Source organism: Melanerpes formicivorus, unplaced genomic scaffold, assembly GCF_026170545.1.
Source record: "Melanerpes formicivorus ecotype bairdi unplaced genomic scaffold, bMelFor1.0.p_v2 SCAF_11, whole genome shotgun sequence".
Classification (NCBI taxonomy): domain Eukaryota; kingdom Metazoa; phylum Chordata; class Aves; order Piciformes; family Picidae; genus Melanerpes; species Melanerpes formicivorus.
Window position 1 is genome coordinate 2,886,889 of NW_027142363.1, and position 1,136,883 is coordinate 4,023,771.

At 40.2% G+C, this 1,136,883-nt stretch overlaps 1 protein-coding gene and 2 long non-coding RNA genes across 5 annotated transcripts; 1 reads left to right on the forward strand and 2 right to left on the reverse strand.

Annotated features, from left to right (window-relative positions):
- Positions 1-232,747: 232,747 nt before the first annotated feature.
- Positions 232,748-866,539, forward strand: ROBO1 (roundabout guidance receptor 1). Of its 2 annotated transcripts, XM_068144423.1 has the most exons (30): positions 232,748-232,865; positions 480,758-480,841; positions 585,506-585,832; positions 742,363-742,520; positions 774,728-774,848; positions 778,259-778,397; positions 779,739-779,866; positions 797,533-797,657; positions 799,475-799,646; positions 803,057-803,262; positions 804,671-804,752; positions 804,921-805,089; positions 805,192-805,358; positions 808,892-809,013; positions 811,499-811,730; positions 812,966-813,087; positions 815,527-815,698; positions 823,812-824,009; positions 827,430-827,456; positions 830,141-830,183; positions 833,814-833,968; positions 837,266-837,601; positions 840,029-840,136; positions 843,318-843,462; positions 843,779-844,030; positions 847,723-848,132; positions 850,314-850,466; positions 861,772-862,080; positions 863,429-863,625; positions 864,769-866,539. In XM_068144423.1, the coding sequence occupies exons 1-30, from the start codon at positions 232,778-232,780 to the stop codon at positions 864,781-864,783; spliced, it is 4,962 nt and encodes a 1,653-aa protein (XP_068000524.1). In that variant the 5' UTR covers positions 232,748-232,777; the 3' UTR covers positions 864,784-866,539. The 2 variants fall into 2 exon arrangements, with proteins under 2 accessions (XP_068000524.1, XP_068000526.1); XM_068144425.1 differs by lacking the exons at positions 232,748-232,865; positions 480,758-480,841 and adding an exon at positions 544,090-544,898.
- LOC137444289 (uncharacterized) lies at positions 706,659-709,959 on the reverse strand. The gene is made up of 3 exons (XR_010988110.1): positions 709,870-709,959; positions 708,246-708,387; positions 706,659-706,919 (listed from the first exon to the last, which is right to left on the reverse strand). It is a non-coding gene; the product is annotated as an uncharacterized lncRNA (long non-coding RNA).
- An 86,420-nt stretch (positions 866,540-952,959) lies between the features above and the next one.
- Positions 952,960-1,034,475, reverse strand: LOC137444290 (uncharacterized). Of its 2 annotated transcripts, XR_010988112.1 has the most exons (5): positions 1,034,381-1,034,475; positions 960,859-960,979; positions 960,383-960,481; positions 959,291-959,342; positions 952,960-953,316 (listed from the first exon to the last, which is right to left on the reverse strand). It is a non-coding gene; the product is annotated as an uncharacterized lncRNA (long non-coding RNA). The 2 variants fall into 2 exon arrangements; XR_010988111.1 differs by lacking the exons at positions 960,859-960,979; positions 1,034,381-1,034,475 and adding an exon at positions 961,014-961,099.
- Between the last annotated feature and the right edge of the window lie 102,408 nt (positions 1,034,476-1,136,883).

Here is a 1,136,883-nt window from a genome sequence, read left to right on the forward strand (position 1 = left end):
CTCTGCAGTACTCATTTCAAACAGTTGCACAGGTCGATCTGTTTCATGATCTCCCTAACTTCATGTGCATGTCTCCCTATTATTAGTGCTGACTTCCTGCGCTATGCCACCTGCCTTTTTTCTAAATACACACAAAATTAGCTTGATCTCCTTTTCTTCATATTCCTCCACCAAGACTTTTTTGGTTTTAGTCATGGCAGACAGCATCTAATTTTCAGGTTCAGAAATGCCCCATTATCTACTCTGCTGGCTGCTACTGTGCTGAAAAAGTGTTTCCATGGGGAAGGATAGAGATCAACCTGCAGGGCTCTGATAAGCAATACTTTCTGTTTATTTTTAAAAATCCTATGTACCCTTTCAGTTGGAGAACCTGAGATATGAAAATGCATGAATCTAACCAACTGGAATTTAAAAGAAGGGAAAAAAGTGTGGTTTGGGTGGGTTTTGTTTTGTTGGGGTTTTTTTGGTCTTACTTCAGATTAATATATAGTGGATCTTGTAATAATAATGATGAAGAATCTTCCTCAGGGAAGGCACAACCATGCCAAATAGTTTAAGCTGAGGGGTTCTGGGACGTGTTGTGAGGAGCAAGAGGGAGATCAGGTTCCCCACCTCCAAGGATGGAGAGACAGACGGCATCAGTTGAAATAAAGTAGCAATGACAGCAAACACAACAGAGCAAACAGAATCATGTTTTAAGCATTCAATAACCATGCTCTGAATCATGTTCTATAAATCATAGTAAACAAGCAACTGTGCTATGTCAATACTTACATTTTCATTCCATTTGGGTAGTCTTCTAACCTTTATAGAATGGTATACCTCAGGGTCAGTATGGGGACTGGCCTTCTTTAACATCTTTGTTGGTGATGTGGACAGTGGGATTGGGTGCACCCTCAGCAGGTTTGCCAGTGATGCTAAACTGTGTGGTGCGGCTGACAAGCAGGAGGGATGGAGTGCCATCCAAAGGGACCCTGACAGACTTGAGAGCTGGGGCCATGCAAACCTCATGATCTTCCACAAACCTAGGTACAAGGTCCTGCACATGGATTGGGGCATTCCCAAAAGCAAATACAGCCATTAGGTTGGTGAGTGTACTGAGAACAGATCTGCAGATAAGATTTTGTGGATGTTGGCTGATGAGAAATCAATGTGTCCTGACAGTGTACACCCACAGCTGTAAAAGCCAACCATGTCCCGGGCTGCATCAAGTGAAGCATGACCAGCTTCTACTCCACTCTCACAAGACCCTACCTAGTGTACTCTGGGGCTCACAGTATAAGGAGGCCATGGACTTGTTTGAGCAAGTCCAGAGGAGAGAGGGGTGCCACAAAGATGATCAAAGGTCTGGAGCATGGCTTCTCTGAGGACAAGTTGAGAGAGTAGAAGTTGTTCAAGCTGCAGAAGAGAAGGCTCCATTGAAACCTTATAGCAGTCTTCCAGTACCTAAAACGGATCTACAGGAAAGCTGGGGTGGGACTTTTCACAAAGGGCTTCTTGTGCCAGCACAAGGGTAATGGCTTTAAACTAAAATAGGGTGGATATAGATAAAATGTAAGGAAGAAGCTCTTTGCTAAGAGAGTGATAAGGCACCGGAACAGGTTGCCCAGAGGCTATCCATTTGAGTAGTGACAGCTCCTTAAAACCAACTAACTAAACTCACCAGCTTTCTTCAGCAGATTTATTGTGAACTATTCAGATTCCTGCTTCTTTCAAATTTCAGAGAACTCTGGAGGACATACTGATGTCTTTCTACAATTACTTGTCAATTAAAGACAGCTTAAATTAGAATGAATGTTGCTAAAAGGAACATTGTGGCTTACTAGGAAGGAGTTAAAATATAGCAATGTAAAAAACAAAACATTGTCAGCCATGTTCCCACTTCCTAACTAGACACAGCAGAAGATGTTTACAAATACACAACATGCATATTAAAACCATACAAACCATCCATAAGTGCCCAATATTAATTAACTTGCTAGATACATAGAAAATCTGGTAATCAGACAGAAATGCATGGGTCAGTCAAGTCAAAATTGAAGGTCCATTCACAAACATCTAAAACAAAATTAATTGGGGAGAATAATATTTGATTTATGGGTAGTGTTGGTTTGTATTCTGTGAAGGCTTTTTTTAAGTAAATCACTGCCTAAGTTCATTAATGTACAAATTCCAGTCTCTGCTGTCTCAGACACCAGTGAAAAAATGTGTATTTTAGTTTAACCATATGACCAAAACATCTGTTACCTGTTATTATGTTTTGGACCTTGAAAGCTGCCTCTTTTTCAATAGGTCCCCACTACGTGTTTTACAATCTGCAAGTGGCACAAAAGTACGTAACAGATGTTACTTAGTATTGGACTGCATGACTTCCTGTTATCCAAGGCAGCAAATCTTTCTTTAATTCATCACAGAACATAAGGATGCTTCCATAATCCAGCCTTTAATACAACAAAACCATCTAAAGAGACAGTCATGGCTTACAAATGCCTTACAAAAATCCTCTTTTCTGTCTTTTGTTCCGTGAGAGCAGCAGTCAATAAAATAGCTGCCTCTGCAGTCCTCCCACTAAATAAGTCTCTCAAGCCCTTTTCTGCATATTCACTATTGACTATAACAAATTTGGCTGGATTAAGACTTTTAATGTATTTTTGCCTGCATCTCCTATTTAAGAACTGTGTTTATTCTGGTTCACTGTGATCTACAATCCCAGTAAAAGGCAGAATGAGAAGCTGATGTTATCACCAATAAAAATTCAACCACTGCATGCTAATTTTACAATGAAAATTGTGTATTCAGCTAACGAAATCCCTGGGTTTCGTTAGGAAATTCAGGAAAAATATTTACTGGTTTACATCAGCTCAAAAGAGCTGGAAACCCATTCCCTTAGTCACTTTCTGGGCCCTATCAAACAACTAGTAACAACCAACTGAAAGGTGAAAGGAAGCAGCCTCCTAAGATGCATCTCAGTTGCAACTACTTCCTTATATTCTGGTGCATTTATGATGAAATAACTATTTTTTAGACTAATTTCTATATCTTTGTCTACCTATCCTACCTGCTAAATCGAAGTATTGTTTTTATGATGACAGGTGAATCAGCAACCCTCAGTGGGTGCATTCTTTATAGAGACACAGCATTGTTCCAAAAATTCCCTGTCTTTCAGATGCAGCTTGTTAAACTGATGTGAAGCACATTACCACTGAGATAATGGAAAGGTCACTTTTATTTATTCTCCTTTATAATATTTTCACTTGTTTTTGTGATTTTTTTTCCCCCTTTTTATTCTTCTTTAGCTATCTAAATATTCCAGCATTCTGCATTCTGGAGAGTCAGTTCTCTGATCTGCAGGCCCTCCTCCATATTCTCCAATGTTTTCACTTACAGATGCACTGCCTCACCTTACTTTATGTTACTCGTATTTTTAAGCAGTGATTAATGAGAAATCTTGTCTATTGGGAGAAAACTACTAAATGTTTGACAAAATAATATAAAGAAAACCATTCCTAGCCATGTGAAGAGTCAGTTATCTTTTGTTAGTTGGCGAATGATCTTCATCATCTTCTGCACAGGGAATGGAAGTGGCCATGCTCTATTTCTTGAGAGCCAGTATTTTAGACAATTTGTTCAATTTTTGGTGGGACACAGCAGCAGCTGTAACATTAGAAACACCCAGGAGAAGGTTTAGGAAGTGATTTCATTCTATTATTTGCTGTCTTTTAAGTGAGATAAATGTCTGGTTCCGAAAGTGTGAATTGACTTCACTTAAATGTGTGTAGTGATGTAGCTACACACGCTCAGGATGGTGAAAAGCTTACTTTGAAAGAGCCAGGGATAGAGAGCTTCACTGCACAGACACAAAGGACAAATACAGTGTGGGGTTTTTTTTAACAGCTTCCAAGTGATTTAAAGTCTAAAATGTTTATTGTCTTTCAATAGGATTTGCATTATTTGTGCCTACACATTCGCAGGCACTCAGCTCCCCAGCCCCCAGTGAAATCAAGAGATCATTTCAAGCTATGAAAAATACATGATTGAAAACATGTTAAGTAGATACTTACCACTAATTCTAGACTCATTAATTTTTAATGAATGTGTGTGTACATTTTCTGCTGAAATAATGAAGGACATGATAACTTAATAACTAAAATAGCTCTTTTCATGCAAAATCCTCTGGTAATGCAAATTAATCAAGCAAATGCTAGCACGGGCAGAATTCCTGAAAAATCATTGTTCTAGAAGTACAGAGATGTCATTTTAGTTCTTAGCTATATCAAACTGGATTGTGCAGCCTTGGGAAGGTAATTAACCAACATCTAAATCTATGTTTAGGGGAACTGAAATTGTTCTGAAAGTGGTAGTAATTCTTGTTTACAAGAACGCCTTTCTAAGAAGGAAAGTATTACTCTCATACCAGTGTTTGCTAATTTCAGGCTGCCACAGGAACTAAGTCTGACTAAAATTACTTTCTTATGAAAGTTGTTTGTTTTTTTTCCTTTAAATTGTAAGCAGAAAGAGTATTCCTTCCTTATCCAATCTTTCATTCTTATTCAGGTGTCTGATTGATTTTTTCCTTCTGAAATATAACAACTTCGAGAACTTGATAAAAACAGTGAAACATCTGAGGTCTTTAGGCATTTCTTAACATTTGCATTAGTTAACTAGTAAAACATTAATCTTTTCTTCAGGGTTCCAAAATGCCAATAAGGATGTCCTATACCAAAGGGAGTACTGCTGAAATGGGATACAACCGGCATTCTGGTCGGAGACAGTTTTCCTTGGGGGCCTTTTCATTGCTTTAACACTAATCTGTGACAAAAGGGCCTTGTCCAATTCTTATTGCATTTAAGAAGCTTTTGGTGAGATTTGTATTGATTTGGAATAAGGCAACTGACAACACTGCAATAAACTTTTACTACTTAGTACTGATCAATATGGATTTTTGCAACCTTTCTCAAGAAAATTGCTTTGGGTTGCCCCAGATATGGCCAAGCTATTCCTAAGTTAATTGTATCTCATGCAACAGGTCATGTACTTTATCTAGTTCTAGTCTCTGAAATGAAACAATTTTTTTTGTGCCTATACCTAAAAAAAATCTGAAGAGCTGCTGCTCTAAGAGGACTATGCTAGTAGCAGTCTCTCATTTACTGCAAAATGTTGTTGCTGTATCAGAAAGTGAAAATTTCTGCCAATAAAAAGCTAATCCAGACTCCTCAAGGTTTTTCCCTAGTGTTATTATCACCTCTGAGGCAATTTAAGTGTGATTTATTTTACTCAACTAAGGATACTGCAGCAGAGTTTATGCAGCACTGTAACTCTAGCTGGAAGGTACCCAGCTGTGTGTAAGAACAGCACATCTGTGCTGTCTGGCACTCAGTGATGTGGAGATCTCTGCCCAATCAGCAATCAGGGCCACGTAGTATTGAATCATTGGCTGCCTTTTGTGTGAGCAAGTAGTGTGGAGCTGGGAGCACACATGACCCACACAGAGAAAACTTCTGTGTTGAGGAGCTGACAACTATACTGTGAGCTATACTCTCCTAAAATCCTCTTGAGTTTACTACATTGGGCTAACTCTGCTCTGATTCTGTATACTTGACATCTATTCGAGGTGACAGTCACTGGTAGCATATCATTGAGGTTAGTTTCATCATAAAGTAGAACAGTTTGTATTCACCAGAGCACCCATGGCAACTCAAAGCACAGATGGGAGCCTGAGATTCTTTCCAAAAGTAAGCTTCTGTTCCATTAGAAAAGGCTACTGGGAGAAACCTGTGTAGGCTAATAAGCAGCTTAGTCAGACTCTGCTTGGATGATAATGAAATAAAGAAACAGAAGTAGGCATCTTGCATTTTATGTCAAAGTGCTTAAAGTTGGCTGTTAGTACATCAGCTCAGGTACTGCTAAAGTGTCAATATCATATATTCCAATGCTGTCAAGCAGATCGCAGGACATTTCACTTAAACATATGGAAAAGCATCTTTACTTTGAGAGTGACAGAGCACTGGAACAAACTGCCCAGAGAGGTTGAGTTTCTTTCTCTAGAGACTTTTTAAACCCTGCTGGATGCATTGTTGATCTAGCTGAAGCTGCATTAGCAAGCAGGGTTTGACTAGAGGATCACCAGCAGTCCCTTCCAACCCTTACCATTCTGTGGTTCTAACCTTGTTCCCATCACTAAACGGCACATGACTTCTCCTTTAAGGGCACAGCAATTTGCAGAATATGCACCATAAAATTATCAAATCCTGAGGCCAACAGGAAGACATTTTTGCTCTGCATAATCAGCAATTTCCTATGCCTTGATGATCTAAATGTCTCACAATTGGCAAAATTGTTACAATATAGTAAAATTCTTTGGGGAGAAAATGGAGTCTAATAGCTATGCAGCCAGATTGGAAACCACAAGAAAAAATCCTGTTCGTTGAGTAAAGAAAAATAAATATAACTTCTTATATGTGAAGAAAAGGGGGAGGGAGGTGGAAGGAAATATTGCAGAGCTTCAATATGCTCAGCAGGAATTAACAGTATTCTCATTGACTCATGAGGGAAATGGAGGCAGATGGATGTTCTCAGAAAAGCACAGGAAAACCTAGTCAGATTCACCACTTCAGCAGATCTCATGATGAATGGATCAGTTAATAGGGGAAACAGATCTTTTATTTGCCCTTCTTCAGCCACCTGTTACTACACCTGAATAGACTGATTTTAGAGAGTAAAATGAGCTGCTTGCCTCGACATCAGAGAATGTCTAATCAAATAGCACACACACTGTCTAAGATAATGATGAAACTACATAGAATGTGTCTTATATGGATTTATCAGTTCATCTTTAGGAGGAAAAAAAACACACAAGAAATGTTATTCCTTTAGAAAATAGTATTTTAATTGAAACACTTAAAATCTATGTCCATTGCATGAAAAATAACTGTCAAACACTGCAGTTTGAATTGCTGACATCTGAAATTACAGTGACTTCAGTGGCTGTGTCACTGTATGGATATCCATTTTCTTATCTATCGAATTCCATCTAATATCATTTTCACTCAGATCAGAAGTGTACCCTCAAGCCCCAATTTCTCATCAGACAGATGTGGATGTTTGCTTTGACATGACCATAACCTAGTTCTGTGAGATAAAATGGGTTACTTTAAATTGCTTTTGTTGGTTTTAAACAATCATTGTCAGTTGGAGCAGGTGTATCTTAAGATGCAGCTCAGTTGTGGATGCCCCTTGTGAAGCCAAGTACGGTAGAAATGTATCAGGTTGGCACAAGGACCTCTTCTCTTCTTAACCTAGTAAAATCTGTGAAAGCAATTAGAGAAATCTAACAAAAATTACTGTTTGAGATAAAGTTCATAGATATGCTTTATTATAGAATAGAATAAACCAGGTTGGAAGAGACCTTCAAGATCATCATGTCCAACCTATCATCCAACATCACCTAATCAACTGAACTATGCAAAACTATAAACTATAGCTCAAACTAAACTGTAGCTCCATTTCATTTGAAATACAATAATTATGGTCTTTCCAACTAAAGATGCTGTAACATATCTTGTAAGGCTACATGCTACAGCTTGCCTGTCAATTCACTTTGTTCCAGTAAAAAGAGGCTTTGGCCTTTACCAGTACAAACTTGAATTCATGTGTATAACAATGCATACAAAAGATTGTGCCAGATGAGATGTGCTTGCTGGACTGCAAGCATTAGTCATTAAATAGTGAGAACTGAATTCATTACTTCACAGTTAACAGAGGCAAGGTAAATATGAAAGTTAGAAATACAGGAAGTGAAACAGAACAAAAATACAGAAAATGCAGGCTAAATGAGAGTAATTGTTTTAATATTCTCTAATTTCTGAACAATATTGAATAAAAGAAGGAGCTAAGTCAAATTCACCACAGTGAAATGTCGTCCCCAAAATATAGCCCTTTTCCTGTTAAGGGAAAACCTCACTGCTGCTGCTGCTGCAACCAGAAAACATGAAGAAGTTAGAACTGCCTCAGCCAGCAGGGATTTTCCCACCTTATTCTGATTGCTCTGAATAACAACCTGGTAGCTTCTGATGCAATTTACCAGCTCTCAAGAAGAAGCAAATGAAGGAATGGCAGAAAGCAAATGATAAGGCCATCATCACAGGGATAACAAGTTCTGATGCCCAATCATTCCTCCCTGTCAGAGCAATCTCTATTTGAAGCATTGCTCTCATGCAGGGAAATCAAAAGCATTTACTTAGTCTTAAAAAAGGGGTGATTTCTGAGTATTTTATGCCAAGAAAGATATCTTGAGTTAGCTTGTGTTGTAGAACAACTCCTGGCTTGAGTTACAGCTACAGCCTACCACAGCATAAATACAAGTTAATTTTAATTTCATTAATAAATTTCACATTATGGTCTGAAAAGACCAGAAGCCTCCAAGGTAAGAGTCACAGGTTTTTCCAAGTTCCATGAGTCTGTCTTTTTCTTCTTCCTAATATTACATCCAACTGAGTTGTTAAGCAGGATAAGCAACACTTGGAACAATATTTTCAGAAACAGTATTTATCAAATCTGTAAATCTTTATAGTATCAAAATCTGTAGTGAATAAAATGAGATGCAAATCTGAAGATATAAATGTAAGCCTATATTTCTTCATACAAGTTGTTAAATAACTCTCCAAGATTCTAATCATAATGAAAAGAAAATATATTAACAGTCTGCCATTTTACCCACAGGCAAATCATAATGAGACCCCCACTAATTAAGCCAAGACTTCATTAAAGTGTTTCTCATTATCATTTGCAATATTTTATGATAATTATCTGCCTTTTATATAACAAATTAAATTAATGCTTTTAATAACACCTTTAACCTTAGCTTAGGTAATTTTGCATGACAATGTAATGAGTACACTTAAATGCATATTTTAATTGCCCATCACATTAATTATTTTATCATGAAATAACTTAGGCAACTTATTCTCATTATTTGTTCCTTTTTTTTTCTCCATTGCAATTAAACACTCGATATGCTTCATGAGCGATGTTAATACAGGCTTAAATCAGTTCAGCTGCTTAGTCTATTTCTAAGATATCAACATGGAAGGATTTTGCAGGTGACATTTAAAATTTCTATTCCTTTTATGCTGTTAAGATTGAATTAGATTGTGCTAGAGAAGCAAAAATCAAGGTTGAGTCCCACTTCTCCCTCAGATAATAAGCTATGGCATCATCTCAGTATAACACTGCTGCCACAGACTAGTGACAACATTGAAAAACACCAGACATGAGCACCTGCCCAGGGAGGTGGTGGAGTCACTGTCCCTGGAGGTGTTCAATAGGGGACTGGATGTGGCACTTGGTGCCATGGTCTAGTCATGAGGTCTGTGGTGACAGGTTGGACTTGATGATCTTGGAGGTCTTTTCCAACCTTGGTGATACTGTGAAAAGAAAGTGAGCCTTCTGTGACTTAGACATAAATCATCTGTTTTGCACACCATCTCTTTGGATCACCTGTAGCTGAATCATTTGAATTCCAAATCTCATACCCTGTGGAAAACTGAGGTTTGCCCAGACATGAACTGTTTTAAGGTTAAGGATCATAAGGCAGAAACAAGCAAGGTCTGACCTTGCTTTCAGGCTCATTGAAGTAACTTCCCCTCTACCTCCTCAACGGAGAATAGCATCTTATCAAAACCAGTCCAGTGTGGAGCTTAACATTGTGTTACTCAGCTGACAATGTAAAGTTCTTTTATTTCACCTAATCAGAAATTTATTGGGTAGCAGACAAATGAGAAATCCTGCACTTTTATAATCACATTGACATCTTCTGAGTACAAACAGTGGCTTTAACAAAAAAAGTTTAAGAAGGTAAATGAAAGAGACTGAAATCCTTTTTCATCCTGCCAGAAAACACAAAAGCAACACATTGGCAGAACTAGAATAAGGCTAACAGGATGTCAACTGCAAACTAATTCAGGAAGAGTTCAGGAAACAAAAAGTGTAAGTAAGATCTGGACAGTTTCTTTCCCAGGCATTTGCCTGCAACAGAATAGTAGTAACAACAAAAAGATCTGTTTATCAGATGTAGATTTCAGTTTTTATGTCATGATCCCAGCTGAGCTGCTTATCTCACCGGAACTGACATGAAGCAGATACCCACATTTTTAGTGCCCAATTCTACATATCCCTCACTTAAACCGGCACACAAACAAGCTGGATTGTTACTAATTCATTTAGGTAAGTGTCAGATATTCCACTCACTACTTTTGGAAGTGAAAAAAGCAGTAAGTTTGCATAGGCATATGATCTGTGCAAAGCTTTAAAAGGATTGGTCAACACATATGACATTAATTCTCATCAGAGCTAGCTGTTTCATTTTACCCTACACTGAAAGGCTCTCCCCTGTTGTGCCAACCCTTTTTATCGAACGGCTATTCCACTAATACAGAAGCAGTGTAGATTAAGTTTGTCTTGACTTTGCCTCCTCAATATAGGTAGGTGAAAAATGACTTCTACTTGACAACATTCTTAATGTTCCTGCAGCAGCAGGTGTCACCAAGCCATTTGCTATTTTCTTACTCACTTCAAATCCCAAAATATTTGCTGTAGGATTTTCTCAGAGGTGATTTATGAGACACACAATTTGTACCAAGGCATTTCAGAAGAAGGTGTAATTGCAACTCTGTGAATATCAATCAGCTGGTCAAAAGCATTGTTCATACTAGAAGTGCAACTGCTTCTCAACCACTCCAAAATGCATTCTAGAGTATTTCCAGAAGTCTTACATCTCAAACATTTAACTGATAATAATATCTAAATATGTCCAGACATAAGCTGTAAGTATCTGGACAGACTTGGCCATAACATATACTGATATCCATTTAACATAAACCTGTCAGTTCCATGAAAAAGCATCCCCATGGTTGTCACAAAGAACACAGACATAAATAATAGGTCTTACAGAGAGCCTACTTATATACATGTGGTCAGTGTACAGAAAAGCAAAACATCTTTTTATCCTCTCTTCATGCAGTTAGATAGAATGATAAGAATGATACGTCGATTCAGCATTTCTTGAGTGAATCAATATGTCTAAATCCTGACTTCAGCATGCTATCTCTGGCAGTACACAATTCCTGGTCTTGAAGAACCTTTCATACAATCCAGAACAGTTCCTCTGCTCTTAGGCACAGCCCCCTGATATGGGCATTAACCATGAATTCTGAGGGATGGTAGGCATGGACAATTTAGAGAAATAAGCCTTTACCTTCTTGCTGTCTACAATTACCTGAAGGGAGGTTGCAGCCAGGTGGGGGTTGGTCTCTTCTACCAGGCAACCAGCACCAGAACAAGAGGACACAGTCTCAAGCTGCACCAGGGGAAGTTTAGACTTGAGGTGAGGAGAAAGTTCTTCAGAGAGAGAGTAACTGGCCTTTGGAATGTGCTGCCCAGGGAGGTGGTGGAGTCACTATCCCTGGAGGTGTTCAAGAAGGGATTGGACATGGCACTTGAAGCCATGGTTTAGTTAGTCCTGAGGTGCTGGGTGACAGGTTGGACTTGCTGATCTTTGAGGTCTTTTCCAGCCTTATTGAATAGAATAAACCACAATTAGAAGAGAGATAAAAACCAATGCTTATTAGTTGTCCAGCTTCCTATCACATTTTCTTACCCACTTAAATCTATTCTTCTGTGAGAAAACTCAAACCTGGATTAGCTGTGAAAACAGTCACAAAAAAATAGGAAGCAGCAGCAAGAGCCATTTAAAGCTGGCTGAGGATACACCTCCACCAAAACCAGCAACATCATGCTGCCAAATGGGCAGTGACGGTGTGAGACCCTGAGCAGTTGGATTGGAGACTTCATGTATATTCCACAAATCAGTTTTAAATCTAATATTGTTGTCTTCAGCACTCTACCAGATGGTTTCATTACAACCTGATCTATGACAGTCACTTACAGAATGGGCCAAATTCATAGCAAATTGTAATGCCATGTAACATTTGCTGCTATCAGCAGCACGTACTCATGCAAGTGCATTGAACAATTTAGTCTTAAATTATTTCCATATACTTTGTCAGCAGAACTTGAAAAAAAGAAAAAGGCAAAATTTGGACACTCTTTTGACATTATCACTCTTGTTGTTTGCAATAGTCTGCTGCTAAACATGATGATTTAAAGAAAATTCCCATATAAAACAGATTTCAAATGAGCTCTTCAGTGAAATTCTTGGAGAATTATGGTTTCCTGTAGGACTAAGCTATTGTCTTTGTATTCCAACAAGATTGTCACTGGCAGAACTGAGACAATCTCTTTTGAAAAGAAGCTCTGTCCTGTAGATGACAAAAAACACCCACAACAACCCAAACCTTGAAATCTTAATATAAGCACTCAGACCTGTGAAAATATTTATTGTTCTGAATATATATTGTGATGGGTTAACCCACCTTCATTAGCAAAAGCTCAGCTAAACTCAGTCGGGGAAGCAAATGAGGGCTGTATTTACAAGCAATATTACACTCTACAATGGAATGCAATGGATATGTACAAATATATAGTATTTACAAGGTGAAAACAGACAGGAAATCTCCCTGTCCAGGGGAAAAATCACCCTGCTTCCCCCACTAATCTCACCCTTCCCCTTTTCCTCAGTTTAATTAGAAGAAAAGAGAAAGATGTTAGAGAGTTAGTGCACTTACCTCAAGGGCAGTGGTGATAAAGATTCTCCCAGCAGAGGCAGAAAGCAACAACCAGAAGAGAAAGAAGGGAGTGAAGAAAGAATGCGAGATATTGCTAGGGTATATCAGCACCAGAACAAGAGGACACAGTCTCAGGCTGCACCAGGGGAGGTTTAGGCTGGAGGTTAGGAAGAAATTCTACACAGAGAGAGTGATTGCCCATTGGAATTGGCTGCCCAGGGAGATGGTGAAGTCACCATCACTGGAGGTGTGGAGTAGACTTGACAGGGTGCTTGGTTGCATGGTTTAGTTGATTAGGTGGTGTTGGATGATAGGTTGGACATGATGATCTTGAAGGTCTCTTCCAACCTGGTTTATTCTATTTTATCTCACATCTGACCAACTAAATTCATTTAGAATAATCTGTTTTCCTTTTTACAGCCAACTGTGGATTTTGCTTGTACTTCCTCACTCTCCAGCTCAAAAATTTGCAGCTAGTTTTAAAGGCACAGCCTAAAACTGTCACATATGTTAACTTACCAAATTATCATTGTTACCTTGATGCACTGAAACACTATATATATTTTAAGAGTTTTGGAAGAGGGTTATAAGGCTACAGACACCAAGTTGTGCTGCTTATGAAAATCAATGTAAAATATTATTTATTGTACATCGAGAAATATACTTCCCAAAGGGAGCAAGCAGGCATATAAAACCTTAGTCAAGCACATAGTAGATAAAACACTGTTTTCACTTCAGGACTTTATATTTAGCCAGTTAATTTTCTATTCCTTGTACTGTCATTGAAATCCTCCCAAAACATTCACTCAGAAGTTGCAAGAATTTGTATATGAAATTGGGGTTTTCCTCTTTTAATCCCTTAGTTACATGAGGGATTAAAGTTAGGCAGTTACATTTTACCCCAGTTATAACTTTTACAGTATCTTCCCAAAATTACCCAGGTGCATGAAGGACCATAATGCTGGCCTTTGCAGTAACTCCTGTTTAGCCAGAATGAAATCAGATGGCAAATTAGCATCTTAATTTTTAAAACTACATAGCGAGGTGGATTTTGCAAACATTTCTGCAAGTGCTGTAACAAACAAACAAGACAAATCTGATTTCATTGCTTGGTGTCTGGTTGTTAGATGTGACCATCAGGAAAGAAAAAGCCTTATTCTTATTTTGAATAAGTAAGTATAAAATAAAAGCCCTGATATGGGGGATGAGGCTGGAATACTTGCAGAAGTACTTACAGCCTGGGACTGGATCCAGTATGCAACCTCTGTGTGTGTGTTTTCAGACACAAAGTAACTGATGTCATCAAATTTCATGAAAAATGGTATTAAGTTCATTTCCAACCTGTAGAAATGCATCTGAAATTTTAAAGTCTGCTAAAAATAAGACAAACAATTGAAAGCTTGTATTATTATTTGACTGTCTAAAAGATATATCCCCCTCAAGTCTGAATTTCAATGGATGGTCAGCACACATTCACATCCATGCACTTAGCATCTCTCTTGTTTGGTTGGTTTTTTAATCCTACACATGCAGTAAACTCTGCTGTCTTTTTCAGACAACTGATCACCTCTAATCTGTTGTGACATCTAATAGGAAAGCCTCAGCAGCTGAGGTCATATTCACAGCATGGAAAAAGGACAAAAGCAATATTGGACTAGGGTGGTGGAAAGAGAAAGTCTGATACAGAAAGAAATCAAAGAAGGAAATGCTTAGCTGCAAAAATTATGTATTATTAGCAAGTATCATGAGAAGACACATTAATAATTTGCCATCTAATAGAGTCCTTATCAATGTAACAAGCTTATTTTACGTTGCCCTGTGAGTCTCACCTTCTAAAAGGTCAGTGGCAGAACTCCTGTTTAACAAACTGAAGGAGGGTATTAAAAAAAACCTCCCATGAGCAGTAAATTGCACTGCATCTTACATTCTATTCCACAAAAAAAAATATGCTCCAGCTTCATTTTTTTCTCCCTCAGATTTTGACTTCAAAGAACATGAACCAGCTTTCTTTTTATTGCATATACAAGGTTTCCCAGGCAAGTGGTGAAACGTCACCGTAAAAGGCAGCTGTACGAAACACTAAAAAGACTTCTGCAGGGATGTAGCATCTGGAGTTAAAGACCTCCAGAGCCTGTTTGTTTTCCTCCTTTTGTGAGAGTCATAACTTCCACAAACATCACTCATTAGAAGATTAGGAAAACAAATACATATGTAACCTTACTCAAATACTTCCTGGATAATCATCACAGCTCACCCAGATACAATGTCCCCTTACAATAGTCTTAGAGGAAGATTGATTACACTCATGAACCACATGAGGATGAAAAGATTTAATCTAATTAATAATTTCCTTTAATCCTGAATGTTTCACTTTCCAACCTGCCCCTCTTCCTGACGGCTTCCTGTCCAGAGTTGTTTGATAAGTGAATGAATTGTCCAGATATGCTTTATTGCTTTTTTTTCTCTCCTTTCCTTCCTTGTTTCTGAAAGGAAGCAGGGAGGGGAAAGAAATGGTCTGTAAATAAGGCACGAAAGCAAAGATTTACTGAATGATGAGAGCAGACTCAAGGAGCCTCCAGATAAAACCAGTGTAGTTAGCAAAATGTCATCTGACTAAACAGGTCCTGCTCCACCACCACCATTCCTGCACCCATCCCAGAGCCAGGGGCATGACCCTCACCAGCCAAGATACCGCACAGAGGAGCTCAGCCCCAGCAAGATACCCCAGCCAGCACCCATGGACAATATTGGAGTAGCAATCACTTCTGTTCCTAACAACCGGGGGGCCACCAGGCCCCCCGGCCTTTTTTGTCACCACCACCCAGTGTGCACCATGGGCACTCACCAGTGATCAAAGAAGGATCCTCAGCCCAGATGGGCTCAGCTTAGGGCTTGTGCCTTTCCTGGGGGGGATTAAAAAAGGGAGTGGGTGGGGTAGACCAAGTGACCACACCTGGAGTGGGAGGAGACTCCAACAGAGCCCAGGTGCTCTGGGATTTGAGGGGAAAAGGGGGGGAAATGGGGCAGGTGAGGGACTTTTAGAGTGTCAGGGAGTGATAGGACTGGGGGGAATGGAAAAAAAATAGAAATGGGTAGATTCAGATTGGATGTTAGGAGGAAGTTCTTCACAGAAAGAGAGATTGGCCATTGGAATGTGCTACCCAGGGAGGAGGTGGAGTCACCATCACTGGAAGTGTTTAAAATAAGACTGGATGAGGCACTTGGTGCCACAGTTTAGTCGATTAGATGGTGTTGTGTTGGACTTGATGATCTTGAAGGTCTTTTCTAATCTGGTTAATTCTGTGATGTCCTTTTTCATGCAGATTTTATCAAGAGCTATTTTTAACTAGTTAGGATAGATTTATTACTTTTAAGCTAGCAAAAGGCTGTTGGGTTTTTTTTTCAGCCTTTATCTTTGATCCCTAAACAAAACAGGACAGAGAAACTTGCTTCCTGTCTTTCAAACATTTGCATGCCATTTAAAATACCTCAGAATGCAGACAGTCCCATTTTACCTACGATAATTTCTAATCCAATATATGCAAAACTAACATTAGCTGTGTCTCAAGCTCAAATGTCATTGTTTTCTGACACCTCTATTTACTCTCAAAAGTCGTATATAGACTTCCATGTATCACACAAACCTGAGCAATCTATTCTGGCTGACCCTGCTGCAGCTGGGGTTTGGACCAGATCTCCAAATTCAGCTGTTCTGTGATTTTGTAATTACTGCAAAATGAGGGACAAAAAAAAAAAGTAACATTACAAAAGCAAACAGGAGCAGACACAGAGTGACTTTTCAAAGCCTCTGATGAGCTAATGTGTATGCTTGAAATCACTGCATTGTGATTTTGAAGTTATATACCATTGCAAGAGTTTCTGCAGGATATTTTCATTTACTTTTAAAGTGAGGTTCTGCAGCAGATGCATATGTTCAAGTCAGCTCTCATCCAAATACATTCCACTTCATTTTTGAAAGCAGATGTTAGGCTCCCAGAGTTCAGCATATTGAACACTTTCTGCTGAGATGTCCTGGTCAGTCTGAGAAACAAGAAAGAGACCTCAGTATACTTCTGTTCTATGCCTCATTCACAGCTGTTAATTTATGTGACAATGTCCATCTAAGGAATGAATGTTTGTATGGGGAGGTTTTATTAGATGCTATGAATTTCCTGAATTCTTTTGTGTCCAATAGTATACTGTTCTGTTCACAATAAGAAAAACATCAAGCTGAGTGGGAAAAGCAAACACACCATAATCTTTGCTGGTTTTATACTTTGAAAATTCCTTAGGCATAGTACATTTTTCCCAGAGCAAACTGTGTTATTAATAGCAGTAATCTTCTGTTACTAGTTCAAGAGATCCACTGTAACGCACTTGTTATTTCTGACAGCCAGACTTTTGAGCAGGAACCCTATCCACTGAAAATGACTGGTCGTGCTACACATAAAAAATAGTTGTCATTAGATGTGCCCTTTGGAAACAAAACCAACCAAAACCCCCCACAAAACAGACAAAAAAAAAAACCCAACCCACCAAACCACAACAAAAACCAGGAAATAAAAACCAAACAACAACAAAAAAGAGCAAGCCTGCCTTTCATTCCCAATAACTAAGTTAAATATAGCAATTAACATTAACTAGTTAGGTGGCAGATCTGCAGTGATCATCATCTTTTCCAAATAGGTAAACTCATCACTGTGTATTTTTAAGCTTCAAGATTAATGTATTCCAAGAACACACTGCAGAATAAAGGTACTTCATGGCTGTCTGATTTCAGGCATCCTCCCATCATCCTAAAGTGTAATCCCCTGGAGTGATTATGTGTGAATAATTTAGAAAAGTGCACAATGCCTGAGGTTTACAGGCATAATGTAATCCAATATTTGTTCAGTGGCATGTCCAGAGCACTCCAGATAGACTGTAATGATCTTGCTGAGAGTGCAGTAGACAGTCCACATATACAGGCAACAATTTTTAACATGAGAGCCTTGTCTTGTCTTGATAACAACAAGGACTGCAACATAATGGCTACCAAACTCCTTTCCTGTAATATATTACAAAATAAACAAATCACCAAAATGTAGCCTAATAAAAAATATAGAATGTAAAAGAGAAATTGAAAACCCAAACAACAAAGAGATTAAATCTAATTTTCGATCTATGTGTCATTTAGAAGCTTAAATTCCATTGACTTCTAACAACAGGGTTCAAGTGCTCAAGTATCTTTTGGAAGTGATGTGACCTTCTGCATCACATAGGTGATGCATTATGTATTTATTATTCTTCATTCTGAACTGAACTTTGCACAATGATGTTTCATTGTCACAGTATCATTGGAAACAGCTTGTTTAGTTTCCCTCCTAGATGCCCCTGTTTGTGTGACTAAATCTCCTTCCATTTACAACAGAGCATTTCGTTCAGAAATTACACAGAATTTCATCTCTACAGATGCCTGAACCACTAGTTTAAATCTCAGTACTGTATGGAACTATAAGAAATTAACATGAAAGGGGGATGAACACTCAGAAAGAAAATTTATGGTTGTGAATGGACTAGACTAGACTAGACTAGAAGAATACAATAGAATAGAATAGAATAGACCAGACCAGGTTGGAAAAGACCTCTGAGATCATGAGGTTCAATTTGTCACCCAACACCATCTAATCAACTAAAATATGGCACCAAGCGCCCCATCCAGTCTCTTCCTAAACACCTCCAGTGATGGTGACTCCACCACATCCCTGGGCAGCTCATTCCAATGGCCAATCTCTCCTTCTGGGAAGAACTTTCTCCTCACCTTGAGCCTAAACCTCCCCTGGCACAGCTTGAGACTGTGTCCTCTTGTTCTGGTGCTGATTGCCTGGGAGAAGAGACTAACCCCCACCTGGCTACAACATCCCTTCAGGTAGTTGTAGACAGCAATAAGGTCTCCTCTTCTGCAGGCTAAGCAACCCCAACTCCCTCAGCCTCTCCTCATAGGGCTTGTGCTCCAAAGCCCTCACAAGCACACTTAAATTTCTTTGTTCAGTGTTGCTTTACACTTCCTACATTCACCTTAGTAAAACTTCATAAATTTTAATAAAGAGTGATACATTTATAGATAGTCCCAAAGTATTCTCTATTTTATCTAGTACTATCTACTATTTTTACATGTTAACAATGAGCTATTGACTGTGCTGGCTTATTCTTACCTAGACAGTGCACCAAAAAAATTCTTCATAGGAGAACTGCACTATCCAAAAGACATATCTGGTTTTCCTTTTTTGCAGTGTGCAACACCTTCTGAATTTCCTTTTAACTCAGGAGCTGTAGAAAGGATACATACTAACTTTGATACCTTTTTTTTTAGGTTAGAATAGAATAGAATAGAATAGAATAGAATAGAATAGAATAGAATAGAATAGAATAGACCAGACCAGGTTGGAAGAGACCTTCAAGATCATCGTGTCCAACCCATCAACCAATCCAACCCACCTAAACAACTAACCCATGGCACCAAGCACCCCATCCAGTCTCCTCCTGAACACCTCCAATGACGGCGACTCCACCACCTCCCCAGGCAGCCCATTCCAATGGGCAATCACTCTCTCTGTGTAGAACTTCTTCCTAACATCCAACCTAAACCTCCCCTGGCACAGCCTCTTGTTCTGGTACTGACTGCCTGGGAGAAGAGACCTTTCTAAATGAAACAAAGGTAAGGTTTGACTTAAAATACTCTGTGTTAGCTTGCCTGTAGTGACCTGCATTATAGTCTGCAGTGAGGCACATTTTCTACTCTTCTACCTGGCTTATCTGAATTAGAAAAGGTTTGTTTCTCATGATACCACAGGAGTTTAACTATTACTTAGTTTTCTGAATTTTCACCCAGTGAAAAGGGAAAGGGAAACCATGAGAGTTATGGGAACACATCCTCAGAATTCAAGTACTTATTTCAAAATAATGTATGTTTGAGCAGAATTTTGTTTCATTTTACTTAACGGTTTGGTTTTTTTTTTTTTACCATTTTAATGTTTTATATTTATTCAATCTCTGTAAAAGACACAAATGACCAAAAGAAAAGGAAAAGAGGTTCATTCTGGAAAACAAAAATTTATGCTCCCTGTCTCTTTCAAATATATTATTTGTAAAGTTTATTTTAAATGATAATTTTCCCATTTTTTTTTGCTTTGTCTGTCTAAGCAAACAGATGATAACATACTCCCTTTTCTCATTCACATCAGTTTAGATTTTTCTTCAGTTCCTGGGATGGCCTCAAGCCATTCTCTCTTGAAATAGATAATTTTGAACTGTCATCAGCTCATTTCACTTCTTCTTTTGTTCAGAGAATGTAATCAATACATGCAATTCTTTGTGCAGCAATGACACTTGCAGTTATGAAGGGAATCTCATGTTGGATTATCTATTTTTGTGTTACAATCTAAACAGAAAGAAATATTCCTAGCCAACAATATTTGCTGCTGAACAATTTGTTAATTGCAAGTACTATCACTCTGCTTAGTAGAACCACCAAGTTCCATCCAACACACACCTGACCCTTAAGCAGTACAAAGAGAGAGGATAATCCTATTCTCCTACCTTGGAGCAACCTCCCAAGCCCCACATTGGTCCCTAATAACTGCCAACAGCCCAGAGAGGGAGATCCATATGGCAGGGGATTTTATCCATGTCTATAGCAATGAGGATGGTAAATGATGCTAAATTGCTGTCTTGGGCCATGAATAGAGCTGCAAGTCAAAGCAAAAAATTTCCCTGGCTTTCACACCCTAGCTGAAAGACTGGTTTGGGGTTTTGTTGTCTCCAAGAGCAAAGGAAAATGACAGAGCTCCACAGATTCTCCCTGGTCTGTCAGTTCTCAGTGGTGCTGAATTCAAAATTCAGATCCAAATCTAGCACTCTTGCTATAGAAATCTGGGAGTGTCAATGTGCAGCATTGGTTGGATTTATAGGAGCTCTTTCAGCACCCTGATGTCTTCAAAAGGACACTGTGGGCACCAAAATCAGACCCTCTAAAAAGCCACTACTCCATGAAGAAAAAGTGTCTTAAAAGACACTTCCAAGCCTTTTGACAGAGTTCCGCCAGGTGCAGTTGAAAGTAGACTGAGTAGAATATATAAGGTAGAAGTCCTTTCAGTTACAGCTCCTTAAAAGTGTTCAACAATAATCACTCACTTCTTTCATGGGTGATACTGGCTGGCCAGTTTGGGGCATGGATTAATGAAACCAGGGCTTGATCCTTCCCTTGAGCAGTGTTTGCCCAAGAAAGTTTATTCAAAGATCATGTGGCAACACTTCAATTACTCTCAAATAAAAAGTAAATTAGAGTTCAGGAAGCTAATTACTCCACTATTTGGGCTGTCCTTCAAAGAATCTGTTATGTTTTAAATACAAAAACTTGGATCCAATCCATCTTACACCTTCTGGGCCTTGAATGGCAAAGCAATCTAACTTCCCCTCAAAGGTCAGTTTATAACTCTGACTTTCCAACAACACAAAGAAGTGTGGTACACTTCAGAAAGACATAAATTACAAACAAGCAAAAATCCTCAAACCAACCACACAATTATTCTTTGATTGACACCAGGCAGATATAACTTTTGTGTGTTTTGCCTTGCTATACAACATTTAGAGAACCAGCAATATGTTTTGATTCAGGACGCATTTTTTCTCTCCCCTCTTTTCTAAGCTGCCTTATTTGTACGTTAGAGTAGCAGACAGCTCTTACAAGTGTCATCCCAGCACTCACAGGGAAGAAAAGCCCTGGGAAACATTTGCCAAGTTTTGTTATCTCAAACATAGAAAACACAAACCCATTAACTGTAATGTGCTTTGGACAGCACACAGTAGGGTAAGTCCTTCCAGTGGCTCAGTTGGTAGTGCATCAGACCCTTAATGGGAAGGTTGTGTAGTTCAAATCCTGCAGTGGGCAGTAGTGTCCTCCCTACTCTAGTCATGAGGTCTGGGGTGACACGTTGGACTTGACGATCTTTGAGGTCCCTTCCAACCTTAGGAATACTGAATAATACTTTTTATATCTTGGGTAAGATCTACAAGTAGCTGCAACTTGTGACTATCTTTTGCTTATATGTGTCATGCACATGCTACCTCAGAAACACACACAAATGTAATGGGAAAAGCTACACATGATAGCATCAACTCTTCTTTTCTTCCTGCAAGGTGTTCAGCAATACCTCAAATCTGTTTATCCAGGGTAATTAATTAATGGCATGTTTAAACTTCTAAGTAAGATTGAAACTTGAATCAATTTCACTAGATGTGCAGTAATTATCATTACCACCACATGAGGAGTGCTAAAATGAGCACTTATTATTCTGTGCACCTACACAACTTCTTTCTTTGTACAATACATAATGTTAAATCCTTCATTCAACCTTCTGATTTTTAGAGTTATAAATCTTTGAGCAAGCCACAGAAGAAACTTGGCTAGAAATTCAGTTAGCCAAGGTGTTTAATCACAACACAGCATCATAGATCAGAATGTTTGGAATTTATCACAGTTTCAAATTAAAAGCATGGAATTCAGCAAAGATTATTTGTTTCCATTGTTCCTGACAGAAAGCTAGCTGAATTTTCAGTGTTTATTTTGTTCAGTGGTAACATAATAGGCTCACAAGATTTTTCTTCTTCAAAAGGGGGGGGCATCTTAAAATCAACTAAATATGAGGCTGTAACAATGGAGAATTAAACATAGAGCTATCTGAAGAGGACCTAGGACAGTTCATAATTTATGTAAAGAGTAAATAAGCTGTAAATACACCCTAACTAAACCTGGGTCTAATGAATGAACTCAGTGAGTTCTTGCTCTACTGCCTCTTCAGAAACTGCATTTTCTTTCTCACAGTCCAACAAACTGACTAAAATCTGGGCTCAAGTTCTGATTGACACCATCTGGCTGTTTTAAACCCTGTCTCCTGGCTCTGTCCTGCACAAGGACAGAGGATCTGTCCCATCAGTGTTTGGTGACCCTTGGAGCCCCACAAAATCTCCTAGAGCAAAACCAACCTGCCTTCCCCAAAGACCCCAACACCAGGCTACTGTACAGTGCTCATTTGACAAGGAGAAAGATGTTGGGCAACTTAACAGAGCAAGAGACACAGAAAGGACTTTGTTACCTTCCCCAGCTTCTTCACATACTGTAATAAAAGCAGAACCCCCTTGCCCCACATGCTGTTGCTGAAACCTGCCTTAAATCCCATAACACAAGTTTACTTTTGGAAAAAATGAGGGAAATAGGAACTGGTGGGCATCATATTTACCACCCCTCCCCCACTAATAAGAAACCTGATTTTATGGTATGCTGCCTTATCAAATGCTTTCTTGGGGGAGGGAATAATAAGGAAGGGGGAGGGGAGAGAGGGGAAAAAAACAAGAAAATGAAAAGGTGAGTTAAAGAAAATAGAAATGGAGGCAGCTATACAACTAGAATCTTGGACACACATAGACTAGACCCCATGCAGCTCTGTAATAACAATTGTCTCCATTTCTGATTGTTCTTCTTTCCCTTGGTACTCAATCTGAAAGTCCAATTTGCCAGAATAATGTATCTGGTGTGAGAGACAATTTCTATGACTGAAGTAACAGTTTCTTAGCAACCAGAAATGCTCTAGGAACAGGTTCCTTTTTCCCCCGAACCCACTGAGCTACAAAACAATTGTCAGGGTAATTAGAATACATGTGTGATGATTTACATAGCTTTTATATAATTATTTATAGGATTACTCAGTAAAATTAAAAGGCTAATTGACCACAGCAACCATGATCAGCACGATTTGCAGATAGCCACTAGAAATCAGGCTGAATTACAGATTACAGTTACCATTGGCTTTTATTTTTACACATTGCTTTGCCTTTTTTTTCCCCCTGTTTTTCAATTACTGTAATACTGAGAGATATTCTCAACTTCTTCCTCACCCTGCCTCCCCCGAGGTCACAGTGCTCTTGTATCAGGCACTGCAAACAGACATGCAGAAGAGCAGCACATGACCGAGAAGCCGTATAAAGCACAGGAAAAGGAGAGGGTTTTCCGTCTCAGCTTACAGACAGAGGAAACAAAGAGACCTCAGGGACCTTGAACAGGGTGATCTTGGACAGAAGTTCAACAGGTGGTTTAGGAAGCTTTGTAATTTCAGCTTTCACTGTAGGAAATAACTTAAAACATATTCCTCAGCCACATACTACAGCCGGGGTCATGCAGATGAACATCCCCGTTACATCAGCTGTGGCCCCAGGACACTCCAAGATGGTTTTACTGGAGCTGCTACAGCTGGCTTTGCTGTGGTTGAAGGCATGTTCCTTTCCACTTGCAACGGGGTGGCTGTGTGGTAAAAAAGTTCAAGGAACGAATCTGGTAGGAAACGAAGTTTAGGAAAGATGTTGAGTTGCTGGAACGTGTCCAGAGAAGGGCAACAAAGCTGGGGAGGGGTTGGGAGCGCAAGGGAGGCTGAGGGAGCTGGGGTTGCTTAGCCAGCAGAAGAGGAGGCTCAGAGGAGACCTAATTGCTGTCTACAACTACCTGAAGGGAGGTTGCAGCTAGGAGGGTGTTGGTCTCTTCTCCCAGGCAACCAGCACCAGAACAAGAGGACACAGTCTCAAGCTGTGCTAGGGGAGGCTTAGGCTGGATGTTAGGAAGTTCTTCACAGAAAGAGAGATTGCCCATTAGAATGTGCTGCCCAGGGAGGTGGTGGAGTCACCACCACTGGAGGTGTTTAGGAAGAGACTGGATGGGGCACATGGTGCCATGGTTTAGTTGATTAGATAGTGTTGGTGATAGGTTGGACTTGATGATCTTTGAGATCTTTTCCAACCTGGTTAATTCTAATTCTAAAATACAGCGAAAGAGAGCAAACAAGTCATCAGGTTGGTAATGTGATGCAATTCACTGCATAATTAATGATCACACGTAGTTGAGGCTGGAATGTCTCGTAGGAAGAGAATGAGAAGACAAGCAGGTTCACTCATTTTCATATCATCCTAGTTTCATAGCTTAAGCATGTTATGAATTTGTAGTTCTACAGACATGGCCTTGTACCACTGCATGATGCAATACCTGGCTCTTAGGTGCTTGCAGTTACAGATCAACCACGGTGACATTTGGGACTCCTTTTAAATAAAATCATTGCAGATAAACAGGTAGCTAGGACTTCAACAGTCAGAATAAAAAGAACATGCTAGCATTGTTTCCCTATTTCCTTTCAATAACAAAAAAACAAACCCAATATCAACAACAAACCCACAAAAAATCAAACAAGCAAAAAAAACCACAACCAAAAAACAAGCCAAACAAAAACAAAATAGAAAAGGAGACAACACACAACCATGGGAAATCTCATGAGCACATGCACAAAATACAAGACATGCACCATCACTAGATGAGGAAAAAAATACATTTCCAGCAGCTGAAACAATGAAGACATATTGTATCATCACAGTTGTGAAAAGTTGCCAAAATCCAGGAGATTTATCTACACAAAGGTGTTCTGCTTTCAGAGATGATGGAGTGGGACCTCCTTACTGTGATAGGAGTCGTTCCTGATGCCAGTGTTTGGGGGTTTTCAGCTAGTGCAAATCTCCAGGATTAAACTAGCATGAAGAAAGCTCATGCTCAGTCTGCAGGGTATTTACTTTTTCAGGTGGATACGACAGTCCTCTCAATATCCATGAAGACAGAAATCTCTGACTGTGTCATTGCACCAGTGTTATTTACTTAAAGAAATTTAATTCACTTTCATATTTTGAGTGGGTTTGCTGCTTTGCCCCTTACCTCTCTTATGATTAGATCCCCAAACAGTGTATATACTGCGTTATAGCTTCTCTCTGGGTTGTGTGCCAAAATGGCCCTGGGCTCTGGTCTCCCAGGTAGCTGTAATATCCTTTTGTAAACCTTCTGTGACTGATTATGGTAAATCTTGCTTGCAGCACTTTTGTGTTCCCTCTAGCATTTTTCCCACCCTCCTGCTTGTGCTTTTCTTTGGTGTTTTGCTTTGGCTTTGTTTTACTTTTTGTTTCTTTCTTTGATTTTTCAGTTCCCTATTTTACCTCATACCCTATAGCTTAACAGGGTGTCATAATACACCTTTTTCTTCTGCTGTTTCTTTATGTCAGTGAAACAGTATGATTTTTCAGACTTCCCAAGCTAAGTATTTTTTGTGCTAAAAACAAAGGTGCCAAGCATCCCCAAAAATCAAAACCATGTAAGCAAAATCATTTTAGTAACAGTTTGGGTGCTGCTATTCCTCTGAACTGCACTTCAAAAATGTAACTGTTCTTCTTCCTTTCGTTGAACTTCTGTAACAAAGCCAACATCTCAAGTGCTGAAGTTAAAATTGTTGCCCAAGTTAAGTTTCATAAACTCTGAAAGTGCTTTACAATGCTAATAGTGATTGTTTTTATTTGTTTATTTTTAAAGGGGAAAAAAAAATCTGAATTATTTAACTCAGTCCAGTTGGATACAAACCTACCACAGCTGTGCCAGCTGCAAACTAGCATGCAATACCAGTGTGAAAAACAAATATTCAACACTCTGGGGAAAGTGGGGAACACAGCAGACTCGAGCATCTTGAAGTATGTGATCTTTCTGAGCTGCTCTGGAAGTTTTGTGACAGAAGACATGGTAGGGCCTTATCTCCATACCACAGCTGAAGGACTCATCCCACTCTTAAGACAACTACTAGTAAAATTTGCTCAAAATACTGAAATAGCTGAAACTTATAACCTTCAAAATCAGCAAAGAAATAAAGGACAATGAGTGCTTATTCAGTCACTGCCTAGATGTTTTCTTATGTGTCCTCAAAGCATTTTATGTAAATATAAGTGATGAGTGTAGAGGAATCACTTCAATTACATATGAAAGCAATTGTTTCTAGAATGGAATACAGCACCTGCTTAATATTAGGCATCATTGTTCCAAAATACTTTTAGTGGCAACAGTCTCCCACACTCAAAAAAATTACATGGATTAATAGGGTGCGTAGTAGAATATGATAGATTAGAATAGAATAGAATAGAATAGAATAGAATAGAATAGAATAGAATAGAATAGAATAGAATAGAATAGACCAGACCAGCTTGGAAGAGACCTTCAAGATCATTGTGTCCAATCCATCATCCAACACCATCTAATCAACTAAACCATGGCACCAAGCACCCCATCAAGTCTCCTCCTAAACACCTCCAACTATGGCAACTCCACCACCTCCCTGGGCAGCACATTCCAATGGGCAATCACTCTCTCTATGAAGAATTTCTTCCTAACATCCAGCCTAAACCTCCCCTGGCAAGGGGTGGTGAGTAGTTGGGTGTCAGAAGAGTCTCAGACTAAATATGCCTTGTGAACCAGAGATGTGAAAAAAAAGGAATGATTCTCAAACAGAAATGGACAAGTTTGCAGTAAATAAATAAGGATCTTAATTATTAGCTACATATCTCAGAAATACAAAATAGTATTGACAATGGGTTTTTGGTTGCAAAATTAGGAGTGAAACTGATTTTTCCTTGTGTCACAAAACCTAGCTACACAATATGTATACAAATGTAAGTGGAACGATTTCTTTGGTGGCCTCTTTGCGAGACCTGTTTTAGTCAGTCAGAATGACTGCTGAGTTCTCTTAATTTAATCTGTTGATGTGGATTACATGCTGTTTGTCATAAACAAGAGATGGCAGCCAGCCATGGACAGCCCGTCAGAGCACCATAGCTGTTTGGATAGCGTTATGGGCCAACAATCATTACATGGCTGTTTGCTAAAATGGACTACTTCTGAAAATTTTGATTGTATCTTGCTCCACATTAAATCACTGCCCTGGCTGTGTGCAAGTTGGAGCTTTATAAGCACGACATTCTTCTTCATTTCCAAAGTCTGGGACTTTGTGTACTTCTGAAAGGATATGCAGAAGATTTATACCTAAACAAGACTGAGAGTTCAAGGCAAATATTGAATCATAAGCTAGACTCAATGAAATGACAATTTCACTGAGTTGCAGTATTGGTTTCAAATTTTTCACTTTTGAAGGCAGGAAAAAGCCACCAGTTTAAGTGATGAATGCTTAATTTAAAACTTCTTCTATAAAAGTGCCATTTATAAAGTTAGTTACATAAATCATTAGTGCTGGAAATCTGCTGAAGCATCATGCTGAAAATTGTCAGCACCTTTAAAGATCTGCACTGTGCATTCTAATCCAGGATAATGCCAAATTGGATGGGATATAAATTTTTCTTCTGTGCAGTCAGAATGAAGCCTGACATCCACCATATATTCCACAGGTGTAGGCTATTTGTGACACTATGCATTAAGGAAGCAATTAAGTAAATGCCTCGTAGCCCTGGGTAGCCAAACCAGGGAAGCAGGGTACAAAGCCAACAGCTCTGGAAATATGGTTGCTGCACTGCTGAAACAGAACAAAGGGAAAGCCCACAAAGTGCTTGTACTTCTTCATCCCAAGCAATGGAAACCAGAGTGCAAAATAACTAAAGAAATCAAGAAATTCTCAGTAAACAACAGAATAAAACTTTAAGTCCTCAGATACTGTGAGGCTGCAGCTACACTGGGCAGTAGCAAGCCTTGCGCAGGTTTGTTGAGCATTCAGGGAGAAACATCTGTTACCAGATTCCTCCCAGGTACTGCAGGTATTTCTAACCAGAGTATGTTTGTTCAGCTTATTTTCTTGCTTACTTTCAGCTGTGATAGTCATTCCTTTGTTGTTGCTGATTTTGGTTTTTTTCCCCAAAATACTATATTTAAATGTTAATAATATTCTGCAATACAAGACACGTGACAAAACACACAATATGGACTCAAGAGCATTTCCAAGGATGCACAGTTCAACAGAGCAAAAGTTTAGTTGAACTTGATGATCCCGAGGGTCTTTTCCAACCTGAAAGTTTCTGTGATTCTGTGAATACTGTGTCCAGTGCCAGAACATGTCCAATGAAGAACAAAGCTGGTGAAGGGTCTAGAGCACAAGTCTTGCAAGAGGTGTCTAACCGACTGGGGGTTATTTAGACTGAAGAAAAGGAGGCTGAGGGGAGACCTTCTTGCTCTTCACAGCTCCTTGAAAGATACCTTCTCTTCTGCCAGAAAACAAGCGATGGGACAAGAGGAAATAGCCTCAGGTTGCACCAGCGAAGGTTTAGTTTGGACATTGAGAAATATATCCTCACTGGAAGTGTGGAACAGGCTACCCAGGGCAGTGGTGGAGTTTCCTTCCATGCAGGAATTTAAAAGCTGTGGAGATGTGGTATTGAAGGACATGGTTTAGTGTCACTGACAGTGCTGCATTTAAGGTTGGACTCAATGATCTTGGAGGTCTTGACCAACCTTAATGACTCTTAGGTTTCTCTCACTCATCCTTATTCAAGAGAGAATTTATTCAGTGAAGACTTAAATAACTTGTTAGAGACAAACAGTAAAATCTCTGAGAATACTTTCCAAGTGACTGAAGCTTGGCTACTCAGACTGTACCTAAATATTGTCACTTCGCAACTATATGATAGTGCCTACACTAATTGATCTTCTGCCAAAGATAAGCCACTTCTCTTTTTCACATAGATTTGACTTTCCTCTTCAGCCACTCTGCCAACAACTACCCATTTTCTATATACACTGAGGCAGTGATGAATAAGCCATGGCAATTGCTATTTTTCACTTCATAATTTCCAGTGAGATAAATATTCAGTTGGGTTTTCTCTCATTCAGCTCAGCATTTGTAATGAAGCGTCTCTTTTCCTTTCAACCACAAATTAATTGACCAAAATGCCCTCACTTCTTATCCATGACACTTTTTTTTTCTTAACATAAAAGTTATAATTTAATTTCATTTTAATTTAATTTAGTTTAATTCAAGGCTCTTTACTGACTACTGATACGCTATCCCAGCAGAGGTTGACTCCTTCAGAGAACTCAGACAGATTTGTGAGTCATGGCTTCCCTTTACAGAAGCAATTTTGCCACAAGGAATATCACTCACCTTTATTGTCCTCTTCTCAAGGTCTCAGCTGGCACTGTAAAGAGCAGTGACTGCTTTCTAAAAACACCCTCTGCAGTGCCTTACTCTCAACCTGCCTCCTTTATTTTACTCCAGGTGTTTCAGTTCACAGTTGTGCTCATTCTAAAAATGGTTTCCCTTACTACTTTGCTGATGAGGCTGCCACAAGCAGACTGCCTCATGCATCAGCTCTCAGATGTATATATCTTCCCAAAATCTACAAGAGGGGCCTTCTAATTTTACTGTTTGATTCTGCATTGTTCACCTTGCAGATGTTTTCTTCACCTTTAGCATTTTACACCAAAGAATCCAAGAAATTTTATGTACAAGAGGACACAGTCTCAAGCTGTGCCAGGGGAGGTTTAGGCTGGATGTTAGGAAGAATTTTTTCACAGAAAGAAAGATTGGCCATTGGAATGTGCTGCCCAGGGAGGTGGTGGAGTCACCATCACTGCAGGTGTTTAGGAAGAGACTGGATGGGGTGCTTGGTGCCATGGTTTAGGTGATTAGAAGGTGTTGGATGATAGGTTGGACTCAATGTTCCCAAAGGTATTTTCCAACCTGGTCTATTCTATTCTATTCTATTCTATTCTATTCTATTCTATTCTATTCTATTCTATTCTATTCTATTCTATTCTATTCTATTCTATTCTATTTCATGATTGCCACTCACCAGTTCCATTTCACAGTGAGAACAGTAGTTGCTCCACCAGCACATCAGCCTTCTCCTCTCACCCCTCATAGCAAGAGAGGGTGGGATGTCATTTTATCTCAGGAGAGGAGACAGAGCTGCAGGTTCCAGGGCAAGAGCTGAAGGAAGCCCTAAATATATGCTTCCTGGGGCAGGAAAAGGGAGTGAGTAGTATAAGAATGACAGACTGGCAAAGTTAAAGGAAGAAAATCAATAGAAAAGAAATCCCATTACCTGACAAATAAAAATCCCAAACCACAAACCTAAGGGAAGAAAGGAGAGGAAACAGAAGGAGAAGCTATTACATATGTAAATTAAAGTAAGTCATTCTAAATTAATTTTCCAAGGCATATTTCTGTCATCTTTGACATTCAAAAAAATAATTGTTTCTAAAATCTTTGAAATCATGTTTAGATAACACTGCAATTCTCCAGTCTATGAAGATCTGCCTGCCACATGAGATGAGTAGCTCACTCTATTGATGATACTTAAATATATTTATTTTTCATTATATTACCTTTCTTTTTCAAAACATTCTAAAACTTGAGACCATTTTTCTTCACCTGCAGCCTTCTGTGATGTTCTTGTTCATTTTCTCTATAAACTAAGTATTTTTCTTCTTCTTCTTCTTTTAAATGGCTTTATCTGGAAATCCCTGCTAAGAGGTTTGCTTCTTTTTTATTCTGAGGTAGTCTAGTTATCTTGTATTCATAAATATGCATAAGGATACATGCAATTAGCAGAACTATTAGCACTGAATCTATTTTATGCCTCTGTGAAGATTGGTAGAAAATAACATTGATTTTGTTTCATTATAAGTACGGTTGCATATAATTATCTCCATATTCCTCTTAGAATGCTCATCAATACATACTGCATGTTCTACAGTTCTACCAGTATATGCTTCTGACAACTGTAGCCCTTGAATTTATGTCACAGCAGAAGATATTAATTGATTCACACTACACCCTAGAAGCAATTTGGAATTGATGCTCATCAGACTTTTAATGCACTACAGTTTCCAACTGTCATTAGTGAAGAAAGAGAACCCATGTGTGTTAAATGCTCACTGAAAACTCTACACGAAACATGAAGATATAATTATATGTGCTGCATTCTGCCACAAGCTCCTGTACAGCCTCTCTGTACAGCACACCTTGCACTGATACTTTCAAGTTATTCTTATCATTTTCAGAATAGAATAGAATAGAACAGAATAGAATAGAACAGAACAGAACAGAACTAACCAGGTTGGAAGAGACCTTTGAGATCATCGAGTCCAACCTATCATCCAACACCATCTAATCAACTAAACCATGGCACCAAGCACCCCATCCAGTCTCTTTTTAAACACCTCCAGTGATGGTGACTCCACCACCTCCCTGGGCAGCACATTCCAATGGGCAATCTCTCTTTCTGTGAAGAATTTCTTCTGAACATCCAGCCAAAACCTCCCCTGGTGCAGCTTGAGACTGTGTCCTCCTGTTCTGGTGCTGGTTGCCTGGGAGAAGAGAACAACTTGTACATCAGTTTTGCATCAGTCTAACTAGCTAAATCAATGGTGCTGCATAGGATTTGTTCATAGTTCAGAAGAAAACTAAGCTTATTTTCTGGTTTCTTTTCAAGGTTAGTGACACATAGTGATACAAAGACCTGCATCTAATACTTTGTTTGGTGGCTGTAATGAGTACACTCTAGTTCCCAAAACTCTGATGCAGAATATGGTAGAACAAAGAATAAAATTTCCAAGACTGCTGTATTTTTTTCATCTTTATGATCAGCACTTAGATGTATTCCCAGTAAGTTTGCTAAAGATACTGTATCTGAAAACAAAAGCCTTCATTTGCACTGTGCTGTGAGAGACAGATGGAAGCTCAGGCATCCTCCAGTTATCCTTAACTCTAAAAGAAAGACTTGTCAACAACTGCATTAGTTTAGGTAAGAAAACTAATTCCAGTTAGAAATAAAAGGGGAAAAAATATGTTAGAAAATTATTAAGGCTTCGGAGTTTTTTGTTTGTTTAATATAGTTCAGAAGAGGGGAGAATCATAAAATCAATAAGGTTGGAAGAGACCTCAAAGATCATCAAGTCCAACCTGTTACCCAACACCTCATGACTACTAAACCACGGCACCAAGTGCCATGTCCAATCCCCTCTTGAATGCCTCCAGGGATGGTGACTCCACCACCTCCCTGGGCAGCACATTCCAATGGCTAGCAACTCTCTTTGTGAAGAACTTTCTCCTCACCTTGAGCCTAATCTTCCCCTGGCAGAGGATCCCTTCTTGTCGCTGTGCACGTACTCTTAAGGACAGTAACACAAACAAGCCAGGCTTTCACATCTCTAAATGTTTCCAAGGCCTAGAATACTCATCAGAATTTATTAATAGCTATGCAACTCTGGTATCAGTACTTTTATGGATTAATATTGCTCTTTCTCCATTATTAGAAGCAATATTGCTATTCCTTTTCACTTCCCTACATCTTTATGCAGCTATTCACAGATTCCAAGGTCACGAGGTGGTATAGAATACATTGTAATTCAGTTATTCTAAAGTTGCTCTTCTTTTATTGCTGGAGTGCATTGCCCTTTATTCTTTATATTCCCAGTGATGTGTCATCCAGTAGATTTCCAACTAGACCCAAAATAGCAATAAGATTTGCCAATTTTTGTCAGGATTTTTCTGCTCAGCAACTACATTCACCTTGGAAAATGAGGCAACTTAAATAAATTAGATAATGGCAGTCCTTTTCCTCATCATGGCCAAAATTTCAACTGTGTTGATTAAATTAAACCCATTGTTAAAAATAGAACACTTTAGCTGTATTGAAAGAGATGGCAGCTGCTCAACACATCTCTGGAGTCAAGTTAATGGAATTTAGATTCTGGAAAGTCTTGGCATCATTATCTCGAGGTTTGAGATATCAAGCCTCCCCAATACCAGTATTTTCTGGTAATTGTTTGCAGGGAAGAGCAACATTCTGAAGCTGACCTTTGTCAGAACTGTGAGGGACAACCCATCTACTTAATAAATCCCAAAGGTGGGTACCATCATTTTATGAAGTCCTGAGGTTGTATCAAAGGCACCTTAATAATTGCAGACGTGAATCACACAGTCTGCTTGCTATGGTCACAAAGACACAACTGAAAGGAGCATCACTGCCATCATCCTCTTTCAAATTAAACTGTTGCTAATTTAGAATTATTTTAAATGAGGCAGTTTAAGTGTGACAAAAGCCTAACAATCATTAATTAAAGAGCTTTTTGGCTGTCTTGTGCACCACAGATCTGACGGTGAGTGTGCTGCACCCTTGTGTAGGAATTTGAATAGCTGCCTTTTAGGTTTGTGCAATAGTTGATAATAAGCTTTGCAATCCAGTGGTAGTACATAGTTTCAACAAAGGTAAATCTGAGTTTAATATTTCTGCCCATTTTTCTGAAGAAATTTTGTTTAGCAAATAGCCTGTTGAAAGTGGACAGATTTTTATACTCTTTGTCACTGACATAAAACATCTGCAGTCTGTGATTTATATGAGTGATCAGGTGTAGCATCATACTGACAAAAGAAATAAAAGGTCTACTTCTTTCCACTGAGTGACAGCAGAACTAAACTTTGGTGCCACGGGGTATTTTAAACTCTGTCTGTTGACACTGAAGGAATTAGTCAGTCATGCAAGAGTAATTGCTGCTACTGATGGGATTTTTATTGTGTAGTTGACTGTGGCATAGTGTTATTAATATAAAACAAAGCAGGCATTTAGTTGATATGAGGTGGCATGATGCTTCCCCAGGAACATTCTGCAATATTTACTCTTGTCCTTTGAGCTCCCATGCCAGTGCTTGGGAAAAACAGCTGTCATCAACCTTCCTCCCCTGCCCTGCCCTCCCCTACACTCCACTCCCTTCCCCTCCCCTCTCTCCTCAATTTTAACTTTTTCTTCAATCTTTTGGAGCATACCACTAATTCTGTGTTAGTGGAGATGTTAAAGACTGAAGCCTGAGTGATAAATCTCTCTTTTTGTGTTGTCATCAGCACATTCCCTTACATTTTATCAACATGCTCACAGAATGAGCAACAAGGAGAATTTTGAATAGTAAATTAAATCTGAAGAGGGATTCTTATGAAAGAAAGAAATCCTGTACATCAGCAGACAAACAACCTCATTCTGCTTCTGCCTTCTCTTGTAACTAAATTCCCAGCTGAAGTCCAAAGCCTGGAAGCTCCAGGAAAAATAAGAACAACCTAATGAGTAGTATCAGATAGAGAAGGTAAATTCAAATCTGACACTACCTAAACAAAGAAAAACCAAACAAGAAAAAAACCTAAACAACAAATAAACAAACAAACACGAAAACCCAAGACTATAAACAAATGTTGTGGTTAAGACATTTTCTATTAAGTTTTGAATATTTTCTTCATACTTACTGTCTGATAGCACAAGCAGTTGAGGGGATGAAACTGAAATGCCTGTTTCAACAAGCTCTCTGGTGGGTATTTCACTTTTGTTCCTGTGACTTGCACATTCATTACTTGTCCGTGATACTGCACAGACAACAGAAACTGTAGAGGTAGATTGCTGCATTCAGACCTTTGATATATTTGTTTTATTATTTTGGTTGATTGCTTCTTTTGTACAGTGAAAATTTCAGCAGCCCTGATAGGATCCATCAAAACAAGTGGATTAGGATTCTTTAATATAGGCAGGTATACTTGAGTTAATCATTCCAGTTTCCCTCAGAAGATAAAAACTGCTACTTTAAAGGCTATATTCCTTACACCGATGAGCAGATAACAATCCAAAATGATTTGTTTCTCCTTTGAGAACAGTATGACATGACTGGTTCAGATGTAGGTGCTGCTTTGTAAATACTTAAACTGTGTTTTGAAACACCAAACTTCTTTAAGATTTCTGTCCTTCACCCTGAAAATTACCTCATTTTTGTTTTCAATAGCTCAGACTTTGTACTAGATAGGCCAATATATTCCCTGTGATTTTCTTGGCTTCACTGGAGCTGTGATAATTTATGCAATCCATTAAACAATCTTCATCCATAAGTACTCCTACAAGCTTTGGAAGAATTACACCAGAAACACCTGACTTTACATTGTGAGCAAGAAGAGCAGGAATGGCTCATGTCTAAGGTAGTAAATTTTTATGCATGTATTGTTCAGTTGAACTTAACACTACAGGTATGCATTATTTCTGCAAATGTCACCACGAACACCAACCCAAATTAAAAATGAGACAAATAATGATGTAAAATTTAAAGAAAGGGGAAAAAAAGAGATAATTTCCTTTCCACCTTCACAGGGTTAAGCGACCACTGCACACTGGGTTCACCTTCTGACTTCTAAACAAAAATACTCAAGCTTGTTTTTAAATATTAGGGAGATATTTTCTGACCTGCTGCTGTACAAAGTGTATAATTATTTCCATTAGGAAAAGAATAATTAGAACAACAAAGAGCAGAAAAACTGGAAGCCAGAGTTTAACTACTAAATAATGAATGCCTATTCTTAATTTATAGTTAATGAACTAAACTCTCCCAGTCCACATATTAATATTTCATAGAAGTTGTGAAGGATTTAAAGAAACATTGAGCATGCTTACAATTTGCAGCTAGCTGCTAAAATCAAAGCTGAGTATTTCATGTGCACCTAAATCAATCTAGAAGTCAGTGTATGAGGAACACTTTTAATTTTTTAAAACATATAATGTATTTAGTTGCTGCTTTGGGAACAATTTCACTTTAAAAATGCAAAGAGCTTTTCCACAGTGTTGCAGAATAATTAAGTTTCCCAGCCCTTCTGCTTTACATTTACAGTTAGAAATTAGGGAGTGTGTTCCATTGAGGTACATGATTCTTAGAAATGTCCTTTCCCAGCTATTTCAACAACATACTGCATGCATATGTTTTCTAAGGGCTTGCAGAATATATGTCTGTTTGGTTTGGTTGGGTATTGCAGTGCATGCTTGGAATATGAAGGGGCTTCCAAAGACATGGAGTTCAAAATGAACGACAGGAACGGAGATGTCTTTCTGGATGGAGATGCAAGAAAAAACAGAAAATAGGGCAGGATAGGATAGGACAGGACAGGACAGGACAGGACAGGATAGGATAGGATAGGATAGGATAGAACAGAATGGAATGGAAGAGACCTTTGAGATCATCAAGTCCAACCTGTCATGAACACTAATCAAGTAAACCATGGCACAAGGCACCTCATCCAGTCTCTTCCTAAACACCACCAGTCATGATGACTCCACCACCTCCCTGGGCAGCACATTCCAATGGCCAATCACACTTGCTGTGAAGAACTTCTTAACATCCAGCCTAAACCTTCCCTGGTGCAGCTTGAGACTGTGTCCTCTTGTTCTGTTGGTGGTTTCCTGGGAGAAGAGACCAACCCCCACCTGGCTACAATCTCCCTTCAGGTAGTTGTAGAGAGCAATAAGGTCTCCCCTGAGCCTCCTCTTCTCCAGGCTAAGCAACCCCAGCTCCCTCAGCCTCTCCCCATCAGGCTTGTGCTCCAAACCCCTGCTCAGGTCATATGCCTTTCTTTTGAGCTCCAGCTTTCTTTCCCTCTACTTCATTCTAATTCTATTACTTAACTTTTTGTCCTTCACAACACCTATAGTCTGCAAATGGGCATACGATAATATTACAGCTTTCATAAGCCTAGCTGAGTCACCAGGAACATAGTGAGTTGAATATTACCCTAGCTGGTGCAATTACCAATACCATTATTTCTCAGCATCACAAAGAAACACTTGGATCCCATATTTAGTCAACTTAAAAGTGTCATTCACTTAAAATATTCCCACTTGCCTGAAGCAGAGTTCCTAATTCCAGTACAAGAACTCCATATATGCCTCAAACTCTTTCTTTCTCTAGTCATTCAACCTTCACTTTTCCAGCCTTTCGCAGTTCCTTCTTTACTTATGATCAGCAGAAGTAATTTAGCTCTCCTGAGGGACTCTCCAGTCTAATTTAAGGTATGAATCAAAAGTGCTCCTGCTCATTGTCCAAAATAATCTAGCAATCATCATCATTACCCATCATCCCCCAAGTACACTCCAGGTGACCAGCTTTATGACAGCCTTTGAAATGTTTTGCATTTGAACTTTTTAAGTACTTTTGCTCCACAAGTATATGCATTACTTATTCTGCAGATATAAGGCTGTTCCAATAAAAAATATTGGAAGGCAGAATACAGCTCACAAAATAGTTTTGCCTGTTAATCTGAAATTCTAAATGTGACATTTTAAACAATAGTTATGGCTGCCGTGGCTGTAAATTGTGAGGCGGTCGTGGCAGTGATGTTATAAAGTTAAATTGTGCTGCATCTTTCTGTTTGTGTGCTCAGGAACAGAAATATAGTAAATAATTTTTCAAGTTATATAAAAAAAAAGCCTCAATTTTCTGTTGCATAAAGGGCAGCACTCACACAAAAGTTAACTTTTCTGTATTCATGTTAAAAGAAATGGTGAATAAAAAGAATTCTGCTACAAATATGAAAGTCACTGTGTGTTAGCTGTTTCATCTTTATTTGTTTCCAAGCTCAAAGAAAAAGAATGATTGATGAGTCTGTGAGAACAATATTCCTGCTACCAGACCTGCCATTCAGCCATCTCTCTGTGCTTTTGTGTTGTTTCTGATAATCACAAGAGTTCAATGAGATACTCATGAAGATGTTTATGGTTGCCTCAACACAATATTTTACTTTTAAAATTACATGAATTCTCATTGTGAGGGATGCAGCCACAAAAAAAGGACAGACAATGCAGCGTTCCAGCCCTGGTTAACCCACAGAAACAATTGTACTGGACTAAGGAAGCACAGATGCATTTGCATTTGACCTTTCTCAAAAAAAAACCCACTCTGATGTGAATTATGGCTTTTTAGACTCTGTGTGTGGTTATAGCTAAACATTTTTCTCTATACTCTGTGCATCTAGAAATAAATAGGGAGATTCAACCAAACAGAGAGACTATTTCTATCAGTGAGATGACTTGCCCTTGTAAGATATTAGCATTTAGTCCAAGGGAAAATGCCTTTTGCTTGTCCGCCAGGGATCAGTGTTGGGCCCCATCCTGTTCAATATCTTTACTGATGATCTGGATGAGGGAATTGAGTCCATCATCAGTAAATTTGCAGATGACACCGAGCTGGGGGCAGGTGTTGATTTGTCAGAGGGTAGGAGAGCTCTGCAGGAGGACCTTGACAGGCTGGACAAATTGGTGCAGTCCAATGACATGAGATTTAACACATCTAAGTGCCAGGTTCTACACATTGGCCACAACAACCCCACACAGTGCTACAGGTTGGAGTCAGAGTGGCTGAGAGCAGACATGCAGAGAGGAACCTGGGGGTACTGTTTGGTAGGCTGAACATGAGCCAGTAGTGTGCCCAGGTGGCCAAGAAGGCCAGTGGTATCCTGGCCTACATCAGGAATAATGTGGCCAGCAGGAGCAGGGAGGTCATTCTGCCCTGTAGTCAGCATTGGTTAGGCCACTCCTTGAGTCCTGTGTCAAGTTCTGGGCCCCTCAGTTTAGGAAAGATGTTGACTTGCTGGAGCGTGTTCACAGAAGGGCAACAAAGCTGGTGAGGGGTTTGGAGCACAAGCCCTCTATTCTACTCATGTTTATGTGTCTGATGTATACCACTATGCAAAATTATGGATCATATAATATTTGGTTTATAAAAACATTAATATATGAAAACAACCTGCAATGTATAAAGCAGTCAGGAAAAAGAATGTCTGAACTGCTGTGGATTACACAAACCTGCAGATCTATTAACTTTGAAATTGCCTCTCTGATACTTATGAAATGCAGCCAGAAAGTAAGAACTGCATGGAAGTGCTGCTGATTTAAAGGCTATTTCCCCCCATAATGTACTGTATGGAAAAGCTCTTTAATGTCTTGTAACTTTTTTCTGCCTGCAGTGCAAGCAGCACTTAATGGTTCTGCTGTGTTTCAAGCCATCCCAGATTATAGAATCTTCAGCTGGGCAAGAAAATAAGTGAGACTCAGTGTTTGTAGTTGAACATTCATTTACATTTCTCAGAATAGCATCTATTAATTGCAGAGGCTAATTAGATGAAATATATGATTTTAAAAGACAAAAGACTGAAGGATTTGGTATGTGTCAAAAACGTAAGTCAAACCTCCTGAAGTGATATTCTTGGCTCTTCAGGCATTCTGCTTGTGTCATTTTTGTTGTACTTTCTGTGGACTTTTTCTCACTTATTAGCAGGTTGTATTTATAAGAAAAGGACACATTGAAAAAATCCACAAACAAAACTAATAAAAATAGGCTGAAGGATAAAATACACAAACAGATGGAAAGAGGCCAAGCAGATCTGTAATACTGACTGCTTTCACCTCGGTTGAGTTAATGGTTTCCAAGTAAACTGATCATAAGTTGTCTTCCTTAGTATCATTAGGGAAGAAAAAATGTAAACCACATGTGGCAAATAGAACTGTTGGTCTAAACTAACTTGAACCATTGCAAACAAAGGATGCTACGCTGTGCATATAACACTTCTGCTATTTTAGATGCTTTTACTAAATGTAGTCCCCTATCTATTTACAAGAGGTATGCTCACATTTTCAAGGAGGGTGCTGTGTAAATCTGAAGGGCCTTGTTTCCTTTCTGTTATGCTTCTGTCATGCAACTAGTCATAGGAGGAGAAAAGGAGAATACATTTCTCCTTGAAGTATACTGCTGCCCAGGGAGGTGGTGGAGTCACCATCACTGGAGGTGTTCAAGAGGAGACTTGATGGGGTGCTTGGTGCCATGGGTTAGTTGTTTAGGTGGGTTGGATTGGTTGATGGGTTGGACACGATGATCTTGAAGGTCTCTTCCATCCTGGTTGTTGTTTATTATTATTATTATTATTATTATTATTATTATTATTATTATTATTATTATTATTATACTAAGATTCACATTCTGAAGAAACAATTTTGCAATCCTGAATTATTAACTGAGCACATGACCCTGAAGCTGCCTGAGTTAGGAGGCAGTTCCCATTAAAAATTTGTCAAAGTACCATCTTTGTCTATGAGCAGCAGCAGAACACTAAGATGTAAATGTTCCTCAGCAGCAATCAGCCAAGCTGTCAGGACTAAGCAAGTTTAATTCTGCTCAGGACATAGGAAGCTGGCAGGCAGCTGCAGATGTGCTGTTCTCCCAGAAAGGCAACTCTTGCACCTGTGGGAAGGCTTGGCCCCACTGCCTTCTCCCAGTAAATGAGGCAAAGACTGCATTCCCAGTGCTGCATTCCAGGTCTGTAAAAATGTTTCCAGTGCCAAGCTCAACAAAATCAGGAACTTCAGAACATCTAGTCCCAGTGGTGGATATGTTTGCCTAGGCTTTTCAAGATCCAGCTTTATATTTGAAAATGACCTTTCCACAGAGAAAAGTACGCTGCTGAGAATATGAGTTCTATTAAAAATAAAGGGCCTAATTCTTCAGTTCATCACTTCAGGATTACATTAATGAGTTTCTATGGACTTAAAGCCTATGAAAAACTCTCCAGATTTGCACCATCATAAACCTTGAGTAATATACTGTGGAGGGTTTTGCCCATTATGTGTGGGGAGTTATGTGCGTAGCTGAATATTTTCCAGGATGAAAGGCAAGGTTTGGGTGGGAGTAGAGGAGTGGGAGTAAGCCTCTCTCTCTCCTTTTCCACGCTCTTCTTTTTTTGTGTATTATGAACACTATGTGAAATTAATTTGGCTATCAAGTGTCTGATGAAAATATCATTTTAGTTACTCTAGGAGTTACCTGCTTGAATAAATAATTTTTCACAAAGTGAAAGCAAGCAGGAGCAGAAGGCAACTGCATTAATATCTACACAGCATTATCTCTGAGAAAATTGGCATCCACTGGAATTTTAGACTTTACAACTCAGCTGTTTTAACAAAATGTTAGTGCAAGGCAGCTGATGGTTTATTTTCAGGACTTTGAAAAAAAACATAGTTTGAAAACCTGTTGTTAATGTTTGACTTTATAAGAGAAGATTCTTTGGCTATAACAGCTTCACTCACTGTACTAGAACACTTTGTTCTTTATTTACTAGGTGGAAAGGAACACTATATATTCACCCTCTTCAATGGCTTTTTTCACATCATTTAATTCAATATTCAGAAGGCAGCATTTATGAGATTGGGTCATAGCACACAATTCTACCACCAAGTCAGAAACAGCAGGAGACAGAGAGGAAAAGTCACTTGACTGCACCAAATCTGCAGCAGTAACCTCTCTGAGCAACGAAATTGAACTTGTGACCAGTTTTACAGATACGATCCCTTGGCTTTTCATCATAGCACACAACAACTAAAATTAAACTACTCCTGGAGCTATCAGACCAGTAAATGAAAATATTTTTCTTAAGTGCAAGATAAGGCAAGACTAAGATAAGAAGTTTCATCCATTTTTGGAAGATGAAAGTGTGTTAGTGAAAGTGTAAACTTTTTTCCCTCCTTATACACTGAGACTTCTGAGGGCTGAACCTGAAATTGGTTTTTGCACCCTGTACACAAGACATATGAGTAGAAGCCCTTGGAAATGCTAGAAGTGCACTCAGCTGATTTGTCAGAAGCATACAGTTTAGTGTAAATATACTGCAAAAGTCTTTCTCTCACCTGTTTTCCATTTCTGTGGAGCAAGACTACTGGAAACACGACTAGTTTAGGAGCAGTCAATACCAGCATGTGTACCAGTCAGTTCTCCTGGAAACAGCCCGTAAGGTGCTGAGAATTGTTTATTCTCCATATTGCTCTACAGTAGCAAAATGATACTCAGATGGTACTCAGTCAATTTTCTTCCAGATGTGCAATGATATGAACACGTAATCTCACACATGGATACTAAGGACACAAAGGAAATTATTACTGCAAGGTGCTGCATTAAGACCCTCGTACTCTGAACTTTCTGGTCTTACACCACTGACAGGATGAAAATCAACACCTTGAAGAAGAAAACCAGCAAGGAGAATGTCAAAAATAGACTATAAATAAAGATGTAATGGCTTGAGTAATGATTTGACAAGGAAAATGGGAGCATGGTTTGGTCAGTACATTTAACAAAATGATCACCATCTAAAAGCAGAGTCCAGGTTCTCTGGTGGTTGCTGCTATCAAAGGAATAGAATAGAATAGAATAGAATAGAATAAACCAGGTTGGAAGAGACCTTCAAGATCATCGTGTCCAACCTATCACCCAACACCACCTAATCAACTAACCCATGCAACCAATGACCCTGTCAAGTCTCCTCCTGAACACCTCCAGTGACGGCGACTCCACCACCTCTCTGGGCAGTCCATTCCAATGGGCAATCACTCTCTCTGTGTAAAACTTCCTCCTGACCTCCAGCCTGAACTTCCCCTGGCGCAGCCTGAGACTGTGCCCTCTTGTTCTGGTGCTGGCTGCCTGGGAGAAGAGACCAACCCCTGCCTGTTTACAACCCCCCTTCAGGTAGTTGTAGAGAGCAATGAGGTCACCCCTGAGTCTCCTCCTCTCCAGGCTAAGCAGTCCCAGCTCCCTCAGTCTCTCTTCATAGGGCTTGTGTTCCAAGCCCCTCACTAACTTCGTTGCCCTTCTCTGGACTCGTTCCAGCAAGTCAACATCCTTCCTAAAATGAATAATCCATTGGAGGTTTAAAAAGTATTAAAAGCAACTGACAAGCCTGGAGTTTAACAATGAGGAGCATAAATACCTGTTTATATTAATAGAAACAGACAAAGGCTACATTTGAATATTAAAAGGAAATAAAAAGTCTCCAATTAGATGGGGGAGGCAGGAGCTAAAAAATCCCATCACCACAAACAAACAAAAACCTCACTTTTGTCTTTGTTAAAAATAGAGACAATCAAAGAAAACAAAACATATCTTTATTCTGCCTGTTAATAAGATAATTTCATAATGTTTTCTTATTCAGGCAATAATGGCCCAGAGGAGCTGGTGGCTCAAACACTGTTAGTGACAGAATATAGGTCAGTACACCATGGGAAAAAAAACATCAATAGAGTTATTATCACTTTAAAATAGTTGAGGTTCTGGCTTTACCTAGGGATACACAGAAGACATTAGTTTATGTATTCAAAGGAGCCAGTGATGGTGACTACCTGCCTGGGCAGCCCATTCCAACGGCCAATCACTCTTTCTGGGAAGAAATGAAAACATTGCATTGGTTTAGAGCTGAATACAAGTTTAAATGTGGATATTCTAAACGATCATGAATGTTTGCTCTTGAGCTGCATGAATTTTGTGAGCACTATGTTGAAAAGTTGAGTCAGCAGGGTTACTTGTTTTCTCTTAAGGCTGCAGCTAGGATTGCACGAAAGGGCAACTTTGAAATGGTGAAGACAAATGTCAATCTAATTAACTTTTTTTCCTAACAAAAAATATGCTGTTTAGAGACTTAATATAATATTTTTAGTGAAAAAAAAAAAAAAAACCAAAACACAACAATGAAAAATTATTGACAAAATGTGGAGGAGGCAGGGTGCTTGTGATTTCAAACTTCTACACAAAAGTTCAAAGGAACAAAAATGCCTGCATGGGTCCATGTTCTTTAGGTTCTGGGGGAGCTGATCTCTGTGTGCCTTTTGTTGAAGTTGCCCTGTGTGCTGCAGTCTGGCACTTGGTTTTGATACCTGTTGAATGCTGAAGTGATTTTCTAAACAGTTCCAAATAATAAAATCCTCTGCAGCAGAGAGGGGGGATAAAAAAGAGAGTGTTTTACCACAGCAAGGAGACAATTCCTTCTTCCAACCTGGTCTGGTCTATTCTATTCTATTCTATTCTATTCTATTCTATTCTATTCTATTCTATTCTATTCTATTCTATTCTATTCTATTCTATTCTATTCTATTCTATTCTTTACAGCAATTTAAAAGAAAATTTGAGGCACTGGGAATGAGGGTGGGGAGGAAGCCTCATGTTTCTTCTTATTTATTATCAAGCAACTTCTAAAACTAAAGGGTTTGGGTTGGGTTGGTTTTGTTTGATTTAGTTTTTAAGGTTTTACTCTGCACTGGAATTGTATGGGACAACAACATGGAGCTAACTGAGTAACTACCTATTGAGTTCTATGATGGGTAGATTTGTATCTGCAGAGCCAGTCATAGCATAGTTATGGACTGATTTTCATGGCAGTAAACGTCTGTCTTCACTGTGCTTACACACATAGGACAAGCAAGTACAGAATTTGCCTTGCTGAACACTGCACACACACAGAGAAATAAATTATTTTGGGTGTCATAGATCAAATTCCTGAACTGCTACTTAGACCAGACAAGAATCAGATCAATTTTGTTCTCAATAAGATAGTGAACAGCAATCTCATAATCCGGTAGGCACATTGTCCCCACATTCTTACCCCAATTTCATGGTCTTTCCTTTTGTCTTTACATGACCTATATCTTGGTCCAAAATACAATCTCCACTACATTTTCCAGCTGTGATTTTATATTTTACTATTCTGCACTTCCTTTGGGGCTCTTTCTTTTCTAATTATCACACTAAGTAGATCTGGCTCTCTTGCTCACAGCTTGATCACTTATTTCATGTGTGATACCATCTGCCTAATAGGCCTCCTTATCTGGTTTAAGAGGGGGGCTGCTCTTGTAGATTCTGCTGTCTATCCCCAGAGGTTTTAATCCATGGGGTTTTATTATTAAAAAAAATAAATAAAATCCCTTCTAATTTTGTAGCTGATTTCAGCAACAAGTATTTTCAGCCCCACATAACAGAATATGCCTTTTCTACAGCATGTGCATACAAAGTTCGTCACAAGACTGTAGATGGTTATAATATTTTCTATGCCTTCAAGCAGAGAGGATCCTCCTATGCATACCCCAAAAGAAACGGATTTGTTTTGTCTACTGCCAGGTTAAAATTCTCCCTCAACACAAATCAGTCAATCTGATTGATTTTATGGATTTTAGCAATGAAATGCTGATTATGAGACCAGACCCTCATAATTTTCTGATGATTGTTTCTGTTATACAAATTAATAAGAGAAATTCTCTGAGAAATTAAATACTCAGGTGCCGGTGGGGACTGTGGGTGCCTGGGGCTGAATTAAGATGAGCTTGTGCAATTCCATATCCCTCCTAGAAGAAGGATCCTGTTCTTTGTGTGCAACAATGCCTGTGGCGTAAGAGCCAGTATATTACTAGCTAATTTATTTACTGCATGATTCATTGATTAATCATTTATTTGTATTTAGCAGCACCGAATGCTACAGAAATATTTGTTAAGGCACATTGATACAACTCCTCCCCAGCAGCTCTGGTTTTGCATATCAGGAGAACTGTGTAGAAACAAAGCAGACAATAAATAGCAGAAAAATGTTGTTCTGCACATTTTACTTTCACAAGGAAATGTCTTAGTGTTTGACCTTGTGATTGAAGTTATAACTGATACTTGGAAGTAAAACTCAATATGATTCAGCTTGTAACAGAACACAAGAAAATAAAGAAGGAGCATCCTTGTTTGCTGAGGCTCACATCAACAGTTAACAATTAGAAATAGTTATCATACTTTTCTTCACACTTTATGGAATCCTAGCCCTCTCATACTCAATGACAAAGTCCCTCTTGATTTCTAGAGAAACATTTTTTAATGTTAAGCCCTAATTTGTTGCCACTTTTCAATAAATGCCTCCAAATGCCATTATGCTTGTATAAAAACTGTGTGAAAGATACAGCTGCAACTATCTAGCTTCAACTAAAGAGTCCTCAGCAAGAAGTGTGGCTGAATTTTTAAGGAATATCAAAACACATATGCAAGGAAACGGTACTCAGAGAGACATCATTTTATCACATTAATGGATGAGCAGCAAAAGAGCTCTGGAAGGCTTCCTGGCAGGTCTGATAGATGAGATAGGGCATCTATAATTGTTCAGATTTCGGTTGTGTGGCATATGTCTTACAGGCACTTGCTTTGATTGAGGTCATAACACAGATTAAGATTAATTCCTTGCTTTGACTAGTGAGGATGTGTAGAATCATCATTTTCTGTTTGAATTGATGCTTTCATGTTGGAAGAAATCCATTTACCACACTTAGCACAGAGTTTAAGCCAAACTCATCCTCATTGCTATTTTAACCCCAATCAGGCAACCAGTATAGACACATACTGAATGGCAGGCAGAATGATCAGTCAGTGCAGGCAGCATAGGACTAGTGCAGGAAAGTCACAAGAATTTGATGAAGCTAACTATTTCTTCACCTAATGTGGAAATGTAGTTCTGTTCCAGTCATCCCTGCTGTTTCATCCGAAATGCACTGCAGTGCACTATGCAATTACTCTGCCATCTACACAGTGCCAATACAATTAATACACAGGGAATTTGGATATAGCTACAAATACATTAATTGCAGTGGTAACCCTTTTTCCCAAATCAATACTGCTTCAGCAGTTCCTCTATCCTAACCTGAATGCAATGCAACAGAAGCCAGTAAATCTTAGTTATTCATTAATGCTGTCATCAAAGGTTCCATACATAGCTCCATTTTCATTACTGTTGCTTTATTTGATATCTCTGTGGATATTGAATAGATTCTCATGAGTATTCTGAAACACTCTACTGAATTGTTTGACTTTCCACCCATTTTTCCTTAGAGACTACAGTCTGACATAATTCAATATCTATTACCTGTAGGTTAGCTTGAGTCCCTGTGAAAGATATTCCTTCATTTAGCTTTGACTCAGGGAAGGCTGCTAATTTTAGAGCTGTATTGTGAGTAGGATATCTCATTGAGTAGGATACCTCAAATTTATATCATGGTTATTCAAATCCTGGACTCCCAATGTGTATCAGATTATGATCAGATACACTCCACCCTTAATTTATCCACTATCATACACAAATAAATGTTTTTCTATATCATCAGGAGGATTGGCCTAAAATTCTAGATGGGGAGATTGGAGATTGTGGTACTCAGAGATAATTCTATTGTTAATTTTTTTTCAAAGGTGACTATTTTCCTTAGAGTCCTGAATTTTACAGTGTACCTTGGACAACATTTTAGCATTTCTACTGACCTCAGGTCTTCGTAGCACAGATGAGCTGTAACTCCTTAGCCAACCAGCTCATTCATGACTTTCTTTCAATAGCTTTTGCAGCAAGCTGCATTCAACCTCAATAGTTCAGAGTAATTAATCTTTCTTATGCTGTCCATGACTGCATTTGCTCAACCTGAGAAAGCCAAGATATTTGTCCCTTTCCTCACTGCAGTGTTCTGACATATTTATCAGTATTTATGGCTGCATTTTGAAAACATTCTAAAATCTGGCTTAAGGTCTGGAATACAGACTCTAATTGAACTCCTGGCATTGCTTATAATATCACAGTCCCCCATCCAGGAGGAAGTCTTGCATTACCAGTTTAGTCAGGCATTAAAAAACTGTTTCATCGGTAAGCACATAACAGAAGTGCTGTCATTAAAGTACTTTTCTGAGGGGGAATATAGATCTATTTAAAGTAGAAAGAAATCATTTTAAAATTATTTGTTCTTTTCTTTGACCATATTCAAGTAGATTGTTAAAAACAAGAAAGAAAGAAACAAAATAGACCAACAAAAAAACCCACAAACAAAACCCAAAACCCAGCAAAACCCCTGTTGTTTTCATCCAATTCAGTTTATGGACTAAATGGAGGAGTTACTGCTGTTAAGTTTCCTCAAACATTCTATATATTTTAGGTACTTTGATTTGCTAAAGGGTCCCACTTGCCAGAATCTCCATCACACACAAATGGCAGATATGCAGTGTTACCATAGAAATGGGACAGCAACACAGAAAGAGACATATAATCATGTGTATAGAACTGAAGGCACATAACTATGCATGGGAAACCAGCATGCTGGGATTACTTCCTAAAATGATGATGGAATTGCCTCTAAAATTACTATTCATGATATCTGCTGTGTTTACAGTGATTGACACCAAAGCAGAGTACAAAAGGGGAAACAAAAGAAAAGCTTCACTGAGACTCCATACTGAGGATACATACAGATAAGGAAGGAAAGACCAATAGATGGAAATGTAGCAAATGACAAGCATTCAATTAAAAAAAAAAACCAAATATTAAAAAATACTAATTTGAAGAATGAGAAACTGAAGAAATTCTGAGAGTGAAAAGGAAAGGGAATGCAAGCAAGAAATGAAGGGAGAGTGGAGGATAAGGGAATACAAGCAAGAAATGAAGGGAGAGTGGAGGATAAGGGAATACAAGCAAGAAATGAAGGGAGATTGGAGGATAAGAAACCTAATAGCAAGACAAAATGTAGAGAAAACAGATGTGAATGGGAAATAGAAAAATGAGAGGCAGTGCTGGAAAGTGGACAAAAAGAGGAAAAACAGAGATGAGAATAATAAGGGGAAAGGCCCTGGGAGAAAATGATGGCTAATGAGATGGTGAGAGGAAAAACAGAGGAGGAAATGCCAAGATATAAAGAAACTGTAGCATAGGCTGATTTCACGAGGAAGCTACATATCCTCTACTTTGAAAGCATAAAACTCAGTAATAACTGGGGGGAGGGGGGGTTGTTTGTTTTCAATAATGACATAGCAATCTTGTAACTACCACTATCAGGGGGGTTCCAAAAAAAAAAACAAAACAACACCAAAATTAGAAGAGTGCAAAATGTTGCCACGTTTTCTATTTTGGAAAGCGATCATCTGTGTTTCATAGAATAATTATCAATGTCTCTGAGTCCTATTAATTTTGCTCATCGTTCTTCCATCATTGAGAAAACAAACAAAACCTATACCCTCCCAAAACCAACCAACCAAAATGGACCAAAAGCAGAACAAAACAAAACATTCCTCACCTTCACACACACACAAAAACAACCCCAAACCCTGCAAACATAAAAATTACCAAACATAAAACACTGAACACATATTGAGATCCTACATACCTGTCATCTTTTCTGATATTTTAAGGGCCCTAAGAGGAACTGACAGCAACAACAGCATGTTTTTTAATTCTGATTGTTTATTTACATGTGTGAATAAAGGATATGGGCTCTCTGGGGTTTTTCATTTCCTTTCTTTTGCTTCAGTTTAGGTCTGAAAATTACATGGAGAGTGAGGACAAGAGATTGCAGACAATTTTTAGATAAGCCAATAAAGATTATTAAAGATTAATCTATTTATAATTTTTATCTTAATATCATCCACTTTTACACTTTGTTAATGAGAAGGATTTTCAGCTTTTCTATTGGATGTTGCCTATAATTTTTGTTGGAAAATAAAAAGTTGGAGCACAAGCCCTGTGAGGAGAGGCTGAGGGAGCTGGGGTTGCTTAGCCCAGAGAAGAGGAAAAGAGTCTCAGAGGAGATCTTACTGCTGTCTACAACTACCTGAAGGGAGGTTGTAGCCAGGTGGGGGCTGGTGCTGGTCTCTTCTCCCAGGCAACCAGCATCAGAACAAGAGGACACAGTCTCAAGCTGTGCCAGGGGAGGTTTAGGCTGGAGGTTAGGAAGAAGCTCTTCACAGAAAGAGAGATTGCCCATTGGAATGTGCTGCCCGGGGGGTGGTGGAGTCACCATCACTGGAGGTGTTTGAGAAGAGACTGGATGGGGCACTTGGTGCCATAGTTTATTTGATTAGATGGTTTTGGATGATAGGTTGGACTTGATGATCTCTAAGCTCTTTTCCAACCTGGTCTATTCTATTCTATTCTATTCTATTCTATTCTATTCTATTCTATTCTATTCTATTCTATTCTATTCTATTCCGTTCCATTCCATTCCATTCCATTCCATTCCATTCCATTCCATTCCATTCCATTCCATTCCATTCCATTCCATCCTATATTACACTTATTGTACTTCTAATTTGTTAAGACTCAGCTGATTTCTTGACTGGAGATATTTCCACCACTTTCCAGAACCTCTGTGTCTTTTGAATGTATGTCTTTATGAAATCCAGTGGCATGAAAAACCTTTTTTAACTAATTAAAATTATCTGAACCTGTGGGTTGCATAGATTTCCAAACATTTTAAAAAACAGTAGAAAAAAAACCAAAATTAGCAATCATTTAATGCAAAATTTCTTAATCCAGCCTTTAGAAAAACATGAAATTATATAGTTATAGCTGCCTGGTTTTATTATTACTTTTTAAGCAATAGAATAGAATAGAATAGAATAGAATAGAATAGAATAGGAATAGGAATAGGAATAGGAATAGGAATAGGAATAGGAATAGGAATAGGAATAAACCAAACCAGGTTGGAAAAGAACTTCGAGATCATGAAGTCCAACCTATCACCCAACACCATCTCATCAACTAAACCATGGCACCAAGTGCCTCATCCAGTCTCTTCTTAAACACCTCCAGTGATGGTGACACCACCACCTCCCTGGGCAGCACATTCCAATGGCCAATCTCTCTTTCTCTGAAGAATTTCTTCCTAACCTCCAGCCTAAACCTCCCCTGGTGCAGCTTGAGACTATGTCCTCTTGTTCTTTTGGTGGTTGCCTGGGAGAAGAGACCAACCCCCACCTGGCTACTATTCCCTTACAATAATTTATTCTTTTTTTGACAGAACACATTGTGGAAATTAAGTCTGGAATATGAGACAGTGAAAAAATTCAGGCTTAATGCATATATAGCTGAAGGTCTGACAAATGATAAATTAGGAAGTGAACCAATCTGTTAACTTCTCCCATGTTACACTCAGGCACAAATCTCTGAAGGCACTTGTACTGTTGTCAAAGTTTCATTAAGACACAGAATCCTTCCCAGGGTTCTTCAGGTGTCAGTTTGATGGATGTGCACTGCATGAGGTGTTTCTGGGCACCGAAGTGGGTTTCAGTACCTACAGTACAGCTGTCAGGTGTTTGTTAACTTGAGCTCTTAAGCTCCAATGGCCATGTAAATGCAGGCTAAAAATGCAGAGTAAATTGCAAAGTTGTGCAAGAAGAAGTCCATAAGTCTGGAGAATTAAGATCATTATAGGGAGAAATTAATTTTCTGTTTCCACTATATTTGTAAGATATTCAAAAACTGGGTTTGAACTATGACTTTTACAAGGTTTTATATAGATTGCTCAGAAAACTGAATTCATTTGCAATACGGTCTTAATCCTCAAAAGCATCAATTCACTGCTGCTCCATTTTTACCTAGTTGTAGTCTTGTTACATAAAGAAAAATCTATCTAATAAAAATGTGTTATCTAATAAAAAAAGTGTTAAAAAATTAATTATTAAGTTACAAAGTTACAAGTCATTTTCCATACTGTCAGGTATGAAAAATAAATTGCTGGAAGAAAACTCAGCCTAAAAACACGTACTTCTGTTGGTGGTGTTAATTATCTTCCTAGTAATAGAGTAGTGATAATGAAGGCTTGCCCTTCTACTCATATAATCAAATATGCAATAGCAATATTCCTTTTCTTCCATTCCTATCACTTTAATGTTTATAATTGAAAATAGATTTGTTTATTTAAAGAATGTGGCTCCATTATTAAAGGTTGAATGAAAAATGTTATAGAAAGACAGTAATATAGTTGTCATTGCAAATCCCGGTGAACAAAATTAATCGCGGTGTGTAATTAGTTTGTAACCATTGTAATGAACACCACCCCAATGAAATCACAAATATACTGAGCAGAATTAACAACTTTGGCCTTAGTGCCCTTGTTACTCAATTAACATGTCAGAAGAGAGAAATTATGTGAATATATTTAAAAGGCCTCAACAATCTTGTTTCACTACCAACAGCCTCTAAGAGTAGGATTTACTCAAAGTTCATTGGATGGATGGAATGGAATGGAATGGAATGGAATGGAATGGAATGGAATGGAATGGAATAGAATAGAATAGAATAGAATAGAATAGAATAGAATAGAATAGAATAGAATAGAATAGGACCAGGTTGAAAGAGACCTTCAAGATCATCACATCCAACCTATCAACCAATCCAACCCATCTAATCAACTAACCCATGGCACCAAGCACCCCATCAAGTCTCCTCCTGAACACCTCCAATGATGGTGACTCCACCACCTCCCCAGGCAGCCCATTCCAATGGGCAATCACTCTCTCTGTGTAAAACTTCTTCCTAACCTCCAGCCTAAACCTCCCCTGGTGCAGCCTGAGACTGTGTCTTCTTGTTCTGGTGCTGGCTGCCTGGGAGAAGAGACCAACACCCACTTGTCTACAGCTTCCCTTCAGGTAGTTGTAGAGAGCAATAAGATCACCCCTGAGTCTCCTCTTCTCCAGGCTAAGCAACCCCAGCTCCCTCAGCCTCTCCTCATAGGGCTTGTGTTCCAAACCCCTCACCAACATCGTTGCCCTTCTCTGAACATGCTCCAGCAAAGTCAACCTCCTTCCTAAACTGAGGGGCCCAGAACTGGACACAGGACTCGAGGTGTGGCCTAACCAATTGAATGATGGGTTGGACTCGATGATCTCAAAGGTCTCTTCCAACCTGGTCTATTCTATTCTATTCCATTCTATTCTATTCTATGCTATGCTATGCTATGCTATGTTATTCTATTCTATTCTATTCTATTCTATTCTATTCTATTCTATTCTATTCTATTCTATTCTATTCTATTCTATTCTATTCTATTCTATGCTATGCTATGCTATTCTATTCACATTTGAAAATTTCAGAGAATGCAAATTCTATTGAAAACAGCCTTTAAACTTTTAAGCACACATTGAACATTTTTGAAGTCTACTTACAGTGTGTGCCTTTGATCCAAGCAAAGAAAATATGTTCATTAGTACCACATAAAATATATTTAGCGCATTGAAGTGCACTGATCTATTTAAATGAAAGTAAACCACACTTAAACATCAACTCACACATTTCAGCTTTTGAAAAGGCAAATACAGATGCTCTTGGTGAAAGATGAAACACTGATTTATAAAGTTTTTAGCTGAAATATCCTGCTGCACATTCAGACTCTCAAGAGAAAGGGAAACAGCTGAAAAGAACTTTTCCCTGCTTTAGGTGAGTACCTCAAACAGTCCCTTCTGTTGTCTTGCAACATTATACTGCATCCCATTACATTCCCAACACTTATTTCTTTCCTGTTATTGCTCTAAGCATTTGAAAGGTGCTTTTAACTTTTATATTTGCTGAGATTATCTCTATTTGTCCTTTGACAAATGTTATCTTTTAATTGAGAAGAATTTTGACCTTCTCCATTATGGTCTTTTATGAGTTGCTTTTATTTTGCTAGGCCCTTTCATTGCCCCCATAAACAAGGTTCCCACTTCCTCAATCATTGTCATATACTTTTACTAAATCTTCTCAAACACAAGCAATAAGAAATGCACACAGTGCTGCAAGTGATACCTCTTCTGTCTTCTGTATTAAAGAGCTAGAATGTTCTATTTGTGCTGGAAATAGCTCACTCAATGCAACTTCCAAGACATCAATGCTATCCAGGAAACAAACTCTCCTCGCTGCCATGGGCTTCAATTCAGAGACAGGGATCTCTGATGAAGGTCTCAAAATGCTGGGCAAAACAATACCAGTGACTTCAGAAGGTTTGGGGGATTAACCCTTGTATTCTGTCCTGTTTTCTTCCTCTCTGCTTGTTTTCTGTCTTCTGAAACAGACATAAGAATCATTCTCTTATATGCAGGGCTTGTTTCCTGTATCCAGTATGTTGCTGCTAGTGCATCTTCCCTGAACTTGGAAAATGTCTGTGTGCTAACTCTATGCTTTGTGCAAGCTCTGTGTCTCATAGCACTCTAATTCCTGTGGTTATATATGGCTTCCTATCTGTTCTTCTCTCAAATGATTCAAATTACAATTAATTGCCCAAAAGTTACTGAAATACTGTGGTTGCTTTGTTTTGTTTTTCTCATTTATCTCTGTACTCTGATGCCACTCTGATACTTCCTACTTTGGCACCAAATCAACGAATTTGATGGGGCATTAGTGTGTATTTTATTATCTTCTAGTCTGGAGTAATTTTTGCAACATCTGTTCATCACACAAGCTTTCTGTTTTTACATGAGAGAAGATTATGTTGCCAGAAGAACAATGTTCTTAAAGAATTCCATTGAAGACTGTTGTTTCTCTGAATGCTTCTCCTGCCTCATGGACACAGACAATTACAAATTCTGAACTCAACACGTTGCATCACAAAATTAATATGAGGTAATATAAAATGTTATGAGCAAAAGAATCCATGTTTTCCTTTATTCATACACATAAGTGCACAAATCTCTACTCGTGTTTATAAATACTTGCAATATTTGACTCTTCAATTTTCATTCAGAAGATGTCAGGTTTGCTGTTTCTTCATAGTGATATCAGCTAAGGAAGACATCTGTTTAGCAAGAAATTACTTACCAAAGTCTATTTATATCTTGAGAGATCAAAAAGGGATACATTTTTAACTGCCTGATGGATTTATATCTGTATCATGCCATTTACTGAAACTCAAATTGAAAGTACAACCTAATGCTTACCAAGCTCTTCAGAGTCCACTGTGATTATTCACTAGAAAATATTTCTTGTGAGGAACCATGTTTTCTCCCAAAAAATCAACATCTGACACCTGTATTTGTGATTGAGCTTCTGTAAGACAATAAGTTGTTTCATGGGGTGGGAGTGGCAGTGCAAAGCAGGTAGGGTTTAGCCCGTAGCTTCCAAAACCCTTCTTCCCAAGTATGCTGAGCACTGCCTGGGAGTCATGCTTGAGCTCTCACTGGAAGGAAGGGACAGAAAGAGAGAATGCTTCCAGCTCCATCTGTGCCCTGCCTGCTGGAACAACTTTGGAATTAGAAATAGGATAGAAGTAGGATAAATGCAGCTTTCCACTTCCTGAGCAAATACTCTAACCATTATGAAAACAGATAAAGAGTGCTTTACATGTATAAAATAGGTATGCTTATAATCACAATCACCACATTATCTTAACAGAGGTCTCATTTTAAAGGGAAATGTGATACATTACAGCTGTGGATATCACATGGTGAGGTCTGGAATCCATCTTGGTCCAAGTGTCCAGGAAGGAGGGTGAAGTACTTGTCAATTTTTTTGTCATTGCTATTGGTTTTGTTTGGTTTCCATGTGTGGGGTGCTTTTTGTTGTTGTTTGGGTATTCTTTGTTCCTTTGCTTGCTTTTTCAGCTTATGGGGATGGCAGTGCCAGGTCATATGAACAAACTAACATAACTAGTGACTTTGGCCAAGTATTTACAGTCTGTGTCATTTTGTGTCCAGGAGCGTGCATCAAATGTTACTAAGCATGTTGTCTGACTATGGTGTTCAACAGCTGTAGATAGATCTACCCATCATGCTCTAGTTTGAAACCATTGACCATTGCCCTATCACCACAGGTCCTTATAAATCATTAATCTGTCTGAGCTACGCTACTTAGTCACTTAATCTTCAAGTGCCATTAAGGCCAAGTACCTAAAAAGTAGCTGTTGCAGCACTCAGCCGGTAGATGCATACATTGCCTAGCCCTGGGGTGCAAGTGTTGGGGGATATTTTACCTGTAACAAGTACCCCCCCACAAAACTGATCTATACATCATGAAACGGTCCCTTCCCCATGACAGGAAAAAAGCTGAGGACTTAAAAGTGTGATTTTATGCAGCTGTTAATTTTTGGCAGAGATGTAGCCACTGCGTACTGTGAAGAAATACCTCCCTAAACAAAGCTCATGCTTTTTACTGCGTGAAGCACTTTTCCCCCCTTGCTTTGCTGTAAAGAGATGCTTAAATGTGCTTTATCCATACCTCTAATATTCCCCAACATGAAGATCTTTGCAGAGCTGCATTAGATGTTAGAAAAAAGGATGGCATACATCCCATCATACTTGAAAGGAGACTTACATTTCCTTTGTAATATTCCCTGAGAGAAGGATTATTAACATCATTGGTATGAAAATTATGCCTGTCTATTTTTCACAATGATTAGTCACCACAAAAAGTTGTTTATAGGCTGAATCATAAGCAGCCTTTCTTTTCTCTATTTCCATTTCCACATGGGTGTAAGCGTAAGGGTTCTGACTGTAAAACATCTGCAGTGTTTGTCCATGCCTCTCTTACTGCTTATTTCAAAGCCTTTATACGTTTACTGTAAAATAATGAAGTTAAATCTAATAAACCCATTCTCACAGTGTTCTTAATAAATAATCTGAATTGCATTCTACCATTTTACAATTCACTAAGAGATGAAAAGCAATAAAAGTGATAGGAAAGCTAGGAACTCTAGGAACATTTTGTTCTATTACAGTCCATCATGGCGGTATTTTGCACGTTGATGTTACTGAATTTTAAAGGAGTGACATTTTTGTCTGGGCAGTAATGTTCAATTTATGCCAGCAGATTTTTCTGACTTCTTTAGCAGGGACAAAAGTTTGAATTTAATCTCTGACTCGGGAATGTCAGGCACAGCACTGCAGACTGAGGCTGCTGCAGGGAATTAGAACATCTAAATTGTAATAGAATGGGATCAATTGCACTGGTTATAGAGAAGAAAAGTCACTTTCTGGTACAAAAATAAAAGGAAGAAAGAAGAAAAAGAAACAAGAAAAAAGGACAGAGAGAGGAGCAATAACCCTGACCCTGAGAGCTACTTTCACCCTGAACCCATCACCAGAGTCTTGGATAAAGGCTAGCAACTCCATCCAAAGGATAGTTCATGACAGTTTTCCATTTTACCGACACATTTTCTTCATGTTCCACAACACCATGTATGGAAACCAAAGAAAAGAAAAAGAATGATATGAAAATGTTGTACAGCTGCATATACACCAGGAAATCTATTTAGAAAAATGTGGGAAATTGCTCTGAAATGTTAGTATCCCTTCTTCCTTTAGGATAAGAACACCACAGTCAACTAAACCATGGCACTAAGTGCCTCATCCAATCTCCCCCCTCCACCTCCAGTGATGGTGACTCCACCACCTCCCTGCACAGCACATTCCAATGGCCAATCTCTCTTTCTGTTAAGAACTTCTTCCTAATATCCAGCCTAAACCTCCCCTGGTGCAGCTTGTTTGAGGGAAACATTCATATTGAAAACAGATAGATTTCTAGATCTTTTTAATCATAGAATCCGTCAAGGTTGGAAGGGACCACAAGGATCATCTAGTTCCAATCCCCCCATGCCTCTCACTGGATCAGGCTGGCCAGAGCCTCATCCAGACTGGTCTTAAATACCTCCAGGGATGGGGCCCCAGCCACTTCCCTGGACAACCCATTCCAGGGCTTCACCACTCTCATGGGGAAGAACTTCTTCCTCATGTCCAGTCTGAATCTCCCCACCTCCTTCATTCCATTCTCCCTAGTCCAATCACTACCTGATATCCTAAGAAGTCCCTCCCCAGCCTTCTTGTAGCCCCCTTCAGATGCTGGAATTCCACAATTAGGTCACCTTGGAGCCTTCTCTTCTCCAGACTGAACAGCCCCAACTCCTTCAGTCTGTCCTCATAGGAGAGGTGCTCCAGCCCTCTGATCATCCTTGTGGCCCCTTTTGCATACATACAAACATTGTGTATGTCAACAATACAGACAAATACATACAAATGTGTGCATAAACACACATACCCCTATGGCATTCAATGGCTTGTTGAAACCATGGCTGGTTTAAATATTATCTCTAGAATGGCCTTCTACTGTCTCTTGCCTGCAACCTGACCTGCAGAAAACCAGGGAACACGTCAGATACTCTCTGTACTGGAACACTAGTCCCAATCTCACTTTGAAAGGGCCTGCTGCAATCCATAGAAACCCGTTCCTGAATATTTGTTCTTTATTATTAGTCATAAAGCTATGATATAGATCAGATCAAGATGGTAAAGAATAATATTAAAATGCCTAATAATTATATACATCTTTTCACAATTAAATCAGTAATAAAAAAATACAATTCAAAGGGGGAAAAAATGATGAAAAATAAAGATGCCAATAACAGGATTCATAACCAATTTTTAAGGATCTAGAAAAGGTTTCTTAAAATTATATTTTGCAGCTAACAGATGAAAAATATAACCATTGTATACCAGAATAGCATAATCTAAAAAATGGTGAGCAAATTACTATTTACAGAAAAACACAGTGACTTTTTCTCCATGAACTACTGAAGCACATTACTGCCTATTCTACAGATGCCTAAAAGTAAAACATAAAGGTGCAAGAGAGAAGAGAAGCGACCATTAAAAGACTTCTAGTACATGAACCACAGGAGGCTGCAGTAGGTGTCTGATGCAGTTGATGATTTTCAAAAGAACAATAAGAATGTGAGGGGCTGTTAATATGTTTTTCAAGAGAGCTGGACTTGAGCCACAGTGCTTGGTCTGCAAATACCGTGTTTTAAAATCAATTCTTTGCTTCACAGGAAGCCAATGTACTTTTGTCAAAATTAGAGCAACACGAACATCTGGCTTGGAACCAGTTAACCATCTCACTGCTTGTGTTCTTCTGGTTTCTCCCTTCCCTCTCATAATAGAGAGAGTGACACTGTAAACATCCACAACCCCCCAAACATTACTATATTTACAGCAGTGTTGCTGTATGAACACATTGTAGTGTGTTTTCTGCCGCTGACAGTGATGGAAAATACAGACGCTCATCAGCGCAGGAGGGAATGTGAGAATACAGGGTCTCAAAGCGGAAGTGGAAGCCTGAATAAAGTTAAGAGCAACAAAAAAGTGCTGAGGATAAATGAGAAAAGAGTAATTTGGATGTCATTTCACATTTTCTTAATTACCTCTTAAAACAGGACAAATATTCTTTTAAGAAGAACCAGCTACCAGATGTTGATGCTAACCTTTATCTTGCAGTCTATGCTTTCAGTTAGATTTTTTTCCCAAATACAGGCTATGACAGAAATTTTGGGGGCTTTTGTAATTAAAAAGACATTAATAAAGGGGGGTGTGGGTGGGGAACCAGCACACCATAATAACAAAAGATTAAAAAATAAAACCAAATCAAGTAATGAACTAACACCAAACCACAACAGCAAAAGAAGGAAAGGTCTTTCTAGCAGGAATCTGTTTTGGTTTCAATATATTCATATCCACAGTCATTATCCAAAGGACTGAATGCCCACTACTACAACCATTGCTCAGTGGATGATCCTTGTCTCCTTCTTGGGGAACTCACATGTGGATGCAGATGACATGGGTAAGTGCAGTATGATCAGATTCAGCTCTACTTTCTGAATTCTGCCCTGGAGACCACCTGCCTAAATACTTGCATTTGACTGTCATTCCCAACAATGGTATTGCTACTTCCCTCTCTGGGGCAGGATTTTGCCCTAGCTACTCAAAAACCACTTTGATGTCGCGTTTAAACTGTGCTTACTGTGTCATTCGAGAGAGAGGGAGGGATGCAAGTTACATTTCCTTCAGCAAAGCTATCACACTTGGGACTGAAATAAGATAGAAGGCTGCTTCTTGAACCTCACCCTCTTAAAATTCTCAAAACTCCTCAGCAAGCTTCAGCTTTAATACCTGAGCCTCAGTGGAGCAGACCCACCATGAATATTGTTTAACACTGGGCATACAAAGGGAAGAGATGAGATGCTTGATCTCAGGAATACATCAAATTCTTATGCAGCACTGCCTGACCCAAACTAAAGTTTGAAATAGGCACTGCCACATATACCAAAGGTATGCTTATGTCCCATTGCCTCAGCCTTCATAAAGTACAACCACTTACACACCTGGAACCGCATCTGTTAGAAACCTTTGAGTGCAGAAAAGGATTTGTAACACAGAAGAAACACAGCTACTGGCTGACTTGGCTGTCCCTTGAACCTAAGAATAGTCAGATAAAAGAACCTCATGAACATGCAAGCTCAAGATTTAGCTGTGCTTTTGTGATGTAGTTGGATTCCTGTTCTTTTTCAGGGATGTGAAGAGAATAATGAAACTGAAAGTGTATTTTGATAGCTTGCACTATCCTTTCTTCTTACTGGAGGGACTGAATTGCAAACGATTCACTGAAAACCATCAAGCTCCATTTCCTCCCGTAGGCACCTGCTAAAGAAATTTTTACAGTATACTGATCATAGCTCTTTCTCACTTGGAAACCAGCTTCTGCTGTCTTTCCAACTCTTCTCAGTTAATAAAGCAAGCCAATGAAAAGAGCAAGGTGCAAATACAGATCCCTTGACTGCCTTAGCAGAACTGCAGTGTCTTATAGCAAAGCACAGTATTTCCATCTCTTCCCTGAGTGTTGGCTCATTAATCATTTTAGAGCAGTCTTTGTCACTTAAAATTCATCATTATACCACACCTTTTGGGAGAGTCCCAGAATTTTATAACTTGGGGCATTTAATGTTAATAATAAAACATATTAATTTTTTCCTCCACACACAAATAAGCAGAGAAGGCAATAAGCAGGGCCAAAGGAATGTGATTATGACAACTTGTCATGGAATATTAAATAAAGTAGCATTGATATAATTAAGGATCAGAGATAGGGACACATCAAAATAACTTATGCTAATTATTTCATTTGAGAGTTAAGAAATATTGCATATGTATCTAGGCCCATGTTTGTGCCCTTATTTACATATTTATAGCATTTTAACTATACTAGGACAATGGCTATTTCCATTTTGCTCCTTACAGAGCCTCCCTGCAGTGCTAATCAAATCCTGACATCTGACTCTAACACTAAGAGTTTTAAGATAATTAAGCACTTTAACCTAATGAACTTGCATTTTAATCCACTGTATTTGCTTAGGGAATACCCAGGAGACTAGTAATGAGATATGAAATTTTATACACTGAATGTTCAGTCTAAGGCAAGGTCAGGAGCAAGACAGATCTGAAACTTCATCTTGTGGTCGTAGCATAGCACAGCGATGGCAGAGTACATTAAACAAGATTAGATTTTCCTTGCTCTAATGCAATGCATTAGTTGTTTCAATATATTTCTGGCATACAGTTCCCCAAACTAAAAACCCACTGCAATTGGCTTTAATTGATGCTCTCAGCAGGCCAAACACTGAATGGAAATGTAGCCTGCACAAGTTTTTTATGACTGTGGCTCTGTCAGAGAAAGCGTGAGTCCTGCAGATGAAGCGGTAAAGGGAAGCTTGCAACTGCCACTGTCGTGATTTCAGCTATCAGTCCAAGTGTCTGTTTCATCATCACTGCATTCCTTTACACAAAACAATATTGCCAAGAGCTAGGCAGGCCTCTGGCATGCTCAAATCCATGCTAGTGGGCTGAGTTTTCAGGAAAAGAGCTCCATGGGGAAATTAATGATTTGCCTATTCCCAGCAAGGCTCACCAATGAAAGGGGATATAAGCTGGCTGTTTCCTCAGCTTCATAAAGATTTACCTCTCCTAGAGGAAAAACAGCTCCAGAAAAGAGATTGCTTTGCCATCCAAGCTTTTCTTTTCTTTTCTTTTTCCCTTCATTCCACAAAAAGTTTTAAAAATTCATATATTCTTTTGTTCCACTGAAGCAAACCAAGACTTTAGACAAGGAAGATGAGAGACTATCTGCTTTCCAAAATAATTACTGCTCTGTATATGATTCAGAAAGAGGAGCTAAACCTTATTCTTATGCCTCATGGAGGCATCTCCAAGTGAACAGGATGTGTTTATTCCAGCATGAACTCTTTGGAGATTTCCTCTTAGGAGCTCTTTTGGGTTTTTTTAACAATAAAACATTTTTCATCATCCTGACTCTCTAGCCTCATAAAACACCGATGCATACGAGACAGGCTGAAGTCGTTGCAGCTGCAAGCTGGGATGTTTCTGGGACAGACTAAGACATCTATACTGCTGAACACCCAACAGCCTGACAGCTGGACCACTCCCCTGGGCTACAGGAGACTGGTTTAAGTTACTGTGCTCCTCCAGCACGTGCTTTTAGGCGATTGACACTAAGTTAGGATGCATAGTAAGTCAGCTTCTAAGCATTCAAAAATAGCAAGCTCATCCCCTCTCCTTCAGCACCATAATTCTCACGTTACTACACGTTGTTCAGTCTGGAGAAGAGAAGGCTCTGAGGTGACCTAATTGTGGCCTTCCAGTATCTGAAGCTTCTTTCCAGTTCTGAAATGAAACACATAAATAATAATAATAATAATAATAATAATAATAATAATAATAATAATAAATAATAATAAACAACCAGGTTGGAAGAGACCTTCAAGATCGTGTCCAACCCATCAACCAATCCAACCCACCTAAACAACTAAACCATGGCATCAAGCACTCCATCAAGTCTCCTCCTGAACACCTCCAGTGATGGTGACTCCACCACCTCCCCGGACAGCACATTCCAATGGGCAATCTCTCTTTCTGTGTAGAACTTCTTCCTAACATCCAACCTGAACCTCCCCTGGTGCAGCCTGAGACTGTGTCCTCTTGTTCTTGTACTGGCTGCCTGGGAGAAGAGACCAACATCTGCCTGTCTACAACTTCCCTTCAGGTAGTTGTAGAGAGCAATAAGATCACCCCTGAGCCTCCTCTTCTCCAGGCTAAGCAACCCCAGCTCCCTCAGTCTCTCCTCACAGGGCTGTGTTCCAGATCCCTCACCAACTTCGTTGCCCTTCTCTGGAATCATTCCAGCAAGTCAATATTTTACTCTTCATTTTCCAGTGTTCTTTATTTTTCTGAAAGAGGATTATACACTATATCTCTTTGATATATTTGAGCTCAATATTTTATATCAGAACAGTTTGGGTTACTTCTTTAAGTTTGTCTCCCACAGCTAAGCCAGGGAACAAACCTGCTGTTAAACTCTCCTTTAAGTTTGTAAATAATGAGCAACGAGATCCCCAAAAGTAACTGCGACAGGAGCAGACTGACTACAGAAAATTGAAGATTTGTCCATACAAGTTAACAAGCCAATGGTAGCTGGTTTTCTTATTGTTAATGCCATCACTGAGGTTTAGACACAAGAATTGTGGCCTGCTGAGATCACTACAAAGAGCCAAATGTTTCTGATAAGAGCACTTAATGCGGATTATCCATTTATACTGTAGCTCAAATAGGTTATCTAGCAGAAATATAATCAAAGACCTCTCCAGCCTAAGTTTCTTGCAGATTTAGCTAAGCTTTCCCCCCCCCCTCCCTTTGCCTTTTAACTCCTTTTCTTTTTTTTTCTTATGTAATCTTAACATTGTGATCTCTCTCTGAATTGCCACCCACCATCACCACTGTCACAAGCTTGCAAGGCTAGCCCAAGCATGTGATCTAAAGTGCTTGTGAAAAAAGTGTTTTAAGGATCACACATCAATAAATGCACCTATATGCCTGCATTGCTTTTAGGGGAAAAGTGGAATTACAATCTCTCTGGTCATAGGCTGAAGCTTCCTGTGACAGAACAAGAGGACACAGGCACAAGCTGCACCAGGGGAGGTTTAGGCTGGATGTCAGGAAGAATTTCTTCACAGAAAGAGAGATTGGCCATTGGAATGTGCTGCCCAGGGTGGTGGTGCAGTCACCATCACTGGAGGTGTTTAGGAAGAGACTGGATGAGGCACTTGGTGCCATGGTTTAGTTGATTAGATGGTGTTGGGTGATAGGTTGGACTCGATGATCTCAAAGATCTTTCCCAGCCTGATTAGTTCTATTCTAGTCTAGTCTAGTCTAGTCTAGTCTAATCTATTCCATTCCACTCTATTCCATCCTACAATGTGCTGCCCAGGGAGGTGGTGGAGTCACCGTCCCTGGAGGTGTTCAAGAGGAGATTGGATGTGGCACTTGGTGCCATGGTCTAGTCATGAGGTCTGTGGTGACAGGTTGGACTCGATGATCCTCGAGGTCTCTTCCAACCTTAGTTATACTGTGATACTGTGATACAACATACTTTTCTTGATGTTTGTAATTCCAAAGACAAAATTATTTCAAGATAAATATGAAGAGTAACATCCAATTATGAAAACACAGACACGTTAAAGGTGAAGTGGCTGTGCTACTGCTGCCTGGTATTTTATGTGCATATGTGTGTGCACACACATTCATCTATATATTCCTTTATTTTGGAGTTTTTAAATCATAACAATTTGAAGTTCTAAAATGCACTTCATTGTGTCATCTCCAGTGAAAATACACATCTTCTTTTTCATAAAATTGTGTAGCACTTCACGTATTTGAGACAAATCATTCTAGTAATGAAGCTATGCTATTGAATTTTGCATTGAACACTGACTTGAGACAAGTCAATGGTGCACATGATCAGAGCAGTACTGAGTGATCTCTGACATACTGTAAAGAAGGTAACATATTTAAAATACAGAGGTGTTTCATTAACTTTTTGTAGATTAATGGTGTAGCAAACAGTTGTTTGTTCTCATTTGGTGGTGATACCATAAAACTTTTAGAGGTCCAGCTCCAGCTATTAGTCACAACTCTGTGACAACAGAGCTCCAGAAAAGCCAAATGCAACACATCTTTGTGTTGTGCTGCACTGAAGAACTGATGAAATATTAATCACCCAGGCTCCACATGCAAAATGTAACAAAAAGTAAAGTCACAATAAGAAAAGGGGGGAAAAAAGGCCCAGCAGGGGTGCTGTATATTAACATCAACAAGCTACTTTGAAAGGCTAAAGCAAAATTCAGTAACCCTAGCCCCACATGTTTGTAATTTTAAGACTCTTTGTCATAGCTAAGTAAAAGCATGGCCACAGCAGGATACACCAAAATTAAAGGTAAAAGCTCTCCTAAGGGGCGAGGAGGAGATGTAATAGCGCCAAAACAGTCACTGGGAAAGCCATTTAGCACGTTTTTGGTTGGTGGTTGGGTTTTTTTCCCTCTTCTTTTTTGAGAGAGAGCTCAAAACAGAAGAACTAGATTGATTACTAAGATTCATTTACTGCTATCATTTTTTCCCTTTTTGTCTCCTGAAAGCCTTTGACTGTTACTTGGTGTCGTAGACATTTGCCAAGATGTAGGCATTTGGTCACTTATACATATGCCAGCTCTTACTGACATGGAAATGAGCAATGCTCTGCAGGTGACACTAGTCTCCCCAGCTCAGGGACTGTTTTGGATTAGATACTTCAGGAATCTATAATGACTTACTTAAACAAACAAACACACAAACAAACAAACAAAACACAAAAAAGAGGGACTTAGGGACTTAGGGGTTGCAAAAATGTTTGTATATGACAGAAATTTTGCAAGTCTTTATGTTTCTTAATGCTTCAAAAATGAGAGATAAAATAATTTACACCTTGTCCCTCTCCTCCAAATGTGCTGCTGACAAAATATTTCATGGGCAAGTTAACACCTTACTCTTTTTAACTGTCACAGTTTAGGACACAAGGCTGTTTTCCATATTTTCTAAGTGAAGTGTTCAAATTAGATGCACATCATTGTCCTCAAATTGCACTTGGATCCTAAAATAAGTTAATACTTATAACATTTCAGCCTTTCAACTTCATCAGGATTTGCATTAATCAGTATTGCCCCTTCCTGTGAATCTAATTTCTAAGAAAAAGCTACCACAGACTTTTCTAGGTGTGCTTATTCAATGGGGAATTAGATCAGCCAGTGAGCTTTTCCAGATACAAAGTTATATATGAGAATATTTGGACACTGTTCTCTTGTTTAAGTGCTGGCCTCAGTCATACAGAACTCTTTTACATGAGAGTTTCATAACCACATGTTGTTATAATAGGACCATCACTTCTCATCTTTGTATCTTTACATAAAGAACCAATAAACAGAAACAATTTCAGTCTAGGATTACTGCCAGTGTTCATTGGTGCTTGGAGGATCTTCACTTATTGTGAAATGCCAGTTACAGTGGAAGCCATCAGTGCTATGAACAGCAACACAGAGACCACCATTTCACACAAAACACGCATTTTGGATGCACATTGTGGTAGCTAAACATTTGTGTCAGGTTATATACCAACCCTACTCACTGCTAATTCAATTTAAAGTGCAAGCAGGTTAGCATTAATGTGAGGGAGAGGAAAAGTAAACACAGGTAGCAGCTGTGTCTTTGTTAAATTATGCATTGGTTTAACAAAAAGCTGGAAGGAAAAAATAGTCAGTGTGCATTAAACTTCAGTTTCATGTAAGATTCAAACAAATGTTAACTTCACTAAGGCATAAACCAGGTACTTATGCATGTAATAAATTTCATTATAGGTAGAGGATGGAGGAGAGCTTTCATGATTTACAATGGGCTTTTTTTAAACTATCAATCTAAGCTGCAGAATTTCACTGATCTTTATTATTTTCCTTCTTTCTATTGCATTTTTTTTCGCTCAGACAGGACTTTCACATGCACAAAAAGTAGTAAGAAAGAAGGCAGTTAAATAACAGAGATTTTTTTTGTCCATTGTGTGACTTGCTATTGGCTGCTAGAATGCAGTATAGGAAAGGTGACAGTAAAGGGGCACCATAGCTGGAGAAGTAACAATTAAGGAGCATCTAGGGAAGTGTCCAGTTACCTTGTAGACAGCAGTGAAATTCCTCTTTTTCTCTGCTACTAGGTTCAATCTTCATTTTTTCTAATAGCTGATTATGAAGCCTTGATACCTCTCCTGCTAGACTGATGTTGTTGCCAAACACATGAATGAAAGGGGAGTCAAAGGAGGGAAAGCATATCAGCTAGAGATCTCCAAAAAAATATTATAATCCCCTTTTTTTATTAAATTTAAACTCATGTACAACTGGCACACCAAAGCCCCTGCCATTTGACCTCTACCCTATCTGTCACTTTTAAACCATTTAGATATTAAGCCAAAAGCCTGGAGATTTTGCAGATTTCTTGCAGCCCATAATATGCAATTCTTTTACACTTTCCAACGAAAGCACCAGACATATTCACCTGACAGCACAGGGCCACAGGGCTTGTATGGGTTCATCTGCCACGGCATTTACTCCTAGCAGGAAAGGACTCTGGAAGCTAATTATTTGCTGAAAGCCCTCATCCTCCATCCTGCTGAACCTTTGAGACCAGAAGGGGACCTCAGTGGTAATTATAGCACTGACAACCAGGGTAGGTACTAGCAAATTTTTGCATAAAAAACTTATATTCTCATCCAAAATGTTTTTCTGCTTTAATAGAGTTGCAAGCATTAGTACAGATGGTATGCTTGCAAATGGACTGAAAGTAACCATTTGGATTTTTTTGATCAAGACATCATGTTTTAGTAATGAATTGTCACTATGGGGAATTGTGTTATTTTTGAAGGCAAAATAAGTTTATTTTTAATTCATTTCTCTCCAAATCAAGAATGAAATAGAATAGAATAGTATTAACCAGGTTGGAAAAGACCTTCAAGATCATCAAGTCCAACTTATCACCCAACACCATCTAATCAACTAAACCATGGTACCAAGTGCCTCATCCAGTCTCTTCCTAAACACCTCCAGTGATGGTGACTCCACCACCTCCCTGGGCAGCACATTCCAATGGCAAATCTCTCTTTCTGTGAAGAACTTCTTCCTAACATCCAGCCTAAACTTCCCCTGGTGCAGTTTGAGACTGTGTCCCCTTGTTCTGGTGCTGGTTGCCTGGGAGAAGAGACCAACCCCCACCTAGCTGCAACCTCCCTTCAGGGAGTGGTTTCTTTAGTTTCAGTTGCCATCTAAGATCGGACATTTCAGTGGTTTAAATACATTTTATTATGTCACTAAATAGCTGCACCTTGAAAAATAGCAATTATTTTGTAACACCTAAAAGTGTAGAAGGCAGGTGGTAGCTGCATCTTGAAACCATCTTCTGCATTGCTGCAGCTCAGGTTCTGTGGTCCTACCTGGAAAGCTGAAGAGACTTTCCCTGCAGCAAATAGGTTTATATCTCAATGGAAATACAGTACACACAATTACTATATTGCCTGTTTACTCATCCTGACTCCACACATGAAGAACATGTCCACCAGCCAATACTGTCGCTTTGCACAAGGACCAGTAAATACATCTGGGAAGGACCTGGTTAGGAAATGATGGTCTGGACATCCCCAGTTTCTAATCACATGAAAATCAATAACAGTTGACAAGTATGCCACAAATACAGCTTGACTCCTTTAAGCTGGCCCCTCATGTGCTTTTTTCTATAGCCTTCCTTTGTTATTGTGGATCTTCAGATACCAAAAAGGATCATGCTTGATGCTGCCCTATATTGATTTTATGCACCTGTTTAGTAAAATCTGTAAATTACATTTAACCACTAATAACTCTTAATTTGTTTAAGAAATGCCCAGTAATGCTTTCTTCCTGGGTGGTGAGGTAGCGACTTGACTTGAAAAGGTTCCAGCTCATTAAGAGACTTGGTATGGTAAACCGTGGCTCATCTCATATTGTATGTGGACTAACTGGCATTGAAAACAAAATCCCAAGAATGCATTAAATAGGAAATATAAATCATTTTTAAAAAGAGCAGTCTTTAATATGAGAACCTCAATTGTTCCTTTTGTTCTTTTTCACCTCACCTAGCATGCCCACCTTCATCAATAAACTCTTAGCACTCAAACAGGAGATCAGTCCAGATGAAAATATTTTATTCTTGTAATCAGACACTAGTCCTTTGCCCCAGTTCATTGTGCAGAAACATTAGAAGTGTGCAGTCACCTTCAATTATACCACATGCTTTGACTACTAAAAGGTAGGGATGAGACTGAAGTCTCAGGCACCCATGAGAACAAACAGATTTCTGTCAGGCTCTCTGGTGGTAGCAGCAATGGCAAAACAATCTATTGACCACATCAAGCTTGCACAAGAAGATTCATTTTTCTCTTTGAACTTCTGCCTACAGAACAAAGAGAGTGATAGTTTGTTGGGTTTGGGGAGGTGGGGGTAGGTGATTTGCATTTTCTCCAAAATCAAAGCAAATTTTTCCTCTCATGTCACAATAAAACAAAAAGGCTGATCATCTTGAGATAATATATGTGTGAGGCAGAAAATATACAGTTCACAAAGTGTTATTTTAATAATTCATTCCTTGGTGCTCAAGGGCAAGCCATGCTTTAGAAGTTCCTTTTCCTGCATGGTTGTCAGTGTGAAACAGGTAACATTACAACAGTTCTAACATTACAACAGCAACTGCTGGGTAGGCTCTCTTGAGTACTGAAACCAGGCCTGTTTGTTGTTTATAGAAAAGATTTACCTGGAGTCCACTATGACAGAAGCAGACAAACAACAGCACATTTGCAAACAGAACTAAGCACAAGCATCAGGTCACAGATTGGAAGTCACATCCACAGCTGTTGACTCCTGGTAGAGTCTACACCATCAGATGTCTGATGAGAGCCACTACCCCTTTCACATTCTGAAGGCAATGTACTGGGGTATCTTGGGGTCACCTCAGTATCTGTTGGCCCAATGGAGACTTTCCTAATGCAGTGGAAAGATGGCAGAATCAGCCCACATGGATGCTGGCCCAGCTGCTGCAGCTGGCATTTCTGTTTAGAGCCACCCCAGAGACTCACTGGTTAAAATCATCAATGGGAGATTATGACCCACACTTTTCCTCATGGTTGCTGCTGGTGACATGCTGTAGGTGCTATAAAAACTGCACTTCTTGCAGCAGTGACAGAGGAATGCAGTGAAACACAAGATACTTTTGATGCTTGTTTGCTCAGTAGACAGACCATTGTTGAGCATATTTGGGACATATACAGCAGAAGGCTAAAACCAAAAGAAAAAAGAAGGAACAACTGCAGCTGTTATTGCAGCACTTTGCAGTCCTGCTGAATGCAGCAAATAAGGAATTTTAGATGGCTAATAAGCAGAAATGCTGGTGAAACAACAAAGAATTGTTTATCAGCACAGCTTCCTCTTTTGTGCCATGACTCTACCTTGAAAATGACAACCAACTGTAAAGTACTACAAGAATTGTACTCTGGAACATGTGAGGTCACATTCTAAAATATTTATAGATAAATGTTTAGTTTTGTCATTTTTCAGATCCAGCCAGCAGCCAAGCCCCATGCAGCCACTCATACTGCCCCCCATCCATGAAATGGGAGGGAGAACTGGAAGAAAAAGGTAAACCCCATGAGTCAAAATAAGGAGAGTTTAGCAGAACTGCACAAGGAGATAACAACAGTGAGAGTAAACAACAATACTAATAAAATGGCATACACAGTGAGTGATAAAAACGCAGCATTGATTGTGATGGTCTGGCCTGATCCTGCCCTATCACTCATGCCACACCACAATTACCTGCTCAAAGGCCCCCTTGGGAGCCCTGGCCTTATATCACCAGTACTGTATCAGAGAGTATAACAAAACCCCATTGTCTGGTTCAGCTGCCTGTCTTGGTTGTGGCCCCTCCCAATTTCTTCTGAAGGGAAAAAAACAATTCCAACAAACCCCACAAAAACCCAAACATAACAAAATCAGACCCCTTCCCCCCCAAAACCAACCCAACCAAACAGAAAGATGAACCCTATCCTAGCCATACCCAGGGCAAATTTTTAATCATATAGGCCTTAGGTTATTGAAAATTAAAATGGCAGCATACAGACTTAGCAGATAAGGTATAAAAAAGATGGCTTCAGGAAGTGGTTTTACAGCTCATCAGAAAGGTGAACAAACAAACCCCCACAAAACCCAAGCAAACAAACAAACAAAAATTCTTAATGCAATGATGTGTTCACCTAAACTTACAATTCTTACTCCTTATACAATTCATGCCTTTTCTTACAAGCATCTTAGATTCCTGGGACCACCTGAATGGCAATCAGAAATGTAAATGCTAGAGACACAAGGAAAAGAATCTAAGAGGCAGTGTATGCAAAAAAACCCCAAACAAACAGGAAACTAAACCAACCAACCTACAAACCCCAAATCACAACCAAAACCTGTGATATCAAATTAAATTAGTGTCTGCAAAAAGCAGAAGGAGGGGGAAAAAATATTATTTTAGGACCTAGGCTAAAGTGTCCTGCAGTCTGTAGAAACACTTCCTCTGGCTTCAGTGGTCATTTACTTGTATACTGAATAGGGTAGTGAGAATCTTATTCTGGATATAACATTCAAAACTCTTCCACTAAACTGAAATTGAGCAAAAATCACAAAAGAAAACTCCATTAAACATAAACAAAACTTCTCTTAAAATCCCAACTACTTTAGCTATTTAAAAAGCATACACTGAAAGGTTTTTAATAGTAAAGAGACCAGTTTAGCTGCCCGACTTCTTGCAGGAAACAGCTTGTTTGCAAGATCTGCAAGTGTGGTCTATTCCATGGATTCTTGCCAGTTGTGAAAGAGAGGAAAAAATCCATCTGGGACCAAATAAAGTCATTTAACTCATCTATTTTTACTATTTTTGCGGTATTTGTTCCTGATTTACTAGTAAAACCATGTCCACAATTGGAGGAATTGTAAGATGTAACATCACAGCTTTAAAGTGCATACAGCTTAAATCTGAAAACCCAGCTCTTTGAAAACCCTGTATTAGTCAGTAAGAAGGATGACCTTAGAAGTTTGACTTATTTGCAAATTGCTGAGACTTGCTTAATTTTCCTGATGAACAGGGGGAACAAAAGCAAGCATGACTAACCGTCAGGAGGCAAAATCTCCAACCAAGACCAAGGATCCAAGATCTGGCACTCCTCAAAGAATGCTAATTTGGCCTGACCAGCTCCAATAACTGAAGCAGAAAAATGATCCTATTCAATTGGAACAAAATATCAAGATAGAAAAGATTTTACAGTTTTACAGTTTGGCAATTTAGTTACAAACCTAAAAATCTCCTATTCTAATTTCACTCTTCAAATTTGGATCTAGAGCTGTGCATCAGCCACACCGAGCATAAATTCTCTCAGAGACAGCAAGTTGGAGAGTAAGTGCTTTGAAAGTCATTGTGTTTCATCCAGGTTTCTAAGGATACCATAATACAAGTGTCCAGTTCTGGGCCCCTCAATTTAAGAAGGACATTGAGACTCTTGAACGTGTCCAGAGAAGGGCAATGAGGATGGGGAGAGGCTTCAGGCACAAACACTATGAGGAGAGGCTGAAGGAGCTGCGGTTGCTTAGCCTGCAGAAGAGGAGGCTCAGGGGAGACCTTATTGCTGTCTACAACTACCTGAAGGAAGGTTGTAGCCAGGAGGGGGTTGGTCTCTTCTCCCAGGCAAGCAGCACCAGAACAAGAGGACACAGTCTCAAGCTGAGCGAGGAGAAGTTTAGGCTCAAGGTGAGGAGAAAGTTCTTCACAGAGAGAGTTGTTAGCCATTGGAATGTGCTGCCCAGAGAGGTGGTGGAGTCACCATCCCTGGAGGTGTTCAAGAGGAGTTTGGATGTGGCACTCGGTGCCATGGTTTAGTTGTCAGGAGGTGTTGGGTGACAGATTGGACTTGATGATCTTTGAGGTGTTTTCCAACCTTATTGATTCTGTGATTCTATGATTCTAAGTGTTCAGCTCCAAGACAGATACGATACTACCAAGAGTGCACTAAGTGATATCAGATTTATGCCCAGTTCCTGTGGACTCCTGCTCTCAGTAAAAAAAATCAATTTTCCTTAACACAAATGTCCTTATCTCCTGCCTAAATTAAATGAATACATAAATAAGTACATCTCTTTTTTTGGTAATGAGGAGTTCTCTGAAATTAATGGTTCTGACTTCCACTGAGATATGGAAATAAGTGGGGAATTAAACACCAGAGTAGAGGTCAGAATTATATCAGCACAGTGTGGAAGTATTTCTTCCTCCTAGGACAACTTACAAAGCAATAATTAGGGGTAAGAAGCAGAAGAATTAGGGGAAGAAGGAGAAATGGTGCAAAACTATTGTGACTTCTGTTTCTCTGAGCAGCCTACCGGCTAAACTGTGCAAAGTGTCATACTGTCAAATTTATCAAGCAACTGATACACATCCTGCCCTTCCCTGCATCCCTCATGAATATCTATAAAGTCTGTTCTGAGTCTGCCACAAAGCAAAATTTCTGGTAACAAGGCAGTGCTCCAGGTGCCTTTGATATTATGCACTTTGTATATGTAACATGCCTACCAACTTCTGTGGGGGCTGTGGCACATACAGCAAAGCCACACACTTTCCCTCCTGGTTAAGTTTTCTACCTTGTGCAATGAGACTGCGTTGGCTGGAATTGCTAAACACCATTGTGCAGAAAATGACTATGACTGATTAGAGTGGGATAACACCTGAGCTTAATGATAGAGAGATATGCATCCCAAGTTATGTATCATGGCTTTGAGAAACGTTAGATATACCTTTCCTGTGTCTCAGACAGCAACTATGCCCCAACCAGCCATGCATTTAATTCCCCCAGGCTGGATCAGGGAAAGAATCATAAGGGTAACAGAGAAAAAAAATCATGGATTGAGATAAAGATAGTTTAGTGGGCAAAGTAAAAGCCACAGGAGCAAACAAAGCAAAACAAGGAATTTATACACTACTTCTCATCAGCAAGAAGGGGTTCAGCCATCTCCTGGAGAGCAGGGTTTCCTCACACAGAGTGGTGACTTGAGAAAATAAATGTCATCACTCCCAATGTCCTTCCTTCTTTCTTCCACAGATTTTGGTGCTGAGCATGACACCATATGGCATGGAATCTCCCTTTCTTCAGTTGGAGTCAACCATCCCAGTCCTGTCCTCTTCCACCCTCTTGGTGGTGGTGGGGCCAACCACCAAGTAAGAAGCAGAAAAAGGCTTCTGTGTACCCACTGCTCAGCAGTAACAAAAGCCTAAGTCCCCATGTTATGATCACTGTTTCCAGCACAAATCCAAGATACAGCCCCATCCTATCTACTATGAGGAAGTGCAAAACCATTCCCAGCCCAAACCAGAACAACTTTAAAAAAATAATAACATTCTGCTAAATACCTTCTTAACTGTAATGGAGGTTATTTCCCCTTCTAACAACAATAGCAACAACAATAGGAAGTTACAGAAAAACAGACAAGGAAATTGCATCCAAAATTTATGTTAAACATAATTAACATTGTGACATAAACTGACAAAAGCCAGGAAATTGAAAGCTAAGGCTGATTCTTTATCTATAATGCTCTCTGTTTTCCCATGACATGACTTAAAGCCAGAGTTACAGCCTTTACTTTAAATTTCCTGTCTTTTGTGGGTTTATGTCACAACATTCATGTTATTTAAATATAGGTTTTGTGCATTTGGTTCTATATTACCTTTTGCTGCCGATTCACATTTCAATAAGCTTCTTTAAATAGTCTTGAAAAACAACTTGTATGACTTTGAAGTTGAGTCCTGCATTTGATCTTCACTGCCCATTTTTCTCACATGCCTATTTTCCCCATTTTTTTTACTGAATTGTGAGAACAGTTATTTTATGCTGTCAAATGTATTCATTTCCTCTATAAACAACATGTAAACAAAATAAATCTCTAGGAGAAAATAGCAAGATCTATTTTTGGTGGAGAAACCACTTTTCTTTATGGCAATTAATATCATGATTGCTATATATTGCATCTGTAGATCCATCTCATATTAATAATTTCATTTTCAAGGGTAAAAAGAGTGATAGCAACAGTTTCTGTGGAGTTTGATATTCACAGGACCACAGGAAGTTAGGCATTGGAAGGGATCTCTGGAGAGCATCAAGTCCAACCCCCTTGCCAGAGCAGGACCATAGAATCTAGTGCAGATCACACAGGAATGCATCCAGATGAGTGTTCAAAGTCTCCAGAGAAGGAGACTCCACAAGCTCTCTGGGAAGCCTGTTCCAGTGCTCTGTGACCCTTACAGTAGAGAGTTCCTCCTCATGTTGAGGTGGAACCTCCTGTGCTGGAGTTTATATATATTGCTGCTTGTCCTGTCACAGGGTACAACTGAGAAGAGCCTCTCCCCTCCCTCTTGACACCCAGCTCTCACATTGAATTGAAATTATTAATTCTCTGTATCTCTGGGAAATTTTTTTACAAGCATAGACACTGCCCAGTACCTTTTTAAGATTATTTTTACCAAAGACTAAGTTCACAAGGTGTGTACAAATAATATTTCATCACCATGAGTATCATGAGGCTCTGGAACAGGTTGCCCAGGGAGGTTTGGGAATGCTCCATCCCTGGAAGTACTTAAGGCTATGTTGGAAGGTGCATTTAGCAAGCTGGTCTAGTGAAAGGTGTCCCTGTCCATGGCATGGAGCTTGAAACTATGTGATTTTTAAGTTCCCTTCCAACTCATGTCATTCTGTGATACGACTACAAACACTCTGCATTGACCTCAGATTTAGAGTATAAATATGATGCTAGCTCTCAAGAAAAAGTTATTACTGTTGCATTCTTTCAAAGCAGCAAAGACAGAGACAGTGTGCTTCTGCTTTCAGGAGGAGACTTGATGGGGTGCTTGGTGCCATGGGTTAGCTGTTTAGGTGGGTTGGATTGGTTGATGGGTTGGATGCGAGGATCTTGAAGGTCTCTTCCAACCTGGTTTATTCTAAATTCTAAACAACATCAGCAGTTCCAAAGCACCACAAAAACTCAATAATATTTATAATATATTCTATTCTGCTCTGAGAAGAGAAAAAGCAAGACCAAATTAATTCCTGTCATATATATTAGGAATACTGAATACTGAATACTGAATTATTGTTGTTCATGACTTATTATTTTACTCCAGAATCTCACCTTTTCCCCACCTCTTTGTAGATCCTAGGTTAACACATAGAGGTGGTAATTGAAAAAAAAAATTAAGAATATAGCTTTGTTGAGCCACACTGCAGACTGCAATTAAAATTGTTTGGTATAGGCATATATATTTTCTAATAAAAACTCACAAAGATTTTAAGACAACCTAATCCTTATTTACTGCAAAATATTTCACTGTTTTAAAAGCAGTGCAGTGTAACAGAGTAATAATATTGGCTGTGTAAGAAGAAAACCAGCTGACACCATCTTATTATTTCTAATTCAGACAGTGAGTGGATAGGAAAGAGCATATTAGGAATCTCTTTCTGCAGGCCAGTAACACTGCATACAAGGAAGCTAGACTATTTCACATGTGATCAAAGAGACACATTTATTCAGTGAATTCATGGGAATTACATCAAGATTCTTCCTTTGAGAATAATTTTACCTGATGGTGCAGATCTTTCTCTGGTATAAATCCCAAAGGCTAATTTGACTTGAATTATGAATGCTAGGAATGAGGCCCATTGCTCCTAAAGAGCAAAATTTTTGTTCCTCATCACCACTGCCAAGATGAAAAGTAAAGGAATCTTAATTGTAGAACTGGGTAAACACTTATTTTCGTTACATTTATTGATCTAGTCAGTACTTTTTGAATAAACAGTTTCTGGAGGCCTGAAGAATGTTACACATGTTTAAAAATCTAGCCAATAGATAAAATAGAATGTTATAAATTGATATATTTCTGGAGGGGGAAAAAAATCTCTTTGACCTTAAAGAAAATTCATTCACATCAAATCTCTGGATACTCCAAAGTGCTCAGGCACACAGGATGTGTCTAATAAGCAGGCAAGTCTAATAAGATAGTCCAAGGTTCACCTACCCAGAGCATACTTAGATCCAAAGATGAGTCTCTGTATATCATCCCATTACCCAAATACATGGCATCTGGCCTGGGCTTGACTGCTGCTAGCTGAATTCCAGGACAATTTGCATTCTCTGAAGAGATCATGTGTATAGTAAATGAAGAAATAAATTGAGAAAACAATTCAGCTGTGCTGTCTCTCAGCTCATTTGCGTTCACAGCACCGACTCAGTAGCGTGACATACCGGCGGCCATGGGAGAAAGATTCACCTGGCCAACGTAAACAACAAAATCTGAGCTTGCCTCTCTAGGCTGCCTCTGGCATCAATGGGAAAATACAGACACTAGCAGCATTCCTGATGCAGTGCAATTGTCAAAAACAAGTTAGCTGACTTACTGGAAGTGTCAGTTCATCTCTCTTGACTTAAAGGCAGGTCAAAGTGTCAAGTTCAGATACAGATGATAAAAATTGCATCTTAGGTAACTGAAATCACACCAGTTTTTTTTATTATTACTTTTTCTCCCCAAATGCAATTAGTTTAAAGGCACATGCAGACAGTTTTGAAAGTTTGTCTTGTTCTTTTGTCTTTCAAAGTCCTATGCTTTATTTCACAGCATTGGAAGACACCGACTCCTTAGCTGCTGTCCATAGCTTCGTACATCCTATCATTGTAGAAACTGCTAGAGGACTGGATTGAACAAACGGCTAATTTCGAATAGAAGCTGCAGTGTATGTGAAACATGCTGTCTCCAACATGATGCAGAATTACCTTTGAATTTACATTAAGGACATAACTGATTTATATGTAAAATCTATGCTTTTTTTTTCCCTCCCTGCAGACCACTGTTGGAGAGCCTGTTCGCTCACCAGTTTTGCAAATCTTTCATGTGCAGTGAAGACTTTTTTGGCAATAGTTGAGAGGCTTCCTCCCTCACAACTTCTTATGAACTCCATCTGGCCAGAATGAAAGAATCTAAGGCGAACAGTACGTAGAATCCCCAAGCGATATACTCCAAAATCCATTGTTTCTCCTAGTGTTTTGAAGAATTGTCCTTGATGAAGGGAATTGAAGGGCTTTAGAAATACATTGATAATTAACACAGCAGATGTTCTGTAGGTCTTGGTTACAACAGCTTTTCTTTCTGGAAAGAAATTAGGCATATTAAATAACAATAAGGATATTTTAGTGCCATTATTTTAGTTTGGTTGGTTGGGTTTTTTGGTTGGGTTTTGGTTTGGTTTGGGGGATTTTTGTGGTTTATTTGTTGGGGTTTTCCTAAGGTAGTTTAGCCCTATACATGGCTTATTTCATGTCTAAAATGAAATAAACAGTCCTCACAATCTGTTGGGTCTGGGTTTTTTTGGTCTTTTTTATCTGATTTACCTTTTTTTTCTTTTTTTTTTTCCTTTTTTTTTTCGGGTCTTATTTCATTGAAGTTCAAAATGAATCCATATTTTCTGAGATTTATTGGGTAACACTGTAAGAAAGGCAAGACAGTAACCTCAGGCAAACCATATGTAGTGAACAGGTTCCAGAGACATTTTATTGCCTTCTACCAGTGGTAGGTTAGCACTGGCTGTCTTCCTCCTGAATAGGTTACAAGTGATATCAGATACATCTGTTCAGCATTTTCCTGCAGAGGGATTGAAATGCCAAAATATTGCTAGGCTTGGATTGCCCATTTCCTGAGATTACTGCTCTCAAAAGGTTCACGTGAAGTTTTTCTCTCTGTAACTTTAACATCTGACAAACAAAATCTGAAGCAGTATTTTCATTTCATACATTACCCATAAACTTCTGCAGCAAATATAATTAGTATAATCACTGTCATCTGCCAGAAAAAGAAGAAATAATAATAATAAAAAAAAAACCAGAATGATTTTTGTTGCAGTTGCTTTATAGGCAGGTGTGGGCTGGTCTCTTCTCCCAGGCAACTAGTGACAGAACAAGAAGACACAGTCTCAAGCTGTGCCAGGGGAGGTTTAGGCTGGATTTTAGGAAGAAATTCTTCACAGAAAGAGAGATTGGCCATTGGAATGTGCTGCCCAGGGAGGTGGTGGAGTCACCATCACTGGAAGTGTTTAGGAAGAGACTGGATGAGGCACTTGGTGCCATGGTTTAGTTGATTAGATGGTGTTGGGTGATAGGTTGGACTTGATGATCTCAAAGGTCTTTTCCAACCTGGTTAATTCTATTCTATTCTATTCTATTCTATTCTATTCTATTCTATTCTATTCTATTCTATTCTATTCTATTCTATTCTATTCTATTCTATTCTATTCTATTCCATTCCATTCCATCCCATTCCATTCCATTCCATTCCATTTTAATGTAGAAAGTTTATATTGCTATGCTCTCACCTGTTAGACCTTTCTAGTCAATTGTTTATCTTATTCTCATGGAGAAATAGTTTAGACTTTATATCATAGAATTTAGCTGTCTTCAATAACATTTTTAGAGGGATTTCATTTTAGAACTGACAATCTTAATAGAGTATTTCTACTCTGTTTTGACAGCATAAGTCCACACCACCTTATAAGCACACCTCAGACAGTCCTCATGTGCTCTTGACAAAAAAAAAGAAGCTAAATTAACAGTTAAGGCAACAATCACATTAAAGTCAGTCTCACTACGTATATCTTCCTAGATGTCAGTGTCTTCCCCTCTGTATAGAAGATCATGAGACAAAGGGATTAATGGTGGCAAAGCCTGTAACCTGGTGGCAAGACAAAGGTCAGCTCTGGAAACTCTCCCAGTGGCTTTCTCTTGCTGTACCCCTGCAGATGCAGTGGCTCAACAGAAAAGAACTGGGGTTTATAGTCATGACTCAAATAGTTTACATACGAATACCTAGTGCCAGTTTTAATCCTCCCCAAATTATCTTTGTAAAGCACATGACATGAGTACTCACTTTGGTGGTACAGCACCTCCAAACAGATGGCCAGCTGTAGTTTGTGCTAAACATGTACACGGCAATGTACACTCAGTGCCACTGGCCACATGTGGGACATCGACCTGCACCATCTTTGTATCTGTCAAGGCTCGACTACTGGGACCATCCTGCACAAGACAAATCACAAATCACAAAATCCTTTCTCATTTTCTGACTTCTCCAGCCTCCACATTTCACTTTTCACACTGCTAGGTAGTGCTCCATCATTTTGTGCAAAATGAGACATAATGAACAAAAAATACCTGAAGAATGATCGGAGCAACAATTTTCCTTTTATATTCCTGCCTTAACCCTGTGTCCCCATGCAAGTGAACTGGTGACTGAAGGAAACAGAAAATTACTCGAAGCAAGGTAAGGAGTCATCTTTCAAGGTGAGATGTACTAGTTTCAGCTGTATTTCCAACATTTAATTTAAGACTGGAGGACAAGCAGTCCTGCTCTTCTAAGAGAAACATAGAATCACAGAATGGCTTTGGATGGAAAATTATTCTATCTCCATCAGAGGCTGAACACGGTACTTACATCTTTTATCTCTCATTATGACTCTGTACCAGGTTTTCCTGGAAGAGTGGGAAATATATAACCTGGAGTGAACAACAAGACCTATACATTAGTATAGATATTTATAATTACTAGCACTTCCATTAGTCAAGAGTGTGACATCTCATGAATGCAATTTTTGTGGGCTTTCAGTGAAATAAGAATACTGGCTATAGATATTGCTCTGTTAAGTGCAACATATTTGCTTCATAGGAAAATTTCCTGCTCCCTCTAGTTTAGAGGAAATGTGGTTTTTCTTTTTGGTGATCCAAAGATTAAACAGTTCCATAGCATCTCCAATTAAGCACAAACTCTTCTCAAAAGTATCCTGCCAGCCCAGATGTATGTGTGGTGATGTATATCTGCTGGAGCAGCTGACAGATTTTCCATGACCCCTAGGAATGAAGCTTGCAGTCCACAACCCCTCAGATTCAGAAAAGCCAGAGGACAGGCATTTATAGTTATATTCTGAAATGGAAAAAGGACTGGAGCAAAGCTTTCTCTTTTCCTGTTTCATGTATATAATCTACACAGGAAGCCAAATCAGTTTAGTTTGAATTATATTGTCCTCTCAATTTAAAACTTGTCCACATTCTTCTTCATACTACACAAAGTTTACCCAGAGGATATCAAGAACACATGTAAAGACTCACTTTGGAATACACTGTTAGTTGTTCTTTCAGAAATAGCATTTTTGTGAGAGATAATCTTGAAGTTTTAATTTCCATAAGCCTCTTGAAAAGCAAAATAGAAGAACACTACATGGTGTTGTACGTACCGTGATGATCTAATAACAGTGGGCAGACAACTAAGAGGACAGTGATCTAGAAAGCTACCAAGGTTAGGGTGACAGAAGTGTCCGACTGTGTTCTTTATGCAAATAAATATTTTTAATGCAAATATAAATATTCTTTATGCAAATGAATGCTTTAAACCAATATACATTATCCTAGTTTGATAAAGTATCTGAGATTAACATTTGCTTTAAGTCAGTTTCTGTAATGTGCTGTAAATATATTTTCCTTCTTGATTGGAATGCTTAAAACTGACTTAGTTCACGCAGCACTCAGCAGTAGCTGTATCTCCATCTGATGCACATGAAATAAGAATTTAGGGCACATTTCTTGGAGCAGATTTCTAATGAATGACCTTGCATTGACTGATACCTCAGCAACCCTTGAGAATTACTTGCATTTCTTTATCACTGTGACTATATGTCACCTCTACTCATCCAGTTAAAGTTGTAACTATCTTTTTAATCAGTTGTATAAATACAGAATCACAGAATCTATCTGGTTGGAAGAGACCTTAAAGATCATTTAGTCCAACCTTTGACCCACCAGGTCCACAAGCCGCTTGAACACCCCCAAAGATGGTGACTCCACCACTGCCCTGGGCAGACCATTCCAGTGACGAAGTACCTGTCTCTGAATCAGAGAATTCAATAGTAATTTTATCAGTGCCCCTCAAATGGTCAGGTACATTAGTACTGCAGCTAAATAAACTTCCAGGAAGGATTATTTTATGTTTTTTTTCTTTCTCATAAGAAAATCTTTGCAAATTATCCAATACAGTAATTCTTAAGCCACGGGCAAAATCATACAAGGCAGTTAACATCCTCAGCTTCCTATCTCAGTGCAATTCAAAGCTGATATTCAGAGAAGCACATTAGGCATGCACTCAAATTATACCATAAAGAAATCAATTGTACTTAAGCCTGTTCTCGATGCTTTTCTGAAGGCTTGATTTCTGCATGCTTGGCCTCAGCATTTGTTTGGATCAGGATCTGCAGGGCAGTTTTGCACTACTCCACATGGATCCTAATTAGTGGCACACACATATACTCTACTCCAAAGACACTCACACGTGCAAAACTGAGATAAAAAACAGGACATGCCCCACTCTACGTCAACATAGTTGGTCATAAGTAAATGGACACTGTCCTGAAGCCACAAATTAGACAGCAGCAGTAAAACAGGGAGGCACTGTCCTGAATCCTAAACCCTGAAGCCCCAAAAGAGCCTTTCTGATTCACCCTGCTTATGCAAAAAAAAATGCTTTGTGAACATTAATTTTTAAAGACAATACCACAAGCACTGACTAAAGCCTAAAAAATAGCTTCACAATACAACACCAAAATCATACTAGTGTGGCTGAAATTGTCAGTGCTTCCTGTGTTACCATACATTGATTAATACTACAATGTACATGGGTGACCCACTCTGGTTGAAGAATCTGAAAGCCAGACTTTTTTCTTCTTGTTTTCTTTTGGGGGGAGAAATCCAGAAGAGATTAAATCTTTCATAGCCCGGTTTGAAATGCTTTCTACAGCAGAAAAAGACTCTTTGGCATCTGCTTTCCTACTAAAGACTATGCAGATAAACTGCAGATTATATTAAAAAACTTTAAAACAGCATTGAGAAGCCCAGAACAAAAGCCTGCTCTAAATTTTAGGTCTAAATGCCAGAACCGTTGAAAGTTCATCTCCAGTGTGTTGATATTAGAGGAAGGAAATAATAAATTCTCTCTGTGATCAGGCATGGACCTTGTATACAAGGTCCATACAATAAATCCTCTTGATTTATTGTAGATTTTTTTTAAAGTATTTTTTTCATAAACAGTGATTAGTGTAATGTAAAGCAGAACACTTTGCAAGTGAAGCATGCCAACTGACGTGAGACCAGCCTAATCTCAGACACTAGACAAGCTGTTAATAGATATTCAAATCTCAGTGCAGCTACATTTGCTTTCCCCTGCTAAGTATAAATGTGTTTGGTACTCTCTGCAGCTGCTGTTACTACAACAATGCTAATGCTAGCTTATCTGCTTCCCACTCCTGCATAGCTCAATCCCTATGCTTAAATCAGAGATGCCAAAAAGAAAATTATACAATATATCCCAGATCTAGACATGAGGGAGCTGGGGTTGCTTAGCCTGGAGAAGAGGAGGCTCAGGGGTGACCTCATTGCTCTCTACAACTACTTGAAGGGAGGTTGTAGACAAGCAGAGGTTGGTCTCTTCTCCCAGGCAGCCAGCACCAGAACAAGAGGACACAGTCTCAGGCTGCGCTAGGGGAGTTTTAGGCTAGATGTTAGGAAGTTCTACACAGAGAGAGTGATTGCCCATTGGAATGGGCTGCCCAGGGAGGTGGTGGACTCACCATCATTGGAGGGGTTCAAGAGGAGACTTGATGGGGTACTTGGCTGAATAGTTTAGTTGATTAGGTGGATTGGATTGGTTGATAGGTTGGACGTGATGATCTTGAAGGTCTCTTCCAACCTGGTCCATTCTATTTCTATTCTATTCTATTCTATCCTATTCTATTCTATTCTATTCTATTCTATTCTATTCTATTCTATTCTATTCTATTCTATTCTATTCTATTCATGCCATGCCCTCTTGTCCTGTCACTAGTTACCTGGGAGAAAAGCCCGAGTCCCACTTGACTACAGCCATTCCTCATATGACTTTTCCTCCAGCCGCCTCACCAGTCTCACTGCTCTCCTCTGGACCTGCTCCAGTATCTCAATATCCTTCCTGAAGTGAGTGGCCCAGAACTGCACACAGTGCTTGAGGTGAGGCCTCAGCATCAAGTGCAGGGGCAGGATTACATCCCTAGCTCAGTTGGCCACACTATTCCTGATACAGGCCAAGATGCTTTCCATGCCACTTGGGCACACTGCTGGCTCATGTCCAGCTGCTGTCACTCAGCACTCCCAGATCCCTCTCAGCCAGGCTGCTCTCCAGCCACTCACCCCCCAGTCTGTAGCACTGCACGGGCTTATTGAGGCCAAAGTGCAGGACCCTGCACTTGGCCTTGTTGAATCTCATACTGTTGGCCTCAGCCCATTGCCCTAGCCTGTCCAGCTCCCTCTGCAGCATGACTAATACTTTGCAATGAAGTGAATAAATATTATTAATTCACCATGATGATTGATTACTGTGAAAACAGCAGAAAAAACATAGACATCTGCATCTGTGCTAGTAAATTTCCCTGACAATTTTGCAAGGCTATATTATGCAGTAATACGAAAACAATTTGCAGTAAATCAATTTCCTACTCTTCCCATTAAGTTAAAATTGGTTGAAGTCAAATATTTTCTTGGCTCACACTTACTGAAATAGCAGATCTCAAGGATTTTCTATTTGGTTTTCCTATAATTGCATCCATGTACATTCACTATTTATCCACATTATGTGTTTCACTATTACCAAAGGAATTTGCCTTCAACCAACCATAAGACTTTTGGGGTTAGTTTGTTTGGTTGGTTTTTTTGTTGGGATTTTGTTGTTGTTTGGTGTTTTGGGGGGATTTGAGGGTTTGGTTTGGGCTTGGTTTTGTAAGAGAACCAAACCATGTTGTGAGGTCTGTGGTGACAGGTTGGACTTGATGATCTTTGAGGTCTCTTCTGACCTTGGTAATTCGGTGATTCTGTGAATTAGATCCTGATAAAAACCCACAAAGAGAAAAGAAAATGATAATTCATGTGTTGGTCAGGCAGCTTTACTCAAGTAACCTTGAACAAGATAGTTTTACTAATATTAATTCCTAAGAGTTCTTGCCATGGGTGTCTCAAATAGCCATCTCCTTGGCTGTTGTATGATATTAGTTCTTTTTTTAGTATAACATTCTTTGGCTTCAGCTAGCAAAGGAGAAACAATTACTTTTCCTTCACTTTAAATTTCAGTTTCTGTAAGTCCTGATATTTCCATGCTGAAAAATGGTGATTTAAACATCCAAGCTTTTATAATCCCAATGCAATGATGAAAGCTGAATATGAGAAAGCTCATGAGATGAACAAATGTTTAATGAAAAGTTACCAAAAATGCAGATTTATACAGGGATGTCAAGTATGAAATAATACATCATGAAAGTGTATTCTTTGAATGACATCTGGAGTCTGAGCTTTTAGGTTGTGTTGCTTCAAAAGCAAAGAAATTAAAAGGTTCTTATGATTTATCAAGTAAGACCCAACAGATTTACAGCATGTTTTCTCTTGTCCTTTCAGCCATCAAGCAAATATTAGGCAGGAAGACAATGAGAAGAGTCTGGGAAAAAACATCTAACATAATAAGTATATTAGAATTATCCAACTATTTTGTAATACTGATTTTACTGAATGATTTGGCAGCATAGTAGATAAACAGGTAGATCAAAGACACACTGATGCCTTGTATGTAATTATATTTCTATTCAGATAGACATTTTGGGGAGTCCTATTGCAGCTAAGTATAAGGAGGATAATTAATTTTGTGATGTACAAGTTTGATTCCCACTTTAAAATAGCCATGTGAAAGATAAAATAGGAAATACAGATTGATAAAACTCAAGTCTACTTTGGCAGCTTTATGAAGCTTGGCTTATGTATCCTTTGTAGTTGACTGTATTAGTTTATGTGGTGATACTCAATGTGAATACAATTGTCTTATTCTGTCATATGCTCTCAAGCTAATTCAGCAATCTGGGCTAGCATCAAAGAATGAGAACTTTATCATTTTGAGGGGCCTGTTTGCACAGGGCTTTTGTTCTTTAGTGGGCTGAGAAGTACTCTGTTCAAGGTTTACATTCTCTCACTCATTCTTGAGATATATATACACACTTGGGCTAAGTTTAACCTACTCATTTTCAAATCAGGCTTTCTTGACAGTAGAGGAATCATCATCTAGCAAGCTCCAGCTTCCTTTTGGACATAATAGCAAGGTCAAGAGAAGTCCTGGCCTTAAAACAGAGAAAGCAGCACGCTGTTGTGGAGTAGTAACTTATTGCAAATAGTAGTAGTAGTAGTAAATAATTGCAGTAAGTTTTCAAAAGCATAACAAGGCTGGAAAGGAACAACTGAAGCCTATCAAACAAGGGATTTGTTTTAATATGAGCATACGCATTACTGCAGTTTTAAATCACATTTTTGTTTGTTACTCTCAAAGAAATACAGATGAATTTGTCAGCCAAGAGATATGCTGGTTGCTTATTTGCTTGATGACAATCCTTTAGGCCAAAGCTGAGAATTAGCAATGATATAAGACCTGAGATACAAGGGCCAGACACTGAACAGAGGCATCTGCTGTAGCCAGTTACCCTTGCTTGTCAGTCTGAGTAATGATCTATATTGCACAGAAAGGTAAATACCATCTCCATATCAGGGCAGAAATGTTTCATATGGACCTCTCAGAAAAAAAAAAGTGATGCCTACTCTCTTCCAGTTTGTGCAAATGTTATCAGTGTGGCAAAGCAGCATGAAACATAGCTTTTCTTTCTTGATAAAGTTTTAAGCTCTCAGGTTTGAAGTGCAAGTGATGGTGAATGGCAGTGGTCTAGGAGATGCTGCCTCTTTTACAGACTGTTTCTGTATTGCCTCCTTTTTTTGTGCTTAAACTACCGTAGGAGTTTGGAAGTAGGATGATGGCAATTTCTGTACTTGGAATGCACATTGTGCACTAATGAGCTGTAGTAATACCTACTTAGCATACTTTACATGGATTTATTTCTTATTCATGCCTGTATATTTCAAAATAAGATGCTGATAAGCTCACACTGAAGGTAATTAGGAGAGGTTTTTAAACTTTAATTCTATACAGACAGATTCAGAGATTTCTCTCTGCAGCATTGTCTTTATCTAGGGAGCAGGCCCTAATTTTTCATCTGCTGTTGTCATTTATGCTAATGAAATCTCTTCCTCCACTTTTCTGCCATATATATATATATATATATATATATATATTTATATTTATACCCACACATATATATATGCAGAAGAAGCCATCAACCTATTTGCAATTTTAATTTAGTGACACAGACAAACTCCTTTGTACCAAATGATGAGATCAGGCCAGCCAACCAAAAGCTAACACTTTATTTACATTAAATCTAGGGTGTCAGAAAGCACATTTCAGACTTTGGAGTATATTTGTGGTTTCTTCAGTCATTTTACAATGCACTGTCAGCATTAGGACTTCATAATGCCTTAGGCTGGCAAAACCAAGGTTTGCAAAGTGCCTCCCAACCCCACATTAAAAGATGTACTGGAGCTACCAGACCTTTGGCCCCAGTTCTCACAGTTCTGTTGGAGCAAATGCAGTCTTTGCAATAAAACAGTATGGCACTGGCTGTACATTCACAGGCTGGGAACCTGAGAGTGAAAGGAAATGAGCTGTAGTGCTGAAGAGCAACAAAGGAGTATTAGAATGCTTGGATTCCGCTCAAAGCCCCTTCTCATTCTTTTATGCACCATATTCACATGTCCCCATGTAATGCTAGAATATGGTGAATAAACATCTGTTTGAGAAACATGCCCCACCACATTAATTGAATATATATTTCAGCTGTGTTATTTAACATAGTAGGGGAAATCTGTGTCCAGTTCTGGGCCCCTCAGTTTAGGAAAGATGTTGATTTGCTGGAAGGTGTCCAGAGAAGGGCAACAAAGCTGGGGAGGGGTTTGGAGCACAGCCCTGTGAGGAGAGGCTGAGGGAGCTGGGGTTGCTTAGCCTGGAGAAGAGGAGGCTCAGGGGAGACCTAATTGTTGTCTACAGCTACCTGAAGAGAGGTTGTAGCCAGGTTGGGGCTGGTCTCTTCTCCCAGGCAACCAGCACCAGAACAAGAGCACACAGTCTCATGCTGCACCAGGGGAGGTTTAGGCTGGATGTTAGGAAGAAGTTATTCACAGAAAGAGAGATTGGCCATTGTGCTGCCCAGGGAGGTGGTGGAGTCACCATCCCTGGAGGTGTTTAGGAAGAGACTGGATGGGGTGCTTGGAAACTGAAGGTCTGGACCAAAAATAAACAACCTAAAAACCCCAACCTACAAACCAAATATGAAAGCTGATTTTATTTGTACAAATACTGGATTTTATCCTGCTGAGGTGGCAGCTCAAATTATGACATCCTCCTGCCCAAAAGAGCTAATAATTTTCATTGCTTTTCCCCTTCCTGATGACAAGATTTCTTTCACAAAATCATTATAGAGCCTGATATGGATTATCTCTGACAGTTCACATAGGATTTTCTCAATTAGATGAAGGAATGTAGATACTTAACATCCCACCTCAACTTCTAAATTTACTGGATGACCTGTAGTTTTTTGTGTCAGTTACCAGTGCACTTCCCTGACTTCAACACACGGTCAAGAGGTTTGTATTCTGTGCTTAAAAGTTTCTTTTTTTGTCTGCTTGGTTTTGGTTTGTACAACTGCTAAAGCATCACCCTAATATAATTATCAAAGATGACAAAGATTTAAAGGAGAAATCTTAAAATAGATTTAAATAAGGCCAGTGAAAGATACTTACTTTGGAACACAACTCTACCATGGTCATAACCATTTACTGAGATTCTTTGCATGTTTTTAATCTTTGCAATTTAATAGACTTAAACCTTGCATTTCTGTTGGCACAAGACCCAGTGGTAAAAGTATATATATATATACACATTGAAATGTCCTTCCTTCTCTTTACAGATTATGAAGGGGAAAGGGCGGGAACCATACTTCTTGAAATGAAAACAGAGTTTAAATCCAAACCCAAACAAACCAGATCTCCAGAGCAGCAGCTTCCTCTGGCTGTTTGTAAAAAAGCCTGAACAGCTACACAAGGTCAAAACAGTGTGGTAGGAAGGGATTTATATTTTATATATATAAGACTGGATGTTTAAGTTCAAGGTCTAGACTTTTTTTCATTTACATCTGCAGTACCTCTGGCAAAGAAAACAACCTGTTCTTTTTCACAGTTTATATGACCATGTACATGCTATTACGTTTCAATACACTAGTGTGTTTACAAGCAGGCAGTAAAATACTAAGAAAACAATGTTAATAACTGTCCAGATATCAGGTTATACCTTAAATCTTCAGTTATTACAACTTGCTGTGGAAACACAGCAATTTAAGTGCTGAGTATTAAACAGTTCGTGGTGTGCCATAAATTTCACTTGCATTTATATTACCTAGTACTGTGCAAATCACAATCTGAAAGTCAGTTTCATTTGTGCAATGTGTACTTTAGGGGAAGAAAAACAGCTCAAGCACGCCTGTCTTCCATTTTTATAAGGATTATTTAAGTTGAAGGAAAAGCAGCTTCTAATGAAATTTGAGCTATAGTATGAAGAAAGGCTCACAAGCAACAGCTATGCTGGCTAAAGACATAGTGACCAATTTAAATACTTCTTTGAAAATTCCATTGGAGGGGGGACACAACTAATTTTTTTTTTTATGAGGTACTTGGAGCAATGCTGTCACATAAATAGTTCCACCTGGTTCTGTGTTTTAAGGGATGCTGTTCAAGTCCATTCTCAGCTACTGATTATTTCAATTCATGGTTGCTTTAGTAAGCAATATAGCTTTGATTCCTTTGGCCACAGAGGAAAAGTACCTTCCTTGGTTTTGTCTACAAATAAAATCCTGGGTAATCTGGAAAAAGAAAAGATGCAAAAGGTAGAGAACATTTGCTTCATTGCTTGCTCTTTGCCTCTTAAGAAATCCCCCAGTCAAGACAAAAGAGAATGGATCCAGCAAGAAGCTAATTTCCGCAAGAAGCACACAGAGGACCAAGCACTGTGCTGATATGGCTGGACATTGAATGAGCTTCAAAAAGCAATTCAGGAATTACTCTGCCTGTTGCAGTGGCAAGCATTACAATCTTCTCTTCTCTTCTCTTCTCTTCTCTTCTCTTCTCTTCTCTTCTCTTCTCTTCTCTTCCTCTTCTCTTCTCTTCTCTTCTCTTCTCTTCTCTTCTCTTCTCTTCTCTTCTCTTCTCTTCTCTTCTCTTCTCTTCTCTTCTCTTCTCTTCTCTTCTCTTCTCTTCTCTTCTCTTCTCTTCTCTTCTCTTCTCTTCTCTTCTCTTCTCTTCTTCCTTTCCTCCCCTCCCCTCCCCTCCCTTCCCCTCCCCTCCCCTCCCCTCCTCTCCTCTCCTCTCCTCTCCTCTCCTCTCCTCTCCTCTCCTCTCCTCTCCTCTCCTCTCCTCTCCTCTCCTCTCCTCTCCTCTCCTCTCCTCTCCTCTCCCTCTCCTCTCCCTCTCCTCTCCCTCTCCTCTCCCTCTCCTCTCCCTCTCCTCTCCTCTCCTCTCCTCTCCTCTCCTCTCCTCTCCTCTCCCTCTCCTCTCCTCTCTTCTCCTCTCCTCTCCCTCTCCTCTCCCTCTCCTCTCCTCTCCTCTCCTCTCCTCTCCTCTCCCTCTCCTCTCCCTCTCCCTCTCCTCTCCTCTCCTCTCCTCTCCCTCTCCTCTCCCTCTCCTCTCCTCTCCTCTCCTCTCCTCTCCCTCTCCTCTCCTCTCCTCTCCCTCTCCTCTCCCTCTCCTCTCCTCTCTTCTAACATACTTCTTTTCCTGGTAAGTCTAGAGTACTCCATGTTTTTCTTTTGGTAAAATCTAAGAAAAATAATAACTTTTTTAAAAGAAAATAAAGAGAGGGAAAAGAAGGAGGAAAAATTTTTAAATAGGGAAAAAATGTGCAAATAAAAGGGAAAAAAAAAATCCCAGCAACGATCAAAAGTCCCAGAGGAACTTGGTGGGGAGTGGGGCAACACCAGTAAAAAACACCTATTGATTTTGGGGTTTTTTCAGGCGATCAAAAGATCATGAACCAGTGGTAGGGGAAATGGAAGTGCTGCACCAAGATGATTCAGCCCTTCAGAGATATGTTTAACATTTCTTGTGGCAGTACAGGAACTAACCAAGTTTCTGACTGAAGTAATCAGACAATAATGACATTGTTGGCTTAGTATAAATGTATTTAGCAAAATAGGGATTTAGCATTCATCAAGCTATAAGGTAAATACATTAACAGTGCTGAAGCTGTAGCAGTTAGGGAGCCAACTCCCCAGAGGCAGCAAAGTGATTGGTCTGTGAGGAACGAGGGAGTACTTAAGACCCACCCCCAGTCATGGAGATGTGAGGGTAACTAAGAATTGGGACCAACCACAGAGCAGCAGTGTCAGAGAGCACAGCAACTAATAAATGATTTACAGAAAGAAGCCCCACCTTCTCCCTCAGGTTACCCTAATATCTCAGCCTGGGAATCCCCCACAGTGGGAATGTGGATTTGCCTTGTTGTCCCAAAAATGGATTCTTCACCCAGTGTACTAACACCAATCCCCACACAAAAATGAGATACCAAGTTTATTATGATCCTGAGTGGGATCAGATGCTAGAAGGGTGATGACAAGAAGCTAACATATCCTCTAAGACATAAACTGCATCTTATATGCAAAATAGTAGCGAATCAGGGAAGTCACTTTGCCACTCCAAACTTCACACATGAAGCCAGAAATCCACCATTCCCCCACCTTAAAGCTTCTGTTATATTATGGCACCACCCAGTTTACTGGTTGCAAAATGTGAAACCTTTGTTAACCCCTTTCCTCTTGAGGATGGATTGGGTCTGAGGGGTGAAGTACTCACACTGTAATCAGCAAGAGAAAAGGGTAGCATTCCAGCAATCCACGTGCCATCTCCTCTGTTCACAGGACTCTGTCCTCTCCCAAGTCCAATGTCCTCAAGGCTTTTCCTGTCATTGTGAAACATCTTATTCTACCCTCCAGCAAGGCCAACAGAGGAGTCTTGCAGACCTTTGCAAGCTGGGAACACTTAGGAAACAGGAACATTGTGGGTGCCTGTCATAGTTTATGTTACTGTAATGCTAATATTTACCAGAGTTGTAAGCTGACAAACATATCCATTGCAACTACTGTGCATTGTGCATTGTGACTACTGTTCTTGAGCGATTGCAGGTGTGCCTTGCAAGGCTTATGCCATTATAGGATCACTGCCATGTCTATTTCTATCTTATCATGGTCTCTTTCTTCCCTGGATAATGACATTCTTGTGCACATTTTTGCCTCCAGCCATCTGTGTGAGTTGTTCTTCAGCTAGCAATTTCAAGGAACTAGAGACTGGTTTGCATTTGTGTCATCACTCACTATTGTGAAAAAGGATGCGTTTTCTCATGGGCAAAGGTCCTGAATGTTGCCTCAGTTACAGCACCTGGCCAAAAGAAGAGGGTCCTACATAAAACATAGACTGGTAAACTTTAGAAGGAAGCCAGTTTATTTTTAAATAGTCCAGGGCTCTTAAGGAGAAAGAATAACCCTGCACTCCTCATAGAGCCAGCCTGACTGTTAGATTTGAAACAGGCCACAGAAATATTTCTTTTATCCTGTACAAGACTTCTGATGGTTTGGGATTAACAGATAAATTCTAGCTAGCTGCACTGCAGAAATTAACACTCTCCCACTGTTCTTTGCCAGTCATTATCACTATCACAAGAGAGTCAGGAGAAACTGTTGGTGACAGAGTATTTAAGCTAAGACAGTATACATGTTTGCTCCTGCTAACATTGCTGAGAGGCAATAAACTCGGGGGATAGAATGCAAATCTGAGGTTAAAACCTAAACTGCAATGTCAAGGTTTGCCAGTGCTTGTGAATAGCAGTAGGTAAACATGTTAATGCAAAGTCACTTTACAATACTGCAGAAGTTCTATATGTATTAAATGTTAGTCAAAATGTACAGCATTAACAAAGCACTAGTTCACATGAGTAGAAAAGAATGCAGCACCTTCGGATAACTATCCATCTAACAACACTTGAGAGGCAACAGAAGGGCTGACCCCTTGTTGAACTCACTCGACCAGGTTGTCAAAGAGGAAAGGCCAGAGAAAATGAGGAGGCAAAGGATTTATAACTGTTTTGAAATGCTGATTCTTCTTTGGAGAATGAAAACTTACTGTTAAGAAATTGCACTCAGATAAAGACCGTTCCTACAGTTTATAAAGAAATCCAGGTCCCTAGCTTCCAAGGCAGGACTGGGATAGACTTGAATAAAATAATCATGAACATAGATATTTTGTTTGTGGCCTTTGTTAGTGTATTGTGGTTCCACCATTAAACAATGCTTTGAGACATTGTCTTGTCACCATTTTTGTCACTGGTTATGAACCTGAAAAACAACAGTGGAAGTTTAACCCGCTGCAGGGATTTCTCACACCAAATAACAAGTGTATTTACATTGTCTGCCAGGATCAGTAACAGCCCAGACCCAATCCCCATTGAGGTATGATCAAAAAATGAACAAAAGTAAAAATATCTCTCCAGACAGAAATTAACTATGGCAAATGATGTTTGGACAGTACTTTGCATCCTGGAGTACCACCTTTGATAATAGTACAGAAACCAATTCTAAAATTAGCCATGCTTCTGTAAGGTTTGCTTCTTCACCTTATACAATTTAATCTAGAAAACAAAAATCACTTCTCATAACAGCCTTCATTGCCCATGATAAATTTCCTCATCAACACCACTGACATTCTTTTCTCATCCCAAGAAGATGTTCTCAAGGAAGTCTGTATTAGCTTCAAGATTAGGGCTGGTGATGGTCTGGAGTAAAAAATTGCTTTATATTTGCGGGATGCACAGAGTATTACATATTTGTGTTATGCACTCAGCACATAACATCCTGGAAAAGCATTTTAAAAGCATAAAAAGATTCCTGTGTTCTCAAGAAGATTTATCACTCCAGATAACAGAATCATAGAATAGAATAGAAGAATAGAATAGAATAGAATAGAATAGAATAGAATAGAATAGAACAGAATAGAACAGAATAGACCGGACCAGGTTGGAAGAGACCTTCAAGATCATCACATCCAACCTATCAACCAATCCAACACCACCCAGTCAACTAACCCATGGCACCAAGCACCCCATCAAGTCTCCTCCTGAACACCTCCAGTGATGGTGACTCCACCACCTCCTTGGGCAGCCCATTCCAATGGGCAATCACTCTCTCTGTATAGAATTTCTTCCATTGGAAGGGACCTCGAGAGATCATCAAGTCCAACTCCTCTGCCAAAGCAGGATCACCTAGGGATGCATCAGGAATGCATCCAGGTGGGTCTTGAAAGTTTCCAGAGAAGGAGACTCCACAACCTCCCTGGGAAGCCTGTTCCAGTGCTCCATCACCCTCACTGTAAAGAAGTTGCCTCTCATGTTGAGATGAAACCTTCTATGTTCAAGTTTTTATCCATTGTTCCTTGACTTATTCATGTGCACAACCAAAAAGAGATTGGCCCCATCCTCTCAACACCCTCCCCTCAGATATTTGTATTATATTATACAGATCAGATCCCCCCCCCTCAGTCTTCCCTTCTCATGACCAAACAGCAAAGCAGATTGTATATTTTTCCAGGAAATCTAAAAGTTAAAATAGATTTTCAGTCATTAACCAAATCTCCTCCTTGCAATGGACATAGAGAATAAGCCTACAGTTCAAATTATTTAAACTTAAAAACCTCTTAAACTTCCTTCTCTAAAACTATCATCTGTTGTTAAGTGCTCTTGTAAATAAATCCACTTTCAGAACCTGGGTCATATTTTTGCTGTCACTTGGGGACTGAACACACTGATGAACCAGCACAGAGCTCTGAATGAAAACAGCTGCACACCTGGGCCAGAGGACTGAATTTCCAGCTCATACGACAAAGCAGCATGCAAGGGAGGTGGTGGAGTCACCATCCCTGGAGGTGTTCAAGAGGGGATTGGACGTGGCACTTGGTGCCATGATCTAGTCATGAGGTCTTGGGTGTCAGGTTGGACTCAATGATCTTTGAGGTCTCTTCCAACCTTGGTGAGACTGTGAGACTGTGATTTCTACTGCAGCGCTGATGTTCATGCACCTATTTCACCCCACTTGAAAATAACACCAAGGATTCTGGCGGATCTTTCACAGCAACTTCCAGTGGTTATTACAATATAAAAGTGAGCAACCAACTGAACATAGAGCCCAATGGCTGACAGATGATAGGAATAATTTTTCAAGCAAATCTTTGAGTAGTGAATCTTGGAATATAAACTATTAAGCCTGATTTAGTTGACTGACAGGTTTTAGTATTCGAGTAGTTAAAGAGCTGTGAAAATTCCTCACTTCATAAGCATTTTGATAGTGATTTCTGACATATAAACTTTTGGCAGCAATTTTCAAGAGGGTCAGCTAAAATGACTGATATAGTAGTTAGTGTGGTGCAGGCACAGCACATTTAACAGTCACTGAGCTTCAGATATGACACAGTATGATCCTAATTGCAGCACTGCAGCAAGACATAAAGGAGTTGCTCACGGTGCTTGACATATATTTTATGACTATAAAAAGAGAGAAAGGCTTTAACTGCTAAAATCAGGATATGGTACAATACATCTTCTACATTTTACAGATGAGAAAATACTATTTATTAGCATGACCAAGGCCATTAAAAAAAGGAAAAATAAGATAAAGCCCAACTTATTTTAGTGTTTTTGTTTCTTTTTCTTAGATGCTAGGTCACATGTATTCTATTCTCAAATGTCACAAAACTATTGCAGCATACAGTTCAGGTTTTGCTATTTGCTAAGAAATATTGAAGCTGAAGCAGGTTAAGATTTGGATTCTGGGATGAGCTCCCATGCTATGCCCAACTTCAGTGATGTGAAGAATTGCTTCTGTTACACGTTGGTTTGCTGTGGCAATGCACATGATTTACGCCAGGAAAGACCTTGGCTCTGTGGTTTTAATTCACTGAATTCCAGTGAATTAAAGAATTTAATTTAGTTCCACTGAATTAAAGGCTTTGCACTTGAAGTACTCAATGCACGTGAACTCTGTGAGCTGTTTGTGTGAGGAGTTTTGCAGATACCAGGAGGCTAATCGGATTGCACCCTTAAATTCTTCCTGAAAATACTACTTCTGAAGAGTCTGGAGAGCCTTCCCATCGTGTTCTGCACAGGTATGCAATGTGTGAGGTCCAGAAAAGCTACCTGTGGAGTACAAGGGATCAGACATGGCACTTGAAGCCATAGGTCAGTAGCCATGAGGTGTTGGGTGACAGGTTGGACTTGATGATCTTTGAAGCCTTTTCCAACCCTATTGATTCTATGATTAAACCAATGAATGGAAAATACTTCAAATCTCACCATGTCTTCTTCGATGAAGGTATTGCGAATGAAGACTCCACACTATGTCTATATCTTTGAAAACTGATGGTGTATTTTCTGATACGCAAGTTAAAAACATAAAATTGGCTAGAGCAAGCCTTCCTGTTTGCTTTCTGTCTCACTCCTAAGAAATTCACTATTTAAACTTATGACTTTAGTCTGATCTTGCATTTTCTTCAGCTTCTCAAATAGGTTAGGCTAGGCTAGGCTGGAATGGAATGGAATGGAATGGAATGGAATGGAATGGAATGGAATGGAATGGAATGGAATGGAATGGAATGGAATGGAATGGAATGGAATGGAATGGAATGGAATGGAATAGACCAGACCAGACCAGATTGGAAGAGACCTCTGAGATCATTTAGTCCAACCTATCATCCAACACCATCTAATCAACTAAACCATAGCACCAAGCAGCCATCCAGTCTCTTTCTAAACACCTCCAGTGATGGTGACTCCACCACCTCCCTGGGCAGTACATTCCAATGGCCAATCTCTCTTTCTGTGAAGAACTTCTTCCTAACATCCAGCCTAAACCTCCCCTGGCACAGCTTGAGACTGTGTCCTCTTGTTCTGGTGCTGGTTGCCTGGGAGAAGAGACCAGCCTCTACCTGGCCACAACCTCCCTTCTGGTTGTTGTAGATGCCAGATTCATTATCCTTTTGAGGCTCAATGCTAGTTTAGAGTCGGGCTGGTAGAACTACCATACAGAACTACTATACAGAGAGAGTGATTGCCCATTGGAATGGGCTGCCTGGGGAGGTGGTGGAGTCACCATCACTGGAGGTGTTCAGGAGGAGACTTGATGGGGTGCTTGGTGCCATGGGTTAGTTGTTTGGGTGGGTTGGATTGGTTGATGGGTTGGATGCGATGATCTTGAAGGTCTCTTCCAACCTGGTTTGGTTTATTTTAAATAAAGGTTTATTCTAAATAAAGGTTTATTCTAAACTATAGGAAGTCATGGTGATATGTAAGCACAGACTCCACAACTTTCTGCTTTATCTTAATTGTCCATACTTATGTTTACAGATTTGTTTGAGGACTAACAAAACTGTGAGCTATAGTCTTTTCTGTTTGTCCTTTTTTTTAAACTGCTCTTTCATTCTGTGCTAAAATTCCTCTCCCTTACTGGGTTGGCCCAGTAATTTAATGTGTATCAGATTTGTGTTTATCTTTCAAGCAGAAGTACTCTGCTAGACTCTCTGAAGCAGTATCTCTAGTGCTGATTCATTCACATAGACACTTCTGTTTTCTCTGCTAGTAATTGGGATCAGTATTGAGCCCAATCCTGTTCAATATCCTTATTGATTAGAGTGGAATACTGCATGTGTGTGTGTGTGTAAAGTTTCTGATTACAAATCAAGTCTATTCATGCACAATAGCAACAAGAAGCCCCAAGTCGTGCATCAGGACACTGTGCAAAACGATGGTCCCTGCCTCAAAATCAATCCTAAATGAAGATGAGGACAGGGGAGTCCAAACTGTGAGCTTTAGAGGAAAATAATTCAAACATAATGTTCCACATTGGTTTTCCAGACACATTTTAATCTGATTATTTTTCCAATGCTGTGGAATTTGCTAAAGAAAACAGGTTTGCTCATTTTAATATGGAGAAGGATTATTTTTTTTACCCTCCAGGGTGCCCTATTAGTTCAAGCTGTATTTTAATCATCTTATTTACTCAGAGCATCTTAAACATCGTGAAGCCTTGTCATGTATCCCATTAAGCCCAGGATCCAATGTGAGCACACAGAAGCACATGGATAACCAAATCAAATTAAAGCTGTGAAGATAGTTGCACAGAAGCTGCATAAATGAGATCTGTGAATCTGGAAGGCTCGTGGGAAGGCTGAATTATTTCAAGGTTGATGTAATGCAAAGACACAAACTGAACAAGCTGAACTATTTTTCTCACTTTCAGTTTCTAAACTGAGAGACAGTGCTGACTCATGAATTTTCCAGAAGTGATAGACACATGGAGAAAAGTGAAAACCAACCAAACAAACAAAAAACAAACACCAAAAAATAAGATTAATTAACAAACCATCCATTTATTCAATACAGAGGAACTGCTGATGGATGGAAGCCTCATTGCCCTAAATGTTTGTCTCAGACAGACTGTTTCTCTGGTATCTTTTCTTTGTATTCAAGCAGCCATTTGTGATCACAGGATCACAGAAAATCACAGAAACATTCAGGTTGGAAAAGACCCTGGGGATCACCAAGTCCAACCAATAACCCTACTCTACAAGGTTCACCCCTAAACAATATCACCAACCATCACATCCATAAGACCTTTAAACACATCTGAGGTTGGTGACTCAACCATCTCCCTGGGCAGCCCATTCCAATGCCTGACCACTCTTTCCATGAAAACATTTTTCCCTAATGTCCAGCGTAAAACCACCCAGTCAAAGCTTGAGGCTGTTCCCCCTTGTTTTGTCACTTATCACCTGTGAGAAGAGACCAGCACCAGCCTCCCCACAATATCCTTTCAGGTCTCTTCTCAGCCTCCTCTTTTTCAAACTAAACATCTAGCATCTACTTAAAGTATCCAGGAAATAATTCATAAATTTGAGTGTATGCATTTTCTGTGCATTTTCATATGCTTCTGCAATATAATTGCTGGTTATTTCTTCATGAGACCTTCTGTGTTCTCTGCTTGCCCATTTCTTGAGATACAGCCTGCCCTGAAGTTACTTTATCTGAAATGAAAAGTGTTCTCAAACAAACACCAAGGAATTCCTTCTAAGAAAATACTTCTATTCTGTATGTGTTTATGGTTGCTTCCATTGATAGGCACATAATTTTACTAACCCAGAGGTATGCATTTACTCAACTGAAGGTAAGTTACCAATGCAAATGCAGCATTAATTTCCAGGTTGTATTGACATTAGCAAAATATTTGAATATATAGAATAGAATGGAATATTAGGATAATGTATGGACATTAATACCAGCAAGGCTTGCAAGACTTAGAGAATATAATAGAATAGAATGGAATAGAATTAACCAGGTTGGAAAAGACCTTTGAGATCATCAAGTCCAACCTATCATCCAACACCACCTAATCAACTAAACCATGCAGCCAAGCACCCCATCAAGTCTCCTCCTAAACACATCCAATGATGGTGACTCCACCACCTCCCCAGGCAGCCCATTCCAATGGACAATCACTCTCTCTATGAAGAACGTCTTCCTAACATCCAGTCTAAAGCTCCCCTGGCACAGCTTGAGACTGTGTCCTCTAAATGCGGGACCTCCAAATGTAGGACTGTGTCATATCAGTTTACCATTTCTACCTAGTATTTTTCTAAATGAAATATAATCTGTTGGATATTTATGCATGTAAAGCAAGGCAAATGCATTTTAAAAGTTACAACATTTATCATTTTAAAGAAACAGAAGAAGTTTATGGGTTTTTTTCCTTAAAAATAAGACCCTTGTTTACAGTAGCTGTAGATACCATCAGTACTGCAGGCTGGAAATGAAGAGCAACAAATCTGAACTACAAAACCAAGTCAAAACCCAGAGACAAACATTTGCAAAACTGGTGGCAGAATTCAAGGATCCTCAGACACAATCAGAGTTTTGGAAGTATTTGGGTGTCAAAATACCCTGAAAGCTTTCGGGGTTCCATTTAGCAGCTTTGTGCAAGCCACATTCTGTTGGTATGCTTTTCTCTAAGCAGGGAACAGTGTACACCATAGCATGCAGCTCTGCCTGCAGGGCACATAAGGCTCTCAGTCCTGGGATGCTGCTGAAGCCAAGTGCCACCCAAGCTGCAGGCTAACCTGTGGAAGCCCTGGCCAGAGGCAGTCACAAGTGGGTAATGAACAAGCTTTTGAGAATGCTGCTGCTGTCCACTCTCACCATATTTCCCATCTGCTCATCAGGCCTGCTTGAGAATTTCAGGGGTCAGGCTTCTAAGCCACCATGGGCTGTATTGGGCAAAAGATTAGTGTCTGAAGCTACCTCCAAAGTACATTTTATTCTGTTAATTCTAGATTGATGGGAGATGGAGTATTTGTTGTGAGATCTCACTCAAAGGTCCTAATCTGGAACTGCAGCCTGAGACTCTCAGAATCATAGAATCAATAAGGTTGGAAAAGACTTCAAAGATCATCAAGTCCAACCTGTCACCCAAGACCTCATCACTACTAAACCATGGCACCAAGTGCCATGTCCAATCTCCCCTTGAACACCTCCAGGGATGGTGACTCCACCACCTCCCTGGGCAGCACATTCCAATAGCCAACAACCCTCTCTGTGAAGAACTTTCTCCTCACCTCAGGTATATAGGTATTTATGCACCACTAGGTTCCAAAAAGGCTTAAATCCCATATAAAAATTAGCAATGTATTTCCCCCTTAATGCTCTTAGGAATAACAAGCTTGATTTTCCTTTTAATGGCAGTACTTCACGAACTGCTATTTAGCTTCTTTGACCAGCTAAACCTGATCCAACAAAAACATTCTGAGAACAGAAAAGAGCAAACTGTATACAAAAGTTCCCTGGTAATGGAGTTTCTTTTCAGTCATTTACATTAATCAAAACATTTATTATAACTATTGACTCTAAAGATCTGCTTTGTAACTCAGTAATGTCTCCATAAAACAAAATCTATTTTCTCGGTAGCTTCATTATTTTCAGTTAAAAGAAAGGGCAATAACAAAACCTGTACCTTTAGGCTCACTTTCATTGATACATGCTAAGGAAGAGAAATTCATCATGCTGTTATTTTCTGGGGCCAGATCACCTTTTTAATTCTCTTTCCTTTTTTTACCTGGCCTAGGGCTGGAGGGACTAACTTTCTCTCTTACTGACTAACCTGCTGAAAAGTAAGCAATGTCATATCTCATCAATAGGTCAGTAACAATTTCTTTACAGAAAAACAGATTTCCAATCCCACAAAATTACCTCAGGAGAGTTCACTGACCAAATACCACTTTGCTCTGAGTTGCCACAAATGTCATGCAACGGTCCTTAATCCAAAGTATTTCAAAACCACTATTGATTTATTAGATTTCTCTTTTCATAATAAGGAAATTCATCATATAAACATTTATACTGTCTGGGTAGCTCAGTTATTGATATATCAGGATCCACATCTTTGGTGACACCATGAGTTTGTGGGGGTTTGGTTTTTTCCAAGTAGATGCAGACACAGACATGCAATAATTACGTAGCGTTTCATCCTGCTATTGATCTGTGCTCAAAACTCCCATTGATATGCAGGATCAATCACATCTTTGACAGATGGGTTTTTTCCAGCCTAACCCCTTGAAATTCCATGGTGCTATGTAATGGCAACACTTACAGCACTAATAACATAAAAGAAAAGTAACAATGACATTTCATTGTAAGCTCAGATTTGTTTAAATCCTCAACAGGACAGTCCAGGAGAGAATGATGTAAGACTCATGTGTACTGTTATACATAACAGCCTCTCCCCATCCTCACACAGCCAGAAGGATTACAAACCAGTGCCTACCCACATCACATAGGCCTGACTCACAAAAAAAAAAGGAGTATTTTATTTTCACATCTATTTACTTTCTGCCTGTCAGGCTGTCAAAGAGCAACCATCTGTGAATATAAGGAAAACCAGTCCCCTGATCAAAGTACTGAAGTACAGTGAGCAGAGAAGTAGTAACATCAAAATGATGATTATGAAGGTCCCCATAATCTAACATGAACCACCTGTGAATTTTCTGGATTAAAATGAGAGTAGGAATAGTTCAGCAGGTGCCTTTAGGCTGAGAGATCAGCGCAGCTGAAAAAAAATAATTGGTCCCTTGGCGTTCACATGCCTGCAATGTTTTTAAGCAGTGCTGTCTCCTTTCAGCAGGCTCTGCTACAGGATTAGCCTTTTTCTAGGTTGTTATGGTATTGGTCTGTTGTATTGACTGACTTTGTGTTCCTCTGAACACTGTTTTCTGTGAGATCCCACAGCTGGGAGGAAATAAGAGCTTTCCACCTTCCCTTATGTTTCTGCTGTACTGAAACAAAAGACACTCCTCCCCACACCAACATACCAGATTACCATTCCTTGTATACTGAGATTTCTAGGTGGTAACACCAGTTGAGTATTCCGTAACTCAAATTACCCCACTGATGTTCTCTAGCCTGATAAAGAGAGAAAGAGGCACTCAAGGGTGCAGTTCCCTGCCATATGATACCTTTTGACTGCAATGCAGTTGTTTACATTGTCTGCACATTACCCAGTGCAAAAACTGCAGACTATGAATTCCGCCCGTGTACTGTTCTGCCCCAAGGGAGCAACCAGACCACAGGAAAATCAAACAAATGACGACAATCCCAAGGCCAGGATGACCTTCTGCTTAGGCAGGATGAATGACTTGCACTTCTGAAACTCCATCTCTGGTGACCTGAGTGAATCAATTCCTCCTTCCCATCACTTACTAAAGCCCAAGCGTGACAATGTCTTTTGATCTTCCAGTGGTCTAAATGGCACCACTGCAATAATGCCACTTGTTTATTGGGGAGTGATTAATTACTATTAAAGGGATTGAAACATAAAAATACATATATAATCTATTTAACAATAATTCTTCAGCAAAAGACCTGAGAGTTCCTCTCCTTAGCTATAGCCATATCACTTTTGGCATACCTTAAGATAATAGGACCTGAGCAAAGGGGGAGCACGCATAAACATATAGTCAGTTTGGAGTAGACCTGAGTATACTGGAACCACACAGTTCAATGAAGACTCAGAGGCATCACTTTGGAAACAGTATACTGTATATCACCATAGGATTAGTTAACATAACTCCCAGGCTAATCCTACCCCATACGGAGGAACAGTCCTGCACATTCAGTTTTGAGGATAGTTGAGATTTCTTTGCCATCTGTGTTTGGACACAAAGTTACCCTCTTCAGAGTAAGACAAATATTCAGTACCAGTGCTATGGCAATCGTGGAGCAGTGCTCAAATTCCTATTACTTAGCATTTTTCTCAGCCATAACTAACTGCTCTCAAGCTAAGCATAACATCATAGACACTGGCAGAATGAGAGAAAATTGCAATCAGGCCAAGTCAGCATGGGTTGATGAAGGGCAGGTCCTGCTTAATGAACCCCATCACCTTTTATGACAAGGTGACCTGCTTGGTGGATGAGGGAAAGGCTGTGGATCTTGTTTATCTGGACTTCAGAAAAACCTTTGATACAATTCCCCACAGAATCTTCACAACAAAGAATTGCTGTCCTAGGGCTGGATGGATCAAACACTGGCTGGATGGCTGGGTGCAAAGATGAATGGAGTTAAAGCCAGCTGAAGGCCATTCACAAGTGGTTTCTTGTGTAAATTACTAATCAGCTAATGTTGTTTCCCAGGCAATATAAACAAAACAAAGCAATCTCCTTCACACATTAGAATAGAATAGAATAGAATAGAATAGAATAGAATAGAATAGAATAGAATAGAATAGAATAGAATAGAATACAATACAATACAATACAATACAATACAATACAATACAATACAATACAATACAATACAATACAATTAACCAGGTTGGAAAAGACCAGGATGGAAAACACCATCTAATCAACTAAACCATGGCACCAAGTGCCTCAACCAGCCTCTTCTTAAACACCTCCAGTGATGGTGACTCCACCACCTCCCTGGGCAGCACATTCCAATGGCCAATCACTCTTTCTGTGAAGAACTTCTTCTTAACATCCAGCCTGCACCTCCCCTGGTGCACCTTGAGACTGTGTCCTCTTGTTCTGGTGCTGGTTGCCTGGGAGAAGAGACCAATCCCCACCTGGCTAAAGCCTCACTTCAGGTAAGGAGCTTCCACTTCTCCAGGCTGAGTACAGGGCAGAATGACCTCCCAGCTCCTGCTGGCCACACTCTTCTGATACAGGCCAGGATGCCACTGGCCTTCTTGGCTGCCTGGGCACACTGCTGGCTCGTGTTCAGCCTACTATCAACCAGTACCCCCAGGTACTGCCACTGGACTCTGCCCACCTGACCAGAAGTAAATGTCATTCTGGAAAGTATAATATATGGACAACAAAGAAATGCTGAAGAATGTTTGTTTTCAGCCAAAGATCCTCAAAAAGTAAAATTGGCCTTGAATTTCCTAAGCTGCTGTCTTGGATTCTTCTGGCACCACCCTACCATATTTCTGATTTTCAGTCAGAAGTGTTTTCCTAGCTTTTCCTTTTTCCTTTGTAACTGAGAGCCTGTCTCACAGAAAGCGCTAGGATCAAAATTTTTCAGAGACCAAATTCTCTTCTGTATTTAAAAAGTGTTCGTTCCAAAGCCAAGATTAAGGTCTTGGGTAGGGCAGGATTCAGAGGATTCAGTGGCTGCATCTCATTCTGGGCTGGTTTCATGCTGCTGCTAAGATTTTAGTTGCCATGAAAACACTATTTTTCTCTAGTCAGAACACACAGCTGGGAAAAAAAAAAAGAGAAAAGAGAATAGGGGCAATTGAATTTCTTAAGTGGGGTTGCTAGATTCAAAAGAAAATTGACTTGGTTACATCCATACAATATTATGTAGAATGTAAATACCTTCACTACTAATAATGTTTTTATGTCTCATTTTTACAAACCTTAAAAATCTTCAGTGGATTCTCTTCCCACAGACCCCCAATCCTTGCATAACATCTCAAAGACAAAAAGGTATTAACGGACAAAAGTGAGACATTTTTTCACCCTTCCATCTTTTCATCTTTCTGAGTACCTTTTTAACCAACACAGCTCACATCTGCACTCAACAGGGACATGGAAACAGAGGGTAAAATTTCTATCATAACAAATAGTCTGGGCTAGCAAACAGTGCTGAAACTCCTACAACTAGAGAGTGCCCCCAAACTCAAACTACAACGTCAAAACTGCAGGCTGCACTATTAACAGCCCAGGTCATTGCCAACTGTGGCTCTGCTCTGAGACATAAACCTTACACAACAAAGCAAGCAATACTCCAAAGACTTTGTAACACCAAGAGGTCAACTGGTCAGCACAGCAATAAAGGACATCTAGTAACTTAGAAATACACTGCAGCATTTTTAGAAGGAGGCTTGTGTGTCTATTCCTCAGTCTAGAAGTTTACTGGTTCACTATTGGTAATGGAAAAGCAATTGAAGGCTAATATTCCTCAAGTAGTACCCTGCTCCTCTGAGCAAATGTGGGGGCAGAGGGTTTCTTGCACAGGCTCTCTTTGACAGAACTGCTATTCAGCATGGTCCAGATAGGAAAACAACCGCTTGCAAAGCACATTGCAGCTCTCCTGACCAGGTACAGTTATGCTGTAAAAAGAGATCAGCACATACCAGACAAAACTGAAGACTGAAAAAAGGCCAAGTTGATTTTCCTGATGAGCTGCCCTGTATGCTCCTCAGCTGTAAGAAGCAATTAAAGCCCTATAATCTAAATTCCAGTACATACCAACATCATCTTTGTTGTACACTAATTGAGATTCTTTCTCCTTTTTCATGTTTAGTTTTTTTCATACCAGTTTTATCTTACACTTAGCATATTTCACTTTGCTCAGTTCCTGAATGGCTGTGAGGCACAGGCCTACATGGCACCAAGCACTGTGGATGTTTAGAACAGCCATGGAGAGCTTGATCTAGGAGCAGCAACAGAATATAGCATCTGCCTACATGAGCCTAAAGGTGGATGCTACCTCAGTTTGAACTTCAAAAGATCCTGGTCATTGCCATTTTTTATAGAAGGGTGATAAGTGAAACTCATCCTATATCCAAGCTACTTCAGGAAAAAGTACCAACAGCAACAAAAGGCATAGGGAAGGACTTTGCTCTGGAAGACGAGGCAGACTGATGGCAGGCTTCTCAGCATTTATTGAAGGTAATGTGCTAGAGTTATCAATACATTGAAGCAAAACAGAAACAGAAGAAACAGTTTGAAAACAACAGATTGAGGGGGGAAGGAAGGAGAAAGAAAGGACTCTAGTGAGGCAGTTTTCTATCTCAGTATCAGTCAAGAAGGACATTGAGACTCTTGAACGTGTCCAGAGAAGGGTTACAAGGATGGGGAGAGGCCTTGAGCACAGCCCTGTGAGGAGAGGCTGAGGGAGCTGGGGTTGCTTAGCCTGCAGAAGAGGAGGCTCAGGGGAGACCTTATTGCTCTCTACAACTACCTGAAGGGAGGTTGTATCCAGAAGGGGATTGGTTGCTTCTCCCAGGCAATCAGCACCAGAACATGAGGACACAGTCTCAAAGTGCACCAGGGGAGGTTTAGGCTCGAGATGAGGAGAAAGTTCTTCACAGAGAGAGTTGTTAGCCATTGGAATGTGCGGCCCAGGGAGGTGGTGGAGTCACCGCGACGGTGGAGGTGTTCAAGAGGGGATTGGACATGGCACTTGGTGCCATGGTTTAGTAGTCATGAGGTCTTGGGTAACAGGTTGGACTTGATGATCCTTGAGGTCTTCTCCAGCCTTATTGATTCTATGAATTCTAATAAATCATACTGAAATCTACAAAACGAAAAACTAAGATGCAATTTGTACTTGCAATGTAAGTCTATGGTTGTGTGAAATATTCACTGCACTAAAGTTAATATAGCAACACCAGTATTAGTGTTTCATACAGCATGCACGAAATAGGTTTTACATTACTTGCTTCACTGTGGTATTAACCTTATGTGTTTATCCTGTATTTGTAAAACATCATGAAGTTTGTCATTCCCACTTTGCATACTCTTATGAATTTGGTTAAAACCTACAAGACAGCAAAGATATCAACAAGATGGTACAGGTTGTCACATTCCTTTTATTCAGTACATGTAGGAGCAGTGCTCTTCATCCTCAGGTACCATTGCAGCACCTCTGAAAAACATTAATGCTTTTTGTCATACTTTAGTTAGTGCATGATTAAAGTATTGTTTAGTGCATGATTAAAGTATTGCTTTGGCTTTGACTGAACTGGAGCTAATTCTCCCTAGATCATCTATCTAGTGCTGTGTTTTGCAGTGGTGTAGCTGGGTAATGAGAGTATGATGAGGGGTGGGTAAGACCATGTCTAGACACATTGGGACCTGTCTGGGTTTGTGCTGGGCCAGTTTGGCCCTACCATGACATTTGCTTCCACTGCAGCCTTTTCTTTGGCTTTTTTTTTATGTCTAGCTTGATTCCTGTGCTTTTGTTGTATTTTGCCTCTCCCCTGTCCATTTGAGATAGAGAGTGATAGAGGGGCTGTGGTGGGCATCTGGCCCCCAGTCAGGACCAAACACTACAAGTATGTAACATATCTTACTACTTAATTTGTGTGTTCTCATCCCATTCTAATTTCCAAATTACAAAGCAGAAGATGCTGGTCATTAACAATTTACCTGCTACTGAGTGAAACACACCTGCCCTGTTCATCAGGTTGCATAGGTGCAATATCAGTGGCCAGTCTGCATGAATGAATTACACGTTTTCTTGCATATTTTGCCTTCATACCCACTGCTAAATGAAAGGCAGGAAAAAGCCCTGATATCTCCCTGCTTCAGCATATGAACAGATTGAGAAATGTATCATCTGCACGTGTTACTGCAGCAGCCTTCCCTTTGTTGTCAAACTCAACTCGGATTCATTCCAGAATATCCAAGTCCAAAGCTAATTTCTGGCAGGACCTGCAGGATCAGATATGTCTCCTTGGCATTCATTTGCTGGGAGAAAGCCTCAAAAGGACAATGAATGACAGCCAAACTGATTACCAGTTTCAGTGAGTGAAGGTCAGTAAGTGTAACATCTGCTTTGCTGGTGCTTTCCTACATATTCATGCACAACTTTCTGCTCATCCAGAGGTCACAAAGACCTCACAGAAGGAACAGATCCCACTGGAACACTCTGCTTCCACTGACATCCAAATGTTTTAATTTAACTGACTGAAGGAGCTACATGGGTCAAAATTACTCTGGATTTAAATTTTATTGTTTTTTATTTGATGATGCAAAGACTGGGAGAAGGAGGATGCCAAGCATGTCACAGGAATATTTCTTCCACCTTTTATTGCACATAGTGATGCACTAAGACAGGAAAAATTACTATTATTTCCATAGTGCCTTTCCTACAGGAAATGGAACAAAACAAAACAAACACACACACCCCACCACCAAGGCAAAAAGCCAAACAAACAAACAAACAAAAAACAACCCCAAAAACACTTACAACCAACCAAACCACAAAAATTATATTAAAAACAACCCCCCAAGAAAGCTACCTGGAACACTTTGGATCATACTGCCCCCTATAATCAGCACTAGTGAGGCCACACCTTGAGTCCTGTGTCCAGTTCTGGCCCCTCAGTTTAGGAAAGATGTTGAGTTGCTGGAAGGTGTCCAGAGAAGGGCAACAAAGCTGGGGAGGGGCCTGGAGCACAGCCCTGTGAGGAGAGGCTGAGGGAGATGGGGTTGCTTAGCCTGGAGAAGAGGAGGCTCAGGGGAGACCTTGCTGTCTACAACTACCTGAAGGGAGGTTGTAGCCCAGTGGGGGTTGGTCTCTTCTCCCAGGCAATCAGCACCAGAACAAGAGGACACAGTCTCAAGCTGTGGGTTGGTTTAGGCTGGATGTTAGGAAGAAGTTCTTTCCTGAAAGAATGTGCTGCCCAGGGAGATGGTAGAATCACCATCACTGGAGGTGTTTAGGAAGAGACTGGATGGGGTGCTTGGTGCCATGGTTTAGTTGATTAGATAGTGTTGGACTCGATGATCTCAACGCTCTTTTCCAAGCTGGTTCATTCTATTCAAGGGCCCAGACATGGATTGGCATACAGTGAGCAGTGGAGATGACGTGTCAGTTAGTACTGCTCTGTTTTGAGCACATTTTCCACCATGTTGCTGGAAAGTGGCTGTGTATTTAGCGAGCCCCAACTGTGAGAAGCTGCCCTTCTACAGTATGAAAGATGATCATTGTTAAAAATGGGAAAGACTACAGACATCTTAATAAATGCAATTTTTCTAGAAGCTCTTTCTTGAGGGATCATTACATGTTCTCATTCCATTTCATGCCTTCCCAGTATTGCTGCTAAACAAATTAAGGGAAATTTTGCTCATCAACATGGGGGATGAAATGCTTTAGGTTCTTGATGAAGACTAAAAGACATAAGACAAAATCATATGTTTGTTAACTAAAACTGAGCATTTAACAGCTAGAAAATGTTTCTACCTACATTTGGCACATTGAAAAAAACATAAGTATGTCTAAGTGCAATTAGAGTATTATAAAAACAGACTGTGGAAGGCATATGCAAAATGAGACATTAGGAGTTGTGTAAGGCAGCTCCAGTAGATTGGCTGGAAAATTTTGTTTCCTAGAGATTGGTGTAATGTATCTCATGCCTGAGGCAACAACAAAACCAGTTCCCTTTCTCAGACATGTTTTATATTCTTATAAGAAGGTGACATTTCCTGGTTTTTGTATTGTATTATCTAAACATAATAAAGCCAAGAGACACCAAGATGAGACAGACAGGAGTAATGTCACATCTCCATTTGCCGTAAGGCACACAAAGCACAGCAAGAGATATGCTTCTCATGAAGTTAGAATGCACAAACCAGAACACTTTTTCTTACTTGCTTAATGTCCAGTCCAGTTCTGGAGCCCCTATTACAAGAGGGATACGGAGATGCTGGAAGGTGTCCAGAGAAGGGCCACGAGGATGAGCAGAGGGCTGGAGCACCTCTCCTATGAGGACAGACTGAAGGAGTTGGGGCTGTTCAGTCTGGAGAAGAGAAGGCTCTGAGGTGACCTAATTGTGGCCTTCCAGTATCTGAAGGGGGCCTACAGGAAGGCTGGGGAGGGACTGCTCAGGATATCAGATAGTGATAGGACTAAGGGGAATGGAATGAAGCTGGAGGTGGGGAGATTCAGGCTGGAGGTGAGGAAGAAGTTCTTCACCATGAGAGTGGTGAAGCCCTGGAATGGGTTGTCCAGGGAGGTGGTTGGAGCCCCGTCCCTGGAGGTGTTTAAGACCAGGCTGGATGAGGCTCTGGCCAGCCTGATGTAGTGTGGGGTGTCCCTGCCCATGGCAGGGGGGTTGGAACTAGATGATCCTTGTGGTCCCTTCCAACCCTGACTGATACTATGATACTACTATGAATGTAATTTCACACACACATCACAGAGCTTGAGTGTCCTGACTGAGAAGTAAATGATGAACTTTTCCATTAAACAGGTGTAGCTTTCCCCTCCCAAGTCCTGTAATGCACTCCACAAAGCTTCACAGAAGCTTCATTTACAGTAAATTATGTGAATGTCATGTTCCTTTAATCTTTATCCTTCAAATAAATTAATGAGCAGCTTTGATTAATTACTAAATAGAAAGTGTTTGTTATTAATGATCATTCCCTTGTCATTGTCCGGGATTATATCAAATGTTTATTAAAGGGGAAAAAAAAGAAAGTCATTATTAATAGCTGTGTTTATGATGGTAAATTCTAATTAACCTATAGATAGGGCACTCCAGTGTTGTAACTGCTTAAACACACAGTATAAAAGAAAGATATGTAACATAAATAAACTGAAGAATGCAATTGCAGGAGCCATCATGGCTCCACAATGTGTCAGGAATGCTTTTTTTAGCAAGGATTACCCAGCTGGAAAAGTAACAAAGGAAGAAAGGGTGACTTCACCAGAGGAAAATAGAGGAGACAGGAGAGCAACATGTTTTAAAGCAGAGTTGAAGAACAAAGTCAGGCAAAAGACAGCAACCAGAACAGGAAGCCTTCCATGTTGCAATCTGAACTTCAAACTACTTAGCTCCAGTTAGCACTTTGACTTTTTGAAGCTAGCTGACTGCAGCATGGTTTGAATAACAGCAGAAGGTTAATTTGATCCATGACAGGAGCATAGCTCCCTGCCTGGTGTAGGCAGTAAGGGAGGAAATTTTGATTTCTCAAGCCTTTGGGGCAGGTATGCCTGTCCACATGGTATTTGTCAAGACTGATTTGAGAACAACTTCTGTTCTAATCCACCAGACTCTCACTCACCTGCTTAACTGCAAATATTTCAGTGGAGCTGGGAGGATTGATGGAAGTATATGCTTACCTCCTAGCTCATGACCAGTATAGGAGATGGTTTGGGAATGAGGACACATCAATTTTCCAGCCCAAACAATTCTATGATTCTATGGTTTAACTGCAGGTTTCCCTGGGTTAGCTGAGATAGATGAGCACTGAACTCAGCATCTGATACCTCAGCCTTACTCCAGATGCTGAAGGAGTTGCAGGCACAAATCCTGTCCGGTTTACTCTAAGTCCCTTATCAAAAGGACACATCCTTTTTTTACCATATGCTGTAAACTCTTAGATTTGATTATCAGGTTCATTTCCATAAGTTTTTGTAACACAGCCTAGTTTCTGTCTTAAGCTAATGAGAGGTAAAAAAAGAACATTAATGTCTTAGGAAAATCTATTCCAAGCTAAGCATCCTATTAAATCTAAAAGTCTTCAGCTGAGTAATTTATGTGTAGTGCATGAGGTCAAAAAATTTACTTTTATGGTTAATTACAACTTTTGAAGGAACCTAAAAGGCCCTCACATTGTGTGCCTGTTAATAATTACCAGTAATGTAATTAAATTCATGTTTAATGCATATCTAAATTAGCTCATTACCTTGTATGGATGTTTGAAAGCCTCCCAAGATTGAAAAACACTCAGCTTTCATTACAGTACTGATATTGATCTCACAGACTGTATCTACACTATTCATTACTCTCTGCATACATAGTACTGTATGGAACATCACTTCTTTCAAACCAATTAGTATGCAAATCCCAATTTTGTTTGCCACTCCCCAGCAACAATCTTGTTTGGCTTAAATAATCACTTGGGAACCATTTACACTGTGAATGAATGTTACAGATATTGTATAGCATGAAACTATATTTTCTTTCATAAGAAAGCAACAGGAAACAGCAAACATCAATCAGGAGAATATTTTCATTATCCCTGCAACTAAATTCTGTTACTTTGCTACCCTTTTCTGGATATGTTATTAGATGAAAATAACAGACTGGTCTAGGGTAGCTTTTTTATGCTACTTATTTTTCTCACACTGAGAAGTTTCTTATCATGGACTGATTTCAGTGACAATAATGAGAGGTGAGTGCATTTGATTAGAACTTGATAACTTTATTGCTATTTCTTCCTCCTAAAAACGTATAAGACAGAGAGAGATTTTCTTTATCAATAGGCTTGTATAAAAATATGGTAAGACAACTTTTGTCTTGCAAGGTCACAGCAGATGCATAATTCCATATCAATATAATATAAAACTCTTCATTAATATGTGCAATTATATACCTATATACATTTGAAATTGTTTGAGATAAATGTATTGATTATTTTAATGCCATTTTTTTCAGTTGTTCTGCGTGACTGTTTTATTCAAACCTGCATTTTATTCTCAACACCAAAGTTCAATCTGTATATGAAATGCAGTCAGTAAACCAAACCCTTTAGAGTTTCTTTAGAACAGTTGTTTAAAGCACAGATTTATGATCATATGCCATTTGTCTATATTTTTTCCCCCAGAATAAATTTTATATCATACATGCTAGAGTTCTTTTTTTTTTTAATTAACAATGTATTTAAGTGGGGGGAGAAAGGAGAAAATAACACAACTTAATATCACTCATTAAAACCACAAATTAAGATATAATTAAGTAGATTCCTGCTGGCAAAGCACTGCAGCAAATTAATAGAGGAAAGCTTTTTGCTCTAACTTCTCCATTGCCAGGAGAACATTAACTGTATTAATAGTGTTAAATATGTAGCTGTAAATTATTTTCAGCATCCAGAACTGCTGATGTGTCAGTTTGTTATTAGGTAAGCCTCCAAACTTTAATGTGTTTTATTTGTTCACTATCATCTCTAGCTATTTCTAAGAAATACTCATGGCATGAGCAAATGTAGCAACCAGTTGTCAAATCTTTACAGAAGTAAAGCACATAGCTCAATCTCTTCCTCTGTACTATCACTGGTTCCCACATTTCAATGTTTTTTTTCTTCAGAATAGATGTAGGTTGCATTTTATTTAGTAGCCTGAATCATTTCAGATGTAAAATACAATACCAAAAAAAAAGCCTATAATTCAACAACACTAATTCTGTTGCCTAGTAATCATTATCTTTCCAGACACAATTCAAACAGGATCTATATAACCATGGAAAAAAAGAAGATAAAAGCAACCAATATTATTACTCTATTCAGATGGAAGGAATTTGTCTTCACTATCTGTACACTTCAAACTCAGGATCATTCCCAATCTTTGACAAATCTCTTTCAGAAGTGATCATCAAAACCACATCTTCTAATCTTTGCTGTGTAGGTCAATAGTACTTGAGGTAATTGAGAATGTCTCACCTCTTGCAATCAGGAGTAGTCTCTTATGGTTCTTTCAAACACTTCAATTTAGATGTAGTGGCTATTTCAAGAATTAGTAGAATTCACATCAATCTCTTCTTGTTCCCTCCCTTCAATATGGACTCTTATAAAATGGAAGGGCTATTGTCCTGGAAATGATAGTTTCTGGTTTTCTCAGTAAAACATTCTTGAGCATTATAGCATTCACCAGACCCACATCTTCCCTGAGGAAGAGCGTCCATCTGTATTTTATTTCAAGGTTCAATTTTCATACCCCCTTTGTGCTATCTCTACAAAATCATTATTTATAAATAAGAAATAGTTTATGTATGTTATCCTTCAAAAAAATTACTCCAAGCCATTTTGTCTGTGTGCTTATGCAGGCAAGAAAATGCCTAAATAAAAAGAACAGGTTCTACACAGGATGGTATACTGCTCTGACTCAAGCTTGTGTTTGTATTTGGATCCTATCACTACAAGCCCTTGTGAAATGTCTCTTCCCGGCTTTTTTCTAGGTTCTGGAAGGCTGCTTTAAGGTCTTCCTTAAGCTTCTTTTCTCCAAGCTGAACAGCCCCAACTCTTTTAGCCTGCCCCCATAGGGGATGTGCTCCAGCTCTCTAATCATCTTCACAACCCTCCTCTGTACCCACTTAAGTAGTTTTATGTCACTCTTATTCTGGGAGGCACCAGAACTACATGCAATAGTCCAGGTAGGGGCTTGTGAGAGCAGAGGGAGAGCCACCTCCCTCCTCCTGCTGGTCACACTTCTGATACAGCCCAGAATGCAGATGGCCTTCTGGGCTGAAAGCACATGTTGGCAACTCAGGTTGAGATTCTGTTCAACTGATATCCTCAAGTCCTTCTCCTCAAACCATTTCTTGCCCAGCCATATTTGCATCTGGGATTGCCCCAACCAAGGCATAGGACCTTGCACTTGGCCTTGTTGAACTTCATGAGTTGGGCTTGGACCCACCTCTCAAGGCTGTCCAAATACCTCTGGATGGTATCCCTTTCCTCCAGTATGTCAGCTGGACTACACAGCTTTGTCATCTGCAAACTTGTCAAGGGTGCACTCAATCCTACTGTCCCTATCATAGACAACAATGTTAAACAACACTTGTCACTCCGTTTGGACACTGACCATCAACTGCAACTCTCTGAATACAGCAATCCAGCCAGTACCTTATCCTGTAAGTGGTCCACCCCTCAAGTCCATACTTCTTCAGTTTGGTGATCAGGATTGTCACAGGCTGAGTTGAATCTGATGAGAGCATTCAATACCATGCTGCTGTCATGACAGCTTCAAAATGAAAGTGCTGTCTGGAGCACAGTGTCATGGGGCTTGAAGTTTAGATTCAACATGAGAGGCTTCCTGTCCAGGGTGCTGCTTCCAGTTTCAGTTTATTTGGGGGTGCTGGTCCTTTCTGCTGGGCTGGCTTCTGCATGCTTGGGTGCGGGGAACTGTTTTATTGTCGCTTCTGATTTTGTTGCTCTTCTCTGCAAATAAACTCAGGTAATAGTGAATGTATTGAGAATACAATGCACAATCTCAATCACATTTTAGTATGTGTTACTTTCCCTTTCATCTGCATTGGGGGTGGATTCTGGTTTTTATTATATGTAACATTCAAAAACCCACCCAATCATGTAAACGACAGCTGCAGGTTCATTGGAGACAAGGTGCTTTCATGCAGAGATCATAGAATCATAGAATTGTCAGGGATGGAAGGGATCTCAAGGATCATCTAGTTCCAATCTCCCTGCCATGGGACACCTCACACTAGATCAGGTTGCTAAGAGCCACATCCAGCCTGACTTTCAAAACCTCCAGGGATGAGACTTCTACCACCTCCCCGGGCAACCTGTGCCTGTGTCTCACCACCCTCATGGGGAAGAATTTCTTCCTAACATCCAATCTGAATCTACCCATTTCTGTTTTGTTTTTTTTTCTATTCCCCATAGTCCTATCATTCCCTGACACCCTGAAAAGTCCCTCCCCAGCTTTCTTGTAGGACCCCTTACAGATACTTTGTAATGGTCATAAAGCTTGGTTAGTGTACTTATAAACAGGAAACCTTAAGAGTGGCCCAAGGTACTTGCTTCTCATTTGTCTATAACAATATCTTTGCTTTACTGTGAGGAAGAGACATGCATAAAGATTGAGGTACCCAAAAAGACAAAATGGTACAACTCAGAAAACAACACACCATCAGTCATTGTGTTATGACCTAAAAACATTACCTTTAAAATAATACCTTTATGAATATGAATGGAGGCATTTAAAGGCAGTGTGACAAATATTTCACTTTCAAAATCTTTCAACTGCAAAGGCTTCATTCTTTGACTGTTACAATCCTCAGCCTACTTCGTTATCCCAAGACAGGGAGACCATATAATTAAATTAGCTGTGACTTTGCAGCTAACATGCATGTTTTTAAAAACCATATGGTACCTTTCATGGGACATTTAATCTGTTCATTTATTAAAAACTTTGACCCTGCAAGTATTTTCCTCAGTCAAATTAAAAATCTATTATGCTATTAGTCCATGTATCACTGTCATGTAGTTATCACTACCCAACACAAGCCAAACATAATAGAGGAGAGTTGAGGAAACCTTGCTTTAACTGCAGTACCACAGTATGAAATCTTCACAGTGAACACACTGTCGTCTTTCTTCATTTTTTTGCAAGGGAATTTGGAATGTTTATCAGTATTTTCATTTTTCTGAGCACTTACAAAGTCCATCAGATCACTGATGAGTGCCAAAGTCTCATAAGCCTTTAAGAAAGCACAGGTCAATTGTCTGGAGCATTATATTGGACCAGAGGAAACAAGGGTGAGTCCATCATCGGTAAACTTGCAGTTAGCACCAAGTTTGGAGCAGGTGTTGATCTGTTAGAGAGTAGGAGAGTTCTGCAGAGGGACCTTGACAGGCTGGGCAGAGTCCAAGGGGATGAGATTTAACACAGCCAAGTGCCAGGTCCTACACATTGGCCACAACAACCCCATGCAGTGCTACAGGCTGGGGTCAGAGTGGCTGGAGAGCAGCCAGGCAGAGAGGGACCTGGGGGTACTAGTTAACAGGAGGCTGAACATGAGCCAGCAGTGTGCCAGATGGCCAAGAAGGCCAATGGCATCCTGGCCTGCACCAGGAATAAAGTGGCCAGCAGGATCAGGGAAGTCCTTCTGCAGGTTAGGCCACACCTTGAGTCCTGTGTCCAGTTCTGGGCCCCTCAGTTGGGAAAGATGTTGAGTTGCTGGAAGGTGTCCAGAGAAGGGCAACAAAGCTGGGGAGGGGTTTGGAGCACAGCCCTGTGAGGAGAGGCTGAGGGAGCTGGGGTTGCTTAGCCTGGAAAAGAGGAGGCTCAGAGGAGACCTTATTGCTGTCTGCAACTACTTGAAGGGAGGTTGTAGCCAGGTGGGGGTTGGTCTCTTCTCCCAGGCAAGCAGCACCAGAACAAGAGGACACAGTCTCAAGCTGTGCCAGGGGAGATTTAGGCTGGATGTTAGGAAGAAATTCACAGAAAGAGAGATTTGCCATTGGAATGTGCTGCCCAGGGAGGTGGTGGAGTCACCTTCACCTTTAGGAGGAGACTGGATGAGGCACTTAGTGCCATGGTTTAGCTGATTAGATGGTGTTGGGTGGGACTCAATAGTCTCAGAGGTCTTTTCCAACCTGGTTAATTCTAGTCCATTCTAACAGGTTGCCTAGGTAAGTAGCAGAAGCCCCAACCCTGGAGTTTTTTAAGGCCAGGGTGGATGTGGCTCTGAGCAAACTGATCTAGTGTGAGATGTTTCTGCCCATGGCAGGGGGGTTGGAACTAGATGATCCTTGAGGCACCCCTTCCAACCCTAGCAATTCTATGATTCTATGTTGGAGTAACCATCAATTCTCTTCCTAACTAACCGGGGGGCCACCAGGCCCCCCGGCCTTTGTCACCACCACCATCACCCAGTGTGCACCAGGGGCACTCACCAGCAATGAGAGGAGGATCCTCAGCCCAGATGGGCTCAGCTTAGGGTCTCTGCCTTTCCGGGGGGGGATTAAATAGGGGAGTGGGAAGGGAAGGTAAAGTCTCCACACCTGGGGTGGGAGGAGACTCCAGCAGAGCCCAGGTGCTCTGGACATTAGGGAAAAAAGTAATTTACAGCAAGAGTCCTCAGGCACTGAAATGTGCTGCCCAGGGAAGTGGCTGTATATATATACACATATACACACATATATATATAAAATCTGAGGCCAAAAGGTAGATGATTCTGAAGAGCTAAAACCAAAATACTAAACCAGAGCAAAACTGGAAATCAGGGAGAACAAAATCCCATTTAGTTCTGGCAAGAATCTGCAGCCAGTGAGGAAACAGTGCCAGCTGGCTATCAGCTGTAGATGGAAATATGTTCTAACAACTGTTCTGGGTGGATTCATACCAAAACAGTTTCTTCTCTCTTCTAAAAAGGTACTTTTCTTATGGTGAACCATATGCACACATCCCCTGGAATCTATCCATTTTAGGGAAAGTTAAGTTTTAGGGAGACCCAAGAAAATGGAGAAAGTGTCATGAATTGAGGCAACTACAGGCAGCCTGTGAAAACTCTGTGTTTGCAGCAAAATTACCAGTTCTCACTTAGAGGCTTTCCAAAGTTCCCATCAGAAATTTACCAGAATAATATTCAACATGAAGCCAATTTCTAAACCTCAGGGAGTAGGAATGATTCCACACACGATACAAAGAAGGACAACTATACCATTTTCCACATGGTTTCCAGGTAGGGTTGTATTCAGGACAAAAGAGTAAGTACCATTTTCAGACATGGTACACTCCTACAAAAACATGGGAACATAATTTTCTAACCACTGAAAAATCCCCAATAAAAAGAAAGGCAAACAGTAGCAACTATTTATGTATAATTCAGTAAGTAGATAACACTCAAGAATTGTTCATGGACTTTACCCTAAAATTGCACTGGTACACTGCACACAATTTATTTATGTAGGTGTTTTATACATCCCTAAGCAGCAGTATTCAGGATCAGGTTTTCAAAATACTGGAAATACCTATAAACATAGAATCACAGAATCATAGAATCAATCCCACTTACTGTAATATATTGGAAGCATCTTACTTGAATCCTTTAATTATTGTTAATATTTATCATTCCTTGCAGGATTCAGACATCACCAAAAAAAATGTGTGGCCCATTGATAAAACATCTTTGAATGATTCACATTTGTAGCTGTTCACCAGTACATATTCACTTAGTGTACAGCTGACAGATTGCTAAAATCATACACTAACCAACCCTGAAGATTTTCAAGGCAGTCATATAATTATTTCCACTTCTCAAATATTGTCAGAGCAAATGAAAGGCTTAAATATCTTCCCATGCAGACCTAATATTTCCAGCAACCCCCCTACTATCATTTTCTACTCTCTTCAGGACACACTGAAAACCACCAGGCTAAAGACTATAAGCTCCAGTATTTGGTAGGATTTGCTAGTGCATACAAGCCAAAATTTTCATTACTTTTTGAGTGCATCTGTGCTTGATTTTCAAGAGGGCTCAGCTTCTGTTTCAGCTTCAGGAAAAGCTAGTTACCTGTAAGCAGACAGTTGGCACATTGAATGCCGAGCACTTGGGAAATCCCAACCAATTTGCAAACATTGAACACTTGCAAACCTGCATGTGCAGATTCGAAAGAAAATCTGATTTCTTGGTATAGATTAAAAAGTCCACAGCTCCAGTTAATGGAACTGGGTTTTGTGTGATCATAAACTGATCATCCCTCTCCAACCCTGACCTCTGACAGAAGTTCTATTTCTGTCTTCGCTTGTCATGTAGTTTCAGGAGCACCTTTGATATGAGCCATGGGACAGTCTTAAGTAATTGTTTCTTTTCCACAGCACCTGCTCAAAACTTTCCCTTCTTGCTAAATTGAAAGAGGAAGCCACAGAAATGAAGGAATATCTCCTACTTCCTTGTGCTGTCATGGAATTTGCAATAAACAAGACTAAAATTCAGGTAAGTTTCCCTCTGCACGCAGAAGTGCTTATCACCCTCTATAAACACGATATTCCTCAACCAAAGAAAGAAATACATACAAAAGCTGCAAATGAATGAACTACTTCCACCTTTCTGGTCATTTGCCCTAGACCTTCTTCCTAATATCCAGTCTGAACCTCCCTGGCACAACTCATTCTGTTGCTGGTTGCCTTCAGGTAGTTGTAGACAGCAAGAAGGTCTCCCCTGAGCCTCCTCTTCTCCAGGCTAAGCAACCCCAGCTCCCTCAGCCTCTCCGCATAGGCCTTGTATTCCAGGCCCCTCACCAGTTTCATCTCCCTTCTCTGGACACATTCCAGTACCTCAACATCTCTCTTGAATTGAAGGGCCCAGAACTGGACACAGGACTCAAGGTGTGGCCTGACCCGTGTTGAGTACAGGGGAAGAATAACCTCCCTTGTCCTGCTGGCCACACTATTCCTGATACAGGCCAGGATACCATTGGCTTTCTCGGCCCTCCTACCCTCCAACAGAACAAGACCTGCTCCTAACTTGGTGTCATCTGCAAACTTACTGGTGATGGACTCAATCCCCTCATACAGATCATCAATAAAGATATTGAACAGGATCAGGCCCAGCGCTGATCCCTGGGGGACACCAGTGGCCCTTTACACATTTCTGTTGCCTGGGAACAAAGGTGATTTTTATCTTTTGTGATTCCCATCAAGAGAGACAAGATTTAGTCTCTTACAAGTAGGAAAAGGAAGAATAGGGAAGGTGTGGCTCTGCTGAACGAGAAGGCAGTCCTGATAACTTGGTGATCCTGAGGGTCTTTTCCAACCTGGATGTTTCTGTGACTTTGTGAAAGAGCAAACATTCTTTGTCAACTTTGTAATGCTCAGTTTTCAGAAAAGAGGGGAAGCAAAATATGATGAAAACGTGATAAAGTTTGATCTACTGTGAAACAATAGAAAAGGATTTTCGATCTTTGCAAGACAGCAGACTGCTTTCCCAGTGAGAGAGTGAAGCAGCTTGGAGGTTGAGCTTCCATCCCAGCACAGATTTCACAGATTTTGAAAATAGTAGATGGTTAGAAAGAAAGGTAGCAGAAATAGCTCTCTTCTGAATTTGTACTTTAAAAAGGGTCTACATGCTTGCAAAGTCTCCATTGCTGGAAATGCCTTTGCAGGACTAATGCTTTCTGGGTGACCTGGAGTTCAGACACACCTTTGTATTTTTAATTTTAAGTCCTCCCATCCTGACTGCTGACTCAGGGAGACATCAGTTACATGCTGGAGATGCTTTCAAGCCTCATTCCCTTCCCTCCCCAGTGGTGAGTATTGTCAGAAAAAAATAGAAGTATTAAAAATGGAAGTTAAGGTTATCACTTTTACTGTAAGCCCAGGCTCTTGGCACTGGATTTATTTACATTTTAAGACCTAGTCCAGATGTGCTCTTCTCTCACTTCTCCCACAATAGATGTATTAGTTTGTAACACTCTTTGCTAGTAAGCAAAAAGAAGATACCAGTTCTCCCAATGTTATATCATCCAAGACATGTAAGATATTTATTGATCATATAGCATTCATCCAACTTATCTCCACTTCCCAGCCAGCCCAGGATGCTATCAGCAACCTTCTTAAGACAAAAACTTCTTTTTCTACCAGTTTGTCTGGTTTTCTTTATACTTCTTTCTTGGACCATTTCCCAGGCTCATGTAGTCTCTTTACACTGCTTCAGTTAATTAGTTATATCTGATGGCTACCTCTGTGAGCCCTATTACTTATTGCCACTTGTGGACTGCTATAATGTAAGGTGTTTGTCACTTACACCAAGGTCATAGCTAGCCCTGTTATCATTTGGTTGCATTCCCTATCCTAGTAATATTGATGATGGTACAGTATGAAGCATTTCGAGCTCATGCTGACCCCATACGAGCAAGCGCTGTGTATTCACCTTACATTGCTTCTGCTGAGTAAGCCTTTAGTTCTCAGCAGTGCAGTGCTGCAAATGTTAACTGTAAGTCATGGTGGTGAGCTGGGAAGCGACATAAAATTTCAGTTGCTGCAGCTTTTGTGGCTCAAAAGGTGACATTGGTCATTTCCCCCCCAAGCTTTTCCTGCTTACTACTAATCTTTTCTATACACAGGGCCTTGCAAGTGTGAGTAAAAATAATATGTCTCATTCTTTAATGGCAACTGTGACACAAAACCTTTTTTTTCTCTTTTCCTTTTATTTAGAGGCATGTTGCTCACTTTTACATTCTAGTGACTTCTCTTCTTACATTTTCAGGGTCCTGATTACTAGTATTCTATTCTGGTTAATTCATAATATTAGCAGCTCTATTAGCAGTTCATAGTTTAAAATGTGGGAGATTTGACTCTAGATGAATTTCTGTACTCCTACCTGCTTACAACCTATTCTCTTGCTGTGCTTTAATATATATTATCAAAGTGTTTAATATATATTATCAAAGCTTTTACATGCCTTTTTTCTACATCCATCTGAATTGTACACTGTTCCCAGAGCTGTCATACTCCAGCTGTCTGTGAACCTTCTTGCTTTTGCCATACATAGTCTCTTTCTCAAGAAGGATGATGACTAGATGAGGTTTCATATTGTTATTGTTTCTTGATATCAGCAAGACAGTAGGGTGGATAAAATCATTAAGAATTTGCCTGTATGACTGAACAAAGAAGACAAGGAGTCGACCTTCATTCAACTGCAAACATCATTCAGCTCAATGGCATTCTGGCCAAGCAGATACCTTATCTGGCTCTCACGTATGACACTTCTGTCAGTGCCATTATACTAGCAACTGACATGGCTGGTGGCAGTGAGCCAGTCACCAGGCTCCCTTGTCCCTCAGTTTTCCTATCTGTAAATAGGAAAGATAACAATTCTGAATTCCTGCTTTCCATTTTTAAAAGCCCCTTCTTAGAAAAAAAACAACCAACCAACCATCCAAAACAGAAATCCACCAAACCAAACAAACCTCACGAGTTTTGGCACACGATCTCTGTCCTTAAACCACTTCCCTCTTCTTTAAGCTGTACCACTTTTTAACCAGTTAAACCAGTGCAGACATGCTTTTTCTGCAAACAGGCTAAGGGATGCATTTTGTACCTGGTTTTTGTGATTTTGCTCAGTAAACTCTGTTCTGATGTCACTTCTTTGTGTGTCAAGCCCAAGTTTTTGTGTGTTACTTTTCCCCCGCTTCTGCATCAGGAAAATAGAAATAGATAGGTTAGCCTGCTGATTTGGTTTGACACATTTATTTCTGATTTAAACATTACAAAGTCACATCCTGAGCACCCATCCTCCCAGCCACTCTCCTAGTAGCTCATGCTAACTGGGGATTATTCTTGGACGAGGCAGTGTTAACTTCCATTACACTTGAACTTGTCCATGCTAGCTCACACCTGAGCCTCATCAGGAAGCTTGATCTGCCTGCTTGGACCTGGGGCAGGATGAAAGGACCCTCTCTCTTCCTGCACATTTCCTGCTTCAGGGTTCACCAGCATGAACTACTACGCTCTAGAGCCCTTCACCTCAGTGGCTTCATCAAAATGGCAGCTACAGCAGGGCTTAAACTGCCACCGTCCATCTTATGCCTGCCCCAACCAGCTTGTGGAATAGTTTAGTAACTGGTGGATATTGTACACTCTGGTTGATGAGGAAAAGTGGCCAAAAAATGGGACTACTAATTACAACACTGTTGTGCAGCTTATGCTGTTTTGCTAATGGGAGGGGGCATCCTGACCCTAGTTCCACAGCCTGTTCTCACTGTACCTGTGCCCTTTGCAGCCCCAAGAGACTTGAGAGGGGCAGTAGGAACAAGGTGAGGCTGCTCCCACCGTGAGCCACTGCCACCTGCAATCTCCTTGCCAATGTGTCCACAGGAGCAGCAGGCCAGCACAGTCCAGATTGTGCTTTCCCTCTCCATGTTGTCTCCTCACACAGAGTTGTTCTGTCTCCTGGCCCTTATCTGTGAAACAATTTTTTCTTCCAAAAAATGAAAAATGTAACACAATGTACACTGCTAAGAGCATTGCTCCACTGCTACTCATGCAGCTGAACATCCATGAAATACGCTGAACTATGCAATTCTGTCAAAGCTGGGTTGGTTCAGGGAAGCATGTAAAGAAAAATATCAGATTATTAGGCTTATTCACCTAATAAATTTTATGTTCTTCCAGACTGGGGGAGCTAGAAGACTGAAAGTTCTAAACATTATAATGCTGAAATTAAGTCATAAATTTTTCCTGTGTGCAATTTCATGCAATTGTGTCCTTCTTCAGTACAGTTTAAGTCATTTGGATTTCCTAAATGTGGATAAGCACTTTGGGTTTCACTGCCTTTATCTGACAAAGCTTGCTAAATGACAATGTTAAGATTTCAGCTCCCTATGCAGAGTTGCAAGTGTATTAAAATAATTTGGTATTCTATGACATGCTAACAAGAAAGCTTCCTAAATTCACTGTTTTTAAAGCAAAGCTGGCTTAGTTGTGGAGAATTTTTGCTATCAAATTTTGAACAGCGTTGGCCTAAAAGTGTGCCCAAAAATTAAAGCTGGAGAGGGGTTTGGAGCACAAGCCCTGTGAGGAGAGGCTGAGGGAGCTGGGGTTGCTTAGCCTGGAGAAGAGGAGACTCAGGGGAGACCTCATTGCTGTCTACAACTACCTGAAGGGAGGTTGTAGACAGGTGGGGGTTGGTCTCTTCTTCCAGGCAACCAGCACTAGAACAAGAGGACACAGTCTCAAGGTGCACCAGGGGAGGTGCAGACTGGATGTTAGGAAGAAGTTCTTCACAGGAAGAGTGATTGGCCATTGGAATGTACTGCCCAGAGAAGTGGTGGAGTCACCATCACTAGAAGTGTTCAAGAGGAGATTGGACGTGGCACTTGGTGCCATGGGTTAGTTGATTAGATGGTGTTGGATGATAGCTTGGACTCGATGATCTCAAGGGTCTTTTCCAACTTGGTTAATTCTATTCCATTCTACTCTACAAAATATAGCAGCCTGATGATGGCCAGGCTGTACCTGGGATCTATTACAATCACAATTTAATATATTATTTAGGATAAAAATCAGTGTCAAAAACAGATTCCCAAGGAAAGACGAGATTTATGGGGAAAAGATCATTTGGTAGGCAAATGAAATAGGCTTTGAAAACACAACTTTTCCACATTTTCAGCAGAGGGTATTTCAAAGCTGCCTACAAGTTTCAAACAATTAAGTTTAACTGCATATATTACTCAGGCCATCTGAAAGAAAGATGTTTTCTGACCACAAAGCAGAAAACACTGTAGAATAAAAAAAGGTTGTAATCTTTCCAAGAGAAAATCCATACTGTTTGTGACCATGGAATAGTAATTACAGTAGCAGAACAAAAAAGATGGGAGATATAATCCTGAAATGGAAAGAGTGCACTATTGAGGCTGACAAGGAGCTCTGAGACTATCCACTACAACGAACTTCAGTAAGGTGTTGTATCTCTCTTCCTCCTGTGGTAGCAGTGGTCTTTGCTCAAACTGTCATTCTAAAGACAGAAAAAAATCCAGTTAAGGATAAGAAGCCCTGAAAGTCCTGTAGAACTCTCCTGTCCACTCTAAAAGAGAAACTTTAGCAGAAAACAATCAAGAGTCTTCCCAGACTACTTTCTACTTCAAAACCCCAACAATCTCTCCAATTAGTTGAAAAAGAGTTCAATGCATCTGTTACAAATCAATAATTATTACTTACTGATATTGTTACTATAGAAGTAGCAGTAGTAGTTGTTCTCATTAGTGATTATCTATTCATTTCCCTATGTACAATGGCATAAATAACATGAGACATTCTTTCCAATAGCACCATGTGTTTTTGAAGAGAACTGTTGTGATGCCACTCATCTACCTGACAAGTGCTCTCGGAAAACACCTCCCATGGACAAGGTTTTTTCACAAAGATAAAACTCATTAAGGAGTTTCAATTTTAAAAGCTATTTCCCAGAAATTCCTAATTTTCAAATAGCCCCTGCTTATCCTGAAACTCCCCAGCACATGGCAGGCATCACATGTGACTTGCCCACATCTAGGAAAGAAGCACGAAATTGGCCAACACCAGAAGATACCTCCCACAGCAGAAAAAAAACTGCCCCACACCCAATCCATGCCCTGTCCAACGAACAGGGTACATCACCCAAAGCACCAAATAATGTTCCTCAAATTGCTTGGGTGAAACAACATCCTCATAATGACCTTGCAGAGACAGTCAATGAAAGGCACGGGCACCCAGGGAAGAGCATTTATCACGAGTCAGCTTTGACTCCCATCTCCTCCCCTCCCAGGGAGGCTCTGAAAAAGCCTGTGAAATATGAACCAATTCCCATATGAACTGGGAACTAGAATTCATAACACTAGAGGATACTCACAATTATGTACTCAATAGAGGCTCTACTTTTATAGAACATTGCAATTTCCCTCCATTAACCAACAATCTCCCATAGATGATAAATTCACTCTATCCTGTTCATGTAAGTCAGGAAAAAATGTAAAGAGATGGTTAACAACTCCATACAGACAGAGATGCCAATTATCTACTATCCCATGGTCTAAGTAACACAGCTAATTAAGTTAGAATAATTGTTTTTAAGTGGTATTCAGTTGTAAAGATTGCTGTTGCTCTTTCAGATAGGAAGAGCACATACCCTGACAAGCTGCAGGTTTTCTTTCAGACTATATTTGTTGGCCTAAGATGCTATTTCAAGCCAAAATATTGTAGGTTGCAACAGCTCCAGTAGTGCTGCATTTGTTACAAAGTGCTACATAGATGTAAGAAACCTAACTGACCTGAAGATGTTAAATTTCAAAACACACAGCAGTAAGGGAGACAACTGTGAAGGTAATTTCAGGCCAAATGGCAATGAAAGTAAACATAAACTAAGACTTACAGTCACTATGCTAGTCTGCTAACAGACTAGGAAGAATCAGGTGTAAACAGATGAGAAGGAAAAAGTGAGAGCAAAAAAATGTCTTATAGAAAAGATACATCAGCTAAAATAACCTCTTCAAGTGAAGTGCTCTTACTATCAGAAAGGAATATGAAGGAATAGGAGTGAATTAGAAGATAAAATTAGAGGGTACAAACACCCATGCAACTAAAGGAGAAAATAACCTTTATTAGAATAAACCAAACCAGGTTGGAAGAGACCTTCAAGATCATCGTGTCCAACCCATCAACCAATCCAACCCACCCAAACAGCTAACCCATGGCACCAAGCACCCCAGCAAGTCTCCTTCTGAACACCTCCAATGACGGCAACTCCACCACCTCCCCGGGCAACCCATTCCAATGGGCAATCACTCTCTCTGTGTAGAACTTCTTCCTAACATCCAACCTGAACCTCCCCTGGCACAGCCTGACACTGTGTTCTCTTGTTCTGGTACTGGGTGCCTGGGAGAAGAGACCATCATCAGCCTGTCTACAACCTCCCTTCAGGTAGTTGTAGAGAGTGATAAGGTCACCCCTCAGTCTCCTCTTCTCCAGGCTAAGCAGCCCCAGCTCCCTCAGCCTCTCCTCATAGGGCTTGTGTTCCAAACCCCTCACCAACTTTGTTGCTCTTCTCTGGACTCGTTCCAGCAAGTCAACCTCCTTCCTAAACTGAGGGGCCCAGAACTGGACACAGGACTCGAGGTGTGGCCTAACCAGTGCAGTGCACAGGGGCAGAATGACCTCCCTGCTCCTGCTGGCCACACTGTTCTTGATGCAGGCCAGGATGCCATTGGCCCTTTTGGCTGCCTGGGCACACTGCAGGCTCAAAGACTCATTTCATCACTATGCTCCTATATTGTGTTGCATATCTCAAGCAGGAAATGAAAATTAAAGCTATGTACCCTAACTGCTGGAAAGCTATAAAATTTATTTTCTGGACCACAGAGATTTAAAGTCCTGAGGTTTGATAAAAGAAAATTCAAGCTGGTTCCTGAAAATACGCAGGTGCCCTCCGAACGCTCACCAGCAATGCTGTTTGCTAAGATTACTTTCTCTGTTGCTGTCGCTGCCCTCTCCAAACCATTGCATACACTGGCAATGTTGTCAGTGCCAGTTCTGCAGTAGTAAAAGAAAAATTCTCAGGACAGTAAATTTCTAAGAAGGACAGATTTAGACTAAATGAAGACTGTTATACTGCCTTCACTCAGACCACTACTTCCATTAAGATCTCATTAGTCAGCCAATTGCCTCATCCTACTTAAGGTATTAAAGAAATGAGTAGGTCATAAAATCCTCATAAGCATTCATTTGTATCAGTGTATCTTTGCAATAGTATACTTCGTACCCTCTGATGAATAACAGCTCAAACTTCACTCTGCACATTGTGGAAAGCTCCATTAAAACAAGGTCATTTCAGTTTGAAATTGGTAGAATCGAGCTGGATTAGATAATATTTCAGACCATTTTGAGCAGCTATCTGTATCCAAAGACAACAGAAGCATTTCAAAGAAGGGCAAGAGCAAAACTTCTTCAGAACCCAGAAACCTGTCCTTATGTATAAATTAAGCATAAAGCAGGCTCAGACCAGAGCAGACCACAAGTAGTTTTCAGTACTGACCTAGCCCCAAAACTCACACAATTCACAAATAAATCTAACCTTACTTCTCTTCTCCTTCTCTTTTCTATTTCCTACTTCAGGAAAGCTCTTTAGTTTTCCATCCAAAAAGTTGAGTCTCCACCTAAGACCACACTAGGTTTTGCACCTAGTTGTATATACCTAATGACTTGCATACTAGTAGCTGAAAAAGGACAAACTTTATCTATTCCAAACAGAATCACTGATGAACGTTGATGAGCCTGTAATTTAGGCAGAGCACTAAATTCACCTCCTAGCAGCCTGGCCTTAGCACTAATCTACTCCAGATGCTTGAGAGGAAGGAACAAGGGAGTCTTATATAAGACATACACACAGTGGATTAGTAGCACAATTGAAAAGGTAATGTGGAGGTGGGATGGAAAATAAACAGCATGATGAGTCACACTGGGGAAAAGTAAAAGACAAAGAACAAAACCAAAGAGGCAGTTTTGAAAAACGCAGGTAAGTACCCTGTGATCCCTACCTTTCACCTGCTGGCCAGCATTGTAAGAGGCTCCAGGACTGAAAAAACACTCAGCTGTCCCACAGAAGAGACAGGAACATTCACCCTTTCAGGAAGGGCATGTGTATCACAAACTTCTCCAGGTTTTATCCTTTAAAAATTTAAAGTTGTCATAATAATAACCACCACACAAAACTCCAAACAAACAAAACTAGAAGGAAAAAAACCCAAAACCCCAAACCCATCACAAAATCAGCACCAAAAAGCCCTCACACCACTGCATATTCTTAGCTTTAGAAATCACCATCTCAAAAATTCAACTTTAAGGCCTTACTTCTCACTTCAAAGATTTTAACTTTAAATCAGAAGGAAGATGTTGACGAAGCATTCTATAGGCAGCTTAGGGCTGTCTCAAGATCTCCGGACCTTGTTCTCGTGGGTGACTTCAACCTGCCTGACATCTGCTGGGAACTCAACAAGGCAGAGAGGAGACAGTCTAGAAGGTTTTTAGAATGCATGGAGGACAGCTTCTTATCCCAGGTGCTGCGAGAGCCTACCAGGGGCAAGGCTATGCTTGACCTCCTCTTCACCAACAGGGAAGGACTGGTGGGCGATGTGGTGGTTGGAGGGTGTTTGGGGTCCAGTGACCACGAGATAATTGAATTCTCGGTTTTTGGTCAAGCCAAGAGGGGCGGCAAGAAGACCTCCACTCTGGACTTCCGGAGGGCAGACTTTGGGTTACTCAAGGAACTAATTCAGAGGGTTCCTTGGGATAAAGCCCTTAAAAACAAAGGGGTCCAGGAGAGCTGGACCTACTTCAATGAAGAATTGTTGAAGGCTCAGGGACAGGCTGTGCCAATGTGCCAGAAGATGAGCCGCCGGGGCAGACGGCCAGCCTGGATGGTTCATGAACTTTTAATGGAACTGAGGGAAAAAAAGAGGGTGTATCACCTTTGGAAGCGAGGGGAGGCAACCCACAGAATGTTTAAGGATGTTGCTAGGTCTTGTAGGAAGAGAATTAGGGAGGCAAAAGCACACTTGGAGCTTAAACTGGCCTCTACTGTGAAGGACAACAAAAAGTCCTTCTATAAATACATTAATAGTAAGAGGAAGGGGAAGGAAAACCTCCACTCCTTGGTGGATACGGAGGGGAACATTGTAACCAAGGATAAGGAAAAGGCAGAGATACTTAACACCTTCTTTGCCTCAATTTTTACTAGAAGGGCAGAACGTCTTCCTGACAGCTGGCCTGCAGAGCTAGCAGAAGGAGCCAGGGAGCTGCACAGTTTCCCTATGTTCCATGAGGTGGTGGTTGGAACTCTCCTTAGCAGCTTGGATCCCCACAAGTCCATGGGACCAGATGGGATTCATCCTAGGGTGCTGAGAGAGCTGGCAGATGAGCTGGCCAAGCCACTCTCCATAATTTTCCAGCAGTCCTGGCTCACTGGCGAGGTCCCAGAGGACTGGAAGCTGGCCAACGTGGTGCCCATCCATAAGAAGGGCCGGTTGGATGAGCCAGGGAATTACAGGCCTGTCAGCCTGACCTCAGTGCCAGGCAAGATCATGGAACAGGTCATCCTGAGTGCAATAACACAACACTTACAGGATGGCCAAGGGATCAGGCCTAGCCAGCATGGATTTAGGAAGGGCAGGTCCTGCCTGACCAACCTGATCTCCTTCTATGATCAGGTGACCCGCCTGGTGGATGTGGGGAGGCCTGTTGATGTAGTCTACCTGGACCTCAGCAAGGCCTTTGACACCGTCCCCCATAGCAAACTGCTGGCCAAGCTGTCAGCCCATGGCTTGGACGGGAGCACACTGCGATGGGTTAGGAACTGGCTGGAGGGCCGAGCCCAGAGAGTGGTGGTGAATGGTGCCACATCCAGCTGGCAGCCAGTCACTAGTGGTGTGCCCCAAGGATCAGTGCTGGGCCCTGTGCTCTTTAACATCTTTATTGATGATCTGGATGAGGGCATTGAGTCCATCATCAGTAAATTTGCTGACGACACCAAGCTGGGGGCAAGAGTTGATCTGCTGGAGGGTAGAGAGGCTCTGCAGAGAGACCTTGACAGGCTGGACAGATGGGCAGAGTCCAACGGCATGAGATTTAACACATCCAAATGCCGGGTTCTGCACATTGGCCACAACAACCCCATGCAGTGCTACAGGCTGGGGTCAGAGTGGCTAGAGAGCAGCCAGGCAGAGAGGGACCTGGGGGTGCTGGTTGATGGTAGGCTTAACATGAGCCTGCAGTGTGCCCAGGCAGCCAAGAGGGCCAATGGCATCCTGGCCTGCATCAAGAACAGTGTGGCCAGCAGGAGCAGGGAGGTCATTCTGCCCCTGTACACTGCACTGGTTAGGCCACACCTCGAGTACTGTGTCCAGTTCTGGGCCCCTCAGTTTAGGAAGGAGGTTGACTTGCTGGAACGAGTCCAGAGAAGAGCAACAAAGTTGGTGAGGGGTTTGGAACACAAGCCCTATGAGGAGAGGCTGAGGGAGCTGGGGCTGCTTAGCCTGGAGAAGAGGAGACTTAGGGGTGACCTTATCACTCTCTACAACTACCTGAAGGGAAGTTGTAGACAGGCTGATGATGGTCTCTTCTCCCAGGCACCCAGTACCAGAACAAGAGGACACAGTCTCAAGCTGCGCCAGGGGAGGTTCAGGTTGGATGTTAGGAAGAAGTTCTATACAGAAAGAGTGATTGCGCTATGGAATGGGTTGCCCGGGGAGGTGGTGGAGTCGCCATCATTGAAGGTGTTCAGAAGGAGACTTGACGGGGTGCTTGGTGCCATGGGTTAGCTGTTTGGGTGGGTTGGATTGGTTGATGGGTTGGACACGATGATCTTGAAGGTCTCTTCCAACCTGGTTTGGTTTATTCTAATAAAGGTTTATTCTAATTAAGTAGGATTGAAAATTGCCCTCTAACAATAGACATTTAAAAATCCAACAGAGATTACAGAGTTGATGCTGCACCAGGGGAGGTTTAGGCTGGAGGTTAGGACGAAGTTTTACACAAAGAGAGTGATTGCCCATTGGAATGGTCTGCCTGAGGAGGTGGTGGATTCACCATCACTGGAGGTGTTCAGGAGGAGACTTGATGGGGTGCTTGGTGCCATGGTTTAGTTGATTAGGTGGTGTTGGGTGATAGGTTGGACACGATGATCTTGAAGGTCTCTTCCAGCCTGCTCTATTCTATTCTATTCTATTCTATTCTATTCTATTCTATTCTATTCTATTCTATTCTATTCTATTCTATTCTAAAATAAACCTGATGGCTTTCAGCAGACATAGATTTTTCTGATAACAGTTTGTTATATAACTAAATTGTTTGCAAAGCCTCAGCAAGTAAGTTTGAGTTTATCCTTTACCCAAACTGATTTTTTTTTCTGATCAATAGCAATTTAAATGACATTCTTGCAAGAATGAAAATGTCAAGCTTGGCTGTCTGTTTATTTCATGATTTTCAGTTGGAACCTGCAATGCAATCATATTTGTTCTTGCACATTTAAGAACCAAGTGAAGAAGAATGTGCAAGAGAGCAAGAAGGAGAAAAGAAGACCTGAATTTAAACCTTGAATTGGCTCAGGTCAAGCCTGAAAGCTTGATGCTAACCTGTTTAAGACATAATTTATAATCTAAACCCATTACAAAACCTGAAGACAGCTGACACCTATAGATGGATAGAGCTCACTCTGCTAAGACTTCCCTGAAATAATTTTAACTGATAATAAAACTATTATGAGACAAAAGAAGGACTAAAGCACTCGTAGAACATTTATGTTAGAGGATTTCATGCAGTCCTTACTAATACCCTTTTCCTAGTGCACCTGTAAACTAAGAGTTCATAGAAATGTTAGACTTAACATTGTAATGGGAGCAGTGCCTCTGGATTTTATCATACTTCTAATAGTGCTGTGAGGTAGTGATTAGAGGTCAGGGTCTCATAAATGCAAGCTTTAGCCCTGACTCTACTTTCAATGAACTCATAAAAATCAATTAAACAGAATCCCAGAATTGTCAGGTTTGGAAGGGACCTCCATTTCCAACCCCCCTGCCATAGGCAGGGACACCTCACACTAGAGCTGGTTGCGCAGAGCCACATCCAGCCTGGCCTTAAAAACCTCCAGGGATGAGGCTTCTACCACCTCCCTGGGCAACCTGTTTCAGTGTCTCACCACCCTCATGGTGAAGAACTTCTTCCTAATGTCTAATCTAAATCCACCTTCCTCTAGCTTGGATCCATTCTCCCTAGTCCTAGCATTACCTGACACCCTAAAAAGTCCCTCATGAACTTTCTTGTAGGCCCCTTTCAGATACTGGAAGACCACAATAAGGTCTCCTTGGAGCCTTCTCTTCCCCAAACTGAACACCAGCTCTCTCAATCCGTCTCCATAGGAGCAGTGCACCAGCCTTCTGGTCATCCTCGTGGCCCTTCTCTGGATGTGTTCCAGCATGTCTATGTCTTTCTTGTAATAGGGGCTCCAAAACTCGACACAGTACTCCAGGTGGGGTCTCATGAGAGGGGTGTAGAGGTTGAGAATCACCTCTCGTGACCTGCTGGCCACACTTCTCTTGATGCAGCCCAGGATGTGACTAGCTTTCTGGGCTGCAAGTGTACACTGGAGGCTCATATTGAGATTCTCATCTACCAGCACTCCCAAGAGCTCTAGAAAGAGAAAGCAAACACCTTCATGCTGGAAGTGGTTTGGCAGAGCTGCAGAGCTGCTGTAAAGTGAGTAGAATCACTAAGGTGTATGATCATCTATACCCGCTACTTCACGGGAGCTCTCTAGGGAGTTCTACAGCTATTTTTGATGTGGCTCATATGATTTATGTAGCACTGCATAAGATATGGATAAAAGTATCACTTCAAGAGCCAGACATTATGATGGGACAGATGCACAAAGACGATACAGAAGCATATTTGGTTCAATAGCTCCATTTAATCTTGCCTTGTCAGTCACAAGTTCTTGAGTTTACAGACACTAGAAATAAACTTGAGAAGACTGGAACTTGTGAAAACTTTAATATGAAGTTGTGAATACCTAAGTGTATACAAAGTAGAACCTCTGTGGAATAGTTTAAGGTTTAGTCAAATATTCTCCTGGCTTGTTCAATTCAAAGTGAATTTTAATCTTAAATACATTAGGATTTGCTCAGTTCAGCAATTGTAACATTTTTTTAAGCTAGCAACTATAAAGAGAAGTTTAAGTGGCTATCTGGGAGGTATCTGAGACCTGCAAACTTTTTTTCAAAACCCATTGTTTTGTTAAATCTTTCGAAGGCTTAATTGTGTAGTGTACTTGCAAACACTAAGTCGTTTCAATTAAGAGACATTAATGGACTATTTGCATAACTTAATGACTTGTGTGGGTCATGAGCACACAGCAAATGCTAACCTCTAATCACCTAGGAATTTCTGGAACACCAAAGAACTGAAACAAAGCAACATAATGAGCTGAGCTTTGTTTTCTTCAGTTCATTGATATGAGCAATCTAGTATTGGATTTTCATGCAGATTTCCTCAGTCTGAATTTGCATTACACATTTTTATCCTTATCAGTATTAAATGGATATACAATACTCACATGGCTGTAACAACGAGCTTACAGGCTCACTTATTCTCTTTTATAACTCACTATTGTAGTGGAATGAAAAGCAAATATTTTGCCATAATGGTTATGCTAATTGACTTTTAATGTTGTTGTATTTTCCAGCTTCTCACCAGTAGTCTCAAAAGTTTAATAAAGCTCAAAACATTTAATTTTATTGCCTTGGACTATTGATTATCTGTTTAAAACTGAGAACAATGTGATCTGTTGTCTTTGCCTTGGTGATTGCCTCAATTATCTTGAAGAAATAAGAGATGTGCATGAGGAGAATCTCATGCCATAAAAAATGTCACTTGTATGCATTACTCATGGCTATTGTTCGGAATGCAGAAGCCTTTAATCTCAGGCTTGCAAAGGGAAGGAATTTTATTGTTTCACGACCAAACTCAATATTCCCTCAGGCATTACGCCCCCATTTACATTTCTCTTTCTTGATTTTTATTGCCAACATAAGCTTATTTAAAGGAATGAATAGCATGCTGTCTACTTTGAGACAAATATTAAAATAATACTGCAACAACATTAGTAGATTATTAAAGAGAGTTTATTTCAACCCTAGGTGTAAAATTATTAGAGAAAAACCACACCTGTTTCAAGGAAATAACAAAAAGAACAAAAAATAATGGGGGGGAACATCCATTCGACCATCAGGAAATATTTTTCACTTAGCATAATGTGTGTATGAAAGCTTGGGGAGTTGGAAGGCTGAAACAAGGCATCCACATGAAATAATGTATAACCACATTTCCAAGCAGTTTGTCAGAGTACAGGGTTTCATTACAATTATCTAAACAATTTTTTTTTGTGTGGAAGTGTATTTTCACTGCCTGCTATTTAGACTTTTAGACAGAGCTAGTCACTGTACACTGCACTGGTTAGGTCACATCTTGAGTACTGTGCCCAGTTCTGGGCCCCTCAGTTTAGGAAGGAGGTTGACTTGCTGGAATGTGTCCGGAGAAGGGCAACAAAGTTGGTGAGGGGTTTGGAACACAGCCCTGTGAGGAGAGGCTGAGGGAGCTGGGGTTGCTTAGCCTGGAGAAGAAGAGGCTCAGGGGTGACCTTATTGCTCTCTACAACTACCTGAAAGGAGGTTGTAGACAGGCAGAGGTTGGTCTCTTCTCCCAGGCAGCCAGCACCAGAACAAGAGGACACAGTCTCAGGCTGCACCAGGGGAGATTTAGGCTGGATGTTAGGAAGTTCTATACAGAGAGAGTGATTGCCCATTGGAATGGGCTGCCTGGGGAGGTGGTGGAGTCACCATCACTGGAGGTGCTCAGGAGGAGACTTGATGGGGTGTTTGGTGCCATGGGTTAGTTGTTTAGGTGGGTTGGATTGATTGATGGGTTGGACGTGATGATCTCGAAGGTCTCTTCCAACCTGGTCCATTCTATTCTATTCTATTCTATTCTATTCTATTCTATTCTATTCTATTCTATTCTATTCTATTCTGTCAAATTTATGCAGCTCCTGTCTTTTTGTGCAGTTAGTTCTTTTGGAAGCTGCCACGGTATTGACTCTGCTGCACCAGTTTGCTTCTTGCAAAGCAGAACAAATTCCTGCTTGTGTGGCAGCACACTAGGATTCTATGACACTGTTCTCTTTCCTAGTCTACCCAATGATTAAATAGTTAAATCTTCTTTTGATGGAATTATATGGACAGAAGCTTTAAATTTATCAAGTATGTAGGAACTATATTTGCACTAATTAAAAAAGAAGAAATCTATACCTTACTGATGAAAAGATTTCTATTGGCATTTTTCTTTGAGAAGAATCCACTAATTCAGGTCTTCAGTCATGGTTCTCCTATAGCACAACAGTTCTTTAAAATGATTTATCCCTCAGGCACTGCAGTTCTGTGTTTATTCTCCAGTTACAAACTTGAAGTTCTGTCTCAAGGCACAGAAAATGATTACATTTTCTCTCGCATACAAAATATTCACAGCAGAAGCCATCATTAGGATTAGCAATTTCATCATTTGTTGTGTCTGTGGTTTTAAGAAGGAATCAGATTTGTATTTCAGATATTACTCTGGGCCTTACATCACACTACATTTTCTCCCTTGGTCTGGACATTATCATTTCTTACTGTCTCAGCCTCTGGGGATTCAGCTTGGCAGTATTCTTCACTGCTCAGTTTTCCTGCTGAGGCCCAGAGAGACCGTGTGTGACTCTCACTAGTCATTACTCATCTCTTCAGCCTGTGTTCCTCTACTTTGGTCTAACCTCTGAAGTTAGTCCAGTCAGTCCAACAGCCACAGCTCTCTCACTCTTAAACTAATATTTGCCTTTTTTCTTTTCTCCCAACATACTGCCTATAACTCACTGCTTGGGACACTTCCATTTCTTTCCTAAAAGTCATGGACTTCTATCAATTACTTTTAAACACAACTTTAAAGTCTCTTCCTATGCCCACTGAAGTTTCAGTTCTTGACTACCAAAGAGCTTCCTTCACCTTCTCAGGTGTCAAGTCTCTTTCCTAACACAGAGTAGCTATCACTGCTATTAGATTGTCAGTGCTAACATGCATTGGTTTTCTGCAGTCTCAGGGCTGACAGCTTCTTGTAAATCTTCTCTGCAGAAAGAGTTGTGTATTTACCTGGCTTATGAACAAATGCCAGGCTGCATCATTACTACTGAAAAGATTACATGGGTGATGTGCACTTCACAGAAGGAGAGAATGGAAGATACTTTCACAGTTATGAAATCTGCATGGTTCTCTGTTTCAGACAAGCTTAGCTTATAGTTTTCCAGAAGCCTTCTAGGCAATTTCTCCCTTTGCCTTTGGGTCTCCTCACCCCACTAGGTGACTGTTTTTACATTTCCAAAAGACTGAGAATGGCAGTAGGTGAAAGACTACAGAAAACTAACCACTGATTATTCACTCTGATTCAGTTATATCTCATTTTCATGCTATTCATCTTCTGTTCCCACTAGAAGGCAAAAATGTCAGGTTCAAAGTAAGCGAAATATAGCAATAAGAAATGTCTATTCATTTGTTAGAGATCACCATAATAAAAGACATCAGAATAAGTTACTAGCTAGAGTATTTTTTTTTAATCTTATAAAATCACAGAGGCTTGTTATCGATCTTCTGACCATCCTCCAAAACAACCAACCTAATAACCCAAATTATGAAAAAGAATTAGCAAAACTAAACTTCATTCTTCTACCTGAAACTCACTGGTTGCAATACCTTCAAATTTTAACAGGCTGATAAAAGTATATCTCCTGGACTTAATGAGCTAGTATCCTCACACAACTGGAAAATGGGGAGGCATAACAAGCAGTACTTGCATGAAGAAAGATGAGAAATTGGTGGTAGGAGAATAAAGAGATTAATGCAGAATAACCAAACCCTTTTTTTTTTTCCCCTGAAAGCCAGATCTATTTAAAAAATCATTTGCCTCACCAAGACATAGGAAAAGTGGCAAGCTGCTCCCCTCCTCCCACGCTAACATCCACCTCAGAGTGCACAACAGAGGAAACTCTCCTCTCATGGTGAGTCCATTGATCTGCTTCTGACTTATTGGGAGAGTTGAACTGCCTTTCATGCCACTCTAGTCCAAGTTCTTTTTTGCTTAGCTTTCCTTGCTTCACCACCTGCTCCAATTACATATTCTGTTTACACCATTTGCTCTGGTTAATGGCTGCAGCTCTGCCAAGAGCTTGTGTTCCCTCTCGAGCACATGCATGAGACTTCCAAATCCAAAGATATCTCTGACAGTCTTTTTGGTACTCTTCCATGACCTTCCCAAGTGTACAAGTCACTGTTAGTGATTATTGACAACCATCTATACCACTAAAGTACAGCTAGTTAGCCCAGGTATGATGGTGCTTACATGGTTTGCTCCATACAAAGACCATGTTTTGGTCTTGGTGGGTTTTTTTTAATGAATATTATTAAAGCATATATATGAAAAGACATGAATGAAACTTAAATATTTCAGCCCTGTCATTCATATTTCTTTCTTTCCAGATGCCCAAATAATATCTTTCTCTCAGTAGTTTCCATATTGAAAGTACCTATATTTCTGTTTGGCCAGTGAAATAAATGTCTTTTGATCCACCAGAAGAAAAATAAAACTGCAGCAAAGATACAAAACAAAACTTTCTTCTTCTTTTATAATGCCTTCTAAAACTGGAAGGCCCTTTGAGAACACACTCTACAAACACCTACTTCTCCGTGTAGGCCAAATGAGCTGTCCTTCTGGAAGTATTCATTGATCTGCTGGCAACATTCAGGATACAGTTGGCTTTCTGGGCTGCATGAGCACACTGCTTGCTCATGTTGAGCTTCTCATCTATCAACACGCTCAAGTCCTTCTCTTCAGGGCTACTCTGTACCCAGTTTATATATGTGCCTGGGATTGGCCTGACCCAGGTGTAGGACCTTGACTTTGAGTTGTTTAACCTCAAAGTCCCACGGGCCCATTTCTCAAGCCTCTCAAGGTCTCTTTGGATGGCATCCCTCCCTGTCCCTGCAAGCCATGATGTCACTTAGGGCCCAGGCATGTTGCTTCTCCAAGTCCAGCAAGACAGCATCCACCTGGGCATCCTGCATCCCCGGGATTGACCTTCACTGTCCAGTCAGTGTTATGCATGCTCAGTACTATCATGGGCCCAAGCTCAGGCATGGAGGTCTGGCCTCATTTTGGGGCAGGTACATAAACTAGGGTCTGCAAAAACAGGATGCCTCTCTTGGAACTCAGTTCTTGGAACTCAGTTCTTGGAACTCAGGGGTTTCACAGTAAAGCTGTGGTATGTGGGCGGTGTTGGGACATTCTTGTTTTTCTAAACAGCTCAGTCTCTGACAGATGTCAATTGCTTTCCCCATGTCAGCCAGTGCTGTAGCTCTGTCATAGAAGGCATAAAGAACTGCTGCCTGTGAAATGTTTGTCAGATGAGTTTTGCAGCATAGTTGTAAATACTTTAAATTAAGAAACCTTTTTCAGTTCTTTGTTGGTTCCTATTTAATCACCTGACAAACCCAGGTCCTGAGAAATCCTCACAGGATATGTTATTCCACATTCATTCTTTAAAACATATTCACAGTCCAGTTGAGTATCTTTCTTTTTTTCCTTGTCCTTTTTGTTTCCAGTTTATATCCTTGCTTCCCTGTACATAGGGCTTATATATACTTAAAGACAGACCTTAGGTTATGGTACTAATTTAGCAGATTAATGAAAATCCTAACATAAAGTAAATTGAACTAGTTTAGTCAAGGTAATTTTGCCTTTTAACCAGAGCAAATTTTCTTTTCCTGCAGAAAGTAACAAAGGATTCACTCCTTAAAGTGTCCAGACTCAGGAAACTCTTGTGTACCAGAGTAATGGTAAGGAAAAAAGGGTTCATAAACAGCCTGTGTTATCCATATACTTACCTGTACCTGTTCTCAACGACAGAACTCCTTCCACAAGAATGCTCCCACGTTTCTCAGTGTCTTCTTCCTGTCTCTTCCCTCTCACGGGTCCCTCTCAATGTTTCCCAAAGAAAAAGGAAACACCTGCACACCTCAGCAGTGACTTAATGAGCATTTTCCACCAGGAGTTTGGTAAGGAAAAGCAGACCCTTTGCTATCTTCTAGCTCTGGCTTTGCTCTTCCTATATGTCATATGGTGCAGCTAAATATGAATTCCAGGTTTTGAAAGATAGTGTCTTGTAAAGCTAGTTCCCCACAAAGAGCCTCCCATCCACACCTGCCTTCCCCATTGCCAATGATAATTTCTCCCTCTCTGTCAAAGCATAGGGGAGTATTTTGCTCTTAAAACACATCCTGAAGCTAATAAAAAAAAAAAAGAAATCACTTTCCATTCAAAAAATGCTTTCTGTGCTCAAGAAATGTACAAGCCAGGAAGAAGCACAGCTCAGAAACAAAGACCAAAAGGATTCAGAAGCGTTGAAGCTGTACTTGGGAGAGACGTTTCTGAGAGAAATTCTAACTTCCTTTTGAACAGTTGAAATTTTGACATTCTAGAGTTCAACATTCCAATAGAAAGCTGGAATTTCCCTCACAAAGATCTGCTACTTTGTTGTTAAAGATTTAATTCCCTCCCCAAAATATTGCTTTAACAAAACATTGTTGACCAACAGCTAAATACATACATTGATGGGGAAAGATTTGGCTTCTAAACTTATAGTTTTATGGAAAAACTTCCTGCTCTTTTTCTACTTCTTAAGAACAAAGATATGAAATGATATAGGACTTTATGTTATACCCAGCAGTAAACCTGCTGACATAATTACTCTGTATTGTAGCCCCTCGGTACATGCACAGAATGCACACTTAACCAGGATTTTGATGCATTATATTGAGTTTCTGACAAAATCTCTTCTGCTGTACACACCTAGGGGCATTCAAATACAATCAGGTGTAGCTGGGATGAGACATCCTTTACACACCATTGATTGGAACGAGTCCAGAGAAGGGCAATGAAGTTGGTGAGGGGTTTGGAACACAAGCCCTCTGAGGAAAGTCTGAGGGAGCTGGGATTGCTTAGCCTAGAGAAGAGGAGACTCAGGGGTGACCTTATCACTCTCTACAACTACCTGAAGGGAGGTTGTAGACAGGCAGATGATGGTCTCTTCTCCCAGGCAGCCAGTACCAGAACAAGAGGACACAGTGTCAGGCTGCGCCAGGGGATGTTCAGGTTGGATGTTAGGAAGAAGTTCTATACAGAGAGAGTGATTGCCCATTGGAATGGGCTGCCTGGGGAGGTGGTGGAGTCACCATCACTGGAGGTGTTCAGGAGGAGACTTGATGGGGTGCTTGGTGCCATGGGTTAGTTGTTTAGGTGGGTTGGATTGGTTGATGGGTTGGACGTGATGATCTTGAAGGTCTCTTCCAACCTGGTTTGGTTTATTCTAAATGAAGGTTTCTAGATTAGCAGGGTGCATGTGTGCAAACAAGACAGTCTGCTTGCTCTTCATTAACTTTGTCTCATGACTCATTTACCCAACCAGATCTTAGCAAATATAAAAATAACAGAGAGAGAAAAACTAGAGTAGCCACTCTTTCTGTATCTCTTACTGCTCCAGAAAGAGCACAGACTGAGCTGAAGGACCACCTTTGCCTGTTAGCAGTGGCAGCAGGAGATTCATACACACCTCTAGAGAATAGAATGCCTAGAAGTCAGCTGCTCCATGACTAGCTGGTACGCAAACCCTGTCATCAGGAGAAATCTAATCCTGAGGAACAGAGGTCTGCAATGGTGCAAAGTCATATGTACATCTGTATTGCTACAATGAATATTGTGTTTGGTTTCTATACTGCTGTCTCAGTTTTTATTGAAGCCAGCATTATCTGCATTCCATAAAAGAGAATTGTGCCATTTGGACTTCATATCTCAACTTGCCTTAGTGTATTTTGAATTGCAGAACAATTGTCAGGGTTTCCTATAATATTGGAAGTTGAATTGACCAAGGAGTACTTTTCTAAGCTCTTGTTCCAAACAAATATACAAGTTGTCATCTTGAATCAATTTTATTCAATCTTCATTCTCCTTTTCATTTGCTAAAAGGAAAGGTTTCTCTCTGGAACTTTACTTTCCTCTGATAAACACTTCTGAAGTTCTTATTCTCTCCCACACTCTTTGAATAGCACTAACTCATTTAGCTTTTTTCCTGACATTATCTTTTCCCTGCAGCCCTCACTTAAATGAATATATGTTGCTTTCCCATTTTTCACCATTTCTTAAAGCTCACTTCAACCTTCAGGTTTTGTGCATGCACCACTACAGCACCAAGGTTAGTCTTTTCATTTTATATATTTATTTGTTTGTTTATTATTCAGCTCTGAAAAAACCCTAGGCAAACAGCAAATAGAATGAGCATCCAATGGTCAGGTCTCCCACTCCACAATATATTTCAAAAGATAATACTACAGAGCTACAGTAGAAAACATCCAAGTAGTTCATTTCTCCTCCATGTTCAAAAAGCAAAAGCAGAGAGCCCTCACTTCCCCCAAATTTAAGAATCCACTTCCCAGTGCTTCAATTCTGCATGTCTTCACATATAACGGAAGGAGAGTACACTCTTTAGCCCTGTGACATTTTGTTAATCCAGGAGCAAAAAGCAAAACACAGATCCTGAAATTGTGGACTTTGGTCCAGAACCATCTCAAAGCATGAATACAGAAGCCCCACTGACAGGTACAGCAGACCTGCAGTGCATGCACAGCAGGTTCATAAAGTTGCACTAATCTGCAAATACAAAGTGACTTCACATTATCTGTGCAGTGAGACCAGGCAAAAATAGTACACAGGGGCTCAATTCTTGTCCAGATGACACTGCTTTGGTTACAGAGAACATTGATAGAGCTAAAGGCTCCCTTCTGGTTAACTGCATTTCCTCAGCCTTCTCATAACTGAGTTTCTTAGTCAAGATGCTTTCCTCTCTCTCTCATCTCAGACATTTCTAGAAGAGACTGCAACTGGATGGGCAAACTGGATGGGCAAACTGGATGGGCAAAGCCTACAGAAAGTATCTAATCTGTTTACTAACTCTAAGCCCAATAGCAGTATCTTAAAAATAAATAAAAAGGTAATAGCTGAGAGCCCAGGGAGTTGTCATCTGCAACCATTTCTACCTGTTGGCAGCAGGGGTCAATCACACTGAAAGTGTCTTGAGCTTTGGAACAAAATAATTGCACAGTAGGCTAGGTACATGACTGCGTAAGTGAATGGGGTGCTGAATGACTGTCCCTCATCAATTATCCCCCTTTGTGCACTGTAACAAAGACAACTGCTAGCCTGAGTTGCACGAAATCAGTATTTAAATCCACCTTTGTCTTGTTATTCTTTATTATTGTCTACTCTCAGTTGTAAACCAATGTTTCTGTTCAATATTTTGTGCTGTCTCTCTTCAGGTAATTTTTGCAGTCTTAATTAATTAACCTTTCTCCATTCCCTTCCCTTCCTTCCTACATTTTCTGACAACTCATCACTAGACATGCTGGATATTGGACAGCACAAGTTACTTGAGAAAGGTCCAGCCCATTATTCTAGCAGAACTTTAAAATCCAGTTTCACACTCAGATATCCTTCAGAGACCATTTTACTGTTTTCATTGCAAAATTTCTCTACAGTGACTTTCTGTCTTCATCAGTGTGTTCTTTCTGACAGTCAGAAGGCATTTCTTGCTTTTATATATGGGAAAGGAGGAAAGGGAGGAGTCCTCCTTTTAAAGATTGTTTCATTCAGAAGTGATGAAATGTCAGTAGTCCTTCAGACTTTTCTTCAAATAGACTACAAAACACAGAAAAGCAAGGATAAAAATTAAGTGCCAGTACACAAGTGAAGAAGGGTTTTAATGTGGATGGTACCCGTGACTGTGGGAATAACAGGACATAAGAGATCTGGTGGGGTTTCATGTTACTTCTGCAGGAGCACAAATTCTGCTGTTTCAGTAGTGTGTTCACAGATGTAAACATCTGCAAACTTGTATGTTTTCTAGTTACTCACAGAATGCTAGGGGCTGGAAGGGACCTTGAAAAATCATCTAGTCCAACCACTCTGCCAGAGCAGGATCACCTATACCAGATCATACAGAATGCATCCAAGTGGGTTTTGAATATCTCCAGAGAGAGAGACTCCACAATCCCCTGGGGCAGCCTGTTCCAGTCTTCTGTCACTCCCACAGTGATTTTTTTTTCATCATTTTTACATGGAACTTTCTATGCCTCAACTTCTAGCCATTGCCCCTTGTCCTGTCATTGGGCATCACCAAGGAGAGCCTGACTCCATACTGCGGCACTCACCCTTTACATATGTATAAACATTAATGAGGTCACCCCTTAGTCTCCTCTTCTCCAAACTAGAGACCCAGCTCCCTCAGTCTCTTCTTGTAAGGAAGATGTTCCACTCCCTTGCCCTGGGAAAGGTAAAACAGTTGGCCAAGTACATGTAATATTTTTGCATTAAAATGTTAAAACTAAATCCTGATCATAGCTTTCTGCAACTGGATGTATGTACTAGTTGCCCTTCATTTGCATCTTTGTACCTGAGAAGCTCACTGAAGCTCACCATGAGCCTGCTTCTTCCCAGTCCTACTCAACTTTTAACACAATCTATATTGCTATTAGGCAACATAAATACATTTCCACACTGAATCATCCTTACAAAGTGTTTATTCCCTACGTGTTAAATTATACTGTGAGAATATTTCCATAGATGAAATAAGTATCATATTTGACCAGAACTTTGGAGCAAAGGGACAAGGCTGTCCATCACCACTGACTTTGGGTCAGGTTATTACAGAGTACTCACACTGAAGCTAAGCACATTATTTGCTTTTATACAGCACACTTTATTTCATAGAAACATGTATGCCACCATTTACCTTCCTGTATAGGAAAGCATGCTTTGCTGATTACTGCATATAAAAATGTAATGCTAATATATGATGGACAGAGTTTGCTCTGTTACTGTCCTAACAAGCCCCCTGACCATGTCAACTCCAATAATCACCCATTATTTTCCAAGGGCAAGTTACCCATTATTTTCCAAGGGCAAGTTGGAAACCTGTATGTGATGTGTCATCACATATGGACCTTGGAAAATATCTGAGGGCAAACTGTTCCCAAACACCTTTGTCTGGGAAGTATGTAAACCAAGGAGATTCTTAGACATCTAGAAGGCATTGAAATCCATTATATCAGTAATCTAAGCATGTTAGCTATTTACACATAATAGCATGAATTTGCACATAGTAATGCATGAATTACATAGAATCACAGAATGGTAGGGGTTGGAAAGGACCTCCAGAGATCAGCAAGTCCAATCCTCCCCCGATCAGTGTAGGATAATCTAAGGCAGGCCACACAGAAATGCATCCAGATGGGTCTTTAAAGTCATTATGATTATGTACAATTGATATTTACATACTGCTACAAATAGATGGCTAAATACATTATATATGCACTATATATCTATTAGGCATAAATGCATGCAAATCAGGAACATATATGTACAGAGATATTATTATTATCATCATACTTTGGTGAGTGTAATGTTTTATTTATTTGCTTGTCCTCCATCAGAGTGATAATTGATCAAGCAATTGCATTTTAATTGTGGTAATAGAACAGCATTGTGATTTATTCCTCTGGTTTGTTTCACTACAAAGTAATCATCTTCACTCAGATGTTTAACCACCCACCCAATTTATCTATTAAAACAGTTTCATGGCCATATTTCATTAATCTCCATAGGCTCTACCAGAGCATGGCAATTTCTCTACTTCACAGGGAATTCTCTTAATTGTGATGGTGTTGGTTATTGCCTCTGTAATTTGAGCTTATACTACTCTACTACTTCTGTTAAATGTGCAGGTAATGTCAATGATTTTACATCATTTTGTTAAAGGCAATATGCCTGAGCATGTCCTCATTTAAAGTGATGTTAATCAGGCATCTCCTGAAGGTTATGATGGCGAATGTAAGGCCTGTGGAGGTAACAAGCTATGAGAGGTGAGAAGTATATCTTGAACTCTTGGGTAAGCAGAATTTGTCTTAAGCAGACCTGGAAAGAGACAAAAACAAAATAATGAACCCAAATTTAGTTTAAACTGCAATCGGCTACAAATTCTTCCTTTACAACTTGTATCTACTGGTGCAATAGTCATCTGTTTTCAAATTATCATAACTGAAAGTTAGAGTTCTTCTATTTAAAAAGAAAAACACTGTGCAGTGACAACTGAAGAGTATAGTCACAGAAGCTTTTCATTAATTGTTGTATACCTCCTCTGAGAACAGAAGTGCTACTCTTTGGGGATATACTTGTTATCTGAGTGATACCCAACAAAAGCGGCAACAGGATTCAAAGAACAAGGAGTTAGAATCTTCTTCCAACAAGATGCAAAGTCTTAAAGATGCAAACTATTGAGCAGGTCTGAAATCCAGCACCGAAGACCTGGTTTTTAACTCATACTGTAGTATTTATCTTGTCAGAAGCTACAGATGTACAAAAATGCTGATTCCCTCCTGCCTGTCCTGTTGCTCTCCAAGGCGTGCAGAGTACTTCCTTCAGCGTATGATTTTGCTGCTACTGTTCATTCTCAGAGAGCAACAGTTGCTTGAGCATTTTTATTCTCCTCTATGTTTTCTTTTAAACTTATTTTGCCTCTTTCTACCTATTGACCTGGTGAAATAATGTATGCTAGCCTGAGCTGTACATGTGACTTCCCACACATGGTTGTAAAAACACCAATTTGTGATAGTGTCTGTATTTATGTAAGTAGCACCGAACCTCGACATGCTAAGGATACCCTACATGCAGGACCTTTTGAACCATGTCCCCTTGTCATTGATTTTCACTCCTCTGTGTAGGACATACAGGCATTTTTAGACCTTTAACTTCATTATGCACTGCGATATTTTGCAGGCTTTATTTCTAGATAATCTTCATACACTATTTAAAAGACTCCATTAAATACTTACAGCTTTAAGCCTATTAATGTTTATTATCTAAATGTATGCTTAGTACATGCTGTATATTATCTACAAGACAGTAACAGAAGTTTAGCTATGTGTGTGATGCTCTTGTATGTGCATGCAAGTGCTCTTGCTGTTTTCAGTTTCCAGTTAGGTTGACCTATGTCACCATTATCTGGTGTTTACTCTTCATTTAGCAGTCAATACATGAATGCTGCATCAGTTTTTTGTTTGTTTCATTGCCTGAATTTTCAAATGGGATATTTTCTTTCAATCCAGTGCTTTCTTACATCCAGTAAGGACTGTAATTTGAATACTGCTGACTTGCTGTCTTCAGAAGGAGAAGAGGAAAATTACCTTGATTCCCCCCCCCCCTCCCCCCCCCCCAATTTTAAAATTAGGAATAAGTTGCTTAAATTTTAAACAATATTTGTTTACCCTCTTTAGACAGTGGGGCCTTGAAAAGCCCTAACTTGAGAAAGAAAAAGCATAAGTAAGCAAAATTCAATGAATGATTGAATACAGAAGCAACTACATAATTATTAGTGAACGTGACAGATAATTTTGACAGTGCAGGAATAAAAAACCTGCTGTAGACAAATAAAGCCCTGTCCTTAAAAATCAGACACATTTCTCACACCAGACTGCACAAAAGCCCTGCAAGAGCAGCTATGGAAGGGGAGATGGCATGACATCCGTTTATAATGTGGCTTTCTCCCGCTTAAACAGTGCAACATGTATTACAATACCCGAGGTAACGAATCAATTAAGAGGGACTCGGCCCCTGCAGCCGCCCTTCTCTCCTCTTCTCCCTCCCACCCTCCCATTCCCTCAGACCGTGCCCTCTCCTGAGCTGCTCGCTGCTGCTCGGCTTTGTAGTTTCCCCGCGCCGGAGCAGTAGGACCCAGGGGCCCTCCGCGGCCACCAATAGACGCTGCTACTTGGATCTATTTGCATGCAATGCCTCCTGCTCTAAGCATTAATAGTAATACAGATAAAGGGTCTGAAAGAATTCTCTTCTGAAGAAGGATTGGATTTTCCAGAGTACTGATACTGGGAAGAAACACGGTTTCATCCCCCTTTTTATTCAAGTCTCCCGAATCGCTTGCCGTCTTAAGCGCGCTCCCCCCACCTCTCTTCATACAAACACACAGAGGTATTCTCTCTTCATGCAAGGAAAGTTGCGAAGGACTGTCTGGATGATGGAACTGCTAGTTTTCTGAGAGCCTTTGGATCTCGAAGGGTAAGTCCCCAAACTACTCTTGCAGGAGTCCGGGCGGCAGCCGCAGGGAGGGGGCGGCCGCTCCCCACTCTGCCGCGCTCGGGCACCGGCTCCAGGCGCGGCAACAGTTTCCCGGAGGCGCCGGGAGAGGTCACCGCGGGAGAGCGCGATGCTAAAGTAGCGAGTGCGCAGGGTGAGCGGAGGGAGCGGTCCAACAAGTTTTTGCGCAGGTAGCGGCGGCGTGCTTATTGTCTGTAAAGTTGCCGGGGTTTCCACGGGACGGCGGCTCCCGCTTCCTTGCCACCCTTTGGCTCGGTCGTTATTAACAAAGAAGTTTAGCCGCCTCGCAGCCAGTATCCCTCGCTGTGCCGGCCGGCGCCCAGGCCGATCTCGGGGTGCATTCCAGGTTGGCCTCCCACCGCGGCAGTGAAGTAGGGGTGGTGCGAATCCGCGCCGCAACTTCTGGCGGGGCGGTCGCCGCAGCGCGCCGGTCGCGGCCAGGAGGCTGGGGGGAGAAGCGCCGGCTTTGTTTTCGCCGCGTTGGCGATAACCTTTTCCCTTCTCTTGGGGATGCTGCCGCCGGGTACCAGTTCTAAAGGGGAAAGCTTCCTGCTCTCTTCTTTCCCCGCCTGCGCCCGATACCCCGCCAGGCGGACGGGCGGAAACCTAAATTCAGCAAGGGGTGGAGGTGATATGCATACATATATACGTGTGTGTGTGTGTATAGGTGTATAAATATCTTCAGAAATGGAAAGCGGCAGCATGGGAGGGGGGCTGTGATAGCACACCCGCCAGCGCTTGTCTGGGTCCTTCTCCCCAGGGGCGCTGCGGCGCTCGGGGAGGTGTGTGTAGGGGGGCAGTCGGCGGCCTCCTCCCCGCACAAAGGAGGGCTCCCGGCGCGGCGGGGGTGGAGGAGGGAGGTCTCCGGCTCCGCTGCAGCAGCTGCTCCTGCTGCTGCAGTGCCGCAGCCCCGCACCGCCCCCGCACCGCGGGGCAGTGTCCCCGCCGAGGACGCTCTGTGCTGCGGGGCCGGCGCGTTGCCGCGGCTCGGCCCGGCCAGTGGCTGGTACCGAACCTCGTGCTGCGCCCGCCGCCGGCGGAAGGTAAACGGCCTCCCCCGGCCCAGGAGTGGCTGTTGGGGCTGAGGGCGGCGGGGCGGGTGACCCCCCTCGGCCTCATCGCCAGTTCCAGGGGCTTTTTTGGTCACGCAGGAGGGTGAACCGCAAACAGCTGCAGCTTTCTGTGCAGGGTCAGCAGCAGAGGGGCTGCCGCACCTGAGCGTGAAGCTATGGGGGGGAAAAAGGGGGGAAGAAATGCGAAATACGTATATATGCGAAAACCAAGATGCCGCTACATTTGCATTTAACACTATCAGCATTTTTCTTCTCTCTCTTTTTTTAAGTCTTGAAGCTGAATATGTTCACTAGGATACTGGGATGTGTTAGGGTTAATTAATGATTGCTGACTCAAGAATGGATGTAAATGGGCATCAAATGTTTTTCATTTTAATTTCACTTGTTCGTGTTTCACATTTTAATCTCAGAAAGGAGATCTGTAAAGTTGCTGGTTACTCTGAGTACACTGAAGAACTTTATGGAGGCACTTTTTTGGGGGGGAAAAAGGCAGAGCCCTCCTCATTTTTGGTGACATTTTGTGACATACCTGTGTTTCACTGGCGTGTGAATAGCAGGGACACTTCTCTAATCCGAGACAATTGTGCTGTACATACATGTTGAGGTTCAAGTGATAGGCAAGAACTGGCATTTGAGAAGCCTTGTTATTAAATTGAAGTTCATACTCTCCAGTGAAGGAAAAAGAAGCCTTTGTTGGACACAGTTTGAGGATAAAACAGGTTAGGAATGTCCTGATGTATTATGGAGGAATAAGGCCAATCCCCAAACATGATATATGACTTTGTGGGGTTTTTTTAACTTGTTTTTTCCCCCTACCTGCTGCTTTTCTTCATTCATTTTATATTTCTCTGTATGCATGTATACTTACATCTTACAGTGCTGTAAATTCCAGGGTCGTTAAACTGGTTTAAACAGGCTGTAAGAGCATGAAAGCTTTTGCTGATTTAGGGACCAGGTAGAATGCAGAAAGCTAATAAAATTATTCTAGTGCTTCTTATTATTTTTCCATCTTTCAACAAGCACCACCAAACTTCTGCAAATTGTATAGCAATTGTGTCCCATTCTCCTACAATAACAGATTCCTACAGGCATTTTCAGTACCGTGACTGACACCCAGAAACTGCACTGATTTCCATAAGAATCCTCATAAAAACAAAGGGTGCTGTTCTGGCAGTCTGAACCAGCTTGGTGGCTGTTAATTGACTTTTTAGTCAGTGAAAGGAAATTTTGTTCCTTACCTTTTGCTTTCCTTGGTAATTTTGAATCCTCAATATTGCATATTGACGAGCTGAATATTGAAGAAAGGAGAACTCTATACCAATTGTGCAATGGGGTGTCTGCAAGTGTCTTCATTAAGGCATAAACAAGTTTATTAGACATAGTGACCCCACATTTTTAAAGACAACTAAATTCTCAACAATGGGGTAAGATACTTGAGTTTTGTTGCTTTCCTTTATTGTTTCATCTATTCCTGTGGCTTATCCTTTGTTGTTGTTTTTTTTTTTCCCTCTACTTTTGGACATTTCATATTATAGAATCATAGAATCAGCCAGGTTGGAAAAGACCTCAGATATCATCAAGTCCAACCCATTACCTAATAGCTAACACCTCATGACAACTAAACCATGGCTTCAAGTGCCCCATCCATAATTTCTTTGAGCACCTCCAGGAACAGTGACTCCACCACCTCCCTGGGCAGCACATTCCACTGGCCAATTACTAAGTGCCTCATCCAGATCTTCCCCTACTCAAATTTGGATCTGCTGCCCATGTACTACGACCAGAGTACTGCTCATGGTAGAGCAGTGCAGCTCTCTTGCTGGAAGAATAGAATAGAATAGAATAGAATAGAATAGAATAGAATAGAATGGAATAGAATAGAATAGAATAGAATAGAATAGACCAGGTTGGAAGAGACCTTCAAGATCATCGTGTCCAACCCATCAACTAATCCAACACCACCTAATCAACTAAACCATGCAACCAAGCACCCCATCAAGTCTCCTGGGCCCCTCCAATGATGGTGACTCCACCACCTCCCCAGGCAGCCCATTCCAATGGCCAATCACTCTTTCTGTGTAGAACTTCCTAACATCCAGCCTAAACCTCCCCTGGTGCAGCCTGAGACTGTGTCCTCTTGTTCTAGTGCTGGTTGCCTGGGAGAAGCGACCAACCTCTGCCTGTACAACCTCCCTTCAGGTAATTGTAGAGAGCAATAAGGTCACCCCTGAGTCTCCTCTTCTCTAGGCTAAGCAACCCCAGCTCCCTCAGCCTCTCCTCATAGGGCTTGTGTTCCAAACCCCTCACCAACTTTGTTGCCCTTCTCTGGACATGTTCCAGCAAGTCAACCTCCTTACTAAACTGAGGGGCACAGAACTGGACACAGTACTCGAGGTGTGGTCTAACCAGTGCAGAGTACAGGGGCAGAATGACCTCCCTGCTCCTGCTGGCCACACTGTTCCTGATGCAGGCCAGGATGCCATTGGCCCTCTTGGCTGCCTGGGCACACTGCAGGCTCATGTTCAGCCTACCATCGACCAGTACCCCCAGGTCCCTCTCTGCCTGGCTGCTCTCCAGCCACTCTGACCCCAGCCTGTAGCACTGCATGGGGTTGTTGTGGCCAATGTACAGAACCCGGCACTTGGATGTGTTAAATCTCATGCCATTGGACTCTGCCCATCTGCCCAGCCTGTCCAGGTCCCTCTGCATAGCCTCTCTACCCTCCAGCAGATCAACTCCTTCCCCCAGCTTGGTGTCATCAGCAAATTTACTGCTGATGGACTCAATGCCCTCATCCAGATCATCAATAAAGATGTTAAAGAGCACAGGGCCCAGCACTGATCCTTGGGGCACACCACTGGTGCCTGGCTGCCAGCTGGCTGTGGCACCATTCACCACCACTCTCTGGGCTCAGCCTCCAGCCAGTTCCTAACCCATCGCAGTGTGCTCCCGTCCAAGCCATGGGCTGACAGCTTGGCCAGCAGTTTGCTATGGGGGACGGTGTCAAAGGCCTTGCTGAGGTCCAGGTAGACTACATCCACAGGCCTCCCCACATCCACCAGGCAGTCACCTGATCATAGAAGGAGATCAGGTTGGTCAGGCAGGACCTGCCCTTCCTGAATCCATCCTGGCTGGGCCTGATCCCTTGGCCATCCTCTGAGTGCTGTGTGATTGCACTCAGTATGACCTGTTCCATGATCTTGCCTGGCACTGAGGTCAGGCTGACAGGCCTGTAATTCCCTGGCTCATCCAACTTTACTGGTTTTTGTAACTCCTGCACTTGTGCCTGTAGACAAGGGGTTTCCATCTCATATCCAGATTGTCTCTATACTCACACAGGAGAGACCACAGGGTTCATTGTGGCATGGACTGTTCCTGTTTAGCTGTAGGAGAGTTCAACTCTGCCAGCTAAACTCATTGGCTCCTCTTCAGCTCAGCAGTGTCCTGGCTTCACACAGCCTGCTCTCAAAAGCAAACCCCCTTCCCCACACACAGATGGGTGGGAAAACAACAACAGCAACAACAACAAAACCCCTCTGGGCTGAGCTAAAGCATTGGCTGAGATGGCAATGCTATACAATTACCGTAGCAGAAGCTGTGTGGGGTTTTTTTTTGTTTATTGAACTTAATACTGGCCTGTCAAAATCATGTTTGGGTTTGTCAATAAATTATCTAATACCCAAGAGTAGTGGAACATCCTGGAAGTAGCCAGATTAAGCATCTAACAATCACTAAAAGTCAATAATCCCTATTTGAATATTATTTTAATATCCATTCTTTCTCAACAGCCATGGTTTCACAGTCTGCCCCTTTTCCACCCCATTTTCCCCTCAAAACCCAGAGCACCTGGGCTCTAGTGGAGTCTCCTCCCACCCCAGCTGTGGCCACTTTGCCCTCCCCACCCACTCCCCTATTTAAGCCCCACCAGGAAGGGCAGAAGCCCTAAGCTGAGCCCATCTGGGCTGAGGATCCTCCTGTCGTCACTGGTGAGTACCCCTGGTGCACACTGGGTGATGGTGGTGGTGACAAAGGCTGGGGGGCCTGGTGGCCCCCCGGTTAGGTAGGAAGAGGGTTGGTGGTCACCCCAATGTTTTCCATGGTTGCTGGCTGGGGTTCCTTGCAGAGGCTGAGCTCCTCTGTGTGGTATCTTAGCTGGTTGAGGTTCTTGCCCCTGGCTCTGGGGTGAGTACAAAAATGGTGGTAGTGGAGCAAGAGCTGTTCAGGCAGGGTGGAGGATGGTGTCAGAGGAAGCAGGAGCTGCTTTGGGAAGATGAGGGTGGTGGTGGGGGAGGCAGGGCAGGTTAAGCTAGATGACCTTCGGAGGCCATTTACAGCTCTGGTGATTTTGTGACTCCATGAAGTAGTTCCAACCCCCTTGCCATGGGCAGAGACACTTTTCATTAGAGCAAGTCAGCATCTTTAGAGGCATGTTTATTTATAATTTTTACTGTACTTAGAAATCAAAGCATAGTCACAGAATCAGCCAGATTGGAAAAGACCTCAGAGATCATGAAGTCCAACCTAGTACCTAATACCTCACACCTCATGACAACTAAACCATGGCTTCAAGTGCCACATCCATTCTTTTGTTGAACACCTTCAGGGATGGTGACTCCACCACCTCCCTGGGCAGCACATTCTAATGGCCAGTTACTCTTTCTGTGAAGAACTTCCTCCTAACATCCAACCTAAACCTTGCCTGGCACAGCTTGAGTGAAGGTTCTTGTTCCTCTTTTTAGCATTAATATATTTATAAAACTGCTTTTTATTGTCTTTTTTGGTGTAATTGGAACATGACAAACAAAAAAAACCCACATGGAAGTGAAATATACAAAGTATGTTCTTCAACTAACTTTTCAAGGCTCATGTGTGCATCTGAACTTCAGCTTAGGCAATAGAAACATGTGTGTTAGCCACAGAAGGCTTGGATTTTTCTGGGTAAACCATAGGAAATTTCAGTGTATATAGATGAGCAAGGGCAACATCCCTTCCTTGTGTCAAGTATTAGATAGAACTGAGTTTAGAAGTTGTCTTCTCTCATCTGGCTTGTCATGACTTTGTTGTTGTAGCATATTGGTTAGGTATAAATTCAGCAAACCTGTGTTGTTCAATAGATAAGTGTGTAACAAAGGAGAGGTTTATAAAAAAGAAGGTGGGCAGAAGAAGGAAGTTGTGTTCTTGTTATACAAGGAATTTCATGGGCAGGGATCCTTGTAGTGTGGAATCACCTGTTAAGCAAAGGTGTCTTTAGGTCAAAATATGAAAGGGATGGAGAAACTGTGATTTTGTTTGCCCAGTTCTTTTCACTCACCCTTTTAAGTGTGTTCTATGTCTTCAGAAACATCTATCAATCTCATATTGCTTTGCTTAAAGTCTGAGTTGGACTCCTAGGTAGCAGGTGACAGAAATTACACTTGCAATGTGTTAATCCATTGAAGCTACAAACCTGTGTGGGAAAGAAAAAGAAGAATTTAGTGAAGTAGGCTTAAAGTTTACTTTTCCCATATGTGTAGCTTTTCCAGGTAGCCTCTTTTGTGGCTTAAAGTACCAATTACCATGTTTTTAACATACCGTTAGTCCTTGTGCTAATATGTTTCTGTGTGTCACCTTCACATTCCTAACTACCTAATCTTGTATGTGAACAAAAATGGACTGAAAATATTTGTATCTTTCCTGCTGAGGAAAATAAGAGCATAATTGTAGGTCAGGACTGAAGTTTCTTGGTAGCATTATTTGTGAACACTTTGTGTCTTAGTTAAGAGTGATGAAATTAAAGATTGGGCATTTGGCCCTATGTTTGGGGGAAGCTTATGGTCTGATGTTCTTCCTACCTCTTTCTGTGTTCCATAATACTCTAACTTGGAGAAGAGGAGGCTGAGGGGAGACCTTATTGCTCCCTACAAATACCTGAAGGGAGGCTGGAGTGAGGGGGCAGCCAGTCTGTTCCTCTTGGTGGCTAGTGACAGGATTAGAGGAAATGGCTACATGTTGCAGCAGGGGAGGCTTAGGCTGGATATGAGGACATGTTTCATCATGGAATGGCTTGCCAAATATTGGAATAGTCTGCACAGCGCAGTGGTGGAATCACCATGCCTGGAGGTGTTTAAGGGGTGTGTGGACCTGGCCTTTAAGGACATAGTTTAGTGTTGACCCTCCAGTGCTGGGTCAAAGGGTGGACTAGATGATCTTGAAGGTCTCTTCCAACTAGATATATTCTGTAAACTCAACCATTTAAATGGTTTTGCATCCATATATACCTTTGAGAGGGAAAATGGCCTCTTCAAGATAACTTAGACAATTTCAAGTTTTTAGGCTCAAAGTGATACATCACACTAGAAATATGAAGAGAAACATTCTGTGTCCTTGTCTACAGTTATAATGCAATATTCTAAAAAACACAAACAAAACCCCTGTAGGACTGTAGAAATGACAGAAAATTAGTAAGCCTATAACTCTCCAAAGAATTATAAGGCCAAGTATCCATGGGTTAAGCACACAAGCTAAACATGCAGCAGCACTGTAAGGTTTCAGAGGACTTAAGTAATTCTTACCCAGCTCACAGGGGGACATAATGAAATATTTCCTCCAATCTACAAGAGACTTAACAGATATCATGTATTTCACCTGTAATATTCTGTCTGAAGTGCTCTGTCCATAAATTTTTTTCATTCCTTATCCATCTTCTAATCACTGGTCCTGTCAGTTCTTTCTCACCATTGTCTGCCAAGCACATCACTCCTTTGCCTCAATTAACTCTCTCTGTCCTGCAGACTTCACTCGTTAATCTGTCCTCATCCATCTGGAAGTCCAAGTGTGTGCTGTTCCCCTGCCTTCTCTGTGTAACTTCTATAAGGCTATTTTCATTTGTTTCCAGTCCTGTATTATCTATCTTGCCACAGACATTTCCAGGTCTGCTCCAGGTTTAGCTAAGTCATGAGAATTTCTTGTTTTCATACAGTATATTTATTTTGCCAAGGTGTCCTTTAGCTTTCTCCTTTGTCAGTAGTGAACACATTGGATATATTGTTCTTGATCCTTATACAAACAAAATGAATGTGGTAGGAGAGAGAAAATGGGTTGATAGGATACAGTGGTCTGACTTGGTAGCGTGCTGGTTGTTCCCAGCCAAGGGGAGATATTACTACTGCTCAGTCTTCAGACAAATACGGTGAGATTGTAAAGTTCAAAATTGATCTAAGGAGTAGCATCCAAATCCCTGAGTTTTATCTTCAGCCAAATGCTCAAGCTCCCTGGCCTCACACTTTAGTTATTTTCTATTTTGGTATGTCATCCTTTTGTCCTTGCAGCCTGTCACAATAGGGATGGAAGATGACACTTTCCCATCTTTCTTGAACCGTAACCTAGAATAGTTTTAAGTTAGGGCTGAGGAGGTATCTCTACTGAGAAGGGAAGAGCTGTGAGACTTCAATTGCTGTCAAGAATGTAGTTGGAATTGAGGTCACTTACTTCAACATCAAGTAATTCCTGCATGGTAGATCATTCCCTCTTTTTCTCCTCAGTGTTTTGAAGTAAAGTAGCTGTTATAATTTGTGTTGTAGTTCATGCTGCCTGGTTCTTCCTCTTGCTCAGAGTGCAGTATTTCCTTCCAGCTAAAGAGTGGCACAGAGTTCAAAAGCTCTTTCATTTTGTTTCTGTATTGCTGTGCAGTTAATCTTAGCTCTTTAATACAGGAAGTTCTGCATCATCCCCACCTCTCTGGGAAAAAAAGTCAGGCTGAAGTGAAAAACACCTTAAGTAGCAATTGCCATGTAGCTCTTTCCTATGTCACTTTCTTCAGTTTTGGGGAAAGGGTTTGTCATGAATTCTACCACATGCTCTGGATTTTCCTCACAGAGCCCTTGACTGGGAGAAGAAACAGTTGCATGGGGGTCACAAAGAGTGAACTTAAGTATGCATCTTTGCTACTTCCTGTAACAATATATCTTTTCCATTCCCAAAAAGAGCATAAGCAAGAATTTGACTCATCTGGTAAACCAGAATTCAGTTACCAACAGTGGAGACTTTTCACACTAACAAGTTTACTATAAGGGAGAATATGTATTCAAAATGAATCATATTTGAATGTATGATCTTATATAGCACACTTTGATGCTTCTAGTATTTTATGTGCCTGTTAGACCTCAGACATGCTTTATATATCTTAAAATTTTGTTCTAGCTCTTTCTACTCTAAAAAGGAGCTGTAGAAAGGTACTGGCAAAAACTTTAATTCAGGATGCTGACTTGGATCATGTATGTGCAAAGTGTGCTAAGTATAATCACACTTGTTAGTGTCCTGCAAGGTAGGGGAGAGATTTAAGGAACATTAATCATCATTAAGACTTCTACACTTAAAATTTACTGTTAGAAAGCATCAGGAAAAAACCTAAACATGAAAGAAAGTGGTCCTCAAAATGATAAACATCTAAGAGCAGATCCTGACTACAGGAGGAGAACCACTGCAAATGATGCTGCCCTTGGCAAGTATGGACATCTAGCCAAATGGCAGTAGAGTATATAGCTTCCCTTTGCTCCAAGAACACAAAGTTCAGAAGAGAACTTTGTTGTGAACAGCTGGACAGAACCACCTTTCTGATTCCTTAGAAAACTTTCCTAACTTACTAACCTTTTTCTAACTGCAAGTCCTGCCCCACCCAGCTTCGCATCTGAAATGCTTCCCTCTCACTCTCATTTCTCACCAGTGGTAGTTGTGACTTGGATAAATGATTCTGTTAATTTATGTCTCAGATCCAGCCTAGTTGTGTCAAGAATTTTATTAGTGATAAATGTATTTAGGGATATGGCTTGACTCCTTGAACCCATGTTTCAGTTTTTATAGCTGTCAGCTATAAAAAAATCTGTTCTCTGTTTAAAATTAAACTGGCAAATTAAACATGTTGTCTGCAGACACTTCTAATGGAATATTTGAATTAAAAAAGTCAACTCCAGTCTCTAGTTAAACCTCTGATACAGCTAAGCAGTTTTGGCTAATGGCATATCTGAATGTTTTTAAAATTAAGGAGAAACATATTAAAAACATTGCCTGCATGAGCTCTGAAGAAAGTTAAAATGTATTGCTGTTTGTTTTATCGTGGTATTGCAATAATGTTTGACTCTCTGACATCAAAATGAAGCACTGAAAAAAGTGTTTCCAGTTTTAGATTAGGTGTGCTGCTTATGGATGAAAAGCAAGTCCCACTTCTGAACTATCTATACTCTCCTATGGAAAGATAGGAATACTGCCTCTGAGTGAAGTAAGAGGAATGAGAGAATTGAAAGTATGGCAGAAGGAATTACAGGGTCCCAATATGCTTCATCTTGCATGAAGACACTACAAGTTAATTTTATCTATTCACTGAAGTGTTTTGGGAGCTTATTGCCCCTGTGCATTAGCAAATCTCTTTACAGAAATCAGTAGAAGAGGCTCAAGGTATAAAAAAAATATTTTTTTGAGTAATAACACCTAGGTGGCAAGTAAAACCCAGAAGCATTCTTTTTCTGTTCTGAAAGGAAATGTTAAGCTTTCCAAATGCTCTGTGGTGGTGGAACAAAGAGTGTTATGAGTCCAGAGAAGGGCAACAAAGTTGGTGAAGGGTTTGGAACAGAAACCCTATGAGGAGAGGCTGAGGGAGCTGGGGTTGCTTAGCCTGGACAGGAGGAGACTGAGAGGTGACCTTATTGCTCTCTAAAACTACCTGAAGGGAAGTTGTAGACAGGTGGATGCTGGTCTCTTCTTCCAGGCAGCCAGTACCAGAACAAGAGGACACAGTCTCAGGCTGCACCAGGGGAGGTTTAGGTTGGATGTTAGGAAGAAGTTCTATACAGAGAGTGATTGCCCGTTGGAATGAGCTGCCTGGGGTGGTGGTGGAGTCACCATCATTGGAGGTGTTCAGGAGGAGACTTGATGGGGTGCTTGGTGCCATGGGTTAGTTGTTTAGGTGCATTGGATGTGATGATCTTGAAGGTCTCTTCCAACCTGGTTTATTCTATCACTTGAGTTGTCTTCAACACGTTGCCCAAACCAGGATTTTTAATTTCCTAGCTGCTGAAGAATGTGTAGAACAAGTGCTTTTGCTCAACCTTGAGGCAATATCTCAGTTGAAAAAGTTAAACACCAAACCCCAAACCTCTTTAATCAAATCAACAGAGCTCTGTCCCTAATGTGTTAACTTGAAATACAAAACTTGGCAATCTTGAAATGGTTGTGTAAAGTATAACATGCACAGTTGGCATTTTTGAGGTAATGGGGCTTTTAATCTTAGAATTACTAGTAGTAAATACTGAAGTGTACTAAGCATAAATGGCTAAGAGAAGGATGGACTTTTTCATGCTTTGCCATACTTAAACATCTATATTCAGCTGATATTTGTTTGGAGAGAGTTGTTGTGTTGCTATCAGTAGCTTATGTAATTAAAATATATTTGCATGTGATGGCTTGTAAATAATGTGAGAAATGTATTGCCTTTTTTTCCTCACACTTTCTCTGTAATGTGTGCAACCATCCTGGCTGTCAACTTTTTCAAGTAATCATTCTCCCAAAATCTTTGGTGGGAGAAGTTTGAAGCAGGCAGTCTGCATGATTTTCTCTGGGGACCATGACTTTTATCTCAATAGCACTCCCTGACCTCATGTGTAAGAGAGCCAATGTGCAACAATATAGTTAACAACTGTAGTTCTTGAAGGAAAAATAATTAAACATAGTTTATACAAATACTGCAACCTGTTTTCAGGGATGTTTATCCTAACTCTGCTAGTTAAGTTTCTTCTTTATTACCTGAGCTCCCAGCCATATACTTGTATGGGGAAAGGGACTAATTTGCCTGTAGGCTCAAAGCAGCTTCCTGACAGAAAAGCTTAGCAGCCCTTCCTTGGTTATTTTAGGGCAAGTCATACTGAATATGTATTTGTTTCACTCAATAGATGGCTTCAAGTGTACCTATTCCCATTGATTTCATGGCAATGAAATTATTTTACTTCATGCATGTGGCAACAATAAGCAGCACTTTAAGAGGTGAAACTGCTAGTGATCTATGTCAAGGTATGCAGAATATTGTAAAACTGTACCCATTTTAGTGTGATATTTTTGGAAGGCTGCATGGTTTATAATATACTGTTGTTAAAGTACCCTCTATGCCCAGCATCACTCAACTCTGACTAATGAGACCACAAATTCTGGGCTAATCAGGGGAGATCAAAAGAGGCAGCAGCCTTAACCTTGCATTGATCCGCAGTCAGCCCAAGCATAAATGGATAATATTAGTCAGATTTTTTTTCTGACAACAGGAACCAATTGTAAATCCTACAGCTTTTCTACTCATCTGCCTCTCCTCACAGATCAAGACATTGAGAAGGGGAATTGGTATACTTAATAAGGGAGTAATCCAGATTTCATATCACTGATCTCCATATGACTCTGCAGTGCATTTCTATCTCGGACTACATGCCATCTTATCCTGATGTCAGGGACAAACTGTAATAAAGGCAGCCACTAAATGTTCCTTGCAGTATGATACACAACAGTAATGCCCTGTTCTGCTGAGATGGTTGTGGATGATTGTAAAACTCTTTCTGGTCTTATTCTGACTAGAATGTAACACATTGCTTGGAGGAATGGTTCAACACCCCCCCCCAATATTTTTGGGAATGAAGGAAAACTTCAGCTGACCTCAGTTACTCAGATTGTCACTGATTCTTGTCTGAGCTACAGTAATGAGAAGCATGAAAACTTTAAGTAGAAAATACTAGGCAGTGCATTTGCTGCTGGGGCTGCCATAAGCATTTTAACTCTGCCCTGTAGCGTGGGAAGTTCTAGGCTTCTGTCTTAATATCCAGGAAGCTCAATGTCTTTGGCTTAGGATATGCAGAAAATTTAAGCTCTGTTTATAATGTCTCCATCTTTCTGGCCTGATGGAATGTGCTGCAGAGAAAGTTAGAATACAGTATCTCAGAGAGGCCTTTAGAGGGGTATATGGCACAGCACTATGAAACTGGTTGTGTAAGGAGCTGGGAGCCAACATGTAACTGCACCTTCCTTTCCAAATACCTCCTCTGTGTTACAGTCTCATCTAGGTTGATTAAACTTGTAAGACTGTCTCTCATTCAGCAAGGAGAAAATTCAAGTGTAATAGTTGTTAGTCAAACCCAATCAGAAGGCAGTGACATGCTACTGTGCTTAGCATGGTATGGAAGTCACATGCATGGATGTCATCACAGAATACCCTAAAGGTGAGATTGTACATCAGCCTGCCTAGTTTTAGAGGATGGAGAGGAATGCATGCCAGGTTCCAGTTCTTCCATACATGTCCTCCTTTTCTGGCACAGCTATTTATCACATGAGATGCATAGGTTAGACTAAAAGCATTGTCTCCTTGTAGCCTGGCTTGTCTGCATAGATCCAGCTGTTTTAATGAGCTTGTTTCCTTTGCACAGGACTTGTGGCAACCAAAGCTGCCAAAACCAGCTGCAGTAGTGAATTGCCTTAATCTTTTCATTACACTGAGTTGCCAAATAGCTACATGCAAGGTTCCATATAGAAACTCTAACATGGGAGCTTTGTAGTTCTTGAATTTTTGTAGCAAAAAAAATAAACTTTGCAATCTCTAAGTCTGTTCTATCTCAAGAATATTTTGGAAAACATACTGGAATGAGAAATATTAATATTATCCATGTTTTACAAATTATCTGTACATTCTTTAATCTGTTTTCAGATGAAGATAGTATCTTGTTACCAAATCTTATTGATAAGAAGTCATAGGAGACTGTAAGAAGCCCATTACAAGGGCAGAGATAAGTACAAATTGCTGCTCTATCCCAAGGTCAAAGGAAAGCACAATCAAAAACGTAAATATAACATGAAATACATGCTCTGTAACTAAACCCACATCCTACTTTCAGGAAAAGCAAACCCAAGTGTACCTCAGATGAGATTCTTCCTCTTTCTTAATTTTGGTGGTTGTTATAAAACTTCTTTGCATAAATGGATCTTTGTGTTCCAGCTTTGACCTTTCAGCTCTTTCTGACAACAGATTATCCTTCATGTTGGAATAAGGATGTTATTGTGGATGGCACTGGAGCACTAGTAGGAAATTCAGTTCCTGAGCCTGCTCCTCCCTCTAGTGGAACAGATACTCCTCTCAAAAGTAGTTCTGGAGAAAAGTAGTGGAAATAATAAGCTTGGGAATTTAGGTTTCTTCACCATTATTTCTTAAAATGACATAGAAAATTGAATGTTTCTACAGACAGCTAAACCAAGATGAATGTTAGTCCATCTGGAACACCTGCTAACATAGCTGGAGTGCAATGTTTTGCCTTGCTTTGCTTCTGGGAGCGTTTGGTGATAGAGAATATTCTGGATATATGGCAGTGCATTATGTGCCTCTGGCAGAGATGCAGCATCCTTCTCCACACCTCAGCTTCAAAGTAAAATAACAGTAGTGAAATGTCTGTACAATCCTCTTCAGTGTGCTCTGTTCCAGATTAATGAAATGAGGACAAACAGTTATAAACTTCATGGTGTTGAAGACTGAAGTGAAGCTAATGAAGGAGGGACTCTTAAGGAGAAAATGCTGCTTGTTGACCATTTGGTGCTGGGTCGAGGGTTGGAGTGGATGATCTTTGAGGTCTCTTCCAACCAGATGTTTTATGTGATTCTGTAATGTTTGCTAGGAGAATGGAGACAATACTTCTCTTGGGTTCATGTATACAATGCACTATGTATATAAAGAAAAGGCAAAGCTGGGTGTACAGTTCCTATATTAGCTGTCAGCAATTCTCAGTGGTTTCCATGTGGGGGGAAAAGCCTGAATAATACATAGACAATTTGAAAAGATAACCCAAGGTCTGTTATGTGCCTGGCTCAGTAATGGCTGGCAAAGGCTTGTTTGTGAAACTGAAGACTGCTCCCACCTCCTTCATTACTAGTGTTAGTCCATAACTTTCCTTTGGCAGTTAAGTGACCGAAGGGTATCACAGCTTTAAAGGCTCAAAACTGTCTGTGTGTTAATGGAGTTCAGTGATACACTGTATCTTACTAATATGGTTTTTAAATATGTTGGTGCCTTTTTAAGGTAGTTACAGACCAAGCTATGATTTTATATTAACCTTAGGTAGCAGCAACACAGTAAATAAACACTATAAGGGTTTCAACCTGTAACTAAAGAACCTAAAGTTGTTCTCTCAAGGTCAATAGGAATAGAATTAATCAGGTTGGAAGAGACCTTTGAGATCATTGAGTGCAACCTATCACCCAACACCATCTTAAACTATGGCACCAAGCACCCCATCCAGTCTCTTCCTAAACACCTCCAGTGATGGTGACTCCACCACCTTCCTGGGCAGCACATTCCAATGGGCAATCACTCTTTCCATGAAGAGCTTCTTCCTAACATCTACATTCACTAGAAACAGATCTTCAAGGAACAGCAATGATCTAGATTCTCTCAAGCAGCAGAAACAGTGCAAATTTGAAAGACTGAGTGTTCCTGAATTTTGTCAATGCCTTTGAAGCCTGTTGCACATTTTTGTTGCATTAAAATAATGTTAAGGCAGCAATGCACTAAGAAACTAAGGATAATAAATAGGTGAGACATTGCACAGGACTTTGTAAATGTTTTCCTAAGTATATTTTTCTCAAAGTGGCACATGATTTATGGAGTATGCCTGTGTGAGATGTACCTCCCACCAGTAGCTTCTCCACACAGAGGAAGAACAGCTTATTGCAGCTGTCAGCTAATGAAATGACTCCTGCAGTTCAAATAGTTGCAGTTTTGGGCTGAAAACTTTCTGACCTTTTTAGCAATATATACTAATGTCCTTGTGGTACAGGGTTTTCACTTTGTCATGATGTATATCAGCTGCAGTGTGCAAAGACCATGAAGACTGGAATAGCAGAAATCATTTTATCATTAATCTGCTGTTAATTTTTTTTCTGAGAAGCAGAAAGTCTGCCAAATTCTGTGCAGAACAATCTTGGAGGTGAATGCAGTTTCAGTATGTATGATTACTTCCTTAAAATGTCAAGCTTAGTCAAATAGGGAGAGGGAGTTGAGATTGTCTTTATGGGAGGCTATTGTATACCCATGTTGGAGCCATGCTTTGCCTTTCTAAGCACTGGAGGAGCTACCATTCATGTGATACTAATGCTTCTATTTGTAAGGCCTTTGGGTCAAGAATTGTCATCTTGAAGGTATGATGCATCTAAATTCTTTTGCATAACACTTGGACTTGCTAATTTTCGAATGAATGGGTAAAGTTGCTGGAAATATTCTGATTACTTCTGTTTATGGCTGTGCATGTAATTCAAAAACAGATGACTGCCATGCTAGCACTTACACCTTATTTCTCTGAGTGCAAATGCACCTACAGACCTTTTATTACATTCTAACTGGAGGGATGGTGAATAATATCAGCATGGTTGAGCAGCAAATCTTGAAGGGTAATTGGATCTGCAGGCTAAGATACTATGGGCATGGAAGGCCTGATAGGGAAGATGGATAGGCAGTTATGTTGTGTTTGATATCTACTATTTGTTTGTAATTTTATGTGGAAGGTAATTTACCTCTAAATGTTTAAAATTATAAGTTTTGATTCAAATGAAACATTGAGGGGAATATCTTTGTAATCATAAGCTTGTGAACAGAACAAAGATTATAAGCCTTTAATTAAATTGTGAAGCAATTTATACAGTGCTTTAAAAGGGAGTCTTTGAATGGTAACTTCAAACATTACTTTGGTGATATTGAGGAATTTTGTTCTACAGAAACAGCATACTTGCTTACAGGTATTTGTTTTTTCCCTCCTAAGTGAAAGTTCAGTGCATTTTTGTATATTAAGAGACAGACAAAAAATACTGCTGAAGTATTCTGGCTATATCTCTCCTTCTTCAGCTCTTCACAAAGCTGTTAGTGGATTTGTTATTACTAATGCTTGGACAAGTGCTGCTACACTAAGTCTTCAGTATTGTTAGCCTTTAGTCACTTGTCTGTCCATTCTGCTTGCTTTTGATGATAATGTACAGATTTCTTATCTTAGGACACTTAAGCACAGGGTAGGATACTTTTTATTTGCAAAGCTATTTTATTGAACACACTTGATAAAGGCTTTAAGATAAAACTTGTTTTAGAGGACAAGAATACCATACAGAGGATTCTAGTTCATGATGTTACTCATACTAGGTTTCACAGCAGTGTTGGCCAACATACATGGGGTCTAGAGTCCATAATTGGAATAATTTTGCATTCTCTTCTCATGCTTCAAAGAGGTAAAGAAAACTTGATCAATTACAATGGTAGTCATTCTGTTTGTAGCTAGTCTTGGAATCTGTTATCCAGCTATTCAGTTAAATTTGCTACAGAGATTGGTGTTCTCTCTGAGGTCTCAAAGATAACTCTTCCTATAAGCAGCAAACTAATGTCCTCATTACCACAGTATTTACCTATCAGTCTTGCTGAATGATCGATCAGTGTATACTCCTTGGCTGGCTAATAAGAGCAGAGCAGCTTCAGATCAGTCCTGGATCCTTTCCTAGTTAGGCCCTCTGAGTGACTGTATCATGTGCTGGTGGGAAATTGGGAATTGTGGAGCTGAGCTGACCATGTGCATTGTTTTCACTGTGATTGGAAGGAAGTGGAATGAATTGTAACGGAGTTTATTGTAACAGAACTGGAGAAAGGAATTTTTAGACCTCAATCTGTAGGAAGGAAGGCCTCACTGCACAGGTTGTTTATTGCAGTCATCCACAGGCTCCACCTGTTAAATTTTCCAGAGGAAGCTGAATTACACAGTTTTCAAAGGAGAGGGAAGGGGGATAAAATTAAAATAATAGTGTAGTCACAGTCAATAGTAGTTCCTGAAAATGTGAGAATATTCTCTAGGTTTGCTGTCATGAAACAGCCATAAGTTGGCTTTCACCCCATTACAAATGCATCTACTAAACCTCTTTATTGCAATAAAAGACACTCCATGAAACAGCTTTACTTTGGAAGTTGGGACTGAATAAAATGAAGTATTTAGCCTTTTCCACTGGGAGAAAAGAGAGTTACAATACTTTCAGCTGTTATCATTCATTGTTAGTATCTTAAATGAACACTGCAAAATTCATAAAGGTGGTTTTTCACTTTAATAGATGCATTTAATATCTGACTAGGAATCCTGCTTTGTAACTGCAAATAAATGGCAGAAACTTTGAGCAGTGTGATGTAGAATATTGCATATCTTTTGCCTGTCCTGCTGTCTTTTTCCTTTTTCCTTTTCACCTGTTAAAGTTTGGGATGGCAATCACAGAATGCCAGCTTGGAAGGGACCACAAGGATCATCAGGTTCAATGTTGATAGTGTAGGTTAAATGAGATGGCCTAGCACCCTGTCAAGCTGAGTCTCAAAAGTGTCCAATTCTCTTGGGAGATCATTCCTATGTCTGTTCTCATTGTGAAAATTTCTCTTCTGGATTGAAATCAGGATCTCCCCAGGATTAATTTGTACTCACTACCCCATGTCTTTTCCTTGTGACTCCTCATGAATAGGAAAATATTCTCTTCCACTTCTGTAATTATATTCTCTACATTTTCAATCTAACTATCTTATGAGCGAAGATTTCAGGGTTCCTTCCAGACTTCAAACTATTGAAACTGAGATATACAGAATGAGAGTGGGAATATGAGCTTCAGCCTAACTCTTTTTTTTGTTTAATTCTTGTAGCAGTTACCTGTGATTCAGTCCTTGGATTCAGTCTCATGTTACATAATAATTGGCACCCAGGACATTTTGAGAATTGAACTAACCTTTGACTGGAGCATTCCTGTTGAAAACTGTATAATCCATAATACCATATTGTTGCACAGCTTTGTCATGGAAAAAAGCCTAAGTGAGTTTGATAGTGTTGCTCAGTGTTTCACGACTCTTCTCTGCCACCCTAGTAATTGAGAGGTAAATCAAAAGGCCTGCATTAAACTTACTTGAGTTCATTGAAAATTGGCTTTCCAGTCAGATGTAAATTACTACTTTGCTTTCAGGCTTGTCAAACACCATTAGCTAACCCTCGCTGTACATACTTCTAGTACTCAATTCTACTACCTTTACACCTGTAAAAGTGGCATCTGTGTGGTTATGATGATTTTAGTTTAAGAAAAGGATGACAGCAGAGTGGGGATCGTTTTTGTTTTGTTTGGGGTTTTGCTTATTTCTCTTTGTGTGCATGCATGTCTGGTTCGGGTTTTTTGTTTTTGCTTTGTTTCCTAAGGATCAAAAGTGATTAGACTACATTAAATGATGTTTTAAAACATCAGTTCTATGTGATTATTTTTTTTTAGTTTTAAGCAAGACCCTGGAGTTGATCTGTGTGCAAGAATGTTAACTAGATGGTTTGCTTCACTTGCACACAAAACATGTCAGTATGGTTAAAAACCTGTTGGCTGTGGGCTATCTCCTATTTCAGCCCAGTGATCAGGGTGTGCGAGGCTTCCCCCCCACTTTTCCTTCTGCCTTGTTCCTGCCTCCCCCAAAACAGGGAAAACAATGTTACAAAGCAAGCTTGCCAGCATCACACCTGGTACAAATCTGTACAGCTACATGGTTTTCATGAAGCTGTGCCAAAGGACAACAGTTTCAGATCCATTTCTTTGTCTGGAGGTTGGATTTAGCACTACTCTGTGGAATTTAAGAGACCACAGAAATGTAAGATACAGCAGTGAGATCAAATATGCTCTTGAGCACGATCAGAAGGAAAGTAATGCTCATGAAAATGTAGAAGGAAGCATTCCTTATGTCAGGTGAAATTGTTAGGTTTTGTACATTTCTGGATGAATTTTGAGAACAACTCAGTGCTCCCAAAGATGCAATGGTAGTGTGTGGCACCATGTTCACCATGATGTAAATACCCATTCTTTTAGCAAAGTGCTGCTGGATAGTAGTGCCCTGACTTCCATTGATCTCTCTGGCAACAGGATGAGCAGATCTCAAGTGATGAGGGTGGTAATTGTGAGTGTATTTCTCCACATATGAAGTGTCTATATAGTCTAATTTTATTTCCTGAACTGACTGCTGGAGCCCACAGGAAGTGTTTTAATAAGTAAGACAACAGCTAATGAAGATGCAGAAGTGTTCTGATAAATATAAGAAAAAGGCAAACAAAACACCCCAGCAACCTAGACTAAAACTTAAAAGGTGCACCAGTTAATGCTGAACATGTAGAGTAAATATATTATGTGCATTTAATGGAAGAAAAAGTAACTTTGTATGCTTCTTAGACAATTATTTTAAAGACTTTACCTTTGGGAATGAGAGAATTTAAAAGCTAGTATACCATGAATGGAAAAAAAATACTCCAAATTTATAATTATTAATCTGTGAATGATTTCAGTGTGGCAGAACTAGCACTACTTTGTGGTTGCAAAACTGCATTTTCTGACTCCCCAGCTGAAAAGTCACTTCCATTATATGCAGGTTAACAGCTGCTAATCAGAATGCTGGGATCTGTGTGAGGGCTGTCGATAAACATCATAGTAGTCATAATTAGTGGTGAAAGAATAGAAAATAAATAAATAATCCCTTTATCTCTATTGACAGATGAAAAATCTTGGCCCAAATTATTCCTGTTTTCCCAAATTTAAAATGAGTCAAGTGTGGCAATTGATTACTGCTTTTGCATTCCCTCTGTTGTAGCACTAGTGTTATTGATTGGTTTCAATTAATGTATGCCAACAAGTAAATTAACATAGCACCTGAGGCATAATTCTCTGGTGGCTCATGTACACTTTCTTACTATGCTTGCTGTTTTAACTCCTAGTGAGCATATTGCTGGGAGCTACAATATTTTTCAGTCTGGACACGGACATTACCCATGGCTCTAATGACAGGTCATTTACAGCAAACCCATGTTTCACTGCAGAGATGTCTCTTTAAGTGACATCTTATCAATGGCAATTCAATTAGTCAACCTTAAGTCTTTGAGATATATCTCTCACTGTGTCACACAACACTAACTGCTTTGCATTTTAAATGTTAGCTTTTGTCATTGTTATATTCCTTTGGTGTACGTAAAAATTACATTGTCAGTGCAATTCTTCATTCAGAGCTCCATGGAAAACATTTTCTGTGTTAAAACCAACTGCCTTCATCCTCAACAATGCTGTCAGCTGACAAGACTTGTGGACTTGTGTAGACAGGAGCTTTTCAAAGCTGGTGCTTTGCATTGCTGTATTAATTACTCATTAATTACTGTAAATACCATATGATTCTGACTGAAATATCAGAGCATCTGAGTGTCTAAAATATCATGGACGCAATCTATATATACAGACAGAAATAGAAGGGTTTTCAAAAGTAGCAGAGAATTAAAGCCAAGTCCTGACTTATTTTTTCTGGGATACATACACAATGAAGACATCCTAATAAGAAATGGTCCTACTCTGCACCAGCCACCTGAACTCCTTGGGGATAAACCAGATTGCATTCTATGGAAGCTGGTTGCATGCTGCAGCCCTTGGGAAGAAGGTATTTCCTCAAATACCTTCTATAGCACAGTGCAGTTACATTGTTCTTCAGTGTACAGTCCTGTAGGTACTGCACACACTCTGTTCAGTACACATAAATATAAAGCAAAGGGGATGTGTTCACAGTTTGTGCTACACAAAACCCTGAGCAGCAGTGCACATGTATGAATACACTTTTCAACTAGGATGGGCTATAGGTGCCCACTGAAAGCTGTCTCTTGGGAAGTGGGCAACAAACCTGAGTTTAAAACCAAAATATCTGCTGGTTGTACAAGGTCTCTAACAGAAATCTTGAGTAGTGGTCATTTAAGCTCCCTAAATTCTGTCTTCACTCTAGTCAGTCTGGATGACTAAACACACAAGCCCTTTCTTCCCCCCTATTCTTATATGTGAAAAACTGTTTCTCAAACTTCCAGTCATACTGAAATGTTTTGTGGGGCTGTTCTTGGTGAATTCTAAGTGTATTCATATGCTCATGCTTGAGTTTATAGCATCAAGGAGTCATAATTTAAAGGTAATTTTGTTGTTGTTGCTGAGAAATAAAGCATGCTTGTTATTTGTGGGGGAGAAAGTATTGTTAAGGCAAATCAGCTGATGTATTGGCAAGACTGTAAGCTAAATGTGCACAGAGAGCTTCCCCAGTAAGCTATGTGGTATTACAGAACACCAACTTGTTTACAAGTATATGCCACATCTAGTTAAGCATTCCAAATTCCATAGTAATGAATAAATTTAACTTCAAATGATGGATTCACTGTTCTGAGATCAAGTTTCTTCATGGATGAAATAGAAGCATGATAAAACTTATGAAAAGAGTTTGAAATTTAATTAGCTTTCCCACTATTTTTTATTTCAGTCTAATCCTGACAAGGGGTCTGATGGCTTGTAGTAAACAAAGAAAATGAACTCATAAAGAAAACAAATGAATGATACTCATCAATTTGTGCTGGAAACACTTTTATGTTAATAACACATAAATGTTTCTGTGCATGCACATGTTTTCAGGGTGCATCTTTGGTGTGTTAGTCTGAATCAAGAGCATGCTTTTGAAGTGCATATTTGTCTCTTTCCTATTGTGCTTTGGTTTACATCATGTGGAGCTTTTGCAGTGCCTCAACTTGATTCCTTTCAGAGGAAACTAGCATTCAGATTTGGGAGATTTAGCACACTCCAGGAGTGTAACTAATGCACTCCAGCTGCAAATGGGCATTTGGTCCATAGGGCCAGACTAGAGCTAATCTGAAACAAAAAGGCTTGAAAGGTATATATTATGGACACATGTTGTCAGCATCAACTGTTTTTCTCTACAGGGTTGCTGCTATCCATCCATAAACCATCTGCTAACCTAGACATAGCCTTTGAATTCTTGTATGTTAATTTGTTAAATCTTTATTTCTTTTCTGAAAGACACTATTCCTACACAACTCTAGCAAGCACTTACATAGTACAGAACAGAATAAATATATACAGGTATTCAGTGTGATAGCTGGTCATAACATTTCTGTTACAATACTAATACACTGCATAACCTTCAGGATCTGGATGTTTCAGCCAACACATCTGTGGCCTCAGCCATTTCTTGCTAAAGTCTATCACTTCTAAAAGCTTACCCTGCAGTTTGATTATCCTATTTACTCTATAGTCCTACTAGGACAGTGTTGGAGTATGCCAAACAGTCCTAAAATGCCTGGTGCTGAACTTAATCCCTTGCTCCAAAGTTAAAATTCCAATGTGAAGAATATTTCCTATCATTACAAAGAGAAATATTATAGGTTAAAGGTTAGCTATGTGTTTTGAGTTACCTTCAGTAGGAACTGCTTTGCAGAGCCCTTTTTACATTTGCATGTGCACAAGTTTTCAGGCACTTCAAATGTACTTCTTTCACATCTCTCTAAAGCTGTTGGGTTTATTACTGTGCTTTTAAAAAATGCTTTGCTCTTATGCATTTGCTTAAGACCAAATCACTGGGGAGTATTAGCCCACATGACAAAATCATCATGTAACTTGGCAGAAGCATAGCACAGTTGACAGAGCCTGCTTAGTGAGAGCCCCAGGACAGAGCTAGCAGAGGGAATAAATTCACCTTTGACCAGAAGCTAAAGCGATGCTTTTTGGATTGAGAATTAAAGCCATGCTGTAAAACATTCCATCTGGTCCAACACCAAACACAAATGCTTGCCACAAGAGCTCTGAAATCTGAGCTTTTCAGAAATGTATAATAAATTATGCTTTTGCTTATATCCTTAAAGTGAAATTATTCAGCTACTCCCATATTCTGAAAAACCTGATGGCATGCTTAACTTGATTTATGTAAAGGGTAACTTTGTGGGCCTCAGCAGTAGGAAAAATGATTTCATATGACTTTGTCTGATTCTCTAAATAGAGTTGTAGGAGCACGTACTTCTTTAGTCTTGGATGGCCATGAACCATGTAAAACGAAAACAGCTTTGTGATGTCAGAGAAATTAAGACCTAGCAGAAGACACCACTGCCACACAAGGCTGGTGGCTTGTTTCTGTTTAGGTTTGGTCTTGCCGAGGATGATTAGCGTATGTAACTTCAGTGACTTCTGTTTGCCACATTGTCTTTTTGTAATGAGCATTTTGGGGTTTTAATGTCATGACTTTATATGTGGGTTTTATCTTATTAGCCAGTTTATAGATACACCTATTTAGGGTTTGGTTTTGCTTCACCTGTTCCTGTCAATAGGGAAAGTGAAAAACAGGCAAGAAAGACAAAACTGCTGTTAGAAATGAATGGGAGGTAAATCAGCAATGTATTGGCAGGCAGAACTGGCAACCTGAGGCAGCCCAACATGGGAAAAGTTCTGGTATGTCAGAGAAACTTTTCCTAATGTATTTTAAAAATCTTTCTCATCCAAATTATAGATCTCTGACCTGAAGCCAGTTTCCTTTATTGCAGCTTTCCAGTGTTTATTCTGCTTTCAAACTTCATTTTGTGACTTTGAATTGTTTGACTGGAGCCGTCAGACGTCCTGGCTCTCAGCCTTTTATAAGGAAGGAAAACTTTGGTTACAAAGCATGCCAGAACCAGAAAGCTGAATATCTGGGCGTTTCCCCTCAATGAATTAACCTCAGAATAATCCCAGGGTAATCTCCACACATGACCTAAATGGATACATCTCAGGAGAAAGCTGGTTTCTGAAACAGACCCTCAGAACCCACATATGCATATGAAGAACATGTGTGGCGTATTTCATGTTTAACTTAATCAAGATGTTTAATAGTGCTAATATACAATAAAAATACACTGGTTCTTGTGGGAGAGATTTCTGGAATTGATAGGACATATATCTCATTGTGCCTGCCAATAACTTGTCAATGGGTTCCTTGTTTAATGTTTATTCAGCAAAAATAATAGCTTTGCTAACAAAATAGTACATGAAACCTGATCGTGACTTGTGAAATTCTTTTACGTCCATCCGTTCACCAAATGTTGGGCTATTAGGTTGCTAGAACTACAGGACCAATACAAGGTTAAGAAAACACATCTACAAAACAAACAAACAGAGAAACCCCCAAGTGAGGTAGCAAAGTTCATTTGGCTAAATGGTTAGGTTTTGAAGTCCACTTGATGTCCACATATACTACAGGAACTATTCCATAATATATTTTGCTTTCTAAATGTTAGCATTTGATAACCTTGCCTCCATGATTTCAGTGTGCTTCTCCTTGTGATATTGTCAAGGATTACAGAATCTGTACTTTCATTCATTAAAGGGTAATCTGAACATCTAAGCAGCTGAGTGCTGAAATAAGCATTCGCTGCAGTTAGAGCAATACAAGTTCTCCTTGAATTTTTGAAACAAAACAATGTGTTTTGTTCTAGACAGCAGCTTCTACCAGAAATTCAGTTAAATGTTGGATAATGTGTGGTGCAGCAGACAGGCTGGAGGGAAGGGAGGCCATCCAGAGGGACCTTGACAGGCTGGAGAGGTGGGCACAGGCCAACCTCATGAAGTTCAATAAGAGCAAGTGCAGGGTCCTGCATCTGGGTCGAGGCAATCCCAGGCACAAATATAGGCTGGGCAGTGACTGGCTGGAAAGTAGCCCTGAGGAGAGAGATTTGGGGGTGCTGGTGGACAAAAAGCTCAACATGAGCTCTCAATGTGCTCTTGCAGCCTGCAAAGCCAATCAGATCCTGGGCTGCATCAGGAGAACTGTGGCCAGCAGGTCGAGGGAGGTGATCCTCCCCCTCTGCTCAGCCCTGGTGAGACCCCACCTGGAGTACTGTGTCCAGTTCTGGAGCCCCTATTACAAGAGGGATGTGGAGGTGCTGGAGCATGTCCAGAGAAGGGCCACAAGGATGATCAGAGGGCTGGAGCACCTCTCCTATGAGGACAGACTGAAGGAGTTGGGGCTGTTCAGTCTGGAGAAGAGAAGGCTCCGAGGTGACCTCATTGTGGCCTTCCAGTATCTGAAGGGGGCCTACAGGAAGGCTGGGGAAGGACTTCTCAGGATCTCAGGTAGTGACAGGACTAGGGGGAATGGAATGAAGCTGGAGGTGGGGAGATTCAGGCTAGATGTGAGGAGGAAGTTCTTCACCATGAGAGTGGTGAAACCCTGGAATGTGTTGTCCAGGGAGGTGGTCGAGGCCCCGTCCCTGGAGGTGTTTAAGCCCAGGCTGGATGAGGCTCTGGCCAGCCTGATCTAGTGTGGGGTGTCCCTGCCCATGGCAGGGGGGTTGGAACTAGATGATCCTTGTGGTCCCTTCCAACCCTGACTGATACTATGAAACTATGCTCACTTCAGAAAAGAAAAAATAAAAACCACAAATTAGAGCAAAAAAAAACAACTGGCTTATTTCTACTAGACTGAAAATGAAGACCAGTGGTTTTTATTCCTGAAAAGAGACAGTTTCCTTAGGGAAACTTAACTGTCAGTATGCAACTAAGGTGATGCTGGGGAAAAAATGCCTTCAACTTTGATTAAATAGAAAATGATTACCTTAACTTTAGGATCTTGCCTGGGTTTATTTTGGACAAAATAATAATATATAGAAACATTTTTTCTCTTTTTTCCTTGTCTTTCTTTAAATTGCTGGTTTGCCCAATAGATGATTCCATTTGAGGCCACATAGTATTCAGATTCTTCTGCTAAGCTCTATATTTCATAAAGCATCCTTACCTACAATGCTGTACTGTGAACCACAATGTGTGGGTGAAAAGAAAAACTTAGATGATGGAAAAAGTATATTCCAGATAGGGAGGCTAATCTGTAAGAGAAAGTAAAAGTGTATTGTTCTAAGTTGAATTCTGGTTAGGTTTGTAAATATAACAATTAAATTACCAAAAGGAGTTGTTTACTGCACTTTCTCATCAGTTTTACGAGGAGGATGTATTGCAATCATATCCTATAGCTCCATGTTATGGCCTGGGTAACCCACACCTCTCTGGGGCCAAGTAGTGCAGGGAATGTTTCTGGCTGGCATAAGCCGGAAGTGATTTGGGTAAATCACTTCACTCTTCATCTGGGCTCCAACTGACTGCAAAAGCATAAGCATTGTCAAAGACAATTTGATAGAAACACATGGACAGTTTTACAAGTGTCTTCAAGAGGGAAGAAACAGGAGAAAGGCAACAAGGCAAAGGGGGAAAGTGCTGTTTGGCTTTTTTATCACCCTTTTGCATGTACCTCTTTATGTGACATCTAAAGTAATGTTTGTCTAGAAAGACTGACTCTGCTCTTTAGTGGCTACAATACATAGAAAAATGACAAAACACTGGCTTTGTCTGTTTAAAACTTGACTGAAGATGATCTCAGTGCTTGTGGAGATGTCATCTACATAAAGAAGAAAAAGAGGCTGTAATTATGAGAGTACACCAATATGAACTACAGTGGACTGAGGCCATAAGCATTAGAAAACTATTGAAGTATGCAATTTGCCCACTGAGTGCTGTTCCAGCAGCTTCTCAGGCTTTTGCTAAATGTAGGTAAGGCTTTATTTACTACTATGAAACACTGTTAGAAGGTATTGTGGCAAAGGTGGGAGTCACCATCCCTGGAGGTGTTCAAGAGGGGATTGGATGTGGCACTTGGTGCCATGGTTTAGTAGTCATGAGGTTTTGAGTGACAGGTTGGACTTGATGATCAGAAAATACTTAAAATTTCAACTTCTGCATACAGTTTGGGTTGCTTCTGCCTTTATTCAGGTCCTGTCACACAAGATAAATATTTGTTTTTTTAATCTTAGATCCTCTGGAGGTTGCAAACATTCTAGAAAGACTTCAGTGTGATATCAACAAAATACCCAAAGCACCCTCCAACCCCCTGCCAGAATCTGGCTGTAGTGTGGTTAATAGTCTCCCTTAAATTAATTGGCCCCACCACTGGATCCTCATTGGAGTCAGTTGAAAGACTTTGTCTCCTCAGTGGGGCATTTGTGGTTCAGTGCCCCACCTGCCAGGATGAAAGGTTACCATCATCATGGGGCCTTGATTAAGGAATGAAACTGCTGTGTCTTATTTCAACTGGTCAAAAAATCCATTACAGAATATTTATGTGGAGATGTTATTTTTATATCCCCAGTCATTCATAAAAAAATGAGGAATGTGGCAAAGCTAGTAGCAGAGATGTCCTTTTTGACTATGGAACTGTGGAATAGATTTCTGGGAAGAGTCTGGACAATTTCTTGCTAGTAGAGGTTATTTACGGTGCTAATAGAAATGTCTGAGGCACAATTAAAGTCAGGGCTATTTCCTCCTGGGTGTGCAGACTTTAAACCCAGGCCTTCTTGGAGATATGCCAAAGGTCTGAGCACCCTATAGCAGTATTTTTTGCTTTGTGAGCCATATAGCACTTAGATCTGGAGAATATAAAATAAGAGTAAAACCAGATCAAATGGCAATTTACCAACTACAGCCATCAAACCCAACCAGTGCTGAAATCTCTTTCCCTAAGAGAGTTTATTTCTGTGAGGCATAGTATGGTGCTGTAATTTTAAAGCAAAACTTTCAAACTCACATGCTTCATAAATGTTGCCAACAGGTTGGTCTCCTGGCTTCCCATAGTGCTGTGGCTGATGTGATGTCTGCCTTTAGGCATGCTGGAAGCAAAAAGTCTTTCAGTAGGTTGCTTTATTAGAAACTGAAGGATTAAAGTGAAAACTGTAGGTCTGTTTGTATTTCTAATTTGGCTTTGCTGCTGGAAGTGTTTAATGTATGTGTTCAAAGTCAGTATAGTCTGAATTCTGGACTGACAGGATGGTTTTCATTCACAGTTGGAGCAAGTGCCTTGATATTCTTGTTTTGTTGTGGCTATATTTGATAGCATGAGAGCTGACAACTTCTCTCAATCTGTGGAGGTCTTTGTCTCCTGATGACACTAATGAAGTGTTCCTCCTGTAAGGCTGATGTGAGCACTTAAATTTTGTTCTGTTGTAGGATCAAGTACTTAAAGATTGCAGCAAGTTGTAGCGTACATATTTGATGCATCCTAAATGTCATCATTTCCTAGAGATCTGTTGCTCTCTTAAACAAGTTTAGTTATAAACTTTGTCTCTTTCCATCCAAACATTTGCAGTGTGGAATGCCCTAAGCTGCTCTGGCTGTACAGCTAGAAGCTCCAGTGAAATGTATGTCAGGCTTGGAGGGAAAATGATAAAGGTATGTTTTGCTATGCTGCAAAATGACTGTCTGTAATTTCAGCTCTCATTTTTACCTGGCACCTCCTATGATAAAGGGCTGTCTCCATGTTGCTTTGAGACAGTTTCCAAAATCCACTGCAGCCACAGATGCTGTGCCAATACAAGATGCTTGTATGAACTTGTGGAGGCTAACGATACTTCAAATCAGAGTCCTTTCTGCTTTGTTCTTGAGTTTCCTTTATTCCTTACTCCAATGATCTGCATGTTGCAGAGCTTCCCTTAGGACTAATCTATGTCTTTCCAAGCAAATGAAGGTTTCTGGCCCATGCTAGATTAAAAATAAAATGAATTTTCCAAGTCACTTTGCATTTTAAGTCAATACCTGACTTTGTCAAGCTCACTGTGCTTGTGGATCTAGGCTTTTACTCAGAAGTAGAACAGAATTAACCAGGTTGGAGAAGACCTTAGAGATCCTCAAGTCCAACCTATCACCCAACACCCTCTAGTCAATTAGATCATGGCACCAAATGCCTTATCTAGTCCCCTCTTGAACACCCACAGTGACTCCACCACCTCCCTGGGCAGCACATTCCAATGGCCAATCTCTCTTTCTATGAAGAATTTCTTCCTAACATCCAGCCTAAACCTGGTAAAATATTTAAAGCACATACTGTGTCCACTGAGGTCATCAAAGTCACAATGTATCTTGAGTCTTGGCCTTAAGATGAAAACAGGGAATGTCATCAACAAAGGCTTTCTGCTGTTTGTTTTGATCAGAGTTGTCTCACGAGATCACTCATTTCAGTGGATTAAAATGCTAATTTTATAAGTGAAGGTCTCAGTGCTGCCAGTGTGATTTGGAAATGCATGTCTACTGATCTTCAGACATCACTGGTTTGAAGTGCATTATTTCTCTCCCTTGACTTAAAAAAATAATTTAGATTAACAAAGTCCAGATGGCTTAGAGCTCTTAGTAGGTACAAGTTCAATGAATTATTTATCCTTTGAATAAGATGCAAGAACTACTGAAAAAGACTCTTCCTTTCAGAGTTCAACAGTTTAAGGGCTTTTAGTTCTTTTGAAGAAAGTCCATTTTCTTGAAGATATGGGTGGAAGGGCACACTTGGAATTAATGAGTGGATGCATTTAATGACTGTCTGATGGAATGCACACAACTCTCAGTCCTTCCAGGAAATTCAGATTTCCTGCAGACGTTTAATCTTCTGAACATCAGTTTCAGTATTCGGAAGTTATGTGAAGGATACATGTTATCCTTTGAACAAAAAGAGGACAATGCTTGAACTATAACATGGCAGTTGTATTCATGGAGTGCTATAAGGCATGTACCAAATATTCTAGTTTTGCTTCAAAGTTCAGGCCATTCTCTTATTTTTCAGTAAAAAATACAAGAAGTTAGACATTCTTGTCAATGCGTAAGATGAAATAAATATATGCAAGTGTCAGATGTTCTTGTGAGTTCCTTCTCTCTATTTAGTTGGTGGGTGTTGCATGACACTGAAGGAACTGTGAAATGCATTTTAATCAAAAACTATGTGAGGAAGTCATCTTCTGTCTTTTCCACAAGCCATATTGTTCTCAATTTTCTTAGGAAAAAAATCTGTGACTTCACAATGAATTAAGCTTTTTGCTTCTCTGTCTTTCTGGTTTTGGTGGGGTTTTTTCTGCATGACCTAGCCACATCCTTTAAACATTTCCTGGGCTACCTCCCCTTTCTTCCAAAGATGATACACCCTCTTTTTACCCTTAATTTGCTCAGAAGCTCATTGCCCATCCAGGCCAGCCACCTACCCCAGTGGCTCATCTTCTGGCACATGGTCACAGCCTGTTCCTGAGCCTTCAGGATTTCTTTCTTGAAGTAGGTCCAGCCCTCCTGGACCCCTTTGTTTTTAAGGGCTGTTTCCCAAGATACCTTCTGAGTTCATTTAGTAACCTGAAGTCCAGAGTGGAGGTTTTGTTGCTGCCCCTCTTAGCTTGGCTGCATATTGAAAACACAATTATCTCACTGTCACTGGACCCCAGACAGCCTCCAACCACCACATCTCCGACCAGCCCTTCTCTTTGTAAAAAGAAGGTCAAGCAAAGCCTTATTCCTGCTAGGCTCATGCAGCATCTGTGATAAGGAGCTATACTCCATACACTAAGAACCTCCTAGACTGTTTCCTCTTTGCTGTGTTAAGTTCCCAGCAGATATCAGGCAGGCTAAAGTAGCACACAAGGACAAGGGCTGGTGATCTTGAGACAGCCTCTACCTGCCTATAGAATAACTCATCAACCTCTTCATCTTGGTTGGGTGGTCTGCTACAGACTCCAAGCAGGATGTCAGCCTTGTTGGCCTTCCCTCTAATTCTCACCCACAGGCACTCAATTTCATCATCCTTAATCTCTAGTTCCATGGTGTCTAGAGCCTCCATGATGTACAGGGCCACCCCTTCACCCTCACCTGTCTCGCATGACGAGCTTGTAGCCATCAATTATTGCACAGCAGTACTATGAGTCATCCCACCACCTTTCTGTGATGACAACTAGATCATAACTTTCCTGCTGCACGCAGGCTTCCAGCTCCTCTTGTTTGTTACCCGTACTGCGTGCATTAGTGTGCGTGCACTTCAGTAACTTGCAAAAATAGCATTGCTTTAAGCTCAAACACTTCAGTAGAGCAGAATCTGGTATACTAAGTTATCAGAAATTATTTGGAAGTGCCAGGAAGCAGAAGCACATTTAAATTAGTGGAAAGTGATTGTGAAGTCTTTGGGTGTTTTGGTGTGGTTATTATATTAGTTAGGCTTTTTTTTTTTACTAGTTCATTCTAATATGCTAAATGTTTAATAGCACTTCAAAACTTATATGTGGAGCTGTTTGTTTGTTCTGTCCATAAACAGCAAAACTGTTTTGATAGAAAATCAGCTGGGAATATAGGTATGGACATATCTGGACTTGTGGACTGTATTCTCTCTTCTGGCTTTACATCTTGGGTTTCCTTTTAGGCAGCAGTCAAGGTGGAGCAGCACTGCTTGCCACAGCAACTGATGAATGATTGCATTGCTCTAATGGGACAAATAGAAAGAAGAAATGAAAGGGTAGAGAGACATCCCATCATGCCTAGTTAGAACAGTACCCTGTACACTAATGTTATATTTTATGGTTATTTATCCCCTGGCACTATTTAACACCACCAATTTTAAAGATAAATGTAGCAAAAGCATTTTTATCCTGCTGCTATGAAAATGTGCTTTTAATAGATTTAGGTTTTCTGGGGTCATAAGGAAGAAATAGAAAGATTTTGTAGCTTTCTAAAGGACTGTATTATATACAGAGTTTAAAATGTCATAAAGCAGCTTGAAACACTATAGGGAGCCTGTGCAGTAATTGGAAAAATGTTTCATACTAATGTTTGGATTGCATTAGTGTGAGCTGCTGGCATACATCTCGTGACAGTAAACATGTCTCTGCTTAATTGTAATTATAGCTTACAAAAGGCTTAAAGAAGGGAACGGAGAGAAAGGTACTTTGGTGAATATGGATAATGACATTTTAATGCACTTAAGGCACAAGATGACACTCCTAAAGAGCAGTGCTAACGTGCATGCACAGCTGATAGACCAGCTTTTGGGTTTTTGCTTAATATTTATCAAGGCTGGGGAGTTTGTTTAGGACTTCTCCATGCCCACTCCCTCTCCTCACAAATTAACAGCTGCTATGGCTGCCAGCCTATGTCTCTTCTTCTGATTAAGTCATTGGTAACAAAACCTGAGCAGATTCTAATCATTATTCAGTACTGAGCTGTGCCAGGTTTTCACAGGTTATGTTGTCTTCATGTTACCCTCCTCCATTTTTAGGCAGAATAGGAAATACCAGAAGAAACAGTATCTCCCACTTTTGAGATGTTACTTGAGGGGAGGAAAAATAAACAACCCAAACAAACACCAACAAAACCAAACCCAAACCAAATGAAATACAACCCAACCAAACAAATAAACAAAACCCACACCACCAAACCCAAAAAAACACTAACAAACAAAACCTACAAAAATAACCCCCAAACCTACACACCCACCCACCACAAAGAGCCAAGTTTAGAACTGGTAATGGCATTTCATGCCCTCATAGTATCTCCTTGTGAATGCAAAGTTGGGCTTTTGGGTGCAAATTTTGGCCTTGTGTACTGGGTTTGCTTGGCAAGGTTTTGGGGTGTGTGTGAATGTAGTGTGCTGCTCCAGGGCTGGTTTCTGTAAGGTGTTGGAAGCCCCCTCTGTGTCTGATAGAGCCAATGCCAAACCAGCTCCAAGATGGACCCACCACTGGCCAAAACCAAAGCCATCATTGACAGAGGTAGATAACAGATGTAAGGAGGAAAATGACCTCTCCAATTGCAGAGGAGTAAGAAAATGTGGGAGAAACAACTCTTCAAAGTCAGTTGAAGGTGGAGCAAGTGCTCCAGGGGCCAGAGAAGAGATTACTCTGCAGCCTGTTGTGAAAAACCACAGTGAGGCATGCTGTCCCCCTGCAGCCCATGGAGGTTAATGATGGAGAAGATACCCACAGTGGAATAGGTGGATTCACTCAAAGGAAGCTCTGACCCTGTGGGAAGCCTGCATTGGAGCAGGTTCCTGGCTAGAAATGCGGGCCCATGGGGGACCCAGGCTGGAGAAGTTCATGAAGGACTGTCTCCTGTGGGAGGGACCCCCTGCTAGAGCAAGGGAAGAGTGTGAGGACTCCTTCCTGGAAGAAGAAGGAGTGGCAGAGACAGAATGGGATGAACTCATCATAATGCCCATTCCCTGTCCCCTTGTATTGCTGGAGGCAGGGAGGTAGAGAAAATAAGGAGTAAAGTTGTGTCCAGGAAGAAGGCAGGGGTGGGGGAGGATGTTTTTAAGATTTGATTTCCTTTTCTCATTACTAATCATATCAGAGTAGGGCAATAAATTGAATGAATTTTCCCCACATCAAGTCTGTTTTGCTTGTGATGGTAATTGCTGGCTGATCTCCTTATCTCAACCCATGAGCCTTGGATTATGTTTTCTCTTCACCATCCAGCTAAGGAGAGCAGTGATAGAGTGACTTTGGTGGGCACTTTGTGTCCAGCCAGGATTAATCCACTACTCTCCAACTTCTTCCTATGTTCAGAGTTCCATTTTCAGATAACCATGAAGACTAAATGCTGAATCATAAGCAATCAGGAAAGCTTCTAAAATTGTAGGTATTTTTCCTGTTGTCACTTGCTTGATGAAAGATTGAAACATAATTTCAGAACTGGCCTTGTTTCTTGCTTGGATCAGAGTAGGTGGCTGCTGGTGGTTCTGCAATGAAATGTATATATAGTTCACTTGGGTTTTTTCCTCAGAGTTGAAACTCTTCAGGATTTTAGGCTCTGAAATGAATGTGGTAGAAGAATGAAAAAGTAGCTAACTGTTGTTGAGTCCTCTTTGCACAGTTTTGAGCTGGTCCTGAGTATCCTTCCATGCTAATTTCAGTGCTACTGAATTCAAGCCTCTGTCTAATGTTCTTGAGATCTTTTTCTGGAGTGGAAATTTGTGAATAATGTGGCCACTTGGGAACAGTGAAGTAAGCTGCAGAATCCTTAAATTCTGACAATTGGATAAAAGAAAAGTCTTGGCAAGATCTGCTAGAACCTTTAATATGCTTCAGGTAAGCAGACATGGGAAGAAAAGTTATGATAGCACTGGTGAACAGAAATGGCTTCACTGATGCTCATCAAGAGCTGTCCCTTAGTGAGATGCACTCAGTCTGACTGGCTATTTATACATCTTGGGTTTACCTGTCCTCTGTCAAACCTCTAGAGGTGGTAATGGAGAAGCAGCAGGAAGAGACTTGGAAAACAGATCAATTAAAATTACGGCTCTGAAGAGGAAGTCTGTCATGCAGAGAGCAGCTGTGAATGCCAGGAGCCAATCCACTATGTCAGGACAGACTGGGAGACAAACATTCATAGCTCCTTCTTGTCCCACTTGCTGCACCAGAAAGCTTTTTGATGTAGCCGTGTGCTAGTATTGGCATCCCGGCACTAGCAGCACATGCGAAAAGGCAAGGTGCTGTGCCTTTGGCTTTGGTAATCAGTACCCTGTACCAAAGGTGGAAATAACACCCTACAGGCATGGTGCTACTGTACATGCCTGAATTTCAATGTTAGTGACTTTACAATGTTCAAGACACTGGAAAATAAAGGCGAGAGTGAATATAGTTAAGTGGTGTGTTGTGAAACACATCAGAAGCCATCGTATTTTGTCTGGTAATACATTCCTGCATCTGTTGTATGTCTTGAAGCAGATTTCACCAAAGAAGTATCAGAGACAAGATGTAACTTCAGAATAAGTATATGTGGACTTTTACTCCATAGAAGGTGTCACCAATGCCACCTCAGGAACTCCTGTACAAGAGTTGTGAATGGAGGGAATAATTTACTACCCAGTTCATCTCTTTGTTTCTTGTTGAAAATGTTGGTACTCTTCAGAATGACTATGTTCTACTTTCTGTGCCTCTGTTTCATAAACTTATACTAATGGGTACAGATTGAATTTTCTGGTAACTTTGTGACTTCTTCCTCCAACCTCTTTTGTGAACCAGCTGTCAGAAGCTTGGAAACAAAGCTGAACTGCATGTATTTGTGCTCTTCAGGCTAAGCAACCCCAGCTGCCTCAGCCTCTAATGCTTTAATACAAAGAGGAGTTGCTATCCTTCCATACCTCAGGACATCTTTTCATGTACCATACTTTTGTTGTAGAGCAAAATGGCTAAATGCCTTTATCTGTATTAAAAGATTAATGAAACTCTTGAAAGCACATATGGGGTGATAACACTGTGTGCCAGTGCCTCCAGAACACGACTTCTGTGTGTTTTGGATACATATTCTTCTCCTTAGCCCTGCTTATGTGAAGCTGAACAGATTTCATTTGAATATTCAGGCCTTGCCTTTTCTGAGAACTTCATTCCCAGTGATTATATGTTCTGCTTGACTGACAGTTTGCGTTAGGGCAATTCATTAAGGTAAATTGAATTCTGAAAGGGAGGGGAAAATACATCTTTGGACACAAGTATGAATTATTGACAAATAGCATAATGTATATGCTTATATTGTTCAGAATGTCTAATACAGAACAGCAAAGATAATTTCATGTTTGAAATGAGTTAAAACTCAGTGGAGAATTAAAACCAGCACTTTTTGCATCCTCATTAGCAATCATGATTGTTCAGTCGATAGCAGGCAGAAGTGACACACAAACCTGCATCACTGCTGAAGCAGAGAGGATATTGACATTTAAACAACGCTTTAAACATACTGTGCTTATGCTGCTAATTTTAATATTAAAAGCCAGGGGGGGAGCTTGTCTTATCTTGTCCTTTATCATTTGATCATTCACACACAGCAAACAGGGTGGTTCTTTTTTTGTTATTTTCTACATAAGAGAATCTCAAACCTATCAAACCCTCCCTTTAAGAGATTGATTGAAACCTCTGTTGTATTTGGGGCTTGGTTGACATTTCCATTGATCTCCATTTTTAGGAGCATGGATAACAGCCAGAATAACCCCTAAAAAAGCAACCTGCCAGGATTTCTTCATCCTCATTATTCATATCTAAAACCCTTCAGCAGCACTTTTGATAGAATTTGTGAGTGGAGTGATTTTTTTTTTGGAGGGAGAGAGTTACATTGCATGAAAAGATGTAAAGCAGAGCTAGTTGACATATGCCATCTAGCTTTCAGCTGCAGCTCTGGTAAGGTGGGGGTCACCCAGGGCTAGCTGTATGACAGTCTACCTGGATTCCCTGCTGGGTTTCTGCTGCAGCTGGCAGCTCAGCCATAGTGTTGCCCTTTGAAGCTGTTCCATTTAGGTGAGGATGCTTCTGCAGATGACAAGGAGCAGAAGGCAGATGAGTTTCTCTCTAGGGCTTCAGGTACTTAGTAACAAGCTGGGAATAAGCCTTTGTTATAATGGTGTTTCACAGTCATCCCTTCTGTTCCAGAATGAGTGCTTGTATAGCCAGGTAGAAGGGTCTCTCTTATCTCTCCATTTCTGCTTGTCCTCCTGCTGCTCCTGTAGAAGTGTACACTGAACTATTTCAGCTGATGAGACTGTGAGTGCCCTTATGGCAAAACATCCTGATGCAAAAGAGGTCCCTGAGAGATGTGATCATTTCTTCAAAAAAAGAAACTTGAAAAAGGGAACTTTTGTCAGTGATCCTGTCTGACCCCAACAAGGCAAACCAGAAGCATCACTGGTGCACCTCTGCTAATGAAATTTGAAGATGTATCATGTGTAGTTAAGAACATAAAATATTTGCAAGGTAGTTGACTTTCAGTGGGATTGGTGACTGACCAGTGTTGTATTCTGTGAGTTAATTCTGAAGGATACATAATTGTGGTGAGGTTATGATTTTCATGTGGTGTTAAGAGCCTTGAAAGTTCAAATGGCCTCAGTGAAGGACACACTGACAAAAAAAAGTTATGTTCTGGCTATATAATCTGCTAAAGATATTTGAAGAGAAGTTATTCTAGGGAGTGGTTTGGTTTTGGTGATTTGGAGCCATGTGATTCATTGAACATTCTTTATGAAGATGTCAGAGGCATTTTAGTCTTTTGTTTTAGCATTGGTTGCACTAAATGTGGCTTTAACCTACTTGACAGACCTACTTAGACTTGGAAGAGCTGCTCACATTAATTTATGTGAGCAAACAAGGATTCAGAAGTATTTCCATTTTGCTTGTAAAATTGCCATGTTCAGCAGATCCTGTGTTTTGTCTGAGCATTGGAAAAATAATTAAACAGAAGGAAAAGAGAGTCACAGACTTCTACAGTCATAGAATGGTTGGTGTTGCAAGGGACTTCTAGAGCTTGAGCTCAACCCCACTGCAAAAGCAGGATCACCTAGGGCAGGCCATACTGGAATATATCCAGGCAAGTTTTGAAGGTCTCTACAGAAGGAGACTCTGCAACTTCTCTGGGCAGCCTGTTCCAGTGCTCTGTTACCCCCACAGTAATGAAGTTTTTCCTCATGTTGACAAGGCTCTTCCTGTGTTCCTGTTTATATCCATTGCCCCTCCTCCTATTGGAGGGCACCCACTGAAAATAAGCTGGCCTCTCCTTGACATCCACCCCCTAAATATTTGTAAGCATTAGTAAGATCTCCTCAGTCTTCTGCAGCCTAAACAGCCTCTCTCAGCCTTGCCTCAAAGGCAGCTGCTTCTGTTTCTTAATCTTCCTTTTAGCCCTCCTTTGAACTCTCTAGTATTCCCCTGTCCCTCTTGAACTGGGGAGCCTGCAACAGGACATAATACTCTGGATGTGGTCTCATTGTGGCAGAACAGTTTTGTCTTTTAACTATTTGCCTCTTAATATTTTTTTTTCCTCTGTTACCATTTCATCACTTTTAATTCTTCAACTCCTCTGAGGGTGAATTCCATGCTCCATTCCCTGCAGATGACTGGAGGGAGGGCATCTAACTGGTATGTTTGTTGTGAATGGGGGCAGTTATCCTTTCTCTTTCTGTATGTTTTTGCTATAAAAGTTGAGGAAAGGTATCAATCCTCAGGTTTTAGTTCACTCATCCTTTTAGGTTATGGGGTATGTATAAGGCCAACAATAACAAGCTGAGGTCTAGAAAGGAGTTGTCTTTTGTCACATGATTCTCCCTTTCAGTGCTTAATTCCAAACTAGCTGTAAAAGTATCTAACATATTGGTGGGGTCAAAACTGTCTCAGCCCTAGGATATTTTACTTAATTTGTTGCCAATTAACACAAACTCTTAATGACTAATTTGTCTATTGAGGGAAGAAAGCTAGCCCAAGCAATTAAACACTAAAGCAAATGCCTCTGCCTTGCTGGGTGCAGCTGAAGCTGGACCTGGCTCCTCTCCAGCCCCAGCCTCTTCCATACCCTCCATCCTGGGTCCCTGTGGGCTCTTCTGCCTGTGCCTCAGTACCTGTGTGACCACAGAGCATGGAGACTCTTCCACCTCCCCTTCTGCTAGCTGGTGAATGTGAGTAGCTATCCTTTCCCTCTATTTCAGTGGTGTGTCAAAGTCAGCCTGATCAATCTTTTGCAAAATGGTTTCCCTAGAGAGAAGCATATTCCTTTTCCTTGCATGTGTTATTTGGGTGGGGAACATGACAGAAACACACACCACCTCACCCAAGCAAGCAAGGAGGAAGAGCAGCTTCAGAGTCACCACCAAGCCGACGAGGCTCCTGAGGCCACCAAAGCATACACAGGCAAAGGCATCACTGCATGGTTAGTCACAGACATCTGTTGTTGCCTGTTAGGTATTTATAGGCAAGTGCTTCTGCCATAGCTACACTATTGAAAACAAGAGTTTTAAGTTTCCATTTCTGTGTGAAACTGAAACCTAATGTTTCATCCAACTTGTTTGCAGCAGAGGAAAAAGAGGTTTTGCCCTGTTAAAATGATGAATTGCATCTATTTAAAGGATGATTATAATTAGTTGAATAAACATCTAGAAAGTAATGAGCTGTAAAAGTACTACTATCCCACTTCCACATAGAGCACAGGAAATTATTGGTGCACTGATTTACCAACAAAAATGATTGCTGTGCAGGATATCCTTAGTGACATAAAAATGTGTTGTGGTTTGAAGATTCTTCTTTGTAAGCATGTGATAAGTTAGTCCAACCAATTATGAATTAAAATCAATTCTTTTTAAGTTCTTTGTAAGCATTGTCTAGCTTTCACCATGAAGAGTTTTGAGTGTGTGTTTCTGACTGCATCAAAGGAATCAAACAGATTTTCTTATCACAGCATAATTGAGCAGCAATGCTTACCTTCAGTTGGTCTGTAGGAGTGTTGTTCTTGGATTTAAGGATAAAAGCAAGAGATAAAGATTTTAGACTTGTTTTCTGAAAGCCCATGGGGTTTGGGTTTTGTGGTGTAGCTGCTGGTGCAGTAGTCAGTACTGCATCTACTATAAATGCAGCCCCGTGGATTATCTGTGTACTGTGATGACTAACACTACATTAAGTACAAAGGTAAAAACTATTTAAGTGTGTAGGTGTATTAGGCTAAGCTCTGATTGTTAGTTAAATTAGGCAAGTTTTATAGTGGTGTTTCTTCCTCTAGTTCTTACATTGTGCAGGGCTTTTGATAGATGGTTTCTTCAGTGAGGTTATTCAGACTTTAGAAATGATACTTTTCAGAATTTACTGTCCTTGTATCTCAAAAGAGTTTACAAGTTCACACATGGCATATGATGGATTTATATTCTTTAGGGAGAAATACATAAAACAGTATTGTATAATAAATGAAAAAACAGCAAGGGAATCAAGGGCAGACAAATGGGTTTCAAGAAGAGATCTGATTCTGGAATGTATATAGCAATTTCTTCAGTTTCGACTCTGGGACCTGGTTTGTCTAAGAAGGCAATTTTCACCAACTGACCTAAAATGGATTTAAATAGCAGTTTAATTGAATAACTAAAGTGTTAGGTTTTGAGCAGTTACAGCTTATGACTGTCTATTTACTGATCCAAGGTAAATCAATATGACCTTCATCTGAACAAAATTAAAGGATATTAACTGGAGGCTTGTGTTAACTATATGATTGCAGATAAGCTGATGAAATTTGTGTGGACTAGAACCTTTCCAGTCTGTGGACAAGTATAGTAATTAATTTGGAGTTCACTTTTAAGCTATGCAAAAGGCAGTTCTTGTACTTGATTGTATGAGTGTTTATGTGGTATCAGGAGTGACTACCCAAGTTGTGGTTAGATGAGAGGCAAATGTCCATCGTGAGACTAGCTAAGGAGTTCCCATCTACTTGCCCACAGTGTGTCCTGCCAACACAATCTGCTGTGCTCCAGGCTATGAAGATAATCAATGCTTCATTGAAAAAGTGCCTTTCTAAAGTGACTTTTGGAAAATGGGGAAGTCTTCATTTTCATAGCTACCTCTAGCTTTACAGATAGTCAGTATGATGAGTAAACAATCCGAACTTTGATCATTCCTAAACCCTAATATTTTTTAATGCTCTACCTATCTGTGCCTTTCTCCAGGAGTCCAGTTCTTATCTCCTCTAGACCAAGAGGCTGTCTAGCTCTAGGGTCAGTTACTATCTTTTACTGAATCAGATCTGTGTATCTCCAGAATATCATGGGAAGCTCCACAGGGTACACTCCAAATGGGGAGTTTTCAAACCCCTGGTTAACCTACCCCTTTCAGCATAGGAGGGAACCGTGCTATTGCCATGTGGCTTCCTCTGTTTACATTTTAAACTGCTTTCTGGAGTGCTCCCTGGGGTGTTATAGAGAGAACTTTAATCTCATGGCTGTGCCAAGAGGCATGAAGGAGGTCCCATGGCAGTTGCTCCTGAACGGGAAATAGATGCTGCCTCACACAACAAGTTTGAATTTTACTCCCGAAGTCTCTAGGCAGTTCCTTCATAGCTTAGCTAACAGGCACAGACCACACCTTAAAAAAACATCTTAAAACAAACATGAAAAGAACTTAGGTGAGGACAGGATTTCTGCTGATTCCAGTTTTGGAATCATAACTTTAAATCTGCTTAATGAATTCAGGTACTTTATTTCCTTGCTTGCTTGTTTATTTCCAGCTTGAGATACAGTCACAAAGTGTTTTAAAGATTTCTCAGTGAAAATTTATTGGGATGCCCAGGTTGTCATGGCTTTCAATCAATAACCACTCCTTTAATAATGCAGTAACTTGTTGAGAAGAAATGTCTTTCTGTAAATCAGTTAAAGGGGATGAGAAGAAGGGATACAAGCTAAACTTCCCAGATCAATGGCTGGTGTAGTGTATCTGTCACCTCTTCTGAGTGGCAGAAAGTGTAATTGAAACAGCAATAATTACTGATACATTTTCAACTTTCAAATGCTCATTTACTTGAAGATACTCAATGAGGATTTTTAGCACACCTGGTTAGTGTCCCTAGCTTTAATGATGGACTTTAAAAGTCACTACAGATTTTGGGTTATTCTCCCTCTCCCCTTTTTTATCCATGGATTGATTTCTCCAAAGGAAATGGCTTGTGTAAGACAGCACAGGAAGGTCATGGGTGCAGTAGTTTCTCTAGCTGCAAGCAAGTGCTCTAAGCATCACTTTACTCTTCTTTTCCAAGGGAAGAGCCTTGTCTGTATGAAGCTGCTGAGCACAGGGAATGTTATGCTGACTCTGAAATACGGTGGAGACAGAGACCAGGGGAGAGGATGAAGAAGCTTTAAGTTACTGTGGTTTACCTAACTGGGCTGGACTATTTTCTAGCTGTATCTGTGATTTGTGGTGCTCTTGCATGTCACTGCACACCCCTCTCACAGCTTTCAAGTGGTAGACCTAAAGCAATTAAAAACCATTGTGGGGGAGGAGGGGAACAGGATGCAGAATAAAACTGGAAGATGTGGAAAAGTGTAGGTACTTTCTGTAGCACTTAGGTCTGAAGTAAACAGGTACTATTCCCTGTCTCTCATGAAGCTACATGACTAACACAAACTGAGGATGTCTCTGATATTTGCTGCCTCACTCAATGTGAGTGTTTGGAAGAGGAAGTTCACTAGGAAAGGTAGGAGGAGAGCAATAGAATATATTAGGTCCTTAAAGGTGACCTGCAAAACAATTTGACTTTATTTAATGATGCACACTTGGTGCATCCAGTAATACCATGCTTCTGGCATGTTGTTATCCAGCCTTGCCTGGATCACTGCCCTCTATTCATAAACTGGCATCATAACAGCTTTGCTGGACCATGAGGCAAGCTAACAGGCAAGTCTCATTCACTGAACTGCATGCTTTGGTAAAGCATTCACTTTTAACTGCATTAAATAGTTCTAAAAAGCTTTTTGGGCAGAGCTGTACTTCACAGGATGGAAACTCATAGTTGTGGGCATTTTTACATCTTAAACCTGAATATGTCTCCTAGTGTTTGTGGCCTGATTGGCAGGGAGAAGATTAGTGGGAACCTTAATACAGTCATACAAGTGGCATCCAGGACTTGCCTGATACTGTGTTGCCATAGAAAGGAAAGAGTTCTTTGGCAGAAGCATTAAGGCCTTTCAGCATATTGGGATCCTGTGAAACTATTCAGAATGAACCCAAGAATCTGCTGGGCCAGATACATAGTATAATACATTTGCAAGGAAGAGGAATTATGCAGTAGAAAGGAATAAGATGATCTCAGAAACATGATTTTGATGGAAAGAGGGAGGTAAATAGATTAACTCCTGAGGTGAGAAACCTCAGTCATGCAATCAGCCTTCACATGCAGACAGATACAAATAAACTATTCTCCTTGGTAATATGGAAGACTTCTATGTGCCCAGTTGTGGGCCCTTCAGTTTAGGAAAGATGTTGAGTTGCTGGAAGGTGTCCAGAGAAGGGCAACAAAGCTGGGGAGGGGTTTGGAGCACAGCCCTGTGAGGAGAGGCTGAGGGAGCTGGGGTTGCTTAGCCCGGAGAAGAGGAGGCTCAGGGGAGACCTTATTGCTGTCTGCAACTACCTGAAGGGAGGTTGCAGCCAGGTGGGGGTTGGTCTTTTCTCCCAGGCAACCAGCACCAGAACAAGAGGAAACAGTCTCAAGCTGCACCAGGGGAGGTTTAGGCTGGATGCTAGGAGGAAATTTTTCACAGAGTGATTGCCCATGGAGGAATGTGCTGCCCAGGGAGGTGGTGGAGTCACCATCGCTGGAGGGGTTTAAGATGGGGTGCTTGGTGCCATGGTTTAGTTGATTAGATGGTGTTGGATGATAGGTTGGACTCGATCTCAAAGGTCTCTTCCAACCTGGTCTGTTCTATTCTATATCATTACAAATGAAAATATTTGGCAACTCATGAACTGCCTATAGATACACCTATATAAGCTAGCAGATGGAGAAGTTCTGCTTAAGACTTCTGAGACAACCTAGTACAGGAATCCATATGGCCTTATTACTAATCCTTATCATATGTCTGCTTATGCATTAATAGATAAAGTGAACTGTATGAGTTTCCTGTGCCTCAAGCAAAGATTGCTTCCACCTTCTTTGAAGGTGAATTATCTATCTCTCTAATCCATCAGAACAGGATACTTTGTGCATCAGAATTATCAGCAAATGCACTGTCAAAATTGAAGTCTATTGGCAAAACTAATCTTTTAAATCCTAATATTAGTAAGAACTACACCCAGACACACCCTGCTAGATGAAACAGCAGTCACACCTCTAAAAAGTATACACTCATACAGTAAACACTGAGGTGTTCACGGGGAAGAGGATCAGCCCTCTCTGGAGAAGCAATGCATTATTCAGTACAGAAAATGTTAACATTAAATTAGGTTCTTCAATTTGGCTGTAAAAGTTCTATTCAACCCCTCTGTATGGGCACTGAGGCTGAGAAATGCCCATTATGTGTCCTTAAATAGCAATTTGTTGCATTTACATGTGCAGAGGATGACGCATTATCACAAATTCGGAGTTCCATATGTAAAACATGAAACTATTATGAAGATGTAGTGGCCAGTTTTACAGAGTGGAATTGCCTTATAATTTTGAAATACACCAAAATGACCCAGGGCATGCTATAAAAACCTTCATTTAGGAAAATGTGTATGTGGAAGTGATGTGATGGCAAATGGTCATTATTTTCTTCCATATTGCTTTAGCCTAATTGCTAAGAGATGGATTCTGGTTTTAGTCTCCTATGAAGTGTTGGGTTTGTGTTATGGGTTTTTGCTTGCTTGCTTGCTTGTTTGGGGTTTTTGCCCCCCCCCTTATTTTAATAAATCTGTTTTCAGCTGAAACTGCCTAGTTCCAGCTTAAAGCAAGATTTCTGCAGTCAAGTTTTAAATCCCTTGATGTGTCTGTGTTTGTAGTGGAAATACTACCATAACCTTAGCTGTTACAGGGCAAACAATATTGCAATAATAAATAATGAACAAAGTGGTTTAATAATTTGAAGCAAATCATGTCAGGGGCCTGGCAAGATTGTATGACTGAATTATATGGGCAGGAACCTATCAACTGACACACTGCATAAATACCATGAATAGATGGACAAAGGATGTGTGTTCATGAAGCTGAAAGAGTTTTCACGATCTGGAAGATAAAATGCTGTGGGAGGCTGTTACAGAAATTGGTTGGAAGCCTTAGGCAAATCAAAAGGCAGAACAAATGATCAATGCGTCAGTTTTTAATCAATGGCTATTATCTCTAGTGCTAATGATCTGTACAGTGCCTGGCTAAATCTGCTGGGCTTCTGAATATGGATGTTTTGGTTAATGATCCATTATGTGGCCTGTTGGTCTCTCCTCCTAATTGCAAAACATCATTTTTTTATTACTATTTGTCTTCCTTTCTTTTCAGTGCTGTGCATAACCTGGCTGAATGTTTTCCTCTCACAGCTTAAGGAACAAGAGCCCTTGCCCTGGCAGGGTTTGGTTCTGGTTCAGAGTAGTGTCTTCTTCCTGACAGTTGCTGTTCTTGCTCCGTACATCTAGAATGATGAAACAACTTTCAAAGTAGGACGCAGCTGATTAATTTCCTCCTTGTTTCTGATAGCAAGAATGAGTTTCTGGAGTTACAGCTTGAAGGACATCTGTTTTCCTTCAGAAGGTGGAGTGCTTGATCATCAGTTAACCTTTTTCTTTGGCTTAGACCACCAACAACATAGGATGAGGGCAAAAATCACAGATATGCCTGAGGTTACTTCCTTTTGAAGTGAAGAGTGTCTATAGTTAGGAGTTAAAGAACAGGCCAGATACAGGAAATAGCCCAAGTTTGGTGGCACTGCCAGTCCAGCTTCTGCCCAGAGCAGGGGAATATAACAAAACAACTGTGAATCCGTTGTACCAGCTCCATATTAGTCAGGAAGGGTCTCTGCATTGGCTGTTTTCTCAAAGGGATTGTCAAAAGAGCAGCAAAAAGACACTTTATGTGGTAGTTCAGTACTTGGGAGACCTTCTATAAATAAAAGTCCTGTTTTCACACTACAGTGACTTCTTGTGTAGCAGAGGCCACAAGAAGTGGTGATAAAGCTGAGATTTTCAGAAGATTGTAATTCTTGTAGGTTTGTCTCAGCAAACAGTATTTTAGAAGGTAGAACTTCAGGTGGTCAGGGACTGTGGGATTCTTTGGTTTTGTGGGATGCTTTGCAACTGGCATTCAGAAATGCCTTGGAGCTGCACAGCAGCTCTTCACAAATTCCTAGCATGTTTTTCTTGACATACAGGCACAAGCAGGTCATTATGTTACTGTTAATGCCCTCATTTTGCAACTATCTGATGCTTCTGCAGGCCATACCAATGGCAACAGGATTGCCAGGCTGCTGTGAAGTCAGAAATGAGGACAGCAAGACAGTAATCCAGCGTAGTCTGTAAAGCTAGGGCTTAGACTACCTGAAGTCAATTTGTGAAACTTGCTTCATCTAGGAATATTATATTCAGTGAGATAATGAAATCTATCTCAAAATCCATGAATTTGTCTATTGCTTCAATGAGACCTTGCTCTGATCATAGGCCTCCAGGTAAAAAGGCTTCATTGTAGTTTGAACATTGAGATGGGAAATGCTAGTTGGTGATCATGTTGATATATGGAGTTTTCTGGCCAAATTACATCTTAGAGATCCTGGTTTACTCTATTTCCTTAATAGATTAAATCATGTTGTGCTGGGTTCTACACACTGGCCACAACAACCCCATGCGGTGCTACGTGCTGGGGACAGAGTGACTGGAGAGCAGCCAGGCAGAAATGGCCATTGGAATGTGCTGCCCGGGGAGGTGGTGGAGTCACCATCACTGGAGGTGTTTAGGAAGAGAGGCACTTGGTGCCATGGTTTAGCTGATTAGGTGGTGTTGAGTGGTGGGTTGGACTTGATGATCTTAAAGGTCTTTTCCAACCTGGTTTGGTCTGGTCTATTCTATTTCATTATTATCCAGTCTTGATTGTTTATTAATCTGTCTCTATGCTTTAGATGTTCAGAGATCGCCCTTTGTCTGTTTCCAGGGCAGCCAAGTTAGGGCACTGATTTGATGCCACTTAATATTCCCCTCAACTCATCTGCTTACAGAATAGCATGGCAGATGTTCTTTAAACTCTAGGGAAGGCTCTCTGAGCCTTTACTAGGAAATTTGTGCTCACACCCTGTCACATGGCAAGAAAGGGGTCTGTTTGTTGGAGCAGCATACATGGGTTGTTTATATAAGAAAACAGACTCTCCCACAATTCCCTGTCTTGATTTTTGTGAAAAAATTGAAAGAAGAAAACCCAAAAAGGGGTGTGGGGGGGGAGAGGGTAGAGGAAGTTATAAGCATTTCAATGCTTGTATACATTTATGTATATTCTCCAAACTTGTTACTTATCTTTAGGTAAGGTAAATGCAGAAACTTACCCTCTAATAAGACTCTGTACTCCCTGCTATTTATTAACACTGTGTATTCAACTAACATTTTCTGTCATTATTGTTTAAGCAGCTTTAATGATTTAAGATTAAATTATCAATCCTATTATTATTTCATTAAGATCCTATTTGGTTTTCTCCTTAATTTCTGAATTCCTAGGTGTTTCTTGTTGCTCAACATCTTCCACATCACTAGTGCTCTAAAACACCCAGCTAGAAAGATCCTCAGAATTGGCTGATGGTTTTATTCCCAGCTGAGACCATAACAATATAAATCTGTTATGTCACATCTCTTACATCCATCTGAGTAGAATAGAATAAACCAGGTTGGAAAAGACCTATGAGATCATCAAGTCTAGCTATCACCCAACACCATCTAATCAATTAAACCATGGCACCAAGTGCCCCATCCAGTCTACTCTTAAACCTCTCCAGTGATGGTGACTCCACCACCTCCCTGGGCAGCACATTCCAGTGGCCAATCTCTTTCTATGAAGAACTTCTTCCTAACATCCCGCCTAAACCTCCCCTGGGGCAGCTTGAGACTGTGTCCTCTTGTTCTGGTGCTGGTTGCCTGGGAGAAGAGACCGACTCCCACCTGACTACAACCTCCCTTCAGGTTCTGGCTTCTTGGGTGTTGGCTCTTTTCTGCAGGCATGGCAGTGCAACGAGTGGGAGTTGGGCAGCTTCTGGTTTTGTTTAGGTTTTTGTGGGATTTGTGGTTGGTTGGTTTTATGCTGCTTTAGTTTTTTACCCCTTTGTATTTTGCTGTGCTGCTTCTGCAAATAGGCTTAGATAAGGGAATAATGTGTTGTATTATTAGATTAATTAGATTAGTAGCTATGGTAATTACACATTGTGCTTATGATAGCTCATGTTATATTAAACTCTGAATCTCTATCTCAGCCTTGAGTTTTGTGTGTTACTCTTCTGCTCTTTTATCTTGGGGGAGCAGACCAATACTATTACAAGCGCTTGATGCCAAGGATTCTGGAAAACCCTTGTTGTGTCTTTCTAACACAGGGCAGATGCTTACATTCCCTCTTAAAGTTTCATTCCTTGGAGTACAGACACAACATCTCCAGTATAAATTAACTCTGAGCATTTTATCAAATGTGCTGTGAAGACATCATATAAATTATTTTGATTGAGTCTTTAGTTATTTTCTGTCGCTGAATAATAATCCTTATTCCACCTCCCTCTTTTAAAAAAGAGGGGGAAAAAAACCCAGTTGTATACTGGCATAAATCTGATAGCTGAATTTGACACTCTGAAAGACTGTAATTTTGACAGATGAACAAAGGCAGGCCTTGGAAATTAGTCATTATTGTCTTGTGCAGACAGCTTTAAGTAAAGCTTGGGAGGAGGAAGGTTGTCTGACATACCTTGGAGAAACAAGTGATAAGAATTATGTTAACACCAAGATGTTCTAATCCCATACTGTAACAATGTGCCTATGCAAGATGTTTCCACTTAAAGTGGCAGGATCTATTCCTGTGCTGCCTCAAACACAGTAACATCTCTTGCAAACTTCCAGAAAAACTTACCTGTCCGTTTGGCAGCATTTGTAAACATCTGAGGATGACAGGAATGGATCAGGCACACAAGGTGTTAAGCATGAGGTTGTAAGTGGGGAAAAGGAAAAATTAACAATGAGGAAGAGCTAGTTGTGTTTGGAAGGAGAGTTGTGTTTCTGAAAGCATGGTGTGATGTTGGCTGTATTTCCAGGAAGGAGAAATGCTATTACATGCTCCATCTGCTTCTCTTCCAACTCTGGCTCTGCAGAGCTCTGAAGGATCAGCTGAAGGCAGGCACTTTGCAGCATGATGGTCTGTAACTGTGACCATCCATAACTGCTCTGTCTGACCTCTCTGCCCTATTGCTATCTCTGTTGTTCCCACACTCACCAGTTTCCAAGAGTATTTAATTTGGATTTCACATCTGTGAGGTCTGACCTGTTTGATACCAGCTGGTCCTCTGCTGCTGCTCCTTTCTCCTGCATGCCTTTGCAGCTCTTCCCCTCTCACCTCTTGCAGGTCACAGAAATCATCAGGTTTTATATTGCGCTTTTTTATCTGTCTTGCTTTATCTTGCTGATAGGTTCTGCAGGCAGAGAAGTGTCCTGAAAGGCTGGATTAGCAGAGGTTGGAAGGTCAGGAGTGGAATGGAAGAGGAGGGAAATGAGAAGGAAAATTGAGTCCTTTGTGTCAATAACCAATAGTGCCTTAACAAATTTCTTTTTGCATTTCTTGAACGCTGTTCTCTGAAGAACAAATGCCAACTTCCACATTTTGTTTCTCTTGTTAATACATTTATTTCAGAAATAATTTGGCAGGTATCTGGAATGAATTATTATTTAATTGCAACCTGTTTGCTGTGGGGAAGGAGGAAGAGAGTTATGATGGGCCAAGATTTCACTTCTTTTCAATGTGTTTTGTGTTGGCTTGCTTTCTTAAGGGTAAGCACAGCAGTCTTTCCTTTTGCCTTGTCAATCACATGTAATTAGTACTTTCTGTGCACAGAGAATTCTCACTGTCATGTAGATTGACTGGAAAAAGGCATGTTCTCTAAGGCCTCAGTTCTTCTGTTGCTATTCAAGCTGGTAAGAGCAGGCTTTGCATATTACATATATATAATTTCTGCAGTATTTGGAAGGCTACTTGGGCTTTCATGGGGTTGAGGTCTGACTCGTAATGCCTGTTATCATAAACATAAATGATCCCTTATATTGAAACATTTGGCAGTATTTGCTATCAGAAATTGCTCTTTGCAGAATATATGCTGGTTTCTGCCTTCTGCAGGCTATCACTCAAAATTTGTGTGTAATTGGCACCTACGCCCTATTGAAACCATGTTCCACCTTGTGTGTGGGCTGACTGCCATGCTGACAGATGGACATCAGTGCTGGTACGCTGGAGAGCCTGCCCTGCATGTGAGTCTGAGTGGTTACATTTTCCTATGCACATGGTGAATTAGAAAATCTTAAGAGGGCTTTCATGGTTAAGGCGAAAAGGATGCACCAGGGCTTTCCAATTCTGTGGCTGGAGAGGAGGAAAAAATACTTTGGCAGTATGAGACGCATGTTTAGCTTTGGTTAGCCAGGGCTGCTGTTCAGAGGGAGGATTATCTTCCTCTCCACCCTCAATTACCTCTTCACAGGGCACACTGACTTTAGTGACATTATTTCTGTGGCTAAGCTGAGTTTCTTGCAGACTACCTGTGTTGAATACAGAAATCTGATCTGCCCTGTGTCACATATGGGAGTCTGTCTATTACTTCTGCCCAATAAAATCTTTATAAAGACAGCAAAAGAGCATCCTTCAAATGTCTATTTAACTCCTCAGTGAAGAAGCTAGGATGCTTAAAAAATAACAATAAAAAAGCAGTGAATATATTGTAGTGTTGTTCTGCAGCATTTAATACTCATTTCAGTATTTCCTGTTCAGCATTTCTTTTCCTTTCTTCAGGCAATTAGCTGCTGAGATATAAACATAATAAAAGCTAAACAGTGCAAGGGAGAGGTTTTCATCCTTTCCATAATGCAAGTGCAGACTTCAAATCTCAACCTCAGTGCTCTTCACAGATTGACAAGGGTTGCATTATTCCAAGTCACTCTGTATTATGCGTGAAGAGTGCCCCAGCTGTGTCACTGCTGAGGTTAGAAGGTGTTAGTGCTTGCATCTTTTAAATGAGCATAGTAAATGAAAGTGAACAATTAAGTAAGAAATTTGGCTTGCTATCTCTGCATGCTGTGTTTTATTGTGGTGTTGCCAGCTTCTCTGAATGAAAATACAAGAGCAAATTAAACAGTTTTATGAACTCACAGGAGGAGCAGTTGTTCTAGTGGCTTTCATACAAATGTCTAATTAATTCTTGAAGTAACCCAAATTGTTCTTTTGTGATCTGTGAATGGGAATTTGTGGGGAACCTGTGCAGATGAAACTAAGTGAAAGGAGAGCTGGGATTTAATGATTAGCTGGCAGTTTGCAGTTGCTGGGTCCAGAAAATTTGCGTTATCTTTCTCATTAATATTACATTACGAAGTTAATGAAACATTTGGATGAATATGTTATAAGTAATAAGGCATTAATGTTATTTTTCAAGCAGTCAGTTATGCTAATGGGCAACTGTCAATTTTTCCTCAGTGTTTGTGTGACTTGGGAAAATCCTAAAATAAAGATATGTTGCCCTTAGGAAAAAACCCAAGGATTTAACAAAAATCTAAATGTTCCTGGTAGAAGTGGACTTCAACTACTGCTTTGACAGAAGCACAACATTAGTTTAGCAGAGGAGTTCCCAACTGTGTTAACTTTTGCTTCCTTCCTCTAAACACTTTTAGAAAGTCTGTTTAAATTTCTTGTGAGATGTGTTCTTTTTGTTCAAGGCTGAATGCATGAAATCAAAAGTTCCTTTGGCATTAGAAAATATTCCTTGTTCACAGCCAAATACATGCTGCCTTCAAAGATGTGCTGAAAGCACTGAATTAGCAAAAACTATTTTAATCAAAACAGTATTGCTGTTCACTGCACCAATACTGCAACCTTAGCTTGGGAGAAAACTGAACTCATGTCATTGTGTCAAAGCACTCAGATTTCAGTAATAGTACTGTGCTTTTCACAGCTAATAGTAATCATTTATTGTATTGTATTTTGGTAAGCAAATTTGATATGTAAATGGTGAGCATTTACAGCACAAAGTGCTGTTCTTTAACCTGTCTGAACAGTTGAAATGAACTGATACTAGGTAACAGCTAACAAAGTGACTTTCTACACTCTGGGACACATCACTCCATGAATTGCATGTGGACATTTTCATTAATGGGTCTTTTTATAGAGAAAGATGATGTCAAAGAATGGGTAAAATATAAATAGAGAAAAGCTTGGTCAGGATGCATTAAAGTGTCTTAAGGTGCAGGCATTTATAGATGTACAATCACACCTATACCTCTCCAGCACTAACACTGAAAGGAACTGTATTTTCTTTTGAGAAGGGAAGAGCTTGCTTTCTTCATCCTCCATTAAAATATGTAATACCCTATGGTTTCTCTTCTACTGGATTTTGAGGAAAGCTTGGGATTTCCTTTTTAACTAAGAATTTGGCTACCATATTTGGACTGAGCTTTACTGATAAAGCATAACTTAAACATTTAAGTTTGTATAGTTGGTGATACTTTTTCCTTTAAAACTTCATGGGCATGTACATACAAGCTGAAGAAATGGCTGAAGATCAAACTAAGCTCATCATAGTTTTAAAATCAATCTGATTTAATGTGCTATTTTCATGGTGGGGATATAATTTAACTCCATGTTGTGTGATAGCTGAGAAATGCGGAACTGGGCTGTGTTTCCACAGCTCTGCAAAGATTTATCCAGCTTACCCATAAAATGAAAGCAATTCCTTGCAAATCTTCTCCATTTTACTGAGGTTTAAAATAAGCCCCTCAACTCCTTGGTTCTTGTTGAAAGCTGTAGCAAAGAATTGCTTTGCATTTTCAGGAAATGCATCCTGGAATAATGACATAAAACAATACCCAGCTATGATGAAAGTAAACAAGATTTCTTCTTGAAAAACACAAGGTCTTGAGATCTTCTGGAGATAAACCCCACTTCCACTGCACGTGTTGCAATGGGAAAAGGTACTGATCCAGAGGAAACATTTGAATACTGTGATAATACAATGAAATCCTTGATGGATACGCTAATATTGTTTTGTTCTGTAGTAGTAACCATTAGTGAATTTGTATGGACAGTGCTGCTCTCAGAAATTATAGGAAATGTACAGTATCATGGTTTGATCAAAGCAGTGTACCTGGGAACATCATAGAAAGAGAGATTGGCCATTGGAATGGGCTGCCCAGGGAGGTGGTGGAGTCACCATCACTGGAGGTGTTTAGAAAGAGACTGGATGGGGTGCTTGGTGCCATGGTTTAGTTGATTAGATGATGTTGGAGGATAGGTTGGACTCAATCTCAAAGGTCTTTTCCAACCTGGTTTATTCTACTCTGTTCTGTTCTGTTTCCCACTGTAACAGATTATCACTAGTTGGTTGAATTCATACCTATAACAGCCCTGAATCCAATATGTTAAGTAAAGGTAACTGTGCTGCAGCTTAATTGTAACTTAAACATTGTTTTTCTCTGGCCCTAAAGTATTTATAGTCCTTAAATTCACAGTATGTCATATGAAGATCAGGATTTCATATGTGTCTGTATGATACATATGTATTTGCACCACAGTGGAACTTGTCTCCTTTTTTTTAGTGAGAGATCTGCAAAATCACTTCAAAGAAATGAGAGCTTAAAGTGCCTAAATTGTATCTTCATACAAAAGCAAACTTCTATTTTATACCAAGCAACAACTGATGGATGTTGTAAGGCCACCTGCTTGTTGATAGAGTAATCTGGAGGAGAAAGGACAAAGTCTGTTTCCTGACTCATGTAAATCTGATGTTTAAAAAGCTGTATGAACAAGCGTATTTTGTAATGAGCACCTCCAAGAGCTAAAGATGTTGACAGCATCGAGGCCACTTGATGGATTATAATGATCCATACTTTATTGTATCTGACTTTGTGTAAATTTATACAAGTTGTAGAGGTGAGTGTCAGAAATACAAAATAATGAAAAGCACTACCTAGACTGCTCATATATGCTTCTCAGGCATAAGCTGTGCTATTGGGATATGCATTTATAACTTGTAGGGCAGTGAGTGAGACTGGCACATACAGGTCTGAAGAGAGTTTGCCTCAACTGCCATATAAGTAAACTTAATAGACTTGTGTGTATATATATATGCACATGCTTATAAGACCTGTAGACATATACATCTAATGTCTACTATATATATATGTTTATTTAATAGAGGTAATAGCCCCTTGCTGGATTGTCACTCTAGCAATACCTTATAGTTTCTGGAAGGCCAGAGCAGAGTTGTGTGCTTTAATACAGTCAATATTCATTCAGTCATCCTTTGCCAAGCACAACCATATGTGGAATTACTAATTCTGTATAACCCCTTCAGCTTTCTGTCACAGTTATTGCTAATGCACTATATTATTTTCCTGAACCCATGACTTGCCTACGATCTCCCATGGGGCCATAAGTGACAGCTCGGTAAAGACACTTAATGCCTTCCATAGCTGCATGTCAGCTGTAATGCACTGTTTTGCACCTTTATTCAGTAATGGTGATGGTGCTCCATAGCAACGTCAGCTTCCCAGCTGTGTGGAGGTCTGCCATGAGGAAGCCTACTGGGAGCTATTAGAGCCTATGGAAAATCTCCAGGAGAGATGCAAGGTGCAGCATGCACAAAGCAGTGGTGATAGAAACTCTGTGTGCCTGAGCACCATAATCAGCGCTAAGCCCTCATGAATATGCTCAAGTGTTGCCAACAGCATGCCTTTTGACAAAATACTCTTTCCTATTGATTGGAAGCCGAGGACAAATATTAATTTCTAATGTAATCAAAGGTAGAGCCCAGAGTTGCTACTGTGCATGACAACGGCCAGATTTGCGGGAAAGATTTCCCTATGCAAACTAAAGAGTTGTCATCTGCATGCAGGGATTTTAAAGTGAATTTGGACCAACTGTGGCTGAAAATCCCTGCAAGAGGGAAGGAAACCTAATTGCTTCCAATGTCTTTGAAATATGGCCTGTGTTCCCTATAAATCTGGTACTTCTTGAACCAGCAAAATGTAAAATCCAGTGGAAAAATCTCCAACTGGAGTTGTCCCCAGTTACCTGAAAAACAGGATGTGCAGAGGTTCTAATTAAAGGAACTAACTTCTATCAATGAAGTCTTGAGACATGATTAGGCTTCTTGTTCACTACCTGTGTTCATGAAGCTAAATGGGGCTCATGTACAAATCCACACTTCTGAAAATGGTTAAACTGCAGCTGAAGTATAATAGCATGCTTGGTAGTAACTTAAGACAGGAATGGAAGTTATTCACTTTAGGTATTAACACTGAGAATAGCTTTTATGCCCCTCCCCCTTTTTTTTTTCCCCCCCAAATTCAAGTTGTTCCAGATCATATGAAACTTGGCACTAACCAACAAGTTGCAGAATTTCATTGTAAAATGCCACAAAACATTTTTTGTGCAATCTGTGAGACTCTGTCCCCCCCTGACTGCCCCCACCCTTTTTTTTTTTGTTGTATTAGCCAGCCCTGATATTTGAAATCACACAAAAAACAGGAAAGTGAAAACAAAGCCACAGGAACACTAGGAAATCCATCCACTGGAGAGCAGCCTATAGCTAGCTTTTTGCTGATTATTGGACTCTGCAGAGGAAGACTTGGAAGAGGCTTCTTAATTTTAGATTTGCATTTGTGGTTCTAGTGTCTTTCCTCTTCTGGGCTCTTCCCCCCACCCCCTTTATTTGTGCTGAACTTATTTAATACAGGGAAGTTTGGGTTTTTCTTCTCTAATTTGATCATGTTGGATTGTGGCTAAACTTCAGCTCACAAGGGATACTAAAGAGCAAACAGACTGAAGTTAAAAACAATTTTTTGGGGGGGGGTAACCTCTAGAGTATTTTGTCTGTCTGGAGGGCTATAGCTTGTGATAACAAATGCAATAACGTTTTTGGAAGAAAATTTTTCCCATGGAAAGAAAGAACAACAAAACCAAACCCACAAAAATAATGTGATCAATATCAATGCTTCTTTGCATTCTAGTGTGCAGCTGTAGAGATCAGAATGGCTCAGGGACACCTGCTTTACTTATCTCCATTTATAGATCTGTGGCACCATCAATGTAAAGTGTTTCAGCCTTCTCTTTTGCATTGGAAGCAGCAGGAGAGTGATTGACAAAAACTGACCATATTGTCCTTTAGATCAGCCTGCTAAGGGAACAGGCTTCAGATTTGTGTTAGCAGCATTTGAAAAGATCCAAAGCGTAGAAGCTTCATACGTCTCATCAGGAATGGCATCATAATTCTTACCTTCTGCCCCTCAGTTTAAGAAGGACATCAAGACACTTGAATGTGTCCAGAGAAAGGGTAGCAAGGCTGGGGAAAGGTCTTCAGCACAGCCCTGTGAGGAGAGGCTGAGGGAGCTGGGATTGCTTAGCCTGCAGGAGGCTCAGGGGTGACCTCAGTGCCCTCTACAACTACCTGAAAGGTGGTTGTAGCCAGGAAGGGCTGGGTCTCTTCTCCCAGGCAATCAGCACCAGAACAAGAGGACACAGTCTCAAGCTGTGCCAGGGGAAGTTTAGGCTGAAGGTGAGGAGAAAGTTCTTCACTGAGAGAGTCATTGGTCATTGGAATGTGCTGCCCAGGGAGGTGGTGGAGTCACCATCCCTGGAGGTGTTCAAGAGGAGATTGGATGTGGCACTTGGTGCCACGGTCTAGTCATGAGGTCTGTGGTGACAGGTTGGACTTGATGATCCTCGAGGTCTCTTCTCACCTTAGTGATACTGTGATAATGCCTGTGGTCACATTAAGCATCATCCTGACTTGCTTGTGCTAGAATGCCAGCTTCTCCATGCTTCTTCTACTCTGACCTTCAGGTACCAAGAATCAGCAATTAGAGGACTTTCTGTCTATAAGCAGAACCACAATAGCCAAATATGATTTTGATTCATAGGACCTGATATTTCTGTTTCAGCACTACACTTAACAAATGCAAAGTAGTTGGGTTTTTTAGTATGCAAACCACACTGGAAAATGCTGTGGTGGCCAAAATGGATTAAAATATTGATTAAATACTTTCAGGAAAAGAAAAATCTATACTGGGAATTAAGAGAAAATATCAAGGCTTGACCACAGACATAGGAACCTTCTCAGCCAGGAACTGTAGGAAGCTGGGTGTCACATCACAGAAGCATCCATTGTCTGCTCTTGTCCTTTAGACAAACCATTGGTTTGACACACTCTAGCTGGTTTATGGTTTGGGGTTTGTTTTTTTTGTCTACTGTTTTTACTCTAGATGCTTTTCTTCTCATATTTAGCAAATATGCTTATGGATTGACTGTGTGGCCAAATACATAGTTTCTGTAGACAATCAAAGTTGCCCCCTGATCTTGTCATGTTGGTGTCTGATAGCTTTCTCTGTTGCTGTTTATTACCTAGAGGATTTAAAGTTTTACTCTGAGGCAAAGAAATTTGCTGAGTAGAGATAGTTGTAGAGCACAAGGTTAAATGCTTTGCTGAACTGGTATTCCACTGCCTATGCACACAATTCTTCCCAGATTATTAGAGGTATAAATAACAGTTCCAAAATTCCAGAGCAACAGTGAATTTGCACAACAATACTCCCTGTTCATGCAAAAGGCCCTGAGCAAGGGCTTATCCTCAGTTGTTTTCAGGTATATGAATGTTCACCATTACCTGTGTGGTGTCCAAGTTTGCAGGATCAGGTCCCTAGTTCAGCATTTGGCCTGAAGTGTTAGTGACCTTCTGCACCAGTAATTTTGTTTTGCAAGGGCTGATGTGAATTTTACTTACCTTGACACGTACGGATTAAGGTGTTCTTTGCTTCATCACCCATGAGAAGTAGCATCCTGAGCAAAGGATATTGACTCAGCGATTTTAAGGGCTTTGGAGGTCTTAGTATCCACATAAATTCTGCCACCATTGTGTTGGGTAACTTAGGATGCCAGGATAAGCGAGGCAGTAACCTGAGACAGAAAGAGAATCCTTGTGTTGTGGAATAGTTTCCTGTGGTCACTTTTCAGGTTTCTTCATCTGTCTGGATTTGTCTGCTATAAAGAATACCTTATAGTCTATTATTACTTTGTATAGAAATATAGCCTAACAATACAAATTATTCAGCAGATTTGATTAAAAACTCCCTAAACCCATCCAAAGATCTTGGAAACAGGAAGAATTAGTATGTAACACGGGTTGTATACTCATGTGTTGGTATAATGGTTATGTTTGTATTTTCAAGGGAGGCTGGGATGTATTTATTTTTAACACTGCTGTTAAATCTTCTCTTTTGCTTAAGCTGCTACATAACTCTTTTTTTTTTTTCCCCTCTTATTTTTCTTAAAAATGACGGGTAGGATTTTGATTTGACCTTATTACTCAGCATATGGCAGTACAGATGGAGAGTGAAGTTACAGATGAGTGACAATGAGGAAAAGACTGGGAATGAGCAAAGCCTTTGATATGCAGAGAGGGACTAGAAAACTATCTGGCTTAACAGTTTTCTGATGGGCTCCCTTTTAAGCTGCATGTGAGAAATGGCTTTTTAGCACTGTTGAGGAGAACACTTCTATTTCCTCCTAGTTTGTAAGTATTCCTAGTGGGAAAGATTCTGCCATCTTAAGGCTAGACTTCAACTATAAGCTCTACCAGGTTGACTAAAATTCAGTGGGGACCAGTGACCATCTCCAGAAAGCAACTTCCTCCTAAAAATAGGTTTTTAAGGTGCATCGTGTACCTGAACAATGGAATGGAATAGAGTGGAATGGAATAGAATAGAATTAACCAGGTTGGAAAAGACCTTCAAGATCAAGTCCAACCCAACACCATCTAATCAACTAAACTATGGCACCAAGTGCCTCATCCAGTCTCTTATTTCTACCTGTTTAAGGTCAGGCCTAATATATTTGCAAATGGCTGGCCTGTATTAATCCTTTATACAGCCATGGAATTTCCTAGTCTGCTTTTTATTCCATTCCAAATTCTTCAACAACTGATACACATCTAAAAATCCATTAAAGATCAGCAGTGGAACAATACAACACTGTAATGTTATGGCTGGAAATGAATTCTTCACATCAAGTTATTTAAAAAATGAATCCCTTCAGAGCTGTGATTTTTGTCTCAACTTGATTTACACAGGGAAAGCTTGCACATCATGCTTGTCTGGTAGCTTTAGCTAGAAAGCTGCAAGCATGCCCTGTGATCCATAGGTTTATTGGGATGAGTCCTTCCATCTTCATTTTAAGGAGACTTTTGGGCCAAGCTGTTAATATTAGAGAAATAATGTGACATAATGAACATTGGAAACTTGTGGATTTTCTACATTCAGATGTATATGAAATGTAAAAGAAAGCAAACAGGTAATTTGCCACACTGCATATGATTAAAAAGCAAAACAAAACAACCAGCCACCAAAAAAGAAATGACAAAGAGCTCATGAACTGCAGGGCTGAATCTGTCTGCAAGTGATTACATGTTGTAAATGAGACTACCTCTTGTTTTGCTGAATAAATTAAAGGCTATTGTTTAAATGATCTTTAATGTCCTTCTAAATGTTTAGTAGCCTTCTGCTCTGAATAACAACTCTGACCTTTCTGACTCTTCTCATGGTATGAGGTGCTATCCAATATGCACAGGACCAGCAGGAGTCTATCTCTAAAGGAGCCCCAGTGAGATGCTTTATTTTCCCCCCACACCTCTCCTTTTATTTCTGCAGTTGAAAGTTGTAACAAGCTCTTTTCTGAAACATCCTTCCTTGTGTCAGTGTAACTGGAACACTGAAAATCCTTTTGTGGCATAGTACCTGAAATTTTCTGATGATTTAAAGTCTATAGTATATAATGCACTTCCATATAAAAAAAAAGACAGACAATAATTAGTTTGATAATAGCAACCTCCATGTGGTAAAATTAAGTTTTCAGAAATTAGTTTTGAGAGTTGTATGCAATAATGTAGGGCTTGATATTAAATACTTGTATTTTGGGGTGCTTTTCATTATTGCCAAGTTTTATGTCCTATATAGCTATTTCTTCCCTCTCATTTCATGGCTTTTGAAATGGAATGATGAAAGTTTTAATCTAAATTTCATATCAGAAATATCAGCCACTGCTCCAGAGACTTGAGGACCAAGGAATCATCTTCACAAGAGCCCTTTCAGAGAAATGCTCCAGAAGTATTTGTCTGACTGGCAAATTAAGATTTTTTTTCCTGCCTTTTTTGTTGTTGTTGATTTATTTGTTTTGGTTTATAAATGTGACACTATTTTTATTCCCATTAGCTAATTCTTTGGGTTGCACAGATCAGCCTCTCAGACTTGCATTCAACACCCAACAGTAGATCTTCCTCTCTGCAATCTGTCTGTAGCAGGGCAGCTAAAGGCATATCTGAGGCTAAGAGGTTGTTCAGTAATGTCAAATGAATCCCTGGAGCCCTGCTCTCTGTCATTATTTCCTGTGAATGCTGACACAAATGAAGTGAAGCATTTATTTATATTCATATGCCTATTATGATGGTAATAGAATTGCTATTGTAGTATCAATAGGAGAATTTAAATATAGGGGGTGTAACTTTCTGGGCATTTTCTATGATTAAGTCACCATTTATTTTTTTCCCCCAAAATTAGAAAGGGAAGCCCAGATGGAGTGCTTTTGAACAACTAAGGGAGGGAACTGTTTGAGGGATGAAAATAATTATAACTTAGGTGAGGGGTAATAATTCCTGCATCTGTGTAAGTGAAATATATCTACTCATGTGTGGCAAGCTGTGTGATTGCAAAGGATAACTTCAACTACCAATATGTGAGGCAGAAAGGGAATACAAGATTTCTTTCTGACCCAGAGAAAAGCAAGGTTTCTTTGGGAGCTCCATTTATTGAAGGGCATTTCTACACTTGTAAAATGCTCTCTGGATATAGTTCAGAGGAGAGAGGAATTTAACTTCTAGCTTGCAGAACCATCCAAGCACTTAAATTCCCTTTTAAATTTAACATTGAAACATGTAAAATATCACTTGTAAAGGAAACCAGATTTAATTGCTTCCTTGACTGGAAAAAAAACACAAGTTTGTGCTGCTTAGCTCAGACCTTTAGCTGAATGATGCATTGTTGTCATGGGTTGAGTTGGAAAAAAATCTGATGTTGTTATTTAAGACCATCCTGCCTCATGCCAGCTTCAAAATGAAAGTGCTGGCTGGAGCAAAATATTATGAAGCTTGAAGTTCATGTTGTAACATGAGAGGCTTCCTGTTCTGGTTGCTGGTTTTGGGTTCCAGGTCTGGGTGTTGTGCTTTTCCTAAAGGAATGGCAGTGGGATGAGAAGGAATTGGGTAGCTCTGTTTTCTGCTTTATGCTGCTGCTTTCCTGAATTTTACTGGGGTTTGGGTTTTTTCCCCTGCAAACAAACTAATTGCACATCATGTTATCTCATTTATATTAAACTCTGTGTTTCTGGGAAACAGGTGGGTTCACCCATTGCAGTCATGCTTAATTATATGTGCAGTTTTCATTGTTACATTTTGACTGTGGATTTCTCTATAGATGTCTTTAAAAAAAAGTGTCTGATTAACAAATGAAAGAATTATCATTGTACTTTTGTCAAAAATTTGGAGGAAAAGGGACCTAGGGGTACTGATTGACAGCCAGCTGAACATGAGCCAGCAGAGAGCCTAGGTGGCCAAGAAAGTCAACGGCATCCTGGCCTGTATCAGAAATAGTGTGGCCAGCAGGAGCAGGGAAGTGATTATCCCCCTGTACTCAGCATTGGTTAGGCCACACCTTGAGTCCTGTGTCCAGTTCTGGACCCCTCAATTTAAGAAGGACATTGAGACTCTTCAATGTGTCCAGAGAAGAGCAATGGGGCAGGGGAGAGGCCTCAAGCACAGCCCTATGAGGAGAAGCTGAGGGAGCTGGGGTTGCTTAGCCTGGAGAAGAGGTGGCTCAGAGGAGACCTTATTGCTGTCGACCTGAAGGGAGGTTGTAGCCATGTGGGGGTTGGTCTCTTCTTCCAGATAACCAGCACCAGAACAAGAGGACACAGTATCAAACAGTTTAGGTTTGAGGTGAGGAGAAAGTTCTTCACAGAAAAAGTGATTGGCCATTGGAATGTGCTGCCCAAGGAGGTGGTGGAGTCACCATCCCTGGGAGTGTTCCAGAGGGGATTGGACGTGGCACTTGAAGCCATGGTTTAGTAGTCATGAGGTCTTGGGTGATAGGTTGGACTTGATAATCTTTGAGGTCTTTTCCAACCTTATTGATTCTATTCTATGATTTTGTGGAAAATATTGTGTGTTTTAGAACTTCTAACTTACTATCATGCCTACTACTCTGCTTCTAACTCCTATTTAATCTTGCATATCTATGGGATTAAGTAAACCAAGTCTTTTAAATATAGCTCTCTGTGAATTTTCTTTCCTTTTTCACATTTCCACTTCTCTGCTTGTCCATTAAATTTAGAAGGATGAACACATAGTTGTAATTTGAGGCTGCTAAATACTTGGTATCCTTTCTATCCTTGCTCCTAGATGTCTGGCTGTCACCCACCCTCATTGCATTGAGGATGAAATGATTGCTACCTATTCCTCTTCTATGTTATTTCTAGTTTTTGGCATCTCTAGTGCATAGATACATAATTGCTTTGACAGTTTTCTGTCTTTTGATAGAGGTTGGTAGTTTTTTTGGGGGGTTTTTGTGGTTTGGGATTTTTGTTGTTGTTTAACTCTCTGCTATATCCTTCTGTGATTTTTATAGTTCTACAACATCCATTGCCTCAGGGTATATTCAGTAAAATCCTCCAGGAGTTTGTTGAGCCTTTAAGAGGTGTCAGTTTGTTAATAATATTACAAGACTTGGAAAGCAAGAGAAATGTGATATTTGCAGGGAAAGGAGTTCATTCTCTGTGTCATTTTTGGCAGATGTAGTGATACAAGGTTTCTTTTAACTCAGTGCTTTTCTGTCAGGATGAACTCTCTGCTTTCTCTTGTTCAGCCACAGTGCTGGTAAACACTAAGTACACGTGAAGCAAGTGTGTGTGTATATGTACACTTACAAAATGCAGCATTATGCTTTATATTCTTGTCTTCACTTTGAATTTTAGTCTTCAAATTATTTATATTCTATATCTCAGCTATGGCAGTGTGTATGCGCTTTTTCCATGCTGCAATTAAGTCTTTATGTAGCCTGCAATTGTTCTCTCCCTGGTTATGGATGGCTGAAAGGTGCACCAGTCAAAGCTATCTTGCTGGATAATCAAGCTTTTGACTTCTTTGAAAGTAAAAAAAAAAATCTATTTGGTGGGAAGTGAAAGGCTCAAGGGTCTTGCTAATGAGAGAAGGGAAGATCATGAGACAGAATATTTCACTCATGGGTCACCAGTTCAAATGCAGGCTAGCTAAATAGCTAGTGCAAATTGTTACCATCTGACAGTTGCTCCATAAGCAACAGAAAGAGACATGGAATGGAGAAATGGGAAAACTGTCAGATTCTAGTTTCTCTGGCATCTAGATCTAGTCATGATTTGCACAGGGACACTTACTAGCTTTATCTGTGCACTTGGAGTAAGTGGAAGATTGAAATACTGGATGTAAAGAACATTTGAACTTTCCTTTCTTTAAAATATTTTTGTGTGACAAAGTTGAAAGATGTCTGAAAGCCACTGTGAGACAGGCTACCACCTACCCCTGCCATGCATAGTGTTGACATCCTTGCATAATTGGTTGAGGATAACAAAGATGCTCGACCTCAGACATCTTCATTTTTCCATGCAATGAAGTGCTATGTAAGCATCAAAGTCAAATATTACTGCAAGCAGGGAAGAGTGAACTCACTACATGTGTCAGCAGTGTTAGAGTTCTGGTCCATTTTTTGATCTCTGATTTGGAAAAATAATATTCAGACTTCCATGAGCAAGATGAATTTTTAAAGTACAAAGTACTGTCAGCTGTTTGTGTCATCTTTGTCATCTGGAAACTTAAGTGCCTCTGTGCCATTCATCAAACTACAGCAATCATAGATATTAAATGGGCTAACACTTATTTTAAGGCTTCAGATTTGCTTCAAATTAGTCTACTTTGTCAGTTTCTTAATGACCCAAGGCCACAAGCTTCATTATTAGCACTGTCAAGCATCTGTATATCCTTGTAAGTGTTCAGTGCTTGTCAAGTTCAGACTGGCACTCCATGAGGAGTTTCATTTTCATGTGCCTAGATTGATTTTGCTCTTTGGTGCATCTTGTAAAGGCTCATCAGATTAACAGAAGCCCAACCCAGCTGGTAGGGATAGGGAAACATTATTTTGGAGAGGCTTTGGCTGTTATAAAGAATGCATAGTCCTGATAGGTATGTAAGGGAAAAGAATATCTCCTCTCTGAACTGGTAGGGCACATGTGAGCAGCTGCTCTTTGTGTGATTAGAATTGCTTCATTAAAATACAATCTGCAGCCAGTACATTAACAGAGCATGGGAACTGGTGAGCATAAACCAGACTTGACTTACCCACACTGCCCTTTCATTAGCCACACTTCTAATTTATCGCTTTTCAGCTTCCTGGGTCTGGGAGACACTAACTTGTACTTCTGACTGGCTTTGCTGACCTTGGCTATCTTATGGCTGAGAATCCAAACAACATAACTCTCTGCTCTTTTCTTTTGTCCCTTGTGTACAGGAGGGTAGAGGGAAGGGGGCAGTGAAGGGGAAGCTATTAGCAGCTCCCCTGGTTTTTGCCCAGTGGGGTTCTTGTGCTGGTTATAAATTGTAAACACCTGTAAGTATTGTAAATACTGTATATTGTGTACAGATTCATTGCATTACATTGTAGTTTTGCTTGCAAATATAGCTTCATTTGTTTCCAGCTGGGCTGGTCCAGCAAGTTAATGTTGGGGAGAATTTTCAACCCACCACAATATCTTTCACTGTATTTATTCACTCATATCAGGGGGGTTTTTGATAATTTTTTTTCCTCATGTTAAAAAAGTAAGTAGAATCTAAGGACAAGTTTTTCTCTTTATTCTGTTTTGAAGTTGTGTATCCAAATGGCACGGATATAACCAGAATAAGATGTAACTTTTGTGGAAACATGTATTGTTAATTGTATAAGCAGGACTTAACAGGTAACTTAGGTCTCCTCACTTAATTTTTTCAATATAGGTACTCAGAAAATGAGCAGTGTAATGTGGGAAGGGAGATGCTGCAGGCTTCATGTGATGGGTAGGACAAATAGACATAGGTTTTCAGAGCTAATTCAGTGAGAGCACTCATGGACATCTCTGTTCAGGTGCCCATTTCCACCACATGGAAGTATGGAAGTTTGTCTCTGAGATAAACTTTCCATCTCCCTCAGATAATCTTCCACCTCCCATCTTATTACAGTTTATGAACAGACCCAATGTATGTTTTGGGATTCAGAGTACAAGGCATATGGCTGCATAAATCTTGTTTTGAAGGAAACCAAGGGAGAAAAAGAAGTCAGATTTAGTCACAGAATCACCAAGGTTGGAAGAGACTTCAAAGATCAAGTCTAACCTGTCACCACAGACCTTACGACTAGACCATGGCACCAAGTCCCACATCCCATCTCCTCTTGAACCCCTCCAGGGACAGTGACTCCACCACCTCCCTGGGCAGCACATTCCAATGATGAACAACTGACTCTGTGAAGAACTTTCTCCTCACCCCGAGCCTAAACCTCCCCTGGTGCAGCTTGAGACTGTGTCCTCTTCTTCTGGTGCTGGTTGCCTGAGAGAAGAGACCAACTTCCTCCTGGCTACAATCCCCCTTCAGGTAGTTGTAGAAAGCAATAAGGTCTCCTCTGAGCCTCCTCTTCTCCAGGCTAAACAATCCCAGCTCCCTCAGCCTCTCCTTGTAGGGCTTGTGCTCAATAGTCATTTTGGTTTAGGCAACTATTACTGGGAAAAAAGTTCCTATTGTATATAGCTTATATTCACACATTAAGGTATATTTTTACTGTCATTTCCATGCCAGTTTAGCATTTTGTTTAAACAAAAGTGAAAGCTCCATTCAGATGTATCTGCTTCCTTAGAATTTGAGGAGAATTCTGGTTACACAAAGAAAAGATAAGGAGAGACACCAGGAAGTTGATCTATGTATAGTCGTATGGAAAGCCATAGAGACTGTGTCTCACTTCAGAAACGCAGAACTACTTTGTACTTTATTTTTGGTTTAATTTTGCATATGAAGGTGTCAGTATGCAGATACATGAGAACAGGTTTAAGTGTCTAGTACTTTGCAGTCAGAGTGGTAGTGAAAACTGTGAATAATGAAGGCATATTTGCAAGGAATGTGTATCTATTATGTTGTATTCAAAAGCTGAATGGGTAAAGGCAGAGATTTTGCAGTATGTGGCTAAAGCTGCTGTCTAATATATACTGGAAACTGAAAAGAATTTTGTACCTTGAGTAGGTGAAGGAAAGGTTTCTAAAAGAACAGAAATTGCAGCTTGAAAAGAAAGCTGAAAAGGGGGGCAAAAAAAGAGTTCTAATTTTCACTTGCCTAAATTAAAGCCTACAATGAATATTGCATTTCTGATTGAAATTCAAGCTGTTCTTTTCAATAGTTTGAGAGAATTCAATGAAAGCATTGGACAGTGTGGATTGGATAGTGCTTCTCTCAATCTCTCTTCCTGCATTCAACTTTTCTTTTGTAATTTATGTACTTACAGATAAAACAAAGATGGGAGTTTATAGCTTGCTATTGATTAAACTGCTTTTCCAGTTGATTTAATTAGTTCCTTTGCTTCTTCAAAGTCTGATCTGAGGCTTAGATACAGATACATTGCTTCAGGCATTCAGGCCAAGGTGATGGGAGGAAGTGATGAGTCCATTGTGAATGCCTTGGAAAGGGGAGCAGTGGGGGAAGCCAGGCAGCAATCAGTCAGCACTGCTTGCCATTAACAGAAAACTCTCTAGTGCTGAAGTTACTATTGGGAACAGAGAGATGCAAATGAAAGGATAAATAGCTGTGCAAATAAAGACTTGTAAAGAGGGAGATTTGGCACATTCTGTACATATTTATACCAACCAGCACCAGAACAAGAGGACACAGTCTCAAGCTGCACCAGGGGAGGTTTAGGCTGGATGTTAGGAAGAAGTTCTTCACAGAGTGATTTGCCCTTGGAATGTGCTGCCCAGGAAGGTGGTAGAGTCACTGTCACTGGAACTCTTTAGGAAGAGACTGGATGGGGTGCTTGGTGCCATGGTTTAGTTGATTAGATGGTGTTGGATGATAGGTTGGACTTGATCTCAAATGTCTTTTCCAACCTGGTCTATTCTATGCTATTTTAATCTATTTCAGTATCCAGTACTGTCTGGATCTCTTGGTTGCAACTCCTAATGTAAGTGGAGTCATGGCCAAGATACACTTAGCAGAAGACCTGGCAAAGCAGTTCTGCTTGTACGTTGTTATAAACCTCAAGTCTGACTCTGCTCCAGTGCCATTTCAGCTAGCAATAATTAAAGGGAGAGAAGTACATGCCAATATACAAAAGATAGTATCAGATGATTGATACATGTGCTGGCCATTTTATTCCATCATTGAAAATGTGCTGAATTAACACTTCTGCAGGAAATTTCTTAACACTTCCTCCCAAAATCTCTCTCATATGAATACTTTTTGGCTTTGGTAGTGGTGTTTTACACAGGCAGCTTAATACATATTGAAAAGGGCAATTCATATTTCTTTGATAACTAGAGCCTTGGATTCAGTTGTCTGTTTTTCCTTAACTGCAGGCAATGCATGATTTAATAAAATTACTTGAGCGTTCCCTTCTGAGCACTGATCATGATAGAATAATACGAATGATTGATGCTCGCTTTCTCTACGGTAAGCCAAAAAACCTTATCATAGTATCATAAAAAAGAAATTGCATTTTATAGCAGCAATCAAAGTTGAATGAAAGCTAATGAATTAAAGTGTGAAGCTTTAGTACCTCTTTTAAGGCAAAATTCCCAAGTACTTTATGGGCTACATTTAGATAGGCTTTAATGTAGGGTGCTTTTCATGGAATAGATATCAAAGTTTTTGCTGCCACAATTAGTGTTTATCAAAGGCATTCTAACAGCACAACAAAAGCAACAACGTTTGCTAAACAGCAGGTATTTTGGTAAGAATAACTAAATACTACTTTTTTTATCCCTGTGAAATGAATATGTAAATGAAGGAACATGTATTTCCTTTCTGGATCAAGAGAACTCTGCAATTTTTCTTAAGAGATTTCATGATGTATAAAGCTTACCTGCAAAGAGTGCTGAATACCTTCTCCATGGGATTGTTTTGTTGTGCTGCAGTCCTTCACCTATGTATACCTACAAAAATCTAGTCAGAAGGTAGACATTTAGTATTAATAATCTCCGTCTGAAGCCATGGTCATTTAGTTTGGCCCAACCATGACCTGTTACCAGCAGAGGCAATTTCTCCCTCCTTCTTCCATAGTCATAGCTGCCTACTCTTACTATGTCCTTCATGCTCCCTGTAGCATTTATGAAGCTAAACCACAGACTGAGTGAAAAACTTACCCAATAAAAAGAAAGTGACTAGCTTGCTGGATGCCTACAGAAAGTGTAACAGCATCAGAACTGAGCAAAGATTTATAGATGGATAGTCTTTTTCACAAGGACACACACTTAGACATGTTGATGATGAAATCTACTAATGGTGCTATTTAGGGACAGCCCAATCCACCAGAGGAGAAATTGCTATTGTCGTTTTGATGTCATGATGTCATGCTTATGTTAATTCAGACTTCTAGAACAAAAATTACTGTGTCCAGTTCTGGGCCCCTCAGTTTAAGAAGGACCATGTCCAGAGAAGGGCAACAAGGCTGGGGAGAGGCCTTCAGCACAGCCCTATGAGGAGAGGCTGAGGGAGCTGGGATTGTTTAGCCTGGAGAAGAGGAGGCTCAGGGGAGACCTCATTGCCCTCTACAACTACCTGAAAGGTGGTTGTAGCCAGGAAGGGGTTGGTCTCTTCTCCCAGGCAACCAGCACCAGAACAAGAGGACACAGACTCAAGCTGTGCCAGGGGAAGTTTAGGCTCGACGTGAGGAGAAAGTTCTTCACGGAGACAGTCATTGGTCATTGGAATGTGCTGCCCAGGGAGGTGGTGGAGTCACCATCCCTGGAGGTGTTCAGGAGGGGATTGGATGTGGCACTTGGTGCCATGGTTTAGTCATGAAGTCTGTGGTGACAGGTTGGACTCGATGATCCTCGAGGTCTCTTCCAACCTTGGTGATATTGTGAGACTGTAAAATTGCTATTTAACAAAGCCTCCAAACCGCATTGTTCGTAGGGAGGCAACCTCTTCCACGTGCCATGGGGTGGAAGTTGATGAACACTGCCTGAGGGCCACGGCCCACTAACTGCTCTTCCTGTCACCACTTGCCATTTCATAACAACCCAGGGCCAGATATTTTTCCCTTGCCTTAAATGTCCCTCTGTGATATTAAAAACATTTTGTGTAGTTCAAGACAAACTGAAGGAGGAGAAACATTTCACTCTTTCTTTCTTTCTTTGTGAACCACTGTTGTTAATTTACTGCTGCCTCAGGGTAAACCCCAGAATCCCTAGGCATTGTTTCTGATTAGCACTTTCTATTTTCTTCACTTACTCTCAAACCCAAAGATTTATAATAGTTAATTCTGCAGAATTATCCTGTGATATATGAGAGAAGGGAGTTCTAGGCAGAAACAATTAGGAAAGAATGAAACTCTCTTTAATATTTGCATATAGTTGGCTTTAAAATGGTCATGTTGGGGGGTTGATAATTTTTTACATGGTCTCTGTGCATAAATTATTAGAAGTTATGGCTTTAATAGATATTGATAGATGAATTATTATCCCTAGTGAAGACTCAGTCTTATTTTAAGACAAAAGACAGACTGGAATGTAAAATCATTGTAAAAAGGGTGACAATATGCTAGCAGATTTGTATTGTTTATATACACATACAGAAACAGAACAAACCAACTAACTACTTTATATAAAGGTAAGTTTTACACACTTAATGCTGTAATATTGTCTGGCATTAGTCAAATGCTGCTTAGAACTAGATGTGCTGCTAGGGAGGAAGCTCGTGGAGGATGTTTTATGCTAAAGGCATGAAGTGAAATGGACTTCTAGACATTTATGGGAGAAAGTGGCAAAGCTGTTTATAAAATAGATGGTAGCAGAAGTAGAATTTAAAATGCCAAGAGAGAAGATGAGGCAAAAAAAAGGACAAAGTTAAGAAATTATATGGAAAAAATTGTTGCACGAAACACGAGAAAGTGGCAGGAGGATTGCAGGACTGATGAATGTGTGAAATTGTCCCATTTCCAATGTATTTAGGGGCTGATGTGCCAGCGTGAGAGAATCTTTTGTAGGTTTCAGGTGTCTAATAATAATTGATATCTTTAGCTGCATGAATGCTTACAAAAATGACCCATATCCATTTAGAATCCTCAATGGATTCAAGGATTTTTGGGGTTTAGGCTGTTTTATGCTTTTGGAATTTTTACCCATTGTGTTGAAACCTAAATGGTGATAAAACTAAAAATTGTGTTTAGGATGGGCTGAAAGGGAATGGTTGCTATGAGGTAATGGGGCTCAAGAATAAATGAATCTAAATGAGAACCAAAAGCTTAAGTGAGCATTTAGCTGTGAAGGCAAAAAGGAAGAAAATTATCTTTAATGTGTAAAAGAAGCAGCAGAAAGAACTCTTTGTGATCTGGATTAGGAAGGCTAGGGAAAGATGAAAGAAAAACAACATTCTTATAGGTATGAGTGACAGGGAAGATGCTGATGATGCAGTGCCTGAGTGAGAAGACATATCAGTTTTGGCCATGTTGAGCCAATGTCATGCCATCTAGATGAGGTATCAGTGAAACAGTTGAGGTAGGAGATGAAGCAGAAAGATTGGAGAGGTTAATCTGTGATTTGTCAATAAAGCTGCATATGTGTTCTCCTTAGAAAATGGTTTTAAGCCTGTACCAGAATCACAAAAATGAGCAAACAGCAAAACCCAACTAATCAAAACCCCCCCAAAAAACCCCCAACAACCAACCAAGAACATTGACTTGAAGATAGAGCTGCTACCAGAAGTTCTTCTTATAACTTCTGTTGTTATAACATAGGGTTTGATTTGTGTTTGAATGGAGACAATGAGCTACTAAAATAAACTGCCAGAGTATTTGCCTAACAGATCAGATTGACTTTCATGTGGGACATAGAGTGGTTTAGACCTAGACTTAGACAGGTTGTGCTAAGTGGAAGAGCAATAAAACTGTATTGTAGGATTCCTGCACTGTCTTCTTGCATCTCTTCTTCTACATTGTATTCTGAATCTGCTGTGTCACATAGAATCATAGAATGAATAAGGTTGGAAAAGACATCAGAGATCAAGTCCAACAGTGAGCATTCAATTTGGCTTAGTCCATTTAAGATTATCAGAGAAGACATTAATTTTCTGATATATCATGGAAAACTAAAGCAGGTTCTTTATCTGTTACAGGTTCTTTGCCTGCTTTACAGAGTAAATAAACTGCTTAAAGAATGTGCTGATGTAGTGCAGCTTAATTTCTATGTAAATTGAGCAATGCTATTTTAGATTAGTGCAGCAAACTGCTAAAAGAGAAGTCACTTAAGTATCAGCTTTTGAATCTTGGAATCTGAGTGTTTAAACAGGAGAAGTTTGGGGTTTTTTGCAGGGAAATTTGTATTTCTGAATTCCATTGGAAAAACAGCATTTGTTCTTACTGAGGGCTGTTGCCTTTCAAACTGCTTTTCAGGAGCTTTGGATTTCCATGTTTTTCACTGTTATCAAACCTGCTGCAATTTCTGTTCATGTGCTACAGGTTGTATTTGTTTCACTTTTCCTTGCCTGTGTGGTAGAGCAGCATCTATTCACCTAGTTCAAGAATGTCAACAGCTTACCAGTCATGAATTATTTTGTATTTGGTTGTTTTATCAGTGAGAGTATTTCTAAGGTGATTTTACTGTGGGAAGGGAGAAGAGAGTTGTTTTCTGCAGTCATCATAAGGGTAGAATTTTCCCAGTGTACTGATAGCGCTGTCTGCCAAACCGCACAGTACTGTGAGCCCCAGTGTGTGTCTGGTCCACTGCTGAGCACAGCAGCATATTATAGCATGGCCTTTCTTCCTGGCTTCAATTTAACTTTCTTGTTTCATCAAAAGCAATTTCAGATAATAACTTTAAATGCTGGGAGAGGTGGTGCTCGTTCTATGAAAATGAGATTTTGATTTGTCATCTGCCGGTGATTCAGTTCATGACTCTTGAGCTATTGGAGTGCTCAGCATAAGCAGTCTGTGGATCTGGAAGGCACCTTGAGGAACTGAGAAATTGTTTCTCATGGAAGCATCACTTCAGCTGAGAGAGAAAAACAGTCTGACTGTAATTGTTAGACATGTCCTTCCAAGGAACTGTTTATAAATAAATAGTATAAAATGCTGTGCAAAGACCAAGATAGTTGTAGACCGTATGCTTATGAACAGATTGTCCCATTGTTTATCAGGAACAGTGTACTCAGCACTGGTTAGGCCACACCTTGAGTCCTGTGTCCAGTTCTGGGCCCTCAGTTTAGGAAAGATAGTGAGTTGCTGGAATGTGTCCAGAGAAGGGTAGCAAAGGTGGGGAGGGGTTTGGAACACAGCCCTAGGAGGAGGGGGTGAGGTAGCCATGGTTGCTTAGCCTGGAAAAGAGGCGGCTCAGAGCACACCTTATTGCTGTCTACAGCTGCCTGAAGGGAGGTTGTAGCCAGGTGGGGATTGGTCTCTTCTCCCAGGCAACCAGCACCAGAGGAAGAGGACACAGTCTCAAGCTGCACCAGGGGAGGTTTAGGCTGGATGTTAGGAAGAAGTTCTTCACAGAAAGAGAGATTGCCCATTGGAATGTGCTGCCCAGGGAGGTGGTGGAGTCACCATCACTGGAGGGGTTTAGGACTGGATGGGGGGCTTGGTGCCATGGTTTATTGATTAGATGGTGTTGGATGATAGGTTGGACTCAATCTGAAAGGTCTTTTCCAACCTGGTTAATTCTTATCTGTAGTTATGATTTTAGTAAAGACACAGTCTCTGAGATTTGTGTTTGGATGCTGGTATCTCTAAAGGAGATAGTGAAAGTATGGCTATGGAGTGACATATAAGAAGTGAGAAGAGTACCAGCAAATAATCAAAATATTTTGGTTTAGATGCTGAAATTCTTGAATTAGTTTCTGGTTATGTATAAAAAAGAACCTTTGGCATTAGCTATTAATGTAGTAATTATGCTAATACATTGTTACAGGTGTCATTTTTAGTGCTTTCTGTGCAAGGTGCAGCCTTATATAATGCACACACACCACGAATATGCTAGCGCATGCTCATTTTCCTAGGAAAATAGTGTTAGCTGTTAGGGTTTTTTTTTCAGCTAAAAATTTTATGGATACATTGTACTCTATAGAAAATACTCTTTCTGATATGCAGTGAACTTCTCTGTGTACTGGAGGTCTGCTTGGTAAAGTGAAAATTAAGTATCCATTTTTTGAGGCTATGAATGGAAAGGGGGTTGTGATATGGGTTGGTGCAAATGGTAGCAGTTTATTTCCCTTTCACTAATAGGAAAAGGACTGGAGAAGAGTAGTTCTGAATCAGTTTGTGGGTAAAGAATGTGACTTTGAGGCACACTAGGAACCTGAGCATTAATAATGATTAGTTTATCTGACTATGTGAAGAATTGTGTTTGAAATGCTACTCATTTATATTGCAGCCATGTGAACTTTTAATTCACTGCTTGCTCTCAAGGGCTGTAGCACTAGAGGGCTGCACGTAACCTATCTGCATGAATCCAGGTCTCCAAACCTATCTGAAAACACAAAGGAGGGGAAGGGTTCTGGGACAGAAAGGTGAGGTAATGGAAATATTACAACAAAACTATTATTTTTAATGGCTATATTAAACCCAAACTATTATTTAAAAATTAAAAGTACCTTGAGTCAATTTTTTACAGTGTCCTTTCACTACCTTAAATTAAAGCTGCCTTTTTTTGAGTCCTAGAATGTTGCTTTCCCAAAGTGCCAGTAACACAAGCCAGAATATGCATCGTTTTCTCTAACATCTAATGAACATTCTTCATTTCAGTTTTCAGTTCAAAGAGGAAAGTCTATGATATTGCTGTCTTGCTCCACTGATACCTTATTTCTGAGAGTATAGGGCTTGCTAGAAAATGAGTAATGCCACTTTATATCAGATATTTCCAAAGAGGCAGCTGCTTCAATGAAAGTAAAAACACAAAGAACTTTTTCAGAAGTCAAAGACAGAAATGTTTTTGTTTCATTGCTGTATTTTTGCATATTTCATTCTCTCTATCTGGGAAGCCCAGAGGAGTGACTACCATGAAGTCATTGTGCCAGCAGAATTTTTACAAGGCTAAGAGCAGACTAATGAATACACAATCCCTGTGGTTTCAGTTTTTGGTTTGGTTTGGTCTCCCCCCCCCAGCTAATTATTCATCCATTCCAAATTAGTTTGGCCATTGTATTTTACTGCTAGGAAATAAGTTGTCTACTTCTATAAACTTTATATTGTGTGTTTCTACCTAACTCAGGAGTGTTTCAGCTTTATTCTCTGAAGGTTTAGGAGCTGGCAGCTTAGTTATTTCCTCCACACTTTCAAATTCCTGCTGAAGTGACTGAATTCAGCAAGTCAAGATGTTTTATTTTCTTGCCCAGCTCAGAGTGATTATCCAGCAGTTTCTCTATTAGGAAAGGTCACACCATTTATGTCAGACACATCCATAACTTTTAAAATATGTTTATAGCAAGTGTCTGCTGTAGTTACAGGGAGCATGATGCATGTGTGAGCATCTGATTGTGCATCTGAGAGATACACAATGAATGAGGAGGCCTGCTAGAAACTGGGGACCTAGCGGAACACTAGCCAGTTAGTCTAAACTTTCTGTAGGCTAGATACTCTGATGAAATGAAATCCTTTTACTCTGAGCAGAAGTTTTTCTCTCAGGAATTTTCATTGCTTTGATAGGGAAAACATATGAAAGAAAATTAGAATAGGAATAGAAATAGCAATAGGAATAGAACTAACCACTTTGGAAAAGACTGTTGAGACCATCAAGTCCAACCTACTGTTCAACACGATCTAATCAACTAAACCACGGCACCAAGTGCCTCATCCAGTTTCCTCCTAAACATCTCCAGGGATGGTGACTCCACCACCTCCCTGGGCAGCACATTCCAGTGGCCAATCTCTCTTTCTGTGAAGAACTTCTTCCTGACACCCAGCCTAAACCTCCTCTGGTGCAGCTTGAGGCTGTGTCCTCTTGTTCTGGTGCTGGTTGCCTGGGAGAAGAGAGGAGCCCCTGCCTGGCTACAACCTCCTTGCCATCCTCTGGTTTACTGCCCTATCTAGGTAGCTGAAACTCAGAATTTGTTGTTGAGAGATGAGGGCTTTTTAATGTTTTCTTTTCTATAGAAACATTATCTTATGTTTTCTTTCAGAGTTTCTAAGATTTGGTAGCCTTTCTGAGACATAAAACCTTCATTCTCTGCTCTGTATCTGTTCTGGTTTTCCTGATCAGGATTTTTTTAGGACCTTTATCCTTTAGTTTTCTAGAATAATACTTAGAGGCAAACATAAACCACAGAGTCTTGTTTATTTCATATACCAATGGAAACTAGCAGTTTCTCTCTTTCTAATAGATGGGAATAATGGCCTGGGATCATCATCACATGGGAAGTTTTCCAGGCCCAAGTATGCAATCTATCAATTTGAATTCTTGTTAGGTCTAAAGTTTTCTGTTACAGGGCTTAAATTATGTTCCGGAACTGATGAGATTATTAAATATATGCTTTAAGGGAGTGTCTTAAAAGAAGAAACCAAGGGGCGGGGGGGGCATGGGGAGGGAATTATGATGATCTTTTCAGGAGTGACCTGCATTTTCAAATTAATGTTCAGAATACATTATTTTTTGTCAAGGCTTCAGTTCCATAGAAATGTTAAAAATGAGATTTCAGGTCTTGTCTCAGATTCTCTCTTCCCTCCTACTTGTAGGAGCAGGGAGTCCGTCACCGTCTGATACATTAATTTTTCATAGGTTGTTGAGACCACATAGAATAAATAAATCCCCTTCAGAAAAAGATTCCACCCCTTTATGATATAGACAGAGCTTTCCAGAGGCAGAGCTAGTCCCCTGTGTGCCCCCCTGCTAAGACAGTTTGGCTGCACACCGCCCTAAACCTAAGCTAAATGCCACCGACTTGTCGAAGGAAGCAGAGGATAGGGTTGCTATTCACAACCATAACAACCTTATCAGATCAGTGTCTGTTTCAAAGGGACTCTGCCACTCTTCCAGTGTCTTCATGAAAGCTGGCATCTCCTTCCTTTCCCCTAGGAGTTAGCATTTCACACAAGTCTATTTAACCAGGAAGCTGACATGGTTGAAAGTCTTTATATTGTTTAAACTTCACATTTACTGGCAGCCCCTGAAGGATGAATGCACTGTAGGGGAGAGCTGAATATTGTTTGGATTCTGATGTAGGAGTCTACAAGAAAGCTCACTTGGTAGTACAGTATCTGCAAATCATTACTAATTTCTTCTGTTCTTACTAAAGGCAAAAGCCAAGCTGTTTTTCTTTCCCTCAAAGCTGAATATCAAGAGGAAAAGAGTTTTGGCAAGTGTTTTTGCTCCAGAGGCTGCAGTCTGTGGTCCCCAAATGGTTATTGATAACCGGCTTTGTAGTAGAGAGCATCCCTGGTTTATTTTGTGCACAAAGACTTTGTCAGATATTCCCTTTTTATATTGCATAGAGTTGAAAATTTGAGAGGGGACATTTATAGCCCCTGTCTGTCATCATAGAAGTCTAAGAAGCTTAGAAGCTGAATGAACACAGAGTTTTCACCATGTACTGAAGTGGAGTTTGCACTTGCATCGCCTGGCTGGCACAGCAGTGTCTGTTTGGTAAATAGTTGCTAGGGAGAGAATTCTAAGGGAATTTAACTTTCATATTTGAACACATGATTATGACACCAGTTATGCCAGAGCTGTGATCTCAGGTCAAATCTAATTTTCAGATAAGCAGGACTCTAGGACACTTTTTTGCCTGTGCCACTGAATGCATATGCCTGACTTCTAGAATGTGACTGCTAGCAGAATGTCAGCTCTTCTTGGCTAGCTTTAATTCATTTGTCTGTGCAATGTGAATAACAACACCTACAGGAATTCTGTCACTTAATAGCTGAGAGAGTCCCTCTGTTCTTCATGGTGATCATTATTGTTCCACTCCAGAGCAAAGACAACCAGCTTAGTTTAAATCTTTGTGCCCACACTGTGTGCTTAATAGCCATTTGCTCACCTCTCTGCTTATGGATGTGACTCTCTTTTTGTGTGGTTTTATTTTTCAATCATCTAAGTGGGATTTACAGAAGTGCATAAATCTATTTCACTGCATTTGGAAAACTCCAATCAATTTGCTCCAGTCTGGAGGGAGAGCCAGGTCAGCAATGTGTACTTGTGTTATTACCATCCCAGATCTGTTGCATCTTTCATATAGCAAACACATATTTAATAAAGCTTGAGGAATGTATAACTTGTTCAATTTCATATTGTTGAAGCATTATCAGTAATCTTCTGCTCCCCATCTGCGATTCTGAACTCTGCATCACAGTGTTGATGTATGCAGCACCGGGCCAACACTTCTCCAAGTACAAGGAGTTTGACAAGATTGCAGGACTGGCTTTCCCAATGCAAATTTGAAAATGGACTCACTGAGATGCTGCATAGCTCTGCAGGGGTTTGGTTTGAATTGGTGAAGATAATTTAGAAGGGAAGCTATTTTGTATTTTTAGGAAGGATTGCTGGATTACCTTTTCTTCCCAAAAGGATGAGATAGTTCTTCAGTTCTTGATCACTGGTATTTTACAAATTCTTTGCAGTTTGACAGATAAGACAGTAATTGTTTAAGATCAAAGTTGGAATAGAATAGAATTAACCAGGTTGGAAAAGACCTTTGAGATCATCAAGTCCAAAACCATCTAATCAACTAAACCATGGCACCAAGTGCCTCATCCAGTTTCCTCTTAAACATCTCCAGTGATGGTGACTCCACCACCTCGCTGGGCAGCACATTCCAATGGCCAATCACTCTTTCTGTGAAGAACTTCTTCCTAATATCCAGCCTAAACCTCCCCTGGCAAAGCTTAAGACTGTGTCCTCTTGTTCTGGTGTTGGTTGCCTGGGAGAAGAGAAGAGCCCAGCCCCCCACCTGGCTACAACCTTCCTTCAGGTAGTTGTAGAGAGCAATATGGTCTGCCCTGAGCCTCCTCTTCTCCAGGCTGAGCAAATCCAGCTCCCCCAGCCTCTCCTCATAGGGCTCCTTTGCCACAGGATCGCAACATAATTTACTGCAAAGCCATTTTCTTATTATACACCATTATATATCAATGTGAGGCAAGGTCAGATTGAGCAGTGTACAAATACTGTCAGGAAAAATTAGTGGCATAAAGGACTTGAATATTTACCACTGTGGCTTTTGGAATGTAGTTGTTCTTTATTACACAGTCCTGGTTTATTTGAAAATTCACATTTTACTTCTCTAGTTAAATATTTATTCTGTTTGCCATTTCAACATTTTATGCTTTATTTATTGTTTTTCTTTGGGATCTTTCTGTCCATTTTATCAGATGAATAAATTAAGTAATTCACAAACCAACTGCCTCTTGCTCTTGATGGCTCTTGGGGACATTGTCATTCCCTATAGCCTTTTCTCAGGCCCAGCTGTGGGGCTTTGAAATCACTTGGCTGGTAATTAGGTATTTATCAGATTGTTTCTGAGCAGGAATGAGGCTGTTATCTGACACAATTATCTTTGAAAATTGAATCCCTCTTTTCTGGTCCTGCTGAGGACATTCAAAGGTAGTATGAATCTTTAAAGCTCAATGCCTTTGAAAAATCCTTGCTTTTTTAGCTCAGGTATGACAGAGAATTCAAAAGGCAGTCAACAGAATTGATTTGTTTTTTAAAAACCTTTCAGGAACTAGAGTTTATTTCTGTCAGATGTTGGTTCTTTTACACCTGATTCTGTTTGGAAGTACTTTTGACCACAACCACTTTACTTCTTCAGACATCCGTAACTGGATTTCTCTTTCTGTGAAGAACTTCTTCCTAACATCCAGCCTAAACCTCCCCTGGCACAGCTTGAGACTGTCGTGTACTTGCCATGTGAGTGCACCCAGGATGAACTGCTCCATAATATCATAGTATCAGTCAGGGTTGGAAGGGACCAGAAGGATCATCTAGTTCCAACCCTCCTGCCATGGGCAGGGACACCCCACGCTAGGTCAGGCTATGAGGCCTGTAGTTTCCCAGATCTTCTTTTCCCAACTTGTTGTCATACTTGTTACAAGTGACCTAAGAATTGGTTCTACAAAAGTATATGTTTAGGAATACTAAAAGATTAATTAAAGTGATCTTCATGAATGCCTGCTGAAACTGTCACTGAGAGGATCACAGTCAGATCCATAGATGCTCTATACTGATAACTACTGTGGTTTAAATAGATTTATGTTTTTTGAACTGCTTTGATCTTAGTAGAGTTGATTTACATTATAGCAGAAAAGGAGCTGGCCAGATGCATTTGCCCTAGCTCTTCATCACCCCTCTGTCATTCTTGTTCCTAAATGGAAACAGTTGAGACAATCTATGGCAGTGCTTCCTCCTTATTCTCCTGGAACTCCAAATAAATTTAGTTTAACAAAGACAGGGTGTTTAAAATACTGGAAGGAAGTTATTTATTCCAGCAATATATAGCTTTAATGGTGGTAATGCATAGGAGGAATAAGTTTAGAAGTAGTATCAGTCTAAACAGAAATGACCAGATAACTGGGTGTCTGCCTAACAGACATCAGGACTTTATAACAAAAGGATTAAAAGTATAGGAAGGTTCATCCCATATCAGCACACTAACAATGCATGATGAGCTATAAAAATGTTCTGCATTCAAAATGAGTTAACATTGTTTCCAAAGGAAGATCTTCCTGTTTCTTCTACTTTCAGTGAAATGTTGCCAGTCTGCTCCTTTGGGTACACATCAAGTCAAAATTCTCTCTCATCCTGTAGGGAAACAGTCTAAACAGTCATCTTGAACATCATACTTACCAACACAGGTTGCTTTTTTTAAAGGGAATTTATACAAGTTCTTAATTACCTGACCTTTGTGTCCTTGTTTTCCTATTTAATGTACTGTCAAAATCTAATCTTGCCAAACAAAACCCCCAAGCAAAACAAACCAAACAGGAAAACACATGAAACCCAGTAAATGCAAAACAGCAGTGGTTTTAGTGTTGTCTCAGTGTCTTTGCTGAATGCCTCACTGACTGTAGTGATAAACAGCATTATGCTTGGGAACTGGAGGAAAAGAATTGATTAGACCCTTCTCCTGCATTTACCACAGTGCTTCTTTCCCCTCTGGGTTTGTGCAGTTTAGTTTGCTATTGATTCTTTAATGATTATAGTGTCATAGAGGAGCCACTGTTTATCTTCATTGTGCAGTCTGGACACCACATTGGACTCAATCTTTTCTTGCATGTTCTGGTGTAGATCTGCAGCCATTTGATATGGAGTTAAGTGAGGTCTCAGGCCAGCTGAAGTTTATATGGTGAGTGCATCCTTCTTCTGTCACTGGCAACATCTAATTAGTGTCAGTCCTTATCCTGTGATATTAGTTTTGTGTTTCAGGCACTGAAAGACCTATTGCAGAGGAGGACCAAACACAGCTCAGTGTTATTTAAAAGTTAAATGTTATGACACGGAGAGATTTGTATGTAAACAGGAGTCCTAAGGGTGTTTGGCTCAGGATGTGCTAAAGGAAGGTGTGTTTTAAACTGGCAGATAAATCCCTTTGGTTGTGATATGTTTTGGTGGGTTTCTTCCACTCTAGTACAGCACTTGAATTGTGGGACTGTAGCAGTAGACTATGATGTGAAAGATCATACTTCTCTTCTGCTGAATTCCATTTCTATCTGAAAACCTTTTTGCGTTCCAGGGCATCTTTTTCTGTCTTATCTTTCCTGTAATCAAGGCTACTATTTCAGCAGAGAGCACTATATTCCAAATACAGAGAATTAGTCTCCTATTCAGGATAGTTTCCAAGGAATATCTAGAAGAACTGTTTTTAAACTCTAGACTGTAGCTTTATTTGTGTATTACAGTTACTTGGCTTTATTAAAACCATCCTCACTGAACTTCTCATTAAGAATAATGTTTTTAATACCACTGAAATAATTTCAGGTTTCAATTATTTCAGGTTTCAGCTTTTATAATTGAATATTATGTTTCAAATGTAGACCACAAGCAGAATTAGAGGGCAGGAAAGGTTTTAACAAAAAAAGCAAAGCAATCCTGTTCTGAGCTCCCTGTGGAGCTCTGTTGCACACAAAGGGATTAAAAAGAACTCATAATCTACTGATGTAAGTAAAGGGAAAAGGGAGAGATGGAAAACCCAAAACTTTGAGTTTACATGTGAGATGCCTTCACAGGGCAAGTGACAAAGTAAGTTGATCAGATGCATCTCTCACTGACAGATCACTGTCAGCAACTCTACAGCACCTTACCACATAAATCCAGTACAATTTGGTCCACAAATCAAATTTTGTCTCCAAAATGTGTGATCTTAACTCCTGTTGAGATCAGTAGGAGTTGTGTTACTGTCACTGAATGGGAAGACTTAGTGAATCTCTAAGTTCTTGAATCATTTTACATGTATTATCAACATAATTATTTCACATTGACTCAGATTATGTGAGCACCTTACAGTCTTATACTCCTTCCAAGTGGCCAGCCCCTCCTTCCATGATCTGTAGACTCTCTTCTTCCACTTGAGTTTGCCCATAGTTCTCTACTTAACCATATGGGTCTCCTGGTTTCCTTTCTCGATTTCTTACTCCTTGGAATGCTCTGATCTTCAACTTGGAAGAAGTGGTCCCTGAATACTGACCAGCTAGCTTGGGTCCCTTTGCTTCTAGTACCCTGTCCTATGAGATGTCCCCTAACAACTGCTTGAAAAGGCCGAATTTAGTACTTCTGAAGTCCAAGGTTGTGATCCTGCTTGGTATTCTGTTCCACAAGATCATGAACTCCACCATCTCATGATCACTGCAGCCAAGGCTGCCCTCAACCTTCACTGCTTCAACCAGACCCTCCTTGTTAGTGAGTATCAGGTCCAGTAGTGCTCCTTACCCAGTTGGTACATCTGCCATTTGCATCAAGAAGTTACCATCAATATACTGGAGGAACCTCCTGGACTGTGGATGGCTGGCTGAGTAGAACTTCCAGCAAATACCTGGGTAGTTAAAATCCCCCATGAGAACCTGGACCTGTGATTTCAAAGCTGCTGTCAGCTGCCTGTAGAAGGCTTCTCCTGGCTTCAAAAAAGCCCCCAGAAGAGCTTTTCATCATCTGTTTTTCCTTCAGATCCCTTCCCCAGTGCAGTCCTACCTGCCATGAAGCTGGTCTCTACAGCAGTTGCTGTTAACTCTGCTATGAAGAGCTGTCAAGCTGTTTGCAACAGAAGAGCAACCATACAAGTGATTGGGGAAATTAAAAGAGTGGGAACAGAGGGAACTGGGGTTTTCTGTGCAGTGCTGATGAAGTTACAAGTAATAATAAAGAATTAGGAATCAAGTGTTATTATTTCTAGTTGCTAAAATAATAAAGGCACAGGTGTAACACAAGAAGCAAATGTGAAGTGCAGCATGTGATTGAATATGTTAATATTTAACTTACGCATTTTGGAACATCCAGATGTATCAGATGACACACAACACTCCCAGTAATGAAACAACTCTTCTATCTGCAGTCATTAAATATATATTAGTTTACAGCTGAAAAGTCTCTGTCCCAGCAGACTGAAGAAGTAACTGAAGACACCATAGCATCTTTTTCCCACTTTTATGATTCTGTCTATTGGCATTTAGATAATTGGTCATCTCAGATTATACCTTCTTAAATACAAGAACAAGTATGAAGAGGGAGAAGTGAGATGTGCAGCTGTAACATTAGGAGGGTTTAACAAAGTTGAAGTTTAAAGTTTGTTACATCAGGCAGTTAAGTTCATCTGGTAACTTTATAGGCACTTTGAAAAGCACCTCAACTGTGTGAGGTTTAACAAGGCTGAGCATGGGGTCCTGCACCTGGAACACAACTCCAAGCAAAGCTATGGGCTTAGGGCAGAGTGACTGGAAAGCTGAGTGGCAGAAGAGGGCCTAGGGGTGCTGGTGGATGACCATCTGAACATGAATCAGCAGTGTGCCCAGGTGGCCAACAGCAGCCTGGCCTGTATTAGGAATGGTGTGTCCAGCAGGAGTAGGGAAGTGATGGTGCCTCTGTACTCAGCACTGGTGAGCCTGCACCTAGACTATTTTGTGCCCCTCTCTACAAGAAAGACGTTGAATTGTTGGAGCACATCCTTAGAAGTGTAATGATGCTAGTGAAGTTCATGGAGAAAAAGTCTTAAGAGGATCAGCTGAAGGAACTGGGCTTGTTTCCTCTGGAGAAGAGGAGGCAGAGGGGAGACCTTATTGCTCTCCACAACTACCTGAAGGGAGGTTGTAGTGGGGGGGATGTTGGTCTCGTCTCCCTGGTATCAAGTAATAGGATGAGAGGAAATGGCTTCAGATTGCACCATGGGAGGTTTAGATTGGATATTAGTAAAAATGTCTCTACTGAAAGAGTGGTCAGCCTCCCAGGGAGGTGGTGGAGTCACATCCCCAGAGGCATGCAAAAAAAAAACCCTAATGGCATTTCAGGACTTGGTTTAGTGGCCATGGTGGTGTTAGGTTGACAGCTGGACTCAATGAGGCTTTTTCCAACCAAAATGATGCTATGATTCTCTTGTCTTCAAGAACTTGACATGAACCATATGCAATATATTGGAGATTAAAGGTTGTCTAAAAGTCATCTTCCTGTGTTTAGAAAGCTATAAAGAAATAATTAGGACAAAGAGGTGAAGTTTGGAATACGTTTCCAACCTACGATTGTGGTGGTCAGAAAAATGAGTGTGAAAGTTACATTTTGATTCAAAATATTTTCTTCCTTCATAAGATTTCAGTTTTCTGCCAGTTAAATTAAAATTTTCTTCCTTTAAGAGCACAGGACTCACCAGAAAGTTAACTTAACAGTTAAGAGTAATTGATAGAATTATCCCTAATCCTCATCCACATCATAACAAAAGGACTTGTGTAAAATGTCACCTTTGCTTGTACAAAAAGCCAAAGAGCTGGAATTGAAGCATTTATAACTTAGGTCTGTTTGAGTATTTCCTTGAACTGGGATGGATTAAGCCTACAATGAATTGTCTTGCAGAACTCAGCAATTTCTTGGGTTGCATGACCAAACAACATGCAGCACTCTACATGTGCACTGTGGGACTTTTCATGTTTCCCTTTAAATCATGTTTTGGGGTTGTCTGCTTAGCAAGGATAGTTAATAATGCTTACAACTTTGTAATTGTTAGAAGATGCAACATTATTTTACTAGCTAAAGCTGTATTGCAACCAGCATACTTTGTGGAGTTGGATTGAACAAAACTATTTGGAAGTACCTTACATTTCTCATTAATTTGTCTATTCTTATTTCCATTGCGTATTGCAGGTAACGTTAGCGCTGCTGAGTTGGTGTAATGCAAGGAAGGACACATCATGACATGGAAACATTATCCTTTTTTGGTCATAGTAGCTGTATTCAGTCTTTCCAGTTGCCATCAGTTACTGGGTCAACTCATCCCAGGTAGGTACCTTCTATTTAAATATAAATGTTCATGTAATTCTATGTCTTTATGAATCGTTCTTGTTGACCATGTGAATATGTGCATGCATATACCTGGAGTTCTTTCTGTGTATTGGAGAGTGTGTGTGTGTGTGTAGTTAAGAAATGTATCAGCATATCTTCACATTTAAAGTAGGCTTTAATAGCTGCTTCGTTGTCTGTGCTGCAATGAGTTGCTTTTTCTCAGTTGCAAAGGAAAATATAGTGGCTTGAATATATAAATATAAGAAGGTTAAGGTGGCTGTTTAAAAGCTTTCTTTTGGTTAGTCCTGTTGGTGGAGGGAAGAAATAGAGAGTGCAGAAAAAGACTTGTATGTAAAAGAGAGTAGGAAATCTATAGAGAACCTTCCTGAAGAAGAAGGAAATAGCAGCAACTATTTCTATATAGCTGAAATGCAGTGTTTTCCAGGGAAGTCCTAGAGACAAGGAGTTGTTCTGATGCTTGCATGTGGCAAGTCTTGCTAGTGTGGAGAGGAGTAGGAAGTATGTATTAAAATGGCAAGATATCATCTAACTTTAAGTAGAATGTAGTGGTAAAATGAGTAACTTCTATCACTTCAATGAACAGTAGATTGTTATTGAAGTTACATAGAGGAAACAAAATCTGTTTTATTGTGTGTAGGGTTGGGGGTGGGGTTGGTATGGTTTGGTTTTGATGTGGGTTTTTGGTGTTGTTTTGGGGGGTGTGTGTGTTTGTTTTCCCTACAGTAAATCTGTGAAAACAGCTTCTTAGTCATTCTAAATCATCTTCAAGATTTCTTATGAAGAATCCAACCAAACCTTGATAAGTAGTGCTAGTAATGCACAGCCTTTCAGTGAAATACAGAAAAACAACAGGCAGAAAGAAAGTGGCACGCTGATTTTGTGTGGCTGCCTTTTTTCCCCTCTACATTGTGTCTGCCTGATAACAAAGAAGATTCTACTGGATGGATTTTCAAGTTGAATTTGTTATTCATGCAGAATTTTGTGGCTTTACAATTCTCTCTATATAACTGTGGGCTTCTAGTTCAAATTTAGACTACTGAATGTGAAGAGAAAGGATTAGGTACTTTTTCCTGTAGGGATATGTTGACCTGTAATGAATGGTTGTTCGTGGAAAGCAAATTATGGAAATGAATTGAGTTTTTGGATAGTTTTATTTCTGGTTTTGTTGATTTCAACTGTGTTATGCAGGAGAGGCAAAAAGATTCCAGAATAAAGGAAGATGTAAGTTAAAATTATCATTTTAAAAGTTTGACCTCAGACTTCAAACACCATTTCAAAGCAATTTACTTGTCACAAAGACATCTACCAGTCTTTTAAAAAGGAATGCCTGCAGTTCCAAATGTATTTGCATGATAGCTACATCCATCCGCTTCTATTGGTTTCAATTTAGTCTTAGTTTTGTACACCCCACTAAAAAGGCTGTTTGCATTGCATTACTTTCCCCATCAAATTAGTTTCAGCACAAAATCACAGGTGGCATTTTGATTTTTGTCCCTGCTTTGTAATTTTCATCACAGACCTCAGACTTGAACCGAGAGATTAGTGCACTTGGCCAGACGTCAGCGTGCTCAGCCTTGCTGGCAGGGTGCCAGGAGTGTGATTATCACAAAAGATCAAATGAAGCAGGATTTTTAAACGTGGTTTTTTTCCCTCTAAGCAGTCCATCCCATTCATTTTGCTCTTTTCATGTCTCTTCCTTACAAATATATTTCTCTCCTACTTTTGTTTTAATGTAGAGCAAGACAGAAACCTGTACAAAATCTCAGATTTTTTTACTGTGTTTAATGGAGGAGGGATAGTTGAGGTGGAATAAAGGAAGAAATAATGGTTCTTTGGAATTCCCCTGTATCCATAAAAGATATCAATAGAGCAATATGTAACATCTTTTCCTAGTAATTGCTAGGAGTACCTTAGCATCTGAACCATCTGTGATCGTGGTGTTACTCCACTGTTTTATTTCACTAAAAAAATGCTTTCTGAATAATACATTCATTGAAATTACTTTTAGATCATCACCTTTTAATAATGAAAGTCTATGTTTTCAAACTCTTCTCTTATGCAAAACCTGAACGTTGCTCCAGCTTATTGATGGCATGACTTTAATTTCACGTGACAAACTATCAGAAGCGTGTTAAACCTTACCCTTAGAATTAGAATTCTCAACTTCAGTTAAATGTAATGAATTTTAATGGTGGTCTTGTAAGTTTGAAACATTTGTTGTAGTTTTTGCTCAATCTTTTCATATATTCTTGTCGAGTCTCCTTTTTGCATCTGAGGTCCACAGGGAAGTACTGTCTCCCCCCTTTATTAAAACCATGGCTGAGCCTTTCATCTCATGTCATTACATCTTACCTCTAATTCACATATAAAATACACTTGCAATTCCACTATGGCTGTCTCCTGGGGCATGAAGTATCTCTGCCTTCACACATCTTTATTTAATCAGGGGTTGAGCATTATCTGGGAAGGATGTGATTTTTCTTTCCAGTTGCTCTGCATATTTTAGAGCTGGAAAACTCGATAGTCGGTATTGGATTGTGCTAGCGTAAGAAAACATGGCATTAACTAATGCTGTATTATCTTAAGATCCATATGTTGAGATCTGTGGTTTCAGTTAAGTCATTCCATTGTCTTAAAGTTCCCATTTACTGCATTGTCAAAACAAAAGCCATAGAACTATAAGTCTGATCTGCAGCGAGGTTTTAATAATTTAAACTAATTGTATTTTTCATGGCAATGGAAATATCACAGTATAACTTAGGTTGGAAAGGACCTCGAGGATCATCGAGTCCAACCTATAAATGAGTGCAACCTCTCAGGTTTGTGGTGTGCTAATCCAGACCGTAGCTTTGGAGCAGATCCTTTCACAGGCTGTTTTGTGGACATATTCTCTATCTGAACTGGAACAGATGCTAGAAATGGGGAATCTAGTCAATCCTTGAGCTTTACAGAGATATCAGGACAAAAAGAAAGCCTTGTAAACCCAAATTTTGAATGGTCTTCATTATTAAGAAGTTTTTGTAACACAATTCTCTCTAGATTGTGGGGAGATGAGGAGAAAAACACTTAGTTTGAACCCACATTTTGGAGACACTCTGACAGAAGCTTGTAGAATTCCATGGTATGCACTTATTGACTCTCAGTACCTGAGCAAAGACCAACAGTGCACTAGAAAGCCTGATATAGTTCCATCATTTTCAAGTGAAAAATATTACTTTTATTTTTAAATCACATTGTTTCTCCAGGAAATAGCTTTCCTCTAGGCCACACAAATGTGCAACAGGGCCTAGCATATATAGAACACACATAGCACATATAAATTTGACAAATATGTTTCTCTAGTGTACATTTAAAAGGAAAAATGATGACCACAAAACAGCTCTCTGATTATCATGGATGTTTACTGAAATCCTGAAGAGAATCAGCCCAGGATTTGACCTCTTATAGGGTAGAAAAAGAGCAGCAGGAACGAGAGACAAGAGTGGCCAGGCAGAAAAGGACCTGTGGGTACTGGTTGACAGTAGGGTGAACATGAGCCAGCAGTGTGCCCAGGCAGCCAAGAAGGCCAATGGCATCCTGGCCTGGATCAGGAGGAGTGTAGCCAGCAGGGGCAGGGAAGCCATGCTGCCCCTGTTTTTGCCCTCTACAACTACCTGAAGGGTGGTTGTAGCCAGGAGGGAGTTGGCCTCTTCTCCCAGGCAACCAGCACCAGAACAAGGGGACACAGTCTCAAGCTGCGCCAGGGGAGGTTCAGACTCGAGGTGAGGAGGAAGTTCTTCACCGAGCGAGTCATTCGGCATTGGAATGGGTTGCCCAGGGAGGTGGTTGAGTCATCGACCCTGGAGGCGTTCAAGGGGAGATTGGACGTGGCACTTGGTGCCATGGTCTAGTCATGGGGTCTGCGGTGTCAGGTTGGACTCGATGATCCTCGAGGTCCTTTCCAACCTAGGTGATACTGTGATACTGTGATACTGTACTCAGCAGTGGTAAGACTATACCTTGAGTCCTGTGTCCAGTTTTGGGCCCCTCAGTTTAGGAAAGAGGTTGAGCTGCTGGAGTGTGTCCAGAGAAGGGCAACAAAGCTGGGGAGGGGTTTGGAGCACAAGCCCTATGAGAAGAGGCTGAGGGAGCTGGGAGTATTTAGCCTGGAGAAGAGGAGGCTCAGAGGAGACCTTACTGCTGTCTACAGTTGCTGTTTCCCTGCAACCTTTGAAGATACCTTGAAAAAATGGTCCCTAGCACCGAAAGATCTTAATTTGCTGCTTCATTAAGATCAGCATCTTGTATAATGTGATGTGTATTCTTTCATTCTTCTGTACTTTTAAGTGCCTGAATGAATTTTCAGCCAAACATCCAAAATAAATCTCTCAATGATCTGAAAAAAGGCATTAGGTAGTTCAGGTGAAGAATTCAGATTATTTTATGATTGTGCAGATTTATTCTGGAAATTATGTTGATAAAGTAAATATTGAATTAAACCCAACTCAACCCACAGTTTAACTGATGCTGTCTTTTGGCAGCAACTCAGGAGCTCAGATCTCACATAAGCCCCTGATTGTGAGGCTGTAAAGGAAGAGTGAAGATTCATTGAGCTAAGGAAATTAAATGGCCAGTATTCCTCTGACACCTCGCAAAGAGTAAGGGATATGAATATAAATTCTTCCAGCTGGGAGGTACCTGAGGGTTGCTTTCACCCTTTCTGAGCAAGTGATCCAACAGCTGAACTCACATCTTTAAGGATGGCAGTTTGGTTATAATTTTGTATTGTTTTAAAGTAAACTGATGTTCATAACTGCTGTCCAGGTGCTCTGAAATACTTACTTGCTGCATCACAAAACAAAGTCTGGCATGTAGACCACAGGGGAAATCAGGCAAAGAATAGAAACCCTGAAAACTTATGTAAAGCTATGACTTCTCAGGAATAGAGCTTCAAGTCCCAGAGGAATGTTAATTCTAAAGATGGAAGGACATGATTTAACAGGGTCAGATTTTTAAATAGAGGTCCTCAAATTCCATGCAAATTCCACTCACTCTTTCGTTGAATCTCAGCCCAAGTGAGGATAACATTTAGCTAGTTTTGATTGAAAACATGCATCTCAATATCAGACTGGAAGCATGTAGCTCTGTTGTAAGAACTCATAGATTGATGGAAACAAATAGGTTAGAAGGCACATGGAGGTCATTTTAGGCTGGGGTTTGTTAATTCTCAAAACAATGCTATATGCAGAGTTATGAAGGTTGCACAGGGCCATGTCCAGCTGCATTCTGAGCAGCTCCAGAAATGGTGATTTCATAACCACTTTAAATGAGTCTCAAGGTGAATTTTTACTTCTATTTAGAGGCAGCAGGAACTTTTTGCATTGCAATTTGTCACCCTTGCATCTTGTCCTTTCACTGTAAATGTCTGAGGAGAGTCTGTGTCTCCTGAAAAATTTCTTCAAGGTAGATGAAGACTCTAATTAAAGCACTACCTTATACTTCTTCCTTAGCCTCTCCCAGTATCTCATACACTTCAGTCCTATGACCATCTCAGAGTCTGTCCTCTGGGCTCTCCCTTTTTCTGTTTCTTGGGATCAGTGGCCCAAAACTAGATGTACTCTTCCATGTGCAGACTCGTGAATGACAACTGGAGGCAAGCAATGACCCTGTAACCTGCTGGATATGGTCTCATTAAAGCACTTCAGTTTGTTTGTGTTCTTCCCTGGCTTGAGGGCACACTGCCAGCTCAAGTTCAACTTACCAACCAGGACCACAGATTCTCTGTTGTGTTCTTAACTTTCCATTATACAACTTCTCCTCTTGAAAGGACCATCTTCAAGGACACTCTTCTGTTGACAAACTGTAGTTTTGGTGCATGTCCTCTGGTAATTTCATTTTCATAGGTTTATAAAAAGTTACTCTTGGCCAAAAATTACTTTTTGGGTTTTTTTTTGTTATCCTGGTTTAATATAACTGTGACAAATATATCTGTAAGTGATGTGTAGCAAGGGATGGTGACTTAATATGCTGTTTCCAGTCATGACTGCCACCAAGTTTGTAGATTATAGTATTCAAGGTGTAATTCAGAGGGGGTAAGCAGGCAGTCTGGGCCTTGATGCAGTCAAGAAATACTTGGAAAGATGTGCTTCTGGCATCCACATCCAATTAAATCAGGGCAGATAAAAACCAGTCAGTGATTCAAGTCTAAAAAAAAAAAAATCAATAATAAAACAAACAACAACAACCAAACAGCACCCCATGCCCCCCCCAAAAACTAAACAACCCCCTCTCACATTTTTACTAACCCCTGCAAAGAAGGGACTCTGTTTAGACTGAATAAAATTCAAATTTAAAGAGAGAAAAACTGCCATCTGTTTAGGCTGGATGGTAGGAAGAAATTCTTCACAGAAAGAGAGATTTGCCATTGGAATGAGCTGCCCAGGGAGGTGGTGGAGTCACCATCACTGGAGCTCTTTAAGAAGAAACTGGATGAGGCTGTAGGTGCCATGGTTTAGTTGATTAGATGGTGTTGGGTGATAGCTTGGACTTGATGATCTCGAAGGTCTTTTCCAACCTGGTCTGGTCTACCCTACCCTATTCTATTGTAAACATTGTGCTTGTGTTTATGTCAGCCTCTTCTTTCTCTCTTGTCTATGCAATGTTCATAGGCCATACTTGAACCTCAGTACCAACTGAGGTCATCTAATTTGTTCACTGTGTATTTCTATACATGTGTCAGTACATCTAATAGCACAGAATTACCAGTTACTAACTTTTCTTAAAAGTTACCTTGCCTCATGGAGTATTCATCTTTCTTTGAAGTGCAGGATAATATGACATCCTTGAAAAATATTTTTCCCTCATTTATATTCCCATATCTTAATATACATGAATTAATGCTAGGTCACATTATGCTCTGATACAAGATATTTGCTATCCAAGACCCACGTTTCCATGGTATATTACCAGATATAATTTCCTTTGTGACTGTACAAACTAGGCTACTTAATAGCACAAGAGATCATAATTTCTTATTATCAGAAAATAGAAATTGAGTAGTAAATCTTCTGTATAGTTTTCAGTTAATTTCTCTACATAATGATCGTGCAATTTATCTGGCTGTCCATCCCTGCTGATAGAAGTAAAATTGCATGGCCGTTTTTTTCTTAACTGGGAATGTTGTGGCTATATTTGCCCTGACTCTATCAGATGTATGCCAGCTGATTTTTACAGTTTTGTCATTTAACCAGCTTTTTTCCTTTGGTTGACATCAACACATTTTCAAAGTACCTAGATTGTCTCACATTTGTTCTCTTTATAGCGTGACCATAGGTTTTTCCCTGTTACTCTGGGGGGTTTGAGACTTTTTTCTTTTTCCCTCTCACTCCTTGGTAGAATGACAAAGATTTGTAATTCCTATTGGTAGAACTGTTGTGTCTGGAAAGAGGGCATATTAAAAGCAGGGGCAGGAAATCCCAGCATGTGCCTTGCCTTCCAGAGATTGTCACTGTGTGTACTGAGGTCTTAATAAATAAGAAGATTGCCAGCTGTACTTCAATTCACAGTTTCTTTATTAACCTTTAAAAAGAAATAAAGCATGACACTTTATTTAATTGTCTGAATAGATGGAGACAAACCATGAGGCACAGTCAGCTGCAAGACCCTTAATGAAGAAATCCCTATTTTTAATCTAGCTGTAGAAGGCAAAACTCTTCTCCTTTGATGTGTCCTTTGTGATGAACCTGGCTGGAAACCACATATGCTGCACCGTCTTCCTAATTAAGTCATCAAAATGCGCTGGAGCAAAGTGAGTGACTTGTGTAGATCAGTATAAGTAATTCTAGTTCCTGTTTCTTGGCTAATAGAAAGTGGCAATGTTCTAGATTATGGCTGAGAAAGGTTAGATGCTACAGTTGCTGCTATTGTGCCTGCAGGTAGGAACCTTTGTAAGCTGTTTCTTTATCAGGGTAAGAGAGCACACTTGGCTTTGTTTCCCTTCTCTTCAAAATACTTTCTGAGGATGTAATCCAAGTCTGTGTAATTTCTTCTCTTTTCCTTTTTTCACCTCTAGAAGTCTCTGGCTGTGATTTTCCACAAAACATGCAGATGCTCTACTTGTTTTGGATGCACTGATAGTGCATGCACCACAACTGATCTCAAAAGTAAGGTTTGAGGAAGGCTGCCCAGTAAAAAAAAACTAAGCAAGGGGGAAAAAAAATCTTCAATAATGACCATTATGGTCATGTAAATATATATAAAAAGAGAGTATATATAATGAGGAAGGAATCAGTTTTTCTCTTATAGGCTCACCTGGCCACAGCTACATATTTTGTATATTCATAGACCAGGTTCTGAAGCTTTTATTGGTAAAATTATTGGCGAATTCTCCTTTCTTGCTTTGTGAATAGTCTTGAAGCTCTAAGCTGCTTATTTTGTGAAGGCATAGGCAAGATTCTGAAGCTTTTATTGGTAGAATTATTGGTGAATTCTCCTGTCTTTGTGACTAGTCTTGAAGCTCTAAGCTGCTTAGGGACAAAAATGTGCTGATTCTGAGAATGGTATAATCAAGCCCTGAGTACCTAGATGTTGAAAAGTTTTCCTCATTTGCATAGTCTGTGACACTCCAAAGTTGGTAGCAAGGCTGCCATACAGGCATTTGCATGCAATAATCCAAGAATGCATTTGCTTGAATTCTTCTATAAAGACTGTTTCTTATGGTCAATGGAGAAACTGCCATCAGTGCTGTGTGTGTATCTGTAGATAGGAGCATATTCACTGGAAGTTAAAATTAACAAGCATCGACGTTTCTTTACATAAGTCATCAACTATCCTGAGAGCAATATCCAGTTACACAAGTAGAACACAAAATAACAGTCTCTGTTGAAGCTAGTATTTATTTAGGTGAGGAATCTGTTAGAGCTTCAAAGCAATTTAATATCTTTAACATCAATTATAAAACTAATTCCTGTCATATCAGTGAAAGAAAGTAACAATTTACAGGGATGTGTTCAGGACTAAGCTAATTGCCAGTTGGAGTTAGCAGAGAGATTAGAGGCTGTGTCCGTTCACCACTACATCTTCCACTAGGGAAGACTGAGAGTTTACAGATGGTTATGAGCTCAGTCATCTCTTTGTTTATGTTCAGTTGCATCTAATCTGGTCTCCCCCAGTTCATACACAGATTGATTATTTTCTATTCCCTTTGATTTATTTCCTGTATTTTACAACTTCCCCTTGCTTTTGTGACTTGTAAATAACAGTTCAGAAGTCTGTCCTTCAGTTTGGATTTGTTTACAATCCAAAACACTCGTGATCAGCTTCATGGCAAACATTGGGTTTACGTCAGCTACCTTTGCACAAAGAAGCTAACATCTGTTTTTAAATTTCAGTGCTTTGATAGCCTGCTTCTGATAAAGAACTCAGGAAGTTGAAGCTCTTGGGGGGGGGGGAAATTTCTTATGCATTAGCTTTGGGTTAGCATTTGGGTGGAACAAAGTAATTTGAATTTGGTTCAGAAATTAATCATGGCAATGACATGCAGATCACAACTGCTGCTTGACTTTGGTAATCTGTTCTAAGTTTTCAAAGCACACACAATTCTGAATTTGAACTCAAATGCATGAAATTTATGACTAGGAAGGGGATGATGATTACTACCTGGTTAGTTTATTTTCTGTCCCTTGAAAACATATCTTTTTCAACATTTCTCTGTCCTTGAAAGTGCTTGCTACACAGAGAGGTCAGAATGTTAACTAAAATTTGTCATTTCCCAGCATTCACTCAGCTTACCCGAGCTCCCTGCTGTCACAGTAAGATTACTTCTGGGACCTGAGCTACCTTATTTAAAGGTAGCCTGGGACCTTGACTTTACGGTGCGATCCGCTGTTCTTTCACTGTCTGCTGTCTTTATTTCATAGTGCTGCTTTTATTGCCAGGCTTCATGGTGTTCCCTCCTATTGTAGACATTTTAAAAGTTAATATAGCTTGTAAATGAAGCTGACTTCTCATTCCTGGGGTTTAGGGCTTTTTATCAGAAAAATTATGTTATTAAAGCGTTTTGCCTCCTGTGGTGTTTGAAAGGCTCTGCAGAGTGTGTTTTAAACACTACAAGAACAAGTTGCACTTGCTTTAGCAGGAAAGTCTGAATCATCTAGTATTTCAAAGAAATTAAGTACAGCGAGAAAAAGGATGGTCTGAGGTCAGTTGTAGCTTATGAAGGTATTCAGTCAGTGTCAAGTCTGGCTTTGAGCTCTAATTTGAAATATTTAACCTTTCTATTGCTGCAGAAAATCCAATCAATCTATGTTGCAGTCACCTTGCAAGAAATAAGTGAAATTCCTTGATCAGCATTTGCAGTGCAGTCCATTTTGCCAGTTGGAAAAGACTTACAGACTGTTGATACTAGAAATAAACCAACTGGTCTATCCTCTTTTCAAAAAAAGGGGGAAAAAAAAAAAAAGACTAAAAGCATGTATGATATATATATATACACATATATATATGCCTATACTAATAACATGCTTAACATTCTTAAAAACACTTTTTTGCAACTAAAGAAAAACCTCTTTATTTTGATAGTTGATGCCACAAGGTTTCTTGTAAATAACAAAGCAGGATCAACGCCCTGGGGAGACCTCCTCTCAGGTACTGTGTTCAGTTTTGGGCTCCCCAGTACAAGAGGGACAGCCATCTGCTGGAGTGGGTCCAGCAGAGGGCTATGAGGATGATTAGGGGAGTGGAGCACTGCCTGGTGAGGAGAGGCTGAGGGACCTGGGGCTTTTTAGTCTGGAAAAGAGGACTTAGAGGGGATTTAATAAATATTTACAAATATCTGAGGGCTGGGGGTCAGGAGGGAGGGGACAGGCTCTGCTCACTTGCTCCCTGGGACAGGACAAGGGGCAATGGATGTAAGCTGCAGCACAGGTGGTTCCACCACAACACAAGGGAGAACTTCTTCACTGTAAGGGTCACAGAGCACTGGAACAGGCTTCCCAGAGAGGTTATGGAGTCTTCTCTGGAGACTTTCGAGGCCTGTCTGGATGTGTTCCTCTGTGACCTGAGCTAGATTATATGGTCCTGCTCTGGCAGGGGGGTTGGACTTGATCTCTTTGGGTCCCTTCCAACCCCTGACATCCTGTGATCATGGTGTAATTGCACAATGCCAAAGTAACGAAGTCCATTAAAGGGCCACAGGACACTTGGAGTCAGCATTAAAAGTTGCTAGTGAATTACTTCTGCCAAAGTGGAATGCAGGGAAAGAGTCAGGGAATGTTTGCATTAAGAAATTAGGAAAATGAAGAGATTCTGTTGTGGAATTTGAACTGATAGGTGAAAAACCAGAATGGGACAAGGACTAGGATGTGGAAGAGGAGAACAGAGAAGTGTTGGTGCAGGATGACTGCTACTGTAGGCACAGCCGTCCTAAGCATTTAAAAACAAATATGGTAAGTTTGGGTCTCATCCTTTACTGCCTTGTGCTTTTCTTTGTTAGATCATGTAAAGAGATCTCTATCTCTGTCTCCTTCCACCTCTAAGGTGAAGTAGAGACAAATTCCTGATAAAAGGAGGAGTTGTGTAGCCATTCATACTGGGATAACTCTAAGGACCTACCAGATGCTGTTCAGGAGTTAGGAGGCATCCCTGGACTACAGTACTTGATTCTGAGGCTGTGATTCTTCATGATAAATCATAATAAAAGAACATTTGAGTCACAAAATTAAATGTTCAGGATGTCAAGGACTTGTCACCAGGTTTTAAGCTAAATGAAAGAATGTTTCCAGTGTCAGTTGCATACATCCAGGGGGAATGGAGGGCAGAGAAGGAAAAAGGGAAAAGAAATGCAGGAGAACATAGAGATATAGAGGAGAAATGAAGTCACTGCTGAAAGGATTTCAGAAGGTATTTCATAAAGATTTACTGCTTATGGAATTATTTTTTCTACAGTACAGCCCTGTCTTTAAGGACATAGTGCTTCTGAAATGCAATCAAAGTAATATCATAAAGAGCTGCTGGGTTTATGTTGCCTCTGTTGTTCACTGTACAGCCACGGGGAGCTGGAGCCCATCTATGCATCTGCCACAGGTTTCTTAAGTGCTGCTGCACAAGAGCCTTCAAACAAACTGCCAGCAAGCAGACATTGATAATCCATACCTTGTTTTATGAGTTGTTTAATTTGACTCCCAGGACCATATTTTTCTGGAAGGTTGAGGCATTCATTCATCATTAGAGTTAAATAAAATCTCATTTTTCACCACAAAAGAAGGTATGAAGTACTCTTTAAAAATGTGATTTACCCTGGCTCAGTTTATCTGTACAGTATTGGTGGAAACTAGGTATTGCAGGTGGTAGTTCCCAAATTCTTTCCAGCTGGATAAGGAAAGAAGTACTGCCTTCCATAGGGAAAATCATATTCTCTCTAGTTACAATCTTTGGATACTTTGAGAGTATAGCATGCTGTGACAATGTTAGGATAGTACAATAGAAAAATATCTCACACTGTTTTATATTCTAACACATGTACTGATTCATAGGCTTGATATTTTGTTTATAGGATTTGAGGGAAAATACCAATAGGGGTTTACCAACAATTACATCTCAGTACTGCTGCATGCAGAACTACAGTTGATGTGTCCTAGGTATATTCTGGGGGCTTTCCTCTGTTCTCTCTTTACTAAAAAAGAGTATGGATGTAGCTCTGGTCAGATAAATCCCTTGATGTCTGTTCATTCTCTTCTGACAACTGGGCTGCCTCTAGACTAAACACTTGATATGCTGTCGTTTATCTTAAACATAGGATGGTTTGAGTTGGAAGGATCCTAAAGGATCATCTGGCTGCCCTGCCATGGGCAGGGACACTTTCCACTAGACCAGGTTCCTCAAGGCCTCATCCAACCTGGCCTTGAACACTTCCAGGGAAGGGGCATCCACAACTTCTCTGGGCAACCTGTGCCTTTGTCTCACCATCCTCACTGTAAAGAATTTCTTCCTAATATTCAGTCTAAATTTACTCTCTTCCAGCTTCAATCCATTCCCTCTCATCCTGTTACTGCAAGCCTTTGTGAAAACCTGTTCATCCTGTAATTATCCCAATTAGAGATAGAGGAAAGTATACTGTGGCTGTCTTGGAGCCCTTGTGTTTTTATTTGCTTTCCAGGAAAGCAGAGGCCAAGGGAAAATGATGCTTGCCTGAAGTATGGGCTAGGCAGAGGATGTACTGCTTGTGTCACTATTTTAGGTGTAGTGTAGAAGTCTTCATCAGGTTGTAAACATGGAACCATTTCCATTGTCAAGTTGCCGAGAGGCCTAAGGATGATATATTGCAGGAGAAGTACTTTCCCCAGCCTATTCTGACAACAGCTCCAAGTCATGCAGAAGGGTTGTAGATCTAGTGCACAGCAGGGAAGTATTTGGGTTTCACTGGTATTTTCAGAAGTAAGCAAGGCTATGGGAACACATGATATATTTCATGGCGTTGTCTGGACATTGTGTTTGAAAGCCTTCATGAAATCTTCTGTGTTGTTTTATGCTCTTGTAAGGGACTCTGGAGTGAGCCTGCTGAAAACCTTGAAGCATGCTGGACAAGAATGTCTCAGGACTCAGAGGGGGAAAAACAGTTACAAGACTAGGGCTTATAACTCCAGGCACAGTGCCTGAAAGCTAACCAGGCTCAGGAAATATAAAAGCTCAACCATGTTCCACCCAAGGAAATAAATTAGGGAATAATAAATTAGGTAACATATATGCACAAGATCTCAGATCTTTTCCAACCTGGTTTATTCTAATCTGGTCTAGTTAATCTTCTGATGCAACACATGGTTACCTTAGCTTAGTCGATTTGCAGAAGCAGTGCAGCAAAATACAGGGTGGGGGAAAAACAGCATAAAAGAAAATTGGCATGCTACCCCACTCCCACTTGTCTTGCCATCCCTGCCAACACCCCAAAAAACCTCCAACCCAGAAGCAGCAACCAGAACAGGAAGCCTCCCATGTTACAATCTGAACTTCAAGCCCCCATAGTACTTTGTTCCAGCCAGCACTTTTGTTTTGAAGTTGGCATGAGGCAGGATGGCATGAACAGCAGCAGACTGAAACTCAACCTGTGGCAGAGCTTCCTTGGCATAAGACAGGGAAACAGAACATTGCAGAAGCAGGAACCAAGCTGTGACGTTAGCCTGTGTGCATTGTCAAATGTAATAATTTGGTGGTTTCTTTTTGTTTTGGTTTGGTTTAGTTGAATTAATTTTAATTTAAATTGAGAAAGAAGATGTGGGAAGTACTTTATTTCTCAAGCTGCTGAAATTCAGATGTTGGTCCATTCTCCTCACAAGCATGAAAGTAAACATTCCTATGCCAACTTTACAAGCATGTCTCAGTTCCCTAATTTACTGAGCTTGCATCTGGAATTTGCATAATTGCATCATTTTACGTGTAGGCACTTTACTCCCACACCATTGTTTTATTTCTTGGTGCTGTGCTTTTTCATCTTCCTCCTACACTCCCAGTCAAACTTGAAAATGTTTACTTGTCTCAAAATTACTCATGATTGAGCATGTGGACTGCTGAAAACCTTATCCTTCTGCAATCCATAGCGTTTTCCATACCTCTCTTTATAAATATTTAGTTTGCTGTACAGCCTAAAAATATTCAGGGACTCAACCCCTGGAATTACTGTCTGGCCAGCAGAGGTCACAATCCTTTGCATACTCATAAATTGATCTTATCATCTGATTAATGATGACTCCACACGTAGACATTAGTGTTTTATTGTTCCTACACTTTCACATATCTTGAGTTACAGTTTCCTTCCAATTTTACAAGCTTAGCAAAAACATACATATAATTATTGCTCTGCTTATGGTACTGTTTATTATGCAGACTTCTGCATGAATGGTTTTATTTCTCTATTATTAAAAGGCTCTTTAATTTGCACATGCAGGAGTCATTGCCTCAGCATGGTTCAGATGTAATCGCCATGTTGGGGCTGTAATTCAGTGTAGTTGTTTGCTGAAGCAGTGAGCATCCATACCTAAGGATAAGGAATGCCAAATTACTTACTAAATCTGAAAATTATATTGCATAATTCAGGCAGCAAATTTTAAACACTCCTCTATGTAAGGGAGCAATGATCTCAGTTTACATGCTGGTAATGAAAGGCAGGTGACTGGCTTTCGCTGCAGACAACCTGCCATTTGTAAATCTCTGAATGGCTGCTTTTCTATAACAATTTGGGGTTTGGACTCTTCTTTTGGGGAACTGAATGCTGCTTCTGCTGAGCTGTTAATGAAACTACATAAGACTAACATTTATGCAGCAGCAGAAAGTCCATTGAGTAATATCTAAATTTTATTAGAAGCTGAGTGGATTAGGAAAGAGAGGAGTTTCTGTCCTGTGAGATATCTGAGAGTTCTCAGTGTAGCATGCATTGTACTATGGAGCCCTACTCTGTGAACTTAGTAGGGACAAAGATAGCACAATACACATGCATTTTGAGAATTACTAGTTAGGGGAAAGGAAAATTCCTAGATAAGTAGTTGTGTTAACTAAACACACCCATGCAGTTAACTAAGGAAATACAATAACAGAGAGAAGAAAGAATAACGCCAGTCATCCTGTATTTTCCCTCTTTAAAGCAGCATTTATGGCACATGCTCACTAGCTGTTAAAGAGAATATTTAGAGGCCAGTGAGCAGCTCCAATATGAGAATTACAGCTGTGGCCCAAAGGTGAGAGAAAAAGGGGAGGGAACCCCAAGGACATTGTCTAAGAGAAAAATGAAGTAAAAAGAAGACTAAGTAAAGGATTCAGCAGTGTGTGGTAACGCGTGTGGTGACATGAATTAACCTCCCATGTGCTGCTCAGAGAAACTTCTTAGAACTCACAGTGCAATTCAAACAATGTCAGCCAGCCACTGAGTCTTTCTCAGAAGTCTCTAAATGCAGCAGTAGCTCAGGCAACTCTCAGACATTCAGATAAACGTTCATGAAAACTTGCTTCTAAATTAATTCCTCCTGAAAGAATTTTATTAGCAAGTTTATCTGAATTCACATGAATTCAGATAATTAAATTATGGACTGTCTCCCTTACTGCAGTAATAAAGAGCAAAGAAGTATTAAAAAGTCTATAAAGAACTAGGGGTTAATGCTTACTGTTGAACCTGCACAGTTTTAACATAGAGCCAGGTCACGGGGACACAAAATCATGAATGGATATTACAGGGCTTTATAGCTGTTAAAGAAGACATAGGAATTTTGCACTAGGAGGTGGCAAAGGGAAGTTTATCCCCTAGTCAAGGGATTATTACTTAGGATAAATAGATAAACTGATTGCAAGAAAGAGATAATTTCAAAACACCTCCTTTTTATTATGTTTTACTTCATAGATGATGAATTGTGGTGACTTCCTAGTACAGCTTCAAATAAATGCTAAAGGGTGATAAGCAGTGGTCTGATAGTTACCAGCCTCACAGGAAAATATATTAGAGTTAAATATTGTAAGAATTGCTTTCAAATTAAACCAAGTCCCCTCAAATTCAGAAGTCCAAGCAAAAGGAAATTTAGTCTTTATCTTGCTTCTGAATTTGAGGGGACTTGGTTTAATTTGAAAGCAATTCTTACCATATTTAACTACAATTATTTTTCTTCATGCTGTTTCAAGCAGGAATCCTTGATAGATTAAGTGAGGGAATAAGTGGGTTCTGCACACAAATGTGTGAGAGCAAATATTGCTGAAGAACCTAGTCTGTGTATTAACACACATTTGTATCAGTAATGAAACAATACATGCACAGAGTTTTCCATGTGAAGAAGCAATGTTGATTGGGGAAGTACCAAATACACAAAATTCCCCATCTGACATAGTTTAAAATGATACTTGGTATAATATCGTCTCCAAAAGGATCATTTCTTAGCTTCTCCTTAATGTATGGATCATTCTTTAATGTGCAGTGATACTGTCTTTGCATTAAACTTTTCTGATTTATACCTTTTCTGTTCTTTGAGGAGCTCATTGCTTAGATTGAATTGTATTTGAATAAAATTAACAGAGGCTGTAGGCATAATTCAAAACTCATGGTCACAGTATTACAAATTGCCTCTTTGTAAATGTATAGAAATCCTTCTGACACATCAGAGAATAGTGTAAATCACCTCATCGTACAGGTATCAAGCAATACAAAATGAGTTGATTCAGTACAAGATGCCATTCTGATTTCTGTGTTCTAGTCACTCTGGTCACATCACTAAAGGAACTCGTATACAGGGCCAGAGATGTCTTCTAGGGCTTTCCACATCTAGAGGAAGTGTTGGAAGTTCATGAACAAGATAACCTCTAGTTATTTATCCTACATGATAAATACAATTTCTCTTAGCCCTTGTATGGCTGTACTTTTAAAGGACCCAGGTCAGCAATGAGGAATAATTATGGGTTAGAAAATGATAAAAGGAGGAGTTGTGCTACCTCACTAAACATGAGATTCCATTTCCCCCAGCCAAGTTTCCATCAGACTATATGAACACTGACTTTGAAGATAGCTCAGGGTTTTACAGCATGCCTGAACAGGACACAACTGTGAGGTTGAATTTGAGAACACTTTTTTCCCTGAGCTTTTCATATAAATCACAGATATATTATTTGAAATTTCCTGAAGGACTCTGAATATGAGAGCAAACTTTGGAAGAGAACTCACCAAGCTATGGGGTGAGAGCTTTTTATTTTCATAGAATAAAGGGGCAAGATGAAGGGAGTTCACACTAGGGAGTTGCCAGACGCAATTGTGTGTATTAAGGGCAGGAGTGCTTTCTGCCCTTGCTTCCTTGTAAATGCAGTAAGGGATAAAGAAGAGGCAGAAAAGAATAAAGAAAGGTCTTTTATTTGGACACTTGCCAACTCCGGAGGAGGCACAATACAGGGGAAGGGTAGAAAAAAAACAGCTCACAGAAGGTAGCAGTGAAGTGCTAAGCAGTAACAAAGTAATACAGATCCGTCAGATAGTAAAGGGAGTAAAGGCCTGGGGAGCGAAAAGAGGTCTGTGAGAAATGTGAGAACATAGTTCAACGGCTTTTCTCTAGCTATTTCTAAATTTTTCACTTACATATATACATTCTAGATAATTGCTTTTAAATTGTTTTTTTTTCTCACCAGTCTGAGGATTTAGAACATATTCCATTGATTCCTACACTAACACAAAATTCTCATAGTCAGGTACCTGATACCAGACTAATAGAATAGAATTAACCAGATTGGAAAAGACCTTTGAGATCATCAAGTGTCAAACATACCATCCAACACTATCTATTCAACTAAACCATGGCACCAAGCACCCCATCCAGTCTCTTCCTAAACACCTCCAATGATGGTGACTCCACCACCTCCCTGGGCAGCACATTCCAATGGCAAATCTCTCTTTCTGTGAAGAACTTCTTCCTAACATCCAGCCTAAACCTCCCTTGGCACAGCTTGAGACTGTGTCCTCTTGTTCTGGGGCTGGTTGCCTGGGAGAAGAGACCAACCCCCACCTGGCTACAACCTTCCTTCAGGTAGTTGTAGAGAGCAATAAGGTCTCCCCTGAGCCTCCTCTTCTCCAGGCTAAGCAACCCCAGCTCCCTTAGCTTTGGGGAGGGGAATTGGCATACTTGTGTTACCTGTCACACAGCTTACCATTCTTATTCTTGTATTCTTTCAGTCACTGTGAAAGTCACCACATGAAAGCAAATCTCATTCCAAAATATGATAATGCATTATTCATATTATCTTAATATTCACACTTTTCTCCCCAGAAGATGTCAAAAAGCAGTAAAAAGAAAAGACATTTATAGGCAGCCTTTCTGTTCAAGTTAAATCCTATATGCTTCAATATATGTGTGACATAAATCAGCACGTGGTACCCAGTATATGTTTTTGAGGAGATTGTGGTTGCATTGTGTGTCATCGAGGCAGAGCATGTGTCATGTCTGTGTACACACTCACACTTGTGTCAACACTTCTAGGCACCCAGAAACTGGGTGGTTTTTTCTGTTTTGCAAGGAAGCTATATGAGAGCTGAATGATATAATCAGCTTGTAGACAGTGTCCTGGATGGTCACGAGACTGTAGGATAGTTGAAGCTGTTACAGCCTTGGGAGGTCACTAGTGCAGACTTCTGTTCATCCACCACCAGGTGAGGGCTGGTTGTTCCTGTTTGTGTCCAGTTGCTTCTTGGAAATCTCAAAGGAGTTGAGTTTGCCTAACCTGACTGGGCAACCTTCCCCAACGGTGGACTGTCTTCATGTGGAAAAAGGGGGTTTTGTTCTTACATCCAATCCAAACCTGTAATGTTTCTCATTTTCCCACCTTATTAATGGATCCTGACTTTTTTTTTATTGTCCCAGCCTGGTAATATAGATACATCTTTTCTGATAACACAGGTGATCTGTAGCATTTACAAGAGCAAGAAGGATCAGTTGAATACCTGTACTGAAGATTCTTTTTCATGTTTAAACAAAAACTTCTTACATGGCTTATCAAAATATAATTAGTGGTCACACACAGTCTTTCCAAAGTGGGACTGTTACGTATCAGAAAGGTAATGATAGTGATCAATCCATACCTTTAATAAAAGAACACATGTCACAGTATCACCAAGGTTGGAAGAGACCTCAAAGATCGTCGAGTCCAAGCTGTCACCACAGACCTCGTGTCTAGACCATGGCACCAAGTGCCACATCCAATCCCCTCTTGAACATCTCCATTATGTTTGGATGCTGGTCATGTTATGCAGTATCAAACTATGCCAATTCATCTTATTTTCCATTAAAATAAATCAAGGGAATGCAGAATTGCCACTCAACTGCCATGACCCACTATCTTGTATTCATGCTGTGAAATTAATTGGGTGTAATACTACTGATTTCAGTTTACCTGATGAGGCCATTCTAACAAACAGGGTAGGGAAAGGCTGGTGGGATAGGCTCTTTCATCTATTCCTTTTAATTCTGGGATTTAAAAGGAGATTTCAAGTGAAAGATGCTCACAGAATTGAGGCTGTGTCTGTGAATAGAAAAGGAAGTTTCTTGTATGGATTTTCTGCTGTGTTGTCAGGTGCTTGTACATCATGTTACACATTTTATTGTAGTCATTTTATTTTCAGTTTTATTTTAGTTAATCTTTCAATAGTTATTTCAGATTCCTAGATGTGTTTAATATATATTATGTTGCTACTGGTTCTGTTTCCTTTGATAGTTTACAGAGAAGAAAGTTGGATCTCTATATAAATATTTGTGCTATATATCTGTATTGCCTGTGCTGTTAGCCAGTATGCATGATGATTCAGACTCCAGTTCCATGCCTGTATTGTTAGAGAGCAGTGAAAGATTGCTAGCAAAATCTATTTAAGAGCTTAGCAGGGAGACAGCTGAGAAGCTGAAATGCTTTTACATACTCTTTGGGGAATGTGTTCAGGTGTTCAAAATTACTGGTGGATAAAACACTTAGGAACATTCATCAAATTGCTGGGATGCACAATTTGTGTTTCTCTCTACAAATGTGAGGTGTATATATAAGGTGTCATATTAGATTATTTGAAATGAACTGTCAAATGCAGATTAGTTCAGCACTTTCTGTTTTTAATGACTTTTGAGGAGCAAGCAAAGGAGAGTATAATAATGGAATAAGGAAAACATACAGTTATGAGAAAATACATTCGATAAAACCTGCTTATTTGCATTTGAGGCTTAGGTTTCTTATGTATCTCTGTGTGGGCAGTACTGACCCTCCTTCTGTCCAGAAGTTACCTATTTTAGTTGTTGGTTTTGCTGTGGAAGGCACTGGATAACAGTGCAGAACATTACACAATGGCATGGGAGAGATTCCTTGCAAAACTATTAAAAGAAGGGGAAGAGAAAAAGCTGAAAAATCTAGGCAGAATTCTAGCCTCCAAGCAGGGACAAGTCAGTCAGGAAACAGAAGGTAGGAATGTAAGGTTGCTTTTGCTGATGATACCAAGTTTTTCAACATAATATAACCAAAGGCTGTCTATGATGAACTGAAGAAAGATATTACCATACTAAGTGAGTGCAGTAAAATAGGAGATGAAATGCAATCTAGACCAATTTGAAGTGATGCACATGGGAAATAAACAATTCTAACTTTACATATGTAATGATGGATTCCTTGCTGACTATTATCACATGGAAATGAGATCTTGGAGTTATGATTGATAGGTCTATGAAAATGTTAGTTCAGTGCTCAATAACGGGGGGGGGTGGGGGGCTGGGAGGAGGGGGAAGGCAAATCAAGTGTTAGGTGCTAGTAGGAAAGGCATACAGAATAAGGCAAATACTAATATGCATATGTACAAATCTCTAGTCTACAACATTTGAATACTGTCTTGAAGTTAGTTCTAGTCCTGCCACCTCTAAAGCTTGCAGTAGAGATCAAAACACTCTGGAAAAAGGCAGTGGGTATAATTGCATGGAGCAACTTAAGCCATCAGATGAGGCCTCTTCAGGCCTTTATAGGGATGGTAGAGGTAGAGAGGATGGACATTCAGAAACCATTGTTACAACAGAGACACTGAGTTTGGAATGAATGTCGACTAGCTTTTCAGGTTTAAGAACTGGAAACATTCAGTGTGATTTGCAGGGGAGAGAACGGTGGAGGGAAAAAAAAATCAGCTGACACAAGCAAGGCAGCTTATTCTTTTATGTAACATTTAGTGAGACTGAGGAACTCCTTATCACAAAATGTCATGTCAATAACTGACTGAAAAAAATGAATGAAAGAAAAACTGCTATTACACAGCAAAAGACACTTTCAGCACTGGAAATCCATGACCTTGTAATTTCTGGATATAGGGAAAGAATATTAAGGAAGGAACGCTACACCCCTGCCACTGTGATTGGGATGGACTATTGGCTGCTGTTGAAGGCAGGAGTTAGAAAGAGCTCAGCAGAGCCATTCATATATAAGGATTTATTCTAGGCAAGACCTCCATAAAACTGCCTCCTTAGTTATTTACAGTGCAGGTTTTTTCTTTCACCAAGTGCAGAGCTAAGTGCAAAATTCTGGGCTTAAACTTAAAAAATAAGCCTGTTTTATGCTATTACTGATTTTTGGGTTTCTGATGCTAAGTAACTGATATAACATTTATCAGAGCCTGTGCATTTACAGTAATATTTGTCTCTAAAGCACTAATTATCCAAGCTGCCAAGTCTACCTTTGCCTAGTATATATATATAGCTAATTGCCTTATCTTTTTCTTTCTTTATTACTCTGCCAAATTGTATGCTTAGAAAAAAAATCATTAAAGCAATTATTAGAAGCTACATGCTTAAATCTGAGCTCTTATCAGAACCAAGGTACCAAAGTGATTCTATGAAAGCCATTTTATCGCTCTGCAGAAGCACAGCCTTCCTGAATAGTTCAGAGAGCCCAGACTGGCTCATGAAGTGAGAGAAGTTTAACCTTTCCAAGCCTCACTTCACAGATTCCATAGAAATTTCCTTTCCTTGTGTTCATGTTACTCATTTCCATACTAATTCTGTTTTGCATTTATATTAACATATGAACCTGCATTTGTATTTGTTCAGCTGAAGTCAGTTGATATTTCACTTCTGACTTCAGTGGAAGCAGAAACGACTCACAAGCAACAAATATTGCAATACCTGCTTTTCAACCTGCAGCTTGATTATTTCTTGCATAGGCTGTAACTGATAATTGGGACATCAGGTCTGTAGTTTGCAGCTTAATAGTTTAAGAAGCTTTTTGAGTTAGTACGGACTGGTGAGAACAGAATTATAAGGCCACCAGTATGTCTATGTCTCATTTATATTTCACAACAACAACAAACCCCCAGAAAAAAATCCAATGCTCTATAGTTAAGCAATATTTCCTTTCTGTTGCTAGGTATTTAAATTGCCTTCTACATACACCAAGAATTTGCAGTTTTACAGTGTATCTAACCAACCAGTAAGGAAATATATGTGTTAGAGTATCATGTGGTTTTTATTCATTAAGAATTGTGATGTTAGAGCAGATAACTAAAAAATTGTTCCTGAGATCACAGAACAGAAATAATTTTTAATTTCCTCACACTCCATTTACTATGACAGGGAGGAAAATATGGGGAAAAACATGAAGTGATATCTTTAGGAACCCTCTGCCAAGTTTCTGACACCCAAAGGATACATGCAAGAGCCCTTTTTGCATCAAAGGTGTTCATTCCCATGATACAGGACTAGACCATTTTTGGTCAGCTGCATAGTGTGGACAGCAGCCTCAGCGTGAGCTGCCTTTGCTAATCAGCCATCGCAGTTGCTCAGGATGTACCTGAACATGTATATTCTTTTGTAGCTCTAGTCCATTCTCTCAATGAAGATGTGAATGTTCATCTCTTCAATAGTACTCTGTGCTTGTTCTTAGAAGATATTTGTGCACTGAATCCCCACTGGCTGGGCTGAAACCATGATGACCCTTCTGCAGGTAGTTCCTGCCCAGATAAGACGTTCCATCCAGTGGCCACGGGGCTTGCAGAGAGGATGGGCAGACAGTGGGTTGCTCACATAGCTTGGGAGTAATGGTATCTCTCTAGAAAACATTCTTTCATGGAAACAAATATGTCTTTGTCTTTCTGACTGTGTAGTCTAAGGTAGTTGAACTAAACTGCATGGGCTTCCTGATTTACAATAACTATGGGCATTTTTGGAAGCGTGGTTCCAGACACCATGAGAGCCCTAAAGCTAAACCATGCTTGCATACTGCAAAAAAATCTTAGTATAGGTCCATAATTTTTTATTAGGCAGATACCTTTGCCTGACTTCAACATCTGAAAAGAAGGATTGTTTTGTACTTCCTGGTAGGTGTATTATGAAGAAAAATATATAAACCATTAATGAGATAGCTTAAATACTGTGCTTATCCTGGGCAATGTCTTTGATGTGTTGCCTTTAGGTGGGTACATGGAGAGAATCTGGGTGGCATCCTCTTCAAGGCAAAGGAGGAAGGATGAGAAAGTAGGCATTGGCTTTATACATGTGTAAGAAAGTGAGTCTATAAAGCAAACAATGCTGTAAATCCAGTTGCAGAGGTACCATTTGCTCACTTGCTGAGGGCTTGTATTTGCTTATTGTATTAAGAAGTACTTCCTTGATAGACTTCTATATGTTGTGTTTTACTTTTTAAAAGTGCAACCTAAAACTCAAGTCAAAGTTATTTACAAAAGTAAATGAATAAAAAACCCTTGGAGCAACAGGTAGAGAAGACAAAACTGATGTTTGCATTCAAAAGATGTATTTTCCTTGTAATCATTAAATATCAAAGCATGTCAGCTGTGTTTCTCACTTTCTGGCATAAAATCAATGGGAAATGAACACAAATCAATTTCAGTCACAGAAAAGAAGTTATCATGACTTCAGGCAGTAGTTTGTCATTATCCACAGTTTATTTCAGAAAGAACAGGGCTTTGTGAGCCAGAGTTCTATGGTTTATATATATATTTTTTTTAAAGGAATATAGTGTCATTCAAAATGTCACAAATCATTCAGGAGCAAGTTCTCAGCTGGTGTTTCATGAAAGGCACTTTTAAAGCATCTAGGAATTTTATGGTTTTGTGTGACTTGTGTCTGATGTAGTTAGGTTTTCTATTAGAGAAAAAAAAAAAAACACATAAAATATCATATTACATAGTTAGTAGCTGTGCTACTATCAGATTTTCATATAATCTCATTGCCTGGAAATTGTAACCCAAAAGTTTGTGAAGTTATTGCAACCCATTGAGTCCTTACACCTGTTGAGCATCTCTTTAAGTAGGGGCTTAAGAGCATTCTAAGCACAGTTAAAGGCACTTTCATACTAATTTTATTTAAATCTGATTAATTTTATTTGTTTTATTAATAATTAAGTTTTAGCATATCAGGGCTATCAATATGATGTGTCAAGTTAACACATGGGTGCTTGGTTGCATGGTTTAGTTGGTTGGGTGGTGTTGGCTGATAGGTTGGACACGATGATCTTGAAGGTCTCTTCCAACCTGGTCTTATTCTATTCTGTTCTGTTCTATTCTGTTCTATTCTATTCTATTCTTCCTAGAGGCCCTAACATAACAAAGAACTGTTTGTTAATTTTCTGAAGCTTTTTGTTGAAGTGATAATGCTGATGGAGAGGAAAGGGACTAAGGATAGGTGGGATGTACCTATACAATTTGTAGCCACAACTTCCTTTCTGCAAAACACTTGTGCAGCCCTATAGTCAGAAAAAATAGCCTGCCTTAGAACTGTTCAAAAGGATAAGAAGGCTTAGAAATGATTCTTAAGGATAAGAGATCAGATCTTTACTTTTGAAGTGATTAAAACTAGAAAAGATTGTGAAACTGTATCAGTATCCAAGTTTATTGTATTAAGTCATTATTTTAAACTGTTCAGGGCTGAAATTATTAAACAGCAATTAAAATATTTAGAAACAAGTTTTAAAACTGTGTTGTAGTGAGGATATGTTTCCTCTATCACTAGCAAGCATTATTGAACACTTCCTTGATGCATAGATAATGTCTCCCAGAGGAAGTATCAGCAAATGCTCACGGGTAGAACACTTAGGGATGAGTATTCTTTTTTATTCCTGCTGTGGTGTTTTCAGTTATACTGTAAAGTTAGAAAGTAGTAATTCCTGAATCATAGTTACATGCAAGGACAAACACATTAGCAACTGAAAAAAGTCAGATTCTGTAATGATTATATATTTCTACATGAAAAAATCTCAAACATGCAACATGAATTATATTAACATTAACTAAATTAACCTTAGAAAAATGCTCATTGGAAAACCAGTTTATATAAATGCAGTGACCAAATGATTATTTATTGATGGTCTTCCTTTTGTTGCCTTATAGAATAGAATTAACCAGGGTGGAAAAGACCGAGTGACATTTGAACTTATTTTTCTTAGGGAAGAGTAATGGATCTGTGAATTAGGCAAACCCTGACTGATAACTTTGAGGTATAATGAAGGGAAAAGGATCAAAAGTTAGCCATATGCTGTAACTTCCAAGTCTATTACAAGTATATCTCTTTGGCCTGCAATGAGTGAAAATGAATTGATTTCACACGTTTCAAGGCACTGCTGATTTTTCATCTCAACAGAAAGCCTTTCAATGAGCGAAAGGAAATCAGTTGATAGCAGTTTGCTCTCTAGTCTGTTTAGAGATTACCTAACTATGGAAGATAATCTGTGAAAATATAGCTGGGCCTTGAAAATTAGGGTGGCTTGACTTAAGGAATTAGTCTGACATCATACATTTATTTCCCAACAGTTACAAATGACAATAGACTAAACTAAGCATGTTCCAAGTTCAGGCTTGAAGCCTGTAAAATATGCAATTAAATCAAACCAATCAAATCTGTAGACTTCAGGATCTGTATTCATGATACCAGAGATGAAATGAAATTAGTGACTCCTGGGACAAGGCCAAGCTCTGAAAGAAAGAGTAGGTATGCTTACCCAATGTTTAGAGAAATGAAATGCACAAAGAAATGTGTGGTGGCTTCTCAGCACTTCTGGATCCATGTCATTTTGGACAAGTGTAGCAATTTTTATGTGCGTTAATTTTTTCCCATCTATAGAAACCATTGCCATCCATATGAACTGCCCACAGACTTGTAAAAATGTCTTATTTTATAACTGAAACTAAATATACTTTTTTTTCCCCCCAATAACATATTTTCATGAATTCAAGAAATTGCTTTCAAAACCAGTTACTGAGCAGAAGGATTTTTCATTATCAGTAATGAATCACTACTATTTTCAGCACACTTCAATATGTATAGATTGTCTACTGTAAACATTATTCAATTTTCTATTAGCTATCACACATACTCTCTTTTCTGTCTGCATATCAAGTCTAAATTCTCCCTTGTCGTGTGAGTGTCTCTATATGCATGTTTACATGTGTATGATCATTTATATACCATAGGCATGTATGTGTAAATGTATGTATACAAATAGAGGGCTGTGTTTTTAAACACAGGCATATGGATGTATATATTTTAAACTGCCTTCTGTGTTACTTCTGATGTTGAGATGCATCACTGACTAAAGCATTCAGGAATCTGGTGAAGGAATGTAGAAGATGCTGGTTTAATCCAGTGAGCGGCAATAATATGAATTGATGAAGCAAAGCACAAGCAGATTGTCTAGTATCTGTGTCAGAATTATTGAGCTTGAAATCTGATCAAAGATGGGCATTATTGAAAGCTAGTGTTTTAGAAGTGGAAATTCTTATTTGACAAAGCAAGACAAGACTGCAATAACCTTGACTTGGACATAGAATCAGAACGATTCGAGTCAGTGCAAATTTCAGATGATAAATAAATGGAGGTGTCGAATCTTGTTTCAATCACCTTCAGTAATGACCTTGAATGCATGCAAATGTGAAATGTGCTCAAAGGGGACTCTGTGGCAACTCTGTGATTCAACTGTGAAATTAGAGTAGCTTGTACTTAAAGTGGAATTTCACACCTGCTGAACTAGCAGTCTCTTTCAGAGGTGTAACAGGAAGGAACGAAACCATTTACAAAGCCGTATTTCCAATTGTTTATTTGAAGTAATTTCTTTTTCCTCAGTTATGATTAGGTAGGCTAGAAATAATTTTAAAACTCATCTGGGGGAACCTGAGACAAAGTGAATGTTGTGGATTTCATTTGAAAGCTATGCCAACTCAATCTAAAAAGCATTTTTGCAGTATTGAAGCAAATATTACAGTCTCTTCAGATGCTTTATGAATAAGAAACCAAACTACCAAAAATGTTCTGGTTCTGAAAAAATAAAACAGCACCTAAAAAACCCAAACAGAACAAAACACACCCAAAAGACCCAACAAAACTTCCACACAGTGTGTCTGATACATTAAGTAATACACTTGTTAGAATTACTGAAATTGAGAGTAATACATATATAGAGAATAGAATAGACCAGGTTGGAAAAGACATTTGTCATCGAGTCCAACCTATCACCCAACACCATCTAATCAAGGAACCAGGGCACCAAGCGCCCCATCCAGTCTCTTCCTAAACACTTCTGGTGATGGTGACTCCACCACCTCCCTGGGCAGCCCTATCCATGGTCAATCTCTCTTTCTATGAAGAACTTCTTCCTAACATCCAGCTTAAACCTCCCCTGGTGCAGCTTGAGACTGTGTTTTCTTGTTCTGGTGCTGGTTGCCTGGGAGAAGAGACCAACCCTGACCTGGCTACAACCTCCCTTTAGGTAGTTGTAGAGAGCAATAAGGTCTCCCCTGAGCCTCTTCTTCTCTGGGCTAAGCAACCCCAGCTCCCTCAGCCTCTCCTCCTGGGGCTTGTGCTCTAAACCCCTCCTCAGCTTTGTTGCCCTTCTCTGGACACATTCCAGCAAGCAGGTGAATCTGCCTGTCTATTTCATGACCTTGCTGCAAAGAGAAATTTTGAGTGGAATGGAATATGCATTAATTGAAGAGTGGTATAGTGCCAATCACAGCCTAACCTAAGAGTTTTCCAGTGTAATTAGTCAAATATTTTCACTGTAGACAAACAGTGCTTTCACAGCAGGGAATCTCAGATAGAGTTGCATATTACAAAGCACTATTTTTGTAAGGCAGGATTGGTACTTTATGATTTTATACATCCTCTGGATGTATAAAATATCCTCTTCAGGCTAAACAACCCCAGCTCCCTCTGCTTCTCCTCGAAGGGCCTGTGCTCAAGGCCTCTCACCAGCCTTGTTGCCCTTCTCTGGACACATTAAGTGTCTCAAAGTCTCTGTCTGTTCCTACTGCCATTAGTGCTTCAACCTTGCCTGAGATAAAATCTCATATGTTGAAACCACTAGGTGAAGGAACTGAAACATTCGTAGAAACTTTTATGCCCAAGATCTCTGACTGTTAAGAGAAGACCAACCATCACCACGACCTTCTTAATAGATCAAATACTGAGTCACCAAAGTGAAGCCAACCCTAATTTGGTTGCTTTTATTACAGTTGCTAAAAGGGAAAGTGAAATGTTTTGATGTTATATTGCATTATATGCAAACATGCAGTTGGGGGAAATCACCATGGATCCACCAGGGACAAATCATGCTTGATAAACCTTATCACCTCCTATGACAAAGTAACTTACTTGGTCAATGCGGGGCAAGCAGTTGACATTGTTTACCTGGACTTCTCTGAGGCTTCTGACATGGTCCCCCACTCTCCTCCTAAATAAATGGACATATTATGGCCTAGATAAGTGGTCTGTGAGGTGGATGGGGAACTGATTGACAGAGTGGTAATAAATAGTTCTTTCTCAAACTGTCAGCCAGTCACAAGTGGGGTCCCTCAAGGATTGATACTGGGCCCAAGACTGCTCATTATTCTCAAAAGTGATCTGGATGTAAGGGTCAAGAGCACCCTGATGAAGTTTTCAGATGACACCAAAATGAATAGGGAGATTGACACTCCAGAAGGGAGGACCACCCTCTAGGAAGACCTGGCCAGGCTGAATGAGTGGGCTAGCAAGAACCTTATGAAGTTCAACAGGGACAAGTGTAGGGTCTTCCTACCTGGGAATGCATAACCCAGGAGTGCAGCTCAAACTGGGATCCACCTAGCTGGAGAGCAGCCCTGTAGAGAGGGACCTGGGGATCGTGGTGGGTAACAAGCTCAGCGTGAGTGAACAGTGTGCTTCATGAGCAAAGAAGGCCCACAGGATGATAGGTTGCATCAACAAGGGCATTACCAGCAGAGATTGTTTAATACATAATTATGGTGAAGTGAACATGTTGTTTTGGTGGAGTTGCACAGAATCCATAGGCTTCAGTTTAGGAAGTGCCTTAGGCAGATGCTTATCTTCAGAATGATGAGCTCTCTTAACTTTGATAAAACTAAACTTATGCTCTAAGTGGTTTGCTGGATTGGGGCCATAGACTGTAATTGAATTGGGTTTTTATCTTTAATCCTTCACCCATTTGTTAAAAATGTTGATGAATTTTGTTCTTTTACACAGAATTATCTTTATTTAATGCTACTGGTTTCCTAATGTAATTATCTTCTAGGCTTCATTAATCATGTTTAAAGTACTTTCAGATATTCATGCATAATTTCTGCATGTTAATTCAACTTGGTTGTTGGAATTTATCTGATGTCCCTAAATACCACAGGATGCATGTCTGTTTGTGTGTCCTGGTTCATGGGCTGCTGTATTTCTCATGTTTTAAGTACACTTATATTTGTACAAGGTTTACTTATAATGAACAGAGAGTCACTTTTGTAGTGTTCAGCATTTTAACTGCAGACACATCCTTCATAAAACAGATCTGCTGAAATCTGTACTTCTGAAAGTTTCTGTAGTGACTGCGGGGTAGAGGATATGCTCTTTATCCTGTGAACATTAGTTTACATCAGAATCCCTATCAGCAGTGATATTAGTGAGAAAGCAATGAAAAGCAGATCAAACAGAATCTGGTATTCAAACAATATATTAAAGGGTGGAGAATATATTATTTATGCATACAGTTGTTTTCATAAGCACAAGGATTTGTTAGTAAACTCTGCCTGCCTTCACGTTCCCCGTGCTTGTTTTATGATGGTTTTTCTGTTCCTTTGATTTAGAATGTCAAGGTTTATTGCTTAAGATATATGTATATATTCTTGCATAGTACTGTGGTGGTTTAGAAATTTCCCACTACATTAACAAGAACATTAACTTGTAAAGGCATAGCCTGAAACTGCCACAAGTATCTAGCATAATGATTCTAATTAACACCTATGATGCCTCCCTTTAAACAAATAATTACAATCACACAAGGAAATGGATACACTTTGCCAGTCTTAGGAAACGAGAGCATCTGAGAACTACTGCTGCTTCAAATGCCTCATAACAGGGACTGATCTTTTCTTAATAAGTTAATTAATGATTAAACATTTTAATTATGAATTATTGCCCATTATGAATTATTGCAAATTTCCGCTGCCTATGGAATTGGTAACAACTGAACAATGATTAGCAAGTTTTGAGATAATGTACCTTGAAAGATCTTTTCATTATGACCTACTTTTTGTGGTGAAAATGTTCAGAATTCACTTTGAGACTATTCAAGTGATTTAATTGTCACATTTTCCCTCTGTTGCTTTTAATCAAATAATATAGATCTATATTTTTCTTCCATTTAACCTGTTCCTGCTAAATTTTCATTACTCCTTTGTTCGCCTCCACCAGTGCATTTAGCTACAGTCCGTATCCTTGCCAGTTTACACTAGTAGAGATGAACATGATAACTATAGTTAATGATGAGTGATTACAAACATCTTTCTAGAATTGGCAAATACTCTTCTGAATTGTCCTTTCAGTGTCCTTTAAACATTCATTTGTTAGATCCTGCACATTTAATGGGCTGCCCGAGGAGGTGGTGGAGTCACCATCATTGGAGGTGTTCAGGAGGAGACTTGATGGGGTGCTTGGTGCCATGGGTTAGTTGATTAGGTGGGTTGGATTGGTTGATAGGTTGGATGCGATGATCTTGAAGGTATCTTCCAACCTGGTCTATTCTATTCTATTTCACATGCTTCAGGTAGAGAGCGATGAGGAGAGGGGTGCACAGACTCCCTCCTTAGGCTACACGTTTCTTCATGCTCAAAAATGTGCCAGGAGGGAAACTGTCAATGGCCTAGTGCTCCATATGTAAAGAAACCAAAGGACATTGTGAAATTAAGCAGAGAGCTCTGTGACTAGATTTCTGGTGGTGTTAAGTATTACTGGTTTCACTAGGTATCTTCAAACAGGCTCCTTATTGCACTTATTTGTTTTTCCTGAGATGATTTAATGAGGAAGCTGTGCAGCATTATGATAGACAACTGCTTTTACCCTGAGAGAAGTGTATTCATGTAACACTTTTTGTTTTATTCTATTTTCAAGCATTATGATTCCAAAGACAAAGAGCACAATTTGACCTGTCTTATGTTTGTCCATTTATATAGAGAAGGCTAAAGCAGAAAAGGCATTTTGTTGTGGCTTATAGTTCTCCTGAGTTATGACTGTGTCTGGGTTAATGGTTCATCCCATCAAATCTGAACTTAGCTGATAAAAACAAGATTGTTTTTGTTCAGCAAATGTTAGTGCCTTGGTATGTATTAGATTCAGACTTGACTCTGCTGAACTGTTCACCTCCTCTTAATCGTTAATCAATTTAGTGACAGCTTAAACGTATGAGCAACTTTTTTGACACTTGTATAATGCCTTTAATAGTGGAGATGAAATGTTTTAGTGTGCTGCTTCCTGGGAATGTACTTTTCTGCATCTTCTATCTTCTTTTTATTTTATGTGTTTAAGGGTATGTGGTCAACCCCAAGTAATAGGTTGTTTAACTGTCATTCCTTATAAGTCAACATTAAAGACACTGTAGGTCCAATTTACTGCGAGATAATTTGCTGATGGAAGAAAGCTGCTGTTATTGGCTGTGTGAACAGAAGCTACCAGCAAACTTGATAAAGCTTCATTCCATGTCAGTTCCTATTGGTTTATGGCAAGAATGTAAATGGGTGATAACTTTGCAGTTAAAGATCAGCACTGCTAAAGTAGTTGCTGGAAGGAGGCAATATTAAAGTGTGTGAACTTAGGCTTGGGTTCAGGTGGTTTGGAAAATGATGTGTAACTTTGCAGGATGAAAATAATGATGGCCCCTTCTCTTAAAGTTACTCCTTTTGCTTGCTGCTAGAATTTTTCTGCCTCTGTGCGTGCATCTGTATGCCTGCATGTCTGTGCGTATGAGAGGTAGAAAGAGTCTGGTGGCAAGCACAGTCTTTAATTCTAGGAACTTTTTCAAAGAGCTATAGAGATGTCAAGGCCAGAGGAAAACATGCACAAGCAGAAGCAATAGATACAGCTATGATTTAGTTAACTCTGTATTGAACTTAATAATGCTTTTGTAGCTGTGTGATAAAACCATAAAGAAACAGAAATAGGGGGAAATGTGCTTTGTTAATGGGCAAGGAATGATTTATCAGTATGTTCATTCAAGATTATGTGATGTGGGTGATGTTTTGAATTTTAAAGAAGTCCATTTCAGTTTCTGACACAGCACACACAATATTCACTGTAGCAGGAGCTGGGAAATGCTGCAGCCTGGAAGGTCTCCACGTGCAACATTAATTCTATTTAAAAATAAGCTTTTTCAAATTTTTACTAGACAGAACACCCTTTCTAATTTGGATATTTTTCTTCCTCTCAGGCTTTTATGTGCTTGTCAAATAGTTTTATTGGCCTGCTCATTATATATAAAATATACACCACTAGAACACGGCAGCAGAAACACTTTGTTTTAATTTGCTCAGACTCATCTGTGCAATTAATTTGTGATTTAGTTACCCATGAGTGACAGTCCCAAATGCACACTCATAAAATCTGTGTGCAAAACCATGTCATCAGCTACTCTCTGAAATGCTCATGTAAAGCCAATAGATATTGTCAAGAAGAAATGTGACAAATGGAAGAGTGATTAAAACAATCAGTAGTGCTCACTTAATGTTCTTGCTTGTATGGATATAGTGTGAATTTACTGCTGAGCTTTGAAGACATCTTCTTTTCCAGTTTGCTCATTCCTAAGGTGTCTCAATGATCTAGAAATACCATTGAATTTATGTTCATAGTTTCATAGTTTCATTCAGGGTTGGAAGGGACTACAAGGATCATCTAGTTCCAACCCCCCTGCCATGGGCAGGGACACCCCACACTAGATCAGGCTGGACAGAGCCTCATCCAGCCTGGTCTTCAACACCCCCAGGGACGGGACCTCGACCACCTCCCTGGACAACACATTCCAGGGTTTCACCACTCTCATGGTGAAGAACCTCCTCCTCACATCTAGCCTGAATCTCCCCTGAATCTCCCCCTTCATCTCCCCCTTCACATGACTCCATCAGGATAAAAGGGATGATGTTATCCTGATTTATAAATGAAGATCTGAAATACAGAGAAGATTAGATCAGAAGTACCTACCTTGTGTCTTCTACTAGGAACAGCTTGGACCTAGTTTTTGTAGCTTTTGGAGCATCCAGAGCACAGATCTCGTCTCTTTGACTGACTCTTTGACTCTTTCCCCTGGTGCAGCTTGAGACTGTGTCCTCTTGTTCTGGTGCTGGTTTAATGGAACTCTTAGGAACACTTGTCACCCTCTTTCTCTAACATGTTAATATATACATAAAACATATCATTGCCTTTTGTGCTATAAAGGCTCATTCTTCATAATGCATTCTTTAGAGTTGCCTTTGCCTGTGCGAAATGAGCTTTAACTGTTACATTTTATACTCTTTATATTGGCAGGGAAGCTAAAAGCCCCTTTTCAATCCTCATAGCTTGAAGATGTGCTCATTTCCAAGCTAAAGATGTGACATTATGCTGAAAAAAACCCCAACAACACACCGCAAAGTCATTTCCGGAAACTGTAAGACTGCTGTGCACCCTTGGTGCTTTTGATGGTTGGAAGTGTGCTGTGCAGGCTCATGGCCATTGCCGTGCACATGCATAATCCCAAAATGTCCTGTGTAAAAGACATTGTGCATAAAGTTGGAAGATTTACTTGTCTTGCCAGTGATCAATAAAATAACCACAAAAGAAGGCTGGCTGGCTAGAAGTCAGTTACGTGTCAACCTTAGTTACTACTATTAGCTCTTGCTAATACTACTTGCATTCTGCATCTCATTTTAAGGCACTTTGGATGTATATGCATGTGTATGTGTGTATATATATATACACCACACATATGTATGCACACAAAAATATATTATGTATAAAAGGTGTGTGTATATCCATTAGTGCTGACAGTGCCCTTGGTCCTATTCGTTACTAAAAGGTGCTGTCAGAGCAGCAGACACTGCACTCTGAAGGTTGTCAGTGATCTCCTTGAAGACACACATCTGTAAAGCATGAAAGCAATAATTTTAAGAAGCTATTTTAACATTTAATAATATACAGTATGCAGGTATGTACACAGTTATGTAAATATAAAATGGACAATGTTTCTTCAACAAAGGGACAAAAATCCTATCTATCATCCTTAGCCACTAAACAAAGCAGCATCTGGTGCTGAAAACGCTAAACATCTCAGTTCATGTCTGAGAGAACAGGTTGTCTTTTTTACATAACATATATTGTCTCCATGCTTTGTCTAAGAAATGATCAGTTCTGGGATAGTGTTATTATTACCATTTACTTTCGTGGATTTTGGTTAGAAAAAGGTGTGATACACTACTTTGTCTTTTTTTCAAGTTCATACTCACAATAGGGGAAAAGAGGCAAAATGAAACACATTTAGCATGGTGTTGCCAAGGCAACCAGTTTTTGAGCCTCCAAGGTGAAGTGTGACTGAAATGCATATGATGCCACTGCATAAGGATATGCAGTCTACTACACTTAGAACTAAAATCAGCTCTTTAAAACAAACAAACACCAACACAACAATGAACAAAAAAACCCCAACAACTATTTTTAATACCTGTGACTATTAAAACAGTTTTATTTCCAACCAATATCATCATAAAAAGAATGAACTTCAGTATATATATATATATGGTATACTGTCCAATATACTTGTACTCATCTATAGATAAATACTTAAATATGGAAGGGAAGAGGTTTCAGTATTTTGCTTTGCCTTGAGAAAACTATTTAGGGATAAATACTGATATAAATTAGGGAAAGGGAAACGAGGATTCAGGAAATGTATTCAGACCTCCTGTTTCGGTAATACTTTGTGGGATGATTGTTAGAATCAAGTCTGGCCTGCATAAGGATTATCTAATCTGAAACGTGGTTACATCAGAGCTGATCTTTGATTCATTGTTTGTTCTTTGATTTGCTTTCTGCTCTTCACTGGGAGAAAGTAAAGCTGAAAATGTCATAGACATGCAACACTTTCTAAAGCTTCACAAAATCAAGGGATAGGTGGTACTAGTTTAGAGCAGGACAGATGCTCTATTGCCCCAAATAGAGCAAAAGTATGACATTCACTCAAAAGGATTGGGAAGTTTAAATGGAAGAGCAATTAATATTCTGCAAAGAAAACAAAGCATAGTGGTAAGCATATCCCAAAGCATACAGAGTTCCCTTACACCACACCTGAAAAAACAACAACCTAATGCTTCCCTCCTCCCCACCTGGGGTGCACCAAAAAAACCCCAGGGCTTGTTCTTCCCCCCCATGGCTAGGCTAGTGTCAGGCTGTCCAGGCCTTCCCCCCACCTCACACACACTTCTTATCCTGGCATTAGACCTAAACAGGCCAGAAAGGCCTGAGATACTCCCCCACCATTTACCTGATAGGGAGCAGAGAGGAAAGAAAACTAAAGACAATGATTTTGCAACCAGATTTATAGGGTGCAGGATTTAGGGGTAGAAATATGTTATTTCTGGCGTCCACCTACTGGGCTGGACACTCTGGACACTGGAGGTGTGACTCTGTGGCAGCCTAGGAGGCACTCAGCCTAAACTGCCACATAGGCTGAGAAAACAAATGCCATTTATTATCCCTTTTGGTTATTTGGGTTTTGTGTATTTGAGCTTCACATTTTTTCAGTCTCTTCAGACAGAATAATAAATAAATGTTGAAAGCTTGACAGAATCATGTGACTCCAAAACCTGAGGACTTAAAGCAAAAATGAAATGCTGTTCAGTACCAACTAACTTCCCAGGTGGATAGCACTGGGTCAGTGTTTTTCCTGCTGTTCACTGAGATAGTTCTTGACTGGGCATTGTTCCATCACAAGAGATCCAGGTACTAGCACCTGAGAAGTTGAGAGTGAGTTGGAATCAGTCTCAGAGTAAAGGTTATAAAGATCTAGGCTGAATGCAGCCTTAAGCCTGTCTCATGAAAATGCTAACAAGTGCATGCAAAATAACTGCCCCCTCTCATCTTTAGTCTAATTTTATCAACTTAAAAGCATGAGAAGTGTATGTATGAAACTTTAACACTGTTTTTAGACAGATCAAACCTTAATAAATATTTTAGTCAAAGTTGCAAACAATGTCACAAATCAGTTACTTTATGAAGAATTCCTTCTCCAGAGTGACTGAGTGCTGCCTCTTCTGTGGTAGCAATTGATGTTTTAGGATAATGTTTAAATATTGTAAACAAGGAGGAGTGTTTAAGGAAATCAAATCTTGTTTACCATACTGGGTTGTACCTGAAGAGCTGTGTTTGCCATGAAGTGCTAAAGAATAGCTGTAGAAGGTAACTTTAGTTTTGTGTGTAGATGATTTTGGTCAAGAGAATTGATCTAATCTTCTACAAAAGAAAGAAAAGTATCAGGGAAAAATCCAAACTAGCATTAGTTTAGGAATCATATTTGGTATAACACACACAATTGTTTTGGGATTCATTTTGCCATGAAGACAACTGTTCAGTTGTCATTTCCTTGCAGCTGAAATACTTGTTTCTAAAACCTTCATCAAAAACAAGTCTGTGATGCCAAGGGGAAAAAAAGGGTGGGGATTTAATGGAGAAAACAGAGTAAACAGATAGAAGGGATAATTCTTTTACTTATAAGGCACACATAGAGCAATAATCATAAATTAAGCCACTGATTCCCTGCACTTGGAGACACAGCAGGAGTAGAATTCATATTGGCATGGCTGGATGTATTAAGAGGGACAAAGTCTTGATTATGGGAGACATCTTTCTAGATAACCAGGTCAATATTAGGGTTTGTATTTTGAACAAGAGCAATGCTGAAAAATGTGTGCATGTTTCTAGTATACTTCTATATGTATATTTTTAGACATAAAATTATATAGTTTCTATCCATATATCCCATTTCAGCACCATTTATTGTAGAGGAAGTTGGGGAACTTATGTTATTAGGCCCAATATTCTACCCCAGATGTTTTTTGTCTTAGGAAATATTACTTACTGCTATTAAACATCTGGGGTAGAATATTGGGCCTAATACCATAAGTTCCCCAACCTACTCTAGAAGTGGGCAAAAGGTTCCCTGTCATCCTTGGTTCTCTAGCTTAGGATCTTTGTGGGGGGTCACACCATGTGTATTATACACTGAACATTTCTACAAAACCAGTCTGTGAGCTTCACCTTGAATAAGGCTGGACAAGACCAGGCACAACAATTTGGTACCTTAGGAGTTAACCTGTGGCTCTTGGTGTGGCGCTTGATGCTGCAAGCCGATGTGACACAGCTTTCTGGTCAGCTGCTTTCCATGCTCTCTCTTGAGTCAAGTGAAAGTCCTTCAGAGGGGGACTCAGTGATTAAATCCTACTTCCACCCTTGGAAATTGAGAATTCAAAGAGAATAACCTTAATGATGTCCTTTCTTGCCTCTGCTTTGTTCCTAGCTAGCACAAAGGGAACATGGATGCTTTGACCCAAATCAGAGTTGATTGCAATAGCAAAGGCACTGCTCCTACTTCTCTTTGCATGAAATTACTTTAAGAAGTTCTTTCTACCCATCTTCTTTTCACCAATATTCATCCTAAACCATAAAACTATGTTGTTGTTTTTTTTTGTTTGGCTCACTATTATATTTGACCATTAGTATTACAAAACAGAATGCATTTTCAACTTTCTTAATATTCACCTCTGGATAAAATCTCATGAAAAGGATACAGATTGATTTTTGCTTTACCTGATCTAACAGTCTTGGCTATAGGTGATATATACACCAACCTCGGCAGTAATGCTTTTGAATAGGTTTTTCACCAGCAATTAAAACTAAAAAACACTCTTCACTAAATAAATAAAGAGAAACCAAACCAAGGTGACAGTAAAGCTTATTTCTACACTGCAGTAATTGATAATTTGTGGGAGGTTGTTGTTGAGATTTTTCCCCTCTATGAAGCCGGCAAGACAGGCAATTCCTTAGTGTATTGCAGGAGCATGCAGTACAGATGTAAGGGAAACCTAGATGTCACTCAGGAAGGAATCCTGTTAGTATGATTGACACTTAAAGCAAATTTTTTTGCCATTCTGATGTGTGCTTTCTTGCGGAGGGATATCTCCGAGACAAACCATTGGAGGAAACACTTCCCGTTGTCATTTGGCCAGACTTCTATTGTAATGAAAGTGATCTGTCTTGTGTGCACATACTAGTCTTTGCTGTTTGATATGCACAGAAATTCAATCAGATGCTTAATTATATCTTCACATGAGTTGCAAACAGCTGGCTAATTCCCTTGTTTCTGATTAAAGAGATTACAAAAATAAAATTTAACATTTCATTTACATACAGCCCTAAAAGGAAACACTTGCCCAGAAGTTTGTGATTTAGGAAATTCATGTCTTCTCAATGCTAAGGACGAAAGCTTTTGTCATGATGAAATGCAGAGAGACAAGAGATTCTTTTAAAAAAGGGAAAAACAGCCAATGGAGTTTGCCCAGTGTTCTGCTTGTTGATTCTGGCAAGACTCGAGCTGAAGGTGTGAGTCTACAGACAAATGCAGGAAGCATTCTCTCACACAGTTCTTGATGAAAACATAGAAATTGAGTTTGTTTGCTAAACCATCACTTCCTGTGAGCTCAGAATAGTACTTGTCAAACAGGGTTGTTCTGAGCATCTGCACTAATTTGTTTAAAGTTGATTTATTAACTGTCACAAAGTCAGGTAGAATTTAATTTTCTGTCGTGTTTCATCTCCAAGTAGTTTTTTTAACCATTTTAAATGCAGTTTTTAATCAAAAGTATAGTTATTCTAATGTCAGAGAGCACTTGACATTTACATTTGTCTTCAGCAACAACAATATAAATATTGTGTGCCATAAAGCCAGATGAACTACTCTTACCTGTAATTCTTGTATCAGTGTGTGTGCACCAGAGGTGAAGCCAATCTGGGTAACTGCTAAATGGTAGTAGAAAAGAGATTTTTTTGATGTTGTCCTTTAGGCCTAATTGAGATTCCTTTACACACATTAAGAGCACTATTGTTATACATACAGAATTCATAACAAAACCTTTCTCTAAGCAAGAAATGCGTCGATTATGTCAAAATAGGCAATCAGGGGAGCTACAGAGTGAGTGATAAGCAGATAAACAAACCGTATACAGGAGTCCCTGACACTGAAGGTTGTGAGGAAATACCTCCCCATTCTGGCAATAAAGGCTGAGCATCTGGAGAGGTTGTGGGACTACTCACACTTTTCAAAACACCTTCAAGCCAGCTAAGAGAACTGGAGCATCAAATCAATGAGAGACTATTAAAAATATGCAGGGGTTTTGGGGTTTTGTTTGCTTTATTTTTTATTCAGGGGACTGGAGAGTGACACATATTGCATCCATATTTTACAGATGTCTGTGTTTGAACCAGCAGACTACTGGCCTCCAAACCATGTACTTCATCTCAGTCTATTAGTGAAAGGGAAGAGCTGGTGAGAACATGACATGAAAACTCTACTTAGAAGAGTCTGTGTGAAAAAGAACAACTTTCCCATCTTGATCTGTTGACATTTCACAAACACTAATAAATGAGCATATTAAGAAGATCATAACAGACATTTTGTTTAGACTCTTCTGAGACTTTGAAGAGATGTCTTATAACACTTACCAAATGCACTGAATAGTCATGGGGAAGTGAGATACAAGTATTGTATTGTATCATATCAAAACCTTAGATACAGAAGATGAAAACTGACAGTAAATTACCAGATGTCACTGTCAACCCCTAGTGCCCCTGCAGCCCCTGTAAAAATACCTCACAAACTGAACAGAGGTATCTACTTTAGAGCTTCTAAAATACCCAGAACAATATACTAGGTCAGGCTACAGGGCCAGCCTGGGTTTTACTGGCCAGCATCCTGGGGAAGAACAACTGCTATAAGATGCTCTTTCTCCTCATGTGAGGTTAAAGAATCTCAGATGACAGACTGCACTGAATAATGGTGTTCAATAGTCCTCAAAGGGTTTTTCTTGCATTAACTAATCAAGCCATATAGGAATGCTTAATGTCAAGAGTCCACTTCCCTCTAGCCATGATATTCCACATGTAAAGGTTTTGATGTTTAATATCAGATTTACTTACCTGGCATTATCTGATGTGACATGGGATTTTAATTTAGCACCATGATGCAGCACTGTGTGTAGATACAAATACAACTACACCTTTGCAACTGCAATGCACAGCTGGATCTCAGTACAATGTCTGGGTGTCCCCAGATACTGGGAAAGAGTGCACAAATTCAAACCAGCACAGGCCCTTTGCTCTCTTCTAAGTTCTGTGGGGTGGTTTTAGGCTATGCCTTTAAAATTTAACTTAGATTTAGATTTTGAGCAGAAAAGTAGAAAAATATAAATAAATCACTGTTGGGTGTAAAAAGGAAAACAAAAGATTATTCTAAACAAATTCACTGGATAAATATCTGGGATAAGATGAGCTGTACCATAACAATTCTTCCCTTTTCTCTGCTGATCTCTGGCTGTTTTGCTTTGCTCGGGAGAGATAAACTGCTTATTGGCTGGCTTTGGCTAAGCCTAACTTTTCTGCTTCTCTCTCTTGCCCCTTTGTACGGAGGGATAGGGAAGGCAGGGAAGGAGAAGCTGGTGGCTTCCTTGGTCTCTTGACCAGGGGGGGTTTAGTGTTGTTTGCTAATTGTAAATATCTGTATAATACTGTAAATCCTGTATATTTTGTATATATTCATTGCATTCCATGGTGGAGTGTAGGTTTTGCTTGTAAATACAGCTTCATTTGCTTCTAACTGAGTTGGTCTGGCAAAGTTAATGTTGGGGGGAAACATTCTGCTCACTAGTTCTTCAGGTTTTGTAGTCTGTGTTGGGTTGAGCTGTGTATTAATCTCACCAGACTGACAAGCTTAGGAAGACAGTTGATATAGCCTAAATGCCACCCTCTGGACCCTTCTGCATGGAAGTTCAGCTTTTATTGTATTAGGAGTGGGCAGTCACTCCCCACATTCCATCATTAGTTTCAAGAGCACCAAGGCCTTGCCTGTCTTCTCAGAGCTGCCTTCCACTGCAGGGCTTCATTGATCATTCACAGTTTCTCTACTTTTGGTGCTCAGAAGGTTTTGTGGCAATGAGGACTGTAATTTAAACATGTCTCAAAAAAATAAGTTTATTCTCATTAGTTACTAGGAAATGTTGAAATCTATAACACCAAAGAATGGCATGGAGATTATTTCAAAATCACCTGAAGGCTACCCTCTCTCTCCTGATATAAACTCTGCTGCCTCTCTCCCATCAATTTGTCTTGCTCTTTTCTATATTATTTGTTTCTGCTGTGTACTGCTTTTGTATGTAGTATCCTAGATGTGGGCTCTCTGTAGTTTCCTGTTGTGGTTAAGCCTCAGCCACCTGCTTTATTTTGCTCTATTGCCAGTGAGAACTGAGAAAGAAAAAACCAAGAGGTGTCCTGAGCAAATTGTTCTATGCAGAATCCTTCACTGGCCTATGTATTCAGTGTTGTAAAATTGTATGCCTGGCTGGTAAACAAACAAAGCGGTAGAGAAATGAACGTAACCTGTCTGCCTAGCAAGGAGAGAAATCTGCTCCAGGTAACCATGAATGTATATGTTTATCATAAAATCAATTAATTGTCTCCTTTCTCATCTAAAGAGATCATGGCTAGTTAATATTTTCCTGGACAAAACTTGTTAAATATTTTCTCAGTGATCAATGGAAAGTGTGTCAGCTATTTAAAGATTTATTGCAACCACATGGAGGCTTAGCATTACCAGTGAGAGACCAGGCTGACTATGAGCTCTCAATTCCATCTCTGAGCCATGAAATGCTTCTTGAACTCTGCTGCTGGCCACCAAGGCATTTCCTTATGGGATTTCTAGACAGTGTGAACTCCCTAATTAAGTGAAAGGGGGAGTGAGATAGAAAATACTCTCAGGAGATGAGTGCAGAGTGTCTGGAAATGCTAAGAAAGTTAACAGATCTGTTGGACTCTGCTAATTGCTTGCATCAGCTTTTTTTATGATTGCATAAGTATTTCAACTAATTCTTTCTGTCATATTAGACATACACTAGCATGCACCCTAGAGGAATCCAGTGATGCTTGGCTATGCTCCAAATTTGCCTTGACTTGTTCAGCTTGTTCTGCTCTTGTGACTTTGCTTTTTTTTTTCTCATTATTTTTACCTCTCAACTTAATTTGTCCTCTCTCTCCTTTCTCCCCACACACCTTTTAGCTTAACTACTTTTTTTAAGCAGCACCTTGTGCAAAATCCCCTCAGAAAAGCCTTCTCTAGAAATGCATTTGGTAGGTTCACTATCACACTCTCAAGTTCTGGTTCATTGTGGAATCTGTAGGAAGGAGGAGTGAGAAGTATTATCTTTACAAAATAAATGCAGCAGTTTAGGCTAACTGCAAAACATCAGCAAAAGCATATTAGCCTAATGGAGGAGTAATGCTTCAATATAGTTGTTAGAGTTATTATTCTGTTCCATAATAAAACACATAGTCAGACTGAAACTTGATATTGGAACAGAGGTCAAGAATGAGTGGGGTTCAAGTAGCAGTTGGATATCCCAATAAACCCAACAATATTAGTTTTTCAACTCTGAAAACAGCAACTTGTTTTATTTAACTTTTGGCTACTATGATGAATCTTTAGTAGGAATGAATAATAATTTTTTTATTCTTATTTGCAGTACCCTAGAATGTTTTTTCTAGGGTTGAGGTTAATGTTGCTCCAATTTGCAAATGGCTTTAAAATTAGCTTTTTGGTTTGTTCTGTAATTTTACTCCATTACTAGGAATAAGGAATTGTGCACTTGCAGCCCAGAAGGCCAACCATATCCTGGGCTGCATCATAAGTGTGACCAGCAGAACAAGGGAACTGACTCTCCCTCTCAACTCTGCACTTGTGAAATCCCACCTGAAGTATTGTGTCTGGTCCTGATGTCCCTGGCATGAGGACATTGAACTGCTGGAGCAGGTCCAGAGGGCCACAAAGATGATCAGAGGGCTGGAGCACCTCCCCTATTGGGACAGGGTGAGAGAGCTGGGGCTGTTCAGCCTACTGAAAAGAAGTTCCTGGGTAGACCATCTAGCAGCCTTGCAGTACATGAAGGGGGCCTACAAGAAAGATGGGAAGAGACTTTTTACAGGGGCTTATGGTGATGAGAAGTAATGGCTTTAAGCTTGCAGAGGCATGCAGCCACTGAATGGGTGTACAAGAAATATTATTGTTCTAAATACATGAGAAGAGGTTCTATCTTCTTTTGTTTTCCTGGGGAAATTATACTGTGTTTAGGGAATATAGTGTTGGTTCCTTTGTTCTCTTTAATGTTTTAGAGATCTGAATTGGGACCTGAATACAGACAAACTTTCAAGAGTGTTCTACTATATGGTAACTGCCCTGTAAGTCAGAGAAGATAATTTAGAATAATTACATTGATTGTATTTTCATGTTAGCTATACTGCAGTATACCACAGTTACTGCAGTATGGCAGTGGCACATTTGATTATTTTAGAAGCCTGAGTTAATTTTCAAGACTACATAAAACTGAATGGATAAAACCACACAGCACATGACTACACTTAATTGTGAAATTTAACATGAAATGCAAACTGCCACATGCATAAGCCATCTCCTCCGGCGGGCATTGTTTAGGCCCTCATGAGATAAGGGTTACACTTAGAAGATACAGAGGCAAGCCTCATGCAGAATATCATCACATCATAGAGTTGACAAGTAGCCAAGAAGGCTGGAATGCTGCCAGCCAGGCTGTATTTTATTTCTGTATCATTTATACTGCCTGGTATGACACATGATCCTATCTTTTAATCTGGTTTCCTATATTTAGAAGAGGTCATTAGGGGGGAAGAAATCACAGTACTGCTGCTTTAAAGAGTGTGTTTTATTATTGCTAAACAACAGCAATTTCAAAATGTGTTACTTTTTAAAGGACTCTTCTCTCCTTCTCCTCCCAAAATACACACAACAACCCTAACAAAAGGCTTGGGGAAAACTCTCAAGTCCGAGTGAAGTCTGCTTTCTGCAGTTTTAGCAGGTTTTGCTACAGCCTTCACTGAGGCCTCTGCTGCACTCCCAGGTTACCTTTGTTCTGCTTCTCTTTTATTGTGTTTGGCCTATTTGGTCAAAGAAGAACCTATTTGGTTCTTCTGTCAATTATCAGGTTGATTTACAGAATCTTTGACATTCATCTACCCAATATTAATGCTTTAATGCTTGTATAAGAATGGATATTCTCCTGCAATGGTTTCCATAATAGACAGTGTATGAGTGCTACTAATTTTGCCATATGTATGTCATGTGGTAGCACAGACAAGCGTGAAATGGAAGTGGGCGAGTCTGTTTACTCAGCTCAACATAATATACCTTCTAGTGATGACCCTTCTGTCTAGCAGGTCATGTAAACTCTCCCAGGTGATGTATATGCCCATCCTTTGTTTGTATGTGAATTTCAGTGACGTTTTACAGGAAGGCAAGCAAAAAAATACAACCAGGATACTTTGCCAAGGATTTAGCCAGCAGTTTTCAAAGTTACTGAAATTAAATTAGAAAAGTAAAATGCCTTGCTGTGCAAGAAACAAAAATATGAAAGCAGAGAAGTTATTCATAGTATCACTTGGAACAGAGGTCTTTCAAGAATAAAAATCAGGACTGAAAAGATATGCTATTTTGTATAAAGATTTTGTATTCTGCCTACAAGAGATGTAAGGAAGATGTGAATATGGAGTTATATAAGAGAAGTACATTATAGGTAGCAATATAAAAGAAATAACATGACTGGAAATTATAGGAATGATGAGAGATTTATCAAATATGATGGGTTGGACACAATGATCTTGAAGGTCTCTTCCAAACTGGTTTATTCTATTCTAAATAATTTAATTTCTAAATATCTCTAAACTAACCATCCTTTTATATGGAGATGTAAAGCTACATTAAATACCACAGCTCTCTAACCCATCATTTCCCTTTATTGGCTTTCCAGTCTAGAAAGCAAAGAAAATAAACACGTCTAAGTCTGACTTATTAGCTGATGTTTGTAAAGTAGTTGGTGAATGAGGGGTGTAAATGTTTAGTGCTATTACCACAGTAAGTAATCTTGTGGTATTTGCAAGGAAAGCCGTCAGACTTTTTGGACCCCTCAGATTAGGAAAGATGTTGAGCTGCTGGAGTGTGTCCAGAGAAGGGCAACAAAGCTGGGGAGGGGTTTGGAGCACAAGCGCTATGAGGGGAGGCTGAGGGAGCAGGGGTTGCTTAGCCTGCAGAAGAGGAGGCCTTATTGCTCTCTACAACTACCTGAAGGGAGGTTGTAGCCGGGTGGGGGTTGGTCTCTTCTCCCAGGCAACCAGCACCAGAACAAGAGGACACAGTCTCAAGCTGCACCAGGGGAGGTTTAGGCTGGATGTTAGGAAGAAGTTCTTCACAGCAAGAGAGTTTGGCCATTGGAATGTGCTGCCCAGGGAGGTGGTGGAGTCACCATCAGTGGAGGTGTTTAAGAAGAGGCTGAATGAGGCACTTGGTGCCATGGTTTAGTTGATTAGATGGTGTTCAGTGATGGGTTGGACTCTATGATCTTGAAGGCCTTTTCCAACCTGGTTTATTCTATTCTATCTTGGTGTAAGAGTATGGTACTCTTACTACTGAAATAGGACATGTTTAGGCATTAGGGGTCAGGAAAAGTATGGATTCATTAACCCAAGAGAGATAGGAGATATTTTTTGCTAACTTTTTGTTCTTGAGAAACAGACATGAAAGTGACTATGCTAGACTATGACATAGGTAACAAATTATCATGAATTTGCATCTCTTAAACACTAATTGAACCAAAAATCCAATCTTGCAAATTTTGTTTCATTAGATTTTCTGATTACATTGTTATCTTTATCATTGCTCCCCCCTTTGCAAAAGCATTCTACAAAGACATCAGAAATTTTCCACACCTGTTAGTGAGCACTTTGCACAGTGAATAATAGTGAAGCATCAGGTCATTCGGCGTTTTGTCTTGTAGTTTGTGTGGTAATCATGTGCCAGAAGGAAGCAAGGAGGCTTGTAAGAATGTCTTGCATGAAGCTATTCCATCACATTAAGAATTCTCTCCAGTTTGACTTTCCTGCAGGGGCAGTCAGTGTCAGAAGTAGTTGATATAATCATCTGACAGAAATGGCTTTTTTTTTTTTTTTTCCCCTTTTTTCTTTTCTTTCTTTTTTGTCCTGGGGTCTACTCTAAATATTGCATAAGTAAGACTTGAATAGCTGTTTTTAGCTTGTGAAAAAACGTGGTCATGCTGCTTCCTAGTGGTGGATGAAAGAATATTTTCTTATTTGGTGAAACTTTTTAGGTGACAGTGTGTGTAGTTTTTGTTCTTTGGATTTGGTGCAATACCAAAGTATTTAGAGCTTTCTATTTTCTGTTGCACTGGTTTATGTCTGTGGAAACTGACTTCAGTAAATTTGTCCTACTTGATACCAGTATGTGTAAGAGAGCATAAAAGCAGAATGCCTTGCTCATTTACAAGGTCTTAGCTGAAGGCTACAGCATGCTGTTTACAATCAAAGGCAATGATTCCACTTGGCTAGCAGCTGCAATCTCTCCTGGAGGAGGGCAAGCAAAACACTCTTTTAGCTCAGATGTGACTTACCTATGTTGGATAGCAGCAGGTGCTTCTAAACATATTTTCTGGGCAGTGAGAGAAAATGTTAAAAACTCAGAATATGTGAAGATCACCATCATTGGAGGTGTTTAGGAAGAGACTTGATAGGGTGCTTGGTTGCATGGTTTAGTTGATTAGGTGGTGTTGGATGATGGGTTGGAAGGTCTCTTCTAACCTGGTCTGGTCTATTCTATTCTGTATTCTATTCTGTATTCTACTCTAACATTGCTTCTCACTATCAGCTGGTTTTCTTACAAGAATCTATGGCTCATGAACCTACCTACCATTGTAATGTCTCAAATTAGATGGTAGGAAAGAGAATTTGTAGTATCTCAGAATAGCTCTTTGTAAGAAGGGATGAATTTGTAACTGCATGTCATTTACAGTCATATTTTTGTGCTGGGCATGCTCATGTGTTGTTTCAGTCTAGTATGAAAACATACAAATAATGTAAAACAAACTTGCTGTTAGTACAGTAACCTACTGCTACTAGTATAATAACCTACTGCTGTTAATAGTGGTTATGTATATGACTCTGTGCATTAAAGTGAAAATATATCCCTTTGTGTACGGATAGAGATATAGGCAGAAGTAGTGTTATGTAACGTCGGGAATTTCACTATTGAAAATTATTTCAGCCTAAAAAACATCAAATTTCAGATATGTGGTTATCAGGATTCAAAATAACTGAGTACTTATATATTTGTGGAAATTTTATGCATTTTTCATAGCCTACAAAAAGCTTGAAACTAGTCATTTAATTCCTCTGGGCAGCAGCTTCTCTGTGTGGATTTTAGTTTTTCTCATCCCATTGCTTTCTCTGCCCATTACAGCTGCCTATATTTATCTTCTAAATCCCATGTAATGGCTTCTCTGGGCAGTTAGTTCCAGAAGCTTCTGGGGCCTCTGTCAGCTGCCTTCAGGTTGGCTGGCTGGTGATTGTGAGCTGCTTTGTGACAGGCAGGTTCCGGAACGGGACAGGGGCTGTCCACAGGTAGAGCAGGGTCCCTGCCCTGGGCAGTGAGGCCTGGGGAGGGAGCAGCATGGTCATGTGGAGCAGGGCTTCTGGGGGATGCAGAGGGGGCTCAAAGCTCTGCCTGCTTCTGTGCAGTGCTGCTGACACAGCATGATGCTACAGTGACCTACTGCAGGGCTCAAACCTCAGGGAGCCGGAGGACACCTGACAGGATGACAAGGAGGTACTGCATCTTTTGCCCACTGTCCCATTTTCATAAGCAACAATTGAGTCTCTCTTGTGGGTGTCGAGGGCTCTGCTTCTGCTGACTTGAGTCAGCCAGCAGTCTGTATCTCGGGCTGGCTGGAGGCAAGAGGTGTAGGGCTCTAGCTACCCAGGAAGCTAAAATGGTCCAAGGGCCCTGGCTGTCTAGTGGGGGCCAAATGATGTAGAGCTCTGGGCTGGCCTGCCGTTCAAAGTGGTCTACAGCTCTGCCTGGCAAGGCAGATGAAGCTTTGGCTGTCTAGCAGGGCCAAGTGGTGTAGGGCCTGGCTCTGGCTGGCGTGGCAGGCCGTGCCGGTATATGGGTCTGGTTTGTGGCCTGCCAAAATGGGGCAGGGCTTTGATTGACCGGCAGGGCAAGTGACACCACAGGCTGCTTCTGGCAGGCCAGAGGTGCCAAACAGCATGGGGCTGTAGCCTGGGCAGAGCAGTACCACCGGAGCTCTCATCCTCTTGGCTTGCTGCAGGGAGCCACCACTGGCCTGCTGTGTGCCACAGACAGCTGCTGGAGTGATTGGCATTCCTCTGGGCAGTAGCCTCTCTGTGGGGGCTTTATTTTGATTTTACTTCACCCCATCACTTTCTCTGGCCACTATAGAAGCCTGCATTTATCTTTTAAATCCCAGTTGGTTCTAGAAAAATCTGAGGCTTGTGTCACAGCCACCTTCAGGTTGGTTGGTTGGTGATTGTGAGCTGCTTTGTGACAGGCAGGCTCTGGAATGGGGCTGGGGCTGCTCACGCTGAACAAGGGGCCCCTGCCCAGGACAGTGCAGCCTGGAGAGGGGAGTGGGATGATCATGTGTAGTAGGGCTTCTGGGTGATGCAAAGAGGCCTCAAAGCTCTGCCTGCTTCCGTACAGTGCTACTGACACAGCATGATGCCATAGTGACCTGTTGAAGAGCTCAGACTTCAGGGAGCCAGAGGACACCTGGCAGGATGACAGGGAAGTACTGCATCTTTTTCCCTACTGTCTCATTTTTATAAGTCCTGTTTTAATCTCCCTTTGGGTTGTTCAGGATCCTGTATGCTTTCATTTTAGTCAGACAATGGTCCATGTAATTGGCTGGCATGCTGTGACAAGTCATGTAGGGGTCTGGATGACTGGCCAGCCCAGTTGGTGAAGACCTCTTGCTAACATGCAGGGCAAGTGGTGTAGGGCTTTGGATACGGCAGGGCCAAGTGGTGTAGGGCTGCGGCTGGATATCCATCCAAGGAGACAGGTGGTGTAGGACTTTGCCAGGTCAACCAGCCAAAGTGGTTTAGCCAATACTGAGTGATTTTAGCCATAGACACAAGAGTTTTCTGCTCCCAAACTAAACTTTACTCATTTCACCAACTTTTACCGACGTTATATACATACCATAATGCTGTACACTTACTTTCATAATAAAGCCATTCCTAGCCATTTCTAATTTGCATAAAAATTATCAAACCTAAAGTGTACAGATGGTTTCTAAAGCCACTCTCTTGCAAACCTTGCTAAGGTGGTTAAAATCTAAAATGAGTAAGTCTCCACTATGTTCTTTGGATTTCTGCAAGAAATTATGTCACTCAAAGGGATTGCAGAGAGGACTGTATTCTGGCACTCCAAGCATTTCAGCCTACAATATTAGTGTAGGAGTGTGGCTCTGTTCAAGTCCACTCTGCTGTTACAGAGGGGACACAAGGTTTCAGCCTTCCCTGGATCAGAATGTGAATCTCACCTTAAGAAAGGACACCCATGCCTTGAAAGGGATGCATCAGCTCAGTATTCACTGCTTCCCCACACCAAGGGATGGCTCAGGTGAGTCAAGTTCTAGGTGAGTCTAAATGCTTGCAACCATATAATCCAGGCCATCATGAGGTCTGAGGTGACAGGTTGGACTTGATGATCTTTGAGGTCTCTTCCAACCTTGGTGATTCTGTGTAAGATAGTATTGTTTGTATGCCTGCCTGAGCAAAATGCAGTGGATATTGCTGTCTGCAGAGCTTTGGCTTTTGCCACCCATTATGTTTTGCTGCTGCCTGCCTGCCCTAGCCACAGCCCCAGCATTGCTTGTGGGTTTAAACCATTGTTTATCTCCAACAGCACTGGAGAATGTGATGGTTTTAATTCCCCTGTCGGGGACTAATATACAAGTTTTTCCAAGGGACTTGGATTTTTATTGCATTTATTTATAGAGACTGTTCTAGAAGTTTAACTGGGCCTGAAATTATTTACAAAGCTGTAGGCAATTTCTGTAACTACCAGTGTCAAGGTGTTTCCTTTCAAAATAAACCAGCAAAGCTCCTGTAACTAGCAACATTATTTCTTTCAAGTCAGAAACAGCTATCAGCTTTCAATGGTAAATTACAGCTAAAATTATTCTTTCCATGTACAGATATAATATGAACTAACTCATACACTGACTGATTCTGCCATGCTTAATCAGTTTAAATAATATTTTACGGTCCAAGAGGTCTTACTTAGTTTAATGAAACTAAAAGCTGTTTCTGCTTATGCTCACTGTTAGTAAGGATGACATATTTTTACCCATGGTTAGAATATTAACTGAGTTCAGCAGTAATTCTGTTTAGTTAGGAATTTTCCCCAGTCTGAGCAAAAATACACAGGAAAAAAACCCACACAGGAAAGCCAGTAAAAGCTAGTGATTTTGCTAGGCTGAATAACCAGGGACAGCATTCTGCACAGACATTGTTAATGAAACCTTGTCTTTAAAATAAACACATGTAAAGTCATGTTTCTTTAATCAATTCTATGCCAATCATTGAAATAACAGATGTAGGTTGAAATGTCGCTCATTATAACATACTGAAGCTTAACAAAAGTGTGGAAAAGGCTATCACAGGTTCAATCAATGGCCTAACTTCATGCCTCAAATCCAAAGCCGTTAATGGCAAATACATTGGTAACATAAGAATAAGGGAAGCTCACCTCCCTAAAACACTCCAAGGGAATTCCCAGCTCAAAGTACTATCCTTTTGGTTTAATAGTCCTTAGCAGGGGTAGAGGATTGTCCATTAATTTGTTCAAATGTGTTTTCTTATGTAAGCTTTGAACATCATCTTTGTTTTGTGTCAGTAAGTAAAATGGTTTCTTTGCCTTTTGACATAAAGAAAGTAGAGGATGTAAATATACCACCTACTGCCACCTACATTGTCTGTCCTGTGGCTCTTATGTTGCAGCTGGAGAACAGGTCTTCCTGATCTCTCTTTAGCTATTACTATTTTTAGTCCAATCAACATGCTAGAGAGCTGATAGTTCTGAATATGAAAGAGGATGTTGTGCTCAGTCAAGTGTGTAGGCTCTTGAACTTAGGAGATGTATATATGTGAGTAAAACTGTGGGCATCAAACTGTTCCCATCGGCTTTCGCTCTGGTGATACGTAGTCAGAGCCATATTTTGGTTCATCTGAGTTCCTCAGACTCTAACAAAACCTTGGTCTTTATCAAATATATATATTTATTGCCTTTTTTTAAGCTATCGAGTAATTATGATCCAGTAGCAACTTGTCAACTGCTTGAAAGAGAGTGGAATCTGAGGAGAAAAGGTGTAGGTTTCTGAAACAGCTGGGAGGATTGTGAGAGAAATTCTGTGAAATTACCTTCACCACAGAGTCTGTGTGGTGTAACGAGAGGGTTGAAAGAGAGCCGTGAGATGGATTCTTGGGTGTATAAGTAGAGATCTTTGTATGTAAGATGAGGCATAGGAAAGCAAAACCATCAAATAATTGAGCTATCCAAACCCTACTTAATTATGAGGATTTTGGGTCCCCCTGCCCTTGTAGTAATTCTACACTGGCTTGGCTGATTTCAGGTGATACACAGCTAATTAATCCCAGGAAAAGATAGAAGAAAGCAATCCCTATTATATATTGGTAATTTGACATTTTGATACTTATGAATAGGGACGAGAAAACATCATTTACCCCTTGTTCTGCTTTTAAAGCATATATGGGGAAAACTTGTACTGCCTAGTTAACCTGAGCATTATCAAACCCTAGACATCAAGGCTTGCGTAGCCTAGGTGTGAACAAATTTGAAAGGAAATTCTTATTATCTTGCTATGATATGCTTTTCTTGCTGAAATTACCCTTGTGCATTACCAAGGCATCTGTGAGGAAAAAGAAAACAAGCATTAATCTTTTGAATTTCCTCTGTGATCCTTTTTCAGTCATTTTGGAGCTTGTTCATGTTGCTAGCCATTGAGGCTGCAGAGAGGGAGCTGGGCAAGGAGAGACTGCAGGAACAGGCCCCACTGCTGCAGTGTGAGGGGGATAGAGGCCCAAGGGACAGGAGAGTTGGCAGGCCAGCCATATTCTTACCACTCCTACCCATTTGTGTGGAAATTACTGCTCAATTCCAGTTAAATGTGCCATTTTAAGAATATAAAAGAACAGCCAGTGACTGGCATATATGGAGAAGGGCTTTTTCCTCTCTCCTTCTACCTCTCCCTTATCCTCTCCCTCCCTCCCAGCCCCCCCATGCCTGTATGTCAATTCTTAGGAGACAGCACCATCTCATCCTCCCCAAAGCTGCAATCTCCAGCTTATCATTCAGCATCAAGCCTGAAATAAAGCAACATGATTTACATATCTGATTACAAATGGTAACCATGCTGCTGCCCAAGCCATTCCCTTGGATTTCTGAAACACATTTGAGCGATTCCCATCTGAGCTGCCTGAACGTGACTTCCTTCTCCAGCAGTGCCAGGAGCAGCTCTGTGTGAGGTGGGAAAGCTCTGAGCAGCTGCTCTGCCTTCCCTGAAGCAGCAGCTCAGTAGCCCTCCCTGACCATTTGTTGCCTCCGTTTGTGACATTTCTGCCTTTTATTTTCATGTAGTTCATGTTCAGAGACCTCCTAAGGGGCTGAAGAGGAGAGCTCTGCCAAAACCAGGAAAACTGAAGCTTCTAAAATGGAGCTATGAGGGTATGAAGAAATACAATGTGGCTAAGACAAGGATTAGAATAAGAGATGATATCTGCACACACTGCACTCGACATAGGTGGGCTGTAATGGATGCATCGCCACTCTCCTGCAAAGCCTTTGGCTGCCACAGATGATGCTTACTACAGGAGAATTAAAGGCAGACTTGTGGCACAGCCTTAGTGATATTTGCCATCCCATCGTGAAATACATTGTTAGTGCTGTTAGCGGCAAATCATACCCAGTGCTGCTCTGGTCCAGCTGTACCTAAATTCCATCCAATCCATGTTGTTTTCCACTTGCCCAACATCTGAGCTGCCCCACTGAGAGAGTCACCAAAGGTACAGTGGGATACAGGAGTCTGTGAGCTTCATTGTGAACAAAATGGTATCTTAATTGCTTTTGCTGTCAACACAACAGAATCATACCTTGCTTTTATTCCTTTGTTTAGATGCATGAGGGTCATCAGGTGAGCCAGTGTATCTGCTCCTCTTTTAATTGCTGTTAAACTCTTAAGGCAGGTAACATCGTTTGTGGAAGAGGAATTTCGATTTTTAGAGGAGGGAGTGCTTTGTGTCCTAGTATTGTTTCTGTGCGTCTTATCATTTAATTCTTTGACAAGATAAATCCCTTTCTTTGATCTGTACGCTAGTCTCAATCCTATAGTCAGCTCCTGGGCATATTCAACTGCAGCACGCAGCCCTTTAAAGTCTATAGGGTTTGGTTTAACGGCGGAGCTGACCCTGCGGCGCTGCGGCTCCGCATCTACCCCGGGAGCCCAGAACCCTTAGTGCCGAGGCCGTGGCGGCGGGAGCCAGGCGCAGAGGGGAGAGCCATAGGCGTCACTCGAGTGACACCGCTCGAGTTTCTCTGTCAGGAAAGGAAAACATCATGTGCCCTGTATGGGGAGAACTTGTACGTAACGACAGAGAGAGGTGAGATACAGCACCTGCTATCCTCGGACGGTTCCGTTGGGCATGCGCCGAGCCGGCAGGCGAGCTCAGCTCCAGCCTTGTTCTGCCATCTAGTGTGTAACCTGTCGAATTTCAACTGCTGCAAATTACCTGTTTAGGACAAGAAAGTTTAAAAAAAAAAGTTGAACATTTGTATGAAATAAATGTTACAAGAATGGAGGAAGATTCAGTACAAATTACTGTTGTTTTTTACATTCTAAGTAGTGTTGGTCTTCTAGCAGTAAATTAATCAGTCGTCAATGCTAACATTTTCCATTGGTAGGGCTGTAAAAACTTTTGTTGCAACCCTAGGATTTTGCACTCTCTTGTGTTTAGTTAAGAACAAATCTGAGTGAACCCAGACGTTCCTCACAGTGTATCTCTTACTATAGTCACCTGGAGCTGTGAATCATTTGCTCTCAGATTGTTTACTTTTCCCAGACTGTTTACTTTAGACTGGTTTATCTTGCACTTGTGTCACGACTGATTTCTGAATAATTAGTTGATTAGACAGGCTTTCAAAACTAGAAAATAACTGATTCTATTTCAGATCTTCTATTTCAGATCTTCCAAGGCAGAGTCTTGTTATCGTATCAATCTGCCTCAGGATGGTGTGAAAGCTTATTTAACTGGAAGTTACAGTGCAGCACAATTTTCTGTGTTGATGAAAGAGGCCCCTATTAAACTCTTGAGCAAACCTCACCAATACCAGTCAAATACAATTTTTTATTGGCCTTGCTTTACAGTTAATTTCATCTTGTGTTTCATAAAGTTTCTGTTTAGGAAAGTGATATTTAATGGCTGCTTCGAATCTTGCACAGCCACTCTTTTCTGCTACTAAATACTTCTTAAATGGCTGGTTACTCTTCTGTGGTGGGTTTTTCAGGTGTTTGTTCTTTTTTTATTGTTTGGGGGTTTTTAATTATTTGCTTGTTTGCTTATTTACAGAGTTATGTGACCACCTAACCAGCAGTAGTATGAGGAAAAAGAACCCAAACCAAGCATTTTCAGAAATCTAAAGTGTGAGGAAAGGCAGGAGATTGGAAAGAGGAAAGATACTTCAATTTTTACAGTAATAATACATTTAGCTATGGTAAACTGAGGGAAAGGCATTGGGCACACTTGGAACTAGAGTATGTTTAGTCTGGGAAACTAAGCTGTACTGTGCCTTTCTAGATCTTGAATGGAAGATTATCTGCACATGGTGAAGCCCTGGAATGGGTTGTCCAGGGAGGTGGTTGGGGCCCCATCCCTGGAGGTGTTTAAGCCCAGGCTGGATGAGGCTCTGGCCAGCCTGATCTAGTGTGGGGTGTCCCTGCCCATGGCAGAGGGGTTGGAACTGGATGATTTTTGTGGTCCCTTCCAACCCTGACTGATACTATGATACTATGAAATCACATGCGAGAAATTATGGTGGAATGTTAGTCTACAAGAATGGGTGCAGTGGGAATAGTCTGGAGCAGCATTATCCCAGCTGTGCTGAGAGGCAAAGAATATGATGGGAGAATAAAGCAGTATGGAACAAATACAGGGGGAAATTCAAGGAGAAAGAAATACAAACCTATTAAAACAGGCAACATAATTTACAAGATTGTGTTCTTCACAGAAAGAGAGATTTGCCATTGGAATGTACTGTCCAGGGAGGTGGTGGAGTCACTGTCACTGGAGGTGTTTAGGAAAAGACTGGATGGGGTGCTTGGTGCCATGGTTTAGTTGATTAGATGGTGTTGGGTGATAGGTTGGACTCAATGATCTCTAAGGTCTTTTCCAACCTGGTTAATTCTATTCTACTCTATTCTTAATAAGGATCAGATCAGTTACAATGAAATCATGACATGCATTCCATACTCTTTCACTTAGGTGAAGTTACACTAATCTGCAGTTAGTGAAAAATCTTTCCTATTTCAAAATCTGAGAATCTTTCCTCATATGCTGAAGTCTTATCAAAATTCGTTATTATTACTCTAGACTTAGTGGTAGCTCCAATAAATGTATGGTGTGGTGGGTATTTTTATTTCTGTATAGCACTGCCCATGTTTTTATCATTTATCCAACTGTTTTTAGGTTTTATTTTTACTACTTTCTTTGTTCCAAAATATTTCCCAAAAGATTGATATTCTGTTAAAATGCTTCTCAGTCATTGCTCTATCCCACTGGAATATGTTCAGATTTTTTTACAGTGATACTGTTCAACTTTGGGTCAGAATTTATCAACTCATTGGGACATTTCACCCATTTTTCATAAATTCTCCATTTCATTGCTTAGAAATTACAACTCAAGGAGCATCTTCTGATAAGAGTTAGAGCAGTCATTTAATTTAACCATTCATCTGTCCTGTCATCTTTTATGCACTTTCTTTGCTCAACATACCACAAGTTTCTGTCTTTCCTTCAGTCTGTGGACTGTTTGTCTTCAAAGAGTTTCTTCAGCTACAAACCAAACAGCAGCAGAGCATACTGCAGCCCTGCCATAGTGCACCTTTGAACTGTAATCCACAGATGTTGTATGTGAAATGAATTGATGTTATAAAACATTCCATATTTGACCTTTTTATTTGTGTTTGATGATATGAAGCAATTTATGACCAAGGGAAAGAAAAAATCTACAATGTAAAAATCAAGGCTAGGATGCTCAGTTTTGTGTTGGATGTGTTTTCAAGTTATCAAGGAGAGCTGCCTGCTGCTAGTGCAGAAGATCCTTATCCTGTAAGTCAGGTCTCTGTGAGTGTATTCTTGCAGCTTTCTTAAAGTCAATTGATTTTACAAAGGTTCAGACATCCAAAAGTAACTCATGCTGTCTGAATTGTATAACACTCAGACAACAGTCTTTATTCTCACAATAACTTCTCAGCATCCAGTCACACCTGTATTCTTCACAGATAAACTAGATTATTTGTTTTAAAGTCAAGTATGTATGCATTATTTATGCAGTAGTAAAGCCTCTGATGGGTAAGTGTGTTTGAATGTGTATTGAGATGGAACAACACAGCTCTGTTATTTTTCTAGGATGCTGCAGACAATTTTTACATTTCATGTGGCAATTTGCATCTCAAAAAGAGCTGATATGTTTGCCACGCAGTAATCTCAAATCCTTTCTGGTTGCTTTTTTGCATACCCTATTGCTTTGTCATTTTGAATCAGAAGTTTTAATGTATGTCTCTTGAAAACTGTCCCCTTTCATGAAAAAAAGGAATAACAAATGATTGCATAATTGGCACTAATGGAGAGGAGGAAAAAACAGAAATTCAATTTCCATCTTACAATAGGTTTAAAGATGTTTTGATATTCATTAGTAATGCTAGAATAATAGATTTCTGTGCTTTTGTCCAGCAAAAGGAAACTTTTTTTACTGTGAGATGGAGCAAGTGCCCCTCAGTAAGACCACCCCTCTAACCTTTCTGCATTATTGTGGTCTAGAGCAAAGCACTCTGTGTTTAAACATACAGTCTGTATTTGGCAGGAAACTTTAAGCCCACATGACATAACTCTAAAGGAGTGCAAGACAGAAGGAGGGAAGGGAGTATTTTGCCCTTAGTTCAGAACAACAGAGTGGTTTATCATGAAGCAGCTGACAAAAGAGGAGCCACGGCCCAGACTGGAGGCCAGTTCTTCAGGATCCCCTGAAAGCTATTCCCCCCTGCTCAGAAGGTACATAGAATAGGATAGAATAGAATAGGGTAGAGTAGAATAGACCAGACCAGGTTGGAATAGACCTTCCAGATCATCGTGTCCAACCTAGCATCCAACACCATCTAATCAAGTAAACCATGCAACCAAGCACCCCATCAAGTCTCATCCTGAACACCTCCAGCTATGGTGACTCCACCACCTCCTCGGGCAGCCCATTCCAATGGGCAATCACTCTCTCTGTGTAAGACTTCCTCCTATAGCTCCTTGCTCTGCTAACCTGTAGGTAACATCTTTTTTATGACTGACTTGGAATTTGTATCCTTGAACTGAAAGTAGTTCTTCACTGAAGATCATAGAGATATTTTTAGGGAAAAAGAACCCAATGAAGCCACTGTTGCTGTGTTTCTCCTAAGACAGGCAATCTGTTAATAGCAGACACAGAAACTGGGTCTTTCACAAGAGACAGTTTTGGAATATGATGTATTCCTTTGGAATCTGTATCCAACTGGCTTCTAGTAACTACATGTTCCTTGGAGTACTCCAGATATTTTGACTGCATCTTGACTATGGCTGGTACAGTTTTAGGAGAGATGCAGAAACCTGAAGGGTTGGCCCCACTCTTAACAGCTGCTGTGCCACCCCAGAGGGCTGCCTGCCAGCTGAATCGAGGCAGGAGCAGGCAGCAATCTGGCATCCTTTGACAACAGATGCAGCATTCCCCCATTCCAAAGGCAGGGAGAGGTGGAGTGTGAATAGCAGTTACTTCCTATGGATCTTGTGCCACTCATAGACACTCACATGCATAAAAACTACTCCTACGAATATGTAAACGTGTGTTAGGTCAGGTTTTCCTCTCTTTCACTAGCTGATGTAACAGAAACTCTCATGGAAAAAGAATTTGTTTATAAATGAATGCAAGGTGAAACTGCAGAGTTTAAAATCCAATCCAAGGAAATCTCCAAGATGTTTCGAAACAACTGCATTTTTGTGCCAGAACAAACAATGTATTTGCAATGTTTCTGTAAGCTATGGCTTTGTTCTGGGATGGAACATTTCTTCATAAATTAACCCCACAAAATTCTGGAGTAAACCCAGTGGTAGTGTTTCCATACCAGCAAGTGGGTTGGTGGGCTGACCTTTTCCTTTCCTTTGTCTCCTGTCAGAGCTCTTGTGCAGATGACATTGATGGAAAGCCCCATTTTCTTTTCCATGTGCTGATTATCATCAACCATAATGGGCTGGAGCCCTGTAGTGGGTGGAGGTAATGATAATTTGCAGGCAGCTGGGAAGAAGAGTACTTGATTTTCTTTCTTATTTCAGAGTCAATTTCTGCATGCTGATGACTATTTTTAGTTGACTGTGCAAATGCCAACATCTCTAGATGTTCCCAGCCCTTCCCAGCTGATGGTGTTATCTTCTATAACTTGCTCCTTCCACCAGTTGCGCCTTTGCTCCCAGAATCGCAGAGGTGTCTTATAGGTGTCTTGTTTAAGTGGTTACAGCAACACTTAAAGAACAGTATTGATTGGAAACATTTGGGGATTTGGCTCACCCTTTAAAAGCCATCAGTCTAAAGACAAAGGATAGAGATCTTGAAATAGAGGCATGATGTTAGATACATTCATTTTGAAAACGACGATGGAGAATGTTGAACGGGAACTGGGGAGGCTGCCAAATCTAGTTGGGAAGAACACTGTGGGGAAAAGAAAGGGTACTAAAAGAGAGGGAAAGAGGCTGAGTAAAAGCTATACATTTTTCATCATGAGGGATCATTCTAGCAAGACTGACTCAGGGCTTCTCAACAATGTAGGCAAAAATAAATGTTGCCTTTCCAGCTGCTGTCATTAAAGCTTTGACCGAGTGCTGGCTTTGGGGCAAAGAGATGGTTTTTCAGTGTTATGCTGTCTGTGCCAGTAGCCCTTAGGTAGTCAAAAGGCATAATGGTAGCACCTTCTCCTGTGGGTGGAAAATTCAAAATGAGACTTACATCCTGCCAACAGTATCTGTTACCACCACTGGCCACAGCCTTTCTGTTTGACTAACACTTGGACTAAGTTTCCAGGACTGTGTCATGGTCTAGCAACTCAGCAGACCCATGTCTCTCCTTGGCAGGGAAAAGGAGGGGTGGCCTATGCAAGCTTTTGCTGCTCCAATTCTGTCTTGATGCAAATAATAAATAATTATCATAGAATCATAGAACACTTCCAGGGATGAGGCATCTCAAACTTTTCTGGGCAGCTGTTCCACAGCCTCATAGTAAAGAACTTCTGCCTAATGTCTAATCTAATGTACCCTGCTGTACTTTAAAACTGATGTCCCTTGGTGTCTTTTCACCACATGCTATTATAAAAAGTTCCCCTCTAGCTTTCCTGTAGGCAGCCTTCAGTTACTGGAAGGCTGCTAAAAGATGTCCTGAGAGCCTTCTCTTCTCAAGGCTGAGCAAGCCCAACTCTCTCAGCCTATCCTTCATAGGAGATGTGCTCCAGCATTCTGATCATGTTCATGGGTCTCTTCTGGACCTGCTTCACCTGGTCCATGTCTTTTCTGTGTTGAGGACTCTAGAGCTGGACACATGATTCTAGGTCAGGTCTTGCTAGAACAGAATAGAGGGGTAGAACCATCTTTCTCAAGCTGCTGGCCATGAATGTTTTGATGCAGCTCAGTATATGGTTTGCCTTCTAGGCTGCAAGGGCACATTACCAGCTCATATCCAGCTTTTCATCCACCAGTATCCCCAAGTCCTTTGCTGCAGGGTTGTTCTGCATCTCATTGTCTCCCAGGCTACATTTGTACTGTGGATTATTCCTACCCAGGTGCAGAACCTTGCACTTGGCATTACTGAACCTCATGAGATTCACCTGAGCCTGCTTTTCCAGCTTGTGTGCCCATCCCTCAGTCATGTCAGCCATACCACTTGGTTTGGTATCATCAGCAAACTTGCTAAGGATGTACTTGATCTCATGGTCTCTATCATTGATGAAGATATTGAGCAGCACTGGTCTCAGTACAGACCACATGTTCTAACATAGTTTCTAGGAGGATCTGTTCCATAATCTTCTCAGGCACAAAGGTGAGGTTGGCAGTAATTTCCAGATAGCCACAAGAAATGAGAGAGGAGCTGTACATCTGGGGATTAAGAGATTAAACCTTCTCTTTTTACTGGGCTTTAACATTAGGTTCAGTTTAATCCTTGGCTGTTGCTGGAAGCTAATGCAGTAGTTCAGAACACACTGATTTGAATGGCTTTGTGGAGATTGTGGGCAAAACACTAATATTCCTTGTTCTTATATTCAGAATCAGGTTTGGTTGAATGTCATTATTCTGATGATTCAGTTTTAGAGCAGAAACAGAAGGAAAAGCTTTTGTCAGTTGCAGCAATGCTTTCTTCATACGCAGCCTGTGTTAAGATAGCTAAAATAACATTTGATGTACCAAAACATCAGGTGTTGCTCTGCCAAGATGTTAATGCAAAAAAATAAAAAGACCCAAGAAACAAAATGAGATCTGGAAATTTCACATTGATTGTGGTTGTAAATTTGCCTTGGATGCACATTTGCTGTGAAGCAAAGTCAGCACAGGACTGAACTATCACATAAATCTTTTACTATCTGCAAAACGGAGAGCACGTCAGTAGGGTAAATGTTGTGGCCTCTTGCCCCTTCCTACTTCCCATGGAGTGTGTTAAATAAAGATATTTTACTTCAGTTCTGAGTAAAAAAAAGAAGACTGTTTTTTTTTAGCATTAAATATTTGGGTGAGTGTTTTTGGATACTAACATTGTATATGGGGGAGGTAGTTTATAAAGTAATTGGAGGAACAGTGCTGCATTTAATACCTTCTTTTTAAAGCACAATAACTCTTGAAGGTAAAATGTTTTGAAGCATATTGATTTCTGGAGGGGGAAAAATAAACAAAAGCTATTTTAAAGGCTTTCTGAGGCATCCAGCCTTTGGAAGGTCTATTGAACAAGGACCTTTTTTCATCCACCTTTGTAAAGGACGACAGCTGCTAATCTAAATTTATCAGGATACGAAACATTGATCATGACCCATGAAATGTTTTATCCGACTGAAAGTACTTTGTATACACAGAATGGCTTTTATTTGTTCCTCAAAGGGACTGTTTGTAGACTTTCTTAATAGTTCTTGGGCTGATCATTGTGTTAGTAAAAGGGACTTGCAAGTAATAACTTGTGTTTCTGCATTGCTCAGTGACAGATAGAAAGCAGAAAGCACTGTTGCTTTCAGAACCTGATTTTCAGAACATGCAAGATTCTGTGGAAGTTTTTATGCATTTGAAAGAGTCATCATGCCATCATTTAATCAATTACTATCCTAACTGTCAGTGAAAACTTCACAGGCTGCCCTAGAGTTACTTCTGCACTGGCCTGCAGTGGTGAAATTCAGATCAAGGATGACTGTCATCCTACTTCTTTATTGCAGGTATAATCCTGACCGTTTACTTGCTAAGCATGAACTTAGAATCCCACCTTTTGTCTTCTTTTGCATTCAAGTACAGGCAAGCTTTCTAAAATTTCTGTCATGTATAATTCATGCTTAGTCTTATATGTGGATAGCCTTCAGTTTTTGTCACCTAAAGTTTGAGGAAATTAAGGAGATGGCAGGGATGCTGGAGCTTAGGACCCTCTCCCAACACTGACTACAGTATTGAGTATTGCCTAGTTTGGTTTTGTGTGGGGAGGTTTTTTTTGAGCGTATTCTAGAATCATAGAATGGTTTAAGCTGGAAGAGGCCTTAAAGATCATCTAGTTCCAATCCCACTGCTGTGGGCAGGGACACCTTCTACTAGACCAAGTTGCTGAAAGCCTCATCCAGCCTGGTCTTAAACACTTCCAGCAATGAGGCATCCACAACTTCTCTGAGCAGTGCTTTCCAGTGTCTCACCACCCCCACAGTAAAGAACTTCTTCCTAATATCTAATCTAAATCTATATTGCTGTAATTTAAAACCTTTGCCCCTTGTCCTGTCACCATATGACTTTAAAAAAGTTCCTCTCCAGATTTCCTGTAGGTCCCCTTAAGGTGCTGGAAAGCTACTATAAGGTCTCCCCAGAGCCTTCTCCTCTTCAGTCTGAAGAGACCCAGCTCCTGCCTGTCACAGAAGAGGGGCTCCAGCCCTCCTCTGGACTCTCTCCACCCTGTCTAACAGATCTCATTCTTGTGTTGGGGGCTTCAGAGATGGACACAGTATTCCAGGTGGGGTCTCACAAGAACGTAGTAGAGAGGAAGAATAGCCTCCCTTGTCCTGATAGTTATGCATCTGTTGATGCAGCCCAGGATACAGTTAGCCTTCTGGGCTGCCAGCACATCCTGCTGGCTCTTCCCAAGTGCCTCGTCAACCAACACCCGCAAGTCCTTCTCTGCAGGTCTGCTCTTAGTCCAGCTGTCACCTAGCCTGTATTTGTGCTTGAGATTGCCCCTTCCCAGGTGCAGGACCTTGCACTTTGCCTTTTTGAACTTCACCTCTAACTATCTGCAGATACAACTCTCTAATTCTCCTCTGCAGAAGTAACCCAAAGATAAGGTGACCCTGCCAGGAAGTTCTAATCTCACTGAAGTGATAAAAAGTTTGACTGAGCAAGATGTCAGGCTGGTCAGGACCCAAAGTGCTAGCACTGTTTGCCTGGATCTGACTTGCAGGGAATGCAGAAGTTGCTTTAGCTAACTGCAGATTTGACTTGGTTGTGTGTGTGGGTACGCCCTGTCTTCTGAAGGACTCGGTGTCATTTGTTTGTTCCCATTTCTGTAGGTCTTTGCATGGAGAACTTTCTTTTGGTGGATTGATGATTTTCTGTATGAATCCTTTGTCAGAATCAACAGGAGTATTAATAATGGCTGTTCCTGCATGACTGGTAAATGGTACCTATCCAAGATCATTTGCCACATGGATAAGATGAAGGTGTAAACTGCTAAGTGAGAAATCAGGAGAAAGTCTGGTTTGCTATTTGAACTGAGAGCAATTACCACCCAGCTATTTCTAGTTACTGGTGCTGTACTCATGTCTGCTTTTGAGCAAGAATATAAAAGCAGTGACCTTGATATATGTTTTTATTTATCCCAAGTTTGGATGTTATGATAATTGCTTCTTAAGTTTCACGACCCATACCTTTCTGGTGTGATAATCAGTTCTGCAGAGGGACCTCAACAGGCTGGACAGATGGGCAGAGTCCAAAGGCATGAGATTGAACACATCCAAGTGCTGGGTTCTGCACATTGGCCACAACAACCCCAGGCAGTGTTACAGGCTGGGGTCAGAGTGGCTGGAGAGCAGCCAGGCAGAGAGGGACCTGGGGGTACTGGTCGATGGTAGGCTGAACATGAGCCTGCAGTGTGCCCAGGAAGCCAAGAGGGCCAATGGCATCTTGGCCTGCATCAGGAACAGTGTGGCCAGCAGGAGCAGGGAGGTCATTCTGCCCCTGTACACTGCACTGGTTAGGCTGCACCTCGAGTACTGTGTCCAGTTCTGGGCCCCTCAGTTTAGGAAGGAGGTTGACTTGCTGGAACGAGTCCAGAGAAGGGCAACAAAGATGGTGAGGGGTTTGGAACACAGCCCTATGAGGAAAGACTGAGGGAGCTGGGGTTGCTTAGCCTGGAGAAGAGGAGACTCAGGGGTGACCTTATCACTCTCTACAACTACCTGAAGGGAGGTTGTAGACAGGCAGAGGTTGGTCTCTTCTTCCAGGCAGCCAGTACCAGAACAAGAGGACACAGTCTCAGGCTGTGCCAGGGGAGGTTCAGGTTGGATGTTAGGAAAAAGTTCTATACAGAGAGAGTGATTGGCCATTGGAATGGGCTGCCTGGGGAGGTGGTGGAGTCGCCATCATTGGAGGTGTTCAAGAGGAGACTTGATGGGGTGCTTGGTGCCATGGGTTAGTTGTTTAGGTGGGTTGGATTGGTTGATGGGTTGGACGTGATGATCTTGAAGGTCTCTTCCAACCTGGTTTGGTTTATTCTAAATAAAGGTTCTGCTGGGTGATGCACCTTGGTGAATAAAGTTACAGGAGCTTGTCAAAATGGCAGGGATGGGCTGTGTCAGTCCTGCTGCTCTCTGTGAGCACGTGAACCTAATGCATTGTGATATATGTAGGTGTTTTGGGATTTTAAGTCTGGACATTATTGACCTTAAACCACTAAAGCCTCGATTCACCTAGGTCATCTAACTGTGGTATTGCCTCGCATCTCAATCAAGTAAAACTAAATTGACATGGCTCACAGAAGCGATGGTGGTGTTCTCCCTAGCGGGCTCTGCCAGGCATTCCTGCCACTTCCCTTGAGCCAGCATTAATGTTTGTAAAGCTAGATGGTCAGGCAGCTCAAGGAATTGATCAGACTAGCTCTGATAAACAAAGCCTAATTAAAAGAAAGAAACAAACGAATACATAACTTAAGTTTCAGTCAGCTCAGCTTCTCTCACATAACCTAAGCTTTATGCAATAGCTTTGTTCATTAATAGCATTGGGATTATGTTTTGTTATATGGTTGCTGGCAGAAAAATCACAATGCATTAAAAACTGCAGATGCTATTTGCCTTTAACACACTTCTGTGAAGCAGAGGTAACTTAAGTAATTGGGGTCCAGTGACCCAAAGCATAGATGAGTGTATCTTAGAAGATATATATGTGTATGCAAACAAAAGTGTACACATTCTAATACAATAACCACATGGAAGAAGGGTTAAAGAATGTTTTAGCTAAAATTTGGAGGTAAAACTTGAAGAAATACAAGACTCTGCTAAGAAAATGAGGGCAGAAGAAACATGGAATCAATCTGAAGATGCTGGCAAGTTTTTTTAGGGCCTTCTCTGGCAACATAAACTCATCTTTTAGGATGCTCATTAGTCATTGTTTTTCTAGAGCAGGTGGAAGTGTAGCCAAAAGCTGCAGATGGGAGAAAAGGAAAGAGGGAGTTGCTAGAAACAAAACAAAGCCGGAGGACTTACATTCATCCAAATATTTATTGATGACATTTTGGCCCCAAGACCATTCACAGTCTCCATAAACAATAACATATTGAAAGAATTCAAACATCCTGTAAATTTACTACTTTATTGTGAGACAAGCCAGGGATACCAACCAGTTAAACTTTGAAGCCCTTGCCTCCTGGTTGATTTCATCCTAGCAAATCAAGTAGAATGTTTAGTTTGTTCCGGCACTAGGGAAGGGGTCAGGGAACAGGGTGAGCTGAGATATGTTAGGTAATCACAACCTCCCTTCATCCCCTTTTTTTAAACTAAGTAAAACCTCAGTGAGTGGAGAATAAAGCAATCACACCAAATCCATCAGATCTTGCAGATGTATCAGTGACACCTAGCTGTCAGCAGTATCAGAGGCTGCTGAAAACATTAACATGGACACCTGACCTTTGTCCACAGTTGATGGAAATCTTTGATCAAGGGTACAAGTGTTGTGCTATATGGATTCGTGTCTGAAGTCAGATTGAACTGGTAAAAAAACCACCCAAAGAGGAAACCCCAACCACTTAGAGGTATCCAGAGCTGCCCTAAATGTATTGCTATGCAAATACATTAAATATAACTCACCTTGGGTTAGGACACGCTCTAAAGGAATTCAAATATTAGTATTTTTGAGTGAGCAGATTTTCCCAGGGAAAATTCAGACACAGCTCAACTTTTAACTCTCTTAAAATATCTTGATAATGTGTTAACCTGCTGTTGAAATTATTGAGTCTTCTTTTTTTGCTTCATCAAAGTCATATTTTCTGGTTCTTTAGTGTTTGATTAAATGTTCAGTTGAGGCTTCCAGATTTGCTTCTGGGTTCATATGGAAAACATTTCTCTCTTAAGTATGTATTGAAAAAAATATATGATTGAACATATCCTCTGAAAGTTAGTATCCTGATTGCTCTGCATTTGAAGAGTATGAGTGATCTGACAGTGAAATGTGAAGCATCCAAAGAATTCTGTTTATGTCATATCTGATATAGGTAGTCGCGGTTGCAGGTGAGGTAAGCCTGGGTTTTTCAACAGCAAGCTCAAGCTAAAAATGCTAGCATACAGTTTTGCATGTTTAGCAAAACTTAACTTTGTCAAGGGTCTAAAATTATATGTTGATATTATAGATATATTTAACTTCCCTCCCCCAAGTGAACAAAGGAAACATTGGCTGATACTCTAAATTCCCTGGGCTTGATTATCAAACAGAGCTCTTTACAGAAACTACTCACATCATGAATTTCCCATTAAAATCACTGCGTTGTATATCAATGCACAATCATGACCAATAATTACAATCTTACTTGTACTTTATCATGAATTCCACAAGAGGGCAACGTGTACCAGGCATTTAACTGCAACAGCGTTACTAAAAGCCTTTCATTATTCAGCAGAGTTGGAAGAAGCTCATTGATTTTCTATTTAGCATTCTGCTGCATTAATTGGGACTGTTACCTAAACCTTGCACAGGATTGGTTTTTATTAGCATCCACCAATATTTTATATGGTACTGAACATGGGCTTTGTAATGTGTACTTACAGTTAATTACAAGTAAGCCTTAGTATACATTTCATTTAGCACTTGGACTGTCTTAAGACAAGCATTGCTCTATTGGAAATTCCTTCGTGGCTACTGGAGGTCTACAACCTGTGTCAGAAGGTCACACATTAGCAGAGCATGTGCTAATTATTCGTGTTGGAGTAGGTTAATGGCAACATTGGGATGTTTCTTGCAGGAAAGAAGGAAACCAACACCACAGTTACACAACTGAAGTATGTAATCTTTGCAGAATATGGTAAAATCTATATTATATAAATATATAAATCTGTAAGGGTGGAAATACAGTTGCCATCTGACTAGCCCTCTTGCATTCCTCACTAGGGCAGGAGCCTTCATTTCTTACATATCATAGTATCAGTCAGGGTTGGAAGGGACAACCAGGATCATCCAGTTCCAACCCCCCTGCCATGGGCAGGGACACCTGTCACGGTCCGGAGACATTAGGTGTCTCGGTCCGGAGACACAGTTCTTTTAAATATTCCCGTGTTGTGAAATTAATGGCACAAACGAGGCCAAAGTATCAACAGCTAGACTATTTATTACATAAATAAAGTGGACATAAGAAAGGAAGAGGGAGAAAATAGAGAAAGTGGACATAAGAAAGGGAGAGGGAGAAAATAAAGAGAGAGAGAGAGACGAGAGATAGAAGAGGAAAGGAATTATATTACCACACCCCTCATCCCCCCCAAGATAAAGTCTGTGGAGGAAAGGTGCTGCAGGAGATGTTGGGTTTGTAGAGACACCGTGGTGAGGCTTTTGCTGGAGAACAGCTGTGGTCCTCTGGGGAGATGTTGGGTTGATACAGGAACAGTGCTGAGGCTCCTCTGGGCAGCCTGGGTCTGTAGAGGGCTGGAGCTGTGGTCCTCCGGGCAGCTTCTGTTCTCCGGAGCAGCATTGTCCCGGCTTCTCAGCGGCCTGGCCCGTCTCCTGTGTTTTTCTTCATCTCCATTTTTCTCCCCGTTTTTCTCCTCTGTTTCTCTCCTTTGTTTCTCTCCTGTGTTTCTCTCCTGTGTTTCTCTCTCCAAACCAGTAGTTGCTCAAGTCTTTTATACAGTTTTTTAGTCCTTAGGTATGTAGTCAAATATTGTCCCTCAGGAATTCCAGTGGCAGGAAATCTGTGTGTTTAGGCAAGACCCTGGCTGGAGGAGGGGGGAATCTCCGTCTACCCTGTCTCCATCCAGACAAAGCTCAGGAAACAGGTGGTGATTATCTTGCCCTAAAGGTGTGATGGCTGGGTCCTTGGGTCCATTGTTGTAGTCCCGTGTTATCACGATGCAATCACAAGCTGATTTGCATCCAGGATTGGTGGACAGGATTCTTTCCACCTTCTTTCCAGTGGCTCTGCTATCACTTTTATCTTTGTTGACTCACATAGAGAGAGACAAACTTATTAGACTGTCACAACACCCCACACTAGATCAGGCTGGCCAGAGCCTCATCCAGCCTGGGCTTAAACACCTCCAGGGATGGGGCCTCAACCACCTCCCTGCACAGCCCATTCCAGGGCTTCACCACTCTCATGGGGAAGAGCCTCCTCCTCACATCCAGCCTGAATCTCCCCACCTCCAGCTTCATTCCATTCCCCCTACTCCTATCACTACTATTTACTGTATAGGACTTTTCCTTGCAAGTAATCACAGATAAATCAATTGCATTCTTAATAGAATAAGAGTGATCCAACCTGATCCAATACAATTAAATCTGTCCTGAGGGACACTGACATCTGATCAATTGCATTGGCATAAAGCTTGTCTTCAGAAACATACATCTAAGGGTTGAGCACTTTTGTTCCTCTACTTCCAGAGAATTATGAAGTTAAACTTCTCAGTTTTGGTCTGAACATTTTTATATAGCCTAACCTTTGTTTTAGAGGAATTGATGCATTGGTATTTCAGTGTCAAGATGGGCAGTACTGTTAGGTTATACAGCATGGTCATTAAAACCTGCCCAATACAATAGGAGGCTAAAGCTCTGGAAAAGATTTTGCGTGATATCTGTGAAATACTTCATTTTTCACACACTTGTCTCTTCAGCCTGCCTAGGTGATGAGCAATTGTTTTGTACTTACAGGATGTCTTAACACTCTATGTCAGTACTTTGGAGTAGATATACCCATCATTGCCTTCACAGAGCACTCAAATGGACTTCTTCCTCCTTTATATTAGTCTCACTGAAATGGGTGAAACTTTGCTGGAAAAAATTAATGCTACCTGTCCAAAGTCTCCAGAAACAACTGATAGTACTGCTTGTCATGTTTTATTTTGCTCTGAGTAATGCTTAATGGAACAAAAGTAATAAACTATGTAACATCCAGTATGCTAGAAACTCACTGCTTGACGTCAACCATGTGACAAACCAGCAAATCAATGTGCAGAGTGACTACCTGAATGGGACACAGACATGATTAACTCTGGTGTACCTATTTTGCTGTATTTATCTTTGATGTTTAAGACTCTTGAGGTAATCATTTTTCCTTTTCTAATTAAGTGTTATTTTTCCTTTGCCTTCTCCTGAAGTAGTGCAAATTGGAGGCATTCAAGGTTGTCTCAAGTAGCTAATGCCTGCTTTTATAGTCTGGTGGCCTGCTCAGCAATTGTCTGATTGTTCAAACTGTGTTTCCAGCAAAAGTGGGAGTTTGTCCTCAGATCTTCCAGATGCACCCCAACTGAATTAAAGACTCCTCTGCTTGCATGTCCTTATCCATGTGAACAAGTTCTTGACGCTGCTGCTTGTCCCATCACTGTACATCGATAGGTTCTCTAACAAAACAAAACCCAAAACCAAACAAAAATCAGAAGTATAGTTTGCCTCTCTGCTTCTAAAAGTCCAGCTTCATTTCTCCAGTATTGTCTTTTGTTTCTGTGGTAATTATCTTTGGTGCAGTAATGGATTAAGTCAGTATGATCTTAATCAGTGTTTTCTCATTAAGATGTTCTGCCAGATTCAAAAGTTGTTCCATGCTCCTAACAAAATGAGGTTAGCTGTATTTCTGAGCTTTCACCACTGCTGCCCCTGATCACCTCTAAAAAATTTCTACCATCCCATTTAAGGCCAGGTGATGTGGAAAAACTTTGCTAGGTGTGGGTTTATTCTTACTTAGGAAGTTTTTGAAGTCAGGGTGTGTAAAATTTTAACCACCAACAGAGAAATTGTTCCTTGCAGACCCTGCAAGACAAAGGTTCATTTATTTTTTCCACACATAGTTCTTTATATTCCAAGTCCCATCTTGAACAAGCACTGAAATTAGGAACTCTCTCCCTTTGTTTGGCGTTGTGAAAGCTGCCTGTCCATGAAGCTGCTGGTCTTCCCAGGATAAGAATGTGAAGGCAAATGTCTGCTGTTCTCACTGATACGACTGTTTATTCCCTGTCGACAGACTGTCACGATATGTGGTTCATGAGGAAATCTCTTGGAGTAAGTGCCTGGATGTATTTCATATCATGCTGTGGTCTTTAGTTCATACTGTGGGGAGAGTGGAGCACTGCTGCTGTGTCCTGCAATATGCACACAGCTCTCAGTACATCACTCTAACCCTTTCAAGGTTATGAATAGCCTGCAATATATATTGCTGCACTAGGAAAGAATATGATCCTTTTCTTTTTCTTATCTGAGAAACCTTTCCTGATGGCAGGTCAAGGGTGTCCCAAGAGTAATGCAATCTCCTCTGGAAATTTCAAAGAACATGATGATTATCTGCAATTGACTGAGGACATCTGTGCTGGCATACTGACACCCTACCTAATTGATTATCCCAGATTTGCACAGCTACATTCAAACCCAGGGCCCCAGCTGAACAGATGCCATGGCTAACACCCCCTCGCATTTCATCAAGAAGTTCCACAAGTGGTTTGTTGTCTGTCAGAGAAGGGAACATCTATTTATACTGATTGGATTTTATCAGATTTTTCTCTCTGTGGCTGGGAAAGTCCTTATACAACTCAAGCCAGGAACTCAGAAGTATAACTAATTGGTCATTAATAATACCAGTAGCAAAACTGCCCTCGCCTCTGGCTATGAGGCAGCAATATGAAAATGCAGCTTTGTCCTTTAACTTAGGAGGTGCTTATGGTTCTGAGGGCAGTGCCTGGAAAGGTCTCTTGGCTGTTCCCTCAGGGACTTTTTCTTCAATCCTCCGGAAAAAATCAAAATATTTGGTAAAACCTAATAATTAGGTGACCATTGCTATCTCTTTCGGTGGAATGGCCACTTTGGCCTTGACCACTGCAGAAGTAGCTCTGCAGCTGACCACGTGCTCTGCTTTTATATAAACAGTTGAAGCAAATTCTCATAGCCTTCAGTAAGTCTTTAGTCAGTCTAGTCCCCCTCTATTGCTGACAGATGTTTATCATCACTTTTGCCAGTGGTGAACATGCCCTAAGTCCTTAATACAACATATGGGCTACTTTTCAACGTATTTTCCATAGTAATCTATCCAGCAGATGAAAATGAAGAGTGAGTGTGTATTACAGTGCACTACTTAAAAGTTTGCTAGTACATAAGTGGGAAGTCCATCATAATAAATTGTCTGTCTTTAATTTCAGTAGCAGGTCATGCTTTTATAAAAAGGAGCAGCACTTAATGGGTTGTAAGTTTATGGTTCCTGCAGATACAGATCATGTAGTTGTTACCATTACAGAGGATGTCTATTAAAAGCAAATTAAATACATGAAGTGAAAAATTGCATCCATTCCTCCCTGGCTTATCTAACACACCTTTAATTGTGATGCCTAAACAAAGGATTGATCTGCTTCTGGCTTGGCTAAATATCAGTTCTTCATATGACACTTTTCTGTGGCCCCTTTACATGTGCTTTCTGTGAAAATGGTTGGGTGGACATCCACAGCTTAGCAGGAGTTCTTATTTTGTACTTCACTGCAGGCTAAATTGAGTTTTACAGGTGATCTTTGCTTATTGTACACTGACTTTCTGTCCTGATTATCAGAACTGGGACATCTTTCAGGTGCTACAACCCCCACCATCTTGGTGAAGTCTCTAGTTAAGAGAAGGTGAGGTTTTGTGGATTATTTCTGTATTTGCAATCAGGTCACTGCAGTGTAGATTTGTTCATTCATTGATCGCAGCTTCTGAGCTCTTTTCACCTGTTTCCACCTGTAGATTGACTATTTCATGACTTGCTAAAAATCCATTGTGCTGTCTCCATTTTAGTAACAGGTAAGAGCTCAAAATGAAAAGCAGTTTCAGTGGCCTTCTTCCCCTCACAGGAAAATATGCTGTGAGAAGTTGTCTGCCCACTTTGGATGATTGATAGGTAATAACCTTAGGTTGATCTGATTTAAAATTAGGAATTAGTGCATAGAAAAGTCCACAACAGTAACACAGAATATTCTTGCATCTATCTTAACCTTTCACTTTACTTTTTCTGCTTTGGATCAGATTCAATTATAGTTTGGCAGGCATGATCTCAGATTTTCTCCTTCTTGTATCTCAAGTTAACTGCTTTTGCAGTGTTTTCTAGAACAGTTTCTATACTGAACATTGCATAGTTAATGGTTTAGTTACAGACCTTTGTTTTGGTTTAGGCATTCTCATTGATTAGGAAATTTTTATGTTCAGCAATTACATTTGACATTGGCATGTGCTGATTTAAAGGACCTTAGAGGAACAAGAATGGAAGCTCCTTTCAAAAGATGGCCCCTCGGGAACTTGTGACCTTCTTCAGTTGTATTGCAAGAGAATGGGAAGGAAACTCCCACATGTAAAGCAGAAAATACAAAGTTAGAACATGACTTTGTGCTAAGTTACTTTGGAAAATGCAGTAAGTACTCTACTGACCGTGTTACTGTACTGCTTCTGCTCCAAAATGTCATCCAACCATTTACATAACTGCTACGTTGAAGTCTTTTTGCCCAGTAAACAAACAAGGATTTCTCTATGCTTATAGACTTAGCTGCTTGCAGCATTTCAGATGAACATAATTTTTGTTCAATTTTGAGTTTGAGTGTAGTTCTCCTCTACTTGAAGTCCCTCCTTGTTGATTTCAATGCTGTAGAACATAGCAGCTAATGCCCCTACTCCAAAATCAGATTGGTACTATCTCCAAGAAGTTCCTATAGTTTTGTTCTGGAATAATCACACAAATAAACCATACAATTTTATTTCCTTTTTAGTTCTTAATGCATTTAAATGTTTACAGAAATGGCTAAGGCCAGGGGAATTCCCTACAAGCTGTGGATTTTCCTCCGTTTAGACTTTTGAGTCCAGGTCAGTGCAAATAGAATAAATATATTTCCCATCTTAAAGGCTTGTTATAAGTGCAATGAAAAAGGGACATGGTGCTTAGATACCATGGTAATGTCATAAAAATTGGGTAAACAAGTCAGTCAAATTCCAAGGACAAATTTAGAGGAGAAGGTGCAGGAATGATACTTCTGCTTTGTGCTGCTATCATGCAGCAGTTCAGGGATAGACATAGCTTACCGTGCCTAGGTGATTCTTACAACCCAGGACAGAAAGGGGTTTGGCAGAGGAGTCTTATAAACAGTCATCATCCCTGGGCTCAAGGGAAAGAGCTCCAAGCACACATGCAAAATAGAGTTTATGTGAGGATGAAAAAGAGGGGTTTATTTGCTGAAGGCTTGCAGGTGACTGAAAAGATGCAAAAGGGAATAGGCGATCTCATCAATTTGCTTTAGCTGCCTTGTGCAGGGCCTAGGAGACAGTGATTGTTATTCAGGCTCCCAGAGGAATTCAGCTCATTGTGAGAGGGACAAATGGTGTGCCATAAAATGGTATATAAACATTTTTAAGGAAGATATACCAGTCACATTTTTTGGTTTACATGTTGGCACAACATTGATAACTGTTAGAGTATTGTTACCTCCTTTTGCTGGCTCTTCTGAGAAAGGTGAGATGATAACTGAGTCTGTGTCAGTTTTGACTCACTGTTAAGCAGCTATGATTCCCCTAACAGAGTCTGAAAAACCTGAAGCATCCTACAAATATTTGTTATAAATAACAGTCTGGAGGAAAGGCAATTTCAGCTGCAGTCAAAATATGTAATTCAGCTTCTCCATTTTAGGGGAAGCTGCCTTCCTCAACCTACTGGCCTGGGAATATGAAGGAGATGCTTTGTACGGGAGGGACATGCTACAGAATGTCATTCACATCGTGAGGCTTCTCATCTGATAAAAAAGCTGGAGAACAGAGATATCACAGAAAACATCCAGTTGGAAGAGACCTCAAAGATGACCCAGTCCAACTTTTGACCCAGCTCTGAAAGGTCAATCCTAAACCACATCCTTAAGCACCAGGTCCACACACTGCTTAAACACCTCTAGGGAGAGCAACTCCACCAGTCTCCTGGGCAGACCATTCCAACATCTGACAACCCTCTATGAAGAGTTATCTCCTTGAACCTCCCCTGGCACAGCTTGAAACCATTTCCCCTAGTCCTGTCACTTGACATCAAGGTGTGGCCCCCTTCTCACTCCAACCTCCTTCTAGGTAGTTGTGGAGAATGATGAGGGTTCCCCCTTTGCCTCCTCTTCTAAAGAGTAAACAACCCCAGCATCCTCAGATGCTCCTTGTAGGCCACATACTGCAGGCCCTTCATAAGCCTCATTGTCCTCTGAATACACTCCAGAATCTCGGTGTCCTTCTTGTAGTGAGGTGCCCAGAACTGTACGCAATACTCAAGGTGTGGCCTCACCAGTGCCCTCCCCTCACCCTCCCAGCCATAGGCAGGGACACCTTCTACTAGACCAGGTTGCTCAAGTTCCTATCCAACCTGGTCATGCATGCTTCCAGGGAGGGGGCATCTACAACTTCCTGGGCAACCTGTTCCAGTCTCTCACCACCTGTACTGTAAAGAAATTCTTCCTACTATCCAGTCTAAATCTACTCTCTTCCATCTTAAAGCCATTCCCCCTCATCCTATCACAAGCCTGTGTAAAAAGTCCTGTCCCATCTTTCTTGTAGGACCCCTTCAGGTACTGGGAAGCCACTCTAAGTTCTCCCCAGAGCCTTCTTTTCTCCACCCCCAACTCTCAGAGCCTCAGGTGTCATCTTTGTGACTCTGACACTGGCTTTGAAATCACCAAATGCAGTGCTTGAATGTGCACAGATGTGCATTTGATGCTCTGTTGGGTTTTTTGAGTAAGAGACAAGCATCTAACTAAATGGATAATTTGGGTAAAATGGAAATACTTTAAGTAATTTTTTAAAATATATATGCAGAATGAATAATTGAAGACCATTTGTCCACACATATGTATTCAAATGAGTTTCAAAGTAAGCAGTTTGAGGTAACAATTGCTAACTGATAATGTCTTGAGCTTTCTTTAAAGCCACTGGTCAGTGAAAAAGCCACTTCAGCAATATTGAGCAAAGGATTATCCCAGAGTGTACTGCAAATTGCATTAAGATATCAGAAAGAAAGCAACCAAGCAGCAAAGGTTGCTGCATCCTTGACTGTAGTCAGTGGGAAGGAAGCAGTAGCTAAGTTTCTATTTTAATTTAGTCAGTCTGTGGCAGGAAAAATCCTGTTAGTCATGCATTGATTTGGAATATTTAAGTGCAGCCTGTGCTGCTTTGGTTGAGAAGTAATCCTGATTTAAATGTTAAACTTCTGAGGGCTAGCTTCATTCAAAGACGATAAACCTTGGGATTGTATAAGGTATTTACCACAAAGAATATGCTCTGTAGTTGAGATACTACTTCACAGTTTAAAAAGCCAGAAAATAGGAATGCTGGGGTTCTGTAACACTTTAACATACTCTGTTTGTGTGGATGTGGCAGTTAAGAGTGTCTGATCCATTAGACTAATTCAGGTGTTTGGCAATTAAAGCAAGTCTCTCTTTCAGTAGGGACAGCTTCTGGTCATGGATCTAGCTTATTTTGTGCCATACCTGGAGGAGAGTGGTGTAGCAGATGCTCACCTGCTGAATGTCACAGCTTGAGAGTCCCTGCTCCAGGCAGTACAGCGCTGCTCTGGAATTCAGGCTTGCTCATTTCTATTCTAGCAAGTGAAGTTAATTTTTCCCTTCACACTTCTGTGTGAAAGTTGAAAAAGACCTTCAAGATCATTGAGTCCAGCCTATCACCCAACACCATCTGATCAACTAAACCATGGCACCAAGTGCCTCATCCAGTTTCCTCCTAAACATCTCCAGTGATGGTGACTCCACCACCTCCCTGGGCAGCACATTCCAATGGCCAGTCTGTCTTTCTGTGAAGAATTTCTTCCTAACATCCAGCCTAAACATCCCCTGGCACAGCTTGAGACTGTGTCCTCTTGTTCTGGTGCTGCTTGCCTGGGAGAAGAGACCAACCCCCACCTGGCTACAGCCTCCCTTCAGGTAGCAAGTTTAGTTTATTCTGTTTTGCCCAGCTAAGGTTGCCCAAAAAAGGAAGTAGTGAGAAAGTTGGAGCATATTGTAGATCCATGGTTTCATTTGATGTGTAGGAAGTTTTTACATAGATTTTTTGGTTTGTTTTTTAAGAGACCAAATTAAGCAGGAAAACAAACCATCTATTATTAAACAAAGACACTCAAGATAGCAGAATGTGCTTGGTTTGAGAATAGTGGACATTCCAACCATAAAGAGAGGGAGGTTTTTTGTTTTAAAATCTATGCAGAGCTCTCTTAAAGCTCATTTCTGAACAAAGGAAGAAATAAATATTGAATTCATTACTCAGGCTTGGTACGTTAGTGTCGTAGCACAAAATTAGAGACAGTGCTTTGAAATGGAATGTGAATATAGAACTGTCATATCTAGATGTCTGTAATTATGAGAAATCTTTAGAGCTGAGAAGTCCCAAAGTGTCCATTGATAGTGTGCTAGGAACGTTGTCAATGTTTATGTGGCATCGAAGAAGGCAAAGAGGATGTTGAAGAAGCTGTTTAATTTGATTCTACTTTCCGTTGAGCTATTCCCTTACTCATACCACTCCTCACCTTGATTTTGTTCCTACCCTCTCTTCTGCTGTGATTTATCAGCTCCTCTTTAAAAATGCCCTCAATCATCATATCCTGTTGCCATTCTCTTTCTTTTCATGTTACTGTTGGGTTCATGTTTTGACTTATGGATTACGTGCTGAATTTTGGAAGGAGCTTTCTGCTAAACATATCATCTCTCAGATGGAAATTGTGGCAGATACTTTGTATAAAAGCCTAAAGACCTTTACCTGAGATTTCCTCTTTTCTTCCTGTCCCAGAGGGGCAGCTAAAGCTGCTGGTGGCTTTCCATCAGTATCACATCAGAGCTGTGATGGGGCCGGGGGTAAATGTGTTGCGTAAGCGGCTGGTGCCAGAGACCGCTCAGGTTTCATATCAACTTCTCCACTTGAAATTCTTCCCTTTTTTCCTCCAAAATTCAAGGGTTAGGAAAACTCTTTGACCTGTGATACTTCCTTCCTGTCAGTCCTTTCCTTTTAGAGATGTGCTTCTGTTTATATTGTATTAACTATTGGTAAGAGAGCCTAAAATATGAAATAGAGGATAGCCTTATTATTTCAGATAAAGCTATGGAAGTAAACATATTTGTTGTGTTGCTCTGCATGCCAAGGCTGCTAATTTTTCTTGAGTCTGTAAATAAAACTGAATTGTTGCTTCATAAAGGAGAAAGCAAGTCTAACTGCCATTTTGGAATAAGAGGTCCATCCTGAAGATACATAAAAACAGGACAGGAGAACCAATACTTACAGAAACATATTCTTGACATGTTTGTGGAGGAACTGAAATGTGAAGAAGATGAAAATAGTGTTCAGATACAAAGTTTTCAAGCTCTTGAGACAGAGCAGACTGCTTATGGGGAAGAACTCTAGTTAGTTTAGAGAGTTTGCTATGGTGCTATGCTGTTTGCTACAGTACCTGAAATGTATTCAATATGAAGTTATAGTATCTTACTTGTGCATTTCACTAACATGATACATTTGTGAAATTTCCTCTTCCTCCTGGCTTGTGATATACTAATTGCATAGTAGTTTGTAACTTTGTTTTCTCATCTTTCTCAGTTTGAAGGCAATATATCTGTACTGTCCAATAGGCTTGAACCATTTTAACTCTTTCTTACCATAAAAGCAAAGCTCACGTGTCAGCCAGACCCTGCCCTGTGTCTGAATGTTCTTGCCAAGAAAGCCTACCATGTGAAAAGATAATCTGGGGGCTGGGCTGCAGTGCAGACTGGAGTCCCAAGGTAACATGAAATTGCAGATACAGTTCTGTCTTCATTCTCCATAAAGAGGAGGAAGAAAATGGTCTCTCACACCAGGGAAATATGCAACACACAAAAGGCAAAGGTTCATTCTGAAAACCTAACACAAAGAATCAATTCCAATCCATAACTGCCTGTCACAAGTAGCTCTTTCATGCATGAATAATAATATTGAACTCAATGAGCACTCAGGTGATTGGTTTCTCTGAGGTAGGTAAGTGCTGGTTTATTTATTTTTTCTGCTTTATGATTCCTGGGATAGAATTCTCTTCTATTCTGGTCAGGATAATACACCATCTTGCTGAAGAACACAACTAAACTATTCTAAAACCAATAGATAATAATGGCCCAAACTTCTGAATATAAAAGATGAAACTACTCATGTATTTGCAGACTACTGTGGCTCTTGAGCATCTGGCTATGTCTTGATATTACTACACGACATTTTGGTGCCTATTCCAGCATAAAATGAGTTAACTGTCCTGACCAGCAAGTGTGTTCCTTTATATTTGTGGGTCCCTTTGGCAATTCCAGTACTTACTAGGGAGGACTGATTTTTATCTGTGCTTGGATTGCTTGCTTAAAAAGCATGGTCTCTTCCTAAGCCAAAAATAATATGATTCCATAGCGATGTTTCTGCTGTCCCAGCATTCTCTAGCACCTAAATCAGAGTGTGACACAAGTGTGACTGGCATAGCTCCTGATACAGCAGTTATGAAAGTACATTTTTCAGCACTGGAGATTGGCCTGTGTAGTGCATCATCATACTTCTCTGTATTAACATTGATTTTAAGTAACAGTCATTTCTTTCATTGCCATTTTCACAGGGAATTAATGTACTAGCTGCTAATGTGCTATCTATCTCCAGGATGCTTGGGTAGCTGCACCTAATAGTAGTATTTCACTGACCTTATAAATTTTGCCTTTGGATTTATTTGTGTTTTCTAATGGCCTTTTTTTTTTTAATATTTAAACTGTAAACCTTGTTTGATTTATTAGAAGACAAGTAACCTCTAATGAAACTGACAGGACTGTCCCTTTCAATTACAAAGACAAAGGAATCAATGGGACTCATTACACACATTAGATGAGGCTGGCTTTATTTAACACCACAACGAGGGACAGTAATTTCTGATAAATTGCAAATGAAGTCCTGCTGGATTATGAATTACTTGCAGTGGTATGAAGGATGAATTAAATAATGGAAGAATCTGAAATATGTGACGTTTTCTCAACTCTGCATCAGTCATCATACCATACAATGGCCATGTACACCATGCTTTTATTCTTGCTTCTTTGAGGCAGAGAAAAATCAAACCCCACATTTGATATTTTTCTGTGCATGCACTTAGATAAACTAACTTGGGTTGTATGTAGCAGTAATGCAAGGAAAAGGACACATACAATTAGGAAAGAGGTCCTAAGATAAATCTCAGATCCTGAACACAAAAGCTACCATTTATGTAAGACAAAGGGAATTCCACTGAACTATGTATATTAGGAATAGAATAGAATAGTTGGAAAAGACCTTCACAGAATCACCAAGGTTGGAAGAGACCTCAAAGATCATCAAGTCCAACCTGTCACCTTCAAGATCATCAGGTCTAACTTCTCACCCAACTTAAACACCTGCAATGATGGTGACACCACCACCTCTCTGGGCAGCCCACTCCAATGGCCAATCACTCTTTCTATGAAGAACTTCTTCCTGACATCCAGGCTAAACCTCCCCTGGTGCAGCTTGAGACTGTGTCCTCTTGTTCTGTCACTGGTTGCCTGGGAGAAGAGACCAACCCCCTCCTGGCTACAACCTCCCTTCAGGTAGTTTTAGATGGCAATAAGGTCTGCCCTGAGCCTCCTCTTCTCCAGGCTAAGCAACCTCATGTACAAGATTAGATCTCTTAGGTCTCTTCTCACAAGTAATTAGTGATAGAACAAGACGGAATGTCCTCAAGCTACAACTGGATTGCTTTAAACTGGATGTTAGGAAAAAAACTTCACAGCATGAGTGGTCAGGAGTTGGAATGCACTGCCCAGGGAGGTGGTTGAGTCACCAACCCTGGATATGTTTAAAGGTCGTTTAGATGTGGTGCTTGGGAATATGGTTTGGGAGTGAACTTTGAGAGTAGGGTTATTGGTTGGACTTGGTGATCCTGAGGGTCTTTTCCACCCGGCATGTTTCTGTGATTTATAGGTTGATCAGGCAGAACTGTTGTTTCAGCAGGAGTCTGGAGTGGTGTTTGAGTTACCATTGCTGGGTCTTTAGCCAGATGGTAAATTGTTTTGCTCCAATATCTTGCTCATTTCTTGTAGGAAGATTACCTGGGTTTGCCTCTGGGCTGGCTGCTCTGTTTTACCAGATGTTTTGTTTGAAGGTGTAAATGTCAGAGCCTGTAAAGGAGTTAGCCTTATTGCTGGATGCCTGTGTGATGAGGATCTCTCCCTGACTCACCATGGCAGAGTTTACAGCTATTTTGTGACTTCCTGGCTCTGTTACAGGTAGGTAACACTAGCAACAGGATAATGTATCATAGATAAGATCTCTCCTGCAATACAGCACCTTGTTTTCTGTTCAGTCTGGGGCAGGCTAGCCAACATAAAGGAAGTGGTCAGACCAATGAAGGCCAATTTAAGAATTCATTTGGAGAAGTTACTGGATACCCTTTTATTCGATGAAATATGATCTGTAATGTAATATTAGTGGGATTACTCAAGGTTTAAAAACAAAAAGCCCAAACAAAACCACACACCTTTTCACGTGAATAAAGATTTGCAAGGAGGTCTTCTGTTATCCTGGGAAGGATCCATTATTTCTCTCCTCTTTCTGCTAGGACAAAAGACAGAAAGTTAAACTTGCAACTGGAAGATGTTTCCTAAGAGATAAAATTATACTTTTGACTGACCTCATGAGGTATTTATAATGTTAGGTAGTAATATTTCAAGGTTTTTATGCAACCTACTTTGTAGTCTGTCACCCCTTTTTTTTTTCTTCTGATGTTTCTCATGTGGTGATGACAATGCAGCAAACTGTCAGTCAGGACTAGCTTATGCACATCCTCCTGTCAGTATGCGTGTGGAGCACTGTGGAGATCTAATGGAGCAGGGGAATGAAAATCAGAAGGCAAAGTCATCCCTGTGTGACTTTGAAAAGTCACTTAGCCTTTTTAAACAGGAGCTGTCAGAAGTGGACTCAGCTGCACTCATTCTCCTTTGTTGTGTGCAGGAAAAGATCGGTGTATGTTAATCAACACTTTCACCTCTTGCACTCTTATGTCACTCTTGAAAATCTTATCACTTCCTAGTTCTTACTAACATCATCACTTAAACCTTTTGTTTTTCTTCCTTTTTCATTTAAGAGTTTTCAACTCTCTTGTAGAGCATAAACATTCTGAGGAGAGTTCATAAATTCAAGAGAATTCATTTTGAAGTCATAATCAGAAAACAAATTGCAACACAAGATCTGAACTGTATTTCAAAGTCTTGTTATATGAGAGGTCTTGTTGCTCAGTGGTGTATTTCATGGACTAATTGTTGTTTCTTTTGAATGGCCAGCAAATGTTTAATACAAAGCCAGCAAACATTGTTTAATAAGAGACACAGAATGTGCTTAGGTTCTGAAAACTGTAGCCAGGTGGGGGTTGGTCTCCTCTCCCAGGCAACCAGCACCAGAACAAGAGGATACAGTCTTAGGCTGCACCAGGGGAGGTTTAGGCTGGATGTTAGGAACAAGTTCTACACAGAGAGAGTGATTGCCCATTGGAATGGGCTGCCTGGGGAGGTGGTGGAGTCACCATTGTTGGAGGAGACTTGATGGGGTGCTTGGTGCCGTTGTTTAGGTGGGTTGGGTTGGTTGATGGGTTGGACGTGATGATCTTGAAGGTCTCTTCCAACCTGGTTTATTCGAAATTAAATGAAAATTCTAAATTAAATTCTAAATAATTTTTACAACTCAGAAGAAAAGAAAAATCCAATTCTGTTACCCCACTACAGTGAGAATAAGCTTAAGAAAGGTTAATTGCACTGTTCTGACTCCAGCCCATCTATCATCACGTTGACAGAACGTTTTCTTCGGTGGTGGGAACAATGGTAGGAAATAGCAGTGATGATAGAAAGTGAATAGTCAGGTTTTCATTTATATGCATGCACTTGCAAAAATAATGCCCTGGGATTCCCAAGTTGTGACAATGGAGGAAGTTGTGATGAGAAAAAATCGTGAGAAGGGGCTTGAAATGTTCAAGGATCTTTCACTGACGTGAAATGCTGAACAAATTGTATTTAATAACCTCCTTTAAAAATGATTTCTAATTAGTGAGACAGTTTGGCAGGTGTGCTTTCTTTTTCCTCTTTGAAATGTTACCTTTCTTTTTTATTTCTTTGACAGACTAGTCTCATAATGATTACAGTAGAAAAAGGCAAAGCACCTAGGTCATCTAATCTGCAATTAACTCCATTAATTTCCTGGAAGAATAAAAAAGATTGATGTAAAATGTTACAAATTACCTGAATCATGAGAATTATTGTTAAGCCTAGGAATAGAGCTGCAAGGCATATTTATTCTGCTAAAGGGACTTCACTCTAAGGTAAAACTCTTTAACATAAAATTCTTTTTCTTTAGCATATATTAGCACATACAGTAAGGTGAGACATCAAATCCAACCCATTGCCACATCTTTAGCCTCTGAGATTGTAGTACAAGTGAAAGAGATTTATCCTCTGATTATAGAACTAACACATAACCCCAAAACGTTAGATGTGCATTTTCTACTTTTCTGCTCAACTGCTGAAGAAATCTTTTATGATGTTCTTTAACTTCAGCCGTTCTGTGCTTTTAGAATCACTTCAGTATTGTAATGATGGAAGCAACAAGAGGGGTTCAAAAAAGGATTGGACTTGGCCCTTGAAGCCATGGTTTAGTTGTCAGGAGGTGTTAGGTATTAGGTGACAGGTTGGACTTGATGATCTCTGAAGTCTTTTCCAACCTGGTTGATTCTATGATTCTGTGAAATCCTCAGGAACAGAAACCATGACTAATTAATTGTGTGGCAAATTTTATATTGCAGGAAAGTACTGGATTTTCAGCGAGAGAGAAATCATTAGTAGAGCTGTGTATTGCAAAGGCAGCTATGATGCCACTCTTGTTTTCTTCTGAGGACATCATTAAAAATTCCTGTTGCTTTTGGCAAAATCTGCAGTGAGCACTCCTGAAAATCCTGTCTTAGATGCTCTAGCTGCACTGGCCAATACTTAGCAGATCTGTTCAAAGCCACCATTAACATCAGCTAGTGTTCCCAAGGGCATTTGGAAGAGCATCAGTGTCAAACACTGTCTCTTAATTTTATGCGTGTGGGTTACTTACGCATGTGATGTTGAATCTTCTTGTCTTTCTAATCTCCCTGCTATCTGTCAGAGGAACAAAAGGGCTCCAGTTTTTCACTGCCATGCCCTCATAGATTTCTTGTAAGAGTACTATTTTTGTGTAACACTAAGGCCTTTATTAGCCTCTAAGATTCCTTTTAAGTTGTCATCCAGTGGGTATAGGAGATTGGCTATTCTAATAGGAACAGCCAAGGCAGGCAGTAATGCTTCTCCTTTTTGATTATTTCCTTCATTAGCCACAAACACTTTGTCTCCACCACAGTCTTCAAGTCCCTACTCCATTTCTGTTTTCCTGAAGTATTACTTTTCTCAACTCATTTGCTTTGTACTGTGCATCAACCCTTTCCCTGTATAACCTTGCAAACCCGGTATCAATCAAGCTCATCCAGATGAAATGAAGAGCAGCTGTTGCAAGTTATTGTCTCACTTGAGGGAAAAAGCAGAAAACTCCTCAGCTTATGCTACAGGGGAACACCTTTAGGAAACAGTAGCTATGAGCAGATAACTAAGCCTCAATTTGTAAGTGCCTGTTACTAAATTCCAAATGTGCAGCTGTAGATAAGTGACACTTGTTAAATTCAGTGCTGAGTTCTTTCTAGACCTTCTCTAGGTAATTTTTCTCCCCCTAGAAAATTGCTTCAAAAACCGAAAAGGCAATGTATATTTGTGCAAACATTGGTCTGAAGATTTGTGCCAAAAATGTGTGGCACTCCTGTTCGTTTGTCGCTTTCCTACCTGCCACTTGCATGTCCATCACAGAAACAATACCAAGCAATAACAGTAAATATTTGAAGACACATCTCAAACTTGGACCCTCAATACCTAAAGGTATGTTGGGATGTGAGGTATTTGTAAAGCAAAGAGAAAGAGCAGTTGTTTAACAACTCTCATATACATTACCGGTTTACACAAAATTAACTAAGCTTTAAATGGGCAAAAAAAGAAATCATTAGACTAAATCTGATGTACAAAACCCTCTCACACGTTTAGCTAGCCGTAGAGGAGAAGACATGAGAGTGTTAAACAAAACAAAGGGGTGTCTCTGCTAGTCTCAAAGACAAAAGCAGTAACAAAGCCCTAGCTGAAGGTCAGGCCAAAAGTACTTAGTGCTGCTTGTTCTATTTTTATTTACTAGGCATTGTTGGATAGGGCTTATGAATTCTGACCGCAAATTTCAACACAGGTTTCTGGTTTTCCTCCTCCTCCTCCGTGTGACACATGTTTTTTTATCAGCACTGAAACATATTCCAGTGTGCATGAAGTACCTTGACAGCTACCAGGCAGGTTGAATAAATTGTTGCTGTGTGCCTGGGGGGTCTACATTTTCCTGACTCCTCTTTTCTTTTTGCCCTGTTCCCTCCCCTTCCCCTTTCTTCCCCTCATTTCCTTGTCCTGTCAGCCTCTTGTAGAGTTCCTTTTTTAATGCATCATGTGCAAAGCTGTTGTGCATAGGCAGGCTCATGTTTATAATCATACTTTACCCTTCTAGTAGCACACATAGTGATAACAGCAATAATATTTTCATGTTCACATATACAAAACTTGTAGGTCTCATGCTGCCTAATACTGTATCATTTTAATAGCAAATTCATTTCAGTGTATGTGGCATTAGTAAAACAGGCAGTTGTGCCTTGCTTTGTTCTGGATTGTTTATTTGATCACATCATGCTTTAAGGAGTCTGTTTGCCAGCAAATAGCAGTTACCCTGCTGACCTTAAAGAAGAATATTGTCCCTTCCCACTTCAGTAATGGCTTTTTCCCCACATGCCCAGGAGGATGGATCTTAACAACTGTATTCCTAGTAGATTACACTGACAGGCAGTAGCTCTCTGGTGCATGTGCTACAGTTTTTCTGGCTTACAATTGCATTTTTTCTTCCTCTTTGGATGAATATAATATTCGGTTTGGGTTTCTCTTTGCTGTGGTGTGATATATTCACAACTTACAAAGATGTGGACATGGTCATTAGAAGAATTTTCAGTTTATTTCAGTTTAACACACCAGGACCTTCCAAAATGTGTATAGCATGTGATGTAGCTGGAACTGAATGACTCACTGGCAAAGACCCAGATTTTTAATTACTAGGGGTTTCTGTAGAGATGAACAGAGGGAAGAATGAGAATGATTGTCCAGGGCACTGAAATATTTTAAAGGTCAAGGGCTTTTTTGCAGTGTGGATGAGTGCAGACTCAGAAGCTGGGCATATACTTTTGGTCTATAGTGTCATTTGTTTACACTGGCCCAAAGCCTGTGCAAGTAAATCTTGGATATCTGGTGCTAATCTCTCCCCAGGTTCAATGGTACTCAGCCTGGGAGAAGGAGATTACCCTTGAAGGTGTTAAGGAAGTGTCATTCCTCCTCAAGAGATTCCTGATCACACGCCCAAGTGTTGCATAAGAGCATTGACATGGTAGGAGGACAGGCTGAGCTCAGACCTGAATTTGACAGATGAAAGTGACTGACTGAAGTTAACTAACCAGAGTGACCTGTGGAATTTCCCCTTGCTGACTTAGAAATAAAAGACTTGACATCCATGTGGCAAAGCAGTCGGCTGCATGTCAAGCAGCTACTGAACTGCTCACAATACGCTTTCAAATTGAAACACTGGACTGCAAATTGTGACAACTATGATCTGATACAGTTTTGGTTTATCTGTCAGGCAGAAGAGATGGATGAAAATCATGGGCAATAAACTGATAAGCTTACCTGTGGTAACCCATCTTCCCCCATAAATACACTTCTTGAGCTTTTTCTTGTCCAAGGCTGACTAATGACTCAAAAAAGGCACTTCTGCTCTCTGTGGACAGATATTAACTACTTCACTGTATCCCTCAGCTATATGTTGTAATGTAATTTCTGGAGAGCACAAAGATAAATTTTAGTGTTAGTCACACTTCATAATGAACTTTTAGAAAGTACAGTTTTGACATGCCTGACTTCTGTGATGTATCAATTCAAAACCTCATTTATCTTGGCTGAATTTATAGTATATGGTAGTGTGAGAGATCATCTCTCTTTTATCCACTATAATTTTATCACTTTATTGTCATCTCTACCATTTCATATTCTGTAAGTTAGATTGAGAACAGACCTTTTCTTCTCTGAGATAATTATATCTATAGGATATTTTCAAGGCTTTTATTTCATTTTTTGGAAATTAAATCAGTAGGCACTTTGTGAGGTCTGAGATTTTTTTCCAGGACTGACAGTAACAATCTGCTTTAAGTTTTCACTGAGGACTATCTGTGGTCAGATAGAATGGAGTGGAGTGGGATGGAATTAACAAGGTTGGAGTGGGATGGGGATCAGTCTTTTCTCACCAACAAGTGACCAGACAAGAGGAATTAGCCTCAGGTTGCACAAAGGGAGCATTGGGCTGGATATTGGGAAAAATTTCTTTGCTGAAAGGGTTATCAGGCCCTGGAACAGGCTGCCCAGGGAGGTGGTGGCGTCACCATCCTAGGAGGTGTTTAAAACATTCCTGGATGTGACACTTCGGAATGTGGTTTAGTGATAGTGGCTTAGCAGTAGTGCTGAGATTGTGAGCTCAGGGCAAGCAGTTGGGCTTGATCTCAGAGGTCTCATCCAATCACAGTGCTTCTATGACTCTATGATTCCAAGTGCTTGAGGTTCTTTGCTAAATCTTTCTAAAGTGAGTAGAGATTATATCCACTTCCAGTGGCCCTTATTAAAAGAAAACTGAAAAGAATCAAGAGCTGGAAGAAATGACATTCTAATATTTATATACTGCTTAAGTTTATCAAAACAAGTTTATGGTGTTTTTTTCTTTGATGGAAGGAGTGATACATTTGAAGGTTTTGATAGCATTATGTCATACTTTGATACTAACATTTCAACATTAGTGGGATTTGTATTGTAGGACTACTCTTATTTCTGAGCAGAGCATTGCCCTGGTTCTTTCCCCACTCATCTGATTTAAAGGTCTTTTTGAGACTCTGACACTTGATTGTTTCAAAGTCTTTGTCTAAATTAGATGTGAGTTAGAAGTTTGTATCTTCTTTAGGATCATTCTCTGTGAAGGTCAAGTTTTGCCTTTATAGCTCTTCTATTTCCATAATATTGAGAGAATGCAGGAGAGTGAGGAGAACAAAGAAACAAAACCCCACTCCACATTGGAATAGTGTTAATTTTTAAGATGGTTGAATTGGTTCATTGTGTGAGGTAGAAACAACTAAAAAGACTCCATGTGAGCATTTTGTGATATTTTGATCCTACTACCTCATCTAAGAAATTCATTTGAGTTTTATTATGTGCCTGAGAGCTATAAGATATCCTCAACTCTCCTTTGTAGATCTCAGACATCTGGTTTTATTTTTGTGTTTATGGGGCTAGGAGCAGCCACCACGGCTAACTGAAGACTTGCTGCTGTGTTCCTGTTCTCCAGGAGAAGGTGGATGACCCAACCTCCACTGTGTGGCTGGAGGAAAAATGACTAGAGTCAGTCCAAAATGATACTCTCCAGCATAGATGGTATTCCTATAATATTAAAACTGGAGAGGTGCTTTGTAGAGCACAGCATACCGTGTTCAATCCATACTGAGTATAAGAACCTAATACTTTTACACTAGGAAAAATCAAACTTTGAAAATGTTTTAATGCCTACCTGGCAGTTTTCCTATTTCATAGTTAATCTGAGAATGAAAATCAGGAATAAAAATGAATTTGCTGTATCACATTCAGTATCTTTTTTTTGGAAGAACAACTGAGCAAGCAAACTCCAGAAACATTTCTCAGAACAAAATTACAAGTGAGGGCTTAGTTCCAGTGATTAAAAACTTTACTAGACTTAATGTTGAAACTTTTAGACTGCCATTTTGTATAGTATAGAATAGAGAGAGTTACAGAATAGAATCAATATGGTTGGAAAAGACCTCAGAGATCATCAAGTCCAACCTGTCACCCAGCACCTCATGACTAACTAAACCGTGGCTTCATGTGCCACATCCAGTCCCCTCTTGAACACCTCCAGGGATGGTGACTCCACCACCTCCCTGGGCAGCACATTCCAACGGCTAACAACTCTCTCTGGGAAGAACTTTCTCCTCACCTCAAGCCTAAACTTCCCCTGGCGCAGTTTGAGACTCTGCTCGAGGTCTCTCCCCAGCCTCATTGCCCTTCTCTGAACACATTCAAGAACACATTGAAGCACTGAAATAAGATGCCTAGGGAGGTAGTTGAGGCCCCATCCTTGGAGATATTCAAAGTCAGGGTGGACAGGGCTCTGGGCAACCTGATCTAATGGAAGATGTCCCTGCTGACTGCAGAGGGGTTGGACTAGATAATCTTTGGAGGTCCCTTCCAACCCAACCCATTCTAGGATTCTATAAGGTTGTAATCCATTTAATCTAGTCTCACTTCTGTCTAGTGAGTAACATATATATAGCTATATATAATACATAGCTATTTATAGCTATAGGATTATTTAAATCCAACAGCAATGAAATTGTTTTCTTTACATTAAAATACAGCTGTTTAAAACTTAATCTGGCTCTAATGGTGCCATTTATATTTACTTATATTTGCTTTAATCACATTTGATACAGTGACATCTGCAGTCTTAATTCTGTTAAAGAAACCGCAAAAGGTGTTTTAACAGGTTTCAAAAGCGATTGCTTTGGAATTAACTTTAAACCACAATATGATGGGCTTGAGTTAGTGATGGAATAATGTTTGGACATTTCCCTGTAGCTTCAAATTTAGTAGACTTAAGTGCTGAGTAAGTTGCCCTTTGGTGATAATGCCTGAGGAAAAAAGAGTTCCTTCTTCCTTTTTTTCTTATTTCAAGTTTTGGTTGTGGTTTCTTCCTCTCTTTTTATACCATTCTCTACACTGTGGCATAGAAAGTTACAGTTCCTGATTGCTGGTCTGCACTGCATTACGTAATGAACCCAGTAAGTGTGGTAATATATGAAGCAATTATATACATCTCAGAATCATGAATTTGAAATGAATTGAAAACAAATCAAGCAGCAATGTGGATTACAAATACAAGGTTCCCCTGGGGATTTCTGTGTCTAGATGGCACGGTTTTACTGTGTGCTAACACTTTACATTCAGTAAATGGACCTCACAGAGCGAAACTGCTAACGTGTGCTGTAAGTGGAGAATTATGTCATGTAGTGTTAAGGCTAATAGGCTAAATTACAGATAAATGGCAATGGATCCACAGGTGGCCTTACAATGCCTGCAATGAAGTGTAGCAACTAGTTAGAGGAGAAACTATCACCTTATAAAGCAAGATGTTAGGTATTTGTTTTATTCTCCTCTTCCTTGCTATACACAAATGGTAAATATATATATCCTACTCTATATTGTGCATATAGCTATCCCTCTATATGTATCTGTAAGGAAATACATAGCCATGAACTTCTCCAAAGAGAGGTGAAGAACAAATCATTAAAGAATCCCTAGGATCAACAAAATAGGCATGTTTGTTAATTCAATTGAGGATGACTCTGTAAGAAGATCCTCTGTGGTCTGATAAACCAATCAACTTTATGTTAAATAAGTAAATGATTTAAACAAACCAAACTGGCATAACTGAATTATAGCATGTGAGTTGTCCAAGCTGTCCAGTGAAGAAGTGTGAAAGATTGAGAGAGGAGAGAATGAGAAGGAAGATGAAGGAAAGTGAGAGCATGAGTGCAAGAGTGAGCAAAGGGAAGAGCTTTGTGCTGTTCTTGCTGGGTTCTTTCTCTTCTCCTTATTCCAGATGTCTTGGGGTGTTAGTGATGTGGCCCTGGGCAGCCTGATCTAGCAGGAGGTGTCCCTGCTCACTGGGTGGGGGTTGGACAAAATGACCTTTGAGGGTCCCTTCCAACCTGACACAATCTGTGAATCTGTTTGTGTGGGACTGGACTCTTCCCTGAAATTCGTGAGCCAGGTGCTTTTGATTTCTGTGGAGTTTGTTTCCACCAGGATTGACTGTGGCTTCTCTTTGACTGTTTGGGGCTTTTTAAAAAACTGCAATTAATTAAAAAGCCACTGCACAGCAAATCTAGTGGTAGCTCTTGGAAGCTGGTGGGAGTAAAATCACTTTCAGAGGCAGAGGATCACTCCCAAACCAATGTGAATGTTAAAGGTACAGGATGGCTGAGATTCATTTACCCAGTCTATGCTGAGTGTATCTAGAATTTAGAATAGAATAAACCAAACCAGGTTGGAAGAAACCTTCAAGATCATCACATTGAGCCAGACCTCTGCGCTTGTATTAGATATATAGAGCTAGATTGCATCAGTCTGCAGGGGAGAGAACAAAATGTGGAGTGGGAGTCAGCTAGGAACACTGTCACCTACTTTCAAGGCTCCACTGAAAAAAAAGCACATTCAGGTTGTTTCATCCTTGTCCCTGTGTCAGACTGGAGCCTTCACAGGTGCACACTCATCCCAAGGACTGCCACTCACCCAATGCATTTGTTCACCTCTTTTGTGTCACTTTTGGTCTTTATTTTTACTAATGTCAAGTCTTCAGTTTGAGAAGGCTGCAGTGCTTTGCAAGGCACAGGCAGGCTGTCATACTGCAGGCTTCTGCAGGCTTCTTTCTTGCATGTTAGCTTGCACATTAACTCTGCAGTGCAAATACACTGTATGCAGGCTCTCTCATTTTTAGAGATTGATTTTTACTCTTTCCATGTTATAATATAAAATGTCCAAATATATTTTGATTTTTTTCTGCTAATCCTTAATAACAACATACTTTTTATGCTATTTTTTAAATATATGTCATTCTCTTTATACTTTAATCTGGAAAGCTAACAGTATTTCAGAAGCTAATATATTTAAGATAAGATTCAAATACAAAAAAATGGATTGGCTCTGAATTATGGGTTTCTTTAAATGGGGAGGGTTTACAGACTCTCCTAAATTTGAAGCTACTGTCTTAACCAAGTTGTCTGAGAAATCTGCTAACAGCTTTCCTCTTTAAAATAGCTCTAAACGAAGCTAGAATAGCTGTGAACACAGCAGAAATCTGTGAGCTATATTAGGCAACACGTCCACATGTAAGTGAGAAGTCAATGTGTTAGCTTAGCTAACATGCAAAGTCAACCAATCAAGAAACACCACCACCAGCAAAGCATAAAACAAACCAAGAAAAAAAGAGAGAAGAAGAATAGAGTTACTAATTAGAGGAAAACTAGATTTTGCCATGGGATGCAGGACCTGCAGATGTTGAAGCCCTTTTGAAGCATTCAGGTTACATTCATTTTCATCTACAGGGATTTATCCTGATCACCCTAAAAGTCCTTTGCATCTTACAATAAAGTATGATAATGAATGTCTCATCTTCTTTTACTAAAGTTGTTGGGGGTTTTTCATTTTGTTTTGATTATTATTACTCATTTTTGTGTTATTAATATTATAGAATAGACCAGGTTGGAAGAGACTTTCAAGATCATCGCGTCCAAGCCATCAACCTATCATAGTATCAATCCAACCCACCTAAACAACAATACATATATATATATATATATATATCATAAAAAGAAACCCACCACAAAACAGAACAAAGAAAGGAAAACCCCCCATGTCTTACTGCAAGTTGTGTTACTACATATATCTGCCTCTCAAATTCCTCTTTTCCATAGCAACATGTAGCCATATTTCACCCTGGTGTTAGTCAGGAGGATTCCACACCCTCTGTGTTTGATAAAACCACACAATTGTTTTTGATGCCCACAAACTCCTACCAGCAAATGAAAAGTGCATTTCTATTTTATGGAAATTTCATGATTTTTTTCAAGGGGAAAAGGTCAGGCTTAAAGGTCTCCAAAATTCCCTGCCCATGGCAGGGGGGTTGGAACTAGATGATCCTTGTGGTCCCTTCCAACCCTGACTGATACTATGATAATCTTTAAAACAGTCACTTGGATGTTCCCAGTGACTTCCTGGCTATTTCACATACTTATTTGCAATGATTTCTCAAACTGTGGTGTCTGTTTATGATAGATAAAGAAGATGACATGAACCCAAATGTTAAGCAAGCCTTGCAGCAGCACATAAAACATTTCATCTAACAGATGACAAAAGCACATTTAGGCAGAGCTTATATCGAAAGCAGTTACTAAGCTCTGTGAGAACAGTAATGATTTTATTGCTGAAGGTATTAATTTCAAGTAGCTCATATCCTTAGGAATGTTTATGATCCTGTGTTTTAGTTACTATGATAGCATTCTAAAGACCAATATATTATGCTGGTGATTTTTTCCCTTAGAAATTGTGGAACTTGTTGAAAACACATGCTTTTGTCACTGTGCTCATTTCTATTAACACATCCATGTACAGTGGCACAATGTGAAGTGCCAGAAGTACTTTTTAGTTTGACACATAAACAAAAGCCAGATGCAGTGGCCTATGTTCTCTCTGTATCCCAGCCTAGAGAAAAAGGTATTGGTATTGTTTCACTTGAATGTAGAGCTGACATGAGATTTTAGATGACAAGTTTAGCTCCACAGTCTTCATGAGTTTTTATTTCCATATATGTATCAAGAATACAGCATTTTTAATTCCATCACCTCAGGGCTTGTATTAGAGTTTAAGGTAAATGTTTTCATTTGGCTTATTGACTCTGTTCCAATTTAGGAGATTACCCCGTGGCTCTAATTCACCCAAAGAATCTCACTGGGGAGATTTTCAAAGGCAGCAATAGAAGTCAGAGCACTGACTTCCATTGACTGCTGAAAATTGTATTGCTGCCTTCTCTCTGGGTACACAGCAAGCATTGTTCTCTTAATGGGAATAAGCATCCATCTTTCTCAAGTAGGCTCTGGAAAGGTTGATCAAAGCAGCGGACACCAGATGCTCAGTTTGCTCTAATTCTGCTGCAGCCAGTGAATTAGTTGCACCATTTGGGACACAAGACGTGCCCTCGCTAAAATGATTATAAGTTACTTAGTCTTCTAACAAAAACATTCAGCATTAAAGAATGAAGTTTTCCCAGACAACTTGGAGAAATGAACAAAGAAAACCCTTTAGAAATGTTTTTAGTCAATTCATTAACACCAAAGCAATTTCCTGTTAAAGGTGTCCTTCAACTACAATGCTGCTTTTTTCCTTCTTGTTTTGAATGAGTCTGCAAAATATTGCCCTTCATTCTTGTTCTGAAGATCAGTATGGAAGCACTGCAGCGGAAGTGCCCTCACTGCATGGCAATCTATATTGCAGTAGTGGCAGTAGATTGAGAAGCAGCACATCTGGACACTTATACCAGCTTTTACAGATTTTGTGATAGTTGCTCTTCCTTGCCCATCTGTCAAAATAATTCCCAATGCTTCTGGTTCCACCCACCCCGGGGAAAATTAGCTGATCTTGTATTCCAGCATCATGCAAGCGTGTGTAGAAAGCCATTTCTTTTCTTAAATTAATGGAATGAATACCAGGAATATCACCATCCTCTGGGGTAAATATCATTGGTTTTGATACACTTGGCAGGCTGTTCTCTAGCTTTTGGAGATGAAAATTAGAACAGGGCCAAGAATACAAGATGTATCACATTTTTATCTCATGTCAACTACTCCAAACCTGCTGCTGAGATTGTGCCCCTCTCACCTTGGTTTCTCACCATCAGTTATTCACTCATGTTGGCACAGTTCTTAGCCCAACTACCTTTCCTTCACATCTCTTCCATGAAGTACCTCATTGCTGGATAGGAGTTCATTGATTAGAGATACAGAAGTGAGGAGCAAAAGGTATACTGGGAAAAATGAGAGTAGCACACTGCGGTGGAGAATGAAGAAGTCAGAGCTAGGCTGAAGGGAAAAAAAAAAACATTAGAGAGCCATTAAAAAAATGTCAGGATCTTCTCTGAATCCTTTTGTGACTAACCTTACATTTTAAGTGTCTGAGAAATAACTAAATCTAGAGATGCAAATTAGGCCTGACTGAACAATCATAAACAAACAAACAAATTAAAAAACCCCAACCAGCCAAAACAAACAGTGAAAGGCTGAGCACAGTTTAGCAGTTCATTCTGAGAGCTGGCACGTTGCTACATTAAACAGTATTAATTTCCATTTTCTTGTGTCTATTTTTGTCTGAACACATCCTCAGAATTCTCCAACACTCAGTAAATACTCCTACATTTGCCTTTATTAATAGGATAAAGATTGACAGGTTGTTAGAACAGATAATGGCAAATGTCTTGCATCTATGATATGTATCTGGGACATGTTTAATCCCAAAGTTTTATGTCAGAAGCACCAACGTTGCAAAATGGGACTCTCAGCGTGTTCTTACAGTAGTCTCATGTGGCTTTTCATTTATGTTAGCATAACACTGACTGTGCAGAACTGGCAGTTCACATAAAACCTTGTAGAGCTGTTAGTAGAAATCCCAAATATTCAGTATAAGAAGACATGCTAGAGCTGCTGGTTTGAGGTCAAAACAGTTGGAGATAGAGAGCCTTTAAATGACTGAAGTGTGCCATGGTGTAAGGAGATGCTGAGAACTCTTGATGTACTGCGGGGTTTTTGCTGCTTTAGTGCCAGAGCTAAGAAGGGATATTGAGATGTGATGCTTTCTTTTCTGACAGTTGTACTTTCTTTAATAATGGTGCATGGAAATTCAGGTTCTGCTGGCATTTGGTGCTTTTAAAGAAGCAGCAATTTGGGGTGCAAATTCTTTCTGGCTGTAGAAGGAGAAGATACAGAAAGTTGATTTGGTAGCCTATGGAATCATCAGCACCACACTATTTTTTTCCTTTTTCTTCTTAATAGTGACTGTAAATGCATAAACTCTCCTGGGATGCCATAGTATGCAGACTTCAGCCAGTTACAGTGCCTCAGCTGTCTATGTTGCTTAGGATAGCCGATGTTTTTTTGGCTTGAGAGCAAGTTTGGAGGTACCTCATAGGAACTTTGTATTGCTAACAAGAGCAAAACCCCTTCTCTGTTATGAGTTTATGGATGAGTTTTTCTTTCATTTACTTTCTAATGGAATTAATGTATTTTTTTGTAAACAAAGAGGAAAAGATGTTATGAGATTAAAAAAGAAAAGAAAAAGCAAGAAGGTCACAATTGTTTTTCTCATACTAGACAGACCTCTTCTTGTAAGAGGCACAGGAGTTGCTGACTTAGCTTTACAAACTTTGTCTAATGTCTGCTCTTCTGCAGCCAGATGCAAAAGTTACATCTGCTAACACTCAAAACACATTTGTATGTGTTTTGAAGTCTCTTTCATAGTTGATAGGCACACTTAAAAAAAAAAAAATTAAGCACTAACCACATCTGTGTTACCTTGAAGCCATGAGTGGGAATGGCAAATTGATAAGAAAAACTTAGCAAGGGAAAAAAATCCCTCAAAAACCAGATCATCTCTTCTAAAATTTTCATCAAGAGGAACTTTATTCCCTGTTAATTGCATGCAATAAATGAATATATATGTAAGGCTGGTTGACCCAAACCAAGATTGAATGACCCAAATATAGTATAGGATAGGGTAGAATTAACCAGGTTGGAAGAGACCTTTGAGAACATTGAGTCCAACCTATCATCCAACACTATCTAATCAACTAAACCATGGCACCAAGCACCCCATCCAGTCTCCTCTTAAACACTTCCAGTGATGGTGACTCCACCACCTCCTTGAGCAGCACATTCCAATGGCCAATCACTATTTCTGTGAAGAACTTCTTCCTAACATCCAGCCAAAACCTCCCCTGGTGCAGCTTGAGGCCGTGTCCTCTTGTTCTGGTGCTGGTTGCCTAGGAGAAGAGATCAGCCCCCACCTGGCTACAACCTCCCTTCAGGTAGCTATAGAGAGCAATAAGGTCTCCCCTGAGCCTCCTCTTTTCCAGGCTAAGCAACCCCAGCTCTCTCAGCCTCTCCTCCTGGGGCTTGTGCTCCAAACCCCTTCCCAGCTTTGTTGCCCTTCTCTGGACACCTTCCAGCAACTTAACATCTTTCCTAAACTGAGGGGCCCAGAGCTGGACACAGTAAACTTAAGTCAAGATGAAATAATATGTATCAAAATAGGGTTTTTTAACTTGTGTAACTCTTGCTGTGTTTCAGTGTTTGTGAGTTGACAAGCATGAGCATGTATCCATAGATGCAGATACATGCACCTAAAACATTTGTGCGTGTGTATCTATTTATGCAGAACACATCTGGTTTGCTCTGCCACCAAGAAAGGAAAAGGTGTTAGCAAAATGTGTAATGCTAGGTTTGAAGACATGCAAGGCATGCTAGTAGAATGGTAGTTTGTTTATTTATTTAAACCAGTGCACTTTGACTGTTAGGGAAACGGTAGAGCCTGTTTTGAGCTCCCAGGATCTTTTGTGTGCTTGTTGTATTTCGTATTTCTCCAATGAAAGTAAACCAAACAATCCTTACCAAGCTGACTGGAGGGGACTTTACCTGTTTTCCAAGCTTGTAGGGGTAAAATGGTGTGTAGGTCCAGCCCACAGATACAGCTCTGAATTGTGTGTGTGCACCCTTTGCTTCACAAAATTGCATTGTTTTCATGGCACACATTGCTGCGTCTGAGTTTCTCTCTCCAGAGGTGTTAGAGCAATAGTGGCTGCAAAATAAAACATGGGTAATATTTAGCTTTAATGAGCTCTGCTTTCCTGTCATGCCTTACAATGTCTATATGGTTGCCTTGATAGAGGCTCCCCGAGAGCCACCAGATTTAGTCTTTCTTCTGAAATGGGAGACTTCTTCAAAGACAATACAAAAACTGTATGTGGCAGCTAAGTACAGCTTGCACTGCAGAAATAGAGACCTGCTTTGTTTTGCAAACTTGATAGAGATGCCTTAAAATCAGGGACCCTAAAGGGCAGCTCATTACCCTCTGCAGAAAGACCGGGAGAGAGCAGTAGATGCCCTTACAAGCTGACCCAGTCCTACTGTGACTTTCAGGAGAGAATGACTCATGAGCCTGTGTTATGATGCTTAGGCTTCTTCTTGTCAGCCTGTCCTCTCTCAGCAGTAAAGCAGTGCATGACCTCTGTGAAAAAAAGCTTTCCCAGATCATCAATTTCCAACACAACTGGTGGCTTCATCAGAAGAGGCAACAGAGAGGTCCTAGTGTAAGGAAGTGACTTTGGCTTTGCCGAGAGCGGAGAATGACTTCTGTGCACAAGAGCGTTGACCTCAGGGCCTTGCAGACTTCTGGTGATAGAGGTGTAGCTTTCATCATGCCTTCAGTGAATGAATCATCCCTGTGCAGAAGATAAAAAAATATAAAAATATTTCAAACCCTTCCTGGAAGGCTGTGCCAAGATGCTGCAGCGAGCTCTGCTACCCTTTAGAAGAAGGTAAAGGTGAAGTCTCTAATGAAGGGAGCGTGAACTTTAGAACAAGTTCTCATCTTTGTGGATAAAAAGCTCTGTGGAAGATATCTGATCCAAGGGAAGAGCTGTGCAGTAAATTGCTAGTGACTTTTATCCGTGGCACACAAAGCCAAAAATTGAAAGGCTGGGGCATATTGAAAGCTGGGGAGAAAAGGAATTAAACACACCTGAAGATTTTAGAGAATGACATATATTAAAGCTAGATAGAGCTAGTGTGAGATAGACTGTAAGTTAATTTTGTAGTTCTGTCTTCCAAGTCCTGAACTTCTGACTGAGCTGCCATATGTAAGTCAGAAAGGCATCCGGTCTTGGTGTAACATCTTCAAGGGGTCCACTGCATCTATGAAAAAGCTTTTGACGTGGCTAACTGCAGAAATAATTACATTGCTTTGAGTAAACCTTCAAATTGCTAAGGAACTCACATGAGCAGAAATCACAGAGCTGAAACTAGTTCAATGAGATATGAAACAATGAATCATATAGGAGTAGGCCACCATTTATTTGGCTTCACACTTCTGGATTAATCAGTTGGCTTTTACTTGCTATTACTCTGATGGAGAGGGCAATTGGCATTGCTTCTATGGGGGAAGTTTTCCACTACCCTGCTAATCAGCAACACTGCATGAGGCACGTTGTTAGACAAGGTCATATAAAAGCTTTTTTCCCCCTGTCTGATGACATTTTGGTGTGAATGAAGAGAAAAATGGTCATTTAAAAATACTGCCTTGGGCATCCCTTCACACCTGTTAGGATACAGGGTAGCTTTTCTGAAGACAACAGCTCCTTCTCCTGTGACAGGAAAAATGGATGCAACCTGTGCAAAAATGTCCATGCAAGTTTTGTGTCTGTAAAAGTACCCTTCCATTAATCTTGTGAGATAAAAGGTAAAGATAAAACTTTCCATTAACTCTCTGTAAGATTGCCTACTAGACAAAACAACTCTGTGGCTTGAGAGCTGAGCAGACATCTGCTGAAATACCAGTCCTATGCACCAGTTTACTTTTGCACAGCACAAGGCTTGATAAGGTTTGAATCTGGAACCAAACAAAGGATAACAGGCGTTAACTACAAGGCAGGGGTTTCTTCTGTGAGGCAGCTCAAGTTTTTGGCTGAGATTATTTTCTGTCCTTCTGGAATTCCACACTTCTCTTTTTTTTCCCTTAATAAATCTTTACCTTCTGTCATTCTGACAAAATGCCAACTGCAAGATCCAAATCCTTTTGGTTTTGGTGTTCAAAACTGCAGCTGTCACTTGAGAAGATAATTTTTCTGCTTTCAGAAAACCCTACTGTTCCACATTACTGCTGAAGGACCAAATTGTATTCGCTGAAGTGTTATCCTTTACCATATTTTGATGCAGTGAACAATTTGGTACATTCAGGTGTCTTACATAACCACCAACACCATGAGTCATCTTTAGACAGTGAGTATTGTCACACTTTCCTGGCATGAGCCCAGATGAAGCATGTGCAGTTAGAATGTGCCTTAAAAGAAGGCAATCTGAAATTCCTAACCATTGCTTTTAGCACTGGATGTTACCATGGACATTAATTTTGCTATGGGGCAAAAGCCCAACAGCATATACAGGAATGGTGCTCCATTCTTCAGCCCATAAATGTATGACTCTTACAGGATAAAATCATGACAAGGAAACCAAATCTCTTCATCAGGAAACTCTACTGAGATGATGACATAGTGACTCTCTCCCTGCCCAGACACAGTGCTGAGTCCTTATGCAGAAACCACCCCCTCGTGGTCATCTACACAGGGGAACTGCTGAGGCAGGAGCTGCTGGGGTCAATGCAAAACAGAAGACTGGTTGTAATGTGTAACATCTGGGGGATTTGACAGATCACTGGTTCTTATGTCCTGTGCTGTAAATGTTTCAGGTATTGTACTGTAGGTAGTTAGCTCAAATTGAAATAAGAGCACATATTCCATCATAATTTCTCCGACTGGTCCACACAAAGAATCAGTGTGTTCCTTTTAAAGGACTCATGACTAATAGTCATGGAAAACTTTCTCTTCCAGTATCTCTATGGTCATCCAAAGTCTGCCAGCTCCAGGAGGAAAATTGCTCCTGGCCTCTTTTGGAAAGTTACTATCACTGACATGAGGATGTCTTAAGATGAATGCTTTCAGATGATCACTCCTTAACTGGTCACTGTGTGGCACTAGGAATAACACTAATAATTTTGAGCTCAAATTTCATGTAGTGCAGTGGCTGCAAGCACTGTAAATGAGTAGGGGCATTATTAAGACTAAAATAGCTCATACTTGTCTTGTCCTTCTTGGTTATTGAAAGTGTAGCTGGAAATTTATTCTGGTACTTTAGGCAAAAAATCCTTTGCCTCTGCAGCCCAGTTAGAGCCGGAGCAGTGTGCCGTGTGTGAGGCAGAGCAGCGTGGAGCATGCTAAGTCATTGCTATTCTGTTGAGAAAATAAATTGTCCTCTTGCATAACTGAATGACAATTGTAAGTATTCCTAAGACTGATGCTTATGATGCTAAAGAGCCAGATATGTTGACGTTTCTTCTACTGAATGCAAATGCAGACCTCATCCAGACTGAAGCGCTCCATCCCGACGAGCAGGAAACACTTCGATCTTATGATAGTGATTTTCAGCTGTCAGGATGAGGCTTTACTGGGCCTGCACAGGTCAGGTGAGATGATATAACTGTGGTGAAAGAGCAGATAATTTTTGCTACGTTTTTTCCTTCAGACTATTGCAATCACCATTGGGAAGTCTGTGATCTAGCTCCCTGGCACTGATATACATGGGGTTAAATAGCTTCTTACAGTACTGCTGTTAATGCTGGAGTCTGCTTGCGCTGGGTCCTGGCTGCCCAGAGGCTGTTGAGTTGCAGGGTGAAGGATTGTTAGGTAACACAGATTATATACATGAATTCTCAGAGCTTCTCTTACTGTTGGGGAACTGTTCCACTTACACAGCATCTGCTGACAGAAACCTGGGTGGGAGGTGGCATTGTTTGTGTTACTTTCCATAGGAACAGAAGACATTCATGCTGAATAGGAAACAGTTATTGAACAGCTTTGAAAAGAAAAAGAATAACTTTCTTTTTTAAAACCTTTCTTGTCCTATATATGTTATTTTTCCTCTCTTGCCTTGCCCCACTTTGTGGGTAGAGGTGGAAACAAACTGGTTTTGTGCCCATTGATAACTGTACCGAGTTTCGAGTGTCAACATGAAAATGTTCTGTGTCATCAGCTCTGTGAAACTGCAGTGCAATATGCAAGTGAAGGAGACAAAAAAAATCCTCCCGTTTCAGCCCGGCTCTGTCCCCTGCCAGGCTGCTTGTGGGGAATGTTGATAAACACTGGGAAGGGATGAGAGGTGGCAGAGGCAGGTGAGGAGCTGGTGGCTTCTGAGGGACCACGGAAAGCTGCCAGTACATCTCTTCTAGCATCTAAGTGCCAGAGGCTCCAGGCTAGGGGAAACCTTTCCGACTGTTCCGTTTGCAGGTTCCCTGGATGAAAGAAATAAGCAAGGCAATGGACATGTTTAATAAACATTTCTAGGACGAATAATCTTTGACATCTCCTTCTGCCTCTGCTGAATAAGTGCTGTTAGCTCCAACTATTCATTCCTATGGAAAGTCTTCTAGTTCATCTTTATCAGGACTCCAGACAGAGGTGATTTGGGGTTTGTTGTTACCTGGCATGGCCGTGCTGTCACTGCTGCTGCTGCTTGGTCTAGCAGACATAACTGCTGCTGCGGACGTCGTGCCTAGAATAAAAGCGGGGTCAAGGTGGAGAGGTGAAAAGAATCGTGAGTAACCCAAGGCTTTTCCTTCTCTTCTTCTCAGCTCTCTATTTGAAGAAATGTCTCAGGCCTCGTTTCACTACGTAATTCTTCCTCCTCCCTGGGAGGTTATTATTTAATAATAACCTTAAGGCTATGTAATTTTAAGTATTTAAATATGCATGCAAGAAGCAGGGGCCACACCTTCTGTGTGCTCCACACATCTGCAGTACAGTCCTGTATCTCACTGCCAGCTTTCTGAACTGCCTGGTCTGTTTAACTCCTCTATTTCCAGAGAGCTGTGAGACTTCCAGGGTACAATCAGCTGCATCTTTTCTGTTTATAGTATTACCATTTTGCATGTTGTTCCAAATGTTAGCATCGATAAAGGTAGCAAATTTTACTGGTCTGCTGTTTGTGTGAAGGCAACCTTGTAACTGCAGTGATTATGGTAGGTAACTTCATGGGTACAAATGGGTAACTCCATCTTTCTAGATCTGCATATGTAGAAAGGAGGATTTAATGCAGCATTTCAGCTTGTGCAGGGTTTTTCAATGCTGCACTTAAACAGAGAAAAGAGCATTACTATGAGAAAAGGAAAGTAGATGAGTCATGGTAATATTGGGGAGTGAGACTGCCTACTGCATGCACAGCTGCATGCCTGAAATAGATGATTCTTTTCATTTAAAGGGCAACTCAGTTCTTGCTTGCATTATTCTTTATTCCTGTTCAACTATTTATAAAGAAGTGTGCTTCTGATAAGCAGCATGTTATTATGCCGGGGAGGTTTTGTTGTGGTTTTTTTTCCCTTCTTCTTTTAGCAATACATAGATTAGAAAAAGAGGAAGGAATACTGAAATGGAATGAAGATTTTCAGTTTGCTTCAGCTAAATATGATGCAGCTGCTTGGAAAATTAATGTTCTGGAAGTCCTTAAAGTAACCAGAACTGGGGAGGTATCCTTGTTGGTATCCTTGGGATGGATGTTATCTTGATAGTCATGTTATCTGGAAGCTGATCTGAAGCTTGAGTAATACTTGTTTTTCCTAAAGTCTGAACATACCCATCAATAAATCTGTCACTTCACTCAGTGCCCCCGTTTAAGGGAAGAGGCACAGGACTGGGTGGAACTCAGAAGTGCCTCCTTCACTCACAAGTAATTCACATTTAAAAAATATACTGGCCAAGCTAGCAGGCCAAGAATGTGTGCAGAAGTTATGCACAAACCCAGCATCCTAAGGCTTATACATATCTGAGTACATTAACTAATTGTGACTGAAGGAGCCCTTTACTGTACTGGATGTGGAAACTGAGGCACAAATCTGATAAGACACGCAATCTGTGAACTGAAATTTTTCCATGGTGTGTTCCTTCCTTGGGAAAAATGTTTTTCAAAATATGGATCTCTTCATCTTTTCAGATCCTATCTTTTAGTTATAAAAAGGCCAGTCCCAGAGTGAAAATATTGTCTTGTCAGTTGAAGTGTTATGAATCTGAGTGTTTAGTCTGACTTTTTTTTACTATGAAGAACTGAAATAGTTGGAGATATAGGTGACTCACAAAAGCATTGATGAGGTTAATCGGTTTAGGATGGCATTTAGCCATGAGGAGTAGATTGCACAGAGATTCAGAAGTTTAAGAGCACCACAGGGCTGGGAAATTGTTTTGCAAGTATAATAGACTGTTTTATGTCATCTATAGTTAGCTTACACCTTATGGATTCAAATTGCTTGCTGTCTTCTCTCAGGACAGGGGCTTTCAGTCTAGCCCATTAGCCAATTGGTACTGTTTGGTTAAAGAAAAAAACCAGGGATCTAAATTAGTTTTTATATCATATCAATTGTGTGATACTTTGTTGCTTAGAAAGCTCAGTTATGGGATATGCTAAAATCTGTGTATCTGAATCAGCTGTCCTTGAAATTAAGAAAAGGTGTTTGGATCAGGCTTTAATGTTGGTTTTGGGTTGTGGGTTTTTTTGTATAACAATATTAGCGTCAGTCTCACTAGCAACAACAAAGAGGGATTTTACTGGGATTCCATTTGCACTGTATACTGTTTGGCTTTGCTGTCCATGATGTCACAGTTTCTCCAGTTGCAGAGTGCAGGTATGCAATGCTGGGTTAAGAAGTGAATAGCTCCTTTCTGAGAAAGGAGACAGCCAAAAGGTTGAGTAAATTGTGGTTGATAGAATCTTTGTCAGTTGCTATCAGTGTTGTATATTTGCCTGCCAGTTGATACAGTACTAAAGAGGTTCTTCTGCTGGTTTATTTTTGCACGTCATAGCTAAAATACTAAGAAAAGAAGTACTCTGAGAAGGCTTGTGATTGTGCAACACAGTATGTTCATTTAATCAGATTACACTTGAATTGCATAACCAAAGTTGTTGGGTTGTTTATTTATTTATTTATTTTAAGGACAAATACAAGAGCACACAACTGGTTTCTGCATCTCTTAAGAGGAATTTTCACTAACACATTCAGATGGAGCCATTTGACCAGGCTGTGATATTTACAGTGTAGAGAGATTTCAAAGTACTGTTATTCCAAAGGGTCTTTTGCAGGATATAGTAACTTTGCATGTCTTCAGACTCTGTCATGCTTCCCCAAACAAGATCATGGTATATTAAGAGGCATATATTAAGTTGTCCAGGAAAGCTGTGATTCAAGTTCTAGCCTTGCATCTCAAGGGTAAGACCAAAGGGAACCAGCAAGGACCGCAACAAAACTCTTACCTATATGTGTGGTGTTTGCTTTACCTCAGCTTACATCTCCTTGGACAAAGCTCTGTTCTTTACTTTCTCCAAGAAGGGTCTTGGAGCTGAAAAAGTTGTGGCCTGATTCTTCTCCACCACAGCTCAAATAAGTGAAAGCAAATTTGGGGGGAGTGAGGAGAAATTGTAATTTCTGACAAATGCAACAAATTGCCACCGACAAAAAAATAGTATGGAGAGAAAAATCAAAGGATTTATTCCATGTGCATCTGTACTTTTCCTTGCATCAGCACCTGGCTGGAGTAGGAAGGGAACAGCACGTAACATTGATGTACTATTAAACACTTAAAATGCTTAAATGCATTAAACAGCAACAACAAAAAATGGTTAATTGCTTATGCTTTGGTGTCTTCTGGCACATGTTATTGCTTCTCTGTATTCACTTCATTTTTAAGAAAGCCCATTATTGTTATTTGTATGCCCATATTTTACAGCTTACATGCTCACCACCATGGGGAATAGTACAGAGACATCTTATTGTTGTTTTGATACTGAAGCAGCAATGTCTTAAAGCTATCTTACTGTCCCTCAGAAAAATTATCATGGATGAATACCGTGGTTGTTATTAATTGCCTGTGTAATGCATATGATGTTTACATGGAAGACTGTACAGGCATATTTTCCAATCGCAGAACTTTGTATGTGTATTGGTGTAGCATATGTAATTAATTTTGTTAATGAATTTTTAATCAAAATTGTTTGTTTGCTCTGAATAAAATGTATTTGCTGGTTTTATCAAGGAGAAAGCTGTAATTGTACGGGCAATGTTTGGATGTCATATGCAAAGATAAGAATTCAGAGTTGTCACAGAGTAAATTGCTGGAGCAGCAAAGCAACTTTCGTAGGAACAGAATTCAAATCTACTGCATCTTTTGCAGTATCTCAGGTGCTGCCAACCCATGTGGCATTGAGCCCTGGGTAACCAGTTACCCATGGAAATGAGCAACCTGGTACTGCCGTGATCGATATTCTAGTGGTCTATATTTTTTTCATACCTCTTGGAGAGCTGAGGACTCAGCTGATGTATTCACCTTCCAAGCTGCTTTATGAATTGCAGCAAGAGGAGGATTTGGAGTTGTAGGTTGAAGAATGGGTCACAAGATGGGTCTGTGGTGACAGGTTGGACTCGATGATCCTCGCGGTCTCTTCCAACCTTGGCGATACTGTGATACTGTGAATCGGAAAATCTTGCTGCTGCTGCGTAAGTCCAAGTTGGAACCTGGCAGCATTTCGGGGTCACTTGTATCGGCTGACAGAGATGTTTTAGCCAAAACAAAAACCTTTCCTTTCTCTTTTGATTTTTTTTATGAAAGTCTTCATTTCTGTGTGATGATGTGGACATGTGTCATTCTACATTGAGCAATACTGTTTACATAGATGTTGTGGATGATGGTGCTTGTGCATACCTATCTCAAAGCTTCAGGAGAGAGCTAGATGTAGGAATCCAGTGGCACCCTGAAGACTTCCTTGAATCCATCTTAATGGTTTTTCTGTACAACATAGTTTGCCAGGAAAAAGAAGTATAAATTTAGCTGTCTGTTCATGTTATTTTTATTTATTATAACATAGGTTTTAAGCATTTTTCTGGTGTGACATTCATTTGGTTTGTTATTTGTGTGTTCTTAAAAATGAATGGTTGCCTGCTTCAGGTCTGCCCTCCAGTGAAGCTATTGCTTTGTAATGATATGATGCTGGATTGCTGATGTTATAAATCTGACCCTTTTGTAAACAGATTTTTTAAGAAATGAAAATCTCATGCCAGTGAATACTTCTAGCAATCCTCATTTCTGTGTGAGGCATTAATGAATGAGGACACCACAATCAAGATAACATGTATAAGTTTTTTGAAATGGAACTCAGTGTTAATAAGGAGGTGTTCTTATATTGTGAAGGGGTGCATGTAGGAAAAATAGTGAAACTAATTAAGGAATATGAAGCTTGCTCTCTAAGAGCACCTCCGGGGGAATATGTACTTTGCTTCCTGGATATCCTTTAGATTTTTGTATTGGGCTATAAAAACACTAACTCAGGGAAGGCTCTTCCAGAAGTGGAAGTGGTTGATAATGCTGCATTTCTTTCTTTTGCTATTTGAAGACTACAAGAGAGCAAACTCAAGACAATCATTGGTACAAATTCTGAAGAAGAGCTTGTGAGCTTAAGTTATCTTCTAAATGGCTATTTGCTCAGTGGCCCTGTCAGTGAAGTGATCTACTTGCTTTTTGCAAGCAACCAAACTAGGTTTGCTCACAAATGATTAGAGAATGACTGTTCTTTGTATGATTGCCTGTATTTGCATTCTTGCAAGTAATAAATGACAAGTATTTCAACTGTTCTCAGTCTCCTAAAAGTCTGCAATCCGGTTAGGCACCAAAAACTACAGTATACTACATGGGCAAACTTTTACATAAACAATCTTCATGCACATTTGAAGAGATGTAGATTTAGCAATGCATATGCAGAGTTCATTCTTCAGAAGTGTATGGCCTATATTTACAGGGAATATATCTGTAAAAATCAGGATTACTTATCAGACAATGAGAAAGGGCATGAGACCATTTATTTACCACGCTAGCTTTACTTGGCACCACGATGCAGCAGCATATGTTTTTCCTGTGATGCAGTACAACTAAGGCAAACTTCTATGGCACACAATTTGTGCCCTGCAGAGTGCTTGGAATATCAGTGGTTTTTTATTTCTTTAATTGATCATGGTATAAAACAAATGCAAACAGAGAGATTAATATACAGCAGAAATAGTGAAGCCTAGAGATGTGTGTTTCAAGTTGGATGCTTTTAGTATAGCACATGCATATATTTAATTCCTTCCTCTTCCATTTCTGCTTGTAGCACAAACCTCTGTCCTTGGCACTAACTTTTCCTGAAAATAAAGGACACTTGTGGGGGTCTTTTTCTCCTGCTTAACCTCCTGTTTTCAGGCTGTGTTTAAGATCTTGGTGCCTCTGAAAAATATTTTGTTTCAGGAATTTGGGAAAAATAGAACAAAAGCCTTTTTCAGTTGCGAGCCGCAGACTGGAGTGGAGCAAGGCATTGACCACACATAATACACTAAAAGTCTGCATTTGAGTAATTATTGTGAAAATGACAATGATTACAGAAATCTACAACATTTCAAACCTGGATATACTGTGTAGTAAATATTTGTTTAAAAAACCTGTCAGAGATGACTTTAAGGGGGAAAAAATTGTAACTCCTATAGAAAAATTCACTTATTTACTCTTCTTTTACATATGTTCAGAATCAATCAGTTTGCTCTTCTCAATTACACTGCCTTTCATCAAGGTTTTTATATGTTTCAGTCTACCCAGTGGACTGAATTGTCAGGCTGGGAAATTACCTCTGTGGAATGTTTCCTCTGATATATTGCAGTCCAGAAAATGGAGCTGCTTTTGTTCCCTTGATTTTTATTTGCATTTTCTCCTTAATAGGCGCTGCTGAAAGGAACAACCTTTTGCAGGTCTTACTCTCTTTCCTTTTTGCTCTCCCAAATGCGGTTCTTGGCACAGAGAAAGCCCATTCATGTTTTGGGGCTACCTTGGGGATCTTTTGCCAGCACAGGATGTGGAGACATATGGGCACTCTAACCAGAGAGTCGGTGAGGAAGAAATGTCTCCCAGCTGCTGACTCTTCTTCTGTGTGCTGAATCAGAGCTGAAAGGCTTTGAGAATTTACCTAAATCCTTAGAACTAATTTTTCTCAGAGAGATTTCTGTGACAGAAACAATGCACTACAGAAAAAGTAAGGGATTTAATGACAAACAGATGGAGCCTGTGTATTGTTAGTGGAGAAAGACTACTGTGTTGTGTAAAGAGAAGCCAACACATGACATTAAGAATGAAAACAGAGTAGGTTACAGGCCATTGTAACAAGATATTAGTTTTACACTTGGTCTCTTAGATATTGCTTGAAATATTGTCCACTATGCAGTCTGTGTGTATGTCTTCATTAATAAGAAAAAAACAAAAACAAACAAAAAAAACCCCACAAACAAAAAATAAACCAATGCAACAGACCCACGGAAACCAAGAAGTAGGTGTGCCATTTGTTGTTGTTTCTTGTGCTTTCAATATACTTCTGCAGAAATAGTCTCTTTCTTTCATAACAGCAGTCATCCCTTTACAACAATATCCAAATAGAGTATTTTTTTCTCACAATTAATTTTTGGTTGGCCTAACAGACGTTGATGTGATTTGTTGATGCTCAGCTACCAAGAAAGCCCTTTTTTCCTTTTCTTTGTGTGTGTGTTCAGCCACATAAAAAAAGAAGCTAACTGCATGTTTCCATGAAAACAAAGTCTCGTGGGCTTGGGTTTTCTCTTTTCTTGAAGTCCCTTGGGAATATTACAGTTTTATATGTCAGCTACTAATGGGTGTATATCTAATATTTGACATAAAAATCACGTGGGCCTGAATAGTAGTGTTTGGTTGTGGTGTTTTTTTTAGCAAAGCCTGCTTAGTTTCATATAACACCATGACATTAATGTCTTATTCTTAATGACTGTAAACATTTGAGTTTGCATTTTGTATGCAGCACCTTTAAGCTTTAATTGGACATCTGATAGTCTGTGTACACAAGCACCTCCCAGATAATGTGGAAATTTTAGCCTGAGAAGAAATGATGCTATTGTGCTGCTGGATGAGGAGTTTAGTCTGTTTTGTCATACTGTCTCCCAGGAGTGTCTGCTATATTTCAGAAACCCTTTACATATGAACTGTTAGAAAATATGAGGCAGGTGCCAAAGCAAGGCTTGGGCAAGCATTTCACCCCATCCAGATCAGCAAGTTCATACTTTAAAGAAATAAATTTTAAATTAAATATTTAATGTTAAAAACTTAACCTGAGAGTCTGGTGAGGTGACCTCTGTGTATTTTGGTATGTGTTTAATGTATTATCATGTATTCTAAGTAGTGTCCATCATAATACTGCTGTAGATGCTTCAGCCTATGCTATACCTTACTTCGGGGGAAATCCTGCAGTAGCTAGAGAAAGAGGAATGCTATTGATTTGGTTTGTGACAGACTCTGACAAGTTCTCCCCCTTTCCTTCAGCAGCTGCAGCACCTCCTGCTCTGTGAAAATGTATATTCTCAGAGATCTCCCTTTCTTACTCATTGTCACTACTTAATTTAACCCCAGGAATCATCAATGATCCCCCAACAGAGCTGCACTGAAAGGTGATTTGAAGAGTTAGTTCATCCTGGGATTCAACCTTTTGGGATGTATTTTATCAACAGAACTTTGATTCTGAAGTAGCCCCAGGCCAAGAAATAATAGTGTTAGCAACCTCACAGCACTTGTAGTATCTAAAGACATTAATTGACCCATACTCTGCACATCACTACCAGGTACTACAAGTAGTAGTGTTTGCTGTCTTTACTTCATGGATTAAGTCAATGCTAGACAAAGCATGTATGGGAATTTGAAAAAGCCACACAGAAAATGAGTAGTTTTATAGATTCTTGTCTTGTAGCTCTAAGCTCATGAAAACTGGTGTTGCTAAAAAAAAAAATGATGTATTGATATGTCAGTATATAGTGCAAAGTCTATATATGGATATGCTCTTGCACATGTTTTTGGCTCGAGATATATTTTATCATAGCTACTGACAGTGTTGCCATATGCTATAACCAGTGAGGGAAATAAGGTTGATCCAGAAATATCAGGGCATATGTGATCTTCTGAGGGCATTGCAGCAGAGGTAGAAAGCAAATGTAATTCTGGATTACCTTAAGCATTTATTTAGTGACAGAATTGCTTTGGCACAGATTCCAGTAAAAGTTATATGCAATCTAGTGCACATATATAGCAGCATATTCTCTCCTGCAGTGTGAGAATATTCAGTACCTAGTTCTCACAAAGACAACAGCTCATGACAATGAAAATAAGCAAGAGAATGCAAATTGAAGTTACAATTTCAGGCCTTAAACAGGTCTGAAAAATCTACAGCAGGTTTTTTCGTGATGGAGGAAAATGTGTTTTCTCTGGGCTGCAGCAAAGTAGAATGATTTAATGTGTTTTGGAGTCCAAGAGACCAGATGTATAAGTCAATTAAGAAAGTAACTAAATAAGGGTGATATACCTATAAAGGCTGAATTTAGCCTGGCTATCCCCAAACTTCTCAGCAGAGGGTTTCTTTTGAAGGAGTCAGTAAGGGGAGCCTAGGGAAATTAACCTCATTAGGCTAAAGTTTGCCTTTAGACCACTCAAAGTGCAACATTTCTGGACAACATGTCTCCACTACGGGCTTGAGGTCCTCAATAAAACAGGAAATGTCTTTGGAGCCAAGAACATATCTAGGGATACATAATTCCAAAGCAGTCAGGAAAAGGAGTCACAGCAACAGAGAAAACATGTAATAAAGCATGTTTCTTGGGGAATTGAATGCTTACCATCAGATCAATCTCTTTGACGTGTGAGCCTGAAGATTTCAACTACACAATCATGTGCTGAGACCACCTTAGAAAATCTGAGCTTCTGTGCTGTAATAAAAAGCCCTGCTTTACATTGAAGTCATATTACTAAGCAAGAATAAGGTATTACAAACAGTAAATCAAGCTTAAGATTACACATAGCAGTCACCATCAGTTATATGGGGAAGGAAGTATTAAAAAAGGCATCTGCTGGTAAATAGGCTGCCAAGCAGGACCTGCCTAGTGATTGCATTAATTACAGAAATGAGGGAATTCTTTTGTGACAGGGCCTGAAAATAAATGTGTGGTACTTGTAGAGCATGCACAATAGCATGTATGTCCCTTGTATATATCATAAGCATTTACTTGACAGTTGGAAAACTGTCACTTTCTCCAGATAGGAGTCATGAGCTATAAACTAAGTTTCCTTCATACTGTGAAATGAGGCTCTGGAATAAAAAGAGGCAGAAACTTCTCATTAGTTTCTTAAGAAAGACCCAAATCGCACATATCTTTCCAAACATTCTGTGTTAAGTGTTAGGATGAAACCTCTCCAGTTTAGGAAGACTTAGACAAAGCTAAAGAAAGTCATAATACATCTGCATGAAGTTTGGAGATGTGACATCACCCTCTGCAGCTGTGTTCTGGTTTTCTCAGCAGTTCCCATAATGCAGTTGATTTATTTTTATTTTTATATATCTGTGAGAGTAATCTAGCTCCATGCTATAGCAACTGACTTTTCCTACAAACAGGAAACAAGCATAACAGCTCAGTTTTCACCATTGTATCAGAGCAATGGAAAATGTGTAAAGGGAAATCGAGCCCAACAGACCAGATCTCCTCTAGGTATGCACATATGTATCCATGAAAGATGGGAAACGTAGATAACGCCAGCAGTGTCCAGCCTGCCAGCATGCTGCTGATTCTTTGTAGAACTCTTGGAAGATATATTGTATTCATACAGGTATGATATTTCAAATGAAAACGTTCCTGCCTTGCAGCTGAGTTATACCTGCTTCAGAAGGTTAGCATTTGGATTAAAGTTAGAGCTTACCAAAGAGCACACTGAAGCTGCCAGCTACGTTGAATGTGATTCCGTGCTCAAATAGACAAAATGCTACTCATGTAATCACTGATGAGCACCCTCAGAAAATGTCACAATTCAGATGTAAAATCCAGTGATTAGCTATCCAGCTCCTTTGATCATACAACACTTTTTCTGGTTTGTGCATATTCATAAATAGAATAGAATAGAATTAACCAGGTTAGAAAAGACCTTTGAGACCATCAAGTCCAAGCTGTCATCCAGCACTATCTAATCAACTAAACCATGGCACCAAGCACCCCATCCAGTCTCTTCCTAAACACCTCCAGTGATGGTGACTCCACCACCTCCCTGGACAGCACATTCCAATGGCAAATCTGTCTTTCTGTGAAGAACTTCTTCCTAACCTCCAGCCAAAACCTCCCCTGGTGCAGCTTGAGACTGTGTCCTCTTGTTCTGGTGCTGGTTGCCTGGGAGAAGAGGCCAACCCCCTCGTGGCTACAACCTCCCTTCAGGGAGTTAACAGCAATAAGGTCTCCCCTGAGCCTCCTCCAGGCTAAGCAACCCCAGCTCCCTCAGCCACTCACAGGGCTTGTGCTGCTTGCTTGCTACTGTATTGTTAGTTCAGTACAGCAGTTACAGACTTGGGCTGCAGTACTGAAGTGAGGGAGCATTCATGGGAAAAGTCATCATGAAGGTGTTTGGTTTTTTTGGTTTGGTGTTTGTTTTCAGTAGACACTTTCCTCAATCCCTTGTGTCAGTGTCAATACCTGACAAAGTCTCTGTGGCTCATTCAATATCAGTTTTGCGTTTTTAAAGCCCTTTGCAAACTTCTTTAGAGTTCTTCATCCCTTTTGTGCCTTATGCCACAGCATTTGCAATAAGCCTGTGGTACGCCAAGTGGTTTTACCTGTTCAAAAAAGTGTAAATATCCACCCTAACATTTAACTTGTGTGGTCTAATTATCCCTGCACCTTCACTCCACACATCCTTAGGATACAATTTCCAAGTTCAGGAAAAGAGGCATATTTTGTGTATTCAATGCAAAATGTCCATGCATTCTTATAGTAATAAAAGCAATACCTTCTACAGGCAGGTGGGAGCAACTGCTTACTGAAACATATACCTATAGTAGATTTTATTTGCCAGATGACACCTGCTGCAGTTATTCAAAGGAAACACACTTGTGTGCTTACCAACATAGACAGATCAGTCTTTCACCTCAAATGGATGAAGAGAATTTTGCTTAATTGAAATCAGTCATGTTCATGTGAGATGTCAGCATGGAAAAAATTCAGGATCTCAGTGGTGAAAGTTCAAAAAAAGAAATAATTGTTGGTTCATGGTAAAAAGAGGCACTAAAAGGGCAGTTACTCAGCTTTACCTCTAAACTGCTACTTTTGTGCTTATTAATAGTGTTCATGCGTTCCTGACAACTAGCAATTTAAGAGTTACAAAGCATAGAGATGAGACTGGAAGGAATATTGTGAAGTATTTAATGAGTATTTGTTAGGGACTTTTAAGATTCTGTAGAATGCAAGGCGCTTTCAGTAAAATTCTTTCATACTGAGGCCCCCAGTCATAGTAGTTTAACTTTATAGTAAAATGCTTATATAAAACTGCAAAGAGTTATTAATTCTGAAACGGTAAGTGAGAAAACATTTCAACTTGGACTGATCTTTTCAACCTACACATCTGCCAGCTGCTATTCTGGTGATTTGGTTTTTAATTCTTCATGCTTCACAAGTGCGAGGGAAGTTTGTTTAATTTGCAAGACGTGCATACATAGGTTATGAGTTTGAATTTCAGAAGGATGATCAAAATGATGTAGAAAAGCTCCATTCATGCATTCATTTTTTTTCTAATGTAATTATTGAGGTGTAATATGAAGTTACAGTGTGAATCTCACTTGGTACAGAATATTTATTTAGACTATTGCATGTTAATATCTGAGACAAAAAGTCTTCCAGAATCCTGCTGCTGAAACCAGTTCACTATGTTCTCATCTCATGGAAAATGCAAACAGTATATTCATTGAGAGGAGTATCAGTAGGTACTGCTCTTAAAATAGTACTTGCACTTTTTATGAGAGTTCTGTGTGCAGCAGGATTCCTATGATCATCAAATCCCAAGGGAAGGTGATGGAGAAAATAATGGCCTGGGATTTTTTGTGCTTTGGAGTAGTCTGTCTGCCTGGGTTCTGGAGTTTAAACAAGTTTATGAAGGAGAACATAAGACTGCTGTTAAACTGGCCAAGTGTTTCAATTCCTTGCTTTGAATTGTCTTCAGCCTGTCTGTGGAGGGAAATGAGTGTGAGAATACCCTTAGATTGAAGTAATAAGCCCCTACTTGTCATAGACAAACTTGCATCTGATTTCAATAACTACTTACTATATTGTCACAGATCTTTAAATTGTTTTTACTGTCAGGAGTTCAACAGGCAAACGTGCCAAGTCAGGTGCCATTTAAAGTAAGGAGAGTAGCTGTCAGAAACCTAACCATTTCTGGACCAATTCTGCTGCATGTGAGATGACAAATGATAGAATAAGTGGAGTATTTTCCTAGCTACACAGTAAGAGGAGGCCGGTTCCTCAGCTGGCAGAAATTAGTTTAGTGATGAGATTGATTTGTACCAGCTGTGGATGAGGCCTACTTTTAGGGAAGAGAGGGAGCAAAGGTAATCGCCCGTTAGCAGACTCCTCTTGCTGCAACCAAGGCTTTGGGGTTGTGTGGGAGCTGAAGGTATGTCCTACAGACTTCTTTTGTACAACATGGGGATATCTTATGAAAATACTTTGCATTGGGTTTTGGCTTGGTGGCTTTTGCTGAGAGCTTTCTGGTCTGAGCTTGTTTTGGTCTTGAGCAGGTTGTTGTTAAGTCCTGTAACCCCGGTGGCTATGTTTAGCTGGGGAATATTTGCAGTCCAGTCTGGAGGGGTTGCTGCTGAACTACTATGGGACAGGGATTAGATGATCTGTGGAGAAACAAACCCAATATGTGTCTCTTGGTAAGGAGAAGAAAACACCAGGATTCTAACAGGTTGCCTAAGTAGTTTTCCCTCAGGAAACAGTTTGGTGGGCTTTGGCCTTAAGATGGTAACTTAAATTGACATGGGAAGACAAAGCTAAAATAACTTTTTTAAATGCATTGCTGTTTTTTATTTACCTTTCTCTGTGTTGTTTGAGTTTCTGTGGTAAAAGCTTACCTTGTAGACTGGCTTTGGTTTGGTCTGCTTTTGTTTTGCCTATGGCTTGTTTTCTTTTCACTGTAGCCTTGCATTGATTGCAGAGGCCTGGGTGTAGTGAGGTGAAGAGTTTAATGCTGCTCATGGTGTTTCACTAGTTTGATCTCAGCAATCTAGAGTCAAAGCTTTTCTTGTTATCAAGACTAGAACATCAAAATGGGTAATCTCATCTCTCTTCCAAAGCTTTTACCACTGAGCTTTAGGGAAATGGTAGCTAACAGAGTTTTGAGTCTTGGTGATCTTCCTGAAAAACAGAGGAACCCTTCTGGTTACAAGGGACTAAAAAGTACCTGAGGTTTTTTTTCCTGTCTGTAAGATAAAACTGTAGACTGTTGACTGAATAAGCTACATACAGTTGAGTTAAGAGGAGTCAATGTTGTGTCTTGCCATTAAATGTAAGGCTGGCAAACTGTAATTGTGTTTAACTTAGTGAGGACTGACTAATGTAATGTATTCCTGTTTGTGGTCTTTTTTTGAACATGCTATAAAAATGCCATTAATATTTGTGCTAAAACTTCTTAAATGCTTATTCTTGGTGTATTAAGTTCCTAATACTGTGAAGTTCTGAAATGGCAATCCTCACTGCATTGGAAAGTCCTCCATTATCCTTCCTATAAAAACATTCTGTGGAGAAGTTCAAGGACATAGCTTACCAAAATGGCTGTTTGCTGAGCTTTGTTGTTTTCCAGCTTGATGAGGCATGTTGGCAGATAATTAGTTTGGGTGTGAAGCGTCTACATAAAGATAACTAAAGATCTCTTTAGTAATTATTGCTGCTAACAGCAATTTGGGGATACCTGCCCATATTCTGTAATCTGATTTTTGGTGTGCTTTCTTTTTTAATGTCAACAGCTATTATCTCGAAAAGCATCCTAGCATCTCTCTAAGTGGTCGTCAAAGTCTTATGAAGCAGGAGATTGCTGAGTGACTCAACCATTATCCCTAGGAACCACACAATTGTCTTGTGGTGATACTGAGTGTACATCAGCCTGATGTTTGGAATTGTGTTTTTCTGTCGTGTTCAGCACAAGTACCACTTGGCTCACTGGCTATTTTTTGGGGTTGTAGTGGTCTTTTTGCATTCAGTGTAGATTTTTGGGTTTTGTTTGGTGTTTGTTTTTTGGTTTTTGTTTTCAGCCCATGTGTTTTGCTAAGGGTATAGGTACCGAAATTCAAAATTACTGTTCTGAACTTGCTTCCAATTTGCTTTGCAAGCTGATATGCCTAGAAGTCACAATGCACTTTAATTCTGGTGTATCTTTAATGCTGCTGGCTCTCTGTATGTCTTTAATCGCTTAAGTATTCATACATGTAAAAAGTCTCCCTTGGAACTAAGTATTTGGCCTTTTTGCTCCATAGAATTAGCTCAGCTGTTGGGCTTACAGGTTCCTTGCCTTAAATTAACTAAAAAAAAGAATAAAAATTAGAATTAGGTTTGGTGTTCATAACGCTAGCAAATATCAGTGATCTACCTACCATTATGCCGCAAGAGTAAAACAGGCAACGCGGATGTGTTCTGACCATGATGGTTACTTTAAGGTCACTTTTGAATGATACTTTGTTTTTTGATCCCATTAGCGATGTAATTAACTCTCTTGAAGAGCTTCATCTGGTTGGGGGAAGGAATCTCCTTCCATTAGTGACAATAGTCAGCAGCATTTATCTTGTTTTACATTTGAAAGCATGCCTCTTGAAATGGGTCCCTGAAAAACCTCCATGTGAACGGTGTGTTTAAAGCTGGGGTAGATCTCTTGGCTCTGTCAAACAAACTCTGGGAAGCTGTAAATCAAACATCAAGGCCCAGATCTCTGCTGTAACATGAATATTACCAAGTTTTTGTGTTTAGTTCTGTGAAATCTTAAACTAAAGAGATCATATCATTCTGAAGCAGATAGCATCACTGAGCTAATTCAAAGGGGAAACAAAAAGCTGTGAAGATATGGCTATTATGGAGGTAGATAAGGACAGAAACAGTTTGAGAACATTCCTGAGGCTTGGCTTGATGAGGGAAATGCAGCAAAAAAAGCTAGGTGATCGCTGCTTTTAATGTGCTTAAAGAATTAGATGAGGCTATCCTGAGGTGTTACCAGTGCTATGGCTAGGGTGAAAGTGTGCGAAATAGCACCTGATATCCTTGGAAATGCTTGAAGAAATGCAAGGCACTTCAACTGCAACAACACTGGGTTTAGCTGTTGTTTTACCTGTCACCAGGGTTTACAGCCAATTGTTTCTCAGCAAGTACCGGCAGCATTTAAGAGAATGTTAGGACTTGTGAAGATAACATGATCTCCTGTTGCTGTAGCGTTCTTTCACTAAACTTGATTTTGCTTTCTTTGGTACTGAATGCTGAGTGAATCCTCCTGTTATTAAAGACCCTTGATGATGAACTGTGACGAAGGGCTATATTCCTGATCCTTAACGCTCCCATTGCACTATCTGGTTGATGTGAGGAGTGGAAATTAAGGATTTGCAGAGGAATGTAGACACAGGGGATTTAACTTCATCTAGCTCTACAGCCATTCTAGCTAAGATTAATATGTACAAGCCATAGGTCTGGGACACACAGGCAAAGATCTGGTACTTGCTAGGATCTTTATTCTATTCTAACTTCTCCAGATGGTGCAAGCAAGGAGCTGAATCCAAGCTGTTGCATCCTTGGAGCGTGGGTAGTGTATTGCAGTTGTATCAGAGGAGTTATTTTCAGTGCAATTCGAGTGAGTGATACATGCAGTAGTCTTTGAAGAGTTAAGTTTTAGTTGTGATAAAGACAAATTACTTGTTTCCTTATAAGTGGATTATAACAATAGGATTGTAATAGTGGGTTTAAACCAGCTTCAAATAGGCAATAGGTCATCTTCCTCAACACATCCTCATTTTCCACGTTTCACTATTTTCTCTGTGATTAAACTTGATTTTAAGTGAAACTGAAACGCAATGCTGGCAAATGCTGGAGAACTGTGGAAGTTGGGCTCCTTGCTGCTTAGTGTTACTGCAGAAATTCAACCACTAGAACACGAGTTCACCACACTACAGATTGTTCAGTTTTTCTTTTGTCTTTTCCAGACAGCTGAGTAATTGCCCATTCTCTTAGGTATAGAGCTTTGTGAAAGATTGTCTTGTTATTTGCCTGACAGATGCTAAACCTGCTATAAATTAAGTTGTCTTCTCGTTTTACCAGGCGATCAGGACTGCATTAGTCAATAGCTGAGCTGACTGAGAAGTAGGAGAAGGAATGTGGAATGTTCACTGGAACACAAACCAAAAACTTGGTCCTGGCAGCATTCAGGGACTGTCTTGGGTTTGGTTTGGTTTTGTTTACCCCTGATGACTTTGTGTGGAAAGTGGTGCAGCTCAAGTGGTAAAGTCATCCCAGATTGCTCTCCATCACTGATTGCTAGATGGGGGAGCTAAAGAAACTGCGTCAAAAAGTTGCCTTTTTGCAGACTACAGCACTATCCTTTGCTGATGCAGGGTAGATCATAGTGCAGAGCTGTTGGCTAAGCTTGGGGAATGTGGGTCAGTATAGTGGTTCTCTTTAGGTGTGGCTACCACTGGCAGGTGTTTTCCTGCATGTGTGAACCTGTTTGCTCAGCTTTAGTAAGATCATTGGATAGCCATGGTAGCTCTTAATGAGAGTGGAGGCTTGATGTGTCTGCATTGATGTTCTTCAAGTTGTGATACTTAACCATTGCCTAAATACTGTGAAACTTTCTCTTATATGAATATTATCAAGCCAAGAACTTGCTCATCAGTGTTTAATCATGCCTGTAATGTCCTGTTTGTCTGTAAAACAGTTGCATTCTGCAGAAGGTATTAATTAATCTTCACTGTGGAACTATTTCTGTGCGTTTGTTTCCTTGGCTGTGCTTTTTATCAAGCACATCAGTCATTATCCCTTCCACAACAGAACCTTCTGGAAAGGAGCAAAAGCTTCGGGGGGTGGGGGGGGGAGGGGCGGGGAAGAAGGGGAGCTTTTGTCATTTTAAATCTCTCTCAGATTGCTCAGGGTAGCAAAACAATGAATGTTTCATTATTACCACAATAGATTAAAACATCTGCAATAAATAATGCTGATGGTTATTTGTGATGGCACGAAGTATTGTTTTTGTTCTCTTTCATAAAATTACAGCTCATTAACTGTCATAAAGCAAAGATACCATAAATAAAACAACTAGTAGTGTTTCATTTCCCAGAAATGTGGAAGCCTGCTGGTTAGGACCTTTGAAAAGTTTGTTTTCACAGCTGGAACAGTCAAGTATCTGAATAGGTTGGGGTCTGTCACTTTTGTGGCCAGAGAAATTGCAAGGACTCGAGCAACTTTGTCCTCTTCACAATGCTAATACTGCTCTTAGAATCATGAAGTGCCTTCTCTTTAGGCCACATGCCACCTGTATTGATCAGCAAGTGAATATATAAGCACAACAGTGATTACAGAAGTTTTGCTATTTCCAAAAAGTAATTGGAAAGCTTAGCCTGACTTGCACTCTGCTACTAACCGTGGTGTAGTTGCCTGGATATCCCCACAGTGAACCCAATAACTCCTACTTATAGAGGTGTTCCAAGAAAAGACCTAATCATAACTGCAAGTTGTTTATAATAATCCAATTGGTCCTTCATCAGTGATCACCTCATCTCACCTGAGATCACAGGAGCTTTATGTGCTCTCAGTTTTCAAGCTGTGAGAACAGGCTTGCAGTGGCTCACTTGCCTCACAGATGTGCAGTGATATAATTTCAGATTTGTTTCCAATTTATTTCCCATAGACAGGCTTCCTCAGGAAAAACGTTCATTTGAAAAGCAAAATAATTCAAACCAGACCATCCTGTCTCAAGCTCTGAATGATAGCTGAGTTTTCCAGTCCCAGATTTTATCCTGCAAGGCTTGGTATGTGTGACAGATCATCATGTCACATGTGGTAGTTGTGGGATAGCTTGGAATGTTTTTCACTGGCCAGGACATCAGCCAGGTTCATGCTGGAGCAGTGGACTGCGTCCATGCCGTGTCTCATTGTGGGACGCTTGAGCCCACAGCTGTAGACTGCACAATAGGAAATCCTCCTCTGGATTCAACATTTCTCAGCATCAAGGCTAAATTTGTATGTTGGCTATAGCCATCTGTATTTTGAAACAAGAGAGGCGTACAGCACTCTTTGTTCCTGAGGCAATTTAGGATTAGATTAAAACAACTTGTCTGGCAGTCTGCTCAGTTGCCTGCACAGTCTAATCCTCCAGTTCAAGGCCCAGCAGACATCAGGTGACTGTTTTTTGGGGGGAGTTGTGGTGTTGTGGATTTTTCCTTTTTTAGAGGGGGAGAAGAAGAAGGAGGAAGAGGAGGGGATGCTTTTTTAAAGCACATAAAAGGGTGCTGCTTCTGCTACAAGCAGTTGCATTGCAGAATTGTCTCTTGGAATGTCAGTGTGGAGACTGGAAACTAGCAGGAACCTGAATAAGCTCTCAAAAATGTGTCTTTCGGACCTCACTCAAGGAGGAAAAGAGCAAAATAAACTAAGCACACTTCATTAAATTAAATCTCTCTGGCTTTGTAAATGCCCATAGAGCATGTCGCTACACAGGGGACGGTGACTGTTCAGGGCAAGTATCACTGCTGTGTTGAAGTGCACTTTCCTGGACACTAGTCTGAAGTAGGGTAATTGACTCTCTGATCTGTTTTGCTATCTTTATAATATTTACTCCTCTTTTTTGACATTGTGCAAAGACAGGAAGGTTTTATGAATTAATCTGGAGTTGAGTCCATCTTGCTGTGAAGTTTGGGAAGATAGAGCTAACTATTTTTTAATTATTGGTTTTCTTATTATTTTTGACAACTAATAAGCCCAAGGTTCCTTTGCAAGAAACCTATTGGGCAGCTGTAGACTGTCTACACTTGCTTTTACTATTGATGGTGATCCTTTGCAGTTTCACTTTAGCATGTGCTGCCAATTCTTAACCCCATTTTTCTCTCCTCGGGGCCGTTGCTCTGATCTGTTTTTGTAAGTGTGGCAAACCTCCTCTTGTGCTCCTCTAGAAATGAGATGAAGTTATGGCTTTGCTGCCATCCAAGGCAAAACTGAGCACTCGAGCTAATGCCAGTTAAACTGCCTTTGGGAGGGTTTTCTTTTGACTTCTGGATAAATTTGTAATATGACTTACCCTTTCAACGTCGTGTTTTACAAAATGCATCTCTGCTTGAGAAGTTCAATACACTTTGCTGAGAAAAGATTGTGATATGTTTTGAAGTAAGTGATTTTTCTAGATATTTTACCTTTAAACTGGGGAGCAGAAATGCTGGGACAACAAATGGGAGTCAATCTCCTCAGCAGTGTATAGCTGTGTTTCAGAATAAAACACTGTATTGCACGCTACCTGTGGGGATCATGAAGTCAGGTGTCATTTGTTTTGGGGTGGTTCGTTGTTGTTGTTTTCCTCCTTGCTTCTTTGTGATAATTAACTTGACATCTTTCAGTTCACTAGCTGAGCTTTTGGTGCCTCTTTGTGCAGTTTTACAATGTACAAAAAATAGCAATTAAATCTGTTTATTGCTAATAACAGCTGCCCCAAGTGAATGTGCATACGTCAGAGCTGTGCAATACAGCTTTAGGCAGCCGGAGTCCTGAATGCAGCCTGGTCCCACTGCAAGTGGTCTGAGCACAGACTCCTCAGCTGCTTTTTGGTCTCCTGCTATTTGTTCAGATCAAGCTAAGAAGGTTCTGCACACAGATCAGTATGATATGGTGCACCACAGATATTCTTTGCTTGACAAGACCGCGTGGGCTTGATTTCAGTGGTCTGATACTTTTTTGAACAGAAAGGGCATCCCTGTCACTTAAACAGTATCAGAGTCTTGTTAAGAGTATCTGATTTCACAGGCAGAAACTAGATGCAGATTCATATCCATATGTACTTTAGCAGGGGAACTCTGGCAGCTACAAATGCTTGATACCACTGATGAACAACTGCATTGCATGAAGCTAGGTGCTGATTTGTAAACCTAAATAGTCCGTAGCCTTCCATTTCAGAAAGACTGTGAAATATAGAAGGAAAGTATCTGTCTACAAGCAATATATCCTGATAAGGCTTGTCACAGAATTAACCAGGTTGGAAAAGAATTCAGAGATCATCAAGTCCAACCTGTCACCTGACAACTAAACCATGGCTCCAAGTGCCACATCCAATCCTTTTTTGAACACCTACAGGGAGGGTGACTTCACCACCTCCATGGGCAGCACATTCCAATGGCAAATCATTCTGTGAAGACCTTTCTCCTCATCTCAAGCCTTAACCTTCCCTGGCACAGCTGGAGACTATGTCCTTTTGTTCTGGTGCTGGTTGCCTGGGAGAAGAGACCTTCTTGGCCACCTGGGCACACTGTTGGCTTGTGTTCATCCTACTGTCAACCAGTACCCCCAGATCCCTTTCTGCCTGGCTACTCTCCAGCCACTCTGACCCTAGCCTGTAGCACTGCATGGGGTTGTTGTGGCCAGTGTGTAGAACCCGGCACTTGGATGTGTTAAATCTCATGCCCTTGGACTCTGCCCATCTGTGCAGGCCATCAAGGTCCCTCTGCAGAGCTCTCCCACCCTCTAACAGATCAATACCTGCTTCCAACTTGGTGTCATCTTCAAACTTACTCTATCTCCTCATACAGATCATTAATAAAGATATTGAACAGGATGGGGTCCAGCACTGATCCCTGGGGGATGCCACTGGTGCCTGGCCGCCAGCTGGCTGTGGCACTATTCACCATCACTCTCTGGGCTCAGCCTCCAGCCAGTTCCTAACCCATCACAATGTGCTCCCATCCAGGCCAGGGGCTGACAGCTTGGCCAGGAGTTTGCTATGGGGGACGGTGTCAAAGGCCTTGCTGAAGTCCAGGTAGACTACATCCACAGCCTGCCCCACATCCACCAGGCAGTCACCTGGTCATAGAAAGAGATCAGGTTGGTCAGGCAGGACTTGCCTCTCCTAAATCTGTGTTGACTGGGTCTGATCCCTTGGCCATCCTGCAGGTGTGCTGTGACTGCCCTCAGGATGATCTTGGCTGACACTGTGGTTGGGCTGACAGGCCTGTAGTTTCTGAGATCCTCCATCCGTCCCTTCTTGTGGATAAACATCACACTGGCCAGCTTCCAGTCATCTGGGACCTCTCCAGTGAGCCAGGACTGGTGGTAAGTGATGGACAGTGGCATGGCAAGCTCATCTGCCAGGGCAGAGCATGTGGAGCTAAGGAGAATTTGTGTGCATCTGTGCTAGTGTGATATGCAACCATCCCAATGGTCCACCACTTAATTTACACCCTGAAATGTGCTAGACAACCTTCTTAAATCTGAGAGATCCTGGCACCAAGTCCTTTGTCTGTAGCTTTTCCCAACTCTTCTGGAGTTATTTTAGCTTCTCCTAGAGTAATGGATAGGAAAGGAGTAATCTCTATAGGAGCCCTTGTTCCTACTGAGCAGTCTAAATGACATCTGTGAACATGACATGCAGACACAGCAATTCCTCTTCGCTGCATTAATCTTTGTGCTCACAACTAATTGCAGCTGAGGTTGGCTGAGGACATGCAAACCAGTGTTTTACATCTTAAGGTGATTGGATTGGCTTTATTCATGCAACATTCCTGAAAAAAGCATTGCTTCTATGAAGCTTGGAAGAAACCTGCAGAGGAATCACATGGGATGCAGGAATGTGTATGTGCACACACGTGTAGGTGCATGCACACATGTATGCATAATACTGTTACCATTTCCTGCAGCCTAAAGACATGGGGTTAAGAAACTGATGGTACCCAGATAGAAATGGCCACTCCTTAGGCTCCAGAGCTTACACTTTAATAACTCTGGGAAGCCCTTAGAGCTGAGACTAACAGACCAACTGCACTGAGGATAGTGAGATTTCTTGGGTGGGGAAGCATTAAGTCTTTGGTGATGATCTCGTGTCTGGAATGATTTGCAAGCTGTTTCTATATATGTACAGGATACCACTGATGGAATACTTTTAATTGCTGTCAGCTCAAAAATGTAGATTAATGAACACAGCAGTCTGAGATACCAGGAATAAAGAATTTTCTCTGTGACCTATAGATGGCAGAGCAATATAACAGATGAGAAGCATGCTTCACGCATACTTCTCTGAATATTAGAGACATTGTACCCCCTGTTTATGAAGGCTTTCGTGGACAATAAATTTAAGTGGGTCACTATAATATGCAAACACTTTTGCAGTTTCTTGCTCTACTGGAGAATATGTTCAAGATCTTTTGCATTGTGCTTTAAATTGTGTAAACAAACAAACAACTGAATCAAAAAAGCTCTGAACTGGAAGTGTTGAAGTATTGTTGGCTTTACCAAAAGATGTTGATGATTCAGGTGAAATTTCCAGAGATGAGCATGTGCAGGGGTGTGCACAGATTTGCTTGTATGTAGTTTATGCCCTCAGATTAGTCTGGTTTTCTTAATAAGAATGCTGCATTTGTTTCCTCTGCCATCTTGTGCTTTGTCTAAATCTAGGTAGTTGGTTTGTGTTTTTCCAATGGAAGACACCAATGAGAGGTAAAACTTAGGTAAAAGAAGCATTTGGTCTGAAAGGAAGGAAGAATCCTAGAAACAACAAAGATTTTGTTCTCTCTTCCACTTGGATACAGAACTTGAATGGATGATTTGAAACTCCTCTGCATCTTTAACTCATAAAAGCTGTAATTCCAGAAGCACAGAGAAAAGGCCAAGCTTCTGCTTAACTTGGAGGGAAATTAATTCTTGGGGGGAGGGGGTGCTGGGGATGGGTGGGGGTTAAGGCAATGTGGGATTTACCAACCTTGTCATTTAGTGAAAGTCTAACAGAACAATTGTCTTAAACTCCATACTCTTTGTATCTCTTACACCACATCATTAACAAGGGGCTGGAATATACAAGCTGTGGTAGGTGACACCTCTTCCATATCTTCAATCCATATTTGTGTGGTGTTTTTTTAATGGCTAGAAAGATAAATTCTCTTTAGTTCTGTTTTAGTCCTTTTATTATGATTATTAATATTTTTTATTGCTGTAGATTGCAATAGGCATATTTAAAGTATTGCAAAGGATGGAAGTGATTACAGCCTGCCATGCAAAGGCTCTGCTCAGGAAATTGGAAAACGGGGGCTTAATAGTCCCCAAACAATGGCCTGAACAGACTCTCTCACAAAAAATACTCCAACAGCTTTTTTTCTTCTTAAGTAGAAAATATTCCATTTCAACCAAGTGACTGGAAAATATTTTGCTATATTCTTGTACTGTTTTCTATTATGGCAGTCAAACAAACTGTCATGCTGGATTGTTCTTCAGGCAAGGAGAAGGAGTGCTGAGGGAAGCTGGGCTCAGGTCTGTGCTTTGCTGTGCTGTCACAGCTAAGCCTGTCCTAACTGAGTCCTAATCCAAAAGTGGTGTTCTGGCTGTTTAAAAACCTCATGAAGGAAAACCTCCTAAACCTAATTCTTTTGGACATTGAATTTGCAAGTAGCCAGGAGGGTACCATGCTTGTGTGTTGAGAAACCACGACAGAAAGGAGTTGTGGTCTGTTTTGACCGGTCTGCATTATCTGCTGTGTATTTTAGAGCAGGAAAAAGGATGAATTCCCCAGTATAGTAACTTAAATGTGACAGGGAAGTGTCTGGTTGCATAAAATCTGCTACAAAGGTGCCCCCCTTACTCTGCTATTTGTCAGAGTAAGAGCCTTGCTATCTTTATCATAGGGCAAATGTTATTTGAGGAAACCTGTCCTGAAGATCTGCCTCTATCAGCAATCCAAATAAGAATGCTGAGGGAAGGACATGGTGAGGGTAATGAAACCCCCTGGTATTAGGGGTAGAGCATCAGCCTTTATTTAGAATAAACCAAACCAGGTTGGAAGAGACCTTCAAGATCATCGTGTCCAACCCTTCAACCAATCCAACCCACCCAAACAGCTAACCCATGGCACCAAGCACCCCATCAAGTCTCCTCCTGAACACCTCCAATGATGGTGACTCCACCACCTCCTCAGGCAGCCCATTCCAATGGGCAATCACTCTCTCTGTGTAGAAATTCTTCCTAACATCCAACCTGAGCCTCCCCTGGCACAGCCTGAGACTGTGTCCTGTCGTATGCCTGGATGGTAGTTTGGTTGCTTTTGGCTTTGTTTGCTTTGGGGTTTTTTGTGATTTTTTACAAGTGTTTGCCTTTTTTTAAAACTTGGATTTCTATGCAATGAGAGCAAAAGGGGGAGAGAGAATCTTGCTTTGAAAATGGTTACTGTCATTACACTAAGCTTTGCTATCTCCTGAGGCTTCTCAAACACCAAGAAGCAAAGGAGGCTGTGTAATTAAATATGAAAACTGAGCAAATAAATTCTGCAAGTCTTTGCCGTCCCATGGGAAGGGGCTTCTGAATCAGTGGTAAGGTGATGGACTGGCATTGTATGAAATGAGCAACATGCTGAAAAATTAGGATGTAGTGACTCTTCAGTCTGTAACTGCCAGCCTCAGAACTGGGAATTCAGGTGACTAAAGTGTGACCTGTATTTATTGTGCCTTCAGAAGAAGCAGAGGTTCTGACCTGTTTTCTTTCTAATGCAGATTGCAGAAACTCTGCTTTCTCTCCCATATGCCAGCATCGTATTCTTGCATCAACAACTGTATTGTCTGAGTCACACTGAAAGGTAATACTTGAAATATGCTTTCCCTATAATATGACCTAGCAGTTACAAAACAGGAGGTTAGTGAAGATTATGGGAACAGCTGCCTGCTTTATGCCACTCCCATGCATTCCCTGAGCTAAATTTTGAGGGCCTGACAAAGCAGGGCATATTACAGCCAAAATCTTTTCTTTTTTAGGATCCATGCCTACAGAAAGAAGTCAAAACAGATTCAGCAGCAACAACTCATACTTCTCTATAGTTTACTCTGACTATTACCATGACATCTATAATTTGCAAGCAAATATGTGTGCTGCTGCTTTTCCCAAGCTACTCTGGGGAGACTCTTTCCCAGCCATCTATACAGAGAAAAAGAGAAATTAATAAGGACCAGTTCTGTTATTTCTCTGCAAAGCATTGGTTTTCTTAGAGTGTAGTAAGAGTATAAACCAGTTTCTTTTCTGTCATTTGTTTTGTCTTTGAGTTTTTCAATGTTACTTTTATTTGTTTTGCAACAGTAAATATAAGCTCTGGACATGGAGTTTCCTGTGTGCATATGGACAGCCACACCTGTGTGGAGCCACACTGACTTCAGTGAGGCATCATGTAGGCACAGCAGGCTGCCCACCCACAAGTTGTAAACCTCGGGACGAGGAATTTAGCTTGTTTATGTAGTGTTCTTGAAGGAGTAAGGCATTGCAAAGTGCCTGTAGGGCGTCAGCAGGTGCCATATGCTTTTGTCCATGCAATCGTGCCAGTGCACAGCATCCCTGACATGTAAGGACCCTCCTTGTGCATATGGTGTTCAATCTGATGACCGTTTAGGACGGTGCTGCTTGTATGGAGGTAAGGGCAAAGCAAATCTTGCTGTGCTAGTTCTGGTTTGTACTTGGTATGATACTGCTAAAAGACAAATTAATTGAATGTAACTTCCAGACTTCTGCTTAAAAGCATTGTGCTTCATTGCTGTTTTCTTGTATTGTTTAGGTTTGTGTATTCTTGCTGCAGTTCAGTTTTTGCCTGTATGCAATGTGCTGGGGACAAGTTCTTTACAGCAAGGTATCAGGTAAAGATACTGAGCCCAAAGGGGAAAGCAGCACTGCTAATGCACCTTGCAAGAAAACACAAGAAACTACATCCACCTGTTCTGACCTGGCTGTACAGACTCATATGTCTTTTATCTATCTCATCTAAGAGTCACAAGTCTGGCTTGCTTGGGTACCACCATCAAAGGAAACCATACCCAAACAGCAGCTGCTTCCAGCGCTGGGCTAGGCCTCACACACGCAGAAGAGTCATGCCTTCTGCCACACCTGTCCTCTCAAGTTTCAGCCTTGCACTGAAAACTTTGTGATATTTCTTTTGTACAGCTTACTCTCATTCTGCCTTTTCCCAGTTTATTTTTTCCCCCTCAGTGTAGTGGTAGTAAAGCAGTGATGTGCAATGTAACATGGGGCCGAATTCCATTCATGGAAACTTGGATGGTTTTGTGTATGTTTGGAAGCTCATCTAGAGTTTCATTACTTAATTGGGACTAAAAACTGCTCTCTGTTAATAATCAAGGGTATCAAAAGAGGTCTGTATCAAGTTTCTGTGTTTTGAGAAGACTGCAAATAATTATCAGGAGTCAGGTAATGAAATACATAGTCTTTTGTTTCTTTCTCATCTGAAATTTCAGAAGGAGAGTCTGCTTATGTGAAGTAGATAAAAGTATCAGTAGTGTATATGAAATAGGCTTTTGGTATGCAGAGACATACTTCTTGTAGTGAAAGCGTTAACATCTGCGGGGAAGCCTTTGCTGGGTTCTTAAGTGGAGCAGCCTGACATTGACCAAAATGCTTTAAAACACTAACAGATCAAGTTTTGTCACAACATAAACTAGACCATTTAACTGCTTAAATAACACAAAATGAGATAAGACAACATAAAAGCACAAAGAGTTTAACCAGGACTGTCTTCCTTCTTGCTGTGTCCACGCAGCATGTGTCTGGTCTTGCTCTTGGCACTGGAGAAAGGCAGCTGTTCTCACCGCTCTGGCCCAGCACAAGGCTGGGCATGCTGCTACCCAATTCTCTGTGCAGGCAGCAGCCAGCTGAACCTGTATTCCATCTTTTTGTCTTCAATAGCCACTTGCTGTTATGACTTTCAGGCACTAAATTCTACTGCGTTCTCTTACAGAGAAATGAAAAGAGAATCTGACAAGTTGTCGGTACTGTGATTTCGAAGAGCAGGCTTGACTGTAGTTGAGCAACTCCTTCCATGCTTCCCAATTATCCTATAATGTGCCTGTGATTTAATTTCCATTAAATGCTGGTAGCAGATTAATCTCTCTTAAAATGATGAAGAGACAAACAAATTGCTGCCTCGTTATTGAGTAATTCTAACACAGGTTGAGCAGAACCTAAAGCAAGCTGATCTTGTTCTGAATCAAGAATGCAACCTGGTGGGCAAGTATATGTGGAAGGGGCTGAGAACTCCAGTGTTTGTGTTTTCTGCAACTGTGTGTTGATCTTTGTCTGAATAAACAGTCATCCTGGTGTATGATAGAGCAGAGGATCACATATGTGAAGGATTACCATGGAATATGCAGTAAGCATTTCCCTTTTTTATAAACAGGCTTTCCAGGAGACCTGCTTGATCTTCAGTTGTTCTCTCAAGCTGTTTTTGTTAAGGTCAATTACACCTGACTTGGATGGCTGCAGAGTTTTACCTCGTGATCCTGAATGTCTAAGTCACTCCTGAACACAGTGGAGATCTTTTTCTTTTCTTTCTTTTTCAGTTGATTTGTGTGCAGTGCTGTGTTTGCTTTTGGGGATTGTTATTGTTGGTTTGGTTTTAGAAAGTATGTTGAAGGCTTTGTAGAAGAGTGGAATCTAAGGGAACATGATGATGAATTGCCTTGCAATGAATTTTCCACAATGTAAGAGTGAACTCTAGCAAAACCAATGGCGACATCTTGAAGGAGCATTTCTGCTATATAACAAGGGCCAGAAAAAGGTGCACTGGTACAACAAATTTTAGTGATATACACTCATTTTTCTTACTGTCTCAGTACTCCAATTCTGCTTGAACTTTGCATGGTATTTTAAGGGAAACGAAACAATTATGATCTTTGCCAAAGTAAAAGTCCTTCTTTTTTTTTCCCCCCAATACTTTAAAGATAGTTAATGTGTCCTGAGTTTGTTAATTGCTTGGTTCAGACAAATAGAGCAGATATAATACAGAATATGCTCAGAGAGTATTTGCTGAGATGTAGAGCATCTTTTTCTGTTCTGCAGTTGCCCAGAGTAGCAATAGCTCTTTGGCTGTCTTTTAAGCAACTGAATTTCTTTAATGTTCATATTTTGGTGGGGTTCTTTTGCAACTCTGTCACCTTAGAGTGTCCTTCCTAGCTCCCAACTCCTTTTCTGGATTGCCATTGATGTCCTATAGGTCCTGCTTCACATAGGCTATCTTGCATAGTCTGGGACAAATAAAATAGTCAGCTAGAAACTAGGAGGAATCTTATAAGCCATGTCACTATGTACCTGGGTTTAGGCAAACTGTATGCAATAAAACTACAGGCAAGTCTTTTCCTTATAGTCAAACAGTATTATGACATGAAAATACTATTTTTTCCTTGGGTAATGTGCTTATCAAAGGGATGTTACTAGACTGATAAGGATAATATCAGATGTAATGTTTCCTTTGTTTAGAATCAGTGCTTTGAAAGAGTGGAAACTGTGATCTGAAAAACAGCTGAACTCCATACCCCAAAAGAAAACAAGGCACCTTTTATCAGAGTCAAATCACAATTGGCAGTGGCAGACTTTGATCCTGAAACCACTGAAGTCTTGTTCGCAGTCAGCTTGCTGCCTTTCAGTTAGTAGCATTTATACTCCAATTGCCGTAGCAGGCGGAGGCAGTCGATGTACACATGTGAGGAAAGTTGGCAAGAACTCCAACAGCAGAACTGAACTGCCATTTGGGAACCTGTCTTGGAGACTCTGCAAGTCTTTTGTGACTGGTGATGTACAAAAGGGAAAAAAGGTTTGGAAGAATGGCTCTGCTGATCTTCCCCACGGTGCGGGCGATAGGGATTTTGGCATGGTAGGACAGTAAATCACGTCATCAGCAGTTGCAGCTAGGATGCTTTTCCAATCCAATGTTGTGTAACAAGGAAGATATTCATTGTATCACAACTTAGGTTTCAATGCACTTGATTTCCCTGCTCCTAGCACAGAAAAGTGATATGCAAGACTACTGGAGGATATATTGCACACTGCTGTATTTGATAGGTAAACTTAGGTAAACTACTATCAGAGACCTGAGCTGTCCCGACTTCCTCTCATATATCACCTTTGGCTTTAATCACTGATTCCAGACTTGGCTTTGCTTCTGGAGTAAAGTTAGGAATTTGATATGTTCTTTATGACCCACAGTGGTGTAGGTCTCACAACGGGGGGACAGTACTGCTCGGTAGTTCAGGAGGTCATTCCACTTGAGGAAGTAAGTGCTTTTGCTTAATGGGCACTAAGGGCAGCAGGATTCATCTTTTTCAAAGCATTTGGAGAGAAGCAATTGTCTGGGAGACAATTAGGATTGTTTCTCTTCTCTGAATACTGAGGGAACCTAGGAGCACCATCTTTCTAAGCCTTTTCTGATTCATGCCCACAAAAAACCCCAACCCTTTCAGCCTGCCTCTCAAGTGAATTAGGCTTTTTCATGTTTGATTGCCAAACAGGTACAATGAGTGAAACACAATTTTTCCTGTACCTTGTCAGAATTCTTTAGTTTGGGGTTTTTTCTTTCACTTTAACTGATTGTTTCCTGTGCTAACAGTTGAGAGGTCTTTGGTATGAGATTCTAATGATACTGACGAACTCCACGCAAAGTGCCTTGCTTTTTGCTTTGTAGGGAATGTTGTTTGTGTCCATTATGAGAGTTCACCTTTCTTCTTTCTGGGAAACAAAGGGACTCTTAACTGCAGAAGGCAATGGGTTCTGCAATGCTTTTTATCAATGATTGCTTACCACAACTGAGTCCAGATGAAGGAATAGCTTCATAGTAAGGCTACTCTTGTGCTTTCTCATAGAAATACGTTCCTGGTATTTTAAGTAACTTGGCTGCACCTCTAAATGTTAATAAAACAGCCAATTGCTGCATATGTCTATCACACATACAATTAGTTGCTCTTTGGTGCATTAGTCCTGGGAGAAGTTTTATCCATTTCAAGTTAATTAGGAGCAATACCTGTGGAAGGGCTGCTTCTGTGAGGCTGTACACAAAGGAAATGTTGTGTATTATTGGTGTAAATTTGTCACACGTAATTCTGTTTCTTGCTTCATTACTTTCTCTTCATAGAAGTCTCTTAAAAGAACTCTAATGATAACTGTAATGGAGATAATGAGATAATAGACCATTAGAATGTTTTGGTTTGCACAGAAGGATGAGGAAAACTCCTTAACTACATCCTGATGCTAAATGACATGGAACATGTTTACAGAAAGTGGGCTGTAACTTTGCCTAAGAAAGTACAGGTAGCAAGCTCGTGGCTTGATTTGCATAGCTGGCATGCATTAGGCATTATGCAAAAATATCTCTGTTCAACCTACATGAGCACAATTGATTAGAAAAGAATTTGTACTGTCCCATGAGGATGTGTTCTCAGTATCCCTAGAGAAGCATTATGAGGAGGGGATTGCATTTCTTGTGCTGGTTTTGGTTGTTTCAGGGGTTTGGGTTTGTTTTGCGGGGGGGTGGGTGTGAATTTTCTGCCTTGGTTGATTTGTTTTGTTTGGCAGTATTGTGTTTGGTGTTTGGTTTGGTTTTGTGTTATCTTTCCCATTCTCCTCAAATTGTAGAAGCAAGTTGAAAAAAAGCATTAGACACTGAATATTCCTTCTGCTTGCCAAATGTAGACACACCTTAGCTTTGCTGAGCTTTTGATGGCCGTTGTCTTCTGTCTGTGAAGGACATTTCAGACTTAAGAATGTTTGGAGACACTGGCATTGGTTTCATTTTTCTGTATAGGAAACTGGAACATGAAAATGTATGTAAAATAATTTCCTATGTCTGTAGGAAGTTTTCCTCCAGGAGAAAGTTTGGGCTAAACTCTGATCAAGATGTAGAGGATCAAGATGTTGAGGAGGAGGTTCTTCACCATGAGAGTGGTGGAACCCTGGAATGGGTTGTCCAGGGAGGTGGTTGGGGCCCTGTCCCTGGAGGTGTTTAAGACCAGGCTGGACGAGGTTCTGGCCATCCTGATCTAGTGTGGGGTGTCCCTGCCCATGGCAGGGGGGTTGGAACTAGATGATCCTTGTGGTCCTTTCCAACCCTGACTGATACTGTGATACTATGTACATATGCCTGCACATGTATGCTAAAGGAAGCAGACAAAAATCTTGTAAAATGCCAAAAGATTACTTGATTCTCATGGTTTTGCATTTAAAAGTAGTATCTGATGTTTTAACTGGGGGGGGGGAGGAAATCTTCATTATAGAAGTGCTGCATTTTTATGAAGAGAGGTTTTTTAACAAATTACATTCTTCTCTTCATTCAAAAACCAACAAAGCAGCTAGACTAAAACAGCAATCAAAGTGCTGCAATGAGGACATCCAGAGTCATGCATTTAGAAAGAATGTAGATGATGTTACAGCAACAAGTTATAAGAACAAATTGTTTTTCCTTTTATTTAGAAGATGCACTGAGGGAAAAATGATTTTTAAGTAACTTGACTCTTGGGACATAAAGAGAGCCCGAAATGATTGTTCACTGTTGTTTAGGTTGTACTATCACTGACTTTGGAAATATTACCTATAGTGCACATTTGTGGTTTGGTTTTCCCATGAAACAGATGTGAGGAACTTTTGAGAACAATCAAACTAAATGATTTCATTCCTGACTCTTTTTTTAAGCTGATTTAATGGTTGTTGACTTACTATAATTATTACTTGCATATTTAGTTGACATTAAATCAGTCTCAGTATGGGGTCAGGACATTACAAAAAAGAGTATTTTGAGGTTTGGATCTTAATAGTGATTTTTTTTATCCCCCCTGCCCGGTTTTGGAAGTACTACAGCAGATAGAATCTCCTGAATTCAATAGTGGAGGAAGAGTGGTTAATAGAGTACAATTTTTCTTCTTAATTTCTCTATTGGGAAGCAACCTCTGTGAATAAAAATTACTGCTGATGATAAAGTAATCCCATGTACACAAGCCAATGCGAGACGCCTGGTGTCTGTTTCTGCTTAAAGCATAAGCATGCTGTGCAGCTCCTTCAGTGTTTATTAGTGATTGAAGGTTGGGTCTTTCTTGAAGGGAAATTCACTCAAAGTCTTTTCAATCCTCTAGTATTTAATGGCCAAATATTTGTTCTGATGCGAGTAAGGCTGGGAGAAATGGGACTTGTTTTCCAAAGCAAGGTTCTAGGGAGGGGCTAGGAAGTCAGTAATATTTAGAATCCCAAATGTTAATTAAAGGCTTTCAGATGTCATTCATGGATGCTTTAAATATATTGCTAGCAGTAATTTCTCCAGGCTTCTACCCTCAGGCAAAACATGCTGAAGCTCTTGGATTCTAAGTTTACCTCAAACTTCTCACAGTTGTCCAAGAATTTTGTGACTAACATCTGAAAACCTGACAACAGCATTAATATCCTGTATTGACAAGAAACTTTACTGGAAACACCTGCAAGAAAACCTGCATTGGATACAGCATTTAAAAAAACCCAAAGAAATAATGTGCTAATGCACAACAAAGACTCTGGAGCTTGAAACTCAAATGAAGCAGTGTGGTTGTAAGGCATGCTGAACTATGACGGCCAAGCCTAAGATCCAGTAGAACTTGTTCTTTTGTTTATGCCAAGGAAAGGAGTGTTGGAGACTAAGTCCCAGCAGTGTGTATGGTGAACAGATTTGCATTTCAAATACATGGATTTATTCCTGGTGCATGCTGGTATTTCCCTCCTCTGCGTGTCAAAGAAGTAAATAACTCCCCACCCTCTCAGCTCTGCAATGCAAGACAAATATGTTGCTGAGAGCTACTGCCCAAACAGAGACCAGCCTGGACTGCAGTACTGGCCAGAGCTTGTCTGTGCTGCCCAAGACCTGCTGTGGAGCCAGAAGGCACAGACTTCCACATAGCTCCACCATTTGGAAGGCCAGGTGGTTGTTATTGTAGTTTACTTTTCCTGAGAGGACTAAGTCTAAATGAAATTTTCATGACACTTTGGTCTGGGGAGTGAACTGCACAGAATCTGGGAAGAAACTGTACCAGCAGATGCTGAATGCTTGTGAGGAGGACAAGCAAAAGCTTGGATGGAAAGGCAAGAAGAAAATCTTGTGAAAAATATGATGCACTGTAATGCAAAATCCAAGCTCAGCACTGAGGGTTGTGTTTTAATGCTTGCTCACTCACTCACCAAGCTTGTTTTAGCTGACTTGTCTCATACTTTTACTGACTTGCACACCAGACTACCCTGCTTCAGAAATGCCTGCAGTCCTGCTTGTTTCTCTCCTGGTGCCAGGTGCCCAAGTTTGGCTGCATTCCTGAGGTCCAGATCCCTGCCCCCTCTATCTCACGTCCTTTGTTCCTTCCTTCCTTGTGTCTCCTTTTCATATGCCAACTCCAGCCATAGTTTTTCATTCAGCCCTGGACTGATGTTAGTCCTGTCAGGGATTTGACCGCTGTTTTTAGCAATGAAGACCTTAATTTCATTTCACTTTAGTGAAATGATTGCTTTGTCTAGTGTTGGCATTCCAGCCCCTACCCCCACACATTTTTTTCTGAATCATTGATAATAAAACTATAAAAAGTAAGAACTATTTATTCATAGTTTGTAAAGCATAAACCCAAGACACTGGGCCAGTGTTATTGATGAAATAACTGTATGGGAGAGGAATGTGTAAGTGAATTTTCTCAATGCTCCTTCATTTCTTCAAAGAAATTACTTAATCTGTGCTAGAAGTTGCCAAATTCATTTACTGTGTTAGCAACTGTGTTCCCAGCAGTTAATCTGAGGACAAGGGTCAAAAGAGACATCATAACTTTTTTCATCTCTTGAAATAAAGAATAAACCTCAGCTTTCCCATCTGAAATGTTCTTACTTTTGAAATGTCAGCATACAGTATTCCAGGGCAAACAAATACAGGTCAAGATACAACATTTGTCAGGTTAAAATACTTTTAACTGTCTAAGTCACCTAATCGGTGAGGGGTTTGTATTGGTATTGGTAAAGGCTAATGCATAAATATGTAGTAGTTAACTCTTAAATGACTGAAAAATTCACACTGAAAATTATTGCTGCTGTGTAGTGTTGGTTAGAAACTGACCTGAAGTAGTGTGCTGCCTTTTTTTAGTTGTTGTTAGAATCTCTTGATATAAAGTTTATAAAAATTGATTCATGGAAATGGGAATCATTTTTCACCCAATGCCTAGTTCTGTTGAAAGCTGTTGCTGGAATACACAAGTTAGATTGCAGAAAGGGAAATTACCTTCATTAGGAGATTGATGAGAGAGTGAGGAGGTGTGAAGGTGTCAGCAAATAAAGGTGAGATTTGAGTATCTAACTTTCTCAGGATTACTGAGAAGTTCAGAGCTCCCAGAGTGAAAAGCAAAATACCATGTTTTCAACTACCCTGTTCTGCCTTGTGGTTTTTATAGTCACTTGGCTGGGTGTTGAGTTCTTGTTTTCCTTATCTTAAATGGGCCAAGGAAGCGATAAATGTATTAGCACTCTGTATTCAGACCTGCTTGTAGGAAGTGGCATCTGCTGTTGAGACACTTCTGACTTCTTGTTGTTGTTGTTGTTGTAGAAATAGGTCTCTTTAAAGATCAAGCATCTGTGCTTAAGTGTGCCCATCTAAATGCACAAGCTCTAACATGATGTTTTGCCCATTAATGGCATAATGTTGATGTATGAGAGGTCAGGAGTGAGGCTAGTGTCAGCTGGAGTGCAGGCCTGCTAGTGCATGTTTCATGGTGCAAATACCAGACTTTGTACTTGGAACAGGCTGGGAGCTTGTGTATGCTCAGGTATTATTGCTCAACTGATAAGTGCTAGCTCTTTCTTTTGGTTACCTGTTTATACCTAAAATTATCATGGAGGTTCTTAAATGCATCTTGGTTTTCTTGTTTTGGGGTTGCTTTTTTTGCCCCCCCCAGTTTTGACAGATGCTACCTTACTCTGTTCAGATGTGCCATATTTTCACTAGTAAAGATTTGGATCCCCAGTGATAATATAAACAGTAATAAAAAAGGTTGACATGCTAACTTTGAAACTCATAGCCTAACTAAATATGAGAGCATATAGATGGTCTGGTTCACATACTGTATCCTTAACTTCCCTGTATTTCAATGCTGTCCCTCTGTAGTTGGTTGACTGATAGAAATTATTTTGTACTGCTCTGTGGGTTTGTTTTTGGTTTCTTTAGGATTTATTTTTCTCTTCCTCCCCCTCTCTTCAGTATATCTGAAAAAGTTCAGGTTAGTCACTTAAAATATGTTCCAACAGTAGCACAAAAATAAACTGCCTTTGAGGCCTGCAAAGGAGGAAGCTGCTGTCAAGAGCAAAATGACATTATTTCTGCTGTACTCTGGTGTGTGCTCCCAGTTTAACTCTGGATGTAATCCTTTGCTGCATCTCAAATCAGTCCAGCTTTTCTCCATGTTTTTACCAAAAACTCCATAAAGTTAGCATTTTCATCTGTACCCAATATCACCCACCAGACTGTCATGTCACTCTTGAAATGTGTTCATTATTCCCCAAGGCACCAGCCCTGGAAGGGTGTCTCTGCCTCAGAAAAGTTCAAAACCTAATTTCTTTTCACAACAAATCTGCTTTTTCCTTGCCAAGATTTTACTAGCATGTTCTTCTGTTAAACATAAGGACTATTAGCAATCAAGAGATGGAACTACTTTTATAGACTTCAAGTGAATTTAGAGACATTTCTTGATTATATTTGGAGAGGAATCCTGGAACTCCTAAAGGATGCTGCTGATAGCAGCGCTGTGTTGAGATGCCCAGCCCTTGCACCCTTTGATAGCACTCTGCATTAACAATTAATCATCTGTCAGAGCTGCCAGTGCCAGGTCCTATGAGCTCCTACCCTGGTGTAAGTCTGTGACATGGAGACTGACATAGAGAACCTATGACAAAAGCTATTAGCTCTTACATAGGGTGGAAAGTGATGGACTTGTTGGGGGTTGTGCGCGCTTCTGAAGAGGAAGTGTCATCTTCCTAGGGCATTAATCAGTCTTGCAGGCACACTGCTTCAGAATGTTAATATTCTGGGGCTGATTTTTGTTTTCTGGTGTGGATAATGGGGTTGCATAAGGCAAAAAAATTATTCTCCTATGAAAACTACAGAAACCAATCATGGATAGGTTGTTGCACTTTGGGTTATCTTTTCCTCTGTTCTTTGTGATGCCAGGTGGATATCTTCCTGGCAGATCTATAAATTAGGAAGGAGTGTGGTTGGGTTTTTTTTCTCCCACAAACAAAACCCCCTCAACCAACCAACAAATAAAAACCCAATAAAAAACCAACCACCACAAACCCCACAAAAAATACTTTGACAAGCAAAAGAAAGACTACTGTCTAAAGCCACAAGAGACATTTTTGTTCTCTCCCCAAATACACACACACACACGCACACGCACCACCTCATAAAATCAGTGAAGGGTTAGACTTTTGCATACCAAAGGAAGTTGTTCCCTCCTCTTTGTCACACTAACTGCCTCCTGATTTCCTTTTTTCTCTCTGACACATGAAGTAGCAGTAGCAGTGTTTTCAACCTGCTACCTATGGAGATCGCAGTACACCTAATAATGAATCTAGATGAAAGTGGCAGTAAGCCCCTGAAGCATGCTTGCTTCTAGTTTTGAGAAAGCTTTCAAGGGGCACTATAAATGGCTTTGTGAATAGTTATTTTTGGGAATGCACCCTGTACCTGAAACCTTTGCTACACAAGGGTGAGCTACTTCGGAGAAAATCAGACATTGCTACTGTTTCCTGGTGGCATAATTGCCATGGCGTGAAATTTGGTTACCTAACTGCAGCAGAGTGAGGATTTGCAAGTGACTGAAAATCTTCTACTTTTTCTGTCTTGATTCTGTGTTTTGGTGGATGATGCTGTTCAGGAGATGCAGTCCATAACTGTTGGCATTTTCTGATGTTCTGCAGAATTGGTAAGGCACACGGAAGTCAAAGGACTATGCACATGCGCTTGGTATTAGGAGTGCACTACCATTTATCATCTCTCTTGAGTTTGGTGCTGTGCTGATATTCATCTTAATTCATTCCAGTACACTAAATATGCTCTAAATCTCTATTTTCTAACACAAAACAAATATGTAAAGAAGAAAAACGTGCAAACTCCTTGTACATTCTCCAACTTACAAGTGGGTGCTGTTTACCCAGGTATTTTTAGACAGGAGCCTGAGAGTAAAGCAAATAAAATGGAGATGTTCTTGCTGGGAGAGAGATTAATTCCAACAAAATGTTTCTGCAAATGCTCTTAGCTGGAATATATCATCCAGATGTTGTCTTATGAGTTCAGCTTATATGCAAAACATTCCCTTACTAAAATCTCCTTAAGTCAAGAATACAATTCATCAGGAGATGGTAAGAACTTCATTTTTAATTGCTGTGGTAAGCTTTTCCCCTCCTGTTGTCAATTCTTTCCTTTTGCAGCTAAAGTCCGAATATGTTCTTGCTGTAGGAACCCAGTTAGTATGCTGGTCCTCCAATTAGCTGATCTTGAAGCCAGGGTTTAGTTAATCATGAGGTGTTGGGTGACAGGTTGGAGTTGATGATGGGAAGATGGGACAGGGCTTTTTACCTCAGGCAGCGTAGTGATAGGGGTAATGGCTTTAAACTGAAAAAGGATAGGTTTAGATCAGTTGTAAGGAAGACCTTCTTTGCTGTGAAGGTGGTGAGTCACTGGGGTTGCCCAGAGATGTGGATGCCATCTCCTTGGAATTGTTCAAGGAAGCGTTTGATGGGGCTTTGAACAACCTGGTCTGGTGGATGGTGTCCCTACCCATGGAATAAGGAGTGAAACTAGATGACCTTCAAGGTCTCCCCAGTCCAGGCCAAACCATTCTGTGGTTCTATCAAGTAATTTGTGTGTAAAGTTCTCAAAAAGAGTCATTCTGCTCTAGAGGCATGTTTGATGTGAAGGTGTATTGCCAGGTAGTATGGAGCAGTCACAGATCTCTAGGGACAGAATCTGGTTTTCTGAATAGGAATTTACTACCTTGTCCAACTAATTTCTGCTCCCTGAGTAGAAGTTTTTAGTACTATTAGTTAGAAATCCACTTAGTACTTGCTTAAATAGTGAACAGATTGAGCAATAAGATATGCACAACATTGCAGGTCTGAGGAAAGGGGGAGGGGGATAAAAATAAGACAACCCTCAAGAAGGCATAATCCTGACATCTTCCTTAGCTTACTGATGAAGGTCAGATTTATTCAAAGCAAGTACTTACCATCTGATATAATACTGTTACGTTGTTATTAGGTGTAATTAAACAAAACCTTTTGGTGGTGAATAGAAATAACAAACTTTTCTCTAAGGATTAAATGCTGCAGTGCTGCTGGGCAGAGTTGTGTATAGTCTATCTTTCAGCCACCTTTCTTTTCCCAAATACTAAGAAAGTAAAACAAATTGCCTGCAAGATGAAACTGTTGATCTCCTGTTAATTTCCCTGCACACTTAATGTCCCATTAAATTTGGATTTACATTTTTATTGGTTTGGAGGTCATTATTTGTGTATGCTGTGGCCCTGGTTTTCTAAATTGCAACTTAGTGCTTTCAAGCATAGCCATTTTCATTTGAAAGGGGATGGACTGAAAATGGGCTAAAGGGAGCCAATGCTTTTACAATGCTTTCCAAAGATTTTTCCCAGCACTTAACGGCCAGCTCTTTCTTTTGACCTAGAATGAAACCAATACTTCTCTTATCTGAGTATAGGTCTCCCAAGCAGAAAACCTCTTACAGAAAAACTAGTATTCTGCTGTAATTTTCTTTTTAAAATCATGGTGCTTTCGCTTGGGCTAAAAAGACTTAAACTCCTTGTGTTTACTGGGAAGAGATTGTTGAATGTTTTAAGTGAGCATCTGGTACACGTGCAACTGTGACATATGCAATCCCAGTGTCTTTGGAAGGTGAAAGGCCAGTTTAGTGGTAATTTTGCCCTCTTTGCACCAGATGTTAAGGCTCTGCCATGTCCCTGAGTGACCATTAGATCACAGGCAGCTGGGATTGGTGGTTAATGTTTAATTTATTATCACACTATTAATCTGTTTGATTGTCAGAACTCTCTCTTCCTCATCGTTTCCAGCAGCCCTTATATTTTAGGGACAGTTTAATTTCCCTTATGATGGATCACTTTTATTTTGGCTGTATATTTACATAGATGAAGGCTGGCATCCATTTTTGAGGGGATAGTATTGAGAGGGGCAATATATAAATCTAACAACTCGTTAAGCCTTAAAAGCATGCCTGAATTCATTTCAGGCTGCGTGCTAGGGAGTAAAACACCTTTGTGTTCTGCAAAAAACAAACACCCAAACCAATATGCTCCCCACCAACAATGGCATTTTCCCCATGACAGCTGCACTTAACTCTTGGACTCTTGGTTAGAGTTGACTTGCTTCATTTTGTATTTGTGGTTTTATGTGAGCAGAGCAGTAAGGGAGAGGGAGTGCTAGGGGAATGGAAGAGATAATGGCAGCAATAAGGGAAAGAGGCTTGGAGTTTGCTAGTAATATTTCTTGGAATATTTTAATCTAGTAGCAGGGAGAAATGGAGAACACTGTTCTAATTTGTGTTACCATCAAGATATCTTCTTGCTTCAGTACTTTGTAGGCAATGTTAATAGTTTGACTTAAAGGCTTTGGACTTGACTTACCTTTATGGGAACAAAAGGGGGGAGGGAATCCATTTATTTGATTCCTGTGTTTCTATCCTTGTCTAATATTTTGTCCCATCAAGTGAAACCTTTATGCAAATTGGATGTTCCATACACTGCTGAAAGTGATGGCGAAGTCTGCAGAATTAAATCACTCTTTGCCATTGTCATAGCTTCTGACTCTGCTCCCCTCTCTTCACTGCCTAACCTGCAGCCCAGCTACTCTAGGAACAGCTGATGAGCAATTGGAAGGCACACATCACTGTAAGTGGATCATGTCCTTAGCAACTCTAGCCCACTCTTCTAGCCATAAGAAATTCATAGTGGCAAATTCCCGTTTTGCTTTGGATTCGGTGTCTGTGTGACCAAGGTGCTGCCTTCAAAGGCAGCCTTGACAATTTTCTATTGAAAAAGATGCAGTGCTCTTCCCTCTAGCAGACTTGTAACTGGCTTTCACAGAAACACAGAGTGGTAGGGGTTGGAAGCAACATCTGGGGATCACCTAGTCCAGCCCTGCCAGGTCAGGTTCACCTAGAACAGGTTGCACAGGACAGTGTCCAGGTAGGTTTTGAATGACTCCAGAGATGAAGACTCCACCACCTTCCTGGACAGCCTGTTTCAGCCTGTTTCAGTGGTCTGTCAACCTCAACGTAAAGGAGTTCCTCCTCATGTTTAGGCAGAACTTTCCTATGTTCAAGTTTGTTCCCATCACCACTTATTCTGTCTGTGGGCACCACTGAAAGAAGCCTGGCTGCGGGGTATTGCCAGCCTTTCTGGGTCGAGAAGACAGAAACTAGTGAGTGCACTTTTGTCAGTACCACAGAACAGATGTTTCCAGACTGCTGCACTCATCCTAATGGATGAGTCCAGTCGTGGTAAGATATAGCACATCAAGAAGTTCTGTAATTGAAGGGAAAACTTACCTGTTCTTTTCGAGACCCCAGCTAATTCAAAAGAAAAGCAAACTGAAGCAAGTTTGGGAAGTCTTTACAAGTTGGGATTGCATTTTTTCTCTATGCTGTTAGGGAGCTGATTCTTCTGATTGGGATGTGTGTGCATAACCGATAGCAGGTGCTAATCTGGAGAAGACTACCTCTATGGAATGTATGCATTTTTGTTAGTATTCATGGAAAACCAGCAACGTGCAAACCTCTATAAGCTGATGTCCTTTAACTGCTATTAAGCACAAAGTGCTTGTGCATTGCACTGTCAGCTGATGCAGCGCAGGGCTGAAGCAGTACTGCTGAAATTCACACAGGACCCAAAATGAGTGTAAATACATCAGCTAACAAAATACAGAATGAGTTCTGTCTTTTATTGCCCGAGTATAAACTTGTGCTGTATTTTGTTAGCTCATTTAAATCCCATAAAGTCATTCACAGTGATTTGTAACGCTGTTTATTACACAGGAATCTTTCCAAGCAAATATGTTTTTCTGTGATTAATGGCAATAAGTATTGCATAGAAAACTTGGGCAAAGTTTATTTTTAATTGTTATTTTTTCCCCCCTCTTTGTGTAGTGAGATCTCAGTATCTTGAAATATTATTTTAACTGTGAATGTTTGCAGTGATCTTTTGCAAGATTGGTGATCTCATTATTCAAATTACAGTTGTGTTAATTTGTAGTGAGAGTTAGATGCCTGGAATTTGATGATAAATGCTCCATTTCTGCAAATGTTAAAACACTCTGAGCAGAGAGCAGAGATCAAGCAGAAATCTGCACAGACATACAATTATTCATGCTTATTCACTGGGATAAAGCTGCAAAGATTACCACAGTGGTTTGTGTGTTTAATACCTAGCAAATATTATGTTTCTGTAATTACTTGAAAAAGAATTTATAGAGAGTTTAATGGTGGCCACTTAAATGCAAATGAGAAGAAATTTTCCCTAAATGAGCACTTGCAGCTCACTTGGGTCAGTGGCCAAACTCAAATTGCTGCTTAATGAGTCTACAAGCCCTGTACTTTGCATGATCCATTGCACATATACCAGAAAACAAGGTCTCTGCCCAGCAAATCCTAGCAGTTGTGTTTGTTCTTATAGCTGTGTGTATAGGTTCCAATGAAGATAATCAAATTGCTGGTGTTGTGGTAAGTGGAAGAGGAATTTGCCTTACTTTAATGGACAGTCTAACTTTGAATCTTGTTGGTGTGCACACGACTTATGATAAAGGGAACTCTAAGCAAAAATGGATTTATCCATTGTGAAGGGTTTTGTATGGAATTGAATTTCACTGGTCTTTAGAGAAGGGCCATAGAATCATAGAATGCTTTGGGTTGGAAGGGACCATAGAAGGTCATCTTCTTCTGTCTCTCTGCAGTGGGGACATGGAAAGCAGGGACAAGTGTTCCAACCTTCTGACTGTGCTTGCTAATTACAGCATACAAAAAACCCCCAAAACAAAAACCAAGAAAAGAAACTGTAGTTTTAGCTGAGATATCCCTGACCTCAAGACCACTGCAATAAGACAACACATTTTTCTTGCTTGTGGAGAGTGCAACCAACAGAGGCAGGAGTTTACCTGGCTGGGGTCAGAAACTCAGCTGTAGACTGCTCAGGACTGAGGCTGAGGCAACAGTACCCAGTCTTCTGCCCTGGCTGGGGTAACTGTGCCAACAATGGCCTGGACCTGGCACAGTTCTGGGTGTTGCTGGCTGGGCTTGGTTCTCCAGGATTGTATCAGGGTCTTCACCTACCTGGTGAGGTGGATACTGCTAAGAGAACTGCCCCTGCCAGGTTAGGGAGCTGCAATAAGAAGTGAACAGTTTGCATGGCACTAGGGAAAGGGAAAGAAGGTGCATGAGGATCTTTGCAAGGACCTTGCATACCATCTGTATAGAAGAAGGGCAGAGAAGGGCTTCCTGATTGAGCTACAAATAAGGATTGCCCTCACAACAAAGGGTGAAGACTTATGGCTTCCAGCAGCAAGAGCAGTTCTGGTTGCCATTGCAGATCAGCACCTGCAGAACAGATGTTGTACTTTGTGGCAAACAAGGGGCTGGGAGCTCCTTCTGGGGAAGTATCACAGGTGTCGAATCTCAACTTCATGTCCACCAGGAGAAGAAGTGCCAAGGGACTGTGGTGAGAGACTCGCTGCTGGAGGGGACAGGGGCCCCATCTGCTCATTTGACCTGTTGTCCAGTAAGACATGCTGATGGCTTGGAGCTGGGATGTCGTGGAGGCTGCCAAGGCTCATTTAGCCTTTGGATGTTTTCTCTTGCTTCTCTTCCGTGTGGAGCATCTGCAATATTGCTAGGGACACCTGGAGGAACAGCAGCTGTCAACAGGAGCTCTCACACACTCACCTTCAGAAAAAGAGATGTTCTGGGCAGCTGCAGTCTGTGGAAAAAAACAAATGAAAATACAACCAACCAAACAAGAACCAAGCAAAAAAACCCAAACCAAAACAACAAAACCCACCCACTGAGTAGAAGTTTTGAGCCCATGGAGGCAGTGCCTGGGAATGAATGGTATTACCAAAGGCAAATCATATTTGACCTGCCTGGTTGTCTTCTATAATAAAGTAACTGTATTTGCAGATGAGGAAAAATCAATGTGTCTCACACCTCAAATTCAGCAAATCTTTTCCCAGTACCCCCTGCAATGTTTAGGTTACTCCAGTTTGAAGGGATGGACAAATACATGAGTAAAATACTGATAGCATGGACTTAGGCTGAAGGAATGGACTAGAAGGAACATCAGGAAATTCATGAAGGACAAATGCAAAGCTTTGCACTTAGGAAGAAATAGCTTCTGACAACATAACAAGCTGGGGAGCAGCTCTGCAAAAACCAATCTGCTTAATGGTGACAGCAAGCTGAGCACGAGCCAGAAGCTTGCTCTGGCAGCAGAGAGGGCCAGGGGTATCCTCAGCTGTATTTACCACACCTTGAGTCCTGTGTCCAGTTCTGGGCCCCTCAGTTTAGGAAAGATGTTGAGATGCTGGAAGGTGTCCAGAGAAGGGCAACAAAGCTGGGGAGGGGTTTGGAGCACAGCCCTGTGAGGAGAGGCTGAGAGAGCTGGGGTTGCTTAGCCTGGAGAAGAGGAGGCTCAGGGGAGACCTTATTGCTGTCTACAACTACCCAAAGGGAAGTTGTAGCCAGGTAGGGGTTGGTCTCTTCTCCCAGGCAACCAGCACCAGAACAAGAGGGCACAGCCTCAAGCTGTGCCGGGGAGCTGAAAGAAAGAGATTGGCCATTGGAATGTGCTGCCCAGGGTGGTGGTGGAGTCACCATCCCTGGTGGTGTTTAGGAAGAGACTGGATGGGGCACGTGGTGCCATGGTTTAGTTGATTAGATGGTGTTGGGTGATAGATTGGATGTGATGATCTCAAAGGTCTTTTCCCACCTGGTTAATTGCATTTATTCTATAGGATGATTTGGAAACAAAGTTCTAGCAGTATTTTTTTGCAAACTAAGCTTTTGAGGTTTGGGTTTTTTTGAAGTGGTACACACAGTTCCAAAAGATAGGGGTGGGAATAGGGCTTTTAATATAGAGAGCTGAGCAGTTCTGTGTTAATTGTATAAGAGGAAAAATTATTGGTCTTCTAATGTCACCCCAGAAGTTTGATGGAGAACACAAATCGAGTACTATAATTTAGAGGAGGAAAAGAGTATGCAAATGGATGTGATTTCTTTACATCAATTGTGTGTTGCAAATCTGCAAGTTTAAATGAAATCATTACCTGTGAAAGGTCTTTGGGTGTTTTGTTACATTTCCAAGGTTATTGAAATAATGCTCAAAATACTGCAGTGGAGAAATACCCCCAGAACTGTCATGCTGAGAACTTCTATTGCCTTTGATGTTAAAAAGAAAAACAAACAAACAAAACCCAAACACAAAACCCAACCAACCAACCAAAAACCAGCTCCCAAAACAACAACAAATGAATCAAACACTGCATCATTTATTTGTCTACCTTTCTGTCACTCTTAGGTAATATATGTGGGTTTGCATTTTACTATGCCTTCAGTCTCGATGCATCTGTGAGTGTTTTCTAACAAAATCCCTTTTTTTCCCTCCCAGATATTATTTACACATTTATTGTGCTCTAAGTGTCTGTAAAACAGTTAGCATTTCTCTTTTGCGTCTTTCCTTTGCTGTCCCTAATCTGCCTTATTCTGAGGGCCAAGCAAAAATGCTGCATTGACTTCTAATGTCTCAGGAGGAGCAAAGCACATCCATGCAGTACTATGAAAAGAGCTCAGCTATACCCACAGCTGCCAAGCAGATGAGCAGTTTTTAATGGTGCTAAGACTCACAATGAAATCTGGGCCCAGAACTAATCAGATCTAATTAAGATGGACATGTTATGGTCCAGTAGTGTTGATAAGGTCAGGGTTCCTGTAGCTCTAAATGAGGCATGTTATAATTATGATCTAATTGAAAAGCTGGGCATGATACAGAACCTGTGTGCTGCTGGGTCTGAAAGAAAAGTTGTTTGGGTCCTGTTGTGTACCTTATTGGATTCTTAATGCTCAATTAGACAGCTGTGCATGTAAAGGAAAAAAGTGCATGTGACAGTTGCACGTGGTTCAAAGAAAACCTGAGTCTTCAATTTCTCTTTGGATTTGATTCATGGAGATCTACTAGATATAGAGAAATAAGCTTTCCATTATCCTGCTTTATTTGATGTTTCCTCCTCACAGGTTATCTTGATATACAGCAAGGCAAAGGGCTCTTAGATTATTTTATCATGAAATAAAAGTAGTGCCAGTGTGTTTTGCAAAAGGCAGTATGCAAGTGCATCAATGAACAGTATGATATATGAAACTTGGAGGGCATATTTTCTAGCTCTCATCTGTCACTATGAAGCAGTCAAAGTGCCCTGGAGAGGCTTTTGCATGGTGCCTTCCTTGCTGTTGTAAGTATGACTTGACATGCGGTCTTATAAATTATCATGCCTTATCACAAATTGTCATGCACAGTTCTTTTTCTCTTTCTGTTTTTTGCCTAGTGCAGAGTTTATGGATGTGAATTCATTCATTTGTTTTTGTAAGACCCTATCTACAAGGAAAAGCTCTCTTAGAAGTCAGGAGTTCTCACTCCAGCTTCAGTAGTCGTTCACGCGTGCGCTGAGCGCATGGATTATTGCTGCATTGTGACATGGAGCATTCCCCTTTGATTGAGTGCTCTTGCATCATGCGTTAATTAAAGAGATACAGAGCCTAAATCTGTGCTGCTTAGCATGTGCTAAAGATCACTGACCATTTTTCAATCTGCAGGGAATCTCAGTATCCTAAAGCATTTTTGTTCTGTACTTTCAAGATGTGCTTTTAAAAAACTCTAGAGCTCTCGTATTCTGCTTCTTACCCAAAGTGAGTTTGAAAAGCCTGAGGAAGCTCTGTGAAGCCTTTTCCTTCTGCAAAGCAATATGGCTATAATATTTGTTTGGTAGCTTAGCCTTGGCTAACAGCTAAATCCCACCGAGCTGCTCACTTGCTCCCCACCATGAGTGGGGCACGAAGAAAAGAGGATGAGATAGGTTGTGTGTCAGGATAGACAGGAAGGTGGCTTACCAGTCACTGTCACAGACAAAGGGGACTTGGATTAAAGATTTTAAATGCATTGCTGATTAAAAATAGAGTCAGATATTGAGAAAGGAAGACAAAAGCTGAACAGCTTCTCTCCACTCAACACTACTCCTTTGGTTCCTACCTCTCTACCTACTGCGCAGGGCAGCAGGGAGTGAGCCATGGGACAGGCACAGTCAGCACACAATAATTTCTCTGTTGCTTCTTGTCTCTCATGGTTCTCCCTTGCACCAGCATGGGCTTTCAACAGGCCGGAGCAAATCTCTGCCTGGGCACCGTGGAGCATCTCCTTCACTGACCTTGGTGTATTTTGCCTCTTCTGTTTCCCACACTTTCCTTCATTCCTCACCACCTACGCACCATTTTGTCCTTCCTCACGCAGGCTTTCCCTGAGGCACCACCATGGTGGCCGTGGGAGCTCAGCCATGCCCTGCATTGGGTCAGCTGGAGCTGGCTAGAACTAGCTGTGTCCTGCATGGGGCAGCTGTATGACCTTTACTCAGGGAGTCTGCCTGCAATCCTCTGCCAGCACCTGGGCATCTGCACCTTGCACACCCTTAAAAAATAAAATATAAGGCACATAAAATGCTCAGGCTTGCTTTTCTAGTAGTAGTCAATTAAATGCAGGATGGCACAGACTTTGTGTCAGTTACTGGCTGGTTGGTGTGAAGCAATCTCCATCTCTGTGCTTGTTCTCAGGTTAAAGGAAAGATTTTGTAGGTTCCTTTGTGCATGCACCACCCAGAGCAGAGGTCTGCTGGCTTGTGCCTCCCTTGGATCATCAGTATAGTCACCTGAATGGCAAGCTAAGTGGTGAAACAAGCACAGCATTCCCTACCTTTATAAAAGCTCAGGCTGCTTCTCCTTCTAGATATTTCAAGCTAGTCGGGTAGCTCTTTGATCTGCTGCTAGAAGGCTCTCACTTCTGTATCTTCCTAGGGCTGCAGAGCAGGCTTACCTCCTCACTTGGGGGGATTAGCTAACCTGGGAGATGGCAAATAATCATGTTGAACTACTCCTGTGCTGATTTAGCAATGGCTTTGGCTGCCTGCAAAAAAAAAACCAAAACCAAACAATCCCCCCCAAAACCAAACCACAAACCAACAACTAACAGAACTGTTCACAACTGCATTGATCCCAGCCATCTTTCTGTAGTCTTGGTTTGAATTTCAAGGTCTTGAATGACTGAAGAGATTTGAGTGTGTGGCCAGAGGAGGAGAGCATACTTCTGGCTATCAGTAGGATAGCTGTCCTCACCCATTGCTGAGTACCAGGAGCTGGAGAGAGCTGAAAGCAGAAGGGAATTGAGTTAGAAATTGCAGCTGTCTGGGTTTAGACAATGAATCATTTTTTTCAGACTTGCCACAATGTCTGGTTCTGTGCAAGTGGTTTGTGAGCTTTGCAGTGGCTACAGGAGGCCAGCAAAAAGGCAACCTAAACAAAGCCAGCTTGACTAGTGATGGGCAGCTGTGTGAGGCTTTTATTTCCTTGCAAGTAGGCAGCTATGTCCACACTAGCAGGACATGTGCTTGCTTCCATCTGCTTAACACTCTCGTAGGCCTTGATGCCAGTCCTCTTGCGTACCTTGTCTTTTTTAATTTCTTTTAGGTAATCTTAAGTAAATCCCAACCTCTTTTTTTGCCCTTTTTTTTTCTCCCCCACAGGTATGAAAAAGATTCCTGACGCTCATTTGTTATCCCTTTGGCTAACCTTTTCACACCCCCAGAATCACAGATGCACTGTAAATGTGCTTACAGAAGAAAGATGCTGTCTTGCACCTTGATGGTTGACAAACAACGCTCAGATCTCCAAGAATTTATTCTTTCCTTCCTGTTCTAAAATTGTCATGCAGTGACCAGATGTATTTTGGTGATGTAACTATTACAATAGCATATGGAGAAAGGAACAGATAATGATTGACAGAGTGCTGTGTAGTAACTGACAGAAAAATTGAGAACACTAACACAGGAAGCTATTTGTAGAATAAACATTCCTTCAGAAAACTCAGTGAAAAATACAGAGGCAGATGTTTCCATGTTCTATTTGAACAGTGTCTTACAGAAACTTGCATACAGTTTCACTGCTTCTTTTACTTATCATAAAGAGACTCTTTTTTGTTATGTGTTTGTTCAGACACTATTTGTCTTTAGAATTACAGAAATTAAGGTCTGGACTCCTTTGCACCTCTCCAAGATCCAAACCATCCTAAATTTGATGTACAACAACTTCAAAAGTATATGTTTAATGTGATTTTTCTCTAACTCATTGTTTCTAGACCTTGGCATTCAAAAGTTAAGTAGGAAATAGAATAGAATAGAATAGGACCAGGTTGGAAGAGACCTTCAAGGTCATCACGTCCAACCTATCAACCAATCCAACCCACCTAAAGAACTAACCCATGGCACCAAACACCCCATCAAGTCTCCTCCTGAACACCTCCAGTGATGGTGACTCCACCACCTCCCCAGGCAGCCCATTCCAATGGGCAATCACTCTCTCTGTATAGAACTTCCTAGCATCCAGCCTAAACCTCCCCTGGCACAGCCTGAGACCATGTCCTCTTAGTAGCAAATCATAGACTAACCCTTTCTAGAAAGACAGAAAGGGTTAGGAAATAGGTTAGATAAAAGAGGAGTTTAAGAATCTGCTCTTTGATTGTTCAGCTGAATAGATTTTAAGAGGCTTTTGTCATTAATTCTGAGCTGCAGCCCCTATAACGTTGGTGTCTATGTGATGTCATTTGCAGTTTTGCAAGTCTTCCTGTTCTTGGTATCCTATGTGCCTTGAGTTTCACTGCTCTCTTGGAGGGGAGAACAAAAAGAACATATTTTCTTGTAAGTAGTTTTGTGGGTTTTTTTTTATGTATGGATCTTTCTCTTATTACTTTTGAAACAGGCAATTCACATTAACAAAGTATTTTTGGTGACTATGCCTACACAGATGAAGGCTGCTATGAACCTGGCCCCTTCTGTTGGCACAAAGGTCTGGCCTATCTATCACCTGCAGTTATTACTAATTATTTGGAATGTGTCATGTGTCAAGTGCTGATAAACTTCAACATTAACTTCTTTTCCACATGAGTAATTATCCATGTTTCGTGTGGGCTGGCAGGACGTAACATTTGCTATTCTGTTTTCCTTCCACTGCATTTTGTTTTGCTGTGGTGAATTACAGAGGGAAAAATATTTAGTGTGTGTGGAGGTATGCAGCTATAGGGCAGAGTTATGAATGTGTGTTTTTTCCCTGGTGTGTTTATGTTGACTGTGGTAGAAGATGGGGTTTGTGTGTGTGCCTCTTCTGGGGGAGTCATTTTGGGGGTTTATTCGGTTGGTTTTAACTAGGACACTGTTAAGTGCAGGCTCTATCCCAGATTTTTCCTGACCATCAATTCTCTGTTAAGCACCCATGCCAGAAAGAATCACTCTGAAACCAAGACAGTGTTCCCAGTATTTGATAGTGAATCTTGTGGCCACTCTGCAGCCACAGAGCAAGCTCTACTGGAAAGGAAAAGGCTCTGAGGAATGGCTGGATAGCACTGATTACAAAAATTATAGATCAGGTTAAGGATATACAGTATCTCCCTTACAAGCTAGTACCTGGAATGTTGCTAGATGTACAAGCAGTTACTTGTTCAGTGTTCTTAATCTGTAGGAAAACATCTTAGTTTTGATCGAAACTCAAGGCTGCGAGAAGCTAACTGAATAATGGATGGATCTAACATATTCCAGCTTTAGGTTTCTTTCACCAGGGCTTAGTTTCTGTGAAAACTGCATTATCAGCTTTTGAGACCAAGGTCATCTTCCCCTCTACCAGTACTTTCTGGACTATTTCTAGTTGAATCCAAATAGCCTTATTTATGGGGCTACAGCAGCAACCAGAAATTATTCTGCTGGAAGCAACTGAATTACAACCACATCATAAATATCATGAATTACAGCAGCCATACTAGAATGATAGAGTAGAACAAGGTAGAAATATTGATGGGCTGGTTATATGTGTTTGTGCTCCTTTTTGCTCCAGGAAACACTCCTAAGATGTGAAAAATACAGGAAAGATCGTGGTTAATCATATTTCCTTGGAAGCCATATCAAGTCTCAAGGGAAGGTTCCTATAGTTTTGCAACATTAGAAATGGAAGGAAAAGAGGAGGAGGGAGTTCCTGTCTTTCTTCAAGGAAAGGTGAAACATTAAACCTTGGATGCTCTGGTATAGCTTCCCAGGGGCTTGGAGAAACTGCATCTTGAGGAACAGAGGACAGACAGGAGTACAGAAGTGTGTGCTTTGCCACTTGGGCTTTCTGTCTCAACAAACAAAGCATCCCTTGCACAGAGGAGTTTTCTGTAAAAGCTGTTACCTATTACAGCAAGCAGTGTACTGAAGACTTGAAGTGTTTTATGAAGTTGAAGTAATTAAATGATTTGGCTATAAGTTGAAAGAATAATGTATTCTCTCAGTACTAACCCTGGGCTTACCTGCATCCCAGGCTGCATTGGTGGGAAGAAGAAAATGAAAAGCTGTCATACTCCTAGATCTGATATTCCGTGTCACAGATGGAGAGCTACTCTCAGTTTGAATGAGAGAATGCTCAGTGTGCAGCTACTTTAAGTGATACTCTCTGAACACAAGCACAGTGGAAATACATGTACCTGTGAACTTGGAATTAAAAACTGGTCAAGCAGTCTAATCACAAATATTTATGAGCAGCTATATTTTAAATTTGTTTATCAGTATTTTGATCTTAGAGCACTGCCCTCAATGCTTAATAATGAAGCCAACACGCACTAGTGACTTAGTTTGTAGAAGTTTGATAGAAAATGTCCTGTAAAGTATAAATGGGGGAAAAAGGAGAGAGAGGGGAGCACTTTGTACTGTCAGTGTGTAGTGATACTCGGACAAGGATGTCACAACACCTGTCGTAGAAGTACTTAAAATTATTTCTTCAATTTGCCCTGGGATGTGTTGGCATGTGTGGTGTGGTGGTTTTGTTTGATGAGATATTGGCCTGCATCAGAAATAGTGTGGCCAGCAGGAGCAGGGAAGTCATTCTACCCCTGTACTCAGCACTGGTTAGGCCATGTCTTGAGTCCTGTGTCCACTTCTGGGCTCCTCAATTTAAGAAGGACATTGAGACACTTGAATGTGTCCAGAGAAGGGCAATGAGGCTCAGGAGTGGCCTTGAGCACAAGGTTGAGGGAGCTGAGGGTGTTTAGCCTGGAGAAGAGGAGGCTCAGAGGATAACTTACTGCTCTCTACAACTACCTGCAGGGAGGTTGTAGCCATGCACAGGTTGGTCTCTTCTCCCAGGCAACCAGTGGCAGGACAAGAGGACACAGTCTCAATCTGTGCCAAGGGGAGTTTAGGCTGGATGTTAGGAAGAAGTTCTTCACTGAAATAGTGATTGGCCTTTGGAACGTGCTGCCAAGAGAGGTGGTGGAGTCACCATCCCTGGAGGTGTTCAAAAAAGGATTGGATGTGGCACTTGGTGCCATGGTTTAGTTGTCATGAGGTGTTAGGTATTAGGTAATAAGTTGGACTTGATGATCTCTGAGGTCTTTTCCAACCTGGTTGATCCTATGGCTTTTCAGTGGAATTTTTTGCCTCTGGATTCTCTGCTTAGTTCAGTGTTGTGTTTATTATAAAGATAACTTCAACTCTGTTAGCTTCCATCTCAGAAATCTTTAACCAGTTTCTGAATGTGGATGGCATTATCTGCTGTGCACAAGGCTTGAATTATCTTGTTCTATTAATTTAGCAAATCCCTTCTTTTGTTTAGCTACCCCAGTAGTTCAAGTAAAGCTAGAAAAACTACATACTGATGGTCTGCTTGTCTTTGCCCTACTGCATCCAGTGACAGGGTTTGTCAGCATGAATGTGCTTACAATGGTATGGATCCATTGACCATGAAATAGGTGGAGCTTGATATTCCCATTTCTGAACAGAGTTTGACAAGTATGCTGGGAACTCACAGACTTCACATTGTAAAGCCTCATTGTCTCCTACTGTCTTCTACTGTTTCCCTTATCCATCAGTTCTGTAGATTGTTTCTATTGTGTATCATGCAGAAGTTGAAGTGCTGGTATATTTGGCATAAAACAAAACTCTAGGGCACAGAAAAACAAATCCAGTCTCCCTGTCTCTGATGTGTAGCTATTACATTATCAATAAGAGAAAGCTTGGACTCCTGCTTCTGTAACAAAGAGCTCTAGCATAAGCCATAACAGCTGTACTTTCAGACCAATTGTTGAGGGGGAAATTCATATACTACTTACCAAAAAAATGTATGTAACTGTTAAGTTAACAGGTAATATATGTATCAAGTAGCACTCTTCCCTTGCTGTGAGCTAGAGTGCTTCATCAGTGAGAGGATGCTGCATGTGAAAAGCGAACAAAAAGTTGACTCTCAAAACTGGTGCTAGCATAAAAGCAGAAATTGTCTTGAGAGCTTTATCGGATGGACTTACTGAGGAATTCCTTTGTGGATGGAAGTAAGGGAACCATCTCTACCCAGGAACAGCATTATGACAGCTGTAAGGTTCTTTGACATTTATGTAGTTTATATGTAGATGGCAACTTTGATGTTGTAATTGATTGAGATAGACAAAAGAAGGAGGATTGATATCCATGGCTTAAGAAATATTCCTTCCAAAGTTCTCTGTGTGTTGAAGGCAAAACCCTTTTGAGAGATTTGGATTTGGAATGGGATTTTAGAAAAGCTGGAAGTCAAATGTGCCTAGAGAAACACAGGAGATTTTGTACTGGCTCCCTCATCCTCTTTCCTTCACTGAAGATTCTGAAGGCATGTAAATGTTTGAGGTAATATTCAAACTCCAAACTAATGCTGTGCCCCAAATGAATCCTCCAGGTGTTCATCCTGAGATAACCAAGTAGTGTTGCAACTTGCTACTCTGAGGAAACCTGGGGCACTAAGACATCAATGACAAAACAGATTCATCTTCCTTTTAGCTTACCTTTCTGTCTAGCATGTATAGTCTGCTCCTCACCCACAGTCAGTGCAGTTGGTTATTTTATTTTAGAACCCCCCCACACACTTCATTTATTAATAACTTCCTTTGACAGCAGTTCTCTTGTTTATTTTATTTTGTGCTTAGTTGAAATCCCAGTTCCAGTAAGTCTTATTCAACGTTAATTTGCCTCTAAACCCTGAAGACTGTAATGAAGTCTTTAATCTCCTCCAGCACATGGAGGCAGGACACAATTGGATTGGCAATCATTAATGAACTGTCTGTATGGAGTGCTGTAACTTCCTTCTCTGCCCTTGCTTCAGTCCTTTGGCATTTGTAGGTTTTCTTATTTCTTTGGAAAACAAAACAACAAACACTACCACCCCCACCCCCCCTTTCCTTCTCTCTGCAAAGCTATTTGCTCTAATACTACTGCAGATTAGTCTGCTAGGTTTTCAAATGATGCCGTTCAACAACATATCAAAACAAAATTGAAGTCATCCTGTGCCTGAAATGAAGTCTCATCTGAAGAGCTGCAGAAGGTTGAGGTATTCAGTCATGTGCATATTTTCTTCTGGGGCTTTCTCAAGCATTACACTTTATCAGTACATTGTGTGAAGAAACCACTGTTGATGCCTGCTTTTCAGCTCCAGCTGCCATTTCCACATTAGCATTTGCACGCCATAAGAAAGTTGTTGCCTTTCAAATTTTTGTGGAGTTCCTTCCTTAGGTAAACTGCTGAGTTTTATTAAATGTACTTGGGAGGGTTTTGCCCATTGTCATGGGTGGAGTTGAATCTGCTGATGAATATATTCAATAGCTTCAAAATGAATGTGCTGGCCAAAGCGCAGCATCATGGGGTTTGAAGTTCAGATTGTAACCATAGGCTTCCTGTTCCAGTTCCTGCTTCCAGTTTCCAGGTTTGGAGTGCTGGACTTTGTTGTTGGGCTGGCTTTGCTTCTGCATTTTGCTGCATATTTTCTGCAAATAGGCTGAGGTAATTGTGCATTGTATTATCTCAACAAATTCTTTATCTCAATTTTTTCAGGTAATTTTTGTCTGTGTGCTACTTCCTCTCCCATCTGTGTGGGAACAGGGGGACTTGTGAGAGGGGCTGTGTATATCTTACACTCTTTGAATATGAAGTTGACAAAACCAAACAAACAAAATCACCAAAACAAAAAAAGATGGAGACATTTTTGATCTGCTGCTTTTTACTCCTCCCCCCCCCCCCCCCCCAACTGTGCTTGGTATGTAAAAAACCAAAAACCAACAAAACCAAACCATAAGGAAATAACTAGTAATGGTACATTAGTGCTTTGTCTTTTGAGACGCTTCTAGCTGTTGGTTCTCTATAGTTGCTAACACATTGTCTGTGCCTCTTTCCTCACCTGCCCTCCCCTTACTATGCCTTTCCATGCTAGCCTAACAAGAGATTTTGATGTCACAAAGAGGTGTACCTCATGTAGAATCTGCAGAGTCAATTGTATGCTTAAAGGCTGTTTGTGCTCAGAAGGAAAAACTTAAGAGACTTTGCTAATGGATGAGGTTTTTTCTGCTACAGCTTCAGAAACAACAAAAGTCCTGAATGATAAAAGCTCATCCAATAAAAGACATACCCACGCTTACCTGTGCATACCTGAGAAGTATCTCAGTGATGTTACCATATGATCCTGTCATATTTTGCTCTCAGAGACAACTGGTTATTGATTTGCTTATGCCAATTTTTGTGACCACACTAAATATTCAGAGGAATTATTCTTCTCATCTACAGGAAAAACTATGGAATCCTCTGGGAGTCATTTCCAGCCACCTTGACTTTGGTCTCATGAATACCAGCCTTGATCAGTGTAATGTTGTGTGGAGTTCCCCATGAGAGTTTAGTATGTTAAAGAAACAGGTTTCAAATGTTTGCCCTGTCAGGCTGAGCCATCAGAACTAGATAAACTGTAATGGCTTCTAAATTTTGGCCCATATGAACTCCTTGAAAACTGGATCACTCACACATATTTCCTCTGCCTTGTCTTTCTCTCCATAAACTTCATTTTTATTCACCTCCTCATGCCCGACAACATCATATTTCTTCTTCAACTAAACCCAACCCCATAACTGTAGAAAAGTAATTCTCCCAGTGATGGCAAGATGGGGCACAGAGAGCCTCCTCATTTGAAAAGCTGCATACCCGAGGCTCCATTTCCTATGATACGATTACGCTGAGTGTGTTTCAGTGTAGCAAGGTGGTAAATAGATCAGTGTTCTGAAATAGATTATTTCTTCTTTTTTTTCTTTCATCACTGAGGGCACTGGTACTTTATTTACAAGTGGTGTTCATTTTTCATGTCATTGTTCCCACGGGAATTAACATAAATCAGCCCAGCTCAAATGTTCTCATTTCAGTGTGGAACCAGCAGCTGTTTCCCAGAAGTTTAGACATGCAGGACTCAGTAAGTCACCAGTCAGACAGGCGAAGTCAGCTATATCCAGTTTCATGGCATGAGATATTCGTGCTGCACATGCCAGTTAAAGATTATGATAACAAAAGGGTTGTGTAGGGCTTCCGAGAAATGATGAGTTTAAGTAAACAGTTAGGTAATTGTCTCCCTCGCACTCTGTAAATCACAGTGGCATAAACATGCAATCTGTGAGTGACCAGGTCTTTGGAGGTATGCAGTAGAGAGCTGACATAAACATCAGTCATTGAGCAGTAACAAGAGCTAACCCACCTTTTGTTTTTCAGTTGCTGTAGGGTTTTTTTGTTTTCTTTTCTCCCCCTGTTAACCTTATCTACAGAAACAGATAATGGGATGCAGCATGTGCTTTTCAGTCCCAAAACCGAAATTAGGGCATCTGGGAGGAGGTCAACAATTTCTGCTTCCTTCTTCTCACCTATGATTGGACTGCTCACATGTAACGGACAAAAGCTTGCTACAAAGCTGTCTTGGGAAGGATGTATAGGTAGCTCTTTGTTGCTTTTGGGGTCAGAATTTCCTGGGTGGCCTTCTCTCTGCATTAGCTGTGATTTATTTGCCAGCATGTGGAAAGGGTGCAAAGGCACAGGAATGAGCCTTTATTATCTATTTACTGATCAGAGGTATTGAAATTTTTTTGTGCATGTACTGTGTAACTCTTGTGGGAGTGTGCTGTGTTGTACAGAACTATGGAGAACAGTAAGTCAAGAAGAATCAGTTCTTTCTTGAGTTGAAATTCTCAACTTGAAACTCTGTGCTCAGGCCTGGTGATGAAGTCACCCTTCTTATGAAGTCCTTAAGGTTTTTATCTCTGACACTGATAAATTTGTAATTTCTGTTTGCCTGTGTGTTACACACATGAAAATGGATAAGAATGAATGAGAATGGTGAGAGTGGGTGGTAAACTTTTGTGTCTTCTAGTTTCAGCATCACTTCACTATAGGTGAGATTCTAGATTCACATGATAAAGTGTATTCAGTGGTACTAGTCTCAAAAACAGACAGCATTTACCTACTGTAATGTAAGCACAAAGTGTAACCAAAGTTGTGTGTGTGGTTTTTGTTGTTTGCTGGAGACTTGCTTCGTTATGCCTGAAGGTTCCATTTGGCGATTTCATTAATTTAACTGATCTTTCTTTTACAGAAAGCAAGCATTATCTTAGCTCATTTTATTGAGTATTTCTCCACAGTGTAGCTGCTGTGGGTCTGTCTCCATGAAGAGTATGTTTGTGTAATCATCTCCTTTTTTTTTCCCCCTCCTCCTTGCTCTCCTATTTCTCTTGCTTCCTATTCCAAAAGCAAAACGAAGCCGGATGAGATTGATTAATGTAGGAATAAGGAGGTTAGGCAGACTGCACTTCTGTTGACTTTTGACTTTGGCCTAATAGAGATATATTGGGATGTTTAAAAATGGCAGGCTGGTTCTAAAGATTAATTTCCTTTTACTGTTCCTTAAATCTTTTCCTTCTCCTGGTCACAAAGCACCAGTATAAAACATCAAGTAAACAGATTTGAATTATGCATTCATGGGAAGTGGAAACTTAAGTAGCTGTTTTCATAGGGGGGAAAAAACTGCTTTACAGCATCTACTGAGATACACAGGGATAATTATTGTATTATATTGCAAACAAAATTAGAGTGTATCATACTCAGAATAGGAGAAAATATTTGTAGTTCATAACCAGATTATGTTACCAATCAGTTTAAACAAACAGAACCACAGGCAAATTTATGCAAGAATAGAAAGGTTATTCGCTGATATTTCTCCTTAATGCATTTAAATGGTTACTGATGATATTTAACATGCCTTTAGCAGTGTACCCTTATGAAAGCATAAGCATGCTTTCACAATAGCAAAAAAGGGAGTCTGTCCTCATTAGATAGTGCTGTGAGCCTCCCCATCTCTGTAGGTAAATCAAACTTGAAGTACTGGCAGGGGTTGGGTGGTGGGGTGGGAATCTTCTCATTGAAACATGATCAGATACAGGATGTAATCAGGTGGATTTTGAAACCTGCCCAGACACTTTGGGACTAGTAGTTGCAAGATTCTTTGATCAGTCCAAAATTCTTTATCTGTGTCAACATGAAGGGCAGTGAAGGAAGGCAGGAAGTATGTTGCCTGTTTCCTAAACATTTGTTTTCATTGTCAGGATAAGGGAGAGTCAGTAGCCGGCTCTGGGAATCCCTTTATTAATTAAAATGAAAAATAAATAGCTCTGCACCTCACATTAGGGAAAGGATCTATTTATTCTCTTCTGAATTGCATCTGTACATCTTGTTCTCGGTGGTCACAGGAATGGCCTTCCTGTAATCATGTAATACTCTCACTGCATTGAGTCTGATAAATTAGATCAAGTACCAAGTATCAGTACCCCTATTTGCAACATACACAAGTGAGGCAGCAGTAACTGCTTGAATATGAGTAGCTCACATCTTCATATGCTCAACAAAAGAGGGGGGAAAGGAAGGGGGGAAAAAAGGAGGAGGAAAAAAAAAGACAAGAACTGCTGATGTGCGCTAAAAGATATAATGTTAATAATCCTCGCAACACCAAGTCAGACAGGAGGTTGAAGGTCAGGCTCATGGGGGCAGCTGTGAACTTCTAAGGGAACTGGTTCAATAAAGAAAACCTCAGTGCTGGGGGGCAGGGGAGATTTATTACCAGACCAATAGATTCTGCATCTGCTCTCTTTGGTTTCATAGGGATCCAAAATCAGAGTTTTAGATTGCTTTTATCAGCACATGCTCTGCGCTGCTGAGGAGCGGTTTCTATCTGAGCTTGTTTCACTCCTTCTGATGTAGGTAGAGAAGTTGTCTTTTTGTAAGACACAGGAAGCACTGTGGGGCTATGATTTCATCAGTCTGAATAGTGTGTGTTTGCATCAGAAATGTTGATTTCTATGCTAAGTTTCTGATAGCATATTGAGGAATACCTCCTGGTGTAGCTGTAGGGTAGAGCTGGATTGAGGGAAGGAAGCTAACACCACTAAGAAACTTCCTGCATGTGTCATCCATCTGCCCTAACAGCTACTGAGGAAACAAAACTTCTGTCTTTTCTTACTAACAATGGCTTGCAAATAGGGTGCAGCTGAGCCCTGCTTGTGTACTTCTGGGGGTTTGGGCATATTTAGGAGATTCCTCTTTGCTGATTACAGATGTAAGTACCTTTCTATTAAGAACTTCCCCAGAATACTAAATCCATATGATTTCTAAATGTAATGCTAGGTAAAGGGCAATATTTTGTGAATTCTAGTTGTAGAAATTGCAGGATGTTTTAAAAAGTCATTTTATAGAGGAAGGACTGCAGTTAGAGTGTGCCACAGCTACTCAGGACCTGTTACTGCTTAGATATGTGCTTAACAAGATTAAATCTGCAAAACCCTGGCTTGTCTCTCTTGTAACCACTTGAAACTAATCACAATAGATTTTAATTTTCCTTTGAATGGAGTAGATTTCGGTGGCACTGCCTCACTGCCGTTGGTGTGATAGAAGCAGAAGCTGCTACAGATGAGCACATCCGATCCTTGCAAAATATGCTTTGAATTAGCTTGCCTGGCTTGTTGCTGGGGCTCTTTGCTTCCTTTCCTTTTCAAAGGCATAGTGCTTCTTGAAGATTTCTAGAATTTCTGGGGAATGTGCTCTAAGGATATATATTTTTTTTTTATTAGGCATTCCCAGAAGATTGGTTTAAAGATATTTCCCTCCAGGGTTAGCAGGTGTGAGGAAGAAATAGCCATGCCTTTCTGCAATATCAGGTTTAGGATTTCTTAAGGGAATAAGACTGCAACCAAGATGGGTAATAGTTTACTGAACCCTTTAAAGCCTGGAAGTTAACTGGGAAAATGGAAGAGTGTCAGTGCGAGGTGAAGTCTATTTGGATTTCAGCCTCTCTAAATACAAACTTTGGAAAAGCTTGGATTATGGCATGTTGGGCAGGCTCAGTGTTTGGGAAAGGCTGTTCAGTGAACTAGTCCAACATTTCCATGATCTTTCCAGTCTCACCTCTGTGCCTGGAAAGATCATGGAACAGATCCTCCTGGAGTCACTACTCGCTCAAAAGAATAGTGAAGAGGTGATTGGGAACAGTCAGCATGGCTTTGCCAAGGGCAAATCCTGCCTGACCAACCTGGTGGCCTTCTATGAGCAGGTGACAAAATTAATAGATGAGGGGCGAGCAACTGATGTCGTTTACCTGGACCTGAGCAAAGCCTTTGACACTGTCCCACACCACATCCTGGTCTCCAAACTGGTGACACATGGGTTTGATTGGTGGACCACTAGATGGATAAGGAACTGGCTTGATGGCCGCACCCAAAGAGTGGCTGTCAATGGCTCCATGTCCCAGTGGAGGCCAGTGACAAGTGGAGTCCCTCAGGGATCAGTCCTGGGACCTGTCTTATTCAACATCTTTGTGGGGGACATGGACAGTGGCATTGAGTGCACCCTCAGCAAGTTTGCTGATGACACCAAGCTGTGTGGTGCAGCAGACACGCTGGAGGGAAGGGAGGCCATCCAGAGGGACCTTGACAGGCTGGAGAGGTGGGCACAGGCCAACCTCATGAAGTTCAATAAGAGCAAGTGCAGGGTCCTGCATCTGGGTCGAGGCAATCCCAGGCACAAATACAGGCTGGGCAGTGACTGGCTGGAGGATAGCCCTGAGGAGAGAGACTTGGGGGTGCTGGTGGACAAAAAGCTCAACATGAGCTCTCAGTGTGCACTTGCAGCCCGCAAAGCCAATCAGATCCTGGGCTGCATCAGGAGAAGTGTGGCTAGCAGGTCGAGGGAGGTGATCCTCCCCCTCTACTCAGCCCTGGTGAGACCCCACCTGGAGTACTGTGTCCAGTTCTGGAGCCCCTATTACAAGAGGGATGTGGAGGTGCTGGAACGTGTCCAGAGAAGGGCCACGAGGATGATCAGAGGGCTGGAGCACCTCTCCTATGAGGACAGACTGAAGGAGTTGGGGCTGTTCAGTCTGCAGAAGAGGAGGCTCCGAGGTGACCTAATTGTCGCCTTCCAGTATCTGAAGGGGGCCTACAGGAAGGCTGGGGAAGGACTTCTCAGGATATCAGGTAGTGATAGGACTAGGGGGAATGGAATGAAGCTGGAGGTGGGGAGATTCAGGCTGGATGTGAGGAGGAGGTTCTTCACCATGAGAGTGGTGAAACCCTGGAATGGGTTGTCCAGGGAGGTGGTCGAGGCCCCGTCCCTGGGGGTGTTTAAGCCCAGGCTGGATGAGGCTCTGTCCAGCCTGATCTAGTGTGGGGTGTCCCTGCCCATGGCAGGGGGGTTGGAACTAGATGATCCTTGTGGTCCCTTCCAACCCTGAATGAAACTATGAAACTATGAAATTTGCTCTTCCAATCACTGTTCCCTCTCTGAGATGTTTCTGTAAAGCCAGCCAAGGTCTGTCCCATCTGTACTGCCATCATTGTGATGGCATTGGATCACTTGGTTGTGAGGACAACAACATGCAGTTGAGTTCCACCAGCCCCAACCTTGCAGGTTGATCTTCTGCCTTATGGGGCATTCCAAGTTCTGTTGCATTGTATCTTCTACTGTGTGCTTATCAGTGAAGTGAAAACATCACAACACATGGCTGACCTGATGTTACTTTGCAAATGAAACTTCTGCCTTCTTTTAACTTTTCTTATTGATTGTTAAGGGGGAAATGACTACAGTATCCAAAAATTAACCCGAGAATCCAAATGCAGGTATGTGGGAATGTCATGAGCTGTTTGTGTGCTGCGCTGAATTCTGACAATAACTTGTTATGTAAAGCTTGCTAAATTAAAGGAAACCTCTGCAAATGATATTTCTTCTTTTTGACCTGCTATTTCAAGCACTTATCAGTTTTTCCATACAAAACCAACATCCTGCTTGGAATTTCAGAAAGGCTGTATCTGAAATACTTCAAAATACACAGCCAAGATTCTGCTAAGTTTTCAGACCACATAGAGAGCTATCTAATGGTTGTCATCCCCATGAACAAACTCCCTCTTTCTCCCACTTATGGTATCTCAGAGATGACAGTGTGGCCAGCTGCCACTACATGTGAGGATAGTTTCTGTGATTTGGACACCTGTCAGCAAGAAACTGAAACCCACATGGAACACAAAACAGCTGCCATGTGTGATGATTTAATATTAACATACAATAAGGAGCTGGGGCATGTTCTTCTCTTTGTATTGCACTGCAAAATGAATTATGTATGTAAGTCACTTGTGATATCCTCCAGCATTTGGTATGTACTGTCAAGTGTTTAATAAATAAAAGGAACACTACTTTATGAACACCTTGTTATATCAGATTTTGAACCTCCCTTACTCTCTGGCATGCTGCAGAAGGTAGTTCTTCCCCAGTCCTGCATACTCAAAAACCAGCTGCCCATTTTCCAGAACATGCTGTAATGTGTGCCCATGTGTGTCAGATTAGAAGTGAGACACTGTCTTCTTATCTGTCACCATTAAGAGCGTGACAGGGAGCCGTTCTCTGTGTATCCATAGGCCAGAATGTTGCTGCACAGTATTTCAGACTGACTTGGTTTTATACAATTCTGTTGCAAATGCTCATGGAACAATTGAAACAAGCCTTTATGTCTGGATAGTAAACCTTTACTAGCCCTCCTTTCTTGTCTTAATTTCATACATCTGTCATGCATCTTTCCAGCCTTGGGACTGCATCCTAGAGGAAGCTGTTGTCACCTGCTTTCTTTACTAGTTTGTATACAGGGATTCCATGTGTCACTGGAAGGTTGAGGCTGAAAATATTGAATGATCTTCAGCAGTACAATGTAAGATGATAATCCTTAAAATATCATTTTCAATCAAAAATGAGAAACCATAATACCATTACCTTGCAGTAGGTTATTCTGGAGGTAGTAAAGCATTTAGTGTGCCACACTTTCTACAGTTTTCTCTACAGAGGACAATGCTTTCCAAAATGTCAGTAAAGACATCTTATGATTTATCATCTGTGATACTGCACTTGCCTCCCCATCTGATTGTCTACCAAATGTTTGGCCATATCCTCAAGGGTTAAGTCAAGGGTGGATGGAGTATGGCAAGCTGATTCACATCTTGGTTTAAAGCTAGCTTCAACGGTTTGATTTTGGGTCTGTTGCAAAATCCATCAATTTGTACAGGCTGCCACTGGTTATTTAGTGGTTAGGGAGGGTCATGCTTTATTTGGCTTTCTGTTTAGTTTAATTTCTGCTTTTATAATTTATAGTGAAGAAATACAAGAGGTCTGGTTAAAGCCCTTTTATTTTCCTCTGTGCAAATATTGACTAAAGTAATTTTAGCAATAAATCTAATTTTTGGACTTGACAGAATAAGCTGAGTATTTCCAACCCCTGCAAAAAGGGAAGGTCTAACACTGGAGCAATGGACTAGCAGACAGGAAAGCAGTATCACATATACTTGTGAGTGTGCTTGTTCTGACATCACAGGGATGTGAAGTCCAGTGAACTTGATGGTATCTTTCACTGGTGCCTGTACCACTATGAATATTCCATAATGTATTTGTGATAGTCCAGACATATTTTCCTCCAGTTTCTTTGGACTGTGTGAAACTGTCCCAGTAAATACATGCAACTATAGGTTTCAGTGCTATGTTTTGTCAAGCACATCATCTAAACAGCAATTTTTATATCACTGGTCTTCCTTCCTCTGTTTACTAGCTGGAAACAAAGTCAAGGAACTGTTCAATAGTGAATAATTGTTTTATTTGATATTTATAGTAAACTAGTTCAATTCAGAAAGCTAGCTTTTGAAAGGCCTTTAGGCATCGATTCCTCTTCTGCTGGGATTGGCTCAAAAGGTAGAGCATGGGCTATAAGTTTTGCTAAAATAATGTGGGCAGTTCAAAGTGATTGTGTTGAGAAATTGTGCAGGCTCATTCACAAAAAGGTTTTCTGTTTATCTGGTTTTAGGATTTTTGCTTGTATTCCCAGGCCTGACTCCTTGGGGAAAGGAAAGTGTTGACTCCTCAGTGATGCCATTTTTCATATTGAAGGATTATACATTTTGAGGAGGATTATAAATGTGCCCAAAGTGACAGAGCCAACATCTAGAAATCTGGAAGTGTTTTTGACTAAGCTATTCACAGGGCACAGCTAGGTTTTCATCTGAATCCATAATACACTATAAATTTAGATTGAGTCAGTTCTAATTCATTTTTATACAGATTATACCTTCCTGAGCTTAATTATTATTTCTTTTTTTCATAATGTGTCCCTGGAGAGCAGCTATTTTACTGCAATTGTAGAAAATGAAAAGGAGAATCAAATTCAGTAACAGTAAACTAGGCTCCTCAACTCTACAGATTCCTTTTGGGGATCTGTTTTTCACTGGCTCTTCTTCTTCCAGTGAATGAAAGACAGCTCCCATGTCATAGTACCATAGTATCAGTCAGGGTTGGAATGGACCACAAGGATCATCCAGTTCCAACCTCCCTGCCATGGGCAGGGACACCCCACACTAGATCAGCCTGGCCAGAGCCTCATCCAGCCTGGGCTTAAACACCTCCAGGGACGAGGCCCCAACCACCTCCCTGGACAACCCATTCCAGGGTTTCACCACTCTCATGGGGAAGAACTTCCTCCTCACCTCCAGCCTGAATCTCCCAAACTTCAACCGCCAACTTCATTCCATTCCCCCTAGTCCTATCACTACCTGAGATCCTGAGCAGTCCCTTTCCAGCCTTCCTGTAGGCCCCCTTCAGATGCTGGAAGGCCACAATGAGGTCACCTCAGAGCCTTCTCTTCTGCAGACTGAACAGCCCCAACTCCTTCAGTCTGTCCTCATAGGAGAGGTGCTCCAGCCCTCTGCTCATCCTTGTGGCCCTTCTCTGGAGACGCTCCAGCACGTCCATATCCCTCTTGTCATTATGAATTTAACAGTCAAGCTCTTAAGAATGATAGAACCAAATAAGTTCTTGTTAATATCTTGTTGATATTATAAGATAATGCTGTACTCAACTGCTTTTTTTTATCTCCTTACAGTAGGCTCAGGATACTTTTCAAATAACAAACATTAAACGGTGGTTTTGATGTAGATGCAATCATTGGTTGTATCTCCTGAGGGCTTTTTGACGAACAATCTGCAGTAGAATTATTAAATGAAATTCTTAATGATGCGTTCATTGAACCAATTACTTTAAATATCTTCAATTAGTGGCAAGTATCTGCGTGGAATGTACATCTGGAATGTAATTAGTGAATGAAATAGGGGCTATACCACCTGACTTTTAATCCATGTGCTTCTGTGATACTATATAAGTAGTATAAGACACTATATTGTAGTCATGTGGGGGTTGGTCTCTTCTCCCAGGCAAACAGCACCAGAACAAGAGGATACAGTCCTCTTGTACAGGGGAAGTTTAGGCTTGAGGTGAGGAGAAAGTTCTGCACAGAGAGAGTTGTTGGCCATTGGAATGTGCTGTCCAGAGAGGTGGTGGAATCACCATCCCTGGAGGTGTTCAAAAAGGGACTGGACATGGCACTTGAAGCCATGGTTTAGTTAGTCATGAGGTGCTGGGTGATAGGTTGAACTTGGTGATCTCTGATGTCTTTTCCAATCTTATTGATTCTATGATTCCCAAGGCAAAATCAAAGTGATGAGATTTGAGCTCCTGACCACAGATAGTGTGAAAGCTGTGAATCTGCAGCAAAAATGGTCTTAACCTTAAAGTTGCATCAGTCAGATTTCAGGTATCACTGGATCATAAGTGGTCCTTTAAGTTGAAAGAGAAATGTGAAAAGTTTGATTTATTTATCTAGATGTGTGTACACAGATAATGTCAAATAGCTATAGCAGGGAGTTGATGCCCTAGCCAGGTTCTAGCCTTGTTATTTTTCCATCTAGGATTGCCAGTAAGCAGGGGTTTGAGTAACATATACTTTTACTGTGAGAAGTGGTGAAGAGATATAGGGAAAAAATAAACCAAACACAACTATGCAAAATGTTCCCTTCCCTTTGAGTTCTGCAACTTCTTTCTCCTAACATCAAACCTGAAAAGGCTGGGTTTGAACTTTTATTTCTTGGTATCAATTATCAGTCATTAGCTGCATTAGCTCTGCAGGCAGAAAGGAGACATAGGTGTTTCAGTCTTTGCCCAGCAGGCTTTATGATTAGTAGTTTTTTGCTTTCCCTGTTTTTGTTCACTGGATGTAATGTCCTTGAAGATACTTGGGGGTGCTGGTGGTTAGGAGAACTGCTAGAGTATCTCATGAAGGTACCACATGTAGTAGGAAAATTGAGACAGGAGTAGTCACTTGATACAATTTACTGTACAAAACAATTTTCAAAGGAGGTCATCATCCCTTTTATTCAGAAATATTGTTTTCTAGAGTATGACATGCTCAAGATTAATTTCCTGCAAAATTAACTGCACTGAGTTAGGCCAGGTGATTTTGTAATTGCTTAAATGATAGAAAAGGCTGATAAAATACATCTAGTTAGGCAATTCAGAGGTTTTTAAAGCCTTTTTTTTTTCCCTTGAAAGGTTTTATTATTAGCTTAGAAACACTGGATATTTCCTTTAGAGGAATGAAGCATAAACTGGTAGGCATACCAGGACACAGCTCAGCTTTCTGTGGGGTGCAGCATTTTGCTGTGGCCATGGTACCCTTGGTACAGCTGTGGGACACCTAGTGTAGGCTCCTGCCCCCCAGATTTTAGGCTAGACTAAAGTTGTATTTACACACAATGCATACTGTGCAAAGACCAGCTGCACAGACTGTAAAAAAAACCCTTTTTTATTACATAACTATGGGGATCACCAGGGGAAACCTTTAAAGAATTCACTCTCAAATGAATAGAGTTTGTGGATCCCATTCCTACTAAGCTACAATCTAAAAAACATTGTGTGTTTAAATCTGGCTCTCTCCACCATTGGATTTTATACTATCTCAAAGGAACATGAAAGAGTAAAAACAATGCAGTTTGGAAGTATTTCCACTTGTAGAAAAGCATTTACAGTTTTTTAACTTATGGTTTTGTTTCATCTAACTCAAATGTTGTACAAACCACTGTTTTTGTATAGACTAGAATAGAATTAACCAGGTTGGAAGAGATCTTTGTGATCATCGAGTCCAACCTATCACCCAACACCATCCAATCAACTAAACCATGGCACCAAGTGCCTCATTCAGTCTCCTCTTGAACACCTCCAGTGATGGTGATTCCATCCCCTGCCTGAGCAGCACATTCCAATGGCCAATCTCTCTTTCTGTGAAGAACTTCTTCCTAACATCCAGCCTAAACCTCCCCTGGTGCAGCTTGAGACTGTGTCCTCTTGTTCTGTCACAGGTTGCTTGGGAAAAGAGACCAACCCCCACCTGGCTACAACCTCCCTTCAGGTAGTTTTAGATGGCAATGAGGTCTCCCCTGAGCCTCCTCTTCTCCAGGCTAAGCAACCCCAGCTCCCTCAGCCTCTCCTCACAGGGCTGTGCTCCAGACCCCTCCCCAGCTTTGTTGCCCTTTTCTGAACACCTTCCAGCAACTCAACATCTTTCCTAAACTGAGGGGCCCAGAACTGGACACAGGACTCGAGGTGTGGCCTAACCAGTGCAGAGTACAGGGCAGAATGAGCTCCCTGCTCCTGCTGGCCACACTGTTCCTGATCCAGGCCAGGATGCCATTGGCCTCTAACAATACCTGCCCCCAGCTTGGTGTCAGCTGCAAATTTGCTGATGACTGTCTCAATCCCCTCTTCCAGATCATCAATGAAGATGTTAAAGAGGATTGGGCCCAGCACTGATCCCTGGGGGACGCCACTGGTGCCTGGCTGCCAGCTGGCTGTGGCACCATTCACCACCACTCTCTGGGTGCGGCCTTCCAGCCAGCTCCGAACCCAGCTCAGAGAGCTGCTGTCCAAGCCAGGGGCTGACAGCATGGCCAGGAGTTTGCTGTGGGAGATGGTGTCAAAGGCCTTGCTGAAGTCCAGGCAGACCACATCCACAGCATTCCCCACATCTGCTGGGCAGTCAGCTGGGCATAGAAGAAGATCAGGATGGTGAGGCAGGAGCTGCCCTTCCTGAATCCATGCTGGCTGGGCCTGGTCCCTTGGCCATCCTGTAAGTGCTGTGTGATTGCACACATATATTAGAAGCTAAGTATAATTTATTGCATTAGTCTCCTTCCAGCTATGACAGATGAATTCATGTGACATAAGTACCTTAAAAAAGAAAAGTAAAAAGAATGTGTAAACAATTTTATAGGTGATAGGAACAAAAATCAATATATAATAAAGGAAGAGGTATCTAGTATGACAACCACAACGTCAGCACAAATCAAGAAGGATGCCAAAAACCTGTGGAGAGCTGAGGAAGATGGAATCCTCCATTCTGTCAGGTAAGTAGCTCAGACAATGGTCTTGCAACTCTTATAAGGCATTAAAAAGACATGTTTGAAAAGGACTGTGTATGTCAGTAAGTTCTAGCATTTGACCATGGCCAGTAGAAATTCATCCTTCTTAAATCAGTGAACTTAAGCCTAACTTTCCCTTTAGGCAAACTAACATCAGGTTAGCAGTGAATAAGGCTGCTGTTCCCTGTGATCACAGGTGAGGCTTTTGCCTGGCCTGTTGTCCTGATGAGATTTTGATGTATGATAGAAATATTAATAGTTTTGTTTTCCATAGAGGCTATGCAGATACCAGCCGTGAGAGGTACTGTGGGGTCAGGTGTGGCATGGACTCAGACCAATTCAATCCAAAGGGGTACAACACCTTACCCATTACCTCAGGACAGTTTGGGCCACCAGGCACCACACATGAAAATTGAAATAGGAAGCAGCAGAATTCTTGCTCCCCTTGGTCAAACCTCCTGGCTGAATTTTGACTTTAAGCTCCCTTGAGGTAAACATCTAAAGTTTTTAGGCACTGGGATTATGAGTGCTGTGTGGACTGATCACTTTAGTGGATAGGCTGGATCTGGTGAATGGTTGGATATTTTTTCAGGTAGAGAGCTAGAGATGAAGCTGAGTAGGGGAATTAATTGGAAAGCTCTTTCTTTCCCTGCAAAATTGTGTGTTTTAAGTAACAAGGCAAGAAACTGAGTATGGATGGAGCTGCATGTCAGCTACAGAAAGATCTTAAAGGTAATCATGAATAAAGGTCCATAAATAAGGACTTCTAAATAATGGAAATAATTATGGTATTTAAATTACTTTGTGTACTTACTTCACAGACGGGAAATAAAATCTTCTACCACAACTGGTGGATTTGTTTTGATTAAGGCACAATAAAGCTTGCAGCCTTTTTTGTTGATTAAGAGTAAGATAGATAAATGCACATCTTTGTAAGTGTGCTGAGGTTTTACTGGTTTGGGTGGGTTTTGGTTTGGGGTTTTTTTTTGTTTGTTTGGTTTTGTGGCTTCTTTTTTTCTAACAGACTAAAATGTGTACAGACATTTTCTTACTATGGTAAAAGATTTGCAACTGCTCTACATATCTTGATCAAAAACATTTAAATAGAAATTTCAGCAACCCCTTGACTAGCACAAAATTGCTACCTTTTATGGGATTATTCAAAGATAAAGGAAGTAGTCATTGAAAAAAATAATCTCCAAGCAGTACAACTTATTCTAACGTCAGATGGTGAGTCTTTGCTGTCCTGGAATTCTGAATATCGTCAAGAAATGCTGAGAATGGAATTTCCAAGGTGCATTTGAAGTAATACAATATTTATGATGATGAAGAATGTACCCCTGGCTTCCCACATAATCCCTTGAGGCTCGTTGGCTGCATAATTAACATAGGTGTAAGTTAGATTTCAGTAAAATCAGATGAAAAGTTCATCTTTTCTAGCCAAAAGAGAACTCTGTTGAAAGGCAAGTATCAGATAATCATTAAAGTAAGACTGCCTCTCTCTTTAGGTGTGTATAAGTGGGACACTATCTTGAAGCAGAGGCAAAAATGGCAGTGGACTAGAGCCACTTCTTTGTGGTTGATGGCTAAAAAGCAGGAGATTGCTGAGTGTGATAAAGAGTGATTGCTGTGGTCATTGATGAAGGGCTCTGAATATTGCACTGATTGATTTATTTTCCCCTTTTTCTTTTCCCTGTAAACAAAACGTCCTATTAGAAAGCTTAATCATCACAGCCAAAAGTCACTAATTTGTATGTAATCTAGCTTTAAAACTTAGATTTACCTGTTAAAGTTAATTATGCAGTAAGCTTGCTGTACAGCCTAGATGTGGGCTAACCGTTCCTTTTAGGACTGGAATTAAAGGAAGCAAACCATCAATATGTCAAGTTGTTATGTATTGCCTTATCTGCACGACCTTTTAATTGTGACACCACCATCCCAGTGAAATATATTTGTTCACTGTTGCCAGCCAGAGGTGAGAATGGTAGAGCAGGCACAGTTTTTAGAGGCAAAGCTAGGATACTTTGAAATGAAATACAGTTTTAAACTATTGGCTATTTTTAGCCCTTTGGCTGCTTTCCCAGTATTAGACAGCCATCCTCATTTTCCTGAGGAGCCATCAGGATCTCCCTTTCAGTGCCTGACACCTAAGTGCAAGTAAGGGAATGAAATCTTGAAAATAAATGTTTAGCCTAAGAAGTTAAGAATGGTTTGTGAGGTCTGAGTCTGAGTTTCTCCATGAGAAGTTGTTTTGGATATGTGTCTATCAATTGTCCATACAGAATGATTTCCTTGCAACATAACAGATACTAAATGAGGTGGTACTTTGTGGCTCATTAAGAAAAAACACAGATTCTCTATGTTGTTCAGTTCAGCCATGGCTTCCTAGAAAGTTTGGTGTTGTTTTTACAAGGTGGAGCCTGAGATAGATGCTTTTATAAATGTAAGTGCTGCCTGGTATTAGTTGTGTGTGAAAGGATAAAAATGCAGGATTGTATTTTCAATTCTCAGCATCATAAGCATCTATTGACCCCTCTGTCCTTGGCAGCGTGTAAAGATTTATTAGCATCAGAAATGAATATTGATCAAAACGAAGGTGGTGGGTCAATGAATATTAAATAAAGGTATTTTCATCTTCCCAAGGTTGAGCTAAGATCTCACTCTATGAATGCTGTCATTGTGATTTTCTTCTGGTTTCAGATATGCTGATAATGTAATTACAGATGCAGGAGACTAATTCTAGATGTGATTTCATGTGTAACATTATGTTTCAAGCAGTGTTAAGACAGATGGAAATGATTATCAGAATCTTGCTAGCTGTTTAGAAAAAAGAGATGGGGGATGGAAGCGGGGGGAAGATGGGGAGGGTGGGTAAAACTGAAGTATTACTGCGTATAGAAGGTTTGCTGCACTGCTATGTCTTTTCCTAGATGTGACTGACATGATGGCAGATGCTCTGGTGGTGGATTATCTAATCATGATGGAACCACCTTTTGCAGAGTACTCAGTAATGAAAAATGCATAATGCTACAAACAAAGGGAAATGATATTGAGATAAGTAGGTCTTTATTAGAGCACAGAGCTTCAGATGGGGGTCTGAGAGTTAATTAGGCTGCAGCACTACATAGAATTTTGCAGTGGGTGCTGGATACACAAAGTGGACAAAGAGTGGAAGTTTTCATTAAGTGTGAATGGGAAGCAACATATTGGGAGTGAGCATGTAACATAGAGAGCTACAAAGTGGTTTACTTTATCAGTAACACCAGGTCCTAGTTTCCTTGGATCTGTTGTAGCTCACATGAGGTCTGGGCTCCACCTACAGGAGTGGGTAGAGAGGAAAGGAGTATGCAGTCAGTCCTTCCCCACACAATTCTCCACTGCTCTTGCAGCCTCTCTCCAGACTTCCAACACCTTTAATAGGAGCAGCCAAGTAAGAAAGGGTAAGGTTAGGAGAATATAATGTCCAATGACTGGGAAGTTTATTCTGTCTCCTTCTGGTTACATTAGGTCGTCTTACTCACAATTTTCTCCTGTTCTACACCCAGGCTATCTCTTCTATGAAAACAGAAAGGTCACTGACTCCACAAAGGTGTTTTGAATGCTTGTTTATTTTTTTAGCACCTCCTTAATTTAGGAAAGATTTAGGGCTTTCCCTGGCTGCCACTTCTCATTTAGTTTTCCTGATGCTCAGGAACCTATTGATGAAAACTGGGGACAAGAAGCAAGACATCTCTTCTGCTCCATTGCAGACTAAGGCTCTGTGAATGTCTGGTTCTACAAAAGAAAGCACATTGATACAAATTCTTTTTTAACAGCCAGTGGTAATACTTTGTCCTGTGCAGGAACTAGGAAACCGGAACAGCTTTTATGGCTGAGCCACCCTCCTGGTTTTGGACCGATTTTTGAAGCAGTGCAATTACATGCTGTCACATGTATAAGGTTAATTTAAAACACAGTTTTGCCCTTGTAACATGATGACTTAAGAGATGGGCTTTACTCAGTTACTAATTCAATGAGAATTCTCCATTTCAATGTCATGTCTGAGAACTGAAGTACCAAAACTGAGTGCAAACACATGGGTTTGAGATGAGATTTGCCTTTAATGCTCAACTTTGTTCTGTCAAAAAAGTCCTTGATATGTATTAATTTCCTGTTTCCTTTCTTCATTCTGCATTTTGGTAGAAGCTTGAAAAGTCCCTTATCTCGCTGACTTTCTTATCTTAATTTCTCTTTGATCCTTTTTGTTTTAGATGCTGTTTTCTATTTTAACTTTCTGCAGCTGTACATGTTGTCTGAAGCTCTCAAAAAATCCCTTCCTTTACCTCAAGATAATTTCTGTCCTTGAATACAACTTTCAAAGTAGCTCAAGTCCCACCTTCAGAAGATACAATGATTGAGAAACTTTTTCTGTTGGAGAGTTATTGAACTGCACATTAAGCTAATGACTTCAAATGGTTTATGTTCTAAGCTCACTTTTGCAATCTTCAGAATTTTGCCTTTTAATTTCTTTTCAGTTGTGTCGTCTTCTTTCCTTTTCTCCCTTGCCACTTTTTTGTTCTTTCCTTTTTTTCCTCCTCTTCTTTACTACATAGACTTCTGGCTTTATCTTGCCTATTTTCTTCATTTGTCACTCATATCAATTCCCAGATTATTTTGTATTCTTATTCTCTATTTATTTTTGTTTTACCCTCTGGCATATTCAGCTTCCTCCCCCCAGCTCCCAGCCCCTGTCACATTTCCAGCATGGCTTTTTCCTGTGTTTCATCTAATTTTCTCTTTCAAATACGTTCAAGAGCAATGGTGGCATATTAACAAAGCAAGGGAAGGAAACAACTCTGTGAGGCAACCAAAACTAGTGTTTTATTCAGCTCTGCATAATCTGTTCATGAGACAACTTCAGCAAGGCAAGATGACAGCCTTGGAAGATAAAATTTTTTTCAACTTCATTAGGCATGGCTACAAGGCAGAGCTACTCCTCCAGTTCTAATAAATTCCCCAAGCCCTTTCTTTCCTAAGTTATTCTTCCTGCCAAATGCTATGAAATTGAGTCTTTTCTGAATTCATTGTAGTTTACTACACTGTAAATTACAGTCTGAGAATTTCAACCTCTCCATTCCTTCTCCACATTCTTTCCTTAACAACTTTTACAATTTAAAGCTCACTAAGTATTATGCAGTGAAATGTGGCACTCCTTGAAATTGCATCCATCCATAAAAATCCTGATATGGGTATTTCCTGTGGAAAGAAAATGTTTTATGTGTTTAAACCAAAACATTGCAGGGAAGCATTATTAATGCAAATTTGGTTATTAGATTATTCACCTTAAATTATCTAATGCCAATGACTCCCAAAAGCACTGAAAACAAAGCCTATGCATACAGATTTTTTCATATCTACAGTATATGTTAGTATGAGATATTAATTTCCATTTAAATAAGAAGTTACACCTTTCTTAATATTTCACAGATTTCTTGTTTCCTCCTTGCCACTCCAATGAAAGCCATTTCTTGAATTAGACCAAGGAATTTAGTAGTTTTGTTTGGAAACTTATGAAATTAATGTGATTATTAATAGTGAAACATTCATGGCTGAAAGGTCTAAGTCTGAGGAGCATCCTGGGGAGACTTTGAACATAAAAGGTTATGTGTATCCTAGCAAAGTTATGTTGTAATGGAAGAGTTCTTCAGACGATGGTTGGGTAGGCCTGGATCCCAGCTGTGAGCCTTTTGATCTTCTGTTATAGAAACTGGTTTGTTGGATAGGGAAAGAATGAAGCTTCTTGGAAACTAACTGGAGTACAGGTAGATGTAAGGATTGTTTCTTTGTGTGCATATTGGGGCTGTTCAGTCTGCAGAAGAGAAGGCTCTGAGGTGACCTAACTGTGGCCTTCCAGTATCTGAAGGGGGCTACAGGAAGGCTGGGGAGGGACTTCTCAGGCTCTCAGGTAGTAATAGGACTAGGGGGAATGGAATGAAGCTGGAGGTGGGGAGATTCAGGCTGGATGTGAGGAGGAGGTTCTTCACCATGAGAGTGGTGAAGCCCTGGAATGAGTTGTCCAGGGTGGTGGTTAAGGCCCCATTCCTGGAGGTGTTTAAGCCCAGGCTGGATGAGGCTGTGGCCAGGCTGATCTAGTGTGGGGTGTCCCTGCCCATGGCAGGGGGATTGGAACTAGATGATCCTTGTGGTCCCTTCCAACCCTGACTGATGTATGATACTATGATAGGCCTTTCTGTAGACACACTCTTATTTGGCATTGTAAGTGTAATGGGTAAATTGCTTTGTTTCTTTACCATATCACTGATATCTGCCAGGGCTGTTTTGAGGTTCACTGGTTTGAGGTTTGGGGACCTGCACAATTCTTGTGTTTTCAAAATATTTATTCTGGAATAAAAGTTAGGTATAAATGGTCTTAGACACATTCAGTATGCAGCTTTTAGTTGTTGTCAACATAAACTGACAGTTTTCTTCACCCTATTCTGGCTCGTACTCAGAGCTTGAAATGCCATCGGTGATCACTGGTTCATTTAAGTGTTATGAGTGATTTGAGGAATAGTTGCAGGGAACCTTTTGTTAAAGTTTGGCTTTTCAGGAAAGAAACCAGAAAGAAAATCCAGCAATCTTAAAATCCAGGTTGTAGAATCACGTTGACAGTTTTTGAGGTTGCCATGAACCTGCAAAGTTTCCATTCTGCAGGTGTATCCAGTGTGAAAATCTTTTGCCTGAATGACAGTAATACACATTTGCAAGCTGGACCTGGGGAAAAGAATCAACTGCAGAATCAGCCAGCATTAGCAAGTCATATGCTCATCTTCACCAAGTACTAGGAAAAAAAGCCAAACACAAAACAACAACAAGACCAAACCAACCAACCAAACCCCACAAAAACCAAACCTGAGTCTCTTAAGTGCACTCTCACCTTTGCCTTTTGCCAGTGATTTCCATGGTCTCTGTGTGGTAAGTTCTTTTATTTAACTCTTCCCAGATTCCTATTTGTTAAATACTTTGTTCTCCTGTTCCTGCATCGTGAGGTACAATGCATCAAAAAGCTCAGAGTTTTCTTGCCTGTGCTTGTTTTCATTGTGCTGTTGCATGATTTGTTTTATTCATCTCTTTTGAAGTCGAGCACACTCTTCATCCTTGGCCCTACTTCTTACTTTAAATTCTTTGCTGGGCAGTTTTTAAAGAGAAAGTCTTAACAAGATTTTCTACCTGCCTGTCTGACATCTTGCCAGTGAAACTAGTTTCACTCTGTTTCAAAACTTGAACTGCAGTTGGAAAAATATGCTGCAGAAGTGTGCATCATCTTCTATCATGAAACCATTTCAGATCTCCAGGCCAGATGCCACTGAGACTGTTACTAGATTATAGCAGTAAGAGAACAAACTCCTGTACACTACATTGCTGTAGCTCAGTTGAGTACCCAACTGATTCTGCTGACTCCTGTGTGTGATTCATCCAAAGAGAACTCAGTAGATTAAAAAGTGGGTTGTGTGTAGTGCACCCTTCTTTGCTGGAAAGCAATATCATTCTGTTGAGGAACTGCGGAGGAGCTGTGTTTGAAGCCTCTTAAGAAAGCAATTTGCAAAGGACAACTTTGTTTAAAACTGGTATTTTGGAATTCACTTTTTCTGATGACTTGGTAAAATGTCAGATTATTTTAATTTCTTCTGCAAAGAAAGACTACTGAGAGAGAAAAGGAGTCTGGCTTACTTTGTTCAAAAGAAATCCAAAGACACTCTATGTGTAATTTATATGTGGTTCTGGTAGCAGCATAAGATCAAAACAGCATCACAACTGTTTACCCTTGGAAGAAAATCTAAGGTTTCATTTTGTGAGTTCCACTGGGGTAAAAGGATCTGGTCATATAAAGATTTTCAGCAGGGCAGTGCCTTCCCAAATTTAGTGTGTAGACTTGAGCCTACACTTCTTAGCCCCATTACTGTTTTCACTTGCATCTGGTGTACAAATTCTGTTCTGTTTTCATCGATTTTGGTGCTCCTACCTTTTACTTAAGGAGCAAGTCCTAAGGCTTGCAAAAGATCCAGGGTGGCTTGTAAGCTTTTTCTTTCCTTCCTTATGGAATTCAGTGTTGAAAATGAGGCATTTAATACAGCTGTTGAAAAGCTTCTATTGTGAGCAGAACTTGAAAAGAAAACAATACCATAGCAAGTCACTTGTTCTTTTATTGCTTCTCCCTGTGCAACCTGCTTCTATCTGTTTATTTTATGCTGATTAAACAGGTTCCTTTCCTTATCTGCATTTCCTTAGATATTGTTTCTTCTGCAAACATGGCAAATGCCAAAACATAAAGTCATCTTTTGAGCTTTGTTCAGCCTGAACTTTTGCTGAGCTAGTCCCATGTACTCTCTAAATAATAAATATGATGTGATTTCATTAGCCTAATCACCCTACCACTGAAGGAGGATGTTTGACCAGGTCTACAGCACATTTGGTATTACTTCCTGGAGAAGTAGAAGCAGATGGTTAGGACAAGAAAGAAAAATAAAAAATACTAACTTAAAAACAGGTAATCACTTTCAATTTCAGACTATTCCCCCCCGCCTTCAACCTTTGCATTATCTTCCACCCTTTCCTGAAGTTTAGAAATAATTCTGTGGATTTTCTTATTGAGGAGAGAATTTTCTGTTGTTCAGGGTAATGTTGTTTGTGTATTCCATTATTCAGGATAACAGTACTATGGGATGTGCTATCTAGTGCTGGGCAGAAGCCCAATTGCCCCCAGTGAGAGTTATTTTAGCTCTGGTAGGGGAACTTAATTAGCTAGCCATCATCTGTCTTGCAGAACCATTTGTGTAGTTGTGCATTCCACTTCTCCTTGTGTCAGATTTGCTCGAGGTGGTGCGCTGCCTCCCTGGCTCTGTGCCGGTGCAGTACAGGATCACAGTGCCAGGCATCCCCTTGTTCCCCATGGTGTGACCTGCCCCTCTTGCTCACAGGTTGGCCAATCCAGGCTCCATATTCCCAGGGCTACAGGCCAAGGTGGTTCCTGAATCAGTGCAGAGTGTTTGGTGTCGATACTGCCCTGCAGCCCCCTGCTGCCACAGACTTGTCCTGTAAGCTCAGATTCAGGTACCAGGTGAGAGTGGTACATGAATGTTGAAGTATGACATGAGGCAGGCATGAGTGTCTGAAACCATAGTAGTTGTCTAAAAACCATGTAAATCACCACTGGGGCAGAATCAACTGCCACTCTAATCAGCAGTAAGTGGCAAACCTCCAAGCTATTATATATTCATTGCTGTTCAATGTTACCTTGCCTTGTGTACTTCCACCACTATGGCTAGAGATTTCAGAAGAGCATAATTCAGGAAGGAAAATAATGTTCTTTAGTATCTTGAATTCTTTTCCATCCTGGCAAACACTGAACACCTTGACCTCCATGTAGCCAGTTGTTTCAATATTTGCTGGTCCAGTGGTTCTCCTTCCCAGCTTCTTAAAGACATTCCCAAGTACAAAATTGAAGAAAACAATACAGCTCATTATTTCATTGTTGCCTGCCTCACCCTAGCTGCTTTATTTTTATCACTAGCAGAAAAAAGCCTCACACTCTGAGCCCCTTTACTCTACATCTTCTCATTATAGAAAATCTAGCTTCACATCTGTGAGGTTTTGTTCCACGGTGAAACTTCAATGCTTATGCAAGAATAGCTATAAGGTTTGGATCACCTCTGTATTAGATTAGATGAGGATCATTTTCTACTTACAGCTCATATCCAATTTATCACTCTGGGATTTTGTCAGCAGAAGTGTGAGTTTATATAAGGACAAATCTAGAGGTTGAGTTAGCATTCTTTGTGCTTCAGATCCAAGCTGGTTGTATGCCTTGTTTATATTAACTCGGCCTGCTATAAGCCAGGTATTATGTGCTCCAGAAATGCAACTTTAGGACAGCTTGCCAAGATACCAACATTTTAATCAAGAATCCCACATCTTATTTTCCTATTTTATATACTTAGAAACTCTTAAGATGTGTTGGATATGAAATTACTGTCGTAAATAACTGGTCTTGTAGTTGGTCTCACGCTTCATTACTAGATATACCTATGCTGGGTAACCTATGTGTTTCAGTACATAGATAATCATATGTAGCAATAGTAGTGTACCTTAGCTTTCCTATTCATGATAAAAAAAAAAGAAATAAAAAGTAAGTATATTGTCACTATGGAAAAGTAAATACTGCTGTAAAGTCATGAATGGCAGTGAATAAAACAGTTAATAAAAACTGAACTGCATGTATTTTCCTTGCTGTGGTTTCAAAACCAGCCTGAGTGGCACAAGTCCTGAGTAAGGGTAAGCTGCCTTTCAGAAAGAGCTCATATTTATTTGCATGAATGGGAAAGTTGTCATGTGACTTGTAATCAATTCATCACCAGTACTTAAAGGCAAACTGCAAGTCCTTTGCTCTCCTTTTTCACCTCCTCCTCACTCTCTCTTGTTCTTCATCACAGTTACTCTTTACCTGCCTCTTCCATGCTGGAGAAGCTTAAGGCTTCATGTACGGAATGAAGTTTGCTAATCTGAAGTGACAGTCCAAGTGGTCACCTAGTTGTCTAACGTTACCAGAAGTCATAAAAGCCTATCAATAGAGCTGAGTGCAGGAGCAGCAACAGTATAAATGAGAGTGATCCCATGAAGGCCAGAAAGCTTTGGGAAAGGGACAGGAGGTGAGAAAAATGTGTGTGCCCAGGGCTGGGATGTGGCACATACTATGTGTGAGGAGTGGCAGAGCTCAGCAGAGAGGAGAAGGGGTGTTGTGGCTGCCTTGCTCAGGTTGTTTTGGTCCATCTGTTCAGTCTAACTATTGAGTTGCTATGAGACCAGGGTAGGTAATTTCTGTTCCTCATCTGCAAGGTGAAGAATGACAGCCTTTCTGTGATGAGTGAAAGTATCCCAGATACAAAACACTGTGAAAGAGGCAAGCAGTACTCTTCTGTCTGGGAGTTAAAATGGAAAGAATGAACTTCTAAAAATTGTCTGAAGAAGACAATGTTAGGAAAGGGCCTCACTCACTAACCAGCCTCTAAAGCCTGCCATACTTGAAAAGCATTCTGTAGTCCTGTACAAAATATTTTCCTACTGTTGAAGAAACAAACTTCCTGATGGAAATGAAATTCACAGAGAATTATGCTGATAGTGTAGATCAGGATGAGCATGCATTGCTGGGGTTTGCAATAAAGCTGCCTGGGAGATGTAGTTTGTTTCAAATTTTGATGCTTTAACCAAACCTTAGAGGGCCCTGAAAAATTGAAAGGAAATCTTTAGTTCTTTGAGGGCTTTTTTTGTTGTGTGTGGTGGTGGGGGTGGGGGGTTTCCCCCCTGTAAATTCTGGGAATCCCTTATTTAATCTTTTCAAAGTGTAAAGTAATATGTAGTATTTCCATTCCAATTACCATATTTTTCTAGCACTTTACAAAAGTATATAAACAGACATGCTCTTACTCTAAAAAGCTCTGAACAGACTGTGGAAGGTTCCCCTCCCATTTTCCTTGTCTGATTTACAGCCAAAGTTGGCAGCAGCGTCTCTAGCTGAAGTTTCTTAACACTTTCTGTTGCCACGTCTGTTTCCAATTGCTTAAAATTTTGCCAGCTTCAGCTGCTTCCCAGTGTGTTTAGACCTTTCAGCTTGGCCAGTGGTTTTGAGCTTTTATGATACTGGTGAGTTACTTCAGAAGTTTTATGGACCTCATCCTGAGCTGATCTAAATTTGTGTAACTTGAACACTGGGCTTAGCGATACTTTCCTGGATAGAATGCCTCAGAAAGAAGACCAGCTGGTTTTATTTATTTTTTAGAGAGTTGTGATGTGAATGAGAATGAGACAGACAGTAAGGAAAATGGGAGGAAGTTGGGCTGGAAACTCTACAGTCATGACATGTAGTAACTTCTTTCTATTATTCTGCCTTTTCATGTTTCACAAGCATGTGGATTCTATTTGACTGTAGCCAGCTCTGCCCTTCATCAGGCTCAAATTTCTTGCTATTGCAAAAGCAATTTTGAAGGGGTTATCCTAAAGGAGGAAAACTTCAATAAGCAACTTGGTGCATTTGTCACTGAATTCCTACACTGCAGAGGTGATAGAAAGAGTTGCCTCCTTTATTCAAGCAGTCCTGCATCAGTGACCCTCAAAAGACTGAGCTACTCTTTATGCAGTAGGAGTGAGTCCTCAGGGGTAGCTGCATTTGTGTCGTTTAGGTGCCATAAGACAATGCCTGTCGTCGGTGGTTCCCCTTCAGCATGGGTACTGGAGAATGGCAGCACACTGAGTGATAGATCATAGAATCATAGAATCAATAAGGTTGGAAAAGACCGCAGAGATCACCAAGTCCAACCTGTCACCCAACACCTCCTGACTAACTAAACCATGGCTTCAAGTGCCACATCCAATCCCCACTTGAACACCTCCAGGGATGGTGTCCAGCAGCAACATCCCTAAGTATCTGTTTCTTATTGTCCACTATATAAAACTTGAGGGCTTTGGAAGAAGCAAGCAAAGCAAAGCATCCACCACAGCAAACAACATGGGTGGAGATCTCTTACAACCATCAGCATCCTCCTAAGGTGTGGAGAGCAGCTTCTCTGCCACTCAGTTCTTCGCTTTTGCATCCTACTGCTGATGTGGCAGTGGCTCACACGAGCTCCTACACAGCCACCAGGACAGTGCTGAGCAAGCAGATCCTGATGCCCCCCCCATTTATCACATTACCTGCACAAGTTAGGCCAGCCTGCAGCCCCCAGCTGCAGCCCCTGAAGACTCAGTGAGATGCTACAGTACAAACTAGTCTGATGTTGCAAGGTGGGTTGCCCCACTTCCAGTAGGTGCAGTCAAACTGCACAACTGAAGAGATTCACATGCCTGTGGCTACTGTGGGATTTGATTTTTCTCTTGTAATTTGATGAATTTAGACTGATAACTTAGTCATAAGACTTTTGAGTCCTCTAGCAATCATTTAGCTTATGAAAGTGTACTAAATCCGCATAGGTATTGCTAGCTCCTCTTGGAGACAACACTTGATTTCTGCCAGGACAGTACCCGACCCAATTTATAGCTAAACTGGCCCCAGTTAAAAATGAAGCCTCCTGCCCAAAGATGCACTCTCATCTGCTCAAGAGCATGAGTCTCTTCCAAGCCAACATCTTCCTTTCAGTGCTGCCTTCCATGTTGCCTGTGCCTTTCTTGGAATTTCTCACCAAGAAATCAAAAGGTCTGGAAAAGAGTTTTCACTAAAAGCTGTGTGTGTGACTTCAGCATGTTCATTTGTGCATCCTCTAAGTTTAATTCTTCTGGGGGGGAATAAGCCAATTAATTATCTGATAGAAAGCAGATGAGTGGGCTCAGGGTAAAAAAGGGAAAAAAAACCCCAAACATTTGAACCAATGTATGCTTTCTCCATGAAAAATTACTTCAGAGGAGTATCTTACTGTTGTTTTTTGCAAGCTGATTAATCTTTTTCTCCTCAGGCTCTTGGTGCTTGGGACATATGTTTTGGGTTCTGTGACTCAGTTTCTTTATCTAGACATTTGTTTGATAGTTAAGCATGCCTTTAATTAAGAGTGCCTTTGCAATGTAGTTTTTTAACCCTTTATTGCAAAGGCACGTTTGCACTGGGTATTACTTTGAATTTTACTTAGTATGGCATTCAAAAGCATTATGCATTTTGTAAACTATTTTAATGCCTGACTCCTATTTCATAAAATCATAGAATCAGTCAGGGTTGGAAGGGACCACAAGGATCATCTAGTTCCAGCCCCCCTGCCATGGGCAGGGACACCCCACACTACATCAGGCTGGCCAGAGCCTCATCCAGCCTGGGCTTAAACACCTCCAGGGATGGGGCCTCAACCACCTCCCTGGACAACCCATTCCAGGGCTTCCACCACTCTCATGGGGAAGAACTTCCTCCTCACCTCCAGCCTGAATCTCCCCACCTCCAGCTTCATTCCATTCCCCCTAGTCCTATCACTACCTGAGAGCCTGAACAGTCCCTCCCCAGCCTTCTTGTAGCTCCCTTCAGATACTGGAAGGCCACAATTAGGTCACCTCGGAGCCTTCTCTTCTGCAGACTGAACAGCCCCAACTCCTTTAGACTGTCCTCATAGGAGAGGTGCTCCAGCCCTCTGCTCATCCTCGTGGCCCTTCTCTGGACACCTTCCAGCACCTCCACATCCCTCTTGGAATAGGGGCTCCAGAACTGGATTTTCTTTAGTTGTTTTTCTTGTGATTTCAGCTTTTGGACTTTATAATCTTTATATCTTTTAGTTATTTTTAAAGAGTAATCTTTGTTACTCAGGATCTATACTTCTCTATTTCAGGCATATAAGGGTTAAAGCAGAGAAAATTCCTGTGTGCTATGATGAATTTATTTCATTTCCAGTACTCACTGAAGGTGTCAGTGTTTTCAAGGAGACTCCAGTGTTGCTGAAAGTGTTGTCAGTCTTAGTACTGTGGCTAAAAGGCATATGCAACAAGTTAAAGGAGATAGTTCATGAAGTTTCAATTCACTTATCAGAGATTTTAGCAAGCCACATACAGTAGGTAATGTTGCATTTTTCTTTTTTAAATGGGTGGGAGTAGGGCTTGGGACAGGAACTGAAGCAGCAACTTTTTACTCACGTCAGAAACATCTAGTTTAGCTTGACCACAGTAAGGACATGATGTTCTGTTGTATTAAGAAACTCACTAAGAAAATAGATCCATAGAAAGACAAACACATGCACAGAACCCCCAGGCAGATTATTTTTAGCCTGAGTCTATGGTTCTTTCCATGGCATGTCCACCATTGTTCTGGCCTGACCAAGGGCATATGCAGCTCTGGGAGGAGAGATGCTCTTTCAAGCAGCACTGCTCACGCATGGCAGAGGGTTCAGTGTGAAGCTGCTGCACAGAAGGCACTGCCTGAAACTGAGTTTGTGTAAACCAACACATCGATACCTTGATATTGTCAATGCATTCAGCTATTCCCACTGTCTCTGTTGAAGAGAGACAGGATCAGTGTAATCTTCACAAGTTGTGCAACTTTGTACAGGAAAGTGGTTTATTATACCTGGGAGAGTAGCAGAGCAGAGGCTTACTTCTTGCTAAATGTGTAACAACCACAATGCCTGGATCTAAGGCCTCTTGGATGTATCCAGGCTTTTCCCTAGCAGGGGTTTTGAGCAAACCACGTCTTAAGTTTTTCAAGGACTGTTGTAATGTTTCCAAATGATTAGTCTCCTTTCACCCTTCACCATTAATGATTCCAGTTCTTTTCTTCCCCCTTCTCTTGCCCCTGACAAATTCCTAGCAGTGGGTAACAAATACATCTTTCAGTAATGTGATCAATGCCTCTTATTGTGGGTGGATGCAGAACTCCACGCTTTGGAGTTCGGACTAGCTGAACTATAGGATGCAGGATGGAGCAGCTTCATCATCCCTTGCTGTTGAAGGCCTACTTTCAGGCTCTCTTCAAAGGTTTTCATGCTATTGTAATATTTAATTTTTCCATGAGAATGAGTTTAAATGGAGGAGTTTAAAACACAGTTGTGCTCTGACTGCTTTAACTGGATAATAAGGGTGTAGCTAACCATAAGATTCACTGTCACTGAAAGGATGGTCCCTGGTCCAGAGGTTTAGCTGACTGTTTGGTAAACCCAAAGCAGTTCAGCTTGCTATTAAATCAGGTGGTTATCACAGTCAGTGTGAGAGGCACATAAGTGTGTGTTTGGGAGCAAAGAAGAAAAGAAGCAGAATCGGGAAACAGCAAAGGAGTATGTGAAGAACTGCCACTTACAGTAGCCTCTCTTGCCTGCCATCACCCTGAGTTTTATAGCCTTTTTATGCCAACAGAGACATGCAACATGGATAGAGTTTAACCCACAGTCTGGCCCTTCATGTTCTCGAGAAAAATCTCTCAGAGAGGGAATAGTATTTGGAGAACTCAAGATGACTCTCTTAATGGACCATGAAGTGCTGACAGGCTGCTTTTAAAATAAACAAAAGCCCAAACCATCTTAAATCCATGCTTGGTTTTGTATTTTTTTGGATTTCAACTCCCCCAGCATGCAGAGGTGTCCTGCACTTGGAGAATGCTTTAGCTCACCACTCTCTTACTTGCAGGATTAAAACTTTGTCTTAAAACCCATTGTGATCTGTCTGGAAGGCTGGTGAAAATGTATCCTTCTCCTAGTTGTTAATCTCCACATCTGCCCCTCTAGAATGCTTTCATGTGATCTGCTGCTGTTGTTTTTAAGCTTATGTGACTGATGCTAGATAAAGATTATATAGATCAAATGAGAAAGAAGTATGATTGCTTTACATACAATATAAAATCCCAAAAGCATGCTTTCATCTACCCACTCCTCAAAAAAACAAAAGGGGAAGAAAGGTGTCAGACCATACTCAGGGGCTAATTACCTTCTCCAGCACAGTGAGTTATAAGAAACATTCTCATCAATATGAGAATATCCCCTCAAGTTATAAAATGAGAAACTAAGAACAAAGGCTTCTCCACACAGCTGTATCCATTTTAGTCTGACAATGTTAATACTGTTCATAAGGAATTAGGCTAAGACTTCTACCAAAGGAATCGTGTGGTCACCAGAGTGGACATTTGGGGAATTCAAAATACAGCAGTAGTGTGTGTGTGTGTGGGGGGGGGTTGTGCAGTGACTTTGAACATGGCACCCGTGTTTAGGTAGGTTACACCGCTCCTTCTTGTGTTTTGAACAAGGACACTCCGCGTTCAGAACAGCCAGGGCGTTCCATGTGCCTAATATCTGAGAGATGCAGCAGCTGTTGGGATGTTAGCTGGTGCACAGCCCCTGCAATTAGCCTCACCCTGAAACCTTGGAGGGCTGTGGTAGCTATTCTTTGATACAACCAAACTTGTAAAATCTTTTCATCTCCTATGGTTTTTCCTATGTTTTGATAATATTAAGTAATTTCCTGAGCTACTTCTGTGGCAAGCCTACTTAGTAATTCAACACAAGCAAAGTGTAGGAAGGATTCAGCTTCAGAAAATTGCTTGCAAATTCCTGTTCTCTTTTGCATGCAATTAACATGGTGTTGGCCTTTCTTAGTACTAGTCAATATGATTGATGGCTTGCTTTCAGGTCAGTTGATTTAGTTTATTGAGGACTTTTAAAGAGTGACTGATAGTTCTGTAAGTCAAAGAAAGGGTAGTTTAAAGAACTGCCACAAAAGGATTGAGGATGTTTTTTGGGAGGGGGGAGTGGTTTTGTTTGTTTCTTTGTTGTCTCTTGGTTTGGTTTGCTTCATACCTGTTTTGATATAAATAGTTTGGGTTTGTTTTTATTCTTAATTGGTGAACATGTTGTGTCAGCATTCAATATTAAGTTAAAATGTTGCTACTTGAATTTCCCTTACATAATAAAATCTGTCAGTCCTAAGAACTGTTGTGAAAACGTTTGCTCTGTGTGGGACAACAGGTACTTTTGAAACTGAGAGTGCTAGGAAAGCCCAAGCCTCTGTAATTGTGAGTTGGAACAACCTCCTAAAAGTGTCAGTGGCTTGAATTTCACTTACAGTCACAGGCACCTTTGGGAGACTGCCTGGTCCGACCCTCTGTTCAGAGTAGGATTGGTAAGAGCAGGTTGCTATAGGGATGGAGATGACTTCTTCAGGAATGCTCATTTTATTTGCTTAAAATACACTCTGCTCTTGCTTGTAAATGTCATTGTGATGATCTTAACTCTCCCCAGGAATTGTAGATTGAATTCAGGTTACAGTCTTGAAGATGAACAGGTCTGCTGGGGAGCTGCATGCACAGATTCACAAGTTCATGTTACTTTGCACCTTTTCAAAATCACAACTGCCGCTTTCTTGTGGGGCTGAGATTTCACAGGCAGCTGAGATCCTCTTAAAAGTGGAATGAACCACCAGAACACATGGTCCAGCTATTCTCTTTAATATTTTGGACAGGAAACTCAATTCTTATCAATTATCCAGTACCAGACTTAGTCCTGTGTGGGCTTATCTTTGGCTACATAAGGGATCTAATCCGGTTAAAACCAAACATTTGTGGTTTGGTTTGTGTTTTTTGAGGAACTGAGATTAGATTTTACCTGAATCTGTTGAAAGCTTGAAGAAAAGCTGCCAAGTTGCTTTCTTTGGGATGAAGCTTCTGAAGAAAATTTAGTCCAAAACCAAAGGCTTGGTGCCTTCTCATTCCTGTGTCCTGAGCTTTTGAAAAAATGATATAATTTTACCCTTCTTACTTGCCAGTCTTTGTGTCCTTATTATAATCTCCCCTGTGAAATAAATATGTAGCTGTTTACTTGTACTTAGGTTAGACCCAAAGTTTTAGACCCCTTAGGTTTTCGTGTTGGGTTGTGTCTTGGTTTTTTTTAATCCCAGGGTTAGTGGTGGGGTTTTTGTAGCGGTAGTTCTCTGCACTAGAAACTGAGATGCACCTTGTTCTACAAATAAACTCTGCTTTAGCATGAAATATGGCCAAGAGACCATTTCAATAACAGAAATCAGCAGTAGGTTGGTTGATCTTGGCAAAGCCTTGTGCAGTAACCCCTCCAATACAGCTGTTGTCTCTATGGCAAGTGTAGTCATGCTTCTTTCGGAGTCTCCATGTGATGAAAGTGATTTGTTACTGTACTGTGCAACATAAGAATATATTCAGGTGACATTAGTAAGAATAAGGACTATTTGATAGTGCTTGTAAAATTAGTTTCCTATTTTCAGTGCTGGCTGGAATAAAGTATGATGGGGCTTGAAGTTCAGATTGTAACATGAGAGGCTTCCAGTTCTGGTTGCTGTGTCCAGTTTCTGGTTTTGGGGTGTCGGTCTTTTCTGCTGTGCTGCCTTCCACGTGCTTGGAGGGGGGGACCCAATTTAGCACTGGCTTCGATTGCTGCTGCTGCATTTGTGCTGAGCTTTTTGCAAATACACTAAGGTAATTGTGTGCTCTATCACTTCCAGTAAAGATCTTTATCTCAACCCAAAGTTTATATCTGTGCTATTTTCCCTCCCATCTGTGTGGGGAGAGGGCCTTGTGAGAGCAGGTTGTGTTAACTCAGGACAGCATCACATAGCAGATATATTTGTGCTCTTCAGGAAATTTCTTTACATTAACTAAGTGTCCCAGTCCTCTTCTCAAAAGTAATGTTAGGACGTTGGGGTATTTTATGGCACAAAATAGCTAGCATGCACCTCCTTAGTAAGAAACAAATAGGTTTGTTTCTGTATTCAAGATGGGCTCTATCATTCCCTGGGGCCTTTCTTGCCTTGTTTGTTGCTTTTTTGATTCATGGGATGGGGACAGGAGTGGGCTTTGTGGAAATTTTGCAACAGGCATTTTGGTCATCTGCCTTAGGGCAGGTAAAAAGCCTACAGAGAGAGTCATAGGGCATTTCACATGCATGCAGGATCTCCAAAGACAAAATGCCATTTGTCATAAATGACACAAATAAATGTACAAATCTGACAGCAAACAGAATCCACACCAGTTATGTTGGCATTTGGACCTGCTAGCAATCATTTCAGCCGGGGAGAAGAAGCTGCTTGGATCAGTAGGCATTAGGGAATGTTATTATTCCCTTTTCTACAGTTTCAGCAGAATGTATGGCTCATGGCAGAGCTCCTGCTTGTCCTTCACTGTGTGACACTGCATTGCTGAAAGAGTCGATAGGCGACCTGTACAAATCAATGGATTATCTCTTCAGCATTTCAGTGATAGGTGTGGACAAGCTGCATGCTGTTAGTAACACAGACAAACTGACTAATGAATCTTCTCAGCCACAAGACACCAAAGGTTGGAGAAGAGGAGGCAGCCCAGGGCTGCTTTTCTGTCTTTCATGTTCATTGTGGCTGTCTCAACTCTGTCAGGCTTGCATGCTGAAAGGAGTGGGAGCAGCAGTGGTAGTCAGATAATTTTAATCTTCTTTGCCATCAGAAGGTCTTGTGGTTAAGAGAGGTGGAGAAGGGGAAAAATTGACTTCGAAGAAAAATGCTTTGTGTTTGTGGTGTTGCTTCTATTGCCTGTTATTAATGTGCTGACTTACCTAGAAAACTTTATCTTAGGAACCTTCATGCCTTTTTCTGTGCTCATGGCGTAGTTTGTTGGGATGTTGATGTGTCTGTGTATCTGTGGTGGTTTTAGGCTATGCCTTTAATTTTAGCTGCAGATTTCAAGCAGAAAAGTAGAAAAATATAAATATTGGGTGTAAAAAGGAAAACAAAAGATTATTCTGAACAAACTCATTGGAGAAATGTCTGGGATGAGAGGAGCTGTAGCATAACAATTCTTCACATTTCCCATTTCCTTTTCCCTTCTGATCTCAGCTGCTGTTGCTTTGCTCGGGAGAGAGCTAACGTGCTTCTGGCTGGCCTTGGGATAAGTCTAATCCACTGCTTTCTCTCTCAGCTCCTCCTTCTCTTGGGCCAGGGTGGTTTGCAGGGCAGTGCAACAGCTCTCCCTGGTCTTATTGCCCAGGGGAGGGTGTGTGTTGTTTGCTAATTGTGAATGTCTGTATAATGCTGTAAACCCTGTATATTTTGTCCAGCTTCATTGCATGCCATTGTAGAGTGTCCTTTTTCCTTGTAAATACAACTTCATTTGCTTCTAACTGAGTTGGTCTGACTAAAACTCAATGCTGGGGGGAAACTTCAACCTGCCACAGTATCCCAGAAACTGTAAGTGTGGAAGGGCTGCTTTTCCAGATAATCGATGTGCTGGTTTCAAAGCATCAGAGTGTATTAAGGGCTCCATTTTCAGAAAGAATGTGTATTTTTCAATCCATTTGAACTGGGTGAGAGTTTTGGCTCAAGGGAGAAGGCTTACTGGGGATTGCTACATTATTGTGTTAGACTAAGTGATGCAGCTGGAAAATACAGATTCAGAAATGTCAGAAATGGCAAACTTCAAGCTAATCACAGAAGAGAAGAGTTGCTTCCAGCTTAGCTTAATTATATTAGGGAATTAAAGAGAAAACTCTTGTTGGTACTTTTTGGAGCAGAGGTGAATGCAAGCAAGCAGAGACTTGTTAAGGTCATAGAAGATCTTTAATGCTTTGTAAATGAAATGTACTGAGAAGAGTGAAATGCTTTTAATAACAAATCTCTTGCTGTCAGAAAGAATAGTTAGGAGACCAAAAGAGGTACAAAGGCTGGCTTCCTCCATCTCTAAAGGCTTGTACACTCCCATTCTTTCCTGCAGCTTAACTCCCCACCCAGTTTCTACTATATTCCTTTTTAAAGTCACTGCATTATTTGCCTAGTCTCAAACATTCCTTAGCAAACTCCTAAGGCATCCTGAATGTTTCTGATGTTTTCACCAGCTGTTAAACACAACAGGCTTTGCAACACATTCATGCTGTTTGAGCAAAGAAAAATCATTTAGACTAAAAAGTTGGTGTGAGAAGAAAGGATTATTACCAGAGGGTTCTTGTGAGTGTTCTGTTATTTATACAGTTCTATCAATATCCAAAATTTTGCAAAGAAAGGAAAAAAATATTTCATCAGGTACCATCTAAATGATACAAAGACGTGGTTATTGAAAAAGCAAACAAACAGAATAAAGCTCAAAATAACACAAGGGGTGGGAAAGTGTATCCCATTCTAAAGTACTAAATAAACCCAAATATACATGGGTCTCTGCTTTGTCTTTCAGGAGAAAGAGGGAAGGGAAGAATCAAGAAGCTTAGCTTAGTCATGTAATGGCATTAGTTTTCTTAGTTTAAATACTGCTTCATTTACCTGGACCTGAGCAAAGCCTTCAACACTCTCCTGCACAGCATCCTGGTCTCCGAACTGGTGCGGCACTCCAGCTGGGGTGTCACCAGAATGGAGGAGAGGGGCAAATTCCTCTAAGAATTCTCCAATGCAGTGATAAAACTTTACACCAGCTTGGTTGCCAAAATGAAAGCTGTGAGAGTTCAGGAAAGCTGGTTGTCTGTTTGTGAACATGCAGCATGAAGGGACAGCTGTGGACAAGAAACTATCATTTTCCACAAGCAGAAGGATTTTCTTATGTGCCATTCACTCCCTTACTTTAAATAGTAATATTAACTAGTAATGTTTAAAAGCATATCTGCTTCCTTGTGCATACTGTAAGTTAGACTAGATTTTCCAAATGCATGCTCTGACACTAGTCCAAAGCAAGCATGGTTTTACTGCTAAGCAGATACCAGCTTGAGACAGTAATTAGACATGAATCTGTAGATATAAAAAGCAAAGGTATGAATCTGTTCATTTACTTATGAGGGATAAATAATTGGTTCTTGTTCTGACTTCCAGCATGTAGATTATTACAGATGTTAGCACAGAGCATATATGATGTAGTAGAAAAGACAGAAACTTTTAACATTATTATTAGTGATTTTTACATTATTATTATTGTTATACATTATTATATTGTTATACAATGTCTTTAGTTTATTTTTCTGCTCATATTATCAAGGAGATAAAAAAGAATGGAACCTCTGCAAGAACCAGAACCCCTTCTAGTGGTATGTGTTGCTTCATCTTTAAAGCACTATTAAGCTGCATAAACAAAGAAATAAAAGCATACAGCAGAGTTGATGGGAGAGATTGAGAGCAACATGAAATGCAGTACTGCTTATTCACCAGCTGATTTACTGTATCGTTTCTTTGATCATTTCCATCCAAACTGCTAGCAGTATATTGTCATAGACTTAGTAGAAAAATGAACAGCGTGGCTCAACAAAGCTGGACAATCAGTTCAATGATATGCTTGTTCATCTTGCAGGTCAAGCAGTTAATTGTGCCAAGAATTGCTTTGAAACTATGCATGCCTCAAATTAGACCTTTTGCCTCCCAAGAGAATTCCTCAGGTCTTGCTCTGTATCGTGCTTCCTGTGGACGATGGTCTAATGCTGGCTAATCCTATTAGCATGCATAATAGATACAGAGATATCTGGAAACCTGAATCTGTACTTGGCAGTTCTGCACACACCAGTGCAGGAGAAAACTGAAATCTTTGTGGCTTCTTGAAGGTGAGAGTGAAATGAGACTCATGGTTAAGATGAGTGTCACGTGCTTCGATAATTCACAGGGCAGAGGAGTAACTGCAAGATAGGATTAAAGATTTTTCAGATGCTTTTTGTGCATGTTAGATGTACACAGTGAAATTGTGTTTCCACACATGCTGTTCCATGCTGTTCAGCTTCCCATGCCCTTATGGGAATCTGCTTTCCTAGTGCAGTTTTCCTTTTGGATTTGATGTTTGCATACCGATCCCTGTCAGAAAGGTGAAACTGATAAGAAGTGGCTTGAATGTTTAGTTTGTTTTATGAGGTAGAAAAAGATTCCTTCATTTTTAGAAAGCTGAATCTTGAGTCCTCAGAAAATGCAACCTATAGTCATTGGTATCTGATCTTTTGTAGACTTTGGTCCTTCCCTGAAAGAGAGAAGGTCTAACCATGACCCCAGTTAGTGTAAATACAAATTGTCATTAGTGTGGTAGTGAAGTAAGGCACAGTTGTGTTGTAGGGTTCATTTGGGAGAAGCTCACAGTTGCAGTGACTCTTCAGAAAGATTCAAATGGATTCTAATGTGCATACTCTGTGGTAAATGTATTAATATTGCTGTTATTTGTGTAGGCCATGGTACTGCTCCACAAACATGGATTTTATTAATGCCTATGATGGTATTCAATACCATGCTGCCATCATGCCAGCTTCAAAATGAAAGCACTGGCAGGAGCAGAGTACCATGGGGTTTAAAGTTCAGATTGTAACATGACAAACTTCCTCTTCTGGTTGCTGCATCTGGTTTCTGGGTTTGGGGTGTTGGTCTTTCTGGCTTGGCTGGCTTCTGTGTGCTTGGCCGGGGGGAGCTATCCTGTCTCTGGCTTCTGCTGCTGCTTCTGCATTTTGCTGTGCTTTTCCACAAACAGGCTAAGGTAATTGTGCTTTGCATCATTTCCAGTAAAACTCTTTATCTGAACCCAGAGTTACTTTCCCTCCCATCTGTGTTGGGGGAGAGGGGCTTGTGAGAGTGGGCTGTGTTATCCCAGGACAAGGTTTAGTTGGTTTTCCTTAGGAGCTTGAAGTCAATGACCTAATTTCAAGAAGCTTGAAAATATTGCTATTAAAACCAAAATATTGGTGGTGGTGGTGGGTTTGTTTGTTTGTTTTAATAAGAAGTTAATTAGAGGATAAGGCTGATGCAAAATCCCTAGCTCTCTGTATATGTATTTCCCAAGATGGTTACAGCAAATCAGGATTTACAGTTTTGTGGATCTTTGTAAGTGAGGGCAGTTTTCTCAGCTGCAAGTAAGCCAGCTGGCAAGTAGGTGAACCTCTTCAGTGTCACCAAAACAATGACAAATGGACTTATGCTTCTAACAGCAAAAAACCCTATGTATTAGGTGAAGAATATACACAGCAAAGTATATTCTTGGCTACACCCCAGTGGTTGTAAAGATTTTTCCTCTCCCTCTTCAAAGCAAGAAAAAGATGCTTTTCAATTTCCTGCTAAGCATTCCTTCTAGAAATGTAAATCTGTCTGGAATCAATATCTTTTCAGATTATGATCATATGCAAAGATCCTGTAGGATCAGCAGATCTGCTACAATGACTTCAAATACTACTATCAAATATATGAATAGAATACATATCATTTGTAAGAGAATAGAAGGCTTCTGCCCTTTAAGTCTGCTGGGAGAGAAAAACATTTACATTCTTTTAACAAGACCTCATTTAAATGAAATCAACTTTGTTCTTCAGTCTGGAAGGAGGATTAGATCACATTGTCTTAACAATGTTCTTTAAATAGTGTGAAGGCTTGAAAATAATAAATACAGACACAGAAATATTTATCCCATAAGTGAGTATTGTGCAAGTGTTTTCTCTGTCTTCATAATGCTTTTCAGCCTCCACATGGGGAAAGAGGATTGGTTTTCCAAGGCTCTTTTGTAGAAAGTCATTGTTTCTTAGAATAGAATAGAATAAACCAGGTTGGAAGAGACCTTCAAGATCATCGTGTCCAGCCTATCATCCAACACCACCTAATCAACTAAACCATGCAACCAAGCACCCTATCAAGTCTATCCTCAACACCTCCAGCGATGGTGACTCCACCATCTCCTCAGGCAGCACATTCCAATGGGCAATCACTCTCTCTGTATAGAACTTCTTCTCTCACCCCTCACAGCTTTGTGTGAAAATTAGCTCTATCCAAGCTGACCCCAGGACGCCTGGTGACCCTCTTTGTCTCACTCATTTGTTCTTGATACAATGGATTCAAGTTACCTGTCCACAAGCTTTGTCCCTATCTTACCTGTGGAGCTTCTGAGCTGTTCAGTAAGAGCAATTGTTAAGTCTAAACCAAGAAAATGATGTTCTTGATAGTTGGAGTGGTGACTGCTGTTGTTGTGGCTCTTTTTTGTTCTCTTAAGCTCTCTGCTGCATGTAGTCAAGTAATCTGTTTGAGAGGCAATCCCAAGCTCCCAGCCAGGAAATTATTTTGAATTGTTTTTCAAGTTGTGATGAATACACCACAGCTTGGAAGAAAAGAAGTGTGTGCTTAATGATTTAGCTGAACAGGGGTGCTTGCCTGGGTTGGGACCTCTGCTGAATCACACTCCTATTTAGTCTACGTTTTGAAATCCTTGCTCATTTCTCCTGTGAATACTTTCCTGCTTGAGTTTTTATGAATAGACTTCTTTGTGTTCTGTATCTGGAATTTAGCCTAAATAATGACCTCCAATGAAGTACTTCTGTAAGGTCACCAATGCTTCTCAGAACCAAGCTAAAGCAAACACCCTAAATAATGATTTTTATTTTTGTTTTATGGACCTAATATATCACTGACAAGTATTGAAAGCTCTCCAGTAAGAGAATGGCAACTTACCACCTCAGTCCTATTGACCTTCAGGCTGCTTGTTCTTTCGAAGAGCTTAATTGCAAAGGCTTGAACTCTTGAGTGCTCACAGCATAGATGGCTAATTTCAAGCCAGGAAGTTTGGTTCAGCAAAAATTGGCTGATTCTGTGTCAGTGAAAGTCAGTTCCTCATCCAGGCAGTGCAGCAGTGCTTAATTCTGAAGCACTTGCTCCTGATACGATGGTCCTTATGCAGCCTCACACTGAGGTGCCTGAACAGATGACTTACTTTTTCCCTTCAAGAAAAATGCTAAGGCAATATCTTGAACAGTGTGCTGCCCGATGCCATTATTAGGCAAGCCTGCAGCTGTTCCTCTTTTTTCTCTGCAGCACGTGTCACTGTGGCAAATGGAAAATATTTTCATCCTCTAGGATTACAGAGCTGCTGAAAAGCCATAAACAAAACATAACTAGAATTGTGCATGGAAGTGACAGTTAATGCACTCTTTCAGAAGGAGGTAAGGCAGAGAGGAAAAAAAAATACAGGAGAGAATGCATATTGAGACCCAACCTGGAGTACTGCATCCAGTTCTGGAGCCCCTATTACAAGAGGGATCTGGAGGTGCTGGAAGGTGTCCAGAGAAGGGCCACGAGGATGATCAGAGGGCTGGAGCACCTCTCCTATGAGGACAGACTGAAGGAGTTGGGGCTGTTCAGTCTGCAGAAGAGAAGGCTCTGAGGTGACCTAATTGTGGCCTTCCAGTATCTGAAGGGGGCCTACAGGAAGGCTGGGGAGGGACTATTTAGGGTGTCAGGCAGTGATAGGACTAGGGGGAATGGAATGAAGCTGGAGGTGGGGAGATTCAGGCTGGATGTGAGGAGGAAGTTCTTCCCCATGAGAGTGGTGAAGCCCTGGAATGGGTTGTCCAGGGAGGTGGTTGAGGCCCCATCCCTGGAGGTGTTTAAGCCCAGGCTGGATGAGGCTCTGGCCAGCCTGATCTAGTGTGGGGTGTCCCTGCCCATGGCAGGGGGGTTGGAACTAGATGATCCTTGTGGTCCCTTCCAGCCCCCCTGGCTGATACTATGATACTTATGTTTTCAGTGATACATTTCAGAGAGTTTCAGAAGAAATTCTCCCACTTAGTAGTGGCAATGTTTTCCATCTCTTGTTCTCAAACTAAGCACAAGCACAGATCTGAGGGGAGGTATGTTTGTAGGTATGCATGCATTTAACGTTAAAGCCCCAGTGTGTGCAGTGGGGATCCATTTGAAGTCATCCATGTCAGAAAACCCCCACCAATGTTAATGCACTTTAATGGTTTCTGTTCCCAGGGTATCTGACAGGCTTGCAGGCCTTATTGATAAGGAAGGAGAATGTGTCAATACCTCCACTTTAAGATCTGATTCAGGAGCAAAGTGATTTTTTCCAAGGTCAGACAGAAGGTCTGTATCTTAATTCTTGATTTCATCAGGCTAAGGCCCTAATCCTGGCAGCCTTACTCATCTCTTGTGAGAAAGTGTAGCTGTAGTGTTGACCACAGTGTCTCTGATCCTTTCCACATTCTACCCCTAATTTATCCCAACAGTATAGCTGTGCACATGAAAATCAGTTACTGTCAATTCATGTGTTGTGGCTGGTTAAAGTGTCTTGGATGATCATTGGCAGTTCATGCAAAAGAAGAGTAGGGTATTGCTATGTATTCAAACTCAGAGTAGAGTGCACAACATGTCCTCTGCATTTCATACTAAAGATGCTGGCAGTGATGATTACATTTCCTCCAAACCACCTCCCATGTATCTAGAGGTCTCCTGTCTCCCTTCCTTCCCCACAGTCTTGCTTCTTAAAGGAATGACATGGCAAAGTAGAAGCATGTTACTCATGTTTCCTAAACCTCACTTCCCTGCTATTCTGCTTTCTGTTGCGTGCCCACTGAGCAAGGCTGCTGGCAGATTCCAATATTACGCTCTTCCTTTCATGGGGCATCAGTTTGAAACTTCTACACAACAGTGACACAGATATTCCTGAATGAACACCACACATTGCTTGAGTGTGTGCTGCTCCTGCTGGGAAAAGAAAGTCTTCATAACTGAAACAGAAAAGTGGTAGATGCAGCATGTGTGCAGGGGGATCAATTCACTAGGGTGATGTCCTAAATGCAAAAATGGTACAGCAGTGCCAGAAACCACTCATGTAGCTAATTAGGGATGGCCTGATAATCTGTTTTCTTCACTTGTGGAGTGTTTGAACAGAGAAAAGTCTAGGCAGTAAAAAAAAAAAGGGGGGGGGGGGGGCTGGAAGGATGGGGGGGGAGGGGGATGGCAGGAGAGGCTGGGGGGTGGTGCTGTGCTTTGGTCTTGGCATCTATAGGTACTCAGCTCCAGTACACAGCTGCCTGCAGGCCAGCCTGGCCAGGCTCTGCTGCCAGCCAGCCCTTCCCAGGGCAGAAAGAGTCATAATACAGTTCACATTCTTTACTTGAAAGTGAAGATTATATTTGTTTCAAACACAAATGAACTGAACCCCAAGATGGCATGGCCTTATAACTTCCTACAGTCATGGTGTTTCTCGACTATGAGTAGACTCAAAATAGAAAGATCTTGATAGAAGGCACTCCTTTGTTGCTAAGTATAGTCTGCTAATTCACCTCAGTTGCTTTTTCAAGTATTCAGACTAGTGTCTATAAATAAACTCAGATGCTAGGCACTGGAACAAGAACAATATTTTAGAGTTTAAAAAGTTAATTCGGAAGATATAAACTGTCTCCTGTTTAAGGTTTTTAAAGTGACATTGCTGCTACTTAAAAAGTAATCTGATGTGTGTGAATTGGTAACCAGCTGGGACTGAGTGTTCACCTCCTCACAGAGAGCACACTGAAAAAAAAACCACAAACACACACACACACAAACACCAATCAAGAGCAGAAAAAGGATTTGAAATGTTCTTTTCCTGCTTTCATGACAAGAATACCATAGTCAGCAGAGTTGGAAATGTATGCATCATGCTATGGACATCAGAAACCTATGACATACTTCTAGCATCAGTTCCATCCCTTGCATCAATCCACATTTTCAAAGATGCTCTGTCAGATTCATCACTTTGATTTACCAAGTGTGTTTGGGTGAACAAAAGCTATGAACCTGGTTTTTTCCTCTCTGTCTTTTTTAATTCCACCACTTAGACAGCAGTGTCACATGAGTACCAAACACCAGGGCATTCTTCATGAGGAGATCTTGATTCTTTTGCTTTCCCTTTTGCTTGGAGTTGGCTCCTGGGAGCATACTGCAAGGTGAACAGCAATTTTTACAATGTTAGTCCTAGGGCATTCGAGGAGTATAACTGCAGAAAGTAGACAGAAAGGGGCATTCATACTTTTGAGAGTCTGAATGAAGTGAGGGAATAGTTTTATATTTACAGTTGGGCCTTGGTTAAGATTCTGTTTTCTTTGGTTTGGCTATTGTGTAATTACAAATTTCACTTTCATTTGCCTGGTGACCCGAAGTCATGATCTTCCTTCACACACTGGTGCTGAAATACTGTTGGCATATCCACATCACAGAGAGCGAGAGCCAGGACTCGGCACTCTCAGGCCCAGCAATGTTTTCAGTTCCTGTGGTGCATTTGGGACTGGTTGGAAGTGCAAGTTTCCACTTTTAGCCCCTAATCCCAGAAGGATCCTGCAGCAGGCAATAATTGCCATTGCAAATAGAGACTACATCTTATCCTGCTATTTTGTTCTTCCTTCTTTCCCCTACCATCATGTGCATGTGTGCTACCTACTGTCTGTAGTATATAGTCAGAAAATTCTCACTTAAAATTCCTCATCTATTTCTGACATCTCTTCCATATCCAGAAGGGGGAAAAACTCAAGGTATAACTTAGCCAACTTACCTGTTTCAAATGTGTTTTTCTTCTCCACTTTGGAACACAACTTTAGCACTATCAAAGTAGCAATAGTGATGTGGTTTGGCATGGAGACAGCTGCAGTCTGGATCCAAAGTGACCTCCCAATGTCTGCTGTAAACAACTGGTTGTGTCTCAAAGCAGTTTGATGATGTCATTACCTAGGGGGGGAGAAGAATGCCGAGCTTTTTGCTTAGATTTTTTGATCCATCTGGAACAGACAATGTGAAGGCATGAAACCTCATGACTGGCATGACTGCTTCAAAGGCCACGAAATCCCTGTGCAGGGTGGATATGGGTTGCTACACAATGTGTAGTTCAAAAAGATGTGAACAATTGCAAAAGCTGGGTTTATTATGACACTTTGTCCTGCATACTTCTGTCTTGCAGTTTGAGTGTTTCAGTTGTACCATGTAAGAGGGACAGTATCTGAATGAGAGTTTATCACATCACATATTTTTCTACCAAAATGATTTTCACAATGGAATGGATGCTTGATGCTTGGCTGGCTTCATGAATTTCTCATTCAGTAGTGTGAGGCTAACAAAGGAACAAATGGCTTGTAGGAGCAGGTGGCTATTCACAAGAATTACTACAGCAGGTCTGAGTTTATAAGGGAATCAATATCTTGTGCTCTGTTTTAGTTCTGCCTATACAGTTTCACTACAAACGGCAGTAGCGGTTTCCTCAGCAAAGACCTTCTAAAGATTTCACTGATAGACCATAAAGCAATTGTTTTACGTCTTCCTCAAGGCACCAAAATCAGAACTGTGCCTAAGGAATTCCAAGATTCCTTTATAGTCACAAGAACTCTGACACTGAACCATAACATGTCTGAAATACTGCATTCCTGTAACTCAAGCTTAATTGGAAATTACCATCGGGTAGTACATAGAGTACCCAGGGCTTTGGTGCCACATCTATTAAAATATTCTAGTTAAACTTATTTCATTTCAGTTGTAATCTTTATAACTTATTAGGCCAATTATTTCTCTGTCTCAGTTTGGGAAGGTATTGTGCTCCTCTGGTGGGTTGAAAATTCTCCCCCCCCCCCCCAACATTAAATTTTCCAGACCGGCTCAGTTAGAAGCCAATGAAAGCTGTATTTACAAGCAAAACTACAACCTACAAGGGAATGCGATGAATATGTACAAAATAAACAGTATTGACCATATTTTCAGGGATATAGAACTAATGAACAGCTCAAGGACTCCCCCTGCTCTCCCTCCCTGCTTCTCCCTCCCTGCACCTCCTTACCCCACTGTACATAAAAGGGACAAGAGAAGGGAGCAGAGATACATTAGACTTAGCCAAAACAATGCAGCCAAGGTCAAGCAGAAGCACAAATGTCACAGTCATGTATCATTCATGGAAATGTCTATGGATCTGTCACAAGCAAACTGGTAGATTGCATCTCTGTCTTATTGTCCTGTTGAATGGGGAGCCCACCAAGCTAAGAGCAGTTTGCCTCGGTGTTTCCAGTCAAGATCAAGATCACAGTTTGTATCTGCTTGAGAAACTTTTGCAGCTACATCTGTCTGATGGTTGTGGTGTTGGTCCTCACTCATGTTGCATAATCTGCATCGAAGTGTCTCACCTTCACTGGAATTCTCTCATTGTGAGCAGTAATGTGCTGCCACAGATCAGCAGCCCAAATAGGGTTTCCTTTCCTCTGCCAACCATCCTTCTTCCAGTCCTCTAGGCAACCCCACAAAGCATTGGCTACCATCCATGAATCAGTGTAGAGATAAAGCTTTGGCCATCTCTCACGTTCAACTACATCAAGAGCTAGCTGGGCAGCTTAGGAGAAGCTGAGCAAAGAAGAAATTAAAAAATCATTTAAGAAAGAGAAATAAGTGCCTGATGTGATGTTGGTCATTTTCTCTGCAGTATTTGGTAGAACCTGATTGCCTCTGTGAGATTTCTCTCTGTTTCGTCTCAGTCTGCCCAGCAAAGCGGCTGTGGTTGGTATCATTCGCACAGGGGCTGTTGTGACTGCTTCATGGAAATACGTGTCCATATAAGTCTTCAGATAATTAATCACATCTATTCTGTGTCATATCTGGCACACACACAAAACCATGACGGAGCTGGCCAGATTTTGGCTCTCCCTGTGGGAAAATACAACTACTGTATGTCAAATCTTGCCAAATTACTGCATGTAAAATCACTGCTCTTGCTACAGTGGTAATAAGTCATACTCGCATGCTATTTTGCTACCATTTCAATGTGAGTATTCAGTTGACAAACCAGCCACGTTGTTCTTTGGGTTTTTTTTAATTAGACACTGCCTGCAGTTGTTGATGGGGAAAAAATGTTACTTCAGGATAATATTGTAGACCTGTACTTCTAATGAATAAAAGCCCATTTATTTAGAAGGAATATCAGCAGAGTTTACAGTTATCTGGAATCAAGTGTTTTGGGTTTTATCACTGGTGTGGACATGAGTTAGCTGTGACTGTAAAGGCCCCAAGTGATGAGGTGATGCCAGCCAATGTCTTCAGTCTGTGGAACCGTCATTGGAAGTGTTCAGGAGGAGACTTGATGGGGTGCTTGGTGCCATGGGTTAGCTGTTTGGGTGGGTTGGATTGGTTGATGGGTTGGACGCGATGATCTTGAAGGTCTCTTCCAACCTGGTTTGGTTTATTCTAAATTAAGGTTTATTCTAAACCTCAAGTCATCAAGATCCAAACATTGAAGTACTGAAATTCTAAAAAGAAACAAACAAAGGCAACCACCACCACCAAACCCCAACATATTGTTTCCTTTAAAACTCAATTTTATCTTACTAATGTGACATACAAAGGAAAAAATGCTTTGGAGTTCAGTGACATCTTGATTGTTTGCAAACTGCAGCCGCTCCTATGTAATAGCTCCGGCTTGGGAAGACAAATCCCTGTACATGGGAAGGGATACGTTGCCTTGTGTCCCTCTGATGCTTTCCAGAACTGAAAACTGTAGCTGACATTAAAGGCAGTCTGTGGTGATTTTCTTGTACATTTGACACCAGTGATAAAAAGCAGTCCTGCAGCACCCACAGCTAACCGCTGAATTTCAGGCGCCAGTGGCATGATGTTGTTCCATGTCCATGAAATTACCTATGGCATGGATGTCCTACTCCAAAAATCCTTAGCCATACCTGAAGGAAAGTGGCCATCCCCTCTCCATATCTCAGAAAAATGAACCTAACTGAAGGTGGATGCAATGGTTAAGAACAAAATATGATACAAGAGCATTGTAGTATCCAGAAAATTGCTCTGCTTCTTGCAACGTGAAAAAGAGAAGTAAGTCTAACAGCCATCGGAGAAGAGAGTTGATTGGTTTAAGCTGAAGCATGTGGGGCACGTTTTATTCCAAGATCTTCTTGGAACCCTTGTTCTGAAATAACATACGTAGGCAGTGTGTCATTTCCCTCCCTATCTGCCACCTCATTAATACAGGCTGGCAGCAGGGAAAGAAAAAAGAGGAATGTGCAAGGCTTACTACATGTGGTAAAAAGGGCTTTGAGTTTGTCTTCTGTGTTATCACTCCTGATTAGTGAAAAGAACATTTTCCCAAATATATGTCATTAGATTGTGACACCTACTTGAGCTGCTACAAAATTTGCCAACCAAACTGTGAAAGCTTAGACTTCATGCAAATACCTGGTTTCAGAATGCTGGGGAAGTGAAACCCAGAGGAATTTTTCTCTCTGTTGTAGAGGGCAAGTGCAGAGTGTGTATGCAGAGCCTTGCATTTCATGCACAAACACAGAATTTGGATAAAGCATATAACTACAGATGGTGGGTGAGGGGTGGGAGGTTTAATAATGCTGTGCTCACACCTAATATTGCCACACTAACAGCTGTGCAGCAAGGTTATTCGTTGGATTTCATCCTCGTCAGATGCACGAAGATCTTTTTGAGGACTGGGAATTGTCAAATGGGGACTATGGGGAGCTCATTTGCACAGGTTCCATAAATTGTAGCTGGAGACCTGGGGATTTTTGGTCTGCATCAGGACATCTGCAGCAGGTTTACTTTTCATCTGTGAAGTAGCTGGCTTGGTTTGCAGCTAGGGTCAGGCCTCTCCCAGGGGCTGCAAGGCTCACAAGGCCGTGAAGGCTGTGAAAATTTGTCGTTTACTTTGCCGTTGTCATTGTTTTGGACCTGTCGAGATCCTGCAATGTTATTTTTCTTCTATCAGGGATGAAAAGCATGAATCCTGAATTCAGAGCAGAAAACTAAATTCAGTGTCCATTTGCTTCTTTGGTACTGACCCCGTGTTCTATCCAGTATGAGTTAAAAGAGGAACTGTCAGGAGGGAGTAAACGACAGTAAATTTCATGCCAAGTGGCTGTAAGGTGATTCTAGATGCTTACAGGAATATTAGAGTGTGTCTCTCTTACACCTTCACATCAATTAGATTTACACTACAGTAGCAACTGACATCCTTACTGGTTTGTAAGGTGTATGCCAATGGAATGTGGCTTTTTACCTTCTAGTTAGTCTCTCTTTGCAACTTTTGTGTGGAAATATTCGTAGTACTCTACATTTGATCAAAGACTTTGAATTTACCTTGCATCCTCCATTCGTATCAAGTATGTTCCCTGTGTTTTTAGCACACAAGAGTGACTGTAACTTCTTGTTAAGTTCATTTCAGGAATTTAGAGAGAAGGAAAAGCGTTATGGTTTCTATTGCTTTTAGCTCTTTTATGACCCAAACTGTTTTTCATCATAGAGCATATTGCTACAACAGTTCTCTGAAAAGAAAACAGTGTTTACAAAGTAAACATTTTTTCTGGCTGCAGGATTGTTTGCTGTCCAGGAAGCAAACACATTCTAGTTCATTACATATATTTTGAGTGTATGAAAGGAAAATAAGTTTATACATTTGAAACGCACAGCTCACAGACTTTCCGGCTGGAGCCCACTTGGGAGTCATAACACATTTCCAGGACCTCCCCTAGTGAGCCTCCTCAGATATCAGAGTAGTAGTGACTCATCGACCGCAGGAGAGGCAATTGAATTAAAACTTAAATATTTATGTGTCTGACTCACTCAAATTGCAAAACAAATACAGCCTGATTTCTGGGTGAGATATCAGTTGGAGCTGGTATTTCAAGAGCCTGAATTGGCTGTTGGCCCTTGTTTTCACACCACTTCTCTTTTTTTTTTCCCCTCTAAGTGGCTATCACAACTATAGAGGGTTTAGAACTATAGAAGTAGCAGCTTAGCTATTAAATGTCTGGAGTGCTTCATAGTAGTGACAAAAATGAAGTTTCTGTTAGAGGCTTCAGATGATTAGATGACTCTTTCACACTCATAACCATTGTTTTTGCATGTACCAAGGGCCTGAGGTAAGGCTGGTTGTAAACATCACTGTGTTAAAACAGCATCATTCTCACGTCACTTCTCAGACACATAATGACTGTCTGAGGTGAAGTATAATGAAAAACTGAGCAAAGGAGGAGAATGCTGCATCTACTGCTGCCAAGCTGTGGTTGTGCCAGGTACAGACACAGACAGTAACAGCCACCAGGTCAGATGGCTTGCTCTTCTCGGCACAGCATCAAGAATCTTGCAGAAGTTGAACTTGATCCTCTGAATTTGTTTCTGAATCCGGTCTTGCTAACTAAACACAGCCCAGATGTCACTGCACCACCCCTTCCCTGCATAGTCAGATGCTGAGTCTGATGTGGTTTCATTCTTCCAGGTCACTCTGTTTTCAGACAGCTATAATATATACCTAATTACTTCACAGCTAAGAAAGCTTTAACAGATCTTACATATAGAAAACTGAGCATGTGCTTGCTGCAGTCACACGTTTTCTGGTCCAAAATCCTAATTTCCAGCTTGCCTTTGAACAAGAAGTGCAGGCACTTCTCTGTCATCAGCAAGATATGAGGTGTGTCATGAGACACAAATAAAGCTGTTGTTCAGCAAACTCAAGCACAGCAAGTGTTTGCTTTTCTTTAGACAGCTTCCTGAACAATGCAAAAGTGTGATCTGAAAACAGGAATGAAGGTTCTGTCCAGTGTTCTTTATTTAAGGAATGTCTGATGTGCTACTGCCAATAATTATCAGCTTGTCATGGCCCCTGGAAAAAAATATGTGGCTTGTTCCAGTTGTGAGCTTTTTGCTGTTGTTTGGTTTGGGTTTTTTTAATGTTCTTACTTAGCCTTAGATCAGAAATATCTTCTGCCACTCCCATTTCCAGGTCTTAAACAAATGTATAGATTTGGCTGGAAAGATGGCATCAATATGTTGAAGTATAAATTTTACATGTGTAGATGAATTGTCCAGATGTAAGTCATAACACTGTCTCATTAGGCCCTCTATCAAATAGCAGTTGCTTTGCTATGCAATGTGTGTGGGTTATCCTTTTCCTTCTACTTGTAGTAGGGATGATTCCACATATTAGATAAAAATCAGTTAAGTGAGATTTTTTTGGCAGATCTTGTATTCTTTGATCAACTTCAGCTTCACAAATGCTTTGAATTAAATTTGGATGATTGGTCTCATCTCTAGTTGTAGTGGTAAATGCAGCTTGGTATGGCACAGTCACTTAGCATGAAATAAAGCTCACATTTAGAATAGAATAGAATTAACCAAGTTGGAAAAGACCTTTGAGATCGTCGAGTCCAACCTATCGCCTAACATAATCTAATCAACTAACCCATGGCACCAAGCACTCCATCCAGTCTCTTCCTAAACACCTCCAGGGATGGTGACTCCACCACCTCCCTGGGCAGCACGTTCCAATGGCCAATCTCTCTTTCTATGAAGAACTTCTTCCTAACGTCCAGCCTAAACCTCCCCTGGCACAGCCTGAGACTGTGTCCTCTTGTTCTGTCACAGGTTGCTTGGGAAAAGAGACCAACCCCCACCTGGCTATAACCACCTTTCAGGTAGTTGTAGACTGCGATAAGGTCTCTCCTGAGCCTCCTCTTCTCCAGGCTAAGCAAGCCCAGCTCCCTCAGCCTCTCCTCACAGGGCTGTGCTCCAAACCCCTCCCCAGCTTTGTTGCCCTTCTCTGGACACCTTCCAGCAACTCAACATCTTTCCTAAACTGAGGGCCCCAGAACTGGACACAGGACTCGAGGTGCGGCCTAACCAGTGCAGAGTACAGGGCAGAATGACCTCCCTGCTCCTGCTGGCCACACTCTTCCTGATCCAGGCCTGATCCATTGGCCTTCTTGGCCAGCTGGACACATTTCATTGTGCCTTTCTGATCACAGGGGTGTGATATTTTACAATAAATTATAGGCTGTCATTTTGTATTTATTTTTTTCATCACACAAGAGCATTTGGCTACCTTTGAGACAGCTGGGTTTTAATACATTGGGTACTGTTTTCCTTCAGCTCTGTTGGCCTGCTTTGCAGGTAGGCTGAGTCTCTGGCTATTAAAAAAAAAGAAGCTAGGAAGAGTTTATCCTGCATAAAGCCAAATAAATTTACCTTGCTGCTGCCGTTTCTGAAGGTCACAAAAATATTAGGGATTTGAGGGAATTTGATCAGTTTACAGAAGGGATTATGAAATGTGCTTGCCTGTAATACCAAGGGACTAGACTTGATGACCTCAGAGATTTTTTTTTCCAGTTTCTCATTATTAAAATTTAGTCATAAGAGAGAAAACCAAACTGTAATCGCTGATGTATTGCATCAGGTGCTCCATATATAGCCTGCTGCTTAGACAATAAATGCAGTATGGCTGAAATCCACCAGGTGAATTACATGAGACTGGGAGAACGACACTGAATGCTGCTCAAGCCCAGAATCGTGCAGGCCAATGCTTCACAGATTTCCAGTTGCATGTTTGCACGTTGTAAACAGGTTATGTGGAGAAGACCTCAACTCTAATCCATGTAAGAAGGTGATAAAATGCCAGATTTTCCTTTGGGGCCTCTGGCATCAGTAAGCTGAAAGAACATTCTGTCTGCTTTGCTAGAATTTGCCAGCAAATGAATGGCTTGTTTTAGTTTTTTGGTGTCAGAAGATGCTTATAGTGCTAATAAAAACAAAACCAAAACCTTGAGGGCAGCCTTCCCTGGGCTATTTTGTTGGTATGGTTTCAGTTCTATTTCCACACCATTTCAGCCTGTTAAGAATAAACAGCAAATATTAGAGCATCCATTTGCTCCTGAAACTGATTTATTACTACCTCCTTACTAATTCACAGTCTCACTAAGGTTGGAAGAGACCTCAAAGATCATTGAGTCCAACCTGTCACCACAGACCTCATGACTAGACCATGGCACTAAGTGCCACGTCCAATCCCCTCTTGAACACCTAACTCTTTAAAGCCTGGAAGGTATTACAAGCCCTATGAGGAAAGAGTGAGGGAGCTGGGGTTGCTCAGCCTGGAGAAGAGGAGACTCAGGGGTGACCTTATCACTCTCTACAACTACCTGAAGGGAGGTTGTAGACAGGCGGATGATGGTCTCTTCTCCCAGGCAGCCAGCACCAGAACAAGAGGACACAGTCTCAAGCTGCACCAGGGGAGGTTCAGGTTGGATGTTAGGAAGAAGTTCATCACAGAGAGAGTGATTGCCCATTGGAATGGGCTGCCTGGGGAGGTGGTGGAGTCACTGTCATTGGAGGTGTTCAGGAGGAGACTTGATGGGGTGCTTGGTGCCATGGGTTAGTTGTTTAGGTGGGTTGGATTGGTTGATGGGTTGGACGCGATGATCTTGAAGGTCTCTTCCAACCTGGTTTGGTTTATTCTAAAGGTGTTTTGTTTTGTTTTGTTTTTATTTCACCATTTAGCTTAATAATACCAACATTATTATTATTTTTTCAGTGCAAAGGTCTACTCCTCTTAAAGGAAAATACTAACAATTGTTGCCAGTCTCTTGATATTTGTGTGTCAGCCTTGTATTTCTATTGGCTCCACACAGATATGATGAAAGCTACACTGGTTAAAAGCAAAATAAAGCAGCAGCATTTTTTATGTTGTGTGTTTTACCAGTTTCCTTTAAAGGCCAAAAATTAAATGGATATCTTTTCAGCGTGCTTTCCTGGAGTCTATTAATGGCTTGAGTGCTTTCAAAGTCTTTTAGTGAAGCTTCTAAAGATCACCTAAAAGGCTTAATTCTATTATTTTACAGCCATTTTAATCACATCATTACTATTCTTTGGGAGAATTGAAAACCTGAGCTCTGTGTTGTGAATTACCCTATTCAGAATTCATGTCAAGACATCTCTGAATAAGGAAGAACATGTAATTCACCATGTTTTTAAAGTTGTGTAATTTATACATGGTCACTGCAGAGAAATCTAACTTCTAAGCCTTAGATTGTCCAGCACGACCCATGATTATAAGTTTTTGTCATACTGCATGCTTTGAAAAGATAAAAACTTATTCTTTGTTGAATGTAGGCAAAGTGAACCAAATCTTTTGAAATTATGGAATCATAGAATGGTTTCAATTGGAAAGAACCTTAAAGTTCATGTAGTTCCAGCCCCTCTGCCATGGACTGAGAAACCTCCTACTAGACTAGGTTGCTCAAGGCCCAAGCCAAACATGATTTTGAGCAGTTCCAGGGTTAGAACCTCCACAACTTTTCCAGACAACCTCTTCCAGTGTCTCACCATCTTCATGGTGAACAATTTCTTCCTAATGTCTAATCTAAGTCTAATTTCTTCCCTTTTGAAAGCATTGCCCCTCATTCTATTGCTACATGCCTTTGCAAAAAGTTCCTCTCCATCTATCCAGTAGGTTCCCTTCTCATGCTGGAAAACTGCTATAAGGCCTCCCTAGAGCCTTCTCTTCTCCAGGCTGAGCAATCCCAACTCCTACAGCCTGTCTTCACGGTGCTCCAGCCTTCTGATCATCTTTGTGGCCCTTCTATGGACCCAATATAACAATTCTATGTCTTTGTTTTGGGGACCCCAGAGCTGAATACACTATTCTAGGTTGGGTCTTGTGAGAGTGGAGTAGAAGAGGAGAATCACAGACTGCTAGGGGTTGGAAGGGTTGAAAGATCATCTAGTCTAATGCCCCTGCCAGAGTAGGACCACCTAGAGCAGGTCACGCAGGAATGCATCCAGGCATGTTTTGAATCTCTCCGGTGAAGGATACATCACAATCTCTCTGGGCAGCCTGTTCCAGTGTTCTATGACCCTCACAGTGAAAAAAGTTTGTCCTTATGTTTATGTGGAACCTCCTATGCTCCAGCCTGCACCTCTTGCCCCCTTGTCCTGTCATTGGACATCACTGAGATGAGCCTGTCTCCACCCTCTTGACACTCACCCTTCATGTATTTATAAACATTAGTAAATCCTTTGATCTGCTGGCCACCCATCTTTTGGTGCAGCCCAGGAAATGGCTGGCTTTCTGGGCTGCAAGCACACATTGCTGGCTTACACTGAGCTTCTCATAAAACAACACTCCTGCTCTTCAGGACTGCTCTCTATGCATTCTCTGCCCTGCTTGTATTTGTGCTTGGGATTGCTTTGGCTGAGGTGTAGGACCTTGCACTTGGCTTTGTTGAAATTCATGAGGTGGCACTGGCCCACCTCTCAAGCCTGCCAAAGTCCCTCTGGATGTCATCTTTTCCCTCTGGCATATTGACCAGACCACACAGCTTGGTGTTGGCAAACTTGCTGAGGGTGCACTTGATCCCACTGATCATGTTGCTGACAAAGATGTTAAACAGCAGAAGTGAAAAACCAATCCCCCTGGCTTCACCTGGGTAAAGCTCTAGCACAGTCACCTAGCCTGAGATTTCTAAATGCAATGAGATTCTTGTCTTCTGTAAAACAGTTTCAAGAAGTTATAACACAAAATAAAACACAATCCACTCTTGGCAAAACTTTGGCATGTAGACCCTTAGTTAGCATGATCATTTAGTCATCTTGACTCTTTAATTTACCTTATTCCTTCAGCTGATTTCTAATGTGCTGTGGGTGAAACCTCAGGTTTCAAATGACAGGCATTTCACAGAGAAAAGTTCTTGTTTCAGGGATATAGATGTGATGAGGCACAATACTTGCTTTTGTCAACAGGTTGTTACTTTCTCAAGGAAAATGTGGTTCTACATATGCAGGTGAATGGCAGGAAAGAGAAAAGCAGGTAGTCACAGAAAGATACAGCTGGGGGCTCATGTCAAAAAATACTTGAAAAGTCAATTGCAGCCAATGATGGAGAGAGGAATAACTTCACAGACTGCTCAGTATCTCTCTAATCAAAAAGTCTTTCAGTGAGCAAAACAAAGTTTAAGGCAAATGTGCCAGGGCAAACAGACCAGTGGGGATTGTCTGTGAATTTGTACATTATTATTCTGTCTTTTGGAAGTTAAGTACTAAAGGTTCATTTTAATACAGCCTGCTTTTTTTTTGACCCTTGGCACAAGAGATATTCACCCTGCCGATTCAATGCCCCTGGATTTCACCATGCAACAAGTGGGGGAAAAGCACAAGTGATGGAACACTGCTGCTTCAGGTTTATTGGTTTTACATCTTTCCACAGAACAAAGTCATCTATTTCTGTAAGACAGCCCAGCATGCCTTCTCAGCAGGGATGTTAAAGCAGTTGTTCAGTATTACTTGTTTCAGATACAGAAGTGAATCAATTTTGACTGACTTCTTTGTCTTTATGTTACTGTTTGATTCAGGTTGGTAGGGAATTGCAGTGAATTCTAAGAGTGTTCAATTACTTTGGAATGTTACAGCTGATAACACAGCATCGAATGATGTTTTGGGGAAGGAATATTCTTAGCTTTGTGTGCTGCTGCTTTTTTTGCTGTTGGTTGATACAGACATCAGTATTGTTTCAAGAGAGACAAAGGTGCCAGAGAGCAGCTGCGAGCAGTGGGAGCCTCTTCCCTAACAAAGGCTCTGAATTTGACACTGGGTTTCAGTGTTGCTTCAGCTCCCATACTCGAGACATGCTGTGGGAAATAGGCTAACATGTAAGTGCTCAGGTGAACAGACTGAAGAGTTTCTGAATAGGAAAGAGCTTATTTAGTGTTCAAGCATCCAGATCATCAGCCTTCCCTTAGGCACAGCAGGGACAGATCCACAGCTAGCTCTTCTAGGCACTGAACTACTCCAGCCAGCTGCCATGAGTGTCCACAACACATGCTGCAGTTTACTGTCAGCAATCACTGCTGCTGTGCACATATTTTACTCATTGTTCTAAAAATAAGTCTAGTCCAAGATGAATATGGGGTTCCACGAGATGAGCTGGAATCATTTACCTTCCAAACTGACTGATTTTGCAATTGGCATCCAGTCACATGAGACCAGTGGAAAATCTCTGGCAGAAGTTTAATATTAGGTGCAAATCTTGTGTTCAGGATTTCTTCTCAGAGAGTTGCATTTGCCTGGGCAGTGAGGAGCAGGCATGCTGTGGCTGGCTCTGACTATGCTGAAGTCCCTGTCTCTCACCTCAGTTTGCTGTGCTAAGCTAGGCCCTTCAGGAGGTGAGCACTGGACACATGATACCTGTACATGTGTAAATATTCTTGCTCTATTAATGATGGATCCTGGAGCATTTTGTGGTCCCTCCAGAAACACAAACCTCCACTATGGTGATCCTAATAATTGTGTAACTCTTAGCTGTAAACAGGCTATTGTGTTTGATATCTGTGAAAGTCTGCTTCCTACTTGGGCATACTGCCCTCTCAGTGATGAAGTGTACTAAATCTTCTTAGCTGGGAAAATAACCTGAAGAGATAACATAGCCTTGAGTCCATAGAGATTTATTGTCATCAGTGAAACCAAACATCGAAGTCCTTGTATCACGAATTAGCTCTGACATACATGTTGTTCTGCTGATTCTGGCAGTCTCTGATCAGATCCTGTAGAAGTTTAAAAGTAGGAAGTACATACAGGTAAGCAGGCAGCGGATTAAACAGTGTACAGAAATAAATGTGAAACTGTAATCTGTGCTCTGAATGCTGAATAAGATAGAAACAACAATATGGCATCTGAGAGAGTACTCAGATTCAGTGCAGCTGCAGAATGACACCACTCCTCAGACTTTAAAATCATCTTCCTGTAGTGATTCCTGCTCTGCTCTGCAGCAGCACAGCTCTAACACGTGGAAAGATCTGAGAATCAGTAAACCTGAGAAAACTGTCCTTGCAGGAAATGAGTAAATACAGGTTGTACCCCCTGCCAGGGAATTACTTCAGCTGGAAAGTGCCATGCAAATGTTTTATCTTGGAAATAATTATTTTACAGATTTGCTTCTCAGTGTCAAGATTCACTTAGTTAATGACATACAAACCTACTCTCATCAGCTAAATGTTCATCTCAGTATTACAGGAAATGTGCTTGTAAAGGACTTTAAGCTGCCTCACAGGGTACTGTAACATTTTCCCCCATGAGCTGCTCCTATGTATAATACCTAATCTTGCTATCAAAGCAGTCCTGCAACAGAAAGAGTAACCCAAGCATAATTACCTCCTGATTAATCAGCTCATTTGCATGTTTGCCACTCCAGTGCCTGTGGCAATATTACACTAAACACAGATGGGTTCTCTGATTCCCTTCACATTTATGTTACGGTGCAGCTGCACATGAAACTGGTGGTGGGAATAGCAACACAGATGTAGCTGCAACTAGTTCAGAGAAACTTGAGCAGAGCAGTTTCACCTTTATTGTGTGGAGCTGGAATTCTTTAGGGGTTATCTCCTTCCCTGCACATATTTGGAATTTTTGTACTAATCTTGCCCTTCTGTATCACATCCTAAATAGATTTAACATGTGGCAGTGATTTCTACTCCAACTGTGCTGTTTGGGACTCCTATTAGCAAGAGTTGCTGAAGTGTTTCGTGTGTCTCTGTAATGTGGAGTAAGTTTTGTTCCTATGTAACTTTTCCTCTTTAAAAAATAAGTTCCCTCATTCTTTTGACCACAAATGGATTATAAGCAATCTTACTTCATCTCTAATAGCTAGATCTGATAGGCTAGGTGTATTTTAGTTCTCTGAGCATCCAGCAGGGATAGAAATCAGGGCTTGGTAGAACTGGTTATCAGATTTATTACAGCTGGTCCTGTATTTCGTCAGTCTCTAGCCACATTATAAAAAAATGCCAGGAAATAAGTTTGTGCTCCATGATTTATCACTTGCTTGCACATGAAAAGACATCATTTGTATCCTTTTCAACTCTCTCCATCTCTTGTATCCCTCCCTAAATTAACTGGTTTGTAATTTGGTGGTTTAGTTCTAGTACTGGTCTGTCAAAAGCAGCCACGTTCATCCAGTAGGCTGCACAAAGCAGGTGTTTGATATTATTATCCAATAGTGGAGAATAGGAGGCAGCCTTGATGCAGATGTCCACAATTTTGCATGGTTTGAAAAGAGGTTTCATTAAGTATGTGCACTTTGAATGCATAAAGTATTACAAATTAGGTTGTCCTTTTCTACAAAATGAAATGTTGATGGTTTGGGATTTTTTTTTTTGGAGGGTTATTTTAAATACTTCAAGTATTGTGTGCTATTATTTTAAACACATTGCAAATACTCCTCAGGTCCTTGAAAGCATTCTTCCTATACTATAACCAGGAGAAAGCTACTTACCCTCTCTCTGTAGTATGGAAAGTTCTATGGGTAAAACTGAAGTTTAGGCTGGAGGTGAGGAGAAAGTTCTTCACTGAGAGAGTCATTGGTCATTGGAATGGGCTGCCTGGGGAAGGTGGTGGAGTCACCATCCCTGGAGGTGGTCAAGAGGAGATTGGACGTGGCACTTGGTGCCATGGTTTAGTCATGAGGTCTGTGGTGACAGGTTGGGCTCGATGATCCTTGAGGTCTCTTCCAACCTTGGCGATACTGTGATACTGTGAAGCTAAGCCACAATGGAAGAAGCCATTTATGACAAAAGCACAGCAGAGCCTGATTTCTAGGTTTGTCTTTATACCAATGAAAAACAGAAATTGCAGAAGAAGGAGGTAGGTACTTCCATCAGAAGAAGCTACACCTACTGCAAATGAGTCAGATAGCTTAGAGTAGAAAGATGAAGGTTTTTTGCTGCGTAGATAAATGAGTTTCTTTTTAAAATGCACTGAATGATACTCATTGCCTTATGTAAAGGTAGTGAAAAGTTGTGTTTCATTAGCATGTGGCTGAGGTTCTGAACTAGCCAGCATTTTGTAATATGTGAAGTGTGGAGTGTAAATTAAAACATTTCTATCACTCTAGTATTTTCTAGATTTAAATTATTAGTCTGGAGCCTACTAGTTTTAATTTTCTTTAGTTTGGGAGCCACTTAAATCTGTTCCAAAAACATGTCCTTTCAATTCTGATGAGTTAAATTGTGCTGCTAGATGGTATTAGCAGAATCCTTTGTGTTTTCTACAGTGTAGGTGGTAAAGAGGTGGCTTTTCTATTTTCTCAAAAACTCTGGCCAGAAAGCAGCTTGATTTACTGCAGCAGTGAATTTGCTTCCTGAACATATTCCTTACAGCTTTGTCTATGCTAGCACCAAGAGGTTGCACTTTGGGGTTCCTGGGAGTTAAACTCATTTGTAAATTATCATTTGTTGAAATATACCAGAAATTAATTCTAGAATGAGAACTCTTAAATTAAAATCACAAACTTGCTGGTAATAATCAGCTCTTCTTAAAGAAAGAGTGAGCATGGCTGCGCCAGGGGAGGCTTAGGTTCATAGTATCATAGGATCAGTCAGGGTTGGAAGGGACCACAAGGATCAGCTAGTTCCAACCCCCCTGCCATGGGCAGGGACACCCCACACTAGATCAGGCTGGCCAGAGCCTCATCCAGCCTGGGCTTAAACACCTCCAGGGATGGGGCCTCAACCACCTCCCTGGACAACCCATTCCAGGGCTTCACCACTCTCATGGTGGATGTTAGGGAGAAGTTCTATACAGAGAGAGTGATTGCCCATTGGAATGGGCTGCCCAAGGAGGTGGTGGAGTCACCATCACTGGAGGTGTTCAGGAGGAGACTTGATGGGGTGCTTGGTGCCATGGGTTAGTTGTTTAGGTGGGTTGGATTGGTTGATGGGTTGGACGCAGTGATCTTGAAGGTCTCTTCCAACCTGGTCCATTCCATTCCATTCCATTCCATTCCATTCCATTCCATTCCATTCCATTCCATTCCATTCCATTCCATTCCATTCCATTCCATTCCATTCCATTCCATTCCATTCCATTCCATCATCTTCCTGCCCATTTCTGGCCTTTTCTTCGCTTGTTATTTCTAAACTTCTTTAACAAAACCCACAAACCAAAACTGAACAGCTTCTTACACACTAAACATCATGAAGGTTTCAAGTTTAAAAACCCCACTATCCATGCCATTTAATGAAACCCTCTAATAGGATTAGCTTTAGATTATATTCTTAGTAACCAACAAAAGAATAGTTGCCTAACATCGATATAGCCTCCTTCATTGTTTTGCAGGAGAGTTGGTGAATACTATTTATTGAGGTGCCTATTTTTGCAAAGTGAACACATTTCCTAGAGCAGCAAAAGTAATCTTTGCAGAGATGTTTCTGTAGAGTTCTAGAACGTGGTGCCAACTGACACTGAGTTGGTGTATGTGCTCATGCCGCATTAACACTCAGAAGGAAATGGATCTCTGGCATGCACAGTGCAAATGATGGGCAGCCCATGCTTTCTAATGCATGCCTTCAGAATATGAGTCTTTATTAGAGAGGAGTTCAGTTATTTTGCTACAACTACCAGCTGTTCCTCATCAGGAATTACACTGTACCAAAATCTGTTCTTATACTTCGTACCTGTTTCACATGTAGTTCATGAAACAGTCACTGCCTTGTATTGGCTTTGTGTCACAATTCAGCTGACAGAATTTGAACCAGTAACCTGCAGGTGATAGGCAATATATTCCTTAATTCTGAGTGTTTGTATCCTGCCACTATTTTGTTCGTATTTCAAGATTCAGGATAGATGAAAATTCAGCATATTTATAGCCCAATATGAAGAAAAGTTCTTTTCCAAACTCTACAGGTCAGCTTTGGGATACATCCCAAATTTCTCCTCCTGAAGATCATTCCATATATGTTTTAGATCATGTCTACACGTTGTTATGCTAAAGGTTCAAGGTGACTTGAGAGCCTTTTTTTTATCTATTCTATGTCTGGAAATACTTGAAAAATAAGAAAGACTTTTTAAACCTGGAATGTATGTGCTTGGCTGTGCTGACAGATTAACATCCAAGCATGCAACTCTATAGTATGCTTCTCAGAAGGCTTCCAGAGCCTCATCAGCATCAGTTTATAAAGTTACCTCACTCCTTGTAGAACAGCACAAGAATGAGGTGTGGTTTTTTTAAGGAAGGCATCTTCCAGGATTTTTCAGTCCTCTGAAGGTTCTGGGCTAGGATCCTCAGTGTATCTATTCCTACCACCAGAGCAAAACATGAAGATTTTAACCCACTGTCACAGAAGAGGAGTATGTGTAAAGAAACACCAGTGGGTTAGGTCTCCACCTTGTTTATGGGTTGGTTTGTTTCACTTTGCAGTCTATAAAAAAAACACATCTACATACAACTTTATTATCTTTGTAAAAATGCCAAGTGTAGAATAATCACAGAATCACCAAGGTTGGAAGAGACCTCAAAGATCATTGAGTCCAACCTGTCACCACAGACCTCATGGCTAAACCATGGCACAAACTGTCATGTCCAGTGCCCTCTTGAACACCTCCAGGGATGGTGACTCCACCACCTCCCTGGGCAGCACATTCCAATGGCTAACAACTCTCTCAGTGAAGAACTTTCTGCTCACCTCAAGCCTAAACCTCCCCTGGCACAGCTTGAGACTGTGTCCTCTTGTTCTGGTGCTGGTTGATAGAGAGAAGAGACCAAGCCCCTCCTGGCTACAACCTCCCTTCAGGTAGTTGTAGACAGCAAGAAGGTCTCCCCTGAGCCTCCTCTTCTCCAGGCTAAATAATCCCAGCTCCCTCAGCCTCTCCCCATAAGGCTTGTGCTCAAGGCCTCTCCCCAGCCTTGTTGCCCTTCTCTGGACACATTCAGGTGTCTCAATGTCCTTCTTGAGACAATCATTTGGATGAAATTCTTATAATAATGTACTTTCAGCTATATGCAGTGCTTCTGCTTCCTCCTGATTTAAAATATTTTGAATACATCTGTTTTCTGTATGCAATAAATGACAGAGCTGTAACTTTTCTCTCAGCAAGGTTTTACATTGGACCGAGGCATCTTAAGTGGTTTTGTTAGCTTTTAAACAAGAAACTAAAACCAAACAGATTAATGAAAGGGAAGAGACTTTGTGAAATCTTGAATCATTACCTGAACTTCATTCACTCAAATCTCAAATATTTAGAATATGCCTTTCCTGTTCTTATCTGAGGGATAAACAATAGGGAGTACCAACAGCAGGGCATCTTGCATTGCATGGCTGCCTTACGCAATTGTGCTTGTGCTGCCTTAGGTAATCATGTTGTAGAGGTTGTAAATGTCAAGTGATGCTTGTTTTGATTGCTTCTTTACAAACCTATGGATAAAAGGATTTTTTCCTTGTCCTTAATGTGAAGGAAAACTTTTCTGAGAAAGCACAGAGATTGTTTTTGTAAGTACTGTGTCACCCACATGCTCATTCAGCCAGAAGTACTCAAGGAATGATCCATTAAACTAAGATCAGGTGAAGCCTGGACACTTTAAGTGGTGACATTTTTCACTCAAAGTGTTGAGCTATGATTGGTGATTTCTGTTTCAGTCAGCAAGCATCTTACTGTAGGAATAAGGAAATAATACATTGTTGTTTGTCTTTAGATGCCACTTAGGTCTGTTCTCTGGGGAGAAAGGTCTCGTACCAGCTGAACACTTAAAGCAGGGCTTGGACATTTGGTGATGTGCCTGTGTAGTTTCTGGCCACAGAGCTTTCCACTGGGTACGGAACTGCTAAGCAAAAAAGAGAAAACAGAATCTTTGATAGCAGATTGATATAACAAGAACCTGACATAATCACATGAGAATGGTTTATAGTGCAGCTTATTCTATGGCTATTTCTTCCAGTAACAGTAGCATGTGTTTCCAGAATGGCTTCATACAAGAGCAAGGTAAAAAGAGAAAGCATAATCATCCTTACTTGTATTTGCTAATAAGGAAGGTATGTGTTTGGCTCTTGTGATGATGAGCATAAGAAAGAGTGGAAGTGGTGTAAATCTGCATTGTCTTCTTCCATTACTACTTGCATCTCTACTACATCTGCTGCTCTCCAGAGGTCCCTTCCAATCCCTAACATCCTATGATCCTGTGATGGACTTACTTCCAACTTATTTGATGAAACTGATACATTTCCATATACAAAATCAGTAACAGACAAAATTGCTCACATGCATAAGCATAATCACTTACATATCCCAGCTGTAGACATTCCTCGTGATGAGAAGGTCTCCACAAGTTACATTTCTTTCTTCTGCTACCACACAAAGTAATGCAGGCCTAATTTTGAGCATGTGAAGTTAATGCCTTCTGATTCTTTAGAATGCAGGGTAGGGTTTCTGCCAGGATGCTTAGTTTGCATAGTGGGGTATTTCAGCCCATGGCTATCTTAGAGTTGGTTTTACTAGCAGCTAGAAAAGAGGCAAGGCATTAAAAGGCATGGCATGCATAGATGGAAGATTTTTGTCAAAGTACCCATGATCTGGTGGTTTAATATAATTTCTGAAGGACTAAATGTGTTTGTAATTTCTGTCTTAGTTGTGATATCAAAGCAGGTCTGTATGGTTTGTATAAATGGGATTAAGAATACCTCATTAAAAACTGGCATCGGTCATGATGAATGCAGATACTGGACCAGAATTAACTGGTAGTTTAGTCTCTCTTACACCTTAGGTGTCAATATATTCTTTGATGTTATTGAATCTTTAATGAAGAGGCACTCCAGAAAACTCAGGTGGCTCTTGAAAGCATCTGTGGTGATAGATAAATCATAGAATCACAGAATGGTCTGGGTTGGAAAGGACTTCCAAAGGTCATCTAGTCCACCTTGCTCTGCAGTAAGCAGGGGCATCCTTGACTAGGTCAGGTTGCCCAGAGCCCTGTCGAGCCACACCTTGAATTTCTCCAGGGATGGGGCCTCAACTACCTCCCTGGGCAACCTGTTGTGGTGTTCCACTACATTCATGGTAAATAACTTGCTCCTAACATCCAATCTAAATCTACTCTTGTCTGGTGTGAAGCCTTTGCCCCTGGTCCTATCACTACAGGCCTTTGTAAACAGTCTCTCTCCATCCTTCTTGTAGGTCCCCTTCAACATCACTACATTCTTCTCCCTCTTCTTTTGCATTTTGAAATAGTTCTCTTTGCAGAGTTCTGTTCTGATGGCCCCATGTCTCTTTTAAAGCACAGTAATAAATTCATGTTTAAACATGAAGACATTTTTCTTTTTGCTTGTGTTTTGCATGATAACTGTGACAGTTCCAGGCTCTGGAATGCCCATAATGGAAGATCAGTTATAATTGTCCTGCATTCTACCATGAATGAAATGCAGGTCTGCTTCATTTGCCTTGGGTTTCTTTATGCATTTAGAGCTTATTTTCTAGAAATAAACCTGTAGATACATTTTTTTTCAGGACCATTTAGTTCAAGGCATTCTGTAAGGAGACCTGAAAATGTATAGATATCATCATAGTATCAAGTGGTAGATAAATGCAAACAAAAGTGAAGCAACTGCTGGGCAAAAAGTCAGTCACATGTCATCTGGGAGGATCAATACTTCCCCGGTGTCTCTGTGTGCTCCTTTGTATTTTGTCTCTCTGTACATCTGGTCTCATAGATACATGGCTTTAAAGTGCAGGTAAGCTTAAGGAAGACCTTCATATTCTGTTTTCTCCCTGACTGGGATAGGAAAGGAAATACTGCAAGACATTTTTCTGTATCCCATAATAAAGTTTTCACAGCTGTGCTTTTATTGTCCTCAGACTAATCATTCCCTAAGGAAAATATCCAAATCCCGTTTGAGATTAGTGGAAGTCTTTGAATCCGACTCCAAGTCACAGAATAACATGTAATCTTTATCTTAAAATGCAGTAACTGTTATCTCATCCTTCAAGATAACTTCCCTGCATTGGCATGAGAGGGCAAACATCAAACATACAGAACAGCAGGAGAGTCCAGAGGATCAAAAAGTACCCAGTGTCCTCTCAAGGGAGCTGATGAAGTGTAGTTACAGGAATTAAATGTGGCTTTGCAATATCCCCCGGCTCAGGCTTTGAGAACTGGAATACATTTTCCTGTGCTAGTTTTTTAGGGGAGGGTTTACAACAAATGATAAAACTCGAGCATTTCCCCCTGATTTTAAGCTACACTATCTCTGTGCTGTCACCCTGATTATTTTATTCACAATTGCTTTTGAAACACTACTTGGGGGGGAGGGGAGGGGAAGGGAAGGCCAAACCATCTGATGTACTTTGCCTTCTTTGTTGAAGTTCCACTGAGTCATTTGGAGATAAATGGAATTTTCTTCTCCAATCTAAAGCTTAATTATGGTAATTAGCCTGTGCAATTTGTAAAGTTTGGCAGTCAATTCAGCTCCTAATATGCATAAGCCTCTTTCTGTTACAAATTGAGTAGGTTTAATCAGTTTTCAAAAGACAGTGCCTTACTCTGTCTGCATGGCACATTCGGAGATTTCCAGATTGGTTGTTCTTCCAAACTCTGCTACATCATTAGCAGTTTTGATATTTTTAATATTCATGAAGCTTTCATTTTGGCATTAATCCCCAGCATTTGTGATTATGATGGGTACTTTTGGGATCTGTCTATTGTGTGTCTACTGAGAATGAAAAGCCCAGCAGTTCCTGGCAGTAAATTAACCCTCCCAATGCCAGTCGGTGCTGAACGCCTTTGGAAATGTTGCCTTCTGCTGTCTTCCTTTCTATTCAGATTCCACACGAAGGTCTGATTCCCTCATCAGGCACAGGCTTCATTTCATCCTGACAGCCATCTGTGACACTAAGAATGTTTCCTTTTTTCATTCAAAGACTGTATCTTTGGCTGTGTGCTTTTGTGGGGATTTTTTTGTTGTTTGGTTGGTTTGGGGGGGGTTGGTTGTTTGTATTGGTTTTGGTTTGGGGGGGTTGGGGGGTGTGTGTTTGTTTTGTTGTTGTTGGGGTTTGGGTTTAGTGTTGTGGGGGGTTTTTCATTTGGCTTTTTTTACCCCAAGATCAGGTATGGTAATCAAATGGGAGAAAAAGAGAGCTCATAATGTAGATTGATATCTTAAGTGAGAAGATGGAGGCATTAAAGAATGCTCTTTTTCTCAGATTGAAGGAAGGCAGAAGGATGTTTTTTTCTCTTTGATGTTCATGGTAGAGTTTTCTTTAGGAGGAGATTTCCTTGCTAAACTTCTGAACATGGTCCTACAAAGGTCTTTGGCTATGTAAATGAAGCCTGGTGAATGGAAAATGGACCTTGGCTACTCTTTCCCTCTCTGCTGCTCATTTGTGGCATACACCAAATGAAGCCTTGCTTTCCTTCTTATTTAGAACTGTAAGCACTTTGGGGTAGAAGCATTATTTATAGTGCAGTATCAGATCCCCTATCTCAAGCATGTCATTTTAGCTGCTTATCTCTAGTTGATGAGTCCTTAATGAATGAGAACAGACTATTCTAGCTGTAGTTCAGGTGCTTTAAACCACTCTGGAGGAGTTTCCAGCATGAAGGGATCCTCAGGAGTGTAGAATGCCATCCAAATTAGGAAAGCAAGAACAGACAGTGTAAGATACATGCACTCTTCCTGCTCTGCAAAGCAGGGCATGTAAGTCCAACACCCCCCAAAAAAAAGCTATATAAATAATGTTTTTACTCATTGCCATGATTGTAGTGAGAAGTTGCAGTGTGTCCTACGTTGTGCAAGATGTGAGGGGCTTAGTTCATGTCCTGAAGAAGTTCTGAGCAGTTAGACCAGCGTTCACTTCCCCTGTAGTCTCTGTTGTAGCTCCTCTAACATAGATTGCTTAAAGATTGAAGTAACACCTGCTCCTGATTGCCTTACCAGGCTTTGCTCCTGGGCTCTGCTACCTGATCACAAGTGTGGTTTTGTCAGGGTTTGCTCTTTCATCTGTTGCTCCAAACCCTTTTTGTCTCAGGGTGTTTAAAGGCTCTGCCTGCCTGCTCAGATTGAAACAAAGTTGATCTTAAAAATATGTACAGGTGGTTGGCTTTTAGCATGTTGTAAGTAAAGCTGGAGGACTCATAGCTGGGCATACATTGGTGTGTTTAGTGCCTGACTGTGGCAATACTTCAAAGCTAGTCCAGGCATCCTGATAGCTTAAAAAAATACACTGTCACTGACTTTTCCATACTAACTCTTTCAGTGTTTCTAGCAATTTTGACAGCAGGAGCATGCTGGTGTCTGGGTAGAGGTGTGTGCATCAGCAGGTGTGCAGTAGATGATATGTCCAGAATCTTGTGTCACAGCTTTTAGATTCCATTTTCTTCTCCCTTGTTGCATCATTGAAGTGCAGAGGACAGATTTTCCCTTGTCACTATTTGTTATTGTGTTCTTCCCAGCTGTACAGCCTCTTCAGAATAAAGATCTGAACTCAGCTCATCCTGGGATTTTAAGCTTGACATATTTACCTGGGTTTTATAGTTGTTGTGCTGTTTGTAATTTCCTGAGAACAGTTTATAAGTAGATGTGAGTGCAAGAAAGCACAACATCCTTGTCTCTTTCCTTCAGCTTACTAGCTGCATTGTGTTGTGCATATACTGTTTCTCTGGTGCTTTCTGGGAAATATTGGATATTCTGCTCAGGATTATGGGCATGCCCAGATTCTCAGGTGTCTGGGTATACAGGGCAAGCCTACCAAATATTTGCTCACTGTCTGGAAAACGCTTGGAGAAACATCAAGTGAACATGCTGGGAAAGCTGCAGAGGTGTTTCTTAAGCCCTATTTACCTGACCCCATGCCTTAAACTGAGGCACTCTGCATGTTAGCATTATCTGTCCTAATGGTGGGAGCTGAACTGGTGTCCTTCAAGTCTCCCAGCTTGGGTACTCCCTTCTGGCACACCAACAGCCACTCTGCACTTTCATTGCTGTGGCCTGCATAGAACATGGCTTCTAGCCGAGCTCTTTAACATAAGATAAGATAAGATAACATACTCTGCTACTCCTTGCCTCTTCACAAATAAGTGACACCGTTTCACTGCTTTGGTAGAATACCTGTCATGAGCTGTATTCTCCTCCCAGTGTAGGCTCAGATTCTGGAGTTATCTGATCCTGAGCATAGCAATCATGAATAATTTCAAGTACTGAGGATGGAATTTAATAGAGGTTCAGTTTTTATTACAAAAGGAACAAGAGCTTTGCAGTTTAATAAATGAAAGAAAGGTGACAGGGGTGGAATTTGATTTAAGGAAGCAGGACTCTAAAACTTAATTCCTTCTGTGTAATTTAATAGCCATTGAGGAAGTACTGGAATCTACAGTATGTGGTCTGTTAATCTAATTAATCTACCCCAAAGGTTAAGTCACACAACCAACAGATATTGGTGGATTTTGAACGAGTTTTACTGGGCCTATAAAATATCAAATCTGTGAGGATGTCCAAATTTGCTTCTGTTTGCATTGGAGATAGCTCAACTTTCTGAAGTCACAGACTCGTGCACACACACGGGGGGGCATTGTTATTTAACTTTCTATTTCCAAACATAATATGTTGTAGACTCAAGAATTGGGTTTTACGATGTTGAATGTCATTTTAAAAGTATGACATAAAGAGAGGAGAAAAATGCTGGCCTTTGCCAGTGAAGGTGGGGATTAAAATGAGCAGTGAATTCTAAAGCCTATTATTTTTAAGGATGTAAAAGAGACCCCTATTTACCTCTGTGTCACACTTGTTGCTCCACAAGACTGGTGCCCTGGGTTTCCATGCACCCTGGACATCCTGAGAAGTGCTGAAAGCAAAGACACATCTTTCTGTTCTTAGTTTCTCTTCAGCTACAGCCAGGTTCCTGTTTGTGAGAAAGACTGGGCAGAATTAATCTTTCTTCCAGGATTTCTGATGAGACTGTATCCAGCAGTAACTGAAATCCTGGTTTGGCTTAAGAAAAAACTAGTCAGGATCATAACAAAATCAGCTCCAGACACGCATGTGAATCTGTGCAAAGCAGTAGAGGAGTTTGCTTGACAGAGACTTTCCTATTTGCTGACTTCCAGTCCGCATCCTCTCTTCTATTAAGACACAAATTCTGCTTCTCTCTCCATGGTTTCAGTGGATTTTCTGGCTTCCTGTAAACAGCATAAATACACAACCTAAATATAATACATCTGTCAATACACTTCTCATTGAAGGCTGTCATTCAACAGTATTTCTGCTACACTTGCTGTTATCATGGTGACAACCCTCAAAGGAAACTGCACATGAAAAATGACTTCAGCAGGGGCAGTCTGCTCCTTCCTTTCAGGGATCTCCAAGAGTTTTTGTAGCCTTCTCTTAACCTCGAATTTTTTTTATTTCAATTTTTTTTTCTTTATGGAATTCCACCTGAACATGGGGAAAAACTTCTTTGCTTTGAGGGTGATAGAGCACCAGAACAGGCTGCCCAGAGAGGTTTTGGAGTCTCCTTCTTCAGAGACTTTCAAAACCTGCCTGGATGTGATCCTGGACAACTTATTCTTGTTGACCCTGCTTTAGCAAGTGGGGTTGGACTAGATAATCTCCAGAGGTCCCTGCCACCTCCTCTGAATCAGCACACCTCCTGCAGCAGACCTCATCTGTGGGGAAGCAGGAAGAGCTACTGGGGAGGCCAGTGTTCAGCTTTGTTACAGGGGTCAGTTGCGAGTGTGAGTACATTGGCAGACACGCTCCCCGGGAATCTTTCGTATGGGTTCACTTTGAAATACAAATTAATTGCTTACTGTAGGAGAAAATTATGTAATGAGGCTCTAGAGAACACAGATACTTAAACATATTTTTAAATGCATTCAAATCTGTGTGTATGGAGAGGAGAGGGGTGAGGAGAGGCGCCATAGTCAAACAAACGTGTTCGATATGCTATTGTATAATTTATCAAGCCTGCAAATTCCTACTAATTAGTGTTTTGAGCTCTTGTGGTGTTACTAAATTATTGGCACCAGATGAATAAAATATTTAGGAAACTTTTTTATGATCTTATTGATGCATTCACCCATATCAATGACTGAAATTTATCTTGCTTTAGCAAATCAACAGATTTCTTTCTTCTGCTAAATGTTTTTGGCAACACAGATGGAAAAGGCAGCAGTTAGAGCCCTGCTCAAAGGCACCAGATAACTGAAGGGGTTACTTCCTACATTAAAACCAGCTTGTTGACTTGGCAAAGAGCCCTGGTCAAGTAATACAGCCAGTACTGCTGCCATTTGTTAATTCTGCATAATTAAACACCAATTATACATAGTATTGTTTTCTAGCAGGCTCCTCAGCTGGCTTTTCTTTATTATGATTCTTTGCCAGCTACCCTCCTTATTACTAAAAAGGCCTTTTAATTTGTTATTGTAATTAGGAGGTTCAAAAGATACTAAATTTTTCTAAAGAGAGAACAGCAAATTGGGAGTTGGCATATCATTGTACAGGACAGACACTGCATGTAATGGATATTTTGATTCTTGGGCATTATCTGCGGTATCTGCGCTGTACGATTGCAGGGCTCCCCAGCACAAGGCTGCTAGTGAATACACAACAATAAATGAACATATTTACAAAGTACTTTCCAAGGTTGTCTTAAAAAGATACTGGGAAATTCAGATGTAGAACCAACATTCATTTCATAGCACTTTTATCCTCATTTGCAAGGCATAGAACTGCTGCTGACCATGTGCTTGAGTCCCAGTGAAATGACTGTAGTTCAAACATGCCTAAATGGGGAATATGCTTAACTGCTGTTTAAGGCATGAGCTTAAACATCTGTTCAATGTTCCTCAGAAGCTGGAGCATTTTGCACATCTTCCATCCTATCGTGCTAGTAAGTATTTGGGTACTGAGTAACACAGGGAGAGGCTGGCTGTCTTGGTGCTGTAATATGACAAATAACCTGAAGTGCCAGGATCCTATTTTAGATTTCACTTCAGCCTCTAATTTCGTGCACATCTTTATGATATGACAACTCAGAGTTACAGAAGTGATAGGCAAATTAAAACATTATTTTTAATTCAGGAATATTTACCTCATTTTAATAATTAGTGCATGAAAGTTTTGAAGTGCCTGAAAGGGATTCATAGGATATGAACTGTTGGTTGTAGTGCACAAAAAGGGACAAAGCTGGGTAAGGACCTGTGAAGAATGACTGATTTTGATCTTCACAGAGAGTGATTGCCCGTTGGAATGGGCTGCCTGGGGAGGTGGTGGAGTCACCATCATTGGAGGTGTTCAGGAGGAGACTTGATGGGGTGCTTGGTGCCATGGGTTAGTTGTTTAGGTGGGTTGGCTTGGTTGATGGGTTGGACGTGATGATCTTAAAGGTCTCTTCCAACCTGATTTATTCTATGTATTCTATGTAAATTATCTTGCTGTCAGTGATGCAACTCTATTAGTAATGATGGTGGAGAAATTTCAGTAAAGGTTTTGCACTCTTAACAGAAAATTGTAGAATGAGAGTCTGGAAAATGTTTTCCTCTGCTCTTTATGATTGATTGTGTAGTAATATCACCAAAGGGTGCCATACAGCCAAAATAGGTATGTGAACTCTCTAGAGACTTAAAGTGCATATTGTACAACCCATAAACATTATTTCAGATCAAAAAGAAGATAAACTTTCATACCTGATAGTCATTAGAATTTAAAAGCTCAGGAGGGATGTTAACTGCATCTATGGCTCTTAATCCATAGACTGTTCAACAGTCACACGTGTACTGAATCCACAGGCAACATCCTCAGGAACTTTGAGCGATGTTTCTGTGAGTCAGCAGCTGGAACTCATTTCTCAACCAAACTTTTATCTTCTATCTTCATCATTGTGATTCTACCCTTGTTATCGATATGTGCATGTAATTAGTTGCTTCACAAGTAAAAATGCTTAGTTTTAAGCTTGGCAATTCATAGTTTTTTGTTTGGTAGACCATAAGTAAACTAAACTATACAGAGGAGAAGACATATCTGCCTGCTTAATCTTCAAAGCCATGAGGTCAGTGGGACTTCCCACCCTACATAAGGGAAAGTACAAAAGTCTCTGCAAGGTGAGGCTTTTCGGTTCATGTTACAGCTATGTCAGTGGAACCATTTCAAGTTGTAATTGACAGTAAAGTGATTTCTTAACTCTTTGGAAGGGAAGGTCAGCTGTTTTGAATCAGGATGTCTAATGTGTGAGCCGTATATATTTCACGTTCTGTAAAGGCAGTAAAACAATACTGCTTTGTCCTAAAGGCCTCAAGAAACACGGGGGTTTTGACATCTTTTTCAGACCTTCTGTTGTCACAGTCCTTGTTCTTCTTGTCTTAGACATGTGCTTGCATTTTAATTATTAGCTAAATTGTAAAAAAAGATATTTAAGAACTGCTTTCAAACACTGTGTCTGGATACAGGAATGCTGTGTTAAGTATGCCTTCATTTTACAACTTCATCCCATACAGCAAAATGTAACCAGCGATACATTTTCATCCTAAAAAGGATTTCTTTAGCCTTTTGTCCTGTAATAAATCTTTCAGAGCGCACCAAAGAGGAATGCAGCAGAGATTCTTGAAGAGAAGAACTAGTGGGAATTACAGCGAAAGAGAGGGAGGCATTTTTTATTGTTCACTGGCAGTTCTTCTAAACAGCTCCAAGCTCTTGGGATGATATTTATTGTTGATGTTACAACAGTACCTCAAACAGGGCAGGTATTGAATTGTTTACCTGACATATAGTCAAACCTGTATCCAGTTTTAAACCATCCATTTGTAAGTCTAGAAAGCTGTGATTAGACTCCAGTTCAGCAAAAGCTGCTGCCACACACTGATCCTTTCTCTAATAGGTTGTCACTGATTTCTGTAGCTTCTTTTAAAGACTGCTCCCCAGTCGTGATACTAAAATTTAGTTTTAAGTGAAGTGCTTATATAAATCCTATTTTGGATTAGTATAAGCAGGGAATACGTGCATAAAAGTGTGCCATAGCAGTGTTATGGATGTGGCATGACTTATCTCCACTAACTGTCACTGATCCACATGCTTTTACAACATAGTTCTATGTGTGTATTCTGAGCCTATTGGGATATTCCACTGATAACTGTAGAATAACGTGGTGAGTTGCACTTACAATGCACCTGGGGATGCTCCCCTAAAGTTCTGTTATTGAGGCAGATTTCCTGGAGTCACTGCTAATAGTCTTTCCAGGATCAAAAGTTGAAGGTCATCTGGCTAACAAACCATGAAGGTTAGCAACAGGAACATCAAAACATGAGAAAGGCTGGATCCTCAGCTTCACTTGGGGAGAGCATTGGCCTCAAGGCACAGAAAGTCTCACAATACTAGGCCTTAATAATGTGCAGTTTTGATGCCTGGAAAAGCCATTTCAGACTATAGCTAATTGTTTTTCTCTGCTTCTGGATTCAAAAATAATTTAACTCTCCTCCTCCCAGGTTTGGAAGAGAAAAAACTGGCAAAAATGTCGATATATTGTAAAATAACTTTTTTGGGGGAAAAAAGGGAGAGATTTTTGTTGTACAGTAATGACACAGGGAAACTCTACATGGCCTTTGTAGATGCCAAGAAATTTGTTTGCCTGGACTTTAAGGATAGCCTGGTCATGCTGCAGCTAGCCCAGCTTCATGAAACAAAAATATTTAGGCCACATCACTATTCACTCTTTCCCAATTAGAATTTGTGATACCTCTAAAATGCCACCAATTCCTTAAACTACAAAGGAATGAGCTGCTGTGGCTTCTCCACCTACACACAACCCCAAAATTCAGTGTGGTGACAAGGGGGACCTCTGTGCAATAGAGAATTCTATAAAACCCCACTACACTGCTTTTTGCAGTCCATTTCATAACACAGATTAGCAGACCCTGAGACAACAGTCTGAGAAGCTGATTGGGTTCCTGCAATGTGGGATTTAAATTCAGCAGGACACTGGGAAGAATGAAATCATTTCTAGACTGTATCATTTCAGTATTGCACTGCAAGGCATTGCAAAATGTCAGATTTAAATGCTGCTCATGGCTTCTGTAGTACCACACATATACCACACACCATTTTGATACTATAGTAACAATGAAAACTAGTCTTTCAAGATGTGGTGTTAGCCTGGAGAAGAGGAGGCTCAGGGGAGACCTTATTGCTGTCTACAACTGCCTGAAGGGAGGTTGTAGCCAGGTGGGGGTTGGTCTCTTCTCCCAAGCAACCAGCACCAGAACAAGAGGACACAGTCTCAAGCTGCACCAGGGGAAGTTTAGGCTCGAGGTGAGGAGAAAGTTCTTCACAGAGAGAGTTGTTAGCCATTGGAACATGCTGCCCAGGGAGGTGGTGGAGTCACCATCCCTGGAAGTGTTCAAGAGGGGACTGGATGTGGCACTTGGCACTTTATGTCACAGAAGAACCCTGCTGTTGCCTCTAAAACATGAATGGTGTGTTGTGTGAAAGAAACAGCTGTTTTGTGGAATACCAGTTCAACAAAGTGCCAGCTTTCAAGAGTAGTGGTGAATTTAGGCTTACTAAAACTGCTGCTTTTGGTGCATGGTGCAACAGCTGACGTTGCTGAAGATGTAAGTGCAATGCAAATAGAACATTCTCTTCAAAGTATAGAATTAGTAGGATAAGAGTTGTACTCTACACAATTCTTAAACTTCCAGTGGTTTGGTTACAAATGCCTATTTCATAATTCAGAAATATTCTCTTGCCATTATATAACCTGAGAGAGACCTGGGACAAGAGCCACAGAGATTTCTGGTATCTTAGTGCCTGTCTGGATTTGAGTCCTGTTGATCTGATTGTGTTAGTCCATCAAGAAATAAAATATTTGATTTCAAGACTTAGCAGCTGAGATGGTTTCCAACCCAGCAGTCTTTCTTTCCAGGAGCCAAAACATTCTCTACCATACCTTTTCCTTTGTTTTCTTCCCAAGCAGTCAGTCTCAGTCATAAACTGTTTCCTTCAAATAAAATCACCCTTTGTCAACATGACCTTATTTTCTGCAGCACATGGAGAGCTTTGCCTTAGCACATGCTACTTACAAATGGCAACAGGGTTTATGCTTTGGGAGAAGCAACTGAACAGAAGAAAGATAAAAAGAGAAGCCAGCCATCAAGATCTTGACTCTATATTTGTTCCATATTAGCCCAGCAAGCATAAACCTAGCTTTTTAAAGACTAACATTTAAATTTAGTTTGGAAAAGCAGTTATTAAATATGAGTCTTATTGGAAATATTACAGATTACCTGTTATATCATTTAAACACATTTGGTGGAAGTGAGAAATGCATTTCCTGCTTACTGGTCCTTTTTCCTCTGTAGGTTAATCAATGAATTATTTATTTGGTCTAGTAATATCCATTTGGACTTCATAACATTTTTGGCCTGCCTAGTCCCTAGGGCTAGCTAGGCTAAAATTTTGAAAGTAGCCAACCTCTTCCTATCAAGAAGTATGCTAAAAGCTCCAAACCACATTCAGCATCAGGGTATTGGAACATCATTGCTGTCCTCTTCTCTGTAATACCTCCATCATTACAGGTATTCAAACAGGGGGCTGGAAGCCTCGAGTGGTGGCTGCAGTCTGAAGAAGGTGAATCCAGAAAACTTGACTCTAGCTGCAATGGCATCTCACTTCTCCATCTTTATATTGGAGTGCTCCTCCAGTACCTCCTCCTCCAACTTGCATGGCTGTATTTGTTTACAGTTGCAGCATGTTCAGCAGTGCTATCTGCAAATTGGACTCAGTTACTCTGGGGCAGTTCACATAGCAAAATGAAACCATCACTGGAGTGATACTTGGAATAGGTGTTAGTAAGAACATGGTAAGGAAAAATCAAACACTGTATAGTTGTTTGTTGACTGATCATCTGTTCTCTGCACTGGGAGATTACTTTGGTATGGCTGTGGAATTAATGACAAAGGCATACTTGGGGAAGCTGTAATAAGATCAGTCCTGCAGCTTCACTTCTCCAGTTTCTGAAGTTTCAAGTTTGTGTCTTTGTGACTCTTAAGACTGTACTTGAGTCCTTTTACTTGCAAAGATTTTGAGTAGGGGAATGGGAGGTGTCATCTTGTAACTGCCTCTGTTTGACGCTGCTGACTGAAATAGGTGGTTACCATGTTTATTGAAGGAACATGTGTCTGGCTGCATTCATTTCATTGGGGTTTGGGCAACAGTTTGAACTGTTTTCAATCCTTGGTTACTATAATTTTATTTCTACTCTCCACAGAAGCCTGCAAAGCAAAAAAGACAGATGAATCAGGCTTTCAAGGGATGACTTTCATCCCACTAAAGCAATTCTTGAGACTATTAGAGGGATAAAAGTGAACTGTGGTGTTTTCATCCCTTCAGACATTCTGGTTTTCTCTCGTCCCTACCTTCCCCCTCCACGGTATAATTTCATCTCCTCCCCTTTCCAGCAATAGCAGCAGCAGCAGCTGTGACCCAGCTCCGTTAGGCCCTGAGGACGCTCTCCAGGAGGCATCTCTGCACCTCCCTGACCTCTACGGGGCTCCAGACCCAGCTGCAGTGGTCGGGGGCTCTTCTCAAACCCAGGTTTTCCCTGTGGCTGAGGACTGCGTGAGACACCAGCTGGGTTTTACTGAAAGTCCCTGCCATGGGAGCTCTGGGTCTCTTTTTGTCAGACATACTTTTCACTTTTTCTAGTAATAAAAAGCAATTGTTTCCTTAAAGGAGCTACAGACTGCACCAAATGCGTGCACTCTCTCTTCTCTCACTTTCTCCTTTCCTGAAAAGCTTTGAAAAGCTCTATTGTGTTGCTAGGGTAGTACTAAATAAGTTGTGCTGTGTTTTAGTCACATACTTGCATTGTCTTCTCCATGTATTTCTTCACAGATTAAAGCAAGTTGCACAAAGTGCAGAGCATCCCTTGTCCCTGTGGATGAAAGATCATTTCCACTTCTCTCAACTTTTCCAAACTAACGTGAGGCTGGCATTCATGCTCTGCCCTTGACTTTTCAGCGAGAGCAAAAACAAACCAAACTCTGTGAGATTCCTGTGAAATTAGATGTGCAGAGAAATGGAATAGTTTTACCCTCTACTCATCTTCAGATATTTCAAGGCTAGAGAAACTCTGGTCTCAGGGACCTATTTCACATTGTTCTCTGAATGATCAAAGGTTCCCAAGCAATCCAGTGCTCCTGAGTTTAGTGTCAAAGTGGCACTTAGCAAGTATCAGATCTTCAGCTGAAATAAAAAGTCACTTGAGGTTCATTTTAGTTACTAGCAGTACACTACTTCCAGGCATCACCTAGTGCATATTATGGGGTATTTCCCACTGCAATTATACAAATGTGTCTTATAATTTTGGTAGAGGAAATCTATTGCATCATCATAATAATTTTTAACTTCAGCTTCAAACATTTGTCATTTAACTGTTTTCTCTAGAATTAATACCTTGTGGCTACTTCCACCTTGGTTGGATGACATATATAAGACTGAACACAAAAGAGAATCAATATAGTCATTAAGTGACTCCCACATAGGATATGATAAATTTGGGGTCAGTTGAAATTCCACTAAATTTTCCTTGATGCTGTATCATCAGAAATATCTCCACTTGCCCATAGCATTTCTCAGCAAGTGATTTATTTTCTCTTCTTCTGAATGGCCTTTTCTTTTCGATTGTAACAATATTTACACTTGTGCAAATCATGGAATTGAAGTGATTTAGATTTATGAAATATGTAATTTGTTTTCACATGACTGATTCATATTACAACATATAAGCAAATTCAGCTGGTTGGAATGGGGAAAGGCTTGGATATGTTTTATGTATGTCTGATTATCTGCAGAATAAGCTTTCCATTATCACATCATCTGCATCTTTTAGGTATCCTCCTCTAGTGTTGTCTGAATTCCCCTGCTAATCTTAACCAAAGTCTTAAGCAATGATGGAAGGAGTCTCAGCCTTACGTCTGAATCATTGGGTATGAGATGTGAAATTTTGACTGCATATAAGGACAAGATTTTACTGTACACTAACTTTTTTCTTTTGGTTGTCTTGTGAGAGGAGGAAGGCAGCAAGGAAACCGGGGAAGGTTTTGTCTAGGACTCTGACAGGAATGACTAGAGGGGCAGGACCCTGAGACACACTCAGGCTGAATCTAGTCAAACATAATTATGGTCAAGTTTCAAGCTGATTAGAAAAGCTTAAATGGAAGCTTACCTGGAGAGCCTTCTGAGGTATGAGTGCCAGTCACTGCAGAACTTGTTAACATTCAGTCAGTGATTATGGGAAAAATTATTTACTTCTATTTTTCACCCAGTTTCTCTTTCATCACTGAATATAACCTTATGTTGTAAGCAGCAGTGCATTATTTTCTGAGACTAAATACATGTTCAAAAGCACAGCCATTTGCTAGAGCCATCTAGGAGAAGAAAAGCTATGGTGAAAATAGACTATTTTCTAAATTACTATTTCTGGTGACAAATGTTTCTGTTCTTACGGCTCAGGCTTTTGTAGCAGAGGAAAACATCTACATTGTTTAACAACTTCAGAAGGTTTTGCTGAGGTGTGCTTCAAAGAGTCTTCATCTGAGATGTAAGCTGGTCTTAATGCTTCAACTGGAGTCAGTTTTGAGCACTTACAGATCATTTATCTCTAGCATTATACTTGTAAGGATCATATCACATGCCCTGGGTCACTCTCCAGTTGCAGGACACCACCACCAGAAGTTTCAGTAGAGTTAGACAACTGTAAAACTTGAGGAATGAGAATCACTCAGGTTTCATAAACTGAGTTTAAACTGCATTTGGTAAACCCAGTGCTGTTTCTTTTGGTTTAAAGTTCCAATTTTCTCTCTATGTTCTGAGATTTGTCTTTTATTAGAGATATTCAATTGGTGTAATAAGACAATACTCTTCTGCTTTGTGTTGTTTTACTGTCTACCTAGTGTTCAGTGTCAGAACAGTCTCTAGCTGGATATGTTATTTGATCTGATGTGTTAGTCTCTTTTTTCACATCTTGACTTGACAGAGTGCTTGGTGCCATGGGTTAGTTGATTAGGTGGTGTTGGATGATGGGTTGGACACGATGATCTTGAAGGTCTCTTCCAACCTGGTTTGGTTTATTCTGGTTTATTCTGTTATTGGCATGTCTGCTGTGCCCCAATAGCCTGTTGCCCACCTGCAGTACCCATCAAGGACTGGGAGCTGCTGGCCCCACTGCCACCAAACTGAAGCACCTCTGGGCTGAAGACTCAGTCATAAAGACTCAGAGAGGAGCCCAGAGGGCACCAGGGCACACAGGAGTTTGGAGGGGGCTGCTGATAGCCACCTCAGGGTTCAGGATGCGTACTCTTATTGGCAGCCTGTGGGAACTTGGAATGCTCAGATCAAAGCCAGGACATCCTCTTCTGTGCTGGAGTTTCTGCACTGGATAGCAGTTGTCCTAGCCCATAGGGATAAAACATCTACTTCTGAATTTTATCTAGTTTGACACATTAAAATTTGCTGAGGAACTCTGCTAGAGGCGCTGGAGGGCCCCAACAATATGGAACCAATCACCCTAGAAACACATGATATGTATAATGTTGCCTCAGAAGTACTTTTTCTTTCCTGCCCAGAGCAGCTGCACCAACACATTGAATGAAGTTAGGACAAACAAACAATCAGGATATGCTACAGAATTTCTTCTTTCTTTCAAGCTGTCACTCTGACAGTGTTGTAGGTCAGAGATATTAAAGCTGTGACCTAGTCAGTGATGATACACTGAGGAAACATTCTACAAGCAAATCTGAGGCAATGCATTCTTAGTCATCTGTGCAGCCATTTTCAAGCCATTTGCTGTGATGATAATGGAGTCCCTTAGTACACAAAGTCTAATTTCTTGATCTTTAGCACTGTAGGGGTTTGGGGTTTGCTTTTTTAAGGGTGACTTAACTGTTTCCTTCCATTTGCCATTTCGATCCTGTATCTACCAACACCAACCCTGGAATTTCTGATAGTTTATGTCTTATTGGGCATATCTCAAAGGCTTGGTTGTTTTGGTTTTGTTTTTAACATAGATATGTGATTTAGTTTGGTTTTGTCATCTTAATAATCTTATCCACTAAAATGTTGGCATGGCTGCTTTTGTTTGCAGTGGCATTGTTCTCAGCATACTTGTCTAGTTTAAAATGTATCATTTTTCAGTGCTCATACTGTATGACTTCAGGCTCCATGCTTCCAGTTACAGCTCTAATTCTTTCAGGGGTTTCCATGGATCTATTGAAGGTCCTATTTTGTTTCAAAATTACTGCCTCTAGCTAGCAGTTCCCTGCTCAGTGTACACACTATTACAAATCGGCAATATCAAGAGAGATCTGTAGATTCTTGTAAATTCAAGTCCCCCTTGCTGTGGTTTAGGATTTCTTATCTGGTATTAATTTTGCAGAACTGAATTCTGACAAGATAGAAGATTTATTGGTTGTTCTCCTAGGCTATTTCATTTCATTGTCATTCTGTTTTGTCTGGAGTTTGAGTTCATAAACTTGGAGTAATTTTTGACCCTGTGCTGTCTTTTGAGGCTGACATTAATCACTCTGAGAAATTACATTCCCAGCTGGAAGATGCTAAAGAACCACCAGGAACTATTAAATTAACTTACCAGTATTTTATGAATCTTTCCCTCTTTGGGCTGAGAATTAAGTTGATTGGGGCATATGTGTATGTTTCATTATGAGCTAGATAGTAATTGCTAATTCTTTCTCTGTGGCTCTTTCTCCCATTTCCCTGAAGTATTCACAGCTGTGCTAACAGAACCCTGCGTACAGTCAATGGGAGCATTTTGCTGCTCCAACAAGAAAGGACTTCAGGCTAATATCAAATTTTCCAGGCAAATGCTTGCATGTTTCATCATTTGTTTTCTTAAGGATATGATTTTAGGCAGCAAGTAGTCAGCTCAGGTAAACAAAGACAGGAGGAACACCTGTTCTGTGGCTTCTTTCCAGGGGACAAGCCCCAAAACCTTTTTCATAGCATGCATTTCACTGCGCTGCACAAAAGTGCTAGCTCTTAGGAAGAGCTTTACAGAATAAACCCCTGTGGTCTAATACTACAAGACAAAAGCTTCCCTGAAGTACTTAACCTCTACAGAGTTTGAATGAAAGAGAACATTTTATTTATGAAAAAAAAACAGTAAGTTGTGTTGCAAGTGAGTATCATTTGAGATCTGTGGATAAGTCCCTGTCCTGGAAGGTGAAGAGGAAAAGGAATGCTGGACAGACCTGATTTGCTGCTCTTTTGCAAGGCTATGTATTTGTGATTTGATGACACTTGTGGCTGGCTGTGTTCTTGTGCTGAGCTGTACTGACTGACATGGTGTTTTCCAACTCCATGCTTTTTTCAAGTCAGAGTGGATGTTTGTCTACCTTGCAGCTCGCCCTTTTGTTTTGCTTCAAAATGATCACTGTACATTACTTAACTTACTGTATTCTCAGTCCACAAAGACTTTAACTGCAAAGTATGGCAGGGTTAAAACCTAATTATTGTTTTTTTAACCCTTGAATCATTCTCTAGGATATAGCATCACTGGATGTTTTATTTGTGCAGAAAAGAGATTAACTAGAATGTGAGTGCCCTTGAGTATGAAAGGAACAGGACCTCCAGAGCCTCGCTGTCATAGACAAGGGTTGGGATTATGGAAGGCAGAAAGGAAGGGCAAGCACAGAAAAACAACAACCAGACATATTTTCTCTGAGAAATCTGGGTGCTGTGTGCATCAGTAATCACGATGTGGCTGATGTCACTGGTGGGAGGTGAAGAATGTGTGTTGACAATGGCAAAGCAATTCAAAATGCTGTCATTCTAAAAAGAGTGGGGGGGAAACCAACCCAGGACAGCTAGGAGTGCAGCTAGCAGCATCTTCTGAAATAATCATTTCAAAAGGACCTGTTGTTTTGAGGTGGGTTGGTTTGTTTGTTTCTTTTTGTTGCTTTTGGGGTTTGTTTGGTTTAATATCTGAGAGATTTCCTTGCTTATACAGCAATTTCAGAAGACCTCTTAGTGTACGCTCCCTTGATGGGCAGTGTATTACTGCAAGTTTGTCCATTTGTTCTATAAACAAGCATTGACATTCATTGATTTAATATTCTTCATGCTGAGCTCTGCAGATAGACTAGTAAAATGTAAATGACACAGCTGGGCTGCAGATAGAATTTTGACAACTCAGAAGATGACTTTGCCTATGCAGAAAAGCAAGGGAATGAGAAGGCTTTCTCAGCTCTTGAATTGCACACATCCCCTTTAGTGTTCATAGTGTCAAATTGTGTGACTTCAAGGCTTTTGGGGTTGGTGTGTTGAATTAGCTCCTTTAGTCCTTTGCCTGTAATACTAATTAATGAGGGAAATTGAACACCTTTCCTAAATGTACTGTTCAGCTGAATAAAATAAGCATGATGGAATTCCTGCTGTGTTCCAGTTCTACATTAAAGAGAAAACAAACCCTTTGCTCCGTCTTGGGGAAGCTACTTGTAAAGCAGCTGCATAATTCAGCCTTAAAACAGCCTTGCAGGGCTAAAGTGAAGCAGAATCTCCAGGGGTTAATGCCTGGAGGACAGGGTGTAGTCCCATAGAGTTGATTCCAATGATTAGGGGATTATTGCAAGAAGTTCAGTAGAGTTAGAGGATTGGAAGGGAAGCTTGCATAACCAGTTCCTCAAATGTACATGGCACCAGTTGCTATTATTTCAATGTCTTGAGAGTAGTTCCCACAGTAATCAGAACTCTCCTTAGAAACATGTGAGTTTACTTGGAAGAAAACAAAATAAGAGAGCCTCTGGGGGAGAGGAAATTTCCTAAAGTAAAGGCAAGTTCAGATCTTGCAGTAAAAAGAAAATGCAAAATATTGGTATAAAGAAACATGTAACAAATATGTCTTCTGCATATGCCAGACTGAACACAGACAACATGAGCACTTCAGGTTTAAGTGATTTGTTCCTGTGTTTTCTGGAGGAACTTTACTTGTGCCTTAGAGAAGAAAATTCTGTTATAAATCTGGTTGTCCCTCCTTAGCAAATGGCCTCCTTGTCCTAATTAATCATAGCACCTTATAAAGGGTACTGATGGGTGTCTTATCTACCCTTGCAACTAAAGCAGCTGAGGCCACCACCTGTTAACTCACTTCCAGCACCATTTAATTAGCTGGAATGGCTGTTACCTTCAGGTTTATCTGGCAGGAAAAGTAATGGGAGCAGATGCAGAAGAGGAGAGAGCCCTAAGAACAGTCCAAGATGTGCAAAGAAGAGCTAAGAAAAGACAAAGTGTGGCGGAAAAGTAGAGAGGTGACATAAAGAGGTTTGGGAGCATCAAAGTCTTACAGTGCATGCTTACTTTCTCTCTGCCCAATACCAGTTTTTGAGAATTAAAGTGTTGAGTCTGCAATGTTGCTCTGTAACTCTATTTGTGTGGTTTCCTGCATGACTGATCCCACAGAAGATTTCAGCATTAGAACTCAAAATCAAGTGATACAGACAAAAAACACCAAACCAAACTGAAGCAAAACCAAACCAACCAACCAAACCAAGCAAGCAAAACCCAAAACACAACAAACCAAACAAATCATAGTTGTGCTGCTCTATAAAGTATTGGTGGATAGGTGTTGAAGTTGCTAACACCTACATTTATAACCTACTTCCAAGATGCAAAGAGGCTGTTTACTGCTTATGCATAACTGGAAGTCCTTGTCTGTTTTTTACTAAGTCAAAGGCTGCTAATGGGTGAATCATGAAACTGAGGAGAGGTGAAGGTGTTTAAATAGCATCTGCTGCTGAGGTCTTGTCAGGATTTCAGTCACATGTGCTGTTCCTTGAAGATAACAGCAAAAAAATATACTAAAGCCGTTAAATAAAAGCTGTATGCTTCTTCGGAGTAGGGGGGGCAGGGGGAAAGGTTTCTGTGGGGCCTTTTATACCACAAAATATTCTGTTCTCATCAGAAAATTGTCTCTCATGTGTAACATGTGAATAACATTTCTGTACCTGTGCAAAAGTGCACCTCTCAGTTGCTAGAACATGCTTTTACAGACTGCTAATGAAAGTATCCTTATGTGTTTATTTGTAGTTTACTTATGCCAGATCCTCAGATTAAAGGTGTCATGTGGGAATAAATTCTTGTCTTCTTCCCTTAGCTTGAACTTAACTTTTAAGATGAGGCAGCTGTGAACAGTGTATACTTTTAATGAAGTTCTACCTAATTATTTCTGAAGTCTCTTAGCTGATGAAAATGGTCACAACTCCCTAAAATGTTCACATTTAAACAAGTGAGCTGGCTGAATGGGAATGTGTCTAGGAAGTTGCCCTATGAAGCCTGAGGAAAAATAACAACATATTCATGTCTGCTAATGTGAAATATCAATAGGGATGTTCTGGACTCTTCTCCCAGGCAGCCAGCACCAGAACAAGAGGACACAGTCTCAGGCTGCGTTAGGGGAGGTTTAGGCTGGATGTTAGGAAGAAGTTCTATACAGAGAGAGTGATTGCCCATTGGAATGGGCTGCCCAGGGAGGTGGTGGAGTCACCATCACTGGAGGTGTTCAGGAGGAGACTTGATGGGGGGCTTGGTGCCATGGGTTAGTTGTTTAGGTGGGTTGGATTGGTTGAGGGGTTGGACGCGATGATCTTGAAGGTCTCTTCCAACCTGGCTGTTTATTATTATTATTATTATTATTGTTGTTGTTGTTGTTGTTGTTATTATTAGCTTTTTATATGGACCTGTAAGTGTTTACCAAACTGTGGTAGTCTTAGGGTGGACAAATTATTCCAAATATGGATCTAGCTTGAAGGTTTTCCTTGTTAAAGCAGATCTGAAGAATAGGTTTACATTCTTGAAGGCTTGTCTCTGTTTGTTCTAAATGAGCACACACTTGGAGATAGTACTTCCATCTACAAAAGTCAGTTTTCACAGATCTATTAATTTAACTTGAACAGTGGCTCTTTTCCAGGCTATCATTACTTTCCTATACTCTGATATAAAAATGATTTTGTCATTATGAAGACCCAGATGAGGAAATACAATTAAATCAAATATTCGAGTGTATTTCTACTGTAACCTACAATACATCAAAATGCTGAACAAAACCAAACCAAAAAGCAAACAAGGCTCTTACTTTAGTTCCTCAGCTTAGGGGTGTCACAGTTGTGGGGTCACAGTTGTGCTAGGTTTTTTATTTTCCTTTTTTCTCTTCCCTGATATCTCTTCCTGAATTCCTCTAGATCAGTAGAAAGGAATCAATGGGAATTGATCCAATTTGTAGAACACAATTCTGATATTGATAGTAGTTTATATTCATTTGTTTCACCCTAATCTTTTATTAATGTTCATTTGCAAAATGATGTTCAAGCTGTTTCTTCTCAGCTCTGTTACCCCACACTGATAATGCTAGTGAAATTCAGAGAAACATAACAGGACAGAATGATGTTATATAGTTTGGAATGAAATATGGCAAGAGTTGCTGCTTTAGTAGTTAGACATGTTTCAGTGGATGGCTTTCATTTCAGGTAAACAGTGGGCAGTGTAGAAGTTCAAGTACATGAGATTCCTGCAGCAGTACGAAGCTGTGCCTGTTGAGGCCTTTTCAATTGTTCTTTATGTCCTCCAGGAGGATGGGCCAGGGCATCAATACTGAATCATTTGGGGACTTTTAAGGATGCATCATCAATAAAACATGTCACATAGACATATCTCCCTGGTACAAAAGGAGCAATAACTGATGGCATCTCTTTGTATTACTGCTGGGGAAAAAAACCCACTGGTGATTGTCTATGAATAGCAGTGCCGTGGTTAAAAGCATGTTTGATATCATTTTCGAGGTTAGGATTGCACAAAGCACTGGAGTGTAAGGAGCTGTGCACATAAATGTGTCTGTCTGGCTTGAGGTGGTGTAGAAACCCAGAGAGTGAATAACCACAAGAAATATTTAGTGTTCAGAATTTGTGGTTGTTTTGAATAGTTAAACACATGTAAATTGAAGCATAAATAGCATTCATATCTTGCAGATTTCAGAGGAAATTTCATTACAAAAGGTTCCTTGCATTCACTGTACATCTTGGGTGTTACTTGACTGCATTTGGACCATTTAAGCTTGTTCTGAACCTCTATTATGAAGCCAAATCCTCCTTCTGCTTTGAAGGTATTGTCTGTGCTTCGAGTCACAAGCACATATAATACCTTCAGTTTGACTAAGCCTGAATTTTTTCCATCAAAAAACCTAAACCAATCAGTGCTGGTAGACTTAGCACTCTCCTATCAAGTCAATATAGGTGTTTGTTGGGGTTTGTAAATGCTTAAAGGTACTTGCCCAACTTAATGAATGGTGGCTCCAGAAATGTCTGCAAAAAGAGGCAAGGAGATCTTTTTTTGTTACAAGGGAGTTCCTCCTCTCAAATTCTTCTGTGAAAGAAAAGTGTAATAGCAGTTGTGAAGGGGTAGTTGTCCCCTTTCTTTCTCTGTCATAGCCAAGGATTCTCTTTCATCTCACACTTCCAAAATAAAACCCTTTGGCTTTTCTGAGCAGCAATGATATCAGAGACCTTGATTTAAATTCCTCCTCTCTGATACCCTAACCCTGCATGAGGGAAAGGATATGGATATTGTTCATCTGGATTTTAGTAAAGCCTTTGACACCCTTTCTCACAGCATTGGCCTGGAGAAACTGGCTGCTCAAGGCTTGGATGGAAGGATGCTTTGTTGTGTTAAGGACTGGCTAGATGGCTGGGCTCAAAGAATGGTGATGAATGGATCCAGTTGGCAGCTGGTCACTGATGGAATTCCCCAGACTGGGAACAGTTCTGTTTAGTATCTTTATCAATGATCTGGATGAGGAAATTGAGTGCACCCTCAGTAAGTTTGCAGATGACACTGAGCTGGGGGAAGTGTTGATCTATCTGCCTGAGGGTAGGAAGGATCTGCAGAGGGTTCTGGACAGGCTGGATCAATGGGCCAAAGGCAATTGTATGAGGTTTAATAAGGCACTTGGGTCACACCAACCCCATGTAATGCCACACGCTTTGGGGTGGGTCCTGGAAAGTTGCCCATCAGAAAAGGACCTGGGGGTGCTGATTGACAGCCATTTGAACATGAGACAGCAGTGTGCTCAGGTGGCCAAGAAGGCCAATAGCATCCTGGCCTGTATCAAGAATAGGATGACCAGCAGGAGTAGGGAAGTGATCATGCCCCTGTACTTGGCACTGTTGAGACTGCACCTCAAATACTGTGTTCAGTTTGGGGACAGTCACTTGAAGAAGGACACTGAGTTGCTGGAGTGTGTCCAGAGAAGGGCAGTGAAACTGGGGAAGGGTCTAGAGAATAATTCTTAGGAGAAGTGTGTGAAGGAACTGGAATTGTTTAGTCTAAAGCAGAGAAGGCTGAGGGGAGACCTCATTGCTTTCTACGACTCCCTGGAAAGAGGTTGTAGTGAGGGGGGGATTGGTCTTTTCTCTTTAGTATCAGGTAATGGAACAGAAGAAAATGGCCTGAAGCTATGTTAGGGAAGATTTAGACTGGGTATTAGGAAAATTTTCTGTGTGGAAAGAGTGATCAGACATTGTAATAGGCTACCCAGGGAGGTGGTAGAGTCACCATCCCTGGAGGCGTTTAAGAGACGTGGACGTGGTGCTTCGGAACATGGTTTAATGGCTGCTGTAGTGTTAGGCTGATGGTTGGACTCAGTGAACTTAGAGGCCACAGTAACTACTTGATGTAAAATTGTTCATTATGGTTAGCAAAGCCAAGTGGAAAACTGCCCAATCCTTCAGCACAGTACTCATAAGAAATACATAATGTCTCTTTACTACAGAGTGCCTTCACAGCAGTCTCATGGCGAATGTGCAGTTTAAGTCAGTAGTACTTAAATCTGTTAGGTTTTCACAGGGACTCCCAAGAAAAGGCAAAGCTGGATCTTCTGACAGTGCTGAAATTGAATCCATCCCAGTGCAGGTGACCAGAACCTGAAATGTAGGACTTGGACATAGACTTACCATTCAGTGAAATGAGTAGAATCCACAGCAAGAACTGAACTTCAGTGATTATCGTTAATGAAACTGATATCCAGACAGGGACCACAATTTGAAATCAGTTGAATGTCTTGTCAGTTATCAAGTGGAAAAAATGGCATTTCTCAAACAAGGAGAGAGTGAATAATGGCTGTGTGGGTTTTGTATGTAAATGATAAAGATACCGTGTAAATATCAGCACTGTAAAAACCATCAGTGGAGGGACCGCTGCCATGATCTTAATGCCTGAAAGGCTGCAAGTAGCCATAGTCTCTGTGATGGATGACGTTATGTGCAAAATGCAATTGCATAACAAATTGATCTTTTTTTACCCAAAATTCTCCTTCAGACATGGCAATCCCAGCAAAGGGCCATCCTCCTTGTAACATCTCACAAAACAACTGCTGCAAGTGTCCTTTAGCAAGGCTGCTGTTTGGAGCAGTCTCCATTTCAGAACTGCTGTGTGCTCAATACACTCTTCAGGACATGAGAGGAGCAGCTTAAAAAGAACCTCCTCTAGTAGCTTTCAGTACATTTTCTTCCTTCCTCTTACACACTGCTCTTTCTCATTTTGAGTAGTGTGTGGTTAAATCTCCTAGATGACAGTAAGTCCTTCAAAATGATGAGCAGCTGGTTTGCTGCTTGAAATCTTGGTCTGAGCTTTTGGTAGCTGGTTATGAACACAGACTCACAGAAATGTTCAGGTTGGAAAAGATCCTTGGCATCACCAAGTCCAACCAATAAGCCTACTCTACAAAGTTCACCCCCAAACCATATCCCCAAGCACCCCAGCCAGGGTTGGTGACTCAACCACCTCCCTGGGCAGCCCATTCCAATGCCTGACCACTCTTTACGTGAAAAAAAATTCCCTCATGTCCAGTCTAAACCTACCCAGTCCCAGCTTGAGGCCATTCCCTCTTGTTCTATCACTAATTACCTGTGAAAAGAGACCAGCACCAGCCCCTCCACAACATCCTTTCAGTTAGTTGTAGAGAGCTCTGAGGATGTTGGGAAGAAGTTCTTCATAGAAAGAGTGATTGGCCATTGGAATGTGCTGCCCAGGGGAGGTGGTGGAGTCACCATCACTGGAGGTGTTTAGGAGGAGACTGGATAAGGCACTTGTTGCCATGGTTTAGTTGATGGTGTTGGATGATCGGTTGGACTCGATGATCTTAAAGGTCTTTTCCAACCTGGTCTGATCTATTCCATTCCATTCCATTCCATTCCATTCCATTCCATTCCAGTCCATTCTCTCCTCAGCCACTTCTTTTCCAAATAAACACTCCCAGCTCCTTCAGTCACTCTTCATAAGATTTATTTCTCCAGGCTCTTCACCAGCCTCATTGCCTTCCTCTGCACTTGTTCCAGCACCTCAACATCTCTCTTGCATCGAGGTGCCCAAAACTGAACACAATACTTGAGGTGTGGCCTCGCCAGCACTGAGTACAAGGGGACAAACACTTCCCTACCTCCCTACCATTTAACCTAAAAAATGTGGGCACAGTCTCTGCCTCTTAATTTAATAAAAAGTCCTGTCCTTCTGCCCTTTGCTGCTGCAATTTAAACCCCTGGCACAATCAACCCTTGAATGCAAATCAGTGAGCAATCTGGAGGAGCAGAGGGTTGATCCAGCCATCCTGCAGCCATTTCCAGAACAGCAGATTTCCATGCAGGTGACACCAGCCGTTAGCGAGCCGGCAAAGATGAATGGGCCAATCAGGGAACATATTTCACTGGTTTTCATCTGCCAAGATGAAAGACCATCTTGGTGTTTGGTTGGGGGGTTTTGTTGTTGTTGTTTGGTCTCTTATTTTCTTAATTTGCACAACAGTATTTCAAACGGCATTCTATCAGTTCTTCAGCTGATATTTTATGAGAGCCACTGTATTCCAGTAAGTCCCTTTAAGGGCACTGTCTTGAGGATTTCTGTATTCTTTTTGCTTCTTTCTTGTCATTCATGAACATGAGTTTGATTTGTAGGGATACTGCCTCTATAAGATTGTTTGAAAAATAAATGGAGAATGTGAATGCTTGTCATCCTATTTTATACACAAGATTGAGCTACTCGAATGAAGCATCTAGAAAACCATTGACTGACTTTTTTTCCCTCGTTTTAATTTCCTACATAGTTGCTTTAGGTATCTTGTGAGACTTCAGAGTTATTTTTAGCAGCCTGTGCATTTATTAAAGAGGAACAGTTGCTTTCAGTCATTATAGAAGCCCACAACCTGCCTGTTTGTGAGAGAGCAGAACATATCTTTCCTATTCAGGCCTTTTTGGTAATTAATAAATGATATGACACCTGTCCACAGGAAAAAGCAAGCAGCAACCTATTATTGTGGTAATGATGCTGCAGAGATCTTTGCTTCATGGACGTTTTTATTAACACAAAAGGTGTTTCCTTTTTGGCTGTTATCTGTTGGACAATGTACTATCAAAAAGTAAATTAAGAATAGAATTTAAGTTTGATGAATGGCTTCACATTTAAGCTATACAGAGGAGACTACAAAGATCTAGTGATATTTGGCAAAAAGTAATCCTTTGGGTTGTGATTTGTTCTCAGAGCCACTGGGATTTATTATTATTTTCAATTTATTTTTGTTTTCTGTATTTAGGTTATTATCAGTTACCTTCACAGTGCTTTGTGGTGTTCTGAGCAGCAATTTATCTTGGGGGTCTTAAAACACGTGGCCATTTATGTGTTTAGCTGACCAGCTGCCTTCCTGTTTTGTTTTTTTCCCTTATGTGACATTAAAATGGAGTGTTTGCTTGGAAAATGCGATTTCTTATGCTGCTGAACTGTTGCCTTTTCATAGAGGGGCTCTATGCCTTTCCCCTGCTCCATCTTCCAGAAGAGGTAGAGCGGCCCCTCCACCCCCTCCCGCATGCTTGCCAAGACAGTCATCCCCCTCGCCTCCTCCCCACAAAGAGGTGAAGTCCCCTGAGTCAGTAATTGCCAGGAGATGAAGCGATGATGGGGAGTGATCACAGTCAATAGCTTTGATTAACAATAAGGTGGAAAATTAGCAATGCTAGCATTCAGCTCCCCTGCCTTCCCATCCCCATATGCTCACTACAGCCTGCACGGGCTGGTTGGCAGGGCGGCCTCTGCGCCTGGCGGGCTGCGGAGCGAGGCTTGGAGTGGTCAGACAGGGACAGCAAGCAGCGTTTTGGGGACCCCGAGCAATGTTTCTGGACGCCTTTCGCTGGGCACCACCACGTAGGCAGGGGAAGGACGGAGTGTGTCATGTGCTGGCACTGTGGCTTTTGCTGTCATGCGTGGATTTAATTGTGTCTGGACGTGTTGTGGTCGAAATGGCAACTACTGTTACTCCTGTGACCCCATCAGCAGCTCTGGTGTTGTTTCCGACAGACTCCGACGACCTAGAGAGGGGGAACGACAGCGGGACACCACTCCCCACCTCTGATAATGGCGACAATTCGCTGGGCTACACAGGTAGAGTGCCTCTTTCCAAATTATTCTTGACTGCCTACTTCTGCCACTTTCCACCTACATCTGCCATCACCACCTGTACATAGCTTCTTAATCACCTTTGCTAGCTGGCTGCCTCTCCCCGTCACCCGGAAAGTTCAGCATTATCGGGAAATGTTATTGTGCCTTTTGACTAACCCAGGTGACTGTCTTTTTGTGTCTCTTAGTACAGTTTAATTAGTGAAACGTTTGAAGTACATTTCTTTTGTTGCATTAATGCACCCATTCTTTTCCTTCTGTGTGTATTCCTCAAAACTAGTGCATGAGGCAATAGATCACCTCAAAGAAATGCTTCCAGTGACCCCAGGCAGGGATTTTTCTATATGCTTGTTTGGAGGATTTTTTTGCTTTGTTTCTCTCATAAACAACAGTAAAATATATCACATTAGGGAACAAAACCAAACCAAGTCAAACTAAAATGCGATTGGAGAAGAATCTGTTTTGTTGGCTTCTGCTTTGCATAAACCAGAGAAATGTGTCTCTAGGCCAAGTAAGAAAAGCCACAGGCAAACAGCACTATGCAGTGTGCTGCAGCAGTGATCCCTGAGGGCCCCAATTCTGTAACCCCTCTGCACACTGAAGTGATACCCAGCTCCAGGAGTCCAGCAACTGGCCACAACCTGGGCTCAGCTAGAGAGCCCCTGAGTCTAAGGTTTCCATGAGCTACTGGTGGTCCAGATCTCATAGCTTGTGAAGGTAAGTAGTGATGGTAGCAACTTTTGGAAAAGGAAGAAGGGAAAATGAGTTGGACATTTAACTGTAAGAGGTTCTTTAACTACTAGTGCCACTAATGCTCACACAGTATAAAATTGCAGAGAGTCAAGGTATTAACAAAAATGTGTGAACCAGAACATAATGAAGGATACAGGATGCAGAAATTGGGTGGGAGGGTATAAGAGAGGGAATAATTCCTTGTCCATTTATAAAACTTCAGGTCTGTTATACATCACTTACACTGATTGCAGCTTTCATCACCTACCCCTTGCAATCATCCCTGCATGTGGTTTAAAATCTTGACATGCAATTTTATTGCAGTTTAAAATGTCTTTTTATCTAACAATGTAAAAAGCAAAGCAATAAAAATTTCCCCTCAGTCAAGAAGACAGATGCCTGCTTAGAAAAACACAGAATGGATTTTATGTACTCTCCTGTCTGTGCCCACTTAGCCACAAGAGTAGTGAGCTCCAGGACTTCCCATGGCAATTAGACCGGGTGGGTGATAGCAATCAGAGGGTGCAAGAGCTGCAGGCAGTGCTGCTTCACAGTGGAGACTTCACTTGCCCCTTGCACAGCAATATTTAAGGCATATATGCAGTGTTTGAGATAGTATCCTCTCTGAGCATGAGCATGTGACATGAGTTCCCAAGCAGAGCACAGACCCTTCTGCATCTGTCCACCCAGAAAGATCCTTCACCCACATCAAGGTATGAATGCTTATCTGGGAACCAAGTCTGAGGATAGGCCTACCAAGGGCTGTGCTAGTCAGCAGTCAAATATCAATGCTCTTTATTAATCCCTCTCCCTTCCCAAAGGGGAAAAGAAAGGGAGTAAGGAGAGTGACTTAGGGGTTAGAAAACTAAAACCAGCTTTAATTAAAATAACCATAAATACAAATATATGCAAAACCAATACTGAACCGAACTTCCCTGACTGCAATTAGTCACCATCATCCCTGGGCTAGACTCAACAGCAGACTGGAAGTGGATTCAACTACTGGGTTTAGGAACACACCAATTAGGATCAAAGGCAGAATGGACAGTCCTCCTTGGATGATAGCCATTGAAGAAGATAAGTTGTGATCCCTCAGCTTTATAATCAATGTTACATACAATACCTCATTGGCCACTTTAGAGTCACTTGTCCTGTCTACTTCTCCCTGCAGGTGCAATCTCTTCCTGCAGCCCCAATGTGATACACAGTGATTTTGAACTGCATAGGAGTCAGTACAAGCAAGAGCCTTTTTGCCCAATAATCCTTGGTACTAACTATAAGCATCAGGCATTATCACCTCTAGGAGCAGTTACTGCCTGCAAAAATATGCCACTAACTTCAGGAAGTGCAGTTGCTTAGAAGAGACTGAGCAGAAAAGTAAAATCACTGAACAGGAATTAGTTCTGTTCCAATTCAAACCAAGACAAGGCCTCTGCAGGGTCTTGTAGCTGTTTAACCTGCCTCTCAGAGTCACAGGGTCATTGGGGAGGATTGGCAGAAATCAAACCCTGGCACAGTAGTTCCCCAAAGGCTCCAGATCTTAACTTGAGGCTGTGTTTTTACAGGCATTTTTGAAGCGAGCACAAAAGTCAGGATCAAGTTCGATGCACACACAAGCTGACCAAAAAAAGAAAACCCAGAGGGTGGCTGGGCTTAGTCAGTTGGAGATTTCATGCTTTTGTGTTTGAATTAGTACTTAATGAAGGAAAGACCAAGGATTTCATGTTTAAAGATTTAATATTCTGGTAAGTTTTTCCCCACTACGTAATAGTAATCAGTATCACTCTGAGTGGGTACCCAGGTTGATGTGGAAAAGCCCTGAGGAATGTATTCAAATGACTCCAAGACGTTTCTCTAGTAATTATTTTAAACTAACATTAACTGTAACACAATCTTACAGGTGAAGTTACAGGATTTTCTGTTTTATGGACCCATTTGTGTGGGCCTTTTGTGGAGTTCCTGGGTTTTACAGGGGTATTCTTAAACATTTTTTTCTGTTCTCTCTTAGCTATAGAATGCCATTTTTCAGAAGAAAAAACATTCCAGAAACGTGATTGCACTGAAAATTGACTCATTGCTAAAGTCACTCAGATAAAGCCCAGGATGTCTGGGGGCAAAGCCCTGTGAGGAGAGGCTGAGGGAGCTGGGGTTGCTTAGCCTGGAGAGGAGGAGACTCAGGGGTGACCTTATTGCTCTCTGCAACTATCTGAAGGGAGGTTGTAGACAGGCAGAGGTTGGTCTCTTCTCCCAGGCAGCCAGCACCAGAACAAGAGGACACAGTCTCAGGCTGCGCCAGGGGAGGTTTAGGCTGGAGGTTAGGAAGAAGTTCTACACAGGGAGAGTGATTGCCCATTGGAATGGGCTGCCTGGGGAGGTGGTGGAGTCACCATCTCTGGAGGTGTTCAGAAGGAGACTTGATGGGGTGCTTGGTGCCATGGGTTAGTTGTTTAGGTGGGTTGGATTGGTTGATGGGTTGGACATGATGATCTTGAAGGTCTCTTCCAACCTGCTCTGCTCTGCTCTGCTCTGCTCTGCTCTGCTCTGCTCTATTCTATTCTGTTCTGTTCTGTTCTGTTCTGTTCTGTTCTATGGTAGTACTTCAGTTAGTGTTTGAATAGACAGAAGCCAAACAAACTAATAACTGCCATCATATAATAGGATCATAATTTGTTATTCATAGGGAGAGCAGTCATTTGTAAAGCACATCTTCCTTCCAGCTCCATATATGTTTAGCTGTGAGGTAAATAAGCAAGGAAGTTGCTGGTATGGGACATCTCAAAGTTGAAGATGATGATTTTTCTGCCTGTGTTATTCAGTATGAATACATGCAGCTGTTTCATGATGTTGTTAAGTGGAGGTACGATCACCTTTGGATAGTATTTATAATGTAAATAAATAAGAGGTGAATAAGTAACAAATCAAGAAAGGAAGTTCATTGACCGAGGATTTTTCCATGTGCATGATGCTGACATTAGCCTGAAGGAGCTTACATTTGATATGTTTGTATATTTCATATGAGAGAAATGCTAAGAGTTAAAAAACCCCAACATCTAAAAGCTGTATACTAAAGATGCCAGACACAGTCTGTATTGGTTCAGCAAATGATGTAGGGTTAGAAACAAAACAAGCCCCAAAATAGCCAAAATGTTGAACTAAGTCTGTCAGGTTAAAGAAATGGGCTGGGAAGATTATCTTCTCTGCACCTTCACTAAAGACTTCTACTCTGTCAAGGCCAGAGTGGAAAATGGTTGCATGTCTAAGATGTGTAACAGTAAAAACCTGAAGTACTTTGTTAACTGTGTGCATGAAAAGCAGGCCACATCACAGTGCCATTTAATAGGATAAAAGCATATGATTTATCTACACTTTGTGTGAGATTTGCCCTAACAAAGGCATCCAAAGTAGTTTTCTGCAATGCTCTATAACTATTCCTGTATCTCTTTCTACTAACTTTAAGGCAGGTTTAAGTGACTAGCAGTGAAGCAGATAACAACAAAACTGATGTCTTTTCTCCATCAGTTTGGATCTGGGTTCTGACAGGAGAACCAAGTGATAGGACCAGAGAATAAAATGAAATATTTTCTGATGGCCAAAGAAAGTCAGGGGAATGGAAGATGCAAGTAGGAATTAAGGTCTTTATCAAGTCTTTGTGGAGATATCAAAGAAAGCTAGTTATGGATAGCTATTTTTGAGTGGAAAGAGATTCTTAAGTTATCCATTGTTGTATTTTTCATTGAAGTCCTGGAGATAAGTGCAGGGATAAAACCAAAAAGGAAGGGAAGGAAGCAAGGAAGAAGATCTGTGAGAGTTCTCACTGTACATCAGAATAAAAATATGGAAAACCATTCAAATAACAATCTGGAGAAATGCAGGAGGTGGAGACTTAAAACAACAACAACAAAAAGCACACACAAAAAAAACCCTAACAACACACAATACACACAAAAACCAAGAAGCAGCCCATGGAAAGAAAGGTCTGAAATAATGTCAGGATTTCCAAGAGAAGAGATTGTGACTAGTGATCAAATGGAGCAGATGATGTGCTGAATAGTATCCCCTAGTGCCCAAGGAGCTTTGTGAACCACAGCGCTGCAGGAGGGAGCAGGGCATGAGGAAACCTGAAGGATAGCTTAGGAAAAAACCCTCGACTGAAACTGCTAAACATACTTTTCTGGTTTTACCTGTTAGTGCAGATTTTCAAGGAAAAAGGTGATTAATATTTCCATTTGGGATTTCATGTGTAGTTTGCCAGTCAGCTTAGCAAAGTAATCGTTCACTCCTAGCTCATGGGCTTCATTTGTTTTCCTCCCTAAAACAGTGCAAGGGCAGTAAGCATCAAGTGTGAGCCTCAGTTGTTTTCTGCATAATTGTTGGCAGCAATATCATTTCTAAGATTGCTCTGTGCTGTGGTATTGAAGTGTGCACATGCATCATATTTCAGGAAGTAGCACATTTCCTGTGAAATCAACTGTGACATAAATATTGGGGATCATTTAACAGATCACAGAGTATTGGTTGTGTTAGGGAGACCAGAATGGTAGCTCGTTAAATTAACACTATGGAGCCAAACATTTGTGGGCAAGGCTCACCACTCTTTATGAAGTAGATTAATGGCTTTTTAAAGGAATCTTGCCAAACAAACTTTTTTGTTCATAGTTTTCTCAAAAGACTCTTCCAGTATGCAAAGAAGTCGTGTGGTTCCCATTTGTGACTTAAAGTTAGCCATTGATTTCCCTCCCCCACCCCCCATTTTCAGTCATGAAATCATGTTGGTGGTGTTCCTTTGTATGACAAGGGATCTCATCCCTTTTTCTTGCATTACCTTTCTTTACCTTTCTTTTTTAGCACTACGTTGTTATGTGATCAGAAGAATTGTTTGTACTGGATCACCACCATTTTTCCCATGTCAGATAAGACAAACTGCTCTTGGTGAGCATTTCTAGAAATGAAGGAGAGATCTGTCCTCATTGCATGGCCATTGCTGAGACACTTCTATTCCACTCATTTCACACCATTTATCCTATGTATTATAGAGTGCTTGCTTTAAAAAGTGGTAGTTCTAAAAACACATTCAATAAAACACTTCTTTGACATTAGAGGTGGAAATCTACAGTAATACTTATCCTGTGAAAAATGGCGTGGGTTTACAGCCATTTCTTTTACTAGGTCTGCTAATCAGTTAGAAATTCACCTGTGGATTTGGTGACTGAGCAGGGAGAAAGGTATGATATACAACAGGAATACAAAGAAGGTTGGAAATAGCTGTTATTTGATTTGGCATTCCTTCTCAGTTATCATCTTTAGTTTAAGGATTATTTGGGAAGAGTGACACTGCAACAACAAACATTAAACAGAAGCAGTCTGGCTCATGGGATGCAAAGAGTGAATGAAGAATGATGTTGTAGAGTCTGGATGTTTGGGGTTGGGAGGAGGCTGTCATTTCAAACGTGAGGCAGGTAGATAGCAGTGTCTGAACAGAACCAAAGATCTTATTTCTGTACAAGTCTTCCAAGTAAATTGTCAACATGTGTCTGTTGCACCGAGTTCAGCACGTCCAACAGCCTGAAGAGAACAACAAAGATGTTTGCAGTGCAGAACCAATAGGCATCCGGCAGAGCTGAATGAATCACTAGATTAGATAGCAGCGACATCGATTTAATTGCAGTTACAGGACCCTTATTGCTAGTGGCAATAGGCAGCAGACTCCTGCTGGAATTTTGCATCTCAGGATACATGCAAAGCTGGCAGATGAGACCTTTTTTATAGTCTTCATCTTTTTGTCAACTTGCTAACTGAACAAGTGTGCTTGAGTCACTGGGAGAATGAACACACAGCCCCACGACAGCAGCTTCACAAAGGTACTTCTTAGAGCACATCTGCACTCTAAATCCAAGAACAGATGGATAGTTATGCTTATTAAAAGGAAAAAGAAAAAGGAATAAATCCCCTGCTCTTGTCTATCAGCAATCTCTCTGTCCCCCATGTCAATCTAAGCTGCCAGAAAGCTCCTTTCAAACTTTTTGCTTCTGTTTGGAAGCATTCTTCTGACACAGCTATTGAGGGTTTAGGGTTGGTTTTTATACAGCAGAAATGGATAGAATTGCCTGTCAATGATAGTGATGTTCAGGAAATGATAATTTAATTTGAATAGATAGGAACAACATTGGGAGCACACATAGTCTCTCTTACAGAAAGCTTGCAGCGACAGTTTGTATGAAAAAGTTCATAGAAGAACTCCTCTTCCAGTTATTGTCTTACACTTCAAGGCAGAGTTTAAGTTAAACCAGGAAGCAATGGCAATGCCCCATGTTTCCTAACCAGTTAATGAGTTTTCTGCTAGACATCAGAAGAATTTAAAATTACACTACTCCCACTCCTCTCCCCCCCAAAAAAAAAGACCAGCAAAAAACAACCGACCAACCAAAAAACACCAAAGCAAAGCAAAGAAACAAACAACAAACCAAACCAAAAAACATTATGTGAAGAATTTGCTCTTTATTTAATGATACGATGCTATGCAGCTGACCTACTAGGGACTGCTCTAAACTATCACATCCCAGGAAGATGAATTGGAGTTTGAGAAGGTGCAGGAAAGGGCTATTAAAATAATCAAGGAATTAGAAAGCTTATTTTGACAGGGGCTTTATTGAAAGGGTGATGTGATTGGCATTTGGCCTCAGCCTTATGCTCTTAGATGATTTTTTCCCCTCATGTGTCCTCTGCAGAGCACACTGCCTGTAAAACCTGAAGAAATGCATTTATTGGTCAATAGCCCATCTTCAAACAGTGCTCAGAACACATGCTCTTATAATGGGTGATGCTAAGCTTTCACAGTATCATAGTATCATTGTATCAGTCAGGGTTTTAAGGGACCACAACACTTATACATTACTACTTGTCAAAAGAATAAGGAGGTATAAAATAAGCCCTAGTTCAAGACGGAAATGTAGGGTGTTTTGCAGCAACAGATTCTAGAGCAGTTTTCAGACAGGGGTGTGAAAGCTCTTTTCAAGAGATTGAAATTTGTGATTAGACTCTGATAGGCTGTGCATGCTAGATTTTTTTCCCCAGGATGAACATTTTAATCTCGAGTTCCTGTGTTCCTAATTAATTGTGAGACAAGTAAAATCAAAACAAAAGGCTTTCACAGCATATTATACTTTCTTTTTTCCATTTGGGCTGTCACAGGCAGGAACCCCTGGAGTTGATGAGAGGCTTTCTGCTGAGGGCCTCCTAGCAAGACTAAAGACAGAGCAAATTGCCATCAGACACTGCTGTCAGTTCAGTGAATTAAGTATGCAAAGCAATTTGTGAAGATGTTCAGAAGTGCAAATTTCTGCCAGTAGGTCAAAAGAGGTATGAATTATCACAGGATGAGAAAGGAAACTGATCATTCCCTGTCCTCATCAGGGTGTATTATACAGGTTAGTCTTTTGTTTTAGCCTGGATATTTTTATTATTATCATTGTTGTTTTAATTCAAAGAAGTAGGAAGCTAGCAATGCACATGGTCTTATTAAATGGTTAGCAGTAAAATGCACTAGAGAGATGACAAGATCTGTTTGTTGTGTCTAAAATAATGCACTTGCTTGAGTACTTTAGGAAAAGAAAATATTGACAGGTATTTGCTTATCATTCAGATATTTTGTATTGTTGGTCATTTTTCATAACAATAACTATACAGGATCATAGACCTGCAGGATACTTCAGGTTTAAAGCAACCCTTGGAGGTCTCTAGTCCGACTCCTGTGCGAGCAGGGTCAGCTATGAGGTCAGAGCAGGCAGCTCAGGGATTGATCCAGTCAGGTCTTGAAAGCTTCCATGGATGGAGCTGGCAAAGCCATCCTTGGGCAGCCCACTCCACTGCCTGCATGCCCTCATGTCCATCTCCTCTGTGACCTTCGTGTTGGTTTGGGCATGTGGCTGTTGGGTCCCCGTGTAACTGCCTCTTCCCCAGGCTGAACAGGCCCCAGTCCCTCAACCTCCTGCATTGGGTTTGGCCGAGCTGGACTTAATTCTCCTCAAAGCCTCCTTCTAGTGGTGTATTTTAGAGTACTGTAGATAACACACCAGTGTTTTGGCTGCTGCTGAACAAGCATCCAGGCTGTGTTTTTCCAGCATTCCCCCAACCCAAGTGTACGCTGAGGTGTGGGCAAGATCTTGGGAGGGGACACAGCCAAGCCAGCTGACCCAAACTGGCCAGAGGGGCATTCCATGGCATATGGCTTCAGCTTAGATATAAAAAGGAAGTGAAGGAAGGCAGTGTGGGATATCTGCCCATGGCATTTGTCCTGCAGAGGAACCGTTACACACAGAAAGCTCTGCGTCCTGAGACTGACCACCGTCTGCTGATGGGAAGTGGAGATTAACCTCTCTCTGCTTTCACTTCTCTGTGCTCTATTGCTTTGCTTATCATTATTATTGAATTGCCTCCATCTTGTGTCTGGCTTTTGTTATATTTGCCCTTCTCCCCTGTCCATCTAAGAAGGGGAGTGATAGGGCAGCTTTGGTGGGCCCCCAGCCAGGGCCAAACCACCACACCTCTCAAGCAAGTGCTCTAGCCTTGACTGCCCTGGTGACCCTATGTCCCGCTTTATCAATGTCTTTCTTGTACTGGAAGGCCCAAAAGTGGGTGACTGCTGAGTAGAGGGAGGTAATCCCTTTTCTTGATCTACCACCTGTGCACTCTTAAAGCCCAGGATGATGCTGGATGTTTTTGCTGCCTGGGCAGGCTGCTGGCTCATGCTTAGCTTATTGCTGGACCAGAGCCCTGGAGCCTCCCCAGCTGAGCTGCTCTCCTGCCTGGCAATCCCCAGCCTGTTTGGATGCAGGAGGTTCTTCCTTCTCCCACACTAGGACTTTGCATTTGTCCTTGTTAAATTGTTTTCAGTTCCTGTTGGCCTGTTCCTCCAGCCTGTCTGGCTCCCTCCAGGTGACAGCCCTGCTGTTAGGTGTGTGGGCTAGTTTTCCCAGTTTCATTTTGGTTGCAAATGTGAGGACCATGCCCTCCCTCTCTTCCTTCAGGTCATTGATACAGATCTTAAGCAGGCCAGGTACCAGAACACACCTGGCAGTCCCTCTTGTTGCTGTCATTCAGGTAGGTTACAGCCCATTAACCATTACCTTCTGAGAGGATGAATCATCTAGTGTTTACTCATCTAGTGGCTCAGCCATCCAGACTACAGTGTCCTTGCTTGGATACAAGAATGTTGTGGGACACAGTTGAACCCACTACATGGGATTCTAAAGAAAAGAGGAATTATCAAAGTACAATTCATCAGAAGTGATCTCTCCTTTCAGCTCTTCTTATAATGGCACCTCTTGTCCCAGCATCCCAACTTCAGGCACCAACACCGAGTAAGCCCATACAAATCCACTTCTGTCTGAAGATTTAGAGTTACTGCTGTCAGATCCTTCTGGAAGTACCACCAGACATTCATTGTAGTGCTTTCTCTGTGTGTGTGTGTGATTCTTGTGCATTCCTTATCCATAAATCATAACAAGCTGAACCACCACCTACAAGTGCTAAAACATCAGAGAGAGCTTTTTAGGAGGAACTGTATTGATTTTCGATTTCCAGTGACCCTTGTATGAGAAAGAAGGCATTTTTCTGTGGTACAATCTCCACTTTACTGTAGTGAAAAACTACTACTAAAACTACTACTAAACCTCACTGCTACTTTCTTCATTGAAGAAATTTTTGTGCCCCTAAATATAGGCTAAACCCTTTTTTTTTTTCCCAAAGTTTGGAAAAAGTCTGGAAGAGAGTGGAAGTTGTTTTAGGAAAACAAACCCAAAAACATTCAACCAAAAAACCACCACCAACCAAACAGCACACCAAAAATAAAAGGAAACAAACAACAACAAAAAGGATAAGAGAAAAACCAAGCCTCATATGACTGCAATCACAGCACCTAGAAAGAACATTCTTGCTGAGATCTCTCTTTCTCTGACGAGTGGATGCAGCTAGTTTAGAATCTGAATAATTAACTATTTTCTACTACTCAGAGGATGATTTTTTTTTTTATGAGTTTTCTACTTGTTTGATTAGAAAATGTCCTTCTATTAAGGTTAAGTCTTCTTGTAGCTGCAGATGCTTTGTCAATCTGCTGTCCAGAAGCTGAACTGAGATAAAGAGAAGGCGTCACGACACATTTATTTTGGCAGCCTGATCAAAGCGGGCGGCTGCACTTAGGCAGAGAAGTGTATCAAAGCGATGCAGCTGGAAATGGCTGAGCTATCATTCTTGAAACCATATCCCTGTGATAGGCTCTGCAGTGGTGGTGGCAGGGTAGGGCAGTGTTAGGAAGTGGTGTAGATCTGTCAGGACACAGCTTGAGCTGTATACAGTGAGAAATTATGATTCACTACAGCTTTTTGCCACATACATTAATTTTCCTCTAGCTGTAACGTGTGTTCACAGTAAGACCCAAACAGAGAGAGACCTGGGGGTGCTGACTGACAGCCGCCTAAACATGAGCCAGCAGTGTGCCCAGGTGGCCAAGAGGACCAATGGCATCCTGGCCTGCATTAGGAATAGTGTGGCCAGCAGCAGCAGGGAAGTCATTGTGCCCTGTACTCTGCATTGGTTAGGCTACACCTTGAGTCCTGATATTTATTGAATCATGACTACTTCTTTAGAATATGTATAAAACCTACCTAAACACAAATATTCTAATTGTACCTGAGCATCTTCTGTTTCTGACAGAGTTAAAGAACAGCTGCCTTTGAAAAAGTATTGACAGTTACACCTTCTTGTGTTCTTCCTCTGGACCATTATTCATAGCGTTCAGCTCTACTCCCATTCTTGTCTTCCCTGGTTCTTTAGCATATTTTAAGCAAACCCTCAAGAGAGTTAAATAGGAAAGTCTTCTTCTGAAACATATTAAAGGCTCTCTGGGTTGCCATGGCCATGACGATTGTTGATTCCATCTGAAGAGGTAACAAGCCTGTGAGTTTCCATATGAATTGCTGCTTGCCTTTTTAAGCTCTGAATAGCTTAAGGCTGACTAATTATAGCGGTTCTGGCACTACTTGAACAACAGTATGCATCAGAACATACTTCAGATGGTCAGCACAGAGGAACTAGGTCACAGACCTCTGGGGATTTAATCAAAAGGTTAGCAAACCTAGCAGCACACCTTGAGCACCAGCCACTGAGACTAATGAGACCTCATTTAAATAGTCTTTCAGAGATGTAGAAAAGATTACTTTCTTTAGGGAAATGAAATCTTACTCTGATGTTTTTATCAGGTATCTAGTATCAGACCCTTTCCTCCTCTCCCCCCCCCCCGGTTTTTGTGTCTTTATTCTGGCAAGGATGTAAGATTAATAGACTTACCTGAAATATGCTGCCATTAGCACAGCAAACACTGCTTTCCTGGGACATAAAATCTACAGCTGTCACTTTTTTTTCCTTCTTTTAAAATTGAGTCTATTAGTCTATCACATGAATATTAGCTGCCAAATGAAAAGAATACATGAAACTAATAACACACCTTTTCCAGATCAGTGAATTCCCCAATTAACAACATTCAGAGTATCAACAGAGTAAAGTGTATTATCTATGAGGTCAAGATGGGAACATTTTTGCATTTTGTGGAGGCTGTTCTATAAAAGAGCTAAATGCTATTTATCAAAATATTAAGGTCTAGACACAAAATGTCAAATGCATTAAATGAACATCATTTAGTGAATGAAACACTAACATATTGAGTAGTTATTGGTCTTCATTTTGAATACCACAAGCAGACCTACCACAGAAAGGTTCTGTAAAATAGTCCCAGTGAATCTGATCCTTCTGTGTTTTAGCACAGGAAGAGCTTTCAGCAAAACCTAAGGATGGAGAATAGAATAGAATAGAATAGAATAGAATAGAATAGAATAGAATAGAATAGAATAGAATAGAATAGAATAGAATAGACCAGACCAGGAAGAGACCTTCAAGATCATTGTGTCCAACCCATCAACCAATCCAACCCACCTAAACAACTAACCCATGGCACCAAGCACCCCATCAAGTCTCCTCCTAAACACCTCCAGTGATGGTGACTCCACCACCTCCCCGGGCAGCCCATTCCAATGGGCAATCACTCTCTAGCTAGCACAGCTTCATTTCTTAAATAATCTGAGAACAATTTCCTGTAGATATTCTAATGCAAAGTACCTGTGTTCTGCAGAAGTAACTATGCTAAAGGTACTTTAATTTGACCTGCTCTGGGATAAGAAAGAGATAGGAGAAATTAAACAGGCAAACACATAATATTCAAATGAGAACAACAAAAACACACCAAGAAAAATACAGAATAAGAAGAGTAAGCAGTGGCTTCCTGCACAAGCTTTGTGTCATTCTGAAATTGTTCTTCTTTGCTGTGTCTCCTTTCACATGCAATCAAGAATCAGAACGGATTTGAAACGATTACAGTTCCCTTAAAGAGCAATGATCTAATGAAAGCCTGGGAATACAGTAGTCAAACAGTAGAAATTAACTGTACCACTACCCTCTAACTACATTTCCCAGTTTTATGGTTCCCAGAGGTACCCAGTGTACATGTTGTGTTCAGTCAATTTCTAATTTATAGATAGAAATTCCTTCTGACTATCAAATCAAGCATAATGCTTTTTTGTTCCAGGTGGTGTGGTGTTCAGTGTGACATGATGGAAAATTCTGATTCACTAAAGAGATTTTGCTGTAATACCTGATATAGATCAGAAAGGCCTTTCAGAAACCCCCATTCAGCATGTTCTGAATTTTATGTGGTAACTCTACATCATTCCTTCCCTTAAATGATCTCCCTGGAGACTTTCTTTGTGTTCAAGTGAGTGTGGAGTACTGAAGGCATTGTATTATTAGCTGCAACTTAAACATGAAAATACAAGTACTTCTCAAGAAAATTCCTGGGCCTTTCTGTTCTTTTTCAAGCAATTTGAAAACTAGACCACTGAACATATTTTATTTAATCTTTGGGACATTATTCTGACTTGTATGAAATGCCAGTGGATAGAGCATTCCTTTGGCAAAAGGTAATTACACTACATCCAAATCTCATTAAAGATCCCTTTTGCTGTGGGTAAATTTGTTTAGATTGGGCCTGTTGATCTTTTCCAAGTGCCATCTTGAATTATTCCATGCTGAAAGTGTTGCATGCACATCACTGAATGCTGTGATCCCATTTATATTGATTATTCTAACCTACAGAGTTACAAATGAATTTGCAATTGTTTGTGAAGAAGTGGTTGGGTTCACAGGAATTCAGGGAGTATTCCTTGTCATTACCAGTCCTTTACTCTGTACTGTTCAAAGCAAGGATTAAGCCTTATAAAAATTTGCATGGATCTGTACCTAGAACTTCATCTAGCTGTGGATCTGACCCCTGCTTATCTCCACCTCTCTTCTTCAAAAAAATTCTGTAAGGAAGCTAGCAGAAACAGATCTAACTGGATCTAAACTATGCAGAGTTCTACCATGATAGATGTGCAAATATAAGACTAACTAGTTGTCCAGTTCAAGCAGTGAACATTTAATTTACTCTGCAACAACCAGTTCCCTACACCTCAGACAACTCCTAAGAGTAGGGAGGAATGAATACACCTTGAGTCCTGTGTCCAGTTCTGGGCCCCTCAGTTTAGGAAGGACATCGAGACACTTGAAGGTGTCCAGAGAAGGGCAACAAGGCTGGGGAGAGGCCTTGAGCACAGCCCTGTGAGGAGAGGCTGAGGGAGCTGGGATTGTCTAGCCTGGAGAAGAGGAGGCTCGGGGTGACCTCATTGCTCTCTACAACTCCCTGAAAGGTGGTTGTAGCCAGGAAGGGGTTGGGTTTCACAGATGACTGCATAACAAATAAATTTTCATTGATGAACTGTAAACATAAACAGAAATCAATGATGAAACAAACATTGTTTCTTCATATGTCAGAATTAATGGGTTCACATTTTGTTTCAGCATTGAAACTGTTACAGTGGATGGAGCACGCCTGGCTATTTGTAGAAAGATTATCAGACATGCTTGTCATAAACAGTTGCATAAAATGACAAGGCAAATATCAGAGCTTTCCCAAACCACATAGAATATCTTGTTGGAAGAGATCTCAGAGGTCATCCAGGCCAACCCTTGTCTCAGCACTGAAGTGCTGACACTAAACCATGTCTCTAAGCATCAGGTCCACACAATGTTTGAACAGCCCCAGGGATGGTGACTCCACTGCTGCCCCAGGCAGACCATTCCAATGTTTGATAACCCTTTCAGTAAAGAAATATTTCCTAATGTCCAGCCTAAACCTCCCCTGGCACATGTAGAAACCATTTCCTGTCACTAATCATGCTGGAAAACAGGCTGGCCACCCCTAGCTCCAACCTCCCTTCAGGTAGCTGTAGGGAGCAATAAGGTCTCCTCTCAGCCTCCTTTTCTCCTGACTGCACAACGACTCCTCCCTCACATGCTCCTCACAGGCCATGTGCTCCAGGCCCTTCACCAGTCTCATTGCTCTTCTCTGGACATGCTCCAGCACCTCATATCCTTCCAGAACTGAACACAATACTCGAGGTGTGGTGTCACTGGTGCTGAGTACAAGGGGAGCATCACCTCCCTCTTTGGGTCAGCCACAGCTTTTCTAAAACAGGCCAGGATGCTATTGGCCTTCTTGGCCACCTGGGCACACTGCTAACTCGTATTCAGCTGATTATCAACCACAACCCCCAGGTCCCTCTCCAAACTACAGCTTTCCAACCACATGTCCCCAAGTCTGTGTCTTACCATGAGGTTATTGTGACCCAGGTGGGGGACCTGGCAATTTGCCTTGTTGAAATTCTTACAACTAGCCTTGGCCTATTGGCCTAACTTGTCCAGATCCCATTGTAAAGCTTCCCTACCCTCTAGCAGATTGACACAGCCACCCAGCTTGGTGTCATCTGCAAGCTTACTGAAGGTGCACTCAGTCCCCTCATCTAGATCATTAATAAAGATATTAAGAGGACAGGCCCCAGTACTGAACCCTGAGGGACCCCTCTGGTGACTGGACACCAGCCAGAGTTAACTCTGCTCTTGAGGCCCAGCCAAGTCATCTTTCTTTGGAACTCAGTGACTGGAACATTTCATGATATTGATACTGTACATCAGAATGAACAGATACGAACCAAGAATAAATTCCTCAAGCAGAGCAAACATCAGAAAACATCTTCTGTCCTGTCTGACTTCAACAGGCTACTAGTAGTGTAACAGTAAGCTTCATACAGGATCATCTTCCACCTCAAGGCATACAGTAAGGAGTTTTTCATTCTGTTCTTCTCAGTTAAATAAGTCTGAGCTCTGCCAGCAATGGACAACACAGGTTCTTAAGGTTGTGTTTCACAGTTTGATTTGGTCACAGTTGTTTCTGTTTTTCCTTGAATTTGTGGTCTGTATGATTCCAACTGAATAGGAAAGTGCCTCTCATATTCATACTCCTGAAGGAGAGCCCTGTTTTAAGTGGTGGCTGCAAATACTGCATAGTGGAGTAAATATAGTTAAAATGAAAGGATAATATTTATTAAAGGTACATTACAGTCTGATAAATGACAGACAGCTATTTTAGAAAGCACAGTTAAGTAATGAAAACAGAATAAATGCTCAGAAGCATGATGTACTGGAAATGATGAGGCCTCCCTAACATTGTTATGCACTTTAGCATTTACTAGTAAATCTCTGTTGAAAAGCGAGGGAAGAAGGTCAGGGGGAGCTTCTCTGCAGAGCATAAACCATAGTAATCAGACATTTTTGAGTCAATAAAACCTTAACCTGGCACGTTAAGTAGCAAAGGAAAAAAAGTGAATGCAGAGCTTGCTTCAAAGGTAAGTCGAAACATAAAAATCATTTGAATCCTTTCAAACAAGGGCACAAGGAGGCTTTATGTGTCTGCACTTCCATGGGAGCAAAATGGGTTTGACCACAGCCCTGCTCTTAGCACTTGGATGTCAACTAAACTTGACAGAAAAGAAGGATCCTACATGCTCTACAAAAGTCAGCTCCTATTCTGTTTGGACTGTTTGACTAATAAACACATTTATGCAGGCTGCCTACAAGAATGTGCTGACTCCTGCCAGCCAGGATCTCCAAAAAAGGTAGCTAGAAGACACAGGAGAGAACTAAGGTCTTACAGTGTGCAAGGAAGGCTATGGGAGAGCTGATGATAGCACATTACACTGCAGACAACACAGAGGTCATGAGAAGAGGACACAGTAAATTGTGGCAATGTTAATGCTGGGAGAGGAGGAAAGACACAAATCCTTAGGAAACCAGGTTTCATTGATCTAGCTGTTCAGGAAACCATTTGTTCCCATGCCACGTGCTGTACTGGCTATGTATTATTCATAGTCTGTGGTGCTGTGCAATTACTGCATCATTTGAAAGAAAGCTAAAATTGTCGTCAGTTCAGATTTTTTTCCCCCCCAGGAGTATTCTGTTGCTTTCTGATGTGCAGCAGGTAAAAAGACAAAATGTCTATTGATAAAACAGTTGGTTTCTTGTCATTTGAGAAATGCTTTCATTAAACTACTGTTTCACACTGGAAAGTAAGTACATCTATGCAAAATACCTCCAGTGTAGAAAACTACATTCTCACAGTACAACAGCAGTTACACAGAAAGCTCTCTCACTTGGAAGCACTAGGTACTCAGCTGGCCAGTTGTCCACATGGGCTTTTCACTCAAGCACAGGGACTATCACAGAGTTTCTTCCTCTTGTTGATCTCTTTAAAAACCTTGGCAGGCCTACCAAAACATTTTTGACTCATGCCATCAGACTCTTCCAGCTGAAGGATGAAAGTTGGTGATTGGATTGTCATGACAGTTACCCTTCTTACCTATCAATCTCTCTGCAAAGCCGGAAATAGTGAAAATCTCTGTATAAGCAGGAATTAAAGATGCATTGACTTCAGAACTGTGTCAGTAATGGCAGACACTTCACTTTTCCTAAGTGGGCATCACTGCTCTAACATATTGCATACAACACACACACTCTACCCACAACAGAAGCCATCTGTCAGGATGGCTTAGTGCCTGCACAGAGCCAGTAAGATCTTTGTCCCTACTGTATGGGTGCCAACAACAATAGACTTGCTTTGGGAACCAGTGCAACCCTGTGAATAACATCTCATCATGTAGGAAGCCCTTCTCTCTCTTGGCATGGAAGCATTGGTACCACATGCATCTTTTCACTTGTTAACAGCTGCTAATTAGCAATAGTCATATTCTGAACCTCATTCATTAGACTGCATCTTGGCTAAGTGCTCAGCACACTCAGAAATAGAACTGTTAGCAATAATATGATATTGTAAGGCCTCTGGAACAGAAATTGTCCTTTTAACAGCATCATGTTGCAGTTGGCTGAAAGTAAGCTTTTGGGTGTGACTTCAGTATAAACTAAACATAAGATTTTCTTCTCCTGTGAGAAGAAACCTTTGAATATGAAGTTCAAAAACTATGGAAAATATGTAAGCAATGAAAAATTGTCAGTTTCAATTTTTAGATTGCCTTAGACTGAGAGGGAGCAAGAGCAAATAAAGGAAATAAGTCCTGGCAGCAGGACCCTAGACTTCAAAGCTTCAGTTCCAGATAAAAGTCTAATGCAAAAAAAAAGTCAGTTGCACAGTGCAGAAGCTGCACTCTTACATCTCTTACACAGAGATGGAAAATCCTATTATGGAGCATCTCTCTTCAAAAAGATGTGGAAAATTGTCAATTAGCTACCTCTCTGCTAAGTGACAGACAACCTATGTGATTGCCCTCAGTGCATGCCTGTCTTGATGATCAGCAATGTCACATTTCTATGGTAGATTTGCTTTTAGAGCCTCTTTGAAGGTCCCAGCACCACATGCATGGACGTGATCCTCATTTGTAGCCCTATTTGCATTTCATCACCTCGCTTCCAACTTCATACATCAGAGGCCTAGATGAACAAGGTCAAAGAGAAGGCAGACAGACTGGAACTTAAGCAGTTGTTTTGCACAGAGTACATGAAGTAAATATTCTGTCTTCTCAGTATAAGTACAGAGCTGCTTTGTTCATACAATTAAATCAGCCGTATATTCATCACACGCTTTTACTCCATAATAGATACAGACTTGAGGAGTAGAAATGGAATCTAGCATGTTTAGAATAGAACAGAATTAACCAGGTTGAGATCATCAACCTATCACCCAACACCATCTAATCAACTAAACCATGGCACCAAGCACCTCATCCAGTCTCTTCTTAAACACCTCCAGTGATGGTGACTCCACCACCTCCCTGGGCAGCACATTCCAATGGCCAATCACTTTTTCCATGATGAACTTCTGTCTAACATCCATCCTAAGCCTCCCCTGGCGCAGCTTGAGACAGCGTCCTCTTGTACTGTTGGTGGTTGCCTGGGAGAAGAGACCAGCCCCCAGCTGGCCACGACCTCCCTTCAGATAGTTGTAGAGAGCAATAAGGTCTCTCTTAAGCCTCCTCTTCTCTGGGCTAAGCAAGCCCAGCTCCCCCAGCCTCTCCTCATAGGGCTTGTGCTTTTGGATGTGCAGTAGAGGGATTACAGTTGTAGCAAAAGTCACTACTCCCTAGAAGGTAAGAGCTGAGTAATAAATACATTTGAGGCCATTTGAAAAGAAGGAATCAAATCAGATTTCTCTTTAACAGTAGACTCTCCCAAGAGCTCTGGGCAGTACTCCATTACTCATTTGCAAAAGCAATGAAAACATTAATTGACCTCTTGATTACTATTTAAATAATAAATACCACAGTGGATTAATGTACTGGCCTTTTACCTCAAAGACATACTTTAAAACTGACTTGACAAAAAAATCAATGTAATGACATGATTCTGAAATTGCAGGTGCCATGAGGTGAGAGTTTCCATGCACACAGGGCCACACATCACAGAATCATTCCAAATTTATTCTGTGCTTTCTCTTTTTCCTCTTTTCCCCCTTTTCTTTCTTTTCTTTTTGTTTTATGTTTTCAATGACTGCATGCATGGTGTGTGTTGAAAGAAAGCAGGCTGCCACCTGCCACTGAAATATCCCACAGAGCAACTTCCATCCTTGGGAACTAAAATACTTCTAGAAACCTGCAAACTGACACAGTTCCATTATCACATTTAGCTAATGAGAACAGATGCATTCTGGAGAGCAGTGTGGAGTGGTTTCTGTGGAGTGTACCTTCTGCAGAATTCTTGCATGCATGGATTTGTGGAAACTAAACTCAGATTTGGGGTTTTTGGAAGGCCTTCAAATGCAAGCGATGTTGGCCAGTTCAGCTGAGTCTGAAGGTATTTGTTTGTGTTCTATTAAAGAAGTTAATGCAAAGCTTTCCTTATGGCTTTGACAGCTGGGAAATATCATAAACTGCTCTTAGTGGGCTTCTACCCTAAGGAGTGGAAATCTCATGAGGTCATCTGTTCCTTTGAGTTTTCTTTTATCCCAGTCTGAAACTTTGTAAAAGCAGAGTGGCCAAAATACATTGGGAGGAGAGTCTGTATCCATGTTTGGGTAGGTCTCAGGAGAAAAACCTGCCAGATCTGTTAGGCTCTGCCTACTTAGGACAGGCTCTGATGTTGCACATTTCACAGAACCACAGAGTGTATTTGGTTGGAGGAGACCTTCAAGATCATCTACTCCAACCTTTGACCCAGAGCTGCGAGGTCCTAAACCATTTTCCAAAGTGCCAAGTCCACAAACCTTTTAAACACTTCCAGGGATGGTGACTCCACCACTGCTCTGGGCAGACTATTCCTATGTTTAAGAATCCTTTCAGTGGAGAAATGTTTCCTAATATCCAGCCTAAACCTCCCCTGCCACAGGTTGTGTCTATTTCCTCTACTCCTGTCACTTGCCACCAGGGAGAAGAGGCTGGCACCCTCCTTGCTTCAACTTCCTTTCAGGTAGTTATAGAGAGCAATAAGGTCTCCCCTTAGCCTCCCTTTCTCCATACTGAACAACCCCAGCTGTCTCAGCCACTACTCACAGTACTCACAGGACACATGTGCAAGCCCCTAGTGATGAATACTTGATGATTAAGAGAAATTAGATCTGAACTCTCATACTGTGACTGTGAATTTTGGCTTAAAACAGTTCATGAAAAGTAGCTTCCCTACAAATGTTCACTAAGTAGGTGGGATCTGAATGATTCAGTGCAAGTGAGCTTGCTGTGGAATTTAGCAGATAACCCTGCATTTCAGAAAAAAACAACCCAACATTTATTAACCTGCTTGATAGGTGTGTCCAAAGCTGGATTAGTTTCTGAATGGGTATGCTCTGCTTCCATTTATGTAGATGCATTTTGATGAGTATAATTACGCTGTTATTTCATCTGGATGACATTTTCTTGCAGAGTTACTTTAAACAAGACTGTGGTTTTCATCTGCATTTGGAATTCCCTCTCTCTCTCTCTCTCATAAAAATCTTTAACTTCTTATTGAAAATATTACATTTATTTATTTTAATCAGTACTGCATTTTGACTGTATTTAAGCTTGATTTCCATGATAGTCTAGCATCTGTAGCTTTTGCTTGTCTTTATGTTGGAACTATAGTATCAAATCAGGTCTAAGTGCTTAGTTTAAACGTGCACAGACCCCAAGGTTTTCATAAATGCACTGACAGAAAGTATTACTTTCAGAATTGTACTTAGTACAATAGATCAAAGAGCCTACTAAACAATCTGTATATCCAGTGCAAATAAAATTTGAAGTGACCCAAAGAAGGGCTGCAAAAAAGCATCAGAGGGGCAGAGCACATCCCTTGTGAGGACATTGTTATTCATACTTAGTTGTCTCAAATATTACAAACTCTGTAGGTCAGGACTCATAACTTTGTTCATTTTGTAGAACACCTAAGCCTTTTTTTTTTTTATAGCACCATTTCTTAACAAGACTTCCAAAGTGTGAACATAATACGAAATGGTGAATCTGTAGTGAATAGAATAGAATAGAATAGAATAGAATAGAATAGAATAGAATAGAATAGAATAGAACAGAATAATAGAATAAAACTGAACTAACCAGGTTGAAAAGACCTTTGAGATCATCAGGTCCAACCTATCACCCAACACCATCTAATCAACAAAACCATGGCACCAAGTGCCTCATCCACTCTCTTCCTAAACACCTCCAGGGATGGTGACTTCACCAACTCCCTGGGCAGCACATTCCAATGGCCAATCACTCTTTCTGTGAAGAACTTCCTAACATCCAGCCTAAACCTCCCCTGATGCAGCTTGAGACTGTGTCCTCTTGTTCTGCCACTGGTTGCCTGGGAGAAGAGACCAACCTCCACCTGTCTTTTCCAACCTGGTTAAGTCTGTTCTATTCTATTCACTATAGATGCACCATTTGATATTGTGTTCACACTTTGGAAGTCTTGCTAAGAACCATGGACAAAATTAGACTACTGAGAAACTATGTGGGTTGTCTACCCTGTTTCATACTATAAATCACCATCATTGGAGATGTTCAGGAGGAGACTTGATGGGGTGCTTGGTGCCATGGGTTAGTTGTTTAGGTGGGTTGGATTGGTTGATGGGTTGGACACGATAATCTTGAAGGTCTCTTCCAACCGGGTCTGGTCTGGTCTATTCTTTTCTCTTCTCTTCTCTTCTCTTCTCTTCTCTTCTCTTCTCTTCTCTTCTCTTCTCTTCTCTTCTCTTCTCTTCTCTTCCCTTCCCTTCCCTTCCCTTCCCTTCCCTTCCCTTCCCTTCCCTTCCCTTCCCTTCCCTTCCCTTCCCTTCCCTTCCCTTCCCTTCCCTTCCCTTCCCTTCCCTTCCCTTCCCTTCCCTTCCCTTCCCTTCCCTTCCCTTCCCTTCCCTTCCCTTCCCTTCCCTTCCCTTCCCTTCCCTTCCCTTCCCTTCCCTTCCCTTCCCTTCCCTTCCCTTCCCTTCCCTTCCCTTCCCTTCCCTTCCCTTCCCTTCCCTTCCCTTCCCTTCCCTTCCCTTCCCTTCCCTTCCCTTCCCTTCCCTTCCCTTCCCTTCCCTTCCCTTCCCTTCCCTTCCCCATTCAGGAAAAAAATGTAAGGAACACATCTTTGTAAGGGTTGTTTGGGTTTGGTTTTGTTTGTTAATTTTAAAAGTAAGCAAAAGGCCTGTTTTGCAAAGACAGAGCTCATTGTTTCCTAGCATTGCCTCTTTTGCATAAGGCACTTTTAGATAGATGGCTGCAGGTGCTGAATATTTAATTCATTTTGGTAACTAACCTGTTTTATTCTTTGCCACATATCCTTCCTATGTCACAGTTATTTGTTCACTGGCATATTCTTCTACTTGACCCAAAAGACACAATCTAGCAGTGAAAGCTACACCTGCTTCATATAAGAGTCACTTAACTCTACTCGTGAAAATGACATAGGGCTACAATGTGGAAATTAGTGTTGAAATGATGTATTTTAATTGTATTCAACTGATCCTTCTCAGCACTAAGCCTTTAGTCAAGAGGCAGATGCCCTGTAATTTGGGTGAGTGATGGGCAGATTCCACTCTGAGCAGTCCAAAAACCCATAGGTTTACTGTAATTCATGTTACACAGATGCATAGCTGTGAATGTCTGGCTAATCTTCATTTCTGTTTAGGCAAGTGGATTTTGTGATGAAGTTTTGCAAATATGGCAAGTTAGAAAATTGGATAGCTGAAGGCCCACCAAATCCCATGTACAGTCACACAGCTACAATGGACCCATTCACACACAGAAGCATCTCGCTCATTTGGAGAAAGTTTTCTGGGCTTGGCTGAAAATGCACTGACAAACTGTCCCTTGATGTCAGTCATACTCATCTCAGACCCACAGCCTCTTAGAAAACTAGAAAATTACATCATCAACACCTGCTTAACTCCTATTTAGATTAAGCTTCCTAGATCTTACACCAAGAAAAACTACCACTGGAATGACATTAGTCATATTTCTGACGAACTTTGTGAGCCCTTTTCTGTGTTTCAGAACCTAGGAGAGAGAGCATTAACAATGCACGTGTTGATTTCTGACAGAGGCAATGAAGCAGAGCTGATCAGCTGTGGAAATGGGATCTTTGGAAGTGGTAATCAGGATGACACTTTTTAAAAGTAGTATAATGTGTTTTGGCAGCACATAAGTGAACAGCAAATGGCAACAATGCTGCTCTGTCTGATCGCCTGCCAAATGATTCAGTGTTGTGGCTTAGCAGTCATACAGGTGTTCCTTTTCTTGTTGTGTGGGAACAAGAAACAACAGATTATTAGTGGTCTAGAATTTTCACAGCTTCATGTGAAGTGTTGTGTGTGATTTAGAGATTAAACCAGGAGAACTCCTTTATTAAAGGAAAAGAAAATATTTGGGTCAATAGGCTTAGGGGATGAAAATTGGCTTATTGGGGAAGAAAAAAGAAACAGCTTCATGATTAACTGCCTTTTTGGCTGATCTGATTTCTGCCCCTGTACTCAGCACTGGTTAGGCCACACCTTGAGTCCTGTGTCCAGTTATGGGACCCTCAGTTTAGGAAAGATATTGAGTTGCTAGAGCATGTCCAGAGATGGGCAACAAAGCTGGGGAGGGGTTTGGAGCACAGCCCTGTGAGGAGAGGCTGAGGGAGCTGGGGTTGCTTAGCCTGGAGAAGAGGAGACTCAGAGGAGACCTTATTGCTCTCTACAACTACCTGAAGGGAGGTTGTAGCCAGGTGGTGATTGGTCTCTTCTCCCAGGCAACTAGCACCAGAACAAGAGGACACAGTCTTAAGCTGTGCCAGGAGAGGTTTAGGCTGGATGTATGGAAGAAGTTCTTCCCAGAAAGAGAGATTGGCCATTGGAATGTGCTGCCCAGGGAGGTGGTGGAGTCACCATCACTGGAGGTGTTTAGGAAGAGACTGGATGGGGTGCTTGGTGCCAAGGTTTAGTTGATTAGATGGTGTTGGATGGTAGGTTGGACTCGATGATCTCAAAGGTCTCTTCCAGCCTACTCTGCTCTACTCTACTCTACTCTGTTCTATTCTAGAAATTAGTACATATTACCAAATCAACTTATATGGGATAATGTGGTAGGAACACACTCCCCCTTTTAAGGAGCCAAGCAGGTAAATGCTCAGTTGAATTGATTTTGCCATTAACAGAGTAAATTGCACTGCTCCCAGCTCCGCAGCCTGCGCCGTTGTGGTGGAAACAGTGTTCTGCATTCGTAATGCCTATCAGAGATCTGCAGGTAAAATAAGAGGGGTTTGCAAGTGTATGATGAGTTGCTGTCATCTGTATTCAATGCCATTTTTATCTGTGAATGTATTTTTTATCTGTGAACATTCTTATGCTCTCAAAATAAGGAAAGAAAAAAAAGAAGAGAGAGAGATTATAATTATTTAGCTGTTTAACCCTTCTGTGGGAAATGCTAAGTGCTCAGTCCACTGAAGTCAGCAGGATTTTTCTGTTGATATTCAGTGGGCCTAGGATCCCAGCCTTCATTCTAAACAGCACTTCTGTGTTCAGACTCAAGAACAGTCCACCACATGTGCTTGACCACCATGATTTTATATTAAGCAACATAATTATACATCCATAAAATGCTTATCACTATAGCTTATCTATGACTCAGACTGCCAGTGGTAGCTTTAGAAGGTAGATGAGTGGAAAACATGTCTCCAGTTTAAAGGCTGATATCAGAATCTGAAACAGAAAGCCTAAGAAACTGTCTTTTTGTGGCCATTTACTTTGCCAGTGATATATTTTCTGTAGATTGAGGTTTTAGATGCAGACATATAGGGTGGAAGGAATCCTTTATTTTGCCTTTTTAATTCTTGTTATGTCAGAAAATACTGAAAAAAAGAATGCAGGAGAGTGTCAGTCAAGCTGTTCTGTGTTTCCCACTGAAAGACTAATAATAAACTTGGTTTGTTTAGCTTAATTATCAAAAATAGGATCAAGGAGAAGTTTAATCACAGTGTCTTACTGTCCTCACTAAATGGCTCTTGATGTGGAAGACCAGTGAGTGGCAGTTGAAACTAACCATTTGACTGAGAAAGAGGAGAGACATTTTAACATAATGGCCAAACAAGCACTGAATTCTTCATCATTCGGTGTCTTCAGATGCTTGCAATGTGAGGCCATGACAGTGCAGTTCATTCAGTGATGCAGGTGATTAAGCACAGGTTGCAGAAAGTGGCATAAAATTCTACAGCTGTTTTATTTTAAGTAAATGAGATGATTTCATGGTCTTCAGGCTTAAACTACAGTTCCTGTGCTCACAGTTCCTGTGCTCATATTAAGTTTTAGGGACTGAAGCCAGCCTGCACCTGGCTCGTACTTCCCTGCAGAATGCCACAGACATACTGCCAAAGAGGCAGAGATACTCACTGAGGTACCTTTCATGTTAGTCTCATAGTCTGCATTGTGACAACTGACTCTACCTGGAGTGGTGGGACTTGCTCATATATCTTCTTCAGTTAGCATCTTCGGTCTTCCCTCTCTTTTCCTTGCTTCACCTTGCCAGAGGGTATGGAGAGCATGGCCCCCAGTGAGCTGCTGGCTCAGCTGCCCCTGCAAATGCTCCCAAGTCAATGAGTGACACAGATGTGCAAGTCACTGCTTCAGCTCACGTCATTTATTTTCACTGAGCATGTTAGGGAGCATCTGCATAGGAACCTGGCTTCAGCAGTGAGCTGCTTAGGCATAGACTCACGGATACATCATCTTTGGTTGACACAGCTTCAGCTGAAAAAAAGATTACTTGTGAAAAAGCACCTAGTGCAAGCTGGCTGCAAGCCACTCTGTGGGTTAAACTGATTTACTACCCCTTCCAAAGCTAATTATTGCAACTTTTACTCTAGCCTCCTATATCCTGCAGTGGCCTCTAATAAACATTTTGTGTGCTCTGAATTATGTAAGCTACAGTATGGTACCAGATGCCATAATCCAAATTAATGAGACACCTCTGTGAGTCTGCAGTAACATCAATACCCTCTATTTATGAATAAATCATGGTCCAGAAGCAAGTGAGTGGAGAACACGTGTGTTTCATGCTTCCAAAGACAGCAGTTGCCAAGGGACAGGACAAAGATTCTGTGCATCATCCTAGTCAAGCACTTTGGTTATTTTCCTGTGAACTTTCCCAACATGCTTGACAGAATGAGAGTGTTTAATGAATCAGCTATCTGAATATCAATGCAAATGCAGGTGAAAGTAAATAGGTACAAAATGTATATGTGCATGCTAATTTTCCCAGGCTACAGCTGCTGCCTCCTGGATGGATAAATGATTTAATTTCTCTCCCTGGCAGTCTTTTGAAAGCTTGCATTTTATTACCTTGGAAAAGAGTATGTCATATGAGACAAGGAATTGTCCTTTGTTTGTTTGTTTGTTTATACTTCTCCTAGAATCACAGAAGGGTCTGGGTTGGAAGGGCCCTCCAAAGACCTGAATTTTAAGGATGTTCTCAGAAGTTTCTCGGTTTGAATCTATAAAATACAATTTGCAACTGAAAAATGCAAAACCAAAATGTTTCAAAAGAGAGTTCTTAAATAGAAGCTGTTAAGAAACAAGAGCCTGTAGTTCTAGAAATCAACACCTAGCATAGCACTTGAATATCAGCTTTCTCAGATCTAAGTAGCATAAAGGTTAGCAAAATCTGCTGCTAGCCAAATGTACATCATATCCAGCCTGGCCTTAAAAACCTCCAGGGATGAGGCTTCTACCACCTCCCTGGGCAACCTGTTCTCGGTAAGGCCTTAGAGCAAAGCTGCCTCTTTCCATAACTCCTGGCTGTGGTGGCACTGCCAGCTGCACTGCAATGCCATTACAGTCACCTACACTGTGCTGGGTAGCAGCTGGGCCAGGTATGCATGTGAGTGCTACTTGAGAGCACCTCTATACATTGATTTTCAGACAGCTATTACCACAGAAGGTATTGCCCAGAGAAAGGTGGCAAATGAAGGGCTGATACCAAAAGACCAGGCTGGACGAGGCTCTGGCCAGCCTGATCTGGTGTGAGGTGTCCCTGCCCATGGCAGGGGGGTTGGAACGAGGTGATCCTTGTGGTCCCTTCCAACCCTGACTGATTCTGTGGTTCTATGATTGAGACAAGGACAGCCAGCCAGAGATGTCAGCTTTTGAAAACTACATCCATTTACCAGGAAGTGAACCCAGTTGATATCACAGAGATTTGATTAACGCAAGCTTAGCCATTGACCTTCCAGAATGCATTGCCCCTGGTGGTACCACTCCAGTACACTTGGATATAAACTGTGAATTTTCTCTGGTTGTACTCTTTTGAAAACTTTGTTATAAAGCTGATTGCCCTTCATGCAGATGTAGCTGCTGTGAGGCACAGGAGGAGGGCTGAACCTTCTGAACGTGGCATCATTAGTGCCCTCATGTTATTAGTGGCACTAATGTTTGACAGCTCAGGCAGGCTGGAGTCACTGCCTTGCACAGGAGCAAGTCAGACTCTTGCACCCCTGAGAGAGAAGGGCAGCCACTGGGTTTGAAAGTCATTTGGAGGGAGAAGCAAATACCAGCATGAGTACAAGGTGCAATTAATCACCTGACTGACAGTACTTTAAGGCAAGGTGCCTGCCAACTCTAGAATTTTACACCTTCACATTTTTTCCCTCTGTACTGTATTACTTATTAGAAGAAACAACAGTGCCTCTACTAAGTATTTTGGAAGAAGGGTAAAAGGGATTTGGAGATGTTGGGAGAGGTGTAGTCCACAGAACAGGGAAGTGTGTCCCTGATTTCTCCTGGAAGTTGTGAAGTATGAAGAACAAAACAGTTTAGGGATTAAACTAAACTGAGAGGTGCCCTTGACTCTCTCAAGAGACAAGAGGCCTTGCAAAGGATCTAGCTAGATTTGAGCATTGGGATGTGATAAATGGGGTGAAATTTAACAAGTCCAAATGCTGGGTTTTTCACTTATGACCAAATAATTCCAGGCACGAGTGTAAACTGGGAGAGGAGTGGCTGGAGAGCAGCCCTGCAGAAAGGGATCTGGGGTGCTGGCTGATAAGCTGGTCAATATGAGTCAGCCATGTGCCTTGGAAGCCAAGAAGGTAAGCTGTATCCTGGGGTGCAGCAAACCCAGCTTAACCATCCCATTAAAAGATTATTTCACTGTATTCAGTGCTGATGTGGCCTCACCTTGTGTACTGTATGCAGTTCTAACCCCACAATTTAAGAAGGATGTGAATGTCCTTGAATGCACCCAAAGGCACCAAAGCTGGTGACAGAGCTGAAGGGAATGTCCTGTAAGGAGCGGCTGAGGACTTTGGGCTTGTCTCATTTGGGGAAAAGGGGCTGATGGCAGCCTCATTGCTCTCTACAGCTCCTTGAAGTGGGGAGGTGGAGAGGGAGGTGGGAAAGTGGAGGTGATGATCTTTTCTCTTGGATTCTAATGATAGCACACATGTGGATGGTTCAAAGCTGTGCCAGAGGGAGGTTCCCAAGCCTGATAGTGTTGAAGAGGACTATGCTGGTCTGTTTTACTGGAGGTCAAGTAACAAGTATGTGTGTGATAGCACAGACACAGTGACAGAAGATCCATACCATGAAATCCATTTGATTCGTATATATTAATATAGGTCTGTGTGTTCGTCTCTAGACATGCATTGTGTGACCTGTACATACACTTTGTTCTTGCCCATTTTATCTAGGTTGGCTAAATATCCCTGTTCCATATAATGAATGTTTCACTCTCAGTTCATGGGTATAGAGTAACCAGAGTTATTTTAACACCATGAAACAACAGTCATTATAGTCAGGCCTGTACCACTGAGTGGAGGTTATTCTTCAGCAGGCATTAGAACAACCTGCAAATACACACAGTTTAGGGAGACATTCTGGTCCTAAAAGGCAGTGTACCAACAACATGGTTATGTTGTTTGCTGGTGGATGAGAAGCTCAACAGGAGCTCTCAGTGTGCACTTGCAGCCCGGAAAGCCAATCAGATCCTGGGCTGCATCAAGAGGAGTGTGGCCAGCAGGTCGAGGGAGGTGATCCTCCCCCTCTGCTCAGCTCTGGGGAGACCCCACCTGGAGTACTGTGTCCAGTTCTGGAGCCCCTATTACAAGAGGGATATGGATGTGCTGGAATGTGTCCAGAGAAGGGCCACAAGGATGATCAGAGGGCTGGAGCACCTCTCCTATGAGGACAGACTGAAGGAGCTGGGGCTGTTCAGTCTGCAGAAGAGAAGGCTCTGAGGTGACCTCATTGTGGCCTTCCAGTATCTGAAGGGGGCCTACAAGAAGGCTGGGGAGGGACTGCTCAGGCTCTCAGGTAGTGATAGGACTAGGGGGAATGGAATGCAGCTGGAGGTGGGGAGATTCAGGCTGGAGGTGAGGAGGAAGTTCTTCCCCATGAGAGTGGTGAAGCCCTGGAATGGGTTGTCCAGGGAGGTGGTTGGGGCCCTGTCCCTGGAGGTGTTTAAGACCAGACTGGACGAGGCTCTGGCCAACCTGATCTAGTGTGGGGTGTCCCTGCCCATGGCAGGGGGGGTTGGAACTAGATGATCCTTGTGGTCCCTTCCAACCCTGACTGATACTATGATTCTGTGACTGAATGGTAACAAGGAGCAGTTTCACACAGTTTTCAAGTAACTGAAATCCGTAAGTTCTACTACAAATATGCAAGCACTGTGAAAAGTCTGTATAGGAGGATTCTGCTTACTTAAGAATGCCTAAAGAGCAGCAGGCCTAAACCTGCCAGCTCAGGGAAAAATAGGATGAAGCTGCTCTCGTCCTTTCTGGTTACAGCGTCGGTTTTCTGCTTTCTGCTGATCTCCCTCTAGTGGAGCGCTGTAAGTCTGCATGCAAGGAAAAGAGTTCCTCTAGACAATTTTAATGTGGCATAGCTCTAACACGAATCATATGCTACAAACATCTGTTTTCAGTAATCAAGACAAATTCTGTCAGTTCCTTTAGGGAAAAGCAGTGAATGTAGTATACACAGAGAGACTGAAGTTACAAAGCCTTGAAACTCAAGGGCCCATTAGAGAATGGTTAGGAATGTTATTTGTTTGCTTGCTAAACCAATTCCTTATGGATTGCAGTTTAATTTTTTTAAAGAAATTGGATTAATATATGGGCTAGATTCTTTCTGTATATGACAACAATATAGAAGGAGAAAGGGAAAATAGAGAAACAGGTGTCTACAGCCATTTCTTTATCCCTCATCCTTATGGGGCGAGCAGGCTCTCAAAGGGATAGGAAATAAAGTATGGCCTCACCTCGTCTAATCTCCACACCAGCCTGCAGTCTGTGTTTGGTATGCAGAAGGAGTACATTGCACCTCATAAATCAATGTCATGCAAAATATGCTCTTTCACTCACACCCATGTTTTGTGCCTTCAGTCAAGTGGTGTTCTCTAATGCAGAATGTCTTCCAGTTCCTGCTGCAGAGCACTGCTACTCAGCTGCCCCAGGCTTTCCTTGGGTGGCAGTGAATGGCACGACAAGTTGCTCTGGAAGTATACACTAGTGATTCACATATGGAAATAAAACTATTTGTGCACAGATTACATGTGGCAGCCTGATACATAGCAAATCTGTGCTATGAATACTGTGGATAAATACATAAAAGCCATCCACTCACTGATGGATACCCTCAAATCCAAATTGCCAATCATTTTAAAGAAGACAAAGTAGCTGCGAGATAACAGAAGGCTGTTCTTCTGATATCTGTGGCATTAATCATATATTTCACTGTGAATATACCATTAAAACATAACTTTGATTAATGATAGTGTCAGTGTATTTAATCAAGTGCAAGCAACACAGCACTGGTTGGTTGTGATTATTTCTCTCCTTGACCTCATCTAGCTGAGGAGGAACGTGAGTAAAATCAAGGGTGTTCCACTGATTCAAACCTGGCACGTAAGGAGACTCCAGGAGCCATCTTTGCTCAGATGACTGTTCAAAGCTCAAGAGAAGAAAAATTAACAGCAACTCTGAATGTTTGAACCCACATGAAGCATTACAGTCATTAATTATAGGCAATGAAATCATATCTATGGATCCAAACTAACAGCAGTGTCTTCTTGTCCTAAACTTTGCACTTGTGCGTATCGAGGGACCATTCAAAAGAGTTTCCAGTTATTGCAGACAAAGGTTAGGGAATGCTTACAGGTGAAAAAAGTCACTGACTGATGTGGACATAGAGTTCTGATAGCCAAGCCTCTGGTACACAGTCCTGTGTTAGATCTGTGTGGTTGGACTACAGCCCAAGCTCTTGCTTTGGCAGGGGTTTGAGCTCTCTCTCACAGCCTTTTACATCAATTCATGGAGCCTTCCAGTTCTTGGAGGGTGTGTTACTACTAGCTGTGTGCAACCTCTAGTGAACTGACACTAGCAGTATAACAGAAACAAATATAATGGGTTCACAAGTGAAAAAGACTAAACTCAAAGTAGTCAATCTCACAAAAAGGTAGCAGAAAAGGGAGAAGAAATATCAGAAAGGAATGATGGGAGGAGAGAGAAGAGATGGAGGAACGTGTCAGCTGTAGCACTCATTGCTGCATATAAAGGAAAGGGAGATTAGAATTGTGCACAGATCTATCTGAAAGGAAAGAGGTCTTTAGTTAAAGAGCTTATAAACCATTGCAATAGCCCTAAACCCCACCCTTCCTTCCACCATGCTCCATTTGATCTGGCTGCTGTATCGACTTTTGTGTGCAGTTAGCAGTCGCTTTGGCAATTGCAACGGGAAATGTTCTAGAGAGTTGTGGGTATGGTGTAATATCAGTGAGCAGGAAGGAACTGGAAGGATTTTACCTGCCTGTGGCAAAGAGAACTAAAATGCTTCCTAGGGCACTTTGCCAGTATCCTTCAAAAGCACTACTCCAACTGCACCTTTAAACTGGGCAGCTTGTGCTGTTCCCTGTGCCAAATACAAATTCTCTCAGGATTTTTTTAGACAGCATTTGAGTCATGGTGAAGAAAAAAAGAGATTAAAAAAAGTCTCTAATAAGTGCTATTTTTTTCCTACTCACCAGTAACACAAAAATGCTGAACAGATTGAAGGCAGGGGGATGGGAAGGGAAGAGGGATGAGTGAGGAGGAGTTCCATTGTGCTGAGACCAATTATAGAGGTCTCAGCCCAAAAAAAAAAGGAAAAAAAAAAGCAAAAGACTCTTTTCAGGAAGTCACAAACAAATGGAAACAGAAGACTGTGATAAATTGTGGCACAGCTTTAACATCCATGCATCCCTTGTCTCCCCAAAAGCTGTAATAATAAGCATATTGTAATGGGTCCTATCCCTCTGAGGACTGTAAGTTCAATCAGTATTGGAATACTGTGCACCTTCACTGTGCTTATTTTAATAGTAATGAAGCATAATTTTGTAACTCAAAAACCCCAAACCAACACAAAAAAAATTAAAAAAAAAAAGACAAAACCAAAAGCAAACCCAAATCAACACACACCAAACAAACCAGAACAAAGAAACCCCACCAACCACAAGCTAGAAACATATCCCATTTTAAAGTGCATTTGTCTTCTGATACACTAATATTGGGGAAAGCCCCACAGCATCAGCTGGAACAGGGCTTGTTCTGCTGAATGTGAATTACATGGAATACACAGAATAAACCAGGTTGGAAGAGACCTTCAAGATCATCGTGTCCAGCCCATCAACCAATCCAACCCACCCAAACAATTAAACCATGGCACCAAGTACCCCATCACATCTCCTCCTGAACACCTCCAATGATGGTGACTCCACCACCTCCCCAGGCAGCCCATTCCAATGGGCAATCACTCTCTCTGTATAGAACTTCTTCCTGACATCCAACCTAAACCTCCCCTGGTGCAGCCTGAGACTGTGTCCTCTTGTTCTGGTGCTGGCTGCCTGGGAGAAGAGACCAGCATCTGCCTGTCTGCAACCTCCCTTCAGGTAGTTGTAGAGAGCAATAAGGTCACTCCTGAGTCTCTTCCTCCCCAGGCTAAGCAACCCCAGCTCCCTCAGCCTCTCCTCAATTCATCCACCTCCTTCAGCTTTGAAATCTATGAGCCTCACACCACATTTCAGTTGTTCCCTTCCATTTTTCTGTGTACTCAGACATGTGTATAGTCACAGAGCTTTCCATCTCCTTTGCCTCCTTGAGCATGTTTGTCCAATGTGTTTTTCACATGGCATATCCTTCCCAGTGTGTTTTCAGAAACCAGATGATAATCATTAGGATGTGGGAGCTGAAGGCATATATGACATAAGCATGTAAGCATAGTTTTCATTTAAAAATGTTTAAAGGGCTAACCAGAGTGGTAAATCTGTTCTGAAAATTGTTTGGTGATACCTATCAGAGGCGATCACAACATACAAGTTACAATCTGGTGTTGTCTTGACTATATCTCAAGGCAGTTTGGAAGACAGATTATGTCACCACTCCATTTCTGGTTGCCATTATTGCTGCTTCTATTGAATTCCATCTATTTCTGTTCTCAGCATTGTTAAAAAATACTGGATTGTGCCACCACAGTTGGGAATCAGTAAGGAGGAGCATGCCAGTTCTAAAAAAGGAAAGCTTTTTGCTTTCACAAAAAGGCTTTGTTAATTAGTGCTACCCAAGGAGGCAAATGACAAAACTCCATACGTTTCCATTTAAATGTTTGTAAAAGTGATTTCGTTTCAGTTTCACTGAGTGTAGCAGGAAATGTTAAAGCTGAAAGAGACCAGACAGAGCATACTAATGCCCTTTGGGGTGGCAGTGAGAGAGGGAAAGGGCCTAATGATTATATTTTCTTCATTTATGCTCTTTCATTTCCACTAGAAAAGTGTGGACTTTTAAAGTTTGTTTGAAAAGTATTGACTTGACATCCCTGAGGACAGAACTCTTTATACAAAGAGCCAGCACATCAGCAGCCACAGTATCAAACCCCTGTTCACTGATGATCTGGGGACAAAGTCAGGCCACCACCTAGGCAAGATGCCTCCTTGCATACAGAGCACCCTTACACCAGGATGCATCTCACATAACTTTTGGTGTTTAATTTGAGGTCACCTATTTACTTGCTCTCTGCAGGTAATAACTAAGGAGAGATTCTTCTAGAGTGTTAGTGAATCTCAAATGGATTCTTCACTGGCAATGAAATAAATAAATAGATAGATAGATAGATAAATAACTAAATAAAGCCAACTGCAGGAAGTTTGCACTCCTAACTTGGGTTCTTCAGTTATAGTCCCCAAATTAGGTAGATGAATCTAGATCTTAACATATCCATACAAGGAAGTGGTGTTGAGTAGCAAGTACACTTTTGATTCACATGCTAGTTCACAGTGCATTCATTTCCTCATATAGACAAGATACAACTCACAAATGGGACTGTTGTTTGTTAGGAGGAATTAGTAAGACTCTGCTGCAGCTATACAAGATCATTTCTGGAACCTTTGTTATTCCACTATCAAATAACTCATGATCTGTACACAAAAATATAACTTGCCTAAAGTGCAAGACCTTATTTTTTTTCCTATAAAATCACTGTTGTCTGTGGAGGTAAAATTCAGATTGTATTTGAGTAGTCCTAAGAATACTGTTTATTTATTAGTGGAAATGATAATACTTATTTTGGCAATGAATGTTGAGTTAATAAAACACAGATGTGTGAATGTAGCTATATTTGCATTCATGCAGGGATCTGCAGTTTATAGTCACCTAGGGGCTCCCTCTATCCACAGTAAGCCACAGGTGTTGACTCCATGCTCTGCAAAGCCACGGAAGCTTTTCTGCTTGGACTTCAGCTTCAGAGAGGGAAATGTGGATGTAGCTTTCAATATAATTAATTTCCCTTTCTCTGCCTCTTACTGTTTCTCTTGAGTCATCAGAATCCAAAACAAATCTCTCATGGCCAACTAACTTTTCTTTTTAGGTCAGAAATTAAACTACTAATATAAAAACCTAATTTTCTCTGGTGAAGCCAGGAAAATATATTTTTGCTTCAGCCTTTTCTATCCAAAGTGGTCTCTCCTCCACAAGGTAACCAAACATGTCATATAATAACCCAGCAACTTTCTTTTCTTGCAGTCAGTGAACATGACCTTGCTCCAACCACATTCATCCTGCAAATACAAGTACATAAAACTTGGCTTTATAAATGTCATGCCACTTGATGATTTCTGCACCTACCACATCTTTTGGTGTTCATTTGCTCCAGACAGCTCAGTGAGTAAGTGTAATGGCAGCTCTAGGTATGATTAGAGGACACAGTCTCAAGCTGCACCAGGGGAAGTTTAGGCTGCAGGTGAGGAGAAAGTTCTTCACCGAGAGAGTTGTTAGTCATTGGAATGTGCTGCCCAGGGAGGTGGTGGAGTCACCATCCCTGGAAGTGTTCAAGAGGGGATTGGACGTGGCACTTGGTGCCATGGTTTAGTCATGGGGTCTGTGGTGACAGGTTGGACTTGATGATCTTTGAGGTCTCTTCCAACCTTGGTGATTCTGTGAAGCCAACCTGATACTGTAAGAACACGTCAAAGCCAACTTGACTGAGCTTGTAGTTCTTCAGGACTTTTTACCCCACAGGGTGACTGAACAATAGGTGTTTCTCATCTGTTCTACAGGTTCATCCTACAGCTCTTGCATGAGTTGGATAATCTGCACTTGCCTGCAAAATTCTGGAATAAATCTCATGTTTTTCAGTAATAGTTTATTGTATTAGGTCATTTGTGTGTGTTTCCTCTGGTGTTTACAAACCAGCATACTCCAAATCTCTGGGGCTTTTTGTTCTGGTTCTGTTGTGCTTTGTTTGAGGTTGTGGCTAATTAAGTACTAGCATCACTAATAGCAATGGGGTTTTTTTTAGCTATGTGTTTTAGAATCATCCTTGAAAATCACTTACATTCCATAAGAACAGGTTTGATTCAATATACTGTTGGAAAACAAAAAGTAAATGAGAGCGATTGGCTTGGGCTTGGATTGAGGCCACACTTTCTAGATAAAGTCTAATCTATATAGCTGAGTTGTGTAAAGAAATCTTTGAATATCAACTGTATAGAACTTGCTTTAATTCCCTAGAAATGCTTGAGCAAGATTTTTCACCTGATTTTCTAGAGCAGGACTGAATTATTGGCTTTGTATGAACTTCTAGTCCTCAGCAAACGTTTGTTGCCAAGCAAAATTCCATTTCCTGTAAAATGTCAGGCATGCTTTATCACTTTGCTAAATACCTATATCTGCATCCTGTGATTCTAATAGAACTCAGAATGAAACTCAGCCCAGATGTTTATGCCTGATTATATATATATTTTTTCTCCTTAAACTATGTTATTTAATTGACTTCATTGGCCATTTTGTTCTATCACGTGCAAAGTGTGCAACAATTTAGTGAAGTGGGTCATGAATTTGGCTTATGACATATAGGTGTAAAGCTGGTGTCTCAGCGTGAGTTCTCACCTTGCTGGCTCATGCCAGGAGGTATCAGTATAGGTTAAAGCAGGTTTGCTTCACAGCAGAGCTTTCCACATAAAAAGTTAGCGGTGCACATGTGATTCTGGATAGAAAAAAGCCCCAAAGTACTAAAAGTAAAGTTAGTTTAATGCTTCTACATTAACTGCCATGTGCCTTGCTCATGGGCTCGGTCTGATCAGGCTGGTTTTGATTTGGTTATATGAGTAAATAACTGTGATTTTTCATGAGACCATGAAGTAGATTTATTCACAAAGAGACAACTGCATGCTAGCCTGCTTCAAAACATGGAGCTGCATTTTGGGCTTGCACATGCAAAGGTACTTTGCTTATGGTCCATGTATTATTTGATATGAGGTGTTAATAGACATAAAAAGAACAAGTGCTCTTTTGTCCCATGCTACTGCAGTAAAAAGCAACTAACTGCAGCTTTTGAACATGTCCTTTGCCCTGAGTATCTCATTAACACACCAGCCTCAGTCGTGCTGTATCTTTTAAATATTTCATGCAAACATTCAGAGTGAAGGAGGGAGGAAAAGGAGAATGAAGAAGGATAACAGGGAAACAAAAGGATATTTGGATACCAGTATGGACATATGCACATGCAGATTTTATGGTGTCTAAATACCTAGAGGGAAGGAGATAATAGTCAAAAACAAATGTTCCCATTGTCTCTTGTGAGTGCATTAAGGCACTCATTAGATTGATGCAGAGACAAACATTCACAAAGCCTAAGCTGAAAAGGGTTTATACACTTTTTGTCCATGTGTAGATGATGTGGTATGCAGTCAAAGGAGAAAATGTATTTGTTGGATAATGGAAAGCCCACGAGTTCATATGTAGCACTCCTTTAATTACTTCAGATCATTCCCTCCTCCAAAAGGTATCTCTGATATTGTTACAGTGGTTTAGGGTCTCCATCTGTGTGGTTACACTGTGAATTGATATTAATATATGGCCTCACTTTTACTTTTTTGTGTGTGGCTTTCAGTTGTAGCACATGATGCCAAATAAACTATCAAAGGATCAAAGCCCCAAATTTCATAGAATAAAACACTAAACCAGTAACATTTGCTCAAAATACAACCACCTGACCATTTTTGAAAGAAAGGTTATAGGTTTATTATACCCTCCCTGTAGGAATTTCACTGATATCAGGAATTTGTCCCTGAGTGTTATGATATATGTCAGCCATTTCAATTGGCTTTTGTTACTCATCCTTAGACAAATCAATAGGAATGTTAATATTTTTCTCTCAGTCAGCACATATAGTAAGGATGGGGGGGGAAGATCTGAAAGCCCCACAGTTCATTAAAGATGCATCAGGCTTCATTATTATTCCAAAAAGAGGAGGTGGGGGGAAAAAAAGGGAAAAAAAGGAAAAAAATAGGAAAAAAAATAAGGGAAATGGGTGAAGAGGCCATCCTCTGCAGTGTGATGGAAGCTAGGCTCATATAAAACAAGCCAAAGAATTAGTTCCTTCACCAAGGAATGACATGAAACCCTAGCCATGGTAGCTGTAAAAACAGTTAAAGGTCTTCTTTGTGTTCATTAGCACCACTGTGCTGGTATTCGGTGTTGGCAGCTTTTGGTTCTGCTGAGGCAGTCCTAAAGAAAGTTGTTACCAGCCTATATTCTACAGTTCACAGGCTCTCAAAAAGGACACATTAAAACAGCTAGAGTCCCCAGGGCAAGTGGGGAGATTAAGTAGCCCTCTCCCTTGACAGAAGCCCCGGCAGACAAAGCTTGGCATTGTGCATTCAGTACACTATCTCTTTCCAGTACTGAACTTTACCATTGTCCTCCCGGATCCGAGTTTACAAAGTGTTTGGGGGACTTTGCGTAACGGTTCACTGGCACCACCATTGACAGCCATCTGAGTGTGGGAACTGTTTTAAAGGACGTGATGCCCCCCAAATCATGGGCCTATTCTATTAGTCCTCAAGCAGACGCCAGTGGAAGTGGTTTAGTGTGTGTGTGTGGGGACTTTGGAGCTTTCTTGGAGTCTCGTCTTTCAGGAGAATACAAATTCAGGCCGCCAAAGCAAACATGGCTTATTTGTTTCCCAAAGGATCAGGCCTTTCCAGAAGTTTTAACTGTCCTATGCTACAGAGTCTACCATTGCAAAGACCACAAGGTACCTTGGAATACTTCAAGAGTTTTGGATTAATGTTAAAAACCAACTGGGGGAAAGCAAATCAGTGTGGGATTAAAGTGCTGTCCTTCCAGTCGTAGCAGCCATGAGAAGGATTCATTATCTGTCCTTTTATTTCTGTTTGCTTCTGTGCTTGACTTTTGCAAAGTTGTTTTTAGTTATTTTGAATAAAGAATAACGAAAAGATCTCATCTAATGCTGAAGCCCATTCCTTTTGACAGACTGGTTTTTGACAGAAGACTTGAAAAGGACCTGGTATGAGAGAAGCAGCCTTCCAGGAAATACCAGATTTGGAAAGAATATTTCAGCTGAATCTTATATTTCATTTTCAGCTTGTTTTATATTCCAAAGAGACTTACCAGATTTTTTTAGCAGACTCCACAAATGTTAGCACTGATGCCTGGAAAATGGAAGAGGCTTGTTCCAGGCAAAAGCGTGTTTAGAAGTGGAGTAAGTTCTGGCAAAGGGCAGAAACTTCGCCCTTCTCATGACTGCTGTCATATTTGCCCCTCAGCCAGACCAAAAATCTCTGCTGGTAGCTGAGGGTACAGAAAGAGGAGCCAAGGTAGCAAAATGCAGATGGCTCTCTGAGGAGAGGTTTGCAGTAAAAGTGATGATGGAGCAGGAGGGAATGGGCATTGGCTTGAGGTTCTCTGAGGTAGATAGAAAATACAGTGGAAAAGAGATGGTGAAAGAGGACCATCCAGGAGCCATCTGGAAAGGTTTGGTAGGAAGCTGAAAGTCAGTGTTAAAAACTCAAGGTGTAAGATATCCACCTCTTCAGCTACCCATGCTTGCCTGTCACATTCACAGCTGTGTGCTGCTAATATTAGGTTGAAATTGGAGAGAAAGTGTGGTTTTGCATGGTTTGTGTTTTGAGTATGGTGGATGGAAAAAGGCTGTATGTTGACAGGCACATTGATTTTTTGCTGTAAAACCCACTATGATCACAGTGGTGTTAAATGAGATCCATATTTATGACTGAGAAAGAGAGGAGAAAGAAGTGGAAAAACATTCTTCTGTACTTGATGGCTCTGGAGATAAATTATGAGATCTTATAGTTTCATTTAAAAATTGATTCCTTGGGAGAAAAGCAGATATTCAGTACACCTGGACTTGCAATAGTATTTTTTTCTGTTCTACGTAAACAAAACTCAGAAGTGCACTGTAGAAGCCTGAAACTAGTCTAAGATCTGTAAATTGAATAAATAACTCAAAGGGTGATGCTGAAAGGAGAACTAAAGCAACAGTGAAGCTGAAGTAAAGTTGCAGTGGAATCTTCAAACATTTTTGTCTTTGCTCTGCCCTAGATTACTTCTTCTCCTATCAGCTGTTGTATGACAACATGATGTATGGTAAGATTTGGAGATAGCATAAATAAATATCAGAATATCAGTTAGGGAAAACTGTATTGACTATAAGAACTGGCAAAACTGAAGTGGAACTGGGTATGTGAAGGACGAGGTCATAAACTAGGGTACTTAGATTATCTACCACAAATTTGAGAATTCATGATTGGGAAATGATAAAGGAAAAGCACCTGAGTGGACACATCAATCACAAAATGACAGCTGGTAAACAGCCATGCAGAAACAAAGCTGAGGGAGGAAAATGCTTGGTTGCTCTCAAGAGCATTCATGAGGAGACATTCAGCAGAGAAGGAGAAGGAAATGATCAGAAAGAAAGATGATATTGGCTGAGTGCTAAGAAGGCATAAAGTGGCTATAAATAAACTTATAAATTAGAAAAAGGCATCTATGGAGCAGAGGAGCTGGATCCTGGCACAGCCTTCCAATTGGGATAGATGATGGAAACTCAAACTGCAATTTCTTTGCAGGCAAGTTAATGTGTGAAATGGGTGTCAGTGTTTAGCAAACCGATTTGTCCTCTGAAATGGTGCTCTATCAAAAGCAAAACATCAGTTAAAAAGAGAAATTAAACATTAAAGCCTTAATGAGATAAGGATGAAGACATTTACATTTTCTCTTTCTCTTAACCACTTCTCACAAAGCTTATTATGTTCTTCAGTAATAACAACAAAATTAGAGACTAACCTCCTCGTCTGCCAAATTATTCAGACTTTGTATATTTGGTTTATTTGGTTCCTCAACAGGAAAAAATACATAGAGTGGGAAAGTTCCTTATGAAGCCATGAGTACAGCCTCCATGCACCCATAGTAATTGTGATAGAAGCAGCAGGTTAGTGGCCGAAGGCTCTGCCAGAAGCATTCAGAGAAGGGGGACGACTTTCTGGCCTGGATCCAGCCTGCTGCAGATTCCCAAATGAATGTATGCTGTGGTATTTGGGAAAAAATAGTACATCACTATTAAGAGCATGCTATGCAGCAGAGAGCACTAGCTGACTGTCTGCTCTGGGGGAGAGTGGGCTCAAAGCAGCCATTTTAAGGCAGGTGGTGTTATTGTGGGCGCAAGGCAAGCCACCAAATGAATGCTTGCTGTGGTATATTCTGAATCAAAGGGTCTGTTATAAGCCTCCCCAGGCGTCTAGCCATTATGTCCATAGTCTTAGCAAATTTTCAGTCTCTAAAGCCTGTGTAAACTCCTGATTATAGGAAAACAATAGGAATCCTGTAATTTGTAAATAAGGTGCTCTTCACAGGGTATTGTTTATTAATAGAACCTATGGGTGGCATGGGAAATGAACCTGGTCTTCTTCTGCAGATAGGCTGTCTTATTTTGGGCATGCTCCTGTGAGGGTAGATTTATTTATAGCCTCATACATACAAGCTTAAACTGGTATTAGTTAGAAATATGTCACCTTTGATCTTGAAACTAATTGGTTTATATGGACTCTGCTTAATTAGCATAATTTCCTCAGCACGATATCATTGCTCTTCTTTCGTTTTAAGGGGGAAAACAGTCTTTATTTCAATAGAGAATGGAGAGTTTCAAAAAATAAGCTTTCCAGTGATTATAGGTTAGATGTAGTGTTTCATTTTACAGTAAAAGGATGCATTTCAGTCATGTACTTTGAGACCTGGAATTCAGTCAGAGGCTGAAAATATTCAGAGGCATGGATCCTTGTTAAATGAGCGTTACCTTTGCTGTACCCTCTTCCGCACTGGGGATGTACAGCAAAATGTACATTCGAGTGATTCCTTACATCCCTGTGGCAATTACAGTAGAAAACTTGACTGGAGAGTCTGTTTCACACCACACTAACTCCCTGGCTGAGTTCCCCCACACCAGATGAGAGGTAATCTCAGCTTCCTCCTTAGAGCTGCCTAAATCTTTCATATACAGCACCTAGGAAAATCACTCCAACCGTACTCTAACAGAGTACGCTATTTGCTGCATCTCCACTGTTTCACAGTAGCCTGCAGCTCGTCCCAAAGTTGTCCTTTTAAGTAATCGATAACTTCAAGCCTATTTTTGGCCAGCAGTGGGATTTAGCAGTCTTGCTTAGTAGTGGCACTTTTCATTTAAAGTAGCTTAGAAGAACTAACAGTCTAAAGCCTGAGGCTTAGGAAACAAAATGTACATAGCCTCAAATGATCTGCTGCCTTACTTGAAAATGTACTGACATGCACTAAGAGAGACTTGAAACAAAATGGTGGAACAAATAGTAAGTGCTACTCTGTTGCACTTGGAAGAAAATGAATGCAATAGCACACCCATGTCTTTGATAAGGAAGCAGAGTGACAAGGGTGGCATTGCTTGTTAGCTAACTGAAACTTTGGATTTAGCTCTCCTCTTAGTATTTACTGCTACTGAGTCTGTGATGACCACAGTGTGTTTACACAAGAAGTAAGAGGCCAAGAGTTGTTGAACAGCTCTCCTGTGTCTTGTTACTTCAGATGTGAAACATTGCTCTCATTCGTTGTTGGAATATAAACCATACAACCTATTGTCATGTGGTCCTTGTATGGACATGTCTTGGCTTACTTGAAGGAGGCAAACACGTATTAAACGTGTATTTTTGTAAGTGGACTACCAGGCTTGTATGCAAATTGCAATTAGATTTTATAGATGGAGATGATGATGTAACATTAGATTGGACTTTAAGAAGGCAAACTCTGATGTTTTAGGCCTAATCCCAGCCCTCAAACTGCTTCTCCCTAACCATCCAACATAATGTACTAAGCCACTGGGCAAAAACTCTTTGTGTTTATACAACCTACCTGTTTCACTGTGATTGTCAGAAAAACAGATTAGGAAACTGAAGAAAATAATGAAATAAAGGAGAATTATTACTGCTGTAACTTTGGAATATGCAGAGAAAGTGTAAAATAGCAGTGTATCAGAAGAGGAAAAATAAATCCTTCTTTTGTGTCACTTCCTTTTAGGAGGGGGGAAGCATACAAATTTATGCTATAGGCACTGCAAAGTAAGTGGCTCATCCACGTGCCTTGCTTCAAAGTGAAAATCTTTGACAGGGCTAGATTAAAACCAGCCAGTATGCCATGAATCTGGAATTAAGTTACACTGATAGTAAGTGAAATCAGCACATTTGTGGTGAAGAATGCCAAACAGAAAGTGGACAGACATACACAAAGGTACACATGCTTGGAATGTCTGGCGCTGGTTTGTAGGTAAACAGTATTGCTCAGGCTGGAGGTATCTCTGGCAAGTCCTGGCTGCAGGGCAGGTTTTAGAAGTCTGGTTTGCATTTTGGTATAGAGACAGTTTGATTTGCCAGTTCCATGTAATCTGACCACTATGCTGAAATTCAACAAAGCAGCAGCAAATCTCAGCATAGAGAAACTGAAACTGAGCAAATTAGATACTTACTGTACTCATGCATCTCCATCTCCTCGTGTTACAGTCAGATTAGAAGCTTGGCACTAATTTCTGAGGGTGTCCTAGAAAGGTGACAGTGAAATCCAAACAGCTTGATTTTTCATTTGCTGTTGCAAAACACAAATCCTGTGGAATATATTAATCCCCAAACGGTGTTGCATAATCTAACACACAATAGCTGGGAAGTAGCCGTGTCATACATTTGTCACTGTGCTGGAACACAGACTTGATGCTGTGATAAACACTCTGCCAAGCACTTGTTAAGATAGCCCTTACCCCTAAGGAATGTACAGCCTGGGAGACAGAGATAAGATAAGGTGCACCTGGTAACCAAGAAGTGATGCTATTTGCATCTTTTCTGTTTGCTTTCTTTTCCCAACGTTTCACCTCCTGTTTTATAATGAGGTGCTGGATTGGTTGATGTGACACTTGGGAGTCTCTAGGAGGAATGTGATTGAAAAAGAGTGGTGCTTGGCACTGGGTTTGAGAAATCATATTTCACCATAGGCAGCAGAGGGGAAAACGTAAAGACAGTGATGATTTCAGACGATTCTGAAGGCCCAGTCCCTGTCAGACACTGAACATTTTGACTCCTGTCAAAGAAAATAAGGAGGGGAGTATTCTTCAGAAGGGGAAAGGGATTCCTGTATGCTCAGAGGACATTTTTTATTATTTTTTTTTAAATCCAGATATTTAATGCATAAGCCAGGCCTCCTCTCAACAGTGCAGTCTTTTTGATGAGCAGTGAGTTACTGTCATAACAATGGAATAAGAACTCGAGTGGTGCTCTTGCTAAAGATTTTCATTTACTTTGATAGCATCCAGACTAGATAGGAAGCCTTGTTTAAGTTCCCAAACGTTATTAGGTTTCCCAGGGTTATTGCTACGCTACTGGACTTGCTGAAGTTGTTCTTATCCTTTCCACTTCTCATTAGGGCATTGCTGTCACTTTTTCTCAGTTTTGACATGTGCTTGTTCCCTGGTTTCTTTCAATATATTTCATCCAAGCTGTCATCAGTATTACTTTGCCTGTTTCTCCTCCCTTCCTCCCTCCCTTTTCCCTTTATCTGGCAGCAGAATGTCATTAAATGATGAAATTCATGGCCAAGTTTTTGGATTCCTTTTGCTCCCTCTTACTCCTCTCTCTCAGAGAGCACTTTGTATGACTATAACTTGCATCACCAGCCAAGTCAAACCTTGTATTTTCCAATGTGTTCTTTGTCAGGTGCAAAGGTGTTTTATAGTCCCAACTTGTTTATCTTTGTATTCTGCAATTCTCTTTGTTATCTTTATACTGAGAAATAATAGGCTTACAACTCAGTGGGAATGTACCTCACCTGATTTTGTCATCTGGATAATTTTGCTTCCTCTGGTTAACCCCATTTAAAAGTGTCTTTCATAATGAGAAATTAGAAGAGTGTAATTGGTTCTTTTGCCTCTCCTGCTAACAGCCTACTCCTGTAAGGAAGTGGAATATATAGCATGGGCTACAACCTTGCTTAACAATTGTAATATGTGAATATACAGTGATAGTGAAGCAGGTAAGGCTGTGATACCAACCTCAGAAATATTTACTGTACAGGTTGGGTGTAGCCAACAGATTAATAACAACATGCTTTTATGCTTGCTTACTGTAGCATAGTAGGTAGCAACACTTATGAATCAGCTTGAATGTTCTCCAGATGCACTGTATGTTAGAATATGATATTTATGATAGTTTTCAAAAGATATAATACCTATAACCAGTCTAAAAACTTTTAAACATGCCCTCAAACATGATTAGCAGTAATTTATCTGAAGAGAACATGAACAGATAAGCACCTCAATTGACATAGTTGTACTAAAAGCAAAAGGGGACCTTGATTAATATAAAGCACCTGTGCTCTTTAAATCATTCTCAAGATGGCATCTGTTTTCTTACGAGATTATATCTATGCAGCATCAGTATTTTACCTCTAGCCTGTGTGTCTTATCATCTCAAAAGCAGTATAAATAAAACATACAAAGGAATGGATTTGAAAGAAGAAAAAGAAAGACAGCAACATATTTATTCTAGGTAATTCTATGTAATTCTATATATGTTTTCATAACAGTGTTTGTCTAAAGAGTTTTAGAAGAATTAATGCATGGCTTTGAAAACAAGCCTTAAGGATTAAATGCTTGGGAGTTAAAATTCAAAAGAGATGTGAAAATGAAGTAAAGCAAGGGGCTGCTATTTGTTATCATTTTCATCACATTTCATACATTCTATACTAAACATGGCATTCCACAGGGGACTCAACTAGTTTCCACTGAGAATAACCAGATGTATTACTCTTTTCTTCACCTGCTTAGTGCCTATATGTAGCATGTTGGGAGACTAAGAATTGATTTTGATGCTGATATTTTGCATAGATTCTCTATCATTTCTATGTCATCTTCACAAATGCATCTCCCAAAATGGGACAAAAGAAGAAGCAACGTTGTCCCCAGTAAAGGATCTCCTGCAATTTCAGGGTCATGGAAATGAAAAGAGATCCTAGACATTTTTGCTGTAGAATGAACAGTACCATCATGTGCCTTGTTTACTTCACCAGACTGGTGATCAAAGTTTTTTCACATTGGCAATACAACGTATGGAAGCCAAGAAGTAGTGCAGGTTTATAGAAAACCACAAAAGGATGCTTTTCTGTTGACAGACTATTATGATATTCAACATCAAGGAGAGAACAGCCTTAACGTTTAATTAAGCATTTTGTTCAAAGGGAAATTAAGAGGCAGTGAAGACTTCTGATACAGACATTAGGACAAGATCTTAATTTCCACATAGACTTCATTATGGTTTCCTTTTGACATACAAGAATGGTTAAATGACAAAGGGGACAAATGGAGAAGCACACACATTGTGTACATGTAAAATGCCATTGTGTACATGCCATGGATTTCCCTGGAAATCCATGAGGAGTTAGTTCGGGACCTGCTGAGCCACTTGGATATCCACAAGTCCATGGGACCAGATGGGATCCATCCTAGGGTGCTGAGAGAGCTGGCGGATGTGCTAGCTAGGCCACTCTCCATCATTTTCCTCCAGTCCTGGCTCACTGGTGAGGTCCCAGATGACTGGAAACTGGCCAACGTGGTCCCCATCCACAAGAAGGGTCGGATGGAGGAACCTGGAAACTACAGGCCAGTCAGCCTGACCTCAGTGCCAGGGAAAGTGATGGAGCAGATTATCCTGGCAGCAATAACTGCGCACCTGAAGGATGGCCAAGGGCTCAGGTCCAGCCAACATGGATTCAGGAAGGGCAGATCCTGCCTCTCCAACCTGATCTCTTTCTATGATCAGGTGACCCGCCTGGTGGATGTGGGGAGGCCTGTGGATGTGGTCTACCTAGACTTCAGCAAGGCCTTTGACACCGTCCCCCACAGCAAACTGCTGACTAAGCTGTCAGCCTGTGGATTGGACCACTACACTCTGTGCTGGGTTAGGAACTGGCTGGAGGGCCGGGCCCAGAGAGTGGTCGTGAACGGTGCCGCATCCAGCTGGAGGCCAGTCACCAGTGGTGTCCCCCAGGGATCAGTGCTGGGCCCTGTCCTCTTCAACATATTTGTTGATGATCTGGATGAAGGGGTAGAGTCAGTCATCAGCAAGTTTGCAGATGACACAAAGTTAGGGGCAGATGTTAGTCAATTAGAGGGTAGAAAGGCTCTGCAGAGGGACCTCGACCGACTGGAAAGATGGGCAGAGTCCAATGGGATGGCTTTCAACAAGTCCAAGTGCCGAGTGCTGCACTTTGGCTATGGCAATCCCATGCAGAGCTATAGGCTGGGGTCGGAGTGGCTGGAGAGCTCCCAGACAGAGAGGGACCTGGGTGTGCTGATCGACAGCCACCTGAATATGAGCCAGCAGTGTGCTCAGGTGGCCAGGAGGGCCAATAGCATTCTGGCCTGCATTAGGAATAGTGTGGCCAGCAGGAGCAGGGAGGTCATAGTGCCCCTGTACTCTGCTCTGGTTAGGCCGCACCTTGAGTACTGTGTCCAGTTCTGGGCTCCTCAGTTTAAGAAGGACATTGAGACACTTGAGCGTGTCCAGAGAAGGGCAACAAGGCTGGTGAGAGGCCTTGAACACAAGCCCTATGAGGAGAGGCTGAGGGAGCTGGGATTGTTTAGCCTGGAGAAGAGGAGGCTCAGGGGTGACCTTATTGCCCTCTACAACTACCTGAAGGGTGGTTGTAGCCAGGAGGGAGTTGGCCTCTTCTCCCAGGCAACCAGCACCAGAACAAGGGGACACAGTCTCAAGCTGCGCCAGGGGAGGTTCAGACTCGAGGTGAGGAGGAAGTTCTTCACCGAGCGAGTCATTCGGCATTGGAATGGGTTGCCCAGGGAGGTGGTTGAGTCATCGACCCTGGAGGCGTTCAAGGGGAGATTGGACGTGGCACTTGGTGCCATGGTCTAGTCATGGGGTCTGCGGTGTCAGGTTGGACTCGATGATCCTCGAGGTCCTTTCCAACCTGGGTGATACTGTGATACTGTGATACTGTGATACTGTAAAACTCAGTGTAAGTCCTGCATTATGGCTTGAGCAATTTTCTCTTGTACTGCAAAACTGCTGGCCAGGGCAATAGAGTTGTGTTTGGTTGTTTGTCCTTGCATGACAGTGGGAGAAATGTAGTGGTGTTAAAAGAAAGTGCAGAGTAATTAGTCTATCTCTTTCCTACAGCCACTTCAGTTTTTAATGAATTTATGCATGCAGCCAGCTGATTTAGAATTTCCTGCAAAAACAATCAAGGAAACTGCCTGATTCAGATGATTCAATCAGATGACTGATGATTCAGCCAAACCACTCAGATTCAGAGCTCTTAGAAGTTTCACTGTTTCTTCATGACTTTGTCTACAGCAGAGACCAGAGACCTCACATATCAGACCGAGGTCTCAGATATCAGATATCAGAGACTGAGATATCAGACACCTGTGTTAAATATATCTAAAGGTAGATATTGAAGGTGCCTTTGTGTGAATGTCTTTTTCAAGCAGAACAAGGTCCTTCATTCAAGTAGACTCATAGTGAAGATTGGATTTATCTTGCCTAACTTCAGGTCTATGAAGTCATTAGGCCAAGTCTAAACCACTAATGCAGTAAGAAGCACTTCAAGAAGATGATTTATCAGTTCTAAAGCAGGTGTTAAGATCTATCCAGTATAGAAGACTTTAGAGCTGCCTGTTTCTCTGTGTTGACCGTAGTCTGCTGACCTTCTGTGGCACACTATTCCATATCAGGTACACAGAAGTCAGTGCAGTAAAGAAATGCTCTAAAAATCTTCACTTTTGCTTCAAGAAAGACCTGAAAAACACATGAGTAAAACAAATTGTCTTGGAATTTTCTGATGGAGGTCATGATTGATGTTTATGTCCATATAAAGGAAATCTGGGCTCCATAAAAGAGGCTCTTTTTTGAGCCTCTTAGTACAGGGGTTTTGCTTAATTCAGTGCCCACCTCCAGTCTCTGTGCTATCTGCGGAGTCACTAATGACGCGATGATCTTGAAGGTCTCTTCCAACCTGGTTTGGTCTATTCTATTCTATTCTATTCTATTCTATTCTATTCTATTCTATTCTATTCTATTCTATTCTATTCTATTCTATTCTATTCTAATGCAGTATTTCCACTTGCCTGTTTCCAATGCATGGAATACAAAAAAAAACCCCAAACAGTTAGGGTGAATCACCTCATTGAGAAGAGCTGCTGTTCTCTACACACTCTGTTAATTCTTGGGAAGGGTCATAGCATTTGAAGAATCATGGCAAATTCTCTATTAGGAAGGAAAATAGATTTCAAATTTGTGACTATAATCCATTTATTCAGAGTTCTCCCCTGATTGTGGTGGAAGCTTTATTGTAAATCTAACATCACTGAAATGGTTGTTAATGTTCAATTTAGGTAATAAGGTATAGGTTCATTCCAGACAAACTATTTCCTACTCAATGTGCTGATTCCACAAGAATGTATTCTGTCTTGGGGTTTATTCCTTCCCCCCTGCTGCCAAGTCCCACATGAAAGAATTCCAACTTTAGTGAAAATTAGTGATTTAAAGTAAATGCAATCTCTCCTTCCAAATGGGAGAAGATAAGAAACATCCTCTGACATATGCCTGTTGCCTTGATTTATCTTACAAGTTCATAAGCTACTGACAGTTTTTATTGTCGTCTTCTTTTGTCTGATGGTGTGGCTGTAAGTTTGTTAAGCTGGAGAGTGTATTCCTCTTTACATATAAAATTTTGATCAACAGTACTGAACAGGTAAGATCAGGGTAATGGCATAGAAACATAAAGTTTTGTTAATGTTCTATCTCCCAAGAAAAGGATTCTTTTTATCCCTGTCTTAAATATGCTGCAGCAGGAAGATCATGCAATCTGCCCACCATCAAACATTATCTGATGTCACTCTATACTTCAAATAGTTCAACTTGACACCCTGTTTAGTTTACCCTTGAGAGATTTTACCCTAAAATGACCTCTTTGGCTTTGCAGTGGATTGTTTTAGTAAACAGATGGAGGATCATTTGACTCAAAGTGAAAACTAAAATATTCATTTAGGTCTGCAAATCATTTCTTTCAGTGAGAACAGTAAATTCTAACTGCCTGAGGCTTCAAACATTTCAGGAGTTGGAATTCTGCATGAAATTGGCTTGTTAGTGTCTTGCCTTTATTGTATGTGATTTATTCTTTGTAATCCATGAAGCTGCATACTAGAAACTTTTAATTACTTAGGTAATGGAAATATTTGAGGACTCATATTTGTTTCATTTTACAGCTTTGCTGAGCAATGTCTGATTGCATTTAGTACAATTGTGTCACATATTTCATTAAAGAATTTGTTTTCCAGTCTTACTTGTAATCAACTGAAGATTTTACTTCACTGAAAGATACGAAAACTCACTCAACTTTTATAATTAGGAACATCAGTGTAATTAACTTGCATTATCATCTGTAAACCACAAACTGAAGAGGTGTGAAAGCAGTAACTCACTCCCATTTTGTGTGCATGGACTATCATGGTTTGGATTTAAGTTCATTTTGGTCAATAGAACAGGAAATAATCTTTTACAAGCTGTGACACATTTATAGTTGCAAACACAAAAAATCCAATAAGCCAACCAAAAAGCATCAACCAACCCCCCTTGTAAATTAGCTGTAGTATATGACATTATTGAAATACTGAAGTTAATCTCCTGGTTAATAGACTGTAAAGTATCAGTTGCATGATGTTTAGCATTTAAGATAGAAGAGACCAGTTGATTAACAAATACAATCTTATAACAGTCATTTAAATATCACCCATTTGACCCCTGTACTGGGCTCCATAAAATACAGTTGAGGCTTCCAGAAAAGCATCTGACCTTAATTTTCAGGGATAAAGAAATGAAGGTTCCACTTCTTCCCTTGATACTTCCTAACCATTTAGCATAAATTCACCCCAAAAAGATTTTTTTGGTTGTTCTTTTTAATCTGTGGGTGCAAATACAGTGCTCCTAGTTTTCTGAGGATACGACAGAAATAAGACTTTCACATTATTCCAGAAGTTATTAGCTCAGGCTTCATGGGGTGGAATTGTTGTGCTCTCATTTGGGCATGGCAGTGTTTCAGTCAGCAAATGTTTGAAGAGCGAGGGGACAGAATAGAAGTGTGTCGTTATTATTTTGTGTGTGGACCTGGTTCCAACTTCATGGTTATGGGATCTCAGTCAGACCTGGGGGTTTTTCACCTACACAGCCATGAAGCATTGAAAGACATTGTCTTTCAGTTTGCCTTTCTGGCTGTTGTTGTTAGTGTGTGTTTCATTGTGAGATGGATGGAAGATTGCTATGCCATGGAAATGGCTGCCATGCCTGGAACAGCTGAAGTTTACTCTTCACCAGGGCATCTCTCTCTCTTTTTCCAGAATTGAGACCTATGCTCTGTGTAAATTGTCATGGCAAACAGAGGAATATTTGGGTGAGGATATTACAGGATCACCATGCTTCAATTACATTGTTAAAGTGCCTCAACAACCTGTGTATGCCTACCAAGATTCTAGAAACAAGTCCTCACACTCCTGTAACTCTGTGCTTCTGTCTCTCCACTATTCAATTGAGAAATCAGTGTGAAATCAACAGGTAATAAAGGAATATGCTGTCTCTTCAAGACATCATGTTTTAGCCACTGGACACACTAAGTACTTTAGCAAGACATGGTTACACGTAATTGGAACTAACATCATCTGTAACATTGTTTAACAGAAAATAGTAGAGATAAGAGACAATTCAAGAATGGCAAATTGGTAGACTAGGTTGGGCAATGTCTTCCAAAAAAGCAGTAAAGAAAATCTTTACATGGACTAGGCATCACATTATTTCACTGGCAGGAATTCTGATCACTGATCAAACTATCTCATTTAGATAATAAGTTTAAAACCTAGACCCAAACAAATCAAAATAAAAACAATTATGAGAGCAAAGCAGAATTCAAAACCAACTTGGCTCTGCTCTTTGAGATTTGTCTCCACTGTTGTCTTAACTGTAGCTTAAATGACATGGATAATTAGAGACATGGCAAATCATTAAAATGCTGGGGAAGAAAACAGATGGACTCCAGGTTTTCATACATATCTGAAAAGTGCCAGGCATGCCTCCCACATCTGCTCTCAGGCAGTGGCTTGTCACCTCAAGCTACTGCCAACCTAGGACAGAGCAGATCCAAGAACCTACAAACCTCTAGGGATTAGCCTAAACCTACACAATAGTCTTGAGTGCTAATGTTTTCCTTTAATATGTTTATTACCACATCTACTACATGCATTCACCATTGGGATTCAGTGCCATTGTGTCACACGATTCCACCATCTGAAATGATGCTGTGTCAACACAATAAAATGCCACCTATTGTATTACAATTTGGTGCATGAAAACATTTTAGACTATTCAAACTCATCTTTCTGCTGCGCTAAAATTGTCTGTGTTTTGAGTTTGAAACATACTGTGTGCTCAAACATGAGGAAGGCAGGCTGGGTTTGAACAAAAGCAGCTCTCCAGAGAAATGCATGTCCAAACTGTAATCAAGCAAATCCTTCATGTTTCCTGTTAATTGGTGATTTGCCCTGCATATCTGATGGGAAGATTTGTGGCTTCAAGCAAAAAAATCTCTTTGAAGGAGTTCTTAATAAAGGTTTAAGGGTGAAATTTTCAAGAATACCAAGGGGATTTCTTTCAGTGGCAGCTGAACATCCTCCTCTGCAAGGCACTATTGAAACTCTCAGTCATATATCCAGGATGAGAAATTCAGGCAACATTTACAGTTTTCATTCTGTGCTCAGAGAGAACTGAAAGACAAAGCCAAGAACATCCTAGACCTTATTTTTGTCAGTACTCTAATTAAGGCAATTTTAACCAAGCTGCTGTGAAATACATACTTCATATGACATGGCACTTTAAAAACCATTACTTGATTAATCTTACTTCACAGAAGGTGTTTGTGTGTTTGATATTTATTCATGGAAAGTATTAATTAAGTCCTTGGGAATGGTTAGTGTGTATATATTAATTTCCTTGCAGTGTGTATAGTAATTTCCTTTCTTGAAGGAAGTGGCATCAGTCTACAGTATCTCATGTGTTGGCTGGGTAAAATGTAGGCCAAAAGCTTTTAAATTCCATTGGAAATACCACATCTAACATGACAATTGTGAGATTTTCACCGTCTTGATTTGCTAAAGAAGAATTAACCTCTTGATGTCAGTTAATGCTTTTAGTAGTTTTTTTTCCTTTAGCCTTGGAATACTTCATAGAATGTGAAGAATTTAGCAAGTATTCTTTCTTGAGAAGACTTAGGAAGTCCTGACAACTTTGCAAAAAGATTGTAACACATTTGTTGTTGTTTAAGACTAGTTTTGATGTCTTTACTGAAAAGCCTCTTACAGAATCTCACCAGCCTTGGGTAGTGACATAGTATTTAAAACACTTTAGTCTTTAAAACACTGTAATACTCTTTAAATAATCTAAAATGGAAATCTAAAGTGCTTTTACCATCTTAATACCAGCAGAGGGCATTACAGCATAGTTCACTAAAAGCAAAAACTTGCTTTTTGGAAACAAACCAGTTAAGAGCAAGACAAAGTACTGTGGAGGTTTGAGCAGTGCTTTACTGAAAGACATGCAGACTCCTTAATGATTGCATTGAACTGACTGATAGGATACCCCCATTAGAATGAGAAAAATCAGGGTTTCAAAAACTTTGTTTGCTTCTTGGAATCAAAGTGCAAACACTGCCACACCATTAGTGCAGTCTACCCAAATGTGACACAAAAAGTAAGCGTGTGTATTTTCTTGAAAGCTGGGAAGCAAACTAACAATTACACAATTAAAGGTCTTCGTAATGGGAGTCAACTGAATATGCTTGGATGAAATCTCACCAACTTCTCAGGTGAATAGTTTCCCCTGCTAGTGAAGAAGAGGTCCCTTGCTAGTGCTACATATTCATGGCACTATGCTAAAGTTCCATATTGTAGCTCTGACAATGCCAAGGCAATCTCCTCTGGCTGGAAGTTGTTATCTCTAATGAGACTATCAAATTTGAATACCCAAAAGCAACAGTTTCCCATCATCATGAAGCAACATTCTAAAATGTCAGTTAAAGATAACCCCCCAAATAATTTATTAAATAAAGAATGTACAACTATTTGGAATACTTTTTTATTTGTGGGTTTGTAGGTGGAGGTTTAGAATTAGGGTTTTAGCACATGATGTTTGCGTCTTGCAGCCGCCCTTCTGCTTACCCTCCAAAGAATTACTCTTACAGGAATCATATGTGGAAGGGGCAGATCCGGGGTAATACCCTCCCCTGTTGTGGTCTGTAAGGCTTTCTCCTGAGACTTTCTTTGATCTTAGTATGTATTTAGTCTGCTACTGCTATCTGAGGTGCTGTTCCTTTCCAGCATTAAGACTGGAAGAGCAGTTTTTCTGTTCTTGTTTCGTTCTTTGAGGTTGGTTTTACATCTGTGCAGCTATGGCTGTGCTCTCCAGCTAAATGTTGGATGTTTGTCCAGCAGTATAGTTGAGGGTAAATGCAGATGCACTGTATCTGTGCAGTAACAACTGGGCAAATACAAAATGTGTCTATTTATATAAAAGAGAATGGTGAGGGTTTCACTTTTTACCTGAAAGGAGATTGCTACGTTTTTCAGTCCTCTTCCAGCACTCAGTGTGTAATTTAGTCTCACATGTTAAGAGGTAATAGGAGAGGAAATTGGAAGTTGTATACCTATGTGATCCCTGCTTAAGAATGTGCTTTGTGCTTTGGAAAATGCTAGTACAGTGCAAAGGAAGTGATCATCCAACCTACTGGACCTGGTCAGCATTCCACAACTTTTCACAAACATACTATTTTACAAATGTTCTTCTTTTATGTCAGTACAATTTTTTGAGAGGAGCAACTGCTGGCTTTAAATTAAATGACAAAATAAGTGTGAGGAAGAGGAAGAATATGCTGACAGCATGTCAACACAGTCAAGAGCAGATACTTAAGTGCCTGCCCCTTGCACATGGCAAGCCAGGCACACAGAGCCAGCTGCAATGAAGCAGCCATATAGCCATGTTATTACAGTAATGAGCCTGAGCTAATAAGGCCTGTTGAGACACAACCTGTGTTAGTTCATGCTTGGCACTAGGATAGCATATTTACTCAGCCTCTGGACTGGAGCTGGCTCATGTCAGGCCATCTCCAAGAGTGGGAGGAACAGTCATGTTACTGGATGCTCCTAAGTATGTAGACATAGCCTGAGAGATTTGTCCTTTAGGAGATTTTAAGAACAAGATATGCAAGACCAGTTTTCTTTTAATAAAACACTTAGCTAGGTCCTTACTCCTTCATTCTACTTTTTTGGTTGGTTGGGGTTTTCTTTTTTGTTTTGGTGGGTACTGTTGTTTCCTGCAGAAACCTGACAGGAATAATTTTAGAATAAAATAGCCTGCTACATACAAGAGAGCACCTTCTTCCTTACTTGCCCTGAAGATTTTGTGTTTTATCAATGTCTGCTTCTAAACATCATGCATAATCGCTTGGGAACTTCTCACCAGAATCCATTAGGATGTAGACCAAGAGTTTGGAGAACAAAGTAAAAATAGAAAGTGAAAAGAAAACCCCAATATAACTCCATGACTCACAGAGGAGATAAATGCTTCTAAGGGTGGGAAAGCATTAAGTATCTAGAAGAAGAAGATACTTGTGATCAACAGAACTCTAGTCTCTGTTTTGAGGGTGGGGATTTAACAAGTTGTTTTTTTTTCCTTTTTCCTTTATTTCCTTCCTCAAAAATAGGGGTATTTGGATTTTACTCAAGTGCTTAAAATGCATTTACACAATTTTTTGGTTTGCTAATTGAACTAAGTAATAAACCTTTTCATAGTTCTCTTGAAGTGTGGTTTTTGAGAGCTTTAAATATGGATAAGGATAGCTACCCTTTTAACCTAGGGTATTTTGTAAGGAATTTTAGATTGCCTCTATGTATTCTGTGTATGCAGAAAAAGCTGAGGTTGGGCTGGCTCTTATATGCAGAGGAAGGCAACTCCACGTGTTCATTAAAACAGACATATTACCACTTCAAGCAGGGTATCGACATCAAGGCCAGTGAAGCATGCTGCTAGTGTAAGTTTTTTGCTGCTGCTTCCAGTAGCATACTGTGTCTGCTGACAGGTAATTCATGCTTCTGACAGCAGCAAACAAGCATACCATCATGAGGCAAAGGCTGTCTCTTCTTTCCATGCTGGTCACAGAGCACACACTGAAAAATTTCAGGGGGTGTAATAAATTCTATGCTTTAGGCACTAAACCAGGATGTCTCTATCATTTGTAGTCCCATCCTTACTTTTTCTCCTTCCTCCACTCAAGGGCAGAATGTAATGGTAAAACTATAGTAAGCATTTTTTTAATTAAAAGAGGTTAAATATATGGGATCAGAGAGGCTTTCATCAGGCAATTATAAAATGTATGCTGGTTATTTTACATTTCAACATGCAGTTGGAATTGGACTGGGTGAGCTGGCTTGGGTATCTGCTTTGCATTTGACTGAGTTAATTCACTGCAGGTATTCGGTTCTTAAGTGGCGTCTGCTCTAAGTATGTGCAGTAATTCAATCAAAGAAGTAAGATGGTTAGTTTATGTAATCCTTTTCATCTCCAGATTGCTAGAGTTAACCTTAACTATTCATGAATTATGAATGCATACAGCAATCTCAAACTAATACATGTAAAAAACCATTTTTTGATGGCCTGTTGAAAACCATGGAACAGTTCCTTCTTCTAAAATATAATTGATGGAGCCTAGAGGCACTGTTGGACATTGCTTCCATTTACTGGTAATACTAAACAAAATTCTTGTGCAAGTCATTTTAGATGGTCATTTGTGGTAATATCAGGAGCCAAGAGCCAGGAACATAGGTAATTTTCTCTTCAAAATTTTGGCTTCATCATTCTTACAGCCCTTACCATTGCCAATAGATTCTGTGATGTGAATGGGAGCCCAAAGGCAGATATTACAGAACAATAATGCTCTGGTGAAGCCCTCACAATTCCTAGAGTAATTAAAAATAATTAAATAAATAAAATCCTAACTTTTTCATTTCATTAGCTCATTCAATGCCATTTGGATGCTTTTGCTTGTTGGCTTTCTTATAAGCAGTCTGAACAATCCACTAGGTGACACCCTCATACTCATCCTATAGTCTATGTATAGGAACAAGGAGATAGTGAGTCCTGAATGGCTCGTTTATGACACATTTAAAGCAAATGCTGAGATTTTGGGGACAGGTCTCTCTTTGTTTAGTAATATCAGAGATAACACTGGTTTTGTAATAAATGCTGCGTTGTTTGTATATAAATTGCATATTAAGCAGACTAGCATTTTGCCATTAACACGAACAATACCACAGAGCAGAAGTTATATGCAATATTGCCTATAATTATGCCATTTTTTAAAAGCATTTGAGCTAGTCTGCTGAGTAGACTGACTAGAAAATACACACTTTGTGCTGGGGGAAGAGAAGGAATATAGCTTCAGTGATTTTTTTTTTTTAATGACTTTTTTTTTTTCCCAGTGGGAATGTGCTACAGCATCTTTGAAACAAAAATGAAAAGCCACATTCACCCCTAACATAAAGGAGCATTAAAGGACAAACTTCAATGGAATTGTGCATGTTTATGCCAGTGGTGATTTTTTCCTGTAGTTCTCGGCGGTGATAACGTGCTTTATAAATCCTTTGAAGAAAGGCTCTTTTGTCGTGCTGTTTTTATACACCTAGCATAATGAGACTTGAGCTTTTTTAGGGCCTCTGTCTATGAATTCAGCATAGGAAATAAAATCTTGCATTTTATTGCTAGTATTCCTTACTCTGCAGTGACCATGGGTACTATCCCAAATGTTATATGAAGTGAAAGACACTGTAAGTCTCAATTCACTGGTGGTGTAATTGAGAGTAGCATTACAGAAATAGGAGTTGAATCCAAAATTTAATGTAGATAAAAGCAAAATTATGTTAAGGCCCTAACAGTCAAACACAAGAAAATAATTTCTTTGAATAGCAGGTTTAAACAGTAACCATGACAAGAAGGAGGCAGAAATTGACTTATATGGGCATGGAAATCATAACAGGTTTTGTTTAGTTGAAATAATTATTCCACTTAATTATATGGCAACGTAAGGTTTGCAAGCTTCTGCTACCCCTGCACTTTTAATATTCAGCTACACTTTTCAGTGTTCCTTCTTCTATTTCACAGTCTGTTTAGCACTAATCTAGAAAAATCCAGATATTTTTTCACTACAAAACACTGCAAAAAGGAACTGAAATCATACAGTGTTCTTCTGTCATGTATGTTCATAGACTTCAGTTAGGATTCTTACCATGGGTTAGGCCCATAATACATTTAGAGATCAATATACAAAGAGATATATACTCTGTATGGTTTCCCATTTCAGCTTACTAATGCTTAGACTTAGGGAAACAGATATTTTTAATAGTTCTTTAAAGAGAGTTTACTAATAATCCAACAGATTACTTCTGTGATGTCCTAAATAATCTGGGAAGTAACAGGTTTTGAAACTGAAGTTATAATCTGATAGGATATTGGCAAAACCATGGTGGAATACTGAAGTGGTTGCCTTTTAAAAATGAGTATTACATTTGGAGAGCTGCAAAATGTGATACAGTAACTAAATATATTTTAAACTATAGCAGCAAATAACTAACATTGAAGTGATTATGGTGTTAATAGGGGAAAAAAAACCCAAACAACAACAACAAACACCACTACCAAAACACAAAGGACAGGCCACATGGCATTATGTAAGTTACTATGGGTGAATGGGCACTGGGTGTTTTGTGGGATTCTTGAATCAGTGTGGTTGATCATCTGGCTGGAGGCCCAAGCTTGGGGGGATCTTGACAAAAATCTGTGAGAATAGTTCTAGTTTGAATAAACTGTGCAGACATCTTTGTAACAGTCTAATTGGTAACATTAACAGTGGGTTCTTATCTGAACTAGTACTCTGGGATGTCAGTGGAAGCCTAATTGGAACATAAAGAATAATGTGACTATTTTAGTTAACCTCACTGCCAGCCTCAGAAGGAATTATAAACTGTTAACATATGCAGACATGTGCATGTGTGATCAAATACACACATGCCTGCACATAGGTATTTCTGGTAGTCAGCTCCTGGAGATAACTGGAAGGCTACACAGTACTTTTAAGATCAGGAAGGTTAAGAATCATTTGACATTCAAAAAGGTTTGTGAAGAGATGGTGCACTTGCCCCCTTAACACATCCAAGGCATCACACCTGCCTTTAGAAAGACATACCCTCAGATCTTTAGTAGAGAAATTCAGGTTCTTCTGGGTAATATAAAATAATCTCCAAAAGCACTTTGTCCCTTGTCTCAGAGGCAGGGCTGATTTCAGTCACTTCAAGGGAAGAGTGCCATCTGCTGAATCACAACTATCAATTCTGTAGAACCCTTTTTTCCCTGGAGGTTTCCCACCCAGTCCTGTGCCTCAAACACAGGCAGCGCATGCAATTTTGTGCCTAGGAGTAGTCCTGCTCTCTCAGCAATTACACTTGTGTAAGTCTTATAAATGGCAGAGGGTGGGAGAGATTAAGAAAAATACCAGATTAAAAAAGCAGTCCTTCAAGTATTCTGCATTCAGTGGTGTATGAAATTTAAATGAAAAGATAAATGCTGGAAATATTTTCTCTGAGCTACAGATATATGTGTGCATCTCGAATATATGTATGTATGTCTCAGTATCAAGGACAACAAGGATGCTTGAATAGCACACAATTTGGATGAACATCTGCAGAATTAAAGGTTATGTCAATTACTAAATATTCTGATGAATTTCTGGAGGCTTACAATTTGAAGATACTCACTCAGCCATGCAGCTGTTCTATATTGTTACAATTTAAATGAACTAAAAAATTTGTTAAAAGACAATTCCAGCAGTATATATCCACCCTGAGTAATTCTTTCTGAAGTAAGAAAACACTGACAGCTAAGCATGATGTTATGAAGTACCTGAGACAGTACGAATTGCACAGGTCTTTGAAGCCTTAGTATACTTTCAGCATAGGTACCTGAAGCAGAACAAATCTGCACTTCTCAAAGGATAAGGATTTCTTTGCAGTGATAGAAACCATGTTAGAGTCCTGTTAAAGATGGGGTGTCTGTGGCACAAAAGCTTTGAACTGTTCTACTTACGCTCACCTTGTGATCATATGATAAGGCTATTCAAGCTTCAGAGCTTTAATCCACTGCTGGATTTAGTATATCTTTGTATCTGAAATGTGAAATTAGCATCATCAGCATAGGTTTTTACTGGCTTTTTTTTTCCCTTTCTTTCTTTCTTTCTTAATGACCTAAGCAAAACCCTACTGTTTCACTGATGCACAGAAAACAGATTTATCTTGAGGGCAGAACACACTCTGGAATTAGCTAGTTTTTCATTTACCTTTTCTCTGCATCATGCATACTTGTTGCCATTTACCAGGTAAAAGAATTTGACACTTTACAAGTAAACAAATGCATGTACATATAAAGTGTGAATGTGCATTCACAGAATATCTAAGCCAATTTATTCCTTATGGAAGTCACCTAGCAGATGTGTGGGTTTGCTTTTTTCATGCCATCAATCCATTAAAATATGTTATTTGGTGCAACATAAGTCTGTCAGGTATTGGCACTACAGAATGGATTAAACATGTCTTCAATTTGTTATCAGTGGTGATGATGTATTTCCATTTCCTCATGGGGATTATTTAGTCTAGGCATCCAAAAAAATAAATAATCAATGATCTGGCTACATAGTAACTAGAACAGGATACCCAAAGAGAAGATGAAATTCATTAGAAATGCTTAATGGTGGCATTAAAAAATACTTGCTTGTGGGAATCTACTTGTATTTGACCCAATTTGGGAACAGGAAGGTGAAGTAAATGAACTGTCCCTGCCCATGGCAGGGGGGTTGGAACGGGGGGATCCTTAAGGACCCTTCCAACCCTAACAGTTCTATGAACTCCTGAGGCTCATTTTCCACTCTGCATGTGACTGTTTATTTAATTTAAAAAATAGCAACCTCAAACCTAATTTATGGAAATCTCAAACTTTTCACTAGTGTTCAAGGCTTATGTAGGACCTCTTCACTGTTTTTGCAGTGTGGTTTGACTTTGGAGGTGCTAATACATTTTTCTTTCATAAAGTTCAGAACTATGGCATGAGATCACTGATCAGAGAGAAACTGTTTGCTAGGTTGAAAAAATCTCACCATACCTAAAAGTTTTCACTGTTCCTGATTTCACTATGATGATTGTTTGGTTTAAAAATAGGACATTAATTTATTTTTATCTCTGAGAATCAATGTCTGATTGGTGTTAAAACGCTAGATTATTTTTCTGACTGTTAGGTGGTCAAATGTTTGGTCTATTTTCATCAGGTTTAGTAGAAAATCTTGCTAGTTTGTTTGTCAGTGATATATAATACACTGCATACGTACAACTAGGAACTTTCTTCTCTGGCACTAATGAGTTTTGCTTCGTATTATAGAAAATCTGCCTTTACAGAATTTGCATAAAAGTGAACTCAAATATATGCAATGCAACCTGCAGGACCCTTCCATTGTTGGACTTCTAGATTTTCATCTATATCACCCTGAGGGATGCAAAATAGGGCAAACATAGTGGCATTCCAGCATGAGTGCAATTTGGCTAATGGTGGCTGTGTCCATGTGTGTGCCCAGCTCCAGGAGCAAGGATCTGAGGACGCCTGTCCCAGAGGTTGGTCCATGTCTGGCACATGGCCAGGCCACAGGCACTAGAAACCATAGGGCAGACCAGCCTCCTCTTTCACTGGGAGTGCCAGACAATGTTGTACCTGTCCACACGTGTCATTGATCATTGCAGCAGAGGAAAGGAAAATAGGCAAACTGTGAGGGGAAAGGTGGGCTGCAGCCCTACCTTCTGTGGGTTGGTGCTGGCTGTGTAGCAGGGAGCGGGTGTCTGATGGCACGGAATTGCCCGGTAACGGTGAGCCAAGCGCTCCTGTACTTCCAGGGAGGTCTCAGCACCATTCATGCCATTTTCCATCTGGGGCCTGGGGTTCCAGGGACACGAGCTGGCTTTTTTTTGTTTGTTCGCTTGCTTTTACGCGGAATTTCAACTTTTGGTGTGACTGATGCTACCTCCGTCTCAGACTGGGCTCTTTCCCCTGCCCCGGGCTCAGACCGGAGCCGGAGAGAGGGGTGGCAACGCTGTGCCCTGGGGCGCAGTTCGTGGCGGCTGAGGAGCGGCGGGGGCGGGAGCCGTCCCACGCGTTACCTTCGCGGCGGGGGGAGGGGGTGGGAGGCGGCGCCAGCTGCGCGCTGGGCGGGGCGGGCTGCGCCGGGCTTGAGGGGGTCGTGTTGGTGCTGCTCCTTTAAGGTGTCCTAAGGAGGCACCAAACCTGCCGCGGCGGCCGCGAAGGGGAAGGGGAAACCCACGGAACCGCGAGCAGCCCGACCTGACACCAGAAAGTTCAGGCGCGGCGGCCTTGGCCCCGCCTGACTCGTGCACCCCTGCCCCGGCCGCTGGGGAAGGCGAGGAGCCGCTCCTCCTTCTTCTCCTCCTCCTGCACCGAAGGCGGGCGGGTGGGGTGGGTGGCTGGGGGCGTTGGCCCGGGGAAGTTTTGCTTTCCCTCCCTCTCTCTCTCCCTCCCCTTTCTTTCTTCCTTCGTCTCTCTTGTGCCTTCCTCCGGGGCTGGGGAGGGGACGAGTTTGGGATTTCCGCGTGCAGAGGGCGGCGGCGATGCTGGACAGGGTGAGGGGCTGCCGCCAGGTCTCCCCTGTCCGCCGCCCCGCTTGACTGCGGCCGGGCTCCGCAGCGGTAGCCGACGCGCCAGACTCCTTCCCCCGTCATGGGAGCCGAGGCTGCTGCCGCTCCGCCGCCGCGCTTTGCCCACCGCTCGCCCCGTGCCGCCGCCCGCCCTTCTCCTGCGCCGGCTGCCCAGTGAGTCGTCGGGGCGCTTTGCTGAAAGCGCTTGCCTGCCCTCCTCTCGCCTTCGCGGAGGGCAGCGGTGGCCGGTCCGTGCCCCGTCCCGGCTGCGTTCCGTTACTGGCGCGTGCCGGGCGCCGAAGCAAAGTCTGGGGCCGGAACAGCAACTTGTGATCGGGAGACTGCGGGCGTCGGCTGCGGGAACTCCAGGATCTTTTGTTTTCTTCTAACGCTTTGGATGGTCCTGGGAAGTGTCAAGGCGCCGCTTTAGGAAAGCCCGGGTCGGGAGAGAGGAGGCCAGCCGGAGCTGGCGTGCTACCGGAGCCCCGCGGATCTGACAGCGCCCTCCCCGGAGGGGGCTCGCCCTGGGAGGCCGGCGGGATTAGAAGACCTCGTTTACGTTAAGCTTCTGTGGAATTACAACTGGGGGCTCTTCGTTTCACCCCCCGCTCTTCTGGCATGAGACTGCTTGCAGGCGCCACGCGAGGACAATGATCGCGGAGTTTGCTCACTTTTACCTCTTTGGATTCATATGTCTCACCTCAGGTAACCACCACGCGTAGGCGAGTCAGATAAAAGGTCGCTGCGGTGGCCGCGCTCTCGGCGCTCTCCCTCCTTTGGCGGGGAGGGGGGCAGTTGCTCTAGCCGGCCTCTCTACGCTTCCCTCCCCCTCCTTTCCTCGGAAACTGAGCTCGATTTGCACCCGGCGGGCGTCCAGACCGCCTTCGCTCCGGGTGCGGTGTCTGGAGCTGCCGGCGGCCGTGGCCGCTCCACAGTCGGGGGCGGCCCGGGGCTGGGTGTGGGGACCGGGGTGCGGTGTGCGCGGCGCCGGCTGCGGCCCCGGGGCCACAGTATCCCCTCCCCCCGCCGGCATCTCCTAAGGGTCGTTTGATGTAACCGCGGCTGGTGATGAGCCCGGCGGTGAGGGACAGCGGAAAGCGACCGCATCTTTCTGCGGGAGGTGGGCTGCGCCTTCCGCTCGGCTGGGGCTGCCCGCGGGTAATACGCACCTCCGCGGCTTGTCCCTTAGCGGGCGTTTCACCACCTCAGCCGCTGGGGCGGACCGGGCCGCGGGCCCTTGGATGAGGGGGTTAATCGTGTCCACCCTCCCCGGATGGGGAGCGCGGCCGTTGTGGCGGGGCTTGGGGACCGGTTTTACTTCACCTTCGTGGTTAAAGTTTACCCACGTGTGTGAAGTGAAGCGCCGGCGTGATAAATGGGAGCAGGAGAGATCGCTGAGGAGATAGGAGGGGATTAATGGTCATTAGCCACTGTTTGCGCGGGGTTTATGCATGTTGGGGCATCTTATCGTGTCTGCAGATTAAAGATAGGACCATACTAATAGGGTATTGTTGACAGCAGATTTTACTCTGTGTAAGCACTCTATCAAACTGTGGTGTCGAGGAATGTGATAAAGGGATGGAGTAACGACTTCGGAGTGGGTGCACATCCCTCTGCTTGGCGTACTCTGCCCGGATGCTGCCAGGCTACTCACGTGGACCGAGGTCGTCGTGAAGGTGTATGGGGTTTGTTTTTCGCTCCAGCATGTGCTTCCTGTTGCGCTCAGGAGGCTGGATTTGTTATCCTGCCGTATTCTTTCCCATTCTCGACAACGCTTTGTCATACATGAAGCTATGAGTACATGCAAAAACCCCTTGTGTTAAGGTTTGTTTCGGCACTTACTTTCCTACCTTAATTGCTTTTTATAAGTTTGTTGAGGACCCTGTTGAGTCACTAAAGTTATGGTAGCATGAGACACCTGGTCAGTAAGTGAATGAATGAAGTTTTTGAAAGACTTAAGTACACTGCCTGAAGCTTTAAGTCTTAATTATGTCACCAAATGCAATAACTTATGTCTGTTTCTAGATTATGTCATAAAACTAGCTTTTATAATTTTGCTGTTGGGTATTAGGTTTGCTTCTTGTGGCTTTGACTATGGAAAGCTTTTCATCTCTCTCTTTTTAAAAGTGTAACTCTAACCCTGCTCACTTTTGACTGTCAGTCATGCCATCTTTGCTTTTCTCTTTGCTGCCTACTGTGTCAGATGGAAGAAATAGTTGCAATGCGCCTTTTCACCAAGCTGAAACCATGTGGTAGTATGGCTGTAAGGATTTTGGGTTTTGTTTTTGTTCTCTCCCTCAGGATGAGGGTGTTGTCTTTAATAACCTTGACTCCAGCTGAGTTGTTGGAAAGAAAAAAGAAAAATAACTATGAATTTTTATGGCAAAGTCAGTACCAAAGATGGAGACAAACACCAGAGGCTAACTTTGTTCCAACTCCCTCACCAGCAGGGTTTCTTTTTCCCCTCAGCTAGAATGTGATCAATAGTCAGCCTAGGACAATGGTGATGCCAGAAACCTTTGGCAGGATGAAGTTTGAGGGCAGATGGCTGCAGTGCAGAGGGAAGCATAGGAGTCATCTACAGCAGTTTCCACAGTGAAATCCTTTGAGATCTCCTGACAGCTGATCTGCTTTCAAGTTGATTGATCCTTTCCTCTCTTTCACACAGCAGCTTTCCCCTTCTCTCACAACCAATCCTGAATCAATGAGTGTGGCCACACTATAAATTGGATGGTAGAAACTTCTAAGAGGTGGGAAATAATTGGTGGATGGGGAGAAGGAAAATGTTAATAATAGAAAATGAGTTAGTGTTTGTTAAAGCAGTAATTGGTGTAGCACTTAGAATTTTAAAACCCTGTTTTTCTTACTCTAGCATTGCCTCCCTTCACTATTGTGAGGTACCTGCTTTCATCTGAGCCTGTGGTTAATAAATTTAAATGTTTTTGAACCCTGGAATATAGCAGCTGTCCTCTGTTATTTTCCCATTTTAATTTCAATGCTTTCTTTGCATAAAGATAAGAATAAAAATTGCTTTAAGGGGTGCTTCTCTGGTACCAGTGTTTTCATGAATATTTACCTGCGTTCTTCCCTTTTTTCCTCTATTTTGAGGCAGTCCTTACTTCATAATCCATAGAGTTTTCAACTCTCCACCCGCCTTCCCAACAAACAGTAGCATAACATTTATGTTTGGAAAGGAAAAGCTTTCATTTGTCTGAAGAGCTACGTGTACAATGTTTTTGCTGGGAATAAATAGCAATGTCAAGGGTCTGATTTTCCATGTGTTCGCTCCTCTAGCAATTCTCAAGGCCCAATATATTAGTGTTTGATTTCGCTGATCACTCCACAGAAACCTTTATATTTCTAAGAGGTATTTCATTGCATAGCTGATTCCCACCTGCTCATTGTGTTTTCCCTCTGTCTGTGATACCCTTGTACCCTGAACTTCAAATGGGATTGGTACATTTGCTCAAGAGGGCTATTCATGCTGTATAAAATAGGCAGCTCTGACAGCAGCAAGGCAGGCATGGTTTCCAGTGATAGTTCTAACCAGTGGAGGGCAAAATTGTCTCTTGTATCCATTCATGGAAGAATTAGCTTCTGATAGTTAATAGTTTAAGGGTGTCCATGGAATATCCCAACAGTCCTTTCCAGTTGGCTAGCCTACCTATTGGAGTAAATAAATCAGTCTTTGCTTTGATACAGCTTGTCTCATAAGCTTGTGCTTCCCTTTGTGAAGTGGCAGCGTATTTCAGGAAATGTTTCTGCTCTTCTTCCATATTATCTATCTAAAAGTAATAAGAAATATTAAATAACAAACAAAAAAATCCCAAACCACCAAAAAACAAAACAACTCCCCCCCCCCAACAACATCAGCAAGCCAAAACACTCACAAAAATAAACATAAACCAACCCAAAATGTCCCACAAGGTAGTAATTCAAAGGATTACAAATGTCTAAATGCTTAAGCTATAAAGCAAGTAAGAAAACATAAAATCCAGGTGGTTTTGACCTGTCCTTTCTGCACTACACGCTGTCAAAGTAAGTTTACTACAGGGACGTTTAAGGAACATTGAGTCAGATGCTTACAGTTGAAGCTGGACATGCTCATGTTGTTTGAGGACTTAAGTCTAGAGAAGACATTGCTATATGCTATGAAATTGATTATTCAATAGTTGTGAGGGAATATTTTCTAAGCATTTAGGTGTTTGATTCAAAACCTCTTCTTGCTAGTGCTGATAGTATCTGTGGAGGTCAAACTTGTGAGTTTGTTTGGGTTTTTTGTGCAGTTTGCATTAATGTGGTTTTTGTTACCTTTCCACTAGACAGTGACACTTTTCGTATGGTTTAGTATTGAACTTGGATACGTGTTTAAAATGCAAGAACACCCAAGCTGACTTTTGCTCACTGCAGTCTGTGTTGTTTGTCAAGTGTTTGCTATGGGGCTGTGTGACTCTGAAGCAAGAATTGTGCCCAGTCAACAATATTTTCATGAGCAGGGATCATTGTAATGTTCAAGGTACTAAATTTTTGAGAATTACTATGTACTGTCCGCAAGATTTTTATCAAAAAACACAGATTTGTGTGAAACATGCTCCTGAATCTCCTGGCCAAAGCCTACAGGCTAAAGGTCCTGACTGGATCTACAAAGATAATTAGCAGTGCTGTTTAATGTCAAATATCAATATGTGATAGAATCATGGAATCAATAAGGTTGGAAAAGACCTCAAAGATCATCAAGTCCAACCTGTCACCCAACACCTCATGGCTACTAAACTCTGGCACCAAGTGCCATGTCCAATCCCCTCTTGAACACCTCCAGGGATGGTGACTCCACCACCTCGCTGGGCAGCACATTCCAATGGCTAACAACTCTCTCTGTGAAGAACTTTCTCCTAAGCCTCCCCTGGTGCAGCTTGAGACTGTGTCCTCTTGTTCTGTTGCTGGTTGCCTGGGAGAAGAGACCAACTCCCTTCTGGCTACAACCACCTTTCAGGTTGTCAAACGATGCTGTAATACAAAGTGCTTTGGAAGTGATAGCCAAAGCAGTTCAGCGGGGGATCAAAACCTATCTTGTTTTTCTCCCAAGTAGAGGGAAAATATTTAGACATTCAAGACCGAGAAATCAGCTGTACTTAACAGTCTGAGAACCTGTTCCCACTCTCCAATAATATTTGTTTTGGTTTGGCACTTAACTCTTCCAGTTATTTGCGAAAGGTCTGTTTCACAATCCTAAGTGAGTGTAATATTCTGTCTCATTAAGGGATAGCGTTGGCTAATTAATTTAATAATATGTTGGGGCTAGCATGTCCAGTCACTTGCTCAGCTTCTACAGTTCATAATTCTTTCATTGTGAGGTGTGTTGTGTGAATAACGGTCACTTGCCTTGGTGTCTTGGTAGCTCTTTTTGTTTCTTCTGAAGTAATTCTTTTTCCTAGTGAAATTAACATTGTCTAAGTGATTGTTGCAAAATAGTGTTTGGTTCCCCCCCCCCCCCACCCGTGCTGCTTGAATGCTTGGTAATGATTTTGTTTGTTGGTTGGGTTTGATTTGTTTGGGTTTTGTGCTGTTGGAGGTTTTTTTTTTGTGTGTGTGGTGTTTTTTTTTGGTAAATAGTTGGCAATGTTTTAGGTTTATTTTGCAGTCAGGAAGTTTGTAGGAACCTTCCTCTTCCCAAGCAGACTAAAGGACACTTACAAATTTTATATGCTGAGGTCCTGACACATTTTATTTGTGTATTCTGCTATATAATCTGTTTTTATGGCAATAACCTCCCTTTTCATCTGAGTGCCTCTTCATAAAATTGTAAAGTAAATAGTGAAATAACTGAAGTAGCAGCTGAGCTGTATTTGAAGTCCAATAAATTGTGTAAACAGAGAAAATACTTTCCTGTTACTGACTAGAAGCTTGACCACAAGGTGAGAATACAGCTATAAAGAAATGTTCTTCTCAAGTATCTTGAAAGTTACAGGTGCTTTTAAGGGCAGATGATGTACTAGTCTGTACCTTCTCTTCATCCCTTCATTAGAATTACCTGGGTAGATGCTGATACCACTGTTGGACTGTGATACCATCTTTCACACACAAACTGGTGACTTTTGGCGAGTTATTGCGTCAGCCATAAATCAGCACTGAGTCGCTGAGGGTGGAAAGGCTTTTTGTGGGAAGGCAGAAAATATCTTATGGGAACAAATGTTTTGCTCTGCAGGCATGGGACACAGATGGCAGCCAGTTTTGTTGAACTCATGGTTGAGACTTGTATGGTAAATCTCAACAGGTGAAAAAAATTAGTAGCTGCAAAGCTGATAACAACTTCAGTTCACAATCAGCTGAATAACAGAATTCTGCACAGGGTTTGGTTTTGTTTTGTTTAATTTTGTTTTTTAAAGAGCTGAGTTAATCATGATACTCAAAGACTTAGGCCAAGCACTGGAAGTACCTTTGCCTGAAGATGATGGTAAGCTTTTCTGAAATAAACTAGTAACGAATTTAATTTTGCATGGCAGAATTTCCTTGGTAGTTGACCCAATGATTTCATTGGAAAAACTATGCATTTTCCTAGCTTTACCTATGAAAATGATCAAAGGTAGTTCTGGAACATTTTTTAAGAGGTATGCAGCCTCTTGGGCTGGAAAAGTTTTAATTGGTGTTAAAACAACAGCACCAAGTCAGCCAGAGGGAGAGGCAGGCAAATATTTATTCTCATTTAATTCTCAGAGAGTATTCATTTCAAGTATAAGTAGTAAGAGTCATGCCCTGTACTTCTAATAAAGCAATGGGTAGAAGCTTAAAGAAAGTATATTCTGTTTCTTTCCATCTTGTTTGAAAATAAATAAAGCAAACACATATTTTTAGTGGGAAAGTGAAGGGGCACGAGTGACTCAAGAAGTTAAATTCTGTCACATATTGAGACCTATTCTAGGCTTATGAAATGTGTAGGTATTTTGCATGTCCCTCTTGTTCTGATGCTTAGGAAAGTGTCTGAACAAGACTAATGTGTGTGTATGACAGATTAAAGCAAAGTGGGGCAAAAACAGACGCAAGGTGAAATATGGCAGGCCAGTCTAATTGAGATCCATCTTTTCATCTCAGCAGCTGCAGTTAAGGGGAAGAGTTGTTTCTCCTTTGAGGACAAAATCATTTATTGAGTGGTACATCCTTTAGATGGCTTTACAAAAGGTGTGACTGTGCTGAGAAGGGCAACAGAAAACATTTTGCCTTCACTTTTTAAAATGGAATGTAGTTAATTGTGTTCAGCAGAAACAGAAACTTGGAAAATTAGGAAGGAGGATCTACAATTAATCAGCAGAGAATGCACTTGTAGGTCTAAATAAAGGATAAAGGTGTTACAAAACCAAAAAAGGCAGTTTTGCATCTCTGTGAAAACTGCATTTGAGGTCCTCAAGCTTCCTCAATACATGGATTTTGGTAGTAGCAAATTTTAATGTCACCTGCAACTTGTTGACTTTTTTTCCTCTTTATCTGTGCACATACATATAAACAAACTGCTCAGCTAGTATGTAAGAACATCATTTTTCTTATAAAGACATCTTGGGTATTTACCTTCTACATACATATATATGCTAATGCAAGCAGTCTGTATACTTTCACAAGGTAGTATGTTGCTGGAGATTTGTTGACTTGACTTTCAAAGCAGTTCCGTGACCTTATTGCTCTCTACAACTACCTGAAGGGAGGTTGTAGACAGGCAGATGATGGTCTCTTCTCCGAGGCAGCCAGTACCAGAACAAGAGGCCACAGTCTCAGGCTGCAGCAGGGGAGGTTTAGGTTGGATGTTAGGAAGAAGTTCTATACAGAGAGAGTGATTGCCCATTGGAATGGGCTGCCTGGGGAGGTGGTAGAGTTGCTGTCATTGGAGGTGTTCAGGAGGAGACTTGATGGGGTGCTTGGTGCCATGGGTTAGTTGTTTAGGTGGTGTTGGATTGGTTGAGGGCTTGGACATGATGATCTTGAAGGTCTCTTCCAACCTGGTTTATTCTATATTCTAAACATCAGGGTTCCATATCTATACAGGAGGGAAGAACCTCTCCTGGAGGTAGAAGTAAATTCCACAATGTATCCCCTTGTTTTCTGCCACCAGGCTTTTCATCTTTAGAGAGGCACAGGGCTTTCCTTGCTATGTTAGATGTTCATATTTGGTTTATATTTAAGTAAATCACTGTAAAGAAATGGAACTTTTAATGTAAATATAACTTACTCTATACTTTATATATAACTTACTATACTACTTGTATGCAATGGCGCTGAAACTGTTTTCAACAACTGCAGATGAAATGCGTAGTCAGATAGGCAAAATTATTCAATCTGCCCTTTTCTGTTGGCAAGCATTTGCTCAATATGGTGTTGCATTAGCTTAAGTCTAATGCTAACATAGTGAATGATTAAAATAATATGAACATCCTTTATTGTGGATTAAAGATCTCTAAAGCTGACAAGTCTGGGCTGAGCTCTGCACTTTAAAAATCTTAAATGTAATATTTTATTTTCATCATCCTGCATAGTGAATTGGTAGTTGGATAAGCTCTCTTTTGGTACAACCTATCTTCTCAGATGTGCAGTGCAGAGTACAGCAAAGGTTGGTTTTCCACCAATGAAATCTGAAGTCATCCATAACACCCATGTGAGAGAGCTGCATAGTCTGTTTACTTTCGATGTTACTCAGTTTTGTAGTCTTTGTCTCCTGCTTCTTTAACTGTCTTGCATATAAATGAGAAGTGTGATGTCTTTGGTACTGTTCAACTGTTTCATGCTAGTATTCTATTAAAACTTGCTTGGCTAGCATTTTTGTGCATTCTGAAATGTGCATATCCTGAGGCAAGATATTTATTTTATGTTCTTGGTTAGTTATATTGCTTCTTATCTAATTGCTTAACTGCCTTTACATTGAAGATAAGACTTCTGAAGCAGTTCATCATTTTAAGTTCATGTATAGAAGACCTTAATTTTACTATTTTTTTTTCCTGCAGTGGCATAACAGACATTAACAGTTTCCCATTTTGGAAATTAGGATATAATATATGGGCATGGATATAACATAGGCCTAAAGATGTGTATGGGATGAACTAGTGAACTTGCTTGGTTGTTTTTTTAAGTAGGTAAAGGGGGAAAGAAATGAGATTTTGATAGTGACCAGATGGTGCTTAAAGAGTAGCTTGACTTTTGGTAAACACTAGAACTTGATAGTTGTAATCAGGATGTTGTGAGTTGTTGCAAGTTGGGAGCTTACAGCCTCAATGTGAAGCCATTTAAAATCGGTGGTGTCTTTTGAAACTCCTGAGTCTAGTGTTTAAATTGTGTAAAGTGTTTGATTTTTATCTTCAAATTAGGTATGTTCATGGATCGTTGTGCCTGCTTAGCTCATCAGAAAGTTGAGATTGTAGGGAACGTTTCTTTTAAGGGCCAGTTAACTTGGAAGTTACACGTGGTGCATCGAGAGCTCTGAGAAGGAAGAGAGGCCGATCAAAAGTGTGTTTGAGTTTGTGTTCTTTTGGGCTTGTTACTTTTGTAGTGCTTGTTACTTTTGCATTTTACTATTGTCAGCCAAAAGCATACCAGGGTCAGGGGTGGGTTTGTGGGGTTTTTTTGCTGGTTTGGTTTGGTTTTGGTGTTTTGTGTGTGGTTGGTGTTTGATTTGTTGTTTTGTTTTTTTCTTCAATTCTGTGAAAACTTTTTGGCTCTTGATGTTAAACTTGGTACCTTCTCTAACTTTGTACTGGGAGATCTCTTGGATGCTAAACATGTTCAGAAATGGGATTCACAAATTCCAAATGCTTCCCCCTCCTCCCCCAACAACTCTCTTATTTTAAAACCACAAAGTTGTACTATGGCTGGTACCTTAGGTACAGAACTTGATAAATACTTCATAATCAAAGTATTTAATGGTAGGAGTTGATAAGGGAAGGTGGGGGAGTAGTGTGAAGAAGCAAGGAGAAAACAAAGCAAGGTAAGGATAGTAACAAATTATTTTGCATACTGCTGACCAAACCAGGTGTTGTCACTGGAGAGGGCAGAGTTTGGGGTTATGATGCTGCAGCAGCTGAATGCAGGAAAGAGGATGTATATAACAAACAGATTTAATGAAAAGGTGTCTGATGTAACTGTGGAGTGGCACTTGGGCTGTGCTGCTGCTTGGGCATAAATGTGATTGGCAGGAGGCCACAAGCAAGGAGTGAAATCCTGTCTCCACCATTGTAGAAAATTATGGCTTCAACTGTAAAAGGAGGTAAAGCTTAGAAGGAATTAGCATATCTCTAGCACTGAGTGGCATCTTGAAGTGAATGGCTGGGTTAAATCATTCAGTAGTGATTAATGAGACTTCTTGCTTAGGTTATACAGCTCTTAAAAATGAAAGGGAATAATTGAAAACTAGATGCAAAGCAGAAAGAAGCCATTGTTACTATTTACCTCTTCAATACAGAAGGTGGAAGAAAGTCTTCCCTTTTGTTACAAGAAGTTCAGAGACTACGAAATTGACTCTTGCACAGTTGTTCCTCAGAAGGTTTTATGACTTTCAAAATGTGCATGCAGCAATTAAAGCCTTGAAGGAGTGTCCAGGATGGAATTTTGCTGCTGGTGAGTACTTTGCTTCATAGAAAACTTCAGAAAAGAATAGTTTCTATTTTCTCTTTCACTCCTGAGTGTTCATCTGTGTTGCCTATAGTGAAAGCAAAATACTGAAACCTGTAAAGTGAATCAATTCTGGCAGTGAGCTTGAATAGTAATGTAGCTGCATGTCATATCAAGAATAATGTTAAAAATGTTCAGTGGCTGTCATTCTGTAGGAAGATTACAGTGCTGATAAAAAATGCACTTCTATTTACTTCCAAGTTTTGGTGGAGGCAATAGAGAAACCAGTGAAGCTTGTTCAAATGGCTTCTTTTTTTTAATTCTGCTTAAACTGGTTGACCTTTCTGCATCAACTTCATAGGGGTAGAAAATGAAGAGGAGCTCAGCCCTTCTAGGATAAGATACTGGCCCTCTGGGGCTTATTGCTGCAAACACTAAAATAGAATTCATCTCTAATCTCTACCAGCTAGAGGCTGAGGTTCTCTAAACTGCACTGCGGAAAACCTGGTCACAGTGTTACTGGCTTCCAGATTGCCAGTTTTCCCACTTGGCTGATGTTCTTCTTATTTTCATTATTTAGAAGGAAAAAGAAATCATTACTGCTGGGGTTGTTTCTTCCAGCAGAAAGCAAGGAAGTAAGCCTCCTTCAAGTTACTACAATTGCTTCTTTCTCATCCGTGCATTTACGTGGTTTCCCCATTCCCTTGCCCAATACTCCATAGCAAATGGGTACTTTTTTATCTTTTCCTTTGCTGGGACAGTCAGATTAAAAAGTTTGTTAGATTTGGGTTGACCTAGTGCTTTAATGTTGTGACCAGAAGGAGTTATTGTTATTTGCACAGATAGCTTTTCTTTTGTGTTGAGTCTTTATTGTCTCTCTTCCCCCTCACCCCCCTCACACACACCACACACACAAACACCCCCCCTAACTATAAGGATTGTTGATACTGTGGACGTTTGATGTTGACTGTTAACTATGGATATTTTTTGGGGTGGGGAGGAAATTACTATTTGAATGTCAATTAAGTCAATTGTTGTTATTCCAGAAAGAGTGGCTCTATGTCTGCATTCAGGCTCTTGTGTCTTCAGGATTGATATTTCTGTCTTTGAGTGGAATCTACATTATGTTTCACATCAATTAGCTCATGTAAAATTTTGCAAATGGAAAATTGTTCTTTTTAGAACCTGTTACCTTATTGGGGGAAGGATCCTCACAGCTAGAAATTCATGATGACCTACAGTCCAGTGATAATTAGAATTAAAATGTAGTCATCGAACTTGATCATTTCATCTCAATTCCTGTAGGCTTCCGGCTGATTGTTTGTAATCTCATAAAATGAAGTTTTGTTTTATTCACCTTACACAGGTCAAGTAGAAAGCCACTTCAAGTTAATAAATCCTTTTCTTTTCAATGAACTGAGCATGACATTTGCTTTTGTTCTAGCAGTCATGAAATCGCAGGGTGTTGGCGACAAGTCCATTATTGGCTCTGCGCACTATTTCTGCGGGCTTTTACTCCACCCAGCGCATTGTGTGCAGGCTAATGTGCTTGTTAAAACTTGTTTTAAACTCAGGATATTAAAAAATAAAATAAGGGGCAAGAAAGACAAAATTAAAATAGCTACCTGTTCTTTATTAGCATAAATGAAAGAGAAACATCAGCTCATTCCTTGTGTGACCTGAGGAAATAAAACAAAACTCAGATGAATCCTCAGCCCCTTAAAGTCACTTTAATTACCGATTGCAGTTTTCATCTCTCCCTTCAAAGGCTCCAATTGTGTGTCACATTTCCACTACATGGTATTACATAGATAAGCTTAAGGGGGGTGGTGGTGGGGAAGATATGACTGATAATGTCACTTCTAAACTTTAAGTGAGCAAAATTTCAAGACTAATCAAATTCTACAATTTAGGATCTACTACTGATTTGCAAGGTTGGATTTATTGCTTGTTGGTGGTGCTGTTAGTGTTTTTCCTGTGGTAGTCAGTCATGCTTCTGCTTCCTCTGCACCCAGACTGGGTTTGGTTTAGCTTCTCATTTTTATCTGCTTTAATGTTGTTTGCCAGTGTGACAGCTTTCCCAAAGGACTTTTTAACTTTTTTTCCCCCTCCCCTGTGTTGTATGACATTTCCCCCCCCCCCCCCCCCCCATGGTATTTCGCTGGGATTTTGAGAGAAGTATAAGGATTCGTTTGCATAGTTCTGATTTTGTTTGTTTATTTATTTAAGAGCAGAAATACTCAACTGTTACTGTTGCTCAGGTTTGAAAATGAATACATTCTGGTTTCTAGTAGCACAGTGTTTGAAAGGGGCAGTGCTATGTTCTAACCAATGTTAGCACACGCCACTTGAATGCTGCTAGCCATGTCAAGTTATTACAAACCTATCAGGTTTTAGAATATGGTATTTCCTGTCCTCTACTTAACTTTTTTTTTGTCACACCCCCCCTGCCCCCTCAAGTTTTAAATTACAGAAGAAATAAAGCCAGACTTTACTATGTGACTGTTTTTTGGGGTTGGTGGTTTTTTTGTTGTTGGGTTTTTTCCCCACCCCCTAGAAACACCAGGTGTCTGATCAATAGCATGTGCTGGGAAGCATGAATTTCATCTCTGAGGAGACTTTAAATACACTTATTTTCAACTCTGAGCTGCAAGTTGGATGCCCTCTTTTGTTTTCATTCTCAACTGGGCAGTGCTAGGTAGAATTTGGTTATTTCCCTGCTGATTTAAGACAGAGATACGTACAGATTTTTCTTCAGGCTTTTAAGGGCTCAAGTTTAAGTGGTAGATCATTATTCTACGCATCAAAAGTGAAGGGTGATTAACTCCGTCTGGGTGCATGCAGTGTAATTTTAGAGGCTACAAATGTTGTTACAAGTCAGGTTAAGGTTTAAAGGTGAAACTTTGGCTGAATGAGTTTTACAGCTTTAAGTTAATGTACGCAAACAAAGAACTCTTGTTTTCTATCCCTTTATGTCTGCTGAGCAAGTAGCTTGTGATAGATGAAAGAAAAGGTGAAGATCGTGCAGTTTGCCATAAAGTTAAAGCTACATATGTCTAATTTCAATTTAGAAATCCCATTAAATAAACTCAACCTAATACAACTTTTATTTAGGCTCTTCATCTTCTAAATGCAAAGCGAATGGATAATGGCTTTGAGCTGAGTGATAATGCTAAACTAAATGATAATGGATTTAAACTATTACAGCTTTCAACATTTAATGTATTTTTTGTAGATTTCCTTATGTCATTAAATAATTTGAAGAACTTGCTGAGATAAAACCCCAATAAATCTCTCTTAGTGTGTTTAAGCCATACATCCAGACAATTCTAAAGTTCCGTTGGCTTTTCACTGAGTTCTCTGATGTAAAATATACTGGAAAATTGAAGTTCCACAGTGTGGTAAGAAAGTGTGTATTGCAGTGACAGGGAAGTCACACAGAAAGGCTGGAATTACTTCTAAAGACATCAGCCTGATTCATGATGTCAAAATTGTGAGCAATGAGACACAGGCAGGGCTTGTCCTTGACTGTACGCACCTTCAGTTTTCTTCAGTTTACATCAGATAAAAGCTCAATGTTGTGGATTTTTATAGGGTTGGATGCTACTGTAAGAAGCTGTTCAGCAGCAGCTGAAGTGATACAGTCAGATTGCAATTCTGATTGCAAAAGCCAGAGTATATAGACTAAGCAAAATGGAAGTGATTAAGGAGAATAAAAATGAACAGCTTTCTTCATCTTGGTAAATGATACCTTTAAAGCACAGCAACCTTGTCGAACATAATTAAAGTTGTAAGAACTCGGGTAGGGTGAGTGGGCTCTGTTCTCAGAGGTCATGATGAAAATACAGAGGTCAGGGTTTTGCACTTAGTCTTGTGTAAACAATGTCATGCCCTAGTAAGTGTAAGAATGGATTTAACAAGGTTAAGCAAATGTGGAAAAAGAAAACCCAACAACAACAATGAAAAACCCCACCCTCCCCCAAACAAACAAAGAGACCTCCACAAGGCAAACAAAAAAGCCAACCACAAAAATGAAAAGTGCACTCATTTGCTACAAAAATTCAAATTCAGCCTCTATATTTGCCTTTAACCAGTGAATGAGCAAAAGTGAAAGGCAAGTACAGGCTTTTATTTATGTTTGTTTGGTGACACCCATTGCTATTGAGTGGTTCTGTGCTGTTAAACTTTGTGCATTGACATCTCTAGCTTTCACAGAGCCTGTTCCTTAAAATCTTCAGGTAGGCAGTTGTTTATTTTTGCCTCCAACTCAAAATGAGACTTTTTAGACCTTTTATTTCTAGGTATATCTGTAGAATATTATTTTATTCTTCTGCAGAGCTCGTGTGCTTATCCTTGCACTCTTGAATGATGCAATACATCTCTGCAGCTACAATAGATTAAATCTTTATTTAGTTCCAGTGGTTGTGGTGCCTCTTTTTGTTTTGTGTGGGTGTTGGTGTTTCCCCCTCCCCCAGTCATTAGTGGTTTAAATTATGTATTCACACCTACATTTATACATGGTAAAAAAGGAAATTCAAGGGCTCAGAGGTATCCTAGCAGTTCTCCTTCTGAATGACACAAATTCTCTTTCTTCCTCCCTGCCTCATCTCTGACTCTGCTTTGTGTTGAGACTCCTTTCATTATGGCACATCACCAGTCAGAAGGAACCACCAGCTCCAGACAGAACATGTCTCTGATTATTAAAAAAAGGATGGCTGGCAAACCCCATAAGAATTCTGTTGAAAATGGAGTTCTGTAACTTAGGTCTGGCAAGGAGAAGCACCACTCCCTCCTGTTTCAAGGGTGATTGCTCAGGCTTTCACAAGCTTTGTGTAGTCATCCCCCAGCTGTGAGCTGAGCGGGACTGACCAGTTAGAAATTGCTGCTTGTATAAGCCGTCACTTTGTAATCACTGCAGCCTAAGGAGGGCTGTAGGCCTTCTAAGAGGAGGAATACTCCTGCCTTCAGCTTAACGAGTATATGGAAGAAGCATACTGCAATTCCTGGCTTCAGCTGGTTTTAGGCAGATCCTCCTAAGTGTAAAATGCTACTTCAGTGCAGGTCAGCTTTAACTGCGGTGAGTGCAGTTCTAGTGGAATCAATGTGCCCATGTTCATTTACTTGAGAACCTGCCCACACAGATGAGCAACTGGCAAAGGCAAGTACATATCCCACAAGAGAAGTTCAAATCAGGTGTTTTGTATTTGTCTTCCTTTCTGTCTCTTCTGAGAAAGAAGCTAACATTCCTACATCCCAATTGCGTTTACTGCAAGCAGATTATTATTCACAAAGGAGAAGTCTGTAAACTGTTGCTGTTTTGGAAATAAAAGGGTAATAGCTACTTCATGTTCTCATTCCACATCCTCTCTTTACTAATAACATGAGTGGGTGATCTGAACTCAGTTGAAGAATAGGTGATATCACAAAGCTGTCAGTCATTCCACATGACATAATTAGTAGCTTCTAAGTGGAGGAGTTAAAGATTGCTTTCAGTGGAGGCTTCCTACCTTTCTCCATTCATAGAATAGAGGTATCATGTATCCCATCATTTTTTGGCGTGTCTAGGAAAAATGAAATAAACACTATGTTTTGCCCCAAAAGAGCTTACTTTGCTGTGTTACAGTTGGTGTTCACCTGCCACACTTATGTAGCAGGATATAGACTACTCCTTTGGTCAGGCTCCTGAGGATGCATGCTCTATGCTCTGTCCATTCGAAACTATGTCAACAAAGACAGGATTGGATCAGCCTGGTCCCTCTATGTGCAAATACAAGTTACAGAGAATTGCAGGGCTGGTGACACTTAGCTTTTGAACAACAGAAAACTTTAATAGCCTTACAGGTGGAATGGCAATTGTGGCCCTTCTAGCAAGCTCGGTAGCTGGTGACTTCAAAAACAATGTCGGAGTAACTAAACCGTCAGCTTGCTAACCTAGTGCTATTGAGTGCTGTCCCTAAATCACAGACTCAGATGCTTTACTAAAAGCATCTGTTTAGTACTGGGTACTATTTAAAGATAGAGAACTCCCCTTATTTCTGTAGTATACTCTATACACACACCTATCAGGGAAAAAATGTGCAGTAAATGAGGAAAGAATATGCTTACTGACTCTTTAGTCTTGTTGTCCTTCACAATTCATCACTGTCTAAAGATTCTAAGACTAGATCCTTCCAACTGGTGATTTGGTTACCTGCATTTTATGTTGTCCAGAAATTAGTTTTGTTTAGTTTGAATTGCATCTCTTTCCTGCTGAGTACTTATTGACGTTTCTAAGCATGGTGCTTAGCATACCAATGGCTCTGCTTTTATGCTAGCTGCAATCATGTAAAGTGTTTACTCTTTAATGTATATTTCCTATTTTTTTTGTGATCAAACTAGTCCAGGAATAAGGCAGTATTTCAGTTTTTAAACATTCATAAATAATTAATCAGGAAGGGTTTGTAATAGCAAAACCATTACTATGTACACAATGCTACCTCTTGTATCAGACCACAAGCATGTGGAGATTTCTCCACCATGCACAGGCACTTCAGATGAAATCACAGGATGTTAGGGATTGGAAGGGACTTCCAGAGATTGAGCCCAAACCCTCTGCCAAATCAGGATCACCTAGGGCAGGCTGCACAGGAACACATCCAGGCAGGTTTTGAAGTCTCCAGAAAAGGAGACTCCACAACCTCCCTGGGCAGCCTGTTCCAGTGCTCTGTCACCCTCTGTAAACAAGTGTCTCTTCATGTGGAGGTGGAACCTCCTGTGTTCTAACATGTACCTGTTGTTCCTTGTCCTACCGCTGGGCACCACCAAAAAGAGATGATCACCTTCATCTTGACATCCGCCTCTCAGGTATTCATAGATGGTAATAAGATCCCCTCTCAGCCTTCTCCAGACTAAACAGCCCCAGGTCTCTCTTAGTCTGTCTTCCTAGGATAGCTGTTCCAGTCCTGCAATCATCCTAGTAGCTCTCCTTTGGACTGCCTCCAGCAGATCCCTTTCTCTTTTGAATTAGGGAGCCCCAAACTGGACAGGTATTCCTGGTGTGGTCTCACCAGGGCAGAGTGAAGGGGGAGGAGAACTTCCCTAGACCTTCCAGACACGCTTTTCTTAACGCACTGCGGGATGCCATTTGTTCTCTTGGCTACAATGGCACATTGCTGTCCTATGGATAACTTGCTGTCCTCTTGTAGTGGGTTGAGAGTCAAGGCCTCAAACGGCCACACCACCAGGACTCCAGTATTTAATCTGTAACATCTCCTGGGTGTTTCCAGATGGTATCAAGTGTCATCACATTAGGGTTTTTTTTGAGAGTGGTTGACAGTCTCAGGTGCAAGGCATGGTTGGCTCCTGGCTGACTGTTTATGACTAGTTGCCATTTATAGTTGGGACTCCTAAGAGGAGCATTGAATAATTGCATTTCATCTAGCAGCTGCATGACTTCAGAGCATGTAAAGACAATGAAATAGAAAGATTCTCAGTATTTCTTTTTACTAGATCTGTACTGGGCTTTGTATATGTATGAAAACTTAAGTATCATACGTTTAAGGTAACCTAAGCATACTTCCTCTCCTTACATTCTCAAGGTTTGAAAATAGAGATAAGTCAGATCTCTATCACATTTTTCTGTGATGAGCATGCATGTTCCAGCTCAGGTACCTATTTAGTTTGTCATCTTCTCAGCATAGGAGTTCTCTTGTCTTCTGTTTTTCAGTTGGGCAGCAGTAGCAATGGTCCAAAGGTCTCCCCTGAGCTGCATTCCTGCTGATTAGGAACTAATTTTCTAGCTCCAGGTCCGTAAGAATTTGAAGGCACTTGTATATCAGCAGTATGAGAGGCAGTGTTTAATATAGCAAGCATGACAGAGTGGTGGAGATAGTGAGTTGGAGACCTATAGATTCTCAGTGACTTGAGATCTCTACTAATTAGTCAGCAACAAGCCTTGGGTGCAGGACTTCCTCAGCAGTTCCTTCCTCTCTGATTTGAGGTTCCTTAGCACGGACAATACTGTGGGCGATTGTAACAGCAGGTTTCTTGGTTTGACTTGGGTGGCTGTGTGCTTGCTCTGTCATTTAGTGCATCACTTAAGGTTTCCTATTTTTAAGACAGTCTATCCAGACGTCTTGCTTGCCCTGCCCTGCCTGCAGGGATTTATTTTAATTACAGCTTGAGTTAGCATTTCTTTGAACATGTTAAGGTATGTCTCTAAAATACATATGTATTTTTTCAAAAGTCAGAGATTATATAATATACCTGCTATGTTTTGGGCCCTGCACAGTTCCCTGGCAACTGCTAAGCAAAATTATGCCTTTACATATACTGTACTGGAGGAAATTATTGTTTTACTCTTAAGTTACATACCAAGTTATTATTTTTTTTCTCATTTTTTATTTTTAATATGAAGTGTTACCCTTGGGGATAAAGTAGGATCAAAAGACATTTCTGTTTAAGAAGCTGGGTTAAATATTGTCAGTGTTAATAGTACAATTTCTTTAATATTAGAGTAGAATAGAAGAGAATAAACCAGGTTGGAAGAGACCTTCAAGATCATCGCGTCCAACCCATCATCCGACACCATCTAATCAACTAAGCCATGCAACCAAGCACCTCATCAAGTCTCCTCCTGAACACCTCCAATGATGGTGACTCCACCACCTCCCTGTGCAGCCCCTTCCAACAGGCAATCGCTCTCTCTGTGTAGAACTTCTGCCTAACCTCCAGCCTATTTGTACCCAGGGAAATGACTTGACATTCTTGAGGATTAATACCAAGTTTTTGGGTCAGGTGTCAGACAGGGCTTTTTCCTCTGAAAGTTCTTGTGTTGTTACAGACCAAGTCAGAATAATAGAGGACTCTTTGTATCTTTGGTGAATTAAACTAAAGGAAACGGTGTTTGTACAGTTTGCTTGTAAAAAGCCTCGGAAGGAGTGGTCAGTGTGCACACACATGAAACACGGCATAGGAGGCTTCTCAATTTTTATAGAATAGAATAAACCAGCTTGGAAGAGACCTTCAAGATCATTGCATCCAACCTATCAACCAATCCAACCCACCTAATCAACTAAACCATGGCACCAAGCACCCCATAAATATACATATGGCCAAGTTCCAGAGAGTATTTCTCTCTCTCTCTCTATGTGTGTGTATGTAAATAATATCTAGCTTTTAAGCATATAGACTTAGAAATATTGAAGAACTGAGTAAAAATTCTGGGAAGACAAAATGAAAGTATATTGGAGAGTTCTTCTGAATTTCAACCTGGCTAGGGGGGATCAAAATCTTTAAATAGCTTCTTTTGGAAACTGTACATTTCAGGAGCCATCTATTTTATCTATTTACCACTTCATGCTATTGTATTTGTGTGCAGGATGTCAGCAGACATGTAAGGACTCTGTTTTAATTAGCTAGCATCTAGAAAGATTCAGCAAGCAGGATTTTTCTTCCCTGAATCAAAATGCTTTTAGGGGCCCGTTTGGTAAGGGCCTGCTGTAAACGGCCTAGTGTAATTTTGTTGTTGTTGTTGTTGCTTTTTAATGTGATTGAGAAATCACTAATTAGGATGTCATGAAAGCCATGGAGTAGGATCACAGCATCCAACAGTCAGAAGCAATAACATTCTGGAAAGTACTCAGCAGTTGAGCTAATTAATACCTCTGTGTTAGACTGTTGATACATTGGCCAGCTTTAATTACATGCATTCAATAAAAAGTAGATGCTACTCAAGTTATATTTGTTTTTTAGGGTAATGTTTCTTGCATGAAGAATATAGAGTCTGAAGACAAGTTATTAAAATAGCTTCATACTGGCTTTTGAAATCTTTGCTGGTTTGGCTGTAGCATCGAAGCAAGTACATTCAACAACACGAAGGGAAAACTAGAGTGTGTCCAATATTATCTTGCCATAATAAGGAAGTGGGTTTAGTCTCACAGGTGAAGGAATGGTGTGTTATGGATGTATATTTTATATAAATGAAGCACTATTCCCATTTGTTGGTTGTATGTGTGTACATTTGAACCTGTGACTCATTAGTGTAAAGATATGACATTACAACAATAGTGTAAAACCCAAGCCAACAGAAACCAACAGAAGAAACCAAAACTCAAGCCAATTGAAAAAAATAATTTAGAGAGTTCATTATCTATCCTTAGAGCATTCATCTCCTGTCATAGATTATTAAGAAGTATTGGGTAGTCCACTTCACTTAGTCTTCCCTACTGCTGTGTGTTATCTGGAACTCCACTGACATTCAGTTGTTACAATATTACAAACTCTGCTTTCATTATATGGTTTAGTTACGTACTGGTACAGCTGGGAATGAGTCTGATCATTTTTGTCCATGATAGGAGGGCTAGCATGGCATTACCTTTGCACTAGGCAGAAGTATTGCTAACAGCAAAAGGTATCATTTGTGTCTTCTTTTTCTCTGTCATGTGCTGTTACTGCCTTCTTTTGGAATTGTACAGAAAGTGTTACACCTGCTAGCAATGCAATAGTATTAATCATACAACTCTTAGGATAGCATTTGTAATCGAGATGTACAGCATCACACATTTTCTCTACTATAAAAACCCCAAGCAATTTCAGGAGCAGCCGGAAGAGAAGAATTCTCTAGACTGCATTTAGTAATATTTTTCCTCTCACTAGTTTGAGATCTCCTCACCAGTGATAAAAATCTCAACTATTTTGATTGCATTTTTTTTCTTCTTTTTTCCCACTTTGAACAGTCTTAAGGAGTAAACCTTGTAAGGAGAGATTATGTTAGTTTCTAAAGATAAACTCTTTCTCTCCTCCCTTGTGTTTTAGGAAATGAAAACAGTTTGTCATGGGAATAGACTTTAAAGTTAAGTCTGTAAATCTGATAAATAAAATCATGCAAAAATCATTAAGTACCTCTTGGAACAATCAAGTCAGAGGCTTCATACAAATGGCTTTAGTGTACTCACTTCAATAAGTATCATAATTGGGAGGGAACTGGGTTTGAGAAGTCATAATATGACTAATCTAGTATGAGTTTTCAATTCCAACAAAATTCAGGGTAGACAGCTGAGATTTTGTAGTTTGGGGTTTTTGTTTGTTTGTTTGTTTGTTGGGTAACAGGTAGGTAAATAGCCAGTTATTGGGTGGTTGTCAGTTTCAGCTTTATCTGCACTGTATTGCCCTTTGTTGTTGTTGTTTTGTCCTGAACATCTTTCTTTGCCTACATTGTTGTTCCTTTTCTCCAAAGGTGTCTTATAGAAAGTGAAATTGTTTTGTTGTATGCTGAACATGAACATATATTGCTCATAATACATCAAATTAGAAAAGCTTCCTAGATAATGAGGAATTAAATTTCTTAAGGATAATATTTAATTATGTTGCATGCTACTGCGGTGTAATTCTGTTTTAGCTGTGGAGAACTGAATTGTTATTTACTGGATCATTAAATCCCAAACTCAGAGACAGTTCACTCTACTATGTAAGGTAAAGGTGTCTATTTCTTCTTTCCAAAATCTTTGTCTTACATCAAATTGCTTCTCAGAGGCAGGTGAAAGGGTTGACTTGGTCTTCTAGATTACAGTTTTGTGTTTAGGATACCTAGTTATTTAATTTGAAATAGATTTATCCTTGCTTAACGTACAAATATTCTTCTGGTCTGGTCACTTTTGTTTTGGTTTTGTTTGTTGATTTGTGTGTTTGTTTTGTTTGACTTCCCTGCTAGCACACTCATCATTCTCATGAATAGCTAATTTCAACAATTTTCTGCAACTGCCAGTGTCCATTATTACAAATACATGTTTAAGTATGCTAAAGAAGGGGGGAATGTTTTCTTTAAGGTGATCTTCATCCTTGAATAAAGAATGAAGTGGCTCAGAGTGTTATTAAAATCAGGAAGCTTATATGTAATTAGGAAAAGCTAAAAAGGTATAATCTTTCATGTATATATTTAAGAAGTTTGTTGTACTCTGGGGTGCTTCAGAGTGGAAAGCATTGTTTACAAAATGTATTTTCTGTTCCATTAGAATAGACAATGACATTTAGAAAATCCATAATGACAAGCCATCCATTGCCCCTCTTATCCATAGTGCTAAGAAATTTTTCTGTGATTACTTCCACATCTGTTGCTTGAGACGGTAATTAGGACATAGCTGTGGCAATGCTAGTTTCCTTAGGAAATGCCACTGTTTGCTCTGCATCCGTCCCCGCATCTTACATCTCTGTCTTGCCCGAGTTTGCTGTGTGAACATGAGTCCACACTGCTCCTATTCCTTTTTCCTTCTGTGAAGGAAATGTTGGACCATGGCCTAAACCTGCCTGAATTTAAGTTTTACATCGCATCCTGGTTACAGTGGAGACATAATTATAACCAATGAATCTTCTGCAATTAAACCAGCAACTGTATGACTTGGATTTTCTGCTAGGCAGGTGGAATGCTTTGTAGTGGGCAATTAAATTATAATTCTTCTGCCCTTAGATCCTGACTGTTTTCCAAGTTTTCCCACCATATACATTACCTGTGATAAGACAAACCCTGTCTTTGTTTGGCTTACGCATTCCTTTTCCCGTGGGTAACAACCAAGATTATTGGAACTGTTCTCCCTGCGGCTTGCTGTTCTATGTTAAACATCTGCTTCTACCTTAAAAGAGCAGGGTTCAACTATTGCTTCTTTCAGTTAAATATCTTATTGGAGAAATAAAGTAGACTCATGACTTGGAGTGTTCTAAATATTTTTGAGAATTGAAAATGAACCTTTTTGCTTCTTGCCACTGGAAGTGCTATTGAATGCTATTGGTACAACTTGATCAGTGATGTAGGAATGAGGAAGAGAGTGTCCTATGAATATACCTTTAAAATATATATTTAATTTCTAGCAGAGTGATGCTACTTTACCTACACTTGTTAAATTGATCCAGCTGGATGACATTTAATAGCTAATGCATAATTCTGCAAAAATGCAAGGTTGATTTTGCTCCTAATGCATTTAGCTATTCTATCAAATGCCTGCATACCTTTAACCCATCAGTACCTGGGAAAATGGTTTTTGCTGTGATGGTGATGTCCTCATTCCCAAATCTGTTTTTTGTTGTTATGAAACTTCCTCTCAGTAGAAGCTAGCCAAGCTGTTTTCAATTTTTGCAAAGGATTCTAAGTTCATGTGCTTCCATTTAAGAATGCCTTAGGAATGCTTCATTTGTATCTGTTGGCATATATTATTTCTGAAAGGTAAATTCAGGTAATTAAGCCACAGAAATGTAAAAGTGAAGCATTTAAGAGTTGATTACTTAAAATGTTCGATCACATTAGTAGGAAGTAGACACCCTGCAATATGTCAGGGAGGAGCATGAGCACCCGTGACTTCCAGTTTTAAATGGTGTGTCAGTGCGACAGAAGCACTAGGTGTTGTTAGTTACTGAAAGAAAGCAAAAGCAAACATGCAAAAGGCCTTGGACAGGAAAGACATGCAGACTGAGCTTTTCACCTGTTAAGGCCAGCTGTCCCATGTGGAGTTTTACTTCTCATTTGCAGTCTGTAAAATTGCAGCAGAAGCTGCAAATACTAACAGTGCATTAATACATTAATGTGATACGTAGGGGAAAGTCTCATTTACTGGAAAATCAAATTAAGTTGTAAATGCACTTGTCTTTTGTTTGTATTGCATTTTCTAAGCTGTATCATGTTTACAAGCTGTATCACGATGCTGCTGCTGCCAAAGTGACTAATAGACACGTCTATTGACACCATCTGTCTGAGGAATCCACAGGCGCTCTTTCAAAGCCTGGTTTAGTTTGCAAGAGGAAAGCATTCTTCATTGGAGGAATTATTTCCGTGTTCCTCTTTTTCTTTCTTCTTTACTCCCTCTCCCTTCCCAAGGATCCTCAGTGGTGATTCATACTGGAATTTCCCACAACTTCCCCTCCTGACTGCCTTTTGCACATTCAGTACATTTTTCTGTTGATTCTCCAGTATTATATGATATGTTGGCACATTTTATCATGGTATAGAAGCTGTAGGGCAATCTGGACCGAAATAAAACACGAGCAGCTCATTTTGCAGATAATTCCCTTAAATTGTTTTCTCTTTATGGAGACTATTTGATGTATATGGAGAATATTTTTTTAGAGTTGAACTCATGGTGCATTAACTAGATATAATAGTGCCTTCTGAGGAATACTTTTGTTTAGTAATAGAAATAGCTATTTCTGAAACAAAGTTAAATTGTGCTTGCTACTTAGAATATCCAGTTGTATAAAGATTACTCTGAGTAGTATGAGGGTGTTTGGGAGGAGGAAAGCATGCATGGTTGATATGCCATGTTCCAGTAGTAACTAATACTGCCCAGTCTTGCTATTTGTGTTTGGCAGAAGCAGTGTAATGCTCTAGGCAAATTATGTTGATAATTGTGGTGATTTAGATGGATAGTTATATACATTTATATTAAAATGTAGACTTATGTAAAGAAGGTACTCTGAAGCATGGTGGAGCTTCAGCTGGTGGCTCACTGAGCCATTCACCAGTCTCTGTGAAGGTCAGTCGCAAGAGCCATAGCAGTTGCTTGCGCTTGCTGAATCTTCTAGGAAGTCAATGCAAAATTTGTAGTTGGGAAATGAAGACTTATTCAAGCTTTATCATGAGTTGATCTGAAGAGTTTTAGAGAGAGACAAACCCCAACCCCCACCCCAAGTAAATATCCAAGTTGGCCCAAGTGTGAGCAGTGGCAGTGCACTGATGATGCTATTTGCAAGTGAGGGGAGCTAACTTTTCTCAGGTAGTAACTTAAGATTTAATTGCTCATGATCAAGTTTCTTCTGTTTGACTGGTGTGTGTTTTGTATTTTGTAATGTTTAACCTGGGTTAATATTCAACAATCTGAGTCTTAAGTGAGAAAGGAAATGCTAATGTTAGAGGTACTTTCTTGATGGAGCTGAAGCACTTGGCCTGTTTAATTTAGTGGTATTTAGAAATCTCCTCTCATGTGTTTACAAGTTCTGCAAGACTATACTTTTATGTACCAAAAAAATCCCATTATAACAAGAATTTAGTAGTACTGTGCACAACTCTCTTCAACAAGTATGTTCTAATCATGTCAATGGTCATTTCCAGGGCATTCTTTGAGAATACTTCTGGTTTGTGTCCATTGAGTTTCTTCAGGGATTACAGAAAAGTAAACTATAAATACTTCCTAGTTTTGCTGAACTGATCTTCCTCACAACGCTGCTGATGATTCTGAGATTCTTGTTTTCCTCTCCTGGAGATCTGGTTGACCTGCTATTTCTGCAAGACTCTGTTAGATTTCTTCTTTCTAGATTTGAAGGACAGGGGAAAGTAACTATCATATTTTGATTGAGACTTCAACTTCAAAACAGATTAACTTGCAGGAAATGGGCAACTGAGTTCTGTTGTGTTTTAATAATGTTTACTGTTGATGAGTTATAGAATTTTTAATCTGTATGGATTGTTGCATTCAGAGTAGTTTCTGGTGCATATGTATGGCCATATTACCTGCAGAATTTCTTAAGGAAGTTTTGTTGTGTGTGGTGGTGTTCTTTTTCCCCCAGATGTTTAAGCATTTATGTTTTCAGCTGCTGGAATCTGCCTGCTGCCCTCACTGCCCTCCTCCCTCCCAATGAAATAATTTTGGGAGTAGCTTCCTTCCTCCAGGATGGAAGATTGAAATTTAAGTTTTTTTTGGATTATTGTCTCCAGCAGCTTACTGTTTTATCTACATGGGAAGCAGTGCACAATTCACCACTACTGCTGTCTCTACCCCTGCAGATTATTATTTCCTTTTTTTCACCAGGAGTTAGCACCAGAGTTCTGTCCCAGTTCAGAGCCAGCATGCTGTAAACCGAGTGAGAGGTATTCATAAGGAGAGGAGGCTTCTTAGTGAGGGGGGTGGGAGAGAAGCAGGTTGTGTATTAGTGGAGGAGAGCAGGTAAGATGTTGCATGGAGAGGGAGAGGCGACTGCTACAATGAGCAATACTAATAAGCATGCAGGGCTTTAGGCGCTTGCGTTCCCAGCAGTGGTTTCTGGAGATGGCCTCTTCGGCATTATTCATCTTTTTGCTTCCCATCCCCTGCTAATTCATTCTCATCATCTTGAGAGCTTTTAACATAAAAGTAATGATTTTTAGTAATTCATTCTGGGCTTTATGACAGCATTAGCAGGAAAATGGGGATTTTTCCCTCCTGAAATACACCAAGAAAAGCATTTTTCAAGGTCAGGGATAATCTGTATTATGTCTTGATTCTACATATTCACATGAGTATTCCATTTGCAATTAATCATTGCAAAAATACCTTCCACCCTCATTAAATACCTTTATTCTGTTGTTTTGCTTCAGAACACTGGTTAAGTTTGTGTTCTGCTGAAGAGTTCAATTTAATGGGAATATAAGAGAATGTAGTCTGTAATGACCTACCAAACTCCTGCAACTTCTCATGGAAGAAAATAATGTAGTTAAGGAGTGTAAATGAGTGAGGCTGAAGAACTGCAGTTCTGTTCTGTTCTGTTTTGGTTTAGGTTGGTTTGTTTTTGTCTAGAGGTGGCATTCCAAAGAATTATAAGGTTTAGAAAAGAGGCATCTCTTCAGTGTTTAGTAAATGTGGAACTGAAACAAGATTTGACTTTATTAGGCAATTTCACACCTGGTAGGCTTTCTCTATGTCATTTTTCTGCTTAGGCTGTTAAAAAAAAAAAGTATGTTACATTGAGTAATTTTATCTTTTCTCTGCACTCTGTAGGCATTATATGTACCTAGTGGAAAATCTTGATTTTTAAGTATACTTCTTTTTTCCCCTGCAAAGGCCAACTGCTTGATGTTTACAGACAGTGTTTTCATGTAGGCGTGTAGCCAGAGAGGACTTTGAGTAGCTTCTTACTGTATGACTCTTAAGTTGAAAGAAGAACATATGGTTGAGTGGCACACAATATTTTCTGAGAGCTTTGAGCTGCCTTTAAAGCCAAATTAATTTTTTTTCCTGGTGATAAAACATGAGATTTGGGCTGAAATATTTGAAAGGTGTGGGTTCCCCCCCCCCCCCCCCCCCCCCCTTTCTTCAAAGTCTTATACACCTGTTTCTTCTCCATTTGTTTTCCATTACATTATCATTTCCAAAGTTGATGAATTAACTCAATGGCTCTTTTTCTGATAATGTTTCTCAATGATGGTGTGCTTTGGTAAAAGATTGAAGAAGCTGACGCAAATAAAGCCTTCCTAGTCTTTCCCAAGTGTTTCCTTCCTAATGCTCTTCAAAGTGAGCTGTTTACTGCCATCCTTCAGAGCAATCAGATAGTGTTGAATCTGTCCTATGTAGCTTGGCTACTTACTTCAGTTTACAAAGCCCTGGAGCTGTTGCAGATAGGCCATTTTATAAATACTTGCAGAAGTCACAAAATTAGAGAACAAGAATAGAATTCCTATGTAATGCATGGAGGACTGACAATTTGCAGTACCATCTCTCAAAAGACCTTGAACAGACTTTTTTTTTCAGCAGTACTTAGCTTTAGCTTTTAATCAAAACACTGAGGGATAATTTCCTGTTTATTTAAAGTAAGGATTTTAGATAAGGACAGATTGTCATTAAAAATGTCTTTATACTGATGAAAATGCTATAATGCTGACTAATTACTCATATAATGGTATACTGGAAAATAAGAGAGTTATGATTAGGGCTCTACCTGTGGAGAAGGAGCAACTGATACTGGTTAATCAGTTGAAACCTCTAACCATGCATTTAGTTCTCAGCATTTGCAGAGGGGACTGGTGAGCAGCTGTGAGATGTAGTGCTTCTATCTAATTAGTACCACTGAAGGCTTTCAGCCTTTTCAGGAAGCCTTCATTTAGGTCGAGGGGCTTTGTTTCAAATAGCTGTTTATGTAAAGTGGAAAAGGCCATGCCTTTTAGCATTTAGAAACTATGCCATGGTTGCATTCAAGATGAAGAAAGATAACTAAGCTTTGAAAATCCTAATCCAAAACAAGTCCAATTAAAACCTTGGAAAGACCTTTGCAAGGGTGAAAATGAGCAAAACTACTTCCTTGTATCCACCTCTCAAGTCATGTTTGATAGTCAAACTGTGCTGTAAGAGGTGGATGTAGCCCCTTAAACAACCTGTTTCTAGTGGTGCTAATTCTGCATGTTGGCAGTAAAGCTCCCAGCGTGTTTTCATCCTTTTGGGAGGGATTGAGCAAATTCTGCATGGAGCAGCCATGGGAGGAAGGACAAAGGGAGGTAAGAGGTGGTAATTAAAACTAGTTCACTTCCTAATGAATTAGAGAGGAATATGCAGACCTAGTGAACAAGTAGGTTCCATGAAGAAAAGGAAGTAGGACCGTATTTCTGAGTAGAAGATGAATAAACCTTTATTAGAATAAACCTTTATTAGAATAAACCAAACCAGGTTGGAAGAGACCTTCAAGATCATCGTGTCCAACCCATCAACCAATCCAACCCACCCAAACAGCTAACCCATGGCACCAAGCACCCCGTCAAGTCTCCTTCTGAACACCTTCAATGACGGCGACTCCACCACCTCCCCGGGCAACCCATTCCATAGCGCAATCACTCTTTCTGTATAGAACTTCTTCCTAAGAGATACTTCTTCCTATGAGATACTCAAGATTAAATTTGGTTCTTTAAATGAGCTTTTTCCTTGGCATTTCTACATCTTTGTAAAATGTGGTTAATTTTTTGGAAGGAAAAGTCTAATATCATCATCATCCCTTGGAATCCTATAGACTAGAGAACAAAAGCTTGTTTTTCTTTACTGAAGGAGCATACTTGAATTGTTTGAATCTAGCTGCCTGTTCTTTTATAGTTCCTTGCTTTCTGTACCAAGCTCTCTTAACTTTTGAACAAGCCTTCTGCAGAGAATCTTATTAGATCTACTGATAAACTTGCAAAAACAAAAGATAGCATTTCTGGGCACCCAGACTGCTCTAAGGCTTATTAATTCCTGGCATAACCTATTTTTCTTTGCTGTTTCAACGCCTTCCTTCCTAGTGTAGTGATTGCTGCTAGAAGTAATAATAATAATAATGATGATGATGATTCCTTTCCCTTGTTTTTGAACAGCTCTTCTCTTTAATAATCTTGAGGCTTTGTCGTCATTTGCATTTATATGTATAAACCACACAAACCTCTGCCTGCTTGCCTATGGTGGTGTATTATGCATTATAATCTGCAGTCATACAGCTCCACTCTCCTGCATTTTCATTTACTGGTTGTTGGGATTGTTTTAATGTTTCTTGCACAGCTCTACAGAGCTCTCAAGATCTCTTTGTCTTCCCTTGCTTCTTACATTCATTTCTGCCACTTTTGACTCAGCCTCACGGTTATCATAGTATCATTCAGGGTTGGAAGGGACCACAAGGATCATCTAGTTCCAACCCCCTGCCATGGGCAGGGACACCCCACAGTAGATCAGCCTGGCCAGAGCCTCATCCAGCCTGGACTTAAACACCTCCAGGGACAGGGCCCCAACCACCTCCCTGGACAACCCATTCCAGGGCTTCACCACTCTTATGGTGAAGAACCTCCTCACTTCCAGCCTGAATCTCCCCACCTCCAGCTTCATTCCATTCCCCCTAGTTCTATCACTACCTGAGATCCTGAGCAGTCCCTCCCCAGCCATCCTGTAGGCCCCCTTCAGATTCTGGAAGGCCACAATGAGGTCACCTCAGAGCCTTCTCTTCTGCAGACTGAACAGCCCCAACTCCTTCAGTCTGTCCTCATAGGAGAGGTGCTCCAGCCCTCTGATCATCCTTGTGGCCCTTCTCTGGACACCTTCCAGCACTTCCAGATCCCTCTTGTAATAGGGGCTCCAGAACTGGACACAGTACTCCAGGTGGGTTGTTTAACACTGTTTTGCTCTTACCTCTCCTCTCATTCTTTTTTGTAGTTTTGAGCTTTGAATGTTGATCTACTTCTTTATCATCACTCTGATCCCCCCCACTAGAACCCCTTATAATAGTAATTCAAAAGCTAGTTGCTAAACTAGCCATTGAAAACCTTTGCAATTGAATTGCAACAGTTTAAAAGCATACAAACTAGAGACACACTACTGACTTGTTTCTTTTGATCAAATGGATTTTTTTAACTTTCATACTGTTAATAATGTTCTTCACTCCCTTAAATCTCCCCTTCATTAACAAGATGCTGCCTATTATAAACCTTTTTTTTTCATTCTGTTATAAGCTCCAGTAGGCAAAGTCAGCAGTATTCTGTTTATCTGTGAAATCCTCACATTTAACATGCTATTTAAGTATAAACATTGTCTTCATTAATGTTCTGGATGTGTCAGAATTTGCTTTTAAGGTTGAAAATTGACTGAGGTGGGTTGCATTCCTCTAGGGATTTGTTAATAATCCTTTAAAAGGCTATTTCAAATATTTTGTTGTCTTAAGGATAACTGCCTGAAGTCATTTATACTTTAAAATTCTGGTTTAGTCCTTTTTCTTGAAGAACTTAATAACTCACTCCAAAGCACTGCTGTTTTAATAACTTCCTTGAATGTGCTTATCATACAGGATGTCTCAAATGCTTTGTCCTAAAAGTTTAAATGCATTTCAGGATGCTGAGCACTTAGGTTATTAGCTACTGGTTTTGTGACTAAATCACAATAAATATTCAGAGGTAACCCTTCTTGTTACCTCTCTTGTCACTAACAACTTGATAAAGTATACTCTTCTGTTTGTCGTCTTAATTTTATATAGAGATGGTAATTGTATGTTTCGTGCTTGAAGACTGAAATTAGTGTCTGCAGAGGGCTTTAAAACTTTTAGATTTATTCTGGAAGTGTTTACTTTGATTCTTTTTCTTTAATTGCAGATTGTATTGTAGGATAACATGAGACAGAAATATTGAAAGCCACCTTGCTGACTTTTTTTATATATATGTAGTTGTGTATATAATGTAGACTGTTACCAAGATGGTATGATGTTGAGAAAATTTAGAGGGTAATTCAGCAGTCTTCTAGAGATTGTGAAATAGAATCACAGAATCAGTAAGGTTGGAAAAGACCTCAAAGATCATCAAGTCCAACCTGTCGCCCAAGACCTCATGACTACTAGACCGTGGCACCAAGTGCCACATCCAGTCCCATTTTCAGTAGAGAAATCACCACTTGAAAAACTCTAAAGACTAAAGGTCTTTATTCCATCCACTTCCTTACCTTGTTTCAGTCATATTTATCCCTTTTCAAAGACAAAAGTCTCCTATGTCATTTCAAAACCCTTTTTTCCTCTGACCAAGCACCAGGCTCCAGCCTCCCAAAGGGCTCAGCTGATCTCTCTCTGCCACACTGACTCCTGGCAGTACTTTCCCAGCTGTCCCAGTCTGGCTGGGATGGGGTTTATAATATAAATACATAACTTGTGGGTCCACTTAGACCCATAAGTTTTTTTTGGCAGAGCGCTCCACTGCTAGCTGGGGAAGCATTTCTTGTAGCAGGTACCATGGTCTGCCTTTTTCTTTGCTCTTCCTGTGGGTAACATTCAGCTTGTTGGCTGAAATGTCTCCCCATGCTCAGCTATGACATCATGGAGAAATTTTCCTGAGCTGCTTGCTTGTGCTTCTCCACTGTAAAAGTGTGATGTTTCCTGCCACAATCACTCTAATATAGCTCTTGCAGTGAAATGTTGTTTTCATCTGTATGGGTCTTAATTTTAGTATTTGGGTAACTGAGAAGTCTTGCAGTGTGCATTGGTAGAGAAGGAACTTTGTCTCATGGCTTCTGCCAGAGGGCTTTCCATATACTATGATTCCAAGTTCAATGTGTAAGAACAATGGCAGAGATACTGGTTGAAATTGTTGATGATTTTTCACTAATGGTTTTTTTTTTGAGGGGGAGGGGAATCATGCTCTGACATGGGAAATCATACCGCAGATGATAATGACAGCATTGATTTTTCACTCCTCAGAAAAAATTGCCTCACTCAGCAATAGTTTTCTCTGCCCATACTATTGTGCATTTAAGAAAGACCTGTGATGTGACTTTGTATGATGCCTGTAGTTGTATTCAACGTTAGCATCATAAAAGGATGCTTTATGTAAAGAAATAAGTATAAACGATTGTAAAAGCATTGGGCATGTGGAAGCTCTCTTGAGTCTCAGTTTGAATTTGGGACCAAAGAAATGGTTGGAGAAACAAAAGAAAAAGACGTGTTGAGGAAGAAGAAACTCAAGTACAGTCAAAGGGAGAACATTTCACAGTTGCTCAGACAAAGATGATTTTGATGGCATCAGTAGCTGGGAGTTTATTTTAGGTGAATGTCTGTTTGCTGTTTTGCCATCTTCATATAGATGAAAAATGGCCATGGACATATCTTCAGGCATACAGTCAATGTCGTGTTGTTTGCTATGACAAGTAACTCATGGCTTTTTAGTACACAAAAGAGCTGAAACGTGTTTTGGTGGGTATGTGACGAATCTGCATTTACATGGGAAGGTGAAATTATTTTACAAGTTCTCTGAAAATTCTCTGTTGGTTCTAGTTTATTGCTACAAATAGAAAAAAATCTTGCTGAGTCTTTGAGAGATCAGTGTCAGCAGTACAGTCTTAATTGTTCTTACGGTGTTCTTACAAGTTCAGCAGATGTTTAAGCTCTAACCCAGTGGGATCATAGGTCCTTCCTCACAAGAGGAGGTGTTTTTTCAGTTTCCCTTGTGAGCATGCTATGTTTTATGCTATTCATATTCATATTCATTTCAGTAAACTGTATTTGGATAAAAGCATGTTTTGGAAAGAGGGTAGGGATAGATGGCTTTTAAGTAAGTGGTTACTTGATCTTAGTTGGTGGCTGTGGTTTATTTGTTTGGTTGGTTTTTTCCCTATATTAATTATAAAATATTTCAATTGATACTAGTCTGTGCAATTTATGTAATGATAAAAACTCATTTGAAGTAGATTTTAATTTGGAAGTAACTTTGCATTCTTCTTTATCCAGCTAACCTGTGACAGTATTCCATTACTGCAGTAACAACTTGCAGTTGAAAATGCCTGGCCTTTTTGCAATTGCCCATACGTAATGTACAAAAGGTCAAACTGATTTATATGGAGTGAAAGCAAGCTGGTTTCATCCACATTTTTAACACATTAAAATAATTACACTAAAAATAAGGAAACTGATCTCCTTAATAGTATCATGGTATCAGTCAGGGTTGGAAGGGACCACAAGGATCATCTAGTTCCAACCCCCCTGCCATGGGCAGGGTTGTGGTAGTTCTTTTTCTTCCACTCTTAACCCCTTCTAAATTATGAACATTGAGTAATTAGATTTAAAACTCACTCCTGAGCTGACATAACACTCCTGTTAATACCTAGCATTCAGATTCATGAGGGCAGGTTTGATGTTTCTTTTGGCCTTGAATCTGAAACAAATAGTGGTTTTAAAAAGTAGGCTTTTGCATAGGTGTTTTGAATCTTCATATTTCTCTTTATATCTATTTTGGAAACAGAAATAAATGGCAATAACAGTTGTATGAGATGTACCAAAAGTGGCACAGACATAGCCTTGGAGTGCTGTTGACTGTGGTGTTATAATACTGAGCTTCTGTTGTTTGAGCGTTGAGGAGTGATGCCTGATACAGCTGAGAAAAGCCTTGCCCTCCTGAAAATTACTGTTTCTCTGACTTCTGATAGCCCTGCAGAAATTACAATCCTTTTTCCCTTCTCTTGGCATCTTTCAGCTATTGGAACATGCAGTTGATCAGTATGAGATTCAGTCTCACCATGAATCTGGGCTTGGAAATGAATTAAAAGTTTGAGTTCATAAGCGCTGTTGGAGGTGGCTTTAAAAGGTCTGGAGGGATTGGGGGAGAGGGGAGACAACCCATCCGAAGTAGTATGAAGAGAAAGTGTTCTATTTGTTTTCATGACTAAATGACTTTTTTAAACAACCCTGAAAGCAGGTCTCTCTTCACACAGATACTTTTTTGAGTATGATCATCCATAACAGTGTTCTATTTGTCCACATAGATAAAACTCAGGCTAGTGTGCTGTGATTATACCACAGGTGAAATCTTTGACATGGATTACAAACAAACCTCAACATGAAGTACAGTCTCTGCATCAGTATGTCTGACAGCTGAATCACTAACAGAGAATATATATAACAATATATAACATACTTAAGGTCTCTTCCAACCTGGTTTATTCTAGTCTCTGTAATTTTGAGTCCTAAGTATTTTCACTAAACTGGCAGTCTGTTTTGGTTCCTTCAGTGCAGCTGAGTCCTCCTTTGGTTTTGGTGAGCTATCATTATTTTTCTCCCAAGTTGTGTTTTCATGTCCCAGGTGGCAAACTACCCAGTGAGTTACTCTTCCTGTCTGGAGTAAAACATGATTGAGGACAAGGATCAAAGACTGAGAAGTGGAGAGCCTGACTGTCTCCTCTTTGTTTCCGAATCCTCACTCTCTTACTGTTGAGCACCCTTGGAAATAGCAATTTTCATGTGACTCACACCAGCCTCTGTCCCCACACTTTCATGTTTAGTATACCAGGGATTTTGTTGTTGTTTTGGTTTGGAGTGTTTGTTTTGTGTTGTTTTGTGTGGGTTTTTTGAGTGTGCCAGTGCAGCTGCTACCAACAGGTCTGTCGGGGAAGAAAGGGCAGCACTGATTGCTCTGACTGTCCCAGATTTTTCACCATGTGCCAACTTTTCTGTTTGGCTAGTGGTAATTTCTAGTGTCTTTTCAACTCTGTCATATACAGAATTAGCAAACTTTCATAAAATCCTATCACTTCACCATGAGAGTGGTGAGGCCCTGGAATGGGTTGTCCAGGGAGGTGGTTGAGGCCCCAGCCCTGGAGGTGTTTAAGCCCAGGCTGGACGAGGCTCTGGCCAGCCTGATCTAGTGTGGGGTGTCCCTGCCTATGGCAGGTGCGTTGGAACTAGATGATCCTTGTGTATCCTTCCAACCCTGACTGATACTATGATACTTCAATATAGTTTAACTATCTTATTTAAGTGACCCTCCACTCACTCTTTACTTTACCTCTATCTAATATTTACAGCCTTTTGATAATTCTTTGCCACCTCTTATCCCACAACCATCCTTTTTTACTTTCTTGACTGCCATTCCAGGGTTTGTGCAGCTCTCACAGTGTCATGGTTTTCTGTTTCCATTGACCCCACTGCTTCATTCATCTGGCAATTTAATGAATTGAAGATGAAGATGAATCTTGCAATTCATCTTCAAGTTTGTCATTGCCAGGTTGTCACACCCAAACCTCCAAAGATAAGCTTGCCTTCAGGTGCATCTTGGCCATTTTCAGCCTTCTTCTTGTATTCTTCTCAGTATCATCCCAGTTTGGAAAATATCTCCCAGCATTACTCCAGCCATTGCAAAACCAAAATGAGCAATGAAGTAGGCATTATTGTTGTTGTGTTTGTTTTTTCATAGAAGTGTGGTTGCTCACTGCTTCATAGTTGATTTTGTTGTTAATGCAAATACTCCTGCAATTTCATTACTGTTTTCTTTACAGGAAAATATTATTCAGTAACATTCAGTATCACTAAGGTTGGAAGAGACCTCAAAGATCATCGAGTCCAACCTGTCACCACAGACCTCATGACTAGAGTAGGGAGGACACTACTGCCCACTGCAGGCTTGAACTCACAGCAGTTTGATGTGGAGTACTGTAATTTTTTTTTGAGTGAGGTTTGGTTTCAAAAAGTCAGTGCTTCAGATACTGCTATCTCAGACTGTTCCAGTATCTGCTACAGCCAAGTGAGACAAATGTCTTACCAGGAAGCAGAACTGAGGGAAGGCAAAAGCAAAACCGAACACTTTCTGACGCTGGGAACATCACCTACTGAGAGCAGCTTTATGCAAATGCCAGCCTTTTACCTAGCTCAGTATAAACATTATTGTTTAAAATGTTATTTTCTAGACAACTTCATGACTAACCAGGTCAGGATTTACTTATGCTAACTGCTGGCCAAACCAGTAGCACGTGTTGATGTGACAAAGACTGGTTTGTAAAGCTAAGTCTCTGAAAGGTAAATTATTTTTTAAGAGCAATTCTGAAGAGTTGTTTTTAATTTTGGCTTAAGAAACTAAAGCATGACTTTCACTGTTGCTGGCTTTTTTTAAAGTCATATCAGAAAGGTAATCTCTCTTAGCATCTCGTGGGAAATATGTCTTCAGGTATTAAAACAAAGACTGGATGTTAATATCTGTGCCAATGTTATTTAATTCCCACCAGTCAGAGTGTTTAAATAAGTGTAACATGCTGTGTGCATCTTTCCTGAAGCCTTTTTGGCTTAAAAATGTATGGGGCTTTTTCTGACCTAATCATGTATGCCCACAGTTACTACAGAATAAGGGACAGAAACAAGACATTTACACCAACCTGGTTTATAAATGTTTTGGGTGTTAGGTTTGTGGTTGTTGTTTTAATTTAGTTTTATTTTTCTGCTTTATTTAGCTTATCCCTATAATACTTCAGCCAGTTCCTGTTGAGTTGACCAAGATGTGAGTTTTGTGTAAATTGAATGTCTATAGCTCCCAGTGTTTGGTTTAAATCTTCTTGAAAAGCCAGGCACAAGATCAGTTTGGATTTGAGGCATATTTAGTACAGCTTCCATTTAATCTCTTGTTTCAGAGACAGATGTGGCTTAAAACTCCAGACTCTGTGGTTATTCTAGTTTCTTTTTTTTTCCCCAGCCATAAGTGTACAGCAAATTGCTGGTTTCTGACATCTCTTTCTAGTGTGGTAACCAAGACAGAAATGCAATTGTAATTCAGGCTGTCTTAAGAATGAAAAAAATAAAAATAAATTAAGGTTATCTTTCCCCATGGAAAAAATGTTTTGTGGGTGCCTACAACTGAAGTTTGAAAGCCACAGCACTTCTTTTTATATTCTATAATCACAGTTTGCATGTAAAGTACAACTTGCTTGACTGAAAAATATCCCATAGTGACAGAAATAATGAAAAAACCCACACTTACTAACAATTCAATCTCATGAGGAACAGGAGCTCCTGCAGTGTGCCCAGGCAGCCAGGAGGGCCAATGGCATCCTGGCCTGCATCAGGAACAGTGTGGCCAGCAGGAGCAGGGAGCTCATTGTGCCCCTGTATGCTGCACTGGTTAGGCCACACCTTGAGTACTCTGTTCAGTTCTGGGCCCCTCAGTTTAGGAAGGATGTTGACTTGCTGGAACGAGTCCAGAGAAGGGCAACGAAGATGGTGAGGGGTTTGGAACACAAGCCCTATGAGGAAAGACTGAGGGAGCTGGGATTACTTAGCCTGGAGAAGAGACTCAGGGGTGACCTTATGTACTACCTGAAGGGAAGTTGTAGAAAGGCAGAGGTTGGTCTCTTCTCCCAGGCAGCCAATACCAGAACAAGAGGACACAGTCTCAGGCTGCACCAGAGGAGGTTAGGCTGGATGTTAGGAAGAAGTTCTACACAGAGAGAGTGATTGCCCATTGGAATGGGCTGCCCGGGGAGGTGGTGGAGTCACCATCATTGGAGGTGTTCAGGAGACTTGATGGGGTGCTTGGTGCCATGGGTTGGTTGTTTAGGTGGATTGGATTGGCTGATGGGTTGGATGCAATGATCTTGAAGGTCTCTTCCTACCTGGTCTATTCTATTCTATAAGAAAGGAAGGAAACATAATAGTGTAAAAGTGAAAAAAGAACAACTTTTACAGGGAGCATAGTGGTACTTTCATGGTAGGAATGATCTGTTAGCATTCAGTGCTTTGCTGTTTTGTTACATTTTGCTCACCTTTTTTTGTGTGTGTGCTTAGAGAAAGAAATAGAAATATTGCTTTACATTTGGGATGTGTAAGGGAATTCCAGGTTCTACTGATCAGAAGCAAGAGCCTTGCTTGTTGCATTTTGCAGTATCTAAGGTATTGGAAAGCCCTGGACCTATTCCCAGATCAGTATTTGGAATTGTTAAACACATCTTAAAATGCATTTCAATAAACATATAGTCTTGGGTGGGCATTAATGAAGGGATGTAACAGTGCTGTTACATTCCAACTATTCATTTTTCTCCCTAGTGCACTAATACTGGTCACTAATAGACCAGCATCCCGATCACCTGACACATGTGTGCACAGAAGTGGCATCGTTTTGAAGTAGTTAGTGGAAGCGTTCACAGTTATGACTTTGCAAAGTAATGGCAAGATTTAGATTAAAAGGATAATTCCTTCCCCCCCCTTGGCTGTGTGTTCAGTACTCAGCTGTTAAAGCTGAACAGCTGTTGTAAATAAAACTGTACAAATATTTGCTTTCTGAGTCGGAAATGATACAGTGACCAGGGCTCTTCTCAAGTTGATCATTCAGAAATATCTGTGAATTCACTTTTGGTTCCTGTGACTTAGGCCAAAGTAGAGCTAGAATACAGCACTTCTGTTATTACACAGTTGATTATCTTGGGCAAAATACAGCTAGGCACAGCATTACTGGGTTCATTAATGCATCTCTTTGGTTGCAAAGGGAAGACTGCAACACTTGTAAAGGAAGGTTCAAACCAGGCACACTCTCTGCTATTCTTGCAGGCTGTGAAGCTCAGGCAATCAGGTGTTTTACTTAGGGTAAACAAGGATGGTATATGGTATATTGGGCAAGTGGAGAGAAAGTGAATAAAACAAGATCTCTGTGGATCTTCCTATTTCCTTGACAATGATTTGTTGTCTCTGAGAACAAGTAAACCCAACAGCTTATTTCAGCTGTATGTCTTGGGGCAGAAGAGGCACTTTCAGAGAAATACTTTGATTTTTCCTTTAGCTATTTTTCTGCCATAATGTCATGTGACATTGCTTTGCAGTCTGTGCTTAAAATAGTCTTTGAAGTCTGCTTGCCTTTAAGTGTGTATGGTTTGTGTCTTCTGTGTTCAAAAAAGATGAATCCAAACTAGAATTTAAGACAAGGGAAAGACGAGTGAATCTTGCAAGGGAAAAAACAGTTTAGTTTCTGGCTTCTAACAGCAACAAGAGCCCACAAAATCTAAGAGGAGGGTAAAAGAAGGAAAAGGTTGCAATCTGCATGTCAAAGGCATAAAATCCCTGAAAACATGTGTTGAGTTTTGAACTGAAGGGTAGCTCTAGCATGGTAAGGATGAAGTATTTACTACTCAGAGGTATGTTTAACCTGAGGGTTGGAGAAAGGTTTCTACCTAATAGAGCAAGAGAGTTATGGAGTTCCAGTCGACATAAAACAAAATACTGCTTTCTGAAAGGTTTCTGGAAGAGGTTAAGTTCTATGTAGTGATAGCACTGGGGAACTGGGAATGCTCTTCTGTTCTGAAGAAGTACAATTGTTTCCAAGATTCACCTTTTTAAGCTGTGATTTTGCTTGTAAGCATTTTGCTAATAACTTTGGTAGCAATCAGAGTGGTTACTTGGTTCTTATGTTACAATGTAAAGAGCTTCAATAAAAGGGAAGAGGGGAGTTCTTGTGCGTTACAAATCAGTGTTAAATGCTATACTTGTGAAATGGGAAAGAAACAGGGCCAGGAGGATACTGGGGTTTTGGCACAGTCTGTCATGCAGCACTTTCATAGGACACAGGATCAATTAATATTTAAATATATAGATCTTGGAAAATCAAGTGTTCCCTATCCACCTGAGCTAAGTTAAGATCAACTGTAGGTAGGGTCTTGATTTTAAACTAGTTTAGGCTGCACAGTTCAGATTTAAGGCTCTTTGCTCCAGTAGCACATGACAGTTTAGTTTTCCCCTGGTGGAGAACAGCACAGTGTCTGTACCCCTGATAACAGCAACTTTCCTATTTAAAGAAATTCCTTGCTATTTTTCAACACAGTATATGTGTATATGCTACCAACAGGAATGTTTCAGGTGGAAGCAGAGGCAGATCTTGCCTTTATGAGTTTTAACATTCATCTTTGAACATTCCCATCTGTTAATTCCAGTGTTTCAGTCTTTGTAAAAATAGTTGTGGCACAGCTCAAGAAACTGGAAGCAGCTTCACATAATTGTTCTTTTAAGTAGCAGCATGAAATAATTAGCATGATGTACTTGGATTGGTGGCATCCTGGTGTTTTTTTATGAAAGACTTGAACTGCAATAAAAGCAGAGAGCACAAATTGGTTAGTTCATATAACTCTGTGCTGTCATACTTGGAGGAGAGAAAAGGCAGCTCTGGCTACATACTGAATAGCAGATCCAGTGTGTAATAGGTGTTCTGCCTTCTTGTTGTTGTTATTGCTAATCAGATCTCTCCTTGGGAAGAATTTTTGACAGGGAAATTACAAGACTGATTCCTGCTGTAAGATTAATGTTGACGATTGAAGCTGCTTCTCGATAAAATGTGAATGCAGTTTAAATAACTAGGCAAAAGGGGGGAAAAAGAAGTGTAGCTATGTAGAAAGGTTATAACTTCATTGTCAAGGCCATTATACCCCTCAGGTAGTTGTCTCTATGGTTAATGCTTACTGTGTACCAGTCAGCTGCTCGCTCAACTTTTGTCCCTTTCTGCTTTAAGTAGTTTTATTTATGTATTTTCAGATTTCCCCTAGAGGAGCATCCCTTTATAAAAGGCTTCACTAATATAGGTCACCCATTGAAAAATAAGTGTTTGAATGTGTTTACTCGGGAGAGCCTTGCACACAGCGAAGTTCATGAAGGTTTTGGACGTTTTTTATACTTTAAGGAGATGTTAACAACTGTTCTTATTAAATCTTGTGCTGTGGGGGACTGGTTAAGTAGTGTGATTGCAAAACCCGGTGATTGCACCTGGCAATGGCCTTCTAAGGAAACTTTGCATTCTTATCTTCCAGGCTCCCGTCTTCGTCAAGAAGATTTCCCACCTCGAATCGTTGAACATCCTTCTGATCTAATTGTTTCCAAAGGAGAACCAGCAACTTTAAACTGTAAAGCAGAAGGAAGGCCAACCCCCACCATTGAATGGTACAAGGGAGGGGAAAGAGTGGAAACGGACAAGGATGACCCGCGCTCGCACCGCATGCTGCTGCCCAGTGGATCTTTATTTTTCTTACGCATAGTCCACGGGCGCAAGAGCAGGCCAGATGAAGGAGTCTATGTCTGTGTGGCGAGGAATTACCTGGGGGAAGCTGTAAGTCATAATGCATCGTTGGAGGTGGCAAGTAAGTGCATCTTTTTGTTCTTAGGTAACAGCCGCTTGCTTTGATATAATTTGATGGTTAAAAATAACTGTAAGCTGCCTCTGAGGCACTGGATTAAAAGTAATGGAGGAATTATACTGCTCATTCTTATTAATACAGAGATGGGAAAATGGAAGAGGTAGCATGTACAAATGTAAACATTTTCCACCTGTTTTCACTACTTTTATGCTTCTGTGTAATTATGAGTACTTGATCATCATTTGTTAGACTTTTGTATACTTACATTTTCAACTTGTAGGTGATTTTTCCTCCAGATAACCATGCAAAAGGCAATGTTGTAACAGTGGGCAGAATAGCCAGGATTTGATCTACTAGGATACATTTGGGGTGGTTGTTGCACAAACACACACTACAATAAGTAATAGCTGTTTAGAAACACTTTCCCTACCCCTCCTTCCTCCTCTAAAAGGAGTGGCCCATGAATTATCTCTCTAGTTCTAAGTAGCTGGCCAACGGAAGGAGCACTCAAGTATGTTCACATCACTTTGTAATGCTTATCTCTTCCTGTATACCCTTTAGAAGCTATGTATTTTAGAGGAAGAGAGGTACATGAAAGCATTTTAAGCTTTCATACAGTGGAACAAGTGTATGTCCAAAAATATCAACTTTGGGATACTGATACATGAGAGGAAACCTTGAAATTCAGAAGTTAGGTATCTATTTCAAGTTACTTTTAAAGGCTTCCTTTGTGATCTGTAGCAATTCATCTGGTGTGATGTTAAAGAGCTAGCACAGAGCTGTTGCGTTTTCTGGAAACACTAATCTCTGACTAAGCAATTGGATGTTGTTAACTAGCTCTGATGAGGCTCCCAATTTTAGATGTTAAATGCTGTCACTGGTGTATAACTTCAGAAGAAGGGCTAGCTTTTCATAGCTCTCATGGAAGATAAAGGAAAGAAACTCTTAATTTGTGCTTTTACTTGAGCATTTTGCTGAGTCTTGCTTGCATTCACAGACAATACCAAAGACTTTCTTGATTCTTAAACCAGAAGAATCTGGTGCATCGTATATAATGAAGTAAATACATGTCATTAGTATCTGTGACCGTGCTGCTTCCTCATTACTGCTTTAAATGTTAAAAGTAATCAGTGTTTGGTTTGCTGGAAGTATTCTTATCCAGTGAATGTGAGTGGTTGTTAATGTTTAAGAGATTTTGAGCTGTTTACAGCGCCTCTTCTTGATTATTAAAGGTTTTCCCGTCTGTCCACGCAGCAAAGCAGCACGGACAGTTGTGCTTATTTCACGTTCTTTTGGTTTGTAATGTGCCTTGGCGTAATGTGTGCCATGAATGGAGTTTTTCTGTCTCTTCCACAATTTCTCATCAGAACACAGAAGCACAAGACAGATTTCAGGGATTGGTACACTGTGGCATGCATCAATTCTACTGGTGTACAGGTGCTAAGTGTGTTTGCCACTCCTGTCTCAAGCCTTGTTGTGATTATGGCAGTGAGTCTGACAGTGCTTGAGGTGCAAGATATTGATACTGATGCCATTTTTTTAATGAGCCTCTGCCAACATGCAGGACAAAAACTTCTGTTCTTGAAGAACTTAAAATGTACACCACCTAATGATAGTACAGCTTGTTTATTCAGCTCAAAATTACCCTTGTAGCAAGGGCTGGTGTCAGAAAATAAACAGCAAAAATGAAGCAAAGGAGGGGAAAATAACCACAGTCTGTATTTGGAAATGAGATTTGTGGGTGCAATGGTATACACTTTTAATTGCATACCAGGAGATTATAGAAAGAAGAATTTTAATAGAAAAGGTTAGGGTTTCAATATAAAAGGTAGTGAAGTGACAGTGGAAAAGCAGCAAAACACTTTAAATAGCACAGAGGAGGTAGGGAGGAACAAGGGAAGAGTTGAAGGGCGGTGGAATAAATTTGCATCAAATTAGAAATCTGTGCATTATAGCTGCAATGCTATTGTCACTATACACTGGAGCTACAGTCACAGTGGAGTTCTGCAAACCAACACTGTTTTGCTTAGCCTCTCAGTACCCCTATTGGAGCACCACAGCATTTGCATTTGTATACATTTAGTAACATGCAGTCACTGTTTTAGAAATCCCTGTGTTATAGTTAATGTTTTGTGTGTTTATAGAGTATCCATTCGATTATGTGTTTGGATGATGTCATTTTAACTGGAAAACCTTGGTGAAATGCAGAAAGCAGAAGTCTGGTTTGCCCTGTAACTCCTGGCTCTTACTGGTGGAGGTGGCTCACGTTTGCCCCAGTTTGTTTCATAATGTTGGGAATATATCCCAACATCTTCTTTCATCCCCTCTTACAGTAACTAGGCAATGTTCCTTCACTGTCCAATGGCTGTGTGGATTTGACTTCAAATTCAGGTTAATACTGAAAATGAAACTCCAAGTCTGTTATCCCTTCATGCAGTTTAATTTTTTTAAACAGTTTCAGTGCTTATCTTTGAGACAGTATCCAAAGAGAATGTTTTGCCCATGTAATGAGATTGACACCTCCATCAAGTGTGCTGTGCATAGATTCACCCACATTTACCAACAAAAAATACAGAGGGATTTCACATTACACAAATTTCAGAAATGCAATATATTAAAAGCTGCTTTATCTTCTTAAATACCTGTGTCTTTGAAGAACTTAAAGTATCTTTAGCTGGGATTGCCACAGTGTGTGAGAGACTAAAATGATAAATAATAGAACTGCAGAGAGAATTTAATCTCTGCTTTGTCCCATCCTGTTTATCAGCCTCTCTTTGAACTGAAGTCTGCACACCACTTCACCCACTCATATGTATCTTGGTCAGGACCATGTCAGTCTTCACTTAATACCATTGACCATGATCTAAATACCATTTATTGCCAGCAAATTGAACAGAGTAATTCTCTTCCTCAATTTCTGCTTCTTGGGGCCTTTCCAGGATGTTTGGAGATCCCATGTGTCTACTCATACCGTGGGTCATTTGGTCTATCTTCTCCATAATGTTGTTTTAAATATATATAAAAGTATTTCTGAGCTGTTTCCTGCAATTTTTGTAGTAATCCTTTTTAAACTGTGCCCCATCTCTGTCTGCACAATAGCATTAAAGACAAGATGATCCTTTAGGCTGGTGAAGAATGGTATCTTTCTTCAGTCTATGAATGAGTACTTGAAGCCCCACCGACTGCATCCTGTTTAACTATGTTAGAGGGACTGTAAATTTCTGTAATCAAATAGTTAGCCCCTTGGTATTTCAAGGATTAAAATCTCTCAGACTCTTTAGTAAAATATTCTATGCTACACAGCCCTGTGCAAGATAGCTTTGTAATTTAATATTACATGACATTTTCTGTGTAATTTTAGATATGCAAGATCTTCATAAATGAGAAGGATATGTTTGCATGAGCAGGAACTCAGTTGAGAGCTGAATTACAAATCAATTAAGAGAGATGTAGCTCATATTTATTTGGAGGCTATTTTTTTGTGCTCAGTTGACTGATTTCACCTTTATTTGAAACATTATTCCTACAGAATTTCTGAAATGAAGATTCAGTGTGTGTGTGTGTGTGTGTGTGTGTGTGTGTTTTCAAACTTCCTTTGCAGTAGAATGAAATTTCAGTAGGGCTTTCCAGGAAGGATGTGCGATGAGATAATGAGGCAATAGTCTGTATTCATCCTTCAGATTTAGGCAGCCACAAGTTTATCTGCTTCTGTGTTTTGAGGAATGTAACTGGTTTTAGACTACTGCCTGCCAGTGATGCATTCTTTAGTGGCTAAAGGTCCTAAAGAATGTGAATGAAACTGGGTAATTCTCTCTACAAATGTCAGCTTTACAGGTGGTGGCGCAAAATGGAGCCACTCTTGACCGTCAGAGTAAGGGCTGGAGGTTTTGTCTGGCACAGAAGCAGTTGGGAAACAAAAGTAATTTTTCACAGTAGGGAAACAGAAGCAGTTTTGGAAAAGTGGGAAGGTACCCATTAGCAGACTGAAGGGTAGTGCAGCTGCTTCATATGCTTGAATGTCTCAGGATTGCCTGGTGCATGGATGCCCCAAGATCCAGACCAAATCTGGTTATTGGTGTGTGGTAGTTTGATTCAGTGTGGGGGTTTGTTTGTTTTACTTTGTTTTCCATCAGTTACACCTTTTTGAGGAAAACTGTATCCCTGGATCTCATGTGTCTTTTGTATAGCATGATGTAGAAACCTCCCCATGTCAAGAGTAGCAACAGCACTCTAAAGGTTTTGAGGTTGTTAAAAAAATCAAATGCAAATGAAGTTGGTGATGTTTGCTGGTCAGTGGCTTTGCAAATCATTATTTCAAATCATGTTTTTTGCAGAGCTTATTTTCCTTTCATCATGAAATTCTTGGGTAGCTTTTATCACATTCCTATTCTCCATTCATATGTGGATTTGCTTCTCAAGAGTTGTGCCTTTTGAAGAAGTATTTATTGAGTACATATATATGTGTTACTTCTAACCCGCGTAACAGGATGTTTTACACTAACTAAGGTGCTGTGTATAAAAGTTGGCCCTCATTTGTTTTCAGTTCACGATGGATATTGCTCCAAATACTTTCACCATCAGATCCCAGGTTTCATCATATGTTCAGTGTGTATGGTGTTAGGCTACATTAGCAAACTTGTCTTCCTGCTTGTCATTGTGAAGCATCAGTGTTTTCAGCCAAGCTGAAATCAATGAACACAAACTCCCAGATTGCTACGTGAGTTGTTGCTGTCTTGCTGATAAACAAGTGATTTAATTTGGATATTTACATGCATATATTAAAAAGACAAATGTCAATTTTACAAGGCTCTCATTAAGTTTCTACATACACATAAAAAACCCTTTGTGAAGCCATGCCAACACTTACCACAAGTCAATAGCACTCACAGAAATTGCTTGATGTGTAGAAGGTTTTAACGTTACTGCGTCTGCCAATGCATCTGAAGTTCTGCCATTTATCAGTGGTAGGTTTACCTTGCACTGAAAGAGTCTGGCTCTTGTTCCAGCTGTATAGCAAGCCTGGATTACTCTAAACTACCTCTGATCATATTTTACCACAAATGTAACATCATTGGGGAGAAACATATTTGCAATGAGGCAAAAGTTACGTGCAAATGTGCTACAAGGTCAGTGTAGTCTTTGAAGTCCCCTGGCTAATTTTTGAAGATCTGTAGAGCTTTATTTTCAGTCTTCAGATATTCTGTTTCTTTCAGTAATCAACTCTTTGGGAACTGTGGAACTGAGTAATTTATTAGTGCTGGTAGGAGATCCCACTAAATGCCACTGCTAGAAAGTTGGTTGTGCTAATGAGACTGTAGAGCGGACAAGAAAAATGTGGAGAACTGAAAAATGACCTCTTCAAAACTGTCTGTCATGTTTCTGGATGGTAGTGTGGGTGTGAGCTCTGCAGCACATGCTGTCTCTTGCAGCATCAGATTAGTAGTATTGCATCCCTGAAAGTCTGAGACGTGAACCTTGTGCTTTCTTGTTAGATGAAAATTATGTTGTCACATGTTGAGTTAGACCTGATGAGAACAGCAGATGCCATACCAACGGTGACCGTTTGAGGCTGTGCCTGTAAGAAAGGGACAGTGCTGGGATGCTCTAGCTGAATATTGTATAAACAAAGACAGGTCTAAACGAATTTCATTGGTAAAATCAACCCACTACAACTAACTTTTTGTATTTTAAGTAAGACTTCCCCAGTTGTTTGCTTTTGTCTATAAAAAGGCTGAAAGTAAGATTACAGGCAAGGAATTTCTTTGTACTATGAAATTTATAACCAAATGTACTGTGCAATGTGTAACAAAATAGAGAGTCTTTATGTTCATGTTTTACATACTTTTTTTTCTCCTATGTAAGCCTTCTTTAAATTCTGATATGAATCCACTGAACACAAAAGGTGATAGGGAAATGAGGCTGCACAGATATCCAGCAGTACAGTTAATGGAAATGCTTCAGTGTTATGACTCCTGTGTTACTCAGGTTTAATCATATTGCCATTATATTGCTAGTTTAGAGTGAGAAAAAATAATCTTCCATGATTGCTCTGGCAGCCCTCCATGACTGTCCCTGTAACATGATTTAAAAGTGAAATAATGCAACATTTAAAGAATTCCAGTCTCTGTACACATAGCACAGTGCAAACAGAAAACAATGATTCAGGAGTTGTAAAATAGGAACAAAACAATAACTGGTTGATTCATCTCCTCTACTGGGTAGAAATAAGCTATAATTTCAGATTGTCTTCAAATTGGACTTTCCTGCCATGTGAAGGCAATGTGTTGAGTCTTTACGTTCGTGTTCTTTGTGAACAGAACATACCTTCATGCAAGCAATCCACACATGGCCCACATGAGGTGTCATGGCAAGTGGGTGGTTTTAGTTGGTGAAATCTAGGTATGGCATCTTGCTTTGTACCACATTAGAATATTTATTTTTCTTTCCCTCACTCCCTGCCACGTCCTAATGACTTGTTAGAGGTACATTTAGGACCCGGGAATGTGGCTTGCCCTTTTTGTTTGGTGTGTGTATGTAGTTTTGTCATTATTGCAGTGTAATCCTCAGTACCTACCAGATCACCATTCCAATTCTAAAAAATGTACAACTATTCAGAAGGAAGAAAAATGTCCTACAGAGTAGGTGACTTATGGTTAAAAACACTATTCTAGTTGCTGTGAATGACAAGAAACAGAGTTAACCACCCAGTGGAGAGGATGGCTTCATCAGCCTCATTAATTATCAGTGTTGAAATGAAAGACTCTGTGTTGTTCTGAAATTGCTATGGCAGATGAAAGAAAGGTTATTACAAAATCTAAAGTTCAGTGATGACCTCCCTGTACTTCATTTCCCTGTGTTATTCAGAATATGAGCTGTTCAATTAGCTGCAAAATTCTTTCTTGCCTTCCATTAATTGTAGGCAAGTTAGAATCTCCCTGAGGTGTTTGTGTGATTAGCTGCAAGTTACCCAACACTGTCAAAATGCAAAGCATTTAATTTTTACAAATGTCCTCTGTTTTTCATTAAACCCTGTGTGCAATCACTGGAGTTCTACAAGACTCTGGTAAACAACAGGTTACTTCATTCTTCAGTTGCATGACATTGGACAGAGCATTTTGGATATCAAAATTTCCATCATCTGAGACACCCACGAACTGAGAGAAAAAGCTAGCCTTTTTAACAGACTGTTACTTCTTTGATTCACTGATGAGAGGCAGTAAATATGTTGGTGGTGGTGTATCATCTTACCAGGCCCGTATCGCTTCAGCATGGGCTGAACCTCAGAAGGTTTTGTTTATTTTCTGTTATGATCCATAGATCTGTATAAATGCCCAGGCTCAACAGTGATATGTGCTGGATAATGCTGGGATGGTTTTTTGTGTGCTTCTGCCAGCTGCCTCATCTGCAGTATTTTTGCATTTCTTACTAAGAAACTTGGAGAATTTTGTTGCTGAGAGCTGTGCTTTTTTACTGACTTCATCCATTTGCATGCTCTCTTACCATTTATGCCTTGGTAGATCAGGGGAATCCCACAACTCTTCTTGACTACCTTCCAGTGTTTCTTACAGTATTTATTGTTGTTTTTAGAATGATGTTTTGTCTCCTTGTGTTGGGAATGTCACCCACCCTCAATATTTGGTGCAATGTTGCCAACAGAGCCATGCTCCATGTCTCTACTTCATTAGGTTGGTTAACTTGTGATGATTTTTTTTCTCTTCTTTGTGTCCTCTTTGCAGTATGCCAGTAGACACAGATCACTGTGCACCCTGCAGCTTGCTTTTAGTGATAAACTTAGGAGAAGAAACTGTAGGAGTCGATCAGTACTTTGATACACAGTAACTCAAACTACATTTCTTTTAGGCATATTAAAGCATTTGAAATAGTTTCCATTCCAGCGGTGATAGTAACAATTCCTGTTTACAAAGTGCCCATCATTTAAGACTCCTTTGGTTTTAAAGATGTTCCCTCCATGTCAGTTGTTTGTTACCAAGTCTGTTACACGGGATCTGAAACAAAAATTCTGTAGTGAAGGTAGCCAAGATTTAGTTGATCACCTGGAGACTCATTTGGTGGAATATATATCTGTGCTAATTCAAAAGCAGGTTTGGGAGCTCCTTTCTAAACTTTGTCAGCAACAGTAAAAATGCCACAGTAAATACTTTGGGAAGAGAGTCTCCCCTCCTTTTGTAGGCTGCTGCTGCTGGGTTTCAGAGTATGCTGGTGCAGAGATTCCTACTAGAAAGAAGTGATTTGCTGCACTCAGTGCTTTGCAGCAAGGTGTGATGAGAGCCTGTGTATGGCAAATGTGCTGTTTATGTTGGTTACCGTTTATTTGGCAGAGTCTCACATCAAAGCTGGGGATGTTTCTTTGTTTCAAGTGTGCAGCTAATTTTAAGCTATCACAAAAGGTCTTTAATTTTTCAGCTTTTCATTTATTTTGTTCAGAGTTTTGTGTGTATGTTGGTTGGACTTTGGTGGTTGGTTTTTTTTTTTCAAGTCAATGCCAGGGGCAATGAGAGAGGCAAAAAGAAGAGTTACTTTTTTATTTCACTAGTGCTTGATGAGCTTTTGATGATTCAGTCTTTCCTGTGCTTGAGAAATAATCAGAGTTCCTTGTATATTCCTGCTGCAGAGAAGGCTACAAGGTTAATTTACACATTGAGGCAATGATGTACAGATTTAAAGCACGCAGAAACAACAGAAACCCATAACTCCGAAGCTTGATTGGAAGTGCTATAACTTAAATTTGTTTCCTAGCCGAGGCAGTTTGGTGTGGTAGAACTTCATTTGGTAGTTGTTTTTTAAAGGACAAATTTGGGAATATGTTTGGAATAATAGTAAAAAATCTGAAGGTTGTGTAGTCTAGAGTTGTATGATCAGTGTTTTAGGGATTTTGTTTGCTCCATGGAGGTGTTTGGAAGCCCAAAATATCTGTCTTTCATACTAGATCTCAAGTGCTAAGACTCAAATATATTTTAGAAGCAGACCAAGAGGACTTTTATTGAGAATGTGTCAACATGTTTGTGTTACAGCCTATTCCAGTCAGTGTTATTGTAAGTGAATACAATGATACTGATTAAAGCTTTTTCTAGATGCAGATACACACGAGACTTACACACAGCTACTGGCAAAACAAAGCATGTATGTAAGATTCAGGGTGTTGGAACTAGGTTATCTCTAAGGCCCCTTCCAAACCAAACCATTCTATGATTCCTATTCAGGCAGTTATCTGTTCCTGCCAAGGTCAGGGCTTCATGAGCACTTATCTGACCCATGAAGTCTGTTCCCACATATCTCTGTCTTCCCAGATCCTATGCAGAACATAGGACCAGGGAAGGAACGTATATTCCTATATATGTTGCCTTTAGCCCACAAAGTTCTTGATCAGTTATGATACTGTGACTATGCAGATTGTGTTTAAGATGGTAAGTAATTTAGGGCGTCCTGGTGGCCATGCTGGGATGGGTGATCAAGCAAATCTGTGCATTTTGTAGCCTTGCTAGCAATTGCTATGCAGCTCAGCTAATCTTCAAGTCAAAGAGCATGTTGACAGTCTTTCTGGGAAATGGCAATGCTGATGGGTGAAAAAGTTATCTGAAATATTGAACCCAAGCTGGAGAAGTTGGTTCTTAGAACAGGGTAGAAGCTATGCCTTGCAGATTCACAATTAGAAGTTATTTTGGAGAGCTGAAAGAAGGAAACATAAAAGGAAAAAGTAAAAAGCACAGCTTTGAAGGACCCTACCTTTCCAAGCTGGGCCTCAGGTAGATGTGTAAGTCATTTTCCGGAATCCAAACATAGTGAATTGATAACAAACCTCTCCTTCCTAAATTTTGCTGTTACTGTTTTGAAGCCTGTGGAAGACAATTACAGCTGTTAGCATCAAGTTTAAATAGCAGGAAAAGTAGGCACCCAAAGTATGTGAAGAAGGAAACAAAGCTTTTGATACTCGTTCCTATTCTGAGTCTCTGCTGCATGCAATCTTTCCCTTCCCATGGTGTTAGGCAGTGAGCTGTTTGCTGGGTCTCAAGCTGATACGGCCCCCATGGGCTGTGAAAGATGGAGCCTGAAGCAGAGTTGAGAGGGAACCCCTTGGTAGAAGTTACCAAATTAATTGAGACCATTGACTATCTCTTCTTTTTTCTGCTTGGTGACCTTCCTCTGGACCAAGTTTTTATACACAGTTTTCAACTGATAGATGCTTAGTGTATTCCCCCCCCCACACACACACTTTTTGCATTGAGCTCTTCATCTTTTTCTACTCTACCTTCCTCCACCCCCCTAAGACATCTGTGTAGAACTAGATGAAGTGAAGGAGATCATGCCTATTCTTATGGGTGTTTACATTTCCATAGATGATGACATAAGACGTAGGCCTATGGGCAAAAGGATATAGGCAAAACAATAAAGTCAGACCAAGAAAATGCTAACTAATAGTCCTCATGCATGGGTGGTTCTGATTGCTTTTTCACCCCCAGCATTGCATTGCAAAAGATGTTTTCCTGACATGCTGAAAGAATTGCTCCTCAGCTAAAATTGGAGATAAATTTGCATTGTGCCAGTACAGTTTTGTGTGTGAATTTAGAACTCTTGACAGATACTTCATATTTATGAGGGAGTTTGTTATTATTGTGAGTTGTCATTCCTCAGCAAACAAAAGTATCAGCTGTGCTTAAAATTGTGAAGAAACTGGGTGGTTTTGTTCTTTTGACTGTCATCGTGTTCAAGCCTTTCTTAAAAATCATGCTGCTGACAAAGACAGATTTGCATCTTTCTGTGAGCTGTTTTGATGAGAACAGCCTGACTTGACTTGCATCTTGCATGTAAATTGATTTCAGCTGATTGCTTTGAATTAGAAAGAAATTTAATTTGAAAACGGCCCTGTTCCACTCCCTGTGGCAGAAGATACTTCTCTACGTCATCTGTTGAGCAGTGCACAGTCAGCATATGGCTATTCCTCTCCTATTTAAACTGTTTTCTCCAGAGAAGGAGAAATTCCCTTTAGACCAGCCAGACATCTGCTAACTTTCTCCTACTAGCACAGCCACTGAAAAGATATCGTTCCCCGTGATTAAAAGAAATATGTCTGCAGGCGCTTAGGTTTTTGTTCAATTAATCAAAGATTAAACACATGTGGACTCTCTAGACTGGGCTTCTTTGTGCTTCTGTGCTATCAAAAGTGAGGGGAGGGAAGCTGTGTGCTAGAGCTGGCTTGGCTGAGATTTAGTCTTTCACCCTATATGCACACCGTCATTCAGTTCCATAGTGAAATGGGATAAAAACCCCAACACCAAGAAATTAGCTTTTATTACTTTACAACTTCAAACTATTCCTTAAAAAAGGAAGGGAAAAAAAAGTGAAAGTGTCAAATACTTTTTCTACCCCCCCTTTAATAATAAATAAACCAAACTAAAACCAAAACAGACTTGGGGTTATGTGACTGTGCTGCCTTAAAACACGACGTTGCCACTTTGGTTTCTGCAGCCATTTCCAGATGCAAAGGTACTCGTGGTTGCTTCTATTCCTCAGTTCTTACTAGTAAATGCCTTACTGACAGAAACTGTTAGTGTTAAAAGTCTGGTGTTCAGCTCAATGCCTTATCCTTACTCAACAGTTACACTACAGATAGGTTGTTTAGTAAAAACCTGTCAAAAAAAGACAAAGGAATACTTTAGGGTTTTTTACACTTTATACAAAATAGGTAGAGTAAAAATGCCTCAAGAGTATCATGGCAATAATTAAGCAAATTCCTTGAATACCTTGCTGCTCTTAAATTTTTCATAAGACACCAGCAAGGCTCTCTGGTAGACATCTTTATCTGAAGATAATTTGCTTGGCTCCAGTTTTATTAGTGGAATTAGTCCTTTGGTGTAGTCTGTGGTGAGGTTTTAAAACAGGAAAGGCTCCACTGATAATGTATCTTAACTAAGATATTTTATGTAATTGTGTCTCCTCCTGGACTACACTTTCTAATAGCAATGTTTGGGGGTTTTATTTATTAACTGCTCAAATTTCCTTGCCTGTGTGAAAACTTGCCTCTCTACCTCTTTCTGAGTCAATATAAATTAAAACCCAATGCAAAGGTCTGTCCTTTCATAAACAAGCACCAATCAGAATTTTTGGTTGGATACTTGACACCTGGCAAAGTTTCCTTCCAAAGTAAGGTGTGCTAGACTTAGCAGTTATTGAAGTGGACAGTGGAGCAGTCAAAACTGCCATCATGGAAACAGATAATAAAATGCCACAAATAACATTTTTCTCCCCGTGTAACTTCTTCCCTCTGAATGGGCTGAAGCGCTCCTTTAATGCTAATGAAATGTGCAGTGCTCTGCATTGCAAATTACTTAATTCTGAAGTGCTAACAGAAGTAATTAGGCTTTTAAAACCGAAATATCACCACCTGTCCCAAAATAGGGGAAAAAAATATGTCTTAAAAAGCCAGCTGATTTTAATGAACAAAGAATCAGTGCATACACTGCAATTCCTATTGCTTTATGACACTTCATGTTGCAAGAGTACCCTCAAGGATCCCCACTCTGTTTGCAGTTTGTAAAATCAAGTATTTAAATGCATTTTATAAACAGTTCAACGTGCCTGTGCTTGAGAAGGTGCTGTTACTACTGCTGTTCTCTAGACACAGAAACTGATGCAGGTAGAAATTAAATCGTTGTCTCAGAGGGTCATAAAGATGTCTGTCATCCATGGAGAGACTGGGAACTTGCTTACTGCTGTATTTGTTCCTCCCAAGACTGCTCTTCATTTGCTTTAAGGACTATTTGAAGTGTTTTATAGCTATTTTTAGCACTAATTGCAAGTAATTGGGAAATTTCTTTGAAATGTTCCCAAAATGATCTGGTTTGGGTGGTGCTGAGATACAAGTTGAATTCTCTAACTTGTAATTTTCAATTTTCCTTCTAAGGATTTATTTCTCTATGGTTATGGGCCACCTTGGGGATTTTTCCCTTTTTTTTCCTTCCCTCTCCATGCCAGCTGCTCATGGATCACATGGATATATCAAGATGAGTGTTTGTTTAACACTCTATTGTGCAGCGAGAGAAGGCTACCAGAGAGAAATCCTAATACTATGTAGGTGCTGTAGAATGAGCTGGAGAGCCTGGTACAGTGACTCTTGGTTTTCTCATGTGAATTTAGTGTGTCCCTGCTGGGCTCAGGGCTACTGCAGAAACAGATGACTGTCATTGATTTCCATTTTCTCTTTTGAAAGTCACATCCAGCCCTTTTTTGCTTATGTATGCAGTGGATGTGAGGAGGAGGACTTTGTGCCCAGACTATTTCTTTGCTGCAGCAGTGTTAGCTCCCTTTGGAAAGATTGCAGATGCCATGCAGGAATGGTGCTGCCTCCTTCTCCTCTGTAGCTCTCAGGAAGTTGGTTCACTCCTAGTCTCCCCTAGTAGTAGATAGAGCAAAGCTTTATCTTACAAGCAACAGCATGTGAGCTCAAGAGCCTGCTATGGTTGTGATGTAAGGAAAAGATCCCTCCTCTGCTGTAGCCCAGTTCATGGCAGACCCTGTGAGAGGCAGCTCTGCTCTGTGCTTGCTGCTCTCATTCTAGGCAACTCAGGAAGGTGGAAAAGTGCTGGTATGATTACACTTCCAATTTTAGCCCGTCAGCCATCACCCACGCTCCTTTGTTCCTCCCACTCCTTACTTCTCACTCCTTTTTCTTTCTTTCCTGTTCTCCTGTGGGCCAAGCAAATTGTTTAGCACAGTACATGATGTGCAGTCTTGCTCTAGGCCATCATGGGAGCCAAGTAAAACCATCTTGCGGAGCTTGCTTCAGCCTCCAGGCTGTCAATTACTTTTTCCCTGTTCTGGAGGAAGAATCACAACTCGTGCATATTTCTGCTCTATGTCATGGAATAGATGCAGAGCTTCAAAGTTAAGAGGGTAGAAAATGGGAGCAGTAATTAGGAGTTGCAGTCCCTGGTTTTGCTCCTTCAATATGCTGTCATCATTGAAATATTTTCTTACTGGAAAGAATAAAGTAAGTGTAGTCTTTTCCTGACTTCAATTATGACCAAAAAAGAGAGGAAAAAGAAGCCTGATTTAAACCAGTCTTCAGAGGATTGCATGAGCATGAGGAGAGCTTCTCCATAGAGAAGGGTAAACTGAGGGTGAAAAATTGTTTTAATTTTCTTCAAAATATCTAATTAATTTATAGAAAGAATCAAGCAGTGAACACTTCCTCTAAACACACACACAAAAGTCTGTATGCTTGCATTCAAATGCCACATCATGCTTCTACACCTGAATGGGGTGTGTATGTGTGGGGGTGTTCAAAACTGTACCATTATGGGACTGTAGTCATTAGGGGAGTGATGCTGAAGAGGTCCTGGAATCCCATTAGAAAGCCCCACAATATTTGTCAGATTTATACTGGGAAATATGGGCAGAGAGATGAAGTAGAGGTGAGAGGTATGCTGGAGAGACCATTATTGGAACTCTGAGTCTACACACAAGTGAGGCATTTGAAAGTTGAAATGGGCTGAGGAAACAGCTGCAGAGATGATTCCATATTTGAAAACCTTGTTACATGTGACACTTCTGCTCGACCTACTTCAGTTGTATCAAAGCAAATGTTAAGGGGTAACTTGAGGCTACATGTCAATTCAAACTACATAGCACTTCCAATTAGTCATGTATTCACTTGAAAAAAAGATGGTGTGTATATATATATATGTATACACTGAGTGGTTATGGCATTGAAGAAAGTCTAAACAGTTTTGTGCCTACAAAATAAGAGGTAAAACGTTGCTGATCCTGCATCACTTTGACTTTCATACTGCCCTGCGAGCTTACATAGCACTAGATTTGATTCCATTGCTCTAATTTATTCTCCAACTAAGAACACGGTAAGGGAGGTTACAGGTTAAGAAAGTGTGTGATTTGCTGTTCAGACTGTTTGGCTTCCCCAGCAGCCTGTTTGTTCATAGAGTGCACAAATGAGGGAATCCAAGAGAAGCAGAAGGGGCAGAAGCAAATTGCAGTTTAAATTTCAGCAGCTCAGCCTCTCAGCCAACAGTAGTAACTTTTCATGTGCTGTTCTCCCATGAGAAATGGAGACTTCTTGAGTCATTTTTTTTACTAAAATGAGGAGATGTGTGTGGTTGGGTTTTTGTTTTGTGGGTGTATTTGTTGTTTTATTTAACATTAGCTTGAAATATCCGTGTACTGAAGTGAGCTGGTGATGCACAAGACTGGACAAGGCTCTGAGCAGTATCTTTGTATTATAAAAAGGAGTAGAAAGTTTGAAGCAATCTGTGGTCTGCATCTGAAGACATTAACTGTTCATTTGCTGCCTCTGCCTGTAATTCATCTTGATTGCATCCTGTAAACCCATAGACCACCAAAAGAGCAGGAAACAGTCAAAAGTAGCGGTTATGCACTAGTCTAGCTCAGCAGATTTCATTTGAAAGCATCTTGATGCGTGCACAGTACACAGAGCAGAAATGAGTTTTTTATTCCTCAGCCATTTCTGCCTGTGGGCACTCAACTATATTAGATCTGCCAGCTGGACTTGTGTGAGAAAATGAAACACTTTGCCCAGTAGCAGAGGGTGCCAGGCCCTCAGGGCTCCATACCGCCTCCCTTCCCTCTCTTCATCCCCTGTTTCTGGGGATGCTTAAAACTGTATCTGTTATCAGATAATGCTATCTGTTGTACCTGCAGCTTCAGTCCTTAATGAGCCATTTTTTAATTTTCTTTTCTGGATCAGAGGCTTTGATACTCTTCAGAGTGTAGAAATGGGCCTTTGGCAGCCCTGCAGCCCTGGAGGCTTAAGCTTGGACATGGGCAGATGCTGACACAGGAGGTTTTGCAGTGGGACTTTGAAAGGAGGCTGTGGCACTGGCCTGGAAATAGGATCACTACCCATGACAAACCAAAAAGCTGTTGTTGATGGATCTTTCCAAACTACATACAATGTTGGCCCATCTGTTATGTCCAAAGTTTTGGGGGGTTATTTTTCTTTTCAATTTTTAAACAGTGTTGGTGGCTTTTCTGGCATTCAGCAACTTCTTCCTCTGTGAAAGAGAATGGGGGATTGTTCCTGTGGGTGTGGCCAGTCCATTCAGCATTGTAGTGTGGCTGAGATCTGAAACACAGGAAGGTAAATTAGGAGGAATGGTCTTTTTGTTCCTGACCTTAATAAGTTGAGGCTTTGTATTTCTCTTTAATTGATCTGGAGAAGTAAACACTACTTCCCTTGAAGGGTATTTAGCAAAGATGATTTGTTGAGACATACAACTTAGTCTGTCTAAGGCCTGACAATTATCTGAATCTGATTGTTCCTATTAAAGATGTATTGGAGACCCTTCTGGTTGTGATGAGCAGAAATCATATCTGAAATATATATGTAGCATGGGAATAACTAATCACAGGTAGGCTCTTCTGTAAGTGGGGCAGACTGTCAAACTCTGAAACAAGTGGCAATGCACTTTTATTTCCTTTTAATTGAATGGCAAACATCAGTTAAGTGAAACATTAAGAGATGCCAGTGTCCATAAATTCACTTGTTTTAAGTAATATCATTTTAACTTTAGATAGCCATACCCTAAACTTCTTGTGGTCATCTTACAAATAAAATGTACATTAGCATGTTGTTTAGTTAGACATACATGTGTGGTCTGGAGCACAGCACTGTGAGGGGAGGCTGAGGGAGCTGGGGTTGCTTAGCCTGGAGAAGAGGAGGCTCAGGGGAGACCTTATTGCTCTCTACGACTGCCTGAAAGGAGGATGTTGCCAGGTGGGGGTTGATCTCTTCTCCCAGGCAACCAGCACCAGAACAAGAGGACACAGTCTCAAGCTGCACCAGGGGAGGTTTAGGCTGGATGTTAGGAAGAAATTCTTCACAGATAGAGTGATTTGGCATTGGAATGTGCTGCCCAGGGAGGTGGTGGAGTCACCATCACTGGAGGTGTTTAAGAAGAGACTGGGTGGGATGCTTGGTGCCATGGTTTAGTTGATCAGATGGTGTTGGGTTGGACTCAATGATCCCAAAGGTCTTTTCCAACCTGGTTAATTCTATTCTATTGTATAGTTTTCATATATATATGTCACTTAATAATTCTGCCCAAATTTACTTGGGCTTCTTGTTCAAAGCTGTAATGATGTAATAAACCAAGCAACTCTACCTTTTAAAATACAAAATGTATTTTAAATCATTGCATGCAATAAAGGTCTCTTATAATCCTGTGCATTTTATTTATGTATCTTAGATTTATTATATCATCTATAAAGCAAGTGATATGGCCACTATAAAAAGTTATGGCAGGCTTTGCAGTTATATTATTATTTTTCTTAAGGCACTGATTGGAAAATGGTACAGATCTCATCTCCTTGAAGTTCAGACTGTGCTTGGAAATGAGAGAGCTTCAAAAGCAATAGTCAGGAGGGACTGGTGCTGTACTATGGCTGGTTAAAGGGAAAGAAGTACTCTTTATGAAGGAGGAATTTATCCAAAATATACTGAAAATTGCCATCTGAAATCCCTCACACTTTTTATGGACTGAAATAAAGATGATGCTGACAGATGTTCGATTTTGTTACGGTTATGAGAAGTAAGCTTTACGGCCGTGGGAAGGTAATTGTTTGATGCTGACAGCAATAAAATATGAGGTAGGGTGATTTGGTAAAACAGTTAACTGACCTAAGTATCGCTAAGCATGCTATTTCAGTGATGATTATTCAGATGGTCAGAACACAAACATGCCTCCTGAGCATGCTTTGCCATTTTGTTTAGAAAAAATAGTAGTCAGAGTAAGTTTGAACTGATTCACAGCGAGAGGTCCCTAGTAGAGCATTGCTGTTTCTCTTGAAGCTTTGTTCCGCAGGAAGGATTACTGCTGATGTAAAATAAGACTTCTTACTCATGGAAATCTCTACACTGCAGTTTGTGATTAGAACTGGTGACAAATGCAGGGCCTTTTATGCCAGTGAAGGTTAAAGAGATTGTGTTTATGAAGGAATTTTTTATTGCAATGTTGTAATAATTTTTTCATGTACGAATATAGGCTGAGCCAGGGGTGGCTTAAGAGCAGTCTCAAGGGGAAGGCTTTGGGGGTGTCAGTTAATGAAGAACTCTATATGAGCCAGCAATGTGCATTTGCAGCCCAGAAGGTCATCCTGGGATGTGTCAAAATCAGCAGCCCCTCTGCTCTGCTCTTGTGAGACCCCACCTGGACTACTGCATCCAGTTCTGGTGCCTCCAGCAGAAGAGGGACATCAAACTGACGGAGGGGTTCAGAGGAGGGCCACAAAGATGATCAGAGGGCTGGAGCAACTCCACTGTGAGGACAGGCTGAGAGAGTTGGGGCTGTTCAGCCTTGAGAAAAGAAGGCTCTGGAGAGACCTTAAAGCAGCCTTCCAGTACCTGAAAGGAGTCTGCAAGAAAGCTGGGAAGGAACTTTTTACAAGGGTTTGTAGTGATAGGGCAAGAGGTCTCTTCCATCCTGGTTTAGCCTACTCTAGCCTAGCTTACCCTACCCTACCCTAGAACTATAAAATATGCAACCTATCTTAGAAGATAAATCATGCTGATACTCAATCTTAGGGTCCTAACCTCGAAAGATCCCCTAAAGTGTTAAATTAATTTGTTCAAGATGCTTTGAGTTTGGGCAGAGGTTTCAAGTTAAGAAACAGGAGAAATGTTACTCATGTTTTGAGTGTTCTTTGCTCTGAAGTTGGAGTCATTAATTTCCCAGGGCATTTTGGGTAAAGATGAGCTTTAATAGAATGAAATACCCATCAGGACCTAATGTGTTAAGTGTTTTGTAGATGCCTAATATTCTCAGAAGGGAGGTATGGTCTCATGTGGAAGGTGTTCTTGCTTGATTACAAAATTGCAGGCTTTTAAGTTTGAAGACATTAACCCAGAAAGTGTCAGGGTTTGTATGCAGACTGGAGGTCTGTTTGTGGACTTAAGGCTACACACCAAACTTTCCAGTAAGATGTTAGTTCTAGTCTACTGCTGTTCTGTGTTGCAGACCTCAATCACAACACTGTAGGAACTCAAACCTGGTGTAATCTTTATAATAGGTGTGTGATCTAATAGGTAATTACATAAAAATCAATTGTGGCAGGAATGGACTGTGCCTTTCTTCATGAGTCTTCTGAAAAAAAAAGGCATTTCTTACATTTTGCAATGCAGAAGAGCAGCAAGCACAGGCTATTTTGAGTGCACATGGAGAGAGATTCCAGTACTGTGGAGTTTACTTTAACAGATTGCAGCTGCTGAAGTACTAGACAGTGTAATCCTGTCAGTGTAATCAGTCAGTCGCTCATGTTACTTTGTGGCTCAGAAAGTGTCTCAGCCCTTTCCTCCATACATGTGACCCCACGGAGTTGGGGAGTTTGCTAGGTGTGCCCCTAACAGCTTTTCTGTCAAATTAGGTCAGATGTGCTCTTCTGCTACAGTTAAGCCCAGCTAAGAGGTTTTGGTCCCAGCTGTTTACATCTGTCCTCCCACAGCATGCACTTAGATGCTAATAATGTTCAGCGCTGCTTGGAAGCTGGGGTTTGGCCTTAAAAGGGAGAGTACAATGAAAGCAGCGGTTCGTAGATTCAGTCATTTATGCTCTGTTAGTTGCAGAATGGCAAGCTTGAAATTTACCTAATGAATCACAGCAAACTAGTAAAAAAAAATAATGAAATATTAAAATACAATCTGAGGGCCTCTAGACCTAGCAGCTCTCATGTGATAAGTATGGTAAGAATGTTTCTGAAGGTGACTTGGTGTATTCCTTTTGTCCTACCTGTGTTTTAAAATGTGTCTGTTTTTAATGCTAGGTTGTGTAGCCACTCTCAAGGCAATCTGCTTTGCGAAAGTGTGAATCAAAGTTTGCTGTTTAAACTGTACAGAATTATTTTCACAAAGTTAAGGTAGGGGAGGGGCTATATGCTAGCTGTTATTTAGCCTATATTTAGGCTCACATATATAGACAGATCTTTTATCAGAGCGGATAGCTTTTGGTACAGCAGTGTGAATAAGCAGCTGGAGGTGGTAATCTTCACCTTGTTGTCAGGGTAGCGTGCAAGCATATGGCATATAGCTGCCAGACCATAATTACCTCTTTGCAGATTTTGTCATGTATTTGTGACTTTTGTCTTCCTGTAGTGTATCTGTGCCTCTAGTTGGTGTGGTTTGGGGTTTTTATGTTTGTTTGTTTGTTTTTTCCCTAGGGTGGCTTTATTCTAATCATCAGCTGAACTTTTATAACTCCACCTATTGAGGTTACTTATTTTCACTTGATATTTTAGCCTTCAGTAGTGACATCTGGTGGGAACTGCTGTTTCTCACCTGGCTTACATGACTGTCTTTGTGGGGTTTTTGTTAAACAAAAGTCTAGTCAGATTGAAGCAATAGAATTTTGTCTGCATAGAAGACTTGTTCTTTCAAAGGGTGTAAAGTAAAAATAATATAAGACCATCTTCTAGAAAGAGACTTTGCACTGTTATGAAAAACTTACACAGTGAATGTAGTAGCTAACAGAATTTGTGATTACAGTGTTTAGTTTAGTCACATCCTAGTGCAGGATTTTAGGTAAAATGTTAGACTGTTCTGCAGGCAATAAACTCTTATAGCTGAAATAGGAGAAAAAGCAAAATCTGTAATGGTCAACTCAATTTTTCTGCTGTTGAATGAAATTCTGATGTGTAAAATAGCATGCCATCCCTTTTAGTTTCTGGTTTGGTTTTAATAGTAATCCAAGAATGATTGCTAAATTCAGTTAAGCATTAGAACCATTGTTTTATGGGCTGTTGTGATCAGACTTAGTTGGAGTTCCACAAGCTGTCATTCTGCTAAGTTGAAGCAGAGCTGTATCTTTGGCACTTAAGTATTAGCTCTGGAACAGCTGGCAGGAGCACAGGCAGGGTGACACACTACCAGGGCTTAGAAGTTAGCTTAGGAGTTGGTCAAAGTGTTGGTAACTGTGTGGTTAACTTTTGTATACAATCCTTTTTGCTTGCAGTTGAATACACACAGGGCAAACACGTGGTAAGTTAAAAAAACCCTGCATATACCTGGAGGTAGAAGAGAAGTGAATAATGGAGCTGAAGTTCAGCTATAAAAAATGGGTTTGTACTTCAGTAGACTCACAGGTTTTATTTCAGAATCTAAGAACTGTGAGTTTCCTTATAGGGAAACTCTTCAGAAGGAAAATTAATTCATTTTAAAGTATCTTATCAGAGTTTTTGTGGCTGCAGTACAAGCAACATGTGAATCTCAATTCAGATTCAGCACAGGAAGAGCTTTGAGTTGCTTCAGCTGAGAATAAAACAAATTTTGTCAGGTTCAATGAAGTGGAAGCGAATTCAATGATCAGATATTTTAAGGCAATTTGTCAAGAAATTGTGAGTCTCTTGCATCTTAGTTTCATAGTTTCATTCAGGGTTGGAAGGGACCACAAGGATCATCTAGTTCCAGCCCCCCTGCCATGGGCAGGGACACCCCACACTAGATCAGGCTGGCCAGAGCCTCATCCAGCCTGCTCTTAAACACTCCCAGGGATGGGGCCTCGACCACCTCCCTGGACAACCCATTCCACTCTCATGGTGAAGAACCTCCTCCTCACATCTAGCCTGAATCTCCCCACCTCCAGCTTCATTCCATTCCCCCTAGTCCTATCACTACCTGAGATCTTGAGAAGTCCTTCCCCAGCCTTCCTGTAGGCCCCCTTCAGATACTGGAAGGCCATGTAACTATGTTACAACACACTTCAATTTTGTGACAGTTTTCTATGTTCTAGCCTGTACTTTCTGGTAAGAAATCAGATCTCGGTGTTGAAAATCATATTGTTCTGTGGATTTGTTTGGGTTTTTTAGCGAGGTGGGAGTGAAATTGTTTATTTATATATTTTTTGCCAGCTCAGCAAATTTATATTGTAAAGTCAGTCAGTGCAAGCAATTAAAATATGTATTATGAGGAAATATGGTGACATCTTATTGTTTGAAAAGTTGGGAATGTCTAATTACTGAAAAGGTTAGATGGTGGATTTAGGATTTATGTCATTGTTGCAGCAAAAAACGTAGGGATGGATAGGATACAAATTCTTCAGCCAGCTCTCACGAATCCCCCACCTGATCTACCAGAGCTGTGAGAAGTGAGTGGGCAGAGCTTTCACAGGGAATCGACGAGGCTTGCTTTCACTGTGAATCTTCCAAGGCTCTGACTACTTGAATTTTTATCCCAAACTGCAAGAAGCATAAGGGAATTCTTGGTTCTGGGGTCAAAACCACAGCGCATTGTCTCAAAGCCCTGCAATAACTGGCAGTCTGGACTATGAGGCAATAGCTTCATACAAAAGAATTATTTCAACATATTTTTATTTGTAAAACATTTGATCAAACAAACATCTGAAGAGCTGGTAGAGCGAAGTATTTGGAGGGATTGACCAAGGATAGAGAGAACCCCAGTTCTCTGACATTTCAGTTGATATATTCCTGCCTCCTATTCAGACATCCTTACTATTCCTCACAAATAATGCAGCTTTTAGTCACTAACACCTGGCTAACAGACAGCAGTCAGCTGTATTCAGCTGTATTCCATGCCAACAACTCTCAAGGGCCTTGGTTTTTTTTTCCCCTCTTTGTTTTTGTCTTTGACACAGAGAAATGGCAAAAAAGGAGTAATACGAAGAGCCAGAATATTTTAGCAAGGTTTGTAACTCCTCTGAGATCTGAGGAGGATTCAAGGTTGAGTCTGCATTGTTGGCAGAGCTGTGGTTGTGCAGGTGTCAGAGCTATACTGATCATCCTTGTGCCTATTTCTTTATAAAGCTCAGATTGTGTTATACTCAGCACTGTGTTTCAAACATAAAACCACTCAGTTAACTTGTCAGAATCAGTATGCAACAGAAATTTGTTGCTGAGTCTGTTATTTGCTCTTCTTGAAAGTGCCATTTGTTTGTGTCATAAATAGCACATTCTACTCACTTCGTAACACTTACTGGAACAGATTTCTCTGTGTGTGTGTTGTTTGGTTTTGGGTTGTTTCTTAAAGATTATAGAATACAGGAGGATTCTTTTTTTCCTATTTGTTTTTTAAAGCTGCAGTAGGATTTATGATCTTTTAACAGCAGTACATAAAGCTTGCTGTTTTACCAGGCTGTAACTTAAACCAATTTTTTTTTCTCAAAATCTTTCTCAATTTTAATATGTTTTAAAATTCTTTGCCTCCATTTGTGTGTGTGTGTGTGTGTGTGTGCATATGTGTTTGCTTTTTGTTGTTTGTGTGAGGCAGTGATGCTGACATAGCACACGGTAGATTAAGGCTTCAGGGAGCTAAAGTAAGCGTGAAGTTCAGCTTCTAACTAAACATCACCACTGGGTTAATCTGCTCTTTACAATGATCCATCACGAATATTTACAAGTAGGCAGTCTAGTGCAAAACTAAACAGCATATGGGTACAGTTATTGCTGTTGAAATGACCAACGTGCCTTGTATTGTGTTTGGAAGATAACTGGACAGGTGGTAATCTGTCTTCTCTGAGCAGAGACAGCTGGTATTTTCCTTAGGCTTCGGTGGTGCTTTTCTGTATGTTCTCACCTACCAGCTGATATCTTGCTTGTTAGAACAATACCAAGTGTATATTAACCCTTTATCTATCCTTGTGTCATGTCCAAGTGGAGAATTATCAGACTGCCTGACTATAAGCGTGGTATCCTAATGTTTCTTGTCTTACTGACCTCTTTATGTACGTTACTGTGAAGATGTGTATCGGATGACAGAAGATAACAGAGTTTATCGTTTATATGGGTTTTGATTTATATGTCTGATAAAGTTCCACACTGAAGGAGCAGTTGAGAATCAACCTCCTTGCATGTAATTTAGGAGAACTAAAAAGACATTTAAAAAAGAAATAAAATGGTTTCATAACTTCAGTCATGTTTATTTCTAGCTATATTACTTAATATTCATACATGTGTACGTTTTCCTTTCAGAAAACACTAATTGAATTCTCAGCAGGAGTATAACGTGTTGCTGGGTTGTTTTTTTCGGTTGTTACTGTTTCTTTGTTTTGTTTGTTTTCCCCTTGTAAGTAGAAATTAGAAATGCCTAGTGTGTTACTTAGAGTTGATTTTTCTCTGAAATATTTACTAATAGTTTAGGTTGGTAGGGAACTGGGTACTGACAGGCTGTGAAAAGCAGTGGGTGCCGCTTTGTCAGGACTCTCTGCTTTCTACTTCTGTGCCCTGGCAAGCAGGAGCCAAACTCACCCATCGTGACATGGGGCTGTGTGCAGTTAATTGATAAAATCAACCAGTAGTTATGCTATTCCATCACCTGATGCTGTGGTTAGAGTCCCAGACAAGCTCCGGTAATCTTGAACTACTGCATGAAACCAGCAGTGTTGCAGGACACAACATAGGTGAGGCTGGACTGGGAAGAAAGCTCTAGGAATTATCATTACAGAAGTGGTCTTTTAACACCCTGTCAGTGGTATCAGCTAACACCTGTCCTGGAGAAAGGAGGGGAAAGAGGAACATCTACTGAAGGATGAGATGGGATGAGGTGAGGGGGATGCAGGGATTGCAAATCTTGAGGGAAGCTGATATTCAGGTGCTGTTTTTAATAGGGGATAACAAGGAACTTAATTTGTTTATCCGAATAGGCTGGTTAGAAGTGGTAATTGCTTCTAAAAACCGTGTTTATGCTTGGATTTTTGGTATTTTTTGTGCTTAGTAATAATGTAAATGAATAAACCTGGAGGGGGGACATTGATTCAGATCTGAGTACAGTAGAAGGCTATTGTTTGAAAGAGAATCATTAGCTTTGTGAAGTTGTAGCATAGTGAGTCCAGAGTATTTGTCAGGGCTTACATGTCTAATAACGATCAGACAGGTGAAAACATCAATTCTTCACAAATTCTGATGACCTTACTAGAAGGAAATTATTAGCTGGGGAATCTACAATAGAGGACAATAAATGAAATTGCTTAGAAAGCTCAACAGTTTTGTCAGCATTTTACCTGGTTAATTGCCATGTTGGTACCATTTTACTTTCTTTTAAGTTAGAGCTAGAAGAAACATTCGGTAAAGAGTTGCAGAAGCTAATCTTTATTGTAGAATACCATTGTAGATGTGCTTTCCTTCTAATGCTGTTTTCAGATTAACCTTTTGAATGAATATATGTATATATATATAAACAAATGTGAATCTGCCTATTTTATGAAGTAAGCTACAGTATGTTTTTTGTGGGGTTTTTCGTTTGGTTTGTTTGTGGAGGTTTTTTGTATTACAAAAGAGAGATCTTTAGCTTTAGAACACGTTTGGATTAAAGTGTTCTTGCATAAACAGATTATGACTTGGGGTCCTTTGGTAGGAATAGAATAGAATTAACCAGGTTGGAAAGGACCTTCGAGATCATCAAGCCCAACCTATCACCCAGCACCATCTAATCAACTAAAGCATGGCACCACGTGCCTCATCCAGTCTCTTAAACAATTCTGGTGATGGTGACTCCACCACCTCCCTGGGCAGCACATTCCAATAGCCAATCCCTCTTTCTGTGAAGAACTTCTTCCTAACATCCAGCCTAAACCTCCCCTGGCTTTTCAAACACCAAAATATATGGCCCAAGAAACACTTGAATTTGTTTTTTCTTGACTATTAGATATACCTTAGTGGTACAGTGCACTAAATGTTGTGCTACAGCATTTGGAAATAAAGTTACACAATCTGTTTTCCAATGTAACAGTGCAAAAGTCACTTTCTTCTTCCTGGTTGCCCCGTGTTGCATGTGTTTAGGCAGCACAGGGAGGCAGGAGCAGAACTTGGAGGATCTTCTGTTCTAGTGAATTTCACTTCACTTGGTTACAGATTGTTAATCATATGTGTCCTTGGAGAACAGCTCTGTGTTTTTTTTTCCCCCTACCTGATTACTGTTCACAGATACACATATAGCAAATATTTCCTACGCAGAAAACGGTCTGTAGTGTTCTATCCTATCTTCCCATCTATGTTTTCACCTGTGATCAACTACAATGAGAGAATTTCTTTTCCTTTTTTAATTTCTAGTAGCTCTATTGGAAAAATCTCATTTTCTGTCTAGGCTTCCAGGATGAACTTGATTGATTTTAATATCCAGTATTTCACAAGCCAATGCACTTAGATGCTAATAATGTTCAGCGCTGCTTGGAAGCTGGGGTTTGGCCTTAAAAGGGAGAGTACAATGAAAGCAGCAGTTCATGGATTCAGTCATTTATGCTCTGTTAGTTGCAGAATGTCAAGCTTGAAATTTACCTAATGAATCACAGCAAACTAGTAGAAAAAATAAATTAAAATACAATCTGAAGGCCTCTAGACCTAGCAGCTCTCATGTGATAAGTAGAAGGTTTCTGAATGTGACTTGGTGTATTTCCCCACCACCACCACCTTTGTTTTAAATGTGTCTGTTTTTAATGATACGTTGCTTTCATTTGTCATTTAAAGTAGGTCTTCCCAAGAAGCCTCACCCTTGGTCCAGTGTGGCTTTATTTTCATTGTGTGAAGCTCACTGCATCTCAGAATTCACTTGGGATAGAAAGCTATAATCAAAATAACACATTGAAATCTGCAGCTTGACATGCAGAGAATTCTGAGAATTGTGTGTTTTTCAACAGATTCTTCTTGTTGTGGAATTGTTTGGCATGAGGTGCTAGAAATGTTGCTGTAAGAAAGTGTAAAGGTACTCCTGAGGAGGTGGTGGAGTCACCATCACTGGAGGTGTTCAGGAGGAGACTTGATAGGGTGCTTGGTTGCATGGTTTAGTTGATTAGGTGGTGTTGGATGATAGGTTGGACACAATGATCTTGAAGGTCTCTTCCAACCTGGTCTGGTCTGGTCTGGTCTTGTCTGGTCTGGTCTATTCTATTCTATTCTATTCTATTCTAATTCTATTCTATTCTAATTCTATTCTATTCTATTCTTTCTTCTTATTTGAATTCCTATACTTTAGTTAGTATACTTTAGTGTAGTATGTGTTCAGTTAAAGCACAGTCAGTGAAAATGTCCTTCATAAGTTACAACGGAAGATGGCTAGAACAAGAGCAACAGTTGCATTGGTTCAGGGCGTCACAGGAATCCTGGTGTTGGAATGTAAACAATTTTTATGCTAGAAATTAGGAGAGTTCAAAGGTGGCAAAAGGAGATTCAGTGAAATGGGGCAAGAAAATGTAAACTGATTTGGAGCTGGTCATGAGTTAATGGATTTTTAAAAAATACTAATTACTTGTTTTTAATTACATAAACACAAACTTACCACTGAACCCACGTTAAAATAGTCCAGATGGCTAGGGAGAAGGTCCATTAGGATGTGATGATACGTGGGCAAGAAATTTGCCTGCTTCATTCCTGAGTACAAAGAAGGTACATTTCTGAATGTTGCTATATTGGGGAAGAATCAACCCCTTTTAAAGGACAAATCTTCTTGCCTAAATCTAGAGGATTATGGTTTATTAATTCAGTGATGAGACATGCCAGTGTCTCTGAAGCAATGAGATTCCATGTGCTTCCTGTCCCTGGTTTCTGCAAAATTCTTCTGCTCTGGAAATTGGAGCGAATAGGTAGTGTAGGTTCACGAAAGAGCGTTGATGGTAAAAGGAAATCATAAGCAGCATTTATATACTGAGTCCAGGAGTGCAGTTATGAAAATCCTGTTATGGGAATCCGATTCTGAGCCATCTCTTCCTTTTCTACAGTGAAATAGCAACTAAGAACACTGAATTCCAATGTGGAATTAAGGTTCTTGAAAAATAAATCCTTCTGTGAACCAAATCTTTCATTTCATATGAGTGAAAGGACTGTACAGTAACAGTTTTCTTCTGACTCCTTTAGCCTTTACCCTGTCTAGCTATCTGGATGAAAGAGGTTTGTATTCCAAAGTAAATAAAATGTGTGGGTTTCTTGCAAATCAATAGACCGTTCCAACTAAATTTTATACATGGACTCATCTATGATACCTGACAAATCATGAAGACTTTCACAAAATGTCACATCAGGGAAATGAAGCCACAATCAGTCACAAGCTTTATGCTTCTCCTCTCCATAATGACTGACTTAATATATTCCATTTTAATTGTTCTCTTGGAGTCTGTGGTGATCTCACACTACAGCTACTGACAGGAATCATCAGTTAATGTCTGTGGTGTTCTGCAAAACTGCAAGTTCACAATGCATCTCTCTTCAATGCCAGCAATGTTTAGCAGCTCATTAGCTTTTGGGCTATGCCTTCTGGTCAGTAGGTGGGAGCCAGCTTCGTTGCTTTGCAGACATCTATTAGTCAAGATGAGCACCACAGAAGAACTGAAAGGAAACACAATAGAATGAGATAACATTTAAAGTAGAATTCTGATAGCAGGGAGATTAAAAGGATAATTAGAATGAGATTAAAACAGGAATAAAGTTGATCGGTTTTTTTCTTAGTCATATCACTCAAAATCTCTTTGAACTGCCAAGTTTGATGGTTCTGATTATACATTTTGAAATGGTCAATTTAAATCAATTTAGAGTTGAGGAAAAGTAAACATAAAGCTAGGAACTGTGCCGCAGTATCTTGTTCAAATGGAGGTGTTGATGTACAAGGCAATAACAGAAATGGGTCCCCTGTGTAATAAAATGGAGATTCCATGTAATAGATTGTCTGTGGTTAGGTTCAGAGTTTTTGTTCAGCTTTAATAACTTCATATTATTTCACAGAAGGTGGATTGTAACAGGAGTGTGTTAGTACTGGATATGGGCACTGTGATATTGTTGGCTGAGTGGGTGAGAAGAGGCTTTGATAATTCAGATAAATAGTAGGATTAATAGGAATTACTATTGAGGAACAGTAGGGTCATGCCATTGGAAACTACAGATCAGGCTGAAGTGTTACCACTGAAAATATGTGAAGGCTGTATGCTCTCAGAAGAGGCTAGGATTGGAAGTGTTTCTTAGCTGCTTTTCTTCTGTACTGCATCTTTCATGCTAACTTAGTGAATGTGAAAGGGCCATGCTGGATCAGTCCAAAAGTCCAAGTAGCATGTAATAAATGTTAAAAGGGAAGAGGTTCAGTAAACAGCAGATGTGCTTGAAGCACTTTCCCAGCTACTGGTGGTGAACAGAATCTTGTGGCTAGATTCTGTCTTTTTACTGCACTCACACTTTGGCCTTTCATACTGCTTGGAGGCAACTGAACTGAGGAAAGAGAAACTTCACAAAATTTAACAGTGTGGAGTGCAAACCCCTGCATCTGGGGAAGAATTATCAGCTGAGGGATGATAAGTTGGGAAGCAGCTCTGCAGAGAAAGACTTGGAGTCTTGGTGGACAACAACTTGACCACAGCCTAGCAATGCACCCATTTGATTTAGGAGAGCTACCACAACATCTGAACTGCATTAGGAAGAATGTTGCCAGCAGGTCACATGCAGCAATCCTTTCCCTCTTACCTATCATGAGACATGTCTCAAGTACTGTGGGCTGCCCAGTACAGAAAAGATAAACTTAATGGAGCAAGTCCAGCACAGACCCACAAGGATGGTTAAGGGACTTGAGCATCTGCCATATGAGGTAGGGCTGGGAGAACTGGGACTGTTTAGCCCAGAGCAGAGGAGGCTCAGGGGGGATTTTAGCTGTGTCTGTAGATAGCTGGTGGAAAGTAATGGGTAAGAGGGAGCCAAGCTCTACTCAGCAGTGCCCAGAGACAGGAAAAGAGGCAATGGGCACAAATTCAACTACACAAAACTCCATCTGGAAACAGAACTCCCCTTTTTTACTGAGAGGGTGGAACAGGTTACCTGGAGAGACTGTGAAGTCTCCAGCTGTGGAGATATTCAAAGGCTGCCTGGACATAGCTGACCTGAGCAACCTGGTCTAGATGACCAGGCTTAAGCAGAAAGATTGGTCTAGAAAATATCCAGAGATCCCTTCCAGCCTCAATGATTATTTCTATTTTGGATCTGTTTACTAAATGCACTGTGTTTAGAAACAAAAAAAAAACGTGTTTAGAAACAAAAAACCCCACCAAAGACATGCTTCTACATGATTTCTGTAGTTGCTCCTTCTTGTTCTAGTCCATTATTTCCCCTTTCAGATATTAATTGTATTTATTACTTCTTGTGGTCATGGGAATAAGTAGTTCTTCACTAGTGATGTTCTTGCATTTGAGACTGTGTCAACAATTGTTTCTTCACAGGTCTTAGAAGGTAGCGCTTTTTGGAGAGTTTTGAGCCTGTAAAAAGATTTCTCTTCATGTGGCTAACCAATTGTTGTTACATGTTAAGTTGCATTATGTCTCACTTACAACTGATGAACTTAAAATGCCATCTTTGTTTCCTGTGCTTCTGAAAATCCTAGAAGCCACTGAGTTCTAACTCATTACCCCAAAGCATGCCCACTTGTACCTATATCATTACTGATGGATGGTTGCCTGACCTGTTCTTGCAAACCTCCAGTAAGAAATCGGTGAAGTCCTGAGTTTGTACCTGTAGGTTCATTCCGTTGCTGCTACTGTTGCTAGCTAAGGACTAGATTTGGTATTTGATTAGTAGTGTATCTATACACCTAATGATAAATGATCCTGTATTTACTCTTTTTAAGGTGTGTCTCTGTGTGTGTATGTTGGTTTGCTTCTTCATTTTAGTATTTACATTGGGAAGCAGAGTAAAAGTGTTAACCCAGAATCTGACAAATAGTATCTGACTTGCTACTTTTGCTGGAAAAGGACATGAAGTTGTGATGAAAGGCATTACAAAACTATTTTAAAGGTTCTTTTTTGTATGTGATATTTAGGGTCATGTATGGTTAAAATATGTTTTAAAGGCAATTGGCCATTCATTTATTTAATTGAGAAAAATAAGGGGAGACTCATCATGTAGCATCTTCTGTGCCTTTCTGTGGTGTTACATCATTCCTTTTGGCTGGATATTCATTTTCTATTTCCAGTAGAGACTAACAAAGATTCTAAAGCTGCATTTATTTATAGGGAAATTAAACATTCTTTTGTTCTTCAGTTTCTCCATTTTAGGAAAGAAGTTGCATTCTAGCTATTAGCCCTGATTTATTGCTCAGTGAATATCCACTAATTTCTGGTGCCCAGGTGCTAAGGATTTCTATTAAGGGCTGTAGTAATTTGCATTAATTGGCAAGCTGTCATCAAAGAAAGGCCAAATATTTAAGCAATAATCTTGCAAAATGCTGGAGCTCATTCTTATACCACTTGGAAACTCAGAAGTTTTAATCATATGAAACTTCCTACTAAGTATGTCTGCGAGTCTTTTGCTTAATGGGATCAATTTGCTAAACTGGAGCGTGAAAACTGGCCCTGAATCGTCGTGCTGAGAAATCCCTCCTTTACACTTATGGCTTGGAGTGGCATCATTTTTAATTACACAGAAAAAGAGATCTTCTTCTTTGCTGAGATTGTTCTGCCTCTGTCATGGATAAGTAGAACATAAGATTTATAAGATTACATTGTAAGTCTCGTCTCTTCCTATTTACATAACAGTAATTTTCAGTGATTTCATTCATATAATGTAGTCAGGGACAGTAATCAGCAAGCCTGCCGTGCTTTTAAAAAGAGGTTGTGCAGCTATTGATGATGGTATCAATGACATTGTGCGAAATGCAACAAAATCTTGAAACCTTAGATTTAGAAACATTTGGAGGAAATTTTCTCAATGGTTGTCACCCTTACCAAGAAGTTGTTTGGGTTTTAGTTTTGTTATTTTCAGAAGGGTTACCTCTAGCTAACTAATTTTGGGGTGGTTGGGGTTTTTCTCCCCATTGTTTTGGGTTTTTAAGGGATAATGAAATAGCATTTGCCTTATTGCAAATTGTCCACAGACTTCAGCGATAATTAAGACCACTGTTTACCTTCTTATTTGTTGCTGCCTTCCCTCTGCCAGATTAATTAATGTTGGTGTTTATAAACTAGGCATTTCTCCCCATATTTATTTTTGTGAATATTTCTAAGGATTGTTTTCCACAGATGACTGAAATGGGAAAACAGATTTTTATACTGTGAATTTTAGACAGAATGAGAAAATATATGCAGATATCTGTGCCTTTAAACTATGGGTTTGATGCAGTAAAAACCCAATGGCAATTATGCAGATTTCTTAAAGAAACAGTCGTGTGAAACCTTAGCAAAAACACTTTGCTCCAGACTGAGTAGAGGTTTAAGGTTATCCAAGGTATACTGAAGCCAACAGAGGATAAGGAAAAGGAAACCAATTATTTGTGCTAGTTTTATAAATCTCTCTTTATTGCCTAACCTTTTCAAACAAGAAATGGATTTATCCTCTGTGGAGACAGTAGTATATATAATGTCAGTCTCTGGCTAGAAATGGTTCTAAAAGCTTTTGATCTGAAAGAGGGTTGCTTAATTCTAAGTACATCCTGGTGTAGTATGTACAGTCTTTACCTAAGAAAAATCCAGCTCTAAAAATTATTGCCATTATAGCATGGTGCAGTTCTTGGTGTATTTAATTTCTGATTACTTGTGGTGGTTTGATTTTTTTCTGAAAACTAGGTTTACTTTTTCTTGACCTAGAGCAAATCATTACAGAAGATGTTTAAATGAAAGATTAATACAACAAGTGTTTAGTCCACAAAAGTTGTGCTGCAGTGACATTTTTTCTTTGTTCTGTTCTACGTTGTGGATAAAGAAAGCAACTACCTATTCACCTTCCCTTGAGCGTGGCCATCAACTGTTGTTTAATGGAATGGTTGATGAACTCTCCATGATGAGCAGAGATAACTGTTACTTCTTGTGGTCATCACAGCATCATGAAACTCCTTGAGTACGAGCACTTGTTAAAGGGAACTTTTGAGTTTCTGTGCCGGCTTCTACAGAGGTGATGGCCTCTAGGTCTTGGAGATTTTGCTGCAATATGCATTCTGTGAATTAGGTTTTTCTAGCAGGAGTAAATCAAAGATAGATAATTGCAGTTTATTAAATATTGATTTATATATTAAGCTGTCTCCAGTCTAATTGTAGAACAGTAACTGGAGACAAGAATATTGCCAGAGGAAGACAAAAGGTAGGACAATAAAGCAGGCATATATGAAAGTCCCAGCTGTTATTTATTTCTGCATTCTTTTTTTCTTAGATTATATAGAGGAGATATTTGTTCTGAGAGGATAACATTTGTTCTGAGTTTTCAGATAGTAGCTTTGTGCTTTTAGTTATGATTTAATCTAGTAATAGGAATTGGTTTTCATAGACTTGAATAATTGGAGATTATCCTCTACAAATTTGAAAAGTGACTGATAGTTAAACAGTTTCCCTCTTAATTACCTTAGGTGAATAGAATTCTCCTTTGGCCAGGCAGTCTTGGGATTTGGGTTCAGTCAGTATCACAAGTCAGATCTTCAAACTTATGGGCTGCCTGTGTAAAGCAAGAAAATGTGAATAACTGATGGCATCGTGTCTTGGTGTGTGGGGTGTTCGTTGTTGTTCTTGTGAGGGTTTTGTGTGTGTGATTTTGTTTGTGGGTTCTTAATTTGTATGTTGTTGTGCCTTTAAAAAGCCAGCTGATAAGAGGAAGACACATGCTTATCTTTCTGATTTAAAACAAAGAAAAAGAAGACATCATGATAAGCATTTACAAATAGCATGGATGATTAAGGGGTATATTCAAAAAAGCTGAGCACAGCATTTGGGACCTGCAGGAGCATAATGTGTAGTTGTTGCTGGGTTTTTTGGTTGTGTTTTGTTCTGGGTTTATTTTTTCCCCCTCTCCTCTCTTTTTTCATGTATTTTAAGCATGATACCTTGGCAGAGGTTTTGCAAGATAAGCTTGACATTTAATTTTTTCATCTTCCAACAGCAAATTAGAGAAACAAGCATGACATGTGTGTCTCTTGTCCTTTTAAATGTATTTGAAGCACTCTCAAACAACCCCAAACCCCTCTTCTCACTATTTTGTAGGAGCACCCTGGCTGGACTTTTGGCACCTTTAGAACTCAGACCCATTGGGGGGTTTATAAATGGCATACTTTTTGGCATATGCACTTCTTACCACTTTCTGTTTACTTTTTAAAGTAGGTTTTGAAGTTGACTTGTCTGAATAAGTTTAGTGTCCCAGCTGAATATTTATCCTGGTTTCAAACTGCTTATGTCAGCTTGGCTTATTTCTGTGTATTTACTGACACGTGTTAAAATATACAAAGCAGTGGCAAAGCCATTAGTGTGTCAGCACGCAAAGTTGAACTGATTTATTAACAGTCCAACTTTGTATCTGGGCCAGAGTTGAGTTTCCTTTAGGATATTCTTTGGACAGCTCTCCCTGTGCCGCTTGTCTCGTCTCCCTATCCACCTCTCAAATCGATGCTGGCAGTTCCAGAACTGAGAATGAAACAATGACTTCTGATATGTACCGGTCAAGATGCTTTTGCCCTTCAGTTAAGGAGGTGAAAAAGTAATCTAGTCATTACTCATCCAATGGATTTGTTTTGAATTATTTTCTTTTTCAAAGGTGCATCATCTGGATTATTTTTGTGCCTGCTGGAGAAGAGGTTACCTCTATCAAAAGGACCTTGCTTGGAATAAATACTAATTCCACAGCTTATGTTGTAATCCTGCTAGAATTTCAGGAGTCACAGAAATGCATAACTGCACTTTCACAGTTCTTGTGGTTAAAATTGAAATTGCCAGGTCTTCTGGTTTCTGCATTTTCCTCCAGCTCCCATCACGTTTCTGCCTGTGAAAGCTTAGAAATAACAGGCTTACACTTTTCAAATCCCCACAGGCCTCTCTGCTTGCTTTCACCACGGACTGTTTTTCATGTGAGCAGGAATTCTTTGTGCTGGCAGGATATGAGGCAAGGCCAGTAGCTGCTTTTGTTCTGGTTTTGAAAGATTATTTTTTATGACTTAATTTATTTTTGTGTTTTTTACACATAGAAATGTTATGGTAGTCTTGATTTACAGGCAGGGTTAGCAGTCCTCCTATAACTCTTACTCCTCTGAGCAGTATCAGTAAAATCATCTGAATTGTTTTGTGACCCAAGTGTATGCCTGTGGTGAGTGCTTTCGTAATCTTCTCCCAGGACAGCCCAGGTAATAAAGATGAAGTTGCAGCTTTTATGAATTACTGACATTGATTCAAGAACTAATAACGCTTCTGAAATTGAGAGGCTGCATCACCATTCTTTAAAGTTTGAGCATGGTAAACAGACTCCTATTTATTAAAAAGCTAAACATAAAACCAGAAAAAAAAAACCACCAAACCACCACAATCTCTTTGTTCATCAGTGAACTAAACCCATACCTATGTATGTAAAATGCATGCACTTGGACTTGTGGAGTTCAGTCATGTGACAAACAGTTGTGACATGGGAAAGAAAATGTCATGCCCATTTGAATGTCTCTCTAGTTTTTGGGTTGCTAAAGCATTATCAGGCCTTCAAGGTTCTATAATTCTGAACAGATCAATGTGTCTTCCCTTCAACGTTACATCAGCCTAAATACAAAGTAGGGAAGCTAAATAAGCTATGAATATCTGATGTAAAATGTCTGTTGTGTCTCTCCCTGCCCCCTGTCCCTCCCTCATCCTTGTATAGCTGGGTCAGGTTTAATAAGGCAGGAGAGAAAGCTGCCACAGCACAATGTATGTACTGAGTTACTTTTTGAAAGCTTGTGCTGGCCACTTGTCCTTGTGACCCCTTTGACTTCAATAAATGTCAGTAATGCTAAGGATGAACTATGCAGATTTCATGAGGACCAATGGGAACGTTGATTGTTTAAGTTCTTAATTAAAACTGGTGTTGAAAAGTCTGGCTACAGGCCTGCTCTTTCTCATTTGGGTCTTTACGGTGGGAATAGTCTGCTTGATCCAAGACTGAAGCAGACCAGGCTGCGAGGTACCAAAGGAAGCCCTTAAAACAAAAAGGAAAATAATTAATTTCTATCTGCATGAAATGAATTGGCTAAGACCAGTTCAGTGCAAGGTACAGCAGCAGAAACAAATGTCACATTTAAAGTTATATGGCACAGCTCAAGTAACAGCATAAAGTGTTCCATTTATCACTGCTTACATGCTGCAGCCCTGAGACGTCCATTGTTTAAACTTGATGTATAATTATTTAACAAATGAAGTGCTGATTCTGAATCTAATCTGTAAATGCTTTGTGGAGGTTTATTCCTTTGTCCCAAACTGCAAACAACAAAGATACAATTGATTTTATTTGTGTAGGTTAATTCTCCTGTGTTCTGATTAACTTGAATAGGATTATTCCACATATGGATTCTTGTAGTTGAAGTAAAATCTGGATGATAGAGCTGACCATGGATTTGATCTTAGTATACAGAGTTGTGATTAAGAGAAATTTCTTCCATTAAAATGTCTTCTAAGAGCATTAGCTGACCATTGAAACATTTTGTCAAGCATGGACTAAATGTATGGATGGTTCCATTCCACTTTTAAAGGACAGCTTACTTGGAGATCTAGAAGGTTTGGAAGAGATCTTCTGTATCATTCACTAACAATAGATTGCAGGTCTTCAAAGATTCCTCTAGGGCATCAACCCTGCTAACCAGGCAACTCCACAAATGACTGGGATTTATAGTTTTAAGAGATAGGATTAAATGAAAGGAGTTTACATTGAAATACTTCAATCCTATTAAAGAATTATAACTAATTTATACTGAGAGTTTTCTTTGAAATTAGCTTCTGTAACAAGCTTTTTTTTTTGTTTTTCAAATCTCCAAGGTTCAGGGGAAAAGTTCATTTCTAAGGTTGTTGGGCATTTTAGCAGATCTGTAGAAAAGATCATCTGAGATGGTCAGTTTTGCATTTCAGTAAGATTATTCAAGAACAATATTCTAGAGCAACATAATTGTGTTAACTAAGAGTTTGGGGATGGAAATGCACTTTTTGTTTCCTAGCACATTGCAATTTTGATTTTTAAATATAAGCCACTTCTTCAACAGCTTTCCAATTAGTGTTTCAGAGTTTGATTAGCAAATTGTTTTGTTGCCTTCAGGTATCTATCAAACATACATCAGTGTGCGTCTAGCCATAAATGAGGGGAAAATAGGAGCCATTGCAATGTGTCACCTGTCTGGATGACAAATGAAATCTTAACTATTTTGTATGGGTTTGTTGTGTTTTCTGGAAAAAACAAAACAGAATCTATGAGTAGGATTCCCTGGAGGTTTAGGCTGGAGGTGAGGAGAAAGTTCTTTACAGAGAGAGTTGTTAGCTGTTGGAATGTGCTGCTCAGGGAGGTGGTGGAGTCACCATCCCTGGAGGTGCTCAAGAGGGGACTGGATGTGGCATGTGATGCCATGGTTTAACTTTTCTAGTCTTCCTCTTGTGCTATTGTGGTACAGCTGTTCTAGTGGAAATGTACATCATGACAGTCATAAATTGTACCTTTCTCCTTTAGAGAAGGTCTCTTGAGAAGTTCAGCTTGGAGGATCTTGAGTCTGGCCCATAGGTTACCACTTCACATTGGAGTCCCAGTGATGGTACTCAAAAGCTCAGGAATTGTGTTGCTTGAGGGACAAGATGTCTTTGATTGAGACACTTTATCTGCATTACCAAAACAATTGTTTTTATAAGAAGTGCTTTGTCAATGAACTCATTGCAGGTCAAGGAGTACCTGAGTGCACTACTTTTGCAACTGCAATTGTGGACCTTCCAGGTCTCTTCAGGATTTACTGCAGTGGGTAAGCACAGGGCATATTTGCATGTGTAGTGTTTACCTGTTATGTTTTAGGCCTACTAGTTAGAAGAATTAATTCCCCTGAATAATGTACTCACTGCTAAAACCTATGATGTAACTGTGAGGCAAACACTATCTTCTGTAGGGTTAGTAGGAACTATGTATCATCTAAGCACAGTATCGCAGCATCACCAAGGTTGGAAGAGACCTCAAAGATCATCGAGTGCAGCCTGTCACCACGGACCTCATGACTAGACCATGGCACCAAGTGCCACGTCCAGTCCCCTCCTGAACACCTCCAGGGATGGTGACTCCACCACCTCCCTGGGCAGCACATTCCAATGACTAATGACTCTCTTGGTGAAGAACTTTCTCCTCACCTCCAGCCTAAACTTCCCATGGTGCAGCTTGAGACTGTGTCCCCTTGTTATGGTGCTGGTTGCTAGAGAGAAGAGACCAACCCCTTCTTGCCTACAACCACCTTTCAGGTAGTTGTAGAGAGCAATGAGGTCACCCCTGAGGCCATTTGAATGGTATCTAGTGAATACTACTTTTCTAGATTCTTCATTTAGTAAATCAGTAAACAGCACAGGCATGCAAAGCTTCAGCCTTGACTTGCCTGTCCTGCTCCCTTAATTTTAATAGGGTCTTTGTAATCAGATAAGGCTAGTAGACTAATTTGTGAGGTAAACATATATTTACTTGAAGAATTTAGATTTAATTAGCTTAATTTCCTCTGGCTGGAGATTTGATTTCTAAGTATTATGAGAGATTTAATAAACTTTATCTTCTGTTGTTCTATTTCATCCTTCAGTCTGGTTTCAAAAGGGACCCTTATTTTAAATTGTTTCATAGGTAGCTAAATATTGGATTCTTGGCTCTTTATCATCCTCTTCATTCTTGCCTTCCCCCACCAAGATTACTGTCACTGGAGTAGCTAATAAATTCTTTATGGCTGATTTCAAAGTCTATTTTATACATGATAGGCTTCGGACTTCTTCTGGTTTTCTTTGCTTTTTCTTTGTGTTGCTATTGTTTTTAAAAAATACCACAGTGAATGATTATCCAAACTTACATCAACCCAAACAGCACTCTCTACATTTTGTCTCATTCCAATTTGTACACTCAGTGTTATTAGAGAATCTTCTACTCGTGTCCTTCTCAGTTTCACTTTGAACCAAGTAACTATTGGTGTAGTTAACGAATCTTCATATATAGTAGCTTATAATTTTACTAATGGCTGCCTCAAGCCTGTAATCCTTCTGGAATCTCCAGTCTTCTTCATGGGAGCATTTCTTATGAATGTGTTCCACATTTTCCAGGCTCATTCCAGTTTTTCCCCTATAGCTCATCATTAAACTGAACACTTTTCTTAACCTCGGTGCAGAATATATTCCACCCACTGGCTTGATGTTGTTCACGCGTGTCTTCAAGTGGGATGCCTTTCTCTGCTTCTGTTCCTCAGTGCTTTTACTCTTCTTGATTGCCCTCCATTTGCAAATATAATGATTATAGTCCTGCTTTCTTCCAAGGCTTAGTAAGACATAAATTTGACATCCCTCATGGAGGCAATCTTTTTCTAGTTTCTGTAGCTCACGTTTGTTATTTTTTAATTGCTATGCTTTGTTTTATGCTTCCCATGTCACGTAGGATAAGGTATTTAAAAGTATGTATGTATGTACATGGGTACATAAAGATTTACTAATGAGTGTGTAATGTAACTATTCATAGCCAAATTCCAGGAGTACTTTTTTTTCATTTTCTTCTATTTAATTTGGGTAATTTAAGAAAATGCCCTGCACTTGGAGTTGCTTTTGTCTCTAATTCTGAGTGACATCCCTTCTTTGGGGAATATCTTGAACCGTCAGGTCCATTGAAGTACAATATTACACTAACCAGCCATTTAACTGAGACCTAGTGCTCAGTTTAATCTTGTAATTGTTGCAGTCTCATTTCATAGCCTTACAGTGCAATGAGAAGTAAACGTGCATTGTGTTTTATGCCTGCTCATTGTGCGTGCAGTCCATTTAAAGCAGAATTACCAGCGTATATGTATCCTTTAAAACAAAGCAAACGTGAAGACTCGCTCCTTGAATGGAGATCACAAACCTAAACATCCTAGAAAGAGAATACAAAGTGTAATTGTCTCGTGTGGTTTCAAGCCCAGCTGAAGCCAAGCACCATGAAGCCATTTACATGACTGCCCACCCCCCTCCTTGGTAGGATGAGGAGGAATTGGGAACAAAATGCAAAGCCCTGTGGGTTGAGACAAGGAGGATTTAACTAGAAAGAAATGAACAACATGAATAACAACAATAGTAAAGAAGTAATGTGTAAAACCAAGTAATATAAAATGCAACATGCTCACCCAGAACATCACCCACAGGCCATCGTTACATTTCCTTTGAGTTTTCAGGCAGATCACACAAACCCATTTACATTAGCATGCATTGCACAGATGGTGCTTTGCAACGTGTATTTGGGGCTGGTATCAGAATTTATCTGGTGCACTTGTGACCTCTGCCTGTTGTCATGGGCTTTGTATTTTGAGTGGCAGTGATTTCTTTTTCTCTTACTAAAACAGCTTCTTACTGTTTCTTCTTTGTTCAGTACGTGTGTCTTAAGAAGTCCACCATGCAATTTCTGTTATTCTTGTTTGCATTGATGTGTCTCATGGAAAAATAAAAAAGGGGGGGGAAGTTAAAAAAGGGGGAAAAAAAATGTACAAATCCCCCCAAAAATACTCAGAGAACTAAGTATCAGTTGTGCTGTAGTGGTAGTCTTGCTTTAAAAATAATCTCCAGATAAAATGTAAATATGAACTGCCCTGTAATAATAGAAAAGGGCAGGTAATTTTTATCTAGGATGTGTCATGAGGGAAAAAAAACCCAAGAAATTAGAGTTTGACAAATGTGTGTCTAGTTTTGGACAGAGAGCTTCCTGTCCTTCCTCTCTTCTTGAGTAGTGCTTAAGACCACTGAACTTATTGAGAAGATTCCCTGTAGGGCATAAGCATGTAACCAGAGAAGAGGTGATTTCAGTGGTAACTGTAGTTAAACTTCTCAATCAAAATTCCCTAGGCATAAAAAATAAAAGATGCTTTTGAAACTTCCCTCTCAGAGTTCAGTTGAAAGAATTTATCCAAGAATTCTACAACCATAGGAGCATGGAAAGATGGTTTTATTTCTCTTTGTTTAAGGACGCACAGCTTTAAAACTTCTGAGGGAGGTGTAGACATCTTAATTTATAACCTCAGTTCCAGGCACTTCTAAGTGACATTTAGGACATTATGTATTTATAATAGCAGTATTCATGACTGCATGAGCTTTAATTTTCTGGAGTCTCAGCAATTATACAATTCTGCTAATCAAAATGAGGCATTCAGTCCCTCGGGGATGCTTCATGGACGCTTGCTGAGGTGATTGCCGGCACTGAATTTCCTTCCTGTGGCAGTTAAATGATGCTGGTTTGACTGTGCCCCCCTACACCCAATGCTATGTCCCCATTCTTCTGTTTGTTGGTGGCAGCTTCCAAAGTACCAATGTGTTTCATGTCCAGGGCATGTTGGGCCCGGTAATAAATCACCAATGAATAGCTAGCTCTGTACTTCTGTATTTAAAGGGATTCTGAGCATTGATTAATGTGGCTCTTCAGAACAATGCTCAAGGCACATATGCACATGAAAAGCTCTTCTAGTGCAGGAGACAGCTTTGTCCTAAGTGCTCCCCACCCTTCCCTTCAAATGATTCCCTTCCTGGGGTGACCTGGATTTCTAATTGATTACCAGAACTTCGGACTGGCTGAGTTTGGCCTCAACCTGAGTGAGCAGTGAGAGGGTTTGGAGAGGGCAGCAGCACGTGTCACAGCCATGGTCCTCAACACCACCAGGCCACTTCCTGCTCAGGACTACTGACTGTTTAATACATGATCTGGGGGCTTTTCTTTTCTCAAAACAGATGTAATGAGCTTCAGTTGGCAGACGACTGAAACAGTAAGACTAGATTTGAAGTAAGATGTTCAGATTTAATTTGTTGGTGGTTTGGTTTGGTTTTGTTGTGGGTTTGGGTTTTTTTTAGTGGGTTTTGGGGGGGGTGTTGCCAGGTTTTATTTTAGGTTTGGAAAGAGTGTAGCGGGAAAGGAAGGTGGATATGTTCAGTAGCTCTGTTGCCTTGTGACAAGTTACTGTTCCGAACTTGTAGGTTTTTGTATCTTGCTGCTTTTTTGAAACTGATCTCTGTGAGGAACCTTGGAGAGCAGGGCCTCTCCTGCCCTTGGGAGGCACCTCATTCATTAGCTTCAATTAATCATCTGATCAGTCCTGCACAATTCAGCCAATTAATGGAGCACAGCCAGTAAAGAACAGGAGAGTATTGTTACTCTTTTGAAAACTCTTCATACTTTCCCATACCTTACTTTAAACTGTATTCACACAGAATTCAAACATACATAAAAACAGCTAGAAATAGAGAGTTGCTTAGTGAATGTAAAATGGTTGCCACAAGCGAGTGACTGTCTAGGAAAATCAGCTACTGCCTAACCTTTTAATTGACAAAACAGCTGTCATGCAAGAACCCCTTCCTCAGCTTACTGTGAATTTAACATAAAAGCTTTGCACCTTACCATGTAGCAAGCTCAATCCTTCCTTTTGCTAGTCCATGGTGAAATAATTTTGTGATATGACATGAGTATGAATAATGAAAAGATGTCTTTTAATAAAATAAAACATCCTCATCTGCTAATCAGAAATGTCTGCAGTCCAAGATGTAATTTCCCCGTGGTCGTGGTTGTTAGTACTGTAGGTGTACTTATAAAGTACTTGATGCTGCATTTATAATGGAGCTGGAATCATAATTAATTTTGCATACCCTGGAATTGATAACTGTAATTATAGATGCAAATGTTGTGGGTTTTCTTGCTGTTTAGTGACTCATAAGTCATATGTATATAGAATTTTCTGGAGTACACATGGCTTGGGGTTTTTTAATTTCTACCTCCAGAAGAATGAGTATGGTCAAGGTCTTTGCACTTAAAAAGTTTCAGTGGATCCTGAAGTTCTTACAAAGAGCGAAAATGCATCCCTGAAATGAAGTTTTGCTTCTTCAAAATTCTTCCAGTGTTAATTTTAATGCAGGAAGAGGCAGCAGCTTCCTCTCTCGGTTCATCTTGTCCACAAGCCTAGGAGCCTTCACTGAGCTCCTGTTTCAATATTCAGTACAAGAAAGAATTCTTTGTATTTCTTTGCAAGCCTCTCAGAGATCAGTGTCTTTTCACAAGAAGAAACAGTAGAAGTTGTGAGTTTTGCTGTGGCTTGTAACTCTGACTCAAAATGCTGATTCCTTTTGCCTTCTCTAATCTTCCCCACTCTTCTGCACCATTTATGACTGACTTTCCCCCCTTTTTGGAAGCCTCCATGTTTTACAGGACAGTCTCAATATCCAGTTGTGGGTAGCATTTAAGGTCTTTTGCTTGTGGTAACTTGACCATGTCTTTAAATCTTCTTCAAAGTAGAGGAAAAGAAAAGCTGAGATTGACACAGCAATATTTGACTGATGTGCCCATTATACAAATTAATCTTTATATTGCTCAAAATGTTAATGTTCTGCTTGTGTTTTAATGTGAAGCTGACATGATGGAATGTTATAATGATGAAGTTTTGTCTGAACTTGTGTCTAGTTTCAAAGCGTATGTCACGTCTCATATTTGCAAGTGTCCTGGTGGCACTCGATCCGAGAAGCGGCAACAGACTGAATAAATTCTGCTTTGGGAGATTGGGACTGCAACTAAAATCTGCTGGCTTCTGATATTTTATGTTCTGTGGCATTTGGGAAAGAAAGAAAAAAAAAAAGAGGCAAAAAAAATTATTGAGAATGGTTTTGGGGGTAAAAATCAGGAGAAAAAGGTTCATCAAATGAAACACTATTGTCTGGCTTTTTGTTAATATGGTAAGCTTCTGACACTTCCTGAGCAACTGCTCTGAATATACACTTAAGTCAGAAGAGATTATAGCAGTTTCCGTTACAGACCTCTTGCATTTCTTCAGAAAAGGAGTTGACTTGGAGTATTACAAGTGTCCTCCTGTCTTTAGCATCTGAACCATTGTTACTCCATCCTCTTACCTCTCCTCTTGAATCTACCTAATGTTGCCTTAATGTCTGACAGCTTCATAGGATATGAGATTGAGCTATAGCTGGTTAAACTCTGATAACATAAGCCAAAGGGCACTTAGCAAGGCTGTGATTATGCTGATATTGACAAATACTACAGTTTAATAGAAGCAGAATGAACACGTTTGTGGTCGGGCCCTGAGGTCATCAAATGTATGAGCTTTAGTGCTTTTACTTTAAACTGGTCTGGTCCAGATGCCTAGCCTGAGTGACTTTTGCTCCTCTTCAGAACCCTGTCTTCTGTCTGAGCTTCATCTGATGAGAATCTAGTTCATACACTGCAGGACTGCTATGTGGTACAAACTGAAATACATGAAGTGGAGGTGTTTGGAAGTCATTTCAAAAGAAGACACATCTAAATTAAAAAACTAATAATGCACAAAACTTAAGGAGTTGCAGGGCTAACAAACACTCTTTCTTCTGGAGCTGAGCAGTCCTTTTGCTGTGAAAGGTGACCTGGATAAGCAGATCCACCCTCAGTTTGCAAAATACAGGAAAACAGAGGGGATTTTTTGTGTGTACTCTTCCCTAGTAAATGCCTGATCTACTATGGTTTGAAATAAATTACTTAAGAAGACAAGTAGGAAGATTTCTCCCATCTGCTTCACAGAATCACTATGATTGGAAAAGACCTTTAAGATCATAAAGTTCAACCATTATCTAATTCAGGGCCAATACTGCATCATATCTAGTTGGCTTTTAAATATGTCCAGAGATGGCAATTTTTCTGCTTCCATTGGGATCTTGTTGTGTAAGAAAAACAGACAGGGCTTTGAGAAATCAAGCTATCTAAGGTAGGTGATGGGGTTTTATTTGGTTGGTTGGGGTTTGGTTTGTTTTGTTTTTAGTTCTGTGAACTGTAATGGTACAGGACTCTTGTGAATTGTTCAAGGAGCTTCCTTCTTATGTTAGTATTGCTGTAAAGGGTTTATGCATTGCAGTACAAGCTTGGTTTGGCATTCTGTGGCTAAAATGGCTAGTTGCAGCCTGGTCAAAAATGGACTGCTGATAAAGGAATCCCAAGGCTCTGTCTAAAACAGGATTTTCTGTAAATGAGTACATTATACTACCTCCCCAAGCTCTACATAATTAGCTCTTCCCATTTTCATATGTTCATCAGTTTGCATTCATTGAAGGATTTAGAAAATTGGATAAGATACGAAGTTAAAGCTTAAACTGATTCCTAACAGCAAAAGCATTTGGGGTGGGGAGGGGGAAGAAATCATGTAGACACAGTGGCAGTTGCTGGCTGAAGCCAAAAAAAGGATAATTTTGCTCCATTGCTGATTTCTGCACCCAGCCATAAGCTTCATGCCTCTGCTAATTAGCTTGATGCTAGCGAGCAGATTGCGAATGGCTCTAGTCAGCGCTAAAACTGCCTGCAAAGATGCTGGTTTACAGCCCGGCGCAGAGTTGCTGGGGGGTTTCTTTCTTTTTTTTTTAAATCACTGCCAAAAGCCACAAGACAAAGATGCATATGTTTCATGCTAATCACAAAATAATAAGGTAATTGATATTCAACAATTTAAAACAACAAACAGAGCTCATGCTCTGAATCTGGCCGACTGGTTTTAATTCTCGCTGCTGCCCGCTGTTGGAGCGGAACCGTAAAGGACATGGTGGGAACATGGTTTTGAAAGCAAACAGCTTACAAAATGGTGACAAACCAGTTAAATAACTCTGTGTGTGTCCAGGAAGGCAGCTGACAAACTGTCCTCCTTTCTCTGTTACTTACAGTAGATTTGCTAATCAAAGGAAGGATCTAGGAAGGTTGAACTCTGAGAAGGTCTGGGAAAAGTTTTGTTGCTTTCACCCAGAGCCGAACACAGTACTCAAGCTGTGGCCTCACCAGTGCTGAATACAGGGCACCATCACTTCCCTACTCCTGCTGGACACGCTGCTTTTGATACAGTCCAGGATATCCTTGGCCTTATTTGCCACCTGGCCACACTGCTGTTTCATATTCAGCCAACCATCTACCAGCACCTCTAGATCCTTTTCCAGCCACTCTTCCCCAAGCCTGTATTGTTGCTTGGGGGTGTTACGCCTGAGGTGCGGGACCTGGCACTTGCTCTTGTCTAAATGTCAGTCTGTTGACTTCAGCCCATCAATTTAACCTGCCCAGATCTCTCTGTAGAGCCTTCCTACCCTCAAGAAGATCAGCACTCCCTCTCAATTTAGTGTCATCTGTAATTGTGCTGATAGTACCCTCAATCCCCTCATCCAAATAATTAATGAAGATATTAACTAGAGTTGGCTCCAGTACAGAAACCTGGGGGACAGCACTTGTGACCAGCCACCAGCTGTATTTAACTCTGTTTGTCTCAACTCTTTGGGCCTGGCCATCCAGCCAGCTTTTCCTGGCAACAGCCGGAGGAATCTATAATGCTTCACACAGCAGAACTGAATTTGAGTATTACCTTTGTTAGCTCAGCTAGTTTCTTTTGGCTATTTATTTTGCTTGTGTGTGTGTGTTTTTCTATTTCATTGTATGATTGGTTTTAAATAATGTAGGAGAAGACAGATGTAGAAGTATGATGATGAACCTTGAGGAGCCATTCTCTTGTCTTCCTTGTCTGCCCATTCTCCCTTCTGGTAGTGATTGCCTATTAAAACCTTACATTGTAACATATGCAATGATTGCTGCACAATGCTGTGTTGAATGATTAACTGGCTACTTCCTGGTGAATTGATAAGACTATTTCTTATTGAAATAAACCCCGTGATACTTGGCCAAGTTTTTACTTGTGTCTTAACAACTAAAAATTTCATCCCTCCCCTGCCCCCCCTTTTTAGTTATCCCTTCTACTGGGAATACAACTTGTAAAGATCATGTAGTTTCTGAGATGACTATCAGAGAAAAGAGACTGTTTCTTTTCTCTCCCCCCCACTCAACAGAGAATGATGTATTATTTAGCTTAATTAGGGTATTGTTCTGGAGAAACTTGCTGGTTTGGGAAATTTCAGCCTGTTATTTGGTTGCTTGCTTGCTTTTCTCTGTTGGTTTTCATTTTGTTTTTTCCATCTAGGATGAAAATGGTTTAATTGGTGCAATTAATTCACAAACTTTCCTAAAAGAAATAAATGTCTCCGAAGAATAGATCTGCCAATGGCTACTAAATGTATAGGTCCAGATGGAAACTCTTTCAAGCCACAGTTTCTGGCTGCCAGAAGCTGAAGCCCTAGGAGGAGAGGTCCTATGGGGAGAGGCTGAAGAAGCTGGAGTTCCTTAGCCTGGAGAAGAGGAGGCTCAGAGGAGACTTTATTGCTGTCTGCAACTACCTGAAGGGAGGTTGTAGCCAGGTGGGGATTGGTCTCTTCTCCCAGGAACTCACCAAAAGAACAAGAGGACACAGTCACAAGTTGCACCAGGGGAGCTTTAGGCTGGATGTTAGGAAGTTCTTCACAGAATTAGTGATTGGCCATTGGAATGTGCTGCCCAGGGGGGTGGTGGAGTCACCATCACTGGAGGTGTTTAGGAAGAGACTGGATGAGGCACTTGGTACCATGGTTTCGTTGATTAGACGGTGTTGGATGATAAGTTGGACTCGATGGTCTCAGAGGTCTTTTCCAACCTGGTGAATTCTATTCTAGTCTAGTCTGTTCTATCTGTGTGTATTAGGAAAGCAATATTTCTATCACATCTGTTCCTTAATAATCTGTGACTCACCACTAATGGGAATGTGATACTGTTTGCTCAGCCCTTGAGCCTAGTCCTGCAAGGAAATATTTTGTGGGTTTGTTTGGGTGGTGGATGTGTTTGTTTGTTCTTTTGGATTTTTTCCTGTTAAGGCTGGTGGAGAAACAACAAAGAAAATTATAGTATGGGTATAGTATTTTGTTAGAATATTCAGTAGAGTTCTAAAAGGGACATGAAGAATATAGCCTGGAGGGAAACTCAAGTGTCTCTACATTGTCTTTGAGCCTGCCAGACCCTCTCTTGCCTTGGGCTCTGTTTCATTACTTAAGGAGCCTGCTGGGCCCACTTCATGCCCTAGTTTTCCCAAGGGTACAGAATCTCAGGACCCATGATGTAGCATTGTCAGCTACTGAAGTAAACATAGTTGATCTTTTCAAAAAGTGTTTAAAAGTGGCATTTAGAAGCATGATTAAAAAGAGAGGAGCCACCTTATTAAACTGTTGACTGACTGGAGGTGATCTATGGAAAGAGGTGCTGAAATTCTTCCATACTCCTGCTGTTGTGGCTCATGAATTTAATTTCCTCTGCATTTTTTTTCTAGTAAATGCCTGAAAAATGAAACCAGTTTGTCTTTGGAGAAAGGAGAAGATTCTGAGAGTGTTTTGCCCTTGCATCCTTCTCTGAAGCCCATGGATACGCTAAATAACCCAGATACGGTGTTTGCCATTCTGCAGCCAATTTCTTATGTCTCTATCTTCTGGACATGCTTGTAGCAGCAACAGAATAGAGCCAACCTTGCTCATTCTTCCTGCTCCTGCTACAAAGCTGGAGTGCCAACAGTTGGCATTGCCATTACACACTGCAAAGTCCTGTTCTGGCAAAGTCATGAATGTGGGACTCATGACAGACAGTGTTGGTAGAGGAAGTAGAATCTGGGAGGATTCATCCCAGTTTTAAATAGGTCACCTATTTAGCCTGAGAGCTTTTTAAATGCAATATTTCTGAGGAAATATGATGTTGTATCAGGTAACCCAAACTGGCAGAGATTGTAATGAGCAGCTCAGAAAGCATGAGGGTGAAGTTGGAAGTGTCAGTTGAAAAGCATGCTTGGCAGAATCAGGAAAAAGAAATAACTTGGTTCCAGTTCACTTTTGGAATAGCTTTTCTTTCCTGCAGACACCTCAGCAGTTGAAAAAGAATGACTCTCATGCAGTTTCTGAATCATCTGCTGGCTTTAGGTAATACTACTTCATTTACCAGTAAACATGGTGGTATTGTAGTTTCTGCACCACTGAAGAGTATTATTTGACTTTCAATTATGTTGTGTTCAGTACTTAGATTTCCCTTTCCTCCCACATCAGTGGAAGGAAGCTATCAGTGCCCTCCAGAGATTTTAGCTTAATTATGTTAATTTTTATAAGTAGCCAAAAATGAAGGTCAAGGCTGAACAACAGCAAAATAATAAACCAAGAAGGCTGAAGGTTTTCTGGAACTCAAAGTACTGTACAAGTTCTATATTTCACCTTCAGATATTGTGCAAACGGATGTTTTGTGTAATCACTGTGTAACCTGAGTCTAGAAAATCCTTGTCTACATAAAGAAAATAAGAGTTGAGTGTAGAACTTCTGATATTTCTTTCCCTGCTGAAGCCAAAGAAGGCAAACTTCTTTATGTTGCCTCGCTTACAGTTTCACACTTAAATACTTTCACTGGCAGTAATGCTTTTCTTAACAGAAAAACAAGGAACGTTGCTAGAAAGATGTTTCTTCTTACAGGCAGTACTTAGAAGTTTGAAAGGTCTGTTTGTAGCTTCCTTACTACAGGTGTTAAGGAGCATTTGCAATTTGAGAATAGAAATAGAATTGAAATAGAAATAGAATAAATCAGGTTGGAAGAGACCTTCAAGATCATCGTGTCCAACCTATCATCCAACACCACCTAATCAACTAAACCATGCAACCAAGCACCCTATCAAGTCTCATCCTGAACACCTCCAGTGATGGTGACTCCACCACCTCCCTGGGCAGCCCATTTCAATAGGCAATCACTCTCTCTGTGTAGAACTTCCTCCTGACCTCCAGCCTAAACCTCCCCTGGTGCAGCCTGAGACTGTGTCCTCTTGTTCTGGTGCTGCTTGCCTGGGAGAAGAGACCAACTTCTGCCTGTCTACAACCCCCCTTCAGGTAGTTGTAGAGAGCAATAAGGTCACCCCTGAGTTTCCTCTTCTCCAGGCTAAGCAACATGTAGAGTTTGTTATAAGTTCTTGGTATTTCTTTCTTGTGTTACTGATTCTGGCTGTCTAGCAAAAATCATATTTAAAATAATTAACCTCTATTAGGTTTAAAAGAAATTAAAAAATTCTGTGCTGGCTTTTTCAAGTAGCTGTTAGAATTATGTTTTGGTGTAGAATAAGGTATTTTGGTCTGTAATATATTAGGCAAAAGGTAGAGAGTGAGGCAGAGTAACGAGTGCCTGTTTGTAGCAGTTCTTTGGCTCAGAAGGCAAGTAAAAGGAATTTAGTACTACCCTGGCTCTGTGGTATTGAACTGGTTTTCAGGAACAGCCCAGAAAGCTTTGCCTTCTTGATATAAAGCAAGACATTTCTTACAGGGTATTGAACATGGAAGCAAAGTTGGTGTGCATTTGTTATTTCAGGTTTTATTTGGTGACAATACAAATGTAAAACACAGTCAGCCCTGCATTTCCAAGCATGGCTCTCATGCTAGTTTAGAGGTTTGGAAGAAGGCTCCATAGCTTGCACTTTATTTGCTTTTATTACCCTCACTGGCTAGCTTTGTGTCCTTGACTTTAAATGTATATATATACAGTGTTACTAACAAATTTCTGTGTAAACATTTGAAGGGCAAACAATGGTATCTTGTAAAGGGTAAGTGGACTTTCTGAGGTGAATACCCTATAGGTAATGTGCACTTGAAAGAGCGTTTCGGCAGAGCTCTGACTTTTCCAAGGCTATCTCCAGTTTTCTAGTTGTCCTTAGCCTTGCTCAGGATTGTGCCATCAGTGTTCTCTTCAAACTGTTGGAGAAGCAAATAAACCTTACCTTTTACTAGAGACATTTACTGCAGCTTTGCATTTACTGCAGCTTGAAGCAGCAAATCTCTTTTGGCAACCACTCGTAAGCTGCATAAGCAGCACCCTCACATTTGTCGTCAATGTGAGTTCATTGTGGAAGCCATTGTCTGAGAAGACGTTAATGTGTCCAGAATGAGAGGGGGAGCATTAGTCACTAACAAGTGTTAGTGTCTGAATTTGGCCACTTTGAATCAGCTTCTCACATGGCAGAATATGGATGCAATATTTCTTCTCTTTTGCCAGTATTTAGTAGATCAGCTGGAAAAACAAAGCTCATTATACTAGGAGAAGCCTGTCCATTCTGGCTTGGCTAGTTACTGAATATGTGCTTGATCAGAGTTGTATTTTTCATTGTAATTATTTTACTGGCATTTTAATCAAAGCAAAACATTTTGGAAAAGTTAGTAGAGCTCAGATTTTTCAGACTACTTTAAAAGCTACCTTAAGTCATTAAGTTATGTTTGGGGATTTCATTTCTACTGGGTGTCCAGCTATGTCTTACAAAATCACTTTAAAATATTAATCCTTGTAAGCAGTCTTTGATTCTCTATGGCAGTGCTTGACTGAGCAAGGGATAACATTGAAAAGCAAAATTAACTTCAGTGATGTAATAGTAATCACATTGGAGACCTTAACTCTTACAGACTTCAGTCATTTCCTCCTCCAGCTTACTTATTGCATAACCTTGGTCATCTTTATTATTAAATGTGCTATGAAAAGGTACTTGGAATTTATTTGAGCACAGGTAAAGACCTGATCCAGTCATGGCAATGGTACTGCAAGGTCCTGGAGATCTGATGTTCCCTCCCTGTGCATTTATCTTGCACTGCACTGGTACCTCATTCTGGCTTTTTACATGACATTCTCCTGGCTGTAAGATAAGGCTAGCAATGGGCATTGCTCCTCTGGAACACATCCTCCAATCAAACCACGTTATGTGGAAAGCCAAACCCTGCACTGCACTGAGACATTCCCATGGGCTCTGGGGCAGTAAGGCACTATGTGCAACTATTTAATAACTGAGCTTCATCTGAAAGGCAGTGCCATTTTCTTACTCTGAGCAGCACTGAGAGGGGAGAGGTTTAGGCTGGATGTTAGGAAGAAGTTCTTCCCAGAAAGAGAGATTGGAAGATTGGCCATTGGAATGTGCTGCCCAAGGAGGTGGTGGAGTCACCATCCCTGGAGGTGTCTAAGAAGAGCCTGGATGAGGCACTTGGTGCCATGGTTTAGTTGACTAGATGGTGTTGGGTGATAGGTTGGACTTGATGATCTCAAAGGTCTTTTCCAGCCTGGTTAATTCTATTCTATTCTATTCTATTCTATTCTATTCTATTCTATTCTATTCTATTCTATTCTATTCTATTCTATTCTATTCTATTCTATTCTATTCTATTCTATTCTATTCTATTCTATTCTATTCTATTCTATTTCCATAGTTTAAAAAATATATACTGCTCCCACACATATACTATGACTTACTTCAATCAAGAGCACAAATTTTAGTTGGTGGTGGATAAGATATACATGTGTGTGCAGTCAAGAAGCAGGCCAGTTGCAGAATTGCAATTCATGGCCAGTCTCCCATTTTGCTTTTTCTCTATTCAAACTGAACTATCAGCAGCCACTACAGAAATGGTAAAAAAAGAAATAATAATAATAACCAAACAAATGATTAAACATGTTAAACAAATGGAACCCATCTGTTTGTGAGCATTTGGTGAGCCAAAGAGGAAAACAGGTTTTGAATGTGTATTTCTAGACAAGTTCATTGCTCAGCTCTACAAATTTCTGTCAAATGGTTGGGTATGATACAAGCTGTTGGAACTTGTCAGAATTCATGTTCAAAATACAAAGATCTGATTTTTCCTTTAAGGGGCTTGGTTGCATGTTGTTACTAGCATTCATAAATTATCCTGTGATTAAGAAAAATGATGAGGCAAACAGTTTTACCTTGGTGGTGAAGCACACTAAAGAGTCACTCTTTTATTAGAAGATTTCTTTTTACATTTGTAATTTCTAAGATTGGGTGGTTCCAAACAGACCTCTGGGTTTGTGTGTAGTTGGACTCTTTTTATGTACTCAGTACAGCCTTTACTTAGGTTTATACCTCATTTATTTTGAGAGCTCGCTTACGTGCTTTTATCATTTAGTTTTCTATTGTTGGTGCCAAATCCTGAAAAATTGGTCCCTGTAGTATCCTGCAACCATTAAATAGCAGTGGGTTGCAGAATATCATTTGAACTTATTAGAATGTGATTCATCTAGTGCCAAGTTTATTCACAAGCCTTGTGCTGGGCCAGGCATTATATATCAAGGGAGAAGACATGCAAGCTCCCGTGGGCAGAGCTGAACCACTAAATTCTGCAAGGGCAGTTAACTCCTGTCTACACTGAGTTCAGGATGCTGCTGCTATCCTTTGTGTTCTTCACTTCTGTTACTGTTCTGAAGTGGCTGAAGGAGCAGGCGCTTGAACATGTGAGCGAGCGAGTGAAACTTCGCTGTTCCTAATCCCCTAATTAGCCTATCTCGCACAGATGGTATTTAGATTCCTTTTTGTGTGTGAAGATAGCATGTGGAAACAATATTCATGAATTTTTATAAGATCAGACATGCTATGTACATTTTGCTTGCCTATTTCCTAACCTTGTGTTTGGGCCAGACCATAGGGTGGAAACAAATCTGGAACTGAAGCTAAATACACAATGAAATTCTTACCAAATCACTTTACAGCATGCAATAAGTAAGTAAAGTCATTGCAGCACAGTGGTGGTGTCTGGGACAGGGCAACGAGTTTTTTCATTATCTTGATTGTTGACCCCAAAAAGTCAAATTCACTAAAGTTTACATTGCTGCACTCATTCCAGTGCTATATCCAATAGGATATTCTAAAGGACCTAGGCTTTACTTTTGTTTTGAGTACTAAATGCTGACACAGACATACATTCAAGTTTAAAATACATAGTAGGTTAATTTTCTATGAAATGATTTAAGCATCTTTGGACAAAAAGATTATATAGATACCAGATAGAGGTGCATTGATATAAGGTTTAGTTGATTAGATGCTGTTGGGTGATAGGTGGGACTTGATGGTCTCGAAGGTCTTTTCCAACCTGGTTAATTCTATTCTGTTCTGTTCTGTTCTGTTCTGTTCTGTTCTATTCTATTCTATTCTACTTGTATTGTAAAGTCAACTTTTAAAAAAACTCTATCCCCATGAGCCAGCAGTGTGCACTTGCTGCCCAGCAGACCAACTGTATCCTAGGCTGTATCAAAAGAATTGTGACCAGCAGGATAAGGAGGTGATTCTCCCCCTCTACTTTGCTCTTCTGAAATTACACCTGGAGTACTGTGTCCAGTTCTGGAGCCCCCAGCATAAGAGGGACATTGAACTGCTGAGACGGGTCCAGGGAAGGGCCACAAAGATCATTAGAGGACTGGAGCACCTCCCCTGACAGGCTGTGAGAGTTGGGGCTGTTCAGCCTAGAGAAAAGAAGGCTCTGGGCAGACCTTATAATGGTCTTCCTGTACCTGAAGAGGACCTAGAAGAAAGAGAGGAAGGGACATTTTACAAGGGCTTGCAGTGACAAGAAGAGAGGGTGTTTTTGTTCTCTTTCCCAAAATGTTTAGATACTGTGCTACAAATGAAGCTGGAGGCTGAGACAGGACCTCATGAGAATGTGTAACACAATCATAGAATCATTTAGATTGGAAAAAAAACTTTAAGGTCGTTGAGTCCAAATCTCAGCATTGCTAAGTCCACACTAAACCATGTCCCTAAGTACCACCTTCATGTCTTTTAAATACCTCCAGAGATGGTGATTCAAGAACTTCTCTGGGAGGCCTGTTCCAAAACTTAACAACCCTTTCCATGAGGAAATTTTTCCTAATATCCAGTCTAAACCTCCCCTGGTGCAACTTGAGGCCATTTCCTCTCCTCCTACAATGTGTTACTTGGGAAAAGAGACCAACCACCACCGCACTGGAACCTACTGGCAGGTGGTTGTGGAGAGTAACAGGCTCTCCCATGAGACTTCTCTGTTGGCTAACTATTCCAGTTCTCTCACAAGATTTATGCTCTACATCATTCAGCAGCTTTATTGCCCTTCTTTGGACACACTCCAGCACCTCAGTGTCCTTGTAGTGAGAGGCCCAAAACTGAACCCAGTGTTTGAGGTGCAGCCTTACCACTTCTGAGTACAGTGGGAGAATGACTTCCCTTCTCTTGCTGGCCATACTATTTCTGGTATGGGTCAGAATGCTGCTGGCCTTGGACACCTGGTTACACTGCTGGTTCTTACTTTGATGACTACAGACCAACACTCCTGGTCAGCTTTCCAGCCACTCTACCCCAGGCTAGTAGTATTGCATGAGATTGTTGTAAGTGAAATGCAGGACCAGCACTTGGCCTTGCTGAACCTCATATGATTGGCCTTAACATACTGATCCAGCCTCTCTGAGTCCCTCTGTAGAGTCTTCCTACCCTCCCTGGAGACTTTCAAGACCCATTTGGATGTGTTCCTGTGTGATCTGCTGTGGTGATAGGGCCAAACAGGTCCAGCACAAACCCAGACAGGTCCTGGTGTGTCTAGACATGGTCCCCCTCTCCCCCTCCCTCCTGCAGGAGTCTGGGGAAATGTGGGAGAAGGGACAACAGAAGAGGCACCAAGGAGTCTGGCAAACCAAAGTCTCCCTTTAGGGTAGGAGCATGTGCACTGGCTGTGCTTCTCCTAGACCAGGCCTATGGCTTTGCCTTCTATGGCCACAGCCTGGCAGAAGCCCATTTCATTGGCTAACTGTTTGCTGGCTTCAGTTGCCCTATTGGCCCAAACTGAATCTCAGGCAGGTGATAAATACAGGCCAAATTGCATTCCCCTTGCCTTGAATCACCTTGCCTTGACTCACCTTACCTTGTCCAAGACCTGGGAGAGAAGCCACGAGCCTGATCCTGCAAGCCCCAGAGCCAAGCCTCTCTTGCCTTGCCATTTGGAGTTTGTGCCATGCCTTGGTTTACCCAGAAAGACAGAGGTGCCCTTGGCATGAGATGTTGTAAAGCCCCAGAGCAGACAGACGTGTCTTGTTGGCCGAGGGACAAACTCTGAGTGAGCCAAGACCCCGGGAACCTTCCCCTTTGCAGCGACAAGCTGCTACCAGTAGAAGCACCCGCTGTGCAAAACCCAGGACAGCCTGCAGATCCTGGGAAGAAGCTTCACCTGCAGTCACGCTGAAGCCAGGCCAGACATCAACCAAAAGCCTCACCAGCTAGCGCACAGTAGCAGCGCTGCCCTCTCCCCCAGCTTGGGTGGAACTCGGTGACTAATTTGTTACCTCCTTCATGCAGTGGTTTGTGTTGAGTCTCCCCCTGTGGTTGAGTGCTGTATTGCACCAGAGACTCTGTCCCAGTTACTTGTCCAGTTTGCTTGAAATTGTTTAAATTGTTGAATATTGCCCAAATGCTGTACATTCCCACTCTAAATATTTATTTCAGCCATACACTGAACCTATTGATAAGGTTTTGGCAGGTTTTCATATTAATAAAAAGTTATTAATGTTGTTATTAATATCATAGTTGCCATATTAATGTATTCCTAAATCCCTAAACCATAACACCTGCACTGAATTATATGGTTACGTGGCCCTGCTCTGGCAAGGAGGTTGGACTCAATGATCTCCGGAGGTCCCTTCCAACCCCTAACATCCTGTGATCCTGTGATGAAGCAGCTTGACACTTCTACTCCACTTGGCATTGTCTGCAAACTTACTGTGGGTGCACTTGATTCCCTCGTCCAGATCATTGGTTAAGATATGAAACATGTTATTGGAAAGGAAGAATGAGTGTCTGCATTGTTCTATATGTGAAATGTTCTGTGCACAGCAAGATGATTCCTCTGGAGGAGACAAACTCCCCGGGTGTTACTAGAAATTGGGAGCTGATGGTTTCCATCTGGAAGATAAGCTGCATGCAGTGAAATTCAAAGGTCAAGTCTTGATGTGTGCTGTTCCACATTTGGGAGTATTAGATTTGGATTCCAAAGAGAAGAAAAAGAATAACATTTGTTTTGTGATGAGACTCTCAGCTCTTTTAAGAGGTGACTCTTTACTCTCCTTACATTAAGTTTATGAAGTCTTATTGTATTTAGCTTCACTCATTTGGCATCACAAGTGTTAAAAAAAGGAGTATAGGAAGTTGACAGAAGCCACTTTTGTTAAACATGTAAACTCTGTTGTTCCATATGTTTATGATTAGATGGTAAACAAAGTTGTAGTTGTTACTTGATAAGTGTTGGCATGGCCTGTTTCTGTTAGCTTGCTGCAGATTACCACGGTTTTTCTCTTGTACTACAGGCAGCAAACCTTGCACAAAGCTTTCCTTTAGATTATCTTGTCTCCCAAGGAAATGAGAATGGACAGTGTGTAAAAGCTACACATTCATTGTGAGTGTATATATCAGTGCCATATATTTCAGCTGGTTGATGGGTAAGCCTGAGAGGAAAGTGCCAGCCGGAAGCATTCTCTGTTACTGTCCAAGAAGAATTGTAAGGCAGATCTCTTGAGTCAGTCTCCAGTATTAATCTTGATGTCTGTCTAATCCATTTTTAAAGATCTGCAATGTTGGAGACTCCACTACTTCCCAAGTGTAATTCATTCTACTGTTTCATTATCTTATTCCCTAACATCTAACCTGAATGATCCTTGCTGTAATGTAAATGCACTACTCCTTGTCCAGTCCACTCGGGACACCAGGAGTTCTCTTTCTTTGCAGCAGCCTCTTTACATTTGAATATTGTTACTGTGGCCCCATACCACTTTTCTCCCAGCCAAAGGTGTGGGTTTTGAGCTACTAATATAATTTACATAAATCCTATTTTCATAATTCTTGTGCAGTGATCACAATAGCAAAATTAATAACAGGAACCATTGAACTTCCTGTGAGGTAAAAATGGCCCTGCAGCTCTATTGGCAGCAGGGCCTCTGCTGTTTGTCCTGCACATTAGCCCAGCTTTGTTGCTTTCTTATTTCTCCACACTGAGAAAGCAGAGTGATGATCTCATTTTGTCCTTTCACAGTACATGTTTCATATAAGCCATGTCCACACTGATAGAGCTGCAGTATTCTTGGCACGAAGGGTCATGCCAGAGTGGGAGGTGGAATGTGGCCTGATCTCTGTTCATTCTAGCTGCCAAGAAAGGAGGTGAAAACTTAAAAAGATGAGTCAGGTGCCAGATGGAATTACAAAGACAAAATTTGGGGTACAATGTGCTAAAACACAGATGCAAGTGTTCTGCTTAGGCTGCTACTGAACAGCAATGCATGCTGATACCAAATACCACTGAATCAGATACATACCACTGAATCAGATACATACCACTCTTTCATAGTTGGACCATTCAGTATCCCTCCAGAATATTCTTCTTCTGTAATATACCAGTACAAAACATATTCCAGAGGAAATTCCTGCTTTAACAAAGCTCTCGGTATAGTGAGTTGATGAGTGGAAGTGCTAAGATTTTCTTAACTCGCTCCCAGGAGGCAGACAAGTGTTTTCAAACAGCAGATGTGAAAAAGTAGCAAAACCTCTCCTGCAGGAAAAAAAGAAATGGGACTGTGTCACACTCATAGACTCATTCACTGAAGGGGAAAATACTTGTTTTATACATCAGGCATATTGCATGAAAGTGAATTCATTCCCTTGGATTCAATCACACTGTGCCAACAGCTCAGATTTTGCTGATTCCGAGGCTTGTTGGCAGGTCTTTTACTATTGAGGTGTCTGATTTTTAATCTGGATAATGAACTATCAGGATTGAAAGGAACTTTGAAATGGGTGAATTTTTCAAGCAATTGTTTAGTGATCCCAGTGGTATTGAAGTGTTTATACTGTAGCCTGGGAAAAGGGGGAGACCTGGTGCAGGCATACTACTGTAGACAGAGCTTCAGTTGATGGACGAAGGAATACAGACAACCCAGAAACCAGATCTAACAGTTCAGCTAGCCTGTCTATTTCTCTTTTGATGGAAGAGAGACAGCAAAATCTGATCTGTCCAGAGGGAGATAATAGTGAAAACAAGACAATAAATCCCTCTGAAAGTCACAGTTACCTAAGTTCTCCTGAAACAGTGAATAAACTAAATCAGAAGTGAGAATAGCACCCTTTGTCAGGCTGCTTCTCCTTTGTAAAGGAAGGACAACATTCACACTGAGGAAAATGAGAAGTGGGAAGATATTTTTAATTGAGTGTGATAGTTTAATGCAATGGGTTTTTGAGTATTCAATGTTTAAAGATTTTTTTAAGACTGAGGATAGGACTGGGACTTAAGTACTTTTTTTATTTCCCCTTAGTTCTATGTTGTTTTTCCTCAATACTGAAAGATATGGGAAAACTGAAAGTTCAAAATAGAACTCAATGGCTAAATGTTTTACACAGAAAGGAAACTGTATTAGCTTTTGCTCAATACTGTGTGAACTAGCCAGAAGAGAAAGGTGCTTTCAACCTTGTGTAACATCGAGGAAAGCTACAAAGAGACGTGGTGGGTTGAAATTCCCCCTCCTCCCCCCACTTCCCCCCCCATGAACTTTGCCAGACCAGCTCAGTTGGAAACAAATGGAAGCTGTATTTACAAGCAAAACTATAATCTACACTGGAGTGCAATGAATATGTACAAAATATGCAGCATGTACAATGTTCACTGAGATATTTTACAATTAACAACACAAAAACCCCTCTGGCCAAAGACCAGGAGAGCTGTCCCTCTCCCCGCTGCCACCCCCTCTCCAAAAGGGAGAAAGGAAAAGAGAAAACAATTAAGTAGCTGTTAGAACTTCACCAAAGCAATGCAGCCAAGGTCAAGCAGAAGCAGGGTTGGTATCCTCTCCGGAGCAACGAAGCGAGCAGAGAAGAGAAGCCCCCAGAGTGTTTTGGTACAGCCAATCTTATAACATATATTTCCAATGGAATCATTTAGAATCCTCTTTAGTTTTCCTTTTCACACCCTGTAGTGATTTATTTGCATTTTTTTACCTTTCTGCTCGAAATCTGTAACAAAATTTTAAAGGCATAGCCCAAAGCTACCAGAAGGCTGGTTTCAGGAAGCAGTCTGAAGTGTACATCATTACTGTTAGCATCACTTTTTTTTTCCCCTTCCTGATGAAAAACCTTTTAAACTGTGAGCAGAGTAGTCCTCATGCACACAATTTCTGTAATTTGTTCATTATTTTTGACACTGAAAATGGAGGAGCTTCAGCAGCAGGAGCTGGGAAATACTTCAAGGAGAAAGGCCCAGTTTGAAACCACTGAGTAGATTGAAATTTTATGGAAAGCACCACACGTCTTGGGATTGCATCTTGTAAATACATGATCTTACAAACAAATCTTTCTCTGCTCTGCAGCAGTGATAGCATGAAAAATGTGAGTTTTATGTCCTCCAGAGTGAAGCAAACCCCAGAAGACCAGTTTGTCTTTAAATTAGTCTGTGGTTTATGGTAATGAGCCATTATTATGAATTGGTGGATTTGCAAGCTACTGGCTAAGATCTCCTTTGCAAATAGGGAATCCAAAGTGCCTGCTTTAGGGGCAGGATTCAAGATTGTTTTCCTGCTTTATCTGCACGTATAGAATAGAATAGAAATAACCAGGTTGGAAAAGACCTGCAAGATCATCACGTCCAACCTATCACCCAACACCATCTAACAACTAAACCATGGCACAAAGTGCCTCATCCAGTCTCCTCTTAAACACCTCCAGTGATGGTGACTCCACCACCTCCCTGGGCAGTCCATTCCAATGGCCAATCACTCTTTCTATGAAAAATTTCTTCCTAACATCCAGCCTAAAGCTCCCCTGGCACAGCTTGAGACTGTGCCGTCTTGTTCTTTTGGTGATTGCCTGGGAGAAGAGCCCAACCCCCACCTGGCTACAATCTCCCTTCAGGTAGTTGTAGACAGCAGTAAGGTCTCCTCTGAGCCTCCTGTTCCCCAGGCTAAGCAACCCCATCTCCCTCAGCCTCTCCTCCCAGGGCTGTGCTCCAGACCCCTCTCCAGCTTTGTTGCCCTTCTCTGGACATGTTCCAGCAACTCAACATCTTTCCTAAACTGAGGGGCCCAGAACTGGGCAGACTACTCAAGATGAGGCCTCAGCATTTTTGTTACCTACTGACAGGGAGGTTTCTGCTTCACCATTTTTTATTCAACGTGCCGGCTTTCTGACATCCTTCTGTGAATATGTTTTTACCCTCTTGGTAGCATCATGAAAACTGCCACATTTTGGTGTTAGGGAAGAAGTCAGCATTGCGAATTTCTGACTCTCTATAAGCCTTGTTTCAATTCTGAACATGGTGGTGGGACTCTCAGGTAATAGAGAAGAGAAGCAGGGAAGGGAAGTGGTTATGTGAGGTTATTTTTCACTTTCAGCAATTGCTCGGGTTGGGCCTTTTAAATTTAACAGGTGAACATTTGAGCATCCTTCACTCTCTGACCCTTTTAAGGGAAAGTAATGTTAAGCTGTCATTAAATGTTGGATTTCCCCCCTGTTTTTAACTATAAAACATTGTCACCTTGAGTCTTTTAAAAATACCACAGTTGTTTTTTAATTACCCCATTTAACTTGTATTTAATTAAACCATTGACAATGTAAAGCAAAACCTTGTGTCCTGCCAGTGGGATGCTTGGTGGCTTTCATTCCCAGTGATTGTCACACAACGGCAAGAGTACTACACTGTTGCCTTCTAATGTGCTGTTAACTATAGTTCCTTGTGCATCTTTGTTCCTAGTGTTGGCTGTAGATGGATAATTACAGGTAACAGAAGACAGCTGTGATGTACCAAATAGTCTTATCTTTACCTTCCATGTTTCATGTGAGTGGGTAATTCTGTCACTGTCCCTGACAGTGAAAGCTATACCTAAAGTTGCAGTTCAGATTCTGTTAGAAGTCTGGTTTTGTTCACAGAGCTTAAGCATATTTTTTTCTCTTTTATTCTTCTTTTTGACAAAGTTGATACCTGTTTGTCTTGCAATAGCATGCTCAAAAGTCTTGCAGTAGTGTGCATCAAGCACCCCAAATACCTCAGGAATTTCTGTGGCACTCTCAAATGTTTATCCTGCATCTTGTCAACTAAATCTACCTGCTTTTTTTTCTTTCTTTGCTGCATACATTTGAGGTAATAGTTGAAACACTTTTTTTCTGCTCCCTGTGTGCTAATACCCTATATATGTCCAGTCTGCCTTTAGTGTTCATCCTTGAAAAAAAAAGAGAAAAGATTTCATGGGCCAAGCATTTCTTTTGTTTTCTGCTAATGGAAGTCTGGATAACTGTTTGAGTAACCTGGTCACCTCAGTCAGAAAGTTTAGTCACCTCTGTCAAATAAAGTGCAAGATAAATCCTTTCTGCATTGATGGAATTTGTACATCTTATGTACAGAGCAATCCTGCAGATTCCAAGTGCCTTTCATTTTCTGTGTGTTTGTAAAAAGAAAGCTGCCCATTAGTCAAAGAGTTACTCATTCTTTCTTGCTAAACTTCAGCTTTACCAAAAGCTTCACAGTCCTACCCTGCTATATGGCAGATTCACTTCAGTCTTAGTTAATTCATTAGTGAAGTACATGGAAAAGTTCATAGACTCTCTAAAGGGAGAGGATTTGCTGAGATGGATGCAATCCACCAGGCACAAATTCTAGATTTAAGAAAAAAATTGTTGTATTGAGGTAAAATTTGAGCTACTTATTCCTATTAATCTCTGAATATTAAGTAGAATTAGTTAAGTTGGATCACCTAGTTCTTTTATAATCAGCATTTCATAAGGTTTAGTTGAAAAACCTCATTTAGGGGTCAGTTTTTCTTCCTTTTTTTGGAGAGGACATGTGATGGCTTTTGTCTGAATATACATAATTGCTCTTTTTAATCTTCAAGTGCAACTGCAGCTAGTTGTATGCTGACTGCTTTCCTATGTGTTGCATGTTCTGGCTGAGAGGGTGGCTTTTAAGTCATTCTGAGCCTTCTGAATCTTTCACTTTACAAGAAAGAAAATGTAAAAACTACACAAACATGCCTAGCCTGTTTTCTCCAAAGGGAGGGAAGTCCACTGCTGAATTCACATTGGCACTCAACTGTTCATGCTATAAAGTCTAGCATGGTTGCACTGATTACCTTGCTGTCTTTCAAATGAAAAGTAGCCATGTTATTTTTGCAATAAAAAGAGAAAGGGAAAAAAGGAGGAAGTTTTAGACAGGAATAGATTTGCTTCTAGGCTTTTGTTTGGCTGCTTTTAAAGGAAAACCTTCTGTATAATTTCTTTTAATCAGTTAGGTTTTCTGAATTTTCTTCGGTTTGTGGGGTTCTGCTGGGGCTTTCTATTTGTTGTGTTTTGAGGCTTCCCTATGACAAATCCAGCTAAGTCCTTGGGTTAAATAGAGGGAAGCTAATTACTTTATCTGAGTACCAGGATAGTCTAGTGTGAAACAGCGGTAATGATAAGCAGCTTCACTGAGTGCTGAGATAGGCTTTAGTGCAATCCCTTACTACCTTTGAGATGTGTTTTACTTGTATTTACAGTTTTCTTATCACAAGTGCCATGGCGATAATCTGCTCTGCGCCTTTCCTCAGTTCATTGTATGTCAAAACTGAAACTTCAGAAGCAGAGAGGAGTGGCAGGGAATGCATCTCAGCAGAGAACTTGCTCAGAAAATCTATTGGTTTGGTTTTCATCTGTCCTTTTCCACTGAATGTTTTCCAAGGTATAATAGGAAATTTTTAATGCAGTTGTTTAATTAAAATCAAACAACTAGATCTCTTCCCTTATCTCATATTCAACTCCTTTGCCTTGACCTGCAATGGAATGGAATGGAATGGAATGGAATGGAATGGAATAGAATAGACCAGACCAGGTTGGAAGAGACCTTCAAGATCATCGCGTCCAACCCATCAACCAATCCAACCCACCTTAACAACTAACCCATGGCACCAAGCACCCCATCAAGTCTCCTCCCAAACACCTCCAGTGATGGTGACTCCACCACCTCCTTGGGCAGCCCGTTCCAATGGGCAATCACTCTCTCTGTATAGAACTTCTTCCTAACCTCCAGCCTAAACCTCCCCTGGTGCAGCCTGAGACTGTGTCCTCTTGTTCTGGTGTTGGCTGCCTGGGAGAAGAGACCAACATCCGCCTGTCTACAACCTCCCTTCAGGAGATGAACTGCTTGTTCATGTGGTGCTTTCTCTGAGATGACCTGAGTTTCTCCTGTGTGTATAGCAGTGCTTTGTTTCTTTAGGCTATAAACTGTCTTGTATGAAACCAGCCAGCCAGTGTAACAACTGTTCATGTCTGAAGAGGAACAGTTTATAATGTTGATTATTTAATGAGATGTTCACAGTGCTTGCTGGTGGTGCCTAGTTGACATCCAGTTACCATAATAGATCAAAGAAAGAATCTAAGATACATTTTATAGGAAGACTGAGAGAAAAGAATTAACTTACATGGAATTTATAAAAACTAAAATATTTTCAAGTATCTGGGGTTTGCCCTCTACTACAGGAACGGAGTGTGTACTGTGATACTGTGCTGCTGTGTGTATGTCGAGGAATTAACCTTTCTGAATCAAAACATGTTTATTTTAGTAAAGTATTAAGTGAAAAGATAGTTGACCACAGGTGCTGAAATGAAGCCTTGTGATCTCAGTTCTTGGAAGCAAGAAATGTAGAATGAAACAGTATCACAGAATCACCAAGGTTGGAAGAAACCTCAAAGATCGTTGAGTCCAACCCGTCACCACAGACCTCATGGCTAGACCATGGCACCGAGTGCCACATCCAATCCCTAACAGGCAGAGGTGGAGAGAACAGCTGATGGGTGAAACCAGTGAGAATTAATCTGCTACTGAAATTGTCTAAAGGAACATAAAACATCATCTCAGAGCTGATGTCTTTTGTAGTAGCACGGTGATGTGCTTAATCCAGGCTGAAGAAGTAGCTGACTTGGGTTTTGTCTTGGACGTTTGAAGAGTGCAAAGCCACAGAGGAAGCCAGTACTGGGAGCTGACTTTGTCTGCTGCCTTGCAAAACAGAACAGAGTTGAATGAGATAATAATCATTTAAAAAAATGCTATATTTGGATTATGTCAACTGCAACTTTTGGAAGGTCTTCTGGAAAGAACAAACCTACTAAATTGGATTAGAGAGGAGATTTATGTGCAGGACTTCCCATCTGATAGATAAATAATGTTTAGACTTATGTGTAAACAAGTCAGGTTTTCAGTTGGCACTTGGCTGTAACTGCACAGCTTAGTCGGGTCATTCTCAGAATAGTTCCATTGTCTGCTGGCACAGCATGGACTCAGATGAGGTGACAGAAAAAATCTGGGTTCTGTACGCCACAGCAAGACCAAGTCAGATGTTTCCATTCCTGTCTGCTGGAACCAATTTTTTTTGCAGATTTGGCTTTTAGTGTTTTAGTAGCAACTTCCAAAGGACCAGTATCTAGTGCGGTGACTATGAGGGTGGTCTGGTTTAGTAGCTGCATGATGTGACATCTAACTTCCCGGCTGGTATCTTTGTAAAGGGAGAGAGAACTGTTTTGTGAATAGTTTGTTGCTGGGAGGTTTATGCCCTGAGAATTGAGAAGACAAATCTTCATGAGGTCCAGACACTTTGTTAAGGCTAGTGATATGTATATATATGAGTATATGCTAAAAGCAGCAGGAAGTATTTGCAAGTGATAATTGTAATAGAAGACACCGGGAAACATGAAATGCTTACCTAGGCATCATGGTGTACACTTGTTGATGCATACAACATCAAATATGTAGAATTACATATCGTTTCTTCATAGCTAAATCATTCTTAATGGAGTAGGGAAACACAAAGCCAAAACTATCCCACTTTTTTCTAGCTAGGTGAAAAGGCTACGGACTCTTTAATACATTTTTGCTTAGCAGTTGTTTCCTTGCTCATTCCTTCCCTCCTTCCCTTCCTTGTCATCTTTTTTTTTTTTTATCCCTTAAGAGATAAGAGTAAGCTTAAAGAGGGTGAAATTACAACCTTCTTTTTCCTGCAGAAGTTCCAGGCTTTCTCTTACAAAGTGGCTTGTCATTTTTTTTTCTGTCTTCTTTTCAGAGCACGTGACTGTTTAACAGAAGTAAGAACTTGCACAGTAAGATTACTAGAAGTACAGTTAGAACCTGTGTTATCATTATAGTAATTAGTTATATATATTAATACACACAGATTACATGTCTAGATTGTACTCTTGTATCTTCCAAGGACCTAATTTCAGGCTGTTAGTCGTTTTAGTGTACATTCTACTTCTATAGGTACTGAGGTAGCATTGATCTTTTAGAGAGACTTAGTCAGGTTAAGGTTGGTTTGTTGTTTGTTTGTTTTGTTGTGGGATTATTTTTACTAACAAGTTTTTCCTATATACTGCTTTTATAAACTTAGCAGATTCTTGAGTCTGAGTACATCACAGAACTTGCATAGATCCTTAGTTCTAGAAAAATGGACGTCTCTTTTCGGAGCTACTTTGTAAATTGTGGAGCTGGTATTTCAGGGGTTTTTATACCTATGTAATTAATTTCACTTATATCAATGTTACTATTCCCAGCATCACAAGGACAAGCTTTTGTGGACAGTAGACTTACAGAGTTTTACATTAAAAACAAATAAACAAACAAACACTTGTAAAACTTTGATGAGTGCACACACAGTGTAGACTAGAGCTTGAATGTTTTGGGTTTGTAGCTTGAGAGAATGATCTTTGATCAGTACATTTCTGGAAGAGGAATCATGGAATTTCACAAATGCTGGACAAAGGTGATCTCTAAGGTGGAAAGGGCCTCCGGCTAGACATGGATGGATGTCTTGTGGGACTTGACTTTGGAGGCTTGGTGGGGTGCTTGGTGCCATGGGTTAGTTGTTTAGGTGGGTTGGATTGGTTGATGGGTTGGACGCGATGATCTTGAAGGTCTCTTCCAACCTGGTTTGGTTTATTCTATTCTATTCTTCAGAAATGCCTTAGCAGCCATTTAGATGAATGAGGAGTTATCTAAGATAAAGAAAAATTGGACTTCTGAAAGTGTGTTGTCAACTGATCAGCATTCAGGCCTATATGAATATTTAGGTTCCTATAGCTCTGTTGGTAGGGCTGTCTGTCAGCACCTTACTGGCACTCATCTTGGGCAAAGAAAATCGGTTGTTTCTCATTATTGAGAAGAAAAACTTTATCCATGAAAATGCACAAGTTTGGAAGATGCTTTTGTATGGAATAATCCCCTGACACTCTAACATTCCCTCTTTCTGGCTAGTGCTTTGCATTCAAATAGTAGATTCTAGTTTATAAGAGCAAATGTCTGGTTTTGTCCATGTCGTTTCTCCCATGCTTCCCTCAACTTAATGACTTTTTTTTGGTCAAAACCCCACAAATAAGCACTGTCAAAACCCCAAATCCAATATTTATGTAAAATGATGCAGGGGAGATGGAGCTGAATGTGCTCATTTTTCAGCACATTCAGTGGGTTTTGTCTGCTCACTGAGCGTGAGATAGAATTTTCAACTAGCAATTTCGTATAGACTTCCAGCTTGCAGAAACTATTTTCTGGCAGTTTGGAGTGCACCCAGTGTTTGGTTGGGCAAGCTAGAGACATTGTATCTTGATGTGATGGCTTGTCACTGTTTGTGAGCAAGGTGCCCTGTTTGGGGCTGGAAAATAAACTGTGAACCTAATAAAGAAAACATCTTTTGTGTATGTGAATGCCTATGCACCTGGGCAAATATTCTGAGAAGAAACATTCCTCACCTCTGCTACATGTTGCCAGTTTTTCATTTGCATTAGCTTGCTGGGTTTCTTCAGGATTTGTTGGTCTCATCCAAGAGAGGATTTTGTCTTTTGAAGAATGAAGAAGTTACCTCAAGATTTTCTGTTTATAGCCCTCTAGGTTTGTTATAAGAACATATATGCAGGTTACCACAAAATGTTCCTGTTTAGGTTGAGTAACAGTCATGTCTGAAGAACCTCAGCATTGTGTTTTGAGTGTTGATAATGATATTGTACTAGTAGGAAATTTATACAGCACAAATGCTGCAGGCCCTGAAGTACAACAAAACTGAGCTTGGGTGCAGTTCCAGCATGTCTGCAACTTACTGCACTTGCTTTCTGTCTGACTTCTAACCACCCACCGAAATGAACAGGAAACTCTGAACAGCATTGATTCAGCATCTGAAACGTTTCGTTTATGCTAAATGTCAGATGCAGGCATTTCATGTTTATTTTAGTGAGGTGAGAAAATTATGCTCTGGTTTTTGAAATTACTTTGTTGTTGTTGTTTTGCTTGTTTTGATTTTGTTGTTAGTGGTTGATTTGTTTTGCTGGTGGGTTTTGTTTGGGGGGTTTTTGGGGTTTTTGCCAGGAAGAGCTGGACCAGATGATTCTTCAGATCCCTTCCAACCTGGTATTCTGTTCTATTATTCTGTGAAAACATAAAAATTATAGGAAAGGTGAAGCACTTTGGATCACTTTGGAGATTCCACTAATTATCCTGAAATATGCATGATTTTTATTTCTTACTAAACTAACAGAGACTAATTCTACTGTGTTTGCTGCAAAAGGACACTGAAACTATCCAAATCTGTACTATGGGCCTTTATTGAAAGAGATCTTTAAAATGCTGAATTAATTCATTTGATACAGTTCAGTAATTTTCATTTACTGAAGATAAATCTTGTTTAATGTTGGGGTTTTTTTAGTTGTTTTCTATTATGTGTCAAGCATTTCAAAGTGTATTCCATAAGTATTTCCCCTTAGAGGCCAATAATATTTACCTTTTAACTTCAGAATAGAATAGAATAGACCAGATCAGACCAGACCAGGTTGGAAGAGACCTTCAAGATCATCATGTCCAATCCACCAACCAATCCAACCCACTCAAACAACTAATCCATGGCACCAAGCCCCCCATCAAGTCTCCTCTTGAACATCTCCAATGATGGTGACTCCACCACCTCCCCAGGCAGCCCATTCCAAAGGGCAATCACTCTCTCTGTATAGAACTTCTTCCTAACCTCCAGCCTAAACCTCTCCTGGCACAGCCTGAGACTGTGTCCTCTTATGTCTTCCTTGCATACTTCAGAGCCATAGTTCATGCAGATTTGGTTATCAGTGAATTAATACCATTTGCTACATAGAAAATTCCAAGCTTTTTACCTAAAGGTCAAATGCCTCTGTCAAAAATATCTCCATGTGTTTTGGAGGAAACTGATATTAGCACATAAGCACTGAGGAGGCATGCTGTGATTTTGACATCATGGGGAGTACTCAACAATACAAAATAAATGTGATTTCCAAGCAATTACCGCTGACAGTATTTTATACTTTCAACCAAAAGGCTTCAAATGGAGTGTCAACAATTTCTTTGTGATACATCTTACTTCAGTATCATACTTCATGTTAAGCTAGCAGTCAGATTTCCTTACTGAGTAGAGGCGAAGTGATATAAATAGTAAGTATTCTTCTTGTTTTCATCTGCTTTTAAATAGGATACAAAACCATTTTGGATATTGGATGAGATTTAATACATTGTAAAAACTGAGGGGCTTTGTGTTGTGCTCTGGAATTCTGTCATACCACTTTCAGGGCTTCACTATAAGATACTTGGCTCAGAGGATAAATTCCACCACTTGTTTCTGATGCTAGCACTCGGCAGACAGACTGCCTTTTGCACACTAGCCTTACTTTAGAACACATCTGCGTGCTAGGCAGAAAAGCCAAATATTTCAAGTCTGTTACTCTGTTCTAAGCTTTGCCCCTTTCATCAAGAGGAAAAGCCATTTTTACCCAGGATTTAGAGAGCACATTCTTTCAAGTCCCCAACAATATTTTTGGAATTAAAATATTCAAAGAGACTTCAGTTTAGTCTCCTACCAGCTGCCTGCCTCAGATGAGCCAGAACAAAACAACTTCCTGTTAGCCATTTCTTCACAAGTTTGGCTTCTGAACTGTACCGTGCAAGTTTTGTTTTGTTTTGTTTGGGGTCTTTTTTGCTTTAAAGAGTCTTATTTTCTGCATGTGCCAGGATGTAATCACTACCTAATGTGGCAAGGAAAAGGTCTTGCAAAAATGTATTTCAGGTTTTATCTTGCTTGACAAGCTGCCCTTTGTCCTTGGCTTTCTCGGTTTCTCCTCTGTTGGTATGTTTTTCCTTTCCTTCTCTGTTCATAGTTTGTGATACACAAACCTCCTGAGAACGCAGTCCAGAAAGGAATTATTTACTGCTTCCTATCCAGTAAATCTAAACCAAATTCACTGCCTATAATTACTAGAATAGTGCCATATGTGTTGCTTTGCTAATTTCAAATCTCACTGGCCTTGCTTTGTGTCTAGCTAAGGACAGTTGGTAAAACAGCAGCCTAGGAAATCTGCTGTTTAATAAGACTTCCTTGTGTGCTGTGTTACTCCATTTGGCTTTTGTTCCTTCACCTTGATTTATAGAAATACAGAACATCTTGGGAGTCTGCATACAGTAATGGAACCTCTCATGAGTGAGAGGTGTCACAGCCCACAGCTCTGCATCAGTCTCTCCCTGCTATTCACCAAGTGGTTCTCAGTGAAGGGTGGCACTTGGCTCTTCGGAGCAACCCATGCAGCCCTGGAGGAGAACAGCAGTTAGAGCACCTGGACTTAGTATCTGTTGCACTTTTCCTCTGACAAGTCTACTCTAGCAGATTTCCTGTAGATTAGTATGCAGCATTAGTGAAACACATAATTCCTCCTCTTCACAGCAGTGAACAATGTTCAGAAGTATTTCATGTTTATTTTTATCAGGGCTTTATTGGAGTGAGACTTTAGAAGGCACAAGTGGAGGCTGTACTTACTGGCCTGGTGGTTTCAATGGAAGTTCCCCTTTTGCCTTGGAAAAGCTTACCATGCAACTGGCTAAGTTTACTTGAAAAATCTCTTTTAATTAAGCACTAACAGTTGAAAATAAGTTTATACTTTGAACATAGACAACTTGAAGTATTGAAATCACTGTTGTCTTTGTGGAGTACTTTTTGCTTTGCTAGCTTTCTTACCCTGACTGTGAACACTATCATTTAGTTACTGTGAACTGTTATTCAGATACAGATCTCAAAGGACTTAGTCTTCGTGTTTCCTGTGATTTTTTTCACTCCATTTAAATCCCAGAAATGCAGAGAATGCTTCCTTTGCAGCAATTACAGAGTCCTATTTCCTCTAATACAAGTTGGAACAACTTTATTGATTTGAAATTAGTCATAAATCAAAACTTCACAGGGAGGATTCTTCAGTGAAAGATGAAAACTCATGTTCCCCTTCTGACTTCCAAGCAGTGCTTATTCTGTACATTAGAAAGAGAGGATATGACCACTGCTATCCGTTTCTTTTCTTCTGGGATCCTATTTCTACACTCAGGATGAAGGAGGTTCAGTGAAGCCTGCAAGCCTGTTCAATGCAAGTCACAGTGTGAGGTATGTAGTGACAAATCATGTGTTGAAGGCTTTCTTCTTTAGCAGCTTTCATTTTGGATAGCTATTATGAGTGAACGTGGGCAGTTAGCTTCATTTCAGCAGGATGAGACAGTAAGTCAGGCGGTGAATTTTTCATAATCATCCCAGTCTGTGAGGAGGGGAAGCAAAACAAAAGCTGAAGCTTTTTTTGCCATTTAGAATTCTATCATTAACATTTGCTTGGGCAAAAGTAATTAGTAAAATATAGTTCAAAAGGTAATGTGTTTTCCAGAATAAAAGGGAGAGAGTAGTAATGTATCTTTTAAAGAGGATTGGCTCTTTATTGGTAACTCAGCTTAGTAATGTTGCTTCATTCAAATTTACACTTCCTTGTTCTTCAGTTGGTGCACTTCATGAGATACTGCAGTTTGTTTTCCCTCTGGCAAACTGCTCAAGTACAAGCAATTTTTGGCTTCAAAACCCAAGAAAACAATCATCAAATCTGAGTTTGTGGGAAGGTAAGCTACTTCCTGGCACATACTGTAAATTATGTTTGCCTTCTCAATCCCTGTTTTGAACACTGTGGATTTATTGACGATGCGTGTTTGGAAGGATTTTACTTAGCATAGTATTTTTGCATTCCACTAGTAGATCAACTGGAAAATGAGTCTTTAAATGTTATTAACATATAATTTCTGCTAGGGAGAGACAAGCTTGAAATAGCATTGTACTTCCCACAACAGCAAAAATTGAAGCAAAGAAAGCATGATCTGTTGGGTTATGTGTGCAATAGTTTACTGCAGTGAACAACAGTCTTTGCAGTTTAAATTTTAGTAGCTTCTGATGAGCTGTCATCTTCATCTTTATTCCTCCTCACAAAGCCTTTATAAACCCTTGGTCATCATATAAGGGAAGTCTGCAGAACTGGGCCCCTCAGTTTAGGAAGGATGTTGACTTGCTGGAACGAGTCCGGAGAAGGGCAATAAAGTTGGTGAGGGGTTTGGAACACAAGCCCTATGAGGAGAGGCTGAGGGAGCTATACAGAGAGAGTGATTGCCCATTGGAATGAGCTGTCCAGGGAGGTGGTGGAGTTGCTGTCATTGAAGGTGTTCAGGAGTAGATTTGATGGGGTGCTTGGTGCCATGGGTTAGCTGTTTGGGTGGGTTGGATTGGTTGATGGGTTGGACACGATGATCTTGAAGGTCTCTTCCAACCTGGTTTATTCTGTGTAATTCTATTATTGGGAATAAGTATTTTACAAAGCTTCAGATGATTACTATGCTTGATTCCACAGATCCTGTTAGTTTCACTTTAGGAACTGATGACAACAACCTGAAAAAAATCATTGATAATCTTTCCCATTCATTTCCCCTCTGCTGTGTCTGATTGCAGTACTGTTATTTTTCTTCTTCTTCATTTTCATACAGTAGAGTGAGTCAATTTATAATTAAATAGCTTTCTTTTTTGAAAAATGGTGTCACATCTGGAATTGTGTTAAGAACAGTATTTCCTTGCCAGTGTGATAAATGTGTGACACCAAATGTCATTGAAGAAGTTCAACATTTTCACTTTGTACTTCCTGTCAGTATAAACTTCTGACTGTAATATATCAAGCGTAGCTTTCAGGTATAAAGAAATACTGTTTAAGAAATAAGTGTACTTAATGCCACAGACCAAGACTTTCCATACATTTCTCATGTCTGGTCTTATTCCCTCCAGTCACTTGTTACTGAATTAATGATAAGAATGTAAGAAACAGAATTATTGTAATTGTATGCAGAGAACATATTTTGTATAGTCCACAGAGGTTGATACTCTCTGACTCTAACAGTGTTTGGCTGAATATTATGAAATATTCATTGCTGGAGAAGTCGAGAGTCAGCATCTGATTAGGGCTCAGATTTGGAAATATATTAAAAGCTGTTGAGTGTTTGATCTGTGAGCACTTAGTGGGTCAAAGACATTTAGGGGTCACTGCACTTCCACAGATAAAGACATCAGAGTAACCAGGGGAGTTACATAAATTGTTATTTCTACAGTAGTTCTGCAGGGGCAGTCAGATGACTGAACTTCTTCCGCTCTTTGTCTAGAAGCATTGTTTATTGTTTGGTTGTGGGATTTTTGGGGGGTTTGGGGGGTTTTGTTGATGTTTGTGTTGTGTTTTGTTTCGGTATAAGCGGTCTCCCAAGTTACAGTGAGTAAAAGGGCTGTTCTGTTCTGTAAATCCCACTATGACCCTTGCTCTTTCTGCTTTCCCCATTTGGAAACATTTTGTGATATAATGAGCTTGAGCAGTGGATGGAAGAAGATTTAGATTGCTTTTATACATGCTGCTGGGCTTGTAACTGCAATGCAGACAAAAATGAAAGTGTGTTGTAGAGGATTTGCCACAGGACTTCTTAACAGCCTGTGTAGTGTTTGGCTGTTAATGTTTCCTGCCTAGAAGCAGCAGCAAAATGTCAGGCATCTATTTAGTCCTAGTTGCTCTCAATCACTCAGTTACATGTGTAGAACTACTGCACAGGAGTTGTATTCTGAGTTTGGGCAAAGGCAAGTTGAGTATCCTTCCCTTTTGGAGTTGCGCCTTTTTTTTGTCTTTTCAGCCCCCAGCCCTTCCCTCTTTTGTGGTTTTTTTTTAAGTGCCTTTCTGTCTGTCCTTCCCAAAAGCAAATACTCTCTATTCAGAGCAGCAGAAATGGCCTGATGTTATTTGTACAAAATGCCAAACTGACTGGAGAGACAAGCTATTAGTGGGCTGGAACTGTTTACTGATATTTATGGGCTCTCAGATGCCATTTGTTATAGCAGAGCAATCGCAGCTGAAAGATACGTGCAGGATGTACAGCGTGTAGCATGCTGTTGTGCCAGTTCAACTTCTGCACGTCTGGCAGAATGACTGAAACGAGCTGTTGCCAAAATGCTAACAAGGGCCTGTGTGTGTATCTTTTCCACTGAAATATTTTCTGAATCACCAGTGATCCATGTGGCAGACGCTGAATTCAGAATGCTTTGTTCATGCAAAATCCACTAAATCACAGTCTAAATTCCAGAGTGTTGTACTCCATCATCCCTCACTGCTCTTTCATCATCTAGGTAAATGTAAATATTGCAACATTTCTTTCTGAGCGCTTCCTGGGCGGAGGAGGAGTCCTCCAGGCAATCATGGAGTTAGTCTTGCTGCAATCTCTGTGCTCATCCGTGGTGGCATCTGCTTTGACGTCTGATACTTTGTGTGAAATGACTGGTCTGCAAATGAGCAGACCGGCTCAGAAGTGGAGTACATGGCCTTTAGTCATTTGCAAGCTTCAAGGACTCTAGGTCTTGCCTGGAGTGAGCTTTTGTAGCAATTCTGTTGTGCTTTTCATGCAACATCAAGACAGCTTCAAATTCAAACATTTGCACCATTACAGAAGACTCTTGTGCAACATTGTAAGCTTGTGTGTTTTTACAGAAATGAATTACCAGTAATGCAAGATGCAGTCTCCTGCTTTGTAGCCACATGAGGTGCTTTGCATGCAGGAAGTTTGCATATTATGGCAAAGGCCACCCTGATGTGCCCTGCTGTGGAGATGTTGCTGTAGACTGGCTGGAGGAGCAGGTTTTTGGACCACTTTTCAGTTTTAACCCAAAAAGAATAGGATCCCAGTGGGTGAAAGTTTTGCCTCATTAGTTCTTGGCAAATCTCCACCACAAATCAGTTGTCTAACTGAGAGTGCCTTCTAGGAAAAACTGTCATTAATTGAAGCAAAATATAGGCACTCTGGTCCTTTTTCTTAGAATATTAACTCTTCTGTATCTTCCCACCTCTCCTATTCTCTCTTCTATATGCATACAAAAGTATGTTGTCAATTGTCATTTGTTTTGCCTGATTTATCTTTTGCAAGTCTGCTCCCTGTATGGGGCTGCTGGAGAGGCAACACATCAGCTCTCACGTGGTGAACTGCAGGACAGCTCTTTGGCCATTCCTCTGTTCTGAACCCTAACACATTTTACTGTCGTGCTGTCTTTTAATGCTTCAGAAGTTTTATCCTGTCTAAATTGGCAGAACCAGAGAATGAATGTTATGTTTTAATTAGAGATAAGAGCAGCACTGAGGTCCTTTTGGAGAAGAGCCATGACAAGCTTTAATGAAAGTGCTGTATCTGTGCACTTAGTGCCCTTCTCAATCAGTGCAAGAACCTTCTCTTCTGTACACAACGAATGTGAGGCATAGAGCACAACTCTATTAATCTGAGCTGCCAGTTCTAAAACATGCAAATGTATTATTCCCATGTAGGAGAGTACTTGAGGAGAACTGAGATACTTCTCTTCGGTTTGATTGGAATTAGTTTGGGAATTTTACAGATCATTCACATCAGCATGCTTTTAGGACTGAAGAGACATTAGTTGTCAGCTGTGTGATTGTCTCACAGCCAAAGAGAAAACTAGTGTTGAGTCTTTTATCAAGAGCAGACAGCTCTTCTTTCTTCTCCCATCTTCTGTCCTCTGTCTGCTGTGAGGCAACAGGTGACATTGCAGTCCCATGATTTCTTTCTATGCCTAGTACCTAATTTCTGAGCACATCCTCTCATTTTCTTTAAGTTTGTTTAGTGGCCATCCCATTATCCTGGCAAGATTTGCTTTTCCTCTCACCTTCTCCATGTATTCCACTAAACCAGTCTTCATTTTGCCCTGTCTTTTCTTGCTCGCCATTTTACCTTTAAATGAGAGGCCTTGGTGAGAGGCCTTGAGCACAAGCCCTATGAGGAGAGGCTGAGGGAGCTGGGATTGTTTAGCTTGGAGAAGAGGAGGCTCAGGGGAGACCTCATTGCTCTCTACAACTACCTGAAAGGTGGTTGTAGCCAGGAAGGGGTTGGTCTCTTGTCCCAGGCAACCAGCACCAGAACAAGAGGACACAGTCTCAAGCTGCACCAGGGGAAGTTTAGACTTGAGGTGAGGAGAAAGTTCTTCACAGAGATTGTTGTTAGCCATTGGAATGTGCTGCCCAGGGAGGTGGTGGAGTCACCATCCCTGGAGGTGTTCAAGAGGGGATTGGATGTGGCACTTGGTGCCATGGTCTAGTCATGAGGTCTGTGGTGACAGGTTGGACTCGATGATCTTTGAGGTCATTTCCAACCTTGGTGACGCTGTGATACTGTGAAATCTGCACCTCTTTACCCCACAAGTCTACAAACCCTTCATTAAAAAGGACCACAAAACAAACAACATGGTTTGCTTTGTCTTTCCCTAAATGTGTTCACAACATCACAAGGACTTTGGTTTTCTTCCAATCATATTTTCTGCTCTATGCTTATTTATGAATGGCCTATAATTACAAAAATACATCTTTTGATTTTTCAAATATTACACAAAATAGTCTTTAAAACATAGAATCTGTTCAGCTAGTGCCACGTGCTTTGTGTTTGTGTGAAATCTTGCTTTCTGTCTAAGGGAGTTGAGAAACAACAGTAGAACATGTTTCTAGTGCATAAATCTTTAGAGGACTGAGGTTTAAAAATACATGAAAATGATAACGGTGATAAATGGTTTTGAAATTGCAAGCAAATTATGAAATAATTATAGGTCTGTGTGATTAAAATTCATTCTCAGTTGAAATTAATAACAGCTTTATTATCTCCAGTGAAAGCATGCAGTTTAGACAGTGATAAACTTTTGATTGTAAGTGAATGAAGAAATAGTCATTTGCATGCCTTCATTGGAGAGCTGCAATCATTGTCAGAGAACTGCTGAAAAAGAGGTGAATAGAATGGCTTACAGTATTTGCATTCTCCAGGACAGAAGTCAGGTTCCTGAGCTGTAGTATTGCCATTCACTTTGGCGACTTTTGGATCACTTACATATTCTTCTCCCAGATTTCATTTCCTTTGAAAACCTGTGTAGGTTGTTCTGTTGTTGGTGTGCTGGAAAACAGTGAGGCTGTATCGTTGCTAGCCTTCATGGTATTGAAAAAATACTCTTCCTATGGCAAAATTGAAATAACAGTTAAAAAGGGAATGGTGAGAGTGGTAATTAATATGATTTAGTTGGAAATGACTGAGTCAGCCAAAGATATTTTGAGTGGAAAACAGTGGTTTTGATAAATGCTTTTTATGACCTTCTTTAAAATATACTAAGCCACCTTCAATATAATGTGGCATAGTTCTGTGTAAGAACCTGAAAAGGCTTCAGCAGTGGCTGTGAGTTGGTGGCAAGCATGAGAAGGTTTGAGTGCTGTCCAGAACTGGTGTTTCATTTGCACCAAATCCACATCTACTGATCTGCACAAGGGCCATCTGGACCGTAGGAATAGGCATTGTGTTATATACAGTGAGGAATGTTTGTGAATTAATTGTCATATTTGTAAGAAATTATTAGCTGTGCAAGAAATGTAGCTGTTTAATGTTGTAGTTTTGGCTGGTGAGCTTACATGGAAGAAGAAACTAGTTACAGATACTAGATACTAACCAGTAAGGTTGTCTTGCACTTGCTTCGTTTTGTAACTTTGGTTTAGAGATGACATTTTTTGATGTCTGGTTGTTCAGATGGACACTGTGTGGCCTATTAATGTTGCTGGGACTCCACATGCTCAGAGAATCTCGACATTGTAGGCTTTTCAGAGGCAGGGCAAAAAAAGGAAGAATGTAACATGCTACTTAATGAAAAGTCTGACATGTAATTACTGTAATTCTACCTTTGTAGACATAGGATTTGAAACAAACATAGGATTTGAAGCTTTATTATTTTCTGCTCTTAATGGAAATACTTGGAATGCAGTGATGGGGTCTGTGACAAAGTGGCTTCACTTGCTTTTCCAGTAAGTTTAGCATATTTTGTGAGCACAAGCAAAATACAATGAAGTCAATACCTGTGCCACTAATAGTATAGATGCTAATTCAAGTACTTCTCCATTAGTTTGCTAAACTTAAGTCTACATCAGTTTGTTACAGACACTTATTTTAACGGATTGGCTTAGAGAAGAATCATTGTGATCATGCACTTGGAGAACAGTCTGCTTGGTTTGAATAAAAAGTGAAATTTGATAAGGAGGTCTTCAGAACATGGTAGACAGATCTAGAGTCTGTAACCTCATGCATGCATACATATGATACCAGGTGTTAGGTTTGAAATGTAGCATAGGTCAGAGATCCTTGATCAACTCTTCACAGATAGGTTTTAGCCAGTATTTATCTGATTTTGGCATCAAGGGTGAGATGAGAAGGAGCTTTCAACAGCTTTCCCATGGCAAAGCCTCTTGAGAAATAAAGGGGGAAGACAAACTGTTATGTCTGTTGGTCATCTCTGTCTCCCAGTCAACAACTTTGTTTCCCCCCATGACTGACCAAAATAACACCACATTTTAGGTCATATCCCTCCACCAATAATGGTGTTTCCTGACTTTCTTAATGCTTGGATTTATTTCCAGGCATTTGACTCAGCAGTAGTGTGGCATTGGCATAATTATTTACAGTTCCACTGGTGCCCACAAGATTCTGTAAAAACAATAGCAAAGCCTGAGGAATTTTCTTCATAGAAAGCACACTCACAGATTATGGTGGTGGTGCATTTTTAATTAATATCCTGCTTGCATTTACCAAAAAGAAGTGCAAGTATTTTAAAGCAATGACTTCAATTGTGCAAGTAATGTTGAAGAGTTGCATCGACAAAATGGCAGCAGAATCTTTCTTCTTAACCCAAACAAAGCTCTATCAAGTTGCTGGTAGGGTAAGCTTTTTTCTCAGCTACTTTGTTAATAGAGTAGAATAGAGTAGAAATAAAAGAGAGTAGGAATGGAATGGAATGGAATGGAATGGAATGGAATGGAATGGAATGGAATGGAATAGCATTGAATTAACCAGGTTGGAAAAGACCTTTGAGATCATCAAGTCCAACCTATCACCCAACACTATCTAATCAACTAAACCTTGTATCAATGCACCTCTCTCTAGTGTCTATATAATCTTTTTGTCCAAAGATGCTTAAATCATTTAATAGGAAATTAACTTATTATATATTTTAAACTATGGCACCAAGCACCCCATCCCGTCTCTTCCTAAACACCTCCAGTGATGGTGACTCCATCACCTCCCTGGGCAGCACATTCCAATGGCCAATCTTTCTGGGAAGAACTTCTTCCTAACATCCAGCCTAAACCTCCCCTGGCACAGCTTGAGACTGTGTGCTCTTGAGTTCTGGTGCTGGTTGCCTGGGAGAAGAGACCAACCCCCACCTGGCTACAACCTCCCTTCAGGTAGTTGTAGAGAGTAATAATGTCCCCCCCAAGCCTCCTCCTACCCAAGTAGCAGGTACTTCTGCTAAGGCATAAAAATGTTGAAGTCAATTTTGTCAAAGCTGCTTCACTACTGGATTTTTAAAGCATAGTATTTTAATGCCATATATTCAAAGGAATTACTAAGGTTACAATATGTTAATATTCTAACTCTTTGAATTAAAAGAGTTTTCCTGATACTTACTCCACATCTGAGAGCTGAATCTGTGTCTTAATGTACAACACAAAAAGTGAGAACCAAAAATTGTTTGTTTGTTTGAGGTTTTTGTTTGTTTGCTTTAAGTTTTCATCAGTATCTGTCACTGTAATAGTGTTCTGTAATGAGGTCCCTGGCTGGTGAGAACCAAGTGTGGTCGCTACAGAAAACGGGTTTTAACTAAGTGCAGAACTAGAGTAGAGTAGCAGTCTTCTGTAGGAAGACTGAGGAGCTCTTGGGTATGATCTGCACTTTGATAGTTTTTTGCCATTTATTTTTTGAAGTGTAGCCTACCTGCAGAGCATTAGAACATGAGCATCATGAGCTGCTCATGGGTCCTATAGAATATGAAAGTTTCACAGACTTAAGCTTTTTCCCTGTCAGGGCCAGATGTTCTCTGATCAGTAGGACATGCTCTGCTGTTCCTTCTGTGACACTCTCTCTTGCTTTTGGCTGTAGCTAATGCTTCGTGATATCTGCTTAGACAATTGCACCATATGCTGTAAAAAACACCGGAAATAAGTGATGTGGTGCTCTGATGTGCAGGCTGCTGGATGTAATGAATCCACTTCAGTGGAGGCTTAATCTTTTGCAGTGAAATACCAGCAGTGCTGCTCATACTGATACGGGACATTTCTAAAGCCTGAAGTGCCCAAAATGTGGAAGCCAGTTGCTAGCTTAAAAAGAAACATACTTTTGAAGAGTAGAAAGAAATGATAGGCCCACAGTAGCCAGTTGTTGACTTAATTAAGTAGGACCAGAATCCTACTGTAAACTAATTAATATTTACCTCCTATGTCTGCATTTTTCAGGAAGGTTACTCTTGCCTTTTTCTTTTTGTGATTACCTCTGGAAATCTGAGGATGCATCTGAAAGCAGTTTGTCTGAAATCCACCTTCCAAATATAGGCTAATTAAAACCAGCAACATTAAAATTAATTACTTCCCAGACTATAGAAACAAGAGCTTCCAGCATTTAGATGTGCATTTGAAAGGATATAATAATTATCAGTAAGTACTCTGTGTAATTTATTTCTTGAGCATCTGCACTAAAGTGTACAAAATCCATTTGCAGACACAGAGATGCTGCCTTAAACACACACACACACACACACACACACAAAACAACAAAACCAGAGAGTTATCATTGAGTAACAAAAAGGGGGGAAAAGGTTAATTTCTGTTGGTTTTAAAGCCTGCTTTATGGAGATAAATGAAGAATGCATCGTTACATTCTTTTTAAACAAGACTGATTTCTTCAGGATATTTGAACAAAACAGGAGGAGACTCAGGGGTGACCTTATTGCTCTCTACAACTACCTGAAGGGAGGTTGTAGACAGGCACAGGTTGGTCTCTTCTCCCAGGCAGCCAGCACCAGAACAAGAGGACACAGTCTCAGGCTGTGCCAGGGGAGGTTTAGGCTGGATGTTAGGAGGAAGTTCTATACAGAGAGAGTGATTGCCCATTGGAATGGGCTGCCTGGGGAGGTGGTGGAGTCACCATCATTGGAGGTGTTCAGGAGGAGACTTGATGGGGTGCTTGGTGCCATGGGTTAGCTGTTTGGGTGGGTTGGATTGGTTGATGGGTTGGACACAATGATCTTGAAGGTCTCTTCCAACCTGGTTTATTCTATTAATTCTATTAAAACGTAGCTTTGGCTTTATGTGTGTGGTACATAATGAAGCACATGTGGTTTCTGTGTGTTCTAACAGTAGTTTATGCTGTATCTGTTCCTTCATGGTTCCTAAATGAAGTTCTCTGAGGAGAAGGACTCTTCATTGCTGACTGTTTTAATTAAATATGAGCCAAAAGTGATGATTTTGTACAATGACATTATCCATCTTGTGATGTAAACCAACACTGAGCACATTCTGGATAAAAACCTAATTATGAGTAAATAGTTTTGCACTTTTGACTTTGTAAATGTCTGTTTTCTTGCATATTGACTTGCAGCTTTTAGTTTACATTGATTCCCAAGCGCCTGCATGGTTTAGCTAACTGAAAACTATGACTACTTCAATACAAGTGGTTATATGCTTTCGGCTTTTTCACTACTGAGGAAGAGAGAATTTATGAATGAAGTCCTGCAGAATACCTTTTATCATAGCCAGTGCTAAGGTTCTTAAGAAAAAGAAAAGAAAAAGAAAAATAATTTAAAATTAATTAGGGATAATTTACAATGCAGGAAAATGTTGTTAGTTTGGCTGATGTCAGAGGACTCATCAACTTCATAGGCTATGTCCTGGATGACTTGACAAAAGGAAAAACAGTTTTCTGCTTGGTCTGATGTAATATCATTCTGTCATCCTTCAAGTACAGCTGCTGAACTGCAGTCCTCAAGTTTTTGTATCATTTTGAGTTTTCTTCCAGGAAAAATATCCATAGAAATATAATTTCCAGTTGTCTTTAAGAGAGGATGGATTTTTTTGATTAAAGAAAGAAAAAGCAGCACATTTGGAATACCACCTTCTTCTTCTTCTTCTTCAAACTGTCTGTGAAACACTGCAACATAATCCTACTATGAATGTGTTTTGAGGAGGCTGTTGGTGTTATTTTCTTTGCAGAGGGTGTTTATTTTTTGACAAATGCTTGGTTGCCAAGACTTTTGTGGATTAACTCCAGTAGGCACCGTGCTCTCCCCTCAGGAGAGTGCAGGGAGAACCCATGAGTTTTCTCACTTTTACCCTTCCAGTTCTCCCTGCACCATTAAACTGCAGTTTAATAAAAACTTTTTAGCATAAGCTGTGCCTGCAAACAAAACAAAATAAGGAATTAATTCACTGCTCCAAATCTATGCAGGCAGGGGTCAGTCATCTCCAGGAAAGCAGGGCCTCCACCATGTGTAATGGTGACTTGTCATCACTTCCTGTGTCCCATCATACTCCTTCCTTAGTTTTTATTGCTGAGCATGATACTGTATGGTCTGGGATATACTTGCTGGCCAGTTGGAGTCAACTGTTTCAGCTGTGTTGTCTTCACGACCTGCTGTGCACTTCGAACCTACGTACAGGTGAGGCAGGGTGGGAAGCAGAAGAGGCTTTGGCACTGCACAAGCACTGATTTCAGCACAAATCCAAAACATAGCCCCATACCAGCTGTTTGGAGGAAAATTAACTCCATCCCAGGCAAAACCAGCACTTTGAACATGAATGCAAAACTGCAAAAGGCATGTTCCCAGAGCTGCTCTGTTAATATTCAGTGACCTAAATTGAATCCTCATCATCATTCTCATGTTCAGAAATTTGTGTTATCCTTTAGCTGCAAACTGAAACCTTTTTGTAAATGGAGTCTGATAACTGGAATGTGAGTTTCTGATTTGGTACTTTCCTCTATGCTGTAACACAGGTATTTTCTGTTCCAGGATCTGGTTATATTCAGTTAAAATAATAGGAATTTTCATGTGGGCTTAATAGACTTGAATGCCTTAGCAAGAGCTCTAGCTATGCTACCATTTTGTTTTAAAACCAGGGCTTGTTTTGTTGGTAAGTTCTGAAATGAGCAGTGTTGTTGAAGTTACATGAATGGAATAGGATGCTTATTTTTTGTCCAAAATCCATATTTATGTTTCCTCATCCTCACCTTCCAGCTTTGTTCAGAAGCTCCCAAAGGGGAATGTGCAAGTATCACGCAATCCTTTGTTGAGCATTCATTGCTCACACACTCACATCTGAACGGTGATCTGAAAGATCTCCAGTCCTTTCCACCTGGGCTAATTACTGCTGAGGATTTTTTAAGAATAGAATAGAATAGAACAGAACAGAATAGAATAGAATAGAATAGACCAGATCAGGTTGGAAGATACCTTCGAGATCATCGCATCCAACCTATCAACCAATCCAACACCACCTAATCAACTAACCCATGGCACCAAGCACCCCATCAAGTCTCCTCCTGAACACCTCCAATGATGGTGACTCCACCACCTCCTTGGGCAGTGTCTGATGTCACAGTCTCTCATTGTGTCTGCCGTGGGCCACATTTAATAGTACCAATTTTTATTTACTTTTTGCCCCACAGCATTCTACAAGAAACTTTTGAGAGTTATTTCATGTATGTGCTGCTGTATAGTAGTTAAAATAATTGGTGAGTTTCACATTAAAAAGTGACTGTCATTCAAAAAGAAAAAAATAGTTTGTACTGACTCACACTGCTGGCAATTTTATGCAGAATCATAGAATCAATAAGGTTGGAAAAGACCTCAAAGGTCATCAAGTCCAACCTGTCACCCAACACCTCCTGACTGCTAAACCATGGCACCAAGTGCCACATCCAGTCCCCTCTTGAACACCTTCAGGGATGGTGACTCCAACACCTCCCTGGGCAGCACATTTCAATGGCTAATAACTCTCTCTGTGAGGAACTTTCTCCTCATCTTGAGCCTAAACTTTTCCCCTGGAGAAGTGGTAATTCAGGATGTAACACAACCCAATTTCCCTGAGACTGGCCTGTTTAAGTTTCCATAGCTAAAAAGCTTGGTGTTTGATTAATTATTTTGATTTTTTTTTTTCATTCTATTTAAGGACTGTTCTTATGAATGCATTCCTCAGGCTGAGATGTAAAACATCATTGCTTTCTCAATCACTGCAGGAAGTGTTGAGGTCTGAGAGGACCAGCTGTAGCAGCTGTGTTCCGCCTTGAATCTGGAAGCTAGGAATGTTTCATCTCTGTTGCTGTCTCAGCTGCCCATCTCAGACTGTGGCCTTCCCATAATTCAAAGCAATGTCAAAGTAATGTAAGTAACCTCACAGGAATGCTTTTGGAAAACCACAGGAAAATATTTTTCTCTTCTTTTTTAAATAGTGCCTGCCCATAGTAAATTAATGTTTCCATTTCAAGGTAATGTATGGATGATGTCTGTTGTGAACTGGCAGACCCATCCTCCAGTCAGGTTAGGAATTTTATTGCTGTTTTTTCAACAAGGAAAATGTGCAGTGTTCTAGCAGGGCACATGGCATGTAAAGACTGAGCTTAACAGGTTGGTTTGAATGTTTTTGATAGTTACATGTAAGGGGGACCTTTGACTCAGTTTGCAGACAGTGTTGTATTTCAGACACAGGTGTGCTCTAGAGGGAAGATGATGTTCTCGAAAGAGAGAGAAACATTTCTAGAAGTCACATTGACATGTTTGGCAGAAATGCATTAAACAATGCATTTATAAATGTAATAATACATAATAAAGTAATAAAACATAATAAAGTTAAAATGACAACAATAATACAAATCATAATAATGAAACAATGCAAAAGCAGTGATAGGAGAGCTTGTAAGCCCATGTGCTTACATGGAGTTTCCTCACTTCCGGATGTTTCTGGCCTCAGACTTTTCAACCTTCCTTCACTGATTGCAGTGAAGTATAAATTATTAATAATAGGTGGCATTCCAGGAAGGGACAAATTCTTGCTGCTGGCCTTCATCAAAGCTGAGAGACATTTTTCTTTGCTTCTGACTCCCAAATCTATGATTTTCTCCGAGCTCAACAGATGGAGGAGAAAGCCTCTCTTTCCCCTGGAATGTAGTGACAAATTGGCTTACAGTCTTGCTAATAGGAATCTGTCAATAGAGGAGAAGCTGAATGGTAACTAATCGGAATGCTGTCGGTAGCACAAAACTGTTGAAGCTAATAGAACTTTAATAGATCAAAATGAATCATCAGGTAAGGCTCTGCCTCTCGGAATGCACTTGCAACGCAAACACAGTCACGGAATTTGTGCCAGTGGAAGAAACAGTTACAACTCTCGGAAGGTTTAATTGTATCAAGTAATTTGTGGCAATTTATCTCCAAATAAGATGTGTCTTTTCCAGAAGAGCTGCATGAATTAGCTTTATCTTTCCAATGTAGACAGTGGACACGTTTCTAGCTCACAAAGAACAGTTAGAGCTACTCTGGATTCATCGAGACATTTGTATTTTCAGAGTAAGTGCTGTCTTCTAACCCAGCCCTGAACTTTCTCCTGTTTGACCTGGCTCAGAGCATCTCTTTGTGACACGATGATTAGGAAGGCAGTGCTGTCGGAAACATTATCTGAGTACCAGAAGGATTTGCAGTGTGAAAATCCCACCTCGTTTGATAGAGGTTCAGCTAGTACTGCTCCAGTCATCACTTCTTGTGTAATTGCAGCTGTGTCCCGTCACTGGTGGCTCATTGCGGATGCATAAAATTTCTCCATGCACCTAGCAAAAGCATGCTTGAGTGGCAGACTGTCACTGCTGACTTTCACTTTGTGGCTATTGACCCAATTAGTAGTCTCCTGGTGAATTTCAAATTAAATGGTATTTTTGCAGCACTAGCACAGCACTAGTAATCACTCTCTTAGGCCATCAGGGAGAGGCATCATCATCTTAATTTCTGGTGTCTGGGGAACTTTTGGAGTTTATGGATGATGGTTTCTGTCTCTCTCACGTTTATGACTGGTAACCAAATGATTTATAGTTTATCATTTCATCTTTCTATTCAGTAGAGGACTCATATAGGGAAAGTATATTTTGAGAGTGTAAAACACGGGAAGAGCCTGAGCACGAGGTTTCATTACTGTTCTTTGAACCTTCTAAATGATTTGACCTTTATCCATAAAGCGATTGCTGTGGTCAACAAAGGCTACTATTGATTTGCAGCGCAGCTAACCTGTCAATTCCAAGCTCAGCCTCTGACCTTTTGTTTTGTTGCTGGAAAAATTATGGTGCATGCCTGAGTCATGCTGCTTAATAGTGTTGTTTGTTTTTTTTCTATAGTGAAAAGGCCAGAAGGCTCATTCTAAATAAATCAGCCAGTTTAATAATCTAGGTGGCAGGAGAAAGCAAACTGTCAATAATTAAGAAGTTCATGAAACCTGGCTGCCAAGAGCGTTTCACAGAATTAAACATGTTTGTTACCATGCTAGTAAATGTGCATGTTGCACAACAGGTACCTGCCCTCTCTTAGCACATCTTACCTGTCTTTTAACTCACATCTCTACCAATTAAAACAAAAGGGCTAGACAAAATCCTCATTGTTGCATTTTTCATGTTGTAAGCTTCCTCCTTTTTTTAATCTTCTTCACAAGCAGACTGCCACTCAGAGGGTCTGTTTCCTTCCTACTGCTCCTTCATAGATAAAGGATATGTTTGTCCTCTTCTCCAGAGCAAGGTGTAACGCTTCACAGCAACTTTAATCTCAAACATGTGAAAGATAACAATTTTTTTTGCCAGGATGTCAGCTCAGGGAGATGGTGTTTACATTGTTCAGTCACACGGCTCATATATGTGCTGACTGACCATTTTAGTTGTGCAGATGGCTGCTTTGCTTTGGTTTGGCTTTATTTGGTTTGTTTGAAATGCTTTGTAAAAAGCAGTTAATGGAACTAACCTGAATGAATTATAGTCCTTGCTCATGTGCCCTTAACCCAGCCACCCCCCCTACTGCCCCCAACCTCCAAACCTCCCCCCCCAAGCCCCAGAAAAGACCAACATTGCATGCTAGTTGATTATTTCTGTACAGTAGTTTATAATGTTAGCATTGCAGGTGCATGGATATATAGCATTATGCATATTTTAGTCTCAAAGCTTCTTATCTCTTAGTTTATGCTTTCAGTCTTAACTTTCCATGTGAAAGGAGAGTAGTTGCGTTAACGTGAATAAAACTTCCAGGGAATGCAAAATGATTCTAAACATAATTTAGACCAAAATTAACTTTGATATTTTGAAAGGAAGAATGTATTTGGGTTTTAGAGAAGACAAAAGCCTTGAGAGTTAGGAGTTCTGAACTAGGTTATTTTCTCCTTCTGAAGCAATGGGAAACAGAACTGTCCCATGTCCCTGCCAGAAACCACTTGGAGTTTACATGTACTTCAAAATAAATAGCAAATGGATTAACTATGAGGAAAAGCTCACTAAGTTCTCTTTGTTACCCTGGGTGTTTTTACATAGTTTACATAGAAAAATGAACAAACCAAACCAACTAACCAACCAACCAAAACCAAACTAAACCAAAATGCAAAAACCCCACACCCACCCAAACAATCTACGGAAACAAAAGAAATGAACAAAACTAAACCAAACTTCTTTTGTTTATTTTAAATTGGATAGCAACCTCTTGTTATATTCCACAGGTAACTCCTAGCACCTTCAGGAATATTCTTTCTGTTGAACAATGACTGTCATTAATGTAGGGCCCTGAATATCTGGACACCACCTCACCCTCACCCCAGACTGCCCATGTGTAGATGCAGATATGCTTGCAGGAACACACTGCTGTATCAGAGATTTTGTCAATACTTACCTCCCTTTAAGGATCATTCACTTTGAATGCCAAATTTAAAGTGATGCTTCAATCTTGTTTCCATGACTACATTTACCATTCTCTGAGATCAGTAATATTGATGCCTATATATGTCAGTAGTTTATGTACTAGAAATATCTGGAAAGGTGTAAATTAATATTGGTTTAGAGTCTCCTTTCTGCAGAGACTGGAGCAGAACAGCATGACAGCCTAATGCGTAACTATCAGGCATGGTGCTAGAAAACAACGTGAGGATATGTAGTTGTGTGCAGTATTAATATCCTGGAAGGAGTGATATCTAGGCTTGGCTGACATGGCTAGGCAGGCAAGCTCCCTTGTTCTACTTACCCCAGGGAAAACAGATGCCAATGCAGAGGAAGAGCTTTAATAATAGCAGTAGATTTGCCATCTGTCACCTTGCTGGACAAATAATCAAGGATTAAAGATTTAACGCCTGAGAGGGTTTGGGTTTTTTTTTGTGTTGTTGTGGGGGGGTTTATTTTTAAATTTCTCTTCTGGATTTTGTATGTAAATCCTTATGAACTCTGGAGTGGAGTTTATTGTACTTAGATTTTACTGTGGAGAGCAACCTTCAACAACCTTCTCAAATGCCACCTTTCATAAGCAGCTTTGGAACACATGGCAGAGATCTTGTCTGATGCCTTTGCAACTAGATTTGTCCTTCTTCCTTATTTCCATTGAAGAAAAAAAGAAATGGAGCAATTATTCCTATGTGTTGCTACTAAACATGGGATATGAGACTGTTTCAAGGAGTCTGTTATTTGCTGGAATTACAAAAACCAAACACCTCTTTCTACTCTAGTTCTGTAGGACCTGAGTGTGCTAAGCTTCAGTTTTACCTTACTGAAAGGTTAGCCAGTAGATTTTGAATGTAGGTGTTAAAGATAGTTCCTGCTTTTAGGAAGGGCATTGCCCCTCTGTGGTTTAACAACACCGCTGTAGTTTAAGTCATTTCAATTGCTAAACCAAGAGGGAAAAGAAACTGTAGGTAATGTGTGCTGTTTACAATAGCCCACAGTGCAGGTAGGTCTGTGATGTGAGATAGTAGATGGATAAGGAAAAGACAACCAGAGGGTGTATAATATAATAATGAAAGAAGTAAATGGTAAGTGATGATGACATCCCATCAGCAGCCCAGCAATTTTTGAGTCCTGTGTCAATATCGTGACAGGACAATTCAGTAAAACTGCTCTGTGACCTTGAGACTTTTGTGGGAAGCATTGCTGCTACAGGGATACTATTTAGAAATCGCAGAGGTAGTGGTTCATGGGGAAAATGGAGTGAAAGAACTACTGATTAAACAGAAGACAAATGGAGAGGTAAGATGTTAAAGGGCCTCAAAAGTTAAGGGTATCGTAGAAAATAGCACTTGAACTGTTACCTTAATCAAACTGCAGAAGTGGTCCTCGTGCACTCTTCAATTGTGCGACTAAACTCAGAGGATAAAAAGAGCAGAGTCTAAATACCTGATTCCAGTTGTGAAACAGGTCATGGGATAGGTTCCAGACTCAAAGAATAATGAGGTTGACATTCTTATTTTGTACTTTTGGTCTGAATTAAGAGGGACTTTGTCTTTCTGTGCCAGAGATCTGATATGCCATTTACCCTTTTCAATAGTGTTTAACTAAATGAGTGTAAAAACATCAGAAACACTTTTCCTATCATGTTCTGTGTCTTTGAAACATGGAAACCTCAAGTCACGTGCCTAACTTTATCCCTTTGTTTAGAGACAATTGGCATGGTTAAAGTGTCAGAGGAGTGTGAGAAAGGCTTGCAGAACAGGAGCGGTGCACTTCTAGCTGCAAGAAAACATATTGATTTGTAATGCTTACAGCTGTGATGCCTTGCTTTTCCCAGGAGAGCCAGCACTGAGAGTTACTGGCAATTCTTTCAGGGCCGTGGGGAGAAGAGAGTTCTTTTGTTGCCTTCTTATAACCATGACCCTTCAGTCAGTGTCTGTTCTTTCTAGTCACCTGTGTAGTCAGCCAGGAGGTTAGAATATCCCCTGATACACAGCTGATGAAATGTGTTTCCTTTCTATCTTTCTTTCCTTTCTATCATTCTGTCTTTCCTCTTTTACTGTCTTTCTTGTTCCTTTCCTCTTTGGCTCTGTAACATCATTGTATTTTCAGGGAGAGGCGCTGAGCACTAAAAGAGAGGGTACAAACCCCACCCCACCCTTTCTATGAATCTAGATGTTGGGCTCTAAGCTAAAAAATGGTTGCCACATGTAGTGGAAGGGTCTGGAAACAAGGTGCTAAAAAGGGTTTGCTTTTCCAAGCAGTGTGAAATATATACTACCTGACAGAGTCCTCTGATCGTGTTGCCTAATTGGTTCTTCGACATTTCGGTGCTACAGCATTTCAGTTTCTCCAGTTATTGGTATGGGGTACAAAGCAGTGTCTAAAAATGGAAACATTTTGGCATAGCTGCAGCTAATGAGTTTGTTACCACACTATAGAAATCAAAACTAACTGCATATGCAATGTTCACTTGACCTTACACACTAATTTGATATCCCTAAAGCTGATACCCTTGCAGAGGGTATCATCCCTCTTGCTCTCACTGCAAAAAGTCCCATTCTTTGCTTTCCATATATTATTGACAGCTTCTTAAGACTGACAGCGAGCTAACTGAAGCAATATGTTCAGTTATTCAGTTGCCTCATGAATTGAATGCAGTATAATTGCAGTCTTAGTTTGACTTAGGTGAAAATGATACGGAAATTAGTTACTGTACCTGTTACTGACCTCACTTGATTTTATCAAATGGCTTTGAGAATTTTGAGTTCATCTCTAAGTAGCAGGTTGTGAATTAGTCATCATGTTGATTCTCTTAGGAAGAGGTAGAATTCTTTTTGACAATATGTGCAGGTTATGTGTTTCTGAAAACTGGGATTACAGGCCTCGTCTGGGCTTTTCCTTGAGAGGACAAGTGGACCCCTCTGGAGCTCGCAGCCTCATTTTGCCCACACATTTATTTTCTCCTTTTTTTTTAATTACTGGGCTTTAAACTTACTGTGTGCAGAAGAATTAAGGAGTGGGATTTTCAAAACACTCAGCAATGGCCTAATCTGTACTCAGTGAAGTTAGTGATAAAACACTCAAAGCTGGATTTGATAGGATTAAGCCGATTTACACCATCTGTGAATCTGGCCCCCATTAACTTCAGGGGTAGCAGATTTAAGCAACATTGAGAGCTTTTGAGAGCCTCATCCTAATTTGGTACTAAATACTCTGACAAAGAGGAGTTAAAGATAAATCAAGTATTTCCCAGACATCGGTCTTGCCTTCCCTTTATCCTTTGTGCTTATATCTTTTTCTGTCTTGTAGTTCTCATATATCATGTAGATAATGATGGGGTGTAGATCTATTTCTTTCTTTCTTGGTTTGTCCATTTTGACTACTACTGTTTCGATGTAGCCAGCCACAGAGAGTTTCAAATCACAGGTTTCCAAACGGTTTTTATCTGTGGAGCCAAATATAGGAAGAATACAATTTGGGGGGTTGTGGTATGAGTTTGTGTATGCTTGTTCTTTTGGAAGAGTGAAGATGGGGAGGGGAAAAGGGCAAAATTTCTCAATACTAATACAAAACCAGTGTTTTGGTACTTTATTGTTATTAGTTTGGCAGTAGGTAATATCATATAACCACGTAAAGCTAACTTGCTTTGTACGTACATGCCTGTGTATTTCTCTGTGGGTATGCATATGTATTTTATTATATCTCTTAGACATAGCTCTTGTCCAGCTCTATTTATTTTGTTCTACAAAGTGTGAATAGAAAGAAGGAAAAAAGAAAATAAATGGTTTTTAACAGTACTTCAGGGGTTGGTGAGATAACATCAGAAAATGCATCAAAGTAATTTTGCTTAGGTGGAGTCATCCTAATTTGTTTATCTGAGGACGGAGGTAAAACGTCAAATACTTACTTTCATTGTACTGCTGTAGAAATACTTGCTAAACCGATAACTAGCCAGGTACTGTAGTTCCTGCCCTTTTCCCCCTTTGTATTCAAGGTGGTGTAAAGTATGTGTTTTGAGTTAGTTTATCTTTGAGTTTAAAAATTCTCCGATTGACTCACAGATCTTCTGTATTAAATTCACCACATTTGGAGATGACCACTGCCTCTGCTAAGGCTTTTCATTGAAGACAGACAAGAAACAAAATGGCATTCTGACTTAGTAATTTTGGAACCTTTTCATCAAGTCACCATGGCTTCTTACATTTTTCTATCTAAGATTAGAATTTATCTTGAGATATTTAGCCCTGACTTGGAACAGTTAAAAAGCTATCACCAACAGGTTTATGAAAAATACTATGAACATTCTTCTGCTGTTATTTGGATCCAAGGTACTCCACAAAGAAGAAAGTACCTTGCTAAAGGCAGCCCTCAAAAAACACACAGTATAGAAAAAAGTCTCCATCAACACCTCAGTTTTCCAAGTGGTAATTTGAATTTTAGCAACAAGACTCTGCTTGACTGTACCTAGAGTCAAATGACTAAAACTCTGTTCACCTCCTCAAACACTTACTCATTAAGGGACTTAGAAAATGAGCTCTGTGATTGCTCAAGTGAGAAACACAGGTCTTTTTGCACACTGAGCAAATTCACTTCTTTTGGCTGCTTACTGTGTTCTGCTTTAATCTTCATTTCTTCAGCAAAAGTTTGTCAGAATGGTAAAATTGGAAGTTCTTGAAGCAGGTTTTTTTCAGGTGCTATAGCACTGAGACATCATGTAATTTTACTCCTTCAAACTAACTTCACTGTATTTTATTTGTTCTGTATAAACTTTCAAGTTCTTGCAACAGTAAAGATTCTTCATATTTAAAACCTATTTTAAAAGGTAGTTGAAATACAGCATAATGTTATCTGTAATCTCAAGAGGATATAAATATTCCACTTACTAAACCTGACTGAAATAGGTTTTTTCCTATTCTTAGTTTCCATTATTATTGTAAATTGCTTAATTATGGTTAAAATGAAATATGGATTAAGAAAAAAAAGAACGCTGAATGGCATTACTGAATGTCTGTGTGATGGGGCACAGTGCAGCCAACAATGATTGTATCCTGTGGCCTTAAAATATGTATTATCATGGAGAAAATGGAATTATTCTCGTGGTCACAGCACTGCAGTGATGAGGCATACTCTTGCTTTGGAGAGCCAAGCTATCATCTGAGGACTTGGCAGGACCATTTGATTCAGGACTACCTTATTAATAGCTCCTACGTGGTCTTTTGGAATGACAGAGCCTAACATGCAAGAAAGCCAGTAATAATTCATTATTATTCAGTCTTTTTATGGTGTATCCATCACTACTCTGTGCTCGCTATCAGTCCTGTTGCTTTACATTGTGAACGTAAGCAAGTTTTCAGTCCACAGACGTTTGTTAATAGGTTTTGGAACAGATCTGAAATAGAACTTCATAGCAGATGACACTCTTTTTTCCAGTTGTTAACTGACACTGAAGATGTCTAACTGGTAAGTCAATATTTCTTCTTTAGGAAAAAAAAATACCCACACAACAAAATGTGGCAATAAACTCTCCTGATTTACTGTTTTTAATTAGAAGAAATGGAAAACTGGGGTGGATAGTTACAGCCTTTGAAAGAGACACAAATTTTCCTTGTTGTCCAGTCCCTTTCCTATTGCTTTTGCTCATTGAAACTTGGGATAATTTACAGAACATGAATAAAATGAAGCAGTCAGACCATTAAACCTGAAATATTTTGCTATTATATTGGCTTGATAGGTTTGAAAGGTCAAGAATTTACTTATATAATGGTACTTTCCATTCACCATAGAACATATCACCAAGCTTCTTACAGCAACAGGGAAGTGCAGCAGAGGAATTTTCTGCCTCTGTGGCATCATAACGAGCATCATGACAAGATTCCCTAACATTAGGGTGGCACACTGGAGTGCTCTGTCCTGATGCCTGGATGTTTTGTTAAAACCCAAATCAAGAGGCAAAGGCAAAAATACTGTTCAGGGGAAAAATAAGTTCTGATGATTGTTTCCTGATTCTTCATATAGGGATAGGTACACAGGTTATCCCACTTAGTTGTGATGCTCAAGTAAGTCATTTAGGTTATTGTAGTTAATGTATGTTCATGTTGATCAGTGACCCACCTACTGCCTCAAAGCTTTGATTACCTTTTTCTTTCTGCAAGCATTGATTTAGACTCTTCTGGCTCCAACTGCTCATGTTCACAGAACTTACAGAAGTGTAATTATCTCAGAGACCATAGTCTGATGTTAAATTTGGTTGAAAGTGAGGGTATTCCACATGGTTATTAGAAGAAGACAGGTAAGCAGACAGATAGACAGACAATCTCTCCATATACATCTTGCATCTTTAGGAAAACTTGTGCAGCACTGAATCTCTTAAATCATCTTATGTCCTGCAGGTATAACATTTAGGAACTGCGTAGGAACTTGTTCTTACAGACAGCATTCTGTAGGGTGGAAATATCCCCTGCAGCAATGGCAATGTTTTTAGACTCTAATATTGAACAGTTCTGTGTTGTATAAGTTTTTGTAGTGCCTTTACCATTGAAGTGCCTTTGAGTTAAGTGCTAGGCAAAGTGACAGACAGTGTTTCTCTTATCCCTCTTAGAGAAATGGTGTAGCAAATATTGCTTTTGATTTGGTGATTCTTATGCATTCATTTTGATAGCATATTAGCAATAAGGAAGAAAATACCCAGTGAAAACACATCCTGTGTTTGGTTGCAGAAGGGCCTCATTGGAATAGCCCTCTGAATCAGAAGAGGGAGCTCTCATTGTCAGAAGTTAGCTTACCACATAAATTTTGTTCACTCAGGCATATTCATATAGTGCTACATTACTCCATCATCATACTGCTGATGTTTTGGGAGTTTGTAATCATGCACATGCACACACAAATCTGAAATGGAAACGTTTATTTACTGTGTCTGGCAATATGAAGAATGGCTTTGGAATTCTCATCCCTGCCAGACTGCTGTTTTACATATCTCTACATAAAACTTGTTAAACCTTTAAATAGAGTGATTTTGCAAACTATTGTGAAACCTCTGAAATTAGCATGTAACATCTGTTAACTTGCTGACATATTCCTATGTTCATCCAGGAAAAAAAACCATAAATGAATTTACAAATGGGGTGAAAAGAATCCTGTCTCCAGATACTATCATGACAGGCAGAACCAAGTTTATCTGGTGTCATTGCAAAGAATTGTGGGGTGCAGTTCATGGAAATTAGGACTGCTTCTATCAGTGACTTGTTTGTTAAAAACATATGGTTTATATGCCTTTTATTTTCAGTTGGTGATTCAAAGTAAATATATGAAGAGCACTTAAAATAGCGCAGATGTCACAGTTTCTGCATTACACAAGAGCAGGGTTTAATTCCTTCTGTGGCATCATTTTTGGATCAAGACTTGTTGGATCGTACCTCTTATCTGTATCTTCAGAAAGAACAAGCCTTAAGGGATCATCTTGTCATCCCGACAGAAAGTTTGAACTTGATTTGCTTAATGTTAATTTTTCAATAGCAGAGATTTTTGACACTTGAGGTTTTCATCCAGCTATTGGCTATGTAATAACCTTGCTCTTCGCATTTTGCTCCCAAGCACAGAAGGGATGCTTTGTAACAGCATGTGGGACTTGTAAGATAACCTTTCTTCAACCATTCACATCAAGTCTGCTTCCAAATCTCTCAGATGATAATTAAGTCCAAATAAAACTTCTCAGCAATGTTTAAGAAACTGGAATGTGTTTGATATATTACTGAGTTACAGGAAAGGAATTTTTGCATAAACAAAGGCTGTTACCATGTTCTCTTTCAGTGTTAGCCATTCTTTAGAGCACCATTGCATATTTTCCTCTGAGGACACATCTACAATTTCTAGTTATCCTTTTCAGGTCTGGTTTTTTCAGTTATGGTGTTAGCTGAGATCTTTTCTGAAGTGTCATGACAAAACTCAATTTCCAGCTAAAATCCTGATAGACTAAGGGGGTTCAGCACACAACCAAGGTATTTGAATTTATTACAAAGTTGGATTCAGTATGGTCATATTTGATGAATTCTTTAGTGGAGAGCACAGTATGGGCAGGGATTTAGGGAGGAGAGATGAACAGGGCTATTGTTTTAACAAAGCTGTTGGAAATTTCCTGTTTATGTTGCTCTTCTCTCTGCTGTTAGTCTACAAAATACTGCTCCTCAGATATGTTTTATTCATTAGTACGTTCCATCTCTAAATAATATGAACAACATTACAGCTGGTAGATATTGTCCCCTGCTTGAGCCAGAATTGTTTGAGAATTTATGATCAGTGGGCCATTTACACCTGTGTCTGTGAACAAGGAAATGTGTTTCCCATTTTATTCTTTGTTTCCTCCATTATCTACTTCTAACATTGCTTGCTCTGTGGTAACAGATTCTGTAGTGCTGTCCCATAGATCTTCTACATGTTACACTGTTAGACAAAGATAGCTGCTGCTATCCCAGCCCATTTTACCCAGGGGACAATAAAGAGAAGTTTTGTTTCCTAAACCTCCAGAAATTCATTTAAATGACTTCTTGTTATAGCCTGGTTGAAGCAAGTTGCAAAAGCAAAAGGATAATGGGAGTGAGGCAGAATTTCTGGATTTGCTCAGCAGAATGCATCATTTAAACAGTGTGTTGCACTAAGTGAGCCCATCCCATTGCCTTCTGCTGCTTTCTTTAATGGCATTCAAAAGGTATTACAACCAACTATCTTTTGTCCTCTAATTAATTAGTCCTTTCTATTGCACCTGAATTCCTAATGAACACTTAAGCTTTCATAACAGGGTGTGTCTTTAGCACGACGTTAAAACACATCACTGTGCTGTTCCAGAATGTTTAATTTGACTGTCTGGGTAAATTGAAACACTGGCAATTAATACAGTATTAAAAATACAATGCAATGTTCATTTCCCACTTGCTTTAATACAGACAGCTTGGAATTCCTAAGTTGGTATAATTAATCAGTTAGACATAGTGCCTCTGTAATACTCAGGTTATATAATTTCCCAGTAGGATTTTTCCCCTAAAAAAATCCTGCTTTATAATTTACCACAAAGTGTTCCCTACAGAAAAATTAGAATGCCATCTCGTAACGTAAACGACGTCGGTTACTGGTGTGTGGCCTGAGTTCAGTCAGTATAGCTCTGCCATGTTCCCAAAGTTGGTTGTGAAGGTTATGGATTGTGGTGAAGCTGATGGACAAAACTTTCCAAGGAGTCGTGATGTTTTCTCAGGGGACTTTTATTGACCTTCACAAGAATGTCCAGACAAAACTGTTGCTTTGTGGCTGTGTTTCTGGGAGCTACTGAACAATGCTTTTCTTTGGATTTCTTCAGAAAGGCAAAATGTTAACATGTTTTCCAAAGCACAGGAAATAAAAGTGTATGGATTGTAGTGAGAGAGAGATCTCCATTTTCTGACTACTTTAAAATAAGGAAAAAGACACCTTTAAGAATGAAATAAAACTTCATACATCTTATTTTGGCCTATTGAGGGCCAATGGCATCCTGGCCTGCATTAGGAATAGTGTGGCCAGCAGGAGCAGAGAAGTCATTGTGCCCTGTACTCAGCACTGGTTAGGCCGCACCTTGAGTCCTGTGTCCAGTTCTGGGCCCCTCAGTTTAAGAAGGACATCGAGACACTTGAACGTGTCCAGAGAAGGGCAATGAGGCTGGGGAGAGGCCTTGAGCACAGCCCTGTGAGGAGAGGCTGAGGGAGCTGGGGTTGCTTAGCCTGGAGAAGAGGAGGCTCAGGGGTGACCTCATTGCCCTCTACAACTACCTGAAAGGTGGTTGTAGCCAGGAAAGGATTGGTCTCTTCTCCCAGGCAACCAGCACCAGAACAAGGGGACACAGTCTCAAGCTGTGCCAGGGGCAGTTTAGGCTGGAGGTGAGGAGAAAGTTCTTCACTGAGAGAGTCATTCGTCATTGGAATGTGCTGCCCAGGGAGGTGGTGGAGTCACCATCCCTGGAGGGGTTCAAGAGGAGATTGGACGTGGCACTTGGTGCCATGGTCTAGTCATGAGGTCTGTGGTGATAGGTTGGACTCAATGATCCTCGAGGTCTCTTCCAACCTCAGTGATGCTGTGATACTGTGATATTTAGCTGTTTTGTCTTTAGCTGTATCAACAAAAACTGCAACCCCAATTGATTACATTCTCCTGGCTACTGATTTTACTGTGTTGTTTTCCACTCCTGCTACTCTGTTTGTATACACAATTTAGTAAATAGGCTATGTAGAGACACTGTAAATAGAACTGCAAAGCAGATGAATGACCTGTTTTTAAATCCTCATTAGAGTTTAATGTATTTTGTTGGAGATGATTTCTGACCTTGATTTTGTTGTTTGTGGTTTTTTTTAACCACATACTTAAATCCTTCTGGCATGGGAAACATTTAGAATTTATGGGTTTGCTTTATTAATTTATCATAGTGACAAGAAAAAGATGTGTGTACCTTGAACCATTGGGTCAGTTTAAAACTATGTTCCTGGAAATGAAATACTCTAATGAGAATTCCTTGGAGGCACTGTTTTCTTTTTAACTTGATGTTAGGAGAGAATAACTTCAAAGACTTCTGCTACTTCAGCTGATAGTGGAGCAACTCCCTAAGGCAATCGTCGTATCGGCAGCTCCGGGATGGTCGTTCAGTAGTAGATAAGTGAGTTTGTGAAGTTAATAAGTAATTCTGCCATTTAAAAATGCATTATACTTTTATTCCTTGATGAAAATTACAGCTTTGACATCTTAGTTCAAAAGTTGAGTGAGAATAAGGGAACAGTGCTGGTGCTGTAAGAATGATCAGAGGTGATAGCACCATAGCACTGGCAAGGAAGCATTTTAACGCCAAGTGTTTTTCCTTCCAAAGGCTTATGGAGAACAGAAACATTTTTAGATCCATCCCATCACCAATGCAGTTACTTCCCAAAGGAGAGTAATTAAGTTAACATTTAAATTACTGAAATGTTGGTGCATCTTTCATAGCACTGGAACAGCTTTCCACAAGCTAATTGCACATTTAATGGTTTCACACTTCCTCCTACCCCACTTTTTTTTCTTCTTGTTTTTTTTCCTATTTGCTGTGATTTATTTTCTTCCCTTGCATTTATATAAATGAGCCTGTTTGGAGAATGACCATATTCCAGCATAACACTTTTTAAGCTGCAAAAGGCTCCGGTGTCAGCAAGAGTGAGATGTCCACAGCCTACAGTCCCTAACAGGTCCGTTCCTGTGGGTTAAAAGCCTGTTTGGTACAGGCTGCCGATGCCGAAGTCTGCCAGCATGTGAGGTTTTGATAAGCTGCACAGTGCAACCAGGCTTTTACTCATGGCATGTCCACATGAACTGGGCTAGAGCTGAGAACTACTAAGTGCAGTCAACCCAAAATTGTATTGTTTCCAGTTCCTTTGTTCAGACAGAAGCTTCACTTTTGCTGTGCTCCAATGCACATCAAAAAGTTGATACACTAAGCATCCATCAGAGAGGAGTAGGGAAGCAGCAGTGAAAACCCCTGGATGGATAGGATGTGAAGGAAGGCTTTTGGGCTGCAGTGTCTGAAACACAGATGAGCACTTGTCACAGCCACAGAGGCTGGCAAGCACCATGGGAAGTTAACCTGGGAGAACAGGTTATCCTAAACTGTTTGTTCCTGGAGTACTGTTGTTGACATGGGCAAGGTCACCTCTGAAGCAGCCCACCTTTCCCTGCAAGGCTGGTGATGCTTGGCCTGGCTCCACAGCCTTCTGAAATCTGAATACAGGGTGAACTGCCTGCAGTTGCCAGCTTGGTGCCAGCCCGCCATTAACAGGAGCAGGAGTGGAGGGGGAGGGAAGGGTTTTGTAACCCTGTGGACTTCAGAGCATCTATTTACACAGCACGTAGCGCTGAGTCAGCCCAGGCTGGCTCATATTGGACTTGCAGTATCTGGGGGCCTTTGTGCTCCATAGCTGCTCTTTAATAATGTATGCAAGTTCTGAGCTTCACTTTAAAGTTCAAAGCTCAGTATGACTGTCAATGTAAATAAGGCTACTGGACTGGTACAGTCTAAGCAGACCCTTTCTTTTCTGCCCTTGATAATCAGAGTTTTCTTGGTGGTTACATTTCATGTTGTGGTAGCAAATGGAAAACTTAGGATGTCTGTATACTTCACCATAAACTGTCTCTCTTAAGCTGTTTTATATTGCTGCCCTGAAATGTTCACCAATTTGTTAAATGTGTGGAGTATTCTTTCTGTAGCACATCTAGCACTGTGTATAAAGAGAATATAGTCTTTATGTCATGTCATAGAGACCATTTTGCATGCATTCATTATAAATCTAGTTGAATTCCACTTTGTGTTCAGGGGAAGGAAAACACATACCTATGAGTAGGTATCTGTAGTAGTAAAAAAACCCCTTGATGTTTAGTAGTAGTAATATTACTCTAAGCTTTTCATTAGAACTGTATAATAGTAAGCTGAGATAGTGTCTGAATGACACAATGACAAATTGGTTAGGTAACATTTCTTCCTGATATTAAAAGACTGTAAATAATAGAGGTTTTCTAATCCACTAGGGTATTTTTTTTGAGCATAGGTACTCCTTACTACATTTAGAAGAGTATTGTAATACAAGAAAGGTAAATTACCCTTATTTAAAAGAAGGAGACTGCAGTCTGTGTGCCTGCATTCCTTCTTTCTTTCTGATCCTCAAGAGCACACCTTGACTTCAAAATTCACAGAAATCAAATTAAGTCCTATTTAGTTTTAGAGTGCCTTTCATCTCAGTATAAATGTGGAGCAGGAATGGACCTCCTGTACAACACAGGCCTTAGAATTTCACTCCATAATTTTGACATCCAACCTGCAATTTGTGGTTGAGAAAGCATATCTTAGAGACAGGCATCCAGTCTTAATTAAAAGATTTAAAAAGAGCTAGAATCTATGACATTCCTTGGCTGTTGAGTGTTCTCTGGTTTGGGGACTGAATTTGTCCAATTACAGCTGCCAGCACCTGAACTTTATCTCTTCTGTTTGACGGATTAAAGTGTATTTTTTTTCCCCCTAGAAATATTAATCTTTTAAGATGCTTAACTAGGCAGGAGTGGTTTAGGTTTTATACACTGCAGACATAATTAGGATGATGTTAAAAAAAAAGTGTATAAAGTGCAGTACTTAACTGTATTTCTTTACATTGTAAATAGTTTGCAGTGCAAGGTCCTTATGATTCCTTGTATTTTCCATGCATCATAAACATTTACAAAGGAATCCAAATACATGAATTCCTGCATATATACACACTCACCAGGAAAGAACAAAAGCTGTAAATACACAGAGTAAACTTGATGTCAAAGTTTGAAAAAGTGAGATTTGTCTTAGAACAAAAAAAGCCTTTATTTTACAGTCTGTGTGGTGTGCTGTTTCCTAGTCTTGTTTCTCCCTGGACTTCCATATGGGCTTGCTAATCTATCTTCTGACTGAGTTGCAAGTAAAGGGCAGGCAATACAAATGTAGAAAATACAGTGTAGTTCAGTAGAGGGAATTGCATTTAATATCTAACAAGAATCCTCCAAGATTCAGTGCCAGTTGTTTCAGTATCTGAAGATTGACTATTAAATAATGTTCCTTCTTAGAACTATTGATCAGATTTTTAAACTAATCTGTCTGATCAAAGATGGAAGAAATGTTCATGTCTGTAGCAGCTGATTTAGAAAGGAAAACATTATTTTAATTAAGAGAAACTCACAATAAAAATCTTATTAATGGCATTGCTCTGACAAATATATGCACAGACTCTCTTGGCAATAAGATTAGGAGATGGAGAGATCTATCTCCTGACATAAATTTCTTCATATTTTTGTTGTTGTTGTTGTTAAAAAGCCCCCAAATACTAAATTTTCGCTTGGTCCATTTTGTCTTAGGAAAAGCATTGTAATTTAAAATATGCAATACAGAAAAAGGGGGGAAAAGGGCTAGAAATGATTTCAAAATCTCCATTATCATTACTCTGGCTGTAGCATAATCTCTGAGGATTGCCATTTTAATGCTAATTCCAGAAGCAAATGGAGCCAGCTGACATGTGCAGTATCAAGGGAAGAAGGTCAGCTTAGCAGCTAGAGACACAGGAAACAGCAGGAGACTGCATTATTACTCATTACATATATTACACTACACCATAGGGAATCCTCCTATGACCAGGACATTGTTATGCTTGATACTGTACAAATGCAGCAAGAGCAGCGCATGGTCTGAGCGATATCAAAAGAGGAGGAAGCAAAATGTCTCTAAGCAAATTGTCTCTTAATTTTTGATATTTTTTCCCCTTTATTAGCACACATCCATCCAAAACAAACTGGCATGTGTTCAGAAAAATGTGAGAAGACTTTGCTGTGTCCTATGCCTCTGGCTGTGGCTTAGATCTTTTCCTATGATGGGTGTCATTAGAGGAAGCATGGGGCAATCAATGGTTTTTGAATTCCACCTGACGGTGTACATGTCTGCTTATACTCACATAAGCATGCATGCAGCAAAGACCATCTCAAACTCTGTGTGATGTGTCTGGCTGCGTGCTCAGTCAAATGAAGTGAAAGTGGAAATGATTTTCTGTTGCATTGATTGCTTTATTTTTTTTACAGCAATAGCTGGTTTTTAACCTGTACCACCCCACCCCCAAACCATCATTAGCCACAACTGTTGTTTTCACCTGGGGATTCATCATCTTTCAAACCTATCTGCTATGCACACTAGGTCTGGCTTTCATAATGTTTAAGGCTGGGAAGGATCAGTAAGCCTTTTGGTCTCACTGGGACTGTGCATGTCACATCTGCTAAATGTCACCCAGTTATCTTTGTGCTAAGACTGGCAACTTTGTATAAAAATATATATGTATATTTTAGAACAGCTGAAAACAGCAGACTCAAACATTGTCAGTTTTGGAGGTCTATGCAAAATAATTAGTTTGCTAAGGTGATCTCAGCAGGTGTGTCATCATGCATACTGCAAAGAGAGGTGGTCTGTTTCCTGCATCCCTTCCTGTCAGTTAGACCTACAGTGTATCCCTTCTGACTATGCATGGAGGTGTCACCATAACTGTCCACGGACAAGCACTGCACACAAGCTGGTATCTAGGAAGAGTAATTCTTCAGCAGTTGCTGACCAATATGTAAAAATTTAAAGGAATTAAGAATTTTCCTTTTATTCCTGCTTTCCATCTTCCAGAAATGGAAAAAGAGTAATAAAATGTGGAAACTCAAAGCAGTCAGACAAGAAGAATGCCTGTGATCAGTTTTACATAGCGATTAGACTTACTGGTGATCAAATGAAAAGTGGTATTTCTTTACAGTTCTAAGTTTAGCCTGGAAGTCTTTCTTAAGACTCTAAGTGGTGGCTGTCTTTCTCTCTTGAGCTTCTGGAGCCAAAACTGTTAGGTTGCCTTCTGCCAATGCGTAGAGGTGTAGCCAGTTTTTCACTTGTATTTAAGTTGCTCTTTGTATATAATCAGTGACTGATGTATTTTTTTCCTTTCTTTTGGTCACCATATTATATTAGAAACACATGTTACAGCAATTCTCTGCAAGCATTGTTCTATGGCATGGGTTTTTTGATGTGGTTCTGGAAGCAGTGTAGCTATTTATTGGCTTAGAAGTTGGTCAAAGCCTGCGCTGCTGCTGAAGGGAACGGGCTGTTCTTACTCCAGCCGCAGCACACGTTCCCATTGCTCCTCCTGCGCTCTCGTGTACCCCAGTTGTAGCATGGTGAATCAAATTTGCTCATTTTACTTAATCTACCACGGGAAAAAATCCCACTTTTGTCTTCATTTGAATCAGCAAGCTGATCCAGCTGCCTTCTGGCCAGCAGTAGAAAAATTTGTAACCCTTTTTGCAGTGGTAGTGTAATGTTAGATTAGTTTCACTTCCTTGTGACCAGATTGTCTCTCAGTGCAGTATTGTGCCAAGGCTAGTCAGGCTCTGGCCTGCTGCCATACTGCTGCGGCTATCCTTCTTCTCAGTCCAACAGTAGCATGCAATCTATATTGTTTTCACTTGTGCTGTACAGAGAGATGTCAAACTTCAGGTTTTGTTACACTAAATTGTGTTTTAATCTCAAAGGTGTTGGTTTTGGTTTGTCAGTGTAAAATGTATTTTGTTGATTTGTAGCTGTCTAACCTGGTAGATTGTTCTGCAGCAGTAGCCACATTTCTTCAGTTCTTTAATTATGTATTTACTAATCTCTCTGTCATCTCCATGCTTGTGCTAGAGATTTTACACTTAGGTCATTGGGGTTTTTTCAAACAAACACCAACAACCCAACAAACCAAACCCACAACCTAAAACAGTTGAAAATAGTAATGTACTAAGAACAAGTCCTTGGGTACCTCAAAATAGTTCTGCTCCTTCTTTGTGACCTAAAAAGTCATAAAAGAGAAAACATGTAATGCAGGTATTCAATAGAACCAGGTTCAGTTATTAAACTGGGAATGAAGCTGGGATTTCAACACAAAACAGACCACTAACACTAGTCACAAAATAGAACAGCTTGGTATGCTCGTTGTGTTGGTTGACATTATTGATATTTGTAGGTCCAATCTCTTTATTGCTAGAGCAATGAATTTTCTTCCAAGATTGGAGTAATTGGGTACTTACTGTGTGATGGTATTTCCTTGGTGGGGTGGGTTGAAATTACCCCCCATTTAATTTGGAGAAATATGCCCAAAATGAACATCCCAGACCAGCTCAGTAGGAAGCAAATGAAGCTGTACTTACAAGCAAACTAAAATCTAGAAATATGAAATGCAATGAATATGTACAAAATATACAATATTGACATATATTTACAATGTATAAACAACACCCCCCACACCCCCCCTGGAAAAAAACAGGGGGTACCAACCAATAGCTTCCCCCTCTCCATCCCCTTCCCCCCTGTACAGGAGAAAAGAGAAAATAAGCAGAGAAAAGCAGAGAATAGCTTGTTAGTACTTAACCACAACAAGGACACAGCCAAGGTCAGCCACAGCCAAGCAAAAGCTACCAGCTAGTGTCAGCTAGAGCGAAGAGCCAAGAAAGAGGAAAAGGTTGTTTATACAAATCACTTTATGGTAGTTATCAGACCAAGGGGATTATTTAGACCTTACAATTATCTTTCTTTTGCATCCAGTGATAATTTGTGTATGTTCCACCACTTGCTGCTCAAGATCTGTAGAAAATTTCCTAGGCATCAGCCCAAAACTGCCACTCTTGGCTAAATTAGTTTTCTTCTTCCTGCCCCCCCTTTTATTTTCTTTTTTTTTTTTTTTGCAGTTAGCATGCTTCTAGCAATTTAAACTAGTTTAGAACATAGAGATAAAGAGAAAACCGGAAAAGTGAAATCTTTGTGCAGTAGCATATGTCTGGAAAAACTTGCAAAGAATCCCTACATTTTGTCTGATCACAGACTTAACCAGGTTGGAAAAGACCTTCAAGATCACCCAGTCCAACCTATCACCCAACACCATCTGATCAACTAAACCATGGCGCCAAGTGCCTCACCCAGGCTCTTCTTAAACACGTCCCATGATGGTGACTCCACCACCTCCCTGGGCAGCACATTCCAATGGCCAGTCTCTCTTTCTGGGAAGAACTTCTTCCTCACATCCAGCCTAAACCTTCCCTGGCACAGTTTGAGACTGTGTCATCTTGTCTGTCACAGGGTGCCTGGGAGAAGAGACTAACCCCCACCTGGCTACATCCTCCCTTACAATCATAGAATCATAACCCTCCTCCAAGCTAAGCAACCCCAGCTCCCTCAGCCTCTCCTCAGAGGGCTGTGCTCCAAACCCCTCCCCAGCTTTGTTGCCCTTTGTTGTCTCAGTAGTTCCATCTTTCAGGAGTTTCATTCATTTCTGAGAAAATAAAATCTTCTATTAAATGCATTGCAGTCAACATTTTTCCTAATTGCTAATGTATGTAGTGTGTATAATAACAAAGCATTAGTATCTGTAAAGGTGAATTGATTATTGAACATTACTGATTTCCACTGTTGTAAGAAGAGCAGTTTTGCCAAGTCTACTTGCACGTGCTGCTTATTAGAGACAGTTGAAAACGGAGTGCAATTTTAGTCCCAGCCACACAAAAGTATGAGTTTGATCTTGAGCTCTACAGCATCCAGCAGAGCTGAAGGTGTTTCATGTGTCATTGTTTTGGACACAAAATCTGCAAGACACAGGTCTTCAGCTAAACCCATCACAACTGAGACATTCCAGCCCATCAGCTGATGCAGTTGCTAGAAAATTTAATTTAGCTCCAGCAAATTCCTTAATATTTTCCAGCTGACTGACTTTATTGGTGTAAATAGAAAATATGTTCCAGTTTTGTCTGTTTCCTGCAGAATAATCTTACTGGCTTACAGCCAAGTCAAAACACTCAAAAGAGCCTTTTTGACAGGCATTGAGTTCTACAGGGTGGCTCTGGGGTTCCCGGTACCTGAAACGTGAGTGATCTAAGTGCAGCGAGGAAGTGGAATAAGAGAATCTGTATAGACAAAGTTTCACAGTTCAGATGAGTCACTTAGAGATCTATTATATTATTATTGGTGAGCATTGTGTCTAGACTGAGCAAACAGAGATTCACTGATTTCAGTTAAGATGTGCATATGTAAACAAGGTGAAATTTTAGGTTTCTAGATTGAGTTCAGTAAGAAGTCGCTGTCTCTGTCCATGCCTGTTAGCACAGACCTTCGAGTCTCTCAGTCATACACAGATCACATTGCACAAAATATATTGTGCATGCACACAATACTGGGTAACCAGAAGAAACAAAATGGCATCTGTTAAACTAATCTTCCCTGAATCTTTTTGCAGCTGAATATGCTAAAAACTCTGGATGAGAACTTAGTTGGTTTTGTATTTGTAGGATCAACAAAACATGGAATTTTTCTTTCAAATGCAGTGCTTAATTCAATCCTTAGTAGACTAAAATATATGTTTTTTTAGTCATACAATTTGCATCTGGTTTACCTCTAAATTACTACAAAGGTGGTACACAGTATGTGTACAATCAGAGGAATTAAAATAGCACAGTGAGTACTCTTCAGATTCGCTTCCTTGTGAGTACTGATCTCCAAACCAGAAGAGTTCGAAGGCTCATCTGACACTTGGTTGTCCTGATTTCCCTGTTCACTGACAGTTTGTGTGACTGTGAACATATTTGCTCATCCGTGCTTAAGTTCTCTGACTGCAGAAAGCAGAAGTGTTTCCCTAGCTATAGTATTATTGTGAAGTCTTCAATTACCATGACAAGCAAGATCAGAACACTCTTGCTTGATCACACATCATGATTTATGCATCCCCTGGATGTATATTGTGGACATCCTGTTTGGCTCTAACTATGTACTCAGGCCTCAGTCTTCTGGGAGACTCTTTCTCTGGGTCCTGAACGACACTCCTAGAATAGTATTTCTCATACCTTTGTTCACTGGGAGATGAATTCAATTGCAGAGGCTTATTAAGATTTAGCTGAAACTTTGACATTTTAATTTCTGCCAGAGCACTGGAAAGGTAAGAATCTGTTTAAACATCCCAACAAAAGGTGCTTGGTCTTTTCAAAATATCCCTTTCTCTTTTAATAGGAAACAGAGGATCAGGCTTGTATTCCATTACAGCCTTCTTACAGAGTTTTGTACACATTCTCTACCTTTCATTAACTGTCTCCAAGGCTATTGATGCTAGCAGTTCACAAGTTTCTTTCTTCCCCATTCTTAGGATGAGATCTAATGACAATAACCTGGTTACAGTATCTCACTTCCATTGCCCTAATTCTTTGACTTATTAGAATTACCTTTCTTATAGAATGCTGTCCTCAGGAGTACATTTCAGTCCGAGACAGCTTTCACAGTTGTGTATTTAAATCCTTCTGTTGTTTTTAACCATCTGAAAATATCTTTAGAAAGCAAACTGCATTCTCCCATGCCAGTCTTTCTCATGTGACTTCCTTCCATTACTTAACTTTCATTATTCCAAGAGCTCTCTTAATGTGAACCCTTTGCTGCCCCCAGAAAACAAACAAAAAACCCAACAATTTTTGCTGTTCCAAAATTTCACTATATTAAAAACATTAAATGAGTAAACAATTATCAGTGCATAATTGTGCATTGGGATCATAGTCCTGCTTTTAGAATGCAGTCCTAAAGCAGGTCATTTCAATTGTAGGGCAGGAGTTTTCAGCCACTGAAAATATGGCTTATATGTACACCAATGATTAAGAGGTATAATTTTTGTATCCCATTAAGAACCTGAGGTATGCAGTTCTCTGTGATGAGCTACCTTAAAATGTTTTCAGATGTGTTCTTTTTTGCTTGACTTCCCCTTGGGACAGGATGAGCATGGCTAAATATTTTTGTTACTTAATCTGCTGCAGTTTTAGAACCACTTTTTGGCATTTCTGCACTTACATCCTGTGAAAGAACACTTCAAGCATATTCCTGGGTCACCTGGTTAGGTATAACCCAGAAGAATGTGGGTAATTCCAGTCAGTATGTACTTTCACCTATGTACGAGGCAAACTATGGGTTTTTTTGTGGCTGGATCTATGAGGTGCTACATCTTTTCAAGGCTGGATAGCCATATTTTTCATGGTATTCCAAATCTGTGAATTGTTTGCATCTTCCATTGGTACTGACACTGTTGAAGCAAATCTGTGTCTCCTATGTGTGTCCTTGGAAAGGAGTAGTATTGTGGAACAAAGAAGGAGTAGTATTGTGGAACAAAGACTATGTGAGCTGAACCCCCAGTTTTAAAGAAAGAACTGTATTTCCTATAGGTAAACCTTTTTTTTCTCCCCATGTAATTTCTGTATCTGCTTTTACTGTAAACTCTCCTTAGTTTTGAAAGCTTGCCTTTTAGGGATTAATCAAAGCATAACACTTGAGGCCAGTAGACATACTGACAGTCATACACAAATGTATATATAGCATTTTTAAACGCCTGTATATCTTTCACCATAACCTCTATGTTTATAAACACATCTGAACTGCTGTTGAGTTGAGTTACCAATTTTGAGCATAATGTGTATATTTTAAAACCAAACATCTGGTTCATTTGGAGCAGACTCCCAAAACGTGCACAATACAATAGAACAGACAGTGCTCCTGCTTTGGGGGGTTGGTTTTTTGGTTGGTTGGTTGATTTTTGTTTGGTTTTGTGGAGTTACCTTGAGATCTGCTTCTTAGGCTATTTTCAGTTTGTAGTGCAGGCTATGTATGGAATATATTTCCTCACAATATATTCCTCACCTACAATGGGATGTAGATCTGAAGAACCTGAAGTTTGTATTATTCACTGAACAGAATCTGTGCCTTACAGCAGGTCTGTGCTGATGTACACAAGTGGGCTTCAAGTGTCCACACAGTTGCTTGTTTCTTCAGCTTTCATATGAGTCTTTCATATGAGCACAGAATTAAGAATGCTGAATCTTTCATATGAGCACAGAATTAAGAATGCTGAATCTTTCATATGAGCACAGAATGAAGAATGCTTATCCCCCCGTCTCACACCTTCTATCACTCAGTTAGGTGGTTGTACCTACTGCTGTTCGGTAACAAAGGAAAGATCGTGACAGATTTTAGAGTGCTTGTCTTCTTAGCATCAGCTGGACCACAGGTCCAGAGGCATTTTATTTTTATTAGCTCTGTTACATAGTGGTTGCTACTATGTTCCATTGCCATGTGTAGTTTCTAGTGGTATATGACTTTCCAGTCCTCTGGGATCAAGAGACATGGCTGATCAAATGTGATTGTTCTTCAAGGATGCTCTTAGATGAGTTAGTGTGCAAGACTTGCCTATTCCCTCTCTATTGAACTGTATCACACTTGCCTTTCAGCACTATATGAAAGACAGCTATTTCTTCTAATCAAACAATTTTTTGTTCTTTGCTTTTATAGGGCTTTGTCCATGTAGCTGTGACTCATTTTGTCCCATTGAGGTTAGAGTTTGCAGTATATTTTCCACTATACAAACCATCCAACAGCCGTACCTACTGAAAAAGTAGAACCCACTTACTTCATGATGTTTTTCTCCTCAGTACATCAGTAAACAGTATTCATTTATTTGTACCATCTGTCACACCTTCTATTTCGGGCCAGAAAGTATTGGGATCATGTCAGTTTTATGATCTTAATTTTAACTTGGCTTCTTTGGGCCTTCATTTATTCAGCAGTCAGGAGTCTGACACATACTTGTGGTCATAGATGCTTTAATTCAAGGAATGGTTCTTTAATTTGGAAAAGATTCAGAGACCAAGATTCCCTCTCACTATTTACTCACAGAATCACAGAGTGGTTTGAGTTGGAAGGGACACCTTCCACTAAATGGGGTTGCCCAAAGCCCCATCCAGGCTGGCACTGAGCACTTTGAGGGATAGGATATAAACTCTCTGAGCAACCTGTTCCAATGTCTCACCACCCTCACAGAATTTCTTTCACAGAATTTCTTCCTAATATATAATCCAAATCTACCCTCTTTCAATTTGAAACCATTACCCCTCAGTCCATCACTACACTTCTTCATAAAGAGTCCCTCCCCAGTTTTCCTGTAGTCCATCTTTAACTACTATAAGGCTGATACAAGGTCTTCCCAGAGCCTTCAGAAGAAAAGGCTGAAGAACTCCCTCTCTCAGCATGTCCTCACAGAGGAGGGGCTTCAGGCCTCTGGTCATCTTTGTAGCCTTTTCTGGACCCACTTGATCAGGTCCATGTCTTTCTTATGCTAGGGGCCCCAGAGATGGACATAGTGCTCTATGTGATACCTCATGAGAGTAGAGGGGGAGCATCATGTGCCTCAACCTGCTGAACACCCATCTCTTGATGCAGCCCAGGATGTGATTGTCTTCTTGGGCTGTGAGTGCACATTGCTAGCTCATATTCAGTTTTCATCCACCAACACCCCGAGGTCCTTCCTCACATAGTTGCTCTCAATCCACTCATTGCCCAGCCTGTCTTTGTGCTTGCAGTTGCCCCAGCCCAGGACTTTGTACTTGGCCTTGTTGAACTTCATGTGGTTTGCACAGTGCCGCCTCTCAAGCCTGACAAGGTGCCTCTGGATGACATCCCTCTGTTGGCAAACTTGCCAACGTGCTGCACTCCATTCCACTTTCCGTGTTAATCCACGCTGCTCCCACTACTGATCCCTGAGGGAACACCACTGTTCGCTGATCTCTGCTTGGGCAATGAGCCATTGACTGCAATTCTTTGGGTACAACCATCCAGCTAATTCCTTGTCCACCAAGTGGTCCATCTGTCAAACCCATGTCTCTCTAATGTAAAGACATGAGTGTGGGAAAAACATCAGCTTTTTGTTTCTTTCCAAGTAATAGAGGTTACTTTTGCATTAACTGTATTTCTAATGGCCCTTATCCCAGTACAAAGTCATCTGAGTCTTTTAGGACTTGATTATTACAACTTGTAAAAGATGTTCTTCATTAAGATCCACTGCCTTTTATTCTTTTTCCCCTGATCTGTATGTGAGTGGTCTGTGTTTTTCAGACATCTTGTTAAGCCTTACTGTTTCTTATGAGGATAGATGCTTGATGTATAATCATAGTCATAACTTCTGACTTGGAAAGAAGTAGTTGTAAGAAAGGGTTGCATCTTCAGTACAGAATATAATTGAAGTGAAAAGTAGCCTGATTAAAGACAGCAGTATTGAGGTTTTGCCATTAGACTAGAAAGGCCGAATTGTTACCAAAAGCCATGGAGAAGGCGACTCTGGAATTTGTGGTGAAAGGAAACTGAAAAGAAACAGAACATTTGGATTCATGTTTCATGAAATAATGTGTGTGACAGAAAAGGAAGGCAGTCTGAGGGAAAATTGACATAATTTTTTCCTACAGCTAGGAAAGGCCAGATAAATATGTCAGTGCTAACAAACGAACTATTGTGTACTCGCAGGAAAAGATTCAGAACAATTTGTAAATATTAATTTTCATTGGCCTGAGAAGAATGTTCTGTGAAGTACAGAAAGGTACCTTTTCTCCTCAGAGTCTTTATGAGCCCATGATAATGACAAATCTTTCTTTGGTATTCTTTACTCTTATAGGAGCAGTGTTTGATTCAGCTTCACTTATCTTAATTATGAAGCCATAGTATTAAAGCTTTCCCAATGTATTTTGTTGCAACCACACGAGAAATAGAGAAATGCTGTAGTATTGCATGTTTCAGATGGGAAAGAACATTAGGGAAAGAGAAGAGATTATTAGATCATGAGTGTTAAATGAAAAAAGACAAAACCCTGAACCCAATAAAGATGAAATTGTGGAGATTTTGGGGTTTTTTTTGGGTAATGATATTCACAAAGTAGTGGAGACTATGGCTAGCAAAAGTAAACAGCAAAATAGTCACACCTCACTGACTGGAATAGACTTTTCCAAGTGCATCAAATCACTGGAATATATATATATATGTATAAAAATATATATAAATGGGCATAAGATAACCTATATTTAAATAAATAAATAAATAAAAAAAATTCAGTTTTAGCAGAAAGCCAAAAACTGGGCAGTGATCACCCAAAAGAAGCTCTGAAATGTAATATGGAGAGTGACTAGACCACAGAGCCTGAGTTCACAGTAGCAGCATCATGATCTTGAACTCTGTATTTCAGGGTTCAAGTGCAAATTAGTCATCATTTCAGCTGCTCTGTAACTGCTACCAATATTTCCTAATTATTTTGGTAGTAAGTATTTGAACTACCTTATTATTATCCCTTATTAGTGTTATTGAACCACTTACCTTTATATATTGTTTTCATCCATTTGCATTTAACTGAGATGTTTGCAATGTATAATAAGAGAAAACTAAGGACTTTCTTCCTATGTTTCATTTCATGGCTTGTATTTAACAGCATGTTTCAGAGAATTTCCCAAGCATGGTCCTGACTGTGGGTGGTTGGTATCAGTGGGAGATCTTGCATGCTGAAGTTGCACACAATTTACAGAATCATGGAATGCATTGGGTTGGAAGGGACCTTCAAAGGTCATCTTGTCCAACCCCCCTGCAGCAAGCAGGGGCGTCTCTAAATATATCGGCTTGCTCAGGGCCCCATCAAGTTTGACATTGAATATCTCCAGGAATGGGGCCTCAACCACATCTCTGGGCAACATGTTTCAGCATTTTACCACTCTCATGGTATAGAACTTCTTCTTCATGTCTGATCTAAACCTGCCCTGCACCAACTTATATCCATTTTCCCTCATCCTATTGCTACAGGCCCTTCTAAACAGTCCTTCCCCAGCCTTTTTATTAGGTCCCTTTCAGATATTGAAATGCAGCTATAAGGTCTCCATAGAGCCTTCTCTTCTCCATGCTGCACAGCCCCCAGTTCTCTCAGCCTGTTCTCATAGGAGAGGTACTCCAGCCCTCTGATCTGCCTTGTGGCTCCAGCAGGTCTATGCCCATCTTGTGTTTGGGGCCCTATAGCTGAACAGAGTAACCCAGGTGAGGTCTCATGAGAGCAGTGCAGAATCAGCTCTCTCAGTCTGCTGGCCATGCTTCTTTTGCTGCAGCCCAGGATGCAACTGGCCTTCTGGGCTGCAAGTGCACATCATTGACTTATGTCCAACTTCTCATCCACCACAAGATGTCTAGGAGTCTGGTAATTGGATATCTGTAAGAAGAGGAAGACTTAAATATGTTTGTGCTCTTGACTTGGTGCATAGCCCTTCTTCATCTCTTGAGCTCAGTATTCAAATTGAGAAACTTCTTGGTTTTAATGTATTTTATTTTGGGTCTTGCTTTACTTTTCTGTTGCTCTGCTTATTTTCCTTATCTCTCACATCATTTTTCTTCCTTAATTTTAAAATATTTCTTCCTGTATCCTCTAGTAACCTTTACATTGGCCCCAGAATTTAGCTTTACATAGTTAACTTCTCTTCCTTGGCACCCACAGAGGAATGGTTGATTCCCTTGCAAAATTAACCATATTCACAGGTAGTTGGAAAAGCAGAGTGTGTGACAGCAGATAATCCTCAGTTATGGGAATTCTTAGGTGAATTTAAGACAAAAGATAACATTTATTCTGAGACCATTAAAATTTCACTATGTCATTGCATAGTTTCTGTGCCTAATGCCCTGAGTTATTTTAGCCAAGACCAGGGAATAGGATTGGGAAAACGTTGGGTTATATTTTATAGAAGTTCAAAGTTGAGTTCTTTTGCTCTGGCTAGTGCTAGAACAGACAGATTGTTTGCTGTGCAGTAGCTTGATACCATATTTCATTGCCTCATTAAAAATGATACTCCACATCAAATCTCTGATAGCAGGAATAAAGAGATAAATCAGGCATACATTCTTTTTAAAGAAGAGGACTGAAGGAAAAGGAAGGTACTGAGCATTGCTGTATGTACAGCTGATTCTTTGTGGGAAGAGAATTTATGAGGGAAAGCTTGACTGTGCTAAGTGAAAACAGTGTTGATTAAGAAGTAGATGGCAGTTGATTGGAAGTGGACAGACTGAAAAAAAAATGTCCCAAGCAAGTTAATAGGCTCAGCCACATCTGTTGCTGCTCTTTTATTGGAAAATTTCACATGAAAACTGGGTCTGAAAGCTGGAGTTTGGAATAGCTTTTCTTTACGTTGGACCCTGACTTCCCTGCACAAAGCAATTAAAACCATATGTATCACTTTTTTTGGATGCAAGCTTCCCTTTGTCCCTCACAGACCTGGAAGCATTACGGGTAGCATAAGAGCTGAATGGTGAAAGTAGCTGCAGAATAAAGTTACTTTCCCAATGCATTTCACATTGTGTTTTTTTTCAGCAGATGCATTTGCTTGCAAAAAAAAAGCATTTCCTTATAAAACCCCAAGGTGTAGAAATCTTGGTACCATGCTTCCCCTCTAGCCTTCCTAGGAGCAGTTCTTGACCTTAAACGAGTTTAATGCTTTTTAACTGCCAATCCTAAAACACAGGTTTGGTTATTTAACACCTACTGAGCTATTAAGCAAATGTGTACTGATTTGTATGGCTATGAAAACCACATGAGTAGAAGCTAATCATATTGATTGCTTCAGCCAATTATGCTTGTACAACACATGGTTATACCATTTTATTCACTAATACGCAGCAAAGAAAGCTGGCAGCTAAGAGTTGTTACATGATGAAAGGCTCTTTACATACTAGTCTGATATCACTGCTGTGAAGGACAAGGCTCGTAACATACTTTAAATCTGTTCAAGAATGCAACTTGGAGTTACTGAGACGGCTCAAAAAATGTTGGCACAATTAGCATTTGGTTAAGAAGCAGCAGTTCCTGGCCAAATGAAATGTTTTAGATTAACATTTGGATTCAGCAATATATTTTGAGGGGAAAACCGTTGACAAGGCTACAAATATTATGAAGAGCTGTGGTGCGACAGGCTTGGTCTGGAATGGAAGCTCTGGTTGTCTCCGTGATTTCTGTTAGCGTGTCTTAATACCTCAGAAACTGCAATGAGCCTGGAAGTACTAGCTGCAGCTAGATGAAGTGTCAGGAACCTACTTAGCAATATATGGGCTTTGTTGCATTCCACTGGAGACACAAAGCTAGGGTTCAGCTTAACAGAATAGCAAAGGAGTTAAATCAGTATGCAGATGCAAATGCATTTGGTTGAGACTTAGCTACAAGTGAAATACTGCCTGCAGTCATGGGGATTAATTCCTGCATCCATTGTCATTTAGGCTCCCTCTTTTCTTCTGCTGTAGGATTCACCATTTTATACAGCATTCTGTGGGGCTAAGATCTGCTTTTCAGCTCCTATGAGCTACAGTGTTAGGAAAGAATAACCTCCTCCAAAAGGTCAAGCTTGTTGTTTATTGTCAATGAAAAGGTTTGGTGGTTGTTGTTGTTTTTTCTCCTTTAACTTCTAATTACAGCCTTCTTTTCCATGCCACCAACTGGCTTTGCTTTTGTCTGCAGGGACCAGCAAGAATACTCTCAAAATTTATGTGGTTTAACCTCTTCTCTGTGAAAATGGCCAGTAAAGCTAATATCCCGAGGCTCTTTCTGAGCCTACATGCTCTATCCTGGTTAAAATAATATGGGGTTAGTAATGCTTGCCAAAACCTGGGTGGGAGAGGGGGAGAGAATTGCACAATCTTAATTCAGAAATAGCATCTCTGGAAAAGTTGATATTGATTCTTGTTTAACATTTTAAATCTGTGTTTTATACAGGGCTGCAAACACCTGGAAGGGGAGGGGAGGCAGCTTAAGATTTTCTTTTCTAACATATTTTCTAAATGCTTTGTGTATGTGGAATATATTAGGGCTGCGCTATCCATCATTTCTCTGGTATGAAATCTCAGTTCATTAAGTCTTATCTGCAGCCTTTGAATAGAATGCAGTCTTCCTTTTTCAGTAGCAGGTTACTCTGTATCAGCTGATAGACCTTGCAGATGTTTCCCTTGTAGCCATACAGAAAATGGCTGATATGGCGTGAATCCCCTCATGACAAATAACCTGAAGTGCCAGGATCCTATTTTAGATTTCACTTCAGCTCCTAATCTCCTGCACATCCTTCTCTATGATATGACAACTCAGAGTTACAGAAGTGATTGGCAAATTAAAACATTATTTTAATTCAGGAATATTTACCTCATTTTAATAATTAGTGGATGAAAGTTTTGAAGTGCCTGAAAGGGATTCATAGGATATGAACTGTTGGTTGTAGTGCACAAAAAGGGACAAAGCTGGGTAAGGACCTGTGAAGAATGACTGATTTTGATCTTCACAGAGTGATTGGCCATTGGAATGGGCTGCCTGGGGAGGTGGTGGAGTCACCATCACTGGAGGTGTTCAGGAGGAGACTTGATGGGGTGCTTGGTGCCATGGGTTAGTTGTTTAGGTGGGTTGGATTGGTTGATGGGTTGGCCACGATGATCTTGAAGGTCTCTTCCAACCTGGTTTATTCTATGTATTCTAATGTATCTGTATTAAAAATACAAAACACTAACTTGGGCTGATAATATGTGACAGGGCAACCTGTGTCCCACAGTCAGAAGAACATGTTCCTTACATTCTTGAAGATAGGTACATGTCGGGTTCCTTGTTGTCTCAGGACATCATAGTGTCTTTGTGACTGTTACTAAATCCCAAAGCTTGAAAGATAAATGGCCACACAGCAAAATGGTAGGATGAATGAATCCTTTTCATTAAATGCCGTGGAAGAGCTGTCTGTAAGAGTCTGGTTGTGCCTTAGAGGTCTTTCTTTAACAGCAGAAAGCAAAGTTATTGCGTATAACTATTGGTGGATTTATAAGTCGTATGTCTTTATAACAAAGACATTTTCTTTCCTGATATCCTTAAAAGTATTTTTCCTCTAGGTTGCATAACCTCTTTTGTAGCATAGGTTTTGGAAAAGAGCTCCTGGCTTCCTTGCATTTCCTTATAGCTGTGTAGATGCAACTCAGAAGAATGAGACAAGGATTAGATTATTTTATTGTGCCTGTTAGGATCCAAAGCCAGGTTCATTGCAGTGTTCCATAGCTGTATTGATGTGAGGTTATAAAAAAAAGAGAAACTGTCAACTTCAAGTGTGTGTTTGGGTTTTTTTCAGTAGATGGAGTCTGAACAGGCTTCCATCTTTCAACTGTTCCATGCCATATTTTTTTCACCAAACCTCATCCATTTTTTCAGTGTGTGGATTTGCCATCTGAGTAAGCACCTACATCTGCAAGCTTGCTGGAAAGATGCACTGCTCAAGATAGGGAATGAGCCTTAGGAGGTATCCTGAATTCCAGACAATAGGTAGCAAAGCTGCTGCTGACCTTTGTAACTCATTTTAAAGCTTGGCCTCCTGTAAGATGCTAAGCAGAGTACTGCTAGTTAAAATAGAGGACGATGAAGGCAGCTGCTGTGCTGAGACTTGCACCACAGACTGACTCATTGCTGGAAAGCACCTATGAAAACACTGGTGCCAGAATCAGTTCAGAAACCAGAAGAGCATGTAAAAGGCAGGACATGTGAAAACTGCTGTGAGGGTAAGGGTTTGGGAACTTGATCCAAGAAGCACAGGAAAGAAATCTAGAGGACTGCAGAAGGTAGGCTAGCCCAGAGATGGCTGAGCTGTTCATACAAAATGATATGGGGAACCATAACTATTGGGAAAGCTTCCAGGAGGAAAAAAGGACTTTGCCAGAAGCCAGAATTACTCCCCCTGCCCCCCCAGTTCTAATTCTTTTTCTTTCTAGTGAGCTAAGCAGCCAAGCTTGGCAAGCTGATGCAGAATGTGCCAGATCCTGAGGGAAATGCAAACCAAAAATCAGTCATATTTGCTTTGCTTTAAAGATTCACAGAGGACGCAGAAATTTTCTTTCATTTGAGGTTTTGTTTTAATTCTGCTTTTTTAAACTGGAAAAATGTGGAGTCATTTGTTCTTCTGTAGAGAGAGGCTAAAATAACATTTTGCTGTATAAAAGCATTAGCATGTGAGCTTTACTACAACTAAATGCATAGTACCAAAATTCCTGACACTATCTCTGTGCATCAGTATGCAGCACTGGAACAAGTCAAAGCAATTTAAGGCCTCTTTTTTTTTTTGCCTTTTATTTTTTCCTTCATATTCTTTCAAAAAAACAAAGTTTTGCTAAACTTTACAGCCAATGGAGTGCTCCTGGCATTGCAATTTGGCTTTGTGCTCTGTCACGTGCAATTGTACAGCAGTTTGTATGCTGCAGCGAAGATCACTTGTGAGTGATCTGACAGCAGTCTCAAGCTAATACTTGTACCCAAATCCTGAAGAGTCCAAAACACATCTGAGAGGACAAAACCCACCAGGCAATATTTATGTATTTTGGGGCAGGACACACTGAAGTACTGTGTTTAGTTTTGGTTCCTGCTGTACAGAGAAGATGTGAATAGGCTGGAGAGGGTCCATAGAAAGGCAACAAAGATGGTCCAAGTACTAGGAAGCCTGCCCTGTGAGGAAGGGCTGAGAGAAATGTGTTCAGCCTTGAGAAAAAAAGGCTTAGGGGAGACCTTATCACTATGTTTTGTTATTTAAGGGGTGGCTATAAGGAAAATGGAGACTCCCTTTTTCGAAGGAGTCAGATGGGAAAGGTGAGGGGTACTGGAGTGGACATAAGAATGAAATTTTGCACAATGAGACCTGTCAGTCAGTGGAATTATTTCCCCAGAAGAGTAATGGAGTCCCCAACATTGGACACTTGTGTGATTTGCCTGAAGAGGATACTGGGCCATCTTGTCTAGACTGTGCTTTTCCTAAGAAAAGTTGGACCAGATGATCCTTGAGCTCCCTTCCAGCTGAATATGATCAGTGCACTGCATAACTAAGCCCATGGTACAGGATTTCAAAATGCACTTGCATATTACAGTTTTTTACTGCATTTTGCATAGAAGCTTTTTAAGCCCACCCTTTTTCCTTCTGGAAGTGATACAAACTCAGCAATTACTGTTGTCTTTTAGCTGAAACATTCAAACAATGTAAGTTCTGTACAGGAAGCTTTCCTCTTGGAGTACTTGAAGAGGAAATGTAGCTCCAGTGATGTACTGGAAGCTAATAATGTCAAGCCATGTGTGAATAATATTCAGAATGGTCTTTTGCACATGAGCTGTCTTTTGGGTGGGTTAATTAGAGTTCTGAGATTTGTTTCTTATCAGTGTTTCTGAGGCAGTTGAGGGAAGAAATGTGGAATATAAGAGGTAGGTATGGTCTGGACTTCTGGATTAAATTTCTTGCGTACTGGAAGAGGGGATGTTGAGGCTGGATTCTGTTAACCCCCTGCAAGGTCCCTCACAATGCTATGTTTTTATGTTGCCAGGATGACACATGTGACAGCATCATTTCCAGATAGCTTTTGAAGTTGCATGTAATAGTGTCTGCTAAATGGTTTTCATGTTGGTCTGAGAGCCCAAACCGCTTTCTGTTGTCAGAAGCAATGAAAAGCTTCCCTCTCTAGTTAAGACTATTGGGCTATTTTGTGGTGATACTTGTTTCCAAAGGTCTTTGGCTTCTAATGAATTTTGCTACAGTGATTTTCATACCTATTCTGTCAAGGATAGATTTTGGCAGTACTCCAATATTTTTAATGTATGTCATGCAGATATTAGAAAAACTTTATTCGTATAAGTGCAGCCAGAGAGAAAGGGGAGATATGAACAGACTCCGATAAATCAGAGAAAGAAATCCTGACTGCAGATTTAAAATTCAGAGATAAAGCTCCTGTTGACTGAAGTGGCTAAGAATTTAGGCCAGAGAAAATAAGAAACATGCCTTACCCAAAGTGATGTCAAGATGTGCATCCTCTGCCCCACAGAAAGAGGATATTTAAAATATTGATGTAAATAGTTCAAAGGCTTGCTAGTGGAGGTTTGTTAAAGGAACCTGTATGCATGTTGTCCTTATGTTTGTTTGTTTCATGGCAAACTTTTGCAGCTGCATTTCATAACTCTTCACATCTGCTGTTGCTATGTCATTTTTAGCCTGGTTTCCGAAGGAAATGAGATTTATGTGATTACACGATGTGTGCCTGGGTGTGCGTGCACATGTGCCTCCACATGCCTCTCAGTCTTTCCCACAATGGCAGAGGGGTTTTTAAACATGCTAGCCAATTTCAACAAAATCTGAAGGAATAAGAGAAGGCCCAGTTTCTCCTCCATTCCGTTCCTACAAATGCAGGCACCTAGGTAAGAAAGCCAGAGTGCTTGAAACTTTGGAGAAAGTTCTGTCCCCTGTGTTCAGTGCTTACAAGACGCTGGAGAGCAAAGCTGCTGTTAAACAAGCTACAGTTGAAGCTGCTGTATTGTTAGGTACTGCAGTAACTGGTTATTATAGATCCTGGTGGATAGGATAGGATAGGATAGGATAGGATAGGATAGGATAGGATAGGATTAGAAGAGACCTTCAAGATCATCATGTCAAACTCATCATCCAACACCATCTAATCAACTAAACCATGGCACCAAGCACCCCATCCAGTCTCTTCCTAAACACCTCTGGTGATGGTATATACAAATCCTCAGGAAATCAGGTTTCACTAATTTTAGAGTGAACAACATTTCTTTTCTAATGAATTATCTCTTTATTAAAAAAATAATCTCATTAGATTTTAGAGAGGAAAACAGCTGACAGCTTGAAGGGTTGGTAGTAATTTTTATTGGCAAGAGCTTTTGATGCTATTGGCTGTGAAAGTCATAAGTTACTTCTGCAGTTCATCCCCAAGGAAAGGTGAATAAAACCTTTATGTTGCACCCAAACACCATGAATTCTCTGTGTCCCACGTAACTTGCATGGAGGAAAACAGCTGTGTTCATAAACCTCTCTTGAATTATCTCTCAGCTTCATTGATGTTATTTCTCATCTCTTCCTTTTCTTGACTCCTCTCATAGAACAAAGTCACTTGTGTGGAACTAGAAAAGAAAACAAGGTTATAAACAATAAATTATACAAAACTTTAACAATTATCTAGTATAGCTTTCCCAGAAACAGGCTGTTGAAAAGAATGTGACCAATGTGAGGAGGAAGTTCTTCACCGTGAGAGTGGTGAAGCCCTGGAATGGTTTGTCCAGGGAGGTGGTTGGAGCCCCGTCCCTGGAGGTGTTTAAGACCAGGCTGGATGAGGCTCTGGCCAGCCTCATCTAGTGTGAGGTGTCCCTGCCCATGGCAGGGGGGGTTGGAACTAGATGATCCTTGTGGTCCCTTCCAACCCTGACTGATTCTATGATACTATGAATGTGTATACAGACATTTGTATTAGGTTGGGTGTACCTCTGTGTGTGTATGTATAGATAGATATGTGTGTATAGATAGATATGTATAGACAAAGGCACACATATCTATATGCATCCATACAGAGAGTGAGTGAATAATTCAGAGTATGAGCAAGGTGTCTCTTATTGTAAAGGGAATTTGTAGCTCCATAAATGCTAAAAAGCAGCTCTTTTGAGCCTTAATGGACTGTGAAATATTATACTTTAAACCTGTCACTGTTCAAGGACTGAATATTGCTTCTCCTGTGCCTTAGGGGAGGTATAATTTGGAGGGTGTGCATGAGGGCATTTTGGGGCTAAAGTGGTAAATGGAAATTCCACAATGGAGAGAAAGAAAAGAAATACTTCCTGGTAGAGAGGAGAGGCAGCAGTATTATTTAAGAACTGACTGGAGATCTTCAAATGTTTAAAAGTTAGGAATGTTAGAAATGGCCTTAGGGAAAATGGTTTAGTGGGCACTGAAGTACAGAACAAGTGAGCAGTCAAGAGAACATAATGAATTAAACTTACTATAGAGTTACAGGGTTCATTACAGGATTTTTAGATTGATTATATGAATTGGCATTGTATTTGTCTTTAAAGCAATAAAAAGTAAAAGCAGAACCTTTGGGGCAGAGTGGTGCCATATTTAGGCATACCTTAGCTAGGATATTATTTGGTCTACCAAGGAAAATGATTACTCATTATTTTTGTTTTGTGTGATTAAACTTACAACAATAACCTCACCCAACAAGAGTCTGTTCTCCTCCTGGTAATACACATGCTACTGAGAGGAAGAGAGGCAGTTTCTGTGGGTGCACACAGAAGTTTCTCAGAGAAGGATTTCACACTGTGTTGTAGAAATATCCTTTTGAAAACCAGGAGGAAAAGTCACTTTAAATCTTGTCATAGTTTAGCTGGAATCTGTTGTGATGTAAGCTAAAAATAACTGCAGAGCATGATTAAATGGGAAAGAAAGACTATTACCTGTAATGCAGCTCTCATTTTTCTGCACATCAACAAATGGACACTTCATTTCATATCTTGACATTGCTTTGTTTTTATGGATTTGGCTGGTATATCTCCAGGAAGACACATTGCAGTTTCTCTGAACTTTGCTGCTGAACATCTGTAAGAGTTTATTTGGCACATGGTAGCAATTTTGAGCTGTGTGTATGACAAAGATGTGCATATGTCTCCATACAGAAGTTAAACCAGTGAATCCACTACATTTGTCTAAAGCATGTCATTTATCTAGCTTTAAAAAAAAAATCCAACCAAAAAAAACCCCAGCCAAACATACAAGTACATTGGAAAGGTTTTTTTAACTTAGTGGTGAAAGAAAACACTATGTTAGGTCTAGTATTTTGAATGAAGACATATATGTGTGTGTATATACATATAATTCATGTATGGATGAATTTCATAATTCACTATAGACACAGAATCAATTTACTTTTGTTCATAACCAAACTGTTTCTGATATAAGTAAAAATGGTTGGACTTCTAGCACAGCATGGGATGGGATGGGATGGGATGGGATGGGATGGGATGGGATGGGATGGAATGGAATGGAATAGAATAGAATAGAATAGAATAGAATAGAATAGAATAGAATAGAATAGAATAGAATAGAATAGAATAGAATAGAATAGAATAGAATAGAATAGACCAGACCAGATTGGAAGAGACCTTCAAGGTCACCATGTCAAACCCATCATCCAACACCATCTGATCAACTAAACCATGGCACCAAGCACCCCATCCAGTCTCCTCCTAAACACCTCTTTTCCTCCAAAATTAAGCTTTATAACTTCTTTTTCAATAGTGAAGTCATGATCATTTTTCCTCCTAGGATCAAATGTGAGATGCTTTTCATGCAAATGCACAGATAGTATCTTAAAAGCTATTTCCTACACTTGTCCCTGGAGTAAAAGGCTTTTGCTTGTAGTAGATACATGCTTTGAGACTCAGTTGCTGTTTTGAGGGACTTTCACATGAAATCCATAGACTCTGGAGAGATACAAGAGACTCTGTGTGGTAGTCTGTAAATTCAGGACCTTTTTTCCATCATAATTCCTTTTAAAAAAATTATTGCAAAGTATAGGTAGTTGTTGTGAATAAAGGGGCAATAAAGCAAGAAACGAATACTGTATTAATTATGTATTAATTTGTTCCCACCTCCCATGGAACGTAACACAAAAGTTATAAAGGTTCAGTATTTGATTGAGACATTATCATAGAATCAATAAGGTTGGAAAAGACCTCAAAGATCATCAAGTCCAACCTGTCACCCAACACCTCAGGACCACTAAACCATGGCACCAACTGCCATGTCCAGTCCCCTCTTGAACACCTCCAGGGGCAGTGACTCCACCACCTCCCTGGGCAGCACATTCCAATGGCCAGCAACTCTCTCTCTGAAGAACTTTCTCCTCACCTCAAGGCTAAACTTCCCCTGGTGCAACTTGAGACTGTGTCCTTCACACTAGGAATGGTTACAAATAGTTTGTGAGTAGGATTTGGAAAAAGATAAATCCAAAAGCAGCATGTACCCCACTGACAAAAGGAAGGAAGTTCCCAGACACTTTAGGAATGATCAGTTACTCACAATGGTGCTTGCTGATTGTGGGAAATTCTCTTTTTGCCTCTTTTTATTGGAAAATCCTTCTGAACTGCTGCTGCTGCTTACAGTCCACGTGTGTGGGAGGCAAAGACCCAAGAAAGAAGAGCTCATGCTCTGCAGCTCACCTGTTTTATCAAGCCAGGCTAATTTTTGTGTCATATGTTACCATAAAGCATGCCTAAAAGTGAAACTGAAACTGATAAGCGTCAATTCTCTGCCTAAACATGCCCAGATTTGACCCAGCATGGGGCCTGTGCCTGGCAGGACACATGGCTTGAGGGGAAGGGCTCAAGTGGGTCCACTGACCACAGCCCTGGGAGGGTCCCCTGGCTCCCTTGGTCCCAACTTCCACAGTAATACATTCCTTTTAATTTCTGTGGTACTCAAGTACATAGTGAAGAAGATTGTCAGCTGTGCTGCAGCTGAGCTCTGTGGTGGAGCCCTGCTTACCAGCCTATAGTCATTGCTTGGAAAGTGCCTCTGTTCACAGACCAGTAGAAAGCACTGGAAACAACTTGGAAGTGGAAGGGGAGGCCCAAGAGAGCAACTGAATAAAGAGGATATGGAGGTGACTGTGAGCAAGGTCAAAGGGTGCATCACTGGCAGAGAATAAGATAGAGGCTGGGTTCAATATTTGGCAGTAAATATTAATTTGGTGCAGGTTGAAGCTTCACTTTTGAATGTTGTGCCATAAAAATCTTCTGACTTGATTAAACCAGCAAATCAGTCTGCCCTCTTTAAAGCCAGGATTTATTGCCATTCATAAGGCATTTCTTTACAATGGAAATGTTGGTCTTTATTGCCCATTTTGATTGTAACTGGTGCTAATGAGTAAATGTGTAGCTAATGGTGAAGCAGCACTAAAATGCATGTTGCTTACAGAAAGTTACTTATACCTTAATGGCAGGGCCATGAACAAATGCAGAGCATCTGTGTTATGTTTCTGTCAATGTTCAGAGAAATAGCTGCATTTTGCAGTGACCCATTATGCTGATTTAGATAAATATGCAAGGACTCTACAGACAATGTAGAGATTGGCCTTTGTAGTTCCATAGCAGTATTGTCAGAAAATACTGTGCTTAAACTGAATGTAAAATGCACATTTTTTATACTTCTTCCCTGTGGGGGGAAAATACAGTGGAGGTCCTTGATGTCAGTGTTCTGACAGTCCACTATTTGCATTAGGAAATGCTTCATATCTCCTAGTGGGAATAATTAAACTGGATTCCTGTGGTGTGAATAGATGCCCTAGCTTTTATTGTGCTCCATTTTTCCATGTGTAATTGAACAGCTTTATAGCAAGAGAACAAAGGTTAGGTGTGTGCAAGTTGTCTGGATACTATGATTCAATTAGAGGTAACCCCAGTTCCGTCTGCTTTTTCCAGGCTGTTTGAAGCTTGTATGCAAAGGACATGCTAATTTTGTCCTCTAACACTGTACCAACATTGAGTTCTTTTGTATTTTTAACTATATTTTGACCTCAGATCCTAGATACGTGGGAAACATACAGGGAACAAAAGGTGCAGTTAAAAAGAACTTCAGGACCCTCTTACAATATGCTTACAAAAGGCCATGGCAGGTAATATTTGCCTTTTTTATGATCATTCAAGCTTACATACCGCACAGCTGAAAATCTCCAGGGAGCAGATGAGCTGTGTCCTTTAAACAAAGGGGTTTAGCAGAGGTACTGTTACTTTTAAGGAGATGTTGTTATTATTATATTTGGCTGCAAATGTTTTTGATGTCTCTAAAATAACGTCTGAATAGTTCCAGCTTCCTGTGCATTGACATGTTCAGTAGTGCAATGTGATCCAAGCGCTGCTGTGTTCCCAGTTGCCTGCCTCTAACACACATCATGCCAAAAGAGAGAGGTTTGGTTTTGAGAGGGTTTTGGCTTTTTTGTGTTTTTTTTTTAAACCTGATGCCATAGCAGCTTGCAGTTTCTGCAAATGGAAAAGAAGACCAAACCTTTGTATATTGTTTTACAGATTGCATCAGGTTGGAAGGACCCTCAAAGTTCATCTTGTCCAACCCTCTTCCAGTAAACAGGGACTTCTCCAACGAAATCAAGCTGTCTGGGGTCACATCAAGTCCAATCTTTAATGTCTCCAGGGACAGGGCCCCAACTACATTCCTGGGCAACCTGGTCCAGTATTTTACCACTCTCATTGTAAAGAATTTATTCCTTATGTCTAACCTAAATCTACCCTGCTTCATTTTAAAACCATTGCCTCTTCTCCTGTCACTACAAACCCTTCTAAACAGTCCTTCCCCAGCCTTCCTGTAGGTCCCCTTCAGATACTGAAATGTAGTTATAAGGTCTCCCCAGGGCCTTCTGTTCTCCAGGCTGAAAGTTGTGAAAGACTTTATTTTGTTGTTGTTTTCATTATGATTTCACCCTTAAAAAGTTTCACAGAAGACCAAATTTATCTGACTGCAACAGCACTTCTAGATAATGCAGTCAATTATTTTTCTTTATTTTTAAAGACAACTAAACTATGACAAAAAAATGGGAAGGCAGTGGCTGTAAAATTTACTAAATCCAGGTAAAAGGCAGCACAAATATAAGAGTAAACTAAGCTATGGCTAGGTACTGCAACCCAACTTTAGCAATGCAATTCTGTATACGCTGATGTGCAAAGGTTGAATATGTGTCTCCCAAGTCTTTCTGACACAAGTAAGTGCAGACACCCCTCAATGCTTGCTCTGAAAGCATTGGCTCTCTGCATTCCTGTGCCAGAGTGTGGGGCAGGTGAGGCAGGCAGTCCTCCATCCCTGCGGTTGGACCCTGCCATAGCCTCCTTGTCACACCTTCTCAGCAGGGCCCTGCCTGGATGAGGCCACCCTCAGTCCCACCAAGGCTAGGCTGGTCCTGACCTCCGTGGTCCAACCAGCAGGGGAATGCGCCGTGTGTCCCTTACTGTGCTCTCATGCTCTGAACCCAGCAGACAAAACATATAGGACAAAAGATGTCCAGGGAGCAATAAGTTTGTAGTTCTGCCAAGTTATTTTTGTGATGAAGGGGACATCTGAAAGAAGTGACCTTTCCTTTCTTCCAGCCGTACTTGTGTCAAGAGATCAGCATAGATGCAGGACATGTATTACATTTGGTGCCTGATATGAGCCACAAATGACTTGCAATGAAACAAGCACAGTGAAAATACTTTCTCATGTTCTCACTTCAACTAAAGGAAAGCAGCAAAACTTTTAAGTGCACAGTAGTTTGTGTTTATGCTTTTGTAAGGATTATTCTTCCTATTTTCATTTTACAGAAGTGAGAGTTGGTGGCATTAGAACTTTGCTTTTGATAGAATCAATTGGGTGTGATAACACCCAAGCCCTTTAGTGGGATTTTATGCCCTTTTTTAAAGAACATACTCAGAGTGTCAGAATTTGTAATTTGGCATTCTAGGCATAGTTCTTGAGAGATATTGCTGTTTCCTTTCTGCCTGGGGACCAAGGCAGAGAGATGTGATGTGAGTTTCTCAGGGTGTCAGGAAACGCTGAGGCAAACCACCACGGTCCTCTGACCCCGCAGCCCAGCACCCCTCGGAATAGACCCCCTTGCTGTGCTGGAAAAAAAGGATGAAACCCTTTGTTTGACATGGAGTACTCCAGGCCCTGGGGTATTTGCACACTAATCCTTTGTGTGACAACACTCAAATCTCAGGCTTACAAACATGGGGGTGATGAGTGTGATAGAAGTGTTTGGGTAGATAAAAATAAAATAAACTGTTAAAATGGCTCCATTTTTCAGCTTGTGAAAAAGGTCTCAACGAGACAGGAGATAACCAGTGTTAAGAGCAGCTCTGAAAGGATGTCAAGATAGTGCTACTATCACCATCAGAGTTTGTGGTGATCCTTTAAGAAAAAATAAACTGAGAAATAATTTTTATTCATCCTCTCCCCTGAGGACACATGGTCTAGTGATGACTTGTCTGGCTCAGCTCTGTGTGGTCTAATTCTCTTTATTTGCCAAGATCTCAGTCAACACTCATTAGAAGTCAAGTTCAGCACGTAGTTCAGATTCAGTAAATAGGTTTATTAGTTTAGGTGAAATACTCTTAAGTCCTCAGCCTCACCCAGATGACACAGTCAGTTCGTCTGACACAGTCATCTGGGTGTGACAAGGGAAGGAACTCTGCATAAATCCTTCTGTTATTTGAATATCACTGAACTGGAGTTCAGTTTTACAAATTCCCGGGTTGGCTCTCCTGCCACAGAGATTCTGCTGCTGCAGACCCAAGATTCACTCCTTTTATTAAGGTGTAAGCTTAGTTTTAGTTCAGAAAACTGTTCAATCATGTGATTATCTAATGCAAACTTCAATGGGACTAGAGTCTGGATTTTTCAAAATCCTTCTGTGCTAGAATTAATTTGTAGGACATAGTTAATCTAGTCGTGCTGACAAAGCACTTCAGCACAAGGGGTTACTAATTGTGTTAAAATCACACCGCACTTCCTGCATATATCACAGAGTCACAGAATGATAGGGGTTGGAAAGGATCTCTGTAGATCATCCAGTCCAGCCCCTGCACCTGAGCAGGTTCACCTAGAGTGGGTTGCACAGGACAGCACCTGAAAAGTTATTGAATGACTCCAGAAACAGAGACTACACCACCTCTCTGGGCAACCTGATCCAGTGCTCCACCATCCCCAATGTAAAGAATTTCCTCCTCATGTTCAGATGAAAATTCCTATGTCCTATTGCTGTGCACCACTGAAAAAAAGACTGGTCCCATCCTCCTGACACCCCTCCTTTAAGTATTTAGAAGCATTGATATGATCCCCCTTGGTCTTCTCTAGGCTAAAAAGCCCCAAGTTCTTCAAAAGGGAGATAGATGGTCTTGTTCCCTAATCATCCTTGTAACCCTTTGCTGTACTCTCTCAAGCAATTCCCTAACAGCAACAACAAAACAAAACAAAACAAACCCTCCAAAGAACAGCTTTCTTTTTTGTGGAGAGGGTGTTATAATGCTTGGAAATTTGATATCATCCACCATTATCCTCAAAGATAAAATCATAATGTAAAATCCTCAAATATAAAATCAGTGCAGTAAAGAAGACATTATATTTACACAGTCTTAAGCTTCACAAGGGGAAGTTTAGGCCTGAGGCCTCTCTTCACAGAGAGAGTTGTTAGCCATTGGAATGTGCTGCCCAGGGAGGTGGTGGAGTCATCATCACTGGAGGTGTTTAGGAAGAGACTGGATGGGGTGCTTGGTGCCAGGGTTTATTTAATTAGATGTTGTTGGATGATGGGTTTGACATGATGATCTTGAAGGTCTCATCCGTTCTGTTCTGTTGTATTCTATTCTATTCTATTCTATTTAGACAATTTTAAAACAAGGAAACCCATGGAAGAGTGTAATAGTTGTGTGTAGTCCTCTCTCCATGAATACATTTAACTACTGTCCTCTTTCTTCCTGTTATCTCTTGTACCTGTTCCTGAAATGTAACAATCCTGCTTGAATCCAAGTTAATGTAATTACTTCTATAACTTTAAAGTGCAGCAATAATTAGAGTACACATAGTATCAACAGAGCTTGAAGGAGCTCGTTAAAGAATGTGAATTGAATCTGAGCACACATGAAATGGCAGCCTGGCCCCAGGTATGGCACCAGCCTCGTTATCCAAGCAAAATCATGGATGTAAAAATCCTCATCTCTTTTGCCCCAAAACTCTGCCAGCCATTTACTCTGCAGGATTTGACAGGATGAGAGCCAATGAAAAAAAATGAGATTCTGATTGTGGCACTTCTCATTTAAATTGGCATCTTTCTATTAACCTCAGGCTCCCATTGGAACAGGTGAATAGAAATTATCAGACTTGCATCACAGAAATTATTACAGTGCTTTTCATGATATAAACAGAGAATAGAAAATCTCACTTGTACAGTTTTGGTGTGATTTAAAACCGTTTGAATGGTTGTCAGGTTTCATTTTGGAATTTAATGTGAGTATAACAAATCCAGTGAAGCATCTTGTTAATACCTTCTCAGGTTAAGGCGCTGATAGTGTGGTCAAGAAAAATGTGGCTGCCTTTGTGGCAGAAGTAGGACTTTAAGACCAGAGAGCTTTGAATAAGTTCAATTTCTTAACATATGTGCATGGCCTTTTGGCAATATGGAGAGGATGGAAGGATTTTCCTTAACATAAAGCCATTTTAGTTTCTGAAGGGCTCAGTGGTATAAATCCGCTCAGTATTTATCTGTGCCTAGATCTAGGCCACGTTCTAAATCTATCTGAGATTTTCATATGGCCTTCTCGTTTCTAATGTTTTGTGACCTTTATCTGTGTGGTAAGCCACGTGTTTTTGCAGAAGGGAAACTGGGACTAGAGAAAGTAAAGGCCACATTTACACTTGCAGAGGCAATCGTCATTCTCTTCCCAGATCTGTAAATGTGACAAGTAGGTTTGTTATCTCAGGAGCTGGGTTATGTGCATTCACTGATGTCAGATTTGTGATGGAATCCTCCTCAGCACTGGTACAGTACTGTAGTAATGTCCTGACTTGATTGTAGCTACTCTGCTGTTTGTTTGCAGGAGGCAAATACACCTTGAGTGCCCCAAGCAAGATGTAAAGGATGTTTGCAGTGCAACAGGAATGGCATTTAGATGATGACCTGGGCACAATGGGCACTATTCCTACATGATCCATTTCTAATGTTGCTGATTTCTTGCAAGCTTGCAAAGTCATGAAACAAAGATAAATTAACCTGGATCCTGGTCTACTAATTTTGGCCCACTGATAAGTATATGCTTGTTGACAAAATAGTTTTGAAGAGCTTCACATTTGTTTGAAACACCAAGAGGTTAGACTGGGACTGGTTTTGTGTCACCAGAGCATGATGTGATGACTGGTAAATGCCATATTGTGCACATCCAGCACTGTCAGTGAACATGTTAGCAAAGATACAGGTCATATCACAGTATATTTTACCATAAAATAGAAGTACCTCTTTATAAATCAAATACTGACACGTTTGCTAAAGGAAATATTCTTGACAATATCACTGCAAGAAAAGGTTCTTTTCAGTGCCCAACACTAGACTCTTGAATGTGTCCAGAGAAGGGCAACAAGGCTGGTGAGAGGCCTCCAGGAGAGGCTGAGGGAGCTGGGATTGTTTAGCCTGGAGAAGAGGAGGCTCAGGGGAGACCTTATTGCTCTCTACAACTACCTGAAGGGAAGTTGTAGCCAGGTAAGGGTTGGTCTCTTCTCCCAGGCAACCAGCACCAGAACAAGAGGACACAGTCTCAAGCTGCACCAGGGGAAGTTTAGGCTTGAGGTGAAAAGAAAGTTTTTCACGGAGAGAGTTGTTGGCCATTGGAATGTGCTGCCCAGGGAGGTGGTGGAGTCACCATCCCTGGAGGTGTTCAAGAGGGGACTGCACATTGCACTTGGTACCATGGTCTAGTAGTCATGAGGTGTTGGGTGACAGGTTGGACTTGATGATCTTTGAGGTCTCTTCCAACCTTATTGGTTCTATGATTCTATGATTCTAAAGCAGGTTGAAAGCTAAAACAGCTGCATGCTGACTTAGTGTGGTAATATGCCTAACTTCCTCCAGAGAACAGAGCTGGCAAATAAGAATAGAGTGGAGCTGCCAGTATTAGTTGGTTGGGTTTGTTTTGTTTAGACAACCCAAAAGCTTGGTGGTTGAGACATTGTTCTGAAAGATAACTTTGTAAGCTTCTCCATGAATCTCAATGTAATTGCTGGTCTATTGAGTGTGAGAGAGAACCTGCATGTGCCACCAGTGAATATACAATGGGAGTCAGTACTGACACTCTTTCTCTCTCAGTTTTGAGAGGAAATTTAAGTATTGTTAATATGATATTCCTGAAGTTTATCAATGCCTATTTCTTGATGTTATTCAGTGATTCCAGTCAAATCAAGAAGTAGTTCACAAAATTTCCAAAGCTGGCACTCTTTCAATAAGTGGTTGTTTTCAGCTGTGCTGTTAGAAGTGCATACCGGGCAGCTGGAGCTCTGGAGCAAGGCAAGGAGAAACAGCATTCTTATGCAAGTGCCTAGCCTAGCAGACATACGTAGCTAACAACCTGAGGTTTTTGGGGGGAGAAGAGTTAAGATTATGCATCAGACTTATTTTCATTATGAGGCAGTAAATAAGTTGTCCTCTAATTTACCTTTCTCCCCTCCATTTTCTTGGAGCAAGTGTTTGAAAGTGTAAGAGAATGACAGATCTTGTAGTCATCAACAAAGTCTGTGGGTGTTAGGCCATTACAGAGAAATGAAATGTTTCTTCTGACTTACTGTGGCTTGCATATTTGAGAGATGAGCAGCATCTCAGCAATGTCTTTTATGAGTGATCCTTGACAGAATAGATAGAGGGAAGCTAAGCCCAAAGGATGTGTATTTTTGTCTTAGTTTCCTGTGAAGCTGAACTGTAAAGTGAGGATGAGCTTAGCCTGTATTTACAAGTTTGTGCTCTCCAGAGGAAATAAACAGGAACTGATGTTCCTCCAGCTAGGTAGCATTATGAAGTCCTGAGAAACAGTGGATTTACTCTTTCCATCTGTAACTCTCAGTAATTATGTATTTGTTACTGTTAAGCACTTGTCAGATGGCTTTGATTACTTTATTCTAAATGAGGATAAATAAAGCACGTACTTTTGGTTGACAGGAAGAAAACAATTTCCATCCTTGTTCATTATTGTAGATCCTACAGGAATATGCATGCATAACAGTGCATATATCATTTCAAAGCAATGACATTTCTGTTCTCTATCAGCATTCAGAAACCTTAGAAAAGGCAGATCCTCTAGTGTTTCTTCTGTCTAGGCTAACACTGAGCAGATGGCTTGTGGCATGATTTGTGAAAAACAATATCAGAAAAAATAGCATTGATATTCAGTTGCAGTTTGTGCCATACATGGATGTTTACTCCCTTTCTGACACATGGTATTTGCAGTGAATAGCAAAGCAGTGCAAAGAGGCAGTAGTTAAGGAATCATATGAAAGACATGTTCAGTAATGCTGTTAGGAACCAGAAATGAAAGGAGCTGTAAAGAGAAAATGACTTTGTGCAGCAGCTAGACTCAGTTGTGAATCATGAAATAAACAACTGTATGTCTTGAGAAGTGCTGATAACTTTGTTGGTTATTTTTACTTGCTTCTCTTCATCCAGATACATAACCATCTAAATTTGCTGAGAAATGAGGCTGAAAGTATCTAATCCTTACCTAGTTGCTATTCTTGTGTTGACTTTGGGTTTTCTTTACTAATAGTGGACTTAGAAATAATGGAGCCCTCAATGTAGAGAATAGCAGTGTGCTGTCCAAGTGTGACCTGGATGCCTCTTAGTCTTTTTCATATTCATGTGGACCAAGAAAGAAGAATGTTTATTTCAAAGCAAATAAAAACTAGCACAAAAGTCTGGTTTATGATAGACAGCAGTAATGCTCCTTGGCTGAGACTGGAGAAGGTAGGCAATGCTTGTCTCTGGTCTGTGCCTACATCACTAGAAATAGTTATGCAGCTATTCTTGAGATGCAGATTCTTGCACCTCTCAAAAAAAGGCAGAATTTTATGCATCTGTTAACTTTCCTTGTCCTCCTCCTCAAATACAAATACTGTTCATGATGACGTACTCAAAGACAGGAAAAGTAACATGGTGCGGATCTCAGTTTCTCCTCGCTCCTGAGTACACTGGTAGAGCATCTTCAGGCCAGGTATTTCTCAGTGTTAGTGAAGAAAGGCAATTTGATTTTCAGTACTGCCCATGGCATATTCTCTCACATCAACAGAAGTTCTGTTTCAACCCCCTTTTTTCTAATACACATTATGCTACTCATTGCCAAAGAAGTGACTGCTGTCACTTGTATGAAGGGATTCTATGGTGGTCTAGTTTCAAACAGGTGCTCTTCTAGGCTCTCCACCACCTTTACCTCATTCTGTGCCTCCTTTTCTTGTAGCATCTCCCTATAACCTAGAAAAATCTTTATCACTCTGTTTCCATAACTGAAGACCGGTACCAGTGTGTGGTGACACAAGGTAATTGCTAGAGCTTATTTGTGATGCTTTGTGTTTGAGAATAAGCAGGGCAGTTTTGACAAGAGCCTAAATACCAAAAAAAACTCCACTGCTTAATGATGGGGTTTGGGTAAAACACAAAATAGCTGCTTGTAAGAAACAAAAAAAAATGCAAACAACTTGGTAGAATCTCCCTGAGCAAACACAAAATAGAGAACAGCTTCCAAGGACACACAGAGCAAAGAGTACCTGTGGGGAGAGACAGAATGGGAGGAGGGCAGGGGGCTGCAAGATCTGGAAAATGGATTTCATGAGAGTTCATGTGGGCATGGTTCCATATAGAATTTAGTAGAATTAACCAGGTTGGAAGAGACCTTCAAGATCATCACATGCAACCCATCAACCAATCCAACACCACCTAAACAACTAACCCATGGCGCCAAGCACCCCATCAAGTCTCCTTCTGAACACCTCCAGTGATGGTGACTCCACCACCTCCCCAGGCAGCACATTCCAATGGGCAATCACTCTCTCTGTATAGAGCTTCTTCCTAACATCCAACCTAAACCTCCCCTGGTGCAGCCTGAGACTCTTCTGCAGAAGTTTCTAATGAATATAAAGGACATTGCTCAGGATGACCTACCTTCATCCCCTTAAAGTGCAATTTCTGCAGTCAGTGGTGGGGACCAGGAAATGTAGTAGTAAAAATAATTGCTGGCAAATATTTTTTTAGCCTGTCAGTGCTGCAATTGCTTGCCTTTCATCTTTGTATACAACTGAAATATATTCTCTCCCGTGGATCTATCTTTTGGAGGCCTCTTCAACAGCTTTAATTTAATAAGTATCATAGTGTACATTGTTATAATTTGCAAACATTGAACATGCAGTTTTCCTACGTTGATGGTTTTTAAAGACTTTCTCTTCCTTGAAACCGAATCTTTACCATCAAAAGAAGAATGTAAATTTTTCTGTGTTAGAAGAATCTGTTGAAAATTCCCATTGTGTGTGTGCAAACGTGTGTAAAACTGGGCATTTAAAGTAGAAGTCATAATGACACAAAAATTCTTAGGTTTCTGTCATTTTGTTTGGTCAACTGAAAAAGAACAGCTGTACCACCATCCTCACTTGTAATTTTCCACCCTGGCAATTACCCATGTGAGCAAAGATCATGTGCTATTTTAGAGAGCAGGGTATAATTGTGCCGGGTTTCTGTTGAACTGGGTAATTTAGTGGAAAAACTCTGATTAGGGTGAGCTTGCCAAAAGGTAGTAAGGGACACATTCGATGCTCTACCTGTAATGTAGATTTCTTTTAAGCTGAGTACAAATTGTCGGGTTTGTGTACATAAAAACATTAGTAAAATATGTATTATTCATAGGTACTGCTTCCTAATGGAAGCTTAAAACTTTTTTAATGCACAATGCATTCTAAATAAATCCAATATGTCCAATAGTTCTTAAATGTCAAACATATTTAAATGTGTTTTTAAAACAGTTGGAATTTTGCTTGGTTTAGCAGTATATTGAAAAGTGCATTCAGCGTTGCGAGTTGTTTTGCAAAAGCATTATCTAGTTAGCAACTGAATGAAATATTTAGCTGACATGCTGCCATAAAGACACAAAATCATTGTGGTATAATTCTTTTCATAGAGGTCATAAAGTAAGGTCAAACTCAAATTTCCATTCATTCATAGCCACAGTATAAGGTTATTAGAAGGTCAGCTCTTGTGACTAAATAGAGCAGCAGTTGCTGTAGAAAACAATGAAAGCTGCTCAGCTGAATCTTTCACTGTTTATGTGCAACTGAAGAGAATTACAGCATTTATTAAATCCTGTTATTTTGTGCATTGCAAGCTAGAGTAAAGAGTCTAATCAAAATATCATTGCAATCATTGCGAGGATTAGTGCTCCGTGGGGCCTGATCAGTCCTATTAGCTGTTTTGCTCTTTGTTTTTGAAGACCTTGGAGATAAATATGTCTGAACCATCCGTTGCAAAAACGTGTTGTTTGTGCAGCTGGAGATGCTTCTGCCCTCAAGAGGTCTGAACCTGCTTCCAGAAGCCTTGCAGTTTACTGTGATGTGTGTGACTTCCAGCCCTTATCGACTGATTGAGGAAATGGGCCTGCCCGGGCTCTGGTGAAACTTCTAAGTGCAAGGACATAAAGCCTCTGGCAAGGGTTGGAAAATTAGCCAATAGATGAAATCAAGCACAGGTACAATCAGGAGGAGTAACTGGAGAGCTAAAGGAAGTACAAAGGAAGAACACAGCACACAGACCTCTCCTTCCTCTTCAGAGGCACTCTGGCAGGAGATTAAGGCAAATCTGACTTTCAGGGGCTGTTCCATTTGTCCATTGGAATTTTCTCTTATCTCAAAATCCTCTTTTTGGATGATTTGAGTAAAAATGCTTCTCCCTGAAGTTGAATGTAGAGGACAGAAAGGGCCTCAAGTAGACAACACTGGTTATCTGCTCATCCTCAGTGTGCACCAGGATATCTTTGTAGCAGTGCCAAGTCATTCTGTCTTTCCTTCCCTCAGCCTCTCTCTGTGCTGAATGCTACCTATGCTCAGAAGGTTTGTTTTATTTTTCTTGGTAATGGTGCTTTGAATTATAAGTTTTCTTATTTTGGACCACATGTTTCTTTTCCCAATAAATTATATCATTAGTAATGTTCTACTGTATGACCTTTGACTACCTCAGTATTTAGTATTTTCCCCCTCCTACTGCACTTGCTCTATGCTGCAAGAGAATACTATACATCACAAGGCATTCTTGGAGTAGTGTGCTGTCCTTAGTTAAGTTTGTAGCTGAAAAGTCTGACATTACCCAATTCTTAATTCAATTTAGGCACCCTGGCTGTTGTAGAGCCTGACTTTTTCATGGTTTAGTTTGGGTTTTTCCCCCCTTTCATCTCTAATGCCGTTGTCTGTTGTTATTAAAATGGCCAGGGACCTAGTTTTTATTGAGGCTCTTCATCCAGAGCTTTACTGGTTAAGTGATGAATAGATCTGAAAATCAGACTCCTGGTGTGCGTCCTGCTGAGCGCTTGCCTTCCATAAAAGAGGTGATCATGTCTGCCCCAGAAAATCCTGCAGAAGTGCCTAAGAAACAGATTTTGCTGAATTAATGAATTGTTCAAAATCCAGTGTGACTTCTATAATCCAAAAATACTGAGGGATGCATACACATCTTCCTGGGACACTTTATTCCTGCTCTTGCAGACAACGGTGATAACCCTTGTGTTTGGCAGCTTTCAAGGAAAGCTTTCATTTTGTATTTGCTGAGTGTGGCACCAGTGTTTCCATTGCACTCCTCCTAATGACATTTAGGTCTTTTCCCTGACTGCCATAATTTAATTTATTACTAGTATGTATACATGCATGAATAGTTCACATTTCATTTCCTAGATGGGAATTTGCACTTCAGGCATTTAATTTCATTTGCTGTTGTGTTGTGTGTTTTATAGTTTCTGACTGGCTTTTCCCTCAATGAAATGGTGCCAGCATGAAATAATTGGTATGGGAAAAGGCTGCGCACATGGATTATGCATAAAAGGACTTAATTGATTAGCTTTGCAAAAACCCCAAGCTTTCCTTGCTCTGTGCTTGCCCCAGTTCAGTCAGTGATACCAACTTTTTATGAATGTCTTTGCACATCACAAAAATGCCTGCTCTTTTCTCCTGGGCTTGGATACTTGGCATTCCTGAGTAGAGACTTGCTAGACTGCACTTTGTAATTGCCAGAATAGATCTCACAATCCGAAAAGGTTCGTGGGATTTACTTTTGAATGGTATTTAGGTTGGTTTGGGGGTTGTTTTTTAATGTATACCAAAAGGACTTTTCTTTTTTCCTTCTGTTTGCCTCTGAGAGCTACTGCAAGGCATTTCAATGCCAAATTAAAGCACAGCTGCTCTAGCGTTGCATAACACCGCTTTACCTTTTCAGCAGTGCCTGGTCTGGATGTGTTGTGTGACACTCAACACTCACTTTATATGGTGTGAAAAACTTGGATGATAAGCTAATGTGAGGAATTGGTCAGTTATATGTATGTCAGTTATGAAGAGAAGAAAACAGTGGCTTGTGTAGTCAATAAAAATTCTCAAGATGTGCTAAAGTAATTGTTCTATAAAACTACCCAGAACATTTCTGCAGAAGCTTTTAAGATCAAACAACCATTTTCCCAGTTGTACTTGTTAAACTAGTCACAAAGTAATATTATTATTACTATTTTTATTATTATTAATAATAATAACTAATAATAACTGCTAATAATAACTGCTAATAATAACAATAATAATATTTTCCCTTTGTGCTTCTGCCCAACAGTTGGGAAGAGAGTTATGAGTGATGTAAACAAACACAAACCAGTAGGAACATTGTTTTATTATTTCACTGGGAATTTCTGTACAATTTGTGAGCAACTTGTTACAAGCTGAGCAGCTGATTAAGGTTAACCTTGATCTTAAGGCAGCCAGGTTGGCTTACATTCTATCAGCAAGGGATTTAAATTTACTCGGACCCATTTTAATTGGCATTTATGCAACATGCACTCGTGGATGCTGAGTTCATTGAGAAATCCTGAGTGCCATCTGTTTAACTCTCTTTCCTCTCCATTAAAATGTAATAAAATAAGGCCAGATCCTTCTGGCTTGCAAATATATTTGTCTTTCAGAGTACAGCATTTTAATTGCCACATCAATAATGTGCTGGTTTGTGTTAGATATTAATTTCTGTGTTTAATTAAAAGCAACCTTACTTCCTTGGCTCTTTTTCAGAGCTGTGTTCTCCAAAACTTTTAACTCAAAGATTCAGGCCTAACATTTCTATCTGACGTAAAATTACATTGAAAATGTTATATGACTGTGTCAGTGTATGCTCAATGTAGGTGCTAGTCCTATTGACTCACATGGAACCATAATTAGTTACTAAGTAACATCCAGCACATTTCTGGAGAATTTGGCATTTACAAACATGATTGATTGTTATTGATTTATGATGTTGCCTAAAGTGAATGTGTGTGAGTTCTAGATGTATTTTATTTTGTGATAAAGGACACATGCCAGCGCTAGTACATTTGGAAACATGAGAAACAAAAGGTGGTTTGTTGCTGGAACATGTCCAGAGAAGGGCAACAAAGCTGGGGAGGGGTTTAGATCACAGCCCTGTGAGAAGAGACTGAGGGAGCTGGGGTTGTTTAGCCTGGAGTAGAGGAGGCTCAGGGGAGACCTTATTGCTCTCTACAACTACCTGAAGGGAGGTTGTAGCCAGGTGGGGGTTGGTCTCTTCTCCCAGGCCACTGGCACCAGAACAAGAGGACACAGTCTCAAGCTGCACCAGGGGAGGTTTAGTCTGGATGTTAGGAAGAAATTCTTCCCAGGAGGAGAGATTGGCCATTGGAATAGTCTGCCCAGGGACGTGGTGGATTCACCATCACTGGAGGTGTTTAGGAAGAGACTGGATGGGGTGCTTGGTGCCATGGTTTAGTTGATTAGATGGTGTTGGATGATAGGTTGGACTCGATGATCTTGAAGGTCTTTTCCAACCTCGTCTCGTCTCTTCTCTTCTCTTCTCTTCTCTTCTCTTCTCTTCTCTTCTCTTCTCTTCTCTTCTCTTCTCTTCTCTTCTCTTCTCTTCTCTTCTCTTCTCTTCTCTTCTCTTCTCTTCTCTTCTCTTCTCTTCTCTTCTCTGATGGATTTTCTGGACAGCATGGGATTACATATATAAATATTCATAAGCTTGCTTGCTTGCTCGCTTGCTTTCTCTCTCTCTCTTGCTCTCTCTTGCTCTCTTTCTCTTTTTCTCTCTTTCTTTCTCTCTCTCTTTTTCTTTCTCTCTCTCTTTCCCTTCTTCCCTTCATCCTTTCTCCCTCTCTTTCTCTCTGTCCCTGTCTCTTTCTCTCCCTCTCTCTCTTCATGTGTTTTTTTCTTCTTCTTCCAAGGCTTTCTTTCCAGAGTAAGCTGGCTGATGTTTGAAGCTAGTTGTTAAAGGTATAAAGATAATTTACAAATATTCCTGTTTTGCATCTGCAAGATATTTGTCTTTGATAGTGCATTTGTGGTGCTGTCTTTAAGAAAAGCTTTTTATAGCAGTACCTCAACTTTAATCATCTCTCTATGTTGAGTTAGATTGAAATAATACTAATTCCCTTGCATACTATGCAATTAGCCTTGCTAGATGATATTGGATCTGCAGATTCAGTTTCAAAGGAAATGCTAAGGCACCATGAGTATCTTTTTCCTTTGAAGTATGCTGTTGAGACTTTGTCTGGGGATGAAAGGGGATGGGCTTCTGGGGCAGATGGAGCTAAAAGAAGAATGGCCATCTCAAATATGAGCAAGTAGGATTGTTTCCATTGCTCTGCAAATAATGCCACATAAAGTACTGACACTTGAAAGAGCTGAAGACTTAATCAGATAGATGTTGATGGATATAGCAGATTCAATGTGCAATCACACCAGAGGGAAGAAAATCCATAGAGGGAAAAAAACAGGCAATACCACAACAAAACAAAAACCATATAAAATAAATGTGCCCATTGTAGGATTTCCTTGGTATTTATGTCTTTGCTTGTTATCAGCAGTGCTAAATTGCATGTATTCCTGCTTGGAAACTATCTTTCTAATTATCCATCTGTTTTTTCCCTTACTTTTTATTATTCTGTCTGAATTGGTGGTTCTGTGTGCTTCAAATGGTATGTAGATTAATTTCAGTTCTGGAAGTCTTACATTATTTATACTGTTTGGGAATAATGTGCATTCCCATTGTTTACAGCTCTGGTGTTTCTGATTATGTAGCACGAGTCTTGTTTTCCTGAGAGTGTCCTCTGTTGATTAACTCTCTAGATAGTTTGATAATGGCCTATATCCAAATGATGTATATACAAATCCCAGTTGTTTCTATGAAACTTGACAGATTTGTGAGGTATTTGTTACTGGGTTTTAGATGAATATGTATAGAGTTTCCACTTTGTTCCTCTGAGAGATCAGATTATTTTGCCTGTTGTACTGTTTTACATGTTAAAATAACAAAGGCAACCCACACATTATTCATACAGCCTTATAGTGAAAACAGGAGTTTGACATGATACTAGAAATAAATGCTAGTGACACTGCTTACTTCTGTTTACTGGTAAAAACACTGGGGAGTTTGTTTTGGTTTGCTTTTCCTGCTTACTGTTAAATTTGTAGGGTTCCCTTTTTGGACCTTTTCATTGCTTCAATGGATTTGTGGATATAGAATACTACCATTTCTGTAGCGTTAGTAAGAGCACAACAAATACACTGCTCCCTCCTAACATGTCCAAAAGAAAGAAATGCATTTTGATGTTTAGCTGTAGTGCACTTAAGCCATTGGACTCTGCCCATCTGCCCAGCCTGTCAAGGTCCCGCTCCAGTGCCTTCCTACCCTCCAACAGATCAATTCCTGCCTCCAGCTTGGTGTCATCTGCAAATCTACTGATGATGGATTCAATACCCTTGTCCAGATCATCAAAAAAGATATTGAACAGGATTGGGCCCAGCACTGATCCCTGAGGGCCACCACTAGTGCCTGGCTGCCAGCTGGATGTGGCACCATTCACCACCACTCCCTGGGCTTGGCCTTCCAGCCAGTTCCTCACCCAGCTCAGAGTGCTGCTGTCCAAGCCACGGGCTGACAGCTTGGCCAGGAGTTTGCTATGAGAGACGGTGTCAAAGGCCTTGCTGAAGTCCAGTAGTAGTTGCAGGTAGCATAACCCAGTAGAAATGTATTTATAGAGGGAGGCATTTGACCTGAGAAATGGCATCTACTCTGTGCATGTTTCATGAAAACTCCAGCTCGGTCCGTTTCCTGAACATCCATTGGAACCTGGTGTTCATCTTCTGGTCTAGTGCTATCTATCCACCTCCAGATAACCAGTTTTTCCATTCCAAGCTCCATCCCAAGCTATGAATCAAAGCCAGGCTGGTGTAAAAGATTTCCACATCCACAGTAGAACTTCTGCTTTACTTTCCAGTTTGATTTTCACTTTGTTTGGAAGCAAACCGAGGAGAAGCTTAGAGCAGCCAAAATAATTTGTACATTCCTTTTATTATACACTGTGTATTGATTAGAGGCCCATATTTATATACAGATTGAACACATAACTAATTGAAATTCTGTTGTGCCTGCTGCAGCTTCTGTGTGCTAAATAACGAGGTAGGGTAGGAAAACAGAAGTTGGAGGTCTTCCTGACTGTAGAGTGCTGAAGCCAATGTTGCTTTGCACTCAAGACAGTAGTGAGTAATAGTAAATAACCTCTACAGTGCAATGCACTGGTAAGTTTTGAAATGTCCAATAAAGCAAGCAGCAACAAACCAGATGGAGTTTTTCCTTATTAGAAAGTCCCATAACAACAGAAATGCATTCTCACAGTGCAGCAGCAAAACAAGTGTAAGGTTTTTGGCAATCGAGATAGCAATTTGGGCCTTTATTTTTTGCCCTTAACTCAGCTGGTTTTAAGTGAATTATTGGAAGATATCAGTAGCTTTTCCCTTGCAATTCACTGTCTTCTTAGCATCCCAACGTATCTGCTGTTTAGAAACGTCCTGAAAAGGTATGGCTTTCATTTCTGTGCATCTGCTGATAATCTAGATGAAGTCTCATAATGTTTTCAAGCTTACTGTTTCTGCTTAAACATACAGAGAAAGACCCAGTCCTCTGAACTTACTTGAAAATTGCAGTCAGAGTTCATAGAGAAACAGAATAATTCTGGTTGCACACAATACCATGTTTATTTTTTATAGGGAGAGCAGTTCTTACTGGGTACCTAAGTGTCTTGTGGTTTACTAGGAAATTAGAATGGAATGGAATGGAATGGAATGGAATGGAATGGAATGGAATGGAATAGAATAGAATAGAATAGAATAGAATAGAATAGAATAGAATAGAATAGAATAGAATAGAATAGAATAGAATAGAATAGAATAGAATGAACCAGGTTGGAAAAGATCTTTGAGATCATCGAGTCCAACCTATCATCCAACACCGTCTAATCAACTAAACCATGGCACCAAGCACCCCATCCAGTCTCTTTCTAAACACTTCCAGTGATGGTGACTCCACCACCTCGCTGGGCAGCACATTCCAATGGCCAATCACTCTTTCCATGAAGAACTTCTTCCTATCATCCAGCCTAAACCTCCCCTGTTAACCTGTATGAGCTCCTTAGGACTGGTAGGAATTGAATTACAAAGTTGGTAGGTCTTTGTAGAATTTATCCTGGCACCACACAGTTCAGGCCTGTAATGGCAAGGGAACTCGAGCATAGGTGCTCCTGCTGATGGTACCCTAGGTCACATGGAATCAGGCAAAAAGTGTAGCTTCTTGAATTTTGTTCAGACTTAATTTTTGTCAGTAGGACAAAATAGCAAATAAAAAGGGGGGTGGGGAATGCCAACAGTCCAACTACTAAAGTTACATGTTACAATTTCTTTACCACTGTTGTTTCTGGGACAGTTTCTAGGGAGATGCACCACACTGCAGTTTCTCACAGGGTGTAAATCAAAGGTGAAAGCAACATTTCCTGAACATGCACTCACTGCCTTGACATTTCAGACTTTCATATCCATTTCTATTGCATTGGCTTGTTTGTTTGAATGCATTTGTAAGTTGCAATTTCCCACAGGTGAAGCTGATGTTACAGTCACCCACTTGCCTTTTCCTTGGCGGTGTGTGCAGACTCATTCCTGCAGGCTGCAAAGTCCCTACCAGCCCACAGTGCCTCTCAGCATTCCAAAGTTGGACAGCAATGGGTGCCAGCATCTTTTCCTTTTTGTTTTTCCTTGTAGCTGTTATTAAAGATGCTATCTTTAGCTGCAACATCAGGTTATGCAACTTAATGCTTCCTGTGTATTAAAATATTAATGAAAGCACAGGATTGAAACCAGTGAATCTGACCCAATAGAAGAGGAAGTGTTTAATCAGAATTAAAATCTCCAGTAATGAGATCTGGACGGCTTTATGTGCATTTGTGTTCGTGCTGAGCATCGCCCTCTGTTTCCTTTTGTTAAGTCTGACTCTGAACCAGACTGCTGGCTGCTGCTTTTCCACATGGGATGATCCAAAGCTTCATGCAGCCCTTCCTGCCAGCAATAAGACAGACTGTACTAGCAGGCAGATTTTTACATAGTAGCAATTACTGCGTGATAAATACTAACATATTGATCAATTGGCACATTGCCTTTGAGTATCTCCTAGGGTTGGAAGGGAGAATAAGAGTCTAAATGCAGAACTACCTCTCTGCATTATTTTATTGTGGCCAAGAAGGCCAATGGCATCCTGGCCTGCATTAGAAATAGTGTGGCCAGTGGGAGCAGGGAAGTCATTCTGCCCTGTACTCAGCACTGGTCAGGCCACATCTTGAGTCTTGTGTCCAGTTCTGGGCCCTTCAGTTTAGGAAAGATGTTGACTTGCTGGAACATGTCCAGAGAAGGGCAACAAAGCTGGGGAGGGGTCTGGAGCACAAGCCCTATGAGGAGAGGCTGAGGGAGCTGGGGTTGCTTAGCCTGGAGAAGAGGAGGCTCAGAAAGGACCTTATTGCTCTCTACAACTCCCTGAAGGGAGGTTATAGGCAGGAGGGGATTTGTGTCTTCTCCCAGGCCACCAGCAACAGAACAAGAGGACACAGTCTCAAGCTGCACCAGGGGAGGTTTAGGATGGATGTTAGGAAGAAGTTCTTCCCAGAAAGAGTGATTGGCCATTGGAATGTGCTGCCCAGGGACGTGGTGGATTCACCATCACTGGAGGTATTTAGGATGAGACTGGATGGGGCGCTTGGTGCCATGGTTTCATTGATTAGATGGTGTTGGGTGATAGGTTGGACTTGATGCTCTCAAAGGTATTTTCCAACCTGGTTAAATCTATTCTATTCTATTCTACTCTACTCTACTCTACTCTACTCTATTCTACTCTATTCTGTTCCATTCCTGAGTATAAATCTCCAAGAGTTGCAATTCAGGGCTCTCACTTGGTGGATTTGGTAATGTCCATTTACTTCAAAATGATTTTTCATTGCCATAGCTATTAACTACGTTGTTATCTTTAATACTCTACATAGACTTTTACAATGCTTGAGACTTTTGGATGGTTGTCTAAATGCAGTGCTGTCATATATCATGAAGACAACTCCCTAGAGAGTTTTCAAATTCTGAACAATAAAACATGTGAGTGTATAATACTGCATCATGGTTCTTCATGCTGAAAAAGCAGAATGATTAGTGTTTTGGAATATGCCTGAAATAGAGCACATGCCTGCCTATAATGTTTGGGATCTAACTCAAAGCAGTTAATTGAATTAGATGGAAACTGTGTTCCTCTACAACCTTTGTGTAAGGCTGGCTGCCATTTCCCCCTGAAGTTATTTCCTGGAATGTTTTCTAAAACCAGCAAAAGTCATTTGAAAAGTGTGTGGTATTTAGCATAAATGTAATATTGAAAAGGTTTACCTGTTTCTACTATGGCATTTGTCAGTTTACCCTGTGAATGTTTTAGGATGTAAAGAAACAAGATAACCATACTGTAAGAATGATGAATTAATCCATTTGGGCATTCAGAATAGAAATGACAGAAGTTCCACTATTTAACTCAGGTATGTCCTGCTGTATAGCAGTCTGCAGAGGTGAGAAAAGACAGTGGAGCTCTGTGGTCAAGAGAATAAAATGTATGTAATGGCAACAGCACAATAGAACAGAATCAAAGTGAATGCAAGAGTTTAGCAACATTTTCGAGCAGCATGGCTTTGCTGTAGTGTCTGACACCAGCAAATGCTGTCCCTAGCTCTGCTGTTATTTGCAATTAGCCACTCAGCCATATGAATGAAGGGCCTGCATTCTGCACCTTCTGACTGATGTTTCACGCTTGACTTCAGCTATAATGGAGGAATTTAATTTTCCAGAATATTGAAGATGTGACTGAGGTGTTGGAGTGGGATAATGATACTCTCTATTCTCTGCTATTAAAATGTCATATTTTTCAACCACTTTAACAGTATCATGGGAATTTCTTCATGGAAAAAGAGTCCTTTCAAAAAATGTTGGTGGTAGTGGTAGAGTTGTAACATGCTCAAATATGAGTGCTAAGCAGGACATGGCTAAAATTGTTGTCTTGAGGCAGGACCTTAACAAAACAGCAGCACAGTGCATGTGCAGATTCAGCACTATGCATACTGCAGAAGCATTGTTATTACAGGCTTGTGAATCTTTATTTCTTTGAAAATGTCTCCTCTCATAAGCTTTTGGCTTCTCCAGTGTAAAAGGGTGATTGTGAGCAGTTGTGAGGTTTAGACTGGATGTTAGGAAGTAATTCTTCATAGAGTGAGTGATTGCCCATTGGAACGGGCTGCCTGGGGAGGTGGTGGAGTTGCCATCACTGGAGGTGTTTAGGAGGAGCCTTGATGGAGTGCTTGGTGCCATGGTTTAGTTGATTAGGTGGTGTTGGATGATAGGTTGGATGCAGTGGTCTTGAAGGTCTCTTCCAACCTGGTCTATTCTATTCTATTCTGTTCTGTTCTGTTCTACAAGCATCAGCCATTTAAGTCTTGACTGTAGTACAGAAACAGCACTGCCAGTTTCATTGGCAAGCATGTGGAATAGTTGTAGCCAATCTTTTACCAACACAAGTTGAGACAAATCAGTTCCCTTCAGGTTTGTGAGGTTTTCCAGCACAGGAACTATGGGAAGAGAGTCAGTTTTTCACATCTCAGCACAGCATAGCTTCTTATTTGGCAGAAACACCTTTTAAATTATGGGCAGTCTGGCTTCTTTAGCCAGTCCCATATGTCCTATCTTTAAGCTCTCATTGAAATAGTGAAAAGAAAATAACCATGAATATTTAAGAAAAGAGAAGCTATGTCTGTAGTCTGTACAGATGAAACGCCTGAATTCTGACTTATAGGTAGTAAATGCCTTGTCCTAGGCCACAGTATGTGGAAGATGTTCAGAGGCCTCATGTTTTGCACACAGTCAATCAAATTAATAATTAGGTCCCTGCTGCCTATCTATTTTCAATTTTCAATCAACCTAAGGGCTACTCTCAGAGTCAAATGCCTGAGGCACCACAGACCCTTCAGGGTTTAATTAGGTTTCCCAGTGCTGCAGCATGCTCTCTTAGGCCTGTCTCATAGGACATAAAATTCCTCTTTATATGACTTACTCCATTTGGTTTATTTAATTGATTCCAAATTCATCATCTAATTAGTTTACTCTTTCTTTCCATGCATGCCTGTACTGTTAGAGGCTGACAGCTATGTTGCCCTGTATGGTTCCTGGCAATGCTTAGAGTGAAATGAAATCAGACTGAATTTAGGTGGTTTCCCTAAGATTTTGTAATTATTGTTTCAGCCAATGTTCTATTTGGAAGTTTGGTTTCTTTGGTACCTGCCTCTTAAGTACATGTTTCTTTCTATTAACAGGTTTAAGTTTCTCTATGACAGTAATGAAACTTTATTGATTGTAACAGCTTTATATGCCTTCAGTATGTTTATTGCCAAATGCCTTAACAGTTAATTGCTTTCTCAGTGTGGTGTATTGCTTGATTAAAACATATTGCTCATCTGTGTCATCAGCACTTTTTAAAAGATGTGCTCCAGTAGATGTGGCTCTCCTTGATGTCTCTCTGCATTAATGGGTCAGAAGCATGCAAGTGTTGTATTTGAGAATGTACACTGCTGAATATAATAACAAGTGAGACTTTTCTCCCAGAGAAGGTAGCTGTCAACCTTCAGGAGATGTTAAGATCCCCCCCTTTTTTTTTTGTTAACATTTTGGAAGCGTGGACTAATTTCACTGCTGCTATTTCATGCCTCTAGCAGCTTTTTGGATTATGTCTTGGTTCATTTCAGTTAAGACAAAACTGTGTTTCTTTGTCTCTTTGACCAGCAGTGCTCTTTGTTAGTGCTATCAGCTCGGCAGTACTAATGTTACCAAGGTTCATGAAGGAACTTAGTAAATCTCCCTATCACTGCCAGCATTTTTACAGCAGAATGTGGTACCAGATCTCAGTAAAATATTTTTCAGATCTGCATGTTTGATGACAAATAGGCAATTTCCCACTGCTGGAAATTCTGTGCTACTGTGGTGAGTAGGAGGAATGCAAGTTTTCTTAAGTCTCTTCGCAGAGAACATTCACTTTTTAATTCATTCATTGATTATTTTTAGTTCATTCAAGCTAAGTAATGCTATTCTTTATCACTCTCTGTTCTTTCAAATGTAAATTACTGGTAAGATTTCTGTATGCCATTTACAATGTCCTCCAAGGTCTTAAAACTGAGGTAATTTCAAATTTGAAAATAAATCACTGAGAATATAGAATAGAATAGAATAGAATAGAATAGAATAGAATAGAATAGAATAGAATAGAATAGAATAGAATAGAATAGAATAGAATAGAATAGAATAGGGATGGAATAGAATAGGAATGGAATGGAATGGAATGGAATGGAATGGAATGGAATGGAATGGAATGGAATGGAATGGAATGGAATGGAATGGAATGGAATGGAATTAACCAGGTTGGAAAATACCTTTGAGATCATCAAGTCCAACCTATGACCCAATACCATCTAGTCAGCTAAACCATGGCACCAAGCACCCCATCAAGTCTCTTCCTAAACACCTTCAGCGATGGCGACTCCACCACCTCCCTGGGCAACACATTCCAATGGCCAATCTCTCTTTCTGTGAAGAACTTCTTCCTAACATCCAGCCTAAACCTCCCCTGGTGAAGCTTGAGACTGTGTCCTCTTGTATAAAAGACTTGGAATAGAAACAGCATAATGGCAAAAGGCAGGTCTTGGATTGTTTCAGTATTAAAAGAAAATGCCTTTTAAAATGTCTTCTCTCATTTATTAACCTTACCATTCCTTCTGTGGTGACATTATGGAGGAAGTGTTTATAAACCAGCTGTTTAACGTAAACTAGTAGAGGGTTTTGTGTCTGCTTGGGTTTGGGAGGTTTTGTTTATTTGTTTGGTTTGTGGCTTGGGTTTTTAGTTGTGGGTTTGGGGTTTTTTGTGGGGGTGGGGGGGAAGGAGAGCTTGTTGTTTCCTTTAACTTTGTTTTTTTGAACTTGAAAAGGTGGTTTTGAAATACAAATAGATAGCATGCTGTGATCTCAGTTACAAAGGTTCAAGTCAAGGATATCAACACTTGCTCATACAAATATATATGAATACTAAGGAATTAAATCCCACTTGATTTGAAAGTGCTTTTGAGGGTTTCCTGGCTTTGAGATAGCGAGGTTTGATAGAAAGCAGAGTTTAGAGCAGAGCAGGACAGCACTGCGTGAATATATTGCCTTAAATGTAAAGTCAAAGATTCAACACTGATCTGTGATAAGCTAAATGGTAGTCATCCCTTTACAATCAGTCTCTTTACAATAAGCAGTCTCCTATATCTGGAAATCTATTTCATGTGAATTCTTAGGCTGTCATCGGGGAAGTCCTGTGTCCTTGGAGGGCTGGCTCTGTGTGAGACTTAAAACTGTTGGGCCACACGTCTGGTGTTTATATTGTTTTGAAGCTCAGAGAAGGCTGGAAGATGATTAGAGATCTAGATGCTGAACTGATTGGCATGTGCTTGCCTCTAGAAGACTTTTAGTCCAGCTGAGAAAGGTGATGTGAGATCCAACTGGTGAGGTCAAATTGCTTCAAGGTAGGAATCAGATTAAGAACTGAGAAGGCTGCAAGTGAGGAGCCCTAGGCAGGCAGGCTGCTAAATGAAGTGACTTCTTACCTGTTGGAAACCTTGTAAAAGTGAAGACATCTTTTGAAACAGTACCATATTGCTGGACTCAGTCACTGTGTGCACTTACTGCCTGCATCTCAGAGGTGATTTTTTTTAGATGATCACAACAGTAATTTCTGACTATTTATAGCCTTATTCCTTCTGTTCCATTTTGATCACTATGTACTGTAGTTAACACCAGTGTTAACCATTTTTTTAACATCCTCAGAAAGGATAGGATTGATTTATTTTTTCAGAGAGCCCATTATTCCATAAACTTTACATGACTGAATGGAAACTTCTAGGGCATTGCCTTCAGCAAAGAATATTTCTCATTTGTAAATGATCAAGTTTTTGGTCAAACCAGATAGCACTCTAAAGTAGTTTAATAAGGTCTAAAGTACATTTTGGTAACATGTTGACTTAAATCTGATCATGCATGCACTTTTTGTTTTGATTTGATTAGGTGCTGCACCACTTTCCTGTTAGTGGCATGCATGTACTAAAAATGATACTCTGACAACTGTGTGAATTTCATGCCAGTAAAATCTTTCAGCAAGGTACCATAGTTCTGGTCGATGCTTAAATTAATTGTCATTAAAATTAAGCATCTGCTTTGAAGCACTGATCTAACAGACAAACATAATATATTTGAATGTCAGAAATGTTTGCTGTGCCTCAGTAGGTTTGAATTACAAGTTCAGTAGGCAGTGGGGAAGAGGGAACGTTGCTGGTCTTAAATTACAGGAACTGTTCGGCTTTTGAATAACAACTCAGTCCTGTCTAAGAAATAATTAGTTTGATTATAAATTCATGAGTTTAGAACTCCTGAAGCCCATTTTTGTTTTCCTAGTCTTACATAATTTTAAAGCAGGTGTTGTCATTTTTGTTGTGTTTTTTCATCTTCTTTTATTAGTTAGATTAAGTATTGTATGGAAACTTGCTTTGTAACGCTGTTGTTTTGCTGTGGAATAAAGGGGAAGCATTGAAATGCTTGCTATATATTTACCAAAGTTAAAGTAATGTAATTGTTGGGGGAAGGGGGTGTGTGTGTGTGTGTCATTAAAAAACCTAAATAAATCGATTATATGGGATTTTAAACAACATTGGCCTAAAGGCAGGGCAGTGGGCCATTAAGGTTGCGTTGCTCAGCTTTAGTATGATAGTTTGATGTTGGCATGGTTTTGTTTGCTGGGTTCAAGGTTGCTAATTTGCTGAGGTTTAGTTGGTTTTCTAAAGCAATATGAGGAAGGAGTATTGCTTTTATTTATTTCACTTTCTTTCCCCCCCCCCCCCCCCCCCCATTTTTGAGGCACGTGCTGCAATACAAAGAAACTTGTAAATGATCTTCATCCTGAAAAAGCAATGTAATTTTATGGTGCTTTGACTCACTGATCTGTTTTTAACAACCAGCCTTGCAGAATCATGAGCTGTGTCTGGGACAGTGAAAGAGGGTTCTCAGGAAGCAAGTCTGTAGTATGTCTTTTATAAGAATTGAAGTGAATTAATATTGTCTTGACCTGATTATGAAACTGAACCCCCAATATCTTCATTTTCCCCTCTTCCTCTGTTCACTGGGTGACAATGGACCCTGGGTGTATTTTGATGCGCTACTTTGATCTGATCTAGCTCAAAGTCTCTATAATAGACCAACCTGCAATCAACATTTTCAGGAGATTTTCTTATTTCCAGTTCTTAAATAATACTACCTGTGCAGGCAAAATATCCACAATGACTGATGGCAATTAGTGTCCCTTACAAATTCATTCTTTTCACATATTGGCTAAGAGCTTTCTGGTTGGCTTCTTCTTGCTGTTTTCTGTATTTTTCTTTGAATTAGATCACAGTTATTGAATGACAAAATTTAGCAATAATCTTCTAAAAATATCTTCAGTGGGTAGATAAAAAACCCCTGTCCACCTACCCTTCCATTTCACCCAGCTGTCACTCTCCAGTCTTTTGTTTGTTCGTTTGCTTATTTGTTTGTATTAGCCAGTGAAGAACTTCAGGCAAAACCACTGGGTGCTGCATTTTCAAAAACACTGTTTAGGATTTACACAAAAAATGCTGATTCTGCTTACCTTGCTTGCCAATAGAAAATTATCCTCAAGTGGTTGCTGCTCTGGGGGAAAGATTGTCAGGGAAAAGTACAGTTGTTTTATTGATTGAATAGTAGATAATATTAAATGGCTGTATGAGTAGTTGACTTCTAAGAAGAGTTTCAAAAGCTGCTCTTGAACCTTGATTAGCTCAGCAAGTGTTGCATAAAAATGTTTTCAGCACAAATACAGGAGTTCAGAATTCGCATAGCAGGAGCACTGAGTTGTCCTAGCTGTGCATTGACAATAATTGCAATCATTAGTCATTATCATAAAGTCATAGAACCAGTAAGGTTGGAAAAGACCTCAAGGATCATCAAGTCCAACCTGACACCCAAGACTTCATGACTACTAAACATGGCTACAAGTGCCACATCAAATCCCCTCTTGACCACCAGGGACGGTGACTCCACCACCTCCCTGGGCAGCCCATTCCAATGGACAACTCTCTCTGTGAAGAACTTTCTCCTCACCTCGAGCCTAAACTTCCCCTGGTGCAGTTTGAGACTGTGTCCTCTTGTTCTGGTTGCCTGGGAGAAGAGGCCAACCTCCTCCTGGCTACAACCACCCTTCAGGTAGTTGTAGAGAGCAATAAGGTCTCCCCTGAGCCTTCTCTTCTCCAGGCTAAACTTTCCCAGCTCCCTCAGCCTCTCCTCATAGAGCTTGTGCTCGAAGCTTCTTATTTCAGAAAATATTAGTGTCCAATTTTTGAAAGCCTTGCCTCTAGTAAGTCAGCAATGTGGGAGAGAAGGTTGATGTCTATGAAGATTCTACACTGTGTTTAAAAAGAAAAGAAAAGGAAAGGGAAAAGAAAAAAAAGAAAGGCAGGCATGCTCTTAATTTATCTATTTTCCTTTAAGCTGCATATATGTAGAAAGTGATACATGTGGTGAGATTTGACCCTTTGGTGACTGCAAGCACATGCGGTACTGGATTACAAAGTATACTTCTATCTTCAAAAGGAAAGGTATTCTTAATTTACAGAGAGCCTTGACTATGAGGGACAGAAAAGGGAAAAAAAAAATTACTTTTTCTTTTCTTCAAGGGAAGAAACCTTTACATTTATAGCTTCATGCAAGAGTGCCAGAGCCTGAGGCAAAAACCCAGAGCGTGTATCTATTTTACAGCTGCAAAAATAATTATGTGACGACTATCTGTGCAGTAGCCTCCAAGGGACTACATTTTGTTAGCATTTCACTATGTAACGTTAGAGCCAAAATAATTCATAGTAAATGGAGAGGGGTAAGGGGGGTGTCAAACTTGTTTTGATGTAACTATGGCCTAGACCTTTGATGTCCTCCTAAGGCATTCTGCTAAGCATTGGTTGCTTTTTGCAATGCCTTGGTTTACAGACAAGGTATTACGATTCTAAAGCTGATTTAACACTAAGGAGTGTAGAAATTACTGAAGTGATTTGGTTTTATTATGCTAGAACTAGACTTCTTTGTTGCTTCAAAGGTGCTAAAAGCCATCTGAGGTGCTATCTCCTAGGCTTTCCTCTTAGATTTACGAGGTCTTTCAGACAAGAAAAACACTTTTGGTTTATTCAGATCACTTAATTGATTTTTATTTTTTTTAAGCTTAAGAGCACTTCATTTTATTTATCACTTAGCTTTATCCAAGTGATACAATCTTCAGCAGTAACAATAGACTTCTTACTTAGGGTCAAAACACCCCTTTTATTGAGTTGCCATGCAGTAAGTGGTGCAGAAAATACTCTGTTGCACTTTCATGTTCTGTTGGCACTGGGAACTGGATATATGAGAGCTTTTTGGTAACTTGGTCAACTTCTGTTTCTTATTCTTTTATGTTCTTCAGTTTGAAGAAGGTAGAAAAAACCCCAAACCACCTGTAATATTATGGCCAGTGGCTCCAGGCCAAACTGAGTCTCTATTAAAGTAAATAGGAAAAAATACTTGACTTCAGCAGCAGCAGTATCAGCCTAGCCACTTACGCTACATGACTTACTGAATCTGGATGGCTCCAGGGCTGCTTGGGAACACAAGAAGTCTTACCTGGTTATTAATGCCATACTTGGTATAAACTGAAGAACTATCTGTAAGATTTTCAGAGTATGTGAGTAGTGTTTTAACACTCCCATACCCCAGATCATTTGATATATCAAATTGTGATGCATCAGTATTTAGCAGAATGTAGTAAGGAAGCTGTAAGAGAATGCAGGTTAAACTTACTAATGTTTTGTGGAAAGCAGAGGGGAAGCTAAGGGATTGGTCTTTTGACTCACCTTTCTGATTCACTAAAAATGACATCATTCTTCTTTCTGAGAACATATTATTTCCTCTAGATGTAACCTGGATTAAATTTTCAGCTGAAAACAGTTTCCATTTTCCCTAGTCTGTACAAGGGAAATACCCATGCATTTTGCTTTTAGAGACAGAAATTGTTTGTTCATAGATGGAGCATACTTCCTCAGCTTTTTGTACCCCAAGGAATAGGTGCATGGGGGGGTTATGAATTTTATGTTGCTTGGTTTATTTTTTAAATAAACTTTCCAGGCTAGGTCTGTTTGAGAGACTTAATCCCTCCAGGAGAACACAGTCAGTCAGTCACAGCTTGGTGTAGACTAGATGGCCTGCAGAAGTCCATTCCAACCTTCTGTTTTCCTTTCTTTATTTCTCATTAAGTCCTATCATTCTGTTGCATTAGCTTGTGTTGTTAAACTGACAGAGACATTTTACCCTTGATTATCCATTTTCTGTGCATGAGTATCTCCTTATTGCAAGGCATCTAGAAACATCAATAATTCAACTATTTGAAAAGTGAGTGCTTGTGTATGGGAGGGAATTGGTAAATTCAGATGGAGTCTGATGAAATCTTTAACAGACTTCAGCCTTCTTAGTGCACAGGTGTTCTTTGAGACTTCTAGACATTTATCCTGGTTTTAGATCAGTGGTAAAACATTCTTGCTTTTGATTCCCATCTGCCTTTATATATCAATCTGGTACTTTCCCTATGTTATAAATAGCTTTTCCTATTATGTAATAAAGGGCCAAGCTGGACACACAGGCCTGTGACTGTAGCTACTGAATGACAGAGTACCAGAATGTAAGGTAGCTGTGCTTGAGAAGAAACACCCGAAGGCAGTCCTACTGAGTATTGACAGGGCTGTGTACCAATAACACTCCAAACCAACAACCCAGAAGTTATTTTTACTCCCTCTTCTCATTTTAGATTATATAGCATTTCAGGAAGTAGGTGTGAGAAAGATATATATCTTTGTCCCAAAGCAGATGACCTGTTTGCCCTCAGATCCTTTGAAAAGGTCTTAACAGAATGAAAGGTCTTACAGAGGGGAAGGATTTGATGTCAGTACTGTACTTGGCAATCTGTAAGCACACCCACATTCCTTAATATCTGACAATAAATCACACCACACTTTGAAGCAGCATTAACAACCAAACCATTATTCAGTAGAGAGTGTCCATATATCTGTGGTCCATGACTTGGGGAATATATTTCTGGCTGCATATTCTTGGCACTGTTTACTGTTGACACCAGATCTTTGCAGGTAGCAAGAGGAGCAGATAGCTTTGTCAAAATCCCAAAGGCCTTTGGTTATAATGTCCCTTTCCATCACTGTATCATTTATTCAGTGTACATGGAATAACAGCAGTGGAGAGGATTACAGTGTAATATTTGTTATCATTTGAGTTATTTATTTTTAGATAAACCTAATGCCACTTACTTGGCAAGACTTGGGAATGCCATTATTCCTGTAAACTGCCCCTGTGTCTGCTCAGCACAGTATGACGTCCGTCCTGCCCCAAAAAGAAAAATAATCACACTATAATAAAACTCATAGTAGATGCCTGGAGGCAGCTAGAGTCTTTTATGCCTGGGCTTGGCCAAAGGATGGGAAAGAACAAATTCCAGTAATGAAGCTGCAATAAATTGTTATTTTTTTCCTACCAAAAGGTAGTAAAATTGACTTCTGCCAAATGAAGGCTGTGGTCTTGGCTCATGATAATGGATGACTTCCAGAGATCAAGATTTTTGCATGAAAAATAACAAGCCAATTGCTAATAGGAGTTTGGCTAAGGCTGCACAAATGTTTGGCATGTTATAATGTCATCAAAGAACTTGGAAGTTTAGTTAGTCTGTTCATTTTGCCATAAATTCAGGGATGGGTGCAATTCATATGGCCAGTGGCCAATCTTGAACCCTAAACCTTTGAGTTACTGGCGGGCTAGCCTTCTATCGCAGGAGAAAAGGGGCAGAAAGCAATCTTTGCTGTGCTTCTCCCTTCATGACATTCTACCTAAGTACAAGGCATTGTGCCACCTTCAGCTGTGGCAAGAATCTTGTGGTCACATTCAAGGCAGACACAGTGCCAAGTACTGTTAGTGAGACAGCAGTTCTGTGTGGACAGTCTTATGTCCGTGTCAGCCTTTCGCCTATCTCAGTGTTAGTCACTTGCCTTCTATGTTTGAAGTGTGAATTGTGAGTGGTTTTTCTGTGTTACTCTCTGGAACTACCAGAGACTGTCCAGAGATGCTAAATTAAGTTTGTTAACTGAATTGTTCATTAACATAAAGTAAAGTGACAATAGGGAGCATTAAAGGCCTTTGCTGTGCTGTCGATACATCATTGGGTAATTTCTGACTCAGTTTTCTTTATTCTTTCAGTTCTGAGGGATGACTTCAGGCAAAATCCATCAGATGTAATGGTAGCCGTGGGTGAACCTGCAGTGATGGAATGTCAGCCCCCAAGAGGTCACCCAGAACCCACTATATCATGGAAAAAAGATGGAACCCCTCTGGATGACAAAGATGAGAGAATTACAGTAAGTACAAAAAAGTTTCTAAGCAACACAGAAATCAACTAATCTAAATTACTAGTCTCTTGACTGTGTGAGCATCCAGTCATGCTGTACTTCCTAGGATCTGCTCCTCTTTTCCTCAGAGGAATTAAGAATCTTGTGGAAATGAGATTTGTTATACTGTCATGGTTCCATAATTTCCTTGCCTTTTACCCACCTGCAAATTTCTGCGACCTATAATACCTGCTTTCTTCAGCTAGAAAGAGAAGCTACTAGTGGTCCAGGTGAGACCTCTTGTAAATGTAATGAAAAGAACCTGTGGAGAGAAGGTATGAGTTGTGTTAGAAAAGTTAAGAAGGCTTTTGGGATATAGCCATATTTCTTCAGAGGCAGTGACTTATCCTGCCCTCTTCAATTAAACTGCTTTGTTGATAGAATTGTCATCATATTCATTTGTATCTGCAGTGAACAGATAAAGCAGCCTCTCAAGTCAGAATACTCTGCTGCTATTCATTTTTGACATGTGAAACAATAGGCTAGTGAGCATAAATGGCTTGAAGAAATGGTAATGAAAATGGAGTTAAAAAATAATTTGTATGCTGCTAACATGGTGATACAAAGCATCTCTCCATATGGTGAGTAACTAGGAGGCTCAGGGGAGACCTTATTGCTGTCTTCAACTACCTGAAGGGAGGTTTGTAGCCAGGAGGGAGTTGGTCTCTTCTCCCAGGCAACCAGCACCAGAACAAGAGGACACAGTCTCAAACTGCACCAGGGGAGGTTTAGGCTGGGAGGTGAGGTGAAAGTTCTTTACAGAGTTGTTAGCCATTGGAGTGGGCTGCCCAGGGAGGTGGTAGAGTCACTCTCCCTGGAGGTGTTCAAGAGGGGATTGGACGTGGCACTTGGTGCCATGCTTTACTCCTGAGGTCTGTGGTGACAGGTTGGACTTGATGATCTTTGAGGTCTCTTCCAACCTTGGTGATTCTGTGATTCTGTGATTCTTAAAGCACATACTACATGGAATCCTGTTGGTACTGGGAGGATCACTACTGTAAAGATCAAGAGCACCTACAATTTATATAGCTCAACTGTAGAGTGAAATGAGGGGCCTCTTTAATGGAAGACCACCTAAACCTCAGCAACCTGAGTGAAAAAAAATTACCATCTTCATTTGAGATTTAAACTGACTGTTACTCTATTTGTTTTTTACAAACAAGACAAAGCTCAGGCATTCTGTAGTTGTGGCTATGCATGTATTAACATTTTTAAGTACCCTACAGAACCTACACTGATTGCTGACTATTAACTCAATTCCTCCAGTCATACCTGCTAAGAATTTGCAATTTCCTTTTCAAATCTCCTTCCCACTGTGACAAGTCAATTGACTGGAGATAAAGAGAAGATTCCATTGCTACTTCTTTCTGCCCTCTCTTTTTCAGGAAATGCTTTCTACATTTCCATTTTCCCTTGCTATATTTTATTACCTTGAAGGATTTTCAGGTGTTGCCTGTTAAGTACATTTCTTTCCTTCTCCCAGCTGCCAGAACAAAGACATTCTCAGAACAAAAGCAGCTATCACTGGCTGGCAGTGCCACCTGTATTTATTAAAGCCATGCTTAGGATGGAATTTTGATTTTTTTCTGGTGATTGTATCAAATATTCACCTGCAGAGCATCCTTTCACCATGGCATCTGGTGAAGTTACCCTGTTATCAGTTTCTGCTTCCAAAAACACAGAAATAAAACTGAGGCACCAATGCACACTTGTTTCATGTGTTTATTTTCAGAGGTGTAAATGAAGGGTGCTGCCATAGCCAGCTCAGCTGCATTCATTTACCTCCTATTTGTCTGGCATTGTCTTAAGCAGCACCATTAATATCATGGCTGCAAGAGACCCAAGCTACATTGTAATGCAGATTTTCATCGACTTAGAGCTGGAGCAGGATCTTGCCAAGTAGATGAATATGCATTCAGATGAGCATCTCAACAGCTTTGCATTAACCATCTGCATTATCTTGCTAGTGGCTGGGAGTCAAGGAGAGATTGGAACATGGAATGGATAACATGTTAAAGGATGGATGGGCAAAAAAGATTCATTCTGAAACCTGACTTAGAATTATTCCATTTCTGGTAACTTGCCTTATTTAGGTGATTTCCATTTCAGTTTATCAACAGGAACATAAAAAATTAAAAGAGTACAGCAGCTGAAATAAGGAGGAAGTTGTTGGCTTTTAAGTGATAGATTTCATTTTTACATTTACCTCCTCACCTCCATCCCTGGAAAGGTGATGGAACAGCTCATTCTGGAGATCATCTTTAAGTACATGGAAGAAAAGAAAGTTATCAGGAGTACCCTGCATGGGTTTTCAAATGGGAAATCATGCTTGACTAATCTGATGGCCTTCTATGATGGTGTGAAGGGAGAGCATTGCATGTTGTCTACCTTGACTTCACCAAGGCTTTTGACACTATCTCCCGTAACATCCTTGTAGAAGTGTGGGTTAGAGGAGTGGACTGTGAGTTGGATTAAGAGCTGGCTAAAGAGCAGAACCCAGAGGGACGTGATCAGCAGCACAGAGTCCAGTTGGAGGCCTGTATGAAGTGATGTTCCCCAGGGGTCAGTACTGGGTCCAGTCTTGTTCAACATCTTAACTGGATGAAGGGAGAGAGTGTACCCTCAGCAAGTCTGTTAGTGATACAAAACTGTGAGGATTGGCTGATACACCAGAAGGCTGTGCTGCCATTCAGTGAGATCTGGACAGACTGGAGAACTGGGCAAAGGGGAACCTAATGAAGTTCAGCAAGTGTAAGTGTAAGAGTCTGCATTGAAGAGGAATAGCAACATGTATCAGTACAGAGGAAAGCAGCTCCATGGGGAAGGACCTTGGAGTCATGGTGTACAATAAGGTATCCATGAGAGAGCAATGTGCCCATGTGGCCAAGAAGGCCAATGGTATGATGGGGCATATTAAGAAGAGTGTGGCCAGCAGGTAGAGGGAGGTTCTATGCCCCCTTCCACTCTGCCCTGGTGATAACACATCTGGAGTACTCTGTCCAGTTCTGGGCTCCCCAGTTATGGTGGGTTGAAATTACCCTCCAACTAATTTGGAGAATTACCCCCCAAAATAAAATGGTCAGACCAGTTCAGTTTGGGATGGAAGCAAAGGAAGCTGTATTTACAAGCAAACTAAGCTCTAGAAATATGAAATGCAATGAATATGTACAAAATACACAATATTTACATATAGTTACAATTTATAAACAACACAAGGATCCTCCCTGGACAAAACCAGGGCAATACCCATTGCTTCCCCCTGCCCTGTACTAGGGAAAAGAGCAAGAGAGAAGAGCAGAGAGTAGCTTGTTAGTTACTTAGCCACAAGAAGAATGCAGCCAAGGTCAGCAACATCCAAGCAACAGCCACCAGCTTGTATCAGCTAGAGCAAGGAGCTGAGAAAAAGAGAAGATAGTTTATCTTAGTTATCAGACCAATGTGATTATGTAGACCTTATCATTGTTTTCCCTTTACATCCAACATTCTACCACTTTCTACTCATGGTCTGTGGAAAATTTCCTAGGCATCAGCCTAAAACTACCACCCCAGTTCAAGAGAGGAAAATATTAGAGAATCTAGCGGAGGGCCATGAGGGTGATTAAGGGTCTAGAACATCGGTCTTATGAAGAAAGGATGAGAGACCTGGGGCTGTTTAGTCTGGAGAAGAGAAGATTGAGAGGGGATCTGATCTCAGTGGATGTGAAGAAGGGGAGAGTCCCTTTTCACTGGTGCCCTGTGATAGGGCAAGGGGCAATGGGTACAAACTGGAACACAGGAAGTTCCACCTCAATATCAGAACTTTTTTTCCCACTCTGAGGATGACAGAGCACTGGAACAGGCTGCCCAGAGAGGAGACTTTCAAAACCTGTCTGCACAGTCCTGCGTGGCCTGCTTTAAGCAACCTTGCTTTGGCAGGGAGGTTGGAGTAGATGACCTCCAGAGAGGCCTATTCCAACCCCTGCCATTCCATGGTTAAATAAACCTTAAAAAAAAGCTTTTCATTTAAGCATCAGTATTTAAACTCAACACCTACCTTCATTGGATGACAAAGTTGTCATCAGCTCAGTGGCACTGAATTTCAGGTAATGTAGTGTACAAGTGTTGCCTTCTCTTTTTTTAAGCCATGAAATTACTGGTTCAGGAGATGTCAAAATGCATGTGTTGGGTTTAAATATGCATGTAATACCAGTGGGCATTTAATCAGTGAAAATACTTTCATAGCTCCACTTGTAAAGCATTTCCAGTTGTTTTTACTCTTAAAAGCTTGCTGCTTTTTGACTCATTGCCATTTTACAAGTTCTGTAAGTGTCAAAGGCTGTTTAAAAAATTTCATCTGAATACTTTCCATGCTGACAAGAGATTTAGAATAAACATGAAGTCTGTAGATTTTTGGAATAAGGGATGATGCTTGGACACCTCCTTTTTTATTCAGCCTGGAGAAGGGGAGACTCAGGGGTGACCTTTATTGCTCTCTACAACTACCTTAAGGGAGGTTGTAGCCAGGAGGGAGTTGGTGTCTTCTCCCAGGCAACCAGCACCAGAACAAGACGACACAGTCTCAAGCTGCACCAGAGGAGGTTTAGGCTGGAGGTTAAGAGGAAGTTCTACACAGAGAGAGTGATTGCCCATTGGAATGGGCTGCCCAGGGAGGTGGTGAAGTCAACATCATTGGAGGTGTTCAGGAGAAGACTTGATAGGGTGCTTAGTTGCATGGTTTAGTTGATTAGGTAGGTTGGATGATAGGTTAGACACAATGATCTTGAAGGTCTCTTCCAACCTGGTTTATTCTATTCTATTCTGTATCCTTAGAAAAAGACAGTATGTCCATGAAGCAACCTTATTTTTCATATATGGAAGCTTTTCTTCTTTTTTATCATCTGCAATGGCAGATGATCTTTGAGTTAGGAGAGCTGGGCTTCATAGACCAAGTATTAAAGATGCTGGAGAAACAGTGGTTGTAGCTTGGTTCCCGACAGAGAGCTTGAAGTAAGAGATGTAGATAAATAGCAGTTAAATAAGATCCAAGTTAAGGCACAGCTTCTTATGGAATGCAATAGAAAGGAAATAATCATTTTGTCCTGGTAGTGTTAAGGAAATTGATATGGTTGTATAGGTGAAATAATAAAAATCAAAGTAGTCTCTGCATATTTGAGCTCCATTTGTAGGGCAAGTAAACATGCTTTGAAGAAAAATAAATGTATATGTCCTTCAGGTTGTAAACAGTAATGAATGGAACAAAGAAGAAATGGAAGTAAGTGCATAGGCACAGCTGTCTGTGATAAGGATTATAGAGATAGGCATTTTCTTTGAGCACAACTCAGACTTGCTGTAGGCTCTTCAGTGTACAGACGTCTACTGAGTGTGCATCTGGTGAGGAATCATCATAAAAATGTGTTTCTTCTCTCTGCTCTTGAATATACTGTCTGTGAACAGTTTTCTCAGTGCATTGGAGCTAAACATGATTTTTCCTATGTGTGTTCTTCATACCACAGTACAAAGGCGTATGCCTGACGTGGCTAATCCCTCTCCATACAGCATGAATGAAGCAGGAATGAGAGCTTTGCATGCAAAGCAAATGCTTATCTGTAACTTCATTTGTTGAATTGAAATTCAATTATCCTGAGTCCAGAGCAGAACTAGTGTGATTCTCTGCTCATCTGGTTAATTTTTCCCCTGGGGTTACTGTGGAATTGAGAAGCCCTCCTGTAATATATATAGCTGAAAAGGAGTGCTTCAGTGCAGTCCAGTGAGTAGCTCTAATTTCTCACCTTGAAAAATCTACAAATATTTTTTTTTTCCAGTTTTCAAAATGTTCCATCACAGCACTAGGAGAGGCTGTGTGACTCTCCTCTACAAACTGAGACACAGGAAGAAGGAAAGGTCTTGTCTATGAGTGAGAGAGAAGAGAACTGGCTGGGATGGGGAAGTTCCTCGTTCTATTTCCAGCCCTTAGTGGTGTTTATGCATTGGAATTGCCCTCTTGCCAGCTAAAGTTCATAGAACCAAATATTGCTTGGAGTAGGGATCTAGGCCAGGACTCGGGGCTTCTAGGTTCCTAACTGGAACAGGCCTGCTCCTACCCCCATCAGTCTAGCCGTCTTCCTTGTATGGCATCCCTATGTCATTAAGACATAGCCATGTGTTTCAAGCACTTTAGCTCAGTGCCAAAAGCTATGTGTTTGCATTCCCTTGGGCTGAGGAGGAAGTGCAGTCAGTCTAGTTTCTGCTGAGTACTGTAATCTATGGGCTTGGTCTTTCCAAATTTACTTTTTATAGATGTAGTTGGCAGGAGTATTGTTGACTGTGAGTACCATTTGCAGTGACTTGCTTGGGCACTCAGAGCAATTGCAGTGAATATCACTTGCTTGTAAGCCTGTGACTAGCTGAAATACACTTGCATTCGCTTAGCCATCTTCCTGTTGTACCCCAAAACCTCCCATTACCTTTCAAATGGTGTCCCCACTGCTGTGTGGGTGGCCTCCACACACTGCTGTGAAATTTATACCTGTTTCCCCATCCATTTCACCAGGCCTTTGCATCTACTCCGCCTTTTCTTCCCACCTGTCTGACCCCCGCTCTGTCATCTGATTAGTGCTAGCTGCTTGTGTGGAGATAGCACAGGTACAGATAAGCAAAACCTTGTACTGTATGTTGCAATGTAAAGACACTCCTCCTTTGGCTTGGCTGTTAATGTAAATGGCAGATATGCTGTGGTTTGTAATGAAGTCACTGTTGTCTGTCTGCATCAGGTTTGCCCAGAGCCTCCCTTAAGGAACTGTGTTGCCACTCCATCTTCTTTGTGAATCCTAACTATGATTGTACTCATGTAATTTGCTGATGTCAGTAATCTCACCAAGATGGTGGGGCCTTGCAGCATATCTTTAGGCAAAAGCCGACGATAATTACAACCTCTTAGGAGCACAAAGCATTTAAAGGGGATTTTGTGGATCTCCCATTTACACAGGGCAATTTCCATGTACTTTTGGATGTCTATATTTGTCCTATATTTTTGGGGCAAGGCCTGCATAATTAACTAAACCTGTAACCCTGTAATTATCCATGCTTCCCCAGTGGAAGGATGCATACGTACCTTGCATAAGCTCCAGAGCAAGCTGATGTTTGAGTCAGGTTTTGGGGATCAGGATTTCTCAGCTGCTTCAGCTCTCACCCCATGACAAGTAGTACCGCATTGTTCACATGAAGCCATGGTGTAGGTGACAGAAGAAAAAGCTATGCATACTGAATATGACATTTTAATAGGGGAAATATTTTGCATATGCATGAAAAAGGATGCTGGTACCTGAAGAAGAAAGCCTTTGCAATTGAATACAAAACCCAAACCCTTTGCACTGAAATTTTGGTGCAGCACTGTGATTGCAAATTCCCCCTCTTTTGAATTAACTCTTATCTAGCAGCAATCCTGAGTCATCCTCATTTGATTTTTAAAAGAAGATGCTTGAGAAGCCACTTATCTTTCCTTGTTCAAATTTCTTTAGCTTTTAAGATCAAAGTTCTGGGATGAATAATGCATGCAAGTTTTCCTTCCATTTTTGTGTGACTCTCTTGTGACATCAAGAGTTTTGAGTGACTTACATTGTTATTTTAGATAAGTTGTAACTTGAATTCTTGATTCCTGGCCCTTAAGTGGTACGTTGCAAATGTGAAGTGTTTATTGTTTATGCACAATGCTGTTTTCAGATGAATGTTGAAATTGTTCTAGGAACGTGAAAACAAAGCTCCTTTACTCTGCTGTGACAGGAAAACCTCCTTTAAGCTACCATATGCATAAAGACATCTTATTTGTTTGCCCCAAACTTTTTGTTAATCAATTGTCAAAGAGAATGTAATTATTCCTCTTGGTGGAGACCATTTACAGCCTCTTTGTGCTGTGGCAAGTTTAAAACTGCAGAGGTGACCTCAAAGGGATCTCAGTCATAACAGGAAAGAAAAGCAAAGCGGAAGAAAGTATTTTGCCTATCAGTTGAAAAGAGAAAGGATTGCTTATATTTGAGAAAACAGTACAAAAGGAGAAATAAATGTTCAAGTTTGGAAAAGGGCCTCTCCTTCCACAGTTAGATTGCAACTGGAAAAATGGCAGAGGTGAGGCAAATCAAGAAAAAGCAAACAAAACCTGATCAAATTTGTTGTTGTGTGCTGTGCAGGAGCCACAGTCTTAACCCTTTAAAACAGCAATGCTCCTGCCACAAACCATACTGTTACAGTGCCGCTCCACATTAATTCAGGATGTTTATTCCTGTGTATGGATCCTTAAACTTCTAACATCTCAATCTCCCCAAATGATGTATTTTAGATACATAACAAAACAATGCATATTCCTGGCAAAATAGAACATTGATGGTAACATAGTGTGCCCAATGGAGAGTGCGTGAAAGACCGTGGCCTGGGCACTCTGCACACAAAGCAATGGGGGTGAGGGGCAGGGGGAGTGTCAGTACCTGCAGTTCAGGGTTTTATTTCATTTTAATTGTTTTCCTTTGGGGGGGAGGGGGGAAGGCAGGGAGGGGCAGATTAAAGGCCAAGCAGCAATTTCCTATATGCCCCAGGAGGGTTAGAAAGTGAAGTGATTTTTTTTCCCTGATTCCCGAATATGTATTTGTTGCCCCCCAGCAATTTCCTTTCTTGGCAGTCTATTTCCTCCATTCTGTCTGTTTTTATCACACCCTGAGATGGTTGGCTTCCCACTATCTCTTTTTCCTTTGTTGGCTGATCTCTGCAATGGTGGCTTCCTTGAGGATCAAGAGTAGCTTTTGTTAATGATTTATATTTCTTCTGCTGTTAATATTACTTCCTCTGGTGACACAACTGGAGCTGCTGTGAGTTAACTTGGCAACCTGAGGGGGGAAAAATGTGTAAAAGATTGTGAAAAATAATTTAGAACCGCACAGCTGCCCCAGAGGATAGTGAGAGTGGCTCTAAATCCTGCTGTTTCTTGCTCTTAGGTTTTCCAAAGTGCGACATGGTTTCCCTGTGCTCACACTCAGAGCTCTATTTCAGTGTCCCTGTTGCTCCTGCTGAAGTCTGCCTGCTCTCCTGATTCCACAAATCATTCAGAAAGTGTCTTCTGGACCATTTCCCTTGTCTTCTCTTCTAACCATTTCATGTGCTTCTGTTGTCTCCTGCATTATCACCAGGGCACCTTTCCCATCCTTCTCCTCAGCTCTCTCTACATGTCTGCCTTTTCCCAGGCAACGCCTATCTGTCTTGAGTTCCCACATCTGCTCAGCCACTGTTTCTATGTTAAGACAAAGAATTCTTAGAGTATCTTCTGCTATGATGCTACTTCCCATGTCATTTTTTATTATCACAGGTCTACCTGAGCTCTTTTCTGGGGTGTGTTAATCTTTCATTAGCATTTGTATTGTACATTGCCTGAGGCGTTTTCTTCCGCTCATCTTGGAAAGCTGTAAAAAAAGCTAATAGCTTCTTTTAACAGAAAGAAGCAGATGAAATATCAGACAAACTTTTACTTTTGCATTATTTTTATCTTCTTCTGTCGTATTTGGAGTGTTAATATACTCAAATCATTTTTGTAGATTCAGCTCTTTAAGATGAAACTTTTAATCTCTAACACACCCTCAAGTAGGTTCCAGCCCTGACCACAGCTGCTAATAGCAACAGCTTGTATTTCTTCAAGCACTGGAGTAAATGTGAACTGAAAATCCTAGTTTATTACAAGATTCTCTCCTTGCAGCTTTTTGCAGGTTTGCCATTTTAAAGAACACAGCTATGCAGACTTGTCAGGCAGATGTGAGCTCATTCAGTGTGCTCTTTGAATCGACCAGAAGCCATATGGCAGCGGTTAATGTGGCGCCAAGCTTGAGCTAATAAGCCCTGCTGAGAGACAGGCTAGATCACTCTGGCACAGTATTGTACTAATATGGCCACACAGCTTCTGTTGCTCTGAGGGTAAGGCGAAATGAGCTTGCATTGGCTTGAAGTCTCCGTGCACCAAGCCAAAGCAAACGCTCTGAAAATGCCCATGTGGGCATTCCCTTCCTTTTCTATAGCTATTAGAGTCGACTGTCCAGAATAGATCATAGGATGTTAGGGGTTGGAAGGGACCTCTTAACCCCTCTGCCAGAGCAGGGCCATAGAATCCAGCACAGGTCACACAGGAGCACATCCAGATAGGTCTTGAAAGTCTCCAGAGAAGGAGACTCCACAACCTCTCTGGGGAGCCTGTTTCAGTGCTCTGTGACCCTCACTGTGATGAAGTTCCTCCTCATGTTGAGGTGAAACCTCCTGTGCTAGAGTTTATATCCATTACCCCTTGTCCCATCCCAGGGTGCAACTGAGCAGAGCCTGTTCCCTCCCTCTTGACCCCCAGCCCTCAGATATTCATAAACATTTATCAAATCCCCTCTCAGTTTTCTCTTCTCCAGACTGAACAGCCCCAGGACTCTCAGCCTCTTCTCACAGGGCACAACCTCCAGTCCCTTCATCATCCTGGTGTTTTCTGCTGTTATTCAGGGAGAAAATTCACTCTTGGAGAACTTTTGTTGTTGCTGTTGTTAAAACTTGTTATTTTGACCTGCAAAGCACAGATTTTCCCACCAAGTGAAATGATTCTTATGGAAGGGTTTCAGTCTAATAGCCATCATTGTGCTTTGTTTTATGAAGTACTGACGGGTTTGTTCTTTTTGCATGAAGGCAAAGCAAACCACAAACTGCAGCTGTGCATTATGGAAGATTTGTGGAAAATAAAGTTATTTTAAAGTCCCCCTTCTTTCACCTTCCCTTTCCCACCATATCTGCCCCTTTTTCCACTCAAACCTTTTCACACCTGGGCTATATTGGAATCTCCTTCCACCCCAGGTGTGGCCATTTTGCCCTCCCCGCCCACTCCCCTATTTAATTCCCACCAGGAAAGGCAGAAGCCCTAAGCTGAGCCCATCTGGGCTGAGGATCCTCCTCTTATCAGTGGTGAGTGCCCATGGTGCACACTGGGTGATGGTGGTGGTGACAACAAAGGCCGGGGGGCCTGCTGGCCCCCCGGTTAGGTAGGGCAATGACTGATGACTTCTCCAGTATCATCCACGGGTGCTGGCTGGGCCTCCTTACTGGGCCTCTGCTCTTCTGTGTTGTATCTTAGTTGGTTGAGGGTCTTGCCCTAGGCTCTGGGATGGGTGAAAAAATGGTGGTGGCAGAGCAGGAGCTGCTTTGGGAAGGCGGAGCAGGAGCTGCTTTGGGAAGGCGGAGCAGGGTGGTGGTGGTGGAATGGGCAATCAGGTTGCTCAGAGTGTTGTCAAGCCTCACCTTTAATATATCTCTAGGGATGGGGCCCCAACTACCTCCCTGGGCAATCTGTTGCAGTGTTCCAGCACCCTCATGGTAAAGCACTAAGATGGGAAGTGGGAAAACTTCCTAGCCTTCCTTCTGGAGCAGCTTTCTTAAAGATGCTCCCAAAAGCTTCCTTCAAGTCCACTTCAATTTTTTTGGGGACAAGATGGTTTTCCCATTAGTATGATGTTTGTTACAAGAATATAGCGAGGAAAAAGACCCCCAGTTTAAAGTGTTTGAGTCCTTTTCAATGATCCACATTATTCTACTTGTTTAAATGGCTCATTATTAGCCCTGAATCTTCTATTCAAGGTTGCTGGTTAAAGTGTAGGACAGGGTAAACTGTGAATTGGTTCACACTTGATGTGATGTGTCTTTTTAGTTGACAACCCTCAAAAACATCTTTCTGTGGAATCAATGAAAAGGGAAGGAGCACAGTGATGAAGGGCCAGTGTAAAATGTCTGTGGACCGGGGAGGACACAATGTTCTGCAGGCTTGTGCTGGCTACCACAGCCTTGATTGTGCATCTAAGACCATATTGACTTCCCAAGGGCATGCTTGGTAAGGTTATAAGATGTACAGAGTGTGTTTACACTAAGCAAAACTACTTAGTTTAGGAAAGAAGAGTTGCTGGAAGGTGTCCAGAGAAGGGCAACAAAGCTGGGGAGGGGTTTGGAGCACAAGCCCTATGAGGAGAGGCTGAGAGAGCTGGGGTTGCTTAGCCTGGAGAAGAGGAGGCTCAGGGGAGACCTCGTTGCTGTCTACAGCTACCTGAAGGGAGGTTGTAGCCAGGTGGGGGTTGGTCTCTTCTCCCAGGCAACCAGCACCAGAACAAGAGGACACAGTCTCAGACTGTTCCAGGGGAGGTTCAGGCTGGGTGCTAGGAAGAAATTTTTCCCAGAAAGAGAGATTGGCCGTTGGAATGTGCTGACCAGGGAGGTGGTGGAGTCACCATCACTGGAGGTGTTTAGGAAGAGACTTGATGAAGCACTTGGTGCCATGGTTTCGTTGATTAGATGGTGTTGGAGGATAGGTTAGGAGGTCTTTTCCCACCTGGTTAATTCTATTCTAAATTAAAAGGCATCATAATTCAGTATTAGATTAAAAGGCTTGTTATGCTCATTTAATTGCTAGTGTTTTAAACCAAGTTATTGCTAACTGTGTTTTCCTTACAGGTAAGAATATCTGCTCTTCTTTTTTTTCCTCAAACCTTCTTAGAATACTGCTTTGCATCAGTGATGTACACTGCTTTTTATCTTCTCACAACTTAAAATCTTAGGCATTAGACATGCATAATGATGGTTTCTCTGCATGATTTCATCGAACAATAGTGAAAAGCACTCCTTTAATGTAATGTAAATATGCATTTTTCTGTGCTCAACTTTATTTCACACAGCTTTCTACTTTTAAATATGAAGGTGAAGAGGAATGTTCTTTCGCAGATACTCTGTGGACTTAAAGGAATTTGAAAACTCCTCATTGAGGCAGAATTCTCCATGGATTTCCTTTGTACCTAGTCATGAACTGATGGCCTAGATAGTAAGAGAAAATAAATGCCTGCAGCAAATAGAATGTGTTAGGTATCTGAGTTTTGAGGCTTCCACAGGCCTAGACATTAGACTATTAGGATTTTCTGGTTAAAATGGCTTATTGAGAATGTTGAACCTCCAGAACCATCTGAAATTGCAGGAATGGAGTCTAGGAAGCTTCTCCTTTAAAAATAATAAAATAACAGGTGGTTGTTATCTCAGACTAGGTTACTTGAGCTATCCAAAGCATGCAGGACTTTATGGCTTGAATGGTTAGGAGCAAAGGTGATTTATTATGCTGAGAAACTAAATTCTTTGTTTTATTTGGCTGACAGTCTACTTGTTGGGGGTTTTGGGGATGGGTAAGGGAGATGAAGAATGAATGTGGGAGGGAAATTATTTCTTCATTCATTCTATTCTCTTAATGAAAAAGAAACATTTTTGTTTGGATAGGTTTTTTTTAACCAGTCAGGAAAGGAGTATTTGCTTACATTATATGCAATAAAGATGAAGATAGGATTTAGAAAGCTAATTCTTTTCCTTTCCTCCATTACCTCTGTGGAAACTCTGCATGTAGAGTGTGGACATTCTCCTCTAAGTTGCAAATCTGTTTGTGGAGACACCATTCTTCCCAGCCACTTAGTGACTGCTGTGCTGTGTGCCTTGTTTGATTCTTCATAATGAACAAAGCAACAGTCAAGGAATGACACTTTTAACGCCCTTTATGAACCAGACACATTTGGACTCAAACCCATAAGTGTGCACATGGTGTACAGGCAGAAAACACATTCAGGGCAGAGCTCAGTCCATTGGACATGGGACTTAGAATCACTACAGATGCAAAGGAAAAAAGCACTGTAAACTTTCTGCATTACAGGGTTTGTAGTGCATTTGTTTTGTACACTGATTTCTCTCTAGAAATGCAGTGACTGAAGGATGAGGTGCCTGCCTTCTGACTGGCAAAAAGTGCTGATTCAAAACTGCACATGGAGTTTTGGGCTTTAGTGCAAGATCTGCAAGAGAAAAGGTAGAAGCAGGTCTTCCATGGCTACGTTCCAGCAGTTCCAATCCTTTGTTGCTCAGCTCACAAGGGAAGACCTCCATTAACATGGGTCAGAGTTCCTCAAGCACATCCCATTTACACCTTCTCCACCCTGGGTCATTCCTCCATTTGCATCTCCATCATCTCCACACCTGCAGACTCTTGGACCTGCAATTTTTTGACTTTATTTTTTGCTGTATTTGCATTTACTTGATACTCATATATGGTGATATGTCCATTAGTAAAGCATGGGAGACACCAGTGTCCTACAGAAGTCAATGTGGTATTTGTGGCAAGTCTGTATCAGGGAAGTGAAGCGACCCCACTCCTTCCTGAGTTCACTCACTTCCAAACATTGAAACCCTCTCCATTGGGGAGGTGGGGGAAAAGTACACTTTTTGTTCTTGAAAGTCTCTAGTGGACCTTATAAAATTGATTGTTCTTGGCATTTTTGATATTCCTAGTGGGCTGCACACCGTGGCAGGCACATGTTGTCACTTAAAATCTAAATATCAGGTAACTGCTAACTGAGGCTGCATTGTGTGTCCTGCTTTAGCTAGGAATTAGTTTTGTAAAGTAAAAATGACACAAACTCCTAAAGCATGTTTAATAAAACCTCAACAATCTGTGTGCTGAGTTTGCACATATTATATTCTCATAATCAAAAGGAAAAAAGTGGAATAAAAATAGCAGAGAAGAACAGTGCCCTTCATTTTTGTTTGGAGCCTTGAACAGATGTAAGTGATTAGAGCTTCTTTGAGTTTTTTTTGGTCTACTTTTTGAACATTCTGTCAACTTCACTTCTGCTTATTTCACTTTGTTTGGATAGTTTTGCCTTACTGAGTTTCCTGTGATGCTTCTGGTTATATGAAAAGTCCAGTCCAAATCACAGCACTTCAAAAATAATAATTTTTCAGTTCTTGGGTTTCCTCAACCCAGCAGAATGCTTCTCTCTCTCCAGGTAATAATATACTCACAATTACTTACTGCCAAGTTCAGATAGTCACCACGTGCACTAGTGTGGGGCTAACATGCACGTTTCAGGGTGTTATTCCAGTCTCCTGTGTAATATTATGCAGGACCAAGTATGCCTTCTGATGGTTGCACCCTTTAAAAAGGGAAAGCTGGGGGGGAAGCTACTTTTTCTTATCTAGCTGTAGGACAGCTCATTCTGATACACTGCCTTGAGCACTTAATGGTTTTTTAGGAGGAAAAGATCAGTTATCTAACCTGAATCTCTTTGGCACGTGGTCACATAAAGATTGTTCTTTTCTGTAATGTGAGATTGTGGATGGTTAGTTAATACTTGGGTCTAATTATATCCTTTTTCTTCTAACTCAACAGCTTTGCTTTTGCCTCTTTGCTGCTGTTGTCAGTAGTTTACTTGCCTCTGGTAGGCCTCTTGGTCCTAGCTGCATAGGGGTGAATAAATTACACGGGGTGGGTGGGGGGCAGGGGGGAGGGAGCAAGTCCTCATCCTTATGTGTTCAAGAGAGAATAAAACCCACAAGGCTTCCAGGGAAAATAATGAACATAATGAAAAAAAGGCAAGCACAACTTGAGAAAGTAAAATGCTTTTCTGGTGTATATCTAGAAATATTTTCAGTGTTAGATGGAAAATAAGTCATTTTGAAACTAGCCATAGAGATGTGTGCTTAAGTAACTTTGCCTTCCCCCATGCAATACGAAGTTTGGTTTCTTGAACAAAGTGATTATGACTCAAGATCTTTTAACTGTTGACTCAAGCTATCTAACCATAAGTCTGTGTAATTTGCATCTTTGCTTTTTCAAGTGGCTGTGCCGTTCACAATGTCCTGTTTTTAAAAGCAGATGATGTTGACATGGCAGCTTGGGATTTCCTCCAGCACGACCCACATTTCAGACACAGCAGATCTCACTCTTCCTGTTCATCTAAAATCATGTCTCTTAGGACTACCTTGAACTCTGGTGTTCAGTTTGAGCATTTCTCGTAGGGTAAGACCTGACACAAATCAAGTAGGAAGAACATGGCTTGTCCAAAGTAGAGTGTTTCCATAGAGGCTGGAGGTATCTAACTGCAGCTATTTTACGGCTCATGGTAGGTATTCCAGGAGTGAGTGGTCCTGCTGCTTGGTGGAGCTGTACACTAAATAGAATTAAAGACAAGGTGGCTTTACTATGAGACTATACAGTCATTGCAACATGACTTTAAAAGTGAACTGCAAAACATTTTCCTGTAGAGAAAATTCTTGTACAGTTAAGGAAAGATTGCCTGGAGGCAGAAAGTCTGCAAGTCTACCAAAGCAGATTGCTGGGCTGCTGCAATCTTTCTCTGTGATCTGGGGCAAGCCTCAAAGTTGTGCAGTACTACTTAATCATCACTTCATAAGTTATGGGGCTGAAGTCATTCATACTTGTAAAGCAGCCTGAGACTACTGTCACAAAGTTGTTTTGTGCCACATTGCCAAAATGCAAAGTGGTATTACATCCTAAGTCATGAAGAGGCTTGCTTTCTTTTTTGTAAGGCACAACAGCAGAGTAATAATCTCAGGTGATCTGGCTGTGCTCCACTCTAGGTGTTAGCTACACATACTTTGAGATTATCTTTGAGAAAACATTTCTTCACCATTTCAGTTATATGCTGAAGTGCCAGAGTGGGCTTGAAGTGATTGTGGCTTGTATTAAAGGATCTCAAGTTTATGAATAAAGCAGGAATGTCTTCATAGTGACACTTTCCATGATTATAACTTCTGGGAAATTAGCATTCACAGTGATTTATGGTTAGTGCACTTCATGAAATTTCACTTTACACAAACCCTGAACTCTCAGTGTGATATTCTGGCATTATTGAAACCAGTGTTAGTATTACCATTGTCTTCACCAAGATTAGTATTTCACCCTTTCCAAGAAAGCATATAGTATAATTTATAGCAAGAGAGAAACCCCTCTGTGAAGTGCTAAATGACTTGACAGTATTCATCTTTTTGTTGCTGCTTTGGTTACTGCTTCGCTTTTTGTTGTTACTGGCATGTTTGCCACTAAGTTACTTTCCTTTGCCAGCTGGAGTTTTATGGAGACTCTCATTCCTCCATATTCATTCTCAATTTTTTCCTAATGAGACTTTCTGCTCAGAAAATGTGTGTGTGTTACAAATCTTGACTGTATCTTTTGCATTTCTCAGTCTCATGTTAGGAATTGCACAACTGGAGGCTACAGCTATTACTGTACTTTTTGTCATCCAGTGTCAAAGGCTTTGGTGGTATAAGAGGTCATCTGTTGTATCTGTTATTCTTGAAGCTAATGTGTTGGTCGTTGTAGTGGGTTTTTCAGTAGCAGGAGAAAACTTAGTAACGGCAATGTGGGCGTTTTAAATAGGACAGACATGGGAAAATAGCTTTTAAAATCTGCTGGAACAGCCAGAGTGAATTAGCTTGTGAATCTGCTTTGCTAATTATCTCTGATTCAAAAACAAAGTGAGCTTTGGAAATATTCACTTACAGGATTTCAGCTGGTGGTAAACTGTACTTTCCCTATGCTAACCATCTGAACAAAGGCCATTTCTTCCACTGACAACAACATGAAGTACAAGAGGCAGTTCTTCATCTTTGTAACGTATAAGTTTCTTAGTCTGCAGTGTCAGTTCTACCGTGCTGCCCTGTCAATGAGTTTCAAATTCACCTTGAAGGATCACCCCCAGGGATGCCAGCTGAACCTTTGACCCTGGGTTCTGACTGTCAGCGAGGTTAACACATCATTACAGCTTTTGATGTTTGGGGTACCTGTTCATTTGGAGCTTTTACCAACTTTGAGTGTTTCAAACAACTTAAACACAAGCCTCAGTCTCATTGCTTTTCCATGCAAGTATGTGTTGACAATTTTTGAGACTGAGTTCCATTTCTTCCTAATTTTGTGTTAAAATGGATGTGTTTTTTGGGGTTTTAATACAATTTTATCTCTCTGTCCCTATTAAAATAACTATGACGATAAGCAAAAATAAAGAGAAGCAGATTCCTCTCTAAATTGTTGCTTTACAGTACTGCATAGCTACAGACTGTAAAAAAGTGTGTGGAGAGAGACAAAAGGGCATCATTAAATATTGGATTTGTGGAATAACTCATACCTAGTGACATATTAGGGACACTTTGTTTGGAGTTGTCTTGCCAAGGTGCCATGTTTGGATAATTAGCTAGTTGTAATTAAAAAATGGGGGTTAGTTGGCTAACCCAGGAAATAGTGTTTGCAAATAGTGTTCTTGTCTGTGGGACTAATAACTAGCCAAGGGGGTGCTCATGTAAGAGATGTCTGTTGACACACACTTTCCAAACACATACTAAGATACTCCTTTAATAAGTCATACCCAGTAAATGTGCTCTTAGCAGAGTTGGGTTTTTTTTTCCTTCCATGATTGTCTCTGGTGAAACACACAGACCACTTGATTGGCCAGATCTACTTCTGGATACTGTTAATGGCTGGCAGTTTTGTGCTGATGAAATAAGGAAAGGAATAGACAACAAAATTGCTTTTATTCTTTTTCCTACACTGTTTCAAATGCCTTCCATGTATTTTCACTGGAGAAATCACACTAGATAATGTTGGAAAGTGTTATAAGATGACCTATTTATTCAGGTGCACTGGACACCAACAATGTAATTTTTGTTTCAGGTAATAGAGGAGGTGGCTTAACCTCAAACAGCACACAGACTAGTAGATTTTACCTTTCTGTTCTTTCTTTCTGGCTTTCAGCAAAGTGCAGTGTTTACAGGCATTGCAGCTCATTACCGATCTGCAGTGTTTAGACTATATGCAAAGTTATTCCACGTTACATTCAGTTGATAGGATTGAAATGTTGGTGTTGGACTCTTCTGTCCTCTCTGTAAGTACACTGAACACAATCATTTAGTTAAGAAGCCTTAAATCACTTACTCCATTCAGTTAGATTAATGTCCTATTCCTTCTCTTAGACTTGCCTGGAAACTTACAATACTCAGTGTTTAACAGCTACAGAAAACCCAGTTAGGTGTGATCCAATGTTTGTTTGTTTGCTTTTGTCCTTTGGAAGCATTTGAACAATAGTTGGCAATGCCACAGAAGAGGCTTCTGAAAAAGAAGTGATTTTTATTTAACCACATGATCATGTAGAAAAAGAAACAACACTTTAAACCTCAGCTGACTAATTCAGGATCTAAAATGTGTTTCCTATAGAATCCTGTATGTATACCTTCTTACAGATCCCCACTGAATAATCTTCTTGTCCTCCACTCCTCAAGGAAACGTGTATCTCATTAAATCCTTTTTCCTGGTTTGGTTTTTCCCCTCCTCTTACATCTCAGGAACAGAGTTGCTGTATTGGGCTACAAGTATGGTAGGCTCTGCAGAGGCCAAGCCCTCTGCTTCAAGGTGAATTTCTCCGAAGCATTTCTACCGTTAGGATCATAAATTCATACCTATGGCGTATAGAATCAGTAAGGTTGGAAAAGACCTCAAACATCATCAGGTCCAACCTGTCACCCAACACCTCGTGACTACTAAACCATGGCATTACATGCCACATCCAGTCCCCTCTTGAACACCTCTAGGGATGGTGACTCCACCACCTCCCTGAGCAGCACATTCCAACAGCTAACAACTCTCTCTGTAAAGAACTTTCTCCTCACCTCCAGCCTAAACCTCCAGGGAATCCTGCTAAGAAATTAGGTTGCTGTGTGAACAGATGGAGCCCAGATCAAAATCTAGCACATTATTAAAGGCAATTTTGAATACTGAAAATATGATGTCTAAATATTCTGTATGTGGAATGGCCTGCATATCAGGTTATTTGTGTTACATTTGAAAGTGCCTGCAGTAGTATCTGTAATACAGCATTTATGATTTAGTTCTTACAGGTCTTGATCAAAAGTTTGAACAGGGTTTTTCCAGAACTTCTATACTTATAAATGTAAGAATATTTATGCTTTTTAATGAAATATAGTGGAAATATTATACCAAAAATTTCTTGACAAACTTTAGGTCTGGGGAAAACGTGCAGCATTTTGTTTCAGTCCACTGAAAACGGATCTCCTCAAAGGCCAAAGCTTTCTAAGACTTTGTGACACTTTCTGTCCAATGTGGAGTGACATATGGAATGATTTGAAAGGTTGAAGAGAACATCTTTCTGCCTATATCAAATTTCTCTAATATTGTCTTTTTTTGTTCATAACTGACTTCTGCTTTCAGTAGAACTTGGCTTTCTTTTCACTTGAAGTAAGTCAACATTATGGCTATCTTAGAAAAAGTGTGTATGAAGTAAATGAAGTATAATCCCTAGTACTATAATGCAAAGTACAAGGCACAACTCTTGAAGTCTTAGTTCAGCTGACCATTTGATTTTTATGATTATCATGCTTGAGGGATTTGGGAATGTTTCCCATTAGTTTCTAAATGTTTATTCATGGTTTGAAGATGGCATTCCAAGTCTTTGGTTAAAAATAGGCTGCAGGAATAGCAGATTTCTTGATAATTTCTTTACCTTTTCTGAACATAAATAAGTGAAGATTATACCTTGGTGCAGACAAGAGGGTGCTGATGTGACTCACTGAAGTTTCTTTACATGTTGGAGTAGTCCTTGATCCTCTTCTGGTTTGTTTATGTTGGAAGAGGAGGCGAGATGACTCAGGAAGCTTACTGATGAGGTCTTTTGTTTGTAGATACTATCAGCATGGTCCTTTATATGTTGTCCTCCGTGCTTGTTCACATATATCAACTTTCTCTAGGATTCTTCAATGTGGTGTTGTGTCATTTTCCTTACCTATCCTTGAGATGCATCAGCATGGGAAGGAAGTCAGGAAATTAGAAATTTGCAGCAATGGGAACAACACAGAGAAATGTCAGTCACACTTATTTTTCCAGTAAGTTTTCTTTGCATATCTGCAGTGCTGATTAGAGTCAATAGAGTGTCTCAGGAGTGGTGGCTTCAGACCTTGGAGAGCCTCCCACTGAGGGCAGCTCTTCTTCCATTTAAAAATGGTCAGGATATGTCAGGATGGCAGTCAGGGTACTGTGTGCCTTGGGCAATGGCAGCACTTTTGATGGCCTGCGTTCAGGACCACATTTTAACAGTGGAATTGCAAACTAGATTAGTTTTGACTACCCCTTACCTTACCCAGCAACCAAGGACCAAGTTAACCTCTTACCTTACCCAGCAACCAAGAACTCCAAACTTTTGCCACCCACTTTTGGAAAAGTTAGGTAGATGAATCTCTTAAATGCAAAAGTGTGTTTGCTTTCATGTTTGTCATGCTAAGTGGCTGGCAAAAACAGCAGCAATGTCTTTAAAAGTTAAGTGTTTACTTCAGACTGAACATTTGGGTTTGGAAGCATATTGTGGTTGTATCTGTGTTCTTTAGGGAGAAAATGTGTTATGGGAATAAAAGTGCAGCTTTTAACTTCTTGCTGTTCAAAAAAACCAGTCATTTGTACCAAGGGAAATGAAATCTGCTCAGGTAACAACTTCCTGTAAATACACTTGCTATTAATTATGTGGGTTTGACACTGCTCAGATGTCAAAGCTTGCTAGGTTAGGATAGTACTAGTTTAAAAATAGGTGTGCATGTTGCTACAGGAAAAACCAGGAAAGTTAAAGTGCTGAGTAATGTAATTTATCTGGTTTCACGTGCCCGTTCCACCACCAGCAACCTGCTGCAAACAGAGACACTGATTTCCAGACACAGTTTGCCCAGCTAGAGCACAGTTTACTTGACTTTGTAAATACACATCGAAAAAGTCTAGTAGCTGTTTCCAGCATCCAAAACAGTTTCTCCCCACTTCCAGCTACTTTTTCTCCACCTTTTTTCCCCTGGTGCAGTTTACAATACCCTTCTGACAACTACCAAAACTGTGCCTGGACTTTAAACCCGCCGTGGCATCTGCGAGGAGTATCAGGAAACTGCAGCAAAGGAAGTAATTATCCCAGCACGGCTCCAGAGCTCCCCTGAATAGCTCAGGCAGCCCCCAATCGTAGCGGAAGAGGCAAAGGGATAGGCACCATTCTTCAAGCTTCAGACTCCTCATTCTCCTCGCTATTCACACCATAACAACTTCATTTACATACTGAGCAATAAGTGGTTTGCTGCTCCAAAGGCAGGGGCTGAGCGGGAGGAGCGGGCCTGGATAGCAGCCCCTTCCTGCTGATACTGGAGCTGTGCTTCTCAGTGACAAGCCTAGCAGTGCTCCACAAACAACAGCTCTCAGAGGGTATCATAGTGAAAGGATGGTGACTGGAAAACCGTGTGCAGCAGGGAGCAATGCTTCCTGTACGTACAGGGAATGGGAGCAATATTTGCTCTCTGCTCGATTGCAGCATGCACTGGCTTGCTTGAGAGCAGCAGAAACTCCAAGCAGCTTCTGGCTTCACTGTGCATTGCTAAAGATGAGCTTATGTTATATAGTCCCCCTGTGGCTGCAGAGGGATGAACATTTGTGAGCAGACTAAGATCTGCAGGTCACTCACTGCCTTTTGAGTCTGTCTGGAGCATGAAAAGAGACAGAATGACACCGAGCTGCACATAAGTCTCTTCTTTGCTTGTAAATGTACATTTTAGGGGCTGTGCTTGGAAGATGCATCTGCGGTGGAAATGTCTAGTACAGTGGCTTTTAAGTGTTCCTTCAATAACAATAGAAGTTATAGTCAGATTGGCTTCTGGTTGCCTGTGAATGCAGATATTTTTAACCAGTCCTGTGACACACAGCTCGTGTGCAGACCGTGGAATATACAAGGAAATCTGTAATTGTCCTGCAGTCACAAGAGCTCCCATGATCACTGATGGAGGAGTGGAATATGACAGATTAATATGACTCTTGTGTTTAACTGTTCATGAAAAATGAATAATGTGGTGCATATTTTCCTTTTTATGACACTATTACACAAATTATCTGAAAGGCTTAATGTTATCACAACTTCATATGTCCAGCATGGTCGTTAGTGTTCTACTCAACTTATGCTCAGTCAGGGATAAATGCAGTAGAAACTTAATCCAGGTTTATTTCCTTTTTTTCCCAAGTGTGTGGTCTTATTTCCTTTGCATATCATCTTGGTTAGAAGTCAGAGAATCAGTAGTATTTTGTTATGTTAGAAAACATTTTGGGTTTTTTTGAGGTTACATTTTGAAGGGTCAAACTCCCAAACATGCCCTAGCCCAGATAATGAGCTAAGCACCTGCAAATGTGCTAGCCTGGGCAGTTCCTGGGGTCCAGATGGTCCAGGTAAATGTATAGCATGTGTGATTAACATTGTGAGCACCTGTGAATGTGCAAACCTGGACACTTCCTGGGGTCCAGATAAAGCTACCATGTGTAATTAACTTTGCAATGCAGCTGTGTCAATGGTACATGTGCTTGGCCATGTTGAGATATGCCCCATCCTATAGGTCCAGTTATTGGGGTTCTGTGTCACCAAAGGGCATTAATTGTCTTGGGACAGTGTTTAACCCAGCCAAGAAGTTGGGCAACTTGCCTTGCTCTCGTGGCAGAGCCAAATGCTGCTTGAGTAGCAGCTGAAGAACCTGCTCTGGCAACAACTTTGCCCAGGCCTTGCACCTGAACCAAGGCAGAAAGGAGAAAAGCTCCAAGGGAGCTGAATCCCAGAAGAAGCTGCAGCCCAGCAACAGAGCACACACGAGGGAGGCCCCCAGTCCCCTTCAAGCCAAGGACAGCTCAAATTATAGCCACAGCATCCGGAAAGAGGAGCAAGTCAAGAGTCTCCAGCTAATCTGCCACGGGATCCCATTGGTGGGAAAACCACAGGTCACAGCACTTGTATTTCCAGTTTGAATTGCTGTATTGGAAATGTGAGGTCTGTGCTTAAATCATGTAACTGTCTTTAAGTGCAGTGTAAAACCAAGTAATTGAATACACTTTGTAACTAAGTTATGGAGGTGTTTGTAAGATACCACTGCCAAGAAATATTAATAATAAAAATGTGTGGTTTTTATATATTTTATAATGAGGACTATTCTTCTTTGGAAGTCAACATGATTGTGGAGTTTTGAGAGAAAATCTTCTGAGTAAAAAGTCAAATCTGTCTCAAAATGTAATAGTCAAAATACCATCTTGGAGATGGATGAAAGAATCCACTGCATTTTTGCCACATGTGACAATTTATTTGCATATTGAGGTTCTCAGTTTGTGTTCTAGGCTGTAGAGGGCTCAGATTTAATCTGAGAGGAAGACAGAAGTGCCTTTTTCCCTTGGGAAGCTGCTGTGTCAGCTCCAGGGAGGAAAGCTTTCACAGACAATCAAGTGCCAAAAGTGCGATGTTCACAGGGAGGAGCCAAGAACCTGTAGTTCTCCTTGCCTTCCATGATAAACCAACAGTGGACTGTCAGTTTCAGAGGAGATATGCCCTGTTCTTGAGACAAGACCAGATGCCAGGTCTTGCATTTAGGTCACACAAGCCCAAGCAATGCTACAAGCTTGGAGAAGTGTGGCTGGAGAGCTGTCTGACAGAAAGGGAGCTGGGGGTTCTAATAGACAGGCAACTGAATATGAGCCAGCAGTGTGCCCAGGTGGCCATGAAAGCCAATGGCATCCTAGCTTGTATCAGAAGTGCTGTGTCCAACAGGAGTTAGGGAGGTGATTGTCCCCTTGTACTCAGCTCTGGTGAGGCCACACCTTTAGTATTGTGTCCAGTTTTGGGCACCTCCATACAGGAGAGAAGTGGAGGTGCTGGAGCAAGCACAGAGGGCAATGAGGCTGGTGAAGGGCCTGGAGAATAAATCTTATGAAGAGTGACTGAAGGAGCTGGGGCTGTTTAGTTTGGAAAAGAGGAGGCTGAGAGCAGACCTCATTGCTCTGTACAACTACCTGAAAGGGCATTAAATTCTGACCTCAGAGTGAAATACTGACCTCTATTTGTACAGTCAGGGTTTCTGCATCAGCAATATCAAAAACTCTTCTCTTCCACAGCACATAATAACACATTTTGTTTAAGTGAAATGTGACAGGCATTGGATATTATCTATGTAATATTGTAAATCCTGTATATATTATAGGTATTCACTGCATTCCATTGTAGAGTGTAGTTTTTGCTTGTAAATACAGCTTTCATTTGCTTCTGACTGAGCTGGTCGTGCTGAGTTAATGCTGGAGGAAAACTTCAACCCACTACACCATGTTATTGTCATGCCCACATTAACTCCAGGGGGACAGCATAGGTCAATACTTACAAAGAGAGTCAGGAACTACAATCTCCTTGAAATCAGCAGCAGAGTCCATACCTGTCCAAAATGGCATAGTCATGGTGCTTCTCCCTCTTCCACCCCTACAATCTCCTTGAAATCAGCAGCAGAGTCCATACCTGTCCAAAATGGCATAGTCATGGTGCTTCTCCCTCTTCCACCCCTACAGTCTCCTTGAAATCAGCAGCAGAGTCCATACCTGTCCAAAATGGCATAGTCAAGGTGCTTCTCCCTCCTCCACCCCCCTAGTGCTGTCTGTAGGGTTTAGACATGCCCTATGTGGTGATTTGCCCCCATCTGGGGGCCAAATGGCCACCAAAGCCACTCTGTCACTCCCATCCTTAGATGGACAGGAAAGAGGGAAAGCATAACAAAAGCTCAGGAGTCAGGACAGAAGCAATTTAATATGCAAAGGCTGCACAGGGAAGCAAGAGCAAAGAAAGATGTTCTGTACTTCCCATCAGCAGATGATGTTCAGTCACTCCCCAGGAAGCAGTGCTTCAGTGTGCATAGTGGTTGCTCTGAAGGACAGAGGCCATCAATGAATGTCCCCACACTTCTTTCTTTTACTTAGTTTATGTATCTGAGGTGATGTCATATGGCATGGAATAACTCTTTGGTCAGTTTGGGTCAGCTATCCTAGCTGTGTCCCCTCCCAAGATCTTGCCCACCCATCAGCATACTCTTTGGGCTGGGGGATGTTGGAAAAGCATAACCTGCGTGCTTGGCTCAGCAGCAGCCAAAACACTGGCGTGTTATCAACACCCAGCTACAGCACTAGAAAGATAATCTCGGGAGAGTTAACTCCAGCTCAGCCAAAGCCAATACAGTCTGCAGCATGCAAAGTCTAGTCTGGTTATGTAAATGAGCCCTTGTGGTCCTTGGAGAGCTGCTCTGGAAACCTCCCTTGGCTCCATTCTTGGTGTCTCTTCAACACAGCCCTGCAGAGTGGCCTCGTGCCTGTCTTCTGCAATGTAGGCACTCTCAGTGGGAAACAGACTGCTGAATTCCTCTGCAAATTTGGTCTGTGGTGTTGGTTTTTTTTATGGTAACCAGATAGGAATTTTTTATGGTTTAAAATTTATGATTTGATAAGCTTATTTTTCCATATTACATCTGTGATATTTTTGGTAACGGCATAAAAACAGAGAGATTTTGAGTGGCAAGTTAAGCCCGGCTGCTCTGGGATTTTGTCCTTGGAGGCATGTAAATAACACAGTGGTGGGGATGCTTAAAAGAAAATTCCTGTGTAACAGATACTTCAAATCATCTGACTTGCTGAAAGGGAGAGAAATGAAGAGATACCAGATACTGAGTTCAGTTCAAGTTCACTTTTATTTCTGATTTCAATCACTGATTTGCAGTGAAAGCTACACTTACAGCAGTGCATCCAAAAATCATGCAGGAGGTTGAATTCACAGTTTTACAGAAATAATCATGATATAACATGCTTTTGGTGTAGGAGGCTTTTAATCTTGGTTTGCAGTAAGAAAGGAAGTATTCCATAGTAGATGCTTTGTGCTGTAACTGAAAATATTTAAGGCAACCATTTTACTGGTTCAGGTATTTTCATATAAACATATCTGCCTGCTCAGAAATTAGTTCTGATTACTGTGAGCCAATATGGTCTACTTTTAGTTGAATCTTTTGTGATTAACAAAAGCTAAATGTTAGTAGGAAGTAAGTTTGAGATTGTTACAACTTTAAGGTTAAGAAAATTGGATGTGCTGAGGTATGGATTTGCCTTTTCTGAAGTTGATTTATGACATTCTGCATATATCTTGGCTGTTTCCATGATACTGTTAGTTGCATAAAGTATCAAACACACATGGTAAATCTGATATTTGGTGTCTTGTGATAATGCCAAAGGCTGAATAACCCTCAGCTGCCTCTGAAGTCACCTAACAATTCAGGACATGGATAACCCTTAAGCCTTTGTAGATATCCATCACGTTTAGGTACAGCCATTAATAATGAGGCCATAAAAGAGGGGAAGGCAGTCTCAAGAGCAGGCTTGAGTCTGATTCTGTCTCTGATACATCCTATTGGATTTGCAGGGGTGCCAGAAGCAGCAGCTTGAATCTATTGTCATTTTATCTGCCTTAAATTCTCTTTCTTTTTAAGGCAAGCTATCTTTCTATGCATTTTGCACCATCCTTTATACAGTCTACCTTCAGGCCTGCCATCATTGTAGGACTGTTTTGTTGGCCTCATGGCAGGGGGAAATGATTGACTTGCACTTTGTAATGAGAGATTGCTGACGCAGGAAGACCAGTTGAAAATGTGTTTTAAACTACTTTCAAATAGACTTTCTCGTGTGTTTGATCTGGAGAAGGTATCACGTACTTTCCTGGGGTTCTATAGAACGTGATCAAAAAGCAAGAAAGACTCCTCTGGCTGAACTTTGGAGTTGAACAAAAAGTAAGTTTTGATCATTGTTGAGGACCTATTCCAAGCATGTTTTGATATCTGGTGTCTGATATTTAAGCAGACTATAATAGGTAAAGAAGAATACATGGGATCCATCAGCCTTGGAACAAGATGCACATTTTTAAATAGGAGTTTGACAGATAGTAATTTATGTTCCTTTTTACTCAACTTTGATAGAACTACAAAGTTGTCTTCTGTTGCTGACATTCTATGCCTTACAGTCTATGCTGCAATGTTAAGTCATAATATGGACATACTGATTTCTTTTGGGTTGTTAGACTGCACAGGGGGAAACAAGCAAATTCTGTGTTTCCTAACTAAGAGATAAAAAAAGCTCCATTCTGCTTGAACCAACCATTGGTGACACTATTAATTACAGTTGTCTGTACCTGCCTCATTCTTTCACTGTTGTATTGTCATTTATAGTTAGTTGTTACACTTTTAAAGCAAAGGCCATGTCTGACAGGTTAATATCCCATGCCTGTCACATTTCATTTAAATAAAATGTGATATTATGTGCTGTGGAAGATAGAAGTTTGTGATACTGCCTGTGCAGAAACCTTGACTGTAGAAATAGAGGTCACTATTTCACTCTGAGGTCAGAATTTAATTTTCTTATGGATTTAATTTTCTTGAGAATTGTTTTGCAGCACAACAGATTTCATTAATCAAATAGAATGAAACTAGCAGTTAGAGTAAAGTGGAAAAAAAAAAAAACCAGTCCCCTTTGTATGTGGACTTCCCAAAAATGTCTCTCATGGCTTCATTCTTCCTCATGTTTCATAGCACATTCCTGTTAAAAGTCAATGAATCACCCCCATGTGTCAAACTGTTACGTAACACAGACGGTCAGGTATGGATTTCTGCATGCAGAAGCGTACACATGCACACACAACACACATAGGTATATAAAATATGGTCTTAGAAAAAGTGTGTACATGTGTACAGCTCTGCTGGGTACTTGGTGGTGTGTTTTACCCTTGGGTCATTTTTTATGAATTGGATTTATTGGCTGACTGCGTTGATTCGTTATTTGGTTTTGATCCTCTTTCTTTTTTTGCTGCTGGGTGGCCATAATTTACAATTCTGGACCTAGTTAACTCTGTGGGTGCTAAGAGTTTTCTGTATGAACATCTCCAACTGTTGTGTAAAGAACTAAATGAAGTGGACTTGCTTGAATGAGCAATTTACTCATGAAGAACAAAATCTGGTCAAGGCAGCAGGTCACAGAAAATAGCTTTCAGTGTGTCTTTGTAAGTCGTCATGCTATCAGGTATTCTCTCAGTCTGCATACAACAGCCCACATATGTTACAGGCAACTGAAGATCAGCTTTGAGGCACCGGTTACAGTCTTCCTCTCATCAGTATTCAGTGCTATTCTTTTATTCTCTACTTGTGCAGCCCTGACGAATCTGCTGGTAGCCTTAGATCAGGACACAATCCTGTGGAGATGTGAAAACCTAAAAAATGCCTTGGCATAAGTTCTGTGCAAATTAAACATGATGCTTGCTTCCATCTTTGCAAAAATTGGCTTAAAGTTTCAACAGTTAGCAAAGCATTTCTTTTCCCATGGTTTGCATCAGAGTCATGCTATATAACCATTTACTCTGTCATGTCCACGAGGAAGAAAGGACTTCTCTTTGTATTCAATATGGTTACAACTCTTCTGGAGGTTTAGGCTGGACTATTACACTGCCTGTCACTTTCTCAAATTATTATATCTTTTGCTGCTATAAAGTAGTGCTGGTGTATTCTGGGGCAGAGGCACCAATACCAGAAAGGCCAGATCATTCAAACTAAAATGCCTTGGTTAACATGTTAGGAAGAAGTTCTTCACAGAAAGAGAGATTGACCATTGGAATAGGCTGCCCATGGAGGTGGTGGAGTCACAATCACTGGAGGTGTGTAGGAAGAGACTGGATGAGGCACTTGTTGCCATGGTTTAGTTGATTAGATGGTGTTGGGTGATAGGTTGGACTTGATGATCTCAGAGGTCTTTTCCAACCTGGTTAATTCAATTCTATTCCATTCTATTCTGTTAAGTGTCTATAGACTATGAATAGTTCTGATATGCAGAATCTCAGATAGGATAGAATAGAATAGAATCAAATCAAAGGCCTTGCTGAGGATACTGCCCCCAATGGTGGTTTGACTCTTTACAGCTCTAAATACTAGATACAAACTTACAGTACCAGACTTACTGGATATAAATTTAGTAAGACAAAGAAATGTAGCAGAGATGCTTGCTGTGTTCCTACAAAAATTCACATGCATGTGTTTCATTATGTACTTTGTTACTGGAGGTCATTGGTATACAGTCCATAGGATTTCTTATGTAGACAAAAAGTGGCAAATATTGTCAAGTTTGTCACAGCTGCAAATGTAATTTGCAGTGCCTTATTAATAAAGAGAAGGGCTTGATCAGTGTGAGGTTGTGGGTAGCAAATTGCTAAAATTCAATGGAAACCATGGGTAGTGACCCAACAAGGGAAGTACATTTTCTTCTACCCATCTGTGAACGCTTAAGTTACAGACACTTGAATTTCTGCACGCACTTGTGGTACGTTTTATTGTGACTGCAGTTCATCATGGTTTAATGTGGCACAGCCATTACTGCAGCTGAAGTTCTAACTCCTCCTTTTGTTTTAAGGAAAGCAAACAGACAAGATCAACGAAGGAAAACCCCTAGGAAAACCCAAAAAAAATGCATTCAGAATTCCATCTTTTGGAAAGAGCATCCTTCAGTAGGCATGTCACATCTTTGGAAGTCTGCCTCAACATCCATGAGGGAGTGTTTTCTCTGCCTCTCTCAGTTTGGAAGAAAAGCAGCTTTCAATGAATTTTTGATTGTCCAAATGTTGCAGCTTTAATGCTTCTCTCCATCTGTGCTTTGAAGAGAATGTTATGGTGATTCCTATAAGAAATTTCTGGGCTAGTTCTTGCAGGAGCTCTTAAGATGTGTATGAAAATAGTTGCTTTCAGTTTATATGGGTTTGAAATCATCATCTGAGTTGGTTCATTCCTGTGATATGTAAATGCATTTCTTTGTTAATCCCAATGTAAGTGTTCATACATTCGAAAAGTATAGATTTCTGAGTATGTCTGGTGATATACACACACACACACCCTCAAATTCATGTGGAAATACTTTTTTTGTTAATCTTTTGCATGGATTAATTGCAAATAAATACCTTTCTGTGATTCAGGGGGGTATACAACAAGAATAAATGTATCTAGACTTCTGGTTATAGTTTATGTTCTCTTCTCATGCTTCCCTATTTAAGCAGTGAATACAAATGCACACAGAATGTTGAAAATTCTGTATTTGTGGATCACCTTTACTTTTCCATTTGTTCATGCCTCAAATCTTCACTGATATTTCAGCATTGCTAGATTTCTGGATGATAAAGGGGAGACCTTTTCTGCGCTCAAAGAATGAGCGCCAAAGGCAACAGAATGAAATTTGTACGCGACGCTATCTATGTTACACATGTATGTTCATTTATCTCCATAACTGACTGTCAGCTTTGCTTGCACACATCTTACAATGATAATAAGTGCCCAACGCTACTCAAAATGTCAAATTTTCCTGGATAGATTTCTAGCTGCAGGCAACATGAACAAAATACCTTAAAAAGAGTCTCCTTGTCACTGACCGTATTAGACCTTTTCATGTAGCATCATAAATAGCTTTCATTTATTGTGTGCTGCCTTGAACTGCAGTGCTTTTCATATGTGATTTGATTCATAAGCATGTGCTCACTTCAAGATGCAATTGATGTAATTAAGTAATGGGCTTTTTGTATAGGAAACATGGTACATATTCAGTTGCCTACACAAATTCTGCTGCGTTTTGGCAAACTTTGAAACTTTTCAACCCTGTTGGCAATCAAATTGGCAGATAAATACTTTTTAAGGGAGTTCTTATATTTTCAAATGCATTTAATCCATGGGGTTTTTTTTCCCTGTAAAACAATAAGATTTGGAACCACAAGTGGGAGGTATGTTTTCTACTTTTGGACTCACTGAAATTCCATTGTCTTCCGAAAACTGAATGGAGAATTAAGAGCAGAATGTTATTCATTTCCCAGTAAGGACTTAATTGCTTCTGCCCAGATGCTTATCAGCCTTCAACATTACCTATTTCAAGGTGAAGAACTAAAGAATAAAAGATTTCCTTCACTTCCTTAATGAAATTTGTGTTTGGTTTTGTTTTCATTTCTTAATAATAATGAGCATGACCAATGGTAGGGTAACGTACACATATTTCTTGTCAAGAAAGAGTAGTTAAACCTAACTTATTTGATGTTACGATGAGATTTATGAGCAGTGCTAATTTTTACCTGATTCTATCAAACTGCGGAAATGGTAGTGCTGGCCAACGAGCATTAAAGAGGCTGTTGACCAGGCAGTACTACATTATGCAGAATGAAGGAAAGTGTAACAGGTGTCCAAACCTGAGAGGTTTTAAAATACAGATGTAAAGTTAAGAGGTAGTCTTTTTACATAAGAGAAGAAACTTAGATTAATAGTACTTTCCCCCCCACTTGTTTTATAAGATGGAGAAAAACGCCGGTAACTTGTTTTGTTTTGTCATCTGTAACAAAAACTTGTTCCAGTTCATAAATATTATTAAATTGCTACTTCATATTAAAGTGTATTTTATTATCCTTAATTTGTCCTAGATCAGAGGAGGAAAACTTATGATCACATACACAAGAAAGAATGATGCTGGCAAATACGTTTGTGTTGGAACAAATATGGTCGGTGAACGTGAAAGTGAAGTTGCGGAGCTCACTGTTTTAGGTAAGATCTCTTCCTCTTGTGTTAATGAAAATGGTTATGTGGGCAAGCACAGAGTCCTGTACCTGGGGATGAATAATGCACCAGTACAGGTTAGGGGTTGACCTGCTGGAAAGCAGCTCTTCAAAGAAGGACCTAGGAGTGCCAGTGGACGACAAGCTTACAGCAATGTGCCTTCATGGCCAAGAAGGCTAATGGTTTCCTGGGAGGTTCTCCTCCCCCTCTACTGTGCCATGGTGAGGCTGCACCTGGAGTATTGTGTCCAGTTATGGGCATGCCAGGTCAAGAGGGACAGAGAACTATGGGAGAGAGTCCAATAGAGGGCCACAAGAATGATTAGGGGACTGGATTAGGAGACCTGGGGCTCTTTAACCTGAAAAATAAAAGACTGAGAGGGAATTTCATAAATGTCTGTGAATATCTAAAAGGTGGAGGTCATGAGGATGGGATTGGGCTCTTTTCAGTGGTGCTCTGTGATAGGATAAGGGGCAACCAGTACAAACTAGAACAAGAAAACATTTTCTTTTACTTTGAGGGTTATAGAGCACTGGCACAGGCTGCCCAGAGAGGTTGTGAAGTCTCCTCTGGAAATTTTCAAAACCTTTCTGGATGACTTCCTGTTCAACCCGCTCTAGGTGAGCCTTCTTCAGCAGGCAGGTTGGACTAAATGATATCCAGAGGTCCCTTCCAAATCTGTACCATTCTGTGTTTCAGCAAATGGGTGTCATGATTCCAAATCATGGTGTGGACTGCTGTGTGATCTAGACTGGAAAATATTCCTTGTGGCTGAACACTTGTAAGAGGGTTTCATAGTTTCATAGTTTCATTCAGGGTTGGAAGGGACCACAAGGATCATCTAGTTCCAACCCCCCTGCCACGGGCAGGGACACCCCACACTAGATCAGCCTGGCCAGAGCCTCATCCAGCCTGCTCTTAAACACCCCCAGGGACAGGGCCTCGACCACCTCCCTGGACAACCCATTCCAGGGTTTCACCACTCTCATGGTGAAGAACCTCCTCCTCACATCTAGCCTGAATCTCCCCACCTCCAGCTTCATTCCATTCCCCCTAGTCCTATCACTACCTGATATCCTGAGAAGTCCTTCCCCAGCCTTCCTGTAGGCCCCCTTCAGATACTGGAAGGTTTCATTTCAGAGAGAAGTCTATCTTTGCCTTTTTCATCGTGTTTTCCCTTCAAACATAATTATGATTTTCAGCACAGGAAAACTAGTCAGGTTTTCTTTTCAAACAGGACAATAAAGTTCTGAATGTCTTCTCAGACAGTGTCCAGAAATGTTTAGTACAACTTACTGTTTCAACTCAGGCCTTAGATCTGCGTGAAAAAGCATGAGCTGACTTCATGCATTAAAATCTTTCAACATGAATCTTCTTCTTATGGGGTTTGGTCATTTAGAGGTTGAACTTCTGCTTTTAGGTGTCTGCTTTAGATCAGAGGAAGGATTGCATGTCAGAAACTGTTTACAAAGTTCCAAAGTGATCCCTGCTAAGCTTTCTATCTATTTACTAAATAATCATGTGACAAAGACAGAAACTTAAATCAATGCTGATTTCCCTTGTCCCTTTAGGCAATGAGTAAGAGTGTTATGAATGGGCAGACAAAAGCTTTTGAACCATTACTCTTCCTTTAGGAAACTGATCTAGAGAACCTTGTACCTCTTGTGGGTTTTGCTGTTGTGCAGCAGTCCTGGTCTTGCCAGATCAGTCCTTTGTTGTGGTTGGGGTTTCTTTTTGTTTGTTTGGGGGTTTATTTTGTTGTTAGTGGTTGGTTGGGGGTTTTGGTTTGGTTTTGCTTTTATATAATTCACAGTTAGATTCACATCTGTAGGTACTTGTTTTATTTCTCACTTCTTGTATATGAACTGAGGCTTGAACTGACACCTGATCAATTTATTATTTCATCTATCTCCCTAACATTGAAAGCAAAAGGTAGGTTTTCTACAGCAGAAGTCACTAGCTGGTCTGGACATCCTTAAGAGTAAAGGGAAGCTGTTCTACAGGGTTTTATTTCTATTCAGTTCATATTTCTATTTTAGCCATTTTGGAACCATTTAGTAAGATTTTGTAATACCAAATCTCTCTCTATCTTTATCTGCAAAGTAAAGTAATATCTGGAAGCACCTTTTCCAAATGAGAATGCAATACACTAAGAATATGCTGTACACTCCTTAACCTTCTGTCTGGTGTTTTTTGTACTACTATGAGAAGTGTGTGGCATATTTTTGGGTATTCACACCTCCTAACTGTGCCATTGACTTCAGATTCTTTCAGTTCCAGGGAGATGATATTTATATCTTTAATATGTACAAGCCAAGACATGTAGCTGCCTTCTCAACTCCCTCAGAACTTTCACAGGTTTATAGGCAAAAAGGTCATCTGCCTTAGGCAAAGGAACTTGCCAAGCACTCTACTGTTAAATAATCTCTGTTTTATGGCCACCCTGTTGTTATCTGGTGCTGCCTTTCTAGATGGGTAATTCTTCCTGGAGTATCCCAGAATCTGTTCAGCAGCTCTTTTCTTCCTCTTCAGTGTCCAAACCTCACTGCACTCTAGCCTGGTATGGAACTACAAAACTATGAATAGCAAAACACTACAAAGCTTAATGCCCTGTTACAGGTAGAAAGGCAGCTAGTAGCTGAGTTGCCAGAATAGCACAGGCTGTACCAAGATCCTGTTTGATTTCAGAAAGCCTGAGGAAAAAAATATGCAGCAATTAATCTGACTCTGGTGAGACAGAGCTTGAGTCCTCTGTATCAGGTACATCATTACATGTAGAGCATTGGGATGGTTTTTGGTTTGTTTTATTTTACCTGTGCTATTGAAAGAAAATGGCATCTTTCTAATGTAGCATTGGAAATGATTGCATCAAACACTAGCTGCTGGTGCTGCCTCCAAACTTGATAAGGATACTGTGCTAGGCCTTACTTAGCCTTCAAATTTAGAGGCACTATTGATTCAGAACCTTCAGAGAGATAACATTCAGCTTTCTGTCTCTTTGAAGCAGTGCAGCAGATGCATGGTCAATTGTCTGAGTCCTTGCAGCACACCTTCTGTCTGAGGATCTATGTATATTTAGGTTTTCTGTGTAGGTTGTGTTTTTCATGAGCTACATTAGCTGTGGCAATGATACATAAGAATAAAGGAAGTCTGTGCTTGGATCCTGAGCTGCTGTTGACAGAGTCTGCATCCTGTGCTGAGGTTAGCAGTGATGGCCACCTCCAGGGCTTACATATCTTCTCCTGGAGCTAGGAGTGAGAGGAGCAGCAGCAGAGGCATCTCTGTCGGATTATGTTACCCTGCTCCCCCTGTTCTAACCAGGCACAGCTCACAGAAAATGGCACTTTGGGCACAAAACTACTGCTCTAATCTCATTTTTTTCATTTTTTTCCTGTTAGAGAGACCATCTTTTGTGAAGAGACCAAGTAATTTGGCTGTAACTGTGGATGATAGTGCAGAGTTCAAGTGCGAGGCGAGAGGTGACCCAGTCCCTACAGTAAGATGGCGGAAAGATGATGGGGAATTGCCAAAAGCAAGGTGCAGTACCTGGAGCTACCTATTTTTGACATCCAGTGTGGTATATGATATAACCATCCAGCATTTGACATCTTGAATGGAAAAAACGTGGGTTGATGTACTAAGACACTTCCAAATACCATAGAGCTGTATCTGAAATTGCAATTTATGATGAAGCTTATGAACTCAAGCTTGTGTTATGACAACCCATGCTGTACAACAGAAAATAACATGCATGCAGTCTGAAATGCCTGCTACAGAGTCATCTAAAAGTTCTTCTGTAATGACTGAAACTTCTGGAGAATGTATAACAAATAGTACACAGTAGATTACAATGTCAAGAAGTGTACATTTTATTTGCCATTGATACAAAATGTAGTCTGGTCATGTAGAAAGCTGCCTAGGTTATGTGTGGTTGTGTTGCTAGGCTTCCAATTAGCTTTTGGTTTTGATTTGGTTTGGGGATTGGTTGTTTTTTTGTTGTTTATGTTGGTTGGTTTGGTTTTGTTGTTTTCTTTTTGTTTGGTTTGGAGGGTTTTTTTTTTGGGGGTGGGTGTTGGGGTTTTGTTTGTTTAGTTTGGTTTTGTCTTTGCTTCGGTTTTTATTCTGTCACTGCTTTAATTTGGACAAAAAATAACCCACCTTCTTAAAATGAAATGCATTCTGTGATTGATAGGTAGATTGTTTGTTTACTTTGAGTTCTGAATGATCAGTTAAAAATGTGTTAGGGGAGGGAATTGAAAGAAAAAACCCTGTAGCAGATACTTCTGGCCAACCCAATCCAGCTTCATCTATGGCTTTAATACAAACTATAGCATTTTTAAGAGAAAAATCTACTTCCCATAAAGTGAAACACACTGACAAAGAAGATAAGAAAGATAATGAATGGAGAGGAAAGGCCACAATGTCCTTTAAAAAAAATTATCAAATGAATCATGATTTATCTTGACTTTCAATCAATTCTCATCTTCTTGTAATTCGGTGAGGGTTTTTTTCGACCCCATTAAAAGTCCTTCATTCAGATAGAAATAATGTACAGACACTAATTATCACATTTGCTTGTTGAAGACTACTAACAATTAAACCCTTCTGTTTGAACTTTACAGCTGTATTACACCAGTGAAATTCTGGTGTCAGTAAAACTGCCTCACGCTGGTTTTCAACGCTGGTTTTGGATATATTTTGCCTTTTAAACTCTTTTTGCATTTTCAATTTATCAGGATTTGTACATGTTTTTATTTCCAATGGAAATGTAGGCATAAAAATATTTGAGAGCAAGCCCACCATCTTTTTTACCCCTTACAGAAACTGTTCAAAGTTCTATTATTCCTATTCATTGTTTATTGCTATGTATATTTAAAGATATGAAATCCGTGATGATCATACCCTGAAAATCCGGAAAGTTATGGCAGGAGACATGGGCTCCTACACCTGTGTTGCAGAAAACATGGTTGGAAAAGCAGAAGCATCAGCAACTCTAACAGTTCAAGGTAAGAATGTTTATTTACAGAGTCCTCCAATCCAGAATAAAGTCGATGGGTTTCCCATGGAGTTTTACAGAGTTGCTATGAACATATTGGCTGAATCTGTGTACAGCTGTTAGACTTGCATCTTGTGCAGGAGCTCTGATGTGTTGTGAGGTAAAGTTCAAATATATCAGTTTGGTTTGAATTGTGTTTTCACATGTAAGATTTATCTGTAAGCAATCTCTATGGCACTGGGATGGGGAATGGAATACATTTTCAGCTTCACTGTGATCAGAATCATGTCGCTTACAACCTTCATGTCTGAAACTCTGACAGGAAGGGGAAGCCGGTGTTGCTAAACTACATTGTTTTAACTCATAGAGTTGTGAGCTGAAAATGTCTTCCAATTTTTTTTTCAGTGAAATATAATAAAGAAGCAGCAAATGATGAATCTGTTTCTGTATCTTTTAATAGGCTAACCCAGACCACTGGCATTCCTGTTTCTTTTTCATTATAAAAGCGTATCACAGCACTACTGTTTCTTTGTAAGGTAAAAAATTCAGTGGAACTGGGTGAACTAATATGTGTAAAAATCCTTCATTGCCTTTATATACACAATCCAGATGTTCACTGCCCAGATAATCCCTCTCTTCCTCTCCTGGCTTGCAAACAGGCAATGATGTCATCCTGATGCTTTTTTCTAAGCACTGATGGTCTTTCTGTCCTTTTCTCTGTTCAGTGGGAGTTACTCATTATGGAGTTCTGGGAAATATGGGCTTAAAATCATTTGATTTGGTAACAGGCCTCTATTGTGACACATTTACCGTAATAGGAAAGGTCTTGCCCTCAACCTGCACTCCTTTTTCCACCAGAAACATTGGGTGTCTCTAACATCTGTAGATGTTAAGAAAATAAGAATTCTTCTGTTGAAGCTCCCATAAAACCAAGAATTTTGAGATGTTCTGTTTTATTAGTCACCATGATGTTTATATAGAAAACTGATGCCTTATGTTTGCAAAACAACCAGCTCTCATGCTCGGTGTTTTAGAGTAGAAGATTAACACACAAACACTAAGCTTATTTGAAAGACACAAATATTTTTCAATGGCCATTTGTTCTGAAGGTGATGTCTTATATCATCTGTTAATCTTGTAATATGTTAATATTAAGTAAATGTGTAGAATAGAATAGAATAGAATAGACCAGACCAGACCAGACCAGATTGGAAAAGACCACCGAGATCATCGAGTCCAACCTATTGTCCAACACCATCTGATCAACTAAACCATGGCACCAAGCACCCCATCCAGTCTCTTCCTAAACACCTCCAGTGATGGTGACTTCACCACCTCCCTGGGCAGCACATTCCAGTTATGTTTCTGGAAATAAGATATTAGTAGCCCTAATCCTTTGTAGTGTTATTCAGAATCATAAACACTTGTTATCCCATTTAAGTTAACAGTGCTACTTGGATATAAAATGACATAAGGTGTAGGTGTTAGAGATCTAGAGTGAGGTCTTTTGAATTTTGGTAATAAAATGGTACTTACAAGTAGCATGATCATGTCTTGATTCAGCAAGATCTTTTTTAATGTACTTCTATTACACAGTACATATGTATGTTGTATCAGCTTTGGTCTCTGAATATTGTTAAGGGTTACTTTCTTTCCCATTGTGAATTGATTACCTCCTGAGCCATTTGTCTGTACTAGTGTCTAGAATTGATTGATGTGAGAAACTATAATGTATAAGGCACATTTCTATATGGGAATATAGTAGTTATAATCAAAATCCATTTATTAGAGTATCCAGAGGACCGAGTTCTGTCGAAAGGAGTTCCTTTAGAGCACAGGCATTTCCATTAGTATTTTTTTCACATTTTCCCCTCTTTTTCTTCCTTCTCTTCTTCCTCATCCCCCTCCTCTACCCATGTTTAAAACCTTTTCTTTTCTTTTTTCCCCCCAAAGTGTTACTTTTAGACTGCACTCTCTGTGACTAAGGAGTTAGATTTGATCTTGTTTCAGTGCTAAGGTGACATTGTTCTGACTGTTCAGCACACACAGCTCTCTGAGGACTGGTTTTGCTTTTTTCTTGCGGGTAGTACTTCTGGTTGATTTCAGGAAAGAAAATGACAAGTCTTTTCTGCCCTTCTAGTAATTGTTACATGAACTGTTGACTGTGGGGTTTAATAAATGTGTGTTCTGCTATGCCAAGTAGAGTTATTTCAGTTACATATTTATGAGCAGAGGTGTATGTTGCAAATCGTGGCCTTGGAAGGTACAGCTGCCACCATGCAGGCTTGCTAAATTCAGCAAAGGACAGAGAGGGCTTTTTGCTTGGTTCCTCTGGGATTGTTGTTAGTTTTTTTCTTTTTTATCTTCTCCTAGGAGTTTGTTTTGGATTTCCTCCCCTCACTATCTCAGTAATAGGCTTTAGTGTTTTCATATCAGTCTAAATGGCAAAGAAAGAATACAGAAGTTGTTAATGGTCACCCCAGAATGTTTGTGGCCATGTTAGAAGAGGGCAGCAATCATCTGTCAAGTGTCCACAGAGTGGAACCACTGCCCCAAACACAACATAGCACACAGTAGAAAGGCTTGTAGGCAGTGGAACAATGCTTGGGCCTTAGGGTTGGTAGCAATGCTAAGCAGAGGACATATATTCTTCCATACTCACCACTTTTCAGGCCTCAAGCACTGTGAATGATGTGTATGTTCTGCACTCTACAGGGTTATCTGGAGTGTTAAAAAGTGGAGCGTGCAACACTGGGGCTAATTGAGATACCTCGGTGTCGGGGATGTGTTGATGAAACATGTCCAGTAGCTAACCTGGTGTCTGAGCGGAGAGCTGCCCTGGATCTGGCTGTCTTACTAGCTCCAGGTCAGCTCTGACCCTATTTAATCTAGCAGATTTTGGAGTGCATAGTGCATGCCCTACAGGTGCTCCTTGTCTCAGCAAAGCTGCACAGTGCTGCTACCTCTGAGCTAGGCAAATGGGCCAAGTCTGTCTGTGAATTAGGAACTGTCAGCTTGTATAGTTCAACTATATATAACAGGATTCTAACTGTAGAAAATACGAAAGAGGGGAAGGAATATCAATGCCAATTTGATGTTATTCTGATTACTGTAATCACTGTTTCCCTTTATACTGACTCCTAACTTTGAGGGTTATAAACGTTTCCTATATAAACTACAGATGTTTTATTTTTACTGCACTTTCAGTTATGTTCTGAAACAAATTGAGAGCTCTGTATTGACACAGAAGTTTTAACCATTCACTTAGCCATTTACTGTTGGAGCTTAAAAGCATTTCCATCCTTGAAACAGTCAAGTTTTCTCCTTGGAAAATGAAATAGTTCAGAGGATGTAATCCTGCTGTTTGCATTTTCCTAAATTTAGAGTGTCTCAGCCCACTGTTTTCATTTTGCAGCAATGTCTAGTGCATATGAAAGCATTCAGAGACGTTACTAAATACATGTGGAAGCACTGCACTCAGGAGGTGATTAATTATTGAATAAATGCCTCAGTCAATACAAACTGCCAGGAAGCAGCCCAAAATACAATACATTATATTTCTCCAATACTTTATATTTTACCCAGTATCTGATCTGCTTCAGGAAAGGGAAACAATGACCAAAAGTACATCTCTGGAACCAGTGGATTTCTCTCTTGCCCTAGCACTGAGCAAGTTTGAGATATTATTGTGCAGGTATTTAATATACATGCTTTTCATGTCTTTGTGGAAATTTCTATTATGTGATTGGTTTAGTTTTATGCCTCGAAGCAGAACTGTAGAAATGGGATTATATATTTGGTTATTGTGTGTATAATTGAAGCCCATGGTCCTGAGACACACAAAATGACCAAAACTGCATGCCTCACAATTTTAGTTCTAACAGCATAATAGTTTTACCATTAATGTAAATGGCAGTGGGACTTCAACAATCTGCATATTGCACATTTAATCATAAAAATGTTCTAAGTGAATCTAACAACAAAAGGTTTTGCATATTTCCCCCGATGTTCATTTGCTTCACTCCCATTTGCAGTACTTAATTAGACCTTTTTAGCATCCCATTTTATAAAAAGTGCCTATTTTATCCTGAAATGACCTTTTCTCTGATACAAGCAGAAATTATGGCTCCAGTGGAAGTCATGACACGTAGCTGGCTTAGAACCATTATAGCAATGGCAGTACGGTTGCTACTCTGAAGGAGTTGAGAGAAACACGTTAAGTATCTCAGTTGACTTGAGAAGTTCATAAGAAAAACACCAGCGCTGCAGCTGTTGGTGTCTATTGGTTGGTCTCCAGCATGTTGGTAGTGAACAACACTCATCAGGCATGGAGTTTTTCTTAACACTTCTTCCTCAAGCAGTGGCTGTGAAGAAGCTCCCAACACTTGCTGCAGCGCCCTGCCTTATGTGCATCTAAACATGCAGCAGCTGTGACTGAATTGTAACGTGTAAATTTTGCTGCTTGCAGGCACAATGCATTCAGTGTTATCAGTTTGGCAGCAACAAAGAGGAATTCCTGTGGAAATTACACTGACCAATCCATATTTTATTGGGGTGAACTTTGATATCAAGGATTTTGGTCTTATGACGTCATGAATTTGGGGGTTAAAAGAGCTTGTGTGGATAGTGAGCGGAACTTCTGATAAGAGCCTTCTGGCTGTCATTTTGCTCTACTAATTAACTGACAAGGAATTTTAATCTGAAAAGGTGGCATATGCTTCAGATCTGGAATTTCCTCCTCCTTCCACCCCCTCTTTGTATGAAGTACCTTCAAGGCATGTTGTAAAAAAGCATCTATTTGATAAGGCTTCTGGGTAGGGCTGAGAATACCACCCGGAATGAAAAGGAATAGGATTTGCTCTTTTATCTGTCAGATACCATAGAAAGGTTTCCACTGCGTCAGGCTGCCGGTACACATTATAAGCACACTGCAAGTGTAATTGCTTTAGAGGCATCTGAGACACCTCTGTTAAAATAACAAAGAGAGAATTCGAATTTTTATGGGGTTACACAAAGGCTATTGAGGTATATCATAGTTATTATGAGTTGCAGTGAACACCTTACAGTATCATGGGTGAATTTAACCACCTGAACTTTAAAACTAGGATCTGAATTGAAATCTCAACTTGTCTACATGGTCTGTCTTAAAGTCAATATATCTCGTCCCGAAATGACTAATTTTAGGCCATATTCTGTCTTCAATCCCCATGAAAGGGGAAGGAGGAGCAGCAATTGTCCTATGAACTACAGGATTTTTGTATGTAATAAGCATTCTGCAGGATGAACGAGGGAAACCATCTCTTGTGATTTGTGTAGCTTAAAGAGACAGCCCTTTCCCCCCTTAACGACTGCTGTAAACTGTGACAGCATTTCAGATTTCTGTCAAGGATCTAAGGAGTTTGACTGCTTCTGTTTCTGGTGAAAGAATATAAATCTTAACAGTTAATGAGAAGGAACTATCTGAAGAAGAGATTAGTACCCTGAAGGTGCTTGTTCTACTCATGGAAGTGATGAACAGTATGATACCTGAAGTGTGTCTAAAATACAGGTAAAAGAAGGAATCAGTAAATATTTCAGTTGCTTCACATCTGTGTAACCTTTTAATAAAGAACTGCTTCTACAGGCTTTAAATTTTCAATGGAGATTTCTTATACTTACGTAGAATCTCACAACAGTGATTGCCATTGCTCACAGGGAAGTAACACTTAGCAGCTTTTGAGAGCACCTCCAGCAATTTATCACTTTGAGACAAGGACTTGAGGCAGATGTTTCTGAGCAAGTAGAGCAGGAGGAGTCCAAATAAGTTGGGGAAACATTACTATAAAAATAAGCTGAAGCTAGAGACTTTATCCTGCTGAAAGGTTTTTATTTACTGTAAAGTTCCTTACAATTCTACCTTTCAATCTCATATTGCAGAGAATTGAAAAAAAAGTAGATTTGGAAAACTTGAACTCTAATTTATTATTCACTGTTACAGACTGCTGGGTGATTGCTATTCTAGAGATAAGATTTCAATAATTCTGCCTTTGGAACAAACAAAGTAGAATTTTACTACAGACTGCTGAGTTTGCAGATTTGGGGGTTTATGAATAAAATTCAGTAGAGCACAAAGAATAACAATTGTCATGAGTTGTGTTGATAAGACTGAAGGATGGGGTGCCAGCCAGAGGGATGTGGACAGGCTGGAGATGTGGGCTGGTCCTGCTTGCCTGGGAGAAGAGACCAGCCCCCTCCTGGCTATGACCTCCCTTCAGGTAGTTGTAGAGAGCAAGAAGGTCTCCCCTGAGCCTCCTCTTCTCCAGGCTAAGCAACCCCAGAAATGTTGTATGTTGTAGGTTTTTCTGTCTGCAGTTGAAATGTGTTAACATGTCATGGTTACCTTCCTGATGATATTATTCAATCGTAAATTCAGGCATTGGTGTCCCATGTGTAAACTTGGGTTGTCTCTATGTGGGCATGTGGTGTCCCCATGAAAAGAAGTCCAGTCATTTGAAATAGTATCTGTTTCTACTGGCAGTGATTTCTACTGAGTATTGAATGCTCAAAGTGGCATTTTTAATGCTCAATAGTTACAGCACTGTAAAAAATTATTATCCTTCCATTTTAGTGAGTTTGGTATCCATTGATCATGGGGCTTTGGCCATATTTCACATACAGCTTGAAATTATCATAAGGAGGTTGCTATGGATTTCAAGTACTTCTCTCCAAAAAGAAAACTGTGCTGTCATAAACAGCTGGGGGAAAAATCCCACACTGCTTCCTTTTCAGCACTATTATCTTTTACTGCAAGTTTAAAGAAAAAAGAAAAGGCCATAGGAAACTTGTAGGAATTCTTCAGATAGCATTCAGCTATCATCATCTTTTTATACTTCTGCACAGCTTACTTAAAATTAATCTCTTTTTTCACTCTTTTAAAAGGCTTTTGTATAAATATTTGTAGCCATGGCTACTTAGATTGCAGAAGTGCCCAAGATTATCTGTTCTTTTTAAACACAGGGGAAGACAACCCTTCTCCAAAAAGAGAAGCCTGGGAAACAGAACTCCATAGTTTACTGCAGTACTCTGGTTTCTAAATAGACAGAATTAGAGTTGTCTGAAGTGTCCTCTCTAAATTGTATTTGGTTTATAGGATGGTTTAGTATGACCAAGAGCAAGGAGGGGTGAGGGGAGACTAGAAGAGGAACTTCTGGAAGACCTTCAATACCTCTCTCTGTGTCTTATAACTCCCCATATATCAGATTTATCTTTTCAGCTCAAGGCAGATGACAGGATATATAAATGTCTTAAACTGCCTACTACATGTATTAACCTGAGAAGTGCTACCTATTAAAACCATACTACAAGGTCTATTTTTATATCATAGATAGATTCGTCGTATCCTGTAGAAGGGGAGATTATGAAGTTTCTTATTTTGTAGCTAGGATCAGGAAAATCAGTTGCAAATCAAAAAATCTCGTGTAAGTACATTTTACACAGTGTTCCCTTCCCACAAATTTTAGCAGTTCCTCCCCCACAGACACATGCAGACACATGCACACTTGTGCAAACCTTTTCATCTCGACTTTTCAGTGTTTTAAAGGGAGGATTCGTTAGCCTGTTGTGAAGCAGACATTAAGATAACGTAGTTCCATGACCAAGACACGGCTGAGACAGAGCCAGATTTTACTGCCCAGCCCTGGCATTTAAAGTTGAGGAGGGAAATTCTTCTCAGCTGAAATTAAATGTCAAAATGGCCAGAAATCCTCAAGGGGTCCATGTCTAGCTCTTGAAAACAGAAGAGCACCCAAGCAAGAAGTCTGAGTCATGTGCAGATCTCATGCTATCAGCAAAGGGTGGCATTTAAGCTGCCAAAGAAGGAGAGACGCTTAGTAACATTTTAATGCAGTAATAAAACCAACAAATTGCTTGTTTCTCTGACCACAGAGCTGAGAACAGATACCTCCCTTCTTCCTGCAGTAGAGAGAGTTGCTGGGTTTGAATCTATGGCATTTTAAGTTGATCTCTAAAATTAGTTCTGAACTTGATGTTGAAATGCCATGCTTGCATGTGTTGTGACATAAGTGTTTAGGTACGTGTTTCAAAGCTGTATCCACACCTGTGTCTGTCCCTGGTGCATGCATGTACCAGCTCTAAATGCACTTGCACTTTCAAGGGTCTTTTTGTACTGTCAGCACCAAGGAATGATGCTTGCCTTTCTTCATTGTTGGATCACTTCTAGAGCATGTTAGCTCTCTTGCACATACACAAGCACCTGCCCTTTTTTCTCTGCATACCAAGTTAAGAGGCATAAGCTAAATCCAGCCTGTCAGGCATGTGTCCTGTGCTCAGAATGAGACAATATATTCCACCCTGCATGGTCAGGGTGAGTGTCATGGGGATGCAGCTTCCAGATTTCCAGACTGCAGCTGTCTTTTGGCCACTGGCTCTTAAGTGCAGCTGTGTAAGTGCCCAGTGAGAAGGCTCCAGCAAGCCTGTTTCTAAGTTGCTGCCCAGCATGTGACATGTCCTCAGCATTCAGACAGATGAGAGAATGTGTATCAATTGTAAGAAGCGAAAAAATAAATAGAAAGACAGGAAGTATGTTGAGGAGCATAGCAGCTAACTGGTCCTGATATTATCCCTTCATTAACTTTTCAATGCATGAATCTGAAATATTGTTAGCGATTTCTAGGTTTCCACTACTTCTAACAGTGATCTTACTGTAAAAGTCTCCTTCCCTGGAGACTTTCAAGACCCACCTGGATGCATTCCTGTGCGGACTAACCTATGTGATCCTGCTCTGGCAGTGGGGTTGGGGTTGCGACTCTCTTAAGGTCCCTTCCAACCTTTAATGTACTATGATACTATCAAATCTACTCACTCAACTCCTTCTTTATTTCATTCTTGAGTACCATTATATAAAATGATTAATTTGCTTCTTTTCCAAGCAGTTAGATTTCTATTTTCTTGCTTTTGGCAATTGTGAAGTTAACCATAGTCCCTTTGTCCTTTAAACTTAAGAAGCGTTTATCTGACACATCAGCAGCAATCCAAACCAGAATTTTTTGAGTCATCATGAATGTAATAAAACACAATCACTTCCTTGATGTGGGTTTGGCATTACAAGTCATCACTTCTCATTTGAAACGTCAAAAATCTCGTGTAAACATTTTGCCTCAACTATGTGGCTGTGGCAAGCTTGGCGATAGACTGTTAGACCTTGCCTTAGAGGTTTGTGCTGTCACCGTATCACACTTCATGCCCTGGGACTATGTTCTGTGAAAACATTCACGGTGATTAAGAGTGTCCCTGTCTGGTTCTTCATGAATGTGAATTCTAGCAGCAACTGTAGGAAAATATGAATTATTTATATACATATCTAGACCTCAAGAAGTGACAGCTGAAAATAGAGGGACCAATGAGGAGGAGAACTATAAACTCCCAATTCTTTTGTAATGTACCAGATGTTATCTTCCCATTTTTCAAAGCATGAAGCCAGGTGACAGCTGAATGGCAGCATGTATAACTTTTCAGAAGAAGATATTTTGGGCTTTGTTTATTTCTCTGCAGAAAGTGATGTTTTCCACAAATGACCGCGGAGTGATGTACGTATCAAGAATATTGCGTGTTTCAGATAGCTTTGATAGGAACAGGTAGCCTATGAATCACTGTAGAGGAAGTGAAACATGGCACATGGTCTTCAGCTATCTCCCTTAACAATAGTTTTTGCAAAGCACCAACATTAATGTCTGGTAGTCATACTATCATAGTATCATATCATAGTATCATAGCATCATTCAGGGTTGGAAGGGACCACAAGGATCATCTAGTTCCAACCCCCCTGCCATGGGCAGGGACACCCCACACTAGATCAGCCTGGCCAGAGCCTCATCCAGCCTGGGCTTAAACACCTCCAGGGACAGTGCCCCAACCACCTCCCTGGACAACCCATGCCAGGGCTTCACCACTCTCATGGTGAAGAACCTCCTCCTCACCTCCAGCCTGAATCTCCCCACCTCCAGCTTCATTCCATTCCCCCTAGTCCTATCACTACCTGAGATACTGAGAAGTCCTTCCCCAGCCTTCCTGTAGGCAGAAAGACATTCAATGGTGAATGTTCAGATACTTGAAGGTAAAAAGCAGTTAATCAGAGTTCAGAGTTTAGCAGGCTTCACAATGAAACATGTTTATGAATAGAGGAGGTTGGCAGCTTTTTACTAAATTTTTGTTTGTAATTAGGAAGGAATTGGAAAATATTGTTTTCAGACTGTTTAGGTTTGTTTTTTTAAGGAGAGAGCAGTCAGTTTGACTAGTTTGCTAAATGTGTTCAGTCTCTTATTTCCTCTGTGTTCAGCTCTAGTACCCAAATGTTCTCTTCCCGCTCATTTCAGACAGAATATAAACAGTAGGTTTCTCACCCACTCATTTCTAGTCTCTACCTGGCCAACCACATCAGAAACACCTGCTCCTGAGCTCCACTGTCTCTTCTAGCACAGTGGCTCATTCCCACATCCCATCTCAGAATGGTTTGTTTCTACCGGAATATTTGACCTCTGATATTTTCATTTGGACTGTCGTTAATGCATCACAAAATTAATTGAAAGCAGCCCAAATTTCATTGTGACTGCCATTTTCTAGATTAGTTGTATGGCTGAGGCTTCTGTATACAGAAGCTAATGACTGTCTATGAGCTAGATTGTTGTAAGTAATAATTGACCTGAAGAATGAAATTGTTTCATTTCTCTGGTGTTGAATTATGCTTTCTTGTGTGCATGCCAGGCAGTCCTTGAAGATGTGAAGCTCTTTATTTAAGTAATCAAAAATGAAGCACATTGGATTTAAATCAAAAGTGTTCCATGTTGTGTCAGCTGAATATGTTCTGAGCACCTGGAAGCTATTCATAAATAGTAATAGAACAATAATTAATGAGTATTTAATAGGCAGAACAGAATACTGTGTAGTAATTAAGTGCTACATTACATCTCAGGATCTCAAAAGCACCTTGTTAGTATAAATGAATGGAAGTGTCTATAGTTCTGCTCTCTTTGAGATAGATAATTACTACCACAGGTTTCAAGATTGGTGTGCTTGAGTTTCATAGCTTGTGCAATATCAGACTAAGAAACAGATGCAAACCTCTATTATTTAAATGAGGAAAACAGTGAGTTAGAGAGAAACAGTCAATCAGCATTTGCATTCACCTTTCTGAGAAGGATTGGCAAATGTGTTCTTTAGAGGTGCAGGCATTAAACACAGTATGTTGACACCTCATACGTACCTTGGAGAATGATGTTAGCATACCTTGAAGAAGAGGAGGCTTCAAGGGATACATAACTGCAGCCCCCCAGACAGGTTGTTGGTAAGGACAGAACCAGTCTTGGCACAGTTATGCATGGTAGCAGGACAAGAAACATTGAATTTTAGGTTGAAACAAGGGAGACTGAAGATGGATATGAGAAGACATTTCTTCACTAAGCACAGTCAAGCAAGTAGAACAAATCACCCTGAAAGGCTGTACACTCTCAGTCCTTGGAGGTTTTTGAGACACATGTGCATCAAGCCCTTATGCAACCTGGTCTCACCCCCACAGCTGACCTTGCTTGAGCAGAAGGTTGAACTATAAACCTCTGAGGTTGCCTCTAACCTGATTATCCTCTGACCCTACCATACTACATCTGACAAATACAACAGTTGCTCCATTAATATCTGGCAAGTATACAAGCCTGTAGTTTGAACCCTAAAACTGCAAATTCCTACTCCTGTAAGTAGATTTAATGATCCCAGTAGTCCAAGTGAGGTTCTGGCAAGACTAAAGCATAAAAGGTCACGTCACTAGTCTGGAAAACACTTTTCTTTTTTTATTCAGTGATTGGACATGTCTTCCCTGAAAACACTCACATGGCAAGGAAATCATTTGACAGGCAAAAATATCATTCCTTTGGCATTTGAAGTGTTACATGATAGCTTCCTATCTTTACAAACAGGTTACTACCCCTAATCACAGTGGGAAAAGCCATGATTAACACTGGGAAAATGAATTGAAAGAGCTGTCATAAAAAATGTCCAACAATGGAGGAAAAGCTATTTGCTTCTCGGTTATAGTAACCTTAGATAGCAACAGGATGTAAATCAGAATGCAAAACTGGTCGTTGTTGTAGTTGTTGCTGTTATTGTTGTTCTTTTGAACCACATGATGTTCCTCTGACACAGTGATTTAAATTTTGCAACGAAATTTCACCCTTTGCCCTTGCTACTGGTTTGCAACCAATGTGATGCTGAGTTTCTACAGGGATTCATTTATGTATGATACATCAGTATGTATTATGTATCATCTGTCAGTATCCCCTCTGCTTTTGCAGGTGGGCAGAAAGTTTATTTGCCTCACAGGGTTGGTTTTTTACCTCCAACATAAAAAAAATTGTCTGGTAAAACAGAAGAGGAAATTCAGCACTCAGAAGTTAATTTAATTTGTGGAGACATAATTGAGCAACCAAGAAAGATTTATATCCGTTAGAAATTTTCAAGAGAGCTTTCAGTAGAGATCTTAGCTTTGCATTCTTGGTATTTTTTTGGCACTACTCAAGTAATGGAAAATTGGTAATTTAGAGTTTCTTTCTCTGTTCAAGAATTGCATCCCATTAAGTCTCATATCAGGCTATTTGCTGTGAATTATGAGTTGTGTTTTATGAGGAATCATTTCTAATTCCAGAGCTGGTCAGACTGTAATTACAAGTTTAGTAGAGAGCTTTTCATTTACAAATGAATATTCTTGCACATGATCAAGAATATCTGAGAGCTGAGTCTAGGGATGGAGCATATTTCTCTGAAGGTTTCTAGTGCATCATTGCCAACTCCTCAGCAGCTTGACTCGGATGATCTTAAAGGTCCTTCCCACTCAAAATGATTCTATGAATAACATGCATTGGTTTTCCCTTTGAGAAATACTGAACCCACAGATGAAGACAGAACACTTTCTTAAAACTGAAACTTGCTTTCTTTCAAAATGACAATTTCAAATCCCTCTGTTAGGGATTATTTCCTAAAAAAATAAGTCTCTGGTAAAGTACAACCCAGAATCTCTGTAGGATCTGATTTTAGAATAGTCTGTCCAGCCTGTCAAGGTCCCTCTGCAGACTGCTCCTATCCTCTAACAGATCAACAGCTGCCCCCAGCTTGCTGTCATCTGCAAATTTACTGATGATGGACTCAGTCTCCTTGTAAGATCATTGATAAAGATATTAAAGAGCATGGGACCCAGCACTGATCCCTGGGGGGCACCACTAGTGACTGGCTGCCAGCTGGATGTGGCACCATTCACCACCACTCTCTGGGCTCCAGCCAGTTCCTAACCCAGCTCCAAGTGCTGCTGTCCAAGCCAGGGGCTGACAGCTCGGCCAGGAGTTTGCTGTGGGGGATGGTATCAATGGCCTTGCTGAAGTCCAGGTAGACTACATCCACAGCCTGCCCCACATCCACCAGGCAGGTTACATGATCATAGAATGAGATCAGGTTGGTAAGGCAGGACCTGCTCTTCCTGAATCCATCCTGGCTGGGCCTGATCCCTTGGCCATCCTCTGAGTGCTGTGTGATTGCACTCAGGATGACCTGTTCCATAATCTTGCCTGGCAGTGAGGTCAGGCTGACAGGTCTGTAATTCCCTGGCTCATCCAACCGGCCCTTCTTGTGGATGGGCACCACGTTGGCCAGCTTCCAGTCCTCTGGGACCTCGCCAGTGAGCCAGGACTGTTGAAAAATGATTTGGGCACATTCAGTTGCAAACTCTTGTCTTCAACATGAACCGAATTCCTCTACCATATCTGATTCTGCTTCATTTGCATGATACACCTGGAGTCCTCTGTATTTAATTGAACAGTAAGCCAGTATTCCTACTGGATATTACTTGTTTCTCCCCAGATGTTTTAGCTGAGTATTGTTACCTACTTGATGTGCAAGTGTTACCCTACTGACCAACAGCTGTTTTACTTTCAACATGAAGCAAAAAGTCCAGACTGCAGAAGGGCTGAATATTTGTAAAATGCATGAGAAAAACAATTTGTATGTTTTCAGGCTCCAACTGTAATTACCTTAAACCCACCAGCCATTATTGATTGACATTTTTTGTCAGTATCTTTGTGTGCTTTCCAAATGCATGATTTTTTTATGTTTGATTTTAAATCTGCTCTTTCAATTCATGGTATGTAGCTGGAATGCTTTCTAATATGCCTTTCTTTTCTCAGCAAACATAGCCTGCCAGGGTCTGTGCCATTTCAAAATGTATGACAATTTTCAGCTATGAAAATAATATCAGATAATTTACCACTGACTGTTGACGGTGAAAAAAAATCTAGTATTGTGCCATCCCTCTCTGGTTTTGAGTATTTTGGTGAAATTGAGGTTCTGAATGGGAAGAAAAAGTTAAGAATCATTTAAAATTAGTTTTAATTGTGGCTTATTTTGCATTTGCAGTTGAATAGTAAGCATTAAAGCTTCATACAGCAATCTTCTACGGAAGAGATTGCTTTATGAGCAAAATGCCTCAGCATATTATTAATTTGTAAAGAAGGTTTCTTTGTAATAACTGTTAGCCTCAGGAAAATACTTTCCATTTGTAGATGTTGGGATGCTTTTGTAGGGGTGTGAATGTCAGTGCTCCATTTCAGCGATATTGCAGACTGATATTTACCAGAGAGTTCAAGTTAATTGTACCATGGAAAGTTTTTGATGTGTAAAAATAATGATAAAATGAAGAAAGAAACAGAAAATCACTCAAGGTTGCACAGCAGTCCCTTGAAAAGGCTTGAGGTAGAACCCAGGTTGCCCGGCCATTGTGTCAGTGTGTTTCCCATTCTCCTCCATATCTTGCTTTCAGCATATGATAGAGAATTCTGCTTTAAAGTCAAATGAAAAGTAATGTGGTTCAACATTTAAAATACATGTGTGCTTTCTAAAGTCCTTGCCAAGGGCCCTTTTTATTTGGTTTTATTTTGCTTTATTCTTTGCTTTGTTTCATATCTATTCAATTTTATTTATTCCATGTTTTCTTTTTGTTTTGTTTTTGTTTTTAGTTGTGTCTGGTAAGTTGAAATTTTATTGGCCATCTTCTAGTCATCGTATCACTGTGACGGGAACTTCTCCTCCCCTTCCCATCCATCCCTTTCCATCTCCTTCAACCAATCAGCTCCCATCTTTTACTTGTTACTGACAAGACACATCGCACAGAATAAATTCTGCATGAAGTATGGGTAACTTAATGGCAAAGAGAAAGGTAATGGGTTGCTAACTTTCTGTCTGTTTTTACATGATGTAACAAGTCAAATCCTAATGCCATGTTTCTCCAGTGACTGCCTTAGTTGAACTTCAGCATGTTCCACAAAAAAATGTTTTTGTTCTAAAGACCTCAAGGATAGAAGTTGTTCTTTCCTTAAGTGGGTTGTTATTTCAGCATCTTTTACAGTATATGCATCCCATAGCCCATGAATGTGACCTAAGGTGAGAATGCAAACTGAAGTCTAAAGAAAGTCCAGTGAAAATGCTTCCATGCAGTGAACATTGAATGGAATTTAACAACAGTGTTTCACTTAACCCTGCTTTAGTTCTTCTGACAGGGAAGCTAATAAGTTTGTTATTATTTATTTACCTCAATGGCAATAGATTTACAGTAATACAGATATGCAGAGTACACACATGTACTTATAATAACATACATACAAAATGCATATGTATTATAATATTTAGAGAAACATTTAGTAGATGTTACCATGGTTTCCTAGAAGTCTGAATTCCCCCTGACTTTTTTGTGTTCAGTAGTCCCCAGATGGTCATTTTCAGGTTCAGCTATTTCTCTGGTGGTCACAACTGTTTTGATCTCCTCAAAGCTGTACCAATTCTCAGAAATCTGAAACTTTATGAACCCTATGCACTAGCACAGGATTTAGAAACTCTCAGTTCTGTTTTGTGGGACATTGTATCATAGATTAGCACAGAACCAGCCAAGCCCTAAATTTAACTATATGCTAAATTTATTCTTATACTCCAACTGTATAATACAGGTGCTTCATGCTCATCTCCATTTTCCTCATCATACCTTACAACCCTGTGGCAAACCCCCAGCAGTTTCACCTTTTGTTCTGAATTAAACATGCTGTCATGTCATAGTCTTCCCACATCTTCATCCAAGGTATTGATTAAATGGCTGTGAGAGAAATCTTTGGAAATCCACTAATCACTGTAGGTCAACCTCACCTTCACTCTGGGGAGTTTCTCTGCAGAGGAAATCCTAGGAAAGGTAGCATTGCATCCAAATGTAAATAACAACACTTTGTGCATTAAAAATTCCTCCCAAAGCAGAAGGTTTGTAGGAAGAGTGTATTCTAATGCAAACTTACTAGGGAGCAGACACAAGGCATGAGGAACTGATAACTGAAAGTTCAAGCAATCTTTTAGAATGGACAGCAAGTGTTACTGAATTCATTCTAAATAAAGCCACAGGTACTTGATATTTATAAACTACTTGGATGTGTTTGAAATCTATGATTCACCCTCTTTAAAGGAAGATCTTCTAAGTGTAAAAGTGTTTGAAAGAAAAAAAATTTTTTGAACAGCCAAAGTATGAGAGCTATTAAAAGTAACATTCAAATCATCCCTTTAGTTCCCAACCCTAAGAGAGGGAGAGAGAGAGACCATAATTAGTTTTGGACAGATGATGAGAATGAATTTGAAATGAATACGGAAATAGTCTTTCATTTGATGCACATTTTTCAAGCAGTGAGAGTTAGCAGCCAAACAGACTAAGATTTTTTGTTCTGTGCTGGCCCCATCAAGATACCTCATGCTGGCATCTATGCTGATGTTTTCTTTTGTTATGTGACTGGCATGATTTTTTGACATTCAATTTACAGCAGCATGAAGATGTTGTTGAAGTCTGTATAAACCAAACAGTTTGGACAGTGCTGGTGGTATTTATAATATTAGTCTCAGCAGATGTTTCAAATTTATCTTCATTTGCATATACATTTCCTTTGAGCGTGTCTTTGCCTATGTAAATGAAGACATTTAGCTCTGCTGTTCCTTTAAATTCATACTTCTGTAATTGGACTGAGGATTTCGAATGGTTATGATTTGTTCAGTGCTATTTCTGGGGCTTTTGACTTTAAATTTTTTTTGGAGACACTGACTACATAAGTCTCTTACATAAGCAATCAAGGGCTTCTTCTCTCTTCAGCTCTCCTAACTCAAAGATTATGACTTTTATGCATCTAAGCCTGAAAGGATAGTTTATTGCAGCCCATGACAAAGCGTTGCCTGTGTGTCAGCTGTCCCTCAAAGATTTCTCTGTTCTGACCTGTAGCCATACTCCTCCTCTAGAAACCAAATTGTAGCACATCTGTCCCTATTGGTGACTGTTGCTCTGCAGATTGTTTTACTAAATTGGTAGAACTTATGAAGCACAATGAGAGTTTTAACTGGCAGGACCAGCAACAGAAAAGTGATGCTGAAGCTGTGGCTGTTTAGAGACCGCTGCATCTTTGTGCTGCCTCTCCTTATGAAAGCCACAAATATTTTGGATTACACCATTTAAATTCAGTCGCCAAAATGTGTTTTCAAGTAGGCTAACTTTGGTATTCTGATAGTGTGATTGTTTATTTTTTATTTGATTGTTTTGGTTTTTTTTCTGTTTGCTTGGTATTTTCTTTTCAGAGCCTCCACAGTTTGTTGTAAAGCCTCGAGATCAAATAGCTGCACTTGGGAGAACAGTGACGTTCCAGTGTGAAGCAACTGGAAACCCTCAACCAGCCATCTTTTGGCGGAGAGAGGGAAGTCAGGTAAAACAGGCTTTCTGTCCTTTCTTCCTGCTGGCACGTTCTTGAAGAGATGATGTCACATGCTAGATGTGGGAAATAGATCTGGAGCTTGGAGATGGTGGATATTTCTTCTCTGCTTCTAAGCCACGTGCATGCTAGGTGATGTCAGCCTTACTAAAATACCTATGTGTGTTGTGCTCAGCCTCCTGTATAATAAAAGAAATCTCTGAAACAACTAGAAGCATTCCACATTTCACTACTATGAAACTCTTTCACCTAACAGGGAGAACTTTTAAGAGATGACTAAGGCTAAAGTTTGTTTGAATTTCCAAGAACTCCCAAATATTCAGAATGTTTCCTGCAGCTGTTGGTTTGCCCTGTGTATGTGTGTTTCTGCCAAACTGCAAGGTTTGCTGTACTAATCTCCAGCACTGCATGGGGAGGACTTTAGTTTGGGGTTAAGGAGATCTACTTTCCCACTCAGTCAGTTGGCTGACAGGTCATACCTGAATAGGTCACTTTTTCTCCCAACTTCCTTATTTGAATAGGAGGGCTTCTTTGAAAGCCAGTGGGTGAAACACAATATAGTACAGCAAGGGAAGCACAGTTTTCTTTCAGAGCCATCTTTTGAAGGAAGGATGTGACACAAAGTATTCTTTATTGAAAGATAAGAAAGAATATGGGATTCCAGTTTTCTTGTGAATGAATGGTGAAATAGCATGTGACAGGGTTCTTTGTGTTATAAAACAATGGGCCAGAGAAATTGAGAACTCTTAGAGATCAGCTTCTTGACTCCATTTGCAACATTTCTGTCTAAATACCTAAGTACAATTAGGTTGTTAACCAAATTTAGATTGCAATCTTCACTGGTACAAATATACTGCTATATTATGCCTTTAGTTTCATATGCCCTGGATTTTTTGGAACTGGTTCATTTCTGCCAAGTGTTTTGGAGTACATTATTTTTCTGGCTCATTTTTGGCTCTGCAAAGTGGTGACTACTTGTGATCATTAAGGGAACTGAAGGAAGGGGTCAGTGAATAGAGTTTGCTAATACTGAAGGAGAGAATATTGTGTCCCATTCCTTTGGGTGATTTTTTGGAAACACAAAATACTGCTAGGCAAGAAAGAGATGTGAAAAATAGTCTTTGTGATGTTAAAGCATTCTCAATCACAAGTTATTCAGCCAGAAGCAGAAATTCAGAATCAATATTTAGTATACATGACTTGTATTTTGATTGGAATTATGATTTTTAAACCACTGTTTGTAAATACTTGGGTACTTCATATCAAAGCTATATTAAGTGGTAACTGGCATAGGATTTAATTCTGTAGGACACAAACACTATGATTAGAGAGACCTAAGCAGCATTTTCTTTAAAAAAAACCCAACCTGCTCCATTCTCAGGAATGCAAAAGTTAAAATACAAATAACCACATTGAAATTAAACCAATAGAATGCCCTGAAGTAAGTACTATAAAGGGATATTAAAGCAAATTACTTAGGTTCACCACAATTGCTTCCACCATTATGGTATCTGTATGCATCACTTCTTCACTAGTGCTTGTTAAACTTTATGTAAAACCCAGCACTGACCGAAGAGAATCCTGAAACACTTGCACAATTATGTGTGCATATCTAAACCTATTTTATCACTAACAAATACTCTAAAAGCTATACACAGTGTGGTATAGGCATACTTAAAATGCTGAGAGCAGTCTGGTTTATCAACAATGTGAAAAGATTAATTTGTTTAGATATATTAAAGTTAAGATTATTGATGTTTGAATTTATTTAACCCTTTTTTCCCCCCCTTTCTTTCCTATGCATCTTGTAGAATCTACTTTTCTCATACCAGCCCCCTCAGTCATCCAGCCGATTTTCAGTTTCCCAGACAGGAGACCTCACTATCACCAATGTCCAGAGATCTGATGTTGGGTACTATATCTGCCAGACTCTAAATGTTGCAGGAAGCATCATTACAAAAGCCTACTTGGAAGTTACTGATGGTAATGAAAACCTTTATTTAATCATTTACAAGTTTTTATGTATTATTTGAAGGTAGCAGTGGGGTGATATGACACCACTTTGAAATATGCTTTGCATGACTGTGGATTACGTGTCTTTGAACATAAACCCTTTGTTTTGGCCATCTCTTGTCAGGGCCTTAAAATCTTGGATATTGTGTAACACTGGAATGGGTTGTCCAGGGAGGTGGCTGGGGCCCTGTCCCTGGAGGTGTTTAAGCCCAGGCTGGATGAGGCTCTGGCCAGCCTGATCTAGTGTGGGGTGTCCCTGCCCATGGCAGGGGGTTTGGAACTAGATGATCCTTGTGGTCCCTTCCAACCCTGACTGATACTATGATACTGTATTTTCATTTTACACTTAGCAAGTGTACTTCAGTTTATGTATTTTTGTCACATCTATTAATTAATCTAGCATTTTTTAGCTTTCCCCCCTAGATTTAGTTTGCTTGCAGATTTCTTGCTGCCTAGTTCCTCACCGCCACTGCTCTGTGTCTGTTTAGCGTTCCCATTTCTCTGGGTTTTTTCCCCCTTTTTCTTTTGGTATAGCAAGGAAACAACCTCAACCTCTCTGTAAGTCAGCAGAATAACATACAAATCAATATTATCCTGCATTCCTTTTTAGGAGCAGCTAGGGAAAAAAATAAGATGAAAAAGCTACAGGGAGCATGACTGCAAGCAGTAATATATGCTGGTGAAAGGCCAATTTACCAGTTATTGGAAAGACTCTGTATTTTTAATAGTCAGGAAAAATGATCATTTTAGCACTTAGGGAAACAGAAGTTAATTGTAGTCTGTGGAGAGACTTTGAGGGAAGGGAAGCTGTTGTCTGAGGATGGTTTCGAAATATGGGCCTTTGCCCTGTAGAAAATATAGAAATAGCTCCAGACTAGGAGCATGCAGTCTAGAGAATAAAGTCATTTATTTCCACCCAACGGATTGGCATTGTTTGGAAGAATAGGACTGCTTTCTTCCTGTTTTCTCAGAAGTGGGTAAGTGACATTTCTTTATAGAGTTTTCACTGGGGAGAAGGTGAGGTGAGAAAAAAATTATAGGAAAAGAACAAAACAAAACAAACCCAGCCAATATAACTATGAGCTTTTCTATTCTGTCATCTGAACTTTGGAAGAATCAAATCTATTGAAATACATTTTCTTTACTATGACTATGTGTTCTGGATTGATCTGACTTCAGGGAAGGGAAGCAAAGTGACCATACAAAAGCACTCTGTGATACCTGGAGATGCAAGCGAGGTCCTGACTCTGGGGATCTGAAACAGAGCTGTCCTCCCTTCTCCCCACCCTGCAGAACATTCTGGCCTTGCAGCAAGCCTGTGGAGCTACACACAATATTTCATTTTGCTGTACATTGTCTTAGAATCAGAGAATCAACCAGGTTGGAAAAGACCTCAGAGATCATCAAGTCCAACCTATTACCTAATACCTAATACCTCCTGACAACTAAACCATGGCTCCAAGTGCCACATCCAATCAAGGGACAGGGGCTCCACCACCTCCCTGGGCAGCACATTCCAATGGCCAGTCTCTCTTTCTGGGAAGAAATCTCTCCTCACCTCGAGCCTAAACTTCCCCTGCACAGGTTGAGACTGTGTCCTCTTGTTCTACCACTGGTTGCCTGGGAGAAGAGACCACATGGGCACTTGTCTTGTATAATGTCTTAGGACAGTATTGTTTTGGTGCATTTATGTAAGTGAAGGCAGGATATGGAGAATGATAGCCCTGTACTCCTAAAGATAATAGACGTTGCCATCAGCTTCAGTGGCACTTAGATTAGCCATGTATTTCAGTGCCATTAGATTTCTCATATAGGTGCACAGATTGGTCAGCCTGTTACTACTGACACTTGCAAAGCTCTGCCAAAGTCAAATACAAACTGTAAGTGAGCTTATGATGATTGTCTCCACACAGAATAGCACTAACAGCCTCACAGTGCATTGCAATGGATTGCAACAGGTTAGGACAAGTAAAGGATAAATTATGCAGCTGAGAACACAGACTGTCATTTGAACATGCAAATAAAGTTGGGAGAGTTGAAATTTAGCCAACAAAAGCAGTACTAACACCCTGTCTGTTGCTATGAAAAGTAATTTAGACATATCTGAAGTTCACAAATTACAAGAGCTTCAGGTTTGTATTTCAGCTACCAAGCCAGTTCTTAAGTCCCCCATGACACTGATGAAAATATTTGTGTCATTTGAAGTTGTGTCTATATTCAGATCATCAGTCCATGTCATGTTGGGTGGTACAGGTATAGGAGGTCACTGAAACACAGTGAGATAGCTTTTGCCTCTTGTTTTTTCAGTTGTTATTATTATCCATTAGATAATGGAAGAAGAAAATCATGGAGACAATCATTCTTTTTTCTGTGAATACTGAGGCTGCTTTTTCCCCTTCTCTGTGCAGTTACCAAATAACCCATTAATAATACTCAATTTTCATTGTGTGAAAAATGCATTAAGATGGATGCACACAGTGGGATTCTCTGTGACCTTGAATTCCTATTGACAGATTGAGTCATCAAGGAATTAACAGGTAGAAATGACTAGAAAAAATATTTCTTAGTTGAGATCTTTTAATATGGTCCCATTCATTAGCTTTCTCTTTACCCCACCGCTAGGCATCTCCCAGTTAGGAAACCAAGCCAAGGTGGTTCATGGCACAGGATAAAAAAATTGAAAGTATATATTTAGCAGGTTATTCCCTGATTGCTATGTCTTTGAATGCTACTACATGGTAGAAGATGAACAAGGTGAAATTTGTGCCTTGACAAAGAATTTAAGAAGCCTTTTCTCATTCCTTTATTATTTTATAAAGACATTGGAATTAGGGAATGCCTAGCAGATATCACTTTGTAATATATTTGTTCTCTGAAAATAATGCATTGTGTATCTGTAGCCAGGTGGGGATTGGTCTCTTCTCCCAGGCAACCAGCAGCAGAACAAGAGGACACAATCTCAAGCTGCGCCAGGGGAGGTTAAGGCTGGATGTTAGGAAGAAGTTCTTCGCAGAGAGATTGGCCATTGGAATGTGCTGCCCAGGGAGGTGGTGGAGTCACCATCACAGAGATGCTTAGGAAGAGACTGGATGGGGCACTTGATGCCATGGCTTAGTTGAATAGATGGTGTTGGATGATAGGTTGGACTTGAGGATCTCAAAGGTCTTTTCCATCCTGGTTTATTCTGTTCTGTTCATTTTAAAATTCTGTAGTTGTGCCTCATTGTAATGCACCCTGCCCTGAATAATGCACACCTCCCACTTCAATTACTTATTTAATTGTCTTTAGTTTCTTTCAAAGCCTCAAGCAAGCTGTTGCTGAAATGATTCAAAGATTGCTTCCACTTGCAGAAATCTCTTTCCTGTTGTTTCTTCTGTCAGTGATTGCAGACCGTCCACCCCCTGTCATCCGACAGGGTCCTGTGAATCAGACTGTAGCTGTAGATGGTACTTTAGCACTGAATTGCATGGCCACAGGCACTTTAATGCCCACTATCCTCTGGAAAAAGGATGGGATCCTCATTTCTACCCAGGACTCTCGCATCAAGCAGTTGGAGACAGGAGCGTTACAGATCCGTTATGCCAAGGTAGCTTGAACTGGCTATTATTTCACTTATTTTTGTTCCTTTTTTCACCTCTGGGCACTTTTGTTCTGGTACATCCTGCATTTAGAATTAATGACTTGTTAAATTAGTGTATTCAAATATTTGATACTTTATCCTTTCAGATTATTCATTCTTTATGCTTAACACTGTGGCTTATTCTTGCCTAGGCCACAGAATTTCAGATTTCATAAGGAAAAATACTTTTGAGAGGTAGTATTTAAGGGTATTTAAAACATGAAGGGGAAGACAAAACATGGTATTTCGGTAGGATGAGTCCTTAAATTATTTAGGTTTTAGTACTGATATATTAAAAGGATCTAATTATTTCAAGTGTTTATAAAGAAGACCTTTGTTTCGCACACTGCAGCACCAGAGCCATGTACACAGGTTTTTCAAGACAGTTTTTAAAGTTGCAACATATTCACTCAGCAGTGCAAACCTCCATTGAAATGGTTAACGACCTGTCAAATAGCTGGCTTCCTTAGGGAGATGCAGTGGGTAACTGGTCAGCATCACTACTCATGCCTTGCACACGGTAAAGCCTTCTGCAATGCTGCTAAGTTTTAGCCTGCTGACTGTTCTCTCTTTTCTGTGGTTTGAAATGGAGCAGTTTATATTTTTTTTAAAGTTAGACTGAATGCATCACTTTACTATCTTCCCCTAGAGTTGCCCTGTTGCCAGTTACAAGTTACACTGGCTTACAGTTTGAACCTGTGATTTTCAGGCATTTCCATTCAGCTCATCTGCTGAGGCCGAGACCTTAGGAGGATAGCATTGCTTTTTAGGAAAGAAAAAGAATCCCTTTTGAAATGTGATTAAGTCACATATGGCCAAATGATCCAGCATTCAGAAATGGATGAGAATAGCATATGGAGGTTTCTTTTTGGATCTGCTATAGAGTGAAAATTACACTAATACAGAGAACCCCTTATGTGCAAGGCCCTGTGCAATGTTTAAGCTTTTAAGGATGACACGCTCTCTGGTGCTGCAGTGCCGGCAAATCCCCAGACGTTATTTAGGCAGAAGGTTGACAATTGCATGGGGACCTGTCATCTGATTTCCTTCTCCAGTTGTTTTTTCGAAGCTCTGGGGAGTAAGGAATAAATGCTATAGGAACTGGCCTTCAGTTTGTTTGTTGCAGGATAGGTAGCATTAAATTCGAATCTGCAGCTTTGCCAGATCTTGGACAAATGCTCAGGAAGAAGTATCCCTTTTCATTTTGCAGCACACAAAATCGTAACTCCTAATGGAAGAAGTTGCTGGTTCAAAGTTTTTGCAGCCTAATACATTTATCCATATTCATGGGGGAACATAGAGAGCTGTAATTACTTTTCTAGCCCATTGAGTGCCTGGTTGTTTCAAATATTTATTCCTTTCTTTTCCTACTCAGCTGGGTGACACTGGTCGGTACACCTGCATTGCTTCAACCCCAAGTGGAGAAGCTACATGGAGCGCATACATAGAGGTCCAAGGTAAATCAGTCAGGGTTTCTCTGCATGAACAAAATACAGAAAGGAAAATTAGTAATTGGAATGCAGAAGTTATCTGATGCTGTCATAAATTTTCAGTGCAGATGTGAATAGCATTTAGCTTACAGCTGCTTTCTGTCTATACTCAGCAGTTCTCTCTTCTTTTGTTAGAATTTGGAGTCCCAGTGCAGCCACCAAGACCCACTGACCCAAACTTGATTCCTAGTGCTCCATCAAAACCTGAGGTTACAGATGTCAGCAGAAATACAGTAACGTTGTCATGGCAACCTAATTTGAATTCAGGTGCAACACCAACCTCTTACATAATTGAGGCCTTCAGGTATGAGAGTCTCATGTGATGTTGCTCTGCTTGCGCTTGTGCATCATACGCTGCTGAAGAAGCACATGTTAACCTGCTGGTGTGTGTGTGTTTTATCCTTAGCCATGCGTCTGGTAGCAGCTGGCAAACTGTAGCTGAAAATGTGAAAACAGAGAGTTATGCAGTTAAAGGGCTAAAACCTAATGCAATTTATCTATTCCTCGTGAGGGCAGCTAATGCATATGGACTAAGTGACCCCAGCCAAATATCTGATCCAGTGAAAACTCAAGGTAAGCTTTTGATACTGAACGTTTTAGGTGTCCACAGTGGCTGTCACAAGTTGACTGAGCAATGCCAGCTGCAGGAATTCTGGTAGCTCTCAGCTGCCTGCCTATCCTGCTTAGACAGCATATTGCATTGACAAAAGGAACTCTCATATCTCTTATCCAATGATCATTACATCTTGCAGAGTATCATGTTAGCCACAAAAGTAGTCTCCGATTTTTGAAGTCATCATGCAAATCCTTAAATCCCATGCAAATGTTGCTGTGTCCAGTGAACCAAATAAGGCTTAAGACTTGAGACAAAGAGCACATAATCTAAGTAGTTTTCTGCTCTTCTCTGTGGAAGAGAGAAGTTTAAAATCTGAAGGAATTTGGCATCAGTGAGCCAGTAAAGAAGAGGTTTTGGCAAGAGTATTAGAAGTATTTGAACTATACAACTACCAAAATTAAAGCAGTAGGGAAGACATAGAGTGCTTACAGACAGCCAAGTGGAAGAAAAGGCTGCACAGTAGTGGTTGTAGTCATCCACAGACTCCAGCTATGACTGAAGTCCAGCTACAGACTGAATCTGGCTAGTGACACTTCAAGTAACTTTGTTCAATGAAGAGAATGAATTATACTTATGATGTTATATAGGGAATGGTGCACTGCAACTTTGCAGCCTGCATTTTCCCAGTAGAAATACTTAAGATTATTAAGAAGGGGAAAACTGGACATACTTTTTCATACTAAAAGTTCCAGACATGACTTTTTCTTCTTCTGTTCCTATTTACTGGAGAAATTGACCCATTGGCTTATGAAGAGTGCCTGTGTTGTAGGCTTGTTTTTTTGTTTGTGTAATTAAGTACCTGTTTGTTTTTGAAAGGAAGTTCCTTAAAGGAAACAAAACATTTTCCTTGGGTGACTTCTTATTTTTTCTGAAGTTGGTCTGAGAGCAAGGCTTTTTCATCTCCCCTGGGAAGTTAACATTTTCACATCGCTGTCCTTTGTTATTACACATTTCTTCTCTTGGGTGGCAATTTCAATTGACATATATAGACAGCAGAATCATGGCAACATGGAAAACAGGGATTGCACAGACTCCTAAGTCTGTCAGCAAGGAGAGATCTAGTAACCTTTGGGTGTTTTCTGTATTCCTGGGAATAAGAAGCTGTGTTACTATGCAGTCAGGCTGTGGTGTTCAGCATGAGTCTGTTTTTCACGCAGCGTGGGTTCGTTCCTGGAGATAAGATGAAGTACTGGTTCTAAAGGTCCCAAATGAACTGATCACTGACCTGACTCTGATAAATGGTGAATGAGCCAGTGTTCTGTTCACTAAACAGAGCTGAATGGTTTATAATGGCTTGGAAAAGCTTTGCTGTCCTCTGGGCATGTAGTAGAGTAGAAGACCTGAGAATGACACAAAGCCTGAGTGAAAATAGCAGTCAATGGATACAATTTTCATCAACAGTAAGAAATGTACTCAAGTATCAAGTTCTTTAAAGCAGTTCTAGTCTTCTTCCAATATCATCTTCCAATATTTTCCAATATCTTCCAATTTCCAATATCTTTCCAATTTCCAATTTAGACACTTTTGTCTAGAGGATGGTATAATCTTGTCCTAAATTCATATCCAGACCAGGAACCTAATCTACATTCACTTTATCAATATTAACAATAACGTACTCCTGTCTTGGAGTACTCCATACTTCCCTGTCTTGGAAGCTTAAGCCTGAAGCAAGAAAACACAAGTGGTTTTGTGAAGCCCAGATTTGCAAATGGCTGAGCCTATTACTAGTCTGATTCATATTGATGACTCATCTTTTACAGCTCGCAAAGATAGAACTAATTACTCCACTGACTTTTCTGTTACATTATAAGCAGGGTGACATTTAGGCAACTCTCCAAAGAGAAACTTCTATCTTTAATGCTTTTGAAATCTGGAGGGAGGCAAATTCTCTGATAAATGGACTGTTTGGCAGAACATACTACATGTGGATACAGCAGTGACTCAGTGGAGGGGTTTTAGTTTCTGTTATTTTGTTGTTAGCAGTATTCCTTGCTAAGAATCCAGATTTGTCACCACTGACTCCACACTAACCTCAGTTTGCTTCTTTAACTTCGAAGAAATCCCATCTTCTTGTGAATATGTTGAGGAAAGTGTATGATAAAATTTCAAAGTGGCGTAGACTTTGTATTCCCAAATGAGAACTGTATCTCTGGACAGAAACTTGTCCTCCTGCCCTGTCCTTACACAGTGTTAAAGTGGTTTTAATATTATTTAGGCAAGACCAAAAGCTGGTAAACTGAGTATGACACCACCATGCAAAAAGTATGCTTTACAACTGTTGTTCTTGCATTTCATAAGTGTCTTAATAAGTGTCTTCTATGTCAGCACCAACTGCACTAGCCAGACCTCTGCTTTCAAGACAGTCTACACATCTACAGTGACTTATTGTAGTAGTTGTAGGTAAATGTATAGACAATTTCTCTGTACTTTCTCTTTGGTGCTTCTTGAAAGCAGCTATAGGAATTCCCAAGGTTTTCAGAGAGCAGAACCCTTGAACATTTCCTGATCTTGCTTTGTCAGTAGAAGATGTCAGGAAGGAGAGTAGTAAGCTGGAGCAAAGTTTATGTAATGCATTACTCTGTATCTAGAAGATTAATTTAAACAATAATAATTACTATATTCAGTTTCCATTAATTTCCCATCCTGTGATATTTAGCCATAGTCAGCATGGTATTTGTTTAAAGTTAAGTGATCAAAAAGAGATATATGAAATCAATACAGAAACCATGTTACTCTGCTGTCTGTAGTACTTGTATGTTTTGGGTGCCTAGTTAGCAATTGCCTCATAGATTTGAAACCTAACAGTCATTGCTTTTCACTTGAATATGCTTTTCAAGAGCTCTGCATTCAGAAAATGTTTCCATTGTACCATTGCATATTTTAAAAAGAACTTGTCCCCCCCCATATGTATCAACAATTATTTTACCTGTAAGATGGACCAAATGTCAGACAGCACTCAGATGTGATCTCCCTGCTGTTTACAGAAGCCACCAGCCATCAGAGAAGCTGCATCTATATGACTGATTTCTTTTCCTTCAGTTGTTACATTTATTTTGTAATTAAAAACAGGATGCTTGCTCACAACTTTATCTGCAGTTACAGTTTCTGCTTTTGCCATTCTTTGTAGGTTGCTTAGTCTCTAGGAATTTTCACTGGGCAATATCACATTTTCTCCTCCCAGTGGGAAATAATAATTTATGCTGCTGTAGTCATTTACCAAAGACATCCCTGAGTGTAATTTTGTTCTTGTCATACAGCATTTGCCTCCTGTTTCTCTGTCAAAGAAATGTTGATTTGGTACTACATAAGCATTGGTGATTTTCTCAGGAAAATACTTCACATCTTTTTATCCTTACCTAATCAAAATGTACTTAGGGTAAACCTTATTGGCTATAGCATCCTGTACTTTAGGATGTATTAATTTGTATTTATGTATACTCGTTTTAACAATCATATATACTTGTGAGAATGGAATCTTAAATCATTACAGATGTTCCACCAACAAGTCAAGGTGTGGATCACAAGCAGGTCCAAAGAGAGCTAGGTGATGTGGTGCTACATCTGCACAACCCTACTATCCTTTCTTCCTCCTCAATTGAAGTTCATTGGACTGTAAGTATAAATCTGTATTACAGAAGTGGTTATATATATATAACCCTGAATCACACTGTGTGACTACAGTTTGTATGTTTGCAGATGTTTTTGTCTTGAATGAGCATTACTTGGGCTTTACTTCCCTACTTCATTAAGTTTTGTCCTGTTTTCACCCTTTTATGTCTCCATAGAGAGTGCTGTTTGCAATATGGTAAGAATTTCAGAGTCCTCCTGCAGAAGCTGAAGGGCTAATCAAAGCCTTAAGTTGCTTAATTTAAAGCTTTTGCACTGCTTTCAGTAAAAAGTACCTCAATGAGATAACATGGGCACTCCCTGGCTGTCAGTCACCAGTGGAGAGAAATAATGCATGATTCTGTTTGAAAGTGCTACCTCCATCCTGCACACATACTGCAAAACACACACAAACCCATATTGCCTCATATGAACCTATCCTTTCCCACGGTGCAGATGTAGTACAGGCAGAAGAGATAGAAAGAGCAAATGGTTTTCAGATGTTGTGTTGATGTTGCTCTGGCAAGAGGAAGCAGGAAGTTGGCCATGTGTAGAATACAGCAGAGGAAATGAGAGAGTGAGGAAACAATACTGTGGAAGTTGTGAAGCAAGGCAAATAGGAACATACATGAAAAAAGTTTCAAGTAGGCTCACAAGGCTGAGGCCTCAGTGAGAGGATTTAGAAATGGCTTACTGTGGGAGATATTTGGAAATCAGGAGATAGAAATGAGGAGAGAGAACCACATGAGACATTGCAAGTACCAAGCAGTGACATGAGAAAATGTAATTCACGGAAGACCAACTGCAAAATAGATTGCAGAATGAAGAAAACAATAGGGATAATTATACCAGGTACAGATCCAAAGCTTTGAGGTCTGTTTAGGATTTCCATATCACAGTATCACAGTATCCCCAAGGTTGGAAGAGACCTCGAGGATCATCGAGTCCAACCTGTCACCACAGACCCACGACTAGACCATGGCACCAAGTGCCGTGCAGTACATTGGCAGGGACAGCGTAGGAGAGCACTGGGTATAGCCCTTGCTATGACGTGACAGAACATTTTTAACAGGAACAAAAGCTGTTTTGACTTTGTACAAGAGCCATAGCCTGTTGGAGTTCTGATCCACAACCAGGGCTCCTAGGTGCTGCAAGAGGACAAATATCTGCTGTGTGCACAGTAATTACACTGTCACCTGCAGCACAACCACTTGCAGCAGGCTGTCTCCTGTTTTAACTAATAATGTTAAAACATCTTTGGGGTTCTTAGCACAATTTTGTTTGACCTTTACTTACAAGAACAACCTTTTCCAGACAGGGAGTTTTTTGTCAGTCTCTTGGGTGGCCTGTGGCTTCTCTGCAGTTTCAAAAATAAGCATTACCTCAGTTTCAGCTAACGTGCACACACATTCCTTACGTGATTATCCAAAATGAAATGTCTTGCTTTTCTGAGGAAAATTGCAAGCAAATGGTTTAATTATATAGCTGTATGAGATTTATAAAGTCTCATGCACTTTTGAAAAACAAAGTAATAATTGCTGCTGATACTGGACTCCTGTATTCATCAGAAATTGAAACCAGTAGTTAAAAAGATAGTGAATGCTTCACAAGAGATCACTTCTGTAAGGTAGCTTTCTTTTTCAGATCTAGACAAACACATTGAGTCCCACTCTCATTTACATCAAGAGCTCTTTCTCCATGCACATGATTTAAAATTGCTTTAATCTAAAAAGCACTCAGGATCACTGACTATCATTTTGATCTACTTAGCCAAGTCTCATCTCTGTTACCACATTGAATTTTACGAGTCTTTCGGAGCCCTTTCAAAACAGCCTTTTCCCTCCATCAGAGTAGCATCCCACTGAGTGGGTGGACATGGAGGAAGTCCTTGGATAAATCTACCCTCTGACAGAGGCCAGCCTAATCACAGTGATGGATTTAGTGCCAGCTGGCTGCCCTTTCAATTCACTCTCTCCAAAAGGAAGCAGGCAGGAAGCGGTGCTCATTTCATGGATTTTGGGAGAGTTCCACACCTTGGGAGAGTTGGCAGGCTCTCTCTTTGATCTCCATATTCATCACTCTGAGTTGTGGATCTGTGTATTCCCTGTGCTTACCCTTTCCCCTTTTCCCGTGTGCCACCTGCCCTACTGCTGGACAGATTCGGGTGGGCAGAAGTCTGCTCTGTGCTTAGCTCCATTACTCCATGGATGCAAAAGCTGTTCATTTCACCACGCTAGGGTATATTATACAGCTCTGTTATCCCCTTCTAATGCCTCCATAAATCCACAGAAACCAGCACAGTTCTACCAGCATCTAACAGATTAATGGATTTGTGAATCAGGCCTGTAATTTGCTGTAATGCAGGGAGCCTGCCTTTATTTGCTTTGGCAGTGTTGTTTACTTTGAATAAACGAATGGACAGTGCATGGCGTCACAGTCATCATTCCTGTATTTGTTAAGAGATGTGATGTGCATTTTGCTGCCTTGCCAGGTGGACCAGCAATCCCAGTATATTCAAGGATATAAGATTCTGTACCGGCCTACACCAGCATCCTATGGAGAGTCAGAGTGGTTAATCTTTGAAGTGAGGACTCCGACGAAAAACAGCGTTATCATTCCTGAGCTGAAGAAAGGTGTAAATTACGAAATCAAGGCTCGCCCTTTTTTTAATGAGTTTCAAGGAGCAGATAGCGAAGTGAAATTTGCAAAGACCCTGGAAGAAGGCAAGTAGGAGCTAGACTGTCTTCATCTTTCCTTTTTGAAGTAGTAGTCTGGTCTGCTTTCCTCTGATATGTTCATTATTTGATTTTGTTTGAAGTGTGTGCTGTTTGAGAACAGCAATCTGCAGCAGAGGAGGCTGTGTTGGACTGATCATTATGTGAATTGTTTGGTGACACAGAAGTAAATATTCAGAACGACCCGAGAGAGACAGAGACACAGAGAGAGAGAGGGATGTGCAAAATCCCCTCCAACACACAATGGGAAATGCGCTTTTTATCTTCACTGCGGTGTGAGCTCCTCCCTGCTGAGTTCAGGGTCTGGTCACAAGTGACTTCTGTCAGATTCAAGCACCCGCTAATCACTATCTTGAGTAGATAGCAGACACCACAGAAATCATCAAAGCACTACAACTGAGGGAATGGAAGCCACATTTTTTGAAGGCTTTTTTATCTGGATCAATCAGTAAGACAAAATGAAAAGATGAAGGAGGGCAACAAATACAGTGGACTAAATTATATATTTCCGTCTCATACACATGCTAAAAAGAGAAGCTTCACGAAGCTCTTCCTTTTGTTGCTGCTCAGGCACAATGAAGTATGGCCAATGCTTCTGAACAGGGATTTTGGTGCCCCTGTTGGGATGTGCACCCTTTCTCCTTCTCTCCCCTCTCCGGTGTAAAGGCTGTGCAGCTCATGTTTATTGCTGCAAGTAGTTCAAGAGGTATGCTTTACTGGATTCATCCTAAGCATCAGCCAAGCATCCCGTTTTTAGAAAGACTACATTTAGAATGTAAAACATCAATTAGTATTAGAAATGTGTTCATACTAACATACTCTGCCCTGGCTTTAATCTTTTGTATTACTTAGTCTATACACCCTAGAGGAAATTTAGCATTCTGTTGGGGCAAATTTATAGACTTTATTTTTCAGTGTTGTTGATCCTAGGTGAGATGATATGAGACCAGTGAGGAATTCAGTGTTAGGGATTGTGACGTTCAGGTAGTGGGCCTCTGAGTTTTTGCTCTTGCACAGCAAGACAACAGCAGAACCCAGGAGCCTGATTGCAGGTTCACACTACTTTCCTTCTGTATCATTTTAACTTATGGCAAAGAACTGCCCTCAATGAAGGGTGAGCATAAAAGAATGCATTTGTCTAGCCTAAAAAAACATGTTCCTCTTAAAGAAAGATCACTTCTGCCTGTGACAAACTGAACTGTTCAATCCTTCTTTTCAAACAGCTCCTAGTGCTCCACCTCAAAGTGTTTCAGTAACTAAGAACGATGGGAATGGCACGGCAATTGTGGTCGCCTGGCAGCCACCCCCCGAAGACAACCAGAACGGGATGGTTCAGGAATATAAGGTACTGGTGGCGTGCCATGGTCCCCTAGCAGAGGAAATATTAGCCAGGTAGCGACAGGTTAGATTGTTGGTGGATGCTTGGCTCCATCTACTGGCTAGACAGAGCAAATAATAGGGGAAAACACTGAACCAAGCTCTGTATTTTGTAATCCTGTCTAGATCATAGAAGACAATTAGAATAGCCTCTGGAAGTCAAAGCAAAGGGTCAACAGTCTTAACTAAAACAACTATGTGCTTGAGTTATGTGCTTGCTTATGTCTATTTTAACTTGAGAAATGCACACACAATTTGAGAGGGAAGGATACCTGTTTAAGAAACCTTTTGTGTCTCAAAGACATTGATGGAGGTAGTAAATATAAACAGGCTTAGTGACTTGAAAAGCTCAGGGATAATAATTAACTGTGTTGATATCTGTGTAAATTATACGTAACTGGGTCCTTAGATGGAAATGTTTCAATTGAAGAATGTGCTCGTAGGACAATGTATGTAGTGTACAGAAATTTTTCTTCACACAGTTCTCATCATGCTATTTTATTTCTAACAAACTGCAAGTACATCACAAAGTGTTTGTCATTTGATTTTTCTTTAACAACATACACTGGATTGATGTTCAGCTCACATTGTTACGTGGTAACTTATATAGCAATGTGAAATTAAGCTTAATTTTCCAAAGCAAGCTACAAACATTTTGCACATTTAGTTGTAGATATCAAGTAAACTTTATAGCCACAGAGAGGTAGGATCTTTGGTTTCAGTCTGCTGTAAATGCATGTTACTAAGGAAAATTTTCAAGTGAGAATGTCTTTGCTATTTTCAAGTTAAAACATTGTGCTGTAGATGTATATTCATAGTATCACAGTATCAGTCAGGGTTGGAAGGGACCACAAGGATCATCTAGTTCCAACCCCCCTGCCATGGGCAGGGACACCCCACACTAAATCAGGCTGGCCAGAGCGTCATCCAGCCTGGGCTTAAACACCTCCAGGGATGGGGCCTCAACCACCTCCCTGGACATTCCAGGGCTTCACCACTCTCATGGGGAAGAACTTCCTCCTCACCTCCAGCCTGAATCTCCCCACCTCCAGCTTCATTCCATTCCCCCTAGTCCTATCACTACCTGAGATCCTGAGAAGTCCCTCCCCAGCCTTCTTGTAGGCCCCCTTCAGATACTGGAAGGCAAGTAGGTCACCTCAGAGCCTATATTCCTAGCCATCAAAACTGCATTCTGCCACGTTGGGATTCTCTCTCAAAAGAGCATGAAACACATTCCAAATCCTCACAGTGTCATGCTAGCCTTGTTTCAGTTCTTGTCATCCAGAGGCGGAACAAAGGTCTCAAAATGTCCTGAACCTGAAATAAATTTCCAGTGTCTGGGTGAAAAGGGCTCTACAGAAATGGCCCTAGCAGTTTTTCTGTACGTGAAACCTTAGGGCACTCACCTGACAATCTTCACAGCAGCAGAACTGCATGATTATGAGCATCTAGTCAGGTACTCAATGTTTTGGGAGCTACACGTGTCAGAAGCAAAATCTTCCCTCCTCTATACAGCACACAGGTTAGAAATGCTGTTGTTTTCAGAGAAGTTTCCTTACTCATAGATAAATACTGAATTTAACTAATTTAAGTTGCTAGATAAATACATTTGTGTAAAAATAATAAAAATTAAATCAACGTAGCTTGATCCATTTTTTAGCAAATCTAGAGTAGCTGCTACTTCACCTTTAATAGCAGTTAGGTGTTCAACTGTACTCTTAAAAGCATTTCTCACATCAGTGGTGCAGGCCTAAAGAGACATCAATATATCATAATGGTATTTCTCCCAATCATTTAATATCACTGATGTAATGTATCACTGGCGAGCGGAAGGACCTGTGCCCTGATCTCAACCAACAAATGAAAGCTGATATCATGCAGTTGTCCCTCAACAGAAGATGGCATATTACTCTTTATATTACTCAATCCAGCATGACATTGGTTCTTTTGTGACATCATGTGATAAAAGACTTGCCATTACACTTGAGTGAAGAAAGGCTTGCTTGACAAATGATTCCTGAACAAGAGAATTGCAAATTCATTTAACTGAATGCTCTCACTTTGTTGTTTATGTGGACAGTTCTTGGCCATGGGACTTCCCTTACTTGTTCCATCTCACTAATGCTTTTAGTTTTATTAGCACTGATGTCACCGGTCAAACTGTACATGAATTACAATAAACCCATTAAATAATTTCAGTACTTGGAGCTGATCTTTGGAACATGAAGTAACTTTTCGGTATTCATACCATGCCTAGGACAGCAATCCATGACTGCAGACGTTAAAGTAGTGACAAGTTCTAAGTGTCTTTATGCAGCAGAAAGGAATGTGTCATCCTTCCTTCTGCCTTAGCCTTTGGGGTTGAATTTTGAACATTTCTACCTACCATGCACTTACTTCCCTGCAGGTTTGGTGTCTTGGCAATGAGAGTCGATACCATATAAACAAGACAGTAGATGGTTCCACCTTTTCTGTAGTCATCCCCTCTCTAGTTCCTGGTATTCGATATAGTGTGGAAGTGGCAGCAAGTACCGGGGCAGGACCTGGAGTGAAAAGTGATCCCCAATTTATCCAGTTAGGTAAGTTGCTAATAATCCTACCTATTGGTTTCAATGATTTTTGTTTGTTTGTTTTTTTCTTTCATGGCACCAGAAGTACTTTCAAGTGAAACAGTGTTACTTGACCTCTAGAACAAGAGGATTTGACATTTCTGGTTTTACACACGCCTTAAAGTTGCATTCTAAAGATGGGATTATAACAACACTGTTTTTTTAATCTCCCAGTTCAGCAATGCCTTTTGGTTATTGATTTTTCAAAGTGAACTTTCATTCTTAAGACTGAGCTAATGAAACATGTAAGGGAATATGAATCACTAAGCGTTGGCTCACTTTAGTTTTGTCTTGATCAGATTTTATCTTTGCTTATTGAAGGAAAAACCCCAAGAGCATGCTAAAACTTGGCACAGTAAATATCAGCTATGTGTGAAAGCTAGTAAATAATCTGAGTACTTGAAAAAGAGGTACACATATGGTAATCTTGACCTCCTAACTTCATTTACACTGAGCATCTCTGTCATAAATACAGATCAAGGGCATTGCTCCTGGATGTGTCTGGGAGAAATGTGTCTTTGCTGTTGTTTAGCCTGTCGAAGAGGAGGCTCAGAGGAGACCTTATTGCTCTCTACAACTACCTGAAGGGAGGTTGTAGCCAGGTGGGGGTTGGTCTCTTCTCCCAGGCAACCAGCAGCAGAACAAGAGGACACAGTCTCAAACTGTGCCAGGGGAAGTTTAGGCTCGAGGTGAGGAGAAAGTTCTTCACAGAGAGTTGTTAGCCATTGGAATGTGCTGCCCAGGGAGGTGGTGGAGTCACCATCCCTGGAGGTGTTCAAGAGGGGATTGGACGTGGCGCTTGGTGCCATGGTTTAGCAGTCATGAGGTGTTGGGTGGCAGGTTGGACTTGATGGTCTTTGAGGTCTTTTCCAACCTTATGGATTCTATGATCCTATGATTAGCTAAGTATTGTGTAAAGTAGAGCTAGTTACAGTCACATGCTGCTTTATGAGTATTCTTGTCTCCAAATGCCTAATAACTGCAGTATCGCAGTGTGAAAGCAAACTCAGCGTGTTGCTTTGCACTGTGTGTCCTATCTCTCTGTCATTAGTAGATCATCCTTGTTGTTTAGGGCTTTTTTAATTTTAAAACAGTAATCACTGCATGTGAAAACCAGTCCAAAGGAATAATATTTTCTCTGAAAATTTGCCTATTTCCTAGGCTACTAGAACAAGGAACATCTTTCTTTAACTTATACAGGCATATGATTCACAGTTACATTAATAGAGATTTTATGACAAAATTGCACCCATGCTATGTGACATTCCTTTAATGTTTAGAAAAATTATTCTTTGGATTTTTCTTTCTTATAGCCAGCTTCCATTCACAGGTTACTACAGCCAGCTTTCCAGTCAAAGTCAAGTTTGTTCTAGGTGGCTTAGATTTTTAAAGTTTCAAATTAGTGAGCCTGCTCCCAGGCAACCACCAAGAGAACAAGAGGACACAGTCTCAAGCTGCACCAGGGGAGGTTTAGGCTGGATGTTAGGAAGAAGTTCTTCACAGACAGAGTAATTGGCCATTGGAATGTGCTGCCCAGGGCGGTGGTGGAATCACCATCACTGGAGGTGTTTGGGAAGAGACTGGATGAGGCACTTGGTGCCATGGTTTAATTGATTAAATGGTGTTGGAGATAGGTTGTACTTGATGATCTTAAAGGTCTTTTCCAACCTGGTTAATTCTATCCTAAAATAATGGGGTAACCCCTATGTTCAAAGCCAAAGACTTCATAACCAAAACTAAATAACTTCAGACTGTTTGTTTGTTTCTTTTTCTTTGATAATAAGCAAATGCTAAATGGAGGTGAATTTTATAATGGAACTTGATCACTTTAAGATTTGTGGCAAGTGGAAAAAGAAGCAAATGAGACTTTATCAGGGTAAGATTTTTGCCTGCATTGCAGTTCCTGGACTTTACTGACGCTATGTTAGAAAGAGTGAAGCCGTCACACACACAGGTGTTCAGATGTGCAAATCTAGTAAAGTCCATATATTTCCTTGTGGTTTTGATTTCCTTCCAGGCTGTACTGCTCGCTTCTAACTAACTGGCATGGCCAAATCTTCATGTACTGTAGTAAAAATCCCACAATTTGGTTGTTACACGGCAAAGACCTGGAGACAGTCTTGTGGAGATCTGGGCCACTAGAAGCAGCACAGAAGATGCACCCAGACAGTGTTGCAGTGCTTTTGGCAACTTCAGAGCCCTGAACAGGAGTACCCTTGAGTAGCACAGATCAGCCTAAAATCACTAAGGTAGAGGAATGACCGCAGTTTAGCTCACTGTACCCTGTGATACAAGCTCTTCTGCAGCCCCTGCAAGAAATAACATTCGTGGTTCTTGGATGTGCTCCCAGCGCGGGGGTGGAGCAGACGCTGGAGCTTTCTGGTAGCTCTTCTGAAGAAAGAAAATTAATTTGTTGATGTCATCAGCTGGCACTTGTCACCAGCAATAAATTACATGGTTACAGAGAGAGGGAAGGGAGGCCAGGGAGGGGGAGGAAAGAGGACTAATGATGCTACTTTTAAAAGATTTGAGAGTCCTCACTCCCTCCACATATGTGCTCTAGGAAATGTATGTTTACCACTGACAACTTCAAGTTTCTACACTTCTGTCACTGATCCAAACAATTCCTTCAGGAAATCTTTTTCTGATATCTGATTAGTATAATCCTTAATGAATTTTTAGCTAAATAAGAATTCCATGTGTGGAAACAGGTTATACTATTTAGATTTTGACATTCACTTTTTTCCTAAGAGCTTTTCATTGAGATACAAAGTCTTATCTTCTGACAGTGTGGTTTTCCTACAAAAGTGACTAGGATGTGGCTGGCTCTGGAATGTTGAAAGAAGAGGGGGTCTTTCCCCTGCATAGCCCACTCTCTTGCACAAAGACCTCATATTTGAGTCTGTATGCTGTGCAGGGTGCTTCCAGGTTAGTGACTGTGAGAAATACCTGGATGGAGTTTCAGTGACATATGTGACAGGAGGAAGCTTCATCTTTTGGAGGCTGCCTTCTGGAACGAGAGAGGAGGACAGGAGACATTGGATTCTCTGAGAGCTGAGGCATGCAGTCGCAGACCCATGCATCAGCTGGGTTGTGACAACTGACCTTGTGCACACACTTAACCTGTTACAAAGGCAGGTACAAATTGTAAGCTCAGAGCTCTTTCATTTTCCATGTCTCAATTGACATGAAGCAGCTCACTGAGCTGTGGTACCCCAGACTTCCTATGCCACTAGAGACAAGCCAACAATGTAATTGCTTGTTATTCAAAAATCAGTGTTTCAAGTCATGAGATCAGCTGAAAAATAATGTGGGTTTTTTTAAAATACACTCCCCTTGGCTCTTCTGAATTCTCCTCTTGGTTTCTGAGTGACCTTTTCAAGCTTTCTGTGCTATTCCAAGAGCTGGAGAACCATTTGCTGGTATCTTTCAAAAAGAAAAGTTGATATATCACACAAGGAAAGACTGCAGGAACTTTGGTATTAAGGGAAAACAGTAAGATTTAATGAAAAGAAGCCACAGCTCACTAGAGTGTGCTTACAATGCTGTGCTGTGGAGTAACAATGAGAGAATTTTGATACAACTTTTTTCTTGTCACAATATGTAACTTTGGGACATTGTTTACAAAAATGCTCCCTACAAAACAATGAGAATTACTGCAATAAATTATTTTTGCAGGAGCAGGGAGGTCATTCTGCCCCTGTACTCAGCACTGGTTAGGCCACTCCTTGAGTCCTGTGTCCAGTTCTGGGCCTCTCAGTTTAGGAAAGATTTTGAGTTGCTGGAACGTGTTCAGAGAAGGGCAACAAAACTGGGGAGGGGTTTGGAGCACAGCCCTGTGAGGAGAGGCTGAGGGAGCTGGGGTTGCTTAGCCTGGAGAAGAGGAGGCTCAGGGGAGACCTTCTTGCTGTCTACAACTACCTGAAGGGAGGTTGTAGCCAGGTGGGGGTTAGTCTCTTCTCCCAGGCAACCAGCACCAGAACAAGAGGACACAGTCTCAAGCTGCACCAGGGGATATTTAGGCTGGACATTAGGAAGAAATTCTTCACAGAAGGAGTGATTTGCCATTGGAATGTGCTGCCCAAGGAGGTGGTGGAATCACCATCACTGGAAGTGTTGAAAATGAGACTGGATGAGGCACTTGGTGCCATGGTTTCGTTGATTAGATGGTGTTGGGTGCTAGGTTGGACTTGATCTCGAAGGTTCTTGATTCTGTATTCTGTATGTCTGAGGAAATAGATGGACATTATGTTGCAGATTCCAGGTGTTTTGCAAGATTTGGATTGTCAGAATTGGCAATGTCAACAGAACATTTCCTGTTTGTGCATTTTGTACACTAAATGAGACATTCCATTGGCTGTGCACATATCAAGGTTGCTTGTGCATTTGAGAACCTGGAATCTCGTGTCTCTCTTGAACCTTTGGCATTCCAATACGGATTGTATATTCATCTTTTATCTAAAATTTAACAACTGTAATGTTAGGGTTTGCACTATTATTTATATAAACTTTTAAGAGTAGAGAATTAGAGGTCCCAGTTCTTCTCAGTGTAAATTCTAATTAGCTTTCATTGAAGTCTGATCCTTGGAGCACCAAGACAGTGAAATCTTTTAGCTTGTAAGCAATAGTCATAGCAACATTATCTGTAATTAAAAAGAAGGCTCTTATCTAGGGGTTGAAGAGGCAGGGATGAGTTACTGTGATAATATGCTGATTTCAGGGAGTTGTGGGATCCGCCTGCTCCAACAACTCTGAGGCATTTTGAAGTACCTCAAGCTCTGTGGCTGCTGCTCTGGCAGCAAGATATGCTTTGCTGCAGAGTGTTTATATTCACTTAATATTTTGGCACATTTCCCTGAGGAGTGCAAGTAAGAACAGGAATGTTGATTATGAACCATTTATATCTCAGTCAGAGCTTCCAGAAATTTCCTGGGATGAAGAAAAAGGATGGGGGGGTTATTTGGTTTTGGTGTGTGTTTGTTTGTTGCTGTTTTATTTGTTCATTTTTGGTTTAGTTTAAGAGCTTTTTTTCCTGACTGCTTATTCAGGATCTCACAGGACTGTTGTGGAGAGGGAAGATGCCCTACTCAAAGAAAGGCTTCTGAGATAGTGTTCCTGGAAATTTTAGCAATGTAGGGTTCACTAGATTTCATTCCCTTTGCTTTACATTCAGCTTACTTCATGTTCTTTTGAGGATTTTTAATTATAAGAGGAGCACAATATGGGTCAAAAGTGGTGTCTTGAAAGCCCTTCCATCTTCTTTCCTACGATGCTGTTATATGACTGTACATAAACACATATGCATTTGTCTTTTCACCATGTGTGTAACTATATACCAGCTAAACAATGTCAAAGGCTTTTTGGAGTCTAGGTAGACAATATCCACAGCCTTTCCCTCATCCAACAGTCAGATCATCCTATCATAGAAGGAGATCAGGTTGGTCAGGCAGGACATGCCCTTCATAAATTCATGCTGACTGGGCCTGATCCTCTTGTTGTTCTCTGTATGTTGTGTAATGACACTTGAGATGATCTCCTCCATGACCTTCCCTGCTACTGAGGTCAGACTGACAGGTCTATAGTTTTCCAGATCCTCCTTTCTTCCTTTCTTGTTGCTGGGCATTACATTTGCTACTCTCCAGTCCATTGGGACCTCCCCAGTTAACCAGGACTTCAGGTAAATAATGGAAAGTGGCTTGGATCTCTGTCACTGACTGACTTCACAAGCTGCTGGGATGTAATGTCTCTAACAGCCCACCCGTGTACAACATGCTGTAAGCCTAGGTTCTTGAAAGCAAATATGTTATTGTGCTGTTCTTATGCTTGCAAAGGCTAGTAAAATGATACCATGAAGTGAATCTGAATTAAAAATTAGAACAATAAATAGTGAAAGATTCCTCAGTATTTTGTAGTCTGGAGATATGCACTGACTGAGCAATGCCAAATGTTTGCATACATTAACACATGGTCATTCCGTATGGCTGAATTGTTGATATGTTTACAAACCATTCTTATTTGGCTTTTGAGATCACAATTATGTTTTGTCCCCCCTGGATTTATAGTTTTCAATATACATGTGTTTTAAGGATTAGAGGAAAAAATATTTTTCAGACTTCTAAATTTACTCAGGACCATAGGTTTTGTTCTACTCTGCTAAGATGCACAAGGAGCGTAGCTGTTGAAAGCTAAAGAAATAGCAGGCTTACTCGTTTTGAAAAGAGAGTGGTGATGCAAGTTTTCATATCTTAATATGGCCTCAGCTGTAAGGAGACAAAAGATGAGGCAGAGAGTGACAGATTTAATTCATTGGTCACAGTATACTTTATACACTTAAGCCCATCTGGCTGCTTGTGAGGAACTTCACTTGGCTGTCTCTATAAAATCTGAAGCAACCCATCTTAACCTTGCACAAATAGGCGTGAAATCCATAAACCCAGCAGACACAAAGGGTGTATTAGTAAGAAAAGAATGAGTCTGCCTGGTGAACTTTCAGACTAGGCAGTGCACTGGCGATGACAGAAGATAAAGGCACCTGAAATATGGAATAACATTTCCAATAAAACAGCAGTCAAAGGCAGTGGTGATTCCTTGGCAAAATGGCTATTTGACCTTGATGTCACAGAAACTGAAACCTGGAATTCTTCACTGGAAGTTGCTGTTGCTAATTTACTCATTTCCTGTTCAAAAAAGTATCCTTTTCCAGGGGAGGTTTGTTGGTGGTATTGTTTGTTGTGTTTCTGTCTTCTATTTCTGTTTCAGATTTTATTTAGGGTTGGAAGAATAGTAGACATCATTTAAAAAACTAAATTATTCACTGCTTAGTTTGTAAGGAGAAGGTATTGGCTTTTTAAGCACCATTCTTCTTCAAACACTCACCCTCTCATTCTGAATCTGATGTTACTACCCATACCAAAAAGCAATGAATTGCTAGATTTACACAAGAGTAAAGGTGAATATTCCAAAGATTAAGCCATGGAATGTATAAAACAATATCTGCTCTGAGTAAAGGTTTCAGTTTTGTGCCCTCACCTTGTGCATTGATGAAATTTCTAGTAAGCACTCACTGTAGTGATAAAAAATCAGGAAGGCTAGTTGCTTCATTTCATTTGGAAGCATTGATGGAGTGGAGTGGAGTGGAGTGGAGTGGAGTGGAGTGGAATGGAATGGAATGGAATGGAATGGAATAGAATAGAATAGAATAGAATAGAATAGAATAGAATAGAATAGAATAGAATAGAATAGAATAGAATAGAATAGAATAGAATAGAATAGAATTAACCAGGTTGGAAAAGACCTTTGAGATCATCGAGTCCAACCTATCATCCAACACTATCTGATCAACTAAACCATGGCACCAAGTGCCCCATCCAGTCTCTTCTTAAATCACTGACCAAATATTTTTACTGCTCTTCCTAGAAGGTTCTTGCAAAAGTTCATTTCCAAAAGGGCAGAAAATACTGATTTTTTCTTTTTTAAAAGTTATTTGTGTGGGAAAGTGCATGCTCTTTGTTTCAACATATCACATTTAAGGATAAACTGATGTTGAAAACAACTGCTTGTTAAGTAGTAATGAGACTGCTTGACAGTTTTTACCAAGTCATCGACATTAACAGAGCAGGACTGGTTATTTTGTACTTTTACTTCTTTACATCCTTTTAAATGTTCAGTCTTTTTTTAATTGAGGGTGAAGTGAGAGATTGCAAAGGTACTTCAGATTGTGTAAAACAAGATTAGGAACTGCGAAATGAAAATGTATCCATCAATATTAACCTCGTGTGAATGTACTTTGAATGTGTAACCCTGTGATTTGAGTTATGAGTGGATGCTTGGATAGCTGACTTCTACCTGTTTGTAGAGCTCAAAGAGCACACTGCACGTTTCATGCCTGAGGTTTCTTTTACTTGCTCCTTGTATGGAAAGCAAACTGTTTCTATCTAGACCAATAAAAACAGAGATTCTGAAGAACAATGTTAAGTATTTTACTTTGAAAAACTGGCCTGTGGTTGTGGCAGTTACTTTCATGCTGCTTTTTACAGTTGCTTATTCAAATCAATTGACTGGTTTTGGTGTCTTCTTTTCCCAGATTCTCATGGAAACCCTGTGTCTTCAGAAGATCAAGTCAGTTTAGCCCAGCAGATTTCTGATGTAGTAAAACAGCCTGCCTTTATCGCTGGAATTGGTGCAGCCTGTTGGATTATCCTTATGGTCTTCAGCATCTGGTTGTACCGCCACAGGAAGAAGCGCAATGGACTCACCAGTACTTATGCCGGTATCAGAAAAGGTGCCATATTTGATATTTCAGTCTGCTGGCTGCTGAATGCCTGTTTACTGGATGTATACTTTATCATCAGTCTCTTGCTTTTCTAAAAAGAGGAGTTATCAAATTATTTCAATACTGTCAGCTAAGGCAGAAACCAGCACTATTTACATAAGGTGGTAGACTTTATATCAGTACCTAGGCTAGCATTTCATAAAGACACTCCTACAAATGGGAAATATAAAGATGGATTAAAGGCTGGCAGCTTCCAATATGTCCTTGCTACCTGACACTGTACAAGCTGAAAATGAACCAAGTGGTTCATAGCTCATTGTCCTTTGTGTTCAGTCCTTTGCTTGCTGCTAAGAATACTAACAGTGGTGTACATTACAGTAGTGCTTTCGGTGTGTGTACTGGCATTTCCCTGTGTAGCAGGGAGATGTGGTGAAGTGGCTGTGTGCAAAAGCACAATAGTCAGTAATAATTCCAAAGACTATTTCATAAATGCTTCTGCAAGACTATTCACTGGGACTGAATTCTGGGACTATCACCTCTTGCATCTGCATTTGATTAGAATGGCAGCAGTGGGACTAACTTAAGACACTCTTTGTTTTCATGTTATGGATACCTTTTATGTCAGCTTGTCAGTGGACAAGCAGTGCTTTACAGAATGCTCTGTGACAAACAAAGCCAGAATATCTACCTGGATGATCCTCTGGAATACAAACCTGATTTCTTCCAATTCAGTAATCTTTTGAGTAAGCCCTGGATTTAAAGCTAATTCAGTAAGCTGCAACTCATTACATTTCAAAGCAGTTAGGTGCTCCTAGAGTGAGAACCATACATTCTGGAATTAATCATCATAAAATGTGAGGTCCTGCTTTTTGAAGGGATAGAGAGAATGTTTGATATTTAATAATCAAAAGATAAACCTCAGCTTAAAATGTACACACCTCTTAATGTATGAAACGGGTCAGGAGATAACATTCTTTAGTCACTTCAAGAATGAATGTGTGATAGGCAAATATACCACAAATGTTTTTAAACAGTAGCAGTGTGTTGCTATAAAAAAAGAAGCAGTGGCAAAATAGCAAAGGAGTGAGTGGAAACATGGAAATAGTTCTGGAGCATTGCAGAGTTTGGGTGTCCTCCCTTGCTATGAAAGTATCACCGCTCGCGGTAGATTTCCGGCACAGTGGTTGGAGACAAGTTGTAACCACAGAAATCAGGAATGAATTTCACCTTTGGTTTTGTTCTGCTAGGCTTTCTTAAGATGAGACAACCCCTGACATACTGCTGCATTGGCTTGCGATGTTTTTGTTTTACTAATAGCATGCTGCCATACTGCTTTTCTACAGTTCTCTCACACTAACATCACTGTGCTTTCAGCAGTACCTATGATTAAGCAGAAGGCATGCAATTTGTCCTTAAAAATGGTTACTTTAATGACATTCAAAACAGCTGTGTTTTTCAGTATCTGTAAAAACATCTTTTGTATATTTTGGTGAGGATTTTATTGAAAATACACAGGAAAAAAAGTAGGTTCTGCATCTCCATTATGGAGTATTCTTCAAGGGGAAAAAGGCCCTCTTTAGTGAAATACAAATTGCAAAGTAGTTTGCCGCTCTGCCGTGCATCAGCTCATCACTGCAAGCCCAAACTTTCTTCAGTCTTGCATTTATTTATTTATTTATATATTTAGCTTCAGGCCTGACATCTGTTAAAATACTTCACTACTCCCACACATACAGATTGTACTAGCTCTCTTACACACTCAGAAGAGTTTATTAATAGAAGCTCTGAGAACTAAGTTGTTCTTCCGTGTGGCAGCAATAAAGATTTCATTTAGCTGAACCTCTGTTCATCTGTTCCTCAGTTACTTAAGAAACTAAACTAGGTTTAGTCCTTAGCTCACAGGAAAGTAACAAGACTGTAGTTTTAAGATATTTATTTTTCATGTCCTTGTGATTGAAAATTAATTTAGAGGCACTTGATTCTCTCTTGAATAGCTTCTTGAATGCACCTTCTATTTTCATGACCTCTTGTTGCTATGGTTCTATATTTTTGAATGTAGCTAAATTAAACTGGACTGTGTGAAAAGGCCCAACTCAAAGAAAATGCAATGGAATTCCCAAGATAAAGAGCTGTGCTACAAATGAAGCCTAAAATGGGCACATGCTCAGAGGTTTTCCATTTTTTCTTCATGCCATATCCCTGGAAATGAATCAGCTTAAGAAGAGGGAGAAAAAAACTAAAGCATATCCTGAATTATAACAAGAAGACACTGTGAACTCCCCCCAAACATTGGAGTTATTGTAAACATTAAGCAGTTAGTTTCTTAGCCAAGTTCTCTTTCCTTTCTGTGACAGGTTTGCTGATCAAATTCTGTCTCAAGGCTACTTTTAGTGAATATTTCATTGTTTCTCTTAACATTTGTCTTTGCTGTCAGGAGATCAAAAAGGGCAATCTTAGCTGCCTGCTGCCCAGCAGTGATAGAAAAGCTATACTGCGTTGTCAACAGGAGGGGGAGTATGTGCTAATAGGAAGAGCAGATGATGCTAGTGCTCTGTGTTTGGATTAGAGACTATTGATCCAAAGAGGATTTATAGTAGCTGTGAGAGTGAAGATTGTCAAGCAATGCCATTGTTCCGTTGTTAACCTGTTCTTAAAGGCAGAAAGGTGTTACATCTAGGTGTTACATCTTGTCTTTCCCCCCCCCCTTCTTTCCTTTTTTGATTACTTAGGAGAGAAAGATAATTACTGTTTAATATTCTCATCTATGGAAACAAAAAATAATTGCTGTAGTAGAATTTAGTGTTTTTATTACAATAAGAGTTGGTCCCATTCTTGATTCAGAGATGCTAAACCAGCAGTTCTCTTTGTTCCTTTATATGATTATTATTTCCTTACTGAATGCTTAAGTGTGCTTATTAGTTCAGTGTAATGAGCATTTACTTAGTGAACTGCAGATAAGATTCAATAGGACCTTGATAAGGCTTTGTTAAGGGATTTGTCATTCTGCATTCTAAGATAATTAACAGTGTGTGGGGCTTGTGTGTGCTAGATTTGTTTAAAACTTAAAATACCAATCTGAGGAGTATTGGAAAGGCTAAACCACAGTCCATTCCTCTCAGGAGCACAACAGAATATCAAGGGGTTTGGGTTGTTTGGTGGGGTTTGTGTTTGTTTGCTTGCTTGGGTTTTGGGTTTTTTGGTGTGTTTGTGTGTTTGTTTGGGTTTTTTTGTTTTCAGAGTAGAACCCACAAAGACAAACTTCCTTCTGAAATTGCCAATTTTATTTCTATATCAGTGTGACTCAACTGCTGGGTTAGTTTAATGTGTTTGTTTTATGTTCAGCAGTCTGCTAGATTTATACTAATGTGGTATGTTTCCCTTTCTCTCTTCAGCTTAATAACCAGTTTGTATTTTGTTTTGATTTTTCAGTCCCGTCTTTTACCTTCACACCAACAGGTATATATTTGCACTTTTCCCCCCTTCTTTGTTACTTTAGCATGTGTTTGTGATACTGTTTCTCTTTTTCTGACATAACCAGCCCAGCTGTTCTGAAGGGTTTTTAAATACAGTTTCATTAGTGATAGGAATCGTTCTTTTGTTCTCCAAGTAGCTTATGTTTCCTTTGTAGCTGGCACTGCTTTCTGTTTGTGTGTACCATTTTGCAGCACAGCACTTGGTGCAAGCATGCCAATTGGAAGTACAGTCCTGTCAGTCTGTACAGCCCGGGCTCTCTTTTTGCATATTGTGATGGAGTGGTGTGGCCTTCTGCATCTAAAGATGCACAAGGTGCTTCTGGTGGAGGAGGAGTAACTGCAGAACTCAGATGCTAACTTGAAAGGGATTCAGAGGGATCATAGTTGGTGAAACATTTGCTTCTTTTCTTTCCTTTGAGTCTACATTAATCCAGTGACCTAGAAGGTTTTAGCTTTGGAAGATACAGAAAGTCAAAGTCTTGTAGCAGTTAAATTTCTCTGTTTGCAGCCTTAAAACTGTATAAGTGCTATGAAATTTTAAAACAAGCATCTTAATCTATATAAATAGAGATGCATTTCAAATTCAGGGTGAGTTTAAAATCATCTTCTGTTTCTTTCAGCTTTGAAATGTACAAAATATTGTATAACCTGAGCCATAGCTCTGTCAGAGCCTCTCCAATCTGTAGAGCTGACCTGCAGTCAGTCCCACAGTCTGGCAGCTCAGTGGCTTTTCCTCTGCAGCAGATAAAATCCAGCACATTCACTACCTATCAGTATACTGTATACATTCCTTCTAGCTACAGCCTGGGAGAACACTCAAGTTCTTTTCTTCTTGCTTTGGTCTAAATCCCTTATTTTCACAAGAAGTCTTTGAGACTTGCAGGACACATATCCAGGCAGGGTAACCCACCTACCCCCTTCTCTGCACACTGATGCTTAGCAGGACATAGTAGCTCAAAATCAGCACTGTACTAAATTTGCCTTTGGGCAGCAGCTGATTTACATCCTTCTAAGTTGCAACTACAGATGAAGCAGTCTCATGTCTGTCTGCTAGCATCCACACAGACCTAATCGTAATCAGCTAGAGTCTTATCCATGTGGTTTTAATCACATTGAATAGTACCACATTTCCAAAGTCATCCTGTTCTATTTAGTGGAGTTGCTTACTGTTAGGCATGAGTCAGAGTGATCCTTAATGTTTCTGAAGTCTTTTGAGATCCACAGTGGAGACTAATGCAAACTATTATTATTATGCTGTTACTTTAATTGGCCTAACAGAGGGCTTCTATTGCAATCACAATTGTAGCACACTACTGAAATTCTGCAGAGGTTGGTAGGTTATCTAATGCGTGTTTTCTCAGTTGGATTCTTGACAGTAAAATATCACAGTTCTGTAATGTGTCAGAGTTGCAAAATAAATAGCACTAAGATTTTTAAAGAAGAAATTTTGGGGGAAAAAACCCAAACAAACAAAACCCAACAACAACCAACCTCCAAGTACATAAAACATTTAAAGGCAAACAAAAAGAATAAATTGCTTTTTCAATCCGGGATCCCAGTCATTAGTTCCACTGGCTTCAAATGTAACTAGACCCTCTTCTTTAGCATTACTTATAAGACTTACAGACTTACCTGTAGCACTGCATCCTACATTTTAATCCTGTTATTGTAATCACTGCCAGCATTTATCTCTCTCTTGCAGACTCCTAGTTTGGAGTTCTTCTAAAGACCAGAATTTGGCTGCTCTTTTGCTACATACTCCTAGCTGGGAAATGTAGAATCTGTCGGCATTTGCAGGGAGGCAATCTCCTTAACCCTTTGCCAAACCAAATTGAAGCCTGCAGAATTCTTCTGGGATGTTTGCATCCTAAAAGCTAACTTTTCAACCATTATGCTTCCAGTGAAGGATATGCAGTCCATGCCACAAATAAATGCATATGGGCATACACTTTATTAACATGTAATACTTCTGAAATGCTAGGGAAACTGTTTCTTCTCATTGAGGAAGTACTTTTTCTAACAGACATTTTTAACCAAGTTCTATACATTTATTAATTTATTATTTTTTTAAATGAAAAGTATCAGTAATAAATCCAATTGTAAAATACTATAAAATGTGAATCTTCTGTGGATTTCTAGAGTGGGTCTGGTTCCATGAGCAGAGTCCAGTTATATTTGGAAAGATCATGTGTTTTTGCAGGAGGTTCAACTGTAATAAGCCATTGTTTATGTTGGAAATAAGGTCTGTTAAACAGTCATGATACCTCTTTAATCTTACCAAAACAGTAAGGTAGCATCTGGCCATTCATGACATAAATTCTTCCACAGAGGAACTCCACTGAAGCCATCAGAGTTGCATTAAGCTAAACCTCTTGTATCTCTGGCTGCTTTCTATAAGGGATACATGTGTGTGTTTTCCAGAACAGAAATGAAACACAAAACTTCGTTGGAGCCAAGCCTAGCAGTTATCTAGCAACACAAATATCGTGTATACTCTTGCACTTGAAGCAATAGCATGCAGAATGAGGCTCAGAATTAATGTATAAACAATGCGTGTTTATTGTCTTGGCTAAAATGAAACAAAGGCAAATGGAATGCTGCTGTGTAAGGAGTCTTTTATGGTTTTTACATGATTCCTTTATTTTATTTTATCTTTAACTTTTCCAGTAACATATCAGAGAGGAGGAGAGGCCGTAAGCAGTGGAGGCAGGTAATTATGTGGTTTATTTTTAAAGCTATAAATCATGTGCAACTACATTCAAGGATGCTAGGAATGCAATTATCCTTATAAGTGATGCAGAATAATCACTTGGAAATATGTGTTTTAATTCACTAAGTCATTGTATACATTTTGTCCCATATATTTTTATCTTTAGAAGAAGGATATGTGGCTAAAATTTTTGGTTTTATTTCCAAGGAAGGAGTTGTGTTCAGCTTTGTTAATCTGTAAATGTTGCAGCTCAACAAATGAGCAGCAGAGGGGGCACTTTAACTTCCAAATAACCGGTTTACCAGCTGATTAAGGGAGTAAAAGTAATTAAGTCGTGGCATTTATGAAGATCAAGAAATATAGCCGGTTCACAAACAGTACAAAGAAGAAAACATTTATTGGGGGGAAAAAATGCTGAAGACATAAACAGCTTATAGGATGCCTCTTTAGAAAAAAACCCAAACTTGCTATGAATGCAAAACTGTTAGAGAATCACTTAGAAGAGACAAGGCACAGGAGGAGAGGGAACCAGGTATGCTTCTAATTAAAGCCCCCCGCTTTGAGAACCTAGCCCATTCCAGAGAAAGGATTTTACTATCACACACTTTCTGGGTTTAAGCTGTCACTTCCTGGATGGCAATGGACAAAACAGTAAATTATACATTTTTTTTCATGCAGAGGTAGAGTTTTCTTCAGGAGGCAAAGTGATATTTTTAGCAAAAAGGCAGGTCAGCACACTTTCATTTTAGCACATCCGTTTTTTTCTAGGTCACATTCAAGCAAGCCTTTATATAAGCATCTCAGTAAAAGATTTGGCATGACAGTGAAATAAACTATAAAATCTCAAAGAGCAGCTGGGTGATAAATTTCTATGTCAAATCCTGTTTCACAAGTGGCATCTTGTGATTTTTAATTTGCAAGACTGTAGGAAAATCAGTAATGGTAAAGATTAAGCATAAAATTAAACATTCCCTGTCTGCTTGAATACTGTGCAGAGGTGAGGCTAATCTTGCTGCTGCTGCTGCTGAACCTGGCATCTTAAGAGCAGCTGCCAAATACCTCTGTCCAGCATTGTATGCTGCTGCGTTGTTGTACCCATAAAATCAAGGAGGAAAACCTCTAGAACAGTTACCGTGTGATTTTTTGAAGGGATAAATCAGTAAATCACTGAGTTGCTGCCTTCCCCCCAGGATAGTGAGAAAATAGGAGAGAACAGAGATGAGCCTTCTCTTTTCCTGACAAGGTTGTTCAAAAAGATACGCAGTTAACACCCTTTGTGTTCTTTGTGCCGCTGTGCTTTCTCGCTCTTCCTGTAGCACAAGCTAGACAAAGCACACTCACACAGACTCAGAGGACAAAAATGAAGCCAGTACTGTCTACATCATCTACAGTTATTTCAGTCCTGCTGGAGAAGCAGCATCATTTTTTACTGTCCTAGTTTTAAGGATCAGTGCCACAATCTAGCAGTGTAATTGATCCGGGGTGCTGACATCTAGGCTTCTTTTGTTCATTTACATATATAGCACTTGCAAGATGTATAATGTACCATATTTTGTAGAATATGAAACATAGTTCTTCAGTGTAAAAATAGCCATCTTATTTTTACATCATTCCCTCCAATTTCCAAATCTGGGGTTTTTGCATCCTTACATTATATTTGCAGTGCTCTGGAGAGGTTTAGCATTTTTGCCAAGTGCAGTTATATGAACATATTAAGGCATTATTCAGAGTTCAAGATGCCACAATGATATATTTCAACATAAACCCCACTTCTGTGGTGAAAAACTAGCAATTTCTCTGGTGATCCCTTTTCTAGAGAGGATTCAAGTGATGGTAGTTGTGGTGGATTTACTCTTGCCAGCAGCTAGGTATTCACACAGTCTACCCCTACCCCAGACACAGTACAGTAATTCTAGGATTCCAGGCATTTTCTGCAAACGTTAGAGATTATTGGAAAATGCCATCTCTAGTCTTCACAAGGCTATGGAGCTGTAATGCGAACATCTCTTGCTTACATTTCCACTTAAACTGCTCCAGTTAGAGTTTTCCTCTACTTATGTCCGTCACACTACGTTTCTTATATGATAGCACATGTGAATGCTATTTAAAATCTCTATCCAAAAAGCCAGTACACAGGTCCTGAAAGTGCTGAAACGTTCTCAAAACCTTCGTGTCCTCCAAATGCCTTGAGGTGTAGTTTCGTTGTAAGTGCAGAATGGTAGGGGGAAATAGAGATTATTTCAAATCAGAGAGCTATGTAGTCCAGCCTGCAGGACTACATAGCTGCACCATTACAGATTTACAGAAAGCACCTGTTTAGTGTATGCTGGCTTGTTGGCCTAACAGTAAGCTTCATCACTTCCTGTGTTAAATTGTCAGATGACATACACAGTGCAGTAATATATACACATACACGTATAGATCATTGTCATTCCAAGGCTGTGACTTAAGCCTGAGGCACTGGCAGCCTATATTCCCCACAACTAACTGCATGCAGTTTGTGTTCTCAACTTGCAGTTTAAGAGGATTAGCATATTGTATTTCTGGAGAGCATCATGCCTAATCATATGGAGACTAGTATCTGCACTATTTCAAATGGAAAGTTGCCTGTTAAATCCTGTAATGAAAAAGACTGTGCTCCTTTTCTTATATATATATATATATATATATGAAAGTGACTAAAATGATCTTTTTTAAAAGCACCTTAGCTATCAAGGGCAATTTTAAGCTTTCAGAGGATGCTGCTTATATGGGATGTTATAGCATGCCACTGCACAGAGTCACTGAAGATTCCATGAAATACTGACTCGAGCATCTTTCACATTTAGTAGAAAAATTCAGCAGCTTGCAAACCAAGGAATGCTCTTTCTTACTGCTGATTGCAGGAATACACTTTATTGCAAATGCAGTCAGTATGCAGCATTAATATCTGAATATTCTAAATGGTTTTGAGTATTTCCAGGTCCTTTAAACTTGGTTAGAAGCTGCTACTGTTCCACCTACATAAAGATTAAGCAAGTGGCTTACTCTTTTTTACAAAGATGTATCACATGCTCAGTATGCTTAGTGAGCTCCAAATTCTCCCAAGAGACAGAGGTTTCTGTAATCTGCTGAACCCTTTGATCCCCTGCTGCAGTACTATCTAGTGGTGAGAAAAGCTTGACTTCATGAGTCACCAAGAATTTGGAAGCATTCACGTTCAGGCTCAGCTCTTATTTCCACATATCCATCTTGCTTCCATGTGTGATTTTTTTGTTTTAATTGCTAATTTCCCCATTTTCCCTTTGCTTTCTTTGAGAAAGGGAGAAGGGACAGATAAATAGAAACGCAGCCATACCGTAACAAGAAATGTAATAAAGCCCCAAAACAAAAGGCCAGGTAAAGGTTGCACACCAGTGTGTAGTTCAGCAAGCTGAATTGATATTGGCCATGGTTGGTCACTTCAAAGTGTCTTATCAAGGAGCAGGTTATATAGGAGACTGGAAACCAATCAAGTCAAGCTGGCTTTTTTCCAATGGCCAAGCCTTTAAATATGTGATATTATTTTTGTGATAACTAGCCTCTTGAGAAGAATACATTTGAAAATACTTGTGTTTAATCTTTTGAAATGACCAAGCTCTATTTTTAAAGGCCAGGACTCCTAAACATCAGTGAACCAGCCACTCAGCCATGGCTAGCAGATACGTGGCCTAACACAGGGAACAATCATAATGACTGCTCCATCAACTGCTGCACCTCTGGCAACGGAAACAGTGACAGCAACCTTACGACGTACAGTCGACCAGGTTAGTTGTGTTTCTACCTTGCTAAAGAATCTTCTTTTCAGAGCCTGAGAGAGCATGCAGTTTGTTTGTCTTCTTATTTCCAGTGCATTTAGACTTTATATAGGCTTCCCTCTATGTCAGGATTATGCTTTTGGTCCCTTTTTAGATCCCTTTTGTCAGTTCCCCTTAGATAGTTGTAGCAAGCTGTAGGCTGAAGGAGCTCCTGCAAAGTTCAATGTTACCAAAAGCCACGCTGAACTGCCATGTTTCAGCTTCTGAAAAAGAGCAGACAAGGTAAATTTGCAGTTGTTTTGTATATCCTTGTTGCTTGGATGGAGAAGGATAAGTACCAAAATGAGACTGCAGAGATTTTCCTTCTGGTCTGGGTGTGATGAGAAGCAAGAAATAAAATACAGCTACAGTACTTCCAAGATAGTCAGCCTGCTTTGCAACATTCAAAACCTCCCTTGGGCTGCTATTCTGTACAAAATTGGATAGCTGATTTTCTTTTTAGGGTATGTGGATGAGAAGGTTAATTTCAAACTCTAAAAGCAACTGGGAAATGTTAGGTTAAGTGGTAGTTCCTGGGAGCTTGGGCAGGACTCAGAGTGCTCTTGTAGAAATCCCTGTGAATTCCATGGGAATACAGTTGGGGAAATATATCTGAAAGCTCTACTTGTTGCACATTTTGTTTCAAGTGGACAGCCATTAACCTGGTTTGTGTTACTGATGAAGAATGAAAATTAGTCTTTTCTATACTACCAGCATCACTAGCTGGTTTTTGCCAGCAGCGTTTCCCAGCATTTCAGAGAGAAATTGTGATTACCTGTAGTGAGGTTGTGTAAGTGCAAAACAGCATTACCTCCTGTAATTAATGTGAACCCAGCCATAATGTGATGGTGGTAATTCATCTCCTGCAATATGCTGTCTGACAGTAACCAGTGCCAGGTGCTTCAGAGGAAGGTGAAAGATTTTAACATTATAGACTTGTACCTTACTCTGCCTCAGGATATCACATCCACAAATAACTGCGTAAGGTTTCTAGTACAGAGATATTTAACTGTGGCAAGTACAGACATACCAAGTTCTACTAACTGAAACAACAAATTCAGAAAAGGAAGAGAATGCACATTTCTGAGGGTTGTAAAGTATTATAACACCTTGTCATGAGCTTCAATGGATTCTTGCTCAATTTAGCTTTTATATTAATCTTGGACATGTTGCAAAGTAATTCCTTCCTTTGAAGTAGAGCTTATGAGCTTGAGGGTCAGACAAGATGCTCACAGTTGTCTCTTCTGGAAAATCTGGCAAATACTCTTAATTATATCAGTTTGGGCTTGCCTTAGGATCTGAAACAACAGAGTTGGATATTCCCCTCTATAGCTGTGAATATGCTAAGTAACTGTGCATTTGATTATTATTTTTTAAGTATAGTACTCTCTTCCAAGTCTGCAGAATGGGAATGTCTCGTTCTGGAAGTATAGAGTAATTCTTCTGTTATGTAGTTAAACCAGTTTTGGTTTTTCATGTAAGGAATTCTAATGTGTCTGTAAAAAAAAAAGTGTGCCTACTGAATATACTCTTAATTATGTCACCCTCCACACAAATTCAATGTGGCCGAAATGGAAGGAGGTAAAAACATATTGTAAGTGACTCTGCAAGCCTTATAACAAAGCATGAGGTGTTAGGAATGAAGAATATGATGGATATATAATTGCCCAATCGAGTAGACTTGGAAAGGAGGTAAGACTGGCATGCTTTTAGTAGGTGAGAGGAAAAGAGGAAATGAAAGCACTTGAAAAAGTAGAAATCAAGAAGTTGAAGACTGTGAAGCAATAAGTAACAGCTCACATAAGAAAGAAAAGTGTATCAGACAGTAAAGCCTTCAAAAAACACAAGCTGAGGGACACGAAACATGCAATTATTAGCTGTATGCGATAGCTTCTGATGCGGTTCCTCAATCACCAAAAGTGTGGATCAGTGGTTTTCTTCCTCAAGTAGTATTTTATTTCTCTATTCCAGGATTATTAATTTTTAAAGATGTATGTGTTAAGGATTATATTTTGAGATTGAACATACTCTATATTTAGTAGTTATTTGATATAATGATCAAATCCTGAATTCTGTACTTAATTTCACTTGGCACTCTCTCCAATAAATTAATTGTGGCCACAGGTAATGGACTTCAGGTTTTGAATCAAACTCATTAGCATAAATACCACATCTGTTAAAAGAGGAAAACTATATTCATGGTGACTGTTATGTAATTATTGATGCATTAATCAGCTGGCAAATGAGAACTTTTGCTTAATGATCATTGAATGCTGGTTTCTCAAAGCCTTCTAACTGCTGACCCACAGGCTGTGTTAACTCCATTCAGTATTCTTCCAGTGGATTGGGTATGGATAGAGGGGGAAGAATATAAAATTGTGGAGCTGCTGTCATGCAGAGCCAAGAGGATGCAAAAGTCAGGCACACTGGTTCACACAGTAGTGCCAGAGCATCAGTATATGTCTCATTTACTCTGTGCAATAAGTGGTGATCTCGTGATGCAGTAACTGTTAGAAGAACAAACTCATGCTGTCTATGTAACACGTTTAGCATGCAGGACAATGGTATTTCTGTGGTATCTCTGGTTTTGCAATATCCAAAGCAATTAAAACTTAGCAAAAATACCAGAATGTTTTCCTGTCTTTTTGTTTCAAACCAAAATACAAGACTGTACAAGGAAACAATGGTCAAATAAAGATTTGCTACTAGGCACTGAGTTACCTTTCACATTGTACTCTTCCTCCTGAATGCTCTTATATGTAATCATTTTCAGACTGTTTTACACAAATCTGTTGTATCTCTGTTTCTTATTGCAAGTACAAGAAAGGCTAAATGCTGTCGAGATGACATAAGATGACTGTCATGTTTAGTTATTCCCCATATGCGGTTCTGGTTGGTTTTTCCTTTCAGTGCAAACTATTTTAATCACAGTTATCGATTTGATATCTACACTGCTTGGAAAATAGTGTCTAAAAATGTGAATGTTCATATGGCCACTGTAGAAAAAGCCCAGCAAGGTAAGTCGTTGCTGATACAATTCAGAGGGTCTGAATGTGCAGCAAATTGAAACAGTGACCGCTGCTTCTGAAGCAGTCACTTAACAAGGTAAATGATGTTCTGTAAAATACTTAGTTAATTACAGTATCTCTGCTTCATGGATGCAAACCATGTAGTTATGCACTTTAAAAATTTTTAAAGGGAATTTCATTGAAAGTACAGTGTAAGCGAACAGAATGACCTTCTCTTTTTTCTTTCCTCTGTGGTTAGCCGATTGTATAGCAAATTACAACAATCAGCTGGACAACAAGCAGACAAACCTGATGTTGCCTGAGTCAACTGTATATGGTGACGTGGACCTCAGCAACAAAATCAATGAGATGAAAACCTTCAATAGTCCAAATCTAAAGGATGGAAGATTTGTCAGCCAGCCTGGGCAGCCCACTCCTTATGCCACCACTCAACTCATCCAGTCAAATATCAGCAATAATGTTAACAATGGCAGCGGGGAAACGAATGAGAAACACTGGAAACCCTCTGTTCAGCAAAAGCAAGAGGTTGCACCCATACAGTACAACATTATGGAGCAAAACAAATTAAACAAAGGTGAAGAGCTTTTAGCTTGTTTCTCCTCTTTAGGCATCAGAGGAGTTTTGACCTTCTAGTGCTGGGAGTCTAAAGCTTTCAGGTTCAGCAGTTACAGACTTCTGTAGTGTTTTTAGGCCTCTCACTCATTAGGTTTAGGAATCCACAGTTAACAGTGTCAGGAAGTTAATTAGCACCATAATCGCCTTCAGATATTGAACTTAGGATAAAAAATAACAAGCTGTATCTTTAGAAAAGACTTAAATAAAATGCATTTCCTATGGATTTGAGATTAATCTAAATTTAATAGTAGGCAAGGGATTGGTTAGGACAGAGCCCCGATGTTTTATTCATAAGCCAGATGCATGGTAGTCACATTATACTCTACCTTAAATTTTAAATAGGTCAACCCACTCTTCCCAGTTGTGGATGGAGACTAATTAAATCTACATGTTCATGTAAACGAATGGAATTTTGCATATCAAACTCTGTAAAATTGTGCTGTGTTGTACACTGGGGACTCAAATGGAGTGATCCAGTTCATTTTAGATTTGTTCCTAGCAAGCCTTCAATTCATATATTGAGAGGCAATGCTAACACCCACAGTTTTGGAGGCTAAACTCCTTTGTTACCCTGACTGAAGTCTGTGGATCCAGAAGCTAAAAATAAATTGATTTCAGTGTTAACGGGAAAGAGCAGAATGTGCCTTCATGGCCTCGAGGGCATGTTTCTTTAATATAATATGTGGGAGTTGGAAGAAATAGGTATGTGATTTCTTGCTAGTTCTTCAGGCTACCTGCAACCTCTTTTAATAACCTGATTTGCAAAACAGTATCCCTAGGAACTGGACCCATTCTGACTTGGAACTTTTTGCATGGATTCTTGTAACTCAAGTGGTCACATAGTGATAAGTTACCCAGTAAAAAGATACGTTTCGTTACAGGAATGTTGATTTCTCTTCTGGACCCATCTACTCACAGAGGAGTTCAAAGGGCAATGCAAAATGTGACACCTTCCCTTGACATGTTTATGTCAAGGGAAAAATCAGGGTTTGTGGCTCCTTACTAGAGGGTGAAAGCTGTAATTTTTTGTAATTATGTTTTCTTTCATGAGCTCTGTATTACATATCTGCTTTGGAATTAAAGCTTGTTTGGTTTTTATACCCTGGAAGATACTGCATCTTTCAAACTGTGTATATTACAGCTGCATATTCTCTAGCATACTGTAGTGTGGAAAGGCCCCCTTAAAGCATTGTCTGCTGACAGTTATATATACATATTTCAGAGTGTTGATTTGCTGTTTATCCTCTGTGTAAACACATGTGGTATGTAGGGCTTCAGCATGGTCTGGAATGCAACTAGGCTGAGAAACTATTACAGAATACACTCTGGTGTAGAATTTATCATTTTGCTCTTTTTCCCATGCTTACATTATCGCAAACATTTCTGCAGCAGATGGGGACTGGATTCTTAGTTTTGTTTATTTTTTTTTTTCTTTTGATTTGCTATTTTATGAGTCAATTTTCTGATCTTGGTTTTCTCATTTCCTAAGTCAAAGCCATCTTGATGATTATACTAACAGCTTTTGTGATGGGAAATAACCGTTTTGATGAGTTACACGCTGTGTTTCATTGTCACTTTATGTCCAGTGGTTCTGTTTATGACACAGTTTTATTTGCTATATGAAGAGTAACTCAGGTCCTTTCTGTTCTATGTAAATTGTAATCCCTTTTGGCATGAGAGTGCTGTTTTGTCAGATGATTATTTTACTTCTGATAAAGTTTTACAGATCGGGTTGCCAAATCTAGATTTAAAAGTAACATGTGTATATCAAATGCTTTGGAACTGGAGAAGGAAATTACTGAAACAGCCATTAGTGAAAAAAGGCCCTGCCTTGTAACTGCAACCTACATGACCCAGTGTAAATAGAAATCTTCTTGGATCCAGCAGGCATTAAACAAAGACCTCTTCTGTTGTAAACCTAATTCAGGGGAGCCGCATTGTTGCTCCAGCAGATCATTCAGCCCTTGTAATACAGGGCTGACTGCTGTGTGGGTTTGTCACCTTTGAAACACAAAAAAGTAGCTACCACAGTCCATTGGCTGCCCTGCATGTGTAAATTAATCAGACACCATGGAAAATCAATCAAGGTGACAGTCTATTCATATGCAAAATGCTCACACATGTCATATATATATCCATTGAGGCTTAATCGTTGCAGAGGCAGTGGGACAACCCTGTGTGTAGGATTTAACTTTACTTCATTTTTACTGTGGAGCTAGTAAGTGCCCACTTAAAACCTGACTATAGGATGATTTTCCTTTCCAAGAAAGAATTTATTTCTCTTTTGCTGTTTTCAGGAGATCTTACTTTGTGTTACAAAGCAGGTATAGAAAAGTATAAAGGGTATGTATAAAGGGTAGCATTAACTATCCTGTTAAACTTGCAGATTACCGAGTAAATGACAGCATTGCTCCAACCATTCCGTACAACCAGTCGTACGACCAGAATACAGGTGGATCCTACAACAGCTCAGACAGAGGCAGTAGTACATCTGGTGAGTATCTACAGTGTTTTCTAAACCTTAGCTTTTTGCTGTTTGGATGCTCTAGCCATGGTTGGCCCTGGTTATTGGAGTTAGAGAGGAGATGATGTGAAGCAACCTGCTGACAGTAATACAGTGCTAACAGGTGGCTGTACTTCTGATGTATCCTCATGATTGACTGGTGCCATCTAAATGTCAATGAAGTAATTGATTGTCCCTGATTGTCAAAGTCATAAAATCCAATAGAAGCTGGGTTTCCTGATACTAATGCCCTACTGGTTAATACTGTGGTCTCCAGATGGACAAGTCATAACAATTCCTTTTCATCTGTCACAAAAGAGAGGATTTTAATTTATGTATTACCTTCTTGGTACTGCACTAATATATGACAACTTCATTCATATAAAGGCTGAGGATACCAGAATATTAAATTGATAGCTAACTTCAGAAAGTTTTCTTTTTTAAAATGAAACCCATGTATTTTACTAAGTGAAAGAACTATTATAGATTTCAGTGGCTTTATAGCAAAACTGTTCTTGTACGTCATTCAAATGTACACAGTAGATAACTAGTTAAATTTTGTTTTTTATCAGCAGCTCTTATGCAAAATATCTAAAAGTCTAAGAATCTTCAAACAAGGCAGGTTTTTGTGCAGGAGCTTGCTGACCAGGGCACTGAAATTGCACTCTCTGCTTCAGAACAGGATGTGGTTTTTTTCAACATTTATTGCTTCTCATCATGGTGTAACCTGTTCACTTTCAGCTTTGATTTCTGATAAAGGTGTGTGAAATGTTTAGAGCTAAACCAGAAAATATCCACAGGCTTGTTTGGGGGCTTTACAATATGTCTGATATTTATCCTATGTTTATTTGCACCAAGCCAGTTAGAGGTGAGTTGTGGTCACAATCATCAGCACCCTGGACTTTACATCTACTAATCAAGATAAGGATTATTATTTTTCCCCCCACCTTTTGTTCTGCTGCTGCCTTTGATAGTCCAGTTACCTGCACTCCATCTGGACAAACTGTGACTAAGGCACAGCAGAGGCATAAGCATGTAGATAAACCTGCTGTGCCTTTGGATGACCTGAATATTCAGGGACTGGGGTGAGGTAAGCATGATTCCCAGTGCTGACAGCTGCTCAGAAGTGTTCTGGGAGCCAGCCTTTTGCCCATTCCCAGATCTACAACATCAGGATGTGGTGCTGAGTCTGTGCTCGGTGACATTAAGACCTGAAATTCAGTGTGAAGCCTCTCAGGATTATGAACCCATGCAAATTAAAAATGGGGAGGTGGTATTCTCCATTCTGACACCTATTACAGTTATTCATAATGCTAACAATTTATAGTCCTATACGAAGAACCCCAGCAGGAATGAAGCAAGGTGACAAGAGTTATAAATTAATTGTGCTGAACCTGGAATATATCATGGTGCTTAGAGTAGAGAATGCAGATGATAGTCACCCTGGGATAGCTAAGGTCTTGCTTGACATACTGAGATACCAGAAAAATAATTGTACTTAGCTAAAACATATTCATATCTGGCACCTAATATGGGACAATAATAAGGAGAACTACTGCCTATAAGAATGGAAAATGTGAGACAGCAGATGTGAGAAAAACAAGCTTCCTAAATCTCACTGCAACACATTTAATCGTGTGTATAAGGCTTAGCTATGGTAACATAAAGCCATGCCTCAGCTGAGGAGAGAAATGTGAAGGATTCTAAAACCCACTCCAAATTACAGTGACTTTATCTGCAATTAAAGAAGTAACAATAACAAAGGTGAATAAAAGTGTATACCAAAGAGCAATGGTGGCATTCGTTCTCATCACAGCCAGGTCTAAGACTGAACTTTAAGATCACTTGAATAATTGGTCTCACTCAAAGTTATTGGAACTGTTAAAGCTGGGGGTTTCTACTGTGAGCTATAATTTCCCAGTAATAGTAGTAGGAAACATTTGTGCCATATTTCATCAATCTTCTTTCTTTTTTCTTCTGTTATTTTAGTTCTCCCAGCAATTATTAACCACACCTGCCATTTAGACTAAAACTAGTAATTTCATTGTGCCTAAAATGTTTCAGTGGACAAGTACAAATTACATATATTCAGTGACTTAATGCAACAGTGGAATTTTAATAGATCATATCTGTATCATATTGTATTTTAGGTTCCAGCAATTAAATGGTATAAAGGCACTTTAGAAAATATGTCTACAGCTCATTTGTTTTAGATTATAATCTATAATGTAATTAATAGAAGTAGGAAGCTCACTCTTAATGACATTGCTTGTGAAATTCATTTATAGTTTTATCTCATTTTTCTGTTTATTAACAAGTTGAGTTTTGTATCCAGTGTACTTCTTTTGATGCTATGTAATGTTTCTGATTAAACTCAACTGTTTAAAATGTGCAGTAATTCTACACAGATACAATTACAAATTGGTTTAAAAAGCAAAATGACAGTTTATTCCAACTCAGCACAGCAGTGAGTTCCCAGAGGATTCTGGAACGTGTCCAGAGAAGGGCAACAAAGCTGGGGAGGGGTTTGGAGCACAAGCCCTATGAGGAGAGGCTGAGGGAGCTGGGGTTGCTTAGCCTGGAGAAGAGGAGGCTCAGGGCAGACCTTATTACTCTCTACAACAACCTGAAGGGAGGTTGTATCCAGGTGGGGGTTGGTCACTTCTCCCAGGCAAGCAGCATCAGAACAAGAGGACACAGTCTCAAGCTGTGCCAGGGAGGTTTAGGCTGGATGTTAGGAAGAAATTCTTCACAGAAAGAGTGATTGGCCATTGGAATGTGCTGCCCAGGGAGGTGGTGAAGTCACCATCACTGGAGGCATTTAAGAAGAGACTTGATGGTGTGCTTGGTGCCAAGGTTTAGTTGATTAAATGGTGTTGGATGGTAGGTTGGACTTGATGATCTCGAAGGTCTTTTCCAACCTGGTCTATTCTATTCTATTCTATTCTATTCTATTCTATTCTATTCTATTCTGTTCTGTTCTGTTCTGTTCTGTTCTGTCCTGTCCTGTCCTGTCCTGTCCTGTCCTATCCTATTCTAGTCTAGTCTAGTCTAGTCTAGTCTAGTCTAATTCAAGATGATCCTGGAGGGACTATGATTGTTTTGTTTTTCAAAGATAGCACCGAGGAGATACTTGAAAGCATTACAAATACATGCTGCTTTTTTGTCACAGGGAGTCAAGGGCACAAAAAAGGTGCTCGGACCCCAAAGGCTCCCAAGCAAGCTGGCATGAACTGGGCAGATCTTCTTCCACCCCCTCCAGCACACCCACCTCCACACAGCAATAGTGAAGATTACAGTCTTTCAGTGGATGAAAGGTAAGAAAAATTAATATATCATGCATTTCTCACGTTAGTCACTAGTCAATTGAACTGTAGTTTGCTCTGCAATCTGGCAATGACATTTTTGTTCAGTAGCATTCTGGTGCTCCTCATCTAGCTCTTAGTTGTAGTGTGGCTCTTCTGAGATCACTTACTGTTGGTGATGTGTATCTACTCAGTACATCCTTACTAAGGTGTTTTCCAGACCGCATGTAGCAGTGAATTTTTTTCTGCTCTGTTTACACATGTATCAGCTATGCTAATGGCACAGTAAAAATTTTAAGTCTTTGTTTTCTTAAAAAAATAATTTTAGCTATGACCAAGAAATTCCTTGTCCCGTCCCACCTGCAAGGATGTATCTGCAGCAGGATGAGCTTGAGGAAGAGGAAGAAGATGAGCGAGGTCCTACTCCACCTGTCCGAGGAGCAGCTTCCTCCCCAGCCGCTGTCTCCTATAGCCATCAGTCAACTGCCACTCTCACCCCCTCTCCCCAGGAAGAGCTGCAGCCCATGTTACAGGACTGTCAGGAGGATCTGGGACACGTACAACACCAGCCTGAACGGAGGTGTGTCATTGCAAGAGTAGTTAGAGAGCTGTGTTGAAAGTCATCCTATCCCCACAGAAAATTCCTATTGAATTCAGTGAGGCCAAGATTTTCCTCATGATGTTTATTCTGTTAATATTTAAGTTCTAATACAGGACACTAGGAACAGTTTGAAACCTAAGAAATTCATAATTAAGTTGCTTTATTATTATACCATGGAAAGGAGAGCAGTATATCATTTTACGGTACAAATGATGCTGACATAAGTTAAATTCAGTCATCAGGATATTAAAGTGGTATCGTTAGCACAGCTTACCATATAATTACAGCTCCATTGTTTCCAATAGATTTACTGCATTATTACCATAAAATAGCATGCATTATTTCACAGTAACACTGCAATTAACTTGTCACCAATATGTATGAATATATATAAATATAGAATTTATATAACCTATAGATTTCCTGCTTCTCATAAATCCTAATACAGGAGATTATGGCTTGCAAAATTTTCTTTAACATTTCCACCTACCCTTATCTATTTAAGAATGACCAACGTTAGTAAAGATAAATATTTGTTACAGGGAAGTCTTCTTTCTCCTCTCGGTTGCTTTTAGTGCAAACTGGTTTGCATACACAGTCTCACAACTTCTCATCCATAAACAGTGAATTCTGAAAGAGACATTTTATGCATGATGCTTACTTTCTTGGGTTTTGTTAAGCAGATGCAGCTTCTCCATCCCAATTTTATTTATTTGCATTTATTTTTCCTCCAGTGATTCAGAAATATTGTCTGTGACCAAATATATAAATTCATCTGCAATATTGCAAACATACTTCCTGTTTGTAGTAAAATGCAAGCCTATTAGGATGGATTGAATTCGATCTTGCTGAGTAGACTATAGAACTTTTATTAAAGGTCTCTTCCAACCTGGTTAATTCTGTTCTCTTCCTATTTTATTCTATTCTTTCCTTTCCATTCCATTCCATTCCATTCCATTCCATTCCATTCCATTCCATTCCATTCCATTCCATTCCATTCCATTCCATTCCATTCCAGTATAACTTACTGAACATTTATGGGTGTGTTTTCCAGAATGTGGGGTGGGTTTTTTTAAGTTAATTAATTTTTATGTTTCACTTTTAAAAATAAGCAGTAATTTTTTATTATTATTATTATTATTATTATTATTATTATTATTATTATTATTATTATTAGTGTTTTTAATTCTTTTTATATCTTTTATTTTTATTTTGTAAAGAGCCTATATCTGCTTTCACTTTTGCTCCCCAGTTCTACTTGGTTTGCCTTGTTTTGCTTCCTTTATGCTGTAAGCTGTTCTTACGCCGTCTATTTCTTTTCTCCTCCTCTATCTTCCTGAGTCTTTAAAATCACTCTTATTATTTGTAGGTAGCTACTAATATTTTAATGTAATTTCCACTGGCCCTGTTATGTTGGGGCACAGGAGTGTTAATTTTAATCACTTGACTTTTCTGTGTTAAACTAATTGGACACTGATGGAAAAGGAAACGCTAAATGAGTGTTGTGTTATGAGTGGCTTTCCAGAACCTCAGCTACTGGTTCTGGAGGGTGGGAGATGCATGCTGGCATACAAAAGGAGTAGGCATTGGAGCAGCATTATGCAAACATGCATAAGCACCTAGAAACTGCCTGGCAAGTAGAAGGCTTGCTCAACAGAAAGATTCTGTCATCAAAAGTAGGGGCAGAAGTATCTAGGAGGATGTTGCAATTTAAACTCCTAGGCCATGCAGTTCACTCACTGAATGGAGTGAAAAAATCAAATGTGCATTTATTTTGTTCTTACAATGGTTAGGTCTGGCTTTGCTGAAAGTCTTGGAATTGGCAGTGACTACATTTGTCTTTTTTATCTTACTTTGTCAAACAGTGGTTGTTTTGTTGTTTTTTGGGTTTTTTTTTGTTTTGCTACACTCAGCTAAAAAAATATAAAATCACATAGTTGTGTTTGTTTGATTTGTAATGCTTGGCTGCCTACCTTTTCCATCTAACAGCACTGATATGACCTATGGCATTGCTGTTTAGGAGTTGGATGTACTGTTCTCAGCACCTATAGCCATTCTAGAAGGGAGATTTCTGTTTTGAATATGGTGTGAGAGTATTTTCTAATGAAGAATACTTTCTCTATGCTCTTCAGGAGTTTTGTAAATAGTGGTTTTGTAGTGAAAATAATGCCTAAAATACCATTTGTCATACTTTTTATTAGCTTTACCTTGCAGTTCTGCTGAATATTGTCTCAGTTTCCAATCAGAACCATGCATGATTCTGGTGGTGGTGATGTGCTATGATATTTCTCTGTCCAGTTATTGCTGGATGTGTAGCAAACTGAAACAGAAATCAGTGCTCTGCAAGAGAGGACAAAGAAGCAAAAAACTAAAGATTTACTGAGATAGCAGATGATGTCAGTATTAAAGTGAGAGCTGACATAGGAGGCGATGTCACTGTTGAAGCAGCAACCACTGCATCAGATAAAGTGAACAAAGTATTGTTAATTCTGTGTGCCCATGAACCAGCTGCTCCCAATTAGCCCATCCTTAAAGGTTGGCAGGCAAGCTATATTTTTCAAGAACCCTAACATATTTTGTAACCAGTTGGCTGTCTTCTAGTAACAAAACCTAGAGAACAGGAAGACTGGCAAATATATAACAAGGACAGCTGTCAGAAGAGCTTTAAATTAAGGCAGTTAAACTCTTCTGGACAAGGTCCCTTGTCAAAGGCAGGTAGAGATTCCCATGCAGCAATGGCTTCTGGGATTTGGGGGGAGGTTATTAAATGATAGTTGACTATATATCCCTAACTATCAATTTTTTTTTTATCCCCCATTCCATGCAGTATTTAATATAGCAAATGGCTCCAGGCTGCTCTTGCCACAAAGTATTATTGTTTTCTTTCAGAATATATAGATGTCCCCATCTATTAAAAAAATTACAATAAAGATTGTGTTTCCCTCCCAAAAGGGTGAGGATGTTAATGTATGAGAGCTACCATTTGTCAGTGATTTCAATATCTGAAGGGGACCTACAGAATGTTTAGAAGGGCTCGTAGTGGTAGGGTGAGGGGCAATGGTTATAAACTGCATCATGGTAGATCTAGGTTGGGTACAAGGAGAAAGTTCTTTACAATGAGAGTGATAAAATACTGGAATAGGCTGCCCTGGGATGTGGTTGAAGCCCCATTCCTGGAGACATTAAAGATCAGACTCAAGGTGGCCCTGGGCAGCCTGATGTAGTTAGAGGTGTCCCTGCTGACTGCAGTGTGATTGGACAAGATGACCTTTGAGGGTTTCTTCCAACCTGATGCAGGACAAGATGACCTTGGAGAGTTCCTTCCAGCCTGATGCAATTCGTGAATGAGCAGCTACATGCAAAATAAGCCAATTCTCATTAAAATCAGTGATTAAGGAACTGTGTTTAAAACACACACACACAAAAAAAGATCAGCTCTGTTTGTAGTTGATTTCAAACTGTTTAGCTTACAGTTCTGATTTACATCAAATATAAAAGCTAAAGAAGATACAAATAACAAACCACCAATGGTGAATCTTTCAGATATAAATGGTGTTGATTGAAAAAGGCAAGTCAAGCTTTTGGGGAAACACAGTACTTTAGTCAATCTGCCCTTTCCTCTGTCAATGTTATATGACTTCAGTTCTTTGTACCCCTGTATTTTAATACAGACGTCAAGCTGTGAGCCCTCCGCCCCCTCCAAGACCTATCTCCCCACCACATACCTATGGATATATCTCTGGGCCCTTGGTTTCTGATATGGATACTGACGCACCAGAAGAGGAAGAGGATGAAGCTGATATAGAAGTTGCCAAGATGCAGAACAGAAGGCTCCTTTTACGTGGCCTTGAGCAGACACCCGCCTCCAGCGTTGGGGATTTGGAGAGCTCTGTAACAGGGTCCATGATCAATGGTTGGGGTTCAGCCTCTGAAGAGGATAACATCTCAAGCGGGCGGTCCAGCGTCAGCTCTTCCGATGGATCGTTTTTTACTGATGCAGATTTTGCACAGGCTGTTGCGGCAGCTGCGGAATACGCTGGCCTGAAAGTAGCCAGGCGTCAAATGCAGGATGCAGCAGGAGGTGAGTTTGTCCTCTCTTTGATGGGAAAATGGAAAAAAAAGGACAGAACAAGAGGACACAGTCTCAAGCTGTGCCAGGGGAGGTTTAGGCTGGATGTTAGGAAGAAGTTCTTCGCAGAAAGAGTGATTGGCCATTGGAATGTGCTGCCCAGGGAGGTGGTGGAGTCACCATCACTGGAAGTGTTTAGGAAGAGACTGGATGGGGCACTTGGTGCCATGGTTTAGTTGACTAGATGGTGTTGGATGGTAAGTTGGACTCAGTGATCTCAAAGGTCTTTTCCAACCTGGTTAATTCTATTCTACTCTACTCTACTCTACTCTACTCTATTCTATTCTATTCTATTCTGTTCTGTTCTACTCTGTTCTATCCTATCCTATCCTATCCTATCCTATCCTATCCTATCCTATCCTATCCTATCCTATCCTATCCTATCCTATCCTATCCTATCCTATCCTATCCTATCCTATTTACAACCACTCTCTGCATTCCTGTTGCTTTCTGCATTCCTGTTGTTCTTACAACATTTAGAAATTCAGGGAAGGATGTTAATTTACATTAGTGGAAGAGTCAGAAAATGAGTTTTGGTGAAGCAGTTCTAAGAAATTGCTGCTTTACATTGTTTTTCATGAGTAATTCCTGATCTCTTGGTCTCAATGGTTATTGCCAAACCTCATCCCCAATGGTGGTTTTGCACCTAGGAAGGACTGAGAGAAAAAAACACCCAACCAAGCAAAGAGTTACAGAATTCCCAGTGTTTTCAGTCACTCTTCATGAGAGATTTAATCTCTTTGTATTGAAATGCCTGAATAAATAGTAAAACTTGAGGGTCCTGTTTTACCTGGACTTGAGAAGGAAAAAAAATGGTAATATAAATGTTCTCCATCTTATATTTTATTATCTTTAGGGAATAATGTATTAGAGAGATGAACAGGGTTTGTGTTGGTTTCATTATTTGACAGCTGTTATTAGTTGTGGTTTAGATTATAGACTACACATATGCAGCAAGGCCTTTTGCATACATTTCTGTTTTATCACATGAATCTTCACTGAGCATATGAATTATGATCTTTGAAATATTTTACAACATACTGATTACTGATACTGGGTATCAGTAACCTGACTAGGCCAGTGAATTTTGCTGTAGTCCAGCTATGGAAAAAAGAATACCGCAGAGTGGGATGTAGGCATCAAAGCAGAGTCATAAACGATTTGCCAATCAGTCCTATTAAACTGCCAAACCTGGTGAAGAGCTACTCTGTCACAACTGTGTCCACCCTGACTCCACAGATTTGCAACCTTCCTCCCATTTCTGATATCCTCTCCCAGTTAACGGTCCTTTGTTTCATTTCAACACAGCTGCTCATCATGACGAGTGAGAGGGGAGGTAATTTAGTAATTCAGGATGAAATCCTGGACGATTGAAGTAGGTGGCAAAACTCCCATTCGTACCCATGGGGCCAGGATTTTATCCACTTTAGACATATAAGGTCATATAAATATGTGTGTGTCAATTAGATGTATTTAGAAGAGATCTTTTTACATCCTCTTATTATTACAGGTGAATAATTTTACACTACTCGATTTCATCTTCTGCAGTGGTTTTTATGTGCTAATATTACCTGTACTGACTACAATTCCTAACAATGGGACACAGCTTATCTGCAAATAAGCTGTGATAAAATGCCAGTCATACATCCTCAGTGCACTCCTGGTAATTCACTCAAAGCGGTGGAGCGAGCCTCTGTACCCAAGACCTGCTGGTGCCTTCCTCTGCTTATGGCATGGGTGACCTCATGCTGGCCAAGCCAGGAGAGGTGAAACCCGTCTTGAAAGCTAAATGTTTTGTTGTTTCCAGAAAGTTGCAGAGAGCAGGAAGCCTGCTCCTGCTTTCCTGCTGATGGAGTTCACATTCCTGGGGCAGGAGCTACCAGATACCAATCAGTTGGATAATTTCTCTGCAGCTAAGCCAGCTTGCCTACTGATAGGCTAGCAAATGCTTCTGTTCAGTTACAGCTCACTCTAAAACTGATTACAGGAAGGGATGAGAGCTTTATTATTGTTCCAGCGGTGCATTTGCTAGGGAGTCTAATGTGGGGGGGGGAAAAAAAAAAGAGAGAAAGCATGAAATACCTTCTTTTAGATATGAAAAGAATAATAGTATTATTCTGTAACGTTTTCCAGGCCGTAGACATTTTCATGCATCACACTGTGCTAGACCCACCAGCCCTGTATCTACCGACAGCAACATGAGTGCTGTAGTAATACAGAAGGTCCGACCTGCCAAAAAGCAAAAACACCAGCCAGGACATCTGCGCAGAGAAGTCTACACAGATGGTGAGTCCACTGAAATGGGTGAAAACATCAGTGAACCTTTCTAAATGCGCATTCAGTGTGTGCGTGTGTGAAATTTTTCCACAGAGATAACATTGTGTTTCAGAATGGAGTGATTTGTGTTTCCTGTTGCTAAACACACTGAACAGATTAATCATTTTAAATGCCAGAGTTCCTTGATACTGTACATTGATGCTTCCACTTCAGAGCTTTGCACCTGTTTTCTATAGTGTCTTAATCGGCTAATTACTGTCATTATTTAAGAGCCCAGAAATAGTACAGTCGTTGCGAATAATATGTGGTTAGGATTAAAACCTTCATTCACACGCCCGACTATTAAAACCTTCAGAATGAGTATTTCCTGGGGAGGAAAAAAAAAAGAAAATACATAAAATAAATTACCATTCAAATGGTGGACAACACAAATCAATGGATTTTAATCCTGGCCGCAGCATTGTTGCAAGCGGTTACTTTGTGAGTAAAAGCAAAATCTAATCATCTTCTCTCGTGCCTTCACACACAATATCTACTCTTTCTGAAACGGTAGTGCTTGTATTCTCTGGGGAGTGTAGGAGGATAATGCAAACATTGTGATGTTGTCTAGAGAGAGCCTTTAATGAAAATGCCTCAGGTGGTGCAGCTTTTATTAAAGCACTACCTTCCAGTTTTATAAAACAACTGACAGGCTTTGTTGGAAATTCATGTAAGATAAATTCTCCGAGACTTAACCCATCTTGACAAGTTTGCTGAATTTGCTAACAGGGGGGAAGGGAAGGCAGGCATAGTTCCCCACCTCCTGGTTCTCTGCAACAACAATCTGATTAGGACTTTCATTACCAGTATGAAATTTTTCAAAGAGGGGCTTCATTTGCCATTATCATATGAAAGCCTAATATTATAGATCCTTATCCAGGGTTACAAGAAGGGAGTTTTGAGCCACTTCTCCCTGCGATTCCTGCCACTCGACAAAAAAATGTAATACAAAGCTCACAGCACGATGAACAGAGGTAATTTAGCAATGAGTGGTTGACCGTGCTATTATCTGTACTTTATTCTGAGTATTTTCTCTCACTACCATCTATCTGATATTAGGCTGCATTAAATACTGGCATGACACAGTGCACCTGGGCCTCTTGGCTTATGCCCAGGCCCCTTCTGTCAGTGAAACCGAGCTGTTGGAATATGATCTGATTTCTAGAGGTTATTACAGTGGTTTTGTGCATGTTTGCTTCTGTGAAAGGACAATACAAGGTGTAAATCCCTAAACTGTACCAGAAATGTTACATTTATGCGACACTTGTAATGGCATTTTGGTAAGATTTTATGGAGGTTTTATTGACTTTTATTCTCTTGAAGAGAATGCTTTTAACTGGATAAATGGCTGAGCATTAAACCTCCATACAAATACAACAGCTAAGACATCAGAAATAAAAGCTGAACAGGGGCTTGATGTGGTATTGTTTTTAAACCCAGGAATAAAATGGAGGTGGGCCTCTATTTGATGGCAGGGTTTCGTGAAGGCAATGATACGAAGTTAAGTCCTAGACCATAGTGGTTAGATATTGCAGTAGATTTGACAGCCATGATCGGTGTTTGTTTTGTGTTATAAAGCACCTGCTTACTTCAGCATATATTCTAATTAGATAAAAATTTCTGCTAACTTGTTTAGTGTTCAATACAGTGTGGTCATTCGGGGAACAGCAAATTATGGCTTTAATTTCTGCAGATCTAATCAAACCCGGTTCAAAGGTTGAAGGGCTTGTTTGGTTTTGATTTTTTTTTTTGAGATTTATTTCTTTCCCCCCCTTCAATTCATTTATGTAAGCATTATCTGTAACCCTGCTGAAGATTTCAACCATTTATTTTAATAGCCATATCTACTATATTGGCCCTCTAGCATTAGCTATGCAATAACATCTAGTAATTGTTTTCCTTAAGTGGAGAAAACCAATATGGGAACGTGAAAGAAACATTGAAGCACAACTGATCTTTCCCAGATTTACTGAGGTTTTACTATTGGCCTGATGTCAGACCACTACTTACCTTGTTTATAAAGGAGCACCTGGTACAGGGGAGATTTTTTCCTCATAGTGGATTAGCATATATGTGTTTGTAGTAGAGCAAAGCAAGTATTCTGAATTCAAGCATCTGTTGGTGGTTAGAAGCATTTGAATAAATACTGAAATCAAAATAAATCTAAATAAGCATATATCAGTATAAATCTATAAATAAATATAAAGGTATTGCTTTGTTTCTTTCTCAGCCTTGTAAAATGGAATTTGTTTTCACAAAGAAAGAATTTTATACTGCCCCCAAATTAATATTTGGAATTACTAAATCAGTATTTGCTGGCAGTTTCATGAAAGACCAATGTCATTAACAGCATAGAATTAACCAGGTTGGAAAAGACCTTCGAGATCATCGAGTCCAACCTATCATCCAACACCATCTAATCAAACAAACCATGGCACCAAGTGCCTCATCCAGTCTCTTCTTAAACACCTCCAGTGATGGTGACTCCACCACCTGCCTGGGCAGCACATTCCAATGGCCAATCTCTCTCTCTGGGAAGAACTTTCTCCTCACCTCCACCTTAAACCTCCCCTGGCACAGCTTGAGACTGTGTCCTCTTGTTCTGCTGCTGGATGCCTGGGAGAAGAGACCAACCCCCACCTGGCTACAGCCTCCCTTCAGGTAGTTGTAGACAGCAATAAGGTCTCCTCTGAGCCTCCTTTTTTCCAGGCTAAACAGCTCCCTCAGCCTCCCCTCACAGGGCTGTGCTCCAAACCCCTCCCCAGATTTGTTGCCCTTCTCTGAACACATTCCAGCAACTCAACATCTTTCCTCCTGGATTACAGGGGAACTATGCTGCTCCCTGACTCCATCTGTCAGCTCAGGAGGCCAGTTGTCTGGAAGACAACCTATCTTGCTATTAAATATTGAGGCAAAAATGGTGTTATGTACCTCTACCTTTTCCTCATCTTTAGTTACTATATTCCCTTCCATATCCACCAAGGAGTGGAGGTTGTCCTTGCCCCTCCTTTTGCCATTAATATATTTATAAAAACATTTATTGTTGTATCCTTTGGCACAGCCCATTCCTGCACCTTCAAGATTTCTTTCTTGAAGTGGGTCCAGCCCTCCTGGACCCCTTTGTTTTTAAGGGATATTTCCCAACGTACCTTCTGAGTTAGTTACTTAAATAATCTGAAGTCTGCCCTCTGGAAGACTAGAGTGGAGGTCTTCTTGCTGCCCCTCTTAGCTTGGCTGCATATTGAAAACTCAATTATCTCATTGTCACTGGAGCCCAGACAGCCTCCAACCACCACATCTCCCACCAGCCCTGCTCTGTTTGTAAAAAGAAGGTCAAGCAAAGCCTTACCCCTGGTAGGCTCACGCAGCAGCTTGCATAAGCTGTCCTCTATACACTCTAAGAATCTCCTAGACTGCCTCCTCTCTGCTGTGTTTAGTTCCCAGCAGATATCTGGCAGGTTAAAATTGCCCACAAGGACAAGGGCTGGTGATCTTGAGACAGCCTTTAGCTGCCTATAAAATAATTCATCAACCTCTTCATCCTGGTTGGGTGGTCTATAACAGACTCCAAGCAGGATGTCAGCCTTGTTGGCCTTCCCTCTAATTCTCACCCACAGGCACTCAACTTGATCATCCTTAATCTCTAGTTCCATGGTGTCTAGAGCCTCCCTGATGTACAGGGCCACCCCTCCACTCATTCCCCCTCACCTGTCCCTCCTGAAGAGCCTGTAGCCATCAATTACAGTGCTCCAGTCTTGTGAGTCATCCCACCACATTTCTGTGATGGCAACTACTACATCATAACTTTCCTGCTGTAACAAGGCTCCCAGCTCCTCTTGTTTGTTACCCATACTGCGTGCATTACTGTACACGCACTTCAGCTGGGCTGCTGGTTTCACTTCTGACTCCAGCTTACATGATTAGTTGACAGAAAGGATATATAAATAAATTCTTTGCAGAAATGGTTGAAAATTATGAACACTATCAGCAGCAATATGTGTAAGTTGGAAAAATGGCTTTGTTGGTTTTTCTCTTTATACAGCAACATTTCTGAAAGAGGTTGGTATTTATGAAAGTGTGTTTGCTGCTAATGCAGCAGTAAAAGCTCTACTATTACTCTTTGTGAGACTAGAACAGAGTAGACCAGAGAGCAGTCTCCTCTGTTTATCATCTACTATCCTACAAGTAGTCACAATTTTGTATTTTCTGCTAACTTTGGCTCAAATCAGCTTCTGCTTTACGTGGAACAGGATTTTATCTTAGGCTTTTTGTTCCTTGACAGTCATCCAGGCAGTGAAGTGTTCTCCATATTTGTTGCTAAAAATCTTTTCTCAGTAGGTGGTAAGGATTAAAATGTATGAATTTTTAATTGCTCTTCATCTAGCCTTTTAGAGACTTAACTACTAGGAGTGCATTACAAGAACCAAATAACAGATGTATCCTCCTTCTCAACATTGCCTGACCTACTTACATACTTCATTTAAGAAACCAAATTTTAAAAGCATAGTTTTGTCTTTTCTAAAATGATATATATGGAGGTTTCTTCTGAACTGCCTTGAACTGCTTTGTTAGTAGTCACAAGCCCTCAGAATTGTAACAATTTAGATTAAAAGGATAGAAGTAGTTTGCCATTGAGACAGTAGAAATTACTCTATTGACAGTTCACACATGATTTTAGATCCAAATTTAAGTTCAGTAAGGGCAAGTGTAGAGTCTGCACCTGAGGAGCAATAACCCTGTGCACTAGTACAGGTTGGAGGTTCACCTGCTGGAAGGCAGCTCCGTGGATAAGAACATGGGAGTCCTGCTGAGCAAGTTAACCATGTGCCAGCAGTGTGAACTTACGACCAAGAAGGCCAGTTGTATCCTGTGGTGTGTTAAGAAAGGTGTGACTAGAAGGTCGAGGGAGGTTCTTCTCCCACTCTTCTCTGCCCTAGTAAGGCCACATCTGGAATACTGTGACCGGTTTTGGACTCCCCAGTTCAAGACAAGGAACTACTGGACAGAATCCAACAAAGATGATTAGGGCCTGGGGGGCTACAAAGATGATTAGGGACAGAAGCATCTCTCTTAGGAGCAAAGCTTGAGGGACCTGGGGCTGTTTAGCCTGGAGGAGAGAAGGCCAAGAAAGGATCTTATCAATGCTTAGAAATGTCAAAAGATGTTAAGAGGATGGATCCAGGCTCTTTTCAGTGATGCCCAGTGACAGGACAAGGGGCAAAAAGGACAAAGTAAAGCACAGGAAGTTCTACTTAAACATAAGGAAAAAGCTTCTTTGTTTTGATGGGTGGAACAGGCTGTGTAGAAAGGCTCTCCTCTGGAGACTTTCAAACCCCACCTGGACATGTTCCTGGGCAAGGTGATCTAGGTAAACCTGCTTTAGCAGGGGAAATGGACTGGGTGAACCCCAGAGGTCCCATCCATTGTCTTGTCATTCTGCAATTCTTTTGTCATATTGCTGAATGACAATGGAAAAAAAACCAATCATAGGTAACTGATAGAGACTGTAACTGCATTATTTAGCTGTGTTATAAATGACACAATTAAGCTGAATTTCTCAAAAAAGGCACCTTAATATCTGCTGACTATTTCCTCAAAGTTTCACTGTGAAACCTTGAGCCATAATGTATGGCATCATCGTTTGTACTTCTGTCCCCCTCTGCTGTGCACAAATTTCAGTGAGGTAAAATACAAACAGGAATGCAGGTCTTACCTTGGCTGAAAAACAGCTGGTTATTGAGTCATCATAATTTTCAGATACTTGCACACTTTGCAGTCCTTCCTTCTGATTCCACTGTGAGATACTTGTAAATGTTTGTTTCTGAGTGAGGTTTTGTGGGGTGAAAATTGCTGTGATGAAAGTGTTGCATAAATGCACATACGAGCAAAACAGCCTACATCCCAACAACCCACTACTGTTGCAGATCATACTGAGTTTCACTCTATCTGGTTATTCAACCAGATACTGTGTACAGTTTGAGCCATGTTTCTTGGAAGATAAAGCCTGAAAATGACCAGTGTGTGAATATAGTAGCTGAGGTTATGATGTCTGTAGGAATCTTAAGTGATCCTAAAGCTTTACTGGGTGAGGAGCAAGCTTGAGTTTTGTATGCCTGCATAAACATGAAATAGGGAAAAAAAATGAATCACTTTGTATCTTCTGCAGTTTTGCATCAAATCTGCAGCTCTGCTGTTTTCTTTAGGGTATGACTGTAGAGATCTACAGCCTCATAGAGCTTCCAAGAGAGAGTTGCCTAATAAGACTTACTTCCCTCATTTGCCACTACTTATGATTCATCTTTTTTTTCTGCTTATTTGTGTTTTTTCCACTTCAGTGCCAAACTGACTTAGCAGATTATTCTTCCCCACTGGTGGTTTGCTTCTCCCATGATTCCTGTATATGTTCTCATTTAGAAAATCATCATCACTCCTTTCAAATGACACATGTGTAAGGTTTCCCCTGTAGACCGTGCTAGGAAATGACATCCATTAATTGTTTGAGTTACGTGGGCAGCAACAGTAATACACAGACTGGAACGAAGCACGTGAGCACAGCTGACCTTTAACAAATACCCCTGAATTCTTTATATGGGTTTGATGTTGCTTTGTGAGTTATTTTGTATTCCTTGCAATGGAAGCTTCCATTTTGCTTTTAATAAGAAGTATGACAGTTTGTACTTGAGGAAGCAGATTGAATCTGGATTTTCTCTGTGATCTCAGCTGTTAAAATAAATACCACAGGGGTGTAATAGTGTTGACCTCTGAATTGTTTTTTTTTCCACTATAAAGGGCTCTTCTCAGTGAGGAGTACTGTGCTATAATGAAGATTTTTATAGTTTCCCTGCAGGTTGCAAAACTGTAAAGTGAATATCATTTTTCTTTACTTATTACTGTACCATAAAGCTACTGCTGTTTCACAAAAATGTTTATATCAGGGCATCTTTCCTTCCAGCAGTCAAAATTTAACATTGCTTTGTTCATTGTCCTTTGTAGGGTTCTTGAATAAATACTTCAGTCCAAGTTGTACTTTGTAGGCTACATGCAAGATGCTGTCCTTCCCATTGGTATTCAGACAGTGCACTGCTGTGTCACAGCTGCTGGAGACTGATTCCAAGGGTGACTGAAAAGGCTGATATTAAGTACCTACACTCCCTTTACATTGGCAGGCTCCACACAGGGGCTGTTCGGTGCTCTGATAACTTAGTACAGTGGGTGGGGAATGTGAGACACAAGATACTGCATGAACACCTGTGGTTCCAGAAGCCTACTCTTCTGAGTTTGAGTATCTTCATCCACTTCTGATTCAGTATGTCCTTTTCTGAGAGAAGACATGTTGTAAGTAGGAAGATTTCCTCAGAAAGGAAGATATTGTTTGAATCTCCACAGGATAATACAATGTTGATATTGTTTTGTTAAATCTTGACCAAGTTGTATAATCACTAGAACCATCACTATCTTTAGCCTTGTTTTTGAAGAACAGTTTTGCCTGATAAACTTGGGCCTAGATCTGACATGTCTGTTGCACTAGGCTTTCTAGAATAGAATAGAATTAACCAGGTTGGAAAAGACCTTTGAGATCCTCAAGTCCAACATACCATCCAACACCATCTAATCAACCAAACCATGGCACCAAGTGCCTCATCCAGTCTCTTCCTAAACACCTCCAATGATGATGACTCCACCACCTCCCTGGGCAGCACATTCCAATGGCCAATCACTCTTTCTGTGAAGAACTTCTTCCTAACATCCAGCCTAAACCTCCCCTGGCACAGCTTGAGACTATGTCCTCTTGTTCTGGTGCTGGTTGCCTGGGACAAGAGACCAACCCCCACCTGGCTACAACCTCCCTTCAGGTAGTTGTAGACAGCAATAAGGTCTCCCCTGAGCCTCCTCTTCTCCAGGCTAAGCAACCCCAGCTCCCTCAGCCTCTCCTCATAGGGCTTGTGCTCCAGACCTCTCACCAGCTTTGTTGCCCTTCTCTGGACACCTTCCAGCAAACATGCCACATGCAACGGTGAGTTCAGGGGCAGACTTCATGGTATGTTTTCACCTAGTTCTTGAATTATAAGACATTATATAACTCTTCAGACCAATGACTTTTGGAACAAGTATTGACACTTAAGATTGCTTAAGGCCGTGGGGCCTTGTGATGCAAACATTCAAACTTGTAGGCACATAATGATTTAAGTATCTACGGGACTGGGCAATGCAGTGAAAGTGGCTTGGTTCACTCAGTGGTGGCTGGGAGCTCAGGATATTTTTAGAGGAGAGAGGCTGAATGATGCTCTAATGTCTGGAGTTACAGTTTCATTGCTAAGGTTTTGTATTGGACAGAGGTAACCTTGGTAAACCATGTTTAAACCCTTAGGGATAACAAGGGAATCAGAAGTTGCCTCCCCATTTTACAGCGCTCTCTCAAGTAAGTCAGTCTGGTCCATTGCACACAGCTCTGCCTATATTCTTACTTTTTACTGTAATATTTCCCACTCCATAAATAAAATACTGTTGGTTCAGCCACTAGTATATCCAAGTTTCCATCTAATTATGCCTTTGTAAGTTTTTGAAGTAACTGCTTTTCCTTAAAAGATGTCTGCAAATGGTGTTAAGTAGGTCCTTAAAATTGCCTCAGTATTCAATTCTTTACCTTTCGGTAATCTTTAAAATTGATGTTCCTCAAACTGCTGCAGTTGGAGAAACAAACTGCCTTACACAAATTGCAAGGAATAAAAAGTCTGTTGTCCACCTTGTTCTTAGTTAAGAGGAACAGAAGGAAACAAATTTCTGGTCAAATGGATTTGGTCTCTTATTCAAGCCATATTAGAACAAGGAGACATTTTCTTGGTTGCTTGGGGGCCTTTTTTGTGTCGGTTTGTTGTGGGGTTTTTCCCACTCCCCCCAGCCCCTTTTCCCTCCCCCCCAAAACAGTGAAGCTAATGCAACAAGAATGGTGTTACAGGTCTTATTTACCTGATGTCCAACTTTAGGTAATGTGCTTTATGACATCTTGATTCCACTTCAGGCAACTGATAAAATTTCCAGTCTTGTTTAAAACAGGTCAAGTGCAATTCCAAGTTAAGTCAGCAGTTTAACAGATACCCACTGAGCTTGCACAGAGCACTGACTGCTGTGCACTACACCTTTCTGTAGGGACAGATCAAGACAGGTGTGTTTTCACAGAATCATTCAGGTTGGAAAAAAACCTGGGATCATCAAGTCCAACCATTAGCTCTACTCTACAATGTTCACCCCTAAAACATATCCCCAGGCAACCTTTAAACACATGCAGGGTAGGTGACTCAACCACTTCCCTGGGCAGCCCATTCCAATGCCTGACCACTCTTTCCATGAAATTTTTTTTCCTAATGTCCAGTCTGGACCTACCCAGTCACAGCTTCAGGCCATTCCCTCTTGCTCTATCACTAATTACCTGTGAGAAGAGACCAGCACCAACCTCTCCACAACATCCTTTCAGATATTTGCAGAGAACAGTGAGGTCTCCCCTCAGCCTCCTCTTCTTCAGACTAAACAGCCCCAGCTCCTTCAGTCACTCTTCCTAAGATTTATTCTCCAGGCCCTTCACCACCTTTGTTGCTTTCCTGTGCAGTCACTCCAGCACTTTGATATCTCTCCTGTATTGAGGTGCTCAAAACTGGACATAATACTCGAGGTGTGGCCTCACCAGTGTCAAGTACAGGGGGGACAATCACCTCCCTACTCCTGCTGGACACTTTAAAACTTCTCATAAAAGCTCTTTCCATATCTGCCTTATTCAGGAGTACTGCCTTTAGTCTTGGCCAAATTTAGTTAATTTTCAGTGGAAACATTCTCTTGAACAGATTGTGAATTAGCTGTATATAGAGCGATGCCGTTTGAAATGCACAGCTGCTCCCAAGAGTTTTGCAGAGGCAGAAGATGAGTGCACACTGTTCTAAAATGCTGAAGTTACATTTTTAATGGTGCTGTTATTTATGGGGTTTTTTTTAGCAATCTCACTTGAAAATATTAATCTCAGAAGTATCTTCCTCATTTTTCAAACATGTTGTTCTCTTATATGCTTGTGGTTTGTTCCTACAGCTTTCCTGTGAACAGCTTTTGTACTATCACTTCCTTGTTTGACTTACATGTTTGTTTTTCCCCTTCACTTCTTGTATTCCACAGATCAGTATTGTATCCTGACGAATAGTTTACACATTCTAGGTTTAAGTCTTAATGCAGGAACACAAAAATTTAACTGAGTAAAATACATGTACCCTTTATAAGTCCTACTTTAAAATGTAAACAATTTTACAAACTCTCAAGCCGTGTTAATTTAAGGAGATAAGTTCTTACATGGGTTTTTTTTTTTGGTTAGTTGGTTTTGGGGTTTTGGGCTTGGTGTGGGGTTGGGGTTTGATTGATTGATTGATTTGTTCTTCCTGGGAGCTTGTTACCTCATTGATTGACTGGATTTCTTTTATATCTCATGATATACTCACAGACATCAAGGCTATGTATTTTTGATACACCTATTGTTTTGAAAGAAGGATGGGATGGGATGGGATGGGATGGGATGGGATGGGATGGGATGGGATAGGATAGGATAGGATAGCTATCCTTGAAAAACAAAACAATCATAGTCCCTCCAGGACCATCTTGGAATAGAATATAAGTAGAGTAGAGTAGAGTAGAGTAGAGTAGAGTAGAGTAGAGTAGAGTAGAATAGAATAGAATAGAATAGAATAGAATAGAATAGAATAGAATAGAATAGAATAGAATAGAATAGAATAGAATAGAATAGGACAGGACAGGGCAGGGCAGGGCAGGGCAGGACAGGACAGGACAGGACAGGACAGGACAGGACAGGACTTGACCTGACCAGGTTGGAAAAGACCTTGAATGTAACCTTAAGCAACTATAGCACAAGCTGCTAAGTTAGCAAAAATTGTAAATATCAGGAAAAATATGTTAATATCTTTCACTCTGTGTCGATATCCCTAACTGATGTAATAATATAATTAATTTATTACCTCTTTTTGATACAATTTTAAAGTAAACCTTGTGATTTGAAAAGACAATGAAAGCTCTTTGCTTTGCATTTTTTAAAGCTCATGCTTTGTAACAGTACCCATCATCAGATGTAATAGTAGCAGAGTACTTCTAGACATGGAGAGAGAAAGGCAGAGGGGAGGATGAAAGTAAATAGGACATCTTTTTGTTCAGTTCAAGTTAAATGTTATTTCTCACTTTCACTGGTGCATGATGTCATTGTAATTATTATTCTTTCTCGACTTTGTAGACTTGCCACCCCCTCCTTTGCCACCTCCAGCTATAAAATCACCAACCATCCAGTCCAAATCCCAGCTGGAGGTGCGGCCGGTCATGTTGCCAAAACTTGCTTCTATAGAAGCGAGGACAGACAGGTCTGCGGAAAGGAAAGGAGCAGGTTACAAGGGGAGGGACGGGCTGGATGCGCGGCAGCATTCAGATGTGCGGACAAACGCGGGAGAGCGGAGAGAATGCCAGGAGCAGCAGAACGATGGGAAACTGCGAGGAAACAAAGCACCAAAACGAGAAGGCACACCAGCAAAAACTCATCTTCTTCAAGGTTACTTTTCATGCTCTGAGTTTACTGAAGTATTGGGTGTCGATGATGGGGAACAGGCCGGCTTTCTTCAGCTCTCATGCTGCTGGAGTGCTTGAAATCAGATCTGCTGAATTCTGACCATTTATTATAATTTCATAGTGCTAATACAGGTTATGTTGCAGGTTCTCACTAGGGTAAAACTTAGCTGTTCCATATACCAACATGCATTAAAGCTAATGCTGATGAACCCTTAACTGTAATATTCCTCAAGAATTGTAAGGGTTGATGCACTTGCCCCTACCATACATTTATAGTCTAATTATATTTAACCTATCTAATAATAGTCTAATTCATAAGGGAGGTGACTGAATTCAGATAGTTGATCTGTAAGTCACATGTTTAACTTTTAGAATAGAATAGAATAGACCAGACCAGACCAGGTTGCAAGAGACCTTCAACATCATCCAGTCCAACCTATCATCCAACACTACCTAATCAACTAACCCATGCAACCAAGCACCCTGTCAAGTCTCCTCCTGAACACCTCTGGCACTTGGCCCATTTTTTCCAATTTATAAAGGAGAAAGGGGACAGAAAGGTACCTGTTCCTTTTTGAAAACTAAGAAAGCCATAGAAGTAATGCATTAGGTATACATGCTGACTGATATGGCATTATATCAACCAGGTATGATCAGTGTAATCTCTTGTATATGGAAACTGCTAAGGTTACTAATTAATGGCACATGATTAATGAAATCTGCCAAGCGTTCACTAAGGCTTTTAACACAGATTCATACTTGGTCATTTCTTCCTATAGGTATCCAGGGTCAGTATTGCTTAAATGAGCACATTAGGAAGAGGTTGGTTATGGTGGATTACTCTAGAGAAAATTTATTAGAAGGTTACTTTAGAAGGTAGTGCTTGAATTGTAAAACTTGCCAACTGATTTTGTCTCAAACGCAGTCTGAGAAATGCACGGTCTAATGTTTAGTAAGAATGAGCTCCTTGTGAGTACCATGCACATATTGTCATCTCCTCCTTCTCAGTCATGAACAATATAATAGAAGGAGGTTCTTTTTCTTGATTTTCCTGCAGAACATAAGGCAAGTATCGTAAATTACAATGACACGGACAGTAATCATGAATTAGGTTTTCTGTGCTGAACGTTACTATGTGAATGCTATAAATTCCCTGGAGAAAGCTTCTCTAATACTATGATGGGAACAATGTATTTCATATTAATGTCAGGCATCACTTTTAACCCACTGAGAATCATAAAAAGTAAAATAAATCAACTGCATGCTGAAATTTTAGGACCACAGTATCTCTGGGCTTGTAAACATAACAGAGTGTATATTTAATTATACAGAGGACATCCTACCGTATTCTAGACCCACGTTTCCAACATCAAATAATCCTAGAGATCCCAGCTCCTCCAGCTCTATGTCATCAAGAGGATCAGGAGGCAGACAGAGGGCCGATCAAGCAAATATAACACGAAGGAATGTTGCAGAAATGCAAGTACTGGGAGCGTATGAACAAGAAGAGGAAGAAGAAGAGATGGAGGTAACTGCTGTTATACTACTGAACATTAACTAGTAGTACTCACTCCTAGTCAGTAAGGCTATTTTCTGTGCTTAGACAGGGTGTCAAGAAAAAACACTTTTGAATGAGAAATATTTCTCTTCAGACAAATTAGTTCATTTATGACCAATCCAAGAAAGTGGACTTGAAGATTGTATCAAAATGTGGTGGTGAGAGAAGGCTCAGTTCTCCCTCCCCCACAAAGAAAGAAACCACAGCTAGCTCAGTCGGAGAAGCAAAGGATATGAGCTATATTTACAAGCAGGATGAAATGCAGTTAATATATACACAATATACAATATTTACAATATATACAGAAATACACAGCAAAGAAAGTAATACAGAACAAAACTCCCTCCTCTGGCCAGAGGAGGGTTCCCCCCTGTACCCCCTCTCTCCCCCTACCTCCCTTTTTTCCCAAAAAGGGTTAGAGAGAGAGAGAAAGGTAATTAATAAGGATGAAGTTTTGTTAGGCTTCAAAGTGCATGCAAGGATTAGTCCTCTTATCTGTTATCCAAGGTCAGCTCCGGCTAGTTGCTCAGAAGCAGACAGGCTGGAAAGGCAGAACAGACCGGAACAGAGACTCAAACTGAACTAAGAGTTCATTTTACCTATCTACCAATGAAATTCGTTTAGACCTATCTTTGTTTTCAAAATACTCAGCCAGTGTGTTCCAGCAACTGTCCCTTTCTTAAAGGCCCAGCCTCAAACGGTCACACAAAAACATAAACAGGTAATATTTACCATAGTATAACTGTGACCACACTAAAACCCATGGAACACAAGTTATAGAAATACAGGATTTAAATTTCAGAAGTGAGAGTAAAGAACTAAAGCATCTAAGAACACCTTGACATGGCCTTTCACATTTTTTGGCAGCTCATGATTCTGGTTTTTATTAGGTATTAAGGCATTTGTTTTCTTTTCTGCCTTACGATATTCATTCAGTTTGAATCCTGATGGTGGAAAGAGTGCGGAGCACGCAGTCACGTTGCTGCATGTCATTAAAAGTTGTAATTATTATGTAAAGCTAACAAATCTCTAAGAGCTATGGGAAACAAATTTGAAACAATAAAATCAAACATGTAGTCATTTACTTTTCTTGTTGTTTGTTTTTTAATACAGGAAACAGAAAGCTGAAGACAACAACATGTACTGTAACAGGCTTTTAAAAATCTAATCAGTAAAAAACAAAAATCACTTAAGATGCCTCAAGTCTGATGATGTTTGACGCCAGAAATAATGTTCAGTGCAATCAGAGTGTACAATTTTTCATGTTTTCTTCATACCATCAGAATGCTGTTTTTTATTTTTCTCTTCCTTTGTAAACCCTCCTTATTAGGAACAGCCTATTCCATAATGCCAAGTGCATCACCTTCACTGCCCAAGAAGGCAGGTAAGCTGCTCTCTTTGGGTACTTGGGCCATCTGCTGCTTCAGGAGTAGAACAGACGGGGGATTCCAGAGCCTGGGATCCCAAGGTTTCTCCCCAGTCAGGCAGTGCATACTACACTGCTGGTGCACCAGTGAGCCAATTAATAACCTTGCAAGTGATACAGCATTGATTAAAAAGATCCCCAAAGTGAACATCGTGCAGAACATTCCTTTATTCTGGGGGTTTCACTGTAGTCTGCTGTTAGTGCAAACGGTATCTTGCAATCTCGATACAGACTGCATGTCGTTTTCTGTCAGTCTCTTGCTACCTTTTTGCAGATGATACAGTTTTACAAATGCAGGTAAAATTTATTTGGGATGATGTGGCTCTTATTGTAAATAGGTACTCATTTCCAGTCCCCTGTGGTACTTTGATTTGCCTTCTCATTTTCATCATTAACTACATTCTTATTAAAAATGTCCTTTGGGATAGGCAGGAGGTAAGCCAACATGATTGCTGTTTGCCTAACTGTGGCATGAGCAAGTTTATCTAAAACTCTTCCTAATTTTCAGCTTCAATAATGCTTGGATGCTTGTGGAAATAGGCAGGAAAATCGGTGGACATTTTTAATAACGATGGGGTAACATCATTAACTGTTACTGGCCCAAATCTCAGACCTCTACTTGTGTCAATTCACCTTAAAGAAGAAGTGCCACTTAAAGAAGTTTTCTTTGATCTTGGCAATTAATTTTTTTTTGTAATGCACTGCTTATTCTTGTTTGTTTTTTTTTTTTGTTGGTTTTAAAAGCACAATCACTAAACTTTGTTTGTAAACCATTGTAACTATTAACCTTTTTCTTCTTTTGTTGTTGTCCTATTGAAAATGTTAAGCGATCGTTTGGGGTATTTTTCATCTTTTTGTTAATGCTCTATGTTTGTATTTGGAATATTTGAATGATGACAGATGGGAAAGTAACAAAGCTAAGCGTGGGCCATAATCAAAACACTTCTCACTTTTCCTGGATTTACAGAAAGTTCCCAGTTTTAGCCGTGGCCTCTCTCAACCTTGGATTGTCATTGAAGCCGAAACAGAGGCGTTAGTCGCATTGGGTTTGCCAAATGATGTCCTCTGTCTGTAGATTTTATGACCTTTTTTGGGTTGTTTTTTTTTTTTTGTAATTATAAAAAAAAATCCTTTGTCATTGGTGCTAATGAAAAAAAAAAATGTGTGTTTGTTTATTGAGAGCTATCAGGACTAGCCCCAATGGAAAAGAAAAATAGGAAAAAAAAAAGAGTGTTTTGGTGTTTCCCGAGGACTGAAATTTTTCATTTAGCTGATTTTTAAAGAAGGGTTCCATAGAAAGGGTGTGCAGTACTAAAGGAACAATCCATGTGATTAATGTTTTCATTATGTTCATGTAAGAAACCTCATATTTTAGCCATAATTTTGCATACTGAGGATTCAATAATCAGAAAAGTAATTTTTTTGTCACATTATTTATTAAAAATGTTCTCAAATACATCACCTTTCTTGTGTTGTTTCTTGTGTTCCCTAAAATGTAGTTTTAGGGACAGCTCTGACCTTGTTTGGGATTGTAAGGCTCAGTCTCTTCCACTGAAATCATGCCGTTACAGTAGCACGAGCAAAGAGGGGAGCTGGATTCAGCCTAAGGTTTTACATAATTACAATTAATTGCCTTAAAGATCTGATTTCTGGGTGCTTCATGAACTGTGATAACACAAACATCTCTTAGCCTGCCAATTTCCAGAGAGAGATGATGAAGAAAATCTGTAACAACAAAAGCATTCACCTCAGGGGTGAGATACATTTGTTACAAAGGGAGTAAGATCCAAATATGGGAAGGGAATTAATATTATGAGTGCTTGGTGGGGCTAGCACAAATACAAGTTCCCTTACCTGCCTGCTGTCCTCTGCACTGTAACCATTCTGTGATTAGCAGATCCCTGCTGTGGATCACAGTCAAGTACATGATGGTCCCTTTTCTGCTCATGCATTTTTTGTAGCCTTATACTTTTACCAGCTTTTGCCCTTCCTTACCCTGCCACTGTTATTCCATGGCTGGACAGACAGCACATCCCATTAAAAAAGCCACTGTACCTCTTATTCAACAGAACCTGTTTGTTTCTTGTCTTTTTGACTGTCATACTTCTCCTTTCCCAAAAGTTTTGAATGGTTCAGAGCCTGATCCTGAGGTGTGTAGGGCACTTGCCACAGAAGAGTGCTATAGAGCCTTGACAACTTAATCAGGCATAAGCCTCAAGTATATATATATATATATTTAATCATAATTGTATCTTTGAAACAAATATTAAGATTGTAGAATACTTAAATGTGTAACTTTTCTGTATTGCTTGAGGTGTGGGGGGGTTCAATGTCTTCATGCCTGAGTTCAGCCTGCCATGTGTTAGAGCTGCCAACATAACCCAGACAGGAGCCCATAGACCAGACTGTGCCACAGGAGACAGCCATCTGAACTGCACCTTCCTTTGGAGTATGCAGGAGAGGTTGATTTGATGGACACAGACTGCTTCAGCAGCTGATTGTCTTTCCTGGCACTTGGAATGGCCTCATGATTTGGGACCATGCCATTGCCATAGCAGGATGTGGGGAATGAGGTGGATCTCAAAACAGGGTCCCTGAGCATGTCAGCCACTTGGCGCAAAAGCATAAGCTGCTGCCAGAAGTGTAGTGGTGTATCACAAACCCAGGAACGAGATGCAGCTGTAGTGTGTAGACCTCTGTCAGGTATATCTTTCCAGAAACATTGGTGCTGCATGCCTCAGATAACAGGTACTTGTTTAAATCTTTACTGGCATGGTGACGTACTGGAAAGCATGCAGCAGATCCCCAGCTGATGCGCGTGTCCACCTGTGTGACTTCACTGGAAGTCAGACTCCAGCTGAAGTTCTGACCTCAAACAGTGGTAAGTGAGAAATCTTGCCCAGTGAGGTCTATTTTTTTTTCATTAGGAAATAAAACCTTGTTTGATGATCAGTGATGTTCCCTAAGAAGTGAATGTGATTGCTCTGCAATTGCATTCAGTTGTGATTAGCAGTAGCTTGAGACAATGCATCACAGAGCTGTCACAGAGTTGTTGAACCCACACTGTGTCATCAGTGCATTGTGATCTTAGCAAAAGCACGGTAATGAAGATAAAATACACAATAGCTTGCTCTTCAAATTATAACTCCTATTAATCAGTATTGATACACACTCAACTTGGTCTTTGACATTCATGTGGAATAACATTAGATCATTTATGAACTGCTACTTTACATAAATAATTGGCCAGTGACTGGGAAGCCAGGCAACAGAAGAAAGTAGTGTTCAGAGGTTTTGATTACAAATGGAGAAAACAAGTGGTGTGCTGGGAAATCTGTACCATGCATGTGCTAAATTAATATAATGGCTGTAGAAGTCTGATTTTTACTGTCAAATGCTCTGTGAAATCCTGTATGACTCACAGTCAAATGACTTTACTAAGTATGTATTAGGATACTATGAAATACGTCTAAAAATGTCCAAATGTCTGTATTCTCTTGTTCTATTCCATTCCATTTATTATTTAACATTTTAAATTCCAGAAAATGCCTTGCATGTGCTTTAGCATTTTATATCAGCTTATGTTCCAAAGAGTACTTTGAAGCATAAATGACAAAATGGTTTTAGTTTAGGGTAGTGCAAATGTACCCTGGATCTGTATTTGCAAGTGTTTTAGCTGCCTCTGCTTGTGAAACCTGAATGATGTCATTTGCCTCAGCTCCTGTGAATGTATTTGACCTCCTGTCTTACCACTTTACTTCCTGTGGTGCAGAACCATCTATTTGTTAATATACCACCCAAGTTAATTTATTGGTTTAGTTAGTCTGTAAGTTTTACACAAGGTGTTGCTTTTAACATTTTCTGCTTTGGTTTTCTGTAATCTGTTATCTTCCCTGAAGATAACTTAAGGAAACTTAAGGAAGAAAGAATTTCCTGTGCAAAAATGTGGGATCTGCCTGGCATCCTATCTCCAACCTCTCTATTCACAGATCCTAAAAGATTTTTTTTTGCTGTCAACAACAGAACTGTCTTTTAAAAACTAGAGCTAGTATATTCCTTAACTGGAGAATTAAGATGAATTAAAGGATCTACCTGCAGGTGGAGAATATGTTTTTCTACATTGGTCTTGCTTATGCTGCCAATGAAAATTCTTTGTAAATTAAAGTCCTACTGCTTATGTAGAAAAGAAGCATTATAGGATGTTTAGTGTGTACACAGTAAGGCACTGGTATCTGCAGATGCAGGTGTTTGTATGTACACAGTTTTGTATTTGCTGAGATTAAAGTTGGGAACTGAGAGTCTGTTCCAACCATTCAGTTGCAAGGTTTATGGGTGCCTGAAATTTACCCACGCACGAGTAACTCTCATTGTTGCCATGGACATGCTTTTCAACATCATCATTTTGTGTTGAACTAACTGAAAAATTCATAAATCTCTCTGTCAACCTGTGCTAGTTTAACAAGTTTAACACAGCCTATTTCTGCCAACACAGAAGTGAGGGGAAAATGGCACACAGGAAACCCCTCCAAGTCAAGACAAAGAGAGTGGGCAAGAGTTTACTGAATAAATGAGAATCCAAGTGCACAATTACCTTAGCCTGTTTGCAGAAAAAGCATGGTGGAAAGCAGAAGCAAGAGAGCTAAAAGCCTAGGCCAGGAAGCTACTCCCCCATCCCTCTCTGTCCCTCTGACATCTCAGCAGATGACAGCCAACACCCCAAACCAGGAATCCAAAAGCAGTAACTGGAAGAGGAGGCCTCCCGGTTTACAGTCTGAACTTCAAGCCCCATTATACTTTGCTCCAGCCAGCACTTTCATTTTGAAGTTGGCATGAGACAGGATGCTTTTCAATAACAGCAGCAGACAGAACCATTTACCCAGATATACTTTTCTTGATGTTTTTGTATTTTTTTTCATTGTACTTGGTGATCTTTTTCTGTTGTCTATATATATATTTTTCATTCAAGATGGTGCATTATTGTGAAGCACTTAAAAAGATTAGGAGCACCATTTTTAAAGCTATTTCTTTTTATCAAGCTATTTCTTTTTATCAAGAAACAAAAGATTTGAGATGACACCATGGAACTGAGGATCACTTTACATGGCTATATTGAGGACGGGAAAAAATTCCATCCTATTCAAAAGGAGGAAAGAAATTGGTGGAACTAGAATCCAGTCTCTATGAAAGCCATGAAGCAAGAAGGCAGACTGGAAAAAAGAAAATTGAGGGCCATAAAGAAAACAAGCAAACAAAAAACCAAGCAAATAAACAAAAAACAAAACCTTGAGGAGCTGAAGAATCCAAGAGTCATTGAAACTAATGGTGAAAGTCCTGTTGAACTGTCATGGAAGTGAATTACCTCTTTACAGACTGGCAAACAATAGCTATCACAGTGCAATGAAACCTGGAATAAGAGTTGAATCCTTGCAGAGTGCTTGCTTTGTTCTTTGTACTTGCTGTATGCCAAATGGTCTCATTCTGACATACTGGTAGTGAAAAGTGAGGGAGTTGATTCACCATGGTGTTCAGCTTTCTGGTTGCATGAGATGATGAGCATGTGATCTATTCAGCTCTACTCTGTCTGGAAAAAAAGTGGAGCCAGTTGCTTTCCAGACTTTTTTTGGACTGTGACAGTCAAAGCTATGATGATCAGAATTTTGTTTATTGGTTGGTTTTGTTTGTTTGTTTTTTGGGGCCTAACAGGGACAATATCAGGAAATGCAGAATAAAACCACAGAGGAGCTACTTCTATTCTTCTTGTTTCCCACTAGTCTTAAAACCCCAAATATGGTTCAAAGTCAGCAACAAGGGGAAACAGTAAAGGAGCCCTTATAGAATTTGATGCATAGAAGAACAAAACCAAAACAAAGCAAAACCAGAACAAACAAACAAAAAATAAACAGAACAAAAAACCCAGCACAAACCCCACTTTCAGCAAGTGCTAACTAGTAGGATATTCCCAAAGCATTTGTTTGGCAAATAGCCTTTATTACTGCAATATGATTTAGAACTGTACTGAACTGTAAAACTGGCTGGAGAAGACCTTCAAGATCACCTGAGTCCAGCCTCTAACTGATTCAAGGGTTTAATATATTCCTGAATAGATGTTTGCAAAAGAAGTTGCACTTCTCTGAGCCAAGCACAGAACAATGCAGTCCTGTCTAGTAAAAGCCCCAAAACTGGAGCTGAAACCTAGGTCCTGCCACAGTCCCCTCAGTGGTATGCCAATTCTCTACCTTACTGGTTGCTCAAAAACTGCCATCAAACCAAAAAATTCCTTTCCATCGCCATAACTAGCAGATTTAGGCAACTTCAGAAGCTCTCATAGCCCTGAAGCCTTTATTTCTAGGCTACTGGGACTTGAAATAATTGTACAGATAGTACAAAAATGCAAGCCTGCTTTATAGAGCTCTTGTCTTTTTCTTGAGTTAATCTCATGTGATCCATTTTGGAGGAACATGGATATTATTATACCACTGCTGTTGTAGGGTGAATGCTTCATAAGGACCTCACAAGAGTCATCGTCAGCTTCATGTGTACAAGACGTAAAGGGGAAAACATTATTCATCAACATAAAATCGTTTGCCTTTCTGTGCTTGCATTATGACTTCCTTTTCACTTGCATTTTACTTTTCTCCCTACAAACCTGTTTATGGAGTGTGCAGGATGAAGATTAACTGTCTAGTTTGCTAACACCCTGCTTGCTGAGCAAGTCCGTGCCTTTGGTGAGTATTTTGCAAATGCTTCTCCTCAGGTGGAATTTTTAATGTGTCCATTAAAACTCTGCACAGTACCATGAAGCCCTAACCACATCTTCATTAGGAATGTCATCCTGGAGAAATCACTGTGCCTGGCTAGAATACAGGCAGGCGATAAATCCAGAGTGCATGCTACTGACACTCCAGCCTGCCTGTGTAGCGGTTTGTACAATTACAACCTTGTCACACTCCTGTGAGACAGGCAATGTTTTTGCCTCAGCTATACAAAACACAGGCTGAAACTAATATCCTCACAGCACTTCTGAGAATTTATCAAAATTACAAAGACTAGCACAGTGCTGATGTTCATTTTCTGAAGTCTTGCAGTGTTCTCCTGTATTCCACACTGAGTGCCACAAATACATGCTCGGCATGCTGATGCCCTGGGAAGACAGAACCTCATCAACTTCTCACTTACATCCCCATGTACGTTTGAACTTCTCTGTCTTTCACAGGGTATTGCCCACTGTGCTCCACAAAGGAATTTAGGTGGGGCAGCAATGTAAAGCTTTTCTTCAATGTAAGGCAAGGGGGCTGAAGAAGCTGTTTCCAGAATGTTAGTCTCAAGCCGCGAGAGAAATTCATAGAATCATAGAATCAATAAGGTTGGAAAAGACCTCAGAGCTCATCAAGTCCAACCTGTCACCCAACACCTGCTGACTAACTAAGCCATGGCTTCAAGTGCCACATCCAGTCCCCTCCTGAGCACATCCACGGGCGGTGACTGCACCACCTCCCTGGGCAGCACATGCCAATGGCTAACAACTCTTTCTGTGAAGAACTTTCTCCTCACCTCAAGCCTAAATTGAGCTATCAAACCCAAACCCATTTCATTCCTCCTAGCAGTTTGTTCTGTGATGAGCTGATTGAGGTACTTGGGAAGGAGTTGGTCAGATATTTCATTTGTTCTGGAACGAAAATATGAAGTTGAAAAAAGGAGGTGAAAAAGGGGTTGTTAATGTGTTGGGTTTTTTTCCCTGAAAAGAAAAAATAATAAGTAAACACTGATATTCTTTATTGTTTATGAATGCTTAGGAAACAAATAACAGGTGATATTTCCTATTAAGAGTGCCATTTTTTTACTATCACAGTAATGATCATAAACCTTTCCAATGTCTCATTTCAGCTACATTCATTTACTGCACAACTGAGAGATTAATAAGGCTTTGCCAACAAGATAACCAACCAGGACATCTGAGACCCATTTTGAAATGTAGTGAAAAAAATCTTAAAGGTATATTCTCACTGAAATGACATGAGCTTAACTGTCTTTCCAGCAGGAAGGTGCTACAGGCACTTCTCTTTTGGAGCAGATATGCCTCAGAACGGTCTGAGTCCCCGTGGCAATTAGCATTAAGATACAGTGGGATTAACTTAATGTCTATCAAGCATTCTGAATATGAACATTTCTGCATAAGCTGTAAGCAGTAGCAGCACTTCTGTCAGTTTTGCTTTATGTTCTGAGTCAGGATGGTTTCTCAGTAGCTTTTGGAGAGCTTTTATTTAGTTAGTTAACCAGTCCACTGAAGTGCAATAAATCTGTACTAAAAAATAAAAAAAAGGAAGAAAAAGAACAGATGCTTATGTGGATTCTGCCTTTTTCTTTAATTTTATTTTATCTTTAATCCATGCTCACTGCTTGTAGGCTTGCTTTCTTGGATGCATGCACACTGTCACTATGTTTTGACATCATGTGCACACTGGGGAAATACAGATTCCAAGTGCCAGGAAAACACACGGACTAATTTCACTTCTTGTTGAGGGCAAACTGTGGAGGATGTTAGTCCAGCTAACTGTTGTGCCTGTTGAATAGAATAGAATAGAATAAACCAGGTTGGAAGAGACCTTCAAGATCATCACATCCAACCTATCATCCAACACCACCTAATCAACTAACCCATGGCACCAAGCACCCTGTCAAGTCTCCTCCTAAACACCTCCAATGATGGTGACTCCACCACCTCCCCAGGCAGCCCATTCCAATGGCCAATCACTCTCTCTGTGTAGAATTTCTTCCTAACCTCCAGCCTAACACACACACCCCACCCCATCCCCAGCACAGCTTGAGACTGTGTCCTTTTGTTCTGGTGCTGGGTGCCTGGGAGAAGAGACCAACCTCTGCCTGTCTCCAACCTCCCTTCAGGTAGTTGTAGAGCGCAATAAGGTTTTGCCTGAGCCTCTTCCCCAGGCTAAGCAACCCCAACTCCCTCAGTCTTTCTTCATAGGACTTGTGTTCCAAACCCCTCACCAACTTTGTTGCCCTTCTCTGGACACATTCCAGCAAATCAACCTCCTTCCTAACCTGAGGGGCCCAGAACTGGACACAGTACTCGAGATGTAGCCTAACCAGTGCAGTGTACAGGGTTAGGACATTCTATCAGTGAAGAACATAAAAAACTGGAGAGGTTGTAGAGTCTCCTTCTCTGGAAACTTTCCAAACCCACCTGCATGTCTTCCTGTTTGGTCTTCCTTAGGTGAACCTGCTTTGGGGGGTTGGACTAGATGATGTCAAGAGGTCCCTTCCAATCCCTGTCATTCTGGGAGTCCATGGAAATTTCATCAGACATGACAATAGGCAGCAGGGTATCACTATCCATTTCCTTATGAGCTTCTTAGAAATAGCAATATTCTGCTAATATTAGATCCTCATTCTTGTAGCTGTGTAAGATACAGCAGGATTTTGATTTTGTTTTTCCTTCTCTTAATCTGCAAACAGCAGAAATTTAAATTTTAAATGATGTTCAATTATCAGATAATCTTCATTACAACTGCCATTCCACTGTCTAGATTATAGCCTCACAACAGCAGGATGCTACTTATAGCCTCTCTTGATTTATCTTGTCAGTTGAGATGCTTGGCTTCTCTGGAGAAGGCCTCTCTCTTACTGTGTTATTTGTGTGTGGTGTTGCAGGACTGAGCCTAGCATTGCTGCACTAATGTAAATAATACAGAATAATTACTATTACAATGCAAGGCCTAATGATATTCTGAAGCTATCAGTGGAGCCTCCTGAGGATCAATTTTGGGACAAACTTATTGAATATTTTCATTAAACTACTTGGCACCAAAAGCAGGAGTCCGATAATGAAATGTGCTGATCATGAAAGTTGTGAGCAATTCTGTGTACAGAGGAGGAGTGGGTCACCTTGAGGACTGGAGTGACAGAAATAGGATGAAATTAAGTAGTTCACTGTGCAAGGTTATACATTTGGGAATTGATATGAATGCCTTCTATACGCTGGAAACTCATCAGCTGTAAACAACTACGAGGAAGGAAAATGCCTGCATTTAGTCTGAACACGAGCCAGCAGCGGGTCCAGGTGGCCTGTATCTTCCAACCCTGGCCATACTGTGATACTGTGATACTGTATCAGGAATAGTGTGGCCAGCAGGACAAAATAAGTGATCATCCTCCTGTATTCAGCACTGGTGGGACCACACCTTGAATACTGTGGTCAGTTTGGGGCCTCTCACTACAGGACACACACTGAGGTGTTGAAGCGGGTCCAGAGAAGGGCAGCAAAGCTGATAAAAGTGTCTAGAGAGCAAATCCTATGAGGGAAGTGTGGTTATTTAGTCAGGAGAAGAGGAGGCTGAGGGAAGACTTTATTGTTCTGTACAGCTATCTGAAAGGAGGTTGTCGTAAGGTGAGTGTTGGTCTGTTCTCCCAAGTAGCATGTGATAGGATGAGAAGAAACAGCCTCAAGGTGCACCAGGGGAGGTTTGACAGAGGAACAAATTCATCATTGAATGCGCTGTCAAGCCCTGAAACAGGCTGCCCAGGGAAGCAGTTGAATCATCATCCCTGGAGATATGTAAAAAATGTGTAGATGTTGTGCTTAAGGACATGGTTTAGCAGCAGACTTGGCAGTATTAGGTTAATGGTTGGACTCGATGTCTTGAAAGCCTTTTCCAGCCTGAACAATTCGATGATTCTGAGTATTTGTTGATCCCAGGAAGTTTTTATAAGCTCGCACTGAAATGATGCCAACAAAAACAAAGCAAATAAATGCAAACTTGAGGTTTCTCATAAAGTATCTTTCAAGAAGAGAGAGAGGGAAATGCAGATGTCATTGTTTCAGCAGCTACAAAAGCACAAACGGGATGCTGTGTCCAGTTCTAGTTGATCATGAAGCTGATGCTGTGATGAAGTTTATAGAAAATCAGAAGTATCTGTGTTCTATAATCACATGTGCTTTTTGTAAACTGAAGAGTTGGGGCAGAGAGATGTTCATTTATGTCACAGTGCAACTGTTTTGATAGGAACTATTCCAGGCACACAGAAAAGCAGCTGTTTTCTGTGTTTATACGTGAAAAATTCAGAAGAATTTCTATTTAGTCTCTGTAATTTGTCTAAAACTTCAATGAAATCTCCCTTTTCAGTGGCAACCTTATAACAGCTGGAACTGGCAGGAAAGTCACGAAAACCTGAGGTGCAACATTTTCCCTGGCAGTGGCTTGTGAAGCAGGATGAAATGATTATCACATTCACTTTCAGCACAAGGCATTAAGGTTAATATTTCAGTCAAGCTATCTCATCTAAACCTCAACATAAAGATAGAAAGAGAAAAATGAATTATTTTAGTGGCTTGGGAGAAATGGCAGAGTGCTGATTTCTTGAGATAACCTATGGTGGTCAGCTTGGTTTCACTACTCAAACAATTCATTGGATAGACAGAACGTGGACTTTGTTTCTGTAATTAATGTGTCTTTTGGAGGTGGATCCGAAGCTGAATGTTTCACCCTAACAAATCTGAGCTAGAGGTATCTTAATCTGTTTACAGATAAAATAGCTGAGAGCATCTGAATTTCTGAGGTAGCACAAAGGAAAAAAAAATAAGGATGTGAAAATAAAAATGTGTGGAGAAGGAAGAAGAGGAGCCCTTCAAAAGTGAAGCTGAAAAAAAGACCCCACTCAATAACATGGTTCAGAAGAATAAAGGAGGACAATTCTGTGAGATAATGGAAGTCACCAAGAAGCTGTGGAGAATAAATACCCTCTAACCAGATGGTAGACTTTATGAGATGTAAAGGACCAAGAGTGCCAAGGGAGCAGTAACAGCATGGCATGAGGAAAGAAGTCTCCAGATCCACAGAAGGCTCTGCTGAGCCCTCTGTCTTACAGGCACTACATGAACTTCAGAGTAGAAAACAAATTCCCTCACACAATAGTTTAATGCAGTTAATCAGGCAGCTTGGCTCCTCCTGCAGCTGTGTCAGCCTGGTGCTTATTTTATAGGGTGTTGACTGTCATGATCTCTCCTCTGGCTTTTGCCAGTGATGTTATTATACACCAGTGTGTCAGAGCTGTAGCATGCTTTTTCAGATGAAATCTACCTACGAACACATTCAGGTACCACCCACTGGAAGGCTTCGCTTCTTTGCATCCACCTCCTGAAACTGCCTTTCATATCCAGCTTGTATCGTTGAAAGGGAATCAGATCCCACAGGCTCTGAAGCAGATCTTTGGAAAAAGTCTTGGAGTAATTGCCTTTCAGCAGCCTCAGCACAGTGCCTGGTTTGGCAATATGACCTTAAACTCCAACCTCTAGTTTTTTATTATCATTTTTGTCATATCTTGCTCCTCTGTCATTAAGAGACTTTCCACTTACATTCTGTTCAGCTGGGAGCTTTAAACCCTCTGGCCCATAATTTCCTTTTCTTTTTTTGGCATTTCTTTTTCTCAGTCCTTTCATGAAACTTGTCTGCTGAGTGACATGCCCTCCATAAAACTTAAACCATAATTACTCTAGGATTGCTCATACTTGGCATAAATACTGTACTTGCAAGTATGTAGCTTATAGCAACACGTGTCACATTAAATCGCAAAGCTGCATCTTATGTTGTCCTTCAGGAGAAAGAAAAAAGTGAAAGAGAAGGCAAATGTCTGAATGAATTTTCATTTAAGCTGCCATGTTCAGGCAACAACCTTCCATAAACTGGGTGTAGGGGTTCACCAATGAGACATTCTTCTTGCCTCCTTTTTTAATTTCCAAGATTAATTTTATGCTTTATGGGTAGGACTGAAATGCTGTCCTAATTTTGGTGTTGTGACCTATATACCCCATGGGCCTTGTAAGCTCATCACAGCAGACCTACACCTGTGCTGGGACTGTGTGCTGGGTCCTTGTATGGGAGGGAAAATGACACCTTCCTGATGTGACTCATTTCATCCTAAGATACATATCTAAAACAGGTCAAATAAATCATACTCCGACACTGCCTCTTTCTCTGATTGATGGTCTGTGCCAGGGGCCCAGGAGGACCAGCTTAGGTTTAAGTATGTGCAGTGCTGATGCCGAAACTTGGGTAAGATTAATTTCATCCCTGTCAGCTTTACTTAAAAAGAAAGTTACAGTGTCAAGATACAAACTTTAATTGTACTGCTGAGATCACCATTCACATTGCAATGCAAAAGACTTCTGTTTGAGTTTCTCAGGTAGTTCCTTCAAAAGAACTCCTGATTTTTTAGTTCTTATTTTCAGCTACTTTATATTGCCTTTATTCTTCTTTGGATAATAAGAATTACTGCTCTGAAAAAAAAAGGTAACAGAAGCATTAGTTTACTGAAAGATAGAAGTTTCATGGAGCTGTGCTTCTTCAAAGGCAGTTTTCTCTGGGAAACTACTGAAAGGAATTACTCTGAATTTCTCATGTTTTATCACTTCTGTTTTGTCACTGTGTGTTAACATAGCAAAAACGGAACGTTATTGATTTGAAAGACTTCAACATTCTGTGCATTGAAAGGGCTGCTTTTAAAAACCCTGGCAGTGGAAAATTTTTGGAACACTAACCTTTATATGGAATAAAAACAAACTCAAAAAGAATTTTGTTTTCTGTCTAGCTGTGGATTTCTTTAGACTCTGGAGCTTAAAAATGCTGGCTTTGGAAAGTCTACCGTTTCAGCCAAACCCTTCTGGCTTTATGCAAATGCAAATACAATTGAGATCTTGATCTTGGTTGGAGGCCTCTAAGCAGAGTTTTCATTCAAAATCTAGTTCTGCTCAGCTTCCTGACTCCGAGGATTTGAAGGCTGTTTGGTTCCATATCACTGTCTTTCGGGCTACCTTTCAAACTGAACTGAGCCATAATCTTTAGTAATGCAGAAAGGACAAGAGGGAGACAGGCATCAACAAGCCCAAGTGCCAGGTGCTGCACTTTGGTCACAACAACCCCATGCAGTGCTACAGGCTGGGGGCAGAGTGGCTGGAGAGCAGCCAGGCAGAAAGGGACCTAGGGATACTGATTGGCAGCTGGCTAAACAATCCAGCAGTGTGTCCAGGTGCATCAGGAATAGTGGGGCCAGCAGGAGCAGGGAAGGTATTCTGCCTTTCTGCTCAGCACTGGTTAGGCCACAACTTGAGTCCTGTGTCCAGTTCTGGACCCCTCAATTTAGGAAGGACATTGAGACTCTTGAACGTCTCCAGAGAAGGGCAATGAGGCTGGGGAGAAGCCTCGAGCACAGCCCTATGAGGAGAGGCTGAGGGAGCTGGGATTGTTTAGCCTGGAGAAGAGGAGGCTCAGAGGAGACCTTATTGCTGTCTACAACTACCTGAAGGGAGGTTGTAGCCAGGTGGGGATTGGTCTCTTGTCCCAGGCAAGCAGCACCAGAACAAGAGGACACAGTCTCAAACTGCACCAGGGGAAGTTTAGGCTTGAGATGAGAAGAAAGTTTTTCCACAGAGTTGTTAGCCCTTGGAATGTGCTGCCCAGGAAGGTGGTGGAGTCACTGTCCCTGGAGGTATTCAAAAAGGGATTGGATGTGGCACTTGGTGCCATGATTTAGTAGTCACGAGGTGTTGGGTGACAGGTTGGGCTTGATGATCTCTGAGGTCTTTTCCAACCTTATTGATTCTATGATTCTATAAGAGAAAAGCTCTAGAAGTTCGATTGTTTTATTTCTGAAGTACTATGTAAGGTAGCTTCTCTCATCTCTTTAGTTAGAATTCCAATTTCAACATAATTTTCATTTTTTCCTGGGAATCCAGAAGTATGACTTTGTTAACAATCAATGAGAAATTAGCAATTATAAGATTTATCAATAATGCATAACACGTTGTGATATAGGCCATAATGTTTTTCATATTTTGTAATGCTCAGAGTATATTTTCATTAAGAGCTGGAAAATGAGATCTTAATGTTACTAAATTTGAATCATGGTCTTACTGTCACATCAAGCTAATTATATGAGAGTACTTCATGAAGAAGTCAGCAAAGGTACATGAAAATTAGAGCAGACTCTTTACATAGTTTTAGGACAATGCAAATATTATGGTATTTTCAGTGTAAATTTCTTTTAATTCTGCACTGAATATGATCAAGATTTTCACAATACTTTATTATGCTTTTTTTAAATAGAGTACATAGAGTACATAGAATAAACCAGGTTGGAAGAGACCTTCAAGATCATCGCATCCAACCATCAACCAATCCAACCCACCTTAACAACAGCACCAAGCACCCCATCAAGTCTCCTCCTGAACACCTCCAGTGATGGTGACTCCACCACCTCCCCAGGCAGCCCATTCCAATGGGCAATCACTCTCTCTGTATAGAACTTCTTCCTAACATCCAACCTAAACCTCCCCTGGTGCAGCCTGAGACTGTGTCCTCTTGTTCTGGTGCTGGTTGCCTGGGACAAGAGACCAACATCTGCCTGTCTACAACTTCCCTTCAGGTAGTTGTAGAGAGCAATAAGGTCACCCTTGAGTCTCCTCCTCTCCAGGCTAAGCAACCCCAGCTCCCTCACTCTCTCCTCATAGGGCTTGTGTTTCAGTCCCCTCACCAACTTTGTTGCCCTTCTCTGGACTCGTTCCAGCAAGTCAACAACCTTCCTAAACTGAGTGGCCCAGAACTGGACAAATAGCAGATTGAGATTCTATAAATCCCATAGATAGACATGAATCTGGTTTGTAAACCTGGATAATGCTACCCATAACAGGTTAGCCCTTTCTATTGTTAAAACACATGCAACCTTCATTATAATTCACTTTTCAGATATTTTCTTCTTGATGCTGGTTTCCTCTCTGAGTCTTGTAATTCACCTCTCACTAATTCCTTATCATACATGACAGATGAAGGATTAGTGGTTGCTATTTTTGGTACAGTTTTAATATGGCCAATTTAAAGAGACATTAGACACAGAATATTAGAATAGAATAGAATAGAATAGAATAGAATAGAATAGAATAGAATAGAATAGAATAGAATAGAATAGAATAGACCAGACCAGACCAGACCAGACCAGGTTGGAAGAGACCCTCAAGATCATCACGTCCATCCCATCAACCAATCCAACCCACCTCCTATCTACTAATAGTCCTTAAGCAGCTTTAAAGGTCCTTTATTTATTGTTTTGTATTACATCTCCTGTCATGAGCATATCTGCAAAATGCATTGACATCTGTAGCTGGAAGCTGCACTAGCAAGAAAGTAGCTCACTTGAAAAAAACAAAACCTTCCCTGTATCTCTATTTATATGTATAATTATATATAACAACTAATGTTTAGCACTTAGTAGTTTTCCTTTGCTGCCTGGATACTAACTGCACTTCATTTCACAAATATTTGCTTTTCTGATTTTTTTCTGGTTTGGATATATATATATATATTTTTTTTGTAAGTTGTTTATTTCACTGTTGATCTTCTCACTACTCATTGATGTGATTGTTTAATTTATTATTCACATATCACATAAAAGATACCAAATTTTTCCTTTGTGTAGTGTGCAGGCAGTATTGCTTTGGTGGTTTTTGCTCTGGGTAGAAAGCTCATCTTTTCTCTCTCAATCTGCCCTGTCTTCCTTGTATCATCAGTCCAAGTTTAATAACTGGATATCAGTACCCTAGTAGTGTGTATCTTATCTCAATGACTTCCAATGTTCGGGCCATAAAAATAATGGAAAATCTGTGGTAATGTTTACCAGTAGGCTAATTCTGATTGAACAGATCTCACTTTGGATCCAAGTAACACACAGAAGTCCTTCTTCTCCCCTCACTTCCTCATAATAATACCTCACATTGCAATTACAACAAGAATTTGCAATGATCATTTCTGTTTGACATAAACAAGCCATGGAGCTGGCATTAAGAGAGTAAGATATGCTCTTAGTTCCCCATTCCAGTCACAGCACAGCAAACACTCAGCCTGTGCAAACCAAGTACTATTGATATCTGTATTAATATAATCCTTTGGAGTCAGATGCATAACTAAGTGACAAGTAATCTTTTACTGTTAAGCTTGCTCAGAGTCACTCAAGATTTTTACCTAATGGTGAATAAATATTGTTGTATTAACCTCAAGTTATGCCAGCAGAACAAGCTTGTAGCTTCTCTACTACTCTTTGATCCTTGATTTTTTGGGGTTTTTTTGTGCTCTTCTCTCCATTTGCCAACAAATCTCTTGAGTTCAGAGACTCCACTGCTCAGACATTGACTGCTTCATGCTGGTGTCTGCCCAAGACTCAAGGTACTGGAGCTAACAGTGTTATCACATAGTCCAGAAAAAGAAATATTCCTCCCTCAAAGGGTTTTGAACAATTAAACCTGTTATCCTGTTTACTTTCTCACTTGTCACCTAGCATAGATACCAAAGCTAACACAGGAAACAATCTTCTGCTTAGTTTCAACAGAATTAGAGCTCCTGTGGATTATTGCTGATTACTGATGGTGATGGTGATTACTGATGGTGATTACTGATACATTTTGACATTCTGGTGTTTTTAACTTTTTGGGGGTTTTGTTTGCTTGTTTGTGTTTTTTTTAAAATGATTATTATATTTTTTATTTATTATTATTTTATTTAGTGATAAAGGAATTGAAGTTATTTCATCAGAAGAGGAGGCTGAGAGAAGACCGTATTGCTCTCTGCTGCTGCTTAAAAGGATGTTGTAGTTAGGCTAGTGTGGCTATTTCTCCCAAGCAATTAACAACAGGACAAAAAGAAATGGCCTCAAGTTGCTCCAGAGGATGTTTAGACTGGATACTAGGAAGAATTTGTTTCCTGAAAGAGTGGTAAGACATTAGAACATATTGCCCAAGGAAGTGATGGAGTCACCATCCCTGGAGGTGTTACATAAAAGGAGTAGATGTGGCATTTTGGGACATGGTCTAGTGGTCATGGAGATGTTGGGTAGAAGTTTGGACTTGATGATTAGAATAGAATAGAATAGAATAGAATAGAATAGAATAGAATAGAATAGAATAGACCAGACCAGGTTGGAAGAGACCTTCAAGATCATCGCGTCCAATCTATCATCCAACACTACCTAATCAACTAACCCATGCAACCAAGCACCCTGTCAAGTCTCCTCCTGAACACCTCCAGTGACGGTGACTCCACCACCTCCCTGGGCAGTCCATTCCAATCTTGGATCTTGGAGGTCTTTCCAAGACCTCATTATGGATCAAGCCAGAATGTTTGAAGAATGTCTATGTTGCTTTTTACTTTTGAGACTTCTGGCACTTTTGTGTTAACACAGGTAGATTTGTATATCCTGTTCACTGTATGAAGCTGAAGAGAATCTCCTAACATTAATAGAGCTGTTTTAAAAAGAATTGGATTTGAGCATTTTGAAACATAAGCTTATTTTGAGCTGCTCTGTGAAAGTGTGACACATTTCCATATCACAAAAGATAACACAAAGTTAAATGTGTGTTTCCAAGTCTGTGGGATTTGGGCCAAATGAATCCCTGGTAATACAGCATAGGAGATTCTGGATGGCAATGATGGTGAAGGGTTAGCTACATAAAATAAAAAGCAGTAGGGACATTATTTATTGGATTTTTAATGAAAATTCTATTTGCTGCTCTGTTTCATAATTATAAAATGGGCATGAGCTACAGTGCAATCTGATTGTCTGGAAGCCTTACAAACCATGAGTAATCAATGCTCTTCACAACACTGAACTTGCTTGCAGTGAACAGGGTTGATTACAGCTCCAGCCCACAGCATCATTGCTTAGTTAGCTGTATAAATGCTTCTGGCTAGCATTTTCTAATAACAATAGGATGCAGTAGTACAAGACTTGTGTGTTGTTGACCTAAGCCTGGCTGTACTGGTGCTGCTTGGCTTGTGTTCCAAGGTTAATAGAGTAGGCATGAATGAATGCAACAAAGCACATGTCCTGTTGCTTAATTAGCATACGGGAAATATGGAGGGAGCTGTGTGAGGTCCCATTAATGTCACTGAGCATCGTATGGCTGAGTCTTCTTTGTATCATCTCAAATATTTACCCTACAGTGAGCAACTGAGCCTGATGATATGACTGCACCAACTTATGTTCACTCAACCTTTCTGTTTGCTGAGACAGTTCTATGTTTTCTGTGCTATGGTATGTTTCAAGTGATTTAAATTACTGCATCATTAGCAGAATGATGTCCCTCTCACCATTTTCGTTATGGATTCTGACTGTCAACTTTTGTGACTCAGCTGTAAAAATTTCCTTCAGGTGCAGGTTTCATGTGTTGTACAAAATATGATCCAGAAAATATGATCCAGGAATAGCTGTGTAACTTTTCATTTGGTCATCAGAAAAGCTGAGCTGGCCTTGTTCCTTAGGTAGCTGAGCGTTCATCTCATGGGTGGTGATCAAGAAAGAGAGGGTTTGGGTATCTTTGGGTATTTTTTCCAGTTTACTTGCAACTCACACACATGTGTGATAAGCCACTATAAGCTGATTTCCTGAAAACTGAATGAATTGAAGGGTTCTGCACAACACTTTACATCTCAGTTCCTGTTTTGAACTACTTCTAGGGAAATATCTATTACCAAATTTCAGCTTGCAAAATGTTTCTGTGCCCTTAAACATCTTAGCAGCACCATTAAAGACTCCTTTTGCACACACAGCTGCAATTTCTTCTCTGTTGGAAGAAAACCATGCAAATGCAACCCACACTGAGGCAGGGGGAGGGAGAGGGTGGAAAGGAGGAGGAAAAAAGGTAGGATTGAAGACCTGACGTTAACTTTGTTAAAGATCCAATTCTTTATTCTGGTAATTGCATGTTAAAAGTATGTCTATTATGGAGCAAATGAGGACTGGACAGATTGCAAGCTGCAACATGACTTTCATAAGGGCTCTTTGAATCATCTTAGAATAGGATAGACTAGACTAGACTAGAATTAACCAGGTTGGAAGAGACCTTTGAGATCATCGAGTCCAACCTATCATCCAACACTATCCTCCCAACTAAACCATGGCACCAAGCGCCCCATCCAGTCTCTTCCTAATCACCTCCAGGGATGGTGACTCCACCACCTCTCTTAATCTACTTTAAATCATCAGTGTGTGTTGCTGAACCTTTAAAAGCAGGCCATTTCCCCCTTTGTTTCTAGGAGTCACACTTAGTGTATTAAGCCACTGTAAGTATATGTATGAGTATATTTTTGGCACAGCTTTAAATTTGTTTACTCTTATTTGTCAGAACATTTCACTGTCTTAATGTCATTTCTAGGAAATTAACACTAACTGCCTTGTAGCTGGATTTTTCAGCTTCCATGCTGAGCTGAATAAGTTCTGCTTTCAGGCAAAGCTTTTCCACAGTGACTGACAGGAATGGGTAGTTAGTGAAATTGCAAGTCAGTGCTGTAGGAGACCTTAATTTGGTCATACTTATAATTTATTTTGGATTAATAATAGTGCAAAGGTTTGTGTTTCACTGCTACACTGCTCTGTGGGCTTTGGGGACCCACCACCACTCTGAAATCCCTTAGCAGTACTGCCCTGCATCTACCGCTGAAAGATGTTTCCTTCCTCAGAGGGACAGAGGAGATAACAGAGTTGAAAATGGTTTATGTGACTCATTATCAAAAAGAGAAAAGAATGTGTTTTGTAGTAGCTTAAAAAGTCTCCATAATAACTGGAAACTTAGTGAAAATTTGTGCAGCAGGAAAAATTTAAGGAGTTTTTCATCTTCATTTTTGTTTGTTTAAGACGGAACAGCTGGACACTTTAAATCCCAAACACTGAGCCCTAGCTGTTTTGGGGGGTTTTGGTATTTGCAGTAAGCAATGAAACCTAAAGTATCATGAGGGTACAAACCTTAACAAATCAGAACAGTACAGCATGAGAGCTGCACTGCATTTCTGAAAGCAATCATCACAAAGGATCTTGGTCTCTTCCAGAGAGCTTTGTATCAGCTGTGTAGTACACAGAGGCAAGACCATGATGGACAAGACTTACCACATTTAGACATACCTAAAAAATTGGGAAATGAAACAGATTTGCCCTGGAAGATTATCTCTAGAAGTTCCAAGTCATGTCTTTTGTACAGCTCAGGGAACAACTTTGTTGGCAGAGGTGGCACTTGGACAAAAGATACAGTCCATAATACCTTGTTAGCCTATGGGAAGAGGGCCAGCTCTGTTATCCCGTTCTTCCATAGATTAGCTCAAGAAAAGCATACATGCACAGCACCATTTAACCATGTAAGAAAACATATGAGTCCTGCTTTAAGTATCATTGAGTCAGGAACATTCCATACACATTTTTCATATGAAAACCAAACAAACAAACAATAGGTCAGGCAAACATGAAATCTAACTTTCCTGTGACCATAGGCATCCTTAAAAATTGCAGTCAAATGTTATAGCCCCTGTCAGAGAGAGAAGAGAGAGATTGTAGACTTAATGGCCCATATCTGTATACTTATTTCACAGATATGTAGTTTCTTGTGCTCTGTTTGGCTGGAGAGTCATCTGAATAATGACTGCATAGCCATTTCTGCCAAACCACTGTGCTTCTGCACCTTCCCTCACACTGGCGCTTCCACACGTGCACACTCCCACTGGTACTGGCTCCTTGCTGATGTGCCCACCCCACATCACTCCTCTGAGCTGTACAACATCCATCATCATGCCTGCACACTTCTTTTGCAGACCTTTAATTATGGAAGAGTCATAGTATGCTATAGCTGTCTAATGGAACAGGAGAGCACTTAAGCTGTCCCCACAAAAAAGGGTAAAGCAATGCACTGAATAAACAGGCACCAGGAAATTGTCGGAGAAGAAATGAGGTTAAAAATTTTGAAACAGAGGTTAGTTGCCAGGATATGGCTGGGGAATTTTGATGGTGGAAGGAAGTCAGAGACACATTAATATTCAATAAGTAATGCAGACATGAAAGAAAGAATAATGTGTTCAGTAGCTACCTTGAAGTTTGGATCCTAGCAAGTTTTCGGTCCAAAATGCATATTTCTCTGATAGGCAGAGGAGGACGATGAAGAGTTGCAGTTTGAAGAATATGATAAATAAGGAGTGCTGGAGATTGCCACCCCTTTTACCTACCCCAGAACCCAAGGATCGTTCTTGCAGTATTGTCCTTGAGTTGTGAAGCACACTGCTTGTCTCCTAAAGAAAGAAATGTCCCTTGTAACGTGGGGCTTACAAAGATGTCACTGTGATGAAAGGGACACGTTATTTTTACATCCTGTCTGGAAAGAAATGGTTTACCTGAACCCTGACATTGTGACAGCTAGCTTAGAACTGGTATTTTAGCTTTATTTCTTCCATTAATTGAGCAACAGCTTTCCACAGACTCATTTCACCTTTGGGTTGCACTTGTTTGTAAGCTATTTATTACACTGACTTTTTGTCCTCCCCCTGCTTTTTCTCCCCTTTGCACTTTAGCTTGCTACTGTTGGCTTCTGGGGCCAGAGAAAATATCTGTGTCAAAAGAGTAAATTGCTAATCTCAGCTATTACTCTGAGTCCCACTTAAGGAGTGTGAGGTGTCCCTGCCCATGGCGGGGGTGGGGGGGGGTTGGAACTAGATGATCCTTGTGGTCCCTTCCAACTCTGACTGATTCTGTTGTATGATTCTAAGATGATGTAGGATTCCTTGGTCCATGGACTGAAAAGAACCTAGAGGCAGTGTGTTGCTGGAAGAAAAACAAACGCACATAACTGAGCAGAGTAACATAAGATGAAATAATAGCTGTAAAGCTGGAAGCCTAATTAGTCTCCTGAAAATGTTCAATTTTCAGTCATCACTATGTTACTAACAGCAACATTCAATGGGATTTGCTAAAGGAAAGGTTTTGGGAGTGCTTTATGAGTGTGTTGTCACTGGCATGAGGAAGCCTTACTAGAAGAAATGTTGAGATAAAATAGCTTTGTTATTCTCCCTCTGCTCTCCTCAATCTTTTATGTATTTCACATCTCACATTTTCTTTTCCATAATCCTGTGCTCTTCCTTTTTACTTTTCTTACTAGTCCACATTACAGTCCATTGTTTCAATTATGAGCCTGGTAAACCCTTTATGCATATAAAATCATATTCAATACAAATTATTCTGAATTAGAGATGCAGCTATTGATCTCTTATAAATTGTTTAGATCCTCCAGGTGCCACTGTTCTTTTAGTTATCTCTGTGAGGATGAGGGTGTTTAACAGCTCACACATTTAATAATAGCTGACATTATAGCCCAAAAAGGATAGAAAGGAGACATTTTCACTCCAGAGCTAGATATTTTCGTCTCTTTATCTGCATCATTAAGACAATGAGCCATGTGTGCATATACTCCTCTGTGCATGAATAAAGGCACAGAAAGAAAGAAGCACAACGAAAAGATATGCCTCCAGATCATAAAGGTATCCTTGTATTGTTGCTGAGCAGGAATATTCTCCTGCCTGTGAGTGAAAGGAATGATTTGTGACTTGGATTCCATCCCAGTGGATCAAGACATGCTTGGTAAATCCTGGTATGTCCTCTGGGGCATTTATAGGATTGTGGACTTTTCCACTGTGCCAAGCTGGCTACTGTTGCATGACAAATCATGAAACTCCAACTGTGAAAATTATGGACTCAGTCAAACTGTCAATCCAGCCCTGAAAAACAACTGCTGGTGGAAGTAACCTTAACAAAAATGTCTTCTAAATGTGGTAATATTTCTTACCTACAGTAGATGGATTTCAGTAGCAAGATATTCACTAAGCCACTCCAAGTGACAAAATATGCTACTCCTGGCAAAAAAAAATGTGGGCAACACTTGTACTCAGTAGACACAGCGTGATGTAAGGCTCACATTTCTTGATGATTCCTGGCTTTTGAGGTCAAAACCCCCTTCAGCTTGCAGTAGAATGAACACTATTATTATGCTGAACTGAATGTACCATTTTCATAATGGAAGCTCTACCAGGGTCCATGTTCTGTTTGAAATTCAACTTCAATTAACACATCATATTTAATGTTCATGCTCTGCAAAGTTCTTATTAGTGTTTTTCTTTTCTTGCAGATAAAGTTATTTTAAGTACATTCCAGATTTACCAGGACCTCAAGTTAACAAATGCATTTATTTTTAAGAATGTGGAAGTGCAATTGTAAGCATATGTTTTTCTATCAATAGGACTACAGATGAAACCCCACTTTTTAAACAAAGAAAACAAAGTGAAATAGCTATGGTATAACAATATATAATCTAAAGGAATTGTTTTTTCAAGCTTAGAATCATAGAATCAGTCAGCTTTGGAAGGGACCACAAGGATCATCTAGTTCCAACCCCCCTGCCATGGGCAGGGACATCTCACCCTAGATCAGGCTGGCCAGAGCCTCATCCAGCCTGGGCTTAAACATCTCCAGGGACGGGGCCTCAACCACCTCCCTGGACAACCCATTCCAGGGCTTCACCACTCTCATGGGGAAGAACTTCCTCCTCACCTCCAGCCTGAATCTCCCCACCTCCAGCTTCATTCCATTCCCCCTAGTCCTGTCACTACCTGATACCCTAAGAAGTCCCTCCCCAGCCTCTTCTAGCCCCCTTCAGATACTGGAAGGCCACAATTAGGTCACCTCGGAGCCTTCTCTTCTGCAGACTGAACAGCCCCAACTCCTTCAGTCTGTCCTCATAGGAGAGGTGCTCCAGCCCTCTGCTCATCCTCGTGGCCCTACTCTGGACACCTTCCAGCTTCTGATGTATCATTTTAATGTATCAGTGAGAAACTCTGGGTTCAAGATTCACTACACTTAGGTAGTCAATATATTTTTTTGTCCTAAGTAAAAGTAACTTTAAAAAATTAACAAAGCTTTCAATTATTTTTTTTTCTTTTTTAATTTGATGTTTTTTTCTGTATGGCACACCAAAAAGTTTGGAGCACAAGCCCTATGAGGAGAGGCTGAGGGAGCTGGGGTAGCTTAGCCTGGAGAAGAGGAGGCTCAGAGGAGACTTTATTGCTGTCTACAACTACCTGAAGGGAGGTTGTAGCCAGGTGGGGGTTGGTCTCTTCTCCCAGGCAACCAGCACCAGAACAAGAGGACAAAATGTAGGAGAGGTTCCTAGACAAATATTACTTCACATTCTGTCAGGCCCTTCATAGGTGGAATGGGACAGCTGGGACCATGCCTAGTACATGTTTAATCTGTAATTATTGCCTCCAATCTTTAGTCCATCTGGCTGCTTTTATTTGTTATAAAATAAATGGTGGTTTAAATTGCAGAAGAGATACTTACAAAAAAAGGCTAAAGCCTGGCAAATATTTGTGACTCCACTGTGTTTTCTACAGAAGATGAATGTTTGGTTAGATGTTCTTTTATCTTTTAACTATTAAAGATGTTATGATTCTATCAATCAGCCCTCAGCCTTTCAGGGTTTTAATTTTAGAATTGCTTTTATAACCTTGTTGTTCTCAAAAGACAACTGCTTACAATCAAGTTTGTAAAAAGGTACCAGTGTGCTAGAAATAAATCTGCTACAATGTTTGCCATGTCGGAAGGCATCCTTCATTAGTACTTGGGGTTGTGCGGGAGGAGTGAAGAAAACAAAAGCACAGAAGGTTTTAATGCCCTCAGTCATTATCCTACACCAGCCAGGTTCATCTAAAGTCGGTGTTGGCCAGCATTCATTAGGGGATGATTTTAAGGCAATGCAGTAATAGAAAATGTGAAAAAAAAACCCAAACAAATTATGACAAGGATTTCACTCTTGTGAGGATTCAGCTGATAATAATTAGCATCTGGCAGTCCTGTGGAAGCTGGTGCAGGTTTGACATTTGATTCATGCACAGACTTGGTGCTAGAAGTGTTTCTGTAGTACTGCAGCGATGACAGCTGCAGGGGTGAATGTTTTGAGCAAGCTTGAGTCACAGGGAGCTTTGATTCTTCTCTCACAGCCATGCAAAGCATTTTCTGGCCTCAATTCTTTGAACTCATTGACACAATGAAATAGCAGAGACCACCCCCTTTCAGATATGCCTGTGGTTGTGCAACAGCAGAGGACACCATTTGAATACACGTGTACGTTCAGCTTTGGGTTTTATGTTGTACTTGACTCTGGGACCGCTTTCGAACTCTCATAAAGCCAAACACCTCCTCCTGTAATTTCTCCAACAATGGGCCAGTGCTGGTGGCAGCAGGCAGTGAGCAGTAGTACTGAATACACAGATGGTGGTACTTCTGACAGTGTGGATGCTTCGACTACTAAAAAATAGTTGTCACTTTTATGCTTGCTATTAGGAGGCCACTTGTATTCAGTCTGCTCTTGGACAATAGAAACCAATGGCAAATATGACTGTTGCTTTGTATATTATATATTACATATTACATTATATATAATGCATATCTATGCATTCAGTGTGTATATGTACACAGATGTGCAGAGGAATATGATTGAAAAGCACAGGTTTGGTTTTTTTCCCATGGACAGCAGCAAAATTGGGAATTCTGATATTTGCAGAAATATTTCATCATATATCCTGGTTCTTAAGAGAGCTTCATTTTTAAAAGAGTGTCTTTTTCCAAGAAAAAAGATTTGTTTCTCTATGCTGTCAGGGGAAGGATGCTTATAGTAGTTGTGGTGAGAACCAGAATTGTTCAGTATCCCAGAGTATGAGAGATGTAAAGCAGCTTGCAGCCATCAGTTTCTTTAAATCCAGCTTCCAGGTTAAGTGGATAGCCACAGCTTGCCTAGGAATTGAGCTTGCTATCAGAAGTCCTGTCACTGATACTGATCTCACACCCTCACCCAGGTCTGTCCTCTGTGGTTGGTTCATGGGAAAGGCACACTGCTTTTCCTGGTAATTTCTGTCAAAGAAGATTTCTCCCCATGGATTTATGTATTATTGCATCACATTAGTCTGTCAAAAAGGACTGGAGTCTGATGATGTGCATGATGTGATGATTCCAAAGAAAAGTTATTGGTTCATCATGGAATCACAGAATGTTAGGGTTTGGAAGGTACCTCCAGAGATCATGGAGTGCTATCTCCCTGCTAAAGCAGGATCACCTAGGTCAGGCTGCACAGGAACACCTAGGTTTTGAAAGTCTCCAGAGAAGGAGACTCCACAACCTCTCTGGGCAGCCTGTTCCAGTGTTCCATCACCTTCATAAGTATCTCCTTGTGTTGAGGTGGAGCCTCCTGTGTTCTACCTTGTACCCATTATTCCTTGTCCTATTGCTGGGCCCCACTGAAAAGAGACTATTACCTTCATCTTGACACCTACCCCTCAGATATTTATAGATCTTGATAAGATGCCCTCTCAGCCTTCTCTTCTCCAGACTAAACAGCCCCAGGTCTCTGAGTCTTTCTTCATAGAAGAGATGTTCAAGTCCTGCAGCCATCCTTGTAGGTCTTCACTGGACTCTCTCCAGCAGATCCTTGTCTCTCTTAGCAGATCCCTAATGAAAGGGAAAACATCAAATGATTATAGAATCATATAACCATTTAAATTGGAAAAGTCCTTTAAGATCATCAAGACAAATGAGTAACAATCCAGAAATAAGAAACACCTCAAGTAAAAACACAGTTATTTGGGGTAAAATGTTCAGCTGCTGCTGTTGCTGGGCTATGATAAAAGGCAAATGTAAGGTAGGTCTGTCAGGCTGTTTTCAAGACAAAACAAGTCCAAGTGATGGGGACTTTGAGCCTCAAACCCAAAGCTCTTCTGGAGTGCAACCTAGAATGTTTGCATTTGACACATGACCTGCAGATAAGACTGAACTCCCATCCCTTTTGCTCTAACAAAGTGAGTCATAGTTGCTTTCAGTCCAGTAACGGTCTCTAGAGTTCCTGGGTACATAAAACTTCTACACATTAACATCTGGGTCACTCAGGGAGATTTTCTTCTGTCTTTTGAGGGCCTGTATGTGTACTTGCTTTTGCTTCTTCTTGAATATTCCTATCTTTGTCTCACAGGAGAGTACCTGCAGGCAGTGTTCCTCCTTTCTCCTCCCTGTCAGCCCATTTTGAGGAGACACAAATCCTCATAGCTGCACAGATGCCACACATATACAGAGGTAAGGATCCATCCAGGAGACAGAGTACCACAAAACACAGCCTACCTTTTGGCAAAACATGAGGTACCCTCTCAGAGAGCTAGCAGCAGTGAATAAAGATGATGTTTCTCCCATTCGAGCTGTGACACAGCATACTGATGACTTCTGTGAAAATGTTTTGATATATTTTAGGTCTGAAGACACTGATTTATGTTTTGTATATAGTTTTCATATTCTAAGCAGGGTAATGAGACTGTAGAGCTTTGTTTTTCAGACCTTTATCTGTTTTCCTGAAAATAACTTCTTTGACCAGAGTGATACAAAGAAAACCTGAACATTGAATGAGGGCTCAAACATTTTAGTATACAGCCATGGCTTAAGAGTATGAGGCTTTCACTCTGTCACAGTTTGGTCTTTATCCATTTACCTGACTGAGTATAAAATGACAGATGCAGGCTTCTCTAATTCATGTGCTCCTGAAAATTCAATAGCAGGAAATCGATAGGGAGAAACAAGTACAGGAATTAAGATTCAGCACACAAGCAATTACTTGTGTATTGAACTCTGGAAGGGTGCTAGTCACCTGTAGGAATTAATAGATCTGTAGGACAACGTAACTGCTTCTTTTAACTTGCACTTCCCAGGAATGGTGTGATGTCCTCTTCACCCCAATCCCTAGGGATAGCTGAAAAATAAATGCCTTAAAAAAACCTACCCTTAATATTTTGGTAGGAAAAAAACAACCCAAAAATAGAATATAGAGAAGTATAACAATCAGAGAGATCTGGTTCTCTTAAGAAAGTGAAGTCCTGGAATGGGATCATATCTTGGATGTTTTTAAGGTATAGCATTTAATGCAAGTGGATGGGAGAAGAAAAAAAGACCAAAAAAACCCTGCAGTCCCACACCTTGGACATTTTAATGGGTCACAAGAGAAAATGACACTTACAGTCCTCTGGTGGGCAAACTTTGGCTAGCAGTTTTCCATTAGGTTAAACAGAACTTCCTGATGGTGACTTTAGATCAGGCCTCAAATCTACTTTTCCTTCATAGAGATGACCTTTTTTTTTTCCTTTTTTTTTTTCCTTCTCAAGAGCCACTGAGAAATTCTTTCACATTAATATGTGAAATTAATTTTGAATGCCATTAATGATGCAGAGCTGTTTGGACATACAAGGATTGCTGGAGAAGCAAAACTGTAGCGTCCTCAATCAAAAACACTGCATTGTGAGTTCATAGACTGCCAGACAAGAGAGAATCTACACAGATGTTCATTTAAGTGGTCTCACCCACAGAGAAAAGCTTGAGTCAGAGTTTACATCATCCTGGATGTGAAAGTCAATAAAACTTAATCCAAGGAAGCAAAGCCTCATTAGTTATCTCTCTTTATTTTTTCCTCCCTTCCAGAAAGAGCAATCTTGAGTCAGGTTTTCTGGCTACATTATTTGTTGAAAATAGTAGTCAATAATGTATGAGATGGTAAAATAATAACAGTACCATAATCACAAGAAATTAAAACCAGTATGGTGGTTTTACCTCAATGTTTTTTAGGATATGATGGACATAACCCTGTGTTGAAAGGCCATATCTAGCTCATGTTTAAATTTAAAGCTGTAATCCTGTCTGTGTTTAGCTCTAAAACATCATAGACTAAATCTCCAAATCTTCTTATCTTCAAAATTATGTCAGTAGCTATGACAAAATGACATCTGTTCTGAAGCTGTAACAAGAACACCACGTTACTTGACACTCAGTTCATTCCCATGGCGGTACAATGTCTGCCTCCCACATAACAGATGCAGCAATTCCTCTGCTGACTGTACACAATTCAGCTGATAACCATTCCTAGCAACTAGTTAATAGGATAGGATAGGATAGGATAGGATAGGATAGGATAGGATAGGATAGGGTAGGGTACGGTAGTGTAGGGTAGGGTAGAATAGAATAGAATAGAGTAGAATAGAATAGAATAGAATAGAATAGAATAGAATAGAATAGAATAGAATAGAATAAACAAGGTTGGAAAAGACCTCTGAGATCATCAAGTCCAACCTATCACCCAACACCATCTAATCAACTAAACTATGGCACTAAGCACCCTATACAGTCTCTTCCTAAACACCTCCAGTGATGGTGACTCCACCACCTCCCTGGGCAGCACATTCCAATGGCCAATCACTCTTTCTGTGAGGAACTTCTTCCTAATAATTAGTATTTGCTGCCAGTGAAAAACTTCAGTGTTATATATATTTATGTACTTGTATTATATATTATATGTTATATTTTATCTGCATTGTCAGAGATGTGAGATTTTTTTTTTCCTAAAGTGGGGGCAGAACAACACTTTTTGTTTGTTTGGTTGGTTGGTTTTGGGTTTTATATTGTTTCCTGAACTTGAAGGTAGGAGAACAGCACAGCAAAAGCACTTGCTATCTCTCCTCACCATTCATTGTGTGCATTTATTCTGTCATAAATGCTCTGCTGCTGCAGTTAATGCTGAGCAGAGATTGATTGTGGACTGTTGTTCCACAAGACATGGCTGAGGCAAATTAATTTGTTGCTACTGAAAGAGTATGTGGCTCCCATTCCCACTTTCCCTATTCTTCTTGGTAGTCCTGACCGTGGGCTCATGCTCCATACCTTGTCTGGGAAATTAACCCCATGGTTTCCTCAGACCCTCTGCATATCTTTGTTAAGGGGCTAAGGGGTAGTGAGTGAAGCTCACCAAAACCTGGGTGGATCTCTGGCAAAAGGAAGAGCGAGAGCAGGATGAGCCCTTCCCCTGATGAAGCAATATGCTTTTGATGAGCTAAGCTGTTCCTGCAGCTGCCCCCCATTCACTAATGGCACATCTGGCCAATAGTCCCTTCAAATCAGAGCATTGGATGTTTTTTGCTTTATGCAAAATCTGGCAACTCACTGCTACACAGCCCCAGTGGTTCAGCTCCCTGGCAACAACATTCTATAGGTATAGCTAATCCCATGCCTGCTTTCTCAGCCGTAGTGATACCATAACAACAAAAAGAGTGGTGAGATTTCACAGATGTGTTTCCCCTATAAACCAGCAATGATCTTGTAGCCCCTGAAGTGCCTTGTGTTGCTCCACAGACATGCATGCTTCTGCATGGACTCCAGCTCTGCTGGTTTTCTGGTGTGCCCAAGCCCTGAGGCTAAAGCAATGTGAGTCTGTGTGTCTGAAAGATTGGCAGGAGCATCGCTTCTGGTCATCCTGTGCAAGGGATATTTGCTTTTTCCAAGTGAGCTTGTAAGACTGGAGCAGCAAGCTATGGGCCTCTGGTGCTAATTCCCAAGTGCCACTGCTGTCTGTGACCTTAGTATCATAGTATCATAGTATCAGTCAGGGCTGGAAGGGACCACAAGGATCATCTAGTTAGGACTACTCATTGTCCTGTTGGGGTATTAATGGAAATTTCCTAAGCTTGAAGTCAAAGTGAAAATCTTGTCTTGTACATCTGGAAGACCTCAGTGCCTCTCACATGAGTGCAGACATTCTTATTTTCTGATTCCTGTCAAACCAGATGTTATCCTCTTGCAACCTATATTTCACCAGTCCCAAATTGTAATCTAGCACTGCTAAATAGGGAGGAAGGTCTGCATTTAGAGTGTTTTTCCGTGTTTCCTATTTAGATTTTCAACAGATTCTGTCAAGCCATGTAATTTGCTGTAAATTGCATAGTTGTACACACTGTTTCAGGGAGAGTGGGATAGCAAAAACTATCTGTTGAACTGAAGTATTATCTAGTAAGAATATCTGAAGGGAGTCTAAGTGGTCTGTGAAAAGGACATCATTTCTTGCAACAAATATAAAAATGTCAATGACTACCTGCACATTCTTTGTTTCCTAAAAAAAGGATCTCCATGAATGGTTCAGTATTTGCTGTAAAATGACTTTACATATATATATATATATATTTGAGATTAATATAGAACCCTGTAGTATTCATTTTAATGCTTTGTTTTGATTCTATCCCTAATGGACTTCAGATTTTCTTTCAGACCTCTTTATTCCCAATGCCATACAGACATCCAACTTACTCTCCTCAGGAGAATTCATTACATATTTCATGGTCTCACTCTTGGTGCTACATAAGACATTCCTGACACTTTGTCAGGAGAAAAACCAGTATCAGTCATCTGCCCTTGGCTATTTATCATTGCATGGAGTGAAGAAGCTTTATTTATTTATTTTTATTATTATTTAATAAAAATATTTATTGTAGTGATCATGGAGGGTGCTGAGTCTCTTTATCCTTGGTGTGTCAACAAGAACATGCTCGTTGAGCTACTTAGCTCTTTTAGTCCTTCATGTCTCTTTAATCATTTGTTGCAATATTTTCTGTGACTTTTTTATGGCTTTATTGCACCTTGCAAATTCTGGTGGACCAAGAACTGACATGTTCTTCACCCAGAGATGCATGTTTTCTTCTTTCATAAGGGTGTCTAGCAATAGGACAAGAGGGAATGGTTTTAAGCTGAGGCAGAATAAGGTTAGACTAGACTTTAGGCAGAGGTTCTTCAGCACGAGGGTGGTGGGACTCTGTAATAGGCTGCCCAGGGAAGCTGTGGATGCCTCCTCCCTAGGGGTGTTCAAGGCCAGGCTGGATGAGGCCTTGAGCAGCTGAGTCTAGTTGAGAGGCATCCCTACCTATGCAGGGGAGGTTGGAGTAGATGGTCTCTAAGATCCCTTCCAACCTAAGGCATTCCAGGATTCTGTAATTCTTTGAAATGATTCTGAGTTTCATCTTTTCTCATTTCTAATCTGGACTGTCATGCATACTTTGCCTTAATGGTCAAGAACTCTGCCCTGGGTACCTTTAACAAATTCTTGCTCTGTTGAAAAAGAAATTAATGTAGCTCTTTTCTTTTGCTAAGGGTGGGGTATTGCCTTGGCATGGTCATTTTGCAGCAGCCTGTGCAATCTTTTGCAGACTCCAACTTTGCACAGCGTAAGTGAATTTTTTATCAAATATCTCATCATGTAACATTTTGGATAACAACTTACTTGTTTTGACCACTTTCTATCAAGTCTTCCTGGTTGAATCAGTTGGAACAAAATCCTTCTTTCTCAAGTTGGGCCTTTCACTTGGACAAAACTCCAGTTTTATTCCAGATTCAGTCTAGTTTCTTGTTCCTCTATAATTTTCCTCAGCTGAAATGGTTTTTCAGGTATGGAGATGCTCATGTGCTTTTAAACAGAGCACCAGTGGGAGAAACAAACAAACAAACCCCAAAACCCCAACACCATAATTTTGATTACAGACTAAGTCTCATTTATTTGCAACTGAGTTTCATTCTTAGTCTCTTTGGCTTGCATTAAGTAGAAAACTTTTAAGACAATTCAAGTACACCAGAAAAGTCATAGCTGTTACTGGAAACAGCATCGCTCACACTTGAGGTTAGAACCAGTCAACCTGAACAAAATCCTGTTGACAGCAAGGCTGTACAGACTTTAACAGGTTCAAAAAAAATCCAGGAAGATAAAGAATAAGATTCTGGGGGGATGAAACATGAAAAAAAATCATTAGAAAAGATATTTTGTGGCCAGTTGCTGAGGAGGCTTTAGTGTGGACTGTATCAGTCATTATATATTTGAGAGGAACAGGTGGGAGATTTTAGTTCAGTAAAATATCACTTCAGAGAGTGAGTCTTTGCTGCCCTGCAACCAAGTGTGAATCACTCAGTCTTCCAAAGTAGTATAATTTTTAACCTTTATAATTGCTCTGTATTGCCAAGGGGAAAAAAAGTATTAATGTTACTTCTACATCTAAATACATGTTTTAATATTCTAGTGTACAGACACCTGAATGCTTTCTTCATGTATCACATACACTCACTGTTGCTACCAATGACTTCCAAAATAAATCAGGCAGTAGTCTCCAAATGGTGTCATAATTTAGGTGTTGTTATAAGGTTAATAAAATTGCATCACAGAGTTGTAATAGGTGACTTTTAGTGTCACAGTATCACAAAGGTTGGAAGAGACCTCAAAGATCATCGAGTCCAACCTGTCACCAGAGACCTCATGACTGGACCATGGCACCAAGTTACAGGACAAAAGTGTCCTGTACAGGACAAAAGTGTCCTGTAACTGCAATGATATTTCTTACTTATTTTGTATTTGTCAGTATGTATAATAGTTTCTTTTTCTTCTGGACCCTGGATGGGCTCTCTGTGCATAAACACATGTGAAACAGCAGCTCAGGAGAAAAAGCTCTGTCTGAATTAAAGGTATGAATGGAGGATTTCACACAAATACTTGTTTTTATTGAGGGTATTCTTTTTCCTTGAATGGCCTATTAATTCTGAAGGCCATGAATTCTTAATCTGAATTATGTTGTTATTCATGGCCTCATTTTGTGGTGTATTTTTTTGGTCATCTTCTTTGTCTGATGGCTATTTTAAATAGGGCTTTTAAGAACTGGGTGGATGGCAACAAAAGAATCTGTTTACTTTATCCATTGTTATGGCCTGATTCCACTATACTTACCCTCACTGAGAGCGTCCCATTAATCCAAAAAAACCCTAATTGGCAGACAAAATAGTGAATAAGGACTGAAAGAATCTAGTTTTCAGTAATTACTGAAGGAAATAAAAATATGTTCATTTGGTAACTTCTCCTTTACTACATAATGCCTAGATGTGAGTCCAGTGCACTTGACTAAGAAGGATGACCACTGTATACCAGAATAGATGTGATTTAGCAAAAAAGATGAACTGTTTGGAGAGGATTACATCTTGTGGTACTGAAGCTGAAATGCCTTCATGTGCTAAATACAGCCTAAATAATTTTCTCCATTCAGTAACTGGAAATATTTATGTAGTAGAAATATTTGAAACAGAATTTATTCTGGTCTTCATGAAAACATATATGGAACAACCTGATAAATTTGAGATCCCCCTCTTCTTCAGGAGCTTAGTTTTCTTTCCAATAAGTTTCTAGGCAGTGATAGATAAACTCTTTTACTAAAACTTCTAGTAGAATAGAATAGAATAGAATAGAGTAGAGTAGAGTAGAATAGAATAGAATAGAATAGAATAGAATAGAATAGAATAGAATAGAATAGAATAGAATAGAATAGAATTAACCAGGTTGGAAAAGACCTTTGAGATCATCAAGTCCAAACTATCACCCAAAACCATCTCATCAACTAAACCTTGGCACTAAGCTCCCCATCAAGACTCTTAAACACCTCCAATGATGGTGACTCCACCACCTGCCTGGGCAGCACAATCCAATGGCCAATCACTCTTACTGTGAAGGACTTCTTCCTAACATCCAGCCTAAACCTCCCCTGGTGCAGCTTGAGACTGTGTCCTCTTGTTCTGCTGCTTGTTGCCTGGGAGAAGAGACCAAGCCCCACCTGGCTACAAGCTCCCTTCAGGTAGTTGCAGACAGCAATAAGGTCTCCTCTGAGCCTACAGTTAGCAGTGGAGATAAACTTTTTTGGCATAGTTTTCAGGTTCAAAATAGAAACAGCAAATTTCAAATATAAGATGAGTCTAATTATCTGAATCTCAGTTAAATCATGAGACAAAAGATTAGGCCTGTTTGAAACAGCAGGAATGTTACTACTGGGGAGGGAAGATAAGGTGAAAAAGGTTAGTTCATACCCTCTAGAAGTTAAAGAGATCAGGAGTGCAAGTAAGCGTGAGATGGATGGGGAAAGTTTTTAAACTACTAACTGTATGGGCTATGAAATTTTTAGGATTCAGCAGATTTAAAAACTTTAGTTCCTAAGCTCATGGCTCCAAATGTTTTATACATTTCTCTTGAGATCAGGCCTTGGAGATCGCTGAAAGAGTGATTGCTTTGTGGGAAATACTCTCGTGTGAGTCTCTGAGGCTTTCTGTCTTTTAATCATCACCCAGAAGTTAATTCTAGTGTGTTCTCATCTTTGCAAAGACTTTCAGTGCATTGGGAATTGAGTATGTTGGACCTCTGGATCCTGACAGCTCTGTTTTGGGGATATTTAGTATAATGATTTTAAAGGTGTGTCAGCAGGTTTACAAAAATGTGTGCTGTGGAGTTATTCAGCCCAGACTCTGACATCCTCATCCTATACATAAACATGGTCAGACCCATGAAGAGCTTGCTGTCTAAAAAGTTGAAAAAGGTAAAATATTGCACTAGTATGACTCAGTTTTCTTTTTCCCTCGTGAGTGAAATGTAGCCTGTGCAATGCAAGATCAGCCAGAGAAATAAAAGCTGGCTCTGAACAAGGTGGCAAGTCAGTGGGGCAGGCTTTCTACTTTCTGCAGATGCAGAAAAGCCACTTCATAATGTAATAATTACTCAAGGGTGGCATTACATGATGCCTATCGTGTAATGATGGCTGTGCTTCATTCAGAACTTTGGCTAAATTGTCTTTAAGTCACAGGGTGTCCCTGACAGTGCTCCCTGCTCTTAATTTAGCGTTGTGGCGTTCACTCTGTGCATCCTGTAAGGGAGCTCTTTGTCTTGGTAGGACTGATGGCCACTTTTCAATTAAATCCTTCAGCAAAGCACTCTTCTAACAAGAAATAATCAGCCCAAGAGAAAGTCACTTTCACATCTGATGTAAAATGGATTATCTCCATCTGGTTTGGACTCTCCCCTGGTATTTTGTGTCTGACTTCTATTATCTGTGTCTGATTTAGAGGATAAACACCCTAGAGCAGTGTTTGCACAGCACCACATGCCATGACAACAGTCAATAAATTATTGGAGAAGGTGATCACACAGGATTGTTCCCAGCTTCACATCCCTGGTCCCACTATCCACAAATTCCAAGCAGTGCAGAGGAACTGTATTTTCTGAGGGGTTCATTGTTCTACTCTTGAAGAGATTCTTCTTTAACTAATAATTTCATGCTAAGAGGCAAAATAACATATCTATTCATAATTTACAGAGGGTTTTCATGCTAGTTATTTACTTGTTAATAATTCAGATCTGTTTCAGATGCTAAGACAACAGGACAGTTGTAGACAGTCAAACAATAAAAAAATATCCATGGCAGCTCCCTTGCCCTACCTCAAAGCAAAATTACCTTTTCTCTCTCTCAGTCTCTTTTTCTTAGGACTCACCTTTCTTTCATTACACTCCTTTTCTCTGCTCTTTACCCTCAAACCCAAGCTTCTCATGCAGCTTTTCCTCTTCTTGTGAGAAGAACCACAGATACCCATCATCACCTCCTTCAATATTTGAAAATACTTAAGGCATTACTGTAATACAAAAGAAACCCTTAATTGAGTAGCATTTGCTCTTAATTTTAGCCTATTCAATCTCTCCTGCAGAAGCCTGATTATTACACTTTCTGCATTTTCATTGTTCTTCCACAGGCACTAATGAAACACAAAATACAGTTGGTTTTGAAAGCAGTGTTTGCATTTAAAGGCCAGGATGCACAAGGTCAGTGGAGACTCTGTCTCATACAGTATTTTAACCTTTCTTCCATCTTATCTGTTGGGTGTTATGGTAACCTGTTTTGCTTTATTCCATTTCCCTTACAAATGTAAAATAAATCTAGTAAGAAAAGCTGATTTCCTTGCCATCCTTCTCTCCCTAAATAGCAAACAACAACCCCTCTATGTGGATATGTTAAAGACTGGCAAATTGCTAGGCATGTTGTTTAGTGGGCTATGGTTCCTTTGTGAAATGTATAGATTCCCTTAAATCACAAGTTGAAATCACAGCATTTCTGAACTATGCATTCTCTGGTTTTCAAAGGCAGTTGGCCTGAATGCATTTCTCCTTACTCTGCAGTTCTTACTAATGTTAACTGGCATATTTCTTGTTGCTGCCGTTGGAGTCGACTGGGTAGACACGTGGGATCCTTTGATAACCTCTTAAAAAGACATCCTTCTGCTTTACATGCACTTTAGAGCTTTAATGATCTCATGATGTTTCTTTGTGTCTTGGTGGCCAAAATGTTATCTAATACTTCTTGTAAATAATACAAGATAGCTTTTTACTCTGTCAGTGACCTCTCCAGCATGTGCTAACAGTCTGTTTGAATATACTTTGCCTACAGGGCATTTTGTTGGAGTCAGGGGAAAGCATGAGGAAGCAAAGCAGAACTGCCATTCCCTTGTTTTTCTGTGTCTCAGAAACAACTGTGTCTATTCAGCTGCTGGGTAAGACAAAACTCTGGAGAGGGAAAGGTGAAAGGAGGAGGAGCCAGTCCTGTTATCTTTGCTTTCCAGTTCATCAGTCCAAAGGCATATAGGAGCAAGTCATTCTCCTGGGGAGCCTCTGAGCAATTCTTATTTGTGATGGAGATTTTTTATATCTGCTTCAAAGGCCACTGTAAACATACCACAATTCCTTGTGACTCTGTGTGTATGTTTGTTCCTACTTCTATTTATAGATACAGTATTTAAGTCTTTGAGTTCTTAACTCACATATGCTAACCCGTTTCTTTAGGTAAATTTTCCAGAAAAACACAGAATCAGAGGTTTGGATTCCTTTTTATAGCTACGTTTTAGGTTGTAGGAAGTGTTAAGCAACTGTTGAAATACAGCCTTATGAAAAACTGTCTGATCTAAAGGTATTCAAAGGGGTGGGCTGCAGGGCTTTAAAATTCTAGCTCTGGGAGAGCAGTTTTGCACCCTCTGGCCATCAGGCAGCAGCTTTCCACTGCAGCACAACATGCAACAGAGCTGGGCTAAGGGAAAAACCCCTCCCTTCCCTCCCTGAAGGCCTATGGGCATGTACTTGTGGTGGGATCCAGATGGGAGAGGGTGCTTGCCCTCCCTCTGTGCTCTTGAGCCTCCTCATGCTCCCACCTCTCCTTGGCCAGTGGCAACAGTGGTTAAGCTGCAGCTTTAGGATCTACTGAGTACATATGGGGTACTGTGATCTGTAACATGGAGCTGGTGTCTGTTTTACAGCTGTGGGCAATGGAACAGATTGCTTTTGTAAATTAAATAAACCAGGAGGGTGATCGACATAATTCAGATCCAGGGTCTAATGGAGGAGACTAGAAAGGATGATACCTGCTGTGCTTCCCTTTGCATGCATGTCACGTAAGGGACACTGAACACATGCACGTGGCTTCAGATTCCTGCAGTTCTTGAGCTTTGTTTGATTTCAGTAGGAAGTGTGAAAATCTGCAGTAACTGATCATCTGCATGTGTAACATCAGAAAGCAGAGGAGTGAGTTTCCCCTCCATTTCTCCAAATATAGATTCTGTTCTGTTCCTCCTTACTACAGCTGGCCAGATAATTTCCATCTTTCTTTCTTTCCATTTTATGTGTCTCCGAGGGTGTTTCAGAAGGAACTGAACCAACTGAATACTGAAGTACTGTCTCACAGCGTCATTTAAATCTCCTCGTCTCTCTAACCTGCACAATAACGTGACTATTACATTCAGGACAAATAAGATTACTAACAGTATATTCACTACTTCTGACACTTAAGCAATCCTAGTAATAACTGTGTTTTAATAGTTGACAAAATCTAATTGTTGGGGTTTTTTTTTGGTAGATACTTGCATACTTAGGCACCACATTACGATGAATATTCATTTTGGTTGCATTGCACTACCTCATCAAGGACAAAAAGAGATTAACTAAAACAATATTTTATATCCTACTTTAATGATGAGTACATAGCATTAATTATATTATTAATCTAACTAGAAACTCTTGTTTAAAGCTATTTCAAGCCATTAGTTGCCCTGTTGTAATTGATGGATTACTACATTACCATTTAATTTAGTATTGTTTTCAAGGCATTACATTCGGTTTCATTCAAGGTAATTGTATATCCAAATAAGGAAAGAACTTGCTTCATGAGCATGAGTGATACAAGCCTGGATTCTGCCTGATTTCAAATGTATAATGGGATGTGATCCATACAGCAATCCTGTACAAGGCCCTCTAGTTGACATTACCTTGCAATTTATGGCAACAAGAAATGAGGGAATGGACCAGAAGATTGCATGGCATTTGGATTCTGCATTGTGATAGTCTTGCCTGCAAATGGAAATTAACATCAATTATTCAAATCTAGTTATGCTTTCAGCCCTCTTAATTGCAAAGTGTTTTCCACTCAGTGATCAAGCCCAATTCCCTAAACATAATAGCAATTATAACTGTGCATCCAGAGGAAAATATACTCTCTTTGGCCCAATTTTCAGCTCTGATATGACCTCTTTATGCTGCTTTTTACACAGAGGGGTTGTTAAGCTGGAGCAACCATTCTTTTTGCATAGAACATATCCTGGGGCTATTGAGAAACATGGTCTGTAATCTTCTTTACTGCAACAGCATAAAAAGAGGAGAAACATAATGGGTGGGATTCAGCTGCTTAGATGCAAGTATGCAAACCGTTTTAGAGAGATGCCCTTAGGTACCTGAGACACAGTTCCAAGGGCAGTGAATGTGGTGTAGAGCTGGTGACAGCTGGAGGCGAGGCTGGAGGCAATACTCTAGAGTATCTAAAATGGCTTAGTTGCCTGAATTACCCTGGTTTTGCCTGGTGACTGGGACCACTCTTCTGAGCTGGGCAGGGCTAAGTGTACATTATATTATTCTTGAGGCTGAAAATTGATTTATGCACTGTATTGCATAAAGACATAGTGAATCTTCTTTCTCCTTAGCTTTTCTGTGGCAGAAGTGATGATGCTGAGTGGTTAGTCCATAAGGGTTTCAGGATTTGAAAATACTGCCCTCTTTAAAGAAGTAATAATGCATAGTGTCTCCAATTACAAGCAGACAAGGAGCACCAAGGCTTAATATGAAGTACTAGTCATCTGGCTAACCAAAAGAATAACTAGATCCTAATGTGTGCCATATCCCCTTTCAGGCACCTTCCCTGACTTTGTTTCTGTAATAGGAGAACAGAAAGACCAGAGAGCAACAGGTGAGATGTTTGGCATAGACACGGTATCTTGTCTGATACTCACAGAATAGTCCATGGTTCTCATTCCTTTGCCTTTAATAAACAGGTGATTAAACATCAAAAAACTACTATGTTTTCACAGTTTAACCCCAGCCAGCAACTGAGCACCACACAGCTTCTCACCACTCCTCATTCCTCCCAGTGAGATGGGGAGAAGAATCAGGAAAAAAAAAAAGTTAAAACTCCTGGGTTAAGATAAGAACAGTTCAATAACTGAACTAAACCAAACTATAACAATGACAACAATAGTAAGGACAGTAATAATTAATAGTAGTAATAGTAATAAAATCATAGAATCATAGAATCAATAAGGTTGGAAGAGACCTCAAAGATCATCAAGGCCAACCTGTCACCCAAGACCTCATGACTACTAAACCATGGCACCAAGTGCCACATCCAATCCTCTCTTGAACACTAATAATAGAAGATAAATAAAGTCCAAGAAAGACAAGTGATACACCAACACCTGAGTAGCTACCAGCTTCTCCTGGCCAACTCCCCACCATTTATATACTGAGCATGATGTTTTATGGTATGGAATATCCTTTTGGCTAATTTGAGCCATGCACCCTTCCAGCTTCCTGGGTACCTTCTCACTGGCAGAGCATGAGGAACTGAAAAATCCTTAACTCAGGATAAGAGCTACTTATCAATGTGTGATCTACACTATCTACATTATTCCCACACCAAATCCAAAACATTCATCCTAAAACAAAACAAACAAGAACCCTGAACTCACTCACTGATATTTCTTTTGTTACATTTCAGCTAGTACTGATTGGCTTGGTTTTGAGCAGTTATTCCTCCTTCAACTTTCTTTAGCAGAGAAATATGGTTTAATTCTTTTAGAACAGCAGTAGGTTGTTTTGTCAACCATATCCACCTAAATTGTAACTTTCTAGAAGAAGTGTGGATCATTGTTTTGGAAACTCCTGGGCTGGGTGTATTTAGACAACAGATTTTGTTGTCTACAGATGTTTACTCTTTGAAAAGAGAAAAGCTGCTTCTTAAATGTATCAGAGGTTGGACCAAGGATCAGTTTTATCTCTAACAACAATCTGTAGAGATTGGGGAAGTTGCCATGTTTGATGCCACTTTTCCTTTGTTTTCAAAGTTAGTCCTTCACTGCCAGAGGATTAGCCCAAGATCTGTGCAGCACCTTCTGCAATGTAAGCTTCATTTGGAAGGATTAGGGTGGATTTCAGTTTTGCCAAGAGGATTTCTGGTTTGTTTCTCTACAGAGGCATGATTTTCAAGCTTTGAAAGAACTGGAGCTCCTGCTTGATACAGGGAAGCTTGAATTCCACACCAGCACTTATACAGAAGTCTGCTTCTTTCATAAAAGCTTCTCTTCACGTATCCTGAAAGCTTTGTCTTGTATTTCTCTACAGATGCATATGGCAGGTTATTCTGTTCATTGTAATTGGAGTCTGGATGCAATTATAGACAGTGAGATTATAGTTTATCTCTTCTTATAACTTGTATATATGTGTGCATTTCTAGTGGAGCGTATTACTGATCTCTGGACACTGATCCACCAGAAATGAGGTGCATTAACTGTAGACTGTTGTCCTGAAACCCATTCAGTTCAGTATGATCTGCTTATTCTAATAGATGTCTTTTTATTCATTTTTACTTTAGAACCTATCTCTCATACAAGGAAAAAAAGAAAATAAGGGGAAAACTGTGACACAGAGAAATTACTCTGGTGGTGGTAACACATGGAAACATTTGCCATGGGCATTGGTTGGAGTAGTTGTCATATATTTATGTCATGATATAATGGCATACTGTAGGCTATTCTTGTATGCATTCTCATTCTGGGCTCATTTGTCACTTGTCTGTGTAAATTCAACATCTTCCTCATCTGAGGGAGTTTATATATCTCCTTGCAGTTGACTGTAAATAAATTGCAAGTGCTGCTTGGCAGGTGACAGATAGATCCAGCTGGTTAGGTAAGGCTGTTGCAGTCTCAGTGCAATATGAAAAATTTACACATTTGAGAAATTCCAGACTGCTGCTTTCTAGTGTAAAGTTTTGGATATGACAGCAGATGTCAGATTTCAAAAGGAGAATGAAATTCAGAGGGAAATTGAACTAGTTCATTTTATTCTTAGGAAAAAAGGTCCAGACATTTAGCTGGCTTGCTGCTGTAATTGGTAGTATTATGCACACTGTGTGAGATGAGCTCATGTGTGGGGACTGTGTTGCAACATTTTGCTATGGCAGAGTTTGGTTTCTGAGTTTTGGCGTATAACAGCCTCTGAGCTTTACATGGCAGTCAAGCAAAAGCCTCCCTCACATACGACTCGATTGAGATTGTTGTATCCTCCCTGGCTTCAGAGTGGCTGTGCACAGGGTTGCAGAGCTCAGTGGAGCCCTGGGGCCTCAGCATATCTCTCTCTTGGATGATGGAAAACTTTAATACCACATATTAAATTAATTTGGGTCTTCTCCTAACACAGGACCGTGAAGTTAGGGGAAAGCACTGAGGATTTTTGGCATGCCAGCTCTTTGTGTCTGTGTATTCACCTACTGTACCTATTGATTGTGTTTGATGTGAATCACATGTTTTCATAAGCACCTCTTTCAATATGTAAAAGCTGTATGTATTTGTTACCTCTTGATGAGCAGCCTCCCACTTCTCAGTTGTGGTGAAAAGTGCTATACGGAAAGAATACAGTGGTAGTGTAGCAATTTGTGCCTTGCTAAGATGAGACACCAGCCATATGGCCCCAGTGCTGGGCACTGAGAAAGTAGCTGAGAGCTGGGAGGTTTGGGGGTTTTGTTTGTTTGTTGCTTTGGCTTTATTAGGCACTCCTGTTAATCACTTCTTTTTTTCCACTGCTCATTTAGAGACCTTGTCATTCTGTATGCGATTGTTCTAGCCTTTATTCAGGAGAAATCGTATGGGAGTCTATAAGAGCATAGGAAATGTTCCTGGCGTTGTCAAGGGCAGCTACATCCTGACATTTGTTATTTAATGACATACACAGATTTACTGAATCCCCTTCTGACTTGTGCTGCCTATTACTTCTAAGAGAATTTTGCTTAAGAACTTCACTCCGCTGGAAATCTCCTCATTTTCTGTGCAAACTTATTCCTGGCCATGTTTGCCTCTTTCTGTGCCAAAGACTACACTGTCGTTTAGTGAAAATAGCTTTTCTTTTGAGTCTCATACTTCTCTTCCCGTAACACAAACACCCACATTTTTTCTCTACACTGAACAAAGGAAGGCCTTTTAGTCCTCATATTAACACAGACACCTTTCTGTTCCAGGTCGAATCTGTCTTCCTTGACTGAACATGATTTGAACTACAGAAAGTAGCCTTAAGAGTATTCTATGTAAATTGTTGTCAAGATCTTATTCGGTAGTGTTAATATTACATCTCCCTGTGGAAATATTTGGTCTTCATTATTATACAATCATGTCAGCTGCTTTTAAAAATAACAAAATGCAGCAGTTCAGCTTCTTCCTGCTTATGCATTTTATGGATTCATCTAGTTTATTCTGATAATACACCCTTATTTTCTCCTCAGTCATTTAGAAACACTGATTGTGCAGAGTAAATGGTTTTAAAAGGCAGATCGAGTAATAGAAAAATACAGAATCCAGCACATAGCATGTAGAGTTGGAGACTGTAGTGCCTGGCCCTCCAAGTATACAAATTGTAACTCAGGTTATCAGGCTAAGCATTTTGAATGTTATGGTATAGAATAGAATAGGAATAGGAATAGGAATAGGAATAGGAATAGGAATAGGAATAGGAATAGGAATAGGAATAGGAATAGAATAGAATAGAATAGAATAGACCAGATTGGAAGAGACCATCAAGATCACCACATCCAACCCATCAACCAATCCAACCCACCTAAACAACTAACCCATGGCACCAAGCACCCCATCAAGTCTCCTCCTGAACAATTCCAATGATGGTGACTCCCAATTCATACATGGCAGTCAAAACAAGTGGCATTTTTATCAGTGATGACCCTGCATCAGGGTTTCAGTTCAAATTTGTGTGAAAGGGTGAAAAGATACTAGGAATTTGCTTACTATACATGATGTTGTATTGGAATCCATCTATTCTTACCAATAACATCTGTTCATACAGTCATAGAATCAGTAAGGTTGGAAGAGACCGCAAAGATCATCTAGTCCAACCTGTCACCCAAGTCCTCATGACTACTAAACCATGGCACCAAGTGCCACATTCAACCCCCTCTGGAACACCTCCAGGGACGGTGACTCCACCAGTCCAATAGTTTGTGTAATTGTCATTTTGATAAGACTATTTTACATCTTGAACTTACTTTCTATTTTAACCTTTACCAAATATTATCCATAAACTTGCAAGTGTCCAGCTCATTGGCTCAATAGCCACACCACCCTCTGTATCAATTTTGTTGCATTTGCTTACACTAAATCGGGAGAGGGAGAGGGAGAGGGAGAGGGAGAGGGAGAGGGAGAGGGAGAGGGAGAGGGAGAGGGAGAGGATTAACCTGGTTGGAAAACACCTTTGAGATCATCGAGTCCAACCTATCATGCACCACCATCTAATCATCTAAACCATAACACCAAATGCCTCATCCAGACTCTAAACCTGATTAGCAGGCTTTGATTCTGATTTTGAGTATGGGTTTGAACAGATCCATTATAACCTTTGATATCTGTGTATTATCTAGCAATACATCCGTAGCATTAAAACCAAATCAAAACAAAACCACACCAAAAAAAATAAAAGCCAACATGATTGTAATGTCCTCAGTCCCTTTTTAATTGTTTTTTTCCTCTGCCTGAAAGTTTGAAACCTCTGCAAATCATCATTTTTTAACACTCTGAGCATGCCTTGAGTGAGAAAGTGCATATATGGGCGCATATATCTAGATAAATAAGGGGAGCTACCCAAAGGACGGGCTATGGATACATTATTTATTACAAGCTACTGATAATCCTATAGCTCATGAGTGACAGAGCAAAACAAAATGATGAGGTGGTATGAAAGCCCATCAATAACTTGAAGCAATAAATAATGTATTTGTCATCTGCCAATTGAATATGTTTTTTATGCATTAATATTGTTTTCCATGTGTTTAATAATTATTGTGGTATAAGACAGGGAGTTGCATCACCCAGATCCAAGGAAGTATTAACAAAAAACCCCTCATTTTATTCTGTGGCACACCTTTTTCTTTTGTTTAAATTATACAGAGGCATAGTAGAGGTGAGCAACTAGTCTCGATGAATAATTTATCTGAATTTAACCTCCCTTTGTACTGTTGGTATCTTCAAACAATAGGCCCAAACTTATTCTGATTCATATGTTATTAAAATTTTATTTGACAGATGTCTTTTTGAGTTTTTATTTTATGTCTTGACAGTGACTATTTGGAAAAGGGAGCTGTGCATTCTGATGCTGCTGAAAGAAAGGGAATGTCTTTTATCTAATACTTAATTAGCTGCAATTGGCCTCATGAATCCCATGATACCTTCTGCCATGGCTGCATGAAAACAGAAGCAATTCTTACATGAACTTTTTATGTACAGATGTAAAGTCTGGCTTCTCCCAATTTTCCTGCATATAACTGTGTGCCAACTCACGTGCATATAACTTGCTTTCAAAGAACATTTTGGTCAGGTGTGAAAAGCTCCTGCAGATACAGAATGCAATAACTTCCTCTAAAATTTCTAACATGTTTCCCTTGCAGGTTTTTAACTAAGTCCAACACTGAGTCTTCATGATTTTCTACTCCATATGGTAGGATCTGCTTTTTCCCCATCCTCACCTGGCTGGTCCTAAGATGATGATCTTCCAGTAGCTGATTCTTTCAGTATATGTTGAAGGTTAGACTAAGTGTTCTGGGTGAATCACAGAAAAACCCAAACCAAAACAAATCAAACAAACAAACAGAACCCAAAACCAAACAAAAAAGGTGTTTCTTTACTCTGCCTACTCTTACTCTTCTTCTGTTCTGTACAAGGACAGACCATTCATTTAATACATATGAGTGAAGATACAGTGCACGAATCCCTGCTGGATAGAAATTTCTAGGCCAGATGACTTCCACCTAGTTCTTGTCATGTAACTGAGGATCTTATATGGAGCTCAAAAGGTTAAACACTCTGAAAGTGTTTATTTTATGATAGCCACCAGTTTTGGGTCCCTTTTCAATCAATAGAGAGAGACAATGGAACCACAGAGTGACAGTTTGGATCACAAATGCTCTGGATTGTTTTCTAGATAATTTTGCTCAGTCTTGCTGTTGATTATAGTGGAAGACCAGCAGACCAAAACTGAGTTGTATCTAGCTGAATTGTATGTGACACTCATGAAACAGGAATTTCTAGACAAATAAATATTCCTCCTGACGTAGTGCAATGCTGAGGTGGTTAGGTCAAGCAGAAATTTCTACATTGCAGGTATCTGAATTTAGGTTAAATCAATGTTGGCCTATGTTAGGTGCTTAAACACAATAAGTTAATCTACATCACAGAAATTTTCTTTTTAATGCACTAGAGTGTTTGAGTTGGAATAGTGACAATAACAAATCAATTCTGCTTGGAGAAGCAACGTGCCTTTTGACTCTCTGGGGGCAGCACTGCTGCTCACCACACTTGTTTATTAAGGTTTTGGTTCCACATTGCAGGTTTGCTGTATTTCTGGTCTGATGTCTAGGCCAAATTTCTGATTTGATTTCTACTCAGAAGTTCAGAACAAGGCTTTGAAGCGAAGTGAAATGGCCCCATGCCCCATGCTCCCTGGTACAGGGTGTATCCTCCTGATACATGATAGATCCCAGGCTGTCTTAAAAAAACCTTCATGGGGGCATTTGTTCCCAATTCATATGAAGTAACAAATTATATCACAAAAATGAACTCAAATATATGCCCCTTTTTTTCCACAGAGTCCCACAAATGGTTTGAGAAAATATATTTGGGGGAGTGTTGGTGACAGGCAGCCTAATAACATCATTTTATTTTCTGACAGAGTAGTGGTTGCAGAATCTCAGAGGCAGACTCTCAGCTACTGTAATTTACTATCTCTCCCTTGGATTGCTACTGTTTTATTTCAGCTCAAGGAGCTGGCCTGTGGCTCTTGTTCCACTGCAACTTTTGTGATCCTTGTGTGTCCAATATATATCCCGAGTTTTTTTTTAACCAGGCTGAGAAGGAGGGGAAGATTTCCTTTGTGCCACTTCAGAAATACAAACCAGCTTAATTGGCCCAAGCAGGCAGGTTTACAGCTGCTTTGTGGTGACAAAAAAGGCACTGAGGAGCCAGAAGGTACTACTCAAATGAGGGCTGTACCTGATAGCGGTGAGGCATATTAAAGAACGGATGAATCATAAATACATTTAGATTTAGCAATGTCTCTTCTTGGCCCTTTTATAGAGCTGGATTCTATTTCCATGGTTTTATTCACTGAAAGAAAAAAAAAATACTTTGGGGAAAAGTTTTGTTTTGAATTGACATAAGGGCTCTGCTGTAGGATGCAGACTGCTCCCTCTCCATCCTGAAAACAGCTGAGAAACCAGTCTGCAGTAATAGCCTGGTCATTGTATTTTTGAGTTGTAGTAACACAATGGTCAGTCCTGAGAGCAGTTTGATGCAGTTTAAAGATGCTGCTTTGAAGATCCTAAAGCACTTGCAGACACTAAGAACTCCTCCCAGAAACCCTGCTGTCTTTAAGGACCTTTTCCTTGGAGGAAGACTTTTTATAATTAGGCTTCGCTCCAGGTCTCAAACCTGACATTTCAGAATACTGAAAACAAGTATTCTTGGAATCAAAGTGCACAGGCCACTTTGGTAATATTTTTATCATAGCACTGCTGAAGCCCAAACAATTAAAAAAAAGTATATAGCAGCAAATATAAGTAGTTGCATTATGGGAAAAACATTCTGATCAGTCATAATGCATTTTTCACTACACTATTTATCTGATATTCCCTCCCTCCAACCCCCCTGTCTAGCCCTCAAAAGAAAAAGAGTGGAGGAGGGAGGATGAGAGTGAGTTCACAAGCAAATGAACCTCTGCCTCTCAAAAAGACTGCAGTTACTGAGGTCACAAATCTTGTAGTCCCCAAGCTACACAGAGGGTGCATCTGCTGTCAGCAGCAGTGGGGTTAACAAAAATATGTTCTACTGTATCTAGTTTATTTTATAGATCTCTGTGCTTTTTCAGAATTTCTGTAATGAGCATGTTGTGCCTGTCAGGGGCTGCTTTCCTCAGTGAAGCCTTCACAGTCGCTTTCATCCCCAAAGTCTCCAACTCCTTGTCAAAAGCTATAATTACCTCCCAGAGTCAAATCTGCCATTAATCAGCTCAGAAAGACTTTTGCTAAGCCTTATCACTCAGAGTGCTGAAAATGAGTAGGGACCTCCTGTATCCATGCCACCTCGCTGGAATGCCTTGTCCTGTTCTGGTGAAACTGAGAATCAACTAAAATAAGCTTTGCTGAAATAACAAGGCTTTCAAATGATAATAGTATATAATGTGAAGGTAATCCAGATGTCTTTCTTCCTCTTTCACTCTTTGGTTTTCATTCATCAAAGGTAGACAAGCACCTTCCACCCTTTGCAACAATACAGCTATAACAATTAGAGGGGGTATAACGTGTGAAATATTTTCCCCTGTCTCTATATTTTGCAGAATGGTCCCAATGAGAAGGTTAGAAAGAAATGGTAGGGGGCTGTCACCACTTGGATATAAAAAACCCAAGGTAATAGCTGTTACCAAGGTTGAATATTCCAGGGAGGGGAAGGGAACTCATTTAGGAAAAAACAAAACAAATCAAAACAAAACAAAACAACCAACAAACCCCAAACATAAAATGAATCTTTAATCAGAGGTGATTCAACTTTTTCTTTTATTTTTCTTTCCATCCTTTTTCATCTCCATTTTCCTTTATTATTTTTTTTTTTTTACTTAGGAAAAAAAAAATGTCTGGGAGCCTGAATATTTTATGTAGGGTTTTTTTCAGGAAAAAGTGAACTAAGCTCCATGGAAGAGCTCTGTATTAGAGACATTTGTCAGTTGTGGGGGTTTTGTTTGTTTGATTGGTTGGTTTTGTGTATTTTTTATTATTATTATTATTCTGGTTTGGTTTGGTTTTCTTTTGTTTTGTTTTTCAGTATATTTGAGACTGCTTTCAGCACTGAAGTTGATAAAATGAAAATGAAGGTGTGATGAAGGAGCAGCAGTAGAACCTGGAGAAGAGGAGGCTCAGGGGTGACCTCATTGCCCTCTACAACTACCTGAAAGGTGGTTGTAGCCGGGAAGGGGTTGGTCTCTTCTCCCAGGCAACCAGCACCAGAACAAGGGGACACAGTCTCAAGCTGCGCCAGAGGAGGTTTAGACTCAAGATGAGGAGAAAGTTCTTCACCGAGAGAGTCATTTGTCATTGGAATGTGCTGCCCAGGGAGGTGGTTGAGTCACCATCCCTGGAGGCGTTCAAGAGGGGATTGGACATGGCACTTGGTGCCGTGGTCTAGTCACGAGGTCTGTGTTGATAGGTTGGACTCGATGATCCTCAAGGTAATTTCCAACCTTAGTTATTCTGTGATACTGTGATAACACGGATGACTAAGCTCTGGAATAGGAACAAAACCTGCCTGCCTATTTATCTAGCATCTGATGCTCTTCTCCAGCCATTGTGTGACCTCAGGAGAAGAGATGACTTCAGTGTAGACTCCAGATTGGTTTTGGTGGATCAATGTGAACAAGTTTGGGTTCAGTGAATCAAATGGATGCATTCTTGTATCTGTTGTTTGTACCAGCTCTGGTTTGGCTTCCTGATAGTTAAGGCAGTCATAAGTCTCAGTTGTGCCCTGTGTAGCAGGACATTGGGCTAAGGAGAACACGCTTTGGGCAAAAGCTTGTTCCTCCAGGGACACAATATGAAACCTTTCCCTAGGTTTTCTGTACTGCCATATAACTCATTATAGAAGAATGCATTGGTAACAGAAGTATTCACAGTATCACAGTATCACAAAGGTTGGAAGAGACCTCAAGGATCATCGAGTCCAACCTGTCAGCCAAGTCTTCATGACTACTAAATCATGGCACCAAGTGCCACATCCAACCCCCTCTGGAACACCTCCAGGGATGGTGACTCCACCAGTCCAATAGTTTGTATAATTGTCATTTTGATAAGACTATTTTACATCTTGAATTTACTTTCCATTTTAACCTTTACCAAATATTATCCATAAACTTGCAAGTGTCCAGCTCATTGGGTCAATAGCCACACCACCCTCTGTATCAATTTTGTTGCCTTTGTTTACACTAAATCTGTTTAGGATAGGATAGGATAGGATAGGATAGGATAGGATAGGATAGGATAGGATAGGATAGGATAGGATAGGACAGAATTAACCTGGTTGGAAAACACCACAGACCTCATGACTAGACTATGGCACCAAGTGCCACGTCCAATCTCCTCTTGAACACCTCCAGGGACGGTGACTCCACCACCTCCCTGGGCAGCATATTCCAATGACAAATGACTCTCTCGGTGAAGAACTTTCTCCTCACCTCGGGCCTAAACTTCCCCTGGTGCAGCTTGAGACTGTGTCCCTTTGTCCTGGTGCTGGTTGCCTGGGAGAAGAGACCAATCCCTTCCTGGCTACAACCACCTCTCAGTCAGTTGTACAGGGCAATGAGGTCACCCCTGAGCCTCCTCTTCTGCAGGCTAAACAATCCCAGCTCCCTCAGCCTCTCCTCATAGGGCTTGTGCTCATCCTAACCTGCATGGGATTCCCCGAGTAGGGGATTCCCAGGGCTGAAATTCCCAGAGTGTATTTGTAAGCAGTTCCTTTCCCACAGAACGTGTGGGAATTTTAAAGCTTTCAAAGCTTAGGTGGTGCCATAAGTTTGGGACATGTGGATCTTAAGGTGAATGATGTGATAGTTCCCTGAATTTCAGGAGTCACCTGAAGCTTTGTTTCCAAATCCATCACTATCACTGGATTCTAAGAAGATGCCTAATTAGAATAAAAACTACCTACAATACTTCTCTGTCCAAGTGGCTAAAACTTTTGTAGCTCTTTGTAGGTAGCTCAGAGGAAAAGGATGCTTTTAGGAAGAAAAGAAGGAAATTATGACATGAACCAAGACAGACACTATGAAGTTCTGCTAGAACAGAGCCAACTGATTTGCGTTTGGATAACCATTTAAGTAAGAAGTGTAAGGCTAATTGGAAAATTATTATTCATCACAGGCCAAATGCTAGAGAAGATAATGAGAAGGTTGATTAGTGAGTTGAAAGAAATTAGAAGAATGAACCGCTGGAGTTTGTTGTGATACCTGAAATGAATATCACATGGGAAATATGCAGCTAGAGGTGTTTTAAAAATTCATGTGGAGAATTATGTCTGTAAAAATGAAAGTGAGGGTAAAATAATTTGCTAATTTCCTAATGGTAAGTGAAGCTAACAAAAAAAAAAAGCTCTAATTTAGGGAGGAATTATGGATATGCTCAGGGATCACAGGTACACAATTCTACCCATTTGCATCAGCCTCTGAAATCTGTCTCATTCTGTGTTGAATCCTGCACAAAACCCTTAGATTTTGTGCAGGCTTTTCATCCAGCTAACTTCCCTGAAATTTACATTGTCTTTGTACTCTTCCACTGCCTGATATGGATTTCAATTTCTGCTTTGCTTCAGTGACTGGCAATTTTTGTTTATTGCTGGTATTCTTCTCACCACACCCCCAACCTTCCACTGGTGCGTTGCACCCCGAGAGCTGTACCTCCATTTTTCAAAGACTCTGGGATCTGAAATCTAATAAGACTGTTTTCTGATCTCTGTTTCTCTGTCTGCCTGATCTACCAAGACCCATTTTCCACTTGAAAGAGTAAACAGATATCCATCTCTAACACAGAATTTGCACTGACATCAAGGGAGACTCATGAGCCTGTGCCTGCAAACCCTGTAACTCAGCTGAGGAAGTTAGGCAGACTGTAGCATGGATATCAAATTAAATTCTGAAGCGGCTATGTAGATTCTTTATTTTGTGTGTGCATCTTGCCAATATTTTTCTGGGCATTTATGCATTTATATTTTGTATGCTTTTAATGTCTTTATTACTTTATATGTAGAATGCATTTTAAAATAATTATACAAAGAAATATTTTATAATATGAAGAATGAAGAGTCTACCGAAGAGTTAAGTAATTTAAAGCAGTAGGTAAGTGAGCTGGTTAGACAGACTGTTGATGGTGAAAAGAAATATTATGGCTGACATACAAATCTGTATAGAAACTAGAGCCATAAAATGGTAAGTTGATTTTAGGATGATACAGAGAGGGCTTACATCTCTAGGGTAGTTAAAATGAAATAACACATAATCAGCAAATGTTTTTGTACGTTGGAGAATCCTATAACAAGGCAGGATATTTGATTCTGGCAGAGTTTTAATTACTCAGATGTTGATTTGGATGCCACTCAATACAAAAATGAAGAGGAGGAACACATTTTGAGAGGTATTTCAGGATTGCTTTCTTCCATAGCGTATTGAAGCATTCAGATGGTTAGAGGCTATTTTGGACCAAGTCCTAGAAAATATACCAAGTATGATTAATAGGACTGAAGCAAAGAAACACCCAGGACATTCCAATATTATTACTTCAAAATATTCTTAGGGCTGGTAGATTGGAAGTGAGTGTTCTGGACCACAGAAAAGCAAGCTTTGAGAAAACATGAAATGCCTTTACGGGTTTTGGTTAGCGTTTTATTGGTCAAGATTTTCTTATGCAGAAGGAATCCAATGGAGACTCTAGAAAGTGTTTTAGAAACAGTTGGTGGTGCAATTAAAATCCATCCTGGTTCAGCCTTGAGGGAAAGAAAAGGCAACAGATGCAAGTTTGTTTAAGCAGCAATGTAAAAATAATTATAAACAGAAGGCTTCTTTAAAAATATGTACAAAAAGTAAAGAGTGGTAGATTGGGAAATCTCTAAAAGCAAGCATAAGCAAGTCAAGATCATAATTAGCAGTATTGAATGTCAAGTTGTAATGGGCATTTCAACTAACAAAGGATTCTGCTGCTGTATTTACAGTAAATGAAAAAACAAAAAAGGAAACTGATCTATGTGAAGGGGAGATAGGAGAACCAAAAAAAGTCTAATAAAATAACAGACTTCAAGAAGAGTTGGGAGATGGCAAGCTGCTTAGAGGCAAAGATTGTATTTCCTGATTAAATCAATTATTGACACTTAGTGTCACATTTAACATATTCGGAGCTCTGCACTATCTGGTACGGATGCAGGGCAGTAATCTTAGCTCTGTTTTGCAGACAGGGAAGCAGGGGCAGAGATGAGAAGGGTGAACTGGCAGCACTGGTGAAATTAAAAGTCTTTTTGGTTGGCAGTTCCCTGCCTCTCTGTTCCCATTCTTACTGGGTTGCCAAATTCTCTTTATAGGCAGGGGGAGATAACAAAATAGCTAAGAAAAGCAAAAGAGGAAGGAAATTAATTCTCCAGTTTTACAAATCTTTCCATGCTGGCAGACACTTTTCACAGCCACAGTGAAGCCAACCATGGCACAGGTTTCCACCTACCAGGAAGAGTTTGCAGAAAGGGGCCTAAGGTTCCCTTAGGGAAAATTTGTGGTGTCTCAATGAAAAAGAAATGCAAGATGGAAATAATTCATAGCTATGAGAATTCAAGAAATTTGAGGCAGAAAATGAGTGAAGTCTCCAGGAAATTACTTTCAAAGTTCCTTGATGAGAGCACTAGAAACTTGCAAACACAATATCATTAGTCTGAGATAAATCTGTGACATCAATTATTGAAAGATATTAGCAAAATTATGCAGGGTCATTGATGGAACATGCTGTGGTTCTTAATTTATTTAGAGACAAGTAACATAAATTTATGAGAGTCTGGTATTGCTTAATTCAGTTATCATTTTTTTTCCCCCCAATTTTTATTACATGGTGTTGTCTGCATTCAGTATAGAATGAATTGACTTGTTTTGTTGGTAGGTTGGACTCAACGATCTCTATTCCAACCTGGTTAATTCTATTCTATTCAGATACAACACTAAAATGACTATTTTATCATTATTCTTTCATTAGCATCCAGGAAGCTTGCAACATTTTTGCCTTCAGACAACTTCACAATGGCGAATATGGCTCTGATATCACATCTTCCCTAGAGTTTTTTCCAAGCTGCCACAAGCAGAGTGAGGTACTTCTTTGTATTTGCATGAAGAAAGGGATGACAGGTGATAACAGCTATAGGAAATTGGAGAGGCACGTGACAAAAATAAAGGGGTTTTATTGTGCAACAGTCCTTGAATTCCTGAGTGCATGTAATGGCACTGGAAAAGACAAGCAACCTATGGAGGCATCTCCATAGAAAAATTGGAAGTGAAATGCTGTTGTTTGCCATACAAGTTACTGGCCTGATTTCAGCTCATTCGCTGTATTTAGTTCCAGTGACCTTTTCTAGCAAAAAGTAGTACCCTGTAGAAGGTACAGGGCATGATGTCAAGAATAATTTAAAGTGCTGGGAAGAAGATGTTCTTTATGGTATATAATAAATAACAGGACTATTCCTGGATGGCTATATTGTGGATAGTTCTATTTATGATCCAGCAGGAGTTCCTGACATGCATGTTTGTGAGACACTTTTTACAAGAAAGCAATTTTCTAACGAAGTGGAAGTAACTCTTATCAGAAAAAGACTGAAGGGAAAATATAAATGAAACTCACATTTTATTCTTTATTAGATAAAGTATCTCAGAGCTGAACATGCTAAGCTCTAAAAAGAGATCCATAGATTTTAAGCTCCTGACCCAGGAAAGTCATTAAACACATTGTTTAACTTGCAGCATGTGAGTTGTGTTTTGAATTCAGTAGGTTTACTTGAAGCTGTGTATTTATTTAAGTGCATGGCTGGACTGGGACCAAAGCTCTGTAGGGAAGGATTTGTAACTTCCTGTTGTTGATATTACTGCAGTGCAAACAGTCAGCAGTAGTAATTGTTCTGTTTCACAGCCATTATTAAAATGAAATTTTATGTTGCTTGTTGGCTTCTTTGGCTAAAGAGCATCTTTTAATAATTTGGATTATATATATTTGCTTTATTCCTTCAAGGTCCTGCAACAATGTTAGTAAAACATTTCATGGACTCATAGACTCATAGAATCAGTAAGGTTGGAAAAGACCTCAAAGATCATCAAGTCCAATCTGTCATGTAATGTGAAAGAGATTCCCACTGCAAGGTCCACAAGAGCAAAGAAGCAAATTTTGCATCAGAGCTTGCTGATTTTATGGAAACATTACCTTGCAGTTTCTTTTCTTTAAGGAGCATCTTGTACTTATCAATTCCTTAGTGAGAAAACTGAAGGAGGAAACATCTAGCAGTAAAAGTTAGCAGTGACAAAGAGAAACCAAGACATTGAAAAATTACTGGTAGCTGGTATCTCAAAAGATAAGGTTTGACAGGGTTGGGTTTTCCCCTCTGTAAATGGCATTACTTCATGTAACATACACCTGCTCCCTGTGATAGGACAGGGAGCAATGGATGTAAGCTGCAGAACAGGAGGTTCCACCTCGACACAAGGGGGAACTTTTTTACTGTAAGGGTCACAGACCACTGGAACAGACTCCCAGTGCAGCTGTGGAGTCTCCTTCTCTGGAGACTTTCAAGGCCTGTCTGGATGTGTTCCTCTGTTACCTGAGCTAGATTGTATGGTCCTGCTCTGGCAGGGGCGTTGGACTCGATGATCTCTTGGGGTCCCTTTCAACCCCTGACATTCTGTGATCCTGTGATACCTTGTGCATGCAAAGCTGCATGTCAGCATGAGACATCCAACCAAAATTTGCTATCTGATACCCAAAATAAAAAATGGGAAAAAAACCCAAACAAACCACTGTGTAAAATACTCCTTGATACCTTTATCAAATTTGTAACACAGAATAGGGTGCTCTTGTAACATATGACATGTTATTAGTGTTTCACGTGTCCAGGACTGATTAGCTATGCAGTGCCTGCTCCAGGCAGCTGGTCTGATTTAGACAGAGTAGCCTATGAGAACTCCAGGATTACATAATCACATTTATTGCTCATATGCATGCAGTCTGCATCAATTCTGAACTGCACTCACAGTGGGATTTTGGCATCTCACAGTCAGTTCACACATGTATGATGACTGCTTGCCCAGGATTTTGTGTAAACTACCCTCTTTCAATGAAATTCATTAAAAAGTGACTGCCACAGGGGTATATTGAAAGGTAAAATCTACAAATTAACTCGTAGTATTTTCATGGTAAACCCATTAAGGCTATGTCCTGCAATTACTTACCAACAGTTCAGTGACTGTTCTGCTTCCCTGGGGAATAGCTTAGTGTAAAAAGCAGCACTATACTTGAAAATAACTAATTGCCATAAATTAATAAAACAATTAACAATAAAATCAAGCATGGTAACAGCTCTGCACGGCTGATCCTTCATACGCAAGCAGGATGCAAGCAAGCATTCCATCTCATATGCCCCCATGGCTGAGGTAGTCAGTTACAGCAGCAGACATTGAAAAGGGAAATGTTATATGATATGCCCAGAATTTGGAACCTGTACTTATCTAAACATGGCACAAACAAATGCTATCTGAGTCGCTTGCAGGTGGAAGAGAAGCGATTTTTGTCAGGATTCTGGACCTGGGAAAAATATTGTGGTGAGAACGATAAGATAAAATTGTGAGTCACTGACAGCCTTAAAAATTACTCTAATTGAGCCTGTGAGGCACATCTAACTCTTGCTGGGACCTTGAAAGGACTGGCACTCCATCTTCTAATTCCATATTATGGAGCAAACCTGCAGCGTTTCTGACCTTGTAAAATCAGTTTGAGCCCAGCTGACTTTTAAAACCTTAAATCAAGATCCCGCCAGAATGAGGTGATTCTTGTAAGAATGATAACCCACAGATAAGGCAAAATGAAATCTAGTTGGCTCTTGAAATGACTTAGACAGACCCTGGCAGTGTAAATGTCAATCACATGGCCTTCTGCCAAGGTTAAATCTCAGCTTCCACGTGATTCCGCAGCCTGGACACCTTGGCAATACTTTCCAACATAAGTGCCATAGAAAAGCAAGAAATTTCTGTTAACAGCTGGTGTGAGGTGACTTGTAAAAGGCTAACTTTACTTGGGAAGTAAGTGTTAATAAAAGAGGAGCAAGTTATTGTTTTGGACACTACCTGGTCTCCAGACATATGGAACCAAAATACTTCTCTGCTTGCTCATAGACTTGAAATGTTGTGCCAAGTCGGAGAGCTGTATCTCCCGGCCAAAACTGAGGGCTTGACAAATGCTTTAAAGTGAACCTGTTCATCCAGGGTTCAGGTAAAAGTCACATTTCCCCCACTGATATTTTTTCTGTATTTCCTCATTGCTCTCAAATCAGGCATGTCAGTTTCTAAAAGGTGAAAAGATGGGAACTTCTGGCTTACAAGGAGAGTATATTAATGTGGTACCCCAAGTCTATACAGTATCCTAGTATTTCTAGAACAATTACATCCATCACTTGTTTCTAAGTATGAGACAATAACATGTTTTCTTCCTCGTGTTCCTGGCCATAGCTGTAATGCTGTAACTAAAAGCCCCTTTCTTTTAAATGAAATGAAATTACAGTGCAGAAAAAAAAGTTTCTGGCTGGACTCCAAGATTAATTTCATTGAACTGTGGCATTGTCTTTCATTACAAGTAAAAGCAGAGAGGAACCCAGGACTCATTCTGACGCCATGGCACCTAGTTTCAAATAACTTATCTTTATGTGGGTAGAAGGGTAGGCAATAGAAGTGAGCAATGTGTTTATTGGGAACTTCTAAATTGCTATTCCAGAGGTGAATTTGATATTAGACATGTTTTCACATCTAGTGGGGCATAAAATTCCCATGGCAAGGAAGACTGTCAACACAGGTGATCCAGGTTTATATCATCTGCCCTTGCAGCACTTTACAAAACTGGTTATACATACCATAATATCCTGTTATTCCTAAGCTCAGTGTGGCTCATTAGTTTCTAACATGGCTTTTTGCTTTCACCAGCCATGCTCATCTCAGCACTAATGGTCCTGGTTCCCCAACATAACCCACTATTCTCTCTCTTCCCTTCTCTACTGTACATCTGTTAATCTTTACAATACTCATACAAATGGAGTGCTTAATTATTTGAGCCTTTCTTGGGTAACAGCTGGCCAGCCTGGATCTTTATCCCTCCCATGCCTCAGCCAGGCATGTCACAGATGCAACACCTTCCTAGAAATATGCTTCTCTCCCATTTCCTTCCTCCCCTGTAATTTCATGCTGATGCTCTGTAGAGTGTATTTCCCAGGGAATGCTTTTAAATCTTTTTGCTGCTCTGCTTCCACTTTGCTGAATCTGTACTAAGCAGATCAAATCTGATAGATAACTGATGTTATAGAAGGAGCTCTGCTGGAGTTTTCCGAGAGGCAGAATGTAGTGCAGGTCTGTACAAAAATAGAAAATCTGCAAGGCAGTTTTGCTCAGTTCAAAAACATTTTCTCTCTAATGTCTTTTTAAGTATCTGTACAAAGAATTCTGTTGGGCCATTTGATCTGGGATGAGAAGTAACAGAGATGATATGGATCAGTGAATTTGTTCTCATTAGGAATGCTTGACTGAGAGCTCTCCACAAAACACTCTTTATGCTTTGTTTTTCCAGAAAGCAGTATACTGTTGTGTGTGTTGTTTCCCTGTCCAAAGCACAAGGTGAGTTTGCCATTTGTTTTCCAGGATTTGACATATGCCTTGTGCCTTCTGGAATAAAGAAAAACTGCAAAAGTTTATTGATGTACATGATGAAACCTGAGCCTTTCAATTTTGAGAACAATACTTCCACCACTGTCATGGAATTAACAGTAAAATCTACTTTAGGAGGTCAGTTCTTTGCTTTGTATCATTCGTGCAAACCTTTGTTCCAGGTGGGATGTGTCTGAAAAAGCCACCAAATGCATCAAAAGTTCAGAAAGGAACATTTCAGATTCAAAAGCATATTAATGATACAAAAAAATCACCTGATATACTCAAAGGGTAGTTGAATGCTAGATACAAAGAGTTAGCTAAGTTTTATGACAATAACCCAACACCTCCCTACTCCTTGGAAGAGCTGTGCATTTGTGTTTGTGCTAGGGAGCTAGAGGTGAACAGGAAGGTTTCTGGGTGTGGATACCAACTTTCAGAGAAGGATCCAAGTATCTGCTTGTAAAATGCCTCATACCTCACATAAAGACCATATGTGCCTACCAATACTGGCTCTGGGAGGACCTAGTTCCTCAGCTGTGCATGAAATTTGCTTGGAAAATAATAAAGTAAGAATTGGCAAAAGATAAGGTAGCTCTTCTCATGTTCAATGCCATATTACAGTCCCCAAACTGTACTTTCTTTTGAGATCTCTCTCTCTCATCTCCTCCCTGGTTTTAATGGTAAAAGAAGTCATCACTTTAATTCACTTGCCATTAAACACTAGAATGCCTCTCTTTATAGGGAAAAATCACTCTTCCCACTAAAACAGGACCTTTAGCTTTTGAAAAAAATAATTATCTGTGTCTAATTTAAACATAACTAAGCTGACCCTAAAACAAGGATAGATGAGTATCTTTCCCGAATTCCTCATACAAATTATACAAGGAGGGAATGAATCTCCCACAGGTTTTATGGAGAAAAATCAAGCTTCAAAGCAGTATTTTCAGTTTTAGCTTCCTTATCATTAATCAGATATTGTATGCAATGTATGTGCAGAATAAATACTTGTTATTTCATTTCCTGGTTTAGATGCTGGCACTGGGTTAGATCAGCACAGCCAACTTATCACTCTTGAGTTGCACGAAGCTTATGAACTGCTCAAGTGCAACTTCTTCAGGTGCCGTGCTTCAATTAACCCCTTTCAAAGACCATCTCTTTGGTCTCTGAAGTATGTGAGACGTGCTAAATGGCCCTCAATCATGCAATGGTTTTGACAAGTACTTCACATGGCTGGAAGGATTTTCTCTCTCTTGTTGGGTCAGAAGGTGTCTTGGCAAAGAGAATAGGTCACAAAAAGATTTCTTAATTGTTTTCCCTGCACGAGAATATGAGACACTGACATTGTACACTGTCCCCACCTCTTCTTTCAGGGAATAAAATATTGAGAACTAGGTAGAAGGTGCACAGGATGGGCATGATCTCCAAAGCACTGCCTACCTTTTTTCTAAATGGAGGTGGTCTGTATTTCAACATGGGTTGGGTTTTATGGTGGGAAAGATACACTTTTGCAAACATAGAATTAAATTCTTAATATTACATTTTGACTGACTACTTTGTGCCCTTTCTGGATTAATTCTGATCTGATTAGTGAAAATACAGTTACTATGGTTATTGAAATGTATCAATTTTTCAACACTAGCTATTTCAGCAAATTGAAAAATTGTATATTACTGTCAAAAAAGAACAAAAAAAATAGCAATTAACATGACTTCAGTTTCAAACTATTTGAAATAAATAAAGATGTTCTTTAACACTCTTTCTAAATACACAAAGCAATGAAACACTTATCAGCATTCCTGGGAATAATGTCTGTAGCTCAATCAATCTTGCAATACAAGCCCTATGAGGAGAGACTGAGGGAGCTGGGGTTGTTTAGCCTGGAGAAGAGGAGACTCAGGGGTGACCTTATTGCTCTCTACAACTACCTGAAGAGAGGTTGTGGACAGGCAGAGGTTGGTCTCTTCTCCCAGGCAAGCAGCACCAGAACAAGAGGACACAGTCTCAGGCTGCACCAGGGGAGGTTTAGCCTGGAGGTTAGGAGGAAGTTTTACACAGAGAGAGTGATTGCCCATTGGAATGGGCTGCCTGGGGAGGTGGTGGAGTCACCATCACTGGCAGTGTTCAGGAGGAGACTTGATGGGGTGCTTGGTGCCATGGTTTAGTTGTTTAGGTGGTGTTGGATTGGTTGATGGGTTGGACGTGATAATCTTGAAGGTCTCTACCAACCTGTTTGTTGTTGTTTGTTATTATTATTATTATTATTATTATTATTATTATTATTATTATTATTATATTCTAAATTCTGTACAAAAAAATAATTTCCTTTTTTTTTTTTTTTGTTTCATTCCTGAAAATTTGGAAAGAAATTATTGTTAAGCTCACAGGCCAGTGGTCTCAGATCAAGCAATAACTTATCTTCAGGCAAACGAGGACAGTAAAGTTCTGTGAACCTCTATCAATTCCATTGAAGCAGTTTTATTAAAAACTAGTTAATTGTGTATTCTGATGAGTTCTTAAATATGAATAACATTTAAAATTTCATATTATGAGATTCAAATGATTCAAAAGATTCAGTGATTGCCACATATATTATTTTTTTTTCTAAGCTCAAAATATTTTACATGCAGAATGCAGTAATTGAGGATTAGATCTCATCATGACAAAGAATCTTTTATCTCGAGGTGTCAAGAACATCATACAAAAAGTCTCACAGAATTAGGAATTAAGGAAGCTGAGTCACAACAGTGATTCCATTGAAAATAAGCTCCCAGTAGAAATTATGGCCAAAGACTCCAATGGGCTTTTTTAGAGTGGAAACCTTGAAACTGGTAAGGGGTACAGATTTTCTATTACTGAGACTAAACATAGAATCATAGAATCAATAAGATTGAAAAAGACCTCAAAGATCATCAAGTCCAACCTGTCACCCAACACTTCATGGCACCAAGTGCCACGTCCAACCCCCTCTTGAACACCTCCAGCGACGGTGACTCCACCGCCTCCCTGGGCAGCACATTCCAATGGCCAACAGCTCTCTCTGTGAAGAACTTTCTCCTCACCTTCAGCCTAAATCTCCCCTGACACAGTTTAAGACTGTGTCCTGTTCTTCTGGTGCTGATTGCCTGGGAGGAGAGACCAATGCTCAAGTTTAGAGGCCACTACTGCAGGAAATAGTTAAATGCTGGAGAAGGTTCAAATAAGAATAAAGAAAATGGTTAATGAAAATTGATTGTTTTGAGACATTCAACACAATCTCTTTAGTTTAACAAACAGATATTTAATCTCCTCTCCATTAAGGGAGGAACAAAAATTTGGTGAAGACCTCTCCAGTCTAACTAGAAAGAGATTAACAAGGTTCTGTGACTGGAATATACAGATGACAATTTGTCACTTGCAATAACATGTATACTGTTTGGCATTCCTTAATAATTTCTGCAGGGAATTTAAGCAATATAAGTTTGTTCACATTTAACTATTCATCTGAAAGCAAAAATTGATCCAGTTCATTGTATTGATTTGCAGATAGATGTGATCCCAGTTTGTTAATTAGAAAGATTTAAACACGTAATACTGAGCAGTTTGTGTGGTTGCCATATTTTAAACTAAGAGCAAAGTAGAAAAAAGGATGAAAAATGGAAATAATGCACTTCCCTCTCCAGCATTTCTAGCAGGACATTTATCATGGAAGGACAATTTTTTATGTTTCAGCTTTTCATAGGAGTGTTTTGTGGCATTTTTAAACACTTTATCTCTCTCCCTCTCTCTTTCTCCCCCTCCCCCCCCCCCCCCCCTTATTTTTATTTTAAACTGTAAATATTATTAACAACTTACTTGTGCACAGCAGTCTCAGCAGAAAAATATGCCTATAGGATTGTGTGGAATGACTGCAGCCAAAACATTCAAAGGAATGTAAGCAAATAGTAACAGTCCACAGGCACAAGTGACATTGTGTTTAAGCCTCAAATATTGGAGTGTATCACTCTGATAACAAAGGCATTTGGAAATATTGACATATACAGAGAGATATATTGTGATGCACTTAGAGTTTGTTTTCAAGTGTACCTCAAGAAATCAAAATGTAGTGGTTGCTCAAAAGAAGAGTGAAAAGTCTCCATATCATTCATATTGCATAGGAAGTGAATGCCATTATGAAAACTTCATTAATATGTAAATTACAACATTTTGATTAGCACTTACAGACCCTTTTTGTTAAGAAAAGAGATGGAAAGAGCTAACCAGATTGCAATAATTTACATAATAACTCAGTGATGGCAATGCCACTGAGAACCTAAAGAAGACTATAATGTCTTTCTTAACAGCTTAACACGGTATTAAAACACATTGAAGAAAAAGGTAGGAAAATACTTTTCTTTAAACTGACAAACTCTTGTGGGTGATAGTAGGAAATATTAAAGCAATGCTAGGGCTTATTTTAAAATAAGAGGGCATACATTTGCTTGACAAAGAAATAAAATTATTATGGACAATTATACAGTGGTCAGAAGGTAAATGAAGAGTAGCTTTTGTAACTTGCTTTTATTTAGAATAGAATAGAATAGAATAGAATGGAATAGAATAGAATAGATCAGACCAGGTTGGAAGAGACCTTCAAGATCATCGCGTCCAACCCATCAACCAATCCAACCCACCTAAACAACTAACCCATGGCACCAAGCACCCCACCAAGTCTCCTCCTGAACACCTCCAATGATGGTGACTCCACCACCTCCCCGGGCAGCCCATTCCAATGGGCAATCACCCTCTCTGTGTAGAACTTCTTCCTAACATCCAACCTAAACCTCCCCTGTCGCAGCCTGAGACTGTGTCCTCTTGTTCTGGTACTGGCTGCCAGGGAGAAGAGACCAAGATCTGCCTGTCTACAACCTCCCTTCAGGTAGTTGTACCTGAGTCTCCTCCTCTTCAGGCTAAGCAACCCCAACTCCCTCAGCCTCTCCTCATAGGGCTTGTGCTCCAAACCCCTCACCAACTTCTTTGCCCTTCTCTGTACTCGCTCCAGCAAGTCAACCTCCTTCCTAAACTGAGTGGCCCAGAACTGGGCACAGTACTCCAGGTGCAGCCTAACCAAATCCTGTCTTTTTGGGGATGTAACAAAAATTGGTCCATTGATTTCTGATTTCTGTACTCCTGGTTTTCTAACTGAGCTATACTGGTAGGATGTGGAAATCTCTCACTCAAATGATCAAATCACATGGTCATGATTGCACAAGATGACATTTCAATTTCTAAATTCTGATATATGCACTTAGAGATGATCTTTTTGGGGTAAGATCTATCAGTGGGAGTTGTAGATACACGAGATTTTGAGTTGCTTGAGCAATATAGGAAATCTAGTATGTTATAGTTTTGCTTGTTACTTACACTTCAAATATTGAGAGCCATAAGTTAATGAACTCTCTCCTTAAGCATCAAATTTCACTTCTTCATTTACTGGCCATTTAAAAGACACTTCAATATTTAAACACCTTAAATGGAGCTCAATTGAAATTGTGTTTCCTCAGCTCTTTGGGGCACTGACTTTCAAGAGACAGTGGAGCACCTACAGTGGCCTTAAAATAGAGTAGCTTTTTTAGTAGCAACCCAAAAGATGTCTAGCAACAGAAGAAAGAGAATGAAAATAGTGGGGATTCTGAGGACTTTCATACACTCTTCAAGGTTCAGAGACCTCAGGGCAAAACAGGAAAATAAGAAAAGAAGACACTTGAAAAGCAAAGTTCAACAGCTCTGCTTGGGGCTACTTTAAAGTATATTTCAAGAATCATACTAGATTTATTAGAAAAAAAATAGCTATGATCTTTTAAAATCAGTGAGCCAGGTGGTATATTCTACTTGTCACAGTTCCACAGGGATATTTTTCCCAGCTGATTTCTACAGAAAGGCCTTCATTATGATGTAAGTAAAGCAAATATTGGTCTAAGAGTTGGGAATAACAATACAACCTTTTGCCATTAAAAGGATATTCTGTTACACCGGCAAAGAGTTTCTGTGAAGCAGTGTGCCCACAGGGAACTTCAGAAGAGTAATGGATGAACCTGCAGAGATTTATTTATTTATTTGATTTTTGGTTTTGTTAAACCTTTTAAAACTTTATAGACATATTTAATGTTTTAGAACCCATTGTAAGAAGTGTGAAACTTTTGTCAAACTTCTTTTGAAAGATATTCAGGATAACATTCACAAAAACCCCCTAAAATAACTGGCTATGCTTAGAGGAAGGAATGTGCTTTCAGCTGTTGACCATCAGCCTTGCTCCACTGAATTCAGTAACCTTACATTGACTGTCTGGTGTTTCAGGCATCTGTGGGAAGGACTACCACAAAGAACATCCAATTAGTGACTTTTTTAATAATTTTATTGAGTTGCTGGGATAAGACTGATCAGAATCTGCCATATAGGATGCATGTCAGTCACTATGCACGAAAACTTACCTAAAATATTCATAAGTGGAATTCCTGGGTGTTAATAAGCTTTTAAGACTAGTAAACTTTGACTTGTTTGCTTATCATTAGTGTTTGTGAGGTGAACTCCTCACCAGATTAGTGGATTCTCTTCAGTGGATAATGCTGTCACCTTTTCAGTTTTATGTATGTTAAGCATGTTGCATCTTTAGCCCCAGTTTAACAGTTATGAGCTGTTATATAATACACAAATCATGATAAGTGGCATTTGATCAATATGTTTACAGAAAAATTAGCACCAAGTCTCCTGCTGTACCTCCTGGAAAGCAGTAATTTCTAAGAAGATGAACAGTTGAGGCCGAGACATAGTTGGTGATGCAGAGCACCTGGTAAACTCCCCTCCTAGGTGGGAGTTGACCGGAACTTTTAGCTGTCTGACACAGAGTCTCTGGTTTGTCTGACCTGTTTTCTGTGCAAGATCAGAAGGGAAAACGTGGCATTTCAGTTATCTTTCTTCTCCTTCTTTCAGGACCTGCCAGGTGCCATTTAAATCAAGCTTATCTGCTTTATTGCCAACAGCCCTTAGTTGCTGGGAGCACTATGGTATAAAGAGACTAGGAACTCCAATATCCAAGAGACCAAACAAGATCTTTTTTTTCAGCAGCATTCATGTTGACAAAGTGGATGATTTAGGATCTGTCATGTAACTGTAAGTGCAAAGTAGTAAAACTTTAATAAAGGAGTGTCTTGAATGCAAGTTTGGACTTCCAGGGTTTTTCTGGTGAAGGAGAATTAGCAATGCAAGATCACGGGTAAGGGCCTCTGCTCTGCTCCTCTGCAGCCAAAAGTGCTGCATTTGGGACAATCGTCTCAGATCTAGACAACTTTGCAGTTCCATCTCTTTGGCTCATTGAACCAGTTGAAAGGCTTGGGTTAGCTACAAAGTAGTTGCTGTGGTTACCTGTATTTTAACATGTCTTGTTCTTCTTCCTTTCATGCTTTATGCTTTTATGAGATGTTTTATGTGCTTTAAGGTGTTTAAATAATTAATATTTTTTTTGCAATGTGGCAGAGATGGCAACCTTTTGCCTTTGTGCTCTGATGACATGACACTTCAGTTTGTGCTGGGGAAGGACATGCCAGGAGGATAGAAGTGTGTAGGCAAGGCCTGTTAATGTCATAGGGCAGGTCTCTACAACAAAAAACCCAGTGCAAACCTATCCATACCACCCATCCAAGAAGTGCCTGTCTGATCTAGCTGTGGTGTCATGCCTGGGTTTTAGCTGCTGAGAGGAACTTCTTTTTTTTCCTCCAGAATGGATCCTGCAGGTGTTCAGGGAGGCTGATCACAGCAACAAGGCACTGAAATGAAACAGAATAATCTGAATTGACAGTGTAAATTCAACCAATATGTCCAATAGCTGTTATCCAGGGGAATCTGAGACACACAGATGTTGCAAATGTAGTGAGAATAAGAGCAAGTTAAATGTGTTTAGTGGGCCCTTAATTTCTAATTTCATCTACCTCTGTATAATTATATTTGCTAAGAAAATTCTTTATCATCTCACCAACAAATGCCCTGAATTTCAACCAGCATTCAGCCAACTTTATCTTCTGTTATTGAACCATTTTGATTAATTCCCTTTACCCTCCTCACCCCACAATACTGATATGTTTACAGCAAGCCAGGTATAATGAAAGAGTCTTAATTGTGGTTTTTTCAGTGTTGGAAATTATCCTCAATCTTCTATTTTGATTGTGAAACTTGAAAAGCCCAGCTATATTAGTTGTAGGGTTGTAACCCTGATTATGCTGTTGGAATATTCTTTTCAACAGCTCAAACAGCCATTGTGTCCATCCAGTCTTTTTAAGTGAGGAGTGGTGCTCACATGAGAACAAATTGTGGCAAACAACACTCAAAAAACTTTAATGTGTGTGAAGCTACTCAAAGCAATAACTGTGGCCTTGGACACACAGGCAATCATTCACTGGGACTACAAAGCAATCATTTTGTCCAAGAAGACAGAAAAATAGGTTGGAGCAACAATTTGATCCTAAAAAAAAAATAAATTGGAATGGGTTAATCAATTTACAGTAACTATCTGATTTATTTGTGTAATAACATGACTGACAATTTACAACCTTTCCCAATAAATCTTAAAGCCATGATTTGCTGTGGCCATAAGCTATTTATTTTCTAAAGATGACCTTTAATCTCTCTGATGATTGATTAATCAGTACATCATAAATAGAGTTGTGAGAGGTGAAGAAAGATTTGCTTGATTATGAGCAATCTTCTGTTCCTAAAGAGCTCTGCAGGTGTGTCCAGCACACAGAAAGCTTCTTTAAAGACAATGGAGGAGTGAAAGTGCTACGTGATATAGCACTGACAGGATGAAAAAAAGTAGGATTGCTTAATAAATTTTCATTAAAAAAAAAAAAGCCAGGATGAATGAAAATCATCCTCCAGTCCTAAAAGAGCTAGCCTGTTGCTTTACAACAGCTTTACGTCCTAAATAAAAGGGAGATGGGTGATTAACTCCCCCCAACAGAAGAAAAGCTGACCTGTGGTTGCAATTTCAACATCCTTTTAACCTTTCCCACTCCAGGGTGCTCTAGTGTGTAATTTAGCCTATTTGGTAAACTGTGTTTTCAGCTGTTCTACCTAATGACTGTAAAGAGCAAGATATTACCAGAACTTCTCCCGCTTGTCTGTTTCTTCATTTCTGCTCCCTAGCCATGCACTTGGAGAAGTGAATGGCAGGTTCAGTATTGCTTATCCTCCTGACCAGCAGAATCGTTCCCTAAGCTCTGGTGACATGGTTTATCACTATTTTACCTTTCCTCACATCTAGCTCTCCCCTACCAGGCTCACAATCCTGTTGTTTCTCCTGAGCATGGTGTGGCAGTCAAGTGAGCTTGCAGTAGCTGTTCCTTAAAGAAAAGGAGGGAATATTTGGCGGGGGGGGGGGAGGGGGGGGGTGGGGGTGGAAGCTTCTCTATTTGGTTGCATATCCCTTGTGCATATGATCACACAGCCCTCTGGGTTAACATGCTGATGTAGGCACCTATAGCCAGCATATTTAAAAGAGGAGTAGGGAAGGAGAAAATGCTCTGGAGAGATGTGTGATTGTATCATCGACTTAAGCTTGAATAAAAGGTGCAAGTGGCTCATCCAAATTCTGTGGCCCATTTAAATTTGTTTGTTTGCTTATTTGTTTGTTTTGGTCAAAAGTTGGTTGCTCGCTTCCAAACTTTGCTATAGATTTGTTCATAACTCACTACTAGTATTGCCACCTGGTTTTCACTTGTTTCGCAGAGCTGCAAATGATTGTACCAGAAGTGACAAAGTAAGGAACCAGGACTATAATGTGTTAAAATGCTACTTGTGAGTGATAGCTGAGGAAACCCTGGTGACAGCTGGAGAGATGATCTGTGAGGACACACTCTCATTCCTCGAGTGCAATTCCTTTATTTGTATGAGTCATGCAAGTGGTAGATTTCATAATTCTTCTACCCTTAAGGCACTGTCTATACATGGATAGTCTCTAGAAACGGTATAGTCATAAGTCCTCCTAGAATATAGGGAGAAAGAGCATGAGCTGCCAAACTGAGAAAGGAGATGGTCAGAATAAGGGCTTGTGCCTTGCACTGGGGGTCAATAAAACCCAAACCAACCTGCCCCATGTTCTCCTCCCTTTCAAATAGTCCAGCAAGACATTTAGACCTTCACAACATCACACCCAGTCTCTGGGGTGTCTGATGATTTTTCTTCCCAAGCTTACAATATTTCTCCTACTAAGCTTTCAAATGGAACAATTTGATGGCACAATCTTCCCAGATTCTGTTGGCTTTACAGAGACTTACTTAGTGGCATTTAAGTCCTAAGTGAATGACTTTCTACAGTGGTAATCATGCATGTCCTAGGAAACAGTTTCACTTAGTGATTTGCTGGATTGGGTGCTCTGTTAGAGGCTAGGTAAAGGGACAGTATTCTTTTTCTGTTCATGATTTCTACAGGCATTTTGAATCTGACTTTTGCACTAATAAGTGTATTACTCAGGAAAGCCATAAATCTCTCTCTCCCACAGGATTTTGGATTGAAAAGGAATGCTGAAGTTTTAGTAAAAGTCACAGATGGTTTGATATGAATGGCGATGTCGTCATATTTACTTTAAAATAAAGCATCCTTCACAATAGTTATCTATTCTTTTGTGATTTGCTTGTACTTGCAGACCAAACCTGATCTGAAAAAAAGGTGAATCTCAGTCTTTGGGTTGAGAAAGTTCAACATCTGAAACCCAGGAATGCAAGAAGGGCTGTCCTGAAATTCAGTGATTTCTGCAACTTCACTTCCTCTCCAGCAGAGCATATGTTTCTACCATATAATTAGCTCTGTATTTCTCCTCATTTAGCCTGTATTTTTAGTGAAAAGAAATAATATTATTGTCAGCCCCATCAAACAGACATTGCCACAGGTTCAACAATGTAATGGAGCAAAGCACTGAGAGATGACAGAACTGCTTTATTTGGAAGCTTAGGAGGAGGGAATTTTCAAGTCATTTGGATTTTTTTATGCATATGTTAAGTTAGCTGGCAGAACATTTCAACAGGGATGCCAACACAGCCAAAAGGCCTAGTCTACAACCTTTAATCTTATGGAGCTGAACTCTATTATTTACCATTAAAATTAGAAGTTACTGAGTTGTAGCAGATGTCTTAAACAGACACATTTTTATTATTGAAGAAGTTTAGGTAAATGGAAACTGAGCCCTGAATCTTATTTTGTAGATTATGGGACTGCTGTGCTTCATGGTTGAAGCTGGCACTTTAAAGATGAGTTATAAAAGCTATTAGAAACCACACACTAACTGATGTCTCAGCAGTTCTGCAGCATCACAGTAAGAGCACAGGCTCCCATGTAAAAAATGTTTGGAATAACCAGTTGCCTGACACACACTGGGTCATATTTTTGCACAATGACTGACACTCATTAGTGGATCCATGTTGTGCATATCCATGGAAGTATTTTAATTAACTCTTCTGAAGAAGCAAGAGAAAGGGTAAGGGGAAAGTCTTCCCAAAGGCCTTTAATATAAACCATCTGAAAAATGCATGATGGATTATGAAATATCTTTATGAACATGCACCAGCACAGGTGTTCAAATCAAACCAAAACAGACTAGGACAATCTCTGTATTTGTAAGAGCTCAACAACATCATCAATGACAACAAAGTCAGAAATCACAGCAAAACTTGTGTTGACAAACTCATTTAAGTTAGGTTATTGTAGTTGTGTGTCTCTTTAGCTTGAATTGTCTACCATAAATTTGAATATATTAATCTTCTGCAGCGTGTGGGTATGGTTCAATGTGCCTCTAGCACTGGATTAGAGACCCTGGATTCAAGAGAGCGGTGATATTCTTTTTCCAATTTAACAATACTATTTAAGAGCACTAGACAGTAAAATGAATTTAATCATTTGAATAATATTCCTCTCTCCCTGAAGGTACAAGGGGAATAGACACTTCGATATATGGATTATGTTTGGTCTATGAACTTTTCAGGAAAGACTTTGCTGTTTCTCACTGCTTTGCCTTAGGTCATGGTATTTCAGTGATGGTAGAGGTAAAGGCATAATTAAAGCAAAGAGAATCTTTTTAGTGTTCTGTTTTGTAAGCATACTTGAGAGTGAGAGCAATGCTATTGAGGAATCTTCATGTGCTCTGAATGATACCATGAATGTTGCTGGAAATCAACTTTTTCATTCTTCAGGAACTATTTCTGTTAGTTTCTTGATACCAGACAGGCTGTAGAGTATCATGCTGTATGGCACACACTTGTTTTAGTGGCATTTAAAATGAGAGTGAAATCATAAAGCTTCCATGAAAAGGAAAAACAACTGGGACTACCCAGAGAAGTGGTGGAGTCACTGTCCCTGAGGGTGTTAAATAAAATAATGCATAGACATGGCACTTTGGGTTTGATGGCCACGGTGCTGTTAGGTTGATGGTTGGAGTCAATGACTTTTGAGATCTTTTCCAACCCAAACAGTTCTGTGTTTCTATCATTCTCTGTGGGCCTGGCTATTGAAATGCTCCTTTCCTTCTCCAATTAATTCTGTATCTGATCATGATTTGCTTTCACTGGATTTAGGCTGAGGCCTTCTTAATGCTTAGGTCCTGACTCATTCAATAGCATAATTTTACTTTATATTAATTGAGAAAAAATTTGCCCATTAGAATAGATCCTGGATATCTTTCTGCAGGGGGGAAAAAAACCCAGAGGGCTATTGTCATTGTGCAGAAGCTGTGATTTGTCCTTCAATAGCCTAATTAGTCTGGAATATTTGTAAACTTTTTTTTTTTTTTAAAAAAAAATGTTATTATTTGCTTTAATTTCAGTTTAAAAAGCAGTAGATTTAATGGTCAGGCTAATCATAAATACCTTAGGAAAACTGATCTAAAGGCATCTGTGGTGGGTTAACGTCTTTTTCTGAAAACAAAAGAGGAAAGCAGGGGGGAGGGCTTGCGGGTACTTTACCCTCCCTGAAGGGCATTTCCCCCCTGGGAAAGCTGAGTCTGTTCCACTCCCCCCTCCCTGCCCAGCTAGGGTATAAAAACTAGGACATCATAGCTGTTGGATCTCCTTTTTGATTCCTGCCTCTGCTGGATGAGAGCTACTGCAGCTGCCCTCCTGCTCCTCAGCCATGTGGCCGGACCTGATCCTTTTCCCTGCTGCCTCCACACCTCCTCAGAGAAAGACTGGTTTTGTATTATTTTTTTCTGTCCCCCTCCCATCCATTCTTGTTCCTTGCCCTTGTGAGCCTTTTTTTTTCCCTGTTATTGTCATATATATATATAATTTGAAGAAAAAAATTATTCGCTTCTCTACTTCCAAGCTGACTCCAGATTGTTGTTTAGTGGATTTGCTCCTTACCCTTTTTTTTTCCCTCTCCCTGTTTGGAGGGGGGGGGTGGGGGGTGGGGAGTGGGGAAGAGATTCTCAGCCTTTTCCCCATTTGAGCTTTTAACTCTCAGTTAAGGCTCAAACCACTACAGCATCGTATTCACTGAGATACCTTAAACCCTCCTTTTGAATAATCATTGGAAGTTAAATAACTGCATTCTTTTTTTTGCCATCAGCTGAAGCATGGTCTTTGCATACAATTATTTCTGCAGTCATATAATTAGGAGTCCAACAGTGTGTGTATACAAAGAGAGAGAGCTAAAGTTGAGCACAGAGCCCTAAATTTGTCATTTTATGACTTTTCAGTCCTTGACTTAGTAACCTGAATGCTTGTCTTTTAAGATAAGTTTTGTGGGGAAAATGCTTAAATGTTCTGTTTCATGACCTACTTCCTTTGTTCTGAAGATTCAGTGCCAAGGTAAACTGTCAGAGCCCTAGTCCTAACAGCTGGCACCATGACAGAGATACTTGCATCTTTTTTTAAAGCTTATCTCATAGATTAACTCCTCAAAGAACTTGTACACTTGAATGGCAGACCCTTCCAGGTTCCACTTCATTCACAGTCAATGCTTTGACTTTTGCCAAACAGAGATTTTTCCGAATTCATTTGTTCTCTGCCACATTTTTCAATACATAGAACTAAATTTCTAGCCAGTTCTTTCTGGAAATGGATTTTTCCTAGCTAGAAATTGTCAGGACTGTAGCCTTGGCTAGTATGGCACTGTGACTAGGACTTGCAGTGGGGCAGCTAAACATTTTGGTAGCTCTGAATTCAGTAGCTCAGGCTTCTAACATGAAGTTTAACACGAATTGCTTTAACAAAGTTGATTCATAGTTTTTCCAGACCAGGACTAAAGGGAAGAATGCAAAATCTTAGCTCTACAGTATTTATATGTATGTAATTGCAAAGTGCAGGCCAATCCTCAGCTGCTTTCCCACTGTGGTATGGTAACATTTTTGCCTGCCTTCAAAACTGAGCAGTTTGGGTACAATTAGATGCAAAGATGCAAGATGTTTTCCTAAAAAATGAACAATGGGAGTTCTGACCTTCACAAAAGGTTAAGTGACATGCTAAGTGTGCATTTCAATGTAATATGCTGGGTTTGACTTCTTTGAACTGTGTAAGTTACCTTATATTAAAGAGCTATCTCTCTTTAATAGTAATTTTTACTTAAACATTTCCCCTTTGTCCACCAGCTTTTCTCTCACTCTTGCAACCCAGCTTATGATCTAACCAGGAATGAATACATTACTCTGCTGAAATTTGAACAGAAGGCTAATTCCTAATCAAAATAGGCACTAATTTCTTTCAGTGCAAATTATCATCATTCATTGCAAATTTGCTCTCCTTGAGCTGTGCCAACACATTGTACAAATTTCAGAGCTCAGAGCCAGTTTCTTAGATACATCAAATAATATACTATTGCTTTTTATTATTTCTGCTGCATGTTTCCATGAAAAAATAGCCCCAAAGAGTTACTAAATAAATGTTGCTACTGTTATGATGAAAATAAATGTTTAAGCTTTTGGGGGGGTTCTTACAGCAACAGTAGATTTTTCCATTATAAAAAAAAAATCACCTGAAAATGTAGAGAAACAGCATAGCATCACACATTGTTTATCTCTTTCCTGCAGAAACAGATCATCCATAGGGAATACAGAGCTTGCAGGAAAAGATACTGCTGAGGAACCAGTGTAGATCTTTATTCCTGTACCAAATGGGTATTATCTTACAAGCATTGCAAAGATGGCATTTGATGATATTCTGGAAAAGACATACCTATCAGCCATTCTGGGACACTGGGCCTCCCAGTTGGTGTTTTGTGGTCTTCTAGGTGTCACCACATGTTCACTTACACATATACTCTGCCTTCAAATACCTCTTCCCAGACACAATTTTGTTTTATAGCACCATCTGTTCAAAGGCTGGATTTCATAGATTTATAATAATGCCATCAGGCAAATAGCTTTGCAAATTGCAAGCATGGTTAAAATAAGCACAAAAGATACAGACATTAAACACAGCAATTGTGTGTTTTATTTGTGAACCTTGAAGTGTGTGTCTGGATCAATTGCTCCTTGCTGTAGTTCATATCTGTATGCAAAGATGAGTTGGAACATTTAGTTAATTCTTTTGCTTGATTTTTTCCCCCCTAGATATTCTTGCAAGATAGAAATCTTTATTCCAATACAGTGTTCCTCATAAGTGAAAAGCATTGATTATGAATGAATGAGTTAATAAATGAAATAATTGAAAATATAAAATATGTGAAATCTAACTACCTGCAGCCAAATGCTCAGCTCCAAGTAATGTAGCACTGGGGCTGTTTTAGTCATGGGACTTAACAATTTTAGGAGGCAGAAACTGCAAAAAAATTTGGGAAGCAATATGACAGAGGTTAAAAAGCCCTTGGAATGAGATACCTAAACCAGAACTTCTGCCCTCCTTCATTTATGGTATATTAAAATAATATCTTCTTTTCCACTACAGAGTTAGCACAGTGCCTTTGATATGTTTGCTATTTAGTCCTGGGTTTGGAAAGCTTCCAGACAGATACCTGCAAATGTGGGGAAGTATTTTCATTGTGAAGGGAGAGGGTGGAGGGAAGTTTCTTAAATCCAGCCATGGATGCCAAATCACAAAACAGCAAGGCTGTATTCCACTTGACAATAAGATGATCTTAAATGCTATAATTAAAAACAAGAGTTACTTTCATTAAATACTGAAACCCCATTGTGCCGATTATCCTCCTAATGCTTTGCATAATGCTTGTGAATCTATAATGCTTAAAGATACATGATGAAACACACTGTAAAGAGAGTGAGGGGCAGAATCCTACCAACCTGCAAAACATTAATTGAGTTTTTCCTTTTATTTTGTTCTTTGGTTTCCACGAAGTGAGGACTTAATGTTGAGTCTGAATACATATATGACCCCACGATCAGTTGTGGTCACTAGTGAAACTTGAAAATCAAACAAGTGAATTCAGAATTCAGTTGCTATGTATAAGAATTAAGTTGTTATATACAAGGTCTATATTCAGCTATTTAACATTGTTTCCTGGGTCATACACTGAGGGAAGGACTTAGAATCAGCATGCTATACTTTTTCATGTGGATCACTCATACTGGATTGTTGGTCTCTGGAGCTGGCCATTGTAATCCAGGTGACAAATGGCAGCTGTCTCCTGCTGTTTCTTCTGAAGGAGAACCACCTCATGCCAGTTCATGTGCAAGGACTGAGTAAAAAAGCAGTCTCTTCCATAGGCCTTGTGCTCTCAGACAAGTTATAGAAGGAATACCAGAAAATCTCATTGACAACTTATTTTATTGTGTCAGAATAGCAGCAGTCAGTGTATAGCCAAGGTGTTCAGTTGTGTTAAGAGTTTTGTATGTGAGGTTTTTTTGGGGACATTTAAAGAATGTGTTGTTTTACAGAGGACCCACATGGTAGAAAGCATAAAGATGTTTGGTGAAAAAATGCTACTGTCCTAACCAGATAAATTTTACACACAGTAAATAAATCATAGGTAAGGCAGGAATGGACTTGAAAAAAAATAAATCAGGTTTTGTCACATATAGGAAAATCAGTGATGCAATGAATAGACATGGTTATGAGCTTTCTAGATAACTGATAGGAAACTGCTAGGCTGCCTGTTCAGCTGCAATAAAGGTGAATATTTACTATTTGAGGAATATAACAACTTTTCACAAAACAGTTTGCCCTATTACAGCCACAGAGAATCATTGCAGGAAGGAGAAATTAGAGATTTATTGTATTTGTCAGCTTTGGTAATGCCTTTTTGGGGGTGGGTTTTCCTCTGCCTATGTTTAAGACTCTTTTCTGCATCTTTGGGTGGAGAGACTACAGCAATTTATTTTTATTTAAACTGAATCAAAATACTATGTTAGATTCATATCTATACAGTAGTCACTTATCCAACAATCAGGCTTCCTTCACAGAGGAATTGCCTAATTCATGGTCTCATCACAATGGCTTTAAATTCTTCTTCTTGCATGAAACAAGAATATGGCCAGGCATAAGGATTTGTCCCCAGGAAACAAAGCACACAACTGGTCCTTGAATGATGGGAAAAGCCCTCTGGAATATTGGTGGTTTGGCTAAGAGAAACCTTTGAATGCCAAATGAGTTTACAGTAGGATTAAACTGCTCTGCTTTGTGCTGTCAGCAGAGCTCATGCCAGGAGATACACCGAGATACTACCAGCAATTTACCTGATTACCTCCTGGCTCACGCCAGCCAAACTGCCATAAGAGAACTGAAATACCATATCTATAGTTCTGGTAGGTTAACTTTGGCTGGACATCAGCTGCCCACCAAAGCTGCTGTATCCCTCTCCTCTGCAGCTGGACAGGGGAGACAAAATATAATGCAAGGCTCATAGCTTGAGGTAAGAGCAGGGAGATCACTCAGCAATTACTGTCACAGGCAAAACAGGCTTGACTTGGGGAAATTAATTTATTACCAATCAAATCAGAGTAGGGTAGTGAGAAAGAAAATCAAATCTTAAAAACAGCTTCCCCTCATCTATCCCTTCTTCCCAGACTCAACTTGACTCCCTGTTTTGCTTTACCTCCTCTCCATAATGATGCGGGGGAAAAGGAATGAGTGCTGCAGTCAACTTTTCATAGCAGCTTCTGCCACTTCTTCATCCTCAGAGGGAGGACTCCTCACGCTCTGCCTGCTCCACCCTCGGGTCTGGAGAGAGGATTCGAGGAACTTCTCCAGTGTGAGTCCTTCCAACAAGCTACAGTTCTTTACAAACTATTCAAGTGTGGGTCCCTTCCATATGGGTCCACATAGGTCCTTGGGTCCTGCAGGCTTCCCAAAGGTTCACAGCCTTCTTCAGCCACATCTACTTGCTCTGGCATGGGGTGCTTCATGGGCCACAGTTGGATTTCTGCTCCACTGTTAACTTCCATGGGTGACAGGTGAACTTTCTTCCTCTCCACTATCTTCATCATAGGCTGCATGGGAATCTGCTCTGGCACCTGAAGAATCTCCATCCCCCTTCTTCATTGACCGTGTGTGCAGAGCTGATTCTCTCACATATTCCCACTCCTCCCTCTGACTGCAGTTGCCATTGCACAGAGGTTTTTTTTTTATCTTTCCTAAGTATGTTACCCCAGAGGTGATACCACCATCACTGATGGGCTTGGCCTTGCACAGCAGTGGGTCAGTCTTAGAGCCAGCTGCCATTTGCTATAAAGCACATGGGGAAAGCTTCTAGCAGCTTCTCAGAGAAACCACCCCTGCAGCCCACCCCCCACCCCCATTACCAAAACCTTATTATACAAACCCAATATGACAAGTAATCAGGAAAGTATCATCAGAGAGCTCTTTAGGGAAGAACAACAATTTTGTTGGTGTAACAACATTTGAAGGAGCATAGACTGCCTCATTTTGTGTTTCATGCTGTGTCTTACATAGCCCCAAACAGTAAAATGGGCCAGCTGACTATAGCTAGAACTTGTTCAGAAAACAGTAAGCAGGAAAAGAAGACTTAGGATGATGGAAGAGGAACACTATTGTGAAACTGAGAAAAAAATATTATATAGATGATAAGAACATTTCCAGCAGTGAGCTGGAAGTGATCACTGTAACGAATTCTCTGGTAGCATCAATTGCTGTGGCACCCAGTGAGCTGCAGATTTTGTTCCTGTCACAAATGAGAGGGGAAGCAGAGTCCCTGGGGCAGGAGAAGGGAAATCTGTAACCTGACTCTCAGCTGTCATGTCTATGGCCAGGGCTGCCAATGTGCTGTCAGCTATCATGTCAGACAGGACAAAGTCCCTTCTCTTGGTTTGCTCTCCAGTTTCTGCTGCTTGTAGGCCTGTGGCCGGTTTGTATTTCAGTAACTTGCAGGATAAATCTTCCCATCAGCCCTACCATCGCCTTGCACTGTCCAGTCATTTCTTAGTCTTAGGCATATGTGCTTTTGGCTAATCTGGGCTGTCTAAGACACGAGCCTTTTGTGCTCTTTTTTCACTGTAATCAAAAAGAGCCTGGACTCAAATAATGCCAAAACCCATCAGTTTCCCTTGTAGGCAGTGTGAGCTGAATGCATGCATTGCCTCCAAAGATGCTTCATGCACTTTTAAGACAGGGCCCTGAGAATCTGTTTATTCAAGTCAGTGGTGTTTATGGGGCAAAGATCTGCATTTCATTTTGATTAATCATTAATATTATATTTCAAAATGAATTTTCTCCAGCCATAGCAAATGTAAAGACCACGAGGAATGTACTTAAACCCAAATTGAAGTTCACTATGTTTACACATTCAGGCAAAATACACAGAATTGCAGGCAGTCTAAGCCAGGCTCATCAAGAGAGTCCATTAAAACTTAAGGAAACAGATGTAGGAGTCTCTTTCTTTGAGATGACTCCATGATTTTATTTATTTATTTTTAAATAACATCTCCCACATGTCCTTCCACTCCACTTTACTTTTTACCAGGCAGCATCAGCAGCATTAACTCAGAGTTGTAAATATTTCATGGTTGTAAGCATTCCAATGTTTAATTTCATTTGTAAGAGAAGAAGATGATTTAATAATTTGCATACAGTAGCATATGGATGGGTACATGATGGCTAAAGTCTGCATCTACAACTATGAGAGCAGAAGTGCTTGTATGTAAGTAGCTGTAGGTGTGCATGAAGAGGTCCATAAACATCAGCATGTTTACTTCCTATACAGAATATGTTGCATAAATGTGTTTGTACAAATGTCTTTGTGTATTCACATTGTGATATGATAATAGCTTTAAAAGAGCAGCATTGCAGCTAGAATATGATACCATGCTGGATTATCTGTGCTGCAAATGCACAAATGCAGCATTGCAAGAGTCAAAAAGATCTTCAACAAGAAATCTCACGTTACTTCTCTGAATAAATAATGAAAAATATAAAATCAAATTCATGGAGTACATAAGAAGAGTACCTACAAAGCATGACTGATCTCAAAGAAATGTTGATGTTTTTAGTACTGTCATCCATCACCATAATGAGTGCCAAAACTCCTTTGAAAATTAGCTGTCTGTGATTAGGCAGGTTTCAGAGTGCAGGTTGTTTCTGTATCTGATTCTGAAATATATTAATATGAATGTTATGCTAATTTGTCTACTTTTGACCTAGAGCTTATCTCAAAGATTCAAGAGGATATTGCCTCATTAACTAACTCACTCTCAAAGTAAAACTACCTTCACCTTCTCACTTCATTAGATGGAATTTTTACTATACTTTTTGGGGAAGAGTGAATAAACAAGAGTCCTTCAAGATGTGTTGCTTATTTCAACCTCAAGTATAGTTGTCTTGTGCATGCATAATAGAGGTATTGAAATTAGTATTCACCTCTAATTCTCTCCAGTCTAACTGATAGTGTTTTGATGAGTTTTGGAGTTTCTGTTCTGTCTGGAAATTTTAGTGATGAGGTAAGGCAGCCAGACAGCAGCTTGGTTTCATAAGCTTAGCTGACCTTGCAGGACACAGAAGCATAAAATGTTTATTGTGAAAGTGAATAAATGTTCCTAACAGGGAAAGAGTACACATAAAGGAAAAGAATAACGCAGACACCTTTATCCCATGCTGACCAGGGTTTTGTATTACTACATTTCTCAAGGACAAAATCACCCCTCTCAAAATACATGATGTCACACTCATTTTTAAGGTCTTAATTTTTGTTTCTGCAGAGAGGACATTGCTTCCCTGCCATTAATGGAAGAATTTGGGCAGATTGTATTAAAGTATTCCTTCCTCCTGCCCTTACCTGTTGTTTGGTTCATGTTTACTGAGAGTGAATTGAAAAGTGGAATTTATATTCTTGCTCTGTTCTAAACTTGGTTAAAATTGGGGGGTGTAGAATCCAGTGGTTCTAGTTTGACTCTTTCACATTTTTTTTCATTTTCTTTTTTTTTTTCAAAACCTAAAATCATTACTGGAGGAATATAACTTTTTGTTTGTTTGTTAACATTGTTGCTTTTTAACTCTTCTGTGAGTCATGTTTGGATGCAAACTGAATTTTTTTAAAGTGACACAGAAGGTTTTTCCAGTGTTTCATCACTACCATTAAAAATAAGATGTACAAGCAACCTCACTAAAAGATTTCCTTGACTGTTCAACTACTGCTCAACCAGACCAATGTCTTTCTTTGACCTCTGACCTGTCCAATATCCCCTTAGACTTTCTCTAGGCAACTCTCTATCACTGGAGTTGCACCCTAACTTTAATTTACTTCTGGCAGCAGCCATAGAAATCCAGGGAATCTATGTATAGCCCTGGTCTCTAAACTATGTATTGCTTAGATAATTTTATTTAGTCCAGTGAATATCCTAAACACAATTAAAATACCTCCTTCTGCCTAAATGAGATATAATTAGAATAGAATAGAATAGAATAGAATAGAGTAGAGTAGAGTAGAATTAACCAGGTTGGAAGAGACCTTTGAAATCATCAAGTCCAACCTATCATCCAACACCATCTAATCAACTAAGCCATAGTTTAGTTGATTAGATGGTGTTGGAGGATAGGTTGGACACAATGATCTTGAAGGTCTCTTCAAACCTGGTCTATTCTATTCTATTCTATTCTATTCTATTCTATTCTATTCTATTCTATTCTATTCTATTCTATTCTATTCTATTCTATTCTATTCTATTAAAATGTCCCGTCCAGTCTCTTCCTAAGAGACATCCAACCCCTCCTGAACACCTCCAGGGACGGTGGCTCCACCACCTCCCCGGGCAGCCCATTCCAATGGGCAATCACTCTCTCTGTATAGAACTTCCTCCTAACATCCAACCTAAACCTCCGCTGGTGCAGCCTGAGACTGTGTCCTCTTGTTCTGGTACTGGCTGCCTGGGAGAAGATATTCTAATTCTGTGAAACTTGTCCTTTAATCTATGAATAAAATCTTTTTTTATTTGTTCTATGAATAAAGTCTACAAATAAGGCCTTGGCAAAGTAAATGGTTGAAGGTCATTATAGGAATGATAAATATCATGCCATACGGATAGCAGCAGAACCCCCTGATGGAACTGGAGCAATGCTTATCTATGCAGAGTACAATGTTGTTGTTTATAGTTGGGATAAAAACTAAATTACTTGTATATCCTTTTGGCTATCCCTTCCCTCATATGCTCACATATTTCTCAGGGTTTTTATGGCACAGGCACCAATGCTAACAGATAAGAGTAGATAAATTTTATTTGGGTCACTGAAGAGAGAAAGTATTTGCATACTCTCTTATTTTTGGTTCCTGTGTATTAAGATAATGTAAAGCAGAAAGAAAAATACTTTCACAAATTAATAATTTCTTAAGGAAAACAGCAAACAAACCAAAAAATGGAGAGAAAACACAGTAAGTAGGCAATATAAAAGCCAAGGCTAAGTACTGCCTTGGCAGCAGTCAGTTAGTGTTTCATTCTCAGACATTACAGTGGAATCTGCCAGTGCAGCCAGGGGTAATATTTGCTAAGAAGTCAGTCAGATGTCAGCTTCAGCTTCTTAAAATTGTTGTATGTGCTGCTGAGAGTGATGGCACAAATCCATTTCTCTCTTTCATTATTTACAGTTCACAAAAAAAATTGTGCTGTTTTAATATCTGTCAACTATGTACCACTTGTGTTACCATTCCTGGAATCCAGATTTTTGAACTACAGATCAATTAATTAAATGCTATTTTCAGGAGACTGGAGGGGGGGGGCAGAGGTAATGATTGGTGGAGGGAGCCACCGGTATTTGTCTTAACAATGAAACAATGTCCAGTACTTGTTCTCCTCCTTTCTTCTTGGTGCTTTGCAACGTGTTCTAAGGAGCAGACGCTATTTACTATAGAAACTTAAATGTCTTTGTTGACAAATAGCAGAAGACAGACCCTCAGGAAGAGTAGCTTCATTAGCATGCATCCCATACTCATTTTCAAGAATATGTTTGAGTCTTTACACTTTTTTCTTTTGAGCACTAAAATGCTGATAGCAAATGACAGTGGAAATAGGTGCAGCTGGCAGGATAAAACCGATGGTTTAAAGAGCCTCAATCTGTTTTCTTGATCTGTTTTCACCATATGTGATATAGTCTTAAAAGCCATATATTTTAAAAGATGGGTGCACTATTTATAGTAGTGGCTTTTATGTTTCTTTTTGCCAAGGAAGGGCAAAGAACTTAATTTTGTATCATGAAGCTTACAAGCAAGGTATCACAAAGCCCTTTTCCAAAGAACTGTTAATAGGCCAGAAGAGAAGCTGCATGAAAGTTACTGCTGGGGTAACTGTTTAATTGTAAATCCTTAGCTTCAGTTTTAGAGCCCTATCTTGTGTAAACTTTTTATAGGTGCAAAATGTAAGAGGAGAAAGAGGATGGGAAGAGTGCCAGAGGGTGTTTTGCCCCAGTTGTGTGAACACTTACAGCCTCAATGTTCAGTGGGAAGTGAGTCCCACTGGCTGAGGACAGCAGTGGTGCTCCAAGGCATGCACTGTGCAGTGTCACTGCGTCACGCTCTGCTTTCCTTAGGCAGGATTCATCGCCCTCAGCAAAGTCTGGAAGAGCTAAGCCCACAAGCCATGACTAGCTCTATAATGCTGCACTTAAGCATCTAATGCACTATTTTTTGTCCTTCTTACTTTGTATCTTGAGGAGTCCTTGCTCCACCTCTTCCCTATCAAGGAGAGCTGATGAAGAAGCATAAGTTCCTGTTATGGCCTTTTCTGCCTGTGCAAAATCGTGCTGAGAAGTGATAACGGCTGTTTTGCACCGTGTGATAATAATCTCTCATTAATAGGTCTTGTGGACCCCTACCTGGGAGCAGCTACCTGAATATCTGCTAGGCTAGTTCCTCTCCCTCTCTCTGATGGTCAAATGAAATTAAACTCCTTGCAGACTTTTCTGATAGATTTGAGTCAAAATAAAGTCTGCTTGACATGCAGCCTTTGTATGCAATTTAATACACGGTATTAAAATTTGTAATGTTTCTTTGATTAACCTTCTTTTCTTTTCCTTTTCCTTACTTTTCATTTTCCTTTTTCTTTTCTTTTCCTTTTCCTTTTTCTTTTCTTTCTCTTTTCTCTTTTCTTTTCTTTTCTTTTCTTTTCTTTTCTTTTCTTTTCTTTTCTTTTCTTTTCTTTTCTTTTCTTTTCTTTTCTTTTCTTTTCTTTTCTTTTCTTTTCTTTTCTTTTCTTTTCTTTTCTTTTCTTTTCTTTTCTTTTCTTTTCTTTTCTTTTCTTTTCTTTTCTTTTCTTTTCTTTTCTTTTCTTTTCTTTTCTTTTCTTTTCTTTTCTTTTCTTTTCTTTTCTTTTCTTTTCTTTTCCATCCCTCCATCCCTGGAGGTGTTCAAGAGGAGACTGGACGTGGCACTCGGTGCCATGGTCTAGTCTTGAGGTCTGCGGTGGCAGGTTGGACTCGATGATCCTTGAGGTCTCTTGCAACCTTAGTGATACTGTGATACTGTGTGATGCTGTGATACTGTAAATATGTCCCTCTAATTGCTGTTCTGCTTTAATTCAACCTACTCATTGTTCAGCAGCTTAGAAATCTTGGATTCTTACTAGATAGCTGCTGATTTGAGAATCTAAATAAAAACAAGTAATCAAGCCCTTTACTGCTCTGTGTTGCTTTCTGTATGTGCATACATTTATTTCAGGCAGGCACAATTGGTATTTATAATTTTTAGGGTCTTACAGGGAAGGCAGTGAAATGAAAGCATTTTGCTTGACAGCGTAGGACAAACTGATATAATATAAATGGTTTTATGTAAATGTTACCGTTCTCTTCTGTTACTGATTTGTGATGTTCCATCTGCTAATAATGCAGTGTTTACAGCAATTTTTCCATTCATCTTTAACCTATTAGTGGGTTTTGAGAATTTTTGGCATGTGGGCAGTTAATCCAGAGGTCTTATAACAACAGCTGGAACATTGGAGTGCCTCTGCAGTCTAGAGATGATTTCCAGACATTTCATTTCTTTCTCATATGTTTAAGTGGAAAAAAAAAAATTCCTTGTGGCTAGACATGAGAACATCTTTGACATCAGCTACTTTCTGAGTATGCAAGGACACAATAATATGGATAATGATGAATATCAAGTGTTATTTTCAAGGGCTGGCACCCTGCCTCATCAACACATCTGCCAAGATCAGACTTATTAATATTAAGAGAACAAATTCTGTTTATAGAGTATGGCGCTCTTGGCCTTTCTGTGAACAAATCTTGCCACTGTGAGATGAATGGACACAAGTGAATAGAGAGTACTGCAAACACAGAAATATTGTGCTTCTGTTTGAGCATATGTTAAATCTTAGATGTTCATGGGGAGTGGCATTTGATGCAGCTACTCAAACCAGTGCAAATGGGAGAAGGTCCTTTGTGCACGGATATGAATTTTCACCCTGTTGTTAAGCTACAAATTCCACATCTTTTCTTTCACTTTTTGACTAAAAGAAATTCCAAGACTCTTCTGCTTTCTTTCTTCATTGCAGTCCAGGTGACCCTACTGCCTCAAAGCCTATCTTTTGAAAATGGAAATCCATAGTTTATTAATTGTAGTTTAATCTTAATTCATTCATGATCACGCCATTCAAGGTTATTTTCTGCAATCAGCAATTCGTTTCTGTCTTTGCAACTTACCAAAATCACATCTAAAAATACTACAAAATCCTGTCCTGCTGACTCAGCAGGTATCTGGTGAATAAATCTGTTTACTTTTATATCTTGAAATAGCTGCAATTTCTAATTGTACTTAGCATTAATTATTCAGATTCTATTATTTACAGTTTTTTCTTTACTTTCCTGTTTTACTCTCTAGTGCATATAATCTTTGATATTTATATTATAATTAAGCTTCTTAGAATAAGATTTTGCATTTTTCTTGAAAATTACGTGTTACAACCAAGGTTTGATTCCTAATGCTTATTGATGATTGCAATTTCTGGGCAGTTTTATCCGTGGTTTTTTTTTTTCCCTGCAACAACTTTGGAGACCCAGAACTTCCTCTCCAGGAGTTCTGAGCCTTTGCATTGTCCAAAAATCATGACTACAAATTACGTAGCCTAAAAATTCAGAGGCAGACAAGCACAGAAAAATGTCCTTGTTTAAAATGAAATCCTTCAAAGCCTGATTACAGTTCTGTCTCTTTATTATCTGCTCTTCCATCTTATACTTGTATTTCATTTTGCTGCATCATTTACACCATACACAACTCTACAAACAGCTCAGATATTTCTCTCTGTCCATCCAAATTTCTGTCTTCCAGCTCATTGATACTCTGTTATTTATTGCTGAACTTCTATTTACCTGCTCTTTTTCTTTTGTATACTGAAGATGGATGGAGATTTGCCAGATTTTTTTCCTAACCTTTTTCCACTAATACTTTGTTATCTTTATCATTTATACTTCATTAAATGGGGCATGCATTTTTTACTGAGTAGCCTCCATGAGTATATGGCAAGCATATACTAAAAATAAATCACTTGAATGCATTTACAACTCAGTCTTATTATGATTATTTTTAATTCCTTCAAGCACCTTTCCTTTTTTTTCCAGCCAGACTAACTTTACAGTCACTCTGTCACTCAGAGCACCTAGAGCTAAATTATTGCATTTTACTCCTAATCAGTTATGACTAGAGGTCTGTTCAGTGGTTGGAATCAATGAAGTTTGGATTTAATAATAGTTCCATTAAGAATTTTCTTTATATTTATCCCTAGCCTGCACAGAGGCAAGCTAAGTGGTACATGCCTTCTGCAACATAAGACCTCAGAGTGGAATGTACAGCTAATTAACACAAAGAAAAGTAATTTTATTTCAAATGGTCATGCTTTAATGTAGCAGTTCTCCAGAAACTCCTTGCCTCTTGCCCCCTTCCCCCTTTTCCCCTATGGCCTTGTCCTGGGTTCAGATAGGGTAGCATTAATGTTTTCATTTGTGGTTCAATTTTCCTTTCTCAAGACGCTGGGAGGGGCCACAGTTAAGATAACCTACTGACCCAGTCAATGAGGTATTCAATACCTACTGATGTCATGCCTACTATATAAGGGCAGGGATGGCCAGGGCAAGCATGGGATTGTTTAGCCTGGAGAAGAGGAGGCTCAGGGGTGACCTCATTGCCCTCTACAACTACCTGAAGGGTGGTTGTAGCCAGGAAGGGGTTGGCCTCTTCTCCCAGGCAACCAGCACCAGAACACGGGGACACAGTCTCAAGCTACGCCAGGGGAGGTTTAGACTCGAGGTGAGGAGGAAGTTCTTCACCGAGTGAGTCATTTGTCATTGGAACGGGTTGCCCAGGGAGGTGGTGGAGTCATCGTCCCTGGAGGCGTTCAAGAGGAGATTGGACGTGGCACTTGGTGCCATGGTCTAGGCATGAGGTCTGTGTTGATAGGTTGGACTGGATGATCCTCGAGGTCCTTTCCAACCTAAGTTATACTGTGATACTGGGTGGTTTGAGCAGGTGACTGTGACTTCTGATGTGGCATGGGTGGCATGTCAGTGGGGAAGGACCAGGCCAGATCAGGCCATCATGGTCAGTTCTGCTTTTTTATCACTTGCAGTACATACCATTTCATTAGTATTATGTTATCCCTGATAGTTGCCATGTCCTTGTGCTGTTCTATTAAATTCTCCTTATCTCAGTCTACAGGGCCTTGCTTTTTCTTTGAATTCTCCTTCCCATCTCCATTGGGGCTGCACAAGTTATGTGAGCAGCTGCATAGGGCTCAGCTGCCAGCTGGGCATTTACCAAGGCAGGCTTCAAATACTGGGGGGTGGAAAAAGGGAGTTACCTTGAAAATGCACATTATCTTTAAAAAAATACCTTTGGGATTATTGTTGCATGACTACTACCTACTGTGCTCTTCTCTTCCAATGTGAGGACTGCAAAGACATTTTCAGAAGAATATGAGTGTAAATTTCAGTTATTTATTTGTATTTATGCTATTATGGTCTGAGTTATGATTTCTGAATATTTATATTCTGAATATTTAATGTATAAATGTATGTATAATATTGTAGATTTCAGAAAATGGACTATGAAAGTATGAGGAAAAATAAGCCACAACATTGTGCAGAGCATGAGTTCTTCAGAGGAAAGTCCACATGATCCTATTGTCTGACTGTTACCTTTTCCATTAAGTTAGACAGATTTCTAGACTGAGTGTTGTTAGAGCAGTAGTAGCCCAAGGCAGTTGGTTCAAGATGAGGCATCATACAATCTGGAAGATATAAAGGGAAAAATGACTTAGGAATTTAAATCACAAAGGTTTGTTGGAAGTTGTAGCTGAACTTGTTCAAAGTAATATAGTCAGATACAATAAATGAGCAGTACATCCAGACAGAACATTCAAACAACAAGGCTGAATATTTACTTCGTGCTCTGTGTTAAGGATAAATGAGTTCTCTGCTGTCAGCTTGTCTTGTGTTGTTGTGAAATCAGAGCAGTGCCCTGTACTCCCAACATGCCTAAATAGAGAAGAATTTTCAAACACACACATTTTATTCTTTACTTTTATGTTTCTATTTATTATGTTTTAATCTGGGACAGGAGATAATGTAAAGGAGAGAGAAACCAGCATCATGGCATGAAGTTCCCAAATATTTGAACACAGAGGAGATTTATACCTGCATAAAAACACTCTCCTCTTCCCAATAAATGTAAAAATCTATCAGTGTCACCATCCAACCACACACACACATACACACACGCACTTAAAGCCCTGTAAATCCATTATGCAGTCATTTGTATAGTCACATAGTACCTATAGAGTATTAATATCAATTAATATATATGTGATTGCTATGAGTATTTACATATGCAGGTACAAATCCATATGTATGCCCATGCAATAATCCATTAAACTCTTTTGCAGTGTTTCAGTGCTCATTTTGCAAAGTCCTCCATTGGTGCATTGCTACTGTACAAAGCCTTCAGAAATTTGTAACTGAAATTTACACAGCAGAAAGGGGACATACAGCATAATAAAAATGGTCTTCATCCATAAATGGGCCTTGGCCCTGGAGCTCCTGGTTCAGTGTTACATATGTGTATGTCTTTTTAGTGTTGTGAGCAAAGCTCAGATTATTCTACCACATTTGTAAGCACAAACATATTAAAAATATAATGATGTAGAATATTTTCTCCTTGGATCTCCTTCTATGATAAAATGACTTGCTAAGTGGATGAAGGAAAGGCTGTGAATGCTGTCTACCTGGATTTTAGTAATGCCTTTGACGCTCTTTCCCACTGCATTCTCCTAGAGATACTGGCTGCTCGTGGTTTGAATGAGCATGAAAAATTGGCTGGCTGGCCAGGCCCAAATTGTTGTGGGGTTAAATTCAGTCGGTGTGGGTCACAGGTAGTGTTACCCAGGGCTCAATATTGTGGTCTGTTCTGCTTAATATTTTTATCAATGATGAGGGTATTGAGGGCAGTATGCCAAGGTGGCAAAGAAGGTCAACAGCATCCTGGATTGTATTAGAAATAGTGTGGCCATCAGTAAGGAAGTGATTGTGCTGCTGTATTCAGCACCGGTGAGCCTGCATCTTTAATACTGTGTTCAGTTTTGGGCCCCTCACTAGAAGAAAGACAGAATTGCTGGAGCGTGTTCAAAGAAGAGCAGCGAAGCTCTTGAGGTGGGTAGAGCACAAGTGCTTCCCTTCAGCCTCAGGGGCAGCTGAAGCATCTGGGATTGTTTAACCTGGATAAAGGAGCTGACTGGTCACAGCCTTTTTTGATCTCTTTTCTCAAACACTAAGTGATAAAACAAGAGGAAATGGCCTCATGTTGCACTGGGGATGGCTTAGATTGGACATTAGATAAAAATTCTTCACTGAAAGGCTTACTAAACACTGACACAGGCTGCCCAGGGAAGTGGTTGAGTCACTGTCCTTGGAGGTATTTGAAAGACATGCAGGTGTGGTGTTTAGGGATATGTTTTAATTATGGATGTGACTGATTAATTGTGGATGTGACTGGTTAACTGATCTTAAAGGTCTTTTGAAAACTAAATAAGGCTAAGATTTTAGTTTTCTGATTTCCACTGGTCACCAACATACACCCAACATTACCACACCGTTTCATTTTCATTTTCTGCTTCCTAGTGAAATAGAAAAGGGATCTTCTATCAGCTAGCATGGATGAAAACGAATAAAACCAAACCCCATCATACAGGTATAGACTGAATTTCAGACTTGTTACTGTTTCAAACTGCTGCCTTCTTTTACCTTAAATTCTGGAATATCTTTTCATAAGTCTCATGAACCAATACATTTTGATAAAGACTGTCACGCCAGATCAACTACCTTATCAGACACCAGAAAATCTGCACTGAAAGTGTGAATGCCCCATTGGAAAGAAAACCCTTGCATATTGGGAAAATTCAGAAATAACTCCTAAAGGCAGAGGAAGCTGAGTTTGTTAATTTTTCCTACTCAGAAAACTATTCTTATTTTGTTTGTTTGCAGATTTAAAGACATGTGACTGAACTGTCAGAGTAGCGTGGAGGAGAAATAATGAACCATGAATTATGCTGTCTGATTTACTCAAGTATCTGAACTCTTCAGTGCTTCCAAGCAACCAAATCGTCCAAACAAAACAAGTTGCTTCTGTTATTTTGGTTTTGACTTAACTGAAAAAATGTGACTTTACTTCCAGTTGCACTGAACAGAATAAAACAAAGTCCACGTTTCCTGTTTTCAAGTTTCAAAATATGCTTGTGAAATGAAACCTATTTACAGTATTAATCTAAACACATCAATATTTAAGATCTGTTATAATGTATGGAGAGCTGTGTCCCATTCATCCTTCTTAAAACAGGTTGGTTTAGTCTCATTTCTTAAAATGTAGCTAGGTGAGTGGCTGTGGATGCATGTAGAATAAGAAGAAAATGTATGACAGTGTGGCTGTTTTAAGGTAGCCAATGTATAGATGGTTGCTCTTAAATCTTAGCTAGCCCTTTAGAAAAATAGCAATGCCACTCTCAAACCCTTGAGTAATTCTGTACAGAACTGTTTCAGTGGTTTCCTTTACATTATTTTGAAAATTAGGACATTATAAATAGAATAGAATAGAATAGAATAGAATAGAATAGAATAGAATAGAATAGACCAGACCAGGTTGGAAGAGACCTTCAAGATCATCACATCCAACCCATCAAACAATCCAACCCATGTAAACAACTAAACCATGGCACCAAGCACCCCATCAAGTCTCCTCCTGAACACCTCCAATATGCATTTTTCATTCTAGCTTATTTATTGTTCCACTTGCTTGCAATTGCAGAGTGGAGGTATATAGCTTTCAGATGTTTCTGTAGTCACTTTACAGACTATATCTGACTTTTGCAAGTCATTATTGCTCCATGGTCCATGGGAAGAAGAAGAGCAGGTGAGATTACCCAGGGAAGTTTTTCACAGTGATAATAAATGTAAGTCCAAAGGCAGAAACTTGCTAACAGGAACATATTTTAACAAGTCTGCATTTCCTCTGGTGTGATATCCACATACAGACAGCCTCCAGAAGTTTAATTTAATGATATTTCCTCATAGTTTAGTGGAATTCCACTAAACTCTGTATTTCTCTCTCTCAACCTTCACATTATTTAGGCATGTTCTGAGAAAGGTTATGTGATACAAATATATGGGTTGGCTGCTAAACACTTTTGTTATATTTTGATTAGTAGTTCACTTTTTCTATGTTAAAGAAAATGTGTGTGCTACTGTGTACTGATATTATTGCTCTCTACAACTACCTGAAGGGAGGTTGTAGTCAAGTGGGGGTTGGTCTCTTCTCCCAGGCTGCCAGCACCAGAACAAGGGAACACGGTCTCGAGCTGCACCAGGCGGGGTTTAGGCTGGATATTCAGAAGAAGTTCTTCATAGAGAGATTGGCCATTGGCATGGGCTGCCCAGGGAGGTGGTGGAATCACCAACATTGGAGGTGTTTAGGAAGAGACTGGGTGGGGCACTTGGTGCCATGGTTTAATTGATTAGATGGTGTTGGGTGATAGGTTGGACTCAGTGATCTCAGAGGTCTTTTTTAAACTGGTCTATTCTATTCTATTCTATTCTATTCTATTCTATTCTATTCTATTCTATTCTATTCTATTCTATTCTATTCTATTCCATTCCATTCCATTCCATTCCATTCCATTCCATTCTAATATCTAACTGGAATACACTGAAATCTCAGAAATGCCCTTTTGTTGATTCTGTTTACTGTATCTTTTTATTAGTCTTGTAAGAATAAGTAGCTACTGACATCAAAAAGCAAAGTACACATTAGAGACAGCTGCACTGAAGAAAAGGACATATATATGCAGCACAGCTTTTAGCTATAAAAGCATTTCCCATCGAACCGATCATTTTGCTAGTCATACTTTATCAAAAACAATTATTTTACCAATGGATAGTGTCATAGGTTACTCACTTATTTCTACTAGTGATCTTCAATGTGATAATGCCTGAGTGCCTAACCCATTTCTTGATGAAAACACAGGCATGAAATGTTCCAACAGTCACTAAAATGTCCTTACGAGGCAGTTTGTCATTACTGACTGCTTTAAAGTAAATGCTTTCAAGTGGCCACATTCACTTCAGCTGAACTTTGTGTGACTCTTGGTCATAACACTTGTTTGTTTGTCAAAGGAATTCTATCTGCCCATTTGAAAGCCGTTTAAATATGTTGTTCTGCTTTGTAGATCATCCTCATTTGCAAGTGTGGTCAGGATACCCCAGACAGGTTCAAGGACTGTTCATTCATTAACGTCTGTCTAGAGATAAATTCTTGCAGATGCTTCTAGCACTGATTACAGATTTCTGCTGATGTTTTTATATACAATAATTTTGAGGAAAGCTCAGTTAGAATTAAATCTAGCCAGGGAGATCAAGGGGAGCAGTAAAAATGCCCATAGGTATATCAATGATAAAAAGAAGCCTAGGAAAGGTGTGGGCCCCCCCAGAAAGGAAACTGGTGAACTGGTCACAAGTAACAGGGAGAAGCAATAATATTTCATTTAAGAGAAACTAAATCTTCTTCTTGTCATGAATCAAACCTCTGATAGCTATGAAAATTATTTTTTCTAAGAAAGTACTGGAGAAAGTACCACATGTACCGAACCCACAGTGCCTACGCAGGGTACTTCAAGTGCTTATTTTACACAGCTGCCCAGCTGGAGTTTTCAGTGCTGTGATTATGCAGAGAGTCTCACAGAAGTCTATTTTTAAAAAGTGCTTGATGAAAAGAATGATGTAGCTGCAAGTAAGAATAAGCCTGGTGTTACTCTGCACTGAGCCAGATTTACTTGTTTCTTCTTCTCAGATGTTGAGAGTGTGCATACTCTAAAACTTGAAGTTTCAATTTGGTTTCTCAGAAACTTCCTGAACATATTTACTTCAATTTTGTTAGCACAATGCCTTTAAAAGGTTCAGGGATCATTCTCTCGAGTGGTTGTGGTTCTGAAGGATGAGGTTACTAGAATAAACTTAGAATAAACCAAACCAGGTTGGAAGAGACCTTCAAGATCATCGTGTCCAACCCATCAACCAATCCAACCCACCCAAACTGTGTGTTCTGTGGAAAGATTGCCTGAAGTTTTTAAGAAGAGGAGTAAATGTCCTCTCTTATTTAAGTAATGAAGGTGCACTGTGAGTGTCACAATCCTAGAAGAAAAGAAAATAAATTTTAAAAAAATTAACAATTCCTTCATCTTTTCTCTTTATGAGTCTCAACTGAGCATTTGTATCATTCTTCCCTTCTGGCCTTCCTACATTTCACATTGTCCTTTAAACTGAGAATATAACTACCCACAACTACCCGAAGGGAGGTTGTAGCCAAGTGGGGGTTGGTCTCTTCTCCCAGGCAACCAGCACCAGAACAAGAGGACACAGTCTCAAGCTGTGCCAGGGGAAGTTTAGGCTTGAGGTGTGGAGAAAGTTCTTCACAGAGAGAGTTGTTAGCCATTGGAATGTGCTGCCTGGGGAGGCAGTGGAGCCACCATCCCTGAAGGTGTTCAAAAAGGGATTGGACATGGCTCTTCAAGCCATGGTTTAGTAGTCATGAGTTGTTGGGTGGACAGGTTGGACTTGATGATCTTTGAGGTCTTCTCCAACCTTATTGATTCTATGATTCTATGAATAGGTTCCCCATTCTTTGCTCTGAAATACTTTATTGTTTTAATTTGTGATCTTTACCTGATCTTTCTTAGCATCTTCACTTTCAGATCCAACAACTTCTTGTGGATAGCTGAGAGATGAAAAAGGAAGAAAAAAAATATCATTAAGCCATTAATATAAACACAATGAATAATACTACACACATTTGTTTTTCTCAAACTTCAAAACTTCAAGACTGCTTGTGCCAGAGGTTATTTCTTTTCCTCCCAAGAATTTAACCTACATGAGGCTTCTAAATTTTCAGCATTCACATCATCCTGATTTGTGAATTCCACAGCTTAATGGTGAAAGGATCCTTTGTTTTGAGTTTTGCATTCAACATCTGCTAACTTTCCTAGTTCTTATGTGGGAAGATGCAATAATTCCTTGATAATTCTATATATGCCATTCACTATTTTATTGGTATCTATTGCATCTCCTATTGTGTTCAACTTTTCAGGTTCTGTAAGTCCTAGTTAATTAAGTCCCCTTCTATAAACCTTATCCTTGTTGGAGACCAGTGACAACTGGAGTTCCTCAGAGGTCTTTCCTGTGTCCAGTATTGTCAGTGACATGGACAGTGAATGCAGTTTCTTGCCTATATTACACAAGTGTCCTGTTTTTCTGCTTCAAAGAAAGGCTAGGTTTTCTCACAGCTGCTTTCCATAACTGAGAGCTCTTTCTAACAGAGAACTGGTTTATTTTTCCTTTGCTTAAATTACTTGAATTGACACCTTTCAGAATCTGTTTCTCCTGTTTAAGAGTCCTATGTGGTAGTTCTTTGTTTCTTGTGTGAGCATTATCCCAGATTTACTGCAGACATTGTAACAAAGTGTAGGCAGCTGTAGCTGTAGCTTTTCTAACGTCAGACAATCTCTGTCAGCATGCTTGTTCTTCCTGTATAGATTATTTTTGTTTGTGTTTCGTTCTCTGTTCATAGCAGAGTCACAAGGGATACAAGGCCAGCCCGCCTGCAATGTCTAAACCCTTGCAAAGCTGAGTTTCTCAGCATGCCTGTAGAAAACCAAAGCATGCAAATCCCATATTGGATGGCTAGCACAAATAAGGTTGGTTTCCACAGTGCAGCTTCGGACAGTTCTAAGCATTCTTGTCATGTTGTGTTTTACGTACCATTGCCATTCTGCATGGAATGCATTTAGACATCTCCGAGGTGAACGCCATGGATGTCGTGGTGAAGAATTAGAAACCATTAGGAAGGCTTTACTGGCCCTAGTGAGATCAGAAATAGAAAGAATCAGTTAATAGCTCTGACAGTCAGTCTATCATGCAGATCTCAGTAAGGGAGGTAAAGCATTTTTCTCAAGGTAACAATCATGTCTTCTCCGGGTTGACTTGGTTAAAATACTGCCTATATCACAGTATCACAGTGTCACAGTATCACAGTATCACAGTGTCACAGTATCACAGTATCGCTGAGGTTGGAAGAGACCTCAAGGATCATCGAGTCCAACCTGCCACCACAGATCTCATGACTAGACCACATCCAGTCCCCTCTTGAACACCTCCAGGGATGGTGACTCCACCACCTCCCCAGGCAGCACATTCCAATGACGAATGAGTCTCTTGGTGAAGAACTTTCTCCTCACCTTGAGCCTAAACTTCCCCTGGTGCAGCTTGAGACTGTCCCCTCTTGTTCTGGTGCTGGTTGCCTGAGTGTTTCTTCTGCAATGATCTATGTATCTTGCATCTTGCTTTCTCAGTTATTTCCTGAATAAATTTAAAAGAAATAAAATTAAAATACCTATTTTTGTTCTAAATCAGTTTTCCCAATCTGCACCTGTCTTCTGGAGAGCTAGTGAGTTCATGCCTTTGCTCAGGCTTCTCTTGAGATCTGAGGTCAAGTGGGGAGAAGAGGTAGCACTCCTGCTTTTCTAAAATTTGATTTGCTAAGTTTGGAGTTCTCATGATTTGTGAATCACAGATCTTTAAATAGACAGAAACTATGCCTGCAGAAGAGGAAGCAGCTCCCAGTCCTGCTGTGCTTGCAGGCAAGTGGGATCACAGAGCTGGGAACTAACTTCCTGCAGAGCCAAGACAGCAGGCACCACGAGCCTAGTATTTTGGTAGAAAATGGGATCTCTGCCTCTGCAGAAGTCAGCACATTTGGTGCATATCTGAGTGCTGAGTTCAGCAGAAGCTGAGAAACAGAAGCAGTGACTTTTTACAGAGAAGGGACTGCTGTGAAGCAGGGTGGTGACAGATGACTCCCAGAAGAAACCTTTCCAAAGCACCTATAAAAGTACAACTACTCTAGTATGGCCCAAATGAGTAATAGCACTCTGATGCAAAACAAAACCAAACCAAACCAAACAAAAAAAAAAAAACAACCCATGCCAAACAAAACAATCCAAACTCTAGCAAGGGAGGTATCATTTTCCTGGGCATTACTGAACCTGCCCAAATAATGGCTTCCCAGATACACGCTGTGCTGTATACACTGTTTCACATGATGCCTTTTTGCTTACTAAGCATGGCAAGTTGATGATAAGCTATCCAACAAAATAGAGTGATGCAAGAGATATACAATTTCAAAGTAAATTGTGACCTTTTTTCATGTGCATAGGAAAGCATTCAACATAGAAATTTTTAAGTTAGGTCTGTATGTGGATACTCAAGCGACTGCACTATACTCTCTCTCTTCCCTTGGCCATGCATGCATGTTTCCACAGCTGAAAAGCATCTGAAAATGATATTCAGAAGCCTACTGACATCTGTGTTATTACCCTTATCTCTGCTCTGATGTAGTTGGAATGTCCTTCCAAATTGCAGTTTCTCAGCAGGACAAGATAGATCTGAAAGTCTTTCCACGATACTGAAAACTGAGTGAGCACTGAAAGCTGAGATGTAAAGCAGAGGCTTTTTGCAGAGTGGATGCTTTATGTTTTTTTGCATAATCTGGAACACTGAATTAAATGGAACCCAAAATGGTGCCCTTATGAATCGTACCAAGATTCTGGTTCCTCCAGTTACTGGCAGGTGTCACGCTATGACGGCACTATGGCTGGGTCAGCTGCTTCCTGATGCAAGAGGAATTCTGTCCAGTGATATATGCATCTCAGGTGTGCAAAATCTGTGCTGTGCTTTGGTACCAAGCAGAAAGGTACATTTAGCTTTACTGCCTTGAGTATATAGATTTTTGATCAGGGTTAGGAAAAAGAAAAGTAGGTCAGTATGCTTTGTAAAGAATGGTGCAGTTCCATTGTAGAACATTTGACAGTAGCTTTCAGGTACTTTATCAACTTTTCTACACTGCCTGTAAATTATCATCATTGTCACTTAAAACAGTACAAGGCAATCAAGAAGAAAGCTCATTTTAGTTCTCATTCTTTGGCAAATCCTCACTTGCTAGTGTAGGACAGAGAAACATTTACTTTAATCTTGTCTGTTGGCTTTCAGATAATCACCCTTATAATATCTGAAGGTGACTTGCAAATCTTTCTATAATATTAGATGTGGATTTTGCATGTGCTTTTGGTAGTTGCTCTCGTGGAGATATATAAAAGCATCAATAGCTATTCTTCAGCCTTTTACTGAAAACTTTTTTTCCTGCTCTTTACTGTAGGTAAGAAAGATTGACCTAAATATTCTTTCATAAGAGACTGTAGAATGTGGGACATGCAGTGCCCATTGCAGCACTTCTTGGGTATTCTGAATTGATTCAGATAAGCCATTAAGCCCTCAAATAGCAAAATAATTGAAGAAGATTTCATCCCAAATAGCTAAAATTAGCATCAAGTCTGATGGCACGATCAAATATGTTGCCCAAACTATAGCAATGATAAATACTTTTGCTTTGAATGGCATGTTTTACTGTAAAATATTCTCAGAATATTCCAGTGATGCATCACCTAGATTCCACCTTAAAGCTTTCATTTTATCTGTCTCTATGTAGGTTATACAGCTTTTATATCAGAAGTCTCATTGTGCATATTAATCTGAGGGGGATTTTTTTTTTTCACTGTTCATATGTGGGCTTTGAGACAATGATTTAAAGAGGCTGATGGGATTTTCGGTATGTCCTCTATGAATAGTTAGGATAATTGCCATGAATTTGGCCAGGTGTAGCTAAATAATGTTTCAGGCAAAAAAAAAAAACAACCCTAAAAGCAAAGATTTTTGCACAATTTCCTGGGTAAGGTTCAAAATAAAATATATGAAAACTCATCAGAAACCCTGCTGGGATCCCATCAGCAAGCATTTATTTGCAGTTGCTGGTACACCTGCTTACACATTAATAATATACCAGTGAGTTAAGTCACTGCACCAATGCAAATTAGTTTTATTTTGAATCAAATATTAGATTTTAAAGCATATGATGAGTGAAAAAAACACCCTGTGATACAACTAGATGCATATAAGAACCTGACAGGACTGAATAAGATAACTGCACATTTATTCTGGCCTTTTCCATTGCTGCTCTTCTGTATGCTGAAGTATCCCATAAGAGTATCTAGTCTATATATAGTTTGTATCTGGAACATATGCTGCTTTTCTCCTTTGCTATAACTAGGTCTTCTTTAGCCAAAGCCTTGCCATCTGCAATATATATATATATATTTCATTTTGCAAAGATGATTTTATATTTCAGTCTGCTGAGACATTTCTAAAAGTGCCCAGAACAAGAGGACACAGTCTCAGGCTGCGCCAGGAGAGGTTTAGGCTGGAGGTTAGGAGGAAGTTTTACACAAAGAGAGTGATTGCCCATTGGAATGGGCTGGCTGAGGAGGTGGTGGGGTCACCATCACAGGAGGTGTTCAGGAGGAGACTTGATAGGGTGCTTGGTGCCATGGGTTAGTGGATTAGATGGGTTGGACACAATGATCTTGAAGGTCTCTTCCAACCTATTCTATTCTATTCTATTCTATTCTATTCTATTCTATTCTATTCTATTCTATTCTATTCTATTCTATTCTATTCTATTCTATTCCTGTCTAACACAATCTTACACTAAAACTAAATGGATTTTGGTTTTCTTAAGACCAGTTTGCCCTGTATGTTTTTGGCTTTGTAGATGCAGCCACTAAACTTAGAAAGGGGTTTAACATTATGCAACTAATTTCTTGGTGCCATGGACTGATTTCTGGTATTTGAAACTTAGCTACTTCTTCCTAAAACAATTTCCAGACAAACCCTTCTTATTTTATGTACTAGGATTATCAAGGTACCATGGGAGAATCCAGTGCCCAAATCTTGCTGAAATTAAACCTCTCTTACAGTCTTTTGAAAATCTCAGCTGTCGCCAGCAGGCACTCAGTGATCACAATGATGAGGTGTGGGATTTTGAACCTGAGCAGAATAGTAAGAATTTGGATGTTGAGCTCTGTAGCAACAATAGAGATCTAAATGTTAGCCTGTCTCTCAATCTTCAGTGTATTACAAATTTATTCAAACATTCTCTTCCCTTAAGTGCTTTTCCTTTGTTTTCAGAAACTAAGCACAGACCTACCCTGGATTCTGCCAGCACAGCTATTTCAGTCAGGAGTGTGAAGGCAAAGCTGTGGTGACAGAAGAGCAAGCAAGACACTTGTTCTGGCACTGAGGCCCCTGGCATCTTGCGTGAGCACATACTGAGGGTAACAAATGCTCAGGATGCAACAAGCTTACACAGAGCTCAGTCAGCCTGACAGAAACACTTTTTGCAGACAGAGATGGCTGCTGGTGCATTAGCAAGACCCCTTAGCACATCTCTGTGAGTCTGTGTGGTAAAATCACATAGCTCCTGGTGTCACTTCTGTATTTTGAAGCCCTTGTTGTTTACTTCACAGATACCAGTTCATTCTAGGACTTCTCTTAAAGGAAAAAAGAAAGTTCCCTCCTATGCAAAATCCAGGATTGTTTTGGTGTTGGATTAAATCACTCATTGTGAGTAATTCTTTGGTAGATAATACAGATAAAACTTTGTCAGCTTTTGTCCTCTCTTCTAGTCACAGTCCTCCAACACTCTCCTAGAAGACTCTGCACTCAAGTATTTAATATTTTCTCATGAAAGTGTCTTGCATTTCTTACTCAAAAAACCACACGTAAGCCCTCCAAAACATGACAAAACACCTCCTAGGCTGACCTTGCTTGGCAGTGGTTTGACTAGATGATCTCAAGAGGCTGGAAGGGCCCAGCCTCAGCTGTTCTTTTATTCTGTGGTACTCTCACCCTATGTACTTAGAAATGTGTGTGTATCAGGACAATAATACCAAAACTACTCTTCTATCTACTCTGGAATGTTTTTGCTGTTGAGGACAGGATGGACTCAAAGGCAACATAAACATTGGATGTGGAGTGATATCAGCTCTCTTCGACTTCAGGAGATGTGCAGAGACATTTACCTCCCATTTTTCTTTGTGCTAATCCTCAAGCTATGACAGCTTGTCACTAGTAATTTATACTTTTTAAAGGTAAAACTTTCAGATGCCAAGGATGTTGATTAACTTGTGTACTGCTCTTTCAGTCCTACTAGGAAACTGCTACTGGCCTCAGTGTTGAGTATTCCCATCACACAATGCCAGATCTGCCCTTTAAAATACATTGAAAATTTGCCCACAGGTAAATCATTTCCCATAGCTAAATAAATAGGAGGATGTGCAGTGTATGTGCAGGCAGACTTTGATCTGCCACAGGGCTGTCTGTTCCATCAGGAAACCAAGTGAACCACAGGACAATCTGCATCTTGAATGAGTTCCATTTTATACTGCTTTAGTAGACTTCTTGATTCCATGGGAAAATTAATCCCATTGCCTTGTGACAGCTATGCAATGGAATAGTTTTGTTCACACAAGTAGAGCTATAGGCTTCCCTTATTTGGCAGAGTAATGTAATACTTTCTGCTCTACGCCAAGCTACTGAATACCAAGTAACTGCCCACTTCAGTTTCACTTGGAGTCAGCGAGTTGGATCCTATATTAAATCTGGCAAACCAACAGATCATACTGAAGAAGCTAGAAATACTGTTGCTGGGTCAAATTCTTCAAAAGAAGCTACATGTTTGGATTTCAGCCATTCCTCCAAGTGCATTATTCAAGCAACAGGAATATTTTTAGCTTAGAAGATACGTGATTGTAAACATTTTGACAGTAAGAAGCAAACATTATTCAAAAATGTTTGAATGTTTGACTATATTGGTGGTCTCCACATTTATTTTTTCTAGGCTGTGTTGTTTCTCTGGGAAGGTGTATGTGTACCATAGAACATGTGTCCATAAAAGGTGTTCCTCTGAGGGTCTCTCTAATGGTTTAGCACAAGGGCTAACCTGCCTGCCCCCCCAACACAAGAGTGAGGGGAAGGGTGACACACAAAACTCAGGGCTGAGATAAAGGGATAAGAGTTTCATATAACATGAGATGTCATAAGAACAATGTGTAATTACCTTAGCCAATAATCTAATCTAGAGATTATTAATTATTATATAATTAATTATTATATAATTAATTATATAATAATTAATCTAGAGATATGATGCATGATTACCTTAGCTTAGCCTATTTGCAGAGGAAATGCAGTGAAATACATGATGGATAGGGGGGAACAGCATAAAACAGAAAATCAAACCCAGCAGCTACCTGACTCCCACTCTTTCCATCTCCATATCTGCTGACAAAGAAGACCACACCCAAGAAGCTGGAACCCCAAAGCAGCAAGCGGAACAGGAAGCCTCCCATGTTGCAATCTGAACCTCAAGCCCCGTGATACTTTGCTCCAATTAGCACTTCCACTTTTTGAAGCTGGCATGACTGCAGCATGGTATGAATAACAGCAGCAGGTTCAACTCAATCCATGACAGTCTTTAATTATGTCTCCTTCATGCCGCTGCAAGCTACTTGTTCAGTAAATCAACTATATGATTTTTCCCATCATTCTTGTGCTTTATTGTACCCATCTTCAATCACAGTATCACAGTATCACAGTATAACTTAGGTTGGAAAGGACCTCGAGGATCATCAAGTCCAATCTATCAACACAGACCCCATGACTAGACCATGGCACCAAGTGCCACGTCCAATCTCCCCTTGAACGCCTCCAGGGTCGATGACTCAACCACCTCCCTGGGCAACCCGTTCCAATGCCGAATGACTCGCTCGGTGAAGAACTTCCTCCTCACCTCAAGTCTAAACCTCCCTTGGCGCAGCTTGAGACTGTGTCCCCTTGTTCTGATGCTGGTTGCCTGGGAGAAGAGACCAACCCCTTCCTGGCTACAACCACCTTTCAGGTAGTTGTAGAGGGCAATGAGGTCACCCCTGAGCCTCCTCTTCTCCAGGCTAAACAATCCCAGCTCCCTCAGCCTCTCCTCACAGGGCTGTGTTCAAGGCCTCTCCCCAGCCTTGTTGCCCTTCTCTGGACACGTTCAAGTGTCTCGATGTCCTTCTTAAACTGAGGGGCCCAGAACTGGACACAGTACTTCAATATTCACTAAAATCCCATTGTCATGACTGGTAGACTGCAATTCACTTTTGAGTATAACATTTATATTCATCCCATTGAAACAGATCACTTTGACAAAGTTGTAAATTCATCTGCTTTCATTGTATTGGGGAATGTGAGCTATAGGAATTCACCAGCACTCACATGCTGTTTTTCAACTAATGAATAGCCCTAAGGACAAGATAGCTGGTGAGATGGGCAGCTGGATCTGTGCTTTTTGCAGGTTGTCACTAGCTGTTATAAAATAGCCAGTCTGGTAAAAAGAAAAAAAAATATTTAAAAATCTATTTTTCATGTTCATTGATCAAACATGTGTGGAGTAATTCCTCTCAACTTTGCTCCCAAAGTGCAGGAGTGACAGGAGAACTATTACCACAGCTGGGAAAGGAAAGACAGGATGGACAAAGGTTGAATGGTTCCCTTCCAAGTAAGAGACAAAGAAAAAGGCTACACCAGTATGGCAACCGTGCATTTCCATGACTGGAGAACTATGGTTGTATGGTTGATTGTCTGATCTGATTCTGTTCTACACAGGACACAAATCTGCTAATGCTAACAAGGACATTTACAGGTGTGCTTAGGTTAAGGTTGGTTGAGTTTGCAATAGCTGTGTTTGTTACCAGACAAGTGTGAGTCCTTGTCTTTATGCAAAGTACTTGGCTGGAACTAAGGGTCACAAGAGAAAGCCATAAATCTAAATAAAAGCAGGTGAATTTTTTTCTTGGATTGTATTCATCATAATAAGAGCTACCTGTTGGGGTTTTATTCCTTTGTTTGTTTTCCTGCAGTGTTACAGTGCTGTGGCCAGAACTTAAGATGTAGTATAAAACAAGTCCTCTGTCATCTCAAGGAATGGGAACAAATCTTTCAGTTAACTCATACTGATCTCAGTTAGGGGACTTGTCAACTGGCAGGACAGCCAATTCATTAGTCCCAAAAGTGAGAATTATGTGAAGGATGAGATCTGTAGGTTCATGAGCTGAAGAGCTTCAAGGGGTGGTAAAACTGCAACTAAGGTAAACTCAAAACTAAACTGAAAATGAACTCAGCTTGATCTAAAACTCTGGTGCACTTTATTATTAGGGTATGTAGAGTTATGGCTACACTGAACACTTGATGGACACAATTTATCTCTAATCCTGAATGCACAGTACAAGACTACAGTAAAAATTTCTGTAGGTGAACTGGTGACAAGTGACATGGAGAAGGCTGAGGTTCTCAATGACTTCTTTACCTCAGTTTTCACTGGTGAGGGCTCCAGCAGCACTCCTGCAATAACAGAGGATAATGGCAGGGACTGGAAGAAGGAACTGCCCACTGTGAATGATGATCAGGTTTGGGACCATCTGAAGAACCTGAAAGTGTTCAAGTCCATGGGACCCAATGAGATACATCCAGAAATAAAAATAGAAATGGGTAGATTCAGATTGGATGTTAAGAAGTTCTTCACCATGAGGGTGGTGAGACACTGGAACAGGTTGCTCAGGGAGGTAGTGAAAGCCTCATCCCTGGAGGTGGTTTATAAGGCCAGGCTGGATGTGTCTCTGAGCAACCTGCTCTAGTGTGAGATGTCCCTGCCCATGGCAAGGGGGTTGGAACTAGATGATCTTCGAGGTCCCTTCCAACCCTAACAATTCTACAATTCTATGATCTTCAAGGTATGGAAGCAGATGTTGTCAATAAGAATTGAGGAACAATTTGTTATTATTATTTCTAGATCTGAACTAAAAACCTCTCTATCTTTTAAATACTAGGTGTTTTCATTATGGTTCCTCTATGGTTTCTAAGAAATGAAATGGTTGCATTTGCACAGTAAATTACTTGTCCGGAAGCAAATTCAAGGTGTGTGTTTTAACGTGGTGATGAACATATCGAAAAGTCTGGTGTAAGCATCTGAGAAGGAGTGTGCCTTAGCTGGGGTGAGAGTGGCTGGAGAGCAGCCAGGCAGAGAGGGACCTGGGGGTACTGGTCGATGGTAGGCTGAACATGAGCCTGCAGTGTGCCCAGGCAGCCAAGAGGGCCAATGGCATCCTGGCCTGCATCAGGAACAGTGTGGCCAGCAGGAGCAGGGAGGTCATTCTGCCCCTGTACACTGCACTGGTTAGGCCACACCTCGAGTACTGTGTCCAGTTCTGGGCTCCTCAGTTTAGGAAGGAGGTTGACTTGCTGGAACGAGTCCAGAGAAGAGCAACAAAGTTGGTGAGGGGTTTGGAACACAAGCCCTATGAGGAGAGACTGAGGGAGCTGGGGTTGCTTAGCCTGGGGAAGAGGAGACTCAGGGGTGACCTTATCACTCTCTACAACTACCTGAAGGGAGGTTGTAGACAGGCGGATGATGGTCTCTTCTCCCAGGCAGCCAGTACCAGAACAAGAGGACACAGTCTCAGGCTGCACCAGGGGAGGTTCAGGTTGGATGTTAGGAAGAAGTTCTATACAGAAAGAGTGATTGCCCATTGGAATGGGCTGCCCGGGGAGGTGGTGGAGTCACCATCATTGAAGGTGTTCAAAAGGAGACTTGATGGGGTGCTTGGTGCCATGGGTTAGCTGTTTGGGTGGGTTGGATTGGTTGATGGGTTGGACGCGATGATCTTGAAGGTCTCTTCCAACCTGGTTTGGTTTATTCTAATAAAGGTTATTATTATTCTATGGTAACATTGAATGTTTTAATTAGCATATGGAGTAGCTGATGCTAATAGTTCATTTTTATAGTTTTATAGGCAATGAAACCTTATAGGGAAAACCCCAAAGTATTGTGCAGTTTTACTGCATATATTCTACTGATAAACGCCCTTTGCATATGATACTTCCAAATGATTTAGTAAGAATTAAATTACTGCTGCATTTTACTCTTCTGTGTGAGTCCTTTCAGTCCTTCCCTCACAGAAGATTACATGGAATGCTTCAATCTCAAAGCCACTGCCTAGCTTTGTTTTGTTGCTTCAGCTTTTCCTTTTTGGACAAAGACAAAATAAAAATTTGCTTTGCTGAAATAATTTCTCTGTGTGTGCTTCTGTAAATGTAATTGTGAGGGCAACAAAGATATCCACAGGATAACACAAAGCAGCTGGTATTCAGGCTTTCAGTTTTGCTTTGCTCTGAGGTTTTTTTTAGGTCTATTCAAAGCAGGGATATGGGAAATGTATTTTTAGAGCGACTAAATTTAACACAATCCAGCGAAAAAGAAGCCCTAGGTGATCTGCTCTTTTATAAAATACATAAATATTTTTGTGAGAATTAGTTGTAGAAACAATATGTCTTATTCCTCTGTTTCCTCTGTGTAATAACATTGTGGTCCTGAGGGATGACAAGAAAAAATAGTTTCATTTACTGGGGCTCGAATTTTAGTGGGTTTAAATCTATAATTTTGTGTCAGAATGACAAAGCACTATTTTCTGTTTGCAATTTATGTGCAAGACCACAAGAGAAAGTCGAGCATCCTTGTTGATACTATGGATCTTTCCATGGTTTTTTTGCTTTTTGCTGTTCATTCTCAATACTCTCCTCACACAAATAATTAACATTGACATTTACATATTGAAATCTGCAGTAATGTTTTCTTGAATGGAAATGGAAAAGGAAATGGAAATGGAAATGGAAATAGAATAGAATAGAATAGAATAGAATAGAATAGAATAGAATAGAATAGAATAGAATAGAATAGAATAATAGAATAGAATTAACCAGGTTGGAAAAGACCTTTGAGATAATCGAGTCCAACCCATCACCCAACAACATCTAATCAACTAAACCATGGCACAAACTGCCTCATCCAGTCTCTTCTTAAACACCTCCAGTGATGGTGACTAAGTTACTTGAAGTGTCCCTCAGGGGTCAGTGCTAGGGCCCGTTCTCTTCAATATCTTTAGCAATGATCTGAATGAGGGGATTGAATGCACCCTCAGTAAATTTGCAGATGACAACAAGCTGGGTGACAGGGTCAATCTGCTAGAGGGTAGGGAGACTTTGCAGCATGACCTGGACAGGTTAGACTGATGGGCCAAGACTAATTGTATGAAATTGAACAAGGCCAAGTACCAGGTCCTCCATCTGGGTCACAACAACCCCATTGTAAGCTACAGACTTGGGGATGTGTTGTTGGAAAGCTGAGATTTGGAGAGGGACCTGGGGATTCTGGGTGCCAGTCAATTAAATATGAGTCAGCAGTGTGCCCAGGCGGCCAAGAAAGCCAATGGCATCCTGGCTTGTATTGGAAACACGGTGGCCAGCAGAAACAGGGAGGTGATCATCCTCCTGTACTCAGCACTGGTGAGGCTATTACTTCAAGAATTGTGTTCAGTTCTGGGCCCCTCGCTACAAGGACACCAATGTTCTGGAGCATGTCCAGAGAAGGGCAACAAGTCTGGTGAAGGGCTTCAAGCACGTGACCTAGGAGGAGCATCTGAGAGAGCTGGGGTTGTACAGCCTACAGAAGAGAAGGCTGAGGTGAGACCTCATTGCTCTCTACAACTACCTGAAGGGAGGTTGGATCAAGGAGGGATCCAGACTCAACTCCTTGGCATCAAGTAACAGGACTAGAGGAAATGGTTTCAAGTTGTGCCAGGGAAGGTTGAGGCTGGATACTAGGAAATATTTCTTCACAGAGAGGGTTCTCAAACATTGGAATGGTCTGCCCAGGGCAGTGGTGGAGTCACCGTCTCTGGAGATGTTTAAGCAGTGTGCGGACCTGGCACTTAGGGACATTGTTTAGGATTGACCCTAAACTAGGTAGAGGGTTGGATTGGATGATCTTTGAAGTCTCTTCCAACCAGATGTTTTCTGTGATTCTAAGTGATCAAATTCTACTCTGGAATAAAAACCTCTGGATCTATATTTTGCTGCTGATACAAACCTCATTACCCCAGAGAAACACTACAAAACAACTAATCTAAAGAGCTTACAAGACAAACACCTTCTGCAAGAAACACAGTGATTCAATTCTAGCAGAACCTGAGCTTGCATTTTTGAAATGAAGTAATAATCTGAACATGCTACTACAATTTCTACACACCTGTTGTACATTAATGCAATGTTTCAGTAATGCAGATTACCTTTAATGGATTATTGTTAATTTTCTTTCATAAGCCACAGAAGTATTTAGCCTCAGAGGAGAGGGAAGATGATGTGAAGCTATAAATTCATTATACCATTCTTGATGGAAGTTAGCTTGCACTTACACAGTAAACCACAGCTGCAAAGGCAGGTGATGTCATGCTGGGGAACTTTGAAAGAGTAATGAGAGCAGAGGAGCAGAATCTTCGTAAACCAGCAGCGCAAATTTCAATAAACTGCTCTGCTGTTGCTTGGTTTATATTTATTGATTTATTTTAAAATGTCTCATTTTATTTTACTGTTTGGTAACCCTTTTCCCTTTTGTACAGCACACTGCAAACCAGGCAGTTAGTGTTTCAAAGAAAGGAAAATTCACATTCCATTACTTTCCCCCTCCCCAGTTTGTCAAATAAGCAGACACTATTTTGTTATTGCTTTAGTAAGCATTCAACACATCCCTGTATAGAGGATGTTGTGTTGTTTATAGATATAATTTAATTAGATTTTAGTGAAATATTAGCTACAAGTAAGGGGTGTAGGGAGCCTCATTTGATATATAATTCCCAGGAATCATTTTTTTAATGATTTTATATATAAAGAATCCAAGTGAACCTCAGCATAACCTCCAGAAAGAAAACTCTTATTGTTATGTTCCATCATCGAGAAATGTTTATGTGTCCCGTAAGATTTCACTCAGATGTTTAAATAATTTGTGTAACCTTTTGATCATGTAATTTATTTGATTTATCTGAAATGATTGTAGACAAGAAATTTCACCAGCTCTGCTTTGTTTGAGAGTGTTCTCATAAAGCAACGGAAAAAAACCAGCTATGTTAGACCAAAAAATATTGTAAACAGCCCACCAAAAAGCTAGATAAATTGTGGGTTTTCTCCTCATTTCATCCATGCTATGTGCTTCTCATAGGTGTTTCATATAACTGGAACAGAAATGATAGAATATAGCTTTCTCTGCAAAAAAAAAAGCACTCCACTTTCAAAAGGAGATGCACAAGGAGATCAGAGCGAGACGTCTTTGGAAGACCCCATGTCACAGACACAGATGAATCCATGTTCTCTGTTTAGTATAGGGTCTGCTTTTTCCAGGTAACCCTCTTCACTTTACCTTAAAAGTAATTGCAGTCTGGTTGGAGTCTGTTATTGACCACCCAACCAGGATGAAGAGGTTGATGAATTATTCTATAAGCAGCTGGAGCCTGTCTCAAGATTTCTAATTTTTCCCATTCCCCCTAGTCCTATGGTTACCTAGCACCCTAGAAGTCACTCACCTGCCCCCTTTTTTCCCTCAAATCCCAGACCACCTGTGATCTGTTAGCGTCTCCTCCCACTCAAGGTGTGGCCACTTGGCCCTCTCCACCCACTCCCCTTTTTAATTCCCACCAGGAAAGGCAGAAGCCCTAAGCTGAGCCCATCTGGGCTGAGGATCCTCCTCTCATCACTGGTGAGTGCCCATGGTGCACACTGGGTGATGGTGGTGGTGACAACAAAGGCCGGGGGGCCTGGTGGCCCCCCGGCTAGGTAGGAATAGGGTTGATTGCTACTCCAATATCATGAGGTGCTAGGTAATAGGCTGGACTTGATGATCCTTGAGGTCTTTTCCAACCTTATTGATTCTATGATTATTATACAGCTGTATTACAGTTTAAGTGGTATCAATACTATCGTATGCCGTCTACTAATCCAACATTATTCTAAGCAAGCTTTCTTATTCAGCCTTGCAAAAAAAAACATTCTGAAGTGTTTCCTGCCCTTGTGCTTGTACTTGAAGCTTCTGGTTATGTTTTGCATACTTCATTGTTCCTTGTACCTCTTATAGGCATATGCTCTTCTTTCCTGGTATATATGTAGAAAACATTAATCAGTGGAATTATGGAGGCATATAACCATGGAGGCTGTGGAAAGCTAATCTTTTCTGTCCTCAGTCAGCCCCTCAGGTGAGCTTTTTAGGATATATTGACTTCTGTGGAAGAACAGAAGGAACCAATTAAAGGACTACTTAGTACTAATAGCAGACCTAAACTATGCCCCTTCTTGTTAAGCCATTGGAGTTTGCACCGCTCATGCCTTTGCTTTTCAGGTGAATAGAGCACACACAAACCAGGACTGGTCATATTTATATTGTTTTTCAGAACCCTAAAAAAACAAATCAAAGAAAAGTAAGGACATTGTTGATACAAAGGAATTGGGGCATGATTATTTTCAAAAACTGGTACGAAGCAGAAGTAATCTCAATGAAGTTGGAGGAGTTATTATGATAAAAAAGTGTGAATGAGACTGAAGGCAGAACTGTCAAATTATTTTTCTTATTCTCATAGTAATAAAACCTCATAGCTGCTTGTTATGCTTTGAATAAAGGCATTTCTAGTGAATTTATTAATGAAAACTAATTTAGATCTCTCCTATACAAACAGTTTTTGCTAAAACTCCTAGAGGACTCCCTACTGAAAGAATTTATTCTAATAACATGCTAGTATACCTGGCAATAATGATCATTCTGGACTGTCAGGAGGTTATGAAGATCAACAGGACAAATCCTTCAAAAGATGCAAGCACAGTTTAGTTATGGTAAATCAAACCATTTTGCCTTTTTTAGGATGAATCATGAATGAGGGAGAATATTAGGTGATGGTACTAATCTTGAATATTGCTTTTGGGTTTGTTTCAACCCATAAGCATATTTTTTTTCTCCTTGGAAACCTATCTAGCTGGGTGCTGTTTCCATTTCCTCCCCATTCTATCTCTTAGCATAGTCTTCCTTTGGTGGCTCCACATTTACTAGGGAGTTCCTGTTCTGATGTAGAGCACAGTGAGTGAAAACTATCCTACAGACAGGGCACCTCAATTCTCTAGTTGTGTTATAGGAGGGAATAACTCCCAAGACTGTACACAGTTAGTAAAAATAGAATAAATCTCAATATGTACTTGAACAGCGCAAAATGCTATATAGTTTCAGTATTTAGAAGATAAAAGTAAATTGTTTACTTCACTTAGGCTCTACTTAGAAGAGGACAGCAGATAGCTGTCCCTTGGTCAGCTCATCTTTATCTTCTGCATTGATATGCAGATCTCTTGAAAATGAAGCCCAGCAGTTAAATTATGAGTTCAAACTTGACTCATCTTTGATGCATCTGTTTCGTGGTAAGTGTTTTGATGAGTGGGAGAAGGAAATGTTAACACCTTGTAAGATGATTTGCTATGTGAGAAAACTGCACTTCACAGCAAGATAAATAGCAACCCATCCAACTTGGCAATTGCCAAAGAAGTCTCCCAATAGTCTGTAGAGCAGAGTGGGTAGGTTGAACTCCAGTGTCCCTAAAAATAATACGGAAGAGCTGACAATTTGTCACAGTACTTATAGATTACCAAAAACTTCATCCATGGCCAAAAAGTCTTCAAGACTGTAGTGGGAGATAGTCATCTCTCAGAAGCACCTGTCAAAGACATTGAAGTCTATTTACCCCTTGCTACATTCTATAAACATCTTGAATTGTCATATTCCACCTGTTCTCACAACCACAATACTTTCCACTAATCAAAAAGCATCAGCTTTGTAGCCTCAAGGCGTGATCAAGGTGTCAAACAGAACTTGATTTTTACCTCTTTAAATTCCTTTGAACTGCAGATGACTCTGACTTGACAGTAGTAGTCCCTACCAGAAGCAAAATCTCAGGGCTTCCAGGTATAATAAATGATCCTCAGCAGAGAGTTTGTGTAATGTATCTGAGTGTAAAATTAGTGAAGTAGCACAGAAAGTTATGCTTTGCAATCACAATATGCATTTTCATAAGGTAAGGAGAGACAAAACACACTTAATGCATCACAGAACAGCTACATTTCTAATAGAACATAATTTATGGATGTTATTGAGCTTTGATAATTAAATATATCCTTTAAAGTAGTACAGTTCAACCTCTTGCTCAGCTGTCTGTAAATTCTATTTTGAGAAATCAGTGAAGCCTCAGCCTCAGAGAGGTCAATAAGCTACTTCACTAAGCTGAAAATTTTCATCAAATCAGACCAAGGATCTCTTCTGACAGTTTGTAGAAAGAACCTAGGCTATGATCCAAACCCACAGTTTTTAACTTGTTGAAGGCAGGGTATTAACCCCATACTTGTTGGCTACAGCTATTTCAATGTGATTAAGCATGAACCAAAAAAATTCTTCATTAAGGTTTATATCAACATTTACTTTTAAAGAAAATTTAGCTATTTGTGTTATTGAATCTCTTATGCTTTTTGCCTTCTTAATAGCTCTCTTAAAACCTGCATTTTGAAATCTGGAAAATCCCCTGCAGTACCTTGTCCATCAGTTGTATGTTTGTTAAAAGTAATTCCTCATAATTATGTATACACTTTACAATTGATCTTACTACTGCATGTGCTTCAACTCATTAGTGATAACTTTTCATTAGTGTCTACTTCCTGGAGGTTAAGGCTTCATAGAAAGTTTTATTATCAGCATGTTACTGTTGTTCTCTTTGCTTGATGCTTATCAGTGCCATTTTAATGCCTCCTTTACGAGAAATAAGAAGGTATTTTGCTTCAGTTGCTTCTGATTTGAGCCATCTGAGGGTTTAGTCCTTACTGAAGGAAAACAAATACCTTCAAATGACTTAATTGATAGTATGAATGCAGCTCAACCCTTATTCCTGTCCCTAGTGTTTTGTCTAAACATGTTTTTGGCTGCATGAAGCAATTGAATTTCTACTTTCCTCACAGTTTTCCAGTATGAAGTGTCCAGATGTTACTGATAGAGCACTAGAGGAATCTTTCTTCCAGCAAGTGTATCCCTCAAACAGCTTTGAATCGTACATTTTAATCTTTCTAGGTCCAGGTGGTCAGCAGGCTATCTATTTCAGCCCCTGTGCTTCATTATCTGAACATTAGAGTAGTGCTGGAAAAAAGACAGACCCCCAGTGAATCTCATGAAAATATTGCAGTGTTCAAATGCATTACATTATTGTTATTAATAAGATGAAAAATTAGACAGTACAAAGCATGCTATGACACTTTTCGATTCAGAAAAAGAAGCTTTCTTCAGAATGTATCTAAAGGAAAAGATGACAGCAGGGAAATAGATCTGAAGAGGGATTTTTTTTTTTAAGCTTGTGAACCAAAGAATGATGGTAAAGAATGTAGAGTCTGGGTTAAAATACATTAGTGAAATACCTGCTTATTTTCACATAAACAGGGGCGGAAAAAAGTCTGCATCAAGGTTGCCAAATGAAACGTTTTCATATGGAGATGGTCTGGCAAATGAAAAGTACAGCATGTTACAGAAGTGCTAAATTATCAAAGAATAGTTAAAGTATTTCTATTTATGAAAGCAACTAGCATTTCACCCTTTAAAAACAGGCTGAAGACCTTTTGTTAGGAGGGATCACATTGCAGCAAAGCAAAAAATTGTCAGGGAAATTAAGTCAGAAAATGAGACTACAGACTATAAAAGGAGGCAGCTTCAGCTTAATACACTGTGCATAATACAAAGCTGAGAAAAGTATCTATGGTAGTTAACAAATTTAATGCAGTTAATAATAAGCTGCTGCATACTTGTGTTAGATAGTGCATAGTCTTTCCCAATACTGCTATTTCTTTATTCCAACACAGGTGGAGTGGCTCTGCCCCCCTGTAGTGGCAATGAAGCCACTGCTGAGGTGATGATACTTCTGCTGTCTTAGCTCCAGTAGAGTGACAAAGAGAACCAGGCCAGCGCTTGAGGTCATGTTTTGTCTTTGTACACAGTCACTAAATCTTGCTGTTAAAGGCAACTGAAAATCTTAACACACTAACAAAGCTGCCACTGTTTCAAAGGCAATAAGCAAAACCACCAACTCCTGGGTCTCCAGCTTTCTTGCATTCTTAATGTTGCTACCTGTTTGGCAAAGGATAATTAAAACTATTTCTTCTAAAATGAAAGCATTTTCTGTCTTTGGCCAGTTACAGGTATGATTCTTCACAACACTTCTCTACCAGTGAAAGCTCTCCCCACTGAGGCTGCTATGGCATACTTTGAGAAACAAGTATAAGTAGTACTAATGGCAGTTCACTATTGTCAACAGGAATAGAGGCTGCAGCATGATGCTTCATTAGTTTATCTATAAGAGCAAATAATCAAACCTGATTTCAACTAACCAGCATTCATTCTTACACCAAATATCTCTTAAGAGATTCTCAAAATCCTTAAAGAATTTAGGAGGCAAAAGAATACTTTTATGGTTTCAAGACAGTCTAGTCGTATTTGCAAATGTTATCTTTCTAGCTACACATGGTAGCTTATCTGAAAAGATATTATTCCCCTTTTCTCTGCTCTTGTGGGACCCCCAGCTCAAATACTGCATCCAGTTCTGGTGCCCCCAGCATAAGAAGGACATTGAACTTCTAGAACAGGATAGAGGCAGGGCATGAAATGGTCAGAAGGCTGGAGCAGGCTATGAGAGCTGGGGATGTTCAGCCTGGAGAAAAGAAGGTTTCAGGGAGACTTTAGAACAACCTTCCAGTAGCTGAAGGAAGCCTCTAGAAGAAAGCTGGGAAGGAACTCTTTACAAGGGCTTGTTTTGACAGCACAAGACAGAATGGATTGAAGCTTGAGGAGGGTAGATTTATACTGGATGTTAGTTCTTTAAAGTAAGGGTGGTGACACACTGGAATGGGTTGCCCAGGGAGGTGACAGATGCCCCCTCCCTGGAGGTGTTCGAGGCTAGACTGGTCTGGTGGAAGGTGTCCCTGTCCATGGCAGGGGGACTGGGACTAGATGACCTTTAAAGTCTCTTCCAACCAAAACTATTTTATGCCATTATGAAAAGTGGTTTTATTTGAATGTAATGTTATAAATGTGTGACTTTAAATTTGATGTCAAGGTTTGCTCTATTATTGTAGTGCATAATCATGATCCAAACTTATTATGGCAAAAATCAAAGATACCAAGGCAAAATCTTAGAAAAAGGGGTCACTTATAAAAGACCTGCAATTGGTGGAATATGTCTCTGCTTTGAGATGCAGCCCTGAGAGGTGTTCCAGCGCATAGGGAGATCATCACCATAGTCAGGTTGCTTAGCAAGGAGAGCTCAAAGCCCCTTCACTTAGGCTATTTATAGACTAAAATGTATTTGAACCACATTCAATGGAAAAGGTATCCATGAGACTCTCTGATCCCACAGCTTTCTTTGTTCCTTGATGGGCAAGTTTTGGAACAAACCTTGCTATTAATGTGTTAATTGCATGATTGATGTTCCAAGCCCATATACATCCATGCACACTATCTTGCTGCTCCTTGGTGGTTTTTCAGAGAACAGATTTGAGCCAGAGAAGTTCCTAGCCTGGTTATAGTGGGCTTTACCTCTCTTGAGACTTGTTGCCAAAAGATGACAAGACATGTAGGTAGTTGTCAAGACTAACTGCTGCTAGTTTGGTTAAGGAGCCAAATACATGCATCACAGAAGATTGTATTTTGGTTGAGTCAAAGCACAGAAGCATCAGTGGGATGGGACATCATTTTCCTTCTGGATGCTATGCTTAGACTCAAATGGTACAGCATGAAATAAAAAGACAAAGGAAGCTAGTCAAAAGTTAGAACACACTGGGCTTTGTTACCCTTTTGCAAACACTGTAACAGAAGGAAAGTGATAAAAGAGTTTGAACACTATATTACATAAAGTAAATGCCCTGTATGTCAAGTATAAAGTTGTAACAAATGTTTAGGTTCATGTGACTTGGTAAAAAAATCTTTTTCTTTTTTCCCCCCCTTTATTTATTCCCAGACACTTTCCAATCCCTCTGTGAACAATGAAACTATAGTTTCAATAAGACACTACCCAATGTGTCTTTGTCTTTGTAACACTGGAAAAGAATACTGAAGTATTTGGGGGGGAAAAAGGGCAAAAATAACTTAAGCTTTGAGTGCTTTATCTGGCTCTGCTCCAAAACAAACAGAGCACAGGGAGGGCAGTTTCTCTAGGGTGCTAAGAATAACTGTCAGACTTAGAGTACTGAATGGTCTTTGTTCACCTCTTAAAACAAATACTGAAGTGAGATTATATAGGGCATATAGGCTATAGTTATGTATGTACATACATTGCTGGTTGTTTCAGGAGGATGTTAAAAAGAGAGAAAAGTATAAGGTCATATATAATTTTCCATGGGATGTTTTCTAAGTTTTTAGTCAGTATTTTGTTTTGAAGAGCTGTGACACAAATTGGTGGTCATGTGTGGTTGAAGTCCCCACCTCTTTCAATTATTTCTGTGGAGAGTTGATTGTGAAGCTGTTACATATGCAAACACAAAGTAACATCTGTGGCTCCTGTGATGGAAGGAGAAGAATTTATATCTTAGCAGGATGTTCATGTTTACTGTATCTCTGAAGTGAAAAATTCTGTGTTAGCACTTTTATAGTTTCTGAGGTAGAAAGAGGTTGTTGGGCTTTAAATAAAGGTTGTCTACGAGCAGAATGGGATGGTGTCCATGACAGCTTGACATCTTACTGCTTTCCATGATTTTTCTGGTTAACCATAGAGATTCCACCATGAGATCCACTGCTGTTCTGAACTGGACTCCACACCTACACCACACATTTTCTAACTTGTTTGTTTTGGTTGGTTGTTGTTTGGCTGTTTGTTTTTTGACAGGGTCCATTTGCTTAGATACTGTTGGGCACGCAGTAGTATACTGCAATCAGTACAATGGAGCTGAGTCAGCATAGCAACCTGTAGGTAGTACATTGCTTTAGCACTTAGCTGTTTCTGCCCAATAAGATGCATGTACTTTGCTCTCTCTTTTTTTTAAATGCCTTGTCCATTAAGATGGTTTTAATATTCTTCACAGCTCTGCTTGAAGATAGTTTTGAAAATCTAAATACCAGCAAGTGTATCCTCTCTTTGATCTACTTTAATGGAAGTTGTGTCTAGGGATGAGAGAACAATAGATCTTCCTTCTTCTGAGTGAGATTGCTGCTTTGGAGTTTCAGGAAGGTAATTTGTCTTTAAAAATTACATTGCTTAAAACTACTTTGTTTGTTTCTCAAATGCAACATACCAGAGCCACTACCTGCATGGAAGTAACCAGAACCTTAGTCAAATATTCAGGTTCTTGGAAATTATTTCTGGGAATCTTGAAATATGAGATTTACAGGCTTATGGTACTTGCAAAAAGAAAATCTTAGAGCTGTAAAGTAAGCCAGGCACACACAGCTTCTGTCTACTTTCAAGTGCTTATTTCCTTTGTCCCTCTAACATCTGGCAATGAAAAATTCTTAGATTTGAAATGCAGTACTAGGGCTTAGTTTTTCAGAGCAAATGCAGTTTGAACAACTTGCTATAACTGCATTGCATTGAACAGAAAGTAAACAAAAGTAGCTAGTTACTAGTAACTGCTCCCCTGTTCTTTCTGCAATGAAGTATGAAGTATTGATAAAAATCCAGCTGACTACCATGCTCAGTAGCACATCAGTAAGATGCAAGAGCTTCTACATCTTTGTAAGATGTAGAGCAGATGTATCAGAATAGAATTAACCAGGTTAGAAAAGACCTTTGTGATTGTGCCCAACCAATCATCCAACACTAATCAACTAAACCATTGCACCAAGCACCCCATCCAGTCACTTCCTAAACACCTCCAGTGGTGGTGTTTCCACCACCTCTCTGGGTAGACCATTCCAATGGCCAATCTCTCTGTGAAGAACCTCTTCCTAACATCCAGCCTAAACCTCCCCTGGGGCAGCATGAGACTGTGTCCTCTTCTTCTGCTAGTGGTTGCCTGGGAGAAGAGATGAGCCCTCACCTGTCCACAACCTCCCTCTGGGGAGTGGTAGAAAGCAATAAGGTCTCCTCTGAACCTCCTCTTCTCCAGGCTAAGCAACCCCAGCTCCCTCAGCCTCTTCTCATAAGGCTTGTAATCACTCAAGATTTAGCTGTGGAATAGCTAAAATATATTCTGTAGTGGAAGAGTTAGTCTCCCAGCACTAGAAGATCGGTATATATCGACCTTGGTGGCTCACATTGTAAGATATTCTGTGTAAATGAGTGGCTTTTTTTATCTAGCACATTCCAAAATACTCTACAAATCAAACTGGAAAGCTATTTACCTCACCTGTCATCTGCATTTAAGAAATATATTCAGCATAACTGTTTAGTATATTTCCCTCCCAATACAAGATGGTTGTATGTGTCTTTTCTGCCTCCAGTGTTAAGTTCCTGTTTTGGTTATGTTGGCCTCTCCAATTTTCAGTGCTTATTTTTTATTACTATTGTTATTCTATGACCTGTAGGGTGCAGTTAATTTTATTCTCTGGGTACCTTATGTCTAGTCATTCCTCAGCCTTAACCACTTTACATCAACCTTTTTTTTTCAGACCACTTTCCCTCCAATGTGAAAATATTGTTTATAGTAACAGCTGGGGGAGCCCATAAGGTCTACCATTGTGTAAATCACTTCAGCCATGACATGGGAAATATTTTCAGAAGGAAGGCATATCAATATCTGAATAGATTTTTAAAATATGTTTCTTATAAGAAACTTTTAAAGACTTAAGTCTGAAAGTGAGGGGTCAATGTTTCTGAGCTCCCACTTACCAGTGAGTATGGAATAGGTCTTATTTCACATGCATGAAATCTGCCTTTCACCCACCACACAATCACTTTGCTTGCATGGAAAAACCAAAATGTGGATTCCAGCCTCGCTGAAATAAGCATAATAGAGCCTTCTGAACGTGTGTGTCTCTTGCCTCCATAAACCTAGCCACTGCTTATGCATGTATGTCTTTAGTAACTACAAAACTGAGACATCAGAGGGAATCTGACATTTTCCTTTTACAGAAGTCTGTGCAAATGCTAAGGCCCATGGTGCAGTACTTGCAAAGCAGGTGGTACAAGGATGCCAGTAGGAGCACATCCCAAAGGCATTTCTGCAGCATGGAACAACTCACTCAACCTGCTGAAAGTTTCTAAATGAGAGAGTCTCTTTTGGGCAGCTGTTGCCATGGATTCCTAGTTTTTTTGGATTTGTTCCATTCAGTGTTAACCATTTATCAATAGGGTCTGTATCATTTACATAGTTGATTGGTTTGGAAAAAACCAAGCTAAATTCTTCCAGTCATCTTAGTACCATTTTTCTACTAAGAAAAATAAATTAAAAATAAAAATGATGAATTACCCCTCTCTTGTTCTGCCCTATCTCTCTGCTAATTTCCTAGTCTCCTTTGAGAACAGCAAGTGATTACTATATCATTGACTGCAGGTTTAGATTCAATTTCAAAGTGATTCTGCCAACTCTCATGTTTTTTCTTCAGCTGTAGTTGTTATTTCCAGACCTGTAGATGCCTCTGTTTACTAACTGCAGTGCAATTTACATTATGCTGTACCAAAATATTTTGTTTCTTGTCAGAAGCCTATTCATTCACTCATTTCATGTGCTTGGTGCCATGGGTTAGTTGTTTAGGTGGGTTGGATTGGTTGAAGGGTTGGATGCGATGATCTTGAAGGTCTCTTCCAACCTGGTTTATTCTATATTCATTGGTAACACTTCACTATGAACTGCATTTACAGCTAAGTGTTGCATCCATTTCCTGTCTAATAAGGAGAAGTTCTATCATTCTTTTCATTTGATAGCATTTCAGTATCTACAGTAGAGGAGTTGCAAATCCAGCCATATTTTTTTCCAACATGATACTGGTATCCGTTTGTGTGGAGGACACCTGATAGCTTTAATTATACTCATTGTTTGCTAAAGAAACATCAGCATGACACTTAAAAACCCTCCTTTGCCTCATAGTAAAAGGCCAAAGTTCGCAGAGCTGATGGAGTCTCTGCATGCAGGTGTGAAACTTCAGTGCAGCTATTGCTCTGTTTGTACAGCTGTTGATCTTTCACACCTCTCAAGCAGACCATGCTGTGCATGAATTAGTACACAGAAAATAACCGAGTGCAGTGATCAGGTGTCACTAGCCTCATAATTCTGTAGAATTTCAGGATAGTGTTTACATTTTTCTCTCTACTTACTGTAAATTAGGTACAAAAGGAAAGAAATTAGTCTGATTATCATAGAATCAATATTGCAATTGAAAGCAAGTCTCAATGCCTGCTTTATATGCTGTCATGGTTTGGTGGTTTGGTTTGTTTTCTTTTAGATTTGCTTGTTATTATTCCATTTGTATAACTTCAATTTCTGAGAAAATGAAATTCAGGCAATGGTCTGACAATATTTTAATCAAATCTTGATGAGGAAACTTGACAATTTCAGCAAATACACCTCTTTGAAGTAATTAATTCCCAGTTTTCACATAGCCCTGATGAATATTGTTAAGAATGAGATGTTAGCAACTAAGTTGCCTGTTTGGTAGTGACTTTTCTCCATGAAATACTTTGTTGCATTGTTTGTCAGTGGTGTTGAGTCCAAATAGAGAGTCACTGAAGGACATTTTCAGCAAAAGTAATGATGCTTTAAAATTTAAGAGACTAGAAAGAAAAATGAGGTGTGGGATTAGGTGGGTATTATATATGGCATTGAGTAGAGAGGAGAGAAAATTTGGAGCAGGGTTTGAAACTTGCAACAGGGTGCAACTGAAGGAATGGGCAGATGGCCTAAAAGTGCTTGTGAAAGCTGCAACTTCTGTCAAGTATGATCTCCTGGGGAGAGCAGATCCGCAGCCAGACCAGTCCCTGAGAAGCAGTTACCATTACGCAGGGTAGGAACTGAGCTAAATCTTGGTCTGGGAATTAATCTATTTCTCCAGAATCTGAGGCTCTTAACTCGTGGCTCTAGTTAGACAAAAGTCACTGCAGACATTGTCTTCTTTGTTTTGTTTGCTGGGGTTTTGTTTTGGCTGTGTGCTACTTTTGTTGGTTTTGTCTTGGTTTGGTTTGGTGGGGGGGGGGGAGGGAAGTGGTTGGGGGTTTTGTTTTGTTTTCATTTGGTTTGGGCTTGGGTTTTGATGTTATGGTTTTGTTTTGTGTTTTTTTTTTTTTTTTTTTTTTTTTTTGGTTGGTTTTGGTTTGTTTTGGTGGGATTTTTCTGTTTGTCAGTTGGTTTTCTGTAATATAATAGCAGTAAGAAGTATGGTTACCTCTGGCGTGAATGATTGTTGGGCAACTAAGTGCATTCTAAAATTAGATCCTAATGCTGCCAGATCTGCGCTCTCTCCCTATTTTTAGATATTATAAACATAAATCATAGAAGTTTCCACAGAGGGAAATAATACCGAGATGTACATTATCACTCTAAACTATCCAGAAAGTTTAATCTCATAGATCCCATTAGAAATACAGTTTTCAGTGAAACACAAGGAATAGCTTCCCTGGATCTATCTTTCTCTTATAAAATTGAAGTAAATGAATAATTTATGTAATTCAATTTTGATGCTATTTTTTGTCTGTCTTACTTTAAAACAAGAATTATTTTTTTTTCCCTGGGATATCATTAAATAAAAACTACTCATATAGAAATTAAGGAATTTTCCTGCCACTTTGAACAAAGAAAAGACTGAGTGTGATGCTTTTACTGCTGTTCATGCCACAGTAATGTATGTGACTTTCTAAACTGTGCACTCTTGCATATGGAAACATCTCTACCCTAGGGGTGGTGGGCTGGTAGCTGAGCTTGAAATAAAATGAAAATCTTTTTCTCTTTTCATAACGCACACTGTTCATGCTTCATAAAACTGTGCTGTTTGACACTTCTCCAGATAGCTGCAACCTCCTGATGATGTGTCATGCTTCATTATGTTAGCAAGTTCTGTTCCTTGGAAGTAATGAAATGGTCAGTGGAATTTTCCCACATCTTTCACGTGTGCCTTATGAAAGTTTCTTTGCTGAAGAAAGTCATTTTATATCCCTCTAAAACTGATTTCACAGGAATCCTACCGATGATGAGGAATGTTCTAATGTCAAGTGTGGGATGCACAATGAAGGTGTTTACACAGGTGCTCTGCTAGTGCAATCCTGTTCTTGGGCAATTTGTATCTTCCTTGGGACTAGGCTGATTTTCAGTTATGCCATGAAAGAAGCTCCTCCTAATCAATCTCTGTAGCTGTAGCCCATGCAGAAGGAACTGCCCAAATGTAGTTCCAGCACAGCAGTAGCATGGTGCAAAGAAAGACATAGAATTGGCAGCATCATGGGTTGAGTAGAATCTGATGATGATATTCAGTACTATACTGCTGTCATACCAGCTTCAAAATGAAAGTGCTGGCCAGAGTAAAATATTGTGGGGTCTGAAAGCTCAGATTTTAATGTGAGAGGCTCCCTTGTTCCAGCTGCTGCTGCAGGTTTGTTTGGGGTGTTGGTCTTTTCTGCTGGGCTGGCTTCTGCATGCTTCAATGGGGAGAACTGTGTTTGTCAATGGCTTTTGCTGCTGTTCCTGCATTTTGCTGCATGTTTTCAGCAAACAGGCTAAGGTAATTGTGCATTGTGTTGTCTGTAAATTCCTTGTCTCAATATAGGGTTTTTTGTATTACTCACTCCCATCTCTGTGGGGAGAGCAGGGCTTGTGAGAATGGGCTGTGTTTAACCCAGGATAAACAGAATTATGTATCTCCTGGTGAGGGAATAGCTCTAGGCTCAGAGCAACGTATATGCACGCAAACATGCACGCTAATCTGGTGCGTCAGAGTACCACAAGTTCACATTGGGAATATTCAGGTTATATGTGTCACTGGTATTTGTGCATGTACTTTTCTTACAGCAATTTGTATTTACAATACATGGCTTTCCTTCATTAAATACTGGAACCAAAGTCCATCTTTACTCAGACCTAAAACATCTACCAATAGATTCATATGTGCAAAAGGTCATCTTCCATTCTTCCAAAGGCTAAGCATTTCTTCATTCATCATGAGTTAAAGCTGACCCATTACAGAAGTCCCACCAGAGCTTCACACTTTCTTCATTTTTCACTAAAAAGTAGATGTAATACTTTTTCAGGAGTGATGAGGTCACCCTGTACTCTGATGCAACTCTTTCCACCTTCATCTTCCTGCAAGGACTGCAAGCAAAAGTACCATTGCTGGGTAAGAGGTGCTTTGCTGTGTAGGACAGGAAAAACTTTGCACAAAAGCATGATAGAACAATAACCAATCACAAACCCATTTGTAGTTTCCTGTAAACATAGTGAGTAAAAAGTTCCTTTCAAGAGCTTATTCATTCGTTTTAATCAGAACCTTTTTGTATTTACATGCTCCAAGCATGAGAGTTAAACTCTCAGTTCTACTTGACCAATAAGCATGTCTGAAATCTGATCAACTTGTTAGCTTAGACTGAAAACCTTAGTATCAACAAATATTTGCAGAGAGTTTGACAGTACCTGTTGCAGGACATGCAGTCTCGCACCCTTGCCCCTAGCCACTGGCCAGGCTGTAGTTGTTGCAAGGTGCCTTGAAGTTCAGGAAATATTAGAAATTATTTTTCTATCATTCTCAAAAGGGGGGGGGGGGGGGGGGGGGGGGGAGATATTTTCATTCTGAAAGGGGCTAAAACATATTTTGTCTTTTTTGTTCATTTGTTTAATGACAACAAAACCTTCAACATATGAAAACATGCTGAAAGTCAAAGCATGTTGTTTCTGCTTCATCATAACTGATTTGTGTCAATCAGAATTCTGAGAGTAGCATTTGTCAGCTACCTGCTGTCTCAGAACCAGCAGAGGGAGCACAAAACGCTTTGGTTCCCTCTCCCCCTTAATTTCTTTTTGATGGTGTGGTTGACTTAAAAACGGCAATTACACATGACAGAGATTGCCAGAACCCTTAGGGTTTCATCAGGTTATAGAGTTTTCCAGCTCTCTGCTTGAAACTGTTACTGATAGTATCCCCCAGATGCTTATTCTCTCACACATAACTTCCTGATACTGCTTGTTTTCTTCAGAACATGTTTCTAATCTGTTGTGATGGGTTTGACTTCAATTTTTGAGATCAATTTTAGATGCTGCATCACGACCTGAAGGTCCAAATAGGTGATAAGTAGAAAATGTAAGACATTCTTGACTGTTTTAAGACTGAGTACCTTGGCTGGTGATATTCTGGAGCAAGTTAGTGACGTGATCTTGTCAATTCAGTTTCTCTGTCTTTTCTGTGCTCTACAGTCATGTGTGTTCTGCAGTTCTTGAAATGCCGTCTTACAGCTTCACTGCCTGAGGCCACAAGTGTGCAGCACAGTTCTGTCTCCCGGAGAACGTCAAACAATGAAAAATGAACTTGCAAAAGAGCTGCTTTTTGTATGCCTTCCTGCTTGATTGTGCTGCCTGTTCTTTTTGCTTTACCTAGTTCTCCTAAGTTTTATTTTCTGCTTTTGGAACTGTAACCACAGCTTCCTCAGAATGAATTTCTTTTGAAAAGCTCCCTCATAATAAGCCTTGTCACACAAATGAATCGAGCACTGCTGAACTCTCACAATGTGGCACAGGCTGACTCAACCTTTCGATGCTCACTCTCAGAATTAGCATTCTTGTCTAACAATAGGTTTAGCCCCTTCTTTTTTTCTGCTACTGGAGCTCATGACCTGGTACATTCAAGAAATCATGCTAAGAAAAATGAATGAAAAGTATAAGGATTAAAGTGAAGGTTTAAATCAGAATAGGAGAACTTTAGAGTTGGGTTTCTTCCTTATCCATTGGACCTAAGTATTATACTAGAAGCAGAAGAGTGAGTGATCTTGAATTCAGTGCCAAAGGTGATGGCAGCTTTCTTCACAAGGGGCAAAGCCTGCATACTTTAAGAGTAACTTCAATGGAAACACTCTTATGGCTGAGGCAAACAGTGCTGGCTACAGATGCATATACTTCTGCATAACCAAGAAGGACAGGGTGCTCAACATCTGTTGAACACCTTGTGCCACTTTAGACCTCTGAACAGCCTAACAGTGAAGGAGAAAAGTTTCAAGACACTTGTTTTGAACTGCTGAATGCTGAAAAAGTATAGGCTAGAAATCCTTTCTGCCAATTTGTTGAAGGCCAAAGCAGTAAATAGAAGAGAAAAGGACATCCCTGCTGCCTGGAGTCCTGAGGACTGAGCAGTTCTAACCCAAATTACTAGTGTTGAGCAAGTAATCTTACACGTCTAGAGAGCTTTAAAAGACAGCCTTCTTCCCAAAGGGAACAAGATGCAGAAGAAAAGAGTGAGAATCTTTCTGAAATCCTAAATTTATATTCTGTGTGTAGTTTTAACTTTGTGAAAGGAGGAAAGTAAAACAAAAAGAAGAGGGAGGAGTTAAAAAAAAGGAAAGAGGTAATAGAAAAACAAGAGCACTTAGACTTCAGCATTTACTACTGAAGTCTAGTAGAATGGAACTTCAAATAATCTTTTACATACAATAACTTTTTATTTTAATCTTTATATTAAAATGCTATGCTGACCTGGCAAAATTACATGTAGGCTTTCAGCCAGTTGTCATGAGTGCTGGAAGGGTCTAGTAGTCCTAATGTGTTATATGGTTTACATGGCATTCTCTACAATCAGTGTAAAAATCTGACTACAGAAATTCTTTCCATGACTTGGCTGCTTCTCCTTGTTTTTGCAAAAGCAAGCCGTGTAGAAGCGTTGTGCATAAGGGATAGCATCATGCTTCTTCCATGAAGTGTTAATCCCAGTTTATGCTGGTGACCTTGCACAATCTTTGGAAACTTCACTGAATTAGCTGACTGACAGTTTTCTGCTTTCTGTGTAAAAGATGCATAGCACCTGCCTTGATTATGGGCACAATGGCACAGAATTATTATCCTTATGCAGTAGAAATTATGAAAGTGCAATTTATGATTATCTGGCTCCAAGCCTGCTGTACTTTGTTAAAACAAAGGAATATTTTTGGGGAAGACAAATAGGAAGCAGGAATGGGGTAGCTGATGATTCCATATTCAATTCCACTTGAGGCAGAAATGAAGCACACACAATTTAGTCCAGAATTATTAATGTTTATGGCCTTATAAACTATAAAGGAAATGATTAGACAACCTTAATTAAAACAATTGCTACTAGCTCTCCACCTAATAAACACACTAGATCTGACTTAAAGAAAAATAAGTGTTTGAAATGAAAGGAAAATTTTACAGCTTGATTCTGAGAGGGGCCTTGTGGGAAGCATCTACCCCTCCTCCATGGTCCTCACAGACCCATTTCAGGCAATGGCAATGGATAACCATGAAGCCACTGAATTTGGAGAGGGTGTACATACATGTCTTACATAGAGGGAAGATGAAAATGGACCACCCACTACCTTTAAGTTAGTGCTAGATGGGGAAAGAGAAGGATAAATGGCAGAAAGGCTTGGCTTCCTGCCAGCCAGAAGAAGCAGATGAGAGGCTCAGTAGGGAGGGGAGCTGACCTGACACCTGTTTGCTAGGGAGCCAAGCTTGGCTGCATAGATGAGTAGGACCCTGATGAGGAGCTATAGTATACTTATGATTCCATGATACTACTGTGTTGTTGATTTAGCTAGTAAAAGCCTGCTAGCAAAACCAGTTGTAAAACAACCTTTGAAGCTATATCATAGCTTGGCCCATCCAAGGGCTACTGCAGCGCTCCTGTCAGCTGTCATTATTGCTTCCTATTTGGTGCTAATCACCTTGGCAGCGACCCTATAAAATAAAAATCATTTAAAAATCAAACTTTGTGGTGCTTGCAGCTGTTGATACTGTACTTACCCAAGCAAAGACAACTGGCTTCAGTCAGAAAGATGAGGTTGATAGCTTTCTTTTAATTAATTCTTAATAAAAGAAAAATAAAATAGATGAAAGAAGCCAGCTCAAGAACTTAGAAGCAAGCCAAGATTTTTGTAGTTACGGTCTGGATCTTGTAAGTAACAGCATCAGAGTAAATTTATTTCCATGTGTGAAAATCAATGGTCTTTGTCATTGTAATTAAATTGTGCTTAAAAGTATAACTATTTTCACTAGGAGATGTTTTGTCTGCTTGTTTCAGTAAGAATTATATTGCTACTGGCAGACAGGGAAAGTCTCAGGCTGCACATAAGTTGTAAAGGCACAATGGCATTACTTTTCCTTGTTGGCATGTAAGCTGCCCGAGCACATCCTGCCCTCCAGGACCCTGTCATGCAGCTGTTTTCATAGCATCATCAAATCACTGAAATGTCAGTGGGAAGGGACCACTGAAGGTCTTTATTCAAAATCCCAGCTCAAAGAGGGGCTGTTGCCACTGCTAGATCAGATCAACTCTGACTGGGTCTAGCTGGATTGTAAAAATCTGATTTGCAGATTTGACAACCTCTCTGGGCAACCTGCTCTGGTGCTATGCTGCCCCTCCCAGCTTGCTGTTATTGCTTTGTTCTTTGTTATTGTTGTGGTTGGTTGGTTGGATGGATTGTGTGTGTGTGTTTTGTTGTTGCTGTTTTGTTTGTTTTGTTTGTTTGGTTTTTTGTAGTGTTTTACCTATAGTGCTTGATGAACCAGGTTCTTGAACGCTGATTCAAAGGGAGACTAATACAATGGGTGTGAGCCTTTATTTATAAACCTACCCTTTTCTATTGTTTCCTACCTGGGATGTGCATTAAGGCTGGATTGTCAACAGAGTACAATGTGTTGCCTTTTGCCGATGTTGTTTAAATAGGATGGTTGTTTTTTTTACTTAATTATTGCAGTACATTGTCTTGGGGCTATTTGAGGCTGGAAAGCAAGACTTTAATGATAAAATACAGAAACAGAGGCAGACTACTCTTGTCCATGTCAGCAAATAAATAGAATTAATCTGTCTTCATTACTGCCATGAATGGTGTAACACACGAGTCCAGCAGGTGGGAAAAGGTACAGTATCTTTTTAACCACTCTATTGGTGATAAGAATTAAGATGAAACTTTAACATGAAAATTTTTCCTTTGATCAGCAAAGAGCAATGACAGTCATTTTGTCTTCAGAAGCTTTTTGTCGTCTTTCCATCAGAATAGTGAAAGACTGCAGAATCGTCTGACCTGTCATCAGCAGTTCTCTATGGGAGGTACCTCACTGCCATTTGTGCCTTTGGAAACTCTTCCTTGTCTGTATGCTGTAGTGGGATGCTTATTCCAGCTGGATTTATATCTCTTTCCTGCTTTATTATTTAAAAGTATGAAGTTTTAATTAGCATGTAGTTATGTTTTAGAGTGCTTTAGAATATGCCACATCTCTAAAGGCTTTCAGCAAATGGATATTTGGTTCCCCGCTCCCCACCTCAAAAATAAGTTATCCAAACAACCTGTGCTAAATGTTTTTGAGAATAAGGTTTGGAGACACACAACCAGACTATGTGGCAGTGTAAATCAGAATGGGGAAATTCACTTCAGTCACTTACAGATCTGGTATATTAACTATTGGAGACCTATCTTTTTAAAAGCAATTTTTTAGTCACTTTGACATCTAACCATCTGGCTTCAGGTTCCCTCAGTATGCACTTTCAGACATGAATACTAGGAACCTTTGTTTGAATATGCAGATTACTTATGCAGTGTGCAGGAGACAGTGAAAGATACAGCTTTGACTCCACCATTTATTTCTCTGTGAAGCTGTCTTGGCTAAACTTCACATACCAGTCAGTAAGAGGTTGGTTTTGCTAGTCTCTTTGCTGTGGCTCTTTACTACTGGTTAAGAATTTAACTGTTGGCACAAGAGAGAGAGAATACCCTGGCTGGTATGAGCATTTGCCACATAGCCTGTCACCCTGCGGTGGCAATAGCAGAAGCTGTTTAGGGAGTGCCTGTGAATCCTGCCACTTTTGGCAGTCTGTTCCTCTGGCAGATCTCTGTAAAACACAGACGTGATATACTTTGGGAAGAATGATGTCTATTGCAGCACTATCCACACAAAGTACATGTCACAGCCTACTTGCAACTCTTTTTTTGTGGAGGATTTTAGCCTGAAAAAGAGGAGACTTTTACTTAAAAGGAAGTTGTAGTCAGGTGGGGCTTGGACTCTTCTCTCAGACAACTAGTGGCAGGACAAGAGGGCAGGGCATGGCATGAAGCTGCACTAGGAGAGGTTTAGGTTAGGTATTAGGAAGCACTTCCTCACAGAAAGGCTGATTTGGCACTGGAATGGACTGCCCAGGGATGTGGTGGAGTTGCCATCACTGGAGGTCTTTAGGAAAAGATTGGATGTGGCACTTGAGGGCATGGTTTAGTTGATGTTATGGTGTTAAGTCAAAGGCTGGACATGATGATGATCTTGGAGGTCTTTTCCAGCCTCAGTAATTCTGTGATTTTTGTATCTATTTTTCATAGATTTCTAGGACTTCATATATGTGCCTGAGTTGAGGTCATCTCTCCCTGAATGTGCTCACACATGACAGGCTCTGGCACTGTTGGATCTTCCATTCCCAGCCCAAAATCTTAGCCTTCTTTGGTATCTGACAAAGAGGCTGAATCAGCATCCTTGCTCTGCAGAGATGATAGTCCAGAGTGTTATTGTGAAGTCCAGTGGGCAGAAGCTGTAGACTGGGCTCTGAACTGTGCTGGTTTTAACTCAACTGGTAGCTGAGCCCTGACAATTCCCTCATGACAGTGAGGTTTTTCTTTCCGACACCCACCTCCCTTCCCTCTGGGTGGGCAAGGAGGAAAGGACTTAGGAAGCAGAGTTGTTAGCTGAGATTACACACAAGAAAACATGAAAGGAAAAAACCAGCCTGTGACAGCAGGGAAACTGATGAAATGCAGAAATCACCTGCACTGGGCAAACTGAAACCCAGAAAAAATGGGACACACCCCAGCCTGGAAGCAGGGACTAAAAAACAAACAAAACCCCACAAAAACACAGAAAATGAACGTTTAGAAGCTATAGAATACACTTGAAGTTCCTTTAGCCCTGGTCAAAACCTTCCTGTCATGCAGTGAGCATGATGTTAGCATGACACCATTGGAGTGGAGGGGTGTAGCCCCATCCCTGCATCCCCCATCTCTCATCCCTCCTAGTAGGGCCAGTCATCTTAAACCAATCCCTCAGTTTAAACCAATGGATGATCCCACAAAGATCTAGGCTACTTCTAAAGGGCTGCTCATCAGGAACAGCAGAGCTCTTCAGTCTCATCCTGAGATTCATAGCATGTACTTTCATATAGCTCCTACACATGGACTGTAATTTTCTTTACTACCAGAGAACAGTCTCGCCTATAAAGTAAGATCAAGTGTTAGAATACAGAGTTCTGTTTCCCTGAGGTGTATGATTTAACCCAGCACAATATTTCCTGAGGCAGCAGAGTTATTGACCGCAATACTTTGCGCTGCTGCAAAATGGAAGCCTCTGTAAAATAGCCTTTAATTGGCATCCTGGATTGTCATTATCATATGTTCAGGCATGGATTTAGAAGGGGGTATGGGATGCAGAAGAACCTTGAGTGACTTCAGACTACTACTTTTTCCTTCAGCTCTTCTGCTGAGATTTATACTTTCATCAGATGTGAAGAAAATCCATGGTCCTGGGCAGGGGTATGTGCTCCTGCATCTTTATGGTCTCAAGTCACTACCTGCCCCTGTCTTTCCCCACCTCCAAAACAGGAGCATATTCCTTTTGTCTGATGTGCCCTATAGGGAAAAATTATCTCGTGTTTCTCTGTTACCATAGCTGTGAGGCTGTCACTACTCTAGTTGATAAAGCCTGAATGCTTGACTTTATCTTTATTAGGAGTTGAGGGATGGCTTGTACATGCTGCCAGCAAAAAAATCCCCAAACCTCACCTGGGAAGTTTTATTTTAAAAGCTCAATTTTGTAATGCTTGTGACATCTCAAACATATTTAAATGGTGAAGTTTAAGTTCCTTAAGGTCTTTCTTTAAAATGTACTTTCTTCTTGTCTCTGATTTTTCATTCTCTTCAGTTCAAAACAGCTGCTGACTTTCATAGCTGAGTCTTATAAAAGTTCAGCAAAAGAGGTGTATATTTGTATGAAGAAAACCAGCTTACATGCCATTGTCCCAGAACCTGTGTCATTACAGAGATTTCTGAGGTGTGTCCTGAGGTGTGGGTATGAATTTCCCAACTCAGTACATTGATCTAACCAAACCCATCATCAGCCAACTGGAAATCTGATTTTTTGATGGCCATTGAACACTGAACGTTTCCTGTGAGCTGCAATTACAAAAATAATTGTACTAAATAACTTTAAACTGATGGTGTGTGAACATTAGCCCTCCCAACTTCCTCTTGCTTATTTTGATTGGAGTCTGACAGTGCACAGGGTTACAGTAGGAATGTTTTAGGGAGTGTTGATGTGCTTCAGAAATCCTGGCACTTCTTCATTGTCCTGTGAATTATGCCTGTGTTTTATGACTCTGTAGGCTGAATAGCCTCATATTGCAGTTGTATTTGGGGTTGAGAAGAAAAAGGGCAGAGTTTGTTTTACTGAAGGTGAAGCACCTTCAACTCCCCTCTAATTCCAATTCCACTTTCAGTCATGACAGCCTAAGTCAGGAGATGGCAACACTTTCCCTATGTTTCCGTAGCACTGGACATGTGTCAAATATGAGACAGTCTACCTAAGATAGTTAATGGGTTAATGGACTACATCAGAAATTCTACCTTTGTTTATGAACCTTGTTCATTTTGCACAGTGAAAAGTGCTAATATATATATTACAGTGGAACTGAAGGGTTCAGCTCCCCATCAGGAGTCCTACACAGCATGTAAACAGCACTAACTATTCAGTTGGAGCCTGGTGAATTGATACTTGATGCCCATGCGTGGGTCATGCACTCCTGCATCATGCTGACCACCAATGTCACCACACTCCGGTGTTAGGAGTCAGCATTCCGTTTCTATATATTTTATATAGGTCTTGCTGCCCTCCCTCCTACCTCTCTGCATCAAATGTCATGCACCTATCCTGCTTAGATTCTAATGTGATGACTGTTTTGAAGCACGTGTGAAATGATTCACTAGTCTCACTTGCATTCACAGACGAGCCTACAGAGGGTACAGCATGTCTGTGCTTGTTGCCTGCCCCTAGGTGAGATCAAAAAAATGCATAGTTGGCCTAAATGCATAGTTCTCTTGCCACACTTAAACCTAACCCATCTCAAAATGGCAAGTTGAGAGAAAATACAGTGCTAACATTGCCTAACCTCTGCAGGCAGCCAAACGATGTCTGATATAGAACTGAGTTTGTTGCTTGCTGTGAACACAGAACACATTTAAACTATTTGCCATGTAATGTGAATTTAAATATAGTCATTACCTACACTAGATTATGTGGTCCTGCTCTGGCAGGTATGTTGAACTCAAAGATCTCCAGAGGTTCTCTCCAATCCCAAACATCCCATGATCCTGTGATAATTAAAACCAGCCATATAAATAGAAAGTAATCCAGTAGCTTTAACAGGTGCTTGTGTAATTCTACTGAAGCACAGGTGGAAATGCAGACTAAACTGTGTAAACTAAACCTCCACAAAGTAATACATAAATGGTGATATATTGTGACAAGGTAGTTAACAAACTGGAAGGGCAAACATCTGTCTCCTGAGTTGGCAGGTGCAGTGGAGACTTGAAGTACATGGAGGCTTATAAAGAAACTTGCAGCATACTGCCTGTGTAAAACCTTTCCCTAGTCCTGTTTCTAAAACTGGACGTTTTCCATTGTTATTCTAAAAGGATGAACTGACTGAGGAGAAAAGGGTAGCTGCTTATATGCCTGTCTGGCAGTACAGGTTATTTATATTCTGGTCACAGAATGGAAATGAGTATGATTTAAAGTTAAGTTGTCTAGAAGCAAGGATTGGAAGGCCCACAGGGAAAAGATTGAAGGAATGTAAAAAGGGGAGCTGTCATACTAATAAGAAATGTTTAGTTAATAAATAAATATATTACATTTGGATGTTTTGTATAGTCAATTATTAGAAGGTCTGAAACCCAATATGTGATGAAGATGTATTCTATGTTATTTGTTTTATTTGTCTACCTCTGATATTACAGAAACAAATGCTTAGTAAAAAAAAAAATTAAACAAACAAAACAACCAACAAACCACAAAAAAACTCCTGCAAAACCAAGACCAAATGAAACAACGACAACAAAAGAAATATTACTTATTAAATTACTGCCAAATTTAGCTGGTATAGGAACCAGACACTTCAGAAGGACGCAAAGAGACCACAGTCCTGCCTTTTTAATTTAATGTTAATTCTGCTTTTCATGTGTGCATGCAGTAGACACAAGATCCTTGTGAGTCAAGGATGGTGTTTAAAATTAGCATGTGAGGGAAGAGATAGGTAAAATCAAGAGGAAAGATCATTTGCTGTGTTGGGCTGCACTTTTGTTCTCAGGGTTGAATGTTACGCCCTTTGCAAAGCACATATGAGAGATTTGCAACCAGAAAAGCTCGAAACTCAGAACAGATAATTGAAGCAGGGTCCACAAGTACTATAAGCTTTTACAACAGGTAACAACTTTGTACCCTTTGTCACACTTCTACTGTCCCTTTCTCTTCAGCTCTCTGGCACAACATGAGACAGGTGAGGAGACTTTCTTAAACTCGAACATAGGAAAATTCTCACGGTCAATAAGCACTTCTGCTTTAGTTCATTTTCACTTCATGCTATGCAACAGTGATGTGATCTATGGAGGAAAAAAAAAGTTTTCACTCCTGGTCACTGTAAATAAGGTTTCAAAAGCTTTTTGTTCTTAAAGAGATGAGCTGAGACTAGTCACGTGACTGTGGTTAAAAAAACACATCTCAAACTTCTCTGAACATAAATAGATGGGGCTATGGAATGAAACAGCCATTAAAAACCTTCATTTCCTCTCCCTGAATATAGAATTACAGGCACATATGGCCAAATAGAGCCACATATGACTGCACACAGGATTTCCATTGCTAAGCTATAAGTCTAGACATGGAGGATGCCTATTGCAAAGAACAACGGGAGCAGTACAAACCCATTTGTGTTCAAGTGGGTCCAGATGGACTTCTTACTTTTTGTCATTCTTTTTTCTTCAGAGCACAGGAGTATGGACCATCTAGGTGCTGGCTGCTATGGTAACCATAAAACCACATCCTCCAAAACCTTTCTATTTAATTATATACATCACTGACTATCAAGTGGAGTAAGTTTCACTTTTCTTTGAAACTCCAGAGCGCAAAGGGGAAAAGGCGTGTTCCCTGCACTTTTAACCTTTCCACGGTCACTGATGTTCTTGGGAGGAGAAGTTTTTCCTTTTTACAGGCATTTTTTGCTGATGTTCCATCCAGTTTTATTGATATAGTAAATTATTGTATTGGGCTGTAGTGGTGTACATTTAAGGTTTACAGGTCTGTCATTGTTTCTGTGTATTTATAGCCCCATTCTCCAGGCTTCTTGATATACGTGATCTGTTCCCAACCTGCATGCTCTTTGGGTTATATTTCACCTTTGGAAATACCTGCATAGTGCTAAATTCCACGTCTGCTTGAAGACTACATGAAAAACACCACCTGTATACACAAAACATTAGATATTGCCATTGAAAACAAGGCCGAGATCCTGAAATCAAAACTAAGACTTGGATGTACTTTCTGAACTGCTTTTGTGCATCAGGGTGATTTACCTGGATGAGCATTAATAGCCAGACCAGTTTGTAACCAGATAATTCAGGTAACTCTTCTGTTCCTGTGACAGTTTCAGGCTATGCCTTTAAAAGCTGGCTGCAGATTTTCAAGCACAATAGTGGAGGGATATAAACAATCCACAGTTGGGTGTAAAAAGGAAAACAAGAGGTTATCCTAAACGAATTTCATTGGTCAGATGTGTGGGACATATTCTAACAATCTTGCAGTGCAGTTCACTTCCTCTTTTTCTCACTGTTGCTGTTACTTGCATGGCTTTCAGGAAGATAATGATTCTGACCTTGACCAGATAAGAATTTCTAACATTGCTTTTTAAGCTAACAGAACACTCTAACATCTCTTTCTCTTTTCTTCTAATTAAACAGAGGAAAAGGGGGAGGGAAGGTTAGGGGGAAAACCAGGGCAGTTTTCCCCATTCAGGGGGGTTTCCATGTAATTTTCTCCCTGTAAGTACCTGTATAATATTGTCAATGCTGCATCTTTGTACATATATTGTCAATGCTGCATCTTTGTACATATATTGTCAATGCTGCATCTTTGTACATATATTGTCAATGCTGCATCTTTGTACATATTCATTGCATTCTATTGTAAAGTGTAGTTTTACTTGTAAATAAACCTTCCATTTGCTTCCCTGACTGATTTGAGCTGAGTCTTTGTTAATGCTGGTGGGCCAAACCATCACAGTTTCTAAGCTACATTCTTTGGAGAATAGCAGTAATCGTAGCTAACTTTGATATCTAGTGGAAGAAATGGAAAACATTATCATTGTCTTATTTCCCTGCTTTCATAGATTTTGTGTCATATCTTCTTTCCTTTTTATGGATTTGAATACAAAACCCCCATCATTTTCTTGCTTTTATATGCATATGTATTATGCAAATGTATCTTTTTCTTTTTACCTCTTTAAATATTTATCATTAAAATGTGGGGGGTTTTAATCTATGCATTTTATGTTATACATTATGCATATATATTATACATTCACATTCAATTTAGATAATAATGTCTTTGTTATTCGGATACTACATTATCACACCTTAGAAAAAATTAGTATTTTCATATAAAAATGAGTATTTTTTTTACATTAAAAAAAAAAAAATCTAGGTCCTCCACATGTTTGTTATATGAGGTGAAACTGCACATGATAGTGGAAGTTTTCCACATAAGAAGTCTCATGCTAATAATTATGATCATTAGCTGCATTATACATTGCAAATCATTATTACTGTTTTGAAAGTATGTAATAGAATTGAGAGATGTGTCAAGACAGTTTATAGAAAGAGTGATTGGCCATTGGAATGGGACCTCCAGAGATCATCAAGTCCAGCTCCCCTGCCATAAGCAGGATCACCTAAGGTAGTCCACACAGGAATGCATCCAGACAGGTTTTGAAAGTCTCAAGAGAAGGAGACTCCACAACCTCTCTGGGCAGCCTGTTGCAGTGCTGCATCACCCTCACTGTAAAAAGGTTTCTCCTCATGTTGAGGTGAAGCCTTCTATGTTCAAGTTTGTTGTTACAGCTAAACCGGATCACTATGACTCCAGATAGGCTAAAACTGTCTGGGCAGAGTTCTGAGTCATTATTTTAGCTGAAAGCCTGTTACAAACAACATTGTACTTACTGGGCAACAAGGCTTCAAATAAGCAAAAGTCCTCACTTTAAGAATCTATGCAATTATGAATGATGTACCTACCTGTTGGCTAGCAGTGGAACTTGTATAATACAGGACACAGAACCAAATATTCTTTATGCTTATAGTTTTGCAATGGTGGAAGAGATATAAAGAAACAACATAACGAAAGACATTGCTATGACCATACTTAATATGAATCAGATACTCCAGTTTCTTGGGCTTCTTGGTGAGTTTCTGTAATCCAGCCCCAGGCTGGCACGTTAAAGGGAGCTCTTAGATTCGGTTGTTTTCTGCCTGAACTGTTAATGATGGTTAGAGAAGCCATTTGGAACAATTTCTTTCTGGCCCACAATCAAAATACCTGTTGTTGTTTTTTGGGTTTTTTATTTCCTCTCTTGTTTACCTACTCATCATTTTCCTGTGTGAGAGCACTGAGAGGTTATAAAGTGCCAGGAGGATTATGTAATCGTTTCCCTTCAGCCTCCTTAAGTTTACTTGATTAACATTTTTATTGCATATCTTAATTAGTATATTCCTAGCTTTAGGCTTCAGGCTGCTTTCTCCTCTTCACAATCTTCCTTGAATGCATTGATTTAACTTTTAAAATTCAGTAACATGGGAAATTTTAAATGATTTAAAGTACTTGGTTTATTACAACTTTGCATGTAGAGTACTATAATAACATGTTAAATAGAATTTGAGAATTTGCTTCTGTGAGGGAACAGCTTCCTCCTTTAACCTCCATTAAACTGCAGGAAACACAATTATATGGGCAAAAAATAAGAATAAAGATTGGATGACCTTACTGTGAAGAATACTTACTACGTACTGGAGCCAGCTCAGAAGAGGAAAACCATCACAGACCACACTGAACTTGGCAGGGTTCTTGGACCTTTCTTCTCCTCCAGCCGAAGATATCACAAGCCAAAGAGGACTTGGATCCTGGGACATCTCACCCTGCTCCTTCCAGCCAAAGACAGAAAAGCACCATGGAGTGGTAATATCTCTCTTGCTCACTCTCTTTCTCCATTTTCCCTCCCCCTCTCTCTCCCTTTTCATCCTGTTTAGTTTACTTTATTCTTTATTAAATAGCCTCTCATTGATATTTGATCTCATATGTGCCTTAATTTCACACACAGGTATATTTTAAAAGAACCACATCTCTTTCCTAACTTCTGGACTGAGAGAGTTATTTCTTGCATATTAGCACAACTTCCAAACCCTCTAGAGCTCTGGTTCATTGTAAATATTCAGCTACCTGAAATTATTGAAGTCCAGTATATAAAGGTGCACCGTGTTACTAATTTGAGCCAACTGTTTCTATTAACTCATGAACCATATATTAAAATATAACGGATCTCTAGGTTTATCAAATTACAAAGGAAGCCACTGGGAATCTATCTTATAACAACTTAAACACAGATTATGCTGCAACCCTGTCAGACACCGACAGCACTTGAGGCTGAAAGAAGTTTTCTAATGCACCGCACAATTTTAGTCTCATCAGATAGACTAAAAATAAAACTGTCAAAATGTCTTCTACCTCTCACAAAGTGTTGCAGGCATTCCATTAGCAGGGCTTAGGGTAAAGGCATTCAGGCCTGATCCTTAACCCAGTGGTGACAACGACATTTTACTTACTACGTTGATTACAATTAATAATTGAATGTGTGTGGAAATACCAGTACAGGTTACCAAGGTCTTTACTGGAAGAGGATGAGAAAGGCAAAGAAGAAAGGGAGAGAGTGAGGGAGAAGTATGATTATTAATTGTGAACAAAGAATTCTGCAACTCTCTGTAAAAATTGTTACTGATGGACTGAATATAATTCTTTTAAAAGCAGTGAACAATGATGCATATATTTTATCTCTAATTTCAGGAAAGTATAATATAAAGCAAACAACTCCACTGAAAGACACATGAAATTCGACCAATTGTGCCATTTCACATTTTTTATTACTATCATTACATGGAAATATTCACCAATCAATAGCATCATGGTCTCTAATAAATCTGGACAAAGGATTTTTGGACACAGATCATGAATAGAATAGAATTAACCAGGTTGGAAAAGATCTTTGAGATCACTGAGTCCAAGCTATCATCCAACACCATCTAATCAACTAAACCATGCACCAAGTGCCTCATCCAGACTCTTCTTAAACACCTCCAGTGATGGTAACTCCACCATCTCCCTGGGCAGCACATTCCAATGGCCAATCACTCTTTCTGGGATGAACTTCTTCCTAACATAAAGCCTAAACCTTCTCTGGTGCAGCTTGAGACTGTGTCCTCTTGTTCTGTTAGTGGTTGCCTGGGAGAAAAGACCAACCCCACCTGGCTACAACCTCCCTTCAGGTAGACAGCAATAAGGTTTCCCCGAGCCTCCTCTTCTCCATGCTAAACATTATCCTAGGTCCCTCAGCCTTTCCTCATAGGGCTTGTGCTCCAAATCCCTCCCCAGCTTTGTTGCCCTTCTCTGGACATGTTCCAGGAACTCATCTCAAATTGTCTTAACTATGATTTGACAATAACAGTAGATGATTAGTTGCTACTACATCTGATCAAGAGCATCACAATTGGTTTCCAGGCCTTAGTGTGATATATTAGAAAAATAGGTATGATAATGACCTCAGAAATGAGGACATGTCTACAAACATAGTTTTCCTTAGGGTAGTCTGGCAAACATCTCTGAACTCACTGATATTGTCAATTTAAAAACAAAGTGAAAGCCACTACTGAATGTCTTCATTCCATGTCTTAAACCTTTTATTTAACTAAACTTTTCCCAGACATTTTGCTCAGTTAACCAAACACATTTTCCGTTTTCAAACTTCAACCAAAACCCCAAAGCTTTTCACATAAATTACATCATCTGGAATCTGTCTTCTAGTACTCAGCCTTTGCTGCAACATTTTCCTGAAAATGGCCATCACCTACCCTGTAAATCCTTTTTGACTCCAAGTCACTAAGTTCATTGAATGCACATAACTCCAATTAACTGCAGCCTGCTGGCTCGAAAGCAATTTGGTCTTTCACTAATTATTCAGGTAAACACAGGAAAAGCTCTTTTAGCTTGCCTGAATTCACAGAACAAACAAACTCCCCACTCCCCTGTCTTTGATGATCCAAGACAATCTTGTCTTCTGATGCTTATCACTTAGTTGTTCAATAAAACGTAATTAAAAACAAAGACAGAAACATCCCCCTATCACCAATCTTGAATTACAGTTAATTGTTAGGCTTTCAAACTTACCCTGACAGTGCAAAGCTTGTTGCACTCTAGGTCATGAGACTATTTGTTTAATCTCTTTCCATGTGGATTGACTCTCCCAAGTCTCACAACGGGACTTCTGGAGGTGAAATTAATTTACAGTATCACAGTATCATTAAAATTGGAAGAGACCTCAAAGATCATTGAGTCCAACCTATCACCAGCTGTGTGGAGGTTCTTCTTACCTAGTTTTGTATTGAGTATATGCAAAACCTAAAAGATTGTGCATGTTTTTATTCAAAGGCATAAATCAGCTCCCCTAGAAGTCCAGAATATTTGTGATGCTTAGCAAGCCACTTGATCAATTCACTCTGCCTTTCAGGATAAAAATAATAAGGGGAGGGGGGGGGGCTAAATAGTTGCTTTTCAACTTAATGTAAGGTTAATTCAACTATCACATAAAATAGGGAGAGAGGTGGAGGCCTTTAGAGAGTATATAAATATAAAAATCCAAGTCAATCCCATCTAGCAAATGCAAACCCAGTAGAAAGTAACTGAAGTATCTGGTATGATCATTCCAAGGAGCCAATCTGAAGCTAGCAAGGGCTTCAGAAACTAAACTGAGCAGTGATACAGGCATGCAAGAAGTAATTATAAAAATTAATGGACTGTTATTTATCTAGGCTTTTTTTTTTTTTAACGTTAATGAACAAATTAGTCTTGCATGTGAGCCTACCACATCTGTTTGTGCCCACATACGCGGGGAAACAAATCCACATGTCACGCAAGCTGGCTTGATTGCACTTTGCAGGACACATTTGTATACATTATATCACCAGTTCTGTAAACAACAGTTTCTTTCAGTATGTTCCATGCTCTCTGCCTGGTTCTTAATGGACGTGTTAATTAGAAGCGCAATAGGAAAACAATTTCTGCTTCTAAACATGTCTCCTGGATGGAGTTTGAGTAATGAGAAAAACCAGGCCAGAACATTTGTATGAACAGATACTAATTACTGTTTCTGAGTCTAATGTGTTCCCTATTATTGCCAAGGGTACAGCATGGAACTATGAAAAAGAAAGACAATAAGAAGTTTTAAATAATTGGGGGAATAAATCCCAACCAAAAAAACCCCAGCCAAAGTCCCAAATTTTCACTGCTTTTCATGTTTAGCTGCAGGTAGAATGATGGTATGCTTCCATTAAAACTCATTCTGGAGTGTTTCAAGTTTAGTTCCTGCTGAAGTCTCTTGTGGCAGTTTTCAGCTGATGCCTAGGAAATTTTCCACAGATTGAGTAGAAAGTGGTAGAATGTAAATAAATTACCACTGGATGCAAAAGAATAATAATCATAAGGTCTATACAATCCCATCATTCTGATAATAAACATGAAGTCACGATGGCATTCAACAAGTCCAAGTGCCAGGTGCTGCACTTTGGTCACAAGAACCCCATGCAGTGCTACATGCTGGGGTTGGAGTGTCTGGAGAGAAGCCAGGCAGAAAGGGACCTGGGGGTACTGGTTGACAGATGGCTGAACATGAGCCAGCAGTGTACCCAGGTGGCCAAGAAGATCAATGGCATCCTGGCCTGCATCAGAAATAGTATGGCCAGCAGGAGCAGGGAAGGCATTCTGCCCCTCTACTCAGCACTAGTTAGGCCACACCTTGAGTACTATGTCCAGTTCTGGGCCCCTCAAATTAAGAAGGACATGAAGGTACTCGAACGTGTCCAGAGAAGGGCAACAAGGCTGGGGAAAGGTCTCAAGCACAAGCCCCACGAGGAGAGGCTAATGGAGCTGGGGTTGTTTAGCCTGGAGAAGAGGAGGCTCAGGGGAGACCTCATTGCTTTCTATAACTACCTGAAGGGAGGTTGTAGACTGGTGGAGGTTGGTCTCTTTTCCCAGGCAACCACCAACACAACAAGAGGACACAGTTTCAGTCTGTGTCAGGGGAAGTTTAGGCTTGAGGTGAGGAGAAAGTTGGACTTGATCTCCAAGGTCTTTTCCTGCCTTATTAATTCTAGGATTATAAATTATTTGTATAAACTAACTCTCTCTTTTTGGCTTCTATGGTCTAGCAGATACTCACTGGTGCTTTTGCTTGGCTGTTGCTGACTTTGGTTGCGTTCTTGTGGTAGCTAAATACTAACAAGCTACTGTCTGCTCTTTTCTCTCTTTTCCCTTCTCGGGGGGAGTGGTGGTGGTGGGGACTAGGGAGCTATTAGTAGCCTCCTGGTTCTGTCCAGGGGGTGTTCTTGTGTTGTTTATACGTTGTAAATGTATGTAAATATTGTATATTTTGTACATATTCATTACATTTCATATTTATAGATTTTTATTTTGATTTTATATATAGCTGCATTTGCTTCCTACTGAGCTGGTCTGGTAATTTTATTTTGGGGTTAATTTCAACCCACCACATCTCTGTACACTTCCTTTAATGGAATTCTTAGAAATCTGTGCCAGGATTTTACCTGATCCTAACTATTCTGACTCAAACGTAGTTTGCATGCACCCAGGTAGATCTTTCCACAGTCAAAAGCTGGGCTCATAAACACTCAGGAAAAAATTCTGCTCTGTCCAGTATTCCTGTAGCTAACAAAGAATTTATCAGGAAATATAGAGTGATAAGAAGGTAGACTTTCACATGATTAGCTAGAGCTGACTTACATTGACTTAATTTGACATGTTCATAGTGACGGATAATTAACTTTATAAACCAAAGATGGTTTAAGCTTGGTAGTATGTTTGGTAAATAACAATATCAAAACCCCAGAAGAGGGAGGAAAAAGGAACAATAAGGAAAACGTAAAAGGAAAATACTGATGTTATAAACTAAAGGCTAGTAGGAAATAAGAAGCAATAACACTGCATGTGGCTTCTTATTGCTTACAAACTGGCAGAAAAAATACTTAGGCTAATGAAGAGTACAGTTTGATTGTTTGCCACCTGGTTTAATTTCTTTTCTTTTTTTTACTGCAGTTCTTTGTACTTCATATATCACACACAGTTGGAGTGCAACAGTAAGTATATAATTTTCTGCTGCTTCAGTACACTAGGCACTATAAATTGAAAACTTTCAGCTTGTTTTAACTTCCCATGTAGCCAGACAAAGTGATCAGCAGTTCTGTCATTCAGGAGTACAGTGAGTTCCCTCTAAACTGTATCTTCTGTTTAGTTCTCTGGTGCCTGTGAACTGCTTTTAAGGAGTGGAGTGATACAGCCATTGATATCTTTCCTCATAGGTGCAGTCGAATAGATGATAACCTGTATCCTGGGCTGCATCAAGAGGAGGATAGCCAGCAGGTCAAGGGAGGTGATTCTCCCCCTCTATTCCACTCTGCTGAAATCCCACCTCGAGTACTGTGTCCAGGTCTGTAATAATTACAGGAAGGATCTGGATGTGCTGGAATGTGTCCAGAGAATGGCCATGAGGATGGTTAGAGACTGGAGCTTCTCTGCTGCAGAGACAGATTAAGCAAGTTGGGGTTGTTCAGTCTGGAGAGAAGACTCCAAGGAGACCTTATTGTGGCCTTCCAGTATTTTAAGGGTATTTCTTTTTATTTTTTTCTAATTCATACCTGCTTTGAGGAATCACTTCTGTTTCTACTTGTATCTTTGAAGACAAGATTAGGAAGTCATATTTTTGCTTCTCTCTGTATTGGCCAGGTAAATACCCTAATGACTCATTGTTTTTTTTTTGTTAAGACTTGGGCATTCCCAGTGTTGCTGGCACTCAAGTGTTATTAGCATAATGTATTTTTAGTGAACTCTGTCAGCAGAGCACTGTATGGCTAATCAAGCACTCACTGAGGATAAATGGTAGACTTAATATTCTTATCAGGCTACTGGATCTTTGAAGTTACCGACCCTTGTTCCACTTATATCAAAGCCACTTACAATGCTCGTACCTTGTAGCAAATTCATTTTCCTGTTCACGTCTGGTTGCCTATGATGGTGCCTGGAAACAGCAAAGAGAAAATGGAAAATGGGCAGGAATGAGGGCCCCTGTTGCCCGAGGCCTTAATGCGATTGCAAAATATTGATCAAGTTGGATACCTTAACCTAATCCTTGCGGTTTCACAGGCTTTGCAAAAAAATGTTTGTCACAAGCACATTTTCAATTATATTTGAACCTCAGAGCTTCAGAAGCATTATTCTTAAGCAAGATCTATTTAATATTGGCAGTAGCTGACAATTAGACTAGGGATTTTATTAATTTTCCCACGTGTTTAATCTCATCTGTTGTCCTTGTGAAATCTGGCACGTTTGGGTCAAGGTGATGTCATGTGTCAAACCCAGAAGATGGGTTTTCCTCTAGCCTTCTCTCTAGGAAAGGACTAATTGCAGGGACAGTAACATCTGCCCAAGCATTGAGACTCCTTCTGTGGCACCTGCTGTGTCCGGTCATATTTTCCCACTCCTGCCACAGTTTCCCTACTTCTGTTATTTCTGCTGCACCTCTATGCTCATGGACACAGCAGCAGGGCAGAAGGGCTCCTTAAGCCCCTCCATGTTGCTGTATGCAGTGGGCAGTAGGTTTGGCATAAGATTCAATCTTCCACTGAGAACAGAAACTGCAGTCAAAGGAAAAAGAAATATATTTTTCTTCTACACTTAAAAGAAGGAATAGGTATGGAAGGAACTGTACAGCCTGATGCACACATGCAGAATCTTAAATAAAACAATAATGGCAACAACAAAACAACAACTTTAGGACAAGCTTTAGGAATAGAATAGAATAGAATAGAATAGAATAGAATAGAATAGAATAGAATAGAATAGAATAGAATAGGTTGGAAGAGACCTTCAAGATCATCATGTCCAACCTATCATCCAACACCACCTAATCAACTAAACCATGGCACCAAGCACCCTGTCAAGTCTCCTGCTGAACACCTCCAATGATGGCGACTCCACCACCTCCCTGGGCAGCCCATTCCAATGGGCAATCACTCTCTCTGTGTATGGAAATGGAAAGAACACGTGTCTCAATCTGTAATTTGGGGTTTGCATTTCTTGGGCCAAAAGGAACCATAGCTTTCTGCTGTTCTTAGGCCAATGAGATATTTCTCAGGATTCTTCTGTGGTAGTTCCAGACAGTCTGCTGCCTTCCTGGACTGGATATATATGAACGCATGTGTGCACATGAGTGTGCATTTTTCTGTCATGCACATGTGGGCAAGTGTGGGCACGTGCATGCCTGCATGCCATCCATGACTGAGCATCTGCAAGTGCGTATGTATGTATCTGTGTGGGTTTTCCAGAACTCAGGCTATGTCTCTGCGACTATTTGTGCTGGATGACTACAACTTACATTGAAATGCCGAGAGTCTTTGCTAATGTCTTGTTGCATAAGATTTAGCTGTGTTTCAAAGTACTTCTTTAACGTTTTTCTGTTCTTCAGTGACATTTAAATCTATGCATTTTGCAGAGAAAAAGATTTGAGCAACAAGTAGTTTCAAAATCTATCATGAAGGTGATTGTTTTCATGAGACGCTTCTATCATCAGTTAATTGGTCACCAGGTGACTTAAGGTAGTTAATAGGCTTCTTAAAGGCAAGAGGACACTACACACATTTATGCTGCAGAATTTAGCTCTTTGTGTTTTGCCCTGAACAAATCTAATATTAAAAGACTGGCAAAATTTTAAATATTAATCCTGTTGTTGGTGAATGTAAGTTTGAGTCTTAGTGGTCATTCTTTTGAGTGATGGGAAAAAAACCATAGGGCTACTAGCTTTTACACAGCATGATTGACTGCCACCACTTATTCAGTAATCAAACAAATGTCTTAGCACAGTGCAGGTAAACTTACTTTAGGCAACGTTTTAAAGGTGTCTGAGATCAAATAAGAATTGAAAAGACCTAATTGTAAACATATCCTCTGGTTTTACCTATGTGACTGGTGGAAAGACAGAAAGTCCTCTTCAATCCTAGCTGTACAAGCCTGTGGATTGCAAAGAAACCCTTCCCAGAAAAACTCTGCCCCAGTTTCCCATGGAAAATCTCCCCCAAAAAGGAGCAGACAGACTCATACTCCTTCTGATCCTCTTGAAGTGATCTCTAAGGCATTCTTGCAACATGCAAGTGATTCTGATCAGGATTAGAAGGGCCCTGCCTCTAAGCATGTGGCAGAGAGTGACAATCAGGTCTATTGGACTGTGTGTGTAAAACACCTCCAGAGTATAAAGCTGTAGTGGATACAGGTGCACAGTGTGCTCTGATGCCATCAAACCACAAGGAGGTGGAATCTCTCTATAATTCTGGTGTAACAGGGAGATCCCAACAGCTGAGTGTGTTAGAAACTGAGGCTAGTCTAAACAGAAATGAATGGTACAAACATTCTGTTGTTACTGGCTGAGGGACCCCATGAATCCTTGCTGTAGACTACCTTAGGAAATGATATCTCAAGGATCCAAAAGGATACCTTTGGTCAGTTGGTATAGCCAACTTAGGGACAGGGGAAGAGAACAGCTGAGCACAGTCTCTCAGAGGACCCTTTTGCAACGGGGCTGTTAAACATTAAAGATCAGCAAGTGTCAACAGCTACTGCAATGGTGCAATGTCAGCAATATCACACCTGCTGGGATTCCCTGACCCCTATTTATTCATTAATTCAACAACTGGAGAGATGAGAGGTGATCAGTAAAAGTCGTTCACACTTTAGCAGCCCCATATGGCTAGTGTGGAAATCCAGTGGTGACTGGAGACTGTGAACTACTGAGGCCTGGATGCAGTTGCACTGCAGCCTGGAAGAATGGTCCCACATGGAGACTTTGGCTGCTAACATCTGAGGAGGCATGAGGTTGACCCCTAGGTTTCTGGAATTGAAGTTACAAATGCGCTGAGGCCAACAGAAAAGAGATACCCAGTATCATGCCTTCAATTCAAATGTTTCCTTAGCTTTTCACCAGTTGTGTACTGCATGGTGCTACAAACATACAAATATAAATGCTTATGGCAAAGAACAAATAAAGTTGGAAATTTATGCCTCCTTTTTAAAAGACTATAGCTTTATATGCATTAAGCATCCATGGTTCTTATTGGCTAGGATGGTAATAGCAATCATCCACAGCAAAGGAGTAGAGTTTTGTGTCAAAAAACCCATGGCTTAGAAGCATCACAAAAGACTTCTTAAATACATTGAGAAAAACAAAAGCAAAACCAAAGAATCATAGAATCAGTCAGGGTTGGAAGGGACCACAAAGATCATCTAGTTCCAAAGGAATAACTCAATATGGTGGATTTTATAACATGCTTGCCTGGATATAGGTGTTGGCTATAACTTGCCCTGGCAGGGGGGGTACTGGTGTGTGCCTGTGGAAGGGATTTCATCCCTAGAGCATGGTACCGACATGACCAGCCTTCACCCTCTGTACACACTTTGGCAGGAGACACTATTCCCCACTCCACATCTTGGACTGCGGGTCCCCTCCAGGCTCAGCTGTACCACATCTATGTTTGCATTTTTTATCTTCAAAGCTTTTCAACATCCTAAATGTATTTCCAGATGCAAACCCTTTTGCTTAGTCACATCCTCCCAAGAATACTTGCAGGAGTTTTATTGTTCCCTTTTATAGCAGCTGAAGCATTCAGAACGTAGCTAGAAGTAATTATCTTTCATCTTTAAAACAATAATCAGAAGTCTATTTCCAAATCTCACATTTTTTCCTCAAAGTGTGTGCCATCAATTTTTTTATGCACTCTTCTCTTTCCAGATGGCATTAAAATAAAAAGAGAGAGAGAACACAAAATATTTCCTGATATTTCCAGATGCAAAAAGAGTTTAATTTATAACTTTTTATCTATGACCACTTTTCTATAAGGGCTGTGTATGATGATTTTACAATACCATTGTCAGATTGGATAACTATATTCTTGAGCTAAGAAGCTTTTAGTTTTAAAGGTCTTTCATTAGCATATGTCATTCCTGTGCAACTGTTTAGGGGATTCCTAATTCCCATGCAAGGAGAAATTTATCATTTCATCATCAGTATGTGAAAACAGGACAACGAAGCCACCTGAATAGATAAGATACATTGAATCTTTCCCTGTTATCCACTAACCAGTAGCTTTATCTTCAGGAAAGCAATATTGGTTTACAGGATGTATACAGTGAAATGTCTTTCAAAATGGTTGTCATCTTCCATTGTCAATATTACAAATGAGGTTAACAACTTGCTCTGAGGAGGTTATTTTAGAAGGACATCAGTTTCTCCTATTTTTCTTAGATTGGTGAGAGAGAGCCTTTGTGATTCTCTCCTAGAGAAAGGGTTATGCAGCCACTTCTGCTGATTAGTAAACTGTTAGCTATTAAATCTTATGGCAAAAAGTATTATTTTAGTAAGGGTCATGCTGCAGGAAGATAAAATTATTTGGGTTTAAATAGTTTTAAGTGAGACATTGTGGCCAGAGAAAGGAGGGAAGTTGTTATCTGAGTATATTTACATTCAGACATGAACATTTTTGCATAATATAATATGGACAGAACAAAAGGAAGGTTAAAGCAAATGTAAAACAAGAGAATAAAGGGCAGAATTTGGGAATGTACATTTGTTCATGCTCCCCAGGAACAAAAAGAAGGGGAGGGGGGAAGAATTTTTTTTGGATCTTTTTAAATAGGACCCCTTTAAGAACATTACCATCTGATATTTTAACTACTAATTTTATGAATAATTAAAAGCCCATACACTGCAAGCTTGCTGAGCAACCTAGCCCATGCTAAATCTTTGATGTGGAGTAGGTGACAATTTTGGTTTAAAGACTAGATTTGCAGGGACACATTTACTTGTAAATCCTAAGAACATTCGTTCTTCATTCAAAATAAGTGGAAATTTGGTGGGAGAGAGTGTATGTCTCATGTAAGATAAAGGGATTGAATTCCAAGTTTAGCTTACATATAAAGCCTCAACTGGCGCTTCCACAATGAATACCCTGAATTCTGTTTGATGTGTATATCAATGTCCTTCAAACACCACAAGCTAAGAAAAACACTGCTAACTGCTGGGTTTTGAAGTTGTCTGATGTTGGCTGACTGATTAATGCAAGCTTGTCTATATGCTCCTATCATTTATGCTATTTCAGTCTTAGCCTCTTTTTCGCTCCCTGTTCCCAATGCTATTACCCACACACCCTGCTTTACTGGGAAAGGATCAATATGAGAAATTCCTTTCATGGCAGATGGATAGATTGTTTTTTTTCCAAATATTTCTATGAATATAGAAAAGACCTGGCAATGGATTTTATTTGTGCTCCTAAGGATGATGTGCATGTCTCTTCTCATATACTCAGAATATGCAGAATCTGCTGAAACCCTCGCTGGTGTTTTGTCAGATTTTTATGCTCTGCAAATGGAAAAAATAAGTAGCAACAAAACATTTAGACAGAAAACAAAGATTTCTAAAGAACTAACATCAAACAGAAGATTAAGGAGAGCTTAAGGCCACAATTGCAATTATATTTTTGCTCTATATCTCACCAAAAAGGCAAAGCACCTCCAACAGCATAGTGGGTAACCCTCGAGCACTAGTCTGATGTTTGTTGGTGGTTGGTTTTTTTGATTGGTTGAGGCTTTTGTGGTTTGGTTTTGTGGGTTATTTTTGTTGTTTGGGGTTGGTTTTTTGAGGAATGAATTCATGAAAATAATTCTACCTTCTAAATTTCCACAGTGAGGTTTATCTAAGCTGTGAATCTCTGGTATGAAGAGGGAAACATTCTTTTATATATGGGAAGAAAAAGCTGTAAACAGGCATTTGAATATGTATTTTTAAGTAGAAATGAGAGTAATATTACCTAGGAACATTTCCATTTAGTAGTAAATTAGAAATGCTGGCACTTCTTAGGATGTGGAAGGTTGAAATATGTTTGGCTCACATAGTGCACCTTTCCCAATCATTAGACTAGATTTCAAACACTGCCATGTCATATACCTTCTAGAAGCCATCCTTTCAAGTACAATCTTGACAACAAAAAGGCAGCCTAGTTAACATACTGTGGTGGGTTGAAATTTCCACCCCCCACATGAACTTTGCCAGACCAGCTCAGTTGGAAGCAAATGGAAGCTGTATTTAGAAGCAAAACTACACTCTACAATGGAATGCAGTGAATATGTACACAATATACAGGATTTACAATGTGGTACAGATATTTACAATTAACAAACAACACAAAAAAAACACCCTGGTCAAAAAGACCAGGGAAGCCATTCCTCTGCTCCCCCCACCCCCTGTCCAAAAAGGGAGAAAGGAACAGAGAGAAAGTAGGGGTTAGACTTAACCAAAGTAATGCAGCCAAGGTCAGCTGAAAGCAGGTTAATCTCTCCTGAGCGAAGCAAGCAGAGAAGAGATTAGAAAAGAGACAGGATTGTTTTAGTACAGGCAATCTTATAGCAGATTTTTCTCCAATGATTTTGTTTAGACTTATCTTCAGTTTTCCTTTTTATACCCAATAGTGATTTATTTGTATTTCTCTACTTTCCTGCTCAAAATCTGCAACAAAATTTTAGAGGCATAGCCTAGCCCACCACACATACTTGAAATATTATCACTGTGCATGTGAAACACGGAGAGAATCACACAGCCACATAGGCAAAAGGTCTGTGGTTGGAGTCCTTGAGGGTGAATTTCAGCAGACCAGGGGAGTTGCTCATGTTATTTTATCAGCCAGTAGTTCTTATGATACTAAGTACTCTCACTTCTTTAGAACTCCAGTGTCTTGTATCTTTCATCATACACAACAAGGTTGTACTTACTTCCTCTTAACACAGATTCATTTATTTGGTTGTTTATTTTAGTTTGCTTCCTGAATTCACCAAGAGTAATATGTCAAACATATGCCCCAGATATTTGGCTTTTAGAATAAGTATGCCTCTTCTACCTCACTGACAAAAGAGTCTTTGGGAAAAGCTGCAGATTAAAACAAATTATGAAGATGGTTATGAAATAACAGAGACTCATTGCTATATGACACTAATTACAACCTCCACAGCAGCCCTTCAGTGAAGGAAGTTAATTTTAATCTTACCTTCTGTGAACTTTTTATGTACTCAAACAGCTCAACTTCTGAAGCAAAAGAGAAGAGATGAGGTTAACAAGAGAGGGAGTGAAAGCAGTCTGTGAATGAATCTGTATGTTAGAGGGTTAGTCACAATACGGAAAATGTTACAAAGCTGTCTAAAGTCTAAAGAAATGTTTCTTTTGCTCTGTGTAACTGATGAAAACCACACTAAAGCCACAAACTTTATATGCAGCAACAGTAGAAAGCATCTCTAAACATATGAAAGGCACTAGGCTGAGACTGGACAAAGCCTTTCACAAGTCTCACCTTTCAGTTTATTCTCAAGGGGATTGCTGTTTCAGAAACTGAAAGATACTTTTCCATACTAAAAAGGCCTTTTAAAAACTAATGCCTTAGTTTATTGTTGACTCATTCAAGTGGCACCCAATAGAGCAACCGAATTTTATTTGGAAACCCACTTAGGGCTTAACAGTTTTGGCAGCACAACTTTCCTCTGGCTTTGGGAGATTTTTTTGCAGCTTTTTACCATGTAAATGTGCCCACTGAGTGATTCAGTTCCGAATTTCCATGTGAATACACTCTGACAGCAAAAGCCATAGCTATGCCCCAGAATACGCTTTCACACAGGATGGGCTTGAAAAGCTTTCTGGGAATCACTAAGCATGTAAACTGATTACTTGAATCTTTTCCCTTCTGCATTAATTTTTCAAGGTGAGCATATGTCTCTAAGTATACCTTGCTATTTCAGCCACTGGTGGTTTGAAGACATTTTCCCACTGATATTATCTTGATTGATATACACTTAGAGCTTTTCCCACACAGAACTTTTAACGACATTTTCTCTGCTGCTCATACTTGTCATACTTTGTTCTTAAATGGTAGGAAGTCTGTGGTTTTATGTCTTTCAAGATACCAACCCTCCTATCATTTATGCATAGGTCTGAAAAGTTTCTTTTACATTGTTGGGTATGTTAATAGAGACCTGTTTCTTCCAGTTGATTAATCTGACCATGCTTTCAAGATGCTAAATGCTCTTTAGATCCTATGTAGTTTGAGAGTGTATACATCCATTTTAGAGGCAGTTGCCATTCCACTTCTTGACAGGTAGTATCTTAGTTTTATTTTCCTGTGTAGGGCTACTTATACAAATAGCGTTTTTGTAGGTGATAATAGTGGAGACTAGCTCCCTTGGGAACTGATAGATGTGGATATAATTGTGTGAAGAGGGGTGGGGAGCTGGAGGAACTGGCAGACTGAACTGGCTAATCGCTGCTGCATACAGTGGACAAGCCAGAACACTTTAACTGGGGTCAGAATGGACTGTTTGGAAAGAGATGGCATAATTTGTTTTTAAACCAACTGATTAGAAGCCCCACCCCGGGAGGTTTTTAAGGCCAGGCTGGATGTGGCTCTGAGCAACCTGATCTAGTGTGAGGTGTCCTTGCCCATGGCAGGGGGGTTGGAACTAGATGATCCTTGAGGTCCCTTCCAGCCCTAACAATTCTGTGATTCTATGGTTAAGAAAAGGAGAAGCAGATTTTAAAAAGGATCCTTACTAGTGGAAGGAGAACGATCCCTTTTTCTAGCATTTCATAATTAGGACAAAATAAGTGACATTGGACAGCAGTTTGTTGGTTATGGCTTATAAACTTAGGGAGAAACAAAATGTTTCTAGGTTTGTGTGGTGATGATATGCCAACTGAACAGAATCAAACCTGAGAGCATGGCATTTCAGGTAGTCTCCAGCTGAATGTAAATAAATCAAGGAAATATATCTGTTTTGCTGACTGCAGACTAGTTCATTTTACTGTTTGTTCTTCTGGAAAGCTATATTTTATCTGTAAGGTTTGATGGTTTTCCTGTTGTTTTATTTCCTGCCAGTACTACTTAGCTGAATCTATATCAAGGTGTGGCCTGTATTGTATGTAACTTGGCTACTTAAGCAATTCCATGCATGTATATATCCTTTAAAGTACATCAAAAGCTTCTGCTTAATTTACTTGAGGCTGAGAGGTTAACGGTAACCGTCTAGAATGCCAGAGAACAATGTAATATGAGAAGGAGGAGACCTGCTTATAGTGTGTTCCTTCCAGTCTCATTCAGGCATAACCCAGAGCTGTCTGGTTCTTCTCAGAAGATCAGCATTTAGATACGTTTGGTTTAAGTGATTCTCTCCTTCACCTTTTTTGCACATAATTCATGTAGATATTAAAACCTTTCTAGCCATGCATAAATTTTCTCTTTGCTGCAATCACTGCAGCAATGTTCAACACAGCAATACTTTCTTGAAAGTAACTTGAGCTATTTTGATTTTGTCTTGTAGGACCCTTAGTTTCAATCCTGTATGCATATATATATATGCATAGATTTTGAATTTTAGCTCCAAAGTCTAAGTGCTTCTTTAATCCTTTACTGAAGTATAATTACTGTTTGTATCTGTGTAAATAAATTAAATTCTCTCTACATTTCCTATGTGTTTGGATCTGTGTGTGTGTGTGTGTTTTGAGTACTGCTCCAGGAGAAAGATCCCCATCTGTGTTTTCAAACACTAAAAGAAAACTAAGAAAATATGTGATACTTTCTTCTGCAGAACTTCTGGCCAAACCACACACAAATAATATGTAAACAAAGGAAACAAAGCATGCCACTAATGAAAAGCTATTCTACAAAATGTCATCAAAATGATACTTCAGCAATGATTAATTTTATAGTAATATGTGCAATGAGACAAATTATGCTTTCCACATCTCCACGTTATCAGGGAGTTCTCATTTTTATCGTGGATGTAGTATTCTGACTGCTGTCACTTCCATTTGATTGCTGTTGTTTTGTGGGAAGAAGAAAAAAATGAAAAGGAAAGGAAAGAAAATTCTTTCCAGTTGTTTGTACTACTGTCTAACTCATTAAGAAAAGTATCAGTGAACTTCTAAGTGAAACGTGGTGAAGGGTGAATGGTGAAGGGTCTAGAAAACAAGTCCTTATGAAGAACATCTGAGGGAATCAGGATGTTTAGTCTGGAGAAGAGGAGGCTGAGGGAAGGTCCTCTTGCTCTCTACAACAGAGAGACATTATGTGACTAATAATTTGATGAAATTAGACTGTCATTCATAAAGTAGAACAGCTTTTCTTTCTATTGTTGGAATTGGCCCCATACAATTTATGTGTTTTCAATTAAGGTTTGTGCTGGATCTCAGCCTTAAGGTATAAGGAAATGTACTAACAAAAGGTAGTAACTCTTGCCACTACACCAATTCTAAAACATCCTATCTTTTTATGCTATTTAAGCCTAAATAAATAGGCTTAAATAGCATAAATAATAATAGCATAATGGGAGAAGAGACCAACCCCCTCCTGGCCACAACCTCCCTTCAGGTAGTTGTAGACAGCAATAAGGTCTCCCCTGATCCTCTTCTTCTCCAGGCTAAACAATCCCAGCTCCCTCAGCCTCCCCACATAGGGCTTGTGCTTGAGGCCTCTCCCCAGCCTCATTGCCCTTCTCTGAGCAGTGCACTGCTTTGAGCAACAGGTACTGGGTTTACAACTAGATTCTTTGTTCAAGAGACAATGTTTTAGTGTCCATTTTCTTTTCTGCACAACTTCATCCTTGTGCATATCTGTTTGCAGCTCAGCCAACACTTCAGAATTCCTTTATCTTTCCAGATTTTTTCTGACTTGAAGATCAGTTTTGCTTCATGTTCTCTAGCTTGCTCTTTTCATGACCACTTAGACTTCAGCTTGAGGATTTGTCTTTCTCCTGAGATCTTGCCTGGTGCTATGGATCATGAACATCCATCTTGAAATGAACACTAGCTCTTGAGTGAGAATGACATCCTTAAGATTCAAATCTATTCATTGTGTGGTTCAAAAAACAGGTTATAAAGAATTTTAACAAGAACTCTTAATTCCCTTTTCTTTAGTAAGAAAATTTTTATGTACATAATTGAATTCTAAACTATACCATCTTGCACCACTAAAAAAAAATCAGAGGAAGATAGTCCCTGGAGTCCCCTCCTAATAAAAAATTCCTTCAACTAAAGACTTATTAATCAAAGCTCAGAGAGTATGAAACTGTAGAAGCCCCTAGCACAGAAAGACAGAGGTAGGTTTTAATTATTTGGAAATAATTTCAATATTTATTTTTTTATGGGTGGGGATATAGATGACAATCCAAGTAGAAAATTAAAGTTGAAATTCATCCATGTTTATGTAACAACACAAACTGAGCTTTGGTGCTGTTTACGGAACCATTAATGTATACACATAGATGCTTGTCTACACAAATGAGATTTCCCTCCCAGTATGTGTATGCAAGAGTCCTACATGCACATCTTTCCCTCACTTTTAGCAGATGAGCAGTTCCAGTTCAGGCTGTTAATGTTTTATTGCACATCACGAATGGGAGATGAAAAAAAAAAGAAGAAGAACATGTCATTCAGTGAAATAATATTTACTTTGTTGGTTTGAATAACATCTCCACTTGCTGTTTGAGTCTTTCTGCTAGTGTTTGACCTCCATTTTCTTTCCTATCTCTACCGATTATGAAGCATTATTTAAGTTCTAAACACAAAAGACTATTATAGCTCTTGACCTTGGTCATTCATGTAACTTCTACATCAAGGTCTTGCACTCTCCTCTCATAAATTAAACTGGATTTCATAGTTATCAGGTAGTCAGAAATATAGCTACAGCACAGCTGGTTCTCTGCTTTTGGCAGGCATTAAATAATCCATGATGAAAAAGGCAAAATATTTGCAGAAACAACTGTATAAGATATGTTTAAATTGTAGAAGTTTTCTGGGTTTTCATCTTTAACTTCTGGATATCTTGCTATGAATTTGATGAGGGTTCTCTTGTACCAAGAAAATGTGGCACGCCTATGGAAGCAACTTCCTGCTGAAAATAAACAGAGTCAGGTAATTCTCAAAGTTCAGAATCCAGTCTATGCTATTGGAAGTAAGTTTTCCTACATTGTGCAAAGCCTTGGAGTTACATTCTATGATTCCATTCTATATAAAAAATGTAGCTATTGTACCAACTGGAATAGATTGTCATGGAGTTATATGGCAGGAGGCCAAATGGAAAGAGAGATTAGGTCAGGGAATTTTTCTGAGGGATGAATTCTTTTTGAGAAACACTGGGGAAGATGTCTGCTGCTTTGGGCAAGGCATTAGGAGAAAGGCTGTGTCAGGTCTATACTTCCAGACATTTTCAGACAGGTCTGTACTCAAGCAATGACATGCATACTCCGCACTCTCCCCTCTAGGTATCCAGAGATTTGGATGTTAGGCTAGCAAGCTGGTCACTGGTTTGAGCTCTCTCAGGTAGAGGAACGTTGGAATATACTGGGGATTGACACAGTGACCCAGCATAGGTCTGTGGAGCTGGCAGCCAGGAGGTGTGCATTTCTAAGCACATCAAGTCTCTTGAGACCCTCCTACATGATGGAGAAATGATGAAGGCTGCAAGCCTGCTTTGTTTGCACTCGCTGTTAACTCTCAGCCACCTGTGAGCTGTGGCCATCACCCTCATGTGAACAGCAGGGGAAGGACGAGAGTCTCTCCCCTTCCCTCCTCCTACCAAAGCTTTTGAAAAGTGTTTTTTAACATGTGCTACCACCAAATTGAACTTTCCTTATTGCAGTAATTGCTGGAGGTCAAGGTTTAGGAGATGCCTGCAGGTGTGCAGGAAGTGTGGGCAGCATTTCACTTGGTGATGCTCACTCTGAAGGTGGAAGACTCTGAACTAGGGCTCTAAACCCTCTGCTGTAAATACTGGAGGGTGGGAATGGAATATATATGTCACAGAATATATGAGGGACCACATGAACAAAACTCCATCATCTCCCTCTCCTTGCCTTTCTCCCAGTCCCAGAAGTGGGAGAGAAACATCTACTTAATATTAGGATTTGGAAATTTCCTTTAGTGGCAAACAAATTTTTTGTATCAGATTTACATAAGTAGTTTCAGCACTTGGTATATGAAAGAATTTTCCATAGCTGATGTTTTCTCAAGACAGCATAAAGTTGTTCTGCTCTACTTGCAATGGGCAAGTAACCTACTCATAAAGATTTATCTATGAAAAATCACCCATCTTCTTTTTGAAGTTCCGTGGAGCAGGTTTTAACGTTCGTGTGAGTGATTGAAGGCCATCTTTTGAGCATGCAAATGTTGCTCCATACATTACATTGTCTCTTAATAGCAGTAAAGCTGTGTTTTCTGTCATGCAGGGTTTATACTTTTGCTTTAATAATTATAAGGAGGCCATTTGCTAGCTAATTGCAAACATTGGCAGTTCACATTTAAGTTTATGCATAAGGATATTATAGGTACTGTAAATTTTACACTTTATGAAAGATGCAGCATTAGTCTGATACATATCTTTTATGCACATCCATTGATTGATGTGCCAAAGACTAATAAATTTTGTCTGAAGAGTTTCACTGCAATTTGATTTCCATTCATTTGCATAGGCCTTCATTTTCTGAGCAGCGTAAGAGTGTAACTATTTCTCAGTAGCATTAAAGTGGCCTAAATCTGACACAGAGAGATTAATTCTGGTTGCTGACAGAACAGAGCACCACTGACAGTATTGAGCAGACTGCCTGTGATGCAACTGGGTTTGTAGATAATGCAACACCCTCCAAAGAACAATGCATAATTTGGGGGTTGTAAAATACTTTCCCAACCTTCTTAATTCTGTACTCTGTTCTCGCTGTTTTGCAGTATTGCAAGTTAGGCTAGGCTACCACTCTATGAGAATAACTTCTAGTTCTTTGTGCTTATTATCTGGATGTTTAGCACCAATGAACAAGCAATTATTTTTCTTGTCTTTTCCACCTGTATATAAAGCATATGTATCACCTTATGTCTGATGTGTGTATATAAATATATATATATACACACACACACACATATATTCCTTCCTGCTGGTGTTGTTAGTAGTTAAAGTTTAAGATGAAAAGCAATAATTGTAAGGGAGAAAACAGCTTGTACTTACAAGGCATGTGTTAATGCAAGAATGGACCATGTGATTACAGTAATATAATGAATCTGAAGGATAAACCTAAGAGAATAAATTCTCTTGCTGTGCTTTTTTTTCCAGCTCAACATTTTCCTTGCTGGCTGAAGAACAGTAAAGAAATACTGTATTAATATCTCTTTATCCAATACCAGGATCACACGAGGAGCTGTTAAAACTCAAGTTCCTGAGTATCTGTGTTATGTCATTAATTACACCTTGAGCACTATAGATGCACTACACAGAGTCCCTCACATAGTAAAAACTGGTGAAAAATTCAGGAACCACTGACCCATTTTATCTCTTGTTCAAGGAGTATGTTACAGGCAGGATTTCATGTGATATGTTTAGACTCTCCCTGCTGCTTGCTTGAGTAGTTTGCCTGCACCAGAAGGCATGACTACAGTAAAGTAATGGACAAGGTTTCAACACTTCCTCTTCCAGGTAAGAAAGGACCTCAATATGCTAGCAAACATCAGAGATACTGAAGTCAGGAAAATAAAATCAAAACAAAACCAAAAAGCAGAACACAAATAAAAAAACCCAACCCACAACCTAAAACAACCCCATCAAAACAAAACCCACCACACCAAATTAAAGCTGTCATTTTCCAGACCAGCAAAATCTTTAAAATCTTAGAATAGAATAGAATAGAGTAGAATAGAATAGAATAGAATAGACCAGAGCAGACCAGGTTGGAAAAGACATTTGAGATCATCGAGTCCAACCTATTATCCAACACTATCTAATCAACTAACCCATGGCACCAAGCACCCTATCAAGTCTCTTCCTAAACACCTCCAGTGATGGTGACTCCACCACCTCCCTGGGCAGCACATTCTAATGGGCAATTACTCTCTCTGTATAGAACTTCTTGCTAACACCCAGCCTAAACCTCCGCTGGTGCAGCTTGAGACTGTGTCCTCTTGTTCTGGTGCTGGTTGCCTGGGAGAAGAGACCAACCCCCACCTGGCTACAACCTCCACAGGGCATTGCTATTACAGAAATACATGCTTGAAAGATGAGTAGGAAAACTGCCTTCAGTTTACACCTTGGGCAGAGAAAGGTGAGGAGTCTTGTTTTCTTTAATAGATTGTCCTAAACTGTTAGGAAAGCTGAACCCCAGGAATTCAGACATTTGATGGAAAAGTATACAAAATATCTTTACTTTCAACTAGATAACATGGCTCAAATGTCACACATTAAAGACTTGCAGTGAAGTGCTCTGCAAATGAGATGTAGACCTGAATTGTTAATAAGAATTATTCAGCAAGTGTATTTATGAGAGTCATAAATAACTCACAAACAGGGAACAGGGAGTGAAATTAACTAAATCAGCCATTCATTATGAATTATTTGCTCCATCTTAAAAGAGAATAACAAGTACCAGAATCTTCTCCACAATAGGGTGAAGTGTGGTCAATCAGCACAGACAGCCTGGGGGGCAACAGATTTAACAAGAGCAGGCCCCTATCAGAGAACTATTCCAGCCTGGCTTCCTTGTGTGGAATGTACAGAAATAACCAGAATGGTAGAGGAAGAAGGAGTCAAAAATGGAAAGATGAAGAAAGAAAACAAAAAGTAAAAGTCAAATTTGGACTAAACCCTCTGGAATTATTTTCAAAGATTAAGGAGTTTTCTTTTGAGGATTTTTTCTCTGATATTTTAGTTCAGCATCCTCTCACTTGATGAACTCCAGAAGGGAATACTCAATCTGAGTATGTTCTAAACAGGAAAACACTCTTCCCTTTTAGAGAGTTGGGGTCAAGTTGTTTCAAAATAAATCCTGGGAAAGGAGGTGATGTTTGCTCTGTATCTCCTGGCAAGTCCTACAAATGTGATACCAAACATTTCCTATAATCTTTGCCTGATTGTTCTCAGCCTATCTGTACAAATCATTACCTTACCCACTTTTTCCTGAAGTTCACGCCTCTAGCCAGCTGATTTGCATGTTGGTGATGTACCCTTTGCATTGTCCCTCTTACTGGAGACCTATGGAAGGTGCTGCTGTCTGTTGCCCATTCCACGCATGTTTAAAAGAAACTATGGGAAGTTGATGGAGACCACATTTTTTATTCTCATTTTCCCCTTACATAAACATAGTTTAAAATATTTTCTTCAGTTACCACTGACTTCTAAAGGGCACTCCAGTCTTGACCTAAAGTCAGAAGGTGAAGAGTCCACCATTTCCCCTGGTCATTTTAATATTTTTTTGCCTTTCCAGCTAAAAGTATGTGCCACACTTTTAAAGTCTCAGTTTCAGCTTTCAGCCCTCTTTTTTTCTTTACTCTTTTTTCCTCAGTAAAGAATCCTTTGTTCCTGGGTGGTTGTTCTTTTTTTCCCCGTGCATGTGGTTATAAACCACTATCAAATCGCCTTTCAATCTTTCTTTTTATAAGCTTAACAAAATGAGTGCTTCAGATTTCTCACTGTGAGCCATTACATCTCCAGCCATTAAATAATTTTTATAGCTCTTTTTAGCACCCTCACCAATATCCTTTAGAAATATGGAGACCAAAACTAGCACAGAGTATTGCAATAACAATCACACAGATGTAAGCTCACCTCCTTCTACTCCTGTGTTTATATACCCATGAATTGCATTAACCCCTTTCCCACAGTACCACATGAAGGCTTTTGGAGTCAAATATCTACTGTGACCCCTAAATTCCTTTCAGAGTGACTCCTTTCCAATACAAATTATTCCATTCTTTAGGCTTAACTTGTATTTCTCAGTCTGTTATCTGCCATTTGGTGAGACAGAATGAAACACGTTTTGATTGAAGGGTACCCATTTGCCAACTAGAGTGGTTCCTGCAGCCATCTTTCATGTTTTTCATTTCTTTTTTTTTTCCTTTTTACCATGCCATCAGTCCTCACCTCTTCTGCAAAATCATCAGAAGTGATTTTTTATTCACTTCCATGTTGTTGATGGAAACATTGTCCAAGTTTGCTGGTAACAGTTTTCTCAGATCCTAGGCTGTACAAGCAGGGAGAGGTTCATGCTACAGTTTATGGGTCACATGCAAGGTATCTTTCTAATGTCTCCAAACACCCCTTTCCCCTGTAAACATGTATCTGTTTTCCACACAGTTAAATGAAGAAAGATAGAATAATACTGCTGGAGGAAAAGAGGCTTAGGGAAATCAGTGGGCTTGCTCACAGTTAAGCTCAAAAGTGAGGAATGGGATTTTCCTTACTGTATCTAATTATTTGTACTTTTTGCCTAACCAGCCATAGCCTCTTTCTCCATGTATTTTCCCTTCTCAAACAAACAAACAACAAAGAGAGAGAAGAAAGATCCATCTGTCTTTCTAATGTGTGTATGCTACCTGAATCTGAAATTATTGTCAGGAGGGGTTGTGTGCTGCTTTAAGCAGGCTGTCTAACCAAATAATGTGGCTCCTTCTGCCTTTAAAAGAATGTGTTGCTTTTAGATAATTTAGATTCATTTGCTAGTGGTCACCTTCTGGTAGTTATGGAGCTTTTTGCGCACTTGAGTTCTCTGGTCAGCCACAAAATAAATTAGTTTGAATAAACGGCTGTCAGGAGGTGGGTGGATGTTCAGGTGTTGCCTGTGCCAGTGTTAGCAGTGTCCTCACAGATAAAGAGAATGAGTGTAAAGGTTGTGAGATGAAAGAAACATCTGACTTGGAGCCAGGTCTGATGGGAGATTTATGGACAAGAAGCAGAAAAATGCTTGGGAAAGATGAATCATTCAAGGCCAGGAAAGAGGTAGGTTAATCTCTGAGAGGAGGTCCTAGGGGAAGAAAGGCAGATCTGTTTAAATGATGAGGAAGATATCCCAGTGGGATTAGAGTTCCAGCCTCAGAAACAAAGAGGCTAAGGTTAGAGTTGATGCTTATAGCTTTTCCCTCCAGTCTAGACTTCATTAAAACTGCAGGAACAGATTCAGTGTGTGAAAAGTTACATGACCTCAAGGTCACACAATAAGCTTGTTTCATAAGTCATATGCAGTTTCCATCTCTTCTTCCTCATTCAGTTTCGCTCTTGCTTTCCCTTTCCACACACACTGAATAGCCTCCAGCCCTAGACTTTTCCTCTGAGATATTTATCACATCTCACAGTCACTCAGGCTTCTTGTCCCACCATCACTAACCTTACAGACCTATGTTCTTCACCCGTTATGCCCTAAGAACCACAGTCCCTTATGCTCAAGTTTACCACTCCAATCTCCATCTCTCTGTTGTAGGTTAAGGGAAATTAAGAGTTAATTGATACGACCATACAGAAAAGTTCTCCAGAGGCTAGAGAAGCTCAGGGGGACTGGCAGCTTGTCCTAGGATGTTGTAATCTGTTACTCTATTCCATTTTCCTGTCTCTCTCTATTTCACAGAATCATAGAATCAATAAGGTTGGAGAAGACCAAAGAGATCATCAAATCCAACCTGTCACCCAACACTGCATGACTAACTAAACCATGGCTTCAAGTGTCATGTCCAATCCTCTCTTGAACACCTCCAGGGACCATGACTCCACTATTTCCCTGGGCAGCACATTCCAATAGCTAACAACTCTTTCTGTGAAGAACTTTCTCCTCACCTTGAGCCTAAATTTCCCCCGGGGCAGCTTGAGACTGTGTCTTCTTGTTCTGTTGGTGGTTGCCTGGGAGAAGAGACAAAGCCCCATATGGCTACAACCTCCCTTCAGGTAGCTGTAGACAGCAATAAAGTCTCCCCTGAACCTCCTCTTCTCCAGGCTAAGCAACTCCAGCTCCCTCCTCATAGGGCTTGTGCTCCAAACCCCTCACCAGCTTTGTTGCCTTTCTCTGGACACATTGAAGCAGCTCAAGATTTTTCTTAAACTGAGGGATCTTTCATCTTATAGTGCTGCTAGAATTTGTCTCCAGTGTATTTGAATCTGGGAGGTTTCTTCCTACATTCCCCTTGAGTCCTTTGTAGGGCATCAATGACTTCAACAGACCCTGGGGTTTTGGTGCAGCTGCTGGACCAGGCGTGGCTCAAAGCGTCTTAGAAAACACTTGCAGGGAAAATAATTTTCAGCCATGGCTGAAGCATTGACAGCGCAGATGGTATCCTTTGGGAACACAGAGCTGTTAAAAAATTTAACAAATCAGAGCCAGGCATGGACAAGCAGTGATTTCCCTAAGCTGCATCAGGTCTGAGTAGATTTTTATAGGTATGGTAAAAGACATATCTCTGACAAAGGCCACCCTATGTATCTAACATCAAATTGTAGTTCCAAGCCATGAGATTGATAGGGGTTTTCAAATAATATATCTCTTTAAAAAATATGGCTTTAGAAGATCTTATTTCTTATGCAGAAAGGGTAAGAAAAAATTCCTTAACAGAATGGGAAAAAAATAATCAGTTTACCTAACTTGATCTGACTTCACAGTAAAGATTCTGAAACAAGGCAGAAACCTCCTATCATTTCAAATAAAATGAGTTGTATCAGTTACTCAATACAGCCATCAATATAGCTAACTATTTGAAATTAATAAGGGAACCACTTGGCTGCTGAGGGGAAAAAAAAGGCACAACAATCCACCACACAAATCAATGTCGTTTGCAGTAATGTCTCTGAATGCTGACAAATCACAGGTCCATGCAAGCCTCCCTGCTACTGTGGCACAGCATTGTTCCAGTGCTACCTCAGAGGGTCTCTCATTCAAACACCTTTCCTCAGCAAACAGGCTTTCCTGAGAGCTTTTCTTCTTAAGAATGGCTAACTCCAGGGCCTATTTAGTTTTTGATGCAAAATTTTGACTTCCAAATCCTTCTCTGTGGCATGTAGCTCTTCCTCATTTAAAAGAGACTGGGTTTTGTTCTTCTAGATTTATCACCATTGTATAACTACGTTTGAGCTGCATTTCTAATCTGTTAAATCATATCTTCTTCACACACTATGTGTACTGATCTAAACCTCAATTTTTCTTAATTTGGTTTCCAGTAACATTGTAGGAAAATCTTTACATATGCAATTTAGTATGCATCACCAAAGGGTGAGCTACAAAGTCTAATATTTCTTTTATTTAATAGAAAACTTTGTTTTCTTAAGTGATCTTAACTATTAAAAAACCCTGTATTGCAAATTACTATTACTGTGGATACTATTCTCTCTACTGTTATGCCATTGTTTCAGTTTTTTCAGGTCAAATATTTGCTGACAGCTTTCTTTTAAAAATACTTAGCAGGTTGATTTGCCTGTTTTGATTTTTGCTCTACATTTTTATGTGGTGCCTAAACTTCGCTGTATGGCAAGTGATATAATACATAAAATCTAAGAAATCCCCAAGCCTAGATTTTTGCATCAGGCTAGCCATGAGGGAAACAGTAAAAACTGAACAAATATATTGATTTCAAAGGGTGGATTCTGAGCTGGCAGATTTGTTTCTCCTGAGATTTAGCTGCATCAGATTTTCTCTATGGCTAAAGAAAGCAAGTCTCTGAGTATCTGAAGGCCAGCTGATTTTTCTCCACTCTTGCAATTCCCCCAAACCAAGGCCATCAAAGGCTGTGATTCAGCATCTCCTATCAGTACTTTCTGACATGTTCTAAGATGCACTTTGCTGCCCTTGGCCTATGTTCCAGCTTTTAGGGAACAACACCTTTTTCCTGGAGTTTTTCTTTGAAATCTTAAGGGCCAGGGCTCCCATCATATCTATGACAACTTAGGATCCCCTATAGACAAATTAACTCCCAGATTTTCTGTCAAGTTTGAATCTCCGTGCAACTCCGTGCAGCTGGAGTAGTGAGAAGTTGCCAGATTGCAGGAAATAATTATAGCAAAATTTCACAAGAATGCAAATATGCAACTGAAGCTAATTAAAATGGAAAAATAATCATAGTAATTGACCTTTACAGAACTCAGACAGTTATGGACTTCAAACAGGAACATAAGTACAACCAGGTGAAGGTGATGAGAAGGTGTGTATAATTTCATGGCAATCTTCCCTTTTTCTGCAACTCATTTTAATTCTTCTCAAACACCAGACCAAATTTGTGCTTCAGGAGTCCTTACACAAAATTAATATCCAAGAACCCAGTTGTAAATGTCCTTCTGTCCTTCCTTTCCCCCCTTTTTTTTTCATTTAGTAGATGAAGGAGAAAAATAGCACCTCAACTCTTTTTCAAACAGTTGTGAAAGATCCTGAGCCAATCTGAGCTTCCTTAGTCTCTAATTTATTCTTTTAACCATCAAATAGGACCATTAAATCATCTCCTCCCTTTCCAAGGTTGTTGTGATTCTTTCCTCACTGGAGCTCACCAATCCAACAGAAATCACCTCCTCTTCCCATTGAGTGAGTTATAATGGCTCACATGAACAGTAGTCCATAAGTAGTAAAAGTTAACTGTCAGAACTTCACAGTGTCAGAGAGGAGGTTGAAAAGGACCTTTAACTTTCAGAGGCAGGAAACTATGAGATCACATCTGCTCAGTCATGTGGATTTGCCTAAAAAACCCAGAGCCTTTTTGACAGTCTCTGTGTAGGAAGAGCTCCACAGCCAGCAGCTTTGCTTCTCAGATAAAAATTGTATGGTATTTTTAGCAAGAATATAGCAGTGCTCCAGAAAAATCCATGGGCCTAGCAAATGAACTGTCCATTCTTTGGCTTCCAGAGATGCCTCTTTTCTGTCAGCTAAGAATTTGTAAGGCCTAGCATTAGCAGGAATGATCTTAATCATGCTATGGCAAAGATAGAACCCAAATATAACCAGTTAATAGCAAAATGTAAGTCACAGGGTATGATTTTTCAACACAAGGTGTTTGATTCCCCTCTACCCCTTAACATGTGAGAGCAGTGCAAACAGTATCCTGTGAAAAACTTCTTCAAGGTTTCAGTGAGCTAAAATGCTGTTCTGAGAGGGGAATTCTCCAAATAGTGTACTAATGAATGCAGAAATCACAGAAGATATAATGTTATTCAGAAGGCATGGAAAAAAAATAGAAAAGAAAGAAAGGCAAAAGTGAAAAAAAAAAAACCAGACTGTACTAATTGACCTTTTTATTTTTGTTAGCACATCTGTCTTTGAAAATGATAATTCATAGTTCAGTGAATGGTGTATGAGCCAAGGAAAGAGAAAATAATGAGAGGGGGAACAAAGATAGTAAAACTCTGTTTAGCTGAATACAGATGAAGATTTGTTTGTAGCAGAATACAGAATTAACCAGGTTGGAAAAGACCTTTGAGATCACCGAGTCCAACCTATCACTCAACACCGTCTAATCAGAATAACCTTTATTAGAATAAACCAAACCAGGTTGGAAGAGACCTTCAAGATCATCGTGTCCAACCCATCAACCAATCCAACCCACCTAAACAACTAACCCATGGCACCAAGCACCCCATCAAGTCTCCTCCTGAACACCTCCAATGATGGTGACTCCACCATCTCCCTGGGCAGCACATCCCAATGGCCAATCTCTCTTTCTGTGAAGAATGTCTTCCTAACACCCAGCCTAAACCTCCCCTGGTGCAGCTTGAGGCAGTGTCCTCTTGTTCTGGTTCTGGTTGCCTGGGAGAAGAGACCAAACCCCACCTGGCTACAACCTCCCTTCAGGTAGTTGTAGACAGCAATAAGGTCTCCCCTGAGCCTCCTCTTCTCCAGGCTAAACAACCCCAGCTCCCTCAGCCTCTCCTCACATTTATTAAAGGCAGTAGTTGAAGCATGGACTACTGGTGCATTCAGGCTAAGGGTACATCCTGATTAAAACATGCAAATATGGCCACAAACTATAAAAACCTTAGGTGAGCTAACAGACTCATTATTACAGAAGTGTGTGGGAAATAAGTATGTATATTTAAGCATTAGAATTGTATATTGTATATATATATGATTAGGTGGGGTTGGGTGATAGGTTGGACGCGATGATCTTGAAGGTCTCTTCCAACCTGTTCTGGTCTGGTCTGGTCTGGTCTGGTCTATTCTATTCTATTCTATTCTATTCTATTCTATTCTATTCTATTCTATTCTATTCTATTCCTGAGTTCTTGCCTGAGGTTTAGGAGTGACATGTATTGTACATATTGCATGGACTAACAAATTTCAGTAGTCTTAAGGACCCTTTCAGAGTTCCTGGCTGGACTCACAGATCTTCATTTAATATCATAATCAGGTGAGTTTCTTTCGTACCATCTGTGTACATATACAGTCTATGAACACCTGACTTTTGTAGAAGAAAGCACATCATTACTGAAAAGACATCATCTCCTTCCCCCCCCCCCCCCCATTGCTTATTAAACTAAGAGACAATTTATCTCATTTAAATCAACAAAATCACTTAGCAAGGCACTACAATAAGTTTCTGCAGCCTGATTTGTGACATGGAATTCATGTTTATTTAATGGCAGAGAAATGAATGTTTTGGCATTTTTTCTCTAAGCAAGCAAGCACCAACACAGAAAAACAACAGGCTTTTAATTTGATAAGAGGTCTTGTAATGCATTTTTAAAAATCTATTCTCATGGGACTCAGCATTCCCAGATTTACCTTTACCACAGAAGTGCTTGATGTTCTTCATCAGCTTTTACAAGCCAGACTTGTCACAAATGAGAGCTTTCAGTGGCAGCTCCAGTTTATTTTATGCAGTGCCGCCACATAATAATTGTGTTACAAAAGTTTGGCAGCCTTTCACAGCTGCACTAAGTCACGCTATTGTGTGGTATCCAGTTGCTAATGTTGAAAACAGCTTCCACACAGAAGCTGATTGAATAGTTTTACTCACCAGCAAAGGTTTGCTTACTTCTCTCGTTTTTCCGAGAGAGGTCTCATACCATCCAATTTGTCTGATGAAAAGTTTCAATAAAGGGTCCATGAAGTGGTGTGGAATGATATCTGAGTGCTCACAAAAAAACAACCTAATGATTTTTTCCATATTCAGTTGTATTTCCTAACCAAGAGATCAGAAATAAGAGCCTTCTTAAGTTACAAGCTTAAAGTTCTTTCAGGTTTGTTTGATACCTCTGGGACTCTACCAAATTTTCTTAATCTTACAATCCTGTCTCTCACAAGGTTATGTACAGCTCAGCTGAGGCCAGTGTGGTTAAGGTGACATTTAACAAAGAGCCCAGGTGCTTGAGGAAATGAAGATTACAGTAACCAGTAGATTATAGGGTCTAGAGTGATCCAGTTTATAGCTAAAGGTCAAATGTTCTTTGTGGGAAGTCCTTTCTTCTGCTAACTCCAGAGCAACTCTTGCCTCACCTCCTTGCAACTTCCTTTTCTCCCCTCTATTCCTAAAAAGGGTTTCCTCTCCTTTCCCAATGAAGAGAAACACACACACACTTACCTGCCTGTTTGGTGGGAACAGCTGCTCCTCTTGGCCACCTACACACCTTCAAACATCTGTCCAAGTCTCCCTGCACAGTGGTAGCAACCTGATTCACTCCTCTTTTTAATCAGCTACTATCTGTTTTGCTTGTCTTTGTGACAGTAGATGCTCATGCTTCCCAGCTGTACCCATCATGAAGCCTATCAGCATGTGCTGGCATGAGTTCAGCGGTGTCTCTGCACTTATTCTTCATCTCAGAGAAGGCATCGACCAGGTGGAACAATTTGTGGACCACTTTTGACCTAAGGGTGTCCTTCCTTGTGCTTCACTAAAAAGTAGGTGGGATACATCACCAATTTAAATTTTAATGTCTTAGCATGCTGGTCATGATACGAACCTGGCAACAGCTCCTCAGGAAAAACAAATGCTGGATCCTGTCTCTGAAAGCAAGTCTGGGCTCACCAAGTAGTTCAGGTGAGTCAAAGTGCTACGTATCTGTGCATGAAGATAAAGCAATCTCCAACTCTGAAAGATTTTCAAGCTTATAAACACCACCATTTCTGTGTTTGGATGGCTCTGGAAGAAAGTGGAAGATGGAGTTAAGCACTTGGCTAAACACACTGTTGTCCAAGTCTTACTGTAATGGGTCAGCTTAGCTGAGCTGATATGAGTACAAAAGCAACCACAAACCAAACCAAACCAAAAAGCCAAACAAAACAACATCGACAAAACAAACCAAAACAAAAAACCTACAAAACCCCAGACCTGAGGAAACATTAAATGTTTTAAAATTGTAATGAAAGAATCACATTCAAGTTTATTAATCTGTGACTGTTTCATTTCCCCCCCATTTTTCCAGAGCTATGCTTTTCTGGATTCAAAGGGTCAGGAAGTCTCTGTTGCATTTGCAAGTCTGGAACCCAATATTTTTCAGAACATCTTTCATGGTAGGCTATATGCAAGCCTGAGAGGGCCTAAGCTGTCACACAGAAGTCTTGCCACCTTTTATGGGTTTGTGTCAAACACAGCAACGACATTGAGCATAGTATTGCTCCTGAAAGTGCTTCTTAAAGAGCTGATTGCTTTTTAAGGGATCAGGGCACTGGAAGGTGAAGCATAGATTACAGTCATCTCAAGAAGAACAAAAATTATTACTGGGTAAAATAATAGGAATAGAAATCCAAGTCATCTATTTCCATGAAAATATTTAAACCTTCAATGGTGGGTATGAATTGAAAATCATCCTTGAACTCTGTGTGTCCTGCTCTAACACACTGCATTTTGTAGCTCATATTTTGAGAAGAAAATTCTTGCTTGAGAACTACTTTGGAAATACTCAGCATAATGTTGCCATAACCTTGTCATAAAAGTACTGGTAGCAATATCAAGCCCAGGCAAGGTCCCATGCCTCACTCAGTCTTACAGCATTTTATTGACAGTGTAGGAGAAACACAAAAGTAATTGTAAAAGGTATTTATTGTTTTGATAAAACAAAACACCCAAGTACAATAAGTGCTCTAGGAAGAAGACAACACCTTATATCTACACAGTAGAATGAAAAGGAAATATATATGACTGCAATCAATGTGAAATTGTCATTCACTTGTAATTATAAAGGGAAAAATTATGGTAAAAAGTGCTTCTTAGGCTGTGGCCTGCAGATCAATACCAGGCTAATAAGGAAAGCTCATGTATCTAAGAATTTCGATTAAGAAATAATAAAGATTACACCAAAATTAGGAACTTTTAACACAACAGAATATTCTCAAGCTTGGAAAAAAAACCCACAAACCCCACAACCCTACCTAGGTTCAGCGTTGTACAAAAGCCACTGCTACAATAAATGGTGCTAATTTAGTGTGAGGGCAAAACAGCCTGATTGACAGCTGTGGGAAATTCTATTCAGAAGACAGTGCTAGAAAGGCAAATTTTCCTACATTGTCATCACCAATTTGCCTTACCTAGAGAGAGCTTTCATAGGGTAATTACTGTGTCAAACCTACCTGGAGTTTTTATCTTTTCTTTCGGTCACGTGGCTTCTGCCTCACAAGGTTTTAGATTGCTACTGTTGAGTTCGGTGCATGCAGTCCAGCAAGCAGACATCATATCAGCCTGGTCACAACACTCTGAGATATGACAGACCCTGGACCAAGCACTGACATGTTTGTTTCTCTGTGAGCCTATCTGTTTGTTCACTATTGAGACATGCAGCACAGGAGGCAGCAGAGCAGTTGCTGCTCACAGATATGCCTATCCCTGCCCATACCTGTTCCCATGCCCCTGCCCTGCCCATGCAGCCTGCTGCTCAGCCCAGCCCTACTCTGTGCCTGGGGTTGGCATGGGCTACCCTAGGGCTTCCCTTGCAGATGAGGCAATACCACATGGAACCTGCTTTTTTTACTTTGAGGCTGTGCCACAGTGTGAATTGTGGCACAGTAAATTGTGATGACCACTAAATTTGCTTCCAAAAATGCTCACTCCTGTTTTGAGTTAGAAAGCTGACTGTAAAGGATGCTACATACCACTTCAGCTACAGATTTTATTGGCTGAAATTAACTGCAGGTGAAACAAACCAAACCAAACCAAACAAACAAACAAAGCCCCCCCAAAAAATGCCAAGACCCCACCAAAAACACAAAACCAAAACAAACAACAAAACAAAGACAGAGTCAGTGAAGCCAAAATTTGAAGAATCGGGACAGAGCTAAGATCTGACTTAAATATTTTGCCTGAATTTCTGTTTGGTGCAGGTGTCAAGTGGTGGTCCCTGTGAGGCGTATCCAGGGCTGCCTTGTGGCAGATACAGACAGTTCCAGCCTGCTTCATTCGCCCCACTGCAGGAGATGGCTGATTCCTGTAATCATGATGGCAGTATCTTAGAGTAAGTGTATATAAGAAAGAGCAAAAAGTGCTAGACAGACAGGATGAGAGAACATCATGAGGTCTGTGATGAGAGGTTGGACTTGGTGATCTTTGAGGTCTCTTCCAACCTTGGTGATTCTGTGATTCTGTGAACAGAAAGAGAAATAGAAGAGGCAAATTCAGAGGAGGAGCTGGAGGAGGAGAAGGAAGAAGAAAATGAGAAGGAGAAGAAGGAAGAAGAAAAGGAGGAGAAGGAGAAGCAGAAGGTACTTTGTATTGTTTCAGTATTTGTCTTTTTGTTTACTAGTACCCAAATCAATAACTGCAATTGACAATTAATTAGTTCGTTGTCCCCAGTTTGGTTTACCCACAAAGGTAATTCATAAACAATCTCCACATAGAATCATAGAATCAAGAAGATAAGAAAAGACCTCAAAGATCATGTCCAATCTGTCACCCAACACTTCATGACTACTAGACCATGGCACCAAGTGCCATGTCCAATCCCCTCTTGAACACCTCCAAGGATGGTGACTAAACCACCTCCCTGGGCAGCCCATTCCAATGGCAAACAACTCTCTCTGTGAAGAACTTTCTCCTCACCTCGAGCCTAACCTCCTTGCCTTGACATGGGAACATTCTCTATCCCATTCTTCATATTTTCTCCCACCATCCTACTGACAGAGCAGTGAGTAGCTGTGTGGGATTTTGGCAGTTAGTCAGAGATAAATGAAAATAGCTTTTGTTTTGTTTGTTTGTTTGTTCTTCTTGCTTTCAGGCATTGGCACAAATTCAAGACTGCTCTTATCTTGGGATACTTTGTATTTGAATGATAGCACTTAAAAAAACCCAAACAACAAAACAAAACAAAAAGGAACTTAAAGAATAAAATTAATGATTCTTCAAAAACAGAAAGTGAAATAAGTTACTAAGAATAGAATAGAATAGAATAGAATAGAATAGAATAGAATAGAATAGAATAGAATAGAATTAACTAGATTGGAAAAGACCTTGAAATCATCAAGTCCAACCTATCACCCAACATTGTCAGGAGTAGGGAAGTAATTGTGCCCCTGTACTGAGCTGTACTCAAATATTACGTTTAGTTGTAGGACCCTCACTACAAGAAGGACATTGAGGTGCTGAAATGAGTCCATAGAAGGGTAATGAAGCTGTCAAAGCATCTGGAGAACATGTAGTATAAGGAGTGGGTGATGTTTCATTAAGCTTTGGATGAGTCTCTTGGGGAAATATCTAGGGAGAGTTTTTGATCCCTCCACGTTCTGTACAAGTTAAAAAAAAATATATCTAGAATGGAAGTTAATACCCTTTGAACCTAAAATCAATACAAATTAGGAATAACACAACAATGAAAAAGTGATTTTAATTCAAAACAGAAAAAAGAATGCATCCCTGGTCATTTTGGATTTAGGAAAATTAATTAACTTCGACACAGCTCCAAGTGAGCTGACTCACTGCATGCCCTTTGAAGTCCAAGACAATCATCTCAACAATCATGCTTAGTATAATTGGAGCGAATGGAGAAATGCTTTTGCAAATGTCACAATCACAATCAATATAATTGACCAAAAAGGGGAGAACAGCTTTGTTACTCCCTCAGCCAGCCCATGAAACACTCTATTTTCATGAGACTATTCCAGAGAGGTTTAAATTTAAAATGATAAAGAATGTGTTCAGCAGCCTGCAGAAAATGAGATGGAATTCTATTCATTTCCGAGCATTCTCACTGCAGATAAAGTTTTGATTATAGACTTTGGGAAAGAAAAAAAAATAAGGTTCTTGTCCCAGTGAGACATTAACTGATCTCAGTTGCCTTGAAACTAATCAGTGTTAAGGATGCTGAAATGTAATAGTTTCTGATGGAATACCATGGCTTACCTATATTGCTCTGCTACTTGGAAAAAAAGTTCTTTATACTGAAGATTAATCTTGTAAAAATTCATGCTAGGCTGGAGAATGGAAATGCAAGATGAAGACACATGAAGAGCTTTGACAATCATGCAGGGAGTTTGAATCTGGATTAGAAGAAAATTGTTCCAGATATTTGAATATTTTTTTTTTCACCATATCACCCAGCTTATCTGCAGATCATACTTGTTCTTAACCACTCTTCCATAATTATATTTTTTAATAAGCTTTTGCTTTAATTTTGAATAGGTCACGTTAATCATTTCAGTTTTGAGGATGATCCTTGTGCTCCAAGTAAAATTACTGACATCAATTCTTGGGCTGAACTTCTTAATGACATTTTTTGTCATCAAGTGAATTGTTTCAGTAGTAAAAGACCTTTAAGATCATGAAGTCAAATGATTATCCAACTCTACACAGTCTCAAGCTGCACCAGGGGAGGTTCAGACTGGATGTTGGGAGGAAGATCTTCACAGAGAGAGTGATTGGCCATTGGAGTGTGCTGCCCAGGGAGGTGGTGGAGTCGCTGTCATTGGAGGTGTTTAGGAGGAGACTTGATGAGGTGCTTGGTTGCATGATTTAGTTGAGTAGGTGGTGTTGGATGATGGGTTGGACTCGATGATCTTGAAGGTCTCTTCCAACCTATTCTATTCTATTCTATTCTATTCTATTCTATTCTATTCTATTCTATTCTATTCTATTCTATTCTATTCTATTCTATTCTATTCTATTCTACTAAGTCTAGTGCTAAATGGTGCAAACTATGACTTTCTTAAGACAGTATTTGTACACTGACTGCCTCTAGTATCATCTCCAACTGTAGCTTTGAACAACTCTGTTGTTGGGAAAAAAGCACCAAAACAACAAAACCAAACAAACAATGCAAGCATTAATTATTTTCTGTCCATCTTAGGTTATCCAGAGTTTCAATTTTCAAAACTTCTTAAGCCCTCATGGAAGGTAGAGGGAAAAGTAAATCTTCAGTATGTTTTATAATTCATAAATACTTGAAGTAGTACTACTTGATCTACTTGGTGGTAAACCATCATAGGTGTAAAAATGAGTGGCTGAAGAGCAACACAGGAAGGAAGCCAAGATGTACACAAAGCTCACCTGCTGCAATACCCTACACATTTTATACAAAGTCTGTCCCATTCTTACAGAAAACAAACCAAAGGAAACTGGGCATATCAGTGAAGACAAGCTCATTCTTCCACAAGATCTGTGCTCTTCAGGGATTGTGCTGATAGATAGACATGAGACTACAAAATTGTTCACTTTATCAGGGAAGCATGGAGTTGCTTACCTGAAGGAATCACGCAGACTCAAGTTAAATGTTTTCCTGCCACCTATTTTATTTAACTCTCTCTAAAAATAGTACCCAGGAAAAGAAAAAACTTTTACATACAGAGAAAACTGCAGCTTTGTCTCCAAAGAAGAGACAAAACCTCTGTTTTCAAGGAAAAACCTATGTTTGTTCTGCACTGGGTCAACTACTTTAGCCAGTTTAACTCCTCTTCCCTCTGCCAGCTTAAGGACAGTCATTTCACAATATAAAGCTAACCAGTCTAGGATCTGAGTCAAGGGTTATCCTATATACAGAGAATAGAATAGAATAGAATAAACCAGGTTGGAAGAGACCTTCAAGATCATCGCGTCCAACCTATCACCCAACACCACCTAATCAACTAACCCATGTAACCAAGCACCTCATCAAGTCTCCTCCTGAACACCTCCAGTGACGGTGACTCCACCACCTCCCCGGGCAGTCCATTCCAATGGGCAATCACTCTCTCTGTGTAAAACTTCCTCCTGACCTCCAGCCTGAACTTCCCCTGGTGCAGCCTGAGACTGTGTCCTCTTGTTCTGGTGCTGGCTGCCTGGGAGAAGAGACCAAGCTCTGCCTGTTTACAGCCCCCCTTCAGGTAGTTGTAGAGAGCAATAAGGTAACTAAGTGTAGCCAGATGCCTATCTGTATGCTAGCTGTGTCTGATGGATAGTGTGTGCTACTAAAATCAACATGGTATTTTCATGTTTTTCTTCATTTTCTTTTTTTGTTTTTTACCTTTTCCTTTTTGTCTTCACTTTTTTCAATGAACACAGACATCTCCAAATGCATATCTAAACTTAACAGTTTCTTCCACAAACCAGAAAATCCATAAAAACTCCTAAGCCTGCAACTGTAATCTTGACTCCAGGAAATAAGTGGGATCATTATGCATTCCATTTTCTTAAGAGTAACCAAATCCGATATTGTCACTTGTAACAACCTGTGAGAATGTTATTAACAGAAAATATTACCCTACCACTGATGTACAGGGAAGGATCACCAGGATTTCCAGTCTGGTTTGCTTTGATTTACATGTATAAAGTGTTTCTTTACTCCTTAATAGAAGTTATTATCACAGTATCACAATATCGCTTAGGTTGGAAAGGACCTCGAGGATCAGATATTTCTGGTCATGGAACCACAGCATTGCCAGTTCATTTCTTGCTTAATTATTATACTAGACTGTGAGAGCCCAATGACTCTATTGTCTCAAAAGAATGCCTGGGGCAGGGCAAGGCTCATTGTCCATAGTGTCTCTATTTTCTAAAACAATGTGTGACATTACTTGTCTGGCTAGACAGGGTGGTGGTGTTGGGTGACCTTAATAGCTCTGGAGGAGAGCTGCTGGAAGGGCAGATGGCTTAACAATGAAAATATAATTTCTGTGGAGGCAGGAATTCCCCCTTTCCTTATTTTAAAACCACTGCAACAGGGTCACAGAAAGGTCAGTGGCAAACACTGCACTGGAGGGCTCCCCTCTCTGTGCATACTTCATTCTGCACACCTTCCTTTGAAATTTGGATTGACTGCCCCAGCCCATTCCCAGCCAAAAGGTATAGAAGGATGATGACTTCCAGGGTCCACATGTTGCGTTTACCACAGAAGATCCTGCCAGAATGTACACCTACCACCAAGAACTTGGTCTACTCCTGTGAAAAACCTCATTGGATCCAAGGAATGTCAATACCTTTTTGTTTTACTTCCTAACTCTCTCTTTTTCTCCCTCACGCTATTTTTTCTTCTCCCTTTTTCTTCCTCTTTAGCCAATGTTCCAGTCCATTACCAAGCATTTTCACTGACTCTAATAAACCTGACTGAACAGCCATTTGGCATCTATTTGCTTTTATTTACTCCCAGGGAATTTTTGAATCTTAGCATGACCTCCCATGCTGCCCAGTGTTGGCTCAGGATACTGGGTTGCAACATTTTAATTGGTGTAGTCAGAAAGATTCCCTTGCTAGAGTAAAGTGGCTCTTGAGACTAGGTCTCTAAGGTTTTTCTCAGGGAAAAACAATACTGGAGGAGAGGAAAAAGAATCCCCTGCACCTTTTTGTCTTATTTGCTGCCCCACAGACTGGGGTTTGGCAGTTTTGGCTCGCAGCCCCCACCAAGGGGTTTTGACAATGTTATTTTTGGCTCCATCGCAGAGCCTTGAGAAAAGGAGGGACTTTAATTAGGTGAGCAAGAGTTCCCTAGCAATTGATCATGATTGCCCAGATTCAGATTGATTTTAACTGCTCCTTCCTGTTAGAAATGGTGGTGGTGGTGATCTTTGCTGTTTAAGGGGCAGTGCTGGGGGCAGCATGGAAAAATAGACGTGTTGTAGATCAAACAGGGCAAGAGAAGAAGAGGGCATTACAGGAACTGGTTGAGGACTTGCAGGTGAGGCTTGAAACTGAATGGGTAAAGTGGCTGCAAGTTGATAGTGATTGCAGATTGAATATTATGGCTAAAGAGCATGATTTAGTTGCTCGGAAATTGGCTCATCATTATCCCTGGACTGGAATGGAAGAAGCAAGAGCTAAGCAGGGAGATAACCACTCCTCGGCTTCATCTGCTTATCAAAACTGAATTCCGGTATGATGGGAGCAATGAGGATGGAGGTCATGGCTAGAGAGGTGTCCTGTAGTGAAACTGAACTGGCAAAATTACAAAAGAAATAAAGCCATCTCCCTTTGGAGTCTGAGACCAAGTGTGTGTGCAAAATCTCTCTCACCTGGGGAGACAGGGTCTTTTTAATCTTAGCACAATCTCTCACACTGCCCAGGGCTGGCTCAGGATACCAGAATGTGGCATAGATGCTGTTTCATAACAGGTCCAAGGTTTTTATTTCCGTGTAAAACTCTAATTATCCTTTTCAATATATATTTTGACAATATTATTAATAGATAGATTAAAATTCATAACAGTAGAAAGCCAGTGAATATAGCAAAGCTTGCTATAGGCAGTTGCACAGCCTGCTAGCGTGATGGTCATGATGAATGGATGAATGTATGAATAATGGAAAAATGCCATCATTGGGAAGGTCTTTCCCAGCGAATTATTTCACTACATGGTATTGGATAGTTATTGAACAACTTTGATAGTGTCATGTGTAGCAGAAACAGGTTATTATTCATATACTTCAGTTACTTAGACTGGAACTAACCTTTTTCACAAATTAAGAGGAATTAGTAAATAAAATATTATTCAGGAAGAATAAAAGCCCACTGAATATTACTCAGGTTTGACTATTTTCCCCAACACTGAGTCCTCTTGGAAAGGACTTAGAGGACAACAAGGGGATCAGGCCCAGTCAGCGTGGGGTTTATGAAAGGCAGGTCCTGCCTGATGAATGCAGTCAACTCTGCCAACCTCCAGTGTTGCACAAATTTCACATATGCATGGTGTATGACCATATCAGTCATTCTCCCACCTCAGGCAGGGTGCAACTTGTAGTTTACATTGGGCTCAAGGCCAAACTGGTGGATGAGCAGTTAAACCAATGATGTTTAGACTAACAGTCAAGTCCTTGACTGGGATGTTCTGGACAGTAACAACCTAATCAACTACCTGCTTAACACTGCCATTGACTAAGGAAGTTAAATTCCCTACATTCATTGTTTTATTTTTTTTCATTCCAACAATCTCCTTGGACAGACAACATTAATAGACTCAGAGAGGCATAATATAACTGCACTCATGCCAAAGGACATGATAGAGACCAAAAGGATTCCTTTGGGTTAAAACTCTAAAGTAGTTCCTGAAAGAAATGTAGTTCAATTGAGTCTATATATAGAATTGTAGCTCTGACCTTCAGATGTGAATTTCTAAGCTTTTATTGTAGATTCTTTTAAGGGTAGAAAATATTGGAGCAAGGGTCAAAAAATAAGAAAAAGGTTGGTAGCTGAAAAATCCAAAAGAGAAGCAAATAAACCCAACAGAAAGTGAAGAATAGGTTACCATAACCAGAAAGCATACAAGATTGTAGCTAAAGTATATGCACCCCTCCTGCATGATATGATCAGGGAACTATGTACTGCCCAGGCTAATAGGTTTGTGTTGTGCCAACAAGTTCCTTTCAGACTGCACAAAGCTTCCATGTGATTATGATGCAAGTTGTTTTTTTCCTACCTGATTTACAAGGTGGATGAGACAAAGGTAAAGCTATGGTCTATGGAGAAAGAATAAAGAATTGATAATCATTCATTGCTATGACTTCTGCTATACTGGTGCTTTTCTTAAGCAGGATGAGTTAAGAGTGAGATAGTTTCATAGTTTCATTCAGGGTTGGAAGGGACCACAAGGATCATCTAGTTCCAACCCCCCTGCCATGGGCAGGGACACCCCACACTAGATCAGGCTGGACAGAACCTCATCCAGCCTGCTCTTAAACACCCCCAGGGACGGGGCCCCAATCACCTCCCTGGACAACCCATTCCAGGGACTTGTAAAGAGGTCGTATGCTTTCTGTTTGAAATGTATCTTGAACACAGACCCTACAGTAGCTTATGGACAACAAACCTCAATTTAATGGGAAATTGAACAACTGTAATCACTTAGCTTTTGCTAACAGAGTGAAAAGCATTGCAACAAGTATTGGTACAATATTTGACAGCATAGTTTTTTGTTACAAAATAAGTAATTTTCAGCCCTCTACATAGGAACTCTACTCAATGCCATTGTTTTGTAAATGGCTCTGTGCACAGAAATGCACCTGCAGCTGATCAGCTACTACATGCACAATCAATGTATTTGAACTACAGAACTGAGGAAAAAAAAACCCTCAGAAGTGAGGAAAAAAGCCCCACCACTTCTTATATTCTCATAGATTACTCTTCTCTCTCTCTCACACTCTTTTAAAAGCTGCTCAGGAGTTCATCCACTGATCTCTTAATATAGAAACTATCTAGAAATTGCTCCATATCAGTTATGTTCCCCTTGTCTGTTAAGTGCAAACAAATACCCAGATCTGCTAGTCTCCTGTGATTTCAGTTGTGTTCTCTGAAATGATGTGCCAACACTGTGAGTGACATATCCACCCTCTGGTAATTTGTCATTGATAGACTATTCTTTAATTAAAGTTTCAAGATGGATTTTCTTGTACTCAGGAAAAGCTGGCTTTACAGTTTTAATCAGAAGGTGTAAAGCAACTGCAAATCGAGTAGGAGATACAATTTATCAGAGAGGTAAGAAAATATATGCATATATTGCATTTATATAAATATTTGTGACAATATATTCATCTCTGTTACACACAGAGACATTTTAACGCAAAAATTTAAACATCTTTCTGGACTAAAAATATTGATTCAAATCAATATACATTTCAGTAGACTCGTGCTGATGTATGACTGCTCAACATACTGATATCTGATCCCATGACTTTAATGTTAACAACAAAATCAATCAAGTGACACAAAAGTGAATAAAAAGACTACTATGGCCAGATTTGAAGCTGGAATTAAGAACCACAAAACTGATTAACAGTGTGCAACCTTGAGACCACTCGAACTCCACAGTGACTGCAGGGGTTTTTTATTCAGAAAGAGATTTATAGAAATGTTTTTAGAGTATGACAGGTTCAAGCTCATCACAAAACAGGATGGCAGACAGTTGTTTAAAAGACGGATGCAGTGGGAAATGGATGACCATGCTTTACATCTGCCTAGCACACAGGAATTCAACTGCATCCCTCTCAAAACTGCTGCATTTACCACCACCTTATCAGCTATTTATATTATCATTAATGTGTTTTTTTAGTTATTCCACTGTGCAGGAAAGAATTCAAGTTAAAGTCACTCAGAAAGCAAACAAGGAAAAAAAAAACCCCAACATTACAGCTGTGTAGCTGCCAGTTTACCTCACCGAAATGTCACACTGAAAATATGTGCAGGGCTCTCTACACAAGCTGTGAAGTCTTTGAGTGCCCTTCATAAGCTTAGAAAGATTTATGTCAAAGGTCATTAGGGGCAATGAGACCAAAATTCTGTAATTTTGATGGGATCTGGAAGCCTCCCTCTAAACCCAGTGACTTCTGATTGCTTGTGGCATACTGAGTTGCTCACATCTTTCACCAAATCTAGCTATCCTTAATTCCAATAGCAGAGGCTCTGTCCCCAAAACTACCTTTTGACTGGGGGGTGTTCTGCTATCACAGGCATCTCTTGGTATAAAATCTTAGTGAATATAAGATATGCAAATTGTATATACAGTATCTTGACAGTGGATATGTAATCTGAATATCTCACACTGGTGATCTGATGTTCTTTTTTGTTTATTCTCATGAAACTCATCTTCAAGACCTGATTCACAAAAGAAAAAGAGAAAAAAAACCCACAAAACAAGCCCCAAAACCCCAGACAAAACAATCCCCAAAAGCAAATGACCCCCAAAACAAAACAAAGGTAAATTATGCAGATTTTTTTAAATCAAATCAGGGGCTAAGTAGTGAGCTATGGAACAATAATGTGTTTGCCCTCTTGATTCAGTATTTGCCTGGTCATCTTGGCCAACCACTTCTTAACAAAGGAATATCTTCCCAGAAAATTCATTTCTGACTAGCAGTCAGTTTTCCTTTTTTTTTGTCTCTTTGCCTGATGCGAGGTGAAGAGTTGGGAGTGAAAGAGCTGACAGATTTTCTCCTCACAGGCAGGTGTGATTTAGGGGTATTATTCCTACTTCCACTACACTGCGAATCGCACAAATCTGAGTGCAAGGATTGCAGAAAAAAGTAATGAGTCGAATACTTAACAAATATTTACATCACTAGTGCAAAACTAAATAAACTACAGGTCCAGAGTACTGTAACCTTTCAGAACAAAATGTAAACTGGCCCCCACAGGATGTGCCAGCTTCTCATACATCATATGAAATCCAAGACAAACATTCAGAAGCAGTATTATGCTTTGCGGTATTTATTAAGCTCGCTCCCTTATCCTACTTCCCTGTGATTCTTCTAATAATGTATTATGTGGCTAAAGATTATTGGCCTTGTGTTGGCTTTTTTTTTAATGAAAAAAGACACAAAATATGTGGCATGGAGACATGAGGAAATTATGTGGTTATTAGGAAAGAGTATGGAACTTATAATGCTACACAATATAATTGCTGTGTAAGTTATCTCCCCTCGGTTCTTTACAGCTTCCCTCTGCAATTTTATACTGCATAGAAAAAGTTCCATTTGTCAATGCTTAATAAATAACTAGAGTTCAATAAATAAATACAGCATGCTTGTAGTTATCAATAAGTGATTGCTAACAGCTTTATTTAGAATAAACCTTTATTTAGAATAAACCTTTATTTAGAATAAACCGAACCAGGTTGGAAGAGACCTTCAAGATCATCACGTCCAATCCATCAACCAATCCAACCCACCCAAACAGCTAACCCATGGCACCAAGTACCCCATCAAGTCTATTGATGCTTATTGATGTTAGGGTTCCATAATAATGACCTACTTATTAAAACATGTATTCATCTTTCCTTGACCTTTTAATGAAAGTCTGATTTGTAAATAGCCTCCAAGAAATTATCTATCCCCATTTATGAAGTAACTCTCTGAAGTGTGTATGGGTTCCAGAATGCTGCAACCATGCTCACTCTATTTTGGGTATCAGATATATATATTAACCCCCTACGTATTCTTTTGTGTTTGCTACCTGGCTTCCTCTGTCTGCTTGCACCTCTGTTTTTCACCACCCTTTTTTCAACACTCTTAGTGCTCCACTTCAGCCAAGTACCCTGCTTTAATTTGTACTCGCCACCTCACCCAGAAGTCATTCCATTCTGGTGAGACAATATCTATTTGCTGGGGACTGGGGGGAAAAAAAAAAAATAATAAATCTGGTTTAGATTATTGGACTGTTGCCAGGAATACAAAATATTTTATATCCTGGTCTGGTAGCAGTCTGAAAACAGTAGGCTTCAAACGTAGTTTTAACAGAAGAAATCTGCATGAACACAAATTTATATTCATAAAACACAGATAACGATGCTGAAGGTATTTTATATCTTTTGTTTAATCAGGGAACAGCAACACCTAAGTTATCCTTTTCTTCCTGAAACGTGTAATGGTGCTCTTTTAAGACAAGCTGCATTGTAATTACTGCTTTGCTATTGCAGTGTACTTCAGGGAATTGTAACTCACAGAACAAAGGTATCTTGCTTTTAGTTGCTGAACAGGCAATTAGCTTGCCCCAAAATGGCATGTTCGAATCCCAGCAGCCCCATGAAACAAGAAAAAAATGTCTGTACATCATATCCCGAGTTCTCTTCTGTTTCATGGAGTCTGAGGTTCCTTTCACACATACTGCTGATCTGCGTTTGTCAGAGAAGAATCAGAATAACAAAGCAACGTGCTCCCGCTCGTCACTTGTCACATCTTCTGCACGAAAGGAAAGAAAGCTTCAGTGATCAGCTGTAGCAGTTTGGAAATACTCAGCATATAGATTGCCTCCTCTTTCCTGCTTTTTTGCAAGAAGGTGTTGGGTAGTGGCTGCCTGGGGAGAATTTTTCCCAAGTCATGGCATTTGATCCTATAGGTCCCCAAATTTTCACAGTTTGACGGGAAGATTCTGCCAAGAGCAGTGGTTTTTTTATGCAAAGCATCACTTTATCTGAATGTTCCCCCCCAGCCCCCAAAAGAACATTACAGATTTGTCACCTGTTAGTGAAGGTGAAATTAGAAATTCAAAAAGTAGATTAAAAAAGAGTTTTATTCTCACAAAGGAAATGGTTACATTCTCTGGGGAAAAGAATTGTTACAAAAATAAAAATAGCAGCAAAAAAATCAACAAACCCAGCAACCCAGGCATCAGTATTCTAAGATTTCTTGACAGTGTGCCTTTGCAGGGAAAAAATCCTCTGCACTTGACTCCTGCCTATTAGAACTGACCTCTACAACTAATGTGGAAAGCTGGTAGCGTAGTCTGCTCCAACCCATCTGCTATAGAATGGAATGGAATGGAATGGAATGGAATGGAATAGAATAGAATAGGATGGGATGGGATGGGATGGGATGGAAAAGGATAGGATGGTGTAGTGGTTTGAGCCTTAACTGAGAGTTAAAAGCTCAAATGGGGAAAAGGCTGGGAATCTCTTCCCCACTTCCCCCCCACCTCCTCCCTCCAAACAGGGAGAGGAGGGAAAAAAAAGGTAAGGAGCAAACCCACTAAGCAACAATCTGGAGTCAGCTTGGAAGTAGAGAGGCAAGTAATTTTTTTTTTCTTCAAAATATATATATATATAGCAATAACAGGGAAAAAAGGTTCACAAGGGCAAGGAACAAAAATGGATGGGAGGGGGATAGAAAAAGAATAATACAAAACCAGTCTGTCTCTAAGGAGGCGCAGAGGCAGCAGGGAGAAGGATCAGGTCCGGCCACGTGGCTGAGGATCAGGAGAGCAGCTGCAGTAGCTCTCATCCAGCAGAGGCAGGAGCCAAAAAGGAGATCCAGCAGCTATGAGGTCCTGCTTTTTTATACCCTTGCTGGGCAGGGAGGGGGGAGTGGAACAGACTCAGCTTTCTCAGGGGGGAGACGCCCTTCAGGGAGTGTAAAGTACCCGCAAGCCCTCCACCCTGCTTTCTTCTTTTGTTTTCAGAAAAAGGTGTTAACCCACCACAGATGGGATAGGATAGGATAGGATAGGATAGGATAGGATAGGATAGGATAGGATAGGATAGGATAGGATAGGATAGGATAGGATAGGATTAACCAGGTTGGAAGAGACCTTTGAGATCATCTGCGTTACCTCAGAGAGCATCTACATAGCCTCTTTGCTTCAGCCTACACTAAAATTTCCCCTCATTCTTTTTTTTTTTTTTTCCTTTTTGTGAGATGCAAGTTTTAGATTTAAAATAAATATGTCATGTACTAGCACTCTTGCCCTCTTCTTCAGGACTGGTAATCAAGACACATAATGAAGTTGCAGTGAATGGAATCCTTCTTTGTTTAGGGTGTAAAGTTTGATGACATTCCTCAGTTTCAATGCTCCTCATAGTTTTAATTACCTCCCTAATTAATTCAGTGTTTTCAGAATTCTTACTGTGGATCGAGTAGGATAGCCCTCTATGTAAGTATCCTCAGCATTGTCTCTAGTTACCTACACTGGGGACAAGGATTCCTGTGAATAAGGGTCAGCTTTGTTTTCTTGACCTTAAGCACAGCTGTATCCATACAGCCTTTTCTTGAACTACCTCCCTTCCCTCACCGCCCCCTCCCTCCAAAAAAACCCAAAACACCACACAAAAACCCCAAACACACAGCCACCCCACCCCACCCCATACTTCAGAGGTCTTAAATAAGTGCTCATGTTGATAGAAGAAAGAAAAATGTTTTTCATTGGGAATTATCAATTACTGGTACAACCTCCCCTGGGATGTGGTGGAGTCCTCACCCGTGGAGGCTTTCAAGATGTGATTGGACAGGGAGCTGGATAGTATCACTTAAACTCCTTTTTATATGGTATGTTGGACTAGAGGTCTTTTGTGGTCCCTTCTGACCTGCGCTGAACAGCAGGTCTCAGTGAGGTTGCAATGGGAGAGGAGTTAAGGGTTTTGCTTTACAGTTTAGTACAGCTGTGCACTAGAAGGTGAAAGATGCAATAGCTATGATATTGTACCTATTGACCAAAAAGAGTATTAAAGCCCTCATTCTCACAGAACTGACATCCTGGCCATGGCTATATTTTAAAAGAATTGTTTAGTCTCACAGCTAACCTTTTTGTTTCAGTTCAACAGGTTAGCCCTTTCATTATACCAATGCCATTAAACTACTTAATTGTTATTTTTTCTGCCCCTCCTTTTTGTCCTTAATGTTCTCTCTGGGAAATTCTTGCACACATATCTTCTTTTTTTTCTCTTTTATATTTTCCCTGTTTTTCTGCAATGCATTACATCAGGATACCTGTTTTTCTCACTCCCTGCAAAAGTCAGATGTGTACTATCTACATCATTGCTCACCAGTGACACAAACCTAACCAAAGCAAGTCCTAGAATTGTCCTAGATATTAAAATCAGCATAATTACACACACAAAGAAGCAGTTTTTTTTTAACTAACTTCCTGAATTAATATAAAAGAAAAATCTAATGTATATCAGTTTTTTAGGGGAATTTTTCAGGGGAAAGCTCCAACTCTTTCTAATAAAACTCCTTGTACCACGTTGACAGAAATGTACTATGTGTGGCTTTTTCACTTTATTGCCACACATTTCCAGGATGCTCAGATGACAGGCAATTCCAATTGCCATCAGGAAAGTGGCAACTTCTTTCAGACTTCCTTCAAAGCACTGATGTATCCACAGATTTGGTGCAGAGACAGCTTGCTTTCTGTACAGTTAATGCAAGCTCTGTCAACAAGACAGAATTTGAATTATTACATGCTGCTGTCACATCTACAGAGGCAGGAGATGGGAGTATGTGGTTATGGCCTGGAGCTTGTGGTTAGGGAGGGAGTAATAGTAGCTCTTCAGCATTAGTTGTTGATGGAAAACATTTACTTCCTTTCCCATTGCCATGAAACAGGCACTTTGGAAATGGCCCCTGATGCTATTTGTATCAAAGGGGTCATTCCTCTTCTTGGAATTCTTATGGAACATTTGGGTTCACTGGGAAATCATTAAAATATCAGAATGCAGGACAGATTAAGAAATCTGGGAACCCTGCATTTCTGCATCGACTCTGAAATGTGACACACAGCTTCTAACTGTATGAAAAGTGGTCCTACAGTGGGGAGAACAAGCAGTCCTTTATTCTTCCCTGGGGCAGTAGTGGGGGAAATCTAGATTCCTGCACTGTTTACATCATAACTCATTGTAGCCAAGGTTGATGCAATTTGTCTTCAACTGCAGCACGTCAAACTCAGGGGCTAACTAGTCCCACACGATGCATGGGAGGTTGCACATTTTGGGAGTGGGGGAGGAATTTATTTCATATTGATTATAAGTCTCTCCCTCCCAGGCCCCTGTTTTGGTTTTGATTGATTGTTTTGTTTTTCTTCTGTTTTGTTTTAACCAGGCTCATGCTTTCTTTGCAGGCCTAAAGATCATGCTCTTCAAGGTAAACTACACAAATGTATCAATGCGAAGCAAAATACATAGGGAATCTGAGGCAAACGAGCGATGGTTTTGCTTAGCCACTAAGTTTTCAAACTTTGTTTGCCAGCAAATTTAATCTACCATATAAAAAAAAAATGAATAATCCACCTTGTGAAATAATCATTGAAAGAGAATAAGGATATTAGAGGAGAGGCAATTTTTCATTTTGAATCCAAAGGTAGCCAAAAGGGTGGCAGGATTGATTTCATGGTCTCATGAAGGAAGAAAGGCAGGGTTTCCATTTAAAAAACAACTGATTTCAGATAGCATGACTACAAGAATGGTTCCCTAGACTGTGTTTTTAATCCTTTGGAGTCTGACAGGAGGTGTATTTATATACCTAAATTATATATAACATGCACACATATAGAGAGAGTGCATATTCTCGTAGATAGGAACATTACTGAGTCCTACAGATAAGCATGCAAAAAGATAACAACCCTTTCTTTTAAGTTCTTTAATCATACACACACAAGAGTTTATTTTTTATTTTTTTTTAATTGTGTGAGTTTATATTTAATTAACAGCCAAGTGAGGTGGAGTGAGATAAGAGTTTTATCTCAAAGTGCCTTTATTTTATGCGCGTAGAATATGTCAGTTTTAAAATGTCTGTACATAATAGAGCATTTTATTCACATTGTGTGTATGTCAGATTGGTTACTATAATTGTTTTCGAGTCTCAAAGCCACTTGTTTTAAAGCCATTAAGGACTGTAGTAAAATAAAGAATCACAGAATCAAGGTTGGAAAAGACCTTTGAGATCAAGTCCAACCTATCACCCAACACTAACTAATCAACTAAACCATGGCACTAAGTGCCTTGTCCAGATCTTTCCCTATTCAAATTTGGATAGTAGGACCAGAGAACCACTCATGGTCGAGCAGTGCAGCTCTCCTGCTGGAAGAACTCTTTCTTCTATTTACTGTTCTTTATAACTGCTGCAGTTGTGCCTGGAGAACAAAGGGTTTCCATCTCATACTCAAATTGTCTCCATACTCACGCAGGAGAGACCACAGGGTTCATTGTGGCATGGACTGTTGCTGTTTAGCTGTGGGAGAGTACAACTCTGCTAGCTAAACCCATTGGCTCCTCTTCAGCTCAGCAGTGTCCTGGCTGCACACAGCCTGCTCTCACAAGCAAGCCCCCTCCCGCCACACACAGATGGGTGGGAAAACAACACCCAAAAAAAACCTTCTGGTCTGAGATAAAGAGTTTGCTGAGATGGCAATGCTATACAATTACCTTAGCAGAAGCTGTGTGGGATTTTTTGGTTATTCAACTTAATACTGGCCTATCAAAATCATGTTTAGGATTGTCAATAAAGTATCTAATATCTGAAAGTAGTGGAACATCCTGAGAGGAGCCATATTATATTAAGCACCTAGCAATCACTAAAAGTCAGTAATTCATATTTGAATATTATCTAAGTATCCATTCTTTCTCAGCCTGCCCCTTTGCCACCCACCTCATTTCTGCCTTTTTTCCCTTCAAAACCCAGAGCACCTGGGCTCTGTTGGAGTCTCCTCCCACCCCAGGTGTGGCCACTTTGCCCTCCCCACCCACTCCCCTTATTAATCCCCACCAGGAAGGGCAGAAGCCCTAAGCTGAGCCCATCTGGGCTGAGGATCCTCCTCTCATCACTGGTGAGTACCCCTGGTGCACACTGGGTGATGGTGGTGGTGACAAAGGCTGGGGGGCCTGGTGGCCCCCCGGTTAGGTAGGAAGAAAATTGATTGCCACTCCAATGTTCTCCATGGGTGCTGGCTGGGCCTCCTTACTGGGGCTAAGCTCCTCTGTGTGGTATCTTGGCTGTTTGAGGTTCTTGCCTCTGGCTCTGGGATGGGTACAAGAGTGCTGGTGATGGAGCAGGAGCTGTTTGGGCAGGGTGGAGGGTGGTGTTAGAGGGAGCAGGAGCTGCTTTGGGAAGGGGAAGGCAGGGGGGTTAAACTAGGTGACCTTTAGAGGTCATTTCCATCTCTGATGATTCTATGGTTCTATGATCTACTAGACATATGGCAGATGAACAATATCCCAAATGCTGTGGCTAGGCACTTCCAGAGGAAGGAGCGAGAAACCAAGACCCATCAAGTTCCAGAGGTCCCTTCCAACCCCTATCATTCTGTGATGATTTATTGACTAGGCAGCCACCTAGTTGCTGAAGGTTATTGCTGTATGGAGAGGACCTACAGGGTAAGAAGGAAAGCAAGTCTTAGTTTCCCCACAGAATGGTGGACAATATGATAAAGCATTTCTTTGCAGCTAGAGCATCCATCTGTGTTATGCTTCATAAATCCTAACTGTATTACTCAGATTTATTTACAATATTTTGGGAGGAATCTGGCACCTGACCAGAAATACAGTTTAAAAAGCAATAAATGTCAGAGCAAAAAACCCCTTCTGTCATCAAGTGATAAAAGCAGGAGTTTGCTAAATATGTGGTGATGAATTAAAATATTACAACTAAGGCAGAGCCTACACATAATTTTGGAAGGGAAATTCTGGAGATGAAGAGATACTGTAGTACAAGTTACCTATTCTGAAAGTATCAAGATAACAGCACAATGAGCCCTCTGATTACATTTAATGTAATGAATTCTCATACTGCACATATTTTTGTATGTTAAAACTGTCTGATTCCTCTCGCTTATCTTTAAGTGTTTAGGAATATTAATTAGAATGTCTAAGGAAGGTACAAAAGAGGAATGAATTTGAAGTAGTAGATCCTGACTCTTAACTCAGTTCCTCAGTGTGTGACACATCAATTTAAATTGATTTGGCTTCCCTCATACACAGAATGTAATAACAAAGCCAGGAATCATTCCCCTAAACATAGAATCATCTCTCTTGATTCAGTGTGACTATTGTTCACTACTGCTTTCACTGAAGTCTAAATTCTAACAATGTTTTGGAAGCAAAATCCCAAGAAAACTGATGAAGCTCAAAGCTGGGATTCTGAAATTCTGAATAACTATTCCTGAAATACTGATGATACAAAAGTGACTCAGAGCAAAACTGCATAGATTGCTTGCATCCCAGCATAAAAGGGCTGGGTGATGTGTGGCCGTGAGTGCTGGCACTGCCTTTCAAAGTCTCTTTTTCTTTTAAGTAGGATGCAATATAATGTCCAGCACCAGCACAAGAGGACACAGTGTCAAACTGTGCCAGGGGAAGTTTAGGCTCGAGGTGAAGAGAAAGCTCATCACAGAAAGATTTGTTAGCCATTGGAATGGGCTGCTCAGGGAGGTGGTAGAGTCACCATCACTGGAGGTGTTTAAAAGGAGACTGGATGAAGCCCTTGGTGCCATGGTTTAGTTGATTAGATAGTGTTGGGTGGTAGGTTGTGCTTGATGATCACAAAGGTCTTTTCTAACCTTGTTAATTCTATAAGATTCTATAATATTGGTAGTGTGTACATGACTAACTCATTTAAGTACTTCCCCTTTCCACTTGGAGTCTGGAAGCAATGATTTATTTTAATCAGGATTCCTGTGACTGCATCCTTAGTGATAGATAACTTCCCATTCTTGGACAGATGAAGCTGCAGCAACACAACTAAATGGTAAGGGAGATTCCCTGGCTTCCTACAAGCATAACACATTAACCCACCATTTTATCCTTCATAATACCCAGCCTCTATGCCTTGGCTTTCAAAGATGAGGGTTAAAACCAGAACCTACTGCTGAACATGCCAGGCAACCTCCAGCCACATGGCTGTCAGATTTTACAAGCCTTGTTCTCTGATCAAGACTTGTTCAGTAGCTTGCACAAGAGGCAATTTCCCTGCTGACATTTTAGTTTTAGTGTGTATGAAGCAATTGAATCTTTGCAGGACACAATAAGAGATCATTAGGAAAATGTAGCATAATGGCAAAGAAGTAGCTGAGATTTAGTATTCCAATATGTACTAAAACATTGCAGCAAATACTTGAAGAAATGCTTTATGGCCCAACGTAGCTGATGATGGCAAAGCATGTCTGTATTCAGAATTAATGCTTTTATTGTTAGGCTGACAGAAAATAATCTCTTCCCTCTGTGTTTTACCAGGAAAGGCTGAATTTAAACAACTGTTTCCAGCAGATGGATCACAAAGCAGAGCCCTGCTCCTGCAATGAAGCCCCAAAACACTAGAAAAGGAGCAAGTACAGAACTTGAAGATCTCTGCTGCGCTTACCATTTGATGCTTATTACATTGCTTGATGTGAATCACATCCTTTGGTTTTTGCTTTGCCCCATGCATGTTTTAGGACTGCACAGTGTAGGAACAGAAGCTAGAACTGTGAATTCCCTTATATTAAAATCTCTTAACGCTGAGACCATTTTGCTGAGCATTTCAGTGCCCAAGCTTTTGTGTGGCTTCAGCCCTGCATCATGTACAATGAAAACAAGGGAATCGTGCAGGACTCAAAAAGCATTAGACTGTCTGTTATGAGATTGCAAGAGTGTGAATAATACCTACAGCTGGTGGCTAATATTACATCTGAAAAATCAGAGGACTCACTGCCCTAAGTATTTTCAAAATCATGAATATTTTCCAATTAATGTCTTATGTAAACCATTTCTGCTGATGTCACAAGGAGGTTATTGGTGGTTAAAGGGGGAATAACGAATGGAGGGCTGGCATTCATAAGCCACACTCCATTGAGATGAAGCCTCCACTGGAAAAATATCCACCCCAAGATAATACAAACTCCCATAGCCATCAGGATCAAAAATCTGACAGCTTTTACATTGCCATTTCTGATACCATAGACAATGCCTCTTTGACAGGTTTTGTCAAAGCTCTGTCCCATAGTAAGGGCAACAGGACAAGAAGCTGGTACTTTGAATGCTCAGACATGAAAAAGCCATTTCATTTCCCTGGAGGTATTGCAGAGAGTCATTAAAGAACATTGGTTACTGTAGCACAATAGAGCCCTGTAAGATAATCTAAAAAGCAGACAGGGGTTTGGGAAAATATCCTAGATTCCATCATTTCTTCATGGTATCAGTCAGAGGGTTGCTTGAATAGTCAAAACGGAAAATTATGGCTTTTACCTTATGAAGTGATTTAACACCTCTGGTGTTGATGGGAATAAGGTTAGGTGAAGAGAGGAAACTGTGAAACTCAAGCCTAAAATGGATATGTAAATCTTTAAAAGAAAGTACGATGTAAAAATATTCCTGCTATAGAATTGTTTACGGTACCCAAATGCCAAAACAATGTAGCCTTCTCTAAGGAAGTAACATTCAAGGAGTAGAACAATCTGAGATTTATGGCTGTTGATATTTTTTTAATTTATTTTTTTTTTTTTCCATTTTAACAGATCATTAACTTACAATGCAACACATTTCTCAGTCTGCCTTGGTCTACGCAGATATGAAGCCCATGGGAGTATATGAAAAGAGCTCTCTCAGACTGTGGCAGACAGTTCTCTTTTCTTTTTCAATTCCCTTAAAATCCACCAAAGAAACTGTGGTGAGTACCATTGATGCCTCTGTTTTCCAGCAATGTAATGGAAAGTCCAGTAGTGAGTCAACATGAGGGAAAAGGCTAGTGTGTTGCTACACCTTTGAATGAAAACATTGCACAGTTAGGTGTCAGAGCACACTAAATATTAAATGAGCACTACTAAAAGACAATTATGCATTTCTAAGGGTTTTTCTTTAAAGTGAAAGACTCTCTATGCCCATGTGCTTTCCTTAACAAGTCCATTAAACACATGATAATATTAAACCCCTGCTGCAGTGCAGATTTCTTGATGGCACTCAGTTAGACTGCTTAGGTTTGTGAACTATGGATGAAGTCTCAACTACCTGAAGGGAGGTTGTAGCCAGGTGGGGGTTGGTCCCTTCTCCCAGGCAACCAGCACCAGAACAAGAGGACACAGTCTCAAGCTGTGCCAGGGGAAGTTTAGGCTTGAGGTGAGGTGAAAGTTCTTCACAGAGAGAGTTGTTATCTATTGGAATGGGTTGCCCAGGGAGGTGGTAGAGTCACCATCCCTGGAGGTGTTCAGGAGGGGATTGGACGTGGCACTTGGTGCCGTGGTCTAGTAGTCATGAGGTCTTGGGTGACAGGTTGGACTTGATCTTTGAGGTCTTTTCCAACCTTATTGACTCTATGATTCTATTCTATGATTCTCTTTCCTTATTCACCTGTACAGTAAAATTTTCTTCCACTAGGAAAAATGCTATCAATCTATTAAACTTTATTATGCAATATTAAAATACTTGATGGAGGTTATCAGGAGTCTTCAGGATACCACAGAATCATGAAATCAAATCATGAAATGCCAGGCTGGAAGGAACCTCAATAATCATCTGGTCAAATCTTTCTTGGGAAAAGCATGGTCTGGATGAGACAGCCCAGAACCCTGTTCAGCTGAATCTCTGAAGTGTCCAACATGAGTGATTCCCATCACTTCCCCTGGGAGATTATTCCAATGACTTGTTCTTCTCTCATTGTGACAATTTTTCCTCTTGTATCCAACTGGAATCTCCCCAGGAATGACTTGTACTCATTCCCCTAATTTTTTTCCACATGACTCCATGTAAAAAGGGAGTCTCCATCTTTGCAGTCACCTTCTAAATACTGAAACATGGTGCTAAGCTCTCCCCTAAGCCTTCTTTTCTGAAGGCCCAACCGTGGTGGGTTGGATTAATTGCCCCAAGAATTTGGAAATTTACCCCAAGGAGCAAATCTACCACACTCAGAATTTTGGAAGTAAAATGACATTGCATGTATGAAAGCAGACTAAATATAAAGGTATGAAAGTCAATAAACATATAGAAAAACCATACACACATGCACTTACAGTTTAACACAATACCCCCTTTTCACAAAATTCAGCTCTCTCAATCCTTTCTGGGCACAAGGTGCTCCAGAGCACTGTGTATTACAGCTAGCCCCAGTTATCTTTCTACCTGCAATACCTTCTAGCCTAAACTAAAGATTAGCCAGGTAGTATGCAAGGTCAGATGCAGAGAGAGAGGAGCCAACAGCAAGCAAGAAATGGAGCAGAAAAAGAAAGAAACAATCTTGTGCTCAAAATATTCAGCAAGTCAATGGAATGAGATAATCTTACCTTGCATTATTCCATGCCCAGACTCTAAAAGCTGTCCATCCCCAGTACTTGAATCCTCTGGAAAACTATGACTTAAGTCTTAAAACTGTAACATTAGCAAACCAAATTCTCTCTGCCTTTCCTCACAGTGCAGACTTCCCAGTCCTTTGACTATTTTTGTGGCCCTTTTCTGGACCCTTTTCAGCCAGTCTACATATTTTTTATTTAATATAGCCTGAACCAGAACTGAACAGAGAATTCCAGGTCTGTTCTAACAAGCCCCGAGTGTGATAATGAGTTCTTTATCTCTGCTGGTGGTGATGTTGCTGATGTAACTGCATCCTGTTGACTTTCTTTGCAGCTGCAGCACACTGTTCACTGATATTGAGCAGCTTGTTCATCAGGACCCCCACATCCCTTTCCATGGAGCTGTTCCCCAGCTAGGTATGTCTAAGCCTGTGCTGCACTCCTGGATGATGTTTTCCCAGGTCCAAGACCTTACTTTTGTCTTTGTTGAACTTCATAAGGCATTCATTAGTTCATTCTTATAGCCTATCCTGGTCTCCTGAATGGTGGCTTTCCCTCCTAAAGGGTCTGCTTCCCCACTGTGTTTGGTATCATCAGCAAACTTCATCACAGTACACCTGATCATCCAGATCACTTATGAAGACACTAAACAGCACTGGACCAGATATCAATCCCTGGGGGATGCTACTTATGACAGGTTGCCAGTTAGAAAAGGAGCTATTTACCATCACACTCAGACTGAAGGCTACTGGCCAGTTCCTCACCCATCACACCAACCTCTTGTCTAGACTGTAACCCATCAGTTTCTCTAGAAGGAGGCTGTGATATACTCCAAATAAAAACTTAAAATATATATTTAAGTACATAAATATATATACATATGGATGCTTGTGTACACCAAAGGCTTTCTAGTCATAGAAGTATAGCTGAGAAAATTACTTTTAAAACTCCCTTTACTCTGTTTCAGTTATGTATAGAATCATAGAACCACGTGCTTTGAAAACTGTTTGCACAGAGGAAGAGCTGGTTTTGTTTGATTCTTTAAATGAAAAATCCATTTCTATTGTTCTCCTGGGAAAGATGCCTGTGGAGCATTAATCTTTGAGCAGGCAAAAATTATAGGAGAAGTAATAAAACCAAACAAAATAGTCAACGATACAGAGTATACATCAAGAATGTCTTTCATCTTTTCTCCTTAGACAGAGAGAAGGGGCAGATAGTAAAAATTAAATTGAACTGAGCTAGTAAAATTATTGGTATGGCTAGAAGAGATGACTCTACCTGTTTCTATATAGCTCCTTATTGGAGGTTTTCTTGCTCCATTCTTGAAAGCAATTGGTACTTTTCCACACAAGACATCAGGCTCTGGAAACCAGTTGGTTTGCACCAACATTTGCTTTTCTGTTGGTCTGCTCTAAACCAGTCAATGCAAGGTTTGTTTCTGAGAGAAAGATTTTGCTTGAAGGAGTTTGAAGATTTATGGCAAATGAAAAAAGTGATATAAAATGCCTGCACTGGAGGTGTAATTTAATGTGTGGCCAACATCTGCTTTCTTTGTATGACAAGGCACACACACTTTTGTTGGTTCTTTATTACCAAAAACCATTCAGTCTTATACAAACTATGTGTTACTGTCACATTTAATAAAGAAATCCACCATAAAACAGCTGGCATACATGCAAGTTTAATGCTCCCAGGTTCAGTTCCTTTCTCTAAAGGGCTATGAACCCACTTTTCTCACCTTCCAGGTGAAAGTTTGAATCAGTATATTATAGGCTTATGTGAGAACAGATGTTCTCATGCCCTCCTATTGTGATTGTTCCACTTTGGTATTAGCTATAATAATATAATTTCATATTTAAAAGACTAGAAAAAGAGGATGAACAAGCAGAAGCATGACTCTGTAGGTTAGCTGCTAGGGTACTTGCCTAGTAAGCTACTGCCTCCCTTCTGCAATGCATATCTAAATTTGAAATGCTTGCATTTTTGTTGGCATTTCAAGAACTTAGACTACTGAGGCTGACACTCATAACAAGGCAGGGAAAGTATGCTTTACAGGCTTTGGTCCCTGGTCCACACCATATGGAACTATTTCAATAGATAGGATAAAAAGACTGAAGAGAGTCATAAAGACCAAGGGTTAAAGTATGAAGTGGAGGAATTGGTAAAGAAAAGGTCCACAAGACCATGAAGAAGGGGTAGGTTCAAGCCTTTAATAGTGGAAGTCTATGATAAAGGCTAATCCACAGTGAAGGTATGGCAAGAACAGAAGGGTATTTCTTTTTTCTTTTTTCCCCCACAAATACAACCTAGAAGCATCTTCTAAGTGTGAGGACTACTCAGTGTCTCAGTTCAGTATTCCTAAGGTTGGAAGAGACCTCAAAGATCATCGAGTTTCACCAGGCTTATTGAGCAAAGGACAGTCTCAAAGCACTCAGAAAGCCACGTATCAGCGACCTTATTAGTACAAAGCCAAGAGACTTAGTGGCTTTTTGAGGATAAGGATGCAGCTGAGCTGGGGGCATTTGACTATCTGAAATAGACATTAGAGAGAGCTAATGATAGGTCTGAGCATTTAAAAGGAGCATGGGCATGCTGACAAAGACATACAATTCCATGATTTGTCAGCATATTTCAAGCTGAGCCAGCATGATGTCCTGGGCCCCCAGGTAAAGCACTGCCCCAAGCTTCCAGCCCCACTTCCCAGAGGATGAGTTGACACTAGTTGTATTGTAATGGTACAGTGTCACAGCTCCTAGCTTGGTGTCACCTCATGCTCCATCACAGTGGACATCAAAAGGCCTGTAGAGGTTTATAGAGGTAGTTCAAGTGACAAGAAGAACATAGACATTTTTCAAGTACTTTATTTTGAATAAAATTTTATTTGGAATAAAACTGATCTGGTCTGATCACCTCTGCCATGCCAAAATCCACAAAGCACATGAGAAGACGAATACATTAACAGTTCAGATCACAAGGCATAATGCTCCACAAAGTGCCTTGTATTGTGTCAGTCACCTTGTGACTAAACTTTCCACCATCAACTAAATGCAGGCAGTTTCCTTGATTTGAGTCAGTTGATGTGGAGATGAAGATTAACCATCAGCCTTTCAAAGGCTTTTTCACTAGCCTCTTTAGCCTGTGTACAGCCTTGTGTATAAAACCAGCACAACAAGTGATCAACATAGCAACAAATTCCTACAGTACTGGGGCAGTAGTGCATACATTCAATATACATCTAGATAATGGCAATAGTGTTAGTTTCTGCATTACAGCATAACAAACTGGGGCACATGCAGGTTAATTAATAATAGAGCTGAACTATTAAAGTGGATGTCAGTTAATTCATAAGTTTGCAAAGTATTTTAGGCTAGATGGATTCTAGCCAAAGCTCCAGTTTATGAAACAGTGATTCATGGCTTAAAAGGGCAAATGCCCTAGAGATATGAATATTTGTTACCCCACCATGCTGACCTTTTCCCAAAGAGGCAGAAATTTAATTCTCTCCTTTAAAAAGCACAATTAGAGAAAAAGTCAAACCCTGATTTATATTAAGTCTCTGCATTTTTCACAGGAAAACAAGAAGGGAGAAGGAAAAACTGAATAAATGTTTCCAATACAAGAACCAAAATTACCGTGTGAGCACATGTGTGTTTTGAGGGGATCTGAGAAGGCTTCTTCTCCTGCCATTCATTTAAATTTTGCCAGCTCTTCTGATTTTGGCTCACTTTAGCTCACACACCATATAACAAAATCTTGCTTTATGGAGAAGTCAAAACTTACTTTATGGAGAAGTCAAAACAAGCTACCTTGTCCCTCACTCTGTCTCTCAGCTCTTCTTGGCATTGCTCTTTTCACTGGCCTGTGAAAGTAACTGGACAGAGGGCCAATGACATATCCCAAGTGACAGAGCCAAGCATGTAGCTGCCGGTGACAGAGCCAAGTCTAGAGCTGCCTGTCCTAGATTCACCACCAGCAGATACCACCACATTTCCTCTCTGGCAGGTCTGTCAGAGGCTGTTGCACCGAGTGCAAATGCCAAATAATAAGCAGTTGTGGTTAGGGATAAAAATGAAATGTTGTGAAGCTTTAGTCAAAGATATATTTTTCATCTGTTTCTGTGTTTCTTGTACTCAGACTCCTGAAATGGCTAAACCTAGGACCTATGTGTAAATGTGCTGATTAAATCACTAATTGTCTGTGGTTAAAGCATCTACATTAAAAAATAATAAAAAAGTCTTCTCAATTATAAATGAAATACAAGCTGAATGCAGATTAGCTGACACACTTTCCTCAAATACACTTCTTTAAAACTGATCTGAGCTCTGATCTGCTCCACTCACACAGGACCTCTTGGGAATGTGTCTCCTGTAAGATCATATCTTAATTTGCTCGGGGAGTATTTTTAGCCATTTGATGTCTTCCTCCCCCCTTTCCCACCAATGAAATAAATCATATTGTGGTCATTAAGTAAATCCATTCATCCAGTTCCATTTGCTATAATTCTGCCTGCTACTGTGTAGCCTAGGGCTATTGATCAAGCATAGCATTCTCATCCAAGAGTGTGTATGTGAGCATGTGTTTAATTAGAAACTTAATTTGTCGCAATGACAGCATGGAAACTTTTAAACAGGGGAAATTTTTAGCCCTGTTTCCAGCTTTTAAAAACATAGGTTGCCTTATTTGATTGCAGGCAGCTTATTTCATGTTTACAAAAGAATTGCTTCCATAATAAAATTAATTATGGAAAAATAATTGCGAGTGAAAAAATTTCATTCAGCTGTTTTTGCTGTATTTCCTCTCAGAGCTTGTAAGCCTCTCAAATTTAGAAACAGGAGTTGTTCAAACCAGTGTACATCTCTGTGGTGCTACAGAAGCACATAATCACAGAGACAAGAAGACCCCTCTAACCTCCTGCTCATAGCAGGATCAGCTACAGGGGAGTGTTCAGGACTGTGTCCAGTTGGCTTCTAATATCTCCAAGGATGGAGACTCTGCAGTAACTGTGGGCAACCTTTAACAGAGCTCAATACCCCCACAATAAAGAAGTGCTTTCTTATGGTTACATATGATTTCCTGTATTTCATTTTGTCTCTACTGAAAAGAGCCTGACACTGGTTTCCTTACTTCTGCCACCAGGTATTTATATATGTTGGTAAGCATCAGGCTTGCTGAAATCAAGGTAAACACCACTCCCCCAGGCTGGATGTGAGGAGGAGGTTCTTCACCATGAGAGTGGTGAAACCCTGGAATGTGTTGTCCAGGGAGGTGGTCGAGACCCCGTCCCTGGGGGTGTTTAAGAGCAGGCTGGATGAGGCTCTGTCCAGCCTGATCTGTTGTGGGGTGTCCCTGCCCATGGCAGGGGGGTTGGAACTAGATGATCCTTGTGGTCCCTTCCAACCCTGAATGAAACTATGAAACTATGAAACTATAATTTCATCATAAAATGTTCAGTCAGGCATGATATCCCCTTAGAATCATAGAATCAATAAGGTTGGAAAAGACCCCAGAGATCATCAAGTCCAACCTGTCACCCAAGACCTCATGACTACTAAACCATGGCTTCAAGTGCCACGTCCAATCCTTTTTTGAACACTTCCAGGGATGGTGACTCCACCACCTCCCTGGGCAGCCCATTCCAATGGCTAACAACTCTCTCTGTGAAGAACTTTCTCCTCACCTCAAGCCTAAACTCCCCCTGGCACAGTTTGAGACTGTGTCCTCTTGTTCTGTTGGTGGTTGCCTGGGAGAAAAGACCAACCCCCACCTGGCTACAACCTCCCTTCAGGTAATTGTAGAGAGTAATAAGGTCTCCCCTGAGCCTCCTCTTCTCCAGGCTAAACAATCCCAGCTCCTTCAGCTTCTCCTCACAGGGCTTGTGCTTGAGGCTTCATAAGTCCATATTGATTACTCCCAGTCACATTCCTCTACTTCATGTTTACAAATAATTTCACAGAGACTGAAGTGAGGCTGGATGGCTTGTAGGATCCTGGATCCTCCTTCTTGAAGACAGAGGTAACCTTTGTTTTTTAACTTCTCCATAATGACCCTGCCTCCATGCCTTGTATATACTTATGTTTGAGCTTAGTCAGGAGCTCCTCGTTCACTCTTCCAGGACTCCTGTCACCTTTGTAAGGCAAAGGGACAGTGTGCCTAGATGGCATCACAATGTCAGAGTGGGAGCCTGTTGTAATTTCCTGCCTGAAGCACTGAAGGCTGTCACAATTATTTATTTTGGACACTCCAGGACATGTAACCATTATTTTTCATCACAGAAAACCACTTTCTAGAGATTATAAAGCCCAAGGCTCAGCACTCCTGTTGAGACATCTTTTATGATACACATGGTAGCAGGCTTCCAGGTTTCTGATGGAGGTCAGCATCCCTCCTTTTGCAGCCACGATATTGCCAGCCACAGGCTGAGCTGCAGGGAACCAACTATGCTAGTGAGGTGTCCTCACCTCGTTTGCCTACGTGGGAGACAGATCCAGGGCACAACCTCAGGTCACTGCCTGCTGATAAGATGCAGTGCAGATATAAGTAAAATGACATAGTGAGCAAAAGTGTAAGTGAAGCAAACAAATGTGATAAAAGATGCTGTCTGGGTGTCACTGGCTTCTCAGTGTGTATTGGGTTGGACTGAGCTGGAGTTAATTCTCCTCACAGCATCCTTCTAGTGCTGTGGGTTTTTGCAGCAGTAGTTGATAACACAGCAGTGTTTTGGCTACTGTTCAATAAGTATCCAGGCTGTGTCCTTTCAACATTTCCCTTCCCCAAGAGTACACTGAGTGGTGGGCAAGATCTTGGGAGGGGACAGAGCTGAGCCAGCTGACTCAGACTGGCCAAAGAGGTATTCCATACCATATGATGTCAGCTCAGGCATAAGAAGGAAGTGAAAGAAGGAAATGGGAGGATTCATCCATGGAGTCTATCTTCCCAAGGAACCACCAAGCTTAGAGAGCCCTGCTTCCTGAGACTGACCGTCGTCCTGCTGATGGGCAGTAGAGACTAACCTCTCTCTCTCTGCTTTGTGCTTCTGCATGGTCTATTGTTGTTTGCTTATTAGTGTTATTAAAATTGCTCCTATCCTATTCCTGGCTTCTGTTATATTTTTTCCTCTCTCCCCCTGTCCACTTAAGAGGGGGAGTGATAGAGCAGCTTTGGTGGGCATCTGGCCTCCAGGCCAGGGCCAAACCACCACACAGTGGAGTACTAAAACCTTAGAAAATTCAGGTTCAAGGAATGTAGAATTTTACTAATTTCTTGGTCCTAAGGTGGCAATTCCAAGATCTATTGCACAGCTCAAATTTAAGTTCCAAAAGGTACATTGAATTTGCATAATTTTAATCTGGACTATCAGAAATTAAACTGCATGAGAAACCACCACCCTTGCTCTGCTTCAAATGAGACCTTTCTCCAACTCTCCCTCATTCACTTCAAATCACGCAGACTTCACTGACTGGCTCTATTTCCTAGGTATTGTCTCCTACAAATAACTTTTTATTTTTCCCTAATATTTGTGTATAGAATATGACTATGCTTACTGCCACTTTCTTACAAGGTTTCTACTGATGTGCCTCTCCTAAGATTAAAAGTATGCTGTGATGTGAGCAGTTCAAGTACACACCTGCCAGGATGCTAGCACAATTATGCAATGCAGTACACATTCTTCTGATTCGTTATTGACCATAGATGAGTTGGATAGTACTTAGCATTTGCTTGACCTTTCCAATTGTTCTTTTTGTCAGTGTGAAGACCATTCACAAACTCTCTGTATTCACTGAGAGGTTCCCTTTCATAAAGCTATTGTTAGTAAATGGATTATTATGCTTATGATACTGTTGAAAGTAATCTCACACATGCTAAAGGTTTCATCGCCGCAACCATGAGGAGGCTTGTGGGTGAACTGGGTTTTGGTTTTGTCTGTGTTCTTTGTTTTAGCCAAGTAATACAAATTTCAAGTCACTTCCCTTGCTTATTTGCTGTAATGCACTTTGCAGTTCACAGTTCACCCATGAAAACATTTTATTGAGGGCTTGTTTCTTTCCAGCATAAACAATGTTGCATTAATCATAGAATAAATAAGGTTCCAAAACACCTCAAAGATCATCAAGTCCAACCTGTCACCCAACACCTCATGACTACTAAACCATGGCACCAAGTGCCACATCCAATCCCATTTTTAACACTTCCAGGGACAGTGACTCCACCACCTCCCTGGGCAGTCCATTCCAATGGCTAACAACTCTCTCTGTGAAGAACTTTACCCTCACCTCGAGCCTAAACTTCCCTTGGTGCAGTTTGAGACTGTGTCCTCTTGTTCTGGTGCTGGTTGCCACTCCCAGTAACCACAAGGTGCTGTCTGAGAAGCTGGCAAAGAACAAAAAAAGAACAGATTACCTCAAGATTCACCATCTTCCCAAGCAATACATCCCAAACACCTAGAGACGAGGAAGAGTGTGTGTTCCTGTTGGGTATATCCTTCAACCTGATGGTTTAATTATTTTGGGAACAATTAGGAACTGCACCAATTCATCCACATCTTAAGTTTTCCTTGTGGTAAAGAAATGAGAAGTTCCTGTGTTTTCTGCAAAAAATTGACATAATTTGTCATTGCAGAAGCCTACAAAATGTTTAAACTTTTGTTTTCCTCTCTTTTTTTTTGGTCATTATAAGGGGGCGGGGGGGGGGGGAAAGAGTCATGCAAAACTTTGCCACACCCTGAAATGTGAAGATTAGACAAAGATAGTTTTCTGCTACTGGATAGATTATATTCTGTATCTCTCCAATAGTTTGATGTTCAGTGTTTCCCTAAATGCATTGCAACTCCAGGGTTTTGTTGGTTGTTTGGGGTGTTTTTAAGAACATCTTGGAAAATACAGATACCTCTGGTGTTTATTGTGTTTGTTACCACCAATAATTAGACCAACTTTTCTTCCTGTTTTGGGGGGAAGTTGGCAAAACTTTACCACACTAATCATTTTCAGCTACCTAAGAACTTCTATGCAAAGAGGTGCAAAATGTGCACATTCCCTCGCTGGGATAAACACAGTAGAGTTCTGCTCCACCAGTACTGTATGAGGAGAGACTGAAGGAGTTGGGGCTGTTCAGTCTGCAAAAGAGAAGGCTCCGAGGTGACCTCATTGTGGCCTTCCAGTATCTGAAGGGGGCCTACAGGAAGGCTGGGGAAGGACTTTTCAAGATCTCAGGTAGTGATAGGACTAGGGGGAATGGAATGAAGCTGGAGGTGGGGAGATTCAGGCTAGATGTGAGGAGGAGGTTCTTCACCATGAGAGTGGTGAAGCCCTGGAATGGGTTGTCCAGGGAGGTGGTTGGGGCCCCGTCCTTGGAGGTGTTTAAGAGCAGGCTGGATGAGGCTCTGTCCAGCCTGATCTAGTGTGGGGTGTCCCTGCCCATGGCAGGGGGGTTGGAACTAGATGATCCTTGTGGTCTCTTCCAACCCTGACTGATACTATGATACTATGACACTTTAAAGATCAGTCCTTTCCGGTGAGTCTTTGTAGAATCATAAGGAAGGTGATAAGTCTAAAGCAATGTTGTAGGGAAGGAGTTATCAGGAACAGACTCTAAGCTGTTGAAAAGCAAAAAGGTTAATTTTCTCTTGCATTTGGTATTTTCCTACTTTTCTCACTCGTTTTTCTTGCCTCATCCTCTACCTTCAGCAGATGGCTACATCACAGAGATTTTTTTCCCCACCAATTGTCCCTCCAGGTCAGGCAACAGCAATTCATATTTTCTGTCTTATTCTTTGAATACTTTTTTTCCTGCATTCTCTCTGTTTCTTCCAATGACATTATAACTGTGCCAAAGTTTTTTCACTCCGTGCTATTTTTGACTTCTCTGTTGTTACTTGCAATTAACTTAACAGCTTATCACTCATCCATACAGCCTTCAAATAATTTACATTTCAGGTTTTACTTTGCAGTTTATCCTCCTAATCTTTTTACAAATTATTCTCTCTTTTTGTCCTCAGAGTTCTTTGCTCATAAACACTGCCAATCTATTTAACTCAGTATCTTTCTGATTGTATTAAATTGGACCATTTACATGTTAATACACCTGTATTTGTATCCAAAACCCATCCCTAATGATCACGGCACTTACCATATCCATTTTACTTAATAAAATTCAGTCTGAAGTTTTTCCTTGCTGAGTTGCCTGTAACACATACTGATATAAAAATGAGTTCTACATGAAACTCTAGTTGTCCTTATTAATGACTGAATAAATTATACAAATTAAAATTCCCTGGGTAACACTGTATTCACTAATCTAATGCTCTCAGCTATCTCTGAGTGTGCTTCCCTACCCTGAACCACAGGTGGTAAACACTTTTTCCTTCCCCTTCAATACTTCAGTTTAAGCTGACTCCTTATTTCCACTTTCCCCTTCATTTTAAATAATCATCATAAGCTGAAAAGAGTTATTAACTCTCAGTTTCACCTTCCCCTACTTCCCCATACCAAACATTCTGATGCAGAGTGCCCTCTGGATTCTTCATCTAATTGCAGACATCACACACTACAACAAAGAAAAAGAATTGGCTCAGGTTTATTGAAAGCTTTGTAAATAGCATTAATAAAATGAAAATAAACTCTTATACCACAAGACCTTGTACAGGCTTTATGTGCCAATACCTTGTTATTTGTAGAGCCTAGGAACTTCAGTGCTTCACCTGTAGCAAACAGTGGTAAGCACTTCAGAAAATGTTGTTTAATAGCTCACCCAGCAACTCTGTAAAACTGTTGCAATAGCATCATTTGTTGTGTTTCAGTATTTACTTTCTGTTTTGTGTGAAAACCTCTCTATCTGCCTCATAACATTCAGCTGCCAGCCTAGACAAATGTTTAAATGAGAACTTTAACGATAAAATTGTTTTTCTCTGAATTATATACAAAGCAAAAAAGCACAACACCCACCCTAATTACCTACCCTCTGCACCCTGATATCCTTCTATGAATTAATATCAACATGTTAAAGTTGTTGCTTTAATAAAATAACAGGATGACCTGTCTTGTCTTTCTTTCCACAACATCACCAAACATTCCCAGAATCAACAAGGCTAAGATTTTGGGCTTCAGAAGGGGGGCTTGCTTTCTTCTTTATTTAAACCTCCCAATCACTACAGCAGGTTCATTGCTATATGTATAATAGAAATATCATCGAGCTGCAGCAGTGTTGGAAATTGATTTCCTTTAGATTTGCACCCTGCCATCAAAATTGCTTTTGCTGCTTCCCCTCTCTCTGCCACGTAAGCTGCATTGCCCCACTGCTTTTCCTCATGGCAGGATGAATGGGATGAATGTGCTACAGCTCACTGCTGATCACTTCTTTATATATAACTATGGGCAGCTAGGCAATTTATTCAGATTTTTTTCCTCAGCTAGAAGTACTAATTTGAGTATCTCTCCTCCAATAATTGTCAGTTGTCATGCAGAATTGAAATAAACTTGGAAAACATCTGTCAGTTAAAACTGATCCTGGAGGTCAAATATTAACAGAAAACAGAAAGAGGATGGACAGCAGGGACAGCATGCAAACACAAACTTCCTCCTTTTTAGGAGGGCAGGAAAGTGAAGTAGCCCAGCCTGCACTTCATTGTGTGCTTCAGAGGGAGCACTAGGACAATGAAGTAAATTTTTCACATTAATTCTCCAAATTTACTAGTGTCAAAGAATATCATGAGTATGTTCTGATTACTTGCCTTCCAGTGAGACTGCTTCCTTACGGCTTCCTCATATGTTTCCTAGTACAATGACTACATAATCAATCCTCACACACCTGACCAATATTAAGTCACCTTAAACTATGGATACTGAAAAAAAAATAAATCAAAATAATAACCAGGCATTTCTTCTCCTCATTCACAGAATTGTTTTTTCCCTTTTTCTGCCAAATACCAGAACAGTATTCTGGACCCTGAACTTTAAAATTAAGCCAGATTCTCCCCACTTTACTCCACTCTGGTGAGACCCCACCTTGAGTACTGTGTCCAGTTCTGGAGCCCATATTACAAGAAGGATATGGATATGCTGGAAGGTGTCCAGAGAAGGGCCATGAGGATGATCAGAGGTCTGGAGCACCTCTCCTATGAGGACAGACTGAGACAGTTAGAATAGAATAATAGAATGGAATAGAATTAACCGGGTTGGAAAAGACCTTCAAGATCATCAAATCCAACCTATTGCCCAACAGTTGGGGCTATTTAGTGTGGAGAAGAGAAGGCTCCAAGGGGACCTTATTGTGGCCTTCCAGTATCTGAAGGGGGCCTACAAGAAAGCTGGGGAGGGACTTTTTAGGGTGTCAGGTAGTGATAGGACTAGGAGAAATGGAGCAAAAATAGAAATGGGTAGATTCAGATTGGATGTTAGGAAGAAGTTCTTCACTATGAGAGTGGTGAGATACTGGAATAGGTTGCCCAGAGAGGTGGTGGAAGCCTCATCCCTGGAGATTTTTAAGGCCAGGCTGGATGTGGCTTTGAGCAACCTGGTCTAGTGTGAGGGGTCCCTGCCCATGGCAGGGGGGTTGGAACTAGATGATCCTTGAGGTCCCTTCCAACCCTAACAATTCTATGATTCTGTGATTCAGGAAGCACAAATAAGACAGCAGTATCTTGAGAAGAGCACTTCTCAGGCATATAGTCTGGTTTCAAGTAACACAACCTGCACAGCTGCACTACAGCCATGTGTCAGAAATATAGATGGCTGTACAAAAAAATAATTATAAAGATAAAAGCATGTATGGAATAACCCATAGTCTGATCCTTTCTTTGAGCTGTAATAAAATATGCTATAACATGGCACTTTAAATCTATACATCAAAGAAATTTATCTACAAGGTGTACGTGCTCAGCTACGCAACTCAGGAACCGGCAATGAATCAAGAACCCCAGGTAAATTAATGTGAGAAAACACTTTTCCACATCTCTTTTACCAGTCCTGTAATATTCAACAGTCCAGCTGTTTGCACAGCTATAAAGCAGAGCATCTGAAAGTCATCACTCTCTCGTCACAGTTTTCTCAAACTCACCTTGACAGCTGTCCTTCCAGACTATCCACTGAGCCGCATGAGCGGTGTGCAGAGCACGTTGTCTCATAGCATAACTTGTTTGCCTTCATTTATCAGTGGGAGGCAGAATAGCTGTGCATCTTTCTCTAGGTGAATATATACAAGTTCACATTTCATATCAGTAAGAAAGACATTTGAAGCCTGTTAAAAGAAAAAAAAGAGAGAGAGAGAGAGAGGTTTGACTCAGTCTCATATTGCACCGACTGGCATAAGAATGGGGTTCTTCCACTCAGCTAATCTTCTCTTAAATTATCAAAGGGAAAAATGCACAGATACCTCACATTTCTCCCCAAACTCTTTAAATATATTTTTTTCCTCTTTTTTTTTTTTTTTTTTTTTTTTTTTTTTTTTTTTTTTTGTGTAAAGGTTTAAATCAAAACAAACTTGGTCAAACCAAACCAGCAGGTTAGCTTGTCTATTTTCCTGAAACAGAAGGCAGGGAAAAGTAATACACAGAAGTTCAGGATTGAGACAAAAACAAACAAACAAATAAAATGGGGTAAGAATAGACTTACTGAGCAAAATCAGATAAACATAGTACCAAATGTAGAATTACCTTAGCCTATTTGCAGAAAAAGCATGGCACAAAGCAGGAGCAAGCAGAAGCAAGGGAGCCAAAAGCCCAAGCCAGAAAACTGCTCCGTCATCCCTCCTTGACCTGCTGCTATCCCAGGGGAAAAGACCAATACACAAGAACCTGGAATCCAGAAGCATCAAATGAAACAGAAAGCCTCCCATGTTACAGACTGAACTTCAAGGCCCATAATACTTTGCCTCAGCCAGTACTTTCATTTTATGACTACATCATGGTATGAATAACAGCAGCGGCTTAAACTCAACCCATGACACTGTGGAAGACTACTTACTTGTCAAAAAGCCTCTCAGCTATCATTTCATCCTTTTCTTTATATTACTTCACTGTTTCTTCCAAGGTTATATTTGGGAAGCTAGTAAATATTTACTTTAAGGATAGTAATGTCTAGAAATATGACTGGAGTAATGAATTGGGAAATGAATACCAAACCACTTTCTGTACCTCATATTCGTTACCAGTCTCTGGATGCCATTTGTTTTTCCTGTGTCCTCCCCTCTTCTATAGAACCTTTTCTGGTTTTGGTTTTTTTTTCTTCTGTCTCTTCTTTTTCTGCAGACTTAAAATAGACCAGTGTTTTAAAATTATATATCAAATCTCCCTTTATTCTCATTTCCCATTTAAAATACATCTGACTGATGTACACTCATGACTTTATAACAATTTCTGAACTACATTTACTTTGCTCTGATTTTTAAAACCAGGAAGATCTTTGAAGTGCTTTCTGCAGCCACAAGGCTTTTTATTACAGTCATAGGCCTTCTACTCATTAGAACTGAGGGAAGAGAAGAGAAGAGAAGAGAAGAGAAGAGAAAAGAGAAGAGAAGAGAAGAGAAGAGAAGAGAAGAGAAGAGAAGAGAAGAGAAGAGAAGAGAAGAGAAGAGAAGAGAAGAGAAGAGAAGAGAAAGAGAAGAGAAGAGAAGAGAAGAGAAGAGAAGAGAAGAGAAGAGAAGAGAAGAGAAGAGAAGAGAAGAGAAGAGAAGAGAAGAGAAGAGAAGAGAAGAGAAGAGAAGAGAAGAGAAGAGAAGAGAAGAGAAGAGAAGAGAAGAGAAGAGAAGAGGAGGAAAGAGAGAAGAGAGGAGAAATAACCAGGTTGGAAAAGATCTTTGAGATCATTGAGTCCAACCTATCACCCAACACTATCTGGCCAACTAAACCATGGCACTGAAACAAAACTGTTACTAAATTCATGACAAAAAAGAGCGAGCAGCACAAATGTTCCTCTTATCTATCTTCAATGTGCTAAAAGGGAGACAAGAAAAAAAAAGGGAAGAAGAAATCAACCATAACAGAAAAGCATAGCTGGAAGAAATGGGCCAGAAAAGGTAAGTCCCATTGTCTTGTACTGATGTGTTTGAAACATCTTTCCTGGTGAAACAACTGTCCAGCATGAACCTGGCTCTTGGCTGACAGCACATTTTCCTTCAAGAACACACTGATTTAGGTTAGTATAGCCATTCCATATGTTGTGTCTCTGTTCAAAACAAATGCACAACCAAATACTTATGTACTATCTTTATTTCATTGTGTGCAAAACATATTGTCTGAACTGACTCAAATTACCACTATTAATAAATCATATCATGAAAACATTTGATACATCACTTCTGTTAGTAAGCCTTGGAGGGGAGGGGGGAAAAAAAAGGCAAGCTTAATGCATATGTTTTAGGGACATTTTGTTCTTGCTCCTCATTGTCTCACTTTTCCTGACTGCAGTCAGAAACTCAGCAAATGAGAGCTGACTTGTTTAGCACCTTTCAAATGTGCTGAAGTGAGTTTAGTCACAGCCCACATAGAATGCTATTTCTATTTACTGCAGTCCAAATCTGCTCTAAGAGTGAGGGCCATGGATCAAAGACAAGCCAGCAGGTTTATCTATTTCCAAATCTGGCTTGTGGAAGGGGACAAAAATTTTGTCACTTAGCAGGTTCTGCATTAAATGCTTGAAAGCACCATAGAATGGGCTCTATCAAAGAGTAAGACATATTAGTCACAGAACTGCGACAACCAACTTTGACAGCACTTATAGAATCATAGAAAAATTTTGGCTGGAAAAGACCCCAAAGATCATCAAGTCCAACCATTACCTAACTTTATCAAGTCTGGTGCTAAACCACATCCCTTAGTACACATCTATGTGTCTTTTAAACACCTGCAGGGATGGGGATTGAAGAACATCCCTGGAGAGACAGTTCCAGTGTTTGATAACCCTTTCAGTGAAAAATTGTCTTCTATATCCAGCCTAAACCTCCTCTGGTTTAACTGGAGGTCATTTCCTCCTTTCTTCTTGTTTGTTACTAGGGAGAAAAGACTGACACCCAACTCACTACAACACACTGCAACTTCCTTTCAGGGAGTTGTAGAGTGGTAAGGTGTCCCCTGAGACTCCTTTTCTTCAGAGAAAACTATCACAGTTCCCTCAGTGGCTCATTATAAGACCTCTTCTCCAGACCCTTCACCAGCTTTGTTGCCCTTCCTTAGATGCACGCCAGGACCTCAACGTCTTGTAGTGAGGGACCCGAAACAGAACACAGTGCTGAAGTTGTTCTGCCATTATGTAATTCTGTGACCATAGCTCACTACTAATTGCCTTAATGGGTTGTATTAATTTCTAATGTTCAATACCATTGTGAGACATTCTGTTACTGAAGCAGTGTGGCTGTGCTAATGCAGAGCTCTGCTAAGGTCCTTAAGACAAATATTTTGTTAGAGACTAACATAAAGACATGAGAAATGGAAAATTATCCCTTATGGGTGTGGTTTATTATACTTGTAATCACTTTTGCATCAGAACTCTGTTATTTCTCGTGTGGATTCATGCAGCTGTAGTTTACAAATACAGGCTCCATTCTTTTCTCCATTATATTGGAAAGCAGTTAGTACTAAGCTATTTTTCCACTAGGAGAGATTATCAATATAATCAAAGTAATCTCTCAACTCACTTTCTGACAAATTAAACAAGTTATGTTCTATACACCTCTCTTAAAACACAGGGCATTTTTTATTCAGTGCTCAGCTTTATTTTCTCTCTCTGATCTCTATAACATATCTAGCTATTCAATATGTTTCTCTTGTTGGACCAAACCTGTAGCAGGTAGAGTTAAACTAGTGTTCTTCAGTTATGGAGGCAAAACTCAGTCCTTTCTCATGTTTGTGGTTCCTTGTGTAGTTGATATTACCATAATCACTGTCCCTTCTTAATTGCTGGTCACTAAGAAGCAGGTTTGGTCCACTAGTGGCTCACTACAGACAGTGGCAGGCCCAGGTGTGTTTCAGTAACGTTCATTAAATGTGTTTAGGTTAAAAATTGTTGGCTAAAACATTAATTTTGTGGAAATCTAGTGTGGGAGATGGATTTCACTCTAGCCCAAATTCAGGAAATATAACTTCCAGTACCAAAGTAAAGTGTCTAAACCAGGAATGCCTTTGTCCTGCCTATGGGGAAGCAGACTGCTTAGAAATTCAGCTCACCTAAAATCTCAGTTTGTACCTGGCATCTCCTGTGGTTAAAATTAGGGAACTGAAAGCATCTACTCCACTGAAAAACTCTTAGTCTCCATGTGCAGTGGTAGATTGAAACCCATGCCTGCCACATGATGTGTGATGTCTATCTCAGGTAGAAGTTTTGTGTACATGCTGAAAAAAATACTATCCTTTTAGAGTTTAATTAAAGTGCTTTGGGTGCAGCATGAGGATACAAAGGAGTAGATAAGGATGCAAAGACTGCAGAAATCGCGTTGGAGGTGTGCAGAGAGCTGAGGGAGTCCCACATGCTGCATTTTCATCCATATGGTACAGGGGTGGTTCTAGGACTATTTCCCAGAGCTGCATCATGTTTTCATCCTCAAAAGAAGTTAACTGATTTGCTGTGAAAGACAGCTTAAGAGCCAACTGCCTTACACTGTGCATAATAAGGAGGTGAGGATCTGTGTTATCTGATGGTGTAGATTTAAAGGATCGATTCTTCCAGGCACTTTAGGGAATGCCTACTGTGCTTAAAAAAAAACCACACCAACCCCCCCCAAAAAACCTCCAAACAAGAAAAACCCCAAACAAACCACAAGCCCAAACCAAAACCAACCACCAAAAAAGTGCAAATCTGAACACTAGTCCCTTGATCTCCACATGCTTAATCATTCCCTTAGTTTGCCTTGACCCTTGCCAAGAAACTGCCCAGCTCAAGCATGCCGTATCCTTGAGAACTTCAGATTTTCTGTGTCTCTTGCCTACAGAGATGAGGATTGCTCTCTGGTCTTAAAACCCCTCCCCAACTTTGTTGCCCTTCTCTGGACATGTTCCAGCAGTGATATTTTGTACAGACCATGGGTAGAAGAAAAATATTCCCTTTTCTTCTCCTGTATAGATTTTTACAGAGAAGCAACAACTAATAAACTTGTGCTCTGAAAGCACTTGATAAAGCAGATTGTTGCATTTAAAGTAACAGTATATGACTATATTCTTCATAAACATTCTCAGTGAATATTATGTTTCAGAAGAAACATAAAATGTTATAAGCCCATCATTACCTCATCATATGAGTAAAAATATAAATTATAAATACACTCTTGGTTTTCTGGCATAATGAGTCAAAATGACTCAAAACTAGGTCATCCTGGTGCCAGCAGAGATCAGTTTATTGTAATACACACATAAACATATTTTAATTACATTTTTATCAGTGAAGAGTCTCTTAGCTAGCTCCTGGTAAGTCAGAAGTCACACTGGGAGGGACAGGCAAAATATAACCTACCCATATGGAAATAGAAATATGGGAATTGGGTAAAAAAAAATAGAAATGGGTGACCAGAGAAGGGCAACAAAGCTGGGGAGGGGTTTGGAGCACAAGCTCTGTGAGGAGAGGCTGAGGGAGCTGGGATTGATTAGCCTGGAGAAGAGGAGGCTCAGAGGAGACCTTATTGCTCTCTACAACTACCTGAAGGGAGGTTGTAGCCAGGTGGGGGATGGTCCTTTCTCCCAGGCAACCTGCACCAGAATAAGAGGACACAGTCTCAAGCTGCCCCAGGGGAGGTTTAGGCTGGATGTTAGGAAGAAGTTCTTTACAGAAAGAGAGATTTTCCATTGGAATGTGCTGCCCAGGGAGGTGGTGGAGTCACCATCACTGGAGATTTTTAAGGCCAGGCTGGATGTGACTCTGAATACCTGTGAGGTGTCTCGCCACCAGCTTTCAAGAATCAATTGCATTGAAACAATTTGTAGTTAACCATAACTAAAAAAAAATTCAGGCTGACAGCTAAGTTTCAGTGAAAGCCATTTTGGCTCAGGCTTTTAAAAGCCTAGCTCATTTTTGAACATTTCTTAGAAATCACCTAGACACATTGGAAAATTACAGCTGAAAGAAACAATTCTTGTGCTCTAGAATGACTTTTCATAAACTGCATCAGAACAAACAGCATACTTCACATATATCAATATCTATAAATAGATATATATATAAACAAAATAAGAAGCATTAGCAAAATTATCAAAGCAAGCCATAGCCACATAAGTAAGAATGCACAAAAAGTATGAAGCATCTGTACAGTAAAGGGAAATGCTTGGATTATCTGCTCAATTGTTTAACACAGAGAGGCAATGCACCCATTAATACAGAAATCGTGTAACAATAATCCAGTAGGGAGAGCTAGAGCATAATACTTTTGTCAAGCACTTAATGGCAGAGATTCAGACTGCATAATCAATTAGAGAAGACATTGCTATTATGATATGCATTTCTGAAGGACCTCTCTAAAATGCCTAAGCTCTCTTATTTCCATTTTGGCTTTCATTGTTGCCTCAAGGAAAGAAACCAATTTTCCTCCCTTCAATAGGAATCTGCTAACTTGCAAGCCGCTTACTTTGCAGCTGCCTTCACAGACACACAACCACAGCTGGTTGTCCACTCTATGCTGAAATCAGCACAACCCAAAGAATATGAAACTCTAGATTCAACATAATCTCCAGAAGAGTAACATCAAGCTATTTAACTAAGTCAGTACCCTTTGGTGCATAATACTGGTCCCATTTTACTAAATCTGAACTTTGCAATACAATTTTTTTTGGTCCAATCACTGCACATCCATTTCTTAGATATTGTGGTAAATCAGTCTTTATGATTATGTTTCTACATGGTTTCCTGTCAGCAGATTTGCAGCTTACAATAAACTGAGTGCCATTTGAAATTTGATTAACCCAAGAGATGTTTCATTAAAATATCCTAGTTCATTATTTACCCATATTTGGTGGATTTGAGGTCCCTCTGCATTTTATGTAGCTATAATGATTACAACTCCACCCAAGACAGACAAACAGATAGATAGAAAGATAATTATAGAATGGATAATACTACAGGCCAGGATTTTCCAACTCAGGGCAGTGCCTACAAGTTCTTGACACTGGTATTTCTCTTCCTGTTTTCCTCCCTGCCCATGATTGAAAAGCATATGTCTGCAGTGTATAAACAGCGCTACCAAATCTTTTCAGCTCTTTTTGAGCAGCCATCTAAGAAATATGGCCCAGTTATAGCTATAAGACCTACTTCATGAAGAAATACATATTCCACGAGTTCTTACAAGTACCAGTTGGAACCAGTTACAGTATAGAGCAGCAATTCACATGCAGAACTGCATTACAGAGCGCTGAGAGGCAGAACACAAACACTGCACAAAGGAAATCTCCAACAAATGCCTTGGCTCCAAATGATTGCTGAGCAGCCCACGCTAATAACAGCAGGAAATTACTGAGTAGAGAATGAAGCAATTAAAAACTGTACTGGGTTTGGCACATTCCTGAGACACAGAGGGCAACTGGAGAAATTTAATAATGCTGCACTCTACATTTGTCAACACTAAAAATACCCACTCACAAACTGTATTTCTGTCTAATAATAGCCCATTCTAAGGCATCCAGATATTATCAGATTTTTGTCCATAAAACTGTAACACAGACGTTTGGGCACTAACAAACATCACACAATAATAATCCAGAAGGTGCGAGTGGTGTTTATTCAGCAAGCATATTCATCCAGAGAGTTACCCAGAAGGTGAAGAAATAATACAGTGGTCTTCTAACTAAATTATTAATGGCCAGAGATCCAATTTTGCAATGCTGAGTTGTGTTTGTAAGGGTTGTAATGTGACAGAAGGAAAATATTAAAAGGGAATTTGAGAGATGAGGATCTAATTAAACATGCCTTCTACGTGAAACATTTTGACAATAATCAAAACTGCACTGTCCACTGACACTGACTTTCTACCACACAACTGTCTTTTTACAAAGAAAGCAGAACCAAATCCTCTGCTAATTAAAAAGCAAAATCAAACAACAAAGCAAAAGAAAAGTACAGAACAAGTAAACACGCAGTTTCAAACTAGCATTTGCTTTACAGACACATTTTGTTCCAGGCAGAAATATATGCAATGTACAGTGATGCACAGATGCGTCTGAGCACTATTAGTCTCGATGGGAGAGTGGAAATGGTATTCAAGTAACAAAGCACTTACTCAATAGGAACATGAAAGTGGACATTGATTCACTATAAAATAACAAAATAAAATATTGCATCATAGGCAGCTGTCCCCTGCTAACCTTTTGTTTGGGAGAGAACTGACAAAAAAACCCCTCAACACTTCTGTGCCATTAGAAACTGATGTCAGAGTCATTTGGGGCTAAATAAGAGATGAAACACTTGCTGTAATTTGTGATCCTGAGAGCTGCTATTACTTTGGGAAGGTTGTGCTATCATGTGCGATGGGGAGAGATGGCAACTGCAGCTGTGCTGTCATAACAAGGTTAACCCCACAGTCATGGGAAGTTGTCAGTCTAAATGGAGACATATTGTGGAGGACCAAGCTTGACTCTCCCTGCCTCCGCTGCGGGAGGGAAACCAGGGGAGCTGAGTCACTCATCTCTTCCAAGAAGGTCTTAGTGACAAAATTGCCACCACAGGATGAGCCAGGCTGTGGAGCTCGTGTCCATTTGGACTGATAACATTGCAGCTAATGGATTTATTGTTTCACAGCAGCTGCTGAAGTCTTAAAGGATAGCAACAGATTAACACAAGAGGATTATACTAGTTAATTGATATTACTGGTACATTTAACTGGAAAATGAAAGTGTTAGGATCTGGTTGTTGAGCTGACTCTGTAAAGAGATGAGTGGAACTGCAGCTTGTGCTATGGCACAGCAGCTCATGGGTGAAAAATTCAGCACTACCTGGGTGAGGAGCTCAGCACTACATTAAACAGACTACTTGGACTAAGAAACTGAGGATCCTTGAACCCCTGAGGACTGTGGTTGTGATGGGACTTGGCAGGCTCCCACCTGCCTCCTGCTCCTTCTTCCTCACCTCCATTACCCTTGGTAGCACCCAAATGCAAGTGAAGGTGATTAACATCCCTTCCTCTTCCTTTGATATTTGTCTTAGCACCTTTCATCCAAAATGAAAAATATACCTTTGCTGATGTTTCCTCAGAAATTATGCAGCTTCAAGAGATCACATAGGAAATCAGAGTGGGTTTAACTTGTAATGAAAACTGGTTAAAATTTATTCTGTTCTTCATTTTTATTATTTATTACAGTTCCTGCCTGAGTATATTGATTTTGTGACAACCTCTGTTCTTGTCACTGTTTTTATCACACAAATGAGGTTCCATAAATGTAATGCCTATATTTTATGAAATACAGTCCTATGCCATTTCAGGGTGACCTTTTCAGTATTCTACATGCTGATGGGTTGGCCATTTCTGAGACAAGGACTTATTTCCATCTGCACCTTACACTTTCACCACTTACATTTTAAGAGTAATTTAAACAGAGGTTCCTATATAATTTTTTGTTGTTGTTGTTTGCACTGCCCTGCAGAATTTATAATCTACTTTCTGGAAAACTGGTGAACTTGGGACAGCTCACTCATCAACACATGGCTTTGTGCAGCCTTCATGTAGGAAGGAGGTTAGAATAGAATAGAATAGAATAGACTGGAATGGAATGGAATGGAATAGAATAGACCAGACCAGGTTGGAAAAGACCTTCAAGATCATTGTGTCCAACCTATCATCCAACACCACCTAATCAACTAAACCACGCAACCAATCACCCCATCAAGTCTCCTCCTGAACATCTCCAGTCATGGTGGATCCACCACCTCCTTGGGCAGTCCATTCCAATGGGCAATCACTCTCTCTGTGTAAAACTTCCTCCTAACTTCCAGCCTAAACCTCCCCTGGCACAGCCTGAGACTGTGTCCTCTTGTTCTGGTACTGGTTGCCTGGGAGAAGGGACCAACCTCTGCCTGGCTACAACCTCCCTTCAGGTAGTTGTAGAGAGCAATAAGGTCTCCTCTGAGCCTCCTCTTCTCCAGGCTAATCAACCCCAGCTCCCTCAGTCTCTCCTTATAGGGCTTGTGTTCCAAACCCCTCACCAACTTTGTTGCCCTTCTCTGGACATGCTCCAGCAATCATAGTATTGATTTTAGTATTAGAATATATTGACCTGATGGGACTGTTTCCAGGCAATTCCAAGTGTCAATTTGAAACAGCACCATGAAGCACACTCATGGGTTTGCCCAAATCAGTAGCCTTCAGCTATGTGTCTGAAAAAAACCAGAAGGATCAGAGGTCTCAAAAATATAGTCTTACAGAGTCATGATAGTATCACCATAGAGTGGCTAAACAGATACAAGATGAAGAGAAGCAGCTAGCTGAGCAGTGGTAGGGTAAGTCCTCACAATGTTTGCATGTCATATACCTTCTGTAGGCAGTATCAAAACTGCAGAGTAAGAATACCATCAATAGTAATTTCTGGTAATTCCTTATTAACTTTTCCAGCAGTAGCATGAGAAAAAGACACAGAGAAATTTTCTTTTCAAAGCACACCTGATTCTTGGTTTTGTTGTTGGTTGTCTTTTCTTTTTGCTTTTCTTTTTTCCTTTCCCCTAGATGCTCAGCATGGTAAGAGTAGCTTGCAGGCTTTGTGAAGGCATCTGTTCCAGTTAATCACCCCCTATCACACAGATCACAGGAGCTGCTGACTCTTGATTTCTCTTATGACAACTTTACTATGTGGCATTTTCTCCAGTACACAGGAATTTATTTTTGAACTGAATATTTTAGAATACACAACAGAAGACTGTGAAATGATGTATGCTGTAAAGATAAAATGAGTACAATATTTAAACAGAACTCAGGAGGCTGAGAATTTTGGTGGTCCCTACCGTGGCTCTGGTAATCTTCTGATCCTCTGAGTCCATGCTCTGAGCCTCTGCTCCCCTGGTGACACTTCCCATCTATCTATTTAGACCAATGGCTCCCAGAAGCAGAAGCTCAGAAGGAGCTGACAGCTAGCCAGATCTCAACACCACAGTGCCTATGTAATGACTATGACTCATTTGTGACTGATCATCCAGTTTTTATGTGCACTGTGGAGACAATTTGTGTATACACAGTAAATCCTGTACTTCCAGAATGTATCTGACTTGCAACACGTGGTTTTGTCACCTGTGTAGCTTGTGCAGAAATTCTGAACTCATCAGATACTGATAGTATGTGTACATTGTGTCCAGAAAATCTCTGCTACATGCACTCAGGTTAGGCGACCTGGACATAAAGCATTTATTGCTGCAAGACATAGGGACCCATGAACTTCTCAAGAGAAACATTTTATCTTTAGCATTGCAAGTCAGAATTACATTCAACACATCCAGGTTGGTCTCACAAAATTGAGGCAAACCTAAATAAAACCTTAGGAAAGACAGATTTGATGAAAAACATGACTGAGCTGTTTAAATAAGGACAGCCAAACAGGAGGAGCAGAGTGTGTGAAGTGAAAATGCTATAAAAAGTGCAAGCAAGAAACTTTGAGTTACCTTGGTATAACCACTATGGGTACTAGCCCTAGCAAACACTTTCAGAAAGGGATGTGTTGTAGCTATGGTAAACCAATACACTTCACTGATATAAACACATCAATGCTGATCTGTCACAGCTGAGTACCTGGCTCTCTAGCCCTGTTCAGATCTGCCATTGCAGGGAGAAAACCAGCCAGCTGGTGCTGTTGTATCACATTAGTCAAAACCAAACAGAAAATACTATCTGCAAATTGCACATCATGCTTTAACTGTATGAGCCAATATGAGTACTGACTTTCCCTGTGAGGACAACAAAGCATGGGCTTGTAAACCTAGAAATGTGTGGCCTGAGCTCAGCTGTAACAGCATAGAGGCCCAGGGGCACCAGCCAATACATTCAAGTTCTGTTGGCCTCTTCAGCTCAGGAAGTACAGGATGTGATACAGTCCAGAGGGTGAGAGGGGCTGGGGCAGGCAGAGCTCACCAAAACTGTGAAATGGGTGTGTGAAATAAAAGGTGCCACACAACCAAGATTTCCTAGCCCTGGCACACAGTGAATTGGCTTGTGGCACATTGTCTGATCCGTTGTTATAACCAGCTGCCAAATCACATTAAAAGGAGCTGAACCACATTAAACTTCTCCTAATATGAAGCTGCCTTAAAACAATGGCTGGAGTTCTCCCAGTGATGCTATATGAATATGGGAACTGTTCCATGTGATCCTGGTGCCTCCACAAAATAATTTCCCTTTTAAAATGTTCAGGCCAGCTGTGGGAAAGGAAAAATAGGCAGAAGCTTGGGCCAGTAAAACTGCAGCAATGATGCTCAGGCTGTGAGCCCTTCTCTTTCCTATGTGTTCCTCCCTTCATTCCAGATCAGCTTTTTCAGTACTTTTCTCCAGCAGCCCAGGGCTTATCTTTGACTTATGAGAAAAATCAGTTTGTGTTCACTCTTGAGAATTTTTTGGGAGATTTAAATGAGTGCTGAAATTGGGCTCTACACACTGAAGATTGCTGTTGGATGGAAAGAAGCAAATCAAAGTCCTCAGCACTACTGTTGATCATTTGTTCTGCTTGTGTATAAAACAATATAATCTGTGATTCCTGCCTCATTGTTTGTTCCTGGGAATCAATGTGCTAACCTCAGCTCCCCATATCTAAAACAGGAAAATAAGTGCCTACCTTGCTGGGGGAAGGAGAAGTGAAATGGAGCCATTTGAAGATGGCAGCATTAAAGATTATGAGACACCAACAGCTACATCAGTAAGGCTCCTGCAAGTAGAAGAGATCAAAAGATTTGTATGGTCTATATGTTTGGAATCAAAGATGGCATAAAATTTTCTACTGTTATAGTCTACCTGTGTACACATTAAATACAACAGGGAAGCACAATGTGTTCATATAGAATAGAACAGAATAGAACAGAATAGAATAGACCAGACCAGGTTGGAAAAGACCTTTGAGATCATCGAGTCCAACCTATCACCCTACAACATCTAATCAACTAAACCATGGCACCTAAACACTTCTCATAAAAACAGCCCCACTCACTCATTTCTTCTAGTTTAACACTACTAGAGAGTGCTTTTCTACTTGTATGGCTTAAAATGTTGGTTTTACAGCCTGGATTGTTCAGAAAAGGGATGGAAATAGAAAATTTCAGTCAATAGTTAAACACTTCTCTCACAAAGGAGCCTTGTCAGAATTCCATGTGAGGAAAATATGCAATTTTGAAGCAGTGGGAGATCTAAAATAGCAAAACAGAGTATTTTACATGCTTTAGGAGATTTGGGGATATGAAGTGTTCCTCTTTTTTTTTCCAAAGATTCTGCCTTTACTTGGCATCGCACTGGTCTAGATTTTAGACAGGAGATGTGAAGACAGAATAGAGTTACTCTGTAAAAAAATATCTCTATACAGATGTGAATTTTAAAAGTGTTTTCCTGAATGCTTACAGGAACTTCCATCTGAGACAGCAGGAATTCATAAAATAGGGTCCCTCAAGTTCTCCAGTCCTTCTCTGTGCATATGGCCCTGCTTGTAAGCAGAGGTGGCATAAACCATACTGATGATGATGAGGGTGATGGCTTCGATTGTTCAGTCATTTGTGGTGGGAAGAGATACGTTGGCCTCTTTTCCCAGGCAGCCAGTACCAGAACAAGAGGACACAGTCTCAGGCTGCACCAGGGGAGGTTTAGGTTGGATGTTAGGAAGAAGTTCTATACAGAGAGAGTGATTGCCCATTGGAATGGGCTGCCTGGGGAGGTGGTGGAGTCACCATCATTGGAGGTGTTCAGGAGGAGACTTGATGGGGTGCTTGGTGCCATGGTTGAGTTGTTTAGGTGGGTTGGATTGGTTGATGGGTTGGACACGATGATCTTGAAGGTCTCTTCCAACCTGGTCTATTCTATTCTATTCTATTCTATTCTATTCTATTCTATTCTATTCTATTCTATTCTATTCTATTCTATTCTATTCTATTCTATTCTATTCTATTCTATTCTATTCTATTCTATTCTATTCTATTCAGACATAACATCACATAGGAAGGTAATATTAAAAAGGTTTTAAGGGTTCTCAAGCCAGAAGCTAGCTTCCCACTAAACTGTGACTTAGATTCAAAATAATGTTTCTACAATGGAAAATATCAAGTTCTAGTGCTGGAAGCATAAAACCTCACAATTTTAAAGCTTTTTAGAACAACCTGAGAGAGGGAAAAGGGGGGGAAAAAAAGTTTTTTTGAGTGTTTCACACAGTAACTTGACTCCAGCAGCTTAGATTTAGGGTGACAATGAGCATCACAGGACAGCATGTAGTAAAGAACATAAGCACACAGGGAACATAAATCCAGTCCAAAAAAAAAGTTGAGTACTGAGTATGTAACAGGAACATTGAGGTTAGAATATGTGTGAAAACAGAGAAGCCAAGCTAAATATCTCCTGTTTCTTTCCATCCTTTTGTTCTCCCAAGCAAAGTGATTTCCAGAATAAGAAGACAGATTATGGTGATGATTCCTCTATTTTGAAAGTGATTATCCTATAGGGATCAGTATTTTACTCTTCCTTATATATTAAAAACTTATTCTTTTGCATATGGGTTTCAAATGAAGCACATTTGAATTGCTAATAACATTCCTTACTTTGCTAAGAATATGCCAGGTCAGCTTAGCAACAGAATGAGTCCAAGAACAGCATCGCTTGAGCAGAAATAGGCACAATTATTCAGTTTTCAGTACAAAGTATATTTGCAAGATACTGCAAAGAAATGAATATGCAAAACAAACACAATGTTAGGAAAAAAAATCCAGCCTTGTAAGATAAAGAGAGAAACTAAGGAGTAAGTAATCTCTTTTAAGCAACAAATTTCAATTCTGAAATCAAGGAACAGCATGAGGAGATAGTAATACCTACCTTCAACAACAGAAGGGGAAATGTGATGACTAGTGAATCCAATGAACAACAGAGCCTGTGTTTCATAGATGCTTACACCACCCAAAAATTTAGTTCACTCTGATGACTGCTCAGTGGGTGTGTGAAATGGCTTCAGGGAGTTCTGTCTGGAATTTCCACCTGTGAATTCATGTTACCTAAAGCAAGCTCTGAATTATTTGAAGTTGATATTTTTGGCTCAAAGTCATGTGATATAAATGAGTTCATGGCATATAGTTTGGTCTAACCATATGCAGATGCATAATAAACACACACTGACAACCACTGTGTGAAATTTGTGGTCATTTTACACTATATTGCCACACATTTACCTTCTCTCTGACAGAAGATGTTGAACTACACCTAGCCTAGCACTTAGAGCATGACTCCAGTTTGGAGCACAAGCCCTATGAGGAGAGGCTGAGGGAGCTGGGGTTGTTTAGCCTGGAGAAGAGGAGGCTCAGGGGAGACCTTATTGCTGTCTACAACTACCTGAAGGGAGGTTGTAGCCAGGTGGAGGTTGGTCCCTTCTCCCAGGCAACCAGCAGCAGAACAAGAGGACACAGTCTCAAGCTGCCCCAGGGGAAATTTAGGCTGGATGTTAGGAAGAAGTTCTTTACAGAAAGAGTGGTTGGCCATTGGAATGTGCTGCCCAGGGAGGTGGTGGAGTCACCATCACTGAAGGTGTTTAAGAAAAGACTGGATGGGGTGCTTGGTGCCATGGTTTAGCCCAAAGCAGCAGCTGAAAGCCAATGTTCTTACAAAACAGTGTTGAAATTGATATTCAGGGTAAACTTATCCAATCCAGAGCAAGTTCATTTTTCTTTGAAACACTAGTAAGGATACTTCATTGTTCTCCTTTTCAGTGGTGGCATTAAACTTGTCAGTTAATTATCAGAGAGATTACATGGGCATCCTTTATTGTTTCACTAACTGTAACAACAAAGCTTGCTCAAATTTATTTTTAAACACAGTGTCCATGAGAAGACTATGAAAAAAAAAGGCAGTTCTATTGTTAAACTGCAGTTTCATTATTCCTTTGTTCAGTCATTTCAGGTATGTACTGAACTTCAATAGGCAATGCAGATATCAACTTGGATATCAGGTCCAGCATGACCTTACCAGAAGTATAAATCCATGCTTTAATACCCAAATCTTTCAGAGTTATTTGTAGTTTAGCTCTTGGATCCTTATAAACAACTTGATGTAAGACTGAATCTTAAATTAAATTGGAAAAATGTCTTTAATGCCTTCAGACCTTTTGAAGGGTAAAAAATGTTTTTCAGGTACACTGACAGAGAGGTGACAAGATGGGAAGGGGGCCGAGAAAACTCAGATGGCAGCGTGAGGTGCTGTTAACTTAAGCCCTCATCTCTGGCTGCAGAATTTAATCAGCCTGTAGGTTTGTCAAAAGTCAGGAACATACTTCAGTATTTAATTTGCTTGCAAAGATGCCTGAGGTCAACCTCTGGCAAATGACCACTGGTAGTCCTCTCATACCTTACCACAGGTTACCCAAGTTTGAAGTGAAAGACCAGAGCTATCATAAGGCTTCAGAAGGAAGAGATAGTCATCAATACTGAAGAGGAAAAAATAGGCCTAATAATTTCCTCCCTTCCTCCCTTCCTCCCTTCCTCCCTTCCTCCCTTCCTTCCTTCCTTCCTTTCTCCCTCCCTCCCTCCCTCTTTCTCTCTTTCTCTCTTTCTCTCTCTCTTTCTCTCTCTCTTTCTCTCTCTCTTTCTCTCTCTCTTTCTCTCTCTCTTTCTCTCTTTCTCTCTTTCTTTTTCTATCATCCTAACTGGACAGGATGCACTGAGATTTTGGGCTCCAATTTAGTTTGTAAATTAGATACAAGACTTAATTTTACTTAGTCTGAGAACAAAGTTTCAGATGTTAATAATTTGTAGTCTTTAAAATTAGAACTAGGAACCTCACTTGGATCTTATTTGTCTGAATAGGAAGAGGAGTTTGCCTGCAACAGTAAATTGGACTCCACACCTATACAACATTATTTTATGGTTTACTGAGCATTTATTTCAGTAAAGTCTGCATCTACATTACATTAAAGCTGAAAGGAAAGGCACAAATGAAACTCAAATTCAGATCCAAGCAAGAGTTGAGTCAGCTATGGAGTTACTAACTGCATTTGTATTGATTAAATTTACATTCTAGAAATAATGAAACTACTTCTGCTGCATTTACCTTTATTACAATCCTAAGCAAGACAGAAATATTATGTAGAAGGAAAGAGTAATGTAAAATAACAAATTCATTAAGAAAAAAACCCCACAAGCTGAACAAAAAACCCTCTCTCTTTTCTTCTCTTGCCCCCCAAAGCTACATAATTTACTCCCAGTCCATAAGGTCCTTAGTTCCAGTGATTGGGATGATGGATGGCTCTACTTCAGTTGCAGACTGAGAAGATACGGCAATGTATCACTCTGCAGGAAAAAAACAATAGAGCAAACAAAGCAGCAGGACAATATGGTGGGCAGAAAAGCAAGGGGAATTCTCTGATGGTGGAAAATAGACATCCCTGTCATCCCTGTCTTGGAGCTGTATAAAACACAGCACGTCGGTTTTGCATTCATTGTGGCCATGCTTATGTGAGACCTGATAAAAGAGGGATGCCCAAAAACTGCAGAAGGAGAAAGATCTTTTCCACTTCAATACTGGTGTTTTTACAGGAATTGAGACTATAGTAGATGCTTCATAACCTTATTTCTGATTACATACTTCATTGTAAATGTTTGAAAGAGAGTTGGGTCATTTCATTGTTAATTGTGAAAGACAGGTGACTCTGCAGTTTACCTGTGAAAACTACGGTTGCTTAAATCATTCTACACAAAACAATGAAAACTTCTGGTTTTATGAAAGTTAGCATTCAGATTCACCAATAAAACAATGATTGCTCATCAAAACTATCACAGTTCCTACTAAAAATGTGTTTAAAAAAATAGTATTACTATTAAATCACAGAATCACAAAGGTTGGAAGAGACCTCAAAGATCATCAAGTCCAGCCTGTCACCTCAGACCTCATGACTAAACCATGGCACCAAGTGCCACGTCCAATCCCCTCCTGAACACCTGATCCCCTCTTGAACACACTTTTAGACAAGAAGTTAAAGCACTGTTCTTTGGCAAAGACAAGTGGTGGCCTGAGGAAATTGTGGCTTAGGTGAAAGAGATAAGACACATACAAAATATACTAATTATTTATGTATGCTTTTGGCAAATAACGTAGTAACAGTGTCTTAACTACAGCTTGTAAGTCAGATAATTTAAGCAGAATATAAAGAGAGAAATGTAAACACACAAAAAAACCCTTTACATAATTCATACCACAAAAGTTCAAGGACATTTTCTATGCCTACAGGGCATTGAAAGTTTGGAATTAAATTCTGCAACAGCAGAAGTTCCCTGGTTTTAACAGGAAGATAGGTTCATCATCCAGAGAATGTCATATGAAGCTCTAATGATTTGTCATTGTTAAGCACATTAATACTGTTATTACTTGAGCTTTCTCTTGCTTTCCATTGTAAAACCTATTTGAGTAGCACGTAATTTTTGCTGAATTTTAAACAATGAAGTTGTCAGGTTTTTCCCCAGTCATGTTGATTTTGTTTTAGAAAACACTTCTACTGTTTCTATCACAAGGTCAAGGAAATAAATAGATACCTCCTTGAAAAACTCAGAGAAGGTTCTCTCAACAGCAATGACAGCTGTGTTTTATTTACAGTGGTTTTGTGAAATCTGGGAAGAAGGCCCCCTGCTTATTGGATTTCTCTTTTGATTTTCTTCTACATTTCAACAATTTACACAAATCAAAAACTTCTGTTAACTTCCAAGCTTGATTCCTGTTAACTGAAAAAGCTGGAAAGTCAAGTCTTGTAAAGCAAGAAAGAAGCTCTCAGGCTAGAGGATCATACCTGTTCTGGCACTGCACCAAAAGCCTTTATGTAAACCCTTTGCAGGGAAGAGAAAGGGAGTCTCATATTCAAGGTGGAGAGGAATACCATGTCCATAATGTGGGTGCCCTGACTACTAATGCCTCCTAGTTCCCATGTGCACTAGGCAAACTGTTGATCAGGATTAGCTGGATTGTTCTTTGAGGGAGGAAAACTAAGGGATGCACATCTGAAGTTGAGCCCCCAGGTGAGTGTACATTTTTAAGTTTTATCTTTCGGCCAGCTCCTAACATCCCTCAGTTGCCTCACAGAGAAAATAAATTCATTAATATCTCTAAAGTACTAAAAGAGTGGTATGAGAGAAAGTAATCTTGGCTTTGGAGCAGAGTTTTAACAGAATGGGTTTAAGTAAAGCCTATGACCTCGTATTGACCATAGCAAATGAAACAAAATACTGAATGGTAAGAGAGTGCAATTAATTCTGCACACTGAACAAAAAAGGTTCCTATGGACCTACTCTATGTGTTCACCTAATTAAATGAGAGAATAGAATAGAATAGAATAGAATAGAATAGAATAGAATAGAATAGAATAGAATAGAACAGAACAGAATAGAATAGAAAGAATAGAATAGACCAGACCAGGTTGGAAGAGACCTTGACGATATTTGCGTCCAACCCATCTAATCAACTAAATCATAGCACCAAACACCCTATCAAGTCTCCTCCTAAACACCTTCAGTGATAGTGACTCCACCTCCCTGGGCAGTACATTGCAATGGCAAATCACTCTTTCTCTAAAGAACTTCTTCCTAATATCGAGTCTAAACCTCCCCTGGTGCAGCTTGAAACTGTGTCCTCTTGTTCTGGTGCTGGTTGCCTGTTCTGGTGCTGGTTGCCTGGAAGAAAAGACCAGCCCCCACCTGTATACTACCTCCTTTCAGGTAGTAGACAGAAGCCTCCTCTTCTCCAGGCATGTTCATGCTATTTGAAAGTTCACATTGTAGCATGATACAAGGTATAGGAAAGAGGCAGAAAGGATGATTGTTATGATTTTTTTTCCTGGGGGAGGGGGTGGAATTTAAATGAACTATAACTCTATAGCTAAGAAATGGGAGAAATGAAAGAGCATGCATAATATAATAAACTATAATTTTAAGTAAAATGAATATAATACAATAATAAAATATAATCAAATAAAGGCTACAAAACCCTGAGTGTCATGGAGAAAATAAAAAACAAACCATGTGCTGTTCATAACAGGAGATTGAGAGGTCACTCAGTGAAAGAAAGTACTACTACACAGTAATTACATTATGAAACTCATTGCAGTAGCATTTCTTTCTATCTGGTTAGTACATAAATTACTAAAGCAGAGATGAGATAAATTCAGGAAGGAATGTTCCATGAAAGAGAGTTAAGCAATTGAAACTTCTGGTACAGTGGAAACTTGAATCTTCTGTTTCTGTGTCCAGTTCTGCACCCTTCAGTTTGGGAAAGATGCTGGAACGTGTCCAGAAGAGGGCAACAAAGCTGGGGAGGGGTTTGGAGCACAGCCCTGTGAGGAGAGGCTGAGGGAGCTGGGGTTGATTAGCCTGGAGAAAAGGAGGCTCAGGGGAGACCTTATTGCTGTCTACAACTACCTGAAGGGAGGCTGTAGCCAGGTGGAAGTTGGTCTCTTCTCCCAGGCAACCAGCATCAGAACAAGAGGACACAGTCTCAAGCTGCACCAGGGGAGGTTTAGACTGGATGTTAGCAAGAAGTTCTTCACAAAAAGCGTGATTTGCCATTGGAATGGGCTGCACAGAGAGGTGGTGGAGTCACCATCACTGGAGGTGTTTAAGGAGAGACTGGATGAGGCACGCAGTGCCATGGTTTGGTTGATTAGATGGTGTTGGGTGATTGGTTGGACTCAATCTCAAAGGTTTTTTCCAACCTGGTCTGGTCTATTCTATTCTATTCTATTCTATTCTATTCTATTCTATTCTATTCACAAACCACAATTTACCTGAAGACTAATGGCAGATTACAGAACTGGGAGACTATACCAGAGAAAGATTAGCCCACTTTTGTCCTGCATAATTTGACCCTGTCAGTGGCCAGATACTGGGTTTTGTTTGCTTTTGTTTGCTGCTGATTGCCATATTTATTATGCCATAACCTTGGAAATAAACTTTAATTAATGTGCTGTTGGCTGAGTTGGCTTCTGAATGAGACAAAGAATCCATTGAATGTTGTAACAGTATTTCATCTAACAGAAAACAAAACAAAGCAACAATCCTGCTATATTCACGGACACATCAGTTTGTCAGTTGCTTGACTGAGGATTTTTGCAATAGAGAGTATTTCCATTTCATACATGAAAGATTATAGGCTTCTCTTCATTGCCCAAAATCTCACTTTCCTTGTGATACGAAAGGGTTAGCAGCTACAGGATTAGGGGCAAAAATGTTTTGAACAGAAATAGCATGTACTTTACCAGGTGAGTGGAGGATATCAGCTCAGATCTGGCCTTTCTTTTCTTTTCCAGCTTATTCATGGGTCTTCATGAAATAATTTTGATCAAATGTGTTGTGGAGCCAAGAGGGATCATAGAATCCTCTGAATTGTCCTCAGTGTTAGAAGTCCCATCTCCTGCTCATGTTGCTGTCAGGTACTTCTTGTATCTGATGGCTGCATGCAGACAGAGATGGTAAAGCCCTCAGGAAGAAATTGGTCAGGTTCCAAGTGTTTTTCTAGGTTTTGTTTTTATTCCACCAAACAGTTAATACATTTAATGTTTAATTCAAACAGCTCCTGAAGAACCTTGACACAGGAATTGGAACTAACTGATCTTTTAGACCCTTGTGACCCAAACCATTCTGTGATTCTACAATTCTGCAGCATGCTCTTGAATCCCACAGTAAACTTAATATGCTCTGAGAGGTGGCGTGCATCTGACACGACTCCAGACAAAGAGTGGGGAAGAAAAGAGAGGATCAAAATAATTAGCAGATTCTGACTCTAACAGAAATGAAAGTCTCACACACTCCAACTGTTCTCTGCTGTCACTCTGATTACTAACTTCATGATAACAATAAGGTTGTAAGCAAATTTGTAGCTCAGCTGGGAAAAGACTGGAATCCACTACATATTTTCCTCTCTCATTAAATATTTCACATACAACTGAGAGGAAATTTAATATTTAAAAAGATATGTTCAAAAGTGATTTACTTCTGGCCAGCTCATTCTAACACCACTTCAGTTTATTTTTCCCCCCTGCATCTGTAATAAATAAATATATGCTTACAGCCAATTCTAGAAATATTTGCTATTTAATGAATATAGAATTAAGTTTTTAAATCATTTCCCCTTCTCTCTCACCTGCACCCTGACTTATTTTTTCTTCTCATTCCACAACTTCTAAAATACACAATGTCCTTTATTGAGATTCACCATAAAAATAAAGCATTTACCCCTTTTCAGAAGATATGCCTCTACTTGTGTGGCTGAAAATCATCACCATGTGTCAGGATATTCAACTGAACAGAAACCTATTGTGGCTGAAGGTCATGCTATTGTTTTTCTATATGCCACTGCTAAGCTGTACTGCAGAAACCCTCCATATTTCCAACATGAGCTTGCAGATTTGTGAGCTGAGAAAGTATAAGATGGTAGAAAGCAGCACTCCCTGGGCAGTGAAGGCATACTGGATGAGTGATGCCAGTGAGACTAAAAGGCTGATGCAAGCAAGAAAGAAGATTTCAGAGACCAGGAAGCTGAGGCTTGTTAAAATTAAAAAAGACACTAATTCTCTTGAACCAATATGAAGGGGTGAAAAGAAATGAATAAGTAAAAGCCTCAAAATTATTACATTTAGATCTATTGTTCATTTTTGTCTCAACAGCTTTGTTTTTATAATTATATTATTTTATTAATTAAGGATAGAAGAACTTCCAGTAAAGGCTCATAGAATAAGTAAACATAAGAATGGTTTCTTTTATTTGGCTTCTTTCAAAAGAGTGTCAAGTGAGGGAAGTGTAGAAATATTCCCACTGTCTCTAATAAGGTCAAGATTGTATCCAGAACAGTGCCTTAACTATCCTCAGACAGTATGGTCACTATTTCAAAATCTCACTCAGTGGTTTAGGAAGAAATCTCTTTACGATTGCTAACTGAAAACTAATAGCAGTTAAGGATTTCCAGAAGAGTTTAACACCATTTGCAACCATATTTCTTCTTTGTATATCATAGACGTTTTCTCCAACATTTGGCTAGGCAGGTGGCCAGCAGGCACTGTCAAGATAATTTATGTCTCTTGTTTATTTGAATAATTAAAATAACAACAACACTGGATCCCTGCAATGTTTGCACACCCCCATCTTACACAACACTTTCCTCTTTCTTCTACATTTGTAGTCTTCTCCCAGAGAAGAAATTCCATACATAAGTAGGAGACTCCTAATGAATCACTAGGGCCTGAAGAGGCAGATCTTTGTGAAAACAACAAATTTCTCTTCTGTTAAGCAATGAAAGAAGTCCTGTAGCAGCTTATTCATCCATCTCCTGCCCTATTTATCAAAAGTGCTCACTCACCTCAGCATTACCTCCTTCTCTAAGGAGCTCAGTGGGTGCCCATCTTCACCCAGCTCTGTTGCTCTTGTGCTGCAGGCAGCATTTGGCAACCAACTATGACTGCATATGTGAAATGTGTAAACAGCTCTGATTCTCCTGTTTCTGAAGGGCAGAGGATCTAACCCAAAAGCCGTTATCTTGAATTGAAACTAAGAAAAGGAAAGCAATTAAAATTAGTGGGTTCTGAACCACACTTCAACTCTCATCCTGTTGTGACTTCTTTGTGGCTGCATTTGCCCACAGGTGATTGCCTTTGTTGTCTGCAGGATCCCACCTGAAAGAGACTTGGCTGAACTAAAATGTAGCTACTGGTTGTGATCCTGACTGATTCCTGTGAGACCAGTTAAGTCCAAACCAATCTACTTATTTTGGGCAGAATATTCAGTCAGGCTAACCCACAGGACATCACAGAGACATCACAGAACAGAGAGAATAATGTACAACAGGACTAGATTTTTTACTTTCTCTACATATTCTCTTTGTTGATACTTTTCTTTTATAGACAGCTCTTCTTTTCCCCGTGTTTCACAAGATTTTTCTGCTATGTGTGTGGTACATGGGTACCTCCATGAACCATAGCAACGCTGCTGGCTTTGTGATGCAGTACAGCTGCATTTTATGGGTGTTTGTTACATCCTCCCTTCACCTTTTCAAAAACTTTCAGGTGAATTTAAAAGATGAAAAAATAAAGTGATCAAACTAAAGGCCTATTGTCTTTAGTATCTGACAAATAATTAGGAACTCAAACTCCTGTACTTACATGATGGGCAAAGTCTGAAGCAACATCAATTCCATTGTTGATGAGAACTTCAGCTAAAAGAGATTTGTGGTCCTGCTAGGCAGAATTAGTTTGTGCCAGTGTGGTGGAACCAAACCATTTCCATACTAATACTCAACACTGGTGGGTGGCATATTAATCCTGGTATTGTTATTGATGTTCTCAGCTGAGTGATGTCCAAGACTCCAAGTTGTAAGGTAAAAAGTTCTTCTGGTTAGGAAAATATTTTAGATTATAATATTCACAGAGTTTCTTCTGGTGTGTTTTGTCCTCAGTGTACATATGCTATAAATTAAATATATATATACACACAATCAATAGATAGTGCTGTATTTGCAACATGCTGCCTTGTTCCCTTCCTCCAACACAAAACAAAGCACATGCAGAGAAGGGTTAGAATTTATGGAGTATTGCCAGTCACTCAATTTCAGAAGTCAGAATATTTTGCCTGTGTTATCTGCTGCTTCATCACATACCTGAATGTTTTTCTCTTTGTAAAAGCAATATTTTGAAGCTATACATTTTTTTTTTTCCTTAGGAAAGGCCAGAGCAAAATCAGATGTCAAGCATACATAAATGAGATGCTAAGATATGGTAAGTATATCTGACAGTTCAAAATACATTATTTCATTGCTGCCTGTCTCAGTGAATTTCTAAAAGAGAAAATAATATTGCTTGCTTTATTGTAAATTACACTGTGATACAGAAGATTTTTTGTTCTATAGGCCTGGTAATCTTCTATTTCTACTACTAGAGACCTTGTCTTTTAGTCTGGAATGTTTCTTGACTTGAATTCTACTTCATTCAATGTATCAGTCCAACAACAGAAATCTTTTTTTTTCAGGGGGGGAGGAAAGGGAGAGAGGGCTCTCTGTTTTCAGAAAAATGTGTGCTTTTGGGTTGGAAACAGACATTTTGTCTCTAAGGTTTCAGCTGAGTCTTGATGCTACACTGATCTTTGCTTTAGGAAAATATATTTAGCAAACTTCTCAGCTAGATATGACTGCTGAAAAAGGTGAAGAAACAAAACAAATCAAAACCCAAACAAAACAACCAAACCAAACCAACCAACCCAAACACTCAAAAAAACCCTTAAACCCAATACCTGAAAGGAGGAATGAGAAGCCCTTGGTTCAAATGACTGGAATGACATTTCTGTAAGAGTTTTTGGTTTTGGTATTCTGCCTATAACTGCAAAAACTATCCTTCTCAAAATGCTATTCACTATTAGCTGCAGAGATATTACTTTAAAACTATTACAAGTCCATTTTTCACCTTACAATGCTGCTGTAATTCAAAGTGTGTAGCAGTATGCAGTTCAATGTATGCAGACATATCTGTTGATAAACACATATCCATTCCTAAGGGGAAAACCCCTTCAAGAGGAAGTAAAAAAAATGCATGTTATTAAAAACATCAAACCTAAAGATTAACATTGAAGGAAAATGAATCGTTTTAAAGCTGAGGTGCTGCCACAGTAAACTTTGTGATTCAAAAAAAGAATTCACTGCAAGCACAAACAACTGTATAGTTTTGCTAGAAGCTGGCCAGGCACTCTATGTCAGTTCAGGACCGTATTTGGTTATTTCCTTTCACTAAGGCAACAATTACAAGGATTAGTGGCTAAGGTTCAGCTCACTGGAGATGATAGGTATTTAGCCATTTCCCTGGCATTGCTTTAGGGCACACAGATGGGTTCCCAGGGGGCCTGAGCCACAGAGCTTTTTCCACTGGCAGGCACAAGAGCAGGTACATTTTGCTGATGCTGCAGCTCCAAATGGAGCATACCACAGGTGATGCTCATTACAGAAGCTATGGGGATATAAAGAAGAGCATGGGTTATAGCTGATGGTGGAGTGCCAAAGGTTAGTGAAAAGCTGGATTGTCTGCTGGACCAGGGTAGATAAGAACACAAAAGGGCACAGAAGCGGATTTGAATACAGCCACTTATCAGTGTGCCTTTTAAACTACATTATGCTGCATATAATGGTGTGCTGTTAGCACTAAAATTGGGAGTCTCTTTTTATGAGTGTACTAATTTATTAACATCAATTTGTGTCACCATTTTTGCAGCTTCTCTGCTTCCCTGAGCCAGGAACTAAGACACCAAGTCAGCTAAATTCAGATTGCATTCAGGTGGCTCTAGTTCTTTTCAAACAACTATTGCAGTCTGTTGATGTAGCTTGAGGTTGGACACTGCTATTGTTTTCTCCATAATAAAAGCAAGGAAACCCATACACATATATATAGCAAAGATGTTTATGCTTTGAAATAAATTGTAGCTTTTCTATTCTTTATTACTGGAAACCAACCAATTATTATGCAAAAGAACACAAAAGGGTCATTTATATACCATACTGCTAAATTTTATATCAAGTGGTATGATAAAGTAGCCAATTGGGACAGTGGATGGGGAATGGGAAGAATGCTGGATTTTATTTATGTCATGTTTATAGTTATCTATGTTTATCCTTTTTTTTTTGTCAGTTAAAGGAACATTAAATAGAATTATCTTGGATTTATGGTATGTAATAAAGCAGGGTTGGTTTTTTTCCATGAATGAATGCTCAATTAGATTAACCTCTACAGTCACAAGTGCAAAGTGTGCACCTAGTTATGATTTTTTTCCTAAGGCCTTCTTTGCATTCCTCTCCTCAGACTGCAAGAATTTAGAAGACTTTGGGCAAAACAGTGCATGTGTTTACTGCAATACATGTGAGTGTATAATGCAAAACTGGTAGGATGGAAACATGGAGTTTGGAGATTGTGAAAGGGATTGGGAAGGTACAAGAGACCCTAGCACCAAACCTAAAAAAAACCCCAAAAAAACCCCACTGGGTGGGTATTTCTAGCATGAAATAATGCAAATAAATGCTATTTCAAGAGGGCACTTGCACTACATTGTGTCTATGGAGGAAGACTCAAAAAGGCATTGTTTAACCTTTGTGCTGCTATGATTCACTTATGCCTGTAAGAAGAGGAAGCCTAGAAATCCTTGGTGGAAGGCACCTGATGTCTGGCTGCATATCATTCTAGCGTAGATGCTGACATTATTCTCTGTCATTCAAAGCCAGGGGACAGATTTACATCCCTTTTGCTGGCACATGGTGTCCTTCAAAACTCTTTTAAAATAAGAGGATACCATTTTAAACCTCGCCTACTGTCCTTTTTCTTACTTTGCAGCTGTGTCCTTTTCAAAAGAGCACTCTTGTGAAACAGGGCAAAGGCAAGAAGGGTTAAGGTCTATGTTTTTCAACAATGTTATACCTGCAGTTCAAGGACTGGGTATTTAGTCTCTGCTGTTACACATGCTCCTATACAAGACAAAGTCAAAAAAGAGCAGTGGTTTGAATCAACAATCTCAAAACATTCTAAAAGGCTTATATCCAAACCTGGCTTAGTCTGTTGTATAGCTTTATTATTATTATCATTATTATTATTGTCTGATAAAATCTCTATCCACTGTTATCATGAAGACAAACAGAAGTCTGGACTCATTAAGATCATTTTGTGTTACCTCTCATGCTGCTTTCAACATAATTTCAGACTGGGTTTAGCTTGTTGCACAAGGACTTCCCCACACAGCAGCCTTCTTAGGTAGCAGTGATTCTTCTCAACTCCAAAGAGATGCTGACAAAAAAGATTTATAGATGGGAAACTGACAGACACCCCAGGATTCAAGCAAGATGGGTAACTGATGGTGCCGTAGCAAGGAACGCTGAAAACCTGCTGTTTCTCCTCATTTTTCTTTAATCCACAGCTGAACACAATTCATGCTGTAATAATAGCAAAGATTATATTATTATAAGCTATACTTCCAAACAGATTCTTCATATTGACAAACAAGTGCAGACTTGGAGGCTTCTACTTCAGTTTCATGCCAGCAAATTACAAAGGCTTGAAGCTCTGTGCACTTTTAATCCTGAATTTTCCATGACTCTTTTGTGCTTCACCTGGGTCTGAAAGTTAGATGCAATCAAGTAGGTATTGATGACAATTTTATCATCCATACTCTAAATAACTGAAAGAGTAGGGCAAGTTTTAAAAATCAACATTCATGCTCACTTTGGAGAAAGTTCTCTGAAATCCCTATTCATGCAGATTTTCCTAGTTCATATTTACTATGGAGAGTGAAACCTGTCTTTTTATTATGGTCTAAGATGTAAGTCATTGCAAAGAAACCAAATAATAATTTCAGGTTGATTTTATTCACACAGTAAGAAAGGATTAATATTTATTGCATACACAAGTTCTATAAGTGTTTGTTATTCATCAGAATCATAGAATCAATAATGTTGGAAAAGACCTCAGAGATCATCAAGCCCAACCTATCACCCAACACCTCATGACTAACTGAACCATGGCTTCAAGTGCCACGTCCATTCCCCTCTTGAACACTCCCGGGGATGGTGACTCCACCACTTCCTTGGGCAGCCCATTCCAATGGCCAATTACTCTTTCTGGGAAGAACTTTCTCCTCACCTCAAGCCTAAACTTCCCTTGACACAGCTTGAGACTGTGTCTTCTTGTTCTGGTGCTGATTGTCTAGGAGAAGAGACCAACCCCCTCCTAGCTAAAACTTCCCTTCAGGTAGCTGCAGACAGCAATAAGGTCTCCCCTGAGCCTCCTCTTCTCCAGACTAAGCAACCCCAGCTCCTTCAGCCTCTCCTCACAGGACTGTGCTCAAGGCCTCTCCCCAGCCTCGTTGCCCTTCTCTGGACATGTTCAAGAGTCTCAATGTCCTTCTTAAATTGAGGGGCTCAGAATTAAAACACAGTCGTGGAGAATGCAGGCATCCATCCCACTATCTGCTGGCTTCCCTCAAATTCTCAGTCATTCTGCCATTGAGAGAAGAAAAAGGTAGATGGGGAGAAAAAAAGATACAAAAGTTAGGAAGTGGTGAAACAGCCAGTCAGTAGACAAGCCCTCTCTCCCTGAGCTGTGATTAGTCTGTCTGTTAGCAAAGATTTGCAGTAACGATGCATTAGCCAAAGAACAATAACCTGCAGAAAACAGGGCAGTTTAAGGGGAAATCTAAGGCATCAGCAAATTGTCTTTTAAGATTTAAGTTAATCTCCTCCTCAAGGCATGGAGTACACACAAGAAGAAATTTTTATTGTATTTTTCATGAGAGACAGAAAAAAAAGAAGAGTTTTGGTTTTGGTGAGGCTTTTGTGTGTGAGATTGATGGGGACATGGAGCAATACAGAGACGAGGGCTATGGGAAAGCTCAGTACTGCAGATGCCTTCAGCTGAACCCTAAAGAGAAACTGACTTTTCAGCTGATGGCACCAGAGATTGTGGATGGATGAAGACAGATCACGAAAGCTAGATATCAAAAGAAAGATTACAGCAAGCTATTAAAATGTACATTTATATTGCTAACTATTTTTAGGGTTGCTGAATTGAGACAGCTAGCAAACAGCACATCATGGAAAACATTGATTGAAAAGCTCACTGAGTTGGGAAGGAATTTTTCATTTCATAAGTCATTTGCTGTAACCATTCCAAAAAGTCAGCAGATTTTTAAAATTAATGAGAATCATTTTGTGATGAAGTCTGGCTTGATGGCCACTTCCTTCCCTGGGCTTTCTCTGGAGAACTGAACCTCATCCCTTTGCGTTGTTGAAGTTTTTTGGTCAGCAATGCTAATTCATTTGGCATGCTTACAGCATTAGAAATTATCTTATCCTGTTTATAGAATCTCATGCATATACAATGCTTTACAGAGATTTTAAGTATAGCTCCAAAGAGCTTTTACCAAGCAGTTCATACTATGTACTGAATCAACAGTGAAGCAGAAGGATTGTGACCGGAGGAGGATACAAACAGCAACAGCAATATTACCCTTTTCAGATTTTGAAGTCTATTATTTTTCTGATTAATGTTGTGGTCTATTTATTTATTTATTTCCTGCTATCTACTTAAGTCTTTAAACAAAGGACAGACATTCCATGGTCACATTCCACTTCTGCAGAGGAAAATAGGCACGGAACAACAACAACAACAACAACAAAAGTCAACTTCCTAGTAATTAAAATTGGCATTTTCATTATTTTGCACTGATTACTCTCCAGGATAAGTTTGAGTTTCACAATAAGATACCTCATATATGTATGAGTCAGGCCAAAGTGACTTCAATAAGTACCTGACATGTCTTTGACCTAAAACTGCCACAAATGTAGATATAAACAAAAATATTTTGTTGTTGTTGATGTTAATGAATTTTAGCAAATTTTATGAATCTAGAACATTTTTTTTTCTTATATGTAGTTTGAATATCTGCTTCAAAGTGACAGCTAACAAGAAGTAATCCCAGTAGTGACTTGATCACTGCAGGTAAGAAATCTTGCCTTAGCATAGGGCTTCCTCTTTTTAAAAGTTCCCCTCATAGTAAGATCCTGGAAAACCTTCAGGACAAAGCATATGATGGTGTGAAAGGGTAATAAGCACCTCACTTTGTCAGGCTGTTGGAAATTACCTAGTTGCTTCTATTCTACTGAGAGTCAACAAGGGTTGTTCGCAACCTGCCATCTCGAGCACAAGCCCTGTGAGGAGAGGGTGACGGAGCTGGAGTTGATTAGCCTGGAGAAGAGGAGGCTCAGGGGAGACCTTATTGCTCTCTACAATTACCTGAAAGGAGGTTGTAGTTAGGTGGGGGTTGGTCTCTTCTCCCAGGCAGCCAGCACTAGAACAAGAGGACACACTCTCAAGCTGTGCCAGCGGAAGTTTAGGCTTGAGGTGAGGAGAAAGTTCTTCCCAGAAAGAGTTATTGGCCATTGGAATTCGCTGCCCAGGGAGGTGGTGGAGTCACTGTCCCTGGAGGTGTTCAAAAAAGGACTGGACATGGCACTAGAAGCCATGCTTTAGTCATGAGGTGTTGGGTGATAGGTTATACTTGATGCTCTCTGAGGTCTTTTCCAACCTTATTGATTCTATGGTTCTATGATCTGCAAGTAGAATCCTGTATAGAAGCTATTTCATCTGTGTCCTGTAAGACTAGTCCATATGACAACACTGCAGATAATGTAAGTCAAATGGAATAAATGCCATTCCTGTTCTCTTGTGCATCAGATGCAAACTCAGTTATACTGCATTGTCAATATAATTACTCCTCATGAACGCTAAAAGTTTCATCTTCCTCATGGTCAGTATTACATTATGTGAACAATATGAATGTATATGCTGGAATTGTGCTACTGCTGGTCTTACCTTTCCCTGCTTTTACATAAGGCACTAGGAAAGATAGTGCAGTGATTTGCTCTGCTCATTTGCATCCACGTTTTCCTCTGCAAATTATCTCGCTATCCCAGAGCTTTAGCCAATCTGGACTGCAATCCTCTAACAGCCTCTGTAGCTGTTTTGTTTTGTCAGATGAATTAGCTTTTTCTCAATTTCCATTTTTGTTTCTCTTACTGAAGCAAATGTAATTATGAAGAAAACAAATTTCCATTATAATCATTCAGAGTTCTAGTTAAATTCCTAATGATTTAATGCAAGTTTTAATTTCCAAAATTTATTCTGAGTGAAATTTAAATGCAAACAGGAAAAGAGCCTTGAAGACAATTTCATTCACAAATATTCTGCTCACACAAAAAGAATTCTTTCAAATTGTCTCTGTCAACAGCCTCTCACATTTACACATTGCACAAGTGGGGATCTGCAGTCCTAAAAGGTTTTCTTCAGAAAGAAAACTTACAAAGGGTTATACCCAAGGACAAATGCCCTTGGTCAAAAAATCTGCAAGCCATTTTGTGTGGTTTTGTTTCTGTTTACTTCTGCAGCATATGGTCTTCTTGGAGAACCAGAAAAGAATAATTGCCAAGGACAATCAGCAAAAGATAATGGAAATCCAAGGAGAGAAAGACAACAGAAGGAGGGTGGAAGGGTGCAGCTATCAGAAGGAACCTGGTAAGCACAGAAATATAGACAGAACTTGCAGGTTTTGGTCAAACAGGATCCTCAGGCCCTGCACAAGAGGCAGTGGCATAGGCTTTCATAGGCTTCCTGGCAACTGCATTTTCCTGGTTCATCTCATCACAGTGCAGGTGCTCTTCTTACCTCATGTCAGGGGAGGATTCATGCTTTCTCTGTGTGCTGCCCAAGTGCTCAGGCTACTCTCATTTCTTATCAGTGAATGAGATGGAGAGTAGCCAAAGCTGTAAGGAAAGGTTAAAAAAAAATCTGCATGAAGGCAGAATGAAAATTCTGCTGCAATGTACAGAGAGGTCTGTATCAGCCTTTGTGTCCAGGATGTCTCTGCTCTCACAAGAGCCCATGTTCCTTCCTCAAGTGTTTAATGCATGCTAGGTGCAGGTCTCTTCCTCTATGCTTATGTGAGCCTACAGCTCACACTCACTCTTGATTGTTGTATCTTCCATTGCTGTTTGAACTTTTTTCCTCTGTTTTACTGCTGTCTTTAAGGGGGAAATTCCTCCACCCCCTGCCCCGAGCCCCAATACTCACAGAAATTTTGATCACCACAAAACAGCTCAAATGGGACCACATCATATTTCTGCACTATTGAAACACATAAGCCATTTTAAGATCCAGATCCTACTCATTTCAGGGGCTACACACAGTTTCCTCTTCCTCTTCTGCCATATATGGGACCCTGAGTGCATGCAGCCTTCCCTGCTGTGTCTCTGCCAGGTTCTTTGGGAGTCACCGTTATCTTTTTAGGCAGTGGAGACACAGGCAAAACAAACATCATCTCATGCTGAAAGCTGCATGAGGAATGCATGACATTCCTCTCATGACATTGTGTTGGCCTCGCACTGAAGGCTGGGTACCTCCCCTGTCCCCAGCCTGTTCTAGTCACCCTTCCCCCAGATACCCTCTCTCTTCTCCAGGCTGTCTTTTATATGTAAGACAGCTTGCCACACACTTCGCCCTAAGTTGCCACTCTTATTTTTCCCACCCTAACAGGCTGTTTTCAACCACCTCTCAGGCAAAGTCTTATCCTCTGTTCTTTGTCTGGGCATGGACTGTAAACTCTTCATATATGAGGATATAGCTGGCACATATTTGCTCAGTTCTACATGTCACTGATTTTTAAAGGACCATAATCATTGCTTTGCCTTCACAACTGTTAGTCTACTCAGGTGCCAATTCATATTCTATTTAAATGACAATTGAATTCACAGAATACATCTTCCAAGTATTTTAATTTGACTAGGAATCAATCCTTCTTAATTACTTTTACAAATAATTCCTGTTTTCCATCTGGAAATAGAGATAAGGTGTGTGTTTGTATATATATTTTTCTCTGAGACTGGGGGGAAAAAAGGGCTTTAATAATTGTGTATCTGATAAATTGGACAAAAGAGAGATGACAACTTTTAAAGAATTTAAAAGCAGCTCTGATTCTGGCAATAATCCCTCTATAAAAGCACTAATAACATGAGCAGAAAATAATCTATAAAGAGCAAAGTGAATCAAGAGCATGCCAGAGCAAGAAAGAAGTTTTATAATACAGGATTAGCCCAGTGAAACGACTGGGTTAAAAACCAACCAAACAAAAAAACCTGAGAAAAAGCTCTAAATGCAGAGCAGGTATTAAAAAACAAAGATGATCCTTCTTGCAGTTTTACTTTTTTACAACAGAAATGTGCCAATGGTTCATTTAAAGGTATTGCTGAGATGGTCCATAATATGCTAAAAGCAGGAAATTGGTATCAATTTAAAAGGCAGCCATCTGAAAAATTATAAGAAAACTTAATCTGTTACAGTGCACCTTCAAGTGCTTTTGCCCTGCAGACTCCCCAATGTGACACTAAATAAGTCTGTGGAGGAGACACAAGAGGAATAACAGATGCAAATTCATTTCATTTTAAACACCTGCAAAAGCTAAACCAACTATTCCTTATATTTCCAGGTCTGTGGTGGAAAGAGTGAGAGCAGCTACAGCGTCATACAATGAACAGTTGTGGTGTGTGTAGCTGAAGAGTGGGACAGGGAGTCACTGCAACTGTCTGTATCACAGAAAAATGCTTTAGGTGAGAGTCTTTTTTCATGTTGATTAAAAAATTGTTCTTTACAGGAATCAAAAGCTACAATAAATTTATATAAGATTTATGTTTCTTTTGGTTTCGTTTGCTCTGAAATATAAACAGATACAATCCTGTAGTTGTGTACAGACATATGGAGAGAAATGAAGGCAACTTCTGTTCATTTCTTGATTTTGATGAACAAATTTGTTTAAATTACTCCTGGAATTACAGGGGGGGGAAAGGTTATTATGCATCATGCACAACAACCTGGTATAGTTTGGAATGGAAATAAAGTCCAGCGCTCACATGATGCTAAGGAGAACATCCTTTTCCATGGTTGAAAAAGCATGCAGATAACAATGTGCAAAACTATGTCCTTGCTGTGATAGTCTGCTCAAATGAAGCTCCAAAAAGGAGCCACTGACTGTAGCCATGACCTGATAGTAAGAAAGAATGACACGTGCTGCTTGGCTCTTTACACATCTACTATTCACTACAAATCATTTCATTGCCAGAGTCTTCTCTGGCTCCCTGAAGGTAGTCAGAGCATCTTAATGCAGCCCCAGTGCTTCACTGACTAACATGGGGACAAAATTAAATAAGCCATGCTTGTGAAGAAGAGAGGAGCAAGATGCTCTATCCTGGTTTTGCACTGTGATCTGACCAAACAAGCACAGAGAATACCATCACAAAAGTGTTATGAACTGTGGATCCCTTCCACACTCACTGTTACACCAAGTCTGGCTTTTGAAACATTAGCTTCTCCTTTGCTTCTGCTGGGATTAGAAATTGACTTAAACTGAGTTTCGTAGGCTTTAAATTAAATTGCCTCTATTTCAAATTCAGAGTCAAATGGGGCAGCTAAAATAAGGAAAATCAGAATAAATAGAAGTTAACATTTGTACTGCCAATGCAAATACACATGTCCTTTTTAACAGTTCAACTCACTTGCTAAACCTTGTTGAAATGAACAGGACTTAAGTACATATGCCTCAAGTTAGGTATTTGTTGGCTAATATTTACCTAGGTTCAGGTAAGTATTGGGTTTTCCCAGTAGCTCAGCGTAAAACATGACACAAAATGCTACAAAAGCAAAAATTAGTTCATGAAGTCAGTCACTGAATGAAAGTGTGTGTGTATAATTTCAGCTTGTCTCTACTCTCCAGCTGGTTTCAGCACACTGAGACAGTTTCAGATGTTCTTTGGCCCCCTGAAATGGTTTAAATATAACCTGACACAGACAATTTCTGTCTAACAAGAAAGGAAAGCAAAATCCATAATGCAGAATCATTCAGAGCTGCTGAGATTTTTCAGATCTCGTGGTTTTTAAGGAATTTTCAAAATAAATGAAAGGTTTTATTAATTCTAACAGCTTAATGTACAGAACTAATAGAGGTGCAGTCCATCCATCATAAAAATCTTTGTCTTCCCACATAATGCATTAATTTCTTTATACAGAGAGATTACATGGCTATGTTTGTATGACACTTTTTTTTTTCCCCCACTCAGACTTCTGAACTAAAGAAAATCATCATTCTAAATGGAATACTAATTTTAGTTAAGCTGCTTTTGAAGACTATGCTCTTTAAAGAAAAAAAAGGAAGAAAAAGAAAGAAAAAAAGAAGCCAAAGCTCCATACAAAAGGTGGGGAGAAAAGGGAGAGTCTAACTGATGAAATGCAAATGAGGCTTTTCTCAGACAGCTGGCTGCTTTGGGATGACATGTGTGATGAATGGCTCTTAAAACATGAGCAGGCATCAAGCTCCAATTCAGTGTCAGACTGGTAAAAACAGCAGCATTACTGGATGCTTCCTTTAATTAATGCAACACTTCTGCATTAGTCCGGACACTGCCGATAAATGGGAGAGAACTGATATCAGTGGTAATATCAGAAATCTTTCAGCCTTGAAGCTGGGATGCATTAGCCAAAAGCTGTGGTATCGTAAAAGGTTTAATTGTGTTTGTAATGTACCAGTGCACCGTGACAAAAATGGGAGATAGTGTAGGCAGGACAAAGTAAGCCGGTGATAAATGAGTGTGAGTGAGCGATTATAAAGCAAGGAGACATGTGAAAAAAGACAATATACAGCAAAGGGGAAGGGGGCAGGGATGGGGTGTTGTGATAGCAACAGCTACTCTAACGTGAAAAGCAGGTAGCAGGAGTAACCAGGTTATAGTTTTGACCAGGGCTGCAAGTACACAGCAGTTTAACATAAATCTTTTCTCCTAAATTGGTTTCATTGACTGAAGTGAGATTTACCACTGCACCCACTCCTAGCAGAACTTCATGGGGAAGGCTCTGCTAGCTACTTATCTACTACAGAGCATTACAACTCACTAAATCAAACACACCACACAAGGTTTTCTATTAATTGCATACTGAAGCAATAGGATACACACACTGTTCATCCATTGTGCTTAGAATTATTTTTTCTGCCACAACACGCCATAAAACTCCCATGCAATTTTTATGCTGTCACATAGATACCAGGTACCAGTATGCAGTGGCAGTAACAGCTTCCTTGAGAGTATTTGAAAATAAAGGCTAATCTTAAACTGGAAATGCAGGAGCCTATCGCCCTGGAAGGATGCAAAGTATTCAGGTACAATGTATTCAGTTGTGATTGCCATCAGCTGCAAACATTTCTAAATACATCTTCACATGTAGCCGGCATGTAATTAAGATTAACAACAAATTCTGCTGAAGTTCTTGAAAAAGTGTCTCTGAGAAAGGTGAAGCATTCAGATAATGTACTCAGAGTGCTTTTCTGTTTCTTGATGATGCTTTTATTCATGTGGTGGGCTTTTGAAACCACTCCAGTTGTAAAAACCAAACCAAAACAAAGCAAAACAAAAAAACAACCAAGGAAACCTCCCAAACCTACTGACCTCATACAGTAACAGACTTTAGAGGGTTGCTCTTTACTAGCCATATTTTCAGACTAATAACATGGCATAGATCTGGCAAGAGGAGTGCTAATATTTACTTTGTGTCTGTTTATTTCTAAGGACTAGTAGTTAACCCAACAAACAATCTTACAGCCTTGATGCAGAACTTCCTATCACATCAAGAACTTTCCCAAGGCAAGGTTTCAATCTATTTGGCTTCAAACTTCTGCAAGAGAAAACTTCATTTAAAATACACTGACTGAATCCCAGTGTTTCTGGACTATAGAAATAGAAAACTTCATTAAAATACACTGATGGAATCCCAGTGTTTCTGGACTGTAGAAACAGAAAACTTCATTAAAATACACTGATGGAATCCCAGTGTTTCTGGACTGTAGAAATAGGAAAAATGAAAACAGAAATGAAACAGGGGAAATATAAAGAAGTCATGACCTGGCTTGTCTCAAAGTTAGCAGTCAGTACTTACTATAATGTAAATCTATTCATATAGTCCATTTTCATCCTTAATTCCTCATGTTCCACTAATATATTTTAGCTCCTATATTATGTATAAAGTGCTTTACCACAGGATAAGGAGGCTATGATACAGCCATTCTCTTCAGCCTATATTGGGAAGGCCATTTACTCCACTTAGACTGTCTCTTTCCCTCCCTCTGTCGTTTAATATTTAATGTACAGGACAAAGCATTCATTTCCTCTAAATGAGAGATGCCATCAGATGTGAGGGCTTCATGCTCAACCAAGATCAGATAATGATATGCTTACTCATGCTTGCTACATTAGGAAGTTTTAATAGGACTGTGTGAGGATCAGGTGCTAATCATTGGAACAGCTTCAGATTGCAGTCCACAATTTGGCTCACTCCTTCTGCAGAGCAGCTATTCACTGCTGATGACTGAGTTCTATCTATCGGAAAATTCAGGAAGACAAAATGAGAACACCAATAGAATTTACAAGGTCTGTACCTGCATGGTTGCATGACCAAAGGAAAGCCATCAGGTGGGGTGAGCTCCATCACTGACTCCCTGCACTCTGTGGTGGCTGGTACACTGTGCAGATAGCTCCTAACAGTTGTGCATTCTCTCTCATGGGATTTTATGTAGACAGACTTTTCCAGACTAATGAATGCTGGTTATGAAGAAACAGTGATAAATCACTCAGCGAAGTTAACCCAAAGACAAACTCTAGTGTCAAACTATCTAACATGCATTTCCTAATAAATAGATTTTAATTTTTTTTTAACAGGAAACAAACAACTGGAAACATGGATTAGGACAAAATCATCCAACTGCAAGGACAGACCCAGTTGGCCCTGGATTTTCTGATGGAGCCCAGATCTCCAGTGATGTGCCACAGTGAGCCTAGCCCTGAGGAGTATGGAGCGATACAAGCAATCCCTGTTCTGCTAAAAAAAAAAACCCATAAGACTAATCAAGTACAAAGAAACTGATGAAAGAGAAATATGCTAAAGATGAAGGGTTTATAGCAATGATTTTGATGTAACAATTCCATGCAAAATAAATTTAAATATACATATAAAACACATGCTTCATGTAATAGTTATAAGAATGTTTCCATCACTGCCTAATGTCCCTAGATCCTTGAGATCTCATGGTGGTGATGTAAAGATGACCCTTTATAATAATCCAGTTATATGACTTACAATATACAATACTTACAGGAGGCCAAGAGCCCAGCTTAGGTAAGTTCCTAAGAACGTAGAATCTGATAATTGTGTGCTGACATCATTTGGGGGCAGGAAAACTTTTGAAGGAAAGTTGCCAAGGTTACTTTAAGAGCAGATACATGAAAACAAATTTATAAGGACTATAAACCAGAGGCCTAGGCAAGGAGCTGGCCCTGTTTTCCTTGCACAAGATTTCCAGCACAAGATTAAAAGGGGCTGGGGCGGGGGGGGGGGGGGGGGGGAGGGGCGGAAAGCAGTTTTTTAGTTGACAACACTTTTTGGCTTTTATGCATTTTATGTTTCAGACACAACAGATTTTGGAGTCTTTATAAATGGAGTCAGCATTTGGGTGGGTGATGATGCAGCAAGCCACATTTCTTTTCAGTTGGAGCTTCATTATGGAAATTTTTCAAGGAGTCATAGACACGCTAGAAACCTTCTCAGCAAAAAGGAGGCAGAGGGAAGTGTAACTGAATACCTAAAACTCCTTTAAGCAGGAATACAATAATTGATCAAACCTTTAGAGCAGATGGTCTTGTAGCTGATTGAAGAGATACGAGGTCCCTGGGAGCAATTGCTTCTGGAACATCAACACCTAATTCCCATTCTTCACGTGTTCCAAATTCTCCATTCTCTGGAATGCTGATGATTTTTTTACTTTGGCTCTGTTCTCAAGAGAAACCTAAATAATTTGATTTGGCTACTAAGGCGTTGGCTTTTTGGTTGTGGTGGTTTGTTTTTTGGTAATCACAGGAATAAGTGAATTTTGTGTCAGAAAATAAGTTTTCTGTATTCTGCTTATTGACCATCTTATATGCTTGGGTAATCACATTGAAATTATTTTCAAGGAAATCAGAGAAAAACACCATGGCTGAATCACTTATGCATTGCACAGATGATCTCTGTGCTACTCCTGCCTCCTCAGGTGAAATTAGTCAAAGTAGATGTGAGATGTGTGCTGCAAACCTTGATTTGAGTCAGAGGACAGAAATGGAAACAAAAAAAAAACCCTGGTCCTTGGCCTATGGCTACTCAATCCACTTCTTTACAGACATTTATATTTAGATCACAAGCATATGATCATGATGTGATCATATGCATGTGTCATGCATCCATACAGTGCTTTCCGCAGTGTCATCCTTAAATCAGATCAATGGATGATATTGCAATACAAAGACCATTAATCACAACATCAGTGATAATGTTAAATTAAATTGTCATTCTTTTCTCTTTCTACATGGGCTGCCTCAAGATTTGGACACAAAATACCTCCATACATTTGTGAGAGGACAACATGAAAAAAATCAACCCTTTTTATTACAGGAATAGGTTAAATGAACTCAAAGAGCTATGGCAATCAAGATTCAGATAGATGTTACTTTAGATTTGAGCAGTTATCCTAATGCCTCTTGAGCAAAGAAGAGGCATGAACCAACAGGCAGTGAAATATACTATGGATAGTTACTTGGCTTAATTGTAATACCTTTAGCCTTCTAAGAGAATTCTTATTAGCAAGATTGCTGTTGTTATTGCTATTTCTCTTTTGCAAGCTTATTTTGATAAGGCATTACCTTACAGGCAGCACTTGCCAAAAAAATACATAGTAAAAACTACAAATCATCTTTAACAAGATAGTTTTGCAACTTGCTCAACAAAAATCCCACTCTATCACCACAGTACTATTATATCCACTTTAAGACTAATCCATCTTCATTGTACAACACTGCATTATATGCATCATTGCACTGAAACTGTACAAAGGAAAATGAGGGTGGGATAAGACCTAAACATCTTCATAACAAGTTCAGGTTTGTAGATATGTAAGATGTAATTGTCAAGTATATCATAGATTTAGGTTAAATACTAGCCTGCACTAGCAAAACAACAAACATTGATTGAGCCCGCTTTCCTGTTTTGCTTTTGTTTTTGCTTCAGGTTTTGGATAAGTCCCTATTCCAGTTACAGTTAATTGGAACTATCTGGGGGGGAAAAAATCAGCATTTTTCTGCTTTTTTTTTAATTTTTTGTCTCAGAATTTTTATTGCATGAAAATTTCAGGGTCAGAGCAATGCAAAAACTCAGAAGAGGAAATCAGTTGCTCAGCTGAGACCATCTGGCAATACACAGACTTATCTAAAGAACAGAATGTACATAAATGTATCACCTCGAGGTGCTGGAGCAGGTCCATAGGAGAGCAACAAGACTGGTGAAGGGACTGGAGGGAAAGTCTTATGAGAAGAGGCTGAGGGAGATGGAGTTGTTTAGCCTGGATAAGAGGAGGCTTGGGGGGACCTTACCACATTACACAACTACTTGAAGTGAAGTTATAGTAAGGGGGGTGTTGGGCTTTTTTCCCAGACAGCGTGTAACAAGAGGTCATGGCCTGAAGCTTCACCAGGAGAGGTTTAGGTTGGATGTTTGGAAGCACTTCCTCATGGAAAGAATAATTGGACACTAGGATAGACTGCCCAGGAAGGTGGTGGAGTCGCTGTCTCTGGAGGTGTTTAAGGAAAGATTGGATGTGGCACTTAGGGGCATGGTCTAGTCAATGTATTGGTCTAAGGTCATAGGCCAGACTTGATGATCTCAGAGGTCTATTCCAGCCTCAATAACTCTGTGATTCTGAGTGGATTTTGGAGGGCATGTCATACAGAGCAGCTGAGGCAGCTGGAGTGGTTTAGTCTGGAGAAGAGAAGGCTAAAGAGAGATCTTATTGCTCTCTTACAGGTACCTGGAAGGAGTTTGAGCAAGGATGGAGTTGGTCTCTTCTCCCAAGTAGATCACAATAGGGTGAAAGGAAATGGGTTTAAGTTGTGCTCGGGAGGTTTAGAGTGCATATTGGGAAGAACTTCTTTAGTGAGAAAGTGATAAGGTGTTGGAACAGGCTGCTTGGGGCAGTGGTGGAGTCAAGGTGTTCAAGAACTGTATAGATATGGTACTTCAGGATCTAATTTAAAGGTCATGGCAGTTGGGTTACAGTTGGACTTGATGATCTTAAAGGTCTTTTCCAACCTTAATGATTTTATGATTCCAGCAGGCTCAAGGCACCAAGCTTCATGATTTCTCACAATATCCTCTGACTTAAGCTGTCCTACATAATGCAAGCTAATATATTTATTGAGGCCTAGAGGAATGAAAAGAACTCTCTTGGCAATGATGAGTGACTCCAGTGACAGATTTGCTGAAATGTTGGTGCCCCAAGCCTGGAGTCAATGAACTTGGGTCTCACAGTTTTAAGTACCTCAGCTCCAGGCTGACAAAGCTTCCTACTACTTTGTCATAACACTTATATTCATCTCTTTAACTTCACTGGTTAGCATTAATTAAAGATCCTCCAAATTGGACTGAAATATTTGCTCTGAGTCAACACAAAGGGTTTCACTGATCCAGAAAATGGTAAAGAAGAAAGCTGGAAGGGGAAAAGTTCAATTCTATGAGCAAAAAAACACCCAACAGTGCCTCTTCAGTGTTCACATTGCAGGTCAGCAGACAAAAGAGTACATGATTGATACTACTCTCCTCTCCCTGTCTTCACCTAGTGAGTAAGAGGGCTGGTGTCTCCCCTTACAGAAAAACACAGAGAATGCTTCCCATGCACCCTTATTCCCTTGAACACCAAGCAGACTGGATTCTGATTCAAAATAACTTTTCACTGGTGATGAGCTGTGATACCTAAGTATAGACATAATTATTCAATGAAGAGCTTAATAAATGCATAAGCAGAAAAGCATGTATCTTCCCTAGCTATAGGCCTTTTTAATAGCTACAGATCTAATAATGGAACCTGTTTCTTCAAATGCCACTAATGAGATAATAGTGATAGCTTTCAATCAAATTAACTGTTTGATGTTGACTACCCACTAACTTGGATCCCATGCTCATTTTTGTTCTTTTCTCTTTTCTTTCAGTAGGACATCTGGTGTGTCAACTCTTTAAGGACTGTATTCCTAAAATAAGGCTAACGCATCCTATTTAGACTGGCACCACTAAATTCTCAGATGTTTATCACAGGGTGAGGAAGGGACTTCAATTATTTTGACAAAATATTCCAAGCATACAAAATGCTGTCCTGTTGAAGGATCATAACAGATTCTGACAGTCATCTCCCCAAAGTATGGAAATTGTTCTCTGTGCTATAAAAATAAGTGTAAATATTCACCGTCTTCCTGTTTATACTAAAGGTTTTTGCTAAATGTTTCTAAGCTCAGCAGCATCATTTGGAAACAGTCACAAGTTTGGGCGAATTTGACTGCATAGGCTGTGGAACACTTGGAAGTGAGACATGACAAATGATGTCTATAGTGATAGACCATCAATGATGAAGAATGACAAAAGCAAAGATAAATGAATTGCGGTTCATGGCTCACCCTTTTTTCTTCAGCTGAGCCCCAAATCAGGAGGGGTTTGGGGCACAAGCCTGATGAGGAGAAGCTGGGGTTGTTTATCCTGGAGAAGAGAAGCTCAGGGGAGATCTTATTGCTGTCTACAACCAACTGAGGTAGCCAGGAAGAGGTTGGTCTCTCTCCCAGGCAACCAGCTCCAGAACAAGAGGACACAGTCTCAAGCTGTGCCAGGGGAGGTTTTGGCTGGATGTTAGGAAGAAGTTATTTACAGAAAGAGTGGTTGGCCATTGGAATGTGCTGCCCAGGGAGGTGGTGGAGTCACCATCACTGGAGGTATTTAGGAAGAGCCTGGATGAGGCACTTGGTGCCATGGTTTAGTTGGTTAGATGCTGTTGGATGATAGGTTGGACTTGATGATCTCAAAGGTATTTTCCAACCTGGTTAATTCTATTCTATTCTATTCTATTCTATTCTATTCTATTCTATTCTATTCTATTCTATTCTATTCTATTCTATTCTATTCTATTCTCATGTCACTCAAGGACAGCACTTGAAATATATGACACTCACAGCACTGTATACACAAAGTTTTATCAGGGGCTTTTCTGAATAAGAACAGAGAGGATCATGTCATCTACTGTTTGGAAACACTTTGTGAGCTTGTTGTCTAAATACTTTTAAAAATGGCATGTCCTTCTGTTTCTTGCATTCAGCAACTTTATATCCTGACAAAACAACTAATTTTTCTTCATCTATTTGAAATTTGCCCTGTAATGCCTTCTAACATTTTTTATTCACACTTCCTCCCTTTCATTTTGATGTTGGCTAATATTTTAACAAGAACTATAAATCAAGTAATTTCATAGATGCTTTTACTCAGAAGTTTTAAATCAGGCTCAGAGTCTTAAGACAGTCACTTGTGAAAAGATGGACAGCTAGAGACAAAATTTCCCTGACTTATATTTAAGAAAAAGCAAGGAGAATAAAAGGAGTACAAAATGTAATAACGATGTTAACTATGCAACTGCCTGAGACAGACACAATTTGATCACCTTGCTTTTCCTCCTCTGATGCTCACAATTTCCTATTCCCTCTACTCTCCTAACATTTCAGCACATTTCCATCTTGGTCTGTGTTTTACAGAAGGAAAACAAACAAGGAATCAAGCAAACAAGATTCTACCAAGCATTTGGGGAGTCTTCTGCACAGATTTTTAAATCTAGGTGATTTCTAATTCCCTAATAAAGCTGGGGAAAGTATCCTAAGCAAAATCTGATTTTTCTTGAACAATGGTTTCTTTGGTCAAAATGAAAAAGGGCTAACAAAAAGCCTTATGTCTATATATAGTTTCCACTCAAGAGACCAAAGTCCTGAGTGTGTGAGTTTAAAAAACAGTGATATTCATTTTTGCATAAACTCTTTACATTTGTAATCTCAAGATAACCTCATAGCCTCCATAATTGTTATAGCCTTCATTTCATAAGTCAAAAGCCTGACATAATTTATCTGGTTTTGAGAAGAGGAAATTCCTCAGCAAGACTTCTCTAATTTTTAACTCACAATAAGGCTTTTTTTTCCCGGGTTGAAGAGTCTTTATATTGGAACAAAACCAAGCTTTGCACAGTCCTCAAGGCATTCACACTGTCACCTAGACTGTGGCAACCACATTCTGTTTCTACACTGCCTGTGTATCAACAGATCCTGTCGTAATATTAGACAAGTTCGCATTTCCATATATATAGGGCCCGGATTCTGCAGTCAGATCTATTTGGACAAAGGCCCTTTGTCTGTGGAAAATACTCATGATTTCAGAGTATGGCCATCTGTTCTGAGATTTTAAAACTAAGGCTGCATGACAATAACTGTATTTTCTCACAATAGAAATGCTATACAATGCTTATTGCTTATTGTACATTAGTACTGTAGAAGTTGTGGCTGAGTTGCATTTTTGTTTTGTACAAAACCCTGCTGTCAGTGTAAAAGCAAGTGTGGAAGAGTATAAATACTCCATACCAAGAAACCACTCATCACATTTGGTTGCATTGTAGCTACCTACCCAGCAGAAAGAGAGATGTCAAAAGGTTTACATACTTTCTTGTTCAAACAATTAGAATAAACATTTATTAGAATAAACCTTTATTAGAATAAACCAAACCAGGTTGGAAGAGACCTTCAAGATCATCGTGTCCAACCCATCAACCGATCCAACCCACCCAAACAGCTAACCCATGGCACCAAGCACCCCATCAAGTCTCCTCCTGAACACCTTCAATGACGGCGACTCCACCACCTCCCCAGGCAACCCATTCCATAGCACAATCACTCTTTCTGTATAGAACTTCTTCCTAACATCCAGCCTGAACCTCCCCTGGTGCAGCCTGAGACTGTGTCCTCTTGTTCTGGTACTGGGTGCCTGGGAGAAGAGACCATCATCAGCCTGTCTACAACCTCCCTTCAGGTAGTTGTAGAGAGTGATAAGGTCACCCCTGAGTCTCCTCTTCTCCAGGCTGAGCAACCCCAGCTCCCTCAGCCTCTCCTCATAGGGCTTGTACCTCTCCTCATAGGGCTTGTATCATGGTTCCTTTCATCCCTCCCATATACATACCCATATGACCTCTTTCAGGATTTGGGTTGGTTTGTCTTTTCCAACCTGGTCTGGTCTGGTCTGGTCTATTCTATTCTATTCTATTCTATTCTATTCTATTCTATTCTATTCTATTCTATTCTATTCTATTCTATTCTATTCTATTCTATTCTATTCTATTCTATTCTATTCTATTCTGTTGGTTGGGGGGGGGGGGTGTGTGTGGCAGCTGCAGGGTCAACTAACACAAATCTAACGTATAGACATCACACAGCTTTAGTGTTGTGTACTCTCATTCCCCCAGGTGATATTAATAATCATTAGTCTGCTGTATTGAGTAACAAAAGAAAATGCGTAAAGAACTAATCAGAGAAATTAAGTTAAGGGTCAAATTCTGAGTAATTTGTAGCCTATACTGAAAAAGCTTCATCCAAAGATAAGTGACTGCTTTTCTTTATTTTCTGTATTTATTTTTTCTCCTCAATGAAATTAAAAGCAAAATGAATAAGACCAATAAGAATATTTTCCAACTTCATCATCAAATGGTTCTTTTCTGGTCAAAATAAAGGTCTTTATCAGTCAAGCTCTCTGAAGCTACATTTTGCATCTGTCTGCACCCTGTAGCATAAAAAGATGAAGCTTGCACTTGTACCCTCACCAGAAAAAAAACCAAATATCTAGCTTTATTTTTCAGCTGTTTTAAATGTGCAAGGCTTGTAACAGGAACACAACTTATTGCTTAGAGCAAAAATATATCCAGTTTTGCATCTGCAACTCCTTTGCTCCTCCTGGCTGTATCCACAACCAACCAAAATGAGAATAGAATGGAATTAACCAGGTTGGAAAAGATCTTTGAGATCGTCAAGTTCAACCTATCATCCAACAGCATCTAATCAACTAAGCCATGGCACCAAGTGCCCCATCCTGTCTCTTCCTAAACACTTCCAGGGATAGTGACTCCACCATCTCCCTGGGCAGTCCATTCCAAAGGGCAATCACTCTCTCTGTGTAGAATTTCTTCCTAACCTCCAGTCTAAACCTCCCCTGGTGCAGCTTGAGACTGTGTCCTCTTGTTCTGGTGCTGTTTGCCTGGGAGAAGAGATCAAACCCCACCTGTCTACAACCTCCCTTCCAGTAGTTGTAGACAGCAATAAGGTCACCCCTGAGTCTCCTCCAGACTAAGCAACCCCAGCTCCCTCAGCCTCTCCTCATAGGGCTTGTGGTCCAGACCCCTCACCAACTTTGTTGCCCTTCTCTGGACATGTTCCAGCAACTCAACATCTTTCCTAAACTGAGGGCCCCAGAACTGGACACAGTTCTCAAGTTGTGGCCCAACCAGTGCTGAGCACAGGGCAGAATGACTTCCCTGCTCATGTTGGCCGCACTGTTCCTGATACAGGCCAGGATGCTATTGGCTTTCTTGGCCACCTGGGCACACTGCTAACTCATGTTCAGCCTCCTATTGACCAGTCCTCCACGTCCCTTTCTGCCTGGTTGCTCTTTGCAGAATCTCCTACTATTGTCAAAGGTGCAGACTAACTGTAAGCAAAAGAATGAGGGTTTTTACCGCATTAGTTTCAACTGAGTAAGAAGCAGAGTCTCTCAGTTTGGTACATGTGGAGAGAAATCATTTTGAAATGTAATATGAGAGTTTCACAAATAAAAGAGGTCACAGAGACAAAAGCAGAAAGAATTATTCTGTTTAGGTTTTTTAAATTGTGCCATTCAGTAGGAAAGAGCTTAGCAAATTATCCCTGAAATGATGGAATCATTAACAAATTATTCTTTTCAGATTTCACAAACTATGTTGGAAAAAGCAGGCACTGATTCACAAGGACATGCCAACAGAATCAATGTTTGTAATCTGGTTTGTTCCATACTAATCAACAAGGCACTTCAGCATATGGCTGATTTGAAAGTTTTGCTCAACTCAGCTAGAACCAGCAGAACATACCTCATGCGTGAAGCCTGTCAGTGGAGGGAGATGGACTTAAGCATGCACTTAAATGGCCCTACTGAATCAAGGTGTAGACAATTTGATCTGCATAGACAGGCCTCAGTAAGCATGAAATCCCAGTGATGTCAACGAGGTTTCCCATGAGTAGATCACAAAATTGGAGCTTCATTAATCAGAGGACAAAAATGTGCAGCTTTATGCAGCTTTTAGATAGCAAAGCAAAAAACCAACAAAGCACAGCATACATAAAAACTGTATGGTTTTCTGCTTTATATTTAAATATTATATATATAAATGCAAGCAGTGTTACATCTGCTGATAGAAATGTGGCTGTTACAGCATCTCAACAAAAGAACTTAAAGAAAGTATGGTGATGAATTGCAAGCAGCTGCATCTTTACTGTACAGTCAGGATTTTGTAATAAGGCTGTAGATGGTGTTTCTCTGTATAATTTTCTTACTCAGCTAAGTAAGAAGGTCTTTCATGGGAAAACCTCAGGAATATGTAGAATAGAATAGAATAGAATAGAATAGAATAGAATAGAATAGAATAGAATAGAATAGACCAGGTTGGAAGAGACCTTCAAGATCATCGCATCCAACCCATCAACCAATCCAACCCACCTAAACAACTAACCCATGGCACCAAGCACCCCATCAAGTCTCCTCCTGAACACCTCCAATGATGGTGACTCCACCACCTCCAAGGTCCTATAGGGAATTAGAAGTGATTTGCAAATCTAAAGTATCAACTAGAAGGTTCATTTAGGTCCTCAAAAACCACACCTAGCCCTGCTAGCACTGCAAAACCATGTAATCCAGCAGAAAAATCTCCTATGTGACTTAATATGAGACAGCAGTCTGCCACCTTAACCATTTGGCCTGATGGTCAGGACCAGCGTGTACACATGTTTAAACAAAAATTCTGTGAACATAAAATCTGACAGACATCAGAGCAGCTCCAACAAAAGGTAATGAGCGTGTGAAAACTCATTCTAGGCTGTGTAGTCTGCAGAGTGCTAATTAGGACACTCTCCTGGGAGATTCAGGTTCAAATCTGATGCTGAGCAGAGTCCTGAGTGTCCTTATCAGACAGTGGCTGTACAAAAAGAGCACCCATGCCAGAGTTTCACAATCCTGTCCTAATTCCTCACTGGCTTTAAAAAGAAGGGACTTTCACTCAATCTTTAGGTGATGTTTCAAGGGTATGAAGGGGAATAGAAGGCTGTGTATTAATGCTGTCCTGTACAAGAGCAGTATCATAGTATCATAGTATCAGTCAGGGTTGGAAGGGACCACAAGGATCAACTAGTTCCAACCCCCCTGCCATGGGCAGGGACACCCCACACTAGATCAGGCTGGACAGAGCCTCATCCAGCCTGCTCTTAAACACCTCCAGGGATGGGGCCCCAACCACCTCCCTGGACAACCCATTCCAGGGCTTCACCACTCTCATGGTGAAGAACTTCCTCCTCACCTCCAGCCTGAATCTCCCCACCTCCAGCTTCATTCCATTCCCCCTGGTCCTATCATTACCTGAGATCCTGAGAAGTCCCTCCCCAGCCTTCCTGTAGGCCCCCTTCTAGTAACTTCTGCATGTGGCTCACATACTCATTGTCCTGCATTTTTACAGCACTCAAAGCTCCTCATGAACAATACATGGAGCTTATGCACTGCTTTTTCTATTCTGCAAGACTCTTCCATATTTGACTATGATAATGATTTAATCACCTTTATATAGATAATTTTTTTCCCCAAAATATCTTTGAATTGCTCCTTTGGCCATAATTCAGACAAAATGAATCAGTCCAGAGAGTCATCAAAGTAGCACAGTGTCTCAGCCTGTTTAAATATTTTAGAATAGACATTACAAAATAATCTTTCAAGGCCATCCTAACACTGAAATTGTGGAGAGAGAGAGGGTTTTTATATTCAAAGTGGCATTTATTGAAAATATTACATGTCAGAGAGAAAATAAAAAGCAGATAGATTCAACAAATGAAAACACATAAAGATATTAACTTTCCCAGGTGTTCTTTTGGTGGGTCAATTTGTATCACTCCAAGAAAAGTACAAATGTTTTTTGTCCAGTAGATTTTGTTTCATGGCAAAACCTGCAGTGTTCATTCCTGGTTAAGGACCTGATGGTCAGATCCTAGTTGCATGTCACAAAGAAAGAAGTGCAGCTTCCCCTTTCATATCCAAGTTTGTTTCAGGACACATCATTTGTTCCAATAGCTAACACTGCACATTTATCAGAGAACCATGATAAAGGCACAGATCATACCTAGAATAGAATAGAACAGAATAGAATAGAATAGGATTGAATTGGATTGAATTGAATGGAATGGAATTGAATTGAATTGAATTGAATTGAATTGAATTGAATTGAATTGAATTGAATTGAATTGACCAGGTTGGAAAATACCTTCAAGGTCATCAAGTCCAACCTATCATCTAACACTATCTAATCAACTAAACCATGGCACTGAGGGCCTCATCCAGTCTCCTCTTAAACACCCCCAGTGATGGCGACTCCACCACTTCCCTGGACAGCCCATTCCAGTGGCCAATCTCTCTTTCTGTGATGAACTTCTTCCTAACATCCAGCCTAAACCTCCCCTGGTGCAGCTTGATACTGTGTCCTCTTGTTCTGGTGCTGGTTGCCTGGGAGAGAAGACCAACCTCTGCCTGGCTACAACCTCCCTTCAGGTAGTTGTAGAGAGCAATAAGATCTCCCCTGAGCCTCCTCTTCTCCAGGCTAAGCAACCCCAGCTCCCTGCTCTTTCTTCTGGGCATACAGCACCACTGAGTATCCTTCACCATTCAGTTCCTAATCTCATGTAGGTTTATTTGTCTGTATGCAAGTATAGCTACACTGTATCACTGAAATGGAGTCTAGTTACAGAAAGACATACAGATGAAATTGTTGCTATGCAAGCAGCATCCATAGCAGTTTGTTAATCTTTAACATATACTTGAAATCAAATTAAAGGCACAAGAAGGAACAGGCAGTTAAGGTGTTTCTGCACCTTAAGGTGTTAAGAAGGTTTCTGCAGCATTACAATTGCTCTATATGTTGCTAACAAAGTTTGTTTGTCTATGAATCCTCAAGAATTTCTCCAAATACTTACAAAGGAACTGTTAAATGCTTTTAAACTGTGCCTTTTCTCAAGTGCTAAAAGATGCTGCCTTTTGTTTTGAACCAAAAGTAGAATATAAAGAAGGTATACAAGTATTGAAGAGGTAGGAAAATGCTCTTTCAGGTGGCATGGTAGGGCCAAACAGTCCCTGTTGCATCTAGACATGGTCCTCCTCCTCCCCTTCTCCTATATTTTGATACAGGATACATGGATACATCATTTGCCACAAGCTTCATTTCAGTGCCCTCCTCCAGCACGAAGACTCTACAGTGCAGCCACTACAAAGGAACATATGGTGTATGCTAGGCCATGGGCATGGCTGGACTCTTATACATCCATTCACTGCAGTTATATTAATCAAACTGCATAAGGGGAATTTCCAATTGCTTGTAAGTCAACAAAAGTGAGACCAGATACAAAAGACAAGAAGAAATAAGTGGCATATTTCCAGACTCTCAGGATAGTTACACGTTCTAATGTTTTCACATTTGTGTTGTTCCTTTTCTCTGCAGCCAAACTGAGGAAGACTATTTTGTTGACAAAATTGTTTCAGAATCTGTGCTAACAGCCTAAACTCTTGTATCTTTCTCTTCCAGGTGGTTGCATGGGTTTCATGTGGTGCAGCATGCTGCTGTTTTATTTGCCTAACAGGGCAGCTCCAAATGCCTAGTGCTTCTGTTATGTTAGTCAATTCTTTCTTTGTTGCACTGTTCACACACACACACACACACACACTGCCATGGAAATAGACATTTAAACAAGCCACAGAATTTCTGAAACATAGATGACATAAAAGCCACTTGCTAAAGTAAATCATATCCTGGCAACTTAATATCTTGCAGTAATGAGAAAATTCAGAGATATTGCTTGTGACAATTGATCACACCACTCACTACAGTCTTAATGAGAAGCACTAGATAAAAACTGAAAAGAATGTCATGTCCATCAGTAGACAAAATGCATCTTAAACAAGTACAGCATAAGGTACCCATAATAAACTGTCTGAAACATTTAAATGGGGTAAAATTAGGTTATGTTACTTGGGACAGCCGAAAACATAAAGCTTAAAACTCAAAACATCCTGCCTATTTCTCTCTGCTTGCAAACAGATTTATTCTGCTTGGATATGCCACCATGAAAGAAAAATGGTGTAGAAGGCAGGTACAAACAAAAGAAAAACTTCACACTCCATGGCATTCTCAGAGCTGAAGACAAAAGAAAGGTGCTGTGAATAAAGAAAGGAAGCAGCAGCTAAATTATTTTCTACATATGCTTTTCATTTAGCACACCCTTTTCATCTGAAAGCTCTGTGATGTCTTTAATAGTGTCACTAATGCTGTTCATTAGAATAAAGATTTTCAGATGCACATTGCTCTTACCTAAAGCACACCAACTAAGGAGGATGAGCAGCATAAAGGGAAGCAAAAATGAACTGCTTTGGGGTTCTACTAATTCCTACCACTGAAGAAAAATGAGTATAGAGATATAGTGCTGGTTTCATGCTAGATAAGGTCTTTCTCCATTGCTGTTATGAAGCCATCTGTGACTGGATCAAGTGGCATCTGACTCTGCTGTACTGTCAGGATGTCAGATTACTTACTGAGACAGGTAAGAATAGATTTGATCATGGGAATAGATTAAGTGAATATGGTGAATGTACGCAGAGCAGTCCACACTTCACTGTGGTATAATCTGAATAAGCAGAGAGGAACACCCAGCCCAGGACCTTCTGTGGAAAATACAGTTTTGATTAAGACTATTTAATACTTAAATCTTTTTTTTTAGGGGTGAGAGAAATAGGTTTAAACCAGGGAGTTTTGTACCTATGCAAGCAAAGTTAAAACCAGATGATTCCTACTGCAAACTTAAAATTTCCTCATGTGACACACGTATCACCACAGGACAGCAGAGCAAAGAAAAAAACCCAACACATTTAAAATGTTTTTTTTTTCAAATGAAAAAAAAAAATACTCATGAAAACCATAAATAAAGAGCAAATCTGAAGAACTGTAATGATTTATTTTGTCTGTGGGACTCTTCATGCAGAAACTTAGACCTTTTGATTCAGTAAATCACATTTTTCATTGATTAGATGGTGGTGGGTGATAGGTCGGACTCATGAGTCTTTTCCAATCTGGTTAATTCTATTCTATTCCATTCCATTCCATTCCATTCCATTCCATTCCATTCCATTCCATTCCATTCCATTCCATTCCATTCCATTCCATTCTATTCTACTCTAATTTATATACTGAAACTTTCAGTGTTCTCCTGAATTTAGTTTGTATTCACTACATATATGTGTGCTTTATTCTTCACATCTTATCATTTGTCTTTTAGTGAGATTACTGGAAAATGAAGTTCCAGTCCTGTGCTTTGTGACACTCTGTTACAGGTAAAAATGTCTGTACCATAAGAAATGTACCTATTATTATTATTTCACCAAGAGAGAAAACCTTACAATAGAAAAGTCTTTCATCTATAGCTTCCCTGAACCTGTGAAGTTTCTATGACACTTTTGAACTGAAGCTTAATTTCCATAAACAGTATTTATGTAAACATTTACATCCTGTAAACTCTAGGTCAGGCCTCGTTTCTAACACATTATGGTCTGGACATAGCTCATGAGCATCAGTGGTGGCAACCATGGACCACTCTCTGGGTGTCTTTGTGTGGTATGTATGTTTGGTGTGTTTGTGTGTATATTGGTGGAGTGTCACTATACAGGGTAATGTACCACACCAGATAGGACAATTACACTTCTGGAACAAAAGAAGCCAGGTTGCTCAGCATGCATTGCAAGCATTCAGCAGGGTCATTTCGTCATGCTCGGATGGTTAGCCTGTGCTGAAGGCCATCCTTTTGTTTTAATTTCCATTCTAGCTAGCATGCCTGCCCTTCTAATTACAGACCTTACAGTAGCTCTTCCATCTGGCAAGGCACAAAAATAGAATCTGGGTTCCAAGCCCTGATTCACTGGAGCAATTTTCACTCTTGAAGATCTTCCCAGTGAAGCTAGCAAATCTATTCTCATGACTGAAGGTCACACCAAAAGATTGAGAAAATGAGACAATGAGACAACTGGCTTCTTTTGATATCTGACTTTTTTGAAGGCATTCAGAACATTGTGAGGTCACTGTTAAAACAGTGTTTGCAAGGGAACTACTGCTTGTAGAGGAGAGTAACAAAATCAGTGAATTAATAAACATACAGAAGGGAAGACAAAAGCAAGTGCCTCCTAAGGCACAGCTAGAACTACACAAAGGCAGACAACAGTGCCTTGAACCCACGTCCTTGCTAATCAAGTACCTTCTAAGTGATATAACTGGCTGGCTGCAAGTCAGAAAACAGTGGATGCCAAGGTTTGTTTTAATGGAAAAGCACTGTAAAACAATTTTAAATGGTGCACACTACAGTCTCCTTTTGTACAGAGTTGCTTTATGAACATCTTGCAAAAGATAGCAACACATATCAACTTTGATTCAGAATACTGGGAGAAATGCCAGGTTAGCCCACGCTGATCAGGTTACCTGCATTGCTTCCAGCAGATATCTTAAGAGTATATCACAGTATATTAGAGGTTGGAAGGGACCTCAAGAGATCAAGTCCAACATCCCTGCCAAAGCAGGATCACTTAGGGTAGCCCACACAGGAATGCATCCAGGTGGGTTTTGAAAGTCTCTAGAGAAGGAGACTCCACAGCCTCGCTGGGCAGCTGGTTCCAGGTGTGGCCTCACCAGGGCAGAGTAAAGAGGTAAAAGAACATCCCTAGACCTGGTGGACACACCCTTCTTGATGCATCCCAGGATACCATTGTCTCTCTTGGCCACAAGGGCACAATATTGTTCCATGGAGAGCTTGCTGTCCACCAGCACTCCAAGGTCTTTCTCTGTGGAGCTGCTTTCCAGCAGGGCAGCCCCTAACCTGTGCAGGTGCCTGTTGTTATACCTCCCCAGATGTAGGACCCTGCCCTTGTCCTTATTGAACCTCATGAGGTTCGCCTGCACACAGCTGTCCAGCCTGTCCAGGTCATGTTGGATGGCTGCACAGCCTGATGGGATGTCAGCCAACCCCCCCCCTCCCAGTTTTGTATCATCAGCAAACTTGCTGAGGGTACTCTCAATCCCCCTGTCCAAGTTGTTGATAAAGGTATTGAATAAAACTGGACCAACTCATTTTACTGGGACCTCTTTTCTTGAAAGAATATAACAATTGTGCTCTACTTCCTATCATCTGTTGTTACTTGCATAATACTATGAATAGCAAAGATTACTATCACCTGCACTACCTTAGCTGGCAAAGCTGCTGCTGGTCTTGCCCATAAGAAAGGCATACATAAACTGGTGGGAAAAAGCTGTGAGGACCCAGATGCAGTTAAATCCAGCTGTGGTTTCACCCAGCTGTAGTTTCTCACCTCCAAAAGACTTGGCATGTATTTGTCAAGGCGACTTTTACAAGGGGCTAGGGTGAAGCTCTGCAGTGTGAAAGGCAGTCTCCTTCCCCATTCCCTTATGGTGACTTTGGTACTTCCCAGGGGTAAGCAAGGCTGCTGGAGTTCTGATGAGGAAGTAGGACCAGCTTTGTAGATGGCCCCTTCTCAGTTATTTGTCAGGCTGCCAAAATTTCCCTAAGGAGTCCAAGCAAAGTATGTTGAAATGAAGTGCTGTAAATGTGTAATGGCATAGAGTTTTATCAGGTAAAGACAGGGCATTTCATAGAGCCAAGGGACCGTCTTCCTCCCAGATTTCAAAGGTTGCCTCTGAACAAAAGCAGAAGCAAGCTGCTGAAAGGTTATATGCATTTAAAATGTAGGCTTAAGTAACTCAGCTATAGGAGTCATTCCTGGCTCCCACTAAGATTCTAAATATAATATTCTTTGTGTGAGAATTTTACATGTCTTTCTGTTAAAAGAAAGGTCACGCTAGGAGTTTGCTGGATTTCTACATTTCTGGGTGTAGTGGATTCCAGAGATGTAAATAATTCTTCTTTCAAAATACTACCAACTATCACAATTTTTTTTTCCCTTCTTTTTGCATGAAAGATCAGCATCCAAAGCTGTTTCCAGCTGATAGCTACAGATCAGTGCTGCCTGAAAATCATTTGATCTACCGAGATGGTACTAAGTGAACACAGATGATGGTTTTGTGGAGTCCTAGTTGTCTGCTCCAGTTGAAAGCTAGTTGTCTGCTTCACTGGAGATATAAGCTGAAACAGCCGATCAAGAATGAAATCTTATTTGAATAGTTAAACACTGTCTTCATCTAAGCATTAACTAATTGCATGGCAAAATTCCAATTTGCCATCTATCACTTAAATGACAGCTTGCGAAGCAGCAGTTCACCATTCTTCACTTGTGGTGTTAGATTTCTATTCAAATCAGGAGAGGAAACATATGTGGAGTGTGTGTATTAGGGGCAGGCAACGCAAAACACACAGAACGCACACTTAACACCAAAAGCATTAGATATAAAATATAAACATGGAAATTATTCAGTCCCATTAAAGAAAACCACCCCACAACGAAACAAACAACAAACCCACAATGAAACACATCCAAAAAACAACTGTTTGAATTGAAGAGAAAAAAATAAGCGTTATGTTAAAATCTTCTCTCAGTCCATACAGCCAGAGGAATGTGGAAAAAATCTAACTTTATTTCCTTCAGTACAATGGCAGCATCCCACTGAGCTGTCCCTTAGGAACTGCAAATGTGCCCCACAAAAGAAAGAGAAAGGGAAAGGGAAAGGGAAAGAGGAAGAGAAAGAGGAAGAGAAAGAGAAAGAGAAAGAGAAAAAAGAGAAAGAGAAAGAGAAAGAGAAAGAGAAAGAGAAAGAGAAAGAGAAAGAGAAAGAGAAAGAGAAAGAGAAAGAGAAAGAGAAAGAGAAAGAAAAAAAGAAAGAAAAAAAAGAAAAAAGAAAAAGAAAAAAAAAGGAAAAAGAGAGAAAGAGAAAGAAAAAGAAAATGAAAAAGAAAAAGAAAAAGAGAAAAAGAAGAAAAAGACAAAGAAAAAGAAAAAATGCAAAGAAAAAGACAAAGAAAAATAAAAAGAAGAAAAAGACAAAGACAAAGAAAGAAAAAGAAAAAGAAGATAGCGAAAGAAAAAGGGAAAGAAGATAAAGAAATAGAGAAAGAAAAAGGGAAAGAAAATGAGAAAGAGAACAAGAAAGAAAGAAAAAGAGAAAGAGAAAGAAAGAGAAAGAGAAAGAAAGAGAAAGAGAAAGAAAGAGAAAGAGAAAGAGAAAGAGAAAGAGAAAGAGAAAGAGAAAGAGAAAGAGAAAGAGAAAGAGAAAGAGAAAGAGAAAGAGAAAGAGAAAGAGAAAGAAAATGAAAAAGAAAAAGAAGAAAAAGACAAAGAAAAAAGAAAAATGCAAAGAAAAAGAAAAAGAAAAAGAAAAAGAAAAAGAAAAAGAAAAAGAAAAAGAAAAAGAAAAAGAAAAAGAAAAAGAAAAAGAAGAAAAAGACAAAGAAAAGGAAAAAGAAGGTAGCGAAAGAAAAAGGGAAAGATGATAAAGAAATAGAGAAAGAAAAAGAGAAAGAAAAAAGAGAAAGAGAATGAGAAAGAAAAAGAAAGAGAAGAGAAAGAGAAAGAAAGAGAAAGAGAAAGATAAAAAGACAAAGAAAAAAGAAAAAACAAAAATGCAAAGAAAAAGAAAAAGAAAAAATAAAAAGGAAAAGGAAAATTAAAAAAAAAAAAAAAAAGGAGGAAAAAAAAGAAGAAAAAGAAAAAGAAAAAAGAAAAGGAAAAAGAAAAAGGCCAGAGAGACATCCATTTTGCTGGAATGCAAAAGGAATTGTGCTTGTTCCTTGGCTTTGGGGTAGCTTAAGCACACAGTTACAAAGGAGGTGTTCCTGGATAAAACCCAGATACAGAGTTAATCCAAAATTAGTCATTATGCACTGGCCCATTGATGTTACCCAGGTGCACAGGGCCTGGAAACTTGATGAGATCTCCTAATCTGAAAAATATTACCTGCATGAGGAATATGTGTATCCATTATAAAGTCAGCATGTTTTAAGCCTGTGAATTGATGGCTTAAAATAGGAGCAATTTCAGGAAGTGGGAGCAACTGTGACTGAAGTATTGCTGCATTCAGACTACTAACGCAGAGTTGCTGGACAACCCTTCGAGGCCCACTCACAGCCAGAAGGTTAACAAAGCCTCCTGTCTGTCAACACAAGCTTAGAAAAAGACATATTTTAACTTCAGGGAGGTTTTAAATTGCTATTTTTGCTGTGGGGATAATCTAACTCTATTTCTACTGTTTCATTTCAAGGTTAAGTAATACAAACAAACTTTTCTTTGAAACGCACCCACATCCTTACCACTGTCCCAAGTGCTTCTGCTCCCTCTTATCTCCCATAGTTCCCCCATTTCTCAGCTTTGTATTATTAAAGACATGATACAGCATGGTTCTTACCTTATTTTAGTAATCCTAAACTCACAAAGAAATCTGCAGAAAATAATTAGGTTTCAGCACTGCAGAGTACCATGGGAAGCAGGACAGAACAGTCAGCAGGGTCTACAGGAGGCTGGTGAAGAGAGGTGCAGAAAACCACTCTGCCTCACTTGACCCCAAGGACAGGGAATTGCTGGTCCTGGATGCAGTTACCAGTGTCGATGTGCCTAATCCAGATCCCTAGTACAACCCTTGGGCACACTTTGTACACCAAGGTAGCATATCCCCTCCTTTATATGCAAGTCCCAAGAGCCATTTTTGGGTAGGAACAAATGCAGCCTTTTCCCAGACCAAATCCTAAGCATTAAAGCAAGACCTCTTTAGTTATTCTTATGGGTGATCCTTCAGCACTAGCAGGTGTTCAGCATCCTGCAGGAGGTGGAAACAAAACATTAAATGTATGATTTTGTAAAACTCACCTCAGCATAAAAACTGGATGGGGTGATTGGTGCCATGGTTTAGTTGATTAGATGGTGTTGGGTGATAGGTTGGACTCGGTGATCTCAAAGGCCTTTTCCAACCTGGTCAATTCCATTCCATTCCATTCCATTCCATTCCATTCCATTCCATTCCATTCCATTCCATTCCATTCCATTCCATTCCATTCCATTCCTTTTTATTCCATTCCATTCTGTGGATTCAAGTCACAATCCAAGTTTTGTTTTGCCACAGGATCCAAGTTATCTTTTGCCACACGACACAGGATGATCAACATTTTCCCATTTTGTATCTGGAATGCTACATTTGGCAGTGTATTTATTTTGACGTGTGAGCCCTCCCCACCCCATTCACAAAGGTAGATCTCTGCAAGTATCCTGTGTCAGATCTGCTGCACCAGGAAAATTCTACAGTGCATGCCTGTGTGCTGGAATGTGTCTACTTCCAGTAAGATAGATATTAAAAAGAATTAAAAACACGTGTGAGAAAAATCAGTTCTTAAGGTCTGTGGTCACACTTTGGTCTTTTCATTCTTACAAGACACATTTTGGAGAGGAAATTAAAAAACCAAGACCACATACACACAGTTGAGGGATAAATGAGAGTAGATGTAAACATACTACCCTCAAAGAGCAGATGAAAAAAACCCCCAAAACTCTACCACCCCTGTATTTGCCTCTGCGAATTTCACTATTGCTTACGATTAAACAAGTAATCACAAAGACTCACAAATGTGTGCCCTGTTGAGATGCTTTTAAATGCATCAAGAAGATGCTTATGCTCTGTAGGCTGTTTGCTTACACAGAGAAACTGATGGCTCTTTGGGCTTTTCCCAGAGGACGTGGGCATTTTGCCAGTGTTTCATTTTCAAGTGCTGGCGTTCACCTACGGTTTTATGGGGGGAGGGAGGGAAGGGGGGAAAAAAAAAAAAGCTTTTGCTTATTTATTACTAATCCTAGTCCAAGTAAGGATAATTTTTAATCCTTTTACATTCCAAAACAAATTTATCAGATGATGACACCAAACAGAGCTCTGGCATTTACTTTTGTCATTGAATAGGTAGTTCTGTAATTCACGTATTCACTGATGGTTTTATTGGTCCATGAAACCTGCTTTGATGAGCATTCCTTAGGCATAATATAAATCTTAATCAGGTTGTGAGGACTCTTTTCAACATGTTAGCTATAGTCTTGACAACACAGTAACAGAAAGGAACAGTAATTTTTATGTATTTATCCATCTACCTTTGAGTGTTTGTAGAAAGCTGGTGTATCCACATGTGTTATTCAGACTTGGTGTGCACAAGAATGAATATTGTAAAAATATTTGTTATTTCAGTGATGTGATCTCACACCTTTCTTTGTCCTCATGCTTTTGTATAAATTCATGCTATAATCTTGACTGAAATAGGTTTGAGATAGCCAGTGTAATCTCTCTTCTCAGCACCAGCCTAATTTCATGTAATTGTCTGTGCTTGGTCGCGAGGTGCTCAAAACCAAACAAGCATGGATGCCAGATGTCATTTTACACAGGATAAGAAGAACCCTGATCCCTCCATTTTGATGATTAATGGTGTATTGTTGGCAAGTGCTGGTGTGAATATCAGCTGGCTACTTCTGTAACTTCGCTAGCCTGGCATACAATGCCATTAGTTTACAACCTACACTATGAAACAATTTAGCTAGCTGACATTTTACTAGTTTGGTGTCAATAGAAAACTCTTCCCCAGCATTTGCAATGCACACATACGAAGAGCTGTTTGGACTTTTCAGCAGGGTTGGAATGAGAGAATTGGTGTAATAACTTACACCAGCAATAAATCCATCTTGCCTGCAACTTCAGCTAGTGCAGCTCTCTGGAAAACAAATGGACAAAGAATCCCTTTACCTACTTATATATGACATTTTAGGCAAATTATATAAATAATTCATGGAAACAGATTTCCTTGTCAAATCTCTATATTCCCCCAAGAGGGACATCTGCAAGGCACAGGAACAGGCTATCCCCATGCATCAGAAAATTAGCTGGTGGGGCAGAAGACTGGCCTGGCTAACTAGAGAGCTTTGTGTAGAACTCAGGAAGAAAAGGAAAGTCTACTGACTATGGAAGAAGAAGCTGGCAACTCAGGAAGAGTACAAAGCTCTTGTAAGGAAAAAATTAGAAAGGACAAAAATTCAACTAGAACTCAATCTGTCCAGTGTCATTAAAGAGAGTAAGAAGTGCTTTTATAAATATGCTAACAGTAAAAGAAGAGCTAGGGAACAGTAAAAGAAGAGCTAGGGAACAGTAAAAGAAGAGCTAGGGACCGTGTCCACTCACTACTGGATGTAGGAGGGAATCTGGTGACCAAAGACAAGGAAAAGGCTGAGCAGCTGAATGACTACTTTGTCTCAGTATTTGTCACCAGTTGCTCCTTGAGGGTTCAGCCCCTGGAAATGGAAGACAGGGATGAGGAGCAGAAAGCAGCTCCCACAATCCAGGAGGAAATGAGCAATGTCCTACTGTGCCACTTAGATGTGCACAAGTCTATGAGACCAGATAGGACCCATCCAGGGGTACTTAAGAAGCTGGCATATGTGCTCGCCAAGCCATTCACCATTATTCATCAATGGTCCCAGCTGAGGAAGTCCCAGCTGACTGGAGACTAGCAAATGTGACACCCATCTGTAAGAATGGCCAAAAAGGATGATCCAGGGAGCTACAGGCCTGTCAGTCTGACCTTGGTGTTCTCAAAAGAGGGATAACTTGCTTGCTGATCCTTAAAAAAATTGTCAAGAAATGAGAACACTTTTAGATGTACTTGAAAACTGGAGTAAAATATGATCCTAAACTGCTCCTCTTTGTACTTGAACTGGTAGACTAAGCCATACTGGTAAGGCATATTATCTTTGCAAAAATCCACTTCCTTTTCAATAACATTTAATTTCCACTTCATCTTTCCCTTATATTTATTCCAAAACCAAGCCATTGTGTTATTAATGACACAGAGTTCCCCAAATCCATATGTTTTATGGACTTTATGTCAAAGTGGACTCATAATACTTTAATGAGGAAAAAGGATACTGTTTTACTGTACTTGCATCTACACTGCCCTGCCAATAGGCCTCTGAGCAATTCTGAATCATTCTGAAACAGCACCATGGAGGCTACCAAAAAATAACCAACCCCCCATAAAAGGTTTGCCTGCTTTCTCTGCCCCCCACTCCTCAGAAGTATTAATGTTTTCCTCCATGATCTTCTTAAAGAGCTAGTATATTTGTAGTAAAGAGTTAATTCTTATCTGGTGATTATACACCTACCTGCAGGTGTAGAAAAACCTTTTTGTAGCAAGCTGGTATCAGGTAGATAATAAACCAGGAATGTCAGTCACTTCAGTAGTCAAGTGATTCAATTCACATTTTTCTGTAGACATATAGTTTGCCATGTGCATGCTCAAAGATTTAACCATTCACATATTAGAATGACATATTTAAAGGAGTGAATTTCACATTAACAATGCAGATGGAGGAATGAATATTCTTGGAAAATTAGAGGGTGGAAAGACTGGTGTTGAAAAGTCTCAGGAGAATTGGAAATCCCACATAAAGCAGAGAAAAAGGGTATTAGAGAGGGGGTAGAATGGGGAAAAAAGGAAGACATTTTAGAAAGGGAAGGAAAAACTGATAGGAGAAAAAAATGGAAGATGGAGTAAATAATCTGAAGAAAAGCTAAAGGATGATTAGCAGCTAATGGAAACATGAAAGTGTTCAGATAGGAGCATTTCATTGACACAAATTCATAAGACATTTGTTATGGTGCACATAGGTGATACCATTTTAATCACAGAATAACTTACTGGGGCTCTTGCCCTGCACTATTCCAGTTGCTGGTAGATAAAGAAATGCTTGTTCTTATCATTCAGTTTAAGATAGGCATGTGCACAGAAAGGTGCTTCAATGACTGGTTATAGGATTAGAAATTTGTATAAAAGAAAGGAAAAGAACTGGGGAGGAGGAGAGGAGGGATAAGGGAAAATCTCTGAGAAAAAAAAAGATGATGTATTCAAGAGACATTAGTCTTGAAATTAGAAGTTCATTAATTGTCAGATTATTTTCAGTCTCTGTGGAGATTTACTATATGTGATAGCTACTCAACCTTGGAGTCCAATTAGAACTATTTTCCAACTACCACCTAAATTACCACCAGTGAGTCTCATCAATTTCAGGGAAGTTTGATGAACTGGTTACCTTTTAACAGTGATGTTTGCTGCACTAAATTGCCACTGGCCTGCTCTATTTCCTCATATCACTGCTGACAGATGAGCCTGATTATCAGCTTAGATCCACTTGCCCATGCTCATTTGGACAACAGAGATAGCAACTGTACTGCAAGAAAATTACAGGAAAAGTAGTAGAAGACAAATTAGAAACTTCAATAGATTTTCTTGGAAATTTGCCCACAAAGCATATTTTTTACATATCCACCTCCATCCAGGAGTTTGAAAGCATATCCTGGGATGCCTGCTGTTAATGTTTTAGCCCTACCCAGGCCAGGCTTCTCACAAGGATTGTGGATGCTCTAGGCCAAGAGCAATTTGTCAATGCCAGGTTGAATGATGATTTATGACTATAGCCCAGCGAGGACACTGGCTACGTTCTGTCTCTCCCTAACTAGCTGTGTTGAACTGAAGCCATTCCAAATCACTAGCTGGCTAAAATTGTTTATTGACTTTCTAGGGATAATCAGCATCAGTATCTTTTGCAGTTGAAGGAGAAGTTTGGAAGAGAAATGATGACATTTTTCAAAGCTGCATCACATTTTAATAAATATATCCCCTTTCAGAAGGAACTAGGCTTGGTGATGTGCTAAAGCTTCTAATAGTTGAAGTCAAAATTTCACTTCATCAAGTTTTTTAATGTCACACAGGGCACCAAACACATACCTGTAAAAGCAGCAACAGCTGTCTTAACAGGTACATAAGTATGGACAATATATGGGGAACACATAGGCTCTGATTTCCCTTATCCAAACAGCAAAGAAGTGATGCACAATCTGTAGAAGGGGCTCAAAGAACAGAATCTTAGCTTTAGGAGGGGGAAAAAAGGAAAAGGGAAAAAAAAACCAAGGAAGACAAACTGAGGGTAAAATAATTAAGGATAGGGAAGCTATTCCCTAGGGTAATAATGATACATTAACAAATGCTAGAGTCAAGACGGTAGACATCAGAAATTTAAAGCTAGCAGTATGAAAAATGAATGACATGAATAAGGAAGGTCCCAGTGGCTTTTATTAGCAGCATGGGATTGACATTGCACTCTGAGTAACACTACTTCTTGTTTGTGACTGCTGTAGGCAAGATGGTGCTTAGTGTGCATGAAAAGGTAAGGATCAAATACTGTCTGGTAATGAATTAATGCCCCTATCTAAGTGTTTCTTTGAAGGAAACCTTAATTTCTTCTCCTGAATAAGAAAAATCCTATAAAGAGAAGGAAATAATGCTTCTTTTAGCAGCATTGGACAGTTGTGGTTGTTTGGGGTTTTTTTTGTTGTTGGTGGTGGTGGTGGGTTTTGTTGGGGTTTGTTTTGGTTTGTTTTGTTTTGGTTTGGTTTGGTTTGGTTTGGTTTTTTCCAATGCAGACTTTCAGGAACGTCTTATCTGCTGGGTTACAATGTTAATTGCCTACACATCAAGCAAAATGAACCTGAGTCAACTGGGGGTAAGTGGGGCAAAAGACAAAGAAAAAGAGGAACAGAGACACAAAATAATGTTATTAGTGTTTCCTCAATATCCCATAATCCAATACCTGGTAAAAGCTGTGATAATTTCATTTCAGGATACTAAAATCAAGCTGAAGAATAATAACAGCTACTGTGCCTGTTTCAGCTCTTATGATACCATTACAGTACAACAGCCTTATTATTCACTGTAGTTCTTTGCAGCATGCTTTGACCACCTGTGACAAGTGTTTCTGAATCTGGTCACAGTCAAAACCTCAAATTAAATGTGACAAACACAGAAAGTGTTTTAAGCTGACTTGTCCTCCTTTCAGAGTTGCTCATTATGGAGTGACCTACTCTTTTGGTGTCCTACGAGATTCATGGTCGTGTTTATTGAGAGCTGGTAGCTTCAAGTGCTGACATTCGCCAGGTTTTATATACCAGAGAATTAAAGAAGAATCTGACAAACACAGACATTGTAAGTAACATGACAGACCCTTACTAAGCCCGTACACTGTATGAATACAGAGGAAAATTAAGTTCCTCTACTTTCAGATTCATTTTGTGCTGCTCAGCTCCCATTGTATGAGTGCCATTAGAAGTGCAGGCACATAACTGCGGATGTAATGTCAAAGTCATCCACATTATAACAGGCTTTCAGACTCTCTCTAATGAAGACTTTATCAGAGAGCAAAACTTATTGGCTCCCATGTTGATGACTTTTACAAAAACCTTAAAAGTAGAACGCTTGCCAGCTGGATTAATCTTCCTGTGCACAGTCATTTATGAAGCTTTGAAATTTCAACCATTGGCAATAACACTACAGTTGAAAAAACTCCAAGAGTATCAGTTCAATGACAAACAATGGTTTACTAAATAGAGACATGCTGTCCTGACAGCTCTGCTTCAGCTATATGGTATGATATGTGCCAGGAAAAGCAGAGAAGACATTTTGCAGCATTATAAAATTGCTTCCAAAAATGAGCACCCTGCAGCTATTAGAAACTGAGTGAGAATCTCCAAATGTCAGCCTCATGCTCAACGTTGAGCATTGAATTGAACAACATTCAATTTAATAAATGGATTAAAGTGAACAGGATAAGATGGCTCAGAACACACTTAAGATTACCATGATAATGTTGAGTGCTTGAGGGGAAAAAGAAAAAGATAACAAGAGGCAACTATTCACCATGGGGAAAACAAACAAACAAACAAACAAACAAACAAACCCCCAAAAAATCCAAACCCATGCCCCCCCACCCCCAAAAATGCAAACAAAACCCCAAAAAATAAAACCCAGGGGAAAAACAAAACAAAACAAACCACCAAACACGGAATTTAGTGTCTCATTTTCCTTCCCTGGGAGCAATTAAGAACATTCTGCCACTATTATTGTCAGCACTAGGAACAGCCTACAAATGATAATCAATTTACTGCCACATCGTAATATTGATGGTCTGAGGCCTACACTGAGAACATTCTTCTGGTAGTCAACACATTTTGTTTTATTTTCCCCTGGAAATGGTCTTTCCTGAAAGAGGTATTTATGTTTATCCAAATCTGCAGGGAAAAAAAAGGAGAAAATAAAAGGAGACAGGGCAAAAGGAGTACTGCTGTGTACCAGATCCACAACATGGTATAGAACTGACTGCAAAAGGATAGAATAATTCTCCTCTGTCCTGAAAACTGTTGTTGAAATACTGTATGCCTTTTCTCTTCTTTTCCCTTTCCTTTTCTCCTCCTCACCCTCCCCCACCGTAGCTGCTTCAGTTCTGACTGTGGCT

Bases quoted from the DNA above. Each gene is read 5' to 3' on its own strand.
- ROBO1 (XM_068144423.1), top strand. From the start codon at position 232,778: ATGACATGGAAACATTATCCTTTTTTGGTCATAGTAGCTGTATTCAGT. The intron at 830,184-833,813 runs GTAATTATGTGG...CTATTTTTAAAG, and splicing joins GCCGTAAGCAGTGGAGGCAG to GCCAGGACTCCTAAACATCA. The intron at 862,081-863,428 runs GTTACTTTTCAT...TTAATTATACAG, and splicing joins AAAAACTCATCTTCTTCAAG to AGGACATCCTACCGTATTCT.